Source organism: Notamacropus eugenii, chromosome 2 (assembly GCF_028372415.1).
Source record: "Notamacropus eugenii isolate mMacEug1 chromosome 2, mMacEug1.pri_v2, whole genome shotgun sequence".
NCBI lineage: Eukaryota > Metazoa > Chordata > Mammalia > Diprotodontia > Macropodidae > Notamacropus > Notamacropus eugenii.
This window is the reverse complement of record NC_092873.1, coordinates 405,976,159-406,972,471: the sequence shown is the minus strand read 5'-3', so window position 1 is coordinate 406,972,471 and position 996,313 is coordinate 405,976,159. Positions and strand designations below refer to the sequence as shown.

Genomic DNA, 996,313 nt, shown 5'->3' with positions numbered 1-996,313 from the left:
ACTATGCTGTACCACTAGAAAATGACAGAAAGAATAGAATGTTTTTCAATGAGTTGTAGAGCTAAGGAAGCAGCCCAGGTTGAGCTATCCTGGAAATCTGAGCTTATAACCATATAGGACAAAAAAAAACCCAAAAACCAAAAAACCAGGTGTTCAATAATAAAGAAGAGTTTGAAAATTTTTTAGGGAGAAAACCAGAACTGGAGAGATGATTTGCTTCTTGAGTACCCCCAAACAACAGAAATGCAGGGGGAGTAAAAAAAAATGCAACAAATTAGGACAATAGCAACAGTGTGCTAACAAAAACCAGTTAGAGACTTCTTTCTAGATATGTACACAAGGAGAGGCAGCTAAGCAGTGCAGTAGGTAGAGCACCAGCCCTGGTATCTGACCTCATATAGCTGACACTTTCTAGCTGTGCAACCCTGAGCAAGTCACTTAACTCCAATTACCTCACCAAAAAAAAAAAAAAAATGTACACAAGGAGATGGGTGAAAGTCATATGTCTCATAGAGATTAGAGTAAAGAGAAGACAGCGCATTATGGATGGAACCTGGTGACATCCTGCCTACATGTCAATGATTTTTTGTGAGATTATATTACAGTATGGGAAAGTACATGAAGGGAAAGAAACAAGGAGATAGAGAGGAATGTGTGATGTACTGAATTCAAATGAAAGACTAGCCAATGAGAGATAGTTCTCCGTGGTTTCAGAGAAGAGTCTACAGGGGAGTAAATGAGGAGGAGGGCAGTGAAAAGGGGAGAAGGGAAGGATACCTTATTTTGGTGGTGAGAGGAAGTTCTGCTGGTGAATGAATGCATCTGTGACTGAAGAGAGATGGTCTGTGAAAAGAGATAAGGGCCTTATATTGGTGAGGCCTGGGTGATTTGGTATTTGAAAAGTCTACTTATCCTACATTGGGAAGGAGGGAGTTAGAACACCTGTGGGGGGAGGCAACTGGAATCTAGAGAAGGAAAGCATGGACCCAAGAAGGAGATTCTTAGACAAATGTGGGGTGGGAAATGAAGATAACCAGGAGAGGGTATAGATCAGTAGTGGATAGTCAAGGAGGTCGTGACAGGGGAGCCCTACTCTGGGGGCAGTGTTCTCTATGACACCTGTAATAAATGGCATTATTCTGGGAATGAGGTACTAGAGAAAAGGGGGATCCATAGGGGGAACTCTAAAAGTCAGTGGCAGAAACTGCCTAGAAGGGAGAAGCTTTGATTACATGAAGATTACAGAGAAAAGAGAGAGACCAGATAATTATAGGAATCATGAATTAGAGAATGAGCTCTGGAGTAAACAGAAAGAGAGGGTAGATAATAAAGAGAGTTGAGAGAAAACCTTTTTGGAAAGGAAAACCAAAAAAAATATTTTAAACTAATGAATAGGACTAGATGAGGGGGAGAAGAAGGGGTTATCTGAGAGGAAAAAAGTGGGGAGGGGAGAATTACACAACCAGAAATAAACAGGCGAGAAAAAGAAACTAATAAAATTCCAAGGAAATGGGTAGCAAATGGGAAGAGGGGAAGAGGGGTGAGAGGATGAGAGTCTGTGGGAACAGAGCCACCTTTAAAAAATTATTAAAATAACTGAAGGAACTTAATATTATGTTTATACAAAAGAAAAGAAAGAAAGAAATCATAACTTGAAAAAAAACTATTAGAGCCAGATGGAAGAAAATATAAACCTAACTCATAACTTTAAATGTGAATGGATTAAAAAATCCAGTAAAATGGAAAAGAGAAAAAAATTCAGAAAATCCAATATGGATTGGATGGGAAAATAAAACCCTACAATCTGTTGCTTATAAGAAACAGATTTCAAAAACATACACAAAATAAAACTGAAGGGATGGATAAAAATCTGCTGTGCACCAAGCAAGTCTTAAAAAAAACCCGTAATTGCAATTATGTTATCTGACAAAGCAAAAACAAACATCTGAATGATAAAAATGGAAAAACAAGGAAAGCATTATGCTCAAAGGAACCATAAACAACAAATCAATATCAGTAACAAACTTACACACTCCAAATATCTTAGCATTCAGATTCATCAAGGAAATATTAATGGAGCTAAAAGAAGACACAAATAGTAATATGATAGTGACAGGAGATTTTAGTATCCCTCTCTCAGCTTTGGATAAGTCTAACAGAAAGATACACCAAAGGGAAAACATGGAACTGAATAAATTTCTGAAGAAACTAGAATTAAAAGATTTCAAAATAGTTTTAAAAATTAAAAGAATCTTTTAAATGGGGCAGCAAAACAATATACATATTTTTTCAGCACTACATGGGACTTTTACAAAATTGCCTGGGCATAAAGAAATTACAAACAAATGTTTAAAAAGGTACAAATAGTTCACATATCCTTTATAGATCATAATGAAATAAAAATAGAAATTGATTCAGAAACTATAATCAAAAAATACAGTTCACAAATAGAGTTTTTGTTCTTGTTTGTCCTTCCTTCTTGAAGAGGACCATGACTTCAGGGAGATGATACCATGACTTGCAAGTGAATTGAATTTAAGTGAGGGACAGCTATGTGAAGTCACCAGCCTCACTTTCTCCCCTGGAGTCATCTGGGTCCAGTGTTAAGATATAGATCAGTAGCACTAGAGATGACTCTGGATGCAGTGGGAGATCAAGCTTGGTTTTTTTAAGCTAAGGTCTCTAATAGATCTTAGTTTGACTGAGGCAAAAGCCATTCAGTGATTAAGGCTAGGTAAGAAATGAGGCTGGGTAGTCTCTTCTACAGAGTAAAAAACAAAATTCAATCTGAGAAGGGAAGATCCTCAGGGTTTCTGACCAAAATAGAAATGTTGCTATTTAGATTCACCGTGAGCCAATCAGGGCTCAAACAATGACCAAATGGGGCTTAGCCTGGGACCTATCTTAGGCCAATCAAAGACAACCAGAGTGATTTGGGTTTAAAATCTAATCCATAAACCCCAAGTTATCTTGTGAGGTTTCAGCAATCAAAATTTACAATACATTATATTCAGAGTACCTGAAAGTAAGGGTATGATATCCTATGTGGACTAAGGGGAGGGGAGGAGAGGAGAAAAAAGGAAAGAAAGAAAAGAAAGGAAGGAAGGAGGAAGGAAGGAAGGAAGGAAGGAAGGAAGGAAGGAAGGAAGGAAGGAAGGAAGGAAGGAAGGAAGGAAGGAAGGAAGGAAGGAAAAGAAAGAAAGAAACAAGAAAAGAAAGAAAGAATGAAAGAAAGAAAGAAGGAAACAGGGAAAGAAAGAATGACAGGATCTCCCAAATAGAAACTTAATAATGAAATTGAGACAATGAATGGGTCAAAGAAACAATAACAATAACCCATACGACAATGGGTCATAGAAACCATAATTATGTTAAAGAAAGTGATAATGATGAAACAATATAACAAAATTCCTGGGGTGCAGCTAAAGCAGTCCAGAGGGAAGGGCAGGGAATCATACCCTTACAAACATTCATTAACAAAACAGAGAAAAGAGAAAATTAATTAACTGAATGCATTTTAAAAATTAGAAAATCAAAAAAAAAACCCTAAAATTAACACAAAAAAGGAGATATATTAAAAATTAGAGGGGAAATACACCTAAAAGCTGGTTCTTTGAAGACTGAAATTCATAAACTCTTAACTAATCTGATTAAAAAAAAAAGAGTACAGAAAATCAAGTCAATAAAAAAAGTAAGTGATCAAGGTAAAATCACAGCAAAACCATAAGAAATAAAAATAATAGAACATATTAAGCACAGTTATATGCTAACAAGACTCAGAAGACAAAACAAACAGAATACTTTCAAAAATATAAAATAACTGAGAGGCAAAGCCAAGATGGCAGAGTGAAAGCAGGGACTCACCTGAGCTCTTCCCCAAACCCCTTCAAATACTTCTAAAAAGTGACTCTGAACAAATTCTAGAGCAGCAGAACTGACAAAGTGATGGAGTGAGACAGATTTTCAGTCCAAGACAATCTAGAAGGTTGACAAGAAGGGTCTGTTGCACCACACTGAGAGAGGAACTCAGTCTAGCACAGTCTGCACCAGCACAGACCTGGTCCCAGTGGAGACCCAGCTCCCTGCAAAGCCTGAGTAGACCTCAGTGGACTGAATCACTGGCAGCAGTCACACTTTCCAGACTTCTTAGCCCACAGACACAGAGATAACTTAGAAGGTCAGTGGAAGGGGTTTGTTAGAACTAGTTGAGAGAGAAGCACAGTCCAGTGCAGGGCATGCCAATACAGTCCCAGCAAACCAGGTAGCAGGCCTTGGGAGTGACTGAATCAGCAGCAGCCACTCCTAGAGTGAATGTGAATGTGCAAAAATCACCTACCTCAACTTCTGGGAGCCAAGATGGTGGAGTAAGAAGTAAATCACTCTCACCCTCCCTTCTTGACCTTGGAAAAACCAGAGAATATTGTGCAAAGGAAAAAAACTGGAAGAAGGGAACCAGCAGAAAGATGAGGTGCCTCAGTATTTTAGCTAGGGAGGCTAGGGGGATTAATTGAAAAGATCCCCCTTGCTGTGGCTGAACAGGACCAGTACAGGACAGGAGGCATCCCAGCAAGCTCTACCTCCACAAACCAGCATGAGATCCCGAGCCCCAGGAGAGTGAGGGAGGCAAATACCAACACCAGGCACACCAGCCAGCACCAGCAGCTCCAGCTCAGCGCCAGGTAAACTACCAGACTACTACAACCTCTAGCTGCCAGTAACTGAGGCCCTAGCACACAAAACCAGTAACCAGGCCCCTAGTCCCAGCACAAGAAGCCTGGGACAGTATCCTTGTGCCCAGAAGCAGAGATCAACTTTAAAAGCCAGCACAAGAAAAGCAAACAATATGAGCAGAAAGCAACAAAACAAAACAAAAGACTATAAAAAAGTATCTTGGTGGCAGGGAAGATCAAAACATAAATTCAAGAGAGGACAACATTGTCAATATACCCACCTCAGAAACCTCAAAGGGGAATATGAACTAGTCTTAAGCCCAGAAAGTCTTCTTAGAAGAGCTCAAGAAAGACTTTAAAAGTCAAGTAAGAGAGAGAAGAAAAACTGAACAATTCCTTTAAAAATACAATTGACATAATGGGAGGAAACGTACACTGAAGAAAACAAATCCTTAAAAAGTAGAATTGGTCAAATGGAAAAGAAGGTACAAAAGTTAACTGGAGAAAACAATTCGTTAAAAATTAAAATTGGGCAAGTAGAAACTAATGATGCTATGAGACATCAACAATCAGTCAAACAAAATCAAAAGAACGAAAAAATAGAAGAAAACATAAAATACCTCTTTGGAAAAACAACTGCTAGAAAACAGATCCAGGACAGATAATTTAAGAATGATTGGTCTACCTAAAAGCCATAATTTAAAAAAAAGAGCCTGACAGCATTTTCCAAGAAATCATCAAGGAAAACTGCCCTGCGGTCCTAGAACAAGAAGGTAAAATAGTCATCAAATTATGCCCAAAGGGCTATAAAAAATGTGCATACCCTTTGACCTAGTAATACCACTTCTAGGGCTGTCTCCCAAAAAAATCATAAAAATGGGAAAAGGACCTACATGTACAAAAATATTTATGCAGCTCTTTTTTGTGGTGGAAAAGAACTGGAAATTGAAGGGATGTTCATCAAATGGAGAATGACTGAACAAGTTGTGGTATATGAAAGTAATAGAACACTATTCTCCTATAAGAAATGATGAGTTGGGAGACTCCAGAAAAACCTGGATTTATATGAACTGATGCTGAGTGAAGTGAGCAGAACCAGGAAAATATTGTACACAGTAACAGCCACATTGTGGCATGACTACTTTTGATAGACTTAACTCTTCTCAGCAATTCACGAATCTAAGACAATTCCAAAAGACTTAGGATGGAAAATCCTATCCACATCCAGAGAAAGAGCTATGAAGTCCAAATGCAGATGGAAGGATACTATTTGCTCTCTTTTGTTTTGTTTTGTTTTTTCCTTCTCATGGTTCCTCCCATTGGTTCTCATTCTTCTTTACAATATGACTAATATGAAAATATGTTTAATATGAATGAACATGTAGAGCCTATATCAGATTGGGGAGGGTGGAAAGGAAAGTAGAGAAAATTTAAAACCCAAACGCTTATGGAAGTGAATGGTGAAAACTAAAAATAAATAAATTTAAATATATGTATGAATATATTTATAAATATAAATCATATATATATAACCAAACCAAAGCAAACACCAGAAGACCAGATACAGATCTTAAATATCTCAGTCTCAGAAAAAGAAATAAATCTAGCTGTAAAGGGATTGCCAAAGGAAAACACTTGTCCTGATGGATTCACAGAAGAATTCTATCAGTCTTTTAGAGAACAATTTAACTCCACAAATTATTCTCAAAAATTAAGAGAGAAATCTGTCTAGAATTGTTTTGTGAGACAAATAGAATCTTAATACTTAAATCAGAGAAAGATAAAACACAGAAAGAATACTATAAGTCAACATGAACATTGGCTCAAAAATTTGAAATAATATCCTATCAAACAGACTACAGTTTTATCCAAGAAATCACTCATTATGATCAAGTGGGATGTCAGCAATGCAAGGGTAGTTCAACATTAGGAAAACAATTGATGTGATTAACCATATTAAACCCAAAACATTCAAAATCAAATGGTTATCTCAATAGATGTAGGAAAAGCCTTTGTCAAAGTGTAACACTCTTTCACTCTAAAAAAACAATTCAAAGTATAAGCATAGAAGAACTTGATTAAAATCGTAAGAAGCATATATCTAAAACCAAATGTAGAATCATCTGAAATAGAGAGAAGGAATGCCCATTCTCCCCACTATTATTCTATATAGTTCTGTACATGCTAGCAATAGCAATTAGTTAAGAAAAAGAATTTAAAGGGTTATAGATAAGTAAAAAGGAGATAAAACCATCCTGGTTTGCTGACACTGTGATGGTTTACTTAGAAAAGTCCTAAGGAATTAGCAAAGTTGCAGACAACAAAATAAATCCCTAAAAATCAACAGCAATTCTATAATAGCAAAACACAAAAGGAAATCTCATTCCAAATAACTACAAAATGCATAAAATATCTGGGGATAAATCTCCCAAAGCACCCACACACACACACACACATTGTATAGATTTAATTAGAAAGTGCCCCATAAAGAAATAAAGAACAACCTCAATAACTAGAGGACTATTCATTGCTCATGGCTAAGTCATACCAATAGGATAAAACAATAATACCAAAATTAATTTATATTTTAATGCTATACCAATCAAATTACCAAGGAAATTTTTACAGAACTTGATAAAATAATACAAAATTAATTTGGAGAAAGAAAAGTTCTTGACCATCAAGGGAAATGATGAAAAGAATTAGTGATGAAGAAAGAATAGCACTTACAGACCTCAAACTATATTATAAAGCAGCAGTTACCAAAATCACCTGGAACAGTGACAGTAAACAATCCAGTGTTTGATAAAATGGAAAATAAATTACTTAGGAAAAACTTCCTACTTGATAAAAATTCTGGGAACATAGCAAAGCAATCTGGCAGAAATTAGGCTTAAACCAACACTTTACACCATATTCTACAATACAGTCTAAATGGATACGTGGCCTTGATATTAAAGATCATACTATAAAAAATAAGAGGAGCAGATAATATATTTCTCAAAGCTATAAGTAAGAGATATGCTATTAACCAAACAAAGGATAGAAGCATTTATAAAAGATCAAATAGGTAACTTTGATTACTTGAAACTGAAAAGCTTTTGCATAACCTTAATGCATCAAGGATAGGACAGAAAATGATTGAATGGGGAAAAAAGTCTTTGTATCAAACTTCTTTAATAAGAGTTTGGTATCCAAGACAGGAATACACACACACAAACACACACACACATATATTCATGTACATACACACATATAAACATACATACACATATATCCATATATGTGAATATTACCTATCTATATGTATGTGTGTGTGTCTATGTATATCCATACAACTCTCCAACAGATAAATGGTCAAAGGATATGAACAGACAGTTCTATAAAAAACTGTAAAGTATTAACAACTACATAAAAAAATCTCCAAATGTATAAGAGAAACCCAAATCAAAACAACCCTGAGGTTTTTTCCAAAATTACAAAAAATGGCAATAATCAGCATTGGAGGGGTTGTGGAAGGATAAGTACATTAATACACTGTTAGTGGAGCTGTGAAATGGTACAACCATTTTGGAAAACAATTTAAAATTATGCAAATAAAATTATTAAAATGTCCATATCCTTTGAGCCAGAGACTCCATTATTAGACTTACACCCCCAAGGAAGCCATCAATAAGAAAAAAGTCTATAAATATTCCAAAATATTTATACCAGCCCTTTTTGTGATAGCTAAGAACTGAAAACAAAGTGGATCCTCATTGCTTGGGGGATGGTTACACAAACTATAATATTCCTGTGGTGCAAGAAATGAAATACATGAAGACTAGAAAGAGTTGGTGCAGAGTGAAGCGAGCAGAAGAAAACAATATACACAATAAGTACTACTATGTAAAGGGAAAGAACTACACACCAAAATATCAAAAACAAATGTAACAAAATTATAAAAATCAAGCAGGGCTCAAATTAAGAGACATGAGAAGACATCTCCAACCTATCTCTTTCTGATGGTAAGAGATCCACGAGGTGTTACGGATTGTACACTTTCAGATTTTTTAAAAAATACATCAATTGGTTGTGCTGAGTTTTTTCTCTCTGAAAAAAATACATTTGTCACATGGAATGGCTCTTTAGGAGGGAGAGAAGGGGAAGGATACTTGGGATAGCTATGGTGATGTAAGAAACAGAAAATATCAATAGAACTTGTATTTTGAAAAAAGAGTGAACGAGTTCTTTAAATGAAGTGAGATGAGCTCTCAGCTCAAACAAAAAAAGGTGGGGGAGGGGAGAGCTTGATCTCACTCAAAGAGAACTTTCATCTCCAAATTCTCTAGAAAGGCAAGCTGGAAATCAAGGACATATTGAAGAGTCAGCTTTTCCTACAAGTTGACTGATTTCAAAGTCTCCCTTTCTCCACATTTCTCTTCCAAAGGGGCTCAAGAACCATGTGACCTCCTAAAATGACTCGGTCCCCAGTGCTATCTCAGCATTCTCTTCATCCGTTAGGACTCACCTCAACCTTTGAACATGCAGCATCATGAAAAATGTTCCAAGTCTAGTTAGAAAACTGGTTTTAGATATTTATGTGTGTGTGTCTATGTGTAAAATTAAAGAGGAGAAAACTAAAAAGCCCAGAGAACAGAAATGATTTTCCCATGATCAAAGAGCCAGTGACCAGGCATTCTGATGCCTAGGCCAGTGTACTGTACTGTACTATATTATACTATACTGTACTATACTATACTATCCTACACTACATTACACTACACTACACTACACTATAAAGAAATTGTTAACTTTCTCAGCTCATTAGGTCATTATGCTGTAGCAATAGTATTATGGAACTATGATCATAATAGGCTATACCTGGAATGGGTCTTAGAAACCAATCCAATCCAAGAGAAAGCTTTAACAATGGAGGAGAAGAAGGAGGAGGAGAGAGGGAATGAGTGAACCTTACTCTCATCGGATTTGGCTTAAGGAGGGGTTAACATATACACTTGATTAGGTATTTTACCCTAAAGGAAAATAGGGGAAAGGGAATGGGGGGGATGATAGAAGGGAGGACAGATTGGGGAGGGGTATATGGAAGCAAACACTTTTGAAAAGGAACAGGGTCAAAGGAGAAAATAGAATAAATGGGGGCAGGATAGGATGGAGGAAAAAATAGTCTTTCACAACATGACTATTATGGAAATGTTTTGCAGAACTACACATGTCAACCTATATTGAATTGCCTGGCTTCTCAATGAGGGTGGGTGGGGAGGGAGGAAGGGAAAGAATTTGGAACCCAAAGTTTTCAAGGCAAACGTTAAAAATTGTTTTTACATGCATCTGGGAAATAAGATGCACAGGAAATGGGGTATAGAAATCCATCTTGCCCTACAAGAAAATGAGGGGAGGGATATAGGAGTGGGGTTTGATAGAAGGGAGGGCAGACTCGGGGAAGGAGTAATCAGAATGTAAGCCATCTTGGGGTTGGAGAGGGGAGAGATGGAGAGAAAATTTGGAACTCAAAATCTTGTGGAAATGAATATTGACTAATATATATATATATATATATATATATATATATATATACACACACACACATATACACACACACACATATATGTGTATATATATATATATATATATATATATAAAGAAACTAGTCCAACCTCATTTTACCTATGAGGAAGTTGAAAACTGGAAGCCATACTGTAGACTGTAAGAAGACTCAATAGAAAATATGGCATTCTCAAATACGTCTTGTACCCTATATTGAGACAGTCCACATTTCTTTGAACTGGATGAATTTTCTGTAGCAATGTTGGAAACATAAGGATGCCCAGCATATTGAAGCATAGTGATATGATTCTGGCTTTCAAAACCCAAACACTCCCTTTCTGGTGTTCCCTGTTGGCTTACCAGGCAACTTTGAGCAAATGTCTCTGTCTCCATCTTTGTCAGCTAAGATGGCACAATCAGTAGAGCTCTGATCCTAAAGTCAGGATGATCTAAGCTCCAATCTAGTCACAGGCACTTACTGGCTGAGACCTTGAGCAGGTCACTTAACCTCTGCTTGCCTCAGTTTCCTCAGGTGAAAAATGAAGATAATAACAGCACCTACCTCGCAGAGTAGTTTTGAGAATCAAATGAGATAACTGAAAAACACTTAGCACAATGCTTGCCTGGCACATAGTAAACACCATGTAAATACTTAGCCCCTTCCTCTCTGGGTCCTCTTTTTCTTGAAAGTAAACAGAGCATAATCACTTTGTCTCCCTTACCCCTTCCCTATCTATGATACTTAGAGGAATCTGGAGCATGTGTAACAACCATTTTATTAATCCAATACTTCTGAGAAAGTCCTAAGCACTAGCATGGAGACTTGCTGCCAATGGCCCCTTAATAAAGATTTTTAAAATGAGTGTATCTTCTCTCAGGTAGGGTGGTGCAGTGCAAAGGGCATTAGATGTTGAGTCAGGAGACCAAGTATTCAGATCTGTGTTTCCAAATCAAAATACTCCTTCCTGACTTCTACTCCTCTCAAGTCTTTGAGGGCAGGAGCCATCTTTTTTTCCTTGCATTTGTATACCCTGAAACTGGCAAATAGTGAGTACTTAATAAATGTTGTTTTCATTCATTCATCCATGCCACTTGCTATGGGACCTTAGGCAATCCACTTAACCCCTCTGAGATTCCGTTTCCTCATCTGTAAAATGAGAGGGATTGATGGAACTATTTCCAAATTTCCTTCTAACTTTAAATTTATGCTTCATATTTTTAATTGCTCAGAATAAAGGCACAAAGGAGGCTTTAGGGACATAGTAACCTGGGTCCCCAATGAGTATAATTCATTGAAAGAATCTTGCATTTGCAAGTTTGACTGCCATTGATCAATCAAGAAGTGATGATCCTAGATCATGACATTTCATGACCTGCCTTGTTGAGAAAGCATGATAGACCTAAAGTGTCTCTCAGCCAGACTTCCAGTTTTCTAAGTGAAAATAGCCCTGCTGACTTCACCCCTTAATGGAAAGCAAACATTAAGTAAAGCTAAATATTTACCAAGCAACATTCTGGGAAAATAATTGGGGGGGGGGGGAATTTTGAGAGCATCATTTAAAATCCATGTCACCCATCACTGACAATTTATTGCTGCCACCACATCCATGACTGCCATTTCATTAATCTATGGCCATTGTAGCGGCAGGGTTTTTTTCACATCACTAACTTGACGCCATTAGTTGCTCCTCTGGGATAGGAACACATTTAAACTGAAAATGAACATGCCGGGCATAATTTATAGCCAGGCTATGTGAATACCAACACTGCTGCTTGGGAAGTTTGGGTTTCTTTGGGGGAGGAGAGGGCTAGGGTGTCATCTAGGAATGCTTTAGCAGGAATGAATTCTGGGCAAATATAAAATGGAACATAGACCGGGGGTGAGGATCCTTGGCCTTGAAGCCACGGGTTCCCCACCCATGTCATAGACAATAGTAGGGTAAGGCAGCAAAGGATTTGCCCTAGGGCACTGAAATTTAAAGGTCATTTATGCTCCTTTAGCTGGTAGAAACAAAACTGAGCTTAGCACTTAGTAAGATATATTGACCCTAATGTCTGTTAAATGTACAATCTTCCACAGCCTGGCCCTGCTCTGCTCTCTCCCTCTGTGGCATCCTGCCCAGTAAGGCTCTCCCAGTTTCCTAAGGTCTTTATCTCCCAACCACAAGATGGTATCCAGGGTTTTTCCTCACTGTCCATGAAACCTTGGGTCCCAAGATCTAAGGTCTCTCCCTATCATCTCCCTATCTACAACTTCACCCCTATAGTTTAATTTGTCTTTGTGCTTGAATGTAAGAATTGCTTATTAAAGCTCTATTACACAGGAAAAAAAGAGGAGTTAATGTTTAGTCTCCCCCTACCCCTATCTCACCACATGAGAAGTAACAGATTTTGTAAAAAGAAGGTCAAACTTTATTGGCAGTCCAGGTGTTTTGTCTCCCAGATCAGTGTTCTAGTTACACTCCACGCTAATTTCTTCTAGAAGAAGGTATGAGAGCAACTTAAGACAGACAGAAGGGAATTTTGTAGGGGGAATATTCGGGGAACAAAAATTCCCTAGAACACCTTTTTAGGGCAGATCAAGGAGAAACCATTCCACAAAAAATATTTTCAGTAGTCATACTTTTTCCCCAGAGCAATTGCTATTGGGACAGGACAGTGGGTTTGCTGAAGTTTATTGAAAGGAAATGAAGATCTTAAAATGTCATTTTCCTGAAGTCCAGAAAATTTCCAGGTTATCAATCAGTTTGTGTAAAATATCCAATAGAGTCACAGGGAAATTCATGGATGCATCCTCTCTATATTTCTTTAATTCAATTATTATTTAATTCAATTGAATTTCTAATACAACCATTGATAACCTTCAAATAAAGTTTTACCTAGCTTGTCTTTGATCTACCATACTAATATGTGTGTTTTGCACAGAAATGAAAGGTGCCCATGTGGAATACCTTTTTTCTATAATTTGGAATATATTCCCTAGTGTGCATATATTGATATGTCTCAGAGAAGTATAAGGTGCTTTCCGTAAGTCCATAATCTATCTTTCCATTTGTAAGACAACTTTGAAATTTTACATCGCGCCTTAAGAAAAAAAAATGTTCATCTATAAAATTTGTAAAATATATTTTTTAAATAGTAGTGTTGAGATTAATATTCCTAGAGCAAAAAGTGAAAAGGGAGAGTAGGAAGACGGAGAATGTACAGAGAGCTAAATATGGTGAATTCTCACCAATCAGGAGAGCACCCATACAGAATAAATAGAAAGTGATGGGGAGTGGGGAGATAGTGGTAATTGCTAGCATTGAAAGCACATATGAAAAAGGTGGTACTTGAGCTGAACCTTGAATGGAAGAAAGGGATGCTAAGAAGTGAAAGGGAAATCATCATCATCCATTTTCATATCTTTGACAAGAAAATAGGTTATAAATCTTGAAGAGAGCCATGAAATATACTAGATTTTAAGACTAGAACTTTGGTCTTCTGCTTCATGATGGCAGAAAAGTGTCTTATTTATCTTTTTATCTTCCCCATGGCCTAGCATTAAGGACATTGCTCAGAAGAAAGCAGTTAAGTAGTGCGTAGAATAAATGAGTGAAAAAAAATGCATCATTCTAAGTATTTAGCAGCCATAGGGCATTTTTGAAGGACTTTTCATTTATAAACTGACCTCATGTCTCTTCATCTCAATAAGCAGGTACTGAATGCTAATGATTCTCAAATCTCTTTCCAGTCCTAACCTCTTATCTAGACTGTAGTCTCATTTCTAGCTGCATTTGCAGCTTCCCACAATTATGTCCTCTGTCTGGTATTCAAGGATCTCTAAAACCAGACCTTAGTCCTACCTAAGCAATCTTGTCTTAGCTCCTACTACTCCCCAACTTCACCTTTCCACTCTGATCAGACAGATCTCACTGCTTAAAATCATGTCATGGTCATTCCTGAGTTTATGGCTTTTTTAATGCTATTCTCCTTACCCAAAATGCCTTCCTATTCATATTCTAGTCATCCAGAAAAGTCTAACGCAAGAGATATCTTCTCAAAAAAAAAGAAGAAAACGCAAAAATAACTTCCTTAACCACCCCAGTGATTTCTTCAGTCTCTGAACTCTGAAGCATTTAGCATCTCTATCAATTATTTCAGCGATCGTATGTTGTTATTTCGTGTGTGTGTGCGCGTGTATGTGTGTGTATGTGTTTGTTTCTCAACTATACTATGAGTTCCTAGAGAGCAGAGGCCATGCCTTAAATTTCTCCTGTACCTCCTTGAGTTTTGGCTTAACAATCCACATTAAAAAAGAAAAACAAGTGGATGAAAAATGACTTGTCCAAATTGTGTCATAGAGTTGGATGAAGAGATCATTGAACTAATCTATCCATATCTTGGACAGATGCAATAGATGAACAATGAACTGGGCTTAGAATTCAACAAAAGTAGGCTGGGATTGCATTTGGGAAGATGAGTGATATATTTCAAAAACTCTAAAACAAAAACCCTTATTCCTAAAAGAAAATATTTTTTCTGTTTTTTTTTTCTGTTGGTGCCATATGCTTTAAGTGATTGAAGACCACATTCTCTGAAAAATTAAAACAGTAGGTCATTCCAAGTGCTAACAGATGGACAGACTTCACTGGCATTCAATTACTTTTTTTCCCCCAATTATTTCCTCTAACATTTTCACTTCATTTATATCATATTTAACTCTTCAAAATTAAAATAAAATAACACTTGTTTCATTCCTTCCAGGAATTCTAGTTGACCTTGTCTCCAAGCTATACTTTTCTTTAAGGCCTTGCCTATAGATATTTTGAAATACTTTTCTTCTAGGTTTATCTCTAGGGCATCCCTACCTCCTACCTCTTTAAGATGGAATTCTTTTTTATTTTTCTTTACTTGTCCTTACAGGTTTGCTTCCTGATTATATGTACTTTGTGTTATGGCCAAGAAATAGGTGGTCTAATAAAGACCACCTAGTTTGTATTCTCTGGGGGTACTGCTGGTGCTTTCTCAGGATATCAAGTGCTACGTTCTTCAAAGGTCTCAAGGACAGCTCAGACCTAGGAACACTTCTCTAGTATGTCCAAAGCTACCTGTTCCAGGAAGTAGTCTGAATGCTGCCATTTTGGTCTGATCTTTGCAAGATCCTGACCCCAGTTTTCATCTAGCTCATATAACTTCAGGCTTGTCCTTTCTTTGAGCTCCCTCCCCTGGTTACCCTGAGGGCTGGATCTGCAGCCCTCTTCCAAGGTCCACACCACACAGCTAGTTTATTTCTTTTCTGACTCCTTGCCCAGTATACAGCCCAAGCCCACAGCTACTTTCATCTATACTGAGGATACAGGTCTCTTTTTCAATCCATATTGGATCAGTGTATCAGCCACAAATGTACCTGATGGTTGCTGTTCCTGTTCCCTGCACCTCACCAGGTTGAATCACTAGTGGATCTGGGATGACTTCTTCCTTGAGTACAAAGTTTTTCAGTCCCAGATCAGTCGATGCTGATGTGATAATCATCTTCTCTTTGGATTTCCCAATCACTACTTGGTTTGTCCACTCTTTCTAGGTCTTTGTTGGAATAATTGTGGGGAAGATCTGAGCTGTACCACTTCCTCCTGCTTCACCATCTTTGCCCATCTCTGTCTATGTTTGTACTCGCATAGCATCAAGAGACTTAGAAGAAAGTCCTCACTTTGTTGGATAAAGCCAAGCCCTTATAGGATTTATGGGAACAAATGAACTAAATCACTGAAGATGATGAGGCATGGATGGGTGTGATCCATTTATTGGAGGGACTCCCTCCAATGAGATAATAAATCATAAGATCATAGGGTTATAAGTCTAGAAATAGAATGGGCCTTAGTAGACCCATCTAGGCCAATCCCCTAATTTTACAGATGATGTAAGTGAGACCTCAGGAAGTTAAGTAGTTCCAAGTAAGTGATTAAAGTAGGATTGGAATCTGTCTTCTGATTCCAAATTCACTGTACTGTGGAGCGCTTCCCACAGCATCTACCTGATCCAGTGCTACGCATGTACTACTTACAAGAGTTTATACTTATATAGGGCTTTATGTTCTCCAAGCCGAATCTGTAAATGGGGTTTGCTCCAAATCTAATAGCCTTTTAGATGTCTCTGGAAGGGACTGAAGAAGCTCTGGGTAAGCAGAATATAGGGCAGAGAGGCTGTGTTCCATCAGACTTCATTTTCTTATCTTATAACAGATAGAGAAACACTAGAGGGAAGACAATAAGCTTTTATTAAGCATCTACTGTGTGCCAAGCACTTTACAAATATGACCACATTTGATTCTCACCACAACCCTGGGAGGCAGATGCTGTTTTAATAGCATTTAAAGCTGAAGACACTGAGGCAGACAGAGGTGATGTGACTTGTCCAGGATCACACTGCTAGTATGTGTCTAAGGCTGCATTTGAACTGAGGTCTGATTCTGGGCCCAGTACTCCATCCACTGTCACTTCTCTGTCACTGAAAGTAAGAGTCCCTTTATCACCTCCTCCTACTATCCCCCTCATCCTCCACTCTTCCACCACAAAAATAATTTTCAATATGATTCAATAGGTGTGATTACCCAGGAAAGGAAATGGAGGAAGTCACATAACTAGGTGGTGCGGTGGATAGAATGCTTGGTCCTGGCATCAGGAGGACCTGAGTTCAAATCTGCCCTTGGATGCTTACTAGCTGTGTGACTGAGCAAGTCACTTAATCTTGTTTGCCTCAGTTTCCTCATTTGTGAAATGAACTGGAAAAGGAAATGGCAAACCACTCCAGTATCTTTACCAAGAAAAGCCCAAGACCAAGAATTGGACATGACTGAAAACAGCTAAACAACCACAAGGACAATTGGATTGCACTCTCCCCACTAGGTTTCTAACATTAGGTTTGATTCCCAATTGCTTTGAATCCTCGCTGATGCATTAGAGTGACTCTCAGATCACCAAAACAGGAAAGAACTGAGATTCATCTCCTGTGCTTCTCTATCTCACCTTAAACTTGTGCTTTTTCCTTCTCTGTGCTGATATCTTATGGCCCTCCTCTTCCCAGGAGTCCAGGGGCCCTCATTCTGAGTCTCAAAAGACGTTTTCCACCCTGATCCTTTCACTAAAGCTTAATCAGCTCCCATCGCACTCCCATCAGGTCTTGCTGAGTGAGTGGAACTAATGTGATGAACCCATTCATTCTTCAATAATTCAACTTGATCACACTTTTATTACAAATGCTGCTCATAGCATATGCAGAATAAAGGCAAAGTAATTTTGAGATGGGGAAAGAACAAAAACAGTTAGGACAATTAGAAAATATTCATGTGGAAAGTGACTCTGGCTGAACTTTGTAGGAAGCTAGGGATTCTAAGAGGCAGAAGGGAGATTTAATGTAAAGTACAGAGATCAGCAGGTAGGCTGGTCTGGCTGGAATGATGGGTACATGAGAAAGGGTAACGTGAAATCAGTTTGGAAAAACAGTCTGGGGAGCCAAGATGGTAGAGTAGAAGGACAGACCTGCTCTAGCTCTCCCCCCATAGCCCATAGAATGCCTGTAAAAATGCTCTAGACAAATTCTACAGCAGCAGAAGCCACAAAATGATGGATGAAAGAGATTTCTAGTCCAAGACAACCTGGAAGGCCAACAGGAAAGGTCTATTGCACGGGGCGCAGAGTGGAATGCAGCCCAGCCTTGGTCACACAGCACAGCTTGGACAGGACTGGAGCAGGCTTCAGGGCACTGAATCACAGACAGCAGCTGAGGTTCCCAGATTTCTCAACCCAGAAACATCAAAGACAGCTTCAAAGGTCAGTGAGAAAGTTCTTTCACCTGCATGAAAAGGGAATGATCTGGCCCTAGCCTTGGCCCCTGGGAGGCGGCAGCCACTGTCACACCACATCCATTTTTGGAGTCCTTGGCCTAAAGACTCTGGGGGAATCATGCAGCTGATCTGGATCTCAGGCCTGAGTGGCAGCCCTGGGGTGAGGAAGAGCGCTGGTGTGGTGGAGCTGGTGTAGGCTCTAGAGAGGGAATTCTACTCGCAGATCCTGGGCAGAAAAGCTTGCAGTTGCTTCCAGACCAGAGTACAGGCCAGGAGAGGAATAAATTCCTCTCCTTTGATTGAGCCAGGTTGGAGGAACTGAGAATTTACAGGTCCCTAGAGTATACCCTCCATTTGACAAAGGACTCAAAAGTGAAGTAACAGGCTCGGAAAATGCCCCAAAAAGGGAAAAAAAATAAGACCATAGAAGGTTACTTTCTTGGTGAACAGGTATTTTCTTCCATCCTTTCAGATGAGGAAGAACAAAGCATACCATTAGAGGAAGACATAAAAGTCAAGGCTTCTGCATCCAAACCCCCCCAAAAATATGCAGTGGTCTCAGGCCATGGAAGAGCTCAAAAAGGATTTTGGAAATCAAGTAAGAGAGGTGGAGGAAAAATTTGGAAGAGAAATGAGAATGATGCAAGAAAATCATGAAAAGTGAGTCAATTGCTTGTTAAAGGAGACCCAAAAAAATGCTGAAGAAAACAAAACCTTCAAAAATAAACTAACCCAAATGGCAAAAGAGGTCCAAAAAGTCAATGAGGAGAAGAATGCTTTAAAAAGCAAAATTAGCCAAATGGAAAAGGAGTTTCAAAAGCTCACTGAAGAAAATCATTCTTTAAAAATTAGCATGGAACAGTTGGAACCTACTGACTTTATGAGAAACCAAGAAATTACAAAATAAAACCAAAAGAATGAAAAAGTAGAAGGCACTGTGAAATATCTCATTGGAAAAACAACTGAGTTGAAAAATAAATTCAAGAGAGACCATTTAAAAATTATGGGACTACCTGAAAGCCATGATCAAAAAAAGAACCTAGACATCATCTTTCATGAAATTATCAAGGAAAACTGATCTGATATTCTAGAAGCAGAGGGTAAAATAAATAGGGATCTGAAAAGAAAAACTCCTAAGAATATTGTGGCCAAATTCCAGAATTCCCAAATCAAGGAGAAAATATTGCAAGCAGCCAGAAAGAAATAATTCTAGTATTGTGGAAATACAATCAAGATAACAGAAGATCTAGCAGCTTCTACATTAAGGGATCACAGGACTTGGAATATGATATTCCAGAAATCAAAGGAACTAGAATTAAAACCAAGAATCATCTACCCAGCAAAACTGAGTATAATACTTCAAGGGAAAAAATGGTAATTCAATGAAATAGAGGACTTTCAAGAATTCTTGATGAAAAGACCAGAACTGAATAGAAAATTTGACTTTCAAACACAAGAATCAAGAGAAGCATGAAAAGGTAAACAGGAAAGAAAAATCATAAGGGACTTACTAAAGTTGAACTATTTACATTCTTACATGAAAAGAGAATATTTGTAACTCTTGAAACTTTTCTCAGTATTTGGGGAGTTGGAGGGATTGTATACATACATACATGCATATATACATACATAGAGAGATAGGTAGATAGGTAGATAGATAGATAGATAGATAGATAGATAGATAGATAGATAGATAGATAGATAGATAGATAGATAGATGGCACAGGGTGAGTTGAATAGGAAGGAATGATACCTAAAAAATAAAATTAAGAGGTGAGAGAGGAATATATTGGGGGGAGAAATGGAATGGGGCAAAGTATCTCTCATGAAAGAGGCAAGAAAAAACTTTTTCAATGGAGGGGGAAAGAGGGAGAAAGTGAAGCTTACTTTCATCACATTTGGCTAAAGGAGAGAAAAACATGTGCACTTAATTTGGTATGAAAATCTATCTTACACTACAGGAAAGTAGGGGAAAAGGGGATAAGTGAGGTGTAGCAAGGGATGATAGAAGGGAGGGCAAAAGGGAGGAGGAAGTAATTAGAAGTAAACATTTTTGGGGAGGGTCAAGGTCAAAAGAGAGAATAGAATAAATAGAGGACTGGATAGGATGGAGGGAAATATAGTTAGTCTTTCACAATATGATTCTCATGGAAATCTTTTGCATAACTACACATGTATAGCCTATATTGAATTGCTTGCCTTCTCAGTGGGGATATGTGAGGAGGGAGGAAGGGAGAGAAGTTGGAACTCAAAGTTTTAGGAACAAATATTGAGGATTGTTTTTGCATGCAACTGGGAAATATGAAATATAGGTAATGGGGTATAGAAATCTATCTTGCCCTACAACAAAGAGAGAAGATGGGGATAAGGGAAGGGAGGGCTGTGATAGAAGAGAGGGCAGATTGGGGAAAGGGGTAATCAGAATGCATGGTGTTTTGGGATGGGGGGAAGGGAGAGATGGAGAGAAAATTTGGAATTCAAAATCTTGTGGAAATGAATATTGAAAACTAAAAATAGATAAATGAATTAAAAAAAGAAAAACAGTCTAGAACAGAGCAAGCAGTGAAACAGAGAAACAGACTTAGTCCTTCACTGAAGGCTTCACATGTGGTATCACCTGAGAGTGTTCTTCAGCTATACAGATGTGTGAACCAGTAAGTACTTTCACTACTAGAGTCATAAGTCTGGAGGAGCTTATGTCCCCACCTACTCTGGAAAAGGGGGAAATGGATGGATACTCTACTGATTCAAGAATGTAGCTGGTGCTATTTTTGTAATTTTAATGTGGATTTCTCCCCAATAATTTTTTTACTATTTCACAGTGGATAGAGACCTAGGCCTGAAGTCCAGAAGACTGATCGTTCTGAGTTCAAATTTGGCCTCAGTCACTTACTAACTGTGTGACCCTGGGCAAGTCTCAGTTTCTTCATCTGTAAAATGAGCTGAATAAGTAAATGGCAAACCATTCCTGTATCTTTGCCAAGAAAACCCTAAATGGGGTCACATGGCTGAATATGAACAGGGGAAACATGACTGAAAAAAGACTGAACAACAAAATATTATTATTGTTACTATTAGTTCCACCATCTGTGGGCTACACATAAAATGACTCAGCTAGAGGAAAAGGATATTACCCCAAAAGGGATGCACATGCACGCACGCACACACACACACACAAACACACAACTACAATGAATGCATAACAGCCACATTTTGGCTAAACTTTGGATTTCTTTCTTTCACGAAGACTTCCCCTTGCCAACAATAAACTTTCAGAGGATACTTTGTTTGGTTATTAAGTAATAAGGACTTCTATTTTAATAATCCTTAAAGGTTTACCTAGTGATTTCCTCCCAACTAGCAGAAGCATTTTTAATCTCGATTTTACGGATAAGGAAAGAGAGATCACAGAATAGGAGATTTAGAATTTGAGGGAATCTCATTCTATAGCTGAGGAAACTGAGGTCCAAACAGGCTAATGCACTTGCTGGAGGTTATGCAGGTAGAAAAAGAGGCAGTATAGTATTTGAATCAAGGATCTCTGGCTTCAAATTCAACCCTCTTTCTACTGCACCCACAATGTTTCTCCTGGTATTGTTTGTCAGCCAGTTCACACAGCTATTAGAAGTTAAAACCAGGATTTGAACCCAGGTCCACAGCTCATCTACTATTCAACTCTGCAGTCCCATCTTAGATGATCTGCTTCTTCTTTCTAGCAGTGATCAGAAAATCCATAGAAATGCTGGCTTCTTTGTCCCCAGAGGTTGTTAATGTAGCATCACAAGCTCTTTTCATCACTGCAGTTCTCTGTGACATATACCCAAAGGGGCAGAACATGAGATCCTGAATCTCAAGGGAGCCTTCTCTTTAGGCCAAAGCCAAGGAGAAGAATGCAAACTGGGAAAATGTGGCATTTCTGGAAACAAAGAAAACAGAAGGGACCATGTGTATTCCCACTCAGGAGTGAGGACACCAGGGGCTCGATTTGGCTGAAGCTACCCCACAGAGACTAAGGGAGATCTCCTCAGAACTGCTAACACCCACTTCCTCTGCTGCCTGAGTTTCTTAGGGGGGCAAGATTAGAATCTGAGCCAGTTGTTACCATATGCCATATTTGGTTTGGCAGTAGGAAAGCAGGGAGGCAGATGTTGTTGGGTTTTTTCCCCCCACTTCTCCATAGCTCTGCCTCTATCCTATTTCCAGAACACTCCAAAGAATGAGTAGCTTCCAGGAAGTTAAGCTCATTATTTTTGTCTTTGTTCAACAATAAAAACAAACACCCAGTAGCAGATCTACCTGAACAGACTGCTTAGCTGGTCAGTGTGTACGGCTAAAAAGCACAGGGTTGAGCCCCTTAGAGGCAGGGATGAGAAAAACTCCACTCTAAGGCTCCCTTAGCTTCAGCCTGCTGATTCAGAAGAATCAATTCCCAGGGTTAGAAAGGACTCCAGAGGCCATCTGGTTCAATACATACCTCAGCAGGAATTTACCTTTATGGCATATGCTACAAGTGGGCATCCAGGTCCACCGAGCTTCCCTGCCCTAATCTACCTTCCTTTCCTTCCTACCTCTAGTCAGGGGTACAAAGTTGGGGGGTGAAGGGAAGAGGGGCAGGGAAAGATGTATCATCATTGTCATAACTCATTCCCACCAGCAAAACAAACCTTTTTTTTGGGGGGGGGGAGGAGGAGGGGATAATGGAACTCCATCCTTACTTGAATCTCTTAGAATCTTTAATTTCCTTGATAGTTCACCTCAAGCAGCACCTCCTCTGGGAGACCTTTCTCATTTAAAGTTAAGCAGGTTATCCTTAGCTCTTGTCTCTCACACACCACATATCCAATCAATACCAAGTCTGGTTGATTCTACCACCATAATACCTCTCTCCTTCAACCTCTTCTCTCTGCTCGCATCATCAATAAGCATTAAGTCCTACTATGCACACAGCAGTGAGCTAAGCACTGGGGATTCAGAGAAAGGAAGAAGACAATCCCTGCTCCCAAAGAACTCCCAGTCTAATAGAGAAAACAGCTTACAAACAACTATGGACAAACAAGATATATCCAGGATACATGGGAGTTATCAAGAGAGGGAAGGCACTAGAATTGTGGGGGATTGGGATTGGGAAAGCTTTCTGGTAGAAGGTGGGATTTAGGTGGGAAACCAGGGAGTCCAGGAGACAGAGCTGAGGAGGCCATCATTCTAGTGCAGGCCCTTAACACCATGACCTTCATAATCTATATAGCTGAACTATCATAATAGAGACAGTAGGTGACACAATGGGTAATGTGCTGGACCTGGAGTCAGGAAGACTCATCTTTCTTTTCAAATCTGGCCTCAGACACGTACTAGCTGTGTGACCCTGGGTAAGTCACTTAACCTTGTTTGCCTCAGTTTCTTCATCTGTAAAGTGAGCTAGAGAAGGAAATGACATACCACTCCAGCATCACTGCCAAGAAAAATTTCAAAAGGGGTAATAAAGGATTGTACGGGACTTAAAAATGACTTAAATGACTTTAAAATGACTAAAAATGACTTAAAAATGACTGAACAACAATCAAGTGTTATTATTTGGGGCTTTCTTGTTAGAGATACTAGAGCTATAAACCAATATATTTATAATAATAAAGATACTACACAAAAGCTTACTGATTGTTCATTTCAACTCCTTTCCCTGTACCAGGTAATAATGTTTCCTGAAGTATTCTGTATTTATTTTTACATGTTTTATATTCACTTATATATGTTCCTGTTGTTTCTCTGGAGAAAACATAAGCACTTTGAGAGCAGGAATTGTTTGGGGTTTTTTGTCTTAGTCTCTCTAGAACTTATTAATAGTATGTGGCACGAAGCAGGTGCATAAAACTTATTGGATGTTTGATAATTGTACTTATCTTCAGATATAAAGGCATTTTACTCTTGGGGAAACTATCTGCAATTTATTCCAAAGGAGCGCTTTTGATTTCATTAAATATGTTTCCTTGGTGCCAAGCAGTCTCTGATTTCTAAAGTAACAGTAGCAATTATATGGTAAATTGCTTCCCAAATTAGAGTTCTTTGAGGAGTGCCAGTTAATAGTGTACCACTAGACCATCAGCATGGCCCCAGAACTGTGTCCTATTGCAGTGGGATGCATTTACTAAAGTGATGTTTCATTAAGACCAAAAGGAATGCATTATTAAGATACATACACCAATATTCCTTTATGTTAGGGGGCAGGGAAGGAAGAGAGAGAAGCAATATGAAAAATTGCCATGGACACCTACTGGATGATGGAATAATGAAGACTGAATTATTTTTGCATGAATCGGGATTTGCCTGTGGCAGAGTAAAGAAGTATGACCTTCAGAGAGAATTGGAAATAATTTTTTTTAAAGGATCAGCTATTCTAATTGTTTTGCTCCCCCTCCAGGTATCTCCCTTTGAAGATAAATCAGTTCCTCTAGCCTAGGATACAGTAATGGGAGTGAGGATGAGGGTGAGAGGTGGGAGGGGGGAGAAGGGATGAACAACTTTCAAAGCAGACTTGAGAAAGCAAGAAAAAGTGACTCACTTTTTTCCTTTTTCCTGGAAGTCTTCAGCATGAGTCAAAGAACCCTCACATATACATCAGGTGCTATATTAGGATCTACAGAAAGCCAACTGGCTTTTGGATCCTGTTGACAATTCATGAAGTCCCATGTGGTCCTCAAAACAGTCTCATGAGGGGAGCAGACTTTTGTTGTTGTTGCTATTGTTAACATTGGTGGTTTGATGGGGCTGTGGAATCCTTTCTACTTGCACCTTCCTTCTTGGAAAAGGCAGATCAGGTGCAATCAATTCTCCAGCTCCACTCATTAACTCCACTTCTAAGCAGGGGATACCATTTCTTCATGGGCAATTTACTGCTGCTCATCTCTTATAGGATCTATTTAGTCTTCTCAATCCACTCTCTTACTAGATTGTGTGTCTCTTTGGAAAAGTCCCAGCCTTGGCTCATCCAGCTTCAGGCTCAAAAGGTCACAATAGTTCAAAATCACACATAGTAGGCACTTCATAAATGTTTATTGAATTCAGTTGAATCATCACCTAACTTTAGCTAATCAACTTCCCCTGAAGCATTTTACTCCATGAGAGCCTATCATTCCCCTGAACTCTTTGAAATTTGGCTTCTCAAAATCTAAGGTGCTTGGCAGACTATGCCCAGGTTTCCTAATTTCTGATTTTCAGTCCATATGCACATCAGGGATCCGTTCTGTGTTGAGTTAGACATCACTGGCAAGCAAACCCCCAAGGTTCCTATCATTTTCACTCCAGAAGTCTGTTCTTCCCTACTAGTGAAAATCAGACCCAGAACAGAATCTTTCCTGGTTGGGCACTCTACCTTTGGAACAATGAAATCATCTTCTGACCAAGAACAATGATCTTTTCAAGACAACTTTCAGCCTTTCTATTATGCATGCTCCAGGACAGCTCATAAGCTCCCGCAATAGAAATCTCCAAGTAGACTGAGATTCCTAAAGCATCGACGTGACTCTTGGTCCCATTGCTTTGTCTGGCATTTAAAACCCTTCACAATTTGACTTTAGCCTATCTTTCCAGTTTGGTTGCATGTTATTTCCAACTCACATCACTTTATACTTATTTGTATGCCTCCAGTATTTATCTGTGGTCATGGAAAATCTAAACTCCTTAAAGGTGAGGATCATCTCAATTTTGTGTGTGTGTGTGTGTGTGTCTGTCCTACATTCTCAAAGAGGACCATGACATCAAGGTGATGATATGACTTGCAGCTGACTTTGATTGAGTGAGGGAGGGATGTACAAAGTCACCACCCTCATTATCTTCTCCTGAACCACCTGGGTCCAGTGGTCTGCTATTTATCAGGATGACTGGAGATGGCCCAGGATGCAATGGGAGATCCTGGCCCTTTCAGGCTTAGGTCTTGTCACAATCTTACTTTGAGTGAGATACACCCATTCAATGAATAGGCTTTTTTAAGTTACTCAAGTGATGGCCCCTTTAATCCAAAAAAAAAAAAAAAAATCAAACTGTCTCTAACACCAAGACTAGTGCCTGGTATATGATTAAGAACTTAATAGATACATGTTGAATGTGTGTCCTTTTATAATCTTGAGATACTTAGCAAATATGTTAGAAAGAATATTTACATTATACCACACTGAAGAAATCTCGTCTGACTAATCCTAATCCTATCCAGATCTCTTCACTCCATGAATATTTATGTTTTGGGTAAAGATGGAACAGGACAGCTAGGTAGCACAGTAGATAGAGTGCCCGGGCCTGGAATCAGGAAGAACTGAGCTTAAATCTGACCCTAAACATTTATTAGCTGTGTGACTCTGGACAGGTCACTTCACCCTGTTTGCCTCATTTCCTCATCTATAAAACGAGCTAGAGAAGAAAATGGCAAGTCACTGAAGTATCTTTGCCAAGAAAATGCCAAATGGAGTCATGAGAAGTCAGACGTGACTGAAAAATGACTAGAAAAACAAAAAGATGTAACAGGTAATGTCAATAAAAGGGAAAAATGAACAAATGCTATAAAATGAATAAACTATGGGATTTAAACACGTTTTCATTTATTTGTGGCCACTAATCTTACTCTAAACAAGCAAGAGATTGGCTTTCACAATGTATAAATGAAATGAATTCCTGAATCTGCTAATGTTTTTATCAGTGATGTCTATATATGCTCATTTATAGAAACAATTTGCCAAAAAGTGAAACATAGACATTGTTAATTCATTAATTAATTCATTATCCATTTAGAAGAATTTACTAGATGTAAAATTACTGGATATGAGCCCTCTCAGTCCTCTAGGCCACCGGTGTCAAGCTCAAATAGGAACAGATCCCTACCATGCATTTTGACTCAGAACACCACAAATTAACATTATCTATGGAGTATTCTTATTTATTTTGTTAAACATTCTCCAATTGCATTTTAATCTGGTCCCTCCCTTGGGAGTTTTGGCCTGCCTGAGTTTGACACTTCTGCTCTAGAGAATTCTCTAAATACTATAAATTGCAAAGAAGATAAAGACCTGTATTGGTAAAGAGATTTTCCTTATCTATACCACTGAAATCCCAACTCCAGCCAGATTAGGATCTCATCCCATGACCAAAGTATGTACTCAACATTAGGAGAGGTACAAAGATCATTAGAACACAGGTCCCAGCCTTGAAGGAGCTTACAGTTTATCTAGCAGAGATGAGACATTGTGCAAGGAAGACTTTGGCAATGCAAATATTGTCATCTTTGATATATATAAGCTGAATAAACAAAATCACTTAAAAGTACAGGAAAGACCTTCAAGCTTTGACTTCAAAGACTCAGAATATGTTTACATAAAGGTGTATGCATTTGCTCCACCTCTATCTCACACAACCCAAATTAAACCCCATGCCAGTGGACTTGAGCAGCTTTCAATAGCTCCCAGCATTGGGGTAAAGCAATTCTGCAGAAGCTATTCCCTTGGTTTGACCAGTATACAAAATCTAGCATCTAGGCTGAGAGTGACTCCCAGAAAGGGAGCTACCTAATTAGCTGTATTTCACTGGCTCCTCCCAGACATCTCTGACCTGATTCATCCTTCAGAAGAAGAGGGAAAGAAGTTGGTGAACTAGGGGCATTGGCTTGTTGTTGTGTTCATTTTTCATTGCCAAAGAAGACCATGCCATCAGAGAAATGATGACATGACTTGCATTTGACTTTGTTTTAAGTGAAGGAGGGCTGTGCAAGGTCACCAGCCTCACTTCTCCAGAGCCATCTGAATCCAGTGACCTGATACTCCTCAGGATTACTGGAGATGACCCAGGACTCACTGGGATACCTTGGCCTCTTTAGGTGAAGGTCTATGCAGGTACTCACTTAGGGTGAGGCAACACTCATTCATTGAATAGGCTTCTTTAAGAAGTAGCCAGGGCATGGTCCCTTTAATAAAGCAAGGAAAGGAAAGACCTCAGGCTGGGAAGGAAACAGCAACAATTACTATTCATAATCACTCTAAAGCCAGGAGGGTCCGGAAGAGAGCCTTTAGGCAGGTGGCAGGGGCCTTATGGTGTCTGAGCTTCAGAGCACAGTAGGTTCAAGGTTCTGGTCAGGTCAGGTCAGGTCAGGGAAAAGTAGGGAAGGGAAGGGGCATTGGCTAAAGGCATTGTAAATGTAATGGAAGAAGATGGAATCTGATAGGGGCCCAACTTTAGAGGCACCAGACAAGGTTCTTTTAGCTGAGGACATTTGGAAATTTTTAGTGTGGGAGTGCCTGGTGTCTGGATCTGGTTTGATTCAATTTGGGGTGATGCAAAAGCATAGCTGTGGTGAGTCATATCTGAGACTTGAGGACTGAGAAAAGTGAAATGTTGGAAAGTGGTATGGATAATCATCCATGAACAATGAAGATCCTTTGAAAGCCATATCCCAGACAAGTCTTTTGGGGGAAAATGTAAAGATAAAGGAAAATGTTTACAAGAACCACATTTGAAAAGGGGGCATACACACTGCGTCAAGGTAAAAGGTTGGAGCAGAATATATTATGCTTCAGTTGATGTAAAAAAAGCAGGGGTGGCAATCCTAATCTCAGACAAAGCAAAAGCAGAAATAGACCTAATCAAAAGAGATAAGGAAGGAAACTATATCCTTCTAAAAGGCACCATAGACAATGAAGCAATTTCATTACTAAATGTATATGTTCCAAGTAGTATAGCATCCAAATTCTGAGAGGAGAAGTTAAGCGAGTCACAGGAAGAAATAAACAGCAGAACTATACTAGTGGGGGACCTCAGCCTCCCCCTCTCTGAACTTGATAAATCTGACATCAAAATAAACAAGAAAGAAGTTAAGGAGGTGAATAAAACTCTGGATAAGGTAGATATGATAGATCTCTGGAGAAAATTGAACAAGGATAGAAAGGAATATACCTTTTTCTCAGCAGTACATGGTGCATATACAAAAACTGACCATGTACTAGTCTATAAAAACCTCACAATCCAGTGCAGAAAGGCAGAGATAGTCAATGCATCCTTCTCAGATCATAATGCAATAAAAATTATATGCAATCAAAGGCCATTGAAATATAAACCAAAAATTAATTGTAAACTAAACAATCTAATCCTAAAGAATGAGTGGGTTAAACAACAAATTATAGAAACAATCAACAACTTCATTCAAGAGAATGACAATAATGTGACATTCTACCAAATCTTATTGGATACTGCAAAAGCAGTTCTTAGGGGAAGTTTTATATCTCTGAATGCCTATATGAATAAAATAGAGAAAGAGGAGACCAATGAACTGAAAAAGCTTGAAAAAGAACAATTTGAAAATCCCCAAATAGATATCAAATTAGAAATACTGAAAACCAAAGGAGAGATTAATAAAATTGAAATTAAGAAAACTATTGAACTAATAAATAAAACTAAGAGTTGGTTTTATGAAAAAACCAATAAAATTGATAAACCTTTGGTCAATTTGATTAAAAAAAGAGAGAAGAAAGCCAAATTACCAATATCAAAAATGAAAAGGGTGAACTAACCTCCAATGAGGAGGAAATTAAAACAATAATTAGAAATTACTTTGCCCAACAGTATACCCATAATTTGGCAACCTAAATGAGATGGATGGTTATTTTAAAAAATATAAATTGCCCAGATTAACAGAAGAGAAAGTTGAGTGCTTAAATAATCCCATCTTAGAAAAAGAAATTGAACAAGCCATCAATGAACTCTTAGGAAAAAATCTCCAGGGCCAGATGGATTTACAAGGGAATTCCATCAAACATTTAAAGAAAAGTTAATTCCAATACTACATAGACTATTTTGGAAAATTGCCCAAAGAAAGAGTCCTACCAAATTCTTTTTATGATGCAAATATGGTTCTGATACCTAAACCAGAAAGAACCAAAACAGAGAAAGAAAATTATAGACCAATTTCTCTATTGAATATAGATGCAAAAATTTTAAATAAGATTAGCAAAAAGAATACAGCAATTTATCACAAGAATAATATATTATGTTCAGATAGGATTTATACCAGGAATGGAGGGCTGGTTCAATACTAGAAAAACTATTAGCATTACTGGTCATATCAACAACAAAACTAACAGAAACCACATGATTATCTCAATAGATGCAGAAAAAGCTTTTGACAAAATATATCACCTATTCCTATGGAAAACACTGGAAAGCATAGGAATAAATGGAACTTTTCATAAAATAATAAGCAGTATGTACCTAAAACCATCAGCAAGCATTATATGCAATAAGGACAAGCTAGACGCATTTCCAATAAGATCAGGGGTGAAACAAGGACGTCTATTATCACCACTGTCATTCAATATGGTATTAGAAATGCTAGCAATAAGAGAAGAAAAAGAAATTGAAGAAATTAGAATAGGCAAAGAAGAAACTAAGTTATCACTCTTTGCAGATGATATGATCATATACTTAGAGAGTCTCAGAGAATCAAGTAAAAAACTACTTGAAATAATAAACAACTTTGGCAACATTGCAGGTTACAAAATAAACTCAGATAAATCATCTGCATTTCTATATATTACTAACAAAGCCCAACAGCAAGAGATAGAAAGAGAAATCCTGTTTAAAGCTATAGTAGACATCACAAAATATCTCGGAGTCTACTTGCCAAAAAAAAACCGAGGGACTATATGAACACAATTACAAAACACTTTTTGCACAAATAAAGTCAGATCTAAGTAAGTGGAAAAACATCAGTTGCTTGTGAGTAGGCTGAGTTAATATAATAAAGATGATAATTCTACCTAAATTAATATACTTTTTCAGGGCCAAACCAATCAAACTATCAGCAATTATTTTCTAGAGCTGGAAAAAATGATATCAAAATTCATCTGGAAGAACAAAAGGTCCAGAATATCAAGGGAATTAATGAAAAGAAATTCTAGGGAAGGTGACCCAACCCTACCAGATCTCAAATTGTATTATAAAGCAGCAATCATCAAAACCACTTGGTACTGGCTAAGAAACAGAGGGGTAGATCAATGGAATAGTTTAAGTACTCAAGACAGAATAGTCAATGAATACAGCAATCTACTGTTTGATAAACCCAAGGACCCTAGCTTCTGGGATAAGAACTCACTGTTTGACAAAAATTGCTGGGAAAACAGGATAACAATGTGCTGGAAACTGGGCTTAGACCAATGCCTGATACCATACACAAGAATAACATCCACAGAACTTCTAAAGAGCTATTCCTAAATGATAGGCCTGACCATATCATCCCCTGCTCAATGGCTTCCTGCTACCCAGTCTAAGGAAATTCTGTTACCTCTGGGAGGAAATAAAAATTCCTTGGTGGGGCATTTGAAGTTCTTCACAACTTAGTTCAAACTTACCTTTTTAGATTTATTACACATTACTCTAGTACTTTGGAACAGCCAGGTGGTTCGGTGGACAAAGTGGCAGACCTGGAGTCAGAGAGACTCATTTTCCTGAGTTCAAATCTGGCCTTAGACATTTACTAGTTGTATGACCCTAGGCAAGTCATTTAACCCTGTGTGCCCTCAGTTCCCTCATCCATAAAATGAGCTGGAGAAGCTTTGCTAAGAAAACCCCAAATGTGATCACAAAGAGTTGGACATGACTGAAAATGACTGAACAACAACTCCCTTATACACATTCTAGTGTCAAAACAAAACAGGTTTTCTTACTTTTCATCACACACATTATCCCATTTCCCATCTCTATGCCTTTGCTTTCAGTCCTAACTAAAATTCCACCTTCTTCATGAAGTCTCAATTCCAATGCCTTTCCTCTTTTATTTCCTAAATATCCTATATATAGCTTGATTTGTATATCTCTGTTTCCATGTTGTCTCCCTCATTAGATTGTAAGCTCCTTAGGGCAGGCACCATCTTTCTTTCCTCTTTTTGTATCCCCAGTGCCTATTACAATACTGACACACAGTAAATGTTAATAAATGTTTATTGGTTGATTGATTCTCCCCATCACCACCATTCACGGAATGCTTTCCTTCCTCATCCCAGCCTCTTAGAATCCTTGGCTCAGCATCATCTCCCACATGAGACCTTTCTTGATTCTCATATCTGCTTTCGCTTCCCCTACCTCAATTAGTTTAGGCATATTTTGGTGTTATTTTATATGTATTTTGATTATATTTATAAGTATACATGTTGTTTTCTAGAATAGAAATTCGTTGAGCTTAGAGACTGTTTAATTTTCGTCCTTAGCACCATGGTTCCTGGTACATAGTTGGTGTTTAGTAAGTGCCCATTGATTGATTCCTTCACTGCTAAGTATTAAAATAGTGGAAACCCATAGTGGGTTTCCAAAGAGATTTTCACATAAATGATGAATGGTCTTTACTACTTGGGTTATTATTAGGGTTTTTATTGAGTGGGGGGAGAGGATATAATACTCAATCCATGTGAAAAATTTTTAAATCCTTGATTTCTACTTTTCTCTGTAAGATCTGATTTTTCTAACTTTCCTATAAGGTGTTTGACTTTATCTCTCGTTCTCTGTTGTTACTGGAATTCCCTTGGGAAAATTCCTATCCTCTGGTTGGGCTGTTATTCTCTTTAGACAGACTGAAAGTGTGCAAGTAACCTCAAAACTCTTCTCTTGAGGAGTCCAAAGCTTTGATAGGACTTCAAAATCCCCAAGGTAAGGATGGGGCTGGGGACTGGGAATAGAGTAAATTGAGTAGATGAAAGTTAGTTCTCTGAGTGGAATTTTGGGATTTTTAAAAAAATGTTGTGTGTGATTACTGTATTATTTCTGCCTGATTCACCTCATTGCCCAAAACAGATGGAGTAAGAAGGTCAGAAAAGAGGGGATAAGAGCATGAGATGAGGGGCTACTAGGCACTCAGGTGGACAATTTTGTTTCCTTTACGGAAATGGCTTTTAAATAAAATAGAAGCTGTATAAATAAACTGAGATGTGGGATGGTATTAGACTAAAGAGTCAGAAAGACAGATTCAAATCCCATCATGGACACATTCTGACTGGGTAACCCTAAGCAAATCACTGAATCTGTTAGTTTTCTAGGCAATTTTCTAAGGCCATAAGTTGCAGAGATAGAGGCCTTGCCTTGGTACAGGGAGCTTGATACCTCCCCACCCCCCTGCCATTACTTATACTAATGAAATCATAGGTTTAGTCTCCATCCCTGTGACTAAGTTGTCCTATTTCTACTTCCACCTCCTCATCTATCCCACCATCTTTAAGCATAGTTCAAATGATTGCTGAGTAGTTTTGGTGAAAATACAGCACAAAACAAGACTGTAGTAAAAGAAGCTTTGAACTTTCCTCCCTCTATGAGTTATGATGGAAACATATAGGATTTTAGTATATCAAATAAAAATATTGAATGGGCTAGATAATTTATCAACAAGGAAACACAAGAGGAGGTTGTCTGATAGTATTTCATAGAAATTTAAAATACAGATATAATCTGAGAATGTTTGAGAGCTACAGATGAATCAAATTAGACATTATTTTCCATTTTGTAGGACATCTGATGTCATAGTAGATAGAGTGCTGCACCTGGAGTGAGAAAGGTCTGAGTTCCAATTTTGCCTCAGATACTTACTAGCTATGTGGTCCAGGACCAGAGTCTTAACTTGTACCTGTATGAGGTTCCTTAACCGTACAATGCGGATAATAATAGTACCTACCTCCCAGGGTTTCACACAGTGCTTGGTACATAGTAGGTGCCATTTAAATCCTTATCCCCTTTACTTTCACACTGATATATACTGCTGTTGATAACCACAGGGGTAAGGACACAAGATGCCCATAAAAAAAGTCTCCTACTTTCCATTGCTTCTGCCACTGCAATTACATTAAGGCATGTTGCTCTCTAGGAGTAGTAACTCATCAGCAGGGAGTAAATGGGGGATGGGGAAGATATAATTAGCAGTTTGTCTGGAAAAAGATGGAGGGAGTGTAGATTATAATTTTTTTTCTTTTGGTCCATCTAACCTCCCACAAAGGATGGTGCTTAACTTTTTTTTAACCATTTTATTTTTTAATGCACAATATTTTCCTCCATCCCCCCCTGTCTCATTTCCCACTCCTCCCTCTCCAATTAAAAGAAAAACAAACCCCTTGTGACAAATACGCATTTTCAACCAAGACAAATTTCCACGTAGGTCTTGTTTAAAAATGTCATGTCTCATTCCATTGCAAGCTCATTGTCAACCAACATTGTGAGGAGGCAGTCAACACAAGTTGATGCCATCTTGGGCATTAAGGGACATAGCTTTCAGGAAGAGGGAGGTGCTGTGGTCGAACCACACATTTGAAGTATCATATGCAGTTGTGGGTAGCTCAGTTTGAAAAGGTCCCTGAAAAGATGGAAGGTATCTGGAGGAAGGCAACCAAGATGGTAAAGGGTCTGGAGTCACATCAGATTGGTTAAAGGAACTAGAGTTATTTAGCCTAAAGAAAAATCAGAGGGGACATGATAGCTGTGTTCAATTCTTTGAAGGGCTGTCTTGGAGAAGAATGATTAGATGGGTACCTTTTGTTCTCAGAGGGCAGAACCAGGACTAATGGGTATAAATTACAAAGATGCAAATTTAGATTTGATATTGGGAAAACTTGCTCACTATTTAGAGCTGTCCAGATGTTGTTAAATGAGACTCTAAAGTCAGAGTCCTCTTAAATTCAGATTCAATGTTGGGACAAAAATGAGACACTCACAAGTCACTGAACACTTAACAAAGGAAAAAGTGGACTTTGCCCTAACACAGCAAGGGTAAAAAAATGAGGATAGAGGCTTACTTAGCTTCTCTGGATATGGCCCACATCATCTTCACCTGGAAATGTGTTTGATCAGGCAGCCATTAGAATAAAGAGACTCTGAGGTGCCTGAGTCTTTCGGACTTTTAACCGTCCCTAGGCCAGCACGCTGTGTTAGAGAAGTTGGAGTCATTTGGGTTTTGGGTTTTGTTTTGTTTGGTGGGGCAGTTGAAGATTTACCCAGAAACCTCCTGGTGAGACTGGGGTCAAAGGACCCCAGTAGGTGGTCCAGTGGGTGGGGTTGTCTTTGGGGAGGGGGCTGTGTCACGTAAGGAAAGCTGCACCAGAAACCTGCTGTCCTATCACCATAAATGGAATGAAGTGCTTCTGAAGGTAGAAGATTCGCCATCTACAGAGCTTGGATGACCATTTGTCTGGTATATCATAGTGATTATTCCTTTTGGAATATTTATAATAATCGGAATAATTATTCCAGTTGAATGAGATGGGTGAGGTCCCTTCTAAGGCTAAAATTCTATGATCATGTGATTTTATAATTTTTCTGATTAACTATCTTAAAATGACTGGACCAGGATTTGGAAGAATGCTAGATTTTACATCAAATTCCAATCAAATCGTCACTGACCTCCATCATCTCCTTTGAGCAAGAATATGTTTACTGAAGAAAAACACCCTAAAAAGAGATTTTGATAGTCTATGGTTTGAGTCAGTTATCTTTCAGGTATGTGTTTACTGGATGATCTATTGAAACATTCATCTAGTAAGGTTAAAATCTTCCTTCAAACTGGGCTTAACTCATGCCAGTTGAGTCCTCTCCTCCCCACCCCCTACCAGATTTCCATATATCTTTTTTCCCTCTATTTTCCATCTTGGTCCAAAGTTGTAGGGAAAGTATTGGGGTTCTCCCTTCCCCCCACTTAAGAATAATATCTTCAGTGGAGCAGAAAGACCAGCTGTGTTTGGTCTGCCCAATTGGGGTAGGATGCCCTTAGGATCTATTTACTTCCCCTGTTAGCTAAAAGAGTTTGATTCACATGCCACCATTCTTTCGAAGATTTGTAGGTTTTAATAAGGACCTTAGAGATTACCTTCCTGAACAAAAATAAACAGATAAATAAAAATTCAGGTCTGGTAATTAGACCTCATGCAGTTACTGTTCACACAGAAGGTCCTAATGAGGTTTTTTCCTCCTTTCATTCCCAAAGGGAGCTCTCATTAGAGAAAAGAAAATAGATGTACAATCATTTGTGAGGAGATACAAGTATGCTTTTTGGAGGCTCCAGGAAGCTTACAACCAACAGAGGAAATGGGAGGGAAGCTGCTTGACTCTCAGAAGGTAGGTCATGGAATCATCCATAGCCAAGGATTTCTGGCTTCATGACCTCCCCAGTATCACAGAGACTTTGGAGGACCTTTCCAGTTGAATGGAGAATTCTAGGGCTAGATCTACATCGTAAGCTCTGAGCTTATTTTGTGGATACAATTTTTATTGTTTTTTATTGAGAAAGAGATTTTTGTCTGAGTTTGGGGGCAACAGATGTGGAAGGAAGAGACAAAGACAAGATACAAGTCAGTGGGTTTCTAGACCAGAGAATGAGGATGAGAGGAGAGAAGGATAAAGAAGACAGGTGTCTGGCAGGAGTGGATTTGAGATTAGGCTAAAGGATCATTGTGGCAGCTGGTGAAAAAAAAATACAGCCAATTCTCCTTTCTTTGTGTGAAGTGACCTTAGGTATGGAACCCATTGCAGCCTTCTCTATCTTATTTAAATGTTTATTTTTAAAAAGTATTATTTGGTATCACTCATAAATTCCATGACCATTAATAGTAATTTGAAAGAGAGAGTGAAGTTATTATCCCAAGGGAGATAAGATTTCCCCAAGTTTACTGGGGTGGGGGTGGGGGCAAGGGGAGGGGAGACTGAGCCAATTATAGAGAATTTTTGTGGTTTTGGTCCTTTCTGAGAACATTTCAGAGCATGCCAACTAGACTGGTTTTGAACCTGAACAGATAAATAATATCTAAGTAAATGAGCCAGTAGCAGAGAGAGGCAAGGGTTGGTGTGGTTATCCCTAAATATGGTTGAGACAACCTGCATCACACACTCACGCCAACAAGTACTATACAAAGAATCTCAGAGTTCATCTTATTTAATCTACACCCAACCAAGATTTCCCCGTAAAATATACATAACAAGCGGTTCATTCAGTCTTTGCTTGGAAGAGCTCCACTGAGGAGGAAACCAACCTCCAAATAGAGCCCATTCTCTATATGTATATCTCTAATGGTTACAAAGATTTCACCTACATTTTTCTCATTGCGACTTTATTTCCTCCCTCAGATGCCAATCATAGAATGCTGGGGTTTACATTAAATTCCATTCAATTTAAAATTAAATTACATTAAATTTACATTAAATACATTTACACTCTCCTGACTGACATCTTAATTTTTTTAATATAGCAAGCATGTCCTCCTAAGTCTTTTCTCATTCAGGCTAAACATTTGTCGATTCATAATTATTAAAGTCTCCAGTCTCCTCACCATCCCAGGTACCTTTCTTTGCACTTGCTCCATTTATCAAATTACCTTCTTAAAAGCTAGCAAAAAGAACCCAAAACTAAAATACTCCACATATTGTCTGGACAGTGCAGAGTACAGTGGGACTATTACTACCTGTCCTCTGAATACCATGACTCAATGCAGCCACTGTTGCATCATTATTATTTTTTGGTTGTCATATCACACTGTGGAATTGTTTTGAGTTTACAATCCATTAAAACCTCCAGCAGGTAGGAGGTGCGGTGGATAGAGGGCCAGCCCTGAAGTCAGGAAGACTCTTCCTGAGTTCAAACGTGACCTCAGACACTAACTAGCTGTGTGACCCTGGGCAATTCACTTAACCTTGTTTGCCTCATTTTCCTCATATGTAAAATGATCTGGAGAAGAAAATGGCAAACCATTCCAATATGTTTGCCAAGAAAACCCCAGCTGGGTTCACAAAGAGTTAGACACGACGGAAAAATGACAGAACTGAAAATCTTCATATTTTTTTTTTAAAAAAATACTGTTATCTAGAAATGTTTTCTCTATCTCAGACTTGCAAAATTGATTATTTGAACACAAATGTAAAATTTTTGCATTTACCCATAATTAATTTCTTCTTACTAGAATTGGCCTACCATTTTAAACTGCCAAAATCTATAACCCTGGGAGATAGGTGCTACTATTTTATAGATGACTGAGGCAGTCAGGAGTTAAGCAGCTTTCCCCAAATCACAAAGCTAGTGAGTGTATGAGACTGGATTTGAACTCAGGTTTTCCTGACTCTAGATCTAGTATACTATCCACTACACTATTTAACTGCCTCATAAGTTTTTAAATACATATTTAAAATTTTGTATCAAATATTAAAATTTATATATAGTACACCTATAGGATACTGTTGATTTGCCAACCTAGTTAACTTTTTAGTCAGATAGACATGTTCGTTAAGAATTTATGCTGGCTTTTAGTGATAGTGATCCCCAATTCTCTTTGTCATCTCACACATTCTTTCTTTAATAATATGTTCTTCAGTATGTGATTGGCAATTTGAGAAAGTAGTTGTTTTCTACAAAACTCTGCCACGAAGAACCTCAGAAAAAAAGGAATTTTGTGCCAAATATGGAGTAACTGAAGCTGAACCCACAAGAAAGGAAGACAGAAACACCATACAAGCTAAAACCCTATGAAATAACATTGAAGAAAAATATTTGAGCTCCCGCTCAGAGTTACTAGGTTGTTGTGTTCATCCTTCATTTTTGAAGAAGACCATGATATTAGAGAAATGATATGACTTGCACCTGACTTTGTTTTGAGTGAAGGAGGGCTGTGCAAGGTCACCAACCTCACTTTCTCTTCCTGAGCCATCTGGGTCCAGTGACCAGATTTTCATCAGGATGGCTGGAGATGGCCCAGGATGCAAAGGGAGACCTTGACCCTTTTAGGCTGGCCTTTTCAGATACTCACTTAGAGGGAGGTAATGCCCATTGAATGATAGGTGTCTTTAATAAATAGTCAGGGAATGGCCCTTTTAATGAACAAAAAAAATAGGTAAATCAAGCTGGGAGGGAAACAGAAACTGTTACTATTGATAATCACTCTGAGCCAGTCATTAAGTGGACCTGTTGTTGTCCAGCCTATGGGCTTCAGAGTGCACTAGGTTTAAGATTTGGGGAATGACAAGGAAAGAAGGAAGGAAGGAAGGAAGCAAGGAAGGAAGGAAGGAAGGAAGGAAGGAAGGAAGGAAGGAAGGAAGGAAGGAAGGAAGGAAGGAAAGAAGGAAAGGCATCTAGGCAGGAAACCCCAAAGGAAGGAGAGAGGGAGACAGAAGCAAGAGGATGAGCTGGGGTTACCCAGGTAGCTGGGTCCCAACTCGGGCAGCTCGGTCTACTCACAGACTGTGTTCGTCCTTCATTTTCGAAGAAGACCATGACATCAGAGAAATGATGACATGACTTGCACTTGACTTTGATTTGAGTGAGGGAGGGCTGTGCAGGTCACCAGCCTCACTTCTCCTCCAGAACCTTCTGGGTCCAGTGACCAGATATTAATCAGCATCATCAAGAATTACTAGGTATGGGTGGTACAAACAACTTTGCAGACTAATTTTAGGGGGTCTGTGGGGATTTTGACCTGGTTCCCCTACAGCAGTGATTCAGCCTGAACCCAAAAGAAAGGGAGAGCAATTTAGCAGTGGGGAGGATCAGGGGAAGACACTAAAAGATGCAGAGATATAGTAGCCACAGCCAGAAGGAGAAAAACTTCTGGTGATAGAGGGAAAGGAGTAGAACCCTAAGTGAGTCAGTCTTCTTTTCCCTGAATCTTATTCTGGGCCTGGACCCAGCTTGAGTCAGGCCCACACGTATCCCCCACATAAGGAAGATGAAGGTACTCAGCCTTGAGGGAATCTTCAAAGCACTGGATGAGGTGCAGAATTAAAAAGTGAGGAGGGAAACCAGACACCAAAGCCTGGAACTCTCAGTCACTGGATTCTAATGCTCCTCTTCCTTTCATATAAAAATATTTGTATTCCCTCCTCACAAAATAAAGATTGAAAGACTAGAAGTCCGGAGGACAAGGCTTGAAGGAAAACTTGCCCACAAGCAGGTACAGCAATAAAGAAGCTTATAAATACAAAAAAAATGAGTAAAAATGCCGAGAGGCCAAAATACAATGAATCATAATAATACTGTGAAGGAAAAATAAATGAAAATTCCTGATGAAAAAGAGAATGCTATGGATTCCTTATGTAATCACATCAAGAAATTCCAGAATGGTTCAAAAGAGAAATTAAAGAAAAAATTTAAACAAAGACATTAAGGAAAAAAATTAGGTTGGAAATCAGAGCTTTCAATGCTTGATTCCATTCTCCTCCTCCGCCCCTGCCCCTGCCCCTGCCGCTGCCCCTGCCCCTGCCCCTGCCCCTGGCCCTGCCCCTGCCCCTGGCCCTGCCCCTGCCCCTGCCCCTACCCCTGCCCCTGCCCCTGCCGCTGCCCCTGCCCCTGCCCCTGCCGCTGCCCCTGCCCCTGCCGCTGCCCCTGCCGCTGTCCCTGCCCCTGCCCCTGCCCCTGCCCCTGCCGCTGCCCCTGCCCCTGCCCCTGCCCCTGCCGCTGCCCCTGCCCCTGCCCCTGCCGCTGCCCCTGCCCCTGCCGCTGCCCCTGCCCCTGCCGCTGCCCCTGCCCCTGCCCCTGCCCCTGCCCCTGCCCCTGCCACTACCACTACCAGTACCATTAACTAAGACAAAAAAAAAAAAGCCAAACCTTTGGAACAAATAAGCATTGTCAAGCAAAACAAATTTGTACAGTTGCCATGTCCAAAACTGATATCTCTGCACTTAGTGTCCATTACCCTGTGACAGGAAGTGGCTAATATGCTTTAGAATAGATTGTCTGGAGACATGGCTATCAGAGATTTGACCAAAGGTCTTTCTAAGTTGGTTTTCTTTTCAGTGTTATTATTCTTGTATAAATTCTTCTCTTGATTCTACGCACGTCATTCTGCCTCAGTTCATATTACCCAGGATGCTCAATATCCTTCTAGGTTCTGAAGAGATACTGGTTTCTTCTTTGCCTCTTAAAATGTCAGGACCGTATTGTCATACACAGCCCTTTCCAATTGTTTAAATAAATTTATTTTTCTAGGTTTCTCTGGACTCTTGAGTTTGTATCGAAAAATTCCTACTCATCTCTGATCTTTTCATCAGAAATGCTTAAAAACCTTCTATACTATTAAAGATCTTCTTTATTTTTACCTGAAGAATTATACTTAGCTTTTCAGGGAAGTTTTTTCTTGGTTATAAGCCAATCTTTGCTTATGGAATATTGTGTTCCAAGATCTCCTCGTTTTGAGTGGAAGCTGATTCTGACTATATATAGTTTCTTAATGCTTGAACATTTTTTTCTGGATGTTTGCAGTATTTGTTCATTGATATAGGAAGTATGATATTCCTGGGACTTTTTCTTTAGGAATTTGTTTCAGGAATTACCAATAGATTCTTCCTTTCTTTCCCATCTTGTTCTAATAGAACCAAGCAGTTTTCACGTATGATTTCTCAAAACTTAGTGTCCAGGCTTTTTTGTTTTTAAATTAGTTTTCAGGGAATCCAATGATTCTTAAATTATCTCTCCTTGTTTTTCCAGATCAATTTTTGTAAAACATACTTGATCTTATATTTTCTATTTTTTTCAGTCTTTTGATTTTATTCTAATATTTTTGCAATCTCATAGTATCAAGAAAATCTTTTCCCCTACGTCTTCAGTCTCTGTCCCTGCTGAAGTGGCAGGGGATGCAGCACGGGCAGAAGGAGCTGGCAGCTCTCATCTCCATGGGGGTTACTTCCTGGATGATGGAGTCAGGGGCCAGGCTGGAAGAAGTACCATCAATCTGGATGAGACTGGCATTTCCAGCTCTTAGATTAAGATGCCCATTAGTGGCGGGTGGTCAGTGGTTGGTGTTTGTGGTAATGAGGAAGGTGGACCCCTCCTTCAAATTCCTTCCCTTGATGTTGGAAGGCAGGCTGGAAATAGGGTCCACGGAGACACTATTCATTCCCAGAGCTCTTAGGTTCAGGTCCTGGGCTATCTCCATTGTAGTCTGTGGGAAGGTGAGAGTTGTGATTTAACTCCACTGGCACATCCTGTCTCTCCCTCAGGGAGAGGCTTGATGATGATGATTGCTCATTTCTGATATTTTAACATAGGCATTAGAAATCCACAGCAGAGATTTTTGGCAGCTTGTCATTTACCATCAGGGGGTCTGGGTAAAAAATTTCCCTTAACAAATTTTCTGCTTCCTTTCTAGATGCTGATTCCTCTTCCTCATAACACTAGTACCCTCACACTATCCTGCCTGCTCCAAGTCTCCCAGACCATGTGGGCCTTCTCAAGAGCAACCCCCAGGAAATGTTCTAATTTGTCCTTGAGAGATGCCCAGACATGGAAAGGTCAAGTAAAGCTCTAGCCTCAGCTCATTCTGTTTCTGGATCCCAGAGCTAAGGCCAGGGCCCCAAACCCTACCTCTCACTGGAACAGTTACTGCCTAGTATAGAGTGTATATATGGCACAAGCTGAATGGCAGCTATCCATGGGGAGAGAAGGCAACATCTGTGCTCCCAACTCACTTTGTACAGCTGGGCCAAAGAGCTTCCTCGGGGAAGGGGAGTGGGAAGGGTATAGATGTGCACTGTGTCACCTGAGGCTGTCAGGGAATAATCAGTGGGAGCACAGCTCTTACCCATCAGATCTGCAGCGATAAGATGACTTAATAAAAACCACTTAACTTAAGAATGGGAGATGGACGGTGGCTCCAGCTGGTTTCATTATCCTGTCAACAGGCTACATGTAATCAATTCAGTCTTAGCGGGGAAGGAGGGAGGGAACGAAGAGCTAGTCCCTCTGGGGGCAGCCACATGCCATCATGTGTCTTGGCATGGCAGGTCGCTTAACCATTTGTCGTTTGCTGGGAGAGACACTTTGTCAGCACTAACTTGGCATAAGATCAGTGAAAGCCACTGCTTATGAAGACATTCGCTGGAGGGACATTGTGGTCAGCGTATTCTCCACAAGCTCATAGGACAAAGGGTCCTGGGTAGAGGTTGCTGAGACATGTAAGGAACCATTGAGAGTGACTCCATGGTCATGCCATCCAGTGAGGCAAGGAGTGAGGGGTGCCCTAGGCAGAGAGGCTTAAGACAAAGGAGAAAGTGGTTGTGAAATGTGCTTGAGATTAATTGAAATCCATGAAAATCCTCTTTTAAAAAAATCAGTCAATAAGTTTTTATTGGGCTAGGTGTGGGTGATATAAGTACAAAGAATGGATCAATCTCTACTACATGCACATGTAAGCATACACACATGCATATGTACATACACGCATATACACTCTAGTGTATATATACACATATATATGCATGCATATACATACACACATATGCATGCACATATATACATGTATTTACAAATGTGTATTCTTACACACATATGCATGTATATACACATACAGGTACATAGACAGATATGTGTATACATATTATGTGCATAATACATTTGTGCATATATATTTATATAGAATAAAGAAAAAATATAAACAAATATAAAATAGCTTTTGAAAGGCAGCTAGGTAGTCAAGTGAATAAAGTCTTAGACTTAAGATTCAGGAAGATCTGAATTCAAAGCTAGACTCAGACACTTTCTAGCTGTGTGATCCTGGGCAAGTCACTTAACCTCTGCCTGCCTTAATGTTCTCATCTGCAAAATGAAGGTAATCATAGTACCTAGTTCCCCTCCAAAGGTTGTTGTGAGATAATTATAAAGTGCTTTCCAAACCTATATTTATACTGCCTATCTTATCAAGTCTAAGTGGGCCTCTTTGAAGCTTCTACCCATTGTTCCTGATTTTGTCCTCTCGGGTCAAATGGAGCAAATCTAACCCCTCTTCCACACAACAGCCTTTTAGATGGCTGAAGACAGATTTCATGTCCCTCCTACCTTCAAACCACCCACTTCTGGATGTCATTGACAGATCCTCCTATGACCTTTCAGTGACCTCGTTGCCTTGTCTGATCAGCCTCCAATTTAATCAAGAGCTTCACTAATCTGTGATGTCCTCATATTTGTTATTGTGAGGTAGCAAACTGCTTATGGACAGAGCTTGTCTTTCTCCATTTGTCCAAGGATTTACTGAATGTTTTTGAATGTGTTAGGATGGCTCCATGCACTGGGAAGGCAGTCAGAGGGGATTCAGGGAATAGCATAAAATATATATGAATGAATTATTGAAGAATAAATGAATGAATGAATGAATGAAAAAATATTTATTGAGAGCTTGCTACATGCCAAGCATCATGCCAAGCATCAAGATACAAATGCAAAAGTCCCTGCTTTAAGGAGCTTACATTCAAATAGGAGGAGACAGGCATATAAGGGAGTAGAGGCCAGGAAAGGGTAGTTTGGTTTGGAAATTACAGGGATGGTGGGCAACAACTGGGTTGATTTGATCATGGTTCAAGAACTGGAAATAGGAGTGGAAGTGGGGCAGGAAGTGGGAGGAGGACTTGCATTTGTCTTGGCAGCTAGTCTTCTGGCAAAAAAAAAAAAAAAAAGAGAAAGGAACTGAGGTCCAGACAGCTGGGTCCCAGAGTAGAGGGTTTCCATTGGTGAAAGGTGAAAAGGTAACACTTTTTAACCATACATTTCAAGGGCATGGTAAAACAACAAAACAGCATTGATTTTAGAATAAAAAAGTATGGAGTCTAGTCCTTGTTTGGCTACTAGATAGTTTGTGTAACCTCAGGGAATTCATTGCATATCTCTGGGCCTTGGGTTTTTCCTCTGTAAAATGGTGGTGATCACAACAGGATCCCTACATTGTAGTTGGGAAGATATGTTGCTGAGTCATTTTAGTTATATCCAATTCTTCCATGACTCCTTTTGGAGTTCTTTTTGGCAAAGATACTGGAGTGGTTTGTCATTTTCTTCTTAAGCTCATTTTACAGATGAGAAACTAAGATAGTAAACAGGGTTAAGTGACTTGCCCCGGGTCACACAACTAGTAAGTGCCAGAGGCCTGATTTGAACTCAGGAAGATGAGTCTCCTTGACTCTAGGCCTGGCACTCTATCCACTGTGCCACCTAGCTGCCCATTTGGGAAGACATATACCCACAAATATGCTGAATTTAAGTGGGGGGCAGGTACAGGAAGCCCCCACCTTCCAAATGAGTTGATGTTCCAAAAGAAGGTTTGCAAGTCAGTTTGTCTGGGTTTTGAAATGCATTTTGTTTAAAAGCCTATTGTTAGGTTGTCAGGTAAACCCACAAAAGCCTATTCAACACATAATGCGTTTGAAGTACAGTAATAATAACTCTACTGCAAGAATATCTAACCACTATTTATAAAATTATTTTGATGGGAAAATAGATTCTGCGTTATATCTATTAATGCAGGGCACAAATCCCACCCCCTTAGCCACACTGAGGGGAAGAGAAATGGAATCTCAGGAAATTATTGTTAAGTCATATCCAATTCTTCATGACCCCATTTGGGTTTTTCTTGGCAAAGATACTGGAGTGGTTTGCCATTTTCTTCTCTAACTCATTTTACAGATGAGGAAACTGAGGCAAACAAGGTTAAGTGATTTGCCCATGGTCACATAACTTTCAAAGTATCTGAGGTCAGATTTGAACTTCAGTCTTCCTGACTCCAGACCTGACCCTCTATTCATTGTACCACCAAAACGAGGGGAGGGAGAAGAGATAGGTGGGAGAGGGAGAGAGAGAGATATGTATGCATGTATATACATATATGTATATGTGTGTATCTCATTCTAATTATTTAGTCCATCTCTCTCTTAAGAGGTACATAGTACTCTGTGTTATTGATCTTTGGAATTACTGATGATCATTGCATTTATCAGAATCCTTAAATATTTTGAGTTGCCCTTTCTTTATAATGATGTTGTTACAATATAAATTGTTCTCCTGGTTCTGCTCACTCTTCTCTGTATCAGTTCTTTCATAGTTTCTTAGAGCACAATAGCATTCCATTCCATTCAGAGATCACAATGTGTTCAGCCATTCCCCAATTGACAATCATCCCCTTTTCCCCAGAGATTCATCACCACAAAAAGGGCTACTATAAATACTTATGCATATATATATTATCTTTTTCTTTTTCTTTGATTCTCTGATTTACTCTTCATATCACTTCAAGAATAATCTTTCTTATGTACGTATTGTTTTGGTCCTCAGAAGTATTCTACAGCTCTTTATGCCTTACCAAGTGAAGTTCAGATTTCTTTGCTTGGCTTCAAGACCAATCTGCCACAATCTGCCACTCTCTTACCTTTCCATCCTCATTTCATATTACTCCCCTCTAAGGACACCTCACTGCAGTCCAACCCAGTCCGCCACAACCCACCCCCTTTCCCTACCCAGAACATGCTCCACATTCTCCCCACCTCCAGGACTTGGCATAGGTCATACCTAGAATGTTCTCTATCTCTTCCTTCATCTGTTGATTTCTTAACATATCTTTTAAAATATAGCTAGACACCAATCTTTCTGATAACTTATGTTCTCCCTGACCCTCCTTTCCTCAGTTCCCCAAATAACTTCTTTCCTTAGTAATTAGCAATTACTAAATTATAACTTGCTTCTCTTTTACCCAGGAACCCTGAGGGTTTTCTCCTCCCAGTTTGATTTTTTTTGTTTGTTGCTGTTTTTTTCTTTTCTTAAAAGGGGTCATCCCTTGAGGAACTATTTAAAGAGGTCTATTCATTGAGTGGGTATATCTCACTCAAAGTGAGAGTCTGATAAGACTTTAGCCTAAAATGGTCAAGGTCCCACTTTGCATCCTGGGCCATCTCCAGTCATCCTGATGAATATCAGGCCACTGGACCCAGATGGCTCTGGAAGAGAAAGTGAGGCTGGTGACCTTGAATAGTCCTCCCTCATTCAAATCAAAGTCAACTGCAAGTTATGTCATCATCTTGATGTCATGGTCCTCTTCAAGAACAAAGGACAAATACAACAACTTCTTTCCTTAGATCTCACAAAATACTTTACTTTGCATGTCTCAAGTGCGTATATTATGTAATACTCTGCTTTATGATTAGTGTCATTGTGTATTATCCCTCTGGGACTTGACTGTAGCTCTGTGAAGTCAGTGACTATATCTTGTCAAGCTTATCTCTACTCTAGGACCTACCCTAGTGCCCTTCACACAGTAGTTCCTCAGTAAAAGATAGCTAGGTGATGTAGCCTGTAGCATGGGAGCCTTGGAGTAAGCAATGTTGGGTTCAAGTACTTACCAGATGTGAGTCTGAACAAGTCACTTAAACTCTATTGTCCTCATTTCCTCAATTGCAAAATGGAGATAATAACAGTACCTACCTCCCAGACAGGCAAGAAATAAGATACTTCTAAAGTGTTTAGCACAGTGCCCGGCACAGTGATTGTTGTTGTTTCGTTAGAGTTGAGTCATTTCTGTCATGTCAGACTCTTTGTCATCCCATTTAGGATTTACTTGGCAAAGATACTGGAGTGGTTTGCCATTTCCTTCTCCATCTCATTTTACAGATGAGGAAACTGAGGCAAGCAGGGTTATGTGACTTGCCCAGAAATACACAGTTGGTACCTGTCTGAAGCAAGATTTGAAGTCATAAACATGAGTCTCTCTGCTTCCAAGCCCAGTGCTCTATCCACTGCACCACCTATCTGTCCTGACACATAGTAGGTGGTAGATAAATGCTTGTTCCCTTTCTTTCCAGCATCAATTTTCTCATCTAATAATAGCACATACCTGTGATATTATTGTGGGGATAAAAAGTGTAAAGCACTTTGTAAGCAGGATATGTGCTAACTATCCTTATAAAGATTGTCAAAATAGATGTAGTGGCAATGTATATGACAGCAATGGAGTGAACAAGAACAAAAAGTAACCTGAGAGCTTCATGAATACAACATTTAAACTTAGCCCTGAAGGCTAGAGGAGAAAATACTGCCTCTCTTCTTTGCTGACATTGGGAATTGTGGGTGTGGAACACAGGGATGCTGGCTGACGTGGATGATGTATTGGTTAGCTTTGCTGTCCCGCTTTATGTTTCTCTCTCTCTCTCTCTCTCTCTCTCTCTCTCTCTCTCTCTCTCTCTCTCTCTCTCTCTCTCTCTCTCTCTCCTCTCTTTCCTCTCTCTCTCTCTCTCCCTCCCTTCCTCCCTTCCCCCTCCCCTTTCTTTTTCTTTTCCCCCTTTTAAAATGTCATTCCAAGGGACATCCTACTGAGGGAGGAAAGATCTTCAGAAGGAGGGGAGAAGGACATATTTGGAAATGAAGGTGGCATAGAAACAAAAATAAACCAACATGTATTTAAATGTTTAAAGAATACACATCTGTTGAAGGAAGTAAATTCCAGAATGACTGATGGAGACCAGAAGGCCCACAGCCTTGCAGAAGGGGAGTCTATGAATTCTTTGTGCCCCGTCCCTCATTAATGCCTCAGACTATGCAATAGGGGTTCGGTAAGTCCTTCTCCATGTGGTAACTGATGGAAGCAACTTTGAACAAGGTTCTGCATATGTGGACACATTTTCTTCCAAAGAACTGATGCTTCCATTTCACTATCTCCTTCAGCCCTTCCGTCTATGATAAGGAAGTGGCTTTAACAGGGAAAACCCTGCAGAAGTGATTCCATGGGACTTTTGCTTTGTTTTGTTTCAAGTGAAATGCTGGTGATGGGAGGCCTGGAATCTGTGGCTACTGAGATTAGGTTGGAGCACAGTCATCCATAAGGAGGTTGATCCCTGTAGAAGCCAGTTGGTTTGGTTGACCTTCATAGTCACGGACTACACACTGAATCCCTACCAGTGGCTATGCAGATCTGGGTCACTGGTCACTCTGGGGAGGGAGGCAATAGTAATGGTCAGAGCAGCTCCATCACCATTACAGGAATATCAGCTCAAAGTACACTCCCTTGTGAGGGTGATCCAGAAAATTCATGGTCCTACAGGAAAGGAAGGAGGAAGGTGGTCCTCAGAGACCCTAAGGCTGGCTCCTGGCTAAGTGCCCTGTTCCATAACCTGCCCCTTCCTTCCTTCCTTTTTCTTTCTCGCTCCACCCTTACATGATACTATCCTCTGGCTATGCTCTCCATCTCTACCCCCTTCCCAGGAAGGGCTCTAAGCTCTAGAATTATCCTTGGTTCCCAACATCCACCCCTATTGGATTCCATTCTTTCTTCCCTTCTAGGGAATGGATAAGCTCTCCATTGCCAGGATTTTTATAGTTGAGAGCAGGTTCATGAGTCACCCCTTCAAGGTATCATCACAAGTTAAAGAAAATGGAATGGTTGCCATTTTAGGCATTGTGGAAGACTGGTGGTAATATTATAAAGGGCTTTCAATGTCTCTCACGTCACACCACATAGGAACTGCCTACCTATGTGTTGAGATGACTACTCATAATTGTAGGGAGTGGCTTCTTAATATTGACCCATGTATATCACAATACACTTTGCATGGTGGGCACCTTGTAAACATTGTTGACAGTCTGATATGTTCAAGTTCACAAAGGAGACTAGAGTTCAAATTGAGTCTCTGACACTACCTGCATGACCTCAGATAAATCATTTTACCTCTATGGGTCTCAGTTTCTTTAGCTGTAAAATGAAGAGGTTGGATTAGATGTCCTCCAAGTTCCCTTCTTAATCTAAAACTGATTCTGGAGAAAGTGGATAAGATTGAGAAGGGGATGAGGTTAGAGTGATGTGGCGTGATGGAGAGAGTTCTAGTTTTGGAGTTAAGATGATAGTTGTGATGGTAGCTGAGAGACTGTAAGTGAACCATTCAATCTGTCTGAGTATTTCCTCTGCTTTAAAATGGATATGGTGATACCTGAGGTTCCTACCTCACAGCTATTGTGAAGTACAAATTAAATAATTTATGTAAAGTGCTCTTCAGTCTTTAGAGCATAGTTAGATACTATTGTAGTTCTTATTGTTGTCATTAACATGCTTGATTCACTTAACATCTCAGGCATTCTCACGCTCTGCCCCTGCCCAGTAAGAACCAACTTCTAACTACTCCTCAATGCTGCTTTGTTCCATATTAGGACAGAAGGAGCAATGGATTTATACATAGCCCTGCTGGTGTCAATGGTGGATAGGGGAAATAGCTGTGAAGGCTCTTTGTAAGAGTCAAGAAATGTGGCACACAGATAACTAACACTGCTTCACTGATGTCAAGATATGAGCATATGGATGGAGGATCTCAGAACTTGAAGGGATTTTAGAGGCAACCCAATCCACCCAGTCTTTGATGGGTGAGGAAATCCAGTTGCCACCAGTGACTATCTTCAGTCTTCTGGGTTGTTTGGTGAAAGTAAGAGCCCACTGGGGCTTGTTAAGAGCAGTTAAGTAACTTGACCAAGGTTGCATTGCTAGTAAGTTTCAGAGATGGGATCTGAACCCAGGTCCTCTAACTTTAAAGCCAGCATTCTTTCCACTGAACCTGTTTGCCTCTCCTGACCTTGACTATGAAGTTCCTTGACAAAATTCTACCCCAGCAGCATGGCTGTAGGACCACATGAGTAGACTCCTCCTTAAGTGTCCTGAGCCACCAGCTGGCTCAGGAGCTGGTTGAAGTTTGATGCCAAATCTCCCCCTTCTCCACACCTATCAGGTTTTTCTCCTCAATTCTTTCCTAAAGAATGAACAAAGCTGGGAGGAATTCACAACTATGAGCAGAATAAAAGTGAACATTTAATGCCACCAAATTTCGATTCTTTGAAACACCAGAATTTTTTGGACAACGATTCACACCTCATTTGCCACAAAAAGTCAGAGATCTTTTCCAGTAAACAATAAACTTTTTTTTACACTAGAAATGGCACAAATTTAATTGATTTGTGCTACCAGTTGGTGACTAGCAGAAGCTTTCTGAATTGCGTCCATCATGGAGACCGCGGCTGCTGCTGCCTCAATGCAATCGCACCAACAGCTAGCTTTTATATACCTATGATAAGACCCATACACAGTAACAAGCCCATTTACAAACTAGCAGATGACTTTGAGCTAAAGAAAGACGAAAGTTGGATTCATGGTTTAAAAAAAATGAAACTTATGAAAACAGAACAAGACAAACCTCTCTAGCTAACAAACAATTAAGAAAAAACCCTTTATTGAGGGAAGAGTGAGTTTAAAAACAATGACTAATTAAAAATACTTTCATCAAGATTTTTCAAAACTGAGGCTTTAATTAATTTGTTTGTGAATTCACTGTTTTTAAACTCAGTAAATGAATTTATTTTTAAAATGAACTTTGATTCCTTTTTCAAAACTGGAACCAAGCTCTTACTTGCACTTAGGCTGCTCTTGCCTGACTGTTTGTAAATGGGCCCATTTCTGCAGCTGAACATTTTCGAATATTTACATAACATCTGTCTAATAGGGAGAGGGAGAGGCGGAGAGTCAGGAAACCTGGACTTTAATTCCAGTTCTGTGGCTGACTTGGACTGTGACCTTAGGCAAGTCATTAAAGAACTCTGCACCTCAGTTTCTCCGTCTATAAAATAATACCTAGCATTCTTATAGAGTATGTATCTTCAAAGCACTTTCCATCTGTAATCTCATTTTACTTTTTTACCATCCCAGTGAGAAAAATAATATTCTCCATTTTGCAGCTGAGGAAACTGAGGCCCAGGAAAATTAAGTGACTTACCCAAGGCTACACAGCAAGTTACCAGAAAAGCCAGACCTAGAACCCCATCCATCATCTTTATTCTTATCCTAAACCTTAGACCTGGCTATCTCCCAATGGGATAGATGCTTCCAGACCCTTTCCATCTCTCAGATAGGTAAAGAGGTTACAGAATGTCTTCTGATATAAGGTAAAGAAATACTAAAGTGCTTTGAAGTCTTTCAAAAACAGGTGCTAGATAAGTCCAAGAAGAGAAACTCCAGCTACCTTCATAATGTACCTTCACAAAGCCTCAGAAAGTCTAGAGAACCCATAACTTGAAACATTCTTCTAAGGACTTTAAAGATTAACCAGCCTCTGAAGGGTTTGGAGTCTTTTCTCAGATTATTGGAAACTGCATTTCCAAATTCACTTTTATCACCAAATTCACCAAAAGTTCATTTTTCCACCCTTACAGTTCCATAGAATGGGACCCCAAAGGTTCCAAACAAAGTTCTGGATTTGGGAGATTGGAACTTTGTTCCTGTTTTCTCCTAGTTTATCTACCTCTCCTCCCCATGAGCTCACCTCTCCACCAGAAGACTCTGCTAGGAGGAAAATCACATAGCTACAAACAGGATGGAAGGACCCAGCAGAAGGACACAACAATGCAGAGCACTTTGATCAGCATTCCCAACCATGGCCAAGGGCAAATAAATTATCAAATACAAGCAACTCTTAAAACACGAACATCCTGAGTTTACAAATAAATTATATCCTCTTCTTACACCAAACACCATTGGGTAGGATAGAAGTTATCAGCAGTCTCAGAGAGAAGGAAGGGAAAGAAGGAATATCTTGGGGAGTTAATTTCTAAGTATACATAAAATACGTGTGTGTGTCAATCAGTTAGCGTTTAACATTTATTAAGCACTTACTGTATGCCAGGCACTGTGTGTGCTCAGTGCTACACACACACACACAGATACACACAGAGCAGTACATCCTTATCTAGACCATATTGATTCCACAAGCTGAAACTTCCTCAAAAACCATTTGTAACTCCATTTTATTAAGAATTCCCCAGTCTCAAAGTAGGACCACTCAAAGGCAGAATGTGTTTTTTCAGGGAGGGTTAAAAATTGAGTTTTAGGGAATTTTCTATGGTCTTCTGCAAATGCAGGCTTAATATCCAACCCCTTTCCCCTAGCTTGAAAGTCATCCTTTTCACCTGCCGTAAGTGAATATGCAGTTTGCAATCTGGCAAGCAAAATGCTTTGGGATGAATTGAAAAAGACAGATCGCTAAGTGTGCATTGAGAAAGCAAAAGTTTCCAACCCCCTCTCCCCACACTCCCTCCCACGTTACTTGGATTTTTGCTGGAGGAGGAGAAAGAGAAAAATTATTTTAATACACAGAAGGGCAATACTTTTAAAGGTCCGCAACATTTTTGTCTTTAGTCTATATCCATGCCCTTCATTTGGTTCATTGAAAGACGGATCATTATGAACTTGCAGCATGTGAGAAAATAGCACTTAATTCCTCCTTAACATAAGAGTTTAAAGAGTGTGAGTTACATGACTAGAGGAGCCAAGAGAAAGTATCGGTGAAACCCTTGGGACAATAGATACTGGACACTGGAGTATCACTGGATCAGTGACAACTCCCAACTCAATTACCAGCCCCCCCCCAAAATCTACAATTTGGGCCAATGTCCAAATGGTCATGTTGACCAACATTAGTTGGCAGCATTTGTTCCTGCTCATATGATATCAACAAGAGAGCAAGCAGTTATTGAGGTTATCATTGGTTATTATAGCCACCCCTACCCCCCATAGCACTGGGATTCTAAAATCCATTATACAGTCAGAATTGCTATATTGGGGTACAGACTCAAATTGTTGACTAACAATATTCCAGCAAGAAAGAACAACGGGCAAATTGTCCTTCAGTTTCAATTGGAAAACCAACTATTGTTTGTGTTTCATTTTATTTTGTGCTGAAGGATTGCACTTGGATTAGAAACCCTTTGCGGTCATTGAGAAGTGATATTGTGCTTTCATTTTCTGACTACTAGTGAATCTCAAGTGTTGCTCGTCATCTCCAAGAATCTAGGGGTTAAAGCAGAGTTTCCCTGTCTTTCTGATGCTAACAATGAGCTCTAGCAACTGACGTACAAAAAGAAAGAAAATCAAGAATTTACTACTTGTTCCAGGACTTACCATATCCACATACAAGGTTTCATTTTCATTTCTGGTTGAACATTTAAGCAGAAATTCGGGCATCAAACAGAGAATGTATGCATGCCTATAGGGGCATGACAGACCTTTGGAAAACATAAAATAGGGTACAAAGGTAGGATGTGAGGCTGCAATAAAATCCCTATAACTTCCCAGAAGAATATATGAGACATCATACTTAGAGTGGGAGGTGTTAATTTACAGCAAACTGATCAGATTCCTAACCTGTCTAATCCCTGCTCATCTGCTTTTCCTGTTCTCAAGGGGAGGAAAACTCCTTGTAGGCCTTGCTAGCTAGGACTAGCATGGTTCTCAGTTTCCTCTGTGGAAATGGACAGAGCTCTACATTCGTGTTTCAAGCTCTCCTTATTCAAGCTAGCAATCAGCAGAGGAAATGACAGGCCTTGTGTTTCCTATCTCTCATTTGGGAGAGATGAAAGTTAGACATAGCTGTCCTGTGATGCAGAAGGCAATTCAAGGACTAAAAGATCAAAGGTTGTACACATCAGGTGATGAAGGAAAGCCTGGGATAAAGAAAGCTATTTCTTCTTCACAGCATGAAACATCTCACCATTCAGGCATCATGAAATGCAATACGGATTTAGTCCCAGGGAGACAGGACTGAGATTACCAGGGTACCTTTTTTATTTGAAGTGTATTTCCCCTCAAGTTGCTGAAAAACCCATGGATTCCAAAGACTTTCCCTTCTATCTAAATGCTTGTTTCAAATAACCATGTCTTTGGTCCTTTTAATTGATGAAAAGGTCTGTGGCATTGCAGACAGGCATTCTGTCTTCATCCTCTTTTCCTTCTTGGGTCTTCACTGAAGCAGAAATAAAGTCTGGCACTCTTTTAACCATTTAACTGACTGGTCACTGTGAAAAGACTATTCAGGTACAGAATTATCTCTAGCATGACAGAACACACTTGCTCTGCCCTTGAAGGCCATGATCCACATAGGTTGCACACTGGGATAGGCACATGATGGTACAAGATTCCATGTCCTCATGTGTAGTTTTGTTAAATTAAGGCAGTTCTTATAGCAAATTGAGCCAAAGAGAATGGATTTTATCTACAAGTTATGGATGCCAGCCCAGAGTCTGGTAGAATGCCATTATCTTGTTCAAAGATGTAGTCTCACATTATTTTGGAGTTAAGATGGCAGTTTATTTGGCAAATTCACTTTTGGTTTAATATTACCCTTTTGGTGTCTTAGACTGTTGGTAGAAAAATAAAAAAGGGGAAATACTGTTGAAAGTAAGATGAAAAGAATTCCCAAGGAAGAATCATATGAATAAAGATGTTAAACCCCCGGAGATTTCTCCACTGTCTCCCTACTAGGAAAGCACCAGAGTTCAGAAGGTGATCTGCTATAGGCAACATGGTGATGACCTACATGTGGCCACGAACTTCAGATTAGCAATAAGACTGCTGGTCAACTGATTTTGTTGTAACAGACGTCCCAGAGGCCTGAAAATACCAGACAATTTTCTAGATTATAGACCTTTGATGCAATGGAAATCAGTCATGAAGAGAAATGCCCAATATCAGAGCTCAAGAAAAGCTTAGCATAGAACAAAGAAAGTAAGGATTTTGCCCCTGGAAGCATTCAAGTGGTCCCATTACTGCTGGGCACATTCACAGACGCAAGTTAAGAGAATAAGCTATCAGTAAAGTCATGAGAGCAACCTGTCAAATGAGGTCACAAGTGAGGAGCTAGGGGTACCTATGCTTAGCTTTGGGGATCAAAATGACAGTTACAGATGATGAAAGGGAGGATGGTTATACTATGAAATCTCTTCCAGATCAATCTTTGTGTATAACTCAGTCCTTTATTTCAATGGGATTATATGAAATATTCAAGTCTAGAATTGTAATTCACTGGTGGTAGTGAACCAGTAAAGGATTTAATAATGCAGACTTCATTGTGTTCTGATTCATAAAGTTCCAGAGATGGTTCTTTGAAGTCCAAATGTTTTTCCCCACCAGAAAAGAAACCCATCAGCCTTGAAAAAGTATTTGATTTGCAGGGTAGGATGAGATTCCAGTGTCTCCCCAGCCACAAACAATGATGAAGCCTGCTTGGGGTGTGTGTGTGTGTGTGTGTCTGTGTGTGTGTGTGTGTGTGTCTGTGTGTGTGTGTCTGTGTGTGTGTGTCTCTGTGTCTGTGTGTGTGTCTGTGTGTGTGTGTGCACGTGTGTGTGTGTCTGTGTGTGTGTGTCTGTGTCTGTGTGTGTGTGTCTGTGTGTGTGTGTGTCTGTGTGTGTGTGTGTCTGTGTGTGTGTGTCTGTGTCTGTGTGTCTCTGTGTCTGTGTGTCTGTGTGTGTGTGTGCACGTGTGTGTGTGTGTGTGTGTGTGTGTGGTGAATAGGGACAAGAGGAAGTTGGTGTTTCAATGGACTAGCCTAAAAAGGTAAGAACGCCTCTCTAGGTGTTGGTCAAAGATTCCTCAGAAGGCTCGGTTTAAGGTACCAACACCTAGAAACGCTGCATTTCATTGCTGCCTATGTCTGGAGGGAGCTCTTGGAAAGCAGGTCAGACTCATACTCCATGCCCGCCTCTGCTGCTAATTCCTTAGAGTTCTCAGGAAGTTCCTTAGCCTTAACGTCCTTGCTCTGTTAAATGGGGATAATGCCCCAAAATAATACTGTTGGGACACGCGCCCTAAATTGTACATGACGCCATAACCTTCTGGGGATAATCAATACTTGTTATTTACGTAGCACTTTAAAATCTGCAAAGTCTGTTGAAGCACTCATCTCACGTGAGCCCCACGATGACTCTGTGGAGTTGGAGACAATGACCCTGAGGCTCAGATGGGCTAGTTAAGTGCCAAAGGTGGGATTTCAACCCAACTGTAGTACTCAATTATACCATGCCTCCATTTATTCTCTCATACTACCCATTCTTACTGGCACCAATTCTTTGATCTTAGAGGGACACTGGTAATGGGCTAGCTTGGGAGAACATACAGGGGAATGAAGAAGAAGAAAGGTCTTCCCCTGTGCTCTAGGGTTGAGGCAAAAGAAGAGTGGGAAAGGCAAAGCATCCCTCTGCAGTTCCATGGCAACTAAGGACCCTGGCAGAAAGAACTTCCTTATTCTTTCACTTTCTGATAGTGTTTTAGAGATCAGAAGGTATTTATCTTATGTGGCACTAAGCTGCCTTCATTTAAACCCAACCTGTGTGCCATACTCTAAGTACCAAATACGCACTGTGGACAGATCCTAGAATGAAATCGTCCCCCAAAAGCACATTCACAGAACTAAAGCATGAGACTTCCGTGTTGGCTCAAACTTTCTATTTCAAAGGGCTCTGGGGAATAAAATGAGAATAAAATGAGAAACTTCAATTCATGGGGTTGCTTTTTTAGAGACAAAGAAATGGTAATGCTTGGTGACAGGAATTCAAATGTCTGCCAGGACTCCCTGGGGGAACCACACATGAAGCCCACTGAGGCCATGTCAGCTGGCAGGGTGCTGGGGAGGAGCGTGTAAGTGGAAAAGATCCCAAAGGATGCCTCCAGTGTTGGGTGGTATTCACCTTTCTCCTCATCCATTCCCCAAAACCCAAAGTGATCCTGAAACATGATTATCCCAAGCCAAGCTCAGTGCCCATGAGGATGGTAAAGGACAGTGGCTGAGATCACCTGGCACCCCAAAGTCTTGCTGGAAACACACTGGCTCTCGACAGGAAGTGTCCACGTTCTGTTTGAGTGGCCTTACTGGAGGTAAACCATGAAAGACAGTTAACATTTATTCATATGCGGTACTGATTAGGAAATATCTCTACAAACACAAGTTACTTAGAAACAGCAAGTCAGAAACAGGAGGAAACGAGCTGTAAATACATTAATACATTTCCAAAATGTGTTTGATTTTCCTCTTTTGTTTGTTTTGGAATTTTCTTGACTAGCACCATCTGTACAGAAGAAAGTATGAACATAAACGTTTGGATAATAAAGATTTGCAAGGCACTTAAACAGTCTTTCGGGGTATTTGTTGTTTGTCATTTTGTTTAGCTCTCGGCAGCAGCTGTCCACCTTCCACCCTTGCCTTTCCTCGGCCAAAGCCAGGAAAGAACAAGGTTGCCTTTGCTTGCAGTTTGTATGTACAAACGTGTCCTTGAAAGTTCCTCAAAGTGCTCTTTTCAGTCTCTCAGGGGCTTTGATATCCCTTGGCCTTCTCAACATTTTGCTCCTTCACTGCAGGTTTGGTGCTGGCACCCTTCCTGGAGAAAGGAAAGGAAAAGAAAAATCGCCTGCCGCTCAACACTCGCTCCAGACTTGCCGCCGACCTTCATCCTCATTCCATGGTCTTTGGGGTGCTGTCTTTGCAGAGGGCCTGGGTGAGAGTGACTGTTTTGGGGGAGTCCTGGGCTGTGGGTGAGTGGAATGGAGGTGGAAGATGGGGTGGAGGTGAGGGAATGGGAGGGGAAGAGTTGACTCTTTATCGGCGCCTGGAGGTGATGTCAAAGCAGGTGATCATCATGAGATGGGCCTTGCAGAAGTTGACCCTGTTTTCTAGGCGCTCAGTCACACATTCGAGGGCTTCCAGGTACTCCAAGGAATCCAGTTCCAATACCTGCTCCAAGTCAACTGCAAGAGAAAAGAGAGATGGTGGGGATACAGTGTAAAGGGAGAAGACAGATTGATCTGAATGTCCAGCTCAGGTAGCAAGCTCTATTGCCTTGGTGTCTTTCCTCTTTATCTTCTGTTTTTACACTGCCAAAATTTCTCCCAGTGTCTCTTCCCCTCCTTCTCTCAGACAGTAATACCATGTTAACATATATATTTTTTAATTTAATATTTTATTTCCCCCTAATTACATATAAAAACAATTTTTAACATTTGCTTTAAAATCTTTTTGAGTTAAATTCTCTCCCTTCCTCCCTCATTGAGAAGACAAGCAATTTGGTATAGATTACACATGTACAGTCATGCAAAATATATTTCCATGTTAGTCATGTTGTAAAAGAAAACAAACAAAAAGAAAAAGAAACAAAGCAAAGAAAAACTATACTTCAAACTACATTTAGATTCTAACAGTTCTTTCTCAGGGGACAGATAGCATTTTTCATCGTAAGTCTTTCAGAGTTGTCTTGGATCATTGTATGGCTGCGAACAGCTAAGTCATTCATAGTTGATCATCATACAATGTTGCTGCTTCTGTGTACAATGTTCTCCTGGTTCTGCTTATTTCACTTTGCATCAGTTCATGTAAGTCTTTGCAGATTTTACTGAGAGCATCTCGCTAGTCATTTCTTATAGCACAATAGTATTTCAACACACTCATGTACAACATTGTTCAGTCATTCCCCAACTGATGGACAGCCCCTTGATTTCCAGTTCTTTGCTGTCACTAAAACAGCTGCTACAAATATTTTTATACATATTGATCCTTTTCCTTTTTGTTTTCTATTTCTTTGGGATACAAACCTAGTAGTGGCATTGCTTGGTCAAAGGGTATGCATAGCTTTATACTCCTTTGGGCATATTTCCAAACTGCTGTACAGAATGCATTAGTATCTTAATTTTCCCATATCCCCTCCAACATTTGTCATTTTCCTTTTCTGTCATATTAGCCAATCTGATATGGAGTGGTAGCTCAGAGATGTTCTAATTTGCATTTCTCTAATCAATGGTGATTTAGAGCATTTCTCAACATATATTTTTTAAAGAGAAAAAAAAAGAAAAACTGATCAGCACAAAAACATCAGAAAACATATGCAAGGCTCCACCTCTGCGGATCTCCCCACCTGTGCAAAAGGGGGGATGTCTTTCAATATCTAGACCCCTTTCCTAAAAAAGCATCTGCATTTTATTTTATATATTACTAAGCCTGCCCTAGACTGAAAATGTGCCTGCTTCCTCATGTTAATTATGACAATTAACTTGCAGAAGTATTACACGTATAAATATCCTACATTAATGTAATTACGTAATTATCAACATAATTATATAATCAATAATTGATTCATTAGTAACAGTTGAACTGTACACAGAACTCCTCCCACTGCCACTGTGAGCTAAGGGCACAAATGACGAGGTCTAGCCTTGGAAAGATGATGTGACTTGGCCAGGGCTAAATACCCAATAGGTTTTGGAGTTGGAATTCAAACCTCAGGTCTGCTCCTTGGCTTCTCAGCTAAAATGCACCTCTGATTGCTTCATCAGTCACTTACTCCACAAATATTTACTGAATGTTTATATTGTATATTGCTTAGTTTATTTATTGAGTAACATATTTGCATATTGCTTGTCAAGTCAAACTGGTCAAATGGGTTGCCCTGCTATCCTTTATACAGAATACTCCCACTCCTCTGGGCCTTAGTGCAGGCTATCCTCCAGGCTGGAATGCATTCAGTCCCCATTTCTGTCTCTTCAAATCCCTAATTTCCTTGAAAACTCAGCTCAGCATCTGAGGTCTTTCCCTGATTTCCCCATGACTACACCCTACCTCATCCCAATTTCTAATTACTTACCCAAATTACGTTGTATTTCTTTTTTATATATGAATGTATATAACTCTAATAGCATATAAGATTCTTAAGGGCATGGATCATTTCATTTCTGTCTTTATACCCTCATCCTCTAGCACAGCCCCTGACACATAGTAGGCACTCAAGGGATCCTTGCTGACTGACTGATTGCCTGCTTTCACATTTACAGAGAACTTTCCTTACAACAACCCAATGATGTTGAGTGTAAATGTTACTATTCCCATTTCACAGAAGATGGAAAATGAGGCTCAGAGATGTAACATGACTTGCTTAGATGCACAGAGCTAGTCATTGTCAGAGATGACTTTAGAACTAGGTCTCCTTGTTCCATGTGCAGTGGTCTTTCCACTAGACTGCCCACGATAAGACCATAGCCCTAGAAGCTAGCATAAAAAGTGAAGCATGTAAAATGGAGTTGGGATTCTGGGAGTGACCCCCCCCCCCAAATAAACCATTTCAGAAAGATCTTATTTATCCTTTGTTAACTAAGAGAAATAGATTTCCACAGAGGAAGGATCTCTCTTTTTATGGGACTCCACTTGAACGGTGGCTGCTTATGTTCCAGGTTGGGACCACATGTTTTGTCCTAAGATGCTCTAGGCAGTGACTCTATCCCTCTCTGGATGTTAGCATGGCATCACTCACATAGTGGCTGCTCAGGAAATATCACAGGACCATGGACTTAGAACTAGAAGGGACCTTAGACGCCATCTTGGACTTGTCCCAGGTTACACAGGTGGTAACTGACTACCCTGGGATTCAAAGCTAGGTCCCCTGACTCTAAACCTGGCATTCTTTCTCTCCATGCTGGTGATGATGGGTTACATTGATCCCATACTTTCAGAGTTGCTAAGCTTGGAGTTCTAGTCTACTTTGGACTTAGGATCTCTTTCTTTCATACTCTCTGGGAGTGATTGGTGAACTGGAGAAGACTGAAGCAAAATCTGGGGCCACAGCTAAATGGGAAAGGTGAGGAGGAAGGGAAGGAGGACATGGCCTCTCCAACACTGTTATTGTTCTGTGATAAGAATGATGAATTGAATCCTGCGAGCACTTAACCTGACCCAACCTTTCCCAACCTGGGAAAGCAAGCCACAAAGAAAAGTTGATACAGCCCTGCTGCACTAGCCCTGCCCTGAGAGTCTGAAGTCCAGGTTCTGTTCTCGGCTGTTGTTACCTTGCTCTGTTACCTTGTCTTAGTACCTTCCCCTCTTAGGGTCTCATTGTCCTCATCTATAAAATTAGGGACTCTGGCTGGAGGGGCTAAGTCCCCTCTAGGACTACAAGTCTCTAACTTGGCATTTTAGGACTCCGTATGAGTCTAAATTGATAGGACAGAAGAAGAAAATCATCTTAAGATGTTTTCTCTTCATGAAACCTTCTGCCCCTGTTCACTATATCAAACCCAACAGGAAGAATCTTAGAGGCTGGGGAATCCAACTCCTTCACTTTAAAATCTGAGGCCCAGGGAAGTAATGCGACTTGACTGAAGTAAAACCTCCTCCTCCTTCTCCTCCCTAGCATTTATATAGCACGTACTATGTGCCAGGTACTGTGCTAAGCATTTTTTTGAAACAAATGTTATCTCAGTTGATACTCACAATAACTTTTCAAGGTAGTAGTTACTATCATCTCCATTTTACAAATAAGGAATCCAGGATCACACAAGGAAGCCCAGTACTCTATCCACTACACTACCATTTATTTCATTTTGCTATGTGTTCTTAACAAGGCTCTGAATGACTAAGAGGGCTTGGTCCTTCCCCAGATCTCCAGTGCTTTAAGATAGGAGGGAAGAGGAAAAGGTTTTGTATTTCCCCTTGAAGAGTTCTGTATTTAGAGAGGTTCTGTAATCCAAGGGGGGGGGAAGCAGAGAGTTTCAGAGAGAAGGTTAGGAAGAGGACCAAACATTCGGCAAAGAGTGACTGGGCAGTAGGTGCCCAATCTGCAAGCTTTCCTAGGAACCCTAGTCAGGCTCGTTTGCTTTTTCTGGATAGCTACCTTCCTGGAAATGTCCATCTTCCAAACAAAAACAGAATGTTGGTTAAACTGGCAGGGACCTTAGAGGTCAACCTCAGTTTACAAGTGATGAAACTGAGACTCAGAGTCACATAAGCAGCACTGATTAGTGTAATGAGCCCTAGATTTGGTGTACAAGTTCAGGACCAAGCATTCTCCAGGAGAGCAACCTTGGAGAGTTATTTAATATATGCCTTATAAAACAAAGTGGATAGAGGGTTGGGTCTGGAGTTAGGAAGATCTGAGTTCAAATCTGGCCTCAAATACTTACTAGCTGTGTGACCTGGGCAAGTCACTTAATTCTGTTTGCCTCAGTTTCCTCATCTGTAAAATGAGCTGGAGAAGGAAATGGCAAACCACTCTAGTATCTCTGCCAAATAGGGTCATGAAATGTCAAACACAACTGAAAAATGACTGAATACCAAAAACCCCTAAAGGATAAGATTAAGGAACAGCTCTGCCATTCCATTGGTATAGGGACCTTCCATATTAGGAAACTCCCTCTACAAATGCAGATCAATAACTCTTCTGCAAAATAGAGACTTAAAGAATTGCTGAAATGGTCAAGAGATTAAGTGATTTGCCCAGGGTCACAAAGAGGTGAGGCTTCACCCCAAGTCCTTCTTGTTTCAAGGTCAGCTCCCTATCTGCCATTATATAAAGTGATACATTGGATAAATATACCTGTAAACCATTATTGGTGCTAGCAAACTATTTTTGCCCCAGTGAACAAAGTGTTCTGTGCTGATCCCACATCAAAGTTAAGGTTTGCGACTGACCTTAGATTTGTTGTTCCATCACTTCTGTCATATACGATTCTTTATGATGTCACTTTGGGTTTTCTTGGCAAAGATTGTTTGCCATTTCCTTCTCCAACGTATTTTACAGATGAGGAAACGGAGGCAAACAAGGTTAAGTGACTAGCCTAGGGTCATACAGTTAGTAAGTGTCTAAGGTTACATTTGAACTCAGGTCTTCCTGACTCCAGGCCAGGAGCACCATCCAGTGCACCACCTAGCCATCCAACTTTAGATTTGGCATTTGAGAAAGCAGCAATTGAAATCTGTCTTTCAAAAACACTGCAAGAATTATTCTGAATTGCCTTTTACATGATCACCAAGATCTTGAGTTTTCTATTAAACCAAAGAAACACTTTAGGACTTCCTTCCTACCCCTGACTCCGGTAGTTTTCCCCCTTTTTTCTAAGATTGCAAATTCTATCCTATTAAGAGCTTTATAAATGCTTTTCAATTTTAGGCTAGAAATGCAGTGCGATTATGTGGTGTGGGAACAGATTTATAATACAGCCTTTATATCTGGGTGATCTTCTGCCACATGTAGAAAAGAAAAAAAATCTCATTTTCAGGTGCTCTGGACTGAGACACATAAGAAGTAATCTATTAGCAGCAATATTTACCACTTTTTCCTGCATCTCCTCTCTCAGCTACCCTCCCCCCTCTCCATCCAACCCTTCATTTCTTGGCTCTCGGTGAGTAGGACTGCTTATTCATGTCAAATATCTCTGTTCATGGCTCTAAGTGGAAGCTTTTACTTTGCCTAGAAAAGAAGGAATGGGTAGCACTCACTTGGAGTGAGACCACATAAGGAAAGGAAGAGTGCCCTAGAATGGTTCTGTTGGCACCGTCTAAATTGTGGCAGCCTGGCACAAAGTCCCACTCCCCTTCTTTAGCTGTAGTTCTGTCTCCATTGGATAAGAATTCTATATGCTCATTTCTAGTGTCTCTCACACTTTGCCCCAAGGTTATAGGTCACAGTGTTTAGTTGGAAAGCACTTTAGGCCACAAAGAAAGAAACAAAGCACTTACATTCACTGAGCCATTTGTTGGGATCCAGCATCAGATACTGCTTGGTCATCTCCAGTTCCTTCATTAACCACTCATACTTGGCCCGAACCTCAGCAATCCTCTGCTGGCGATGCTCCAGGATTTTCAGCTTTGCATTGAAGCATATCACCTCCTAATACAAAGACAGTGAGGAGAATTGGGGAGGGTGGAGAGGAAGGAGAGAAAGATTGTGAGGTCAAACATAGCCAGTCCAATCACTAAATATTGAATAAACAAGGGACAAGTCATCTGGAAGCTTGGAAAGGGCCCAAGGAATTTTAGCTAAGTCTCTACTTAGAGAAATATGATAAAGATAGACTGCACTGCCTAGGGCTGACTCTGTTCAGACTTGGATCTTCTCATAGGCAGGAGCTTCACAGCCTTCCCATGGAGAAAGCACAAGGTACAATGTATTAGCAGGACACATGCTTATTTGGACCTGTGGAGTCAATGATACAGAATGGAACCTCAGAAGTCAGGGGGTGCATCCCTCTGCCTTGAGGCAAGGCTATATTTCAGGTGTACCAGATAGAGTGAACTTTAAAATCTTCGACAGGGATGCCACCCACAACACCACTTTCCTGTGTCTCACAACTCTGTTGTTTGAGTTAAAATCTTTCCACTTATGGTTTGGACCTTCTTGTTTGGTTCTCTGTGGAAAGAGAGAAACCACAGCTTGCCTCCACCCATCCATTATCCCTTTATACGAAAAGTAACTCCTCTCTTCTGTCCTGACATCCTCTCTGCAGCCCTCAAATATTCTGAGATAGTTCTCACCTTGCTGTCAATGCCTCGACGCCGCTGAAGCCTCTCCACATCATCAATTTCATAGACTTTGATCTCAAAGGGTTCCCCTAGACCCCTCTGGGTGCTCCGCATTGGGCCATCTACCCAGCGGATGCCAGTGCTGTTCGAAGGTTTCCTCGCTGGTGAGGTGGTATCAAGTGAGAGGGCTGGAATGAGCCTCCGTCTCTGAGAACCTGAATAGCAATTAATCCACAAGTTAATCTTTCTTCTCTCTTTGGGTTTCTTTTGGCCCATGTGATACATGCGTGGGTCAGGATCATATGTGAGCAAAACCCTCAGTCTGTGTGGCAAGGATGCACATCTGAGTTCTCCTACCCTACCACCAGTCACCTTGGCTGACTTCCCTCCTTAGGCTGCCCTGCTGACTCAACTCCCCAGGACCTTCTCTATCATTTCAGAGAAACTTCTTCCTCCCCTGGACTACTTCCCGAATTAGAAGTACTCTCTGCCTCTAAGGCCTCACCTTCTTATTGGCTATTTCCTCCAAGAACTTGCAATTTAAGGAGGAAGACCAGGCCAAAGATATACTGAGCTCTCTCCAGGCTGCCCTGCTGACTCATTGCTACAGGATGTTCTCTACTACCCCTCTCTTCCCAGTACCTTTTCCCACTCCCATCCCTCTTTTCAGTTCCCCTTTCTTCCTGCATTAGAATATATGCTTCTTGAAGACAGGGACTTCTTTCCTTCTTTCTTTCTTTCCTTTCCTCCTTCCTTCCTCTCACCTTCTTTCTTCTTTCTCTCTCTTTCCTTTTTTCTTTCCTTCCTTCCTTCCTTCCTTCCTTCCTTCCTTCCTTCCTTCCTTCCTTCCTTCCTTCCTTCCTTCTCTCTCTCTCTCTCTCTGTCTCTCTCACTCTCTCTCTCTGTCTCCCTCCCTCCCTCACACACACACATACACACACACACACACACACACACACACACACACACATTTCTATACCACTAACTATGGGCCAGGCACATAGTATTTACTCCTAAAGTTCAGTTAAGGCATGCATTTTTAATGACTCTCTCATCAGATCACTACACTTATTCTATGTCATGGGCCATATTTGCTGTGTAGACTGGATGACCCTAACGTGCCACAATGGCCATCAGAGAATTATTTATGTTGCTTGGAGGAAAACAAATATACCAACAACTAATACTGGAGCTGTAGGTGCCTCTAAATCATACATTATTAGCTTTCACTAAGATTTTCAGACAGCACGCTCTCCCTCTAATGAAGTTAGTCATTCACTGAGACCCAAGGGAGGACAAAGAACTATAGTTGGTTCTATGGGTTAGTGGGAAGCAGAAGGATAAGACATACTTCCTAATCTCAAGGAGCTTATAGTCAAAATGGGAAGATGGAAAAATGCCTGGGAAACAACTTGAAAAGAATGATAATAAGCTATCCTTTTTATGAAAGGATGATGTTACTAAGAAACCATCTGGAAAGCACATGCTCTAAGCTATTTGGTCTGCACTGGGAGCTGTCCAACTGTCTTAGCCAAATCCCCTCATGACCAAGGACATGCATCTGCAAGACCATCTGGCTGAGGTTAGGGGATAGCCTATGGCTAAAACTCACTGGCCAACCCAAGGATTGAACCCACAACCTTGTCTTCATGAGCACAGGCCTCTGAGATGGAACTGATCAGAGGAGAGAGTCAGCAAATATGAAACCATACGGTAGAAACCAAAAGATATCATCTGGGGCTTAAGATGGAGACCCTTTGCAATGCCAAAGGAAAATAGGAGAGGAATAAGTAAGGAAAATAGAGAGTGCTTCAGTAAGAGCCTTAACTAAACTCCTTTGTGTATCATGGATATCATAGGTTGTGTGGATGAGTAAGACAAGTAGAACCAACCAACTGGAGACTGAAAATAAACAAATGCACAACCCAGGTAAAGCGTGAAGAGGCTTGAGGAAAACAAGACCTAACTGACTTATTTCCTAGTTGGTGCCTATTCCAGGATAGGCTTTAGGAAATTAGACCTGACTCAGCCAGTCAGTCTTTGTCTTTACATATGAGGCTTGAGTAATCAATACTTACTTACTTCAGGAGTAAAATGTGCCAGGCCTGGCACATAATAAGTGCTATATAAATGAGAAAGAAAGAGAAAGAAAAGAGAAAGAGAGAGAAGGAAGGGAGAAAGGAAGGGAGGGAGGGAGGGAAGGAGGAAAGAAGATTATAACTCATGGTGATTACAGAATTTTATTGCTTGATGAGACCTTAGGGAGCAGCTATACAATTCTCCTCCCTTATTAAAGCATTTTTCTTCTCAGCACTGTTGTGAAGATGATCACGTAAGGATTATTGACCCCACTTCACAGATGATACAGCTAAGGCTTGGCTAGTTTAAGTGATTTGACCAAAGCCACTCAGCTAGTTCAATAGTCATATTCTGGCTTAAAGGAAGGAGCATCAATTCCAGGAATGATTAAACAAAACTGAACAAAACACCATCACCACGTTTTTGAGTGGGCAAATCTCAAGGAATGTTCTCAGATTTATCATTAGTCATGAGTGTATAAGCATTATCTAAATGATGCCAGATTGGGAGGGATAAGGAGATGAAGGTCTGAGACTCGGTACAATCCACAGAATTTAATGAGGCTCAGCAGAGCTCTGGCCTAAGCACCATTAAACATTAGACCTTCCTTCTACCTTTCTCCCTCTGTCTTTGCACTGACTGTCCCTCATTCCCCTCCTGGTTTTCCTGTCTTTAAGGCTCAGCTCAAACCTCACCTTCTGCAGGGGACCTCTCCCTGTCCTCTCAGCTGCCAGGGTCATCTCCTCTCAGGTTACCTCCCCTCTAGGCTGTATGTATCTAGTTGTTTATATATTCCCGTGGCACAGATAGCGTGTTCACATGTGTCTCCCTTGTTAGAATGTAAAATTTGTCTGTATTTGTATTCTCAGCCCTCCATACAGCCTGAATATAATGAGTACCTAATAAATGCCGACTGAGTAGATGGGAAGTATTTGTGTGAAGTGATCGGACCAGAATGTAGATTATTGTCCACAGTGTCCACAAGGACGGTAACAATGGGAGATCAAAACAGAAAGGCAAAAATCTAGTCAATTCTAATGGTTAAAAAGAAACATTCCTCCTTTGTGTTAACAGGATTCTAGGATGTAAAGTTATAAGGAACCTCAAAAGCCATCTAAACTGCTTATTTCACTGTACAGATGAGGAAACTGAAGGTCAGGAGGGTTTATTGACTCAACCAAAATGACAGGTAATAGACATCAGAGGCAGGATTTGAACCCAGGTCCTCTGACTTAAGGGCCAGTGTTCTTATCCCTGTGACAAGCTAACGGATACCCTTTTTCAGTGTCCTGTACTTGGCAAAGGAGTTTGTTTGGGTGTCTGTTGAGTAGTGTCAGAACAAAATAAATCAATAAATTTCAAAAGATAAAGTATTGTCATAAAAGCTACAACTGTAAATTCCAAATTCTTGAGAAAGAACAATACCTGTAATAAAGATGGGTAAGCCAAACTGGTTCAATTAAAAACAAAAACAAAAAGGTCTTTATTTTCATCCAGATGGGAGGTTGTATTTGTTTTTTGTCCTAGGAAGTCATAAAGTTCTTGTTTCACTTGCCTTGACAGAAATAAAACTTTAGCCCTGCAATTCTCCAACATATGGCCCCGGAGACATAAACATGAGTGCTGAACACTGCTAAATCTTCAAATCAGAGAGGTACTTGCTGGGAAAGGGCAGTTTATATAATAATGTATAGAGTATTATGTAACAAGAGTCTTAGTCATTCAAGGCTAAGATGCTAGTTTTTCCCAGTGATCTCAAAGGAAACTTAAGACATTTCCTAGTGATTTTTAAATATTATGATATATTTTCACCAGAACTATATATAGAAGAAAGGGAATGCTGTATGCTAAAAAAGGTGGTAGAGGAACCTGAGTTCCAATCTCAGCTTTCTTATACTTACTTATTGAAGCTGGTCATATCATTTCACTTGTCAGAGTTTAGTCTACTCATAAGTAGACTAACTAGATAATTACCAAAATCTTTTCTAGCTCTAGATCCTAAGGGAACCTCTTTTCAAGTTCTATCCTTCCCTCATGCCCTTCCCTTCCCCTCCCTGAGACTGTAAGCAATCAGATATGGGCTATACATCTGCAATTTTGTAAAACATTTTCATATTAGAAATTTCGTAAGAAGACTGAAATAAAAGAAAAAAAAGAGTTAAAAATAGCATGCTTCAGTCTGTATTCAATCAATATTAGTTCTTTCTCTAGAGGTAGAAAGTATGCTTCATCATTATTCCTTAGGGATTGTCTTGGATCATTGCGTTACTGAGAATAGCAAAGTCATTCACCATTCAAACCATGTTGCTATCACTGCATACAACATTCTCCTGGTTCTGTTCACTTCATTATGCATCAGTTCATGTAAGTCTTTCCAGATTTTTCTGAAATCATCCTGTTTGTCACTTCGTATAGCACAATAATATTCCATTACGATCATATACCTGTTTGTTTAGCCATTTTCAATTGATAGGCATCCCTTTGATTTCCAATTCGTAGCCGTCACAAAAAGAGTTGTTACAAATATTTTTGTACAAATGGGTTCTTTCCCCTTTCTTCTGGATGTCTTTGGAATATAGACCTAGCAGTGGTATTTGCTGGGTCAAAGGATATTCATGGCTTTATAGCCCTTTGAGCATAGTTCCAAAACATAAAAAAAACCTCCCAAATTCTCAAACATCCTAAAAGTGGAAGAGGCTGCCTCCAAAAATAATGGAATTCTTTCATTTGGAGGTCTTCCTACTGTTATTATCTCCATTTCACAGATGAGGAAACTGAGGAAATTAAGTCATTTACCAGGGTCACGACCAATAGAATCGTGACCCAATGGAGCATAATGAAAAGTGCACTGGATTTGGAGTCATATCACCTAGATTTTAATCTCTATTTACTTGACCTTGGCCACATCACTTAATCTCTTGGGGTTGCAGGTTATTCCTCTGTAAAATGAAGGGATAGGACTCTAAATGATCCGTTCAGTCCTTCCCTGCTCTAAATCCTATCACACACATGACTGAACCCAATTTTGAACCACGCTTTCCTCGTCCAATATTCTTTCCACCATATAGTGTTGCTTCAATCACCTGACACCTATATTTGTGACTGGGGAGTTTTCTGCTCATTTCTGATGTGGAGGGGGCAGTGATGCTGCTCTCCCCTGGGAAGAAGGATGGATTTAGAAACACTGAGAGTATCCTAACATGTCTGCCCTGAAGCTGAATGGAACCTAATCTAATTTAACCATGCATTGATTAATGGTCTTCTCATTAATTTGAGCAAAGAAGGTGGGTTTGCCTGGACAGGACTTCGGTAGCTTTTGCTCCTATCACTTAAGGCATCTAGTTATCTGATTGTGTATTAAAGGGGATGAAGATGAAGTTCCATCCAATAGAGAATTTTACTGTGAATCAAGTGGAATCTTGCTTTTCTACAATAACAAGCAGGCCTGAAGATTTTTTTTTATTTTGTTTCAACAACATGTACATTTTTTGCTTCAAAAACACTTGGTGGATGGCTTATATTTCTTACTGTGATTTATGAGGTTGGAGGCTCTAATCCTTATGATGTCATAGATTGAGCACTGGGATAGAAGGACATACTGCTGACTATCGTGGGTCTTAAACAAAGTGGTTTTCTTAGGAGTAGGCAAAGAAGCTAGAAGGATGCCTTCCTCTTCATGACATCCTCCCTTCCCTTTCCCATCAATTCCTCTTTCCCAGACAGAGTGGGTCCTTCCCACTGAGTACTGAGGATCTGAGAATCATCTGTCCAGGCATCCTTATCCTCCAACCAAAGAAAAGGATTGGGTTCCTTTTCCATTTCAACAGGTCTATAGACTGATAAAGAAATCTAAACTATGGAAAATGTCACAGCTTAATGAAAAGGAGCCAGAGTTGTTAGATATAAGGCAAAGTGAGAAAAAAACCTATACCACCATTTTATCTGTCTAGATTTTAAAAATTTTAGATTATTATGGCTAGAAGGGATCTTAAAATAAGCTAATACAGAGGTTTTTAGCCTGGGGTCCCCAGACCTCCCAGAGGATAGATTTCAGGAGAACTGTGAACTTACATAGGAAAAAAATCCTATTTTTATTTTCGCTAATCTCTAAATAAAATTTAATATTTGCTTCAATTATTTAAAAACATTCTGAGGAGTCCACAGGCTTCACCAGACTGTTAAAGAGGTCGATGACCCCTTCAGAAGTTTAAAAATGCCTGATCTAATGCAATCCCTTAATTTTGTTGTTTTTTAGTCATTTCAGTAGTATCTGATTTTTTGTGACCCCATTTGAGGTTTCTGGGCCAAGATTCTGGGGTGATTTGCCGTTTTCTTTTCCAACTCATTTTCCAGATGAGGAAATTGAGGCAAATGGGGTTAAGTAACTTGCCCAGGGTAATTATTACTATGTCACAATATTATTATTACTATCTTAATATAATTCTAAATTGCTTAGAAGAATGGTTAGATGATTTCACAGCTCCACCAGCAGTATATCAGTATAACAATCTTTCTGCATCTCACAACTTATTACTATTGCTAATATATCGTATTGGAAGAGAAGGCTCTCATCATCGTCATCATCATCATGTGACATTTATATAGAGTTTACTGTGTAATAGGTACTATGCTAAGCGCTAAACAGTTATTATCTCATTTGATCTTCATAACTACCTGGGGAGGTAATAACAATAATGAAGATGATATAGCGCTTACCATGTGCCAGGCTCTGTGCTAAGTGCTTTATAATCATTATCTCATTTGGTCCTCATAATACCTCTGAAAGGTATGTACTATTACTATCCCCACTTTACAGATAAGGAAAAAGAAACAGAGAGGATCAGTGACTTGTGCAGTGTTACACATCTATTAAAGTGTCTACAGTGAGATTTGAACTCAAGTCTTCTGACCCCAAGCCCAGTGCTCCTAGATTGTTAAATTAAAAACTTTTTTGATCCATAGATTCCACTAGTGGGCATATACCCCCAAGAAGGCCAATGGCAAAAAGGAAAGAAGGAAAGGAAAGGAAAGAAAAGGGAAGGGAAGGGAAGGGAAGGGAAGGGAAGGGAAGGGAAGGGAAGGGAAGGGAAGGGAAGGGAAAGGAAAGGAAGGGAAGGGAAGGGAAGGGAAGGGAAGGGAAGGGAAGGGAAGGAAAGGAAAGGAGAAAGATTTTATATACTTTGAGAAGTTCATAGCAGCATGTTTCATATAGCAAAGAACTGGAAACAAAGTAGATGTCCACTGACTGGGAAATGGTTAGACAACTTGTAAATGAATGTAATGTGATCTTACTGTGCTGTAAGAAGCTATAACTATGATGAACACTGAGAATCAAAAGACGACTTTTATGAACTGATGGAAAGCAAGCAGAACCAGGAAAACAATAAACACCATTATCATGTGGATGTAAGTAGCAAGAACAAAAAAGAAACTGAATATTGTGAAATTATAACAAACTTCTTATTTACATTTAGTTTATATATGCATATATAAATTACAATGAAAATTATTAAATGATATGACTTCAACATGACCAATGCTGGCTCTAAAAAAAGGGATAGGAAAATATACCTCCTTACCCTTCCTGGGTAGAGGGCCAGGGGTGCGGAATACGACACGAAATACTAGCTTATGTGTTGCCTGGTTTTGCTGAGTTTTGTTTTCTTTTTCAATTCTTTGTCCTGAAGGCTGACTCCCTGAAGTGGGAAGGTAGAGGGCTACATTGGGGAATGTGGGTGATTTAAAAACAAAATAGACAAATGAAATTTTTACACCAAGAATAAGAGAATAATAGCTCAATCAGTAGAACAGATTGCAGTTTATAAGCCAATATCAATAATAATGCTCTAAAGTTAAACCACTCAGTGATGCGGGATTTACAGATGAGAAAATGGAAGCTGAGAGAGTCATGCAAATAGTAAGTGGAAGAGCAGAGAGACAGATGGCAGGTCTTGTGGTCCTTATATAGGCTGTTCCTCATTCCTGGAATGTACCCCCCTCCTATCCCACCCTGCCCCCCAAACTCTAAGAATCCTTAGATTCTCATAGCTCATGTACTTCCATTTCTGGGAAACCCTCCTTGATCTCCGTTACTGGTGGTATTAGGGTTCTTTTCTTTCTAAAATGATTTTGTATTCTCTCAACTGGAAAAATGTTGGTCTCCTTCAGTAGAATGTAAGTTCCTTGAATGTAGGGGCTAATTTTTGTTTTGTTTGTATCTTCAGTGCCTAGTACAGTCCCTTAAATACAGAAGGCACTTAGAAAGTATTGGATTGGGCTTAGTGCTTATTCATGGAGATTTACAGACTCCCAGTAGGGCTATCCAGGGCAGCTAGGTGGTACAGTACATAGAGTCTGGAGTCAGGAAGATCGGAGTCAAAGCCAGCCTCAGACACTTACTAGTTGTGTGACCCTGGGCAAGTCATTTAACCTTGTTTGCCCCAGTTTCCTCTTCTGTAAAATGAGATGGAGAAGGAAATAGCAAACCATTCTGGTATCTTTGCCAAGAAAACCCCAAATATGGTCATGAAGAATAGGACACAACTGAAATGACTGAACGACAAAAACAATAGTGGGGCTATCCAAGGACAAGATCATGAAACTGAAGCTTTTCAAGCATGTAGAGATGCTCCAGAAGGTAAAACTAGAATTGCTTCCCCTGAACCATGAAGGGGCAGTGGAGGTCTTGGAATCTTATCAGAAAGTAATCTAAATGTTAACTAATACAAAATCAAATTCTGCAAACAGTGCACTTTCCCAGATATGAAGCAAATGATACTGCAATGATTCAATGCTCTGGAGCGTGTGGAGGAGATAAGGGGAATTACAAAAGGGAATTCAGACAGGAAAAAAAATCACCAGTGTTTCTCCAAGGCTGACTAGGGCAGAGGATACCCTGATTTTTGATAACTAATTCAAATACTCCAAAAAAAATGTCCTCAGTATATAAAAAAGTGATTTTCATCAGCCTACTGTGGTTTGAGAGAATGTGTCCCTAAAGACTAGATAATCCCCTGGGCTCGAATCTTAATTAAGAAAAACAAAACAAAACACTTCAGTGGCACAGAAAAGCAAGATGAGAGCAGACAGCAACTGACAGGCAAGGACAGGAGAGAAGGGAAGGAACAAGGAGTTGCTGACAGGTTCTTTTTCTCCTTCCTCACAAAAGTTTCTAAGCATAACATATGAAGAAATAAAGGATATTATTATAAACTATTTGCCTAGCCATATGCCAAACAAAATCGACAACTTAAACAAAATGGTTGAGTATTTCTAGAAATGACTGTAAATATTATCAGAAGAGCTTCTTACTGATAACATTTGGGTCTGGTTACTGTCTTCATCAGGGTATTGGAAAGAATCTCTCATTGCAGATTACGCAGATTACCTGAACAAACTGTCTAGAAAAGGTTTCTTGAAAACCCTATTATAAAGAGCACCCCATCTATAGCTCTTGCACAACAAACAAGTGGTTAGTAGTGAGAGTCAGTAGGAAGAACCACAAAGAACTGAAGTATTTCATCAGGTATAAAGGGACTAGGGAAATGTCTTGGTGGCTTGAAGAGATGATGCTTTGTCTGTGTTTCAGAACGAATTAACAACTTCTTTCTTGTAGGTAGGGGCAGCCAGGTGGTGTCATGGATAGAATGCTAGGCCTGGACTCAGTAAGACATAAGTTCAAATCCAGCCTCTGATACTTAGTAGCCATGTGACCCTGGCCAAGTCACTTAACCCTGTTTGCCTCAGTTTCCTAATCTGGAAAATAAGCTGGAGAAGGAAATAACAAACCACTCCAGTACCTTTGCCCTAGGTTAAATATCCCCAGTTCCTCCAACTGATTCTATAAAGCATGATTTCAAGTACCCTCACCATCTAGACACCCATCCTGCCTTAGATATGTTACTAGCTTGATACTGACATCTCCAGACATCCACCCTTTCCACAAGTGGTCCCTCCTGTCTGGATTGTACTCCCTCCTCTCCTCTACCTCATAGCATCCCTAGCTTCCATCAAAGTCCACCTCAGATGCCACAACCTCCTACATGCAGCCTTTCCTGATCCCCTCGTTATTAGTGGTTTCTCCATCTTGTAATAACTGCTTTATTTTTATATACTTTAGAGTAACTTACCTGTAGGTATGTTATACTCATCCTCCCTCTGCCAATAGGAAGTAAGCTCTATGAGAGCTTATTTTTGTCTCTGATTCTTTAGTGCCCAGCTCAGTCCTCGGCAGGTAAGCATTTAAAAATGTCTGTTGAAAGCAACAAGTCAACCTGCATTTATGAAGGGCCTGTAGCATGCCAGGCACCATGCTTAAGTACACAAAAAAAGAAAGATAGTTCCTGCCTTCCGAGAGTTTACATTTTAATAGGTGAAGATAACACTCTAAAGGAAGTTAAAAAGTGGGGAAGGGGAGGAGAGATTAAGATACTAAAGTGAGGGCACAGTATTTCAAAAATATACATTGGATTAAATTAATATTTGGTCTATTGGTAATATCTGACTAAATCACGCATACTGAATATAGTGCCTTCCATATAACTGTCAGCCACTGGTTCTCTTCCCACAGAATGAACCGAAGGCTCAGTCTGACCATGAGAAAGTCAAATGCATTTTTACAGAAAAAAAAATGCTCACTTGGGCCCCTCTCAACACAAGATATGCTATATGAAATGACCTCGCCTTGGCCTGGGAAAATCAATGCTGCTATTTCAATGAACCTCATCACAAAGTCCCCATCCCCCCATCACATACACATGTATACCCACATCCACACCCACACACTCAGCATTTGAGCTATTTTCTCTCTCCCTGTCATATATTAAAAGGGGTCACTGACACACCATAATGCATCTTACAGTCTTAGCTGACACATCAATGGCTCCAGCTGAGATCAGCTCTGGTCTATGGAGGGTCACTTTTAGCAGGGTTGTTCCCAAGCGGAAACCCAGGTGCCAGTTTTAGAGATACCTTCCATTCAGATGCCCAAGACACATTCCAGAATTTTGAACCTTGGGGCTTTAGATGGTTCAATGTAAAAGGAATTCTCAAGCAGTCTCATGTCTTGCCTCCCCAAAACTCTCTGCATCAATGGTTCCTCTCTTGATTTCAATCCTGACCCCAAACATCAAACAGAAAAACTAAAGAGTCTCAGGCTTATAGAATGTCTGAGATACAGAGCAAAGGGTTTGGAGTCAGGGGACCTGACAATGAATCTCAGTTCTGCCATTTGCTCTGGGTATGTCCATGGGCAAGTCATTTCACTTTTTCAAGCCTCAATTTCTTGATCTGTAAAATGAGAGGGAGAAAAGGCGGGTGGACTAGATGACTTCTGAGGCCTTTTCCAGCTCTAAATCTATAATCCTGTGCAGAAGATCTTAGAACCCATCAAGTCTCAGAGAGATTGTGACTTGCTTATGGTCACAGAACCATAGAATCTTATAATGTTAGGGCTTGGAAGTAACATAAGAATCCATCTAAATCAAGCTTGAAACATAAGAATTCAACTAAGTCAAGTTCAAGCTCTTCATTTTAGAGATGAAATGAGAAAGAGGAAGTGATTTGACTTAAAGGACACAGCTAGTTAGTGGCTGGGCTCACACTAGAAACCAGTACTTCTGACCGCTAATCCTCTTTCCCTGCAGGGTCCTCCCTTTCTTCTCTTTCCTTTGTTTGTGCCTTCTGGAGCCTCAGTTCTATTGGTAACAAATTATCCTTCTTGTTAGACCCAGGTGTGTGCACATGTTATTTCACCTGAGAGAGTATAAGCTTCTTCAAAGCAGGGATGATTTCACTTTTTTTTATATCCCTAAAACCTACCACTGTACCTGGCAAATGGGAGGAGCTTAATAAATGTTTCTTAAAATCCTAATGTACAAAACAAGCTGATAGAGTCCTGGTGTATTGAACGTAGAGATGGAACACTTTGGTTCAAATGGTGGACTGAATGATTTTCACTGGTAGAGGGAATTCCTGGACTTCTGGGATCTGACTCCAGGCCCAGGACTCTATCCACTGAATCATGGAGCCGTGTGTATGTATATATATTTTTGTACACATACATCTTGTTGTTTAGTCATTTCCAACTCTTTGTGACCCCATTTAGGGTTTTCTTGGCAAAGATATGGAGTGGTTTTCCATTTCCCTCTCCAGATCATTTTATAGATGAGGAAACTGAGGCAAATAGGGTTAAGTAACTTGCCCAGAGTCATATAACTATTAAGTGTCTGAGGCTAGATTTTAATCCATGTCTTCCTAACTCCAGGACTGAAGCTCTATCTACAGCTACATCTGGCTGCCTATACACACATATATGTTTATGTTATATTATATGTAATACATATACATGTGTGTGCACACACAAATATATGTGCCATATGTGTAACATGTATACATATGTATATGCCTGTGGTGTGTAAAGTATATTTATACACACATATGCATATATATGTGATGTACATTATACACATTTGTGTAGTATGTATATATACATATATTGATGCGTATAAATGTATATACCCACATATTTAAGTTCTGAATGGAAGTTTAAAAAGTCCCCCTGAACGGGTAGAGAAAAAGGAACAGAGCCATGGAAATGATCCTTCAGTTCCATATGGTCCTCTTTCCTGGTAATATTTTGATTCTTTCTTTTTCCATCTGCCCCAGTATAAGCTCACCCCTGTGATGGAAGCAGTATATTCTTTTCCCTCTGCCACTGAATTTTGTAACAAGACAGACTTGGCCTTGGGAGAGGCTTGATGGACCATCTTATCCACTCCAGTCATTTTATAGATGATCTAGAAAGGTCAAGTGACTTGTCTATGGTCACACAGCTGACAGTGACGATTTGGATCCAGCTCCTCTAATTGTATATCCCAGTTTCTTTCTGGGACCCCCCAGGTGGCCCTTTGTACTGTTACTGGCTCCTTATTTATCTTGCTTCTGGGATGATATTCCCTGAAAATACATGCCAGCATGTGGCTTTCTTTCCTTCTGGCACATTTGTGACAATGACTCCCAGATCTTCTTCTTTCACTAAGAAGATGGCAGATGCCTGAGAAGATGAACCAAATACTAGAATGTTGGCAGACAAGATGGTGCTGAGCCACTGCTGGTGCAAATTGGCTGTCAATATTGACTCCAAGGTCTACGAGCTAGCCCATGGATTCAGACTTCTTTACACAGGATTTAGAGTCTGGCCATTACTAACTGATAGCTAGACCCGAAAAACTAGGGTCTCTATTTTCTTGATGAAACCAGTCTTTATTATATTTCAGTTTTACCCAGGATCCCTTGCCTCTCAATCCTCTAGTTTACTTTCTTTTCTAAAAATGCATTTCCTACAAACAGGGCTGGCCTTTTGAATAAGCAATAGAGAAGACAGTCATCTCCATGGTTACTGGAGGAACATTGGAAATCCCTTCTTTCCTTCCAAAATAATTCCCCAACAATTTTGTTAGGGTGTTTGAAATTCTATTACAAGAGACAATTCCTTTAGCTCTTTCTTAGAGTCTCAAAGGTCTTCAAGAATTCACTAATTAATTGCAAACACCCCTGGAAAGGTATCAACGTTGGCAGCTAGGTGGTGCCCCAGTGCACAAAGTTCTAGAATCTAGTTTAGGGGATGTCTATCCATTGAGGAATGACTGAACAAGTTATAGTATATGACGGTGATGGAGTACTACTGTGCTATAAGGAATGACGAGCAGGATGGTTTCAGAAAAACCTGAGAAGATACATATGAACTGATACAATGTGAAGTAAGCAGAATAAGGAGAACATTTTACACGATAACAGCAATTCTATACAATGATCAATTGTGAATGACAGAGGTACTCTAATCAATACAATAATCCAAGACCATTCCAAAGATCTCATGATGAAAAATGCTCTCCAGAGAGAGAAAGGATGAACTCTGAGGGCCGACTGAAGCATCCTTTTTTAATTTACTTTATTTTTCTTGCTCTTTTTGCAACTTGGCTAATATGTAAATAAATTCTGCATGACTTCACATGTCTAATGGATACCATATTGCTTGAATTTTGAGTGGGTAGGAGAGAGGCTGGAGGAAGGGAGAGAATTTGGACTTCAAATATTTTTTAAGTGTTAAAAATAAATAAAAATAATTCGACCTCAGACACTAGTTATGTGACCATGGGCAAGACCCTTAACTTCTATCTGACTTGTTTCCTCAATTGTAAAATGGGGGGTAGGGGGAAAGGGGTAATAATAATAGTATTTATCTCCCAGGACTGTTGCAAGGATTACCTCCTAGGGCTGTTGTAAGGATCGAATGAGATAATATTCATAAAGTGCTGAGCTAAGTACCTGGGACATAATAGGTGCTTAATAAATGCTGGTTTCCTTCCTTCCTTAAGTTAATTAGCTAAGGGGTTTAGTGGAAGGATTGATGGATAGCAACGAATGGGCTAAAGTGATGAATCTGGAAGATAGGGTTGATGTAAGGAATATATTAAAAGAGATTTAGAGCTGAAAGGGACCTTAGAAAGTCATTTCTAATTTTACAGATGAGGAAACTGAGGCACAGAAAATAACTATTTAAATGCTTATTTCCTCAGGCACATGAAAGGTACTATATATAAATGCTTATTCCCTTAAGTGATTTGCCCAGGTAATAAGTGAGGTAGGATGTGAACCCAGTTCTTCCTGACTCCAAGTCCAGTATCTTGTCCACCATATTATGATTAGAAGGCACTAAAGACTTCCTAATTCTAGAATCAGAGGATACGAGTTCAAATCCTCATTCTGACATGTGATCTTAGACAAATCCCATAACTTCCTGTTCTTCATGTGTAAAATGAGAGGCCTCCGTGATCCTTCAAACTCTCTATCTATATAGAAGTATCTAAACTTGGAGTCAGAAAGTCATGTGTTCAAATCCTGCTTCATTCAGTTCCTGGATGTATAAACCTGGGTAGCTTCAATTTCTTCATCTGAAAAATGGAAGTGAAGGGGGGAATGGGGATAGGACGGTGACAGTGGATTTGCTGGCCTCTAAGGTCCCTTTCAACTCTGATTCTAAAAGATCTACATTCCTTTGGCCTCAGAATAATTCTGTGAGGTATTATTATTATTACAGGTATTATCATCTCCATTTTTATATACGAAGAAACAGAGACGGAACGGATAAATGACTTGTCTGGAGTCAGACAGCTAAGAAGTACCAGAAGCATCTAGCTATGACTCTGAGAAGGCCTATCAATGACCTCCAAGGAAATGCCTCCAGGACCAGGAGGCTTGCCTTTTTATTTAAACTCAATCTCTCTTGACAGAATTTCAACTAATTGGGTTTTTTTTCCCTCTTATTTTTCCTTCTGCGGTCATCTTTCCCATCCCAAAGTAACCCTAGGGACCCCAAAGTCCCTAAGATGAGTATGTACAGTGAAGAAAGCACAGTCTACATATTTAGGTCTGTGTTCTTTCTGGGGAATAAAGCCATCAGGTTTTTTCTTTTCTTTTATTAAAGAGAAAGAATCAGTGAATGTTTTGTACTTATTTATAAGGATACCTCAAATCCATGAACACAATGAGATCATTCTTTAGCCTTTTTGTCTTTGACATGATTTCACGTCTTCTTAAACTTTTCCTCATGAGTTTTAAAGTGTTGGCTATTTTTCTTAATCAGCTAAAGCACAGCTTCTAGATGAAGTCTTTCCTGACCCCCTTACCTGCCCCCACCCCCGCTCCCCCCCTCAACTCCTAGTGACTTCCTTTTAGTTTCACATAACAGCACATGCCCAAACTATGTCTACAGATTTACTAGAGCCGTGTCACTACAATCTCATTTTGTGAGCCTGGCCAGACTCCTGTTTGAAGGCTAGAAAACCTTTTCCCTCTCTGATCTACAAAATCAATTCCCTTTTCTCTCTGGACTCCATGCTTCCCTTATTCCTATTTATTTTTCATTTTTAAATGTCCTCCTTGGTTTGTTTACCTGATGCGCATTTTGTATATAAATGGAATTTTGTGTGTGGGTGTGGGTATGGGTGGATATACACACACACACAAAGACTTTCTTCACTGATAGAATGTAAGATCTTTGAAGGCAGGAACTCTTTCCTTTTTTTGTCTTTCCATTCCAGTGACTAGCATGGTATCTGGCACACAGCAGGGGCTTAATAAATGCCTGTGGGTTGATTGGTTGGTTTAGACACTGCAGTAGCTTTTAGTTGCCATGAGGAATTCTAGCGAAGAGGAAGCTAACATAGAGAGGGGAGCTAGGAAACAAAGCTTTGCCAGAAAGCTCCAGTAAATGTGACCTTGGTTTTTATCTATTTTATGATCACTAGCTAGCCCTTTATATCAGCTACCTGTTAAGAACATGCATTCCTTTGGTTATATGGACTTCTAGGAAGGAGACTGTGGATGGGGTGCACAGGTGCACATACATGCACACACCTCCCTCTGGAAAAGCCATTTGAAATTCTTAACGCACACCTTTCATGTTCAAGAACCAAACATTCAATTCAAAGCACTTATTAAGCACCTACTGTAGTGGTAGAAGACACTGTGCTAGGCAATGGAAAGAAAAGAACAAAAATCTTTCTAGACTCAAGGAGAGTATATTCTACTGAGGCAGGGGGAGGGAGATATATTACTTACAAAGATAAATAAAACATAATTTGAAGAAAGAGAATTAACAAGTGGGGTAGGAGGACAATAGGAAAAGCTTCATCTAGTAGGTGGCACCTAAGTTGAGAAACTAAGGTTTCTAAGAGATAATGGAGTGCACTGGCTCCAGGCATGCAGCACAGTTTATGCAAAGTCATGGAGGTGGAAGAAACAACGGTGATTTTTGTCTGACTCTTGAGATCTTTCACGATCTAGGTTCATATGAATGACTCTCTCACTGTACCCAACATGAACCCTCCATTTTAGGCAGTATAGTCTCCTCACTTTGTTGTCCTATCTGCCATGATTTTCCTACCTCCATTCCTTTGCTCATGATTTCCCAAAGCCTGCAATGTCTTAATCCCTCTTCTCTGCTGGTCCCAATCCTATCGGTCTTACAAAGTCCAGCTCAAATGTCCTACATTCTCCATAGCATCTTCTCTGTAAAAGGAGGAAGCTAGGGGGTACAGTAGATAGACTCTATCTGATAGTGTTGGGCCTGGAGTCTGGAAGAACTGAGCTCAAATCTGGCCACAGACACATATTAACTGTGTGACACTGGCAAGTCACTTAACATCATCTGCCTCAGTTTCCTCATCTATAAAATGAGCTGGAGAAGAAAATGGCAAACCATTCCAGAATCTCTGCCAAAACAGGGTCACCATGACTAAAAACAACTCAACAACAACAATAAACTTTTAGCACAGGGACAATATTTCATACTTCTCTTTCATCTCCCACAGCAGCACAGTGCTGAGAACATAGTAGATATTTAATTTTTTGAAAATTACTGATTAACTGAAAACATTTATTGGTGGTGATACTACAGTATCTTTATATTCATCCTATATTTTATCAGAGGTTAAATAAGCATGCTTCTCAATTTGGAGATGATGTCAATCTAGGAAAGAAGTTAATTCTCTAGATGACAGAATCAAAATCCCAAAAGATCTTAGGCTAGAATGATGATCCCATCATCTGATGAGATGAAACTAACAAATATAAAGTCTTAGTCTCAGGTTCAAGAATCCAACTTCACAAGTACAAAAAGAGAGCCATGTATGGCAAGACATCAATTCATATAAAAAAATCTGAGGATTTTACTGAATTTCAAGCTCCGTTTGAGTCAAAAATATAATACAGCCAAAATAGCTTAATGTAATGGCATCATGTCTAGAATGAGGGAGGTGATATTCCCTTTGTACTCTGCCCTGATCAGACCACATTTGGAGCATGCCATTCAATTTTGGATGCCACACACAATAAATTGGAGAGTCCCTAGAGTAAGGTGGCAGGATGGGAAAGGACTGTAAGATCATGCCATATGAGGACTGGCAGAAGTACTCTGGAATGTTCTGCCCAGAAAAAGAGAAGATTTATAGGGAAGAGAGAAACATGATAGCTCTTTTCAAGTACTGGAGTGGTAGAGGGATTAGACTCACTCTGCTTGGACCCAGAGGGTAGAATTAGAAACAGTGGGTAGAAAGTGCAAAGAGATAGATTTTAACTTGATATAAGGGGGGAAGGGATTCTAACTAATAATTAGAACAATCCAAAGAAGGAATGGGCTGCCTTGGGAAACAGTGCATTCCCCCTCAAGCAAAGGCTAGATGATTATGTTAGCTGGTAGAGAGTATGTTATAAACTAGAACATCTGGTCTATGTTAAGGCCCATAACAAAGGCTCAATAATCAAGTATATTGTAGAGAACATTCTTATGCAAGTCTGAGTTGAACTAGGTGGTCTCTGAGGTCCTTTCCAACTCTGAGATTCTGTGATGCTTAATTCATACATTCAGCTAAAAAATAAGATTCTGAGAATGGAAACAAGTATATATACTTCGATGCCAGAAAGAGCAAGGTAACATTTAATTAGGCTGACAATGCCATTTTGATTGCATTGTAATAAATGCATTGCACCTATAACTCATGTCATGATAAGAAGGACCTGGGTACACTTTGGGCAACTTCTCCCTTATCTGGGCTCGTTGTCACACAGATGATCCGTAGAATTTCAATGATCTGGGTGCAGAGGTCCCTTCCAAATGTAAGTCCTATGAATCTGGAATTTTGTGGAGGATAACCTGCTACGGTTAGTTTTACAATGATTTTGTTACTTTCACTGTTGATAATAATTCACCTTTAACCAAGGGTTGTATTCTCTCTCCACTTGTGCCATTCAATCTCGGCTCTTCACAAATCTTAAAGCAACAACCACAAATGCTAAGATCGTACAAATTCTTAACAAAAATAATCTAAAGAAGGGCAGTGCCTGTGTGTTTCTTTGTTGTTTCCATCCCCTACTCCTTCAACAAGAAATTTGTGAAATCTAACCATGAAGCTAGGAATTCCCTTTCAAGAGTTTTATGGTACCTCTTAAAGAAGCCATTGCTGATTTATGCTGATCACACACGACAGCTAACATTTCTGTTAATAATAATCATAAATAAGCCAGACAAGGTCACCTAACCTGAAATGAGCACATCTCCACTGCCATATCCATTCTATAGTGGGCTGGATCTATGGCAGATGATCAGGAAAGGTCTAATGCTTCTGACACTGTATAGTTAAACAACATCCTACCTCTAGGACTGGCTCTGGCTTCTTGAAATTATCCACATAAGTGTGTGCATGTCTTTATACACACCCACATACATGCACAACCTAATTTATGTTTCTCTAACACCAAAATATTTATAGTAGGCCTTTTTTGTGGCAAAGAAATGGAAACAAAGTAGATGCCCATCGAACTGAGTAATGGCTAAAGAAATTATGATTCAGGAATGGAATGTGCCAGAAAAACACTGAACATGAAGAATGCAGAAGCATGAATAAGGTACAGGAAGTAAAATAAGCAGATCCATAAAAACAATATGGATGCTGGCTATAACAATGTAAATGGAAGAAAGAACAACAAAGAACTCTGAATGCAATGTATAACAAGTCTAAGTTTAGAACAAGATACTTCAGATCACAATAAGCTCTAAATGGATAGCGGACCTGGATGTAAAAGGTCACCTCGTAAACAAATCAGAAGAGCAGGGAAGGAGGTACCTTTCACAAATATGGGGAGAGGAAGAGTTCTTGACTGAAGAAGGGGCAGAAAAGATTAAAGAAGATAAAATGAACAATTTTGATTACATAAAATTGAAAATATTTCGCAAAAACAAGACCAATACGGTTAGAATTCAAAGGGCAACAGCTAACTTAAAGAAAAAAAAACTTTTACAAAGATTTTTTGATAAAGATCTGATATCTAACTGATAAAAATATATAAAAACAGGAATCATTCAAATAAAGGATATGAACAGGAAGTTCTCAATGAAAGAAATCCAAGCTACCAGTAGCCATGGGGGACAAGGGGGGAAATGCTACATATCATATGGAAATGCAAATAAATTTAAACAACTCTGAGGTTCTGCCTCACACTCATCAGATATGCAAAGATGACAAGAATGGGAAATCACAATTGTTGGAGGGTGTATGGAAAGACAGACACACTATTATCACATTGTTGGTGGAGCTATAAAGTAGTCTAAAAAAATCACTATACGTTTGATCCAGTGATAATGAATACTGGGCACAGATTCCAAAAAGATCAAAGACAGATGTAAAGGAGCCTTATGTACAGAAATATTCAGAGAATATTTGGTTGTTACAAAGAATAGGAAGCTAAGGAAGCATCCGTTAAATGGAAAATGGCTGAAGAAACTGTGGCACATGAATGTAATCTTTGTGTCTGCATCTCTGCCTGGTTTTGCCTCCACAGAGTAAGATGCCAATGCCCCTTCTGGGCCATGCTCATCATTTCTAATCTCATCATCATTCTGCTAACGCAAGCTGGGATGCCATCACCCTAGCCTCCTCTCCTCTCTGACTGGAGGGTCAGAGGGTGAAGGATCAAAGTCCTCCCAAAGCCCTCCTTTGTACAAGGCAGAAATTGGACTTGCAGCTCACTCCATTTTGCATCTGCAGCTCTGGGTTTCAACACCAGGAAACAAGATGACCCCTAGGGTCTCCCTAACGTTTCCAGCCTCTCTCTACCTTTGTGTTGTCCTCCCGTCCCCAAGGGTAGGGACTGTCTTTTTTTTTTTTTTCTTATTGGCATTCCTAGCCCTTAGCACAGTGCCTGGCACATAGTAGGTGCTAAATAAATGTTTCTTGAATTGAATTGTGTTGTAAGAAATGACAAAAAGGATGGATTTAGGGAACATGGGAAGATTTACATGAACTCATACAAAGGAAGCAAGCAGATCATGGAAAATAAATTAGGCCATGAGGACAACAAATATGAAACTGTATGTTAGGTAATTCGAATGACCAAGATTCTTGACCCTGCAGAAGAGGAGAGAAAATGCACTCCTCAAGAAAGGACTGTGGGTAGGGGAGATCACATGAACTAACTCTCATGTGTTGGTTAGTTCTGCTTCCCTGACGGTTTTTTCTTTTCCCTTTTAGAAATTCTTTAAACAGAAATAAAGATGATATAAAAACAAAAGCTGTCAAAAATGGTGTCTCTGCAAAGAAGAAAAGCAAAGGAAAAAGGAAGGAAGAAAAGAAACTTGGCCGTGTTTCTTTTAATGAAACTTCTCTTTCTTCCTCCCGAGAATCTCTACACAGCATGCCCAAAGCCCAGAGGTCCCCAGGCTGCCACTGCCCAGCCCCAAGGTGGCTCAGCATGGGAGGCCCGCACCCCGCTCTGTACCCACCAAGCTGCCAGCCTACCGGAATTGGAGCGTTTCTTTGGGGCTTTGAGACTTCGGCACCTGCCGCTGACCGAGCTGCTGTTCTCACTCATGGAGTCTTGCGCGGACGAAGCGCTGCCGGTGGCCTCGCTGTCTCTCATCATGCTCTCGTAGCCGCTGCTGCCCCCACTGTGGTAGAACAGGGCCGTTTTCCCCATGGCCGGGGGCAGCTCCCCGCTCAGCACGCTGCTGTTGTCACTGCCATGACCGCTGCTGCACCGGTGGGGCTTGCGCGGAGGGGTGATTTTGCTGTACGGGGAGGGCAGCACGTGAACGGCTGGCTTCTCCTCTCCGGGAAGGCCGCCCCGCTCCTCTGCCTCGGAGCTCCCACGAAGCTGCAAGCCTCGGCTGCTTGGATTCCCCTGAAGCAGTTCGGAGATCCGGCCGTTGACTGCGCGTAGGGGGAGTTTGGAAGTGAGGCCGGACCCCCGGCTCCTGCTCAGGGACTGGGTGGACCAAGACATGTGCTTTCCACTGGGGGGTAGGCTGGAACTCTGCCCAACTGACTGTGGCAGAGACTTGGTGGAGAAGCTGAGGGTTTTGGTGGTGGAGGTGGAGAGGCTCCGAGCTTTGGGGCTGGCCAGGAGGAGCTTGCTAACGGCAGAGATCTTAGACTGGCCAGCCTTGGGTGAGGCCCCAGCAGACTGTGAGGTGCAGGAATTGGTGGGAGAGGACATGGCTGAACGATTCAGGGTCCTCCCCGTCCTCGGCATGGTGCTGTCTTTGCCAGAGTGCATCCTGGAGCTTACAGAGGACAGGCTTTCAGCCCTCTCCAGGGACAGGCACTCATAGTGACTCACTGTGGACCGACCAAGGGAGTTGGTCCTGCTGGCCAGTTGCTCGAGCTTGGCACTGAACAACTTGCTGCTACTGGTGTCTTTAGTCTTGGTGCTGGGCTCATCGGGGAAGCCGGGTAGGAAAGGAGCTGGCTGGTTCAGGGGGCTGCTAGTGCTGCTACTGGGGGCACTGTGCTGGGGGCTAGCCCGATTCTTCTGATCCAGGCTTGACTTCCGGACTGGAGGGAGAGGGGGTGTTCCTTTGGGCCTAGCCAGAACACAGTGCTTCGGAGAAGCCATTCTCCTCTCTAGGGTGGTCTTGGAGGATTGAGATCCAGAAGATGAGCAGATACCATTGCTCTCAGCAGCACAGTGGTAGAAGACATTGTCCAGGTCATCCAGCCTGCTGGCTTTCTGAAATGCCCTCGGGAGACTGCTAGACTTCAGGCTCTTGTTGGCATGCACAGGGGTCTGGGTGGCCAAACTGTACAAGGTCATCTCACATCCATCCACAATCCTCTTGAAACTGTCAGACACGGGTGAGTTAGATGTCTCTCCACTGCTGCTGCTGCTACTGAACCTGTCTACCGAGTTGGGCTTCTTGCCTTCTCCTTGTTCATGTCTAGGCTCAGGCTTTGTGGAACCCATCTCAGTTTCAAAGCTAGTCATGCTGCCAGGATAAGTATTCTCTTTTTTCACCTCCTCTTCCCGTTTAAGCCAAGGGTCCTCAAATTTGATCTCTTTCTTTGTGTTGGCTTCTTTGCTCTCCTGAGACTGGCCTGCTTTGGAAGGTGAGTTGACTGTGGTTATGGCCTCATCTGTCTCTTGGATGTTAAGGGGGCTCACAGAGATACAGGGATAAACAGTAATATTTGTCTTCATGGGAATGTAACCTTCACAGCCACCTAAGTTTGCTGCATTGGAAATTGTCACCATGGCTTTGCCAAGGGCTGATATTTTACAGCCTTTGATGGGTGAGCCCTTGCTGAAAGTCTCTTCTCCCATTTCAGATAGGATGAGTAAATTTTCTGGGCCTGCCTTTGGCTTGTCTCCACACATCATTCTACTGTTCTGGATGGTGTTTGCAAAGTCTGGGAGTGGAGGGTCTGCCATTGCTTCTCCATGCCCATAGCATGTCTGGGCTATGAAGCTGTGGCATGACTGCTCACCATCGCTCCCTGTGCTCATCTCGCTCAGCCAAGAGCTGATGGAGGACCGTCTGCTCCCATTGTCCCGAACCTTTTCATCCAGGTTTAACTTGGGGAGGGGCAAGAACTGGGTGATGCTGACCTCTGAGACTGGAGCTGTGTTGGAATAACACTCTAGATCCTCGCTGATGCTGCTGATGATACTGACTGGACGGGAACCTGAAGCCAAGGCTTGCACGGAACAATCACTGTTGAAGCTGATGATGCTAGTAGGACGCCCATTTTCAAGGACCCCACTGATGGTCAGCTCCTCTACCAAAGTGAACACCAGCTCATCCTCACCATTCAACTCCAGAGGCTGCTGGACAGTGACCATGGTTGTGCTCAGGACTCCTTTCTTGGACCCTGGAGAAGTGGCTGATTGTTCCTCATCAATGATGGTCTCTGAAAAGCCCCCACTCCCAGAGGACACAGATTTCTTCAGGATCTGAGGGCTCATTCCTACCGGAGGTGTACGAATCTCAGGCTGCAGTAAGGATTCACTAGACACCATCCCAGAATCCTTGGTCAAGGGTGGTAGGGGAGGTGGGGGAGCTGGAGAGGGGAGCACCCCTTTCTGAGTGTAGACTTTGCACCTCTGAGAGGGTGAATTTGGTGGCTTGTATTCAGAAGTCTTGGAAAGGCTGGCGACACCAAGGCGGGGGGACCCCATAGGTCGGGGCTTGCCTTCCACAAAGCCACAGGAGTTGAGGCTTTCACGGCTGCTCTGAAGGCTGGGGCTGTGAGCAAGCTGGGAAGAGCTAGTCTGGCTGCTGGAACTGCCAGGAATGCTCCTAGGTGAGGAAGGTGCAGGAGTGTTGGTAAAGGGCACAGAAGGGACCGGGGAGTGATTCCTCGACAGCTTGGTGACCAGGGCACTGGTGCTCTCCTGCCCTTCCTTATCTAGCAGCTGACCATCAGAACCATTTTCGTCCTTATCAGACTCTGAGAGCTGGCTCAGCTCGGACACTTGGCTGGCTAGTGTGGGACACTTGCTCACCTGGTCAGCCCCAAACTGTATGGGTAGCTCCTCAAAAGGAAACTTGCTGGTCTCCTCACTGCCATCAATGCAGTCCAACCTCTCCTGGAGCTCAGCAAAGGTGTTGCACTTGAGGCAGTCCCTCTCTGACTTGCTAGAGGCACTGTCCCCAGCGTCTTCCAACCTGGTGTTGTTCTTGGTCTTCTGCAGGGCGGGCACTATCGGGACAAAGTCTGGGGGTCCCTCATTGTCGGTGAGCTCCTTATCCGAGAGGGCTGTGCCATTGGGGCCCACGTAGATCACGGTGTCGCAGGACTGCTCACTGCTAGAGGAGTAGTCTGGGTCACTGGACAAGTGAAGGATGGGGAAGTCTGGGTCGACGGCATTGCGGGGATGGAAGGGTCTCAGCTGGGTTGGCCGGCGCATTCTGCCTTCTTCACAAGAGCTTTCTCCTCCAGAAGAGCTTGAAGTATACTGTGAGGGAGAGAAAAGGGAGTTAGCATGGAAGGGCTACCAAGGGAACCCTCTGGGTGATTGTAATAGGTGTGAGAGCCTGAAGGCAGCCAGATGAAGTCAATGACTCAGAGAGGCCAGGACACTAATGAAGGCCCTATATAATCACAGCTAGAAAGGGGGTAGGGAACCACACAAATTATAACACTAGGATGAATATTTTGGGGTTCTGACATTGTGATGATATCAATGTAGATGGTACCTATTGGAATCTATTTCTTCTAAAAATTTGGATCAGTTACTCTTCTGCAATTTATAATCAGAGAGTGTTGCCCATGGCATTCATGGGTGACTTGTCATGCGGCTCATAGGTGCCTCAAGAACATGAACCCAGACTCATGAGTGTATACTTTACATCTCTGAGAGGGTGAACTTGGTGCATTGTACTCAGAAGTCTTGGAAAGATTGCTGATGTCAAAGTGGCACCACTCACATGGCACAATGATTTTCACAATAGATGTGACTCCAGTATTGGGAGTGGTTTAATTGCCTTTACTATGACTAGACATGGCACTAAACCTGAACTCAGGGGCTACTGGACCCAACACCTCCACTTTAAAGATAAGGAAACTGAGGCCCCAAGAAGTTAAAAGACTAGTCTAAGGCTACACAGGTATGAAGTAACAGGGTCAGGATTTGAACTCAGGTCCTATGACTACAAGACAGCTAGGCAGCACAGTGGATAGAATACTAAGCTTGGAATCAGGAATATTTATCTTCATGAGTTCAAATCTGGCCTTAGACCATAGGCAAGTCATTTAACTCTGTTTGCTTCAGTTCCTCATCTATAAAATGAGATGGAGAAGGAAATGGCAAACCACTCCAGAGTCTCTGACGAGAAAACCCCAAATGGGGTCACAAAGAGTCAGACACAACTGAAAAACAACAACAACAACGTGTGACACCACCCACACTCCACTGCACTACAGCGCCAGGACAAGCTCCATGGTTTTGGAAACTTTCCTTATTAAGTCAGAGACCGTCAGAGCTGATTTTTGAAAATCCATCATGGTGAAGATACTGCCCAGGGGCAGAGAAAGGAATTAGGATGACATGAAGTCATTCTCTTCAGAATCAAGAGATTATAAGATCTCTGGGAAACTGAGCTTCATCTTGCCAAGTTTACAGGATGGCATGAAAAAACTCATACACATCTCCATTCACCGAAGTCTACACTTATTATCAAGTAAGAACCAAATGTAAGATGTCTATAATGGATGCAAAAGGGAGAAAACACCCGCAAAGAACATACTCCTAGTCGGAGGCCTACATTTAACTTTGTTTATTGAATTGCACCAGCCTGGTGGCAGAGGGAATAAAATATCCTTCCATATTATCTAGAAACTCTTTCTTCTCTGAACTCTTAATGTTCATTTTAAATCCTTCATTGGCAGCCATAGATATGAGATCCCTCCTTATCACTCAGGGATTGTGAATATTGACTCCCCCCACCCCCATACACACTTTTCCTTGGGCACCTGTGGTCAGGCTCTGGAATAACCCTCCTTTCCCATCCTCTCACACTCATATCCCCTTACCTTAGTTTTCTTTTTCTTCATCCTCAGGACTCTGGATGCAATCTGGATGGTAGATAGGGTTTCTGCGTAGTTCCCGGCGGCTGCTGAGATGTGAGCGATCATGGTGGTACGGCAGTTCATGTTCCCCAGAGACTCCCGCAGCAACATGGTGAGCTTGCTGTCTCTGCAAAATAAAATGAATTAAGGCTGCATTAGTGGGCCATGCTTCACTTTGGCTGTCATTGGGGGGCAGGGGGGGCCTTTGATCTGGGTCTCTGTATGGCTTTTTTCTTACATTTCCTTTTTAATGGCATACTCATTAGTACCATTCTCCAGGTTAGAACAATTTGGTGTTGGCAGCTGAGTCAAACTGGGCTATGACCTTGAGCTCCAAACCCAACATATCTGTCCCACGTCTGTGCATTTGTACATGTCATGCCTCATTCCTAGAATGTATTTTCTTGGTGTAGTAGAAAGAAAACTTATACCTGTCTCTGGAACTTACTAGCTCCATGACCATGAGAAAATCATTTAACCCTTCTGCAGCACAGTTTCCTCATTTGTAAGGTGGGGATCCTAGTACCCTGTATTGCCTACCTCACATGATTCTTGTGAGCACCAAATGAGAAGCCACTTATAAGTCTTAAATATCACTTATTGTTATGATGTTTTCTTAAAGCATTATATAGACATCATTTGCTGTTGTTGTTAGATCATAGATTCAGACTTGGAAGGGATGTCAGAGGTCGTTTAGTCCAATGTTTTCATTTCATACATGAAGAAAGTGAGGCCTCAGCACCAAAGTGACTTCAAGTCCTTTGACGCGGGAGCTAGTGTCCTTTCTGCTGCACCACACTGTTATGTTCCAGCCAAACTGGTCTAATTTCTGTTCCCAAGCTCAGCATACCATCTTCCCTCTCCATGCTTTTACACAACTTGTCCCTCTTGCCTGGAATGTACTCCCTTTTCAACCGTGTCTTTTAAAATCTTTATCTTCATATTCCATCTCCGGTGGGAAGTTTTTCCTGATTCTCCCAGTCATTAATGCTTGTGTTCTTGCGCTCTCTCTCTCTCTCTCTCTCTCTCTCTCTCTCTCTCTCTCTCTCTCTCTCTCTCTCTCTCTCTCTGTGTGTGTGTGTGTGTGTGTATCTGTCTCTCTCTCTCTGCCTCCCTCCCTCCCTCCCCCTCAATTAATGAATTAATGGCAGCAGCACCATGAATCGGAAGGGTAAGTATGCTACTTATATGGTCCTTGAGAGACACTTACTACCTGGGAAATTCACTCACTCTCTCCAGGGTTGAGATTCCTCATTTGAAAAATGAAGGGGTTGGACTTATGACATCTAAGGGCCCTTCAGCCTATGAATTTACAATCCCTAGCCCACAGTAGTTCAGGAATGTTAAATAAAAATTCCTGTTGTTGTTTAGTCATTCAGTCATGTCCTACTCTTTATGACCACTAGGCCCTTCTATCCTCCACTATCTCCCTAAGTCTGTCCAAGCTCCTGTCCATTGCTTCCATGATACTATATATTTGTCTCATCCTCTGCCAGTCTTTTCTCCTTTTATCTTCACTCTTTCCCCAAATCAGGATCTTTTCCAATGAGTCCTGTTATCTCAATATGTGGCCAAAATATTTCAGCTTCAGCTTCTGTATTTGACCTTCCAATGAATTGTCTGGAAAAAAAAAAAGCCTAGACTAATCCAATAATACATGACAGAGTTGGAGTGGAACCCAGGTCTTCTGACTTGAAGCTTAGTACATGCATCCTTAGAGAATACATCCTAACCAAAATATATGAAATTTATTTTCCTTGCAGGTTGAGCTTCAACATTCATCTTCTTTTCCTTTAATGTATGTGAGAGTGTTATGTCTCTGAGGAGCAGGCTGTCATCTGAGTTGGGCTTTTATTTCCATTGAATTAGACAGTTCTCCCTGTTTAACTCCGGGTAAACACATACCATTTTGTGTACTGGTTAATAGGGATGTGAGTAATTCTTATTCCTGCTTAATTCATACAGGCATTACAGAAAACCTGTGGAGATCCATTTGAGCAACTGCAGTACCCTTTAGTCAGTGGTGTGAGAGAACTAAAGCTGAAATCCTTCAGTATTATTAAGATTAGCAGTCTACAGTAGATGTGTCAGTCATGGCTACCAGGTGATGTGGTGCAGAAGCCATGGCTCCCAAGTGTGGCCGATACCAGATTAAGATGTAATTAGGAAATAATTAGCAAAATAAGGAAAAATATAAATACATTTTAAAACTAAGTCAATATGCAGTCTGCAGGGATCTTGATGTGGGGATTAGAAGTCCCATTTATATTTGAGTTTCACACCACTGGTGTAGGACATAGAATGTTGGACTTAAACTCAAGAACCCGTAAATTCAAATCCTACCTCAGACACTTACTAACTTTGGGTAAGTCATGTGTCTGCTTTCAGACTGAGTTTTCTCACCTATAATACTGGGATTACAATAGCACCTGTGGGTTTACTGTGAGATAATGTCAGACAAAATAATATCAGAGAAAATCAAATAATATATGTAAAGTGTTTTGTAAACTTTAAAGTGATCATTATGGTGAACAAATCTAGAGGTATGAATGGACAGTCTAGTCAACTAGAAGGAGATCATAGGCCAAGAATGGATCTAGGAGATGGGGGAAAACATTTTTCCTTATGGCCTTATGTCAGGGCTCTGGACAGGAAAGGCAGAAGGCAGAAGAACAGCAGGTTTCCTTTACATAGATAATAATTAAGGTGTTAGCTGGGGGAAACACAAGGAGCCAGAACATTAAGGCTAAGTCCCATGCTAATTGTGGCTTCCATCAGAGCAGAGCTAGCACTGATGTAAGTTTTGTTGTTGTTCAGCTGTTTTCAGTCATGTCCAACTCTTTGTGATGCCCGTTTGGGGGTTGTCTTGACATATATACTGGAGTGATTTCCCATTTCTTTCTCCAGCTCATTTTACAGAAAAGGAAACTGAGGCAAAGGGGGTTAAGTGACTTGCCCAGGGTCACACAGCTTATGAGTGTCTGAGGCCAGATTTGAACTCCAGGCTTGGCACTATCCACTGAGCCACCTAGTTGCCCCAGAGGTGAAAGTAGAGGTGGAGAAAAGAGTCAGTAAAGGTTGCAAAGGTTTACCTTCCTTCAGAGCATCCTCTTCCCACTACCAATGTAATTGTCTGACCACTGCTATATCTGAACATTAAAAATAGCATACAGGTCCTTTGGCAGATGCCTTAAGTGATACTGAAGAAAATGGATTCTTCCTGGATGGGTTTTTCTTTTTGATAACTGGAAACTGAGAATGAATTCCATTAGGGCAAGTCGAAAATGGAAGCTGCACCATGCTATGAGATGTGGTTTCTAATGACATGTTGTGCTGGATGAATTTCACCTTGATTAGGGACTTACTTCATTTATATCTCTTATATATCTTGTGCATTCTCAAGGTTAGAGTCAGCACACTGAGCCTTGCCAGATTGAACTGCATGCCCTGTCTATGACTTCATGTTTCCCCATTCATGATTCGGTCATCACAGGCATGGTGACACGCAAGAATATGTTGGAGTTTCTTTTAATGTCATTCCAGGGAGCACACAACAACGGATATGTTGCTTAGTAACAGGCACTTTCACTTTCCTTATCTGAGATGGTAAAATTGCTAGCAAGTCCCCCTTTTCACACAGGCTTACTAGGTTCTAAAAGACATCCATATAGGAGTATAAAAAAACCAAGGATGAGATAATGCCCTGTCCTCTTTCACCCTTGCCGTGATCCTTTACTTAGAGTAAAGAAACGGAGAAAAGGTGAAGAGACAATTTAGTAAAGGTTCAGCGTTACTGACCTTCATTACTCAAAGCATCTTTGGCAAAGTGGTGGGTGAGATTTAGGCTCTGACACTTCCTGGCTTTGTGATCCTGGGTTTTTCTGTTTTGTTACTTGTAAAATAGGAATAATAATACTGGAACCATTTGCCCCCTCCTCTACTGAAGTACCACTATGGTCTCATTTTAGTGTGAAGGCAACCCTGGCTTCTTCCAAGGTTGTGGCCAGTGGGGGTTTATGCTCCAGCAGATACTATCAAGTACAAGTCCAGTAATAGATTTTATGTCTTTTATTGGAGGTGGAACCTAGCTGAATTCAGAGGGAGTTATGACTAGGTTGGCCACAGGGTGATCAATTTTTTGATCATAGTGACTCATGAACATTATAGAGGGAGCACATGCACAACTAAAAGCATGGATCTTTGAACGACCAAAGAATAATGCCTGTATTTCAAAGGGTGACTGAAAGTGCTTTTTAAACCTGAAAGTACTATGTCATTGTTAAATATTTAATAGCTGGCATTTATGTGGGCAGCTGGTTGGTGCAGTGGATAGAACACCCTGCCTGGAGGCAGGAAGTTGCTGTTGAGTCTTTTCTGTTGCTATCTGACTCTTCATGATCCCATTTTGGAGTTTTCTTGACAAAGATACTGGAGTGACTTGCAATTTCCTTCTCTAGCTCATTTTACAGATGAGGAAACTGAGGCAAACAAGGTAAAATGACTTGCTCAGGGTCACACAGATAGTAAATATCTGGGGCTGGATTTGAACTCAGGAAGAAGAGTCTTTTCAGTTCCAAGCTCACTGTTCTATCTACCCACCCAGCTGCACAGGAAGACATAGGTTGAAATTCTATCTAAGACAGAAAGATATGAATTCAGCAACGTCTGGGATGAGGGGTCCTCCAGATCTGGTACCTGACATTGGGAGAGAGAAGCAGTGGGCAAGAATAGGTGCTGTCACAGGGTCATGAAGGGACAGAGGAAGGGCTGGTGGTGGATGGTAGTTTATGAGGTAAGGAAAGAGTTATATAACTGCTTCAAGAAACTATGTTCTATCTCTGTCTTTGCTTTATAGGAGGCTAGGAAGAGAACATTGAATGAACAGGAATACTTAAGAGGTTTTAATTAATCACAGACTTGAAAGAACATAATAATACTTTGTAATAATGTGATGTCTTCCCAGGCATAAAGCCAGAGGATCATCCACAGGTGAAGTAAGGTGTGTCCCTTGTTACGGACCATCTCTTTTTTCATTTGTTATTCTCTGTCTTGACTGCCCATCTGTGTGTGAAGCTCAGAGTTCCCAGAAGAGCCAGTCAGTACCCCACGACGCAATCTCCAGCAAAGAAGGACAAATACCGAATTCTCTTAGGAACATCCAGAAGAGTCTCAAGCCCAAGACAGAGCCACAGTTCCAGAGAGAATTGGGCAATAGTAATGTCATGGCAGAAATGCAGCCTGAGGTTTTGCTTGTTAGACTCAATAGTGATGGAGATGGCTATCACTATTAGGCCACTGTATTGTAGGCTAGCAAGAAAAGTTGAGGCCCAGAGGAATTTCACCTCTTCTGTCCCATCTATAGCCTCTGGAAGGAGAGTCTCTAACCTCCTATTCATTTGTAGCCCAACTCTTTCCCTTTACTTATTAGTTGTCTACTATGCAAAGATTCCATGAAACAATAATTAAAAAAATAGTTGTGTTCAAAAAACCCATAACTCCAGGCAGATTGGTCCTTCTCCACAAGAATACAAGATCTGGAATGCTTTATGCATGTCAAAAATTTATTCATGAAGAAAACCTCAGCTTCCCCAACAGCAGAGACTACTGGCTAGTGCTATCACATCTGGCCTAAATCTAGCCTGATTCAGAAATTCTAAATACAACATTGACTACCGTTAAGGGAATCTACTTATAGTCTTCAAGATGACTCTTGCTTTATATCCCAAACCTTGATATTTAAGATGAAATGGCATCCACGTTCACTTCAATCATGTGTAAGGGGGGGAGGGATATAAAATATACTCAAGACGGTCCATCCTTTTAAGATAAACTCAAAAAGCAGGAGAATGCAATAAAAGAAGGTTGCACCTCTACATATGGAAAATCCTCATTAAAATACTGATGAAAGAGGAGTTCTGTTAACTCAGAGGGCTCATTAAACCAAAGAACAATATGTTAGAAAAAAAATCTTCTGGCAGCAAAAACCAGAGACAGCAGATTAAAATACACCCACACAGAGTTTCTCTCATAGAAAAGTAGAAGAAAATGAGGTTTGTTTTACATGTTATAACCCCACCCCAACACATTCTAAGGTGAAACTCCAATATGGATCTTTCCACATGAATTCAGTTTGCAACTTAATCAGACAATCGATCAACAAACATTTATTAAGTGTCTACTAAGTGCCTGGCACTGAGCACTGAAGACCAAAAGAAAGGCAAAACCAATCCCTATCCTCCAGGAGCTTATCTTCTAATTGAGGAAGCAACAAAGAAATAAGGAGGGGTTGTGTGTGTCCTTCTGGAAAAGGACCATGACGTCAAGATGATGACATAACTTGAAGTTGGCTTTGATTTGAATGAAAGAGGGCTGTGCAAGGTCACCAGCCTCAGTTTCTCCTCCAGACCTCATATTCATCAGGATGACTGGAAGAGGCCCAGGATATAATGGGAGACCCTGGGCATTTTAGGCTGTCTTATCAGACTCTCACTTTGAGCAACATACTCCCATTCAATGAATTGGCCTCTTTTACTAGTTACTCAAGGGATGGCCCCTTTTAAGAAAAGAAAAAATTAAAAAAAAAATCAAATTGGGAGGTAAAGACCTCAGGGTATGTGGGTAAAAGAGAAATAGTTACTATTTAGCAATTGTATTCACTGTGTGTTGGTGGGTGGGGACCTGGTGTCCAATCTACGAGCTCCAGAGTGAATTAGGCTTAAGACTTATTGTTTGAGCAAGAAATGTAGCCAGTAAACCCAAAGGAGAAAAGGCGGTTTTTGGCCATAGGGGTATACTTTCTATGTGATCCTGTGCAAGCCATTTAACCCTGTTTGCCTCAGTTTCCTCATCTGTAAAATGAGCTGGAGAAGGAAATGGCAAACCACTCCAGTATCTCTGCCAAGAAAACCTCCAATGGTGTCACAAAGAGTCAGACACGACTGAAAAAGACTGAACAACAACAAAAAAGGAATTTGAAGACTGGACAGGTAGAAGGGACCATGAGAAGAACTACTTAAGACTTTACATTGTATCCTGAGGGGACATGAAGCCACTGGAGTGATTGTAGTAGTCCAGGCAAGAAGTGATGAGGCCCTGGACAAGGTGAGTGTGACTGAATGAGTGGAGGGAAGAAGGGGCATATAGACAAGAGATGCTATGAAAGTTAAAAGAAGACTTGGCAAAAGATGGAGTTGTGGAGTGTATGTGTTCATGAGGACTCAAGGATGACACTGAGATTGGCCTGGGAGACTAGGAGGATCCTGATACTCTCCACAGTAACAGGAAAGTTGCAGGTCAGGGAAAGGGGCAGTTTGGAGAAAAATCAGTTCCATTTTGAACATGTTGAGGATGAAATAACTACAAGACCATCCATTTCAAGATGTCCCAAATCAGTAACTAGTCAGTAAACTATTCTCCTCTACAGTACGAAAAGTTACAATTCACATGTGCCTTAAGTGGAACGCATCAGGGTTATTTTTCCTTGAGTGAAATTAACATCAAATGTTCATGATTGTTTCATGAATATTCATGACCTTTTCTTGAAGATCTCATAATTACTTCACTCGAGTTAGGTTCATTTGATCTATAGTAGCAAGCCCTTCTCGTTTACATTTCCCTATCAAGATGCCAATATTATTACGGTATGACCTTCCCAATTTCCGGCACTGGAGAACAGCCCTAGTTATCCTAATTGCAATTCCAAACAGAGTGGTACCTAAAATTAAATTGACTGCTGTTCAGTTCCAGATATTAGCCCATTTGGAATTGCAAATGACATAAGCAGGTCTTCTCAGCAGGAGGTTGGGAAGGTCACTGCTCAGTATTGGCAGCTCTGATGGGGAAGACTTGGCATTCAGGAGCCCCCAGTGAGGGCAACCCACTGCTGTATAATGAAGTATTAGAAGAAACAATAGCTACTTGTGTTCAGTTTGCATATCAGAGTCTCCAGGGTTCACAATGAGTGACTGCAAACACTGTGATTCATAGCCCTGCGGTCCTAACGTAGTCTTGACCAAACAGAGGCAGCAACTTGTTTGGAAGTATCCCTCCAAGGTATGTAACCACTTAGCCTCCAACAGAGTATGACTCCGGAAAGCTCCACAAACCTTTCCTTCATTAACATACCACACGCCATTAAAATAGGTTTTCTTGACTATGAAGCCTCCTGTAACCTATAAAACTTCAAACATTTTTTGATCAGAGGCCTGGACAAAAACAGGGATGGCACACTCATCAAATATATGGAAGGCACAGATTGGAGAGGAAAGCTGGATCAGTTCTAACAAAGTAAAATGTAATAGGGGCAAATATAAATGCCTGCACTTGGGTAAAAAATCAATTGTCCAAGTGCAGGCTGGGGTGATATGGCTAAGTAGAAGTTCATAAGCTCTGTTCCAAGAACTCCATCCCTCACCTACGGGCATTTTCTCTGGCTGTCGCCCAGGACTGGAATGCTCTCCCTCCTCTGCTCTGATGCCTGACATTCCTGACTTTCTTTAAGTCTCCACTAAAATCTCATCTTCTACTAGAAGACTTCCCCAACCTCTCTTAATTCTAGTGCCTTCCTTTTGTTAATAACCTATTCTATAAACAGCTTGCTTTGTACACATTTGTTTGCATGTTGTCTTCCCCATTGGATTATAAGCACCTTAAGGGCAGAGTATGTCTTTTGCCTCTTTTTGTATCTCCAGCTCTTAGTTAGCACAGTGCTTGCCACATAGTAGGCACTTAATAAATGTTTATTGATTGATTAATTGATAGATTAAAAAAGGTAGCCAGTTATGTAATGAGAGGGAGGAAAAGCAAATGGGCCACCTAGATATTACACTGAAATGAATACCAGAGAAATATTTTAAAAACCATTGGAAAGTCCTGAGTGTATCAAGTAGGCCCTCCATGGAGAATTTACCAACATGGAGCTGATTGAACAGGATGAGCTGGAATTAGTAGGTTCCAACTGGCACTATCAGAGAGATTATCTGCTCTCATGGGATCATGGATCTATCAAAGTACCAACTAAATTCTTTACAGGCAGTTCTCATTGGTAGATTAAATATAGCATCAATGAACTAGAACTAAAAGGGGTCTCAGCAGTCATCTAGAATGGTGTAGTGGGTAGATTACAGGACTTGGAAACAATGACTTGCCCAAGGTCAAACAAGTATCAAATGTCAGAAGCTGGATCTATCTGAATACAGGTCCTCTGCTTTCACAATCAATTTTCGTTCCCCTTTACAATCTTGTTTGTACCATGAAATGGCTTACCAAACTCTTCTTTCAGGACCAAGGGCAGAAAAACAAAATACAAAGAAAACTTTAGCTTACTGTAACCTAGTTCCATGAGCCACAAATTCAGAAATGAAGTTTGATTTAATGAGCACTGCTCTACATGTTCTATTTGCTTATGGAAATTGAATTATATTTTAAAGAATTTTCCCTAAAAGGGAGAATCTGAAATGTAAAAGATTCAATTGACCACTTCAGAAACATAGAAAAAGCCTTCTGACTCCACAGCAAATGCTGTTGGGATTGCCAAGGTCAAAAAGGTCCATTCGACTCCCTACAGTGTGTCTCAAGCTAAAACTTTAGGAAGGTTATCATTAAAAATATTTTAATGTAGGGAATGCTAAAAGAAAAGGGGTGGGAGAATTTTAGGAAAGATTTGAGACTTCAATGAATGGCAACCAAAGAGACTGTGAAGGACATTAATGCTTTCTCCTCACTATCAATGAATGAACTTTTAAAGTGGTTCATGTTGGCATAATGCCTAACTGCATGATAGGATAAATCATAATAGGAATACCTGTGAGTTATGGGCCTTTCATGGATTATGTTGGTTCATATCAATCTCTTTGGGCTTGCCTTGGCTACCCATTTAGGTTATTAATCACCTCTCCTCATTACAGAGGGAATAAAGTCAAGACTCTTACTGCTGCAGTAAGTAAATGCCCCAATATTCCAACATGTGAGTCAAGTTAAGCAAACCTACTATGTGCCAGGCACTGTGCTAAGTGCTAGAGATATGAAGAAAGGCAAAAAACATTCCCTGCTCACAAGGATCCCACAGTCTGATGGGGAAAACATGCACTATCCTGACCATTCTCAGCTGGGCACTTCTGAATCATAATGCCCACTCTGGAGCATCCACACTCTAGTGTGGATTCATCAATCGGTCAATAAGCAAGTATTCATTAAGCTGCTACTATATGTCAGGCAGGCCCTGTTGTACTCACTGGGAATATGAAGTCTGTCAAGGAGCTGACATTTTACTGAGGGAGAGAATAATTACACAAAACATATGCAGAAGATCCAAATAAATAGAGATAAACAGAATAGATTCTCATCCATCAGCCCTGGTTCCGGCTATAATTCCTGGACTGCCACTAGGACATTCTCCTCATTCTTGTCATCATCCCGTATTTACGCCTTTGACAGAGAGATGTTATCTCCTGCTTTCAATACCGAATTTTATTTTCTATTCCTCGTACTCAACTCTAAATTTTATCAGGGACTCACATCTCCAATTTACTCTGTCAATTTATGAGCTTGTTTGCAGGTCATTTCTACCATTTGACTGTGATCTCCTCGAGAGCACAGACTGTCTTTTGCCTTTTTTGGTATCTCCAGTGCTTAACACAGTGTCTGTATATAGCTGGCACTTATGAATTGACGAACACGATCTTCTACCTTTTTTCTATATAGCTTCCCAAACCAAAATTCTGTTTCAGCCAGAATAGCACAAGGCATCAGGCATCTCAATGGCCTAAAGAATACTTCACAAATGACTCCTGATTGTTAATCCTTTGGGAAACCACAAACTCCAATACCAGAGGGGTTATATTATGTTGACTGTCATATCATTTCATGAAGAAACATGGAGGTCTCTCATTTGTGTGATGTGAGGGTTTCTTCAGGGAAAGTACCCATCCTGTCTCATAGGTCTTTAGCTGCCTTATGGTCACTATATAGTATGCTGAAGTACACTGGAAAATAGCATTACTCATGTTATGGACTTACAATTTGCCTCACAGAATCTGGAGAGGCAGTGTGGCTTGATGGACAGAGAGTTGTCCTTGGAGTCAGGAAGTCTTTCACTCAAATCCTGTTAATGACACTTATTGGCTGTGTGATCTTGGATGAGTCAATTTACCTCTTAGTGCTCTAGGTAACTCTATGTGAGTTGTAAAAGAATTCTAAATCTGCATATTTTCTCACCAGGAATTCTCTATTCCACTGAAATAAGCAGTTTGATCCAAAAAAACAAAAAGCAAAAAACCCCAAAACAAAACAAGAAAAACACCAAAACAAAGGCACAGAAACACAGAATCTCAGAATTGGACCTCAGAGTAGTCAAAACTGTGCTTGAACAAGAATCCCACCAAAAACTCATCCAAATGGCTGTGTCTTCATGTCTCCTGAAGACCCACAGTGAAAGAGAAGTCACTACTTACCCCAGGGCAGCCTATTCCACTTGAGATAACTCCACTTCTGCACAGGTAGGTGGCAAAGTAAAAATCAGACCTGAAGTCAGGAAGACCTAAATTCAAATAGGTGGCACAGTGGACATCTGGAATCAAAAAGACTTGTCTTCATGAGTTCAAATCTGACCTCAGATGCTTACTAGCTGTGTGACCCTGGGCAAGTCACTTAGCCCTATTTGCCTCAGTTTCTTCATCTGTAAAATGAACTGGAGAAGAAATGGCTGTCTAAGGTCAGATTTGAACTCAGGTCTTCCTAACTACTGATCTGGCATTCTCTCCGCATTGTGCCACCTAGCTACCCATACTGTATTCATTAAGTTGATATTTGAACCTAGGCATTATTTTATATTTATTCCAATCAAATTTCGTCTTTATTTTGTTCCTTATTCTATTGTAATTGCAGAGGATCTTTTGATCTTTGAGAGGACTAGGGGGAATTTCAACTAATTTTCCATAATTTTTAACCTGAACTCTCTTCTCCTAGTAAGTTGGTCTACTCACTGTTTTCCAGCAATCATTCCCTTTCCCTCTCTCTCTCCCTTATCTCCTTCCCCCCTCCCAAATTATCCTTTGCCTTCTTCTTCACTTACTTCTTCTCCTTTTCTTCTTCTTCCTTCTTTTTCATTTCCTCCTCTTCCTCCTTCTCTTAGTCTGCACTGTTCTCCCTACTTCTTTCCACCTCCACCTTTCATGAAAAACCAGCTCAAGGGCCACCGTTTCCATCAATCTGTCTTCAACCATTCTAGTCCACACTGTTTGCTTTCTCTTCTTATCTTTCCTATTGTAGGATTTAGTAATTATTATCTTGTGGCAGTTAGGCACTGCAGTGCATAAAGCACTGGACACAGAGTTAGAAAGACCCGAGTTTGAATCCTGCCTCAGACACTTATTAACTGTGTGATCTTGAGTAAGTCACATAAGCTCAGTTTCCTCATCTGTAAAACAGTGATCACACGAGTTAACCTACATAAAGTGCTTTGTAAATATTAAAGCATATATAAATGCTAGCTATTACTATTATTAGCACCTACCTCACAGGGTTGTTAAAATGCTCAAATGAGACAAACATATAAAGTACTTTGCTTTTACTTACAAACTAGCTTTTATCTATTGCTTTGTATCATTCTCTATTGCTCTTCAGGAATATCTCATCTTCTCACTTAGCAAGTTCCTTGAGGGCCGAAGTCTATCATAATCATCTCATATTTCCTTCCTATCCCACTCAGCCTTTAGCTTGGAGCTCGGTAAATAACAAGTGCTAAAAAATATCTATTCAGCTGAAAAATACTATGGTCCGTAGGTAAACAGGTTATTCAGCATCCATTTTTAAATGGGTTAAAGACGCTGCTTTTCTCCTTTTCTTAGTATGATTTCACCCAGAGTCAGAACTTCATCAGGCTGATAATATCTTAAGTAACTTGGCAGTCAGACAGAAATTAACAGGTGCTGAGATCTACCCTGAATCGATAGACTCCCAATAATTGTCTATGCTAATGAAGTTTAATGATGGCATAAGGGGCCCTTTATGGTTCAATTATAAGTCATTCCAAACTTTCTCCGGATAATATCCTCTGATATAATGTGTATATATCTCTCTATATCTCCATATATATGTATGTATATATAAGACCATTAAACATACACGTGTGCACACACACTACCCATTTAATCCACTGGTAGGACCTGAGAAGGAATAATTATGTTTATCTACATCTTTATAGCAATTTAGAATATTGATGCTCCTTTATGCATTTTTCATGTTATCTGGAACTTTTCTTCTTTCAATATCTATTTGGCTCACTCTATTACTGTTAATTATCTGTATCTTGCAATTAATATTTCTATGGCTCTGTCACTTTTAATAGAATCCTAGTAATGGCTTATGACAGCTTGCCTTGGGAGAGAGGAAAGGCTCCCAGTCATCTTACACTAAGACCATTATGTATCTTCTGAGTGGCAATGAATTTTCTGATGGACCTTTTCTGTCCATACATACAGCATTTCAACAGTATCTTTGAATCAGCCCAGGTTCTGTGGCATGGATTAATCACAATGTTAAAAATTTCTGTGGCAAACCAGAAGGGATATTTGGCGATGGGTTCATGAGAGAGATTCAGGAGTGATACTGTCATAAAGTCACCTACAGATTCATGCGGTCTTTCTGAATGAAACCTTATAAAAACTTCCCCTCCTCAAAGAAGGAAGATTATTATCACATGAGATATCCTATCCCCTATTTCACTCTAGCAGAATTCTCTTTTTGCTCATATTGTACAATGTTACAGCTGCAAGAGACCATGGACAATGTCTAGTCCTCCTTCGATAGATGAGCAGATTAATGACTCTGTCAATGCTTATGCCTTCAGAGTAATGCTTACACCCTTTTTAGACCATCCCTAAACCTTCTCATTCATCTCTGTGACTGTTTTTTTGGACAAATGAGCTTGATAGAACACTTGCTCGAGGCCTTCTACACAATTCCTCATCAAAGCTGTGAGTGGAGATACGAAGCACTTGGTAGTAGAAAGACTAAAAATACAATAGTCTACAAAATTCCACACTTGTATACCACTTTAATGTTTGAATAGCATTAGGTGGCAGAGCGGATAGAGTGCTGGGCTTGGGGTCGGGAATACTCATCTTCATGAGTTCAAATCTGGCCTCACATACTGGGCAAGTCACTTAACCTTCCTTGCCTCAGTTTCCTTGTCTGTAAAATGAGCTGGAAAAGAAATGGCAAACCACTCCAGTATCTTTGCCAAGAAAACCCCAAATGAGGTCATGAAGAGTCAGACACAATAAAAACAACCACAAATCACATCCATTATTCCATTTGGTTTTTGCAACAATTCTATAAGACACTTACTATAATTATCACCTCCAGTTTATAGATGACAGAACTGAGGCCCAGACAGTCTAAGTGACTTGATAAAGTCATACAGTTAGCAAGTGTTTGAGGAAGTATTTGAAACTGGAAGTCCAGCAATGTTCCTTAGACCATCTTGTCTCTCAGAATAACATGTTTTTAAAAACAGAGATGTCTCTCAAAGGTTTTAGAGACCTGTCCTTCCACAGACAGCCTGAGATGACCCTGAATGGCCCCAGATGACACTGGGGAGTGAATGAATTAGGGGGTGTTCATTTCCCAGTGCTGAATACCAGGTGGTGCCTCAGTCTGTTCAATCATGGTACCTCCAGGAGGACTGAGAGCATGTTAAATAGGATTAGGCAAGGGTTGTATGTCTGATGATTATACCAGATTATGATTATGACTGTTGCCTGTCTCTGGGGTTCTATTTTACCAACTCTGTGCTTTCCTTCTATCAAAATAAAATAAGTGGAGAAAATGCAAATTCAAAGCCCAGAATAATTCTTTTATTTGCATTCACTTGGCTCTGGTCTGACCTTGTGCACACAAAAATCAGGAAGGTCTAATCTTTTTCAGCTTAATCAGACATGAGTATCAAGGGATACTTATGTTGCAGGATAATCTTCCATGTGGGAGGACAAAGGTTTGACCCACACTAGAGGTTCATTATTAGGCTCATTTGTTATTGTTCGGTCATGATCAGCTCTTCAAGACCTGATGGATCAAACTGTCCATGGGGTTTTCTTGGCAAAGATGTCATTTCCTTCTCCAGAAGACTGAGGCAAACAGAGGTTAAGTGACTTGCCCAGAGTCACACAGCTAGTAAGTGCCAGAGTCCAGATTAGAACTCAGGTCTTCCTGACTCCAGATAACTCAACACTCTATCCACTAAGCCACCTAAGCTAATAACTAGTATTACCCTAATACAATAGTAAAATAGCTTTGGAATTTATAGGCTTAAAGATTTAGAGTGGGAAGGGTCCTTAAAAATCACCTAGTCCAACTTTCCCATTATACTTATAAGGAAATTGAAGCCCATAGAATTGGATTGGACCAAAGATGTTGACATAAAAATCACTTTAGAAGCAACTTAGTCCAACCCCTTCATTTTACAGATAAGAAAACTGAGTCCAGAAAGTGACTTAATTAATGTCACATAAGTAAGAACAGTAATGGCTGACCTTTAGACAATGTTTTAAGATTTGTAAAGTTTTCTCTCTCTGTCTCTCTCTCTCCCTCCCTCCCTTTACCCCTCCCTCCCTATACATATGAACATGTATATGTGTATATACATATATATATACACATCTTATTTATTCTTTACAACTCTTGTTTACTCTTTCTCCCTCCATATATATGAACATATATATACAAACATATATATACACATATACATCTTATTCATTACAGCTCTTGTGCTCTCTCCATATATATGTATATACACACACATATGCACATATATATTATATGTAATATATATATATCTTATTTATTCTTCACAACAACTCTTAGAGGTTTTATTATACCCATTTAATATATGAGAAAAGTAAGGCTAAGAGGGGTGACTTGTCTATGGTCATGTAGGGTCAAAAATGTGATTTAACCCCAAGAGACTTCTGATATTATGTCTAGCAATCTTCTGCTATACCAAACTGTTTCCATCTGAGTTCCTAGATTGGCCCATTGGATGTCTAGACTGATGCTTTGCTTTCTTTCTCTATAAAAATAAACAGGGAAAATTCTAAAGCAGGTGAGTGAGCAATCCATAGAATGTAAAAAAAAATCCTTTTATGAAGCAAATAATCCCTCTTAATTTATCTACTTTATAACTCACTTGTTAGGAGAACATAGAGAGCTCTCTCTGTGGATAATTCCCCAAACCATGATGTGCATGTTACTTTTGTCCAGTGAAAATGGGACAGACCATATCATATCATCAGGATTTCTTGAAGTAAACGCAACTGATGATGAGCCACTACTATCTGACTAATAACATTTTTGAAAATTACAAAATGCCCCAAGTAGCTTCATTATCTTATTTCCTTCATGACTGCCAACCTCAGATGTGTTCTGGTAAAAGCTAAAATGGAGCATTGCACAACTCCCAAACTTCTCCACTCATTACTAAGAAAATGTCCTTTTCACTATTCTGTCCAGCCAAGTGTTGACGATCATGATCAAGATCAACTAATAGCAAATAGGAGTATTCTGAGCAGAGAAGCAAAGGCTGGGATGAGATTGAGCTGAACTGTGGGGATCTTATTCTGGTAGGAAATGTTGTGTGAGGGAACTGGTCTGAGTAAGAGTGGCTCAATGGCCATTGCCCTTTCTAGTTTCATTCTTGCTAAGTTGGAACTCACACTTCTCACACAACTGCTCCTCTCAAGACAGGAGATCTTGAACAACTCCTATCTCCTTTTGAGGTCTTAGTCTCATTAACTGTAAAATGAGATGGTTAGATTAGATGATCTCTGAGATCTCTTGTAGCTCTCACTTTTAGGGATTCTTTGACCTACTTGGAGGTGTGACCCAAGGTCCAAATAAGGATGGATAAGTGAATTTGATGGTTTCCATTTTAAAAGAACTACCACAGACTGTGACACACAATATGTTGTGAATTTTTTAAAAAATGCATCTACTCTCCCAGAACCACCTCCTTACCCCCACCAAGATTTATAAGTGCAACAGAGAGTCCAAAAATGGATTTTTGTTTGGAGTAGACAATAGCTATTAGAATGATCTCAGTGGGACTGATATAGTGGTTTAATAAATGACAGCAGGAGAACTCAGTTCTCAAACAACATAAACCCCTTCTGTTTCAGGAAAATCATTCGGGACAGTGCACAGAACTGCCAAGTCCTAAAGGTACATGACCTTGGAAAATATCCTTCCATCTTGTGTTTCCATAGGTAAAACATTGCTGCTCTTGAGACTAAAGCCTTCAGCTATTTATGTCTGAAAGTCCTTCATTCTTCAGTCTCTCTTTGCTGAGACTGTCAATCAAGGGTGACCAAAGATGGCTTGTGCAGTCCGATGAGGAGGCGGAAGGACATTTACCCAATATGGTCCTTGTTACATTTAGGTCACTAACCACTCACCAGATGGGAAAGCTGAAAGACTATTGTTAAACACATGTGTTATAGGACTGCCTGGGGATCAACTTCTTTTGAAATCATGTATAACTCACTTTAAGGAGGGTGATGAGGGCAACTTTGTCAAAATGCCTTTTTGAGTACTGTGCATGGTTTAAAGAAATCTGATCCCACAGGCTTTTACAAAATGTACCAACTGGATTGTCTCTTGGCACAAAGGAGAGTACTTAGTAATTGGAAAGAATTAAAAAGAAATTAAATTTAAGAATGGTTTCCATTACTAGTGCAAATCAGGGATTCTGAGAAGAGGCCATGTTGGGGAGGCCACGATTCATGCATTTAGTGACTTATGGGAGATTCCATGAAATTTTAATGGGAAACACAGTGAAGGATGTCTATATTTCTTGGGAAAGAATTAAAAAGCATTAAGGTTTTTCTATTGATATTTATAGTCTGAAAACAAAGATAAAACATAGTTACACTACTTTCATATCTGCTCTGTTGTTAAATTGATAAAATGGTTCAGTATGATGTATAGACAATCATTAGCTCTAGTGAGTACTATAGTTTTCATTAGGAATCTAACCACTGTAATCCTTCTGCAGTCTTAACTGAGTAAATTACTTGAAGACAGGGCAATGATATGACTTTTCTAAATTAGAGCAGGATGTACTCTTGTTTAAGCAGACATCTTTCCTCCTTTCATTTTTTCATTGCTATTTATTCTGTAAAGTCTCAGTGTAGCTCCCAAGTGTTTTAATAGACTATCTAGAGAAGTGTGAGGAGGTAGGTGGCAGGCCCAAACACCTCTAATGAATACCTAGGTCTAATGGGTGTCTACTCCATCAAAAGAGCCCTACTGGGTAGCTTCCAAAGTATTTGATTGCTTACATTAAGCTGCTGGGAGAATAAAATAAACACAGATGCCTCTTTTTTTTTTAAGGAAAAAAGAAAGCTTCCATAGAAGGTCAGATTCTCTCTTGTGTGTATAAAAGTCAGACTGTCTCATGATCTCAAATAATCATAAATGACAAGGTGTGTCTCTTTGGTCTCTGCAGGCCTAGCAAGAGTAACTTGCCAAGAGCAACAGCAGAGAAGAGCTATCTCAGAACTCTTTTTGTTTCTTCTTGCTCCAAAATTGTGATTTCACTGGTACTGGGAACTTCTCAATGTGGAACATCCCTTCAGCAATGCAGGCTGGCAAATGGTTGGTAACTGATAGTCTTAGGGAGATGTCTGGGGCACTAGGATGCTAAGTGATCTGCCCAGGGTCACAGCTAACAGAATCAGAATCTGAACCTCGGTCTTTCCAAATCAAAGGATGGCTCTCCAGTCCTAGTACTATGCCACTCCACTTTTTGTGTCAAACTTGACGTATACAGCATTTCTCCTCAAACAGGATGATTTGGAGAGGAATTAACATGGCTTCAAAATAAGGCATGATGCCAAGAAGTCAGGAAGATGAATTTAGGTTGCAAGGTTCCATTTGTGTTGACATGGTTGTGGGCACTCTGGTTCCAACAGCAAAAAAGAAAGAAAAAAATGGGTCAGCTCAGCAAGATGTTTGGGTTCAATGAGCTGGTGTATTCAGTTATAGTTAAATACCTTTGAAAAGAAGGGAGTTTGTTTAAGGTGTAACCACTGTAACCAGGCAATTTCTGAAGCTGTGTCCATGTGATAAAAACTTTCCATGAGCAAGGCTTGGTTTCTAATTACTAAGGTGTTTTATTCTCCTGTGACTTGCAAGACAGTGGGAGACAAAAAGCAACAGGAAGGCAAAAGATCATTCCAGGAGCTAAACCTGAATGTAACCAGGAGAGGGCAAAAAGTAAAAGGCTCTAGCTGTAGAGTAGGGGGAAGCAAGAAAAGGGCTGGGAGTCAGGAGTCCCAAGTTCAAGAATCAGTTCTGTCTCTGTGGGATCTAGGGCAACTTGACTCTCTGCACTCAATGTTCTCAATTGTAAAATATGTGTGCTGTGTACTTCACAAAAGTCATTGTGAAGAAAGCACTAGGTCACACTGTAAAAGCACCTCACCAATGTCAGCTAGCATCAGATCACAGCATCATGGCTCAGGGTCCCTGAGAATCTGCTTTTTTTCTGATTACATTTCATAGGACTTTATTCAAATGCCCTTTCTCTACCAAGGCAAGACTGTAGGATCATAGATCCAAGCCTAGATGGGCTCCCGGGGTCAACTAGTTCTCAAACTTTGGTTGGAGATGCCATGTGGGGTTTAAGAAGTACTGAATGGGTGGCAAGTGGAAAAAGTTTAAGAAGCCCTGATCTAGTCCAATCTTGGAATTTACAGAGGAGGAAACTGAGGGTCAGAGGTTACAGTGATTTTCCCAAGGTATGAAGTATTAGAGATAAGCCCATTCCTTTAGGTTGCTCAATCATTCCAGTCATGTCTGACTCTTTCTGACTCCATTTGGGGTTTTCCTGGCAACTACTGGAGCAGTTTGCCATTTCCTTCTCCAGTTCACTTTACAGATGAGGAAACTGAGGCAATAGGGTTAAATGACTTGGCCAGGGTCACAGAGCTAGTAAGTGTCTGAGGTCAAATTTGAACTCAGGTCTGCCTGACTGCAGGTCCTGAGCTCTATCCACTACACCACCCAGCTTCTCCCAGGCCACTCCACTGACGTTATCCCTGTGCTAACCCAGATACACTTCCCAATCATTTACTTTCTCTTCTTTCTCCCTTTTCCTTGCACACAGGAGGTGATTAAGGGAAAGGGAGGGAAGGGAATAAACATTTGTACAGCACCTACTATGAGTCAGGCATTTATTACAACTATTATCTCATTTTTACATTATTATCATCATTTTTACAGACTATCTCCTTAAAAACAACCCTAGGAGATAGGTGTTATTATTATCCCCATTTTACATTTGAGGAAACTGAGGCAAATAAAGGTTAAGTGACTTGCCCAGAGTCACACAGTTAGTAAGTGTCTGGGGGTAGATTTGAACTCGGGACTTCTTGACTCCAGGCCCAGAGCTCTATCTGCTGTGTTTGTCACAAGCTGCCTCAGTTGGTTAATAAATGTTTCTTGAACTTTTTACCATGTCTGTTCCACTCTGGAAAGCCCATATATTGGCAGTCCATCTGGGACTTAACAACTATTAACCAAAATTGTTAGTGAGGAGGTGGACACCTTTGCTCATGTTACACACAAACAACCATGGATGTAATGAGATTTTTGTAGGGTTTTGAAAGGCATCTTGAATCTCAGAAGTCTTGGAAGCTAAGCCAGGCTGGATCTCATTTGTGCTTGGATAGGAGACTGCCTATGAAGACCAGGTGCTGTAGCCTTTGGGAGAGTGGGTATGGCAAAGTGGAGAGAATGCTGCATTTGGAATCAGAGGCTTTGGTTGGACAATTTAACCTCGAGGCCTCAGTTTCCTCATCTGTAAAATGAGGGAGTTGTACTAAGTGGCCTCTAAGGACTCTTTCAGATCTAAATCAATAATAACATGATAATCAGTTCCTCATAATAGTTAACTAAGACAACAATGGGAATGGGAGACAGGATAGGTAAGTTTTGATATTAGGAGGGTTGAGGAGAGGGGCCCAGTAATGACATACCTGTGAAACCAGAGGACAGATATCTAGAGTGAACTTCAGGGAGGAGAAACCTCCCACCCAACAATGGAGGAAAAATCTCCCTTGATTGTGATTTGTTGTTGAGTCATTTCGGTCATGCCTGACTCTTCATGACCCTATTTGGGATTTTCTTGGCAAAGATATAGGAGTAATTTGCCATTTCCTTCTCCAGCTCATTTTATAGATGAGGAAACTGAGGCAACAGGGTCAATTGATTTACCCAGGGTCACACAGCTAGTAAGTGTCTGAAGCTGGATTTGAACTCATCAGAACGAGTCTTCCTGATTCCAGACCCAGCACTCTATCCACTGCACCACCTAGCTGCCCTTTGATTATGATAGTTTGTGTGTTATAATGGAGTCTCTCAATCATTCTGACAGTGGGATATTAAGCAGCAGAAGATGTCAAAAAAGTCATTACAGGGATACGCAGGATCGTTTGAGAGAAGAGGGCAATATTGGAGTAAACCTTAGCAGTTGTGGACAATAATAAAGTCAAGGGTTTAAGTCTTGCCTCTACCTGTGTGACCTGGGGCAAGAAACTAAACCTTTCTGGGCATTATTACCTAATCTGTAAAATGACTGGGTTGAACTAAAGGATTCCCAGCTCTAAATCTATGGGGGGAAAGAAAATCATCAATTCTGTGGCTGGCCTGGATAGAGAGTTTGGTCTATGAGGTTACTTGCCTCTGTCTTCTCTGATTTAATGACTCTCAAGCTGGCGAATAAATAAGTTAAGCTTATTTCAGGGATTCATATCCTGACTGTAGCTGCTTTTGGCTAAGTTCTCATGTCAGAAATTTCTGGGTCGAGTCTGGCACCCAAAAGCCACAGTGGGTGTGAAAAGTAGGCACTGAAACAGAGAGGTCATGGTTTGGTAACTGAGCCTTGTTTGACTGCCAGCCACCTGAAACAACACAAAAACCTAGTACTCAACTGACTGCACACACCTGGTGCTTAGGAAACAGGACTTGATAACAGATACCTGACTGAGGGAGTCTCCCAAGATATCAGCCTTGTGAGGCTGAGACCCAAAGAGAGACATCCCTAGACACAGAGGAAGCTTCTTAGATAAGGTAGGTTAGAGACAGGAGGTACATTGGATCAGATGGTCAGCTAATAAGCATTTATTAAATACCTACTGCGTGCCGGGCACTGTGCTAAGTAAGCACTGGGGATACAGAGAAAGGCAAAAAACAAAACAAAACAAAAAAATTCTGTTTTCAAGGATCTCCTTTCTAAAGAGGGAGACCACATATAAATTAATAGGATCATAATGTTTCAAACTAAGAGTGATCTTTCCAGGGTTGAAAGAAAGAGAAGAGACCTGGATTTACCAAGTTAGCCTCATAGAATCATAGAATCTTCCTCCCTCCCTCTTTCCATCTCTCTCCCACTGCCCTAGGTGGCCACCCTTTCCTCTGCATCAATAAGGTAGGCAATATGGAGTTGTCATTTACTCATTTCTCTGATGAAGATTAATGCTGCACCCATTGAATATAATCTTTTGTGCATGGTGTTAAGTATGTTATAAGCCTTTGACTGAAGGAGCCTACAATATAGTAGGGGTAGCAAAACAAGGACACACCTACATTTAATACAAATTATAAACAGTTCAATGGGGTTAAGAGAATTGCCATGAGGTCAGATAGGAGACACCATTTATAGGATGGGACCACATATTTTGTTCTGGATGAGCCCTTGCAAGGCATCAAATTCAACCATCATATTTTACAAATGAGGAAACTGAGGCTCAGAAAAATCACTTATTTAGGATCACGAGGCAGCATGTGGAAGAACTGAGATTCGGACCCAGATCTTTTGACTTCAAATCCTGTGCTCTTTCCACTGAACCAAACCATGTTTAAAATTCTATTTAATTAACATTAATTGATTACTTGCCAGTGGAAACAACATTGGTCTGAAAGTCATCATAATCTAATCGTAATGTTTAGCATTTATATAATGTTTTAAAGATTATAAAGTGCTATAGAAATAAGTTATTTTATCCTCCCAGCAACAATGGAAGGCAGGTGTTATTATCCTCATTTTACCGATGAGGAAGCTAAGGCAGACAGGTGATATGACAGAGTTAGTAAGGTCACAGGTGAACACAGGTGTTCATGACTCCAAGTTGTAACGTTGCATCCCAGGGCCCCAGGTAGCTGCTGCCCCTGGAGGCTTGGATTCTTGTCATGAGACCCTCTAAGTAGTTGTGGGCCTTTTACCTTTTCTGCGATCTATAAAATGAGGGGGATGGACTATGTTGGGAGTGACGTGATTTAGCTCCTTAAATTCAAATCTGTTTAGAAATGAACAATGTCATAATGATTTTTCCACCTGTTTTAAAAATAGAAATTACCTGGTAATAAAAAGAATCTATTAAAAATGGATTCAAACATGTAGGAAAGGCCTTCCTTGTCGTTAGAAATAACAGGATGTAATATATGGATAATACCACTAGTAGTGGCTGTGTTTTTTATATCTGAAGGAAAACCTATATTTTATCCCCAAATGGAGCTCTGTACCCATTGGCAGTAGGGGATGTTGAAAGACTCCCCCTCACCGCCCTTCATATTTCTATCACATTTTTATGATTATGAAGCACATTTTGTGTGTTGACTCATTTGATCCTCAGAACCACCCTAGGTTGTTCAAGTAGCATTAATCCAGAAATTGTCTGGAATAGTAGGCAGTTTTATTCTGTATATGTCTTCTTGGTACATAGTTGTTTGCATGTTTTCTCCCCCATTAAACTGCTAGTTCCTTCACAGTCAGCCTTTCTTTGTATCTCTAATACTTAGCATAGCACTAAGTGCTGGCTTAACAGGATGTTGGCCTTGGGGTCAGGAAGACTTGAGTTCAAATACTGCCTCAGAAACTAGCTGTGTGACTCTGGACAGATCATTTAACCTCTCTGTGTCCCACTTTCCTTATCTTGAAAATAGAGGGTTTGGACTTGGAGGCCTCCTCCTGTTATGATCCTATAATGATCAGTAGGCACTTTCTGATCTAATTACCTATCTTGGCACATAGTTACACAGCATACATATTTCTGGAAGTCAGGGGCATAGAGTATGGACAAACTATTTATTATCCATGGAGCCATTAAAAGTACTGGCAATGACATTTTAGGAAAGCAGCAGCTTTCAATGTCATTGTCTGCTTAGGGTCTAGGCTATGAGATCCCATTATAGATCATTGTAAATAATGAGATCTCCCTGGCTTTTCTAGTAGTTGAACCCTTTTGGGAGGTCCTAGACAGACCTCCCTAATACATACCCGTATATACCTCACATATATACATTTCCATCTCTGACAACAAAAGACACGCAAAAGATCTAGAGGGTTCTATCTAGCTTTCCTCCTTTCCACTGCCTTTAAGAAATATTCACAATTCTCAGGCTATGAAATTGTTTGTTGAGTGAGCTCTGAATAGATGCTTGGGTACTTGGTCACCTTTCAGAAAGACAACGCAATGCCACCAGTGAATGGCAAATCCTGACTTTGTCCACAAGGCTTTCACAGTAACAGTCTCTGGGTTCTTTTTGGTTTAAAATTACAGGCTCCAATGAATGGCTTGGGGCAAGGAAAAACATTTCCCCTTGGCCTTTGGAAAGGTCAAACTGCTTGACTTTTAAAGATGGCTATTCTCCCCTTCCAAAGGAAATTGTCAAACAGCAGGGAAGAAGAAGTGCATTATTCACTTCAAGCAAGAAGGCAAGCAGGGGAGTTGGCTGTTTTAGAGAATGATTGGCAAGCTAGCCGCAGGAGGGATGGCTTTGTGCTGTGGATTTATCCATTTCTCTAGGGCAGGCAAAGACTGAATTAGAAATGAGTGGGGAAAGGGCTCCAGAGGGTCCCTGGTCAGACTCTTCATCTCCCTTGAGGTCTTCCTCCAGGACAGTGCTTTACTCACTTGGACCAAGCATCAATTTCTTCTACAAAAGAATAATTATCATTCTAATAACCAAAAGAAACTATTCATCCATTGTAGCCTAAGCAATTCATTCTTCCTTAGTATTAGGTCTTTGGGTCTTTTAGATAAATTTTAAATATTTTCTGATTTTGAAATGAAGGGCTACCCATGCCCTGTCCCTTGAACACTGCCCACTTCTGAAAATCCTGGCAATACCTATTTAGGAAACCAGCAGCACATTTTAGGTCAATATAATAATGAGATCTCCCTGGTTTTTCTAGGAGTTGAACCCCCTTGGGATGAAATCTTAGACAGACCTCACTTATCCTAAATTCTAAGTGGGAGTAGGAGGTGGGGTGGTAGAGATTATCACGCTACAGAAAGACTCTTAAGTTTTTTTTTCTGGCATAGAAATCGGCCACTCCTGTGGCTTTTCCAGGATTCCTACATTTCACAGATTACTTATGCAACCACTTTATTACAGTTTCCCAAGATCTTCCTTGTAAAGACATTCACTCTGGGGTTATTGCTGGAGGGACTGTCAAGAAGGAGAGCAGGCACTCTGGCCACAGTCTTGACCGAGTGTGCACCACATGCTAGCAATCCTGCGGGCAGAGACGGGAGGAGGAGTGGCAGTGGGCTTCAGCTGCCTTCCCAGTGTCTGATTCTGGTTGGACTTTGTTCTTTTTCTCATCCTCTCCACATCTTTGGCTGTCTCTCTAGACTCTTTGACTCGGCTTTAGCTTCCTTGGCATTCATCCTCTTGATCTTTGATGAGGGCCATACATTTGGTTTCTGGCTGTTTCCCTTCCACATTCCTGAATCACTATCGGCCATCCCAGGGCCCCTTACCTCCTGAAGCAGACCATTAAAAATCCTTGACCTTGGCAGTACATGACTACTGTTAATTGGGTTAAGAAGATGGAAGACTTGGCTCTAGTTCTGACTCCATTCCCTTGCAAACCATCTGGCCTTGGTGGCAGTCACTGGATATCTCTGTGCCTCAGTTTCCTGTCCTCTAAAATGGGTATTATATCTGCCCCACTTATCTCATAGAATTGCCATGAGGATCAAACACCTGATAAGAATGTGCTCTGAAAACTGAATAGTATGATACAAAGGCAACATAGCCTACGTGTGGGAGGATGCTAGATAGGCAACCCAATACTAGGATTTGTGCTGCACAGCTAATTAATGCAGTCAGGGGACATCAACATCATTATACTGTACATAACCGGCATGCCTTAAAATAGTTTGATATTTAAAGACAAAAAAGATTAGGGTTTGAATCTCAGGTACTCTGCGTGTGTGTGACAGTGGATGTGTTGGCTTTAGTTCTCTGGGTATCAGAGGGGATTGGACTAGAGCAGGACCTGTATAGTAATCTGCCAGTGCCTATAGACCTTTTCACAGAATCATGCTTTTTAAAAGCTTAAGTCAGTCCATAAGCATTTATTAAGCTCCTACATTGTTAATGTTAATTCATTATTAATTATTAACATCTACCATCCAATCCAATCCAAGTCAACACATATCTTTGTCGTTGTTCAGTCATTTTTTAGTCATGTCTGATTCTTCATGATCCCATATGGGGTTTTCTTGGCAGAGATATTGGAGTGTTTTGCCATTTCCTTCTCCAGCTCATTTTACAGATGAGGAAATGGAGGCAAATAGGATTGAGTGACTTGACCAAAGTCATACAGTTAGTAAGTGGTCTGAGGCGGGATTTATTTAACTTGTGTTCCTGATTCTAGGCCCGGCCCTCTATATACAGTTCCACCTGGCTACCCCAACAAACATTTATTAATCATCAACTATGTCAAGGCGTTGGGGATTCAAAAACAAAAATCAAATTTGATATCTCCATTGCTTTTGGAGTCACAATTCTGATTCTCTTAACCTGAGAGCTCCCCCATGCTAGGAGAACATTAACAGTATACAGATACGCTTTTGTCTCTGATGCAGATTGAGACTGTGGAAAGCATTACAAAATGCAAACCAGCTTCCTCTCTTTCTTAGCAACTGGTCATTTAGCTGCATGCTATATAGTCTCACTAGAGGTGTCAAATACTCTGCCTGGCCAGCAATACAGAACCAGATTAAAATATAATTGGAAAATATTTAACAAAATAAATAAACATTCAATAGAATACAGATAACACTACATTTTGAAACTAAGTCAATATACAGTCTGCAGGGATACTTATCTATGGATTAGGAGTGGTCTGTATCTATATGAGTTTGAAACCACTGGTCTGGACAATCGTCAGTTTTTTAACCACTTGGTTTTTCTTGTATAGATTCTTAGGCGGATCTCTTTTGAACAGTCATGACTTCTTAAGAAACCCTTGTAAGTTTTGAAAATTGATGTAATCGTGATTTTTCTTTCTTTCTTTCTTTTCTTTCCCCTACTCCTCTCTCCTTTTACTCCTCCTTCTTCTGTATGCCCAGGCCTCATTTCATCAGAGTAGGGAAATTTGGGAGTGGTAATTCCCTTGACCAAAGTAGATCAGTAACCTATCTATAACTTATAGTCTTAGGTTCCTAGGGGCACTGATAAAAATCAACACAGTGATAAAAATGGGAGTATATGGAGGACCTAACCATCAAAAGAGTATTCTCTACTCCATTTGAAGACTACATAGGTTACCCAGGATATCATCCATGACTTCATGAGCATCTTCCTGATTTATGCATGATTTGATTTAAGTGTGGTTATATTTGTCAAGGAATCTTACATGTACACAAAGATACACGAGAGACTCCTTGTTAAAGGAAAGAAGATCTTTAAAAAAGGACCTATAGCTCTATTAAGTCACATGCTTTAAAAAAAGCACCATGAAATAAAAGAGAAGATGCATGTATTAAAAATTTTTGCTTAGGGCAGCAAGGGGGTCCTGGGTTACTTAGGTGGCTGGACCTGGGTGAAGTTTGCTTCTGGAGAAGGCTGATGATCAATACTTCAAAGAAAAGTAGAGACCTGCTCTGCTGGAAAAAAGGAGGGAGAGCATGTGGGAAAGTCCTATGCATTCTTGAGAAAGAGTGAGAGAGGATAGTGAGGTCAGAAACAAGGTCTCCCATTGGTATTTTCCCCAAGAAGTTGAGGATACTTCCCATGGAGTATCTAGCCTAGTTGGAGTTCTCTAGCCTAATTAATTAAAAAAAAACAACTAAGTTTTTAAGAAGTGGAGGGTAGAGAATGGAGGTCTAAAGGGAACTAGAACAATGAGAAAATAGAAATGATGGTCCCTGCTCTCATAGATTAAATTTCCTATTCTTTCTTGACCTAACTCAAAGCCATATTTCGCTTGATCACCTGCTGAAGTCCCTATTCTTTACATACAAAGGAATTGAGTTGCATTAATGGATTTTAGTGTCTTTCCATTCTTAATGAAACTGCTGCAGTTACTGTCATCAAAAATAAATTTAACTAAGCTTTAGTTAAAAATTACTGTGTACATTAGACAATTTGGTTCAACTTAACAGCATCCAACTGCTCCATGAACACAACTATTTGAAAATTGTTCAATTACACATGAAATGAATTATCACCTCATTTGCATGGACAAAAAAAATCTATTAATGCTCAATTGAGCCTGAACCAGTTGTGAAACAGGTGAGAATTTATGGTTGGATACTCTGATTGAAGCTCTATTAAATGCTCAAGACAGTTTTCTAATGAATTAAGCCCCAACTCATTTGTATGCAAAATCCCTACGAATGCCTAATTGAGGCCCAATCAAGTTATAGTTGAGCAATCACAGGGCACTGTGTGCTCACAGGGGCATCTCTGGCTCTATGTGCACTGGCCCCAGACCAACCCTGGGCCCTCCTCCTACTGCTGCTTCCTTCTGGTGCAAACACTTCTCTTTCAGGTACAATGATTAGTTATCATTAAGGATGACACTAAGCTACGGGCTCTGAGTCTCACACTCAGCTTAGCAGTTTATCATGATTTGTGTCCATTGAGGTCTGCACAATTGTGGTCCTTGATGGAGTTGCCTTAGAGAGTTTGGAAAGGGTTAACATGGTGAAACTAGACCATGAGCAAGATAGAAAAAAAAAGGCAGAATTGAGTCTAGCAACTGCCATCTCCTCAAACCCAGACTTCAAGTCCCAGGTCAGAAGCCACTTAGACTAGGAAATCTTCCTTGAACTAAATCAGTTCTGCCTTGGAGCTTCTTGTCCCCTTGGCACTGGCAAATTCAAGTGTTATTACATACTTGCTCCTATTTTATTCTCAGAGACTTATGGGTATGTATATGTGTTGGTTGACTTGTTCTTTATTTTTAAAGACAACCAAAATGATACCACTATGTCAGAGTCAAGGTATAATGTGTCTACCTGGGACAGATCAGATCCACACAGGCTGAGAAGGCTCTGTCACAGGTCAGACACAAATAGTACATATGAACATTTGCAGTGGAGACATCTCTGAATTTGTGCATCTCATGTTTCTTTTTGATGCGTTTGGTTTGGGCTTCAAGAATAAGGTCTTTATCTTCTATTTCATTGGTCTCAGCCCAACCCGCTACCCTACTGTCTGTCCAGTACAGTGCTCTGCACACGTCAGACACTCAGATTCTTGTTGAATAAATGAGTGCAAGAGTGGTGTTAATGGCTTAAGAACTCACTATTTTAGTATATTTGGAAAACAGCGTGCAACTTTATGTTAGGTAGAGAAGTATTCAGAACAGATTCACCTGAGCTAAGACCAAAAATCAACAGTTATGTTATAACTAGATTATAATGGGTTATAATATACCAAGGAATGGTACAGTTGAAAGTACATTGACTTGGGAGTCAGAGGACCTGAGTCGGAGCCAGAGATGCCCCTGTGAACCCACAGAGCTCTGTGACTGCTCAACTCTAACTTGATTGAGGCTCAGTTGGGCATTCATAGGGATTTTACACATAAATGAATTGGGGCTTGAAATCCTATCTCTGAAATCTTGTATCTGGGTGACTGTGGGCAAGGCAGTCAACGTCTTTGGCCTCTGTTTCTTCATCTGCAAAATGGGGGAAAGGGTTGAACAAGAGGGCTTGTGAGGACCCTGCCTGCTCTAGACCTAGTGCTAAGGCCTTCCCTCTATGATTATCTCCAATTCATCCTGTATACATCTTTTCATACATAATTATTTACAGGTTGTCTCCCCCAATAGACTATGAGCTCCTTGACAACAGGGCCTATTTTTTACCTTTTTAAAAGTATCCCCAATGCTTAGTACAATGCCTGGCACAAAGTAGGCACTGAATAAATAATAGTTAATAAACATTTATTAATTGCTTACTAAGTGCCAGGCACTTGAGCTAAGTGCTAAGGATACAAAGAAAGGCCAAAAATAGTCCTGTCCTCAAGGGTCTCAGGGTCTAATAAAATAATAAATGCTCTTGACTTGACTTAGATCCATGATACTATGATCTGATTAACTTGAGTAAAAAAGGAGGGAAGTTATCCCTTGACCTTTCTTCCAAAGGGGATAGATATTATTGTCTTTTAATTTCTAGGGAATCTGAGACATAATAGGCAGATTAAATGATTGAATTAAGTTCACACTGAGTTAACCAATGGAAGAACAGATGTTAGGTATCGGATCCAGGCTTTCACTGCACTAGATAACTGGCAGGTCTTTCTTTCTCTTAGAAACCAGAGGTATACATCTGCATACCCCACCTTGGGATCCCAGTCTGAAGAAACTCTCCATAAATTTCAGCTGATAGATTTACTATCTTAACCTGCCAATGATGGAAAATCCCCAAAGCTTCTATTATTAGCCAGATGTTCATGGAAGCTCATTATCTCAAGCCCTGACAGCTCGGCAGTTGTCTTCACCTCTTGCCTCCCGCCATATATACCTCTCCTGCTCTTGGTAAAAATTTCAAGAGACAGACTCAGTGAGCACCTCTTCGATTCTGACAGAAATCTATTCACTTCTAATCACCTCCATGCACCTAAGAGAAATTACCATAATGAGCACAATGATCTAAACTCTGTCTCAACAGCATGCTGAATTTCACAAATGCTCTGAAGCTGGCATATTTTTATCAGTCACATGCCCAGTTCTCGACTCTCTCTCTCTGTGGTACCAGAAACCTACTGCACTTTTATGCAAGGGACAAGCCAAGTCAAACAGCATGACCGTATGTGAGTGTCCACAGTAAGAGGTTGTTTCACATGATTCTACAAATCTTCCTCTTGATAGCACATGTGAACTTGTTCCAAGGACTTATCAGAGTTCTTTTGCAAGAAATATTATGCAATCTTTTTCTTTTGTAAGTTTCACAGAATGGAGAGTTTGAAATTTTGTCAACTTCATAAAATGGGCAAGTTGGTGGCTAGAACACAATGACACAAATTCAAGGACTGATGTGACAAAAATAAGTGTGACACAAGGCAAAATGTGATGGGGCAAAGGAGAGGTCCAGACAAAGTACTAGGAGAAAAATGAGGAGAGAGAGAGTGTTTTTAGTTGGGTGAGTGGAGGAAGGTTTTCAAAGGAGGTGGCATCTAAGCTGGGTCTTGAAGAGATGTAAGAGTGAAAGAGATAGAGATGAGAGAGGGCAGAGAAAGAGTAGAGGGTGTAGTAGAACACATCCTAGTTTCTATGTAACATAATGTACAGAGAAGAGCAAGAGATCATAGGATTTAGAGCTGAAAAGATCCTTAGAGATGAACTAATGTAACTCTTATCAGGTAAGGAAACTGAGGCAAAATGTCCAAATCACACTCCTTAATACTTGATTACTTGAGTATTTGGACCTAGGTCCTCTTGTTCTCAAACCAGTGCTCTTGCTACTACTACCACAGAGCTCTGAGCATATGATACCTGATGTCTATTATAATGTCCCTGAGTCATTAAGAAAGGGTTACACTCTGTTCACCATATTCTTTTTAACAAGACAGAGAAATATTCTCTGTCTCCGTCTCTCTCTTCTCTCTCTCTCTTAAAGTGTACATATATACACATATTCATATAACATTAATATATACAATATATGTATATACCATGTATGTACATATGTGCACATATTCCACACATATATATAGATATAAATGTGTATGTATTAGAAATACTTCTATTCAGAATGATAGCTAACACCCTCCCCCCATAAAAGGTTTGATGCTTAAAGGGACAAGCTTCAGTTTTCACTCAGGTAGACGGAGTCACTCTTCAATGATGCTAAATAAATGAAGTATCCACAATTGTACAGGAAAATCAGGATTCTTGACTACTACTCACTGCAGTTTAAGCCATCCCTCTATGACCGAAAGTGGATTTTGTAATAATAATGAAGACGATACATGGCATTGTAGATAAAATGTTGGAGGTTGAGCCAGAAAGACCTGGGTTTAAATCTCCCTTCAGATACTACCAACTGTGTGGCCAGAACCCTGATCGAATCACCTCACTTTTCAATTGCTTCAGTTTTCTTATCTGTAAAATAGAAAGGATAATAGCACCTGCCTCACAGAGTTGTCCTAGGATCAAATAAGGTAAAATAGTGTGAACTGTTTTGCAAATCTTAAGGCATCGTAGGGATGTAATAACAATTAGTATAGGGATTATAACAGTACACTGAATCTACGTGGGCATACTCCCGTCTGTAACATTTTATCATCTCATCTCAATTGTCTTCACAATATTCAGAGAAGCCAGATAGAAAATGGGCATCAACAAACAAGGAATACTGGTGCTATTAGGAACTAAAGATCTTCTAATCCAGGATTAAATCCCTGGATTCATACAACCTTAGGTGAATAAACTTGGTTTTAAAAACATATAACGATTTTAATATAGTTGGTTCCCTTTGTAACCCTACAGATTTTTACATTTTTTTTCTTCTGACAACACCATTCTGAGAAAGGGTCCGCTCACTAGACTTTCAATGAGTTCTATGACAAACCCCACTCTCCTACCCCCCCAAAATAAAAACAACTCAAAAAACCACTAGCTAGTCCCCACAAAGAAATTATGGGCTGGAGAGTCACCAAATTAGTTAGGGGTAGGACTGAGATTGGAACTGAAGTGTCTTGACCTTCAGTATAGTATTTTTGTTACCACCATCCTGCCCAGGGAAGGGGGTGAGTCAGTCTGGCCTCAGGCACCTAGAAGGATTATCGCTTCCTTTATTTGGGATACCGTTCCTAGCATCATCTTACGTTCTTTGGTTGCCATGTCATACTTTGAGTCATGTTGAGCTGATATGTCACTCAAATCTTAAGATTTTTGTTTAATTATGAACGATTATCTAGTCATACCTCCTCTTACATATTTTCCATACAATTTTTTTTAACCCAAGTATAGGCTTTGATACAGATTGGAGAATCTCAGAGGTGGAAGGGCCCACAGAGGTCACTTAGTGAAATCTACATCTGAACAGGAACCTAGTTTCCGTTATCCCTTAACAGGGGTCACCTATATTCCATTTGAAAACCTCAAGTAAGAGAATTCACTTCCTTCCAAAACAGCCCCTTCCACTTTTGGCCAGCACTAACTGTTAGTAAATTTTCTCTTACATTAAACTGAAATCTAGTCTTCCGCATCTTCCACCACTGCTTCCAGTCCACCTTTTGGGGCCAAAGAGAACACAACTCTTCCACATAACTTGAACATGTATCTATCATGTCCCCTTAAGTCTTTCCTTTTTCAGGCTAAGCATTTTCAGGTCCATTAAAAAACCATAGATAATAGGAGTTGAAAGTTCTTCACTAGTCTGGGAACCCTCCAGTTTGTCAATGTGCTTTCTAAAATGCTGCACCCAGAAATGAAGGGAACATTACAGAGATGGTTTGGCCAGACCACAGCACACTGAGATGACCAGTTCCCTCATCCTAGATATTATTGGTCTTTTTTACTCAGTCCAAATTGAGTCAGGTGTTTTGTTTTGTTTTTTTGGCTACTGTGACTCTGTTTACTATTATTTTCATCTCCACTAAATTTCATCATCTAAGATTTAACACCTCATTCTAGGCTTAAGTCTGTGCTCATGGAGAACCTACTTAAATTCATTAGCTGTCCATTGTTCTTAATCCAGCTTCCTTCTTTCCTTCCTTCCTTCTTCTCTTTTCACCCACCTTCCCCTCCCTCCTTCCTTCCTTCCTTTTTCTTTCTCAGCCTTTCCTTTTTCCTTTCCTTTCCTTTCCTTTCCTTTCCTTTCCTTTCCTTTCCTTTCCTTTCCTTTCCTTTCCTTTTCTTTCTTTTCCTTTCCCTTCCTTTCCTTTCCTTCCCTCTTTGCTTTTCCCCTGAACAAAATTTTGTTAAATGCCTCTTGGTTTTTTGGGTGCAGTGCAAGGCACTGGGGGCATAAAAATGACAAGCAAGAGAGTCCCTACCATCAATAGTTTACAGTTTAGCAGCAGAAATAAAGACATGTCTACAAGTAACTTTAATACAAGGATCCATCATAGAATGTACAGTTAATGTTAAAAGAGAGATATAAGATGCTATGAGAGGTAAAAGGGAGTGATTACTTCTGAAAGAGAAGTCACAATCATCCTGAACTTCATGGAGGAGATGATGATACTTGGTTTCAACATGCAGAGATTGGGGAGTGGTTGGGGGAAGGCTGAGGTTATTTCAAAGGTAACAAAAATGGACAGAGGTGGGAAAGATGGGATACTACTCTACTAAGAAGTCTACAATGATTCCCTATTGTTTGTTAGATCAAGCCTAAATACCTTAGCCTCACATTAGAGATCCTCCATCACCTGGTCTACCTTGGGCTCCCAAAATTTATCTGTTGCTCCTCCCCAACAGGAGTCTTCCCATTCTAATCATCTCACAAACAAGTCCCAAGATCCCATGGTAATTCCTGGCCAAAGTCATTGCATTGTTCATTGCTCTTCCCCCTACCCATCCTCTTGGCCAATCCATATTATGCCCATCTTTCAAGACCTAATTCATGCCACCTCCTCTATGAAGTATTTTTCTAATCACACTGAGCTGCTTCTTGTACCAAATGTTATCCAGGTGTTTATTTCTCAGTTGGATTTATTAGGAATTAACAATTTAATTAACTACAAAGGTGAGGCATGATGGGACATCTTCCTTATGAAGACTCTGAAACATTCTGCACATCAGTGATTCTAATAGAGAAATGTGCAAACCCCAGACAGTTCCTGGGCTGGTCTAAAATGCAAGTGCTCTTAGATGTGTGTGTTTCTAATATTTATCACTCAGATTTAAATCTATAGTATGTATGGTAATGACCATGTTAACCATGCAGTCATGTCAATACATAGATAAGAAGTATGGTGCAGTAGAGTAAGAGACCTGGGTTTGAATCTCAAATCTGCCACTTAATCGGGGCCAAGTCACTTAATCTCTTTGGACCTCAGGTCTCCTCTCTTGAAAAGAAGGGAGTTAAACTAGAGGAGCTCTAAGTTTGTTTCCAGGTCTAAATCTATGGTCACTAGAGATTGAACGTATGGTTTCTCTACTGTAATGAGTATTCAAATGAGGAAACTCCCTTTATCAAAGCAACTTATTATCCCCATTTTACAAATGAGGAAACTGAGGCTAAGGGAGTTTAAATGACTTGCCCAGGGTCACACATCTAGTGTCGGAAGCAGGATTCAAATTCAGGTTTTCCTTACTCCAAGTCTCAACTATACCACCTAGATTCCTATCACAGGATCAATCAAAAATAGGAACATTATAACTTATGTTTGCAATACATAATACCTTAAAGTTTGTAAAGCTTTTGAAAAAGATTAAGAAAAGTCAGTGGGTTAGAGGAAGATCAGTATATCTTGGCTCATTAGAGCTGGATTTGAATCTAAATTCTCCTTCTTGGTGGTTGTGTGACCTTGGGCAAGCCACTTACGTTATTGGGGCCTTTGTTTTCTCATTTGTATCATGAGGCATTTTGACTAGATGGTCTCTAAGGTCTTCTATCTTAATGTCTGGGCTATGGACATAGAAAATGGAGGCAAAGATGTCTCTGGAAAGTCAGCATTAGGGTATTGGATGCCCAGGGAAGAAAGAGATTATAAGAGAAAATGGGCAAGTGACAGAAAACATTTTGCTCTCATGTTTGTTTGTTTGTTTGTTTCCCACCTAGGGCTGGGTGGCTGGGTCAGCACCATGGAGAACATGAGAAGGATAATGTTATGATTCCCTTCAAGTAGCTTCCTAATTTTGAGCTGGAGGACAAGCTGATGGAAACTGAAGACAGCAGGAATCAATTCCCTTGAGCATACCTGGAACAATATGTTCAGATTCATCCAAGAAGTCAGCCACAGAATGGCTATGGAATCACTGGGCTCTGGGGTCCTGCCACTATGGCTAGGACATGGCCCCACTTCTAGCCGAGCTGCATGTCTGCTGATGAACTCTGCACAGGTAACTGACCACTTGCTATTTCCTAAACTTTTAAAAATGAGTAGCTGGGGAATGCCATGATTTAATGCAAGGATGCCCCTGGTAGCTTGAATGGAGGTAGTATTCCTGTAGCACAAGCATGAGGGCAGCCTGGGAGGTAAAAAGGGAAGAAAAGCCAGAATCTCAAAAAAAAAGAAAACAAAGAAAAAAAGAAAGGGGTCTGGTCTCTCTCTGTAGTTTTTCAAACACAGTTTTTTAAACATGTTCATAGTCATTAAAATGTATAAAAATGATTATTTCTAAAACAGTATTACCATGAATTATCACTGCTGTTGTTGCCTAGCAACCTGAGGTTTTTTTTTCTCTCCCCCTCTTTCCTCCTCCTCTCTCTCTCTCTCTCTCCCTCCCCCCCCCATACTGGTGCCTTACATTGGTATAAATGGGGCTGAATTGATGTTCTTCCTGTAAATGAAGAAGAGATAACATAGCAATAATGCACTTTGGAATGACTCTAAGTATATGTGAATATCTTACACACACACACACACACATACACACACACACAGAGTTAGGGCCTCTTTCCACTGCATACTCTCCTAACTAAATCTCATTGATGTTGACCAATTCCAGGATTTTGTTTCTTGTGCATTTTCTCTGACCAATTCATAAATTATTACATTTTTATAAAAATGAAAACCATGTGCATTCAAGCCAACAGAAAATATATTCTCATCTTCTGAGGGACTTTTCCCACCTTCCTGAGAGACATTTTAATGCTGAAGTCAGTGAAGTTCTAAGGAAAGGCAAAAGTCATGTCATTCCAGAACCTGAGTCTGATCCAAGGTTCTGCCACTTATTATTGGAGTGACATGTCCAAGCAAGTACTTTCCTTTGTCTGGGCTTCAGTTTCATCTATGAAATGCATGGGTTGGATTAGATGGTCACTGATTGCCCCTTTCAGTTCTGGATCTGTGGTCCCATGAAGAGCCACAGATTTAGTTTAATCAGTATATGTGGGGTTTGAGCCTCTTTTTTCTGGCATTTCTAGACCTTACCTTCTCAGGACAGGAAGGCAACCCCAGTGCCTCCCTACTGAAGGTGCAAGGAAAGACTATTTCTGTGTGGAATTATGGGTATGATTTTCACATGTCAGGTATAACACATTCAAGAGTCTTCAAAAATATCGAACCTGCTGCCATAACTGATGCCAATAGCTTCTTATGAAGATACACATCCTGTCTATCATTGGATGGTGATGTATGTTAAAGTCTCCTAAATCCAAGGATCTCTTGTTTGGAAGGGAACTTAAGGTTTATCTAATCCAACCTGTACCTAACCAGGAATTTTCTCTCCAACCTTTCAGACAAGTTGGTATTGTGTTCACGTGGAGACCTCCAGAGATGAGGCACCCACCATCTTCTCAATAGCCAATTCTGCTTCTGTATAGCTTTAATTGTCAGGGAGTCTCTCCCCTTATTATTGCTGACCATGAGTCATGGCCTCTGAAGAGTTAAAAAAGGAATTATCACACTGAGGAGTCAATGTAAAAGCACACTGAGCTGGCTACAACCCATAACAAATAAAGAATCATGAAGAAGATACATGTTAAGTGCAAGGGATGATAATAATACTACCACGTATACAGTGCTTTCAAGTTTGTGAAGCACTATACGTATGAATTTATCTGAACTTTACAACAACCCAGGGAGGTAAGTACTACTCTTATTTCTGTTTTAAAGATGAGGAAAATGAGGTAGACAGAAGTGAAGTGAAGTGAAGTGCTCAGGTTCCCACAAGAAAGTACTATTATTACCTCCATTTCATAGGTGAGGAGAATGAAGCACACAGAGGTTCAATGACTCTCCCAGGGTCACAAAGTTTCCTGATCCCGGGTCCAACAGTCTACCTGCCCCACAGGTACCTTCACAATTTATCAAGGGAAAGTGATGAAGTCTTGCTAGAACATGACATGGACACTGTTTTGATGAACTGGTGGGCAGACAGGCAAGAGTGGCATGGGATGGGCTGGCATGGCTGGGTTAGGATTAACATAAAACTGCCATTAAGAACTGGTCTAACCAGAATGATATATAGTGGGAACATCCCATCTCCTTTATCCTGAACATTTAAGCCACTAACATGGCATAAATTCACATTATCTTTTTTGTCAGTTATGTTAGCATTGTTAACTCATATCAGCTTGCGTTCAACTATCCCAGGTCTTTTTCATGTGAATTATTATTGTCTAGTCAAATACTGTTACATTAATCTTTTGAATCTAAGTAGAGGACTTTACTTTTATTCCTGTTAAATCTCATTTGAATAGATGTAACCCATTGAGATATCACATATCCTGATTCTGCTGTCCAGTGTAGCAGCTACTTATTAAGTATTACAAAGTCACAAATAATTCAGCTGAATTTTCACCCACTGACCTTACTCACCATTGATCATATCAGGAGATACATACATATGTATGCTAAGTTCTTTATACACTCTAAAGGGCTTTCCTCATTATTTCTTAAACTGCAAATTCCACTGAACTGGAAGCCATATATGATGTAGCTGGTCCCTGGACAGAGCCATGTGGTGTTTGCTCAGTCAGATGTTCACTAGGATAGAGAACTTCTGAACCAGAATTTATCCCCGACTTCAAACCCAGTGTCAGCTGTTTACTAGCTATGTGACCTTATGCAAGTTACTTAACCTCTGCCTGCCTTAGTTTCCTCATCTAGAAAATGGGGATGATAATAATAGCACCTAACTCCCAGGGTTGTGAGGATCAAATGAGATAATATTTGTAAAGTGCTTAGCCCAGTACCTGGAACATAGTGGGCACTGTATAAATGTTAGCTGAAATAATAATAATTATTATGTTAATTGACTTGTCCAAGGTCAAGCAGAAATAGGCTTGGAACCTTACATGTTCTGGTTCTAAGGAGTCTAGTAGTCCATTTGGTTTACCATGCTCCTCTCAAAGTGAGGCAGAGACCTCCTCAGCTTGTCCACATGGAGTTGCCCAAGGCTATCCTTTCACCCTCTGCCTATCCTTTATCTTAGTCATCTCTTAGGACTGACTTGTGGGGTTTCAGGGGGGACAGTGAGCCTACAACGACATGATAGCTGATGATGGGAAGCTGTCCTCTCTGCTGCTGCCTATACATCTGCTTGCTGCCCACCAAAGCTGTACCATCGGCAAAGTCAGAATCATTTAGGGCACATCTACAGTGCCTGGGGTAGTGCCTGGGATGGGTAATGAATCCAAACTCACTTCCTAACTCACTCACATGACAAATGATCTGGGACCATGATTAAGAGAAATGAGGAAAGGACATATCCCCTCTGCACACATTTTGGTTAATTTCCCAGAAGCAAGCCATAATAATGCAGGTTCCAAGCAGAGTGTTGCTGAGTGTGACAAATCGAACATCTGGGGGATGGGGGAAAGTGGAAGGGGGGAAGGGCAGTGGTATTCTGGATTCTTTTTTTTTTTTTTTTTAAGTAAACAGGAACAGGATTTTTAAAATTGCAAGAAAAGGGACTGTTTTCTCTAGGAGACATAGAAGTAGTGAGAATAAGGTTTGGCACTAGGCAGAGCATTTTAGCATGCTCATACAAAGCTGCATAATGTAGCTTTAGAGTTCTGACTGAATTTAGAAAAGAAACTGGGGCCATCCTGCTGTGTTAAATCCCTCCTGCTGTGCTGGGGAAAGGCAGCTCATATTTTATAAAGCTTGATGAGAAAGGGGAAGTGGATTGGCTCAGAGGAATCAGAAAGATGCCTGACTCCAAAGCTGTGAGATAGGATCCCAGTTTTCTCTTGGTACTAGGTAGCTGGGTAACTCTGGGCAAGTCCATGCCTTGGCTTTCTGGTCATCAAAGAAGGGGTAAGCAGCTCAGCTGGTCCCACATTTCAGTAACCCTTGAAGTCAAACCCAGAATTTGGTACCAAGGTAGCTGCTTATCTGGGGAAAGGTCATAAGAGATGACTTAGGGGAAATCTCAAGCTCCATGATGAGCATGAAGAATTGAGGAGCAATAGAAATATCTCTACTTCTACTGAGTCCTGACAAGTTGGCACACCAGCATTCTAGGATGGAAGGCACTGATTGGGATGCAAGGCCATTGGGCATTATGTATACCTGGCACAAAACATTCCTTTATCCCTGCTAGACCAACATGTGGTGTGTTGGACAGTGGTCTGGCAGCAGATGGAGTTCTTGGATGCCCATGGCTTTGCTGGGTAAGGGTCACCATGGTGAGGAATGGTCTCTAGACTCTAGGGGGTATAAACAGAGATTTTGTATATCTATGTCTACAGAAAGAATGGGGATAATTCACTTTTACTCCAAGAAGGAGGGACTGGAAAGGAGGAATATTGGAAATGAAGAAAATCTTTTTTTGGAATGGGTGGAAGACCGTTCTGCTCCAAATTCTTTAAGCTCTCTTAGAGGGCAAAGACCTTTCACAGGCTGGTTGCTCACAATAACACTTGATTTTACTGCTGAGTCTTAACTTTAAAGAACATTTTTATGTTTTACTACTTTTATTAATAATCATAGGCTCACAGATTTAATGCCAGAAAGGACCTGAAAGGTCACTGAGTCCAATCTTCACATTTAACAGATAAGGAAACTGAGATCTAGTCAGGTTAAATAACTTGTCAAGTGATTAATTTTATTAGTGATCTTTAACTACTAACTAGTATTTAAATATAGTGTTTTAAGGGTTGCAAAAAAAAGTACAAATATTAACTCACTTATAATCACAACAATCCTGGGAGGTAAAGGCTATTATTATCTCTATTTTGTAGATGAAGAAACTGAGGCAGACAGAATTGACTCACCCAGAGTCACACAACTGATAAGTATCTATGGCTGATTTAACTCAGGTCTTCTAGTCTCCAGGGTCAGTGCTCTACCCACTGAAGCACTCCACTAATTTTTTTTCATATTTTTTTTTTACATTTATCATCATAGGATTTAGAGCTGAAGAACTTAACCCTTTCATCTCTAGAATTTCTGCTCTGAAGCCCAGTTGTCTTGATTAGTATCTCACATGGATCAATCAATAAACATTTATTAAGTGCCTACTATGTGCTAGGTATCTAGGTGGTTCAGTGGATAGAGTACCAGGACTGCAGTCAGAAGGACCTAAGTTCAAATCCACCTGAGACACTAGCTATGTGACCCTGGACAAGTCACTTAACCCTGTTTGCCTCAGTTTTCTCATCTGTAAAATGAAGGAAATGGCAAACCATTCCAGTATCTTTGCCAAGAAAACCCCAAATGGAGTCACAATGAGTCAGACACAGCTGAAATGACTGAACAACATTGGCTACTGTTCCCAGACCCTGACTCTGGAAAATAATGTACTGAATTATAGGTAATGGATTTCCTGGTCCTGACTGGATAATGAAACCGAGGCTTCCCTCTGCTTCTGTGTTTCTGTACCCCACCCTCACTCCCAACCACTTCTGAGCTCACAAAATCAAGCTCTATTGTCCAACTTAAAGTGTATGAAACTCAACCAGAGAGGGTTCCAACGGACAGAGTCACTTACTTGTACGGGATGTGTTTACTGCCATTGACCAGAGCAAGGATGACATTTCCCAGGGCTGATAGTGACAAGCACAGGCCTGAACTACCACCCTCTCGATTTTTGCTGAGAGCTTTGACACAGCTGCCTAGGTCAATCAGATGCAGGCGGCTTCGACCTCCGGACACTGCCACAAGGAGAGAGAGAGAAAAAAAAAAAAAAAAGACAGGAGGGGCCAGTGATTAGCTTTGGGCTGATGCTGAATGATTCTTGATAAAGCTTCTTGGAAAAATTCCCTATGAACACACACATGTTCAAGTCTAGGCACAAGACCCTGCTCATCACAACCAACCAAGACACCACACTGAAGTCATGTCTGGGAGTAATAAACAGTAGGGGTCCTGTTAATTTCCATTCAATATACATCACTCCCTATTGCTTCTCAATGCTGGTCTCCTTAAAAATTGTTCCTGCTATCACAATGCTTGGCACCTACAGGCTGAGCTCAGTAGGAGCCCAGAGAAAGTAAACTTGTAATATGGGAAAACACCAGGGTACCTTGCTGCTGTTTGGATTGAGCAAGTCCTGGAAGATTTTGATCACAATTCTCAATTATGTACTTACTTACTGCTCATCTGAAGCAATCCTGAGTCTGATGCCTTTTCACTGCTCAGGTAACAATCAGGTTACCAATAAACATTTATTAAGCACCTACTATGTGCTAGACACTGTGCCAAATGCTGGGAATACAATTAATAAAAAGAAAGTCCCTTCCCTCAAGGAGCTTTCAACATAATGTCAACAGTGGTAAAACACTAGTCAAAGAAGGTCTCAGTCAAAGGGTTTAGGTATGATGGGAGATTTGAGAGAGGTGAACGATGGTTAGAATATGTATGGGTACGACTCTGATAGACACCAAGGGCTGATTCTGTTCTGTACTGATCTCTGTCCTTTGATAGGCGGTGAAATGGATAGTTTGTTACTATTGAAATCAGGAAAACTTGAGCTCAAATTGTGCCTTGAATATGTCCCAGCTGTATGACTGGGCAAGTCACTTAGTCTCTCTCAGCCTCAATTTCCACATCTATGAAGTGGGGCTAATAATAGACCCTCCATCAAGGCACTGTTGTGAGGCTCAAATGAGATCGTACATGTGAAGATCATAGCAAACTGTAAAGTGTTATATAAATGTGAGCTATTGTTATTAAGACAATAAATTAATTACTCAATTTAGAGGGGAAGGAACCTGCAACATAATTACATAGTAACTGCTGCTGCTACTGCTGCTACTACCACTTCTAGTACTACTCACTTTAGAGAAAGAAAAAAAACTACACCAGAATTACAGTTACAGCTGCCGCTGCTACTATTACCACCACTGCTACTACTACTACTACCACTATTACCCCACCACCACTACTACTCACTTTAGAGAAAGAAAAAACTGCAACTTAACTAGTTACTGCTGTGTCTCAGTGGAGAGAGAACAAAACCTACAACCTAATTACAAAGTTAATACTATTGCTGCTGCTACTGTTACAACTGCTGCTCCTGCTATTACTACCACTCAGTTTAGAGAGAGGAAAAAGGTCTACAATCTAATTACATAGTTAATACTACTGCTGCTGCTACTACTGCTGGTGCTGCTACTGCTGGTGCTGCTACTGCTGGTGCTGCTACTGCTGGTGCTGCTACTGCTGGTGCTGCTACTGCTGCTGCTACTTAGTTTAGAGAGGAAAAAAACCTGCTACCTAATTACATAGTTACTACTTCTGTTGTGCTGTTGCTACTATTCTGACTTCATCTGTCCTCTATTATTGTGGATCACAGGTATAATTAATTCCCATGAGCACATAGGCAGGGAGAGATAGAATTTGATCTCAGATTCTCTAACTCTAGACCCAGTGCTCTCTCTACCAGACCAGAAGGCTTCCTGTGATAGCCTGCATAGATTGTGAGATGAAGACATTTTCAAATGACTTTCGTAGGACTAATTGCTTCTACGCCACTCTAAGTCTCATTGTCTGCCCCTGGTTTAGAAAGGCAATTCAGAGTCCTATAGCTAATAAGATTTCATGCTTAATAAAAGTCTATTTTATCCCTGTTTTACTAACTAGGCTAATGTTACCTCCTTTCCAGCATTTCTCTATCTCACAAGCTTTGCTATGGCAAGTAAGGAAATAATTACTTTTAAGACAATGAATTACTCAGTTTAGAGAGAAAGGAAAAATATTACAACCTAATTACATAGACAAGATATCGGTATGCATCACAGACTGAAGGGGAGAGAGAGAGCCCAATGTGCACTTATTGATCCTAAGAGTTCAGCTGATTTAAGTGAATTAAAAAAATCTCCAACACATCCTGATAAAGATGCATGGAACAAATGAGCTCATTTACAACATTATAAAGTATTCAAAATGATATGGAAGTGACTCAGGATGAACGAGCGTACATTTAAACAACAGCAAATGAGTGTCTCTACCAGAGCCTATTTAATACCATCCAGGCAAACTGGAATTGGAGCCTTCACAGAATTTGGAATTTCACGTTTTGCTTAATCTGGGGTGGCAGGGACTCACTAAATGGACTCAGATCATTTGCCCATTAGCTAGAAACCATATCACCCCAGGAGACAGGAGAGAAATTATTTTTAAATGAATGCAAATATAAGTGCAGTTAACTGTTGGGGGGCAGAGGAGAAAGAGAGACATTTAGAAGCCTCATTCTGCATCTCTAGGATTCTGTTAGTCTTAGGCTGTAGTTTGGAACTTCATCTGAACCTGCTTGGCCTTGCTCAGAGCTCCTCTTGGGTTCTAGCATTTCTATCCCCAGGGTCTCTAAAACTAGATTTGGACAAAATAGAATTATCCCACAATATGCCTTGATCATCACCAGAAAGTAACAGGCTAATTTCACTGAGGCATGTTGTCAGATACAATGAGTGGTTACTTTCTATTGAAAGGAAGACCCGTCATAACTGCCAAGATTTCCTGGCAAATTCTCTCTAGCATCTCAGTATATTGGGGGTGTGAAGGTGTGTTTGTGTGTGTGTGCATTTGGAGAGGCAGAGGGAGAGGGAGAGGGAAAAGGGGAGAGAGAGGGAGGGAGGGCGAGAGAGAGAGAGAGAGAGAGAGAGAGAGAGAGAGAGAGAGAGATGGGAGGAGGGAGAAAGAGAGGGGGTATGTGCAAATAAGAATGGCCCAGAAGTCAGAAGAACAGAGTTCTACTTTTTGGCTCTGCCCCTGACTAGATCTGTGACATCAAACAACTTATTTAACCTCTAAAGGCCTTTATTTCCTCACTCACAAAAAGAAAAGATGGTGGACTAGTTGGACCTTTAAGATTATTTCCAGCTTGAAAATGCTACCATTCTGGAAACTGTGACCTCTTGAAATCTTCTTGACCATGCTTTGGAAGAGAAGGAGTTAAGAATCTAAGTAGAAAAAAAATAAAGATTGGGAAAATGATCCTATCAGCCTTGCAGACAAGTACAAGAAATGGCCCATGGAATGCTTTTTAAGAGCTCAGGCTACCCCCTATAAACTGCAGAGGGAGTAATATTTAGAAATAAGTCATCACATATAAATCCAGACCAGCCCTAGGCAAGCCTTGAAACCCTACTGGAGCCTTGTTTATCTGATTGCCCATTTATATCATTTATAACTTCACACTCTTCAGCCAATGGCACCCCAGTAATGTTGTTTCACCTCCCCAGACTCAGCTGAGATTCCTTTCTTCCCCACATTATGTTCCAGAAAAAAATGATTTAGTCTCTGTCCCTAAAACTCACCTTATATGCTTTCCTACTTCTGTGCCCTTACTGACTCTTCTGTAAGACTGTAATACCCATTTCCTTGCCTTTCCTTATTGAATTCCTATTTCTTTTTTAAAATTCAACTCAAATATCACATCCTTCATAACTTTGTTCCTTGAACTTCATAAAGCACTTTAAGGAACTTCCCTAATGCATTTAGAATGTATATTAGGGTTGTCTAAATTTATTCCTTATTCCCCTACTGGTTATAAGTTCCATACAAATTGTGACTTACTTAATTCTGTATATCTTACAGCCTGCTCCTTAGCACAACACTCTGAAACAGGAGGCATCTGATATTTACTGAATCAGTGAATGGATGAATGAATGAATGAATATCATTGTGACTTCTTAGTACCAGTTAATGCCAGGAGTATGCTTACATTGGCACAGTGGAGAAAGCACTGGGTCTAGAGTCAGGAAGACATGAGTTTAAATCCTGCCTCAGAAATTTACAGGCTATGTGACCTTGGGCAAGTCACTTAATCTCTTTTCAGCTTCAGTTTTCTCACCTGTAAAATGGGGATAACAATAGCACCTACCTCTGATGATCATAAGAGATAATATTTATAAAGCACAGCAGTACCTAGCATATAAATTCTTAAATTTAAGTACCCAGCACTTACATTCTTTCTGCTTTCCACTTTCCCTTTCTTCCTTTTCTTTCTCCTTTCCCTTTTCTCCCTTCTTTACTCTCTACCTTCCTTCCCTCTTTCTTTCCTTTCTTCTTCCCTCCTTTCCTTCCTTCTCTTTTCTCCCTTCCTTCTTCATTGCCTCTTTCCCTTCTCTTCCTTCCCTTTTCTTCCCTTCTTGATTCCCTCCTTCCCTTCTTTTCCTTCCCTTTTCTTTCCTTCTTTCTTTTCTTCTTCCTTCCTTCCTTCCTTCTTTCCTTCCTTCCTTCCTTCCTTCCTTCCTTCCTTCCTTCCTTCCTTCCTTCCTTCCTTCCTTCCTTCCTTCCTCCACAGATTGAGGAACTGTTTCCTAAAACTTAGAATCATCTAAGGATATCTAACTTGGTTTTCTATTCAGATGGAAAGCCAATGTAAGAAGTATTTCAATAGGAAAGTTAGTTTAGAATATACCCAAATAATGTAGGAAAATGGATCTTTTACAACCAAAAATGACATATGGAAAAGAATGATAGTTCTCTAGAGATTTTGTTTTCTTTCAGCTATATCTGGAAATAAGAAAATCTTAAATGTGTGTATGTGTAGGCATATATGTGTGTGAGTGTGCATGTGCACACATGAGTGTTCAGCAGCTGTATGAGTGATACGGCAAATCAGCCATCTTCACTCATAATGGCCAGTTAATAGAAGCATGCTCCATCTTCCTCTTCGCTGCAGGGTGGCTAATTAATAAACCTTCCCTTAATTGAGTTCTGGCTGCTAGGTCCAGGGGGATTATTACTTAAATATAAGCAAACAAAATTTCCATTTTAAATAACACACTAAATCATCTCATTACATTTTAAACAGATGTAAATTCACTGAACTCAAACATGAACGGGGAATGTTGGGCAAGTCTATTGCTCAGGCGCTGCAGATACAGGTCTCCTGGTCCCTTCTCATACAACTCTACGGTGCCCTTCTGCTAGGTAGGTGTCTATTCTTTATTGTCATCAGGTCACCATCTCTTTTTTCTCCTTTTCTTTCCATTTCTGATACACTACAATGTCTCTGTAAAAGCTTTTTAAGCTTTTTGTGATGACAATCCCTTCAGTGTTTTTCTAAAGTCAGAGTTAAAAAAAAAATGAAAGCCGATCTTTCACATACTGAACATGGAAAGGTAACAGTTTTGATGTTTAATATTTAGCAAATATTAAGAGCATGTAAAGGATTGACAGTTAAGTTTTTTTTAAATAATAAGCCCCAGACAAAATTACATGCTTGAGTAAATAATCTGATAACACCTAAAGAGAAGGGTTGATGCTTCCTTCCTATTCCAGATCTCAGTATATTTTATGACCAAGTTTGACAGCAGAACTACAACATTCCCTGCTTCTGATATTATGGGAATACTACAAAAGCAGGAAAAACACAGGTTTTATTGCAATGCCTTTTGCTTAGTCCAAACTGAGGAAGGATGAAAAGATTACCTAAGAAAGTTTTCTCTCCTGAGAGTTGACTCTGTCCACTGTGGCTGAGAAGCCTATTTGCTCAACATGTGGATCTTTTGAGGTTCATGCATTGCTAAAAGGGCAGCTAGGTGGCACAGTGGATAGAGTGCTGGGCCTGGAATCAGGAAGACCTGAGTTCAAATCCAGCCTCAGACACCTACTAGTGTGTGACTCTGGCCAAGTCACTTAACCCTGTTTGCCTCACTTTCTTTATCTGTAAAATGAGCTAAAGAAGGAAATGGCAAACACTGGCATCTTTGCCATGAAAATGGGGTCACAGATGTTCTGAAAGAACTCAACATCTTTGTTAAATATATATATGTGTGTGTATATATATATATATATATATATAACAATCCCCCATAGCTTCCCCTTATTACTGACAGATGTTTGAAGGAAGAAATAAATGCCTATACTTTTCAGATTCCCGGTTTCCCACTTCTGGGACATCACTCTGCTCTTCTCCCTTCCCCCACCTATTAGAAGTATTTGCTATATGTTCAATATGAGAATCATCATCTTTCCACATACTAGCTTTTAAATAATGATAGCTAGCATTTGCATAGCACTTTAAGGACTAGAAAGTGCTTTACAAATATTTCATTTGATTCTCACAACAACCTTGGGGGGTAGGATGTTGTTAGTATCCCCATTTCACAGATGAGGGAACTAGGCAGACAACGGTCAGGTGACTTGCCCGGAGTTATACAGCTAAGTAAGGGTTTGAACTCAGGTCTTCCGACTCAGAGTCCAACACTATACCACCAATCTGAGTCATTTGCCAGAAATTCCAATCAAACTGAACTGAGATCTTTTGAGGGAAATTCTGAGAAAATATTCTGTTTAAAAATATTTGTATCTTCTCATCACTAACTAAAATTCTTATTTCCTTTCCAAGTCATGTTTATCAGAATGAAACTCTGGGAAAGGAGAGGATCAATGGTGGTACTGCAGTATGGAAAATATGCATTCTGACTGGTTTCACCTACAAAAGTATTTTCATTCAAGAAATGGTGGTAACTGTGTGATAGAGATCAATTCTCAACTGTTACAAATGCAACATAAGTACACACATCATAGGAGCCCCATAGAATGGAAACACCATTCTTTAGTGGAGCTTATCACAGTGCTTCGCACATAATAGATGCTTTGTAAGTGCTTGTTGATTGACTGACTGAGGTCTTTTCTCAGATCAGGCTCTTAGTTCTACAGAGAATTTTTGGAATTAGCCCTGTAGCTGCAGCTGGACCAATTTTTTCAAGCAAAGTAAGGAGAAACTGATAAGACTTTATGATGGATTCTTCTAACAACAGAGAAAATGTTGGTCTGTAAAGGTGAGTCTACTTTTCTTAAAAGTACTGAAAAGGAGCATCCTTTGCTCTCTGCTGCTGGTAAGAACATACCCAGAGTGCTTTGAACTATGCTTCTGCATAAAATTGGGAGCTATCCATGCTGGGAATCACAGCATGGCTTCCAGCCCAACATAGCAGAGTGGGGATACTCTCTGTAGGATAATAGATGCAGGAGTCATTCAGAAAGAAACTACATTAGATTCACTGATCACACAGATACATTTTGACACCATCCATCCACCTGGTTCCTAACAGGTATTAAGTTTTGATACCCAGAAAATTGATCTGTATCCTCATCCTTAGGTGATGCAGTAGTTGGTTATGTCAGCCTCATTTTCAAAAGAAAGAAGCAAAGAATAGGAACAGGTCTAAATGTATTTTATGTAGCCATCAATTTGTTCATTTGTTTTGGGGGTTGGCTTGGCACACACCCCATGGAACATTCATGGGAATGAGCCCCTGGGAGGCGATCTCATGAAAAAAAGTATTCAACCTCCATGACCACTTTGGGAGACATTGGAATTTTATTTTTAATTTTTTCTTAGCACAAAGCACTGTGTTAATCACTGGGCATGCAAATAGAAAAGGAAACAGTCTGCACTCAAATAGCTTAAATTCTAATAGGAGGAGAATTAGGCTTCAGCTGCAAGTCAGATGGAAAGGGTCAGTGGTCTTTAGGATGCAGAGGGTAAGTAGATGGCATTATAGCAGTCAGTTCTGAAGGACTGGAACTTTGGGATGATGAAGTATTCCCCTTCTTGATCCCCATGTGCCTACTCCAATTCTATGACAGAGTGCTGAATTGGTCATAAAACCAGAGGAGCAGCCCAGGGCAACTAGGTCAATGAGTGCAGGACTTAGAATCAGGAAAACTCATCTTCCTGACTTCAAATCTGGCCTTAGATATTTACTAGCTGTGTGACCCTGGGTGAGTCACTTAACCATGGATGTCTCAGTTTCCTATCTATAAAATGGGCTAAAGAAGGAAATGGTAAACTACTCCAGTATCTTTGCCAAGAAAAGCCCAAACTGGGTCATGAAGAGTCCAACCCAAATGAAAACAACTGAATAATGTATGTTTCTATAAAAGTATTTTGTATGGAAGCATTTATTTTGTGTGGAGGAAATAAAGAGCTTGTAGATATGCTGTTGAAAGGGGCCTGAAAGGCCCATTTTACAGAAGAAACTGATTTCCTCAGGACCACACAGTTAATAAGAACCTGAGAAGGGATTTAAACTCAGGTCTTCCTGACTCCAGTTCCAGTATTCTGTCCTATACCTGATCGACATTATACATTAAATACCTTTCTAATCTCTTTTGGGGAGACCCTAAACTTGAACCAAACCCAAATTTTAAGTGATTTAACCCTGGGGCTCTGAAGTGGAGCAACAAAAAGTTCAAGATGAGAAAAAAAAAGAACCTGACACCTCTTTTTGGAAGCCAAGGTGCTCCTCGAGCTGAGCCAAGAGCTGGGGAATCCCTTGGCAGTAGTAGGCAACTGCAGCCCCTTTGGCCAGCCCCAGATGCCATCACTGTCATTATATACTATTTCACTAAACAAACATTGACTGAGTAAGTACTATTTGCCAAATGCTATGCTAGAATTTCAATGTGACATGTTCACTGTCCTCATGGAGTTATATATCATCTGATACAAACAATGATAACCATAACACCCCAGGGTACATGATATACTCTAAAATGATGTGTGCAGTGTGAGATTTGAAGGGGGCAGTTATGACTTAAGGGGTTGATCAGGGAAGACTTCAGAGAGAAGATGGCATTTGAATTGGACTTCAAAAATGGTTAGCGATTCAAAAGATGAAAAAATGGAGAGAGGATATCTAGGGATAGGAAAAAAGCCTTCTTCCCAAGGCATGGAAATAAGCAAGTTTAGAGTGTGCTCAGTAGAAGCTAATTCAGTTTAGCTGGAGCGTAGACTTCACTGAGGGACATAACCTGAACTCAGGCTGGCAAACTAAGATAGAAAGATATTTTAGGGTATTTTGAATCTCAGGCAAAGGGGTTGGAACTTACTTTGGCAGACAAAAGGGAGCTATTGGAGGTTTTTAAGCAGAGTAGACCCATGCGTAAAGAAGATTATTCACAGAGATGCGACAAGAATCTCAAAAGTATATGTTAAAATATTCTCTGGTTCTTAGACATTATTTCATTGTGATGGCTTTTGGGGTTTTTTTGGGGGGGGGGCAGTAATGTAAATGTTGTATTATATGCCAGTGGCAGGACTGAACATTTCTATAGACCCAGACAGGCAAGAGAACTAGTGTGGGGCAATGATAAGAAGACCCTGATTAGAAGCCCAGCCCTTGTCCAGTCCTCCAAGTCCTTTAAACAAACTGAGCCTGTTTCCTTATAAAATAGGCAGACCATTCACCCCAACCACCTTCCAGTGTTGTTATGAGGATTAACTACGATAATCCCTGTTCTGTAAAAATAAAAGCTGATAGCCACTGAGAGGGGCAGGATGGTAGGGTGGATAGGGTGTTGGACTTGGAGTCAAATTCTGATTCAGATACTAAAGAGCTGTTTTACCATGAGCTAACCTTTCTCCTCCCTCATGCCTGGACTCACTCTCTGGACTTTCCTTCGCTTGACCTTGGAGTGACTTCTGATGGGTGACTTCTTCCTCCAGACCCCCATTTTAGGAAACATCTCCAGCCTCTGAGAGTAGGGACTCTTGCATTTTATCTCTGTCTTCTCAATACCTCATAAAGTACATGACACCCAGCAGGCATTTCACTTTCTTTAAACTGAAATGAATTTTCTTTATTGATCTGAAAGCCCCCAAGAAGGAAGAAGAGAGAAGCAGCTAACTTACTTCCACCTTTTCCACTCTTTTCCATTCGGTACTGGTAGATATGCAGAGTGAATAACATATGTGAGTTCCTGTGGTCGTCCTCATCGCAGTCTTGCTGGCTACTCCGGCGAGAGGCGATGGCAGCATCGAGAAAGAAGGCCGCCTTCTCAGCCGTGGGAGCTCGGAGCTCACTCTGGTTCTGGAGCTAGAGGACAGAATTCAAGAGATGAAGGAAAAAATGCAAAAGGGAACCAGGAGATGCCCAAGGTGGGCAACTTCATCCTGGGATAGAAGAAGGGGAAGGGAATTTCCTTCCCATTCATGGACTGGTTTAAATGTTATTGGTCTATTTTCTGGATGTCATATGTATTTCTACATGCCTTTCACAATCTGTAATCTCTTACCAGGTCTGAACCCAAGGTCTATGAAATTAAGTACCTTCAGAGAGTACTTTGTATCACCCATATTACCCTCAGCTATCAATGCTTTTAAACTCTTTGCAGTCACTCAAAGGATTATTCCAAAGCTATCAATAACCTCTTAATTACAAAATCTGATAGCCTTTTCTCATTCTTATTGACCTCTCTGCAGTGAGGCTGAGGCTAGACAGAGTGCTGGACTTGGAGTCAGGAAGACTGGACTATGTGACCCTGGGCAAGTCACTTAACCTCTAGTTTTCTCATCTGTAATATGAAAGTAATAAGAACATGTGTCATCTCCCAGGATTGTTGTGAGGATCAAATGAGATACCATATGTAAGGCACTTTTTGAACTTTACTATCACTACTACTAATTCATTCCTCCTGGATATTCTCTTCTCAGGGCTGTGGCTGCTCTTCTATCTGTCTGTCTGTTCTTTCTCAGTCTCCTTTATTAGATCATTATCCATAGTTCCTGTTCAGTCATATCTGACTCTTTGTGACCTCTTTGAGGGTTTTCTTGGCAACGATACTAGAGTAATTTGCAATTATTTTTCCTCTAACTCATTTTATAGATGAGAAACTGAGGCAACAGGGTTAAATGACTTGCCCAGGGTCATACAGTTAGTAAGTGTCTAAGGCTGGATTTGAACTCAGGAAGATGAGTCTTCCTAACTTCAGATGGGGCACTCTATCCACTAAGCCATCTAGCTTGCACCATCCCCTACTCTGAAATGTGTTCCAAGGCTCTACCCCGGGCTTTCTTCTTATTTCTCTTTACATTCTCTCTCGGTGAGCTCATCAGCTGCCACTGGCTCAATTGTCTTCTTTACCCACATGACTACCAAATCCATATAAACAGATCCAGTCTCTTTCCTGACCTCTCTACTCTTCTATCACAACAGTTTATGAGATATTTCAAGTTGCATATCCTGAAGGCATTCAGACTTAACATTTCAAAAACAGAACTCATTCTCTTTCCCCCAAAACCTACCCACTTCCAAACTTCCCTACATCTCTCTAGAACTTGTCATACAGGTTCATAACCTTTGAGTCATCTTCAACTCCTCACCCTCTCTATTTGTCCCCATTTTATGAAATGGGAGTTTTGTTGTATAATCCTGGCTGACTCTTGTTCATCCTGTCACATCTTTTAAATGAAGCAGGTATTTATACCTTTTAGTCTTATTCTCTCCCCTCTCTCCCCCCCCAAAAAAATACCTGTAGTACTATGAAAAGCAAAGGGTTCAGTGAGAAGAGATGGCCTGTCTTATCTCTGCAGAGGACTAATAAATCACCCTGTGCTGAGGGAGGGAGGAGGTGGTGATGTTTACCCATGATAACACTTGGGATATGTCTGCATCTTCCTTCAAAGATTCTATTGTTTGGAGAAGGGACTATAGGCTGTGAGCCACCATGATTTCAGAGTTGACAGTACTAGTGTCCCCAAATCAAGCACCTGGCAAGTTTTGACAAGAAAGCCTGAAGCTTTTGACTCTGTGACTTCTCCCCTATTATTTTGTTCAAGCAAACTTTAAACTTCCTCACTAAACCCAATAAGCAAAAATAAGCTGGGGCAGAAGGTTAATGCAACTGTTTAAGAGAGCTAAAAAGTGTTATTCAAATCATTTTAAGGTTAAGCTCTTTTGGTTGTTTTTTAGATTCTCAAATCATACTTGGGATATACTCATGAAATGACGAACCAGAATACAACACCCAACTTATCCCCATCTCTGGAGTGGATTTACCAAGAAAAGTTAAACCCTGACTAACCAGAACCCTCAGAAAACGATCATTTTTCCTCTACTCCACTTTAAATGGAAAAGAAAGCTAATACCACAAAACAAAACAATTTCCAAGATGTGTCCAGGGATTGTTATAAATTCTTTCTAAACTCCACTTTCTGCTGCTATCGCTATACTATCCTTCAAAGAGAATCAGTAATCATAATATGATGCTGAAGCAATTGCAATTATCTAAGAAAGATTCATTTATGTGAACTATATTGTAATTAATCACTAAGGCAGGGAAATGGACATATATTTTAGAAAAAAAATTTTCCACAAGTGTTGAAACCAAGAAGGTTTATTGCTTGACCTTCAGTTAACCAGAAAACTCAATTAAACCAAGTACCCCGAGTTTGCTGGTGAACTGAGGTTTTACTATACTTGAAAGCTCAAGAAAGCTCTGAATAAGAATTACTGTTAAAATGGTACAGATTCTATCACAAAAAAAAACCCAACCAACTTTCTTTTCAATTTTCCTCTTCCTAAATTTCCCATTTTTCCCCCATTCAGTCCCCATATCCAATCAATTGCCAAGTCCTACAAAGGTCATTAAGGACCTATCATTTGCAGTTTTCTTCTCTTCTGTCTTCCCATGACACCAAGTGTAGTCTCTCCTCACCTCTTACCTGGACCTTTGAATAGCCTCCCAACCACTGGTCATCCTAACTTCATTTTCCCCTTCACCAATCCATTCTCTGAAAGTCTTTAAAGTAATTTTCCAATTACATGGATCTCAGATCATTCCCTTGCTCAAAAACTGTTTGTGGCTCCCTAATGCTCAAAGAAAACATGAACTCCTGAGCAGCATTCAAAATCCTCCACATCTTGGCCTCAACCTATATTGCCTACATTATTTCATGGCACTCCTCTTAATATGCTCTTTAGTCAAACTACATTATTCAAAAAAAAAAATTAAACAATTAAAAAAAAACCCCAAACAGCACTCACTGTTCTCTAATTCTGTCCTATTCTATCTTGCTTCCTTGTCCTTATTACCCTGTCCCTTAGGTGAGTGGGGATGGGTCCTTACCATTACTATCTCTGTTTTTCATAGATGCTTTGGACCAAGTTGATACCAGAGTCCTTTTTTTTTTTTTTAAAGAAATGAATGCATATGTCAATCTGATCACCTCGTTAAAGAGAGGGGGCTCTCCAATAGGCAAATTGGTTACAATCCCAAAGTTTCTATCAGTTTGTTGGAAATGCACCAGGGAGCTCCAGGGACTTGCCTTTGCTACGCTGTTAGGGTGGTCAGAGAGAAATGTGAGCCCCTTGGGGTTTCATCTTGAAGAGAACTGGAGCTATCCTTGGCTTCCCCAGGTCTGGCAATTATGTCTTGGCTCTGATTATAAAGTGGTTATTAGTTCTTCCTACAGCAATACTAATCGTGCTCTAGGCTAGTGCCAGGAATATAGTTTATGAAGCTATAAAAGGCCACGGCATTGGCTGCAGCTATTTGTGCCATGCTGTAAATATTTCAGTTTGCTGTTAAAAGAAGAATCATTTTTTTTTTTTAGAAAAGTGTGTGTGTGTGGGTGGTTGGGTGGGTAGGGAAGGTGAATGAAACTAGCCTCCAGTATTCCAACAATTGTAGGCCCTGCTCATTGTCAATGAGATTTAAGGTACAAATATTTAGGTTAGAGGAGCAGATGGCCCCACAGCTGCAGGCTATAAAGTTCCAGGCCACTTTAAAGTAAACACTTCTAACCCTATCCAGTTTACATTTGGAGTAATTCATGGGTTGAAGTGCCCCCAAGTCTCCAAGGTGGAGATCAGCCTCCCACCCCGGGCAGGGGAAAGCTCTAGGCTTAGTCACCTGCATGCCACAGATAGGATCTTCACAAAGATACACTCCAGGGGACTGGCCATCCTGCAGACTGCCTGTGGCCACCTCTGACAGCAGGTCCCGCAAGTTTTCTTCCTTCCCCCACACTTCGACGGCAGAGATCCGGACTGAGAAACGGGCTCCAGTCTTCTCTTTGCGTTCGTTAATCAGCTTGAAGAGCCAGGAGATGGCACAGGGGATGATGCCAAGGTTCTGCATGGAATCATCCTTCCCAATCATAGTGTAGGATTTTCCTGGGCAGACCAGAGAGAGAGAGAGAGAGAGAGAGAGAGAGAGAGAGAGAGAGAGAGAGAGAGAGAGAGAGGAGATGAGACCAACTTGAGAACTGAAGGAAGGCCACCATACATCTAGTCTTCTCCAGAGAGAAGCTTCATTTAAAGTGAACTGGGAAATGTAGTGAGGTATTCACTGCAGGAGGGAAGAGGTGACCGCTGGGCAGGAGGAAGGAGGAGAAGGAAGTCAAAGCGCCAAGGGGAACACAAACAAGAGACAGGAGGAAAAAGTGAAGTGCTTTACGTCTCTGGTTTGCAAAATGACACATTTGGAGTGGTTGCCAAAGAGAAAATTTCCAGCTCCATTTACAAAACGGCTTCCAGGCACACAAGAGCTCAGCCAAGTGATAAAATTTAACCCCAAGTTCCTAAACTGTTATATACGAAAGGACAGTTTCTGTATTGTTTTACATAGAGCAGAGAGACAGACTCCCAAGCCGACCATCACCATTACAGCCCTCTTTATAGCCACCCCAAAGATTAAACGTACCTATTTCTACTTTATATCCTTATTCCTGTGAAATGTGGTGTATATTTTAACAGCATAAGCATTTCCTATTAAAAAAATCGGGATCTCTTCTTTGATGAGAGATCAAGGAGGGAGAAAAGGGAGGGCAGATGTAGCCCAGAGATGAAGGGGGTTTTTCATCTAGGGCTGGAATTCATGCCTGCCTAAGCTCTCCCAGATCCTCACTGCTTGTGTGGAAGGGGTCCTGGATATGTATCCTGGGACTCCTAACAGCAATCCAGGGAGCATCTGTCCACTCCCCATATCACCACCCAACTGAGCACAGCTAGTATGACCCGGTGAACAGATGGTGGCAAGTCAGGATTAATGAGGCATTGCCAAGAAAAACTGTCTCATGTGCCAGTGTCCAAGATGGATTCTGCAGAGGTTCCATTTCAGTTTTTTGCTCTTTCCTTCAGGTTTGATAAGTGTCGTAAGGAAAGGGATAGGTATCCTTGAATGGCATAGAAGGGTAGGAGAAGGACATTTGGCACCTCAGGTCAAGAAGTGAGCGCCAGGAACTGTGCTATGCTGGGAACACAAATACACACACACACAAAAAGGCAATCCTTGCCCTCAAGAAACTTAATGAGGGTAGGGGAGAGGGAAGGTTTGAAGAGTCAGGAATAGAGCCCACAGAGGACTGAAGGAGTGATCATGGCTAGCCTGGGCACCTTCATTAAATGAAGGTTACTGGAGGAAACTCTCTTTATTTTGAACCTTTGTGCCCTCTATAAACATCCGGCATAATCCTGTTAGGAAATGCTTAAGCCTGGAGGTTCGGCATAGTGCGGTTGCTTTGGAGTCAGAGAACGTCCTAAGAGCTAGATTGTCCCAGCGTATTCCAGGAGCTTGTTGACAAAGGAAAAGGCTAAATAAGCTGGGATGGGTGAGAATAGGGGTGTTCCTCCAGAGCTTTCATGTCCACCTATTGTCTACGTAAAAAGTAAGAGATTTTATTTGCTTTCCTGGTAAATTTCCCCCTCAGAAAATGTGCAATGTTTGCTTTATTTCCTGGGTTGATCTTTAATCTAGTATAATAGGGGATAACTGAGCTCACAGTTATGCCTGGATTCCAGTAAATCATTTGATGAGATCTCTCCTAACAGGCCTGCAGACAAGATAAGGAGACCATAGTCGACAAGGTAGTTAGATTCCAAACTGGCTAAACGATCAGATCCAAAGAGAAATCACTAATGGGTCAATGTCAGCTTGGAGGGAGGTCCATAGTGGAAAGTCCCAGTATTTTATGCCTGACTCTATGCCGTTTCCCGTTTTTATTAATGACATGAGTGAAAATAGAGATGGCAATCTTATCAAATTTGCAAATTACATAAAGCTGGGAAGGATAGTTAATACATTGGGTGACAAGGATCCTAAAAAAGACCCAATACAATAAAGCAATAAGTCAAATCTCTGAGATGAAATTTAAAAATAAGTGTAAAATCTTTCACTTGAGATTTTTAAAAAAACCCAACTTCCTAAGTACAGGAAATATAAGAAGAGAAAACAAAAATCACCATTCCTAGTTTGTTTGTTTTCCACCTGTCTTACTATTTTAATGTTGGCCACTTTTCATATATTATAGAGCAGATTCCTATTATGGCAAGTATTGGCTTCTAAGGTGACTTCCAGCTCCAAGATTTGTTGATTATTACGCTGGAAATCCTTTCCTTGATGAAGGGGTGGTAACCTATGATGAATTATAATTTTTAAAATGAGATAGTTGATCAATGCAAAACCTTAATAAAAGTCAGCGAAAGGCATTTCCAAGCTCTCTCCCATTACAATTTCTGAGCAATCAGTTTCCACTTTAGGGCTAGAATGATGATGATGATGATAGGAAGACTCCAATAGGCAACACAGACCAAGGCAATGAATACTGACCGAGCTTGGCATGACCAAAACAGAACACACAGCCATCGGCCCCATTGACCACAGACTGGATCACCTCGGCCACAGTCCCGGCACACACTTCAGCCTGTAATAAGCACAGTAGGAAAAGTGAGGGTACAATGCAGTGGTACTGGCCGTGTCACCATTTGAAGTGAATACAAGGCAAGTTGTGGTACATGAGTATAATGAAGTAACACTTGCTTATAAGAAATGGTGAAAATAATGACTACAGAGAATCAAGGTAAGACATAAACTGATACAAAGCTGTCCCCCATCCCTGGAACACACTCACTATTCCCCTCTGGCTTCCTTTAAGTCCCATCTAAAATCTCTTTTTCTGTAGGAAGCCTTTCCCAACCTCTATTAACCCCAGTCTTCCCTCTATTAATTATTTCCTATTCATCCTGTACATAAGCTTGCTTTGCATATATTTATTTGCACGTTGTCTCCCAAATTAGATTATAAGCTCCTAGAGGACAGGGACTGTCTTTTGCCTCTTTGTATCCCCAGCACTTAGGAAGTGCAGAACAGAATAGGTACTTAATAAATATTTATTGACTGATGTTTGAAATAAGCAGAAACAGGAAAATAACATATACAATGATTTGTTGCTCAGTTGTATAGTCTTGTGCCCATGGACCGTGCATGGCAAAGATACTAGAGTGGTTTTACCATTTCCTTTTCCAGTGGATTAAGGCAAACAGAGGTTAAATGACTTGCCCAGGGTCACACAACTTGTAAGTGTCTGAAGCTTAATTTTAACTCTTCCTGATTCTAGGCCTAGCTCTCTATCCACTGGACCACCTAGCTGCCTATTCAGTGACTACAACAATGTATACAGAAAGAACAACAAATAAGCAATCAAAAGTGATTGCAGTAAAATGATAACATCCAAGTGGAGCCCCAAAGAAGGGATATGAAAATGCATTCTCTCCTCCTTCTTTGCCGAAGTGGGGGACTACAGGAGTGGAACAATGCATATGATGTCCAACTTTTTCCATGTGTTGTTCTGCTGAATTTTCTACCCCCTTCCCCTTCTAATTCTTTATCGTAAGGGATGATTCACTGGGAGGGAGGGCGGTTATATTGGGGAAAATAGGTAGTATAAAAACTAAACAGAACAATAAAAATTTATTTGAAAATGTCTATGAGTAAGCATGATCTTGCTGTACTGTTATTCTCTGCCACTCATTTCCCTGTTTTCTGAATTCTGCTACAAAAGAATTCTTGAATCTGTTTAAAATCCTACTGGAATCCTTTCTCTTGCCTTATATGACATGATGTATGTTAACATAGATGAACTTCGAACCAACTTTCTATTAGCATATTTTTACTGGACTTTCATCTCTATATCCCCAGTGCTTAGTACAGTGTCTTCCTTGTACAAAGTAGGTACGTAATAGGTATTTTTCAAGTTAAACTGAGTTGACCTGTGAAGTAGGCAGTGTCAGCCTTAAGGAATATCTCCTCTTGCAGCACTAGACTGAACTGTGTGTGCACTACCACCGATCATAATTCTGCACCCCTCCCCCTAATAATATTTTATGCAAATGGTTCTGTCAACACTGACCAAATTAAAAATCCCATAACCTCTATACTTTAGCAGCTAGATGGCACAGCAGATAGAGCACCAGCCCTGGAATCAGGAAGACCTGAAGTCAAATCTGGCCTCAGATACAACCTAGTTGTATGACCCTGGTCAAGGCACTTGTTCCCATTTGCCTCAGTTTCCTCATCTGTAAAATGAGCTGGAGAAGGAAATGGCAAACCACTCCATATCTTTGGCAAGAAAACCCCAAAAGGGTTCACAAAGAGTTGGACGTGACTGAAACGACTAAACAACAACCTCTATACTACTCCTGAGTTCAGTTTCCTCATCTATAAAAGGGGAAGGTTGGATGAGATGACCTCTGAGATCCCTTCCAATTATCTATGATCCTAAAAACTAGAGTCCAAAAACTCCCTTTTAGAACTGTCAAACATTCTGGGTCTCACAGATGCTGTTTACATTAGCACCTACTAGGTGCCGGGCAATGTGCTAAGGATTTCACAAATATCTCATTTGATCCTTACAACAAATTCTAGAAGCTAGGTGCCCCTTAAAGATGAGGAAACTGAGGTAAATAAAAACAAAGTGGCTTGCCCAGATCAGACACCTAATAAGAGTATGAAGCCAAATTTGAACCCAGTCTTCCTGAGTTCAGGGACAGTACTCTTTCCTCTGTCCCACCTAGCTGCTCATTTTACAGATGAAAAAACTAAGGTCAAACAAGTGAGATGACTTGCCCAGGGCCACACAGGTACTAAGTACCTGAGGTTGAGTTTGACTTCAGGTCCTCCTGACTCTGGGTCCAAGATGCTATCTAAAAGATTAGATAAGACATTTAATATTTCGGTTGACTCAGCTTCAGCGTGGGTATGGCCACACTTTGTTGCAGATTAATGGGATAATATTTCTGAAGTTGTACAGGCTCACATTCTAATAAAGGAAGCAAATTCTGAAAAATAATCCAGTTTTGGTAGAAGTAGGAGATTCGTGGCATCTGCATAATAATGACATAATAATGCAGCTAACATTTATCTAACACTTTAAGGCTGGTAAAGGTATTTTACATATCTTAACTAATCCTCATAACAACCATGGAAGATAAGTTATGCCTTTTACAGATGAGGAAACTGAGGCCAAGTTAGATGACTTACTCAGGTTAAATAGCTAGTTAGTATCTGAAGAGGGTTTGAACTCACCTTCCAGATTCCAAGTCCCTATCCACAATGACAACACCAACTTGCCTACACAACATTTGGCTCTGAGTCCCTTCTCTTTGTCAATCCCTGTCTCTCACTTTTTCCAAAATAGAGCCCTCCCTTTGCTCTCAACATTTATAGATACAACACGCTCTCCACACTTCTAGATACAATCCAGACACTATTAATTGGGGCTTGTTTGCATATTACATGATAAGTGTTCTTCGGTCATTCATGCATGTGTGCCCTCTAACTAGGTAATAAATGTCTTCATTAAGGAGCTGAGTCTTCCATGTTTCTGCATGGTCTTCCCATCTTCCCCTCCCTCCTTCCCCGACCAAGCCAGTCTCTAACTCCTATTACAGTCCTGGGCAAACAAAGGTAGTAAGGATTGGTATTGACTGCTTTGGAAACTTAGAGAAATCTCTCCAGACAGTGTCTGGGTTGTTACCAATAGCAGGAGGATGGAGTGATTCACTGGACCCCATAGCTCTCATTTCTCTGCTTCAAGACTAGATTCTGAGCATCACTGAAGCATTCTGTGCCTGTACAAATATCCCTCACTGACTTCCTATAATCAGAGCAATGTGTCTCCCAGTGGGAACCTCAAAAACCAACAGCCTTGGCGATGAATAAAGCTATTCAGCTTGTGGATCTTGGCAGCACAATGATTCTAAGTATTCCAAAATCCAAATGTCCCCCAAACTGAAAAGGGAGATGGAAAAAGGACACACACCCATCTCTGACAGCCTCCAGTTGTGTTGGTGGTCCTGGCCAGGGGCTCCTCTCATGCAGACAGGACTGTAAAACAAGGTGTTCTCTTCCCCACCTCCTCAAGATCCTACCCCCACCTGGAGTGACTGGCTTCTCTAAAATTGGGGTACGGTTTCTTGCTAGTGCCAAGAAGTGAACTTCAAGCCCTTTGTTCATTGAAGCTACTAGGATTTGTGGTGGGAAGGAGGGCAGAATCACTGAATCAGAGAAGGGACCTCCCAGGTCATCTAACCCAGCCCCTCATTTTACAGGTGAGGAAACTGAGAGCCAGACTTGTCCAGGGTCACACAGTAAAGAGCAAAGCTGAGGTTCAAATTCAGGTCTTCTGAGTCCAGCCTTTCATGTCTTTTTTTTATAGCTCTTTTCTGAGGGTTTCTAACTTTGGAGTGAGTAGAAGCAGCTAGGTGGTACAGGTGATAGAAAGTTGTATCTGTATTCAGTACAACCCAAGTTCAAATCTGGTCTCAGACACTTATAGACTGTGTGACCCTGGACAAATCACTTAATCTCTCTGTTTCTTCATCTGTATAGTGGTAATAAAGATAGCACCCAGCTCCTAGAGTTGTGAGGATCAAATGAGAGTATATGTGCAAAGCATTTGTAAGCCCTTATGTGTTGTATAAATGATACCACCACCACCACCACCACTACTACTACCACTACTACCACTACTACTACTATTACTACCACTACCACTACTACTGCTATGACTATTATTATTCCATGTCACAGAAGAAAACAGCAATAGACAGCTGCCTGTTTGTAGTTCATAAGTACAAATGCTATGGGCAGAGCTGGACTTTAGCTGCAGGATCATAAGATAACACATTTAGAGCTGAAAGAGACCTTAGACATCATTGAGTCAAATCCATTTGGTTTAAAGATGAGAAAACCAAGGCCCTGAGAAGTTAAGTGACATGGCCAGGGTCACATCCCTTGGCCATTATCTCTATCTCCCTCCCACTGGAACCTTGAACTTTGTCCCTGGGATGCCAGACTCTGCTGGGTGAACATTCACCTTCTCTTGCCCCAAACCAAGCCATCTCCACCCAATACATTCTCGATCTCCTTTTTAGGTCCCCTTTTATATGCTGTCTTCCCTCATTGGAATGTGAGCTCCTTGAGGGTAGAAATTGCCTTATATATGAATCCTAAGTACTTAGCATCGTACATGGCTCATGGGAAACACTCATGAAGTGATCTATCTATCTACCTACCTATGTACATATGTACCTACTTACCTATCTACCTACCTACCTATCTATCTATCTATCTATCTATCTATCTATCTATCTATCTATCTATCTATCTATCTGTCTATCCTTCTAGCCACAAAGTGATTGACTTCACCATATGACCTGACAGTCCTTAGAATGGAAACATGAATATCAAATTTAAAAAAAACAAACCTACCCAAATACCAAGGAACATTTTCCTGAAAATGACCCGTTCCTTCCCACCTTTGGGTCTTTGATCATGTTGTTTCCTCCAGACAGAATGCCCTTATTCATAATTCATATCATATGTTGAAATCCTTTCTATCCTTCAAAGCCCATCATATGTGTGACCCTTCTTGTGAAACCTTCCTCGATCCTCTCAGGCAGGAGCAATCCTTTCTGTAAGGGGTGCTGACCGCCACACCATCTGGGACACCACACTGACGGACATCAGGTAAACTGAGTTTCTTAAGGGACCTAACTTCCCTTGGGTGAGTTTCTTAAGGGACCTAATTTCCCTTGGCTGAGCTTCCTGCTCCTTCCCCCTGCTTGTGGCCCCACATTGGGCGCCATCTTGTTCACCCTTCCCTGCACCAGACTCAGTTTACCTGATGTCCATCAGTGTGGTGTCCCAGATGGGGTGGCAGTCAGCGCCCCTTACACCTTTCTGTGGTCCCACGGCAATTTTTCTAGAGTACTCTTGGAACTTACGTCTTTCTGCCTTGCATCATAGTTATTTATGTACACTTCTTATCTTTCTTACTAGATTACAATTCAATTTCACAAATATTTATTAAGCTTCTGCTATATATAAGAGGAGAGAAGCTGTCTGTCCTAGTGGATAGAAAACTGGCCTCAAAACCAAGAAGACCTAAGTTCAAGGCTTATTTCTGACATATACTGACCATGACACAGATCCCCTAGGTAAGCCACTTAATTCTCGGAATCTCAGGTTTCTCAGATTGATTGCAGAGAAAGTATTGACCTGTATTGATAGAGGGGAATTTCATCAACCAGGAACTCATCTTCATCAATGAAATCACAGGTGGGTGTGGTCCCTATCCCTATTCTTATGGATAAGGGACTGTGCTAAGAACTGAGGATATGAAGTTGATAAAGTGTCAGAGGCAGGATTTTAATTCAGGTGTTCCTTACTCCAGGTCTGACACTAGGCAAAAACATGAAAGGTAAAGCTTTAACCAAAACAACTGCTACAAGGACTATGAATTTTACCTTCTTTCGGTTCCTAAGAGTTACAGACTCCTTAAAGAGATTCAACTCAAATATGATTCAAATTCACTTGCTTAGCTTCTACTCAGTATTATGTGCCAGAAATACAAAGAGGAAGAAGAAATAATACAAAGTCTTTTATGATATATCAGAAAGATGATACAAAAATGGCATCAACTCTAATCTGAAAGATTTTCCTATGTACTAGATGAGTAGCAGTGGGGAATATAAGATGTACAAAGGCAAGTATAATGTAAGGTATCATGTGATGGGACAAAGGCAAGCTTTGAGAAGGGGGATCTTCCTTTCAGCTGATGGCAGGAGGGAGGGCTGAAGGGAGGAGGTGGGTATTTGAGCTAAGACTTAAAGGAACAGAACTATTTCAGCAGATGAACCTAAGGAGAGAGTATATTCCAGGCATGAGGAAGTGTCTTGTGCAAATGTACAAAGATGGTGGGAAGAGATTGGGGGATACCTAGTAGTCTAATCTGGCTAGAATTTAGAGTCTATAAAGAAAAGGAAAGAAGTATGTGCCCATGGAAACCTATGTAGATAGGTGAATATGGGCCCCTTCGTACTTGGGACCATCTCTTATTCACTTGTGTATTTCTGGCATGTAATACCAAGTAGAAGCTGAATCTCTTTGGAGAGTCTGTAACTCTTGAGAAGTGAAAGAAGGTAAAATTCACAGTTCTTTCTAGGAGTTGTTTTGGCTAAAGTTTTCCCATTCATGCTTTGGCTTGGCCCTGTCCTAAGCAATGTGTTCGGCAGCTGGGTGGTACAGTGTAATAGAACATCAGACCTGGAGTCAGGAAGACCCGAGTTAAAATACTGCTTCAGACACCTCTGCAAGATCTCAGGCAAGTCACTTATTAGATCTGTAACATGATTAATCTGAAAATATGTTTAATATGAATGTATATAGAGAGCCTGTCTTGGGAATGGGAGAGGGAAGGGAGAAAGAAAAAATGCGGAACTCAAAATATTGTGGAAAGGAATGTTGAAAACGAAAAATAAATAATTTTTTTAAAAAAGGATGACAATAGTAGTTATGTCACACAGGTTCCTTGTTAATATAGATAATATGTAAAGAGCACTTTGCAAACCCCAAAGCACAACATAAATGATAGCTATTGTTATTATCTTTCTCCCTTCTTTCCTTCCTTATGATCAGATTGGCAGATACAATCAAGCTAGGAATAATAACCAGTACACTAAATAAATTCAATAAAAACATTCAAAATTCAAAAAGATCTTGGCAGTTTAGAATTTTGGACTGAATCAAATAAGATGAAATTTTATATAGATAAATGTAAAATCTTATATCTGGGTTCAAAAATTACTTAGTAAGTACAAGACGTGAGATATCAGTGCATCTGAAAAAGATCTGGGGTTTTTAGTGGACTGCAAGCTCAATACACAAAGCAAGTAGGATCTTAGGCTGCACTGAAGACAGAGAGCTTGCAGGTATAAAACAGGACTGTCCCACTGTACTCTGTCCAGGTCTAGGGTACTGTGTTCAATTCTGGACACCGTTGTTTAGGAATGATATGGGTAAGCTGAAGCATGTATAGAAGACAGCAACCATCCCCTATGAGGGAGAATATTTTGGAGAAATTACGGAAAGTTAGCCTGGAGAAGGGAAGACTTGGGTTTAGGGAGGCAGGAACCATGGGATTGAGATGCTAGTCATCACTGTGTATTTGAAAAATTATCATATGGAAGAAGGAACTGATTTGTTCTTGGTCCCAGAGGACAGAAGTGGGAACAATGGGGAGAAGCTGCAAAATGAAAAGAATGGGCTTTGATGTAGGAAAAACTTCCTAACTATTAGAGCTGTGCAACAGTGTAATAGGCTGTTTGGAGAGATAGTGAGTTCCACATCACTGGAGGCATTTAAGGATGGAGGCATTAAAGCTGGATGATTGATCTTCAGGTGGAGATTCTCATTCTTCTGAGAGTTGGAGGAGGTGATTGCTGAGCTCCCTTCCAACTCTGAAATTCTGTAAAGTTAGGGTTTCACACATGTATAAAACAAGAGAATGAACATATACATATATATACAAAATAAGAAATGAACATATGCTGCATATATGTAAAATAAGAATAAACACATATAGCGTATATAGATAAGTATATATGTAAGAGATAATAATATATGTGAGTATATATGTATGTAGATATATGAGATGAACATTTATAGTATATATATAAAATAAGAGAATCAATGATATGGTATATGTATAAATATATAAGAGAATGAATATGCGTATGTACTATATATGTATATAGGCAGGTGCATATATGTATATGTGTATATATGTGTGGAAAGATAGAAAGACAGAGAGTACTGATATTAACCTGTATCCCTATCTGAGTTTGCCATTTCTTGTCAATACCAGCAGGCATGAATATATAGTTTAGATAATTCACCTGATAGTCAATAGAAATAGACATTCAGCTCATGTTTTATGACTCATATACATACTCTCAGAGCTGAGCCAGGATGGAAAGAGGCATGACAGTCCTGGGAGTAGTATCAGCCTTACCATCCCCATTTTACAAATGAGAAAATTGAGGCCCAGAGAGGTTAAATAATTTATCCAAGGATACACAGCAGGCTATTGGCATAGCTAGCACTCCAGCGCTATCCTACTAATTTAAAAACAAGCCAAAACAAATTCTGCTTTCTTTTTTGGAATCAGCCAAGCCCCAGTAAAATATGTACTGTTGTGGGTGAGTACTGATACAAAACAGGAGGTATACACAAAGATAAGCAGTAAAAATGGTTCTTTTTCCTTGAATAACTCTAAAACTTATTAATAGCCACTGTTTAATTTAAGCTTCACTCCAGAGTTCTTTTAACTTATGGAAATTTGTCTCTGGAAAAGTTTTAGCGGTGTTAATTAAACTGTTCATTAGTCTTTTATTAGACTCCACATCAGGTTTAGATTACTGAGCCCACAGGGTGGTACACACACACACACACACACACACACACACACACACACACACACACACACGATGGAGAAGGAAACCTTGGGATGTATTCATACAGCGAATATTGAGTCATCTCAGGATAAACTCTTCAGGGAAACCACATGTGAGAGATGCTCAGCTTTTTAATTAATGGAACCTGTAATACAGGGCTGCCTATGGAAGCACTCCTGAGTCACACCATAGAAGGCATGATCAGGAGTCTCTAACTGGAAATGAAAGACAAGGTTGGCCATGACTCCTGTACTGTACTGGAAATTCAAGGGAAGATCAAATCATCTGATAATGATGTTAATACCACTGCTTCATATCTGTACAACACCTAACAGTTTATAAAATGCTTCCATTTTTATATCCCTTATCTTACCTGGTCCTCACAGTAATCTTGTGGGGCAGGTAGGACATGGTTTATTATCCATACTTTGCATATGAGAAAACTGAGTCTTACAGAGGTGTGGTGACTTTACCAAGGTCACAAGGGTAATCAGTGGCATGGACAGGACACAAACTTAGAGGCAAGTAGGTAGTACAGTCGTTAGAGTTGGACCTGGAGTGAGAAACACCTGCGAAATCAAATCCAGTCTCAGACACCTAAGTCATTTGACCTCTGTCTGCCTCTGTTTCCTCAACTGTAAAATGGGGTTGGTAATGGGACCTACCTCAGGACTGTTGTGCAGATCAAATGAAATATGATTTGTAAAGCACTTAGCGTGAGGTGGAACACATGGTAGAGGTGCTTAATAATTAAAACCTAACAACATCAAGCATTAAACACATATGTCACTTTGCTATTTCATTCTTCTCACTAATCCCAAGAAAGTAAGCCCTTCTCCTCCTCCTACTGGCTTCAGAAAGCAGTACTACCTAGAAGACCAGCTCAGTAGAGCTCCCTGTGAGACCATATTCCCTACCCGTTCACGTGCTTCAATCAATCAATCAACAAGCATTTATTAAGCACCTTCTAGGTGCCAGATCTCAACCTGGACACTGGGGGAAGGCACCAAGTATTTATTAAATGCCTACTATGTGCCAGGCACTTTATAAATATCGTATTTAATCTGGGAATAAAAAAAACAAAAGCAAATATAGTTCCTGACCTCAAGGAGCTTAAATTCTCTAAGGGAGACATGTACACAAATATCTTACTACAAAACATATGCAGAAAAATACATGGCAATATTTTGGAGGGGAACAAACAAATGAACCAAACACACCAACCCATGGCCACAGTCACAGTCTCCATCACCATCTTCCTAGCATGAGAAGGAAAGGACCGCCTACCTGAGATGCATCCTGGGGGAAAACAGCATCAAAGGCAAACATCTTGGGTGGAACCTGACTGCCTCTCTTTTGGAAGGTGTTCTGTCCTCCACAAGTCAAGGGGTCGTAGAGGGTGATTTGCTTCTTTCTTGGATCCACCTTCAAAAAGGAGCTGGATTCTGAGGTGTCCCTGGCAAGGGTGGAGCAGATGCGAACCATGACCTTCACCTAAGAAGAAACACACAGAAAGGAAGCTTGGATTAAGGTAGCCAGATAGTTTATGGTAGAAGAACCTTCATACATCATATCCCCGAGGGTTCCTGGTGCCCTTGGACTTTCCAATGATAAATTACGATGAACCTCACCATGCATTAGGAATATAATCCTCGATGGGCCATGGGAGGAAAAAAAATAGTGTATTTATAATTACCAGGTAGCACATGTTGACATCTCTATTACTTTGATACAGAGGTGGTGCATCACTTTCTTTGTCTTGTTATTAATATAAATTGAAAATTAACTGTACCCTGGTGGCCCAATTAAGTAGATGAAAAGGTAATCTGGGCTGCCAAGCTCTCAGGGCTCATGTGGCTCCCATGAAACTTGAAGATCACTAAGCCCAGAACATAAAAGTTAGCTCTGTAATTTAGTCCTTGTTTGCTCACATCAGAACTTTTACAGACGAAATCCACAGTTATTAGTGTCATCATTAATAGGATGTGAAATGGCCTGAATGGTCAGCATTTAAAATGTGCTCAGAGGACCAGCAATGATAAAGAATTTGTTTGAAATATGTTATTTTAAGATCCATTAGATAACTGTATAATGAGTGGTTATTTTCAGAACCAGGCACATCTCTGTTGGAAATGGGAGATGGAATTTGCCTTTAACCCATTTTTAGTCGTTTATCTGGAAAGGACTTTAAAGGCCAACTAGTTCAGCTTCTTCGTTTTACAGATGAGAAACAAGATTCCAGGGGTTACGTGACTTTTCTAAGGTCACGTGTCTAGTCAGGGACAGAACGTGGAACCAGATTCCCAACACAAAGCCCCAAGAGCTTTCTGCCACATTACAATGCTTTCCCAAATAACAGGAGGACCCCATTGTGTAGGCTAGGCACGACAACTGTCTCTCACAGAACGACAGAACTTCAGTCTGGAAGCTGACCTCCAGAGGTCATCTAGTTTGACCCCTACCTGATCAGGTCTCCCTTTTTCAATGTCCCTTAAAATTGGTTATCCATTCTTGAAGACCTCCAGTGATGGTGAAGCTACTGCCACCCAGGGCAGCTCACCCCACCTTCAGATGGTTCTAATTGTTAGTAACTTTTTCCACATATGGAACTAAAATTTGCCTCTAGATTCCCTCTCTTCACTGAAAGCAGTGCTTCAGAAGATAGCTAGCTAAAAGAAACTGACAATAGGCTAACAAACACACAGATTTAATACTTAAAAAGTCATCTACAAGTGGTTTCTAGTGTTCTCAACCACCACATTTATGCTAACAGAAAGCAAGGGGAGACAAAGACAGAGTTTGGCCCCTACCTAGCCTACTCTCATCCCAGAGGAGTGGTATAGGGGGCACTGGGAAGAATGCTAGAGGCCTTGGCTCTGGGGCCAAATTAAAATTACCTTCCCAATGACTGCCAACACATTTGTTAAAGCCTTCCATTCCCCTCCCTTTGGTTACAGAAAGATTTGTGTTGGTAGGGCTTATGCTATAATATAAAAAGAAAGAAAAGAAAGAAAGGGAAGAAGGAAAATAAAGGAAGGGAAGGGAAGGGAAGGGAAGGGAAGGGAAGGGAAGGGAAGGGAAGGGAAGGGAAGGAAAAGGAAAGGAAGGGAAGGGAAGGGAAGGGAAGGGAAGGGAAGGGAAGGGAAGGGAAGGAAAAGGAAGGAAGGAAGGAAGGAAGGAAGGAAGGAAGGAAGGGAAGGAAAGAGAGAGAAAGAAAAGGAAAGAAGGAAAGAGAAAGGGGAGAAAGGAGAAAGAAAAGAAAGGGAAGGAGAAAGAAAGAAGAAAAACACACAAACAAGGCTTGTCTTTATTTTTGTTTCAGCTTTCTTCCTTTGCTGTAATTAAATGAAACAAAAAGATTTCATTTTGCATAGCAGTATTTCCTGCCTCTCTATTTCTGGAATGGAAAGGACCAAGTGACAGTTCTCTCTAACTCGGTGTTTTTGGTGGACACAGATAAAGAACAGAGGTAATAGTGAAAAGAGTAAGAAAGGAATTATTATGGCAGTTCCTCAGTGGAAAAAAAGGGCTTCAAAAGCAGAGCAAATTCAAATGTGATGCTGTTTTTCTATGTTCTCTCTAAAGTAGGAGTTAATTTTGTTCATGTCATGGACCCCACTGGCAATCTGATGAAGCCTTTGGACCCCTTCTCAGAATATTTTTTTTTAAAAAATCATCATACAAGATAAAATTCAGTTAGAAGTCAATGAAAATAAAGATCTAATTTTCCCCCAAGCAAGATCACATCAGACCTCCTGGAATCTATCTATGAACCCCAGGTTAAGTACCTCTGCTCTTCAACTTGGAACTGTGCACACCCTTTGATCTAGCAATGCCACTGCTAGGTCTGTATCCCAAAGAAATTACACAAAGGAGTGGGGAGAACCTATTTGTACAAAAATATTTATAGCAACTCTTTTTGTAGTGTCTAATAATTGGAAATCAAGGGGATGCCCATCAATTGAACAAGTTGTGGTATATGAATGTAATGGAATATTGCTGTGCTATAAGAAATGACAAGCTGAATGATTTCAGAAAAACCTGGAAAGACTTAACAGGAACTGATGCAAAGTGAAGTGAGGAGAATCATGAGAACACTGTACATGGCAACAGCAATATTGTATGATGAAGAACTGTGAATGACTTAGCTCTTCTTGGCAAAAGAATGATCCAAGACAATCCTAAAGGACTCATGAGGAAATATGCTATCCTCTTCCAGAGAAAGAACTGATGTTGTCTGAATACAGAACAAAGCATATTATTTTTCACTTTTTGTTTGAGTCCTCTTGTACAAAATGACTAATGTGGAAACGTTTTACATGACTGCACATGTATAACCTATATCGGATTGCTTTCAGTCTCAGGGAGGGGGGAGAATCAGAAGAGAGGGAGTGGTAGAATCTGGAATTCAAAACGTTTTTTAAAATGTTGAAAACTGTTTTAACATGTAATTGGGGAAAAAAATAAAATTTAAAACAAAGAACCTCTGCTCTAAAGAGTTCTTTCAACAAGTATAGATGCCAAGACTTAAAGAATGAGGCATTAGCTCTAAAATTCAATGTTATTCACATTCTCCCTCTCTCTCCCCCCCGCTTTTTCCTCCTTACCCCATACAGACATATCATCTGCATGACATTACTTAAAGAGCAAATACACTTGAACTGGATATCACTCTTTCCTAGAAACCTGAGTTTAGAACATAGCAAAAAGAGGGGAGAGACCCAGCCAGATGCAAGATTTTTGATTCCACACACATGACATAATTGTTCATGGCAAAGAAACTCCCTTATCCTCTCCAGTTACAATGAAACCTTGATATTAAACTTAAATTGGCTTTGTATGTATCCATTCAATGTGCTAGTGTCCTGAAAGAGGGGCTAGGACTTCCATCCAGCCTGGGGAGAGTTCAGATACCAGGAAACCCTGACTCAGTAAATATTGTAAGAATATCATTCAGGAGAAAAGACTCTTTCTTGAGGCCAAACACCTCATTCCAGCAGCCTATTTTGAACCCTCTTTCTCACAGCAGGTACAGTGAGAACACTACAGTGAGAGTGAGAGAGAGACAGACAGAGACAGAGACAGAGACAGAGAGAAAGAGACAGAGAGAGGGAGGGAGGGAGTGAGAAAGAATGAACACCATTTTTCTCTTGAGAGAGAAGAAAGAAATTGGGACACAGAGAAAGAAGCTGGTGATGAAGGGTGTTGAAAAACCCAGAAAGCAACCTGAGGATGACCTTTAGCTCTGGGCCCTCGCGTACAAGGTAAATGCAAACTGCCTGATTTATGCTTGGGTGAGGCCACCCTGCTGGGTCTTGCAGCTATGGCTGCCAGGAAGCACGGTGAAATGGATCATGCTGAACAGCTCCTTGAACACTTGGCTTTTTGACTATTAAACTATACCCTACATGTGATGTTTCTATGCCCTAAGAATAGCACTTTAACTACCCAAGTCCAAGTTGAGATCACATGTCTCCCATATGTAACATTCCTTCTCTCCCCAACTTTGTGATTTTGAACAGTTATTCCCCCCATATCTAGAACACCTCCTTCATCTCCACCACTTAGAACCCTCATTTTACTTCCAACTGGAGCACAAGAGCCACCTGTTGTTACTCATGGCCTTTTAATTCATCCTCTCCATGGTCCAGCCTTCTTGCTCCACCTCACACATGACACTTAGTCCAATTACTGGCACATTCTGTAGACTGATCTTTCTCCTCTCTTTCTCCTTATTCAGATATTCATCCTTTGTCCTTCTTGAGATGACCTTGCATAACTTTTTATGGACTGTGAATTTATTTACCTCCATCAAAGTTGTATCTACCTCAGGAGAATGTAATTCCTTGAGAAGAAAGACTGTCTCATCCTTTTTTCCTTTGCATTCCCCTCCTGTAGGCACTTTTAATAAAGGTCTGTTGAATTAGATTGAATTGAACCAGATCTTTGTACTGCCACTCTCATCGTCAGGTTTCTGTCACACAGCTTTAGAGGGATAGGCCTTCCTACTAATGGGACTTGGGTCATAGGAATGTGGGCTAGATCAGGGACACTACAGTAGGATGGTTAGGGAGCTGCCACTCCATAGGCTAAGTGAGATACAGAGTGACTTCAGAGGACATGAAGGCCAACTCCCTCATTTTACAGAGGAGAAAACAGACCTAGAAAGGCTAAGTGACTTGCTCACAAAGATAAACCTCAGAAATAGTATTGGATCTTTGGTCCTGTGACCCCAGAACACATGCCATTGTAGCACAATGCCTGAACTTGACAAGGTCCTGTTAATAAAATACTGTCCAACACACATAGGCATTTCCTAGCACAATGAATCAAGATTCTGTTTACCTTCCATTCTGGGCTTTTTTCCCCACTGTCTAAGAGTTTCTGCAGCCCTATTATTAAAGACCTATTCGTTTCTTAAGGTTTACCCTGCCAACAGAAGCTTGTACTTCCGTGGCCACCTTCAGTGTGTATTCTCTGAGCCTAGGGGCTCAATGTAAGCAGATTCTCCAGCCTTGATTATGAAGGCTGGAAGTGGAGATGCTGCTACAACCCCAGGCAGAACTGATGGAAGCACATGGCCCATCGCACTGCGATTTTCACAATTTCACATGTAATTTCTGGGTAACTAGAGGTGCTGAATTTAAAGTCTGAGCTGAGCTATACAGAGTTACAATAGGAAGGAGGCAGGAAGAGGTCTGAATTAGTGATTCACTCCACTAGAAGCAGAGCTCCTGCATTTTAATGAAGTGCCAAGGCCTGTAGTTGCTGGTCTGGCTAAGGGAGATACACAAACTAACTGAACCCCGGGCTGGGAGAAATGTCATACTTCGTTCTTTTCTTTGCAATTCATTTAAATAAATGGATGTTTTCCCCCTCTTTAAGGGAAGGAAATTGAGTTTTTCTGCCTCACTTCCTTTTTGTCATTATGCCTTTAGTCCAACACTCCACTTCCTGACTAATGCCCTGTAATTAAAGGGCTTAGGAGATACCACTTGTGATCAAGGAGACCACTTGCACTTTCTGCCAGAAGTTCTCACTCAAGTGACAATAACTGCTCAGGTTCTTGGCAGTATCTCCTTTAACCATTCTTTTCACAGCTCCTCTAAGAGGGGATGACAAAAAAAGAACTGATCCAAGATGCTCATAAAGCATATTTACAAGTTTAGGTCCATCAAAATCAGGAAGATGACCTGTCTTACTGCTACTTTCATTCTTCTTCTACTTGGAGACACCCAATAGGACTGGAAGATGGGAGGGTAAAGCAAAAAAGCTACTACCCATCAAAGACGGTGGAACAGAAATAAGTGTCTCAAGGCCCTGTTCCAAGAGGAAGCAGATGGGCATTTCCTCCCTAGACCTCTGCTGGTGAGATCCCATTTTGGGCCTTCTTTATCTAATTATTCAGTGGACAAGGCCAGACAGCTGTTGCTTAGGGCAGTGTGGCTCATTCATCATCCCCGGAACCTCCTTCTGGACTGCATTACAACACTGGGAGAGGAAGGCATTGAAGTACACTCATAGCACAAAAGGCAATAGTCACGCCACAGATGCTATATTAGCACTCCATCAAAGTAATGGCAGCTCCAGAGTGCAGGGACAGCCATATTGTAGGCTAATGAACAGTGGGTTCTGTAACTGCTTGCTGTTACTGCTGTAAATAATAAGGAGAGGGTAGTAGTGGTGGTGGAGAGATGTCTGTCTCTACTGAGGCATGAGCCATAATGCCCCAATGCAAACGTGAATGTTTGCTCCTGCTTCCACCCAGCACGTACTGTTTTGAAGGCTCTCTTCAATGCTAAGAAGCTCAGGAGAGTGTTTTGGTAAATTTGATCAAAGAAAAATGGCAGGCCTCAGTCAGGAAGATTGGGTTCAAGTCCTGTCTTTGTCAAGATACTAACTTTGTGCCCATGGGCCAAGCACTTAATCTCTCAGGGCTTCAAGCAACTCTCTAAGACTGTAAATTATTGAAGAATTGATCAACATAAGGGAATTTCCAATCCAAAGGGAATGTTCTACACAGATAAAATTCTAAACCTTGATCACTCCCAAATTAGACTCTCCCATATTATAGAAGACAGTTGTGGATGATGCCAAAATGAATGAGTAATAGAAATAGAGATATATTATGTCCATATCATGCAGTCATGATTCCATGCCATATTCTTGTTAAATATTATTAGCATACCCACTCTACACCCTGTAGAGAAAGTATTTAGGACTAAGCTCCATGTCTAGCACAATGCTGTGAACATCATAAGTATTTAAGAGAAGTCTGCGACTGCTGTTAATGTCTTGCACGAGAATTTTACAGATCAAGGATCCCAAACTGAGTTGCATCGAATCCTTCTAAGGACCTTCCCTTAATTCCTTCATATTTATTTAGCCATGTCTACTATATTGGTCAATGGAATTTAGATTTCAGGAAATTTCTTGGAAACTTCCCAGCCAGATCAACTCAACTTATTTGTTATATATTATTATCCTATATCTTAGCTTGAGAATTCTGAAAGTCAGAATCGCCAAGTTTCAACCCTAAGTCTTCTGTATTTGCTTCTGATTCTCCTCTACCTGCCCCACCTACCCATTTCTGGGTAAATGTTATCTCTTTCATTCAAAATGAATGGAAAGCTAAAGGGAATTGACCTCTAAAAAAAAACATCAATAGAAGGAACATAGAAGAATGTGGAAATGAGGAATATAGAAGAAGTTGTTTCCAAAACTAAAGCAAGCGTAATGCTACAAAAGTGGACTCTATCTCATTCGTATCCAGATTTGGATTCACCCCCTTCATCCCAACTATAAATGGCTTCATCAAATCATCCCATGATGGTTCTTCTTTTTGCTCTTTCTATAGGGAGAATCCTAAGAGATCACAGACTCAAAGACAGCCAGATCTGGAAGTGATCTCAAGGGTATTCTAGTTTAACACCCTCATTTTAGGTAGTTTAAGTGGCTTGTCCAGGGTTACATAAGTAGTGGACACCAGGACAGGGATTTGAATCCCAGGCTCTCTAACTGAAGAGCTGGGACTCTTTCCATTGCACTATGTTTCTGCCATGTTACCTCAAAAGAGAATATATTTTCTCCTTAGGATTAATATTACTCTGTGTCTTGATTGCCATAGCACTGATCCTTTAAGACCCCATGTGATTATTCAGAGCAAAATGACACCTGCAGAAACATCCATTAGCTCACTATCACCTAGTTGACTTTCTTAGGTCTAGTGCAAAGAGGGAAGGAGAGACAGAGACAGAGAGATCTTGAAGGATAGTCACATGAGATGGAACAAAGTATCTATTTCATTTCTTGATTTAAATATTTAAAAAAGAAAAACCTGACTTCAATTCAAACTTGGGCATGGAAAAAAATCAGAAGGATTTGCTTAGAAGGGGATGTAAAATATGGTGTCTAACCGTAACTGGTAATAAGAAAAGTTATCCAAAGAATTCATATTCTTAATTTCTGTAATAGGTGGAAATTAGTCTTCCTTCACTGACTTAAACACTTAAGGAGAAATCTTTCCAGGAAAAATTCTCCAAAGTTAACATTTCTTCAAAGAACACATCCTTTTCTCCAAAGAAGGCTAAATTCAAGAAAACATGAACTATTGAGTTTTCTAGAGAAGAAAGTAACCTATAGAAGATTTGCTCTGTGAATCCCAAAACTACATGGGATCATGAGCTGTTTTCCTCTTTTTGCCTAATTAAGTGACATGATGAATGGGCTGCAGGTTGTCTATATATGGTACATCTGTAACTCCAAAGAAATCTACCAACCTAGACTAACCAAGGGAAGGAGGAAAACAGACAAGTTAAAGAAACAGTATGTGGTATTTCTACCCTATATTCTTAGTGTCTCCAGTTGAACAAGAATAGATGTTTAGCAATAAAGTTCAAAGTTCATTTGTCCTACTGTGGTAGCACATCAGCACATCTAACCTATAAATTTAGGGAGGCAAATGTGAATTTTTATAACTTGTTGCAAATGTAAAGGATAAATTACTTCAAGCACACGTGAAAACAACTTAAGTTCAGTAAGATGACATGTGGTCATCCTTTCATTGGTGGCAAAGGGGAGGTTGCAGAAACAGTTATGTCTTGGACCACATGGCTTACTTCCTTCTCTCTTGTATCTCTGGTCTTTTCTTCACCCATCCCTGCTTTAATTTCTTAAGAAAAGTAAACAAAATAGAATGGTTTAAATCTTTTTTCATGTTTTAGAAGGTGAACTGAACTCAAAGGTTTTACAGAACAAGGAAGAACTAAAAATTAAAAACTTGCCCTATCTAATTTTCATATAAGTGAGTTGAAGTGACAATCTCAAAAGCAGAGATTCTTAGCCTTTTTTGTCTCATGGACCTTTGGGCAGTCTGGTGACATCCATGCACCCCTTCTCACAATAGAAGGAAATAATTGAAGGAAACACTTTATGTCAGTTAAAGTTTAGTGAAAATAAAGATGCATTTTCCCCTGTCCAAATTCATGCCTCTCCCTCCAGCTCCATCTCTCCATAGACCCCTTGAGGATCTGCCATTCTCAAGTCAAATCAACAAGCATTTATTAATGTACATATGTACCAGACACTGTGATAAGCACTGGAGATGCAACAAATTGCAAAAACAACAACCAAAGCTGCAATATCAACAGTCCCTGCTCTAATGGTGGCGATAACATTCAAACATGTACAAACAAAAAACAGACAGAATAAATTGGAGATATCATTGGAAAGTTAAGATATCATCTGCTCCAAAGGAATGGTGTCACATTTTCATGAGACACAAAAAGGTTTCTGTAGTCACTGGTCAGATCTTGCCAAATCTGGATGCTGATGCCCCATGGTTATTACTAAGAGTCTGTGCCTAAACTTTGTGCCCACACATGGTTGTTGTCCAGAGCCTCTTAGATTTGGATCCCGAAACTTTCTTAGTTGGAGTACTTTAGGAAATTGAGTCATTAAAAGTTTACTGTAAGTGTATCATTCAGCAAGTTATTGTCATGGGGCAGTAAATAGTCATTGTTTAAGACAATCCAGTAATGTCACCACCAGAAAGTCACTGGGAGAACTGGGCAGGATCTGACAACTGCATTTTCATTCCTAGGACATGCAGCTTACCTCCTTCTTTTTCCCTTCTGGTCTTGACTTCTTATGAAAAGTAAACAAAAGGAGCCTGACAATGATCTACCACTTAAAGAAGCACAGAATTTTGGAGCTGGAAGGACCCTTGGATATCATATATTGTAATCCAATCCTCAGAGTATGTTTTAAAATACAGAAACACAAAATTAGACAGAATCAAGTGTCTATAAGGAAAGGACATTTGACTTGGAGTCAAGAAGAATAGGGAGAGGCAGCTATATGGTGTAGTGCATGGAACACCAGCCCTAGAGTCAGGAGGATCTGAGTTCAAATCCAACCTCAGACACTTACTAGCTGTGTGACTCTAGGCAAGTCCCTTAACCTCAATTGCTTCCCCACCCACCCAAAAAAGAAGAAGAAGGAATGGACTCCTGATTTCATTCATATAGGGAATTTCCAGGTAAGGAAAGTCACTTTACCACTACAGGTTGTCTGTTATCTTTGTAACTGATAAGCTTAGAGTTTTAATCAAGAGATTAAGTAACTTATCCTAGTAACACAGCTAGTATATGTCAGAGGCAAGATGTGATCCAAGGACTTCCTGACTTTGAAAGCAACTCTCTGCTTCACTACATCATCGACGGCCTCTCTTGAAGAGTGAACTACTGAGGTTCAAATACCAGCTATGACATTGGTCAGTATATTTTATCTGTTAATCTTGGTTTCTTCATCTGTGAGAGGTGCAGGGGAGTAATTATATAATTATTATAAAAACAAAAATAATGCTAGAATTTCATTTGTTTCTTTCTTTTTATCCCCAGTGGCTAGCACAGTGCCAGGCAAAGAACACGCACTTAATAATAAGTGCATACTGTTGGATTAAAACTCCTACCTCACAGGGCTCTCATGAGGACAGAGCCTCATAACTCTGAGAGTACTATAGAAATAGGAATAGGGTTTGCAGTTAATAGTTTCTGGGCATAAAAACAGGCAGCAACATTCATGTATGAATTGCTATGGACTATATACAGAGGTTCTAATCTGTCTCTGAAGCTAAAAATGTAGAGCCATGAGGATTTGAAGCATCTGTTCTTATGCAGAATGGCCATAGGGAGTCCAGGCCAGCCCTGGTAGGCTAGGCATAATCCTAGATATTATCTCAACTATCCTGCTTCTCCACTTACCTCCCCTCTGTCTCCTTCCCAGTTTCCTCATCTTCTTCCCACCTGTCCAATGCAGATATTATTCTTCAAGGCTCTGTCTGCCTTCAATCCACTTCTCTCTCTAGTTTCCCTCTTGATGATCTCATCCACTCCCACAAGACCAATGAATACCTCTTTGAGGATGATTCCCAGATCTATCTCCAGTTCCAAATTCTTAAGTGCCTTCTGGACATCTCTACCTGGATATCTTATTAGGACTTTCAATTCAACAATTCTGAGATCAACCTAGCTCATGCCTCTTCACCTAACCTGCTCATTCTAACTCAATAATTTCTGCTAATTGTACTGAAAATGTCCAAGTCTCCCAGTTCCAAGTTTAGAAACATCTTTGTCTCTGTCTTCTTTGCCCTCCTCATTCAAACATTTAGTTGATTCTATTTGCATTTATCTCTGTCCTTAGCCACATCTGCTCCAGGCTCCATCTCCAACCTGTAACTCAAGGTCCCACCTACAGGGTCCTACCTAGGCTACTGATTAGTGAGTGTTCACCTTATTTTGCCCAGCCCCACCATGCCACATCTATGCCAGGCATCCATATCCAAACCAACCTCTGCTTTCCAAGTCAGTCTCTGGGAATGGTAATCAACCCAACCCTACCATTTTTGGAAAGGATTATTCTTCCTGTCCCTGTCCAAAACACTTCTCCCTAAAAGACTAAACAAGTCGTGGTACATGATTGTGATGGAATATTACTCTGCTCTAAGAAATGATGAGTTTGATGATCTTAGAAAAACATAGATAGACTTGCACGAAATAATGAAGAGTGAAATGAGCAGAACCAGGAGAACATTATATGCAGAAATAATGATATTATTTTAAGAACTTTGAGTGAATTAATCATTTTGATTATTATAAATACCCAAATTAAGTACAAAGGGCATATGAAGGAAGACACAATCTGCATCCAGAGAAAGAACTGATAAATAGAAGTAGGTATGGAATGATTTCACCCATGTATGTCTTATGTGTATATACGCACACATATTTGTGCCTAATGGTAGCCAAGTCTAAGGGTGGGGGGTGAGGGAGAGGGGAAGGAAGGGAGAGGAAAGAAAAAAAGGAGATAAAGTTATATAGCTTAATTATATATTTAAAAGGAATAGTTAGTTTTACTTAATAGATCTGCAGTTTCATGTACAATCTTTTTTTTTTTCTATTCTACTACGTAATGGAAATGCTTGCTTTATTCATTAAGTTCAGAGTAAAATTAAATTTAAAAAAATACTCCTTCCTATCCTGTGTGTATTGTTTTCAGAATGTAAGTTCCTTGAGGTCAGGGACTATCTTGCATGCTTGTATTTGTATGCCCAGGCTTGCATAGTGTCTGGCATATAGTAAAAGCTTAATTAATGCTCAGTCATTCATAAAAGAAAGGATTCATTAATTCAAGATCTTTCCTTTCTATTTTATATGGTACCATTCCATTTTGGTCCTTGATTACCAGACTGGTCCTAAAAAGTCATCTCACCTCCAGTATAAATGTTGCTGCCAACTAAGTCTTCTTAAAGACTAGCTATAATCAGACCACTTCCCTGAGTTACTAAAAAAGAAGAAAATCAGTGATTCCCACTATTTAGTAAAGCCTCTCAAGATCTCTTAGAATTGCTTTCTCTTGTCTTTGAACTTGAGCATGGCATAGTGGTTAGACTCTTGGACCTTGAGATTAAAGACCAAGGTTCAGATCCTACCTTTGATACTTACTAGCTATGTAACCATGGGCAAGTCACTTAACTTCTATGAGCCTCAATTTTTTATAGGTAAAATGGGGGTAATACCTATATCACAGGATTTTTGTAAAGCTCAAATGGAATATGAATTTAAGATGTTTTGCAAGCTCTAAAACTATCAAAATTTAAGTTGTCATAACTTTGTATTAGATTTATCCATACATGTACACACTATACATTATCCAATGGGATATTTGTAAAGTGCTAGCACAATACAGTGCAGTGGGCACATAGCAGGCACTTAATAATCCTTGTTCTCTCCTGTACCCCTCTCTAAGAAGATCGTAAGTTCCTTGGGACCTGAGACAGCAACTTCCTTGACCTCTTTATCCCCCATAGTACCTAGCATATTGTAGGTTTTTTATAAACATTTGTTGGATGAATATGACTAAAACATCTTCGTTATTCATCTCACTGGGAGACTTTGGGTCCTCAGAGATGCTAGGGGATGAGCTCATCTTGTAAATAATGCGCAACAATGACATCAGTCAGGGAAGATTTACATTATTAAATGCCTAGATTGGGAAAAGTGACAAGTAGCAATGCAATAAAACTAAGTGAGAGAACACATGTGTGTGGACCAGGAAATGGAACCCAGTAATGATATTCACTCAATAAAGGAGTGCTTTGGGGAGTAGAGAGGGAGAGAAACAACCCAGGGCCCCAGATCACAAGACATCTGTCACAGGGGGAGACTGTCATTGCAGAGAGACAGCAGGAAGTCAAAGACAGGGTGTTTCCAGAGGAGGCATCACCTGTAACATGGGCAGTACCTAGGCCACCTGAACTCCTAACACCAAATGAGAAGTTCTAAGACATGGGTAGCCAGCATGGTTTAGGGAAAAGCCAAATGTTTTCTTCAGGGAATGGTACACAAAATCAGTGAGGTCCCTTCAAATGAGGCCCCATCCTTTTCTTTCTTTAAGTGATTTTGTACTGATACCTTTCATTTTTCATCATCTATACTTCCCAATATATTCCTTTCTCCTCCTTCTCCCAGGGAACCATCCCTTAAAGCAAAGAACAATAAAGAGGCAAAATGGAAACAAAACTGAACAACATTTTGAAAAAGTCTGACATAATTTGCACTGTTCCACACCCAGGTTCCCACTTAGACAATGGAGGAGGAAGGGAGGGAAAAGGAGGTGTCTTCTCGTATAAAAGAGGCCCCATTTAAACATCACATCGCATTAGGAAGCTTGGCTTATGATTCTTGAGGAATTTACAGACATTCAGAGTATGTGGGGATTTGTACAGGAGAGTCCACAACCCTCCTACGGGACTCTTTGCCATGTTTAATAACTCACCTTGCTGGAATGCCTCTCTTCTTTTTAACCTAAATCCATTGTACTCTAATTCGGTTTCTTTGTTTGGCCTCTTCAATGCATGCATTGGTGAGGATCTCCCACAGGATAATAATAGCTCCCATTTCTATAGCATTTTTAAGGTTTACTTTCCCCGTGGGAGTCCTATGAGGGCAGTAGAACAAATATTAATAGCCTTCTTTTTCATAAGGTTCAGCTTAAGCTCAAGGTAACAAGTCTTGGTGTCCTGGGTATCTAAGTACAAATCTAGCATCCTTTTCACTGCACCACGCCATCTCTCTATAGGACAACCAAGAACCTTCAAGTATATAGTACAGAAAGCCTTATAGACATCTTCCTAATTGCTGCAGCAACTCCATGAGAGGGGTAAGAAAGAGACTCATATTCTCATTTCATATGAAGAAAAATAAGACACCAATTACCTGCTCACCTAAGGTCACACAGCAAAGGCTGACCCACAATGAGGGCCTAGGTTTTCTAACTTTTTCCAGTGACTATGACACTTCAGTATCCTCACTGGTAAATTGAGCTAGAGGAAGAAATGGCAAACCATTCCAGCATCTTCACCAAAAAAGCCACAAATAGAGTCAGGAAGAGTAGGACAGGGATGAAAACCCATGAATAACCACAATTAGGACCTGAAATAATCCAATCCCATCCAATTCAACCCAATTTAATCCAATAAACAAGTTTTAAGCTTCTTTGGTAGGCCAAGCTGTGTCCTAGGGGCTGTGGCTACAAAGACAAAAATGTAATAGTCCCTGCCCTCAAGGAGTTTAGATTCTGCAGTGAGAGTGGGAAATAGAGGGTGTGGATTGCTTGGTTTTCAGCTCATGAGACCATAAGCTTCAGGGTCAGGGGGGCTTTTATCAGGATAGCTGCTGTTTGTGTTAGTCTGTGTGTGTGTTAACTAGTAGAATTTATATGATTAGAAACAGAAACAGCAGATCCAAAGGTGAAATGGTAAGGAAGGGAGCTGCCAGCAGATTTTTTTAAATGAGGATTCCTGCACATGCACTCAATTTTGATTTTAGCACTTATTGTTAATAAAGTGTCAATTTATGGTTACAACTCACTCATGCATTCCGACTGGACAGAGCTGCCTTAAAGTGGGGAATGCTGCATCTGCAAGTACAGATTCTGTCTATAATCGGTGAGATGCTGCAGGAATAGAACAGAATTTAGATGGAGTAGACTTTAAGGTGCTCCTTTACTACTATACAGGCAAAATCAATGGCCCAAGATGCCCTCAAAGCCTCGGGGTTCACACACATAGGATCCTAACTCAGGTGCTGATCCCAAAAGGACAATTTTCTCTCTTTGGCTCACCACATCTCAACCCAGAATTTACTCTGGAACAATCTCTAAATATAGTGTATTTTCCCATGGATGTGGGTAAGGGGGTCTCTAGATCCCCTACACAATTAAGTGGGTATGTAGGCTTTTATTTCATCCTACAGAAAATGCAAGAGGCTTAACACTGATTTTGTTGTAGTGGTGCATTTGTTTCCAACTCTTTGTGATCCCACTTGGGGTTTTCTTGGCAAAGATTCTGGAGTGGTTTGCCATTTCCTTCTCCAACTCATTTTACAGATGAGCAAACTGAGCTGAACAAGGTTAAGTGATTTCCCAAGGTCACAGAACAAGTAGGTGTCTGAGGCTGGTTTTGGTTTTGACTCAGGAGGACTCATCTTCCTGACTTCAGGCCTAGCACTCTATCCACTGTGGCCACCTAGCTTCTCCTAACACTCATAGGAGCCTATAAAGAGATAACAACAACAATAAAAATCTCTCAGGACAATGAAAAACTCTTTCCAAAAGCAATCATCTGGGGGGACTGGTGAACAGAAAATGCCTCTTCCCAGTGAAACTGCACTGCCTAAATCACTCACTGTAGTAATGAGAGATAACAAGGTCTCTAGGTCACAGGTCCTTTCCCTAGGCATGGCGGCCATGTGTTTTCTCCAAGAAGCACTCTGATTAGGAAATCCCTTTTTGTCTCTGGAAGGTCAACTCTCCAAACGCTGAAATCGAGGAACTTTCAAACTAGACATTACTCATGAAGGAATCCCCCCAAATTGGTGCTATGATGTTTCCAAGGAGACTGAAATCCTAAGAGGTTAGGGTTCCCCAACACTTTGCACCTTGAGCCAAGCTGACACAAATGTCTGCTTCTGCCATATATTGGGTTAGAATTGAGGGGTGGGGAACCTACAGCCTTGTGAGATCCTCATGTTCAGCCCTATGACTGAAGGTTGGTTCGGTCAGAGGGCCACACTTGAGGACCTAGCAGGTCACATGTGGCCTCGAGGCTTCAGGTTCCCCACCCCTGATATGAATTCACTCACTCTAAGGTCTCCTGTCTCAGAGAAAGTTCAGGAAGCTCTGAGTAATCATTATATGTGATTCCCCTGTGTTTGTCCCAAGGCAAGTTTCTCTCTCCCTTATCACCAACAACTTCCCTCACCTTCTACCTAAATACACATCTTCTCCACTAGATTTCGATTTGACCTGTAAACAGGTAAAGATGAGGAAGACTTCAAGAAAACGTGAGTTGCTCTTTTATCTCACTTGTTCAGGCTCTTAAAAAGGGGAGCCTTCTCTAATAAATCCTCGCTCTCTTGAGAGTTCTAGCCAGCCAATGATCTTGGAGGCAGCCTCAGTGATTGAAAACCAATGAAGCTGTCTGTGTCTTTTAAGCTAGGCACTAAAGAGCACATTCACACTCCTCATGGCCAGGTGGGCATCCCTGGCTCCACAACAAATGATCATCATGCCCTGTAAACCCATCAAACTGAACACATTTCCCATGTCCTGACACAGAACTGAAGGACTCAAAGTGAAGAATGAGACATATATTTTTGGATGTGGTCAATGGAAATTTGTTTTGTTTGACTATGCATATCTGTTACAAGGTTCTTGTTTTTCTTTTTTCAGCAGGGGAGGGAAGGAAAATAAATTCTTATTAATAGAAAAAATTAGAAATAATAATAGTTATTATTTACATTGTAAAGTGCTTTTATAACAACTATCTCATTTTGCTCTCACAGCAACACTGGGAGGTAGGTACTATTACTTTCCTTGTTTCACAGATGAGGAAACTGAGGCAGATAGACATTTAAATGGCTTGTCCAGAATCACTCAGTGAATTCCCATGGCCAAATTTAACTGTGAGTCTTTCTAACTCCATGTCCAGTGTTTTATCCAGTGTACTATCTAGCTATCTCATCATATGAAAGAAGGGACATGGACTCTTGGGGTCCCAAAAGAGCAGAGCAAGCAGACAACCAAAGAATTTGGGTGAGGAGGAAGGAATAAGACTCAATGAGAAGTAAAATGTAATTGTGCAAAAGGTACTGGGGAACCAGAATTTAAATATGTCTGTCTTACTTAATGTAGGATGTTGGGGCTTCTTACCAAACCAGAATACTCTTGGTAGTTTAAAATACTCTTATCTACTATACTCAGCTAATTCTCCCACCCTGGTATTTTCATTTTAAAAGAAGGATGCAATTAGAGAGAAAGATAAAAGGTGGAATTTTGCCAACTTTTTGAGCCTGGTGTGCTGTATGAGACTGTCATTATTAACTGAGACTTATACATACATTTATCAAAGGTCATTGATAAAGTTACCCAGTGACAAAGTTAATTACAAGTGTATCCTAGAGCTAATACAGTTTCTCCCATCCTTTAGCAATTCCTCACATTCTTTAAAAGTGCTTCTTAGACTAGTCCAACCCTTCTGGAGAATAATTTGGAACCACGACCAAAGTACTATGAAAGTGTATGTACCGTTAGACCCAGTAATACAACTGCTAGGTCTATATCCCCAAGATATTTTTTTTAAAAGACCTATATGTACAAAAATATTGATAGCAGTTCTTTTTGTGGTAGCAAAGAATTGTAAATTGAGGGAATACTTGTCAATTGGGAAATGGCTCATCAAGTTGTGGCATATGATTGTGATTGAGTACTATTGTGCTATAAAAAATGATGAGGGGGTGGTTTCAGGAAAAAAAAAAACAAACCTGGCAAGATCTATATGAACCAATACTAAGTGAAGTGGGGAGAACCAGGAGATAATTTTGCACAGTGACAACAACATTGTAATGATGATCAGCTCTGAAAGACTTGGCTACTCTGATCAGTTCCAAGGGACTCACGATAAATAAATGCTATCCTCCCCTGGAGAGAGAACGTTGACCTCTGAGTGCAAACTGAAGTAACTCACCTTTTTCTTTGGTAATATGACTAATATGGAAATATTAACTTCTCTGTCAATGAGAGAGGGGTGGCAGAGAAGGAGAGAATTGGAACTAAAAAAAACCACAAGATTGCTAAAAATAAATAAATAATGTCTTTTTTTTTTTTTAAAGTGCTACTCAAAAACTGACAAAGTTGACAAGAGTTAGGAGTCATCAGCGTTTAAAGGAGCAGAAATTTGGACATACTAATATATCAATGATGAAGCTCTCAACTAGTCCAACTAGTAAAGCAATCTGAGATTAGGGATTAGGTTAAGAAAGTGACCAGGGCAGCTAGGTGGCGCAGTGGATAGAGGTGATGACATCATGACTCATGTGTGAATTGGATTTAAGTGAGGGAGAGTTGGACCACCTCTGGTAGTCAATTTCATTCTCTCTTCCAGAGTCATCAAAGTCCATGGGCAAGACAAAAGTCAGGATGACTGGTGATGGACTAAGATGCCATGGATGTGTCTTGGTGTCTTTGATGTCTGACCAAGCTCTAAGTGCTCCACGGTACTTACTTCAGTTGACTTCAAGGCCATTGGTACAACTTGTTCTCATCCACTGTGGGGAAGTCTTCACATGCTTGGGGCAGACGCCTCCCATGGGTTTGAGACCTGTCGGTTACCCTCAACCTGGACCATCTCCCGGTGTGTGACCAATGAGTATGCTACAGCTTCTTAGAGCTACAGGTTAGTTGGGTGATTGGATGAATGCCACATGTGGATAAGCAGCCCTGAAAAGGACTTGGCAAGCCCTCACACCAGAGGTATTAGTCCTCCTTGAATACCCCATATGCCCCAGAAACAGTGAATATGTTAAATACAAGAAAGTATGGAAAGTCTTAAATGAAATGATAGGAAGTAAAGTATGTAGAACCAGGAAAGCAATAAACTATAACAATGAAAACAGAAATAACAACAAATCAATTGAAACTTAATAATGGGAATTTAAAATGACCAAATTCGGCTCCTAAGAGCCACAGAGGGCACATAAAAGGGACTTCTAACATTTGTGTGCAGAGATAGGGATGAAGGTTGTAGAATAGTGCAGATTAAGTCAGTTTTTTGCAATGTGGTGGTTATTTTTCTTCTTTGTTACTTATGACATCCTTTAGGATGGCTTTCTGGGAGGGGTTTGTGGGAGGCCACATTGAGAAATATGGATGAAGGAAAAATAAAAGATTGCAGTGAATATTATTTTTAAACTTTAAGAAGAAAAATATTTTTAAACAAGTGACTCTCAGTGTGAAAGACTTCCAGACTTTACTTTAAAAAGCTTCCTTTTCATTCAAGCATCAGGTTTAGGATTAATGAAAATTTGAGTTTACACTAACACCTTAAGCCCTAGAACACTGCTGGCATCTACCCACAAGATGTAGAGATGCTTTGATATGAGTCCTGAACCTTCTGCCCAGAGAAAGTAGGTAGGAACAAGGTAAAAGAAAGGATGTTAGGTTCTCTCTTCCCTTGGAGAACCATAGCTCTAGATCTAGAGGGAACTCATCTTATTAAACTCCTCTTATTTTGCAGACAAGGAAACTGAGGCCCACAGAGATCAAATGACTTCCCTAGGGTAACACAATTATTAAGCATCAGAGGTGAGATTTTCATTACAGGTCCTTTGACTCTAGGACCAGCTCTCTTTCCGTTTACCGCAATAATTGATGGTTTTGATCATTTAACACTTCACTTATCCTAGTAAGTGTAGAACACATTCTTAAAGAAACTTTTGCGGAAACAACAGGTACATCTCTCAAGATGAAAACAAAGGTGATGGAGGGATGATTGCTCAAAAACCTTTTTCTTAGATATTCTTTTCCAAATGTAGACATGGGTCAAATACTTGGTGGAGGAGGGAGAGAGGAACACACAAGCAAATATGATGCTTGCCTAATCACAAGGTCTGTTAGGCCTTGGATATAGAAAAAAATACAAAACTACTTCAGGTATGAACCCATGTTGCAAGGAAAATAACCCTCTTTCCTTGGAAGGCTTGGGAATGAAGAAACAGTCTGGGAGGTGATCGTTTGCTACATGGCTGAGGAGGCTGTGTAATTCCTCCAAGCAAGTAACAACCTTTAATGAATGGCACCTGATCAATAAAGCAGAATCCCAGCATTTGAGAATTAAAAAGCCTTCCTAGCACGTTGTGTCTGAAGGAAATGTCAGGAGCATTTATCATGGGCTCGATGGATGGCCCACAGCTGCTGCTTGCCAAGTGATAGAACCTAACTTTGCTCAGACCCGCAAATATCCTGAACAAACGCTTTTGTATCAAATATAATCAGCTTTTCTCAAAGGCCAGAATGCAGAGGGAGGTTTTATCGTCACTGTGTAGAATGGACGTTACCACCCTGGCACCCATCAATGCACTTTGTTCCTAGGCCCCTGCTTACATGGGGCTGTTTTATCTTGCTTTCCAGGTGCACCCTGAAACAGCCCTCTTTGTGTTCCTAAAAAGCCCAAGTTGCTTTCCCCAAATCAGTCTGAAAACTGCATTCTCTTTGGATTTGAGAGCCTCATTATGACAAGAAAGTTACAACAAAGGCCACAGGCCCAAAAGCCGGCTCACCCCTTTAGGAGGTTCTTGGCTACTGCTGAGCAGCCCCTGTGCATGAGTGGGAGGGGATTGGCTTCTCTCCACTCTTTCAAGTGGATCAATGCTGACCTCTAAGCCTCCCAAGGCCTTAGCTTTCTGGTAAGTAAAACAAAGCTGTAAATACCCACTACCTTCCTCGTCCTCCCAAGGAGGATGGAGATGATAGATATTTTTCACTTTGGGCCAGAGGAAGAAGAAACAGAAAAAATCTGGGCTACATGAATATTTTTGAGGTGTAGCATTTGAATCCTTGTGGGAACTGTGTCTGCCACGATGGATTCAGTGATAACATAGGCATTCCAACCCTGCACAAGATCATAGGGAATGTGGCATGGTGGAGAGAGAAGGACCTAAGTTCAGATCCCTTTCAGACATTTAGGCTTTGGGTAGCCCTGGGAAAGTCATGGACCCTTCTTAAGTCTCAGTTCTCTTGTGCGTAAAATGGGATGATGATGAGGACAACACCTATGTCACAGGGTTATCGTGTCAGGATCAAATGAGATAATTTATTATAAACTGCTTTGCAAATTTTAAAATGCCATACATTTTAGTATTAGTATTTAGTATTCAGTAATAACTGGGGATTAATCAAGTATTTTATACCCTGTGGTCTACAGGATCAGATCAAATAATTTGCACTTTTCCAGTGAGGGAGGTAGGGGAGGACGAGGTAGAACCCAAATACCCCCTGGAGAATCTGCCTAGAAGCCTCAAATAGTAAAGTTCTTCTGGTCTGTTTGGTAAAGCAGTTCGTCTTGACCCCAAGTGACTACTTTTATTATATCCTATTAAAAAGGAAAAAAAAGATAAATTTCCCTGATCAGGAAACTTTTAAAATGCAAGTGGATTGCTTCCATATCCATACTTAGGCAGTCAGGGGTTAGTGAGACTTCATTTCCTACAGCAAGCTAAATCTGTACAGAAGCGTTCTAACTTATGAAAATAATGTTTAGTGTCTTTATTTTCTAGCCACTGTAAGACTTAACGTAATCTTGGCTTCTTTCTACTGACTGGCATGTTCCTTTAAAACTGCGGAGGTCAGCAAGCACACTGTTGAGTTTGCAGGCTACATCCTGGGAAAATGATAGCTAAGCTTGAAACAAAAATACTCAGATGGATGTAGGATCTCATTATAGTTTTCTTCACAATGATACAGGTCACGGTCTTGCCAGGCTTGCTCACTCTCTGCATGGTTTTTACCCACCACCTCCCACAAATTTGACGTGGGGATGGGGAGATCCATACTGAGGATATATGGGAGACCTTCCTCATTCTCTCTTGAGGCTGTGAGGACACAAGTGGTACATATGGTATTATAGAGTAAGGCCAAAAATAGCACTAAAGAAAACAAAGATGGAGAAAACAAGTGCATTCTAATAGAAACAAACATAGAAGATTCTGTGCTGGAAGCCACACAATTGTGAGAGCACTGAAGGATCCTTCTACAAGATATCTGAAAGAAGTGAAGGTTCCAAAGGCATGGGGGGAAAAAACAACTCAGACCTTTTTAATGCAAAAAAAAAGCTGAATGAGATAATATCAACTGCTACCAACCTATAGGAACTACTTTTCCTTCTGTATATAAAATTTAATGAGACTAGTCTTTGTACGTACTAATAGGGAATGCTAGGGAAAGCAATATTATGCAGCAGACCACATCACACAACTGACTGAAAGAAGGAGAGAACAAGATCTCACTGTATTTGTGTTTGTAGCTTATTGACTCTATAAAACCTTTTGATTTGGTAAAACAAAATACTGCCTTAAAGGTTCTCTTACTACAGTAAGGTGAAAAATCAAAAATGGATTTAAGATACCTTGAAAGACATAGTAAAAGGGATACCTTATTTGGAAGCAACAGAGATACCTTACTTAAGGACCTTCTGATCACAAATATCAGGCCAGGCATAAAACAGAGATATACACTCACCAAAGATTTTCATACATGTGTCATGGTGGAGAGCCAGGGTGAAGTACAAGTTGAAGAGTGATTCTTTAACTTTTAAGTAGAGGTTTTGAATTCTAAGGACTGGAGGGGTAGCTAAAGAGGGATTATGAATCAGAAAACTTGAGATCACGTCCTGGCTCTACCACTTAACACCACTACTATTACCACAAGCAAACAAGAACTCTGAATTTGACTGTGCAACATGGGAGACACTGGTAGAGGACCGCTCAGCATGGCATGCCCACATCAGAAAGGGTGCTGGGCTCTTTGAGCAAAGCAGAATTGAGACAGCACAGAGTAAATACATGATGCACAAATTTGGGATACACAACACAAATATTCATACGGACTATCTGTGCCCAACCTGTGGTAGAGCATTCCGAGCTCATATTGGTCTGATTAGCCAGTCGGACACACTGAAATTTCACTTTATCATGGTGATGTCATTTGGGTCCTCTTCAAAGATGAAGGACAACAACCAACTAACCAACTACTACTACTGCTACCACCACTACTACCACTACTACTACTACTACTACTACTACTACTACTACTACTACTACTACTACTACTACTACTACCACTACTACTACTACTACTACTACTGCTGCTGCTGCTTCTACTACAGTATATGAAGTGTTGAGGGAGGACTAACACTTCTGGTGTTAGAGCTTTCCAAGCTCTTTTCAGGGCTGCTTATCTACCTTTGGTGTCCATCTGTCACCCAACTCTTACCTGTGGCTCCAAGAAGCTGCAGTACACACAGCTGCCACACCCCAATAAAACCATCTTGACAGACAGGTTAAACTAGGTTGAGGATAACTGACAGGTCTCAAATGTATCAGTGAGTGGGGGATGTTTATAGATGAGAACAATGTTTCAATGGCCATGAAGGCAGCTGAAGCAGGGACTGTGGAGCATTTGTATGTTCGTCCTTCATCGCCAAAGAAGACCATGCCATCAGAGAAATGATGACGACTTGCACTTGACTTTGGTTTGAGTGAGGGAGGGCTGTGGAGGTCACCAGCCTCACTTCTCCTCCAGAGCCATGTGAATCCAGTGACCAGATATTCATCAGGATGACTGGAGATGACATAATTGGGGTTAAGTGACTTGCCCAAGGTCACACAGCTAGTGAGTGTCAAGTGTCTGAGGTGAGATTTAAACCCAGGTCCTCCTGACTCCTGCACTGGTGCTGTATCCATTGCACCACCTAGCTGCCCTTATGTGGAGCATTTAGAGGGTGGTCAAACATCAAAGATGCCAAGGTCACCCACAGCATCCCAAGCCATCACCAGTTGTCCTAACTTTTGTCTTACCCCTGGACTTCTGTGACTCTAGAAGAGAAAGTGAGGCTGATGACCCTATGCAACTTTGCTTAAATTCACATGCCCCAATCAAGACATCTCTCATGATGTCATTGGTCCTCTTTAAAGAGGACAAAGGTCAAACAATAATGACTACTACTTCTATTACTAATACCATGACTGTTATAATTACTACTAGGTAACATTTACATGGCACCGCAGGGTTTGCAAAGCATTTTACATATATTATCCCATTTAGTCATCACAGCAACCTTATAGAGTAGAAGTTACTGTTAAACCCATTTTACAGACAAGGAAACAGAGGTTAAATGATTTACCTAGGGTTAAATAGTTAATTAGTGTCTGAGGTATAATTTGAACTCAGTCCTTCCTGACTATAAGACCTGGCTTAATCTACTGTGCTACCTAGCGGTCTTGGGCAAATCACATAACTACTATGAACTTTAATTTCCTTATCTGTAAATAAGGAGGCTGGACTACAGTTATTCCTTCCACCTCATGGGGGCTAGGTGCCCCCGCAATCTGAAAAATCTGTATAAAATCTTTGGGCCCTTCCTTAGTACCAGAGAAGTCTGAATTTTTTCTTTTTCTTTTATACAGTATTTATTGTAAAATTTGGAATAAGTATTTGGTCATAGGTTCTGTGTCATCCACTGCCCTTTGCCCGTCATCTGTGGATTCTACAAAATTCCCTCCAAATTCCATTTAATTTCTTATGCCAATGTGCCACATATCAAAACCATGAAGAGGAAAGTTGCAATGTGGAAGGGATAACTTTACATGGTGTTTATAATTCTAATGTTCTAGGGTTCTAAAAATCCACTATTTTTAGTACTACCTAAGTGAAATTAGCATGTGCCCCTGTTCTTGTTCTCAGAAAACTCCTATTAAGTTGCATTGTGAAGGAGGAAAGAAAGAGAATAAATATTTATATAATATCTAGTATGACCTAGGCATTGTGCTAAGTGCTTTACAATTACTATATCATTTGATCCTCACAACACCCTGAAAAATAGGTGTTATTGTCCTCATTTTATAGTTGAGGAAAAGGCCAACGGGTCATTTTGATAAGGGATGGAAAGTAGAGGAACCCCAAGACTAGAGTTCCCTGCATGAGCCATCTGGAAAAGAATTCATGAACTCAAACATTCTTGAGGTCAAGGTGGTAAGGATTTATTACAGGGCAATGGAACCTGCGACCTTAGAGGGGTACAGCTAAAGTTTATATAGGATAGTCTATAGTAAAATATGTGCCAAATATGCTACTAGGTGATTTAGGGCAGGATTAGAGAGTGGTTAATGAATGGTTAGTTCCTAAAGGAACATGCACTTTTACTATCTACTATGCAAGTATTTTACCCAGAGTTCATCAGGAAAGAACCCAAGGCAGGGCTAGGTAGAGGTGTGGTTTTAGGCCTGAAATGTCACTAAATCAACTGACGGTCAGGACTGACTAAGTAATACCCAGGCTACTCTCACTGATCTCTTGTTAGACAAGGTAAATGTGAGGGAGTATATGTATGTCTAAGGATATATATGATTGGTCAATGAGTAGTAGCCGTTGTCATGACCCAGTGCACAGCCAGTTCAGTCAGTACATAGCTGGTTCAAACTAATAAATTCTACAGGTGCAACTGGCTATTGTATCAGGAAAAGAGATAAAGGTTTTATTTGAACTGGGGAGAAACTGCCTGAGACAATGTTTTGAGGTTAGGGAGAAATGTGATTTTAGAATTGGGGTCCAAGCACAGGCACTCAAGCATCCCATCAATATGACTTGCCAAGGGAACTCAGGTCTTCCTGACCCTAAGCCTTGGGTTCTATCCACTGTGGCACCTAGCTGCCACCAAAGCTCCACTGTGATACTGAAATAAAGCATTTGCCTTGGGAAGAGACAACAAATCAAAAACATTTTCCTTCAATAAGGTGCCTGAAGTTACCAGATCTAGATGCAATATGCTCTCTTTTCTCTTGGTAGATGAGTACTTGCCAACTTCCTAAAATAAAACACCGGGAAATGAAAACTTACAAATTACAGCAAGTAGCATTTTTACCGTTTTTTCCCCATCAACAGAACACACTAGTCTTACACAAATGGAAGAGTGTGTGAGTGTATGTGTGTGTGTGTGTGTGTGTGTGTGTGTGAGAGAGAGAGAGAGAGAGAGAGAGAGAGAGAGAGAGAGAGAGAGAGAGAGAGAGAGAGAGAGAACAAACTGTTTTAACAACTTCCAGAATCAATAAGCATGCACATTTGGGCAAGATAGTCAATATTTACTGCCTGTAAAAAAAGTTTTGTTGTTAAATTGACAAGATCCAGGAAAATCTCAGCAAAAAAAGAATCTTCCATTTCTGGGCCTCAATGAGTTCAAGCCAAGACAGATATGAGATTGTTCTTTTCCAGGTTAAGAGAGAAGACTGGTCATCTTCACTCCATCTCCCCAACAGCCACACTGCACTGGAAGCTTGCCAAAATGCAGAGCTACAATTAGCAATTTTGGTGGCTGAAGTAAGTGACATAAAACATGCCTTCAAATAAACTTTGTAATTCATGATGTGAAAATAATACATCAAGAAATTAAGGAAAATTCACTTGAGTAGGACAGGAAAAGTTAGTTATTGGTTCACAGAATCTGTTAGCTTACTATTTTAACTGTATGTTCTGAAGGCATGCATGCATCAGTGTGCTTAGAAAGGTGTGTTATATGTGAGCTCCCATTCCCACTGGTCTTCCTCCTTCCTTCAGGGGAAGGAAGCAGTTCTGCCACAGGCTCACAGCGGATATGGTACATATTTCTAGGCATGCCTATGAATACAAAGGCTAAAAATTTGTACCCTCTAAGTTTGGGAGACAGAGTTATCACTGCTAAAATAGAATCCAGTCAAATGAAGAATCTCATAGGATACAAATGTATGTATAAATTTATTCAAGGAAGCATGATGTAGTGAAATGAGTTCTGCATTTGGGTGTGAATCAGTGCTCTGCCCCTTACTGTCCATGTGACCTTGGGTAAATTACTAAAGCTTTAATGGCCTCAGTGTTCTTCTATGTAAAATGGCAGCATTGGTGTAGATGAGCTCTAAGATGCTTTCTGGTTCTTAATCTATAAATCTGATAAGAAAGAACCTTGTAGTAGGGTCCTCACAGCAGGTATCCCAAGAACAGATTTCAATAGTATGGTTATAGTGTATTTCCCCTATAAAGATTCTTCTTTTAATCAATTCCTTTCAAATTTGGTCTGTGCACTAAGTTTATTTAGGTCAGTATCCCACTGCTGTTCACTGTCAAAGCTAATGAACAAGATGAAGAAATGCAGGAAATGTACTGTGGGAAGAGTTTGGATTTGGGACCAGAAGACCTGGGTTCCAGGTCTGACTTGTCAAGTACTAGTTAGTTGAGCTTTCTTGGGTAAGTCTCTTTATCTCACTGACCTCATTTTCATCATCTAAAATGTAATGTCTGCTTAAGAGAGTGAGACCTAACAGCTTTTAAGGTCCCTTCCAAGTACCTATCTATGATCCAATGATCTGCCCTACAGGGCAGTGCCAAAGTTTCATTGAGATAATGGATTTTGTCAAAGCAAACTACTAAGCAAACATGAGAGACTAGTATGGTCAGTGTTGGATTTGCTGACAAATTTTTTTTAAGGAATCTATCAATGAACTAAAACTCAGACATACTTAACTTGCCAAAAAATAAAAATGGAAATAAAAACAATTACCTTGCATTGGTGTACCAGGCTAGAATTTTTTTTTTCCACCAATGAACACAATACCCATTCTCTCTCCCTCCCACCCACTGCATTTGAAAGGGAAAAAAAAGAAAAAGAAAATCCTTGTAACAAATAGGCAATCAGGCAAAACAAGTTCCCACACTGCACATGTCCCAAAATAGGTCTCGTTCTGCATCAAATCTGTCAACTCTCAGTCAAGAAGCATATAGCAGAAATGCATCATCAGAGCCAATAGTCATGGCCAGTCATTGCATTAATCAGAATTCTTAAGTTTGTCTTCCAGCGTTCTTACTGTAGAAATTGTTCTGCTGGATCTGCTCACTTCACTCTGCATCAGTTTATACAAAGTCTTCCCAGGTTTTTCACTCATTTCAAAGTTTTACTTTTCAACAGAAATAATGATATGTCAATAAACTTTATCAGGTTAGGAACGTTTAAAGCAACCATCAGCTAAAGTTAATCTTACTGCTTTCCTTCTTCCATTTCCAGAAGGTTTGGAGTTGAATGAGGATCTGGGATTCAGTAGGGTTTGTGGATACATGGGAATGGGAGATTGGGATGATGGGGGAGAGTTGAGTGTCACCCAAGTAGAGAGGAAGAATGCATGCCAGGGACTCTAGAAGTGATTACAAGAGTTCCTTAGGAAATTAACAAGAGAGAAATGAAAGCAAATACAAAGTATTTCAATGAAGCCCCAGCTACTGGTGATACATTTTATAGCCAGTCATTTCTCTAATTCACATATTTGTGGTTGCTTTGGTAGCTTTTATTAACCCCCCAAAAGCCATTTTTTTCCTCTTGAACTGCTGTGGTCGATCATGCTGAAACATTTTGGCACTTCTAGAAAATAAAGATTATGATGAAGTATATTAAAGGGACTTTTAAAAAACTTGGATTAATGACCTGACAAGTTATAAAAACAAGTTGGGATTGTATGAATTTGTACTTAGGGATTTTCTAAAATGTGAATCATTGATTTGATAGCTTGCAATAAGTCCTTTGAAACTGCTTTGCTCTATTATTCAAATCTTCACTGAGCAATTTATTGACAGGTTGACTAACATAACGATACTCGTGGTGATGGGCACATAGTGAATTCATAGGTTCTTCCCTCTTACCTTTAAAGGGACCTGCTGATCACTAGCCAGACTTGCCAGGCAGAACTAGTCATAGCACTGTTGAGGGGTGGGGGGGAGAGGGAAGAGAAATATCTTAGCATCTTTCTGCCTGGCTTACTGAGTGAACCTGACTTACAGATACAATGAAACTGTTTATTCAAGGTTGGCTTTTTATCCATGTTCAGTCTAAGAAAAGCAGCATGGGTCATTAGATGGAGTTCTGGCCTTGAGGTCAACTGTTCTGACTCCCTGAGTGTTCCAAGACATATCCTTGTGATCTTAGGAGAATGTGAGGAAGTCTCCCAGCATGTGAGACAGACCTGGATGATCTGTTAGGACCCCAGGTGACTTACTGGGGCTTTAAGATTCTTTTACTGATCTTGCTTTGGTGGACAGAGTTTGTGCATTGGGAGCTCCCTATACCAATGAAATCACAATGAAATACCAATGAAACTGAAAGAGAGAGAGAGAGACAGAGAGAGAGACAGAGAGAGAGAGACAGAGAGAGAGACAGAGACAGAGAGAAACAGAGACAGAGAGACAGAGACAGAGACAGAGATAGACAGAGACACAGAGAGACAGAGAGACAGAGAGAGAGAATGAGTCTGTGACCATAATAATAAAGCTTTCCCAAATCACTCTAAGTAGGGAAAGGAAAGGGGGAGGGGAGGAATAAGCATTTACACAGCACCTACCATGTGTCAGGCAGTGTCAAGTGCTTTTAAGGAAAAGGAATAAACTTTCATGTAATACCTACTCTGTGCCTACAACCCTGTGAGGTAGGTGCTATTAATTATCCCTCTCCCTGTAATTTTATAGTTGAGGAAACTGAGGCAGATAGAAGTTAAGTGACTTGCTCAGGTTACCAAGTCTCTGAAGGTCAGTTCTTCCTGACTCCAGTCCCACTGCACTGTGCCACTAGCTGCCTCTTAAGCAAGTGAAAGCAGAGAAAGGTGACAAGGATGGTAAGGGCATTGAACGAAATACATTATGTGAAGAATGGTTGAAGGGACCTTTAAAGAACTATTTAGGATAAAAGATAAAATGTGGAGGAAAGATGAAAAATGCCTTCAAATGGCTGAAGGATGGTCTTGTAGAAGAGAGGATTCCCTGGTAGAAACATGACTGTTATGGAAATATGTTTTGCATGATTGTACATGTATAACCTATATCAAATTGCTTACCATCTCAGGAAGGGGGATGGTCAGGGAGGGAGTTAGAAAATATGGAACTCGAAATTATTTTAGTCAATGCTAAAAACTATCTTTACATATGGCTGGCAAAAAATAAAATATTATTTTTTAAAATTACCTGGTATAGAAGTAAGACCAATGGATAAAAGACCAATGGCATGTTTCAACTTACTATAAGAAATGACTTTCTAAACATTAAGTTATCTGAACTAAATTGCCACAACATCTTCAAGTTCACTGGGTGTTTAGTGACAGAGTTTGGGGCTAGAACCCAGGGCTTTTGATTCCTAGTTCCGTGCATAATGCATGGAGTCAGTGGAGCCATAGCCATTCTCACTGTGATCAGTGTTCCTAGGAGTGAAACAACACACCTAACCCCACCCAACCGTTTTGCAAAAAACACATCACTAGGCACAAGGAGGCTGTGGCAAGAGACAATGGTTCAGAGAAAATCCTAACCATGAGTGAAATAACCACGTGTTGTAACAGGCAAACATATGGGAACAAATCTAAAAGCTCTTGTGAGTGAGTATTCCTAGGCTCATAGAACCATTCTAGATTGAAACTTAGACAATGGGATCATAGCATTTAATACTGGGAGGGATACTAAGGTTTATTGTGTCCCAAGAATGTATATAACTTTATCTGCATTCTTTGGAATGGCATCAATGCTTTTTAGACAGCAGTAATGTACTCCCCCCCCCCCCAAAAAAATCCACAGTAAAACCCCAAACAATTTCTTAAATGTCTTTCAAGGGGCCCAAGTGAGTTGACACACACACTTAATGTATAAAAGTTGTCCTTGGGGCCAGAAAATTTGATTTAAATCCTCTCTGACACATACTGTCTGTGTGACCCTGGGCTAGTCATTTAACCTCTCACCCTCAGGAATGCTCTATAATGAACTATCAGTAGAAGTGGAGCTGCTGACTTGTCTTGGTAGAGGAAGTTAACTTATCTGGGAGTTCCCTGTACCAATGAAATCACAGGTCTGTCACTTTCCTCCTTTATCATTTGCAAAATGCTCTCAACACAACTTAGTTTCACTTAGGCGTTTGATTAAGTTAAAGGCTCCTTCCTCTCACTGTGTTGTTTCCTTGAGCTGAATGAAACTTTTAAAGCATTTTGTGCAAAGGAAGTTTTCACCAATACACACTAGAATTATTGGCCATCTGCTCCCCTTTTGACTTGATTTACAGCTCCTTTCCCAAGGAATTTCAGTGGCTAAGGTACAAACATTAATTTTTTTTTGAGCCAAGTTTCCAATGTGTATTCTCTTCTTTGAGGGAAAAATAAGGCACTGTGATCCACACGTGAATGGTGGTGAAATATAGCTCCCAGGATGAGCCTGATTTGTTTTTCCCTTTGGTTCATGAGAGACCAGGTGGCTGAGGGGGAAAGAACTGGTAAGCTCAAAGAATGCACCACTGTTCACTCAACAGGGTCAAAGGGGAGAAGGATGGGAAAGGTCTAGGAAGAATTTTTTTCTTTTTAAAAATTTTAGTGTTTTATTTTTTCCCCCAATTATATATAAAAAGTATTTTAACCTTGATTTTTAGGAGGTATTTTGAATTCCAAATTCTGTCCTAATACCTCGCCCCCACTGCCCCACTGAGAAGGCAATTTGATAAAGATTATATCATGCAAAACATTTTTCCATATTAGTCATGTTGTGAAAGAAAAAACAGACAAAAACACTAAGTAAAGTTTGAAAAAAGTATACTTCAATCTGCTTTCAGATTCCATTAATTAAAACTTTTTCTAAAGTAAGAGATGACCATGAGGTCTAGTCTAGTGGGGTAACCAGAACCTGGGCAGCTCACTGGGCCTGGCCTGTCTCTGTTCCATTGGACCAAGTATACTCTTTGAAGATACAGGGGTATTTAGAACTGTCTGGATGTCTGGTATAATCGGAAAAAGAAAATTCAGTTATTTATTTGACTGAGTTTGTTTTACTGTTTATATGGATGTAATCACAGCCATATGATGGGGCAATACTAAAGGTGATTGTTGTTCTGTGGCTAAAAAGCACATGAGCAGATAGGACCAGCCCTAAGGGACACTGGAAGGCAAAGAAAAGAATTCTACAATTATTTTAAAACCCTATGGCTGACTCTACTTCCCTTTTCTGTGGAAAGAGAATCAGACTGCAATCAGACTACAAGCCAGTGTCTCTCAAACAAGGTATAACATTCCTTGGGCAAGGCAAACCATTTGGCAAGGTGTGAACTGCCCTCATGGGAACTTTGTTGGCGCACTGATAACAACAGAGCCCAGTGATCATATAATGCTCGTACTGTCCACTTTACACGGTTATGTTAAGAGATTATAAAATGTATATTATCTACTATAAAGGCCATGTAAATGTCAGCCTTAAGATTGTGCTCAGTAGAAGAGTCAGATTCACCAGGCCCCAAGATAAGGAGCCTGATGCAAGCTTCTGATTTCACTTATTAAATAACTTTTATAGGGGAACCTCACAATTTCACATGACTTCTTATGTCATGCTCATACAATGTCCTGGGATATTTACAGAACCCCAGAATCTCAGAGATGGAAGGGACCTCAGAGGTCAGCCAACACCTGAAATAGTATAACCTTTACAATTTATCTGAAGAGATATAGCCAACAGGCAGAGGCAACCTAAGTTACTAAGACTTAGGAAAACTTTTCTGATGAAAAGCCTACATTTGCCTTTCTGCTACCTTAGATGGCATTTCTCTTTTCTGATTAGTATACTACTTATAGTCTATAAACCTGTAACCAAGAAAAGACATTGGGATAGCAAGAGGAGCAGAAAAAGTCCCAAGCTGAAGTGTTTCACCAACTGGATAGATGATTATGAATATCTGGAAATGGACATAAGTGAATGAATCCAAGACTACCTTAGAAACTCAGATAAAAGTACGCTGGGACGTGCTTCTGGACAATTCAATGTGGAATCTCTATGCTTTTCCCAAATGAGTAAGAGAAGCAGAATCCCTCTGAATGTCAACGTAAATAAAACCCCTTTCTGTTTCTCCCAGGATGTGGAAATTCAATGAGGATAGATCACATCCACCATAAATTACTGGAGCAGGCTGTCTAGGAGTTAGTCCCGTCATTCATATTTGCATCAACAAGACATCCAACAAAACTAGTGGGAAAGAAATCCCAAACCTGAATTCCAGACTTCCACTTAAGAGAGTTTAATGGTAAGTAAAACACACAGACGTCTCTTTTTTCTAAACAGTGTGCCAAAAAGAAAAAGACCAGACGTGGTCAATGTGGAAAAGGATCTTTAGGGGAACTGAATTAAAGCACCCCCTTCCCCCAGATCTTGAAGACTGACTCAGATGCCAGAAACAATATCAATTTAATGAGGTAGAGAAGGACAAGGGGTAAAGCAAAGAAAAGATTTTGCTGATGGAAAGACATGTCATTGGAAGTAATTTCAGAATTGACTGGTGTGGTTTCTGATCCTGACACCTGGCAATCAGTTCATACCACATTAGCTAAGAGCATCCTTCCAGAGGGGCTGTCATGGAAGCAAATCCTAGTGCCCCAGGCTTCCAAGTTAGCTTCATTTCATGGAGGATTTTAGTCAAATCCACCCTGAAGCAAAGGGATAGTAAGTATGGTTGCTATGGGACTGGAGATGATGCCATTTTCCACCTGTGCTACCTGGGACAAATCACAGACAAATCCCATTCTGAACCTCAGTTTCCTCATCTGTAAAATGAAAATGTTGGACAAGAAGTCTTCTAAGCTCCCTTCTAGCTCTAAATCTAAGTCATTTGAAAGTTTTGTTGCATCCTTGCCTATATTTTAGTGACCTGGACTTTCCATCCCGTGATTTCAAATATATGGGGAGTGCGAGGGGGGTGAAAAGGTCACAACTTTTCATATCCTTGGGTAAAAGGTCCCAACCAATCACAAAGTACTGCCCCAAATGGGAACTTGTCAGGATGGGGGAAAGGAAAATGAAAGCATTCAGCCAACCAACTCACTGCTGCTGCCAATCAGCTCATTTTCATGTTTCAACAAAAGCCATTCAGGGAAAATGTCAGACAAAGGAACAAGTGATAGCGCAGGTGGCTTCTGTCAATCGCTAACTTTCTTCCTCAGGACATATATTAAATTACCTTATTGACAGCAGCTATTAAAATCATGAATTTTGAATCTTCATTCATTTCTCCAACCTCTTCCCACCCTTCATCCCCCTATCACTGTCCCTCCTTTTCTGAGCAGAATACCAGTCTAAAGGGTGAATAGGAAAGACAGAAATGACATCCCATCACTGTTAGCAACCTGACATGTTAGAGAGCTTGAGTCTTCCCCTCACTTCAACCCACCCCCCAAAAAACCACCCCACCAGCCTGTCAGGGAGGAAAACAATAGTTTTATACCTAGATATAAGCAATTTTCTAATTGCTCAGGGAAGGGAAGTAGAAAAGGCTTGTGAGAAATACAAGAGAGATTCCTGTATACCATCTGTGAGGGATGACAAAGGTGGTGGGAAGCAGATGTCCAGGCTGACCTTTGGAATCAAAAGCTAGGGAAAGCAGCATAGCCAATGGTTCCTTCTGCATGTGACAAGCCTGATGAAAGGTGACCTAGAGAATATTCTTCCTCCACCAAAGAAGTTAGGCCTTGGTGTATAAAAGAAGTTTTAAAACAGTATTAAAATGCAGAGGTAGATGTTAAGGACTTCTGTCACCGTTAGTAGCTGGTCCTCTGTGAGGAGTGGTGGCATTATTCATGATCAGTGGGTTGGCCTGCCCTCCCAGTGTTAACAAAGAATTGCAGTTGCCTCCCTCCTTTCTGTAGCCTTTACCTTCTGCTGGCTGAATTTCCTCAGCACTAATAGCTATTCTGGCCACCTCTCCCGCAACCCCACCTCTCTGTCTCTCTGTCTCTGTCTCTCTCTCTGTCTTTGTCTCTGTGTCTCTCTCTGTGTCTCTGTGTTGCTCTCTCTCTCTCTCTCTCTCTCTCTCTCTCTCTCTCTCTCTCTCTCTCTCTCTCTCTCTCTCAATTCAAAAGCCATGATCTCAAGAAACCACTGACACAAAGTGATCTGAATTGTTCACAGAGTATAAGTTCCTGCAAAATTTGTCCAAAAATCATTGTTGTTGTTTCCCCTCCATTCTTGAAGAAGATCTTGATATCAGCAAGGTGATGCCATGACTTGCAAGTGAATTGGATTTAAGTGAGGTAGGGCTGTACAAAGTCACCAGCCTCACTTTCTCCTCTGGAGTCATCTGGGTTCAATGGCAAGATACAGATCAGGACAAATGATGACGACTGGAGATAGCCCTGGATGTGTCCAAAAACAAGCCACATTCAAATATTCTGCCTGAAAAGGATTCACAGCAGAGACCACTTTTCCAATCCCATCCTTCCACCCTGAGCAAAATACTAGGATATGGACAGTGCAGTGGCAAAACAGAGGGGGAAGGAAAAAAAAGAAAGACAAAAAACCCCAGAAAGATGATGTAGAAGGGACTGTGACTTGAAAAAAATAACTCAAAAAGCCAATCTCTTCCATGACAAGGAAGGCTGTGAACTTTAACGGGAAAATTCATTATTTTAAATTGTGCTAAGCCAAGGCACTCATATAATACAATAACCTTGGGAATGAAGAGAGAACATTGTTCTTTCTTTTTCATTTCTGCTCTTCTGGATTTCTTTTTTTCCCCCTTTTGGCTTGTACCATATGCTTGTTTCATTTGGGTAGAAATGGTTTATTTCTTTCTCCTCAAGATCTGGGCAAAATGTCAAGAACTGTATCAATATGTATATTTATGAAGAATTATACACAAGAGGATCAAAGTATTCATAGCTCACAGCAGGGGGAGGTGAGAATATGGTTTATCATTTCTAAGTTACATAGGCGCCTTTCCAACCAGAGGAGGCCAAGCTATTCCCCCACAGCAAACAAACCTAAACCATGCAGAGAGGGGTGAACTTGATTAACTTCTGGCCAAGGCAGAAATTTCATGGGATTGTATTGGGGAAAAACAAAGCAAATTTTGTTGAAATCTCATAAAGTAAAGCCAGCCATTTCACATGGATGAAGGTGAAAGTGAAGGTGCTGAACACTGAACGTTGGAATGTCAAGGAAAACCTGTTGCCCCAGGAATTCTGCATAGCTTTGTCAGTGAGGTGAGAAGTTTCCTGAGTCCAGCTCAGGTAGTCGAGGTACATCATTCTTGGGAAATCTTGCGCTCGATGCAAGGTTTGTTAGCATCATTATAATAGTGGTTGTGTTGATAATAAAATCAATGTCCTGCTCTGGGTCCTAAGTACTTGGCATGAACATAAGGGGAGGGACTCATTATTTCCCTGTCTATGGGAATTCCGAATTACTTATCCCTCAATCTTTCTGGGTCAGGTTGGAGATTTGCAGATTGTGAGAGGTAGATAGGACCTTGGATCCTTGAGTCTAACCCCATCATTGGACAAATAAAAAAAACTGTGAGGCCCAGACAACTTAAGTGATTTGCCTGTGGTCCCACAGAAAATCACTGGCAGAGTCAACTCAAACTCAGGGCCATAGGGATGTCATGGTGGAGGGCACTTCCTTTGCTTTTCCAAAGCCCAGAACCAATTGAACTGTCATAATCTTGTATCACTGTAGACTACACCATAAGCCCCTCTACTCTTCAGATGACTTAATTAAAATATAGGAAAAGACTTTTAATGTCCGTTAATCTCTGATAATGGTTCTTTATACTGGAGAGCAGTTCAAAGTGTGAAAATAGAATCCTAAATGGAAAGTTCTACCTGCAATTTCATCAGCATAGGAACCACTTCTACCACTGCAGTTTGAAACCAGTCTATAATTTAGTAGATAAATCCTAAGGAGCTGAACCTCAAAGGCAGTAGATGACTTTCCTCTGGTCACACAGCTAATAAATGTCAGAGGCCAAATTTTAACCCAGTTCTTATCGACTTCAAGATCAACATTCTATCTTCTAGACTACACCTGCCTTTGAGAATTCGAAATATTCCAGCTCCAAAGTCAAAAGACAAATGAATCCTGTCCAAAGACAAGCCTCTCCTACAGAATATGCCATGAAGCTATCTCATTCTACCAAGAGTGAGTCTTTTAGCTTGATTCAGCAAGCCCACGGATGGGAGGCTGGCAACCTTTTTGCAAGAGAAGCCACTGGGCTTTGTAAGCAATTTGCCACACTTGTCATACTTCCTGGATAAAAGTCATTCCCCGAGGATATTATTCTAACAAAATTATCCATTGCTAAGGCCAGCAGCATGCTCATCTTGTCTCAATCAAGGCAACCAAGAAAGGAAAACCAGCCATGCATGTCTGTCATTTGGATGATTAGCCTTTGTCATCACAGAGACAGATCCAAAAGGCTACTTCTTAAAGGTTCCTAATTTCTCGCTGATAAATAATTTTTCTTTGTCTATCAAGGACATGTGAAGATGAATACTGCTGCAGGGTGTGATCCAGCTAATGACAGAAAAATCAATGTAAATACAGAAAAAATACTCTGGGTCACCAAATAAGGTGAGATGAGACCAAATAAGAATCTCTCCAACTAGGAAAAAGGCAACTGCCTGGGTCTTAACAGAAGGTTCAGGAATCTCATCAAAATGTCTACCATTAGGCCTTTTACACTTAGTTACTAACCATTCTTTCTTTTTTTGCTTTAAAAAATGTAGGAAAAATTCTGCATTAAGAGCAAAAGATTTCAAGTGGAAGGAACCACGGGAGTTATCTAGTCCAGTTGACGCATGTTACAGATGAGGAAACTGGAACCCAGAGAAAGAAAGGGTTGTGCCCAAGGCCACACAAGTACGCAGTAGAATCAAAACTCAAAGCCTGTTCCTCTGATTTCATATCTGGTGATCTTTTACCAATGCCTCACTGCTTTCTACAGTTTCTTTATGTGAGCATTACATCTGCCAAATTGACTTTCCTTAAACATAGATCTGATTATGTCACTCCATTGTGAGAACTCTTGTCATTGTGGAGTCACTTCCAATTGTGTCCAACTCTTCATGACCCCATTTTGGGGTTTTCTTGACAAAGATACTGGACTGGTTTGCTACTTCCTTCTCCAGCTCATTTTATAGATGAGAAAACTGAGGCAAACAGGGTTAAATGACTTGCCTGGGGTCATACAGCTAGTGTCTGAGGCTGGATTTGAATTCAGGAAGATGAGTCTTCCTGACTCCAGGCTGTCCACTGAACCTCTAGCCCCAGATGCCTCTATATTGTTTTCAGCTTTTAAAGCCCTTCGTAACCTGGTTCCAATCTACCCTTCCAGTTTAACTATATTTGACTCCATTTCACAATTGTTTATTCCTTACATTTGATGATCCATCTCCCATCTCCTTGCCTTCACAAAGGCTGTCCCAGATTTCATTTAGCTACCTCCTCTATTTTATATCTTTGAAAGGATGTGGCCAACAAATCCCAGAGGCACACCTAGAGAAAATGTTGGAATTTCAGAAAACTAATGATCACCTCAAGTTTATTACTTGGGTTTAACAAAAGAAGCCAACAATACTATTCTTTCTCAGCCCCAGTTTCTCCAAACGTAAAAGGAGGTCAATACGAATGTTCAATACAATACTTACAGTGTTAGGTACATTTGCTGTGTAAGTTAGGCTGATTAAAAGTTGTTTTTTGGTTTTTAGGGTTTTTCTTTTTTTCTTTTTTTTTTTTTACAAGTAAGGGTTCAGTGGAAGGGGACCTAAAAGTGAAATAGCTGTGGGATAAAAACAAAGGTGACAATAGAAGTGTTTTTAAATCCAGAATGGAGGTTGAGCATATTGGAAAGGTTAGCTAATAAATGAACGGGGAGGAAATTATTTTATTAAATGTATGAAGTATGGGAACATCAAGAACACAAATTTGGGAGGGGGCCTCAAGAAGTAATCTGTACAGGTTTCAGTCTCTAACATCCCAACTGCAAAGCCAGGGATGACCATTCCATATCTACCTTGGTGGTCTCCTATGCTGGTTTTTTTTTTCATTGAGTCAAGAAGAACTTCCTTCCATCTAACTAAATGATGAAACTGGAGTTTCATTACCCCTTGCCTTGTCGACAGGGGGCTGAGAAATAACTAATCATCTTCACCCTCTTCAAAAAAAGATAACAGTGAGGTCAGTCCTTCACCTCCTCTTCTCTAGGCTAAACAAACCTAAGTCCTTTCATCTTTTTTCATGGATGCTCTTTCCTTGTTCTGAAGTTGATTTTCTCTGAATTCTCTAATTTTCTCCTTTTTTGGGGGGGAAGGGGAGACAGACTATAATTTCATTAATGTAAGGATTCCCAGTGTGGAAATTCCATATGTTGGCACAGACTGGCAATTACTTCATCTCTATCTTATGATTTTGGAATTGCCTGGGGACACTGAGAGGTTATGTGACTTGTCCGTGCTTGCAGAACTGTTACGTGTTAAAGACAAGACTTGAACTCCTGTCTTCTTTGCTGCCCCCTCATATCTGACAACAAAATTAGGTCACAAGCAATAGAAGAGCCAAAGCTAATGACTTTAGGATTTGGGGAGCTCATTATTTTTCATGTCCCAGAGGGTCCAAGCCTTGGTATAACACTGAGGCAGTGACTAGAGATAATACAAATTAAATGCTCACCAGGACCACTAGCCTCTTTTCACAAATACCCAGAGATTCTCATGAAGTCCTTGGGAGTCCATGGATCACAGTGTGAAAGCCAATGGCCATCAGTGATCCCTAAAAACTTTCCTAGTTTACCTGGTTGCTTTTAGATCTTGTAGACTATCAGGAAAATGCTGCTTTTATGTTTCTGATTCATTCAAACTTAACAAGTCAAAATCTCATTTCATCAGAGCTTTTTGATGTCCCAGATGCCTTTCAAGCCTTTTTTTAATTAAAAAAAAAAAAGCCTTCAAAAGCTGTTTTTAAGAATTTCTAACTTAATAATTAGTTTCCTACCCCGATTTGGTTTGAAAATTCAGAATGACGATGAGCAAAGATCAGTAAAATGTGTTTTTTGGTGCCTATCCTAACCTTCTGACCTCCCACCCCTTTCATATACTACTATCGGATAAGTAGATAGAACATTGGACTTGTAGTCAGCAAGAATCGAGTTCAAATCCAGTCTCAGATACTTACTAAGAGACACTAGCTATTTGACCCTGGGCAAGTCACTTAATCTGACTGACTCAGTTACCTCATTTGGGGGATGGGGTGTAACAACACCACCTACTTCCCCAAGGTTGCTGTGAGGATGAAATAGGATAATGTTTGTGGTATGCTTTAGATATTTAGATAAATATTAGCTATTATTATTGTTATTAATTATTGCTATAGGATGACAGTCCAAGCGCTCCACATCGCCTGCTTCATCTGCCTTCATGGCCATTGGAACAAATTGTTCTCCCTCCCATTCTACCAGATGAAGTCTTCACATGTTTGGGATAGACACCCCCCCAACTCACCAATGGGTTTGAGAACTCTTGGTTACCCTCAACCTGGTTTGGCCCGTCTGCTGAAATGGTTTACCAGGATATGGCCACTGTGCATGCTGCAGCTTCTTGGACCCACAGGTGAGAGTTAGGCAGAGCAGCCATCACACCAGAGGTACTGGTCCTCCCTGAACACACCCTACACTCCATGTGTGGAGTGCTTTGAACTTGGTTAGACACCAAAGATGCCAAGATCATCCACTGCAACCTAAGCCATCACCAGCCGTCTTGACTCTGTCCTGCCACTGGACTATGATGACTCAGGAGGAGAGAGTGAGGCTGACGACTTCAGGCAACTCTGCCTCACTTAAATCCAATTTATGCACAAATCAAAAGACATCACCCATACCATTTCACTATTATGCCTCAAAGTCCTGTGGTGACAGGCAAGTGATGAATCAGCAGGTGCAGGTACACTGGAAGCTGTAGTCACAACCCTGCACATAGGCGGCCCAGGTCTTAGGGTTGTTTCTCACTGGAAGTAGCAGTGGGACTCAGCAGACCCCTGGGTGTCTGAGCAGCCTTTTAAGGATCATACTGCTCACCTCCTGGTGTGAGGAAGGGTGCTAGAAAAGGTGCCCTAAATATTGTCTGCTTACCCAACCCTGGCCTGATTACCGCAACAGGCAGGGACTCCCACTATGCAGTCAAAACACAAAAAAATGTACGCAAACATCTGCAAAGATGATTCTACTTACCATCAGTACATGGAACGTGTGCACACTAATAGACAACACAAAATCCAGTTTACTGAGGTTGGAGCTGGATACACCTTTTTCTGGAGTGGGCGCAGTGAAGGGGAGCACTGTGAGGCTGGCGTGGGTTTTGCAATCAAAACTAATCTAATCAGCAAGCTAGTATGCCTGCCAAAAGGAGTGAATAACAGGCTCATGACAATGCGATTGCCACTCACAGGAAAATGCCATGCCACCATCATCAGTGCCTCTGCTCCCACCATGACAAACTCTGATGAAGTCAAAGAAAAATTTTATGAAGTCCTAGAGACCCTTATTGTCAATGTGCCAAAAGAGGACAAGCTTATAATTCTGGGTGACTTTAATGCTAGAGTAGGCTCAGACTACCAGACTTGGCAGGGAGTCCTAGGGAGGAATAGAGTTGGACACAGCAACAGCAATGGTCATTTACTGCTGAAGACTTGCTCATAGGATGATTATGTCAGGCACTTTGGTCTTAGGTCAGATGGACAATATTCTGGGACAATGTAGATAATGGGACTTATTCAACAAATGAGGTTATCAGGGCTGGAATTTTTTTTCCTTATTAATTTACAAAGACCACAGAATCATAGCTTTAGATCCAAAAAGAGAGTTAGAGATAACCTACTCCAGGGGATTTTAACTCATGGTCCATGGCTAGATTTCAGGGGTCTAAGAACTTAGAAGGGAAAAACATTACATCTTTATTTCAATATCCTGTATATTTAATGTTATGCACTTAAAAACTTTATGGAAGGGATCCATAGACTTCATCAGATAGCCAAAGGGCTCCATGACTAAAGAGAAGCTAAGAACTCCTAGATTAGTCCAGTTCTCTTTATTTTACAGATATGGAAACTTGGATCCAGAGCCTAAGCGACTTGCTATTAATTGTAAAGTAGTAAGCTACAGAGCTAGTCTTTGAAGGAAGGAAACAAACATTTATTAAGAGCCTACTATGTGCTGGGCATTGTTCTAAGTTCTTCACAAATGTTACCTCATTTGATCCTTACACCAAGACAACTCTGAAAGATAGGTGCTATTATAATCCCCATTTTATAGTTGAGGAAACTGAGGCAAACAGAGGTGAAGGGATTTGGCCAGGTTCACATAGCTAGTAAGTGTCTCTTAGTAAGCTACCCCTTAGTAAGCCACTGAGGATGGATTTGAACTCAGGCCTTCCTGACTTCAGGTCCATTGCTCTGCCCACTGTGCTTCCTAGATCCAGAACTCTTACCATTGTACCATCCTGCCTCTCTGGCTAGTGTGATTTGTGGTGGAACTAGCACAGAAAAATTAAAGCGTTTTCTCATTTAGGCAATACTTACCCATTATTAGTCATTAGAGCTTTAGGTAAAATTGGGTTTTGTGGGTTATTTTTAGTCCTACCAAAGAGTAGTGAAGGATACAACAGAATGTAGGAAGGAGTTTGGGATAGAGGAAGCTGGGCAGCTTGAGGACACATGAGGACCCTTGCTGCAGAAAAGGAGAAGGCTGCAGAAGAATGAATGGTGCTGAGGAGAAGACCAACCCCAGACCTGGTGGATGATGGTACTCTAATAATAATGTCCATTACTGCTAACATTTGAATATCACTTTAAGGTTTGTAAAACACTTTACATACATTGTATATATGATCCCATGAGGTAAGTGCTATTATACCCATTCTTGCAGATGAGAAAACTAAGGCTTCAAGAAATGAAGCTAGTTGCTCAAGGTCACTTAGCTAATAGGCTATAAAGGATTCAAATTCAAATCTCCCTGACTCCAAATACCATTATGCTACCTAGCTAATTTTCCAGTTCATTCAACAAATATCAAGTAAGCACATCCTATGAGTGTGTGTGTGTGTGTGTGTATGTGAGAGAGAGATTGTGTGATTGTGTTAAATGGGTTGGGGGGGTGGGGGCTAGATATTAAAGATGAATAACATCCAGTCAACGCTTTAAGAGTTCAAGTTGTCATTCAGTGGTTTTTCAGTTGTGGTTTTCTCAGCAAAGAAGCTGGAGTGGTTTGCCATTTCCTTCTCCAGCTCATTTTATAGATGAGGAAACTGAGACAAATAGGATTTAGTGACTTGCCTAGGGTCACACAGCTAGTAAGTGTTTGAGGCCAGATTTAAACTCAAGAAGAGAAGTCTTCCTGACTCGAGGCTAGGTTCTCTATCCACTGTACCACCTCGCTGCCTTTACGGGGAAATAGTCTTAAAGGAGAGGTAAGATACAGACTCAAAAACCTTATACCATCATCCTTGTCTTATCACTCTCTGTTGTTGTTGGAAAAATAGGTTGTTCAGTCATGGTGACCCCATGAACCGTAGCATACACTCTCTTCCATCCTTCGCTATCTCCCAAAGTCCATCCAAGCTCATGTTCGTTGTTTTGATATTATCCATCAATCTCATCCTCTGCCAACCCCTTTTCCCTTTTGGCTTCAATCTTTTCCAGCACCAGAGTCTCCTCCAATGAGTCCTCTCTTCTCATTATGGAGCCAAAGTATTTAAGCTTCACTATTTGTCCTTCTAATGAATAGTTATTCTTTAAGTATTGACTCATTTAATCTCCTCACTGTCCATGGAGCTCTCAAAACTGTTCTCCAGCACCACGATTCAAAAGCATAAATTCTGCGGCACTCAGCTTGCCTTACAATCTAATTTATCACTTAGTAGATTATAAACTCCCAAAGAATCACAAAATTACATGCTTCCAAAACTGTAAAAGAGCTCATCCAACCTCCTCATTTTACAGACAGGGAAACAGGGAAACTTTTATTTTTTTATCTATAACCTTTGTCTGCCTCAGTTTTCCTATCTGTAAAATAGAGATAGCAACCACACTATATCCCTAAGTTGTTGTGAGGAAAAAAATGCACTAATATTTGCAAAGTGCTTAGCAAATATTAAAGTGTTATGTAAATACTAGCCACCCTATACCTAGGATAATACATTGTACAAAGCAGATGATCAGTGAGTGATTGTGGGATATATGAATAAATGAATGAATGTATAATAGGATGAAAAGAGAGTACTATGGAAGTGTAGAGGAAGGTGAGATTATTTCTGGCTAGAGGAATGGGGAAAGGCTTCATGAAGGGTAGGACATGTGAGCTGGGTCTTCAATTCAAATCAATTCAGTAAACATTTTTAAGTGCCTACTAGGTGCAAGGCACCATGCCACAAGTAATATTTTAGCAGGTAAAGATGTCAGAGAGGGCATTCCAGGCAGAGGAAATTGCAAGAACAGAAGCACAGGATATAATATGATGGGTACTCTTTGAGGACAGAGACTTGTGCAAGTCTGCATTTTATCCTCAGGCTATAGGCAAGAGCCAAGCGCATAGTGGGTGCTTTGTTGACTGATAGTTTTATTCAGCTGGAGTCTGAAGGAGCCTTGTGAGATAAAGTTGGAAAAATATGTTAGGTGGGAAGATGTGAATGTGTTAATGCAGAGTGAAGTGAGCAGAGATGAGGGGACAATTTATGCTATCACATAAAAATGAACAGTTTGAAAGACTTATGAATTGTGATCAACACAATGATCAACCCATCTCCCGGGAGAAAAATGGTAGGCTATACCATTTCTGCAGTGTGGGAATTTGCTTTGTAAGATATTCGTATTTTTAACAAAGATTTTGTTTTTCTTTTTGGGGGTGGGGAAAGTGCGGAGGAGTGGAAGAGAGAAAATAAATGGTTGATAAATGAAAAAATTGTAATTAAAGAAAAAAGTAGGTTACACCTATATTGAATACTGCCTTAAATTTCAAATTAAGTAGTTTGGGCTTTATTCAGGAGGCAACAGGAGCCAATGAAGATTTCTGAGTAGGAGATAGTTTGTTCATAGTTGTGGCTTTAGGAAGATCACTCATAATAGATGGATGGATCAGAAAGAGGAAACACTGGAAGTAGACAGACCAGGTAGGTGGTGAATAAATGCCTACAGATTGATTGATTATACTTGATTCACTTGGCATTGGTTTATATTTTTCTCCAGCAGCCATATTCTTGACAAGAAAAGGGGTTATAAGGGGTGATGGAGAAGCAATAGTTTGGATGTGGCCAAAGGGGAATGAAGAGTGTGTTGATAGCTCCTTCTTGGTCCCTAAGTTGGGGTGCAAGAGAGGGGGGAAGGGGAGGACAGTTCCACAGCTTAGCTTTCAAGATGGCAGACCAAGCATGTCCAAAGAAGACACCTCAGTAGACCTCAAAGAGGTGGAAAGATCTCCCCTAGTGGAGGAAGGAACTTTTACAGAAGGAAGAAATCATTAAGCAGCAGTTAGAGTATTCTCCTTCCTCACTGCTGTGTTACAGTCCATCCAAGCTGTATCTAGAAAATACCTGAAGAAATATTAATTGCCTGCCTGAATAAAACTCTGTATGGGTCTGCTTCCTTCCACAGTCTAGCCCGTAGGGACAATAGACGCTGACTGTGCCTGAGGATGGGATCTGCCCAATTAATCACTAGTTACCAGTTATTACCATCAGCATGGGCTAGGAGGCAGGTCTATCTACCATCAGGGCCCAGGGCATGGGAGCACATACACTACAGCTTTAATTTTAAACCCACACAGAGGGTTGGCAGGTAACTGAGGAAGAGAGGAAAATCAAGAGAATTAGCATGTGGTACTTGAGGGATTTTTGCATCTGAGTAGGAGGTAGTGAAAATAATATTGGGTTTTTTTTTCCTTTTCTTTCTGGCATGAGTAGAAATATATACACAGAGTAGAAACTACAAGAAAATGTCAGAACCTTAGAATTTAAATATATTCTGTCGCTTTCTCCCCATAGCCACAATGGAGATATTTGCATAGGGCTCAAGTTCAAATACAATGATCTGTAACACTCTGCCCCTGTCAGAACGGATCTGAATTTGGGATTATTGTTTAGGTTCCAGGACCACCTTTTTAAGGGGACATAAATAAGCAGGCATCCTGGGATGATGAAGGGATTCAAAACCATTCCATGATGAGCATCTGTGGAAGGCCCTGAGATGCTCAGCCTTGGAGGAGGGGAGCCTTGACAGAGACATGATAGTTGCCTTCAAATATTTAAAGGCATATGGAAGAAAGATTAGGCTTCTTCTGCTTGGCCTCATAAAGCAGAATTAAGAGCAACAGGAAACCCATGTAGCACTGGAATCGTCTAGTTCAGAGGTTCTTAACCATTTTTTGGATCATGAATGCCTCTGGAGATCTGATGAAGCATACGAGCCCCTACTAAGAACAATGTTTTTAAATGAATATGTAGTGGGGTGACAAATAAAAGAATATGAAGCATGTTCAGATCACCTAACATGGAGGCACCATGCATCTCTGCCATGCCCAACCATGTAAGCAGAACCAGGCTCCTTCAAGGCTGGATGTGTAGCCAAAAGAGTCTTTAAAACTAACAGACTGAGATACGCTCAATCTTTTTTTTAATGTGTTCTTTCCTGCTGTGTGATGGGGATCATCCACAGTTCACCCATAGTACAGGCACCATGAGCTGACCCATTTCTCATTTTAGACCTAGTGGCCCCGAGAAACAGGTTTGTTTCTGCTCTGTTTATTTTGTCCTCCACATCAAGGGGTAGGTGGCAATCCCTACCAGACATGGGAGTTCAAGCAGTGGCAACCTCACAACCTCAGAAGCATGTTGGAGCTAGATAACTCATCCAGGAAGCCCTGAGAAGCCAAGGTACCTGGGACTTCATCCCAATAGAATTTGGGACTGTGCCCTATAGGAACTGAACTAAGCCATGAACCCAATCCCCTTTCTCCGCCCCAGAGACTGATGTGATATAGGGAAGAATTAAGCCCCATGCATTGGAGAAGTAAGTTTGTATATTTGTTAAGTTTTCTTTAAAGTAAACGTTCCTTTAGCTAATTCATTAGTGGATAAATAGAACTGGTTGAAGGAGACCCTCCTACAATTGGGACAACATCACTAGTGGGGGGCTAGAGTCATCTGCAGAAAACCTGAACACTCCTAATCCCCTTAAGGGTACCTGAGAACCGTGGGGGAGCGGTGAGATGTCATCTAGGCAGTAGGGTCCAGAATAGTCAATGTTACATGCAAAATAAAATACCCAGGATTACAAAGGAAATCAATTACATTAAAATATCTGTCCATCGATCTATTGATCAATCTACCTATCTATCCATATATAAGTATATATGTGTGTATGTACACACACATATATATATGTATATACACATACACACATACACATATACACAAGTTCAGAGCCCTGATCTAATTCAGTCTCTTCATGGTAAAGATGTGGAAAGTGGAGTTCAGAGCAGTTGATAGGTCCATATTTGCAGTTAGCAAGTGGCAGAGCCAGGATTCGAATTTAGGTCCTTTGACTCCATGTTCAATATTTTTTTCACTGCCGTATTCCATATCTGTTTGTCTCAAAGGAAAATATCCTAAAAATTGTAGGTTTTTAAAAAGTAGAACAAGCTGACTCTGAGGTTTCTCCTTCATTTAAATCTTCCAACAGACACTGGATAATACTTATAGGGCAAGTTATAGAGGAAATTCTTGGTTGGATCTGGGTTCAACTAACAGTTTCTGAGGCCCTTTTTGCCTTTGAGATTCTATGAATGCCAAGAGATTGTACAAATTCAAATTTTGTTCTGACACTGTTCCAATAAATGCCTGGAGCTTAAAGACAATTTTGTTAGGCAAACATTTGGGTGGTTTGGTATTTATTGTAGTGGCATTTGACCTGTATACATCATCTCAAGATTTGCATTTCAATTAAAGCATCTCTGGTGGTCCATTTCTTTACCTTTCTTTAATGAATTTTGACAGCAAAGGATACACAAGTTGATTTGTTCCTTTTCCCTTGTTTCTGTGGCTAAGACATTAGTGTTTATGCCAAACTTGTGTTGACTTTGAATCATTAATGAAATTAGCCTCAATTTCATCCCCTCAGGATATCTCTGTAGTAAGAGACCTTGAAGACATTTTAATGCAAAAATTCACTTTCAAGACCACTCAGAGTTGATATCTCATGGGATTTAGCATCTAAAACAGTGCACAGAAAATGCATGTACAGTAATTAGGTTCTATATATTTATGAAAAGCTGGCCAGACAAGATGCTCACTTAACAAAGTTTTATGTCCACAGGCAGAAAAATTGGGGGAAGGGTACTGAAATCAAGAATGGTAAAACTTGGCCCTTGGCTTTTAGCATGTATACGTATGTCCATAAGGCCAATTGTGAGGTTTTTGGTTTTTGGTATTTTGGCATTTCAAACAAAGAGCTACATACCTTAGGCTTCTTGTGGCACTTCCTGTTTCAAGAACAGGGCATAAAAATTCCCATGTTGGGTCAGACTGATGGTTCAGCCCATCTAATCTTCTGACTATGAGTCTGCCCCAGAGGAGCTCTTATGGGAGAGCATGGTGATTATCTTCCTTGACACCAGCCTGGAAAACTTAGGGTTTATGTGCCAAACATCCTTAACTTACATGAAATAATGTATTATTTCCATGAATGTATTTATCGTTATTGCAATGATTTTAAGAGCAGAGCACGGGGGGACTATCAAGATTCTACATTTATAGCTTGTTTTGTACAAGAGGAGTTGCTGGGAATCAGTCACGTAAATGAACCCAATGTGATTAAAGACTGAGATGCCCTGCCCACGAAAGGCCTATTGAAGTGATGGTTACAGGGCCACGTTTACTTCAAGGTGAGTCTGATCTTTATTCCTTCCCAGTCTGGCTACAGTCACTGGTCAGGACTCTGGAAGTTAGTATTAGAAACATGGTACCCCAGAGTTTCACATAAGCCCTACTTGCTCCAGTCTGGACCAAAACATAGCTTTTTACACTATTTAATGAGATGGAGCAATGTACATATGGAACAATAAAATGAATCAGTGTAGAGTAGTGGATAGGGCACTGGACCACAAATCAGAAGACCTGGGTTTCTGTCCTGACCTTTAGTGAGCCATTTGGTTTTTTAAGTGCCTTGATTTATCAAACTGGAATAATACCTACCCGGCTTACCCCAGAAAAGAAGATAAGTGAAAGTGCTTTGAAAAGAATACTACAAATACTCCAACAGATCTGTGATTTTATGGACAAGGACATTCCCTCACACCTACATTCAAATCCACTTCTCACATTTACTAACTGTGTGATTTCCGGCAAGTCATTCAACTTCTTGGGTCCTCAGTTTCTCCATCTGTAAGATGAAAGGGGAGGACTAGATGACCTCCAAGGTCCCTTCATGTCCTATATCTATGATCCTGTGAACTCTTCCATTCTCAGCACTCTTATGTTATTTTTGTCCAACTTCTTCCAAAAGTTCTCCCCTGGGGTCCATTTAGCATGCCAGAAGTCAAGTTTAAGAATGACTATTCGTTGAGCCACAGGAGTCCTAGTCCAAATCAGTTTTCTTCAAAAACAGCTTTCTTATTTAGCTAGGTCTTATAGGCCAGACTTTAATTTTTCTCTAATGACTTGTTAGCAACGGTTCAAAATCTCAAAAGAGTGAAGTTTCTAGTGGTCCATTAGCTAAATGGCTGAATTAGTCATCTCTAGAGTCTCAGAGTCAGCTGGTAGAATTGTAGATAGACTGCTGGGCCTGAAGTCAAGAAGACCAGGGTCCAAATCTAACCTCAGATACTTTCTTAATAAAAGTTTACTAAGAGACACTTAACTAGCAAATAACCCTCAGCCCCTTGCTCAGTTTCCTCACCCATGAAATGGGAATAATAATAGGGTTATTGTGAGGATTAAATAAGATATTTGTAAAAGCATTTAGCATGGTTCCTGGCATATAACAGATGCCACATACACACTTATTCCCTTCCTCTCACCCCTATGTAGTTAAAAACACAAAAACAACTGTGTGTGTGAGCCTCATTTTCCTTATCTGTAAAATGGAATGGATGGGGTAGGTGATTTCTGAGACCCTTCTGATTCTTACATTGTTTAACTCTACAAGTCCATATGACATATTTTATATTCTTTGAGATATGCCTCATACTGGAAAATAAGAATATCATAAACCTCTAACGGCAAAATTAGGGTTCTCTCTAAATCCGTAGCTTTCCAGTACATTGGATAGAGCCATTGTCCAATCCCTGAAGTGTTCCAATCTCCTTATCTCTCCTCCTAGTTATTGTTAATTTGTGGTTGTGTGATTATTGTTCCATTATTAATAAGCCATGATAAGATTGGGAATAGCTTTGTAGTATTCAGTTTCCATGCTGCCTCAGGCAGGTATAATAGCTCTCATGATAAATGGCCCCCTCCATGCTGAAAAGATTCACAGTTCCCAGGGCACAGAGACTATGAGTCTCTTGGGACAGTCTATTTCTTCATCTGTGTAACCATTCAGCTGCCCCCAAAGAGGCCAGGGCCTCCTTCTGTTTATCGCATCTGCACATGCTGTTATCAATCAGAGCCTTCACCTTCTGTGTGGCCAGACAATGTACACATCCTCCTGGCTAGTGTCAGATCTCATGCCAACACATATCTCAGCACTGCTCCCAAGAGCTAACAATTATTCAAGGGTAAGACCATGAGTCTAAGACGGGACAAGGAATTAAATAGCCCAGGTCTCAAGGGAGTCTGAGCTGATAGAGAAAGAATTTCTTCCACTTCTCAGCTCTATCTGAAGAGGCCTCTAAAGGGTACAAGGTGATGAGGAGGGCAGAGACAGCAAAAAAGAAAGTCTTCCAGAAAAAATAATTGACATGACAAGATGACCAATGATGTAAAAATACAAATGTTGTATTTCTTTGGAAAGGAACAAAACAGATTGACAAGTTTGGGTCTTCCTGTTCTGGAGGTGTTCTGTGGAGTAGACTTTTTAGCCTTCTGTCTTCTGAGGCAATAAAACTCAATGCCACTCTTGATCTCTTTCAAATGAGATGCTAGAGACATTCCATCTCATGACTCCATGTCTTTTCAACGGCTGGCCCCAGCACCTGGAATATTCCTCCTCCTTACCTCTACCTCGTAGCTTTTCAGGATTCCTTTAAGATTCTGAACAAATCCTCACTTCTTTGGGAAGCTTTTCCAGGTTTTCCCCCACCTGCTAATGCCTTCTTCTTGGAAATGATCTTCCCATCTACTATTTCTTTATCTTATTTATATACTGTTTACCCCTTTGGAATGTGAGCTCCTTAAGGGTAGGGATAGTATTCTATCTCTGGTGCCTAGCCCAGAGGAAAGTCCTTAAATACTTATTGACTGAGTAACAGATGTAAGGATTAATATTCATTGGTACCTGTATTTAAGAACCAAGTTTAAAACCATAGGATTTAAAGCCAAAGGGGATCTTAGAGATCCCCTAGTCTGACCTCTCTCCTTGTAGAGATGAGGAACTATAAAGAGAAGATGAGTCTCACTATTCTCTGCTCTAGTTCGAGCATACTATGTCCATTTCAGGATGTCCTAGTTCAAAAAGAATACTGATAACTGTGAGATAAACAGAGACTGATAACCAGAGGAAGACAGCTAGGATGGCGAGAGCTTTCAAAATCACGTGGTATGAGGACTGCATAAAGGAACTAGGAATGTTTGGACAATAAGTCAGTCAGTAATAATCATTTATTAAAGTGCCTGCTGTGCAACAGGCACTGTGCCAAGCTCTGAAGATACAAAGAAAGGCAAAAGGCAATCTCTTCCCTCAAGGTGTTCACAATCTAACGTCTAGAGAAGAGAACACTAAAGATGCATGAAAGCTGGAACACCCATTGAGTACAGTGAGGAAGATTAGACTCATTTTGCCAGACTCTAGATGGCAGAATTAGAAGCAAGGGGGAGAAGTTGTGGAGAGGAATATCTTAGCTTCATATTAAAAACAAAACATCCTAATCATTAGCCCTACTGACTGCTTTCCAGGCAGGTAGTGAGTTCTCCTTCAAGATCTTCAAGAGAGAGATGGATGGCCACATGTTGGAGATGATGTAGAGTAAATTCTTCATCAAGTATGAAGATGAGCCCAGATGGCGCCTGGAATTCCTTCCTACTCTCCATTTCTGTTCATCTTTCAAACTGGGCCCAGTAGGATTAAATGACTTAAGTCAAAGAGGCCATAAAACATGAAGGTAGGCCCTCTCACTCCAAATCTACTACCTTTTCTGCCACAGTGATAGTAGGAAATAAAGAGGAAGAAAGCAAAAAGAAAATACCATGACCTCTAAAAGTCAGAATGGTGTAACACAGAGGTGATGAATATGTGGCCTAGGGCCTACATGCAGCCCATGGCATTCTTGAATGTGGCCTGAATTAAATTAAAATGTGGTTCTTATCTGATTTTGATGTGATACATTAACTTAAAAAAAAGGAAATATATAAGCATGAGTGGTTTTCTAAGTCAATATATGGCCCACAGGGATCCTTATTAATCATTTAGTCTCCCCTACTTCTATTCAAGACATCATTGGTATGACCATTGGGCTAAGTATATTCAAAAGAACTGGATTCTAGTCCCAGTTCTGTTACTGAATTGTCTGGGATTCAGTTTCCTAATCAGTAAAACAAGAGGGTTGCACTGTATGAACTCTCAGGTCTTTCATAGTCTGTAGTCTATAGTCATAATCATCGTCTTTCAGTATGGAACACAAATGAACTACCAAGCTACTGGACACGGTTCATTTTGTATATGCTTCGTAAACGCTGATGCAGAGGGATGTAGATTATTCCACACTCCCTAGGCCAAGAGGAGAATCTGAGGTGGTCACAGACTTTAATAAATGGCTCTTTACACCTGCTTTTATATCCAAAATTATACGTGTGGTTGATCATTTGGAATAGCATCTGCCTTGCCTCTTCCACATATATGATAATAAATGAACATTCTGTTTTACAACAAAAGCCTAGTGACAGTAGTATTTCCCTAGCCAGACTTCTTGGTTTGCACCCATTGAGTACAGTATTTTTATTGGATTATTGAGGTTTATTATTATTCAGTCATTCATAATGAGTTGCCTGAACCACAAAGCTCATACATCACAATATCTTTGTGCCTGAGATTGACAGGTGGTATTAAGAGATAGAGTAGGGGTGGATCTCACATTTTTCTCTCATAAATCCAATCTCAAGTGAAGGTGTTCTGGGGTGTTTAACGCTGTGGAGAAACGTATATATGTGTACAGATACACAGATATATAGATATACACACTTATACATATATACATGCATACATATATACGCATGTATATATGCATATATGCATGTACATGTACACATCTCAAATGTTCATCTCAAATCCCACCACTTTCACGAAGCTTTCTTTAATAACCCTCAGACCAAAGTCATCTGTTGAGATGCTGGGGTACAGTGAAAGGAATGCTGTTTTTAAGTCAAAAGACCTGGATTTAAATCTCACCTCTGTCACTACCTGTGTGACCTTCAAGTCACCCTCAAACTCCTTCCAATACTCTAGCTCCTGCCTGTTTGCCATTGGAATGTAAGCCCCTCCAGGGCAGTGACTCTCTTTTGCCTTTCTTTGCATCCCTAATGTTTAGTACTACAGTACCTGGAACATGCTCAGTCATTTTCAGTTGTGTCTGACTCTTTGTGGCTCCTCCCTTTATGGTTTTCTTGGCAGAGATCCTAGAGTGGTTTGCTTTTTCTTTCTCCAGCTCATTTTATAAGTGAGGAAACTGAAGCAAACAAGGTCAAGTGACTTGACCAGAGTCATGCAACTAGTAAGTGTGTGAGGCCAGATATCAACTCAGGAAGATAAATATCTTCTTCCTACCATCCATTGAGAAGGCAAGAAATATACTTACTTACTTATTATACATATATAGTCATGCAAAATATATTCCACATTAGACATTTTCTGTGTTTTTAAAAAGCATGACAGATAAAGGATATATATATATATATACATATACATACACATACACACACACACACACATACATACACACAATTCAATCTGTACTCTGAGTCCATCAGTTCTCTATCTATAAGTGGATAGCATTTTATATTATGTGTCATTTGGAGTTGTGGTAGATCATTATATTGATCCAAGTTATTGATCACAATTGATTATCTTTGCAATATTGCTGTTAGTATGTATAGTGTTCTCCTGGTTCTACTCACCTCACTTTGCATCAGTTCATATAAGTCTTCCCAAGTTTTTTTTTAAACCATCCCCTTTATCTTTATGATACTGCTGCAATAAAGTGAATGAGTAGAAGCAGAAGAACATTTTACACAGTGTTGTACAATGATCAACTGTGATGACTTCACTTTTCTCTGCAATACAGTGATCCAGGACCATTCCAAAAGACTTTTGATGAAAAATGCTTTCTGTTTCTAAAGAAACAACTGACGAAATCTGAATAAAGATTGAAGCATGCTATTTTTTACTTTATTTTTCTGGTTGGGTTTTTTTTTGGTCAGTTTTTTTACATAACATGACTAATAATGGAGATAAGTTTTGCATGACTGTAAACCTAAAGCAAATTATTTGCACTCTCAATGAGTAGGATGGGGAGAGAGGGAGAAAGGAAGGGAAGTTAAAACTCATATTTTTTTTAATGTATGTTAAAAATTGTTTTTATATGTAATTGGGAAAAATATAATATTAAATTAAAAATTGTTAATATATCAATAAAAATATACAGTATTGCTGCAGAAGCAGAATCTGACAGCACAATAGTATTCCATCACATTTATCATATATATAACTTGTTCAGCCATTCCCTAATTGATAGGCACTGAACTGGTTGATCTTGAAAGGGAACATGATAGAAGGCAGTGATGGCAAACTCAAACAGAAAGTGTGCATATTGACTTAGAAAACCACAAATTGACATTATCTATGTTGTATTGCATTTTTGTTTATTTAAACATTTCACAATTATATTTAAATCTGAGTCAAGGGCTTAGTGAGTTGGACACTTCTGAGTAAAGAATGGATATAGTGCTGCCCTCAGACTCAGGAAACTCTGTGTTTTTCAATATTGCCTCAGATACTTACTAGCTGTGTGGTCTTAGGTTAAGATATTCAAGCCCTTTGGGCCTCAGTTCCTTCATCTGTAAGAAATGAAGAGGTTGGATTTGATGACCTCTAAGATCCCACTCAGCTTTACACTGATGATCCTTTGATGTCAAAGGTTTCTCTCAGCATTAACATGTTATGATCATATGATCATCTTGGTGAGTGAAAGTATAGAATGAAAAAGGAGAGACTGATGAAGGTTGAATGGGGGAGAGTCGGAGAGGAGTTGGCTTGCCCCTTCAACTAAAAGATCCAGCATCTTTCAGGACAGTATAAAGTAGAATGAGACCTTGGAGTTGAATCAATAGATCAAAATGGACCTTTTAGTCAATGGGGTTCCACTGGCTAGCCCTTTACAGCAGTACAGGCTCTGGCACTTTCATTTCTCTTTCTGCCACCTTCCCCCTTCAATCTCTGGTCAATCCTACTCATGGCCATATGCAGGAGCAGCCACTAATCCACAAAGAAGGGCAGGAAGGGGCTTGGGAAATTTTAAAATAGATCCTAGGGCACCATAATACTGAAGCTTTTATCTAAATATTTATTACCTCTTCCAAGTCTAGCAAGATCACTGAAACCCATTCCCAGCTTAGGCAGGATTTTCAATATCTAAATTCCTTACTTAGCCACATAAGGATCTACTCTCATTTTCGACCTCTTCCAATTTCATCTTCCCTGGTTTATGTGAAATGTTCTATCTAGAGACTTAGATTTGATCAAGCCATAAAAATGACTGAAAATGAAATGTCAAAGTTCTAGACACAATAAGAATTAATTCAATGTTTTAGGAAGTGGCGTAGTATAGACAGAAGATGGAAAACTGACCTTGGAGACAGGAGAACCTGGGTTTGAGTCTTGCTTCTGATACATCATGGTTGTATGTCCCTGACCAAGTCACTCAGGCTTTTAATACTCAACCTGTGACTGTCTCTCTATCATTCACCACAAGACAATAGTATAATACAGTGTAAAATCACAGCCTGAGAAGGGAGCAAACAAGCATTTATTAATGTACTATATGCCACTCACTGCTAGGGCCACATAGCTACTTAGTGTCTAAGGCAGGATTTGAACTCAGATCTTCCTGACTTCATACCCAGCCCTCTATCTACTGTGCTGCCTCATTGCCTCAGAATGCTGCTGAGAGCTCAAAGCTAAGAATGAACCTGAAGACCAGAAAAACGAAGCAGGTGTCCAAGTCCAAGGACATATAGGGAATAAAGGGCTGAACTAGGATTTGTATCTATGTTTGCAGATCACATTTGTTCTGCTATAATAGTCTATTTCCCAGTCATATAACCTCTGTTTGCCTCAGTTTCCTCAACTGTAAAAAGGGCTTAATAATACCACACACCTCACAGAATTGTTGCGAGGATTAAATGAGATAATATTTATAGAAAGCACTATGAAAAAGAAAAAGAAAAAAAAGTATTTAGCCCAGTACCTGGCACATAGTAGGGCCATACAAATGTTTATCTGCTTCCCAGAAGACTAAAGAAATGCTAATAAAAGGCCTTCTTGAGCTTCAGGGTAGCCATGGAATGGCCAGTGATTCAGGTGTCAGTGTTATCATGGGCTACTAGTGTTATGTAAATCTACTCCTTAAATTTCCTAGTAAACTGATTCATCTGCCTTCTTAGCAACAAGAGAATGTGAGGCACTGCTCTTCTGGGACTCAGGGCACAACAAGCTCTGCTCAGAGCCAGTGGCCAGCAGCATCGTCAGGCCTGGAAAATGCTTACCTACTGAGAAAAAGTGAGGGTGAAAATCACCGCCCACAAATAAGGAGAATACCATCTCAGACTGCCATTGCCAAGGCAGTCTAAGCTCAGCACAGCACATCTGGGAGTAACATCTGGGAGAGTCTTCTTGTCACCACTTGCCTTCCAGCACAGCCCTAGGGGACTGGTCACTTTGACCTCCCTGGATGATTGGCAGCATCTCAAAGCAGGGGCATCACCTGCCAGCATGGGCCTGCCAGACATTTCCCCCATAGCATCAGCAGCTGAGCTGCTGGACATATGACATTGAACTCTATAGGATGGGACCAAAGGAATGAAAATTGCTACCTACTAAAAAAAAATAACAAAAGCAAACATACACTCGAAACACAATTTGTGACTAGTGACACAATCTGTTACAGGCAAATCTCCTGATTTAAATTAAAATATTTTAAGCACAAAATGTTTTTCTCCCTTTAGCATAGGATGATACTTTGGCGAGCTTTGATAAATGTTTAAATTAACCGTTTGGAGAGATGATGGAGTAGAGGTAAAGGCAGAGACACAACTTACACAACACTAATGGGTTATTTCTTTATTGTGACTTGTTTAAGTGTTTGGGGGGAGGGCTTTTATTTGAGAGAGAGGTAAAATGCTACAGGAGGAATGAGAAGGTGGAGAGAACAACACCAAATCACCTCCTCTGATTCTAGGAAGATCATGGAGGCTGGTTCCCAGCTTGGGTCTAAGATTTAATGTCTAAACTTACTCTGCCACATCAGGGATCTCCTCTATGTGAGGGCTTCCTTCCAAATTTAAAAGAAAAGGGCAGCTGTGAATCACTGCCACATAGAAAGGAGAGAGCAGAATGGAGCTCACAAGGAGACAATCAGGGCAGCACTGGAACTACTTTGTTAAATGCAAAATATACTTAAAAACCAGCTGAATGTAGTAATAGAGATTAGCAGCTTGACAGGTAGTGCTCTCTTTCTGTTCTTTCTATTTAAATTCACTCCCCAGGTTTTCCAGCAAATTGATTTATCTGGCCTCTTAGAATCAATAGACCATGAGGCCCCCAGCTCTCCTGAGGATCACTACTCAACCCAGCAACTCAAAAATGTTCATGTTTTTGATGTGTGTCAAAATGATAAAAGGAATTTTTTGTAAAATATGAGACAAAAAACACACTGTTGACCCCACTTCAAGGATTTGTTAGTGTCTTCTTCAAAACATATCAACTATCCCCCAGTTACCATATCCCATCCCCATTCATGCCCTTCCATGAGCCATCTGGAATCAAAGCCATCTGAGTTCTCTTATCTATAGGACAGCATCATTTCACCTTGTGAATAAAGCTGACGCATTATAGCAATATATTGCTATTAAAATACAAAGTTGTTGCACCAAATTCTGATGATTAAGATCTGAAAAGTTAGCTAGGGAAAATCCCACTCCCATGACCCATACATATAGACTGGAAACCCATCCTGCTCCATTCCCACCAACAGACTGGGTTTATTGGCTCTGATCTCTAGTCTCCCCATGACTAGGTCCTGGATATGTATTGACCACCCTCCCTGATCACTGGATCATGGATGTGAATTGGGAGGGACCTTAGAGGGCAACCTAGTTCAACTCCTTCATTTTAGAGATCTTAATAAAGATATTAAGTGGTTTGCATAGCGTCACTCAGGCACTAAGTGGCAGGGATGGTGAAATTTGAACCCAGGTTCTCTGATTATAGGAGCAGTTAAGTGGCACAGTGGATAGAGTACCAGGAAGACCTGAGCTCAAATCCAGCTTGAGACACTTACTAGTTGTGTAACCCTAGTTGCCTCGGTTTCCTCATCTGTAAAATGAACTAGAGGAGGAAACAGCAAACCACTCCAGTATCTTTACCAAAAAAATTCCAAATGGGATCAGACATGCCTAGAAAACAATTAAATAATGATTACTTTTGATTACAAATCCTAGGATCTGTCTGTTATACCTCTTGCCTGGACCTCTATTGATCACCAGTCCTACCTTTAGCATGATTTAACATGATTCAGGATCTTGAACTCTATTTAGATCTTAGGTGGAAAGGGTCTGATTCCCACCTGTCTTTTCCTTCAATAGACAGACTTATCTTGTTTAAGACCATTTTCTGAATTCATACTCATGCATACTTGTCCTTGGTACACTAACTCCTGATTCTGCTTCCATGTTGCACAACACCTAGTCTTTGCCTAAGTCCTTCTGTAAATCAGCCTAGATTCCTAGCCCATGGACTGTCCTGCGGCCCAAACCCTGCTTATGGCACCAAGAATATCCCAACTGGAGGGCCACAGAATCAAGCCAACAAGCAGACTCCTTTCCTTTAGAGTAGCGGCTCTCTATCTTTTTGATTTCAGGAACTCTTTATACTCTTTTTTAAAAAAATTATTTCCCCCAACTACATGTAAAAACAGTGTTTAACATTTTTCTTTTTTTTTTTTTTTTTAAGTTTTGGGTTCCAAATTCTATTTCTTCCTCCCCTCTCCTCTCCCTGAGACAGATACTCTTAAAAATTCTTTAAAAAATTATTGAGAGACCCACAAGGAGCTTTTGTTCATGTGAATCATATCTATCAATATTTGTCATATAAGAAATTAAAATATATTATTATGATGATGAAAATAGTCTTGACCTCACAGACCTCAATGAAAGGATCTTGAGGACCCTTGGACTCTCCAGATCATGCTTTGAGACCCACTGCTCTAAAGCTCCAAAAGAAAACAGGAGGATTCATTTAATAAGTGTTATCGTGAGGTGATGGTGATGTGGCCTGTGGCATTGTTGGTAATGAATTGTAGGGCCCTGTTTTAAAAAAAAAAAAAGGTTGGCTCTTTATGCAAATAAAGCTCTTTGGTACAAATACACTTGAGAGAGAGGGATTCTTGTTGAGTCATTGTAGGTGAAAAGTGACCATACAATTAAGACTTACGTGCATGTTTCCTGAAAATGTTGATCAGATTATCTGGAAAATTATTGTCATATCCAGCAGCAAAACAATAGCTCATATTTACAGAGTGTTTTAAATTTACAAAGCACTTTATATACATTATCTCCTAGGATCCTCATAACGACTCTATGAGGTACAATAAAAATGCCTGGCATTTACATAGCTATTTAAGTGCTGAAACGTGTTTTGCATATACTATCTCATTCCGTCCTCGCTACAACCTTTGGGAGGTAGGTACTATTATTAGACCCATTATACAGATGAGGAAACTGAGGCTTGCAGATGTTAAGTGGCTCGGTTTTGGTCACAGGACCAAGGGGCTGAGGCAGAATATGAACTCAGATCTTCCTGACTCCAAGTCCAGCCTTCTAGCCACCTAGCTGCCAATAAGTACTATTACTATGCTGGCTCTGAGAGCCTTGTGTTTTAGGGTTACCCTGCTTCTTTATGTGCTCTGTTGTTGCTTGTTTGTTTCGGTCTGGACCTCATTCACGTGTCAGTAGCTCATTTTTCACCTGGCCGCACTCCTTTGGGACTGCTCTTAACTTCTCCATCACGCCCCAGGAAGCTCATTGTAGGGAAAGATGCTGCAAGATCTAGTCAGACTTGGTACTCACACCACAGCACTGCCCTCTGCCCCCCTCTGACTGGCCAGCAGAACCATGACCTCCAAAACCTTCCTGTAAGGACTGGGATCCTCATCTCCCAACTGACCACACTGACCACCCTCCTTGGGACCTCTGACTTCTCCACCATGACGCTCTTCCCCTTTTTTGTGCTGTTTCCCTTCATTAGATTGGAATTTCATTGGGGTCAGGAACTGTGTGTGTGTGTGTGTGTGTGTGTGGTATGTATGTGTATGTTTGGTGTGTGGGTGTGGGTGTGTGTGTGGTATGTGTGTGTGTGTGTGGTGTATGTGTATGTGTGGTGTGTGGGTGTGCATGGTGTGTGTGTGTGTGTGTGTGTGTGTGCATGCATACTACAAGATCCCTGTGTCAACTGAAAAAAATAACTAAGGAGTCAATCTAGGTCCTAAACTAAGGCAGTATACCTACACTGAGACCCTTCACAGGAAAAACAAAAAACAAAAAAACATTGATACTAAAGTCCCCAAGGATTTTTAAATATAGTTGGAATTCTTATAAAAGCTCTGTCTAGCCAGGGCTTCATTTCTGAAGGGCATGGGAAGGTACCTGCTGTGGGGTGTTATGGGGACAGCTGTGCTATAGGGGGAGAATGGGAACTAACTTTCAGAAGGATTTCTTTGCAGAAAAATGGCCATTTTAGCCTCATGACTGCTCTAAGGAGGAGCACAGCTGCTTTAGTGACTGTCCAGCTGGGATTCTTGCTTGGTCCTTCCCCAGGAGGCCCAAGCTGTGATTCAGCTCTATCTGTCTCCCTCTTTGGCAGCACAGAACCATCAGAGTTTTGGGGCTGGGATGATTCCTTAGGAAAAGGAATCTTGGCTTTTCTTCACAAACCATATCTCCCCACTTTGGTTTCTGGGGCAAAACCCACCATGTGACTTTTTTCTGGGCTTTCGTCTCAACCCTACCAACAATACCCAGGCTTTCTCTCTCTCTCTCCCTCACCTCTCTCCCTCTCCTCTCTGTCTGTCTGTCTCTCTCTCACTCTCTCTCTCTCTCTGTCTGTCTCTCTCTCCCCCCTCCTTCCCTCTTCCTCCCTCTTTTCTTTCTGTCCAGAAATTGCTAAATGTCTATGAATCAAATATCCCAGAAAATGAATTGCCTTAAACCCTCCCATTTCAGAATGGGGAAATAAATGCCACTCATCCCTTCTAGCTAAGAGACTGGAATTATACCTGTCACAATAATAAGGATAATAGGCATCCGCAAAGTGCTAAAACAATAGCATTTCTATAACACTTGCTGTGTGCCAGCCTCTGTGCTCAGCACTTTTTAATTGTTGATCTTGGATACTCACAATAACCCTGTGAGGGAGGCACTGCTATTATCTTCACTTTATAGATGAGAAAACTGAGGTAAAGAGAGGATAAGTGACTTGCCCAGGGTCACACAGCTAAGAGATATCTGAGGCTTTAACTCAGGAAGTCTTCCTAACTCCAAGCCTGGCATTCTCCCCTGCTCCACCTAGCGGCCCCATCTTTTAACTACAGCTTCCTTCATTATGGAGGTTTATGAGGCACATATTTTCACCCATCAAAAATTAAATTTAAAAAAATCAGCAAAGGCTTTGGTTGCTCAATACAGTGTAGACCACTGTGGTGTGAACTGGGATGGCCAGCATTTGGTCAGTTTGTCCTTCAACAAGGCACTTAATTGTGCTGGCCTCCAATGGGGAAGGACAGTTACCTCATGCCATCTCTACAGGAGCAGCCCTCAGAATGAACAAAAGGCTGTCGGGATTTTCTAGAGAAAGGTGAAACATGAATATGGATGTTCTGCGTGCCAGGGTGACTTGTTCACATGAAAGATTCTCCTGGGGATGGAGTGTAACATTTCAGCATATTAAAATTGAGACATGAGCACATGCTCACAATCCCCTGGACAGCCAGGTCATCAGCGCCATCAAGATACAGCAGGAATGCTGGAGGAATATTGGGGGCCTTCAGTACAAAGGGCAAAGGGACCTCACTCACCAGGAAGCCAATTATCCAGCCCAAATTTCACCCTCATCTGCCAGGATAAACCAGAAGGATGACAAGGCTCCTAACAGGGACTTGGAGATGGAGCTTTTGACCTGAAGAGTGATTTTTTTTAACAGAATTCTTGCATGTGGATGAGGGATGGTACAGAGATCGGAAGGATAACCAAATAATGAAGAACTTCAGTCTCTTTGCTCTCACTCTTGAATTCAATACTTGTCAATATACAGAATACAATACTTGTCAAATACTAATAATAATGATCACAGATTGTGATTTACAAAGCACTTCAAACACTCTCGAGTACTAGATTTAGAGGCAGCCTCCAGGATAATGAAGTTAGATAAATTATGTAGCCTCCCCGTGCCTCAGTTTCCTCATCTCTAAAACAAGGAGCTGAACTAAATCATTATCTCATTCATTCCAAAGTAAATCCTGTCCTTTTTTTCTGAGCTTTCTCTCTTCCCTAGAATAGTTAAAAACAACAAAACAAAACTTTTAGCTGTCATTAGCTTTACTAGTTACTAGCCCGTTTATTCTGAGCTTTAGCACTCCTTTCACTATTTGTATAAGACCATGCCATAATTTCTATATTCATCTTTTATTGCCTTCCCTTACCTTCATCTTCTTTATATGACTCCATGTCCTTTCCTCAATCACCATCTTTCTTGACTTCTATGCAACAGTTGACACTAGTGACTGCCTTCTCCTCTTAGATACTCTCTCTCTCTCCTTCCCTCCCTCTTTCCCTCTCTCCCTTCTCCTCCTCCTCCTTCATCCTTTTACAGATGAGGAAAGTGAGGTCTAGGAAGCTCAAATGATTGCCCAAAATCATCTAGGCAATAAAGGTAAGATTTGAATCCAGGTCCCATGACTCCAGAGTCAGTACACTTTCCACTATAGGATACTTCCTAAACGTAGGTATACTTACAATTTCATACCCTCATAGCATGGCTATCCTTTGGGACCTCTTCTCCATGTACATTTTCTCACTTAGTGTTCTCCTGTGGCTTTAATGGCCATCTCTATGTTGATGACTCTTAGGTCTATATATGTATTTCTAGATCAGGTCTCTTCTCCTGGGCTCCAAACCCAAATCACCAGCTTCCTAATGGATATTCCAAATTGGATATCCTAGAGACAATTAACAGGTCCAAAATAAACCATGATCTTCCCCCAAAAAAAGCATCCCTCTTCTAAATTTCCCTATTTCCATTGAGAAAACTGTCTTCTTTCTAGTTACCTAGGCATGCAACTTTTGTGTCATCCTTGACCCCTCATTCTCATTCACCTCTATGTCCAACTCACTGCTAAAATTTGGTGTGTCTGCCTCCACCACATCTCCCATGTTGGTTTCTGTATTCACACAGCAACCACCTCAGTTCAAACCGATATCTGACCAAGAATGCCAATTACAAAATACCTGAAAAGCAGTCATCCAGCTTCTATACAAAGACTATTATGAAGTGAGGGGAAACCTACTACCTCCTGAATCAGTTCATTGAACTTTGAGAGAGGTCTAATGGCTTGGAAATTTTCCTTACAATCAATCTGTGCAAAAATATTTATAGTAACTCTTATCATTGTAGTCAAAATTTGGAAATTAAAGGGGCATCCTCTAACTGAGGACTGGTGAAACGGTGGCATAGGAATGAAATGAATTATGACAGGACCTTAAAAAATTATGAATGAACAATTTCATAGAAAACTGGGAAGACCTTTATGAACTGACCCAAAGTAAAGTGGGAATTAGAACAATTTATACAATGAAAACAATATTGTAATTATTACATAGTTTATATAATGATAACTTTCAAAAGACTTCAAAACTCTGATGAATACCATGAGAAACCATGAGTCCAAAGGAATGAATATCACTTCTTGAGAGAGCTGATGAATTTAAAATACAGGAAGATACATGAATTTTTGATCATGGCTAATTCAGGAATTAATAATGAGTAATTAAGGAGGGCCAGCTAGGTGGCAGTGGATGGAGTTTCAGGTGCAGAGTCAGAAAGATTCATCTTCCTGAGTTCAAATCCAGGCTCAGACACTTACTAGAGGTATGATCCCAGGCAAGTCATTTAACCCTGTTTGCCTCAGTTTCCCCATCTGTAAAATGAGCTGGAGAAGGAAATGGCAAACCACTCTAGTATCTTTGCCAAGAAAACCCCAAATGGGGTCAAAAGAGTCAGACATGATTGAATCAACTGAATAAATGTGGAATTTTTTTTTTTTGCCAGACTATGCAGCAATGTTGTCTACTTTTCAGGCTTGGGTTTTTTTTTGTCTTTTAGAGGTTTTTTTTGCTCAAATTGGGGTGTTGGAAGGAGTAAGAGAGATAGCTTATTATAAAAAAGCTTTAAAAAATTATTTCTTCCCTGCATTAAGACAAAATCTAATTCTCTAGGTTCAAGCAAAACAAGTATAATCCCTCTTCTAGGTGACAAATATTTAAATATTTGAAGATAGTATTAGATTCTGACTTTATTCAAATATGTTAGCTACCTCATCTAGCCTCATTTTATTGCAAAGTTGATGTGTATATTTTCTGTATTTTTATATGTCACCAATAAAAAGAAAGTTGAACATCATAGGTCTAAGAATAAATTTTTGGGGAACTTCACTGGAGACCTCCCTCCAATGTGACTTGACCCAACATTGGTTATTCTTTGAATCTAATCGTTAATAGAATCAAACAGTTTCTTAATGGAAAGAAGCTCACAGTGCCTGGAATGTACTAAGTGCTTAATAAATGGTTGTTCACATCTACCTCAAACCGTACCCATACAAAAATCTCGACCACAAGATCCCAAAAGACCTCAAGTAAGAGAAGACCCAATACTTCTAGAAGCAGACTATAACATTTTTAGGAGGATTAGTTCTTAGGAAATAATTCTCAATGAGTTTAAATATTATCATTTTCAGGAGTTTTAGCTGTGTCCAACTCTTCATGATCCCATTTGGGGTTTCCTTGGCAAAGATACTGGTGTGGTTTGCCATTTCCTCCTCCAGCTCATTACACAGATGAGGAAACTGAGTCAAAGAGGGTTATGTGACTTGCCCAGGGTCACACAGCTAGTAAGTGTCTGAGGACACATTTGAACTCAGGAAGGTGAGTCTTCCTGACTCTAGGTCCGGTATTCTATCTACTGCACCACCTAGCTGCCCACCTAAATATGTAACTGCTACTTATTTTCACAGGCTATTTGGGAGAGTTAGAAAAGTGCTAGATTTTGAGTCAAAGGATCTGGGTCCAAATTTGCACTTTTAATTTCTTCAGGCTTCAAATGCTGATCTCTAAAATGAAAAGGTTGGATAAATAGCCTTTAAGGTCCCTTCCAGCTCTAAATCAACGATCCCATGATCCCTGGAGGTCTGTTCTCTGAGCGGACTTTGGTACGGCCCAAGTGAATAGATACTTTTGACAGTCAGATTTGTCACGTATGAGAACCACCACAAATTAGAGGACATTTTGCCCCTTGAACTAAAATGCCATTCATAATTGGTGTGGTTTAGTGACAGTCAAATAGAAATAGAAAGGTCAAAGTATGAAATGGAGAGGTCACTTCTTCAGAATAAGGCAAAGACATTTTGATAAAACAATGTGGAAAAACTAACAGCCTCGCTTCATGTTACATCTATACAACAACTTGAGAACTGTAGCTTCTAAAGGTATGATTCTTTACTGATTCCTAAAAAGAGTATCCTAGAAAGGAGAGTTTGTTTTTCTATATCATGGTAGATTGAATTTGATGGGACAATTTGAAGGGGATTCAAACATTTATTATGTGATTAATTTATTCATTCAGAGGGTGAGAACACCATTTCCTGTTCTGTCTAAGGTACAATAGGAAACTATCTAATTAAGTTAGTAGCTTGGATCCACCACTTGCTTTAGAAAATTGTTATCAATCCAATTTTAATGGGATAGTTTTATTGAGTCATGATTCGTCTTCCCTTTAGCCATTAATAAAAGAAAGAAATAGATAAGATGCTAGAAATGCTAACTAAAATTCACCTATTATGCCCATTCCATTCCCTCTTGATATTAGTAACCTCCTAAGTATTCTTAGACAGAAAAGATAAAAAATTTATTACAGCGTCCTACTAATTTTTTCTGATCTTTGGTTGATTGAGAATGGGATATTTATTAGAGAATGTATGACCCATTTTTTACTTGTATTCTCAGCCTCTAATTTGGAACCCCAACTGAGTTTGTCATGGGGATTCCAAAGGCCCCCAGGATCATCTGTTAATCACATGAAAATTTCCTATCCTTTTAGGATGTTCATTTGTCTTCATTAACATCCTCCTTCATTTTATCTCCCATATACATCCTTGCTAACGTCATCTATTATATTTTTTTAAAATGTGGAATCAGTAAAGTTCAGAGACTAAAGATACTAAAAGATTGGAAACTAATGATTTAAGATCTCTTTGGAAAATTTTATTTGCAATATAAAGGGTTTAAAATATTTATGCCCCTTGCCCCAGTGAATGGTTTTAACACATCACTCTTAAATACTTTGGGTTTCAGTTTCCTCATCTGTAAAATGAAAAAAAAAATGAGGAGGCAGGTAATAGTCAGCTAGTCAACTAGCAATTATTAAGTGTTTATGATATGCAAAAAAAGCTCTTGGCATTGAGGTATTTACAGTCTAATAAGGGAGACAACACGAAAATGACTAGGTACATATAAGACATACATGTATATATATATACATATATATGTGCATGGTTGTGTAACTAGAGATAGATATATGAAGAGAAAGAGAGAGAAAGGACAGAGAAAGAGAAAGAGAGAGAGAGGGAGAGGGAGAAGGAGAGAGAGAGAGAGAGAGAGAGAGAGAGAGAGAGAGAGAGAGAGAGAGAGGGAGAGGGAGAGGGAGAGGGAGAGAGAGAGAAAGAGATTAGAGGCAATTTGAGAGAAGGTATTACTAATTCATCAGGGGATGGGAGAGAAGCCTCAGAAAGGACTATTGAGATTTCAACCAAATCTTGAAGGAAGCCAGGGAAACTAAGAGGTAGAAATGATAGGGTAGAACCTTCCAGGTGTTGGGTATTGCCAATGAAAAGGCACAGAACTGCAAGCAGGTCAGTGCTCAGGATCACTGAATTCACGGAAAGAAGTAAAGTACAAAAAGACTTGAGTGATAGGAAGGGATCAGGTTATGAAAAACTTTAGATGCCAAACAGAGTTTATATTTGATCACAGAGGATCAAAAAGAAGTCAGTGGAGTTTAGTAACAATGAAGGAGGGGAATGGGGCTTAAGAGCAGGGTAGGAGGGAAGAATGTGACATGGTCAGATCTATGGTGTAGAAAAATCACTTTGGCAGCTGAGTAGAGGATGGATTGGATTAGGTGGAAACTTGAGGCAGTAAGACCAGACAGAAGACCATTGCAATATCATAAGGGAGAGGGAATGAGAACCTGAACTCAGGTAGTGACCATATTAGAGAGTGTGTGCACATATATAGTGTGTATATGTGCACACACATATGTGTACAGTATGTGTACATGCATGTGCATATATGAACACATGCATCACATCATTTGTTGTAGAAAGGTCAAAAAAGATTGAGATTGAGAAAACGTTATTTCTTGGTTAATTGATTATTGGTGATTTTGAAGAGGACAGTTTCATTTGAATGATAAGGTCAGAAGCCAGACTGTAAAGGGTTTGAAAGAGAGGAAGAGGAGAGGAAGTCAAGGCACCCAGCATAGACCCACCAGGACTTGAGTCATAAAGGAGAAAAGAGATTGAGGATGAATTACTGAGGATGGTAGTGATCAAGTGAGGGTTTTTTTTAAGAATGTGGGGAAATAAAGGTATGTTTGTAGGACGCAGGGGAGCAGCCAGTAGACCAAGAGAGAATAAAGGCAACAGAGAGAAAGGGAGTGGGGAGAATACTGGGGGGAAATAAGCTAGAAAAGTAGGAGGGGATGACATCAAGAATGAACATAGTAGAGTTGTCATTGGCAAAGAAAAGGGTCACCTCTTCACTGGTGCCTGAAGTTAAAGAACAGATAATGGAAAAATATTTTTGAATTAGATAAAGCATTTATTAGGAGCTTATGATATGCCAAGCACTGAATGATGCAAGACAAAGAGAAGGGGAGAAGGGTGACCTCTCATCTAATGGCTTCAGTTGATTTCACAATTTCCTCCAGTTCCCATTCAGCAACAGAGAAATAGAATCAAAGGAGGTGGAGAATGGGAGTAAACCAGGTTTGGACACTAACCAGATATGACTGGTGGTAGGGCAAAGGGGCAAAGTATTCCAGTGGAGAGGAGAGTAAAAAGTTGAAGTGTTTCATCAATGGGTCCAAAGAGTAAAGGGAAGAAAGTAGAGCAAGTGCAGGGGTAATGGCTTTTCTCTACACCTAGCTGAAATCTGTTTCTCCTTCCACCTCTACTCAATAATCCTATGCCTATGCCTTGGGGCAAAGAAGGACAAATATAGTCCATCTCTTGTATTGGGTGTAGTCTTTCCAATACTTGGAGATGGTTCTCACCTACCTCCTCATTTCCTCCAATTTCCCAATCCCTCTTAAATCTAGGGCCTTCCCTCTGTTGATTGTTTCCAACTGATCCTTTTTTAGTCTGTTAGTACATTACTGTTAGCACGGTGTCTCTGTGTTAGATTGGGAGCCCTTTGAGGGCAGAAACTGTCTTTTTGCCTTTGTATCCCTAGCAATTAGCATAGTGCCTGGCACCTAGTAAGAAATAAATGTTAATTAACTGACTGATAACAAGTATGATTGACATTTAAAACCAGACAAATCTTCAGAAAACCTCTGTTGGTATGCCATTTGAATACACAATTAAACCTTTTTTGGGGAAAATGGGTGGGATCTGCAGGGATTAGACAATTTTACAGCTATACTTCAAGAATCTGGGATTGTATCCATATGGGTCCTCATCCATTAATGCAGGGTGTCTCATATACACTGTAGCTGCTTAATCTTATTAATATCATATCTTATTGATATGGATCATAATACCTCTACAGAACATTAGCTGGCTCTCCAGCGTTTTGATAGCCACAAAATTCATCACCACATGGCCAAACTGGTGACGTTGAACACATCGCCACCCCTCCGGGCCTGAGTTTCTTTGTCTGAAACATCAGGAGGTCAGACTAGAACCCCTTAGCTTTGGAACAATGATCCTGTCATATGCCTCTCAGAGCTCTGCTAGACTGGTCCTCATATTGTAGGCCTTCACTTGACAAATATTCTAATTCTTTCCATCTTGGTAGAACACACCAGAGCTTCCAGCCTGTTGCCAAAAACCTGGAGAATCCAGCAACAACTCCACACCAGACTTAACTATCAAGGTTTGTCTGTTAACTAAGCACTCTAAGGAGGAATAAAATCTACTGACACAGACCAGAGATATAGAAGGAGTTTAAGTTGTAGAATTCTCAGGGAAACAAATGAGGAATTTGCTTTGTGCTGTGACGGGAGTTAGACATTGCCAGGAATGGTTTTGGGAAGAAGATGCAAGTTTATGGCACTCACCTCAGTTTTCTAAGCCTTGGTTCATCCCATAATCCCTGAAACCCAGTCAGATGAACGCAGTAAATATTTGTGGCACAGAAAAGTCAGGAAACAGAGAATCTTAAATGTCGTAATAAGTGTCACTATCAGAAATCTGATCAAATTAAAGTGGAATTCACTGCTTACCCTTCCTGTTCCTCATCTGATAATGAAGACAGAGGGAAAAAAAGAACCTTATTAGAATTTGATCAGCAGAACTGAAAGTAGTCAGACTCAGTTAAATGAATCAGGATTCCATCACATTTTCTATGTTCTCTTAACCAGTGATGCCTGTCTCCTGCTCTTGATGGTTAAAGGTTTTATACATTTAGTTACAAACCATAATCATTTCCCAACACAGTCTCCCACCTTGACCAAGGAACCCTTCCTTGTAAGAAAGAGAAACAGCAGTTAAACATAATGAGATGCCACAACAATCAGGTGACAGCTAGGTGATGTCCTTCACACAATGTCAGTCAGTTCCTTCCTTTGTACAGCAAGGAGAGAAATGTGTTTCATTATCTGCTTTGGGGGAGCAAGTTTGATCATTATAATAGATCTGAGTTTGGCTGAGGACTTTCAGTGTTGTTGTCATTCTATATTCATGTTATCTGCCCAGGGAAACCTGGTTCTGCTTTCTTTACTTTATATCAGTTCATACAAGTATTCCCAGACTTTTCTGAGGCAGCCAGGTGGTACGGTGGATAGAGCACTGGCCCTGGAATCAGGAAGACCTAAGTTCAAATCCAGCCTTAGATATTTAATAACTGTGTAATACTGGGCAAATCACTTAACCTCTCTTTGTCTCATTTTCCCCAACTGTAAAATGCGGCTAATAAGAGAACCTGCCTTTCAGGGTTGTTGTGAGGCTCAAAAGGGATATGTGTGGGAAAAAAGTGTTTAGCACACAGTAGGTGTTATATAAATGCCTATTCCTTTCCCCTCTCCTTCTTCCTTCTCCTTAGGGCACAATAGTGTTTCATCACATTGCTGCAGTACAATTTGTTCCCTAATTAATGTATACAGTTTTTATCTAGTCTTAACATCACAAAAAGTCCTGGTAAGGATATTTTGATATATATGAAAACTTTCCTCTGTTTTTCATCTCCTTGATCTATGCCCATTAATGAAATACCTGAGTATGAACAATTAGTGACTTCTCAAATAATTCCAAATCATTCTCCAGAATGGTTAACCCAATGCATGGCTCTACTAATAGTGCAGTGATGTTACATATAATGTCATACTTGGTCTTGCCACTGGACTCCAATGACTCTGGAGGAGAGAGTGAGGCTGAAGATTTTGCACAGATCTGCCTCACTCGAATTCACTTCATGTGCAAGTCAAGAATCACACTCACGATGTCATTGGCTCTCTTTGTGAACAAAGGATGGACAGTGTCAAATGTGGCTGCTATGCTCCCACAGATTATCCACTATTGTTTCTGTCTTCATCAGATCGATGGATGTGAGGTGAACTCTCGGTGCTGCTGTGAGTTGCCTAAGTAACTTGAGGCATTCTTTCAAATGGCACTGATTGTTTATCACCTATCTCATTGGGTTATTGTGAATATCAAATGAGGTAATAGTTGTAGTAGGCATTACATAAATGCTTATTCTTTTTCCTTCCCTTCCCCCGCATTCTTTTATAAACTATATTTCACGTCTTTTGAACTCTTATCTCCCTTGTATCATCTTCCTGTAACAAATACTTTTCCTGCATTTTCTTCAACATGTAAGATTATGTATTAATTATCTTTGTAGGTCCCTCATTTTATAATGCTTTCTTTGCAAGAAGCAGGTATCTAGTAAATGTTTGTTGAATGGATAAATGCTGATAATGAAGTTGTGTTTCTTTTTTAAGACCCTGAGACAAGGTGACTTTTCCCCCAGCATACAATGCACATGAGACCACTGCATGCATTAGTGCCTTTCTACAAATTTTTCTATCTTGTGGTTTCTCTCATCTCCTCTCAGAGCATAAGTCAGTTTTGTCCTCTTCCTCCATTCCAAAGTCACCAAGGTTTATTCTTAGCAAGGCCATATGTTCTAACAACACTAATCATCGTTAGAAAAAAAAAAAAAAGAATAAACCTGCTCAGAGGGATGCTCATTCCCTTCCTATTTTCCAGTCTCTTCAGTTCAACCAGGTGAATTTCAACCAAGGTAACCTGAGTTAAACTCCACCTAGGCAGCAGCACAGCTGGCAGGAGGTCTTAGAGGAGCCAAGCAGTCAGTGTGGGATTATCTGTACCGTTTTTAAAAATAGTTTCAACCACAGACAAAAGAACCCTTAGCTCAGCAAACAGGGCTGAATAGGAGGCAGATTTAAAATTAAGGATTTGTAGGGAAAGAAGATGGTGGTTCCAGCTGCTGCACATTATGGGGAAAGATTAATCGTCTGGCCAGACAAATCAGTCTATTAGTGTGAGGCCAATAGTGGGAATCCATGAAAACATCCTTCTGGGGTTGCATTGCCAAGTCTGGAAGACTCATCTCCTTCTGGAAATGAATGGCTTGAGCAGGCATGGGTGGCCTGGTCTAGTCACTGGGAGAAGAGTATTTGTAGTTCTTGTTGTACTCTGACCAGGCTAGAAGAGGATTCTACACAGAAAAAAGGAGTCTTTTATATTAGAGAAAGGGCAGTAGAGATTAGAGCAACTAGGTGGCACAATGGATACAGCACTGGGCCTGAAGTCAATAAGATTCACTTTCCCGAGTTCAAATCTGGCCCCAGACACTTACTCGCTGTGTGACCCTAGGCAAGTTACTTCATCCTGTTTGCCTCAGTTTCCTCATCTGTAAAATGAGCTGGAGAAGGAAATGGCAAACCACTCCAGTATCTTTGCCAAGAAAACTCCAAATGGGGTCATGAAGAGTCAGATACAACTGAAAAAAGGACTGAAGAACAAAGTGAGTATATATGTATTATGTTTGTATACACACAGCTATAATCTCTGTTTCTATAGGGAGAGAGAGTGAGCTGCTACGCATTAAGTACCTGTGTCATGTTCCTGACATGGAGCCTGAGAAGAGAATAAGCATTTATTAAGCACCTAATACAAACATTATCTCATTGGAGTGTCACAACAACCCTGGGAGGTAGGTGCTATCATTATCATCTCCATTAAAATGGCAACAATAAGATTAGCTACTTCCTAGGATTCTTATGAGAGTCGAAAAGGAGACAACATTTATAAAAAGCGCTTAGCACAACGTCTGGCACACAGTAGGTATTGTATAAATGCTTATTCCTTTCCCTTAACCCTAACTTCTCTATTTCCATTCAGGACACCACTGGCCTTCCGGTTACCCAAGTTTTCAACCCCAGAAATATTCTCCATTCTCCTTCACCCTGAATATATCAAATATGTCTTGTCCATTCCATGTCCTCCATGTTTTTCACATCTATTTGCTTTTCTCCTCTACTACAACCACCCCTCTAGCTTACACCCTCATCACCTCTTGCCTGGGCTATTGTAATGACTTCCTGATTGGTCTCCCTGCCTCTAGTCTCTTCCCTTTCCAATCCATCTTCCACACATTTGCCAATTTTATATCCCTAAAGTATAAGTCTGCTTCTGTTTGGCATTTAAAACCCCTCATAGCCCAGTTCCAAACTATCTTTCTTATTTCATATTCCCCACACATATTCTATGTCCAGCTAAACTAGATGACTTGAAGTTTTCTGTATGTATAACATTCTATCTCTTGCCTCCAGGCTTTTGTCCAGTATACCTGATGGCTGGAATATCCTTCCTCTTCACCTCCACTTCTTGGAAACCTTAGCTACCTTTAAGCCTCAACTCGTGTCACCTCTTGCTCACGGCCCTCCCTCTGTCCCCAGTTATGTTCTATTGATTTTGTTTTAGCATTGGTATTTGTGTGTGTGTTCGTCCTTCGTAGCCAAAGAAGACCATGCCATCACAGAAATAATGACATGACTTGCACTTGACTTTGTTTTGAGTGAAGAAGGGCTTTGCAGGTCACCAGCCTCACTTCTCCAGAGCCATCTGAATCCAGTGACCAGATATTCAACAGGATGACTGGAGATGACTCAGGATGAGGCAATTGGGGTTAAGTGACTTGCCCAAGGTCACACACCTAGTGAGTGTTAAGTGTCTGAGGTGAGATTTGAACTCAGGTTCTCCTGACTCCTGCACTGGGGCTCTATCCACTGAACCATCTGGCTGCGTTTGTATTTACTTACCTAAAGGGAGGGAGTTCCTAAGGAACTTTATCATGGCACAGGATGGTCCCAGGGAGTTGATGTTAGCAAGGGCAATCACCCTCATGGCTGACTCATATGTCCCACTTCCTAGGCCCTAGAGGTGAACCAACCCTTGTTCTGAATAATTAAAGCCAGGTTTTGCTCATTTCAAATTAAAGACCCATTTTTAACTCCCATTATACATTTTTGTATTGTGCTCCACTCATACCTCTTTGAGATATTAAAATGTAAATTATGCAAGAGAAGTTAATTGATGAGAATTCCTCACTAAGGGTGAAAGAGTTTTAGGTCCTAATTATAACACACCATCAGGAACCACAAAAGGGTAGGCTTAAGTTGCAGCTTTAGTGTAATATGTCAGAAAATGTTTTTCCTTTTCACATTATGTGTAATAAAATTTCAGTGTATGAAAAGGAAACACAGACAGTTTCCTATTTCCTTGGTTCAGTCCTAGTATATATCTGTATCACTAGATAGATATAGATATATCTATAACTATATATGTATATACATATACTTTAACAACTATATATATGTGTATATTATGTTACATATTATACATAATTTTATATATTTTATATGTTTTATCTGTATACATATATTTATATATATAAATGTTATATCTTTATATATTTTATGTTATATACTCTGTGTATATATCATGTATATTAGATCTGACTATACACACATATACACACATAAAATATACACACACATTTTAAAGAAGGAAGTTTAGGTTATGGTGACTGTTACATTCTACAAGTCACACTGCCTCTGGCTGCCATTTCCTTTCTGCTTTGGACTCTGTCATGTTCCTTGGCATAACACACTTCAACTTATGCCTATCATCACATCTGGTAACTCTAGACTGACACAATTCAACCATAAAAGAAAGACAGTATGTGCATCTGACTAGGAGCGAGAAAAATGTTCCTTCTTGGTTACTGACACCCCTTCTCTTTGCTATCCTGAAGGACAGGAGCCCTGGCTCCTTTCAATTCCTCTTTCTAAACTCCAGAAGTGGGTAAAGGCGGCCATGGTAAGCAGAAAAGTCTCTTGGGTTCTAGGAAGTTGGCTCAGAGTATCACACCCCTAGCCTCTACCAGACATATTCTAATGGTGGAATCTACCAGAGGACCACAGATCTTGAGCTGGGACTTCAGAGATTATCTAGTTTATCTTCTTCATTTTATAGAAGATACTGAGACCCAGCATGCTAAGACGGTTCTTGCAAGAATACATCTGCTGAAAGCATGAGATCATCACAATCTACTCCCAAAATGGTGCTCATTGTGCCCACAATTGCATGTCAATTCAAATATATACACACATACAACGCCCTGAGGTACACAAACATGATGTGTCTGCCTTCTACAGGAATCAGGGCATCAATAAGAAAGCATCCTCATAGCGAAGAGTAAACACTCCCGGTCTTATAACCACCACCACAAGTTGATACCAGTCTTCTCCCTCTCTCTTCTCACTGTAGTACATCAATAGAATCATAGACATCTGGTTATCGTAGCTACTGCATGACCTGGATCATTTAAATTGGCTTCACACAGCCTCCATGTGGACAAAACAACCAGTGCACTCTGTGTTGCCTCCCTTGAGGTGCTAAGACATAGTGCTGGTTGAAATTATCTACATCACCTCCTTCTGGAAGCATTCCAGGGTATGGGGTGAAGAGGGTCACTCTTATGTAAAGTAGAATAACACAAGTTACCCATGCTAATTCTATTGCTGAAATATATCTTCTGCATTAGGGACCAGAGTGAATTTCACCATTAGCATTCAATCCTTTAGGTTATGCATCATTCTCCCCAAAGAGACTCTTAAAAAAATTCAAATATTCCTGGAAGAGCTAACATTCTTCACTACTCCAGTCTCTGTTACCTCATGGGATACTGGAATATTGGAGTTATATTGCCCCTTCCAGGATTAATTTGGTACATTGGGGTGAATTAATTTGTCACCTCTCTAGTAAGGTATAAAAGCATGGGAAGTGGTGGGTGGGCAGAGAAAGGAGGAGAACTGAATTTCAGAAGAAAAATAAAAATACAAAGAAGAAGAAATGGAGAGTAATAAAGACACACTTTGACTCCTTCATGATTTGACCTTGGGCTGACTCTGACTACAGGATTTTAGATGCAGATCCACTGAAGATTAAAATTCTTTCATATAAAAGCTTAATATCTCCTTTCCTCTGCACTCTCAATCCCCCTAATATTATAGGAGTGCAAAAGGACAATATAGTGGATGGTCACATCAAAATGCCCATTCAGTTAAACCACTACCCTCTTTAGAGTGAGTAGCCATGTCTCATAGAAAAGCCAGAGGCTGGAATAAGAGAAGCCTTCAGGTCAAGGTCAATAGTGAATTGGCACAGAGGAGGGCATCTTTCTGCTTCTGCCCATGTTCTCCCTTGCCAAAGCCTGAAAAAAATCCACCTCTCCCTTTATCTGGATACTTGTATAGCTCCTAACTCATTCACTAATCAAAGAAAATAAATCCTTTCCCAAAGTGGTTCCACCCTGATATTCATCCCAGAAGAGTGAGCAACTTTAGAGAAGTCATTTAAAGGTTCAGTTACTCTCAACATAATTGGCCAAACCATTCTGATCTTGAGATAGTTTTTCTAAATTTCTTTGTTAAGTGCTTGGGACAATTCAAAGTTGCATTGAGTCTCAGGCATAAAGACAGGGCTAAAAATATTCCCCCTAGGAATCCCACCATGGTTCCAGGACAAGAACAGATAGGGTGATTTTTTTTTTTTTTTAGTAGAGCAGCGGGGAAAAAATCCCTCAACTGTCACAGAGAAAATTATTAAGTGTATTCTTTGTCTTGTTCCTGTATTCTCTCTCCATCTCCTGCCTTTATAGTCTGCCTTTTGTCTCTGGCTCTAGGTCCAATCTTTATCAGTAAATAATCCTCTAAAACAATACAGGCTCATTTCTCCACCAAAAACAAACCAGATATCAACAAATTGAGTGTCTCAATTTACTGTTACCTAAATGTAATCAAAGAAAAAACTGAAGTCGTCCCTAACCTATTAGATTTCTTTCGTTTCCTTCTCTTCTCCTTCTGTCTCCCTTTCTGCTTTCTAAATCAACCAAAAAACCCAAAAAAACAAAACCCAAACCCCAACAAAGATCTTAATCGCCTTTAATGCCACATCCCTTCTGATTCTTTTTCTTCTTCCTCCTGGACCTCCTTCCTCCATGCAAATAATGGTGACCAGGTGGGAAGACCTACCTTGCCCAGGCCTGGAGTGTCTTTCACTTTGTTGACCGCCCTTAATAAGCAAGGTGGAGCAGGAGGAGGGGAAGCCTGAAGGATCCCACTGAAGTTTGTAGAGAAGAGAGGTGATTCCGATGCCGATGATGTGGAAGGTCGATTCTTCTTCTTTTTGGAAGACAGATTCAACTTCTGAGCAGCTCTGGAAGGGGAAAATGGAGAGATGGAACATAAAAAGAAAATGACTAGGAAACTATTACCTGGTTCTTTCCCTTCAAGGCCTCCTTAGTCTTGATACAAAAACTTTCATATTTCTTTACCCTCCACCCCCCTGACCAATTTTCTCTGCAGGAGGCATCCCTTATACGGCATAGCTCACTTAATAAGTTACACCATTGCTTATGCAGTAAGAAAAAAAGTCATTAAACAAATGGACTGGTCAGTAGTTGCCACTCACAAAGAATTGTTTGTTATCCATAAGGAATGAAGGAAGCTGGCCATTTTGGGGGTTGAAACAGCTCCCTATTATGTTAATTATTCAATAAATTCTCTGGTGAATAAACTGAAAGTGTGAGCAGCTATTTTTAAGTCCTAACACCTTGTAAAACACAAACCAGGTCTGAAGAAGGGTCCGTGGAGGGACCAATCAAGGTTACAGCATGTGTGCGGTTATGAAGGAGAAACACAAGCCACAGTTCAAGGGCTGAAGATGGAGAAACAAAACGTTTTTAAGGAATATCACTCCCTGTGACAGCCACCCTCCCTCCAAACAGAATACAAATGGCCAACAACCTTCTTTCAGGAACAGGGTGCCAAAATAGCCCATGCTGTACACACAGAAAATAGTCCCTTTGTGCAACAAGGCAAGTAAACTGTGCCCCACAACCCCAATCAGATACAAGTGGAAGCAGCAGAGATTGGAGCCAGTAAACATGGAGAGCAGGATAGGTAAACAGAGAGGAAGAGAGGTCTTTAGCAACAATATTTGGTGTGCATTTTCACTACTCCCCTCCAAACACTTCTAACAGCCGCCTGACATTTATCAATTCTGTGATTTTGCTGCCATGCCCTCAAAGGGAGACAAAATATGAAATGCATAGAAGTGTGAAACCAAGTGGTTTAAAATAAGTTTTTTTAAGAATACACAAGCCCTACAGGGGTGGTCTCTTTCATCAGGAGGTCTTTCAGGGAAAGAAATTTGCCAATAAGAAATGAGAAAACAGGGGGTGGTTTTGCAAGCAACAGACAGAAATGGCATCTCACAACTCAGAATCTGCCATCTTCCAGTGCGTTCTTATGGACAGTTTCCAGTTTTACTGAGGTTTTCATGTAGAACCTTTGTCCCATGAATACCAATACAGTACTCTCAAACCTCATTAAATGGACTACTATTTATGAAAATTAGGTGATAATAACCATAATAGTTAGCATTTATACAGCGCTTTAAGGTTTGCCAAATCACTTTACAAATATCATCTCACTTGATCCTCACAACAACCCTGGAAAGTAGGTGCTATTATTATTCCCATTTTACAAATGAGGAAACTGAGACACAGAGGGGTTAAGTAATTTGCCCAGAATCATACACAGCTAGTGAATATCTGAAGCAAAATTTAACTCAAGTTCTTCCTAACTTCAGGTCTAGCACTCTATCCACTGGGCTACTTAGCTGCCTCATTGACCACCACTGACTTTGCTGTCAAGATCAAATGCTCTAACTCTAATCCACCATTTGTCATCAATTCAATGGCAGGACAAAAGCCAAGGAATACAACCTGATGGAGAGTTGGACAGAAGAACTCAGCATTGTTTATAGTTTGGCTGCTGGCTCTTTGGTTGACTCAGTGATATTAATTTCCTCACTAATTTTTCTCAAATGTAAAACTGGGAGACCTGTTTCAAGAGAGAAGAGTTGATGTATACTCTATTAAGACATCATTAAAGTATCATGGGTTATTGAATTAGAGCTGATCTCAGAGACTGCTGTGTCAAATCCCTTCATTTTATAAATAAGGAACCTGAGATACAAAGGAGTTTAGTGATTTATCCAAAGTCACACAGGTAGTATCCATATATAATTCAAATATAATATAACATTATCAAATTGTTGTTTTCAGTCATGTCCAACTCTTCATGACCCCATTTGGCATTTTCTTGGCAAAGTTACAGGAGTGGTTTGCTATTTCCTTCTCCAATTCATTTTACAGATAAGAAAACTGAGACAAACAGGGTTAAATGACTTGCCCTAGGGTGATACAACTAGTAAATCCCTAAGGCTGGACTTGAACTCAGGTCTTCCTGACTCCAGGCACTATCTACTGCACCACCTAGCTGCCGTACACATATACACAGATGTATACATTATTATTATCATATATTATATAATACATGATTATATATTACATGATATACAGTATGGTATATGATATACTATTGTGCTACATTATAAACCTTCACATAAAATTATTATTACATACTATTATATATTTATGTTGCCTTAAAAATGAAAACTGCATCTGTTCTTCTACATGACAGAAACTCCACTGAAGTGAACTGGAGATAGGTTTCTAAATTATATCTTTCTAGCAGGTAGGAAAAGGAAATCTCCTGTCATTTGTGTAATTTCTTTCCACATTTCCTGATATTTTCCAACTAAAGAGAACGGAGGGAGGAAAGGAGATGGGCGGAAATTAGTATACGTATTATCCAACTCTTAGACTACTGCTCATCTCAGGAACTGTCATTAATCGCTACTGGAGAGTGAGTCACACTTCTTTCCTCCTCTCACAGCTACTTATACCAGGAAGCTTTTTTAAGTGTGTGAGTCCATTTATGTTTTTAAGAGTCAGTGACAAAAGGGAAAGACACAACCTGCCAGTATTCCTTTCTTTTTCCTTTCTCTTTGCTTGTTTCAAGTTTGGAACTTCAATACTTTCATTCTGGAGGGAGAAAGACCAAGTGGTTGTGACAGACTGCTCTCAGCCCTATTCTCCAAACTCAGAATAGCAGGGGAGAGAGACAGGAAGGGGGTTGCGGGATGAGAGGCAGTTAGAGGTGTGAGTACTGATTAATTTTTCTCCTCTTGCCAGTGCCAATAAGGTACCATATTAAAAGAGGAATTCAATTTCCTCCTCATTACTATAGGGGGCAGAGTTGGGACCAGAGGATGAAAACCAGAGCACAGCAGAATTTGGCTCAATACAAGAATTGCCTAACAATTAGTTATCTGAAAATAAAATGGGCTTTTTCATGATGCAGTAAGTTCTCCATTATGAGAGGTATATAAGCAAAGGTTGGATAACCACTCATCAGGAATGCTACAGAAGGAATCTGTACATCAAATAATGGGTTGGATTTAAGGTCCCTTCCAATTCTAAGATACTATAATTCTATTCAACTGCATAATTACAACTTCAATTTAATCCTCTGTCCCCACAAAAATGCTCCACATAGGGGAGTTGAGTAGTTGCTATTTCAAAGGGGGTGGGGGAATGATATATGGAGGAGAGGGGAAAGATTTTTCACGGAAAATATTTTTTCATTATTTTCTCCTCAAAGTATGCATATATGAAAGAAACAATGAATCTATTAAGAAATATCATGGTAACATCTGATTGTAATTTTAATTTCAATATAATCACTTTCCAAATCTCCATGAAACACCATGCAAATGGTTGGAATATTTAGGAGCCTCAAAATACATGAATCAGCTATGTCAAGAATTGTTTGATCTGGAAATGTAAAAGAGCCTCAGTCACAAAGGGACCTCCAAAAATTAGACATTTTGGGTAGAGAAACAGTATGGGTAATTAGTATTACAGGGGTTATTTCAAAATGAACTGGGTTGACACGAACAACAAATGAATAAAACAGCCTTCCAGTTATTCTATAACTTTTTAAATAGTCAAACCCAAAGGTTTTAAGAAAAAATCCATTAACATAAAATGGTCTCACTAACCCAAGGATTAGCAAACATTTCCTAAAGTTATTCATCCTAGGCCACAGATTTATAAATAGCCTTTAGACCCATTCAATCCTCTGCCTTTTATTTCAAGAAAAATAGTATATCTTGCAATATGGAATGATTTTTTTCCCCTATAGACAGTACTTCTAGATAGCTGCTAATAATATCTATCATAACAGAAGTTTTCTATCACTTAATTTCTTGAGTCAATTGGACAGAGCAATGCCATTCATATGGAATATGGAACTTTCTTTAGGCAGATTCATGAGGAGGCAGAATGGTGCCATAGAAAGCGGTAGATTTGGAGGCAAAAGACTTGAGTTCAAATCCTCCCTCTAATATTTGCTACCTATGAGACCAAAGATAAATCACCTCACTCCCACGGGCCTTGGTTTCCTCATTTGTAGAAGGAGATAATCAACTTAGATCACCTCTAAGGTTCTAGGTCTGGTGATCCTATGATCTTAAGGGTCAGAGCTAAGCAGTAGGCTGAAATCGAATAAATTTAGGAAGTACTAATAGCAAACTGGATCTGAGGCTCGAATTAACCTATCAAGTAAAGGATTTAAATGGATTTTAATTGGATAATCTGATCTGTGATGTCCTTGATGTGAGACTTTTCCCCAATGGTACAAATCAAAACCTTTCTGTGCCTTCTAATCTTGGAAGCTCTTTTTTTTTTAATTGACTTCCATAAATTAGTAACAAGACTGGTGACCTTTCTCTATCTCTCTGAAAGGGCAGTTAGATCGCACAGTGGATAGGCTGCCGATGCTGGAATCAGGAGGACCTGAGTTCAGATTCAGTCTCAGACACATGACACTTACTAGCTGTGTGACCCTGTGCAAACTGTTTAACCTTAATTGCTTTGAGGGGAAAAAAACTACTCTCTGGCTACTCCCAGAGTACCAAAAGAGTCATCATATGTTATTTCTTGTTCTCACCAACAGATAGTTCTAGCATCCTCATTGTCTTTTTGCCATCACATTTGTCTCTGACAATACTAACTTGGTAAACATGAAAAATGTTACCCTCTTTAAAAGAAGAAACTGAGACTGAGACTAACTGAATGGCTTGGTTAAAGTCAAACAACTATGAAGTATTTGAAGTGGGATCTGAATCCAGGTATCTCCCAATCCCAACTCCAATGCTCCTTCCACTTTGCTACTCAAATAATTCCAAAAAATTCTCATTAAGAAGAAGGCAAAGGAAAAAGGAGAGGTTCAGCCCTTCCACATATGAATGATCCTTGCTCCTGAACACTATGAATGCCTAATGACATCCTGGAAATATATTTCTAGTGTCTAATGATGATACAAAATGTATCATTTTTCCATGAGCATAAAAAGCTTTGTGATAATTATGGGGTCATTCAAGGCCATTTCAATTTGACCCACACAATGGATTCATGAAATACCAATTGAAAAGCTGCATCTGAAAAGGGTTGGCTGAGCCCCCAAAACATGCTGCACCTGCTATATATGAAGGGCACTGATCCAGAATACAGCGGGGATGGCAAATTTCCAGCATCAGGATGGTACACACAGGTTGCAAGCTAACTGTGCAAACTCCAAGTGATGTAGTGGGCTACAATTGTTTATAGGCCACTACAAAAGACTCCAATACTCTCAGGATTAAGAAATCTCTGATAATATACAATGACATGACCCATCATAGCAGTTCTGAGGGAAATCCACTGGGTCCACGACACTGGAATTGAAGATTACAAAACTGCTGATATAACAGTCTGGTGTGGCAAGAAATTAGAGAAAGCTCAAGCTGCTGAAAAGAGCTAAGGGGGTCACATGGAAAAATGCTCATTATACTTCATTTTGAAGTTTTGTTGTTATTCAGTCATTTCAATTGCGTCCAATTGTTCGCAACCCCTTTTAGGGTTTTCCTGGCAAAGATACTAGAATGGTTTGCCATTTCCTTCTCCAGCTCATTTTACAGATGATGAAACTGAGGTAAACAGGGCTAAGTGACTTGCCCAGGATCACACAGCTAGAAATGTCTGAGGTCAGATTTGAATTCAGTCTTCTTGATTCCAGTTGAGGCACTCTGTCCACTGCACCACCTAACTTAACTTTGCAGTTAAGTTCTAACCTTTAAAAAATGTTTAGACATGGCAATAAAACATTTGTGAGTCTCTCTGGAAATTTTTTCAGAGTATTTTTTGGTGGCTTTCCACTTTCTGCCAGTGATGTCATAGCCATGTCTCTGATTGCTATAAAGCATATGGACTCTCATGAGGTTTTCCCTACTTATTTTTATATAAATTTACTATTTCATTAGACCAAAGAGACAATTCAGGAAATGGCTTTCAAAAAATAATGTTTGGTGTAGGTGGGATAAAATACAGTGGATTTATCCTCAAACTACACTAATTTAAAATAATTAATTTACACTAATTTGGAATTCTATTGTTTTGACTTAAAAAACCATTAATAATATTAATCTGTAATAATACTGGTTTAATATTCTATCACACAAGATTGATAACTATCAGGTGGAAATTTATACAGCTATACATGCGTATATATTAATGTATGTATTTATGTATGTAAATATATGGGAGAAAGAGACAGAGACAGAAAGGAGGGGAAAAAAGGGGAAGGAAGAAAAACCCTATCTGTATTCTTCTAGAAAAATTTTGAAATTCACATAAGTTTGCAAAAATTAGGTCACATTAACCATTGGGATCTTGATTTGGTAGCAAATCAAGTAACAGGTGGAACTACTTTATTACTGATCAATAACCATGGTCAAGGAGGATGATATCACTTTCTCTGATCAATGTAATATGTATTTGAACTTTATGAAAAGAAATTTTTTAAGATTATTGAGAAATATAGGCATATTTAAAAGACTTGATTGAAAATATTTATGGTCCTAGACTTCAAGACTTCCCTCATTTTTCAGAAGTCCTTTAGTCCCTGTTGATATCAGATCAATAATCAAGTTTCGTTAAGTTGGAACCACTGGGTATTTGTAGCCCCTAATACTGATGACCAGAAATGAAAATTTTTTGATCTGAGTCCGTGATATCATCAAATGATTTAAAATCAGAGACTGATATGGTTTAATGGAAATTATGCCAGATATATTCTCATCTGCTTTTCCACTGTACCCTAAGGACCACTCCTTCTGAAATCTTCTATATGTGTTGTGTTATTGCTTAGTTGTTTCAGTTGTATCCAACTCTTCGTGACCCCATTTCAGGTTTTCTTGAAAAATATACTGGAGTGGTTTGCCATTTCCTTGTCAGGCTCATTTTACAGATGAGGAAACTGAGGCAACCAGGGTGAAGTGACTTGCCCAGAGTCACACAGCTTAGCAAATGTCTGAGGCCATATTTGAACTGAGGTCTCCCTGACTCCAGGCCCAGCCCTCTATCCACTGTGCTGCGTAGCTATCTCTAATATGTACTATATTAGAATATCAGTTATTTGAGGACAGGAACTGTCTTGTTTTTTTATTTGCATCCTCATGTTTATCACAGTGTTTTTGCACATAGTAAGCACACATAGCTATAGCTATATCTCTCTATGTATTGTCTATATACATATGTTTTTTACATAATGTTCATATACATATATACATTCATGAATTGGTATTCTTACGTGTTAGGCTGTCTGTGGTTCTTCATCTCTCTTGCTACAAGAACAGTTCACTTCCTTTTTAAAGAACATATTTCCTGGATGATATCCCTTATGGCATTTCTTATAAATAACCAAATATTTTCCTAAAAATGCTTGAGGCCAGAGTAAAAGTGCACTCTTAAAGGCTCTCCTTTAATAAGGAGTCTCCTATGTTTCTGTTAAGTTTACAAAAGATTCCTTAGGAAATGCAATCAGAGATAATTGTTCAATGACCCTCTGATTATACAATTATACCTCATTAAGCAAAACATAAAATAGGGAGGCATATGGTCACCAAAGGTGCTTACCGTGGTCATTGAACATGCTCTGTATGGCATCCAAATAAAAAGAGAACCTCCCTAGAAATTCTAAAATGAAATATACTCCAGTACCTCTCATCCACAGCAGAATACCATGTATAATTACAATGTAATGGCTTCAAAATCTTTGGTTGTTCTCAACTGTACTCTCTGCTGTATGACCTGGAAAGGCCCTTCATGACCTTCCACTATCTTGCCCAACTTTATTTATCATCACTCTGCAACATTCTCCCTTTAGTCAGAACAACCTGTTAGCCAATCAGTCAGTCAATAACCATTTATAAGTGCCTACTATGTGCTACAATCTGTGCTAATTGCTGGGGATGCAAAGAAAGGTAAAAGACAGTCCCTACCCTCAAGGAACCCACAGTTTACTCTTCACTGTCCTGTGAACATGATGTGTTCATTCCCACCCCACCCATTGTCCTAACCTAGAATACCTTCCTTATATACTGTCCAAATCCTACCCACCCTTCAAGGCTAAGCTCAAGAACCACCTTCATGGTGACTCCTTTTATGGCCCGTCATGGATGGCCCCTTTCTTCTGGGTTTCCGTAGCATTTACTTGTCCATTCCACAAAATTTAGCACTTTATATTCTGCCCTGCACTCCAATGATACCATGCTCCAATGCATCATCATGGAATGAAATGACCTTGGTTTCTTGACGTCTGTATCAGCAAGCTCTAACAAGCCCTATCAAGCTGGAATTTTTGCACGTGATCCCAGGACCTATTGGGTCATTGGCCCAAAGACTGGGTTAGACCAGGTCATAGAAGCTTAGCAGAAGGATAGCTATCTCTCAGCAGATGGATTGGGGGGATGGAGGTTGGGAGGGTAGAGAGAAGGAGGCACAATAAGTCATGAAGATTTGCTACTAAGAAGTGGAGATAATCTGACCTATATTAGTGAAGCGAGCATCCACCCCCCAAAAATCATGAACCCATAAGGCATGAAAGATAGTATCCTGTTTTTATTACATCATTGCTGCTTCTAGGCTTGTCTTTAAGACTAGACTAGAAGCTTCTACAGGGCAGGGACCATGTCTGAGGCTTCTTTTGTGACCCTCAGAGTGACTAGTACCATAGTACTCTCAATATGGCAGGCAATTAATACTGCAGTGATTCTTATAAATGCCACCAAATTTCTACATATAAAATTTCAAGATTAAATAGACTCAAGGACTTGTGCTATATGTTACACAGCTACTTAATGACTGAGTCAACCCAAAGCAGTTATTTTATTTTATTTGAGTCAAATAAAATCAGATGATTATCATTAGTCTAATAGCAGAGAGAAAACAGTGACATATTTGTGTAAGTAACTTAAATCAAATCAAATATGAGCATTTACCAATTACTGACCTGGTTGCTTAGCAACATGCTTCCATATCACAGAGGAAAAATATCTCAGCTGAGTGAGTTAGGTCATGCCTAGGATTGGATATTAAAGGCAAACTGTATTAAAAAAAAAAAAAGGCTACACCCTACCTCTATTTGGGAGTCCTTGCATGAACCAATGTGTACATGTGTGTCTATGTGGATATGCCAATCTCCACCCCTCAAAGGCCTCACCCAGAACATACACAATAAGGAACCTAGGAGCTATATTTAAAATGAATTTCAGTTTTTTGGGAAAGTCCTTCAATCAATCAACAAATATTTATTAAGCTACAACTATGGGCAAGGCACTGTGTACTCAAAAGACTATGAACATCCAAAAAAAAATCCCAGCTTGACATTAACATGGTCCAAGACATGCATGCAATGGATCATAGCACCACTGTGTCAAATCCCTTCATTTTACAAAATGTGGAAACTGAGTCACGTAATCTAGTTTGATCCTCAGTACAGGTACTATTATTCCCATTTCACAGATGAAGAAATAGAGGACACTGATTTCAGTTGATCCTCACAACCATCCTGTGACATAAGCAGGGCATATATTCATATTTTACAAATGAAGGGCTCAAAGAAATTATAACTACTAGACAGTAGAAGTGAAAATTGAACCATAATCTGTATACTCTGGGGTTCTTCTCATCATACCATAAAAGCTCCCGACAAAAATCCTTGAAGAAATCACCTATGAAAGAGTCTGTTTCTACAGCATACTCACAATACCAGAAGTTATGGTCCACTTAAAGCTCTTGGCATAAATACACAAGTGAAGGTCATGCATCAGCCACGCACTGTACAAACCCTATCCCACCCAGCCAAAGAGCTTCCTTCAGAGCTGTGAACTTTCCCTGAATCCTGCTTATTTGGCAGCACTCCACTCACTGATGCTTGGATAGACAAAGGGAAAAAACTCACCAATTCTGTGTGTCCAAAGATCACACTGTTGGTGCTGTCATTCACATGTATCCTATTTCGTGACTGAAAAGATGGAAAGTTATATCCTTGTAGAATTTGAAAGCCAAAAATGACCTCGGGAGTGATCTCATCCGAGTTCCCTGCATTATTTCCGATGAAGGAATTTATACCAACAGGGATAAAATGATTTGTCCAGAGTCACACAAGTAGAACACAGAAGGCTGACTCCCAGGTCACAGGGACTTGCTCCTTGTTCTACTATGCCTGGGTTATGAACAGATTAAGATCTTGTGATTGAGTGACATGAAGAATTAGTGAGAAGTGAATGCATACATCAGACATCTGTTTAGCCTCCATTTCAAAGGCCATGGGAAGGTAAAACCTTCCGTCTTGCCTAAAGTGATTAGCACACTAATATGGAAGTATTTTTGTGTTCTTATAACAACAGGGAGTAGATATTTTCCATTTGCTATTGGCCCTTGTTCTTGATGTTCAGTCATTTCAAGCATGTCTAATTCTTCATGACCCCATCTGGAGTTTTCTGGAGAAAGAAACTGGGGTGCTTTGTCATTTTCTCCTCCAGCTCTTTTTACAGATGAGGAAAACTGAGGCAAACAGGGTGAGGTGACTTGCCGAGGGTCCCATAGCCAGTAAGTGTCTGAGGCCAGATTTGAATGCAGGAAGATGAGTCTTCCTGACTCCAGGAGAGGCATTCTGTCCATTGGGCCACCTGACTGATCCCTAATGGCCCTATGGAAGGCTAAAGACCAGAAGATGATGGCTCTTACAGGCATTCTAGTCTAACCTTTTCCTTTTACAGGAGAGAAAACAAGCTCACAGGGGTGGAATTCCAACACAGATTCTTTGACACAAAACTCTGCATTCTTTCTACCTTGACCCTATATTCTTTACATAAGTAATGAAGCCTTTGAAACTAAAAACTCAAGAAAAGTTCAGTGGTGGGACCTTGTTTTTCCCTCCTGGTAGTAATTCTGAGTCTTGGTTTAGGTTACAACGTCTCAAGACCATCGTTGGCTGATGCTGCTTACAGTCTGTGAGTGAGCTACTTCAGTCTCAGAGGCTAATTGGGAATCATTGCTCCAAGGGGGCTCTCTCCCTCCCTCCCCCATTTCTTAGAGATGCTTGCCGTACCAGGCTAATGCTGTGATGTCTCGGGGCACAGATAGACTGCATCATTATTTGCCCTGTTTAGGTCTGTTTTATGATGTTTTCTCTACTTCAGGTCGTTATACAAGCAGCCACTAGATATCCTATTATCATCCTCTGCAAAGTCCCAGAGAATGAATAAGCCTCGCTCCAACGTTGACAGAATGCATGATTCACTGAAGATGATCCTGTCTTGTCCTTTAATGTAGGGTAAGGCAGGCAAGGGCAGCTAAGCAGCAAAGTGGATAGGGCACTGGGTTTGGAATTGGAAAGACTCCTCTTCATGAGTTTGAATCTGGCCTCAGACACTTAATAGCTGTGTGATCCTGGGCAAGTCACTGAACTCTGTTGTAATCTGTAAAATGAGCTGGAAAAGGAAAATGGCAAACCCCTCCAGTATCTCTGCCAAGAAAACCCCAAATGGGGTTATGAGGAGTCAGCCACAACTGAACCACAACAATAACAAGGGTAGGTGATGAAAATAGTCTTCTTTCACTAATGACTACTTGGAACTGTGCTTTGTACTATCCTAGATTTTTAATTGGAAGGGACCTTAGAGGCAAAATTCAATTCCTTCATTTTTACAGAAGAGGAAACTGAGTCAGAGATATTTTTTAAGTGATATGTCCAGAGTTACACAGCTAGTAAGTATCTGAGGCTGGATTTTAACTTATATCTTTCTGATTTCAGGCCCAGTACTCTATACAGACACATGTTCGTAGATTTACAATATTATGCATATATAGGTCTTCAGTTTTGGAAGGTAGAAGGATGTCCAGGCCTGTGGAGATCAATGGTCCAGATTAACCTTGTGATTTTAGCGAGGAAATTCTTTCCACCAACTGATCAATTAACAAGTATTTTAGTACCTACTATGGACCAGGCACTGTGCTTGGCACTGAAGATCCAAAATGAAACAAATCAAACAAATCCATGTGTATGTACAGGAGAAACACAAAGAAAATAAATATAAAGTTGTTAAATACAAGGGAAGGCATTGGTACTTGAGGGGATCATCACTAATGCAGTGGAACATCTTATACAAATTATAATTTATAATCTGAAGGAGGGGCTAGCTGTCTATCTCCTCTGTGACTCTATCCCGCTCTCATGACAAATAGCTGGATGGATAGGTTATAGGCATTACATATTTAATTTACATAAATAGATCTACACATTTACATTCACATACTGTTTTCTATTTATGTATCTATATTTGTATTTATAAATTTTAAACTGTACATATGTACACACACATACTTAAGACAGATTCATACCAGAAAAGAAGAGAGACTATGCCAGCTAAATCTCATTTCATGTGCAATAGAACAGAGATGACTTTTTAATTCTTTTTGGAATAACAAATACTCATACATGAGTTTCCTTGAGCTCAAATCCCACCTCCTTCATGAGGTCTTTTTGACCCATACCAGCTGCCAGTGCCTCCCAAATTCCTTCAAATTATCTCACATATATTTTACATATGTGTTCCCTGGTAGAATATAATCTCTCTGAGAGAAGAGATGAATTCATTTCACCTATCATCATTACTGGAACATTGTTGAGTCATTTTTCAGTTGTTTCCAACTTTTCATGACCTCACATTTGGGGATTTCTTGGCAAAGATACTAGAGTAGTTTGCCATTTCCTCCTCTAGCACATTTTACAGATGTGGAAACTGAGGCAAACAGGGTTAAGTGACTTGCTCAGGGTCACACAACTAGTAGGTGTCTGAGACTGGATTTGAACTTGGGAAGATGAGTCTTCCTGACTCCAGGCCCACCACTCTATCCACTGTGCCATGTAGATGCTACTTCCTGACACATAGTAGGTATTTAATAAATCCTAAGTGATTAATTGACAAGTATATATTTGCTATCTTCATTGCACCCTATAAATTAAGATTTAATCTTAAGATTAAGATTGCTCCAAGAGAGAAGTGCTTGCTTTAGCAATTAGTGACGATACTTTTTACAAAAGTTCTTCATAAACTGAGAGCAATGGCAAATCCCCAGTTTAAAAAAAAATAGTAAAGAACACAAATTCTCATTTGCAGGCAGGGTCCAGCTCTCCTTGCAAAGAGGAGAACTCCCTAAGTATTAGTGCAGACTGATGCTACAATGTTTTGGGGAAGGGGTTGCCTTTTTTAATACAATATTTTATTTTCTTTCCTAATTACATGTTAAAACAATTTTTAACATTTGGGTTTTCTTTTTAAATTTTAAGTTCTGAATTCTATCCCTCCCTCCCCAACCCCTTCCCTAGGACTGTAAGTAGTCCAATACAGAGTAAACATGTTGATGCTACAATGGTAATTCGAGCTTATAGATTCATATCCTCAAGTCCATCCCTGTCATTTTTATACGGATGAGGAAGCAAATCCTCAGAAGTCAAGACCCACACATTTAACAAGGAGCAAATCTGGGAGAACCTAAGTTTCCCAATCCCCTGTAGAACACTGCCATGACATAATACAGCCTCAGCCATGCTGAAGGTCAGAGAAGACGCCAAAAGACACGTCCTGTCTGCAGGGAGCAGAATGCTTCTTAGCAAACCAAGGGTGACCACTAAACCTCTGGAGGTTTTAACAGACAGCAGGTTCAATATGAGTCAACAATGAATTAAACAGCTGATCGATTTTTGGCAGCATGAAGGGAGGCATAGTGAGCTCTTTCTGTGGCAGGAAAGAAATGGAAACAAAGCAGATGGCTGCTGGTTGGGGGGATGGCTGCAAGTCATGTGACATGGATGTGATGGAATATTACTGAGGTATCAGAAATGATGGATGTGAATAATACAGAGAGCATGAGGAAATTCTGCATCCGAATGGATGCAAAGTGAAGAAAGCAGCACCAAGAAAACAACCCAAGCAATGAGTTACAGCAGGGTCAACACAAAGAATAAAAATAACTACAGAAAGCTGTCAAATTAGAATGATTCACTAACCTGCCAAAAGGAACCATGATACAAAAAAAGGTTAAAAAGCCCAGGCCTAGATGGTATCTGATGTCCCTAACAATTCTGAGGTTCTATGGTTCTGAGAATTTCTTAGGAGTTTTCTTTAATTATTTATCTCCATTAGCTGTGCTGCAGACTAAATTATCTGGAAAAAACATAAGAACCTGAAAAGCATTTGAATCGTTCCTTTTCAGTGTTTTCATTAAAATAAAAAACCTGGTGCATTGTTCTTACCTTTTTCTCTTTTCGAGCATGTGAAATGAAAAATGACATAAAATTAAACACTTCGCACAGAGATGTAATTTGTTGCCTTGAAGCAGCAAAGTGCATCAAGGTGTGATAGATATTACCGGGCAAAGTTTGTAGAGAAAGTATAAAACCTTTTATCCATAACTCTTCTTTGCTCATTACCTGTAGCCCTGGAATGGAGGGAGGGGCTGAGTAGCAAAGCAAATTAATTCTCAATTCTGGGTGGCATTCCCTATGGTTTAGGGGCCTGTTGATTAACTAAGAATATGGCATTTGGTTTAAGGTTCTAAAGGAAGTTCTTTTTTCATTAAAAAAAAATCAAGATTACTTTTTGCTTGAGTCATTTACAGGAATTGAAATATCAAGAATTCTCTCACCAAATTTAATTTCAAGGCAAGTGGGACTTACAATGGAATAAAGTCTAGAATTTGGAGTCAGAGTATCTGAATTTGAATCCTGCCCTGATTGACCTTGGCCAAAGGATTTTCTCCCTTTCCTCAGCTGTAAAATGAGGCCTTTCTAGTCCTAAAGCTGTGCTCCTGTATGCTCTTCCAGGTCAGGGGCAGCTGGAACCACCTCAAAGGCCTATTGTTAAATTTTCAGCCTGAGCACTCAGAAATCAGAAAACATTACAAACCAGGACTTGATTTATTTTATTGTGATTGTCTAGACTTAAGAAGGTAATGGTGAAAGATGTGAATAATGCAAATTAAACTTAAAAGTGTGTCTAGTACATTTTTTCATGGGATAAGAGAAGGAACCAGCATTTATTAAGTTCCTACTATGTTCTAGGCACTGTGCTAAACATTTACCCTGCTAGAGGGCCTCAGTATCACAGGTGCTTCAGAATCCTTGTGCCCTAATTCTCTTTTTTTAAAATAAATTAATTTTTCCTTTCCAATTCCCCTCCCCCACCTGAAGACAGCATGAAATTTTATATAGACTTTACATATATATTCATATTAAATCTATTTTCACATTAGTAATGTTGTAAAGAAGAATTAGAACCAATGGAAGAAACCACGAGAAAGAAAAAAACAAAACAAAACAAAGAAGAAAGAGAGCAAGTACAAATAATATACTTTGCTCTGCTTTTAGACTCCATAGCTCTTTGTCTGGATGTGGATAGCATTTTCCATCATGAGCCCTTTGGAGCTGTCTCGGATCTTGCATTGCTAAGAAGACCTAAGTCTATCAAAGTTAGTCTTCATTCAATGTGGTTGTTACTGTGTACAACGTTCCGTTTCTGTTTCTACTACTATATAAGCCCAGGTTTTTCTGAAATCCTCTTGCTCATCATTTCTTATAGCACAATAGTATTCCATGATAATCATATATCACAAATGGTTTAGCCATTCCTTAATTGATGGACATCCCCTCAATTTCCAATTCTTTGCCACCACAAAAAGAGCTGCTAATAAGTATTTTTGTACAAATAGATTCTTTTCCCCTTCTTCTGATGTCTTTGGGATACAAATCTAATAATGGTATTGCTGGATCAAAGGGTATGTACAGTTTTGTAGCCTTTTGGGCATAGTTCCAAATTGCGCTACAAGATGGCTGGATCAGTTCACAACTCCACCAACAACGTATTAGTATTCCAATCTTCCCACATTTTCTCCAGCATGTATAATTTTCCTGTCTTGTCATGTTAGCCAATCTGATAGGTGTGATGTGGTTTTGATTTGCATTTCTCTAATCCATAGTGATTTAGAGCATTTTTTCATATGACTATAGATAGTGCCCTAATTCCTGACTGTGTTACTGAGCTTCTGGGTGACCCCATATGAGGTACCAGCCAGTCAATTCCTCAGGTGCTGAATTAACTGCAAAATAAGCAAAAATTCACCTTCAAAGGCTCCTTCTCAACTGATGTCAACAAGTTGAAGAAGACAACATCTGTTTAGCTCTGAAAATGTGGGCAAAGAACATACATCAAGGATCTACAATTACTTCAACGTAAGAGTTCCTTCCACTGAGGCTCATAAAAAATCCATACATAAGTTTTAGCTTAGAAATATCCACAGTCATCCAACTAGTAAGTATCAAGGGTGGGCTCTGAACTCAGGTCTTTCTGATCCTACTATCCACTATACCAGACTAGTTCTCTGGCAAGCAAATAAACAAATGAACAAACCAGAAGGAACAAATGAATGAATCAATGAATATATGAATGAATGATATATATAGATATATACATACAGATGTATATATACACATGTACATGTACACATAGTATATGCACATATCTATATGTATGAAAATGACATAAAATATTTTTGCATCCATGTATGTGCACACACACATACACATATTGAGTGGTCCCAAAGTCCTCCCAAACTGCTAAAGCTTAATTCTGCTCTAAGACTTTTGGGATACCCTATATTCTTATTACATGAGCACATAAAAGTCAACTGTTTGAGGAATGGTTGACAGCTTTGGGTTTTGTTTTGTTTTTTTTAGCTTATTAATACAGTATTTATTTGTCTTCCCCCTGTTAAACCCTGAGCCTGTGGCTTTCCCCAGGGCCACCTGGTAAGATGGAGGAGGAGGTATTCACAGGTTGCAAGAGACATGGAAGGACCAGGATGAGGGTGAACATTCAGAAACATTGGGGGATAGAAATGGCTCCATCACATGGCGAAGAGGATGAGGAAGACCACCATCAGGCAAAAGAGCCCCATGGCCTCAGACAGGGCAAAGCCCAGGATGGTGTAGAAAAAGAGCTGCTACTTCAAAGAGGAGTTCCTGACATAACCAATGATGAGACTTCCAAACACAGTCCCAGTCCCAGCTCCAGAGCCAGCCACCCCCACAGTGGCAGCCCCATCTCCAATAAACTTGGCTGCTGTGTCAATGTCCCTTGAGACAGAGCTAGTTTGGAATCCACATCTGGGGACAAGTGAGGTCAGGGGACCTGATGCTGCCAAAATGCTGAGGTTCTCATCTGTCCGAACCTCTGGCCATTTTAGCACCACTGCAGATAAAGGTCTACTCAGCAGCTGAGGGCTGCTCCTCACAAGGGCAGGGGCAGAGATGACCCTGGCACAGGTGTACATTCTCAAGGGGTGAGGGGCAAAACTGAAGAGCTGCTGGCAGAGCAGAGGAGACAGAGAGGGGCTAGCTTTGGGTTTTAATGATGAAAAGTCACAGAGAGCCTGATACAGGGTCTGGGGAAATGCCAACAAAAATAATTTATCAGAGTAAAAAGTCATCTACAGAATAGGCAGCCCTGCTTTTTACCTCTATGCATCATGCTACCCTTCTTCCTCTGTGGTCCTGTCACTTGACCTCTTTTATCTACCTGTTCATTTAATGATTTCCAACTGTGCTGGGAAGTAATCAAGAAGACAGCAGGAAGATGGAGGTCATTCTAAAAGCTGGTTTAAAAATAATAATCCTGAGGTTCATCTACATAGCTATACAACTGATCTATAAACAAAGCCCACCAAGGAGTGCTAACCAGCTCACATTCCTTCTGCACCCCCACCTGATATGGCAAGGGTTGATTATTATTAGCAATTATCCTATGGACAGGGCAGCTAGTTGGTGCAGTGGATAGAGTGCTGGGTCTGGAGTCAGGAAGACTTGAGTTCAAATCTGACCTCAGACACTGACTAGCTGTGTGAATTTGGGTGTGTCACTTAACCCTGTTTGCCTCAGTTTCCTCATCTGAAAAAATGAGCCCAAGAAGGAAGTGACAAATGACTCTAGTATCCTTGCCAAGAAAAACCCTAATGGGGTCATGCTTCTCTTAGTACCTCTGAAAATTTTATTGTAATTTGAGCTTTTGTCAACTGAATCCTACATGTTCTTTGATTTAAATTATATCATAGATGATTTATCTTCATTTCTGTGTGATATTAAATTGACAGTGACTGTCAACACTTTATACTTAAAGTTCTCTGTTCTTCCCTCACTCTGTTAAGCAGTTAATGATCTGTAAACACTTAAATACTGCGAAGGAGTTCATTAGATAGACTCCTGAAAAGGAATCCTTTTATAATATAAATGACATAACCTAGTCATTTTCCAGTTTTCTCAAGGATTTTCATTCACATGAGCTAAGATTTGCTTAATGTTGGGCACGCTGATCTATAAAATTTGTGTTTTGTATAAATTTGTATAAAATTCATATTTTAATTTCATTCATGTTCTTGTTCAATAATTTTTTTCCAGTTGGATTTGTCCATCAGCAATGTCTTATATTTTAAATTTGCATTTGTTTGGAGATTTCCTCATAACAGCTCGTTTAGGTAGGCAGTATAGTATCTTTATTTTATAGACAAGGAAATTAATACTCTGTGAAGTTTGGTGATTCAGAAGTGTTTGAGGCAGAATTTGAGTGCAGGTGCTCTAATGGCAAGTCCAGTGTTCTATCTACAATACCATACTGTATCTGTCAAGACGGCTAGGTGGTGCAGTGGAGAGAGCACTGAGTCTGGAGTCAGGAAGACCTGAGTTCAGATGCAGCCTAAGATACTAGCTGTGTGACCCTGGGCAAGTCACTTAGCCTCTGCTTGCCTCAGTTTCTTCATCTATAAAATGAGGGTAATAAGGGCACCCATCTCCCAATATTGCTGCGAGTAGCAAATGAGATAATGCATGTAAAGTGTTTAATACAATGCCTGGAACAAAGTCGGCACTTATGCAAATGACGGTTAGTGTTGCTGTTATTTTTATATGACTATCACTTCTCCTTTCCCTCTCCCCAGACTCCAGGATTTCTTATGTGGCAAGTAGGATGAGGCATGACAGGAGTATCCCCACACATGTCTATGGTGAGCCTGAGAGGCAGGGAGGGTACCAGGAGATGTGTTCACCATTGTGCTGCTGACACACACAATTTTCTATCTTTCTCCATCTCTTTGCCATCCTCAACCTCTGCCCCAAAGAAGTCAGCAATCAATTAGCCACACAGGGCAGAGAGAGTGCAGGAGATGGCGGCAAGATCCAGCAATTACATTTTTGCTTAACTCAGGTATTAAAAATCTTCTTGGTTCCCACCAATTATAGGGTGCAGGAAATTAGTTTTCACTATTACAAAGAGCTTCTTTACAGTGGGGGTTTGATTACAATATGTTCATTAGTACAAGACAAAATTGGTTAAGGTAACCTCAGGGATGTACAAGGAAAGCCACCTAGAGCAGCTCCTCTGATTGGTGACTCCTGGTACAGGGATAATCCAGGGATAATTTTCATAGTCACAATCATCATCACTAGGATTTATAGGGAGTTTAAAGTAGCAAAGCTTTTTACAAATATTATCTTGTTTTATCCTCACAACAACCCAGGGAGGTAAGTACTAGTATTATCCCTAGTTTACAGATGAGACAATTAAGGCAAACAGAGGGTAAGTGACTTGCCTAGTGTCATCCAACTAGTAAGTGGATGAGGCTGGATTTGAACTGGGGTCTTCCTAACTCCAGGTCTCATGCTCCATCCACTGATCCATCAAGCTACCTAAGTCACGCCAGAATCTCATCATTTCCCCGATGCCTCCAACCCTCCCACCACAATTCCCCAAGGCATAGCCTTGTCATAGTGTTATCAAATACAAATCTAGGAAGAGCTCTGACTCTGTCTTACTCACCTCAGCAGAATCCACTACAGGTAGATGACATCCAAAACAAGTTAATAGGCCCTTTTTCTTTATAACTAATATCAGGAATGCTTTTTGCATAAACTATTCTGCACTGTGGTTATTTGTATATATTATATTTCCCCTTCTAGATAGTGAGTTCCCTAAAAGGAAATATCATGGCATTCATGTATATTTCACAGAATCTTGCACACAGTAGATGCTTAATTAACGTAGTTCCCCACCACATCTATGATTTCATTGGTATTGTTACTGTTATTTAGTCATTCAGTCATGTCTGACTCTTCAAGACCTTGTGGTCCAGAGCACGCCAGTATTTCCTTGGGGTTTTCTTGGCAAAGATACCGGAATATTTTGCCATTTCCTTCTCTAGCAGATTTAGGCAGGTGGAGATTAAATACCACAGTTGGTAAGTGGCTGAGGTCACATTTGAACTCAGATCTTTCTGACTCCTGGCCTAGCACTATCTACCTCACCATCTTGTTGCTTCCTTTCTTGGTACAGGAACACCTAATGTGAAACTCCCTTGACCAATACAGACCAGTCCATGGTCTGCAAATTATAATTTTAGAGGGTCATCTGGGTCAAGTTAAGTAAGAATATGTTAGGTGACTTGTTCAGGTTCACACAGCCAGTTTGTGTCAGAAGGAACACTTGAACCGTTGCCACTGATACCATCTCTAACTCTTGCCACTGCACGAGGACCGGATCAAAACAGTACCGGTTCATTCAATTCACAAACATTTAAATACCTCCTAAGTGAGGCAATAAGAGATGGCGTTATAAGGATAAAAATACCACAGTTAATGTCCTTGGGAGGAAGGCACTCCTTAAAATCTCATTAAGACACTTCCAAAATAAGTATGATACAAGGTAGAATATAGTAAGACCAAAGCAAGCCGTCTAAGAAAAATACTATAATAAAAATGAAAAAAAGCTCTCTTTTGACTGGAGGCACTAAAGAAGATTTCAGAAAGGGAGATGACACCTGAGGCTAGACCTTGAATAACATCACTCATTGGCCAATCTGTTACCGCCATAGGCAGGATTGTATTAGAGAAGTCAGTAATGGTCTGTGGCCGATCAGATATTTTTCTGATGAACTCCAGTCGCTATCCCCAGTTGCTTGATGGACATCTCCACTTGGATGGCCAATGTCCCCCTGGCAGCTTAATTTCAGTGTGGGTACTTAATTTCATTGAATTTGCTGAATTTACTAATCCTCTAATTACATAACATAATCTTTAATAATTTAACTTAAATAGAAGGTTGTTATTGAATTTAAAAGCAGGCCTTTCAGTTGTAGTTAGAATTACTCTTATCAATAGTCCAGATGGTACTGGGCTATATAGAATTATCCAATATTTCACTAATGGATCCTCTAAAAAATATTTTCCAGTCATGTTTATCTTTCGTCTTTCCTTGTACCATAATTTGCTCGGTGGAATGGAATATTAATATACATATATATGTATGTGTCTGTATACACACATACATGTACGTGTTCTGTTCCCCTCTCCCCATTAAAATATAAGCTTGTTGAGGACAGGAACCATTTTCCCTTTTTCTTTGTATCCTCAATACTTGGTAAAGTGCCTTGTACAGAGAAAATATCTGTTAATTAGTTATATTAAGATATATGTGAATTCTACCATCCTTTAAAGAGTATTTATAATATTTCTATGAGTGTTCTTATGCTTCTATATTCCTTTTGAAAATAATTTTTAAGATTTTATTTTGGTTACCATAGCCTGAGAGTAAAAAAGGAAAGTTTTAACAGGAAGAGAAGTAGAGACAATAATTATAGGTATGGGACCAGGAGCCCAGAGCACATGCAAATATCTAAAGGTGGGAGAAAGTGGGAGGAGATCAGGGAAATAATGAGTCTTCCAATATTATTGGAACATAGCGCTGGTGAATGGAAGGACCCTGGAAAGGTAGGTTGTAGTAAGACTGAGAAGAGCTATGAATGCTGGGCTAAGGACCTGGTGTTTGTTCTTAGAAGGACTTAGGGACCATTAGAGGCAATTTTGGTCAGGGGAGTTGGCATCGAGCAACACAAACTCATGCTGATACATGATCTAAAAAGTTCTACTCACACACTGACCCCATAACTGTTGGGTCAGTAGAGTAATTTTTCATTGACTGAGAATGTGTTCCAATACAAGTTAAAGTCCCAAGGCCTGAATCTGAGTAGATAAAGATTTTTAAATAGCCCTCAAAGGAAGACAGGCAAATCACCGCACAGGCCCTTGACCAGAGAGGACAGCGGGGAGGAGGGCATTAAATAACAGGTCTAACCTGAGTTTTCCTCCACTTATCAGTTGGTCTTATCTTCCCATACTGACAGCCCAGGCAAAGTCTTGCAGCGAGAAGCAAAGTAATCGTTAGGCATTGGTTTCCAAAAATCTGTTATTTTAGGGCTCAATATTATCACCCAAAATAAAAGTATTTCATAAACATATTTTGGGGGCAGCTAGATGGTGCAGTGGATGGACTGCTGGACCTGGAGTCAGGAAGACCTGAGTTCTGGCCTCTGACAGTTACTGGCTGTGTGACCCTGGCCAAGTCACTTAATCTTGCTTGCCTCAGTTTCCTTATCTATAAAATGACCTGCAGAAGGAAATGCCAAACCACTCTTCATTACCTTTACTGAGAAAATCTCAACTGGGGGTCAAAGTGTCAGATGTGACTGAAAAATGACTGAACAATAAAAATATTTTAGAATGTTATGCTACATATTTTTGCAATATATTCAGTTATTTTTTTAAAATCTTAACAGTATTCCTTAGAACTATTTCTATAAGCAATTATTTTTTGAAGTCCAGCATTTTATTTTGTTAGTAATGGGGGTGGGGGCGGAGACGGTGTCTTGGAGTCAACCAGTCTTGGCATCCAAATATTCCTGTTGGGTGTTCCTCCATGGAAACTATGGTCATTAAGCTATAAGGTTAACTCTAAAAGTCAATTTGATTAGATGACTTGTTTTCCCTCCTTTCCCTATTTCTGACCCTTAACAAAGAAACCACTTGCTCCCAGGCTAGTAGGGGAGGGCTCATTTTCTCTCCTCCAGAGGGGGCTCAAAGTCCATGTTTCCTTGTCTCGCTCCCTGGGAAGTCCTAATGATGATAAGGGAGGTTCTATCAGACATAATTCATCCACTTGTGGCCATCACCATAAAATGATCATGTTTGACTCCATCTCTAAGGCCCCTTCCAGCACTGGCATTCTGTAATTTAACTGCGTAGTTATTTGCTAAGATTATGTATTTAAGAAGAATTAAAATCAAACTTCCTAGAGGTGGCAATGTCTCATCTCAGTTCTCAGACTTAAAGCGTTGTGTAGTACCTGAATTGGCTTTAGCATGAAAAACATTAGCTGTGTGACCTTGGACAGTTCACTTAACCTCTCTGAGGCTCAGCTAACTCATCTATGAAATGAAAAGTCAATTCAGTTCAACCAAAATTTATTAAGTGCTTAGGATGTGCTTTCAGAAAGCTTAGAATCTAATGAAGGTAGGGCAAGATCACAAAAGCACAGACCCAAAAGGGACATATGGACGGAATCTCAGGAACCCATCAGAGGGTCATCACTTATCCCCAGCATGATGGCGGTCTCTGACATCCGTTCTAGCATTACAAGTCCATCATTCTAGAATCATAATCTAGCTGTGCCTTTTCCTCAAAGTGAAAATTTAGATTAGGCTATTCAGCTACCTATAGCTAAGGTTACTCTGCCTATAGTTAGAGACAATATTATCATAAGTCATTGAAGGAGTTAAACTCAGAATAAAAAATATTCAAATATGCAAATATTTGATCTTTTGTAATTTTTCTAATTTATAGCTTTTTATTTTTGGAGGTAATCAGTTAAGTAACTTGCCCAGAGTAACACAGCTAGTAAGTATCTGAGGTTGGATTTGAACTTGAGTCCTCTAGGGTCAATGCTTGGTCCACTGTGCCTCCTAGCTGCCTCTCTACTTTTTTTGGGAGGGAGGGTTACTAAGGCCACTAAGGATGTGGCCTGTGGACTTGTCAGGGCTGCATCACAAGTATATGGCTCCACATGTCAATACATGAGGGTAAGGGTAAGAATAGGTCACTCTAGGCCAGTTACAAAATGATAAGGTCTTCCAACAAAGTGCCAGATGATCAGGTACAGTAGCATTTGCATATTTGTACAATATTTAATATCAAATATGTAAACAGCACTGTTATCTGCTATGGTCAGGAAATGGGATATTTTAGTCAATCAAATATTCTGTTCATAGTTATAGATAAGTAAATATACAATTATATATGATATACATTTATAATAATATATGACTATAAATTTATTATTTGATTACATATGTATATATGTGTATAAAATATATGCATATATTCTTATATACATGGACATACATAAATGTCATATTTTCCTTGAGGCCAAGAACTGTTTCTTTTTTATCTTTGTGTCTCTAGCACCTAACATAGTGCTAGCTAGGTAGCACGGTGAGAAGAGCACAGGGTCTGGTGACAGGAAAATCTGAGTTCAAATCCAGCCTTAGACATTTACTAGTTGTATGACCCTGGACAAGTCATTTAACCTCTGTCTGCCTCAGTTTCCTCATCTATAAAATGGAGATAAGAATAGCTCGTCCTTCCCATGGTCATTTTGCAAATGTTAAAGCATTAGATGAAAGCTACCTAAATTGTACGTAAATAGGAGCATAAAATGCTACTTAAATTGACAAATGCTTGTAAATGTGTATTTATGTAGATAGTTTTATGTTTATATACATATATGTATGTGTATATGTATATATACACACCTATAAGCATGTATGCACAGAGACATGCGTATTCTATAGAGAAGGGCATTGTGATAGAACAGACAGAATGTTGAACCTAGAGTCAGGAAAGATGGGGGTTCAAATTCCAGTTCTGACTAGTTGTGTGACCATGAGCAAGTCACTTAACTTCCGTTTCCTCTCATCTATAAAATGGAGCTGTAGTATCTCCCTCAGTGGATCGTTGTCTATCAGTCAACAAGTACAGGTGCCTACTATGTGCCAGGCACTGTGCTAAGCAGTAGTAGAAATCACATATGAATGACCAGGTACACACAAGATATATACAGAGTACATGGAAGATAATATAAAAGGAGAAGGCATTAGCAGGTCATTGGACAGCTCTCCTATAGAAATAAGATTTGAGCTGAGTTTGGAGGAGAAACTAAGAAATAGAAGGAGAGGACAGAGCATTCCAGACATGGAGAAACAGGAGAATGGAATGTCATGTTCTAGGAACTGTAACAAAGCCAATATTGCTCGATGTGAGTGCTTATTGTTCTGTCATTTTGGTCATGTCTGAGTCTTTGTAACCCCATTTGGGGTTTTCTTGGCAAAGGTACTGAGGTGATTTGCCATTTCCTTCTCCAACTCATTTTACAGATGAGGAAACTGAGGCAAACAAGGTTAAGTATTTGCCCAGGGTCACACAGTTACTGAGTGTCTGAGGCTGAATTTGAACTCAGGTCTTCCTAAGTCCAGGCCTGATGTTCTATCTACTGCACCACCTAGCTGCCCATAGAGTACCTAGAGAAGAGTAAATAGAGTATGTGTATGATTGGAAAGGTCATGTATATAAAGCATTTTGCAAACTTTCAAGCACAATTGCATAGAAATGTCAGCTATTATCATGTCAAACACAGACAGAGGAGCACTGAACTTGTGTTTCACTGGTATAGGGAACTCCCTGGTGAGGAAACTGATTCTACCGATTCAGATGGGTACCTTCTTCACATATTATCACCCTACAGAGCTGCCTAGAGCCCTGTAGAGTAAAGCAACAACCTCCACATAGAGTCAAAGGTAGAACCCAAGTCAAGGTCTTCCTGGCTTTGAAGCTGGCTCTCTATTTATTACACTACACTGTAGCATATCAAAAATATGTTTTGAATTTCAGAACTGGTGGAGTATATGGGTTGTGCATTGGATAAAGCACCGGACCTTCAGTCAAGAAAACCTGAATTCAGATCCCAATATGACATAATTGCTAGCTGTGTGACCCTGGGCAAGTCACTTCACCCTGGTTTTCTCAGTTTCCCCATCTATAAAATGAGCAGGAGAAGAAAATGGCAAAACCATTGCAGTATTCTTGACAAGAAAACCTCAAATGGGATCATTAAGAGTCGGAAACAACTGAAAAATAACAAAAACAATCTAAAGACCCTGTCCAGTTCCAAAATGATATGTTTCTATGACTTCACACTGAATGTATACTGAACATGATTCACTAACTGATGACTAAGAAAGCACTTCTGGACTGTGTGGTGCTTCAGCTCAACATGAAAAGCATTAGTTATCACTGGGGTTGTACTGGGATACGCTGAAGGGCTGATTAATACAGCTGAGCCTGAGAGATTGATGGATAAGTGATAGTTCTGATAAGCATTCTGATAACTCCCATTCATACAGAGTTTACAGCTTACACATCTGGGGTTTTTGTTTGTTTGCTTTTCCCCCAAAGTCAGCTTGTGAAGTAGGTCACGCAAGACTGATTATCCCCATTTTACAGATGAGGCAACAGGCTCAGAGAGACTAAGTTCCATGGTTAACTAACGGCAGGTCTGGAACTCTCAGTCAGGTCTTCTCAGATCCAGACCATGAGACAGTTGAGTTGCGACAAAGGGTGCCATAATGGCACCCACCGAGAACCCATAATGACATCTTTTGGCTCTTTCAATGGATACTGGCTGGCTGATTACAGTCTGCTCAGCTCCCACCAATCATCTCTCCTTTTTCAGAGTGGTTCTGCTAGGAATCTGATACACTAATAGCAACTTGCAGAAAAAGCAGAAGCATGGGGGTTGAATGACTTAGCTTATGTCTGCCCACCAGCTCAGTTAAAAAATCAATTGAACATGGCTGAGGTCAGCTCCTCCCTAAATGTTCAATCTATAGTTTGTCTATGAGGTGACTATTTCCAGTCTTCTGGGAAATACAACTTGCTTTGGTACCATTATTATTTATTGATGACTATCATGGGAAATTCCTATTAATAGAATCTATTAATGGTAGTAGGGACAGCTACTAGGTAGCACAGTGGATAGAATGCTGTGCCTGGAGTTAAGAAGACCTGAGCTCAAATTCAGCCTCAGACACTTATTAGCTGCGTGACCCTGGGCAAGTCACTTAATCCTGTTTGCCTCGGTTTCTCATCTGTAAAATGATATGAAGAAAGAAATGGCAAACGATTTCAACATATCCCCAGATAGGGTCATGAAGAATCAGACACAACAGAACAAGAGAAATGATAGTTAGAAATACTGAGATTCCCAAAATGTTGACCTTGTTTTATTAGACAATAGAAATGGAGACAGAATGGTAGAGTGGATAGAGATCTAGCTTTAAAACCAGAAAGCCTTGGATTCAAATCCTGACTATGTGACTCTGGTGCTCTAGGAAACTCTCTAATACCATCAGTTGTGGACAAGGCACCAACCTCCCCTGGTAACAGGGAAGTCTCCTAATCTAGAAATTCCATGTACCCATGAGATCACAGGCCTGGTCCTTAACTCCATTCTTAAACAATGGAAATATAATTAAATTAATAGCTAAAAAATACATAGTAATTTTTAAAATTTGCAAAGCACTTTCTATGCAAAATATCCATATTCTTAGGTTGTACAATGTAGTATATATGTATTCCATCAGTAAATATTTGCAAAATGTCCCTATGTGCCAGGCACTGCATTGGAGATACAAAATAAGAGACTCTACTCTCAAGGAATTTACCTTCTAATGGGGGGATAGAACATGTTCTCAGATAAATAATTATCGGTGATATACATATTAAAAATTAATTTCCCCAAATTAAATATATACACATTAAATTATAGGTTATATACACATTATGGGGGGCATACTAACATGCAGGGGACTCAAGAAAGACCTCTGGAAGGAGAGGCACTTGGGCAGATCCTTGAAGTGAATCATGGTTTCAACAAGGAGCAGCTGTGTAGGATACACACACACACACACACACACACACACACACACACACACACACATGCACACACACAAGAGAGGAGAAGAGGAAGGGGAAGGGGAAGAGAAAAGGAAAAGGAAAGGGTTACTGTTGTTAAGGAACACATCCTGGACCTAGTCTGTGCAGAAACACCAAGGCAGGAGGCCAGATTACTACAGAAAGGTAAGAGCAGGTAGGCTAGTTTGGTTAAAGCACCAAGTAGATGAAGGGTAGTGATGTGTAACTAACCTGTAAAGACAGGCAGAAGTCAAAGCTCAAAGTGGCTTTAACTCCCCCAAATAGAGAATTTTGTAGGGAGCATGGCACCATTGGAGAGAACGCTGACTTTGAAGTCTGAGAATTTCTGTTCTAATACTGTCTCTTACTGTGTGTGACCATGGCCAAGTCATTCAATAATCTCAGTATCTATATTTGCAAAACGAGGGTCTTGGAATAAATGGCCTCTAGGGTCTTGTCTAGCTCCAAATCAAAAATCTTCTTTTGTCAAAGAGGAAATAGGGAGCCAATGAGGCTTTGTGAGTGAGGGAGTGATCATGGCAGACCTGTGCTTTAGTGTGGTCATTTTGGCAACTGTGTGGAAGAATGGATTGGAGGCTGGAGAGAGAGCATGCGGAATCTAATTAGGAGACTATTGTAACAGCCCAGCAAGAGGTAACGAGGGCCTAAATTTCGGTGCTTGTGTTGTGAGCAAAAAGGAAGAGATGAACATCTGAGGCATTAAAGAGGTGGATTGCAATTTATAGGTGTGGAAACAGGAGTGAAGGCGCGCCCCACTATGCGCAAAGTATTACATGCAAAGGTGTATTAAACACCTAAAGAACACTTCCTATGACATCATAGAACAGAAGCTGGAAAAGAAAGTTGTTGGTATGTAGGATTTCAGTCCTAGAGCTACAGAAGCAACCTCAGATTCAGAGCCCATTTGGTCCAAACCCCTCATTTTACCCAGGATGAAGCTGAGGCTAAGTGTGCTGCTCAAGGTCACACAGATCAAAGGAGAGATCTGAACCCGGGTCCTCTGACTTCAGAACTAGTGTTTTTGCCCATGGTGTCTCACTGCCTCCTGCTTAGCTTCATGCAATCTCACTCCTTTGTTCTGTTCCAACTCAGCTAAATACTTGTTCATTATTTAGATCACGGTAAAGAATCATTGTCAAGAAAGATGGAGACTAGGGGAAGGAGGGAATAGGAAAGGAGCGGCATCCGTGGAAAACAAATGGAGATTTATTTTTTTACAAGAGCACTCAACACTGCTTTCCCCCAACACTCTCTCATTCTGAATTTCTAGTATCCAGGAGCGATCTGGCAACTGGAAATTCTGAGCTCAGCTGTGGAGAACGTGTAAATGACAGCTTTGGCTGTCAAGATGCTTATAAAGTAAGGAGGGAGCTTACATATTTATGAGCTGACATCTCAGATTTGTGGCTTCATACCATTCCCCAATTTCCCTCTAGAGCGACAGATAGGTTGAAAAAGACTTGGTAGGCTCATTACCTCACATCCCCCTTTCTCTGCCCACTCACCCCTCAAATTACAGCAGGTGGTTACTTGGTGGAAACAACTGAGGGGCATGAGAAGGGACAAAAACTGAATCAGTGGGAACTTTGAGACAGGACCTGGGGAGGGGAAATAACAGGCTGGCATGGCTTTTCACCTACACACACACACACACACACACACACACAACCAACCACAAAGTGACCCTTTTTGTCAGCACATTTTTAATTCAAGCAGTTTCTCTCAAAGAGATGAGATCACACAGACCTAATGCCAAAGAAGGCCCTGTTTCATTACTGACAGAGCCCAAATACCATTACAGTGGACAATCAATCACTTTGCCAATAAAAGGTAAATCCAGAACTGCTTTTTCCAGTATGGTCTCAGGAAAAAAAAATTAAGGCAATTCAGCATCACTTCTCATAAACGAACACACTGGGCTTGGATGGGAAATACTTAGGCTACCCTGCTGTGGGTCTACCTAGCCTAGGTGATGGTCACACATTCTCTGGGTAAGGGGCTAATAAAACTCAAAGAACAGCTTAGAAACAATGGTTCCTTCCTGCTGACGTTATCAGTTACAAACACAGTGCTGCATGGAACTTCCTAAACCTAAGACATGAAGGGTGCTTCCCAACCACCCCCCCCCCCTTCAGTTAGCAAACTCTGCTTGAGTTGCATGATGTTTAAGCAATCAATCAATTAATCAAACAATGAACAGTTACTAAGTGCCCACTACATTCAAGCCCTCTGTTAGGTGCTGTGGGATACAAACACACACGCACGCACGCATGCACGAAGAGGAGGAAGGGGTGGAGGAAGGGAAAGGGAAAAGGAAAAGGAAAAGGAAAGGCTTCCTGTTGTTTAGGAACTTAAGAATAGGAATTGTATCTTATTTAATAGGGAGCCATTGAAGGTTATCGAACAGAGGAGTGAGAGAGACGTGATTAGAATTGTGAATCAGAAAAGTTAACCTTGTATTGAATTTGGATGCAGAATAGTCTAGAAGTTAGGTTGGGAGAATAGACTACAGGGGAGAAACCATTTCCTCCTAGGTTAGTACAAAAGTGTAATTTAAAAATTAGTGTCAAATATATTTAATATATTTTGTACAGAGCTTTATGATCACTTCTTTATCATATTTACCCCTTGGAGAAAGTTGACACTATTTAAGAGCAACACAAACAGCTTAAGACTGAAGCATTTAAATTTTCAGATTCAAATTCTCTCATGGAGCACAATATAGTAGAAATGACAATGGATTTGAAGTCAGGAGCCCTGGGTTCAAGTCCTGGTTCTGCTACTTAACAACTTTATGGCTTTGCACAAGTCATTGAACCTTTCTAGGCCCCGGTGTCCTCATCTGCAAAATGAGGAGATTGGACTAGATGTCCCCTGAATTCCTTCCCAGCTCTAGATCTCTAATTCTGTGATGCTGAGCACTTGGCTCCTCTCTGCTCTGGACCTGAAAAATTTGATCTCAAAGCTTGAGCATTAAGTGAATATGAGAAATCAGATAATGGTGGGATGATAGGAAGGGCATGTGGTATAGCGCAGCTCTTCTTAAACTGAGGGTTGTAACCCCAACAGTAAAAGGTATCTAAACACACAATGACCAAAAATTAAAAATCAGACATTTAATCAATCCGAGGTCTTTCTGGAAGTGCTTGCCCATGTAGCAATGGGCAACTTCACTGTAACCCCAAGCCTGAGGGGCATGAGAAGGGACAAAAACTGAATCTGTGGGAACTTTGAGACAGGAGCTGGGGAGGGGAAATAACAGGCCAGCATGGCTTTTCCCCTACACACACACACACACACACACACACACACACACACACACACACACACACACACAAAGTGACCCTTTTTGTGCTCACTTTGCACTGTGCATGCCCTCAGGTCACACCATGCCAACTAATGCTGCTCAAATCAAAAAGGGGTCTAGCACGTAGAAAAAGTTTAAGAAGGCTTGCATAGCAAGAGTGGCTCTGGATTTGGAGTCAAAGGACCTGGGATGGAATCCTTTTTCACCTCTCTTAGTCTTGGTGGGCTCATTTTTAAAATGAAGAGGTTGACATTCTTGGTGTCTAAGGTCCCTTAAAGTTGAAAATAAAGCCTCCTCTAAGGAGCGCAACATTACTACCTTAACAAATACTTGTTTTATATTGTTGTTCAGTCATATCTGACTCTCTGTGACCCCATTTGGGGTTTTCTTGGCAAAGATACTGGAGTGGTTTGCCATTTCCGTCTCTAGCTCAATTTACAAATAAGGAAACTGAGGCAAACAGAGTTAAATGGCTTGCCCAGTGTCACACAGCTAACAAGTATCTGGGGCCAGATCTGAACTCAGGAAAGAGTCTTCCTGATCCTGGGCCCAGAATTCTATTCACTGTACTACCTAGCTACATACCTTGACCCCAGCAAGCACTTAATAGGTATTCATTTAATTGAATTAATGTTGGTTGGTTTGGTCTAAAATGATTAACCTAATAGTAGTATGAATAAATCAAGCTTCCTATTATCAGTTCACAGCAATATCTTCCCTTGGTACCTTTCAAAGACTTTGGGAATATCTTGTATCATCTCACTTTATTCTCATTACCCTATAATTATAAGCAGAACTAGCATTATTATCCCTATTTTATAGATGAAGGAAGTCAAGTCTAGAAAGGCTGATTTCTCTGAGATTATGCATTTGGTTAGTAACAAAGGTTGAAGTGGAGTCTAGGTCTCTCAGTGCTTAGTCCAGACATAAATCTTCACCAGCTCTGTCCATTCTGAGATCTATGGCCACCACTGCTCTGATGATCCTGGGGCAACGGACAGAAGGTAACAGTCCTAGGCCAGGGTGGGGAACTTCAGGCCTAGAGGCCACACGGGACCCTGTAGGTTCTTTGACTGAATCTAAACTTCACAAAACAAGTCCCCTTAATAAAAGGATTTGTTCTGTAAAACTTGGACTCAGTCAAAGGGCCGAACTTGAGGACCTAGAGGGCCACATGTGGCCTCAAGGCTGCGTTTCTCACCCCTTTCCTAGATAGATAATAGAAGTGATGCTGGGGAATTCAGGTGATCCACAAAAACTTTTTTTTTCCCATTTCTCTGAAGACAGAAAGGAAGAGAAAGCTTTCTCTCTCTCTGCTTTAGAGGAGAAATTATTCTTCTCCTGTGTTTGACAGAGACAGAGCATTGTCTTTGTAAGGTCTTTCCCCTATCCTCTACCGAGTGGTTTTCTCTACTCAGGAAAAGGGAAGGAGAGCAAAGACAAGTTTTTCAGTATCAGATACCTGAATGACAAAATCAAGAAGGGGTTCAGCTGATCAAAGCATCACAGACCAACAAAGTGGCTTACTCATGGGTACGCAGAGATAAGTGTCAGATGCAGGATTTGAACATGGATCTTTCTTCCTCTGTGTCCAATGTGCTACCTACCCCCTTTATTCCATTGCCTCTCCTAAGAGCCCAGCTTTTTAGAAGATAGCCAGCCAGTTGTTAAGCAAGAGAGCACCCCTGGCATTCTAGTTCAGAAGGGATTGCCTTGCAAAATGATAAAAGTTGCCATTTATCCTGAACAAAGCTTCCCTGAAGAACACCAGGCTAAAATGAAAGCTTCATTCCATCTGTAAGGTATTGATCAGTTTAAGACATATCTTTACCATCTAGCTTTATCTGTTCAGAGCTTCTGGGCTCTGAACAGAACTTTGCCTGAAACTCCTAGGAGACAACCCCACCCTCGCTCTTCATTCTCTCACCTTGACTCCAGTACCTTATTCCTCAGCAATTTTGCTGATGTCAATCAGTTGCCTTTCTCAAAAGGGTGTTTGCAGGTATCAGCAGATCTGACCCCTTTCCTCACTGACCACAGGAAAAAGCACTCTCTATATTCTCTCAAAGTAGTGCCTTTGGCAGCTAATCATTTTTTGCTTTCATGGAATGTACATGAGATTCACTGAGGATTTGACAGAAGAGAGAGTAATGACATTTTTTAAATTAAATTCCTACTATGCACAGGGTACTGTGCAACGCATAGCCTCAGAATACCACTTTTCCTATCACAAGAATTTCCTTTTTTGTTACTGCTGCAACTTTGTACTCTAGAAAAATTGTCTTCCTGTGCCCGGTACAAGGCAGCATGCAAAAAAAAAAAAAAAAGTGACCATCACAAAGTACTAGCTTGGGGGGAGGGGCAGGGAGAAGAATGAGATGGAACTGTGGCAGGGACTCATTTAACCTGAATCAGAACAAGCGGATAGCGCTAGAATTTGGAACTTAGAAAAGATTCCATCTCATGCCCATCTGCTTCCATAGCCTGAGAAGGCTTACAGCTAGGAGGGACCTTAAGAGATTACCTAATCCAAATTCCTCACTTTAAGGACGAGGGGCACTGATAGGTGACCTGTCCAAGTCCCACAGCTAGTCTCCGGATGACCTGAGATTTAAACCTGGATGCTCAGACTCCAAAAACTGGTGCTCTCTTTACTCCATGTTTCCATGAGATTCTACACTAGATACTTTGCTCCAGGTTTTCCACCTCCCTCCCAACCTCCCCTAAATGCTAATGAGCTTGCCAGGATCCTCTAGAACAAAACTCAAAACAAAACAGTGAAAGATTAAAAGGTCCTACACACACACACCCTCCCCCTGTGATACAACCACTTGGTGTGCAGAGAAGCACTCACATGACACTGTGAACATGTGTTTTCTGTATCCGATTTCCCCTAGATAACAAAGGATGTCTTTTAAAAGGCGTGGCCCTACTTATTTTAGGGTATCGGGGTCTCCCAAACAGCCCTGCGACCCTGCAGCCTCCGACAGGCTCCCCCCCTTCAGGTACATCTCTGGCTGCTCAGGGCTCTGAGGATGCTAAATGCCAATCAGTAAAGTTAGAGGCACTTCTGGTACAGCCTGTGAGATATGATCTCACTTGTATGCTCACAAGAGTGATTTCATATTCAGGCACCAACTGATCTCATTCAGTTCCAAAATTGGCAGCCCCAGTACATCTCGCTACAGTGCTTCCTCTGTCCAAGGCAGGGCTTTAAACCTCGCAGGGCGTGTTCAAAGCGAGAATCTGCAGAAGGGTCTTTCATGGTGTTCCAAGGCTCCGAGTGAAGGGGTGGAGGGGGCTGCCCTGCCTCAGCTACAGAAGTGATAGATGGAGGATCGGCAGTTAACGGAGAAAAGCTTATGCCTGGGCTATTTCCAGAGCTCTCAAATAGGAGCCCCACTTGGAAAACTGGGCAAATTTGAGATCGTGGTCCCATAGAAAGTCTTACTATATAGCCTGTAAGAGGAGAATTACACTAATCTCCTGCCTCTGCCCCCACCTCTGGAATAAACAAATAATGCGAAAGTCACTGGACTTTAGGATCTAAATGCTTTACGTAACATTAAGAGACCACTTTAAAAGCCTGTTTCTTGGGGAAACTTAAAATGACTTTACAAATGACTTATTCACAACAAAAACAGGCTTTGTTCCAATTAAGAAAGAAAATAGGCGCTGTATTCTAAAGCTTAGGGTTGTTTTATTATTTTTTTTCCATTACATGTTCCTCTCTGTCACTAACGTTACTGATTTCTATCTCCATGTTAAGTATACATGTGCTAACTCCCCCCTCCCTCCCCCACCCCGCCACTTCACCTCGCCACAAAACCTGGGGAACTGAAGATGCTTGAACCAAACCCTCCCACAAACAGAGAGGAACTTGGGCTAGCATTTAGGGGCAGTGACCAGTTTTCAGTTCATTAACATCCTGCTACCTAGGGGTGCCTAGTGCTATTATACTAGAGTAGGGGAGGTGTCCTCTCACAAGAGAAGCAGAGAGCAGCAGGAAGAAAAATACATCGGACATGTAGTGGAAAAATCAATTGCACACTTCTGCCAGCCAGAAAAAAAATCTTTTTGAAAGCCACAGGCTAGCCCCACTTCTCTCTTTCTTCCTTCCTCTTTCTTTCTGGCTTTCTTTCTTTCTTTCTTTTTTCTTTCTTTCTTTCTTTTTCTTTCTTTCCTTTCTTCATCCTGGTCCTGCACAGGCAACACATTTAAAAGACTATCTAGGAGACCCAACTTGCAGCTGTTAAATAGCCTGGTCTGCAGACAGCAATTGCTGTCAGTTCACAAACCCAGTTAACAGCTTTCTAGTGTTCGTTCTGTCTGTCTCAAGGGAGGGGGCAAGGCATTCCTGGATTCTATGTCAAGATCATTGGTGCCCCTCTGGACACAACTGTACCATTTATGTGTCAATCATTGGGGGTGGGGGTGGGGAGACTGACTAATCTGGTCCCTCCTAACTTCTCTGAAGCACTTGGGAATGTTTTCCTCTTGATACCACTTTAAGGAAAAGTACAACAGGAAAGTTAAGACAACAAGAAATGAGACAACAAGTTTATCTAGCTGTAGGGAGAGGCATAATTGTGTTACTTACACTGCTTTCCAATCCATCATCATTGATAAATCATGGCTAAATAATCAAGTGCAGACTTCATTTCTTCATGTCTGTTAATAAAAAGCTTTCCTCAAATGTCTCTTGCAGGTCTGGGGCCATCTCAGGAGGAAGTGCCCCAGTGCAAAGGTGAAGGAAAAAAGATAGGGAAATTCTAAAATCCATGAGGGGGGCTGAGATTTCCCAGAACGGACCCTGGAATCAATACTGCTGAGGCATCCTCGTGATCCCAGCCTTCTCCTGTCCCATGACATCGGCCCCACTGAGCTCCCATCCAACTTCCCACTTCAATTCAGCATCTGCTCCAGCATCACATCTCCCATCTAGAGTGAGGCAGGGAAACAGGAGCGCACAGCAACCTTGCCAATCCCCATAGTCAAGCCTGCTTCTCAGAGGAAGCTGCACCAGTTTCTCTCATGTCTGCTGTCTGAGAGGGAGGGAGAGAGGGAGAGGGAGGAGGGGGAGGGGGAGGGAGAGAGGGAAAGAAGGGGAGGGGGGAGAGGGAGAGAGGGAAAGAGAGGGAGAGAGAGAGTTAGAGAGAGGGTGCATGTGTGTGTGTGTGTGCATGCATGTGTGCATGTGCAAGCATGTGTGTGTGCGTGTCTGAGAAAGACGGAAAAACACTTGCTAGAACTCCCATTAACCTAGGATAGCTTTAGAATTCTAAGAGAAGCAGCTGTGAAGCAGACCATCAAAATTAAGTGTTTTTAATCTTTTTGATCTTACTTACATACACACCCATCTAACGAAATAGGCACACATATGCTCACAGAAGATACATCCTTATAGTGTGTATACAAGTAAATACACATACGCACACATGTGCATGCACACACACACACACACATACCCCAAGAGAATAATTCATACATTTACATATTTCATTTCTGGAGTGAAAATGTCTGGTTTCAATAGATGTCTTAAAACTATTCAAATGTTCTCCGTAATGAAAGTGCAAATCAGACAAACAGCCCCTCTATTTTCTATCCCATATCATCTATTATCCTGCCTTCCCTAGCTCCTGGCTTCTATTTTCCTTTCCCTGCCCTTCTCGGATTTCCTGGCAGGAAGGGAACCTAAAAGAGTCAGAGCACAGGGGCAGTACCAGGGGCTAAGAGGAGGAGCATCTCCCAAAATGAAAGTCAACTCTTTTTCACGTGACACAGCATCTTTTGTAGGCACTGCAAACCAGAATGCTTCACAGACTCCAGTGACATGATTACCAAGCCAAATCATAAACCATGCCAGAGGGAGTGGCCCAGAGCAAGGACATGAGATACAATGTCAGAAGAGATCTCAAAATGGAGCTTTGTTTTAGCGGAGGCATGGCGTGGAGAGCCAGGCATGCTCTTGGCTGGGATGGGGAGGAGAGAATGGGTCCAGAGATAGGGCAGAGGCCAGTCTAAGAGGCACTGGAGTTGATCCATGGGGAAGCATGGGTTGGTCTGTAATATAAGCCTTATTTTGCATGTGGGTGTGAAGAATTCACGGACATGGAGGAGATCAGCCTTAACTCATTTCTTCAGGTGTTGTAAGAGTTGGGATGGAAATCTAACAAATGGAGGCAGAATGTGGAGTTCATAAATGGATTTGCCTATATGATCTTGGGCTGACCAATTAACCTCAACTTCTTTAGCGGCAAAATGAAATAGATGGCTTCTGATGTCTCTTCCAATCTATAATTTTATGATTCAAGGGACTGGTCCCTTCAGCTCAAAATATATGATCCTATGATTCAGTGGTCTCTGAGGTCCATTCTAGCCTGTAGATCTATGAGCTTATGATCCTATGACCTTGAGATGGTGGAAATAAATGAACCACAAGGGTCAAAAAAGAAGATAAAGACAGATAGGGAAGAGGTCGTTAGATCTGGATGGAGGCAATGACATTTGCATCATCTCTAATGTGGTTACAAATTGGCTGACTAGGAAGTAGAGAAAGTGATGGCCTATTTACAGCCAGCTGTGGCCAGCGTTAGAACTGAGCAAGGGTAGGCATCAAGTGGAACTTCAGAAGGCCTCAGATTGTCACTCATGGAGGTCTTCTAAAATACCAAATAGGAAGCAAAACCTCATATTTACTTGACTTAAAGCAAAACAGTAATAAATTTAGGAAAGTCATGGATAGAACTAGAGGTAGCAACTTTCAGGAATGTGAAAAAGAGAAAAAGTAGAGTTTGATTGGTTGAGAAATCAAGGGGGAAACACAGAAACAACAAGGAATGCACATTGAATCACAAAATTTTTATCACGAGTTGTTCAAGAATCCAGGCACCCAAAAAAAAGAATTGAAGGAATGAAATGTACGTCCTTTCTTTTGTTGGAGGAGTGGGGACTATCATTGTCGCATGCTGCATATGCTGTCAGATGTGGTCATGTTTTGGTTGTACTGTTTAATTTTTTTTGTTTGTTTTTTAACATCTTGTTACAAGAGAGTTCACTGGGAAGGTCAGGGGAGAAAGGCCACATATGGTAATGGCTATGATGTAAAAACAAAAGGCACCAAAAACATTTAAAAAGAAGAAAAGACTGATCACAGTCTTTTTAATGGGTGGGGGAGAGGCTTGAGGGAGGGAGAGATTTTGGAACTGAAAATAAAAATAAAATTGGGGGGAAAATGTTGGTCATCCAATCATATTTACTGGGTGCTTAATGAATGATAAATCTCATGAACTATCAGTTAGTCTTCATACTGCCATCTCTACTTTCTTCCTCTCTATGGCTTCCCAGGATTCCTCTAAGTGGAGAGTAAATAGCAGAAATTTCCCCTTTTGTGGGATGTTGTGGGACTTTCTTGTCAGTACTCTCGTGTGTCAAGTTTAGTCAAGGACATGACAGTCGATGCTTCTTTACCTCCAATGGATTTAAAGAATTTGAAAAAATTAAAAGTTGGCTCTTCTTGTCCAAAAAAAGTTTGGACAAGTCACTTAGCCTTTGTTCTGGGCCTGTACCTCCAACTATAAAATTGAACTTGATGTAAGATCCCTCCATCATAATGTCATAAAAATTCATGACTCTATGCTTTGTGATATATATTCTCTTAACCTCTCTCATAATTCCTTATTTCCTTTAAGGTTCAGCTCAAGGTCTGCATTCTTACATGAGGCCTTTCCTAATCCTTTATTCTCTTTCTTTGTATCTGTTTGGTACATATATCTGTATCTACACATATATGAAATTTGTGACTTCTGATGTTCCTTCTAATTTATGGTTCTGTGATTCAATAGGCTGTGGGTATATGTTATTTCCTCTCCCCCTTCAACTAGCCGACAAGCTCACAGAAGGCAAAAGCTTTTTATTTTTTCTTTGTATCCTTAGCACATACTAGGTGTTTAATAAATGCTTACTGACTGAAGGAGGTAGAGGAGTGAAAGATTAAATCAGGGGATGGCAAAATAAACTAAGATTGTTGAAATGTACAATACCAGAAAGGCAATACCATGAAATAGGCTGGAAAGGTAGACTGAATACAAACTGTGGGAGTCTTTAAACACCAGGCTAAAGTTTCATTTGTTGTTGTTGTTTTTTTAAATATTATAGGTAAAGGGAGACTACTGAAGAATTTTTGAACAATTAACATCATGATCTGACCTATGCATTTGGAAGATCAGTCTGGCAGGGTCGTAAAAGGATTGGAGAGGAATCTGACTAGAAGTAGGGGCACCAGTTGGGAGGCTAATCTAATAGTCCAGATGAAAAGTGATGTTGTTCTGAACTAGTGGGCAATAGAAATAGGAAAGGGGGTAACAAAAGTTATAGAAAATGGGCAGACTCATGTTGGTGGGGCTCAGAGAAAGCAAGCATGCTAATTCATACCTGAGAAATTATGAATTGTTTTCAACTGCTCTGGAAAACCTTTCCGAATTATGCAGGAAAAGTTACTAAATTATTTATACCCTTTGACCTAGAGATTATTCAGCTGGGACTACACCTCAAGAAGGCTGTTGATAGCCAGAAAAGACCTACATGTACAAAAGTCTTGATAGCAGTTTTGTTATTCACGATACTAAAAGCTAGAAACCAATTATGTGACTAAGAAGTGGGAAATGGTTAAACAAATTATGGTACATGAAGGTAGTGGAAGATTACTGCACCATAAGGAATGAAAAATATGAAGAATTTAGAGAAATATGAAACAAAACAAAAAAAGCAAGACAAAAAGAATAGTATACTCAGTGACTATAACAATGACATATAAATGACTTTAGAAACAGAATTCCATGCAGAAAGTAGATGCTGAAAATGAGGACAATTTCCAGCTAGTTTTTAACCTCATTTGGTTAAAAGCAAGAGCATTTCTCGCAGGGACAGTTAAAGGAAGAGAATTTCCATGGTTTGAGTTCTAAGAACTGTTCCTTTGCTAACTTCTTAGACATACAAGGCAAAATTACTTACTAATTATGTGTATATTAACTCATACCACTTTCCTTCTATCCTCCTACTCCCATCAATGACTTTGTTGCATGTTACTGGTTTCCTACTTGCCACAGGGTATTTGTACATTAGTAGATCTTATTCTTTAACATTTAGAAATTATTTATTATTTATTACTGTATAATAACTATTAGAAAGGAAGTGTGGTCTAGACAGAGTTGTCAAACTCAGGGCTAGCAGCAAAACTCTGCATTAGATTAAAATGCAATTGGGAAATATTTTTAAAAAGTTGATATTCAATGTTTTCCCAATTGCAGGTAAAAACAATTTAACCTTTTTTGCATAATTTTGAGTTCCATATTTTCTCCTACCCTTCCTTCCCTCCCCCCTCACTGAGAAGGCAAGTAATATGATAAAGGTTATATAGATGCACAGTCATGAAAAACATATTAATTGGGAAGTGTTTTACAATATAAATGGCAAGACAAAATAACAATGTAAACAGAAATACAATATAATGTTGATTTGTGACTTTCTTAGTGAATATGCCACCTGTAGGACTGGTATTAATCAGATACCACTGATTTAGTGGACAGAGTAAACCTCAGTAAGAACTGGGCTTAATCCTTGCCTCTCATACATACTGACTTTGTGACCCTGGGCAAGTCACCTAATCTCAGTAACCCAGGCAACCCTCCAAGAGACACAGTGGCCATAAGAGCCATCATGTGCTGACCACCTTTCAGATGGCATCTTTCTGAATGTAGCCAGGGTGGTCACAGAATCCAAGGCTTCCTCAGAATCATCTAGCCCAGCCTAGACTGGAACAGGTACCACATCTCTGACAGCAGACATCTACTTGCTCTATGTCAGGGTTTCCTAACCTCTTTTTGTGATAGACCCTTTGACAATCTAGAGAAACCTGTGGACCCTTTCTCAGAGTCAAGTTTTTTAATGCATAAAATAAAATACATTGGACCACAAAGGAAACTGGTAAAGTTGAACAAGTTCACAAAACATTTTTTTAAAATAATAAAAGCAAGTTCCTGAACCCCAGGTTAAGATCTCCTATGTCTATTTGGATACTTCTAGAGATTGAGAATTTACTACTTGTTCACTCTGGTTTTGGACAGCTGTAATTATGAGGATTAATTTTTTCTTTGTTAGCACAGGAGACAGGCTCAGGACCTACAATTTCACTGCCATATCAAACTTCCAAACAGGGAAACTCCATTTACCAATGCAGGTTGGCACCTTTTCTGTAACTTTTTATCTCAGAGAATTGCCAAGAGCACCCAGAGATTAAGTGACTTGCTGATAGTGACATAGGTAGTAATTGCTGGAGTCAGGACTTGAACCTAGGTCTTCCTGTATCAAAGGTCAATTCACTATCCACTACACCACACTGCTTTTTTCTTTATAGAAGTGGGACATACGATTACTTTAGAAAAGAGAACTACCTGATGAGGAAAATCCCTATCTCAAAGTAGTACTATCAAAGTACTGTCTCTGCAAATGTAATTTTAGAGAGTAAATTTGCCTTTTTGCAACTTGGCCATACTACACCAAGAAGAACAAGTCTAATTCCACAACTCACTAGAAAGGATACTCAATTTTGGCATTTGAGGACCTGGATCCAAACTCTGGTTCTGCCACTTACTACTACCTGTATGACAATCAGCGAGTTCCTTCCCCTCTCTGGACTTCAGTTTTGTCATCTGTAAAATGATGGTTTCTATAGTTTTTTCCAAGTGTGTGTATAATATATAATGATTACCTTTAATGATACCTCTTCTCTATAGTAGTTTTTCAAGTAATTGAAGAATCCTAGCATTACCGCTTACCTTTCCACACACAACCCTCCCCATGAATCTTTCTTTCTCCTATATAAGCATCCCTTAATATATTCAACAAATTCTTGTTTGTCAATACGTGCTTTTCTTTTCTAGAGACCTTACTAAGCATCTTGGTTACTTTCCTTTGGACATGTCTCATGTTGTCAGTATCCTTTAGAATATATAATGCCCTATGCTGCACATAGTTGTGGCCTGACAAGTTTGTGTATACTGGGTCTGTATTTATATACATCTTGATAATAGACACATGGTCTATTCTACAAAAGGATGACCAATCTTTCCCAACTTGTTGGACCTGCCAGAACATGTGATTTATTGGCATAGCCCTCAAAAACTCAGGTTCAACTTTACTTAATGACAAAGGAGCAGGATAGCCCCTTAAGGGACCTTTTGATAGTCAAGGTAACTGAAACCCTTTAGATAGAGCCCAAGTTATATATGCGTTACTCCAAATTCCACATTAATATTATAATGGGCTAAAGTTATATTGAGGCTCTGAGATACTTGGAAAAGAGATATGTAAAATGCCTCTTTGGAATTCATATGAGCGCTCTGGGACAGAGCAAAAGGAATTTGTAGGTTCTAAGTCCTCAATCCATTGATTTATCTAGCGATTTCAACCAATCCTACTATCATCTAGCTCCCTTTCATGGACAATGATTGGTCTGAAGCTTTCAGAACACAAGAAACTTTACTCACTTCCTTGATCTTCATAGTGTGGCCAACTCAAAAGAGATCTTTTCCAAAATAATTGAGGAATTCTATCCATAGAATGTATGTAAGAACAGAGAGCCTTTGATGCAATGGTCAGAACATTCTTTTGAAAGTAAAAGGTCACATAGTTCTAAAATACTACCTGGGGGTATAAAGGAAGTGATTTCAAAACTATGAAGGAAATGATTGTGCCTTGCCAATTTCTTTTATTTTATGAATTGCCTATAGATGTGGCATATCAAGGGTGGTGGTTTCTACCAAAAAGGAGCATAAGATTCCCAAGTTGTGTGGTTCATGTGAATACGCTTATTTCAAAGCCCGTGTCACTAACTACACAAAGCATAAAAAAATCCTTCATTCAAATGAGCTATACATTGCATATATCCTATATTCTAAGGCAATACCATACCGAAAAGGCCAGATGTTTAAAAATATCAATTAAGTGTGGAGACTCAGTGGAGGCAGCATGGTACAATGGAAAGAAAGCTAAATTAGGAGCCAGAAGATCTGGTTTTGAATGGTAGCTCTGCTACTTAAGTATCTGTGCAACCTTGAATAAGTGTTGAACCTCAGTTTCAGTCTCCTCAAATAAAAAATGTGGAAATAAGATGACTGCTAATGTTCCTTCCAGCTCTAAAGCTATAATGCTAAGACTAATGGACCACTTGTTTTTCTAACCAAGGGAATTGAATAACCTGCCCTTCTATATGATTACCTTAATGTTTTCCCCATCCAAGGGGCTTGTGAATGTATTATGGTAGAATTTGTCCTATAAAGTTCCAACTGGCCCACCTATAAACCTTACATTGCCAATGAACGAATCTTCTGAGAATTACAGAGGATGTACATTTGGTTCCTGAGACTGTAGATTTATCAAACAGTTCAGCATGGTTCAGCCAGTCCCTTTATGTATGTCTACCATGAGGAGACAGCTATCCCAAATTGTTACTTAGCTCCTAAATATATGATTAACGGTTGCAGAAATACAACTGTTAATGATTTGGGTCATAAAGATCTTATTTTCGATATGAAAAATCATTCTCAACTAAGCTCAGTATTTACTGTCCATATTGAAAATTCTTTTTAAATGAAAATTAATCCTCCATGATCTCCATATAATATGGCCAGCAGCATCATCTCACTTTCTAGGTAAAGAGTGGAAAAAAAATTCGTCATCTTGTGTTCAACCACAGAAGAAGTCTAAGGCCAAGCAAGAGAGATTATTTTGAACTGATTGACTTCTGTGTCTGAGATCCATTCCTCCAGAATTCTAATCAGCAAGTATGTATTGAGTGCTTTAGTATATACATGGCACTTTACTAGGTACTAGAGGTATAAAAACAAATAAAGCCCATGCTCTTAAGGAATTAGTATTGTACTGGGTACCATGCAAACAGATAAGTTGAGAGAGATAGACAGTACTACTAGGCGGGCAGGTATAGGTGATACCTTTGATGAGCCTTGAAGGAATATGAGAATTTCAAGAGGCAGAGAAGTGAGAAAGGAGAAAGTTTGTACCAACGCCTCACAACAGTAGAGCTGGATAGCCCATTCCTGTCCCAGAAATACGTCTATCATTCTCTTCCTTCCAGGATTTCTATCCTGACCTCCTTCTCTTGGTCTGACTTTAGATGCATTAAAAGGTGCTCTTGGATCATAGTATATGGTGTACACAGTCATAGGCAGTTCTTGGGACAGGCTCTTAGGAACCAAAGATGGAATGGGATGTTCTGGAGATGCACCCCATTCTGAATCAGAATCTAAACAATTTGATGCTCCTTCCAGTTTTGTTCTTCCAATACAGCCTTCCTTCTGCAGCTGGCTTGTGGCCAATCTTTTCACTGGCAGAGTTTTAGGACAATACAAACCACATTGTTTTGGATGCTCTTCTGAGCATTCAGAAGGAACCCTGCATCAGTTCTGACAAGTTACTGGCAAAAGTTGGGGAAGTCCCTGCCAACATGCTTCAGGCATTCAGCATGTTAGCAGGTATTACACCAGATGCCATTCATGTTACTTAGAACAAACTCTGTTCTCTTCCTATAGTTTCCACTCTACAAAGTTATGGTTTTCATGGAGAAAGAAGAACCACATATTCTTTTGGTCTAATTCAAAGAGGTTTGAGAGTAGAGATGATTTTGCCTCTAGAATGTTGGCCACTTCAACTCAATTCACACATTCACAGAGCTGGAAGAGACCTTGAAGAAGAATTGGGCAGAGGCTCATAGGATATCACAACTAGGATTTGAAGGGATCTTGGAATGACCTTCAATTCAATGACTCCAGATCTAGAGTTGGAAAAGACCATGGAGGTCATTGAGGCTCACAGAATTCTACAGAATGAAGAAATCTTGGAAGTCATCCATCCAGTCCAATTACAAGGTCATACAACAAATTAATGACAGAGTCATGACTTAGAACCCAGGACCCCAGGGCTCATTTGAGAAATATTTATTTAAAAATCAACATATGCTATATATGCCACAGCAGACACTAGGACACCTAAATACATAAGACTAATTCTTTGCCCTCACAGAATTTAAAACTAAATAAGGGAGATGTTGACACATGCACAAATAATTATAAAACAGAACATAATAAGTGCATAATGGAGAAATAAGCAAATTATTACAAAAGGTTTAAGAAAGGTCTAGAATAATAAAATCTTAAAACTGAAAAGGTCATCTACTACAAACTTCTACCTCAATCAAGAATCTTTTCTCTGATAGTCTTGACAAATGGTCATTCAATCTACAAAAACACTCACAGTGGCAGAAAACTCATTAAGGCAAATTATTTCATTTTTAGACAGCCCTAATTATTAGCAAGTTCTTCCTTAGGTTAAGCTGAAATCTGCCATCCTGAAAATTTCCACCAGTCACTGCTTCTAGGTCTGGTCTCTGAAGCTATCTACTTCTTCCCTCCATGTGACAGCTCTTTAAATATATGAAGACAATTATTATGTGCCCTGTGTGTCTTCTCTTCTCTAGGTTAAATAACAGCCCCACCTCCCTACTCCCCAAGGTCCTTCAAACTCCTTCATTCAACAAGACTTCCACTTCTCATAATCATGGATTCAGAGCTGGAAGGGACCTTGGAGGCCAATGAATCCAACCCCCTCATTTTACAGATGAACAAAAAATGGTTCAGAAAGGTAAGGGAACTGCCTGTAGTCACACATCTTAGTAAGTATATGAGGCAAAATTCAAAATCAGCTCTTCTTGGTTCCAAGTTCAATTACTCTATCCATTGTGCCACCTACTTACTTCTAACTACCTCGCTACCTCTAACTCTCCTATTCTGAATATACTCTAGTTTGTCAATGTCCATTCTACAATGTGATGTGCAGAATAAACATAATGTCCTAGCTATGGTCTGGCTAGAAATGTGTAGAGTGAATATATCACTTTCTTTGATCCTGCATCTGCTTCTCTGGCAGCCCCATCATTCCACTGTTAATACATACTGAATTTGAAGTAAATTAAAATTTTAAGTTTTTCCCACAAACTGCAGTTAAGTCAACTTTCTCTCATCCTACATTCACTGCAGTTGACTTGGGCTTTTTTTTTCCTCCCAACATAATTGCTATACTTTATGTCTACTAAATTTCATCTTCCTACATTCCACTGTTCCAGGCTGTCGAAATCTTTTAAAATCTTGATTCTGTCACCTGATGTATCCCTTCCAACTGTGAGTCAGTGGAAAATGTGATATGTATGACATTGGTGACTTCACTCAAGCCCCTAATGAAGATGCTGAACAGGACACAGCCAAGCACAGAACACTAGACTTCCCTCCAGGCTGACATTTACTCATCAGTCAACAGTCTTCAAGTTTGGTTTTTAAACCAGCTACGAAGCCCCCAAAGACTATTATCATTTAACTTGCATTTCTCTGCTTTAAACAAAGGGATATTACAAAGACTTTGTGAAATGACCTGGACATGCTATGTCCACATCAGCCTGAATGAAATTAAGGATACTGGCACAAGATTTATTTTTTTCATTGCACATTCAAAACAGCCCTCCAGTTTTGAAAATTTAAGATCCAGACAGGTGCTTATCCTAAGACTCACTGGGAGATATAAAGAGACAGTTTGTCCTTTACAGTTCTTTAAAAATCATTCTTCACTTCTGAATTCATCCAAAGGAATTCAGAACAGGGCAGAAGGGTTCCAGTGGTGTTACTGTGGGACTTGACAAATATATTTAAAGAGAAGATGGTACCTAATACTAAACATGTTTTCAGGATGGGACACTATGGCCTTTCCTCCTTCATGCTAAGGAAAACTGAAAGCTAACTTTTCTGGAATTTATTTATATAAATAAATTCAGAACAGTATAAAAGTAATGTTCCCACTCTTCAGCCAAGTTTAAGACTAGAGTTTGTCAGTTGCCATAATTCCAGACCTTCCCTTGTAGCCCAGGCCCTTCCAGGTCTCCCCAACTCACCCAGGGTTTTTCATTTAATCAGGAAGTATTTACTCAGCAATTTACTCAGCAGTTAGCCAAGTACAAGGCAGAATATGAGACACAGGATCATAGGACCACGGATTTGGGGCTGGAGGGGACCTCAGAGTTCAGCTAGAGCAAGCCATTCATTTTTACAGATGAGGAAACTGAAACCCAGCGAGCATAAGGAGCCTGCCCATCACCACACAGGGAATAAGCCTCAGAAGCAGAATTTGAACTAGGATCTTTTAATTCTAGTGCTCTTTTCACTCTACTTTTCCATTTCATCCTGTTTGGAGTCTGGCTGTACTACATGCTAGCCATGTGAAATTGGACAATGAATTCATTTATATTTGTAAAATGAAGATAAAATGATATGTATGGCTCGTTATGAGTTGTATGTTTGTTATGAGTGTATGGTTGTTATGAGGCTCAAAGGAGCTAAGGTGGCAATTCTCAAAGTGTAGCTTGGAAATCTATAGGGTCTCAAGGACCTTTGAGGGGGTTGGTCAAAACTATTTTCATAATAATACTAAGACACTATTTGTTTATTAAGACGCTCCTCTCTTTTTCAACTGTTTATCTGTGTAAGGCCAGATTTTCTTCATACGCTTCAGCCAAAACAACATATCACAACAGATTGAATGCAGAAGAGATAATGAGAATCCAGTTGTCTTTCTTTAAGCCAGACATTACAGACATTTGCCAAAATATGTAAGACAATATTCACTCTTCTCATTAAAATGTTTTGGGAAAATGTTATTTTTTATAAGATATTAGTTATTTCAACATGTAATGGATTTATGATTATTTTAAATGAATTCATGAAAACCAGTAAATATAACCCATGTAAGCAAAAGCTCATGGAGATCTAAAATAATTTTTAAGAATATAGAGGTCCTGAGACCAAAGAGTTTGAGAATCATTGAGCTAGGGCATTAATTAAGCACGTTGGAACTATAGAGTACGTAATTCTAATTATTATAATTATTATATTCATAATTATAAATGAGTTTTACTCTCGTTGCTTTTACCTCCCACCCTGGAACTTCTCAAGCCTGTTTCTAAGGGTGGATGATTTCTTATTGATGATGTAGAGGAGATTCTTGTTCATATATGGAAAAGGCATGTTCAAATTCAAAGATCCTATGACTCTTTCAAAGATTAAGCTGATAAATAAATCTGTGTTAATTGCTATACATCCTGAGTGATGAAAGGCAACATGGACCACCAGCCTCAAACTCACAAAGACATGGGGTCAAATCCTGCCCTTGGCACATTGAGTCACCCTGGGCAAGTCAACACCATCTCTCAGCAATCTTATAGGTAACCGGTGCTGACCGACATAGGTAGGGTTTCCACAGGTCTAGTCCCTATCTTTAAGCAATGTGTGTATGTATGTGTGTAGCATGTATGGGTGTATGTATGTACATATGTATTGGCCATAGACTTCTACAGACATTATCCTGCCTCTGTCATCTAACAAACTAAGGAAAGCTATTTTGAGAACAGAGGCTTTTCAGAGTCTTTGACTCTCACTATGTTATCCACCTGCCAACTATTCTATTTATAGAAAAAGCCAGCCCACCATCAGTGTCTGAAACTCTGAAAGGAAAAGCCACTTGTGTGCCCCAGAGGTTGAAACAATCCCACCAGGCCTAGAAAACTTCAGCAAGGTAAGAGGCAGCATCTTGCTTCCTGAGAGATCCTGTGGGGAACAGAATGGCTTTATAGTGCAGCTCTAGAAGGGATTGAAGCATTCTCAGGGACTGCCTTAAGCTCTGCCCTTGGCTCACAGGGGAACCTTAGCTAACTCCCTTAACTTAGTTTACATAACTTCTCTGAAACACAATGACATCAGGAGGCATGGACTTGAATTGCCTGGGGACAGGCAGTATATAAACATAAAAATGAATTATGCTAATGTTCTCATCAGGCCAGTCTTCAGTATGGGTCACTAGATGAGAGAGAAGGAGATTTCTCCCTGGGATGAGAGCTAGGAATACAACCCACTCTTTGTTAGAGCACCATGAGTCACTCGCTGACCCTGAAATAGAAAGGAGCTAGCTAAGGTAGCAAGATTTAATATAGATAAAAATGGTAGAAGGATTTAGTATAGATTAAAATGGTAGACATAAATGATCAAATTTGTACTTGTAGTGAATACAAGTGTGACATCCTACTGAACGCTTCATGAATTTAATAGTGATCATTGCTAGTATTTATAGAAAGCTTTAAGGTTTGCAAAGCACTAAATTATTATTTCATGTTCTCCTTTCAAAGATCTGTTAGGCAGGTGCTATTACTATTCCCATTTTATAGATGAGAAAAATAAGACTGAGGGAGGTTAAGTAACTTGCTCAGGGTCATTCAGCTGGGAAGTATCTGAGACTGGTTTAGATCTCAGGTGTTCCTGACTTCAGGTCCAGCACTGCCTCTAAGTACTTTTACTTTGCTTAAAGAGGGCAGCTAGTTAATGTCATAGTGTATAGAGCTTCAGGCCTGAAGTCAGAAAGACTCATCTTCCTGAATTCAAATCTGGCCTCAGCTTCCTAGCTGTATGACCCTGGGCAAGTCACTAACCCCTGTTTGCCTCAGTTTCCTCATCCATAAAATGAGCTCAAGAAGAAAATGACAAACCACTCCAATATCTTTGCTAAGAAAACCCCAAATGGGGTCATGAAGAGTCAGACATAATTGAAACAACTAAATAACAGCAAAACTTTGCCACAGTTCCTTTCTTCTTTCTCTCTTTCCTTCCACGCTGCAGCAACAAGATTTTCAAGCAGTTCTTCTCACTGCTATCACTAGTCCTTTAAGAGGGAACTCGGAAGTGTCCTGGAAAGAACATGAGCCAGAAGGTCTGTAATCTAATTTCAGCTTTATCACCATCCAGCTAATGTGATCTTGGAAGAAGGTCATTTACTCTCTCTGGGCCTCAATGACTTCATCTGTAAAATGACAGTTGGACTATATGTTGAAGGTAACGACTACCATTATACAACACGTACTACGTGGTAGGCACTAAGTGCTTCACAAACATTATCTCATTTGGTCCTCACCACAATTCATCTACAGTTGGGGAAACTCAAGTAAACGGAGGTTAAATGACCTGCCAGATCCCAACTCAGGTCTTTCTCACTCCAGGACCAGTGCTCTGTCCACTGCACTACCTAGCTGCACTGTGGTCCTTTCCAACACTAGCATTCAAATAATTTGGTAAAACAGAAATACTGAAAACTAAAGGAAAGAGCTGCTAATTAAATTTAACAGGTAGTCATAGACTATATTACTCTTATTATTATTTGCATTTAAATTGTACTTTAAATTTGCAAAGTACTTTTGTCTCATAACAACCCTGGGTATAAGTAGGTAGTACCAAAACTCAGAGATTAATTAAGTAATGTATCCAAGGGTTGCACAGCTAATAAGTGCCTGGGCCAGGATTCAAACCCAGGTCGGTCTTCCTGATTCAAAGGCTAGAGTTCTTTTTAATGGAAGGAACAGAATAGATATATAGATATATATATACCTATGTGCATGTGTGTTTAAATATGTACATACATACACATACATATGTGTGTATACACACATACACATATAAAATAATTTGACTAACCCCAACTTGTCTCTTTTACTGAGGGACAGCAGACTATAGTTGAAAGACTATTGGTTTTGTAAGTAGAAAACCTAGGTGTGAATCTTGTTTGGCTCTGACACTTTACTGGGTAATCATGGGTATTTGGCCTAAAACCCTTAGTTAACTCTCCTATAAAATGGGAATGATCTTACTTGCAATCAGAACTATAACTAAGAATTTTTTCACTTGAGGTTAAAAAAAACATTGGAGTGGAAGGGAAGGGAAAGAAAGAGAGATCATGGGGCCAGGATGCCTATAGTGGCAGCCCAGGGGTGACTGTATCATGCTGGTGACGGACTGAGATGAACCCCTGGAATCTTGGGACGCAGTGAGGAAGGACCTTGTCCCCCTAGATGAGTCCTTGGAGCAAATTCTCATTCTCCCCATAGCAATTACAGTTCAACTTACATAATCCATCTCAAAGGGTTACTGTGAAGAAAGTTACTTTGTTTTAAAATGCTTAAATGTGAACTATTATTATTCTTTGGATGAGTCATTATAAGAACTACAGATACACTGTGAGCAAAGGAGGAAATGAAGCTAATGGGAATATTGGGAGTGGACTACATTACAGAGAAGTTGGGAGGGTTGATGATTAAATGATTAGAAAACAGAAGGCTAATAGAAAGTAAAATATTAATGATCCAAATTCCCATGCCTGGAATTCTCTCTATCCTCACCTCTATCTCCTACCCTCCTCCATAGCTTCCTTCAAGTTCCAGTTAAAATTCTCACCGTCTACAAGGGTTTCTACAAGAATCCTTTCCCATTCTCCTTAATGTTAGTGCCTTTCCTTCTTTGATTATCTCTCATTTATCCTATAGGTATCTTGTCTGTATGTAGTTGTCAGCATGTTGCTTCCCACTGAGCACAAACTATTTTTATCTATTTATTCATGTGTTTTGCATTGCTTTATATACTCAGAGCTTAACATGGTACCTGGTATATAGTAGGAACTTAATAAGTGCTTAAGAACACTAATAAAATGACATCAGCTGAAAAGACAGCAGTCATTCAAAGATCTTTTCCTTAAGAAAGCCTAGCCCTGCAAAGTTGCCCATAACACAGGACACCCCTGCAAACTAATGATTTCACTGTACAGACACGTTCCTATAGAAAGAATGCCCACTACAGCATTTTCCTCCTTACTGTTTCCAGTGGTTACTCCAGATAAACAGGTTCTGGTTATGGTTCACAAACTCTGTTTTTAGCATATTCTCCCTGATCAGAGTTTCCTTTCAAGTAAAGATTTTTTTTTTTTAACACTCCGGTGGAGTAAATGATAATCTTCCACTCTGCTTCAAATTAAGCATATAGAGCTAATAGTGATAACCTTCACATTCCTGGCTGACTCACCATTCATGATGCCCTAGAGGTCTCTGATTCAATTTTCGGCTTCTGTGTACATTTTAAAGCAGTTTGCAAATACTCACACACAAAATCACTGAATCTCAGTCAGAAGGAGCCTCGGACTTCATCTAGTTCTACATGCCCCTGAACTGAAATACCCACTACAATATCCCTCAATAATAATTTGACACCTATATGGCACTTTTGAGGTCAATCACCCATCCTTCCTTCTTTCTTTCCTCCCTTCCTTCTTTCCTTCTTCCCTTCCTTGCTCTCCCTACATTACCCAGGCTGGAAGAACAGTGGGGACTCACCTAATAATTCCATTGCCAATTTGCATAGGATCACTCATCTGTTTTATTTTCAACCTGGGCTAGTTCATCCCTTGTAAGACAACCTGTGGGGCAGGGAGGGGGACAGGGGGCTTGAAATTTTGATGCCAGACTTAATATGGATACACAATTTGCTTTAGCCTGACTGCATCTGAATTCAAGAGATCCACCAGCTCTAATTTCCCCAGCAACAAATAACACAGGGGTGCTCCTCTAAGCCCAGACTGAGATTTTCAAAGTGCATTAGAGATATTAACTCCTTTGGACCTCACTACAGCACTGTGAGGTACGTGCTACTGGTTTAATTATCCCTGATTTACAGATTTGATAACTGAAGGGATGAAGTGACTCACCCATATTCATTCAGCTAATAAGTATGAAAGGCCAAATTTGAGCCTAGCTCTTCCTGGCTTTCAATCCAATGCTGTCCACTATGATATACTGTGTCTCCATATGACCCCTACAAGTGGTCCTCCAGTTGCTTTCTGCTTGAAGATGTTTTGGGAGGTAGAACTCATTAATTCCTGGGGTTAGAGTCTCAACTTGGCTAGAATCTCGTGGTACTATCCTCTCCTCTACTCCCATATGAAAAAGAGGTAGATGAGTATAGGGGAAAAGGATTCCACCTTTGATTTTACTTCTATAAGAAACTCCTGGGGGTAAGGAAATTCCTTCTACTAATGCAGGTCTATCCTTTCTTTGAAATTTCTAGTCTTAGCTGCTTGGAGCACTGAAGGACTGACTGATTTGTAGAGGATCAAATAGCCAGTAGGTATAGAAGGCAGCATTTGAACCCATGACTCTTTTTGGCCTCAAGGCTAGCTTTCTAACTGCTATACAAGGTTTAAGAACAACAACAGTTATAGTAGCTAGCATTCAAATACCATTTTAAGGTTTGCAAAGTGCTCTACATGTTTTTTCAGTTGATCCTCACAACAACTTACATGAGTACTATTATTCCCATTTTACAGATGAGGAAACTGAGGATGAGTCAGCTTACATAATTTACCCAGAGTCACACAGCTACAAAGTGTCTGAGGCAAGATTCAAATACAGAATAAGCTGTTAATAGATGCTTTAAGTTTGAATAGCATCCTTAGTCAGCAAAGGATAATATTTCTCGAGACAGATAAGAATGTGCTCCAATGCCCATAATTTTGCCATTGGTAAAATGGATATATTTTCAGTGTAGTATAAGACAAAGAGCTTTGGATTTAGAGGTGGAAAACCTAGGTTCGAATCATGATTTTACCATGAATCACAAGCTGCTCTCTGGTCCTCAATTTCCTCATCTATAAAATGAGGGTATTATACCATGTGATCTCTATAATCCCTTCCAAATCTAATCTTCTGCAGTTCTGGTCTCTCTAATTCCACCACCACTGGCTGCAAATGAGTAATAATTTCAGGCAAACCACTCCCTATTCCTAGTCTTCACTTTCCTCATGTGCACAATAACAGGGTTAGACTAGAAGATCTCATTCTAGTTATTACATTCTATGACTTCTAAGCCTTAATATTTTATCACTTATTTAACTCCCTATTACCTTGTATTCATGTATATCTCTTGCACATACTTTCTTTTTTAAATTATTTCTATTTCATTCAATATTTTCCAATTACATTTAAAAATTCTCTCTTTTCAAATTTTTAGTTCCAAATTCTCTCCCTCCTTTCTTGCCCTCCCCACTCTGAGAACTCGAACAACCTGCAAAATATATTTCTATATTAGACATGTTGTGAAAGAAAATACAAACAAAATAAAACAACAAAAATGGTAATCTGCATTCAGAGTTCACCCATTCTCTCTCTGGAAGTAGATAACCTCTTTCATCTTGGATCCTTTGGAAGTATCTTAGATCATGGTCTTGATCAAATATTTCATCATCACAAAATTGCTGTTACAATGTTCTCCTGGTTCTGCTCACTTCACTTCGCATCAGTTCATGTAACCATCAGTTCATGGTTTTTCTAAAACTATCGTGCTCATCATTTTTATAGCACGATCGTATTCCATCAAAATTCCAACAAAAACTTGTTCGGCCATTCCTCAATTGATGGGCATTCCCTCAATTTCTAATTTTTTGCCACCACAAAAAGAGCTGCTATAGAAATATTTGAACAAAAAGATTCTTTTCTCCCTTTTTGTTTTTGATCTCTTTGGGAAACAGACCAAATGGTGGCATTGCTGAGTCAAAGGGTATGCATAATTTTATAACCCTTTGAAAATAGTTAAAATAGTTCTCCAGAATGGTTGGACTAATTCATAACTCCACTAGTGGTGCATTAGCATCCAAATTTTTCCACATCCCCTCCAACCTTTGTCATATTAACCAATTTGCATTTCTCTAATCAGCAGTGATTTAGAGCATTTTTTCATGTAATTATTGATAGCATTCATTTCTTCTTCTGAAAACTGCCTGTTCATATCCTTTGATCATTTGCCAGCTGGGGAAAATCTCACATATATTTTCAGTATATAAGCTGTCTCCCTGAGAGAATGTCAACTTTCTTTTGGAGAGAGATTGTTTCATTTCTGTCTTTATGTCCCCAACACCTAGTACAGTCCCAGGCACATTGCAGGTACTTAAATAAATATTTGTTGCCTGATCTATTGATGCTCACTGGAAACCTCTTTCAAAGTCAGCACTAGGACCAAGTTGAATTTTACCAACACAAAGAAGATCCAACACTGGCAAAAAAATAAATAGAATGAAAAGAACATTGTATGAGCTATTATTGCCATTACCATTATTATTATTATTAACCCAATTTGCATCTCTTCCCCGGGCAACACTGGAAGAAATGAGGAGGAAGTAAACCTTTAGACCTCCTCTTGAAACTTAAAGCTAAAGAGCATAGAGAAGAAGGGGTGGGTGTTCCCTAACAATAGCATCATGGCTATATACATCATCAACCTGTAATGAATCATTAGTGGAGTTGTAAACTTCATGAAAGTCACTAGTTTGGATCCTAGATATTGAACCACAGCTAAAAACCAACCCTCTGGTCCAACCTCTTCATCTTACAGTAAAAAAAACAAAAACAAAAACGTGAGACCCAGAGAGAAGTGGCTTTCCCAATGTTGCACAATGAATTATTGGCAAAACTAGAATTAAAATCAATTCTCCTGTTCTAGTCAAGTATTCTCCTCATCACCCTTTAAGATGGGTTTCTACGAGCCAGTCTTTAGTGTCCTTGCCTGGTTGAAGATTCCCATCACCAGATCTTTTGACACAGATTGTCCCAACTAATGGTAAATCATAGTAAAAGGACCTTCTGCCATAAGGCAGCGAGGCAGAGCAAAATGAGGAAACAGGGTTAAGTCACTTGTGCAGAGTCACTCAGGATTTGATTTCACAAATATGAGTCTTATTGACTCTAAGCCCAGGACACTCTCCACTATGTCACCTACCTCCAATCTGACTGATCTCAATTGTTTTACATCCATAGACAATTTTAATAGGGGCCAAAGACTCCATTATTTTAAATATGATGCCCACTTGCCAAAGGCAAAACAAAACCTATTCTTCAATAGGCAAAATAACACTGATTCTGATGAGATGGCAAAGAGGCAATTTTTAAATAAAGATTTTTTTATAAAAAACAAGAATGCTTCAATTACCTCTGATTATGATTTTCTCAGTTGGTGCATGAAGTCCCTTTTGCCAAGTACTTTATGGTTTCAGTTGGTAAGTCCCAGGCAAGTTGCCTGAGGCAAACAAAAATTAAATGACTTGCCACTGGTTACAAAAACAATACATTTTAGGGATTTGAACTCAAGTCAAAACTACCTGAGTGTAGTCCAGCACTCCATCCAAAGGACCACGTTCCCTCTGCTTTTATCAAACAGTGCATGTAACTTCTTAGACAAGGTCAAAATGAATGTGGAGCCCTTGTCATTTTGTATACACAAATATTAAAAGAGTCAGAAGACCATATGAAGGGCATTCATGGAGCCTAATCCAAGAACCATGTAGCTAATCACTCAAATCAATACATTATAGGCAGTGTCTAGTAGGGAGACAAAGATTCCTAAGGTAAGCATGTCTTGAATTAATCCAACATCATGCCACACAGTGGGGAAGTAAAGTAGTATGAAGGAAAAAGCATTAGCTTTAGCTAGAGTCAGAGGTAATGGGTTCAAATCCTACCCTACTTGACACACTCTATAACTCACTTATCTATAAAATCAGGAAGGTGGACTAGATGCCTTCCAACGTCTCTTTCAGCTCTAAATCTATGATTTTATAATCCAATGACCTCTTCTATCTGGCTTATCAGCCTTCTCTTTCCAGTCCCTCTATTTCAGTCACTCACCTAAGTGAAATAGAATGTAGAACACATACAGTACCACTAAAATTCTAATATCAGAAAAGAGGGATTAAAAAGTTGGAACATCTTTGCCCTGTATCAATACAACACAAAGACTCAAAGTAGATAAATGTGCTAATAGCACATGCTTCACAGGCTGGGAGATGGGCTGGTACATTAACTATGTACTCAATCTGACTCCCCTCAAAAATGACCTATTAAGATAATGCTCACAGGCTGACTTACAGCCAATTGACGCTACTGAGGCTTCTTGGATTTCATTAGCCATTCTATAATTTCAAGAGAAAAACAAACCCCTAAGGGTTATTCCCATCAGCATATAAATATCACAATTCAGTGGATATTAATAATTAACAGTGCAAAGTAACAAAATGAGCCAGTACTCTCATGGCTATCCTATGGTTTGAAACAACTGCTTTACTCTCTTTCTGGCCATGTCTCACACAAAGTGGAGTGGGGAAGGGGGTACACCATGCTGTGGTGGAGAGAAAGCTGGACTCAAAGCCACAAAAATTTGGGTTTAAATGTGACTCTGACACATGATGGCTGTATGACAGAAGGAAGGAAGGAAGGAAGGAAGGAAGGAAGGAAGGGAGGAAGGAAGGAAGGAAGGAAGGAAGGAAGGAAGGAAGGAAGGAAGGAAGGAAGGAAGGAAGGAAGGAAAGAAGGGACTTCCTAAGCACATACAATGTATGCCAGACACAGCATTAAGGAGTTTTCTGTAAAGTGCTTACAACCTTTGATTTCCAAAATAACTTGAGAGGTAGGTCCTATTATAATCCTCATTTTACATCTTAGGAAACTGAGGTAGACAGAGGTTAAGTAACTTTCCCAGGGTCACACAGCTAGTAAGTGTCTGAGGCCAGATTTGGGTCCATGTCTTCCTGATTCCAGACCTAGTGTTCTACTCACATATCTGCCTCTAAGGTCTACTAAAAATTTTTCAGTAGCCCAATGTTTGGCATCCTCCAATCATATAGCCAGCCAATGGTAGGAAGAGAATCAGATTTAGTTTAACAAGTTCCAATTCAACAAATGTTTATTTAGTATCTTCTCCACGCAAGGCATTGGGATAAACATCAATGGATGGGTGAGGAGCTTTCCTTGCCTTCAAGATCACAATCTAGATTGAGGTAATTCTTTTGTACAGTATACTATATAAGAAAGGATGCTAAGTACATAGGAGATGGGAAAAAAAGTTATGGGTCTGATATTAGGGAGTATTATAACTTCTGTCCTCCTCCTTAGTAAAGAGAAGATCCTGAGTTTGTATCCCACCCATGTCTTTGCTCATAGTTACTCTGAAAGGCAGCTGGCGATAGAGGAAAACATGCCAGATTTGGGTCAGGAAAATCTGGGTTTCAATCCCATCTCTGACACTCACTAGCTGTGTGACCCTAAGTAAATCATTTAACCTCTCTGATCCTCAGCCTGCTCATCTATAAAATTAGGTGGATGGACTAAGTGGCCTCTAAAGTACCTCCTGCCTCTAAATCTACTCTCCCATGATATTGTTTCTCATATTAATCCAATATAGATGTCTGTGTGTATGTTCTCATGTGTCTTAAACACAGATGGAGAGTCTCCTAGGCATCAGTTCCTTGTGAGAGTTATAGTAGCCTTCCTGAAAACTGTGTTGCACCCTACAAAGGTCCCCTTTCCTGTGGAGATCTCTCTCATTCGTTAAAAGCCATCCTGTTGAGACCACATGGGCTAGATGACGTGATATGTGATGCAGACCTAATCCCAGCTATGTGACACACACCAGAAGGCGCCATCCTCCACCATGCAGAGGGTCATTCATTCCCTGAGTGAGCAAGCTTGCTGCAGGAAATGTGCTATTGTGGTACTTCTCAGAAAGAGATGTGACAGATGTGACTGTCAGGGCTCTCCCAGCTAATACCCTCTGGTAATTGTGTGTGAAGAGTCGGGCAGCAGAGGCTGTCCTTAGAGGGTTTGTTTTGTTGGTGGTGGTGGCATCCTCAGGTTGGAGGGCTTGTTGCTTCAGTTTGGAGAGCAGCTCCTTTGGAAGCCTTGAGTTCAGTTGTTCAGGAGTCTGGAGAACTAGAGGGACTATGAGTGAGAACGGAGGCAAGACAGTGTGGTACAATGGGAAGGACACTTAGAGTTACAGGACCTGGATTCAAATCTTGGCTCAGCCATCTACTCTCTTTGAGACCATGGATGAGTCGCTCAGCTTCACTTTCTTCATTTGTAGAATGAAGAGGTGGGACTCAGTGACTAAGGTCCATTCTAGCTCTAAATCAATGCCCCAGAGTGTCTTGAACATAATAAGTATTTAATAAATGCTTACAAACCCTTATGGAATAGGAGATGATGATGTGAACATTTTCCCTGAATTAGTAAATGGTGCCACATGATAGGAGGGATGCCAGCATGCAGAGATTGACCATGACTTGCTATTGAGAGAGAATTCAATGAATTAGTGGAGGTCACGCTGGGGGAGAAAGCAATCAAAGCTGAAAGGCATGGATTGGACAGTGGTACCCACTACATGGATAAAGCCCTGGAAAGACCAGAGTTCAAATCTGACCTCAGACACTTACTAGCTATGTGACCCTAGGCAAGTCACTTAAACTCTGCCTGCATAAAACTGGAGAAGAAAATAGAAACTATTCTAATATCTTTGCCAAGAAAACCCCACAGGGTCACGAAGAGTCAGACACAACTGATAATAACAAAACAGTAACAATCCACAGTGTCAGATCTTGAGTTTCCTACTCTTATGTCATCATTGTGGTATGTGGGGATATGGTCAGGGTTGTATTCATGGATGTGGTCATCCATGTTGATCCAGGAACATCACCTCAGATCAGCCTCTATCACCAATTACTCAAAGTGAGATATCCTTTCAAAAAGGGATGTGTGCAGGGTTATTCTCACAAACAGAAAAGACTTAGTAGACAACTATGTGGCATAATTTGGACTAAGAGGCAGTAAAGTGGCACAGTGGATAGAGTTCTGGTAATGGAGTCAGGAAGACTCATCTTTCTTTGTTCAAATCTAGCCTTAGAGACTACTAGCTTATGACCCTCAGCAAGTCATGTAACCCTGTTTCCCTCAGTTTCCTCATCCGTAAAAATGAGCTGGAGAATGAAATAGCAAACCATTCCAATATCTTTGCCAATAAAACCCCAAATTGGATCTTGAGGAGTCAGATATGACTGAAAAGTGGTTGAACAATAACAGTAATTTAATTTGGGCTGCACCTCCTCCCCCAAAATCCTCTTTTCTAAGAACTGTTCTAAGAATTGTTGCCTGAGATTCTCCTACTGGGGATTCATTCTTGTAGCTTAAGATTTCATACTTTAGGGTTAAATAGATATTGAGGGAGCTATTAAGTCTTTTCAGTCTTCTACGTCTTAGTAAGAAGTAGCTTACTAGATCCTTTTCTGAGAGCAAGTTTTCAAAGAGGGCAACTGGAAGAGACATGAGATCTGAAAGGCAAGTAGAAGTGGAAAGAAAGAAAGAAATATGATGAGAGTGGGGAAAAGGATGCCGGACAGGAAGATGGACAGTTACCAAGAGCTATAGTTACCAAGCACTTCAACTCTTTGGGAGATCACCTAGCATTGGTGTGTCTACCATAACAATTCTTTATAGAAAACCCACCATTCTTTTCCCCACCTCAGCCAACAAATTCAACAGCATTTTGAGTGAAGTTCTGGAATGATTTGTGATGGAGAAATACTTAGTTAAATGCCTGAATACATTTAAGGATAACAGTTTTGTGGTCAAGGAGACTACTGCAAAGCAAAATGTCTCCATCGGGCCAGATGATAGAAGAGAGTTGGTCATAATGAAGAAGAATATGGCGCCTTAACACTCACCCTTGATTCATTCATCGTAGACTCAGAAGCAAAGGTCAATGTTATTTGCAAGAACAAGCCATAATGATCTATGTCCAAGCAGCTCCTAGCCAGTTCTGTGACTACAGACAATGGCAGCTTTACAATTACTCTTTCTTACATATTAATCTGTAACAGGTCAATGGCCTTTAAAAGGCCAAAGTGTCTGTCTAACTTTTGGAATTTTCTCCTTAGTTCTATTTTTCAGTTATTGTTACTGAGGAAATAGAAGCCTTATCTTCCTGGCATCTGGGCCCCATCAAACTTAAGTCATATGGTCAGAAATTTAGAGCTCTGTGGTCTGAGAGACCAGCTAGTGAAGCCTCCCTCCCCTGTTTGAGGAAGGAAGAAATGAAGGGCCTGGAAGATGAAGTGACTTGGTGCCACAGTAGTGAGTGGCAAAGCCTAGATATGAACCCAGGTCTTCTGACTCCAAATCCAGTATCCTTTCTACTTCTAGCTCTAAATCAGTGATCATTCTGCATCTCCATCACTTTTGTTGTTCAGTCATATTTGACTCCCTGTGACCCCATTTTGATTTTTCTTGGCAAAGTTACAGGAGTGGTTTGCCATTTCCTTCTCCAGATCATTTTACAAATGAGGAAACTGAGGCAAACAGGCTGAAGTGACTTGGTCACATAGCTCGTAAGTGTTTGAGGCTGGATCTGAACTCAGGTTTCCCTGACTCTAGGCCCAGAGTTCTATCCACTGAACCATCTAGCTGCTCACTACATTGGTGCCTTTTCCTCCAAATTTGCTCTGGATTGCTAAATGAATTCCATTCCCCTTTGAAGTTCCTATCTTCACATCTCAACAAAGGCTTGAGATGGATCTCTCCCAACAGAAATAAATCATAGCATATATTGGCCATCCTAAAAAGTATAAGATAAATGGCCTGGCTTCTATGACTTGCAAGGGCATGAGTTACTATTGATGTGTAAACAAGATGGCTACCTTGATTGGATATGCCAATGTCCTTTCAATTACTGTTTATGAATCTTTATGCAAAAAGAATTCTGCACACACCCATACCTCATTTAGATCTTATCTGCATGTGTGCAGAGGTGATCATGGATGCTAATGTATATCGCTTAATTAGCGCCATTCTAGCACTTTTTAGCAAAGGAATATTTAGAGAGAAAGCCAGAACTAGCAAATTCAAAACACAGAATTATGAACAGATAGTAAAAAAAAAAAAAGTGATTGGGATGTAGGTGGGAGAGAAGATAGGGGTAGGGGGGAGATTGAAAGGGAGGGAAGATGAAGGGAAAAATAGAGGGAGGGTGAAGATGAATTCTTGAGGGCTAAAATGGCCCTAATATCTTGTGGAAATTAAGAAAGACCCTAGGCAAGGTCAATGTTGACAAAACTACGAATATCAATGCCTCAGCTTCAGCTAGTGCTCTTCCCAATAGATCAGTTATAAGTAAAACACTTGGAAAACCTTAAAAGTGTTATTAAAATGCTAGTTATGATTATTATTGTTAATTTATTATATTATGAGCCAAGCACTATGCTAAGTTCTAATATAAATAAAAGTCAAAAAATATCCTACCCTCAAAGAGCTTACATTCTAACAAGGAGACAAAGTACATAGGAAGAATATACACGATACAGCAGCATGAATAAACTTATAGAAGAAACAGAAAGAAAGGTAAAGACATAAGAAAAAAAACAGAGGATTCATAACAAAAACATTTTCCTAGGAACTCACTGGCACCTAGTATCTTTATGCATGAAATGAGATGAAGGGAGCAGACTAGGTGATTTTAAGATATTATATCTAGAAGTAAGGTGGGACCTCAGAGGTAATATAGATCTTACTCCTCATATTACAGGACAGCTAGATGGTTCAATGGATAGAGCATGGCCTGAAGTCAGGAAGACTCATTTTTCTGCGTAAAAGTATGACCTCATATTACTTACTAGTTGTGTGACCCTGAACAAGTCACTTAACCCTGTTTGCCTCAGTTTCCTCATCTGCAAAATGAGCAGGAAAAGGAAATGGTAAATCACTCCAGTATCTTTGCAAGAAAATCCCAAATGGAATCACAAAGGGTCGGACATGACTGAAATAACCCTAGAACATTTACTTACCTGTGTGCATATTGTATCTTTCTATTTACATTCACTACTAGTATTTAAAAAAGAACATCCCCATCAACTAACACGGTCCCTTGCATATAGCAGGTATTGACCTGAATTGACACTGTGTGCTTGTGACAGAAATATTTCATCTCTTCTTGCAAAAATTCATCAACAAAAAATACTTCCTAATGATTTTAACTACCTTCCTTAATCTTTCTTAGGTCAATTGAAATTTAATTATCTTCATAAAGGAACAGCATTTTCCTGGTCTTGTTCAGCATCATTTATTCAAGGCAACCAAATTCAAGTAAGTGTCCAATGGCCCATAATACCATATGCAATTCATAATCCAAATACTGAAAAAGAACAAAGATGAATTTTATTTTAATGGCTCTAGATAAATAATGAGTATTAGTCCTTCCACTACCCACCATCTGACCCACTAAATTTGCCATGTTACTAATTATCATCATTTGCAGCTGGATCCTAAACAACTCTTAAAATTCCCATTCAATAAAAGTCCTGAGGAGAAAGGCGATCATTGACCTTTTGGTCCCAGACTCTGAAATTGATGGGAAAATGCCTCTGGGTTGGAAGTGAATCATACCTTCCCATTATCAGCAAAGAGCTGCTAGACTCTAGATGTGGAATGAGGCATTGGTTTGTCAAACACAGCTAAACATTCATAATCTGCATAAATATATTTTATTTGTTCAAAGAATAGGAATTCTCCCTTGGAAGCAGAATTGGAAAGTGTTAGAGATACATAAAGAAATGTTGTTGTTGTTTTTAGAGAATGTAAGGCTTGAAAGGAAAATGGGGAAAGAAGTTTTAGAAGAAATGTGAAGAAGATAAGATAGGAATTTTAAAGATGAAGTTTTTGGGGATGCAAAGGATGAAGTTTAGGGAAAGAAAAAAAATATATCCCAATGGGTTGATTGGGAGAAGAGATTTTATCAACTAGGCTTTTTAAAATGACAATCTTTCAGTTATAAGAAAATCCCATGGAATATATCTATGCAGTATAATTCAACTGAAAAAGAAAATGCCTTTATAACTGATAGAGGTAGTTCAGATTTAGCCAGAAAGGACTTTGACCTTCAGCCATGGAGGCTGAAGAAACTTGATTCCATCATCCCTAAGGACAAGATTTTCCCAGAAGTGTATGTACAGCAAGACTGTCCAATCTATCCAGGACTTGAAGTTAGAGTTTAACACATGAAAGGACCTTTTCATTTTAAAAGAAGATTTTGGCAAAGAGTCGTAGAATTTTGAGGGTGAAGAAACCCTAGAAAACTTCTAATTCAATTCTCCTTATGCCCTATACCTTTATAAGAAAGGATGGGGCAAGGACCCTGGAAGTAATGTTGGAAGACCTGAGTTCATTTCTTGGATCTGCCATTTATAGCTTTGTGACATTGGGCAAAACCCTGAACTTTTCAGAGTCTGGGTTTCTTAAACTATAATATTGATATGTCTACAATACCTTCCTGGTGTGACAATGTATTGGAAGATGCTTTATAAACCACAGAACTCTGTGAAGATGAGGCAATAGGAACACTATCATTAACCCAGAACCTGACAATTTTGAGGCTCTGTATTCACAATTTGGGCCTTGGCGGGGAGGGGGGGGCAGGGCTATGCTATGAGATGTAAAGAGCTTTGGAAAGATCCTTAGTTGAAGTATATCAAGTAAAGTTATTTTCCCAAGACCAGCTGCCCTGTCCCTTGTGCCTGCAAATCTAGCAAAGCAGAATTCCTATGTAATAAAACGGTGAGTGCAGAATTTTGAAGGGTCCTAAAACATCCTATAGTCCTGAGGACGAAAATACATACAGCCAAACCAGATTAAAATGTAATTAGGAACTAGTGAACAAAATAAGTAAAAATGTAATGAAACATAATGTTAAGATATGGTTTTCCAAGTAAACACACAATTTGCAGGGATTCTTATGCATAGTTTAGTGATTCTATTGCTATTTGAGCCTGATGCCACTGATGTTGTCCAATCTCTTGTTTTTCAGGTGAGGAAATAAGGACCTGCTATAGGCTAGGTACATATTAGGTGTTGAAGATGTAAGTGTAGATAGCAGGTGGCACTGGGCAGGCTGAGCTGTCGATAATCCACTGATCCATGAGACACATCGAACATACTCAAACAACTCTTCCTCTTTCCTTTGGATGGGCAGGATTTCCCTGGGAGCTAACTCCCTCTTTCAAGGCAAGATTTTCTCTTTCCAAACCATTTACTTCCCTTCCCTAGAAGGGAAGCCTGTGGCTTACTTTCCAAAGCCCAGTGCTGAATAGCCAAGGTTATCAAAAATTAAAATTGCCTTTTACTCATTTGCAGCCTGCTATAAAATGCACTTAGAATTTTATCTCGAGGCTCAAGTCACAAATTCATAGCTAGATTGATCAGATTGATACCTCTCTCTCACTTTGTCCACCTGTTATAAATTATCTCCAGACCCCCAGATAAGCTTCTAATGATCAAACCTTCTGTCTCCCTAAAACAAGAAATGTTCTCTCTTTTTCTTCTGCTTGTAAGTATTAAGTAGAATGCACTCACGACTCAGAAGTTATTTTGATCAATGGCTTTATCACATTTGCTTGGTCAAGAAATAAAGTAAACTTTAAAAAAAGTCAAATGCCTCCCAAAACTGGAGAGAAGGGTTCAGGCGAGTGAATGATCCACTAAATAATCAACATCTTCTAAAGAATATTGCCAGCCTCTGCTGCCTCTCATTTGAATTGAGTTAGTAACACAAGTTCTGCCCCAAACAGAGTTCATGTGTGCACTGCTCACCCCAACACTGGCTAAGGACTACCTTAGTTGCCTGCAACTTCCCATGTTTTCCCTGTGGGGTTTCTACTTCCTGCTCCTTCCCCTAGCTAGCTTCTCTGGGATTTGCACCTTTCTTGCCTTACTTACTCAGTTTGCTTATCTCCTACCCAGCACCCTGTTTCCTAAGGATATAACCAATGGCATTCTGACCTTGCTTGCTCTCTGTGACATCCCTTGACTCTCCATTTCTTGGTCAAAGGTTGATTCTATTCATTTATAGTGAGTTCAATAGGTCATAAAATCTCCCTTACCTTACCTTAAGCCCACCCCTTTGAATGAAGTAAATACTCCTGTAGGTTATTTTCTGTGATCATGAAAGACTGACCAAAAAGGAATTCTGTTCCTTGATCAGAACTTTTGAAAACCTCTCTAGGAAGCTCCCGTTAGCCTTCGTTCTTTTCTGGTCTTCCTTCTCTTTGCTGTTTCCCATATGTTTCTCTGCATGACATAATGGTGAGTGCTTCCTTCTCATTGTCACCCCTAACAGGGAGTTGCATGTTTACCTGCATTGCTTAAGAAAGGGATTCTAAGTTTCTTGTGCCTGCTGCAGACTCTTATTTTGCATTTTAACAGCGAAGCTCAGCTTTGACACCTCTTGCAGAGAAGTCTTATTCACTTGGACTGCTATTCCAATCATAGACTAAGTGAGGTATTTGTTGGGCCTCTCCACAAACTGGGAGCTCCTGCTACCCTCCCCTAGCCAGAATGTTTCTCCTATAAGAGAAGAGCTGATCCACACAGTCCCTGCTATCAAGGAGAGCTCATTGTCTCCCTCCAATAGGGAGCTTCCACAAACTGGGAGCTCCTGCTCCCCTCCCCCAGCCAGAATGCTTCTCCTAGTGTCAATGTGATGGTCCCATGTGCCTGGCCACAATTTTGGTGTCTATAGCCACCTCCTGGTAACTATATTCTCCTCTCACTAGTTCTCATGATCCAAAGGACAGTTGCCTATGTGAATTAAGCCCCAACGCTATCCTTCAAGGGGATACAAAAGAACCAAGGAATCAACAAGCATTTAGGAACAGACATGAACTATGCTAGGTGACATGGATACAGAGACAAAAAATAAAACAATCCCTGCCTCAAGGGGCAGAACAAGTAGAACAATTGTCACTCATCTCCATCTGCCACTCTAGATCTTGTCCCCACCTCAGATACTGTACCAGGTACTTCCCTAGTACCAGATCATAGATCTAGTGATGGAAGGGACCCCATGGACAACTAGTACAACCCCCACCTCACCTCTCCAGTTATGGATTACACTACATCCCCTCCAATTTATCATGGATGTGTCCTGTTTGTACGTGGTTGCCTCCCTATTGGAGGGAGACAATGAGCTCTCCTTGATAGCAGGAACTGTGTGGGGGTTTGTTTTCTTTTGTCTTTTTTTTGCTTTTCCCCAGGACTTAGCACAGTTCAGCATACACTAAGGAGGTCTGCCTGACAGGAAACAGAGGCCAGAGTAGTTAAAGTGATTTTTCCCAAGGTCACACAGGTAATAACTAACAGGGTTTAAGCTCTGGCCCTATAATTCCAGCTTCACTGTTTCTTTCCACTGCCTCTTGGGGGAAAATTTTATGTAGTTTATGTCCTCCAGTTGCTAAAATGACATCACTCCTAGGTTCTATGCCCTTGATTCCCTTTATTCATCATGCCACAGTCTTAGGATGCAGGCTTCCAGAGGCAGATTGAGTCTTTTTAACTCAATCTATACAATATATACAACATAGAGGCACGTAAGTGGCACAGTAGATGGGATTCCAGCCTTGCAGTCAGAAAGACTCCTCTCCCTGACTTAAAAATCTAGCCTCAGATACTGACTAGCTATGTGACCCTGGTCAAGCCACTTAACCCTTTTTGCCTCAGCTTCCTGATCTGTAGAATGAGCTGAAGAAGGAAATGGCGAGCCACTCCAGTATCTTTACCAAGAAAACCCTAAATGGGGTCATGAAGAGTCAGATACAACTGAACCTACTGAACAACATACAACCTATAACATGAAGAAGCATTTAACACACTCGGATGCTACAGGAGAAACATGACATAATGGCCTTAAAACTAGGAAAACCTAAGTCCAAATCCTATTTCTGATGCATTACATCATTTAGCTTTTCAGTGATATGGGTCATGCAAGTCTTCCTGACCCCTGCCTTGCCACTGAACCCTGATGACTCAGGAGGAAAGAATGAGGCTGATTTTGCAGGGTTCTGCCTCACTTAAATCCAACATACTTGCAATTCAAGACATCACCCTTGTGATGTCATTGGTCCTCTTGAAGAAAAAGGACAAACACCAACAGTAGCAACTACTCTGTAAGATCAAAGGTTGCAGAAGAGGTACTGATGTGTATTCATGCATTCTCCCTCATCTGGGAGAACCTTCTACTAGTCCCCATAGCTAGGTAAGGGAGGCATTTGATTGAATCAGTCCATCAAATTACCCCTTCCTACTTAAAGTGACTGACAAGGTCAACAAGGTACCTTAACTCTGATACCTTAACCCTGAGAGTGTATTTCTTAATTGAATCAATCAATCAAAGGCTTTAACCTAAGCTAGGGAAAATTCTTGATCAATGTAGATGTCCCTGAAAGTCACTGGATGGATAAACCATAGTGATTTTGCACAGAAAGTGTGTTCAGATTGGTTTAGGAAATTTGGTCACATACTGTGATTTTGTATTAAAAAAAAAAAAAAGCTGTTGTGGTTTGTCCTTCATTCTCCAAGAGGACCATGACCTCAGGGAGATGATGACATGATTTGCAATTGATCTTGATTTAGGTGAGGCAGGGCTATGCAAAGTCACCAGCCTTACTTCCTCCTCCAGGGCCATCTGGGTCCAGTAGCCAGATGGAATGAGGATAGAATCAAGATGACTGGAGATGGCCTAGGATGGAGTGGGTCTCTACCTCCTTTACTCTCTACCTTTGGAGAATTTTTGGACTTCTCATTAGCACTCTATTCCTAGCAGAAAATAAGATTTGAACAATCCCTTTGTCACATACTTTCTTAATTCTTGAGTCCATTTTCACCTGGACTAGGAAGGTACTGGTAGGGGAACATTTCATGGACTTTTTGGGAGATTTTTTTGTCCAACTGTTCTTACTATTTTTGTCATATGGTCACGTCCAACTCTTCATGACCCCATTTGGGGTTTTCTTGGCAAAGATACTGGAATGGTTTGCCATTTCCTTCTCCAATACTACCTTACATACTACCTCAATAAATATCCCTTTCAAAATGCTAATTAAATCTAGCTTACTAATTGCTGTCAATTATCAACTGATTATCATAGGGGAAAGCATACCTGTAGGCGCTTGTGGGCTACAGCATTAGAAAGACACTCTTTGAAGTAATGGGCACTTAATCAGCAAGGGATGATGGGCTGTGATGTGTGGATGAATAGTAGCGATGCCGATGAGGGTATCACAGTGAAGTTCAGCACTGAAGTTCTACATTCCAGAATTGTTTCAAAAGCATTCACTAAAATGCATTTTGTACTTACATGCAAGTATACATGCATACATACAAACTTATACACACATGCTCCTCAACCCCTCTGAGTTACCCCCTAAAACCCTGAGTGATGAGAAGTAGCTACATCCTCCAGGGATTTGACCTGCCAGTTTGAGGGAGGGTTGGGATAGGAATCCCAGAAAATGTGCTATACTTTCATGCTATTTTTAATATGTACATAATATCTATACATATATGTTACATATGTTTATGAAGCAAACATTTCTTTAATACTACATGCTAGGCACATAGGATACAAAGACAAATGCAGACTATAGCACATTCGTATCCATACACATAGAATATACGGTTACACACAGAACACATATTAAGAGGATACAAGGGCACCAGGAGCTCTTTTCCTTTACAAATCCTGACCAGCAACACTTCCATCACCTGGCTGCCTTAGAGCTTACCCCTAATGTTGACAGTATATCAACTTTGGTTGAATGATGACTAATAATGTAAGATAATCGACCACTCCAGTATCTTTGCCAAGAAAACCCCCAATGGGGTCACAAAGAGTCAGACATGACTGAAAATATCTGAACAACAAAAACCATACCCCCTACCCCGGGTAAGGAGAGGGAGGGGAAACTTAATGGGGAGAGGGTGGTGCTGAATCCCTGTCCTATCACTGAAATGAGTTATCACTGTACCACTTTCAGCCTGCCAGCTAGCTTCTCTCCCTCTTGTTTTTCCAAAGGGTGGTGATTACATGCAGCTGGAATATATTATGTGCATTGAAAGCAGAACAGCCTCAGGCAATGCCTTCCCATACTCCCAAAGAGCTAGGTTAATGATGTTTAGATTCAGCCCTCCGTACTTTCATGTAGAATGTTGTGCATACCTGAATACACATCTGTCTCTCTAGACATGGATTTCCATTGTCAGCTCTACTAGGTCACTCTTTTGGAAAGTCTTGAGATAGATAGATAGATAGATAGATAGATAGATAGATAGATAGATAGATAGATGTCTTTTCTTGTTGAAGTATCTATTTGATAATTGTAGCCACTTCACCTCTGGGGTTCTTGCATACTGCTAGAAGCAAATACATCTGTCCCCTATTTCCTTCCCTCTTTGCCAGTGCTCTAAGAGTCTCATTAGCAATGACAGTAAGAATATACACAGTTCTAAGAAATGTACTATGAGGGGAGACGCTGATATAAAGGGGAGAGGGAACGGCACTGCATCAGAACTCTGACTATGAAAACTAGTTGGGGAAAGAGGGGGACGAAGGAGACAAATTTCAAGGTCCCTCAGCTAGGGTTCCCAAATTCAGAAACTGCAGGGGAATCCCAAAGAAATAAACCAAACTTAGAGCCTTGCAATGGTAACATTTGTATTCATCCCTCATGATAATAGTCAACCCTTGGACACATCTGTCCCTACTTGATGAAAGAGGAAATGCCCTTTTATGGTCAGTTGACTTAAGTACTGGCTCTTCAGGGGAGGAAAAGAGTTCTCCAAAAAGCTTTATGAGCACAGAGCAAATACATGGCAATGTGAACTGCATAGAGTCTGCCACTGGTAATACTAGAGCCCCTTGGGGATAAAGGGAGAAGAATGCAATTTTGCCTTCTTGAGAAAGGACAAATCCTCACCCATAGTACCAAGTGTCCCAGGGAGAAATTCAAACCCATCAGGCAGGCCATTTTCCGTAGTCCTTTTCACATTGGGTTTGAGGGGGAATTCGCTTATAGGGCCAGTTAACTCTTTTGATAGATTTCATGGTAGATGGGAGCAGGGATCAAAGCAAATTAAGTGGAATCAAGAATGAAGAACTGTAAGCTTCTTGAGGGCAGAAACCTTTTTTTTTAATTTTCTCTTCTCCCCAGCATTTTTCACAGAATACTCCACTCACATTCTAGGTGCTTAATAAAGGTTTGTTGGGTTGTATTAGTGCCTGTAAGTACCTCTGAGGCCTAGAGGTATGAAATAACATGTGTAAAGCACTTTGCAAACCTTAAAATGCTGAGCATAGTGTCCTAAAAGTCTTAGCACACTTTTAAAAGTTTTCCTGGCTTAAAAGTACTCTAAGACTTTTTAAAAGTATGGGACCTTAAAACTACAATAAGACTTTAGGGAAATACTGTGAAAATAAAGCTAGCCATTATTGTAAGAAAAGACTACATGAACTTTAAGGAGCTATTGCCAGGACCATCTTGAGAGGAACAATTTGTTTTTTAGCCTGGGCCTGTGATTCCATTGGTGCAGAGAGGGAACTCTGCTGAAGGAATTCCCTCTTCAAACATTGGTCAACATCTATTCTGCAACTGATTTTAAATGACTAATCTAAGGTCAAACAGTCACTATTTGTCAGAAGTGGAACTAGAACCCAGGTCTTCTGACTTAGAGATCTACTTCTATGTTGCTTTCGCAGGGAAACAAATATAAAAGTTAGCAGGGGTTTTTTTTTAAAGTCCTCTCTGGTCCATTCTTGTCTCTTACTTTTAACATTTCAAAGAGAGCCAGTTTTTCAAGATATCTATCTATCTATCTATCTCATCTATCTATCTATCTATCTATCTATCTATCTATCTATCTATCTATCTATTATCTATCTATAAATATACACATAAAAACTATTTTGAATTATTAGGTGTATGTATATATACATATATCCGTCATTTGTTTATCTGCAAACATGTTCATTTGCCTCCATGTAATCAGTCTCCTTGAGATTTCTGTCTCCTTTTTGTATTTTGTGTTTAATAAATGCTCATTTTCAATGTAGTGACTGGTTTTTACTGATTTTTTTTCTTATTTTTCTTAAAAATAATCTCTTATATGGGATGGTTCCCTAGGAGAGGGAGGGCAGAAAGATACCGGGAGAAAAATCAAGCAATGCAAAAACAAAAGCTACCAATATAAATTTTTTAAAATAATAAACGTTTGTTGATTATGTTCTGAACTTCAGTTGTCTTCTCCCCTCCCGCCCCTGCTTTCCCAAATCACCCAAAGGTGGGGTTTAGTGAAAGAATGGCAGCACTCCAGAGAAAAACTAAATAAGAAAAGTTTGTAAGTAAGGTTTTTATCATGGTTTTACAAAAGGAAAAAAAATGAGATAAAAAGAAGAGACATGTTTCCATGGCCCTCACTACAGAATGGGCTATTTCGGCCTGTTTTTATCTATCTATCTAACTATCTATCTATCTATCTATCTATCTATCTATCTATCTATTTATTTAGGGATCAAGTGATGGGAGAAAGATGTTTTTAAAGATGGGAGAAAGCTGCTAAAAATAGAAAAGGAACCTCTGAATAGCTCTCTCAATTCTCATTGCTATCATACTAGCAGAGGTCAATCCATCAACCAACAAGTATTTATTAAGTGCCTACTGCTTGCCAGGTATTTTAGTAGGTATTAGGGATACAAGCACGAAGAGGGGAGGAAAGTACCTACCCCAGTGGAACTTATATTCTAATAGGGGAGACAAGAACTGTATACATACACACATATCACAAATGAAAGTTAAGAAATACAAATATATACAGATTAGTTAGATACAAGGTGGTTTGGGAAATGGGGCACTAGAAGTTAAGGGGATCAGGAAAGGCTGCAATGCAGAAGGTGGTATACAGATGTTTTGAAGTAACATGGCCAGATCTGAAAATTTCACATCTCTGCTTAAAATCCTTGAATTGCTTTCCATTATTACCTCTAGAATGGAATCCAATTAATTAGCTTGGCATTAAAAGATCATTGTGAACTCACTATCATTCATAATTATCCCACACTCTCCTGTGTCAGTAACTTTGATCATAATATTCTTTATCCTTAGAATATTTTTTCTTTAAATCCCCTACTGCTTTCCCCACCTGTTTTTATTTAAATGGTGAACAATGCAGGTACACACAGTGCTGATAGTGCTAAATGAAGTGCAAGGGACTCATGGAACCTCTCTCAGCTCCACCTGATAGAAACTAGTTAACCCAAACCAAAGTCACATGACCATATGACCTACTGGCTGCACTTAGTTGGAACTGTTTATATCTCATCAACCCCGGACATCTTGATTATACCAATAGATCTGAACTGTGACTATTTATTTAAAGGAGGAGAGGGTGCTGGTGTCATGAAAATTTGGAAAGGCTAAAACCCACTCCAAAAATTCATTATGTCGGATTTAGTTCATATGCTATTTTAGCCTCTTAGAATTTAGTGTTGGAATATACTTAAGAGGTAATCTGGTCCAACCTTTAACATGGTGCAGCACATCTTTTCACAGCATCTCTAACAAATGCTGTAAGTTCTACTTTGAATATCTCTGGTAATTTAGGCAACATGTACCATGTTGACAGCTACAAGGGCTAAAAGGTTCTTTCTGAAGGGCACACGTGACACTCACTAGCTGTGTGACCTTGGGCAAGTCACTTAACCCCAGTTGCCTCATCTTGGTTTACCTCCAGTCATTCTGATGGTCATTGGATTCAGATGGCTCTGGAGGAGAAGTGAGGGTGGTGACCTGCACAGCCCTTCCTCACTCAAAACAAAGTCAAGTGCAAGTCATGTCACCATTTCTCTGATGGCATGGTCTTTAGAAACAAAGGACGAACACACACATGAATTGTTGGTGGAACTGTGAATAGGTACAACTATTCTGGAAAACAGTTTGGAAATATGCAGAGACATTGACCAAAATATCTCTCCATATCCTTAGATTCAGAAATCCCATTATTATGCATACAGCCAAGGAAGTTAATAACACAATGAAAGGCTTCATCTAACCAAAATATTTATAGTGACACATTTATGGCTGCAAAGAACCATAAACAAAGTAGATACCTGTTAATTAGGGCATGACTGAATTATGGTACATAAGTGTATGGGAATATTACTGTGCTTTAAAAGACAATATGATGAATACATAGAAGCACTGAAAGACTTACAAGAACCAATGCAGAGTTAAGTAAGCAGAATCAAGAAAACAACGTACATGACTATAGCAATGCAAATGGGAAAAAAACCCAACAATATGAAATCAACTGAAAATGAATGAGGCAAAAATTATGATGCTCAAGGTCAGTCCCAAAGAAGAGATATAAAAAGATATGCCCCCAATTCCACTGCTTTACAGAGGTGGGGAACCATGGACAAGGAGCATTACATATAACCACAGACTTTTTCAATGTGTTATCTAGTTTTTTTCTGAACTATTGTTTTTCCTCTTTTTTATGATCTACTATGAGGAATGGCTGGATGAAAGAGGATGGAAGAGAGTACAGTAGGAAATGGAGGTAATGTAAAAACAAAAGGTAACAGTAAATTTTTGACATATTGAAAACTGCACCCACAAAACATGTGTTTATTATTTCTTGTTTTGCTTTGTAGCCATAAAAACTAATTCTTCCCCCTTTTTTTATATGAAGTCTCACAAAATATTTTACTGTTTTCATCTCTTTTATTTTTTTTTGTTCTCTTTGCAAAATGTCTTCAAATCTCTCAACAATTCCTCCTGTGATATGGTTTCCATATTCTTCATCTCTGCAGATATACTGTAATATATATTATATAATGTAATATATATAATGTAAGCTTTATGCTCCATGATCTTATAATATATATTATATTATAACATATATAATATATATTGTCTAATATAATGTAATATATATATGCATATATATATATAAAATGCAAGCTTTATACTCCATGATCTTTAGGTACATATCATACTTCCTCTACAGGAAACTAACTGATTTTAAGTCAGACCAACTCATTCAACTTAACTTAATTCACCAAGTACATATTAAACCCTACTGTGTGCCAGGGGCTGCATTAGGTTCTGGGCATGCAGAAAAAAACAGTACAGTCCCTTCCTTCCAAAATTTTACATTATGTTGGGGGAAGTAATAAGCACACATATAAATAAAAACAAAACCTATGTAAAGTAAATACAAAGTAATTAAGAACTAATTAAGAAATTCTTTTTTAATTTAAAAAGAACTGGGGGATCAGGAAAGGTTTCATATAGGAGGCAGTGCTTGAACTGAGCTTTCCGGGAAGCAAGGGATTCTAAGAGATGAAGAAAAAGAGAGAGTACATTACAGGCATAGAGGACAGAAGACAGAATGGCAACAATAGGGGACAGTTTGCAAGGGGGAGTCATGTGAAATCAATTTAGAAAGAAAGGTTGGAGTCAGATTGTAAAGGGCTTTAAATGTCAAACAGACGAGTTCCCTTCAGTAGGGGGATGACATGGTTAGAGCTTCAGGAATATCAATTTGGCACCTATGGATATCCAACTCCTCTGAACATCTGTCAACCAATCATCCCTCCTCAAATGACAAATCATATTTTTGATTCAGGGGAGAGGAGAAAAAATGATCAAGGCCAAACCAAGATAATTAACAGGAACCAAATGAAAGCATGATTAAAAAGCACAGTTAACAAACCCCACCACGCCACATGCTATTCGTGTACCTGATATGACAATAACATGTGGTTTGTGTACAGATGTGCCCTCATCTTGTTACTTCCCAATATAAACTTCCAGAGAAGAATGTTCTCACTGGGTATTCTCGGCACGGCATGAGCTCATTGTAGGTACTCAATAAACATGAAATACCACCTCTCTCCCATTCAGGCTCATTATACTGTATGTCCAGAATAAAGCTATGGATCTAGAGTTTCTGACATTGCTCTTTTAAACCAGAATTAGGAAGGGCCTTAATGCTGAGGCAGATAAAAGAAGAGCCAAAGCTGGACTGACAGAACAGCAGCCTGGACAAGTTACTAATTACACAAGACAGAAGAGAATGCCATAAACCACCTTTTCCTATGGACTTTTTCGAACTTAGAAGCCTGCCAAAAACTAGACCCTCTTGCCAAAAACATACTGGCCCACTTTTACTAATGATATAGTCAGCAGTCTTTCTCTATCCTATGCCATCATACTTCATGCAAATGCCAAGATATATACTCACCCCTTCTAGTTACTTCCCATCAGAAGCACTAAGAGATCAATGATTTCCGCTGTGAGTTTATAAAAATACATTCCCACAAACACCTCATTCACACTACTGATGACTCCCCCTTCTCCACCCCACATTCACCTCACAGGTCCAAACAGCATTCAAATCATCCAAGTATTACAAGGACAATTCACTCCCCTTCTCCCCCCACAACCTCCTTGTGGGATATTGTTGTCCAGAAAAGCCATTGACTCTGAGGGGGCCTAGTCTTTCTCCAATTCATAGGCTATCTCTCTCCTAGCCCCATCTTCTTCTCCTCCCTTGTCATTCGGTCAATAAACATTTATTAAGTGCCTAGTATATGCCAAGCATTGTACTAGGTGCCAGTCTCCACCCTACCCCCACCCCCTTTTCCATTTTTGGATTCTTTATTTCTGGGATCTACACTGGGAAACTCCTAAACTAGAAAATTTTGACTTCCTAGAGAAGGGACTCTCCCTGGTAAGATCAACAATAATCAAGTGGCCCGATCCCTTCCTTCCTAGAGAAGGCCTGGCATCTTAGAACTTCCCTAATCCCTGAGCTTCCAGGTCGGAGACTGAAATTGAACCAGGAGTCCCATTGGCTGAAAAGGCAAGAGTTGATATAACCATGCATCCAATCCCAGTCGTAACCTCTTGCAAGGCTTTGGTGGATTCCCTCTTCTTGCCACAGCCTAGAGTGGAGGCTCTCAGACCACACAGCCTTGGTCACATCTCTTCCCTGCTTTCGAGCATAGCCCAGCCTTACGTTGACTTTAACCTCCACCACATCTCTGGAATCCTTCTCCCTCCTCTCCACTCACACAGTCACCTACCCTAGCTCAGGCCCACATCACCTCACACAGACATTACTACCAAAAAATTCCTGAGAGGTCTCACTCATCCCTCTCTCATCTTCTCCCATCTCCAACCCATCCTGTCAAATTTCTAATCCTAAATACAGATCAGACCATGTAGTTCTTCTGCTCCAAACTCCAGTGACTTCCATCTGTCTCTTCTTATCCCCAGTTTCCTTCATAGTCCAGCAGGAATACCTCCTGCCTGAAGTCTTTCCTGCCAAACTACTTTGTATTTGTTTGGTATAAACATGTGTTCTCTGCCAACAGAAAGGAAGGCATTTGAGGGGAGGGGTTTGTTCATTTTTTTCTTTGTCTCTCAAGGCCCAAACAATGCCTGGGACTACCAGATGCTTTTAATAAATGTTTGTGGATATTATCCCTAGTACTTTTTCCTCATCCCTAGCCCACCACCCACCACTTAGGGCTCCCTTGGGCAGGGAGGTGTGGAGGGGAGTGTTGTTCAGAGCTATTCGACTCTTCATGACCCCATTTGTGATTTTCTTGGCAAAATGCTGGAGTGATTTGCCATTTCCTTCTCCATCTCATTTTACAGATGAGGCAAACTGAGGCAAACAGGATTAAGTGATTTGTCCAAAGTCACACAGCTAGTGTTTAAGGTCAGATCTGAATTTAGGAAGATGAACCTTCCTAACTCCACACACAACACTCTATCCACTGTGCCACTTAGCTTTCCCACCCGGGCAGGGGTTGGGAGTAGTGTCGCTAGTTAAGCCAGGGCCTTTCCTTTTAACAAGACAAATAAAAGAGCCTATTGTTTTCTGTATTCATTGACTGGCTCATTTGGTTCTTCTGCCAAGTCCCAGCAATAGACCCCCGGACTGGATATCTGTTTTATTTTGCAGTTACCAAAGCATAAGGGAGCCCCTACAGGAATTCCTTCTTGGGAGTTCAGATTTTAAACTTATCCCACTGTATCATCCTAAATTTTACCCTTACCTCACATTCACACAATGGCATCCATTCCCTACCAGGCCTCCCATTCCCAGGGGCTAGAGGCGCCATTCGCTACCTCAGCCCTCAGCAACTGGAGTAAGAACATGGCATCAGAAGTCATTGCAAGGGGAGCAGCTGCCTCCTCCCTTGCTTGTCAACCCACTTGTCGCCGGCTGGGCCCTGCAGTGATGAGTATGAGCTAATAATATGCCCGTCTGCTCTCCCATACAGACCAGTCTGGTTCAGAGCTATCAGGAATAGGACGGCAGTTTTCCAGCCAAACAGCTTGGGCAGTCAAGTCTAAAAGGCAGAGATGTAAACAGCGTCAGCCAGGCGCTACAGACAGCAGCTGCAGCTGCACATCAAAAGACAGTCTTTCTGTATGCATGCTGCAGAAGGGCCAGTGGTCATGCCTTAGCCCCTGCTATTGCCCCAGTCCAACCCAATAATGATCCCCATCACTAGCATCATCTAATTCCCATTCAAATGGTTTCAGTCTGTGCCTGTCATAAACCTTTATGTCTCTGAATCATTAACAGACAAGCAAGATTTCAATCAAAATGAAATATTTAGAGATTTCAGGAAAAGAATTACAAAATAAATATCAATGTAAAAATGAAGAACAGTAAAAAACCATTTTATAATAGACAAAGCATAAAATTATGCTAATTGCCCTAGAGAAACACAAGGTCAGGTAGCTCAATGGCAGACTGATTTTATGATTTTTTTTATCTTACCTGGGTCTTTAAGAGGCAATGAAGAAAGAAGAGCCCTGACCCACCCCCTCTTGTCACAAAACATCAAATTTGGAAGGGACTTCAGGGGTAGCCTATGACTGAAATGGAATCCCCTTTATAACATCGAGCCTTTGCTAGTAGACTTACAGGAATGGTCGGTCTTCCACTTCCCCAGACAATCCTTTCCTTCTTGGATAGTTTTGACTGTTAGATTTTTTTTCCCCTTATATCAACCTTAAATCTAACTCCCTGCAATTTCTATCCATTACTTATAGTTCTATCTTTTGGGTTTAGGAGGAACTGAACTAATTCTTCTTATACTCTTCAGTCCTTCAGATACTTGAAGATAAACCATCATGTTCTGCCTTTCCTGTTGTACATCCCCCAACAACAGTCTTTTCTTCTTTCTTCACAGGCTAAATATCCTCTGTTCTACCAACTTAGCCTCATATGGCTTAGACTCAAGGTTTTTTAACCATTCTGGTTATCTTCATCTGGTTACTCTACAGTATCTCAATGTCCTTCTGAAACTGGCACCCAAAATTAAAAAGAGTACTCCAGATATGATTTGACTAAAGCACAATACAGCTTCTCAGAACTTGAGTATATCATTTCTGTTATACAGTGATGCATTAATCTATATGTTGATTTTTAATAATTCTCTTATTTTTCTAGAATCTACATATGGTCTCCACCAACTGGATAGTAAGATCCTTGAAGTCAGAAGCTAAATCAGTCCTCTACTTATTTTCTTAGGCAGGTCAGAAGAGAAAAGGAGGAATGATATTGATAGAGCATTTATTAAATACTAGGTATGTGCCAGGACAGCTAAGTGGCACAGTAGAGTGCCAGGGCTTAAAGAGAAAGGAAGACTCATGAGGAAGGGAGACTCTTCATGAGTTCAAATCTGTCCTCAGATACTTACTCGCTGTGTGACCCTAGGCAACTCATTTAATTCTATTTGCCTGAGTTTCCTCATCTGTAAAATGAACTGGAGAAGGAATTGGCAAACCATTCTGGTATCTCTGTCAAGAAAACCCTAAAACCAGTGACTAAGAGTTGGACAAGACTGAAATGACTCAACGACAACAACAAGAACGTATGTGCCAAGCACTATGTTAAGAGCTGAAGATACAAATAAAAGTCATCAAAATAGTCTTTGCCCTCAAAGAGCTTACATCCTAAATGAGGAAGACAATATATAATGGGGAGCAGGATAGGGGAACAAGGTACAGCAATGTAGTGTGGAAGCCTGGCTCCTGTCAAGATAATGTGAAAGCTCATTTATCAGAGCTCCCCTACTGGGGAACCCAGAGGTAAGAAATTCCAAGGTTGCAGTAAGAGGACAGTTGAGGATACAATACAAACAGCATGGTGAAGAAACATCTGGGACTAGTGACTAGAGGTCAGAGAGTCACAAGATTATAGATTTTGACCTAGAAGGGACCGTCGAGACTAACAAGACCAACTTCTTGATGTTGAAGATGAAGAAACTAAAGCTTAGAGAGTTTTAAGTGATTTGCCCAGAGTCCCATAGTTAGTAAGCATCTAATGAGGAAGAAGAGTAAGACCACAAGCAAGGTACTTAACTCTTTGAATAAGGAGAAGGAACTGGAAACCAATAGAAAACTATAACAAGTAGTTGTTTCATTGCTGTTTGTCCTTCATTCCTGAAGATAACCATGACATCAGGAAGGTGATGTCATGACTTGCAAGTGAATTGGATTTAAGTGAGGCAGGGTTGTGCAAAGTCACCAGCCTCAGTTTCTCCTCTGGAACCATCTGGTCCAGTAGCAAGATATAGATCATGACAACTGGAGATGGCCCTGGATGCAGTGGGAGACCATGGCCTTTTTAAGCTAAGGTCTTTCCCAGTTTGACTGAGGCAATGTTCATTCAGTGATTAAGCCTATGTAAGAAATGAAGCAAAGAAGAGCCTCTTTTACCTCGTTAAAAAAAAATGTAAAATGAAAGAATAATGATGACAAGTCACTGGACTGGAAATGTGTGAACAGAGTGAACCTCAAAGGAGGAAATTGCTGAGTTACCAAAGTCAAGGGATGCTCTGGAAGTGGAAGTGAGAAGCAAGGATTACACCTACTTCTCCTAAGGGTCCTAGCAATGGAGATTACAAGGTTACAGTATCTAACAGATGCTGCCAAAGGAGACCAGAGAACTAGGTGTTAGTGCTAGAAGGTAAAGAGATTCCAAATGGAGGGATTCTTGTTAGCAACTGATTGTGTTTTTCCAAAGGACACAACCAAATGGGAGGACAGAAGGTATTGTGGGGGAGTACTACTGAAGTGGACTTTTTCATGTTCTGCAAGATCTAAACTGGGTGACATCACTGGAGTGATAATCTCCCAACCTTGGATGACCCCCACCATTGACCTTCTCTATGCCTTCTTATATGAATGCAAAAGGACTGTTGTCACCTTGCATAGCCTTACTTGTATCAACAGTTATTAGACATTCCCAACTAGATGTTCCACTGGCACCTCAAATTCAACTCATCCAAAAGAGAACTCATTCTGTTTCTCCTCAAACCAACTTCTCTTGGACGATAGGACAACATGGACAATTTCTGGAGCCCAATTTTTCTTTTTAAAGAAGGAAAAATAATGAGACCATTACTGCCTTCAAGAAGCTTATGTTCTATCAGAAAAGGCTTTTCTGCAAGTTAGAAAGTATATATATATATATATATAAAATCAAAGCAATAAAACCATATCAATTCTGAAAGGATAATATTGTTAACCAGGGTCCAGGAAAAGCTTCATATAGAGGCAGCATTTAAGTTGAGCCTTGAAGAAGGTAAGGATTTCTAAGAGGCAGAAATGTAGAGGGAATGCATTCTAGACATGGGGGGAACAGCCTTGCAAAGGCAGAGATGGGTGATGGAGTGTCATACCTGAGGAACTGCCAAAAAAAAAGCCAATTTGTCTGGACCACAAAGTATGTGAAGGGGAGTAATATGTGATAACCCTGGAAAGGTGAACTGAAGCCAGGTGGTGAAGGGCTTTAAATGCCAAATAGATGAGTCTGTCGTTCATACTGAGGCTACCGGGAACCAGTGAAGCTTCTTGTAGTAGAGGGGTGACATGGTCAGACCCATGCTTTAGGAAAATCACTTAGGCAACTATGTGAATAATGGACTGAAGAGGGGGGAGAATTGAGGAAGGAAAACCAATTCAGGGGACAATGTAGTAGTCCAGGTGAGAGGTGTTGAAAGACTGATCTAGGGTGATAGAATTATCAATGGAGAGAAGAGGATGGATGCTAGATATGAGAAATGACAACACTAGCAACTGTCTGGATTTATGAAATGATTTAGGACTCAAGGAGGACCTCAAAGCTGTCAGCCTGGGTCACTACAACTGTGGTGTCCTAGATGGAAATCAGGAAGTATGAAAGAAGAGTTGATTGGGGAAGAATGATAATGTGTTCTCTTTTGGTTGAGTTGAATTTGCAATGCTGATGGGACATCTAGTTAGAAAACATTTAACAGCTGGTGAAATGAGACTGAAATTCAGGTAGGTGGCATGGTTTGTAAGAGCACCAGACTTGGAATCTTGAAAACTTGAGTTCAAATCCTACCTCAGACTCTTACTAGCTGTGTGACCCTGGGTGAGTCATTTGACCTCTGACAGTCTGTTTCCTCATCTGTAAATGAGTATAATAAAAAGCATCAACCTTACAAGATTGGTGAGAACATCAAATGACATAGTATGTACAGAGCTTTGCAAACCTCAAAGTGCTAAAATCTGACTGTTATCATGTAATATATAGAAAAAATATTTTTAAATATGGACTTCTTTACCAGGAAGCTGTATATGTATGAAAGCCAACAATATAGAGATCATTAAAACAAAAGGAACTGAAGTCAATAAGAGAGGGTGTAGAGAGAGGTGAGAGAAAGGCCTAGGATAGTCTTGAGGTGCCCCCATGTTTAAGGGGCAGGATATAAATGATAAGTCACCCAATAAGACTGACAAGGAGAAGTCAAACAGGTAGGAGGAGAGAGAGGGTAGTGTGATGGAACACTAGAGACAAAAAGTCAGAATCAGGGACTGGTCCACCATGCTGAATGATGCAGAGAGATTAAAAAGAATGACTGAAAAACCATGTTCTAACCAGAACGACTCTTAACCCTCAACTCTACCTGGAATGTAGGGGACAAGGGCCCTGCATTATCTGCTCATTTAGCGTCCACAAATTCAACTACATACAGAGAAAGAGAGAGGAGGGAATGAAGGAAAGCAAAAGGGAAAGGAAAGATGGAATGAAGGGAGGGAAGGAGAGTCTGAGAGAGAGAAGGGGTGTAATGGAAGGAGAGAAAAAGAGAGAAAGAGGGTAAAGTCAGAAAAATAAGAAGGGGGGGAGAGAGGGAGAGAGAGAGAGAGAGAGAGAGAGAGAGAGAGAGAGAGAGAGAGAGAGAGAGAGAGAGAGAGAGAGAGAGAGAGAATGAGAACACAATATAAGTAGTGAAAGCAATTCTGCCCTCCATTCCTCTCAGTGAGCTCATGTCCCAGAGCGAGTGGGAGGTAGATAATAGGGAGGAATTCTGCCTCCAGCCCCAAAGGTGCCCCCTCCTTTTGAAAGACACCAGGACTCATATCCAGTCCCACTTTGCACTCCAGCCCTACTGACTCTAATTTTAGAGCCAATCCTTACCCAGATGTGATGGCTCCTCCTTGCTAACTCCCTTTATCTAAACTGTCCCATCCTGCAAGAGGCTATTGACATTGGAGATCTCCTACAGGAAGCTGAAACTTTGTCTTTACACAATTTTTGCCTAACATACACACTGACTTTCAAACTTAACCCAGTGTTAGCTGCCATTGTGCTGTACTACAAACAACCTGATACCCTTTCTGCAAGAGGGAAATTTTGATAAAGCCATTACGGCATATACTATAGGTAGAGAGCGTCAATAACACATACTAAATGTTTAATGGGTACATCAGAATTCTGAGAGTACGCCAGTCAATTCTGCCCACCCGCCCCTAATGGATCCCACCAAAGGAAAATTGAACCACAAGAAACCCTACATTAAAGTAAAGTTAATGGTATGATTTTAATTGAGATGAGCAACAAAGCAGTTCTTAGCCAAGGCTGCTTGTCTCTCCCCTGAGTGACACAGCTTCTCGGTACTCTACAACACAGCACAGAACGACAGGAAGAATGCCTGAATATGAGAGTCTGCTATCTGTCCTTGCTAAATATAAGTGGCTATAGAACAGAGAAAGCAGGGAGCCATTTCTTTAATTAGCATTCCTCATAAAAAGCGAGCATTCCAGCTTTCTCTCCCCTTTCCATTCAGCTTTAGCAATATTTTTTAAAAATCTGATTGCTTAGAGCAAGCAAATGTATATTTTACCAGAAAAAGAAAATAATTAGTTCCAAAATCTACCTGTCTCTAAAGTGATAAAATCACAGAGCTGATGGATTCTGTTTCAGAACTATAATTCTTCAATGGATCCATGATCTCATGAACAGGAGGGCTCTTGCTACCAGGGAAGACTGCAAGCCTGCTACGCTACACTTCTTCATCCCATATGATTCTTTCCATAAATCCTCCACAGAGAACCTACCCAATGCGCTTGAGGCTTTCCTCTAGTTCTTCTAATAATGTCTGAATATCAATGCAAGACTGAAACATTTGGGCGGTCCATCTGTTATCCTTCACTCTCGCCGTACAGCTGGCCCATCTCCTTTTGTGATGAAACATGTCCTAAATGATATTTTTCATCGGCAATGTGCTGCAACCTATGTGTACCCATAATACATTATTTCTTGCCCCTTTGGGGAGAAGTAGAATCTGCAACTTTGATTCTTCTGAGTTAATGATACGTCATCATTAATAGACACATACAATCACAAGGAGACAATTGATGATTTTTGTAAAAAGGTGAACTTTTATAAGAAGCTGATTCGGTTTCTTGGGTTTTGGTTTTTTGTTGTTGTAGGGAATCAAGGTTAAGTGACTTGCCCAGGGTCACACAGCTAGTGAGTAGGAGGCCAGATTTGAACTCAGGTCCTCCTAATTCCAGGGTTGCTGCTCTATCCACTGGACTACCTAGCTGACTTGGTTTTATTGAAATCACAGTGCAATTTTCCAAATGCAAGCATTCTTTTTCTATTCAATTTGGGGCCTGGTTAACTATCCACCTATGGTACCTATCAAAGATAGATACGTAGATATAGATACAGATATACATACATATAACTATATACAGATATAGATATACCAACAAACTAAGTCAAAGGTCTACCCATCCACCTACAAGTCATTATCTGGACAGGGTGCTATCAGACAATGTAGCTTTCAAATAAAAAGAAATGTCAAGAGCACAAAAATCAAGAGTTTTTTCTTCCTTTCTCCCCTCCCTTTTCTTCTTCCACTCTTTTCCCTGTCTCCCCTCCCCAGTATCTAATCTCTAACACGTACTTTCACTTTTAGCCTCAGAATTTCTATGTTGAAGATTATTCCTCACTGCAAACCACTTAATGTTTTCTCATTCTTCCTTTCTTCCCACTGCTTCACATTCTTTGTTGTTTTTATTTTAATTTTTTATTCTGAACTTTAACACCAAAAAAAGAGCATTTCCATACACATAGTAAAACACAAAAGATTGTATATGAAACCAATTCCAGTTTGTTTTTTTTATTTTTTTAAAGTTTGCTTTTTTAAAAAGAAAAAACATATAATAAATTCTACATTACTTTCAAAACTGTCTTGCTTTTCTGTGCTTCCTTCTTAGCTTCTTCCTAGTGGATTTTGTTCATTTAAAAAAAATTCTTACAATGATCCTATTTTTGACATCATTTTGACAAGGCTCTCTACCCTCTAATTAACTGAAAGGGAGATAAAACCATGTTAACAAATGAGCATTGTCAATCCAAGCTTAACTGCACAATGATTATATCCAAAAATGCATTTCTCTATGCCTTGAGTCCATCACCTCTCTCTCTCTCTCTCTCTCTCTCTCTCTCTCTCTCTCTCTCTCTCTCAGTAACATGCTTCATCATTTGTCTTCTACAGACATGGCTGATAAGTAGTGACCCCACTGCCTCACATGCTCACAAATGCATCCACACGCCTAGTGGGACACTTGTCACACTTGAAGTGGGGGCTCCCTTGCCACAAAACACCACATCTCTTATGAGTGGTCATTTGTCCCACCTCCACTCAAAAACTGCTTCATGGGTTGCCAAGTATTCAACATCAAATAGCCAACCTGCCAGTGACGAGCTACTACCTACTTGGCTGGGCTGCTCCATAGAAACAGATGCAGTCTGTTGCTGGACTTATACTATACACTTTACCTGTACGTTCATTGGTACATCCTACAAGAGTCTACAGTCCACTGGAAAGGCCTTCAAAAAATCAAGGCAAGTCTCTGCTTACCATCCCTTCCCACATAAATTCAGGTCTTTAAAACATGTTCAGAGACCTCTGGAAAGGGACCCTTAACTCTTCTGTAATGGGAAGGAAGAGGGTCACATAAAAAAAATTTTGGTGTGAACACAAATCCCTCCTTTTATTGGAGTAAAAGTATTTAATGGTAGTGAAAAGTAACCTCATCAGTAGAGAATTATCTCCAAATTAAATGAAGCAAAGTTCAAGTTGTTGTAATGAGTTTTGAGGGAATATGAGGTTACCAGTTCTCTACCTTCCTTGGAAAAAGTTTTAAAAGTGAATTAACTATATGCCCCTTGGTCACCTGGTTCTAATAGGTGAACTTAGAAACCAGGTCTCTATACTATCTTCTTGCCACTCTGTACATACCTAGGCCATCACCTTCATCTCTCAACCACCACAACCTTGAACCCCATACCAAGCCACCAAGCTCTCCCAGCTCTGATAAGTAAGCTTTAGCCTTATCTTTGGCAACCTAGGTGATACAGTGAATAGAGCACAGGATTTGGTATCCAGAAGACCAGATTGCAAATCCTGTCTTGGACAACTAATAACTGTGTGACCCTAGGCAAGTCACTTAACCTCTGACTGCCCCAGTTTCCTTATATCTAAAAAAGGAATAATAATTACACCAACCTCCCAGGGCTTGTTCTAAAAATAAAATGAGATAATATTTGTAAAGTATATTTCAAACCTTAAAAGTGCTTTGTAAGTGCTTATTAGTATTATTACTATTATATCTTGCTGAAAAAGCCAGACCTCTACATTACTTTCTATCCATCTCCTCACTTTTTCTTACCCAGAATCAGGCCTCTACTCTCCAGCCATTTCCACACTGTATCATGCAGGTCTTTCCACTCTGCCTTTTCCCTCTCCTCTTAATATGTTGTCTTTCCCCAGAGAATCTAAGAAAGATAGGGATGATCTTGCTTCTTACATCTGTATCCTCAGCACTTAGCATAGTGCCTAGCTTTAAGTGCCTAATAAAATGCTTTATGTAGTTATGTACAAGCCAAAAGCAAATGTCTTCAGGGATCATCCAACCTTGATCCTTACCTTCCCACACATCAGATCTTCAGATCTAATGTCCCCTGAGATCCCATCAACTATAGGCCCTTTATCAAAGGAGTCAGCTGTCCAAGAAACACTGCCAACCCTTCCCAAACCATATTGATTAAAATGTCAGTAGGATGAATTCTCTTCAGATTTCAGATTGAGTCTTATTTTGGAAAGGAATGCTTTTCTTTTTTCTTTTCTTAACCTAATAAAGTCACAAGCATTGATGTGCCCCAACAAATGATGAATACATCTTCATGAAGAACCAGTATGTCATCTCCAACATTCATAGGAATGGAACATCTTTTTTGACAAAAATGGAGCATATGTGGTACCACCATTTAAGCAGAGCTCTCCATTGTGCTGCTGTAATGACTAAACTGAAACCATGAAAAAAAAATGGTATCTTTTTTATGTTCCTTCCTTTGTTCCTTCATACCCCCCCCCCAACCAAGAGAAGAACCATCTCCTAATATTAAGCAGAATTTGTTTGTGTATGGCATGCTCAGACTGTTAATAACTCTAAGAGAATTCAGAGATCAATTCCATCTGCCAGAGCTCCAAAGCTTCACTGCTCTGGGTATACTGTGAATTTTTTGCAAATGGAACATATTGCAAAATGACTATGTTTCACTAATCCATGGAATACTCCAAGAGGAGCACTGGCATACTGGGTAGAGGGATAGCCTTCGAGTTGGGAAGAACTTGAATCAAATCTTTCTATAATATATACTTTGCTAAATAACCATGGGCATTCACTTAATTTCTCAGTGTCCTCAGGCAACTCTTTAAGACTAAATATTACAGAGTCCCTGAACTGCAACAACAGAAAGAATTTCCATTAAGAGAATTCCCTACACAGGTCCAAAACTGGGCTGGGAGAGGAGAGAAGAAAAATTGGTCATTATGGGACTCAATTTCCCAAGTTATTTTAAAAGCACAACAAACCTTAGACTCAAGCTAAGCACTGGCAAACATGGCTGGAAGATAAAGGCATGCTAGATTTCAAGGCTGAGGACTCAAGTTTAAATCCCAGCTTGGCCTCTTACAATGCATGTGAGTTCAGACAGATCACTTTACCTCTCCTGGTCTCAGCTGCCTTAATCTTTAAAATGAGGGGAACAGATTAAATGAACTTTCTTGTATCTCTCAACCTTAGATACTATGATCTTCCTTACTGAAGTTCATGTTAACCCTATAAAAAGGCAAATCGTTTTGACTCAACTCAAATCCCACCTTCTTTAGTAAAACCTCTCAATTTCTCCTGTTAGTGCTTTCTTCCTCTTCATCTGTACTCATCTGTATACGTTTCCTCAAAAAGCATATAAGTCCTTATGGGCAAGGACTGCTTCTGAACCTCTTGAAGATAATAGGACTTTAATAATGTTTCTTGATGTTGAATTTTTATATGTGCTGAACTTTATAAATGTCTTCCCCCAAATTCGCCTTTTGATCAGAAAAATACAAAGGGGCAGGGAAGCAAGAGCTCATATGAGTCCTATCTTTCCTACCCTTATTGTAGGTAATATATAAACAACTTTCATGTTCCAGATGTACTGATATCATGTTTTCATTTTGTGTATTTACTTTTAATATCCATCCTGGGCAATGCTCCCTTAAATCATTTATATATGTTTCCATTTCATCAGATTAGATCTTTCCCAGGGCTGATCTGTTTCTCTGGGTAACAAAGAAACAAAAAGTCAAGGTCCAGTCTGTGCTCCAGAGGGCAGCTGATACAGTTCTTGGCCATCTGTTCACTTAACTCTATTAGAGGTTTGGAGGAGAATACAGGTCTAAGCATTTCATTCAGCGTCTCAACTGATGTTTTCCTACAATAGTAAATGTGATGCAATCACAAAAAGAAAGGTGTACTCACAGGCCAGACATTTAAACAAAAGTTTAGGTTTGAAGAAAATTGGGTAGAAAGGAAAATCAGGCAGTGAGCCTACAGAAAATTGGCCAGCTTATTTTAAAGCTATTTCATCTGCATCTCCTTTCTGTTCCCTTTGATCTGTGGCCAGTTGGTTCAGTTGGTTAGAGCATGGTGAAAATAAGGCCAAAGAGTCTGATTCTTAAACTCAGGTTCAATCTTTTCCATGGCCTTAGACTGAAAGAAATGGCAGATGTGACTGGTGAGTCGTTACTGAAGACTGAAGTCAAGAAAAGAAGTGACATAAAACTAGAGATGACTAAACGTCCTGATTTTTTGGAAAAGGGAAGTAGTTGTATTATTTAAGTAAGCTTGACTCCAATTCTTGACATAATTGTAGAAGTAATATTAAAGGGTTGTCTGATGAACATATGAGAACATTCATCACTATGAGCAAACGGGCTCACCAAACACAGGTCATGCCAGAGTATAACCTCATTTCCTCTTTTGGTTGGGTTTCAAGAGTGCTAGATCAAGGCATTTGCAAAGTCTCTCAGGATATCCTTGCAAAGACTTTTAAGAAATGTGGCTTAGACAACAGTATAGATAGTATACTATCATATAGACAATAGTATAGATTCAGAACTGGTTCATTTCGCAGCCCCCCTCCCCCGCCAAAAAAAATGCATGAGAACATGTATGAAGTAGTGCCATTTATAGTTCTATTCTGTTTTAAGGACTTGAATACGTTCTAAAGAAAGGCAACCAAGATGGTGAGAGTCCAAGAGGTCATGCAGTTAGAAGGATCTTTTTGGCCCTGTAAGGCAGAACTAGTAATGATAGGCGAGAGGTGAAAAGGGCAGATTTCAACTCAATATAAGGAAAATTTTCGTAAGAATTAGAGTCATCTGAAAGTAGAATTGGCTGCCTCAGGAGATGGTGGGTTTCCAGAGACTAGACTACATGTTGGATTATGGTGTCTAGACAGTGGGTTTGCCGTCACTGATGGTCTTTCTTCCCCCAATTTTTAAAAACATTTTTATTTAAAATTTTGAGTTCCAAATTTTATCCCTCCCTCCCTCCCTTCTCTTCCCCCTTATTTTCTATAGCTGATCAACCCTCTCATGGCATGGTATAAAGTCTCTTTATCATCCTAGTCACCCTTTTATAGATGTTCTCTAGTTTATTAACATCCTTTCTAAGACGTGGTGTCCAGAACTGGACATAATACTCCAAATGTGGTCTGACCAGGACAGAGTACAACAGGCTTCTCACCTCCCAGGTCTAGGACACCAGACTTTTCCTTAACTAGAGACTATTATTACAGCAGCTTAGGAAAGCAGTGGATAGGGCACTGGTTTTGGAATCTGGAAGACTCATCTTCATGAGTTCAAATCTAACCTCAATTACTAGCTATGTGACCCTGAACAAGTTACTTAACCCTCTTTGCCTCCGTTTCCTCACCTATAAAATGAGCTGGAGAAGGAAATGACAAACTACTCTCATGTCTTTGCCAAGAAAACCCCAAAACTGGGTGACAAAGAGTGAGACACAACTGAAACAACTCCACAAAAACAATATTACATTAACTGCTTTGATTGTCATCTCATACTAAGATTACAGTCAGGAAACCCCACTTATCTTTCATGTGAATTACTGTCTAGCCATTTTCCCCTTCCCATATTTTACCCAAAAAGCTGATTTTTAACCCAAATGTGAGACTTAAACATTCCTCGCTATTACATTTATTTTTTCCAATTTAGCCCAAAGTTCTAAACTTTAACCCAAGTCTGTTGCGACCTTTTCAGATCCTAAGCCTATCACTCAACATACTGGCTAGTCTACCCAATTTTGTGTCACATGCAAACTTGATAAGCATTCCAGCTGTGCTTTCTTTATCCAAGTCATCGATAAAACTGTTAGATATCCCAGGCAAAGCACACTCCTCTAGAGACCATTAATGACTGTTCCTTGAGTCTAGCCATTCCAGACCCATGCATTAAGAAGTTAGGGCATTTGATTTGAGTAGTAGGGCCTTTGTGTTTTCTGGATTTAATATCTTTCCTTCTGTACTTCTATGTCTATATCCTCATGCCTTCGTGACATAAGGAAATGGTAGAAGGCTGTGAAAGGCTGAGGATGTTAAGGGTAACATTACTAAAAGTGGAGAAGGCCAAAGGACATTCTGCCTGGGAAAAGATGGAGGTAATGGTTTTGAAAGCTAGTTGAAGAACAGTAGTAACACGTTGCTAATTGAGAAATGGATCATGAAAAAAATCATTACAGAGAGGCCCTCTGACAAACAAACCTCCCTTAGCAGATACAGAGTGGGTAAGGGCGGGTTTATCTCAGTGCAATCTGTAGGTAATGAAATTTTACTTCTGCTCCCTTTCTTGTTCCCATGTTTTGTTCAGTTTATAGAAAACATCCCTGCTCTCTTCTTAATCTATTATAAGCCTAAAATGATCTCACTTTCCAGACCAACATGCTGGAGGTGAGAATGGCTGCCAAATGGTTAATGGGGATAACTAGTTTTGCATCACAATCTTTCCAAAGTGGGGGTAAAAACCACTGGACTCCCATCTGTATAGGACAGAGAAGTTCTAAAGCAACGTATTCACAACTGGTGATGATAGGATCCTTGGGAAGTCTCAGATGACTGATTGATTCCACAAATTGGGAATCTGGCTCCTTCCCAAACACAATTTAAGCCAGCTATTCTTTCCAAAGTGTTCAAACTTGTCTCATTCTTGATTAATGATTAGAAAAAGAAATCTAATTGAATTATCCTATTATTGATTTTAGTATGATATCATCAGTTTTCTCTGGGGTAGTGTGGGTCCACTGGGAAAACAATTGTGCATTATAGTACATTTTGGATACTTACTTATAAATCTCAAAATTGTTTTGTCCTGATTGGTTCACATAGAATTCCAGAAGGAAAGAGCTGGAAGAAACCTATGAGATGATCAAGTCTAATTGCCTCATTATGCAGATGAAGAAAAGTGAAATTCCTATGGGTTAAGTGACTTATCCAAGGTCATTAGGCAAGCAAGCAATAAGGTCATGGGCACTAGAAAACAGGCTTTCTGACTCATTCCTAGGATCTTTCAACTCTAAAATGTTGTCTTTTCCAATGTGACTACACAAATTTTCTGGATGTACCTCAATCCATCAATCAATATTTACTAAATGCTTACATGTGCCAGGCACTGTGCTAAGAGCTTGATGTTGCTGCGATGGCATCATTTTCAGTTGCGTCTGACTCTCTGTGACCCTATTTGGAGTTTTCTTGACAAAGACACTGGAGTGGCTTGCCATTTCCTTCTCCAGCTCATTTTACAAATAAGGAAATTGAGACAGAGTTAAGTGACCTGTCCAGGGTCACATGGCTAGTAAGTGTTTGAGGCCAGATGAACTCAGAAAGATGAGTCTTCCTGACTCCAGGTCTAGTACTCTACCCATTGGGCTACCTTGCTGCCCAAGTGCTAAGAGCTGGGGACACAAAAAGAGGCTAATGAAGGAGACAACATGCAAACAAAGGGATACAAAGCAAGCTATATACAGGATAAGTAGGAAATAATTAACAGAGAAAAGACACTAGAATTAAGAGAGATTCATGGAAGAATATTTCCAGAAAGGTATAAATTAGATTTTGTTTCATAAATTGAATCATATTTTAAATATACCAACAAAGCTATTATTCACTTTTGTAATGTGAATCACTCCTTGATTTATTTGAGGGGGTATCTCTGGATTTTCACATACTGTTGAGATTAGGCTCATTAAATTGAAGCTTGAAGTGAATTTCTTGTTATTTTAGTGATTTGTAAAATAAAAATTGGCTTTGTGATGTAATCCATGATTACTATCTCCTTTGTATATTCCATTGTACAGCTTGTCTCACCTCTACACTAGAGAAACTTCCACTTGGTGGAGTCACAAGAGGCTAGTCTCTGTGACTCCAGAACACTACTGTTATGGACATCTGGAGAAGCTAACCATGGAGGCTGCAAATTGCGACTGTTGAGGGGAAATACCCTTTTTGCCACCTGATTGTGAATTGTATTTTATTGTTTTCCTGCAGGCAAAGTTATATGAGGTAAACACAGCTGTATACCAAATGGGAAGCAGGGATGAAGTTAGGGAGGGAAATAATCAGAAATGAGAATGCCAGAAAGCAACTAAATTGACAGGTCATGGGGGAGAAAAATCATGAAAAATGAGATTGCCAGAATAAATTGATAGAGACCACAAAACGAAGCTATAAGGGCAGCCAAAGAGGACTATAATGACTAAAGGTATGTCACCTATAAAATGCAAGTGGATGTTTGGGACCCCCTGGAGATGGGCATGTCCCCTAACCTCTCAGTCAGCAGGTGTTGATTTCCATCAGTGGAGGGACTTTCTTCATCATGAAATCCCCATGTCAATTAAATCATGGATCCAGTCTAAAAAAAATAAGGCAAGACAGGATTGTGGTCTTTGGAAGAAAAGGACCCAAGCTCTAGAGTGGTGGTGTCAGAGAATTAGCAGGAACAGGAGCCCTTCTGTGACCGAGGCTCACAACAGCTCAGTTCTGTCAGTGCTTAGCACAGTGCCTGACACATAGTAAGAGTGTAACAAATACTAGTTGACTGCCTGATTGAAAGTACCATAGAGCATCAACAGGTGGCTATGAAACAGATTGTCCTCTAAATTCTGGGGGGTTTTCACACTTAATTTTGCTCCGTGGAAAAGACGGGTGAAATTCTCAAGGACCCCAAAACATTCACATCTCCAAACAATCCAAACATGTCCAGGTGATCTTAGCTCTGTCAAGGTCCTGCCTCCCCCATCCCTCAGTTTCCCCTTTCAATGAGAAGAGAAGAAACGGCACAGCATTAGCTCATTTTCCTGCTGAGTCCTGTCCAAAAAGAAATTTCTTTGATAATAGAGTTCAATCTTTAGATAGCTGGTTCTTGCCTTAGGAAGGACAAGCATAGGCAGGTAAAAAACCTCCTGTCTATAATATTTATCTATCATTTGGCATATTCTACTCTGACTCATTTTTTTTTATTTTAAATAAAAAGGCAGCATGAAACAGTGGATAAAGCACTAGAATTGGCTAGGTGCAAATCTCATCTTTGATGCTTACTAGCTCAGTGACCTTCAACAAGTCACTTCCCCTCTCTCAATTACAATTTCCTCATCTGTGAAATGTGGATAATAGCACCTTCCTTGCAGAGGTATGAGAATCAAATGAGATAACATGTGTTAAATAAATCCTTTGCAAACTTTAAAGCACTATAGCCAACCTAGTTTTTGTTATTATTCTGAGTTCTAGTGACACCAGTCTCCTTGCTGTTTCTCAAACAAGATACTCCATCTTCTGGCTCTGGCCATTTTCACTGGCTGCTCTCATGCCTAGGATGCATAATTAATTCCAATTTATTCCGAAGAGAGTTTGTTTGCACATGGCTATTTGAATGTTACCTTGCCCATTTGAATGTAAGCACCTTGAGAGTAGGAACCGTCTTTTGCCTTTCTGTTCTTAATGATTAGCACAGAGCCTGACACATTTTATTGCTGTTCAGGTGTTTTTCAGTCATGCCCCACTCTTTATGACTTCATTTGGTGTTTTCTTGGCAAACATCACTTTACAAATGAGGAAACTAAGGCAAATGGGATGAAGTGACTTGCCCAGGGTCACACAGCTAGTGTCTGAGGCTGTATATGTCTTCCTGGCCCTATCCAGTATGCCACCTAGCTGCCCCACCTGATACATAGGAGATGTTTAAGGAAGGTTTGCTGACTTATATTGTTATTATTATTATTATTCACGTGACCGCAGGAAAGGTACTTAACCTCCATAGGTCTCAGACTACTCAATAAGACTAAGTTATAGATGGGTTGTAATCTGTTCTGGGGGAAATAATGGATATCCATTAATTAGAGGAGGGCTGGACAAATTGTGTATATGAATATGAATATAACTAAATATTACTAAGTTTTAAGAAAAAATGAATATGAATAATTCAGACAAACTTGGAAAACCTGAATGAATTAACAAAGGGTGAAAAAACTAGAATCAGGAGAACAATTTACATAACCAAAATTAATGGAAAGGAAAACGACTCTGAAAGACTTAAGAAATCTGATCAATGCAAAGACAAATCAGGACTTAGAAGACTAATGATGAAGCAAGCAAATCTCCTGCCTCTTGGAGGAGAGACGATGGGCTCAGTGTGCAGAATGAGACTTGGGATTTCAAACATGGCCAATGGGTTGAGTTGGTTTCCTTGCCCATATTTAGTACAAGAAAGTACTTTAAAGGGGAAGTAGCTAGGAGAGATATCGGAAGGTTATAGAGTTGTGAAGAGGGGAAAAGTTTGTGAACAAAACAAAACCAAACCCCCAAATTTTCAAGAGCTACAAATGGGGCAGTTTAGTTACTTGTTAAATTTAATATATGATTTTAAAAAGTAAAGTATCAGAGTTTATGATTTCATATATCATCCTCTTTTCTTTGCTGTTCTTTATATATTAGAAGTTTGTACTTTGACGATTAAGTCCCTAATGTAATTTTTTAAAACTCTTTTAAAATTTGATTAAGTAGATACTCAGGAAAGTATACAAATGTATGTGTAAATTCCTTGTATTTATTTATGTGTTATGAATACATTCTGTCTCCTCAACCAGAATATGAATTAATGGAGGCAGGGAAGCCCAGTTCTTATCCATAGTTCCTTATGACAGGGTCTTGAATAGTAAGGTCATTCAGTAAGTATGTATTAAGCCCCTACTATGGACAAGGAACTATTTGCTGATGGCGGTGACTCAGAGTATGGACTCCGATGTTATGAGAATAACCAACTTTTTTACTTCTTTCACTACAGAATATTACTTCTTATCTTCATCTGCTGGTTGCCTGTACTTGGTGGAGATTTTCTGTAGTCTACAAATAGACCTGATTCCTTATACTCCACAGTACGATTGAGAAAACTGACTTCTAAATTTGGGGGGTTTTTTACGTTTACAAAGCACTTTCTAGAGGAAAATCAAAAACATGACTTTCAACTATGAATAAACAGTGAAATGGGGTTTGGTCACATTCAACCTGACTTTCCTTTTTCTACTCGGGCAGGGGGGGTAATAAGCTTTTAATATCATTTCACTACAGTCTCCATAGCATTCCTGAGGATATACAACACTCACAGGAATTTGCAAAATTATTGTTGTTACCGCTAAACTCTTTTTTTCTTTTGGATACTTAAAATCAAATAAAGGTTTCCCTGGCTATAAGACTTCCATGTGAATATCTTCATTCCATCTTCAATTAATACATTATCTTTGAATGGATAAATTTCGTCATTTACCCATGCTCACAGCAAGCACTTCAGAGACTTGAAATCAAAATGGAATATGAAGCAAAAAGCTCTAAGTATTAGCAGAAATGCAGGCTAGTGTCACTGGGGAGTCTCTCTGATCATTTCTAGTTGAGGTTTAAGCAGCCTGCGATAATTGGAACCAAAGAAGGATATTAATTTCTTTCCCCTCTCTGGGGCTCCCTCAACAAATTATCACTGACCACAAAACATGCTGTGTGACACTGTCCAAGTTACTCCACACTCTGGGCCTTGGTTTCTTCACCAAAAAAGAAAAAACGAGCCAATCAGTCCATAGCATTTATTAAACATGTACCACATAGACGCAGTTGGGGATAAAAAGGTCAAAACGATCCCTGCCACCAAGGTGATCCCATTCCAAAGTGGGAGACAAAGAGGAAAATGATTAGGTATAAAACAAGCTAGGTACCAAATACTGAGTAGAGGGAAAGCAATCTCAGATGGGAAGGCGTTAGTAGCTTGTTCAAGCGGGCAAGGCCTCCTGTAGAAAGTGGGAGTTGAGCTGATTCCTTAAGGGAGCCAAGGTAGAGGTGAGGAAGAAGAGCATTTTCATTATGGGAGGACAGTCCGTGAAAAAACACAAAGGCTGCAGGTCATATGGCAATAACATTTATTGGCATGTACCCCACTCTGTGTTGCTTCTTCAGCCATGAAGTATGGCTTTTCAAAAACAAAACCCAAATCAAGGGAATGCTCAGTTTTAAAGCCATGAATACTATGTCAATGTCATGTGAACAAAGAGAAAATTCAACCATGTTGAAAATAGCCACCTATTCCACCTCAGTCTTCTCCCTTCAGAGGGGGGCTTCTGTTAAAAAAGGAAATGGTAATGGGGCTCAATGGGCCATTTTGTCACTGACTCATGGCCTCTTAGCAGAGACAAGAGACCATGAGTAGTTTCATTGTCACCAGTTGCTAACACTAACATTAATAACTCTATGAAAATTACACTGTGGGAGATTTAATTCTAAGCCCATTTTTGTAGGCAAAGGTCTCTGCCATCTCCTCTAACTGGGCTCTTGTCATCATTGAAGAATGTTCAAATGCAACTGTGCCATTAGCATTTTCCCAGAAAACCTGCAGTGATTCTCATTAGTAAGTGATGTCCCTTGGGTCCAAAATCTAGTCAGAAGCCTGACGACAGTGATATCAACAGAGGGATGATGGGATTGAAGGGCAATAATTAAGACTTGCATGTACATTATAATTGCTAAGGCAACTAGGTGGTGCAGCAGCTAGAGCACTGGGCCTGAAGTCAGAAAGGCTCATCTTCCTGAGTTCAAATCCAGCATCAGATATTTACTAGCTTTGTGACCCAAGGCAAGTCACTTAACCCTATTTGCCTCAGTTTCCTCATCTGTAAAATGAGTTAGAGAAGGAAATAGCAAACCACTCCAGTATCTGCCAAGAAAACTCCAGAAGTGGTCCAAAGGGTCAGACTGAAACAACTCAACCACAACAGTATAACTGCTAAAAAATGTCTTTTTTTACTTTTAATGTATTTTTTTACTTTACATGTACATTTAAAATGACTTTTCCATTCTGAGTAATCTTTCAGTACCTAAAGAAATTATAAACATATAAAGAAGTAGACACAGGAATGAAAAGAATATGATGAGTACACGACATTTGGAAACTAAGATTCAAATCCTAGATCATCTTGGCCTCAAATCAATTAACCAGCCATCTGATTCTCAGTTTTCCGATCTGTGGTGATGCTGAAAAGCTGTATGTCTTATGATCACAGCATTATAGGCTTAAAACTAGAAGAAATATTGGAGATCATATATTATATGGAGAGAAATCATATATATTATCATGTATTATATAGAGATCATATATTAGAGATCATATAGTCACCTCTCTCATCTTATAGACAAGGAAACTGAGGGCCAAGGAATGAAATGGCTTGCCCAATGTTAATCCATGAAGTGGTAGAGCAGGATATGAACCCAGATTCCCTGATGCTAAACCCACTGCCATCCTCACTGCATTCTGTTCTTCTTAGGATTAGTATCTACAAAATAATGGTATCAAACTCAGCTGATGCACAGAGAGCTGGGGCTGGAGTCAGCAAGACTCATCTTCCTTGGATACTTACTAGCTGTGTGACCCTGGGCAAGTCACTTCACCCTGTTTGCCTCAGTTTCCTCATCTATAAAACGAGTTGGAGAAGGAAATGGCAAACCACTCCAGTATCCTTGCCAAGAAAACCCCAGATGGGATCATGAAGAGTCAGATAAGACTGAAAATGACTGAACAACAACAATCCAACTCAAACAGGAATGAAGCCACCAATTCATAAGTAAGGATACCTGTGGTGCCACATATTAACTTAGTTTTAAAATGTAACATCATTTTATTTTATTTTCATTTATTCTGTTAGCTACTTCTCAATTTCATTTTAACCTGGTTCTGGCCAAACTGGGATGTGTTGCCAGCCCTATGGTTGACACCTCTGCCTGAAAACTCTGGGAACTGCATGTAAAAGACATCAAGGAAATAAGAAACCTAATTGCAAAGCTCTGCTTTGGTTTGATGAGTAATTGTTGTCTCATGCTAGTGCTGTGTCAGCAGAATGCCACAGAGCTAGGGATATATTTTTTTCCCCTCATTTTTTTCCTTTTCTTGACAGAAAATAAATTCAGGATGATTCATTTTTAAAAGCCTTCATCTAGCACACAGCTAATTTAAGCAATCCAGCACTTTACAAGGGTCTCATTTTAACTCTATCTACCCACACTTCATATAAATAAGCATCATTTCTCAGAACCAGCAGCCATTTATTAGCAGTTCATTTAAGGACCATTTATTAGGCACCTACTAGGTGCACACCACTGGCGCAGACATTGGTCAATAGGGGAAAGTGACATGATGACAAAGTTGTCATAAAATATGCATATTGTATTAAAAGAAAAAAATGACCTTTGATTTAGAGAAGGCAGAGGTGGATTCTAGCTAATATAAAAACTTTACAAATGCAAGTAACATTTGGGGAGCTGAGTTTATGTTTTAAAATTAAGATTCCAGAGCTGGAAAGACCCGGGGTGGGGGGCGGGGTTCTTTTGGTTGTTAATCCAGTATTCTTTGTATCAGGTCACACCTTTGCACTTGTGTAGAGGTACTACTACATTCATGCAATAGGAAGTGCGCTAGATCTAAGACTGAAAAGTCAAGGTACCTGAGTTTGAAACTCAATTCTGTCATTTACAACTTATGTGACAGTCGACCCTCTGTACCTCCATTTCCTTGTGTGAATGATGAGGTTGGACTAGATGTCGTCTAAGGTCTCTTCTAGTTAAAAATTCTACACTTTTATCAGTAGCAATGACAAAGCCCCTATTTTTCAGGGTACCACTCTGAAACCTGATGGGCTAAGGGGAGCCCACTTAGTTTTCCCTGGTTTTGCTATTATCCACTGTGTACAAGATCCAATATCCTACAGCATTTTCCTCCTTCAAAGTTTGGTTGTGATCAGTCAGATCTAGCACCACAAGTAAAGGAGGAAAAAGCCAAGTCTCGGTGTTTTGTCTCCAGTTTCTTGTCTTCCTTAGACATTTGCTAAAACTGAAATCCTAAACAGAAAGCATTGTCACTGCAGATTTTTAAAAGTGACCAATCTTCAATGATCAGAAGGAGAACGGACAGACCCACCTAATGTTACTCATTACTTCCCACAAAAACACAGTATTTGGTAGAATAATATTATAAGGGGGCAGAACCAGGTTTTGTGCCTTATTTTGTGTGGTGATGTCTGGACACAATGTATTGTCAATATTATTGCAAAACCATACGTAGCTGAATAGTGCTGGACTTAGAATCCAGCCTCTGAGACTTACTATGTGACCCCGGGTATCCTTTAACCTCTGAACTTCAGGCAACTCCCTAGGACTTACCTGTTAAATCACAAACTGACAACTCACCTGTGGGTATGAGTCTTGGAGGAAATCCTCAAACCATGAGGAAAATCACAGATTCATTATATTATGAAATCATATGAAACAAGACAATCTTTTTTCAGGGTATTTCTGTATTTCCCTTTTCAATGTGATTTTTACCTTTAAGCTAACACTAAATTCTTTCTGATCAAAATTCTGGTCTATACGAGCACATTTTATTGAATTACTAAACATACACACGCACACGTTACATGAGCTGACCCAAGATATTTCAGCATTTTTTTACTTCAGCAAACAAGGCCTAATTCAATAGTTATTTTCCTTTACAGAAAGTTCTCACAACTGTTTCAATAGAAAAAAAAAAAGAGAAGAGGTGAAAAAGAAAGGGAAAAAAGGGAGGCAGCAACTTTCCCTCATAATTATACTCCTGGCTGATTTCCCTGCAAAAGAAGTAGGACAGTTTCTAGGGCAGATCAGATCCTACCTATTGAAGTCACCTCAATGGTTTTCTCCATGCTAGCGTGAAGCAAGAGTTTGCTGACAAAGTGCTCTTAAAGGCATTGTATAAGGCTTCTCCCCCTAGAAGGTATCAAAGAGAAACACCCTGCTTTGTTCAGCCAGGGCTTTTCCTGCCTTTGACCATCCCGGAGAGAGACAAAAAGAAGTCACGCATGCTGCCCTTAAACAGACTTTTTTTTGATGAATGTAACAAGGTGTGTAGAGAGTGGCTAGAATGCCACTGGAAAGAGCTGGCAAGGCCCAGACTGAGTCTTGTTTGACTTTCACTATGTCTGACACATAGTAGGTGCTTAATAAATGCCTGTGGTTGAATTGACTTTCTGTTTTTCATCCTCTCTATGCTTTTCAATGCACAACTAGGACATTTTTGCTGTGACTTTTGTTCCCATAATTTGATGGGAACTATATCATTTCCACATAGACACATATGGAAGTGATTGGTATTACAAATGAGGACCAAGAAAAGCTTTCCATCACCTCCCATGTTTGGGATTATTGGATCTTGCATTATAATATCAGGAAGTGTCAACCAAGTATGCCTTAAGATGTGGAAATGTTTTTTTCTGTTTGTGTCTTTGTATCTGCAGTGTCTAGCATTGGATCTGGTGCATGGCAGGTGTTTAACAAATAATTGCTGAAATTTGGAACTCCGCCCAAAGGACTATAGAACTATGAATACTCTTTGATCCAGCAATACCACTACTAGGTCTGTATCACAAAGAGATCATAGAAAAGGGCCTACATGTACAAAAATATTTATTGCAGCCCTATTCATGTTGGCAAAATGTTGGAAATTGAAAAGATGTCCATCAATTGGGGAATGGCTGAACAAGCTGTGGAATCTGAATGTAATGGAATACTATAGTGCTATAAGAAATGATCTACAGGCACATTTTGGAAAAACCTGGAAAGACTCATACAAACTGATGAAAAGTGAAATGAGCAGAACCAGGAAAACACTGTATACAGTATCAGTAGCATCATGTGATGATTAGCTGTGAATGACCCAGCTTTTCTCAGACATACCTTGATCCAAGACAAGTACAAAGAACTCACAAAGGAAAATGCCATCCACATCCACATAAAGAACTGATGGACTCTGAACGTAGATAGAAGCATATTTTTTTTCACCAATACTTTATTCTTTCTCATGTTTTTTTTCTTCCTTTTGATCTATTTTTTCTTCCACAACTGTGATGAATATAGAAATATATTTTACATGATAGAGTATGTATAACCCATATCAAATCGCCTACCATTTTCAGAAGAGAGGAGGGGAGGAAGGGAGAAAAGTTTGGAACTCAAAATTTTGTAAAAGTGAATGCTAAAAATTTATTGATATGCAATTGTGGGAAAAAATACTATTTAAAACATTAAATAACCAAATAATTCCTGAAAGAATGAAAAGCATTCAAGTCATTTAATTTTTATATCTTCACCCTGTGAGTGAGCTATTCTAAATCTTCAATGCTCCTGAAGCTGTTAAAAATGCTCCTCAGATATTAAAGAAAGGGGGAGGAAGAGAGGAAAGAATAGTTCCCTTTTGCTCAAAAATGCCAGACTGGAAATCATCATGGAATATGTCTTCTAGCCTCATGAGGTAGTATCATTGTTTTCCCCATTGCACAGATTAGGGCACTGAGCCACAGAGAGGGTACATGATTTACTCAGACAGGAATGAAATTAAAGTTACAAATCCATCTGTATTCTGGCTGATATTTTTTTAGCCAATGAGTTATATTGTTTCCCTATTTTGGTTGACATATTAAACCTTTAAGAAAAGATGCTTGCAGGAAAAATATGTCTAGTGCTTTCCCCCCTCCACTGCAGACATGTTTTTGGATTTGTTTTGTTTTATTTTCTATTGAATATAAAGTTGACTAAACAAGATTCAGGTTATCTTTTGGAACACCTAACACTTGAGTGGAATTTTTTTTTCTAAAATAGCAGCAACTTTCCATCTGTTGAATTTATTCATTCATTCAACCAACATTTACCCAGTTCCTTATGGTATACACAAGGCATAAAGCAATCATGGTATAGTTTGGAAGAGTATATTTGGATCAAGGGTTAGAAAGACCATACTTCAAATTCTTAGATAAGTCACTTATCTTGTCTGTGTCTTAGGCAACTCCCTAGAACTCCTAAGGCACAAATGGTCCTCATGAAAATATCAATGATTCTTTGTATAGACACATCTGTGTAAAGCACTGAATTTGTCACATAGACCTAATCTCTGTTCTCAAGAAGCTTACAATCTAGTTAACTCCACATGTTGGCTTTTACACCTTGGCTAATCACAAGTGGGCAAGCAAGCTGCCCTAGCCCCACATTCTCAGTAACCTAAAAAGAGCCAATGGACCAAATGGATCCAAGGAAGCAACCTGGGGATCCCAGTCCAAAGTCCACAAAGAAGCTGATATCTTTGAGAAGAGAAAACCGCAAGAGCACAAAAAGGGCAGAACTGCAGAATTTAGCAGGGCAAGTGGGCAAATAAAACTAGCTCCAAGCAAACTAGCAATACTCTCTAAAACTGGTTCATTTGAAAAAGTCATTTTAATGCAGCTTAAGGTAAAAGTAATACATTATCAATGGATTTTTCCTCTTTTCATCATGGCATGTTTCCCCTCATATACAATTTGTTATTTGTTTAATATACACAATCAATCAAATAAGCCTTTATTAAATGCCGATTTAATAATAGGAGTGGATAGAGCGCCAGGTGTGAAGTCAGGAAGACCTGAGTTCAAATTCAGCCCGACCCTTTACTAGCTGTGTGACCTTGGACAAGTCACTTGACACTGTTTGTCTTGGTTTCCTTATCTGTAAAATAAACTGGAGAAGGAAATGGCAAACTACTTCATTATCTTTGTCAAGAAAAACCCCAAATGGTATCACAAAGAGTCAGACATGACTGAAACGACTAAATTACAACAAAATGCCTCTTATGAGCTAGGTGCTGGACTAAATGATGGGTATTGAAAAAGCAGCACTGAATTACTTATAACCATGTAAATATAACAGTATGGTATGATGGAATGTGTGTGGGGCACAGACATTTAGAAGTTCTATAACATGGTAAGTCACTTAATTTCTGCAACTAGAAAATAGTTTCCACATCTGAAAAATAGGAATAATAAGACTTGTACTGCATTCCTACCTCACTGGATTACTGTGAAGAAAACACTTCACAGATCATAAAATAATATTATTCCATTCCCTACTACCCCATAAACAAGTTAAGGCTATGTCCCTCAAAAGTTAACTATGGGAAGTTCAAATCTCACCTCAGACACTTGACACTCACTAGCTGTGTGACCTTGGGCAACTCACTTAACCCCCATTGCCTCATCCTGGCTCATCTCCAGTCATCCTGATGCATATCTGGTCACTGGATTGAGATGGCTCTGGAGGAGAAGTGAGGCTGGTGACCTGCACAGCCCTCCCTCCCTTAAAACAAAGTCAAGTGCAAATCATGTCATCATTTCTCTGATGGCATGGTCTTCTTTGGCAATGAAAGATGAACACATACAACTATGTGATTTAAGGAGATCATCTATAAATACTTACATTATGGCATCACTTAGATGGACTATGAATAAAGCCCAAATGAGCTTTATTATTGATAGTTAGTAGACATCTCTTTTCATTTTGATTCATGCTTTTCTTCTTTGGAGAAAGAAACCTAGCACCATGATTAGGGAAATATTTTGGCTTTGGTTAAGAAACTAATTGTTTTAAATTAGAAAGCCTGGGTGTGTTGCGATCTACACTGATGGAGGGAATGTGGATGAGATCATAGATTCAATGAAGCTCAAGTAAATTTGATTACAGAAAAACTCTATAATCCAACCTAAAATGGAAAATCCATTAAAATTGCCTGTGCCTCCCCACCACCACCATTTTTTTTATTAAATGCAAAGAGCTTTAGGCTAACCAGGTGCTCAGTCAGTGAGTTTCCTTAACCCCAAAGTAACATTATCTGATCAGTAAACGTACAAAGTTGAAATGAGTATCAGAAACATCCAGGATGGTAAAAGAAGAACCTATTGAATTGAGGGAAGTAGGTCTCAGGAGGAGAATATGAGATCCTCCTTTCCCAACTCTGGTTCATAAACAATCAGATGAGTTAGCAAATGGATCCTACCAAAAGTTAATGGAAAAATATATTTCCTTTGTGTTGAGTTCAGCTTGTTTCCTGATTTAGACTTGCAAATTGCCCCCACTGATTTGAAGAGAGTGCTGGGTCTTTTCACCCCCACTCCATGGTGAATCATTTCCATATGACAATAATTCACAAGACTGCAAATATTCAACCAGCCAACGCTCTCGATGCCTGGCCAGTTGCAAAGCCTCAGCCCATTTTCATTTTTTTGATGGACTATTTTTTTGCATTCATTAAGGTGCAAAGTCCACAATGATGTTGTTCAGTCTCTCAGTGCCAAAGAACTGTAATATGAGATCAATTCTTAAAGTACAGTGAAGTCAATCTCCCAGAGCACAGCATTAACATGTTTTCTTCTGGACAGAGCACTGGACCTAGAGTCAGGAAGATCTAACTTCAAATCTGGCCTCAGATGCTTACTAGTTGTGTGACCCTGGGAAAGTCACATAGCCTTTGTTTGCCTTAGTTTCCTCAACTATAAAATGGGGATAATAATAGCACCCTCCTGCCAAGAGTTGTCGTGAAGATCAAAAAAGATAATATTGGTAAAGTGCTCTACAAACTTTAAAGAGTTACATAAGACTAATTATTGCTAGTATGAATAATAATCCCAATTGTCATCCTCATTTTACAAACAAGAAAATGGAGGCCAAAGGAAGTCAAGTGACTTACCTTGGAGTCAAAGTCAGGAAGACAAGAGTTTGAATCTAGCTCTCTACCCCCTATAGCTCACTGCTTTGCCATGTTGCTTTAAGACTTCAAGAGCTGCTAGGGTTTCTAGTCCAAAAAGCATGGAAGTAATCCAAAATTCTGACCTGTGTAGCAGGTCAGTAATAGGTATGACATAACACTTTCTCAATAGCCAGGTGAGGAATCTAAAGCCTAAAGAGAGGATGAGAAGCAGGATTTGAACCTGGGCCTTTTTAACTTCAAGGCTTGCTTTCTATCCACTATTCCCTGCTGCCTTTCTCTTACTGACATCCTCAAATATTAGGGAAAATAGATTTCTTATGGATGCACATGATCCACCCTTTGGCTGGATTCTCTCAAGGTCAGAAATAATAGTTCTGTTCTCTAGGTGCCCTCACATCCCTGCACAAGGAGTCCTATGGGTCCTTAATAAATATCAGCTAGGAAGCCTTCTCAAATGTTGATAATCATTTGTCTTGATAATGCAAAGGTACTTAACATTTTTAATTGAAAGCTTTTGCAACACCGGACAAGAGAGTCATTTGGTGCAGTATTTTAAAAAAAAAAAACCTCAATCCTTTGAATTTTTCAAGATTTAAACTGGAAGGATTTCTTGCTCATGTTTACTAAGTGATATCAATGATGGCTCATCCCCTTGGAGGGGAAATATAGTCCAACCACTACCCCTACTCTTTAATCCAGTGATACTAGTCTTCTTGCTAGTTGTTGTTCCTTGACAAGGTACACCATCTCTTGACACTGAAGAGGGAAAGAATGGGAGAAAGAAAGGAGGGAGGAAGGGAGAGAAGGGGAGGAAAGTAAAAAGATAAGAAAAGAAAGCAGAAGGAAGGATGAAGGAGAAGGAAGAAAGGAAGGAAGGAAGGAAGGAAGGAAGGAAGGAAGGAAGGAAGGAAGGAAGGAAGGAAGGAAGAAAAGAAGGAGGGAAGGAAGGAAGGAAAAGAAAGAGAGAAAGAGAAAGGGAGAAAGAAAGGAAAAGAAAGAGAAAAAGGAAGGAGACAGAGAGAGAACAAAGGAAGGAAGGAAAAAAAGACAAACCCCATACCGAACGACAAGAAAGCATGTCTACTGCTTTCAGTGACCCCCTACACTCCTTCAAGCAGCCTGCAGGAGGCGGGGCTAGTACTATATACCATTTCATTCTTGACATACTATACACAGTTACAATGTTAATTCTCAAAAATTTACTATCTGGATGAATTTGACAGATACAAAGTGAACAAAAGACAAAACCAGATTCTGCTATAAATTAGGCTGGAATTTTGTTTCCATGTTCAGCTGGGATTCATGTAAGTAACCCCAGTACTCTTTAAATAAAAAAAAGCTGACCTTTTTTTAAAGAAATCTGTTTTCATTTAGAATGTTGTCCCTAAGAGTTCACATTCTGTATAATTTAATTGTTTTACACATAACTATTGGTTCTGAAGAAACACAAGTATGATTTTCTGGGATTCTAAAAAAAAATTAAGTACTGTAAGTCACTGTGTAGTTAGAGAAGAGTAGACTGCTTACCCAGAACTCTCCCTGCTTGTCATTTTCTCCCATTCCTTTTACATCTTGTAAAATAACTACAGGTTCACTTGGGAATGACTTTCCAAAACTCTAAGTTGGGAAAGTTTCTAGGGAAATAACCTTCTATTCCCCAAGAGACAGCAATCTACCATGTCATGTTACATAACCCAACCTAACATTGAACCAAATTCTGTTTCGTGCTGAAGTGAAACAACTCACCCATTAAAGACACTGAAACTTTGGAATTAAGAAACGCCACTTCAGAAATTGAGGAAAAGATATCCCCTTTCTCAGGCAAAGCAGTTTATGTTGTTACTTGAAAAATCAGAGCTGCCTGTTAATCACATGGCTGTTCTGCAATATTGGCAGCTGCCTCATCTCCTGCCAAGGAGAGATGCCAACTAATGGCCTATCACTTGAGTGACTCTTACAGAGGCTTCCCTCTTTACAGTACACAAGTATACATAGATTCACACACACACATACATCACAGATGTTTCATACATACAGCTGCCTAAAGCAAATACCCAGCAACACAGACCTGTAGTGGGTCAGACTACCACCCTTCAGATCAGTCCCAAACCAAAAACTCATTCCAGGAGGTAGCGGTGTATGTAGCAAGACTTCTGGCTCCAGACAGGCTGCTAGTGTCAATGGATTCTCTGCATTTCCAGGGACAGGAAACAGATGTTATCATAACTGCTTGGGGGGAGGGGACGGGAATGATCTTTCCTTATAAAAAAAAAGTGGGGAGAGAGAGGACCCTGATGGACTTTACTCAGACTTTATGAGCCATCAAATGAAACAGCTGTATAGTTTTAGGGGTTGTTTCCACCTAACAATTGTTAAGCAGCAGGCAATATTTTATTACATTTTTCCCTTGGTTTTAATGTGTTCTTCCCTTCTGCCTAGACTATCAGCCTTCATTATCATTCTACAAATAGAAGAATATGAAAAGCCTGTTCTTGTCCTTTTTCTTTCTCTGGATTTCTCTGACCTGTTTGTTAGTTAACTTTTGGAATGAGGCGCCCATCATCTCAAGCCATCTTGTCTCAAATTCACTGGGTGCTGGGACTGCGGCTTCTTTTTTTTGCCAGCAGCATTTAACCCAGAGTTTTGAGAATATTGGACACCTGATTAATGTTTGATAAATGAAGGAATAAGAATCTCACCCCTAGAAGCAAACAGATGAGAGAAGTGAAATGGGAAGGGAAGAGGAAACGTTGGGAGGGGGAAGATCAGGGAGTGAGTTGGCTTCTAACACGTCATAAGAATCAAAGTTGTGTTATGATATCAGTACAACACTGAAGAAGCTGCTTCCTTCCTTCATCTGTACCAAGGGGTTCTTAACTTTGTGTGTGTCATGGAGCACTCTGGAAGTCTGATGAAGACTATGAACTCCTTTTCAGAATAATGTTTTTAAAAGCACAAAATGAAATACGTTGGATTTCAAAGGAAACCAGTAATATAGCTTATCAAATTTTTTTTAGAAAATAAGTTTGTGGACCCTAGATTAAGAACCCTTAATCTACACTCAAGATATGAATCTAGAAAATTTTTAACATTTTTGGTGACCTATATCCTATAATTCTTTCAATAAGGCAAAAATGGCAACCTCATCTCTCAAATGACATTGTGATTACTCAGATTCTCACTTAAAATGGGAATTGCTTGGTCTCCCATACTTAGTTCCAACCTAGTGATTAATGCTGAGCAGTAGTCTTGTCCCGCCTTCTCCTCATCCTTCTAATTATTATGGCAAGTACAGCCCCCACCCCAGGCTGCATTGCTCTCTTGGTTCTAAGGAGGCAGATGGCTGGGGTTCACCTTCCCAAAGCAGTACTTTGGAATGCTGGTGGAAGCCAGAGATAGTCTGCCAGGGCATCACCTATCCTCGCCTTCAAAAATGAAAGTTTTTCATCCTTCCTGCCTTCCTTGCTCCCTAGTCAGAAATGAAATGTGATGGGGGAACTTGACTAGGCAACAAATGGCTTCATTTGCTATAATGACCTTGGCTCTTTGTACCATAGTTATCAGAGGTCATAAGTACCAGCCAGTCTAGAAAGATGTCCTCTGGACTAGGCCACAATATCCAACTTGGGCTGTCTGAATCTCTCCCTGCCCTAATCTAGTCAAACATTTCCATCAGTCCATTTTTTAATTAAATGCTTTGAGTCCAATATGTGTTCTTTTTTTTAATACTACAGAGGGAAAAAAAATCCACCTATATTTATACACCCATATCTAGAGAGATAGATAGAAAGAAAGAAGGAAAGAAAGAAAGGAAGGAAGGAAGGAAGGAAGGAAGGAAGGAAGGAAGGAAGGAAGGAAGGAAGGAAGGAAGAAAAGAAAAGAAAAGAAGACAAAAGCCCTGACCCATTCAGTTCAAAATTCTGTGTGTACTCAGTTTAATGGGACAGTAATGCTTGGACTCCACGACCTCTAGAGTTGAAGATTTCTTTTCCTCAACCCCAAAAGAATATCCCTAATTTCTATAAGGAATCTATAATTGGTTTATCCCCTAAATTCCTGATCTGATTGGTGATTGCCAGCCTAGACCATCACTATTTCAAGAGGGGCAACAACCATGCTTCACTTCTGACTATAGACCTTCTTCTCCCTTTCACCAATGCCATGCCCATTTGGAAAAAAATCTACCTCAAGGCCCCGTGTTCCTGATTGGTAACTGTCTCCCTGGACCATCACTAGTCCAGGAGGGGACCCAGCTATACTTAACATCACTCCCACCTCATCCTCCTCATCACCTGACACTTTTCTCCCTTTCAAGCTCTCCCCATTAAAATGTAAGTTCCTTGAGGGTAGGGATTTGCTTGATTGTATTTGTAACCCTGGCACTGAACACAGTTGGCATTCAGTAAGTACATAATAAATTATTTTTCATTTTTCTATCTCTATCACCTGTCAATCATCTATCATTTATCCATCTATCATCCATCTACAGCTATCTACCTCTATCATATATATATATATATATATATATATATATATATATATATATATATATATATATATATATATATATACACACACACACATACATATAATCTATCATTTATCAATCTCTACTTGTATCAATTTGAATTCAGGTTTTGCCAACTACTACCTGTGTGAAGAAAGTAATTTCTGTTCTCTCTTCAAACCTACGATGGCACCTGTTCCCTCTACCCCCTTAACTATGACACCACTCCTGGTTCTCTTCCTGCATGTGTGAGTATTACTTCTCAGTCTCCTTGCTGGATCTTCATCCATGTCTAGAGTATTAATCATAGGTGACGCTATACTCTCTTGCTGGCTGATCTCATTAGCTCATAATCACAGTCATAGAATTTGAAAATTTAAAGTCAGCAACATCTAGTTGAACCTATAGGTAAAGGAATTCCCAGTATAACATGTCCAACAAATGGTTGGCCAGCCATTGCTTAAAGACCTCTAAGGAGGGGAAATCTACAAACTCTTGAGGCAAGGCTCCTAAAGAGCTGAAACAGAGGCAACAGGTAAAAATTACCTACCAAGAAGACAATTTAAGATTAACCACAGAAAAAAATCCCTAAAAAGGATTCTAAAAGTTGATTGCCTTGCCTCAAGAGGTTGTAGATTTCCCCTAATCCTACTTCATGACAGTCTTTCAGATACTTGAACACAGGTATCATGTCCTCTCTGAGTCTCCTCCCTAGACTAAACATGCCCGAATTCCTTCATTCAATCCTTACATTGTGAACAAAGACCCTTAATCACTCTGGTTGCCCTCCCCTGGACTCTAAGCCAATATCTGGTCACTGGACCCAGATGGCTCCGGAGAAGTGAGGCTGGTGATCTGCACAGCCCCCCCTCACTCAAGACAAAATCAGGTGCAAGTTATGTCATCATTTCTCTGATGGCACAACAACAACTTCCATCTATTTACCATCTATCCATATATCATTTCTCTACCAGCTATTTATCTCTATCATCTATCACCTATCTATCATCTATCTACCAACTATCTCTCTCATCTATCTCCATATTTTCTATCATCTATCTATCATTATTATTACCATGTGATAGATGAGAAAACTGAGGCTATGGAAAGTTACATGTCTTGCCTCTGGGTCACAAGGAACTCACGTTTTAGAGAGGGAGGAATATGCAAACAATGATTTAGCTACAAGATCTATATAATGTAAATGAAAGTTAATCTCAGAGGCAAGAAGTTAACAGCAGAGAGAAAAGAAAGCCTCCTTGTGGAAGGGGGGGAGCGGTGAGAATGGAAACAAAAACAGACACTAAAAGACCAGAAGAAGCTTAGAAGTAAACAGAATGATAGAGAGAAATAGCATGACAGAGTGAAAAGTGTTGAATTTGGTACAGGAGGATGCTGGTTTGAATCCTACCTCTTCCATGTACTACCTGTGCGACCTTGGGAAAATCACTTCTCTAGGCTACAGGGTCATCTGTAAAGTGAGGATTGCCAGACTGGGTGACTTCTAAGGTCCCTTTCTACTCTAAAATCTATGATCCTATGATTCTCTGAACTGAAAGTTTGCTCAGATGAAAGAGAGAAATAGAAACCTCAAGGAGTTCAGGGACGGGGGTGAGCAGGTTCTTCATTGAGTGACTGGTCAAACATGAACGGGATTTCAAAACTATATGGAGATTTTCTATCAGATCTCACCTTCATGTACTTCCTAGAAGGAGGCAGTCAAAACATTAAGGAGTAATAATTCTGAGATTCCAGGTGTGTAGGAAATAGTCTTATTATTTTGAATTTATGATTTTCTAGGGCAAGGACCCTAAAATGTGTGTTCGGTTTGCATTTTGTTATCCTTTTGGGGGAATGTGTGTGTGTGTGTGTGTGTATGTCTTTTAAAAGAAAACCCCATGATGCTTAAATTTATTGCATACTGAAAAGCTCTGTTCCTATCCCTCCCCCCTCTAAGGCAGGATATAGGCTCCATAAATCAGTCTTCTCTGTGTGTCGAGCTATAAGGGAAATAAGGAACATGCAAAATTGTAAATCAACTGTAGGTTGTCAAGGCTGTGGTTGACTGTCATGGCTGCAGGAGAAGCTTAAAGATTAATGATGACCATTTTTATTTTCACTAATCTTCAGGTGAAAGCCAAGATTAAATTCTAGGGGTCTTAAGTAACACCTGTTACTGCAGGAGTCTCCGGCCTAACAATTTTTCTCACCCTGTAGAAATGAGCTCTAGGTTGAGTGTGTTGGTGGGGAGGAGTGAAGATGGATGGGTGGAGGTGGGAGGAGAGAGGGAGTGAATGAGAAAAGGCAGCAACCCTTTCAAAATCCCCCAAAGAACAGGTGCATAGCCTCAACATGGTGGGGTATGAAAAACAAATAGTATTAAGAACAAACTGGTCAAATGACCGATGGAGCTCACATTTCAGAAAGCTGGGAACTGATCCTGCAGGGAAAGAAAACTTCAAAGACTACAATAATGTCTGTATACACTAACTTCCATTCCCGGCTGAGCAATATTTTCACCTGGAATAGGTAGATAAAGGGTAGAAGATTGTCTAACTCAGGGGTGGGGAAACTGTGGCCTTCTAGGTCCTTGGGTGTGGACTTTTAACTGAGTCCAGGTTTTACAGAAAAAATCCTTTTATTAAAGGCATTTGTTCTGTGAAGTTTGGATTCAGTCAAAGGGCTACACTTGAGGACCTAGAGGGCCACACGTGGCCTTGAGGTAGCAGGCTCCACCCCTGGTCTAAATGATATGCAGCCTAGAAGGAAGGAAGTATACTCAAAGTTTCTCTCCTACTTAAAGTGCAAAGCTCTACCCTATGCCCTTTAGACTTCTTTAGGCCTTCACAAATTGTGCAAACCATACATTGTCCCAAACATAGTGGGAGGACTCATGAAGTCATTAGAATCTCTAGCCCCTAGGCACCATGGAATGCTCAGGTGGAAGGCATGGGAAAAGCCAATATTTGCTCCCTGGCAGGATTCTCCAACAGAAACTAAACATGAGCGTTTGGCATATACAAGGTAAACAAATTCAAGGAATGGGAAACTTCCTCATCTGGGCAAGCTGCTGTGAAGAAACAGAGGATATAACTAACTCTAGTATGTCAAAATCCTAGCCCTACCATACAGCTGGGTATGAACCTTTCCTTTCTGCAAATGGTAGCTGCAGTGACCTGTAGTGTGCCAACTGCAGGTGGTTTACCAAAGCAGCTGTGACTAGCACCAGCTCTCCCATTTGCCTGGAGTGTAAAATCAAAAACTACGCATAAGGCCAGAGTCAACCTTGGTTCTGCCTAAATTTAAGGGTAATTCAGACAAGATGCTTCAGTAGAGTTGGAGGTTGGAAGTGAGAGGGGGCAGAGTCTGACAAAAGTTTGGGAGGACATAAAGGTCCTCAGTTGTTCTTGTCAAGTTTTTTTCATTTCTCCAGAATCCTTGAAGGCAAGGACTGTATCTTACACTTCCTTGAATCTCCCACAGCAGCTAGAGGCCAACAATAATACTATAAGAATCCATGACTGGTATGAATTAAAAACATTGGTTTTTGTTTTGTTTTTGCAGTAGGTATGTCCAGATAATAGCCTCAATTCTCTATTTAGCTCTGAAGATCAACACCTGACCTTTCTGAATGCAGATACCTGACCTAAGACAATCACCTCCTAAGGAACTCCAGTTGAAAAATTGAGAGGCAGTGACTCTTTCATTGAATCACAGGATAACAAATTGAGAGCAGAAAAGGAACTCAGAGGTCATTTTGTCCCATCTCCTCATTTTATATACAGGGAAACTGAGCCTCAGCCAAGTTGGGTGACTTGCTCTGGGGGAGTCTTGAAACTGAGCTTGATATCTATAGAGCCCATAAATCACTCACAGGAGTAATAGGAAGGACACGTGTGTGTGATATCTTCAGGTAATGGGGATTAGCACATGCACAGATGGAGAGACAGTAGCCAGCATCTGAAGCACTCTGGGTATCAACCAGAATTCTATTATATTCATAATCACTCAAAACATTTGGTGAGATCATGGGTACCTTATCTGATCTCATCAGGTCTACCAAGTGTCTCTGAAAATTCTGAATTTACAAATCCTGATGGCTTTCTCCCTTCCCTTGGGATCAAAAAAGTCATGAATTTTTGCCAATAAAATGGAGCCTTGCCTGTTGCACTGGGTGACCAAGCCGCAAGGGGACAAAGATGATCCTAAGTAAAGACTCATTTTTGAAAAGTGAATCACAAGAATTATTTTGAAGCTTCTAAAAGCTTTGGAATACATGTTGAATGATAGCTTGTGCCTTCTTTTATGCCACTTTCACCACAGACCCCTGAGAAAATGTCATCTTCTTTGTTTTCCCCCCACTCACAAAACCTCCTCATTCTCTTGTCTAGATTTAAAGGGACAACTTGTAGATTGTTAAGGCTTTGGTCTTGGAGATGCTTATGAAGAAATGACACAGGGTTATTATTTCCAAGCTAGTTGTGAAATTGTATTTTCTGAATTTCAGGGTGTTTAGCCAATAAGTTATCTAGGTACAAGGGAGAAGGTGTCAAATTAGTATGACATGAGAAAAAGTCACAGATTCTTTTTCTTTTGTGCTTTAGATAAAACAGGGACTTGTCAGAAGTATTATACAGCTGAGCTTAGCTATAATAAAATCACTAATAAATTATATACATTAACCTACTGATCAGGTTAAGATTTGCTAGTACATCGATACTTCTAATGATGAAGCTTTTATAAGAATAAAGCAAATTTCTATTCTCTAATAGTCTGATGGATTTGTGGGGTAGCATGGCATAGTGGCTAAAGCAGTAGATGAGAAGTCAGGAAGACCAAGATTCAAATCCTGCTTCAGGAATTTATTAGTGGTGTCAAATTACAACCTTAATTTCTTCATCTCTAAAATAAGGACTCTGAACTGGGGCAGCTAGGTGGTGCAGTAGATAGAGCACCAATACAGGAGTCAGGAAAACCTGAGTTCAAGTTTCACCTTAGACACTTGATACTCAACTTAACCCTAGTTGCCTCATCCTGGGTCATCTCCAGTCATCCTGAGAAATATCTGATCACTGGATTCAGATGGCTCTGGAGGAGAAGTGAGGCTGGTGACCTGCACAGCCCTCCCTCACTCAAAACAAAGTCAAGTGCAAGTCATGTCATCATTTCTCTGATGGCATGGTCTTCTTTGGCAACGAAGGACAAACATACAAGGACTCTGAACTACATGAATTCCAAGATTTCTTCCAATTCTAACTCTATGATTCTATTACTTTATCAATGTGGGTATTCCCTCCAATGACACAAATTTCACCCCATCTCTGCCTGCTCATCCTGTGGGAATTTCATCCTTATCTTCCCCTAAGTTTGCTGTGGATGAGAGGAGACGATGAAGGATGCACTGGGGACTTGCTTCACATTCTCTTGACATCTCCACAAGACCCATGGACCAAATTTCATAGCACTTACAAGTATGAACTCATGAAGTTTTAGTCATTCATTTAATACAGTCAATAATCATTGAGCACCAACTATATATGAGAGGCAGGCACAAGCAAGGGCTACAAATATGGATAGGAAAGGATCCCTGCCTTCACGGAGCTTACAATCTAGTGGTATCATGCCCTGAAAGGTAGAAGGGTAAATTATTCTCATTTTAGCTCTACATAAATGGAAACATCAAGTCTAGTGAAGATGCTAGAATAAATCACTCCAAGGCATACGACTCATTGCTATGCATTCCTAACCCACTTATCAGAATGGCAACTATTTAGAGCCCTCCTTTGCTATGGTCACAATAGGGAGCTGATTTCCAATTCAGGAGACAGTGGTTGCTTGGACAGATTTGTGTCTCATCAACAATGCAACCCATCAGCTTCTTCCACTGAGTCACTACCCAATACAACATATAATACATCTTTAGTTCCTATAATGTCTTTCCACATGATTTTATCCCCAAATGCTTTACATACTTCACTAAGACAGCTAGAGAATTAAAATAATAAATCACAGCAGAGGGACAGCAAGTGAAGAGGTTTATTCAAGGGAGAAAAAAAAAGAGACAGATTTTCAAGAGAGAAAAGATGGAAAGCCCTGCTTTTGTGTGTGCATTGGGGGCGGGGGAGGGAAGTAGCTAGACTTCTAATAAGGAACTTAGGGTTTTTTTTTTTCAATTTTAACTCTTTCATTATTTTTCCAGACTATGTAGCATTAGCTCTCCTCTAATGAAAAGGAATTTATGCATTTGCAATTCAGCAAGAAGTTTCAGTCTTTCAAAGAACTCTTTTCAATGTTTAATTATGAGGCTAACTCACAAATAACCCCATTCCCCCACACACACACCTCCATGAAAACAAACAAAAAGACTTCTTTCCTTAGACCTGAAGGTTTGGTTCACTTGAAAGTATTGCTACCATTTCTTCAAGACCCAGGAATTTGAGAGGTGGAAGGGACCTTGGCTGCCATCACCACCAAGTACCAGTGTCAGTCCTAAGAAACTTACAAAGGTGCCAAGCAAGCTGCCTGCTGGACACATTTGGCCCAAAACACTTGAGTGCAGCCTAAACCAGATTAAAACCAGATTAGTTAGTAAATATTTAGCAAAATAAATTAAAATATAATAAAACATAAAGAATATCAATGTGTGGTTTTCTAAGTCAATATGCAGCCCACCAAGATCCTTATATATGATTTAATGGCCTCCATTTCTATATGAGTTTGACACCTCTGCACCATAACATACCCAACAAGGAGTCATCCAACCTTTGCCTGAAGGCCTCCAAGGAGAGGAACTCGGTCACCTCCAGAGTCAACCCATTCCACCTTTGGACAATTCTAATTTAGGAAGTTTTTCCTGACAGCAAGTCTAAATGAGCCTCTTAGCAATTTTCCCCTTAGTTTCCAGTTCGGTCTTCTGTGACCAAGCAGAACAAGCCCAATCTCTCCTTCACAGGACAGGTGACAGTCCTTCAAATACTGGAGCACAATCAAATCCACCTCTACCCCCCCAAGTCTTATCTTCTCCAGGCAAAATATGCCCAATTCCTTCAGCTGATCTTCAGCCCTTCCTGGGGGCGTAATCTGAGGACTATGCGCTTATTTGTCCCACTCTTTGACTAAAACCAAAATTATTTAGTAAACAGTAAAGTCCTGAGAGAAGAGACATTTCCTTCTGCAGTTGAGAAAGTATAGCTCCCTCCTTTCGCTGTAGGAGTAAGAGACTATGAATATGGAATATTACATATACTGTCAGATATGTCAATGTCTTAGTTTTGCCAAAGTGTTCCATTTTTCCTTTTTTATTAATAATTGTTCCAAAGGAAAGCTCACCAGGGAAAGAAGGAGTAAAAAATTTGGAAATTAAGGTGACATAAAAACAAACAAAAAAAAATCAATAAAAATAATTTCCTTCTAGAACTAAATTGACTGCCCCCTTCCAGTGTTCAAGGACCATGTCATGGCCCTTGAAACTTAATCTCCTCATCATCAGTGTCACACAGCCACCTACCCATATGTGCAAAATCACCAAGAAGTGACAGTTTTGAGTTATATTCAGAGAACACAACTCCAATAACTGAAGTATTTTTTTACTTGGTAGGTATTGGGGAACTACTGAAGATTTTTTAGCTGGGGTGGTGGGGAATTAAGAGACTAGACCTGTGCTATGGGCAGATCAATATGGTGGCACTGTGAGTGGTGAATTGTCAAGAAGAGAACTAGAATAGGAAGTTAAATTAGAACACTTGCAATAGTCCAAGCAAAACTGAACAAAGGTAGTTAACAGTAGGGATGGTAAAGACCAGATAAACATGACAAATATTGTGAAAGAAAAATCAGTTAAGACTCAGAGAATAGGTGGAGGAAAAGAGAGAGGATGGATTCATTGAAGATTCTGAGGATTCAGGCCCAAATGACAAGAAAGATGGTCAAACAATGAATGCACTCAAGGAAATCTAGAGAATAAGCAGCTTATAGAGTATGGTGCAGTGGAAAGACTTTTGGATTTGGAGGCAAAGGACTTGGAGTCAAATACTAGTTCTGTCACTTACGACCTATGTGACCTCGATTAAGTCATTTTTCTTCTTCTCTGTAAAAGGTGAAGACTGGACAGGTAATTTCTCAGTTCCCTTCTACCTCTTAATCTATTCTATGACTCTAGTTTCATCTCCTACATGTTGATAGTGTCTGCAGGAAACCAAGATGGAGGTAGGTGGTAGGCAACTGGAAATTCAGGTCTAGAGCTGAGATAAAGAGAGAGCAGACCTACAGCTGTGGATTTTGTAATCATTTATACACAAGGCATAGTGTTAAGTCATAAAACAGACATGATCATGAAGAGAAAGAATACAGAAAACAAAGATAAGAAGGAAGGCTAGAACTTTGGAAAGCATTAAGGGTGTGGGAGGAAGAAGATAAAGAATAGTCAAAGGAGGGGAATCAGGAGAGAGCACTGTCATTAAAGTCAAGGGAGGAGGGAATACTAATGATAATTGTAATAATTAATATTCATATAGCAGCTAAGCAAAGCAGTGAGTAGAGGACAGAGCCTGGAATCAGAAAAATCTGAGCTCAAATTTGACCTCAAATACATTTAACTAGCTGTGTGACCCTGGGCAAGTCACTTAATCCTGTTTGCCTCAGTTTTCTCTTCTATAAAATGAGCTGGAAAAGGAAATGGCAAACTACTCCAGTAGCTTTGTCAAGAAAACCCCCCCAAATGGGGTCATGGTAGAAATGATTGGACAACAAAAACATCTACATATCACTTTAAGGTTTACAAAGCACTTTGCATATTTGATTTCATTGATCTTGACATTGACTCTATAAGACAGCTCTTCATTTCACAGATAATGAAACAGGCTGAGTTTAAATAATTTGTCAAAGGTCATACAGCTAGTAAGGATTCACACCCTGGTCTTTTTGCCTCCCATTCTATCACTGTCCCAGTTAGTTTCCTCAAGGTTCTGCAGTGCACTACAATGTCAACTGTTGCCAAGAGATCAAGGAGGATAAGGCCTAGGAAGAGCTTAAACTCTAGTGCTTGATTATTGGTTACTTTCAGTGGACAATTTTAGTTACGTGGTAGAGACAGAAGCCAGACCCCAAGAAGTGGAGGACTGAGGGACGGGTGAGGGAGTGAGGTCAATGAGATTTTTTGTTCCTATGTTTGGCAGTGAAAGGGAAGAGAGGAATCGGATGGTAGCTAAAGATGGCAGAAGACTCAAGAGTAGCTTTTCTTTGAATAGGAGAAATTAATATTTCTGTGCATGAAAATAAGGAATCAGTGAAGAGAGAGGAAATTGAGGTACAAGCAGGGGAAAAAATGGAATAATTAACAGTGCAGATCTTAAAGAGAACAATAGGGAATGGGAACAGGATCACAAGTGGAAGGTACAGATTTGAAAGAAAACTCTTCATTTTAATTGTTCCCCTAGAATTAATTGTCATTGTTCAATGGGTTGATGAATCCTTCCAATTTTGTGTCATTCGGAAATGTGATAAGCAAACCCCGTATGTCCCCTTTGCCTAAATCATTTATTAAAATGTCCAACCAAGAATCAGACCCTGTGATATTCCACAAGAGGAATCCTTCAGTACTCTTAAGGTCTGGTCATTCCATAAGCCAGAAATTCACTTACTGGAACCCAATTAAAAAAAAACAAACCACATTTCTCCATTGTAACCACAAGAATATAATGAGAAAGTTCATCGGGAGACTTGTTGAAATTCAGACATGCCACATTTACGTTAGAAAATTCTTTATCCACTTAATGGGCTACCTTCTTCAACATCTTTTGGAAATATTTCATTTCACAGCACAGAAAAGGGAGGGGTAAGAATAACTATAAACACCAACTTACTATATTTTTATTATTACTCCCTGAGCCATAGTTTAATTGTCATTAATGTGACCAAATGGGTCTTGGGGAGTAGTGAGGCAGGGTCTATAAAATGCTTTCTGAACAGGAGGAAAGCACAGTGAAAACCACCGAAATGTATTTCATACAAAATGGCAGCAGCTTGGTGCAGGAGAAAGATACTAGATTTGGGTTGAAATCTCAGGTACTATCTGTGTATTATAAGCAAATCATCTGACCTCTCTTGGCCTTGGTTTCTTCATACATAAAAGGAGGGGGTTGGACTAGATAACCTCTATCTATATCCCTTCTATCTCTAAATCTCTGTTCTACGAGTAGTCTCTCATTTCCTTCCACCTGCTCTCTCTAAAAATCATGCTCCTGCCCTAAGCCAGGTATTCTTTGGCCACCATCCCCTTTCCAGCTTCTTTTTGTATATCGTCTTCCCCCATTAGATTGTAAATTCCTTGAGGGCAAGGGCTGTCTTTTTCTTATTTGTGTCTCCAGTGCCTGGCATGTACTAGACACTTAACAGATGCTCATTGACCATTGACTATTAACTAGTTGCAATAGAACTTCAGCAAACTCCCCAATGAAGCTAGTGCAGTGGGAGCAATATTTCAGCCCCACCACATACACCTGGGCTAGCTTTTCCTTAAGAGGGATTGAAACTATTCTTTGGATTTAATTGGCTGAGGAGACAAAGACTCAAGCTGTTAACATGGCTTCCTGGTCACCTGAGTACAAAAAGCCACAAGATGAACGCTGATGCTAGAACAGCAGAGAACCGTGAGCAATACAGATGTAGGAGAGCTGGGCTCAAAATCAACGTGGCGTCCTGGCTGAACATCTTTGTTAGAGTTCCTTCTGCTGCCTTGGCTAAATGTTCCATGTGCGTCTCACTCCATTCCAAAACAGATCCAAAAGTACTAGAGGTCCACCTTGAGTTAGGACCTCGCTGGCCATGATAATAACAATTACTATTATTATTACATGGTGTTTACTATGTGCCAGGGGCACATAGCTGAGGGCAGCTAGGTGGGGCAGTGCATTGAGTTCAAATCTGGCCTCAGACGCTTACTAGCTGGGCAAGTCACTTAACTTTATTAGAGTCTTTCATCTGTAACATGAGCTGAAGAAGGAAATGACAAACCCCTCCAGGATCTTTGCCAAGAAAACCCCAAATGGGGTCATAAAGAGTCACATACAACCAACACCAATGAACAACCTGTGCCAGGCACTGAGCTAAGTGCTTTACAAATGCCATCTCATCTGATCCTCACAACAACCCTGGGAGGCAGATGCTATTATTATTATCTCCATTTTACAGATGAGGAAACTGAGGCAAACTGAGGTGAAGTGACTTGCCCATGGTCACACAGCTAGTAAGTCCCTGAGGCTGGATTTGACCTCAAGTTTTCCTGACTCAAGGCCCAAAGTTCTATCCACTGCACCACCTAGCTAGGAAATAAAACTCCTCAACTTCCAGTATTGTGATTCAAAATGTAGTGTCATTCAAATGCTTTTATTAAGCACCTACTATTTACTAAGGCTTGTTCTAGATGCTGGAGGTGCAAAAAACAAGACAAACCATCTTTGACCCTCGTTTTGATTTTTGCTCACAAATAGGGGTCAAACAAGGAAAGCAAAGTTCGGGGAAAAGGCAGGTGGTTCAAAAGGTGGACTGCTTTAGCCATCTTCTTGGATCATTCTGCTCTCTCCTTTTTCACCACCCACTCACCCCAACATACACACACACACACACACACACACACACACACGAGTTGGATAAAAATCTTTCAAAACACACAAAGAGGGCTTGAAAATTATACCTTCAGATTATTTGACAGTTAGAAACTGGGGTCATCCAGGCTGACTGCAATAGCTATGCATTCACAACTCCACTGGGCAGCTATGAATTAAGTTTTTTAACCTAGGTGAAACTGGGCAAATTGTTCCCAGATGCTGTGGACTGACTGCCAGCACTCCAACTGGCAATCAGTCAGGCAAAAGATGGGTTTAATCTGAGAATGCCCCCATTCTGCACATTTGCCTGTAGCATGAGAAGGGGAGGGGGCTGCAAACACTGGCTGTTTTTATTAACCTGGATCGCCAGCAAGATCCAGCTAGTTGCAAGACATGAATGGCATTTCTGTTACAGGCTGGACATCAAAGACTTACACATATGTTTACCCAAACCTGGAAACAGAGTGGACTTGGAGGTCATTGGCATCGGGTATTAGATATTCTCAAAGATCTTATGGGCATCAATTTGCCAAGTTCATAGGATTCAAAAAAGGGGGGGGAAGAGTAACATTAGAGACCATGTTGCTGCCACTTTCCCTTACATGGCCTCCTACCAGTCCCTTAAGCAATGAGGGATGCTTTTTTATGCCACAAACACCCCAAGTTGTTTTCCTTTGGGTTTGCAATCTGATGAAATTGATGTCTTTGGCTACTGCTCTATGTTCCTTTCACATTGACACCTATGGATGTTTAAAGGGAAACTGGATCCATGTGGCTACAATTCCTTTATAACTAAAGATTCCTATATACTTCATCAATATGCATGAGTGGGAAAGGAGCTTTCTTTTCTAAGAAACCCTTTTCTAAGAAAAACTGAGCCCTAACCAGCCAAGAAGAAACCTGAAACCTTACATGTTGGATGTTTGCTTTCAAAGGGACAATTGCAGCCTGTCCAACCTAAGGATCTGATGATGGCTACTCAGTCTGGGGAAGAAAGGGAAGGAGGTAGGGTGTTATGGTGGAAAAAAATATGGGATTTGAAGGCAGAGGACAAATCCCAGAACAGCCACAACTACCTGGGTGATGTTGGAGAGATCATTTAACCATACTCCACCTTACTTGTTTCATCTATAAATTAAAGGGTTGCACTAACTATCCTCTAAGGAATCTTCTGACTTTACATCTATGCTTTATGAGAGGAAGCATAACGGGAGGGATGACTAGACTTTAAAAACAGGGTGGTGGGAATCTGAGGAAATGGCAGAAATACCTAGTCTCAGGCAAAGGATGATATATAAGAAAGAATTGGTGAGGGCAAGAGAAGCAAAGAAGTAGGCAATATGGCAAGCATTTCTTAATTCAGTCAACATGTATTGAGCACCTACCAGAAAGGCCACCTGTTTCAGTGAAAGATTGCCATGAGCTTGGGTTCAATTTGGGTTCTGCCATTTACTTCTCATGTGACATTAGGGATGTCATTTAACTTGTCTGGCTTCAGTTATAAAATGAGGGAATCACATTCATTTTCTGAGGTCCCTTCTAGTTCTAAATCTGAAACTGTAAGATAAAATGCTTAGTATGGAGTTTGTGCTCTGGTATAGGGATATGACAAAATCAAACTGGGAGAAGAAGAGGAGCCATCCCTTGGCTCACCTCTTAATCCTAATCACTGAATGGGTGTTACCTTAGTTAAAATGAGAACGCAGAAAGACCTTAACTTAAAAAGGCCAAGGTCTCCCACTGCATCCTGGGCCATCTCCAGTCAGGACCTAGATGACTCTGGAGGAGAAAGTGAGGCTGGTGACTTTGCAAAACCCTACCTCACTTAAGTTCAACTCATTTGCAAGTCATAGGATTACCTTCCTGATGTCATGGTCCTTTTCGAGAATTAAGGGACAAGTCACAATCACAATGACAAAAAAAAATACAAAACAATGGATTATATTGAACATATATACTAAGGGAAGAATTAAAGGAAGAAGGGAAGGAAGGAAGGAAGGAAAGAAGAAGATAAGGAGGGAGGGAGAGAGAAGGAAAAAAGGAGGGAGGATGGACATTTATTAAGTGTTCACTATTTTCTAAGCAGGGATACAAAAATAAAAATTGTTCCCTTATCCCTTAGCTTTCAGTCTAATAAGAGCACACAACACAGGAGCCAGAGGAAGGCTACCAGGACCTTGGGTATGTCACAAAGGAAGGATTCTAGAAAAACTTGGACTAGGATTACACAGGACAAAAAGGCATCAATAAATAGGTTGTTATCTGTACCAGTGAGGAGATCAATGGTCCACAGAAACACAATTTCATTCTCATCTTTGGTTACTGTCAATGCTGACCATATGCTGTGCTCACCATTCTATTGCCTGGTTCCTTTCCATTGCATGGGCTTGTCTTCCCCGATGCCTGGAATACACTCCTTCCTTACCTCCACCTCTTAACGTCTTTAGCTTCCTTGAAAGTTCACCTCAGGTGCTGCCTCCAACATAAAAACCCTTTTCTTATCCCCCAAGTTATTAGTATTTCCCCCTTTCTCAAATTATATTGTATTTAATGATATTACATGTAATCCAGTATTGTATATAATCCAACATAATTAAATATTATCTAATTTTCTGAAATTAGATGATATTTAATATCCCACCAGCTTTATTCCTGTGATTCTATGTAAACTAAGCCCCTTGATGGCAGGGACTATTTTTTGTTGTTGTTTTGTATCCCTAGGGTCATTTCATATATCCAGATAGATATGAAAAATATATATTTTATATAATACATAATATATGTCTTTAATGGGACCTATCATGTTCATCAGTGTAGATTGACTTCATCAGTTTTTCATACAGGGACATGGCGTGTCCTGTGGTTAAATGACTTACCTAAGGTCCTACATTCAGGATGTGTCAAAGTTGGGACTTGAACTCAGTTCTTCCTGGATTTCATTTGTTCAGAAGAACTGGGTGGTGCAGGGGATACAGCATTAGGACACAGAGTGAGGAAGACCTGAATTCAGATTTGACCTCTGACACATACTAGCTACATGACCTTTGGCAAGTCATTTAACTCCTATTTGCCTCAGTTTCCTCATCTGTAAAATAGGGAAATAGCACCCCCCTCTCAGGGTTGTTGTCAGGATCAAATGAGAATTAATAAGCGCAAAGCATTTAGCACTGTGCTTGATACATAGTAAACAACTATTTAAGTGTTAATTGTTATTACTTATCATTATTATTAATATTTAAGGTTAGTGCATTATACCAGGGCTTCTTAACTTTTTCCACTTGGAATACTTTTTCACTTTTCAGCGATGTTGGTTGGCACTGCATAGACTGAAGGCATGCGCAGTGCAAAGTGCCCATGCTTTGTGTTCAGAACCAAGGTTGCACTGAAATTGCAGGATGCTATACAGGTGAGCATAGCTGCCAGAAACACCTCAGATTCATCACTGCTTGATTTTCAGTTAATTTTTGGTCGTTGCACATTCAGAAACCTTTACTGTTGCCAAATTTTTTGTGACTCCATATAAAGTCATGACTCACAATTTAAGAAGCACTTAAGACGCTGCCTCTCCAGACTTGCACACAGTAGGTCCTTTATAAATGTTTGTGGAATTGGAGGATTTACAAGGGGACAGGTAAGTTGTTGAGAGTTAATTGCCCAACCTACCTATTCCCTTTGGTAACAGTCCCACAATAGAGGCCTTCCTTAGGCTTTATAGAAAGGGACTGCTACTGAACTATGGCAGAGAGAGAGAGCTTTTGTTGTATAGGATTATTAATAAAGAGAATTAATTGTGCCTAGATTGAACACAGTGTACTGGGGCTAGTTGTCTCCTCAGCCATGAAAATAACATTTTTTTTTAGGACAGAACTCTTCTGTAACTATATTCATTGTTAGAGGATTTTGCCTGTAAAAATGCAAACACAGCTAAGCCCTGACAAGTGGGGGTCCCATAAGGTACTTCACAGAAAAAGCAATAAGCTTTACAATTAGATCTTGAGATTCAAGAGTTTTTGTGTTCTTGGCCCCACTTTGCCCCAACCCCATTGGGTCAGTGGGTTGATTCCCCAACTCCCTCCTGCTTCAAAAGGACAAAAGAAAGATCAATTAGATAATTGCCCTGCTCAGGTTCCTTGGAGAAAGCTGTTATGTAAATTCTCCGTGGGGGCTTAGAAAGAGAAGGTGGAAGAAGCCAAGGAAAGCACGCAGGGACAGAAAAAAATAAGGCCAGCCCCTAAAAATAGAACGCTTTTGGACACGGGTAAAAAGAATCAGTGAAGGTAAGCAAGGCAGATCTTGTCAGGAAAGAGAAAAAGATCGAGCTGAACAAATCAATATCCTAGGCAGTGAACTGAGGAGTGCCCCTAAATGGACTGGGATCTTAAAACTCACCTTTACACCTTTCTTTCTTTATCAAGGGAACCCAAGCCCAGGACTCGCACATTTATGAAATAGCATGCAAAAGATAATGATAATAAAAAAGGCTGAACTCCCTTGGCTTCTCAGAGGACCATAATGCTGCTCCCAGATAAAGTGAAATGGGATCACATGATAACAGAGAGCTTCAAGGTTTGCAAAGCGCTTTATGAATACTGTCTCATTTTCTCCACCCAACACCCTGGAAGGTAGGTGCTGTTATTACCCCTATTTGACAGATGAGAAAACAGAAGCAGAAAGAGATTAAGTGACTTTTCCAGGGTCACACAGCTGGTAAGTGTCTGAAGCAAAATTTGAACTCAGGTCTTTCTGCTTCCAGGTCCAGCAGTCTCTCCATGTATCTACAAGCTACCTAGCTTGCCTTGTAAAGTTACAGAATAGAATTTAATAAAGTAGTAAGGCCAAGGAGAGAGATCTGACTTTCAGTGAGAAAGACCTGAGTCTACCTCTGACACAACATAACAACAGTTAACATTCAAACAGGGTTTTAAGGATTACAAAGTACTTTTATATCATTTGATCATCACAAACTCCCTGTGAAGTTGCTACCGTTATCATCACTATTTCGCCCATAGTGGAACTAAAGCTCAATAAGGTTATGTGAATGGCCCAGAGTCATTGGCAATATCAAAGGCAGAATTTAAACCCAAGTGTTCCTGGCTCCAAGCCCAGCAACGTATCCACTATCCCAATCTACGGTGGGACCATGGGCAAGTCATGGGCAAGCGGAAGAACACCTGCTGAGCCTCATTGGAAGAGGGAACTTCCTCACCACAAAACCTACGAATTAGAATAACAAGGAAATAATAGCTTGGGTTTTAAAAAGTTTGGTCAATATCAAGAAACCGTACTATAAATAAGGGAATTGAAGACAGAAAATAATATGAAAATGTCAAAGCCTAGTAAGAGCAAAGAGTCTTGGGGTGCACGGATGTTCTTTAAAAACTGACAAATAGCATTTTACAAAGAAAATATTTAAAGAAATTTACCAAAAATCAACAAACTATCCTATAAAAAATTACTTGGAAATTTAATCTTGACATGCAAATTTGTATTCTTAGAAGAAAGTGGAACTTCAGACACAGCAAAAAAAAAAAAACAAGCAAAAATCAAACCAACACCACACAAGCCAAAAGGTAACAATAAGTGGTCATACTTTTAGTTTACATTTTTTTTAACAAATTACTGTTCCACAGCAGGGGACACTTTTGGGATTCTAGAGTGATTCTTGGGTACTAAACAAAATTTTTTTTTTATTTAAAGGTTGGAAAAATTGGATAAAGTCCAAAGGAGAACAATGGGCAAGACAGTTTTCTGAGGAATGAAAGGGAGGTTAACAGGCTGTGAAGACTAAGAATTAAGTACAGTTAGGTTCACAAGCCTAAGTACAGGTAAGGAGGGAAATAATAATTAATGCTCAAAATATTTTACAAAGGATCTATTGCTAATCACTTATTAAGACAGAAGAGAAAAATAACAGCCAAAAATCAGACTAATGAACAGTTTGAGTCCCCTTTGGGCCTCAGTTTCCTCATTTGTAAAGTGGGAGCTGAACCTGACCTCTAAAGAAACGCTAAATGAAGACAACCAACCAGCAGGGAACCACTAATAATACCAGACCCTAGGACCTCAGTTTCTCTCATACTGACTCAGTCTTGGCTGCCAGGACTCCTTTCTGCTAGGAAATGCCCAGTCCATGGGGATTTGGTACATACTGGGTCAATTCATTTAGCTTGTTTTCCTTCCAGCAGTGGATAAATTTCTCTCTAAAGGCATGCACATGGTACTCTTTAGTGAGCTCCGATCTAGAGTAGAGCACAAATGTACTAGAGATCTCATTCTCAGTTTCTTCTGGCCTTCACAGCATAGACCTGCTAGTACTCACAATTCTGTCAATCTATGTAGCATATGACAATGACACAACATACGCACCTATCAGAACCCAAGGGCATTATCAGTCCTTCAATGGGAAAGAGCAGGTCCTGTTTTCCTACTGGATTACCCAGAAATAGGCATTGGTCCAACAAGAGTGGGTTTGTGTGAACAGAGGGTTCTGACTACATCAAGTGTCAAGCTGCTTTTGTCCCAACAACTGATGTCTTAACACTCAACAGAGAATTAATCTGATGAGACAGTATCGGGTACATTTTACAAGCTTGTGGACAAATTGGTGGTTTTAGCTAATTTTGAAACACTTGTTTTGACCCCAAATTGGCAGGTAAAAATGCTCTCTAGTTTCTCATTTTCACCATGAATAAATAACACAAAAGGCACAATCAACAAGAAGATGGAATAAGGTGCATTTTGTTTCCAAGGATTCCAAGCTGAGAACATGGTTCTAAAAATCATCTCCCAACCACCCTATTTAAAACACAGGGTGCACCAAGTTTAGAAAGGCTTATCATCATGTTGGCAAGAGGGTAGAAGAAATTTTAGGCCATGGTAATTTACATACACCATCTTCTAAGTTAGAGAGGGACTGGCTTTGGTATCAAAATCACAAATCCTGTAGGAATTCAAGTATTAGATTTTCAGGGAATCCCACGGATTTGGTCTTCAGTGAATCTCACTCCTGCACTTAAATGCTGTCCCTATCCTCCCTCCCCCAAATCAAGAGAATGTAAGTTCCTTGGGGAAAGCAACCATTGCTTAATAAATTGCTGAAATGGACTCAATTCCCTGCATCTGCAGAGCAAAGTACTTTACATGAAAAACTGTCCAAGAAGAACTTTCAACCAATGTGAAAGATCACCCTCCTAATTTTATAACTGCTTATTGGACTCATCTCAAGGGATTTTAATATAACATCTTTCTGTTGTGTTGTTTCAGTCATATCTGACTCTCTGTGACCCCATTTGGGGTTTTCTTGGCAGGGATACTGGAATGGTTGGTCATTTCCTTCTCCAGCTCATTTTACATATGAGGAAACTGAAGCAAACGTTTAAGTGACTTGCCCAGGATCACACAGCTAGTAAGTGTTTGAGGCCAGATTTGAATTCAGGAAGATAAATCTTCCTGATTCCAGGCCCAGCACCCTATCCACTGCTCTACCTAGAAGAACTTAGTTTAGTGTTTGCACTTTCTCTGACCTTGACCCTCCACTCTGATCCAGGTCTTATCATTACCAATTCCTAGTCGCTATCAGTACAGAACAACTCTTTGGTTCAGCTAAAGATAATGTCTCCTCCAGACTGAACTCAGGTGGCTGATAGGATAAACGCAGCTGTTGGACTTAATAGATTCAAGTAGACGAGATGTATCTGTGACTCTGAGGTGAACTTTCTGCGTAACATTGGTCAAGTCATTTCATTTCTGTGCATTGCTCTGCACCTGGCAAAAAGAAATGTGTTTATTCTCATTTGTTCCCTCCCCAGGGATGTGTGATGCCCAAGTTTTAATGATCCAAGGGCACTTGATGCTTGTGGGATTAAAGGCTCTGAATAAATACCAAGGATGACTCTTTTCAAATGCGCTCTTCCTCATGGTTGATTGTAAGCCTTTTGAGCACAACCATATGCTATTAATGCCTCACTCCATGAAGGACCAAGCACACTGTCAGAATTCACCTAATAATAAAGAGTTCATCAGGATTTATGCAGCCCTAGAGAGCCTCCCTAGCTATTTGAAAGCTCATCTAACAAGCCCGGACAATTGAGAACTCAGCAGGTTGGTTTCCCATCAGTACTCTGTCCAGCACTGAAAGCATCTTAGCATTCCAAGGTTCCCGACCTCTCCTGGATGGCTAGGAACCTTCCCCACTCTCTCCTCTCCAGCCTTCAGCAAATCCTGCAGGTCAAGTGTCACTGTTTTCACCCTGGCCTGTTTGCCTGGACAAAAGAAAGAAGACTTTGTGGAAGATCCTTGGCGACCAGTCACTTCTCGGTTCTATTGTTTGCTAGCTTGTAAAACCTCCCAGATTAATGTAAAGTCTGTCCTCAATCCAGCCCTGTATTTTGTATTCAGCAATTCTCCAACCTGTTCCTTTGTGATTTCTCATTTGCCCAGGAGTTTAGTAATCTATTGTTTCACCCTGCTCATGGATTCGGTGGCTGCTCGGTGGCAACTTCAGGGACTGGACAGAGATGAGACTGCAGCAGATAGCAGAGCTGCCTTGGAATCCCACCTGTCATCCTCAGGAGCTGGGTGATCTCCACAAGTCACTGAATGCTGATGAACCGAGGACAACACTAGTGGCACTTACCACACGGGGCTGATGAGAGGACCAGGAGAGACGTGTTTATATATGCATATGTGTGCAAAGATATTCACATATGTTGTTGTCCATCCGTCACACTCAAAGACGAACAATGACATCACCACGTAGGAGGAAGGGAATGGAATAAACATTTATTAAGCACCTACTATATACCAGGCACTAAGTACTTTACAAATATCTTGTTTGATTCTCACAACAGCTCTTGGGAGGTGAGTCCTATATTATCCCCACTTTACAGTTAAGGGAACTGAGGCACACAATGGTTAAGTGACTTGTCCAAGGTCCCATAGTAAGGTCTGAGACCAGATATGCACACAAGCATAAGATTTCATAACCATTACAGCATTAATATAGTCTAGACCAATGATCTCATGGGGGTAAACTCCGGGCGAGGAAACAACAACAACAATAATAATTACTGTAGCGCTTTATGTGGATGTAATGTATCATGTAGGGACATGTGTGTTGTGTGCATGTGTCTGTCCTTCATTGCCGAAGAAGACCAGGCCATCAGAGACATGATGACATGACTTGCCCTTGACTTTGTTCTGAGTGAGGGAGGGCTGTGCCTCACCAGCCTCACGTCTCCTCCAGAGCCATCTGAATCCAGTGACCAGATATTCATCAGGATGAGTGGAGATGACCCAGGATGAGGCAATTGGGGTGAAGTGACTTGCCCAAGGTCACACAGCTAGTGAGTGTCAAGTGTATGTGTGTATAGGTGGTGGAGCGGATAGAGTGCTGGTCCTGGAGTCAGGAAGACTCATCTTCATAAGTTCAAATCTGGCCTCAAACACTTCCTAGCTGTGTGACCCTGGGCACACTTAACCCTCTTCAGTTTCCTCATATGTAAAATGAGCTGGAGAAGGAACCACTCTAGTATCTCTGCCAAGGGAACCCCAAATGGGACCACAAAGAGTCAGAAATAATTAAAAATGATTCAACAACAGGTGTGGATTAATATGTATCATCATCATCATTATTCCTTCTATTAGCTACAACTGTCTATGTGGCATTCCCCATAAACTTTTCTATCCATTGGACACTATGCTGAGACTTGAGAGTCCCTGTCTTTGTTCCTCATGAAGATTGGCTTCTCTGCTCAGGGGGGCTAAGGAACATTCAGGTATCTTTGTTCACAAAGTTTCAACCCCATGGTCATAACACATAACAAATAATTCCTTCCATAGAGTTCACATGCCCCTCAAGTCAATGTTCTTGCCATCCCCTGCTTCCCTCTTATTGGCTTCCCACACTGGCTGAATACCACCCCCTCCTCTTCCAATGGCCTCCATATTCGAGAGAAAAAGAAATGCTATCTAACACTTCCCAGGAATAAGTCAGAAACTTGCTAAATTTTTTCCAAATATGATTTAGAAAAGGTGTAAAAACAAAGCAGAGCCTCAAACTGGAAGTCGGTGAGACAAGTGACTTAAAAAGTACAGGGGTTTTCTTGGCAAAGACACTGGAATAGTTTACTATTTCTTTCTCCAGCTCTTTTTACAGAAAAGAAAACTGAGGCAAGCAAGAATTAAGTGATTTGTCTAAGTCACATGGCTAGCATATGAAGCTAGACTTGAATTCAAGGAGATGAGTCTTCCTTACTCTCAGCCTGGCACTCTATCCACCGAGCCACCTAGCTGCCCCTTCTTCAACTGAGAGTTGTCTATTTCAGTGAAATCACATATCCATTCTTTATTTATACTGAATATTACAGAAGTTTACCTAGATCAACTAGGTGGAATGTGATAACTGAACAAGCCAGGGGCATACAACTAGAGTGGAAATATTCACAACCACTTATTTTGTACCACAAAGGAGGCAGGAACCATTAAGAAACCCCTGAAAGAATGAATCCGAAGAAAGGTAACTCTTCAGGGTTTTCACTCATTCATATCAATTATGACCCAGCAGATTTCACATGCTAGATTAAAAAGTCCTAAGACCTGTCTTACCTAGCAAAGAAGGACGTTGCCACTGAGGTGCCCGGGGAAGTTTCACTGGCAGCACAGGGGCTCTGTGAGGCCGGAAAGCTGTACACGGAGGGTTTGTCTGCATTGTAGCGGTTCAGGGCAGCTTCTGTCAGTCCTTCTCGTCCAGGTTCAGTCATCAGCGGAGAAATCTAACAAGAGAGAGAGGTCCGGGGCTCATTAGACAGAGCGGTTACTTCCTTCCTCCACTCTTGTCATCTCTTTGGGTGAGGGCAGTGAAGCAGGGCTGGTGGGAACCAGAAAATGGGAGGGGGGGTGAATGAGAAGAGAGAGTCACATTCCGCCCATGTGTGTTCAGTTATGTGAATGTGCCCATAGCTTCTAGGGGGTTATTTGGTAGCACTTTCGCTGGGACGCCAACCTCATTTTCATTAAAAGTAATGGAATAAAATTACCCCCTGACATTGTAAGTTTCAATTACATCTGTGGTCTTCCTTCCATTTGGAGGAGAAAGCACAAACCATTTTCCCTACGCTCTTTCACAATACACCGGAGACATGGTGACATTAACCAAAGCTTATTTCTTACAGGGTATGGCCACAAACACTCTAGAGTGCAGTCCTGGGACCAAAAAGGAAAAAAAACACCCACAATTTTACAAAGGAAGAAGGTGAGTTGGGGGGATGAAGAAAAGGAAAAATTTGACAAAATACTGGCTATTGCTACTGGAAATCAGCCAATCTGCTTCCAATAGGGAAAGCCCCAAGAACATAGTCAACCTTCCCATTCACATGCTTCTTTTCATAACATACCCCCAAACATTCAAGGGAGAAAAATTCTGTCTTCAGCTGGGGCCAAGGGGGAAATGTACCATATTACTTCTCTTGGCAACTGAAGTGATTTTTTTTTTAACCAGTTCAATTGCCCAGAAGTTTCTTGGAGGGTTTTGGTAGTTTAAATGAACTTCTTTGTCCAGATGACAGATTAAGGTAACTTGTTTCTTCTTTCTTTGCACTATCCTACATTTAGAAACCTAAGCCTCTGTGGAAGGCAAAGGATAATCTCCTGTCTAAATTTGCCTTGATTCTCTTTGGATGCCTCCTTTGATTTAAGAAAAAAAAAAAACACCTCTCTATTTCCATGTGTAAATGTGGTACCTTATGGAAAGATCCATGTTTAGAAAGTGCTAATCACAGTGAGTAAGCATTTATTAAGTGCTTACTGTGTTCCAAGCTCCAATCCAGTTGTAAGTACAAAAAAGCCTAAAAAGGTCATTTACATAGGGCCTTACTTCAGAACTTTAGCCCACAGGACAAAGAGGAAAATCTGTCCAACGAGAAAGGGAAATTCAGCCCAAAAGAAAGTCTTAGACCTGTAAAATCTCCTGAAGGGCTAAGGAGAAAAATCAGCTGGTGTTTCTAATTGCCTACACAACACAAATGGGGTAAGGGACAAATTAGAAACAGATTTTGTCCCGTAACTGAGCAGGCCAGAAGGCCAGCCAAGGAATCCCATTTGCTAATCTTCTCACATAGAGACATCTGTACTTTCCATCCTTAACAGAGTAGTCATTACTCTGGGCCTTGCTGCCTCAAAATCTTGTTCTCCTTCAATTCATGCTTCTATTCTGAGAGACTTGGCATCACCAAAATCCAATCCTGCTAACAAATACTTTGTAATTCCCTCATATTCAGCCCACTGTAAAGAGATTCAATCCAAGTTACAGAAACAGGAGAGCAAGGAGGGATACAGAGTCAGCTCCCTGTGGGATATCCAAAATGTCTCCTCTTGGAAAGACATTTCTTATATTCTGAGAGGCTTGAGTACCACAGATGGCTAAAGATTGTGTCACAACATTTCTGTGGCTTCCCTTTCTATCCTCGGAGTGGGGTGTTTGCCCAGGTTCAGAAGAGAAGCACATTCCATAAAAGCAGAGTTGAGGCAGACAGGTGGCAGCAGCTACTAATTGGGAAACACAGCTTTGGCCTTATGATTAAAATGAATTTATGAAGAATCCAGGTGAGGACAGTTCTGTGCTAAGCACTATACCATGAGAAAGATATAGGATCTGACTCTAACATCTAGTAACTTCATCATCTGAAAAATGGGGTTGATAATATTCACCTTGACTATGTCATTGGGTTGCTTTGAGATCAAAGGATGTCATTAATCAATCAGTCAGCATTTATGAATCATCTTCTTTGTGCTAGGCAATGTTCTAGGCCCTAGATTCAAAGAAGCAGCTCCTGCCTTCAAGGAGCTCACATCCTATCCAAGGACACAACTTGGACTTGTTGAGACATTAGGAGATACCCTGTTTTCCAGAGCTAAGGCCCACCCCAAGTAGAGGGGAGATCTTGAGATACTGGAGGGGGGAGTTTCAATACTTATACCAATGACTGCACAGTGAACCGTAGCCCTGACAATGAGGGGTAACAGCACAATGTGACAAGTTTGATTCAGAGCAGGATTTTGTGAGCAGAACTTGTCTGAGCTCAGAAAATTCATGGTGCCAATCAAAGCAATATAAAAATTATGTGATTTTTTACCAGAGGGTGAGTGCAAAGGATTGTTGTTATGGCAAGCTTAGGGCATAGCTTACTTGCTGGGCCTTAGTTCTGGAAAACAGGGTATCTCCCAATATCGTGATATTCATATAAAAGTATTTACCAAAAATATACAAGGTAATGCCCAGAGGTAAGGGGCATTAACAATTAGGTGGATAAGGAATAGCCTCAGGTAGAAGGTGGTATTTATGCTGAGCTCCGCTCTAAGTAGTGAAGATCAGGCAGGAGTGCTTTCCAGGCATGGGGGGCCAGCTTGTGGAAAATCCTGGAGATGGAGATGGATTGTCACATATGAGATATGGCATGAAGACTAGTCTGGTTGGGTTGAGAAGTACATGAAAGGGAATAATACATACTAACACCGGAAAGCTAGATTAGAGCTAAGTAGGTTGGAACGGCAGGCACGTGTAAGTGGAAGGACTTTGGATGCAAAAAGTACTCCACAAAATGTAATGATAATAGCTGGCAATAGAGCATTTTTAAGTTTACAAAACATTGTAATTCAAGCTTAGAAGGGACTTAGAAATAGTAGCATATAGGATAGAATGCTAGACTTGGAGTCAAGAAAAACATGAGTTCAAATCCCTACCTTGGTGAGAACAGGCAAGTCACAACCTTTCTAACAGTCCTTCAATCACTTTTCAGCATGTGCCCCTCTCCATGACCCCATTTGGGGTTTTCTCGGCAGAGAAACTGGAGTGGTTTGTATTTCCTTCTCCAGCTCATTTCACAGATGAAGAAACTGAGGCAAACAGGGTTAAGTAACTTGATCAGGGTCACACAGTTAGTAAGCGTCTGAGGCCAGACTTGAACTCAGGAAGATGAGTCTCCCTTATTCCAAGGCAAATGTTCTAGCCACTGTACCACCATGCTGTCCCGTTTATGTGTTGGTTTAGTTTTATTTAGTTTTTAGTTTTATCCAAATACCACTCTAAAGGTTGGTTTCTTCATCAGTAAAAGGGGTCTAACACCTATGGGGGGTCCAAAGGGGGAGCCCTTCTAGACATGTTTCTTGCTCTCCTGATTTGTCCTCCTTTTGGAAGAAGTACAGTGAAGGTGTGATGTCTGTCACCCTGAGGTGTCTTGCTGCCTGGGAGCTAACAGGATGAAAAGACATGTTCAGGGTCAGCAAATGCACTCACCCTGAGAATAGTCACTCTCTAGGAGCCCCTCACCTATCCTAGGGCAACATTTGTACAAAGGATTCTTGGACCCTGGCCATACCAGACCTTCTAGACCTTCATGCCTTATAGTCACAGAAGAGCCTAGTAATCAGAAGCCATCACAGGACTTCAGGGAGGCCACCAAAACTTAACACAAGGGCCACAGGGGAGTCAACCTTCCTGTTCAAAAGCCGAATGACAAGTACAACTGTAAGAACTAACTCAAGCCATCTCAAGCCACCTCTTCCTTCTCCTTCTGTGTCCTATGACATGTAGAGTCTTGGCCTGCCTTTTCCCTGTGCTACGTCTGTGCATTTCTTCCTGAACCAGCACCAGTTAATGGGGCATCTGCCAGTATCCCTTTTCTATCTCTCTATGTATAGGACTAAAGCTACCTAGAAGCTGGTATTGATTTCAGCTTAGTCCAGGGACTCATCTTTGAGGGTATGTTCTGAGACCCTCCTCCAGCAGAAGAAGCATCCAGGGAAATAGCCTCACATGCATAGGGGAGATGGAATTTCTGTAGTTATTCATGAGATGGAAGTAAAATAAGGAGGCAGTCTGAGGGGATGAGGGTGGTAGAAGGGGAGGGTATTTCAAGGATAAAGAAATGCTTTGATGGAAACTCAAGGGGATGGGCAGGATAAATAGATGAATGTCACTAACAAGAAGTAATGAGTGGAGGATAAGACATAGAAATAGATGGGATGCTAAAGGATGTGGGTCCAAATTTCAACTGCCATTTACTACCTATATATGTCATTGGAGGAATCATTTTACCTCTTCTCCCTGGTCCTCAGTCTCTTCATTTTTATGCTAAAAGAGTTGGTCGAGATGACCTCTGGTGTTCTTCTTCTAGCTCTAAACCTATGATCTTATGACCCTAAAAATGCTATAATTCTACAGCCTGGAGAAAATGAGGACCACATGGCAAAGAGTTGAAGAGGTCAGAGACCATGGTTGTCTATAATATAAGAGGAGGCCTAGTTCCTGAAATAAGACTGGGCTTTCCTTGAGGAAATTAAGGGCAAACTAAAGTTTTATTACAACTGCAGAAGTGAGAGACTAAAACAAATAGGCATCTTAATCCGCATAAGAATCCCCTTGAATTTCCCAGAACAAGTGGGGAATTGGAGACAGGGTTTCACACCCAGAAAAATGGCTCCAGGCAGATCATCATCTTATTCAGAGAGTAGACCACTTCAGTATTGGTGGCGAATCTCAAAGGCTCTTGTGTCTGGTGCCTTCTTAAGTGACCATGTAAAGAAAGGACAGGGCTATCTGTCTGATTCTGATTCAGAACCAAAGGAAAAGGAAATTAATTTTATACCATTTCTCTGGGAAAGGCATTGTTGGTGATACACTGCAGCCTGCTTAAACACCAACTATGTAGCTTTCCATTGCCCTTGGGTCATCTACAATTTTGATTCTTCTAAGATAACTGTTCTATGACACATAGATATTGCTCCCTCCCCTTCACACACACATACATTCACTCCCTCCCTCCCTCCCTGCCCCACCTCTCTCCCTCTCCCTCTCCCTTTCTCTCTCTCCGTCTTTCTCCTTGTTCCAGCTAAGGCCTACTTTCCCAGACTCCTCTCATATTTATCACAGAGAGATAATGGATATGAAATCCCCTGCACTTTAATCCCTGTCACTCATGCCTGCTCTCCCAAGGTTACTGAACTAACGGAAGTAAGTTTAGTTCAAGTCTTCTTTGGTTGTTTTTTGCTACTGTGACACCTATTAAGACAAGAAGAAAAAGATTGCTGGCATACGGGGCTAAAGGTGGGCACACCTTACTTCTCTTCCATGTTCAGCTATTCCCTGCCTTTCTCCTTCTCCTGCACTGGAAGTTATAAAGATAAGACCTGATCCTGACACAGAGAAAGGAGCTGGGTGCTTACTTTGGGACCTGAGGTTCATAGATTTAAAATTGGCTCACTAAATTAAAATAAATTAAAACTGGTCCACTCCCATCATTTTATAGATGAGGAGACAAAGGCTAAGTGAGGTGCCCAAGGCTACTAAGGAGCAAAGAGAAAGGTATTACAGATGTTTTTGAAATGTCAAATAATATGAATTCAAACATATTAAAGACTCTTGAAAGAGGTGAACAGATTAACTCCCACGTGGTACTCATCTCCCATCTCTTTGTCTTTCTTTGCATTGTCCATTCTGTGCATTGCAAGCACAGAATGCCCTCATTCCACTCCTCTCCTCTACTTCATGGAAGCCCTGACTTCATTCAAGACAAAACTCAAGCATCTTCTTCTATTGATGTAAAGTCTTTTCTCGGAAATGCTTGGCCAATTGGAGAGTATAAGAGAAAAGGATTTGACCAGTTAGAAATAAACAAGGGTCAGAGGGGGAAGAGAATGAGCAGCTCTGTATAGCACAAACATTTCTGAATGAATAAATGACCTCAAGACCTAGAGTTTAGAATTTTGAGTTAGCCTGAGTACATAGGTTTTTCACACTCGTGTGCTTCCTCTCCAGATTTCGTGTGTGCCCATTCTTCCTCACAGATATTGACTACCTTAGTAGAAGAGTGTGACCCAGGACTATGAGTGGATTCTCATATATCTGTGATGTATTGATTATTATAGCTGTTGCCTTATCGTTAAGTAAATGGTTGCATTCAAGATCTAGTGATGTCTATCATTATGAGCAGCTGGTTATGTGTGAATGGAAGTGCTCCAGTGTGGGCTCACGAGCTGTAGTGTTGAGGAGGGAAAGTGTTATTTCCCCACCACAAAATATCCTTAGGATCCTGAGAGAGTTTTAATGTAGCTGCATGATGATGGTCATTCTCCAGGAACTTGAGCTTGCCAGTGAAAGGGTAAATAGGGATATGCAAGCCAGCCCAGAAAGTAAGTAGATATCCCATGCCCCATGTAAGGGGTCACAGTATAAGAGACAGTCCATGCACCCATTACATACATGTACATTTATGTGCATACATCCACTCAGAGACAGTACAAATGTTCCAGTTAGGCCCAGAATTGAACAGGAGAGGAAAGGGAGGCAGATTGTCTTTGGGAAACTGCAAAAATCCTTTAACAGTAAAATTAGGGCAGCCTATGGGAAAAAGTGCTTCATGGAACAGGTAGGCATGGGTTACTTTTGATCTCCCAAGAGCCAAATTGGCATTTTAGTAAGTTTTACAAAGGGCTTTACATGTGTTTTCCTATTTGATATTCAGACCCCCTGAATGTCATATCCTCACCTGTAAATCCTCTCATTCTACAGATGAGAGAAGTCGAGAGACTTGTCTGAAGTCAAACATTGAGTTAATAACAGAATCACAATTTGAACACAGGTCACCTAAGTCCTGTTTCTCCAATACCTCACGGAATCTCAGGAGCTAGGTGGTCCTTGTCTCAGTTAGACAAGATGATCACTGAACATTAAAATGCTGTGATTCTAGGGCTTCTCCACAGTCTCCTCTAAAGCCTTATCCAACACTGGCTATTTCATGACAGGTAGGAAACTCCCCTAATGCACTCCAGCCTACTGATGCTGCCAGACCCTGTAGCCACTGGAGATGTAAAGTTTAATTAAATCCTTTCACACCTTTAGCTGTTGCTATATTGAAACTGTCTTTGGAGGTCATAAATATTCAGAGAGAAAACATTTTTTCACCATTAGTGATTGTTTCTTTGCCTATGCTATGCCTAAGTGCATTCAATTACATAGTCAGCAAACCTCATTCTATATAATGCAAAAAACTGGAAGCAACCTAAACATCTAACGATAGGGGAAGGTTTAGATGAACTGTGGTGTGTTAATGAAATGGAATACTATAGTGCAATGAAGACCAACAGGTATAAGACTTAGATAAATGGACAAACAGGTAGACACATTGATAAATAGGTACAAAATAACAAAAAGCAAAAACAAACAAAACAGTACCAGAAAAGCAGAGTAGACACAATGACCATATAAGTGGAGACTAAAAATTGCTGATATCGGTAAGAGATAAGAGCTAACTTCTATACAGCTCTGCTTTATAACTGTTATCTCATTTGATCCTGATGACAACCCAGGGAGGTAAGTGCCATTATTATCCCCATTTTACAGAGGAGAAAACTGAGGCAAACTGAGGCTGAATGATTTGCCCAAGGTCACACAGCTAATAAGTGGCTGAGGTTAGATTTGAAATCAGATCTTGAAATTCTATACACTGAAATTAATTTATTTAAATGTTAATAGTTACTAGGAGGAAGCTTAGGTGGCTCAGTGGATAGATCACTAGGCCTGGAGTTGGGAAATCCTGAATTTAAATCCTGCTTCAGACATTTACTAGCTGTGTGACTCTGGGCAAGTCACTTAACCAATGTTGGCCTTAATCCACTGGAGAAAGAAATGGCAAACCATTGCAGCATCTTTGCCAAGAAAACCCCACGGGCAATTTTGGCGTGGTATGATTCACAGGATCATGAAGAGTTGGACACCAAAAACAACAGACAAAAGCTAAACTTACTAAACCAAGTTTAGATGGATATACTTATGTTCAATGTCAATTTTTTAGTAAGACTTTTTTAAAAGGGGAAAAGGACTAGCCTTGGAATTAAAAGGATTCCTGTGGTGTGGACAGAGCCTTGACATCTCAGTTTCTGGTCTTTTAAATTGTATGCTATTCATTTATGGTAGCATACTACACCAGGGCAAATAGGAAAATAGGTCCACAATGGTCAGCTTGCCAAAGGGGGCTGTTGTTACATGTTTACTAAAACTACACAATCTAATTTGGATGGTTCAAATGGGGATTTGGCATTCTTAAAGACTCCATTATCACTTTATTTGTGACCATTTTCTTAAAAAAATAATTTCCCAAGATCAGGTTTCAGAGCTAGAACAGACCTTTGTGATTTCAGTTGGTTAAGTGTGAGAAGAAAACAGAGGGATCCTCAGTCAGAGAAGTCCTCATTTATCCCACCTTACCTGGGGCTGTAGATGAAGAGCGCTGACCTTGAAGAGTTCCATATGACACTGTGCATTCTCTTCACAAACCATCTAAGCTGGACTATGACATGAGTTCAGGTAGGACTAGAATTTGTCCAGAAACTGAAGTCAGTAGGAGAGTATGTTTGCACAAGGGAAAACAATTACTTCCACTGGAAGCATCATGGCCCCAATTCTCTCTCTCTTCAGCTGGCCTAGTTTGTCCTTATACTGGGACAGTGAACAGGCTGAAGGCTGAAGGGCCTTGTTTATGAGATCAATACCTATGGATACACCATCCTCTTTGCCATAATCATAGATAATCTGACAGAATAGGAGGCCCAGAACTAGACACTAAGAATCACAGAATATAAAATTGTACTTGATCCTCAGGTTTGTAAAAGATTAGACAAATATTCATGTCATTATTAACTTATATTTTTTAAAGATAAACGGGAATATAAATAAAAGTAAACCACAGGTAACATAAAGGCAGCGAGGTGGTGCAATGAACAGAGTGCTGGACCTGCAGGCAGAGAGACTTATCTTCCTGAGTTCAAATCTGACTTAAGGCACCTACTAGTTATGCTCCTCTGGGCAGGTCACTTAATTCTGTTTGCCTCAGTTTCCTCATCTGTAAAATGAGCTGCAGAAGGAAATGGCAACCACTTCAGTATCTCTGCGAAGAAAACCCCAAATGGGATCACCAAGAGTCAGAGGACAGGCCAGAAAAACAACTGACTGATGAGACAGCATGAGAAGGTGAAAGTTTTTCTAAAGACAGTATTTTTCATCACAGTCATGGGCTGGGGAAGAGTTCCACGGAGAATACATGGAAGAAAGGCATTCCACATGCACTCACTGAGTTCTTAAAGGTGGCAACAGTGTCCTAAAACTGTGTAGCTCACCAGGCATGGCGTATGGGAAGTGAGCCAATGCAAGCTGTTAAATCTGGTCACCACGACTTAAGCTGCTGGGTCATACAGACATTTGCAGGAGAGAGAAGATACAAATTGGCCCTATTTGTAAAGAACCCTAACCTGTAAATTCCCCCAATTCACATGCCTCATCATTGAAGCCTGCTCACAGGAATGCAACTGATGACCACTTTTCAAAGAGCTTTTAGCTTCCTGGGGTTTCTGTTAGGACTAATAGTAATGGCTTGTCAATTGGTCTCTCCTCTTTTCTTCCTTCCTCAACCAATGAGGGGACCATTCACTCAATGGTGGCAATCCTTTTCTCAGCTTGTGAACTTCATTTCCAGGGCAATGGCCCTGCCTTCCTTCCAGGGAGAGGGGACAGTCTCTCTTCCTTTCAAAACCGCAACTTCACAGTAAGAGCTGCTTGTTTTATGAGGCCTGACAATAATAAAGCCTTCATTATGGATGTGAAAACTACCAGCTGAGTCCCTGCCAACGGCTAGTTCACTTGGCTGGTAGCTACTCACACAGAGCCGCTCAGATAGGACAAGGAAAGAGAGAGCATTCAGAGTTCATGTCTTACCTATAACAGCACTTCTCCTGTGGCTTTTGACATAGGATTTTAGGATGGTTGAGATTCAAAATCTACCCATTCCCTACAAGGCTGTGGCATTTACATGCTATTACTGTTAAGAGTTGATCCTTACATCGAAGATGGGGAAAGTTGAAGTATATTTGAGATCAATACTTATTGAGGGACAATCCTCATCTCCATAATCATAGACGAAGTTTGAATGAGTACAAAGCCTGGAGCTAGGTACTAAGCAGCACAGAAAATAAAAATGTCCTTGGCCTCAGTCTTTAAGAGGTCTGGGGAAGAGATTAGACAGGCACTCATGTCACTGTGTATTTTTATGAAAAAATAAAGAACATAAATAAATAATAACCTATGGATGACATGGTATGGGGGAAGTTAGAGTAACTAGGTGGAGCTCAGAGAGCCATAGAATGACCTGAAATTGCCCTCCTCTTCATGAACACTCTTTACCTCCCTCATTTCCTTTCCCCTTCTTTTTCTGCTTTCCCTATTTCTGTCATATACTCTCTCCTCTCTCTCTCTCTCTCTCTCTCTCTCTCTCTCTCTCTCTCTCTCTCTCTCTCTCACACACACACACACACACACACACACACACACACACACACGCACACACACCATACTTGAATACTGTTCTATAAGTCTAAATAGGGAAAGTTAAGTGGCACAGTGCATAGAGTCAGGGACCTGAGTTCAAATCCAGCCTCAAACACTTACTACCTGTGTGACCTGGACAAGTCACTTAACCCTGTTTACATCAGTTCCTCAACTATAAAATAAATTTAAAAAGGAAAACGCAAACCACTCCATTATCTTTGCCTGGAAAACCCCAAGTGGGCTCACATAGACTTGGCCATGACTAAATCGACTAAACAATAAACAGCAACGACAAAGTTCAATGGATGGCGGATGCTAAATGATTCCGTGGAAAGGGAGAAGAGAAGATTCCGATCCCAGTTCAGTCATTTTTTTACTTACATTACCTTGGGCTCTTCTCTGGGTCACAACTTCCTCATCAGTGAAATGAGAGGGTTGGAATAGAGAACCTCTAAGGTCCCTTACAACTCCAAATCTACACTCTTATAACATCCATTAACGAAACACCTTTCTCCTTCTGGTCTCTCTGTGTGGTAGATGAAAGTTTACACCAATGCCCTTCATAGGAAAGCAGACGTACTGGAATGCCTGAGAATGCATAATGAATTAAAGAATGCATCAAGGATGGCACTTGGCTCCTGCCAAAACAGCTTTACAGAAACATATGAAGCTTAGATTTGCCGAGTGACAAAGCAGTCAATTGCTTGTGGTAAAGAAAACTATGAAAGGATGCTGTGGGGGTGGGGGAGGGGGGTTATGACTTACAAATGTGTCTCCTATAAAGCCATAGATTCTCTACATGCAGAGCAGCTACAGTCAGAATACTGAGCCATGATGAGTGCTAAAGAGCAAAGTAGGAAAAGCACATATGCAGCTAAAGGGCAGCCCACCAAATCCTGTGACTTCCGTGAACCAAGGGATGGAAGATACTGGTTGAAGCTGTGACCAAGCAATTTCTTATGTTCAGAGACCACTGGCCTCTGGCCTCTGTGTGGACCCCTGGGAAAGCTGAATGTTTCCTTCTAATCGGCTGCCCTCTGCTGACCCAGGCCAGCCAACTGGTCAAAGAATCACAGCTGGGATGTAGAGGCTTGCCTTAAAGTTTTCCAGAAACCCATAAAAAGTTGCCACATGTTTACCATGAGCAGCTGTGCTGGGAAGGACATCAGGAGTTTGGGGCAGTTATATAATTTTACCAACATTTTAATTGTAAGTAAATGATTTTCTGTCTTTAAATTCAGACCTGATTCTTCATAGACTGGCATGGCATATAGAAAGACAGAAAAATAGACAGTTTATATTGTGCAAATACATTTTATTTATGCCTTGTGTGTTTATATTATGGTCATTTTCCACCCAACCCCTTTCCCCCAGACTAAACCCTTTCTCTTGAAACAAAGAGAAACAATTCCACAAAAACATCCTATATAGAAAACACTGCCTGACACAACATACAATATTCAGTCCCAGGAGTCCCCCACTTCTTTTGTTGTGAGGGAACAGGAGTTTTTGGTTATTTCTTCTCTACCCTTTTCATTGTTTTCTTTCTTCTTCTTCCATTAATCAAAATCCATTTTCTTTCTAGTAGTCTACTTATTTACATCGTCACAGTCATGGTGCGTATCACACTCTTGGTCCTACTTAGCTCACCCTGAATTCATTCATATAAATCTCCCCAAATTTTTCTGAATTCTTGATACTCATCTTTTTATACTGAACAATAATATTCGATTAAATTCATATACCATAGTTTGTTTCTTTTCTTTTTTGGCCACTACCCCTTTGCTTGTGGAGCATCTACTTTGCTTCCAATGCCTTGCTACTACAAAGAGTACTATGAATATTTTGGTATATTTGGGACCTTTGTTTCTAGCTTTGATTTTCCTGGGGTATATGGAAGAAAGTTTTGAAAATAAAAGTCCTCTCTTTGTCCCTGGGAGATTGCTATTCTCTTCCCCTGAGACAGAATCTGGCAGTCTAAGAAATGACCCAGGATTCTCTACTAAACTAGACTGACCTCCCTTTGAGGCCTATATACTACAACAGTGGTATAAAGATAGAAATGAGGTCACTAAATCTTATGTAAGGATCCCTGCAGGCTGCATGTTGACTTAGAAATCCACCTATTAACATTATCAGCATTTCACTGTCTTTTTATTTATTTTTTTAATCTTTCCCAATTATATTTTAATCTGGTTCAGCCTACACTGGGTAATGTTGTGTACCACACGTTGACACCTCTGCTCTACAAAGATCTTGGGGTACTTTCCAAGAATACCTACAGGAGTCTCAGCCAGCCTTTTAAAATGTGCATGATCATCTCCCCGGAATTGGAAAGGGAACATTTCACACAGATGGTTAGGTAGGAAGAGAGGAAGAAGCACACAAGGGAAATACCTTCTGACACTTGACTTTTGGGACACATTGTCTTCTAGCATTGGGAATGTAAAGTAAAAAAGGTACATTAAAAATAAATAAAGCAGAATAAAATACTATAAGACTTGGAGGCTTAGTCAGAGCCTGAAGAATGCCACTAAATTTTTGAAATACATGTAGGGTCTCACCCAAGCAAGTAATTTTTCTTATGGGATTTCCAGAGAAATCTGGGTCATATAATATCAAAATCTCAAGATTAGAAGACACTTCACAAGCTATCAAGCCCAAATCATGCCTAATGAGAATCCATTCTACTACATCTGTGACAACTAGTCAATGCTCAGTAATAATAACATTCTGCCACAGCTATGACAATTAGTCAACAATAAGCCCTTATATCCCTCTTTAGAGTTTGTACAGCAGTTACCAATACTGCCTCATTTTGTCTTCATAATAACCCTTTATTATGGGTTATTATTATCTCTATTTCACAGATGAGGAAACTGAGGCAGACAAAGATTAAGTGATTTGCCTAAGGTCCCATAACTAAACTACAGTTATCCCTTCCACATCTCTACTTTTCCCATTGTGGTTTCAATACATTGCTGATTGGCATAAGAAATTAAATGGGAATTTGGGGGCAGTTTTGTAGAAGCCACAGAAGATATACACGAAGATAGCAGATGACACAGAAAAAGTTTAGAAACTCAGAAATGCATAATGTATAGTATTGCGTAATATCAACATATTTTACCTTTTAATACCATAAATATATCCAAATTTTACAATAAGATACTGTAAACACCTCGTAAAAAAAAAAAATTCAGACTTTTCTGGTACAAAGGGAGGGGCCAAAAACTTTATAGGGATTTTCCAAATCCTGGGAGTGCCATACCCCTAACACCACAATGCAGAAGGGATAACTACAGTACCTGAAACTTCTAGCCTCTTTTGAAAGACCCCTAGTGAAGGGGTCCCCACTACCTCACAAGGCAGCCCACACCCAGCTCTAATTATTAGGAAACTCTTCAGTACACTGAACCAAAAGTTGCCCCTTTGCAACTTCTACTGAACTTCTGTTCCTCATTCTGCTATCTGGGGCCAAACAGAGCAAAGTTAGGACCTCTTTCACATGACAGGTTTTCAAATATTTCAACATGTCTTATTTTTCCCTCAAGTCTTCTCTCTCCAACAAGGTCTATCCTAGCTAATCTTATGGTCTGGGAAATGGCTACTTATGATTCAAAATGATATCAAGGTGCATTCCAAATTTTTCTGATTGTTAAATCAAGGGAGCTCAGTGAAGGAATGACTTGGAGTCAGGAAGACCCAAGTTCAAACCCAGGCTCAGTCATTTACTCACTATGTGACCCTGATTAGACCACTCTATCAGCCTCAGTTTCCTCATCTGTAAAATAGGGATAATTATAGTTCCTACTTCTCAGGTTTGTTGTGAGGATCAAGTCTTGTTGTGAGACAATATTAGTGCAGTGTGTTGCAAACCCTTAAGTACCAAATAAATGCTAGCTGTTTATTAGTTTATAATTTTTATTATTATATTCCTATTTTCATTTTACTTTATTGTTGTACTCTAACATTATATTATTATAATTAATATTAATTACCAGCATAATTATTATAAATACAACCTATTAATATGTATATATTATATAATATGAACAATGAATATACTAACATATTAATATAACTCATTAGAGTAATATAATTTCTGTATTATTCATCACTGTTACTATTCAGCTGATTCTCACTTTAAACTACTGCTGACCGAAAGGGAGTTAGGTATCCTCATATGTCTTCTGGTGAGTTCCTCTCAGATCTTTCTTCACTATGGTCTGTGGAAATGAGGTAAGGCACACCAGAAGTGTGGGGCAACATACATTGGAAAGGAGATGTAGTTCTTTTGTGTAATGCTTTTCGTGGTTAAATCTGCTCTCACTCATGTTATCTCATCCCATTCTCACAACAACCTCCTCAGGATCCATATTATTATGCCTCATTTAACAGGTGAATAAACTAAGGTTTGGAGTCAGCTAAATGCCTTGCCTAAAGCTAGACAACGTTGGTGGCAGATCCAGAGCTTAACCTGAAAAGGTGGAGGAGTTCTTTAATCTGGGCACATGCCTTCATTTCCTCTAGGTCACCAAGGAGTACTGCACCCTTTACAAATGATGCATTGCTAGGAGGAAAGTACTAACTTATATTCCTTCATTATGGCTGTCCATCCTACTGGGAGAACCCATATCTCCGAAGAAGTCTTCTATGGGCACAAACAATTCTAAACCCTCCCTCTTGGGATCCCTCAGTTTCAGATGCTTTTGGTCAAAAGGTCCTTGCAAGCATCTGGAGCATCTGAAGTTTGTGCAGGCAGCCTCCACTGCGTACCTGTTTTCTCTAATTCTGTCATAGCACCATGTGTGGCACCAAGTGTGTGACTTTTTCTAGTCTAATTACAGCAATTCTGAGAGTTCTTTTTTTCCTTGACCCTTAGAATGAGTCAGGGTTCCACAGAAACTTTCTACTCACTCCCCATTTCCAAATCAAGCCACTTAAAATTTTGGTTTCCCTATCTGTAAAATGACAGTAATGATAGTTCCACTGCATACCTTGTAAGATTGCTGTAAACCTTACTTTACCGTGCAAAATGTGAGTCGTTATCATGTTGAATGAATAAAAGCATTTATTAAAGTCCTCATTTGGGAGACAATATACATAGGGGAGTGATGAATGAGAAGTTAAGCAAAAAAAGTAGATCAGAAATTCTCTTTAAGAATGTGGATTCACAAAACCCTAAGAATTTGGAAGAAGGGCACATATCATCTTCATCCTAATAGATTGGTGTTGTGGCCATATCCTCAAAGGGACAGCCCAAAACTTTGCAGGGCAGTGTTAAGGACAACTGTTCTGGGAACCAGACTTTCACCCTGAGGTTTGTGTTTGGTTTTGCTTGTATTAAAACTCTCTTTCAGGATTCTATCTGACTTCCAGCAGAGACATTTTACTTCTAAACGATACCCATTACTTTCTAAACACGGAATCACATTCTTGCTAGTCAGGCTGCTAAATTAAATACAGTACGGCAGTAAAAAGTACTGGGCCTTGGGGAAAGGATGCACATGTGTGTTTGCCCAGGTGCTGACAAATGTACTTGTTTGCACATGTGGGGTGCTCCATAGGTGTGAGAACCACCCAGTGTCATCCCACGTGCTCATGGGCTCACACAGACTCAGGGAATCAAATCAGGCATATGTGTTTCTAACTTGGGCACATCGGGCCTCCCTTAGCTAAATTTAAATTTATCTCACAAATAACAGGTTGCAGCTAGGGAAGAGGTTCTCAAACATTTTCGTATAATGGAATCCTTTTGCAATCTGGCAAAAGCTACAAACTGCCTCAGAATAATGCATAAAAATATGAATAACCTATATCTGATTGTTACTGTCTCAGGGAGGGGAAGAAGGGGCATAGAATTTGGAACTCAAAACTTAAAAAAAAAAACAAATGTTAAAAAATTGTTTTAATATGTAATTGGGGGAAAACTATGCACACATACATACATATATCTACCTATCTATATATATATAATAATGCATAAAATATAGAGGATTACAAAGGAGGCAAATTATATCAAAATACAGTTATCAAAATATATTCCAAAAAAAAAATCTGTGGAACCCAGGTTAAAAACCTCTGGACTAAGGGGTCTATTTAGAAAGTCCTCTAACGGTTATTTTAATCTTTGGTCACTGTCTTGACTGTGGGGTCAAGATAAAAGATATTATTAGACTCTTTCTACATCACAAACAAAGGCAGTCTACAAAGGTAATCTGTGAGCTTTTCACTTTCCTGTTCACTGCTGTCTTGGGAAAGAGGAGAAAATTTAAAACTCAAGGAAGTAAATTTTGAAAACTAAAAATAAGTAAATTAGCTTTAAAAAATTTTTTTAAAGCTAATTTAAAAAAACAGGAGCTACCAGAATATGTCTGCATGTGACCACATCTTAAATGGTTTTACTGACCCAGAAAACTCTCTCTCTTTTTGACTAGGCAAAGATAGCCAAGAAGTCTAACTGGTCTCTCTTCCCTGTATGGGAAAACTTGTATTCAGCATCTTCAGTCTTTATTTAATAAATGCCAGTGGAGAAAAAAAAAGAAAAATGACATTTCATTGCAATTACTGTCTATACCATTCCTGCCAATCAATCACAGGATGGACTTCCCTATGGCAGCTCCTGGATCATTGCCTTCTCTGATTCCTCCAGCTAGAAGCGATCTATTGATTAAGCTTCAAGGTAGCCATGATAGTGAGGGGCCTTGTAGGTGATCAGATGAAGGATTTGGGGATGTTCAGTCTAGAGTAGAGAAGAGTTGGAGTGGGGGAATAACAACTGTCTTTAAGTACCTCAAGGGGCTGTCACATGGAAAAGAGATTGGATTTGTCCTGTTTGGCCACAGAGGGTGGAACTGGAAGAACTGGTGAAACAGGCAGAGGAAGATTTCTATGGAATGTAAGGAAAAAATCGCTAGGAATTAGAGTAATCCCAAATTGAACTGGGCTGCACCATTAAAGCAAATACCAGGTGCCCACACTTGAGGACCATGCTACAGAGAGGTTCAGAATGAACTAGGGAATCTCTCTGAGGTCCATTCAATCAACGAGATGCTCTGATTCTGTGAATCTCCCATCCAGAACTCATGGCCTGTGCATTTTTCATATTGATTTGTAGTTATTTGCATCTGCATTTCACTTCCCCTACTGGCAAGCACAGAGACCCAGTCTTATTTTATCTTTGCATCTTCACAGCATTAAACACTTTACAGTGAACATGGTAGGCCCTCTCAATGCACATAGTAGGTCCTCTCCAAATGTTGTAGACTGATGTAATTTTTCACCTATCTGTGCTTCAGTTCCCTTACTAGATGGCAAGTGTGTATGGCTAGCCTGGTACCTTAACCAATATGGGCCCTCAATCAATATTCATATATATCCATTCTCAATTATCACCATAACCTTGTAATTTTATATACCAAAGTAGTTTCTCACCCCTTCACCTAAGCTTTCTTTCTTTTGTTGGTAATTGGCATGACAGGCGACTGGGTGGCACAATAGTGCACAGAGTGCTGGACATGGACACATCTTCCTGAGTTCAAATCTGACCTCAGATACTTACTAACTATATGACCCTGGGCAAGTCACTTCACTCTGGGTTGCCTCAGCTTCCTCATCTGTAAAATGAGCTGGAGAAGGAAGTGGCGAACCCCTCCAGTATCTTTGCCAAGAAAACCCCAAATGAGGTCACAAAGAGTTAAACAGAACTGAAAAATAGCTGAACAACAATCAGCACATTGATAGAAATTTAAATAAAACTCAAATGAGAAAAAGCCACATTCTCCCTCCTGTTGCCACCAGATGTGTATGGGTGGCATGTCCTCCCCCTTCTTGCTTACCATCTTGAGTCCATAGCTTCTGCCTCAGCACGACTCCCTTCTGGGATTATTTGGTTAGCTTGATTTACTTTGCCTCTTGGAAAGAAACAAGACCCTTGAAAGGAGATCCTACAGTACCTCTCCATGGTAAAAGCAACAAATACAAGATTGTGTGACTCACGATATTTATGTTGATATGCTCCTATGTTTATTTATGTGGCAGATATACAACAACACATGTTCTAAGACAGGGGTTCTTAATCTTTCTGTCTGACTTGGAACCTTCTGGCAGTCAAATATAGCCTATGGCTTTAATAATGTTTTCTTTTAATTCATAAAATAAAGTACATCAAATTATAAAGGAAAGTCGATTGCACCGAAATATTGTTATCAAAAATTTTTTTTAAGTTTACAAACCTCAACTTGGATTCTAAGGGAAAACTATGATAGTTCTCTGTAGCAGGGAAACTAAAAAGCCGTACCTTTCTCTTATTAACACAATGGATCAATCAATAAATAGGTAGATAAGTTGATCGAGATATTATAAATATAGATATTTATATTAGAGTGATCTAGATCTGTCTTTATCTGTCTATAGATATAAACAATTCCTTTCTTCCATTCCATAGAAAAAGATCAAGATAGATAGATGCACACATACATATGCCCATACAAACAAACACACACTCTGAATGACCCTAACCTATCCACGCCTGGCCATCCTATCTCAATCTTCTCTACATCCTCCTAGAAATTAGCCACAGAGAGTCAACTCAAAATGCTGGGAGCCTTTCCCTCTTCCTCCTAGCATTCTAGGGATACCAATGGAGCATACAAGATGTTCACTGATCATCACCAGCACTTGTCATGTGACCGGTCCACCTCCCTGTCCATCTCCTTTTCGGATCATACATTTCTTTGATGACAACTTCCATAAGCTTCATCAGTGTGTAATTGTGTGGTCTCCTTTCATGTACTTTAAAACTAACACTAACCAACTTTTGCAATCCTGTAAGCATAGAGTCAAAGGAAAGGGGAGGATGTGGGGGAGAGGAAGATTCCCTAATTCTCAGTTTGCTCCAGGCTAGTCCAGTGTTCCTAGAGTATCCTCCAAGGAACCTGCTTAGAGGTTGTGAAGTCAGCCACTCAGGCAAGCTCCCATTGGTCAGGATGAGCTCCTTGTGTCCTGAGGCTCAATGTTTGATTGCCCTTATTATCTTGGATTGCTGTAGCTATAAATTTTATTAGTGGTCATAAAATTACCCATCCACAGCATTTGACTCAGTGACCTCTTGCAGCAGGGAATTCCCTAAGTTTCCTATACTCTGGGGTTGAAGGTGGGCTTGCCTTTTCTTCCCCCTGAATTTACAGCCCCTACCTTCATCAAATGTCCTACCCTTGGGTGATGAGACTAAGCAAACAGAAGAGCTGGATTCCATTTCTTTCTACCCTTTATCAAGGCTTAAATCAGATCCTACAGCACCTCATATCTGTTCACTTTGTACTGTGAGATGTGTGTAATCTTTGAAGAAAAATGGGGGGTGGGCAACCAAGGCAGCCTTGGGAAAAGGGGCCACACAACAAAATAGGGAGAGGCAATAAACAGTTCCTTTGTGTTTCCTCTTTGGTGATCTCTCCATCAGAAGACATTCATCCTTAGGCAGATAAAAATGACAACAAAACCAGTTCAGAATGTTAAAGATTTGTCATTCAGACTGAGTATAATTAAGATTGATAATAAGGTTTGGAATATTTCTATGAAGTCCACCAGAGTTGTAATGGGGAAAGGGTACTGAACTCAAATTCCCAGGACCCAAATTTGAATCCAGACCTTAGGTGAGTTACTTTTCTTTATCTGTAAAAATGAAAGGGTGGGACTTTTTTGACCTTCAAAGGTTACAGTTCTAGCTCTATAATCTTTTGTTGTTGTTGTTTTTTAGTCGTTTTTCAGTCGTGTCTGATTCTTTGCGATCCCATTTGGGGTTTTCTTGGCAAAGATCCTGAAGGGGTTCACCATTTCCTTCTACAGCTCATTTTACAGATGAGGAAACTGAGGCAAGCAGGGTGCAGTGACTTGCTCAGGGTCACATTGCTAGTCACTGTCTAAAACCGCATTTGAACTCATGAAGATGGATCTTCCTGATTGCAGGCCGAGAATTCTATCCACTGTGCTAGCTGACCCTATAATCTTATAATCTTTCAACTCTTTCAGTTGGGCATGCTCAACTATAATATTTTCCATCAGTCAATTTCACAATTTAATAAAGCATTTTTCCTTCAGTGCTCAAAGGAATTTTCTTATCCTTGGGATTAGCCTCAGTCTAATATGAAAGTTTTCATTTAGGTAAAGATACAAAAACTAGTTTTTGTTTTTGTTTCTTCCCCTCAGCCAGACCCAGAATCCTGCCATCATTACTTATTCTTTGTTCTTGGCTGAGTGTTCATCTCAAATGAAAAGGATGCAAAAGAGACAGATGAGTACACTGTTTTCCCCATGTCTATGGTAGAAAGGTAGCTTGCTAAAATAAAACATAATATGGACAATCTCAAAAATAAGAAAAGTTAAAAGAAACCTTAAGAATCCTTAGTAAAATTCCCTCATTTTATAGATGGAGAAACTGAGACCCAGAGAAGAGAAATTATTTGATCAAGGTCACACAAGAGTAAGTAACAAAGTCAAGATTTCATAATGCTCTGTTAAGTACCTTCTTGGTTTTATAATTTTATGAAAAAATCCAACAGCCCTCATCTGCATTTCATTTTGCAACTGAAATTGACCAAGAGGGTCAAGGTGATACTGCAACTCCAGATGACACAACAACAGTTACACCTTCCCTAAATATCAAGTCCATTGACCAGTAAGGGTAGGGAGTGATAGATTATGGGAACTCCTAAGTCAGTTGGCCTAGGATAAGGGGGGGAACCTTTTTCTATACTGAGAAATATTACATGAGAGGAAGAAAGGAATCAGTCTGTGGATTTTAGAAATAAAAAGCTCCTTATACAGGCTGCCCCCAAAAAAGTCTTAAGCAAAAGAGTGCACTAAGAATTTAGGAATAACCTAAATTAGTATTAGGTTTCATTCATTGTTGTTTGGTTTTGATAGAAAAATAAAAGTTTGAATACATTTGATTTTAAAACTATAAATCATTGTTGTTCAGTCTTTTCAGTCATGTCTGACTCTTTGGGACCCCATTTGGGGTTTTCTTGGCAAAGATACTGGAGAGGTTTGCCATTTCCTTCTCCAGCTCATTTTACAGATGAGGAAACTAAGGCAAACAGAGTTAAATGACTTGCCCAGGGTCACACAGCTAGTAAGAGTCTGAGACCAGATCTGAACCCAGGAAGATGAACCTTTCTGACTCCAAGCCCAGTACTTTCTCCATTACACCTTCTACATAGCTGCAAGATCATAGAGGTACTAGGTAATAAAAAGATCTTCTGATTGTATCCAAGATTCTTTCCATTACACTAGGCTGCCTTGTACCTTCGGCATTTAAAATGCTTCTCTTCTACCTTTTCCAAAAGAGTTGGCCTATCCTATGAAAAGGAGCTATTTTTTGAAGAGAGTTGAATTTGTCAAAGAGGGAATGTGAATGATATGCTTGCTCATGCCCATGGTAATTTTTAGATGGCAGTGTTTGTTAGTGACGTTGGCCAGGGTAAACACAATGAAATTAGGAAAACATTAGATTATATGGAACTGATTTTGTATTTAATTCAAATACAGATGATGGCCTTTTCCACCTCTGTCTAATCTCCTGTGTTTATGTCTGCGTAGGTCATTATCATTTATCTTCAAGAAAGCATCTCTTCCCTCAAATAAGCAAGGCTCCTGCTCTTTCCCAAGGGCCTTGGTTAACTTTAGGAGAACTTGGAAGGAAACTCTCAGTAGATTCTTGCCTGGCATTTATGGGGCATTCACCAATAGGCTGATGGAATGTCCCCTACCCAAGTCTTTCATGAACATTTGAGAGAAAATTACTTAGATGGTCAACACCAAACAAAGAATTAGCTTTGTTTGAGTTTCATCTTGTTCTCTCAAGGTGAATGTGCTGCCTTGCAATAACTCCAATGAATGGAGCCCACATCTTCTTTCTGTGGTTGATAGATCTGCTAATTCCGAAATGCCCCAAAGGGAAAGATTGCTGCATTTCAGAGTATGATGGGACCTTGGAGATAAGGGAAACCCTTCCTAAGGTGTTAGAGGGTTTTAGCTAGTAGTTTTCTCCCTTTTCTACTTATATTATAATGCATATATTTATTTGTCCACATGGTATATTGCCCTCAGGAGAATTTAAGCTCCCTAAGGATAGGGATAGTTGCTCATTTTTGTCTAGAACCATACCCTTGCACACAGTAGGTGCTTCATGAATGTTTGTTGGACTATCTATCACAATCTCTTCATTTTAGAGATGTGAAAAATGAGGGGGAAAAACTTCCTGAATATCAGAGAAAGCTAGAAGCAGGGAAACATCTTTGATTTCCAGGTCAATGCTTTTTTTATCATACAGTTGTTTCTCATAGAAGAATAATTTTGGGTTCTAGTAGACATGGAAATTAAGAATATAGCACCACTCATCTGACTAGAGAGCTCATTACACCCACCACAATTTACTCTTTCTTGCCAATAAACTCCACAGTTTCTGAAGACTGGTATCTGCTGCCCATTTTTAATGTCTTTAATGTCATTTACAAAATCTTCCATATTTTGGGGAGCTTGAGGGCTCTACGATAGCAACTGTCAATGCTGAGGCTATAAAGCCCCCAAAATGTCCAGCATGAGGGAAAGGGAGGGATTTTTAAATCATTTCCCTCCCCCACAAAAAGACCTTAACTACCAGTTTTTCAACAACAAATTACTTTTTTGTTGGATTCTACTTAAAAACATGGTGACAATTGGAAAGAGTATTGATTCTGGAATCAGAAGACCTACGTTCACCTCTTATCTCAGCCTTGCCCCCTCAATGGTCAGCATATTCCCACCTTCCTATATTCCTATATTCTTCCCATTCTGGTGATTCTAAACCAACTCCAGCTTTCTTCCAATATTAGTTGCTTTTCTTCTCATCTCCTCTACTCACTGGTCCAAGTGGGAGAGTCAGAATATTACTTACATCCCCTTGCTATTTCCAAATTCCCCTTCTACCACCGTCACTTAGCAACCTGTCATCTCCTGAGGTTCCTGTTTATCACAAGAACAGATCCTAGTGGTCCAGAATATTTCTCCTTTCCATAATGAGTTCAGTGTCTGGCTCACAAATCTTTTTTTCTGATCCCAAATCCTGCCTTCATATTAGGGGGACTTCAGCAGAAGTCATATGTTGAAGCCCCTTAATATATGTTCTCAAATACCCTAACTTCCCAGGACCTTAATCTATTCAGAGGTTTCCCAATGCCTACAATCTTCTTGGATTTTTCCAGAATCACAGAAATTAAGAGTTGAAACATCTCAAAAATTATCAATGAATCTCCACTATACCATATCCAAAGAGTGGTTGCCAATCTCTGTGAACATGTTGCTTCCCCTATGATAGTATCATCTCCTCTAGCTCTTTCTGAGTAGGGATAGTTTCATTCTTTGCATTTGCAAGTTTCTTTGCATCGCATACAGTAGGTGCTTAATAAATGTTTGGTTGATGGAAGGCAGTGTCTGTTTTGGTTTTTAATCTTTGTATCTCCAAACTCTTGTACACAGTGAGTCCTTAATAAATGCTTGTGAAATTGTTGAATCGAATTCCAGAGCTGTTGATAGTTTAAAATACTTTTTTCACTCTTTATATTAATTTCTAAAAATAAAATCAAAAATTTACTAGAAATCTCCAAAATGCTTGGGTATTCTTGAAATCTTTGTTAACAATGGATTTTCAGGTTTGGGGTTTGTTTGTTTTTGCTTCCTTGTTTGTTTTTAAAGAAGAAAACTGACTTTATAACTTGTGAGACTAAATCCCAAATATTTAATTTAGTTGAGCGTCAGGAATTTTCAAGTCTGCATAATTTTCTTCCCTTCTCCCAACCCTCCCCACTTAACACTATTTACAAAGAGACAACAATTCTGAGTTGACACCAGAGAATTGTATAATCTCATTATGTCTTCCCTAAATAAATACTCTGCTTTCTCTGTCGTTGGTGACATTCCATCCTATGTCCTAAATACTTTGCTGTGCTCTGCAGATATTTTGAGAAGAGCTCTGCTCAAATTTCTCCAGCTTCTCCATTTAAGTTTTTGGTTTTCTATTCCATCTGGGCATGCCATTTCTTTCCCCAAATCTCAGCTTTATTTTTCTATTTGTTTATGTATTTCTTTTGTAATGTGAGTCTAATTTGCTTAACCAAGTCATTGCCAATTAATTTGTAACCAACCAAAAAAAAAAAAACTAATTAAATAGCTTTCTCTTAATCAACAACCAATAAAGTCAGTTGGCATACTTACTCCTGATACTTTAGAGACCCCAGCCAGTCATGCTTTTATCCTCACAGTTGTACCTCCAGTTCATCTCTTCTATATCTACTCCTTTGTTGCAAACCCTGTGTCCCCAGAGACTGCTATGTAAAACAGAACGAATCGTTTGGGATTCTCCTCTTTCCTACAGACTTGAAAAGCTATTCATTTAAACGTGGGTAAAAATGACTGTAAACTGGACTTCGCTTTCCTTTTAAAATCAGTCTCTTTAGACCTCTCCAAGAACTGAGACTAAATTGTTAAGATCAATAATGAATATCCTGTGCCCAGGAGAGAAAAAAAAAGCTTAAAAGTTATGATAACATTTTCCCATCTTTATTCTACCAATATAGGGTAACTCATCGGAGTTGCGGTCTCTGAAGCATAGTTTGAGTACTTGGCAGTTCAGCTCAAGCAAGGACTTCAGTGTCTGGTACCTTATCCTGCCAGGTGATCCTCAGAATCCTATATATTTATGTTTGTATGCATGTATGTATGTATATAAAATCAACCAGAACAAACCTGAAAGAAATCAGGCTGCACTTTGGTAGAAATTTCAACACAAACTAAAATTACAACCCATATTACATATAGTAATTGATGATACCCAATCACTCTCCATATCAGTGAGTCTAATTTAGAATAAAAGCTGCATGAGGGAAGAGAGAGTAGGCTACCTTGGAATTAGTCTCTTCTGCTAAGTCAGTACTACATCTATGATCCTCACTAAATTATACATACTTTGATCTAGAACTATACACCTTGGTCTATACCCTTAATATGCACATTAATATGCACAAAAATATTTAGAGTACCTCTGTGTTGTAGAAAAGAACTGGAAACAAAGTAAGCACTCATTAATTGGGGAATAACTGAACAAACTGAATCAGATTAACTGATTCAGAGTGAAGTGAGCAGAACCAGGAAAAAAAATTCTAAAATAACAACACTGTAAAGAGAAACAACTTTAAAAGACTTTAAGAACTCTGATCAACTCAGAAACCAACCATAATGAAGAAAGCGACCACCCCCAGAAATGGAGGTGATGGACTCAGGATGCAAAATGAGACATAGATTTTGGGTGCAACCAAGGTGGGAATTTGTTTTGCTTGAGTATGCTTACTTGCTTTTTTTCTTTTCTCCTCTGTTCCTAAAGGGAAAGAAGAAGAAAGTGGTAGGGAAAGGAAGGTTAGTAAAAGAGAAAAGAGGAAGAAAGAAAAGAAGGCAGGAAGGAAGGAAGGAAGGAAGGAAGGAAGGAAGGAAGGAAGGAAGGAAGGAAGGAAGGAAGGAAGAAAGGAAGGAAGGAAGGAAGGAAGGAAGGAAGGAAGGAAAGAAGGAAGGAAGGAAGGAGGAAGGAAGGAAGGAAGGAAGGAAGAAAGGAAGGAAGGAAGGAAGGAAGGAAAGAAGGAAGGAAGGAAGGAGGAAGGAAGGAAGGAAGGAAGGAAGGAAGGAAGGAAGGAAGGAAGGAAGGAAGGAAGGAAAACCACTGAAATGTTTTTTAAATGAACTGAAGAAAATAGAAGGCCAAAAGGAAACCTAGAGAAGAACAACAGCTTTGAAAGTTATATATTAAATATATTATATACTATATATAATATATATATTATATAAAAAGAAAACCAAATTATAAACAACAGAGCTTCCCAGATTCAGGTATAATCTTCTTTTTCTGCTCTACTTCATATTAGAGGAAATGATCCTTTTATTTGATGTTTAAGTTCAGAATTTTTTTAAAAAAAACAAAGAATGGGTACTAAAACATAGAGAAGGAATGTTAAAAGACACCCAGTTAAGTGCCTTCATGTACTTACATGAATCACTGTTATAAGATCAGCAAACCTATCCATTGAGACAGAACAAGAGGAAGAGGGCTTAAATTAGACTAGGCCTACAGGGAAAAGATCCTAAAAGAGAGGGTTGCTAGAACACTGAAACCGGTTGTTCAGGGAGGTTTTGCAATCTCTTTCCCTAGTAATCTTTAAGACCAGGATAAACAACCAGCTGTCTAGGATGACTAAAGTGTAGACCCATCTGGAAGAAGGGGGATAAACCAGATGCCCTCTGGACGACCCTTCCTAAAAGAAAGGCTTCCTCCCCAAATTGTAAAACTGCCTCCAATGGAGCCTTGTATTGAGAATCCCAAGATTTCCTAAGTGGATATGGAGTATGGAGCATAATCACCCTCTCTAACCCTAGCCAAGCTGTAACGTTTGCAGTATCTGGCTACCCCTCCCCCCTACTTCATACATACCATAGTCACTCACTTTTCCTTTTTTTTTTTTTTAGTTGTGAATTAACAGTGTTGATCACTCACTTTTTCAAAAAGAAAAACTAAACTAATTTCTGTCTTCAGTGCTATACATCCTGGATGTCTGTCTATATCGGTGCCCGTTGTTTAAGCTGTAACATTGGAAAAACTCAAGGCTCTCCTTATTTATAAAATATGGATTCACCCACCAGTTCAAGCAATTCTCTACTGTATAGAGGTCAGAGCAGGGATCATTTGCTATGTTCTGGGGTCAGACATAAAAAGGCAGGAGCAAGGAAAGTGCCAGCTCCCACTCTCTTTTTCAGCAGGCCTGCCAGAGTCACACAGACAGGAGAAATTCAGATGAAGCCACCCTGGTTAAAAGAACTTTGTTCTGCTGGTGCTTTGTTTAAATCCCAGAGTGGGAGATGCCCTACAATAAAGGCACTTGAACCTTTTTTTCTCCGTCAAAGTCTGGCGCTGAAATGTAGTACGTGGGAGTTCTTTCAATAGCAAGTGTGTAGGCTTAAAAAAGACCACAGATTTGAATACTCTGAAGTTGTCTGTTGTAAATACAACTCCTGAATCAGAACAGAAAGGAGAAAAAAAAAACTAATGGGGCCACTACTATCCTTCCCTGCCCAGCAGTACCTTTCTCTTTAAAAAAAAAATTTAACTTTTCAATGAACAAAAATCTATTCTTTCTCCCTCCCATCTCACTCTTCTGTTTAAAAAACAACAAAAACCCCACAACCATAACAGATAGTTATAGTCAAGCCAAACAAATTCTTGTATTGGCTAAGTTAAAAAACTACATATAGTAATCTGCACCCTAAGTTCATCACTTTTCTATTAGGAGGGGGCTAACTTCTCTCCTTGGACTCAGTGAAGGCTACATTACTCCATATTCCCTTCTGTCCTCAGATTTTTAGTCCTGGGCTCCTCCCTGTTGACTTACTGTGGTTCAAACTCTTGCTTATCTATTCTGAACTGAAGTAATAATAACAAACTCAGCTAAACTGAATTGGTCCTTTGTTAGGCATTATCATAAAAATTTTATGTAGGAACTAATAAAAACATGCTTTACTTGCACATTTGCATGGGTTTACCCAGGCAATAATATCAGGCAAGTTACCTCCATAAATCCAGTTATAGACACTTAAGAATAAATATTTTATCTTTTTCAATTTCTTAATTTATTGGCAGGGAGAAGGTGTGAAAGATCCAGGAGAGGAGGGGAGCCACTGGTTTATAAGTCCCTTGGGTCCTGGAAGGCTTCTCTCTACAAGCCTGGAAGGACACTTATAGGAGTTTCTAGTTAATTCTCAAATCTCTTCAGCACCTTGAAAAGGCAATTGCTATCAGACCTCGGCTCCCAGTCAATGGAAAGCTTTTAAAAATAAATAGGTTTGAAAATGAGTTCAGGGTTTTGCTGGATATTTTTTTAAGCAAACAAAAAGATTCAATTAATTTACCAACTGGGACCTCGGAGCAGATTTACAATAGATTTAATTAAAGGAGCTTTAATGGAATCTAAATCTAACAACAAACAGAAACATCAGAGATGCAGCCTTCACTTCAGTAATTCGCTCTGAGTTACACCAAGTTTCACGATTCTTTCCCCCTGGACAATGACATTCAAGGGGAAAGTACTTTTTGAGTTATTTCTATGGAAGGAATCTTCTGAAGTCATTTCATTTGATTTCAGTAACTGATCAAATTTCATCCTCCCTGACATAGTCACATATCTAGAAGGCAATAAAATCAGGGGGGGAAATCATCTTAAAGACAAAACACAAAAATAAGTAGGAGGGACATCAGAAAGGTTCTCTCTCTGGGGCAGGAAGACTCAGAGGAGCCGGCCCGGAGTTCCATTCCCAATTTTGCCACTACCTGGTTATATAAATAAAAATACCTTATACTATGTCCCCAGTCACAGTCATCGGGGGAAACGAGAAAAAGGCTGTCTTAACTTAATGCTTACAGAGTTGGACTTTCCTCAAGTACTATTATCAAAGGACCATATTTGCATAGACTGATAGAGCTAAAATCAATATTAAAAATGTTGTAGTTCAACTGTGTTTTCCTGATGAGGAAACAGAGGTCCAAAGTGACTTTCCCAAAGTCACACAAGATGGCATATTTCTATTCCAATAACACTATTCCACATATCTCTACTTCCCATCTAGTATTCTTTTCCTTATAGCATACTTATATAACACCTCCTGGGAAACCTACAGCTCCTCCTTTGTTCTTTCCATGCAATTTTTTTTTTGAGGTCCTATACTAGATTGGGTTAAACATACGTATGCACTTGCATGTGCACATGCAAAAGTTTGGTGTAGAAATACATCAAACTAAACAGGAAAACAAGCAGGAATGAGGGCCTAGGGTAAGAGGGAAGGGATATTTTCATGTAAAACAAATTTACTGATCCTAAAGGGTGTATTAAAAGGAGAAAAGAGCTAGACTCTAAGGGATTGGCCATCATGTAGGGAATGGCTGACCAAATTGTGGCACATGACTATAATGGAATATGTAACTCCACATGAAATGACAAAAGAGTGAATGCAGAGTGAAGTGAGAGAGAAACCAAAAGTACAATTAATATAAGAACAACATATAAAGGAATTCAATCTGGAAAGACTTAAAAGCTCTAATCAATGAAATGACCCACATATCTCCAGAGAACCTATGAAGAAACTCCTAATTTATTAGGTGATGAATTCAGGGTACAGAAAAAAATGTACATTTTTGGATATGACCTCTGTGTAGATTCATTTTGCTTACCCATGATCATTTATTACAAGGTAGTTCTCCTCCCCCCCCCCTTTGTTATTTTTTTAATTGAAGGGAGGACAGGAGGGAGCTTAACAAAATTGTTGCCCCTAAAAAGGTCTTTTAATGGTATGCAGAACTTAACAGAAGAAAATGTAGTAGGAAACACAGACAGGCAGGATAGCTTTGAAAGAAATGTGTGAGATTGATTATATGCTTTTTAAAAAAAGAAAGCAGTATAGAATGGAAGTTCCTGGTTTCATACATAATCCTCTTTCTACGTGCTGTTCTATGTACCAAAATGCTTTTTTTTGTTGTTGTTTCTGGTGTTTAAATTCAGAATAAAAATGCAAAGTTAATTTTTTAAAAAATAAAGTAGGTAGCCAAGTGAGGACCTAGTTACCATAGTTAAGCCTTTTGATCTGAATCTGGGTCTTTAAATACTGCCATCCGTAAACAAGTAGCACAGCATAATATCTCAGTAGGACATAACTCAGGGGTAGAGAACATGGGGCCTCAAGGCCACATGTGGCCCTGTAAGTCCTCAAGTGCAGCCTTTTGATTGACTCAAGGGCTGCACTGGAGGACCTAGAGGGGCACATGTGCCCTCAAAGCCACAGTTCCAGATCCCTGACATAGATCCTTGAAGGTACTCACTTTTATATGTACATCCCCAGTGTCCAACATAGTGCCTGCCACCTAAAAGGAGTTTAATAAACTCTTCTTGGATCAGTTGGATGTTGCAATGGATAGAGTGCCAGATCTGGAGTCAGAAGATCCTGAGTTCAAATCCAGTCTCAGATACTTACTAGCTGTGTGACTCTGAGCAAGTTACTTAACCTTGATTCCCATAAATACCTAAATAAATGGATATACAAATAACTGTATAAATGAATGAATACATAAAAAAGTAAATGCCTGTTGATTGACTGGACTTGGAAGTAGTAAAGCATGAGTTCAAATCCTACTTACTAGCAGCATAACCTTGGCCAACTCACTGGAACCTCTCCAAAATTCCATTTCCTCATCTGTCAAATAAGAAGGCTGAACTCAATGGCCTATAGGGACCCCTCCAGCTCAAAACCTATGATCCTATGATTTATTGACCCTGTCTGGTGTCTCTTCTATCGTATCTGCTACCCAAATCTGATCCTGCTGTCATAGTTAATCATGCAGGTCAATGTAGTTAAAACAAAACATGTTTTCTTATAGAGGGAAGAACCCCTATTTGCTTAATTTACTATTTCATTGAGCTTAAGAAAGTATTAGGTCCAAAGAAATACTTCATTAGACCTTCTGTGGCCTAATACAAAATGCCCTAAGATGATGAGTCAATATTAAGGTATTTATTTATTATCTGTTTCTAGATACATGCCAGCATACTATCCAGATAGCAAACACACAGGACCAGTCTGATACCTTTTCTAGCTCTTGAGTAAGGAAGGAGAACCTTTTTGGCAATGTCAGGTTGACAACTAGGGTTTTACACATACATTGCTAAAGGCTTCATCTGATTTTGTATGATTTAGATTAGATAAGGGAGAAGCTGACTTGGTTGTGAGGTACAATGACCATGTACCAGCAAGGATTAAAAAATAACAACAACTTTGAGAGGCAGGTGAAGCAATTTCCACAAGGTTGGAGTAGTTTAGAATCAGCAAAAAGAAGCTTGGGAGTTCTGAGGGAAGGAAGAAGTAAAGGAGAGAGCGCTCCAGCATAGAGGTGCTCCCTAGAGCTTGTCTGCAAGGTAGTCAGGATAAGTTCCACAAATACTCAATTTTAAAATCATGAAAATGATTACTAATAACCATTCAGGTGCTTTCAATTCCAGATCCGGAAAGCAACAGAGCAGCATGAATTTCCATAACAAGCCTTTGGACTCAGGCTGAGACAAAAAGGTCCCTTCGGTCAGGGGATGAGACTTTCCAAAAGCCAAGTCCCCCCCCATGAGTTCAGGTCATGCAGGTCATGGGACTTGATCTTAGCCCCAGCCCAGGTGGCCTTCTGCTACTCTCAGCTCAGTGAGAAACATCTGTCAATGTTTAAAGCAATTCTTCAGAAACCTCCAAGAAGTGATAAAGCACTGGAGAGATAATCAGTGGTCCAGTTAAACCCTGGCTGCTAACAGTGCTATAAGCATTCAGGATTATTGAGGGCAAAATGCCCTCAATGATGATGACTAGGTGGATCGAATTTTTATTGCCTCCCCACCCTGAGAATCATCCCCATTTACCTTGAAGGAACTTAATCCTCCTGTTTAGCACCTAAACCTTCAAATAAAATAGAATCATATAATCTTAGAGTATAGAGGGCCTTTAGAGGTCATGGAATCCAACCTCTCTTTTAATGCAAGGATTCTTTTTATGGCTTCCCTAACAGAGGACCCTGCAACCCTCTGCTTGAATGCTTTTGGTGAAGGAAACATGCTGTTTTGTAAGGCATCCGATTTTCTTATCAATCAACCAACCAGTGGGTATTTTAAATTGCCTACTATATGCCAGGTAGTATGCTAGGTGCTGATGCAATTTTCAGACCACTTTCTATTTTTTGGAAAGTTATTCCTTAGATTCAGCAGGAATCTGCCAACCCAAATTTAATTAATCTCTAAAACAAAACTGACATTTGATTTTTCTCCCACCATACAGAGAGTAGGCATTTCAATGAACAATGTTTGAACAAATTAAAAACCTCCACCCATTTTGTTCTAGTTCTATCCTCTGTAGCAACATAGTACTATTATTCCCTTGTCTATGGAATGGATCTTCAAATATCTGAAGACCCTCCAACATCCTCTCCCCTTTTATTTTTCTTTCCCCAAGTTAAACTATCCCATTATTTGTAATTGTTGCTGGCATCATGATTTCTAGACTTGCCACCATCCTGGTCCTCTTCCCCTGAAACTACCAACCCTCCTGAAACATGATACTTAGCAGTGAAAACAACATTCCAGAAGTGGTCTGAATTGTGCAGAATACAGTAGAGTCTGGACACTTTTTGGAGCAAAGACCAGGCATTTCTACATCCTCGGAAAGGTTATAAATTATAACTTAACCCTTTTCCCTACATTTGAAACTTGTACCCTCTCTGAGTTACTATCCACTGCAAGCTCTGAATCTTCACTCTAACAGATGGGACTTGTCCCAGAATAAACACCTATTTGCCATGAAGAACAAAAATTTCTTGGCATTGAAAATGTGTACATTTATTTTTTGAAAAATAATATTAAAAAACTTTCTTCATTGCACCCTAAGCAACTGCTTACCTTATCTATCCCGGGTCCAGTTTCTGATCGACATGTTTGTTAGAGCAGGCTAAGAATGCATTTGCCTTTTTTTTAAAGCATCAGCATCTGTCTGTTGGCTCCTATTAAACTTGTGGTCAACTAGAAACTATAGATCTTTTTTTTCATACTGCTGTCAAACCCACCAGTATCTATACATAGACAAGGATGTCCATGTATGCTTGTTAAATATAGTGTTCATGTTTTCAGCTCTAGATTCCAGCCCATCAAGATTATTTTGAGTCTTGTGTCTGACACCAAATCTACAGTTTATCACTCTTTGCTCCATGTCATCTTTAGACTTGATATGGATGTCTCCTATGTCAAAATCCTATTTCTGCCATCCCAAAAGATGTGCCTACTCCCTCCTCTGAACATTTGCATGGTCTCTGTTCTCCTCCAACACTTAATGTTTTGTGCTCTATTACTGTTATTGACATAGCCCTCTCACTGATTCTATTCAACTGTAAGTATTGTGGATTTAGGATCTTCCACTTACCACTACCCTCTGTCATCTTAGCAGTATGGTACAGTGGAAAAAAACACTGACTTTGGAGTCAGAGGACATGAGTTCAAATACTGCCCCCATCACTTCCTAGATGTGTGACCCTGTGCAACTCATTTAACTTCTGAAGAGCCTCAGTTTCCACATTGGTAAAATAAAGGCAAGGGGGTAGACCAGATGGTCTCTAAGGTCCCTTCCAACTATAAATCTATGTATGAGCTTAGGATCCTAAGTCAATTAATCTCTGGTCTTCAGTTCTCTCATCTGTTAAACGAGGGGATAGATGACCTCCAAGGTCCTTTTCAGTTTTAAGTCTATAATCCTTTGATTCTCAAAGACCAAAACTCATACTTTATCCTCATAGCACTAAGAGGAGTGCCGTTGAATAAGCCAAATTCAACCAACTAATGAAGAAATGTCAAACAAAGCAGAAGAGGAAGACCTTTAGTGTGGCCAAGAGGCACACATCAAGTTAGCCTACAAACTTCAGAGTACTTCTTGTCCTTTCCTTCCTTCCCATCCCTCTTCTCAGTCTAAACCTTTGCCTGACTGTTGGTCTCTGGAAGCTCGCCAGGCTGCCTCAGGATGGGAGTTTGATTCCTGAAGTCAATCCAGGAGCTCTACTTTGCGATTGGGTTGGTTGTTCAAAAGCAAGTTAGTTTTGCCCAACCTTCCCATGCCCTTTTCCTGAACCTTTTAAATGTTCTCACTGTTCTGATCTACTTTGGGGAGAAGAGAAGCAAGGAGAGCAGGAAATGATTCTTGACCAAACCAAGTGGATTAGCAATCCACTTTCTGAGCTATCTCCAGAACAGAAATTAGACTGTATTCAGAGAAGAGATCCCTGTTGTCACTGCTTCTTCAGCTCATTTTATAGACAAGAAAACTGAGACAAACGAGGTTAAGTGACTTGCCCAGGGTCACAGAGCTAGAAAGTGTCTGAGGACAGATTTAAACTCAGGAAGCTAAATCTTCCTGCCTTCAGGCTCAATACTCTATCCATCATGCCATCTAACTGCCCAAAGAGATCCCTTGGGCTAGTTTTAATCCTATTCTATGGCCTTGCCACCCACAACCCATAACTAACCTCTGCTGAAATCCATACTCTACAACATAATCAACCAATGACTTGGATGATTCTAGAAGCTATGGAATCCAATTAGGATTCACAGAGATCAAAGAGGTAGACAGCAGCCTTAAAGACGCAGGCACCATAAGTCATGTCACCCACACTCAGAACCTCATAGGCTCATGAGGTGCGGCAGGCTGATTTGTAAAGCAATGGAAAGTCATACATCAAGATAAGTCCCAAGTCCTTTGCCCAGAGAGGCTAGAAGATACCAATGTTCAAAACATTTTCTGGAATTCTCCTTTTAAAACCAGTTTAAGGCAGACAGGAAAACCAGACCCATTACTTTCTAACCCCACCTTCTCTTTTGTCTCTATTTTTCTTTTGACCAAAAATGGTATAACCCTGCTTAATCATTCACTTTCTTCATCAGACCTGTTTTCCAAATGACTTTGGGCTGCTTCCAAGAATCAAAGAATGAATATTGACCACCACAGAAGACATTCCAAAGAATGAAAGAATGTGCTGCAGGCATAGACAGCAATTCCATCACTGAAGTTCTAAAACTGCCTTTAGCCATGAAAGCACCAAGTAAATAAACCTAGAGTCCCCTCGAGTTAGTCTAAAAAGGGACACTTTTGTTCTGATTCTTAGAATGCCCCAGCTTCCTTCAAAACTCAGCTTAGTTCTACCTCCTACAGGAAGTCTTTGCTGATTTATAAGCCTACCCCAAGCTGTCAGTTTCTCACTACTGAAGTTACTAAGTAATTTGCTTACCCTTTGATAGAATGCTAGCTCGTTGAGGGCAGTCAGGTACAGTACCTTACACCACAACAGACACATAGTAAATATCTGCTGTTTGGGGTCGAATTTTGTATAAGAAGTTCTAATATGCTTGTTTTTTAAAAAATAGTTATATCACTTTGCTTTCACGTGTCCACATCCAACTCCAGCTCTGTTTTACTGCATTTTTTTTTCAGTTCAACACCTAATTGCAGGTGGAGAATCTCTTTTTTATGTGGAGGAACTAACCCTCTTTCCAGCAGAACTAGAACAGAAAGCCTGACATTTTACAACATGAAGATGAGTATTTATTTTGGAGTATGTAAGTAAGGCTATACTGCAGACAACACTTCCCGTAAAGAAATCTGAACTGAGCAAAATCAAGTTGTAATGAACCTAATAGAATCATATAAGGCTGTAGGTACAACAAGGAACTTACATTGTTTCCAGAAACAGGGTTTTCTATTGACAGGACCTGTCTGGTCTCTTTACTTGAAACAACACAGATTCATTTAAGAGATTACAAGATGGTCATCTTGGAAGAAAATTTTTACATGCACACACACACACACACACACACACACACACACACACCAGCATGTCTAGAAACGGAGAGTGTCTTTATTTTCATAGACATCCAGGTTCCCAATAGGAAGAGAGCCAGAAAAATGAAATGAAGAGCTGAGGAAAACTAAAAGGGTATTTGTCACTCACTATCCATCATCCTACTCAATTCATTCTTTATCTATCAGTGTTAGGAAAGAAATCTTCAGTGTTTGCTTTTCCCAGCTAAGTTGGTAGTACCTTGATTTTAACCCTTATACTTACCTGTAGATGATACAGAAGCAGCTTAACCTACTAAATAACAGATGATCAGAAAGACCAGAATTCAAGTCCATTGATCAATCAATAATTTCTTGGCCACCTATCTATCTGCCAGCCTCTGTGCTATGTGATGGAGGTACAAATAACAGCAAATGAAACAATCTGTATACACACGGAGCTTAGAAGTGTATAAACAGGAAAAAAATGCACACACACACAAAGCAGTTAAAATCAAGATAGTCTGGGAAAGATACAATTAGCTAGCAATTCAATTGCCCCCTAGAAATTATTTATCACTATAAATTACAAATAGTGTTAATCTGTACCTATACTAATGAAACTGGGAGGGGGGAAAGTATCTATAGTAAACAAAAAATGTGTCTATAGTCAGTGCTTAGAACTATACCTGGTACATAGTAGGTGCTTAATAAATATGCCTTCTGTGGGTCAAGCACAATGCCAATAAATTATTGGGTAACATCTGGCCCAACTCTCTCATTTTATCGTTGAGAAAACTGAGGTCCAGGAAGATAGCTGGGCCAGATTCAAAGAGATAGTAGTGTGAAAATGTCAAAGATGAGGTCTGAATTCAGGAACCATTGCTCTTCCTAGATTTTCAAATAAGATATTTATTAAATTGTATGCATTCAAACTATACTACACAACTAAGCCAAATGTTTGCAAATGACTTGAATGTTTCTCCCAGAAAGAAACAACTGCTTCAATTATAGGTAGGAATAGGAAGGAAGGGAGCCATGAAGTCCAAATGTAGCAGATTCCTTAATTCAGATATAAGTATACCATACTTTGAGGGGCTTGGGAGTTTTTTGATAGCCAGTTCCAATGACTCTATCCTTTAAGATTCCCATCCCTCATTCTTTGAGAGCAGAGCTCTGTGTGTGTGTGTGTGTGTGTGTGTGTGTGTGTGTGTGTGTGTGTGTGTGTGTGTGTGTGGTGAGAGGTGGAAGGGACCTCAGCAGCCAGGGAGTCCTGCTCATATACAAAATGAATTCCTACTATGCATATATGGACATGCGTACATGGACTGGGCTTGTTATTTCATTGATATAGTATAAGGAAATTCCAGGTGAAGAAACTCCCTTTGCAAATTCAGGCTGAACAAGTTGTGGTATATGACCATGATGTAATACTACTGCGCTATAAGAAATAATGAGTTCATTGATTTTAGAAAAACATGGATAAACTTTCATGAAATAACCAAGACTGAAATGAGCAGACCCTAGAGAATGTCGTACACAGTAGTAATAGTATATTGTTTTAAAAACAATTTTGAGCAAATTTGAGTATTATAAATACCAAAATTAACAAAGGATTATTATATATACCAAAATTAACAAAGGACCTATGAAAGAAGATGCTGTGTACATCCAGAGAAAGAACTGATAAATATATGTGTATATATGTATATGTATATGTATATAGAGAATGATTTTACATATTTGCATATTTGTGTCTAATGGTAGCTATTTCCAGGGTAGGAGGGGGGAGAAAAAAAAGGAGGGGAAAAAAGAAAGTTAAATGATAACTTTATTATTTATTTAAAAGGAATAGCGAGTTTTACATAATAGATTTGTAGTTTTATTTGCAGTCCTTTTTTCTATTCTACTATGTTAAGGAAATGTTTGTTTTATTTCTTAAGTGCAGAATAAAATAAAATTTTTAAAAATTCAGGTTGACGCCTTCTCTATAGCTTATGTTTCAGAGATGTCTAGAGCACAAGTGACTTGTCCAGGGTCCTGAGCCAACATGCATCAGAGGCAGGACTTGAACCTAAATCTCCCTTACTCTGAGGCTGCTTCACACACACACACACACACACACACACACACACGTGTGTGTACACATATGTGTGTTCATGTATACTGAGGGGCAGCATGAAAGGAGAGAGTGAGATATAGAAATATATTTATAGCTATATGAATATAAATATAATAAATATAGGTATAAATACAGATAAATAATATGGATAAGCAATGTAACTAATCATATAAATTAATAAATAAATAATACAAATATATAATAAAGATAAATATCGGTATAAATATAGCTATAGCTACATTGATATATATTATGCAACAGAAATAATGCTATCTAAACTGGATTAAAGGACCTTCTGAATGGTATATAAAAGGAAATATTCTCTGGTCTATGTGGCTACCATACAGATGTGCTTCTGCCTTACTGCTATGAGGTCAACCACATATTATATATGTAAATTATTAGCATAAAAATAGAGGTTATTACCATTATACTTGTTTAGAACATTTTCCTGCTCCTTACAGGAATGGGAACTGGTCCAGAACAGGTGGAAGGAATATGTCCTAGTTTATACAGATAACGTTGCTCATTGTTAACCTTATCAATAGCAGTCTTTCATGTGGGTTGACAAAAAAGAAAAGCAGTGCTATTAGGAATGCTGAAAACCATTCTGTTCCTGTCACTGTGAGTGGGAAACATGGTTTCCCAACTATCTATTCTGTCTTGGGCAACTCAAAGGACACCTGTGAGAGTTTAGAGGTCTGCAGTCTGACAGTTGCTCTCTCATGCACACAATCAGTGGGAGGATATCTAAAGCCTTCCAGTCCAAAGCCCTCAATTAACTGATGAAGAAATAAGTTCCAGGTTAAATGATTTGCCCAAGGAAACAGATGGAACATTCTGACTGCCCTACTGACATAAACACAACATCTGCCATCTAGCTAAATCCAAGATCTTTGTTGTATGTAAGCAGGATTTTGTTATCCTCTTTAGACTCTAGTTTGTCAGGATCCATGGCCATGGCAATGTCTAGTTTCCAGGTGTTGGATAATAACTCCCAGAATAGCTCCACGGATTCTAGATAATAATTCTGAGAATCATATGATAGATAGTCCTACTGAGACTGTGCAGTAAGATATAGGGATGATGTAGGTAATATTTACTATGCCTGCACAGAATGACAATACTACTGAAGTTAACCTGTGAGCTGAATGTTGGCAAGATGCCTTCTTTGTCTGTTGCCCTATAAAGTAAGTGGGCACTGGTCAGTGAGTGGGGAAACCACGGGGAAGGGGAACCCATAGGGAACTATTACAGTACAATGCTGTCAACTAGCCCCGTTTGAGGCTTGAGGAGATTTAGGGAAGATCACAAGCTGTGCCTGTCTCAATTGACCCCATTGAGATGTAAGGGTGGCTGCCTCCCCCTCACTCCAGCCCCTGCAAGAAGGGTGATTAGGGAATGCTGTAGGAATTGGTACTTCCATTCTCAGCACTCCCTTTGAGAAGAATTGACTACAATAAAGAAAGCAAGATTGTGAACCCCTCCAAAGCTGTCTTCCTTCCTGTCTGACCAGATCAAGAGTGAATCTGTTACAGGCTGGTGTCCAAAAACTCTTGTGTGTTATCTGTGAAACGTGTCAATCGTAGAGACTTCAGAAAGCCACAGTCCTCCCAAAAGCAGCTTGTGCCTATGAAATAAAGCAACAGGTCATCTGTGAACTATCAGATAGACAGCAGGTATAGTGGAAAGAGGACACTCTCTGGTGATGAAACTGCAGCAAGTGACCTAACCTCTCCCAAACTCAGGTTTCTCACCTATAAAATGAGGGTGATAATATTTGCCACTAGCTGCTTCATGGGGTTATTGGAATGCAACTGCTTTGCAAATGTTACAAGTATAGTAAATACACCTCACCAGCCACCTTGCCCCTAGACTAGAGACTATGCCATGGAGAACCAAACCATTTCGGCTCAGAATTCTCACCCTGGGACCCAGCTGTCCCGATGGGTGATTAACTCACATAGCTCAACAGAGCTAGCCGAAGCTTCACCTTATTGCCCAGCCACCCTCTTTACTCCACACTTCTTCTCACCAGATACCCTGATGCTCTTGCCCCTTTATGATACTGGAATCATAATTAAGGCAGTGTTACTACCGCTACTAGAAAGGATGTATCAATCTATTTCCCTATGGCTCCATTCACCACCCTTGTAACTTTTCAAACCAAACACCCTGTCCTGACTACCCCTCTCATACAGCATTTATAGCACTTTAAGGTTCACAAAGCATTTTACAAATACCTCATTTTACCCTCACAGTAACCCTGAGAGGTAGATTCTATCTTATCTTCATTTTACAAATGAGGAAACTGAGGCAAAGAGAGTGACTTACCAGGGTCATAGATATGGTGATTGTGGCTATTTGTTTTCATATTTGCATTCCCAGACCTTTGCACAGTGCTTGATACATAAAAAATGCTTAATTAATGCTTTTTTGTTCATTCATTTAGTGGACAGAGCATTGGCCTTGCAATCAAGAATCTTCTTGAGTTCCAAAACAGTTTTCAGACACTGACTAGCTGCGTGACCCTAGGCAAGTCACTTAACCCTGTTTGCTTCAATTTCTTTATCTATAAAATGAGCTGGAGAAGGAAATGGAAAACCACTCTGGTATCTCTGCCAAGAAAACCCCAGATGGGGTGGCAAGCGTCGGACACAACTCAACAACAACACTCTAGGGTCACATAGAGGACTTAGCCAGTGTATAGTTTGCCATTGGCTAGATCTGTGTGTTTATTCTCTGTATTTATGCAAGCTGTTAATTTGTGGCTGGGGCTGTGCAGAGAGATCCAAGAAATGATGGTATCCTGGCCTCAGCTCTAAGGTACACCACTCTCCCCTATCTCAGGGAACCACAGATAAAGGAGAATTAATCCAATACTATCCCACAATCACCACACAAATAATTTTAAAAGCAAAATCCTCTGCATTGGCAGCATAAGAAGTAGGAATAACGGGAATGACCTTGAGTTGTAGTAAGCTATACCTGCAGGATCTGACTCTGAAAGTTCACCAAAACGCCCCCAAAAACCAAAAGGATGGGCAGGGTGACAGAAAGGCCAGCAGGTGATGATTTATGTGTGTGTATGTGTGTGATTATAGGAACATGAAAAAACATGAAGCATAGGAAAATTGTGGTCCACCATCACAGAGAAAATTTCCATACCAGTGAAATCTAGGTTTTCAAGTACTGAATTAGAGATCCCAAGAGCAAACAAGCATGTGAAACATGGACAAGTTCAACCGTAAAGTAATGAAATTGATCAATGTACGTGTCACTTCTGAAAATCAGGTTCCACTTATCATAAACCTGACTATTCTTCATTTTGTTTCCTACACCTTTCAGTGAGTTCTAGTACAGTGGTGATCATTGCCAGCCAGCAGAAGAGGAGAAACAGAATTAAAAGTCTGCATGAACTGGGCCAGAAGACTATTTGTCCATTTTCTAATGACTTTCTGATTAAACCACAGGATTAATTTTGCTAGAATTCTGGAAATTATGGGTCTACATTACAATGGAGAAATGGGAGCTCTCACATAAGTATCATAAACTATTTCTAATCCACAGCTCCTATAACTGGGTAAATGGGAAAGAAAGGGCATATGAGGACAAGATATATCTTGTACACACTAGTCAACGAGATATCATGATGGGAAAAATGATTCTAGCATCATGGAAGCAGGCATGAAACTGTCATCTTCAATCAAAATACACTTGAGTCATTATTTTTTTAAAAATAACAATTGCAGTGGAATTCAGCTTTCCCTATCAATTGTATTAGGAGTTAAGGTTATGACTAGACTGAAAGCACAAAAAGTCAGATGAAATTAGCCAGTTAGTGTATGTGTGGGTCAATGAGCATATACACATACATATACGCTTGATAGATCACTTCAGTGTATGTACTGAAGTCATCTGGTGCCTTATGACCTTACGTCTAATTACCAGTAACTTTCTGTAAATAAGTCATTAGTCTCTCCCAAAGTTCAACAGTGAGTCAACCAGATTTGAATGCCTGTGGTGTACAGTGCTATGTAGAGGCTCAATGGGGGAGGGAGGAGGGAAACTGGGCAGTGCTGGAATGGGCGTGTTGTTTAAAGCCCAAAATTATCCCTAATCACACAGATCTTCTAAAAGAGAATAGATAAAAAGGGAAAGAAAGTCCAGTCGGATAATTTAATCTGTTGGTGACTTTTCTACTAATCACAGAACCCAAGAACTCAAATGAACCTCAGAGATTATCTAAATCTACCTTACCCAGGAAGAAAACTCATTTGATAAAAATAAGAAGAATGGTTTTTTATGTAGTGCCTTAAGGTGTGCTAAACTCTTTACTTATATTTTTTCATTTGATCCTCAAATTAACTCTGTGAAGTAAGTATATTATTATCCCCTCTTTGTAAAAGGTACAGAATGATGAAGTGACTTGCCCTTAGTCACACAACTAGAAAAATGCCTGAGACAGCATTCGATTTCAGGTCTTCTTGATTCCAGGTCCCATGCTCAATCCACTGCACCATTTTCAACTAACTTTGCTTATGCCACCAATCCAATTTAAAAAACTCTGAACTATTATTAAAAATTGTATAAGGCATTCTACTACAGTCTTATGTGCAAGAAATTCTATTGAAGTCCTCCTTCAAAGCACCATCATGGTGTGAAAGTGATCTTAAGTTCTCAAGAAATCTACCTGTATAGTACAAATGAACAATCCACAAGTGTTGTGACGGTCTATGGCAGAGAATGGCCACTATCTACAATAGAGGAGAGAAGGACTCACAGAGGTAAACCCACAGATCTGGAAGTGTTGAAGTAAATATATTCAAAGCTTTGGAACATCAGTGGTAGAGACTTGATGAGCACAGGCCACCACAGACAAAAAAGAATCATCACTAATGGCTGGCTTTCTGATAATGATTCCTTCCATATCTGGCAGAATCAGTCTGAGAGGAGCATATGAAAATCTATTCTGTGGTTTAGTCTACACTCAAAGTCTTTCCAGATCGGAGAATTTTGATGGAGCTTTCTAGAGGTTTGCCTGTAGCAAATTCCTAGAAAATTCTCTAATTGTAATAATAATCTAATCGTTACTTTCAACATGATTTTCCAAGGATAGAGTGAAACATGAAAACAGAATAAGAGAATCTCAGGATTAGAAAAGACAGTGAGGGGTTAGACTCAATGATCACTAAGGTCCCTTTAAGAGTTCTGCTGGAAAACGTTTAACAACCAGCTTATTGGAAAATGTTTAACAATTGGCTTACTGGACATTGTTCCCAAGACACACTTTTAAGTTTAATGTGCATTATTCACATCTTCTCTGTCACTTTAAGTCTAGACAAACAATGACTCAAGCCCTAATTTGTAGAATTTGTTCATTTCCAAAGTAGAAGTGCTCATTTGAAGACTTAACAACTGGCTCTCCTGAGCTGCTTACAAGCTGGCTCCAGGAAACCTCAATGATCCTATGACTTCAGTCTATTAGCAATGGGAAATCAGCAAAGGTTTTTCAGCAGAGGAGGGACACATCTAGACTTATGTTTCAGGAAGAACTACTTTCTGTCACAACTTTACTGAAAAGGTTATCTAATCCTAGCAATACTATTTACATACAAAGCTGTTGTTCAATTGTTTTCAGTTGTGTCTGACTCTTTGTGACCCCATTTGGAGTTTTCTTGGCAAAGATACTGAAGAAGTTTGCCATTTCCTTCTCCAGATCATTTTACAGAAGAGGAAACTAAGGCAAACAGGATTAAGCAACTTGCACAGGGTTATACAGCTAATCAGTGTCTAAGGTCAAATTTGAACTCAGATTTTCCTGACTCCAGACTTGGTGCTGTATCCACTGTACCACCTAGTTGCCCTTTACCTATAACAACGTGTGGTTAGTTATCTGAAAGAAAACTCTTGCCCCATGAGCTGACCTGATGAATTGGGGTACTTTATTGAATGCATGAAAGTGCTGATATTCCTTAACAATCTGTACAAAAGATTCAGATGAAGAGGGGAGAGGGAAAGTGGAAGGGAAGGTTGACCTGGGTAAATTAATTGTGAAGTTCAAGTTTGAAAACATGTTCATGCTTTCAGGAACGTAAAACAACTCTGATTATAAATGAACACAAACACTACCTTGGAGACCTTGGGGCTAAATTGTTAACACATGCTTGGTCTTGGGGGGGAAAAGGGATAATAACAGTAGACCAAAAGTAGGTATAACAGTGTAAGAGTGTAATATAGGAGAAAATCACTAGGCTTCATCTTATCTTCCTATAAAATGGCTCATTTATGTATTGTAAACGTACTCCAGATATTTTAAGATTAAGTCTCCATAGGAGGGAGGAGCTATGTTTTCACTGAAAATGGAAGATTCAGCTACAACAGCCAATACAACTATCATACTCTAGGAAAATACCTCTTTACCTAGGATCCCTGTGCCCATGTTTGTTGTCTGATTAGATAAGGGAGAGGACTCACAACAGGTGTGTTGAAAGTTTTCTATAGGGTAACTGATAACCATGAAGCATCTGAACCTACTCAGTTATGAGCTCATAGATCTAGAGCTAGGAGGAGCCATAGAGGCAACTGAGTCTAGCCCCCTAGAGCTATAGATGAGAAATCTGAAGTCCAGATAGGTAAACTAATTGGCTCTAGCTCACACAGGTAGGAAGCCTCAAACTCTAAAACCATCTTTGAGGTTCAGTCACTTCCATTTTGAAACCTTGGAACTTCTGAATCAAATTCTCTGTTTCTGATAGAGTGCTGCACATTTCTTCTTTGTAATACCTTCGTGATCAGGCAACAAGTCTACTACTTCCTGTCTACTCTTTGAATGAATGAATGAATGAATGAATGAATGAATGAATGAATGAATGAATGGATGGAAAGGTATTTACTGCTTCATTTTTTTATTTCCAAACATGAACATTTCCCAGCCCTTGAAAAAATTTCATTTTTCTGAAAACACTATGAAAGAGCAGCTGGCCCTCGTATGTTACTTGCGACAATATAAGCTTCTGGCTAACAGGGACTGTGTTGTGTCTCATCCCCAGTGTCTGCACATGATAGACACTGGGTAAATGTTTATCAAATTGAATGAAATGGCATACATACAATGCGAGTTCCAGGAGCAGTTATTCATAAGACAAAATTAATAAGACAAATGACATCCATGTCTTATTTCAAATGACTTTGTGCCTGCTCCCCCCACATCAGTCCCCTAATTCTTATTGCCAAACTAAGACACTGAACTGGGATTTCCAGACTGTAGTTTAGAAGTACTGAAGACATCTAGTTTTATGGAGTTAAGGAAAGTTCCAAACATAGTGTTTATGACAAATGGAGCATGCAACAATTATTATCTATACCAAATTCCAGGATCTCAGAATAGAAAGGTACCTCAGAGGTCATCTAATCCAACATAAACCAAATGAACTTTCCCCTTATAATATGCCTGACCAGAGGTCAGCTAGTCTTTAAGAACCCCACTGAATATGGTCCCCCCCCCATCCCCACCTCAATGCTAACCATTCAACTTCTGCAGAGCTCCTACCGTTGGGAAATTTTTCTTACGTTAAGCTTATATTTGCTCCTTTTACTCACTATTCCCAGTTCTGCCCTTAGAGACAAAGTAAAGGAAGTCTAATGCATTTGAAGGCCGCCATCATATCCCCTCGGGGTCTCTTCTTTTTTCTGGTTAAACATTCCCAGTTCCTTGAAAGGATCCTCATATGGCACGATCTTGAGGACCTCCTGCGGACATAAAGCTTTGTGCTATGGGAACTTTAGCAGACATTTCATGAATATTTACTGTAATTACTGTGTGGTACTTACCCCAAACTTTTCCTTCTTTCATCTTCTGCTGAGTATGTAGCTGTGTTAGTAGTTACACAAATATGAAAATGAAGACAGGTGATATTTGCCCATTTTGAATAAGTGAATTTTCAAAACTCTCCTCCTTCCTTACCAAACCTTTTTCCTAAGCTGCTAAGGATACAATGAGTGGGTTCCTATTTCAGCTTCTTTAATTTCCTGGCCTACCTATTCATAGTGATGCAAATGTGTTCAAGGCTGGTAGCCAAGGGAAGAGAACGAGAAAGATTTACTAACTAGATTATCTAGACTTGAAATTATCAGAAGTTGAGCGTGTAACAAAAACAAAAACAAATTTTAAAAAACCAAGGAAGCATGTTTCTATAATACCAACTATACTGGAATGGTGAGTATTTCCATGTTGGAAACTGGATAAAATCCAGGCCTCAATAAGCATACTATTAAAGAATAAGCCACTGCTAGGGTGCATATTTCGAAAGATTTGTTGACCAAAGTTAAAAAGCTACGGTACAGAATTATGGGATGGAGCCTTCTGTGCAGGTGCTGGCTCTGAACCTTAAACAGGGCAGATGAGATCTCTCTAACAGTGCTAAAAGAGAACAGTTCCAAGGAGAGATGGTTACCTTGGAAGAAGAACCAGTACTGGGTAGAGATGAGAGGAATGACAAGAAAGAGGAAAATCCAATTTTCAATAATTAGGGAAGTTTACACTCACCAGGCTTTCCAAGGGAACAGGTAGTATGAGTTAAAATATTCCAGTGTTATAGATGAGGAAAATGTTCCTGGTCACAGAGCGAGTAAATATGGTATGGTGGGGAAAATGTCACATTGGAAACCAGAGGTCTTTATTTCAGATCTCATCTCTGACTCTTAATAGGTCATTTCGCTTCTCTGGGCTTAAGTTTTCTTATCTATAAAATATGGGTGTGGTACTAGGTGCCTCTAAGGTCCCTGCCAACTCTCAACCTAGGAGCTGACATTTGCCTCTTCCTGTATCCCCAGTGCTTGGCATAGTATCTGGCACACAGTAGGCACTTAATCAATGTTTATTGACTGTCATTTGGGAATGGCCCTCACCATTTTTACCGAATGGCATCACTTTACAGTCTCCACATTAACTCTAAATTTAATGTCATTTCAAAGTCCCCCTAAAATGTTCTCTGAATGTCAGCCCAAAATGCTACTTGGGAATGTTTTGTTGTCGTTCAGTCCTGTCCAACTCTTCATGACTTCATTTGGGGTTTTCTTGGCAGAGATATTGGAGTAGTTTGCCATTTCCTTCTCCAGCTCATTTGACACATGATGAAACTAAGGCAAATGGATTAAGTGTCTTGCCAGGGGTCACAGAGCTAGTAAGTGTCTGAGGCCAGATTTGAACTCAGGAAGATGGGTCTTCTGAATCCAGACCTGGCACTGTATCTACTACACCACCTAGCTGCCCCAGGAATATGTACACATACCAAATAATAAACCTCCCCAGTGAGTGTCAGATTTGGGTTTCCATTTATAAATTAGCAGATGCCCTAAAACAATGACAAAAACAGTAATCTACCACTTGTGCTGGTATATCTCTTGCTCTTGCCTCCTTGTTTTCACAGCTTCCTAGGGGCCTTGGGATAACTAAATGGCACAGTAAATAGAGTGCTTGGACTGGAGTTAGAAAAGCCCAAGTTCAAATCCAGCCTTAGACATTTAGTAACTATATGACTTTGGGCAAGTAATGTAGCTTCTATCTGCCTCAGTTTCCTCATTTGTCAAATGAAAAAAACAATAGCACCTACTTCTCTGAGTTGCTATGAGCATCAAATTAGACAATATCTATAAAGCATTTAACACAGTACTTGGCACATAGTAAGTGCTACATAAATTGATTTGTTTTTATAAACATTATTACTATTCACTAACAAAGCTGATTATTTCTCTGCTATGCCACTCTTAAATTCTAATGGGTTCCTAAATGTAGTTGTTGCTTCTGAAGCACCAGTCCAAAAAATCCTAAGATTAGAACTTCAGTGGGTGTTTGTGACCAAATTTAACTAAGCATGGTGGTTAATCCCCCCTAAGTACATAGGATCATAGGATCATAGCTATAGAAGAGACTTCAGAGACCACCTGGACCAACCCCCTGCATCATCCAGGGAAGTCAGGGAGGTTAAGTAATTTTTTAAACGTTACAGAGGTAGTGCCAGGGCTAGTATTTGAGCCCTTGTCCTCTGGATCCAGAACCTGGACTCTGCTCACTCTACCAGGCTGCCTGTTGTCTAATTCCTCTTAGAACAAGAGAGACCTCCAGACGCTTGAAGATGTGCAGTATTATGAAGTGGGCTTTGCTTTCAATTCCTTCTTAAAGCGGAAAAAAAAAATCAACTCAATGTCTTCAACAAAAACTCTTTCCACATTATGAGATCAGTTGTCCAATGTGGTTGGCTGGTGAGGCACCTTTTTGATCATGAACAAAGAAAAGAGCTGTAAAGAACTCTTCTTTCAACTAAATCTGAGGATCCCCTATGATCTGGCTCACAGATGCCTGTTTTAAGAATGAAAGTTTCACCACTATTTTTCTACTTCAAGGGAATTCCTCTGCTTGGTTCCTTGTTTCTACTGAGACAAATGTCTATATTGGGACTCCAGAATGAAGACAAAATAGAACTAAAAATGAACTAAGTGCCTGGAAATGTATGCCTGATAGCCAAACAGGAGGGGAGGGAAGGAGGGAAATGGCCATTTATATAGCACTTACTATAGGGTAGACACTATATCTAAGTACTTTTTACAAATATGATCTCATTTGATCCCCACAATGACCCTGCAGAGTAGGTGCTATTATCACCTCCATTATGCAGGTGAGGAAACAGGCTGATAGATTAAATGAATTGCCCAGCATATGTCTGAGGTAGAATTTGAACTCAGGTCTTTCTAGCATCAAGTCCAGTGCTGTACCACATGGCTGATCCACAAGACAGAATTCCCCATATAACTCAACCCTTCACTTCTCCCCCAAACAAAAGTTCTTGATCTTTATTTGATGAGACAATACCCTCAAAAGAGCTTGCTACAGTACTCATATTTGCAAAAAACTAGAGAGAAAGTAGGTGCTCATCATTCAGGGAATGGCTAATCAGATTACAGTATATAAACACTATGGAACAAGAACTGGCCAACTAAGCCCAATCTGGCATGCCACCTGCTTTTTGTATGGCTTTGCAAGCTAAGAATGGCTTTTACATAAAAATATAAAAGGACCAGTCATGGTTTGCCAACCACTGCTGTAGGATATTATCACAATGCAAAAAAAATGATAAACATGAAAAGACAATCAATCAGTGAACAAGCATTTATCAAGGGGCATGCCTTCTCTGTGCCAGGCACTGTGCTAAGCATTGGAGATACAAATATAATTAATGAAACAATATTTACTCTCAAAGAGCCTATAAAGCTTACATTCTCAAATATATGTGCATATATGTTTATATGTATCCTCCATAGATAGTCTTGTATACATATATACACATACCTATATATGCATACATACACATGCATTTGTATACATACATATACATGCATATTTATACACACATACACACATATATAATTTTAAAAGGATAAATGTGAATAAATGCAAAGGAGTTAAATATAGGGTAATTTGAGAGGGAGGATGCCAATAGTTCGGTAGCCCCTGTAAGATGTGGTGCTTGAGCTGAGACTCAAAAAAAAGAACGAGATTCTAAGAGGAAGGTGAGAAGGGGTTGAATTCCAGGCAAGAGGGCAGCCTGTACAAAGGCATGGATCTGGGAGATGTTGTACCATGAGTGAGGAACAAGAAGGTGCATTCAGCTGGACTGCAGAGTTCAGGAGAGGGGGTAATGTGCAAGGAAACTGAAAAGACAGATCAAAACAAGGTGGAAAATGGCTTTAAAAGCTCAATAGAAGAGTTTAAATTGGATGCTAAGGGCAGAAAGGAATCACTGGATTTGAATGGATGGAAAAGTCACAGTGGGTAGAAGAGTCACATAAGGATCCATACTTAAAGAAACCACTTTGGCAGCAATATGGAGGATGGAATGAACTGAGGAAAGATGAGGTAAAGAGACCAACTAGGAGACGATTGCAATAATTTAGAAGAGACACGATGACGGGCTAAACTAAGGTGCTCCACTAGACTGGAAGTTCCTTGGAAGCGGGGGATGTCTTTCTGTTTCATATTGGTATCCTCATTGTTTAGTAGTGCCTGGCACATAACAAATAGATGCTTTAAAAATATTTATTGACTCACTGAGGAGGAAACAATAAGGTTTGGCAAATGAATGGATATGTCAGGTAATGGAAAGCAAGGAGACAAGAATAATCTAAGGTTAAGAACGCTGGGAGACTGGAAGAATGATGGCTCCTTAGATAGATACAGGGAAATTTAGGAGACTATTGGGTTATGGGGGAGAAAGATAATCAGCCCTGTTTTAAGATATATTGAATCTGAAGGGTCTCTGGGACATCCAGTTTGAAATGTCCAACGGGCAATTGGTGATTTAAAATTGAAGTTCAGAGGTGAGACTGCGGTTGATATATAGATCTGATGGTCATCAACAGAGAAAAGAGGACAGGTGATAATTAAACCCACTGAAGCTGATAAAGTCACTGGGAGAGGGTAACAAGAGTTGACAGCCTTCGACTGAACCCTGGGGAGCACCCACAGTAGAGGATGTGCTTTGGATAATGAATGAGGAAAAGAGACTGAGAAGGAGAAGACATATGAGTAGGGGGATAATCAGGAGAGAGTAATGTCATGAAAGCACATGGAAAGGAGAGAGCGTTCAGGAAAAGAGGGTCAACAGTGTCCAATGTAGCAGAAGTAGAGAAAGATGAGATCTAAAAACAAATCATCAGAGAAGATGGGAAAACAATAGAAAGACTTCTATAAACATGTTAAATGAAGTGAGCATAACCAGGAAAAGAATATTCACAAAAAGCCTCTTGCCGTTTGATTCTGACTCAGTCTTGCCTCAATGAAACTAATGTCCTACTCTAAAGTACCTTCATGTCAGAGAGGTACTCAAAGACTAAGCCAGGAAATTCTCATAGAACTTACCAAGCTGGAAAGGACTCAAATATGGGCCCAGTGACAGATCATGTGTCCACTACCTAAGTCCTGGCTTAGTTGAACAGAGAGAGGTTCATTAGGAAAAGCCATTGGGTGATGAATTTTCAGTTATAACAACTTATGAAATGTGGAGAGGAGTGGTAATCCACGCAGTTAGGGGAATCCCCATGTCAATGAAATATTTTTCCAAATATCAAGAATTACCCAGGCTTGCCCTGAACTGATAAAAGACCTTTGGAAAACTGGGTATTTCATCTCCAATGAGGGGCAAAAAGTAAGAGATTCCCTTCTCAAAGATTTGCTTGGGGGCCTAGAATTTAAGCTATATCTCCAGTTAAAGTCAATTCTCAACTATGATTTTAAAAAAAAAACAAACTAGGCAATTTGCAGAAAAAACAACTTGGAAAATGTTTGGGATGAAAAATCGATCTCCAAAAAAATAAAGATTTCAACAGACTAGAACAATTGGTCACATCTAAGACAATGAAATTTCATAGGGATGAATGTCAAGTGTTACACTTGAGTTCAAAAAATAGCAACTTCACAAGTACAGACTGAGGGAAGCATGACTAGGTAACAGTTTCTATGAAAAAAGATTAGGGGGTGGGGTTAATGAACTGTGAGCTCTATATAACTCAAAAGTATGATAGGACAAAAAAAAAAGCTAATATGATCCTAGGCTACAGCTTTAAGAGAAGAATGACATCCAGAACAAAGGAGATGAGAGATCACTGTTTTCAATTATGGGTGTCATGTTTTAGGAAGGACATTGACAAGCCAGAGTGTTTCCAGAGAAGAGGGACAAAGATGGTGCGTGGTCCTGAAACCATGCCATACAAAAACCAACTGAGGGAAAGAGAATATTTGGCTTAAAGAGAAAACAACTTGGGGTGGAGGGGTCATGACTGCCATCTTCAAGCATCTGAAGAGCTATTATTTAGATGAAGAATTACCGTTGTTCTGATGGTCCCACATTTCAGAATGAGAATTTATGGGGTGAAAGCTGCAGAGAGGTAGATTTCATATAAATGTAAGGGGAAACTCCCTAACAATTAGTGTTCCTTCAAATTGGAATAGGTGACCTTGGGACGTAATGCGTATTCGATCAAAAGTTTTCAAGGAGAGACTGAGAGAGCACTTGTCAGGCATGCTATAAAGAGGACCCCTGTTCAAGTCACACTTACACAAGACAGGGATCTCTGAGGATCTTCTAACTCAGAGATTTTGTGATTCTATGATCCAAGCGGATGATAGGAAGGAAACATTCTTCTAAAGGAGAAAACTTAATTTCTAATTTCATATAAGTTCAAACTACTCTATTACAAATGAAAGGCTCGTGTTCTTTCCTGCTCCTATGGAAAACAAATTTTATCTGAGAAGGGAATTTTTAATATTTTGCCTATTCAAATGTTCTTCCTCTGGTGTTACAGTATTCCAATCTCACTAGATGGCAGCATTGCTTACACACACTAGAGTAGTTGCCCATCTTGGCCCTAAACCCTTCTGCCAGTTAGGAAACTGGAACAACCAGAGACAAGCGGGCATAGGGTAGTTGTTACTCTAGCACCAACAGATTCAAACCTCACCCCCAACCCAGCAACTTAAACATGAAAACCCTTGTTAAGTGCACATTCCTGAGTGGTTACTAGCTAGCAATGAATGCTGTTGTCCACATACTCTAAGAAAGCACAAAAGCAAAACATGCTCTTATAAAAAAAAAAAAAGAATTCAAAGTGTTTTAATTTTTCTAACTCTCACTTGAAGTTGACCAAACCCAGGGGAATTGATCTGAGATGATGATACCTAAAAGGAAGAATATTACTCTGTAAATACTTATTAAGTACCTACTGCAGGCAGAGCACTGTGCAGGGTGTAGGAGAAGAGAAAGAAATAGAAAATGAAACACCATCCCTGTCCCTACTTCCAGTCAAATGGACACCCACAGAGAGGGGGCTAAAATCTATAATATTACATAAAGAGCTACAAAACAAAGGGTCATGTGAAGTCAGAAGGGGAAGGTTCTTTAATAGTAATGATGATGATAGCTAACATTTATATAGAAACTACTTTGTGCCAGGCACTATCCTAAGTGGCTTACATATATTATCCCATTGGATCCTCACAACAACTCTGGGAGATGTTACTATTATCATTCCTACTTTACATATGAGGAAACTGAGACAAACGGAGGTTAAGTAACTTGCCCTGCACATCATAAGTATCTGAGGCCAGATCTGAATTTGGGTCTTCCTGACTCCAGGTCTAGTGCACTATTCCCTGTGCCAGCTGGCTGCTCCTTAACAACTGGGGGAGGGGATGGCAGGTAGGAGAGAACAGGAGGAAGGGTTAGGAAAGGATCACTAGATAGACTAGTTTTTGAGTTGGACTTTAGCAGATGCATTGAATAGTTAAAGATGGGAATGGAGGACCTTTCAGGCATGAGTAAAGTTACTGTGTTGCTTGAGGTGGCAGTGTGACAGCAAAAATTAGTGAAGTAGCTGAGATGAGACAGAATGAAAAAGGAAAGAGAAAAGATAAAATGATAGTGGGTTGTACAGAGCCTTAAATTCCAGTCAAAGGAATTTGACCTTTATTTTATAGTTATCTGGGAGCCAGTGAAGATTTTTGAGCAGGAAAGTGGGATGGCAAGATCAGTGACTAAGAAAGATTATTCTGTCTGCGGCATGCAAGATGGACTGGGCTGGGAAAGAAGATGTGGGAAAACCAGCAAGGAAGCTATTTTTATAACACAGGTACTAAGGGCCTCAATAGGCTGATGGCAATAGGAAGAAAAAGAAAGGCTTGGATGTAGATATGATAGGACCTGGTAACTGATTACAAGTAAAAGGTAAAAGAGAAGGAGGAGTCAAAAATAACCATGAGGTTAAAAAACAAGGAAGTCAGAGTGATGTTAGGAGGCAGAGTAAAATTAAGTGGGAAGGATAATGAGATTGGGTAGGGGGTGCATATAGTTTGGAAGTGGAGATGGGATGTGCAGGTGGAAGGAGGTGCCAAAAGGCAGCCGGAGATAGAGGTTTGGAATTCAGAAGAACCACAGGGGTGAATCAAACCCACAGAAGTGAATAAGACTGACAAGGAAGAGCACAGAGAGAAGAAAGGTCCAAAGACACACCAATCCTTGGAAAGTATCCACATTAAGATTTTGAGAGAAGGACTCAAGTGATGGAAGTCTGAGTAAGTACTCCAGGTAGAATACCCACTGCCCTGCATTGTTATCATGGTGATTGCCACAGCTTAACCCAGGGGTGGGCAACCTGTGGTGTGGAGGTCACATTTGGCCCTCTAGGTCTTCAAGTGTGGCCCTTTGACTGAATTCAAACTTCAGAGAATAAATCTCCTTAATAAAAGGATTTGCTCTGTAAAATCTGGACTCAGTCAAAAGACCGCACCCAAGGACCTAGAAGGCCACATGTGGCCTCAAGGCTGAAGGTTCCCCACCAATGGACTAACAATGTTCCTCTTCTGATTGACTCTAGCTGTCCCGCCCCCTCCCCACGACCTTTCTGGTCATGCCTAATCCCTTTCATGAGAAGCACCAGAGATCATGTTACCTAGACTGTCATTCTGTACCTTCATATAATCCACATTATACAATGTTTTGTATCATATGCTATGGTGTGATGACTGATGAAAAGCAGCTCGTACCCTCACAGTCATGTATTGATGGGGGTGTCCGAAAGTTAAAAGTTATTGTCATTTAATTCCTACCCAATGTAGTATGCAGATAAGCTAAAAGCTTTGTTGTAATCAGCAACCAAAATAAATAGTGAAAAGTACAATATATAGGATGTGTATATGCATATATGGTATCCCAAAAGTCTTAATGCAGTTTTAAGCAACTAAAGGTTTCAACTGAACTAAGACTTTTGGGACATGCTATATTTGCTAGAAAGTTTCTTACCAGAGCACCTACTAGTCTTTTGTTGTAAGGATTAAAATGACAAAAACCAAGAACTGGGGGCGGGGGGGAGCGGGGTGAATCATATGGAACTTTTATTATCTGGGAAAAGCCAGGGAGTCATTATAAAATCAGCATGTCAGACACTTTTACAGACTCTATGGACGAAAGATCTGGACCCAATTAACTTTCAGGCAAATATTGTTATTGTAAGTCTGGTTGCTAAGGAGTTTAAACTCTTATGTATTTGGAAATCCCTAATGGGAGACCAGGAGGGGGCCCCACACCTGTCAGGCAAAGCAACTGCTTTCTCTGTGTGTCCACATAAGACCACAAACAAAAGCACACCTGCACAAGTTTTTGCATGGCAAGTTTTTCAAGCAAGAAGGCAATTCCCAGGACACTTACGTGGCTTCCATTCAATGATTCATTTGATCTTTCCTGAAGTGACTGAAAGTGGTCATGAGATAAAACCTTTAACAGCCAGAAGGGACTTCAGAAGCTATCTATTCCAACATCCTCATTTTACAGATGAGGAAACTGAGGCACAGAGAGGTTTGTGACTTACCCAAGGTCATATAAGTAGTAAGGTACAGAGCCAGGATGCAAATCCAGGTGCTTTAATTCTAAATCCCTGATTCTTTTTGCTAGACTAAGCTACTTGCCTAGGGACATGCTAGACTGCTCCCTTGGCCATTATCATCTCCAAACATGGAAGTACCAGAAAAGGACCATACTATTACAAGAGTCTCCCAGTTAGAAAGCCATCTTATCACTCTTCAGCTCCTAGGTGGTAGCCTCTCAAACCCAGGTATTCTCAATGGATCAACTCATATTTCCCCATTGGGCAAATAAATATATCCCTGGTGGCCTCCTTTGTTTGGTGAACATGAAGCACTGGACCAACAGCATTGCTGAGGTGAGGCTCAGGTGAGCCCAGACTAGCCCACTCTTCTCCAGATGGAGACAGTGTTCTACCTTGACCAGGGTTCCCTAAATTAGAGTCTGCTTGAAATAACCACAGGCCCAGAGTGTCCAGAAGGTCCACATAGTGGCTTGGCATCACAACAACTCATCCAGGACTCAACCTAGACTCAAAACATCAAAGGGCCTTCCTCTAGACCAAGACCTACAGCCTTGAGGTCACATGTTCCCCCACCCCATTCTAGACTAAAACTTTTTCCTATAAGGTCATAAAGAACCTGTCTAGAAGATGGAAACTCTTTTGCTCAGTCTCTCTAAGCCTAGAATATGTTATAGCAAAAAGAAGTGGGAATCAGGAGTCCTGAGGACTTGTTCCAACTCTAACCCCTAACGTACTATGCATTTTTAGACAAATCATTTCCCCTCCAGGGCCCCCATTTTGCAGAATGTCATAGTGGGAAGGGACTTCTTTTGAAGAGAGAAAACAATTTCCTCTGGGAAAGGAATGGGGAGAAGGAAAGGTTCATAGAAGAGGTGGCGACCAGGCTGTTTACTAAGGAAAAAGAAAAATTTATATGGGCCCCAAAATCCTGGCTTGCATTGTTGAAAACTTTCTCCTTATGAAGTATGGGCAAAGAATACTGGTTATGGAATGAATGAATGAATGACTGAATGAATGAAACGGCATTAATCAAGCACGTATGTGCCAAGCATTTTGGCAAGCACCAAGGGATATAAATACAAGCAAGACAATTCATGCCCTTAAAGAGGCTTACATTCTAATAAGGGAAAATGATGTATAGAGTTAGGAAGAGGGTGGGGTGAGGGGAGAGTATTGTTCATGGTTTGGAAATAGCCAGGAAGTCCAAGAATGGCTGGGTTCTAAGCCAGAGCAAAGAACCACCTATTAGAGCCCAAGGTCCCAAGAGCAGTCTAGTTTCTGGTAGAAGGAAGATGTCTAGAGTCTAGGCAGCCTGGCTTGGAAAGAGCCAGGGAGGGCATGGTGGCCTGGGTTCTGGGCAAGGTCAGGCAAAGCCTCACTTAGTGCCCAGAGGAGTTAGAGTATCTAGACTCAACTCCCCATCCCAGAAGCTGATTATTTGTACAATCTTTGGCAAGCCACTCAGGTTCCCTAGACCCTGGTCTGCTCATCTATAAAATAAGGGGTCAGCCTAGACAGCCTCCAAGTTCTCTTCCAGGCTAAATCTATGATCCTATAATCCTAAATTACTTAATCTCTCCAGACCATGAATTCCTTATCTGTAAAATGAGTGGGTTGGACAGCGAAGGCTCTTAATCTTTTTTGTGGCCTGGACCCTTTCTCAAGTCAGATGAAACTGATGAACTTAGCAGAATCATGTTTTTAGTTATGTAAGATAAACTATGTAAGATTACAATGGGAGCCAATTAGATTGAAATGGAGTAATAAAAATATTTTTTTAAGTTCACAGACCCCAGGTTAAGAACTCCAGAGACTAAGAGGTCTCTCATGTCCTTTCCAACTCAAAATCTCTGTAATCCTATGACTTTTTCCAGCTCTAAAGTTCTATGAGCCTAGAAACCAGAAGGCTGATTCTAAATAGTTATATGACCTTGAAAAGTCACTTTAGTTCTCTAGGTTCTAATGTCCTCAAATGTCACATAAGGAGGAACGTAGTTCTTGGGAAATATTTCTCATTGAGCTTATATATTATTGTTTTCAGTAGTTTTAGCTGTTTCCAACTTTTTGTGACCCTACTGGAGTTTTCTTAGCAGAGATACTGGAGTGGAGTTTGCCATTTCCTCCTCCAGCTCATTTTACAGATAAGGAAACTGAGGTAACTAAGCATAAGTGACTTCCCCCAGGTCACATTCCTAGTATATGTCTGAGGCTGGATTTGAACTCAGATCTTCCTGACTCCAGGCCCAATGCTCTATCCACCGTGCCACCTAGGTGTCCTAAGGGGGTTACTTTTAGACAAAGGTTTCAGCTGTTGGGAAATGGTGCAAAATAACCCCATGGCTTATATTTCACATTAAGTACCACATTTATGTAACAATATTATCAACTTCTACAAAATACTCTGTCTCAAGATAGAAGCTGTATAAGTTATTTCTTTTCCTATGTTCATGGATTTGCCAAAGCTAAACCATAAGGAGTGACATTAACTAACTTAGCATCAATTTGGTTATCTATAAGCAAGAGTAAAGGAAGAGAAAAGGTTCATTTCTACCACTATCAATTTCTCCTAAGTTAGAAACTGATTCAATTGTATAACATCCTAAGAGGTTGTTTAGGGTCAAAAGAAACAGGAGTAAAATCCAGCCACCTGTTGGCAGCATTTGACCAGCAGCTGTTGCTGGTTATATGAGGAAGATGGACCCCTTTTCCACAATTATTTCTTTCCTCCATGAAGGCTATGAGGGTTGGGCTACAAGCAAGCAGATCTGAAGCTGGGGGTGGGAGGATTGCTATTCCCAAAGAATGTTGGGGTCAAAGTAATGGGCTGTCTCCATCAGGGTCTAAAAGGAAATGGTAGACAAGATGGCAGTGGTGGTTTGAATTGCCTAGTACGTGCCTCCACTCTATCCCTCAGAGGATTCTGCTGCCTCAGGGTAAATTAATTTTCCTGCCTGTGGGTAGCAATTGGTTGGCATTTGGTGGAGATAGCTGGCTCCTTCTTCATAGGAATTGATGCATTTGAGATGTCAATAAGATATTCGGGTGACAATGACCAGAATATGGACAACTAGGCGGCACAGTAGATGTAGTGTCAGGAAGCCTCATCCGTCTGAGTTCAAATCCTCCCTCTGACACTTACTAGCTGTATGACCCTGGGGCAAGTCATTTAACCCTGTTTGCCTCAATTTCTTCACCTGGACAAGAAAATGGCAAACCACTCCAGTATCTCTGCCAAGAAAACCCTAAATGGGGTCACAAAGAGTTGGACATGACCAAAAACAACAACAAGACCAATACACAGTTGTCAGGCAAGTAGGGTAAAATGATTTGTTCACATACTCCGTACTGTGAGCTAGATTCATAGCCCATACCACTCAGCTGGAAATTTCTGGCATGAAAAACTGCTGATTCCATAAAATAATGTTAGATTTCTCCTGTCACTGGAGGTCTTCAAGAAGAGACAGGATAGATAAGCTCCATGATTTGAGAAAGGTTTAGACCAGGGTGGGGAATCTGCAGCCTGAAGGCCACATGTGGCCTTCTAGGTCCTCAGGTGTAGCCTTTAGACTGAGTCCAAGTTTTATAGAACAAATCCTTTTATTAAGTCAGAAACTTGACATGAGAGTCCTCTCTTTGTGAAGGCTACAAACTCGTAAGCCCTTTCTTGAATTTTTTCTGACACTTCCAATGTACTATTCTCCTATCAGGAAAAAAAAACCGAACTCTTTCTCCCTTTTAAAGCTTCTTTCTTAAATCTGAAATCAGTGCCCTCAGTCTCTAAAACTGTTGTAAGATGTGCTACAGGAATTCATAAAGTTTTCCATGAAAAGTTGGTCTTCAAATCAGTTAATTAGTAATTAAATTGATTAATTTGTCATCAGAAATCTTATTTTTTGAACTCAGATGAGGACATTTTGGCATACAATTTCTTCCTGTGTATAGTAATCAAACATTAGAAGCAACTTCAGTATTTTCCTGAGGTTGAGGTTATCATCTTAAGGGACCATCAATAGTAGTTTTATTTTTATCAATCGATAAGGTTTATTGGGTTACCATTATGGTCACTCAGTTTCCTTATCTATAAAATGAAAGTATTAGTTGTTCCCTAAGGTCTGTTCCAATTCTCAACTTCTATAATTCTACTTCCATAACTGCTATGAGGACAAACTTCAAGAACATTTATTAACTACAACTGTTATGTGAAAACTGAGGAAAAGCAGTTGTGTGTCTGTGTGTGTGTGTGTGTATGTGAGAGAGACAGAAAGAGAGAGAGAGAGAAAGAAAGAGAGAGATGCCAGCTGTACTAACATAGTCATTAAGAGGCAGCTTCTTTCCTTGACCGCAAAATTGGGTTATCTTAATGTCTACCAAGAAATCAAACATTTGAGATGGCATTTAGGAATCCATTATTAAAAGAATCAAAGGAATACCTCTGGCATTGGGTATAGCCTCCATAAAGGACTGATTTTTTTAAAAAAGTATTATAAAGAATTACACAGGTATCAAGAGTGTGGAAGGGGGTGTTCTAATCTGCCCTGGTGAAGAGAATCCTCATCAAGGTGTTTCGAAGTGTCCAAGTATTGATATTTAAAGGCACAATGACCTCTGGGTTGTGACTGGAACTAATTTCACTTTCAACTCATCACCAGTGACCTCAGACTTGCCTCCTAGATGCTATTTCTAAACTCCCAGGGTTAAGGTAAAGGACTTATTCAACTTTGTTGAAACTACATGTTTCAGAAATATAGTTACAGGAGATGATTTAGAATCTTTACTGGGGTGGGGTGGGGGGGAACCTGTGGCCTAGAGACCACATGTGGCCCTCGAGGTCCCCAAGTGTACAAATGTACAAGATTTCTTCTGTGAAGTTTGGATTCAGTCAAAGGGCAGCACTTGAGGACCTAGAGAGCCACAAGTTCCCCATCCCTGCTGTAGCCCTTGAGAGGTTATCTAGTCTCTTCCCCTGCCTTTGGAAAAATTCTCACTATAAACCAAGGGTTCTGAACATTTTCTGTGTCATAGACTACACCTGGCAGCTGGTCAAGGCTTGAGACTACTCAGAATAATGCTTTTAAATGCATAAAGTAAGATACACAGAGTTACAAAGAAAGTCAATTATACTGAAATATAATTATCAAAAACATTTTCAAGCAAGTTCATGAACCCCAACTTAAGAACCTCTATAAATTACAAACTACCCCAGACCATTGAGAATCTATAGTATTTTAAAGACCTCAGAAAAAGTTCACGAGATCCTTTGGAAATTTAGGCCAATGTATAGCAACCCTCACTGTCAGAAAGTACTACCTAATCTTCCTTCCACATTGTTCCAATATGGCAGACCTTCACTGGCTCCTCTTCCCTTCAGAAAGGTGTACTACAGAAATGAAGGGAGAAGATCCTTCAGAGAATTTTGAGAACACACTCCCCCTCTTTGGAGGGGCAATCCTCAGGGTACCTCTGTGCAGATGCAGTGGCCTGTGGTAGTTTTCCAGAGGAAGGGTTTACTCTTTTTTTTTTTTTTAAGTGTGAGCAGGAAAATAAGGCCCTCTATCAGAGCATTCAATCATTTCTGACAAGTTGTCTAGACTGTTGAACTAAAAGTATATTTACTGCAGGGAGATGCCCACAGCAGGAGACATCAAGTCTAGCCAGTCCCATAGCCTCTGTCCCTGGGCATCAGCCTGACAAAATCATGACACAGGAGGATACCGATTCCTAGCCAGATACCAAATCTCTTTATCCCAGAGAGATTTCCTCTGGTCCCTTTGGCTCAGGAAAATGTGTGACCTTGTACGTGTTGGACTTGAAAGGAAGCAATAAAGACCTGTTAGAAAGACAATTCACAAGTCAAACCTTCTCAAGCTGGTGGTCCTTGTAAGCTGCATTGAACCCAGCGTCAAGCTGGGAAAACAAAGCTCTCGTTATATGAGCATTTCTTTCTCATCCATGGGTGAGCAACAACAACAACAAAAAGGGCTAGAAAAATGAGGAAGGGGGAAAGGGTGGTATGAATAATAAATCGAAAACAAGAAGGCCTGGGCTAGAAATTGACCTCTGTGTTTATTCTTTATAGATCATGAGCTCACCATTTTTCTCTCTCTGATCCTCAGTTTTCCCACCTATAAAATGGGGATGATGATATCTGTAATACTTGCTTCATAAGTTTGTGAGACTCCAGTGAGATAATAAATGTAACATGCTTTGTGGAATTTAAAGGGCTATAGATGGATCTCTTGCTATTTAAAAAAAAAACTTAAATAATCCTCAAACATAATTTTAGGTGACAGTTTTAAGTCTGCCATTCCTACTTAAACCTACTAACAAGTCCTGATTACTTTTTTCCGGTTTTATTTATTATTTCTGGTTTTATTTAAGTATCAAGCTGCAATGCTGCGGTTTAGTAACCAGTACAATTCTGTCAAAAAATAATAAACTACAAATGTTTACAGTTTAGCTTTGGGGATGGCACTAAAAATAGGGACATGGAAAGAAGCCAGGTCTTGGGGAGAGAGGGTGGAGAGAAGCAAACAGAAGACTCTCGATGATATTTAATATAAACACAAAGAAGGTCCAACTTGATGACTGCCCTGTTTCCCAAGTAAGGCAAAGACGAGATGGATCCTTAGAATCATGAAGTGTTACAATTGGAAGTTATTTACAAGCTCACTTAATAAATTCTGCAAATGAAGACTCAGGGAGGCAGATAGCATGTGTGATCATGGACACGTCACTTCATCTAAGCTAGACAAGATAATCATTGCCAAACTCTAATCCAATTCTAAATTTTTCAGATACGACAAAATGAAGTAAGAAAAAGTACATCATCCAGCATTTAGAAAAAATTATTTTCCATTCTTGTCTTGGAGTCAAAAGACCCTAAATAATCTATAAGAAGCAGGACATGCAGGATATTCCCAGGGGACTGAAATCTATACCTATTGAATAAATTCTATATCTTATGCATACATGTTACTATTTTAATTGCATTTCAAATACTGCTATGATTAGTAAAATACAAATTCATTTTAAGGATTACTAAATTCATAATGGGACAACGAGGTGATGCAATGGATAGAGAGCCAGGTCTGGAGTCAGGGAGACTCATTTTCTTGAGATTTGTGAGGCCATGAGGCCAAGGCTATGTGACCTTGGGCAAAAACCTGTTCTTTAAACCTGTTTGCCTCAGTTTCCTCATCTGTAAAATGAATCAGAGAAGAAATGGCAAACCACTCCAGTGTGTTTGCCAAGAAAACCCCAAATGGGATTGTGAATTGTTGGATGCAATTGAACAATAACAAAATTCATAGTAGCTTTTTGTCATCGTGAATTTCTCTGTTAATAGATTTACTACATAATACAAATCCTTTTACGTGCGCATCTCAGAAAGTTTAGGTTGAAAAGGGGTCCCTATATTTGAAGAGGTTGGCATCCATTGTCTTAGATTATGTAAATTTCCCCATTGTCACCTGGTAGCCATCATCCTCCATTAAAACTTTAGCATGGATTAATTTATCAGATTAGTATGCAAAACAAGACCAGGAGTTCCTGATCACTGGGAGCATTCAGTTCGAATGAATGACCACGTTTGAGGGTAAATTAACAAAAATCATAAGTCCATTTCACAGGGATTAGACTAGATGACCAGTTGAGAATCTTTTAGGTCTAAATCTACAGGACCCCAGGATTCTGTGACTAGCAGGATCCTGAAAAAATAAGAATCAGTAGTGGCCCTAATAAGAGTGGAAGGCTTGGTGCATGTGGCATTTCCTCAAGGAGATAAGGTCCTGGTGGGTAAAGAGGAAGCCTTGGGCAACCAGTAGTTCATAAGAATGAATCACAGATTTAGATTTAAAAGGGAACATAGAGACCATCTTGTCTATCCCCACCCGTTTTACAGAAGAGGAAACTGAGACTTAGAGACCCAAAGTAACTTGCCCATGATCACAAATAGTAAGTACTGGAGGTAGCATTTAAACACAGGTCCTCTGACTGCTGACCCACTGTACTGCCTCTGGTAACTATACACCTGATTTAGAGCAGGTGCCAAAAGGGCAAAGGGGAAGGAAAGACTAGTTGCTTACCTCACAACTCTCCCTCAAGCCAACCTGCTCTTCCCCAATAGTTACGTACCTGATAGGGGTATAGTGTGACTCCATTTGTTCTGGACAGGGACCAGGTGCCATCCAGATACTGATGGGCCTGGATGGCCACTGAGTTGAGGATATTCCCATTGCTGGGGCTGGTGGCCATCTGGAGGCTCACCTTGGCCTGGTGAGTAGGCGATCCATTCTTCTTCTCTGCCCCACTGCCAATCCCAAGGCTATTGGGCTTGCTGCCATGTTTGTTGGTGATGAAGCCTGTATAGTTAGAGGTGGCATAGGAAGCAGGCACAAAGGCCCAGTCTCGGGGCTGCTGGAGGCCACCCACATGTCGGGGTCCCACCAAAGCTGGGATGTTAGCAAGTGGTGGAGGTGAGCTGGGTGATGTATCATAGTGCTCACTGTTGGCTGCCTGCTCCAGGGTGAGCACCATCTGGATGGCCTCCTGCTTCAGCTGGTTCAGGTGAGTTGCACAGATGTCACAACGGTTGTCCCGTTCATTCCAAGCTTTCCGGATGGTGTTGGGAACCTGAAGCTTGTCATGGATGGCAGAAGAGAATGCAGGGTCCTAGAGGACAAACAAACAGAGATATTTCACTCAAGGCCGCCACCATACCAGGAGGACAGTAAGTGAGGAAGGAGGATGGAGCCACCAGGTCCACTCTACTTCAATGACCAGCTGATGAGCTAAGCTTGGGATACCACCAAAGAATTGCCACATGTAGGTGCAGCATTGATGGCTATTAACATCAGGCTATTAAACCTCACACAGCAAAAATTTTTAATAATTTTGAGAAAATAATTTAAGAACCCTATTTTTCCCACACCAGTCAAAAGTAAGTGTTCTAGGTCTTCTTCCACACCCAAGAGTGATAGCCAAATCTTCTTGAGCTACCAACCTACAGTCATTCAATCAATGAGGTAAGCATTTATTAAGTACCTTCTATGTGCCAGCCCTGAGCTAAGCACAGGTAATATGAACACAAAATGGATTTGCCTTTAAGTTGCTTATATTCTATTGGAAAAGGATATACATCTTAGTGTATATCAGAAGTATAGTATACACCAGAAGAAAAAAAACTCAAAGTCAGAATAGGGCAGTTTTGAAAGGGAGGGTATGAACAGCCATGGGGGGTGTGGGGGAGGCAGGGTAGGGAAGGTAGAAGTCAGGAAAGGCTTCATGGAGAAGGCAGAGGCTGAGCTAATCTTAAAGAAATAAGGGATTCTCATGAGGCAGAGTAGAGATGAGGTGAGTGCCTTCCAGGAAGAAAGGATGATCAATGCAAAGGCACAGAGACAGGAGATGGAGGACAGAGTCTGAGAAATGAGAAAGAGGATAGTTTGTCTAGTCATAGATGTGATGGGGAGTAATATAGGTCAGAAAGGTAAGGCTGAGATGACATGGTGAAGGGCTTTAAAGGCTAGAGCATGTAGTTTATGCTAGAGACACCAACAAGACACTGAAGTTTACTGAGTAGGGGAGCTGCACGGTCACTTATACAGGCACATACTTGTTTTTGGTGGCAGCAGGTTTTTTTTCCTCCTGGTGATCCTAATGAATAGATTCCCAATTAAGTCATCTGCATTGTCCCCCCCTTATGATTAACGATCCACGTTGGAGGGAAAGCTAAGGAGGGATATGGGGATGGAGTTTGGGACTATGGGGGGAAAAAGCATTTATTCTGCAAATAGCTATTAATAGCTCAAATTTATATCACACTTTTATGTAGAGTCCTCTATGGGCCCATGCCACCATGTGGCAGAAGTCCTGTCCCTTGGCCAGGGCCAGGGCCACACACATGCACACACAGACACACAGTTTCCATTGCTCTGGCATTTCTTGGGGCTAGTTCTCCCCTCCCCCGACTGCAATGGAAACCAGTGATGGATCACTTTCTCTTCCAAGGCAACTGTAGCCAAGTCCTTGCTGTCTGCCTCCTCACTCGCACCTCTACCACCCCATTTGCTATTGTGTTTCTCTTAGCGCCTTTTAAAATCTCCCACATACTTTCTCTATGTAAGTTCTCTTCTGATTCCCATTGATGGTATGGAGAATATCTCGATGCACCTCAGAAACCGTCCAGTTCAACTCATCACTGTATAAGAATCCTGTCTGCAATACACCCCACACATGGCAATCTAGCGTTGGCTTAAAGACCTTCAAGAGGGACTCTACCTCCTGGGAAAGCCCTTTCCACTTTTGAACAGCTTTTATTAGGGCAGCTAGGTCAGTGAGGTTCATGGAGCCCTGGGCCTGGGGTCAGGTTCCCGAGTTCAAATCTGTCCTTAGACACTTACTAGCTATATGACCTTGGGCAAATCACTTACTCCTATTTGCCTCAGTTCCCCATCTATAAAATGGAAGCCCACTGGAGAAGGAAAAGAGCAAACCACTCCAGTATCTTTGCCAAGAAAGCCCCATGGTCAAAAGTCCATGGAGTCATGTAAAGCTAGACATGACTGAACAACACGTATAGGGAATACTAACTGTATCTGCAGCAGGCAAATGACCACATTCCCCCAGTCAGGTAATTTTAGGAGACGTAGGTGAAATGAGAATGGTGGTGGCTACGGGACACAATAGGAGTGAACATGGGCAGGACCACTGCATCTTTATTGGGCCACACTGAATTCTTGTAATATAATGCAATTCCATGAATGACTATCATCCCATCAAAATGCAGGCAATCCAGACCAAACAAAGCTTGCTGATGATTTCCATACAACAGAGACTGATCCTGTTATGTGAAACTAGGAGAGAAGTATGAGGACCAGGAAAGGGCAAGAGAAGAAAAAAATGTAGAGCAATGAGGGATAAATGGTTTTTTCCATAATCCCAAACTCCATCCCTACATCCTCCCTTGCTGGGAGGAAAGGTGGAGATTGGAGTGTAAGGAGGGGAGGGGGGGAATTTACTATGAACTCGAGGATTTTGTTTTCACTGTTTAACTGCTGTGAACTGCTCATCAGCATTAAATGATTAATTGATTAATAAATCAGGAGGCAACAGCAGAGGAGAGGCTCAGGAGGTAGGAACTCAAGACTGCCATATAATATTATGGAAAACAATAGGGGGTCATGGTTGATCAAATCTCAAGCAAAGAGTCCACAGACTCCCACCATCATAAGCACCATATGAGAACTGGCCTGTAGGTCACTTGTTACTGTAAATATTTTTGTCCGGTGAAATTTCAGTCATCTTATTTTTTAACTAGATTTAGGCGAAAAATATCTATTTTTATTATCCAATAACCATTCATCAAGCATTTACTCTTAGGGAGACAGTATGATATGGGAAGGAAGACAGACCATCAAACCGGGCATCAGAGAAGCTAAGAGAAAATTCTGGCTCTGCTTCTTACTCCTCATGAAATCTCTGTCAAATCACTCGGCCTCTCTTGACTTTAGTTTCCTCATCTTGAAAGTGAGGGGGGTAGACTGATGACCTCTATGGTCCCCACCAGTTCTAAATCTACGATCCTATAAGAAGGCTTGGGACTATTAAACCTGGTTTTAAATATTAGTTTGGATATTTACTACCTGAAAGACCTTTGGCAATATTAATGGCATTATTTCTGTTGTTATTATCCCTGTTATCTGACTCTCACATTTTTTTTTTGATGAAGTTCAGATAGAAAGGATCCAAAGACAAGTTTTTATATTTATTATTACATTCTATAATCTATGGACTATTGGTTAAAAATGATTGTATCTAAGCAGTGGATAGAGTGCTGGCCAGGAGTCAGGAAGACCTGGGTTTAAATATGGCCTTAGACACTTACTAGCTGTGTCACCCTAGGCAAGTCATTTAACCCTGTTTGCCCCAGTTTCTTCATCTGTAAATGAGCTGGAGAAGGAAAGTGGCAAACCACTCTAGTATTTTTGCCAAAAAAATGCCAAATAAGGTCACAAAGACATGACTGAAATGAATGAACAACAATGTCCATCTATTTATTATAATTAACTAAGAGTATCTGGATGAGTTCATCTAGCGTAGGATTCACTTGAAGTATTTTCAGAACTACTCTGGTAGCAGACAGGACATTACCATTATTTTGATCAGGAATAACAATATGTATGTGGTACATTGAGGCAACTCAGCAAATACTTCCTAAGTATCTAGGGACAAGAACAGTAGGGCAGGTAGGTGGCACAGTAGATAGAGTACCAAGCCTTAAGTCAGAAAGACTCATCTTCTTGGGTTCAAATGGCCTTAGACACTAGCTGTGTGACCCTGGGCAAGTCACTTAACCCTGTTTGCCTCAGTTTCCTCATCTGTAAAATGGGCTAAAGAAGGAAATGGCAAATCACTCTGGTATCTTTGCCAGGATGGGTTTAGACACAACTGAAAAATGGCTAAAATGGCTAAACAAAAATAATGATAATAACAGCAGCCAGTATTTTTATAAATAGCACTTGAATATTTACAGAGCTCTTTATAAATATTATCTTTATAAATATTATCCCATTGTATCCCCTCAACAATTCTGAGAGGCAGGGCTAGTATTACTCCCATTTTATACATGAGGAACCTGAGGTAGATAGCTAATCAAGTGTTTGAGGCTGGATTTGAACTTGGGTTAAGTAGTAAGTGATAGAGACAGGATATAAAGATAGAGAAGATATGAATCCTGACCCCAAGAGAATTTTAGTCTAAAAGGAACTTTACATACAACATTTTTTCACTCCCCTTTATCTGGGACAGGGATTTGATGGTGAGTTTCAAAGGACAGTGGACATATATACTGTAAGGTTTACAAAGCACTTCACAAGTATCTCATTTTATCTGCATAACCACCCTGGGAGCTATCATCCCTATTTTATAGATGAGGAAACTGAGGCAGGCAGTGGTTAAGTGATTTGCCCAGGATCACACAGCTAGTAAGTGTCTAAGGTGGGATATAAATTCAGGTTTTCCTAACCCCAGCACTTTATCCACTGGGCACCCTAACTGCCTTACTATTATCACCATCACCATTACCATTATTCAAAGGAACAAAAGTTGTTTCTCTTTACTCTTTCCTCATTCATTTTATTTGTACCCTATCTGGGTGGGCTGTCGGTAAGCAAAGAGAACAGCTCTGTTTCCTGACCTCAAGGAGGGCAGTAGGATTTATATGTCAGGAAACTGAGCATAATTCAAGCTCTGAAATGGTAGCATCCATGTGGGCAGCATGTATAAGGTCTCTTTCGTAGTTCACCCTTCAGTTCATCTATCATTAAATTGAAAGAGGTAAAAAATTCGTATGAATGTGGTCCCTGGATAGGAGACTTAACATTTATGCTTCTGGCGATATAAGAGTCATCATTATCTGGCTTCCATTCTGCCAGAGACAGCTGGGAGGGCTCTGAGTATCCTGCTCCTCGAAGAGGGTCAGATCTAAAAGCCAACAGCTGCCAAATCAGAGATTCTGTGACACCCGACTAATGAAGAGTTTAAAGGGTGGTATTGGTAACACCTTGCAAATAGCTGCAGAAAATTATCCAACTCTCCATGCTTGAAAGGGAAGGCTCTGTTTACTGAAAGTAATTTTGATTGTTGGTTTATGAATTTAATAAAAACTCTCACTGATTACCTTCCTTGTATTAGGAATTCTCATTGCCTAGAGGATTGGATGTGGGGCCAGGACTGAGTAGCACTCAGCTCACAGAAATAGTCAGGGTTTAGATATGACCCCCACAAGGCCTCAGGAAGTTATTAAATCCCTCAGTTCAAATGTTCCTGAAGCTGGTTGATTTTTATCACAGTTTTTTTTTTCTTCTTAGATATTCCCACTATGTACTGACCCCAAGGCAGCAGACAGAAGACATTTCTACCCAGTCATTTCAGTTCACATTATGTGGTTATCTTTCGAATTGGAAGGTGTCACTGTTATCTGTGTGTGCAGCTGTACCTGAAAAAGCTGATAGCAGAGGAGGCCCCTGTCTGAGTGGAGGACAGGCGGTCTTTGGTTTGTGGCTGAAGTCACTGTGGCCAAGAATCTGTGTCTTTGCTTCCTAGGCTGCAAGACCGCACAGAGTCTCGTTGCTACATGCCAAGTTAATTTGTTACCACTTAGGGTGATGATGTTTATTATTTTGAGATAATATATGCAAAGTGTTCTGCAAATACTGAACCACTGTATGAAATGCCAGCTCTGAAGGTCATCGTGGCCCCAGGTAATTCTTTAAGACTATAAATTGCAACAACAACAACAAAAAGTTGCTAATCTGCTTTGGTAAAAGGAATACTCAAGAGTTCTCCACGCATATAAAATCACAAGTCCAGTGCTATATAAAGTAATAAATAATTACTTTAATAATAATAATAAATGATAAAGTATCATTTCTATTAATAACAGAGGCAGCTAGAGCTAGCCTGGAGTTAGAAAGACATCTTCACGAGTTCGAATCCAGCCTCAGATTCTTACTAGCTAGGTGACCTTGGGCAAGTCACTTACCCTGTTTACCTCAGTTTCCTCATCTGTAAAATGAGCTGAAGGAAATGGCAAACTAGTATCTCTGTCATGAAAACCTCAAAATGGGGTCATAAAGAGCTGGACATGACTAAAACAAATGAACAACAACAGGCTGGTGAATGGAGTGCTAGGCTTAGACGAAAGAAAATCTGGGTTCAGATCCAATCTCTGACACTGGACCTAACCTCCATGGGCTTCAAATAACCCCCTAAGACTTCTCCATTATCATAAAAGGATCAGAGAGCTTTGGTGAAAGGAGTTCTCACACCAGGAATTCCTCTATTGGCAAAATTATAAACCTTTCCGTATTCTACCAATAATATTACTTAACATTTAAATAGCACTTTGTATACACCATCTCATTTGATCCTCATAACCCCATTTCACACATGGAGAAACTGAGGACTGGAGAAGTTTCTTATCCAGGATTATAGAGTGATAGGGCTAGAACTCAAATCTAGGTCCTCTACTTCCAAATGGAGTATTTTTTTCTCTACACTAACACAGTAGAGGCAGCTAGGTAGTACAGTGAATAGAGTACCAGCCTGGGAGTCGAGGACCTAAATTCATTTTGTGACCCTGGATAAGTCTCATAACCCAAATTTCCTTCAAAATAACCCACTCCCCCCCATATACACACACAATACACCAATGCAGTTATCTTACACAGACCTTATTTACATGTATTTATATACTGAAACACATGCAACTTATTTTGATTTGCAGCTTCTTGATCAGGAAAGAATTCAACCCTTCTCCCTGAAGTCAAATAGAATAAACACCTTTTATCTGCCCCCTCCAACGAGGCCATGACTGAATGGAGAATCACCCTTCTACCAGACATGGAGTCCTAAACCAAAATGAAATGAGGAAATAATTTTCCAAAAAATAAGTCTTTCTGCTTTAGCCCAACTAGTCAGTCATTCAAGCATTTTCCTAAGTGCCTACTGTGCACCAGGCACGTGGCTAAGTGCTGGGGATACCAAAGAAAGATTAAAAGATAATCCCTACCCCTGAGTAGATCACAATCTAAGGAAGAAACCAGCATGCAAATAACTATGTACAAACAAGTTAGATGAAGCCACCAATACTATGAAAGACAATGAAAAGTTCCTAACAATGGGAATGCATTCCCCTACCACCCTCCATGGCAGTAAGGCTGTCCATCACCCCCTCTAATTTTCTTTAAAAACTCAACAACTGTGATGATTTGCAAACTGTGGAGAAAAAGGATAAAAGAATAGATAAGGAATCAGACAACTCCTTATTCACAGGGTTGAGATGATGTTTTTAAAGTATATAGATGACAGCTTTTCTTATGGATCTTAACTGATAGGCCCTCCAACAGATGATCTGCAGGACCACACTCAAATTAAACTAAGCCTAAGACAGTGAGGGCATCTAATTCCCCCAGGACCATCTTGGATTCTACATTACAAGAGAAAGACAGAGAAGGGCCATTAGAAAATTGAGGTAAACACCCCTGACCTAAATGTCTTTCCTGTAATTTTCCTAGGTCTGCCTGTTGTTTCCCCCACTAGACTGTGAGCTCCTTGGTAGGAATGTCTTTTGCCTCTTTTTGTATTTCTAGCACTTAGGACAGTTCCTAGCATATAGTAGTCATTCAATAAATGTTTGTTAATTTACTATGTTCTCCTCAGCTAAAAGACCTCACATCTATAAGTTAAGGCTCACCAATTATATTCTTGTTACCCCAAATTCCCATAAACTATTAGAAATAGTTTCTCTTGCCTCAGGGCTCAAAGATTTCCAAGTTTGTCCTGAGTCTTCCCAAAACAGTCCAGGAGAATATATCTGCCTGGGATTTCACTCAGGCTTCCGTGTCATGCCCCATAGCCTAATCCTAGAATGAATACAGGTTTAGAGTCAGTAGGGACCTTAAAGGTCATGGAACCCAACCCTCTCATTTTATAGGTGAGAACACTGTCCAGTGTTCTCATTTTGTGACCCTGGATAAGTCTCATAACCCAAATTTCCTTCAAAATAACCCACTCCCCCCCACACACACACTCAATACACCAATGCAGTTATCTTACACAGACTATGTACACTAACCTCCATGGGCTTCAAATAACCCCCTAAGACTTCTCCATTGTCATAAAAGGATCAGAGAGCTTTGGTGAAAGGAGTTCTCACACCAGGAATTCCCATATTGGCAAAATTATAAGGACCTGGGGCAGGATTCAAACTCAGGTCTTCCTGAATCCAAGTCCTGTGCACCATCCACTACATTATCTGGCCACCTCAGAAACAAATTAGTGAAAAGAGAGCTAAGGGAAGCCCACTGAAATACATCTGTGGAATTGAAGTGATGTGACTAGCTCAGAAAGGACGTACCCACATCAGCTCAGTTGGGTGGTTATAATTATCTTCTATCAGGTAGACTGCCAATTCCTTTTGTGTGTGTCTAGGACAGTGATGAGGGAAGCAAGAAATCAGGCGCCATTTTATGGGCCCACAAGGTCACTCCCTCATATTCCTCATTACTTTCATCTTTCATCTCATTCTCTTCCAAGGGGTGAGCTGTCCAGTAATAAATGCAAATGCCACTTTGGAGGAACAGGTGATTCTTCTTCAAATTACTTGAGCACAAAAATGGCCTCAGCATGTGCTTCTTTAAGGCCAAATGGGTCTGTCACAATGCCAATAACTGGAGTGAATGTTCAGGGTCTGCTGTACGAATTCCTGTTCATGTTTGCTTCCTGTTTATTATTCTAAGAGCCTCTAGTGACAGATTCAGCAAGATTTGTGCTGCCCTTCCAAGGCATTTTCTTCTCACCCTGTTCCTAGACTATCCTCCTACATAAATGTTGTCCCATGAGACTTTGAATGGTGGACCACATGCAGACAATGATCTACTTGTTTCCTACAGCTGGTTTCTTCCCATCAGATCAATGGGCCTCCCCCTCAGCAACACTTACATTTTTTTCATGTCTCAGTTTTCATTTTCTTCTAGAATAGCCTTTTTTTTTTAATCTTCATATTCCTGACATCTATTACCTGGCTATTCTATCCCCGTTAGGCATGAAGCCAATATTAATGTATTGCTTCTTTTCACATGGACAAATAAGAAAGCCCCAGTGGAGTCAGGACCCATCTTCATATAATCCAAAAATATCGGTGAATAGATGCAACCTTTTCAACCAGATGTTTCATCCCCTCATGTTCATTCCTCAACCTACCATTGTTTTTCATTCTTTTCCACATGTGCCGGAGCAGAAAAGACTTTTTTTTTTTTTTGCTAGAGGGGGTAATCAAGATAAATTCAAGGACAACCATTATAGGCATTTATGAAATGCTTACTATGTGCATGGTATGGACAGCTAGGGAGCACAGTGGATAGGGCACCAAGCTTAGAGTCAGGAAGAGTCATCTTTCTTGAGTTCAAATCTAGTCTCAGATATTTACTACCTACCCTGGACAAGTCACTTAACCCTGTTTGCCTCCGTTTCTTGATCTGTAAAATGAGCTGGAGAAGGAAATGGTCAACCACTCCAGTATATTTGCCAATGAAACCCCAAATGGGGTCATGAAAAGTTAGACATGACTGAACAATGACTGAACAGTGGCATGTTAGAGATTGAAAATACAAGAAGGGAGGGAGGGAGAAAGGAAGATAGGGATGTGGGCAAAGGGGGGAAGATTTTTGTTCACCAAAAGTAAACATTTCAAGGTGTGTGGGAATTCCTTTTGGAGGCGGCACCCAGGTTGAGTCTTGAAATGACGGGATTTGATATTCCACAGCCCCTTCCCAACTTAAAGTTAACTATAAATGTAAAACAGCAAAACACTGAACTTGAAGTGAGAAGACCTAAGTTTGAGTCCATCACTTACTAGCCATGTGACCACGGATAAGTCACTTAATTTTGCTGAGTCTAACTTTATTCATTAATAAAAATGTGAATCATAATACTTGCACTATCTACCCTCACATGATTGTGAGAACTTCAAACACAATACTATATATAAAGTGCTTTGTCAAATGAGCTGTTATTATTATTAACAGTACTTAATTAACCTATACCAAATCAGCATCATCTATACCTTACAGATAATCAAATAAACAAAACCAGAACTTATTCCCAGTCTTCCAGAAACAGATGTGTTTTCACCAACAAAGCAAATGATCATGTCACAGAGATGCTGGTTAAACACAAGCAATCATTTGCTGAAGTGATGACCTCAATGGTACATAGACTTACAAGATTATGGACCCAGAGCCAGAAAGGATCTCTGAATCCATCTGGTCTCATTTTCTCATTCAACAAATGAAGAAATTGAAGCCCACAGAGGTTCAATGATTTGCCCAACACCACACTGGTATTAAGTGTGAAAGATGGCATTTAAACGCAGGAAAAATAATTGCTGTCATCTTGCGAAGTGTGTATCATTGAAGGCTTCAACACACACACGTACATACATACATTTTATGGAAAATATCTATAACTTTGTACCACTTGTTATGATTTTAAAATGGGATGGATACAAATTCAATTCCATTCAATAAACATTTATTAAATAAAATACATGTAGAGCTCTCTTATGCAGAACATGGAGAAAGATAGATGAAAAAGGAAATCCAAAGCTAGAACAAGGGTAGAAAGATAAGGCTTTTTCTGAGGACACATTTTATGAAATTCTACCAGACCTACCCCAGGGAAAATCTGCAGAGATAACAGATACAACAATAGTAATGATAATAATGATAAATAATAGCCCACATGTAACAACGCTTGACAGTACAGCAAAATGCTTTTGATATTTTATCTTATTTGATCTCTAAGACCACTTTGTGAGAAAAATAGTTGAAATAATCAATGCTATTTAGATGATAATTATTATGATAATTATACCTTACATTTAAAATGTGTAAAGTACTTTCCACAAATAATTTCAGTTGATCCCTACAACAACTTTTTATTGTGTCCATTTTATGGATAAGGAAACTGAGCCTCAGAGAGTCTAAGAGACTTGCCCAGGGTCCTATAACCAGTGTCTGAGGTGGGTTTCAACTCCAGGACTTCGTAGCCTCAAGTTCACTGGATTTTCTATTTCACAGATGACTTCTAAATCTATATGTTGTTGTTGTTGAGGCATTTTCAATTGTATCTGACTCTTCATGATTTCATTTAGGGTTTTCTTGGCAAAGGTTTGCCATTTCCTCCTCCAGTTCCTTTTATAGATGAGGAAATTGAGGCAAATAGGGTTAAGTGACTTGAACAAGGTCACACAGCTAGTAGGTGTCGGAGGCTGGATTTGAACTCAGATCTTCCTGACTCCAGGAGATAGAGACCTTACAAGACACGACACATGAACATTCAGTCTGAAGGATACAGCTATTTATGCGTTAGAGGCCACTGCATATGAGTTGGAAGGAGGGAGCTGGATTGATATGGCAGCTTGTAGAAACCTGTGAAAAATGGTTCAGGTGATTTGACTTTTTCCATCTTCAGAAAGCATAATTCTAATTCACACTTCAATCTCCTGGGAGCTGCTCACGAACTACTCCAAAGACTGTGAAAGGTGTTGTAAATCATAACTATATAAAACCTTTAAAAAAATGTCCTGCAATATATCCTGGCTCCCAGGCTACACAGTAAGCTTTTTAAGGACAAGGATATTACACCCCTTTGCCTATAGCACCATAGCACCGTACTCGACTCTCAGTTAAGGCTGTAAGTAGGACAAAACAATAGAGTCTTATCTGAGGTGCCAACATTTAGGGAGCACTGACAACACCTGAAGTCTTTTAACACCACACAAATAATTGAGCTTAGTGCCTAGCGAGCAAGAAGAATCTGTTAAAAATAATCTGCCATGTGGCAATGTTTCCTACCAGTCTCAGTGTTTGAGGGTGTATTTTGTACAGCTTACCCCAGGTGTAAAAATTGCTAGGTATACATCTGCCTGGCACTAAGTACAATTCCCTATTCATGTTAGCCGCTCAATAAACCTTTGTGGATACTAAAAATGACAAGGAGAGTGCCAAAAAAGAAAAAGAAAAGAAAAACTCAAGACTTAGAGAAGAAAGTAAGGAACATACAGGATCAGGTGATAGGCTCACAGAAATGTTAGAAGTCAAAGGATGTGACAAGTCATCTCATTTAACAAATGAGGATGAAACGGAGAAATGATTCGCCCACACTCTCACATGTTAAAGATGACAGCATTTGAACACAGGTCCACTTCAAATCCAGCAATCTTTACTGTTTTGTCCAGAAACTCTTGGGGTATTCCCCTCCTCTGTTGATATGTCTGTAACAGTAAACTGAGCCATCTTTTGTCTCAAACTCTTACCTAGCCATTGGTCATTGAATTGGAAGGGTGTCAGACAAACTGAGAACTGGGAAACACCTTGATTTAGAAAGGCCAAGGTCACCCTCTACATCCTGGGCCATAGCCAGTCATCTTAATTTTGTCTTGTTACTGGACTTCAATGACTCTACACAGCTCTGCCCCACTCATATCCAATTCAAAGGCAACTCAAGACATCACTTTCTTGATGTCGCTGGACCTCTCTGAAAACAAAGGATAAAAAAAACCACAATTCCTATAGAGCTCTGAGGGCAGCTAGGTGGCACAGTAGATAGAGCCCTGGGGCTTGGGGTCTGGAAGACCTGAGTTCAAATCTTGTCTCAGACACGTACCATGTGACCCTGGGCAAGCCATTTAACTCTATTTGCCTCAGTTTCCTCATCTGTCAGATGAGCTAGAGAAAGAACTGGCAAACCGCTCCACTATCTTTGCCAAGAAAAGCCCAAAAAGGGTCATGAAGAATTTGACACAACTGAGAAACAACTGAACCCCATGTGTGGCCAGTGCAAACACTACTTAATATATGCAAACTAGGAAAACTTGGCTTTCAGAGGGAATATGTTTGTATGTGCATATGTATATATATATATATATATATATATATATATATATATATACACAAACACACACTTTTACATACATATACATATATACGCACATATATACATGTGCATGTGTATATATACATGTATGTGTGTATCTATACATACACATACATGTGTACTAGAAACATTTGTAAGTCTAATCACTATTAATACTTTCGCCACCACTTTAAGTTTAGACAATCCACAAAACAAATCAAACCCTGATTTGCGTGTCCATTGAGTTTTGAGGTGTAAATAAATGCTCAGACTAAAAACTTAACAGTTGGCTTCAACTGTCTCCAGGGTATCACTATTCAAGGGGAATTGGGTAATAGTATGGTTACTTATTTTTTTCAACTATTTGTAAAAGGGTGAATGATAGGGGTCATTCTTTCCATTGAAAACAATGGAATTGACCAAGCACCTTTTCAAAATAAATTAGGAGGCAGGATGGAATGTATTCCCTTCATACAACTAGAGAGGCAAGAAAAATTGGCAGTAGGTTGTGAACTTATAGGTAGTTTCTCTTGATATTCCTCTCCACCTGTGAACTGCCATCCTCTGCCTCTAAAAGAAAGAAGGGAAAAGAAGGTATACTATATAGCAAATGCATTTGAATGTAAGTTCTTTGAGGATTGTTGTTGTTCAAGTCATTTTAGTCAGGTCCAACTCTGTGACCCAGTTTGAGATTTTCTTGGTAAAGATACTGGAATGGTTTTGCCATTCCCTTCTCCAGCTCATTTTACAGATGAGGAAACTGAGGCAAATAGAGATAAGTGACTTGCCCAGGGTCACACAGTCTGAGGCCGAATTTGAACTTGGGTCTTCCTGACTTCAGGCCTGGCACTCTATCTACTGCCCTCCTTAAAGAGAGGGATCTTTTTATTCCTTGACTTTCTTTTCCTGGTGCCTAGCACGGCATTTAACAAGCAGCAGGAGCATAATAAATGCTTGCTGATTGATTAGTGGATAGTGAACTGTTGAACCTCACCCTATTGGCAGCCTGGCCCAGGCTGAAAAGGGAATGTATTCATGAATACAGTTTACAGCATGGGAAAGTAGATTCACTAGGTCTCTTATGTGCTTTCCTAATAAAAAAAAAATACCCAGTAGACTTGCAGTATTAATCACATTACAATGAATTTTCACCTTTAAATATTCACAACCTAGCTGGGGTAAAATGCATTTCCTTATGCAGTCTTTAATGTGCCATCAAGTGGCAAATGGATTTATTTTCTAGTTGCAACTGGTTGTATTAGCATAAAGTTATTAAAGAAGTCTGCTAATTATCTCATTATACAATTGCCTAATGGTTCTCGGTTTCATTAATTTGTTTTGCATGCATGAAATGATATATGAATTCACTTGGCTGGGTTTCCTTGGACTTGTAACTATGAGATGAGATGCCTCAAAGGGCTTTAATGGGATAAAGGACATTTTAACACAAAAACAAAGTTCTGATTATGTTGCTCCCCTGCTCCAAAAACTTCACCAACTCCCCACTGACTCCAGAATGAAGTCTAAATTCCTTGTTAATCAGTCGTGTCCGACTCTTCCTGACCCTGTTTTGGGTTTTCTTGGCAAAGATACTGGAGTGGTTTTGCTACTTCCTTCTCCAGCTTATTTGACAGATAAAGAAACTGAGGCAAACAGGGTTAAGTGACTTGCCCAGGGTCACAGAGCTAGTGTCTGAAGTCAGATTTGGACTCAGGAAGATGAGTCCTCCTGATTTCAGGTCCTGCACTCTATCCACTAAAAGAGTAAAGGGACTTGCCTCTAGCGTAAATAAATAAATAAATAATGAATTGTTGGACAGATCCTCTAGGGAAGAAATATGGGAAAACACAAACAAGACCGGCACAAGACAAGAAAACGTAGAAGGGTGGTTGCAATCCATAGCCGTGGAATGAGCTCCCGTTCCAATGCAGTCACAGACCCATCAAAGTCTCTCCTCTCTCCACAGGGCTGCCAATGTGATACTACTAATGCACATGCCCATGACACTCCTCTGCTCAAGAAGTCCCCGTGGCTGCCTACTGCCTCCACAAAAAATATAAACACCCCTTTGTTTGTTTGTTTCATCTATAAGGCATTCTCAATCTGGCCTCATCTACCTTTTCAGAATGATTATACAGTCTTTCCCTTTACATGATCCACAAACTAACCAAACTGGCCTACTTCCTGTCCCTCACACTGTCCCTCACACGTGATATTGAATCTCTCACCTCTATACCTTTGCAAAGGTCATCGTCCCCTATAACTGGAATGCCCTCCTTCCAGCTCTTGGCATCCTTTGCCTCCTTCAGAACTCAGTTCATGCCCTACCTGCTACATGAACACTGTCTTTCCCAATCTCACTCCCAGCAACTAGGGCTTCTCTCAAAATGACACCTGGTATTTAGTCTGAATATATTTGCTGTGTATGAATGTATGTGTGTGTGTGTGTATATGTATGTATGTAAGTGTATATGTGTATGTATATGTGTGTGTATGCATATATGTATGTATACATGTGTGTGTATATATATATATCCCCCCAAAAAAGAATGTAAACTCTGAAAGAGCAAGGGCTTTTTTATGGTCATTGGAACCTCATGGATGATTAAGGTAAAGAGAAGAGAATAAGCATTAATATAGTGCCTACTATATAAATATGTAATGCCAGGCACTGTATTAAGTGCTTCACAAATATTATCAAAATGTGATCTTCCAACAGTACAATCCTTGGTACACTGCAGGCCTGTTGACTGACTAACAGATTGATATGTTATTATAACGGGCAGCTAGGTGGCAGTTAGAGTATCAGACCTAGAGTAAGGAAGACGAGTTCAAATCTGACCTCAGACCCTTGCTAGCTGTGCAACCCTGGGCAAGTCATTAACTCCTGTTTGACTCAGTTTTCTCGTCTGTAAAATGAGCTGGAGAAGGAAATGGCAAACCACTCCAGCATCTTTGCCAAGAAAACCCCAAAAGGAGTCATGAAAAGTCAGACACAACTGAAAATGGCTAAACAACAACATATTATTATTACCATTGTCATTATAAGCCAAGCATTGCAATGTATCTCTTTGACTTCCCAAAGCTGCTCCTCTAGGCAAACCAAGGTGCATCAGGACAGAGCTCATAAGGGAAGACATGTTATTTGTCAAGCAGAGGTGGAAGGACGCTAGCATACAGAAAGTCCCTATTTATAACTGCCTGGTTGTCCTTCATTCCTCTATGATTAGGCATTTGAACTTTATTTTAAAGAGCTTTTTCTGACTTTAGTTTGTGGACCCTACACTCTTACAGGGGGTTGAACAGCCCAGCAGTTCATTCCTGGTGCCCCACTTCTGTTTACTCCACTGTATATGGAATTGGTCCCCAACTGGATTCACAGTATTCTATTCACATGACCAGTTTTTTTTCCAGCCTAAATCTCTGGGCTGTTGGTCTTACACAGGATATGAAAAGTCCCAAAAGGAAAGTACTCTCAGCAGGTATTCAATGAATGCATTTAGAGCTTAGAGGAGCCAGACGTTTCCCCTTTTCCTACTGCAAATACACACACACACACACACACACACACACACACACACGTGCACACACACCTTCCTCTTTCTAAGCCAGTCAATAAGAAATACCTGGACAATAAACTCTTGTACAGAAGGCTCTACAGCAGAGATCTCTAAGTGTGAGCCCTAAACCCGTCTCCCTATATAAATCCTGATCTCCTCTACCATTCTCCCCAACATTACCTTTAACCACTTTCCCTATCATCTGTCCTGAAAAACGTAAGGGCAGATAAGTTCAAAGAAGCAATTTGCTTAACTTGTGTGGTCTAAAAAGGGCTAAGATTACAAAAAATCTTTTCTCAAATATTCCCTAAGTGATTGAAAAGGAGGAGGGAGAAGCAGGAAAGTGAAAAGCTGTCACTCCAGCCAATGGCCAAACCAAGAGACTTAGGTTACACATCTCAAAACAAGTTGAGAATTTCCCAGAGTCATAGGGCCAAGGACCGATATCTGACCTCTCATAAGGGTAAACTGTCCAGAAGAAATGAGGGCTTGGTTGGGTCACCTTTGTACCACATCACGTCTCAGCAGAAGCCCCACCTTCTGTGAGAAACTTTTCCCATTCTCGCTTATGGCTAATGACTTTCCCCTGCTGATTACCTCCCATGCATACTGTAGATATCTAGTTTGTGCAGAGTTTTCTGCATATGGTCTCCGATTAGACTGTAGGCTCCTCATGAGCAGGGATTGTTTGAGGGCTTTTGTTTGTTTTGTCTTGCTTCATATCCCCAGCACTTAGCAAAGTGCCTGGTGAAACACAGGTGTTTAATAAATGCTGGTTGACTTGACTTAACAGTCACATTTTTAAAATGTATCCAAATTATTTTTGTCTTCCTGAGCCAGTCTATTCCGTAAAATTAAATTGTGAGAAAGCGGGAAGTATGGGAAGCTTCCAATTTTCCAGTCAGGGGTTACTGTAGACCCACTTGGAAGACTTTACCCCTCCCCAGAGGTGACTGTTGGATATCCTCTCCTTGAGGGGGGATTTCCTAGGCTCAAAGAATCTCAAAGGATTTCTTTGGGACTAAGACAATTTAACTGGATTATGTGAGGGGAAAATTTCAAATTCATTCAATTTGCTGGTTAATTCTCAGGAGGAAAGCCCAGCACCAAGCTTGTGCCAAAGAGAAGGGGCTAAGATGCCTCTATAAGACCCACCCTGGGGCAGAACAAGAAGTCATTCATTCATTAAGGGCAGCAGAAGTGGAAGATATCAGGCAAGCTCTGCCTCTAGCTCCTTTTCTCCTATCTTCCATTCCAGGAGGAAAAACTCATACCTATTTAATCAAATCTCATTTTCCTGCCAAGGCAGCTAAAGTGGTGCATTGGATAGAGCACTAGACTTGGAATCAGAAAGATTCATCTTCCCAAATTCAAATCAGACCTCAGACAATTACCAGATGCATGACCCTGGGCAAGTCATTCAACCCTGTTTACCTCAGTTTCTCATCTATAAAATGAGCTAGAAAAGGAAATGGCGAACCACTCCTGTATCTCTGCACCAAAAAAAACAGAAAAACAAATGGGGTCACAAAGAGTCAAACATGACTAAAATGACTGAACAACAATAAAAAAGGAAAATCAAATCTCATTTTTATAGGAGGTCTTTCCACAGCAGTCCTGCTATACAAGCCTCAGTGGCTCCCCTACAGCCTTAGAGTTCTCTAAGACTATCCTCCATTTCCAGCGTTTATTTCTTGTCTGTACACAGCTATTTGCATATTTTCTCCTGTATTAAAATGTGGGTTCCTTGAGGGTGAGAGCTGTTTTTGCCTTTCTTTGTACCCAGAGCACTTGGCACAGCATGTGGTATGTGGTTGGGGCTCACTAAATGCTTATTGCTTGACTTATTAAAAGTTTTAAGGTCTTTTCAATGGCTGGAATTGGGTGGGTCTTGGATGGATGGTGTTTCTTTTCTTGTCTCCCTCTAGAAATAAGTATAACTACTCGGGGTCCAAAGAAGTTTCAGAACTAGCATAACTCTTAGAAGGGAAGAGCCCTCCAAGGTCTTCTGGTCCATCCCCCTCATTTTATAGGTGAGGAAATAGAGGTCCAAAGAGAAGTGACTTGCCCACATGTGTGCACTGACCAGGTCAGAGAGCCAGGATTTAGCCCTGAGTTCTCCAAATCCAAATGTAATGCTTTTTTTCTAACGTATCACAGGGTTTCTGAACCCTTGCGATTAAAAAGTCAATTCCCTGCCCTTTCAGGCATTTTAAGGTCAGGAGCTTTCACCAGCAAATTACGACCTATCAGCCAAATACATAACTACAGAGGTGGAATTGTAAAGTGGTGATTTTGCCAGAGCCCACATTTACTTAGCAAAGAAAAGGATCTCAGGACATGCATACTTAGGAATGGACTTGAGATGTAGATTTACCAGGGATGGGATGCAGCTGAAGGAAGTAGCTTGTGAACAGATCCAACCATTCTGGAGAGCAATTTGGAACAATGCCCAAAGGACAACCAAACTGCATACCCTTTGATCCAGCCATACCACTATTAAGTCTGTATCCCAAAGAGGTCATAAAGGGGAAAGGACCTACATGTGGCAAAATATTTACAGCAGCCCTTTTCATGGTAGATGAGACCATCAGGTCAACAGGATACGGCCTACACCTTAAAGGTGCTTCCGCTTCCAGTTTTCCCTATACATGTTCCCTCAGCTAAAGGTGATTTGGAAATAGGTAGGAAATTGTGTCCCTATAGGTAGGAGTGGGAATGAAGGTAAAAGGTAACTCTTTGTTTCAATGTCTTTTTTTCTTTTCAAATCAATCAGGGTTAAGTGACTAGCCCAGGGTCACACAACTAATAAGCCTCTGAGGCCTTATTTGAACTCTGGTCCTCCTGACTTCAGGGCCAGTACTCTATCTACTGTGCCACCAGCTGCCTCCTCATTAAATGTCTTCTTACTTTTAATTAATGTGACCTCTGGTTTAGTATGTATAAAACGCGGGTTAGTGAGGAGGAACATGAGGGACTGTGAACTGTGGCTTTGAATAGATGCTAACTGGTCACACATTGAACTTTTGTGTAGATTTCAGGATTCCACAGTTTAGGGATCTCAGGCTACATTAGTTCGGCATTGATCCTGACTCTTAAGCAAACCTTAAGGGGTTGATTTGGTTTTAGTATTTTGTCAAGTTCTTCATACAATTTCTTAGTAACAGATGTTCACCCATAAGCTACCATTATCTTCATGGCAGTCTCTAGCTTAAGTTCTTTACAGGCATGGCAAGAAGGGACAAACAAGTTGTAACAGCAAACAAGGTGGGATTTGTTTGTTTGTTTTCTTTTTGGAGCTGTTTCCCAGGCTCAGGCTAAATTGTGAGTATCTGAGGGTTCAGGCTCCTTTGAGGCCTGATAGTTCACAGCTGTGCTGAGTCATGTGGGTTTCATGCCTACTAACTCTGAGCCAATCAGGAGTCTAGTCTTTGTTATATACAGTGAGAGGTTGGTGTTTTACTTTGGGGCTTCACTTATATGGAGGATCTTGTGATTATCTGGTGGAGACTCTGAGTGGTTATATATTCAGACCTTCCCCCCTCAACCGCTCAGAGGTAAAGGTTCCAGGGATTTATGTAAAGTGTATAGCAATATTGCTTGGTTTCAGTCAGTAGAACCCTGTCTGTTGGTCTTTATTTCTCTGTATTTTCTCTGTTTGATGAATAGATAGTAGGCGTGATAGCTTTGGAAATGTAAAAGATAAAAAGGCATATCTGGAAACATTTGGTTGAACTAATTAAAGTGATTATTGACCCCTCAAAAGTTTCCTTTGCTTTTATAAATGTAGATCTAAGAACCTGTGATAACAGGCCCCACTGTGAGTGTCACAGTGCTTACTGATACACAAGTATACGTAAGGAATTATTTTTTACTCTTTTCTTTGGGCTAACAAGGAAACCAATTCCTTTGTCTCTTTTAGAAAAACTAGTGGCCCTTCCTTCCCTTCAGCAGCAACTCCCCTGTGTCTTCTGTTTCTATTTCCATCAAAAATACCAGTACTGATGTGGTTGTTTCTACAGTTGTGTTAGCTGATTTGTCAAAGGACAAAGAGCTTACCGTTAAAGTACCTACAGTTATATTAATATCAGTAAGTAATCTAAAAACTAGGATTGTTTCTTAGGTCTTCTTTTCTACCACTATTCCACCAGGGGAAACTGCAGACACTACACAAAGCTGAAGACATTGCGTCTTTGTCTTTGTTTCTTAGGTCACCATGTTCAAAGACATCATCACCCATTTTTTGATCTGTTGGGACTGAGCCTTCCTATACTTCGTTGGGTTGGTCCTCCGAGAGTAGATGGAGACTTGAAAGCTTTCCAGATTGGTAGAAGCTGTCAGGGTTATACTCCACTGGTACTACCTTCAGCAACTCAGTCTCTATGAGATTGAGGCATCAAAGACTTTTGTAGAAGTAACAAAGAGTGAAAAAGTGAGAAAGATAGGACAATAAGGAGAAATGATTATAAAAGCTGAAGTATAATTTGAAACAATGGTTTCTAAAAATTAAGTCTAGAAAGTGGCTCAATGCCATGGTTGACAGGGAGACCAAACATTAAAAAAGAGACAAATGACCATATAAGATGAACTGTACAAAGAAAGGAGTCTCTGTCTTTCTCTCCATCCAGTAAGCCCCAGATCAACAGATGACATCAATGGTAGTAGAGAGAGACAGAGACACAGAGAGAGAGAGAGAGAAGAGCTATCATGTGAAAGACAGAGACACAGAGAGAGAGAGAGAGAAGAGCTATCATGTGAAAGACAGAGACACAGAGAGAGAGAGAGAGAAGAGCTATCATGTGAAGAACATCTTTCCTAAATATAAAAGGGAACTACTACATACATTTTATGTGTACTATATGTGTGTGTACATACATATATATATGCACACATGTATAGTGTGTGTGTATACACACATAAAGGTCTCTCACTGTCCTGTTCTATTGACCTGTTTTGTGGGCAAGAGGCTATCTGCAAGGATATAGTATAGTTTAATTTAATTATTCCATGACAAAGCATTTGAGGAATAGAATTCTGTAATCCTATTTCAGGCACAATTCCATACTGATTTACACTGAGGTTTGCTTCATAAAAAAACTGCATAATTATGTTCTTTATGCTTCAAATATAGATATATTCAGTATTAACTATAGGTCTATTTTAGAGTTGAAAATAAAAACCAACTGTGCACAGCAGTTTGATTAATACCAGACCTTTCCATGTTATTATTTACAAACCCATTTTCAGCTGCTTTTTCGGCAAAAGCATACCTTGATTTATTGTTACCTAAGCATGGCCACTTTTGTTAGAACTTAATTCATTACACCAATATTACTGCAGCATTATACGACACCCTTAAACCCTAGGTAACTAATATGACGATTTTTTTCTATTTATTTCCATCAAATAACCAAACATTAATGAGCTCATTGTATTTCCAAGGGACAAGGAGGTAGTGAGACAGGCTTATAGAAGTTTCCCTGTTAACATGCCTTGATCCTTCAGCAAAACCATAACTGTTAATGATGTAATTTCAACTACTCCCATTTATTACTATCCACTGAGAACCTTTCAGCACTTAAAGGGCCAGAGCCCTTTCTGGCCTCTCTTGTTGAAATGGTAGTATTCCACATGGAGAGGTTACAGACTCAGTGCATATTTTGAAGCCTTTCTTTTTCATTTGGTCATGGCTAATGTCAGAATGTTTGTTTGACTATGCAAGTTTGTAATAGAGGTTTTGTTTTTCTTGCTTTCTCAATGGGTGAGGAATGGGGACAGAGAGAATTCAGAACTGAAAATAAAATAAAACTGAACTTTAAAAAAGAATTGTGAATATCTACAAATATCTTAGGGTTAGACCTAAAGAGAAAACAAATCTGATCTCATGTATATGCAATTGTTAAATAAATTGAACTTTAAAGAAAAGCGAATACTGTACATGTCCAGCTGGTGGCTCCTTATGTAGTCAGTGGCTTAGTGCATGATGCTAGTCACAAAGGTCTGACTTGAACCTCATATGAGTCATTCCCCTTTGCTCTATTCCCCGGGTTTAATAAACAATCAAATAGAGGAGAGGAAGAAATTTGTGTTCATGCCGTAGGAGGGCTTATTAAAGGAATTAGAAATATTTAACCTGAACCAGAGAAGACTCAAATTGAGAATCAACTATCTTCAAGAGGAGGGGCCGTTGAATACTTTTTTTTTTAATGCAGAAAGAACAAAAGGAATATGAGAAGAAAACACAAATAGAACATTTTAAAAAGTAAAATGGAAATTTATTACTTTTTTTTTAAGTAAGCCATACGAAGTGGAGATTCATGGCTTCCTCTAGAATCCACTTCTGTGCTCTTCTGCAATGTTTTTTGGGGTGTTTAAATTCAGAATACAAATAAACAAAAACCTTTTTTTCCAAGCACTTGAGGGGCTACCCCAACAAAGACTGATTATACTTGGCTTTGGAAGAAAGAATAAGGAACAATAGGGGAAAATTGCAAAAAGGCAGATTTCTGTTCAATGTAAGGAAAAACTTGCTAATAATTAACGCTACCAAAAATAGAATGGCTCGTCTCAGAGGGTTTCCCCCTGAAAAGAGGCCTTCAAGCATATGGTGGACAACCAGCATACTGGAAGTCCTTCCAGCACTAAAATTCTAGGGATCCTGTGAAATGTGTGCAGCTCAGCATAAAAAGGAGTGGACATGACATAGACAAGACAAATCAACTCATCACCAGCAACCAAACTCAACATCACCTCAGTTCACACTGATGGAGTCTGATGAACCACTGCTCTATAGGATAAAGTGCAAGACTATTTTCTTTGTCTCTAAAAGATGACTAAGTTGAGGAGAGATATCCCAGTCCCACACTATATTGGTGAAAAGTTCATAGCAATTTTCTGTAATAAAATAAAAATCCTGTGGCGTCTGGGATTTTTTTAAAGTATGGTAGAAATCAGACAGGAGATATTATAAAGGGATGAGGTGATTTCAAAGGGTAAAATATTAGAGACTTGGAGTAGAAATGGGAAGGCTGGGAAAGTGAGAAGAGTTGAGGCTGGAAGAAGGGAAGTAGGGAGAAAACTCATAAAAGAAAGCTGGGAGAACAAAGGACTAAGAAATAGAGTGAAGACAATAGCATGGAAGATCCTGGAAAAGAGGGAATGGGAGAGAAGGGGAGGACAAAGAAGGCTGCCCATACATGACATGGGCAAATGTGTCCTGAGGCTAGCATGAAGAATACTCTGACTTATCTTAAATATGGCTTTTCAAATAATTTCTGCCACGCTCAGGGGATCCATGTGAGTTATAATAGATAAAATGTTAATATTTTTAATAGTATAGAGTAAAATAAACAACATAGAGTAACTATAACATAAATGAAAATAATATTGAAAGGCAGCAAATTCTGATTAATTGTGATGAGTAATCTTGTCCCCTAAGGAAAGATGATGAAACACATTTTCCTCCTCTAGTTGAAGAGTGGGACATTACAGATGCCAAGTGTTACAAACACTGTCAGATTCACTGTGTTGATTGGTTTAGCTTACCTGTTTTTTTCCTGCTTTACAGAGAAGGGGTTTCTATAAGAGGAAGGTAGTAACAGCACAAAAGGCACCAATAAACATCTTTTATAAGAAAGAAAATTGTAAAAGCATTGATGATTCAATAAAACCAAGACAATTTAAATGATTAAAATAGGAGGGAAAGATAGACCAAGGCCCTCTGTATTTGTTTTTATATCAGCCTTTTGCGGGTTGGTTGGGTTTGTTTTTTTTAATACAGGCTTTACATGAATCATATCATTATAAAATCCTGAAGGAGCAGAGGTAACACAGTTTACTGCTTGTATCCAGTGGGAATATATATTATGATGGCAAAAGCCAGCTTTTATGTAAAACAATAGCTTTAATTTATGAAAGTTGTTAGCTGGTTCTAGCCTCAAATCTCGAATGACCTCAATCTAAAATTCATTAACTATCTCCTCCAGATATACTACAACCAAAATCACTCACATTCCAAGTAAACTAAGGAGATTAATTTTTCTACCTTCCAAATACAGACACATTTGTAAGTGAAGTCAGACAACCAGAAAAAGTCTTTACAGTTTGGGTTAGTCTGAGGGCTGCTATTTTTTTTTTAAAAAGTAATCAACTTTATTTTAAGCCTCCATTCCTTGGATTTTTTTTTCCCTGATAGCTATACTTAAAGTTAATGGTTTTCTTCCTGTCTCTCTTTCCCTCTCCCTATACCATGTATAATTAATTACACTATAAAACCTGGGTCATTAACTCCTTTTCTGAGACTTCTAATAGGCAACAGAGTTCAACATGCTAAAGAAATATGAGATATTTTGGAGCCCTGAGTTCAAATCCCAGCTAATTGACTCTTGGATTAATGAGGCGCACTGAAATGATAACTTGAATCGGCTAGAGTTTCAGTTCATTTCAGAATAGGCAGAGCTAACAATACTGGTCTCCATAGAAAGGCTGTAAGAAGCTAACTGAAAAAATGTACCAGTAGATAAAAGGAGTCCCATATGGGCATAAATTCTCATTCCTCTTTTCTACTGCTATTGCTTTCTTTTCATTTAACCCATCCCTACCCACCCAAACCCTTAATAGCCCATTAAATATAAGAAAAATGTCAAAAATGGCTAGGAAATGCTTTTGAAAAGTTTCTCATTGTATATTTTTGCTGAATGTAGAGAATCATCTCACTATAATGTGTGCTCATCTCTGCACTGTAGCCGGTCTTGAAATGAAAACCCAGTGAAGTCAAAGCTTCACATATAACATCTTATAAAGTCTTCTTCAGCACCAAAGGCTATGTTCTAGTCTCAGTGACTATGCAATATAAATTGGTAGTAATGAAAAATGAGGGCATTTAAGAAGGGCTAAGAGACAAACGAGTTATCTCGCTTTCCAGGGAGTCACTTCGCATAGAGCCCAAACACTAATTATCCTTTATAGAAATTGATGCAAAAGTATTGAGTTCCTATTCACTTTGGATTTAAGATGTTTGGACGTTCAAATGTGAACTGAAAAGACAAAGATCAGTTTCACTGAATCCAAGGATTTAGACCTAAGAGGGACCTTTAAAGTGATCTGCTATAGCCCCTTCATTTTATAGTTGGGGAAACTAAGGCCCCAAAGTGGTAGCAAGGTCAGATCCAAGGTCCATTTACTCAGCATCATATCATCATAGATCTAAAGTTGGAAATGATCTTAGAAGTTATTTAGTCCATCCTTCATATATTATTGGGGGGGGGGGGGGGGACGGTACAGAACAAGCATTTATTAAATACTTACTGTGTTCCAAGCACTATGCTAAGTACTTTACCACTCTCATCTCATTTGATCCTTGGGAGGTAGGTGCTATTATTATCCCTATTTTATTTATAATTGAGGGAACTGAAGCAAACAGAAGTTAAATGTCTTACCCAGGGTCATATAGCTAGTAAGTATCTGAGGCTGAATTTGAATTCAGGTCTTCCTAACTCCAAGTGGGACACCTTAGACACTGTGCCACCTAGCTGTATGTAAATGTATCACAGATTAGGAATCTGAGGTCCAGAGAATTTGAATAATTTGCCCAAGATTAATTTGCTCTGAGAGACAGGTTTTATGAAAGGACTGACATTTGAAACCAGATCTTTAGATGCCAAAACCAGTGTTCTTTCCACTGTAACATGTAAAATGCCTCCCAAATGAACCATAACTTAAAGAATATGCCTCCCTTTTTTACCCCAAATCTCTGCTCCTAAATCCAACCTATATTCTTCTTTTAATGGCATCATTTCGAAAGCATATTTCCTCCGTTAGGGGAATTATATTAGAAATCTACCACTAACAATGAGTTTTGGCTCTCAGCACTTGAAAATTAATAGAGTAAAGTGAAGTGTATTAGCTAGACTGAACGGGATGTATGTTGGCAGTCTAAGCCAGTAAAAAGTAACATTAATATGAAATTGCCAAGTTGTGAGCATATCAATAGAGAAAAGTAAATCAGTGGGGTTGTCTGGATGGGGGAGATTTAGCCCATTAAGTTGATGGCAAAAGGTCACAAGGATGACCAGAAAGCACAATTCTACCTGATGAATGACATGATATTTCTTGCCACTGTGGGTGATAGGCATTGCACTCAAATACACTACAGTGTCTTGTGTAGAGCTGGAAAAGTGGTCACTAACTCCTCTATACAGTTATCCCTTCCATATCCTGAGGGTTAGGGGCATGGTGCCCCTTCCCCCACCCTGTGCTCTGGTAAACCTGCATAAGACGCCCTCCCTTCATACAGAGAATTCTGAATTATTATGCTATTAAAGATAAAATATGATGATATTATACAATATTATGCACATATTTTATGGATTTCTGATTTTCTAAATATTTTCTGTGTCATTTGCTGGCCTTTGCGTGTCATCTGCGACATTCACAAAACTTCCCCCCAAAAATTCCCATTTATTTTCTTATGCTGACCCTCCATACATTTAAACTGTGATGGGGAGAGTAGAGATATGGAAGGGACAACTGTACTGAACAGATATATCAGTCTCACAGATGCTCTGGGCTCCACCCACAAATCTGTTTTGTAGACTGCTACTGAACCTATGTAGCTCTCCAGAAACACTAATGACAAAATCTCCCCCAGTGACTCAAATATGGTCACTTGGATCAAAATTAAAGGTTATCATATCTAACTCACTTGCTTTCCTTAATAGAGTAAAAGCAGAGTAGATAACAAGGCCAGTTTTATTCAATTAATTTTCCACAAGACTCAGCGTCATCATCTTTCATCTCAATACAGCGTCATAATACAGTAATTCATTAGAGTTTTATTGAGGCTTATAGGGCCATTTGTCCATTCCCTCCATGGCCCCATACTGTTATGCTTTTTAAATTGTGTTCAGCTTTCTGTCACATGTCACTTCATGCTACGCCAGCAGACTTATCTCTATTAGATAACTAGACTTATTAGATCTTCTTGTAAAACTTAACAGGCTTTGAGGAGAACCTGAGGGTCTTTTGAGTAACATTTATAAGCTTCAGTATTACAATCTTCTGAACCTATGTTGATAGTTCAGAGGTCATTTTTATTTCCATCCTGATTTCATAACTATGTTCTGGATGACTGAGGTTTCTCAGATAAATTATCTCTAGGCAAGTGTGATATTCCTAGGGATATATGTACACATGTACGTGTGTATGTGTGTGGATAGATGCCATACATAAGTCATCTAGTTCTTAAGGGACCAAACAAGGAAGTATCAAAAACACTAAAGATTGTTAAGAGCACTTCTCCTTAAAGAGTTCCGTGAGAGAAAAAGAGTAAACAGTCAAGTCAAGTCAATCAGCCTTTATTAATCTCCTACAATGTACAAGTACAGTCCTGAGGCAAAAAAAAAAAAAAAAAAAAGCTCACAGTCTAATGGGGGAGACAAAATGGGGAAAAATATATGTCCAAGCAAGATAGATACAGGATGAATTGAGGGTAGGCTCAGAGAGAAGGCACTAAGATGAAGGAACGGGAAAAGCTTCTCACAGATCATCGGTTACAATGCTGAAACACTCTGTACGATCAGAAGCTCCTAAATATTCCCCTGTTGCAGCTTAGATGCCTTTCACTTGATCAATCCAGATGCCTGCTCATTTAGAACGTTCCCCTCAAAATCAGCATCATAGCCACTATTCACCTCCCACCCCACCCCCACTGAAAAATGGTCACTTTTGGAGATAATCTAAGTCAACAATGGGATATCTGGTTGGAGTATTGAAAGTCTGGATGAAGAACCAATGAATGAGTCAACCTGTTCTGCAGGTGTAGGGTTGTTAATCAGCCCATAGGATCATACTATCTAAGAGGTAAACCAAAATTCCTAGCCAGGGTATCAGTTTCATTTAAAATTGCCTATTTGGAGAAGAGCCAGGCTTTCCACTTGAATGAAGTTGACCTTGAGATATCAGGAGGAGAGAGATACAGAGCTATAATGGAGTACCATCTGCATTCAGATGCCTGATGTAGGAAAGTACCTTGGTCCAGAAGATAATGAGTTAAAAAGAAAGAAAATAACAAAATCCCTAAAATCCTTCAGGAGATTTTTCCAGCCCTCCAAATTCATGGCCTACATAACCTTTGTCAGCACCCAAAGGGCACATGATATATATTAAACAAGGGACTAAGTCTGGTTTTTTGTCATCCATAAAATGGGAAAAATAATCTCTATAGGACCTATTCTTACAGGGTTATGAGGCTCAAATAAGGTTACATATGTATGCATATATATGTATACATGTATGTATGTACATATATATGTATATACAAAAAGAGAGAGAGACGTCATGTAATTGTAATAACATTTTTCTTTTCATTTGGCCACAAATCTCACTTTGCCTGAGGACCGCAATCTTTTCTTTCTAGACATAGCGACCACCACTTACTACACACTACCTACCATATACTACCATGCCACTCTACTACTACTCACTACATATTACTACTACCACAGATTTTTCATTCACCATCTTCAGTAGTCAGAAACCAATATTCAGTAGTCTAAAAGAGTAGGTATACATAGTCAGCAATGGGTCAGTTCTGAATGGCAGTAGGACTAAAACTGATTCAGTGCCCACACCAAGCATGTTAACAACATGAGCCCCTAAGAATAGAGGCCACCAGCTCCTTGAGAAAGGACTAAACCGGCATACATCAGAAAAAACAGCAGATTAAAGCTTCCATATTGGTCAGTACTGGGATTAGGCCCATGAGTAGCCACCGCATTTCCAACCTGGATGAGATAGGGAGATTGAGTCTCAAAACAAAAATGGAAACCAAACAAACAAAAATAACATATTTAGCAATGGCCATCTGCAGGAATTCTACACTAATTACCCCCAAAAAAACTAGTTAAAGAAAACATGAAAACTTACAAGAAGGAGACCACACACAGTCCTTTCTACCAATGCCCCCAAGTGGCCAAGCCTCCATCAACATCAGGCCAGCCTTCAAAGGTTGTAACTGTCTGTTTCACTGAGCTGCTGTGCCTGATGTAGGAGTACAGGCTTTCTGACTTGTACCTTTACTGCTTTCTTACCTCCATGCTCATTCAGGTCTATGTTCTGAATAACTCAGGTTATCAGATATAAAACATCTTTTACAAGGTCATGCAAAGTGCTGCTGCTGTGTGTGTGTGTGTGTGTGTGTGTGTGTGTGTGTACATATATAGGTTATATACCATAAATCCAAGGAGTGCAGAGATATTTAGTTCAATTCATCAAGCATTTACAAAACATATACTATTTGCCAACCACTCTGGTGAGGATATAAAGACAAAAATGAGATAATGCCTTCCCCCAAGGAGCTTACATTTTCCTGGCCCAGACAGAATATACACACAGATAAGTAAATACAAAAATATGGGAGTACGAGCCAGACTTATTACTTCACTGGTGTAGGGAGCTTATGGTGAGAAGCACCCTCTACCAATGCAGATTGGCATCTTCTCCAAAACTTAGAGAATCTTAGAGAATTGCCTAGAGAACTAAGGGGTCAAGTAACTTGCTTAGGGTCACCCAGCCTGCCTGTATGAGAGACAGATTTTGACTTCAGGTCTTTCTTATTCCAAGGCTGGTTCTCTATATACCAGATAAACACAAAATATATTTAAGGGGAGACAACATATCCCTACCAACTAGAGGAATCAGGACTATACAGTGAATAAAGCTGCTTTAGAACCTAGCCTGGGACTGCCATCTTGGAAACTCTACGAAGACCAACTCAACTGCCATGTCTTTTGAGCTAGGCCTTGAAGGGAACTGAAATTGAGGAGAAAAGGCATTCTAGCAAGGGGGGAAAACCTGTGCAAAGACATGGACATGGGAAATGGGAAGTCAAGTTTGGGGAACAGCAAATAAGCTAGCTTGGCTGAAACATGGAGTACATGAAAAAGATTAACTTTGAAATATGTAGAGAAAGATAAGCTTTCAGATTGTGAAGGGCTGCCAGCTTAGAGAATTTATGTTTTTTCCTAGAGGTAACAGGATGAAAGTGAAAAAATTTTAGCAGAGTAAAGGAAGATTATTTTGTCATTTGGAGGACAGTTGTCATTATTTTGTCATATGGAAGACTGGAATCAGAGACGTCAATTAGAAGGCTATGACAATAAACTAAGAGATTGTGGGAGATGAAGAGAGGGTGGCAATCCTAGGCCCACATCCAGAGCACTCTTATTCATTGTGCAGTCCTTCATCTATTCTGGTCTCCCAAAATGAGTTTCACCATAGTTTTTTCCTGTGTCACACAAAGATACAACTAAAATTCGGAAACCTGAGGCATGGAAACCATGTTTTTACATGATTATTATTTGGTAGGGCTGAACATCAGTGAGTTTCAGTGTTGGGCCATAGTCAATAGGTAAGTCTTGAATGTTAATTAAGTCATGGAGCCTGAGGAAACTATAATAAGGCCTACAAAGCCATGTGGGAATCAGATCTAGGATCAGTACAAAGTAGATCCGTTCAAGCTAAGGTACACAGGAGTTATAGAGATAGAATAATCTCTGGGGCCAAAGGGAAAGACATAGAACAAACAGAAATGGAATTGAAGGATCAGTCATGCAGGAGAATAGAAAGATCTGATGACATCAGGATTGGCAACATAGTGTTACAGGAAACAACAATGGATTTGGAGGGCAAAGAACTGGTTTCAAATCTTATACATTCCCCTTGTGGTTTGTGATGTTAGGCAGTTCAACCACTGTAAAGCTTTGTGCCTTGGTAGAAGCAGACAGAATGACCCCCACCCATTCCCACATCCCTACCCCCATCTCTTAGAGGAGGAGCTCACATTCTTCCAATCCAGTGGCATCAAACTCAAATAGAAACAGATCCCTGAAGGCCACATATTGACTTAGAAAACCACAAATTAATATTCTCTGTGCATTTGTATTTATTTTGTTAAATATTCAACTATTACATTTAAATCTAGTTCACTTTGGGACTGCTGACCATGAGGTTAACACCTGTTTTAGGAAATCATCATCTCCTTCAGGCTTAGTTTTTCATCTGTAAAATGGGATTGAACTAGATAATCACTAAGGTCTCTTCCAGCTCTAAAATCCTACCATCCTAAATCAACAAGTGTAATCTTAAACCCTACCCCTAAATGCCAGTAATTCCAGTCATTTCTACCTTAGTAACATCTCTCCTATGTGCCTTCTCTCCTCTGACACTTCCACTATCCTCATCCCCTCATGCCTGGAGTATTGTAATAATTTGTTGTTGCTCAATTGCATCCAACTCTTCATGACCCCATTTGGTTTGTTTTGGGGTTTTTTGGCAAAGATACTGGAGTGGTTTGCCATTTCCTTCTCAAGGTCATTTCACAGATGAGGAAACTGAGACAAACAGGGTTAAGTGACTTGCCCAGGGTCACACAATTGGGACCAGATTTGAACTCATGAAGTCTTCCTGATTCTATGCTCAGCACTCTGTCCTCTCCCTACTTAGCTGCCCATTATAATAACAGGATTCTGTTTCATTTAAGTCTCTGTCTCATTTCTCCCATTCTCTAATCTATCCTTCAACTCAGTTTTCAAATTGAGCTTCCTAATACTCAGGTCTTCCCCCATTATTCAACAAACTCCAGTGGCTCCTTAGCTCCTCCAGGATCAAATATAAAAATCCTCTGATTGGTTCTTAAAGTTCTTCATAACTTGTTCCCCCTCCATACATATAATCTTTGAGCCAGGGACGCTAGCCTGCTGGCTGACATGCCACCGGCCTCCCAACTGGTTGCACTGTTACTGGTTGAGCACCCAGGCATGGAGCCCTTCCTCCTCCCCACCTCCGGCTTCTTTCCTGGGATTCCTCAAGTTTCACCTCACGTTCCATTTTCTATAAGAAGCCTTTCCCAGACCTCCTTATTCTTGGTGCCGTCCTTCTGAGATGACTCCCAACTCTGTATATATGTATTATGAAATAAAAAGAGATTTCTTATTTATGCATAGTTGTTTGCAGGTTGACTCCCCCTACTTCCTCCATTCATTCATCAGATTGGGAGCTCCTTGACAGCAGGGACTCTTTATTTACCCAACACAACACAAAGTCTGGCGTACAGTAGGCATTTAATAAAAGCTAGCTGACTCACCAAAACAAAGCATCAGACTCCAACCAACTGTGATTACCTATTGCTGTGTGCTAAGGTAGGTCCCTTTCTCCACCCTACATAAGAATGAATGAGGGAAAGAAGGGAGATTACAAGTGGAGATAGTGGAAAACAACTAGACAGTTAAAATAGCAAGGGAAGAGAAAACCCATAGTTCTTACTAGGGCAAAGGTCCTTAACTTTTTATTTTATTTTATTTTATTTTTTTGCATCACGAACTCCTTGGCCAGTCTGGTAAAGCCCATGGACTCCTTTTCAGAATTTGCTTTTAAATGCATAAAGTAAAACACACAAAATTACAAAGGCCTGTCTATATAGAATTTCCTAGGCAGCTAGGTGGGGCCATGGGTGTGGAACCAGGAAGACCAGACTTCAAGTCTCCATTCTGACACTTCCTTACTTCCTGGGTAAGTCATTTGACTTCTCAGCCTCAGTTACCTCATCTATAAAAGGGACATAATAATAGCACCTAATTCACAAGGTTGTTATAGGGATCAAGTGAGAGCACATGCACACCATCCTTTGCAAACTGTAAAGGGCTATGTTAATATTAGCTATCATTATTGAAGTACAGTTATTAAAATATATTATTATATTAAAATATATCTATTATCACATATTATGCTGATACAATTATTAAAGATATGTGTATATATACATATATTTATATAATATTTTAAAACAACTTCATTGATTCCCAGTTTAGGAATACCCCATAGAAGTTTCTGACAACCAGGTTCAAAGTAACCCAGTTTAAGAAAGAGAAGCAGTTCAAAGCTGGCTAATCTGTCACCCCTAGGGACAACACTATTAGACCACAAAACACAAATTGAGCTAATTCCTCCTCCTGGATTCTCTCTGATTCTGTCTTGCCACCTCCCGTCAATAGCAGCCCTCTTTAGCCTAGCACCTATAAGTACTGCACTGAAGTCAAGAGACCCCTACTCTAAAATTAGCTCTGCTACTGATTTGCTGGCACCATCCTTTGACCTCTCTGGGCTTCCATTTTCTCATCTGTAATGTGGAATGAAGAGGTTAGGAGACTGCAAGGTATACTTAGTCAGTCACAGAAGATGACCTTCCAACTTCCCCAAAGAGCCTTTCCCATGCTTTTTGGGGAGGTCAGGGCACAGAAGGCACTGAAGGTCTGAGGTCTTTGACCTGTGGAATCCTGCTAGGTGTGTGCTTCAGGACCCTCCCTCTTTTCACAGTCTCTGGGGCTTCTCAACCACCTGTCCCAGGAAGGGCACTTCTTTGCAGCAGCTTTGAAGGTGACAAAGACCCAGGTGGTGCTGCTTTCAAAGCAAAGAAACCAAATGCAATTACTCTGCTATTAATCAGCTCCTTTACAAGGCAGCATTCCTTAGGCCCTGGGAAGGCATTTTAATAACATTTCTAGAGATGAACAATTAGCAAAACAGAAACTCAGTATGTAGAGGACAGACCGAACTCTGAAATGTGTCACCGTGAATGTTCAGGCTTTTCAGAGTCTGATAGAAGACACCCCCAAATCCAGCCCCAGAGGTCTACAAATGCCAGCTAACTCTTGTTAGCCTTTGACCAGCTCTTTTCTTCAGTTCACCTCAAATCATAGGATCCTGGACCTATAGGCAAGAGGGACTTGAGAGGCCAGAAAGAACAATCCCCTCATTTTACAGGTATATCTCATGTTATTGCGCTTTGAAGGTACTGCCTTTTTTACAGACTGAAGGTTTGTCACAACCTTGCATGGAGCAAGTCTATCTTTCCAACAGTGCATACTTCACTTTGTGTCTCTCTGTGTCACATTTCAGTAATTCTCGCACTATTTCAAACTGTTTCATTATATCTCATGATATGTACGATGACTGTGATCAGTGATCTTGGATGTTGCTATTACAGTTTTGGGGCACCATGAACTATGCCCATTTAAGACAGCAGAATCTATAAAGATCGTGTGTGTTCTGACTGCTCCACTGACTAGCTGTTCCTCATTTCTCTCCTCCTCCTCAGGCCTCTTTATTGCCTGAGACACAATAATATTGAAATTAGACCAATTAATAACCCTACAACTGCCTCAAGCAATGCGACAAACTTCATTGTTGTCTTATTTTAAGAAACTGTCATAGCCGCCCCAACATTCACCAGCCATCACCCTGATCAGTCATCGAGCCAAGTCCCTCCATCAGCAAAAGATTATGATTTGCTGAAGGTTCAAATGATGGATAACATTTTTAGCAATATTTTAAATTATTTTTTAATATTTTAGACATATTACAATTATATGCTTAATAGACTACAATCTAATATAAATATAACTTTTATGTGCACTGGGAATCAAAAAATTTATGTGACTCTTTATTGAAATATTCTCTTTATTGCAGTATCTGGAACTGAACCCACCATATCTCCCAGGTATGACCATTCAAGGAAACACGCAGATTGAGCATCAGCAAGAGAATTTGAAATTAGGTCGTCCAACTCTAGGACCAAGGTTCTTTCTACAGCAATTCTGCTGCCTCTCTCTTTCCTTTCTCTCCCTCACCCTCTTCTACAAAGCTCTTAGTCATTCTATATTTCCATCTTCATATGACCTCAGAAGAGTCCAGGTTCCAGAGGTCATTCCGACCACATGTTGGAGAATTAATTGATATCATCGCTTTCACCACCACTGCACATTTGTCTCTGTCTATAGTTTTTAAAAAAAATCAAAATCTTTCCTTCACAATAACTCTGTAAGGTATCTCAAAGAGGTAGACCATGATCTAGTGGGCTCATCAACAGCAGAGTCAAAACTCAAGGCCAAGTTCCTAATTCTAAATCCAGTGATCTTTCCATTCCATCCCATTCCATCCCATCACTAACACTTCGATCTAAAAGAGGGCTCAGAGGACACATCCACAGACTAAGAGCTAGAAGAGAGCTGAGAGGTCATTTGGCAGACCCCCCTCATTTTAGGCACGATGAGGTCCTTAGAAGCTAAAGTCAACATGCGCTAAGTGGAAGAGCTAGAATTTCAACCCATGTCACAGATAATAATAGTACCTAACTCATAGGACTGTTATGAGAATCAAGTGAGAGGGTACACATACAATCCTTTGCAAACCATAAAATGCTATATAAATATTAGTTATTGTTATGTTGAAATACATTTATTAAATATATAAATATAGATATATATTTTAAACAAATTCATCCATCCCAGTTTAGGAATTCCCAATAGATGTTTCAGACAAATATGAAGTTGAGTGACTTGCCCAAGCTCATGGAATCATATGATCATACATTTAGAACTAAAGATGACCCCAGGAGACATCTTGTCCTTCCCTCTCATTTTACCAATGAAGACAATGAAAACTGAAAGGGACTTGGCCAAGGTCACACAGGTATTAAGCCCTAGAAGGAAAACTGGAGTACAAGACCTCTTACTCCAAACCTGGCATTCTTTTCACTCTATCATGATCTCCCAACCACCCAGCAATTCAGTAGCAGATATTACTATTCAAGTTTTTTCATTCCTGGCTGAATACGTATTCCACTATATTACAGAGCCTAGATATGTAGTCCAGTAAAGAGGCATATCTGGGTTCTTAATCCCATTTGCTTTTAGCCCATAACATCAGCCACCCTTCATAGAAGAGACTATGAGATGTAGTTAGGATTTATAAAATGTTTTAAGGTATGCAAACAATGGTCTCATTCTTATCCCCATTTTGCAGATAAGGAAATTGAGGCAAATAAAAGTTAAGTGTCTTGCCCAGGATAACACAACTACTGAGGGTCTGGGGCCAAATTTGAACTCAAGCCTTTCTAACTCTAGAACTATCCACTGTTCTGTCTAGCTGCTTCTATACTAATAAAATCATAGGTCCAGTCCCTGTCTCCATAGAAATGAAAGGGTTGATAAGATGATGTCTAAAGCCCCCTTCTTGCTTGAAAAAGCTTGGGAAGAAAAGGTCTTTGGAAGAAGAGATATAGACACCCATCTCAAAGAGTCCAGAAATGATTAGCTCAAATCTGATACTGAGAATCTCAGGGCTTGCAGCTGGTCAATCCACCCTGACTTTCCTGGGTACTATTTTTTTTTTTTGCCCAGACTCACATGATGGGCTGCTGTGATAGCCTCCATTTCACCCAGCATGAAACATAGAGAGCCCTTGGCAGGGGGCTGCTAATATAACATCAGCAATGTGAGAGCCTGGGGGGAGAAAAAGAGAGCAAAGGGGAAATGTGACGGAGTGGGAGAGTCTGAAATAAATGGGAAAGAAGGTCAGACTAGACAAAGGCTCCTTCAATAAAGAATTTGCTAGAAAAGGGGGGAAAAAAAGAAAGGTTTGCCTCATACATTCAGAAGCAAGAGCAAGAACATATTTCATGTTACAGAGTTTGATTTAGGGAATGAATATTTCAGCAATTGTCAGGAACACCATCCCCTCCTGAAATGTTATACTCACATCTTATCTGACCCTTGGGAGTCTGATTCAGGTTACGCCATTTTTTGAGTCATCTCTCTGCTTGAATTTAGAAAGGTTGAAAGAAAGGGTCATACACACACAAATCTTCTCCACTCTACACATACACATTTCTTCAGGAAGCCAACACTTCCTAAGATTTAATCCACCTCCTAGTGTCTTCTACCCACTGCCTTTTCTAATGAGCCTCTTAATACCAGCCTACAAAGAAAAAGATAACTGGGGTTTTTTTAAGTTCCTATATCTCTTCCTGAATACAAAGTATATAGCTTTCCAGGCTTAACACTTTCTATGACTTTGGTGATACCCTGTATCCTAAAGGACTGTCAGAGCTTCCATAAAAAAAAACAGAAGTGGACCTCAAGGACCCTATCAGTTTGATAAGATCCAAGTCCCAAGTCTCCATATACCCATCAAAGTTCTTGCACAGCCTAAAGACCTGAAACACTCCAGAAATGATGGTGATGTACATAAACCTTATACATTAATGTATACAATACATAGACTTGGAAATCAGATCTCAGTCAGAATCCTTGTTCTCCCACTAACAAGCTATGTGACCTCAGGCAAGTCATTTTCCTCTCTGGATCTCAATTTCCCCATTTGTCAAATGAAGAGGTAGATCTAAGCATCGTTTTTATATGACCCAATATTGGCCAATGTGGTCACCCCAATTGTTTTTAAATTTAATTTCAAGACTGCCTGAGGGTTCAGAATATAGGGAGGAGTCAATATCCAAGGTACACTACTCTCTGGACAGTGAACTGAAGAAGAAAAATGGGAAAATTTTACCAATATTGTCAAATCAATTTTTTTTACCAACAAACTCAGAGCCACCACAATTAGACTTTAATATTAACAATATTATAGAGTAGATAGATATGGCACTAAAGAGAATAAAGATGGACAAAGTAGCTGAATTCAACCAAATGTAAATAGAAGAGATCTGTGTTGGACAAAATAATCAAAGCTGCTTGAGGGATCTATTCATAAGGTATCTGAAGGAGGGGAAGTGATGAAAAAGCATGGGAAAAAACTCAGATTTTACTTAATTGTGAAAATATTGTGAAAGAACCCCAATAGCTACTTAATATTAAATGTTTGACCATGGATATGAACTCAGGAAGATAAATCTTCTTGACTGCAGGCACTCTATCCACTGTACTACCTAGGTGTTTAATAAATGTTTATTGAGGGGCAGGCAGGTGGTGCAGTATATGGAGCCCTGGCCCTGGAGTCAAGAGGACCTGAGTTCAAATGTGACCTCAGATACTTGATACTTACTAGCTGTGTGACCCTAGGCAAGTCACTTAACCCCAACTATCTCGCAAAAAAATAAAATAAATTGTTTATGGAGTTACTGGCAGTAATCAATGAATATTATAATAATCAGTGAATCAGTGAATAATCAGTGAATATTCTCAGTGCCCCACTGGTATTCTCATGATATCAAGAAAAAATAAGGAATGCCCCATCTGCATGTTGGTGGGAACCCTACTGGCAAAATTACAGCAGAGTATAGATAAGAGTCAAATGGGGTAGACAAAGGTTGAAATCCTTATCACTAGAGAAAACATCCATATTGATGAAATCAAAGATCCACTGCAGTTTTTAAAAACAATCTGGCTTTTGGGGGTGGCTGTCTCTTGCTAAGCCATCACTGAATGGATTGGGTTAGGTATTTCTTGAGCTACCTCTGTGGGGGAAAAAAAGGAATTTTTAAATCTAAAGTAAATTTTTTACTTTTAAATTTAAGTTTTGAGTTAATTTTTTTCTTTTTAAATAAAGAAATCTCTGGATTGGAGAACTAAGTATCCCTCAGCCTCCCATAGCCAAACTATAGGTTTAACTCTTGAGAGTCTCTTCAAAACAAAAGGTTCTTTTCAGATTCCTGCTGGTTTTCATCTACCCTCTCAGAAATCCCTTGAGTTTAACTCTCTCACTCCAGTTAACTAACTGGCCACCACAGAGAGAGCAGGAGTCCAGGTACTGTCTTCCCCATCTTCCTGTGAGAACTGGGCTTCCACAATGGTCTGTTTCTGCTTCTGTCACTTCAGATCTCCTGGATTCCTTTCGCTGCCATGTCACACGGCAAAACCCCATCACCCCTGACTCACTTCTGTGCTCTGCCTTTCCAATTTTCTCCTGCTTCAGTGAATATCTGTGGCTTGAAATTACAGCTCAATCAGGTTGCCTTTGCCAGCATTCTTTTTAGGACCTAAAACGATCACAGAATATTAGAACTGGAAGGGACATTAGAAACCATTTCATCTAATTTTCTCTCTCTACAGCACCTAGGATCATAGATTTAGGGTTGGTAAAAACCTTAAGTCATCCAATCCAATCCTGTCACTTTACAGATGAGGAAACTCAAGCAACATATGTAATACCACACAGTTAATTAATGGTAATGCTGATATTTATTCAGACCCAGGTCCTCTGGCCCCAAATCCAGCACTGGGGAAACTCAAGCCCAAACTTACTATTTTACTTCTCTCAACTCACATAGTTAGTGAGTGGCAGAAACCAGATGAGTCCGGACTTTCTCTGTCCAATATTGTGACCCTGACATCACTAGATCTAAGACTTGGACCTGGACCTCCACACCAGGAATTCCAGAATTCCTCAGTCCCTGGGAAGCATGATCTACTCACCTTTTGAACTCCCACCCAAGGGTCCAACCAGGTGACTGATGACTGAATGTGCGCCAATTCTTCCACTTAGACCATTACTGGAGAGCTCCAGACAGCAGACTATATTTCATCTTCATATCCTATCCAGTCATCTCTCCAAACCATCTCACTATCTGCAGGTCACTGGCCATGTACCCCACTTCCTCTCCCCAGAACAAAATATCCCTCCTTGGTCACCTACCACTCCCCTATGTATTGTTTTCCCCATTTAGAATGTATAAGCTCCTGTAGGGAAGGAACTCTCTCTCTCTCTCCCTCTCCCTCTCCCTCTCCCTCTCCTTCTCCCTCTCCCTCTCCTTCTCCCTCTCCCTCTCCCTCTCCCTCTCTTTCTCCCTCTCCCTCTCCCTCTCCCTCTCTGTCTCACTTCCCTTCTCTGTCTTTTTTACTGTTTTATCCCCCGTATATAATCACATGGTAAGTGCTTAATGGTTTTCATTCATTCATTCATCATGATATCTTTTCTGTTACTATTTCTTGCCTATGTTTCTCATCTTCTCCTCATTCCTCAACTTTTTTTAAAATTTTGTTCCCTTTTTCCTAGATGAAGATCATGTCACTGTTTAATTCTAGATTGTTAAGGACTCCCACAAGAAAACCAAGTTCTTCTGACACCTTCAATATCTCCCCCAAAATCTCTGGACAGATCTTCAGGGCTCATCATCCTGACCTGCCTCCTGTCTTGCAACCAGCTGTCAATCTGCAGAACAGTGGGGCTCCTCTAAATCAGTCTGGAGGAGTTCTTTGTATGCAATTTCACAAGGACCTATATTGTTCTCTACTAAGCACCCACAGGACCTGAGAGCACCCGATCCAAGCACCTCCAGCCTTCCTAGAGAGAAAACAGCAGACTCATTTCTGATTTCTCCTAACATTGTGTAGCCCTATAAGGGAACTGGACACTTGGGGGTCTGATCTCCAATAAGCAAGCTATCTCCTCTCCACTAACTAGAAAGATGAAACTTCTCATACTTGAAAACACTTCACTCACAGTGCTTTCAAGACAGGTCCTAATGAGCCCTCTACACATGCCTCTGGGATGACACAGACTGGGAGACTGAGAGGAGACATTACAGCCATTAGGGAGCCAGAGAGAAGGACAAGGAGACATTCCAGACCTGGGCAATATCACACAGAAAGTCAGCAGCTCCTGCCAGCCTGCGGCAGATCCCCAACAACTCATCTGTCTGGAGGCTTATCCAAAAAGGTAAAATGGGAAGGTTTACTAAAATAATAGGAGGAAAAAATATTTATTTGCGAATTTCTCCTGCCCTGACAATGATGATTTTTTCCCCCATTTTAACTAACATTTGAAATGGGATTGACAGGTCTGAGGGTCAAAATTTCTCTAATTTCCTAAGATTTAGCAACATGAGAATTAGAAGTTGAACCCTAATTCTGAGATTATTTCAGTAAGGGGAGAAAAAGTGGATCTCTCCTGAGTGGCTTATGAATTATAAAAGTTCAGTGGTCTTCTTTCATGTCCCTATCTCCCCCCCCCCCACACATACACATACATACACACACACACACACACACACACACACACACACACTCACTCCAGAATTTGAGAAGGCTAAATGATTTTAACTATATTGCCCCTTTCAGAGTCAACCACTAGTACTGAAATTCACTGTTGTTTCCTTATGAAATCCTGATGCCCTCATTTAAATCCATAGCTTTTAATGTGTTTTGCATAGCACTACAAAATGACAGAAAATTAGAGTAAATTACCCTCTAACAGATGATAATATATTAATAATAACACACTATGTATCACCCTGCATGCAATGGCATAGAGAACTATATTAGAAAAATAATTTCTCACTCCAAGGATGAATGAAATACCCTGGTAAATTCTCACATCTCTTTCCTGCCAATTGCCACAAGCTGCCATTGAGAAACCACTGGGCTTCTCATTCTATAATCCCAACTTTCCTCTGATTCAGAAAAAGAAAGCCCTAGGGAACTGACATAGCACATGAGGCCTGCCTTATCCTGGGAGGCAGGGCACTATGATATTGCCCATCACTCATAATGGCTATAAGTGCCACAGACTTGCATTTCTGCAGTTGGTTTGGGAGATCCATAATGATTTTTTCTTTAAACTGGACCTGTCATTTCATTGGCAGAGAGAATTCCTGGGAAGAAACTCCCTCTACCAATTCATGATAGCACCTTTTTTTTCTTTTTTTTTTTTTTTTGCAACGTACAGCTTGAATTCTTAAATCAAGGTTTTTCAATACGGGGGGGGGGGGTTTGTAAAAACATTTCAACATGACTGATTTCCTATGTATGTATCCTATGTATTTTATTTTATGTATTCATTTTTATATTTTATATTATGTATTTAGAAACATTATTCTGAGAAGGGGTCCACAACCTGGCTTCACCAAGCTGTCCAATGGGTCCATGACATAAAAAAGTTGTTGAGAACCTTTCTAAGGATCACCTAGAGCACTGGTTCAGAGACTTGCCCAAGGTCACATAGTCAGTATATATCGAAGGCAGAACTTGAATCTAGGTCATCCTGACTCTGAGTTTTATCCTCTGTATATGCCACACTGTCTCCTCCAGTCTTACCTAAGCTTCTATAAATTAATAAGAATACTCATTATTGTGCCCCTTGGTTTTACTGCCCTCAGGAGTTGGAAAGAGCTAGTTTAGTAACAACAACAAAAAGAATAACTAGCGTTTGCGTAGTAAGTGCCTCTTTTGTGCTAGGCCCTGTGCTAAACGCTTTACAATTCTCATTAAATCCTCAAAGCAACCCTGGGAGGTGTAGGTGCTATTGTTATCCCCATTTTACAAATGAGGAAACTGAGCCAGACAGAAGTGAAGGGATTTGACCAGGATCACACAGCTAGTTAATACCTGAGGCTGGATTTGAACTCAGATCCTCCTGACTCCAGGCTCAATGTTCTATCCAATGTACCATAGAGCTGCCTCCTAACTATAACCAAGAGGGTCAGTCACATCATGTCTGAACCACACTTTGAGTTACCATAAATTAGAGAGAGAACTCAAATAAACACCATATTCTTTATTTATAAGTCAATAACACTTAGAAATTAACATGAAACATTAATGTGAAAATTCTAGAAAGTCAAATAGTATAAAATAGTAGTGAAACCATTATCTCCTAATTCTGTTTTCATTTACCTTAATGAATTTTAAAATGTCTTTTCTAGATAATCATGGTCCTCTCATTGCTTCTCTTTCATTCTTCCCCAGTTGCTTCCCAGAGGAGCTTCTGACAGCATCCAGAGGGTTCTCCCTCCAACTTCATCAAGTGTTTATCAATGAGGTTAAAGATAGTCCTTTAACTTTCAATCTCACAAGTCACAAACCATTTAATATAATTTACATAGAACATAAGTGCACAGGAGAGGTCAAATGGTGGTCTCAGGAAGAAGGAGAGCTTACTTCTACTTGTGAGGGTATGATGGTAAGGGGATAAGATTTGATTTAATGAAAGAAGGTTCATCTGACCTCAGCCTTGAAGGAGAGAAAGAATGCCAATGGCAGGAGAGAGCCCAAGGCAACTCTTGTAAGCCTGAGATATATTTACCAAGGCAACAAGATGATGAGGGGCAGTTCAGTTGTGGAATATAGCCCACAATGAAGAGCACTAAAAAGTAATGCTAGCAAGGTAGGCTGGAACTAGATGATGGAGGACCTTGATGCTGATTTTATTCAATGGGCAACAAGGAGTCACTCAAGTTTTTTAAGCAGTCAAGTGCTATGAGATAATCCTATATATCAGAAAAATGACTTTGTCAGCAGTATGAAGGATGAGTTGTAGAAAGGAGAGATTGAGGGCAAAGAGACTAGCTAAAAGAATTTTAGAAGACTCAAGGGCAGAGGTGATGAGGGCCTACACTAGACTGGTACTACTGAAAGTGAAACCAGGGGGACAGATACAACCTCTAGCCAAGAGTTGTCCACCCCTTGTAGAATATTACTATAATATCCTTCCACTCACCTTCCATCCTGGTCCTGGCCACAGTGGTAGCAGCGCTGAAGGAGGCTGATCCAAGGCCCAAGAAAATGTCTGATAACATGGACTGGTTACAGAGTTCCAGGGTTCCTAGTTTTGCTCAGATGTTGAAAAAGAACTTGCCAGTTCAACCTTCTTCAACAACAGTGAATCCTCCTCCAGGATATTTCTCATCGGAGGATTACAGTATGTCGAATTTAGCTCCTAAGGTTACACAAATCACAGAATCATTGTTTTCTAAAATAAGTCTGCCTAAACCAAATAAATACTGTCCTTTGTTCAAAGAAGATTCCCAAGAAATTTTTCATGAAGTACAAACAGGGAGAGAAAAATTCAGTGTCCACCCTCCATCAGTTTGCACAAATGCAGCATGGGCAACTTGACTTTAAGGAAACTGAAACAATAGTTAATGTTATGGGTCCCTATTTTGTCTTTTGTGCTATGGTAGATGGTATTCAATAAAAAACTGAACTGGGATAAAATGAAAAAAAAGTCTTGATCCAATGCGGCCAAGCTTGCCCTGGTTGAGCTTTTGCAGTTGGATGATTCTGAACAAGGAATGTAGCTCTCTAGGACTGACCATTTGGGGCCTCAAGCCCCTAATGGAACCTCCTAAACTGAACTCCCAAACAACCATGCTTTCTCCTTCCTGAATGATTCCCTATGGTGGCCCACATTGACCTGGTTCTCCAAAACAGTGACGTCACGAGCTATGAGAAACAACGATGGAAAGCTAGAAATTACAGAGAAGCAACCAGAAAGCTTTGGTTGTAAGATGCACCAAAAACCGTGAAAAAAGTTTTAGTTAGCTACAAAGTAGGCCCAGCTGTTGCCCCACCAAAGACTTGTTGTAATGAATGAACAGACACTTGCATTACTATTTTTTCACAAAACATGTAGATGTTTTGTGGTTAATAAACTGCAAGTTACAAAAAAAGAAAAAATATATTACTATAAAATACCTCAAAGAACCCGTTCAAGAGTGCAATTCCTCCAGCAGTCTCAGTCTAAATAAGCATGTTAAGACTGATTGCTTTTTAGCTAGTTAAAACTTCTATTAGTTTAACTGGGCTATTGGCATTTCCTTTCTTTTAAAAATCTGCCTTCAGCTTCAAGTTGTCTTCACTATCTCAAACTGGTATGCTTTCCTCTCGGGCTGATTTCAATCTGTCCTCTCTCTCCTTTAGAATGTCTCCAGTGTCAGCTATACTCAGCAACACTGACTAGTTTCCTCCAATTAATAACCCAATAACTGAATACCTTTAGAAGTATTCTCCCTCCAAATTAAAACTGGCATATCCAGGTTACAGTTGCCTTCACTCTGCCTGACACTGATATGTTACTCTCGTAGTTATTGTCACCTCTATTTCTTTGTCTTTTCCTTCTTTCTCCTTAAAGCCTCGGTCAAATGGCATCTCACCTCCCTCTACCCCCCCCCATACCATCTCATCTGATGGAGGAACATATTAAAATGGCATGTGCCTTATGAGGTCTGACATTTATTCTATGTACTTCTAAGAAAAAGTTAGCAGAAAATCTGTACATAGCAAGAAACTTATCAATTGAAAATTAATCAATTATTAACTGCCAGTAGCAAATCCTTAGCTTTCTCTCCTCTCTTTTTTTAGTCATTCCTTCATATGCAGAGGTTTTTTCATTTAGGGCTTTTATTTCCAATGCTTCTAAGGAGCACTACTGTGGATAGGCACTATTCTAAGTACTAGGGATTCAAATACAAGTGAGCAGCACAGTGCCTTCAAGGGACTTAAATCTAATAGGGGAAGAAATCACACAAAGTGGAGTTAGGAGGGAAAGAGGGCATGACACATGTGGTGGCATGGCATGGCATGGAGACAGCCTGGAAGTGAGGTAGAGGTCTAAATCCAAGCAATACAAGGTGCATCCCCTTTGGTCAACATCCAGGGTGGTGCCAGGGGTGGAGTCCAAGGTTCTAGGGGAAAGGAGATAGAGACAGCCCAAGTGGAAAAGGCATGGCATAGAGATGGCCAAGAAGTACCACTACTTCCTAAAAAGGAAGGAGGGAAGGAAGGAAGGAAGGAAGGAAGGAAGGAAGGAAGGAAGGAAGGAAGGAAGGAAGGAAGGGAGGGAGGGAGGGAGGGAGGGAGGAAGGGAGGGAGGGAGGGAGGGAGGAAGGAAGGGAGGGAGGAAGGAAATGAAAGAGGGAGGAAGATTAATTAGTTTGGCATGACTTGTTCTCCATGAAACCATGATGGTTCTTTATGATTCATTTTCTAAATATATACAAACTACTCTTTTAATAATCTTAGAATTTTATCAGAAATTAAAATCAAGCTGATCGACCTACAGTTTGACAGTTGCAAAACTCTTTCCTTTTTTGAAAATTGGGACATTCCATTTTCTCCAGTCCTGTAACCTCTTTCCCATTCCTCTAAAAAGTAAAAGTTTCCAATTATCAATCGCAGCAGCTTAGGCAACCACATGGGTCAATTCACTCAGTAACTGGCATTAGTAGTTCCACGTCTGGTGATTAGAACTTATCAAAAACAACCATATGTTCTTTCATCATATAATTTATCTGAGGTCAACCCTGTTATCTGTCACATCTCCCTCCATCTCTTATGGACCAGAAATTATTTTTCTGGACAGAGAAAACAGAAACAAAATCCTATTTGAGTACTTTTACCTTTACTCTGTTGTTTATTATCGCTGTCCCATCCACTTGAGTGATATAGTTTCATCCCTCCTTTTATTCTTTCCTCTATCCAAAGGATCATGGCAATATATTGCCTATCTTTGCTTCCATTTTATGTACATATATTTTTAAAATGGAAATTGGTCCATGAATTCCCTTTGCATCCACAGCTCTCTATTTGCTTCCTCATTAGAATGGTTTCTCCTGGTGCCTTCAGAATTTCATCTCCTTTGGTCTGATTCATGACCTCAGTCTAATTTATGATCTTGCCTGTAACACCTAATCCTCCTCTGAATTTCTCATCTGTCTCAGTGGCACCAACATTCTCATCCACCTTCCATTTCTATCCAGTTGCCAAATCCTATCAAATCTGCCCTACTAACATTTCTTACTCTATCTTCTCCTTTCTTTAACCCCTGTCACCACCTGCCCTGTTAGTGCTCTTGTTATAATCAAAGAATCGCAGAATTTTAGAAAAGGAAGAGACCTCCATGGCCATCTAGTCCAACCAAGACCCCAAAGGAATAAATCAACAAGTATTTATTAAGCATCTACTACTATATGCCAGGCATGATGCTAGATACTGGGAATGTAAGTACAAAGAATGAAATAATCTCTCCTTGCAATGAACTGACATTCTAATGGAGGAGATCACAAGGACATGAATAAGAATATATAGTACAAATGAAAACATATGCAAAAGTAAATACAGGGTAGTTGAAGGAGAAGGACATGAGCAGTTGAGAGAATCATGAAACGTTTCATGCAAAAGATGTTGTTGAAGTTGAAATAAGGATGGAACTGATTCCAGGCACATGGGATGACCAAGATGAAAGAAAGCACAGAGACAAGCTAAGGAGTGCCATATGTAAGGACAAAGAGAAGACCCATTAGAACATACCTGACAAATGGTCATTCAGCTTCTACTTAAAGATGCCCTAGAAAGTAGCAGCACCTCATAAGGCAACCCATTCCACCAATGAACATCTTTATCTTGTCTTCAATCCCAAATTTGCGTCTTTGCAGATTCTACCCATTGCCCCTAATTTAGCCCTCTGAATCCAAAATCCCTCTTCCCATTAGCGTGTGAGTTCCTTGAGGGACAGATTTTTCCTAAAAACTATCTTTGTGTCCCTAGCCTTTAGCACACTGCCAGGCACATAGTAGGTACTTAATAAATTATTTTTAACCTGGTTTAACTTTTCCCCTTGTTAGCTTTTAAAATACTTGGACAAAACTTTCCATGTTCTTCCTAAATCTTCCCTTCTCCAGGTTAAACATTTATGATTGCATCAATAGATTTTCATTAAGAATCAAAGTCATTTGTCATTCTAGGGGTCCTCCTCTGAAGAATTTCCAGCTGATTAATGTCTTTCTTAAACCATGGCACCCAAACCTAGACACAGTACTTCAGAGGTAGTCTAACCAAGAAAGGGATATAGGACAGAGAGATCATTATCTACTTAACTCCACCTAGAAACTTTTTAAGATCATATTAGGTTTTTTGGCTGTCATATCACATTATTGACTTGTACTGAATTTGCAATCCTTTAAGACCCTTGGATCTTTTTCAGACAAACTTCTATTTAATCATGCCTTCCCATCTTGAGCTAGTGAAACTGATTCTTTTTTAACTCAAGTCAACTTTAGGTCTATTGGAATTGAATTTCATCTTAGATTTATCCAGTGTTCTTTTTGAATCCTGTTTTCCAGAGTGCTAAATATTCCTCCCGGTTTGGTCTCATCTGCAAATTTAATGAGCATGGCACTTGTGCCTTCACTCTTTTAGACTAGCTATTCACTCGACTAGTTTCAAATCTCTCTAGTTGTATTGTCATATGGTTCACATCTATCCATCTTTCCCATAAAAAGAGTATGAGATTTGTTTTTACTAAATTTACTAATGCCATCATAATTTTTTTGGTCCAGACCAAATGCTGGTGTATATCCTAGAGGAGAAAAATATTTTTACCCATGCAGATCTGTAATAGTTGTGCAATTTCCAATCTTTGAGGGTCAGGAAGACATGAGTCTTACTCAGACACAGATTTATTCAGACTCAGTTTACAGATGAGAAAACTGAGGCAAATAGATTGAGTGACTTGCCCAATCTCACATAGCTAATAAGTGTCTGAGGCCAAATTTGAACTCAGATCCTCCTGACGCCAGACCTGGCACTCTATCCATTGTGCCAGTTAGTTGCCTTCTGCCAAATTTAATACAGCATAGTTACTGTTTATGTTTGATCTTTTTTTGTTCTAGGAGTTAACAAGATGACTTTAAGACACAAAAGAGAACAAGACACCAACCAATTTCTTTGCTTTGATTTTGTTATAGTCAAAATGGTTTCATGGTGACAGCAACTTGACAAGTAATTAAATGTGAAGCCTTCACGAATGATTTTCCGACTAAGTAACACCTTAAAAAAATTCTCTTGGCATTTCATTTCAAGAGATTTTTCATCTGAAAAAAACTCTTATGTAGGCCAAGCAAATACACCCAAATTTAAAACGATTGGCATTATACCTTCAGATAAAATCTAATCTTTTTTTTCTTTTCAGGCATGTACAATCAATTCCTCTTTCAGTTTCATTGTCTAACACAGGCAAATCTTGGGCACTGAATTTGCTGGGGGGGTTTTTTCTTTAACAAAGATAAGCAATGTCCTTAGCATTCTGTTCACTCCTTTTTAATAACTCTCATAACATTGGGTCTCATACAGAAGCCTGGTGGGAGCAAACAAGCTGCAACGCATCACAAACAAGGAATTAGGAAAGAGAATCAAAGTGACAGATAGTATCAAGGAACCGTATGAGTGAAAAAGAAGATGGGCCAATCACAGGGCAGGATCAAAGGATAACTGATAGGCAGTCTGTATACTACCTGGGTATCCTTGAGATGTCAAGAGAAAGTAAGGCAAGGCCTCACATGATGGATAGCTCCCTGTGGTGAGCTTCTAAGAAGATGAGGGCCAGTTATACAGCATAGACAGGCTTGAATGCAGTGATATTTGTCCTAATAGATATGAAATAATCTCATTCATGCTCTTCCAGATCTAGGAGTATCTTATTTAAAAGAATAAATCTTTAAACATGAGACTACAATAATTAAAACAATAGTGTTATGCCACTAAAAAAAAGAAGGAAGGAGGGAGGGAGGGAAGAAGGAAAGAAGGAGGGAAGGAAGGAAACAAGTATTTATTAAGAGTGCCGGGGACTTAGAGAAATTAATTAAGACTATTCAGTGGAAGCCTAAATACTTTGACCACATAATGAGAAGACAAGACTCATTGGAAAAGACCCTGATGCTGGAAAAGCTTGAAGGCAAAAAGAAAAGGAGACAGCAGAGGATGAGATGGAGAGATAATGCCATGGAAGCAACAAACATGAACTTGCACAGACTGGGAGAAAGTGAAGGATAGAAGGGCCTGGCATGCTATGGTCTGGAGTCATGAAGAGTCAGAGACAACTGAACAAACCACAATATTGTGCCAGGAATTATGCTAAGCACTTTACAAATAGTATCTTATTTGATCCTCACAATAATTTTGAGAGTTGCTGTTACTATCCCCATTTTACATTTAAGGAAACTGAGGCAAACAGTCGTGACTTATTCAGGGTCACTCAGCTAGTAAGTATCTAATGCTGGATTTGGATTCAGGTCTTCCCAACCCCAAGCTCAGAGATCCATCACAGTACAACCCAGCTGTCCCTAAAAGGAGTATTTCCCACCCACTGCTAATTTTTGGTAGACTATAAAGAGATGAAAGGGCTATGGTAGTCCAACCACAACAATCAACCCTCCTTGAGTTTGGTCACCATGCGCCAAAGAAACTAATTGGATTTGTTCCCAGTGACTGAGTTGAATGCTAGGCATAATTCACTTTCTCTGCCAAGAGTTAGTTTTTTTAAATTCATAGGTCTTACATAATAAAGATCTATGGTAGTAAAATCATTGTTGTCATTGACACTGCTGTTATTTAGTTGTTTTCAGTCGTGTCTGACTCTTTGTGACCCCATTTGGAGTTTTCTTGGCAGAAATACTGGAGTGGTTTGCCATCTCCTTCTCCAGTTCTTTTAACAAATGAAGATTATTTCTCTGATGGCATGGTCTTCTTCAGCAACGAAGGACGAGCGCACACACACACACACACACACACACACACACACACACACACACCACACACAAATGAGAAAAACTGAGGCAAACAGGGTTATGTGACTTGCCAAGGACCACACAGCTAGCAAGTATCTGAGGCTAGATTTGAACTCTAGAAGATGAAGTTTCCTCATTCCAAGCCCAGAGTTCTATATACTACACCACCTAGCTGCCCCAAGTAAGATCTTTAATGACCAGTAAAAACTTGTCAAGAGTCAGCATAATAAATTACTTAGAGAATAAACCTTAGAGAGAGGAAGACCTAGGGTCAAGTTCTATCTCCATCTCAGCTTCCATATTTCTCCTCCCCCCCCCCCCCCCAAATCCATACACATACCCTAATCAACTCTTTTTTTAAGACTATAAATTGCAGAACAGGTGTCCCTTCACCTGGACTGCACATCATTGATGAAATCACAAGCCTTGTCCCAAATATCAACATATACCTATATGCACACTGCAGACCAGTACTGTTCTGTGAGTCAGCTGCGGTGGAGAGGAGGGATACTATCATGAAATCATGCTGAGAAAAGCTTTCAAGACAAAACTGGAATTCTCATGTCACACAGCTCCCTGTGGACAAATGGAAGAGCTTCAGCTTAACCCACCAAGTGATATTCTGGTCAGCATTTCCTTCCCAATTAACATTAGATCTGCAGTGTGATATATTTTTATATATACGAATATATTTACATATTTTATATATAAATGCATTTACATGTTTTAAATATTTAAATATGCTTACATTTATTTATATGTTTACATATTTATACCTATTTAAATATATTCTCATACATTTCCCTCCCAATTAACATTCGATCTGCAGTTATAACATTATAATTCTCCACTCAAACCTGGGGTGAAAGGTATAAAGGAAGAAACTGGGAAAGATGATAGTATTTAGTGTGAGTCTGGACTAGAGCTCCTGAGTTTTCAAACCTTGCTAGAAACTATGCTTACCCAATGGGCATTTTTAGCTCACACACTGCTATAGAAAGCATTATTTGAGGGAGAAGATACATTTCTCATATGACTGTGATGTGTCCATCATTAAAATGGGGCTGAGTTTGTGGGTCAAACACCATTGCTCTAGAACTCCTTCCAGGTAAGATGTGGGTCACTATGACAACGTGAATATCAATGCCTGCTGAGGGGAGCACAGCCAAAGGAATTTAGTTAACTTCAGAGATGCATGATTGAAAAGAGGACGTAAAGCCCTAATCTATGCTTTTCAAACAAAAAGCAATTATTCAGACAAGCATTATAAAATTAATAATAATTCTCCTTTATATTTATAAACCATAAAATGTTCCACTTAGAACAAAGATTTAAAAGAATTCCTAAAATCCGAGGAAATACCTTTATATTAACTCCAACACTTCTAAATCTCTAAATATATAATATCTTTTTCCTTTCTTCAGGATTTTTTCCAGATTTCTACTCTTTGTTTTCCAGAGTGTCAATGGAATGTAAGCTCTATGAAGGCAATATAACTTTGCATTTATGTTTATATATGATTTTTATTTAATTTTTAATATTTAATTTTAATTTTTAATATTTATTTGTTTAATATATTTATTTTATTTTTTTGTTATTATTTTTTAATTTTTATATATGATATGTGTACAAGTTATTTCCTCAGACAGACTATATGGCCCTTTACAGAAGGACTGTTTTGACTTTGTTTCCCCAGCACCTAGGAAAGTGTCTGGCCCATAGCAGGGTGCTTACTGATTGACTGTACTCAATTTTTATTTAGACAATAAGTGTTCATTACTTCAATTAATAAACATTTATTAAGTACCTAGCAGGAGTTGTTGTAAAGTCACGTTTCAGTTGTATCTGACTCTTTTTGAGTCCAATTTGGAGTTTTCTTGGCAAAGATGCTGTTGTGGTTTGTCATTTTCTTGCCCAGTGGAATAAGGCCAAAAGAGGTTAAGTGACTTGCCCAGGGTCACACATAACTAGTAAGCGTCTGAGGTCAGATTTGAATTCAGGTCTTCCTGACTCCAAGCCCAGTGCTCTCTCCGATACACCACCTAGCTGTCCCATCCACCTACTAGAAAGGGACTTGCTAAGGCACTATGCCAAGTGCTGATAATAATAATGGCTGGCATTTACGTAACACTTTAAGCTGGTGTAAAGTTCTTTAGGAAAATTATTTTATCCTTACAACCACCTTAGGAAATAGGTACTATTATTATCCCCATATTATAGATGAAACTGAGGCAGGCAAAGATTAAATGACTTGCCCAGGGTGACACGGCCACTAGGTGTCTGAGGAGGGATTTAACAATCCTATCTGCCTACACCTCTCTTCACCACTCATCCTGACAATTAGTTTGGGGTTGGTTTGGCTTTTTTTTTTGAAACAAATTCGGGAGTTTCCAGTTTCTCTATCACTTTTCTCCCCTTCTCTCTTTCCAAGCGTTCCTGAGTTGCCTTTGAAAGGGGATATACATAATTGCATCTGCCCCAAGTAGGGCTCCTCCCTAAGGGGGAATGATCAATCTAGTTTACTACCTAGCCAGAGGGTGAATGGTGTAATGAGAAGCTACTGACCTGTGAGTTAGGACACTTGGATTCCCCTCTTCAGCCTCCCCCCCAACTAGCTCAGTAGCCTTAGGCACAAAAGTCAGTCAGCTTCTCTGGGTATTAGTTTGTCATCTGGAAAATGAGGGACTTAGACCCAAGACAGTCCAGACCCAAGATGATCCCTTCCGGCTCTAAAATTCTATCACTGATAAAAGGGTAAAAGCCTTGTTGTTTAAAATATTCTTAAACCATCAACCAAGATATGGGTTTGGTTTTGTTGTGGTTTTTTTGTTTTTGTTTTTAGTTAAACCAGCTTCTTCACAATTGCTTTGCAAAGAAACTTGGTTAAAGACTCATAAGGAGGAAAGTAAAACTAAAGATGATGATAGAAGTTACAGCAACAAATGACCCGAGTAAGGGAATGAAATGTCTGTTGTCTCTAGGAAAGACTGTCCCATCCAAGACTGAATCCTTATTGAAAAACAAAAAAAACTCCTCAATCTCAAAAGATTGTTCTGTTTACTAAATATTATTAATTAATATTAATAAACATTATTAATATTATTTACAAATTCTCAATTCATTTAAAAATGCAGTTAGTAATACTGTTTACAAATATGGACTCTTACAAATTAGTAATACAGTTTATTATGGTTCACAAATTCTTATTTATGTATAACCTAACTTTTTCTTGATGTAACCAAAAGCAATTTAGGGACATCCTGTAAGATCCTACTGCTAGGATGAGAAAGAAGTATATTAAAAACTGAATACTGAACTTTGAACATTAAACTTGTTTTACTTCTACTTGTCATAATATATTCTATTTATTTAGGATTTTATTTTCCCCAGTTACATGTAAAAACAATTTTTAACATTCATTTTAAAACTTTGAGTCCCCAATTCTCTCCCTCTCCACAATGAGAAAGGAAGAAATTTGATATAGGTTATGCATGTGTAGTGATCTTTATTCTGTTCGGATCTGCACTTCTAACAACAGCTGGTAAACATTTCATTTCACGTATGAATTTATATATTTTTATATTTATATATGTTTGTATACATTTATAATATATAAATATATTGTATGTCTATTATGTAGATATGTAAATTTCCATATTTATATAAACATCTATTTATATAAATATTAAATATAACATCTGAATTATATAAAATAATATTTATATGTTTATATATATCACACCTCTGCTCAAAAATCTTCAGTGGCTCTCTATTGCTTCTCCAGTAAAGTTCAAGTTCCTTAACCTGTTATTCAAAGCCTTGAAGGAAATGAGGGATTCTAAGAGGCAGAGCAGACAAATGAACACATTTCAGAAATAAGGGACAGCCAGTACAAAGATGATACAGAGAGGGGAGACAGAATGTCATAAGGGAAAATAAAAGGTCGGTTTGGTAGGACTGTGCAGCCCATGAACGGGAAGAATTTCAGGCACGAGCTTCTTTCTACAGGAAGCCTTTCCTGATTCTTCCCCCCACACCCCCAGCTGCTACTGCGTGTCCCTCAAAGTCACTTTGTATCTATTTTGTATATAGCAACGCTGTAGTAAGACTTGAAGGACGGGCTGAGAACAGGTAATAAAGAGCTTTTAATATAAACGGATCTGTTTGTTCCTGGAAGCAATAGGGAGCCATCAAAGTTTATTGAATAGAGGAGTGACATAGTCTGATCTGAACTTTAATACAATGGCTGCCATGTGAAGGATGGATTGGAGTGGGGAGAGACTTGAGGCAAGATTAATTAGGGCTGAATTGTTATTTGTGTCCATCTTTGTAACAAATTCATGTCTTCTTATGGCTCGTGTTCCTCTTCAGCATCTTCAAATTCACATTTAAACTATAAGTTCTTTCTCTTCCACTTAAACTGAGGTCCAGTATCAAGATGAGCAGTGACGCTACATATAATTCCTTGGGTTTTTTCTATCAATGTAAATGTGGAAAGTATAAGGAAGACCCTCTCAAAATCTGCGCCCTCTAGGACAACAGCTCCTAATTCTACCACAAGACAGGCTGCAGCACAATGGACAGACTGGTCTTTGGGGGTCTTGCTTAAAAAAATAAGCAACTAACATGTCATAGGTCTTAAAAGATTTAAAAGTTCACCTTCCTGGAGGCAGTGAAAGAGACCAGAAGACCTCAAAAAGTCAGAGCACTAAGACTCAATAATGATAATAATGCTGTTAGAAGCTTTCTGTGGTCTAACTACAGGAGATAGGGACTAGCTGTGCAATTTTACTCATACAGAAGTGCTCCTGGGTGAGGAAACTCTCTCTACAAAAGCAGGCTGGCACTTTCCCTACAACTGGTCATCTTACACAGTTGCCTAAAGTACTGAGATGTTAAATGACTTGACCAAAGTCATACAGTCAACATATGTTGGAGGCAAGACTTCAACCTATGTCTTTCTGGCTTGTGAGGCCAACTCTCCATCCACTATGATACACTGTTTCCAAGACTAGGTATAAGAATGGGACATTAGAGGTATGCACTGTAAGCCTTAACAAGAAACAACCTGTTGGTTTTGAAAACAAGTCATTTCCACGGTATTGGGCCTGAAATTCCTCCTCCTCCTCCTCCTACAACAAAGGAGTAGGAACTTAACTCATAGACTTATTATAAACAGGGATCTGCATCAAGCAATTTGTAACTATAAATTATTTAAACTGTGTACAACACATTTTGTATGCAATATACCTGTGTCTGTGCAAGCAGAGGAAAGAGTGATAAATTTGGCTAGCTCAGTGTCTGGCACAGAGTAAGTACCAAATAAATGTTAGTTATAGTAATAATTGTTATTATTATCATTAATGTCAACAGCCAATCTTGAAGAAAAGAGGGAAAAAAACCACTACCTACTCAGTTTTCCTTATCTACATAACTAGCTGAACCACACAGTTGGCCTTCAGGCTGTGTGGAGGAACTTGGATGAATGGAATTGTGAAATGTGGTCTTTCCAGTGTCCCTTTTCCCACATAGCTTTTAACTCCCTTTCTCTTCCTGATAGCTCTAATTCCATTTCTTGGCTCAATAAGCCTTCAGTATCACTATGATTCTGGCTATGTTCTCTGCCTGGGAGACCTTCCTGTTTCTTGCCTTGGCAAGGAGATGGGCTTTGTGGTCTCTAACAGGTATTCTAGAACCTCTTCATATGCTCCAAACACATTGCAGAAAAGCAGGTAATGTCTCAAGTGAAGAAAGACAGATATGCCAGTGATCTCAAGTTATTCACTACAGTTTAGGCATTAAGCCAAAGGAAAATTCTGTGTGTGTGTGTGTGTGTGTGTGTGAGAGAGAGAGAGAGAGAGAGAGAGAGAGAGAGAGAGAGAGAGAGAGAGAGAGAGAGAGAGAGATGAACAAATAAGTAAACAAATGGATGAGTGGATGGATGGATGGATGGATGGATGACAGATGAATGAACAAATCCAAACTCTGAGGGGTATCTGACACGTGACAGGGGCTACATGGTATTGTGGAAAGAGCCCTGGGGCTGGCGCTGAGTAGAAGCTTCATAAAGTGCTGGGAGGAATTGGCCAACTTTGCATCAGAGCATCTAGGCTTGACTCTTTGCCCTGCTATCAACTACTTACTTGGATGACCTTGAAAAAGTCACTTAAACTTCAATTTCCTCACCTGTAACAAAGGCAGGGACTAGATGGTCTCTAAGTTCCCTTTCCAACTATCTGTGAACTTATTCACTTTATTGCAAAGTCCCTGGTTACTGAAAGAGTGTACCAACGCTTTGAAAGTCAACAATCCAGATTCTCTGCAGAGACCAAGAATAACCCAACCAATGATGTCTCTTCATAACCAAGGAGGAGTCACATCACAGAGTTGTAGAGAGGATAGTATGTCTCAACATAGGTGAAGGACATACAAGCATAAGGCTTCATTATCCTAAAGGATAATGTTATCTATGAATAAATCTTACCATCACTAACAGATAATGCCAGAAAAAAACCAAGCTTTTGGGAGATTATTTACCATTAGGATCACCTGGAAAGGCCCTTAATGGTCATCTAGTTCAGTCCTCTTATTTTATAGATGAGGAAACTGAGACATAGTGATATGCCTGAAGTCGGATGGACAGTAAGCAGCAAAGTTAAGATGTGACCCAAGGTCCAAATTCATTGCTTTTTTTTGTACCACACAACAACACAAGCCCAGCATGGAGAGCTGCAGACCCTTTCTACACATTTGGATACTAACTGAAGCTCATCATCCTTAAGTATTCTTTTAGAAGTGAAATCCTTCCCAACCTTCTCAATCTGACATGTGGATTTGAGGATGCAGTAAATACTCTTTCCATTTCCTTCTAAAACCTGGAAATGATAAGCCCTTTGCTAGTTTTAGTCACCTTTTCCAAATGTGTCCATGTGGATAACTGTGCAGTCCAATAGGTCAAGTGTTGGATATGTCTGGAAAATCTAGCTTCAAATTCTACGTCTGCCTGTTACTAGCCCTGTGACACTCAGCAAGTTGTTTAAATATTCTCAGCCTCAGTTTCACCATCTGCCAATGGGGAGAGGGAGAGAATGACAATAATAATATCTCTAGAAATTACCTACTTCACAGGGTTATTGTCAGAATCAAATGACACAAAGTCTGTAAACAGCCTTGCATACCTCAAAGGGCTACAGCAATGTCAGCTATTATTCTCATAGATGAAAGTAACTGGGTGGCACAGACTACTTGGATTTAGATATATTTGAGCTCAAATCCAGCCTTAGATGCTTCCCAGCTGTATGACCCTGGGGAAGTCACTTGATTTCTGCTAGTCTCCATTGCTCATCTGTAAAATGAGGGCAATAATGGCATCTACCTCAAAAGGAGGTTGTGAGGACATAATGAAATATTTGTAAAGCAGCTAGATGGCTTAGTGGATAGTGTGCTGGACCTGGAGTCAGGAAGACTCGAGTTCAAATCCACCTTCAGACATTTACTTGCTGTGTAACCCTGGACAAGTCATTTAACCTCTGCTTGCCTCAGTTCAGTGAAGAAGAAAATGGCACACCACTCCAGTGTCTTTACCAAGAAAACTCCATGGACAGAATGGTCCATGGAGGTCACAAAGAGTCAGACACGCCTGAACAGCTGAACAGCAATTGCACACCTTAAAATGCTATTTAAATGCTAGCTATTACAATCATCCTCATTAACAATGATTAGGCAGTAGTATCAAAAGCCTACTGGCTTAAATTGTGTGCTCTGTCTAGAGCAGCAGTTCTTAACACATTTTTTGTGTCCTTTGGGAGCCTGGTAAAACCTATAGACTCCTCAGAAGGTTTCTAAATGCATCCAATAAAATACATAGGATTACAAAGGAAACTAATTATGTTGAAATACAAACATGGAAATGGATTTTTTAAAAGGTTCATGGATCCTAGGTTAAGAATTCCTGCTCAATAGTTAACCTCTTCTTCTCATATTCTAAGTCTCTGGAGGGTGTCCACACTAAAAGGGCATCATCAATTTTATATACAGTCTCTTTTTGTCTGGACATGCTATACAAGGGCTTGCATATGGCAATAGCAAATTCCCCTGGTGAGCTCAAAATACTCATGATAATACTTAGAGGCTAGTTTTACCATCTGTATTTGACAGCTGTCTTATACAACAAGGAGAAGCTAATGCCTTACCCTCACCAAGGCTGTGCCCACACTAAGTACAGCAGTCAGTGAAATACTGGGGAAGAGAAGGTAAGCTTTGATACCCACCCTCTCGTGCTTTTCTACTAAGATTATGCTGCCATCTAACTGACAAAGTTAAAAATACCCAGATTTATAGCACACCCTACAGAAAGGTACTTCCTTTTCTTAAAGGTCCTAGAATGGCCAGTGTATCAATCAGCCCCGGGGTCACATGAGATCTAATTCCAGGACTTCTCCCCCATTTGTTAATAAGAGAAACCACTCACCCCCATCCTATTTCAATCTAGCATCTTTCTGTCCTTCTGAATATCTATAAGAACTACAAACAATCCCCATCCAAGTATCAGAGAGGATAGTGAATAAGTATGCAGGAAATCAGTCACTAATCAGCGCCAGTCATTATAACCTCTCTCTGCTCTTCCATTGTTCTGCATCCTGCCATTGATTTTCTTCTAAAACCTCCCCCATCATCTAGCTCCTGTACTCAATTCCTTGTTAAGCCTTCTCTACTTTTTTCATTTTAATTAACATCATAGAGTGGCAACACGCTCAATAAGCGAGCACCAGTCTCAGGGTCCTGGGCTGAACTTTCTACAAAGATGAAACATTCATCCTTTTCAATGACCTATTGTTCCTTTCAAAATATGAGTTTCAAGAAGTGGTATTAATAATACCATCCAGAAAAAGTATAGACAGAAAAGAAAGTGGCCTGGGGATGTAAAGCATAGGACAACAGATTACCAACATGAATGTGACACTTACATCCCTAAAATATGAAAGGAATCAGAGAAAGGCTTCCACATTGAGAGAGTATAGCATAACAGAGGTTAGATATAGAGTCAAGAAGACCTGTGGAACTATGACACCATGTGACCCTGGACAAGTCACTTAATCTCTTTAGGACTCAATTTCTTCATCTGTCAAGTGAGGGGAGTTGGATTAGATGGTTTCTAAGGTCAGATCCAGGTTGAAATCTATGATATTATGATTTGGGGTTAATTCTCTATAGAAGATTCATGGAAGGATGGAAATAAAAATGAAAAAAGGATAAAATGGCAGAGGGTGCTTTAACTATGAACACATCAATGAAATAATGAGCCTACTGAAATATAATCATCACTTCAAAAAACAAGCCAGTAGGATAACTGGCCTTCTTGGGTAGGTCCAGTGCTTTGAAATGAATCCATACAGGAGAAAATAAAATGGCTTGGGCTTACCCATGCTCTTTCAAGACCTCTCTTTCATGAACAGAGGTCACTCACATTTGCTGTTCTTCCTAATACTGTGTGTGTTTTTTCTTTAAGGGTTTGAAGGAGATGATAAAGGCAATGAGTCAGAGGAGCAAAGAGACAATGTCTTTCCTTGTGGGGAAAAAACTGTTAGAGAAAAACAGTAGCAGACTTAGTCATCAGTTCATTGTCATGAACCATTACCAAAAAATACTTTGGCTTCTGTAACACCTTCCTAAGAGTACACCATTCTTTTACATATTTTATGTCATCTATCTGTAAAACATTTTCTAAATTGGCAAGAACAGGTATGATTAGTAGTGGGCGTATTTATATGAGAAGAAAGAGTAACACTGAGTCAGACTGACTTTTCTTATTTCTATGGTATTCCCACTGTGTTCCGAGACACTTGAAAAACTCACTCCCCCTTAGAAAAAAGAAATGTCATAAACTCACTGATCCACTTTCTTACAGGCACACACCTACACACTCTCAAACTCACTTCTCTTGAAGTTAATGGCATGGTAACATTCCCTTTCTTGATTTTTTTGTAATATATTTTATTGTATTTTTTAAATTTTAATTAAATTTTTCATTTTTAATTTAAATTTTTTTCAATTAACAAAAATCTATTTTCTCTCTCATGTTCCCTTCCATTGGTGGGAAAAACCCCTTTTTAACAAACATGCATAGTCAATCAAGACAAATTTCTGTATTGGTCATGTTAATATGTGTGTATGTATGTGTATATATGTATATATGTAAGTATCAAACTGCAGCTTGAGTCCATCACCACTCTGTAAGTATCAGGATATGGGTATCCAAGTTTCCATGGAGAATGCTTCTGTCTTCAATAGTGAGGAAACAGTATAGTATTTAAACAGCAGACCAGACCTAATGCCTCATACCCATCTATCCACCCCCACTGAAAGTAATGTTGCCCTATGTCATGTAGGTTTGAGTATCTGGGGGTGGGGGGTGGGGCTAGCCAGGGAGTGGGGAGGAAAGGTCCAGACCTGTTATCTTATCATTGCAGGATACTGTCAATGGGGAAACTCCCTCCATCAATGCAAATTGGTGACTCAGATATAAATTATAGGTCATAGGTTATATAGTTTATAGGTTAAAGGTCTTGCCCAGGGTCACACAAGAATCTAGTCAAAGAACTAGAATTCAGGTCTTCTTTATTTCAAGGCCTGCTCATTGTGCCACACTGCTTAACAATTATCTTATTCCCACAGACATAATTTTGAATAGCAAGAGTTAAAATTTTCACTGCCACATATGGTTTAATAGGTAATTTGTGAGGTTTTTCTTTTTTTCCCCTAAAGACAGGACAAAGGCAGCATGAGAAACACACATACACACACAGAGAGATACATACACTCACACTCCTGCATATAAACCTCAGAGACACAGTCAGGTCTTATAATCTGCTCAAAAGAAAATACCCATCAGATTTTCTTTTGTGAAAAATAAAAGTTAGCAGGATAATTATTTTGCCAGCACAAAAGATGTTCCGGCAGAGTCACCTGAAAAAACCCCATCATTTTATGCCAAGTTGCATTCACGGCTGTTTGTCAGACCTGGCACGTGGCCAGTGGCAGAAGCCTTCATGGGAAATGCTGAGCAAATAGGAGCTTCCACTCCATCTTCTACCGTTAAGTGATTAATGCTGAACAGTGACAGATGAAAGTTCTGGAGACTCAGAGCCTGGCAAATGAATGCATAGGAACATGGGTCCCAGGATGCAGAATAAATAAAGCTGAACCTGTCTGTGGCTTTTGTGGTGTTTGGTCAGCTTGGATTTGGTTTTCTGTTGTTTCCAACTTGGGGCTTAAGACATCTAGGAGACAACTCCTTATGGTCACCGTGAGAGAGTTTTCTTCTCCTTGGGCCTCAAGGGCTAGAACAGTTCTTAGAGACCACATAGTTGAGTCCTCTCATTTTACAGATGAGAACACTGAGGCCTTGCTTGCCCAAGGCCACCTATATGGCAAAGCCAAGATTCAAAGCCAGGTCCTCTGATACCAAATTTAGCGGACATGTTAAGTGGCAATTCTGAAGTCCATAATGAATTGAGTTGTGTGACAAAAGTTTCTTAACCTAGGGTCCATGAACTTCTCTTTTTGTAATATTTTGCTAATTATTTCAGTATAATTGGTTTCTTTTGCAATCATATTTATTTTATTTTATGCATTTAGAAACATTATTCTGACAAAGGGTTCACAGTCTTCACCAGAATACCAAAGGGGTACTGGTCATAATTCACTTCTCTTTGTTCCGTCTTCTCTACTTATCTTCAAAGTTCCTCAAAAAATAGATTTGTTCTTCTTGAGCACCAGAGGGCAAAACTAGGCATAGTGCATGGAAGTTATAGAGAATAAAATTTGGAGTTCACCTAAGTAAAAACTTCCTAACCACAACAGTTAACCCAAGGTGAAATAGGATCTCTTTGGTGGCAGTGAATTCCCTCTCTCTAGAGGTCTTCAATGAAAGGCCATTTGACCATGTATTGGTCAAATAAAGAGGAATCTTTTTCAGATACATGGTGGCCCATATGACCTCTGAGATCTCTTTCATCAACAAGATTCTGGGATCCTATACTTCTATGAATGTTTTTTTTTAAAAAAAAAAAACCCAACTACACTTTTATTCTGTAATTTGAAGGATTTAGAATACAGTAGGCACTAACAAAATGGCTTTTGGCAATGGCAGTGCCCAATGATGCTGATTCATTCCACAAACATTTGTTTTGTACCTCCTGTGTACAAGGCAAAGGCCTATTATGAACATGAATCACCTCAGAATTTCAAGAACTGGATGGTACATAGCATTTGCAGTGTTCTCAATGTCCATTTAGAAAATCTTGACCATTCTCATTATCCATAACGTGTGTACGTGTGTTTTTGTGGATCAAGGGAGTTGCCTGGTCGACTTTATGAATTTGCAGGGTGATAACCCTTTGTTTGGGACCTTAATGGTATCTTTCAATGGGGAATGTGAATATGTCCACTGGCATAGGGGGCATGTATTGGAACTTAGCCCCTAACGACTCACTGAGGATGAGAATGCAGTTTTAAGTTTAAAAGCTTAAACTGAATTGGTTAGCTCAGACCGTTGTAGGTCAGTCACCTCTTTGGCCTAGACCCATAACAGGGAGTCTTCATTACAGACTTAACTTTGGGGGAAGGGGGGTACCTTTTTGGAGAGTTTCTAAGAGAGCTGGATACAAGTACAAACTGGAAATTATGAGAGTGATCTTTCTTTTCTCAATAAATATCACATTCTTTCAAGGAGTAAAATATTTTGGACTTCTTTTCCCCCTATCAACCTTGAGTTCATCAAAAGCTTTTACGTGTTCCTAGGAAAATTCATGCACTTTAGCTAGTATGTTTAGATTTCAATTCCTGAGTCTGTATATGTTTTGACCTTAGGCAGGAAACAGGATAAGACTAAGGACAAGAGAGGTGGGGGGTGAGAGGTGACTATAATCCCCACAGTTTACAGAACCATCCACTTCCCTGAGTTTCTAATGCACATGCCAAGGGTCCCAAACTGATCCATGATCTTTTGTGACTTAAGCCTCTTGACCTTTAACTGACCACTGCAGAAGGCTCCTCCCTGAAACATCAGCATCTGCAAATCAGCAACACTTAACTAGGAATAAGAAGATGCTAGCAGGGAAGGCAGGAAAGAGGGGGACATCTCAATCAGATTGCATAGTTCATGCATAAACAATGGCCGCTAGGTGGCACAGTGGATAGCGTCAGGCCTGGAGTCAGGAGGACCCAAGTTCAAATCTAAACTCAGACACTTACTAACTGTGTAACCCTGGGCAAGTCGTTTCATCTATGTTTGCCTTAAATCCACTAGAGAAGAAAATGACAAACCACTCCAGCATCTTTGCCAAGAGAACCCCATGGATAGTATTGGAGTGTCATGGTCCACAGGGTCACAAAGAGTTGAATACAACTCAACAACAATAACAACTATATGCCAGGCACTTGATAGGGCAGCCAAAAGAATTAATATAACCTTAGGCCACAATGAGGGATGGAAGGGGGACCAACAAGCTTTTATGAAGCACCTAATATGTTCTAGGCAGCTAGGTGGCTCAGCAGATAGAGTGCTGAGCTTGAATCAGGAAGGCTCATTTTCCTGACTTCAAATATAGCCTCAGATTCTTACAAGCTGTGTGACCCTGGGCAAGTCACTTAACCCCACTTGTCTCAGTTTCCTCATCTGTAAAATGAGCTGGAGAAAGAAATGGAAAGCAACTCTGGTATCTTTGCCAAGAAAACCCCAAGAAGGGTCACAAAGAGTCAGACATGACTGAACAACAAAAATGCATAGGCAGAGAAACAATGGGATCCAAGGTGCTAGAGACCAAGGTAATGTAGTTTAATGAGATAAGTAAGCATTAGATTTAGAGTTACTAGACAGGGGTTCCTATTCTATCTCCCGTAGCTGAGATTTTGGCCAAATCAGTTTCTGTTAGCCTCAGTTTTCTCATCTACCAAAGGGGGATAATAATTTGAGAGCAGGGATTATTTCACTTTTTATACCTGTACACCCAGTACCTAACCCAATACCTGGCCCATAGCAAGTAAATGCTTAAAATGACTTGTTGATTTATTGAGTGAGATATTAATAAAGTACTTTATAAGCAGCTATCTTATAAGTACTTTATAAGCAGCTATAAAATCTGAAGCTAAAAGGGGCCTCAGAAGGCCAGCACATCAAATCATCCCATTTTACAGATGGAGAAACTGTAGCTAAAAACGGTGAAGCAATTTGCCCCTGTCACATAGATACTAGAGGCAGGTTTGAGTCCAGGTCCTCAGGCTCCAGAACAAATGCTTTTTATATGGTATCAAACTTTCTCCTTCACCTTTTGTCCTGAACACTCATCATTTCTACCCAAATAAAGGGGAAAAATCAACTTCCATTCTTTTTTTAGCAGCTGCTTCTTTCTCTCAGGAGGTATGTAAGTGTCTGGTCTATTTTTCTCAACAGTTGCCAACACAAGTAGCTTCTTTTCATGGTCCTTCCTAAAACCTGGGATAAACAAATCAATTCACTCTAGGGGATAGGAGGGATCCAACGAAAATGTTCACAAACATACACTAATGCACTATTGGTGGAGTTGTGAACTAGTCCAACCATTCAGGAGGACAAATTGGAATTATGCCCAAAGGGCTATAAAACTGTGCCTGCTCTTTGACTTAACAATATTACTACTAGGTCTGTATCCCAAAGAGATTCAAAAATGGGGGTGGAGGGGAATGGAGGAAAGATCTATATGTATTAAAATATTTATAATAGTTCTTTTTATAATGGCAAAAAAATGGGAATGGAGAGGATGCCCATCACTCAATTGAACAAGTTGTGGTATACGAATGTGATGGAATACCATTGTGCTATAAGACATGACTAACAGGATGGTTTCAGAAAAATCTGGGAAGACATATATGAACTGATGAGAAGTGAACAGAACCATTACATTGTACACAGTAACACAATATTGTAAGGATGATCAATTGTGAAAGACTTAACTACTCTGATCAACACAATGATCCAAGGTAATCCCAAAGGACTCACAGTGAAAAATGCTATCCATCTCCAGAGGGAGAACTGATGAACTCTAAATACAGATGAAAGCATACTTCTTTTTGTTTTTTTTGCAACATGACTAATATGAAAATTAGGTTTTGCATGACTTCACATGCATAATTTGTGTCATTGCTTGCCTTCTCAATGAGTGAGGAAAGGATGGGAGGAAGGGAAAAAATTCTGTACTTACATTTCTTTTAAAAATGAATATTAAAAATAAAGAAAATGTATACAAACAAATAAAATATCTTTCTCATTAAGGAATCCTCCATGCACCTGTCTGCCGGGGGAAGTGGGCAATTATAAATAACGGTAATGATGATGATGGCAATAACAGCTAATATTTATGTAGCTTATACACTGTGTGGCAGGCACTGTGCTAAGTGCTTTACAAATATTATCGCCTTTGATCCTCACAATAATCCTGGGGGTAGGTGCTATTATTATTTCAATTTTACAAATGAGGAAACTGAGACAAACAGGGTTAAGTGACTTGCCCAGGGTCTCATGGCTGGCAAATGTCTGAGGCCAGGTCTTCCTGACTGTGGACCCCATGCTCTATCCACCATGCCACCTAGCTGCTTAAACATACCCCAGTAGAGATCATTTTATTTACCAACCTAGAATTTCAGAACTCCTTTACAACTAGGAAGGAACACAGAGATCATACAGGCTGACACTGTGATTTTATACAGTCAATCATTAAGTTACCAAGCTTTTGGAAAGTGCTTATCATGTGCTGAGTTCTAGGAATACCAAGAAAGGCAAAAAACAGTCTCCACCTTCAAGGAGTTCACATTCTAATGAAGGTAACAACATGCAAAAAAAAAAAATACATATAAGCTCTATACAGAAGAAGAAACAAAGGCCCAGACTTTGGAAGGTCAGAGGTTTACTCTCCCACTCATTGAGCAGCCAAGTAGAAAGTAGCATGGTGGCAGAATTGCAGTCAGGGAGCACAGAGAACCCAAATCAGACCCGTTTTGTTGGAATCATACATCATCAGCACCATGTAACAGATCCAATACCAGGCTTGACAAAGTCATCCGTCACTGGGACACTGGGGAGCAACTCCAGCCGTGGAGCTGAAAAATCCATAGTATAGGCTGAGCAAAGTGTCGGAAAGGAAAGCCAACCCCCAAATGAATTAAATAAAGCACTCTGTATGTATTTGTGGAAGGACTGAAGGAATTACTGACTAAATTAACAAGAAACACAAAAGGTCAGAGCCTTACCTTGTGGAACAGGGTGGAAATTTATTCTACCAAACTAGGTCTCATTGGTGTGTAGCACTCTGAAAAAAAAAATGAAGAGGAAGCCACAGGCTCCCAGTGCACATACCCACAAACAATTTCCTCCCTGAGTTTCAGTGGTTACCTCCACAATCATGGCAACCAGTGATGAGACAGCATGATGCAAATGTCCTGAATCAGGAGTCATCAGACCTGAGTTGGTATCCTACCTCAAGAAAGTGAGAATATGATCTTGAGTAAGTCAGTTAATTAGCTTATGTGGCCCTCAGTTTCACCACGTATAAAATGAAGTGCTGGACAAGAAGTCCTCCGAGGTCTTGTCCAGTTCTAGACTGATAAATCTATACACTAAATGGGAGGAATAACTTCTGATTCTGGCAACACGTGCAGAACAAACTATAGCCCAGTACTGTTGGATGAGTTTTTTACTACTCATCCTAGAGTGATTTTGAGATGATTTGAGATGGTCAACCTATGTTTTATCTGAACTTGTGTAATTAGTAACATATACAGGAAAATAATAATAATGATATTAATAGCTAGCATGTATATACACATATAATATATGTTACATATATTATTTTATCCTCCCAACAACTCTGAAAGGTAGATGCTACTATTAGCCACATTTGATAGATGAGGAAATTGAAGCACAGATTAAGTGACATGCCCAAGGTCATTTAGCTAGTGAGTATGAGGTAGGATTTGAACTCAGGTCTTCTTGACTCCAGGTTTAGAGCTCCATCTGCTGTACCACCTAGCTACTCTGTAATAGAGTCCATTCAAATGAGGTTATAGTTGATTCCAGTGCCTGATTGTCTTCCCCTATGATTTCCATGAGAAATTTTCCAAAAGTGGTTGGGGATGATATGTCCAAAATTTTCCAACCTTGCCTAGAATGCTCAAATGCCTTGTCCCAGCCCATTTTGTAATGAGGCTTGATAACATTGTCTATGTCTGTGGGAGCCAAGATGCCACGTCTTCTTCCAGATTCTATTCAGTTGTAACAAACAATGATACAACAAGGCTTGCCTTACGGTGATTTTTATCATCACTTTTATTGTTCACAGTACAACTACCAATGAGAATATCACTTGGAGAAAAGGCATTAGAATGTGAGTTTTTCAATCTCCTATTCCCCCACCAAGAAAAAAAAAAGGAGAGGTAGAAAGGGGTTCTGTATTTATGTAGATTAAAAATCTCATTTTGTCACTCAAATAATTTCAGAGGGGTTTTTTTTGAGGGGGGGAGCTCATATTAAAGTTAATTATCACATGCAGGCTCAGATAATTTCCCCAGAGAGCTAAACAAATTAAAATATATTTCTTAACTCAAACAAGCTGACACGGGCCATCAGTTGCATTTTCGATGCAAGTTCTATCATGTTGTTTCATTCAGTCTGGGAGTCTGAACAGTATTTACTTAAGAGAAGGGGAAGGAGAGGAAGAGGTTGCTGGAGCAGGGCATCTGAACCACTTCCTGGTCACCATGGGGATAGGGTAGAAGCAGTCTCACCTGGTCTTGTCTTGATTTGAATTATCCAAAACCAAACTCACGGATAAAATGAGCAAATCCTGAGTTATACAATGGTATCTGCTCAGTAAGTTCTTTGAAAAATTAGAGTGTTATGTTCCCATTCCCAGTTGATTTTCTCCACCACAAGAAGTTCTCTGGGATGTATCCATGAAGCATCACAAGAATATTCTCAAGACAATCACAACATCTCAGAGTTGGAACAGATATTAGATCGGGACCTAATGTGACCAAGAGCTGATGCTGGAATCCTCTTTCCAAAGTCTCTAACAAGTCATTTGTCATCCAATCTTTGCTCGAAGATCTCCAGAGATGGGGAATTCTCTGCCTCCTAGTGAAAGGCAGTCTATTCTGCTAATTTTTAGGAAGTTTTTCCTTATATTGAACTGAAACATCCTTCCCTAACTTCTACCCTCTATCCCCGGCAAGCAGATCAAGTCTAATCTTCACACAACATGGCAGCCCTAGAAATACTTAATCTTTGGAAACTACCATATTCCCCTAAGTAAGTATACCCCAGCTAGAAAGTGAGTTCTCTCTTCTCAGATTTCTCATAGTATTTCTATTTTCTCCCCATCTCCACTGATTCACTAATTAGTAGTATAGTTATTTATATGGTATTCTATCTCCTTTACCAGATTGTGAACTCCTGAAGGGAAGGGACAGTTTCCAATTTCATCTTTGAAAATATAAGTGCTGTTTGTTCAATCCATTTTCTATTTGAGTAATTATCAAAAATAGGTTGTCTGTTCCAAGGGATATGCATGAAGTGGGTGGGGCTAGGAAATGGAATAAGGAAGAACTAGAAAAGCTCAGCAGGTGAAAGGATGAAGGTATAATCAGAAGAAAAGAAGCAGACCAAGGAATTGTTGGCTGTTGTTGATTTCTACATCACCTTGGATGGCCAGCAAGATGGCACTGATGTTTTAGAGGGTGATCCAAAGACAATGACCAACCAGGACTCTGGAGGACTAATGATAAAGCATGCCTCTCATCTCTTGATAGAGAGATAATGGACTTAAAGTGCAGACTGATACATATTTTTTAGACATGACTAATGTGCAGACAGTCTTGTTTTGTGGAACCATGAGAAGGAAACTGTAAGATAAAGTTACAGTTGAAGTCTTGTCTGTTACATTTTTATTCTAGTGTTTTTAAATAGCTCCTTTCTTGATAACAACAGTAATAATAGTTCCCTTCTTAATCATCAAAAATTTAAAGCATCAGGAAGGAGTTATAAGGTTTTTTTAATTTAATTTTTTTGTTATTCTGAATTTAATAATTACCATCCAACTTGAACATTTCCATAGTCAAAGAACAGAAAAAGAGGACTGTGTACGAAACTGTGAACCTCCATTAAACATAGCTTGTTTTGAAGAAATTGGTTTATAGTGTTGCAAATGAAAGATATATACACAGGTACATATGTGTATTTGTGTGTATCTACATGTACATATAGATATAGATATATACCCCTATAAACCAACTTTTAAAAAAATTAAACCCAATAGGTTTTTTTCCCATAATGCTTAGGTGGAAAAAAGGTCTTAAAGCTTGGAATATTTTGAATTTAAGTTACGATAAGGTGAACTTTTCCTGTGATTTTATAGCGATAGAAAGGAAAGGAAAAATTAGATGCTGGAAAAGTCCATAAACAGAGAGGCTAATCTGTATTTCTTAAAGGGTTTCCCTATCTGCTGGCTTCTTGCTCTCTATTCTTTTACGTTCACAGAGATCCTCCTAAAAAGCATCTCTTAATGCTTTTTCCCAGCAAGGTCCATGTTTAGTCTTCCATGGTTCACCCATCTCTCTGTCTGTACTTTTCCCTCTACAAATAGGGGCTAATCAAACTGACCTCTTTTTTAGGGCAGCTGATCACAAGGCTTCCATGACAGTCACAGGAAGATTAGATGCAAGATAGTGATGATTATGTAAAGAAGCATCACTTCTTTTAGTTTTCCCCCTGAGAACATGTGGATACTACAAAATGACTCTTTGAGAGAGAAAGAAATATTCAGGCCGATCAAGGCTTGACACAACTTAGTGGGATGAGTCAGAATGCTCCAGGCGAAGTGGATAAATGAACCATTCTTATAAAAGTCCAACCACAGAACTGTGCCAGTTAGAACATCTATTAACTCAGTACATTTTCCCTGGGGAACTCAAGCACTTTTACATATAGCTTCTAGGGCTCATGTTACTTGTCCTTGGATAAGCAGTATTAATGTCATTCAATATTAGTAGTAAAAAAGACAAGGTATTCTAGGTATTGTTGGTTTTTTTTTTAATGTTCTCCCAGATTATTTTGTACCTGGCACACTGAAGGTGTTCTCAGGTTTGGCTTGATTTGTTGTTTTCTTATGTTCAACGTTCAGGAACAGAAGAAACAAGGTGGTAAAGTGGATAGAGATCTGGCCTAAAAACCAGGAGGATCTGAGATCAAATCACACCTTTGCCACCTTTGTGACCCTGGGCAATTCACTTAATCTCCCATTTCTTCAAGGGACTCTCTTGGGAAAGCTATAAGTCTACCTCCACCCCACCCCCCAAAAAAGTGCCAGCTTTCTTTGATAGAAAGAGATTCCTCATCGGGAAATTCTCTATATGGTACTAATGAAAATGCAAATCCAGACTGCACCTCTTTTCCAAGAATACTTAGTTATCTCTAGAATAGCATAATTGGGCTTAAAATCTAATTTTGATTGGTCTGCAAATAAGTGAATTTGAATATAAACTTTAAAGGATAGTGAAGCTATGGCTTGACAGAGGCAAAAAACACTAACAATAATTTTCGTTCCTATTTCCCCCTCTGACTCTGTGGACTTCTCCACATCATGAATCAGTTGCCTTTTCACCCTGGAGTCTTCTCACACTAGAAGATCCACCCTCTACACCCCTCCCCCCCCATCCTCCTCCTTCTATTGGTGAGTTCCTTCCAGAACCTCCATTTTGAGGAAATGCTTGGGCCATCCATCCTTCACTCGTTACTCTGCACTTGCTCCTCTGACTCTCCAGACCTCCACATTCCCTCTTTGCCTTTTCTCCTACCTATTACATGTTATCTTTCACCATCAGAATGTAAGCTCCTTGAGGGTAAGGATTGTCTTTCTTTTTGCTGTTACTTGTATCTCCAGCACTTAGCAGAAAGGACTAGACTCAAGGAAAACCTCCTGGAGGAGGCTGACGTTAACTTGTACTCTAAAGGATGGAATGAATTTACTTTCCCAAAGGAGAAGTTCAATTCAATAAGCATTTATTAATGCTTATTATTTATAAATGCCTACTGTGTGCCAGGCACCATATTAGGTGCTGTGGATACAAAAACAAAAAAAGTTTACATGGTTTACATGGGGGGGGGGGGCATGACAGTCATGTGTATACAAAGCATATAGAAAGTAAACACAGAGTCATTGAGGTAGGAAAGAATACTAAAAACTGGGAACAACACAGGAAAGCCTCTGCAACAAGAACAATGGAGCTGAGCCTCAAGGGAAATTAGAGATTCCAAGGGGTGGAAAGTTCTAGATGTTGCAACTTTGGGATCCCTAGTACTGACAGAAGGAGAGACAAAAAGGGAAAGAAAGGAATGGGAGGGGAGAGGATGAGAGGGGAGGAAAGAGAAGGGGAGGAAAGAAGAGGGGAGGCAAGGAAGAGGAGAGGGGAGGAGACTATTATTTCATTTACCAGGTAATAACACCTCACATTTTTATATGACTAAAATTTACAAGGCATTGTTATCACCATAACCTAGTGACATAAACATAGAGTCAGTCAGTCAACAAGCATTTATTAAATGCTTGCTACATACAAGGCGCTGTGCTAAGCACTGGGGATACAAAGCAGAGCAAAACCATGGGCCGTGGTCTCACATTTTAATAGTGGCATAGTGCCATTATTGTAACCCTCTCTTGGTAATAATACTTTGGAAGGACTTTTCCAGCATGCCTCTAGGGACTTCTTCATCCTGCAAGATCCTATCAGTCTTGGTACTCATAGTGCAGACTTGACACACGGTAATGATAACAAGAGTCTAAAGGAAGAAATGGATTTCTGAGCCCTTAAAGTGGGATAAAACAGAAGGAGGGGAGGGGACAAAAGATGACATAAAAGTTCCAAGTCTAGATAACCAAAATAGTGGTGGTTCCACTAACATAAGAAAATAAAAGCAAAGAAATCAGCTGAGGAACTGGGTTGGGAGGGCAGGAAGACAATGAATTTATACTGTAGACATGTCAAACTTAAGATTCCCTCTAGACAAGCCAGTAGAGAAGTTCAATAGTCAAATGAAAATTAAGGGGATATGAGGAATTAGGGCTGCCAGATAATTGATTTGGAGCTTCTGTGCATAGACATAGCATTTGAAGCCAAGGGAGTAGGTGAGATCGTCAAGAGAACACAGAGACAAAAAGGGTAAAAGAGTCATGAACACAGGATTAGGGGATGCACCTATCTGGAGGGGAAAGAGGAGAAATAGAAGCCAATAAAGGAGATAGAGATGAATGGACATATACAAAAAGGAGAAGGCCTTAAGAAGAAGCATTTCCCTGTGTCTCTGGTTTCTGCCTGAATCCATTACATTCTAAATTCAACAATTTTGCTTTCTTTGTGTAATCCTTGTGTCAGAACCTCTCAAATAACAGGAAGAGCCAGGTAAGCTTGGGGACAGGGAGGAGGGTGTCTCTCCTGGCTCATTGTCCCACCCATAAAATCTGGAAACATCATTATGTAGCATTACCCAGTGTATGTGTTGGGAGGGAGAGATTAGTAGGGGGTGGAAGCAAGCATTTAGTAAGTACTTAATATGTGCCACAAATTATACCTAGGTGCTTTACAGAGACTACTTCATTTAACCTTCACAACAACCCTATGAGGTAGGTGCCATTGTTGTTACTGTGTTGTTTCAGTTGTATCCAACTCTTTGTGACCCCGTGTGGGGAAGACTTGGATTCAAATCCCACCTCTCTCATTTAATAGTTGTGTGACCAGGACTAAATCATTTAACCCTTCTATTCCACAGTTTTCCTCATCAATAAAAATGAGGGATTTAGATTCAATGACTTCTTAAAGTTCCTTCCAGCTCTAAATCAATTTGCCATTTCTTTCTTCAACCCATTTTACAGATAAGAAACTGAGGCAAGCAGGGTTAAATGATTTGCCCAAGGTGACACAGCTAGTACATGTCTGAGGTCATATTTGAAGTCATGAGATAAGTCTTCCTGATTCCAAGCCCAGTGCTCTATCCACTGTGCCATCTGGTTAACCTCAGGTGCTATTGTGACCTCCATTTTACAGTTGAGGAAACTGAGGCAAAATGAGGTTGAGTGACCTACTCAGTGCCACATAGCTAGTAAGCATCTGATTCTGCATTTGAATTCAAGGCTCATTGACTCTAGGTCCAGCACTCTATCCACTGTGCGATTTACTGCCTTTAACTCCCCTTATAAGCACACAGTTCACAAAGCTCAATAAATATTCTCAGCCCTTTTAAATAAAGGACCAAGAAAACAAAAAGAACTTCTTTCAGTGCTCATAGAAAATACTACCACCTGCTAATGAAAAAACCCTTGCCAGAGACCTGCAGAACCTCAGTTATGGATAGTCATTCCCTAGGTACAGTGCCTAGCCAGACACTGTTGATAGTGACTTTCCCCAGTTCCCATGAGGTAATGTCATCCATTACTCCCCATTCTCACCCTTTCCTGTAATCACTACTAGCTGGTAGCATCACTAACCCCATTTCCAGAGAATAAGCTTTCTTCTGTGGGCTCCATCTCAATATGGAAGAATGGAAGGAATATGTCAACTTCCCTATCATGGTCAGAGAAACAGTTTCCAGTGTCTCCACTCTAAAGCCTTTTTCTGAATTATGGGTCCCAATAACCTCTGACTCCATGCTAACATCTCCCAGGAGCCTCATCTCTAAATCAGTGTCCATTACTGACACCAGACTGATGGGGTAACTTTACAGTATGACTCCGTCTTTTTCCTAGCTCCTGAAAAGTATATTTGGAACTTTGTTGAGCTCCTATAAACCTAAAAGCCCGCAGGAAAAAGAGCATCAATTGCTCTGCCTTCTTATTTCAAATCTCCTGAAACCTTCTGTATAAAATTGGGGAAAGGTTATTCTAGTTACCTAGGACTACTTCCCTGGCAAGCTGGAGGTATCTAAGCACATCAGAGTATTAATGCATAGAGAATGTGGAAGAAGGGTGAGAAATGCAGATCTCCACTATAATTATGGTAAAGAAACACATCCCTGGACAATAAGTCAATGGATCACAGAATCTCAACAGTAGCTCAACAGGTATCCTCAACTATACTATCTTAACCTTTCCATTTCACCTGAAGTCAACAATGTTAACCCAGGTCAGCCTTATTCATTCAGCAGTACAAAGCAGATTTCTGAGATGCGCACAAGCACCATCTAATTTCTTGACTAGATTTTAACACTTCCCTGGACAAGAGTCAGTCTCTTATATATCTTTGTAGCCCCAGCACCCACCCAGAGTGTTGCAGCCAGCTCCAAATATAGTAGGAGCCTGGTAAACATTTGATGATGGGGCTGCTGATGATTTTCCTTACTTATTTTGATATGAGTGGGTAATGATAATGATGATGAAGATAGAAAAAAAGAGAGAAGGGAGGAGGGAGAAGGAAGGAAGGAAGGGAGGAAGGGAGGGAGGGAGGAAGGAAGGAAGGAAGGAAGGAAGGAAGGAAGGAAGGAAGGAAGGAAGGAAGGAAGGAAGGAAGGAAAGGGAAGGAAGGAAATAGAATATCATAATGATGATACTTGTAACCAAGTCCTCAAGAGGATGGAATCGTGTATGCTGTGAGTGGAGTTAACCCTAGAAGAAAGGAAAGACACTTTTTCCTTTAATAAAGAAGCTGAGAAAGGAACTGGATAAAAATACAGAAAATTTATGAAGCAAGCTGTGCACACAGCTTTCTTTAAGAAGACACCAAATCAATTTTTTTATCAGTTCCCTATTTGCCTGAACGTCTATACCCCATTCTGAACATAAATATCAATGCATCTCCCCTTTCACAAGGCAATTCACAGACGTTTTTGCTATTAACCACCAAGTCTGTTTTTTGTCTTGTGCTTCCCAAGAGAACTTGATCAGAGAACAGAGTTCTCTTTGAAATCGATGGGAGTTCCATGCTTAATATCTTTTTTTTTTTTTTTTACGGGGGGAGGAGTAGGGAGGAAAGGGATACCCTGTGAACATACATGGTGCTATGCTGGCATAAAGGGATAAGGTTGAAATTCTGTTCTTATTTCCTGGAAGCACATTTGCTATTCATGTTTTCCTTCTCCCAAAAAATGCAAATTCCCCTTCCTTCTGCCCCCATCGCCCCAAATACGTAGCTGATTTATGCCCAGGGAATAGAGTTATTTTTCACTTTTCTTTTCTGCAATGTGATCTGCTTAACAGTGCTGTCCTCTGCGAGACTCATTTGAAATAGGAAAGATAGAAGAGTTGGAAGACTCCAACAAAGTCATTCATTACCTTAGAAAAACATCAAGTTTGTCCTACACTTCTGGGATGGCTATGTTCTTTCACACCTCCTCTGTTTACCGCATAATCTCAAGCAGGCCAGCAAAATGTCAATTCTAAGCACAAACACCAAAAATATTATGCCAGGTCCTTCTTGCTTAACCATTGACATGCATCCAGATGCACTGGCTAGGTCCAAGAGATCTAAAGTGGCCAGAGTACATTTACATAGTTCTTTCGAAAGCTGGCTCTGAAAATGACATGGGGTTTCTTTCCCAACCCTTGATCTGCCTGAAGCACTGTTCACACTTCCTTCACAGCTTTTGCAAATAAAATGAAAAGCCACTGCGTTCTCAGATTTCCTTGGAAGGTGTTAACAGTACTTGCCCAAGTGAAAACTACTGAACTCAAATCCATTTAGTCAAGATTATGTAGCCAAAATCAAGTCGATTAGTGAGATTAAAAGGGTCACAATGGAAATTGAAGAGGGTTGCCAATGCTAAAAATGATCTCAGGTGCAACAATAATCTTACCTCCTTCATGCCTACCACTCCCTGCCTACACATATAGGCAGGCATTCATGTTGAATTCAGGAATCCAGGTTATCATTCAAGAAACATTAGTACAGTGACTCTATGCCAGGCACTCTACTAAGGCACTGGGAGATACAAAGACAAAAACAAACAATCCTTGCCTCCAAGGACCCTACACGCTAGATACTCAGGAAGACATGCTAAGCTGTTAACCCAACACTATTAGTATGAATCCAAGAATATAATGGAACACAAATGTTTTAATGTGAGTTGGCAAAAAGGCATGATAACAGATCGACAAATTCCAACCAATAGATAAACTTAATAAAATAAAAGAGTCTGTAGATGGAACTGCTCAATTTAATTTAAACATTCTAATGACACATGGAGGAAAAATAAGGTTTTTTTTTCTTTTTGGTTCTGACTGAAAAACCTAAGTGAATGTGAAGGTAGTAGGACATCATAGCCAAGGCCAGTTATCCCAACAAATGGATTGGTTCTGCTTATGCCAATTAAAAATCTAAATGAACTGAAAGTTTCTCATATGCTGGCATCAGTAAAGAATGAAAGGTTTATAGTTGTCCATCTTCTAATCAAGAAAACTTTATCTCTGTAGTGGATTAGGCATTTAGCAGTCTGCAAGCAATAAGAAGAGTATAGGGCCAAATCATCCATCTCTCCTGAGGTGAGTTCTCCCAGCTCTGTAATTCTCCCATATACTCTACACAGTTAGAATTATCTAGGATCATAGAATTATAACCTTAGGGATCATCGAATTTTATAAATAAGGAAACTGAGGTCCAGTGAAATTTAGCTGACCTGCCCAGGAACACACAGTCTGAGGCAGAATTTTAACCCAGTTCTTCTTGATTCCAGGTCCAGGTCTCAATCCATTATACAACACAGCCTCTTTCAATTCAATTCAATAAATGAGTAAGTTAAAACTAGGTGGTACAGTGGATAGAGTGCCAGGCCTGAGTCAGGAAGATTCTTCTGGAGTTCAAATCTGGCCTCAGACATTTACTAGCTGTGTGACTCTGGGCAAGTTACTTAACCTTGTTCACCTCTGTTTCCTCATCTCTAAAATGAGCTGGAGAGGGAAATGGCAGAAGGACTTAAAAAAAAAAATAGCATGATTCCTGACCTCAAGAAGTTTAGTGGAACAGAACAATGAACAGAAAGAAATCTTAAAACCTGAACCAGACTATGGTTAGTGAACAAGAAAGTCAAATTGCTACTAGGTACAATGAATGACCAAGACAATTCCAGAGAAGCAATTATGAAGGATGCCACCCATCTCTTGGTATAGAAGGGATAGATAAAAGATAAAAAATAAAATGTATATGTTTGGACATGGCCAATGTACTCATTTGTTTTGCTTGGTATTTGTTACAAAGGGGCTTGCTTTTTTTTCCCCAAATAGGGAGAGAGTAGGAAGAGAAAAAATAAACGCTTATTAAAATTTTTAAATTATTAATTTTTTTTAAAGTTTGATGAGTTACTGAAATATGTTAAACTCAAATTATGTTAATGTCAAGAATCTTTGATTTTTATTTACAACTTAGCATCTAGGCCCAAAACCAGAGAAGTCAAGTGACTTTTTCCTAGTCCCATACCTTATAGTAAGGAGATATTTGAGTTGAGGTCTTCCTTACTCTGGTCTAGCAACCAGCCATTATACCACACTGTCTCTCAAGAGAAGACTAATTTGAACACTCAACATTTAAAAGAGAAACAATACCTTGCATCGACATGGGTTTTTTTTGGAACTGCTTAAAGAAAACAATTTGGCTTCAGCAAATAAATTCCCAGCAGTCATGAGCAGACAGCATGTTAAAACCCCACTGCTTTGACAAGGGAGTCAGAGGCACTAAAAGGTGAACCTGCAAAATGAGTCAGTGGATCCCCTGGAAGACAATCCCTGATCTCCAGCATCCAGGACCAAGCTACATTCAACCAGGGCTCCAATACTCAGCCCCAAGGAAGTTCAATGCCAATAGGCCAGGCAACCCCTTTATTGCCAGGCTGCCAAGCTGTTCATTTCTGGAAATGCACAGCTAAAGAGAATCAAGGAATGACTCCAAAGGAGAAAGAAAGCCCCGTTTGTCTAACAAAGCTGCACTGTCCCCACAGGAACATACAATAGGAAATGAAAGTTGGACAGAAAATCAATTCCAACAGGAAACGGGATGATCCCTGCTCGAGCTCAGCTCCAAGATATATCACCGTAATAACCCAGAGCAGTGTCAGCCAGGGACCAGCAGCTTCAACTCTCATATCCCAGAGGGAAGAGAGGGAACAGCTCATGGAAATCACAGTGCACTGGAGGCCGCATGCGGTAGGGCATCCCAAGCTTCTACCAGAGGCAAAAATTGACTTCAATCTTTGTTTGGAAAAGGCCATGAAAACTTAATTTACCTAAGCATCCACCAAATGAAAAGGATGCGTTTTTCATGATTAAAACAACAACAACACAAGACTAGGGCTCATTTTCTTCCGTATTTTGTTGCTTTGTTCTAGACCTGTGATTTTCATATTTCAGGCATTTTGTGAAGGATCTTATCAAGTTCTTTGTAAAGTGCCTCACTGTTTCACCCTCCTCAACAGATACTGGTATATATATTGCAATTCTTCTCATTGTGGTCCTTATACAAATGTTTATCGTGAACATTACGATATAAAGCCTCATCAAATGACACTTCTTCTTGTCTTGGAGAGTGCATAAAACCAGTTCCACCAGTTCCCTTTACTTGCTTCTCCAAAGTGGACCTGATGTCATTCTTCTATTAATTTCCCTTTTCTATTTTCTTCTTTTCTCTTCTTTCTTTCTTTTTTTCTTTCTTTGTATTTTCATTTGTGGTGAGACTGATATCTTAGTTCCTCCAGCAGCATGCCCATTAGACAAGGATCTCCTACTTAGGGTATAAACAGCCAAGTTAATCCTGGCTATTTAAATATCACAGAAGTTCTAAAAAAGTGTGACTTTAAAGTCCCCTTAAGGTAATTTAGAGAGACACAGAGAATTAATACTGGGGGAACAAGAAAAGGCCATCAGACAGGATGTGGCTATATATGATCTGAGGTATTAAGGGAATCCAAGAGGTAACACTGAAGTGGGACAGTGTTCCGTGCATGAGCCTCAGAGGGAGGTAGACAGCCTGTCGTGTATAAGGAATGGCCAACAGGTTAGTTTGGCTGGAACGTAGGGGGTAGAAAAGTGAGACTAGAACGACAGTTTGGAGCCAAATCATGAGAGGCTTTAAATGCAAAACAGAAAATTCATATCTTATCCTAGAAGGAACTGGGGAGGGGTACTGAAGCTTCTTGAACTCAAGTATTGCTATTCTGAGCAGTGTGATTGTCACGATGTGTCTTTTCAGACTGCTTAAAAACTGATTCGGTGTGATCAGTCTATAAAATAACATAATGAAAAGGCTTAAAAGCTCTGTTAAAGATCGAATAGCCAAAGGTCAATTATCTAGTAGATGGTAGCCATGAGACAGAGCTCAAAATGGTGTCTAATCCCTAAATCTCTCACAGTAGACTTGGGTTATATAATTATTTGCAGTGGACATACCTTCCTAATTATTTTTGTCTTAGGCTAATAAGAAAATTAGCTTGCCTTTGCTGAGTACACACCAGCCAAGGGGGAAGGAAGATAACTTAAATGCTTATCTGGGTAACAGGAAAAAGTCAGCCTGGGATGAACATTCTTCTGCAAATTACCCATTAAGTGGATAAACCACACATGAAAAACTGAGACCTCACCCTATAAATGCAAGATGGAAAATGTTCTACTGAGCTAACCCAGAAAAAAAAAAGCATTTAACTTCCTTAAGTGGAATATAAAAAGACAGATACCTGCTAAAGCAACCAGTAGATAGCTAAACATGTCCACTAACAGATATTTGATTTTGAGTGGATGCACAAACAGTGAAAATGCAAAGTATGTTAATATAGGCTCGACCTACCAGAGAGGCAGGCAGCTAGGTCAGAAGTACAAACAGGTTTAGTGATCAATCCAAAAATCACAGTTGCGAAAACCACATAAAATGCCATCTGGCCTCCTGGATCATGTGAAACATTAAGCCAAGGCAGCCTTCCAATACACATGTTCTCATTTCTATGAGAACAGCTCTTCTCATTAGCCAATCAACTGTGAAAGGAAGTACCCAAGTCTTCATTCTGTTTTCCCCCTCATACAGTTGTTCTGAACACCAGTGAAATGGAACACACATGTCCAGGGAAGAGTGGTCCATCCCAGACAGGTGACAGACAAGATTTGAGAACTGCCTATTGAAACCCTGTCTGGTTTTTCCCTCCTGCCCTGGAAAACCAGGCTATAATTTAAGGTCATTTTAGTGGATGCTTTTTGAGAACTGTCATTTCTTCCTTCCTTTCTGTCTGCACAGTTTTTAAAGTAACTTTCTCTGAGCACAGACAGAATGCCAAGAGTTGTACACAGCACAGAAGGAGGCTTGCCAGCAGAGGATGCAAGGAAACAGCAGGTATCTATTACCCAATCAGCAATACGATAAATTCTCTCTTTTCACTTCTCCCTGGGCACATATGAAATCTACCTCTATGGGACCCCATTTCTCAAAAGCTAGAGAATTCCTTTTTCAGACAGCTCCTAATCCTTGCTCCAAAACACAGTTATTGTCTAGGAAAATCACAGACCTTCAGAAGGAAATACTGCTAGAGAAGGCTTGTATTATTTTTATGGCCACACTGAATTGTTAGACATTGTTGGTGAGCTATAGCTCTGATGTTTTTTCCTGCAGGATTTACTCTTTAAGCCCACAAAGTACTTTTTTTTTTAGCATTGCCTGAGAATAGCAAAATCCTGGATGCTTTGGAGTACAAAGGAAATAGGAATTGGCTACCTAGGTAAAAACATACAACATGCACATATGACCAGTGATATGGCACATGGGGCATGAGCTGTGTGAGATAAGATAATATAAACAGAGAGGATGTAAAGTAAAAGGAGAGAATGCAGGGAAGCGAATTGGGAAAGAATACTTAGAGAAATTTAGTTGGTTTTTTTTTTTACCTGAAACTTGAAGGAAATTGTGGACATGGGTTGGCAGAAAATAGAAATCAAGAAATGAGGCTTGAATGACAGAGGAGAAAGTATAGTTCTGCCTCACTTAAATCCAATTCACAAGTAGTCAAGACATCGCCCTCATGAGGTCATTGGTCCTCTTTGAGAAAGAATAGCAACCACAGAAGTCTCAGGTTCAAGTCATGTTTCTAACATTACCTGTTTGACCCTGGGTAAGTCATTTCACCTTGAGCTCAGCTTCCTCAAAGGTAAAAATGAGAAGGTTGGACTATACGGTCTCCGAGGTCCCTTCTTGTTTTAGCTTTATAATCCTATGGTATAAATGAAGTGAATAAAGGGAGGGAAAGGCAGTGTGGTGCTACGTGGAGAGGCTTGGAGCCAGAGATGGGAGATCTATATTTGAGTACCAGCTCCAATACTTGCTTTTAGTAGGATGACTTAACTTGTTCATCTGAAAAATAGCGATGATAACACATGCATTACCTGCCTTGCAGGACTGTTGTGAGAAAAGTGCTTTGTATTTGTAACCTTCTAAAAGTCCTAGACACATGTGAGTGGTTGCTATCATGGAGGTAGGGATGAGTAAGATACAGCAGGGCAAAGTAAGGAGCTTGGCTTAGCTATGGGAGGGCAGAGAACAAAGCTCAAGTATGAGGGAAGAGAAGCTGTCTGCAGTCATTGCCAAGACGACTCTGGAGGTAACAGTCAAGGATTTCAAAATCTATGTAGTCAGTGGCCTAACAACTTCCAAATCTGAAGTGGGAGGTAGGAGCAGAAGTCAAGGAAATAGTCCTTCCTTGTAGAATTGGCTTTAAGAGTGATGAGCATTTTTGTTATTAATTTTTATTTAATAATTTTATTATTTATTATATTAATTAATTCTATTGCATAAAATATATCATAAAAATTAATAATCTTATTAATTATTATTGATAGGGGAGAAGCAGAGACTGGACGTGTGATTTCATCGCTACAAGAAACTCTCAGGTAACGAAACTCTATCAATGCAGATCAGTAGATTGTTTTGCACTTTACAGACCTAGGATTTCTGGCACAGCCCCAGTGAATCGTTTAACCTGTCTCAGCCTCAGTTTTCTCATCTGTAAAATGGGAATGCTACCACCTATCTCACAGACCTGTCATGAGAACCAAATGAGATCATACATGTAAAGCACATTACAAATCATTAAGTATCATATAAAGGCTCGCAGTTATCAAACGTAACATGCTGCTGTTGTTGTTGCTGCAGTCACGTCTGACTCTCTGTGGCCCCATCTGGGCTTTTCTTGGCAAAGATCCTGGAGCGGTTGGCCATTTCCTTCTCCAGCTCATTTTACAGATGAGAAAACTGAGGCAAATAAGGTGAAGTGACTTGCCCAGGGTCACACAGCTAATCTGAGGCCACATTTAAAGTCAGGTCTTTCTTCCTCCAGGCCAGACGCTCTATTCACTGTGCTACCTAACTGATAAGGCCCTTCTGATTCCAAACACACTAATATCTTTTTGATAGCCTCTAAAGGTTGCTTTGAAAAAACTTCACATAATCAGGGAAATGGAAAATCAGGTAGGGACTGTGAATGTGAAAATATAGATATATAGAATGTGAAAATGTTATTATTTATTTCATAAGATACTAATCTAGAACAATGGGCAGCTTCCCTGAACTTTCCTTAAGAAAGAACATTGCTATTTAATCACTGATCTGATTCAACCTAATTTATTTGACTATAAACACATTAAATTTGACTTTTGATTCAATTGACCAAGTAATTCAAATAACTTACCAACCCAAAGAAAATATCTGTCCAGTTCCAATAGAATTGACTAGTTGTTGGACTGAACTGATTGATGAATCTGGTCAGAACAGTTAAAATTAGATCCAAGTGCAATCAGGCAGAGAATTTCTGGTTTTCAACTACCTATTTCCCATTCTTAATGATTTTTTAAACTTATGCTCCTATTTAATAATTCATTCTCAAGTGAAGTATTTTAAATGAGCTTATGAATCCTGCCTCCTTCTTCTATCTTTTCCCACAAGTTAAAGATGGCATTCCTGTAGGGAAAACACAGGGAAAACACTCATTGTGCTCAAATACGCCTAATTTTTAGGGGATTTTCCATTTTTTTCTCCATGAAACAGACCCCTTACATAGCAATGAAGTGAAAACTCAGTCATTAGGATAAAAAAAATGCCACATCCGTGTCTTTTTATATTTTCTACTGCTTCAATGAAGACTCATTGACTTTGCTTTTTTTTTCTCTTAACAAAGCAAAGGCTATTTGGTATGCTTTTGTTTATTTTAAGCAGTTCAAGAGTGGTAGAAGCAACAATTTTCTGGTTCTGTAGAAGTGCTAACAAAATATTATTCTACTGTTACACATCCAGGGTAGAAAATGTTTAGATTAACTTGTCTACAAGGTCTTAAATATAGTGTCAGAGTCTGATCTTTAAAAAAAAAATTTTTGGAATAGAGGAGAGAAGAGTCAAGAAAAGGGGAGGAAAGAAGCCAAGATCTCACACATGTTCCACAAAGTCTCTAGGAGAAGCTCAGGTCTCTAGGAAATCTCCAACATGGTATTTTTTTTCTTGGTCCAAAACTGTCATTTCATATACATAGGAAATTTTCCATGTGGGAACTCATCACCAACTTAATAGCTTTATAGATGGATGACTGAGGCACTGAGAAGATTAAGTTACTGGTCCAGGATGCCACAGTCAGTGTGCATCAGAGGCAGGACCTAAACTCATGTCTCCCTAGCTCTAAAGCTATCACTCTATCCATTATCTAAAGATGCCTCTTATCATAATCATAATATCCTGTATTTCAATGGCATCCTTCTTCGAAGGACCTCATGGTACTTGGTAAATATTTTCTCATCTTTCCCCATGCTCTCAACAAAAATAGGGATGACAAACATTATCTACATCCTTCAAATGAAGATGCTGAAGCCCAGTGATATTAGATGACTAAATAAAATAAATCAACCCAATATGGCAGATCTTTAATAAATTTTGTTTTTCTTTGGCTAAATAAAATAAAATAAATCAGCAACTATCTCAGATCTGTACCATCTGACCTCAAGATTTTGGAGGTTGCTCACAAAATGTTTTTCTCCAAAAAAAAGATACTTCAAAATATTTGAATTCCACTTCATGTGGATTCTTAAATAGAAGGGAATTGGTTTGGTTTTTTTTTTACTTTCATCTTCCTCATCCCCAAAAATAGCTTCACCACCCTAAAATAGTCATCTGTAATAGGACCAAATTCTATTAAAAAGAGCCTGACACTTCTAAAGCTTTTGGAAACCATTTGGAACTATCCATACAACTCGAGGACATTTTTCATTTGTGTCAAGGTCAATGAGTTCAGGCAGGTCATCTATTCTCCACACTTCACCAAGCTCCATGATGTACAGGGCTCCATTCCGGCAGACTCTAACCTGCTGCCGTCAGCAGGCCTGGCTCCTGCAGCCAACCGCTCGTCACCCTCCCTACTGCAATCAGGCACTGTCCCTGCTCAGGACATTGTGTGTTCCTAATGTAATCTCTACTCTCAGTCACCCCACACTGAGAGACCATCTGAGACAGATGATACACGACATGGCATGAACGCACCAAAAAGACAGACCAAGTAGAAGGAAGAAAGAAAACAAGGTTTTCCTTGGCCCAAGGGATAGGATTATAAGAGATTTAGGAGGTGGGGAAAATACAAGGCTTGAGTCAAAAGCCTTTCTAAATTACATTTCTTGGGTTTTTATTGTATTATCTTTGTGGCACAGTTATTAAACATTAAAGGTAATGATTCTATTCTGCAAGTAACCTAATATTGAACATGATTGATAAGCAGAACTGGGCTTTACAGAGCACAGTGAATGTCAAAAATCAGGAGGAGAGACGTGAGGCAGTCACAGGGCTCAGGCTATAGAAAAGAGAAAACCTTGCTTAATGAACTGTTGGGCAGGCATTGACTATAAATGTTTCATCAGGAAAGAAATGAACAATTCATAATGTTGTTCCTCTGACCTCTTGAGAACTCGGTAAAATTAAAGAGAACAATAATCTGTTTATCAAGAACATAGCCCCTAGTTTGTCACATCTTTTAAAATAATAGTACTACTCCATCCCCAGGATGATCTTGTGTCATCCATAAGCACATGCCCATTTTACAGATGTGACTGATGTACAGCAAGGCTCCATGGTGCACCTGAACACATCTGACCCTGAGACTCCAGCCATTGTTTCCCTCCAGACCACAGAAACCTCCTTGGCATCTTTTTCAAGTGTATCTTTTCCCTAAAGCATCATCAAATGACTGCCATTTTAACAGGGAGTCTAAGGGGATAGCCAAGAAGATCCCTTCTGGGGAGCAACAGATCAACAGATCAGCCAAGTCCCAAGAGCAGACACTCAACTTCCTGGGAAGGAATCTACCAACTTTTATTAAGCACTTACGTGCCAGGTACTGGGCTAAACACTGGCCTATCTTTATAAAAAACAAAAAGAAAACAGTTCCTGTCTGCAAGGAGCTAATATATCTAAGGAAACAACATGTACAAATACAGGAATATACAAGATAGATACGAAATGAATACAAAGTAATTTCAGGGCACAGGGACATTAAAAGCTATGGGAATGAAGAAATACTTCATGGAACAGGTGTCCCTTGAGCTGAGCTCTGAAGAAAACTAGGGATGCTACGCAGAAATGAGGAGGGAATCCATTCCAGGTGGCATATCATGGGGAAATCACAAGAAGACCATTTTGCTGGGAAGACAAAATACATAAAGAGGTTATAATTGTACCACCCCATTCTCACCAATGGGAGCCCTTTGTTGAACACCATGGGGTAAGATAGGACCACATTCCTTAGCAGAGGTAAGAGGTTCACAGTCATGATGTATTACATATCTTTCTGACTTTTTTTGATGTATTGATCAATTTTCCCCATTTTTTTTTTGTCTCTTCTTCCTCTTTTACTTTAAAAAATATTTGTTATATGGACTGGCATTCTGGGAGGGAGAGTGAAGAAACTCTGATGTAGGGAAAAACAAAAGATACCAATAGAAATTTATTTTAACAAGAAAAGGCAGAGGAGACAGGGATCATTCTTATGCATATAAGATGATGCAGTGGGGACTTCTGGACTGTTGAAAGGCAGCTCAAGGGCCCTAGTCACATCGCAGGAGTGGAAAGGAAGCACAGATAACAGAAGGTGGTTGAGGAAAGTAGACCAGCATCAAAGACTCATTTCACCCACTTCAAAACTTTGCTCAAAATTAGGACTGCTCTGCATGTGAGTCTTCTCAAATTTGAACCTTTTTCTTTCAAAGCCCTAGGTACTACTCACATCTCCATTCAGGACTCCTCCCATTCAGATTCTTTCTCCCTCATCCTCAACTTGTCTATTATGCAAATTAATGCTGAACCTACACTAATTCATACAATCTGTCCCTTGACAAAACAAATTCCTTAAAGAGGCTAGCTAAATGCTGAAAACCTACCCAGATATTTACATGCATGCTTAGTCAATGTCAACTTATCCAGTGACTATTAAGATTTTATGAAAAGAGGAATGTGGTTTCCACTTCACACCTATAAGATTGGCAAAGATTAAAAAAGGGCAGGGGGAAGGGGAATGGTCATTGCCAGAGGGGCTATGGGATGACAGCGACATTAAAGCACTATTAGTAGAGCTATGAATTGGTTCAACCATTCTAGAAAGCAATTTGGAACTCTACCTCAAATGACACTAAACTGTGCTCCTTGACCCATCAATACCACTACTATATTTATATCTCAAAAGAAGCAAAGACAGAGGGAAAGAATCAATATATACAAAAATATTTATAACAGCTCTTTCATTATAGTGAAGAACCAGAAACCACATTGGTGTTCATCAATTGGGAAATGTATCAACAAATTTCCAATGCATTCAGCCACCATAATTATCAAACTATCAAAGTGAAAATGGTAGATTCAAAGAAATCTGGAAAAGCCTACATGAATGGATGCAGAGTAGAGTAAATAGAACCAGCAGAACAATTTATTATATGTTTAGAATACTAAAAAGGAAAACAATTTTGAATACTTAAGATCAATGATTGCATTAATTATTGAATCAGTGACTTTGAATGACTGCTGATGTATCATGCTTCCTACATTTTGTCAGAGAGGTCATAGCCTGGAACCGTGGAATAAGACGTGCATTTTTCAGACATGTATTACATAGATTTGTTTTGTCTGATTATATTTATTTGTCTTAGAGCACTGTCTAGAGGTCAAGGAAGTCAAGTGACTTGGATAGGGTCACACAGCTAGGATATGTCAGAGGCTGGACTGATACAGATGTCTTCCTCTGAGGCTGGCTCCTGATCCACTAAGTCATGTGGCTTTATTTATTTATTTTTTTTTATGAGAGAGGGCTTCTGTTGGGGGTGGAAGATGTGAAAGGGATTGGTAAAAGTGATGAAAAGGAAAAGGAAAACAGGAAAGTAAGGAAAGGGGAAATGAAGGAAGTAGGGGGAAAAGAAAGGAATGAGAAGGGGCAGGGAAAGGAAGGGAAGGAAAATGAAGGGAAGGGAAAAGAAAGGAATGGGAGAAGAAAGGGGAAGGAAAGAAAGAGAGGGGAAAGGAAAGAGGGAAAGGGAAGGGAGTGAAACGAAGAGGAGGGAAAGAGGGGGAGGAGAGGAGGGAAGGGAAAGGAAAGGAAAGGGAGGGAAGGGGAGAAAAGGGAAAAGAAAGAAAGGAAAGGGAAGGGGACAAATGGAAAAAGGAAGGAAGAGAGGGAGGAGGGAGGAAGGGAGGGCAATAAGGAAACTTTAAAAAAAAAATAAACAGAAGACAGAAGAACTAAATTCAGAAAAGGTCTCAGCCAAGAAGGATAATTTTGTCACTACCATGCTAAATATTATATATGTTTTTAAAAATACTCCATGTAATAGAAGTACATAGTTTCTAATACAATTACTCACACGTTCTTTGCATATTGAAATGTTCCTGTTTTCAAAACTCATAATAAATTTTTTTTTTAAAAAGAAAAAAGTCCTTCATTTTTTTCTTTGCCCCATCCCTGCCCTGACTCTCAAAGTCTGAGAACAGGGATGAGTCAACAGAACTCTGAAATAGAGGACTATTGTAGTATCAGAAGAAAACAGTCCTTCCCAGCCTGTACCACTTCAAAGCAAAACTAACACGAGGCAAGATCTCTAAACCACTGGACTCATTTCACCATACTCTTTCAAGACATAAATCATTTTCTCTGACAGTTAGGAGACAACACATGAGCTGGCAGAAAAAACACTGAATCTGAAGTCATCATGGCTCCTGGCTGTAGTTTACCAGTTATGTGACCTTGTGCAGGTCACATCTTTCTGGATCTCTATTTTGTTATTCATAAAATTAATGAGTTGGACTTGATAATTGTGATGTTAAAATTTGATATGCTACTTTATTTTATTAAGGATCAATCAAGTTATTATTCTCCGTCATTATGGAGTTTAAACTCCTTCAGCCTGCAACTTTAATTCCCTTTTTCTTTCTTGTACATCACCTACCACTCACTTTTAGGAGAAGCTTATCTAAGATAAAGGTCAAATGTATCTCTTGAAGTGCTGATGTCAGATATTCCAAGTTGTGCAAAATCTCCCTTCTCTGATTCTAGCCAATTGTAACTAGATAATGTCCATGTTGCTAAAAATAGAGTTTGTCACTTTTACTATAAAAGAGCTGCCTGGATTGTCAGGGGTGTCCTTGGTTACTGAGGAGCCTTGTACCCCATTTATTGGCAACTGCTAGCTTTGCTAATAAACTAACCGTGCTTGGAACATGGTTGTCTCAGTTTCTCTTATTCACGGATTTCAATCACACCTATAAAATCCCTTCTAACTCTAAAATCCTATCAGTGCCTTCAGATAAAGTTAGCTAATCTCCACAAGGAAGGTCAGACTAACTTCCCTGGAGACTATCTCCAGGGGAAAATGGCCACTTCTAGCTCAGTGCTGGACACATTCAGGGGCCAGGGATTCCATTGTTATCTAACTCCCCATCAGGAAATTCCTCCTATCAGTGGAGGTCAGCACCTACTCGTGACTTCTAATCTTAGACAGGTACCTAAGGTACTAAGAGTTGACATGACTTGTCCATGACTATTTTTGAAACAGTGGATAAAGTGTCATACTTGGAGTGAGGGAGACCTGCGTTCTAATCCTGCCTCTTCTTTGTAGTGAGCTATCCTCCCTATAAATGTGTCTAAACTGTGTTTTAGCCTATTAACTACTGGAAAAGGGGAAGAACAGAGAGGAATTGCTAGGAAAATGTTTTCTGGGGTTGTTTTCTCATTTTTCTTCTTGAGGATGACTAGCATGGCGGGGAAAGAGGGGTTTGCTGTTTAGGTACATGTATTGGAACGATGTCTTCTGGGAAGAGTCAGTCAACAATGACTTCCAGTTTCCTCTCCTGAGTCATAACAGATAAACTTGAGTAAATTATGCTCATAGCATAATTGAGATCAGAGATTAGTAGAAAAGAGAAGAGAAATCCATATAGTTGGGGAAGGAAAAATACTAAGGTTCTGATCATCATTATAGTAACTGAAGGAGGGGGAAAAAACATATAAATTACAAAAATTCATCTGACCCAGGATTTTTCAAGCAGGTAATTTTTACCCTGGCTGCTGTATAATACTTCCGATTATGTCAATTAATTAAAGTGGATACATCTAGTTCTTTCTAATTTTCTACTATCAGGCACCTAGCAGCCACTAATAAATGTTTATTAGATGACTCCCTTTCAAGGTTTGATGGAAAGCCCTAATAACAACAATAACACAACTAGATAATGAGAGGGTTCCTTCCATAATGGTGTGAATGTCTATTGCTATCCCTGGGTAATAGTGTTTTGGAAGAAGTTGCCTTTATCCAAAAGACAGAAGAAAGGGTCTTTTGGATCCAACCTATCCTTTGGCCACTTCTATAATCAAATTAAAAATCAAATTTGACTAAGAATAACGTGAAAACTTGCCTATTTTGTTTCATCTATCCTTGATTTCAGGTGAAATTCCAAAGCTTGAATTCAAAATTCAAAAGGATAAGATTTTTATTCCTGAATGTCTCTTGGGCATAAGTTCTTACAAAGAGGCTGGAGACAAATCATTTTCTAGGAGATTAGAGAGTATAAACACAGGATAACTCTGTCAAGCTAAAAAATACAAAACACAACCAACCCCTAGGATCCTCCACTTCCAAAAAGAGTTTATTAAATAAAAACCTTAACATTCTTATAGAACGAAATGGAAAAGAATAACAAAGTTGCATTGTAGAGTATTCAATTCTGTAACCACAACCCATGTTATAGTGGACCAATAGCTATTTCCATATGTGAAGAGGGGATTGAATTATTAGGTACCACTAATCTGAGCATCTCTTAGTGTTTTGCTTCATTAATACCCCATTCTTGTGGAAGAATGAGGCAATCACTATAATTCTTATGATCAGCAGCAACTTGGGAATATTGATGAAAATTAGAGAGAGATGGGCATTTAGAGCCCTATGAAAGTTTCTCATGGCAACATCTTTGACAATATGTCAGGCCATTTGAGTTATTTTTCCAGCTGAAAACTACATGAAAAGTATAAGTATTAATCCATCAATCCTATTAAATACACACACATATAACTTTTCCTCCTCTTCACCCCCTACAATCATAAGAAACTGAACTGTTGACTTTAAAGTCAACTTATTGAGAGATCTTAATTCATCAGGAATTCACTATTCACCTTATTTTACTCAAGGTCACACTGCATTTGTCATCATTTTGGGCAAGGATTTCATCATTAGAAGTGGGCAACCTCCATCTTTATGTTATTCATCAGTCCCAGCCTGGACCTGAGCTGTCTTGATTAGTGACTAAGGGCAGACTTCAATAGCCTACTTTGTCTATTGGTTCATACTTCACACTAAGGCAACTAAAGTGGTGCAGCGGACAGAGGGCTGGGCCTGGAGTCAGGAAGACTCATCTTCCTGAATTCAAATCTGACCTCAGACACTTTCTAGCTGTGTGACCTGGGCAAGTCAATTAAGCCTCTTTGCCTTAGTTCCTCATCTATAAAATGAGCTGAGAAGGAAATGGCAAACTACTGCTGTATCTTTGCCAGGAAAACCCCAAATGGGGTTACAAAGAGTAGAAGATGACTGAAATAACTAAGCAATAACATATTTCATATCACATTGAGCTGTCCACCGTTGCTGTCTTTGCTACCACTCTTTCTGTACTTCTCTCTCCATCTCAATTCTAGCTGTTGCTCTAGACACAGAAATCAAATCAATGCTACTATTGCTTCAGGAAAAGGTCTTGTCAATTGACGAACCTATGGATCAAACCTCCATCCCAGTGACTTCCCAATCCAAAACTCCCTTTTCTGAACACCATCCCCCTAATGCGTATTGTCTCCATCTATCAGAATGTAAGTTCCTTGAGATCAGGTACTATCTCACTTGCGTATTTGTTTTACCACATTTAGAGCAATGTCTATCACAGAAGGTTGCTAATAAGTTATTTTTCATTCATTCAATCGTTGCTTGTATTGGTGTCTTCTTTCTCTTTCTAGGAAAATCTCTCTAGCACTTTTTGGATCTCAATTTAATTTAACAAGCATTTATTAGGCACCTCCTACCTGCCAGGAATTGTTCTGGATGGTGGAGATAAAAAGATGGATACACCACAGCCTCTGCTCTCAAGGAACTGACAAGATGGAAAAAACTTGAGTGCCTCCCCGAGAATCTGCTTGGAGGACATTTGGAACAGGTCATTTAAACAGGATCCCACATTGTGATTGCTTGCTTTAGGCTGTCTGTCTCTTTCCCTTCTTTTGGTTGTTAAGGAAATTGGAATGGAATGGAATCGTAGAGCTTAAGGGGTTAATCATTTTGCGCTGCTCTATCCTCACCTGAAGTCATAATCTGCTGTGTGTGAAATCACATTGAGTTGCTGTGAAAATGATTATGATGTTCCATTTGGAACATCATGGCTTCAGGTGGGAGAAAAGTAGAGTGAGCAGATGGCCTCTTACAGGACACAAACACCATGCTCCAGGAACTACATTTAATGTTTAAAAAAAATAAATGGAGCTGAGAGGGAAAAACAAAAAAGCAGAATTATGAACTGTCCCTAGAGGGTATTGTTGTTTATAATTACCATGTTATTAATGGGTCTTCAGACTTCTCTGCCCATTTCACTCATCACAAGTTAGAACTTATCAGCGATATTTGAAAGATTATTATTGAAATTCAAAGGCTGGTGGGGAGAAAGACAAAATGGGAAATGGAAAAGAGCATCCAGGCTCCAGCGCCATTCCTAAGCTTCCACTGAAAAGTAAGGGTTATTAGAACTCCCCTCCTTCCCCAAGAATGCTACATTAATAAGATAAAGAACACAGAGATGCTCAAATCAGGGGCATTTACTAATGCTGTCACTTTTTTAATGGGCTTAGTACATGGAAATAGCTATTGGCCTACCATAACATGGGGTATACTAGGCCTTATCCTTGCACATAAAGCCAAATCACAATGATTCAGGAAAAAGGAAAGACATCTTAGTATGGATTACCAAAAACCACACATATAATAAACTATGATAGGTGGTACAGCAGATACAGCACTGGGCCTGGAATTAGGAAGACCTGAGTTCAAATCCAACCTCAGACAGTTACTAGCTGTGTGACCCTGAGCAAGTCACTTCATCCTATTTACCTCAGTTTCCTCATCTGTAAACCTGGAGAAGAAAATGGCAAGCCACTCCAGTATCTTTGCCAAGAAAACCCCAAATGGGGTCATGAAGAGTCAGACATGACTCAACACAAACAATAAAATGTGAAGGTAAAATCAAATGTTAACATTTGAAGTTTTCCTGGACTGGAAGCCAACTGTGTGACATTAGGCAACTCACTTCACATCTATGGGCCTAGTTTTCCTCATCTGCGAAATGAGAGGAGTGGACTCATTCATTTCAAAGGTCTCTTCCACATCTGTAATTCCATGACCACTAGGATAGGTTTCTGAAACCTAAAGATTAAACACTTGCAAACTAAGGACTATAAGAATTAAGTGAAAGCAAAGAAAGTAATTTTAGAATAGAATAAAACATAATAATTACTATAGAAAAGAAACCTGACAAATGCCTAGTAAAAGCACAGACTTTGCTTTGAGTAACAGCTGTGATAACTCACATTTATACATGCAAAGCACTTCATTTTATGTGATCTCATTTGATCCTCACAATAAATCTATGAAGTAGGTACTAGTATTGTCCCCATTATACAGATGAAGGAACTGAGGCACAGAGTGGCTAAGTCATTCTGCTAAGTATCTGAGATGGGATATGAACTCAGTTCTTCATGACTCCAGAGTGCGTCACTCCAGATAAAACTCTGTGTGTGTGTGTGTGTGTGTGTGTGTGTGTGTATCCACTTTGCTAAAAAAAAAAAAAAAAAAACCTCAGCCAAATTATAAATATAGTAAGAAGATGCCTTCTGCTAAATCCTTTTATAAAGTGCAAGATCATTTTAGGATATGATTATGACCCTTTCCACCACTAACTTCCTACTGTCATGTTTCACTATGGGTTGGAAGTGACCCTGGATCCCCAAGGTTGCACCATAAGACTCTAAGTTTGGTATATACTAAGCATGGAGCTGCTGGCAGGCCTTTGGCTGCTATCCAAAGCCCAGTCCAGCCAAGTTCATTGAGGTTTCATCACCAAGTTGACCACCAGGTTTGACCACCCATGTCATAGCCACACAGGTAATAGGTTTTTAGGGTGCACAAGGGTTGCAATTTGTGCCAGAGAATAGAATACCTTGCCTACATCAACAAAACCTCAGAGACTGAGACCTTCTGAAATGATCATCTCCTCGCTTTATCAATTTTGTAAATATGTAGATGTATCAAAGGGATTTAGAAAATATTTAGACAATTTGGCATAACTGCATGCTTGAGCAGAGTCTTAAGAAAGGAAGCACAAAATGAAGCTGGACATTACTTTTTCTTCATTTGTATGCCCAAGCCTAGTAATGAAATATCCTCAAATAATCCCCAGACTAGTCAGTGCATGGTGAAGAAGCCATCCAATTTACTTGATGCTCTGTCTCCTTGTCCTTAAAAATCACTGAATCACCCTTACTGGTCTCCAAGTAATTTACCAGTTTTCTTTATGACAAGCTCAGTGATTTTATCTAGACTGTGTTTGTAGAGAGCAGCCCATTCCAGCTGGAAAAACCAAGTAGGAAATTTTTCCTTATGTTGAGTCAATATCAACCTGTCCATAATTTCTATCCATTGGTTCTGGATTGACCTCCAAGGGCAAATAAAATAGTTTTTTTTTTCTTTTTGCACCAGATGTGATGTGTTAGGAAGCTTCCTCTTACCAGTGCAAGTTTGGCACCTACTCTGCAAGCTAAGAGTAGCACTGAGAATTTTCCAGGGTCACGTGGATGCTGTTGTTCAGTCATGTCTGACTCTCTGTGACCCCATGGGGGGCCTTCTTGGCAAAGACACTGGAGTGGTTTGCCATTTCCCTTTCCACCTTATTTTACAGATAAGGAAACTGAGGCAAAGGGCGTTAAATAACTTGCTCAGAGTCATACAGTTAGTATCTAAAGCTGGATTTGAACTTGGGTCTTCCTGACCCCAGACCCAGTGATCTATCCACTGCACCACCAAGCTGCTCAACTCTGAGGCTACTCTCTATCTACTAGGCTATTCTCCCTCTCTAAAATCATTCTTCCACAGGTCAGTGTGAGTTCCCTTAAGGTTTCCCTTAGTTCTCTTTGCCAGGTTCAACTACCACTTCCTAGACCTATTTGGAATCAGGTGTGGTAGGAGTGGATGCAGTCCTCCTATGGGTTGCTTTTCCTTTGAGTTTTTTAATAAAAATTTTGTGCAAGGGATACTTGCAGCCTACAGGCTTAAAGATGAGCAGAAATGGGAAGATCCCCACCTCTCAGGAAACTTAAACTCTTACAAATAAAACTTGACAAATCCAAACACATAGAAGGTTCCTTCCAGCTCTAAATGTGTGACCCCTTGATTCTGTTACCAGTGCTGACAACCAGACAGAAAAGCTGCCTAGACTCCATGACTGCTAATCCAAGAGAAGGATCTAGGCCTGAAGAAAAAAAAAAAAAGGAGGCAAAGGTAGCTGTTGAGAAACCAGAATTCCATCTGTCTGAGCTGGGACTGCTTGTACAAAGCAAAATAAATCTTCATGATGGCAGATCCTTAGACAAAATGTTTCCCTGAGCACCAGGTTGCTACTTCTGCATTACCTTTAGAGCACAGAGTTATAGAAAGAGTATTGGGTCTGGAACCAGGAAATCTGGGTTCAAATGCCAGTTCTGTCACTTACAACCACTGGGACCTCTGGAAATGGTCTTACCTCTCCAGACCAGAATTCCCACCCCACCCCCCATAAAATGAAGAGGTTGGGCTGGTTTCGATACTAGTAGTCTATGATCTCATATTTAACTAGGCAAATACCCAGATTCACGCTGGGCAGAAGTCCGCAACTCTGCTAATGCTCTTTAAGGGCACAATCTCAAGAAAAGGTAGAGGTGAATTAGCCCTCATCTCAGTTCTTCCCAGGAGACAATGTGGTCAGAACGTAGCTACCTTAAACAAAGAATTTATTTCATAAAAATAAATAAGGCTCCACAAGCTACTCGAAGGTTTCTTTAGTGATATGATGTAATTTAAACCTTAGCTTCCACTGCCTTTCTTCATCTTCATCATCCACCACAAAGGTCCTGGTTAAAGGCAGGTTGACTGGATTTGCTACATCAGTTATTTGGTTCAAGTATCGACATTCTAATCCACCCAGTGCAAAGCAGACACAAGAAATTCATAAAAGACTTTTCAAATGCTGTTCTTTCTCTTCTAGCCAAGAGAAGAGCAAACAGATGAGCTAATTACTAGCTGTCAATATTTTCTTGGGAACATCACTCTACCTAGGAAACATGTGAGGTATAAGAATTGATTATGTTGGGAGAAATGAGAACAGTCTGCTTTTGACCCAGACCTTTCAAGTACTTTGCAATCTAGCTAAAGAAAGGCATCATACTATAGTCTGAAGTCTCTTCATTAATCTTTAAAAGCTGGAGCCTCCCAGTCTAATTCAAAGAGAACACCAGTGAAACCCCTTGCCAGGAATGACATATGATGCAGAGGTTACCGTGTTCACCGATAGCCTCAGGGGCTACTACTCCTCTAAGTATGGAAGCCCTCAATGAACTGGAAAGAGATTTTTCAGTCTGTTCTGTCATGAGAAGAGAGAGGAAGTGAGAAAGGAGGAGAGGGAAGGGGGAGGGGAAAAGGGAAGGGAAGGGGAAGAGAAGGGGAGAGGAGAGGAGAAGAGATTAGAGGAGAGAAGAGATTAAAGGAGAAGAGGAGAGAAGAGATTAGAGGAGAAGAAAGGAGAGGAAGGAGGAGAGGAGAGGACAGGACAGGAGAGGAGAGGACAGGACAGGACAGGAGAGGAGAGGACAGGACAGGACAGGACAGGATAGGACAGGAGAGGACAGGAGAGAGTGTGAGAGACTTTCCTCTTCCCTTTTACAAGTAATTATCTGTTCCTTTCAGGTCTATGTAGCTGGCAGCCTGCTTGCAGGCTTCATTATTTTACTAATGCTATTAATGGGACCCAAAGGTAACATTCCAACACTTTCCCTTTTTCCCTTCCCTTCAGGCAGCCTCACTTAACCTGCATGAGTAAGTAAGAAATCTCATTCAGTTTGTAGCCAGGCAAAGTAGAGGAAACAACTGCTGGTTTCTAAAGGGAGCAAAGTCAGAATGACATCTGGCCAGACAGGTGCTTGTCAGGTATTTAATCCTTTGTTTTAGAGGGGCAGCAGAATAGTGTAGGGGGAAGAGTCCTGGACTTGGAGCCCAGAGACAAAATCAACTTAAAACACACCTCAGAATCCACCTTTTCATTCAGCTCAGACATGCTCAGTATTACCTCTATGACACTTCTGACAAGTGGTCATCCTCCTCTGCTCGAGAACTTCTGACCAGAGGGAAGTCATTCACTCATCCCCAGGCAGTTGTCCCATTTCACTCTGGGATGGCTCCCTGGTCAAGACATTTTTCCTGACCTCGATTCTGATCTGTGTCTTTGGAACATTCACCCACTGCTCCTACTTCTGCCCTGTAGGGCCACACAGAAGACGGGTCTCTCCTCCACATGACAGTCCTTCAAATACCTAAAGACAGCTGTCATGTCATTGTCCCCTGCCCTCTACCCCATAACTCTTACATGAAAAATGGAAGTGATAAGATACACTACATCCCTCATGGGTGGTTGTAAAGAAAATGCTTTGTTGGGTTCAAGTTTTAAAGAATAAAACTGCACTAAGACTATTCAAATGTGAATTGATACTAAAATACCAATTGGTGTAAGAGTATTTTGCTGTATCGATCAAGGCTGTGGTCATCAAAACTATCCTGAGTGAGACTAGGATTGTCTCTTCTTATCTTAGAGAGGTCAAAACAGAAAAGCCAGGCAGATTTCCTGAGGCTGGATAACCAATATGGGGCAGAGCTATGGTTAGCACTCACAAGTATCTAATGACTAGAGGGTGGTGCAGTGTAGTATAATAGATGGTGTACTGGACACAAAATCAGAACACCCTGGTTCAAATCCTGTTTCTGACTCTTACGAGCCTTACGATCCTTGGGCAAATCACTCTTCTTGGTGCCTCAGTTTTCTTGTCTATGCAATGTCAATAATAACACCTTGAGTACCTCTGAGGGTTGTTGGGGGTCAAACGAGAGAAGGCTTGTAAAAGTGATCTGCACAATGTAAAGCTCTATGCAGATGTGAGGTAGTCATACTAATACTTTAGCAATTAATTATACCTTTCTCTCCTTTGGAAGAGGAGCAAACAGAATGAGTGGGGCTGAAAACAATATAAAAGGAGAGAGAGGAGGGGGGAAGGGCAGGCATCGTTCTTCAAAGGGGAGTTCCCATAACTAATTTTTATCTCCATCTTTCCATCTCAGGGGGTGCCTTGTTCTTCGCTTCATGAGATTTGAGAGCTGCTAATGCTCTGCTAAATACACTAATTATTCATCACCCAGAACCCCTTCCTGAAGAGGAGAAAAAAAGAACGTAGTCTGAGAAAGGAATTGCTAATGCTGAAAAGAGAAAGCAGGATGCATACACTACGTCCAAGCGATTGATTTGGGCCTGAGAATTCTGAATGCAAACTAATGAACTAAAGGGAGAAATAACAGGTGATGCAAAATAAAATATATACTTAATGATGCCTTCTGACTTGAAAAGGGGACACTTGGCAGCAAAATCAGTGTGAAGAAATGAATGCTGAATGGTCCCAGATGATAATATACGAAATGAGTCCTACTGAGTGATCCTCGAGACAGGAAAGAATACTGATGACATGAAAGGAACAGCACAGGTAAATTGTTCTCCCCAAATTTATGCATGGCGGAGAGGATGAAATTCAATTTCTGTGGAAATACTTTGGGAAAATTATAGCACGCTAATGCAGGCACATTTTTTTTCTTTTGTTATTTCTTCTACTCCTTTCTTTTCCCCTGGCCCTCTTAAAATAATTTTTCTACCTGCCCACCTCCTTCCTTCTTCCTCCCTCCCCCTGCCCATTTTATTAAGCTTACTTACATAATAGGCCCCTTCCCCCTCTCCTTCCCACTTATTTTTTCCTCTTTTACATGCTTTGGAACAAAACAGTGTAGGGACACAACAGACCAGCCTGCCGAAGATCAAGACCGGATTTCTCACTGAACACAGCAGGCCTGGGAGGGGAACACAAACCTTATCTACACATTAGGTCTTCTTGGGGTCACAAAGAACTGGAAAGTAAGGGTAAGAGGGGGTGGGGCATCAGTTGGGGAAAGGTTGAACAAGTTGAACATAAGAATGTGATGGGTTACTCCTGTGATGTAAGAGATGATGAAGGGGATGATTCCGGAGAAATGTGGGAAATGTGAATATATATATATATAAAATTAATTTGCTTGTTAACTTCATCCGATAGTAAGCTATTTGTGGACACTGTTTTTTGCCTCTTTTTGTACCAACTAATCCCCAGCACTTAGCACGGTGCCTGGCATATAATTGCTTCTGTTGCTCAGTTGTTCAGTAGTGTCTGACTCTTTGTGGCCCCATGGACCATAGCATGCCAGTAATGTCCATGGGGTTTTCTTGGTAAAGACACTGGAGTGGTTTGTCATTTCCTTCTCCAGTGGATTAAGTGACTCATCCAGAATCATACAACCAGTAAGTATCTGAGACCAGATTTTCCCTCACTTCTTTCTGACTCCAAGCCCAGCGACCTATCCACTGAACCATTTAGCTTCCTCTCGGCATATAGTAGGCACTTAATAAATGTTTACTAGCTGATTGAATGCTACCCATCTTCTGACAGAGAGGTGATAAACTCAGATTACAGATGGAGACATATATGTTTTTGGACATGTCCAATGGCAGAATTTGTTTTGCTTGACTATAGGTTTTGTCTCTTTTTTTAGCTAGGTGTTGGAAAGCAAAACCAGGAGAACAATTTAGGCAATAATAACAACGTAAAGACAAACAATTTTGAAAATTCTTACAAACTCTAACCAACACAATGAATGACCACAATTCCAGGATACTCATTATGAAACATACTATTTCTTATTTATCCTGTACATCATTTGTCCATATTTGGCTGCTTGCTGACTCCTCCATTAGAGTATAAGCTCTTTGAGGGTAGGTACTGTCTTTCACCCCTTTTAGTATCCCAGCACTTAGCATAGTGCTTAATATAGTAGTGCTTAATAAATATTTACAGAAAATTAGGCTTAAAGTCTCTTCCTAGATAGAGGCTTACCATGGAAATTCATTGTCATTCCAAAGGCAATCAATGTTGAGATACCTACAAGTGAAAATAACAAAGGCCTTATGGATGATATAAAATGGGAAAGAAAAAGAAAAACCTATACTTGGAGGGGTGGGGGAGGGAGGAAAATGCACATTGATGCCAGTTTGTGGGATGCTCTGATTTTCCAGAAATCTGCAGAGTGGTATGCAGATTGGATTACTAGCAAGCTGATTCAAAGATTGATACTATACAGACTAGAGAATCAGGATCAATGTGCTCATGTCAGAGATTCATAGGATAATATCTACAAAAAAGGAAATTTAAATGAAAATTAGCATAGCCTAGAGGAAAATACTGGAAAGCCCTGGCAGACAGACAAAATTTTGTCCAGTAATGGACAAAATGACATCACCATCATAAAGAATTTTTTTAAAAAGAAATGGGTCTCTTGGTTTTCTAAGCACACTGACCATGAGCAAAAGGTTGATGGTAGGGGTCAACATTTTGGCAGAAAGAAGAACTGTAACTGAAAAGAATGGTGTAGGCAAAGGATGGTATGAGAAAATGTGATGTATTAAGGTTTGGAAGTAGGAGGAAACAAATCAACAAGCTAAGATGGGAGTAGGAGAAGAGCCACAGGAGAAACTTCCAAACCCATGAGAATCAAATTAAATTCATCTATGTCCATGGAAGCCTCCTATGTGAGAGGCAATACAACTCAACAAGATTTCACTAAACACCCACTTGTGCTAGATACTAGAGATATGACAACCGCTGCTCTCAAGGAACTTATATTTTACAACAATAGGAGAGATGTCACAAAATGTGACTAATACCCAAGGAACTGAAGAGACAATAACTGCTTTTGGAGGATAGAAGACAGGAGCATAGAAGTGGGATACCCAGGGAAAATCGGACAGAGGAAGTGGGATTCAAGCTTGGTGATGAATGAGTGCAACATGGATGTGTGTGTTCATTCTTCGTTGCCGAAGAAGACCATGCCATCAGAGAAATGATGACATGACTTGCACTTGACTTTGTTTTGAGCGAGGGAGGGCTGTGCAGGTCACTAGCCTCACTTCTCCTCCAGTCATCTGAATCCAGTGACCAGATATTCATCAGGATGACTGGAGATGACCCAGGATGAGGCAATTGGGGTTAAGTGACTTGACCAAGGTCACACAGCTAGTGAGTGTCAAGTTTCTGAGGTGAGATTTGAACTCAGGTCCTCCTGACTCCAGCCCTGGTGCACTATCCACTGCACCACCTAGCTGCCCCACAATATGGATAGTCAAAGGGAAGAAGGAAACATGTCCCATGTGGGTGATATGGCATGAAGAAAAGGAAAGAGAAGAGGGAAGGGAAGAGGCAATTATTAGTTTTTACAAATTTTACAAATTAAAAATGACAGATTTTACAAATATCTCATTTGATCCTCAAAACAACCCTGGAGATAGGTGCTTTATCACCATTTTATAATTAAGGAAACTAAGTCAAACAGAGGTTAAGTGACTTGACCAAAGTCACAAAGTTAATAAGTGTCTGAGGCTAGATTAGAACTCAGGTCTTCCTGAGTCAAGTGCCGTTGCTCTAGCCACTGTACCACCTAGCTACCTAGCTGCTGTGCAAAAGCATGGAGGTAAGAAGCTAAAGTCATGTTTAAAGGAGAATCTAAATGCAGCAATGAGTTCTTGTAGAACAAGTGGTGAGCCAATCTGGAAATAAAGGTTAAAACACAATTAGAAGATTCTCAAATGCCAAGTTAAGGAATCTGAAATTTTTCCTGTAAGGAGTGGGGAACCACCGAAGGTTGCTAAGTAAGGTGAGATGATCAAAGTGATGCATTAGGAATATTAACCTTCAATCAGCATTCATGATCCTGGAATTGGTGATGATCCTGGAATGATGAGGCACTGCCATTTCTCTTAGAGGAAATAAGGAACCATTCCAAGAAGAAAAAACAGGGAATCAGAATGGAGTTTCAGTGTGAAATGGAAAAATGTGAAGGTGGTGGAAGGGTAGCCTAGGAGGATTTTTGTTCAGAAAAGAAAGGTTTGAGACAGGAACCATACATGTCTCACTACCACAGGACCACATGCAAATAAGCACCTAAAGAATCTTTCTTTGTTTATCCACTGAGCAAATATTTAAGGGCCACACTTTGCACAAAATATTATGCCTAGAGTCAGAGGATCTGGATTCAAATCTCACTTCTGCCTCTAAGAGCCTCTGTGACCTTGGTAAAGTCAATTTACCTCTCTAAGCCTCAGTTTCTTCATCTACAAGATGAGAGAATTGGGCTATATTCCTCAACCATGCCTTACAGCTCTAAATCTATGATTCCATGATCTTTGGTACAACAGGGAATATAAAGAACATAAGAGAACGTTGTTGCTGCCACAGATGGTGGGGAAGAGGAGGAACAAAGAGAAGGAGGAGGAGGAAGAGAAAAAAGAGGAAGAGAAAAAGTGGAAGAGGAAAAGATGAAAAAAGGAACAAGAGGAGAAAGGAGGAGGGAGGAGAAAAAAGAATGAGAGGAGGAAGAGAAGAATGAAGAGAAGGAAAGGAAGGAGGTGGAAGAGGAAGAAGAGGAAAAGGAAGGAGAGAAGGAGGAGGGAGTGGAGGAGAAAGGAAAAATAAAGAAGGAAAAGCAGGCTTGGAGGACAGTAACTTTTTAAAAAATCAATCAGGACAATAGCAGTCTGGGAATTATGGGGACAGAATACTGCATACATTGTTAGAGCCTATCACTACATTTGTTGTTTTGTAAATGGCTTTTCTTTGTTACAAGGGAGGGTTCAACAGGGGTGAGGTGTTCATGACACATTCAAAAATGACTGATGGAAAAACAAAAGACATCAATAAAACATTAAAAAAAAAACAGCTTGTTCACAGGTTCTCTGCAATAGCCAAACATGACAGAGAAATGCCAGGCTTTTCGTACTGCTCAGCCACAAGCACATAATGGAAAGAAGGCACCAGCATCCGTGGCCAAGCTCACTGTCTCGCAGCTAACAGTGCCCATGTGATGTGCGAGGAATGCATCTGCCCTAAAGACTCTTTAATCAATGGCATAGCTGAGACGCTCCCATCTGTGAACCAAATCCTCTCTGCACTAGAAGAAACTGATGACAATCCTGAGGGAGAATTCATAGCAGATGAGAAGCAGACACCCAGATTGTGGCTTCTCAATGCCAACACAACCAGTCCATTCCATCAAGTCAGTCGAGAAAGATTAAATGAATTTTGGCACTGTGTAGACAGAACAACCAGCTGACTGTTGGACTTTTTCTTTAAAATAAAACTAGTTGTTTTGGATTCGTACAGGCAAATTAAGCGACTGCTAGGCTTGGTGTTAATCAGTGATATAACTTGTCTTCATAAATTATATCAGGTCCTTTACTGCCAGAAGAGACGTATCATAGCAGAAAAAAACCCTGGACTTAGGGTCAGGAGATTCTCACTTCTGACAGTGACTAGCTATATAATTTCTATTTGAGTTTGTATGATAATAATAATATTAATATAATGAGCAGCATTTTCTAGCCCTTCAAGGTTTACAATGAGCTTTACACATATTATCTCCTTCGATTCTCACAACAACCCTGGCAAGGTAGACACTACTATTATTCCCATTTTACTGAGGAAGAAACTGAGACATAGGTCAGGTGATTTGCTCAGGGTCATGCAGCTAGTAACTTGAGTGTTCCTGACTCTAGGTCTGGCACTCCATCCCCTTCAACACTTCACTGTCTCTGTAAGACCAGAAGATGCAGAACAGTTGCTTTCTTCGTTGGCAGAGGAAGTTGCCTAGGTTGCTGACATCACAGGTCTGGATCAAAAGAGCAGAATCACAGCTCCATATAAAGGTCAACGTCCATACATAAGCCGGTATTTACCTCCAAACTTGTTCTTGGTGCAGTGAGAGATGAAGTTCATTCCACAGGCATATGTGAAGCTCCGACTAGTTTTCAGACACTAAACCAGGTCTTGGAGATACAGACACAAAAACAAAACAGCCTGTACCCTCAAAAAGCTGTGGTAGAAGACTCAAAGGAACCTGCAGTCCAGCCAAAGTGATACAGATGAAAGATGCTAGTCCCTTAAAGTCAATCTATCTGTCTGTCTGTCTGTCTGTCTGTCTGTCTGTCTCTCTCTCTCTCTCTCTCTCTCTCTCTCTCTCTCTCTCTCTCTCTCTCTCTCTCATATCAATACCTGCTCTGCAACTTATAATCTTAGAGAGCTGTCTGGGACACTGACAAGTGACTTGCTCAGGGTCACACAGTGACTGTATGTCAAGGGTAGGATTGAGCCCAAATTCCAAATTCCTAATTCCAAAGCCAGGTGCTCTCTCCACCCTACTGGGCTGCCTCTCTACAGTAGCTATCTGTAATACACAAACTGGGCTGCCATTTTGGTTCTCAAACCAATAGTTTGGTTTTTTAACTTACAACTGCTCCCCTCATGAATATTACTTGTAATTCTAAAGCATATTTTAATAAGCAACAACTTGCCTGGAAACATGAAAGGGAGGAAAGAGTCATCATTTATTCATGCAACAGAAATATATTGAGTGTCTACTGTGTAAAAAGCCCTAAACTGGATGTTATGACTATGCCGTGCCCTCAAGAAGTCTAAAATCTGGTAGAAGTTATAAGCTAGTGCTCTCTCTTTCTCTCTCACTCTTGCTCCCTCTTTCTACTCTCCCCTCCCCCTTGTTATTCATATATGTATATGTACATACACATATATGTATACATGTGTGGATACATTTAACTACAAGATAAGATGTGTTAAGAGATCTATGAAAAGGAGAGGAAGGAATAAGCCTTTATTTAGTGCCTACTATGTGCCAAGCACCTTACAAACATTATATTTAGTGCCTACTATGTGCCAAGCACCTTACAAACATTATCTCATTTGATCCTCACACATTTTGTGGGTGAAGAAACTGATGCAGGCAGAGGCTGTCTTCCCCAAAGTCACTTAGGTAGTATCTAAGGCTGGATTTGAACTCAGGTCTTACTAACTCCCAGGAACCTAGTTAGTGCAGTGGATAGAGTGTGGGGCCTGGAATGAGGAAGACTAATCTTCAAATCTGGCCTCAGATTTGGTCAGTAGCTATGTGACCCTGGACAAGGCACTTAACCCTGGTTGCCTCAGTTTCCTCGTCTATAAAATGAGCTGGAGAAGGCAATGGCAAACTGCTCCAGTATCTCTGCCAAGAAAACCCCAAATGGGGTCATGAAGGGTCAGACGTGACTGAAAAACAATAACAATAGTTTCCTAAGTCCAGACTCAGGACTCTATCTACAGTGCCACTTTGATGCCCTTAATTTTTTGAAGTGCAAACAAAATACCATGGGAGAAGTGGGAGATATGTTGGCTAGTCAGGGAAGGCTTTAAGGAGGAGGTGAGACTTAGCTAGGCCTTGAAGGACGTAGAGGTACTTCAACAGAAGAGAGCTCACATTTATGTTGTGAGGTCAATGTCTACAAATCACTTGATAAAGTAAAGAAACAAAGGTGAAGAAATGGGAGATTTCAAGGCCTGTCTAATTTGGCTGAAGCACTGGATACAGACAGTGGCAAAAATGGAAACAGGTAGGTTGAAGGGGACATCACGGAGGGCACCAAAGGCTAAGCCAAGGATTTGGGGCATTAGTAGACAGACCATCTCTTCTCTTGATTCGGAGAACACAATTTTGAAGGGCTGGCAGCTCCTCCAGATGACAACAGCTGTCATTTAAACAAACACGTCATTGAATCAGAACCAGCACAAATGTGCTCCTCTGTGGGTCACAGATGGGGCTTAGTGCCTGCCCAGATGCGACTGTCACAGACATTCTGACAGGGAGTTCCAGGTTTATGAAGAAAGCATCCTTCTTCCTGCCATCATATGAAGAAAATCCCACCAGGGTCACAGGAAGTTGCTCTAATGTGACTATGAAAACTGGCAGAATATCATGTCAGGAGGCCAGGCTCCAAAGCTCAGATGCAATTAATCCTAGGGACCTTATTATACATGTTTATATTAAACACATTAGATTTGCAAAGTACCTTCGAGCCAATTTTATTAGTTATTCCTTCCAGCATCCCTGTGAGGCAGGTCAGTGTGACCATTTCCCTTTATATAGATGAGGCATCTGACACACAGATAGGTTAAGTGAATTACCCTAGGACACATAGTAAGTCAATAGAAAAGCTGAGACAAATGTTTAGCTCTCTGGCTCTGCATCACCATCTCAACCCCCCACCACACCACAATCTGTCACACAAATGGCATTCATTTAACTACATTCTTCAGTGAGGAGAGGCAGTGTTGCCTAGTGGATAGAGAGCTGGCCTCATAGACAGCCCCTAAGTTCCACCTCTGATACTGGCTCAGTCTTGGCTATGTGCCCTAAGCAATTATCCAAGACTATAAATTGCAAAGAAGATGCCAGTCTGCATTAGTAGAGGGTGTGGCCTCCTCTGGCAGTTCCCTATACTAAGGAAATCACACAGGTCCATTCCCTATCCATACCCTTCAGATACAGGGGGTGGGAAAGTGTCAGATTCTCTCCCAGGTTAGCTCATCAAGCCTAAGCTTCTGCTGAAATCCATGGGAGAGAAACAATGGGATGCCCTCCCCCCCAGCATAATGGTGAGGATGATGATGATAATGATGACAAGAGCAATAACAACTGACATGAATGAAGTACATTAATGGAGTGTCAATAGCTTATATTTTACATACATGAATGAATTTGAGTCCCAACACCGTACTTCAGGTGTTATGATAAGAAGCAGAGTCATAGTTGTTTGGTTATTGTCCTTCGGACTTGGAAAGGACCAAAATGACATTGCTATGTCAGGGTCAAGGGCCAGAGTGTCTGACTGGGGCTCCTCAGACTGATGGGAGCTTGGAAGGCTCCACCGCAGGTCTGGTACAAATAGACCAGTTGAGGACTTGACATGGAGAGTTCTTTAAGTTTGCATGTTTCCCATTTCTTGTGAGCTTTCTGTAATTCTACAGAATAGTCAAAAGTAGCTAGACTTGGAGTTAGGAGAAATCTGGGTTCAAATCCTACCTCTTAATGGAGAAACCAAAGAAGGTCATTTAAACTCTCTGTGCCTGATCGTCTTTATCTAGAAAATAGGAATAATTCCCATCTGGAAGTTGTTGGATGAATTAAAGGATAAATTGCATGTGACATAAAGCATTTTGACAAACCTTGAAGTGCTAAAGAAATGTCTTTAATTCAGATACATATATACATTCATACACACACATACATATACACACATACATATACACACATATATTAGTATCCGTACACTTTACAGGTGAGGAAACTGAGGCAGAGAAGTGAAGTGACTTCCACATGGTCACACAATGAGCTCGAGGAAACGTAAACAAGATTCTAGCCTCCTGGTGACTGTCCTAATGTCTTTCTCCACGATACTGCCATTCCATCATCCTGAGAAGGGAAGAGGGAGGGACACTTGGGAAGACATCAAAAAAACATTGATTTTTAAAAAAGGAAGAAAGTATGTTGTAAGTCAACAACAAACACTCAGCAAGCGTTTATTAAGCGCCTACTATGTGCCTGGTCCAGTACTAAAGACACAAAGGTTGTCATTGTTGTGTTCATCCTTTGTTCTCGAAGAGGACCATGACATCAGGGACATGATGGCATGATTTGCAGTTGACTTCGATTTGAGCGAGGGAGGGCTGTGCAAGGTCACCAGCCTCAAGGTAAAAAGGAAAACAGCTCCTGTCCTCAAGGAACTTACATTCCTTTAGAGGTGAGGGGAAAGTCAGTGAAGTCAGAGTCCTATTCCCACACCCAAAAGAATTCATCCACATCTGTTCCATGAAGATAGTATAGCCATAGGTTCTATAAGGATTTGCTTTGACCAGGCGCCACAAGTCAGTGCCAATAATACCAAGGGAAAATATTTGCAATAAAAAAGGGCTTAGGTGTGATGAAATCAAAGCAGAGACAGGTTAAATACCTTCCTAAAGATACACAGTGAGTCAGTGGCAGAACCAGCAGCTACTGCTTCCCAGCAGTCTGTTCTCACCATTCGACCCCTCGCTTATTAGCCTCTGCATGTTATGATTTCAAGCTGCCACTAATGCCTTTCCCTGTAGCTGTTTTGCTATTGTTATCCTTGGCAAACACTGGGTGTATTGTTACCTAAGGCCCCAGGGTTCAGATCCCGTAAGAGGACACTGGAATGAGACACCGCAGCTCCACACAGAGCAGGTGGAATTTGGAAAGCAGCCAGCTTCTAATCACAGTGAGACAAACTTTCATTTTGGGCTCCTTCTCTTTCTCTTTAAAAAAAAAAAAAAAGTTTCCATTTATTTACCTGCTCGCCTTTACAGTTTAGGAAGGAATGAGCTTTGATCTTGCTCCAATACCAACACGACTATTTACACATGGCTTTCAGCAAAAGAAGCATGGCAGGCCACATGGCTCAGGAATGAGCTACCTATTGATTTCTGTTCCCAAGGAAGCACCTGAGACTCCACCCTGCAAAGGCTGCTGGGTTTGATATCTGGGCCACTAGGCATTTGGCCCCTGGTAGAGGCTATACTGTACTTATCTTTTAGGTCTATCTACATCCTGTCTGTTCAACTAGATTGTAAGATCCTTGAGGGCAAGGAGGACTACATCTTGATAGGTGACATTTATGTAATTTTTTAAGGTTTGCAAAAAGGTCAGTTAGGTGGCATACTGGATAGAGTGCCTTCCTGGAAGTCTGAAAGACTCATCTTCCTGAGTTCAGATCTGGCCTCACACATCTACTAGCTGCAGGACCCTGGGCAAGTCACTTAACCTTGTTTAACTCAGTTCCTTATCTATAAAATGAGCTACTGGAGGAAATGGCAAACCATTCCAGTACCTTTGCCAAGGAAACAAAAGTCAGACAGACTGAACAACCAAACAAGGTTTGCAAATCCCTTTATATTTGTTCGTTTTCTTCTCTGAGCTGCATAACAACCCTATGAGGTAAGTACTATAATTATAGGGAGAGAAGAGGGAACTGGACCCATGTCTTCAACTGCATTAGTAAAGAAAGGTCCTTCTACTAATGCAGACTCACTACCTCCTCTGGGACCTATTCTGCACTTTCCAGTCTGGGAGTTTCATGCATAACTAAGAGCTAGCTTGGCCAGGATAATGACCAGCCGGAGGCAGAGCTTGAACTTAGGTCATCCTGACTACAAGTTTAACTCTCTATCTCAAGTCCGGTTCTTCTAGCCATAGCATGTGTCAGCAGCAGCAGCAGCAGCAGCTGCTGCGGATGATGTGGATGATGATGATGATACATGCAATGGTTATAAGAACAGGACTTGAGAAATGGCAACCACTGTACATACCCTCCCTCTCCCCTCCCCGCCATAAGGCAGGCAGTAGGTAAAAAAGAATTTAGTTAAGAACAGAAGGTCTCCTAGAGGTAGTACTGGTTTCTGGGATCATGGGTCTGACCCCATTCAATCTCTTGCTGTTCCAAGCCAGCCTGGGCATTCCTCTGGTTTCACTGAGGAGTTGACAGTCTGGTAGGCCTGGGATATTGAGTTCAAAATTCACTGATAAAGCTGGGCTACAGGAGAGCTTTTCCAGGAAAATGGAAGTTCCACATGAAGCTCCCTGGTGTATGAGAAGAATCTTAAGAGTAAAAAGGAGAAAGTTCTCCAGTCACTGGGGATCATGTAAGGCAACATTCACAGAATCCTTGAACGGTTAAAATCTGCAAGGATCTCAGAGGCTATTTAATCCAAACCACACCTAAAAAGAAATCCTCTCTATGACAGGTACGGTCAGACTAGATGACCTCTGAGGTACCTCCCAACTCAGATCAGATGAGGTTGCAGCATCCTTCACAGTTGGTCTCCACATGGGATCCCTTATAACATGGTAAGATGGTAAGAGCCCTGCATCTAGAATCCCTGTTTGCCTCTGTTTTCTCCTCTCTAAAATGGGCATAACACCCCACTGTTATGAGGACAAAAGGAATTAAGATTTACAAAGTGCTTTGCAAACCTTAAAGCACTCCGTAAATACTAGCTGTTATCTAGTTGAAAGGGCTGCTGTGAAGGTCAGATGAACTAATGTATGTAATGTGAAGTACTTTGTAAATTCTAAAGCATTGCATAAGTATGAACAATAATTGTTACTGTCTGAGGCAACCCATTCCTTCGGAGAAAAGCTTTAAATGTTAGGACAGTTTTCCCTTATAGAGAAGAAAAACCTCCCTCTCTCTAATTTACAATTGTTGGTCCCCTTGGGGCAGCTAGGTGGTGCAATGGATAGAGCACCAGCGCAGGAGCCAGGAGGACCTGAGTTCCAGTCTCACCTCAGACACTTGACACTGGCATCATTTCTCTGATGGTATGGTCTTCTTCGGCAACGAAGGACAAACACACACACATATATGTTGGTCCCCTATTTAAGTCCCTCTTCAATCAAGCATTTCTTTAAATATCCAAAGACAGCTATAATGAACCCCCTAAGTCTCTTATTCTCTAGGTTAAACATCCCAAGTGCTTCCAAACTATCTTCATATTGAAAAAGTCCCAAGTCTTTCATGATCTTAGTCACCATCTTCCTATGTATTTCAGCTTGTCAAAGTCCCTTTTAGCATGTAGCCAGAACTAGATATAATATCCAAGGCACAGTGGAAAGAAGGAAGGAAGGAAGGAAGGAAGGAAGGAAGGAAGGAAGGAAGGAAGGAAGGAAGGAAGGAAGGAAGGAAGGAAGGAAGGAAGGAAGGAAGGAAGAAAGGAAAAAAGTGAGGGAGGGAAAAAGGAAGGAAGGGAAGGTAGGAGGGAAAAGGAGAGGAGAAAAGAGGAGAGAAGAAGAGGAATATTGTGAGCATATCACCTCCATTACTCTGAAAACAATACTTTTATTGATGATTATTACATTAGTTAGTTCTGGGTTTGTTTGGGTTGGTTGTTTTGATTACTACATTGTACTGATGACTCATACCAAGTCCCCAATAATACCCTCAGTTTTTACATTAGTTGATTTCTAGTCACTTCTCCTTCATCCCATACTTGTGCCACTGATTTTTTTTCAATCTATGTGCAGGGCTTCACACTTAGCATTACTAAAGTTGTCTCTGTTGCCAGCCTGTCAGCTAGAATGTACCATTCATTCTAAACCCAGATGCGGTCATCCAACCCATTAACCAGTCTTCTGAATTTCATGTCATCCACAAATTTGGTAAACTTGCAATCAATACGGACCTAGTAAAAGAACAACATACTAAGTCACTCTACTAGATAGAGACCTTCCAGGATCTGTTCTATTAATCAGCACTTTTTGAGGCTGATCAGTCAACCAGTTCTAAACCCAATTAACTATACCATCATCCTTTGTCCACAAGGATATAATAATATAATAATGTCAAATGCCGTGCTGAAATCCATTATTTCTTTAATCTAGTTGTCTAGTATCTTTTGACAAAGGAAGCAAGGTGAGTTTGGAACACTAAAGCCATGTTGGCCCATGGTGATCACCTCTACCCTTTCTAAGTGTCCACAAACCATTCCATTAATAATTGTCTATAACCTCACCAGGAACTCACTAGCCCAGAGATTCTCCAAGTGTGGTCCAAGGACCCCTGGGATCCCTGACACTCTTTCAGTGGATCCAAAACTCTTTCATAATAATACTAATATGTTTTAATTTCTTATGTGGCAAATGTGAGTAGACATAACCCACAGAAGTAAATGCTCTTTGGGGTTCTCAACAATTTTTCAGAGTATAAAGGAGACCTGAGTGCTTGAGAAGCACTACACAAGCGAACAATTTATGTCTTCCAGTCTTCTTCATCCTAGTACCTTCACTCTGAGACTAACCCAGCCCCCAATTTATCCTGTATGTACCTTGCTTGCATACAGCTGTTTGCATGTTTTTCCCCTTATTAGACTGAGCTACTTGAACTGAAGATGTGATTTGTGTTGCTGTCCAGTTGTTTCAGCAGTGTCCAACTCTTCATGGTCCTATTTAGGGTTTTCTTGGTGAAGATACTAGAGTGGTTGGCCATTTCTTTCTCCAGCTCATTTTACAGATGAGGAAACTGAGGCAAACAGGGTTAGGCAATGTGCCCAGGGTCACACAGCTAATAAGTATATGAGGCCAAATTTGAACTCAGTCTTCCTGACTCCAAGCCTGGCACTACCCACTGTGCCATCTAGTTGCCCAAATCTGTTTTTTACCTATATCCCAGCAAGTGCTTAATAATAAAGCAGTGAAAACAACAAAAAATAACAGTAAAAAATTTATTAAGCACTTAGCTTAATAAATGCCAATTGACTGATTCCAGCACTGAGGCATCTTTCCTTTTTCACAATAACTCTTCAAAGATCACTAATGTTTGGGCCAGGTGACCTGAATGCATGGAGTGGAGCTAGATGCTCTTACCATTTTCTCATTTATTTGAGGATTTGATTCTCAGTTAATCATTTTTGTTGTGTCCCACCAAGCCTGAGTTTTGTCAAAGTCCACTGCCTGTTATCATCATCCCCAAATGTATCTCTCATGCAAATCTGCTACTGGGAAGATGCGTTTGTACATCTAAAGACATACTGCAAAGGGTGTCACCAGGGGATCTACATTAGGGAAAGGGAAAAGGGAAAGACTAGAAAACACTGGGAATGAGCCAGGATTGCCAGCCCTGGCTCTGCAATGCCCAAGGGCATCATCACACTTAATCTAATGATGGCTAAGTCGTTAATTAGCTCCTTGACCTTAAACAATTCATTTAACTTCTTTGTGCCCAAGTTTCCTTATCTCTAAAATGAATTGGTACAGAGTTGGCCCAAGTGATCTCTTAGGTTCCTTCCAGCTTGAAAATTCAATTCTAACTTAGAGAGTGTCTTAAAATTCTCAAAAAAAAATTTTATAAACAAAAATACAATATAAGTTGACTCCTCACCCCCTTTCCCATATTCAGTTAGTTACCAAGTCTTGTCATTTCTACCTTTGTCACATGTTCTCCCTTCATTCCTCTTGACACTGGCATCAACCTGGTGCAGGTCCTCATCATCTGGTGCCTTAACTATTTGCAACAGCCTTACTGGTTGGCTTTCCTGCCTCAAGTCTCTCCACATTCCAATCACTCTCCACACAGCTGTCAAATTGATCTTCCTAAATAAAGTACAAGGTTGACCAGGTCTATCTGTCTTTCTCTCTCACTCATACACATACACACACACACACACACACACACACACACATGCACGCACGCATGCATGCACACATGTACTTAATCAATTCCAGTAGCTCCCTATTACCTCCAGGATCAAAAATAAAATCTGTTTGGCTTTTAAAGCCCTTCATAACCTGGACCCTTCCTATCTTTCCATCATTCTCACACCTGATATCATCACCACCCACTATCTACCACCTCTGAGATACAATGACACTGTCTTCTTTGCTGTTCCTCCCATGAAATACTTCCATCTTCAGGCTCAAGCATCTTCATTGACTGACCTCCATCCCTGGAATGTTCTCCTTCCTCATCACTGCCTCCTGGATTCCTTCATGTTTCAGCTAAAATCCCACCTTCTGCAAGAAGCCTTCCCTGATCTGTCTTAATGCTAGAGCCTTCACTCTGGCACTATCCCATTTTATCCTTATATATCTTATTTGCATGCTGTGTCTCCCATTAGGCTGTGAGTACCTTGAGAACAGGGATTGTTCTCCCAGCACTATTCCTGGTGCATATTAAGTGCTTGATAAATACTAGGTGACAGCATGCTTAGGATAGATGCCACATTATTCATGATAATATTGATAAGAACTGACCTCAATAGAGTGATCTGAAGTTTGTCAGGCAATTTTCCCTACGTTAACTGATTTGAACTTCACAACATCCCTGTGAGGTAGACTTCAAGCATTAGCATCCCCATTTTACCAATGAGGAAACGGAGGCTGAGAGATTTTAAGAGATTTGCCCATGACCATACAGACACTAAGTGTCAAAGTGCATATGAACCCAGGTCTTTCTGATGCCAGGTCAAGCACACAATTAGCATTTATACAGTACTTACTTTGTGCTAGGCACAGTGCTACACACTATACAATTATTATCTCATTTGATCCTCACAATAAACCTGGGAAACAGATGCTTTTATTATCCCCAATTTACAGATGAGGAAACAAAGACAAACAGGGTTAAGTGCCTTGCCCAGGGTCATACACCTAGTAAGTGTCTGAGGCCAAATTTGAACTCAGTTCTTCTTGACTCCAGACTCCAATGCAATATCCATTGCATCACCTCACTGCCCCCAAGATAAAATATGACTAATTCCAACAAATAAATGTTAGTAACCACTAACACAGAGAATACAGCAGACATAATTTAGGGTGGCAAGTTGTCTAAGATGCTTCCTTGACTCAGAGTGACCTGTGTTTTCCCCAAAGAAGGGTGGGCTGTGTGAATAGGTCCTTCTCAAAGTTACATCTTAAAAACATTTCATCACTTTCAAGACCTTGGAGAAAGTTGTCAAACAAATGTACTAGGTCCCAGATACTGCAGCAATGGTTGTTCTAAAGTAGGGAGAGGTGACTGGTTGTGCTGACTTAGAAGGACACAGCACTTTCAGAACTCCAGATAAGAAGGGTATGCTGTGTTAAAAGGGGCTATGTTGAAGCAGCATTCTATACACACACAGACACACACACACACACAGAGTATCCCAAAAGTCTTATCTTAAAGCTGAACCAAGATACCCTGGTAAATAGACAGAAAGACAGATACACATATATACATATATATGTGCATATATATTCTTGATATAAAAGATATATATGATATATAAGATATGGTTATGATGATATATAAGAAATAGTTCATCTTGAATTTGGAAGTTCTCAAAGAAAAACCACTTTATTTTTTTTCAAGAAAACATAGAGGTATACTATTACATGAATAGTTCTACTTTGAGTACAGCCCATCTTCTTACAATACAGTACCACTGTGGCAGTGCATATTCAAAGCAGAGCCTTCTCTAAGGCCATGAAATCATCCCATATGGGAAATATACTGATGTGCTTCAGAAAAGGCCTTTAAATGTCAAGGGAGAGCCCTTAAAAAGAGGACTTGTTGGTCTGACCATGTTTCTGATTTCAATCTAAATGGATTTCCACAGCTCTAATCAGGGAGCTGCCAGGGATTTGTTTTTTCAAAGTTCTTTTTTAAATGTGGCAGACTAGCCACGATGGGCCCTGATTTCTAGTTGGTTATCTGATGGGGGTGGGTTGGGGGGGAAGGGCATAGAACATAAAGAAGGAGTGGAGGAGGGCTTTGTTTTGTTTTTTTAAAGAGATGGCTGGATCACAACCAGCATCAATGGAGAGAACATTCACATTGCATCGATGAGATTCCAGATCTACTGGAGTATCTGAGAACTGAGAACAAGATGAGGAGAAAAGGCTCTCAGGTCTCTAAAAATACTTGTGAGCTGATTTTTGGTTTTGGGTAGATCAAACATATTGCTATATCTCAAGCCAAATGAATAAGCCCAAGTATTTCTCAGGTTCAATTACTCTAACTCTGCTGCCATCTTGGTAGGAATCAGAAAGGTTCATTAGTAATTCTATATGTTCAGCCTTTCTTAAATTAGGAGCTGGCCAATGTTGCTGATCCCTTGTAAGACACTAAAGATAGTGCTGTCAATCATAGATATGGGTCTGCATTCATTGAGACCTGAAGGAGAAAAATCATTCTCTTTTTCACCCCTTCAATGCATCTTCTACACAGTGTCACCCAAATTAAATGGGTCCTACACTTTCCTGGAAATCAGTACAAATGTGTCTCAGCAATCCCTGGCTTAGAAACCTGAGCTCATCAACTTGGGCAGGGTGCATTTTTAAAATAAATGAGACACTTTTAGAAAAGAATGTATTTTTACCCCCCACACTCACACCCCTCCCCCACTTAGAGAATAAGGAAAACCACCTGCATTGGCTCTGCTATGTTGTTCTTCAGTTATTTCAGTTGTATCTGATTCTTCGTGCCTCCATTTGGGGTTTTCTTGGCAAAGAGTGGTTTGCCATTTCCTTCTCCAGATCATTTTACAGATGAGAAAACTGAGGAAAGAAGGGTTAAGTGACTTGCCCAGGGTCATATACCTAAGTGTCTGAGGCCAGATTTGAACTCACAGAGATGAGTCTTCCTAACTCCATGCCTGGTACTCTATCTACTGCACCACCTAGGTGCCCTGATTCTGCAATAACATAGAGCAAAGGGAACATGCATGGTTAAGTAAGTCCTATCTCAGGCCTGCCTATGGCTGAGGGGAAAGGGGATGGGGAGGGAACAAGCATTTACTAAATACCTACTGTATGTGGGGCACTGTGCTAAGCAGTTTACAAGTTATTATCTCATTTGATAGAAGACCAAAAGAGGACAAGGCATTGGGCCTTGAGATGGATTTTAGTTTGGAGCCAAATAAAATGAAGAGATCTTCAGTTTAGCATTTTATAACCTGAATGGTGCTCCCACTTCTCTGATCACCCCAGCCAAAAGTCAGTCACTCATTTCTTAAGCTACTTTGGCAAGTAACTAAAATTCAGCACCTGTGGCTTTGGACTCCTAGAAGACACTCCCTGAAACCTTCCCATTCATATAAAGCAGCCCTTTTTCCCCACTGAGTAGATAAATATGTAATCAGATAAGGAAATCTTTGGAAGCCATTACCTCCTCCCACCCCCTACCTTTTCTATTATTACAGAGGGCAATACCACCCTCCCGGTCCCTCAGATTCACAACCTAGGAGTCATCCTGGATTCCTCACTATCTCTCATTCTCCCTATATCCAATCTGTGGCTAAGGCCTGTCAATTTCACCTTTGTACCATCTCTTAAATATGTCACCTCTCCTCTGATACTGCCACCTGGCCCTCATCCTCTCACAGCTGGATTACTGCAGTCATCCTGCTGGTGGGGCTGCCTGCCTCAAGTCTCTTCCATTTTCCACTCCACTCTCCATTCAGCCACTAAAGAGACTTTACAAAAGCACGGGTCTAATCATGTCACCCTTCCACCACTCCTACTCAAAAAGTCCAGTGTCTCCCTACTGCCTCTAAGACCAAATATAGAATGTTCTCATTGGTATTCAAAACCCTTCATAACCTAGGCTCCTCCTACCTTTCCAGTCTTCTTACATCTTACTCCCCAAGTGGCATTCTTCCATCCAGTAATACTGGCCTCCTGGCTGTTCCACAGACAACACGTTCCATCTCTTGGCTCCCGGCATTTTCTCTGGCTATCCCCCATAGCTAGAATGCTCCTTCCTCTGCTCCAACTACTGACCTTTCTGCTTTCTTTTAAATCACAGCTAAAACCCCACATTCTCCAGGAAGCTTTCCCCAACCCTCTTAATTCTAGTGCTTTCCCTCTGTTAATTATTTCCTTTTTATCTTGTATAAAGCTTTCTTTGTATATGTTTGTTTGCATGTTGTCTCCTCCACTAGATTGTAAGTACCTTGAAGGCAGGAACAGTATTTTACCTATTTCTGTAGCCCTAGGGCTTAGCATGGTGCCTGGTACATATAAGCTGCTTAATGAATGTTTATTGATTGATGAGAAATACTGTGATAGTATTACTGAAAAGCATATTACTGCTGTAAACTCAAAACAACTTTAAGCTTAGCATTTGAAAGCATTCAGCATTATAATGATCATTGGCCGTTTAGACCACTCATTTGGTGCTTATCACTTAATGGGATAAATAAGTCTGACTAATCTTTTTCAATCTCATACATATAACTTGTTTCTCTAGCTAGACCCCCAGATTCCTGTGGGCAGGGCCCCATCCTTATCAAAAGAGATAATATTTGTAAAAAGCTTAGCACAATGCCTATCAAAGAGTAGACCTTTAATAAATGTTTGTTTCCTTCCCTTAGACCCTTCCCCACACCCCCCACTTCACTCAGGCCTCAGTACACAGTTTATCATCCAGCGAACCTCCATTGATAACGCTCATAGGAGCATAGGCTTTAGAGTTTAAAGGGACCTTGAAAAGCCTCTAGTACAACCCTCTCATTTGATGATGTTGTGCAGTTGTTTCCAACTCTTTCTTGGCAAAGATACTGGAGTGGTTTGCCATTTCCTTCTCCAGCTCATTTCACAGATGAGGAAACTAAGGCAACCAGTTAAATGACTTGACCAGGATCACCCAGCTAAGTGAGTCTCTTATGCAGTATCTGAACTCCACTCTTCCTCACTCCAGACCAGGTGCTCTTTCCACTGCTCCACACAGCTGCCCGCCCACTTGACATTCATGATACTAAAACATAAGAAGGTTGGGTGAAAGTTTGATATGCCATAAAATGGTTTTCATATTAACAATTTATTGAGAATCTTTCTGAAAACCTGCCACAAGTCATGGAACCAGAAAATTCAGAAGACAGAAAAGCTGTTAACGAAGCAGACATTCATAAAGCTATGTAGGGCATGATAAACAGCCTGGCACAGATCATGAGCTCTTAGAGAAAAGGAATTTCTTCTCTATTCCAGTTAAATTCTACGTTAGTCAAAATCGAATTCTGAGTAAATGATGACATCACCCTGACAAAAATTCTAAACCTAACTGGAGAAAGCACTATCACTCCACACCTTCCCAAATCATTCCCCTAAATTTACCATACTTCTGTGAACTGGCACCTACAAATCAGAGAACTAGAAAATGAGTCCCAAAGATTGGGAAAATACATATTTTTCTGCCTTGTTCTCATGTAGTTTTTGAAATTCTCCTTTTTATTCTAAAACAACCAAAAAAAATCCTTATTTGATTAAAAAAAATTAGCTCAAGTTCCCCAGCCCCACCCTCCATACATACCAGTTACAAATGTCCCATTCTCTACCAGCCTTAAGCAATCATCTTCTACTAATAGGAAGAATCTGGTGACTATAATCTCCCTGAATATCTCCACAAATACAAGATTCTTTTTTGAAAGAAAACCCCTCCAAAAAAGGAATAGAAAGAAGAAGCAGGACAATTTCCTCCTATCCTGACACCTGATTTTCATCAAGGTCTCCTGCCCGTTCCCATCAGGGCATCTTGATTCTCTGGGTATAGGTCAGTTTATTGCTGCTTTATTTTCCCAGCAGTACATGTGTCACAGGGACACTGGCTAGTGTCAGCAACAGGAAAGAAAACTAGGAAATTAACCAATCACGTGCTCGTTAAACTTCTACTGTGAAGGATAAGTATGTGTTAGTCTTAAATGGACTCTAGGTAGAGATTATAAGTGTCAGCACCTTCAAGTGTCTGCTGAGTCGGCGTCCTTGCATGTCCTGTGAAACTTCAAGCTCATTTTACCTGTTGACTTGAATGGTTTTCATTAAGGCAAACATTTTCTTACTCTTTTTTTTTTTTAAACATTTGCCTTAATTATCCACATGGGAAAAACAAATAGATAAAGAATATCTATTTTCCAGACTACGACTTGCAGTGTAATGAGCAACCTAAAGCTTATCCATCAGCACTTATATTTTGGAAAGACTATGGAAATGAACGATGAGTTGGGGCCAGAATTGAAGAGGAAAAAGAGAGTAGGTAGAATGGCTTTGCAGAAACTGCAAGGTATTGTCAGGTTTTTGTTTTTATCTTAAATGATCTTAAGCTTCTCCCTGAAACAAAGACCCTCATTTTCAATATCAGAATTCTTTGAATAATATGGTGAAGGTTACCCAAAGGGTGATGGAGAGGTGCATGATGGTACAACCAGACTGGAATATATCACAAACCAAGAATTATCAAAAAAGAAGATGAGCATTGATGAAATTCCCCAATGATATATACATGTGAGGTCAGTAGAACCCGCAAGGAAGCCACCACCACCAGGTCCCAACCCTGCACATTAAGTTGTAGTGAGCTTATGGCTGGACAACAGATAAGAGTTACATCAAAGGAGCAAGACAGGAAGCACTGGAGAAAATGAATGAATGAAAAGGCATTTATTAAGTACTTACTGTGTGCCATGCATGGAAGCTCAAATAGTAAAAACAAGATAATCGCTAGTCTCCAGGATCTCACATCACATTGAGGGGAAGGGGAGAGAGAATACACGTATGTAAGCACTTACTATATGCACTTTACATGTATTGTTCCATTTGATCCTCACAACAACCCTGGGAGGCAGGTACTATTATTATCCTCATTTTACAATTAAGGAAACTGAGGCAGAGATTAAGTGATTTGTCCAGAGTCCCACATCTAGTAAGCATCAGAGGGTGGATTTGAACTCAGGTCTTCCTGATTCTAGAACCAGCTCTCTAACCATTTCACCATCTTGATAATCCAAAAATGAAAGGGGTAGGGGAAAAAAAGAAACAATACATAAAAGGGGAATCAGCTGCAGGGCAGAGGCAAGGGTCAGAAGTCTTACGGGACAGGGCACACAGAGATGAAAGGGTCCCTAGCACACATTAGTAGATGGTAAAGCCCAGAAGACCTGGTGACAAGTGAGAAGTCAGATGTTAAGTAAGTCTGGCATTCCTCCATGTTACCAGGCAGACTAGAGTTGGTGACTCCAATTTCATCCATAAAGGGTGAGCAATCATGTCACTCTTCCCTAGGAGATGGGAAGAAATGAAAAGAAGGAAAGGAAAGGGTGGAGGGTATCCCCCAGTGGCAGGTCTCCAGGCAGCCCCAGTGGGACCTAGGCATCTGGAAGGACTAAGGAGAGAGGTAAACAGAAGGCAAGGTGGGGAGGGAATACCCACAATCAATGATATCACATCCATTGGCTTTTGTAAAGAAAAGCATTTTATATCAAACAAATGACTACGCTTGATAAAAGAAATATAAATAAAACCCTAATTACTGAATTTGATAAATATTAACCTATTTCAGAAATTGGCCAGGGTTTATTATTTAGCCATGGCAAACATACTGAGAGCCATATGTAGAAACAGGCTCATTTGCACATAAATATAAACCCAATTAGGATCGACCAAACACAGAGAACCTTTTACAGTTAATGCAACTCATCTTGACTTGTCTTTTGATTTGAGATGAGAACATTTTTTTAAGGCTCATTCTTATGTAAGCTCCCCCAAATCAAAGCATATTTCTTCTCTGTCACTGTATCCCAGATGCCCTAGATATTACCTGATGACTAATCAACCCTGGTTGGATGGAATTGAATGCAGGACATCAAGCCACCCCTAGAGGGTTGTGTCCTGGGACACTGACAAACTAAAGCTTGCTGTGTGCTGGGCATTTTGCTAGAGTATACTAAGAGGAGAGTATCCAGGATGATATGTGGACTGATATGATTAGGATTTTAGTTTGGAGAAGAGACTATTTGGCAGATAGAAGAGGAACAGTGGTCCTCGGGTACTTATTTTCAGAATTGTCATGGAGATGAATCAAGACTTGCTTTGCTTGGCCCTGAGGAGCAGAAATAGGACCAGAAGAGGAAAGCTACAGGGAGGCAGATTAGACATGCCCCAAAATAGAATATATTCCCTGACACTAGGGATCTTCCACCAAAGACTAGATGATTTGTTTTCATGGAGGTTGTGGAACAAATTTATTCTTGAAGCATGGGCTAGACTAGATGAATGCCAGCGTCCCTTCCAACTCTGGGACTCTACAGAAAAAAAAAATAATCCTGTTGCCTTTTTCTTCCTTTCATTGTTTTCAAAGCAGCATTGACAGAGCATAGATGTCTTCTAGAAGGACCTTTAATAGATTTATGGTTCATATTATTCCATTTACTCTATAACTCCACTGTCAAAGGTAACTGGGCAAGTGCATTGCTCATAGTCAAATAACAAAGTATGCTAGCCCTTCAATGACTTGAATGATAAATAGGGTTGAGTTATACATGGGATTTGTGCAGTTGTTTCAACTGTGTAGGACTCTTTGTGACCCTATTTGGGGTTTTCTTTTTGCCATTTCCTTCTGCAGCTCATGTGACAGATGAAGAAACTGAGGCAAAAAGGGGTAAGTGACTTGCCAGGGTCACACAGCTAGGAAGTATCTGAGGCCAGATCTGAAATTGTGAAAATGAGTCTCCCTGACACAGCCCAGGGCTGTGTCTACTAAATGGAGAGGAGAGTTTCAGTGACAGATAGGAAAGTGGGATGATACAAGGAGAGAGATTCACAAATTAACAGAAAAGATAATGCTGGAAGTGCAGTCTCTTGCAAGAGAGAATGCTCCTCTCCACTGACAAAATTATTATTGTGTATTATTTAATTCTCTCTGTACATGTTGTTCCTCCCCAATCCCAGGGAGAGTGTAAATTTGCTGAGAGCATCCCCAGAATCTGGCTCATAGTAGGTGTTCAGTAACTGTGGAACTGAACAACTGACATCAAAAAATGACATTCTGATGCACGCCACTGATCTTCGGGGGTACTACAACATGATTCAGGTCATCTAAAAGATGATTCCCATTGGTGGAATGATGCTGAATACCACACTCCCTCCAGCCCCTACCCCAGGGGGCTAGAAATCCTCACAGATTTCTGTAGGAGCAAGTGTCCTTCCTTTCCCCCCACTCCCATGACTGCATTGTCCCTGGTATAAACAAACAGGTAGAGCCTTCTCCTTTTCCTAAAACTCAGCTCTCTGGCTTGTTTGGGGTAGGAAAGTAGAACACTGCCACATTTCTCCTGGGGAAGGAAAGCCCAGCCTCCTGGCTACAAAACTCCAACACACTAAGGATGCTGGGAAAAGATAAAGCCATTTGAATATGAACAGCCGTTTTTACACTGTTGGTGGTGTGACTAATAGAAGTAATTTGCCTGTTTTCCTCCTACCCCTCCGTGTGACTGATGACTGTAACCACTAGGAATGGAGGCTCTAGTGAGCCCCAGACATCTGTTGTTACATCTCAATGGTGCACAGGGAGGTGGGGGAGATGGGGAGAGAATAGGAGGAAGGAGCTGGTTTCTGTAGAAGATGGCAGTGGAACAAAGGCTCACCCTCACTGTTCTTCACCAAGATAATTTATGAACTTTCTGATCCAAAGAGCCTGCCCTCTGCCTCCTAAGATTTTTGATAAAATATCAGTCCTGTATCTCTATCACATAAGGGCATAGGTGTAAAATGAACAGATGAGAATAATTTGTTCCAATGTCCATAAAGGTAGTTGAAGCTTAGAAGTTATCTAGTCATAGGATAACAGACCTAGAGTTGTAAGTCACTTCAGAGGCCATTTTACAGATGAGGAAACTGAGGGTTTAGACTACACACATAGGAAATAGCCTATCATATCCAATTCAAATGTCTAGTTTCAACTTCAAATCCCTATCTGACTTGGAGTCCTGGCTTAAGTCACTTAATTTCTCTTAGTCTCAGTTTCCTAATTTGCAAAATAAGAATAATAAAATGCCTGCATGATCTAACTGGCAGGGATGTTGCAAGGAAAGTACTCTATTAAAATTAAAGTACTATGGTATAAAAAACATATGTGTAATTTTAATATTTAGTGTGGTCATAAAGTCTCCTACTCTACACTGGGGCTTATGGAATGCACCTGGCTGCCCATTCACCTTCGGTGTCCACCTACCACTCAACTCTCACTTGTGATTCCAAGAAGCTGTAGCATGCCCAGTGACCACACTCTGATAAAACTATCCTGGCAGACAGGCTAAAACAGGTAGAGGGTAACCAATAGTGAGCTAGGGGGATGTCTATCCCAAGCATATGAAAACTTGCCCTGGAAGAATGGACAGATGAGAATAATTTGTTCCAATGTCCATAAAGGCAGCTGAAGCTTAGAGCATGGTCAGACATCAAAGGCACCAGGATTACCCACTGTATCCCATGCCATCGCCAGTCACCTTGAATTTTGTCTTGTCACTGAATTTTAGTGACTCAGGAAGAGAGAGTGAAACTTTGTGCAATCCTGTCTCACTTAAATCCAATTCACTAGCAAGTCAAGACATCACACCATGGTGTCATTGATTCTCCTTGAAACAAAGGTCAAACAATATTCTACACTGGGGACATTCTATAATTATCACTAAATGACTGACCAGAAAGGTTTATTTCAAACACTATCAATGGTGGCAGTGGTCCGAATAACAATAGCAATCTGGTCATAAATCCCAGTTCTGACATTTACAACTTTTGTCACCTTGGGAAAGTCACTCAAAATCACTGGATTGGGCCTCAATTTCCAATCTTTAAAAAAAAATGAGGAAATTAAATGAGATAGTCTTGAAGGTCCTTTCCAACTACTGGTCCGTAATCTGGATTCAAATCCTGACTCTACCTATGTGACCTTAGGCAAATTATCTAAAATATTTGGTACTTAGTTTTCTCATCTATAATACGAGTGCATTGGACTAGACTTTTAAGGACCCTGCCAGCTCTAAAGTTATGATCCTACCCAGAATCTCAATGCAACAAAAGTGACACATGAGTAAATTAGGTGGATGAAGGACAGAGATCAAATAGCATACCCAGCAGCCAGATTAAGTCAGAGGCAGAGAAAGTGTCAATACACTTTCTGTCATACCATTTGAAATGTGTCTGGTTAAAGAGGCAACTCAGTCTAAATATCTATTTGCCTACTACCCCTTCTTTCTGATTCCCCTAGGGCTGGGAGGCTCCCTTTCTTAGGAGTCCTGTGTGGAGAGAGAGATACTCACATTCAAAGAAACGTTGACTATGGAAACTGAGATGGTTGAAAACAAAGTGACTTTATTTCACTCTTCTGAATATAATGAGAGCAGGGTAAGGCTCATTCTATAACTCCAGCTCAAGAGTAAGTAACAGAAGACTAACCCTTTGAGGAAAAAAAAAACCTAAATGAAGAGATGAATAATTCTTAATGTGCATGAATGACAAGAACAGGAAACAAGTCAGTTCCATATCCAGGATGAGAAACTAATTGATTACAATTTGAGTGGCCCATTGGTATGCCCTTAAGGCACCAAAAAAAGAATGAAAAGGTTTCAAGAACACTGGAAAATGGGCAGCTAGGTGGCAAAGTGGATAGAGTTCTGGGCCAGGAGTCAGGGAGACTCATCTTCCTGGATTCAAATCTGGCCTCAGACTATGTGAAACTGGGCAAGTCGCCTAACCCTGCATGCCTCAATTCCTCATCTGTAAGATGAGCTAGGGAAGGAAATGGCAAACCACTCCAGTATCTTTGCCAAGAAAACCCCAAATGGGATCAAACAGAGTCAGACATGACTGAACACCACGGTGGAAAATACTCTACGGAGGACTTATGGGAAAACATAGATAACTTTGCACAGTAAGATTAAATGCTAAGGGATGGCAATTTGCATCAGTGGAGTGACCACCTTCACTAGAGAAATCATATCTCCTTCAAAGGGACCAAGTACCAAGTCACAAATGCTAAAATGAAACTATATATAGCTAGGGGTTGAAGGTGTACATGGAGAGAAGTGAAGAGACCTTAACTACTGTCTTCTCTGGGAAGCAATCAGCAGCCTCTTTACCCTTATAATGAATGGAGCACTTCCTGCTTTAGGATATTCCCTTGGACTCACAATTGTAGGCTCGCAGTGCTCAGGACCTGCCTGAGCTCTGTTACACAATGTTTTCTCTGTGGGTTCATGCTATTCTCTGGTCCCACTCTCTCAGGGTGGGTAGCATCAGCCCCAGCCTGTCTTTCCAGCCCACTCCTTCTCCCAATATGAATTAAAGGCTTGGTGATCATAGCCTGCCTAGCTAGAAATGACCTTGGCCAATAACTAGACCGGCCCACTGACTCTGCCCCTGTGAATGTCTCAGCTGTTCAGGACAGATAGCTATCTCTTCCCTGATGAATTTCCAAAATCTAAAATGTGGGGGAAAGCAGGAACACCCACAGATCTGATAGGAAAGATAATGGAATTTTGAAACCCAGCTCTGTCAGACGTTGGAAACACCCAAACAAAATAGGAAACCAAATTATAATTATGAGGGCAATAAGAACAGTCAGAATATCACCAGCATGGTAAGTGAAGGAAAATCTTGATGATGAAATAAACCATTTGGAAGTCCAGGGGACTTGCCACACTCTTTCCTCTTCTCTCCAGAAAAATAAAATGTTGAACTGGGACTCTTGGAGAATTTTTCCCATAGGAGATACAACTCCAATTTTGTCATTGAAGTCAATGGAAAGAAAGCATTCAATTTATAACTGGTGTCTTTGACCTTTATTTTTGGTCAGGGCCCTCTCTGGCAATTTAGTGAAACCTATGGACACTTTCTCAAAATAATGTTTTTAGATGCATACAAAGGAAACCAATTATGTTGAAATATGGTTATTTAAATGTTACAAAAACAAGTTCAAGGCTCTCAGGTTATAAATTTCTTATTTATAAACTACATGCTGGAATGTACTCTGTAAATATGGGTTCTCTGCAATTTTCTAAATCAGATGAATTTTCTCATCATGTCAGGGTCATGGTTACATGATACCCGTGTGAATAAAGACTACTTCTTTAAAGGATTCACAAAATATCAATTCAGCTAAAAAAGAGATGCTTTGGAATTTCAGTGGATCTGCAATCACCCTTTCTCCAGTACTGTACTGAACCCAACACGTACAAGATGATCCTTACTTGTGTTCTCTTGTAAAACACACTGAGATCCATCCACTCAACTGGGGAGGGGGACGGCCTTCCTCAAACTCCCTGAATACCATGTTAATATCAATGGAATATGTAATCTTTCCATTGATTATCACTCAGTCTCATCTGCCTACCTCCTTTTTGTGGACAGACATACATTTCTCTGATGATTTCTTTTCCATCAGTTTTCCTATGCAATTTTTCACTGGCAATATAACATTGCATTATTCTTAAAGGTGGAGGAAACAGGAGTGAAAAACTCAGTCAAATAAAATGTGGATTGAGAATACCTCCACTATCCCACTTCAAAGTTCTATATTATACTCCCAGCTCAAAACCCTTCAGTGACTCCCTTCCCATTGCCCATATCCCCAGATAAACTACAAACTCTTCAGGTTGTCATTGAAGGCCATCCCCAACCTTGACCCAACCTTTCTAGACTCCTCTCATACTATTCCCCTTGGCAAACCTTACGTTCCAATAAAACTATATCACAAGCTGTTACCCACTTTCATCTGAAGTAAACTGGGTTGTGTAGGCTCCTATTCCATGAAATATTTTGAGAAGTAGAGGAGAGGCCAAGGGAAGGAGGAAAGTAAGGAAATTAGCAAGAAAAGGACCATCAACCTTCTCTTTCAGAGGGTGGTCAGAAAACAATGAGACTGAGATAAAAGAGTCCTTAGGCTATTGCCAGCCTTTCTAGGAAGCAAGACCTCCAATTTTTAAATAGTGGAGCAGTCATTTTGAGATTAGATCTTCATACAGAAATGTTCATATTCTTTCATACTGAAATTCTTTCAAAGATTCACACTAACCTTGAATGATTCCCAGGTTAACCACTTTCCAAAGAAGGTAAGTTAGAACAGAAAAGAGTAGCTTTGTTTATTCGTTAAACCAAAGTAAAAATGCTGATAACTTCCATAGAGCTCTCATCCTGATGGTTACAGTACACCTGGGCCCATAAGCCATCAGTATTACAATTCACCAGGGGAAGGGGTTACTGAACCCGTGAAACAGACCTCACCATAGCTGAATGGTTGTGAGCACCCATTACATATACAAAAGTTTCCAGGGCGCAGAAGGAGAATTTCCCCCATCACTAAAATACCATCCAAGCAACCTCAATGAGCCAGTGATAGCTGGAAACTGGTGGCAGGGGGCAAATGTGCCAGCAAAGATTCATGAGGAGTGAATGTCTGCTGAGCCCTACAACCTCTACAAGAGATCCTAGCCAAAGGATATGTCTGACAGGTGCAATGTGTAGGAAAATCTTTGGCAGAACAAGTCTTTCTCTCCATTAATGCCAGGATTTAGGGAAAGAAGGCAATCGTTGCCAATTGTGTTTAAAAATAAATACAGATAAACAAAGATAAGTTACCACATTCCTTGGCAATTCCAAGCCTCATTTTAAGGCAGAAGGTTTTAATCTTTCCTGTGCCATGTGTCCCTTTTATAGTCTAAGGCAGCGTGTTGGTGCAAGCAAATAGAGCACCAGGCCTGGAGTGAGGAAAACCCAAGTTCAAATCTGGCCTCAGACACTTAGTAGCTATGTGACTCTGGGCAAGTCACTTAACCTCTGCCTTTCCTCAACTATAAAATGGGATAATAACAGCACCTAAATCAAACGGTTGTTGTGAGGTTCAAATGAGATAATCCTTGTAAAGTGCTTAGCACAGGGCCTAGCAAACACTACATAAATGCCTATTCCTTCCCCTCCTCTTCTCAGAATAGTGTTTTTATATATATAAAATATTAAAAATATATATTATATATAAATATGTCAAATAAAAAGTATGTATATTTACATACATAGAATACTTCGCATTATAAAAGAAACTAGTTATACTGAAACACAGTTACCAATTAAAATAAAACAAGTCAACAGACTCCCTTCCACACTCCCACCTCCTTCATCTCCCCTGTTAGGAATCCATATTAAAAAGAAATCCAGATATTTGGCATAGTGGAGGAAAAAAAAAAAAACGGCTTAGAACTTAGATTCAAGTTCCATTTCTCATAATTAATAGCTATGTGACCCTAACAAGACCTCTCTCACTTTCTTTGGCTCTAGGTTGGAAACCCAAGTTCTGATCTACCCAGGCAAAATAAAATTATAGGTCCGGACAAAAATGAATGAATGGGTGGATTAATGAATGAATAAGTGATGAAAATGTTTTCAAATTTTAGGAATCAAAGATTGTTTACACCTGATACCTAGTAGCCACTTAATAAATGCTTTTTGGATTGAACTGAATTGAAATATACTTATTTCTATCTATCCACAAGTTTAAGACAAACTTTTTTCCCTCTGCCTAAATAAGCACACAGTCCCTGAAAATGATATGCCCCAAGACTAGGCCCAGAACCCAGCAACAGAATCCACTGCAATCCTAGCATGCTTTGGGAAAACCCAGGACACAAAAAGGTCTCAAATAACAAAACAGAATCAACTGACAGCATTACAATTTTCAATATAATCTAAGAGGGCAGGGCACAAAGGGCCTTGGATCTGGAGTCAAGGGGATCCAAGACTATATTCCAGCTCCACTCTCTACCACTTGGGTAACCTTGTGCATTCCTCATCTGTAAAATGAGGAAGTTACACAAAGGGATGGCAGTTTTATAGCTATACTTTCACGGTGGCTGGTACCTAACAGTTGCTTAACAAATGCTTGTTGACCCACTGACAAGCTTCTCAATTAAGATCACAGATTTAGAACGTGAAGGGACCTTTAGGTTTATGGAGTCCTCTCTCTTTATTTTACAAATGAGGAAACTGAGGCCCAAAGTCATGTAAGTAATAAGAGACAGAGATGGGGTTTGAACCCAGGTTCTCTAGCTCAATGAGGACAAAAATCATGTCTTATGCCCCTACAGGACAAAAGAGAAGATGGAGACAAGGGCAGAGAGAGATGATAGAAGAGAGAGCAGATTGGTCATAGGGGCAATTAGAATGCTTGGTGTTTGGGGGGGGAGGGGATAAAAGGGGAGAAAATTTGTAACCCAAAATTTTGTGAAAATGAATGTTAAAAGTTAAATAAATAAATTTAATAATAATAAAAAAACAAAAAACAAAAAAAAAAAAAAAAAAAAAATCATGTCTTATTCTTCTCCATATCCCCTTCAGTGACTAGCATACAATATGAGAATAAAGAGAAATATGAGAATGCTATAAAGGAATACACTATTCCTTTAGCAGCTAAGTGGTGCAGTGGTTAGTATGAGCTCTAATCTTGGTCTCAGACATTTCTAGCTGTCTCACCCTGAGCAAGTCATTTAACTTATCCAAGCAAAATGCTTCGCAAACCTAAAAGCCAGATAAATATGTAAATGCTAGATTACCACTAATTAGTAAATTCCCCTACAGCATAGACACTGTTGACTGTTTTCCTAAAACTTATTTGATTTGCAACTTTTTTTTTTTTACCAGAACACACCTGTTGTATAAAAAGAAATGACCCTGGAGGAATCAGCACTAACTTTGAAATAAATTCAGGAAGGGGAGGACAGGATGCAGACCAGCATGGGTTTCAGCTAACATTTTTCCCTTACTACATGATAGAGGTCAGTGAAACCCTCTTCAAATAGACCTTGCCTTCTGAACAGAAGACAAAGGCTATAGGGACCTCCTACCATCTCTGACTGTGTGCCCGATGTCTAACAGATTGGCTAACAAACCCACAGCTGCTGGGGGAGCACACAGTGTGTTTTAATACAACAGGCTTTTATGCTGTTGAAACACTTGAGAGCAGGTGGGTGTTTCACGGACAGGCTTTCAACCAAATGAAGGGAATATGTACCAGATGAATCTGAGTCCCTCTCCCTGCTTCTCCTACCACCTTGACAGGGATACGAATCCCTGCCTCCAACAAGGCCTTGGCACCAATGTCTTACTCAAAGGTTAATAGAAGCAAGTCCATCCCTGCATTCTAGACTTTGTGAACCAATGGGAACCTATTTCCCAGCACCACTCTGTCTGTGGCAGGAAGGTAAACAAGGGGCTCCCCAGGTCAGAGGAGTAATGTAAGGGAGAATGGAGGTACATCCCACTTGGGACATAACAGAAACAAGAGGGAAGCTGGTAAACTTGTTTTACAAAGTAGAGCTGTTCCTTCCATCTGGTACAGTCACATTTTGCTTTCACACAATGTTAGAAGTAGAGTTATAGCATTCTGTTATCATAGATTTACAAGTGGAAAGGAACTTGGTTCACAGATTTCTAGCTAAAGGGGACTTCAGAGGTCATTTGATCTAACCCACTCATTTTACCAAAAAAAGGAAATTGAGACATAGAACGATAAAGTACCTTGTTTTCAGCACAGCTCCTGACACATAGTAGGTGCTTGATATATATTTATTGATGATTAATTGTCCGAGGCCTCACAGGAAGTGGCAGAGATGACATTTCAAGTCATGTTCACTCACATCAAAGCCTGTGCTCTCTGCTGAACAAGACTACTTTTCAAGAATGCATTTTATTTTACAGATAGGGAAACCAAACCCTAAATGAATAAAGCAAGTATCCTGCCTACTTAATAATCGTTCTGGGTCATAAACTCAGGTGTCCAAACTCCCAACCCATTATACCATTTTAGGTTGTGTTTGGGGTGTATGAGTATCTCTAGTTTGTGTGTGTGTGTGTGCGTGTGCGTGTGCATGTGCGTGTGTGTGTGCTTCTTTGGCTATCCCATTGTAGTGCTGAATAATTGTTCAATGTCTTATTAAATAATATTAAATTATTTTAAAACATAAAAGTCAAAGACCTAAAAAGTCCTCCAGACAGCGTGCTTCCATCATCCCAGGCAAAGAGTCAACACCTCTCTTCCCCTCCTAAAGATTCTATGGAAGACGATTGCACAACTTTTTGAAGAAGGTGTTTTGGGTCTTTCTCAATCTCCCCAGAACTATCACAGGATCAAAGATCTAGGGCTCGTAGAGGTCATCAAATCCAGCCCCCTTGTTTTACACATGAGAGATAGAGAGGTTAATGAGTTAAGAATCTACTTCTCTCTCATTATCATTCAATCCCTTTTTGTTTTGCTGGAGATTACAATCAACAAGGAAAGACAGTTCAATGTAGTGGACAGAGCACTGACTGGGCACTGTATGTATGCTGGGGTCATCTTAGCTCCATATACCGCAGCACTCCCTCTTCTCCAGGTCCCCTGGTTTCCCTGGCTTCCTGCTAGTCCCAGCTAAAATCCCACCTTCCACAGACCTTTCCCCAGCCCCCTTCATTCTAACGCCCATTTATCTTGTACCTGTTTTGTTTGTACAGTGATTTGAATGATGTCTCCCCTCCCCACGTTAGATTGTGAGAGCAGGGAGGGCTTATGCCTTTATTTACATCCCTACTATATAGTGGCATCTGACTCTTGGCAACCCTATTTGGAGTTTTCTTGGCAAAGATACTGGAGTGACTTGCCATTTCCTTCTCCAGCTCATTTTGTAGATGAAGAAAATAAGGCAAACAGGATTAAGAGACTTGTCCAGGGTCACATGGTTAGTAAGGGTCTGATGCTAGATATGAACTCAGAAAGATGAGGTCCCTCACTCTATTCGCTCATGCCACTGAGCTGCCCTATTTATACAGTGACTGGTATATAACAATACTCATTGAATGACTGACAAGCATCTCAATTAGGATCAGAAATTTAGAGCTGGAGGGACCTTAGGAGACTTGTGGAATTCTCCCCATTTTACAGATGAGGAAACCAAAGTCCAGGGACATAGTGATTTGCCCAAAGTCATAAAAGTAATAGGGGACAGAGCTGGGGTAGAACCCGTATCTTCCAGCTCAGTGAGGGCAAAAATTATGTCTTATCCTTCTCTATATCCCTTTCAGTGCTAGAATATAATATAATATGAAAATAACATAAAAATAACCAGAAATATAAGAAATGAGCCCTAGGGAAGTGCCTGGGGTGGAGAGGTGGGGCAATTTGCCTAGGATCACAGCCACTGTCAGAGTAGGTCTTTTTGACTCCAAGCCCAGTACTACATACATTTTATCATAGAAAATTCAATGAATATTTGTTGAATGAATACTTCTGGCTATAAGAAAAAGAGGCAGCCTCAACATTTCACCTGGTGGATGACTGATAACTAACTTCATCCATCACAGGAGTCATCATTACAGGTGTAGTAAGTAGTATCTGAACTACACCTTCCCTCCTCCCCTCTACCCTCTCATATGCTTATTTTGAGGGCTCCAACCTGACACTGGGAAGACCATCTTCTCAGGACATGTGATAAATTCACATTTGACCTACTTGACTGATGGAACATATTACCTTTAACTGCTAATAGCATAAACTCACATCTTACTCTCTTTACCACTGTCAATTCAAAAGGAATGGTATTATAATGGCAATGAACTACAAAAATCTGGACAATGCTACCCACCCACCCAGTGCCAGGGTTCACTTGCCTTTGTGTCCATAATGGTCGATGGTGCTTGTTGAGAGCTGGAAAATTTGGGTTTACTTGGCCTTGAGCTGCTCGGACTACAGACAGTGTGATCGATGAAGTTCCCTAGAATTTGCTGACTACTGCAACTCATGAATGAGATTTCAGTATTAGAATAAATCCCCATGGAAGGAGGATGGTCCTAGTTCTTCAACCAATTTTCTGCTTCCAATAGCTTCAAAAACCTGTACTGGTCCCATTAACAATTGTTAAACTCTGTCTGACTAGAGGTGCTTCCAAGGAAGCCTGTCCCATAACTTTAGAGAAGACCCCTTTTTGATCCCAGACAAGACAGACAAGACACAGTTGGCTCAGTGCAACCTGAGAAGGCCTGCAAATCTGCCAGGACAGAATTCACTTCCTTGTTTACCATTCCTTCTCTCTTGTCTCAGGAGAGTGGGACAGAAAAGCTTAAGAGGAGTCAGCCTAGGTTCCCGAACTCCCCACCCAGCCAAAATTCCATAGGGGATGATTAGTCTTTGGAGGACTCTGTGCTATACATGTCCTAAACTGAGGGTGAGCCAGTCAGGCTGTCCCAAAGCATTACTGAGCTACTCTGGCTCTATTTTTTTCAAATACAACAGGTTCACTGAAACCCAAAGAAAATCTGCCAAGTGTCTGCTCCCTTAATCTTGAACCTCTTGTGTATTTTAAAGGAAACTAACCCATATGGTTCGGATTTCACTAACAAATAAATCAGCATAATGTTTGCTTAGTGAGAGCTGTTTTATATCCTCTCTGTTTATGAGCCTTTTTATCTCATCTTTAAAAAAATAATAATAAAAACTAGTTGTGTTCTGCCAAGGGTAAATTAACTTAAACAGAATTCTTCCCCTGTTCAAAGCTCCTGGGGGCTCTGAGCTTGGACAAGCATGTCACTTAGTTCTGCCTGGTTCCTCTGGACCAGTGCAGTCAGGAATCACCAAGTGAGTATATAAGATCACAAGAAAATAACTGCTTAGCTACACCCAGGAATTTAGTGCCAAGGTAAACTACATGGCCAAACAAGAAAACTGGCTTAGTTATTGTCCATCCTGACTCACAGTAACTCCTAGACTCCTGCCAGTGATCTAATTAGAGTCATTAGAAGTGTATTTCATTTGCTGCCTTGGCTCTAACCTTCGAACAGAAACCTATCATAAAGCATGGGACCATGGAAAGGATGGACATTAGCCAAGCAATCACAATAAAAAATGGTTCATCCATAGAAGGGCCTGGAATACTATGGTCCATGGAGTCACAAAGAGTTGCATATGACTGAACAGCAATAAGAAGTTGTCCTCATTCCTCACCAAAGATATATCAATTTGTAGAAATGCCCATGCAAAGCACACAGTAGGTACTTAATAAATGGTGTCTGGGCATTGATCCAACTCAGGATGGTAGTATTGAACTGTGTAAGATCACCTTCTGTAGGCCAGCTGAAGGCATCCCCAGCACCACTCCAGTGGCAGACAGAATGACGTGGTTGATATGTACCTCATCCTGTTCCCACACGATTTTGTTTTTTTTCCTGCTATATTCTAAAAGCTTTTCATTCCACACATCCTTAAGACTAAATATCTGGAATGGAAATATCTATTTAAAGTGTTATTCTTGAGGTTTTATGGAAGAAAGTCACATCTGGGTAATCATAGGAAACAGTTTGGTCTATGATAATATCCAGATCCAATATAGTTTGTGGCTGAATTCTCCAGATATTTTGAGTTCTCTAATTATACTATGGGGATTTATATGTCAGTTCATGGAAGACAGTAAGCTTTGGATGCCTATAGTACCTGTTCATATTAGGTATTCAGCAGGTGCTAAATTTTCTGAGCCTGCAGGGATTTGTTGTACAGCTTCTAACATTTTGCTGCATTATCTTCCACAATCACATAAATCCAGTCTCCTTAAGAATAACTCTTCTGTAATTTCTGGTGGTGAGGTCTTGGTCTTGGATTGCCATCAAAAACTCCTCTGTTTCTATAAATAAATCTACATGGCTAGTTTCATACATCTTTGTCAACGTGTTGTGGGATAAGTTCATGCAGATGTCACCTATGGAGGAACTTTCTATTTCATCCTTAGATATTAGCTATTTTATAATAATTTTATTTATATAATCATATATATGTATATATATATATAATTTTACTATGAAAAGGTAAACTGCTTTTAATTACATCTGATAAACTCAATGGTGTATACCTATTATCAGTCTTTACTGCAGTTTTGTTAAAGTGACCTCATCCTTTTTTCCAGAAATACTTCTACAGATTTCAACTTATTTATTATGTGCTCTGAAGATATCTATCAGTCTTCTTCCTCCTTTTCCACAAGGGCCATGTATTACATTAATATTGTAAGAATTATTGTTAAGATGCTTTCTGAATCCATTATGGTCCATTTTATAGTTTTGAAAATGTACATTAAGACTGGTTTTGCGTAGGTGCTAATTGCTTTCAGTGTCTACTATTATTAATTATCTTATTAATTAACTATGCTATAAAGTGCCATGTCTCATTATGGTTGCCAGCTCAAATTTGCTGAGCCTTCAGTAGGTATATGACACTGTAGGAGGGAATGAAGAATATGGAAATAAAATGGACTCCATCCTTAAGAAGCTGATTACCTTAAGGGCAGACATAATAGATGAGAATTAAGTTAAAATATATATAAAACATATACCCAAGTTTGATGAGCAAAGACTGAAAATATTTTGAAAGTTCTTTGAGATGGCAGACTTAGGTCGGAGTTCACAGCATGATCTATTCTGTAACTTGTTGAAAAAGTGGGCTCTGAGCTGTGAATTCTCAGCAATTAGAAAATGAAAACTAAATTGCCTAAGGTTCATGAGTGATTTAACTACCTCGGTTTTAAAATAGCCCAAAAAAGTTTACCAGAAAAAAAAATTTTACGAAGGGAGGGCAGGGGGCATAAACTTGTGACTTCTTTAATGTAATTCATTCCCATTGTGGAAACTTCAGAGATGAAGCTCTGCATGTGTCTGTAACTTACAATGAGAGCTCTTTATGGCACTGGAAAGCTAAAAGATATGTCCATAGTCCCAAAGCCAGTATGGGTCAGAGCAGGACGTTCTAGTAGTGGTAGAGTGGTAGAGTGTACCATACTGACAGAATGGGAAAAGATGCTCTATTTGGAGTCAGAGAATGCTGGTTCAAATCCAAGTCTTGTTACTTGTGACTTATGTGACTTGGATGAATCACAGCCTCTCTGGGTTTTAATTTCTTCATGTGTAAACTGGAGGGTGGAGTTAGATGACCTCTGAAGTTCTTTGTTTCAGTAATTTTTCTGTCATATCTAACTCTTTGTGATCCCCATTTGGAATTTTCTTGGCAGAGATACTGGGGTGGCTTTATCATTTCCTTTTCCAGCTCATTTTACAGATGAGTAAACTGAGGCAAACAGGGTTAAGCAACTTGCCCACAGTCACACAGACAGTAAGTTTCTGAGTAAGTGTTTGAACTCAGGAAGAAGTCTCCAATTTTCTATACTCTTTCTTCTAAGGCCTGCAGAGATTATAGATGATTTCTTGTTACCCAATTTTCCCAAACAGATCAAATTGGGCTCCTGCTGGGAAATGCCACAATGATACAAGTCCCTCACTAAGAATAAGGGTCCTAAAGAAGAAAATGGTGTAATACAAGGTATACTGAGCTTCCATCTTACTGTTCAGAATGAATTTTTTTTTTATTTAAGTGGTTTAGGTCTCACTAATCACTAGCTTAGGGGCAACTATGTGGTACAGTGGATAGAATGTTGGGCTTGGAGTCAGGGAGATTCATCTTTGAGTTCAAATCTGACCTCAGACCCTTACTAGCTGTATGACCCTGGACAAGTCACTTAATCCTGTTTGCCTCAGTTTCCTCATCTGTACAATGAGCTGGAAGAAGGAAATAGCAAAACCATTTCAGTATCTTTGTCAAGAAAACCCTGAATGGGGTCACAGAGAGTCAGACAGGACTAAAATGACTGAACAACAGTTTTCTTGTTTTCTCCTGCCACTGATGCCACCATCAGGGTTCCAGGGCTCTAATAGGAGCCTAGGTTCTGAGTTATTACTATCAAGGTCAGAATCCTTCGCCAGGAGGATGGGATTATATTTGCATGAAAACAGCATTCTATAACTTCTCCATACACCTTTTTTCTCCATACCTGATTTCCTTGCTTTCCTATGTGCTAATGAGTCTTTCCAATATCCCTGCGAGATAGGTAAGTATCATTACCATCCCCGAAGGGTCGACAGAATTATCCTATTGCTATAGGAATCTCAGCAAAGTGATTTGATAGCTTTGACTTGGCCTAGCTTGAATTGTTAGACTTGTTTTAATTCAACCAATATTGATGAAGTATCTACCCAGTGGCAAGGGAGGGGCTGGGGATAAACACTAAAGTGAAACCACCCCTGTCCTCAAGGACACACTACGTACACCAGTAAGGAGTTACTGGAAGGTATACCAACAAGGAGGGAGATCCAGAAAGGCTTCAGAGGGCCAACACCTGAGGGCAACCTTGAAGGAAGCTGGGGATTCTGAGAGCAATGGTTGAAGGTTATGTTAACTTCTTTCCAAGTCTTTTTCTCCTTTCAGGCCCCTTTCCTCAGAAAGAATATGGGACATGTGTTCAAACACCTTGGATCTCTCTTCTCCCAAGATTTCAGCACCTTCACCCCTCATAAAGGCAGAGAATACTAAATAGTCAATCTCCACCAATGAGGAAAGTCTTATGGAAATGGGCTTTCAGCAGCCCCAGTTACAGTTACGAAGAAGATTTGATCTGTATGCAAGGAAAAAGTTTTTCACAATTAGAGCTGCTTATAAAGGAGAATAGATTGACTCTGGCCCCCCTTTAGTAGGAGTCTTCAAAGACTGGACAACCACTTGTCAGGTATGTTGTATATGGGATGGCTGGGTTGAATGAGATGACCTCCGTTGAGATCCCTCCCACCTTTGAAAAGCAATGATTCCACTTAACATGACAAGTTATATGTGAATGTAAAAGATGACTCTAGACACTACCTTGAGGTGATAAAAGCTAGCATTTGTGTAGTGTTTTAAGGTCTGCAAAGCATCAGGAAGACTTACTAACTGTGTGACTTAATCCTAGCAAGTCATTTAACTCCGGTTGCCTCAGTTTCCTCATCTGTAAAATGAGCTGGAAAAAGAAATGGCAAACCACTCCAGTATCTTTGCCAAGAAAACCCCAAATGGGTTGGACACGACTGAAACAAGTGAACAACAACAAACTGTTTGACACATTATCTCAAGCAATCTTCCCAACAACGCTGTAGAATAGGTCCTGTTATTATCCCCACTTTACAGATGAGGAAACTGAGGCTGAGATTAAGAGGCTGAGAGACCATACCCAGAATCACAAACCAAATAATTTTTCTGACGCAAGACTGGAACTGATGTGCTCCTGACTCCAAATATAACAGTCCATCCACTGGGTCACCTAGCTGTCTCAGATCCTATGGTCTCATATTCACAAGAGATTTAAGTTACTTAAGTAATTAAATAACTTAACTAGCAAAACAGAAAATGGAGATGATGTCTACTAGTTATAAGGCACTATGCAAAATGATCCAAGCTCAAGTCTCATCCTGAGGCATCATCCTTGAATGGTATTGCTTTGTGTATAATAGGAACATGGTAATAATAATAGCATTTATTAAGCATTTTAAGGTTGGCCAAACAATCTATAGATGTCTCGTTTTAGGGGTGCTGGAGTCAGGCAGGCTCCTCTTCATGGGTTCAATCCAGCCTCAGACACTTACTAGCTGTGTGACCTTAGGCAAGTCACTTAAGGAAGAGTTGGACGTGACTAACTGAAGAAACAACGATAAATTCTCTTCTAAACCCCTGTATTCTCACTTTTGTTTCACAATAGCCCTTGAAGGAGAAAGGGAATGCTGCGGATCATCCAGGTCAAAGGGGGTCATCAGTGATAGAGTAATCAAATCACCCTCCTACCTCAGGAAGTCAAAGTATTATTATTCTGCAATAGACAGCTGGGGAAACTGAGGCACAGAGCAACCAGATGGCACAAGTCAGTCGTAAAAAGAACTAGAATCTAGGATTTCTTATTCCCAGTCCCAAGCACATAAGGAATCCCTTTTTCAGATTTTGTTTTCTGAAGGGCCCAGAATTTTACCTTAGAAACTCAGTGCTAAAAAAAACAAAAAAACCAGTGCTGTTTGACAGAGTTCTCCAAGTCACTTGGTTGAAGAATTATAGATAAGTACAAAGACAGGAGAGAAGGATGGTTAAAGGTGGGAAGAGAGGGTGCACTTGTAAGCTGTCCATTGGAAGTCACCACCGTGGGAGGGGCAGGCAGGTTTCATTTGACCCAGTGGTCACCAGGCCCCAGCTTCCAACACTACTAAGAATGTTCTGCACCTGAAAAGCTGATTTTTCAAAGACACTGCCATTCATTGTGCCTACTTCTTTTCCTCCTTTGATCTGAGGCCACAAGCATTATTAAAAACATTAGCTCCTCTGCTTGGGGTGCTGCTGCTTCTGAGGTTGCTGCTGTTTTTAGTAGACTTGGGCCTGGCTTGGAAATTCTTGAGATCAGAGAAAATAAATAGTTGCTCATTAACAGACTCATTTATCAATGTCAGTTTGGGGCTTAATTGACAACATGTGCCTCTGCTGACACTAGCTGATAGGAGGATGGTTCCAGTGGGGCCAAGTAGAATTGTACGAGGTTTCTGTTTGATGTCTACTGCTACTGATAATCCCCCATATGGGACAACTAGGTGGTGAAGCAGATAGAGTGCTGGACCAGGAGTCAGGAAGACTCATCTTTCTGAGTACAAATCTGGCCTCAGATTTGTACTGTGTGACCTGGGTAAGTCACTTAACCTTGTTTGCCTCACTTTCCTTATCTGTAAAATGAGCTGGCGAAGGAAATGGCAAACCACTCCATTTTCCTTTACCAAGAAAACCCCAAACGGCATCCCAGAAAGTCATGCAGGACTGAAACAACCAAACATACACTCCCCAATGCCTGATCCCTTCCTTTTTCAGGCCCAAACTCAATCATCATTAAGAGACACTGGAGGGCATGTTGAATTGGCTATACAGGTCAAAACTTCTCTGATTATAGTTCTTTCTCTTTTTCCTCAAATACAAATCCCATACCCCACACACTGAAGATTCTTTTGGAATTTTTGCGTTTGGCAACACAATGCTGGTTTGACTAGAAATAAAAGCAAACAATATTTAGCAGATTTTATTCCTGTTAGAAAAAGACAGCATTCTGTGCTTTGAAGAAAGACTCATGTCAATGTAGCGACCAATGGAGACTTCAATTGACTGATAGTGAGGTGTGTCTCCTCCCTTCTAGGGCTGATAAGACTATAGGAGAGAAAGGAGGCATATATTTTTAGACATGGTCAATGCATTGATTGAAGCATTGGAAAGTGACAGTGATGTAATTAAAGAGAGTATCAATAAAATATTTAAAACAAAAAAAAAGGTATAATGGCTCTCTTGATGGAGAACCCCCAGATCTTGGCATCTTCCCAACCATGGATTGTAGGAAACTTAAGATTTTAGTATTTGCCCTACCTTTAAATCCTCTAGACCCTCTAACTTGGAGGAGCAACTTAAGGAGCCCTGAACTTTTCCATATGCATCCTTAGAACCTCTGGTCCTTCCCATGAGCCCTGCAGTTCAACTTTCTTTGCTGTACTGTCTCCCACAATTAAAGGGAGAGCTTCAGGAGACCAGGGATTGTCTCTGTCTATATCCCCAATGTTTATCAGAGTGTTTGGCACAGGAACATTTATCAAAGGCTTTTTCATTTCATTCATTCATTCTTCATCTAGCCCAGGATCACTGCATCTTCCCCATCTTGAATTTTCCAAGAGCTACAGACTCCAAAGATTACTTAGTTTTCATCTTGGCTTTGCAATATACTTTCACCCTACAATTTCCACAAAGCCTTTGATTTCTATAATTCTATGTCCTGGAATGCCATATCCTTACCATCATCCTGCCAAAGTCAATGCCAATGCCGTGATCTACAAAGGAAGTCCTTGGTCTTCCTCACCCTGAAGCCAGCCCTCCATTTAATCTGCCACACTGGCTCTTAAGTCTTGTTGTTAATTTAATAACACATTTCTGGAAAGGCACAGATATTAAGTCTCACATGTCTTCTCTCATCCTGAGCTATAAGAGACAAGGCCACCAGCCTTTAGGAAGCAAAGACCTGGCCTGATGGTCTTTGTTATTTGCTGTGTCCCCCATTTCCTCCTCTCCCTCACCCCTCCCCTATTTGTGTTCCTCACTAAACTTGAAGTTAGAACAACTGAGTTCAAATCTTGGCTCAAGGCTTATGTGCAGCATGACCTTGGGTAAGTCATATAACTCTCTAACCTTCAGTTTCCTCATCTGTAAAATGAAGGTTAAAATACTTGTACCAACCTCTTCACAGGGTTGTTATGGGGAAAGAAATTTGATTTTTGTTTTTATCCCCTTTCTGTAGAGTTAAGGTTTGTGGCTTTTGGTCCAAACCTGTGATTTCATCGGAATGGGCAACTCCCTCTGACAATGTATAACAACAAATTATAGTCTTAGAGAGATAGTGAAGTAGGCAGACTCCTGGACTGGAACTGGGAAGATATGAATACAAATTTGGCCTCAGACTAACTGCGTGACCCTGGGCAAGTCACTTAACCCCTGTTTGCCTCCATTTCCTCATTCGTAAAATGAGGATAATAATAGCACCTAGCAGGGTGGCTGTAAGAGATAATGACTGTAAAGCACTTAACACAGTGCCTGGCATATAATAAACACTCTATAAATGTTAGCTATCATTATGATCACCATTGCTGGTGGTGTTACAGTACTGGAGAAATGGTGAAGTAGACAGAGTACAGGACCTGGACTCAGAAAGACACAAATTCAAATTTGGCCGCAAACACTTACCAGCTGTATGATCTCGAGTTAAGTTATTTAACCTTTGTCTGCATCAGTTCCTCCTCTGTAAAATGGCAGTCGTAATAGCATCTACTTTCCAAGATTGTTGTAAAGATAAAATGACATAATATTGTAAAGTGCTCTGCAAACCCTAAAATATATAAATGTTAGCTGTTATCATTACATTCATTATCATCGTTATCAGGTTACTTGGGGTCACAAACTTCCATGATCACATAGCTGGTCTGTGTTGGAGGATGGAGCTGAACCTAGGTCTTTCTTACTCCGAGGCCACCCCTCCATCTAATCTGCCACATGGTCTCTCAAGTCCCTAGGATTACTGTTGTTGTTAATTCAATAACACATTTCTGGAAAGGCACAGATATTAAGTCTCACATATCTACACATGACCAGTGACCATTCTGACAGCTCAGAGCATCCCTATTGAGCTCTTTAAATTCTAATGCAGTTTCATGCAGTAAAATAAGAAAAAGGAAATTACAACTATAGAGATGGAAAGAAAAATGAGATGAGCTTTGCCCTTGATTCCCCCAACACTATTTCAGATCATTGAGGGGATTGTGGTTTTCCAGAGGGATTTTCACCTGAGGGGTAACCCTCTCTCTCTCTCATCATCATCATCATCATCTTTTATTCTATATATTTCAGAGAAGGAATGGAAGAAATAAACAAGAGGAGCCATGATAACAGGAAAGTAGAGGGAGAAGACACAGAAAGTCTTTGAATTTCAGGGTAAAAGGAAGGTAGATTACTGATGACAAGGCAAACATGAGAGCCTTCTGTGGTGCTAATATGGATGGTGCCCAGGCACAACCCAGGGGAACAGAAAGAGTAGCCTTTCCTGGAATAAGACATCTCTTTGGCTCCATCAAGCCAGGAACCTACACCTTCAAAAAGAATAATGAGGGAGGAAAAGGTACCAGTGGCAGATCCAGTCCCAAAAAAGACTGGGGTAGACTGAGAGCATGGGGCCAGACAGAAACATTGCTGGTGACCAGGAAACAGTCTGCCTCCAGAGAACTCTTGAAGAGGAGACATATGAAAAGCACTTGTCATGGGCCATGAGCCAAGAACCCGCAGGCGATGGGTATTCTGCCATGGGCCTCCTTACAAAATGCTTATTAAAGTCACTTCCCTCTGTTCCCCCACTGACAAGGTGCAATTCAAAATGTGTTTATTACAAAGCTCCCTGTGAACATGAGGAAGTGTCTGACCCACCCCACCTCCCAAACTCCTTCCAGGTATCCCACCAAGTTAAGGTTCACAAAACTCATGATATGCAAGTCACCAGGATGAAGAGGAGGAGGAAAAACATTCCAATTCCTTTCAGTTCTTCAGGGGGCCTCCCCTTTTGTCCCCACTAAATGTCTCTGGTAAAACAAACCCAGGGCTAACACAGTTCTGTCACAGAACCAAAGAATTTCCAAAATGGAGGTCAGATTGTTTACTCCAATCCCTTTAAGAGGTCTGGAGCTAAGAGACCTACCCCTCTCTGACTCCCACCTCTGACACTTACCAACAGTTCTACTATAAGCAAGCTCTCTGAGCTCTTTTCCTCATCTGTAAAAAAGGACAATGAGGTTTGTACTCCTCACAAGATGGTTGTGAGGAAAGTGTTTTTGAAAACTTGAAGGTGCTGACATATTTCATACATAATAAATGCTGATAAATATGAGTCACCGCTGTTATTAAAAATAACAACAGTGTGGTCAGAATTAATGAAGGAATGAATCTAAGTGATAACCATGAATGAATGAATGAATGATCTACATGATAGTCCTTCATGAGACTGAATGAATCTACATAACCCTTCATAATAATGAATGAATTAATGAATGAATCTACATAACCCTTAATGGGAATGAATGAATGAATCTACATGATAGCCCTTCATAAGACTGAATGAATCTACATAACTCTTCATAATAATGAATGAATGAATGAATGAATCTACATAACCCTTAATGGGAATGAATGAATGAATGAATGTATCTACATGATAACCCCTGAAGACTATTATCATGTTATTAATCAGTCCTTATCTGGAATGCTCTGAAGGTCTTTAACCTTGCTCTCTCTTCTCTGGTCACACTTCAGTTTATCAAAATCTGACAGCTAGGTGGTGCAGTGGATAGAGCACCAGTGCAGGAGTCAGGAGGACCTGAATTCAAATCTCACCTCAGGCACCTGACACTCACTAGCTGTGTGACTTTGTGCAAGTCACTTAACCCCAATTGTCTCATTCTGGGTCATCTCCAGTCAGCCTGATGAATATCTGGTCACTGGATTCAGATGGCTCTGGAGGAAAAGTGAGGCTGGTGACCTACACAGCCCTCCCTCACTCAAAACAAAGTCAAGTGCAAGTCATGTCATCATTTCTCTGATGGCATGGTCTTCTTCAGCAACAAAGGACAAACACACACATCTTTCCTAAAGTGTTCCGAAACTGAACGAAGAACTCCAGCACTAAGTACGAAGGTGTCATTACTTCCCTAGTCCCATATATTATGCCTCCAAATAAGATAACTCAACACAGGTTGAGCTGAACTGACTGAATTTTGTAGTGTAACATTCATTTTTTTCTAATCATTCAGAAATGGGTTTGTCTAATAAAACCTCCGAACCAAGCCATCCACTACTCTGCCTCCCAGTGGTCTTCCAAAGGAAAAAAAGGCCAGTTCTTCAAGGAATAGGAACTCCCCAAACTGTATTCAGCTAAATAGAGCAGAGAAAAATCCCCAGATCATTTAGGATGCCAAATATTGTCTCTTCAATTTGGAAATTAATATCTGAACCTGAAAACCTACTATTGTTTAAGAGTTTTAAGTTTCACTGTGGAACTCTCCCACAGTTGAAAAACAACTCTCACAAACACAGCATGAGTTTTTCCCGTGTTATAACATGTGGAGTTTCTTTTTCCTAGTTTACTTTGCTTGATTTTTTCTTTTAAATTCCATCAATAAAGCAAATGGGACACTGATCGAACAAGGATTAAACATTGCTTCAGATGATATCTCCTGAATAACCTGACAGAGCAATCAGAGGAACCTCCCTGCTGAGACAAGCACCCTTTCTAATCGGTCAGTTCAACAGTCTTCTGCTATTATAGTAAAAAAACAAAGAGTCCAACCTACCACAAAGATAGGCCTAAAATTCCTCCTATGGTACCTTGGCCTCCCTCCCTCTCTAAGTCAAATGGCAAAAGGATGAACAATTAGGAAATGAGGTAATACTGCCGTACTTTGGCATTAAATGATAAGTAAATGGAGGATGCTCTATAGGTAGGTACATGGCCTTGCTTTGGAACGTCCAACAGTGGCTAAAATTCTTCTCCATCCTGGCTCTGTCCCCAGCTACAAGAGAACAAAAGGTTAAACGTTGCATTACACATTCTGAAGCAGGATTCTGCCTGTTTCCAAGGGAGGCAGCTCCCCAGCAAACTAAATGAATTCTTCTTCATTTAAAGCCCAAAGATAATTCCAGAGAACATAAAGCATAATTTCCAAAAGGCTGCAATAAATCAATTTTTCTTGCCTGCAGTACAATCTAGATTTAGCCACTTAGTTCATCTTAATAAACAAGTTACTCATTCAAAGGAAAATAAATGAAATGTTTTGCCTTGAGGGACAGTTTTATTTTTAATAGTTTGGTGCTACAGTGACAAAAGTAATATTCTGTTAATCTGAATTGTCTTTTGTTCTCTGCAACCTCTTAAGGAAGGGGGTGGGAGTGAAGTAGAAAGCTGTCAGTCTCTTAAGGAGATTATATACATTCAAAAGACTGCAATATCTCTCTCTGTGCCCCTTCGTACTACATGCACTGTTTAAGGAACTAAGAGACAGTTTGGAGTTTGGTATTGTTTGGGGTTCTTTCATTGTTATTCATAAGGAAATTTTATTTCCAGAGAAGATAACCTCTTATGGAATTGATGGACAATGGATAGATAGATAGAACATGGAGTCTGGGAAGTCTGGACTCCAGTTTAAAGTTCTTACATGAAGGATCTGTGGTCTCACTGACAAGGACATACCTTCTTCCCATGTAGATTACCTTCCCTCCTTACATATACATCATGTGTGATTCTCATCCACACGTTCATGCCCCTTGGCTGCCCATCTGTTGTCTCTCATTCTCATCACATGGCCAGCCCACTTCCTTTTTGAGGCAAACACATCCTCAGGAATGTACAGAAGATCCTTTTTCAGAACAAATTATGGTAGATCAAGACAAGGTTATTTTAAATTACACAATCAGTGGGTAAACTTTAGAACCATCTAAGGCATTAGGCAGTTGTAGCAGGCAAAGGAATTAATGTTGCTTCTGATGACAAAGAATGCTAAGAAATACATATTAGAGTGCATCAGTCTCAAAGTGTGATCCAGGGATCCCCCAGAGATTCCTAACATCCTTTCAGACAGTCTATAAGGTCAAATTATTTTTATCATAATAATACTAAAATGATTTCATTTCTAATCATGTAGATGTCAGCAGACATAGTTCACATAAACAAAAGCTCTTGGGGAAGGGAGGTAAAGTCCTCAATAATTTTTAAGAGTGGAAAAAGTTCCAAAAGTCAAAAAGTTTGAGAATTACTGGTGGAACAGACAGAATACTGGACTTGGAGTCAGGAAGACCTAGGTTCCAATCTTGCCTCAGACACTTACTAGCTGTGCTTTTAACCTCTCTGACTCATTTTCCTTACCTGTAAATGAAGGGGCTGGACTCAATGGTCTCGAAGAACTATGTCAGTTCTAAATCTGCTATCTTCTAATTCTCTCAATCTAGCTTTTTAGGACAAGAAGAGAAAATAGCACTCATTGATGTGATTAGAAGGGGACCTAAATTGTTCTCTCTGCATAAACCTATAAAGGGATTCCTTTGGGGGAGTTACACATACCTCACTTCCAGTTTCTGAATGAGGATGAAATTCAAAATTCATTTAGCTCTTTTCTTCCTAAAAATTCTACTTATTCCATACATATTCTCACATCATCCTGTCGAAGTAAGGTAAATTGGGTAGTTTTTTGTGGTGATAGAGGAAGTTAATAGAAGAGGAAGAACTTTCCACTATATTGCAAATTCATATGACATTGGAAACAGGGCCTAAAATATATTCTAGCCCTCACAATTCCAATATCAGTACCTAATCCTTACATTTTCAGTTTGAAAGAAGATGTGTGGGTAGATGGAGGGTCTTTTGTTTCCCTGAACTGATGGAAACGTGATGTCCTGGGAGTGAAGAAAGCAGTAAGAGAAAGTTCAAGAGGGCACCCACATGACATAGGAAACATGCATCATGAGACAAAATTTTAAAAATAAGAAAAGAATACAAAATACACACAAAACAAACAAAGGGATTAACATGTTACATCTATCACAAGGAGTAATACTGAATTACAACAAAGTCTGTTTTAACCAAATGTTCACTAGGGCAAAGATAAGACTGCTGAAAATAAATGGATTTATAGTATCAAAGGAAAAGATCTAAAACGAAAAGATTCAGGTAAAGGCATTAATGAGAAATGAGAGGTGAACAACAGATACAACATTATTAAGATAAATAAGTCATAGAGACAAATACATGTATCTTAACCAACTCGCAGACCACAGGCTTAAGAAACAATAACCAAGCTGTTAAGTTATTTCAAGTGACATGGGAAAGGAGATTTAAACTAACATCCAGAAGGAAGAAATGAAATGCTGGAAACTATAGTATGAGGCTTCTAGATGAGGGAGTAAATAGAACACTGGACCTGGAATTAGGAAGACCTAAATTCAAATCCAACCTTAGATACTACCTAAATGACCATGGGAAAGGCAGTTATACCTGTTTACCTCAGTTTTCTCAACTGTAAAACGGGGATGACAATAGCACTACCTCTCAGGGTATTGTGAGGATCAAATAACATGATATTTGTAAAAAGTGCTTACTACCTGGCACATAATAAGAGTTATATAAATGCTTATTCCCTAAGATACACACTCAATTCAGTATGAAAATCTATCTTACCCTACAGGAAAGTAGGAGAGAAGTGGATAAGCAGGATGGGGGGGATGATAGAACGGAGGACAAATGGGAGGAGGGAGTAATTAGAAGTAAACACTTTTGGGGAGGGACAAGGTCAAATGAGAGAATAAAATAAATGGGGGGCAAGATAAGATGGAGAGAAATATAGTTAGTCTTACACAACATGACTATTATGGAAGTCTTTTGCATAACTACACATGTGTAGCCTATATTGAATTGCTTTCCTTCTCAGTGGGGATGGGTGGGGAGGGAGGAAGGGAGAGAAATTGGAACTCAAAGGTTTAAGAATGAATGTGGAGAACTGTTTTTGCATGCAACTGGGAAATAAGAAAAACAGGTATTGGGATATAGAAATCTATCTTGCCCTACCAGAAAAGAGAAAAGATAGGGATAAAGGAAGGGAGGGGTGTGATAGAAGACAGGGCAGATTGGGGGAAGAAGCAATCAGAATGTATAGTGTCTTGGGGTGGGGGGGGGGGAGAGATGGGGAGAAAATTTAGAACTCAAAATCTTGTGAAAATGAATGTTGAAAACTAAAAATAAATGAAACAATTAAAAAAAGGAAAAAATAAAGAGATGGGGAATGATGGGCATAGAAGATGCAATTACTGTTTTTCTTTGTTTTAATGGTGATCAGCACTAGAGGCAGGATGATTGTTCTGTATTTAGGGACAGGACTATGTTGTAAAAAACCAAAATCAATAAAAATTTCAAAAATTATAAATGCTCATTCCCTTCCCCTAGTAAACTCTATGCTATCTCAGAATTTTTCCCCCATATATCGTTAGTGGTTATAGAGAAAAGAACTAATTCCTACCCTAAAGAACAATCAAAAAAGGTCCAATAGTAAGAAAAATATAATAGTAAGTGAACCTATACCATAGTGGATTGTCACATGAACAACTGTGGTGGGGAAATGTACCTACATGAAAGGGGGAAAAGATTTTCCTGGAAACATTTCTTTTGGAATTCTAAGACACAACAAATCCAGAAGCTGTTCTTGGAGCACTATTCATCCTTAATTACCACTGGTATAGTAAACAGAAGCTTCTATTATTTAGCTCTCCACCTTGTTTCAAGAAAAAAGCATAAAAAGTTTTGAAATCCAGTGTGTCCTATATCCTCTGAACTTCTCCATTCAGCAGAGAAGGTTAAAAAGTCAGTCTCTGATGGACCATTTTCTTAATACAGGACATTAGCTGCCCTATGATGCATGGACAGAAGAAAGAGAACCCCTGGTAAACTGATACTGTAAAACGAAAATGGCCCCATAGATGAAAAGTTTGGCTTCAAGCAAAGGCACTTAGTTCTAGAAATGTGTCAGCAGCATGGTTTGGATGATGGGATGAGAAGGGAAAGCCTGCCCTGTCATGTCATTACGACTCTGTGCCAGATCAATAAATTTGTCTCCCAAAAGGATCGGTCTGCTGGATAAGGGTGCTTCTGTGCCGGATCAAACATGTCAAGGGTCTCATTCTAAGTATCGGAGGCCCTGGTGATGGAAAGACCCATAAGGGCTTTGAGACAGCTATATTATATCTGCATGAAAGGTTCCTCCTGCTCCTAAAACTTTTACCAAATTTCACATGCAAAGGCTTTTAGGTCTCACCAACATGGTCATGATTTTTAATTCCTATGTAAGGAGCTTTTAGGGTCTGGCCCCTTAGTGGAGAAGGAGGGATTGCTTAAAGGAGTTGTTTAGATGACAGACGTCAATGCCATTTTGAATTTTTAATTTTAAGACCATTCTTGTTACAGGTGGAAATGCTTCACCAGTAATCACCTCCAGGCAGCCCACAGCCCTAGCCTCAATTATGAATTTTTATGGTTAAATGGAACTTACAATTGAGGCTTCTCTTTCATTACGTAAATAAACGGTAAAGAATGGGTAGATCAAAGAGTACAGTTCAGTGCCATGTATATGTCAGCACTTAATAAATTTTTTTAATGATGATGAAGGGGATATAAGATAGTTGTAAGACAGAGGTAGACAACTTATGACATAGGTGCCAATATGTATATCTTTCTTTCCTACTTCCTCTCCTTCCTCTCTCTTCTTTTCTCCTGGTCCTTCTTCATCCCCTATCACTTTTTTCTTCTCCCCTTAATCAAGTCTGCCTATGCCACCCTTACACAGCAATTGGTAGAGTTGGTAGCTGACAAAGTTAAAGAAATTGCTGATCAGATTGGCAAAAGTGGCACAAAAGAAAAACTACAAATGTTGGAGGAGTTTCCAGGGAAAAGGAATATTAATGAATGGTGGGTGGAGTTGTAAATTGATCCAGTCATTCTAGAAAATTCATTAATTCTTTGTGCATACCCTTTGACCCAACAATACTACTTACCTGGATCTATAGTCCAAAGACATCAAAAAAATGAAGGAAAAGACACATGTGCAAAAATATATAGCAGCTCATTTTGTAATGGCTAAGAATTGGAAGGGGGTATCCATCATTTGGGGGAAGATTTGACTATACTGTATGTATGCCAATAGAAATGATGAAAGGGGTAATTTCAGAGAAACCTGGGAAAACTTGTATGAACTGATGTATAGTGAAGGAAGCAGAATATTTGCATAATAATAACATGGTGAAGACAAATAACTTTGAAAGACTTAAAAAGTCTTATCAATGCAATGACCAACTATGACTCCAGAGGATCCATAATAAAACATGCTATCCATCTCCTGACTGAGAGGTGCAGAATTGGATGGATGGATGGATGGATGGATGGATGGATGGATGGATGGATGGACAAACAGATCTACCCATTATGACCGATGAGGAAATCTGTCTTCCTGGACTATGTATAGTTGTTACAAGGATTTGTTTTTCTTTTGGGGGGAAGATGTTAATTGAAGAAAAAGTAAAATTTTTAAAAACTGCAAAAGAGATTGCTGACCCCTGCTCTGAAAATGAAGAGACAAACTTACAGAATGTGCAAGGGAAAGTAGGGAGAGTTGCATTCACTGCATCCCCACCCTTCCAAGAAGAGCTCTGGTATGTCAAGTGCATTTAACCAGACTGCAAGTAAGAAAAGAGGACATTCACACCAGGGTCTTTAACACAATGGCCTGAAGTGGCCATGTTCCTTTCCTCATTAAGCTGTAGCTGGAGTTACTTCCCTGGGGCTGACAGACATAGGAAGAACTAGATTGTGGTAACAAAGCCCCTCGGGCCTAGTTAATTTGCTTTTTACCCTCCAGAGGTTCATTCTTAAAAATCTGAGACTGACCTAAATTGATGGAAACTAGAGGAAGTCAAATTTAACTAGGTTAATTGAAAAATAATAATAAAAGCTCTTTGGTTACATTGTAGATATATTTGTTTCCGGGGGCCCCTCTCCCCTCCCCTTAGGAAACAACAGTGAATTAAAGGATACTGGTAATTAGAAGTAAAAATGTGTTAAATGTTGCTTATTAACCTAGGCTTTAAACTAAATGGGTCAAATTCTCACCCTGTGTTATCTTGCTAGGAGCCTGCCCATAAATGGCTGCTTGAATTCCTTTGTTATTATCATCACTGAAGTCCCTAAATCTCTACTAATCTAATTCAATTCATGACTATATGGGCACTTACCAGATGTAATGGGGAGATGAAGGAGTATATCTTGCCCTATTCTGGTCTCTTCCCCTCCAAAAAAAGAAGCATGAAAAGAATAACAAGGAAAACCAAAGATGTGATAAAGATTCAAATAGACTCTTCTTAGTTGCCCCAGTATCTGCCAAATTAATCATCATGGGGGATGGTTAGCATTATGCATACCTATGGGCAACCAGCCTATAACATGGAACAAAGGCAGATCTGAATTTCACCCTGTGCAGTACACCATTCAGCAATGCCATCCAAAAATCCAGAGCTAATTTCATTCACATTTATTGGAAATCACACTTTCTAAGAATAAGAATGGGAATGCAGGCATCCAGAACCTCACTATGAATGACCTCCTCCTATCTCTGATCGCTGAGCCCAGGATAGTACTGCACTGTACTTACAACATCCTAATTTTTACCATATCTGTATTTACCTATCTTGCCAACTCTATTACTTGAGGAAAGGGATTGTCATTTTTAATATATATGTCTCCTCTGGCACACTGCATTCAACTCATCAAGCAATAAGCATTTATTTGGTGCCTTCTAGATGCAAAGCACTAGGTTACTAAGCCAAAAATATAACAATAGTCCTACACTTTAAATGTGTGTGATATCAGATTAATCACATAGTAAGTGATTAACATTTCCTCAATGAATAAACGCATCCAAATCAAAATTCCAACACACACACACATGCACACACACACTCAATGGACATAGCTTTGAGCCCCTTATCTGTCTGGTAAGCATTGAAGTGGTCATGGGAAAAGCAATTGGAATGCATCTGCCACTCTGACCACAATCCCTAACAATGACCCATGTCTTTCTACTATGATATTTTAGTCTGTGATACTAACAATGGAATGGGGGACAGGCAAGGGAGGAAGAGAAGAGAGGAAGAAGGGGAAACGTTGGGAAGGAGAGGTTTTCATTAGTCATTAGGAAAAAAACAGGAGTAGAAAATGCCCAAAAAGAATCTGGAATGTCATTCCTGTCCCCTTTTTGACCTCTTCCTCTTACACACTCTTGAAACAGTGCCTGGTAAGAGAAGGGGAGAGACTCCTAGAACAAAATTTCTCTGTGAAAGGGAATATCAGCTCTGCCAGCCTAGCCAATCAAAGCAGTCACCTGGAGAACAGTGTGCTACAGCAGAAAAAAATGATGAATTTGAAGGCAAAGGACCTTGGTTCAAATCCTGTCTCTCTCACTTGCTACCCATGTGATTTTAGTCATTTAACCTACTAGGGCCTCAGATTGTTGACTTGTAAAATGAGGGGGTCAGATTAGACAGATGGCCTCCGAGGACCCCTCCATCTATATGATTCTATGATTTTCCCCTGCCTCCACTGTCTTTCCTCTGTGCCTATTATAGCCCCACATTCCACTTCTAGGGGAAGAGGGGAATATGCAACCAAGAAAACTGTCAAAATCTGAAATGAGCCCCACACACATCAAATTATGTATTCTTAGAAAATGAGGGAGAAAACTATTAACAAGAAAAGAAATTGCTGTTCATGAAAATTTCTGAATTGGGGATGGGGATCAGTGGCAGAAGAAAAGAAAAGAAAATTTGAGAAAGGATTGGCAGTGGATAGTACAATTGGGAGTCAGGAAGATCTGAGTTCAAATCCAACTTCACTTAGTAGCTTGGGCAAGTCTCTTCACCTCTGTCTGTCTCAGTTTCCTCAAGTGTAAAATGAGGATAATAAAGGTATCTACCTCCTAGAAATGTTGTGAGGATAAAATGAGATGTGTGTAAATCAAAAACCTTAAAATGCTACATAAATGTGATTTCTCATCATCATAATTATTATTACTTTTGCAAGACAAGCAAAACATCAATCCATAGGTGGGGTCTCCCTGCACAGGTGCACTGAGGTCTACCCGAAACCACAAGTTTCAGCTTGAGAGTCCACAAGTCATGAAAATGTCCATGCACTCTTCCCCATGATTACTATTTCTAGGTCCCTTTAATTATACCCCTGCAAAATTGCCTTGGGTCTTCAAAGCTGATCTCAGAAGCCTGATCGCTTTTTGTCCTGTCAAGAGGCAAGAGCTCCCTATAGCTTTGGGGGAAAGGGGGAGGGGAGCAGAGAAGAACCCTACATCCCTAATGTTTAATCTTTGGACTGTCCAGTAGAAGTAACTTAATATGACAATCACCATCAGGGACAGCTTTGGGTACCATGTGCTATGGGCTCCAAGCAAATATCTGAGGAGCCTGTGGCTATGATTCCCCTTGCCAGCTCCCAGACCAACTAGAGTCTTCATTTCTTTGGGAAATGGGCCTCTGTTCTCTAGGGAATGCTGAGTTTAGCAACACTTGGCAAGTCTCTTCTCTTCTAGGCTCCATTCCTGGAAAATATGGTAGACTAGGAAAGTACAACGCCCATGAACAATTCAGTTAGTGTGACCTAGAAAACAGGCAGTGCTTCCCTGGAATATATTCTTGGTACTGGGAATGGGGGTGGGGAGAGCTGTGGTGGTATCCCAGAGGGCTTACACAAGCAGAATAGAGAACCACCGGTAGTTGAAAACAAAAGGGTAGAGCTGTAGAGTGGCAGATGTGTCTTAAGAAATAAATTCCCATATCTGGGTGGTTTGTCTGAGGGAAAAGAGAAAATAGAAGAGAATTACTCTTCCAAAGGAAAATGGGAATCTACTGAAGAAAAGATGGTCCTAAAAGAAGCTTGAGTTCCCAAATCTTTCTTAAGTGAAACATGCTGAGAACTCCTTGAGAGGACTCCTCATGTTCCCTTGTCTCTGGCCTCTCCATCTCGAAACAGTTTCAAATGGAAGCGCAGTTAAGAATGTTGTAGAGAAGAATCCTTTACCAGTAGCACCCTCAATTTTTTTACACTGATTTATGGGTAACGATACCCTTCCATATACATTCTCTTTTGATCCTCTCTACATCCCTGGGAGATCGGTAAGACAGATGTTATAAGTCCTCTTTTATAGATGGGCACCCCTTGGCAACTGGTGGCAAAATGGATAGAGCACAAGGTCTGGAGTAAGGGAGACCTGAGCTCAAATTCAGCTTCAGACACTTAGTAGCTATGGGACTCTATCCTATATCTCCTCATCGAAGTTTCTGCTTTTAGATAAGAGGTTGGACTACAGATCATTCATCTCAAGTCCCCTCCAAGTCGATGACTGCAATTCTATGATTCTGATTACTTGGGACATGTTCTGCCTCCTGCTTCCTGAAGCCTCTGGCTCCCTATTCAGCTTGTCTCCTTCAATCTAGGTTCTTTACTACTGCATGCAAGTTAACCTTTACCCTCAATCCAATCTGACTTTACCCCTTGAATTAACAAACCTGTACATGGGATACCAACAGAAGAGACATATTAAAACTGTTAGAAAAGGAAGGGAGATTCCTCAAATGGAGAAGTATGAAGTCCTTTTTCAGACTTTAGACCTGAGAATATTTTCTTCCTGCCCAAATCAGAGGAAGGAAGAGAGGGAGAGAAGGAAAGAACAGAAGGAGAGAAAGTATGAAAGGGAAGGAGGAAGGGAAGGAGGGAGGGAGGAAGGAGAGAAGAGGAGAGGAAAGGAAAGGAGAGGAGAGGAGAGGAGAGGAGGGACAGGAGAGAAGAATCCCTAGGCCCCTAGTTATAAGCAGATTTTATAATGGAAGCAGGACTAGGTTACCTCAGAGTATACCTGCCTAGTGGCCTCCAATGAGAATAAATTCCTGACAACACCTGGAAACACTGTTTCCTGCTCAGGTATCTTGGGAATTTTTCCAAAGTGCATTATGGAAACTGTCCAAGTTTAGCTGACAGAAAGCAGGGAATGGGAGGTGAAATCTCATTCTACCATAATGGAAATTCCCATGCTTGAAACACTCCCAGGCCTCAACCTGTGGTTCTCCTCCTCCCATCAAGTTAGGGGAGAAAATAACTACCTAGGCAAAAAAGAAGTCACTCATCCCACTAGAGGAGAGTATTCCTGGCTCTCCAGTTTATAGAGCTTTCCAGAAAGAAATACCCACTGAAAAAGGGCCACCTTGTCCTAGGACCACTAGCCACCAAGGACCTTGGTGGTGTCAATAACGGAAAAGACACTGCAAATGACCAAGCACACTGAAATCCTGTGAGTTAGCACTAAAATGACACAACGAGCTATAAGATGTTGTTTGGGGCTTCTCCTTAATAAAATTCAAAATTGTTTTATGCAATTATGGTCAATTGTTACTATTTTATCCCCAACCTAAAAGTGTCCCTTGCCACATGCTACCAACATATCACGGTGGCCTGGACTGCCAAGAATTTCCATTACACAGAGGGAAGCCCAAGGCAGCGGTTCTCTCCCTTACACAGGGAACCAGCACACAGACTAACTGGAAAACATTTGTGGAGGAAAGGAACCTGCTGAGAAAGCAAACTCACCAGTACTGCTTAGAAAGCAGCAGGGCACATGGTCAGACCTCCAACTTGGGTTGCCGTCTGCTCTCTCTGGGAGGCTGGGATGCCACAGTCTTCCCCCACTTAAATTGTAGAGTTATTTTCTTTTCCTCTCCTTCCTGCTGCTAACGAGTTGGCTTTGCTTTGAGCTCCCACCAGCACAGCAGGCTTTGTTTGGTGAGAAGTTAGCTATTGTGGGACAGAAATAGCATTTGGACTTCACCAGAGGGAATGTTATAAGAACAGAAGGATGTTGGCCATGTACCAAGGACATCAGGTGGCATTCCCAAAGTCATTGGAAAAGATGACTTTGTGGTACTTTCTAAGGCATGGCCTCAGAAACTCAATAAGATCTTCTATGGAAACTCTATCACCTCACACTTAAGAGTTCTTATTGTATCACCCATGTATTAAACAGAGTAAAACCAATCACTAGGTCCAGGAGTGGTGGTAGGGCATCCTTAACTGTCCTTACTATACCATATTTCTAGATCTCTCATAATCTTGGTCACCTTCCCCTCCTTGTAGTCCAACTTGCCCATAACTCTCTTGAAGGGAGGCACCCAAAACTGAACACTATCCCTGGTGTGCACTAACTGCACTAACCAATACAGAACCCTGTAAGGACCTTTATTCCCCCAGAGATATCAAGAGTAGAAAAAGCTCCAGACATGGAGTCAGAGGATGTAGGTTCATATCATGGCTCAACCAACTTATGACCCCTGTCACACTGGTTACTTAACTTCCCTAGGCCTCAGAGAATTCTTATCTATAACATGATGGGATTGGACAAGATCTCTAAGATTCCTTCTAAAGCTAAATCTGTCATCTAGATACTATCATGGAACATTAAGAGTTAAAAGGGACCTTCATATTTATCTGGTCTCACTCCCTCCTTTTACGGAGGAGGCCCAGGGAAAAGAAGAGGTATGGTCAACTTCTCACAGACATTAAATAGCAGAACCTAAATCATGCCTGGAATGCTTTCCCTTCCCCTCTTCACTGTCTGGCTTCCCTGGTTTTCTTCAAGACTCAGCTAAAATCCTAACTTCTCCAAGAGGCCTTCCCACCTGGACACTCCCACCCAACCCCCCTGTGCCTTATGTATATACAGTTGTGCGCATGTCATCTCCATTAAAATGTGAGCAATTTGAGGGGACGGATGGAGGGGTCTTGTTTTGGAGTTTTGGGGGCTTTCCTTTGTATCCCCAGAATTTTATCTCCTGACACATATTGTTACTCAGTCATTTTCAGTTGTGTACAACTCTTTGTGCAACCTCACTTGGGGTTTTCTTGGCAAAGATACTAGAGTGGTTTTGCCATTCCTTTCTCCAGCGCATTTTACAGATGAGGAAACAGAGGCAAACAGGGTCAAGTGACTTTCCCAGGGTCACATAGCTAGTCAGTGTCTGGGCTGGATTTGAACTTTCTGACTCCAAGTCTGTCACTCTATCCACTGCTACACCTAACTGCTCCAATGTGCTCCTGGCACATAAGAAAGGCTTAATAAATATTTGTTGAATCAGGGATTTGAACCTAGGTTTTTTTAATTCCAAGTCTAACATCCTTGCCACTAAATCCTAATGTCTCCTAATGGACACAATCAACTAAGATGGAGTTGGTTTTTCTAGTTGTGACACATTATTTCAAGCTTGTGTTGGACTAAGACCCTCATCTCTTTTTTTGAATGAAATTGCTGCCAAAACAGTCCCATCAAGATCCAGGCCCACTGAGTTGCAGATCCATTAAGACATTTGGATGGGAACAGATCAAGTTGATGTACCAAGGAAGCCCAATGAATCATTCCACTTTGTTGTTGGACAACCTACCTACACAGTGACTGACCCTGGCAGTTCCTGTTTGACATATCTATGATCTTGACCAGGCTACATTCCATTCCAGTTTCCTCTTTTCCCTTTCATGTCTCCCACTCAGCTTTACCATTTCCTCTTGGTATCACATATTTCTTCCCATTATAGCTAACTGGGCTTAGACTTGCAAATATGACCATGCTCACACTCACTGTAATCTAATGTCTCATTTCCTCTGTTTTCCCAAGCACGCAACTAGACTTCTGAGCATTAAACCTGTCATTCTAATGGTTTCTAAATTAATGCCAATGAACTGGACTAACATGGATCTCATTTAGCCTAGACCCAACTTCCCTTCTCTACGTGGAATTTCCAGCTAAGTTCATTCCTAGCCTCCAACTGCTCTCCAGTCTCAGAAAAATCTCCCTCATCTTATACAATTGATTTTTTGAACCTAAAAATAGGACTTTACATTTATTCAGTTCAATTGCACATTGTTAACTTTAACCCTTCATTTTAACTTGTCAAGATCATTTTGCATCTTGGCTCTGTCCCCTATGGTATTAGCTCTCCCTCCCAGCTGTTTGCCATCTGCAAATAGCATCAGATGTCCAAGTTCCTAAATCTTAATTCCTTACTCAGTCTAGCAAAAAAAAAAAAAAAAAGTGCCTTGAGGCCAGTACCAATGACAAGATTTTTTTATTTCTCAAAGAGAACTCACTATGTATTTTCAGACCAGTATAGTCTATTTTTAACAACGTCTGTGTAATTCTAGGCAGCTTATCTCCTGAAACCCCCAATAGGAAGCAGGGGCTTTAGTAAACCTGTACTCAGTTTCACCAAGAAAAGACTATTTTCTAACAGTACAGTGGAATGCTTTAAAAAAAAATCCCTCTCTCAGCTTGTGAGATGTGCCTCCACATTCTCTTCTCTGACTAAGTCCAGGTTATTAACATTCCTCACTTACAGTCAAGTGTGTTTTAACCATTGTGACCTCAATAATATAGAAACTGGAATTGATGCCCTTAGGATGTGAGTTAGGACGAGAATGTCAGCCACCGAAAGGTACAAGGATAGAGAAGTTTTTCATCCTGATTTACACTCCCCACCATCAGCCTCTCCCCTCCTTCAGGAAACAAGCTTTCGTTTACAAGACAAAAGAAATAAAATTCTCTGGACAATTCCTGGAGCTCCAATGTTCCTCTAAAACTGTCCAGCTGACACAGACAGCTAAAGCATACATCCATGTGAACAGACACACATACACACATACACACACAGAGAATGTATGTGTACTTTAGGAACGCTTTCATGATTAAAAAGTTAAAAAGTTTACCTAATTTGAGTATATGGGGTTATTCTTTTAAATCACTAAAGCTGTGCCTGCATCAGAAAATGGGCTTCTGAAGGGAAAAAAGAGGTCTGTTTGTGTACAACAATTGTGTCCATTCCAGGACACATTCCATTCATAGGGATAATATTCATTTTAAAAATAAGCAAAATGAGGTTTGGGGCAGTTAAAATGACTCACCTAGGATCTCACAGCTAGTATCTGACATCATGTTTCCAAGGATTATTTCATGTTTTGTCTTTGTATCCCTCCACCTACTACAGGATCTGGCATATAAGGAGATATTTAACGAATACTTGTTGATTGATTGTTGATTAGAATGAATGTGTTTCTATTATTACCATCACAGCCATATTCCTCTAACAACTCAATAAAATCATTTTCACTGGAGTCTTTCCTAAAATATCAATTATTAAACCTCAATATGTAGCCTTTAGGAACCTGTTGAGGGACAGGATAATATTGTCCAACCTGAAACCAAGGGCTCATATCTTATGCTGAAATATAATTCAGTAAGGAAGAAACCAAAGAAAAGATAAGGAGGCCAGGAAAACCCTGACAGATTCCCAGGAAATAATATTGGCCCTTTCCATTTGTTACTTTCATCATATCTAGAAATTGACAAACCATCATCTATGGTTCCTTTCCTCCAAATGCCAAGCTTGAATTGGCGGAAGGGTATGGGAAGATGAGGGAAGAAAAAAAGAAAACAGAGGGAATAGTCAGCACTGTTAGCGATTCCAGGTTCAGAGAGATACCAGAATGGCTGAGTTTCCTTGACAACAATGACATCAATAGAAATTTCAGGTTTGACCTCCTTGGCAAGATGATTCCTTTAGGTCTATAGATCCTCACAGAAATGGTAACCGAGGCTATCCTGGGGTAGATCAATAGCTAGAGGAAAATGGGGAAAAAATTTTTTTTTTAAATCTAAATTCCTCTAGAGAAAAGTCTGGGAAATTCTAGTGGGCAGCTTTATAGTCATCGAATCAATATGGGGACTCAGGAATGTGAGGAGAACTGGCTGAGCCTATTCTCAGAAAAGTTAATAAAGAAATAAAAGGTAATTGCACTAAAACCACAGCCATAATGGAATCTTTAGAAGAAGAAAATGAAGTCAGTTATTACTTCCCTCCCTGGGAAATGCTGCATTTATCACCTGACCAGTGCATTGTGGAAAAAGGGCAGTAACAATGGGGCACATTAAAACCCCCTGCCTAGCCTCTTGACCTACTGGGGAGAACCAGAGTCAGCCAATTGGCTTATGGGAGTTTTTATCCCCTCCTAGGGTTCTCCAGCTGTAAAAGGCAGACAGGACAAAGGCAAAATGTCTTCTGTGTGTACAGATATACAAATAAACAAACATAAGTGCACAAAACCCCAAGTATTGTGTTAGCCTCTGCAGAGCAAGGGCATTATGACAAACCACAGATCTATAGAGAGAGAGAGAAGAAAAGGACTTCAGAAGCCATGGAGTCCAATCCCTCCATTTTACAGATAAGGAAATTCAGGCCCACAGAGGCTAAGTCAACAAATACTTAAGGCCAGTCAATAAGCATTTATTAAGTGCCTACTATGTGTTAGGCATTGTGCTAAGTGCTGCCCTTAGCAATGATCTGTTAAGTAAGAAATTGTTCTTCCTCCTTATCTCTGTCTCCTGACTTCCTTCAAGTCCCAGAGAAAATCCTACCTTTTGCAGCAAGTCTTTCTTGATCCCTTTTAATGCCTAATGGTCTTTCTTTTGATTATCTATGTTCTATCTTGTATCTTGTAAACAAGATCTGTTTGTACACAGTTGTTTTCGTGTTGTCTCCCCCATCATACTGTGAGCTCCTTGGGAGTGGGGACTATCTTTTGGGTTTCTTTGAATACTTAGCACAGAACTTGGCACTGTAGTATTGACTGCTTATGGACCAAGAGACTGACCCAAGATCAAGTAGGTGGAAAGCAAGAGAGATGAGATTTTTAACTCATGACTCCAAATTCAGTGTTCTTTCCATAGTACAACATTGCTTCTCTTGTTTCCTGCTCCTACCTTGAAATTTAGAAGGTCACCAGTGATAAGTAATACCAAATTCTGGGCCCCCATGAAAAGATAGGTCCTGAGAGAATGAATAAGAAGAAAAGAACTTCCCCTGCCAGGTCCTAGAAGTGCGTGCAAAATGGTGGCATCCATGCTCTAACATGGTAGGTGGCATCTGGCAAACACACTTTTATCTGCCATTTTTTTGCCAGCCACCACAACTACATCTTCCAATTTCACACTCTTGGGATGTTCCCTTAGCAGCATTAGATTCTAACTGCACAATTGGTTCTAAAGAACTACAAGATCTGTTATACACCTTGCAGCTCTAGGTACAGTACCTAGCACCTAGTAGGTACTTAATAAATGCATGTGACTTGACTTACATGTTCAAGGGGCTTGTCCATAGATAGGATAGATCAGAGAAGCCTGCAGACCATAATATGATAAAGGAATATAGTATTCTTTGTGTGTGTGTTTCACTCTTTGGGAGTTATTTTTGCCCCTTTTATCCATAAAAGTACAATCCAGTAAATCATTGATCTAACACATTTGCTCTTTTTAGATCATCATTACCCTCTGCCTCTCTAATTCAATGCCAGGGCCACGAATTCAAATCTCTATTGAAGAAGAATCCTCAACTCAGACATTTTAGTTCTCACCTTGCTGCACTACATGGGGATTTTTCTGATTTCTCCACCATGCCTCAGTGTCCTGTACCTCCTCTTCCCTCACCCCTCACCCCACCTTTTTTCTCCTTCCTTTTGGGCTTTATCGTCTACTCCCCCTCTCCAAATTAGATTGTAAGCTCCCTGAGAGCAGGAATAGTCTTTTTTTTTTCAGCATTTAGCACAGGGCCTGGGACATAGTAGACAATAATAAATGTTTATTAACTACAAAAGATAAATTCAAAATTTCAGGTCTAGATTAATGCTCACTAATCTACAAAATCTATAATGAACTCATGACTGCCATCATTTTCTCCTAGGATCTCCTTCTGTTCACTATATCAGAGGTTCTTAATGTGAGGTCCACAGAGCCCTGGGGGTCCCTGCGATACACTCAGAGGGTCTTAGAGGTCACAAGCATATTCATAAAAATACTAATTTAATTTGCCTATTAAAATACTCCTCTCATTCCCAAGGGGGTCAGATTTTTTTAAAATACTTCCACTAAAACAATATACACTAAATGAAGAAGCAGATAAGAATCCAGTTACCTTCTATTAAGCCAGACATTAAAAAGATCTGCAAAAATATATAAAATAATGTCACTCTGAAGAGGCAATGGAATGAGGGGCAGGAAAGGGGATTGCATGGATAGGGCTGCTTGCTGCTTATGTTTTATATCTTCAACTTAAACACCTAATACAGTGGACATTTCAGGATAAATTTTCTCTCATATTGTCTCCAAGAGATACTGCTGACTTGAGTCAGAATTGCATTCTGTTCCTAAGAACTCTCATCTAGCTTTAGACTTCAGCTTTTGAGTAATTGACTTTCAGGAAAGCCATCCTCCTAAAGTTATCTAATTTGTGTCAAGAGCACATTACTGCAAAATAGCTATTTGATTCAACTATTTTCTCCTTTTCTCTCCCCAACATCATCTTCCCCTGTGCCTGGGGAAAAAATAATAATCTGAAATGTGTCACATGAAATATACAAAGGAGAAAGGGAAGTGGGGGCAAAAAGTGTAAGATTCTAGGAGTCAATGGGATCATGCTGGCATCATAGGGTCAATGAATTCCAGTAGGCACTTCCTGGAAATAACATTTGGAGACCAAGAGGGCAGAGGGTATGTTTAGGGTAGGAAGGCAGCCATCCCCTAAGCTATAGCCTTAAATCTCACTCTTGAACACACATTGCTGGACACCTTCCTTCAAGACAACTGCCCAGTGCTTTTTAGGACCTGTTTATAGCCAGACGGTTTATATGAAGGCAAGAAAGGAGGAGAGGAATGTTTCTATGGCAAGTTGGATGAAGCTAAGATATGTCAGGCTCCTATGCTATCAAGGGGGAAGGCAAAGAAAAAAAGCAGAGTACAGTTATTCTTTCCACATCATGACTTTCCCCATCGTGGTTTTGATATATTGTGGGTCAGCAAAAGAAATTAAGTGGGAATTTTGAGTGAGTTGTGCAGAAGATGCAGACAACACAGAGCGTATGACCAAATACTTAAACCAAATTTTACAATAAGATACTGTACACACCCCATAAAAGAGAAAGAACAAATTCACACTTCTCTGGTACAAAGAGGCCAAAACATTTTACTTGGATTTTCCAGGGATGCTGCACCCCTAAACCCCGTGATGTGGAAGGGATAATTTTACTGTCAAGAGCACTGAATCTAGACTGAGTTTAGACCCAGATTCAGCTATTTGTTGCTTAACTGATTTTAAGCAAGAGACCTTATTTCTCTGGTCCTTCATATAAAAAATGGTCAGAGATTGGCAGAGAAAAGGGAGCACCTGGAAAGATGATTTCTAAAATCCTTTCCAGTTATAAATCCTATGGTCTTTTAATCTCTGGGTGTCTTGCCCAACAACTAACTCTCTCTGCCTGGTAACCACAATGGGCATTGGAATCATTCCTTGGGAAAACTGGCCAGGCTCACAGGTACACCAGGCCAGCAAGGGAGGGGAGAGAGAGAGAGAGAGAGAGAGAGAGAGAGATGATGGCCATGGGTCTTTCTTGGAAGCACATTTACTCTCAGAAATTCAGTGGCTGAAACGCCAACAGATTTATGGGGATGTTTTGCTTCCTGGATGGAGTATACCAGTTGTGTAATTATTGTGCAAATGTGGTTGGTAACAACATCATTCTTATGATAATTATATTGCTGGTTCAGCACATTATTGTTATTATTTTCTAACACAGCAACCATCATTTCTCAAACATTTCTTCGAGATTGAGGTTCAGTATGCCTCCCTCATTGCTGCCTTAGTTTCTCTCTCTGCCAAACATGAAGGATTAAAAATGTTTTCAACTATTTAATAAAGTCAGCACTGTTAACAATTCAGGTCTCCAGTTTAAAATCATAAGTGAGAACCAAAGACTTTTTTAATGGGGTGTGATATGGGGAAGTGTCCCCCTGACGGAGGTGGAGCTCTGTATGGTACTCAGGGGGTCAGAACTGACAGAATTCAAATAAATATCAACAGCCTCTCAGAACCCAAATTGGAATGGCTGAATAAACAATTAAGAAATAACACAACAAACAAGACAAGGAAGGAGATATTGTCCAAATGTAAATATTAAAAGTGTGTGTTTAAACATATATATGTTTAGTTTTATTGTACATTTTTTAAACAAAAGAAATGAAATACTGAAGCCTGTCAGTCAAGAGTGATTTATTAAGCTCCTACTATGTGCCAGGCACTGAACTAAGTGGTGAGAATACAAAAAAAAAAAAAAAAGATAAAATGAGAGGCTAGGTTATGAAGAGCTTTGAAGGACAGAAAATTTTATATTTGTTCCTAGAGGAAATAGAGAGCCACTAGGATTTGTGAGTGGAGGAGAATAACACTGTCAAATCAACACAGGACAAATCGCTTTCTAAGGAATGGTGAAAACTTTTTTAAAATTTTTAATTGATTTTTTTTAATATCACAATCTGGGATATTCTGGTAAATGCTTAACAACCAAATGTGGGGGGGGGGAAGGGATTTTACTCAACATGTTCACATTTAATCTGCATTACTAACATTTTCTCCATGGTATCTTCAGTTTAGAGTGCAAAACACAAGACAACAGATCAAGTCCTAATTTGTAGACTTTGCCAACTTCCAAGGTCTAAACCCTCATACTGAAAATTTAACAATTGGCTGTACAATCCCCAATGTACCCCTTCATCTTCCTCCTCCCAGAAAGCCGTCCTTCATAACAAAGGATTTAAAAGTATGAAGGGAGAAAAGCAGTAAAAACAAATACATTAAACCAAGTCTGGCATCATTGGCTTAGTTTCGTGTCAATTCTCCACCCCACCCACCCCGCCTCTACAAAAAAGGGAGCAAGATGAATTCTCCCATCACTTCTTTGGTGCTAAGCCTGGTCATTATAAATCACATTCAGTTTTTACTTTTACTCTTAAAATATTGTAGTCATTGTGTGGATTGTTTTCCTCATTTTGCTTACTTTATTTTGTATTATTTGAATTTTAAAAAGGTATTTAACTTGATTCACAGAATGGATTAAGAGCCAGGTTAACACACAAGGCTTCTCTCTTCAATCTAGTTGGAGACTAAGTCAATGTGGGGACAGACTATTTTAGTTATTGTACAGTAAATATGCTTTTATGATCTGTTTAGAATATATATATATTCTCTATTTCATTATCACCACTGAATCTACAGTTTGTACTTGCTTCTCACCCTGTAAACATCCACCCCTTGTTGTCTGTACAGACCTACGGCATCTGCCCAACTTTTTCAATTCCTGCTCTTGGCCACCCCTCCTGAAGAGTAAATGAAATAATACACATAAAGGATTTTGCAAATTTTAGAAGACTACCTGATTGTTAGCTATTCATTATTTTTATTGTTATTCCACTGCTACCCATGCCCTGACATGACTACTACTATCTACCCCTAATAATCTACCCCTGCTATCTACTTTGGAAGGATTTGAGCTGGTCCATTTGTAGTCACTGACTCAGACCAACAGAGCTAGGGAACCTTAGAGATTATCTCTCACTCACACACACACACACACACACACACACACACACACACACACACAATCAGTCATTTATACCTTAGTGTAAATGAGTTTATCAGATCTCTTCCTGAAACCAGCTTCTGATAAAGGGGAATTGGCATGTGAACCTTGGATTAATGATAAGGTATAGGAACACTTAAAAGCGCTAAGAGGAAATACTAAAGACAGCTTTTGCCTACTTCCGCTATTGTCTAATTCCCTCTGAGCATGGGGGGCATGTAAACTTTAGGACAGTAAAGGGTGGTTCTATAAAAAATGAGATATCACCAATATCTCTAGTACAGGAGGCCAAGAGCATTTAAACCAGGGCTCTCTGGCTCTTTCTTAGACTGAATCGTAGAAAAGTCATAACCCACACAGAAGACAACTGAAAACACAAACAAGAAATAAAAAGACTCTTCCCAGAGCACAGAGTCAGGTTGCCTTTTCAGACACAAACATGTAACAAAAGTTATTCCCAAGGAATTTTTTTTTAAAAAATTCTACAGAAGCATGTTGACATTAGGAAGAGATTCCAGCTCCCCCTCTATACCCAAGGTTTCTCCTTCCCCACCAACACTCCCCCAACCAACCCAGTACATGGAAGAAAAAAAGACAGGCATGGTTCCATTTTAGAGCATGATTTAAATGATAGATAATGACTTCTGGGAATGTTTGGCTTTGATACCTCCAGGTTGTGAGTCTGAGGAAGCAAAGAGCTGGTTTTATGTTAAGGCAAAAGATCTAAGCCCTAGAATTATAGGTCATTTATTGTACTTATCCTTTGCCTCTGGGGGGAATGTCTTAAATGTTATAAAGTTGTAATTATCCAGGTGGCTAATAACCTTTCTCAAATTCAGAATTCCAATGGACGCAGAAATAACTGCTGCTAGGGATGGAAGTTAAGGTGAAGAAAAATGTGTCACCATCTAAAGACCCAGCCTAAGCATTCCGAACCAAGGAAAAGACCACCTACTGTCTGCATCCTGTCTACTAAGAAAATTTTTACAAGGCAGGGTTTGTTATTTCATCAAAATCGCCTTTTTCTGAACTTTGCATCATTTCAGACAGGAACTAACCTGACCCATTAGAGGATGTAAAGCTTTTTCACAAACCAGCAGGGAGTGGGGTTGAAGAGATAGTCAATGTCTCGATTACTTCCCAATCTCTAAATTCCTCTATAAAACACTGGGCAAAATGGGAATCATAACAGCATTGGATGTAATGTGTTGGGGAAAGCCCGACACAACAACCACCTGTACAAACTCAAACAGGACCAACTTTATACATAGAGTAGGGAAATAAATAGTGATTTCATGGGTGCTAAGAACACCTGCCTTTCATACATATGTGTGTATGCGTGTATGTGTGTGTGATATGTGATACATGAAGGTATTATGCGTATTGTCCATATGTATATATATACGTGTGTGTGTATGTATGTGTATGTATTTTCCTGCCCATGGACTATCTGGAGTTCCATTACAATTTCATTTCTTTAGATTAAGGCTTTGCATCTTCTTAAAAAGCAAATATGCCCAGAGAGGTCTAAGCTTTTATAGCTGCTATTGGTCATTAAACCTTAGTACGAATTCCTCTAAGGTGAGGCCTTTTCCCCATTGAAAGGAAAATGCTTGGGACAACTACCAACCAGCATTAGCCTTACCAGAACCTCCACAGATCTTGGAGTTTCCCCCAGAGCAGTTCTGGTTAGGGAAAGTGAGAAAAAAGCATTAGGTTCTGGAGGGGAAGTGGGGTAAGCTGAGTAATCACAAATGGCAACTATTGAGCCAAGAAGCTAGAGTAGGCAAATATAAACTCAGCCTCTTGCACAACTTTAGCAGGATTGGTCCTGCTCACCACTGAGCACGAGTATTTGTGTAAACTCCCAGTTTCACATTCACTCTCTCGAAATAATGGTTCTTATTGAACAGCATCTGCTATGCACCCCTGCCATCAAGAATATTCCAAAATACTTAGGTTTCTAGCCACAACAGTACCTTCTCCAAGTCCCCAAAGCTATAAAAGATTTTTTAATATTTTATCTGGGAGATTATCGTGGCCATAAGCAACAAAATGAGATCAACAAGACTTAAGGGACCAGTAGGAAAAAAAAACACAAAAATGATTTATGGGAGTTCATTGCTCAAAGATAATGCACTGGCTATAATGTGCTGTTATAGCATTCTCTGAGCATCCATGAAAATGAGATTTGGGGATTCCACTCTGTCCACCCTGGAAATTAAAATAAATAAACTGGTAACGAAGAGAGGCAGCCGAGCAGAGAGCAGAGAGAGCCAGACTGGGAGTTAGGAAGACCTGGATTCAGAACCCTGCTTCAAACATTCACTCTATAGCACTAACAGATGGGCACATCATTTAACTCCCACCCACACCCCCCTACCCCTTCCTTGGGTACTATCTGTCTAAGACTATAAGTGCTGATCTGCATAGCAGAGGGAGATTTCACCCTGGGAGCTTCCTGTATGGGTGAAACCATGGTCCAGTCAAAAAACAAAAAACTGGTAAGTAAAACAATCAATCTTATATCGACTAAATGAAAAGACTGAAGTGGGGGGGAGGAGAGGGTAACTATGCTTTATTTTCCTCTTGTATTCCCATAATAATCTCTCCTTGAGTGATAGCCAAACAGCAGGAATTCAATTCAATTCAGTTCAACTCTAAAATTCTATGATTCAATAAATATTTATTAAGTCCCTAACGTGTTCAAGGCATTGTACTAGGCTTTACAATCAGTAAGTACTTGATTGGTTTATATGCCAAAGGTCAGTTTTGGATTTGGCCATGAAGGAGTAGCTCAGATTCCACAAAGAATCCTCTCTCTCCAAGAATTCTTAACCAAACAAGGAACAGAGGAAATCACAAAAGATAAAAACAGATGATTTCAACAGCATGAAATGGTTTTGCAAGACTAATAAATCTAGGATAAGAAGGATAGTGGCCACCAGCGGGAAGAGAGGGATTCTTTGCCTAAGATATCTGTGATAAAAGTCTGGTACCTACACCATGTAAGGTAATCAATGAAATAATTCAAAATGAAAATTGTTCCTCAATGGACAGTTGAATCAATCAATAGTAAGTCAATAAACATTTAAGTGCCCGCTATGTGCTAAGCACTATGCTAAGCCCTGGGGATAGAAAATGAGGCAAAAGTGAATCCCTATCCTCAAAGAGCTTAATGTCTAATGGGGGAAAAACATAAAGACAAATATGTACAAAACAAGTTACATGTCGGATACAAAAAAAATAATTAACAGAGGGAAGGCACTAGAATTAAAAGGGGTTGGAAATGAATGAATGAATGAATAGCATTTAAGGGTTTACTATGTACTAAGCACCTAAAGTATATGCTAAGATACTAAATACAGAATTAAAACAGTCCCTGCTCAAAGACTTTACATTCTAATAGAATTATCAAAAGATAAGCTAATAATAGTTTTCAAAAGAATTGAAAACGGTTAACATAAGAAAACTGCTCCAAATCACTAATAAGAGAAAATATAAGTAGGAAATCTCTGAGGTTTTAATTCACATTCAGCAAATTGGAAAAATATGACAAAAGATGGGAATAGTCAAAGCTATCAGGGTTTGTAGAAAGGTTTGTGGAGTTAAGCACTGGTCCCACTGTTCTGGAAAGCAATTTGGAATTAGGCTAAAAAGGTGACTAAAACGTCTGTACCCTTTGATGCAGAGATCCTACTGCTAGGCATATACTCCAGGGAGGATAGTGATAAAAAGAAAAATCCTACATACAGCAAAATATTATAGAAGCACTTTTTGTAGTAGCAAAAATCGACTAGGGAATGGGTAAACAAATTATGGATAAACAAATGGAATGGAGTTTTACAATTGTACTATAAGAAGCAATAAATATCATGAATTCAGAAAAGCATGGGAAGTCTTTTATGAACTGATACAAAGTGAAATAAGCAGAACCAGGAAAACAACATAAAAAAAAGACAATAATGTAAATGAAAAAAATAAATAATCGAACCTAAATGCTGTAAAATAGTAGTGACTGATTTGTTGTGGTTTAGTTGTTTTTCAGTTGTTTCTGACTCTTCATGACCTCATTTGAGGTTTTCTTGGCAAAGATATTGGAGTGGCTTGTCATTTCCTCTTCCAACTCATTTTATGGATGAGAAAACTGAGACAAATAGGGTTAAGGGACTTGTTCAGAGACCCACAGTTAGTGTCTCAGTCCAAGTTTTAATTCAGTTTCTTCCTGATTCTAGATCCAACACTATTTATACCATCTAGCTGGGCAAGGCAGTAACTAAACTTGGCCCCCAAAGAACAGACAAAAAATGCTGCACCTTTTTCCCTTCTTCACAGAGGTAGAGGATTGTGAATATATAACACTGTGTATAAAGTAAAATTTGGTTGATGAGTGCTTAATTTTTTTCCTTTTTAATTCTTTGTTAAAATGACTGTCTAGGAGGATTATAGAGGGATATGTTGGGAAATGCAGATGATAAAAAGACAAAAAAGATCAATAAACATTTTTCTAAAAAGAATTCTCTCTTCAGTGGCCCACTCCAGCACAAACCTCTGAAATCAGCAGATCTATACAAAGGGAACAAAATAAATCAGGTTTTTTTTTTGTTTTGTTGCTTTTTAAAAGATACTGAAACTCCAGGAGTCTTTGTTCAGTGATTTAGACTGGCTCTGCCACTCTATCCTTTCTTACCCACTCCCATTTTACCTCAAAGAAATTGCTTAACCTCTCCTGTCACCTTCCATGTTTATAAAATGTGCTTGTGTTGATATCAGTGGATTTCAAGGACCTGCCAGGAATGCTATTATAGTAAAGTCCAGGAGAATGTCCATTTGTTCTATTTTGTCCTTCATTTTCAAAGAGGACTGTGATATCACTGGTGATATCTTGCCTTGCTCATGAATTAGATTTAAGTGAGGCAAAGTCGCTCAAACTCACAAGCCTCTCTCTTTCTTCCAAAGTCATCAAAGTCCAGTGGCAGGACAAAAGTCAAGACAACTGACAATTGTCCAAAATGCAGTGGATGACCTTGGCAAGTCTGACCAAGATCTAAGTACTTCACAGTGCCTGCTTTAGTTAGCTTCTTAGATGTTTGAAGAAACTGTCACAGTTTCGCATTCCACTGGGTAAATCTTTATATGGGGGCCATCTCCAGTCATCTTGATCTATATCTTGCCATTGGACCTAGATGGCTCTGGAGGAGAAAGTGAGGCCGGTGACTTTGCACAGCTCTCCCCCACTTAAATCCAATTCACTTGCAAGTCATGACATCACCTTGCTGATGTCACAACTATAACAACAGACATCCTCCTAACTCCCTGACAGGTTTGAGGCTTGTTGGTTAGATTACCTTCAACCTGGTTTAGCCCATCTACTGAGACAGTTTACCAGAATATGTCTGAGACTGTATCTGAACTCATGAAGATAAGCCTTCCTGATCCCAAGTCCAGTGCTCTATCCACTGAGCCACCTAACTACCTGGGAAATACTTACGGGTGTCCCTTTAAATCACAAACCACCCCTCCTGTCTCTTTGAACCTTTGTAAGGTGGTCAGAAGGATGCACAGCCTTTTGAAGTTAAAAATAAAATAAAAAACAATTCCCCAGTCAATCAACAAGAATTTATTAAGTACTTAAAATATGTAAGGCACTATACTAAGCACATGGGACAAAAATAAAGGAAAAATAGTTCCTGTCCTCAAGAAGCTCACAATCTAATAAGGGAGACTATTCCTAAGGAACTAGTTATATATAAGACATCTATGGAGTACATAGGCAAATCTCAAAGGGGAAGCTACTAGCTAAGAATCTTAGGCTAGAAGTTTTTCTCCAAATCTGCTCTCTTCAAAGTGCTCTCTTCTAGAAATGTAATAACTCTGTGACAAAGACTCTGCCACTGCCCCCTCTCAGATCTGTCAAGCTAGAAGACTTCCTCAGAGCCAGGTGTTGAAAGATAAAAAACAGGCTTAAACTATGCCTCCAAATCAGCTCATCAGAATAAGAAATGCACTCCAAGAGGACCCACAACTTCCCAAAAGGCCACTGATGTGGGCCAGGGAGAGGAGCTGGAGCTAAGTAGCTCCAAGGAAATATCTTCCTCCCTTTCTTAACCCAATGTTTACACACACATAGTAGGCTCTCAAAAAATGTGTTGAAGGATTGATTGGCTGCTAGTAATCAGTCAAAGGAACAGCCTCTTACAGCTGTTTCCTCAAAGTGTAATAAACACATTTCTACTGGGCGAGTTGGTTGGCATAGGAGAGACGTGCATCCTTCTTTAGCCGATCTTTTTCTTTTAAGGGCAGTGTTAATATGGGCCTTATTACATCACATCAAATTACTGAAAGTATGAAACACTAGGGCAGCTGGGTAGCACAATGGATGGTGTACTGGGCCCAGAGTCAGGAAGACTCATTCATCTTCTAAAGGTCAAATCTGGCCTCAGACACTTACTAGCTGTGTGACTGTGGGCAAGTCATTTAACCTTGTTTGCCTCAATTTAAACTGTAAAATGAGCTGAAGAAGGAAATGGCAAGCCACTCCAGTATCTCTGTTAAGAAAACCCCAAATGGGGCACAAAAAGTCAGACAGGACTGAAAACAAATGAACAATAATGAAAACAAAACATCAAGTTCAGAAAACAGGGGGGAATGGATACTAGTGGTACGGAGGTCCAAAGGTCATTATTCAGCAGGGAGGGACCTTAAATTCCATAGAAAAAAGACCCCTCTCTGGCTCCTCAAGGCTTTTTCTGTCCTTCCATTTTGATGGAAGATCACAAATACCTTGCTTCCTTTCTCAAGTGTCACAACACAGGTCTTCCCTTACCCACGAGCAATTGATAATCCAAAGAAGGAAATAAAAAGATCTCTGGTCTTCTGGAAGTGACCCCATTCTTCTGTTTCTGCAGTTTTACTGATACCTCTTTAATACTTGAGTAGGAAAAAGGTTCATTTTGAATAGAAATGTAGAGAATCCAGTCCTTATAAATAGTAAAGTCATGCTTCCTATTTCCTCTGAAGAATTCAAATTATGCACAGTCTAGTCCTTTCTTAATCTTCACACATTCTCTGAACTTTAATCAAGATTGTTTGTATTCTGCTAATGTGAGAACCTAAGGTATATAGCAAAGCTGAAATTGGCCATTTTTAATTTCATAAGTTAATGGCAGGAAGGCATAGATGACATCGTAGATGTTGAGCTATGTTGTAATTCTGGCCTAATTCAGGACAGCCTGGTGCTTCAACTTGAGATTACAATGAAATGAGACATTTGTAAACCCTGTAACAAAGGGAGATTGGCTTAGCCACCGCAGGGAAAGGATATTCAGCAAGAGTACAGGATTGATTATGTTGAGAGCAATTTCTCTGCCTCTTGGTTGGTAGAATTACTCTCCTCCTACTCCTTACCACAAGCCTGAAGGATATCAGTCACTGCCTACCTCAACAGACTAATCTTTAGTCAACTGAGATAACAGTTAAGTCTCAAGGATAGTTTCCAAAAAATTTTAAGAAAAAACTAGTCTAGTCTACTTGACATATATTGTTCCTACCAGAAACTTAAAGGGACCTCAGAAGCCAGGTAGTTTAAACTTTTCATTTTACAGACAAGGACACTAAGATCTAGGGAAGTTATGAAATTTATTTGGGGGGTGGAGCTAAGATGGCAGAGTAGAAGGACAGACCTGAAAAAGCTCTCCCCCATAGCCCATAAAATACTTGTAAAAAATGACTCCAAACAAATTCTAGAGCAGCAGAAGTCACAAAATGACAGAGTGAAAGAGATTTCCAGCCCAAGAGAGCCTGGAAGGCTGACAGGAAAGGTCTATCACAACAGGTGTGGAGCAGAGCACAGCCCAGTTTTGGCTGTGCGGCGCAGAAGGGACAGGACCAGAGGAGGCCTCCGGAGGTGGAATCTCAGGCTGCAGTTCCCAGATTGCTGAACCCACAAATGCCAAAGACAGCTTCAAAGGTCAGTGAAAAACCTCTTTCACCTGGGTGAGAAGGGAACACAGTCTGGTCCCACCAGCAATAGCCACTGCAGTGGCAGCAGCGTCCATTTTTGGTGCCCTCCACCTAAAGCCCCTGAGGGGGGTCAAGAAGCCAATTTGAGTGGTGGCCCTGGGGTGAGGAGGAGTGCTGACTGGTATGGTGGAGCTGGAGGCAGTTGTGGAGAGGAAATTCTACTCACAGATCCTAGGCAGAAAAGTTTTTGGTTGCTCCCAGACCAGTGCGCAAACCATGAGAGGAGTAAAGTCCTCTCCCTTTGACTGTGCCACCTTGGAGGAACTGAGAACTTACAAGTCCCTAGACTATACCCTCCTCTTGACAAAGGACTCAAAAGTCAAGTAACTAGCTGCGAAAATGCCCAAAAAAGGGGGAAAAAAATAAGACTATAGAAGGTTACTTTCTTAATGAACAGGTATTTTCTTCCGTCTTTTCAGATGAGGTAGAATAATGCATACCATTAGAGGAAGACATAAAAGTCAAAGCTTCTGCATTAAAAACCTCCAAAATAAATGTGCAATGTTCTCAGGCCATGGAAGAACTCAAAAATGATTTTGAAAATCAAGTAAGAGAGGTGGAGAAAAAATTGGGAAGAGAAATGAGAGCAATGCAAGAAAATCATGAAAAGCGAGTCAACAACTTGCTAAAGGAGACCCAAAAAAATGCTGAAGGAAATAACACCCTTAAAAATAGACTAACTCAAATGGTAAAAAAGTTTCAAAAAGCCAATGAGGAGAAGAATGCTTTAAAAAGCAGAATTAGCCAAAGGGAAAAGGAGGTTCAAAAGCTCACTGAAGAAAATAGTTCTTTAAAAATTAGAATGGAGCAGATGGAACCTAATGACTTTATGAGAAACCAAGCAATTACAAAACAAAACCAAAAGAATAAAATTTATTCAAGGTTACCTAGAGAGTAATCATCCAACTGGGATTTGAACCATTTGAACCCCAGATGCTCTGACTATAGAGTACTCTTTTCATCATACAATACCATATTATGTCCAGATGGTTTGTATTTCTACATATAGTCTGCATATATGCAAATGCAGCAGAAATAAACAATATCTAGAAATACAATCTGGACTTATTTCATAGGTAGGTCATAGGTAGGAAAAAGGATCCATGTATACAGATCAGCTATTGCTATGATGGGAATATAAATGTATTGAAGGCAGGGAAAAGTTTATCTGTGAAAGGCTGCTTCACATCACACTGGTTCCTACATAAAATCCTCAAAGAGTCAATAAAAACCTGTAATTACCACAGCCTCCCAGGCAGCTGCCTTTATGGCTTGATCCCAGTTCACTTTTTCACCATATGTTGAAAGCCTTGGGGGCTTAGTTTTTAAATCTGGACCATAAGAACTAGGTCACCTTCGTTAGGCATTTGTAAAAATCTGCCTTTTGTGACAAGCACAAATCCTACCAACTGAGGATCCCACTTATTTTTGTACTTCTGTAACCAAGAGCTGAATTTGGCCTTTTCATCTAAACACCAATACTCAATTATAAACATCATTATTTCTTTGGCAAGACAGGCCTCAGGGAAGAGGCATGCTTTAACTTTTCATTCTAGTCTATTAAAACCTGTTAACACACTCAAGACCATATGCCCCAATAATGAATCTAAAGTGAAAAAGAGAAGAACCCTTCAACACCAGAAATAAAACACATATTCCAAAGTGACTGGGGAACCAGGTCTAAGCACTGTACCATACTTCAGACATTAGGGACATATAGGCATAGCATGTTATTCTCAGTGACTCTGGGCACTTTGGGGTTTCCTTATCTCTGATCTCCCTCTAACTACCAATAGGGATAGGAAAAAAGGACTTGGCCTGTGAGTGATTTCACTGTTAAAAGGAACTCCCAGGTGAGGAAACTCACCTCCAATGTAACCCAGCAATTTATAGTCTTAAGAGAGTAGTAGCCTGGGGCTAAGAAGTTGTGTGAGGTGCCTCCACCATCCCATGGAGAACCTGTGGCAGACAGCTCTTCTTGTCTGGTTCCAAGACCATTTCTACATCCATCATGACACACTATTTATCACTGCAAAATGGATCTCAAGGACTCTCAGAATTGGAAAGGAATTTAAAAGGCCTCTAAGCCAACCCACGCCTGAAGAAATATCCTCTCTATAATCTAACCAACAAAAAAACCATTTGCCCTCAGTTTGAATATCTTCAGTGATGGGGAACTCATTTGTACTTGGTGCAAACTCAAAATTAGTTACAAGGAAGTTTTTCTTTATATTAAGCCAAAAACTACCTCAGGAGTTTCCATCCATAGTTCCTAAATCTACCTTTAGAGCTCAATAGAACAAGTTCCTTCCCTTGTCCATATGACAGCCATCAAACAACTCAAAAGACAGCTACTAAATTTTTTTTCTCATCTACATATTCCTAGTACCTCCTTGTGTAGTATAGTTTCCAGTCACCTCACTACCCTTAACTGCTCTCCTCTAGACTTGCTCCAGTCTATCAATGCTCTTACATTACTTACATTAGTACAATATAGTTTGACCATGCCAGAGAATTGTCAATAAACTGATCAAACTCCATAGGGAGGATCTGTGGAAGTGGAAAGACTTTAGGAAGTCCTTGAAAGAAGGAAGGAACCTGATGAAGATAAGGCATGGTAGAGGAGTTGTGAGCAGGTGTCCCCAAAGTTGGCAAAAGACACTAGCTGAAGAAATGATCTCCAATTTAGCAATGAAACAAAGGGAAGGCTGGTGAAGAAGAGCTGTTAGAAAAAGGGATCTATTCAGAAATTAATGTAATCTAAAAGCAAAAGGCAACAATAAACTTTTTTAAAACCACACATCTTAGTAACAGAACCAAGTGACCACTTATAGAGTGATAAATGGCAAGTGCAGGATTATCTTTGCCTCCCCTTCTCTCTAGATTTCATAATAAGGAAATTCTGGCCAACAATCCAACTGTTACCTTTTCTAATTGGAACCATTAAGAACAAAATGGGATAGTTCTGACCCTGTCTGGTTATGGAAGAAAGAATTCTTGAAAAGCCAGTCCCAACCCATGTGAGTATCAGGTTGTTAAATTCCCTGTCATTTTCCCAAAATTGTACCTTTAATTTGACCTAGAGTTGATTACTACCTTTGCTTTCTATTAGGCCTCAATTATTCTGAAGAGGGTAATTTTCTTCTTTGCCATGAGAAGTCACAAAGTTCTGACTGTTTTGTAGGAGGAAATGATCACCTGGCATTAAGGGCACAGAAGGAGCATTAGGGAAACAAGGCTGTAGATAGTATGGAGAAGCATGTGAAAATTAACTGCCAGCCAGGTGTTGTGGCACATGCCTTTAAATCTAGCAATCAAGAGGGGCTAAGGTTGGAGGATCACTTGAGTTTGGGAGTTCTGCTCTGTAGCAGACTATGCTGATTGGGTGTCTGCACTAAGCTCAGAATTAATATGAGTAGTCCTAAAGGGAAGATAGGGCTTTGGGTACCAAGTACCTAAGGAGGAGTGAACTGGCCATTATGAAAAACAGAGCAGATCAAAACTCCTGGGCCAGTAGAATCTGGCAGTGAGTAGCCAGGGCAAATTAGGGGAACTAGTCTTTTAAAAAGGGCAGCTAGGTGGTAGCAGTGGATAGAGCGCAGGGCCTGGAATCAGGAGGATTCATCTTCCTGAGTTCAAACATGGCCTCAGACACTTCCTGAAGCTGTGTGACCCTGGGTAAGCCACTTAATCCTGTTTGCCTCAGTTTCCTCATCTGTAAAATGATCCGGGAAAGGAAATGGTAAATCACTCTAGTATTTTTGGTGAGAAAACCCCAAAAGGGGTCACAAAGAATTGGACACAACTCTAGTTTTAAATCCTTTGAATAACCAAACTAGAGTGATATAAAGGTTTTGGTTTTCTTTAGGTAACCAAATTCTGAAGCACCAGATCATAAACATATCCATGGTTCCCCAGGTACGTTCTCCCTCATTCACTGGCATACACTCCCACCGTTCTGAACTAATCCCTCCTAACAATAATGTCATGATAGCTATGAGTCCTGAACCTCAAGTTCACAAAACAGTCACTGATCCAAGCATTTCACCAGGATAAAACAGAAAAAAGGAGAAGTGCAGGAAGGTATCCAATGGGGTAAGTTTAACTGGCAGCAAGGTAAGGAAGATTCAATTTTTCTTCAGAGAGGTGGTTCTTAAGGGTCACACAGCATCACCAAAACCCAGTTCAACTTGTGGTTTTTATTTTTTTTATTAATTTATTTGTTTTTCAGTTTTCTACAATCACTTCCATAAGTCTTAGATTTTCTCCCCCTTCCTCCCCCATCCTTCCCTGAGATGTCATGCAATCTTATATGGTTTCTATACATATATTCTTATTAAGCACATTTTCACATTAGTCATGTTGCATAGAAGAATCAAAATGAATGAAGGAAACCATGAGAAAAAAAACAAACCAAAACATAACACAAGGGAAAATATTCTGCTTCATTCTGCATTCTGATTCCATAGTTCTTTCTCTGGATGTGGATGGCATTTTACCTCGAGTCCTTTGGGAGTGTTTTAGGTCCTTGCATTGCTATGAAATTCCAAGTCTAACAGAAAAATTCCTTGCACACTGTGGTCGTTGCTGTGCACAAAGTTCTCCTGGTTCTGCTCCTTTCACTCAACATCAGATCATATAAGTCTTTCCAGGCCTCTCTGAAGTCTTCCAGTTCATCATTTTTTATAGCACAATAGTATTCCATTACATTCATATACCACAACTTGTTCAGCCATTCCCCAATTGATGGGCATCCCCTTGATTTCCAGTTTTTGGCTACCACAAAGAGAGCTGCTATAAATATTTTTGTACATGTGGGACCCTTTCCCATTTTTATCATCTCTTTGGGATACAGTCCCAGAAGTAATATTGCTAGGTCAAAGGGTATGCACATTTTTTGTAGCCCTTTGGGCGTAGTTCCAAATTTTTCTCCAGAATGGTTGGATCAGTTCATAGCTCTACCAACAATGAATTAGTATTCCAACTCTCCCACATCTTCTCCAACATTTATCATTTTCCTTTTTTGTCATGTTAGCCAATCTGATTGTTTTGATTTGCATTTCTCTAATCAATAGTGTTTAGAGCGTTTTTTCTCATGACTCTGGATAGATTTAATTTCTTCCTCTGAAAACTGCCTATTCGTATCTTTTGACCATTTACCAGTTGGGGAATGACTTGTATTCTTGTACATTTGACATTTTAGAAATGAGGCCTTTATCATAGACATTAGTTGCAGATTCTTTCCCAGTTTTCTGCTTCCCTCCTAATCTTAGTTACATTGGTTAACTTGTGGTTTTTAAGCTGTGGGAAATGTGACTGTGGGAAATTCAGCTGGGTGGGAGGGAGAGACAGCAGCAATCGTGAGAAAATGAAAACAGAGTTGCTTATATTTTTATAGTTTGTAAAAAGAAATTGTTTTATATAAGTTTCTTAGTATTTGTCTACACCTAGTTCTGAGCTAAATTCCTAGATATGTGCTTGGTCCTAAGGCACAATACTATGAGTGTCTGAAAAGAAAATAGGAAAGATTGTGGTATTTCTAGACAAGTAACCAAAGCTGACTTTTGAAGTAACTCAACAACCCAAGCAGGAGTATCTAGAATTTCAGAGGTAGAGAACCTGAGGCCTCAAGGCCACATGGGACCCTCTAGGTCCTCAAGTGCAGCCCTTTGATTGAATCCAAACTTCACAGAACTCCCTTCAATAAAAGGATTTGTTCTGTAAAACTTGGACTCAGTCAAAAGGCCGCATCAAGGACCTGGAAGGTCGCATGTAACCTCGAGGCTGCAGGTCCCCCACCCTTAATATAGATTAATTTGGCCCCATCATATATCTTTGCCCAACATGTAGTTTGTGCCAAACATCACTAACAAATGTCAACCTGGACATATGCCTCAAGGAGATAAAATGTTTCGTGCACTCCAAAATATTCACAGCAGCATTTTTTGTGGTGGCAGAAAAGTAGAAACAAAGTAGATGCTCATCCACTGGTAAATGCTAAAGGCAGGGGGGCCATCTCCAGTAGTCCTGATTTATATCTGGCCACTGCACCCAGATGGCTCTGGAGGAGAAAGAGAGGTTGATAACCTTACACAGCTCTCCCTCACTTAAATCTAATTCACTTGCAAGTCATGGAATCACCTTCCTGATATCATTGGTCCTCTTTGAGACAGGACAAAAACAACAACAAAATAAATTATTGCACATAAATGTAATGGAATATTATTGTGTTGTAGGAAGTAACGAATAAGAAGGATTCAGAGAAACATAGGAAAACTTAAATGAATTGATACATGGTGAAGTAAGCAGAACCAGGAAAACAATATACACAATGACTAGAGCAATGCAAAAGGAAAGAATAGTAGAAAACAAATCCTGTGTAATTATTAGCAAGCGTGGCCCTGAAGGAAAGTTGAGAAAATGTACTTCCCTCCCTTTCTTGTTGTGGGGGTGGCATGGGAGAGGGACAACAGGTACCAGACTTTGCAAGTATGGTCAGACTTGGTGGATATGTTTGTTAATTTTGATAAACTAAAAAAACATTTTCTGGGGGGCGGAGCCAAGATGGCCGAGTGAAAGCAACGACTCACCTAAGCTCCTGGAAAAACTCCTCTGGATATATCTGGGGGGAGAGTCTGACCAGACTTTGGAGGTGTAAAATCCAGTGGGTGACGGACTTTGACGGATTCGGAGCCCAGGCTGGACCGGAGGGTCCACGGGAGGGATCTGTTCCGCGGGGGTAAGACCCCGGTGCACAGCACAGCGCGGTCAGCGCGGCAGGGCGGAGGGGACCAGAGGAGCCCGAGAGTGGCGGGCGAGACCAGCAGAGCAGGAGATAAGCCAGGCCGAGCCGGTGAGAGCCGCTGAGTGCCAGACATCAGCGCAGCAGTCCTTGAAATCTTCAGCCTGAAGACGGACTTCGGCGGGTCACTACTTGAACTTCCAGGAACTGGGATGGCAGAGTGATCAGTAAGTGCTCTCTCCTCCCCCCTGATGACCCTGAGGGAACCATAAAATTCTTCCCCAGATTAATCCTGGATCAGCGGGAACAGCAGAAGGGGGCGGGTGGTCTCATAACACCAGAGGCTGGAAAAGTGGCAAAGGGGGATTCTTCCTACTGTGGTGGAGGCGATCTGGAGGGACAGACGACCCAGGGCAGAGAAAATTCGCACTGAGACCCAGGCAAGCCTCAGAGCCGGGAGACGAGCCCCAGGAGGGGCGGGAACACGCGTTAGCTTCTAGGCGTGCCCCAGCCCTCCAGGGGAAAAGGGAAGACAATAGGGAAGCTGGGATTACCATCCCCTGACCTTGCCTTTGCCTCAAGTCAGCTGAGGAGATAGCCTGAGACCAGACCACACCTCCCACACACCTAACAGGCTAACCCCAGGGTTGATCGGGGAAACAATAAACAAAAGCCTGCTTTTAGCCTAGACACACATCAGCTCAACTTAAAGATCTGTACCTTCTGACTGAAAGAACCAAAAGCTACAACACTCAGCCAACATCATGAATCAGAAAAAGCAGACGAAAAGTGAAAAAACCATAGAATCTTTCTATGGGGATAAGGACCAAAACACAAACACCAAAGAGGTTAGAGCTGAGACTGTACTTCCATCTGAAACCTCAGATGGGACTATGAATTTCTCGCAAGCACAACTAGATTACCTGGAACGTCTGAAGAAGGATATAAAAGAAAAACTGGCCAATGATTTTAAAACTATAAAAAAAGAATTCACTGATGAGAACATCACCCTGAAAAAGAAAATTGAAGAAATGGAAAAGGAAGTTCAAAAATTAACTGGAGAGAATAATTCCCTAAAAGGAAGAGCTAATCAAATGGAAAAGGAAACCCAAAACCTAATTGGGAAAATTGATCAGATGGAAAAGGAAACCCAAAACCTAACTGGGAAAATTGGTCGAATGGAAAAAGAAGTACAAAAATTAAATGGAGAAAATAGCTCCTTAAAGGGAAAAATTGGTCAGATGGAAAAGGAGATGGAAAAGCTAACTGAAGAAAACACTACGATGAAGATTAGAATTGGGCAAGTAGAAACTAATGACTCAATGAGGCAACAAGAATCAGTCAAACAAAATCTAAAGAATGAAAAGATAGAAGAAAATGTAAAATATTTAATTGGAAAAACAACTGACCTGGAAAACAGATCCAGGAGAGAAAATCTAAGAATTATTGGCCTGCCAGAAACCCATGATGAAGAAAAGAGTCTGGACAATATCTTCCAGGAAATCATCAAGGAAAACTGTCCAGAAGTACTAGACTCAGAGGGCAAAATAGTCATCGAAAGAATCCACCGTTCCCCTCCCGAAAGGGATCCCAAACTCAAAACCCCAAGAAATATAGTTGCCAAATTCCAGAGCTATCAAGTGAAGGAGAAAATACTACAAGCAGCCAGAAAGAAACAATTCAAATATCAAGGACACACAGTCAGGATCACACAGGACCTTGCAGCTTCTACATTAAAAGATCGAAAGAATTGGAACCCAATATTCCGTAAGGCAAAGGAGTTGGGACTTCAACCAAGGATCAACTACCCAGCAAAGTTCAGCATAACATTTCAGGCAAGGAGAAAGTCATTCAACGAAATAAGGGATTTCCAGAGCTTCCTGACCAAAACACCAGAACTCAATAGACAATTTGATCTTCAAATGCAGGTCTCCAGAGAATCATAAAAAGGTAAACAGAGGGGAAAAAACAAAAACAAAAACTTGCTACTCAATTAGAGCAAACTGTTTACCTCCCTATAAGGGAAGATGATACCTGTTAATCTTGAGAACTGTGCAGCTATTATGATAAAAGGGATATATGTAGAGGGAACAGGCATAAAGTAAATGATGTCATGTCAAAAATATGATTTAAGTATGAGAAGGGAATGTAATAGGAGGTGTGGAAAGGGGGAAGCAGAAAATGGCAAATTATATCACAGGAAGAAGTACAAAACTATAGTAGAGGGAAGGAGGGGAGGGAGATGAGCATTGTTTGAGAGGTACTCTCATCTGATTTGTTCAAAGGAGGGAACAATAATCTTAAGTAGATAAGCCTAACTAGCTCTATAGGTAGTAGGAGGGGAAGGGGGAAGAAAGGGGAGGGTGGCTAAAAGGGAGGAAAGAAGCAATAAGAGTAAAGGGGACTAAAAGGGAGGGGGGCTAAAAGAAGGAGGGGAAGGCTGCAGGAGGAGGGGGAGAAAAGTGAATACTATTGAGGAGGGGAAGGGAGACGGGAGAGCTAAAAGCACAAATGGTGGGAAAGAGGTTGGAGGGAAATACACAGATTGTAATCATAACTGTGAATGTGAATGGAATGAACTCTCCCATAAAACGGAGACGGATAGCAGAATGGATTAAAAGCCATAATCCAACAATATGCTGCTTACAAGAAACACATTTGAAACGGGGGGATACACATAGGATAAAGGTCAAAGGATGGAGCAGAATATATTGTGCTTCAGCTCATGTAAGAAAGGCAGGAGTAGCAATCCTAATCTCAGACAAAGCAAAAGCAGAAATAGATCTAATCAAAAGGGATAAGGATGGAAACTATATCCTGCTAAAAGGCACCATAGACAATGAAGCAATATCATTACTAAACATGTATGCTCCAAGTGGTATAGCATCCAGATTCTTAGAGGAGAGGTTGGGGGAGTTGAAGGAAGAAATTGATAGCAAAACTATACTAGTGGGGGACCTCAACCTCCCCCTCTCTGAACTCGATAAATCCAACCTCAAAATAAACAAGAAAGAGGTTAAGGAGGTAAATAAAACTCTGGATAAGGTAGATATGATAGATCTTTGGAGAAAATTAAATGGGAATAGAAAGGAATATACTTTTTTCTCAGCAGTACATGGAACATTTACAAAAATTGACCATGTACCAGGACATAAAAATCTCACAATCCAGTGCAGAAAGGTAGAGATAATCAATGCATCCTTTTCAGATCATAATGCATTAAAAATTACATGTAATAAAAGGCCATGGAAAGAGAAACCAAAAATCAATTGGAAACTAAATAATCTAATTCTAAAGAAGGGTTGGGTTAAAGAAGAAATCATAGAAACCATCAACAATTTCATTCGAGAGAATGACAATAGCGAGACAACATACCAAAACTTATGGGATACTGCAAAAGCAGTTATTAGGGGAAGTTTTATATCTCTGAATGCTTACATAAATAAAATAGAGAAAGAGGAGATCAATGACTTAGGCTTGCAGTTGAAAAAGCTAGAAAAAGAACAAATTGAAAATCCCCAAGTAAATACCAAATTAGAAATACTGAAAACCAAAGGAGAGATTAATAAAATTGAAATTAAGAAAACTATTGAATTAATAAATAAAACCAATAGTTGGTTTTATGAAAAAACTAATAAAATTGATAAACCTTTGGTCAATCTGATTAAAAAAAAGAAAGAAGAAAACCAAATTACTAATATTAAAAATGAAAGGGGTGAACTCACCTCCAATGAGGAGGAAATTAAAACAATAATTAGAAACTACTTTGCCCAACTTTATGTCCACAAATTCGATAATCTAAATGAGATGGATGAATATTTTAAAAAATACAAATTGCCCAGATTAACAGAAGAGGAAGTTGATTACTTAAACAACCCCATCTCAGAAAAAGAAATTGAACAAGCCATCAATGAACTCCCTAGGAAAAAATCTCCAGGGCCAGATGGATTCACAAGTGAATTCTATCAAACATTTAAAGAACAGTTAATTCCAATACTACATACACTATTCTTGAAAATTGGGGAAGAAGGAGTCCTCCCAAATTCTTTCTATGATACAAATATGGTTTTGATACCCAAACCAGGAAGAGACAAAACAGAGAAAGAAAATTATAGAACAATTTCCCTAATGAATATAGATGCAAAAATTTTAAATAAGATTCTAGGAAAACGAATACAGCATCTTATCACGAGATTAATACATTATGATCAGGTAGGATTCATACCAGGACTACAGGGCTGGTTCAATATTAGGAAAACTATTAGCATTATCGATCACATCAACAACAAAGCTAACAAAAACCACATGATTATCTCAATAGATGCAGAAAAAGCTTTTGACAAAATACAACATCCATTCCTACTAAAAACATTGGAGAATGTAGGAATAAAGGGAACTTTCCATAAAATAATGAGCAGTATCTATCTAAAACCTTCAGCAAGCATTATATGCAATGGGGATAAGCTAGATGCATTCCCAATAAGATCAGGGGTGAAACAAGGTTGTCCATTATCACCACTATTATTTAATATGGTACTAGAAATGTTAGCTGTAGCAATTAGACAAGATAAAGATATCCAAGGAATTAAAATAGCCAAAGAAGAAACTAAGTTATCACTCTTTGCAGATGATATGATGATTTACCTAGAGAATCCCAGAGATTCAAGTAAAAAATTACTAGAATTAATAAACAACTTTGGCAAAGTTGCAGGGTTCAAAATAAACCCACACAAATCTTCTGCATTCCTATATATTAGCAACAAAGTCCAACAGCAAGAGATAGAAAGAGAAATCCCATTTAAACTTAGGGTAGACAGTATAAAATACTTAGGAGTCTACCTGCCAAAACAAACCCAGGGATTATATGAACACAATTACAAGACACTTTTTGCACAAATAAAGTCAGATTTAAGTAAGTGGAAAAACATTAGTTGCTCATGGGTAGGCCGGGCTAATATAATAAAAATGACAATTCTACCCAAATTAATATACTTATTTAGTGCCATACCAATTAAACTATCAGACAATTACTTTCTAGAGCTGGACAAAATAATATCAAAATTCATTTGGAAAAACAAAAGGTCCAGAATATCAAAGGGACTAATGAAAAGAAATGCTTGGGAAGGTGGCCTAGCGCTACCAGACCTCAAACTGTACTATAAAGCAGCAATTATCAAAACCACTTGGTATTGGCTAAGAAACAGAGAGGTAGACAAGTGGAATAGACTTGGCACTCAAGATGCAGGCAAGGAATATAGCAACCTTCTGTTTGATAAACCCAAGGACCCCAGCTTCTGGGATAAGAACTCATTGTTTGACAAAAATTGCTGGGAAAACTGGATAACAGTGTGGCGGAAATTAGGCATAGACCCATACCTGACACCGTACACAAGAATAAAGTCCAAATGGGTACATGATTTAGGTATAAAGATTGATACCATGAATAAACTGGAGAAGCAAGGAATAGTGTATTTATCAGATCTATGGAGAAGGGAAGAATTCTTTACTAAAGGAGAGATAGAATGCATTATGAAATGCAAAATGGATAACTTTGATTACATTAAACTGAGAAGTTTTTGCACAACCAAACCCAATGCAACCAAAATCCGGAGGGATGTAGTAAATTGGGAAAGAATTTTTACAGCTAAGCTCGGGGATAAAGGCCTCATTTCTAGAATATATAGAGAACTGATCCAAATGTACAATCATACAAGTCATTCCCCAATTGATAAATGGTCAAAAGATATGAACAGGCAATTTTCAGAGGAAGAAATTAAAGCTATCTATAATCATATGAAAAAATGCTCTAAATCACTATTGGTTAGAGAGATGCAAATCAAAACAACTCTGAGGTACCACATCACACCTATAAGATTGGCAAACATGACAGAACAAGAAAATGATAAATGCTGGAGAGGATGTGGGAAAGTTGGAACACTAATTCATTGTTGGTGGAGCTGCGAGCGCATCCAACCATTCTGGAGAGCAATTTGGAACTATGTCCAAAGGGCTACAAAAATGTGCATACCCTTTGACCCAGCAATATCGCTACTAGGACTATATCCCCAAGAGATCATAAAAATGGGAAAGGGTCCCACATGTACAAAAATATTTATAGCAGTACTCTATGTAGTTGCCAAAAACTGGAAGTCAAGGGGATGTCCATCAATTGGGGAATGGCTGAATAAATTATGGTATATGAATGTAATGGAGTACTATTGTGCCATAAGAAATGATGAACAAGAAGACTTCAGAGAGGCCTGGAAGGACTTATATGACCTGATGCTGAGTGAAAGGAGCAGAACCAGGAGAACTTTATGCACAGCAACAACCACAGTGTGTGAGAGTTTTTTCTGGTAGACTTAGATTTTTGTAATAACACAAGAACTTCTTACCAAAAAAAAAAAAAAATCCCAATGGAGGATCTCAAGGCAAAATGCCTGCCACACTGAGAGAGAGAAATATGGAAGTCACTCACATATTGTAGCAGATCATGTTTGTGTATGTGTATGTGTTTGTGTATCATGTTCTGATTTGTTATACGATTTCTTTCATTTATCTTAGTCTGACTACATAGCATGACTATAGTGAAAATATACTCAATAGGAAAGTATATGTAGAATCTATACAGAATTGTATGCAGTCATGGGGAGGGAGGGGGGGAATGGGGGGTAGGTGGGGGGGATAAAATCACAATTGTATGGCAGTGACTGTTAAACATTACAAAATAAAAAAAAAAAAAGATCAAAAAAAAAAAAACATTTTCTGGTATCCTTTGTTACAATGGATGGCTCTGGGGGTAGAAAAGAGGAGAAATATATTTAGATACAAAGGTAATGTAAATATCAAAAAACATATATAGTTCCTTACCCCAGTAAAATTAAGTCAAATCCCTGGTCCTCAAGATTTACATAGAACTTTACCTCTTGTTAGAACCATGTTTCACAGCTGGGGAATTTGAATCCCAGAGACGTTAAATGGCTCACAAAGTCACTTAAGTTAGTAAGTGGCAAAGCTAAAATTTTAACCCAGATCCTCAAGATTCTAATTCTAGTCTGCTTTCCATTGCATCCATTCTTCATTTATAAGCTAACATAGTGTGTCACCCAACTCATTTAAGCTTCCTGTAACACTTCCTTCAAAAAAATTGAGAATATCACTGAAGTCCAATTGCTTCATCTCTCCCCTCCAAAACAATGGGAACAATGATATGTGGTATCAAGTACAAGGTGTCTGAGATCTATGCTGCAGACCTTGAAGAACATTTGTTAAATGACTTGCCCAGGGTCACACAGCTAATAAACTGAGGCTGGATTTGAACTCATGAAGATGAGTCTTTGATTCCAAGCTCAGCACTCTATCCACTATACCACCGATGCTGCTCATGAAGAACTTTAGTACTTCATTAATTACTACATAGCTGTTGATCTGATTCTTCTGATTTTCCCTACTGACTTCAAAATTATTGTTAACCTTCATCTCTACAGTATTACACAACAAACTGCTTCTTTCTTCCTGCTTCTATATCTCTTTCTCTGACTCTCTTTATGTGTCTCGCTCTCTGTGTGTCTTTCTCTGTATCTCCCTCTTTTTGTCTCCCTCTGTCTCTGCCTCTCTGTGTCTCTCTCTTTTTTCTGTCTCTATCTTCCCCCATTGGATTGCAAGACCTATGACAAAAATACCAGCTATCGTGAAGACTTGGCAATTTGGAAAGTCCAATCCAAGTTGGAAGAAGGTTGAATAACACCAAGAACTGTAGCCCTTTCCCCTCCTCCCCTATCTGGGGCTAGGCAATAGGCAGGTGGGAGTGGGAAGGAAAATATCAAGAGTAAGAATGACTGACCCAAAACAAGAATGCTTCATCAAGTCGATACAAGGCTGAAGGTTCCCTGGCAGAAATACTTGTAGGCTTTGCCCTGCAACTTGGCAGGCTGCCCTCCATACCATAATGATTTAATTGTGCCCTATGAGCAGGCCTCTGATCGCTTGTTTGCTTTGTCACCTCTGAAGCTGGTGAGGTCAAAATTTCTTTTGATCAGGGCCAAGTTTCTGGAGACCATGTTTCTCCCACAAATTGCTCTACTTGACAATTCTCCAACTCCTCTGATCCTGTTAAGGATTTCCATGGAATCTCTTCCCCCACCCCACCCCCAACCCATCCCCTCTACATGGGTCCACTCCTATTTTTTTTCTCAATCATGACTCTGTCTCCAGCACTTACTGGCCATTCCATATGCTTGAGAAAGAAAGGAAGGAAGGAAGGAAGGAAGGAAGGAAGGAAGGAAGGAAGGAAGGAAGGAAGGAAGGAAGGAAGGAAGGAAGGAAGGAAGGAAGGAAGGAAGGAAGGAAGGAAAAGAAAGAAAGAAAGAAAGAAAGAAAGAAAGAAAGAAAGAAAGAAAGAAAGAAAGAAAGAAAGAAAGAAAGAAAGAAAAGGAAGAAAGCCATAGAGGTTGCTCTAAATTTAGCTGATGGAAATCAGAATTTTGATGGCAGGCTTTTTGCTAAGAGGAAAATGAATTACCCAGCATTCCAAACTGTTTCTGAAATGGCTAGGCCTATAGACACTCTAATTAATAATCCTACAAAATTTGCATTAGCCATAACCACATTTTCCAGAATCAACCCTTCAACCAATAGAGGTTTTCTTTTATAGGACTTGGAGCTCTGAAGGCAAATGAGGGGGCTAGATTAGATGATCTCTAAGGTCCATCTCAGCTCTTAATCTATGCATGATCCTATGATCTAGCACATATACACACCTCATATTACAGATGAGGAAACAGAGAGATTAAGTGAAATATAGACTATATTATTTACATATGTCCATAAGATCACAGGTCCAGAGCTGGAAGGGACCTCAGAGACCCTCTCATCCAATCCCCTCATTTTACAGATGGAGAAAAGAAGACCTTGTGAGGTTCAGTGATTTGCCAAGGTCACTCACATCCTAAGCATCAGAAGTGGTATTTGAACTCAGGTCTTTGAGTTCAAATCCAAAGTTCCTTCCCCTATACCATATTCCCTTTACTCCTTTACTTTGCTCCCCATTTTACTCAACTACCCACTCCTCTTAGTCTGCAAATATGAATTACCAAAAGGGAATAGAAGATAAAGGCAAAATATCAATCTCTTTTAAAAGTACAGTCCAGTTCCTATTATGACGACTACCTTCTTTCATAATGCTTTTCATAAGCCCTGAGTTATCTAAAGCCCAAGTCAGATAGGACAATGTTGATCTTTACCCTGGAATAAATAAGTGCCTATATTATAGCAGATAGTCCTTTTTTCCTTTTCTTTCTTCTCTTTTGGAGCCTCCTGAACAAAAGTGATACAATCTGGAAAATTTATGTCCTAATGAGATCAAGAGAGATTGTCCAGGGATAGCACAGAAAATCGGCATTGGAGCTAATCGATAGCCTACTTTCAAGTGAAAAGAAAGTCAGACCCAATCCATTCTCCACACCCAGGCTGCCAAGCAACAGAGCAAGTGACTTTTTTAGGGTGAGACTTAATTGCTACATTCACAAAGCCAGGGGCAATCTCATCCAGGTGATCCATTAGCTAGAAATGATTATAAACAGAGGGCTAAACTGCACAAAAGCCATTTAAAGGAAAGGGGGTTCCAATTTGTGCCAGAGAGAGATAAAAAGAAGACATTTCAATATGTAAGCAGAACCGAGGGCTTGGGCAAATTCCTTGCAGGGTAATTGTTAAGAGTTGTACTCTCTGGTCCCCTAGGTAAAACAGAGTTCCCTAAGCACACAGTAATTTAAAAGAAAAGAAAAGGGCCTGCCTTGCTTGTATTCCCCTCCACATTACCCCAACCAAAACACAAAAATTCTACAGCAAAGACTTCAGGCTGAGATTGGACTAACCTGGAGAAAGCGATCTTATTAGCAACTGGTACATGGATTTTGTCTTTAGCTTGGTTCAACTGATGTAGTCAGCCAGGTCACATATACCCCCAACTTCCCGTGATAATCAATAGTCCATTTGTACCCACCTATGTAGTATAGTTGTTTGGGTGTTGTTCAGTCCGGTATCCAACTCTTCATGACTCCTTTTTGGGATTTTTTTGGCAAACATACTGGAGTGGTTTGCCATTTCCTTCTCCAGCTCATCTGACAGATGAGGAAACTGAGGCAAACGAGGCTAAGTGACTTGGCTGAGGTCACACAGCTAGTAAGTGTCTAAGGCCAGATTTGAACTCAGAAAGGTAAGTCTTCCTGACTGAAGGTGCAGCACCTTATCCACTGTGCCACCTAACTTCCCTACATGTAGTACAGTATGAAGGATAATTGTGCCCAGATATCCTAAATTTACAAAGGTAAGAGATTACTACTCTGGTTAACCTTTTGGAGGCATTAGGGAACTTGCATACAGGGAATGCATAAATTAAGGCACCAACAGCATATAGATATCTAACAGTCACAGGGGAGGCAAAAAGATGATGCCTTTGCCCCCTCAAACTCTGAAATAGTGAAGACAAGTTGGGGTTCCCCAAACACAAGAGTACCTAATATTTAGAAGTTGGGCAATCCATTCATGAGAGAAGGTATTTGATACTTACTCAATTAGCAAATATTCTCCAGGCTGCTCTAAGACATAAGGAATTTGGACCATCAATGTTAAAAATAATAATAATGAAATCTATAGAACACTTTAAGGTTAGCAAACACTTTACAACATGGGTTATACAGGATCATAGATCTAGGACGGTCCAGTGAAACCCCCTTGTTTTGCAAATGAGAAACTGAGACCCAGGAATGTTAAGTAACTTGTTAGCCCAAAGTCATACAACTAATAAGAGCCATAGGTAGAATTTGAACCTAGAACCTCAGACTCCAGAAACTGTGTTCTTTGCATTGTACCATGCTAGTCCAGTCCATTTACTGACAGCCTTGTGATTGAAAGGGATCAGCAGAGGCATAATTAACCGAAGCATAAGTAACAGCAAAAACAGTAATGCTTACAACAATTCGTATTTATATGGTACTCTGAGGGCTGCAAAGTGCTTCCTTCACAAGAGAGGAAGTACAGCTATTTTATAGATTGTATGACCCTGAACAAGTCACTTAACCCTGTTTGCCTCAGTTTCCTCATCTGTAAAATAAGCTGGAGAAGGCAAAGGCAAAGTACTTCAGTATCTCTGGGAAGAAAACCCCAAATAGGGTCACAAAGAGTCAGACATGACATAAATGACTGAAAAACAACAGTAACCTTGCCCGATTCTTCCTTGTTCCTCTTTCTAGGAGATAATTATCTTAATCCCTCTCCCTGGACGGGCCTCAACATTTTATCTTCTACACATACCACAAAGGAGCGATTTCCTGGGATGGAGACTAGTATTTATCTTGGTCCCTTCCACTATTAGGAGTCAAGCTAAGGCCATGAAACTCACTCTAGGGGGAAAAAAAAGGAGGGTTCCAGAGTTTAAGGACAGTATTTCACTGTGTAAGTTTACAAGTCTTATTTCAAAGGGCTTCTTTGCTAATCAGAAGCAGGCACAAACTGCCATCTCCATCCTTCATCACCAGAAGGCAAAAGGAGACTATATATATGAAATATATGTACATGTATGTATGTGTAATTTGCACACACATATGCATGCATGGGCCAAATCAAGTGAAAATTCTACCTGAAGCAGTGAATACTATCCCTTTATTCCAAATGTAGCTGGATAAGTAATGGCTCAACAGAGATTTCATTCACACTGAAGACTAGAGGATGCTGGGAAATCTCAGCCACAATCAGTCACAGATGCTTGCTCTGAGGGGCCATTTATCAACAGCGTCAATTTGCGTTATGGTGTGCTGTCTCCTCAACAGCCAGAGCTGCCTAGGAGTTCAGCACACTGCAGCCCACAGACTCAAAGCTCCAGAGGCAACAATTACCTACAGATACAGTTACTTGCCAGTTACTTTGTTACTGGAAATGACTTTCTTCTGAGGGTTAAATAAGGGCACTTGGGGAGAAAGTTGACCTAGCACGGAGGAAAAAGGGACTTGTCAAACTACCCACCATCCTCTCTTGTGCATGCACAGAGATAGAGTTCAAATGCTCAAATGAAGTTGTGGTCTTATCGTGTGGTTGTACCCTCCAATGATGAAGACTGAAACCAGTCTACATCCACTCATCCTATGACTTGTCTGTGTTCTCCCACAAAAGATCCACCTGATTTTGGGGGAGGGAGGGAGCAGGACCTTCCCTAATTCCTCTTGGCATTGGGAGGATACTTGATGAGCATTTACTAAGCACTGCCAATGTCCTGGGTACTGTATTAAGCACTAGGATACAAAGAAAAACACACAAAAAATTCCCATCCTCAAGGAGTTCACATTCCCATCAGGGAGAGGATGTGTAAATAAGTAAGTACATGACTTCCTATGCCAAGATGAGAGCGAGGAAGGCACCTTCGGAAGCCCTCCCAAACTCCCTTCCAAACAACTAGAAAACCACCTTAGAATTGATCCAGGAGTAGGGAAGCAGCTTATCAGCCTGGCAGGAAAGGTTTGTCTCACTCATTATGGGGAGAGGGAAGGGAGGGGCCTAGCAGTAGTAGCAGCAGCAGCAGCAGCAGCAGCAGCAACAACAGCAGCCAGTCTCACAGCAGGAGATCTGGAGCAAAGCTCCAAGCCTGGGGCAGTTCACCATCAAGGCCTCACCCTCTTGCAAACCTGCAGCCCCCTAGGCAAGTGAGCAGCCTGTGCAGCTCAGCAAGGTCCCAAACCAGTGATTCCACCACCAGCACAAGTGAAGCCTTGACCCCATTGCCAACTGAAGCCCCATCCCTGAGATCTACCAGTAGAGACCCTGTTTCCATAGCAACCCAGCAGCAGGGCCCCACCCCTGGGGCAGATCAGCAACAAAATTACTTCTTCAGGGCCTGTTAACAGAGAGGTCCTATTTCCATAGCAACCCAGTAGTAAGGTCCCACCCTTGGGGCTGACCAGCAGCAAGATCCCTCCTCCAGGGCTAGCCACCAGAAAGACTGTTACCATGGCAACCACCAACAAGCTCCCACTCCTGGAGCAGGCCAACAGATAAATCCCACATCCAAGGGAGGCCAACAGGGAAGTCACATTTCCTAATATAAGCCAAAAGGGAAGCCTACCCTCCAGAGAAAGCAAGCACCTAAGCCCTAAAGCCCAAGGAAAGCCAGAAGAAAGACCCAGAGCCCCAGCACAAAAAGCTTGGGACAGTGTGGGACCAGAGCCCAACTCTCACATAAAAACCTCAAGTCACACAAAAAAAAAACATTAAAAAAATGAGCAAAATAATAAAACAAAACAAAAAAAGACCTTGACTATAGAAAGTTACTATGATCATAGGGAGGACTAAGGCATAAAATTGGAAGAGGACAATAGTGTCAAAATGGCTACATGTGAAGCCTCAGAGAAAAATATAATTTGTTCTCAGGCCCAAAAAGAATTCCTGGAAGAACTTAAAAAGGATTTTTAAAAAAGCAAATTAGAGAAGCAGAAAATAAAATTGGAAAAGAAATGAGAGTAACATGAGAGAATCATGAAAAAAGAATCAATAGCATGAGAAAAGATACACAAAAATTTACCGAGGATAATAAAACTTTACTAGTGGGGGACCTCAACTTTCTCCTCTCAGAACTAGATGAATCCAATCAAAAATAAACAAGAAAGAAATTAAAGAGGTAAATAAAATTCTGGAAAAGTTAGATAGGATAGCTCTTTGGAAAAACTGAATGGGAATAGAAAGGAAAATACCTTTGTCTCAGCAGTACATGGCACCTACACAAAAACTGACCATGTATCAGGATATAAAAACCTCACAACCAAATGCAGAAAAGCAGAAATAGTAAACACATCATTTTCAGATGATAATACAATAAAAATTACATTTAATAATGGACAATGGAGAGATTAAAAATTAATTAGAAATTAAATACCTTATCCTAGAACACAAGTAGGTCAAAGAACAAATCATAGAAACAATCAATAATTTCATTAAAGAAGATCACAACAATAAAACAACATACCGAAGGACAAATGATGAAGCATACTATCCACCTCAGAGAAAAAACTGATATTGATCGAATGCAGAGTGAAGCATGCTATTTTTCATTTTCTTTATTTTTTCTTTTATTCAAGTCTTCTTGTACAAAATGACTAATATGGAAATGTTTTACATAACTACAAATGTATAACTTATATCTGATTGCTTACTGTCTCAGGGAGAGGAGAAACAAGGGATGGAAGGAGGGATAGAATTTGGAACTCCAAACTTTCAATAAAAATGTTAAAAATTTGAAAAAAAAGTACGTACAAAAAGTAGAGGGAAGATAATCTTACCAGAGAATGCTAGAATGGTTTGGGGGAGAGGGGAAGGAAAGACTTCCTGAAGAAGGTACTCATGTCCCATGGCTGGCAGACACACAACAACAGAATATGTCCTCAATTCAACCTCTCTCCCTCAAAGAACCCTAGAATTATACGAGTTAGCACTGACAATCAAAGCCTCAGAAAAGGTCCTCAGAAAATCTGCCAAGAGTTCATCATGTAATACAAAGTGACATGGAAAGTACAGCACAAGGAATGGCTAGTATGGAGAGTATATGTTCTCAAAATCACTATGCCTGCTAAGAAGGAGCTGAGCATGATTCACAAACTTGGTATCTAGAGGAGAGCTGTTAACAGGATGCACATTGCATAAGACTGGTTAGCACTTCCAGCAACTTATTTTCCTTTAAATGCCAGGTCTGCTCTAAGAGGTGTAGAAGTAAATGAGATCATGAGGCATCTAGAAAATCAGAGAAAATACTGGGGAAAAATAAACCTCCATGTTAATGTTGAAAAAAAACTTTTGAGAATCTTTGGTCTTCAATCCCTTTCACTTGAATATAATTCACTCTCTGAATCTCAGCTGATCTGAACATCTTGGTTTCTCCCCAAATGCTTATTTTTTCCCCTAGAGGGAGAATCAAAGTCTATTAGGAAAAGTGAAACCTGGAGGTTTAAAGAAAAAATTCCAGCTAGATTAATGTTCCTCCCTCTCTACCTACCACACCCCAGCTCCAAGAGAGGGAATTGCAGTGAAATGGCACAGACCATTCCTTGTTCCCTGAACAAGACACTTTATCTCAGAATTTACATCATTTTGACTGGCTCTCACCCATGCATGGAATATTTTCCCCGCAATCTGCTTCTAGGTTTCCCTGACTTCCCTCAAGTCCCACCTCCTATAAAAAACCTGTCACATTCCCTTCTTAATTTCAGTGTCTTCCCTTTGTTTATTATTTCCCACTTATTCTGTGTATAGTTTGCTTGTACACAATAGTTTACACATTGTCTCTTTCATCAGAATGAGAATGCCAAGATCAGGGGCTGGTTTTTGCTTTTCTTTGTATCCCCAGCACTTAGCACAGGGCCTGACATATATCAGGTGCTTAATAAATGTTTATTGACTGACTAAAAGCAGTTACTGACTTGCTGAACTAGAAGAAAGAAAGATTTATGAGATATAAAGTAAGAAAATGAGAACCCCCTTCCTTTGGTTAGGTCCTCAGGATCTTAGATTCTAATTTTTGTTTTTTAAATCTGCTTTTATTTCTGTTACCATCCAAATTGGCATTCCTCTCACTAACTTTCCCCTGTTTGCCTCCTCCCTTCTTGGAATACTTCTGTTGAGGTTTAAATTGAAAGAAATCTCACAGGACCTATATTTCATGGACAAAAAGAAATTCACCCTGAGTTAGTAGCCGTCTGGTAGAGATGACTAGCTGATACCTTTAAAGAAAGGAAAAGAATCTTAGAAGTTCAGCTTTGCGAAAAGGCCTCAGACAACTAGCATAGGGGTTCTGAATCTTTTTGATGTCATGGAACCCTTTGGAAGTCTGGTGAAATCTAGGAACCTCTTCTCATCATGTTTTTAAACATATAAAATAAAATATGTACATTTACAAAGGGAACCAATTATACTGAAAGATAATTTAAATATTCAACAACAAAAAAAAGTTCATGTATCCCTGGTAAATAATTCCTGCTCTGATCTAATCCACAAACAAGCAAGAATCCCCTCCACAACATCTTGGCCAGGTGATTACCACCTTCTGCTTCAAGACCTCCGGTAATGGGAAATTCCCTATCTTCAAAATAGCCAATTTCAACTTTGGACAGTTCCAATTGTTAAGAAGTTTCCTTTCTCATTCATTAGTTGAAATCTGTGCCTCCGAAGCTTCCATTCACTGCTCCTCGCTTTACCCTCTGGAACCATGCAGAACAAATCTAATTGGTTTCTACAAGATTATCCTTCAAATACTTGAACCCAGCTACTGGGTTCTCCCCTCTTCCCTCCTGCCCCCAAAGTCTTCTTGTCTCCAATCTAAAAGTCCCAGTTCCTTCAATCATTGTCATATGGCATGATTTCCAATCCCCCAATTCTCCTCTGGACATGCTTCAGACAGCTCAGCCTTCCATATACTTCTCCTGCTCTGGGCATCCTATATTCTTTCATGTCAATATGGCAGCACAGTGGAACAGATCAATCCAACACTAATATTCTCTCCACGCACACAGTTCCTAATAGTCACCCAAAACAAATGTGGATAAAGGCATTACCTGTCATCAACACATGACTAGAAAAGAAATCTGGTTTTATACTAGGAATGTTTTATTTCAAAAACATTAAATCATTTTGAAAGACTAAATCAAGAAACTAATATCTTAGTCTCTCTCAAAACCATAAGAAGGAAAATAAAGAGAAATCAGTCTGATCAGTCTGTGATCTTTATGGACATGTACTTTTGAATTTCCCTTAATCAATCTAGCAAAATCTTATTCTATTCAAGGCATAGGCAATAATGGTGTCACTGTTTCTCATGTCATTAATGCTGATTCATGTCTATATATTCCCTAGAAAAACATCTGGAAATCTAGACCTAACTCTTAGTGTTTCCTACCCCTATTCCTAACTCTTCTCTAGTATGTCTGTCCCATTGCACCATTTCCCAGTGAAATGCAGAGCAGTTGGAGACTAATTGGCTGAGAAGGTTGGTAATGGAATATGTAGCCTTTCACCTTTGGGTCACTCTGCTGAATTTGGGTCACATCAATAGCATCTGAAAGCAGTTACTGTATCATCTAATAGCCTTCCTGAGAACAAAAGCCTCTGTTTTAGCTTTTCACCCTAGTGGGAAGCCGCATGAGGAAGCCCAGGAATGAATGAGCAATACAATGGATAACAGGAAAACCCATCCAGAAGAGTTTGGGGGTATCCTTATATGAGAAAAAGGCAAGAACCTTCTCAGCAGGCACGTGATTATCTGTTTCATGGATAAATGGAGCCCTTGAGTGAGACACAAACAGTAGACTACTTTGGAAATGATAAATTCCTTTGATGACACAAGAAATATTAGAAACTTGCTCGTAATTCAGCTCACTGCCTTTTTCTAACCAAATCTCCTCACCTCTATGTTTCCTGCTCCATCGAATGCAAATACCCCTTATTCTCTTATCATCCCTAACATACATTGGAGAGGCAATTCCCGAGAAGTGATGGTGGTAGCATGGATACGGTACATCAATCCCATCTTTCCCAAATTTATAATACACATGTGTGCATATGATTATTTTGTAGTTAGTCAAGCAAATCCTCCATTGTCTTGTAGAAAGCTCCTTCTGCCAATGTAGGTCAGCAATATGTAATATAAATACAAGATATCTGGCATAGTTGATGGGGATGGGAACCTTCAAGTCAAGAAGATAGAGGTTCAAGGCTTGCCTCTGACACATAATAAAAGCTGACATGTAAAGAGCCTGTTAAGGTCTGCAAAGTGATTTATGGACATTATTTCATTTGAGCCTCCCATGAGGTAGGTGCTATTATTAGCCCCATTTTTCAGAGTAACTTGAGACTGAAAGGTCAAGGAACTTGCTTAGAATCACACAACTGGTATATAACCAAGCCAAAACTTGAACTCATGTCCTTCTGACTCCAAATCTAACATACTATTCCTTCTGGCCTCTTACATATTAGTTGTGTAATCATGGCCAAGCCATTTAAACTTCTTGTGCCCTGGCTTTCTAAGACTATAAGTTATAGACTTGTTGCTGTTCTGCATTAATATAGGGAGCTTTCATATCAAGAAAGTCCAGTTCCATTCCCCCAAATCAACTCATACACATCTTTCTTTGTAAGGATTATATTGGCTAACTACAAAATAAAAATGGCCAAAAAAGGTATTAGAAATTGAGGAAAGATAACCTACCAATGAACATTGTGCTGTCGACTCCCCAGGTCAATACATCTTTTCCTTTTTGGAGTTTTTATTATGAGAATGTGGAGCATAATTGTAATAATGTATTAATAACTGTTATGCATAGGGCCAGTAAGTGTGCTATATTCATAAGGGTTTATTTGCCAGCTTAATATATTTACTCAGTGGTGACAACTGCTCATGTAAAACTTTTCAAACTATTGCAAAAAGAAATAAAACTCACTTTGCATGGGAGTCTGGGAAATAGAGTAACACCCATTGGTCCAGTGACCCTGCCCTTGGCTGATGCTGAGAAAGAGGCTGATGGACTCAGAGGGATTTTTTAGGAGGCAAGCGGAAGGAAAAGATAAATGAGTAGGAAGAGATGAACAAATTACACACATCTATCTATCTATCCACACTCTTCTCCCCTGAATGGAATGTCCTCCCCCTCCTCCTCCTACACTATCCAACCATCTTTCAAGACTTGGCTCAAACTCTATCTCCTGACCAGCCCAGCCCAAAGAGGTCTCTGAACCCCTCCGGAACACCTGGTTTGTACCACTCATTTGGCATTTAATCCTGTACTCACTTGTGACAGCTTCCTCATCTGTAAAACAAGACAATAGAACCAGCTGGCCTCCCAGGTTCCTTCTTAGCTCTGGATCTGCAATCCCATGTCATCTCCCATATAGCTGCTTGGAAATTCTGTTGAAATTTTGTGTTGGTGCTTAACTTTTCATGTGTTTATAGCATAAACTCTCAGCAGTGTAATAAAAAAGAGGACTAAAGGTAATAGTCTTCCTTCTTCCAAGAAGAGAAGAGGGGCAAACTCAGAGGGCTGAGCAAAGGCACAAACGCCTAAGCATCGGTGATCTCAATGACCCCAAATCCCACCAAACTACCAAGATGGAAATGTCAGGGGTCCCCCATCAGTCACAACTGAGCACAACTTATTTTCAAGGCTAATCAGATGGATCATAGGTCTGGGAACTTCCAACATGATTTTTCCTGAAGGGCTAAGACCCCCTCCCCATACACACACATATACACACCTCCTGGTTTTGCACTGTCTGCATCACCCACCCTTACTACCCCTCTTTTCTCCACTACCTTGCCTTCTCCCTCACCCACTTCTCCTGCCTTTGTACCACCCATCCTTACTACCCTCTTTTTCTCTTCCCTCCCAATCTTCCTATTTCTCACCTAACATCTTCTAGAAAATGTTGGGAATCCCCAAAGAATGTAGAATCCTGGATAGGGATTCAAACTGCTCTGTTAACGGTTTGTTCCAGGAGTGCTCTGCATCTCTGTCACCTCATCTAGAAGATGTGAATAAAAGCACCATCCTACCTCAAAAGAGCATTGTGGAGATTTACTAAGAAATATAGCTATAAGGCAATGGTCACTCTATAAAAATGGTGAATAGCATCCCTACCCCCTAAAGCCCCCACAACCAGTAACTTCCTTCCTCACAAGTGGATGTCCAACACAGGAAATGAAGAGGGGGGCCTTATTAGGCATATTAAAAGCATGCCTTTGTATTACATTTACCACCCTGACTGCAAAAATGCTTGTAAAGTCATCATTAGCAGACTTCCAGCTGCCAGCCCTCCCTCCCCTCTTAGCCTGTAGAGACAGTCAGCTATCCTTTTCTACTGAATGCCTTCTTAATTGGCCAGCCCACTTTATTAGCTGCCTTGACCTCCAATAAAAGCTCCTGGTTAACAATACCTGAAACCTGAGACAAAGAGTGACTAGTGCATGTTAGCAATTTGACTGGGTTCCTTTGGGATTCCTACACAATAAAATGCATACCTGTTGTAAAGTCTCCCCCTGGAAAATCTAAGGAACTTACTGCATGGACAAAATTTGGGGTCAAGGAGCCAGAAGAAAAAGGAGAGAAATGAAGCAGAATGCCTTAAGCAGAATGGATGTGTATTGAATGTCTGCTGAGTTGAACTGAGGGGAAATCATCACTAACTTCCACAGGAAATTTGGGGGTGGGGTCACCATTGATATAATCATTGGTTTCCTTCAAAGACATCTATCAAAATTCTACAAACGTGGGGTGTGCTAACCCTTTCTGTGGGAATACCACCAGCAATGTTGTGGCTAAAATGAGATAACTCCTGCACTTTTAATAATGCCCATTAGGAAGAGGAAATACTCAAGTCCAAATTTTCAATTTAGCTTGTGTTTGACTGCTAAAATGCTCTATTAGTGGTGTTCTGTGTTTGCAGGCATAATAAATGAACAGAGATTCTAACAAAGGAATGAAGAGTAATGGATTTTATTCCTGCTGCTCTGAGCTTGTGGTCAACTAAAATTGTTCCAAAACCCTTATGCCTGCCCAGCCACAGTGGTGCTTTCAATTGACTGGTGAGGACATACAAAAGCTCTACATTTAATGTCTGTGTCTGTAGGACTGGGTTTAGCTCACCTTTATGACTGAAATAACAGTCAGCCAGTCATCTCATTGACTGGGAAGACTTAGTACTCACAAGGCTAAAATTATCACGCCTCTTGTTTATTCACCAGCTATATTTCTATATTCACATCATCAAAAATCACAGTAGTTCTTAGGCCCAAATTAAGTGCATACTAATATCTATTATCTTATTTCTATAGGAAACTTCCTGTGAGTAAATTCTATCACTACAGATAGTCAGCTACTTAAGAATTTATGGCATTTTCAGGAACCCTGAGAAGTTAGGGTGCTGTGACCAGAGTGTGCCAATGGCAACATGGGAACACAGGTCTTCCTGAAGCCATGGTTAGCCCTCTAGATACTACATCAAGCTTCTCCTCTTCTCCATTTGTAACATAAATTTAAAATATTCCCCTGAAAAAATTCAATTGCAAATCTGTAATCACTGTCTTCATCAAGTAATACATTAACAAATGTAATATTTTAAACATGATAATTTTAAGCAAAGTTATATCTTATGCATTTTTATATTCCTAGACTAAAAGAAAAAGGAAATCTATAAAAAGCACTTTTTTCCCCACAAAGGGGTCCATGTATACAGGCTTAGAAAGGGCTAAATTCCAAAAAATTTAGCAGCTTGCTACCCTATGTGTAATAGAACTTATTACCAAAAAAAAGAGAAATTAGTCAAATGATTTGCCCAAGGTCATAAATAGCAGAAACAACTCTTAAACTTAGGTCTTCTGAAAGAGCAAAGACTTGGAGTATTTTTCCTCACTGAAACACACCCACTGTTCACAGTGGAACAAAACAGCAAAGGAAGGAAAGTATGGGACCTACATCAATGCTCACTGCCTTCCACAACATAATTACACCAGGCTAGTAATTCACCAGGAAGGCAGGTTTGGACAAGATACCACTTCTGGCAAGGAATGTCCTACTAAAAGACCTGAGGATCATAGGCAGGAGCACGGATTCAAAGCTGGAAGGATTGCAGAGGCAATCTAGAATAACCTTATATTTCAGATGAGGAAATTGGAAGCCCAAAGAGCTGAAGGAACTTACCTACAGTCACACATGGCCAGGAAGTCCCTCCCTTAAAGCTTCCCTTTGTGAGTTTTCTTCCTTCATTAGACTGTATATCCATCAAAGACAGGAACTGTCTCTTATTTATTTATATTCATATTTCATGTATTTAGCACAGTGCCTGATACATAGTAAGTATTTTAAAAATACTTTATTTATAGCAAGGGTTCTTGGAGTCTCTGAACTTTTTTTAATGCTGATAATGGCATTTCAATATAACTGGTTTGCCTTATAGTCATATGTGCTTTATTTTTATTCATTTAAAAACATTATTCTGAGGAATCTTGGGTTTCACCACACTGCCAAAAAGATCCATGACACAAAAAAGATTAAGAATCCCTAATCTAATTCCTCTCCCTTTTCTTCTTCTTATTCATTCTTCAATAAACATTCATTCATCCACCTATTCCACAGATTTGCCACTAGGAAAGTCTAATACTTCACTGGCTACAAGTCATTAGGTCTACAGGATTTTTATTTAAACCTCAGGTTCTAATATTACAATTTACTAGGCCCCTCTCTACCATGTAAAGACAAAGGTTTACTTAACACAAACACAAGGGAGGGAGAAGACAACCTATTCATTTGTTATCTCTAGTACAGGTTTCTATATGGAACTCTGTATCAGTGGTTCCCACTTAGTGGAGTTCACAATGGAGGTCTAAAGGATTCCAACTAAAAATGCTTCAGTGGCCATTTAAGCAGTATACAATTTTGCAACTATGTTACAAAAACATTTTTACTCTGTGACAAGCATGTACATTTTTAAAGCTTTATAGGTTTGTTTCTGCAATAATTTGAAACTATGATCATGCACACAATTATTTTTATGTTCATGAAGTGATTACATCAAACTCTGATCACATCTGTATTCTGTGAACTATATTCTTGCAGTTTCTCAACTTGTCATCAAATTGTTTACAAATTGCCACAAGAGTCTGACATTCAAGCAGGAACTGATTCCCAACACTCAGACACATGTACACACCCTCAATTTGCATTTTGTACACTATACCACAGTAGCTCCTTTATTCCCCTCTGTTATCCTATAATTATTCTTCATCAGCTGTGTAATCACATTATGAAAGTTTGCATTCCTGTAGGCTTTTGGAAAATCATGAGCACAGGACACATGCAATACAAGCCATGCTGAAACCATCATGGACTATCACAAGCATTCTGCAGAAACAAACTTTTTATTGCCTCCAGTTGAAGAATTTTCTGACTTAAACTTATGTCTAAATTTAAGCTTATATTATTATTCTATCTGTTTTCAAATAAATTGGCTACCAATTCTGGTCTTTCACTGAGTAGAATTTCTGAAAGTATAGCCAGTGGGTTGTAGTAGAAGAAAAATAGTAGTAGTAAAAAAAAAACAGTAGTAGAAAAATAACATTTAAAGAGATTCTTTCCTGAGAAAAGTTAGTTTACATATAACCATTATAAAAAATGAAATAACACTTGCAACTGAACTTTTAGCACTGTTATCATTTGTTATGGTTTCTGTCATTAGTCCATAGAAAAGTAAATATTTTATGTCTTAACTCACTACTCATTTGTGATGATTGGCCAAAAGAAAATTGAATTTCCACCTCTTCTCAAGAAAGCTTGCCATTTTCCATCACATATTTGTGTGAACAAGTATGTTCACTTTATTCTTGTTTTAAATTGAAACACACTATTTATGCAATAGTAGATTTTAAGACTGTTTTTTTCTGGTGTTGAGAAAAATATTGCTAGTTTTTGTAAAAAAGCTGAACATCAAAATGCGTGATCATTATATTATGTCAAACATCTAAGTTGTAATTTATTTTATTAAAATGTTAAGTTCAACAAAATTTATAAAATAAAGATATTTAATGTAAAGTCTTACATATGAAGTTTTGCTGGATTGCTTCTTTTTAATTCCTACAGAATGTTCCATATGATCAGAGGTTTACAATTTTATATTTAGAGTTTTTGTAACTATAAACAAAATAAAATTTTATAATTATAATTATTTTATTTTATATTATATATATATTTTTATAATTATAAGCACATGATGTAAATTTTAATTTGGTACTTTTTTGAGCAAAAGATATTATTGTAATAATTGTAAACACTTAATAAATACATCTAAAAAATATTATGAGTAGCAGATTTAATTACCCTGAAGTTTACAACACATGATTTGTTGAAAGAGATTCACGGAATGACTACTCTACACCAAAAAGTTCACTCCCTTTCCCACCCCACACCACCAAAAAAGTTTGAAGTCAGTTAATCAATATGGTATCTTAAAAATAACTGTAGCAGTACAGTTTTTTTTTTTACTGTATTTAATAGATGAGTTTCCAAATAACCAGTTGTTTTTACCAATTTATGCCATTTCTTTTGTTTTAACTCTGTCTCTCAGGTTCATTTGCATTAGCCTCCCACCAGAGCACAAACCACCAGTTCCAAAACTGAGCAGATCTGGTGATGGAGCAGGTAGAAATTATAACTCCAAGAAATAGGCAGCTACAAAGGAGACGATCATGTTTTATGGTGGAAGTATAATTGCTATTGCCTCCACAAATTAAAATACTGAATTATTCTAATGGGAAAAATCTCAGGATACATGACCTTTTGTTGCCCTTCCCCCAGCAATAAGAAACCTCAGTAAGCCATTTGGATCCATGAAATATAATCTCAAAGGAAGTTTCAGTGCATAACATCTGAGAAGTGATAAGCTAGATTTTAGCTTAAAACTGTTCAGATTTCATGATCAAACAACATGCAAAGATCTCACTAAGCTCACAAAGAGAAATTCTTAAAAACTATTATAGAATCCCAGAATTGGAAAGGATCTCAGTGGTCATCTCATGAGACCTGTACCTGAACAAAAATTCCCTTTCTAATGTACCCAACAAATGGATGCCTGACTTTTGCTTGAATATTTCCATTGAGGGAAAACACACTGCTTGACAAGGCAGTCCATTCCTACTTTAAGGGCTCAAACTTTTTATTAAATGTTTCTTTATTTTAAGCCTAAATTCGCCTCTTTGTAACTTTTACCCATTTCTCTGCCCTCTGGGCTCTTGCATAACAAGTTGGATCCCTTCAAATACTCAAAAACACAACTAGTTTGTTGCCCAACTAAGGACAATTAGATGGCACAATGGATAGATTTCAGAAAGGTTCATCTTTGTGAGTTCAAATCTAGCCTCAGACACTTACTAGCAAGTCACTTAACTGTGATTGCCTCAGTTTCTTCATCTGGAAAATGAGCTGGAGAAGAAAATGGCAAACCACTCCAATATCTTTGCCAAACGGGATCAAGAAGTGTCAGACACAACTGAAACAAATTAACAACAACAAAATGTCTTCTCCAGACTAAACATTGCCATTTCCTTCAGATGATGTTATGTGGAATGGACTGGAAGGTGTAGTTACCCTCCCGTGAACTCTGTCCAGTTTATCTGTGGTATTTCTAAAATGTGGACCCAGAAATAACACATTCTTCCAGAGGTCTCTGGTCAGGTCTGACCAGGAGAGATCACAGCTGGCCCCTCGATTCTCAAGTCTGGCTTGCACTAAGATAATAACATAACCCATATTTCCAGTGGTCTTTTGGGCTACCTGAAAATTCTATGACATAAAGAAATAGATCTTTTGGTCAAAGTGGTAGATAATGGTACAGATTTTTAAGTACAGAGTAAAATTTAAATGGTCCCACAGCAATAATCTAGTCTACAGCATATCAGACCTATTTTATTATTTTTGTGTCTATTAAAAGGTAGAGTCTATTTTAGAGACAGAGGTTTTAAACTATACAGTACTATAATAGCTAGTATTTTGGTAGCACTCTAAGACTTGCAAACTGCTTTACCTATTTTTATCTCAGTTTATTGTCACAATAATGTTGGGAGAGTAGAGACTGTAATTATTCCTGTTTTACAGATGAGGAAACTGAGACTAAGAGCGTGACTTGCCCAGGATCACAGGGGACCTAAGTCAGGATCTGAATTCAGTATTCTTGACTCCAACTCCATGAACTATACCACCTCATTATCTCTAAGATCAGCACTAAGAATTTCTACATTAATTTATGAGTTTAAAAAGAACCTCTCTATCCCAGTCAACTCCCGGAGTTATGATATGTACTGGAAATAGACAAATGTCTAATATCATTTGAGGGCTCTTAGTGCCCAGAAAGCACCTGAGGATGAGGCATGAATCAGGATGGATTAGGTGACAAAAATATAACTCCAAGCTAGACTATCTGACAAAGATCAAAAGGCCCAGGAAAAGGGGCAAGTTCAAATTCTTTGTGCTAAGATCACATATCACATGAGTAGTCTCTGAGTGAACTGTTTTCTCCTCCATCCATCACCAAAATCAGAGTCTGAATGGCAAAAGCAGCATTTGTGACACTCCCTGGAGGACTTCCAAGAAGGGAAGCCTTGAAATAAGGCATTGTCATCGGTGACAAAGAATTTCCATCTACATTCAAATTGTTTCAGGGAATAGTGAGCTATTTCACCAGATCAGCTCTCCTAAATTTCCCCAAAAAAGATGCATGAAGCATTAAGGTATAGGATTCTTCATTCAACAATGACGGAGGAAAATTAAAGTGTATAGAGGCTGACTAGTCCCATTTTCTCTGAATGCAAGTCTAGCATGATGTCAACTCATTGGCAGAAAAAGAGAAATAGCTTTTACAAAAATCCAGAGTGAGAGAAAAGTTGAAATTTCCTGTGAAAGGCAGTTGCAATGGCAACTTTGGCAAAGCACAGAGGGGCAATGGAAAAAGCACTATCCTGGAAATCAGGAGCTCTGAAAGAGCCCTGGCTCTGTTAATGAGCTGGCTAAGTGACTTTAGGTCAGTTACAATCTTTTGGGGACCTCAATACCCTCCTCTACATAATGAGTGATTTGGAATAGGACAGGAGGTCTTAACTTGGGGTCTATGAACTTGCTTTAAAAAAAAAAAAGTTTAATGACTATTTCAACATAATTGTTTTTCTTTGTAATCCAAAGTATTTTATTTTATGCTTTTAAAAAGTTGATTCCGAGAATGAGAGGCAGAGGATTGGGGAGGGGAGGCAGGGAGGATTACAAGAATTTATTAAGCATCTGTTGTATACCAGGTACTATGCTAAACTTTGTTATACAGGTATTATTATCACCATTTTAGACTTGAGGAATCTGAGTCAGACAGATTGACTAGTCCAGGGTCACACAGTTAGTATCAGAAGCTGGATCTGAACCCAGGTCTTCCTAACTCCAGGCCCAGTGCTCTATCTACTCTATCATCCAGATCCCTGATTGCCAAAGGATCCATGATCCAAAAAGGATTATGAACTCCTGGGGTAGATGATGTCTAAGGGACTCTACTAACTCAGATATGTCTAAGTTTCCTTCCAGTTCTTAAGGTTCTCTAGAGTCTATACATTAAGATTGCTGTTGGCATGCTTTTGAGCATCATCACTGAAGTGCAGTAGGGAAATACTCTACCCTGATCATGACACTTCCCTTACCACTAACTGCAGCTTTCAAATTAAAGCACTGAGTAGAATGAGCATCACTAGGCTCCTACAGAGTACTGCTAGGATTTATTTTTATGTGTCATACAGTCTTAGCTCTGGATCAACATTCTCAATAGCCTACCAACCAACTCCACAAAAAAAGCCCCAGAAAAATTCAAAGCCCCTGAATTACTCTGCTGAAGTAAGACTAGCTGCAATGACCTTTTTGCCAAAGCAAGGAGTTTAAATATCAACTACATGCCAATTCTCCAGGAATCTCAGCAATTCTCCCCCCCCTTCCCCCCTCCCCCCGCAACTAGAATGAATCAGCACCATCCTGAGATCCAGGTTCCTCACTCCTATTCCCCAATGTAATGCCTCATTCTGCTCAACCCAGATAAGAACCCTATAAAAATTCACCATTCTTTACTGATTTGAGTGCCCCCTTCCATCCAGTGGGCCAGTATGGTGCCCAATTTCATTGAGGACCCCAGCAGAGGGTCCAATTCTGCCCAGGCTTGCCTGATCTGCTTTCTTCATCCTGCCTTGAGGGTCTTCCCCTTCTAGACTGACTCTTTTGAATAGGCAAACTAAGCCATCTGTTGCCTCAATTGTTACCTAGCTTTTAATCACTGAATGGGTGTTGTCTGTAACAAACTGAGACCTGGGAAAGACCTTAACTTAAAAAGGTCAAGGTCTTCCACTCCATCCTGGGCCAGCATCAGTCATCTTGACCTATTTCTTGCCACTAGGCACCCATGACTCTGGAAGAGAGTAAGGCTCACTTATTCCCTCTCACCTCCCCCCTCTTCCCCTCCATTGTAAAAGCTCTTTCTTGCTTCTTTTATGTGAGATGATTTATTATATTCTACCTCTCCCTTTCTCTTTCTCCCAGTACATTCCTCTCAATACCTAATTTTATTTGTATTTTTTAGGCATCCTCCCTTCATATTCAGCTCACCCTGTGCCCTCTGTATGTATATGTGTGTGTGCATATATGTGTGTGTATGTGTATGTATATGTATACATATGCATGTATACGTTATATATATACATATACATATATCATACACATATACCTACACATAAGGAATATATATACATATATATCTGTTTGTGTACACATATATATGTACATACATATATTCCCTCTAACTACCCGAATACTGAGAAAGGTCTCATGAGTTACAAATATTACCTTTCCATGTAGGAATATAAACAGTTCAATTTTAATAAGTCCTTTATGGGTTCTCTTTCCTGTTTACCTTTTCATGTTTCTCTTGATTCTTGTATTTGAAAGTCAAATTTTCTATTCAGCTCTGGTCATTTCAACAAGAATCCTTGAAATTCTCTATTTCATTGAAATTCCATTTTTTTTCCCTGAAGTATTATATTCAGTTTTGCTGGGTAGGTGATTCTTGGTTTTAATCCTAGCTTCTTTGACCTCTGGAATATCATAACAACCCCCTTGATTTACAAATAAGGAAAAAGATTCAAGGGATTAAGGTATCAGAATGAGGATTTGAATCCAGAGCCTCAGATTCTAAATCCAGTCTTCTTCCCAGACTGCTGTATTCTGATCTGCCAGTCATGTAACTACATCATTCCTCAGTTTTATCTACAAAACAGTTTTTATCTACAAAAGACAGGTGCCACTCATAGGCATGCTATAAGGCAACTGAGAGCCAGGGCAATACAGTAGAAAGTTATAAACCTGGAGGAGTCAGGAGAGAAATGCTTAACCCTCACCTCAGTTACTGTGTGACTTAACTTCTCAGAACCTCATCTGGAAACTGATGATAATATATTTACTAACATCTTCACCAGATCACTGTAAGGAAAGCACTTTGTAAACCTTAAAGCACTGTAGAAACTTGAGCTATTTATTTATTTCAAAGTCTGAGCAGCACTTAATTAATGAATTAACTCAATAAACATTTACTAATACCTACTGACTACATAATACTACTGTGTGAGGCACAATGGGAATTCACAGGAGAAGACACAGTCCTTGGCCTCAAGGCTCAATCTAATTGGACAGACAAGACAAACTTACATGAGATAATTAGAGAATACAAAATAAGATCATACTAGATAATGGAGCACAATCTCTGTGTAAGTGCTGAGGGAATAAAAACCAAAGTAGTCATCACACTGGCTGAGCTTCGCCAGGGAAGGCTTCTTAAATGAACTTTGGGGGAGACTTGAAGGAATGGCCAGTGATGTTGTGGGTCAATATGTGTGGTGGGTCAATAGATGGCTGTTAATCCACTAAATATTTTAAAAGCAATCTACCCTGAAGAGGTCCCACTGTTCACAACACATGTGCACACGCAAGCCCGGCAGGCAACATTAATCACAAATGTGCTTTAAGATGGAACTCCTTCCCTCCTGGAGAACTCAGGTGAGAATACTACCTGAGGACTTCTTCAAAAGGTACTAAGAGATCACGATGAAGTCCTGGGAGTTAACAGAAATACCAATGACCAGTTCAGTACCTGACGACAGCTGCTTAGAAGAAAATTAGCATCATATTTCTGAAAAAGAAGCATCAAACCCATCCTGCCCTGGCCAGTGCAGTTTCTGTGAGAGGACAAGATGCTGAGGAGTCTGGCAGCTCTGCTGACTTTGCACTGAAATTTTCAGCTTAAGTACCTTCCTTTTCGAAAAGGGCAGGCTAAGGCCCTCAGGCAGTCTTCTCTTCTGAAAAGGCTGACAGTAGAGTCTCAACTGAGTGAATATAAATATGAGAAGGCTTCTTTTCCTCCCCTTCCCCCCACCCCCCAGCCCATTACATTCCAACTGGAGAAATCTGCACAGCTCAGAATCATGACAACCTCACATACTTTTTCAACCATCTTCCTCTCCCCACCCTCCCATCCTCTCACCCCCCCAACCCCCCCACCCCTCCATCTCCCCCAACCCCCCCAGGCCCCAAAGGAAGGTTATCTTGTAATCTGGGAGGATAAGGGGTGGGAATGGGAGAACAATCACAATATTATTGCCCAATCAGGGGTCTCCCATTGAGTCAGCTAGACTGATGGTGACCTTCAGCTGCTTTTCCTGGAAAAATGTACTTGGATTTCTCACTCTGTAATCCGGTGCCAATTCCTGCCTTCACGAATGATGCTCACAGAACCATTGAGGTTCCACAATGAAAAATCTTGCAGTATTTTAAGGGGATGGAAGCAAGAGTAGGAACGAGAGAGGAAGAGAAATGCAGAAAGAGGCCAAAGACCCAAAAAGGTTTGCTGCTATAACTTGGAATGCAACAGTCAAGGACAATAGTGCTACTTAAACTTTAGAGGAGCTAATCCTTCCAAATGCCAACAAATTACTGCCTCCAGTCATTTAAAAATCACAAATCTAATGCAATAATCCTATTGGAATTACAATGAGCAGAGAAAGAAATTATTAGGGGCCTAGGGTTTTTGTGCAGTGAATTAAGTTTCTATACAGACTAGTACTGATTATTTGAAAATTAAAGGCCCAGGCAGACATTCTATTATTCGCCACCTGCTCAGGATTGGAGGAAAGACTCATTACTGTCCTGTCTCTACTGGAAATGTTTTCTAAAACCCCTACAAGGTAACAGTAACATTTTTATACTAAATGCTGCAGGGATTTTTCATTATTAATACTATTTATTAGCAAATCCTCTGACTACTGAATAGCTCTGAAATTGGAAAGACTAAATTGCAATTATCTCAAACAAAAAACAAGTGTAATTTTAGAACATACAAGTGAAAACAGGTTTAAAAAACAAACAAAAATCTGTCCTTGGACTGATTAAAGAAAATTAGTTAGATATGACATTTCCAATATTAATAAGCACCTACAATGAATTTTCTATTTTAGGTGTTTAATAAAATGACTTCAGAGGAAAAAAAAATCAGAATTTTCATCCTCTTATGTTTTAGCTGGAGATAGGAAATCACACAAAGAACACAAAGTGCAGACTTGAACTTGGCCCCTCAGATCCTCAGAATCCTAGCCTAATCTTTTCTTTCATGCATTTGATTCAGGAGGTGTCCTGATTTTTCCCAGTATGTCTTATTTATTACTGCCAATTTCTGGCATTACTGGGGGAAAGCTGAAGGGTCATAATTCAGGCATTATTGTTTAGTATAGAAAAAATTACTCCTACTGGATTGGAGATGGAGAAAAATAGGGTGGAGGTTTTGTTTGTCATAAGTACCTTCACCAAGCAACACAGTCTAGATGGTCCATAAATGGGAGAGTCTGGAAATCAGAATTCACCATAAACAAAAACTTCTGAACAAAATGAGCTGTCCAAAAGTGAAATGGCAACACTGAGGGGTAAGTTGTCATCACTGGCAGTCTTTAAACAGAGACTTGAAGCTAAGGATATGGTAGACAGGATTTTTGGTTTGAGTGGACATTAGATTATGACCTCTGAGGTCCCTTTGTACTCTAAATCTATACTTATATAATTATTTTGCTCTATTATGAAAGTCTGTTACCTTAAAAAAACATATATTAATCTTGTGTCCTAATTTTCATATCTATTAAATGAGAGAGAATGGCCACTGATTAAAGCATATTTACAAGGTGAAAAGCGCCTACACTTGTAAAATCATCATCATTTAAAGTCCAAAAAGTTTACCTGAATACATTTATTTTCTACAATTTAACCCTGCCCTCCCCAAGCATCTGCCTATACTAGGAAACTGCCAATCTACTCCTCATGATGCTACAGATCCTACAGTTTCTCAACAAGTGGTCTTTAACAGATAAAGCAGACAGAATAAATCAGTATTATTTACAATTTGTCATTAAGAATAATTATTCACGGGGGCGGAGCCAAGATGGCAGAGTAGAAAGACACACATACACTAGCTCCGAACCCACAGCCCATAGAATATCTGCAAAAAAGAACTCCCAGTGAATTCTGGAGCAGCAGAGGCCACAGAACAGTGGAGCCAAGGAGATTTCTGTTCCAGAGAGCCCTGCAAACCTCTTACAAAAGGTCCTTTGGGCTGCGGACATGAAGCCAAGCCCAGCCCTGCCTCAGCCGCGCAGCACTGAGAGGAGCAGATCCGAGCGGGCTTCGGGGACAGAATCTCCAGCAGCCACACAGGTCCCTCCACCCACAGGTGATGGGGGTTGGTGAGAGGGTCTCTTTGGCGGGTCGAGAGGGGAGTGGGGTGCCCCCATAGCTCAGGCCCCCTCGGGAGGCAGCAGCAAAGGCAGCGGCAGACCGGGGCTCCCCAAGCAGGCAGGAGCCTGGATCCATTGTTGAAGGTCTCTGCATAAACCCCCTAAGGGAACTGAGCCCATGGGGCAGCCCTGCCCCCACCTGAGCACCTGAACTTGATCTCACACTGAATAGCAGCCCTGCCCCCGCTGAAGCCCTGAGGCTGGGAAGCAGCATTTGAATCTCAGACCCCAAGTGCTGGCTGGGAGGATCCTGAGGAGAAGTGGGTGTGAAGAGAATATTCAGAAGTCAAGTCACTGGCGGGGAAAATGCCCAGAAAAGGGAAAAGAAATAAGACTATAGAAGGTTACTTTCTTGGTGAACAGGTATTTCCTCCTTTCCTTTCTGATGAGGAAGAACAATGCTTACCATCAGGGAAAGACACAGAAGTCAAGGCTTCTGTATCCCAGCCCACTCAATGGGCCCAGGCCATGGAAGAGCTCAAAAAGGATTTTGAAAATCAAGTTAGAGAGGTGGAGGAAAAACTGGGAAGAGCAATGAGAGACATGCAAGCAAAGCATGAAAAACAAGTAAACACCCTGCTAAAGGAAACCCAAAAAAAATGCTGAAGAAAATAACACCTTGAAAAATAGGCTAACTCAATTGGCAAAAGAGGTTCAAAAAACCAATGAGGAGAAGAATGCTTTCAAAAGCAGAATTAGCCAAATGGAAAAGGAGGTTCAAAAGCTCACTGAAGAAAATAGTTCTTTCAAAATTAGAATGGAACAGATGAAGGCTAATGACTTTATGAGAAACCAAGAAACAACAAAACAAAACCAAAAGAATGAGAAAATGGAAGATAATGTGAAATATCTCATTGGAAAAACAACTGACCTGGAGAATAGATCCAGGAGAGACAATTTAAAAATTATGGGCCTACCTGAAAGCCATGATCAAAAAAAGAGCCCAGACATCATCTTTCATGAAATTATCAAGGAAAACTGCCCTGAGATTCTAGAACCAGAGGGCAAAATAAATATTCAAGGAATCCACAGAACACCGCCTGAAAGAGATCCAAAAAGAGAAACTCCTAGGAACGTTGTGGCCAAATTCCAGAGTTCCCAAGTCAAGGAGAAAATATTTCAAGCAGCTAGAAAGAAACAATTCAAGTACTGTGGAAATACAATCAGGATAACACAAGATCTAGCAGCTTCTACATTAAGGGATCGAAGGGCATGGAATAGGATATTCCAGAAGTCAAAGGAACTAGGACTAAAACCAAGAATCACCTACCCAGCAAAACTGAGTATAATACTTCAGGGGAAAAATTGGTCTTTCAATGAAATAGAGGACTTTCAAGCATTCTTGATGAAAAGACCAGAGCTGAAAAGAAAATTTGACTTTCAAACACAAGAATGAAGAGAAGCATGAAAAGGTAAACAGCAAAGAAGAGTCATAAGGGACTCATAAAAGTTGAACTGTTTACATTCCTACATGGAAAGACAATATTTGTAACTCTTGAAACTATTCAGTATCTGGGTGGGATTACACACACACACATAGAGACAGAGTGCACAGAATGAATTGAAGAGGATGGGATCATATCTTAAAAAAATGAAATCAAGCAGTGAGAGAGAAATATATTGGGAGGAGAAAGGGAGAAATGGCAAATTATCTCTCATAAAAGAGGCAAGCAAAAGACTTATTAGTGGAGGGATAAAGAGGGGAGGTGAGAGAAAAACATGAAGTTTACTCTCATCACATTCCACTAAAGGAAGGAATAAAATGCACACTCATTTTGGTATGAAAACCTATCTCACAATACAGGAAAGTGGGGGATAAGGGGATAAGCAGGGTGGGGGGGAGGATGGAAGGGAGGGCATGGGGAGGAGGGAGCAATATGAGGTCGCCACTCGTGGGGAAGGACAGGATCAAAAGAGAGAATAGAAGTAATGGGGGGCAGGATAGGATGGAGGGAAATATAGTTAGTCTTATACAACACGACCATTATGGAAGTCATTTGCAAAACTACATAGATTTGGCCTACATTGAATTGCTTGCCTTCCAAAGGGAAAGGGTGGGGAGGGAGGGAGGAAAAGAAGTTGGAACTCAAAGTTTTAGGAACAACTGTAGAACACTGTTCTTGCCACTAGGAAATAAGAAATACAGGTAAAGGGGTATAGAAAGTTATCTGGCCCTACAGGACAAAAGAGAAGATGGAGACAAGGGCAGAGAGGGATGATAGAAGAGAGGGCAGATTGGTGATAGGGGCAATTAGAATGTTCAGTGTTTTGGGGTGGGGGAAGGGGACAAAAGGGGAGAAAATCTAGAACCCAAAATTTTGTTAAAATGAATGTTAAAAGTTAAATAAACAAATAAAAATAAAAATAAAAAGAATAATTATTCACTCTCCTAGAATCAGTTCAAAAGGACAAATCCATAGCATTATTGAAAGTCATTATTGCAGATCTTATTTATTTATTGAACAAATAGGAAATGTAAAACAGTGATGAGACAGTCCCTGCCTTCAAGGAGCTTGCCATTATAGGTAGTAAAGTATATTATAATGGGGCGGTGGATTTGAGTCAATTCCTGCTCTAAGAGAGAGTTAGATTGCAAAATTAATAGAGGACAGGTCTTTGGAGTGAGGAAGACCTGACTTCAAATCCAGGCCCAGATATTTCTCAGCTATGAGACCCTGGGCAACTCACTTACCTTCTGTCTTCAACTGTCAAATGCAGATCCTAATAGCATCTACTTCACAGGATTGTTTGGAGAGTCAAATGAGATGATATTTGTAGAGTGGTTAGCACAGTGCCGACATACTTCATAAATGATTCATTTATGTCCTTCATAAATGATTGTATCCTTCCTTCCTATTGTTTGCCACTCATGTCACCTTGGGCAAGTGGCAACCTTCTCAAGCCCCAATTTTTTTATCCATAAAATGAGATGGTTGGACCAGATCCAAAGTCCTGTCCAGCTCTAAATCAATGACCTAGTCATTGGCTAGCTAAATCTAGTTATTCATCTAAAGCATGTATACAAGTACCACAGGAAAAAGCATAAAAGCATAAGAGAAGTTAAAAACAAGTTCTGGGAGAAAGAAGAGATCAATCACTTTTGCCTTTGGGAGAAAGGAGATAGAAGGAATCTGGGAAGTCTTCATGGAGAAGGTAGCATTTCAGTAGGACCTTGAACAACGGGAAGAAAAGGAGGAGGGTATTCCATACATACACAGAGAGCTCAGGAGAGGAAAGAAGAACAGTCTCATGCGAAGAAGATGATTTTAGTTTTGGACAAGTTGAGACTGGTGTGCTTAAAGTACATATGTCTAATAGGCATTTGGAAACATGGGGCTGGTGCTCAAAAAAAAAAGATTGCAGATACAGATAGGAGATTAATCCACACAGAAGAGATAATAACAGCAAGATAGCAATAAATGACATCACCAAGGGAGAGGGTCTAAAAAGAAAAGTGGGGTAGGATTTGTCTTTGATATTGTCCATACTTAGAAAGTAAGAGGAAGAATGGGAACCAGAAAAGAAGCGGACAGATTGGTAAGATGAGAACAAGAGAGTTCATTGTTATAACAGCCAAAGCAGAGAAAGGTACCAAGAAGCATTCAGATCCAGAGCTGGAAAGGACCTTAGAAGCCATTGTACAGATGAGAAAACTGAGGAACAGAAAGGCTACACAGATAGTATGTGGCTGAGTCAGGAATTTAATTCAGGTTCTCACCAGGAAATATGAGTGTTATGAGAGCTGGAAATAGCATCAAGGATGCAAAGATGTCAAGGCAGAGATTAAACTAAAAAAGTTCACTGGATTTGCCAATTTGGAAGTCACTAGTGACCCTTAAGAAAGCAATTTCTTCCCAAAACTTAGTAAGCAGCAAGGAAGTCTGAAAAAAGTCACCTGTGAACATATATGTAAATGTCGAAAACTCCCAACATAGAAGAGTAACACTAAAATTCTACTCTAATGCTTCAACGAGGTTTGGAGGAGATGGAGAGGTGAGAGGTCTTTGAGCACTATGCCAACAGAGTAGCAATGAAGAACCTGCCTTGAAGCCTGACTACCTTTAGGAATTTGACTCTTATCAGGTGGGAAAGGCTTCAAGACATGTCCTGTGTGACCACAAATAGCCTCCAAATAGTCTACCTAAAACTTCCTATCGAGCTCCTTTGGAGTTCACCATCATGCTTCCTATGCCTAGTCCCTTCCTCCTTCCCCACCCCTGCAACCAGCTAGGATTTTTCTTCAGCTTCTCTTTTCTTCTCCCATTAGATTGTGAGCTCCTTGAGGGCAGGGATTGTTTTTTGCTTCTTTGTATCCTCACTACTTAGCATAGTACCTGGCACACGGTAGGTGCTTAATAAATGTCTATTGACTGGAGAAGTTCATCATCAAATTGGTCACGGTGTGATGAATTATTCAGTCACAGCATACTCTCTCAGACCATCTAATAATGTTTGTAAAGATTATAATAAATTATACACCACAGAAGTGTAAGTATATGCTAATTCAGTTTGTGCAGAAAAATTAAGAAATAGAACATTATATCCATAATAAGCAATGAGGAAATGCATGTCTATAATGAAACATGAGGCTTGTGGTTGAAAAAATTTGTTACAAGAATGTAATGGAACACTATTATGCAGCAAGAAACTTGTGAAAGAGACAGATGCAGAGAAATCAGGGAAGACTTATATGAATTGATGCAGAATGAGGTGAATAACCAAGAGAAAATTTGTACAAGAACAACAACATTGTAAAGAAAAACAACATAAAAACACTTAAAGAGCTCTGGTCAATCCAATGACCAACCAGAATTCCAGAAGACCAATGTTGAAACATGCAATCTACCTCCTAACAGAGAGGTGATGGACTCAAGATGCACATTTGTTACAAAGGTTTTGGATTTTTTCTTTTGGGGGCGGACATTGAAAAGAGAGAAAATAAATGCTTATAGTAGAAAAAATAAAAATTTTAAAGAAATATTAATGACTCTTCTAGCTTCTAAACTGATATTCCTGTAGCGCAGATCTAAACATGTCACTCTCCCACACGAATCTTTAGTGGTTCCACATTGTCTCCAGGATAAAATATAAACTTCTCAGTCTGACATTAAAGATCTTTGAAAATCTGGCTCCAAACTACCTTTCCAGGCTGATTACAAATTATTCCCTTGCCTGCACTCTATGCCCCAGCCAGACTGGCCTCTTTGCTCTTCTCAAGCCTATACCTTTGTCCAGGCTCTCCCCTAAGCTTGGAAGGTTCTCCTTCCTCCCCTCCTCTCTTACCTCTCTTCAAAGTTCAGTTCAGACATCACTTTCAGGAGACCTTTCTAACTTGCTAAAACTTCTTCAAAATGAAAAGGGAAAAAATTAATTTTATATGTGTATATAGAGTGCTTTTGGAGGGATGCATACATACTATGCATACACATACATATGTATCATATTTACAAACATCTCCCCAGAGTAGAATATAAACTCCTTGGAAGCAAAGAATGTCTCACTTATCTAATTATATCCCTAGTGCTTATCATGGTGCCTAGCACATAGTCGGTATTTACAAAATGCTTCTTGATCAATTGCCCAAGCTCACATAGGGGCAGAGCTGAGATTTGTGACAGGTTTGATTTATTGGATTTTTTTTAAATGTTCATTACTATCTCTTTTAAACCAAGTAATAAGTTCTGAAGTGAGTAGGTATTCCTGGGATTATTATCCCCATTTTACAGATGAGGTCACTGAGACTGAGGAAAGTTGAATGACTGCCCAAAATAACAAAAGGTAAGAGTCAAGGCAAGATTCAAACCCAGTTCTTACTAACTCCAAACCCTACACCCTGACCACTAGGTCATACTGCCCATCTCTGGCTACTTGTCTCCTATACCAGAAGAGGTCCAGTGACAGAGTAGCACTTACTTATTTGTATCACAAATATGGTGTACTATGCATACCTCTGTACTATGCATTCCATTAGAAATGGAACCATGCAGTAGGAGAAGTATTAGATGAGTCAGAAATTCCTCCTTTGACACTAGATATTGAGTAACAAATCACCAAACTGCTCTCTAAACTTCTATTTCCCTATCTGTAAAATGTGGGGAAGAAGCATTTTTTAATAGAGCCTACTACATGTCAGGCACTGTGTTTCACTCATTCAATCCTCACAACAACTCTTTGTGGTAGGTGCTAGACACTTTCTCATAAGTAAAACAAGGATGAGAAAATGTAAGGTATCTATACCATAGCTGCCATGAGAATCAAATAAAATGATGCAAAGTTCTTTATGTTATTGTTGTACAGTCATATTCAACTCTTTGAGATTGCATTTGGGTTTTTCCTGGCAAAGATACGTAACTGGTTTTGCCATTTCCTTCTCCAGCTCACTTTACAGATGAGGAATCTGAGAAAAACAGGGTTAACGTGACTTGCCCAGGGTCACGCAGCTGGTAAGTTTCTGAGGCCAGATTTGAACTCTGAAAGATGAATCTTCCAGACTCCAGGCCCAGTTCTCTACCCACTTTGAGACTTTGTTGCCCCAAAGTACTCCACACATAATCAGTTATTACTATAGTGATGTTCACCTAAGAAAGCTAATTTACTATGTACTATGGCATTTGAAAGATATTGGGGAATGCACATCAAAAACTGAATTTTGAATGTGAGGCTAGGTGATATAGCTTCTTCATCTGCAAAATAGGGATAATAACAGTAACTCCTTCCCAGTATTATTATGAGAATCAGATGCGATATAATCATTGCAAAGCACTTAGCACAGTGTCTGGCACACAATGAGTGCTATATAAATGTTAGTCATTGTTACTGGTACTATTATTATTAGTGCCACTATCTTCCAAGGAATCCTGACTTCAAAGTGCTTGTTGACCCGTTTAGGTTTTTAGAGGACCTCTGTGTCCTCTGACCACACTAACTATCAGAGAAAACTGAGATTAGAGATCCAGGTACGCATTCTTCAGCAAGTGATTTCATATCTCTTTGACCAACATGCCCATCAATCAAATAAGTGTAATTCAATAACATTTGCTACCTATCCCAAAGGAATTATGTGAGGATTCATGAAGCGGTACTATATCTAGAAAGTGCTTAGGGGACAAAAGGCGAGCTATAAGAAACCAGAAACCTGGTGAAGCACAAAAGCTATCAGCTTCTTGCCTACTTAACAAGTGGACCTCTCACAGCACATTTCTGTAAAAAAAAAACAAAAAAAAACAACTGAAGCACTTTTCAAATTGTCATCTGAAAAAGTATCCACAATATGCTGCTGTTTGCATGATCTCCCTTCTTTTAAAAATAGGGAAACTGGGGCATATAGAGGGCAGAATTGCTTTCATCCATGGGAAGATGGGGAGAAAGGGCTAAAAAAAACCCAAACCTGTCTTTAGATAATATGACTTCTAATCTTGCGTTTCCCATTAAAGATTTTGACCTGTCCAGAGAATCACCTGGTAGTACTGAAAATGCCTGAGTGCATTCTGGTATCAATCAAAATGGTCATTTTTTGCTAATTAAACCCCAAATCACTTTTCTCTCTTCAATGTCCAAACTCTACATGTTTGAGTCACAATAACGCCTCTTGTTCTTATGAAACTCAACTCCTTCTCTGCCCAAGGGCCACAGAGGTACACAGTTTGCTCTTAAACGCAGCTGGAAGAGGAAAGGATTGATTTTAAAGCCATATGGCTTTCATTGTAGCAGAGAACATGGCATTTAATGGGTTAAAATGACTGTAAATTTTAAAGGCAGAACAGTAATTATAGTTAATCTGAGGGTGCAACCACCAAAATTTTTCTTTCTAAATGAAACACAAAAACCTTGAATTATTATTCCAGCTGTTGATGTTCAGGAGAAATACATGCAGTTAAAAATCAAGAATCCACACATACACCTCATTGCTAACAATGAGCTAATCAAAAGCATCCTTGTTCCTGGTTAAGTATTGTACATTTTCTTGCACTAAAAGTCATGCTTCGCTGCATAGTTCCACATATAAAACTCAGGCTACTTACACAGCAGTCAAGTGTGGCATTATGTAATATTCATGTGCACATTTAAAGTGATACCTTCTGCCTACTGCCTACGAATGAAAGCATTTCTTAACCTGGCTGGATCACTGTAAAATTGTATGGAAAGTTGATTCATGCCTGCTATAATACTGTTTTGGGAACATTCATTTCTCTCTGGCAAAGTAATCAGTTTTGCTAAGTTCCTTGTAATTCATAATGTAAATAAAAACTGACAAATATTTTGGACTGACTCTTATTAGACTGCAGATGAAATTTCCAGCCTGCTTCAATTGCTTGGATGGGCAGTGATTAGAGGTCTGGACTGCGAGTCAGGAAGACCTGAGTTCATATTCTGGCTTAGATACTTCCTAGCAATATGACCCAGGTACCAGTCACTTAACTTCTCTTGGTCTCAGTTTCTTTATATGTAAAATGGGGATTCCTAGCTCCTACCTCACAGGATCAAATGGAAAAGTACCTTAAGCACTTCCCAAACCTTAAAGTTCAATTTAAATGTCAGCCATTCTTCAATAATAATAAAAATCCACCCATAAAACTCAACAGATGCATTTTATTTCCATCCTTTGTTCCTTCTAATTGTAGGAACAATATTCTTATTGTAGCTGGTCATCATAGACCTTAGTGGTCCCCTGATCCAACACATAGTCCAATACTCTCACTTTACAGATGAGGAAGTTTAGATGAGTTTTCCAAGATCATAACAGCAGTAAGTAGAGAGATGAAATTTAAAACCAGTTTCTTCTGTTGGCTTTACTCCCCTCCCCCTTTTCCCCCACTTTTTTTTCTGAAAATAGTACATGTTCATTCTGATTTACCATTACATTAATTATAACCCTCAAAGAGTAGCTTACAGGACCCATTTTATATAAAAGGCATCCCTGGGAATGGCCTAAAGGGATCTGGTGTTGTTGAGACTAATTATGGCTTCCAAATATAACATTTAATGTCTCAAAGTACCATACTACCTTTTATCAGATAGCACTATTCTGGCAAATCTAAAATTAATGGACAAAACAGCCTTCTAAATACATTGGAATTTATTTTTAGTTTGCTGACTAATTTTATTAGGACTATGAATGGTGGTTGAAATCCTCTTCCATTGTCCTCCATTAAAATGTAACATTCTGACAACATTTCAAGAGTTAATCATTATTCCTGAGCTAAATTCTGCCATTCCTGAAAACAATGCTCCTGATGATGATTTCCAAAATTCAGAATGTTACCACCTTTGTTGGTGTTTGTATACAAACAAGCTAAGCATTCAGATAGCTATTACATTGCATCACAAATACCCCACTCCAAAAGTCACAGCTATAAAAACTGGGAAACGCCTTTGAATAAACAGCATCAGAAAATCCTCGAGAGCAATTCGGTTTTTTTCTTGACACCTCTTAGCCCCAAACACCCAAGAAAACTCTTTGAAGTGGGAGAGTAAATATTATCATTTGATAGTACTTGGACCCAACAGGGCAAACACGATTGCATTGTGTTACATTCTAAGAGCCCTGTTGGCCATTCACCACACACCACCACTGTGAGGGTTGCTATGGCAGAACCCAATGTGTATTAACACTCAATCAGTTCTGGAGCCCCAGGATGCCTCTTCTGGGCTGTTCCCCTTAATCTTTCTGCACAATACAACGCTATTAAAAACAAGTAAACAACTAACTTCAAGATACAAGATTCTGGCAGGAGAAAGACATTAACTGGCAAAGAGAAGCACCGATTCTTAACTGATATTTGCTTTCACAGCCTTCGCAGGTCTATTTATGTTTGTTTTAAATCTTCCGGGGACTCGGGTGGAGGAAAGAAACCTGATTCCGAATTTGAAAGAAGAAAAGAAAAGCCTAGGGTGGTGCGGCAACGTGGGGAACCGGAAAAAGAAAGGATGAGAGAAAGTGCCATCAGCACATTTCGATGTCTGTCAAACATCCTGACAGAGCAGATGTTGGTGTTGTGTCTGTTAGCAATGCACGCCTCCGGGCAAAGACCTGAGAGAAAGGTAGAGTATGATATAAGGTCTAGGAGGGAGGAATTTTTTAAAACCTCGGTGGGGAGCGGGGGCATAAGAGGGAGATGCAGCACCTAGAGCATCCCGGAATCTGAGATCCCCGGAGTAGGAGCATCCTCCTGGAATAGTTAAGTTCAGCTCTCCCCGACAGAACATGCCAGCGCTTAGGTGAAAACGTAGCTGAACGCTACCAGTGCATATTAAATAGGTTAGGAACTGCCGGCGACTGGAGAACCGGCTGCAGCAGGCCACCGTACCCAAAGGAAAAGCCTCTGGATGCCCGGGGGACCCGATCAGGTTCGTGCCCAGCCCCTCTCGCCTCCTGAGCCCCTCCCTTCTGCATACTCTCCCGATTTCTCCACTGGATGGCTCCCTCTTCCCCTCCCCCTAGGCCCAGCTCTCCCAGACGGGGGCCGGCCTTACCTTGCTGGAGAAGGGGCCTGGGAGAAGCAGCTTCAGAATCTGTCTCTTCAGCTCCACCAAGCGGGCGTTGCAGTTCTCGCACCAGACACCGCGGTCCGAGCCTGGAGAGGAGCCGCCCCCGCTGCCCGAGCCCGGGGAACCCGTGCCAAAGCCAGGCGAACCGCCCAGAGAGCCAGGCGAGCTGGTGCCTATGCCAGGGGAAGCAGGGCCCGGGGAGTCCGTGAACGAACTCGGGGACGAGGTGCCCGAGCCAGGGGACGGGGTACCCGACGAGCCGAGCGCTGAACCGGCGCCCTCAGGGTTGGGCCGGCTCCCCGCCCGGGACTCTTCATAGGCTTTCCGGTACCAGCTTTCGGGGGAGAAGGGGGCAGCTGTCTTGGTAGGGGAGCAGACTTCGTTCACCTGGAGAGGGGCAGAGATGCGAGGTTTAAGCGGATGCATGGACTGTTCGCTCCCGCGTGCGTGGCTGTGGTTGTGTGTGCACGCGTGTGCGTGGACGTATGCCTCTCAGGATCGTTTCAAGTTCAGGCACCGCTACTGCTCGCGGCCAAATGCTCCCTCCATTTATCTCTTTAATTGTTCTTAAGTAAATGCCGACAGCCCGTGTGCAGCCTACCTGCACCCTTGTACCAGGTTACACAGGGCGTCTGTAAACACCTTGGATGGGGCGTGGAAAGCCATGAATAGGGGCATGAAATGAGTTAGGTAATGAAGAAATCCCCGCGCCCCCGCCCATTATAAAGCAGTCCCAAGTATCTCACCCAGCCGAGTCCCCTCTGTGCACCTCCCCCACCCAGGGACAAGGACCCACGCGTGAGATCCGGGGAGCTCTGGTCTTGAATAAACCCTGAAGAAGGGAACTTCGGACTTAACCCTACTCAATTTGATTCATTCAAGGGAAAGTGTCAAGGTTCCCAGTCAGTCCTAGGTTTAAGTCAAAGGCTAATACCGCGGGAGGGAAATGATTAGAGGAACATCAGAGAAATCTCAAAACGCCGAAATTCAGTTTAACTAGACTGAAACATGCAGCAATGCTGCAAAAGTTATAGGGGGGAGGGACGCTTTTAAAAACATGCAGGAAGGAGAGGGCTTCTCATACCCTTCTAGACAGGCAGTCTTGATTGCTTTGCCCACTCACTCATACTGGACTCCCTAGCTGAACTGCACACAGAGATCCCTCTCCTCCCGTATCAGAAAAAGGGAAAGCCTGGACGCTTAGGATGTTAACATGCAGCTTAATAAGGTTAACCTGTTTGTATCATTTGTTACATGTCAGCCTACAGAGAGACAGCGACAGAGCAGGGGGATATTTTAAAACCCTAGGCACAGATGGTTCTAAAGCATCTCTGCACATTATCGCTGACAACTTACCCCGTATTTTCTGCTCCTGGTTGTGACTGCGATCCTCTCTTTATTCCCAGCCACAGAATTCATGGTGACTTTGCCCAAAAAAGACGCTGTCTAAAATGTTCCACCAATGTTACATTCAAAGAGAAAATCTTCAAATCCAGAAAAGGTTCATCGATTGTATGGAGATGTATGCATGCTCTGCCCTAAATTCAGTGTTTCTTCATTGAAAAAAATAACAAAATGAAATGAACGGTAACTGGCCTCAGAAGTGATACCACCAATGTTCAGCCAAAGCTGGAATGGGTGGTTTATATTCTTTCCCCCTTTCTCTTCAAATCATTTTCCCCCTCGTTCTCTTCGGTTTCCTTCACTTATACTCCTTATTTTCCCAGAACCGGCAACATCCAGTTAATTAGCATTTCTCCCAGCCCCGCAAATACAGTTTTCCTCCGCAATTGAAATTAAAAAAAAAAAATCAACATACACATGCACAACACACACGTATGTGCACACTGGGTGGCTGCAGAAAAGGTAAAAAGCAGAGAGGTTCTGCCTCGCTTCGAAGCAGGGACTTCTCCCTCCCTCTGCTGAGTGGTGTTGTGGTAACTTGTTTCCTTCAGCAAGGTTTGCAACTGAGTTAAAAGAAATCCTCCAAAAATATAAGGATCCAGCGTTGGGGAGGAGCTTCAGAGACTCCTGGAGCCAATATCCTTCTCCCCATTTGTGCCTGACAGTTTAGCGAGGAGGTTCTCGCTATAGGAACCTTCCCCGGTCAGCGGAGGAGCTGCGGAGCATGTGTAAGCAAAGCCTAGGGAGCCTCAGAGAACACTTCATTGCAGTCCCGGGAAAGGCATGTGCTGCTGCTGCTGCTGCCGCCGCTGCTGCTGCTGCTGCCACCGTAGCTGCTGTAGCAGCAGCGGCGCGGATCCATTTTATTTTGCAGCACTCTTGAGTGACATTGAGATCTGCTGCTAGGGCTGGCTGGTTGGTTTGTTCGTTCCTTTAAGAAGAAGGCAGAGGAGAGAGGGGGAGGAAGGGAAATCTAACGAACGCCTCCCTGCCCGGGAAGTTCCTGGGGTGATTCGGGAGGGCTAAGGAAACACCACGACCCCAGCGTAAAGCTGCCGCCGAGAAGGGCAAGGAAGCTCGACTCTGGCGGCCGCGGGCACCGCCTCCTCCCCCCACCTCTTCTCTCGGGCTCTTTCTCCTTAACCGGCTTTCGATTTTTATCTTGGAAACCCGGGCTTGCAAAAGGGATTGGGCCATGGACCTGCCCGGCCCTCCCCGCCCGCCCTTTGTTCTCTGGGAGCTCCCCAACAAACCTGTTTAAAAAAAAAAAAAAGATGGATTTCCCTAATAATTGTTTGGCTTAAGCCTCGGATGGTGGTTCCTGCTGCTCTTCCCCTTTGCCCCCGGCTCGGCATCCCAACCCCGAGGACTGGTACTAGGGAATGCACTTCTCCGCCTCTCTCGGCCCTGACCCCGGGCTAAATTAGCCAAGGTACGGGCAAGTGATACTTAGGACCGGCTAGGAGAAACCTCCTTGATGGGAACTCTGGGAGACTTAGCCCCAAGACCCCTACAAACAGTTCCCCACCCCTCAATACACGTGGAGTGTCAAGGGTTCCAATTCTCTGCCCTCCCGCTTCCTTTCCCTCTCGGTTCTCCCCAGGTGCAGGTAGGTGCCCGCGAGGGGAGGATGCTGGCATACGCCGGGCCTCCACACGTGGCTGCTCTGGGGTGTCATTTTTAATTTCCTGGGAGTGACATTTCTTCTGGTGAGATGGCAGGTCTGTTTTGTTGTGACCTTTAATTAACACACTGCTAGACGCCTCTCGCGGGGTCTGCTGTGTGCCCGGATCACGTGTGGTGTAATGGCATCCCTGCGCCTGGAGATTAGGATCGAGGGATGGGGCGGGGGAGCCCAAGGGTCAGTCAGAGCTCGTGCCTGGACGTTTCAACTGCGTGCTTGCCCTCGGAGCTCAGGATGAGGTGCTGAGGAGGGGGGCAAGTGTTGGAGGGTAAAATAGCCTGGGGATCTCCAGGCAGCACTCAACCCCCGAAGTCCCTGAGTGGGAATCTTTCACAGCCACCCAAACAAGATAAGAAGTCAAGTCAGCAAACATTTATGAAGCCTACTAGGTGCCAGGAACTGTGGATACCAAGAAGAGCCCAAAAAGAAAATATTCCTACCCTCAAGAAGCTAGCTCACAGTCTAAATGGAGCCAAAGTGAAGATTTCCAGGATTGAGTGGAAGTTTCCAGTACGTTTCTTTTTATAATGAGAAACAGATCAAATCAAAAAAGGGCCTTAGGGAGGCAGGTACATGCTCAGGGTGTCTATTCTCTCAGTGAAACTATACAGCACACATAACACACCCCTTCAGTTACATTTGTATTCTGCCAAAGGAGCTGCAAGAAAGATCATTGCCATTAGTGACGCGTAGCTTATCCACCTAAATACAGCGCATCTGTACTCACCAGGAGAAATGGACGAGTTGATAAAGGGGGGCGGGGGAGGGGAACCACCTTGCAGATTTGTCAAACCCAGCGGCTTCTGATTCGCATCCTCAAGTAGCTGCGACTAGAGTGTTTAGTGGGATGTGCGCGCCCTCTATTGCTCAAAGCCTGTACGGGAAGACCGTGAATTGAAACTAGTTTGGGATTTTGGAGCTGTTCGGTTTTTCACCCCATCTTTTGCTTTTATAATTATGATAATTGAAGGGTGGATTGGGGAGTGTTTGCTGAGCCGGATAAAAATCTTTCCGAACTCATTTATTTTCTTTTTCTTATTAGACGGTGGGGACTGCAATAATGATGCGCAGTGTGTTCGTCCTTCATTGCCGAAGAAGACCATGCCATCAGAGAAAGGATGACATGACTTGCACTTGACTTTGTCCTGAGTGAGGGAGGGCTGTGTAGGTCACCAGCCTCACGTCTCCTCCAGAGCCATCTGGGTCCAGTGACCAATATTCCATCAGAATGACTGGAGACAGCCCAGGATGAGGCAATTGGGGTTAAGCCCAAAGTCACACAGCTAGTGAGTGTCAAGTGTCTGAGGTGACATTTGAACTGAAGTCCTCCTGACTCCTGTACTGGTGCTCTATACACTGCACCACCTAGCTGCCCCAGTGATGCACAGTAAGGCATTGAACGTTGTGCAAAAATAATGTTTCTTCTTATACTAGGATGCTAAAGGTGTTACTTGGGGGTGGGGAACCTGCGGTCTCGAGCCCACTTGTGGCACTCTAGATCCTCCAGTGTGGCCTTTTGGCTGAATCCAAACTTTGCAAAACAAATTCCATAAAAGGAAAGTTTGTATTCAGTCAAAGGGCTGTACTTGAGGACCTAAAGGGCCACATATAGCCTGGAAGACAAAGGTTCCCCACCCCTCAAATGGACAATTCCAGCCAGGCAGAACTGGCTTCCAACACAGTGTGGAATATCAAACTAGCTAGCTGTGTGAAGTTGGGCATTTCTCATTTGTAAAAATGAGGAGCTTGGACCAAAAGACCTTTGGGGTTCCTTTCAGCTCTAACTCTATGAGCCTATGATCCCTCTTATGTAGGCTAATGATACTTACTGGTTTCTAGGTACTTTTTAGAATGTAAGTTCTTAGGGCAGCAGTGGATCCAGAACTGGGAAGTCAGAAAGGCCTGAGTCCAAATTTCACCTCAGACAGTTACTAGCTTTGTGACCTTGTAAGTCTCACAACCTCTCTCCGCCTCAATTTCCTCAACTGTAAAATGGAAATAATAATGGTACCTACCTCCCAGGGTTGTTTTGAACAGCAAATGAGATCATTTTTGTGAAGTGCTTAGCACAGTGCCTGGCACTATATAAATTCTAGATATTATTATTTTGGGAGTCAGGGAGTATTTTTTTTTTGTATCTTCAGACCTAGCATAGCACCTTTCACAGAACAGACACTTTTTAAATGCTTGTTGAATTGAATATTAACTTGTCACGGATGTCTTAGGTAAGATAATAGCTGTGTGACTCTGGGCTAGTCATTTAACCTTCATCCATAAAATGGTATAATAATTGCACCTTCCTACAGGGCTGTTGTATCAAATGAATTGAATGAAATGAATTTAAAGCACTTTTTGAAGCTTTACAAATATCATCTTATTTTATTCTTAAAACAACCTTCTAAGGTAGATTCTATTACCGTTCCCATTTTACAGTTGAAGACACTGAGAAGATAGCAGTTTAATGATTTGGTCAGGATTACACAGCTAGCAAGTGTCTGAAGTAGAATTTGAACTCAGGTCTTCTTAACTCCAGATCCAAAACTCAACCCACTGTACTGCCTAGCTGTCTATATGAATGTGAACTATCATTATAACATCCCTGACTTCAGTTAGAATTTAGTGCTGGAAAAATATCAGAGACCATCTAGTCCATCTCCCTTATTTTACACATGACGAACTCAAACCCCTAGAAGTTGTGACTTGCCCCTTGTCTCACAACTAGTAAGTCACAAAACCAAAGTCTTCTAACATCAAATCCAGGTCTCTTGCCAGCGCCATAGACTGCCTATCTATGATGTAAGAATAATTCATCATCTGCTTTACCCTAGCCCCACCCCCACCCATTGCTGAACATTCCATGCATACTACTCATTTCACTTATTAGTTATGTGAATTGGGTCAGGGCACCAATACCTCTGTTTCCTCACCTGTAAAATGGAATTTACAATGCTTATGATACCTACCTCACAGGGTTTTTGTGATAATCCAATGACACATGTAAAAATCCTTTGTAAACTTATAAGTACAATGCAAATGCCAGTTATTATAATTTTATTGTGATGATGGTTATGATGATGATGATAACATCCTTTGGACTTTTTTTTTTACAAAAGGACTTTGTTTCCGCAATGCAAACTAAAGGGTTAAATAGCTCTGAATCTCTGTCTGGGAGATGTTAGTGTTGTTGGACATTTTGGATTTGGGGATGGAAATTGTTTTTGAACATGCAAAATGAAAATCAAAATTCAACTCCTGGTTGCTAAAGAGAATGTAGAATGCAAGGACAGTTACCACTTCTCTTTAATATTTTTTTTCCTTTCAAGTAATTTCCATATTAGTTCAAGCAACAGCACACCAACGGAGCCAGGCGTGTGTATGTGCCAGAGGCAGCTTCTTCTCCTTGAAAGATAATTAAAGCAGCTTACACTGTCCATGTGGTGTCTTGATGAATATGCAGGCAATATTTGCATATGATCTACTGGTATTCTCCAGACCATATGATCATCTGGTGGCCTGCCAGGGAGTTATTAGTAGACTGATAACTGTTTAATCTCATACACTCAGCCCAGAATAGGGTTGTTATACTTCAGGGTGAGGAGGGCTTCTTGATCCCCAACTGTCATTTCAGCCATTAATTACTTACTCCCCGCACATTCTTTTCATATAGAATTCTTCAGGTGGACTACTCAGAGGATGGGAAAGGTGTGGAAAGGAAAAGACTTTTTACCAAATAATTTGATGGGGCTGGGAGGTGGAGATGGATAGTTATTCTCATTTCTGAAAACAATGTCAAAAGAACAGGTGTTCAGTGCAACATCTGCTGGGACTAAGACTTCTTTGACCCAAGAATCTGAATCCTGGACACTCCATTATGGGAAGTATATGATAACCATGGAAAATTGCAGTTCTGTAGGACACAGATTAGCTAAAACAATGTACAGTGGGACTAAATTTAGTTTGTAATCCAATATCAGGTTCCCATTAGTGTAAAGAAGTTTCCACAGTACCTTCTACCCTTTACCAAAAACACAACATAATTTTTCCAGATCCAAAATATGTCTTCACACACACACACACACACACACACACACACACACACACACACACACACACATGCCCACTTGACCAAAGCTTGACATAAACAAGAAAAAGAGGAAAAAAATTGCAGTGTCCTTGAAAGGAGCCTCTGGTAATAGATCTTTAAAATCCCACAGGAAAGCTATAGAAACTCATTTGTCTTTTTTTTTCCCCACTGAAAGGCCTGCTTTTCCCCTCTTGAGCTGCCAAACCTTCTTCTGTGTCTCTCCATAAATGAAGCTTTCCCAACTTTCCCTTGATCCCACCTGCTCCACCTGACCTGCCATCACAAATCTCCATCAGCTATGGAAATCCTGTCAGTTCTAATCTTGTTCTCTCGGGGTCAAGTTCTCTGACCTGTGGGCATTTGACCATTCTAAGGCTTGGGCTGGAAATCAAACTGAAATAAATGTGTGAGGATGTACTGGTGCATGTGACCTTTAAAAAAGAAGAAGGGATCTGCAGTAAGATTGTTCAAAGGGCCCTTTGGAGGACTGGGGGTCCCAAGGGGATGAAGGAGGGGAAAAATGGTATGGTGAAAGGATCAGGAATTTATTTACAAGAGAAAATCATGATCAAGGAGACAGGCATCAGGCACTACTTTTGTTCTTTTTTCTCCCTTTCTTTTTAAATCTCAGAAATTAAATCCTCATTTGAAACAATATACACAAGTGTCAGGGAATTCAAGAGTTATGGTTTCTATAGCAACATTCACGTGGTCATCCCACTACTATTAAATAAATGAATTAAGTGTTTCTCTTGCCATTGACATTCATCCATATGCTCCATAATCCCTTTATTATTTTGTCATTCCCATCACCCCCAGATTATCAATAAGGAAACCTAGTCCAGAAAGATGACACAATGTCATCTCCATGTGGGGAGTACCCACATAGAACATGAATTTACAGGTACTTTACTCAGACTGCTACCCTCTGAGCTTCTTTTCTCAGCAGGGTGGATTATAATCCTGATCACTATTCAGGGACTAGTGAGCTTTCTATCGCCAATTAAGACTGAATCATGGGAACTGGGAGAAAGTATTAAAAAAAAAAAAAACACCAGTGACCTTCCAAATAGAAGGGCAGAGTTGAGCTAAAGAACTGCTGGAACATAGAATTTTTAGGTTCATAAATTGTTTTTTCAAGGGCCCAAATCTGACATCAACTCCCTGACAAAACTGGGGAACAAACATCAAGGAGAAGAAACCTTCTGGAGGTTCAAATAATAATAAAAAGCAGGAGCCAAAAGCATCCTGATCTTACAGTCAGAATTCCTTAAGACCTACTATGCGCCAGGTACTATGCTAAACACTGGAGATATAAAATAAGGCAAAAGACGGTCTCTGCCCTCAAGGAGCTCACAATCTAATGGGGAAAACAAGCAAATATTTACAAACAAACTATATGCAGGATGAATAGGAAATAATTGGCAGAAGGAAGATATAAGAATTTAGAGGGGTTGAGAAAGGCTTTTCAAGGAAGGTGGGCTTTTAGTTGGGACTTGAAGGAAGTCAGGGAAAGGAGTTTGTTCTTTAAAAAAAACAAGCCTTGCTGTGAACCACCCCGGATTATTTTTGTAACAGTCACCTAATTAATAGATGAAGGGGTCATTAAAGACCCATGTCTTGACTTTGGTCAAGCTTTTATTTCTAACACCTTATGAAAAATCATAGAATTAATTTAGTTTGTGTTAGAGATGAATATCTTGTGGATTGAAAGCAAAATGAGAGAATTAAAATAACAAACCCTGAAGAGCAATAAACCAATTATCCAGTTTGGGACAAAGGGTAGTGCGGAAGACTTGGGGGACCAATATTGGATCTAGTCTTGTTTTTTTTCTACGCCTATGATCTTTGAGAAGGAGTAAGCCTACTGAACAACAAAGTTATTTGTATCTTTTTCCTGCTCTCATATGATTATAAGCTCCTTGAGAACAGGATCTAAACATTCATTTTATTTATCCTTGTGATTCAATACAATTTGAAAATTTGAAAATTATAGGCACTTGAATTGTTTTTAATTGGGTTCAATTGTATAATTGAAAACTTCATCCTTCTAAGATTTGTCTCTTATCAATGTAGATACTCACTATCCTGATATTAGTATCAGTATCCTCAAGTAGATGTCTTAGTGACTTAGGGTGGGAAAAATTTGTCACCTGGGAGCCACCCCTCTAGTAATATTATTAATAATTATTATTAATATAAATAGCTAAGATTTATATAGTGCTTGCTGTGTACCACACTAGTCATGTGAAAAAACTCATGGGAGAATAAATCTGAAATACTGCTCTGAATTCCAAGTCTCATGACTAGAAAGACAGATTCACTGGTTGAACACAGGTAAATAAGGGGCAAGAAAATCTTATTTATGAATAAAAAAAGGAAGAAATTTAGAAGTGTAGAAGCTATCTATCTAACAGCTATCAATGGCCAAAAAAAGGAGAAAGATCATTATCCTTAAGTTCATTTCTAGCTGTCAGAAGCATTGAAAATAACAGTGTTCTAAGAGAATAAAACCAAAAATAGGAGTGCCCATTAAAGATGGGAAAATAAGGGCAAACTTTCAAGAAACAAAAAATGACTTAAAGGTTTAACAGATCATGTGACTATCTTCCCAAAATGCCAGTGAAATACATTCCCATTCTTGGTGAATTTTAAAAGAAATAAGGAACAAGTCTTCAGAATATAATCACAGAAATCAATCCAATACTGATATGGAATGTCAGTATTTAGCACTTAAGTTTTCAAAGTCATTTGAACTCACTAATTAGCTATTTCTTCTAATACCCCTGTTGGGGAGGTCAATGTAATTAACTCCATTTCACTGATGAGGAAACTGAAAACAAAAAGAGGTTCAATGAGATACCCAACCTCACAGAGCAAGTTAAAATGGCAAATATGAGACCAGAATTCCAAACCACTAACTACTGACAGTGGTTTATGTATTTATCCATTTATTGTCACTCATAGATTATAGTCACCTAAGAATTCTATATTTACAAGGATCAGGTTTCATTTTGGAACACATGCCCCCATTTTGGACTTTTATCCTGAAGAAATCTCCAAAATAAAGCTAGATATAAGTTTACATTTAGACTTTCCTAAATGTGGGTAACAGAATCTCTAACCCTCTTGTAGAAACTTAATGTATAAGAATTTGGTATGATTTGACTTTTATTTTGCCTGCCACAGAAACTGCATAAGAGATACATACAGGAACCCATGAACATAAACATAACATACAGAAATATAAAGGCTAAAATAGCCAAAGGCAGTTATGATCACAAGGATTTGGATGTTCCCTCCAATAATTGCTGTCCATCCATGACTATTCTTGCCCACTTCCTCCCATAAGTTTGCCATAAGACAATAACTCAACAAACTGGGAGACTTTCCTACTTTTCTTCCACATCTCCAGGATGTTGTAGAGCAATTAGGTTGTCTACCTGTCATCTTTTGCCCTTGTCACATGGTCAGACATTTCCTTGAGGTCTTTTACCCCTGTTCTGTGCTATGCAAAAAAGAGCATACATTCTCTTGATTAAAGAGTGGTTGAACAGGATAATTCTTGCAATTATATCTTTCAAACATATTGAATGATTTAATGTATGGATAAGAGACATCTTGTTTAAAAAGAACTTTTAAGGTGGAATTTTGCTCTCTCAAATGTTTTTTCATGATCAACAGACAAGGACAATTGGATCTTATATCTTTCAATCAGTTACAAAATGGTAAAGATGTGGTATATTCTTTAGTATCATTAATGATTCCTTCCAAATACCCTTATCATGAATGCCCTCAATTTGTGTACAGTTGAGTCTCATAAAGTTCTTCTGTAGATGGGAAAGTAAGTATCTTGGTCTAATTTTTTATGTTCTCTCTTGCTACATTATGAATCAGTCCCTCCATACTTTTATAATTGCATCACCTCCACTATGGATCTCCTTTATTTACACTTGGTCTAATCTAGCTTCTTTTTCTATCTTTGTTGTCTTTAGGGCCTTTTATATGGGCCCATAAGCACATTTGAAAATATGATGTTAGAATCCAAATGTGGTGGCTCTACTAATTTTGATAATGAAAACAGGTCATTAAAATAATCTTTGCAGATATTTTCCATTTTTCTTCTGTTTATTGTCCTCCTTCCATGTTCATACTTAAATGTCCTCAGACAACTTTGCTTAATTAGATCATTTGCTATGCTTTCTTGAAATAGATTTTATACTCTACTTGCTTCATTTTGCTTTATGAGACAATGTTGTTCAAAATCATCCACTATCCTTCCATGTATGGTTTTACAAAGGAATGTATATTCTAAACTGCTGTTGCCTTTTAGCACCAATTCTCATTATTTGACAAGGAAATTAAGTGTTTACTGACTAAGGTTCTTTCTGGAATCTTTTGGTCATCTCATTGTTGGAATTGATTTACATTATTGAACTTCTGTATAAAATTATCATAATAAGTGTGGATGTATTTTCTGTTCTCCATTTCCCATTTTCATTGTCAATTACTTGTTTAAATAATTCAAGAATAAGTTATTTCAATTGAATTTTATATATTTTTATAATTTTTCTAGCTTTTTACTAATACCGATCTTTGCTCTGACAAATTAACGGTATGACTATATACATACAACTGACTCAGAGGTGACTCTCAAAAAGAAAAAAGATAGAAAGAGAGAAGGGGAGGGAAGAAGGAAGGAAGGAGAGAAAAAATAAGAAGAAAGAAAAAAGGAAGAAGGGAGGGAGAGAAAAAGGAAGGAAGAGCATTTGTTGAATGCTTACTATATTCAAAGTGCTTGGGTATTCAAGTAGAAAAGAAAGACAATCTCTGATGTTACAAAGCTCCCATTCTAAATGGAGGAGAAAACAAACACAAACACATATAAGAGTTTTTAGCTGCAAATCAGATGATAATGCATCTTCTTTGATGGTATTTCCATTAGGAAAACCTTAATGGTTTCAGATGTTCAACCATTTGATAGCATCAAGGACTTTGATGGCTGCTGAGGAGACAGGGGTTACAACACCTTCAGAGGCATTTGCTAGGTTTTGTCTGCACAAGTGTTACTTCCCCAGAAACTGAAAGCAGTGGGGTGGGGAGAGCTGCAGAAAGGCAGAGTGCTTCTGTTACCCGGGCTCTTGGTGGCAGTTGGTGATTGACCGGGACCAATGGGAACCTTCCCCATAAAAGTTCCTCATCTCAATAATGACCGCAAAGAACAAGCTGAAGTCAAGGATAGGGGGAGTGGTGTTTGGGGGAGGGGGTGGTGTATTGATATTCCTAGAACTTTTGGGCTCCAGACTTTTAGGTTGTTTCTACAAGGATCTGAAGGAAAGTGGTAGGTGGCTTGACTAATATGACATATGTACATCCTTATTTATCCCTCATCATGAGTCTTTTCCTGTTAGTTAAATTACAGTCAATTTCATTTTTATGATACTATTTGGTGCCCACTATGTCTGACACCTTCCCATTTTCTCCCAAAGGAAATGTTCATAATGGAAAGGTATGAAGCTTCTGTGTTGTCTATGTATCCTTGGTCTCTCCCATTAATTCTTCCTGAATCATATTTTCCTATATATTTCTCACCAGCTTCACCTTTCCTTCCTATCTTTTCACTGAAGGTGAATGAATATCCAGTTTAGATTGACTTGATTTGGAGGGTCTTACAGAGTTTGTAGAATTTCTCTATTTCTTCATCCTCTGCACCAGACTTGGTCTCTTTGTGGAACCATAATTGAGACTTTTCTAAAATAATGGAATCTGCCAGAACTGATACTCTGCTGGCATAGCCTTCAAGAACCAAAGATCATTCCTGCCCCTTAAGAAGACTCTAGAGTAGACCTTAAATAACCCATTAAACTCATCTGATATCCCAAGGTGAACAAATTTTGAGTATCTTCTGAACAACTAATTTCCCTTTACAATGCATTTTGGCTATCTGAGCAATACATGGTTAACAGCGTTAACAAAGTCCAGATCTCTTGCCCTCAGCCCTCATAACATGACTGGTCCTTCAACAGCAAGATAATTCTCCTCCTCCTTCTCCAAGAAGCACCATACTGGGGAAATATTCTATCCCTAGGAGAACAGTTGCCAAGTAATCAAACTTAGGAACTCTTGACCACTTATGAATTTTTTGAACTCAGAAACTCTCAAATTTGGGATTTGAGTCCCTAAAGCTGAGAAAGTCTACTACTTTCAGGATATCTCTTCCTAGGCCATGTGCCTGTGTAGAAACTCCATCAAAGCTGCCTACTACCATACCTTGGGCATGGAAATTCCATTCTCAGGAACTCTAATATCTGATCTGTTCTTGAAACAGAAAAGGGAAAGGTAGAAAGTGATGAAGAACTTGTAGTTCAATACTTCAGATAGCTTGGATGAGCTCAGACTTTTTGCCAGGTGTTTATCCTACCAGTTTCCATTTTTCTACTCCTAGGGAAGTGGAAAAAAGAAGGGAAACCCCTCCCTCCTTATCCTGCTGCACTCTGGTCAGGAAGTCCAATGGAAAGAAAGTATGAAAAGAAGAATCATAGCATCTCAGGTAACAGCTTGCTGTTGCAGCCTAAGAGGAAGGGGTAGATCCTTGGACAAGATTCCATCCCCCTCCATTCTTGGTTCCAAACACCTTGGAGACCACTTTACTCACCAAGAACAATCAGAGGAGCTCTTGCCCCCTCAGCAAGGGGGCAAGGGTATAGGTCTACTTCCATAGGAGATGCCCTTCAGACAAAAGTTCATGTCCTATAATATCTTGTCAAGTTTATTGGGGGGGGGGGATTTGAATCTCATCAGTTGAAGAGGAGTGAGAAGGAGCTGCCTTGATCAGCCTCTTACATATTTATCTGTCTATCCATCCAAGTCAAGCTGCCATCCTACAACACTCAGCCTCGAGGCTATTATGACTAAAGGATAATAAAGGTTTTCCCTTTCTTAATTTCTTCCTCCACACCTGTCACTTAAAACCCAAAACAACTTCTCCCACACTGATAACAGAGGGACAAAGCAGAGTTGACAACTTGCAGAAAGGACTACATTATTAAACTAGGAACTAGAATGCCCCTAGGGTAATGAGGAAGGCTATCACCCACATAACATGTAGGTGCCTGCTGCCATGGGACAGCATACCCTGACAAAGAGAATAAGTGAATGATGGAGAGTGTGTAAAGTATAGCTGACAGCTGATGTTCTGTGTTGCACCATAAGGATTGATTGCAAAACCCTTTTTATATGACCTATTTCATCTTAGCCTAACAACTACACTGTAAGGTGGCTACACTAGGTATTGTCCTTATATTACAGATAAGGAAACCAATTCAGAGAAAATAGGTAACTTGCCCACAGTTTCACAGCGGGTAAACATTGGAAGCAGGATTTGAACCCAGGTCTCTCAATTCCAAGTCCAGAATTCTATCCACTACACAATGTTGAGCCCCAAAGTATAATGGACATGACTTGATAACATACAAACAATGTAGTCTGGGCAAAGAAGTCTACATGAGAGGTAGAGAATGGTCTCAGAACCAGGAAAATCTGAGTTCGAGGATAAAATGCAAACATACCCACTCACACCCACATTCATACTCACCTACATGCCTTTCCACTTTACTCTGTCAAACAAGAATTTTTCTGGGAACTCACTCACCAACCCTGAGACATACACAATCCCCACTCGTAGACACAATGTGTCTCTGAGAGTGGGTCATCGTAACACAAAATATCGACTGTTCTTGTACTAAATGCTGATTGTATAATGCAACACAGAAGAGGAAATACTGCATTTGGCCTCAGGAGATCTGAGGTTGGCTCCTGGCTCTGACACTTCCATCAGTCAGGTTACTCTCCTTTTCCAGAGTTCAGGGTTTTGTTTTGTTTTTCTGTAAAATGGGAATAATAGTATTTTCACCACCTACTTCCCAGGGTTGTTCTGAAGAAACTGCTTTGGGAACCTTAAAGTGTTGTGAATGTTTTATTATTATTGTACACATGCAATGTAGATGTACACGTGAAACATCTTTTGTCTACTCGTTCTTTTCGGTGCTTTGATTCTGACTCTCTGGACTTCTTTAGCCACCATGACCCAGTATCCTTCTCACCCTGGAAGGTCCTTCCACCCCTACGATCCCTTACTCTGACTGACCTTCCATTTTAAGGAAAATCTCCAGGCCAGCCATGATAACCCCTTGTTATTTCTCTCTGGACTCCAATCTTAATTCTTCGGACTTTTTTCTCCACCAACAGTCTTTTCCCTCTAGAAGATCATCCCATCCTTGTGGCTTCTTCCTCTAATTGGTCAATTCCTCCTTGAACCTCCATTTAAATGAAGGTGCCCAGGCCAGCTATTTTGCACTTCTCCTTACTCTTCAGAATTCTTTCTCTACTTGTCCCTGTTTCTCACTCTCTCCCTGCCCTCCCCTTTCAACTTCCCTTTCTGTGCTGTCTTCACCCACTAGAATGTAAACTTCTTGAGGTCACAGACTGTCTTTATTTTGCTTGTATTTCTATTTCCAGTACCTGACACATAGCTTAATAAATTCTTGCTAACATGTTGTTGACTTAACTTGCCTGTTCAGACACTTGTGGATTTGCTGAATAAATAAGTAAAGGCTAGAACAGGTAAAGGAGAGAGACCTCTCTATTAGGCATCAATGAAGAAGTAGAATATGAAACTTAAAGTGGTAAAAGATGGGGACTAGCTGTATAGGGAGGTATAGATCTAGCTCTAGCTCTAAATAATAATAACAATAATTACCATTTATAGCACACTTTGATGCTTGCAATACATTTTGCTTGGCTGTCTCATTTGGGCCTCAAAACTGTGATATGGTTACTATGACTATTGAAGTGGAAAAACTGAGTATCAAAGAAATGAAAGGACTTATCCACAATCACACAGAAAATAAGTGTCAACTGCAGGATTTGAACCCAGGTGTCCCTGAGTCCAAGTTCAACATACTCTCCCCTAGATCTATATACACATAAATATATGCATAGATTAGATGATAGATAGATAGACAGACAGACAGATAGATCAAGCCTTGTAATATATAGGTCCTAGATAAGACCTCATTAATAAAAGAAAGAGATTATCTTTCGTTATTCTTTTAAGAGTGATAATCAAGCAAAATAGGTCTCAGATCAAGAGTAGACAGCCAGTGGCATCAGTATCACTGGATGACACCTAAGATAATTTCTTTTAGATACTTTCTATCACCTCTCTCCTCTATATGTACCTTTTTTCTTTTAGTTTATCTTTTCCTTTCCTTTATCTTACTTATGCTCTCTCTCCCCCCCCCCCCTTTCTCTCTGTCTCTGTCTCTCCCTTTCCTTTTCTTTCGTTCAAACTGTCTGTTCCTTAGATCTACCAACCTTACTGGTAACACTCAAGAGTGAAACATGGTATTTAGTTTCAAATTAATGACAGAAGATTGGAATTTAAATCCTAGTTCTGCCACTATATAACAAATACACGTCACATCCTCCCTTGACCTTAATTTGCTTATCTGGAAAATGAGGGCAATTACAGTATCAGTTCAATAGAGTTGTATATAAAATGGTATTAGCAATTATTTTTAAATTATTATTGTTATTGAAGTTAAAGTTCTTACCTTATATTACAGCTATTAAAAAGCATTTTATATTAAAGTTGTTATTATTATTAAAAAGGTTGCTGACTCCATCCACAAATACTGAAGTCATGCTTTTTTACTTCTCTGTTTTAGAGCAAATAGCTTCAGTTTGGAGCAAAAGCCACAGAGAGCAAATAGCAATAAATCATATTGTTATATAATTTTTCCATCACCTCTACCTTATCCTCTTCCATCTTATTTTCGTCCAAGGTCATACATCACTGTTTGCTATCCTAATACCTAATACTTTGGTTTCTTTTGAATTTATTTCTGTTTAGTTTTCTAAGAACTCACATTTTTCCAAATAGAAAGGCTATATTTTTTCTCACTAGCATGCCAAGGTAGCTTGCTGTATAATATGGGACAATTATCATACAGGGAATAGATGTGGGCTGAGATACTAGAGAGCTTTGGGATCTACTTCCCCTGAACATCAGTAGTAAAGGCTCTATAAGCCAATGGAAATGATGAGAACCATTGGAAGAAAGATGACCTCTGTTTCCTTTCTCGTGGTTACTTTTGTATCTCTTAGCTCTCTGTACTCTTCGGTTGTTCCCCATTTCCTGATATCTTCCCTTCCTTTCTCCTTTGGTATGCACATGATCAGAGAGGAATAAAGCCAGGGGCTATATGAAAGACAACATGCCGAAGTGCTGAAAGTACTGGTCATAGTCCAGTGAACCTGTCTTACTCTGGCTACCTGGGATAAAAGGTTTGAGATGTATAAGCAGTCCGTTGGGATGTGAAACACTCTGGGGTTTTTTTTCACTGAACACTGGGTTTTGGGGAGGGAAAGAGGTCTGTATATACAAATTGTGATTTACTGTTATACATTTACATGTATGGTCTACATGGGAGGTCTCAGAGAAGGAATCTCAAAAGAAGGCAGATAATGCCATCATGGGCTCTGTACCCCCCAGCAACCACAGCATCTAACCAATTTCCACTGGTTCATCATCAGACAAATTTCATTCATAAATCAATGTGTGGCTACACACACACACACACACACACACACACACACACACACACACACACACACACACTCATGCACACACTCTTAGACAGGGTCCCAAAAGTATTAGTGCACTTTTACTCCATTAAAACTTAATGCTGAGCTAAGACTTTTGGGACACCCTGTGTGTATTTGTACATATATGTGTATATGTTACCCATTTCTAAAAATGCTATTTCTCTTTGGAAGGTAACTTGCCTAAATTAATACTACATAAATACAAGGCTATTTGCTTAGTAGCCAGTTTCCACTTCAAATAAACTTTGCATGATCCCTCTGGATGTCACTTCTCAAAACCAACAAGATCAGCCTCTCTAGTAAATTAGAAACCCTCTGGAAAGTATTATGAAAAGAAAGGATTCAGAAAGAATGGGAGGGAGGTGTAGGGGGGAAATAAAAAATAAATATCATTTTGATTTCTCCTGATGTTCTGGTACTTCAAAGTCTTCATTTCTTTAATTCTTTTCATTTTCATATAACTCTAATAATCACATATCCTAAATTTTCCAGGACACTCCTGATATCAAGAAAAGATAGTATATTTTCATGATGGTTTGTAGAAAGAAGATTCTTCATCAGACCATGTTTCCTGCTTTGTGGTTTAGAAAATACAATTGCTGAATATATTACTCCCATAAAGCAAGAAGCCTTCTTTTCTCACAAAATAATAAAGGTAGCAGAGATCAGCACTCATCTTAAGGTCAGCTGCTTCCTCTTAAATGTGTCTAGATTCTGTGAAGAAAGAAGGACTTTGAAGATAAAACCCTCAACCTTTAAAGAAGGGCAATTTCTTCTTTGGCCTTATGGCTTATATATTGCATAACCTAGTTTCAGAAGAACTTAGTTTAATTTTGAAAGTTTAAAAAAAAAATAACTTGATAATGGCTCAGCCCCCACCCAAGGTTCAAGCCTTAGGAATATCTGAACTTGGCTTATTTGTAGCTCTTCCTAAGTTTATTTTTATCAGTGAACATCAGGCTGACAATAAACCTTTAAATACAGGATAGAAGTATTAAATGACATGTACGGAGAAAGGACTCACATTTGAGTCTGGTAAGAAAAAGAATAGTTATAACCCTCCTGAGTTCCATTTTCCTTCCTCCCCTCCCTAGGTTCAGCCAGTTCCATAAAACTCTGGACACAAGGCCCTATCTTGTAAACACTGCTGTTACATATGAAGTGTTAACTGCCCTCTTCCTTCTCTTCAAGGACTATGATCTCATGCTCTGGCATCTACTGCCTGAACCAGCTCCAGATTGCTACTGGCAATCCTGTGCAACTAACATCACTCAACATGGTGCCCACTCACCCCAGCCTTTGCAGCTTCTGGTTTAGTCCAGGAATTTCTCAGCTGTTGTTCATCAGTCAGTGCCACTTATCCTTTATGGATGCTTCACTTAAAAATTCCATCTTCCTTTCTCCAAGCAAATGATTTTTGAGGCCAGTAGCATCATGGGAAAGGGTCACTGTTTGCCTCTAAATTATCTGATCCACTTGGCCTCAGGCCTATGACATACAGAAAAAGGTTAATCAATACCCTTTGGAATAGTTTGTTAAAACTGGAATCTGCCCACTCACAGGAAGGATAAGGCCTGGCTCTGATTTCACTAATGTAAATCTTTCTACCAGTGCAGGTCAATACCACCTTCTTTGCAACTTAAAGTCTTAGAGAGTTGGCAGGTTAAGAACTGGCACGTTCAGTATGTCAGGAAACAGGACTCAAATCTAGTTCTTCCTGACAAGAAGGCCAACTCTCTATCTACTGCACCACATGCACCAAATTCATTAAGATCACCAGTCCTAGCTTAAGTTAAGAAAAATAAATGAACTCTTGGCTGAGTAGAAACTAACTAGGTCAGCATTCTTTACCTTCCAAAGACATAAAAGTCAAGTTTTTAAAGCTTGTGTCTCACTAGTGCCCTCCAATGAATATTACAATACGTATGCTGCTTAACATTGGTCAGAGGTAACTTGACATTTGCCTTGAGATGAGTTTTATTCCAAAATGTATTGGTATTTCAGTTGATTCTAAATAGTTCAAAATGGTTCTCTGAATATGGGCAGGATTAATCTGGGTAGCAGCCAACATCTTTTCAGTATTGATGAGTCTATGTTGTTCCTGTAGTAATGCTGATTAAACCACTTTAGAATCTAGGTGTTATACCTGTACCATTTCCAGGTTTCACAGCTGTACAGAAGGATAAATAATATAATCAGTTGGTCTGATCTGGGGTTTGATATCACACTGCCATAACACTTTATCTGTCCATTGACCAAATAAAATGTTTATTTTCTTGGTTTGATTTTCACATTTGTGTTAACTACATCATCCCTAATGAATGTCCTGCCTTTGTAGCAGAAATAAATGCCAGTTTTCAACTTTATATTGCCGATAACATACAGTATAAATGTGCTTCTAACCCATGAACTAGGACTCCCTGCACTGAGCTCACATGGACCACGTCTGATCTCAGGTGCTGACCCCTGAAAAGAGTCATTTTCCATTTTGACTCATGATGCCTCTACCTAGAGTTTACTAGGGGAAATCTCTAAATATAATTTATGCATACTTTGTCTATATTGCCACAAAGGCTTATAATAGAATCCCCAGAGTCCATAAAAGCATTCAAGGTAACAAATGCATAAAATGTACAGGATTGCCCTTCTTTAACTCCCTCCAGAAAAATGAAGAAGGTGAAGAGGACTTATGGGAATATATAAACTGATACAGAAAAAATATTCAGCCCTCACAGTAACTCATAAGTTTCCTTCAGAAAGAGAACTAGTGGAGTTACCAGAAGGTCACTGACATTTCTGTGAATCTCTAGCTTCCTCACAGAGCCCTGTATAGTCCTCAAAATCAAAGTGCCAACAATGGGCTTCAGATTCACCCTAGAAGGAAAACACACTTTGAGGCTGTTGAACAATCAAACCATTTACCATCAGCCCTGCACTGTACAAGTAACTTACTATGATCACAGCAGGTAAAGTATAGGTCTTCCCCATATTTTGACTTTGGTCCTTTATTATTACTCCAGCTACTGGGACCATGTAGGTAGCTTCTTTTTCTTTTTTTTCAAAACCACAGTGATCCAAAATCCCCTTGTCTCTCTAGAATAGAGCGTCAACCTATGGTCCATGGACCCCCAAAGAGTCTGTGAATAGATTTCAGGGAATCTATTAACTTAGATGTGAAATAATTGCATCTTTATTTTCAATCACCTCTAACTGAAATGTATCATTTCCTTTGATTATTTAAAAACTTTATTCTGAGAAGGAGCACATATGCTTCACCAGACTGCCAAAAGGATCCGTGACACAAAAAAAAAGGTAGGGAATCCCTGATCAAGAAGGTCAGCTCTCTACTCTTAGACTGGGGACTGTTCTCAAAGCAGTTCTCAAGATTGGCACTAAGAATTGTCCCTTCTCTGCTAAAAGGCTAGATTGTGGGATTAAGCTGCCTAGGAAAGTTAGGTTCCCCATTCCTCTACACGGAAGGTTTTGAGATTCAAAAGCATTAACTGTAACTCCTCTCTCAAGTCATGTGGACAACATATGTCTACTTCTACCATGTGTTTCTCCAGCCACTCTTGCTTCTCTATCACTCCTCAGATGCTGCTGCCATCTCTTGAGCTGCAAAAGTCCATTCTCAGAAAGACAAAAGGAGGCCAGGAATTTCAGGTCCATGCACTTGCCTCTCAGGCCACCTGGGCAAACACATGCAGCAGCCTTTGTGCTTGTGTGAAAGGCAACTATGTCAGCCAATACATTCATTTCAGTCATGTCTGACTCTTTGTGACCCTACTTTGGGTTTTCCTGGCAAAGATACTGGAGTGGTTTGCCATTTCCTTCTTTAGCTCATTTTACAGATGAGGAAACTGAGGCAACCAGGGTTAAGTGACTTGCCTAGAGTCCCTAGTAAGTGTCTGAAACTGAATTTGAACTCAAGTGGGGTAAGGAAAAGGGAATAAATCCATTCCCCACCCCATTTGACCCTCACCACTATATTCCAGGGGAAAAAAACACAACAGAAAGATTTTTAAAAGATGTAAAAGGAGAAACGAGCTAAGAGTTTCATCAGAGTAGTTCTTAGGAGTTCTAGAGTAGCTCCCAAATCATCTTGGGAGTAGCCTCAGTCACTAAAATCCTTAGGATGTTCCAAAGAGAGACTCCAGATTATCCAAATCATCTTGACACAAATTTAGTCATCTCCCCACCCATCCCCACTTCTTTCTCCCTTCTCCTACTGCCTTTTTTCCAAAGCTAACTATAATAAAAGGTGTCTCAAAAATCTGAATGCCATTTTAAGCTTCAGTAACTTATTGTGATAACCTGCATAGAATGTATTTTTTCTTAACTACTTAATGTCTGAATTGAATAGAGTTTTATGCTCATTGTTCTCTTAGCCATTCTCAACTTTATTTTTTTCTCACATTTTAAGTACGTTCCAAACTCTCCCTCCCTACCTATCCTGCACTAGAGAAGGTCACCATTTGACATATATATGTATATGTGTATACATATATATGTATGTATGTATGTGTGCATGTGTATGCATGCATGTATGTATGTAAAAAACATACTGTGCATACTTCTATTTATCAGTTCTTTCTCTGGAAGTGGATAGCATCTTCCTTCATAGGTCCTTTGTGGTCGATTTGAATGTTTATAATACTTAGAATAGCTTAGTTATTCACAGTTACTCTTTGAACAACATTGCTGTTATGGTATACAACATTCTCTTGGATCTGCTCATTTCACTCTTCCTTATTTCATGCAAGTCCTTCCATGTTTTTCTAAAATCAACAGCACAGTAGCATTCCATCATAATTTATACCACAACTTGTTCAGCCATTCCCCAGTTGATGGGCATCCCCTCAATTTCCAGTTCTTTGCTATCATAAAGAGATATACCATAAATATTTTAGAACATATAGTTTCTTTCTTTCCTGATCACCTTGGGAAACAGACCTAATAGTGATATTCCTGGGTCAAAGAGTATACACAGTTTTAGACATAATTCCAGATTGCTTGCCAAAATGGTTGAATCAATTCACAGTTCCACCAACAGTGTATTAGTGTTCCAATTTTTCCACACCCCTTCTAACATGTCATTTCCCCCTTCTATCATTTTAACCAATCTGATAGGTGTAAGATGATATCTCAAAGTTATTTTAATTTGCATTTCTCTAATCAATAATGATTTAGAGCAAGGGTGGGGAACCTGTGGCCTCAAGGTCACACGTGATCCTCTAGGTCCTCGTGTGGCCTTTTGACTGAATCCAAACTTTACAGAACATATCCCATAAAAGGAGAATTTGGATTCAGTCAAAGGGCTATGTATAGCCTCAAGGCCACAGGTTCCCCACCCCTGATTTAGAAAAGCCATGAATAGCTTTTATTTCTTCATCCAAAACCTGCCTGTTTATATCCTTTGGCCATTTATCAATTGGAGAATGACTTATATGTGTATAAATTTAACAAAATTCTCTATATATTTGAAATATAGAAACTTTATCCCAGAAACTGTCTATAAATTTTTCCCCAATTTTCTGTTTTCCTTCTAATTTTGACTACATTGATTTTAGTTGTACAAGCCTTTTTTAATTTAATGTAATCAAAATTATCCACTTTATATCTCACAATGCTCTCTTTCTCTTGTTATTCATAAATTCTTCTCCTATCCATAAATCTGATAGGTAATATGTTCCATGCTCTTCTAATCTACTTGATATCTAATCTTGGTATCTAATCTAATTTACTACAATATCTCCCTTTATATCTGGGTCATGTATCCATTTTGATTTTATCTTAGTAAATGGTGTCAGATATTGGTCTATGCCTAGTTTTTGCCAAAATGCTTTCCAGTTTTCCCAACAATTTTTTACCAAATAGTGATTTCTTATCCCCAGAGCTTAAATCTTTACAATTGTCAAACACAAGGTTACTATAATCATTTATTGCTGTATATTATATGTCTAATCTGTTCCATTGATCTACTGGCACCAGATAGTTTTTAATATTACTGCTTTGTAATATGGTTTAAGAACTGGCACTATTAAACCTTCTTTTACATTTAAGAAAATAATTCCTTTGATAATCTTGACTTTTTGTTCTTTCAAATGAATTTTGTTATTATTTTTCTACCTCAGTAAAAAATTTTTTGGTAATTTAATTGGAATGACATTAAATGAATAGATTAGGTAGAATTATCATTTTTATTATATTGGCTCTACCCACTCATGAATAATTAATATTTCTCCAATCATTTCAATCTGACTTTATTTGTATAAAATATGTTTTATAATTATGTTCATGGAGTTTGAGTTTGTCTAGCCAAGTATACTTCTAGGTATTTTATGCTGTCTACATTTATTTTAAATGAGGTATCTCTTACTATCTTGTTTTATAGGGTTTTGTTGGTGATAAGTAGAAATACTGATGATTTTTGTGAGCTTATTTTATATCCTGCCACTTTGCTAAAATTATTTTTTCAACTAGCTTTTTAGTTGAATCTTTAGGATTTTCCAAGTATATCATCATGTTATCTGCAAAAAGAGAGCGTTGTATTACCTCACTGCACCTTCTGATTCCTTCCATTTCTTTTTCTTCTCTTATTGCTACTGCTAGCATTTCTAATACAATATTGAATAACGTTGGTGATAATGGGCACCCTTGTCTCACTCTTGACCTTGTTGGGAAGGCTTCTGGCCTATCTTTGTTATAAATAGTGCTTGCTGATGGTTTTAAGTAGATCCTTCTTATCATTTTAAGGAAAAATCCATTTATACCTGTGCTTTCAAGTGTTTTTAATAGGAATGGGTGTTATATTTTGTTAAAAGCCTTTTCTGCATCTATTGAGATAATTATATTATTTTTGTTGCTTTTATTATTGATATAATCAATTACATTAATAGTTTTCTTTATGTGACTCTTTCAGTTGTATCTTGTGGTTAGCCCAGAAAGTTGTCCTGAATCTGTGAAGTGGTTGATAATCATATCCCTGGCTTTCTGGAAGTAGGCTCTGCCCATGCTGTTGTCAACATACAAAAGATGACTTCAAGGACATTTAGTGATGTACACATCTGTGGAGTTGGGCTAGTTTCTCAGAGCCTTGAATCTCCAGGACATTAATTACATAAACTAAATAAGTAAATAAGACCAAATCAGTCATTTAATTACCTGCTTTATTCCATGGATAATGGGAGTAAGTTAAGATGGGCACTTTTCACCTTGACCTTACCAGCTTTATTATTTAGATCAGCCTGAGAACTTGCTTAGTCTAGTGCCCAAGGTCACTGATGGTATGAAACACTCTGGATAAATCAATGTATATATTTTTTTATTCATCTCTACTTCCCTACACAAACACATACCAAAGCTCTAACAAAGTGTTTTGCACACAGTCGCCACTTGATAAATGTTTGCTGAATTGAATTAAACTGCATTTGTTTGAATAGTACAAAAAATGTGATATCTCAAAGATCTTACTGAAGTCCCATATAGCGTCTATAGAAGCATACCAAAAACAATACTTGTCAATTAATTGACAAAATTCCTTTTTCTATTTGCTCCTTTGCTAAAGACCTGAGTGATTTGTAGACATATCCTGCTTGTCAAGCATCTGGGAGAAGTAAATGAAAACTAAGCAGGACACATCATATTGTCTTTGTTTTAAAATATACACTGGGGTTTCAAAGTTAAAGAACTGTAAAGTTGCCAGAATGTATTTTGAATTTTAGTGGCCCTAAATATTTAGAAAATAGATTGATATATTTGAGAAACCCAGAGTACAACTGATCTAACCCTACCCTTAACAACTGGTCTAACATCTGGTTATTGTAAAAGGACTCCACACCATTTTAACTCAGAATGGACAAGGCCTGATAATTGGTGTAAAGAGTCGGCAGAGACTCCTATCATTCATAACCAAGTCCCTCAGGTACCTTTCTTCTGTATTTCACCAATAGCGGTAAGAACTCAAATATATTTGCCTTTCATCTGCCTTGTTATATAGCCAGTTTTTCCATTTCTCCAGTGGACAGTAAGGCACTTTAAAAATCATAGAATTTTTGTAATACATAGATGCCTGTGTTTGCCATTAAAGAATCCAGATATAGGACTAGAAATGTATCTGTAGAACATGTATAGTCTAGTGGCTCATTCACCAAATTATACTACATTAAGAAAGTGTTGTATAAAGAACGACTTTGACTTTGAACAAATAAATCATTTTGACTATTATAAATATCCAAATTAACTATAAAGAATGTATGAAGGTACTGTAGAAAGAACTGATAAATGGAAGAGTGTATAGAATAATTTTACATACATATGCATATATATATATTTACTTGTATCTAATGGTAGCCATCTCTAGGGTAGAGAAGAGGGTGAGGGAAGAAAAAAAGGGGAAAAAAGAAATTTACATGATAACTATTACATATTTAAGAGGAATAGCGAGTTGTACATAAGAGATGTGCAGTTTCATGTGCAACTATCTTTTTTATTATATTATGTTATGGGAATTCTTGTTTTATTCCATAAATTTAAAACAAAGTAAATAAATGTGAAAAAGGAAGTATTATATGCCTGTTTCTTTTGATACATTGAGACAGCTAATTATCTTGAGTTGTATGAAAAATTAGTTATTATACTTGACTACAGGCTATCAGATTCTGTCCTGGCAAATGGTATTTTAAGCTAGAATGGGACCACCAGGATTTTTCTTCAGGGAGCAAGCATTCTTCCTCCTCCAGGATGCCAGTATGGAGGAGGGACATGTTTATTCTCCCTAGAACTTCCCTTTCTCTCACCTTGTTGAGTAAAAACTAATTGAGTGAATGAGCTAGATGCCAGAAGGGTATTGCATCACTACCCACGACATAGTCATCACTTTTACTGTGATAATTCACCCCTAGTATAGGTATCTCTCATTGCTGTTGCAGAATGATGCGGTGGAAAAAATTAGGGATTTGTAGTCAAAGAAAGTGAGTTCAAATCTCTGCTCTGGAACTCGCTACCTATGTGACTGAAGTTGGGCCAGTGCTTAACCCCTCAGGGTCTCAATTTCCTCCTCTGTAAAATAAAGCTTTTGTACTAGATGAACACTAAGGTTCCTTCCAGCTGTAAATCTTTGGTCCTATGCTCATAAGATCATAGATATGATGGACTTAGAGGTCATCTAATAACCTCATTTACAAATAAGGAAACTGAGACCCTGAGGGGTTAAGCAACTTACCTAAAATCACAGAGAGCTGGGAGTTGAGCCCAGGGTCTCAAATCCAATGTTTGTTACTTTTTTTCTATTGCACAATATTGACTCCAATGAATCCCATCCCAATCAATGCAACAGCTAATAGTCATTGGGGATATGAAATACATTCCCTCCTCCACTTTGTTCTTAGAAGACCAATGTTGAAGGTATGGCTGGTCCCTCTTAGAGATTCTGAGAAAAGTAGCTAAAAGAAACATGCTTTTCTGGTTGGGAATGGACAAGAAAGTGGCTAAGCTTTGTGCTACCAGAAGAAAACTCTCCACGGACCAAAACTTTGGGGATTCCTGAACATTAAAATGGCTTCAGAAACGGGGAATATAAGAAACTACTAGTAGTACAGTGTGTACCCATTGGCAGTAACAAAGATGTAGCTTCACACCCGAATTTGTCTTGTCTTTGTGTCCCCAAGGTTAGGAGGACAATAGTTTTTTTTCTTCTATGTGTTAATAGGCCACAAAGTCTTTCTACTGTTGCCCGAAATGCCATTCATACCCTTACTCAGCCATGGCTTTTATTGCAAGAAATAAATAAGCCAGCCCTTGTGTTTCTTGTTTATTGCTTTCTAATGGAATGGAATTTGGGTTAATTAGGCATTAGTGTTACTTTTGAATCTGTAGTTGGTGAGTAGTTATTAAAGCTATGAAAAGGGAGAGGTTAATTTAACTGGAAATCATTGCCCTGACTTGGGCAAAAGCTCAAATTATTTTATATTTGTTAATTAGAAGTGCTAACAATAATGAGATTGTAAAGCCATCCAGAATCATGGTTTATTCTTGTTCTTTCCTACCAGTAGGTCCATTGAATATTTATAATTCATGTAAGTTGAAATTCTATAACCTCTAATTTCTAGCCATAGGTTAGTTAGCTCAGCTCATCTATAGATTATAGATGAAACCCAATCTCTCCTGAAAGAGCATCCATTTTGCTCAAAAATCACTCCTTATAAGCCCCTACTGAGATTTCTTTTACTAAGCCAACTAACCAGAAGACATATCAATTCAAATTAAAAGTCATTTACCTGAAATATAAGACCAAGTAAACAACAAAGGGATAAACCAAACAGGAGAATTCTCAAACTCCTATCCCCAAATAGGCTTCTCTCTCTCTCTCTCTCTCTCTCTCTCTCTCTCTCTCTCTCTCTCTCTCTCTCTCTCTCTCCTCTCTCCTCTCTCCTTCTCCTTCTCCTTCTCCCCCTCCTCTCTCTCTCTCTCTCTCCCCCTCTTCTCTCCCTCTTTCTCTCTCTCTCTCTCTCTCTCTCTCTCTCTCTCTCTCTCTCTCTCTCTCTCTCTCCTCTCTCCTTCTCCCTCTCCTTCTCCCCCTCCTCTCTCTCCCTCTCTCTCCCCCTCTTCTCTCCCTCTTTCTCTCTCTCTCTCTCTCTCTCTCTCTCTCTCTCTCTCTCTCTCTCTCTCTCTCACTCTCTCATTCTGGAAGGCAAAATTCTGGTCTTGCATACTACTTCTACATCATAGTAGGAACATGACACAAGAAACTCATAACAGGATGTTAGACAAATTTCCTTAATAACAGTATTTGCATATCTTGGTCTCTGGATTATTCCCTCTGAGCTCTTACTGTTGCTTACCTACAAATGCAGGTATAGGGATATTGATGATTAATTCATTAATGGGTACAGCAGCTTAGAACCTGTATTGTTCTGCCTAATCCAACTTTCATTCAGTTAGAGAAGATAAAGAGTGCCATTCTCTAGGGGCCAAGATCCTTCATCCATTTTCAGCCTCACATGTTGATGTGAGCCACCTATTGGTCTAGCCACCCACCTCTACTGCTCACATCAAGGTCTGCTCCCTATAGCCTTGTAGGCTGTAGAAACGCAGGGCTTCCCAGCATGGCACTGCATAGTAGGAAATAATGTGTAATTGTTCCAATGTTGCCAAGTCTTTCTTGTCTCCATCCCTTTTGCCCTTTTACTCTGGCTTCCTTTAGATTCTTTCAAAACCTCCCACACTCAAAAATCCTTGTGCTGTGGGCCCCCTATATGGGCCTCTGAGGCCTAGTATTCAGGACCATCTCCTAAAGAATGCAACACTGCCCCCCAAAGAATTGTGGGGGAACATAGTTCAGAGAAAACATAGAGTTTGTGCCTTACCCAAACATGCTTCTTGTACAGGTAGCAGTGAATCTATAATGTACTTTCACCCAGGCCCATTTCCTTACATATTGGAATATATTGCACACCCACACAACTAGCTAAGGTAATCTTTGTTTGATTTTTTTTTTGTACAAAGGCCAGAACAATCTTTATTTTATTATTCCTTTCTATATGGAAACTCAAAGACCATTATAATCATTACTTTATGCCAGTGGCTCCCATTTGGATCCCCAACAATGATCTAAGAGGTTCTCAATAAAAATTCTCTAATGGTAATCATAAGCAGTAAATATTGAGTTTTATAATTTTACAGTTTTCATGATTATAGGAAGAATAAAATTTTATATTTTATACTTATAAAATGTACATTTTAATTTGGTGCTTTTTTGGGCAAAATTTTACCATCATAGTTATTGTAAGCACTTAATGAATAAATCTAAAAGAATATTATGAGTAGTAAATTATATTACCCTGGGTGTTCATAGCATTTTTTGCTATTATTGAAAGGGTTGGTAAAACACACACACACACACACACACACACACACACACACACACTGAAACACCACAGCTTTATACTTAAGTACTTTTTAGCACCAACATTTTATGCTTTAAATACTTGGCAAATTCCTTATAAGGTTATCTTCAAGATATCTATGGTAGAAGAAGAGAATGATTTATATGAAAACAACATTATAAAGACAAACAACTCTGAAAGACTTAAGGATGCTGATCAATGCATGCTTCCAGCCTCCTGACAGAAGTGGTGGACTCAAGGTACAGAATGAGATAGCCATTTTTGGACGTGACCAATGAGGGGATTTGTTGTGCGTGGATACGCATTATTTGTTACAAGTGTTTTGCTTTTCTATTTTTTCCAGTGGGCAGACTTGTGACACAGAGAGACAGACAGAGAGACAGAGAGAGACAGAGAGACAGAGACAGAGAAATGCTTGTTAATTGAAAACAAATAAAATAAAGATTACATTAAAAAGATATGGAGAGGGAGTTGAAGGAGAGAGGGAAAAAATTTGGAATTCAAAAATTTTTAAAGTAAGTGTTAAAAGTTGTCTTTACATATAATTGGGAAAAATAAAATATTAATATATACATGCATATGTATGGATGGATATATATATATATATATATACATATACACATATTTTACAAATTCCTGCTACTTTTATCCCTAGTCCATGAGGAAAGACTTCAAAGGAAGAAAGAGTGGCTTGCTTGAGGTAATTTAGGCAGCAGGAAAAACAGCCAATGGCCTCATACTTCCTATAGGTAGGTCCAACCCACAGACCTCTTTCTTCTACCCCCCTTCTTTTTCCCACTACAGTCAATGAGAAGAAACTTATGGTTAATAAGAATATTTTACATTTATACAACTTGCAGTTTTCAAAGAGCTCCGTTACCATAGACTAAACATTTAAACAGCAAATGCTCTGAAGTTTAAGCCCCATAAAGTCATAGGCCAGATGATCAGCAGGATTTCATTTGGCAAGATCTGGGCTATTTCTGGTCCCAGGACACATTAAGAAGTCTAGCATACTTAGATGGTCAATACAGAAAAGCTTGCAATTGGCATGAGGATGTGCATTTGGAACATGGGTCCTTCAAATATACAAATATGCATCGTACTCAACTATGAGAGTGGAAGGTTTCAGTTTGGCGGGACCTGGGTTTTCAGGACTCAGAGCCCTGCTTCCCCTTGATGTGGCCTTATTTAGATAAAAGGAGAAGATAATTGCTCTGGTTGTGTCCACTTACTGAGAAAGATCAAAATTAGTGCTTGGGTAGAAGCCACGATTTAGCAATTGCTAAACATCACATGTCCTCCAAAGTCTCTCAAGTGCATGGAAGAAGAAAAGGGAAGGAAAATAGCAATTCTGTGTAAAAGTTTAGTAGTAGCTTATATGCTGATATTTTTTCCATGCCAGATAAAAATCATTGCTGCCTTTATAAGTATTAAACAACTCAAAGAAAGGAGATTTTAAAACTGCTTTGCACCCTGTTGTGCACAAAGAAGGAGCTGGGGAACAATCGTCAAGCCACAGATTTATTCTATACTTCTTTCTGGAAACGTGTTTTTTAAAGAATCTCTATAAGACCAGTGTCTATGTTATTATGACAACATTAATCTTTGTATCTATAGTACAACGCTAAAAAGGTTTTCTTAGCCAGATACTCAAGGTGGCAGAAAGGATTAAGAGAAAAGAAAGATGAGTTTTATATTTTTGCTAGAGAGTTATAAGCAGGAATTTTTAGTACCTTTTTTACACTTTTTGAATATTCTGATTTTTCATCTTTCCACTTTCTAGAGCCTGGCCTGAAGCATAGATTGGTAGCTAATGACATGGCATGCCCTGTCTAAAACAGTAAGGAAACAAAAATGGAAAAATGCACAGAAGAAACATTGTTGAGAAGAAACTTGGAGAGCTACCTCGTTAACATCAATATACACACTTTTTATGCAATTTTAAATGAAGTTTATTTTTGGATGTGTATTTGAATGTTTGTTTTCATTTATGTTTACTATGGGGACATCTGGAGTACCATCCTCAGAATCATCAGGAGGCTCTAATGAGATAATGTATCTGAAGCATTTTGCAAACTTTAAAACGCTCTATAAATGTTAGTTATTTCCAAAAATTTAGAACAAATAACATTTTTTTAAAGAAAGCAAGCAGAATGGTTTTCATTGGGAGGAGGATTAACCCTGCAATGTTCCCCTCTTCCACTGCTTATGAGTCTGTCCACTGTCATCTGTGAGAAATGCCTCCATGAGTCACTTCCCCTGACCCCTTTGGAGGGACTGGTCCAGTAACAGTCCCCCTTCTCCCACTCAGTATTCAAATAATAATTTCAATTGTTTTTATCTATAACATCACTCTTTAATGTAGTTTCAAAACTACAACAAATCTCTTTTCTATTTCATTCAAGAAACAGGAAATCTGCTCAAGAGTGACTCAATTTACTCTCAAATTATCCACCAACCTAACAATAAAGAATGGAGGAAAACAGACTGTTGGAAAAAGATCAATGGAGAACTAGTCAGTTTTCATTATGGTTCATCCGTGGAATTTATACATGAAGGCATCTGGGAATAGTCTTTTGAGGAGAAGGCGGGAGATTTTTTCAACAGGAGAACATTACCATGCATACCAATGAGTGCTTGTTAAGAGAGATCAAGGAAGGAAGTTGTGAAGCGCTTACAACCTCTTGTTTGATGTCCTTTTAATGTATCTTTCCCTTTTCACTGTCACTCTGAAGAAACTGAAAGTTAAGCAGAACAAAATCAACTCTGTCTTTGTATTTCCAGTCTAAACATACTGAGTCATACTAAAATGTATACAGGATTGGTACTAATGAGATTGTCATCATTGCTTTCATGTATTTCTAGTATTCAGACACATCATTTTCATACATAAAAGAGAAGCTGTACATATGGAGTTATTTGATTGGGGTTGGGACAAGGGTGTGCAGAGGTAGGGAGGGGAGGATGGAGAAAATATTCGAACATCTTGTTCTCTGTTCTCTTCTATAGAACTGAAACTTCCATTCCATCTCTCCCAGGGACCAGAGGCTACACCAACACTTCTCATGAGCACTAAATATTCGGCATTTGTGTCTTCTTCTCTGCCATCTAACTAAGTGCTTAGCACAGTGTAAATCAGTACAGCAAAAAAAATATTTAATTAATAAATGTTTAACCAATAGAATTGAAATTAATATTGAAAATGGCAGATACAAAATGAATGCAAGCCACCTTCCCATGTTGATATAATGAGCATTTACGTGCATGTGTAACATACAGAGCTATAACTGTGAAATTTTTGCATACTAGGCAAAAAGACATAAAAGGTACCCTCAAGAGGGAACAAGGGGCCAAGACACCAATTCATGGCAGGGACATATATGCCCTAGAATACTGGTGAAACTGCTGTTGGGGCAGGAGGAGAGAAATATAGGAGGAATTTACCCACCCATGGCAAGTGAGAGTGCTATTAGGGCCTACTAAATTTGGTGACTTAGGTCAAAGCTAGGAGTTGCCTCTCTCATAATCTATGACCAACAGGTCGAATTGACTGGAGATTACCAATAATTGGAAGTAATTTTCTGATGAGTACTCATTAGCTTCTTCCAAATTCGATGTGTGTGGAAACCTAACGATATCACAAAAGTAGCATTTCAATAGCTTTCTGTTGTGCTTTCTCTGCTGACCCATGATGACTATAACCTTTAAGGGAAAAAATAATCTCACCTTAAGTAATAGTATTAGAGAAAGAAGGAAGAATGAATGAGCAGATATTTTTTCTTTTTTTCTTTTTTTTAAATTATTTGTTTTCAGTGTTCTACAATCACTTCCATATAACTTAGATTTTTACCCCTCCCTCCCCGAGATGGCATACAATTTTATATAGGTTCTACACATACATTCCTATTAAATACATGTGAGCAGATATTTTATTTAAGGAATGGGGAATTGAGCCATGCTTGCCTAGTTTCTGAGCAATCTGAAAGGGTAACTTTATAAGGAATCTATTACACTAATCCTGATGATTCACATCAAAAAGCAGCAATTCCTCCCTCTTCTAAACTAGTTGAAGTTGAGAGAAGGCTGCAGGTGATTTAAAGTTGAGTGTATTTGCTAGACTGCTGAAAAGCCCTTTGAATCTCTAAAAGAAGGAGTCAGTTTTCTCCCAAACATCAAAGTCTACAAGGGCACTAATGCTTTAGCAGTTTATCTGGATAATTGCTTGGCAGCTCCTAGAGCTTACCCAGTCATGTTCCTCAAGCCCTGAGGTTGCATCTCCAGCAGTGGGTTCCAGCTACTACTAGAGTTAATATAGGACCTCTTAGTATCAGAAGAAAAAGAAGCAGTAACCTAGGAGGTAAAAGAAAAAGACGATAGATAAAGGACTAGGTGGTACTGCTGAGAAAGAGTCAAATTATGGAGCTATTTTGAAAGGAAGAGAATGGCTAAAAATCCCTAACTAAATGTAGTTCAGTGATAAAAGAGGGCCATCTCTGAAATTTAATCTGATGTCAAAAAGTGACATCAGCAGAAAGCCTGGGAATGAAAATCATGGTGATTAGACACCACTCCCAATCCTACCAAACTCCATGACTCAGTCTCTGAAGCCAGGTCAGCACTGTGCTCCTGATCCTCTCAATGAGTCCTCTTCCCACAAACCTTTGGAAACAGGTCCACTCGTTCTTTGGATTTTCCACTCTTCTCTCGTTAGCACTCATTCAAACTATTTCTTCATGTGTTTGGAAACCTAATGGTGTCATAAAAGTTGGATTTCAATAGCACTCCATCCTGCTATCTATCGCTTAAAGACACCATTACTTTTCATGCAGTTTCCATCATGCAATTAATTTCTGCAACAGCAGGAGAGCCTGCATGTACTTGCAAACAAATAATTTTTTGCTCCATCTGCTTTATAGATGGTTTGCAAAAAAGGAAGAGGATCTTTTTTTAAAGGACTTGTAAACTTTCTTTGTGTAATGGAAAACTTTGATCTTTATGATATTTCTAGGCAGGCAGACAGGCAGAGAAGCTCTGGGTGTGGGGCTGTCTTCCATGGTTCACATTTGGTTCATGGCACAAGACATGCCAAAGTGAACTTGGTGGTCTCAGCTCAGTGCACATGAGTGCTTGACAAACACCAGAGGATGCAGGGAAAGAAAGAAGGGGGAGAAGGCTGTCCCCCTGCTGCCCTTTTTATTGTCCCTGCTACTATTTTTCATTATCCTGTATTGCCAAAAAGTAAATTATCAAGTTAATTTTTAGCAGCAAAGAATGTATTTTTTAAAGTCTCTTGCCCTCCTAGGATACATTTATTAGAAGATTTAGAGTTCTGATTATGGAACCAGTTGTTTATAAGCTAGCACATGCATTTCACTTTATTTTTTTAAGAGAGAGGGAAAGGGAAATGGAAATGGGAAGAAAAGGAAAAATCAAATGTCTCTACTTTCTCCACTTATTTTGTGGGTCTGGCAGAGCTAACTCCCCACTAATAAGAAAGGAAAGGAAAGTTGACATTTACATAACACTTCAAAGACTGCAAAACCCTTTACCTCTCTTGTCTAATGTTCAGTCCTTCCCTGGAAATAGAGCAATCAACTTTGGCTTTCCTAGTCTAGTGGATGGGACCAGCACCAGCAGGACCAAAGCCGGCAGGTTCTCCAAGAGTGAATGATTCACCATGAGTCTACATCAGTCAGTGTTCTTGTGGCAGGCTGGCAGGGACCCCTGCACATGATGGCTGGGACAAAAAGCACCAAACTGTAAATATTCTGAAAAACTACAGAGCTTTAGAAAAGAATGTCCGTATCTTTTGCAGCATTTTTTAAAGTTGTTTTCCACGAGAGGATAGACAGGGGAGAAGCAGTAGATGTTGAAGACACCAAAGTCATGCGTTTTGAGTGTGTCTTATTGAATAGAGACTTTCGAGGTCTCCATTATTACTAGTTGGGGGCTCAACAGGTTACAGATCATACTACGAACATGTTAATAATTCAGTAGCAGCTTTGAAAAGATAGTGGGTCAGTCACTTAATTTTCCAAGGCCTCAGTTTCCTCATTTGTAAAAAGAGGAGGTTGGACTATGCAGTTCCTTCTAACTCTAGATTGATAATCCTACAATAATTATGATCTTATATACTGAATAATTCTTTATGTAAGTCAAGTCTGAGCCCAGTCATATTTTCAGTCGTGTGTATATACATATGCATATGTGTGCACATATGTGTGTATATGTATAGTATAAAAGTACATATAGTATATAAGTGTACATGTAGTCTGTAAGTACATATATGCATATAGTATAAAAGCTGAAGTTTAAACTGTGGCCTATTTCAATATATTGCTCTCAGTGTTGGTACCACACAAAGATTTCTAACACACATTAATTAGATCAGTGAACAATGGGACCTTTATTTCCTTATGGTGTATAATTGGTCCAATTGCCTCTTTAGGTTCTGATAAATGACTGTCCTTTCTAATTCCTTTCCTTTATTCTATCCTCCAATCAATAGGCAAGCCTCTAGCTGCTCCTTCACCTTCTGCTGCATCCCAGAATGTCCCCCAAGCCCTGCTAGGGCATCCCTTTTCTGGAATTAGATGATTGGGAGTAAATTCAGCTGGTACAAGTCAGAGAAGCACTAAAATCAGATCAGGAGTACAACCGTAGCATCATCAAGGCTCACTGCTTCATTCTGATGGACACTGTGTCTATAGTCTGGAGCAGCCCAGGGAGCCCCAGCCGGTATAGACTAACTCCCCACAGCGGATGTTAATGGATGACCCTAGGTCGTTGCACATGCCCAGTTAGCCTCTTGTTTCCATTAATCTCTCGGGATTAGACTGCCGAATCAGTCACATTGTTGACTCCTTGTGTCTTTGCATTTTAAGACACCTCAGCACTTAATATCAATGGTGTTCATTATAACCAATTAATTGAGGACCCAGAAGGCACCTTACGAGATCACCTGATTCAGCTCCCTTATTTTTACAGAGGAGGAATCTAAGTTCCAGGGAAATGATGTGACTTGCCCAGAGTCACATGGGGCATCAGTAACATAACTATGACTGGAGGTCAGAATAACATCTTGCAGAACTCATTGGGTCCAGGTTATGGTTGACTTTGCCTCATTCCAAGGTAATTTCAAGATCAATACCATTAACAAGATCTAGTTTTGAATTTGGGGCCACAATTTGCCATAGTACTTAGCGCAGAGATTACAAATACAGGGCTCATTACATATTGTTGGTTGCCTAAATTCAAAACGCAATTTTTTAAAAACTGAGACATAAGAGGAAAAAAAAAACCTGTTAATTTGAATTGTTCTTGTGCATTTTATCACATTTGCATTTTATTGACTAAAGCGCTTAGTTCAGGGGAGACTAATGACTTTAAAATAAGACTAACATGACTATTAATTATCATTTTGGTCTCACTGTTATTTTTAAATAATGATCTTTATCCTTTCCTGTCCTGCAGTGTTTAAAACATGTGTTTTTAGTGTGTGACAGCTTGGCTAAATCAAGTCAAGTCCAAACTCTTCCCTGACACCACGTGTAAGAAAAGTGGATTAACTATGGCAAAAATAGCAATGAAACCACTAATACAAACACTGTAAATCGTCAGAAAATAAAAAGGCTTTAAAAAATACACAAAGCACTGATTAGTAATAGCTTTGCAAAATGAATTTCAAAATGACTTGAGAATGTTTGCATTCAGAAGATAGAGCTGCCTCCCTTCCCAGCATAAAATCCACCCCTTTGGAGAGCCTCTCCAGAAGTGTGCTTTATTATGAGTCCTTACTATGTCCAGTCTTCCAAATAAAAAATTTTAAAGACAATTCATCGCTGTTATTTGCACTGGCCAGCAAACCTATTGAGCAACCTGCTGGTTTTTCCTTCATAGATCCTCTTGAATTCCCCTCTTCCTCCCCATCTGTGGTTTGCATAGATGCTGATTATTTGTCTTCTGGATGTTCACAACACCCTCCTTAACAGAGATGCAGTTTGGTGTCCTGGAAATCAGAAAGACCTGTGTTTGAGTCCTGCCTTGGACACATATTGGCTGAAAGACCACCTGCAAGTCACTTAGCCTCTTAATGTTAAAGCAACTCTCTAAATAGGAAAGAGTCAATAAATCAACTTACAGGTTTAGTTTTTATCTTACGTAGCAGCTCATTAGAATTAATTTAACATAACAGATCTCCACATTAAATCCCCTGTCTCAAATGGAGAATGGTGTGGTATATGATTGTGATGAAATACGATTGTGCTATCAGGAATGATGAGCAGGCAGACTTCAGAAAAACCTGGGAAGACTTCAATGAATTGATGCTGAGTGGTGAACAGAACCAGGAGAACACTGTACACAGTAACAGCAATGCTGTATGACGATTAACTGTGAATGACTTATCTATTCTCAGCAACAATGATCCAAGACAATTATGAAAGATTTAGGAAAAGTACCATATGCTTCCAGAGAAAGAACTGATGGAGTCTGAATGCAGATCAAAGGATACTTTTTAAAAAATTTTTATTTTTGTTTGTTTGCTTTGATCTGTTTTCTTTTGCCATGTGGCTAATATGGAAATATGTTTTGCATGATTTCACATGTATAATCCACATCAAATTGCTTGCTTTCTCAAAGTGGGTGGGGGGAAGAAACGGGAAAAGAAGGGAGGGAGAGTTAGGATTTGGAACTTAATTTTTTTTAAATGAATGTTAAAAAATTTACGTGTAATTGAGAAAAAAAATTTTAATATTAATTTTTTTAAAATCCTCCCTCTGTTCATCAGGAATTCCTTCAGTGATTTCACCTCTCAAACAAACATGCCAAGCCAAATCATACTTATCCAACCTGCATATTTCCCACTACTCCACTCCCAACGTTAATCAATGTGACCTGGTATAGTCTCGTCATTGTCCTATCATACCAAGTTCATCCCTACAAGAATACCTATACTTGTGGTATTTTCCCTGTATAGAATACTTTGTACCTTCTTTTTACCTGTCTAAATTTGTCAATCAGTCATTAATATTTGTTAAGTGCCTATTAGGGCCAGACATTGTTCTAAATGCTTGGGATACAATATGAAATAGATAGCTCCTATCCTCAAGGAGCTTATAGTCTAACGGGGGAAGACAACACACAAAAGGAAGACAAAAAGCTTGTCAATGGAGAAGTCCAAAGGAATACAGGTTGTGGTTATGTTTGTCCTTTGTTCTCGAAGAGGACCATGACATCAAGATGATGACATGACTTGCAGCTGATTTTGAGGGAGAGAGGGCTGTGCAAGGTCACCAACCTCACTTTCTTCTCCTGTGTCATCTGGATTCAGTGGCCTGATATTCATAAGGACAACTGGAGATGGTCCAGGATACAATATCAATAGTCCAGTGGGAAAAGAAGAGGTGACTAACTAGGTCCCCTCCTTAAATGGAGGAATTCGATTCATCCTTAAAAAACTTTTAAGATGGTGGGCTGTTGTTGTTCAGCCCTTTATCAGTCATGTCTGACTCTTCATGACCCCATTTGGGATTTTCTTGGCAAAGATGCTGGAGTGGTTTGCTATTTCCTTCTCCTGTTCATTTTACAAATAAGGAAACTGAGGCAAACAGGGCTAAGTGGCTTGCTTAGAGTCACACAGCTAGATGGTGGGCTAGCGTTTTTTAAGTCACACTCAAGTTAGATAGACAAGTCAAATAAGTGGAAGAACAGAAAAGCAATGTTGTAAAGTGGCTGAAAATCGCATTTCTTCAGAAACCATAGATAGGGGTACAGTTATTGACTGTTATAGGTCATGGCAGGAATCTGCTAATTCCAGTCAAATGCACATGGTCAACTAGAGAGGAAAAATAGGAAAAGCTTGGTACAAGGGAGAAAAGCCTGCTATTTTAAAAAAAACAAAAAACAGTTTGTTGCCAGAGTTCACATCAAACCTATGGAGAATGTATCAGATTCAGCAAGTAAGATGGGCAAAAGAAGTAGTTCCAGGAACACAGAAATTACCTGATCTTCATTAATCTTCCATCTCCAGGTAACAACAAATTATTTATAAAATATAGATTCCTCTTCTTGCTAAGTGAGATGAGAAAATTCAGGAATCCTTCTCTACTCTCTAGTTAATGGATAATGGAAAGAATAGAAGAAGTACATCAATGAGACAGTCTGTCAGTAAGCATTTACTAAATATCTACTATGTATTAGGGACTGTGCTAAGCCCTACAGATACAAAGAAAGGCAAAAAACAGTCCCTGTTCTCAGGGAAATCACTACTGAGGGGGAGAACAACATGCCAACAACTATATAGAAACAAGATATATACAGGATAAAGTGGTGGGAAAGGTGGGATAGACTCAGACAGAAGGGTCTAAGATTAAGGAAGATTGGAAAAAAGCTTCTTATAGGAGGTGGGTCTTCAGCTGAGACTTGAAGGAATGCACCGAAGCCAGAAGATAAAGACAGACAGGAGGAAGGAAAGCATTCTAAGCATGGCAGACAGCCAGGGAAAATGCCCAGAGTCAGAAGATAGAGTGTTGTTTGTGAGGAAGGGAAGGAAGCCAGTGTGACTAGATCACAGGGTATATGAAAGGGAATAAGGCATAAGAAAGCTGGAAAGATAGGTAAAGACTAGATTATGAAGGATTTTAAAAGCCAAAGAGGATTTTATGTTTAAACCTTAGCAGAAAATAGCCCCTCCATCTATAGGAATTTAAGCTAATTTTCCTTAAAAGACATTGTCATTCCTCAAAACTTGGTTGGCTTAGACTGTTAATGTCACTTCCTCACCTCCTGAAACAAAACGGCCATGAAGACCTAGGGGTATAGAAAGGGGTTTTGGAGTTTTTTTCCCAGCTGAATCAACCCAAGGTATCCTTGTTGAAAATCCTCCTATTGCTGTAGACTACTGCTTTCGTTAACTGTTGAATAACTTATGAATGTCTCGTACCAAAGTTAAATTAAAGGGGTACTGGCTTCAGTTAGGCCATGCCCAGAATAGGGTTATTTGGCTCAGTTGGGTTCACTGCCAAGCTTTATCCAGACTGAAATGGCCACCACTACTTCTTTCTACTTTGTGAGATGATAATGTCCATAAGTTTGCAATTACCAATCATACTTCTATATAAGATTTTATAGATGATTTTATATTTTAACACATTGTGGAAGGAAGGGAGGAGGGAAGGAAGGAAGGAAATAAGAATTTTTTAGATATCTACTATGTGCTAGGCACTGTGCTAAGAGCTTTACAATTATTTTTTTTGAGCCTCACAACAACCCCAAGGTAGGTCCTATTTATTATGATACCCATTTCACAGTAGGAGTAGATGAAGGTTAATTGACTTGCCCAGAGGTTAAGTGTCTAAAGTCATACTTGAACTCACATGTTTTTCACCACAAGCCCAGTGCTCTACGCACTATGGCACAGTGCACTAGTGGCCTAAATTGTCTACCCACTTCTGTGTTCCATCAAGTCAGTCAAATGTTCTGAATGAAGGCACTTATTGTAGGCTCTTCTGATCTCCTTATTTTAGCAATTAATTTACATCAGTTTAATTTCTTGAGATCATCATAGTTGGTGTCAATGTCATTGCTGTTGTCCACTTCACATTTTCTGTATGCCATGTCTTTTCCTCATTGTTCTTCTTTCCTCCTGAATATCATAAATGCTGATCTTTGCTAACAAGTTGATAGTCTAGCTGTGTACAAAGAGCTGAGTCAGTGATACCATAAGGACCATAATAAGTTGAGTTTTTCCTGTTTACTAAATGTAATCAATTTCATTCTTAAGGATATTATTTGTTTCATGCCATGGTTAGCACCTGCCCATTTAAAAAAAATTTTAAGAAAAATTGCATTTGTGATATAGAGGGTTGAGGTTTCTGTGTAATCAGCAAGTCTTTGGCTTCTCATTTCTTTTTCTTGAACCATACTTTCCCATATAATTCTTTCTATCCTCACCTTTTCCCATTTTTTTTAAATGAAGTTACCAGGTATCAGAGTACACTTTGATTTGATTGGAGGGTCTTAACAAGTTTTTTTAATCACATTTCTCCACCACTTCATCCTCAGCAACTGGTATTGGTATATAAACTGCAATTATTTTCCTGACAATCTTTTGGCAAACATTTATCATTGGTATGGCAAATGTCACATGAAAACATTTTTTGTAGCTTTGGGGCATATGATAAAACCAACTCTACCAATTCCTTTCTTTGCCTTTCCAGGTAGTCCTTGTGATTCATTTTTCCCTTTAGCTGCAAATTCCTTCTTTCTCCTGCTTTTATTCAAAGCAAGAATATCAAGATTGAAATGATTTAGCTCCTCTAGTGATGTTTCCATTCATTAGTATTCTATATGTGAGATCCTTGTCCAGCGACAGAAAGACCAATGGAAAGAAAAATAATGGGAGCAAGTAGGCCTCCTCCTCTCCTTGGACATAATATAGACACTCATCACCTTACTCTTGGACTGTTACAGTAGACTGCTGGTAGGTCAGCTTACTCCCTGACACAAATCTCTCCCCATTCCAGTTTATCTTCTTCTCAGTTGTCCAACTGATCTTCCTAAAGCACAGGTCTGACCATATCCTCCCCTTATAAAACAAATTCTAGGGTTTCCCTATCACCTTTAGGATCAAATATAAAACTCATCATGACCTGGCTCCTCATACCTTTCCTAGCTTCTTTTACCTTACTCTCCCTCGAGTACTCAGTGATCCAGGGCCACTGGTCTCTTTGCTGTTTCTAATACAAGATATTCCATCTTCCAATTAATGTTTTCATTGGCTGTCCCCCCATGCCTGGAATTCTCTCCCTCTTCATCTCTCCCTCCTGGCTTCTCTGGCTTTCTTCAGGTCCCAGCTAAAATCCCAACTTCCACATGAATCCTTTCCTGAACTCCCTTATTGCTAATGCCTTACCTTTATCGATTATCTCTAATTCATCCTGTATATTTCTTGTCTGTACCTAGCTGTTTGCATGTTGTCTCTCCATTCATCTGTGAACTGAGGGGAGCTTTTGTTTTGTTTTGGGTTGGTTTGTTTGCTTGCTTTTCTTTGTATTTCCAGCCCTTAGCACCTTGCCTGGTGCTTAATAAATGCTTGTAGAATGGCTGAAATTACAACATTTTTGTGATAATCAATGTACCAGAAAAGCATAAGAGCTATCTATCATTCAGGAAATGTGTGACCCGAATGATAGGAGAGGGTCCAGTCAAGTAGGGAGAATCGCAGAGAGGGTGGGCAGTTCCAATGCTGCACTAATATTCACAAAATGTGAAAAGGCCTAGGAGCAAGTTTTCCAGCTTATCTTCTTATCTGATCAGGATGTATCTTCTGAGAACATCTATGGGAGAACATGGTGGAGCACAGAAGGAGGTGTAAAGGTTACAGTAAGAACTGATAGAATTTTTCTCTCCCTCCACCTCATCACTGAAGTCACAGATCTACTGAAGAATGGCTGAAGTGTTGTTTAATTATTTAGCAAATACTGCTTATTCACAGAGAATCTACAAAAGCATACTCAGGTTGTTGTGGGTTAGGATCCTGGTAGAACTGGGGAGAGACAGGTTAAGCTCCCCCCAATCCCACATTAACTAGGACTGTACTTGTTATTCATTTCTTCTTTTAGCTGCAAATTCCTTCTTTCTTTTGTTAGCTGTTGTAAGCAAAGAAATCGTGGAACAGACTTGGGGCATCTTGGATTAACTTTGCTCCAAGGTGGATTGATCTGGGACCCAGCTGTAGATCATTCTGGGCAAGGAGGATACAAAGTTATAGATAAATGGTTTACATGTGTGTGTGTATGTGTATATATATGTATATGTATGTATATATACATATACATCCACACACATATATAGATATAAAGTTAGCTCTAAGACTGGCAACAAGCTGTCAAGACCCCAGAGAACTTCCTTGCTCACTGCTTTTAATCTCTTTTCCAGTGGCTTTTTTCTTTTTTCTTTTAACCACTTTAGGAGTGTTTTTAGCTAGGAATATAAGAACTTGCTCTTATTATGTGGATTGCTTATTTGAACTCTTAGGCTCTGAGTAATCCATTATACCAGGTGAGGAACTGTACTCCAGGACACACCTAACAGAATTTGAAATGCTGAGTGCTAAAACTCTGAGTCTAAAGTCAATCATTCAAAAGTCAAGTAGATCCATAGGGGAAAGAAAAAAGTCAGAGTATAATTACAAGCATGAAAATCCAAAAGACGAGAATCCCAATATGGTAGAAGGAGAGATGTGAAGTTTGGGGATGCTTAAGGATAAAATGCAGAATAACATCAGAAGCAAGCCCTAGAACCCTGCTTTAGCCCTTATGGTGTTAAACAAGCCTGGCAGACATGTGACAGTCACTTATAGGATGTATTGTCAGAGAGTTGCAAGAAGGCGCCACATGGCTACAGGGTCCCTGCTGCTCTGAGCATTTTGTGCTGACTCCTAGAAGCAAAGCAGACACATGGAAAGCCAAGCAGAAATCAAGACTACACCATATTGCTGTTCAGTCGTGTCCAACTCTTCATGACCCTGTTTGGTGTTTTCTCGGCAAAGATGCTGGAGTGGTTTACCATTTTCTTCTCCAGCTCACTTTACCCATGAGGAACTGAGGAAAAGAGGATTAAGTGACTTGCCCAGGGTCACACAGCTGATAAGCATCTGAGGTTAGATTTCAACTCATGAAGATAAGTATTCCTCATTCCAGGCCTGGTACCCTATACACTGTGGCACCTAGCTATCCAAGACTATATCTAGGACTCCTTTAAAATCAGCAAAGCAAAACAAAGCAAATCCTCCCCACTAATCTGTACTGCTTCTGGTTGTCTGACTTGAGTTTAAGTTAGTACATTGTTAAATGGTCATCTTTTAGTTCTAACAGCCATGAAAAAGTAGTCAGTCAGAAAATGGCAGACTCATCCCCCTGAAATCCACATATTATGAAGCTTCTAATTTTAAGAACTTTATTAGTAATTCTAAATATCTTAGTAAAAATCCCCTATGCCACAGTTTTTGGTAACTCAATTTTCCAACAGACATAAATGGAAGTTTCTTCCGGAACTATAGCTGCAGAGTTGATGGACTAACTCAATTTGTTTTGCTCATAGAAAAATATTGATGAGATCCTATCCTGTAAGCATCAGGTGGGATGGAAGACTTCAAGGAGAACTGAGAGAAGAAAAGTTAGGAAAGTGGTGGGAGGTGAGGGAGCAGGAACCTTTAAAGTCCTTTTAAACAGTGAGGTGACTTCTGACAGAGGTCAAAAATATCGCCAAGCCTGAAAACTCTGGGAGCAGAACAGAAGGAAGGTGAGACAGAAGCAGGCAAAAAGGACATCTTTGAAAATCACATGTTGAATGTATTCTACACCTAAAGGGAAAAGCAAGCTGTGAAAAATAGACTAATAATTTCAAGTATAATCCTTTTTTTCTCTTCTGCTGTATGTGGAAATGCTCATTTTTTTTTTTTGGTTTCTGTTAAGTTTAGATTTTTTTCATTTTAATTTTTTTTAAGTCTAGGAATCATCAATCAATCAAAAAACATTTGTTAATTACCTATAATGTGCCAGGCACTATGCTGGATAGCAGGAAGAAAAAAAGTGACGGCTGGAATCTGAGGAATCTGGAATCTTAGGGCATCCTGACAGGAAGCTAATAATGTATATCATGTGAGAAAAAAAAAATCTTTATGTGAATTTTTTTAAATATCAAAAGACCAGGAACACTTTTTGTCATAGGACTTCAACAGTGCTAGTGGTAGGACGTCAGTAAAATTCTCAGCTTATCTTAGGTTGGAGCCCTTAAATTGTGATTCCAGCCTGCCCCAAAGTTGTCAGGCTGCAAATGTGAGCATAAAAGACATTTTGTAATATTTCCCCTTTCTGAGTTGTGTTTATTAGAAAACATGTTCAGTGTCTAAGAAATCCATTGGGAAGCAGATGGCTATTTGGCCCATCAACCTGACTTTACCGCTTTTATTTGCATGTTGATTTCCCCAGTTCCTGTTTCCCTGCTTAGATGTTTGTGACATTTTCCTCTTGCTAATAACTTCCTTCAAATGATGATTGCTAAGAATGAGCATCTTTCTCTTAAATTCAATCCTGACCCTAATATTAGGACCACGCCTCTGTTGGCCTTTGTCCCAGCACAGTGGAAAGGGACAGAACCAACGATCTGTGAGGTTCATTCAGATCTGCTTCTCCTAGAGCTCAGAATACAGCAGTCCCTTCCTAACATGTCATTCCATAAACCAATGCAGAGAGTTAGTAGTTTGCCTTCTGCTTCTCCTCCAGAAGGCTATGGTATCATTTCCCCTTCAGTGTTTGGGGTTGCATGAGGGAAAGCCTGGCTCCCCATAGTTTCTAATTCACACACACACACACACACATATAAAATATCCCAGGTATTTTTCAGGTTTATTTTTTGGAAATATACCACTCTATGGCAAAAAAAAAAAAGCTTGTTTTTCTTTATTTCTTTCTTTTAATTCACAATTACTCTTGTTGATGCTCTATGGTTGTGAATCTTGGATGAAGGATGAGGACAGGGGAAGGGGAAGGGAATAAACAATTATATAGTGCCTACTATGTGCCAGGCACTATGCTAAATACTTTACAAAGTTATCTCATGTGCTCACATTGATGACCATGACATGGGAAGAACCAAAGTTGTGAATGATCCCAAAAGCAATGGAGAGATGCATGGTGGGCCTAAATAGACTGCAGCATATTTCAAATAGTGACCTATGAATGTAAATGGCATAAAGAAGATAATGAAAAAAATTATTGGGAAAGGAGGTGGGAGGTCACATAGAGAGGGATAACAGACAGGAAGGTCAAGTGCCACACTTGTACTCCAGAAAACCTCCAGCTCACTGACCGAATCCTCTCTGAAAAAATCTTTAATAGAATATGGATAAGAATCACAAAAAGTGAAGGGCTGAGGGGGTTGAAATTTGCATCAATGACAGAAACACCCACAGGGCAATCGTAGACTCAGTGAAGTATTGAAAAGAACTGGAAATTGCTCACATCCACTCTCTCACGACAACTTTTCTGCATGGGACATGTGAAAATTCACCAAAGTTCTTTAGTGACTTATTTATTCTTTGGGGCTTCACAAGTATTTCCTTTGTGCTTGGAATCAAAAGATTCTGAATGAACTCAATATTAACTTCAAATATTGTGGTTTCATTCTAGTTGATTATTAGCATTGGTTGAAGGCAGCAACCATATTTTATACTTCTTTGCCTTCTCCAAGAGTAGCTAGGAGGTGGAGTTGATAGAACGTTAGGCCTGAAGTCAGTAAGACTCATCTTCCTGAGTTCAAATCTGGCCTCAAACAGGTACTCGTTGTGTGAACCTGGGCAAGTCACTTAACCCTGTTTGCCTCAGTTTCCTCACTTGTAAAATTAGCTAGAGAAGGAAATGGCAAACCATTCCAGTATCTTTGCCAAAACAAACAAACAAACAAACAAAAAAACCCACAGTCAGACACAACTGAAAAATTGCAAAAGCCCAAGGAACTGTAACCTTTTTTGAGTCTTGGACCCCTTTGACAATGTCTGAGGAAACTTTCCTCTGGACCCATTCTCAGAAATATTTTTTATATACAAAAACTAAGATGCATGAAATGACAAAGGAAACCAATTATTCTGAAATACAATTACCAAAATATTTTTTTTAAATAGAGAAGTTCACAAATCTCAGGTTAAGAGTCTAGCTTAACCCTGAACAAGTTGTTGTATATTGTGTAATGGAATACTACTATTCCACAATTAATGAGCAGGTAGACTTCAGAAAAACCTGGACTAACATGAACTGATGCTGAGCGAAGTGAGCAGAACCAGGAGAACATTGTACACAGTAACAGCCACATGGTGTGATGACTGACTTTGATAGACTTAGCTTTCCTCAGCAATGCAAAGATCTAAGACAATTCCAAAAGATTCACAATGGAAAATGCTATCCATATCCAGAAAAAGAACTATGAGTCTGGATGCAGATCAGAGCATATTGTTGCTTCTTTTTGTTTGGCTTTGTTTTTCTTTCTCATGATTTTTCCCTTTTGTTGTGATTTTTCTTTCACAAAATGACTAATGTGGAAATATGTTATGCGATTGTACATGTATAGCCTATATCAGATTGAATGTCACCATGGAGAAGGGGAAGGGAAGGAGTAATTTAGAACTAAAAATCTTATAAACTAAAAATAAGTATATTGATTAATTTAAAATTTTTAAGTTTAAGTTAATTTAACCTCCTCTTTTACACATGAGGAAATTTACAGAGAAATGAGGTGATCTGCCCAAGTCACATGAGTAGCAGAGCTAGAATTTGGACCTAAGTCCTCTGGCACCAGATCCAGAGCTCTTTCCACCAAACTATATATGATTCTAACACGACAACAGCTAAAATCTACCTAGAGTTCTTACTCTGAGAAAGACTACATGATATAAGGCTCTATATGTTTTGACTTTATCCTTCTGGAAAATGGGATTGTGGGTGAATCAGAGACTATCACATCAGAATCTTCTTGAATTAAGGGAGCTCCCAATTCAGTGCATGGTCCTTGACACTTAGAGGAGAGCTGCAAGGTTAAGAAGTCCTTCTAAAGGAGTAGATTACCCTCATTTTTTCTGGGAAGCTCACAAGGGCTCCATGATATGTAAGGGAAGTTGGGTCCCTAGAATCACACTTAAGTTCTTCCAGTCCCCTGTAGGCCCCAGGGACACTACAGTTGGGAGTGTAGAGGATTCCTAAGTCTCTATCCACCATTATTGTTAGTCCTTTGTTTCTGAAGAGGACCAATGAGGTCACGACGTTGGGGTCATGGTATGGTGTGTTTGGCTGTAGCTGGTCAGTCCAATATGAATTTGGAAGACTCTACCACAGGTCAAGCACAAGTAGTCCATTAGAACATTTGAGATGGAAATATCTCTGGATCTGCACAGTTCTTTTCTTTGTGCTACTGTGATTCTGCTTTGATCATAGAGCACAACCCCTTTTTTGATGTGGCATGCCATGCTGGGCAGTTCTGTGCCAGGGTCTCCCTTGTCTCACAATCAATACTTCAGAGCAACTTTGTACTGCTTCTTGTGACCACCATGTGAACATCTGCCTTGTGCAAGTTCTCCATAAAATAGTCTTAGGTAAACATGCATTTGGCATTCAGACTACTTGGCCAACCCACTGGAATTGTGCTTTCTGAGAAGAGTTTAAATGTAGCATCAAGGTCAGCCACTGCACTGACTGTAAACTATTTAACTTGAAAAGGCTAAGATCAAAAGAGAGAGAATTGGTGTGCAACTTTTTGTTCACAGATGATTGTGAATTCAATGCAGCCTCTGAGGCTGAGATGCAGCAGAGTATGGATCCATTCTCCACCACTTGTGCTAATTTTGGCCTCACAATCAACACCAAGAAAACAGAGGTGCTCTACTAGGCAACACGGCACCATACATGGAACTACTCATCTCCGTAAACAGAGAAATTTTGGATCCTGTAGATAAGTTCACTTACCTTGGCAGTTTGCTCTTTGGAGGTAATGGCATAGATGATAAAGTTGACGTATACATTACCAGAACTAGCTCAGCTTTTGGGGCTCTCCAAAAGAAAGCGTGGGAGAGAAGAGGTATTAGACCACATACTAAATACAGCCATTGTGCTGACTTCACTGTTGTTTGCTTGTGAAACCTGGACAAACTATCAGTACCATACAAGAAAACTGAACTACTTCCATTTGAATTATCTTAGGAAAATTCTGAAGGTCACCTGGCAAGACACTGAGGTCTTCTGTTGAGCTAAACTGCCAAGCTCCATCCACTAACATAGTATGAAAGGCCATTACGCTACTGAGATCATATCTGGATTGTAGCCAGGCATAACAAGGCAAATGCTTCCACGTCCCCACTCTAACCCAGCTCTTGAATTAGACAACTTGACACACTTCTATTGAGAAACTTATTCTGAGTGCTAAATTTAATGAGTTCTGTAAATCTTACCATTACCTTCAGAATACATTGATTAGGCCCTACCTCTAAACCCCTGTTCAGTATCACTAGTACATAGTTCCAGCACTCTATGAATTATACACAATATTATTTGTTTACTCCCTCTTCTTCTTGAAAGGATAGCACTTGTTTCAAATCTCCATCTCGGAGATTTTTATAAAAAACTAAACCACATTTCCCTCAAGTGACTCTGAGTTCTCTCTTTATATGGTGAGTTGAATATTTCACACTGTTGCAGAGGCCAAAAAGGTCTGATAGCAACTATACTCCTGAATTATGGAATGAGGAAGTTGGGGGGGAAAGTTGATAATTAACAGCACCATCACCTGCTCAATCTTCTGGGCTCCTTCCAGCATCCCGAAACCTGGTCTGACTCTTCTGTGACCTCCTATATACCTTGATCTCCTATTCCCAGGCAGAAAAGCAATCTCTCTGCCAGGTTGCTCTATCAAAGGAGACTGGGAAGGAGAAGTCAGGTAGGAGGAGGACCAGGAGAAAGTAGTATCCTGAAAACCTAGAGAGAAGAGAGTATTAAGGAGAGGAGAAATGATCAACAATATCAAAGACTGTAGAGAGTTCAAGAAGGATGAGGGTTGAGAAAAGGTAATTAGATTTACCATTAAAAGACTATTCATAACATTGAAGTGTTGGTTGAATGATGAGATCTGAAGCTAGAGTGTAGAAAGTTAAGAAGAGAGTGAAAGGAAAGGAAATGTAGGCACCTTCTGTAGACACATCAGAGTCAGGAGACAATAACTAGTATGGATGGATGGATCACATGAGGGTTTTTTGAGAATGAGGACACACCGGCACACCTGTACTGCTATACCAAAGCATCCAGTAGACAGGGAGTGACTGAAGATAAGTGAGAGTGGAAATGATAGAGGGAGTGATCTGCTGGAAAAGATGGGATGGAATGGGATCCCTTGTACATGTAGAGTGGCTTGCCTTGGCACACCTTGGCACACCTACCTGTGTGAGACAGAATGAAGAAGGAGATAATGAGCAATGTGAGATGAGAAGGATGAGGGGAGAAGAGGGAGTTCTTGGTAAATGCCCTCAATTTTTTTTTTAGTAAAATATGAAGCAAGCTTCTCAGTTGAGAAGGTGGGAGCAAGGTGGGACATAGGAGATTTAAGAAGCAATGAAAAAGTTTGAAAGAGCCACTGTGATGAATAGACTTGTGTATTAATTAAGGAACTATTAAAAGGGAACCTTGGAGCAGTGAGGGTCCAGTTGAAGTTAAATGTAAATTTGTAGTTAGAATTACAGAAGGAGAAGGAGCTCACTATCCTTAACTGCTGCCAAGACCATTTAAATGCTAACCCAACAGTGTAGATGAAGCAGAAAGGTATCCAGTGGAAGAGAAAGGAGGCAGCATGTCCCAAGTGGGTCAAACCACTAAAATTAACTCAACTACCACTACCATCCCCCAAGACCTCAATGGAGAGAGCCCAGAACGCTGAATCCAAGAGCCCTGGGAATAGTGGCATATATACACCCTAGACCTTGTGCATTGCTTCCAAATCAGCCACTCAGAGTTAACACCAAAAGGATCAACCAAATGGCCCTCTGGACTTCAGAAAGACCTAGAAAGACTATATATGAACTGATGCAAAGTGAAATGAGCAGAACCAGGAGAACACTGTTCACAGTAACAGTAATACTGTATAACAACCAACTGTGAACGACTTAGTTATTCTCAGCAACACAATGAACCAAAACAATTCCAAAAGACTCATGATGAAAAAAAGTTATCCACCTCCAGAGAAAGAACTGATAGAGTCTGAATACAGATAGAAGCACACCATTCTTCACTTTCTATATTCTGTGTGTATGCTTTTTTCTTTTGGGTCCTTGTCTTCTTTCACAACATGACTAACATGGCAATGTTTCATATGATTGAATATGTATAACCTGTATCAAATTGTTTACTGTCTCAGGGAGAGGGGAGGTGAGGGAGGAAGAGAGAAAATTTGGAACTCCAATTTTTTTAAATGAATGTTAAAAATTGTCTTTACATGTAACTGGGGGGAAATATTTTTTAAAGAAAATAAGTGGCCCTCCAACCAAGTGGCCACCAACATTAGCCACTGATCAACTGCCACTGACAGGCAGAAAAGTCCAAGAGCCTTAGGAATTAGCATTACCCCCTAGACCATCAGGCCTAATTTCACCTTGGCCCCTGCTGCTGTCATCCAGAAAAGCATCCCTTGTAGAAACAGGACCTGGCCTTGCAGCCCCCATCTCCTCAGCAACCACATATAGAAATGAAAGTTCTCAAAACCAAAGTCCTTGGTACTGTCAAATGGTATGTGTATATGTATGTATGCGTATGTATATATGTTTATATAGACACCCTCACACACCCAAACATGTACACATATATCCATATACATGTGTGTATATATATTATTATATTATATATTATAATATAATATATCACAATATTATAATATATTAATTATAATATATAATGTATAAGCATATATGTGTATATAGAGGTGTTATTTATGGGTGAGCTGTTATATGTGTTTTATATATACATATGTGTGTATGTGTGCTGTATAATATGCAGCTAATGGTACAAAGGATAGGACACTGGATCTGGAGTCAAATCCAGCCTCAGATAGTTTACTAGCTGTGCGACACTGGACAAGTCACTTAACCTCTATTTACCTCAGTTTCTCCATCTATGAAATGGGGAAATAATAGCACCAAACTCTCAGTAAGACTCAAATAAGATAATATTTATAAAGTGCTTAGCACAGTGCCCAGCACATAATAGATGCTGTATAAATGTTAGGTATTTTTATTATTAGATATGGTTGTGCCAATGGAAATAACATTGAAGAATATGCATTAGAAGCTACTTTGCTGCTTCATCCTAAAGACCCCAGGACATTCTCCTGTTCATCCCACTTGGGGCTGATACTGCCTGTGTTTGTGTCTCTCCCTATGAGAATGTAAGCTCCCTCAGGACAGAGATGGTCTCTGCTTTTCTATTTGCATGGAGCTTAGCACAGAGCAACACAGCACATATGTGCTTTGTACGATAAGCACTTAATAAATGATTGTGCGTTTATGCACTTTGCATTTGCATTTTGACACTTGATACTGGCACTGAGTGTTGTCTTTGTACTGTTCTCTCAATAAGCAATGGAACAATGGGTGTAGTTCTCTCCTATTTTACAGGGGGAGGCACACTTTGCAGTGAAAGGCTTGCCTTCACATCATCCACAATGACACAGAGGCAAATCCAGGATCAGAACTCAAGATCAAATTCCCAGGTCTATTTCTGAGGCACTGACTCATATTCCCCTAGTCCAGAAGGCTGATAGCTGAGAATGGACTGGGATTTTTTACCATGTGGAACAGGAATGCTGCTGTGCCTGACACCTTCAGTTAGTATGGTCTTCTTAGCTAAAGGGGAATATGTCTTTGTGTAAATAGGGCTTAACAAGCTGCAAGAAAGGATGAACCACTGAAATTTGAATTGGATGCTGAGGACAAAATAGGTCCTCAAAATAGTGAAGAAGTAAATAAAATATGTAAATGAAATCACGTTCAAATATTTTTAAAGTGTTACACAGACATGGAGCTTTCCTTCAATAGACAGGAAAAGAGAAACTTTTGTCTCAAGTTTGAGTTGCATTTTTCTATAGTTTTAGAAATGATAGAGGTGACCATTTGGCCAAAAGAGAGTGAAAATCAGCTCTACAAGGTTCTCACGAGATAGTAGATTGAGTGAAATCTGAAGTCACAGATCTCAGACAAAGCAAAAGCAAAAATAGATTTAACTAAAAGAGATAAGGAAGGAAACTATATCTTACTGAAAGGTGCAAGAGACAATGAAGTCATATCAATACTAAACATAAGTATCAAATGGTATAGCATCTAAATTTCTGAAGAAGTTGAATAACGTACAAGAGGAAATAGATAATAAAACTTTATTAGTGGGGCACCTCAACTTCCCCCTCTCAAAACTAGATAAATCTAACTGAAAAATAAACAAGAAAGAAGTTAAGGAGATGAATAAAATTCTGGAAAAGTTAGATCTCTGGAGAAAACTAAATGGAAATGGAAAGGAAAATACCTTTTACTCAGCAGTATATGTCACCTACATAAAAACTGACCATGTATTGGGACATAAAAACTTCACAACCAAATGGAGAAAAGCAGAAATAGTAAACACATCTTTTTCAGATCATAATGCAATAAAAATTACATTCAGTAATGGACAATGGAAAGAAAGATTAAAAATTAATTGGAAATTAAATAATCTAATCCTAAAAAGCAAGTGGGTCAAAGAACAAATTATAAAAACAATCAATAATTTCATTTAAAAAAACGAGACAACATGCCAAAATTTATGGGATGTAGCCAAAGTGGTACTTAGGGGGAAATTTATATCTCCAAATGCTTACATCAATAAAATAGAGAAAAAACAGATCAATGAATCTGGCATGCAACTAGAAAAACTAGATAAAGAAAAAATTAAAAATCCCTAATTAAACACCAAATTGGAAATCCTGAAAATCAAAGGAGAGCTTAATAAAATTGTGAGAAAAACCAATGAACTAATAAATAAAACTAGAAGCTGGCTTTATTTTTTAAAAACACAATAAAATAGATAAACCACTGGTTGATTTGATTTTAAAAAGTAATGAAGAAAACCAAATGCATAGTATCAAAAATGAAAGGGGTGAATTCATTACCAATGAAAAGGAAATTAAGACAATTGTTAGGAGCTATTTTGCCCAATTATATGCCAATAAATTTGACAATATAAATAAAATGGATTAATATCTATAAAATATAAATTACCCAAATTGCTAGAAGAAATAAAATACTTAGATAACCCAATCTTACAAAAAGAAATTGAACAAGTCATCAATGAACTTCCTAAGAAAAAAATCCCCAGGACCAGATGAATTCACAAGTGAATTCTACCAAGCATTTAAAGAACAATTAATTCTAATATTATGTAAACTATTTGGGAAAATAGGCGAAACAGGAATCCTACCAAATTCCTTTTACTACACAAACATAGTGCTGATACCCAAAACAGAAAGAGTCAAAACAGAGAAAGAAAATTATAAATCAATTTCCCTAATGAATATTGATGCTAAAATGTTAAATGAAATACTAGCAAAGAGATTACAGCAATATACCACAAGGATCATACACTATTTATACCAGGAATGTAGGGCTGCTTCAATATTAGGAAAACTATCAGCATAATTGACCATATCAATAACGAAATCAACACAAATCATATGATTATCTTAAAAAGTGCAGAAAAGGCGTTGGACAAAATACATCACCCATTCCTACTAAAAGAACACAGGAATAAATAGAGCTTATCTTAAAATGATAAGTAATATTTATCTAAAACCATCAGTAAGCATTATCTAACGTGGAGAAGCTAGAAGCCCTCCCAATAAAATTAGAGGTGAAGCAAGGATGCCCATTATCACCCCTACTATTTAATATTGTACCAGAAATATTAGCTACAGCAATAAGAGAAAAAGAAATTAAAGGGATTAGAATAAGGAAACAGAATTATCACTCTGCAAATGATATGATGTCATACTTAGAAAATCCTAGAGAATCAACTAAAAAACTATTTGAAATTATTAACAACTTTAGCAAAGTTTCAGGATAGAAAAAAAACCCACATAAATCACAAGCATTCCTATATATTACCACCAAAATCCTGTAGCAAGATATAGAAAAAGAAATTCCATTTAAAATAACTGGAAACAATATAAAATACTTGGGAGTCTACTTGCCAAGACAAACACAGGAACTATGTGAACACAATTATAAAACACTTCACACAAATAAAGTCAAATCTAAACAATTGGAAAAATATTAATTTCTCATGAATAGGCTGAGTCAACATAATAAAACTGACAATTTTACCTAAATTAATCTATTTATTGAGTGTCATACCAATCAAACTATCAAAAACTATTTTAGAGTGCTAGAAAAAATAATAACAAAATTCATCTGGAAGAACAAAAGCTCAAGGATATCAAGGATATCAATGAAAAAAATGCAAAAGTGGTCTAATCATACCAGATCTCAAACTGTATTATAAAGCAGTAATTATCAAAACAATCTGGTACTTGCTAAGAAATAGAGTCGTGGATCAGTGGAATAAATCAGGTACAAATTACATTATAGTAAAGGACCATAATATACAATAAACCTAAAGATCCAAGCTTTTGGAACAAAAAGTTATTATTTGACAAAAACTGCTAGGAAAAATGGAAAACAGTATGGAAGAAACTAGGTATAGACTATAGGTATATACATAAGGCCAAAATGAGGACATGATTTACACATAAAGGGTGATACCATAAGCAAACTAAGAGAGCACAGAATAGCTTGTCAGATTTATGGATAACGTAAGAATTTAGGATCAAAAAGAGATATAGAGAGCATTGCAAACTGTAAAATAGATCATTTGGAGTACAAAAAATTAAAAAGGTTTTACACAAACAAAACTAATGCAACCAAAATTAAAAGGAAAGTAGAAAACTGAGGAAAAATTTGCAAGTATCTCTCATAAAGGCCTTATTTCTCAAATATATAGAGAATTGAGTAAAATTTATAAAAATACAAGTTGTTCTCCAATTGATAAAATGGTCAAAGGACATAAACAGGCAGTTTTCTGACAAAGAAATCAAAGCTATCTAGTCATATGAAAAAATGCTCTAAATCATTACTGATCAGAGAAATGCAAATTAAAACAAGTCTGAGGTATCACCTCACATTTAAAAGTGACTAATATGACAAAAAAGGAAAATGCTGGATGTTGGAGGGGATGTGGGAAAACTGGGACACCAATAATGCACTGTTAGTGGAGTTGTGGACCGATCTAACCGTTCTGGAAAGCAATTTGGAACTATGTCTAAAGGGCTATAAAACTGTGCATACCCTTTGATCCATCAATACCACTGCTAGGGATCTATCCCAAAGACATCCAAAAAAAGGGAAAAGGACCTATTAGTATAAAAAAATTTAGTGGTGGCTAATGTGGTGGAAATCAAAAATCCCCATCAACTGGGGAGTGGCCAAACAGCTATGATAAATGATTATAATGAAATATTATTATGCTGTAAGAAATGATAAGCAGGATAACTTCAGAAAAGCTGGAACTTACATGAAGTGAACAGAACCAGTAGAACATTGTACATGGTAACAGCAAAATTGTTTGATGAAAAATTGTAAATAACTTAGCTATTCTCAGCAATACAATGATCCAAGACAATTCAAAGGACTAATGATGAAGCATGCTATCCACTTCCAGAGAAAGAAATAATATTGACTGAATACACAGACTAAAGCATGCTATTTTTCACTTTTTTTAAGTCTTGTACAAAATGACTAATATGGAAATGTTTTATATAATTGTATATGTATAACCTATATCTGATTGCTTACCCTCTAAGGGAGGGGGGAAGAGAGGAAGGGATAGAATTTGGAACTCAAAACTTTAAATAAAAGTGCTATAAAAAAATTTTTTTTAACCTCAAGAGCCAATATTTCCTTAAGACAAGGGGTTTAGTGGTGTTACTTGGGTGGGAACCTTCAAAGATAATCTAGAAGCTATGACTTGTGGGTATCTAATCATCTGGGGAGTGTTTATGCTACAGTTCTTTCTGAGAATATCTGATGCTGTCCCAGGAGAGGTTATGAGAAGGTGTTGGGTGGTTCACTTTTACATTGGGATGTGACCTCATGGTTACCAAAAGCTTGGGGTTAATTCACCAGATCTAAGTTCTTTGGCAAATACCAGGGTTATGGGCTTGTAGGAAATCATTTGGGTTTTTGTGTGTGTATTCCAAACAAGTCTGTACCTGAGTTTATGCATTAATATACACATTAGCACTTTGCTGAGTGATATGCCCTAGGGTGTACTTCTACCTTAAAGTGTATTTCATGCCTGCTACCCATCTTCCCTCCACGATGCTTAGAGACCATGGTAGCCTGTCAGTGCTCTGAGGGCCACCACACCCCCTTCTTATGCCTCTCCACCTTGGCCTGAAGATATGTGGCTCACTATAAATTAATCTCTGGGTGGTGATCGAGCCATGCATGGTTAAACCAGCAGCTCATCATCTCTTCCACTGAGATTTTACCCTTGCCTAGCTGTGTCCTATGGCAGAATTGGGAGGTGAGTGGACAAAGAAATGCATACGTGTGTGTCACATATGCACATGCGTTTATATATACATGTATGCACACATATATACCTACACAATTATTTATTGTTATTTCTATGTATATAGAAGGAGAGATATAGAAAACACCTCACCATCATTTTTATTCATTCTCAGTCACCCAATGAATTAGGGCAGAATGAGTTCCTCTGATGACTGGATGAGGTACCAGCAAGATGTGTGCATATGCAAATATACATCGCTACTCTTGTTGTAGTTGTTCATGACCCCACAGGTGACAGCGTGTAATATACCCTCCGTGGGTTTTCCTTGGTAAAGATACTAAAGAGAGTTGCTATTTCCTTCTCCAGCACAAATATACATATATACGTTAAATATATACATATATAAAAACATTTATATAGCACTTACTACGTGCCAGACACTGTGCTAAATGTTTTACAATCATTATCTCATTTGATCTTCACAAAATCCCTGGGAGGCAGGTGCTATTATGATCCCAATTTTACAGATGAGGAAACTGAGGCAAACAGAGTTGAAGTGACTTGCCCAGAATTACACAGCTAGTAAGTGTTCTGAGGCTGGATTTGAACTCAAGTCTTCCATATTCTATCAGCTGAGACACCTAGCTAGCCAGCCTGAAGGAATCCTATTGGATGATCTGAAGGGCAGAAAAGAAAGACAGAATGAAGTGTGTGAATGAAGTCAATAAATCAAAATTCAAAGAATGCAGCATTGCTGTGAAATGGTGACAAGTGTTTGGTAATTAGAGAAATTTGGGGCTGACTGAGGGTCTAAGAGGGCAGAATCACAAACAGTATCAGGTTCTGCAAATAGCTACTGGAGACATAAGCCTACAGATGGGCTTTACAACAGGTACAAACAAGCAGATAATTATCAGTAGAATAACCTTCAAGTATGAAGATTTACTCCTCCTCCTCAACTTCCATGCAGCTTTTGACATTGTGAAGCAACCACTCCTTATTCCTAGTCTTTCCTTTCTTGACTTCAAAGGCACTGCTCTCTCCCCTGATTCCTCCTCTCAGCTTTGTGGCCACTCCTCCATCTCTTTTGGCAGGCACGTGGCACAGTGAGCACTTGTGGGAAGAGTGGCACAGGATACAATGACAGTGCTGCACTGTCACACTTCTGGGCAAGGCAGTCCTTTCTCTCCTACGGAGTCCTCATCCATCTCCCCCTCAGGTGAACTGTTTTGCTTGGCAGATTGCTCAGGTGCTCCACAGAATGACCCTTAATTGACAAGCCCTGTCCCTCTTTAGTTTCACACCAGCTCTCTTCTCTGCTGCCAGAAGTCTTCTCCTTGAAGATGTTTCTGGCTTCAAGTGATTGCTTCTCCTTATCCATGACTCTGAGGAGTATATTTGGAGTGTACGTCTCCACTTCCTCAACTATACCTTGAACACTATTGAAATGACCCACCAAGACTTGCATGGGGTGATCTCTTCATGGGTGAGTAGCTCCACTCTTAGACATGGCAGATGGATGGGGGAGGGAGAGAGTGGGACTACGATGTTCCCTGACTCCCCATTCCTTCCTGCATTGCTTCTAACTGACTGAACTGTGTCATAAAGACCACCTGTGGGCAAACTCCATCATTGTTCATTCATACCTCATGAAAGGACTACTTTACATGGCTTAAACATTTTCAGTGAAACTTCTCTTTAGTCCCTTTCCTGGACCTTCAAAGACCAACTCCTCCATAGCTAGATCATTCCCAAATCCATATATTCAGCCCTAATCTCTGTCCTAAATTCCAGCCCCACATCATTAACTACATGGTGGACATGTCCTAGGTATTGCATAAGCCTCTTAAACTTAACATGTCCAAAACACAACTGCTTGTCTTTGCCCCGCTACCACCCAGCAAAAAACCAAATCCAAACCAAATCACACCCTTCCTCCAAATTTCCCTATTTTCATTGAAAGAAACACCATCTTCCTAGGCACCCAGGTTTACAACTTTAAAGCATTATTCTTTCTTCTTCCCCTTAAAATAAAATCAGTTGCCTAGTATTGTGGCAGCTTCCAACATACAATCCCTTCTCTCTACTGGTACAGCCAACACCCTAATTCAACAACTAATCAGTCTTGTCTGGATTATTATCACAGACTACTAATTACTCTCCCTGCTTTTACTGTTTCCCCTCTTGGATCCACCCTTCACAGAGCTGCCAAAATCATCTTCCTAAGGCACAGGTTTGAGCTTATTTTCCTTCTATTGACAGTGTCATTGAACTGGTGGATCAGGAAAATGCTATGGATATCATTACCCATATTTTTGCAAAGCATCTGACAAAATCTTTTATAGCAGCTATCCCTTAAAAATTAAAAAAAAAAAAAGATGGAGAGATGTGGACTAGGCAACAATTCAGCTATTTGGATTCAGAGCTGATTGATTGGCCAGATGCAAAAAAGAGTCATTAATGGCTCAGTGTCAGCTTGAAAAGAGGTGCATAGGGGAGTATCCCAAGGATCAGTGCTTGGCCCTAAGCCATTTTATATTTTCATCAGTGTCTCAGATAAAAGCAGAGATGTCATGCTTAGTTAATCTGCAAATGACACAAAGCTAGAAAGAATCACTAATATGTTCAGAGCCAAAATATTCAAGCTAAAATGTCAGGAGTCACTATCCCAAAAGATCTTGATAGTCTAGGGTATAGAGTAGAAAATGAATAAAGGCAAAGCATTATACTTGAATTTAGAACAAAATCAGCTTCACAAGTGCATGATATGGGAGGCTTGACTTTGTTCATCTGAACAAAAACCTGGGGTTTTCATGGACTGAGAAAGCTCAGTGAGTCAACAATGTAATATGGCAGCCAAGAGAATTAACATAGGCTTAGGCTACAATAAGGAGGGAGGAGGAAAATGACAAGCTTTTGTTAAGGACCTGCTTTATGCTAGGCAGCTAAGTGGCTAAGCAGATAAGAGTGCTGGGCTTGGAGTCACAAAGACTTATCTTCCTGAGTTTAAATCTGGCCTTAGACACTTCCTAGCTGCATGACCTTGGGTAAGTCACTTGACTATGTTTGCCTCAGTTTCCTCATTTGTAAAATAAGTTGGAGAAAGAAATGGCAAAGCACCCTAGTACTTCTGCCAAGAAAACCCCAAATGCAATGATGAAGAGTCAGACACAATGGAATGACAACAACAAAACCGAGCTAGGCACTCTGCTAGGAGCTTTATAAATGTTGAGATACAATATACACACAAATGAGCTTCATACAAAGAAATTTTAGGAGAAAGCCCTAATAACTGGCCAAGGGTAGGGAAAGGGCAGGGTAGAGAATCAGAGAATGTCAAGAAGACAGCTCTACCTCATTTGATTCTCACAACCACCCTGGGAGGGAGATGTCTGTTACGATTTCCATTTTATAGTTGAGAAAACTGAGTCAGACACAGATCCAGTGACTTGCCTAGGATCACACAACCAGTAAGTGTCTGAGGTTGGATTTGAACTCAGATCTTCCTGACTCTTGGTCCCACAAGAGTGTTGAGAAATGAAACAACTGTTGTCCTGCTATTCTCTGTCCTCAGTTATGCTGCATTTAGAACACTGTGTTCAGTGTTGGACACTGAAATTTAATTAGGACACTAAGAACAGGAGAGAGTCCGGAGAAGGATAAGCAAGATGATTAATTAAATGCCTCGAAGTCAAGCCATATGAGACTGGGTCAAAGGAACTAGAGATGTTTAGACTGAAGATGAGAAGGTTTAGAAAGAATATGTTGTTAAGGGAGAATACATTAGCTGTCTCCACATATTTAAATGGCAAACCATGTGGAAGGGGGCATTCGACTATGATCTCCTTGAGAGCAGGGACTATCTTTTGCGTTCATGTTTAGTACGGTGCCTGGCACACAGTAAGTGCTTAATAATAAATGACTTCATAAGATCATGTATTTAGAGGAGCAAGGGGTCTTAGAGATCACAGGATATAAACAGCTCATTTTACAGATAAGGACACTGAAATCCAAAGAAATTGTCATTTGCCTGAGGTCGTATTGATAGTAAGTGGCTTGGGTGAGAACTGAACCCACATTCTTTGAATGTAAAACCAGTATTCTTTCCAATATACTGTGATGCCCCAGGGATTTGTTCTTCTAGGCCCCAGAAGATAGCAGCAGCAACGAGTACAAGTTTCAAAGAAGCAGATCTGAGCTGAGAAGGAAATGTAAGGGAAAACCTCCTAACAATTAGAGCCACCCCAACATGGAACAGACTGTGTTGAGAAATAGTTTCGCTCTTACCACGCATCCTCAAGTAAAGACCTGACCACTTATTTTCAGAAACATGATAGAGGGGATTGTTATTCAGGTCCAAGTCTGACCAGAAGGCCTAAGGCCCCTTTCAACTCTGGGAGCCTGGGTCATCAAGACCCAGGTTCTTTCTTGATCAGAGATAAATGTAAATTCCTCAGTTGTCATTTAAAGCCCTGACTCCAACTTGTCTTTCCTAGCTTACTTCACACAAACTCCCAGTCCCAGATAAACTAGACCAGGGGGTAGGGAACCTGCAGCCTTGTGGCCATGTGTCCCACTAGGTTCTCAAGTGAGGTCCTTTGACTGAATCCAAACTTCACTGAGGTCCTCAAGTGCAGCCCTTTGAACGAATTCAAACTGGATGCAGTCAAAGAGCCACACTTGAGGACCTAGAGGAACACATGTAGCCTTGAGGCCACAGGTTCCCCAACCCTGAAGTGGACTATTTGAAACTGACAGTCTCTTCTGCTCCAATACATTATCTCAGACCAGTCCTCACAGTAATAATGTCCTCCCTATCTCAAAATCTTGATTCAGCTTAGGTGTAACCTCCTCCTAGAAGCCCTCTCTGATACTCCCTCCTCAGATTTCTTTGTATTAAGCTCATTTAAGTGTATGTTGTATCTCAACTAGCAGAATTCAAACTCCTTAAAGACAGTTTTTTCTTTGAGTCTTTCTTTCCCTGGGACCTAACACATAGTAGAGGTAGAAGAGGAAATGGGGTTGATCTGAGATATTCCCCAATCAACGTGATGAACTTACCACGAAGGAAGATTTGCCCTGACAGACTTCTGATGGAAGGGGTTGAGCATCCAAGTTTCCCAGTCAACTTCTTGTCCTTTAATATGCAGCTCAGATGCACCATCTTCTGCATGAAGTCTTCCCTGATCCCTCCTGCTGCTAGTGCCCTCAGTCCCAAACTACCCTGTATTTAACTACTATCTGTGATTCAAATACATGCATATATTTATTTATTCACTTAGCATTTATGTTGCATATCTTTTAAATGTACTCGTTAGGATATAAGTTCCTTGTGAGTAGGGATTATTTCATTTTTTTGTACTTATATTCCCAGCACCTTAGTACAATGCCAGGACACATGAGGAGGTTAATAAATACTTGATTGAATGAACTTGGGCTTTTAGTGTAGTGAGCCTTTGTTCAAAAATTTTGAAATTATTTTTCTTATAGACAATGAACATGCCCATTAGCATTCTATTGAGAGGGAAGAAATATATCTCCTTATTTAGTTTCAGTGACTGGGGCTTTCTCCAAGATGAATTGGTGGTTTGGAGCCATACCTCTGTACCTCTTGGAGGATGGACTTCACTGATGGGGGCTCCCCTCTAGATGTATCATTTGGTTAGACTCTTGAGGGCAGGCTCGTCAGAAGAACCACCCTCTTTTGCTGGTGTAAAAAAGGAATCTTCTTCACACAGTTGTATTCTTTTTCATCCATTTCCTTCTATCTTTCTTCCCAAGATATCTGTAGGGGTATGTTGAGGGGGTGACTCTCTACTCCTGCCCAGGAGCCTCTGATGACTACATTTCAACAGAAGCAACAGGCAAGCTATACGTGCTTGCCCCATGTGACCTGAGGAGAGCTCTCATTCAATGCTAGTCTTGGATCATGGTTAACCCTAAATTCAAGAGTGCTTGAATTTGGTCTTCTAGCCCTAGAAGGGGGATTTCCTAAGTAGCATGATCCTGGAACTTGGCTTTCTGGTCAGGGAAAGAAAATTTCTTACATAGTAGAAGCCCCCAGGGTTGCCTTGAGAGAAACCCCAAGTTGAAGACTCCTCAAATCCAGTCATCTTAACAAGAAAATGGGAATTTCCTGATTGGCATGCATATTGAGAGAGACAAGGACTGACCAAATAAATGTCCTCTTCAGGAAGAGTAACAAGGACCTGAAGGTGTGTCCTGGAAAAAGACCTGGACTTTGATCTCCACTATTATCACTAGTTATTCGAAATGTTCTAATTCGAAATGTCTAATGGGAAAGGACTGCCTGTGTAGCAACTCCAAAGTGTGTTTCTAAGGAAATCCACACTCTCAAAGTAGGAAGGAAGGAAGCTAAGTGCTTTACACATATATTATCTCCTTTGCTCTTCAAAATAACCCTGTGAAGGAGGTGCTATTAGTATCCTCATTTTACAGAAGAGGAAACTGAGGCAGAGAGCAGTTAAATGACTCACCCAGAGTCCCACAGTTGTTAAGTGTCTAAGGCCAGATTTGAACTCAGGTCTTCCTGACTCCAGGCCCAGTGCTCTATCTACTGCACAACCTAGCTTTTTCTACAAAGGATCTCTGTGGGGTGGTATTAGTGCCCCCCAAAATCCTATGATCACCATAATGAATCCCATAATATCTAGTTTTTAGCTCCTATCTATGCATCTAAGGATGGATTTACTATTTGGGATTTTTGTAACTACAACTGCCATGATTTCTTTGTGAATGTAAACAAACTGATAATGCTTTCTAAAGACTGTATCCATGCATGTGCACATTTATAGGTAAGTTATGATAAGCTGAAGCCTTTTCTCTCTAATGTTAAGACACTGACTTCTTAGCTGTCCTAGAATCTAGGCTAGTTTCCATATACAGCCTCCCAAGGGAAAGCTATGATTCCTTAAAACAAATGACCTTCTTAAAAGAAAATGACTCAAGGGCATTCCTCTTGGCAGTGGTCAAAATTATTTAGAGGGAACAGAGTACCTTTGGGGATTCTCTCTTAGGAGTGCAATCTGTTGCTTTGCAATTTCACTATTTTGCCTCATACCCCTAAAATGAGGCATAAGGAAGATCTGGGAAACTTTTTCTCTCCGTCCAAAATTATAATAATAATCATCCCAGTGCAGATAAAAGAGTTTTGTTTTGGTTTTTTTTAATGGTAGCATACTAGATCTTACAGATAATATCAAGAAAGATGATCGTTCAGATCCTACTTCTACCACCTTATCTGTCCAATCATGGCCCTAAAATGACCTGGAAACAAGAAAACATTAAAATATTACTGATGTGTCAGAGATGAAAATTTTTTTTTTTTATAAAAAAGGACACATGGTAAATAAGCCCTCATTGGTGTTTGCACCTGATTGGGAGTGCTGTAACTTCACCCATCCACCATGATCTCTTTGGGAATTGTCATCTCATACTGACTGATCTGAAATCATAGGTTTCTGTGTCACTCATACTGCTGGCGGAATAGCTTGGCTTGTGCCAAGTCAGTTATTCTCCACTGTCTTTGAATAATTAATTAATTATTACGTTACTGGTAGTCTATATTACTACGTTAATGGTAGTCTATACTTTCATAGAGAAGAAACAAATCCTTCTTAGGTAATATACTAAAATTTTATAGAACATTAGTGTTTCTTAAAAAATTTCTTAGAACTGTGTATATCTATAAATGCTTTAAGTTATAAATATAACATTTTTCCAGTTTTTTCCAAATTAATATCCATTAATCAGAAGTAAGAAATAGAAGTTAAAAATCTGAAAATAATTAAATATAGGAAGAAACCTTTTAATTTTCATCTATCACCATCATTGCTAAGTAGTCTCTGTACTGAATTGTGTTTGTTTCTGGGTCAAGTGCAGCAGACAACATTTCTTCCATTTCCTCCTGTGTAAAAGGCTCGCCTGAGAAAAGGAGAAAAAATAATTTTAGTTCGTAGAATCATAGAGTCAGAGATATACGATCTAATCTCTAGTTGTTTAGTTTTCTTTATTCCTCTGTCTGCCAATGCCGAGCTTAACTGCCTATAGGACCTCATATAATTCTACCTCATTTGTTCTCATGTGTCAGAGTTTTTCGACAGGGCACTGGCATAAAGTATTCCCTGGTGTGCCACCTACGCTTGGTTCTATCCTGCCCTTTTCTCCTTATTAGAATTTGGATCTGCCTTCTTTACCAGCTAATAGAGTCTGAGGAAATTGCAGAGCTTATAATGTCACCTGAAACAACAAGGAAGGAATCAAGATATGACTCCCAGATAAGCTTACATGAAACAAGGCTGCTAAAATACCAAAAGATCAAATTGCAATTCCCATCGGGAAAGGGAATCTAAGAAGTAAGGTTTCAGAAAACTAGGAATAGAAGGTTTCTATGCAAATTGTGTTGATGGGACCATATTTGAGACTTTTAGATGTGAACATTCTGTCTGTGAAATGTGCCTTAATAAGAATCTGCCATCTTAGACATGTGAGCTAATACCAGTGAGAGATGCCACATGACAACCATTTCAAAATAACTCTCTTTGTCTCCGCTTGGCTCAGTGGATTGTTGCACAATTAAACTAAAAATGCAGAATGGAGAATCTGTAGGTTTCAGTTGGCTTCAGATAATAGATGAGAGCCATCTGGAAGTTGGTTTCACCAAGATGGAAAGTGGCCCTGAGAAGAATTCTGGCAAGACCTTGAACTAATTAAAGTGGTATTCAATGCTAATACCAGAGACATGTCTACAGGGGTGTATCCTGAACACCCCCTGAGCACTAGTGGATTTGGTGAAATGGGCCTGAGTTCATTTGCCCTGTGGTGAAGTCACTGTCAATACAAACAGTGTCTTCCAGATCTGACTTGAGTTCACAGTTCTAGAATGATTCAAAGGAGTTTCTGTAGGTCTATTGGAACAATGTTTACTTCCCAGGAATTCAGAGACAATTTAAGCCACATTGGGATTCTTAAAACCTGGATGGAAGTCTGTCCTCCTTTATGTATTTGCACTTACTTAAACTCATCTATTTTTGTAGAAAATAGACACAAAGATATACAAAAATATCTGTTGCTCATGTCTGAGCTCCTAGAACTGCCTGTTTCTGACTGGGAAAGATTCGACCTAACATCCCATGAATCTTGGTGGATATGACCTGAGTCCTAAGGAACAAAAAGAAACTTAAGGACTTAAAATAGTAGTCAAATAATTATATGGTCATACCTGACAAGGTGTCATCCAGCCTTTGCTTAAAGAGCTCAAGTGAGAGGGAACTCATTATATCACAGGGCAGCCCATTCAACTTTGGAAAACTCTAAATTTTAATGATGTTCTACCTGACAACAAGCCTAAATTCACATCATTCCAAGTGCATGCCTTTGGGTTAGGTTTGGAGACTAGGCCTTTACTTTGTATAGAAGATGACTAGGTTGACAGTTATCTCAGGACAATGTCTATCAGGCTACTTAAACTTATGGAGTATAAACTAATTTTAATATAGCCTTAGGAGATATAATTAACAAGGTGAGTTCTCTTTCTGTCTCTGTCTCTCTCTCTGTCTCTTTGTCTATCTCCATACACACACACATATATATGTATATATATATATATATATACATATATATACACACATACACGTGACAACACTCTGTGACACTCTGCAGAGAGAGATGTCTATGGATATGAATATATGTACATGTCTCTCTCTCTTTCTAGGTGTCTATATCCATTTAAATATAACCATATAGATTAGAGAGAAAGAGAGATGCATCTACCTCCATATAGAGATGCAGATAGAGAGACGTAGCTAGAGAGAAGGAGAGAAAGGAGGCAAGGGAGAAAGGTATCTTCTTGTTCAAATGGCACAGCATAACATAATGGACGGAAAGTTGGCCTGGGTTCAAATCCTACTTCTGACCACCACTTGCTGTGACAATGGACAAATTATTTAACTCAGTGTTCTAAACAACTATCTGAAACTACAGATTGCACAGAAGGTACCAACTTGCATTGGTAGGAGAGTTCTTGCTATCCATTAATGACATCACAGTTCAGTGACATCACAGGTCCAGTCCCTAACCTACTTCTTGCCCAAAGCAAATATGAGCAACAAATAATTTTGTATATCTTTTGTCTATTTTCTACAAAAAGAGAGACATTTAAGTAAATGTAAATACATGAAAAACTGTTATCTCTTATTTTGTCAGCTGTCAGGCTAGAGAAATGAGACACTTCTAATCTCTTCTAAAAGTTATCTACTGGCATTTATGGTTCCTAATATTCTGAGAAAAACCACAGTTATCTGTCTCACAGGTTTATTTAAATAAATAATGATGTGCAAAATCAGAGTGTAAATGTGCGTAAATCATTGTTCCTTCTTTCTTATATAGGTCCTGTGAGAACAAATATGAGAAGTAATGAGGAGGTTCACCTTGGAGAAATATGAATTAATTAATACTAATGTTTCTATCAGTTGTCACATTCTAGGCTTACCAAATGACAAATGAAGTTTTTGTTGTACGGAATTATTACTGGCATGACTAATATTTGTATAAACTGATTTTTACAAGTAGCAAATCATTTTTACCTTCTTCAGTCATATACTTGACCAGATCTTCTTTAGTAAGAAATCCCTCTTTCGCTGTATCTAACACCTACCGGAAAAATAAGAGAAAAGTATGACCTTTTCAGGTTTACAAGTCAATTTCAAGTTGACTAATGACTTGAATTTTAAAACTCTAGTGATTAGATACCTCAAATGCTTGAAGAAGAAGATCTTCTGGAATTGGTCTGTATCTGTAACGACATAATCAGAGACATGAATGCCAGACAGACATACAGATAGACAGACAGACAGACACACACACACACACACACACACACATACACACACACAAAGTCAAGGAGAGAAACTAACAGTATCCTTTTTAAAGCCTTTTCAGGTTTCAGATTATGAAAGGAAAAAACTATTTGCTCTCTTTTCCTGAAAGAAATAATTTTCCACTTTAAAATTACTAACATTGTGTGATATAATGCATTGTTTATTTTCATTGACTGACAATGGGAATCACAAAATATTAATGTTGGAAAAGGACCTTAGGAATCAACTAGTTCTTATTCAATCATTTCAGTTATGACCAAGTCTCCATGACGCCATTCAGGAATTTCTTGGCAAAGATACCACAGAGGTTCACCGCTTCCTTCTCCAGATCAATTTACAGATGAGGAAACTGAGGCAAACAGGGTTAAGAGACTTACCCAGAGTCACACAGCTAATAAGTGTCTGAGGCAGGATTTGAACTCAGAAGATGAGTCTTCCTGACTCCAGGCCCTGCACTCTAGCATTCTATCCACTGCACCACTTAGCTACCCCCTAGCAATCGGCTGGTTGGGTCAACATTTTATTGCATTAAGAACTCCTTCTCTAGGTTTCCTAATGCAGGGCTTCTTAAACTGTGGGTCGTGACACCATATGGAGTCACGAAAAATTTGACAACAATAAGAGGTTTCTGAATGTACAAAAAAATTAATTAAAAATCAAATGCTTAATGAATCTAAAGTGCTTCTGGTGGTGCCTGCAGGTGCAACTTCACCGCAGCCTTGGTTCTGAACACAATGCTTATGCACTTTGCAGCATGCATACCCTCAGATCACGTGAACACTGCCAAAACAAAGGGGTCATGAGTGGAAAAAGTTTAAGAAGCCTTGTACCAATGGATGGCTATTCTATTTCTCTTTAAACACAGTGACAAGTGACCAAGAACTCACTTCCTCACCAGACAGTCCAGTGAGGTTGCATTTTTCTCCTTATAAATTAAAATTTCAAGTTCACTTTATTACCTCTATCCTATAATATACCTCTATTATCCACTGGTATTTAAACAACTGGTACTACAGTTAATGGCTGTGACCCTATTTACAGTTAATTTTATCCCATGAATTACTGGGTGTCTCCTCCAGTATTATTCTTCAGGTAATGTCATATCTACATATTACCTATTGTGATTTAGTCCTCATATTTCAACATACCTAGTTTTACAGTTATATCTAGAAATTGCTCTCCTGCAGCCTCAACTTTAGGTTAAAATTCCCTTGATCACATTCACAAGTTTCTGGCCAACACATTCATCCCATTACTCACAAGATACATTTTGTCCCTAGGAAGCAGTCTATCATTCCAGTATTTTAAGGCATAGCTTAGATAAACACACCTGTTCTTTGACATCCTCTATTCAATCAATTCTTCTTGTTAATCATATTTTTACTTCCTCTATCTTCCTTTTCTCTGAAATCTACATCTTTTATTATTGGGAGGCAACGTGGCCTAGTGGATAATGTGTCAGACACAGATTCAGGAGACTTGAGTTTGAATCCTACCTGACACCACCTAACTGTATGAACCTGCATTTAACCTCTCTCAACCCAAGTTTCCTGAGCTGTAAAACAAGAATAACAGCACTTACCTCTCCCAGGGTGGTTGGGAGGATCAAATGAGGCACTATGGGAAATACTTTGCAAACTGAAAAGCTCAATATAAATGTTAGAGGAAGAAATGAAAACTACATCCATGCCCCTCTGGTCGTTCAGTATTTTGCCTAATTCAATTTAATTAAGCAAAGGAGCAAGGGGCTGTGTTAGATGCCTAAGACGCAAAGAAAAAGAATCTCTAGTAGTTTACATTTTATAGAGGGGTGGGGCACATATAATATGTAATCAAATTAGCAAATACAAAATGTATACAAAGTAATATGTCATTTCTTTTTAAATTTTTAACAAATTTATTATTTATTTTTAACATTCTTTTCTTTTAAAATTTCTAGCTCCAAATTCTCTCCTTCCCTCTCACCCCTATCCTAACCCACTGAGAAGGCAAACAATATGGTATCAATTATATCTGTGAAATCATGTAAAACATATTTCCATATTAGCCATATTGCACTCAGAGTTCATCAGTTGTCTCTCCGGAGGTGAATTACATTTTTTCATCATGGGTCCTTTGGAATTGTCTTGAATCATTGTATTAATCAGAGTAGCCAAGTCTTTCATAACGGATCATCATTAAAACATTGCTATTACTGTGCACAAATCTTCCCACTTCGCTTTGCATCAGTTCATAGAGGTCTTGCCATATTTCTTCTGAAACCATTCCCCATTATCATTTCTTATAGCACAATAGTGCTCCATCATAATCATGTGCCACAACTTACTCAACCATTCCCCAACTGATAAGCATCCCCTCAATTTCCAGTTCTTTGCTATCACCAAAAGAGGTGCTAAAAATATTTTTATATATACAGGTCCTTTTCCTTTTCTTTGATCTCTTTGGGGAACAGACCTAGTAGTGGTATTGCTAGGTCAAAAGGTATGCACAGTTTTATAGCTCTTTGGGTATAGCTCCAAATTGTTTTCCAAAATGATTAGACAAGTTTATAACTCCACCCACAGTTTATTAGTCTACCAGCATTTGTCATTTCTGATAGGTGTGAGGTGGCATCTCAGGGCTGTTTTAATTCCCATTTCCTCATCAACAGGGACTTAGAGCATTTTTTCATATTACTATAGACAACTGATTTCTTTTTCTGAAAACTGCCTGTTTATATCCTTTGACCATTTATCTACTGAGAAGTGGCTCTTATTTTTATAAATTTAACTCAGTTCCCTATATCTTTGGAGAAATAAGACCTTTATCAGAGAAATTTGCTGAAAAAAGTTTTGATATTTCTTCATTGTCTATGGTACCTTTTAGCAAAATGTAGTTTTCCCTAGTTATCTCTTTTAATTAGGTCTATTTCTGCTTTTGTTTTGTCTATAATCAAGATTTCTATCCTGCCTTTTTTACATCAGCTGAAGCATAACCGATTCTGCTCCAGCCCTTTATTTTAATGCTTTATGTGTCATTCTGTTTCAGGTGTGTTGTAAGCAACACAATGTTGGATTTTGGTTTCTCATACATTCTGCTATCCACTTGTTTTATGAGTGAGCTCTTCCTATTCACAGAGTTGTGATTACTGTGTATTTCTCTCCATCCTATTTTCTTCTGTTTATTTTTCTCTCTTTTTATTCCATCACTCCTCAAAAGTTTATTTTGCTTCTAACCACTGCCTCCTTTGATCTGCTCTCCCTTTTATCCCCCCCCCCATATATCTTACCCCCTTCCTCTCTTATTTCCCTGTTGGGTAAGATAGGCTCTTATGCCCACCAAGTATTGAGAAGATTAAAATTGATTCTGTACATTTTTTATTGATTCTCCTTACAATTAACTGATTTTGTCTTGTAAATGCTTAAGTCATGGTTTTCTTTTTCTGAACGTGGTTTGGAATTCAGCTGGCCTATAAAGGGTTAAGTTTAGAAATCTAGTTCTCTTGCTAATCACTGTTATATTCATGCCTCAAAGAATCCACCATCATTGGGGGATCCAGGTGGGCACAAGGGAGTCAGGTCCTGTATCTTCACACCACCTTCCTTCAAGGATATCTGGTTTGCTATCCAAAGAGGTCTGACCTTACAGGTAGACTTAAAGAATGAACACTTCCTAGTCACAGGAGGGAAACATGGGCTGGCTGCTAAGTCCCTCATTCCCTGCTTCCTGCCAATCATATTGTTCCTCAGGCTTCCAATTATGTAGCCAATCATGTTGTCCTCAACCCCATGATATCACCTCTTCTGTTCTTTGTTCTGTGCTCCCCAAAACCTATAAAAGAGAAGCTATCCTTTTGCCTTTGGTCTTTGACTATAAACTGAGGCAGCCACTGACTCATCTTATTCTCAGGTTCATGCCCTGTGAATCAAACATTATTGTGCTCAGAAAGTGCCTCTGTCTACCTTTTTTGCTGAATTTCATGCCCAAGTGTGTGTATATGTATATATATGTATATTATATATGTGTGTGTGTGTCTGTATATATATATATTCTTTCCTCTTTGACCCAATTCTGTTCAGAGTGAGATTTGACTATTGCCTGCCACCATCCCATTTCCCTCTCCACTATAAAAGCTGTTCCTTGGGCACCTCTTTAATATGAGAAAATTTTCCCCATTTCTACCACTCCCTTCCCCCTTCTCCCAATGCATCCCTCTTTCTCACCTCTTTATTTTTTTTTTGGTGATCATCTCAACATAATTTACTTCCTCTCATTCCCTCTATCTATGTAGACTCCTTCAAAGTGTCCTAACAATGATAAAGTTCTTAGGAGTTACATATATCATTTTCCCATATAAGAAGGTAAACAATTTAACTTTATTGAGTCCCTTATGAGTACTCTTACATTTTTACCTTTATATGATTCTCTTGATTCTTGTATTTGAAAGTCAAATTGTCTATTCAGCTCTGGTCTTTTCACTGGAAATGCTTGAAAGTCCTCTATTTCATTAAATATGATTTTTCCCCCTGAAAGATTACACTCCGTTTTGCTGGTAAATTATTCTTGGAGCTCCTTTGCCATCTAGAACATCATATTCCAAGCCCTTCTTTCCTTTAACATGGAAGCTTGTGTAATCTTGTGTAATCTTGTGGCTCGGCAAGATTTGAATTGTTTCTTTCTGGTTGCTTACAATATTTTCTCCTCAAGCTTGGAGCTTTGGAATTTGGCTATAATATTCCTGGGAGTTTTCGGTTTGGGATTTCTTTCAGGAGGTTATTGGTGGATTCTTTCAATATCTATTTTATCCTCTGGATCTAAGATATTGGGGCAGTTTTCATTTATAATTTCTGAAATAGTATGTCTAAGTTTATTTTTGATCATGGCTTTCAGGTAGTCCAACAATTATTAAATTATCTCCATTTTCCAGGTCAGTTGTTTTTCTGGTGAGGTATTTTACACTTCTGTTGTTTCATTCTTTTGACTTTATTGTTTCTTGATGTCTCATGAAGTCATTAGTTTCCACTTGCCCAATTCTAATTTTCAAAGAATTACTTTCTTCAGCAAGGTTTCTGTACCTCTTTTTCCATTTGGCCAATTCAGGTTTTTAAAGAGTTTTTTTTCTTCAGTGAATCTTTGTGCTTCTTTTACCTGTTGGTAACTCTGTTCAATTCTTTTCTTTAAGGTGCTATTTTCTTCAACATTTTTGTACCTCTTTTGCCATGCTGTTAATTCTCTTTTTCATAATTTCCTTGTATCACTCTCCTTTCTTTTCCCAATTTTTCCTTTACCCCTCTTATCTCTTTCTTTAACTCTTCAAGGAATTCTTGAACTTGGGTCCAATTAACATTTTTCTTTGAGGCTTTTGTTGTAGCTGTTTTCATACTGTTATCTTCTGAGTTCACATCTTGGTCTTCCCTGACACCATTGTAATTTTTATGATCCAGTTCTTTTTTTGGTCCAGCTCACTTTTCCAGCTTATGTCTTGACTTTGAACTTGATGTTAAAGTTGGGCTCTGCTCAACTTGGGGTGGAGAGATGCTGTCCTCAAGCTTTTTTGTGCTGCTGTTTTTAGATCCAGTCCTGGTTGTCTGCAAGTTTTTGGTGCTTCCAAAAAGTTGTGATTTAGGAAGTGTGATCACTGCCCCCCTGGTCTGTACTTTGCTCTTTACCATAAGCACAAGTGCTCTTTTCTGCCTTAGAACTATAACTAGGACCTTTGTTTCCTTGTGACCAACTATTTGCATTCTTCTCTATCCTAGAACCGTGACCCAGAATTGCATATGAGCAATAGAAGTGCTAATCACCAGCTGCACCCAGTGCCAACAACGGGTTGAGGAGGACAGACTGAGGCAGAAAGAAATTATAGGCAAAGTGACCAATTAGGACTTTATTGCAATAGTTCAGGTGAGAAAAAATAGGGTAGAGACTCTATAAGTACAGAAAAAGGGAAATCTATAAGAGATATTGAGGAGGTGGAATGAATAAGCCATGGCAACTGACTGGATATGGGGCTTGTAGAAAAGAAAGAGGAACCTAGGATAATTCCAGGTTAACAAACCTGGGTAAACATAAGGAAAGTGGTGCCATAGACAGAAAGGGCTGAAGTTTGGAGAGGGAATGGTTTGGTGAAAAATGCAGTATGTGCCATTTTGGATATGTTGATTTTGAGATGCTTACAGAATGTTGTAGTGGAGGTGGGTAGAAAGCAATATGAGACTGGAGACCTTCAAAGTATGAAAGTTAAATTCCAGTTTTCTTCCAGTGAGAGCATTTACTCCCAACAACGATGAACAGAAGTAGAGAGTGTTCAATGGGTTTAATCTTGACAGATTCTCCACCATGCTTCAGATACACGCTCAGGCAAAATGGCATCTGTTGCTTTTGGCCATGCTTGGTCTTTAGGCCCATTTCTGTACCCCTCAGTAGAGGACCACCAAGTACCATGATGCACATCTTCCTGGGACCACTACTATCATCTCTCATACTAGCTATAGATCCTCTTTATCATATTTTCCTTCTTCAGGAAGCCTGGATTAATCTATGAATGGGAACGGCCTCCTATCTGCTAGAGTACTAGTGATTCAGAATTTCTTTTCCTCCCTCTCTCCCTTTTATGTCATATTTTCCAATTTCCAACCTCTTGAGACCAATTTAGATTTTTCCCTGCATCCTTCAGAAGATTTCTCTTCCAGGCTTCCTTCATAAGCATACTTTCCCATTGAAGAATTCTCTTTTTAATAATCTGGAGGACAGAGAGGCATTCCTCATACACTTTCATCATTTTACACATAGACTTAGAGGTGGAAAGGACCTTAGAGGCCATCAAGTCCAACCCTGCATTTTATAGATTTGCTTTTATCTTAGCTTATACAAAACACAAATATAGTTGGTAATTGTCTCCAGCAAGAAGATAAGCATAGTACAATGCTTTCTGGAAGAAAGAACAAACTCACAGTCACTAGAACAATTATTTTAGCGTCTATCTTTGTTGGATTTCAAGTCAAACTCATACAGTCCTTTGTGGATTACCCTGAAATATTTATCTGCTGTCATGGCAAATTCTCTTTTTTCTGTGATCCCCCAGCTAAAATAATTTAAACCCTGCAAGTTAATTCTTGATTAAATGTGTTCATGGAAGAGGGCATCATGATGAAAAAAACAAACAGCCAATAAAAAGCATTTATATTTAACTCTGAAATAATGATTTTGGCAGCACATTCATCTCCCCAATGGTGCTCTGCTTAGGCAGATATACAAATGAGTTTGCATTCCTAAGCACATACCAAATGACAGTAGGGCAAGGCTAATCTAGAAGTATGGAGAGAGGCTGGGGAAGTCAGTATGAGGCTAAATATTTGCTGTCAGTAGTTTATAAAATGGAAAAACCACTTAGAGCTAACTTTATATACTGAGGATCTTCATCTGAAAGCAACAGAATCCCAATCATATCGGGTCTGAACAATTCTATTAGTCTATTTACCTTCTCTCCAAGAGTACTTTAACCATCATTGGAAGAAATTTTTCTAAGCGAATGTATCCAGTGGGTTCTTCTTCTTCCACCTGAAGGCCCAATGGAGAAACTCCCATCAGAATTTCAATCTAATTCGTATTTATTAAATGCCCAAAGGGTACATGGAACTATGTAATCCCACAAAACAAGAAGTAGACAGTAGCCAAGAAGCATGACCTTTGGTACCTGCTGGTATTAGATAAAGTTGTGCCTGCTGCCTATGGGCTCTATTGTGACAGTCGGTCTGAAATCACTGCTGGGTTTTTGAGGGTTTATAGCTGACAGGTGTATAGCTAGGCCTCTATCGATCTTAACTTGTATGTCAGGCAATTTATGAGGCATTGTAAATTTTCCACTCCCTCTCAAAAATCCTATTAAAAGGCTCGTAGATCCTAATTCAGTAGATGAGCTTATAACAGATTTATTCTTTGAGTAAAAATAAGAGGCCTACAGATTGCTGCTAAGCGGGACATACTGTCATCCAAATGACAGCTATTTTTAATGTGTTTATACTGGCCTTACCCCATTACAATCTCACAGTCTTCAGATGACTCTGCCACCAGAAAATTTAATCCATCTGACAATAGAATGATGTGTTATCAGAATTTCTGATCCCTTTAAAATATGAACCATTGTCTTCAGCTGCTCTATTGCTCAGCTGAGTGGGCTGCATTTTAATACTCATACGGTTCTGATGTGCATGGGTAGCCCTCTGGAGCTGCCATACCCCTGGGATCTTCATTTAAAAAGCCTCTGCCTCATGAGACTGTCTAGGGGACAATCATTCTAAAATAAATAAAACACATTTTGTTCCTGTTCCGCTTGTTCCAGAAACTTGTTCTAGAAGCCAGGGGGATTAGAGTACTGTTCTAATGCCTATTATTGTGTCCCTCTCAACCTTTTCAAGATAAAAGGACCCACTTTTTCAAAAGCAGCCTTGTTGGCCCGTAACTTTAGGAAGGAATAGCAGAGAATAGATTTTTGGTCATCACAAAGAGAGTGTAACCCTAAACTCAGGCTAAAACTAACATATTAGTTTCCTCATTTGTAAAATTAGGGGGTTGGACTTTGATTGGTCTTTACGTTTTCTTCCAGTTCTAAGATCTATGATTCTTCATGATTCCTCTGTAATATCAGGATAATAGTAACACCTGCCTCCCAGGGTGGTTGTGAAGGTCAAAGGAAATAATGTCAAGTGTCAAATAATGACTGGCGCAGTGCCTGGCACACAAGGAGCACTACATGTCGTTGTTGCTGTTCTCCAGTTGTTTCCAACTCATTGTGGGCCTATCTGGGGATTTTCTTGGTAAATCTACTGGAGTAGTTTGCCATTTCCTTCCTCGGCTCATTTTACAGATGAGGAAACTGAGGCCAATAGGGTTAAGTGATTTGCCCAGGGTCACACAAGTACTCGTAAGCGTCTGAGGCCAATGTGAACTCAGGAAGAAAAGTCTTTCCTGATTCCAAGCGCAGAGCACCATCCACTGCACCACCTAGCTGCCCAGCACTACATAAATGTTAGCTATTATTATCATTATTAGTGACAGTGTCCTATGTGTCAGTGTATCTGTTTCCCATACCATTTACCCTAACTTCAAGGATTGTGATTCCCCAAGGTGAGAAGTATATAACGTCATTATTTCCTGACACAATTCAACAGATGTAAAAATAAAATTTTCTTAAAAAAGAAAAATTGGGAAAAGATGTCAGGATAGGAAAAGAAGTTTTTAGATGCTCCATTCACACTTTTATAAAAGTAGAAGGAGAGAGAAGGAACAAGGTATAAATGGAATAGAAGAGACAAGGAAGTTCTTTTGATTTTAAAATTAGTAGAAAATAATTAAGATGTTTAGCATGGCCTCAAATAAACCAGCCACAGTGGGAGTGTTTCATTAGCTAACATTGCCCTCTAGTGGGCACAGTTCATTTGATCTTCATTGGCATAAATGCTAGGCTCAGAATTTGTAGAGTGGCATGATAAAGTCACGTAAACAAGCATTTATTAGGCACCTACTAGGACTTAAGCCCTGGGGATTCAAAGAAAGGCAGAAACAGTCCCTGCTTTGAAGGAGCTTCCAGTCTAATGGAGTCAAAAATGAAGATTTACAGGGCTGAATGGAAATGTCCACTATCTTTTTCTAATTAAAAAAAGATCAAATCAAAAGAGAGCCTTGAGGAACCAGATACATGGTCAGGCTATCTATCCTTTCACTGAAACTACACAACATCCACACATACACAAACACGTATAAATATATGCATCCACACAACCATAGTAACCCTCAAAAATAATTCCCTAGAGTCCCAATCTGATGCCTCACTGTGGAATGAAGGTGACCCTGGGTCCTCAAAGACTATGGCAGTAGAGGATGAAGCCTGGTAAGGCCTCCCAAGCTGGAAAGGCTCTGAGGAATAGCCTTGAGATGAATTGTATACTTGTCACCCAGGACAGTCCTGCTAAACTCAGACAGACTCAGCACTGGTCCAGCCAAAGGGTGATGAATTTGGCAGCCACAGTAACTCTCAAAAACAATTCCCTAAGTCACAGAGAGATGGTGAGCTGTGTCAGTGAAGGAAGAACCAATTCCAGCAAAATTATAGAGTAGAAAAATCACATTTCAAAGACTGCATGTGATCAGCAGCAACCTATTACATTCCTTCAGGTACTGAAGGTCGTACTGGAATAGTGGCTCTATGGTTCCGGTAAAATAAAATCAAGTTTCTTTTCTTCATAGTAGAATATTATATATTTCTTTTCTAGGCCAGATGGTTAAACATATAGAGGCTAAGCATGTATACCCAAAGAAGCCTTCCCTCAAAAAAAATGAATCTCTAATTTGTGAAATTTCAGGCACTGTGTCAAGATAGTGAGATAGGTTTTTCTGAGTAATGACTAGTATTCATTATAGCTAGCACTTATATAGGGTATCCCAAAAGTTTGCAAAGTTCTTATCTCCCCAGTGCTGGGTACATAGTGCTTAACAAATGCTTTTTCATTCATTCATTCATTCACTTTTACTTCTTTGTTTGCTTTTTCTCCCCTGAGAAAGGTATATTAATTGATAGCAACGTCTAAAACCTCTACACATAATTTCCACAGTTTTCGGGACTAAAAAAGAGGGGAAACCAATCTTTTAACAGCAACAAACCTCTCATTCAGTGGCTTGTAAATTTTTTCATCATAGCACCCCCTCCACCAAACAAAAGCAAGAAATGAAGTTGGAGTGATAAGAAAATATGTGGAATTGGTAAAACCGATAAATTAATAAAAAGTTTTTCTTTTTTTTTTTGAAGGAAATTTGCATCCTGGAGGCCAGTGAGGGGCAGCTTATGAAACAAAACAAAAAAAAAGTACTTGGTCTTAAAATACCTATAAAAGACATCCTTCCAGATTGTTTCACTTAGGAGATAGAAGCTAGTGGGGAGGGATGGAGGCCAGTATCAATGGAAGTACCTTACTGAGAAGAATGTATTTATGAGAATAAATAATGACGATGGCAATTATATTTTCTTTTATGACAACAGCCATCCAGGAATCCCAAAGCACTAGGTAAATACTGTTTCTGACTCCACTCTAGTGAAAACAGGTCAATGTTCTTAACCCTATCTTGCAGATGAGAAAATATTGCCAGAGAAAGGTTAAGTGCTTTAGCCAAGGCCACAGAGGAAGTCAGGGGTTTTGATTCGATTACAATCCACAGTTCCTGACTTCCCCTCCTCTAGTCAAATCATTAAGCTATATCTTCTCCCATTACAACATTATTTATTTTAATGCTGAATCCACTGAAAAGATACAATAAAACACACAGTGAAAATTCATTTCTCTCTAGTGACACAACAATCAGTCAATAAACTGAACTATTTCATGCTTCACAAAAACCAAGATAATATCTGTAGTTAAGATGTTTTATGAAGCACTTACATTTCAACTAGTTCCAGGTCACCAACAAAAGATACACTCAAGAAGATCTGTTTTTAATTATTTACAGCGATAATTACAAAGACCAGAAGAAAGACATTTTTGTGCTTGGGTGTCAGAATAAGTTTAGATGCAAGTATAAAGCTTTTAGGGCAAAAAGAATCATATTTTATAAAAGAAAATAAGCAATACAGAGTGTCCCAAAAGTCTTAGTGCAACTTGAAGTTTCGAGTTTGAATTAAGCTGTTTAAGCTTGAAGCTTAATACTTCACCAGGACTTTTCGTGCAGTCTGTATTCATTAGCAAAATGTTTTCTATCGTGAAGAGGGGAAAAAATTTCCACCAAGAAACCAAAGATATTTGTAGAAAGGAGTAATTGTATAAGTTGAATTATCATATTGGAAAAGTAGGAAGATCTATTCTGACACATTTACAGTTTGCACAAACTTTGGTATTTGTGCAATTCTAAATTAAACTACCTAATCTTTATGGGGTATGGCTCTCCTTACTATTAGGAAACCAAATTGAAAAGGGATACAGGTACCATGTTGGAAAAGGGGACTTATTGAATATAGTGCCAGCAAGACCTAAATCTGAGACCCAGTTCTGCCAGTTAACTATCTACATGGTTTAGGTAGGTTACAATATGTTCGCTTCTTCATCTATAAAATGTAGATATTTTCATTTACTCCATTTGAGAAAAAAATACCATCTACCTCAAGGAGTTGTGGCAGATATTAAATGAGTTGATATATGTGAAAAGACTTTTAAGTAGCAAAACACCACATAATATTTATTATACCTATATAGATTGTAAGTTCCTTGAGGGTAGGGGCTGTCTTTTGCCTCTTTTCGTACCAGTGCCATAATACCTGGCACAGAGGTGCTTAATTATTGCTTACTATGTGTCATGAATATTTTTTTCATTTCCACACAAAGTATATCTGTGAGACTGTGGACAAGTCATGTAATCTCTCGGTGTTCCTGTCTGCACCTCCCTACCCCAACTCTCTCTGTCTGTAAATTGCTAAATAGTTGCAGATCTGCCTTGGTAAGGGAAGCTTCTTCACCCAAAAGTTCTCCCATGGATGAAATAACAGTTCTAGAACCTCACCCTCCTTCATCATCAAAAAAGCTTATGTTATTCCAACTGACTCAAACTCACTCAGCTTGGCTCTTCTAGATATTAATCCAACTTTCTCTCCCCACAACCACTACCACTACCTGGTGGTGCCTGGGCCCTCTCTGTTCTCTCGGTGGACACTCAGAGCCAACAAAGCTGTCTTCAGGAAAATGACAGCCAAGGATCATTCTATGGGGCAAATTTACTATAAAAAAAAAAGGAGCAAATGAATTTATATTTTCAAAAAGGCTCTGATGAGGTTAGCTATTTTATTGAAATAAACATAAAAGGAAACAAAGCCATGCTGTGTTGGATTGAAGAGTAAAGACAGAGAAAAGAAGGAAGGAAACGAGCAATTGTTTGTTTATTAAGCACCTACTATATTGCCAGACACTGCTGAGCCCTTTACGTTAAAATTCCAACCACTCTGATCCTCACAACAACCCTAGGAAGTAGCTGCAACAGGGACAACAAAGAGACAAGTTCTCTGGATGAAGAAATATTAACAATGAGACTTTGGCGGGGGGTGGGGGGGGCATTAGTGCTGGGACTGGTTTTAGGTAACACTTTTATAAATTATCTGGAAGGAAAGGTACACAAGGAAATTTCTGAACATCCATAGTTATCCCAAGCCCTTAGATGATGCTAAGGAAAGACGATGACATAAAGTACAGGAACATCTCACAAAGTCATATAAATGGAAAGAAAAGTGGTAGATGCAGTTTAATGAATTTATATTTTAATTAGGGGAAAGTGTGTGTGTGTGTGTGTGTGTGTGTGTGTGTGTGTGTGTGTTTTGTAGTATGGTTTGAATGGAAGTGTATCCTATGGAGCATGCACTGGATTCTTCTAGTAACCTATCTTTTCTTTCTTTCCTGCTTCTAGAATGTGTAATTCTTCCCCTAGAAAGGTGCTTGCTTAAGTTTTTGTTAATTCATGTTATGAGTCCTTAGTGTTTAACATTTCTTTTGTGTGGAAGAAATAAACAGTAGTCCTATACTTGATTTACACTGCACAGTGAATACCTTTCTACTTCCCCTTTTGAGGAGACTTTAGACATGAGCCAAAAGTAAGCTTTAAGTAATTTTTCCCAGGGCTCCATGGTATGGTTAAAAAAGCTATAGAGGGAGCAAGAAGAACCTGAACTCTCTCTTAGGATGTCAAGTTCCCCAGGAATGAACCTGGTCTGCATTTGTGGGATCAGAACTAGGGCCCCTTAGTGGGAAAGGGTGAAGGTGACCACCTTAACCACATTGAGCCTAGCAGCAGCAGTAGTAATTTTATATAATGATTAGCTGTGAATTATCAGTTACAACTTGGGAAAATAATCTAGAAGTCACTGTAGACTGTTTTCCTATGCAAGTCACATAACCACTTTGGACCTCACTCAGCCTTATCGTCTGTAAAATGGGAAAGTTGAACTTTGGAAGACTTCTAAGGTCCCTTCCAACTCAAATTCTTTTGCATATGAAACATCAGCCCAAATGGACTGGCACAGCCAAAAAAACAAAACAAAACACTATCAATAAAATGAGCGACTTCAGGAAGAGTACTGGAAACATTATCATTTAAACTGCTTGCTGCAACCACACCCAAAATGCCATGTTTACTTACAAAAGGGATAGAAAAACATACAGACAAAGAATAAAATGACCACAGGAAAGGAAGTGTTTCCATAAGGAGAGCATGGGAAAAGGAAAAAAAAGGACAGAATTCCAACTGCAGAGATTGTCGATCAAAGTTTATAAAAACCCTGGATAAACTACATATAGACTTGTTCTCAAGCTCCTGAAATAGCAAAACTAGACATCCCTCATTAGAATTTAAAAGCGATTGTTTTGGGTTTTGTAGATACAGGTAAACTTTAGACAACAACTAATAAACCCATGGAATGTAGCACTCTTAATCAAGAAACAAGCACTTGTTAATAAACTTTCCGTCCACTCCAACTCTTCCATTCTGCCTCATTGCAGGGTAGAGGCTAGCCTAGGTTCTTGAAAGCTATTCCAGGGGAACACAAATTCTAGCAGGACCCTCTGAGCTGGAAAGGCCTCAGAGACAGACATCACCTACCCCAGGGTGATGAACCACAACACCCTACAAGACAATCCAGGAAATTGTAAAGGACAACAAAATCCCAGGTGCTTGAAGGCAACTAGGTGGTGCAATGGATAGAGCAATGGACTTGAAGTCAGGAAGACCTGTATTCTAGTTCTGACCGACTACGTGATCTCAGGCAAGGCAATTAACCTCTCTGTCTCAGTTTCCTCAAGAAATGTTTAAAATTACACAAAGGATTGTGGGAATGACTCTCATACCCACCCTGCTTCTGTCCCCTGACACTTGTCACCACCCTGGTGAAGGCCTTCATCACCTGACACCTGGAATAGCATTTTGGTTGGCTTTCCTGCTTTGAGTTTCTCCCCATTCCAATGCATGTCTTACTAAGCTATCAAAGTCTTCTATCTCAAGTGCAAGTACGACCATGTCACACCATTATTCAATAACCACCAGAGATTCCCTGTTGCCTCCAAGATCAAATACAAAAACTTTAGTTTGACTTTTCCTCAATAGCTGGCTCCTGCCTGGCATTTCTCAGAACTGGTGAGTTCAGCTTTTAAAGGGAAAATCAAGGGCATTATCAACCACTTCCCAGCCAATAGAAATGTCCCTTCTAATTCAATCAAGGAAATTGATTCCCCTTCAGTAAAAGGATACAAGGCTTAGAAGTATAGAATGCGATACACATTTCTAGACACAGCTAATATGGAGATTTGTTTCCAGGGATGCACAGCTCAAATTGATTTGGAATAGATAATTATTAAATTTTTTTCAATGTGTGCAACAGTTATGCCAAGGAAACAAGCAAACATTACACACACAATTAGTGCTTGAGGCTGGATTCAAATTCAAGTATCTCTGACTCCAGGCAGAGCACTCTATCCACTGCACTATGTAGCTGGTTAGAATATAGGCTATATTTCCTGAAATGAAATGCATTTAAGAGGGAAAAATACACTGAAAATAATTATACACTCAATTATTGCTATTTTTTTAATGTATTGGTTCAATATAGGCCACGCAGACTTCTAGGATGTACTATTAAAACAAGATCACTTTAGAAAGGAAAAAAATACACAAAATTTTCACATAAAATAAATTTATCGCAAAAGAGTTTTTTTAACTTTTTTCAGCTCAAAGATCTTTTATTCATTTTTATCATCACGACTCACTTCATAATGTGTCACTTTTGTTGCACTTCTCTTCTCCCTGATCTTCCCACTCACACCACAGACTACATTCATGTTTTATACAAATCAGATTTAGGAGGAAAGTCTAGATCTGAGTCACCACAGAGCCATAAATATGAATATGTTACCTACCTACCTAGAGATGACAGTTCAACCACTGTATGTGTTATTCATATGTTCCAAGAAGAAACCCATTTCTTTTTCTGTTTAATTCCCCAGTAGAAGATTTGTTCTGATGCATTTCCACTTCTGGGAACCCCTAGCCGAAGGTGTAGCTTCAGGTAAGCCTGAAATATGTTCCTACAGAGAACTCACTAAAAAGGTAATTAATTGAAAGCACTGGGTGCGAAATCAGCTTTGTGCCTAAGAGAGTACAGGTAAATTGAAAAACAAGATTTCATATGAAAAAAAGAGGCACGGGGTTTATTTTTTTCTTCTTAAGCAGAAAGGCATTTGGAGGTTCTTTTTTGTGGGGGGAAAGAAATGTTAGGGAATTTAGCTGAGTGAAAGACACAGGAATTATGTTTTCTTTCATTTCCTTCCTAATAACTCCTTTATATGGCACTGGCTCTGATGCTACTACCTCAAACCCCCATCCATATCGGCAGGATGGGTCCTCAGAGCAAGGCTAGTGACTTCTCCCTCTTGAGGTTCTAGAGGTAACCCTGAAGGATTGAGGAGGTATTCCAGCACTACATAGCTCAGGAGTTCCCAGGAGTGTGCTTCCCCATATTGTTTATCCATTGATATTGATTAGCCTGTCAGACTTAATGAATGACTGTTATAAATGGATTTTTACTAACATGGTATATAGGTAGAGTCAGAGCAGTTGGTACAAAAACATCACCCCCAATTGGGTAACATTGTTCTTGGCTCCCAATGAAGACTGCCATTGGCTGTTCTGAAGACTCTGCTAGGATGCTCTTGAGAATTCCAAGTCTTTCAGACCTTTCAAAGTTCACAGGGTTTTCCTCTGGTCAGATGCTAGAGAGGGAAGGAAGGGGAAGGCAAAGACTCTTCTCTCACCTCCCCCAACCTCCCCCCCCAATAACTGATCCTCTTAGGGGCTTGACCGGGCTGCCTGGGCAATTAAATCCTGGGTTTTAAACTGGCTTGATCTTTTATTCAAGACGCACAGGGCATGGCTCAGCCTCTTCAGCCCATTCTTACATGTATAGCATCATTTCATTTCATGGCTGGAAATATTCTACTCCTTCCCAATTTGATAAATAGGACAGTTTGTACCTTGTTCAATGCCTTTGACTGATTTATTGATTCAGTAAAGGTATTCTCCCCTGAGGAAGGTATCAGGGCAAGAGTTCTTTTCTAAGTAACTAAAGTAGGCTGGAGTGATGAATTGATTGATTCAAATGATCCTCACACTTATGATAACTGAGAGGAAAACTGGAAAACAAGTGTCTTCCAAGAGAGACAAATGAAGGTGCTGAGTTGAGAATAAAATGCAGGGAGAAGTTGTGGACGCATGAAAGAAGGTAGGGCTCCTTGGAACTCAAGTACAAGTTTAAAAGAGGAAAAGGACTAAAAAAAAAACAGAACAAGGTGAGGAAAGATATATCCACGTACGTAAGAAATCCTTTCAAAAGCATAGTACCTTACTAAAAATTCAATGATTGTTGAAAACTTTAATATAAACTATTTTAATAATTATTTTTTAATATAAAAAGTTGTTAAAATTCACAGTTTCAATATGCTTGAGCAGAAAGTCACCACCTTACAGCTTCAAGCTGAGAAGATTAATTATGGCACATTGCTACCACCTGGCGGCAGTGTGCCCAAACTACAGTCAGAGGGGACCAGGGGAAAAAAAACAGCCTCCAAAGAACTGAAACTTCAAATAAGACACAGACTAAAAGTAAAACCATTGCTCCATTGATGAAATACATCCAAAAAAAGGTCTTTCTTTAGCTTTTGCCTATTTTTTATTTTAAAAAATAGGGAGGTTTTTGTTCTGATTCTTCTTTCACAACATGACTAATGTGGAAACATGCTTAACATGACTGTACATGCATAACCTGTATCAGATCACTTTCTGTCTTGAGGAGAGAAGAGAGGAGAGGAGAGGGGAAGCGAGAGGAGGAGAGGGAAGAGAAGAGGAGGGGAGGGAAGGGGAGAGGAGGGGAGGGAAGGGTAAAGGAGGGGAAGGGAGGGGAGGGAGAGATTGGAACTCACAATTTTACAAAATTGAATGGTGAAAACTATCTTTACATGTAATTGGAAAAATACTATTAAGGGAAATAAAATAGGGAAACATAACAGATATTCAATTTAATTCAATTCAACAAACATTAATCCCTTTCCATGGCTAAGATGGTACTGTGCTCCAGGAATACCCAAGAAGAAAGAAAAATACTTGTAGCTAGAAGAATGGGGAAGAGGTGGCACCTGAGCTCAGCACTAATGAATAATTATTAATCTGAGTAATATTAATGATCATATCACATTAATATTCATTAACATAATAATTCTTAATTATTATTATTATTTATCATTAATAAAGATAAAAAATATGAAAGGAGGAGATGAAGAGGGAATGCCCACTTGGCACAGGAGCAGAAGTGGAAGATGGCACAATGACCTCTGGGAATAGCTAATAATTAGTCCAATTTGCCTGATCATAGAGTGTATAGTTAAATAAGCCTAGAAATGCACATTGGAGTCAGATTGCATGGGCTTTGAATATTACGGTTAGGAGTCTGTACTTATCCTAGAAGCAAAGGAGGGCCTCTAAAGGTTTCTGAAGATAGATAACAGCCTGGGAGTCTGGAGTCTAGTGTTCTAGTTCTGTTTATGCCACTAAGAGGTGCTTCATCTCTCCTCAGTAAAATAAGCCAGGTGGACTGGCTCTCTAAGTTCCCTTCCAAAGTCCAAGCTTGTATGGCTTTTGAAAGGTTTCCAAAAAAAAATAAAGGATATAGAGATCCCTGAAATTGTGAAAATTCCAAGTTTTAGAGACTTTATGGTAGGGATGGGTGGTCTCTTTACGTACATATATATGTATATATGTATACTGACATACATATATGTGTATGTTTAAAATTACATTGGTGGGGGGAAAAATAATTTTTTCCTATACTAGGCTTAAGACCATCCCCAAGTAAAACTGTAAAATAGATAATTTGTCTGTAGTTTCTTTCCTCTAAGTGACCTCATTCTATGCTCTGACTCCTGAGGACTCAGGCTTGATCTCCCAAAGCAATTTTCTCTGGTGTGAACTCTTCCACCACTTTTTCTACAGTCAAAACCTATTCAGTTGTCATCTTAAAGTATCTAACGTTTCACCCTTCCCAGGGTCTTTACACAAAACAAAGTACATTTCATTTTAACAAATATTTGTCAAGGTTCTACTATATCTAGAATATGGTGCTGGGGGAGATAGGAAGAGGCAGAGAAAATACTTGTAGCAAAAGATGAATAAGACACGGTTCCTACCATCATGGAGTTTAGTAAGAGAAAAAGGACACATGGACAAATGTCCCCTTTTTTCCAATTATACAATCACAAGCCTATTTCAGGCCCTTATCACCTCTCTCCTGGACTATTACAATAACTTCATCTCTGCTCTCCCTGTCTCAAATCTCTTCCCCCTCCAGTCCTATTCTCTTTGTTGTCAAGTTGATTTTTCTAAAGCATAGGTCTAACCTCTCTCTCTCTCTCTCTCTCTCTCTCACACACACACACACACACACACACACACACACACACACACACACACACACACACACACACACACACACCCCTACCCCTCTAGGATCAAATATAAACTCATGTTTGACATTTATAATCTTGCCCCTTCCTACCTTTTCAAGCCTTCTTGGATCCTATTTCCTTCCATGTCCTCTACCGGCCAGCATCACTGGCCTATCTGCAGTTCCTCAAACAGAACACTGAATCTCATCCCCAGGCCTTTGTACTGACTGTCCCCTGGGCCTACAATGCTCTTACCCCTCACCTCCAACTCTTAGCTTTCCTGGCTTCCTCCAAGACATCTCAAATACGACCTTTCCTAGTCCCATCAGCTTCCCCTTTCAAATTAACTTCATGTACTTTGCATATATCTTACATGAATGTAGATATTCACACCTCTTCTTCCCTGTTAAAACTGTGAGGTCCTTGAGGACAGTGAGTGTTTTTGCCTTTCTTTGTATTTCTTGTGCATGGCACAGTGCTTGGCACATAGTAAATCCTCAATAAAAGCTTGTTAACTGACTGACAAATAGCTAGGAGAGAAGAGAACAAGGTACGAAGAGCTAAAGGATTTAAGAAAAGATCATTTTACATTATTGGAAAGGAGAGAGCTTCCGTGCATTTGAGCTGAGTCATGAAGGATAGGCAGGATTTCAACGAACAAAGATAAGGAGGGGGAGGAAGCAAAAGGGAGTTCTGGGCATTTGGAGAACAGTACAAGCAAAGGCAGGGAGGTGGGGAAGTATAGGATGTGCACAGGGATGGTGAGTGGGCCGGTATGCCTAAAACATAGTGCAGTCAGGAGATAGGGCTGGGAAGGTAAGGTGTCATGAGATTAGGGAGATCCTTGAATAGATTTCTTCATAGCATTAAAAAATTAAAGGAGAAGGGGAAAGATGTCTTTTACAACTATGGCTAAAGGTAGAGGCATGATCGTAAAAGATAAAGAGGTCAATGGAGATCACAGAAAATTAGAAAATTTTTGCACAACTTTCACAAAGGCACAGAGATGGTGTTTTATGGAAAGAACAGCAAAAAGGCCTGATCAGCTGGACCCTACAGTTCAGCCAATGGTATTGTTGGGGAGTAATGTACACTAGGCCTGGAAAGATAGGGTGGACCCAGGCTGTAAAGAGCTTTTTACATGCCAAACATGATCCTGGAGGTGCTGGGGAGGTCCTGGAGTTAGCTGAGCAGGAGAGTGACCTGCTCAGACCTGTGGTTGGGGAATATCACCTTTGCAACTGTGTGAAGGATGGATCGACAAAAAGGAAAAGAAAGATTGGGGAGGGGGAGACCAATTAAGAGATTACTGTGATACTCCAGGTGAAAGGCAATGTTTTAGATGCAGAAAAAAACATAATAAAGATAAGAGTCGCCACAGCTGTAAGGGGAAATATCATGGAGGCCGTGCTGTAACCTAAGCCAAGAAGGTTCTACAGAGATTAGTGACCAAGGATGAAGCAGCCAGAGCACTGGGAAATACAGACTTCAGGTACCCTAACAAGAAAAACAGGAACCAGCAATAAAGATGCATCGGTAAGTTGAAGAGGATGAATTTAGGTATTGAGAACACTCCATTCTCTAAATATCCAATTTATCATTTGTTAAAATGCACATATTTGTACTTTTAGGCAACTAGGTGGTACAGTAGACAGAAAGCTGGACCTGATGATAGGAAGATCTTAGTTCAAATACAGCCTCAGATTCTGACTGTGTGATCCTGGCCAAGTCACTTAACCACTGCCTGCCTCAGATCCTCATCTGTCAAATGAGGATAATAAGAGTACCTACATCCTAGGGTGGTTAGGAGAATAAAATGAGATAATATTGTAAAGCACTTTTGAATTATTTTTATTGAAACAGAAGGGGAAAAACAACACTTCAAAGCTGAAGAATGTGTTAGTACACTGATGTTTGCCTCAACCTACATCTCAGGCACTGCCAAACACTTTGTCTGCATTGTGTCATTCACTGTCACCTCTCCCACAGACACAAAATATCTACACGGGCTAGCTTTGGTGAGATTAATTGTGAATCAGTTACTAGAAAAGGAACAGAGAGAACATAGATTCATGGCTTTACATTATCTTCTCTTTCTTTCTTTGGTGGGGGAAGGCACTCGAGGTTAAGTGACTTGCCCAGGATCATACAGCTGCTAAGTGTCTGAGGCTGGATTTGAACTCAGGTCCTCCTGACTCCAGGTCTGGTTCTCTGTCCACTGTGCCATCTAGCTGCCCCTGCCTTACGTTCTCTCTGAAGTGGTCACCACCAGCTCTTAGAAAGAAACTGGTGTTCACAAATTGGGATTTCAAAGCAATCATTCCACAAAGGTGATACTCCCATGATCAGTTATAACAAAATCACAGCTTCACTGAATCTCAGCGTTGGAAGGGAACTCAGATACCATCTATTTCAAACCACACCAATAATAACAATAATAGTCATTAGTATTATTATGACTAATATTTACATATAAGATTATATACAAGTATAAGCTTACTTTGCATATACCCTGACTCCAACATTGTGATGTCATAGATATACTTCACAAATGAAGGCTAACCAATAACCGTGTGTCCCAGGTACCTGCTCAGTGCTTTATAATATTATCTCATTTGATCCTCACAACAACTCTGGGAGGGACAGAGGTGCTATTATTATTCTCATTTTACAGATGAGAAAATTGAGGCAAACTGGGGTTAACAGATTTGCCCGAAGTCATGCAGCCTAGTGGGCCTGAACAGGAGTAACCAATCACTCAGTAAGTACTTACTGAGCTATTACTAGGCACCATTCCACATGGCAGCCCAACAATTCTCAAGACAAGTGCCATATGCTCAATAAGGCAACAAATATTAAATATGATCATAATTAATTTTATATATTATTGGTGTCTTTGCACAGCCCTCTCTCACTCAAAGCCAATTCAATTGCAAGTCATGTCATCATCTCCCTGATGTCATGGTCTTCTTCAAGAACAAAGAACAGACCACACAACCACAAGTGTCTGAAGCTGGATTTGAACTCAGATCTTCCCCACTCCAGGCCTCTACCCACTGCATAACCTAGCTGCCTCAAGGGCTTGATAATCACATCTTGATGGATTAGCACCACCTCCTTCTGGTCATTCTTTTATTTTGTCTCTCAATACTCAAGTAATTGTACAATCTTTAGTTCTCAGATTATTTTCTGTGTGTATTCATTGTCTTCATAACTAGATTAAGGACTCCTCTCAGGACTATAAGCAGTGATAGCCTAGAAGGCCCAAGCAAAGGTACCATCAAAAGCTAGACTACTCAGCTCACTTTGTGGTGGCAAAGAATTGGAAAGTGAGGGCATGCCCATCAACTGGACAATGGCTGAACAAGCTGGAGTATATGATTATGAGGGAATGCTATTGTGCTATAAGAAATGAAGAGCAAGATGCTTTCAGAAAAACCTGGAAAGACTTACACAAACTGATGCAAAGTGAAGTGAACAGAACCAGGAGGCCATTGTACACAGTAAGCAATATTGTACAATGATCAACTATTCTCAGCAACACAATGATCTAAGACAATTCTGAAGGACTTAGGATGAAAAATACTATTCACCTCCAGAGAAAGAACTGATGGCATCTGAATCCAGACTGAAGCATACTTTTTTTAACTTTTTTTCTTGGGTTGTTTTTTTTAATCAAAACATGACTAATATGGAAATGTTTTGCAAGACTGCACATGTATAACTGATATCAAATTGTTTGCTGTCTCAATGAGGGAGGATAGAAGGGAGGTAGGGAGAGAATCTGGAACTCAAAATTTAAAAAAAACAAATGTTAAAAATTGTTTTTACATGTAATTGGAAAGAACTATCTTTTTTAAAAAGCTATACCACTGCAGTCACCAAAATAATGCAGCTCTATCTCCCCAGAATCTTTAAGAATAAAAATGGATGAGAATATTTAATATCAATACCTAACACAAGACATGAACGTGACTTTCTCACCTATCATGCTTGAAGAAACTCAGGGCAGCCAAATCCTTATAGACAGAACAATTCAGAATGAGAATTCATTTCTCTTCTTAAAAAAAAAAAATTACTTTGTAGAAAATTATTTTTCCCTTTCCAAAAAGGTGGATTTCATAAGATCTCATTTCATTGACTACAATGTTCCTGTAGTTTTAGTTAAGAGAAAATCAGAACATTTAAGCAATGAAAAAAATTATTTAATTGTAATCTAGTAACTTTTTGTTCTTTGTGGCTTTTATTATATAATGGAACTTGTCATAACATCCAAGATTTAAAAAAGGTTTGGCATGGTTCATAAGTGCAAGGAACAACTCTAAGAGGTTGTTTCTATTGTACGTTAATTTGCATTTGACAATCATGGTGTTTCCTCAACGCCATTAATTAATAACAGTATCCATGAGGTACAGAGAACTCCAGGAGTACTTCATGAGGATGTACGCTATAATTCCTTTCCTTATATGAATGGTTGGGGATGACTATAGTCCCAAAGGTTTAAAATACATAGATATTTCAAATTGCTATGGTTCATTAAATGTTAAAACATTTAATACCTAGGTTTTCTTAGAACTGTTTTACTAAGTCTGCCCAGAGGCTGGGTGTTTAATAATTGAGAAGTCTGAATTTCAGGGTTTATGAAGGTTAAAAACTGATAATATTCAGAGTCAGACATATTTCTAGCCCCACACTCACAGAGCACTTAAAATGCTTCTGTCCTGACCTCCAGCACTTGCTGCTATTCTGGTACCAGGTCTCTTAAAAAGTAAGAAGAGGTGGTCATTGTGCCAAATGACGTGGGGTATGTGAGTCAGAAAGGAAAGTGTAAAAATTATGATGAGAACCAGAGCCTAACTCGCAGGCAGAACCCAGAAACATAAAAAGAAACAAATGAACCAGAAGAAGAAAGAATGTTTTCATCTTAACACTTTTAAACGTAGATATTAGCCAGCTTATTTTTTAGTTGAAAAAGGAAAATATTAAAGAGACCCAGGGCCAAGGATAGATAGATCCCTGGGGCTTCCCCTAAGGGATTGTCTTAAAGTTGACATGAACATCATGACTGTGCCTTTTTGGTCAGTCATCCCTGAATCCAACTTCACTGTAGTAACAGCAGATCTTTCCATTTTGTCCATAAGTATGGTATTAATTTGACAAGCATTCCGTAAGTTACAGTCTTGTGCAGGGCACTGTGTTAAGTGTTGAGCATATAAAGACAAATACAAAACTGCCCCAGCCCTCAAGGATCTCACCTTCCATTGAAGAGATACAATATATACACAGACAAGTAAATGCAAAGTAATTTCAGAAAGAAGAACATTAATAACTAAGATATCCATCAATCAATAGACATTTATTAAGCAACTATTTCGTGGCAGGCACTGTGCTGCGCACTAGGAATACAAAAAGAGGCCAAAGACAGACCCTGCTCCCAAGGAAAAAGCCTTGTGTGCAGGAGGTGGCATCTGAAACCTTTAAGAAAGGTAGGAATTCTAAAAGGTAGAAGTGAGAAAGAAGTGCAATCCTGGTGTGAAGGATGGAGACCGGATATGAAATGTCGAGTTTGGGAATAGAAAACAGGCCAGTGTGGATGAAATATGGAGTGTTTGAGAGGAGTAACCTAGAATGTCTGCAAAGGTGGATGAGAAACAGACTGTAAAGGGCTCTAAATGTCACTATTGGGGATTTTGTATCTGTATTTTATTGACACAACAAGGAAGGAGCAGGTAGGTGGTGCAATCAGTAGAGCACCAACCCTATAGTCAAGAATACCTGAGTTCAAATCTGATCTCAGATACTTATTAGCTGACCCTGGAAAAATCATGTAACTGCTACCTGCCTCAGTTTCCCCATTTGTAAAATTGAGATAATAATAGCAACTACCTCTCAAGGTTGCTGCAAGGGTAAAATGAGATAATTGTAAAGCGCTTACCACAGTGCCTAGCACTTAGTAAGCACTATATAAATGCTAGCTATTATTAGATTAGTTAGATTATAAATAGCACAGTTAAGAAATGATAGAGGAAAAATACCTAAATTTCATTGTTAAGGAAGGAGGAGGATCTGAACTAGGACAATGGCTATCTCTGGAGAGAAGGAGATGGACATGGAATTTGTAGTGACAGAACTGATGTGCTGGCAATTGATTAAAGATGGAAGGGACATAGATATCTCCAAAGTTACAAACCTGAGTGACTAGAAGGATGGGTCCTCTCAACAGAAAAACAGGGAAATTTTGGATGGGTTTAATGGGCGGAATATAATGAGTTCTGTTTTGAATAGGTTGAGTTAGAGATGCCTTTGGAATATTCAGCAAGTAGTTGAAAATGTAAGGGTTGGAGTTCAAGAGGGTGATTAAGACTGGATGTGATATGTCTATTTTGGAATCACATATACATAAATGTAATACTTGAACACATGAAAGTTGATGGTATCATGGAGAAAATGGAGGGAAGGAAAGACAAAGGGACTCATAACAAAGCTGCGAAGGACACCCATGCTCAGTGGGAAGGGGAAAAACATAATGCTCCATCAAGGATACTAAGACAGAGTGGTCGGACAAGCAGAAGGAAAACCAAGGAAGAGATAATAGTGTTACTGAAGTCACGGAAGGGGATGGTCAACAGTCTTAAAAGCTACAGAAAAGTCAAGTGGAATGAGCACTGAAAATAGGCCATTGGTTTGCCTAGCACATAGTAAAAGTTTACTGACTGACTGACTGATGGTATACTTGGAAAATCTTAGGGAATCAGCAAAGATACAAATTGAGACAATAACTTTAGCAAAATCGCAGGCCACAAAATAAATCCTCAAAAGTCAACTGCATTTCTATATAATAATAAATAATTATTATAAATAGCAATAATAATCATAAAATCTAAGAAGCAATCACAGAAAGGGAAACCTAATTCCAGATAACTACAAAATGCAAAAAATATCTGGGCATCAATCTCCAAAAGCACACAAAAGATTTATATAGATTTAATTACAAAGTGCTCCTTAAAGAAATAAAGGACAACATCTAAATAGCTACAGGAATACTCAGTGCTCATGACTAGGCCATGTTAAAAGAATTAAAATGACATATGCTATACTATATAATATATATAACTTATTCTACTAAGTTAATTTATACTATTAGTGCTATTTCCATCAAGTTACCAAGGAAATGCTTTATGAAACTTGATAAAATAATAACAAATTTCATTCTGAAAAACAAAATATCGAGAATATCAAGGGAAATGATGAAGACCTCAAAATATATTATAGAGCAGCAATCAGCAAAACCATCTGGTATTGGTTAAAAAACAGAGACTGATCAGTGATACAGACTAGACAAAGGAGAGTCTCAATAACCCAAGGTTTAAGGTAGAAAACAAATTATCTAGGGGAAAAAACCTTTATCTGATAAAAACTGCTGTAAAATAGGCTTAGATCAACACCTTACACTGTATTCCACAATACATTCTCAATAGATAGATGGCCTTAATATTAAAGATCATGCTATAAAAAAATTAAACGAGAAATAGGTCACATCCTTTTCACACCAATGGTTAACAGAGGTATTCCTAACCAAACAGGGAAGAGAGATAATTACAAAAAAATCAGTTAGAGAACTTTGATTACCTGAAATTGAAAAGCTTCTGCACAGACAAAATTAATGCACCTAGGATAGGAAGAGGTCAAGTGGAGAAATTCTTTGTATTAAATTTCTCTAATAAGAGTTTGGTATCCAAGGTATATAAATAATGCATATATGTGTATATATAAATGCATATGTATGACTAATAGTCCTTCCCTAATAGATAAGTAGTCAAAGCATATGAACAAACAGTTCTCAAAAGAATTATTGCAAAGTGTTCACAACCACAAGAAAGAATGCTCCAAATCGTTAATAATAAGAGAAATACACATCAAAATAACCTTGAGGTTTTACCTCATACCTTAGAAATTGATCAAAAATGGCAATAATCAATGTTGGACGGGTTGTGGAAAAATAGGCACACTAATACATTGTTGGTGGAGCTGTGACATGATACATTCATTTTGAAAAGTCATTTGGAATTATGAAAATAAATTGAATAAAATGTCCATACCCTTTGAACCATAAACTCCATTACTGGGTTTACATCTCAAGGAAATCCTTACATAGAAAAAAGTCTCCCAGAAACATCAAAATATTTATAGCAGCACTTTTTGTGATAGCAAAGAATTGGAAACAAAGGAGATGCCTATCAATTAGGGAATGGCTACACAAATTGTGGTACCTGATGTTACGTTATACTACAGAGTTGTAAGAAATAATTTATGAGATAAATACAAAGAAGCATGGAAAGATCTATATGAACTGATACAGAATGAAGTAAGCAGAGCTAAGGAAACAATATACACCATGACTACCACAATGTAAATGGAAAGAACAGCCAACCATCAAAAAATAAAAAATTAAAAAGATCAAGCATGAAAGGACATTCTCAACCTACCTCTTTGTAGAGGTCCATAGGTATTACACATTCTGCATGGTTCTTTTTTGTTGTCATTTTCTGTCTTTAAAAAAAATACTTTTTGTTATAGGAGATGGCTTTCTGGGAGGGGCTGGAAGATGAAGAATACTAGGATATAAAGAGATCATAAAGAGATGGAAAAAGGACCCAATGTACAAAAATATTTATAGCAACTTTTTGTGGTCTCCAAGAACTAGAAACCTAGGGAATGCCCATCAATTGGGGAATGGCTGAACAAATTGTGGCATATGAATGTAATGGAATATTATTGTGCTACAAGAAATGATGAGCAGGTAGACTTCGGGAAAACCTGGAAAGACTTAAATGAACTGATGCTGAGTGAAATGAGCAGAACCAGGAGTTTATACACAGTAACAGCCAGTCTTCCAGGACTGATTTTGATAGATTTAGCCCTTCTCAGCAATGCAAGGACCTAAAACATTTCCAAAGGACTCATGATGCAAAATGCCACCCACATCCAGAGAAAGAACTATGGAGCTGGAACACAGAATGAAGCAAACTATTTTCTTTTTTGTTATGTTTCATTGTGTTTTGTTTTTTTCCTCATGGTTTTTTCCATTCATTATAACTATTCTATGCAACATGACTGGTGTGTAAATGTATTTAACTGAAATGGAAAGGGAGAGAAAATTTAAAATTTATGGAAGCAAATGTTAAAAATTGAAAATAAATTAATAAATTTGAAAAAAGAATACTAGGGATAACTATGATTATGCAAAAAAATAAGGCATCAATAAAAACATTTAAAAAGAAAAAAAAATAGGACATTGGATTTAGCGGTTAATATCACTGGTAACCCTGGAAAGAACTATTTCAGTTGAGTTGGAAGCCAGATTGCTGGGGGACGGAAAGTGAATAAGAGGTAAGATAATAGAAGCAAAAAAGTGTAGACGACTCTTTTTAGAAGTTCATTTGTGAAAGGGAAAAGACCAGCAGCATGAATAGTATCAGCACAAGAGCTGAGCTTAGCAGAATCCATGCTGTAACCTCAACAAATATCCTTTCTCCCCTCTGAATGTCAACCTTCTTTTGTTAATATCAAGTATTTCATATCATTCTAATGTTGAACCTGAGATACCAGTGCAGCCTGAGCCAGGCCTGGCCCACTATAAAGGGTATAATTATTCCTGTGGGAGGTTGGAGTATAACAAAGATTTAGGTCATCAAAGGGTTGATGAACTAGAAGGCCAGGTAGTGCAAGGGGACATCAATGTGTATTCTGAAGTCCTTCAAAAGAAGAGAATAGATTGGGATAGAGAGGAAGACTGGGATCTAGAACTGAACTGAACCCTTTGAAAAAGGCTTTTTCTGGATTAAAAAAATTTTAAGAATTACAAAGCAATTGAAAGGAAATAGATAATTAAAAATTGGTGAGGTTTTTCTTCATAAATCCAAATCTGTGTTTTCTTTGGTGTGGGGAATTCCCAGTATAGAAACCTCCTCCACTGGATAGATAATTAACAGGTCTATAACATATGGTCTTAAAGAGTTTCCCTGAGCACTGAGAAGTTAAATGACATTCCTATGGTCACACAGCTGGTTGTGACAAAATAGCTTCAAAATGCACTAAGACTTTTGGGACCCTCTATATATCAATCCAGCCAAGGGTCAAAAGATAGATAGATAGTAAAAAATGACAATAGTATCCAAATTAATCCACAGACAATGCAATAAAATAAAAAATAATTCAGAGAATTAAAATGATAACATTTGTATTTTATGTTTGGTTTGGGAGGTAATAGGGAACCACTGGAGTTCATGACTAAGGGGTGGTGTATGGTTAGACCTGAGTTTTGTCACTTTGACAGTTAAACGGAAGATAGAGTGGAGAGAGACTTGATGCAGGGAGATCAACGAGCAGGCTATTGCAATAGTTAGTCTGAGAGCATATGAGGATGATGAGGTCTGCACTTGGGTGGTAGCAATGTCAAAGGAGTGAAGAGGGCATATGCAAATGATGTTCTGAAGGTAGAAACCACAGGACTTCACCATGGTTTGGATATGGGGAGTGAGGGATGAGAGATAACACCTTGGTTGAGGAACTATGGTAACTGGATTGCAATGTGGGATTTTGTTGTGGGGGAACCCCCTCCATTTGGCATAGATTGAAATGTTTTTAACTAAAACTCAGAAAAGAAATGGTCTGTGAGCCATGCTGTGGCTGAAAAATTCATCAATACCACCAAGCTGGTATTGAGTCACAGAGATGCTAGGTGGCACAGTGGATAGAATGCCGGGTCTGAAGTCAGCAAAACTCATCTTCACAAGTTCAAATCTTGTGACCTTAGGCAAGTCACTTAATCCTATATGCCTCAGTTTCTTCATAGTAAAATGAGCTGGAGAAGGAAAAGTATCTTTGCTTAGAAAATCCCACGTGGAGGAAGAGTCAGACAAGACATGTGAATGTGAGCTCCTTGAAGACAAGGACTGATTTGTCTTTCTTCTCTGTGTCTCTGGTATTTGGCGCCATGTTTAATACATAAATGATTGCTGACTAACTAAAATATATAGTGCCTAAGAGTTATCTAAAAGCATTTTCAGAAGTTAAGTGACTTGCCCAAGGTCACGCAACCACTACGTCAGAGGTAGAACTTGAATTCAGATTTTCTGGCTCTGAAATCAGGACCTTGAAGTCAGTAAGTAAATCAACAAGCACTTATTCAACACTTACTGTATACCTGGCACTGTGCTAAGTATTGAGGATATATATACAACTATGCCCTCAAGGACCTTAAATATTAATAAAGAAAGTCAACATATATGAGGAATTGGTGACCAGGAAGTTATAGGGTATGGGAGGAATACAGGCATGATCACAGTGGCATGGGATAAGGATGGCCAAGAAGTATCGTGGTGGATGGATCTTTGTCCAGGCTAGACAGGAAGAATGTTCACCAATTAAAAGCCCAGAGTTCCAGGGTAGGAATCTGGAGCTCAGAAGCATAACCAGAAAGTACTTGCATTTCTCTTACTTTTTGCGATGTGAAACAATCATTCATATGGCTGCTATACAGTTTACAATTCTTTTTAAAAACTGTTTATATCCTTTGAGCATTTGTCAATTTTATTCTTATACATTAATGTTAGTTCTCTGTATATTTGAGCTATCAGGCCCTTATCAGAGATATGCAAAACTTTTCTTCCCAATTGGCAGTTTCCTTCCTTATTCTGGCTGTATTCTACTTATGTAAAAGCTTTTCAACTTCAAAGAACTGAAATAATATGTTTTATCTTTTGTCACTGTCTCCACTCCTTATTTGGTTAAGAATTTTATCCCTTAGTCATAGCTATAAAAGTCACCCAATTTTGTTATTTTTCAATTTTTTTATAGTATGACCTATAAAATTGGGGTAAGGTATCCATTTTGAACTTATTGTTATATATGATGTAACGTGTGGTCTAAACCTAATATATACCAAATTGATTTCCGCTTCCCCAGCAGCTCTTGTCAAACAAGGAGTTTTTCACCCCACTAATTTACATTCTCAACTGTGTTGAATATTGAATTAACTGAGTTCAGTGATTTCTGATACTTACTTATCCAGTTTATTCCACTGATCTACTTTTCTACTTTTTAAACAATAGGTCCTATAGCTTTAATGAATACTGTTGGGCATGTATATACATATATATGCATACACATACATATGAAATTTTAAAACAAATTAAATTATAATACAAAGCTTTTTTAACTTCTATAGAAATTAGTCTGCATCACATCATTTAGTTCTTAATGATATGCTAACATGTTATTTGCTTGTTATTTCTTGTGTACTTTACTCTTATCTCCCAAAATGCACTGTAATCTCTTCTAAAACAAGAAGTATCTTATCATCCAAACAGCACTTAGCATGGTGCTCACTACATGGTAAATGCTTAACAAATACTGATTTGTTGATTTTAAAGTTTTATTGTTGACCTCTCTAAATCTGGCTTCCCCTTACTATAAGAGAGGAAGTGTGCTATTAAAAAAATATTTATTTACAAGACAATAATAGCTTACATTTGTATAATGTTTTATAGTTTACAAAGGTTTTTTTTATTTGTTATCTCAGATGATCATCATGGCAGTTCTTTATGAGAGAAAAATAAACGGAGGGCCAGATAGACAAAGTCTATCTATAGACTATCTATCTATAGACAAGGTCACATAGTTTATAACTGGCTGAGCTGGAACTCAACAAGGCCTTCTGACTCCAAATCCAGGATCTTCCCCTGCCCCTTATACATATAACAAGTATTTTCAAAGACTTAAAACCTCTGAGACAAAATCTTTTTAGGCCTACTTACCTCTGCAATCAAGTCATGCAGTTCTCCTTCACTCGGGCAGCAGCCTAATGATCTGATAATTGTACCAATTTCTCTGAAAAATAAAAGGAAATCAGTTTGTCATTTAAATAAAAAAACAAACCTTTGAGAAAGCAAGTTGTCCGCCTTTTCAAACAAACATCTTGAATTTGACTTACTAAGTTACAGACAGATTGAAATTTGCATTGGTGGAAAAAATACCTACATTGATTTATGAATCCTTAAAGTTGGGAAGCTAATATGTGTATGTGTGTAACATACACACACATATGTATGTATACACATGTATATGTGTGTATTTGTGTATGTGTATATATATTAAATTTATATAATATATAAATTAAATTAGTTATATGTGAAATATGTGCATTAGTTAAATAAATATTATTTAAATTAGTTAAATATTAATATATTTATTGTGAATTATATGCTTACGTATGTATAAGTTGCTCAAATATTTGGGAATCCTTAAATGAAAACTATGGACAACTATAACGACATAAAGGAAAACAACTCTGACTGACTTAAAAACTCTGATCAAGGCAATAACCAACCTGATTTCAGAAGAACAGTAACAAAGAGTGCTTCCCCCCTCCTTGAAGAAAGGTGATGGGCCAGAGATACAGAGAGAACCATGCATTTTTATACATGGTCCGTGTGTGAATTTGTTTTGCTTGGTTATACTTATTAGTTACAAGGAGAGTCTCTATGTATGTATGTATGTATGTATGTATGTATGTATGTATGTATGTATGTTGGGGTGGGGGAGGTATTTACAGGGAGGAGTAGTTGATGGGTAGTGATAGTAATGCAAAAAAAAAAGAAAAGAAAAAAGTGTCACAAACATTTTTTAAAAATACATAGAAGACAGTTCTAAGAAGAAAACTAAGAGTACCACAAGGATTTAACATGTAAAGGATCTCTGCACCAGATCCAATTCAGTTTAACAAGCAATTTCCAGATACAAGCAGAGTACTGGAACCTCCATACCTAGGTGGAAAAAGAATTTCTGAATTTATTTATTAACCAATCTTACTAACAAAATTAACTCAACTTTTTTTACTAACCCTTTACTAACACCAAAAAACAATAAAATCTTTAAAATTCTAAAAAACAATACAAAGAAGAGGGCAGAAGAAAGTTCAGACAGGAGCACAGACAAGCAGGGCAGTTTTGTTACTACTCTGTGTGTGTGTGTGTGTGTGTGTGTGTACATTCACACAGACACATACACACACAAATATATATGTAATTAAAATGAACTACAAAACAGAAGTTGGTAGTTGCTTTTTCTGTTCTTTGTATTTCAAAATATTCATATTTATCATATGACATAGAGGTATCTAGGGGGCACAACAGAGCGCTGGCAAGGATTCAGGAAGACCTGAGTTCAAATCCATCCCCAGATACTTATTAGCTGTGTGACCCTGGGAAAGTCACTCAATCTCTGTTTGACTCAATTTTCTCAACTGTAAAATGGGGACAATAGCTGTCGTGAGAATGAGATGACATTTGTAAAGTAATTTTGTAAAGTGCTTCGCACAGTGCCTGGCACATAGTTTAACACTATATAAATGATTATTCTTTTCTCTTATTAAGTTTACAATAAAAAATACTTTTTAAAAAATCTATGGAAAATTTGGAACTCGTGCAAATGAAGGTTGAAATTAAAAATAAATAAATTTTTTTAAAAAAAGAAGGAACTCCTTGGGAAAAAAAATCTATGACTAGGTCAATCAGTGTGAAATGTCCTTTACTTCTCCATCTCTATGCCTCTGCTCATACTGCTCCCTAGGTCTATATGGCCCAACCTCTCTTTACCTGCTCAGGTCTCACCTAGGGTGTAAAGTTCAATTTGAATACCACCAGAAAGTTTTCCTGAACCACTCTCTCCCCAGCTGAGAAGGTCATTCCTCTTAGGAACTCACGTAGTCATGTCATGGGTCAGAATACCCACTGATACACTCCTTGCCTATCTCCTAAGGAATAGTCTCCCATTGCCAATATGGCAGAAATTATAATCTTGCCCAAATTACTCTAAATATTTGGTGCTATACCAGTCAAATACCAAGGAAATATTTCATAAACTTAGATAGTGACAAAACATTTTGGATAAATAAAATGGGAAGATGATGAGTTTTGTTGTAGACATGCTGAGTTTAAGTGCCCAGTCTGAAGTGCCCACTAGGCAGCTGGTGATATAGGACTATGCCCACAAGAGAGATACTATGGTTGGATGGATATGGGAGCCATCTGAATAAATACAATAAAACTGGGAGCTGATATAGCCAGAAGACAGAGAATAGGGATTGAAAGGAAGAGGGCGCAGAACAGAGCCCTTGGGACAGCCATGGTGATAGAACAGGACACCGCAGCAAAGAAGACAAGGATGGAATGGTCACAGGTAGAAGGAGAACAGGAGAGAGTAACATAGCAAAGGCACTTCTCTGGGTATCCAGAAGGAAGGGCTGGTGAATAGCATCAAATTCTACAGAGATGTCAAGTATGGCTCTGTATACATATTCCTTATTCCCAAGACATTATTTATAAGATTTAAAAAATGGTAGATTGGGGAAGGAAAGGTATCACTGTATATTAAAAGGAAATCCAGGAACCAAAGCAGAGTGAACATCTGGGAAAAGATCAATGGAGGGGAAAAAACAAAAATAACTTTGTCATCACAAATTACTAAAGGATACCTAGAAAAGAGGTAATAGATGAGAAGTTTGGGAAACATATCACAAGCCTGGGACAGAGAGAGGTGAGGAACTTTGATTATCCAGACACGTGCTGGCAATTTCTTTCTCTGCTGAAAGCAGAGCTACTAATAACTCCTTGGCTTCCCTTCACGATGCTTTCATCTTTCAAAAAGTGGAAAAACCAACAAGGGAGAGATTCTAATCTGGATCATATTCTCACCACTAAGAAAGATCTAGCTGCTAGGGTAGAAATTAAGGGACTTTGGGAGGTGGGAGTGAAGAATTGTGATGGAGGAGAGGACACATCTGCGTGTGATCTGACATGCACCCTGGATTTAGTGAAGGGATGGGAAATTCTCAAAAATGGAGTTTTAAAGACAAAAACTGAAAAAATATCCATTAGGAGAAAGACAAGAGTTATCTCAAGACATTAAAAAAATACATAAAGAAGATGTTAAAAGGTCAGGTACCAGAGAATGAATACAAAAGTGTTGCATGATCCAGTAAGAATATAGTCAAGTGATCTAAATTTTAGGATATGCTAAAGTTGTTAAAATGAGGTAAGGACAACAACAACAATAAAAAAAAGATTTGGGTTTGGTTTGGTGTTGAGGGTTTTTTGTTTTGTTTTGTTTTGTTTTTTAGCTGTTTAAGAGGAAAGAGGAGAATCAAAGAACAGCCAGGACCCCTGCTCAGGATAGATGATGTTTATAAATGACATCAGAGAGAAGGCAGAGTACTCAGTTCATAATTTTGCTCCGTTCTCTTAGCCAAGAAGAATAACCTATGGGATAGGAAAGGGCAGAATAAAAAAGGCTCCTAGGTACCAATTCCAGCATCTTAGATCAGGGGTATGATGGATGGGGCATGGGGGGGAGGGGGAGAATGTGCAGTAGGATATACTTTTAAATTTAATCTGCATTATTAATATTTTCAAATCTAGGCGACTGAGAAAACAATATATAAACCCTGATTTGTAGTGTTTGTTGATTTTCTAAGGGAAAATGCTCACACTGAAAATATAACAGAGAAGAGCTATCTCTAGAACACTCCTGCCCTAGATAAATAAGGAGTGCCTAGCTACCCTTGGTGAATCCAAGTCTCCCAGATGAACTAGAGAACTCTGTATAGTCAAAGAACTTATGGATATTTGAAAGATCATGGATAAGAGGAGAGATATAAATGGAACTGCGAAGGACCAAATGCTTTGCAGATTTTCAGAAAAGAGTGTTTAAAACTGTAGGCCAAGGAGCTTCATGTCTACTCCTGGCAAAATTCTAGGAAATTATTCTAGAAGTACTATTCTTCTAAAAAGTTTTTATTAAAGTTAATGAGTATCTACAGACAGAAACAGTGATCACAACAGCCAGAATGGTTTTATCAAGAATAGGTTCTATCAGACAAGTTTTATTTCCTTTTTAGGTTAAGATGATTGTCTGAATTATGGAATGCTACAGATAAAGTTAATCTACATTTTTGCAAAGGATTTAATCAATCTTCCCCACCATGGGGTGGGAAGCGGACGATGAAGATCTATGTACTAGAAGGCAGTTCAATCTATTCAGAGCTGGCTGGATGGTCAGAGAGATCAGCACAAAATTAAAACAAGGGGAAGTGGGATGGTCAAGAGCTTGAAGTCCATGTTCCATGAGGTTCAGTTGAAAAGAAGTAGGAATATTTAGCCCAGAGGGGCATCACAGCTCTCTTCAACTATTTAAAGGGATGTCATGTAAAAAAGGCTTCGGACCTGTACTGTTTGGCCCAAGAGGGCAGAACCAAGAACAAGAAGTAGAAGCTTCAAAGAAGTAAATTTAGGTTTGTCAGGAAAAAAAACTGCTTAACAAATTGAGCTATCCATAAGTATGGATCCTCACTCAGAGTCTGGAGGACTATTTGCCAGGAATGTGGTAGGAAGAACTCCTCAGGACACTTCCAACTATGAAATTGTGTGATTATGTGAAACAGAATGAGGCCATGGGATTTAGCAATTTATCAATTGCTGGCAAACTTGGAGAGAACTGGTGAGTGACTGGGTTACAGACACATTGCAAGGGGTTGAGAAGCCTGTGCGAGGTTAGGAATTAAAGGAATGAATGGAGCTGACCCCTTCTCAGAGTTTGGCTGTCAAAGGGAGAAGTTATACAGGATAACTGCTGGAAAGGATGATGGTAGCATCAAGTGAAGGATTTTTAAGGATTTTGTTTAGTCGTTTTTCAGTCATGATTCATTCTTTATGACCCCATTTGGGGTTTTCTTGGCCAAGATACTGGACAGGTTTGCCATTTCCTTCTCCAGTTCATTTTACAGATGAAGAAACTGAGGCAAACAGGGTTAAGTGACTTGACCAGGATCACACAGCTAGTAAATGTCTGAGGCCAGATTTGAACTCAGGAAGAGAAGTCTACCTGACTCTAGGCAGTGTTCCCCCTCGCCATCCATTGTACCATCTAGATGTTCTACTTCAACTGGCAATTTAGGAAGGAGATTAAAAGACTCTGGACTTTAGAGGACTAGTGATAAGGATAATGGGTCACTAACAACTCTTTTTGAAGAATAACAAAGAAAAAAATGAGTTTAAATTTCATAAAATTGTTAGACCTTTTTGATTATCACTCTAAGTATAATGAATATTAGAAGACACTACCAAGAAAGGCAGTAGAATCTCCTTGAAAATCTTTGAAAATAGCAGAGGCAATAATCTGTTTCATATAGTTTGCTGTTAATGTTATTATTAAAAATAATAGTTAGCATTTGTATAACACCTACCAGGTGCCAGGCACTGTGCTAAGAGCTTTACCAATTATCTCTGTTGATCCTCACAGTAATCCTTGGAGGTAGGTGCTATTACCGTTCCCATTTTCAGATGAGGAAACTGAAGCAGGCAGAGGTTAAGTGACTTGCCCAAGGTCCTACAGCTAGTAAGTACCCGGGGTCAAATTTGAACTCACGGCTTCCCAGATTCCAGGCCCAGCTTTCTATTCACTGCAACACCCAGATGCCTCTAGGCTGCATGCTCAAGACTGGGAGAGTTGAACCAGATGAGATCCTGGAGGCTGACTCAGCTAAATGATGATATACTATAGATTGGGGCTAGACTTGAGATGTTTTTGCAGCAGAGTACATCCAGATAAGGAACTCCCTCTACCTATACAGGTAGGTATGTTGGCACATTCTTTGCTACATATCCTAAGGCAAAGAAAGGTTAGATGATGTGCTGCCCAAGGTCACACAGTCAGTATGTGTCATGGACGGAATTTAAACCCAGTGCTTCCTAGCTCCAAGACTAGCTTGATACATCCTTCAGCAGTTGCCGTTTAGTGGTTCACAAGCCGTTTCAGTCAACAACAATGGTCCAGGACACAGGGGAGGGAACCTGTGGCCTCCAGGCCACATGTGGCCCTCTAGATCCTCAAGTGCTGCCCTTTGAATTCAAACTTCACAGAACAAATTCCTTTAATAAAAAGATTTGTTCTGTAAAACTTGGACTCAGTCAAAAGGCTGCACCTAAGGACCTAGAAGGCCACATGTGGCCTTCAGGCCACAGGTTCCCCACCCCTGGTCCAGAGGATTCATGATATATTCCTTAATGACACTGTTAGCAGTAAATAATTACAGAATATTATAAGTAGTATATTATATTACTCCTGGGGTTCACAACTTTTTTTGTTGTTTCTGAAAGGGGTCCATCAACCAAAAAACGTTGGGAACTATGATAACCTTCATAATCAAAGAAAAAAACATATTCTTCACATCTTAGCAACCAAAACCAAACAGCAACAATGTAAAAGAAGAGTCTCTCTGACATTATAATCAAATATATCTATATTAACAGGATCTTTATTTCTACAATAATCCACGCCTCTGTTCATATTTCAACAATCCCATTCAAAATAAAATTACTTAGCTATGATTTAGTTCTCAGATTTATACTGTAAATACTGGTGACACAGTAGCATTGCCTCCCAATTTGCCTGAAATCTAACAATTGGTGACCAAGTAAACTATAATTAAAAACTAAAAACCGGTCAACCCTGGATGTCACCTTTCAAACCTTCTACCACACTTCAAGGAGAATCCAAATGGCAGGTAACATTAGTAGGCCTCCTCTGCAAGTAAGAAGGACAACATGAAAACCATTCTTCCTTCTTTCTCCAAATGGCAGCGAGGAAAATTCTGTGAGCTGCTCCATCCTGTAGAAGCTTGGTAAATACTGATTCTGTGATCGACTCATGCTCAGGACTGTGCCCAAGCTGTCGAGAATGAGCAGTGACCAACTGTCTAGAGCTGAGTATCAGTTCCTCTATTAAGTTGCCAATCTGGCCTCTGACCAAAAAGGGGGAGAGCTCATTTAGGCAAGTATTATCCAGCTTCAGTTAGATGAGCATATTGATCAATAAAATAGTTATGTAAAGATTGGCTATCAAAGAAAAATATATATAAGGGGAAATGAAGAAGCATGGTTTAGCTTACTAAATTCCCACAGATTCTCAGGATTTTTTTTTAAGGATTAATGGAGTGGGATGAGTTTGTTTTAAGATGTCACTATGCACTTGAGTTCTAACCCCGAGACAGATAGAAATACAGGGATTTAGAGCAATAACAAAATTGTCCCATGGATCCTCTTATTCATTCTCCCTTCTGGGATTCGAGGGCAAAGAAGAGGGAGGGGTCAACAATCCTATGATCTCTACTCCCACTATAATTGTATTGCCAGGAGCATGGGGAAGCAGCAGAAGGGTGCCAGGTGGGTCCTGAAGAACTCCAGATGGTAACTGAAGGGAGCTGGGAGCCCAGCCAGTCCAGAAGAAATCTTACTGCTCACTGTTTAGCCCCAAGAATAAGACAGTGGGGGGGGGGGGGGGGGGGGAGAAGAGAGAGAGAAAAGAGAGAGGAATAGAGAACATGGGAACAACAGAAGCCAGAAAAATATTAAAGAACTTGTTTGAGGGAGACATCAAAAAAAGTCTAAAATGGAAAAAAGATAAGAAAGGGGGGGAAGTTCAGGACAGGGGAAAGATGGGAATGACAACAAAAAGGTAAAAAAGTAAAATACAGAACACATTAAAGCAGAGAGTAAAATAAAGAGAAATTAAACAACTGAAGTATGTTTATTATGCAACAAAAGATGAAAAAAGGAAAAACAGAACTTTTTTTAAATCAAGAAATCCACATGCTATATTATAAATAAATTAGCTTATTTTATTCCACAAACTGGGATTTTTAATTAAAGGTGAATGTTGAAAATGAGACCAAATCAATTTTTATTTCATAGGGAATAGAAACTTATTAGAGATCAAATATATTAAAGGTTGGAAAGAAATTCACTTTTAAAAATTCTAATAAACAGAGTCAGCCTGGTGGTATAGTGAATAACAGAACTGACCTTGGAGCCAGAAAGATCCTGCTCCTGCCACACACTGGCTCTGTAACCCTGGGCAAGTCACTTGACCTATTTTCTCAGTGATTTCAAGAACCTCCTTCTTTAAGAACTATATACTGCAGAAGTACTGAGCTGCCTCAGTATACAAAGTACCAAACCTGAGATCCATACTCTGGTAAATATATACACATATATGCATATGTGATACATGTATTTTGTATAAAACATAGGATAACTGAGATGGAAGGTACATTAAAGACCACTGAATATAATCTGGGGCCTGGAGAGTTTATGACTTGCTCAGTCATACAGGTAATAAATATCTGTGGTAGGATTTGAACTCAGGTCCTCTCACCTCCATGCCCAATGTCCCTTGGTCCTGAGCCATTCTGGAAGAGGGCAGAAAGGAAGGACAGAGAAGCAGCAAGTGGAAAATCAATCACTACCTATGTAGTCTGTGGTTTCCGATTCCTCCACTCCTACCTTCTTTCTGTACAGGCTATTTTCCTGATCAGCTGTTTCTAGTTTGTCAGTATTTTTATCAGACATTCAATTCTCTATCTCTACTCCTTAAACAGGGATCATAGGATCTTTTGCGACATTTGAGAGCTTTTCAAATGCTTTCTCTTACAGAGAGCCAGTGTTCCAGTGGAAAAAACATTGGGCCTGGAGTCATGAAGACATGAGTGCAAATCTGCCTTCAGACACTTATTAGCTGTGTGACCTTGGGCAACATGTTTAACCTGTCTGACTCAGTTTCCTCAGCTGTCAAATGGGTATAACAATAGCTCCTACCTTTCAAGGTTATTGTGAGGCCCACGTGAAATAATATTTGTAAAGCTCTTAGAAATTTGTTCTGCCTATCTTATTCAACACAAACTATTACTTTTAAGGGTCCTTGGAAACAAATTCTAGGGCCCGTTTCTCTTGCATTATGCCTCCCTGCTCTCTTCGGATCCTAACTTGTTGTAAGGGGATTTCTCTTATGTAAACAAATATACACAACTGTAAAATGAAAATCACAACCCCTACTTCCAAGGGTTGTTGTGAGGACCAAATGAGTTAATATTGGTAAAGCCCTGGCACACATAGTAGATGTTATAGAAATGCTAATTCATTCCCCTCTTGTATTTAGCACAAAATAGCTTTTTCAACTATTAAGCATTTCAGTTTAGGAAAATTTTGTAGGCTAAATGAAAGGCAATTATTTCATTTAAGTAATTTAGGGCATTCATTTTAGACCTGGGGTCCAACTTGGGCATCTTTTATATTTTGGTTACTGGATTTCAGTATAATTATTTTTTTTAATATTTCAAGAAATGGATTTCAAAATCATTGGTTTCCTTTTAATTCCACAGGAATGTTATTGATATCGCTAATTAAATTTTTAATTCAAATTTTTATTTATTTATTTGAAAAGTCCATAGGCTTCACCACATTGACAGAGGGATGCACCACACACACACACACACACACACACACGATTAGGAACCGCTGCCTTCGGAGGCGTCAGGATCCACAGAGTAGTTTCATTTCTATTGTCTTAGTGCAGAGTTCTCTGTTACATTTTGCTCAGTGGAAACAGTAATAAAGAAGGATTCCTTGTTGCACCAGCACCATCTCTCCTGCAGTCCCTGAGATACGAGCTAAGTTCAAGTCAGAACAAATGAGTCACAATCAGGTTGCTTCAAACAATGGCATCATCTTTTAATTTAGAACAGCATTTGGATCAGGGTAAAATTTCCGCCCTGATAACTGGTTCCTGGAGTACTTCCAAGGCATTGCATGTAGGATCAGCATTGGAACACTAGGTGGAGACAGCACCGCTTGGATGCTTGAGGAGGCTCCGGTGATGCAAGAGAGCACATGCCACAAACAGCCGCAGGCCACAGGCAGCCCCATAGGGTGAAGGTGCTGGGTTCTGTGCCTGCTGCTAAGAATCCCCTTTCCCATAGGCCGCACCAGGGCAAGCTGGAGGACATTCTAAAGCGTTCATTAGTTGTCTAGGAGGGAGACCAAAGCCAAAATGGAAAATGGTCTGTTTTTCTTTTTTTGCAGATTAGACTCAATTTGGCAAAAACATGAAATGAAGACAGAATGAATACATTAACAAACATTAATTAAGCACCTGCAATGTACTCGGACATCTGGACTGTCTGTCTTGTTCAACACAAGCTATTACTTTTAAGAGTCTTTGGGAACAATTTAAGAGCCCTCTTCTCTCCCACATTAAGCCTCCCTGATACCTTCTTTATCCTAATTTATCTTAAGAGGATTTCTCTTGTGTATAAATATATACAGCATAACCCTACCCTCCTATAGAAGTGCAACATTCCTCTGTAGCAGAGAAACACTGGCACCCACCAAGGAATGAAAACAGGCCATTGTTCTCAGCACCAGAGGTTAAAGTGAGGGGTGGGGAATCTGTGCAGTAGAATCTGAATATTAAAAACAGACCTGAAGGTGAACCAACTCTACTGGAAATAATACTTTGGTGCTTTGAAAAATCCATGCTATTTTTCCACATATTCAGTGAAAAATAATTATTGCCAAATGAGTATAGAAAAAAATTTTAAGCTTGCCCTACTGGTAATATGAAAATATGTTTGTGTGTGCTTAATATCCATTTTAGATTACAGTTTAACAAAGCTTTTCTTATAAATACTCAGGAAATGGAGTATTCTGGTTAATAAGTTATGATTAGTTTATATTGAAGAGTGGCATTGAATCATGAAATGATCTCTACAAGGCAAGCTGAAAACCAATCTCATTATTTTATAGATATAGCACAAATACGTACATATGTGGATGTACAATTATCTATCTACACAGATACCTATATCTATTGTAGTATACACATCTCTATGATGCTGTTCGTTGTTTAGTTGTGTTCATGTCTGACTCTTCATGACCCCTTTTGAGATTTATTTGGCAAAGATACTGGAGTGGCTTGCCATTCCTTCTCCAGCTCCTTTTACAGATGAGGAAACTGAGGCAAACAGGGTTAAGTGACTTGCCCAGGGTCACACAGCTAGTAAGTGTCTGAGGCCAGATTTTAACTTGAGAAGGTCAGTCTGTCTGCTTTTCAGGCCTCATGTTCTATCCACTGTGCTACCTACATCTATGTGTGCATATGGGTACATATATTTATGTCAGGAATTAGTAACCAATAGATTATGCTTATGTACCCTTAACGTATATATTATTATATTGTATGGTATTATTCATTAATATATTATATTATAATTTGATGTCTATAATATACAGAGAATAAGAATGTAGTAATACAATAGGGCTAACATTTATTTACATAGTGTTAACTATATGCTAGGCACTGTGCTTAGTGCTTTAAAAATATTTTCTCATTGTTATCTTCACAACAACCCTGGGAGGGGAAGGTGCTACTATCATGTTCATTTTACAGATGAGGAAACTGAGGCAAACAAAGGCCCAGCATTCTATCCACCGCACCACCTAGCTGCCCACAAAATACACTTTACCCCAAATCTAATACGAAAATAAGTCATCTTTTGATAATTCAGAAGATATTCCAGGAAAAAGTGGGGGGAAAAAAACCATTAAATTTAGAGCCTCAAGACCCAAGTTCAGTTATCTCTTACTAACTAACGTATATGATTCTGAGCATTTCTGTTGGATGCTAGGGGAGGCTCTGGTGATGAAAGAAAGCCGTACAACAAACAGCCAGAGGCCACAAGCAGCCTCTTAGGGTGAAGGTGCTGGATTCTGTGCTGGTGCTAAGAATCTCCTTTCCAATAGTTTCCTCATCAGGAAGATGGGGATAATAATATACTTTTTATCTTAAAGAATTACGACCGTTAAGTGAAATAATCTATCCAAAGCATTTTATATATTGTAAAGTGCTATTTATATGTTAGCTATTTTATAAAATACAAAATTATCACTATATTAGATATGAAGATAGAGTTAATAAAGAACACCAGTTGACAAAATTAACAAATTAATTAAATCTTATTTTCTATTGAAATAACTGTATATAATAAATATGCATATACATATCTACTCCATCTTCCTTTTTTCTATCCACTCCCACTTCCACTGTCTACCTACCATTCTTTGTTATCATCAAGACTTATATAAAATTCCTGAAATAAAAACACAAGGGCCATAACTGATTCTTAAAATAAAATGTATTTTCCAGAGGACTGTTTAAAAAAGTGTGCTAAGGTTTTTAAGTATTACTTATGCCTCTTATATACTCACAGGCAGACGCTTTCCTGAAGAGCTTTAAAGGCAATTTACATAGAACCACAAGAAAAGTTTAGGATCAGTCAGATTTATACTTCTGTAACAGAATTAAAACACGTTGATTTCTAGAAATCTCCTTTTAAGATCAATTGCATGCAACTTCTATCAGCATGCTATGAATCTGATTTTCACTGTCCTTGTTCCCAGCAAAGGTTTCTAACCCAGTCATGCTATGAATGCTCCCAATCAGCAGATGGATCATTTTATTAGCAAAAGGAGATAAACATTTTCATAAGTGATGGAATTTTAGACACTTTCAGCAAAATCTAAAGGAAACATATCTTCTCTAGGTAACTGGCTTGTTAAAGATCATGATCAACATTTCTTTCTATGACAGTCTTCTAGTAAGAGGAAAAAATTCATCTTGTGACTTTAGCTTTGTACCTCATTTTTTTAAACCAAAAATAGTGTTGTGCAGCTTGATTACCTCCTTATTCACCAGATTTGAGTACAAATGACTTTTGGCTGTTTCCCAAAGTTAAATCCAACATCAAAGGAAAAGCTGGCATAATTGAGGAGTTTGTTAAGTATTTTAAAAGAATGTGCTATAGATTCTAAAGTAATTCCAAAAACTATTTGAATTTATGAAAGAAAAATCACTAAATTGTTTATATCCTTTGACCCAGAGATCCCACTATTAAGCATATACCCTAAAGAGGATAAAGAAAGGTCCCATGTAAAACAAAATAATCATAACTGTAATCTTTGCAGTAGCAAAAATTGCAATGAAAATGAGTACCCACTGATTGAAAAATGGCTGAACAAATTTTGGTATGTAAATATAATGGAATATAATTATGCATAAAAATGACAAGATTTTTTTTATTTTTGAACTTAACACATATCATATATGTGTATACAGAGACGGGGGAAAAAAGTTTGTATAAAAATGTAAATCTCCACTATGTACAGCTTGGGTTTTTTTTTTAAATATATAATTTAACATGTGACTTTTTAAACCTTCTTAAAATTATTTTTTTCAATTATCAAGGATTTTTCCCTCCTTCCCACTTTCCCCTCCCCATATTGAAAAAAAAGAAAAAACAAATCCCTTGGCAACACAACAAAAGTCCATATTGGCTACGTCCTTCAATTTCTCATTCTGAAATCTGTCCATCACCTCTGAAATCATAACTGATCTCCGAACTGATCAGAGTTCTTATGTTCGCTAATATTGTTTGTTTTTAAAATTCAACATGTAGTTTTCAAAGTCTTAGTGCCCGTCTGTGATTCTTTCTGGCTTTGTAATTCTGTAAATTTTTTAAATGCTCCCATTCCTCTATATTTCTTGGAGGGGAGAAGAGAGGAAGCTAAAAATTTGCCAAACATTGTGCTAAAGGGGGCATAAGAGGGATGTAAACAATTCAGTTCTGCTTCTTAAGAGGCTCATCCTCTTAATTGGGGTCAATAGTACATATCGAAGAGTTCAGCTTCAGGGAAGATGGCCAGGGTCAAGGGTGATGGATTTAGAGAAGAGAATAAGACACATGTATCTTCATATGCAGTCACTGAGTGAAATTGTTTTGATTAACTAGGCATATTTGTGACAGGAAAGTTCTTATTTTTTTTTTTTTGCAATGGGGTGGATGTGGAAGGGAAAGAAAAGGTTTCTATTTATTTTGAAAAATAGAGAGGTGGGGTGGGAACGTTACAGATGTGAAATGTTTAGTGCACTTTCAGATGAGGTTACTACTAGTTTTACTTAAGTGTTTTGCCATGTTACAAGAGACCTCTCACAAAGTGGGAATAATCTGTGAATGTGTAGAATGTAAAAAGAAAACACATCAATAAAACTTTTTTTAGAGCATCATTGGAGGACTTGGAGGACTAGCAGTCCAGAACGATACAGTTTCAGCAATGGCCAATGTCTTAATTTCTTGTGCTTAACTATATTCTTTGGAATAAAGGAAGGTTACTCTTTGATAGGAAGAGTATAAACTAACAGAAAACAATAGAGATGCAAAAAGAGAAAAAAGAACATCCACAAAGCATTTAAAATACACAGAAGAAAACCAGAGATGTTCACAAAGGGACACAAAAAAGACACTGTTTATTACCTTGCTAAATGTCACTTACACTTTTTAGAAAACAAACTATATAACAAATTTACTATTTCTTGCACAACCATCTATTTTTTGTGTTCTTTATATTTTGGAATGCTAGCATTTCTGGATGATTGAGCAAAAAAAAATTTAGGATTTTTTTCTTCTAAAGAAACTTAATGGAGCCATGGTGGTCAAAGTCCTATAGGTGTGTCATTCACTACTCTCCTTCATCTACTTCATCTAACATAAAGCTAGGCTTTATGCCCAGTGGCTCTGTTCCTCAATTTGCCAGCCTACTTGGCTTTGTTAACTTGGCACTCTTAATGATTTCTTAATTCCTGCCTTGCCTTCTTGTCTCTATCCTTACCTGCATGACTAACGAAGTGCTTCAGGCTCCTGGCTCACCTCTTTAGCTTCATCCAGGTACATGCCTGCTATTTATGAACGACAGTCTTTCCCATCTTCCTCAGTTTCAAGTACTTGGTGACAGAGCCAAGATCTACAAAGATCCTAATGGTCTAGAAATGTAAAGTACTACCCTGCAGTTCAATATATCAATTTTACAAGTACAAGACAAGGAAGCTATGACTAGCCAGTAGTTTGTCTAAAAAAGATCTGAGGGTTCTGGTGGATTGCAAGCTCAGTGTCCTAGGGTAGCCAAAAAAGGAAATGTGATCATCTTAGGTTGCTCTAAGACAGTAAGACTTAGTATATGGCACTTGGGGTGGATAGAGTGATGTTCCCACTACTGTAAGCCTGGATCAGATACCAGGTGGTTGACTATTTCATTCTGAGTACTACACTTTAGTAAAGACATTGAGAAGTTGGAATGTGACCCACAAGGCCTTGAGATCATGCCACCTATAGATCAAACTGAAGAACTGGAACTGAGGATAGTTACCCAGAACAAGAGAGGACTTGGGAGCGACGTGATGGCCCCTTTAAGCATTTGAAGTAATTATACAGATGGGGGATAAAATAAGTATAATCTTTATTATTGTTTCTGATTTTTAAATTATTATTAATAATACTTAAATTTTCTTAATGTGTGTGAGGGAATGTGACTGACTACCTGGACAACATTTTTTAACATTTCCTGCCTTCAGGAAGCTTATGCTCTACTAGGAGGGAAAGAAAAAAGAAAAGGTTATTTTTGTTCATATTTGTATCACCACTGCTTAACACAGTGCCTGGCACATAGTAAGTGATTAATAAATGCCTGGCAACTGACCAATCAACCATCTCATTAAAGGCTCAGGAAAGGATGAGAAACCATCAAAGAAGACAGAAAAGGAGACTAGGAGGAGAACCAGAAAAGCATCTAGAGACAAAAAAAAAAAAAAGATTATTCTACAGAAGGGGATGATTTAAGATGACCTATGAAGAAACAAGTTACCCACCCAGTAAAAGAAAGGAAATGGATTCAAGATGTCAGTTATGACATTTTTTTTTGATAAGGCCAATACATGAATCTGTTTTCCTTGATTATGCATATTTGTTACAAGGATTTGGGGGAGTTTTTTTCCATTTTGGTGGAGGGGGGATGAGAGGGAAAGAAAATAAACGTTAATTATTTATTTTCTTTATTTTCATGGTTGGTAATTGGAAAAAATTCCTAAGTGGTCAATAGTGTCAAAAACTCAGAAAAGACAAGAAGTGTGAAATCTGAAAAACAGCCATTTGAAAAAGAAGCTTCAATTGATCAACTGGAAAAGGGGCCAAGTTGCAAGAGAGGTGAGGAACAGGAGGCATTGGATATAAGCGCATTTTTTCAAGAAGTTTAACAATACAGATAGATGGGACATTAGCTAGATGGGCTGGAAGAATCAAGAGAAGGATCTTTTTAGCTTTGAGAAGATCTGAGCATACTTGGAAACAAATGAGGTGGAGCTATGGAGGAGATATTGAAAATGACTGGGAAAAAGGAGATAAGAGCAGGCAAAAGGAAATGGAACTGAAGTCGCATGTGATAGTCCAGTCTCTGTACACCACCACCATCACTCCAACCCCCATTTGGTTACACTCGTTCTTAGCCTAAGGAGTTATGGTCCAAACACCTAATTATGAACTGAAGCATCCTAGTGCCTTCAGGCCATATTTATTGGGCTCCCTCATTAGTTAAAGGCATAAAAAGTCTTACCTAGGTGAAACTGGCAGATGTAACAAGGCTTCCTTAATCACTATACCCTGCCTTATTGATCAGAAAAGTACTATATCCTTTCTATGTTGTGGCTAAGTAGGCATCCTTTTGTTAACTACTAAATGACCTATGAGTAATTCTGTTCCTCTATTTTACTTACACTACCTAGGGATCAGCCTCAGTCAGGCTTAGTCCACTATATAACAGGAAGAGAAAATAGCTTTATTGAGAGGTAAGGAGAACATTTCTTTTTTTGTATCTGGAGGAAGATAAAAAGATAATGATGCTGAGAAGTTCCAGAGAATTGAGGAAGGAAAGCTGAGGGAGTCTAGGTCAGGTAACATGGCCTTAATCTTCTCAGTGATGCAGGAGGCAAGGTCATCTTCTATATATGTGGGATGCTTGGAATGTGATTGGTGGTGAGAACAAAAGGTATGCAAGTTTCTGTGAAAAAATGAGATATGGAGTTGACTAGGTTTGAACCGAAAGAATAGAATATCTACTAAGGGTGAGGATCCTGCTGAGGAGATACACCGCAAATAATGGTAGAGAGTGAATGTTGATACTCAGCTCCCTCAGGGCCTTTTCACTGCTAAAATTCTATGGCTCTACGTATAGAAAACAGCAGTGAGCAAGTATACAGTTTCTACCTTTTAATAAAGCCAAGGGTGGAAATTTTCCTGCTAAGGCAAAACAAATCTCATATTCTATGAATACTTGTTACGTAAGTAATTTAGGACTTAACAGCATTCCTATCTAACATAATTTTATGTGTGAAAAAAATTCCAAACCTAACATCCACGGTGTCATTGGATTCATGGTCAAACACCTCAAAAGCATCTTTGATTTTTTTCTGAATATCTTGTAATCCTGCTTCTGTAAAAAAAAAATAAAATAAAACAACAAAAATAAATTCGCGTAACTATTTAACTCAAAGTGGAATTTTCAATAGTCTATGAGTACTAAATAAACAAAGCCATACTCAAAATACCCCTTCCTGCTTTTCCCTAGTTTCTTTTTAAGGAGCAGTTTCAGGGCCCTTCTCCTATCAGAAGCCTTTCCCAAACCCCCTTCCTGAAATTAATCTTGTATTTTATTTATCTGTGCACAGCCATAGGTCTGTGCCACCTCCTGCCCTGAACAATGTAAGGTCCTTGAGGGTAGGGACTATCTTCTGCCTCTTTTTGTATTCCCAGTGCTTAGCACTGGGCCTGGCACATAGTTAAGTGCTTAATAAATATTTATTGATTATTCCCAGGGCCTAGCCTAGTCCCTTGCATGTGGCAGGTACTTAATAAATTGAATTGAATCCCCAAGTTTCTCCCCTAAGTGCAATGTAAAGAGCACTCAATTTGGAGTCCAAAGGCCTGGATTTAAATCCTAGCTCTTCAATCTACTATTACAGTAAATTATTTCATCGTTCTAGTAGAACAGGTCATTGGAAGTCAAAGCCCACCAGTGGCAAGGAAGTTCTCCACGGCTACTCTACTGAGTCTGCTGAAGGGAAGGGAATAAACATTTATTAAGTGTCCCCTGGAGTATAGCAGATTCTTACAACAACAATCCTGTCAGGAAGGTGGAAAGCTGAGCTCCTTCTATTTCTAAGGAGAGAGGAGAAGGAGGAAGAGATGGAGGAGGGGGAAGAGAAGTAGGGGCAGGAGCCACCCAAGGGATCAGTAGGAAGAGGAGATTCACTGTTGTGTTCTACCCTGGGCCCTGGGTAGCAGCCTCACTAGATACTGAAAGCGGAACAATGAGAGACAGGAACAGAAGAGGCCATGGAAAGAAGTCCCCATGGAAACAGGAGCAGAACTTGAGCGATGATGTCATCATGATGCCCCAGACTGGAGCCAAGCTGAGTGTCTAGACAGATCTTGGTTTTGCTGAACTTACTCAGAAAGGCAGATCCAAGATGGTGATTCCCTTCCCAACTCTCCCTTATCCCTTCCTGAGAGAGCATATGTGTTCCAAAGCTTATCTCTAGAGGGTTTTTTTTTTATTTTTATAGGAATGAAAATTGTCTTTTAAGCCAGTATAAAGATAAAGCTGTGGTTAACTACTGCATTACAGATATGTGTGTTTCGTTGCTAAAAGGTAACTGAGAGGGAGGCAATGGGTGGTGGGGCATACAGGGAGAGAGATAAATAGATTTTTATTACTGCTGGGACCTTTCTTGGCACAATGGGAGCTCAGAGCTGAACAGGAGAGAAATTATTGATTTCTATTTTTATAGCTTTCCTAAAGCAGAGAACAGCATGGATATGGAGGATCCTGGGCACAAAATGAACCTAGCAGCTTGGGAAGAAGGGAAGGGAGAAGGTTGTGAGTGAGCTTTTCCTCTCCCAATTTTCTTTTTCCAGTATTGGGCTTAGAACTGAGAGAGCTGACAGTAAGAAGGAAGAAACTACCCACATAAAAGCTGAGGGAGACAAGGAGGAGTTGGCATTCAAGAATGAATTATTAATTCCCTTCTCACTAACACAATACCCTCTACCACACAACCATCACTGCCAGACAAAGCTCTGACCTCGTCTGTCTTTCCCCCAGTTTTTTTTTAATGAATGAGTAAAAAAAGCATTTATTAAACACTCACTACATGGCAAGCATCATGCTTAGAGCTAGAAAAACAAACTGAAAAGCTAAGAGAGTTTTTGCTCTCAAGCTCAAAGTCTAAGGGGGGAGACAACTCATAAAAGAAAGTTCATCTTCAGGGCCAATGCAAGGCCTACAAGTCCTAGAGCAGATGGCAAGTTCCAGGTGAGAAGATCTGGTAGATCCTTCTTCTCACAAAAAGGAAAAATCATAGATTTCCTTCACCCAAGCCATGTGAACGGTCAAGCAGCACAGCTTGTTTCTCTAAATCCAAGGCAGAGAAAATTGAACTGAACTTTACAGAAGTGGAGGAAGTAATATCTACCTTGCTCTAAATTGGTAAATGTGAACAATTTTTATGGTTGTTAAAAGTCTGCATTTCTTACTTGTATTCTTTTTGTTTCTTTTCTCAATTACATGGAAACAAAAACTTTTAACATTTGTTTTTTATTTCCTCTACAAATACCTCCCAAACTGTGATATTAGTGTCCAGATCTAGTAGTTCCATTGTCTTGAGAATGAAAAGTTTGTTATCATTATCTTTGCAGAACATATCCATTTTTCTTCTATTTACTGTCTCCTTCCATCAGGGAGAAATTCCCACAGCAAAGGACCATAGATTTTTTTTTGGGGGGGGGGGGCGGTATTTACTAAATCCAGCACCTACCAATTCGTTTTTTTTTTCTTTGAAAGTGTTAATGATATAAAGGCATCAGGCTTCCATATAGTCTGTAAGTTTGGGGATTTTCTTATTTTTCTTCTCTCATATTTCTATGTATATATGTGTATATAACATTGTATATAATTAAATTCTTATCATTATGATTATTATCATTATTATATGGGAAATAGAGTTCATATTTTTATTTGATTCATTAATTTAAGAAGCATTAATTAAGTGCCTTCTATGTTTCAAGCACTCTGATAGGTACTGGGGGATACAAAGTTAAAAATAAATATAGTCCCTGCGCTCAAGGAGTTTATTCTTTTGTAAATATAATTCTAAAAAAACTTGTTTTATAATTGGTCCTTTCTTTATTAGCAGAGATTTTTCTAAAGATGAAAGGACAAGCAAACTTACTTGTTTTTCATAATTCTATTTCATCATTCAAGTTTGGCTAAAGGTAAATTGCAAGTCATAGCCTCACCTTCCTGATAACATGATCCACTTTGAGAAAGGACAAAACAAAGACAAAAATTTGAGTTCCAACTTCCTCCCCTCCCTGTTCAGATGGCAAACAATTTGATATAGATTATATACATGCAATCCTGCATAACATTTCCATATTAGCCATGTTTCAAAAGAATTTACTTATGTTCTTTTAAGAGGAATTTATGGGGGGGCAGAGCCAAGATGGCGGAGTAGAAAGACGCACATACACATAGCTCCGAACCCACAACCCATAGAACAGCTACAAAAAAGTAACTCACAGCGAATTCTGCACCCAGAGGCCACAGAACATTGGAGCGAGGGAAATTTCTGTTCCAGAGAGACCTGCAAACCTCTCACAAAAGGTCCTTTGCACCTCGGACTGGGCGCCGGGACTGGGAGCTGAGTACAGCCCTGCCGCAGCCGCGGCACCGAGAGGAAAAGATCCGAGCGGGCTTCAGGGACAGAATCTCCAGCGGCCACGCGGGTCCCTCCACCCACAGGTGACAGGGGTTGGTGAGAGGGTCTCTTTGGCGGGTCAAGAGGGGAGTGGGGTGCCCCCATAACTCAGGCCCCCTCGGGAGGCAACAGCGGAGATGGGAGCAGACTGGGGCTCCCCAAGCAGGCAGGAGCCTGGATCCATTGTTGAAGGTCTCTGCATAAACCCCCTGAGGGAACTGAGCCCGTGAGGCGACCCTGCCCTGACCTGAGCACCTGAACTTAATCTCACACTGAATAGCAGCCCTGCCCCTGCCAAAAGCCCTGAGGCTGGGAAGCAGCATTTGAATCTCAAACCCCAAGCGCTGGCTGGGAGGATCCGGAGGCAAAGTGGGTGTGAAGAGAATATTCAGAAGTCAAATCACTGGCTGGGAAAATGCCCAGAAAAGGGAAAAGAAATAAAAATATAGAAGGTTACTTTCTTGGAGAATAGGCAATTCCTCCCTTCCTTTCTGATGAGGAAGAACAATGCTTACCATCAGGCAAAGACACAGAAGTCAAGGCCTCTATATCCCAGCCCACTCAATGGGCTCAGGCCATAGAAGGGCTCCTAGAAAATCAAGTTAGAGAGGTGGAAGAAAAGCTGGGAAGAGAAATGAGAGACATGCAGTCAAAGCATGAACAGCAGATCAGCTCCCTGCTAAATAGGAGACCCAAAAAAATGCTGAAGAAAATAACACCTTGAAAAATAGGCTAACTCAATTGGCAAAAGAGGTTCAAAAAGCCAATGAGGAGAAGAATGCTTTCAAAAGCAGAATTAGCCAGATGGAAAAGGAGATTCAAAAGCTCACTGAAGAAAATAGTTCTTTCGAAATTAGAATGGAGCAGATGGAGGCTAATGACTTTATGAGAAACCAAGAAATCACAAAACAAAACCAAAAGAATGAAAAAATGGAATATAATGTGAAATATCTCATTGGAAAAACAACTGACCTGGAGAATAGATCCAGGAGAAACAATTTAAAAATTATGGGCCTACCTGAAAGCCAGGATCAAAAAAAGAGCCTAGACATCATCTTTCATGAAATTATCAAGGAAAACTGCCCTGAGATTCTAGAACCAGAGGGCAAAATAAGTATTCAAGGAATCCACAGGTCACCACCTGAAAGAGATCCAAAAAGAGAAACTCCTAGGAACATTGTGGCCAAATTCCAAAGTTCCCAGATCAAGGAGAAAATATTGCAAGCAGCTAGAAAGAAACAATTCAAGTATTGTGGAAATACAATCAGGATAACACAAGATCTAGCAGCTTCCACATTAAGGGATCGAAGGGCGTGGAATAGGATATTCCAGAAGTCAAAGGAACTAGGACTAAAACCAAGAATCACCTACCCAGAAAAACTGAATATAATACTTCAGGGGAAAAATTGGTCTTTCAATGAAATAGAGGAGTTTCAAGCATTCTTGATGAAAAGACCAGAGCTGAAAAGAAAATTTGACTTTCAAACACAAGAATGAAGAGAATCATGAAAAAGTAAATAGCAAAGAGAAGTCATAAGGGACTTTACAAAAGTTGAACTATTTACATTCCTACATGGAAAGACAATATTTGTAACTCTTGAAACTATTCAGCATCTGGGTACAGGGTGGGATAACACACACACACGCGCGCACACACATAGAGACAGAGTGCACAGAGTGAACTGAAGAGGAGGGGATCATATCTTAAAAAATAAAAATGAAATCAAGCAGTGAGAGAGAAATATATTGGGAGGAGAAAGGGAGAAATGGAATGGGGCAAATTATCTCTCATAAAAGAGGCAAGCAAAAGACTTTAGTGAAGGGAAAAAGAGGGGAGGTGAGAGAAAAACATGAAGTTTACTCCCATCACATTCCACTAAAGGAAGGAATAAAATGCACAGTCATTTTGGTATGAAAACCTATCTTACAATAGAGGAAAGTGGGGGATAAGGGGACAAGCAGGGTGGGGGGGATGATGGAAGGGAGGGCACGGGGAGGAGGGAGCAATTCGAGGTCAACACTCATGGGGAGGGTCAGGATCAAAAGAGAGAACAGAAGTAATGGGGGACAGGATAGGATGGAGGGAAATATAATTAGTTCTTACACAACACTACTATTACGGAAGTCATTTGCAAAACTACACAGATCTGGCCTATATTGAATTGCTTGCCTTCCAAAGGGAAGGGGTGGGGAGGGAGGGAGGGCAGATTGGCAGACAGGGGCAATTAGAATGCTCGGTGTTTTGGGGTGGGGGGAGGGGACAAAAGGGGAGAAAATGTGGAACCCAAAATTTTGTGAAAATGAATGTTAAAAGTTAAATAAATTAATAAAAAAATTTATAACATCAACATATAGAAAAGCTTATAAAGTTTGCAAACAAAATGAGAGGGGGGGGAAAGGTCATAGATAGCCATGGTATTTAGCTTCAAATCAAATGGGGGGTGGAGAAGGGAAGGGTAAGGATAGTGTAGAGCTTTCAAGGCAGGGTTAAACTGAATACTGACTTAAGTCAAATTCAACATCTGCAACCATTAATTGAGTCTTCTCACTGCTAGTTTCTTGTCCAGCTCTTCTCTGAGCTCCTGTATTGCCTTTGACTTTTGAAAAATGCAGAAAAATCTTCCACTCGATATCAATGTCCAGTCATGTTACCCAGTGAAGTGACTCTCTATGGACAATATCCCTACTTCATAGCAATTTTCTTTCCAGTCTGCAGTTCATTCATTCACTCATTTCTGTCATACTGTATACACAAGTTTATCCTTGTTTCAGTCCTTTGCTTGTTCAATTCCCTTGGCAGCAGCTTTTAATGCTGCTATTTTGTTTGTTTGTCATCCAGAATGTGTACCCCTTAACTCAGGGCATATTATGGTTCCCAATAGATGGCCATGCCTCCTCATGCTCCTTCTCTTTCATTATCTCTGCAGGAGACCACGTGGCCCACCTCCCAGGGTCATACATCTTGACAACTGTTGGAACAGTCCTTTAAGTTCTACTTATAGTGTCCCCAACACATCTCTAATCTCTCCAAGGGTTTGGAGGGTGAGTGATTCTGTCCTGGGTATGTACTGCCCTGCCTTCCTCCAACCCAGGTTTTCTTATCTGAAAAACAAGGGATTTGGACTAGATGATTTGCAAAGTTTCTTCTAGCTCTGAGACTAATTATTGTTCTGTCTCAGTTTAGGAGTTAATTCTGCTCAGAGCCAGAGGACATTAAATTCTGTAACTATTTTCTGAGCACCTCCAGTGTGCCTAACACTATTAGGCAATGTGGGAGATGTTATATAGTCTATGACATGATCCCTGCCCTCAAGGAACTTTTAGCTTTGCTGAGGAAAACAAGGCACTTATATACACAAGATGTCCCAAAAGTCCTAGGGCAGTTTTAAGCTTTCATAGCTTAATAATATGAATATTTATAGATATATACATGTATTATATATATAATACATACTATATAAAAGATAGAATATAGTCAGTTTCCAGAATGAGGACAGAATAAATGCAATGGGATTAGAAAAAAGTTTCATATGTGTCTAGGTGAGCTCTTTTACATCTTATAGCTGTACCATTCCATAATTTAGATGTTGGTATTTCCTCATCATTTGTATGGATGGGAAAGTTAGAAAATGGGCAGTCAAGATACATGACTTCAGGGTTAAATTGGGAAGAACTTGGATTAGAGTCCTCTAACAAGAGGAGATTCCAAGAAGAATCTTTAAAGGTGCCTGGCTGGATGCCCTGTGGGTGGCTGACAGGAAGGTATGGACCAGAAGCACTAGGAATAAGAGTTGATGGATCTGAAATCTGCACTATTGGGGTCAATAGCCCCATCAGTGAGATCAAAGATTCATCTGTCAAAGTACAGAAGTATTTGCTACTTGGGTCTGTATCCCAAAGAGATCATAAAAATGGGAAAGGGAGTATCTACATGTAAAATAATATCTATAGCAGCTGTTTTTTTGTAGTGGCAAAAAACTGGAAATTGAGGGGCTGCCCATCAATTGGGGAATGGCTAAACAAGTTGTGCTATATGAATTTAATGGAATGCTACTGTGCTATAAGAAATGATGAGCAGGGGAATGGCTGAACAAGTTACAGTATGTAATTATGATGGAATATTACTGTACTATAAGAAATGATGAGCAGGATGCTCTCAGAAAAACCTGGAAAGACTTACATGAACTGATGCAGTGAAAAGAGCTGAACTAGAAGAATGTTGAACACAGTAACAGCAACACTGTGCAATAATCAATTATTAATGATTTAGCTCTTCTCAGCAATACAGTGATCCACGACAATTTCAGAGGACTCATGATAGAAAATGCTATTCTCATCTAGAGAAAGAACTGATGGAGTCTGAATGAAGATTGAAGCATGCAATTTTTTTTGTGGTCTTTTTCTTTTTATTCTGTTTCTTCTCTCCCAACATGACTAATATGGAAATGTTTTCCATGATTGCACATATATAACCTACATCAAATTTCTTACCCTTTTAGGTAGTGAGGGAGGAAAAAGAGGGAAGGAGAAAAGTTTGGAATCCAAAATTTTTTTTTTAAATGAACATTAAAAATTTTCTTTACCAGTAATTGGATAAAATACTATTTAAAAAAAACCCAACAAAGTTTGATTCAGTATACCTAGACTTCTTGCAATATTTTGAGCAGAATTTTATTGTTTGTCTTGAAGAAAATAAAAATTAGTTTTTTGTCATTTTGCTCCTATCTCATCATGGCAAGTAGAAACAAACTCTGGCAAGTTCCACGCAACAGGAAGGACTCTGAGTAAGGACCTACAGAGGGAATGTTGGTCACTTTCCCCTCTTGGATACTTTATCTTCTTTGGATTCTTCTGATACTCTCCCTTGGTTCTCCTTGTCTAACTGCTCCTTCTCAGTTTCCTTTCATGAATCTATCTACCAAGCAAGGCTCCAACCTGGTCTCCCTTCTTTCTCTCCCTCTCTCTTTTATAAGCCCACATGGGTTTAATTATCACTTCTATGCTGAAGACTCCTAGTTTCAGTCCTAGTTTCTCCTATTGGCTGTGTTGGCTACAAAACTAAATTTCCATCAGATATTTCAAACTGTATGTCCCACAGACATCTCAATTTCTGACTTGTCAGAATTGTAAATATAACTCATTATCTTTTCCCTCAAACTTCCCCCTTTTCTAAACTTCCCATTTCGGTCAAGGGCACCACTATCCTTCTGGTTCCCCAAGTTAGCAGCCTTGGAATCATCCCTGACTCTTTACACTCACCCTAGATATCCAATCATTTGCCAAATCTTGTTTCTAACTTGATGTCTCTTTCTTGACAGTGCTTTTCACTCTCAAAGCCACCGACCTAGCTCAGGATCTTTTCACTTCTCCTCTGGATTATTATAATACCCTAACTGATCTCCCTGCCTCAAATCTCTTCTGTCTTCACTTCATCCTATAAACAGCAACAAAAACAATTTCCTTAAAGTGCAAGTCTTAACATGGTAGTTACTCTCCTACTCAATAAACCCAATGGTTCCCCTATGGTTCCTCAAGCTCAAATATAAACCCCTCTATTTGGCATTTATGGCCTTTTACAATCTGGTTCCAGTTTGCCATTCCAGTCAAATTACATATCATTGCTGTCCACATACTCTCTGGTCCAGCCAAACTGGCTATTTCACTATTCCTTACACCAAGCCTCTCTGTGTCTTGGTGGTAATTGTGCCCCATGCTAGAAATGCACCTCTTTCTCACCCTAATTTCTTTTAATTCTAAGCTCAAGCATCACAAAGTCATTTCTAATGCCCAAAGGTGAGTGCCTCCCCCACTCCCTCCAAATGATCTGGTATGTATATGCCGTTTTCTCTGGCTAGGTTCCTTGAGTCTAAATAGTCTCCTAAACAGACTTTCACTTTTTGTCTTTGTTTCACCAGTTCCTGGCACATAATAAGCATTTTTGTCTATCAGTTAATAAATATTGTGATAAATTAATATTATAATAAATAAATACTATATGATTAAGAATGTCGGTCAAAACTCATTTAAGTGTCTACTATGTGTCAGGCACTGTGCTATGTGCTCAGGATACAAAACTTGCCCTCAAGGAGCTCAAAAATAAATGTTTGTTTGTTGATTGTATCACCAGAAAGTTAGCCATCAAATAACATGTGGTTTTGGACCATAACAACTCATGAAACCAACTAAGATGTAAAAGGATGTAAAAGAATATCTACCCTAATTTAATCCGGGATCTTTTGAAATGTATTATTAATGATATTTCTCCATTGAGTTGTTAATTAATTAATTCCCTGCTGTAACTAATCAATGAACAGCTTTATTTGTTTGTTCGAGGGCAGGAAAAGAAGGAGACAACTTCTAAAAATAAGGTAAAACACAGTCACATTATAAACCCTACATAGTCTTATAATGAGTCAATATAAGATGTGCCTTTTAAAATGTATATGCCTTAGGAAAGTCCTTTAATGATGAGATTAACCTATTTCTGAAAGCAATTCACTTTATTATTATCTATTAGTAATAATATCTACATTGGCAAGCATTTCCCTGACAAAGAAACATTTTTTTTTGGCAATGTCTTAACAATTCAATTGTAAATTTCGAAGACAAACATTTGTTTCAGTGGCAAACATTTCCAACAAAAAATGTTTGTTTCAAGTATTGTAGAAAAATAATATTTGCTTTGAAGGACTGAGGCCAGCCAAATGCTTATGCAATTGTTTCTTTAGACCAGACTATGAATCAGCTCTCCAGTTTGACCTGCCTGAACTACTAAGGGCCAGAAAATCTGAGAGGACTGCAGTAGTTTCAGAGGCAAAACGTTTGTGTAGGGAGGGTAGTTCAAAACATTTTTAAACCAAATTCAGTCTGGCCAAGATGCTTTTCAAAATGTTTTCATGCTTCTGCAACGGTCTAATTGTCACTGTACATACAGCAAGGGAAAAAAAAGCACTAACCCTGCATAATTTATTACAGAACCACATAGGAGGAGAATGTTGCCTTTCCTGTCATTAATTAGTAATTGAAAGAGAAACAACATTATCAGAAATCCTGAGACATATTCCATTTTCATTCTCCTTCCCTCTCTCCTAAGCCTTATTGGACTATGCAGGGTTCATTTTATTTTAGAACATTTCAACATCATACTACTTACTTTACATAAAGTTCTTGTGGTCTTTGTGACTGAAAATATGGATTTAAGAAATAAATCTTCTCAAGCTGCCATATCACTGGTTGGCAGTATTAAAATTTACAGGTCCTAGACAACACAGAGGGCTTCTCATCATAAAATACACCACTGTCATCAACAGCAGATTCATTCAGCCTTCTTAATAAACATACACATATAAATATGCACAACGCACATACACATATATGGATGTATATGAAAAGGAACATTCAGGTTTCAATGGTGGTCCTTCATATTAATTATGTATAGCTCCTAAGAATTTGTGAACCCAGCCTTGAACTAGATTTTTTTCATGGAACAACTACAAAATCATAATCGTTGCAACTGGTGAGATATTTCTCAAAGACAACTGTGATTTATGTAAAACTTCTTTTTAAGTCCGTCATTTACATGGATTAGAATTAGACTGTTATTTTTTAAATGCAATTTACTCTGACAGAGTCATGTCAGTTTTAAAAGCATCTACAGAACTAGAAAACTGCAGTTGCCTGAGAAAGAAATGGTTCCAAGAAAACAGACTGCCCTGCAGTATTCCAGTACCAGAAAGAACCAATGTAAGGTAGATGTATATGGCACCCTCATGCTCCAAATGTAAAATGTCAATTATAAAAATACATTTTAACCAAAGAGTATTAAAGAAGATGAACATTTTGGGCAGGGCAAAGAAATGGATCTGTTCCCAATAATATTGCAGATCACTGCTGCCCAAACGTTCCAGATGGTTAAGCCAGCAAGCAAAGCCAAAAACAAACGGAAGCATCACTTTCCTTTTTGAGATGGTGATTTTTAAAATAAATGGCCCTGGCTTCTTTGTTTTTCTCTATTTCTCATCATTTAAAAAAAAAAAAAGATGAAAGGAAAATAGATCTACTTCTTGCCCAAATATAAAATTTGGACAAATTCTTCCCCCTCTCTAATTCATCTTAACTATTCTTTTCATTCCACAGATTTTCTAAAGCCATGAATATTTTCATGAAAGCAAACTGATGATTTTTAGTTAGCTTTGTGCAAAAGAGATACACTATCCAAACTGAATGAAAGCATAAAAGCAATCTGTCTTAATGGATGCAAATATTTGCAAAAAAATATCTATTACATGGCTTCAAAATTAATATTTCTGTCCAACAACTGAAATAAATGTTTGAAATCTGAAAACATTTGCTGGAAAAAACAAACGTTTTCATCTGAAGGGTAAAAAAAGATTTGGGGGCTATTAGAATACAACTAAATAAATTGCTTTTGAAAATAATTATCTTTGAAAGAGATATATTTTTTTTCGGTGAGACGTTTAATAGCTCTAGATGGAATATAATAATGACAACCAAATTATCAAAATTATTCTGATAATCTCTGTTCTTACTTCTAAGTATCAAAAGAGATAATATTTGCAACTTTAAAGCACCATATAAATGTTAGCTGTTATTCTTATTAATGAATGTATAAGGTGCCTAGTGGTATGATAGAGTTTGGGGTTTGAAGTCAGATGACCTAGGTCCAAATCCTGACTCAAACACTTACTTGCTGTGTTGCCTTGGGCAAATCACTCGCCCTCTCTCAACTTCAGATTCTCCATCTATAAAACGAGGCTCAGGTTGGGTTTGGACTTGAGGACTTGATGATCTCCAAGGTCCCTGCCAGCTCTAAATATATGATCCTATGAAAGTTATGATGTATGTGACACCTAGGCCAGCCCCCTCTGACATCTGGTGCCCCCAGATGGTGCAACCCTAGGCTGAAGATACTCTGGGTCCACATCCACATTTTTTTAAATTGCTTATAAGCCCTTACCTATTTTATTTACACTTTTTCTCTAGTCAGCCTGAGAATATATTAGTTCAAGGCAAAGCATTTAATGAGAACATAGTAGATTTACTAAACAGATGAAAACGTATGCCCATAAATCTAGGACATACTCTCCCACAAATATAAAGTCTGTCAGTCAGTCCATAAATATTTCTTAAATACCTACCATTTGTCTGATACTGTGCTAAGTGTTGGGGATGCAAAAAAAGGTCAAGGATAGTCCTGGCCTTCAACCTAATTGGGGAGACACTAACCAAACAAATATGCACAATCAAGCTATATGCAATATAAATGGGAAATAATTAAAAGAGAAGGCATTAAAATTAAGAGAAAGGCTTCCTCTAGAAGATGAGATTTTAGCTGGACCATAAAAGAAGTCAGGGAAACCAGTGGGCAGAGATGAGGAAGGGCAGTATTCCAGGGATGGCAGACAACCAGAGGTAAATGCTCAGAGCTGAGATATGGAAAGCCTTGTTTGAGCAACATCAAAGAGGCAAGTGTCACTGGATCCAAGAGTCCATGACCAGAGGAGTAAGGCATAAGCAAGCTAGAAAGATAGGTGGGACCAGGTTATGAAGAGCTTTGAATGCCAAACAAAGCATTCCATATTTAATCCTGGAGTCGATGGGGAACCCCACCACTAGTAGGGAGAATGAACATGAAGAGAAAGTATCCCTGAAGGGTACACATATGGGGAATATGTATGAAGGAGAAACTCTCAGCTGGGATTCTGCAGGACACCCACCTCCACAAGTGCGAGTGACATCGCTGAAATGCTTAGACACAATAGCAGAATTCTTCATAAATTTTCAATAAATGTCACCAAATCCTAGACAAATCTTTAGTTCCTAGAGTTCCTTTACACATGGCCAGCTATCTTCGCTGGATCAGTAATCTCTACCTATGGAAATACTAATGTACCTACCTGGGAGAGGAGCTGCAAAGCTGGTAATGTCCTCAAGGTGATCAGTCTAACCTAACATCTTTCCAAGCCCTCTCCAAAGGAAATAAGGTCATCTAGATAACACTTAGACAAGTAATTCATTTCTCCTACCACCTTCTAAATATATATTGTTGAAAGATAGTCAGTGCCCCAGAGATTCCTTGGGACATAACATTCAAAATGATAAAATCCTGCAGGGCAGATGAATGCTATAGTCTATTTATTTTCCTCTGCCATGAGGATCTGGGAATACCCACTGGACAAATCCAATACTGAAAACCACTAGCTGCCCAACAAATGATCCAGGGCATCTTGAACTCATAGCATGGTATAGCTGTCAACCTTAATTCTCTTGTTTAGTGTCCAGAAGTCTATATACATCTAGATCTTTCCAGTCTTATTCTGTATCACTACTATGGGTAAAGCATATGAACTGTCATTCTTCAATGCTGAAATATAGGCAGCTAGAGGACACACTGAATAGTGGACTGACCCTTTATTAGCTTCTTTTTTTTAATCTGTCAAATTCTTCCCTTTTTCTTTCTTAAAAAGAAATTTGTAAAAGTTAAACTGTAAAGGAAAAGTTCATTTGTAAGCTTGCTGTTTGGAACTCAGGACACATTTTCCCATGGAAACAATATAAATAATGGTTACAGTCCCAAAATAATCCACAAAAGTATATTTAAACCATGATATGATTGAAATATAGCACTTCACCAGACATCTACTGGCACTGTACTGATTATATCAAGTCCTAAAAACTGAAAAATACTTCTTTTATAAAATCTATAGTAACTCAAGAAACTGACAGAACCATCTACAATGAAAAAACAAAGTGGATAAAAAATTCACACCACTTAGGTTTATAGTTAGGTGGTAGCCGACTGAGTAAGCTAATAGCTTACATGCTTTGGACAAATACTATATATGAACAATGAATTGAGCTTAAATTTGAATACGGAGAGACTGGCTAAAATTATCATCGGTAAATTGTGATGCATTGTCAATGCTCCCAAGCTGCTTACTGCTATAAAGGCCACGTTTTAATATCAGTTATTTCCCCAGTGATGTTATACATCTGTAAATCATAGAACAACATAATCCCCAAAGAATCAAAACTGTAGATGATCCAAAAGGCAATGAAGACACCCATGGTACGTGGAAAGAGGCCGCATTATTTTATCAAAAATGATACATACTAGAAGCAGCACCTCTCTGGAAAAGGACAAGAAGGAGTCACATAGTAAGAACAGGGGATGAGATGAACAGCCCAAATCTTGTACTAGTACTCACATATATTAAAAGAACCAGAGGAAGGTCTTCTAGCATTTTGAATGGATCCTCTATGGGTGATTTACCATAAAAAAACGTGGACGATAGGAAAACCTATCTCATAATACAGGAGAGTGGGGGACAGGGGCACAAGCAGGGTGGGGGGGAGGATGGAGGGGAGGGCATGGGGAGGAGAATGCAATCCGAGGTCGACACTCATGGGGAGGGAAAGGACCATAAGAAAATAGAAGTAATGGGGGACAGGATAGGATGGAGGGAAATATAGTTAGTCCTATACAACACAACTAGTATGGAAATCATTTGCAAAACTAAACAGATTTGGCCTATATTGAATTGCTTGTCTTCCAAGGGGAAGGGGTGGAGAGGGAGGGAGCTAAAGAAGTTGGAACTCAAAGTGTTAGGACCAAATGTAATGTTCTTACCACTGGGTAACAAGAAATACAGGTTAAGGGGTCAAGAAAGCTATCTGGCCCTACAGGACAAAAGAGAAGACGGAGACATGGACAGGGAGAGAGGATAGAGGAAAGAGCAGATTGGACACAGGGGCAACTAGAATGCTTGGGTTTGGGGGGGGAGGGGATAAAAGGGGAGAAAATTTGTAACCCAAAATTTTGTGAAAATAAATGTTAAAAGTTAAATAAATTAAAAAAAAACAAAAAAAACGTGGACAAAAATTACAAAAAGATGAGAAGGTATGGAAGAGTTGTGACATTGGCTGATGGAAGAAATAAGAATAACATTAAGGATCCATTAAAATTTTGTCTACTCTGCAGTGGAAGAGAGTAGAAAACAATACTATTAAAATAACAATCATTGAAATAGGAAAAATGGCTTACCAAAAAGAAAGAGTAATAAGTACATGAGGACTTTTGTAGATTCTGAAAGGAACTTCTAAATACTTCTAAGAGTTGTGGAAGTTTTTGACACTTGTTTTTTCTTATGTATAATTTTCCTTGAGCAAATATATCTTTCCTTTTCTTCAATACAGGTTTATCACTAACTCTATTCATAGCTTTTATCAATCACAAGAGGAGTCAGTTTTCTGGCTCATTAAACGGAATCAACTAGCTAGGCCTCACTATTGCCAGGTTCTTTTGTGTTGCATAAGCACCCAAAACAAACATTACCACAGCCCCAGCTCATCTAATTGATGCCCTCATGGTTTACCTTTTGAAGTTTGCTGACAGGTTTTTACCCAGATAGAAATATGATCTAGAAAGTGATTGACCTAAAAGTCAGGAGAATTGGCTTCAGTTCTTGGCTTTGACATGAACTAATTGAATGATCCAGGCAGGTCACTTAATTTCCATATTTGTAAAGTTAGGATAATAATACTTTGTTACCTAGCTCACTGAGTTGTTATTTGTGAGTCTTATAGATCAACATAAATGTCAGCTATTATGAGAATTCCCAACTCAGTTTCCTAATTTCTGTTACTCTTCCTTTCTCAACTTCTGGATCTCTTTTGCCCCAGTGCCTAATTCTCCCTTGATAAAGATTCAGCTTCACATTCCTCCCCTCTCCAAATGTTTCTTTAGAGCAGAATTTTCTATATACACTAGATGTCTCAGAAATCTCTGGAGTTATCTGGATTGTCCTTCAAAGACAGGCTGGAACTCTACCACCACCAGAGACAATCACACTCAGAGAAGGAGATAGATTTTCACAATATAAATGGATAAGAAGCAGAAAAGAGAGGGGAAGCAGAACAGGACTAAAAGAGGACATCTGTGTATGTATAACAGACAGGAACTTCAGGCAGAAGTACCTATGATTTTCATATCATCCCAAAAGCAGCAACAGAGTGGCAAAACATAATTAATAATATGGCAAAAATATTCTATATTTATACCCACAGGGAAGAGGTAGTAGAAATCTATAAGGGGTTCTGTAAAATATCTGCCACTATAAAAGTCACTTAGATAGAAGGAAAACAATCTAGGAGAGGCTTCTGTATCAATAATTTCTATATTATGACTTCATGACTCATTTCCACGTAAATGAGATGTCACCATGTGCATAAGGAGTAATTCAAGGTTCAGACTCCATCATGAAATGAATTACTTAGACCTTTTGCATGGTCATGGGCAGTGTGGTCTTTTCACAGGTAATTTCCATTTCTTTGTTTCTTTTAGGCATTGATATATTTATTGGCTTAATGCAGCTGTGGAACCTTACATAGATGAGCCTAAAACCTGCTCTCCAAACACCACAGGAACGCTATGACCCTGTCAGTTGTCACAGAGTTTGCTCTGTCCTTTAATGGCTGAGAAGCTGAGTTAGCTAACAGGAAGACTCCTTCTCTGAGGAGTTGAAATGGAAAATTGCTCATCAAGAGAGATCTATAACAAAACTCAACATCTTTCCCTCTCAAACCTGCTCCTCTCCCAAACGTTCCTATTTTTTGTCAATGTCACTGCCATTCTTCAATCTTGACATTATCATCAACTCCCCATGCTCCTTTACCCTACACATACCTAGGCCACTGGCAGACCTTTTCATTTCTACTTCCACATATCTTGCTTCCAAACCCTTCTCTACATCCATGGTCACCAGCTTCATTCAGGCCTTCATCATTATCTTCCCTGGACCTTACAATGGTCAATTAGGAATCAGTCTCCCTGCCTCAAGTTCCTCTCCACTCCATGACATCTTCTACACAGCTATCAAAGTGATTTTTCTTAAGCTCTGATCTGACCCTGTCACTCCTCTATTCAACAAACTCCAGTAGCCTCTGGTATAAAATATAAACTCCTTTGCCTTTAGCAGCCTTTCACAAACTGGTCCCAACCTAAACTTCCAGCTTTATTGTATATATCCCCTACTATAAGGTCCACCTAAAGTTGCCTTCTCTTCCTCACCCATAGCACTCCATCTCCCATCTTGATGTCTTCTCATAGGCTATCCCCCAAGTCTGGAATTCACTGCCTACTCACCTCTACTTCAAAGAACCCCTCACCTCCTTCAAGATGCAGCTTTAGTTCCACTACTATACAAGCCTTTCCTTATCCTGTCACCACTGCTAACACCTTTCCTCCCTGACTATCTTGCATTTTGTCTTTATTCTGCATATTCATTAATATACATGTTGTCCTACCTGACAGAACAGAAATCTCTGAGTGTAGGGGTTGTTTCATTTTTTGTATTGGTATCCTCAGCAACTAGCAAAGTGCTGGGCGCAGAGCAGGAACTTAATAAATGCTTGCTAGTTGATTACTTAAAGACAACTGAGTTAGACATCTTCCCCCTCTTCTCCTGGAACCCTCCATGGTTCGAGGACTCTAAAGATCATAGCAACTCATGTGTATCCTATCCTTTGTATAGTCAGTCACTAAATCATGACACCCCAAACAGACTAGCTAAACCAGAAAGGTATGCCCTTCCCTGGACTTATAAGATCAGCCAACTTAGCTATGAGTAATGAAAGACAGGAGAAAAGTAGGGCACACTGTGTGCACATCACTCCTCTGACAAGGAAGAAAGCATTAAGAAAAATAGTAAGTCACATGGATGGAGTGCTTTAAAACTTCCAGGAATATTCTCTCTGTAATAAGCCTATAAGGTATTATCTCCATTTTACAGATGAGGAAACTTAAGATTTATGGAGATTAAATGATGATATAAGAAACATTGGGTCAAACTGTTCTTCCTGTAGGTCACCCACACTTGTTTGTCCTGTAAAGTGACCTTGAAATGAGCAAGGAAGGCAATGTGATGGCAGCTGTTTAATCTGTATGGAAAATTCACAACTCTAGTGTTTGACATGTAGTAAGGGGCTGTATTATCCAATGTAGACAAGGCAAGCAAGTTAGTTTCATTAAAAATAAATAGCAACCATTTCTGTTTACAAAGTTTGCTTAATTTCATACAGAGATGTTCCCTTATGTATTTTGATATTCAATGTTTCTGTTTTATGATTTTTCATCTCATGCTGAATTTTACACTTTGGGGATAATTTTTTTATCTTCAGGTTTAGGAATACTTTCTTAAAAAGCATTTTCCTAATATTGTACACACAAGGTAGAAACTAACTAATTGCCTGGTGCTGTGAGAGGGATCATGGTACAGTGGGAAAAGTACTTCAAAGGGGTTTGAAGTCAGGGGGTCTAAGTTTCTGCTATTTAAGAGGCAACAATCACTTATTAAGCACCTACTGTGTGCCTGACATTGTAGTAAGCACTAAGTAATATAAAGACAAACATGGAATGGCACTTCCTCTCAAAGACCTTTCTGCCTACCAGTGAAGAAATGTACACGTATACATTTATAGAGTATATATAAGATAAATGCAATATAATTGGAGGTAGGCACTAGCAACTGAGATTAAGAAAGGTGCCATGTAGCGGCCCAGTTTGAACGGAACCTTTGAAGAAAACTACGGGTTCTAAGAGGATGAGGGGAGGAGGTAATACACTGGGTCATGTGTGGGGGGCCCCAGGGCAATTTGCCTCCACCAGAGTATGTGTGATTGGTTAATGTAAAATAAGGCTGGAAAGGTCAACGGGAGCCAGACAATGGAAGGCTTTAAATGCTGAACAGCAGAGTGACCTTGAACAAGTTGCTTCTAGTTTCTTCATCTATAAAATAAGGAAGTTTATCTGCCTATATCACTATTGCAGAGGATGATGATGACATTCACATAGGTTTTCAAGCTTGCTAAGTGTTATGCTGACATCTCATTTGAGCCTAATAACCATTCCCGGGTATAAGTACCACAGGCAGCCAAGCGGCTCAGTGGATAGAGAGCTAGGCCTGGAGTTAGGAAGATGCACCTTCCTGAATTCAAATTCAGCCTCAGACACTTAATTATATGTATGACCCTGGGCAAGTCACTTCACCCTGCTTACCTCATCTGTAAGAAGATCTGGAGAAGGAAATGGCAAACCATTCCAGTATCTTTGCCAAGAAAACCTCAAATAGGCTCACAAAGAGTCTGTCACGACTGAAAGAAACTACTGAACAACGATATAATATAATCATAGACAAAAACAACACGATGGTTATTAAACCCACTGAAGAAACAGAGGAATCCTATGAGTATGATCTCCTATGAGCTTTAATTGCATTACAAATAACCATTTAAAAGCCTCTAAGTTTAAAAGCTATATAATGCTACTAAACAAGAAAGTATCCCATTTCATTATACATTTTTCCTGCTTACCCAGTCTCAAGGAATTTCAACAGCTGGGGGAGGGGGGACAGAGGAACTGAAATGTGACTGGGACATCCCAGAGATCAGGATTAAATCCATTTTCATTCTGTCATACAAGGCATTCATAAGAGCGGCTTAATTATAGGTACATCATTGAGAGAGATAAAGGATGAAGGATTAAAAGAACACAAAGAGAAAAGGATACAGTTAGGATGGAAAATTTATAGAAAACAAAAGGTTATTTCTGATTAGATAATACAAATATTTAAAAGACCCTAAAATGACCCAAAAACGAAGGTACCCCAGGCCAGGATGACTAGATGTTTAAAAATCAAAAATGTTCATTCCAGGTCCCTGGTTATTCCTGTCCATCACCACTGGGTCATTTCAGGCCAGAATTCTCCAGCCCAAAAGGATGAAAGGAAATCTGGAAGGTAGAACCTGGCCACAGAACTCATCTGCATCTATAGAACGGCAAGCATAACAAACCAGAACATGTATTCTTCCTCAAGTTTACTCCTCTGTTGCTTGGCAGGTACAGAGTGAGCCCTTGATTTCTGAACTCTGGACCTCCTCAATCCTCTCTGGTCTTGACTGTAACCCAGGCTGTGAATCTGCTTTGATGTCAGATGCCCCAGATACTGCCTGCTCCCCAGCTGGCTACACAATCCATATCCTCTGCAGCCTAAATTGGCTTTCACTTCAAATTCCACTACTGTCTCTGACCTGTTTAATTCTAAGAGGCTTCTACTTCAGACTCCAATAACTGCCTGTGACGTTTTAAATCCCAAGACTTGTGTCACTAATCACTCACCTCTGTCCCTACCCTCATCTGTCATTGCCTATGCAGGGTAAAATATCCCCAATGAAGTTTCTGACAGCAGAAATCGAACCTGTAGCCATGGTCAAAGCCCAAAATGGGGCTCCACCAAGATCCTAAGCAGGGGCGGAGTCAGACATGAGGGAGAAGAGGTACTGTGAAAGATGTAATTTTTCTAACCAAAATCATAAAAATTGTATATGGGCCTCCTCAGCCTTTTCTTCTCTAAGTTAAACATGCCCAGTTCCTTCTCCTGAGGTTCATTTGGCATGAACTTAGGGTCCACATCCTCTGGTTGCCATCCTTTAACACTCTCCAGTTTCTTAATCCTTAGTTCCCAGAACTGAGCACAGTACTGCAGATGAGGTCTAGGTATTTTATTTTTTGTTAGAGAAGTGAATTCTAGTTATGGAAGAATATATAGGCATGTGAATGCCTAGAGAAAGGAGACAACATATCATGTTCAGGGAATAGAGTGCCAGAAGGGGAATAATGTGAAGGAAAACTGGAAAGACAAGTTGATGCCAGTTTTAAAAGGGTCTTAAATGCCCTTGTGGATTATCCCAGGGAGGGAACTGCTCAAGGTGTTTGAGCAAGAGAGTGACAATTGGACCTAAACCCACAGATTACTTTGGCAGCTATGTGAAAAGTGGTTTGAAAGTGGGAGGGATCTGAAGCAGGAAGACTGGTAAAGAAGTTATTATAGTACTTTACAATAGTTCAAGCAAGAAGTAAGGACAGTTTAAAGTAAGTTCGTGGCAGGATAAATGAAGAAAGGTGTGTAGACAGGAGAGACTGGATAAATGTAGAGTGAGCATGATGTGGCAACCGACTGGATATGGGGATGAGCCTCCATTTTCTTATCTCTAAAATGAGGGAGTTAGGCTAGATGACTTTTAATGTCCCACTCTGGTTCTAAATTAGTCATCTTATGACTCTAAGGACATGAACTGGAATGACTGAGCATGACAGTGCTTCTCATGGAAACAGATAAGTTTGGAGAATGGGCAGGTTTCATGCAGAAGATAAGTTCAGTCTTGGACATTCTGAGTATGAGTCCAATATGATACTGAGGTAAGAGATGCCCAGCAGGCAATTGGAGATGGAGAACTGGGAGCTCAACAGAGAAATTGAGGCTGAATATATAAATCTAGAAGAACTCCACGTTGCAGGGCGAGGGTGTGTGAAAATTGAGTAGTCAAGGTAATCGAGAAGGAAAGAGAAGGTAAAGGACAGAGTCCACTGCTACCAGCCTAGCCCAGGCTCTCATCACCTCCTGCAAGGATTATGACAATAATATCCTCATTGGTTTCCTACTTCTAATCTCTCCATATTATTCACATCTTTATTAAATTAATTCTCCTGAAAAAGTTTTCATACCGTTATACTCCTACTCAAGTATGTACCATTCTCCCAGTTCTCTACAAATATTAACTGCTTGGTTTAGCAATGTCAGTATTCTATAATCTGTCTTCACTTCACCTATTCACTATTTCCCAAAATAAGTCCTTTGCTCTATTCAATCTGATCTCTTTATTTCTTTAAATATTTATCTTTTCTGCCTCCATAGTTTTTGTTTTCCACCTTGTAATACCAGTCCTCTGAGATCTGAATTCAAATCCAACCCCAAAGACCTACTAGCTATGGAACCTTGGGCAAGTCAGTTAACTAACTGCCTTAGTTTCCTCATTTATAAAATAGGGATAAAAATAACAACTGCCTCCCAGGATGGTTGTGAGGATAAAAAAAGGATGATATCTGTAAAGTACTTTACAAACCTTAAAGTGCTTTTATATTGCTACCATCATCTGTTGTTGCTGGAAATTCCTGAGAAGTCACATCATTATAGGTGTGCATTAGAAAGATTAATCTGGGGAGACCTGCCAAAATAGCTGCAAGGTTGTGATTAAACCCAGTTCCTCTTTAGCACCTCAATCCAGCAACAAAACATTTATGTGTATATATATATATATATATATATATATATATATATTTCATTACAGTTATACTCTGAGCCCCCTCTTCCTACAAACAATGTGCATAATTGTGGAAGAGTGTGCCCCGGGCTTCTGAGGAATGTTTGGTACCAATTGTTCTTAGTACACAGCCTTAATAAATGTCTTTACCAAAAGATAATCTACCCCTCACTGTCAATAGGCAGCACACCAGTGAGGACTTCTGAGCTGACCGTAGTGGTAGCCACTTATAGTGGCTGAAATAGCAGTCTCCCTTCTTTTTAGTATGCTTTGGTGGATTAACTCCAAAGTGTATGGCACACAAAGATTATATGAACAAAGAAAGTTGGAGCTGGACTCAAATTCTGGCTCTGCTGAATACTAAACTATGTGACATTGGACAAGTAACAACTTCTCTGGGCCTCACTTTCATGACCAGTAAAAATTAGGGAATTGTACTTAAATACTAAGGTCTCCTCCAGCTATAAATCTAAGGATCTATGATTTAAATGGAGAAAGGTAAATTGAAATAACACTGGGAAAAGTTGTGAATGTCAAACTAAAGAAGTTTTACTTAGTAATCAATGTGAAACCACTGAAGGTTTTTGAACAAGATCATGAAACACACCAGGTATAGATTTATAAGAAAGGGAGGAGCTAGAAAATGAGCCCATGTCTTAGAAAATGGTGAAGGCAAATTAAGGAAATAAATATCCTAAAAAATGCACAGATATTTTAATGTTTTATTTTAAGGAAATTAAATTTTGTTGACACACATGAAATATTCCATTTAAATATCTTCAACATATCTTAAGGACAAAAAAGACAGATAAACTAATAGCATTTTTAAACAGTCTCACAGTTACAAAGTTTTATGCCTCATTTCCAAAGTATTTTACCAATGTTTAAACAAAGAAGAAAATATTAAGATGCACGTATATGAAATGTGGGAATAAAGATTAAAGAACTACCATCAAGGCAATGAATACTGAAAAATTAATGCAACTACATTTGGGAATATTACTATTCTTACAGTTGCATTAATTTTTCAGTATACATAGCTATATATGTGTGTATTTTGGAGTATTGTGGTTCTAGTTATATTAATTTTTCAGCATATATATGTACTATATGCAGTATGTGCATATACATATGTATAGCTCTATATATTTGTGTATATATTTGTAAAGTATCTTCTTTTCATTCTATATATTCTTGTGTATATATATATTTGCAAAGTATTTTCCTTTTTATATACATCATCAATGGTTTATACATAATTATATCATGGAGATACAGACATAAAGATATGTCATTCTCTCCTCCTGTATTAATGCTGCCTGGACATTTAGAACTTTTTATTTCCAACACCAATTCTTCAGTATTTGAACCTTTGACTAAAGGTTCAGAGGAAATATATCAGAGAAAGAAGTAAAAAAGTGTTCTCCATTTTTTTAAACCACATATACAGCACTTATAGTTGTGGTTGGCTACTTTCCCCCCTCAATTTGAGGAATAGGTTGCCCAAATTTAATTTGGCTTTATGCTGATTTATGTGGGTTCTTGACTTGCCACAGGTTGCTAATTTACTGTAGTTTGCTTTTAATGAATGTTTTTAAGAAAGATTTTTTTCTTCTCTGAAAAAAATCACCAAGACTAAGAAAATAATTAATGTACAGGTACAGGGATGGGCTATAAAAAAGATGCTTCTCAACAACATGTTTCAAGGTAGGAAGAAAGCTTATTTGAATACACTTCCCAGCTCCCCATTTTATCTTCCTGTTCAGTGTAATTTAAACACACACACACACACACACACACACACACACACACACACACACACACACATACACACACACTTAAAGGCCTTCTAAAAACCAACTAGTTTCTGTTTTTTCTACAACTGGTTTCTTCTTAATCAGTCTGAGAGCCAAATTTTTAACAGCTTCTGCCATCTCCTGCACCATGGAAACAAGGAGAGCTCTTTTTTTCAAATACTCAGACCAGATGAAAATGCTTGAAAATAGACTCAATGACAATGCCTGGAATTGAGATGCCTATTTATATGATTATTCTGGTACAATCACAAAATGATTTTAGTCCAATTTAACTTGGGCAAAGCCAGAGTTTATTTACATTTACTTTGTTCCCTATTTTACACACGTCAGAGAGTCTTACAAGGGCTTTTCAGAGAGGGGCTCTGAAGATGAAGCTATTGCTAGAACAAATTTTTAATAATTTAAAAGACAAAGTCATTTGGAAGATAAGGTCCAAGAGGAAATGTCTACTTTAAAATAGACTATTTCAACTTGTTTTTATTATTGAATTTTTAGAGAAATTGATTATAACTACCGTATCTCACAAATACAATTATAAGTGAAGAACCGCATTTTTCCTCATTTATTCCTCAAATTTCTTCATAATTCCCTACGGTAAAATAGTTTTTTAAAATTTAATTTCATGTACAATATTACTACTGCTTGTTCTTGTGACATCATAGGCCTCATTGGAATCTGTTAAATGATGTGGTAATTCATCAATAAAGTACACATTTTCTTCACATCATAAAAATCCTTTGAATTAGAAGAGTTCTTCACGTAGATCATAAGTGTGAATAGGTCATTTTTCTTGGCCAGAGTTGCATAGTGCTGATCTTATACTTCTGTCTTTTTAAAATCCAGTTATCATTTACCATTTTTATGATGGTTCCTACTAAGCAACAAGAATATACAGTGTAAAGTAATTATTTTGTACTGCCTTTTAATTGTTGAAACAAGTCTAATTTCACATTAGACTATATCTACAAGGTTAACCATGTGAAATGGAGACTAGAAAAATGTAGAGCCCTGGATTTGAAGTCAAAAGGCGCATGCTCTGATTCTACTCATCTCACCTTTTACCCTTATAAGTTTGGATATGTCATCAGTTAACCTTTCTGAGAATGGAACTGATGCAGAGTGAAATGAGCAGAAGCAGGAGAACAATTTATATCATGGCTACATCACTGAAAAGGAAAAAAGCTGTGAAAGATTTAATATGACCAATGCAATGACCAATTCCAACTCCAGAAGACCAATAATAAATCATGTTTCCCACCTCTTAGCAAAGAGGTGATGGATTAGAGGTGCAGAAAAAGACATACATTATAAGATACAACCAATGTGTGAATTTAATTTTGCTGCATTTATTTGTAACAAGGAAAAGCTTTTTTTTTTTTTGAGGGGAGGTGAAAGAAGTCAAGGGAGGATAGTGATAATAACACCAAAAATGTAAAGAAAAAAGAAAACATGGTCAATGAAACATTTTTAAAAGTATAATAGAAGAGAGCAGAGGGAAGTATAGAAAGTGATACAAATAATCAAGGCAATATTAGAACATCTAAATTCAATTTAATATATACTTTTTAAAATAACTGTACATAACACAGTGTCACATACAACTCTTTTGTTCAGTTCTTTGTATAAAATGTTCATGTTTGTTGACATATGTCAAGTTTATTAAAAAATTTAATCAAAAAAGACTGTTTATAAAGAATTAGATGAACTCTAAGATCCCATAACTTATAATCATATTTGTTCATTTCTTTTGGTCATAGAAATACAAAGATGCAAGAAAGCACAGTGTCTTGGTAGGTAGTTGGTAACAAATATAACACTATATTATAGTCAAATGTTGGAAAGGAAAACTGAATAATTTTCCTAGTGTGACCTCAAAAGAAGAGATAAGTTACAAATGTTGAGGATACCATTATCAGAATGAGGAAGATGAACTATCTCAGAATGAAAGCAGGTTTTAACAAAAAGTGAAATAACAAACATTCCAATTAATAGAAATACACCATTTCACTGTTCTTTAATGCCCAGAAGACTGCATACATCTTTGGAGCATTTAACCAAGCACTTAAAACCTGAAGAAGTTATGATAAAAATAATAGGTCTCAAGGGAGGAATTACAATAAGAACTATTGAGAGTATATAACAAAAGGCATATAGAAATGCCCTCAAGGTTAATTAACTGATAGTGCAAATAATGTTATTGTACAAAGATATATGCTATGGTAACTACTAAATAAAAATTGAAAAAAAAATTGAAAAGCAAGAGAGAACCTGATTGATCTTTACTAAAAATTCTTAAGAATTCTCAGTCAAGTCTTATTGTGAAAACCATCTAATATAAAAAGTACCAAGGCTACATTTACACAAGGCCCAAACCACTGCCTCAAAAGTGAAAAGAACTCATTTCATCATTTGTCTACACATGACATTTTTTAACAGAATTTGTTGAATCTGGGGGCATTATGTAGAAGACATGGTTCATGTCTTATCAAACAGCCTTAAAATATTTCTCTTTTGAATATTAAGTTTGGGCTAGAAATTTTACCAGATTTCAGTGATATTACATTAGCATTTTATGTGAGCTGGAATTTTATACATCGGCACTGAGAAGGGAGGTGAACAAGACTACCAGCTGATCACATCATATTGCTGAAGGTCCTATACAATCTAATTCTTTATAGTGCATTTCTTTGTGCTTTGTACTCATTTTTATGTTAAAAATCGTAAGGCTATCTTAGGAGATTAGTATATGTTACCATTTTAAGGCTTTCTAATATCCAAATTTTATTTTCTTAGGTGCAACCTCTGTTCAAACCTAAATACTTGCTTCTATTTTCAGTCTTTAAATATTTATAGACTACCAAGATGTTTCTCTAAGACATTCATACTTGATAACTGTGTAGATGAATTACGTACAGATTCTTATTGGCACCTTATTTTTAATCCTTCAAATTCCCTTCATTTTGTTGACAATTTTCTGGTAGTAAAGTGACAGTAAATGAACATATAATTTTAGATGTGGTATCATGAGTACTAAGTAAAAAGAGGGATTATTATCTCCATATAAATTCTGATCCAATACAAAAAGGCAATCCAAAATTCACACTAATTAAATGTAAATTTTTCTGTATAACTGTCATCTATAATACCCACAGATTTCTCTGCATTGTTTTCCCAAGAAGCATTTTTCTTGGTCCTCCAAAATCTATTTTTCAGTTTGTCTTCTCTTCTAACTAGCCTTTCACAGAGGCACAGTGTTCTCACATTCCTCTTTTGAATGGGTTGGCCAAAATAAGTTCACAAGCTTATTCTTTTTACATTTAAGAATTTTAAGCACTAGATCCCTTAATTTCCCCAAATTTTCCTTCTTGAAACCTAAAATTACTGGATGGGAATCCATTCATTATAGCTGTAACAATTCAAAATCACCCAGAGTCATTTTGTGTGTTAATTATCCTTGATTATTAGAAAGGCATTAGATTGGTGGGAAAGAGTAGGAGCTAGATCTGGAGAAGGAATGTCCAGGCACTAATCAAGATTTCAAAACCCACTTTAGTTCTCCATAATCACTCAACTGGATTCTAGTTTAGGAAAGGCACTAGACTTGAAAGTATAAGATATGGGTTTGAGTCCTGGTTCTGCCACCAACTACTTATGTGACAATGGGTAAATCATAAAGGGCAAGACCTCCATAAGTCTTATTCTCCAACTGCAAAATGAGGGTGACAAATCCTTCCCTACAAAGTCATATTAAAGCCAAGGCCCATCTCTTCAATGCTAACATTTTAGTGACATTACCCTAAGATGGGAAAAAAACTCTGCTTCCAAAAAAGTTCTGCACAAAGGTTAATGGAAAGGCCTATGACAGGTGGGAACAGGTTGCAACAACATATCCAACATGGAATTCTGAAGAAAAACAGGAGCCAAAAATGTCATGAAGATGGGCTGGTCATGTGGCAAGAGAGAAGGATGATGTGACATGCAGAGCTGAGTCTTCCACTAGTACCTTTGAAATTTGACAAGATAAAGAGAACCTCCAGCATACTGATAAGGGCTGTACAGGACAGGCAGGCACGGATGAAGGGAATTCTGCACTGTTAGTGAGAAAAACAGATCCATTGGAGAAAAAATGTACAAAGTTGTTGAGAATCAAATGAGATTTGAACCCACCAAGTACTATGCCAATGTAAACTATAATACTATAAGGCATGCGAAGTTTCCCTCTCAAGTCTCCCTCTGGTCCCTCACAATGGCGTGGAGCTAACTCTTCATTCTCTGAGGCTGTTAATAAAGTGTAAGCTCTGGCTTGGTCAACCAAAACGGAAACACTTCAAACACAAGCCTAGTGGCTAGCCCATCATCTAAGCAACAGTCTACTTGAGTTCACAGGTACTCCTCTCTTCAGGTTACTGCAGGGTGATGACTTTTCAACCAAAAAAATTCATAAAGAAAATCTGCTAAATAACGTGAGCAGTTATATTTACATCAGTGGAGGGAGTATATACGCAGACAAATTCATAGAACTTAGGACTGGTGAAGTTTCTAGTTAACTAAAAGTTACTTCTTATTGCCACAGGCCGTGTTTCCCTTTTATTCACTACACATAAAACACCACTATTACAGTACCCAATAACACATTCTGACATCCTTTCCCTTCTTCCCACCATGCCCCCCCAAAAATCTGTTGGAATAATAAGCAGTTGCCCTCTACTAACCTAACTTTTCCAGTACTCTCAATATCTCAAGTGGCTAGGTAGCACAGTGGACAGTGCTTTGCATGGAGTAAGACCCTTCTTCAAATCTATCCTAGACAATTACCAGTTTCAGGCAGTCACTTAATCTCTGTCTCAATCATTTTTCTCATCTGTAAAACAAGGACAGTAATAGCACCTGCTTCACAAAGTTCTTAGGAGCTTGAAATGAAGCAGTGTTTGTAAAGCTCTGTCAGGTTTCAAGCACTCTATAAACACAGGCTATCCCTTTTTGGTCGGCCCATGCATCAGTTCTAAGGGAAAGATTCAAGTTCTCTATTTGGGGAACAGGTAAATCCTCTTTCCAGAACATTCTGATTAATATAACACGGGAGGGTAAGGTTTTAATGTTAGTTGGTTTTATTCTTCAATTTAGTAAGCAAAAATGCAAATTTAAGATAAATGACAAATCAAAAACTGATTATTCACTTTACAGATTTGCCACAAGTTTCTTTAAAATAGATTCATTTAAAACATAACTTTATTGCAAAATGTACCCATTTCATGAAGACATTCAGTGGACTAGAAGAAAGAAGACCTGGCTCCTCCTAGCAAAAATTCTACTTGAGCAAGTCCCTTAGCATCTTCAGGCTTCAGTTTCTGTGTAAAATAAAGGGGTTAACTAAATTGGCACTACCTTAAGTTCCCTTCCAGGTTTAAAATTCAGTGATTCTTTTGTATTAAATTAGATATGCCTTTACTACTAAAACTAAATGTTATTTTAAGTTGAATTTAACTAAAAGCTAAAGACATATGACAAATATATATAAGACAAATACAGGAAACCAAAGCAGTAACAAGTTTTGTTGTCCAAGATCAAGGATAATAACAGCAATAATTCTCACTTAAATAGCAATTCAAGGTCTATATAAAGCTTTTTCCCTCACAACAACCATACACATTTTACAAATAAGGAAACTGACTCTCTGAACAGCAATGTGGCTTACTCATACTCGCAGAGCTGGTAAGTAGCAGAGGCCCTGTATCTTTTGACTCTTAGAATCCACAAGGACCACAGGTTCCACAATAGGATCCAAGGATTCAGAGCTGGAAAACACCTCAATAAAATCTCTGAATTTTTCAAATGAAGAAATTGAATCTCACAAGGGGAGAGTAAAGTTCCTAAAGTCATACAGGGATTGAGGAGCAGAGGCTGGTCCCCTGATTTCTGCATCCAGTGGTCTTTCTTTTTACTGAGGCCTCTTAAATCTATCTTGTTTTGGGAAGTATAATAATGTACTCACTTCAACAGATGCAAAGTATACAAATAACATGTCTATTGGATATAAATCAAATCTTTTGTAAAACAAATCACATTTTTCCATTAATTTATGGTATAATTTCAGTTTTATGCACCTATGGGAAAAGATTCAGCTAAAAAAATTATAAAAATCATATTTAGGAATAGATGAAGTCATGAAGCTTAAAGAGATAGAAAGGACATTAAATAATCTAGAGAGGTGATAGACTCAAGGCCCAGAGACATCCATTTTGGACATGGTTATCGTCCAGATTCCCTTTGCTTGACTATCTTTGTTACTAAGTTTTTTTTTTCTTCTGGTTTTTAATGAGGGGTAGAATGGGCAAGAGAAAGGGATTGACAAGTGATAAAAAAAAAAAAGAGGGTAAATGAAACTTTTCTAAACTCACAGAAGAGAACAGAAGGAAGCACAAGCAAGCACGACAGTTTTGAAAAACAATGTAAAATGTCTTTTTTTAAAAGCAAACAGTAGGAAACAAATTTATGGTTTCAAATGCAATCCTTGTTTGTGTTCTGCTATGTACACGTAACTACTTTTTTGTTGGTGGTAATGTGTGAATTCCAAATTTTAAAAAATTAAGTGGAAAAAAATAACTGCATTTTTTTGCCTCATGGATGAATATGATCCATAAACAACCCCAACAGTAGTCGTACAGGTTCTGCTTAAACATTTCCAGTGACAAGGAACTAACTACCTAATCAAATCTTCAAATTCATCTTTAGAAGGTTCTAACTTATTCAACCTTCTTATATTAAACCAAAGTCTGCCCCTGTAATTTATATTCCTTAGTCCTAGCTGTCCTCTCTGGAACTAAACAGATCTAATGGACTTCAGGTTGATTTTTTCTTTTTGAGAAACTAGTTCTTTGCAGCTCTAAAATTCTATGACTTAAATATTTTTTATATGAGGCAACCCTCCAAGTATTTAAAGATAGCTACTATGTGCTAAGCACCATCTTCCATATATTGATCACTTGTCCCTTCAATCAGTGTTCATGTGACATGATTTCCATTTCACTATGCTAGTCACCCTTTCCTAACTGCTCCAGTTTATCAGTGTCCTCCTTTAAAATGTGGCACCCAGGTTCTCCAAAATAATCCTTCCATCTAGATGCTGAACAGCACAAAATACCACTACCTCCTCCAACAGAAACAACCAACTTCTATTCCTATAGCTCAAAACTACATTAGCTTTTTTGAAAATCACTTTACACTTTCAGCTCATGAATCTATAAAAAGCCTCAAATCTCCACTTTTTTTCATTTACATAAACTATTACCTAGCCATGTCTCTCCTACCCTTTACCTGTGCAGTTTTGGGTTTTTTTTTTTTTAAACCAAAGAAAGTACAAGACTTTACATTTTGTCCAAATAAATTTCATCTTGTTAGATGGATTGTACAGTGCAAATGTTACTCATGAAATGTTTTTTCTACTACACCAGAACTGGAATTCTTGTATTTATTGTGTCACCACAGTCATGACATGGATATTTTCTCTGAGCCTCAGTTTCCTTACAAGTAAAACAGAAATAATACTTATACTACCCCTTTCACAAGGCTGTTGTAGAGAAAGACCTTTGGAATAAAGCCCCATATAAATGTGAGCTAACTTACCTGTTACTTATTTTAATTGTCCTTTTCTGCTTTTTCAGACATGTAGGTGCTACAGTGGATCAAGCATCTGACCCAGTCCAGAAGACCTGAGTTCAACTCTGACCTCAGACACTTACTAGCTGTGTGACCCTGAGCAAGTCATTTAACCTTGTGTACCTCAGTTTCCTCATCTGTAAATGAGCAGGAGAAGGAATGGCAAACTACTACAGTACCTTTGCCAAGAAAACCCCAAATGGGGTCACAAGTCTGCTATTTCTTAAATACAATACACCCACAACATTTCTTTGTTTTATTGAAGCTTATAACCTAGCAGGAGGCACAAATATGTAGATGATTTAAAAATTCTTACCAAGCAAGACATCAAAGAGCATAAATTATAAACTGACAATCTGTAATTACTAAGTCCTAAAGGTATGAATAGAAAGCATACGTTGGATTTGTTGCTATTTGACCAAATGAGTACAATTACCTCTGTCCAAAGCTGAGGGTTGTCAAGAGATAAACATCTTCTCTCTAAATAATAAGGTCAATATCTAAAGGAGATTCCCTCCAAAACTGGCTGCCTATGCCAGCAAAAGTCTAAAATTCTCACCACTGCAGAAGATGATCGAAAAATCTAATGTGAAGTTCCAGGAAGTGACTTTTTCCACCCAAGAACTGCTTTAAAAGTCAGCTAGAAGCTCATGGGCACTAAGAAAGGGAGCTTCTAGTAACGCCAGCTCCAGGGGAGGCACACAAACCTATAGCCTCCCAGCTAGACCACAGACAGGCCATGACAGACACGCTAAGGAGTGTATCTGGAAGCAGCAAAAGCACAGGATCCCCTAAGAAAACCCCAGTACGATCTGAAATCCACATCAGAAGTAGCAGCAACAAATAGAGCATGGCAGCGCTCAATCTCTGGCACTGAGGAGTTATGAGGTACCTTGCCCTCTGTTCCAAAGCACCACAGAAGATTCAGGACTCTAAACCCAAAGATTCAGGGGGACCTAAACTTGGAAGACAGAGGTCAGCACATGAACCCAGGTATTTCAGTGCAAGATCAAGCAGTGTCTACCTACCCACACAAAGGTCAGCAACGGGAGGTACAGCCTAGCCCTGGCACAAAGTCCCAGTTCAGAAACTAAACCTAGAAAGATGAGTAAAGCAAAAAAGACATGGATCAGTTAAAAAAAATTACTGTAGAGACACCCCAAAATTCCGCCTGGAAGATGAAAGACTTACAGGAAAAAAAGTGGATTTTTTTTCACTATTTTTTTCCAGACATGACTTCCTCAAAAAAAATTTATTTTCCACAAGGACTGCATGAATACCTAGGAAAAATATAATTTAGAATTTTTTTTAATGAAATCAAAATTCTACAAGAAGGAATTAAAAGGAAAAAATAACTTAGAAGAGAAAGTGGTAAACCTTGCCCAAGTAATGTACTCCCTGAAAATGGAAATAAAACAAGAGAAATTAATGACTTTATGAGACAGAAAAAAATTAGAATATAGAAAGACTGAAAAATAAGCATGTAATATCTCATCTTTAAAAATGACTTGGAAACCAGGGTCAAGGAGAAATAGCTTAAGACTAATCAGACTCCTAGGAAATCATGATTTTTTTTTTTAAAATCCTGGACTGCATATTTAAAGAAATCATAAATGAAAATTGCTCATATCTCTTAGAACCAGAGGGCAAAGCAAAGACAGAATCCTCACTTTCTGAAAAAAACCAAAATAAATATATGTATAATGGGTTTTGTTTTTCGTGCCTTCTCAATGGGAGGGGGAGATAAAAGAAGGAAGAGAATTTGGAATTCTCTCGAAAATTCTATGGCAAGGGAGAGAATTTGGAACTGAAAAAAAAAATGTCTATGTGCTTTGAAAACCCCCCAAAAGACTAAAGTTCTAAGAAGGTCATAGTCAAAATCCAGTTCCCATATCAAAGAAAAGTTACTGCAAGTACCCAAGAAGGGCAGAAAGTACCCAGGAACTACAGTCAGTATCATATGAGACCTGGCAGCTTCTATCATCAACTAGAGGAGATCTTGAAATACAATATTCCAAAAGACAAAACGTACAGGCTTACATCCAAGAATAACTTACTTAGCAGAGTATAACCATAGAGGAGGAAAATGGACCTTCAGTGAAAGAGTGACCTGTCAAATATTTCTGATAAAAAGACCAGAGCTGAGTAATAGTTCTGAAATACACAAGAAAAACCTAGAAAGAGAAAATTATTTGCATAGCTGGAAGCAATCTTATGATGATATGATGCTAACATTCAAATATGAGAAAAATAATCAAGTTTTCCTTCAGGATCTTAATGTCTTCAAAAGGTATTGAGAGATTTAACTTAGAAAAACAGAGGAACTGGGGGTGGACTGGTTCTTTTGTTGGGGTTGTAAGAGGGAAAATAGAAAGTTAAAAGAAATATACTAATGAAGAAAGGAAGAATAAAAGGGTGGAATTTGTCATTTTTCCTAATTAGGGTTTGGGAGAAGTATAAGTAAATATGGTGCATGGAATGGGGAGAGCCAACATCAGATGAACATGAACCTCATCTGAAATGGACAAAGGAGAGTTACACAAACACAAACACATAAACAGAGATGTAGAAATATATCAATTTCAAAAGGTAAATAAACAAAAAGAAAGAAGGTAAGTGGAAAAGAATAGTCACAAGCAAAACAAAGTTCCTAGTCCTAAAGAGAAAAATTAAAAGAAATAGAACCCAAAAGTGGTACCCATCAAAAGGGAAACAACAAATTGTAGCATGTGAATGCAACAGAACATTATTATGCCATAAGAAATGATGAAAGAGACAAATTTTACAGGATCCTGGACAGGATGGACAGTTACAGAGTGAAGTACGCAGAACCAAGAGGGCAATTTATACAAAGACAACAATACTGTAAAGAAGAACAAGGATGCAAGACTTGAGAACTGCGATTACTACAATGGCCAACTCTGTCTACAGAATACCCTAATGAGAGATGGTAACCACATCCTGAATGGCAGATGGTGGAGTTAAGGTGCAGAAAGAGACGTAGATTTTTGGATGTGGTCAAAAATGTGTGGATTTGTTTTACATGACTATATTTATTTGTTAAAAGGGTGTTATTTACCAATCAAACTATCAGATAATTATTTTCTAGAACTGGAAAAAATAATATCAAAATTTACCTGGAAGAACAAAAGGTTCAGAATATCAAGGGAACTAATGAAAAGAAATGCTAGGGAAAGTGGCCTAGCTCCACTACTAAATCTCAAATTGTATTACAAAGCAACAATTATCAAAACCACTTGATACTGGTCAAGAAACACAAGGGTAGACTAGTGGAATAGATTAGGTACTCAAGACACAGTAGTCAATGAATATAGCAATCTACTGTTTGATAAACCCAAGGACCCTAGCTTCTGGGATAAGAACTCAATGATTGACAAAAATTGCTGGGAAAACTAGTTATCAGTGTGGCAGAAACAGGGCATAGACCAATGCCTGACACCATACACAAGAATAACGCCCAAATGGGTACATGATCTAGGTATAAAGATTGATACTATAAACAAATTAGTGGAGCAAGGAATAGTGTATTTATTAGATTTATGGAGAAGGGAAGAATTTTTGACTAAACAAGCGATAGAAAGCATTATGAAGTACAAAATGGATAATTTTGATTACATTAAACTGAAAAATTTTTGCAAAAACAAACCCAATGCAAACAAGATCAGGAGGGAAACAAAAAACTGGGAAAGAATTTTTGCAACTAGTGTCTGTGATAAAGGCCTCATTTCTAAAATCTATAGAGAACTGAGTCAAATGTACAATAATACAAAGTCATTCCCCAATCGATAAATGGTCAAAGGATATGAACAGGCAGTTTTCAGAGGAAGAAATTAAAGCTATCTATAGTCATATGAAAAAATGCTCTAAATCACTATTGATTAGAGAGATGCAAATCAAAACAACTCTGAGATACCACATCACACCTAACAGATTAGCTAATATGACCAAACAGGAAGATGATAAATTGGAGAAGATGTGGTGGAGCTGTGAGCTGATCCAACCATTCTGGAGAGCAATTTGGAACTATGCCCAAAGGGCTACAAAAATGTGCATACCCTTTGACTCAGCAATACCACTTCTAAGACTGTATCCCCAAAAGATCATAAAAATGGGAAAGGGTCCCACATGTACAAAAATATTTACAGCAGCACTCTTTGTGGTGGCCAAAAGCTAGAAATCAAGGGAATGCCCATTAACTGGGGAATGGCTAAATAAATTATTGTATATGAATGTAATGGAATACTATTGTGCTATAAGAAATGATGAGCAGGAAGACTTCAGAGAGGACTGGAAAGACTTACATGATCTGACGCTGAGCGAAAGGAGTAGAACCAGGAGAACTTTGCACAGCAAAGTGTGTGAGGATTTTTTCTGGTAGACTTAGAACTTCATTGCAATGCAAGGACTTAAAAAATTCCCAATGGTTTTTTAAGGCATTCAGAGAAAGAACTATGGAATTCAGTCGCAGAATGTAGCTGATCATTTTCTTTTGTATCACTTTTGGTTGTTATATGATTTCTCCCATTCACATTTTAATTCTTCTATGTAACATGACTATGGTGAAAATATACTTAATAGGAATGTATGTGTAGAACCTATATTAAATTATATGCTGTCTCAGGGAGGGAGGGAAAAAATCTAAGTTACATGGTACTAACTATAGAACACTGAAAATAAATTTTTTAGAAAAGAGTGTTATTTCATTTTTTTCCTTTTAGTGTTTAAAATAGGGAGTTTGGAGGAGAACATAGTAATAATAATACTCCAAAAAGAAAGTCATTGAAACTTTTTTAAAAATACACAGATGAGAACAAAAGGAAACACAGATAAGAATAGTTTTGAAAATAACATGTTTAAGATATACTTTAACGATGCAGTATAACATGGATATTCAGTTTCATATACAATCTTTTTGTGTTCAGCTATATGTATATATATTCTCCTTTTTGTTGTTTAAGCTCAGAATTTAAAAATAAAAAAAGATAGCACCTCCATGAATGATATTTTGTGAGGCACTGAAACAAGAAAGACTCAAAACTATAAAGAAGTGTAATTAGTAGGCTTTTGGTTAAAAAAAAGAAACCTTCTGAGTGTGTAAACATGTTTAGAAACATAAAAATAAAATGCTAAAACTATCAAAAATTATTTATCTCACTTCTAACACTCCATTCAACAAATAGCAATGGAGTGGCTGACTAGGATTACCCTGAAGACATATGCTTACTCAAGTTATGTTTGCTCTTATCCTTTAGCCACTTGCATATTGGTAAATGGTATCTGGTCTTATATATTTGTGTTAATTGCCTATATATCTTAGATACCAGGCTTTTATCAAAGACATTTGATGCAAAGATTTATTCTCCATTGACAGTTTCTCTTCTAATCCTAGTTGCACTGATTTTGTTCAAACAAAAGCTTTTAAATTTTCTATAATCAAAAGATCTATCTTATCTTTTATGATCACCTTTATCCCTTGTTTAAGAATTCTCCCTCAGCTAATAGTTGTAAAAGGTTATCTCCTTCCTATTTCCTATAATATTTTAGTGATGTGACCCTTTATATTAAGTTCCACTTGGAACTCATTTTAGTGTAAAATCTTCATCAAAACTTTTTTTTAATCAAACTGTTGTACAATTTTCCCAGTTTTTTTTTAAATAAGGAGTCCTTTCCCCATGTTCATGTTCTTGGGTTTATAAAACACTGGACTAATACAGTCCCAAATTTCTAACTGCCTGCTGGACATCTCAATCTAAATAGCTCCCTAATACTTCCAAACTCTGAAGCAAAGCAGAGTAGTATAAGAAAGACCGAAGTTCTATCTTGTCACTGATTTGTCCTCGCTGTGTAATCAAGGCCAAATGTCTTCTAAGGAGCCTCAAGCCATTCTCTAAGCCTACAAAATCACAAGCAAATTTTGACAGACTCAGCCTCAGCAAAGGCCAGTTATGTTATCAGCCTTCTTCCTCCTCTTGTCTCTTTTGCTCCACCTTCCCTACTTGTGAATGATATGATTGTGCTGCCAGATGCTGAGGATGGAAAGGCAGGAGCAAAATGGTTCCTGCCCCTTAAAGAACTTGTAATCTGCTAGGGAAGGATGCAAAACAGAATTTTAGTGTTGGGTCATCTGTGTGACAATCCAGTGGAACCCAGCACACCTGAAGGAATCCCCACTATAAGAAAACTGACAAGTAGTAAGTCATCCTGAAGATCTCCATTGATAAAAAGCTGAGGACCTGCTACCTCTTGAAGAACTTCATTCCATTTTAAAATAGTTCTAATTGTTAAGAAGTATTTTCTAACAATAAATTTAATGTCTCTTCACAATTTCCACTGCTTGTGTTCCTTAGGCAAAATTTTAAGGAGGAAAAGTACTAGTTGTAGAGATTAAGAAAGCTTCATAGAAATAATCTTAAAGAAGAAAGGACTAGTAAGATGGGTTCCTGGGAAATGGCTGTTGTCTAACTCCTTAATTTTTCTTTTAAAAAGTTGTTTTATATTTACAACTAAATGTTTGATCTTAGTTCATTTTATATGTTTGATTGTTTTTTCGATGGTTGCTAAGTTTTGTGCAAGTCAGGCTTGGGATTTTTAACAGAGGTTTACTACAGGGTTTACTGACAATGCTCAAACTGATTTGGTGGCCATTTTCACTCATACAAAAAGGGTGTACCTACTGGATCTCTCTACCTCACAGCCATCCCTGAATCTCTGCTTTGAATGATGTGGGGAAAGAGCTGAATCCCTGAGAACCAACATGGTTCTGGCAGCTGACTGGTTCTTCACAAGGGCAAGACAATTGGGGTTGGGTGACTTGCCCAAGGCCACACAGCTAGTGTCAGGTGTTTGAAACTGGACTTGAACACAGGTCCTTCTGACTTCAGGGCCAATGCTCTATTCACTTTGCCACCTAGCTGCCCACCCACCCACATCACAAATACAGAGATAGGAAGGAACCTCACAAGTCCAATTCCCTCAGTTTACAAATAAAGAATCTGAGACTCAGAGAGGTTAAGTGATTTGCTCATGGTCATACAGCTAAACTGCAGAGCCAGTATGTGAGTTCAGGTCTTCTAGTTTTTAAATCCAGCACCATTTCTACTGTACTTGGTTTAAGGCTGTGAAATTTTATAAAGCAGACAAAGTTAGCTGCAATCTTTTTCAAATGCACTGATCTCAGGGTAAGCCAATGAGGAACACAGGAGTTAATAAAAATCCCTTGGGCATTTCTTTCTGCAAATCTCCACCCCCCCCCAACTCCATCTCTGCAACAAGCATTATTAAGCTCCTGATATATGGCTGGTACTATACTAAGTGCTTTACAAATATTATCTTCTTTTATCCTCACAACAATCTTGTGAGGATAATCTGCATTTTATAGTTGAGGAAACTGATGCAGACAGGGGTCACAATGTTTGTGGCTGGATCAGAATGTAAGTCTTCATGACTGCAGGCCCAGTGCTTTACCCATTGTACTATCACCCAGCTGCTTCATTTATTTTAAGATGAAAAATTCTATTTATATGTATATACATATACATAATATATATTTACATATCCTTTCAGTAATTACATCATCTGTTGTCTTTGTGTATTTCTTTTTAAATTAAATGCCAGGCCATATTTCAAAACAGAAAGCCCACTGGACAAGAAATCAGGAGATACTGGGGTTGGGAAAATCGTATCTTAGAGCTAGAATTGACTTCAGATGTCTAGTCCAAACCCCTCCTTTTAGAAATGAGGTTAAGAGAGATTACATAACTCCCCTAAAGACTGCTAATTAATGGCTAGGCCTAGAAGCCAAAGCTACTGACTCCTAGTCTGGTCCTCTTTGTACTCTGGGAAAAGTCACTTCATATAATAGAATTAAAGCCATCAGATACCTGGCCTTATTCAGCCCCAAAGTGAGGACCAGAGAAGTCTACTGTCTTAAGAAAGGTCACACAGCATGCAATAAATGACAGTCAGGAGATGAATCCAGGTGTTCTAATTACACAGTCTCCTTTCTACTTTCCACTGTTCTTTAAAATGAGGATTAAATGACTTCTCAAGTCCTCTCTGCTTCAAAGTTAAATGTCTGTTTTTTGGAGTGTTCTCTTGGTAACAAAAATAGCTCCCAAACATCCAAGATTAACCTGTTCAGTTGCTGACAAATCTCTTCCCAAAGTATCTACTTCTTTTAGTGTTGCTAAATAAAGTAACCAAACCAGGTTCTATTTCCTGCTTCATTGCCATCTAACTGTAAGACTTAGGGAAACTCATTTAACCTTTACAGCCAGATTCCTTATTTATAAAGGAAAGGGAATAAACTAATGAAAATCATAACTCATGATTCTATAGTGTTTTACAGTTTTAAAGTACTTTCCTCATAAAAGCAAAGGGAGATATGAAGCGGTATTATCATTATTCTCATTTTACACAGGGGAATTAAGATTCAGACAGGCTAAAGAACTTGGGACATAAATGATAGAGATGACATTCAAACCCAGGCTTTTGATTCCATATTCATCTTTCCACTGAAACATGCTGAATGTAAATCCCCTTCCATTTCTAAAATTCTGCATTCCAGTTTCCTAAAATAGCTGAAAAATTAATAAAAAAGTCAGTCATTCCTTGGGATGTAGTATGTACTTTCTAAACAGCATCACTGAAAGCTAACGTCACTTATTTTAGGAAAAGTAGCATAGTAATATTCATAAATTTCATAAGCATGTAAACTCCTGCTCTCCACATCGACAGAACGAACTATGGATTCTGAATGCAGATCAAAGACACTATTTCCTTTTTTCTTCCTTTCTTGTGGTTTTCCCTTTGATTCACAACATGACTAATGTAGAAATGTTTAATATGACTGTACATGTACAGCCTGCATCAGATGGTATGCCATCTTAGGGAGAGAAAACATTTCCAACTCACAATCTTATAAAAGTGAATGCTGAGAACTAAAAACAAAGAAATAAAAATTTTATTGTTCAAAAAAAAGAACGTAAACTCCTCGAGGCTGCAGCCTACCTCAACGCCGAACCCTGCTACGAATTTGTGTCTCAGCCGGCGCTCTGTGGCCCTGCAGGCCGTACAACGTACAGACACCTGGCTCAGGTTCGGTTCTCCACAGCCCGCCTGCAGTCCACAGACAGGGGCCATAGGCTTTCCCTTTCTAAGGTCCAGTTGCTTTGCCAGGACTTTTCTGAGCGCAAAGCATTTCTCAACCTCCGCAGAACTAGAGCAGTATTTACGCTATACCGGAAGTGATGTTGGAACCGCAATACCAGGTTCCAAACGGTCAACATGCATTTATAAATACCTGCTCTATATGGCAGGTATGGCTGGGGACACAGACAGGCAAAAGAAGGTTCCCTGCTCCTGAAGCTTGGTCTGAAGCAGAATCAGGGCATATTATTTATCCCTGTCAACAGTCATATTGAAAATACACGAGGAGGGGCTTAGTAACCTAAGACTAGGCTTTTAGTACTCCACAGGGACTTCCTAAGGCCTACTATGTGCCAGGCATTGTGTCTAATAAGCCTTGGGGACAAAAAGGCAAAAACCAGTCCCTGCTCCCAAGGAACTCAGCGTTTAAACGGAGAAACAACGAGCAAACAGTGATGTAAAAACAAAATACTGACACAATAAACTGGAAAAATTCAAGTTGATGCAGGAGAATGTGGGGGAGGGGTCCAGGTTGGTCAGATTCTGGCTGAGGAAGTCGCGGTTTTTGTTGTGGTTGCTTTAACGTACGGGAACGTGGTGACTGCCGGTTTCAGGGGGTCTCTGCAGCCCCGCGGGGCGGCTCCCCTCCCGTCTGAGGCCCGCGGGCCCCGGGCTGGCCTCGCCTTCTTCTCCAGGGAGCCTCAGCTCCTCAGACTGAGGCCTTTATTTTTATTGTGTGGGGAACCCCCCGGGGCTTGAGAAGAGAACATGTCCGCTTGCACGCGGCTGCAGATGGGGGCCGCACGCAGCGAGCTCAGCCCGGGCCGAGGTGGGGGAGGGGGAGAGGGAGGCGGGCCTGCTGGGCCCGAGGCGCGCCAGCATCCTCGGGCCTGCTTGCAAGGAGCGCCCCGGAAAGGCAGCCTCTCGGGCGGGCGGTCCCACTTCATGGCCAGGCTTCCCGAACGCACTTCCTTGGTCATGATCGCGGTGAGAGGTGGTGTGGGGTGTTTTTTTTTTTTCTCCCCCCAAAATGAATAAATAACTGTCTCCGGCCTGGCTCTTTCTTCCTACGCACAAGCCAGGGCCGGGGAGAGGCGCTTCATGGTGCAGAAGGGGGAGGGAACCGCTGCAGCCTCTTCCTCCCGCCCTCGCCTCCCCGCGCCGCGGGAAGCAAAATGGTGCCGCCAACGGTCGTCAGGCAGAGAGACAAGGGAGGCCCGGCGCGGCCGCGTGGGGGCGATGGGAGGAGGAAAGAGGATCCAGGAGGAACCCCGCCGGCCCTAGTGGGCGGACGCAGCCACCTCCATCCCTAATACAACCACCGGGACACCATCTTTTTGTCCCCGAGCCCCGGGCGGGGGCGCTCGCTACAGTTTCCCGGAAGAGGAGGAGGGGGCGGCGGGAGGCGCCGAGGCGTAGCTCTCGGGCACCGCGCCTGGCCTGGGGGAGGGGAGATAAAAGAAGCGGGGGAGGATGAGAAAAAGGAGAGGGGGAGGAGAGCCGACGTATCCCTCCCTCCCCTACTCCCGCGCTGGGCGGGGCCAAGGTCACCGCCTTCTCCCCCCCTCCCCCGTGCACGGCACCCATTCCCCTCAGCGGGTGGCACGTCCAAAGGGGTATAGGCAGGGGTATCCTCTAGGGGTGCTTCCTCCAAGGCCTCTGGCAACGCTCAGCAAGCCAGGCCCGGCCCTTCCCTTCCATAGGCGGTTTCCTACCTCCGCTGTCTCTATCGTCCGCCATCTTGTTGCCGGCCCGGTCGCCCTGGAGATGCCAGGTGGCGCTGGGCGGCGGCGGGAAAGAAGAACTGCCTGGATCTGAAGGGGAAGGGGAGGGGAGGGAAGGGAGAGAAACACCATGCCCAGCCCCGCCGCGGCCCTGCGCCGACTTCCAGAAGGCAAGTCCTAGCCGTAAAGGAATGGGGAGGCAGGGCCGTGGAAGACGTGGACAACCCCCCCCCCACGCAAAAGACCCCTCCTTGGGAACTCGGCGCCCCCGCCATAAAAACGTGGGCCCCGCCCTAGAGCCCCAGAACCTGGAGTGTTGTTAGACAATTGCCGCCAAAGCGCTCTCTTCCCGCCCTCCACAGGGGGGACCTCCCTCCTCCTATTCTCCCGCTCGTTTCCTCCCTCCCTCGTGCTCCCTGGGAACGGCTGCGTTTTTATTGCCAGATTTAAAAAAAAAGGGGGGGCGGCTGGAAACGTGCAGGAGGCGCGGTGGGATCGAGCCTGGGGCCGCCCTTCCCCCCAACCGGAGGCGAGCGGCCCACGTGGGGCGCGCGCGGGGGCGGCCCCTCCCTCCCGGGCCCGAGCGAAGCAGCGGCCGCCAGCAGGCCCTCCCCGCCACCATCCATCCCCACCCATGCTCCCTTCCCCGAATAGCCGGGGTGGCGGGGGCCTTCAAAGCACCCCTGGGCCCGGAGCGGGACGAAATGGGCCTCGAGGCCGAGCAGCGCCGGCTGTAGCCCAGGCTCCCGCTAAACCCTGGCGGCGGCGTTGTCGGGGCTGCGGCGTCAGGCACCAGCCGGGAGGCAGAACCCAGGGTTCTCCTGGCAACAGCGCGCCCGGAGTGCCATGCGCAGCCTTCCATAGGGCCAGGCGATGGGGCTTTTTTAAATTCTCCGTCACGTTCTCCTGCTGCAGTTGCTGAGAAAACTTCAAGCTTTTTTTTCTCCGACATTTGCCACTTAAAATGCCTCTAATCTTGAAACGTGGTTCCAAAGCTCGGTACGCAGGGTTTCTTTTTAAAGGCTATTGAAATGCTGTGCTCGATCCATTTGATTTTTTTTACAATTTCAAGTGAAAAATAAATTCACACTGCCCTGATTGTATTGTTCGTACTAAACAAAGGGTGGCCCCTTGGTGAATTGCACGAGCCGGAGGTCGCGCAGTAAAATAAGTTGGCTGCATTTTTTCTTATTGACATACTAAATCGTATTTTTCTTGGAAGGATTTCTGCACAATAAGTATCTGCAGGCCCAGAGCTCGCTAGGCCAATTTGTCATTGAACCTGAAACTAACCAACCCGTGTTGGGAGGAAGTCCTAGGACTGCATGGTGTTCTCAAAAACTTAAATTCAGATTTTTTTTTGTTACTTCGGTGATTAAAGATGACGCAGGTAAGTTTCACATGTCAAACTGTGCCTGTTTTGTCATTTCAGTCCAGTAATATAAGTTCCCCATCACACACTGCCAATATAGATTCAGAATAATTGACAAATTCAGTTTCCCTCCTAGGCTTACTACTTGTTGATAATATTTACATAGGAAAAGGTCTATCCTACAGATTCTCCCTTGTTAGAATCAGTGGCATCAAAGGCCAAAATCCAGTTTAGCAGTAACTAGATCTACCAAGGAGGTCAGTTTTCCCTCTCCCTGGAGAAACTTTTCCTGGACTAGTAGCCATAGTTTACAGATGGACATAAAGAGGAATAAACTTGAAAATTTTCACATTGTCCACCACATTTGAGGTTGCATGGAAGATCAATGAAATCCTTCCTAGTGGAGCAAATTGTCTAGGGGACAAGTCCTAGTTACAAGTCCTCCTGCAACTACTGGAGAATTTTTTGTGGTTGAATTGGGAGCTCTGGACTGGAACCAAAGTTATCGGATTTATTTCCTGAAAGAATGGATTACCTTTTGCTTTCAGTTTCTGCATATGAAGTGGTGTTCCTAAATACTTATCGATTACTTTAAAAGAATTATATGAATGTTAAAAAAGCAGAAGTAAAGATGATTTTTAGCTTACCTGATTCTTAGCAAACTTTAATTCCTTGAAAATTGTTTAATGTTTGACAGTTTGAAATTTTACTTTTGAAGAAGCTCTTGTTTATATTTAAATTTACTCGGGTCTGCTACTGAACTTATAAATCAGTTCCTTGGCTGCAGTAAATACACAATTGTTTCCCAATTGTCTCTGGTTGTTAGGCCTTACAATTAGAAGGTAAGTTCCCAAAAGGCAGGAACTAAGTCTTATGTTTGCTTTGTATTCTTTCTGCACCATCAGCTTCCAGCCAGATACCTAGCAGGTTCTGAATAAATAGAGAGCTTCAAGGGACCTTAGACAGCAGCTATAAACTCATACTTAATAAAGTTTACAAAGTACTTTCTCTAACAAACTGTGAAGATCGGTTGACAAAACTGGAGATGTTTCTTCTGGAGAAGAGAGCTCTCCTTGGGACATTATAACTATTTTGAAGTATTATTGATGATCTTGTTAAAAAGGACTTAGACTTGTTCTGCTGGACTCCAGAAGACTAAAGCAATAATTAGAAGCTGCAGATAGGCAAATTTAGGCTTGCTCTAGGGAGAATCTTCCTAACAATTCAAGTAACATCGTCCTGGGACAACAGCAACTAAAAATAGTATCTCTCCTTTGCAGGGTGAATTCTGGAATTTCTCTATCCGATTCTAGAAACCTCTTCACCCTGGACGTTCATTCCAGCCCTGGACTTCACAAATTGAAGTACCCTCTGCCCATGCAGACCTTCCTTCTCATTGGCTGGTTCCTCCCAGTACCTCCATTTTTAGGAGGACACACAGGCTCACCACTCCTTTATTCCTCTCCAGGCTATACTGCTGACTCTCTAGACTTTTCTGTGCCCCTACAACTGGTACCTTCATTTCTTCTCATTCCTTTTTCAGTTTCTTTTTATGTATTATTTTCTTCCACTAGAATATAAGCTTGAGAGCAGGAGATTGACTTTCTTTCTGTTTATATTTGTACTGCTAGCACATGGCACATAGTAAGTATTTAAGACATGCTTGTTGACTGACTGCTCACTGCATCTGGAGGAGCTGAGGACAAAGTAGATTATCAAATTCAGTCTTTTAGGGCTCTATAGGAGGTCCAACAGAAGGCTGGACCAAGTCTATGAGGAACTTTATGAGGACTCCGGGAAGGAGAGGACTCCAAGAAAAGAACTCCCAGGATCTATGAGTTACTCCTTTGCCATATGTGAGTTCTAAGGTTGACCCCCACTTTCCCTGGACTCAATGTACTTATCACAAAGTGTGCTCTTGGTTTGAGAGTGATGCTTTGTACCAACTATTCTGCCTATACACTTTAGTAAGTATCTGTTTCTAAGAACTTTTTAGAAAATTATTTTATTCTGAATTTAAGAAATAAAACAAGCATTTCTATAACATAATAGAATAGGGAAAAAAGATGATTATACATGAAACTGCCAATCTATTATGTAAAATTTGCTATTCCTTTAAAATATATGAGGTATCATATAACTTTGTTTATTCTCCCTTTTTTCCTTCCCTTTTTCCATCCGTAATTAAGTTTGACAGATAGCAAGTGAGAATCTGGAGGGGATGGGTCAGCTATATATAGCATTTTTAGCTACAGCATTAAAAAACACCCTTCAAGATCCCCAAGACCCCTGAGGGGAGAAATAGTATCTTCCAGGGGACTTGACTTGCAAATGTGAATGGAGGTTGGGATGGTAAACCTAGACTCTAGTAGAGGTTAACTTGTGGTCCATGATATCATATTTTAATAACTATAATATAACTAAGTTTCTTCAGAATACTTTTTTGTTTTGTGCATCTAAAATGTGATTCTGAGGAGGAGCCTGCAGGCTAATTCAGCTGGCTACATAGAATACTTGTTGTAAGCAGCAAAGGAATATGTATGTGTTAAGTGTTAATCAAAGACCCCAAAGATTACAATACATTTAGACAAATCATTTGTCCTCTCTGGACCTCAGTTTCTTCTTCTAGAAAATGAGAAGGTAGAACTAGATGATCTCCAAGTTCCCTTCCAGATCAATATCCATGATAATAGAGTCCTCCTACCCAGTAGACCACTTACTCTTCCCTCTCCTTTGTTAAATTGTCACCCATAATCAAAATCCTTGCATATCCCTTAGGGCTTCACTTTGGGTCCCTTTCTCTTTTCTCTCAGCCCTCTTAATGATCTCATTTCATTTAGTTCCATAAATTGCAGGATCATCTCTACACAGATATCTCCAAAGTCTGTATATCCAATTGTAATCTCTTTCTTGAAGTCCAGTCCTTCACTGTTAACTGCCTGCTGGGCATCTCTTCCAAGAAGTCCTTTAGGCAACTAAAACTCAGACGTGTATAAAAAACAGAACTCATCTTCCCAGCTAAATTGTCTCCTCCTTACAACTTCCCTATTTCTGGTGAGGGCTCTTCTGTGTTCTCTGTTCCTCAGATTCATAACCTCAGAGTCTTCTTTGACTCTTCTCCCCAAATCCCATAGTCAAAATCAGTTGCAAAGTCTTGATCATGCTTCCTCAACATTTCTCATCTTTCACCTTTTCTACACCCAGAGTTCTACTCCCCTCCTTCAAGCCCTGATCACTCTAACTGGTCTCTGCTTCCTGTCTCTTTCCCTCCCCTCCAATCCAACTTCCTGCTGTGTAGGAATCCAAGCTGATTACAGAAGGAGCTTCATAAAGGACAGATGGGGTCAAGTCATTCCTCTATTCAGAAATCTTCAGTGGCTTCCGGGTTTCTAACATAAAAAAACAAATTCTTCAGCCTAACTTTAAGGCCCTGAGCAACGCCCCACCTCCCTTTATAAGTCTTCTTTCATGCACTCACAAACTCCCAGCTGTTCTCCAAATTCAAAGCTGCCTCCCCAGTGGTTAGTGCATTTCAGGAATGGGAGATGGCTTGTGTCAGTCCATGTAGATGCAAAATAAAATGCCAAATTCAGGGAGCAAGTCATAGTTGAATTTGACTAGAATATATTCCTGATTCCTCACACATGATAGTTATTACTTAATTGAAGTTTTGACTCCTGGTCTTCCCACCACCTCTAATGCATCCTGTGTACCACTGCCAAACTTCCCTAAAATGTTACTTTTATCATGTTACTCTCCTATTCCCAAGCCTTCAGTGACTCCCCCCACCATCTGGGAATGATATCCAGATGGTCCAAGTTGGCCTTGAAAGTCTTCAGTTACTTGGGTCCTATTCTGCATTACTGTAGCCTCAATGCAATGTTCACAATGCCTATGGCAGCCGTGAATATGCCAGCACCATTCTAAATCACAAAATATAACAGACTCTCCACATGGAAGAAAAAAATGAAACATTTATTCAAACACCAGAAAGCCAAATCCATCATAGTAATCAGGAAGTCTATACACATTATCAGGCCTTCCCACAAACAAACACTCATAATCCTAGCTGCCTGCTTCCTCTGCCCTTCCCAGCTCTGACTAACTTCCTCTCAGCTCTGCTCCATCTCTTCTTCTTCCTGTTCCACCCCTTCAGCAAGCTCCTCCCACCACAGGCTTCATGTGACTTAAACAAGTCACATGGGCCTATTAATGGATGGGCAAGAGCTTCCCATTCCATTAAAAATACATTAATTCCATTATCAATACATTAACAATACAATTACATGTAAAATAAAAACTCTGAGAACAACCAAAATGCCCCAAGATTGGCTCAGTCTGGCTAAATAGAATGTAGTAGATCCTTTTATATCATAAAAGTACATGATAAAAATGAAGAATCTAAAGAAAGACCTATGTGAAATAATGCAAAGATAAAAAAAGTCCAACTAGAATTACAATATCCATATGGACCACAGCTGTGTAAAAGAAAATATATATTTTATCCATATGTGAATATATAATTATAGACATCAGAAGAACATGATTTAGGATGAATTATTGTTGACATTGATACCTGTATGTCTAAGTGTGTTTTGTTGTAAATAATTTTTATTTTAGTGTCATGCTCTTTAGTAATCTTTAATAATAACAAAAGTAATGTTGACGACTTCCAAGAGTTGCAATGAGCTTGGATGTAGATACTCATGAAATTCAGATAAATTTAGGTGAAATCAATTCGACGTAGTTGAGTTTAACATGCATTTAGTAAGTACTGTGTGCTGAATACTATGCTATTATTGGGTGGGGAAAATTCAAAGATTAGTTGTGACATGGTCCCTACCTTCATGGAGTTAACAATCTAGCCTATAATTCTCCTTTCCAGCTTCGGTCATTTACATTAAAGTATCAGGGGCAGAAAATGTGAAATTATTTTAGCTGTTGGATTCAGAATACATTATTTTTTTTCCTCATTCAGAATATTTATCTTTCTAATTACGTCTTGTTTATATTAATGTCAGAGTTAATTTCTACTCTCTGATCATACATAGGCTAAAGACAGACTAGACAAAATGTTGGAAGAGAGGGAAGATAGTCTAGGACTTAAAACTTCTTGCATTCAAGCAATATACTAATAATTGAAAAATGTCTGAATTTATTTGTTTCATCCAGGACCCCCTTAATATGTGGGACCTTTTGATCATAGGATCAGAGATTTAGAATGGACCTTAGAGGTCATCTAGTTCAAACCTTTCTTTTTTCTTTTAAAAATTTTCCTCTTATTATCACAAACTTCATAAAACACAAATATTTACATTTCCCTATTTAAAAAAACAACTGCAAAGAATCAAAAATATGAAACTATTAATTGGGCTTTTTTTTGTTGTATACTTTATTTGTGACGTGACAGTTCCTATACTACCCTACTCATCTCTGTCCCTTTTCGAATTTCCTTCTGCTGTCTTCTATATTTTTAAATGATTCATTGATACTTTTTTTTATAATTCTCCTTTTAACAAAAAGTTTTACTACCATAATCTACCAATTCTATCCCTCTCCTCACCCTGCCATAAAAAAGTCCTCTCTTAAAACATAGACCCACAAAAGAAATCCACCTCTTGACTGTGTCTGAAAGTATAATTCTCATTCTGCTTCTGTATATCCCCTCTCTACCAAAAGTAATCTCAGGAACCTGAGATTCAGAGAGGATGAATTACTTCTTCCAAGTCACACACACACTGAATGACAGAATCAGAATTTGAACCTGGGTCTTGAGTTCTTAACCAGAATTATTCTATTACACCATGCTACCCAAGGTCTGAATGATGACATGAGTGTAGTTCAACATTTATTCAAAGCTATAGTTCTAGAACCCTTACCAATATATTTCTTTTACCAGTCAACCAGAAGATACTAGTTCAAAACAGAAGACATTTAATTAAATAAATACAGCAACATACGCCCACAAGAATTTATTAAGATTTACTAATTGCCAAAATCATGGCTAAGCACTGGGAATACAATGAAAGGCAAAAAAAAATTTTAAGTTCCTGCCCTCGAAGAGCTTACAGTCTAATGGGAGAAGAATAATCAGTGAAAATTCAGAGTTGGAGATGGAATATCTTTTTCAAGGTACAGCATGGAGGCCAGTGTCAGTAGATAGTATAAATGAAGACCAGGAAGGTAGGAAGGGACCAGGTTATGAAGGGCTTTAAAAACCAAAGGATTTTATATTTGATCTTGGATGTAATGAAGAGATAGTAGGTTGCTTTTTTTTTTTAAATAAGATTTTATTGGTCTTACATTTTTTGTATCATCTTGTTTCCTCCTGAATGCCTCCTCTTTCCCTTAAAGAGAGCCATCCCAAATGTAATGAGGCTCTCCCCGACATGTAGCATGGAGGTGTTGCTGTGTGGCTTGAAGAAAGGCAGAATAGACATCTCTAACCTGTCCTCCATCCCCCTGCTTTCTTCTCCCACTAGACCTTTCTCCAAGAAAGACTTTAATTCCTGCCAGAAAGGGAAGCAAGAGGTTGGAGTCAGAGGCAAGCTCTCTGCTTTCCTCAAAGAGAGGGGTACTGGATTGGAATTATACTTATATGATCTCTTAAATATTATTAGTTTAGGGCAGTGAGAGGAACAAGGGAAAGGATACAGAGGGAAACTATGGTGATATTTTTTTAAGGCAAATATAGACCATATTTTAAAAAAAACTCAAATAGAAACAGGCCACTGAATAAAGATCTTTGCAGGCCACAACATACTGACAGTTTTGAAATGTAATGTTACCTGTTTATTTTGTTAAATATTTCCCAATTATATTTTAATCTGATTCAGCCACATGTTTGACACTGACGCCTAGGGAATATAGTTTTCAGGTTTGAGGTACACTCCTGATTGCTATTTCTTAGTGGGAAAAACAAGGACCCAAGTTTTTTATCTAGGTTTGACTTTCTTCCCAGCAAATAACAAGTCTATAATGAACACATATAGCAAAAGAGAAATCTGAGAAACTATATATATATAGAGAGAGAGAGAGAGGATAATATATTCTAGACATTACAGAGTGAAAGAGCTTTCCCACTCTGATCAAGGTAACCAACTCAGGTCAACCTGAGAGTCTCAAATCTCCCAGAAGGGAAATTCCTGGAAGTCTGTAGTGTAACAAGCTGGGTACAGGAGCATGATGGAGATTGCCAGCTCCTCTCATGTAGGCTTTTTCTCAGCATCTTTTTCTCCTTTTAGCAACTTGAATTGTAGTCGCTATTGTCCATCTTTTCTCTCAAAGCTGAAAGCCAAAAGGGTCCAAAGAAACAGAAGAGAATGAATCCTCTTTTGCTCTTTTCAGCTCTACCCCTCCCTCATGGAGATATGAAATTGATCTGTACCAATGAAGAGAGAGTTCTCTTCAGACCTTTGGGGCCCTGTTTACACATATAACAAATAATATTTTTTTAAGATTTAAAAAAGAGAAAAAAGAAAAGGGGAAGAAAATCAGCATAACTGATCATACATGGAAAAAAGGCTAAAGTATATGCAACACATGGACTCCACACCTCTGCAAAGAGTGGGGTATATCCTCATATCTCTTCTTTCTAACTATACTTGTTCTTTATTATTTTGCAACATTCACTTGATTTTTCTACGTGTGGTCCTTTGTGTTTACATTTTCATAATCCCTTTGTATGTTGTTTTCTTGGCTCTGCTTATTGCAGTCTGCATCAGGTCATGTAGCTCTTTCCATGTTTCTCTGTAGTTATGGTTGTCATTTCTTACAGCACAGTAATATTCCATTACATTCCTGTACCACAATTTGCTTAGCCATTCCCCAATTGATAGTCATCTACTTTATATGAGACACTAATCTTATTAAATAGAGGAGGAGGGCAAATGGTCAAATGTCCTTTAGGAAAATCAAATATATCTCCTCAACCCACGTACAGGGGAATACTGTCATGTTATCACACCACTATAGAGGAAGAACACATACATAAAGAATAAGTGTTACCCAGGAATACATATGAAGAGATACATATGTATCCAGATCAACTCATACCTTCAATGTTGCAGGGCTACCAATATCATCTGGTAAATTCCTTTCTTCTGTACCTTAGGGGTGTCATTCCCTCTGTTCTCTCCATTACAATGCTCTTAAGGGATACCCTCTGCTGGGCATCATCACTACCGAAGCTGCTATTCTCTGCTACCATCTGCTGGTTTTCAACTACTGAGAAGCACAGAAGAGGGAGGGGGTCTTTCAGCTCTTAAGTTTGATAGCACCAAGCACTATCTTTAGCTATTTTGTGATGTAACCTCATTCAGGCAGCTGTACCAAGCCTGCTAGCTAGAGAAGCCTTTAGGCATTATTTAAAGCATATCTTTTGAACTGATTCTTCTCTATCTTGTGGACTCTCAGTCTATTTATCTGAATTATGGTTTTTTTAAAAAATCTTTTTAATTCTTGTCACACCCCTGGTCTGGGTATCATTTCGAGGGGATCCACTTTGTAAAATACAAAGGACCTTTGGAGAAGCTATGTTGAAGAGACTCTTCTCACCCTGCCCCCATTATTCTTCTCATGTTACATGCAAATCACTGGGGCCCATGCAGAGTGGAAAGGGCCATAAAGGGGTAGTGACCCTTTCCCTGCTTCTCCTCATCTCTGTGCCATCTACATTCACCCACAAGTAAATCACAGTCTGTGTATAGATATAGTTTGTATATGAACATTATAAACAGTCTTCAGTTGGTATACAACACACACTACTAATCCCAAATTCTCAGGACATGTGCAGTTAACATATTATCTTTGTTCTAATTGCATGAGCATTTAAAAAAAAAAAGATATATAGAAGTAAAAGAAAGCATATGTCATGACAATAAAAGAATCAGGTTGCTGAAGCTGAGGCCAGGGTGTGCTGGGGCATTCATCTTCCCTCTGTTTTTTCAATATCAACTCTGGACCCAGGCCAGCTAGGTTGTAGAAGTTAGAAAGCATAGGACTTAGAGTAAGGAAGACCTGAGTTCGTATGTGACCTAAGATTTATTTACTAGCTGTGAGACCCAGGGCAAGTCACTTAACTTCTGTTTACCTGAGTTTCCTTATCTGTAAAACAGGGATGGGAATAATAATATCAGCTCCTTCCCAGGACCAAATTGCTTTTACTCTTTTGGATGAACTATTTGGATGAACTATGAATGCAGCTGAACTGTGAATGAAGTTGAACTGTGAATGAACTATGAAATGAAGCCATTTGGATGAACTAAGGTCAGTACTGAGAGGGAGCCTAGCTCTTTAAAGAGAGTGTCTAGCATTTTTCACAAAAAGTCTTTGGTTCTTTATAACTCCACCATACAGTCCCAGGGAAAATTACCTAAAGCTTAAGTTTGGCTCCCTTTAGGTTCTATCAAAAGACCCCCGAGTAGAAGGATACTCTATGGGATAATAATCTGCTATAGGACAACTATTTATTTCTCGACACAAAAGAAATTCTAAATACTCACAGAAAGCTCACAAGTGCTCCCATGAACAAAGACTCAAAGCAATTTAAAACTACTCTGGGGATAGTCTCTGGGGGGAGATTGAGACTTAAAACCATTAAAACATAAGGTTTGTCAGACTACTAAACAGTTGCATTTCACTGCACCCCTACTTAGTCTCATCAAAGTCCTTGTCTTCTGTCTTCAAAACCAGACCAGGAACTTAGGGCTCCTTCTCCTGTCCCTGATCATCTTTTCCCTGAAGGGTGTATATAGTTAGTTATAGAACGCTCCTGCCATAACCAGTCAAATCTCGGTGAGGGACCCAGGACCTCTGGACCTCTCTGACTCACATGACTGCCACCAAGGCTGAATGTGTCCCTCTCAGCACTGCTTTTGATAGCATAGAAACAAAGGAAAAAAGGTACCTAAGGGCCTAAGACCCAGTCTTAGGATTGATCTAAGGCAACAGATGTCCTTTAGCCACCATGTGCTCACAGCTCACCCTTTCTGGTGGGGTGAGGGAAGGGCAGTCCATCCATAACCCTTCATTGGTGTAACAATTACTTGTCATATGTTAAATTGAAGAAAGAGAGAGGGAGAGATTCTGGTATTTGCTGCATCATACCAAGAATCCAGTCCTTTCAGTGATGAGTCACACATTTCTCTGCAAGTAGCCCAGTCATAGGCTCAACACTCCATAGGATGTGCTATAGTCAGAGCTGACCTGGCTAGCTGATAACCTGCTTTATACATACATTTAATAAAATTAACTGTAGTGGAAATACTCATTCAATACATAAGATACAGGATATATCAGGCTCATATCCAGTAACCAAATACTTAGGTCACATGTTAAGAAAATAATATAGGCCCAGATAGTGATGGCAAAGATGCATAATATAGAAGCTAAGTGACTCAGTGGATGGAATATTGGGCCTGGAGTCAGGAAGACCTGAATTCAAATCCAGCCCCAGACACTTACTAGCTGTGTGACCCTGAACAAGTCACATAAACTTTGTCTGACTCAGTTTCCTCAACTACAAAATGAGCTGGAGAAGGAAATGGCAAACCATTCAAGTATCTTTGTCAAGAAAACCCCAAGTGGGGTCACTAAGAGTCAGACATGACTGAAATGACTGAACACACATAATATAGAACAAAATACACATATAGATCATATATAACACAGCATCATGTTGTATTCATACAGTATTTAGGAAAGCATGTGCATGTTAAATGCATTCTATCAATATCTATTTGTGTATGTTACCTCTTCCCCCATCATACTCCTGGAGCTTCACAAGTCATCTGGGGTTCACTGGACAGATAGTCCTTGCACTTCTATAGTGATCTGCTGACAGCTATGTACCCTAGAATCTTTAGGCCTAAGGGATTGCAGTACTAATCTAGAACTTGTGGATGGCTCAAAATAATTCTCAGTGGCCTTAGGCCCATGGGACTGCTTTCCTAATGGGGTGTTGGGATCTGAATCCCCAAAAGGAAAAGACCATATCTTTGAAAGCAACCCAGACTCTGAATATTCCCATACATTTCAGCAGCCAGGATCACCAGTACCTCCACCCAAGGCAGCTGGCACATCCCAGCCCACCAAGATCACCTAATTAACCTATTTGTTATTCCTTTCACTGTTGCACCTGGCCCATCTCAGACTACTTACCATGCCTTAATCTATCCAGATTCTCTTATCTGTCCTTTTTGTACAGCATCAGTCTCACCTCCATTAAGTTGCAGGTTCACTAGGAACCCTGCCTGCTACTATGGGTGTTACAATAAACCTCATCATTTGACTGGAAGGTTTGAGTGTGTGAATTCATTCCAGGTGAACACCACCTTGTACCCTGATATTTCAGGGTTCCCAGCATCCGAAACCACTTCATTCCTATTTCTAAGTTTCTCCAGGCTCTAAAGGTTCTCTCTGTTCCCTAGGTAAACATGGATCTCACCCTGTCATCGGCAGGTATGGAGTGAAGCCCTGGATTATCATTCTGGGTAGCACTTTATGAATGTACCTAGGAATGCCATTCTGTTGAGACTTCTCACTTCCCCCAGCATATTCAGGAGTGTGTAGTAAAAATGCTCAGCCTGGAAGTCTTGTTGAGGACGGTAAAGTGCTATTCTTCTTGATTCCTACCAAAGCTAATGTCTGAGCATTTTGCTCTCAAGATTTCTGTCTTGATCAGGATGGATCCTAGCAGGGAAGCTAGATCATGAGAAACACTTTTCCCGCTAACATCTTCATAACTGTGAATGGTTTTTGGTTACTGGGCATGGAAGCATCTGTATACTAGGAGAAAAAGGGTTATCATCAACCACCTTAAAGAAAGATGAGAAATCCATGTAGCATTTTCACTACTTGGATTCACCAGGAAATGGATTAACAATTTGACTTTGTCTTTTTTTAAGTGGCCTATGAACTTGGTCACTCATACAGACAGGTCCTTTTGAAAATTGTCCAAATAACAACCTGGTGATTTGGACACTGATGATCTCCTTACTTAGTGCCAAGTTAACTTGTAACTGCCCCAAAAGAGGGCTCTGCAAACCCAACCTCCAGGAAGTGATATTCCAGGTGAAAAGGTTTGGAGAAACAACAAAAAATGCTCCTATATGTTTTGCTTCTTAATTCAAATCAGCTGGATTTATGGGAAACCAGGAGTGTGTAAAGTCAAGAGCAAAATCTTTGACAGCATGAATCTAGAGAAGAAAGAGGTATTTATAGGAGGGATTAGGGCAGAAGTGAAGTGTACTGAGTAGAATGCAGTCTTGGAGAAAAAATGGTTAAGGGTAAAACAAGTTTTGTTTTTTTAACAGGGAAGGACTTGCCTTGTTCCCCAGTCACTCTAGGTGATCCCCTCCTTTTTTCTTCAATATGTTCCATCTTTCTTAACATGGAAGTCAGAAATAAAGATCTTGGACCTTCTTTTATCTTAAACCTGTATCTTCAAAGGAAAGGGATTCTTTTGTTCAATAGTTAAGGAACATTTAAGGTGCTATAATAGATAGGTGGTAGTTAAGTAGATAGAGATCTGGACCTGGAGTAAGGAAGATCTGACTTTAAACCTAGCCTCGGTTTACACTTAACCTCTGTCTGCCTCAGTTTTTTCAGTTATAGAATAGAGATAATAATACTACCTATATCCCAGGGTTGTTTTGAGGATCAAATGAAATAATTGTGAAGTGCTTTGAATACTTTATAATGCTATATAAACACTAGCAGTTATTATCATTATTACTTGTGTCCAATTCTTCATGACCCCATTTGGATTTTTCTTGGCAAAAATACTAGAGTGGTTGCTATTTCCTTCTCCAGCTTATTTTACAGTTGAGCAAACTGAGTCAGACAAAGTTTAAGTGACTTACCCAGGATCACACTAATAAGCGTCTGAGGTTACATTTGAACTCAAGAAGATAGGTTTTCCTAACGCCAGACCAGGCACTCTATCCACTGTGCCACTTAGATGCCTTATTATTCATTGAGCATATAGTATGTATAAGGCACTATTCTAGAAATTGTGAGGGACACAAAGATCTATTTTCAGAGACTTGTAAAATCTACTAGCTGCCTAATTATCTAATTATCAGGCAAAATCAAGGGGACAAGTACTTCATTAATCAGCCCATTCTCAGCCTTGCAATTCCAGTTATGCCCAATTGGTGATCCAAGAACAACCTGATTTATTCCAAATGGCACTTAGCACTGAGCCTAGGGCTGTAATTTACAATGCTTTCAGTTAAAGCCTACTCTGTAACTTAGACTATTTCACATATTTCAAAAGCCTGTTTCCATAGAACTGTGGAAGTGACCATATGTTCTACATGCCTAGATTAGTCTGGCTTCAGCATGCCTCAATTTTCCAAATATCTGTCTTCACTCTTCCATCATTTACACACAGATTTATAAGGGAGAGATGATATGATTCCACTCCCATCCCAGTTTAGTTGATATAGTCTCAGTTGTTGATATTTTAATCAATTAGCAAAGTATAATACCCTGAGATCCATTTATAAGGTGAGCATACCTCTTAGAATGAGTCAAAAAGGAAAAATAATGAATAGCAGAGTAAACCACACTTCCGAGGGCTTTAAATAGTTAAGCCCTGGACAAATGTGAGATGTGAAGCCTGCCATATTTCTTAGAAGGGGAGCTATTAGACCCATGAGCAGCTAAATGGTGAAATGGATAGAGTAAAGGGCTCTGATAGTCACATAACTAGCAAGGGGCAGACCCAAGAATCCAATCCAGGTCCATTTGACTTCAAAATTTTTTCCATTACATCACACTCTTGTGAGTCATGACTATTTTGCAGTATTACATGAGAGATGGAGAGTCTAAGTGACTTGTGACACTTGAGAAGTAACCAGGTTGACTGTGGAACCTTGAGTAGGACTGAGGATTTTGAATTCTCAATCTTGTCCTAAGCACAACATTTCACAGTAACATTAAGATGATGTCTGATTTATCTGGAAGTCAGGGTCAATTGCTGGTTCTGTTTATAATTCAAACAAAGCCATGTTGCTTAGGGTAAGAAAGTGAAAGCAAGAATTGAGAATCTTGAAAAACAACAAAATTTCCAATACTTTCCCCCATCGTCCATGTAGTTTAAGTAAAAGCAGGAGCTTTGCTTTAGTTACTTAGGTATTTGTTTCTTTATAGATTTTCCCTATGTCTATTTATTTTGGAAATGACAATTATTTAGAGTATGAACGTGAAAACCAGGCATTGTTTTTATTTGAATTAATTATTAATAAGTGGTTGTAATTAATAATGGCCTACATTTATATTACCCTTTAAAGTTGTAAAGTTTGTCACATATATTATGTCATTTTATCTTTATAACACTGTGTGGTTGGTACAATAGACATTTTTATCCCCATTTTACAAATGAGGAAATCAAAGTTCAGAGACATTTAATGCTTACCTCCCATAATCAAACAGCTAGTAAGTGTTGGAGGCAGAATTTGAAACCAAATCTTGCTGACTCCAAGTCTGACACTCTCTACTATATTATGCTGCTTCTCATTAAACCAACTGATATGGAGAATATGCTCCTGGAAATTCCAAATGCTATTATAATTCTTACTTTGGTTACAGTAGTAGTAAGTAACACAATCCCTTTGTTCCAAGTTTTTTTAAAATGACATTTTTTTAACCATATCATGTGTGTGCTCAGATATTATGAAGAAGTTTGCTATAAACAAGTGTATTTTAAATAATATTTTCCTCTAGCTATCACTTACCCATTTTCTACTAACAGTTTTCTTTTTGAAATCTATTAAGAGCCATGTTTGTATTAGGGGACCTGAATATTAACTACAGTTTTGTATTGTTAATGTATTTTTGCTTAATTTGAATATCTTTCCCATCCATTAATAGGCTCATGTGACCTGCTTATTAAATGACATGGAATCCTAAGTCACATGTGGTCAGAGGAGCTTGCTGAATGGGTGGAACAGGAAGGGTGGAGCAGAGTTGGGAGGAAGTTGGTGAGAACAGGGAGAGGACACAGGCAGACACAGCTAGTGTTACAAATGTTTGCTTGTGGGAAGGCCCCAGCAGGGGGGAGAAGGCTTGTGAATGACTCTGACCCCAAAGTGCTACTGTGTATTGACTTCTTGGTTACTGTGATGGATTTGGCTTTCTGAATAAATGTTTTTCTTCTGCCTTCTATATGGAGAGTCTGTTATACTTTATGATTCAGAACTACGCCAGCATGCTAGTCGCCATCGATGCTAGGAATATTGCCTTGGCTTTATAGGTTTCTATCATGTTAATTTAAAAGCCATTTTTTATAGTCAGTGTTTATCATTTTTCATTTTTTCTAATTAACATGCAAAGATAGTTTTCAGCATTCACTTTTACAAGATTTTGAGTTCCAAATTTTTTTCTCCATCCCTCAGCTCTCCCTTCCCTGACATCATGCAATCTGAACTAGGACATACATGTGCAATATTACAATGTTTAGAGTTTATAAAACCTAGATTCTGCTTGTGCTTCATAAATGTGAATTGTTATTGGTCTTATTATTATTATTACTATTCTTACTGTTAAACCCATTCACACCTGGATATAAATTTTAGCTGTATCATAACAACACTATTAAAATTTAAATTGAATAGAAAAGTCTTTTGTCACTTGGAATTCTAATATTAAGTAATATCATAAAGAGCTGTGTTCCAGCACCTATTCTTAAAACAAACAACAAACCCACAATTTTGTTTTGACACCACAAACATTTGTAACAAATACCCAAACATACTTTCCAATGAAGTTCATTCCTCAGAAAAAAGTTGAACAAAACAACCTAAAGGAATGATAGCAACCATTAGTACATGTTATCTTCCACTTTTGTAGCTCACTGTTAACTAAAATGAAGGCTGTATTAACTCTAATAATTTGGTACCAATATTATGTATTTTTTTATCTGAGTTTTATACTTTTTAGGATTGTCTGTATCATTGGAGTCATTTTTCTTTGTTTTGCTCTTTTGGTGTTCCTTTCTTTATTCTGCATCTCTTCATATGTTTCCCTATATTTCTTTGAATTTTTTAAATTTGTCATTCCTTATAGCTCAATAAGGAATTCATACATCATTTCATTCTATTCCATTCATATATCACAATTTGTTCAGCTATTCACCAATCATTGACCATATATTTTGTTTTTAGCTTTTTGTTACCATGATAAGGAAGATCCCATACCTAACAAATTGCAAGTCCAAATTGAAAAAAAAATACTATGAATATTTTCATATATGTGAGTCTTATCTTGCTATCATTATCCTGCTTGGAATATAAACCCAATTGATAATGGGATATCTGAGTCAAAGAATATGAACAATTTACTTTTCTTGCATAATTCCACATTATTTTCTGGAACTGTTGGACCACATCACAATTCCTCTAGCAGTGAGTTAACATGCTTGTTTTCCTATAGCACCTCTAACATTAAATTTTTCCTTCTTTTTCAATTTGATGAGTATTAAATAATATGTAACTGTTTGTTTACTTACACTTTACTGGATATTTGGGATTTTGAATAGCTAGTTATTGATAGTTTTCACTTTATCTTGTCATTTGCTTTTAATTGAATTAATCAGTGTCTATTATCAATTTTGCATGGGAGATTTATGGCACAAAAGTTTAATGCAAGAATTTTCCCCAATCATATCTTTTTTTTAACCTCTTACTATATTGATTTTGTTTGTGCAAGCACTTTTTAAATTTTGTATGATCAGAATTCTTAGTTGTGTCTTTTATAATCTTTGATCAATATCTGGCTATGAATTCGTTTCCTGTCCATAGTTGTGAAAGATGTATCTTCCATTTTATTCTAATTTTTTAATTGTGTAGGGGTTTTTTATATTTAGACTGCATATCTATTTGGATTTGTACTAATATATAGGTTAGGATTCTAGTCTCAATCTATTTCCCACTTAACTGCTTTTAAGATTCCCTTTTATCATTCCTCAAAGCACAATAACATTCCATTCCATTCATATATCACTGTTTTTGTTCAGCTAGTCATCAATCATTGGCCGTATATTTTGTTTCCAGTTCTTATCACAAAGAGTTATTTTCCCAAGAGTTTGTGTTATTGGGTTTATTATAACTACAATGCTTTAGTATTTTTAGCTGTTGTGGGTTTTTTTAATCTATTTCACTGATTACTTTTCTATTTTTTTGTTTATTACCAAATGGTTTTGATCATTATCATATTGCACTATAAAATGAGGTCTGATAATGCCAAGACTCTTTAATATCATTTTCCTTTATTCTCCTTGATATTATTGCCATATTATTTCTTCATATGAATTTTGTTATTGTTTTACCTAATTCTATAATCCCCTTGGTATTTGGATTGGCATAACACTAAATCTACAGATCAATTTAGGTAGTACCATCCTTTTTTACTCTGGTACTTCTAATAGAATATAAGTTTCTTCAGAACAGGGACTGTTTCATTCTGTAATTTTTTTATCTTCTACCTAGCACATTGCCTAACACTTGTTTAAGAACTGGTTTTGATTGATTGATTGTTGGCATGGGTCAGCTTTAAACATCTTTAGCCTTAAATTCCTCATCTGTAAAATGAAAGGGCTGTACTCCAAGGTCTCTTTCAGCTCTGAAATTATATGATTCAAAGTGGTGGCATAATCATGATGAAATTTATTAAAAAATTGAGCTGATACAGGTGGAGACAGGGAATGACTGAGAATTTTTTCATAAATGAGATCAGCTGGCTGACAGATTGATAAAAAAAATAAGCATTTACTGTTTACAAGGAATGATGTTATGCAACAAGCTAACAAGACAGTTATTGGACCTTATGGAGCTTACAATCTATTGTTAATGTAATAACAGAAAGAGAAGCTGGTAAGGGAGGGTAGTAGGGGTTCTGGACTTTATAAGGTATGCCAGTGAGGTGGAGACCTGCATCTGGGCAAATTAAGTTTGAAAGTTCACCCATCAGAGCCCAAAGTATTTCTAGTGGTAGTGTCTAAGCTTTCTGTGTGGAGGAGGTGGGAATAATGGCCAGAAAGGAGGTGGTATGGTTTGAAACTGGCAGAGAAGTGAGGAAGAGGCATGGTTCTAGGCAAGATAAGGCAGACCAAGATACTGATGAAGAGGGGGTGGATGGGTGAAATGGGGGTTTAGAACAGGTAACTAGGAAGCAAAGCCTGAATCTAAATACTTCAGGCTGAAGTTGTGTGTTCCATATTAAGAGAGAAAAGGACTTTAGTGTCTCATTCAAATATTTGTATCCCAAAATTCCAGTCTAAAAGAAGAACATACTGACTCTACCAGCAGACTCCCTTGTTGCCCACAACTATGCTCTTGTGAATTGTTCTTTCATGGATAGGAATCTAAGTCCAGTTCTTAAACTTGCACAATAAAATGACAGCTTTCCTTTACTCCCTTCTGATATCATGGCTTTCTCTTTAACCTGAAATAAAGTTGGAAAATATTAAGAAATTCAATTATGAATTGACCACCATTCAACCCCTATGAAAGGCTTTTTTAAAAAAAATCTAATCTTTGGTAGAAAACTATCTATTGAACACATCCGCTGTCCACTCTTCTTCTAGCTTCTCCAAGTTCTGTCTCTGTGTAACAATGTCTGGAAGTATGGAGGTGATTCAAAGAAGAGAGAAGCTAGCTATTCTTACTTGGAATCTACTCTGGAGTACTTAGAACCACTCTCTTCCAGCACTTCCCAAAGAAGAATCTCTTTTAAGGAATGCAGAGAACAATAGAAGGAAAATTAGCCTGAGGGCCAATCCGTCCTCCTTAAACCTCCTCCTATGGCTTAAAATTGTTTCTTCAAGACTCAAGCCTTTGCCTGTGGTTACATACCTAGATTAATTTTTCCCTTGCTTTGGGAAGTTATGCAATGTAAAACAGTAAGCATTCTCTTTCATTTTACTCTAGAGCCCCCAGACAGGAAAAATTCAAACAAATCCAAGAGGATCTACTTTCTGTATCATTTTCTCTCTCATGCTAGCTGCTGCGCTTTCCTTCACATTACATTCCCAATAATGAAATACATACAAATCCAAGGTTGCTATGGTCACATTTTTTTTTAATCTCTGGTCACACTTTTATCTTATGCTAGCTTTCAACATTAATTGAAAATAATTGTAAACAAATTTTAAAGAACAGATGAGCTTTATGTTTAATATAAATTAGTTCTAGACAGGGAGAAATGGAAGATGAATCAGAGAAAAAAGATGGGAGGGAAGGGAGGTTGGGTGCTTGTGTTGGGCTGTCTCCAAATTTGAGTTGTGTTCCCAAAGGATGATGTACCTTCCCTTAAAGTGGTGGACCTTGAGTCAGCAAGACATAAATTCAAATTCAGCTTCAGATACCTAGTAACTATGTGACCCTGGGAAAGTCACTTAACTTCCATCTGCCTTAGTTTTCTCAGCTATGATATTAGGATAATGATAGCTCCTATTTCCCAAGATTGTTGTGAAGGTCAAATAAGATGATATTTGTTAAGTGCCTAGCACAGTAGTAGATGTTTAATAAATGCTTATTTCCTTCCTAATACTCCCTCCTTCCTTGGTTTCTTTGGCATTGCTCTTTTCTGATTCAATTCAATTTAGTTCAAATTAGCTAGTGGGTGATATAGGTCACTATTCCTGTCCTCATGGAGTTTACTTGGGAGGCACCTGGATGGCTGGGCCTGGGGTCAGGAAGACCTGAGTTAAAATCCATCCTAGACATTTACTAGCTGTGTGCCCCTTGGGCAAGTCACTTAACTTCTGTTCGCCCAATCCACTGGAAAAGGAAATGGCAAACCACTCTAGTATCTTTCCCAAGAAAACTCCATACATGGTTATAAAGAACAGGGACATAACTAAACAACAAGAGGGGTATGTGAACTATTCTTCATTATAACTTTTCTTTCTCTTTTTTCTGTTGTTTCCTGCTGTTTGCTACATGTATAGACCAGTGAGTAATCTGAGCTGATAATTTTGGTCTATAGGAACATTCTTGGATTTAAAGGAATTTCCATATAATTCTCTTATCTTCTGTTACAAATATTCCCACCTTTCTTTAGTCCAGAAGACTGATTAAAATTCTGCTTTACTTCTTATGTTTATACCAGGACAGCACAATCAGCTTATGTTTATGTTTGTTAATACTGTTATTAAACCAAGGGTTCTTAGCCCTTTTTGTATAATTGACCCTGTATCAACCTCTTCTTAGAATAATGTTTTAGTGCCCAAAATAAAACACACAGAATTATAAAGGAAATACAGTTATCAAAGGGGAAAAAAGTTCACAGACCCTCCTTAAGGACCTTTGACCTAAACAAATGATTAGCTTTAACAATTGAACTACAAACAAGGATTACTGCTGCTTTAACTTTGTAATGGAGTTGGGTAAGGGAATTCCTTGGTTAACTTGAGCATTATAAGCTCTGGTCCAACTTTGATTACATCTTCCCAACTGCTAGGCCATGCTCACTCATTGAGGAGGACATTTCCTCAAATCTCCAGAAGGAAGATTAAATTGTTATCCTAGGTATTTGGGGATTAGAGCCACCTGTAAAGGAATCAGTTGCAGAGTCAATCCTTTTCCATTTTCTGGGAGAGTGGAGGGCAATTTAGAGAGGTGATAGAAGTCTTTGGTCCCCTAAGGTTAGAATATATTCAGAATATTCACATTAGTATATTCTGTACAAGGACTGACTTATCCACCCTGCCGCACCTCATCTTTTAGATAACAGTATCTCACAGGCAATGGTACCACTCAGCTGCAGAAGAGAAACACAAGATCAAGGGCCAGATTTCCTGAATCTAATATCTTGAATGGAGGAAGATGGATTTTATAGAAGAACAAAGACTGGAACAAAACAGCTCCTGCCCTCAAGGGGCTTCAATCTATTGAGGGATATGGCATTTTCACAGATATGTATTATGCAAAGGAAGGAGTGAAAAAGATAAATGCTATGCAACCCAACTGCCCTAGAAGTTGAGTGATGATCGAGGGCTAATGACTAGGGCAGAGATCTGAGAAGGCTGAGGAGCTCATCTGATTAGATTTGAAAGAAGTTAAGCAGTCTAAACTAGGTGGATGAAGACTGAATTGCAGGCATGCCGACTTTGTTGTGGTCATTCAGTTGTAAACCCATTTAGGATTTTCTAGGCAAAGATGCTAGTCATTTGCCATTTTCTTCTCCAGCTCATTTTACAGATAAAGAAACTGAGGCAAACAGGGTTCAGTGACTTGCCCAGGGTTCCATAACTAGTAAATGTTTGAGGCTAGATTTGAACTCAGGTTTTCCTGACTCCAGACCCTGTGCTCCATCCACTGAGCCACCTAGCTACCCCAGCATGATGATGGCATATGCCAGTTTAAGAGGCAAGAGGTGGCATGTGGAGTTCAGGAAATAAGTAATTGTCCAATTTGTCTGGATTGTATGACAAAAGGAATAATGAGAAATAAAACTTTTGGAAAGGTATTTTGGAGCCCCAATATAGAGGACCAATAAATATCAGACTAAAGAATTTTTTTATTATTCTTGAGGCAATAGGGGTGGAGAAGTATAGGTAGGGGAGGGGCAGAATCAAATCTATGCCCTAGGGTTGCAATGTTTTGGTTACAGTGTCAAGAAGGGATTTGAAAGAGTTAGAGACTAGATGTTGGTAGACCAATAAAGAGGATGTTATAATAGTTTAGATGAGGTTGATAAAGGCTTGAATGAGGGTGGTGGACATTTGAGTGGAAAGAAGGGAATAGATGAAAGAGTTATGGAGGTTGACAAGGCTGGGTAACTGGATATTGATTCTGGGTGAGCAATTGGAACTATCTGGACACAGGACCTCTCTGGGAAGGAAGAGTTCCTACTGATGACTTAATGAGTTACACTCTGGACCTCTGTTTAAGAAAGGATTCCCTGCCAGTCACCACTCATTCCCCTCCAAGTGTCACTCTGGACTTCCTCTACCTTTCCCCAGTACCTTTGTCTCCTCCCCTATTTTCAACTTCATTTTATGTGTTGTATTTCCTCAAGGGCCTCCCCTCCCTCCCCCAGGTAAGCTCCTTGAGGGCAGAGACATTCTTTCTACTTGTATTTGGGTTGCAAGTGCTTAGCATAATGCCTAGTGCATAGTAAACAAACATTAATAAGTAAACATAAATGTTTATTGACTAATTGATTGACCCACCACTCAGTCTGACTGGGAGTTATTGGTTATCAAACTAGCCCTGTAAATTTAGCTGGAAGAGGCAACACCCCTTATAATGGTCTCAGAAGACTGTAGAATCTGATCTACTTTAAGGAGTCTGGCATTTTACTGAGATGCTATGTAGGAGTCCTCTTTTTCATTCTTTCCTCTGGCACATCACTTGCTAATAGATGGTCTGCCACAGAATCTGGAGGTAAAGCTCCAGAAGGGGAGAATGGAAAAAGAAAGATGAGAAAGCCTCTAATTCACATCAAGAATACCTAAAGCTATACAACAGGGAGACAGGAACTTCAGTTATCACTCTTAGAGGTAAAGTTAGAAGGTCCTGCTGTCAGGATACCTGGAGGAAGTCAAAACAAAGACTGATCTGATCTTGGTAATTAGAGTGGGAACAATCTAGCATAAAGAACTGAAGGGTTATGTTTTTCATGACTTCACATGTCTAATCAATATCTTATTGCTTGCTTTTTAATGGATGGGCAAGGGACAGAAGGGAGGGAGAGAATTTGGAACTCAAGATTTTCCAAAATGAATATTTCAGAAATTTTACATGTACTTCGGAAATATTTAATGAAATTAAGAAAAATATAAGGAAAAAAAGAATTGAAGGGTAACTGGTATCACCTTATTAAGAGGGCCTAGGAAAGATCTTGGGGGCTTCTGCCACTGTTAGCTATTTGCGTTTTTTTTTTCCTTTAGTTGGTACAACTCAGTAATTTTTATTGTAACCAAGAGACAATATATCATACAAACCTCATATTAGGTTTGGGAAAATGTGTTATTTTTAAAAAAAATAATTACATGGTTTATCTTTAGTAATCTGATTACACATCAAGAAAATGCAAAACACAGATATTTATGCCTCCAAATCAACTGGCCCCCACATTTCCTGGTACCATGTAAGTTTAGATTTCATAATGGATTTGCTTCCATCTTAAGGGAACACTGCCAGTCTTTTGGTTATAGACCACTTTTTAAGGTTTTGGCAATTAATTTCCACACCTCAGACACCGTGGCACCTAGTATTGTTTATTGATTGATTTATCTTCATGGACTCTGACCATATGTGGTCTCAGATATAATTGCAGTTTGCCACTTTTTTTAGGGGTCTGCAGAGAAGGTTAGACAACCACTTCCTATTGATTACAATCTACTACCTATAGGTTAATGGCCATGTGGAATAAGGTAATCAGGATATAAAATAATTAATAAACTGCTACACAGCACACTTGCAACAGTACTAGGTTCAATACTTGCCTATGGTAGAATTTGCTAAACATAGTATTACATATTATGTTCCATGGAGTTTACCATTTCAGTTTGCCTGCACCTCTTCATGGTGGATGACCCAGGGTCTGCCTGCCAACATTGTTCAGATGAAAGAGATGTCTTCAGGCTGGACTCTGGTGAGCTCAGCAAGAATGGTTACTTTCATGAAAACAGGAAAAGTAGAAAAGGTTAGAGAGATACTTCATTGGTACCCAGGAACCATATCTAACAAGACCATTCCACATTTACTTTCCCAAGTCTTAGATGACCAAAATTCAAGTCTGTTATTATTCACTGACAAAACCTGGATCACTACGAGGTGAGACTGCTTAATCAGTCAATCAATCAGTATATATTTACTATACTTATTATGTGCCAGGCATCAGGACCTAGAAGGCTGATCCTGTATTGTATATCTACTACCTACCTCAAACTAAGGTGTTCCCCAGAGTTTTTGTGATTTTACTGGGAATAAACATTCCCATTTAAGTATGCTTCTGAAATGAGTACAAAGTCCATGATCTCTGGTACCTTTTAAAGAAGCAAGAGAAGTGTGGCACCACCTGTAGATTTAAAAAAGCATGGCCCAGAATTCAGAATCTGGGAACGTGATACTTACTAGATAATTTCATTCATTAGGAAGTACCTTAGGAGGATTATATGCTAATATAAAAGAGAAAGTTGCAAAATGGAACCTTTAGAGTTTGTCCTTTGGACTAGCAAGAATGGCTTTCCCACCTATGCATGATGGGGCTATAGATATACCTTGAAAAGCAGGATAACCATTGTTGGCATAGTTAGTTGTCACCATACTACAAATATAGAGCAGCTGGGGGAGGGAGAGGAATAAGTATTTATTAAACACCAACTGTGTGCCAGGAACTGGCCTAAGTACTTTACAAATACTGTTTTGTCCTTCCAACTCTAAGAGGAAAATGTTATTTTATTATCCCCAAGTCAGGGAAACTGAGGCAGGCAGCAGTTAAGTAATGTGCTCAGGGTCACAAAGCTAGTAAGAGTCTAAGGGTAGGTTTGAACTCAGGTCTTCTTGACTCCAGGTCCAGCAATGCATAGAGGCAAATTAAGCATGAAAAGAGAGGAGAAGAAGCAGGTGCTCCTTATAACAAGATGTCTAGGCACTAATGATTTGGAATCCCTTGATATTTTCCCTCTAATGTGTGCCCATGGATCCTTTCAATACCAGCCATTACCTGGTGGCATCCAAGAGGAAATTATGCTGTGTGTGTTCTTGAAAAGCACTTTATATATTTGTAGCTGCATAATATTACCTCAAAGAATAGGTGCAAATCATACTACAGGGAGCAGTTTATGATGAGTCTGTGCCTGAAGGCTCAGCAGAGGGAACTTCTTCCCTGACAAGTCACACCCTTTGAAGAGTCTTGGTAAGATCTAATAAGGACAAAACCTATTGGTCCTGTTGGTCTTTTGCCATTTTGAGTAAGAAAAAAGTTGGTTAAATATTAACCAAAAGTACTTTAAAGATTATTTATTTTAAAGAAACCATCAGGGATGAATACTTGCATTAAGAAAAATGTGAATGGCACTATTCCTGGGGTAAGAAATTTCATTTTCTTTGTGAGGCAGTCAGAAATTTCATTGTCATCAGGATAGTGAACTGAACCCTCAACAAGTTACAGTTATCATAACTTATTTGCCTCAGTTTGTTTTTTAAAGCTATTTACTCTCATTTACTCAAGTTCAAGCTTTACATTAGAATGTTTTCCCCAGATTCTTTAGATTCATTTCCTTTCTTTCTTCCTTTCTTGGCAGGGGAAAAAAAGTCTGAGAAGTACATCATCATCATCATCTTTCATGGCTAGAACAAATTCTGGTACTCCCATTATTTTTTTTTTAAATGTTAAATATATGAAGTTCTGCAGCAAATATGTTTTTCTAACTACTGTAGGAAAAGGATTTCTTTACATTTAGAAACAGATGACCTAGGGTCTTATCTGTGTTCTTCTACTTATTGCTAGTATGATCTTAGGCAAGTCATTTTACTAAATACCCAGGTATCAGTTTCCTTATCTTTAAAGTATCAGTTGTAGAGTCAATGGTCTTCAGAGTCCCTTCCAGATGTAAAGCTAGTCTCACAAGATTGTAGTTGATATTCAAAACTGACACTGGCTATGTGGTCCTGAGCCTTTAATTTGCAATAGTTCTTTATTCATTAAATTCGTAGTTTCTTATGGTGCAGTTATATTCCCTTACATTCATATACTGTGATTTGTTTAGCCTCCAAAGAATATCTTAACATAGATTGCTTCCTTTGGATGACTGAGGAATCCTATCATCCAAATGAGGCTAATATGTCACATGAAGGAACACACATGGTTTTCATGGAAAGTTCTGCATTTAAGGAGTTTGTAATGTATCTGGGGAAACAACACCCACATGAAACAACAGTGCTTCATAATTTTCTAAAAGAAAGCTGGAGGGTTTCTATAACCATCTAGTAAATTTCCTTTAAACTTTATATTTCATCATTTTTCCTGTTTACTTAATGTTTTTTTTTTAATTTTTAAGCAACATTGTTTTAACCCAGATTCTCATTACTTTTAAAGACCTCATTTTCCCTTCCTTTTTGTCAGTCATATTTTCAAAACACATGCGTAAACTCAAGTGTTTAAAAGTTATCATTAATTTTATGTCTTCTATATTGAGTCTCATTTTTCTCTCTTTAGCTCTTTTTTTCTGTTATGTATTCATAAAAATGCATATCCTCTAAAATATTGTTTTATGAGCATTTTAATAGAGAATTAGAATTTGTGAACAATTGGTAATAGCTCACATGATGCATTCTACAAAAAATTACATATATGAGCATAATCAGAAATTGTACAAATGTTCCAAATACTTTAAAATCGTACTTTTCCACATATTTTAATATATAATTTAAATTTGAAAGCTGCTTCTTTTCATGAAGTATGTCAGCAAAAACACTGGAGTGCTAGTAAAGAATTTTAATGTTCTCAAGGAATTGCTGGTGATATATTAGGCATTTCTGTGTATGTAATTCAGTTCTCATCTGAATGCCTAGCAGGCAAAATTTCCAAATGATTATAAAATCTATTTTTTTAAAAATGTGATTCATTTAATTGGTTTAGCTTTTCTATAAGATTTAAGATGGGATTCCAGTTATTTTTAACTTGCTGTTTTATTGCATTCAGGGCTTTGAGGTTTTATAAGGGAAAATACTATCTAATAGTAAAGCCTTGTTAAAAATAGCTTTCCCTGTGCTCTTTTGACTTCAGAATCACTGGAATTTAAGAAGATATTAGCGTGCTTCTTTTCCCTTAGAATGGCAAGAGAAAAGGTATAGGGCATAATCTCACAGAATCAAAAAATTCAATAATGACCTTGTTTTATAAATGAAGAAACCACATCTCATGGAGGTTAAGAGAACATGTATGTGTTTTCCACTGAGAAGCAAAAAAGTCTTCAAAAGGACATTTGCCATTCTAGATTAAACTCTGCAAATAATAATAATGATGTTAATAATGATAATGAGCATTTATATAGCTAATTAAGGTTTATAAGCTTTTACATGCACAACCTCATTGTGCAGATCAAAGAGAAATAAAAGACAAAATATTTAACCTATGAAGAAAGATTCGTTTCATGAAAATATAAAGAACAGAAATGTAAACAAGAAAAGCACCACCAATGCAGAAAAAGGGAAAGTCCCTTTGCTAGTTAAGGCTGCACTTTGACCACCAGGTACAGGCAAAGTGATTCATCCTCAGGGGTGGTGGTAAGCCACAGAGTCAAATTTATGTTAACCAAGAGACTCTCTTTGTATGTGGAAAGAACCATGCTTTGGTATTTTCAACCATCCCTACTCAGATAGCAATCACCTTAGCTGTGTTAACTGACTACGGGTAGCAATGCATACAGTGGGAGTTTGCTCTATTATGCAATGTCCAGATGATTTAAGGGCTTATTTATTAATTCATAAAATAAAGCTCCACTGAACACCTATTGTTTATAAGGCTTTGCACTGTGATAGTCCTTCTCAACCACCAAAACCAAGTTTTACATCTTCTTGAACCTATTTTTTTCAGTAGCAACACTTGAGAATGCAACATGAAGATTGAAAACCTTGATTAGATTCCCACAAATGTCATGAGATGTCCTTGAGATAGACATTTATTCAGGAACTGTAACCTGTTGACATGCATTTGCAAGAAGAGGTGCAATTCAATTAAATTCAACATATTTATTAAGCACCTACTATGTACCAGGCACTATGCTAAGCTTTGGGGATACAAAAAGGGGCAAAAAACCACTCCTTGCCCTAGAGGAGTTTACAATCTAATGAGGGCACAAGAATCTCTAATGACCAGTATCCGTTTTGGAGCACTCATGGTATCCTCTCAGAAGAGGGAGAGGCTATGGATGTAGAATGTTAGATACTCTCAGACTTGGTTGCAATTAGCTAGCTTTGCTAAGATGTTTTTCTTCATTATAAGAATTCATTTGAAAGGAATATTAAGGGGGAAACTTCTGTAAAAACAAAAGACAACCATAAAACCCAAAATGATGAGCAAGTAAATGTGATCCTATTCCACTTCACAGATTTAACAGTATTATAAATGAGGAAAAAAATGTTTATTATCTTGGTTCAAATTTAAGAATTACTTTTAATTTTATTCAATTAAAATTAGTTCAATATTAAGAATTATTTTAAGAATAACTGATATAGTCATTGAGTCTAATCTCAATAATTTTATTTAAATGGGGTCTGGCTATGTCATTCCCTTGCTCAAATAAACTCCAGGGGCCCCCTGTGACCTCTTGGTTGTTATTGAGTGTGTCTGTATCCAATTCTTTGTGATCCCATTTGGGGTTTTCTTTGCAAAGATACTGTAGCGGTTTGCAGTTTCCTTCTCCAGCTCATCTGACAAATGAAAAACTGAGGCAAACAGATTTATGTGACTTGCCCAGGGTTATACTACTAGTAAATATCTGAAACTGGATCTGAACTCAGATCCTTGTGAGTCCAGGCCCAGTGCTCTATCCATGGCACCATTTAGTTGCCCCCTCACCTCTGAGATCAAATATAAACTCCCGTTTTCTTTTAAAATCCTTAACAATGTGAGCCCCATAATATATTACTTCCTTTCCCAAACGCTACAATCCAAACAAACTGACCTTCTTTCTATCTTTCAGACCTGGCACTCCATCTCCCTTTCTATCATTCAATCCACAAGCATTTATTAAAAGCTTCCTATACGCTAAGCATTGGGGATCATGCCTTTCTATTACCTGTTTACCATGCCTGGAATGAAGAATTCTCTTCATCATCACCTCCCCCTCAGAATCTCTCAATTCCTTCAAGATTCAATGCCACGGGCAGGTACGTGGCTTAGCAGATAGATTACTGGCCTTGGAATCAGGAGGACCTGAGATCAAATCCACCCTCAGATACTTACTAATTATGTGACGCGGGGTGAGTCACTTAACCCCAAATACCTGGAAAAGTCTAAAATGCCACTTTCTATGTGATGGCTTTCCTAATTCTCCTAGTTGCTAGAACTCTTCTACTCCAAACTATCATGTATTTATTTTTAATATATACTCTGATACACACACACACACACACACACACACACACACACACACACACATATCTCCTCCACTAGACTATAATCTTTAGGATAAGGTCTATTCATATTTACCTATCATAGTCACATAGTCCCTGGCACATAGTAGGTACTTACTAACTTAATAAGTATTTATTGATTGATTGATCTATCTTGGGAGTACAGACTTTCAACAATCCTTGTGTCTTACTTCATTTAGCACTGTACTACCCTGTCTGCCCGGGCAGTTTTTCACCAACCTACTTCTTAGCCCACCTGATGTGTTTGACTTTTCCTCACCAGATTGCTTCTGCTTGCTCAGGGGACAAGAGGCCATAATGTAATTATAACCGTTTGCAAAAGGAGCAGAGTTGAAAACGAGTTCAGTAGTTAGTGTCTATGCCACAGTTTCTTACCCCATCTCAGAGTGGTCCATCCCTTGGTGAAATTCTGAAGACTTCCAGTACTACTTGAGAGTCCTTAAATGATATGCTCATGCTTCAGTTTTAACATTTAATGTTTCTGGGGGATTTGAATTAAACGACCTAGAGAACATTTTAGTTTGGGGGACTTTAAAAAGTATCTAGAGTATTCCTATAGAGAGTAGAACTCCTTTGGAAACTGATAGGTTCTCTATGCTTAGATAAGCTCTACAGGGTGTAGAGTAATATGAGAAATGGACCCTAGAGCATATTTCCCTGCATCAACCCTTCATTGGAGACAAAGGAGTTTGGAATCTCTTCCTCTTATAAAGTATTTCACTGTCTTTTAGATTGTTGCCTAATATTTTATCTAGCACATCTGCAGGTAACAATGCAGAAAGAAAATAATTGTCTCAAGAACCCAATGTTATTATTTATACAGTACCATGGAGCACATTGTTCAATCTCCATAAATGTTCAATGATCAGGAAGATATACAGCATTTTATACCAACAAAAGCACACTGTGGAACAGGAACTCTCATCCATTCAGAACCTGTGAACTCCAATTACAGTTTGCACTTTGTGATCTTGAGCAAGTTATTTGATGTATCTCATTTTTCTCAGCTGTGAAATGGGAAGAATATTTTCCTGTGGGACTGACATATAGAATACTTAATAAAGGTGACAATAAAGAATTTTGTGAATCATAATAGAATCACAGAAGCACAGAAATAGGGTTACCCAAGCCATCCTTTAGAATTTAGATAGATGCTTCTTAAAATTATGCCTGGTAGCTAATATGGTTAAAAAAGCATCTGGAGTCATAGGCAAAGGATCAGTTCAAGTTTTATCTCTAAAAGTTACTATCTGTGTAACCTCAGACAAAATGCTTAACCTCCCTGGGCCTCAATTTCTTTCTTTTCTTTTTTTTTTTGGAGGCAGTTGGGGTCAGTCACTTACCCAAGGTTACACAGCTAGTATCTGAGGCCACATTTGAACTCAGGTCCTCCTGACTTCAGGGCTGGTGCTCTATCCACTGTGCCACCTAGCTTCCCTTGGCCATCAGCTTCTACATTTGTGAAAGGAAAGAATTGGATTAGGAGACCTGTGAAAGTCTTTACAGCTCAACACATATGTTCTTATGATCCTAGTAATCTGTTATGTTAACAATGACTGTAACTGAATTTTGAAGGAAAAGTGTCCATCAATTATTTAATCAGCCAACAAGTATTTATTAAGCACAAGATGCTATGCACACAGAGATAAAAATGAAACAGCTCCTAGCTTTAAGAACTGACATTCTGTAATAGAATACTATTGTGCTATAAAAAATGATGAACAGGAAGACTTCAGAGAGGCCCGGAAAGACTTATATGAACTGTTGCTGAGTGAAAGGAGCAGAACCAGGAGAACTCTGTACACAGCAACAACCACAGTGTGGGAGGAATTTTTCTGGTGGACTTAGTCCTTCACAGCAATGCAAGGACCTAAAAAATTCCCAGTGGACTCTTGAGGCAAAATGCTTTCCATATCCTGGGAAAGAATTTTGGAATTGAATCACAGGATGAAGCAGACCATTTTCTTTTGTGTTATGTTTTGTTTTATGGCTTCTCTCATTCATTTTAATTCTTCTATTCAACATGACTAAGGTGAAATTGTATTTAATACAAATACATATAGAACCTATATAAGACTGCAAGCCATCTTGGGGAGGGAGTGGAGAAGGAGGGGGAGGGAGGAGAAAAAAATCTAAAGTATATGGAAGTGATTGTAGAACACTGAAAACAAATAAAATAATTATTTAAAAAAAACTTACATTCTAATTACAGCTATCTACAGTTATATGAAAATATGCTCTAAATCACTATTGATTAGAGAAATGCAAATCAAAACAGCTCTTAGGTACCGCATCATACCTATCAGATTGGCTAACATGACAAAATAGGAAAATTATAAATGCTGGAGAAGATAGGGGAAAATTGAAACACTAATTCATTGTTGGTGGAATTATAAACTGATCCAACCATTCTGGAGAGCAATTTGGAACTATGCCCAAGGGGTTATGAAAATGTGCATACTCCTTGACCCAGCAATACCACTTTTAGGGCTGTATCCCAAAGAGATTATAAAAATGAGAAAAGGACCCACATGTACAAAAATATTTATAGCATTTTTTTTTTTGTGGTGACCAAGAACTGGAAATCAAGGAGATGCCCATCAATTGTGGAATGGCTGAACAAGTTGCCATTCAATATAGGCCCTACATATACGTTCTTATTAAACACTTATTAAATGCTGGACCCAGATAGCTTCAGAGGAGAAAGTAAGGCTGGTGACTTTGGACATCCTTCTGTCACTTAAATCCAATGTGCTTGCATGTCACGGCATCACTTCCCTAATGTCATGGTCCTCTTCGAGAACAAAGGACAAACAAAAACAACTCCTGCGAGTACATACCAAATAAATATAGTGAAGTGAGATACTAGAAGAAAGGCTTCATTCATGTGGTTGTACTTTAGCTGAACTTAACCATAGCTAGGTGCTACAAATGCATAAAAGGCCTGGAGTCAGGAAGACAGACGAATTAAAACCCAGCCTCTGGCACTTACTAGCTGAGTGACCCAAGGCAAGTCACTTAAGCTCTGTTTGCCTCAGTTTCCTCATCTGTAAAATGGGGGTTGTTCTGAGGATCAGATCTGAAGGATCAAATGAAAAAATATCTGTAAAATGCGTGGCACATAGCTGATGCTGTCTCATGCTTATTCCCTTTTCTGTTCCCTCTTGAAGGAAGAAATGGATTCTAATAGATAGAGGTGAGGAGAGAGTGCATTCCAGGAACTAGGAATGGGGGACAGCTAGTGTAAAGGTGCAGAAATGGAGGATAGCATCTGCTTGGACTGAATCATTCAGGAAGGGGAGTAATGTGTCAAAAGCTGTGAATTTAGTAAATCTTAGAAAGGTAGGTTGAAGTCAAGTTGGGAGGGGCTTAAAAGCCATACAGAGGAGTTGGTTTTTGTTTTTGTTTTTTAAATCCTAAAAGCTCTAGGGAACCACTGGAATTCATTAAGAAGAGATTTATGAAAATCACTTTAGCAGTTAGGTGAAGGATAGGTTGGTTTGGGGAGAGACTTGAGGCAGGGAGTCAAAATAGGTGACGAGGTCCATAACTCAGGCAAGAAGGGATGAAGGAAAAGTAGAGAAAGGGAGATGGACAAGTGCATGGGATAAGATGGGCGGATATGTGTAATGAGACTCATGAGAGGTGCCAGACTACTTCCTGCTTTTTTAAACACAGTGGTATCTTAGTTTTCTGGGTTACATACAGCTCTTTGTATAGTTCTCTTTCCTTCCTCGACTTAAATTTCTCCCTATTTTGCCTTTCTCCAACCCTCCAATCACCAACCCACTCCAAAGTCCTCCAGGCACCTTCCCACCTTTCCCCAGGGATCATTATGACATCTTCCTTTACTTTCTTACTTTGGATATCCCTTCATTGTTCTCTTCCTGATAATATTTGCATAGAACGATAAACCATCTGCATCTCAATCATACTTCAGTCTCTCTGTTTCTGGCCGAATTAGGCATACGTTTTGTGGAGAAACCATTCTATAATAATTTTTAAATGTAAATAGTTTTGTTTAGCTATATTAAAAATTATAGTCAGAATAAAGGCTTAGCCACTTTTAAGAAGCAATTTTGTCTTCTTGGGTTAGACTATAAAACTGTAAGAAAGTCTGAGATTTTAAGAATCCTATTTGTTATATGATGTAGGATGGCTTTGGGGAGGAGGAGAATACTTGGGATTACTATGATGATGTGTGAAATGGACCTCAATAAAAGCCTATTTTAGAAAAGAAAGCCTGAAGACTTTAGCAATGAGGTGTTAATGGCTATATTTTGTCTCTAGTGTGTTAATGTCAAGCCCTGCTTCAAAGCATTTTAGAGTTAGAAGGGACTTTAGCTGTTAGATTCTAGTTTAGCATCAGATCTGTTACTAGGGAGTTTTGCTGAACTAGACAAGTACTACCAACCATTCCAGGAATAAGTGGCACAAAGCAGGTCCTCAGAACTGAGAGGAGTCTGGCAGATCACACATGCCCCATGGAGATAGAGAAAGAGACTCTGAGGACACCAGCAATCCAGGGGCAGCCAGGGAAACTTCACGGAGGGGAGGGGAGGGGAGGAGAAGGAAGGAGTGAAAAGGGGAGAGGAGAGGGAATGAGGGAAGGAAAGGGTGGGGAGGAGAAAGGAGAGGAAAGAGGTAAAGGGAGGAGGGAAGAAAGTCGGGAAGCAAAAGAAAAGGGAGGAAAGGTGAGGGAAGGGTGAGGATGGGGGGGAGGGAGGTGAGGAGAGGAGGAGAAGGGAGGTGAGGAGAGGAGGAGAAGGGAGGTGAGGAGAGGAGGGGAAGGGAGGTGAGGAGAGGAGGGGAAGGGAAGGGAGGGTAGAACTGGTTAGAAAGGGAACTCTTTTAAGCCTGTCCTCTGGAATTTTCTAGCTTTTCTTTTTTATGTATTTATTTATTCATTCATTCAGTATTTGGGCAAAGTTGATTGGTGGATTGGGAGCCTCAGAGCTAGGGAGAACTGGGATCAAGTACCACCTCTGACATTTTCTGGCCCCTTAAGGAGGTTCTAGGCAGCTCCCTAAGACTATAAATTGCAGAGAAGGTGCCAAATTGCACTTTAAGAGGGAGTTTCCTCTAGCAAAATTCACTGGTCCATTCCCTATCCATTATTTACTTTTAATAAGCTTTATTGGTATCATTTGTTTTTATATCACAATGATTTCTAGAGTGAACCTCCCTCTTTCTCTCTCTACCCCTTCCCCACCTGGAATGGAAACCTCTCTTTTCATAAAGAAAACCAGTGCAGCAAAAGGAAGTGGTGTAGGAATTATGCTTGATGAGGTATGCCCCTGCTGGTGCTTTCCTTCTGAGATATCTCTTCCTTACACTGTCGGCATCTTGCTTGCACTCCGCTGTTGGTATGTTCTCTTCCATTAGTCTCTGAGCTCCTGAGAGAAGGGACCTGGGGTTTTATTTTTGCTTTTTTGGTGTGGTTTTTTTTGGCCTTTCTTTGCATTCCCAGTGATGATCACAATGCCTGGCACAAACTTAAAGGCTTGCTGACTGACTACCTTCTACCTCCATAGTTTTCTCTCCCCGCTTCCCGAGGGTCCTAAGAGAGAGATATATGTATTTCATAATCTGTTCGTTAGGACTATGATTGGATTTCCTGCTTTTCCTCCTTTACTCTGCATCAGCTCATACTTCAATGAATTCCTCACATTTATAATTTCCTGTTGCACCATACCCTTCCATTTCCTGTACAGACTATGGTTTGTTATAAATTCTCCAATCAATGAGCACCCACTTTTGCTTCCAGTTCTTTCCTTAGCTTTTCATTTAAAGTCATCATTCTTGCTAACTATAAGCTAAACTGTGTTTCTAGGCAGCTGAAGTACAAATACAATGCCCTAGGGCAAAGCCCTGGGGTTTAAAAAAAAAAAAGGCAGCAAGGTGCCACAATGGATAGAGTGAGTTTGTGCTGGGCCTGGAATCAGGAAGATTTGGGTTCAGATCCAGCCTCAGACACATACTAGTTCTGTGACCTTGGGCAAATCACTTAAATTCTCTTTGCTTTAGTGTCCCCATCTGTAAAATGGGGGTAATAATATTTCCCAAGGTCATTATGAGGATTAAAAAGGCCTTCTACAATAGGTCAATCAGTAAACATTTATTAAGATCCTACTATGGGCCAGACATTGTGTTAAGCACCTGGGATAAAAAAGAGGCAAAAGACAGTCCCTGCCAATCTAATGAGAGACACCACGAAAACAAATCTATACAAAGCAAGCGATATACCGGATAAATAGGAAATAATGAACCAAGGGAAGGCACTAGGGTTAAGAGGGGTTGGGGAAGGCTTCCTGTAGAAGGCGAGATTTTAGATGGGATTGAAAGGAAGCCAAGGAGATCAGGCTTCAGAGCAGAGGAAGGAATCATTCTAGATGTGGAGGACAGCCAGAGAGAAGGTTGGGAGCTGAGAAATGGATTATACTGTTCTTAGAACAGTCAGGAGGCCAGGGTCATTGGATTGAAGTGTACAAGTCTGGGAGTAAAGTGGAAGAAGACTGGAAAGGTAGACTAGAGAGTGAAAGTCTCTGAATGACCAACGGAGCACTGTGTATTTGATCCTAGAGGCATCTAGAGACCATTCCAGTTTCCTGAGTGTGGGTAGGAGTGACAGGAAGCCTTTTCCCAGCCCTCCTTCATCCAGTACCTTCCCTCTGTAAATTATTTTCTATTTATCTTGTATAAAGCTTACTTTGCATATGTTTGTTTGCATGTTGTCTCCCCCATTCAACTGTAAGTTCTTTAACGGAAAAGACTGTTTTTTGCGTCTTTTTGTATTCTCTTTTACTTAGCACAGTGCTTGTCTATATTGTTGTTCATTTGTTTCAATTGTGTCCAACTTCTTATGACTTCATTTGGGGTTTTCTTGGCAGAGATACTGGGGTGGTTTGCCATTTTCTTCTCTAGTTCATTGTACAGATTAGGAAACTGAGGCAACCAGGGGTAAGTGACTTGCCCAGGGTCACATAGCTAGTAAGTGTGTCTGAGGCCAGATTTGAATTCAGGAAGATGAATTTTCCTGACTTCAGGTTTGGCACTCTATCCGCTATCTAGCTGTCCAGGTACTAAATAAATGTTAGCTATTATTATTAAAAGTCTTTCCCTTTGTGGCTTAATTAGTAAGAGGGGGAGTTCTGTGTTAGAGGTGATGTGTCCAGTTCCAGTCCTGGTGTTGGGTAGAAAGGTAATGTGTTCCCTCTCTTGAGGAATGTGAAACAAGTGGCTTCCCTTTATACTTTCTCTAGCATTCTACTTTCTATTTTCCCCCAAAATTTATTAATTTATTTGTTTTTGGTTTTCAGCAATCATTTTCATAAGTACCAAATTTTTCACCCTCCCTCGCGAAGATGGCATGCAATCTTATATGGGTTCCACACATACATTCCTATTAAACACATTTTCACATTAGTCGTGCTGCAAAGAAGAATTAAAACAAATGGGAGAAACCATGAGCAAAACAAAACATAACAAAAGAGAAAATAATCTGCTTCATTCTGCATTCCAATTCCATAGTTCTTTCTCTGGATATGGATGTCGTTTTGCATCATAAGGCCTTTGGAAATGTTTTAGGTCTTTGCATTGCTGTGAAGGGTTAAGTCTATCAAAAACAATCCTCTGTGGCTGTTACTGTGTATAATGTCCTTCTGGTTCTGCTCACTTCACTCAGCATCCATTCTTCTAAGTCTTTCCAGGTTTTTCTGAAGTCTGACTGTTGGTCATTTCTTATAGGACAAGAGTATTCCATTACATGCACATAGCACAGCTTGTTTAGCCATTCCCCAACTGATGGTCATCCTCTACATTTCCAATTCTTGGCCACCACAGAAAAGAGCTGCTATAAATATTTTTGTACATGTGGATGCATTCTACTTTCTTTAGCACCTGAGAAGCCTTGAGAAGAAGGTGCACCTACCTGTAAGGCTCCACTTGGCCCTGGAGGACAGATGATGGCCTAAGGCAAGGTTTCCTACCTTGCTGGGAGGAGATTTAGGTTACAGTGTCACTGGAGCTGGAAAGAAAGTCAAGTTAACATTTATTAAGCACTTATTATGTGCCAGGCTTGAACTCGGAATACAATAAAAGGCCCAAGACAGTCCTAGCCTTCTTCGAGCTCTAATGGGAGAAACAACACGCAAACAATTTACAAATAAGATATAGACAGGATTAATTGCATGTAATCAACTGAAGGAAGGCACTAGCATTGGGGGGTGGGGGTGGGTAATGGTTTCTTACTGGAAGTAGGGGTTTTAACTGAGCCTTGAAGAAAGCCAGAAGGCAGAGTTGAGGAAGGGAGAGAATTATAGGCATGGGGATCAGAAAGCCAATGAAAATATCTGCGGTTGCAATATGGAGTCTTGGGAGAGGACCAGCCAGGAGTCCAGTGTCATCCTCAGACTCTGGTGAAGGAAATGAGTAAAACTGACAAAAACAGCCAAGGGTCAGATTATGAGGGGTTTTAAAAGCCTACCATCAGAGGATTTCATACTTGATCTTGCAGGTAATAGGGAGTCATTGGAGTTTATTCAATAGTAAAGTGTCATGACCTTTGATTTAGGAAAATCAATTTGACAGCTGGATGGAGGATGGATTGGAGTAGGGAGAAATTTGAGACCAAGAGATCAGTGAGAAGTAAACAAAAACACAGGGAGAGAGACAAGGAGGTTGTAAGTAAAATGATGTTTAGTAATAATATTTACTGATTGTCATTACCACTTTAGTAGGGTCCTGGGACCTGGGCTCTAACAGTGACTAAGGGCAACCACCCCTTGTTTTATGTTCTATTTAGGTCAAGCAGAAACTGGAGTTTCTCTGGGGACATGATAATGATTCAGGGTACTGAAGTAGGAGGTGTGGTTGCTTACCTTGGTTGGAGCCTTCTAGCTTATAATCATGGTGACCTGGTATTTTTTTTTTACCAGTAATGTATAAGACCATGTATATTAATAATATCTTGGATGCTAATTAGGGTGTCTTTACACCTAGTCAACCAGCTCTGGCTCCACCTAATTCCCTCATTTTATAGTAAGGGAAACTGAGGTTCTTTGGAGCAAAGTGACTTGTCCAAGGTTATACCAATAGTAAGTGAAAGATTGAAATCCACATCTTAGGACTCCAAATCCCAAAGCTTTTTCTACTGTATCATCTTGGACAGGGGGAGTGGTATGGAAGAGAAAAATTTCTGTCTTATGAATAGAAAAGGATTTCCCCTTATTATCGCAGAGGGTTACTATAATCCGTTTTCTCCCCAGCTCTAGCAGAACCCAATAGAGCAGCACTGGGCAGGAGCAGAAGGCCAATTTTTCTCTCAAGCAGAAACAGAGAGTGTTTGGACAGTTACCAAGAGAAAACCAACCAGTGATTGGCAGAGTGAGAAAATGGAAAGCTATAGGAAAGCTGGACTTTTTACTTCAAGCCTCCCTGAAGTCCTCAAGTCAGAGCCAAGAGCCTTGTTAGTCAGAAGAAAAGTTCAGAGTAAATGAAAGGTGGGTTCCTTTTTTTTCTGTTTAGGCTCAGAAGATAGAATCAGGTTTAGATTAAAGCAGTGACTTCTTTTTGAAAGATTATCTATCTATCCATCTATTTTTCTATCTGCCAAATATTTATTTTCTCCCTTTTGCTACTCCCTTGAACAAAAGAAGAAGAAAGCATGCATAATTAAGTGAAGTCTCTCATTAGTTCTGTCCAAAAAGTTATGTCTCATTCTGTATTTACAATTAATTCATCACCTATCTGACAGGAAGTAAGTAGTATGCTTGTCTTGGGCCCTCTGGAAGGGTGGTATAGAGCAGAGTTTTAAAGTCTTCCAAAGTTGTTTTCCTTTATAATGTTATTATCATTATATAAATTGTTCTCCTTGTTCTATGCATTTTACTCTGCATCACTTAATAGAGGTCTTCTATGTTTCTTTTAAAACTTTCCATTTTGTCATTTCTTATGACACAGTAATGTTTCGTTACATTTATATGCCACAATTTGTTTAGCAATTCCCCAATAGGTAGGTACTTGTTAATTTCTAGTTTTTTGCTGCTGGGAAAAGAGCTGTTCTAAATATTTTTTACATGTGGTTTCTTTTTCCTTTTCTTTGATCCCTTTGGGGTATATGCCTATTAGTGGTACTCCATCAAAAGATTTACGCAATTAGTGATTTGGGGATGGTATAGTTCCACATTTAAGCTAGTGATTCCAAATGTTATGTAATGATGCCCCACTTTTTTATTTAATTGTCATATTCCATTTTACATAAAACAACCTACACAAATAAATTTTCTAAACTCTATTTTATTCAAACATAAATTTATCATAATTTATAATGATATAAATGTAATCTCAAACATATATATATATACATATGTATGTATACACTTTTATGTATGTATATGTGTGTGAGGCTTCACATGTAGTGAGGCTCCATATGTGGTCAGAATGCTATCCTTGTGTAGGTCAAACGGAAGCAGAATAGACATCTCTAGTCTCTTTAATTCTTGCCACTGTTCTTTTCTTTTCAGAGAGGGGGTACTGCTGTCTTAAATATTATTCACCTAATGAGTAGATTGGGTTACAGCTGACTTTTCATCACTTTGTTTTGGGGGAGAGGGGGAATGCCAAACTTGACCCTTTCCCCACCTAATACCAATTTCCCAATGAACACACATGGGCAAATCATAGCAAAAAAGAAATCAAAGAAGATACATATAGAATACATACCAGACAGTGGAATGAAGGAGCTCTCCCCATTGGGTAACTCAGCTCAACTAAGAGGGAGGGTCCTGGATCTCACTCAAGAGGAATATCCCCTAAGTTTCTAGAGTAGCAAGCTGTGAATGAGAACAGGATAGAGACTACCCAATCCTCTGTCTTCCCAGTAACTTGACTCTTCTCTCTGGAATCTGGAAGCTGATTCAACACTCCAAGAAAACCTGAAGCTTGGTGAATCCTGAGTGGGGACTGGCTCTTGGAGAGTCCCAAAGATGGACTCTTCTTTGGAGAGTCTTGAAAGGGACTGGCTAAGAACTGATGCTCCACCTCTCCCAAGAGAAGACAACAAACTTGCCAAAGTGGTTGATTTGATTATTATCAGGTTCTACAAAGGAGGAGAGAAAAGGGTACCCAGAGGGGAGAAATTAAAGATGAGAGGTCCTTGTTGATGAGGAAACGATAGAGGAGGTGTGAGGGGAGAAGAGAATGAAGTAAAACACAGCTAGGGCTTTTCAGAAAGATTGCTGTGAAAGAAAGGCAACCAGTGATAATGGCTCCTCAGGACAAAAGCTTCTACAGGACAGCAGATCTATTCGTAAGGAGATGACGACCAGAGAGTAGCAAGTACAGTGGAGCAGAACAGCTTGGCTTTTCGGAACCACCTGGATATAAAGGAGGGTGGAGCAACAAAATCCTCCCAAAGCCTTGCTTTATAGAGGACTCAGGTAGATAGCTCCCATTTTCTTTCAGCAACTTTGCTTGTTTTCCACCTAAGAGAACATCCTGTCCCTCCCCCAACCCTTAGGGTGAATGCCCCCCCCCCCCCCCCCCCCCCCCCCCCCCCCCCCCGTTTAGCTTCCTTTTGTGTGTGGTCTTCCACTATTAGAAGGTAAGGTAAGGTCCTGGAAGGTAGATGCTGGCTTTTTCTTATTTGTATTTCCAAATGTATAGTAGGTACTTAATAAATGTTTATTGAATTGAATTCATAGATGGGCGGGGGAGGGGAGGGAATACTTTTTTGTGGTTGTAGGGTATAGCTCTACCTCCCCTCAGGACTCCATTGAAACGTCGAAGGAATTCAGCCACACTCCAGAGTCCCAAGAATAGCTAGAGGGTTGCCTGCCTTAGCCACTACTTAATTGAAGGGGGGGAGAGGGGAAAGTGTGGGGAGAATTTTCCCAAAGGCACTTGAGTAACCACTGTCAGTAGTTAGTTTTGTTGCTTTTAAGACTTAGCAGGGTGGAGGTGGAAACCAGGGATGGAGTGAACCCCGGTAGGGGTTGTGTTGAAGATAAGCCCCAGACAGTGAGAGTGACAGGTTACCTCTCCTCTCAGTCTCTCAAGTTAGTGATCCATCACACACCCCTTTGTCTTAATTGTAGGCCACTGGAGTGGTATTTTTGAGTACCTCTGGTCTAGATCCACAGTTCATGAGAAAAATAAACTCAAAGGGGTGCATCTAGGTGACTGAATAGAGTGTCAGGCCAGGAGTCAGGAGGTTCAGATCTGAGTTCAACAAAAAAAGACCAGAGCCTTAGACACTGACTAGCTGTGTGACCCTGAGCAAGTCACTTAACCCTGTTTGTCTCAGTTTCCTCATCTGTACAGTGAGCTAGAGAAAGAAATGGCAAACCACAGCAGTATCTCTGCCAAGAAAACCCCAAATGGGGTCATGAAGAGTAGGGCACAACTGAACAACAATCCAAATTAGTGTTGTGATCTTTGTTACATCTAACCACTTCTCTTAACATATTGTTTACTACGGAGTTGGGCTTAGCATCCTGTGTTCAAGTAATCAGTTAATCATAAAATCGTAGAATTTAGATCTAGAAGGACCCTTAGAGGTCATCTAGTCAAATTCATTTTACAGATGAGGAAACAAGAGATTTACAGAGGTTAAATGATTTCACAGTAGCATTATTGGGATTCAAACCCAAGGGTTCTCTGACTCCAGATTCTTTTCTCTGTATATAATACTGCTTTTCTCATTAGACTGAGTATGTCTGTTTCTAACTTTAATTTTATATTTCAGAAAAAATCCTCCGTCATCAGTCTAGTACTTTAAGGTCATCTCCAGTTTGTTAGGGAATCAGTTAACAGGCATTCATTTACTGGGAAGCTACAATGTCCAAAGCACAATACTAGATCCCAGAGAGATCATAACAATGGAAAACTTGAGCCATCTTTACAAAGAAATAAAGAGTTCATCCAAGAAGACTCAGATGGTCTTGATGGGGTGTTGGGACCTGGACCCCTGAAAGGAAAAGATCATGTCTTTGAAAGCAGCCCAGTCCCTAAATTTTCCCATACATTTTGGGAGCCCAGATCACTGGTGTTCCCACCGACAACTGGCCAACCCCAGTCCACCTAGATCACCTAATTAATTTACTTGTTATTCCTTTCACTGTTGCACCTGGCCTACCCCAGACTACTTACCACTCCTTAATTCACCAAGATTCTTTCACTGTCCTTTTCATCAGTCTCACCCCTATGAAGTTGCAGGTTCACTAGGAACCCTGCTGCTTCTATTGGCATTACAATAAACCTTGTCATTTGACTGGAAGAAGGTTTGAGGGTGTGAAATCATGCCAGGCAGATGCTACCTTGTACCTCCCAGCAACCCCAAACAGCACTCATCTTCCTCCTTGTGAGGCATAGGAAGTTGAATAATGTTGCCTCTGTTCTCTACAAAGAATCAGTCTACCATTTTTTGATTTGAAGTGTTGTAAATAAATATACATCCTATATAGGTTTTTCAACAACAAATGACAGTATACAGGTATTAGGCACCCATCACTGTGCTAAGTAATGGAGACACAGATAAGAAAAAAGATAGTCCCTGTCGTCAAGGAACTTGAAATCTAATGGGGGAGCCCTTCACAAACGGAGACTTTGGGAGGAGTTTTTTCTCCATCCTCCAGTCTTCCAATTTGCGCAGGGAGGCAGAGGAGGAGAGTATTGGGGAGATATGGAGTATCAGAGCTGAGGCAATCTTCATGATAAGGAAATATGTATCACAGAAGACGACGTTCTTAAAGAAAGTCTGCCTTGCACTCAGTGGTGGCCTGTGAAAAGATGGGTTGACCCATCCTTTTTGAGATTTGCTATGTATTGTGTGGGAAAGTAAGTAAAATTCTAGGGAAATTGGAGCAGCGGACTGATGATTCTTTCCACTTCTCTCAGTGTTTGTTACTTGTGGCCCTAATTACTGCTGATCTTCTGGGAAAGGCAGTGTAGAGTTCATATGCCATGTCTGTGTTCCCCCTTTCATCTTCACGGGGGACAGAGATTGGGTCCTTTGCTGTTCCAGAAGCTGGACACAGAGAACATCAAAGAGGTATTCAGAAAAATAATGCCATGTCCTGGAGCCTAGATCCACAACTGGATTCAATCTACTTCTTTAGAAAGGGTGCCAAGTAGCATTACATCACGGCACCCTGATCTTTACAAGGAGTCATGATCTTCCCCATCTTGTACTTACAGTTAAGGACCTTTCATGTCCTTATTTATTGTTTTGTTATAGTTATTTTTTATGAATTATGTGCCCATATTGGAGTCCAAGCATTCTGAGAGCCATACATGGTGTAACTCTCTAAAGACCTAGCAAAATGCTTTGTAAATTCTATGGTTAATAAAAGTCAAGTGCCTTTTGGGAGCTATCCTTCCCAAATCGCACCTGAAGGAGAGCTACCCCAGGTAAGGTACTCTGTGGGTCTGCATTCTTTATCTGTAGGTCATAAGCTCCCACCAGTGGGTTTACCTTGTCAGTAATCAGCCGGAGGTGCAATTAACTTAAAAACAAAAGCATTTACTGAAGTGCTTTGCTGAAAACAGTAACAAAACAATTCCCTTACAAGTCTGGAGCAGATCCTTCCACAAATATACCTAGTATCTGTGGAAAAAGTAGAATCACAAATAGAATATACTAGTGAAGGAAACACATGTAGAGAAAATGAGGCCAAAGTAACTCACGTCTCTAGTGCTGCAGGGTCCAAATGTGTTTTTGTCTTTTTGGATCGGATCCTTACTGGAAGCCCTGAGTATGTTGCTCCCCTGGATTCCCTGGGTTTGCTCTAGGATTGGATTTATCGCTCTGATACTTGGCTATGGGTCACAGCTTTGGCTCAACTAAAATACTAGCCCAGGATATTACACTACTCTTTCAGAAAAAGCAGATCCCACACCCCAGGACCAGAAAAGTCTGAATGGTAGGTGCTAGACTCTCAGCTCCTCTCTCAGACCTCACTCAACTCCACATTTAGATTCCTGCTCTGTGATCCTGGAATGCAAATGCCCAAGGGGTAAGAGGTGGAAGAGAAAGAAATCCCCTCCTCCCTTTGCTGCATCATAGAAGTTCAAGGAGGAAATAAAAAGCACCCTCTCAACTTGATTTTTCTATAGCCTCTTCATGACTGCTTCAAACTGACTCAATCAGCTCTTGGTTCCCCATTTAAAAATTCTCAGTGAAGGAATCCTTCTGGGGCCAAATCCATTGTCTCTTGTAATTCTAAACTAGAGTTTCCTGACCCTTTCATATGTAAATGAACTACCTTAAATCTGAAAGGAGTATATCCTCACCACTGTTTCTGTTAATTTTACATCCCGTAATTTTATCTAGTGAATTGGGGGTGGGGTTTGATTGATCAGTCACCCCTAGATCAACCAACTTTTCACTGTAAAATGGTGTTTTGTTGAATTGTGTTGAACAGTCCCTTTTGACCTGTATTCCTTTGCTTTATTTATCTCATTTTGAAGGTGATAAATGACCTATGTGTTTTAAGAAGGAAGGTGCCTAGACTTGCCTTTGAAATATCTCAGGAAAGTGCTATATAAATGTGAGTTATCACAAGAAACTCTTATTACCTAAAGCTTTTACCAGGAATAGCCCACATTAAGTTATACCAACCATGTCACTTCAATGAAATAGAAAGAAAGATTATTGGGTTTAGAGTCAGAAGATGTTTCAGATTCCAGCTGTGTTTATGTGACTGGTTTATGTGAACTTGGGTTAGTCACTTTTCCTTTCTGTGACTCAAGGATTCCAAGAACCGGAGATGACAGAGTATTTTACCAGCTCAGGTGGACAGCCAGGAATTAGACAAGAATATTTAACAACCAATTCACAATTTATTTTATATACCATTTATTTAGTCTATCTTGCCTTGTATTATCTGTATATATACCATTATCTGTATGTCTCTCTGTGTGTCTATATATGTATACATATATAAGCATGTGTGTTCATACATATGTCTACTTATACACACATGGGATTATATGTGTATACATGGTTTAAATTCCATGGAACAAGATGCCCTCCCAGGATAAGCTCATCACATCTAAATTTAACACCATGTTACTATTTCAAGCCTTGACTGACAGCACTTCCCTCCTCTCCCCTCTGATTAGAGGGCAGTACCAAACTCCTCCCAATGCCTTCCTTTATAGAGGGCAGAAATAAGCCTCTCAGCTCACGTCACTTTGCACCTGCCACTCTAGCCGGTTTCAACTCTATAGAACAAGAAGACAGGATACCCAATCACCTTATGGTTCCCTCATTTTTCTTGCCACCTTTTGTGCATTGGCTCCCCCTTTGGATCATAAGCTCCATGAGGGCAGAGCCTATATTTCTTTTTATTAATTGTATCCCCATCACTTAGTACAATGTCTAGCCCATAGTAGGTGCTTAATTAATATTTATTGGATTGGAGATATATAGAGTCCCAAAAGTCTTAGGGCAGTTTTTTAGAAACTATGCTGAGATTTTTGGGACACCTATTTCTTATTCTCATTAAAGAGGGAACATTTAATGACAGTGATGCTAGTTCTTAGAGAATGCTGGCATTCTGTGTCTTTCTTTTGTATTTTTTTGAGGCAATCAGGGATTTGCCCAGGGTCACATAGCTAATAAGTGTCTGAAGCTGGATTTGAATTCAGGTCCTTCTCACTGCATATTCTGTCTCTTTAAAAAATGTATTTATTGCAATGAACAAAAATGTTTATTCTCTCACTCTTCTTCCTCCATCCCCATTGGGAAAAAAAGCAAAAAATAAAACTCTTGAAACAAATATTCATTGTCAAGGAAAGCAAAAGTCCAGTGTTGGCCATGCTCAAAAATAATGTCCAAGTGTACTCTTTCAGGAGTTGAGTAACGCATTTCATCATTGGTCCTCTGGAGAACGGTGACTGCATTGATCTGAGTTCTTAAGTCTTTTAGTTGTCTTTAGGATGTTCTTATTTAAATTGTTTCCCTGATTCTGCTTAGTTTAGTCTGCATCAATTCATACAGGCCTTCTCAGGTTTTTCTGAAACCATCCCATTCATCATTCCTTACAGAACAGTGGTATTTCTTCACATTCATATAAAATAATTTATTCAGTCATTTTCCAATTCATCAGCATCCTTTCCAGTTCTTTGCTACTACAGAAAGAGCTATAAATATATGTCTACATATGGGTTTCTTGACTCTCTCTCTTTGATCTCTTTGGAAGTATAGGCCTTATAATAGTATCACTCAGTCAAAGAGAATGCACAATTTGGCACCTTTGGAACGTTTTTCCAAATTACTATCTAGAAGGCAAACCAGAGATTATTTGATGACAAGTAGTATCCTAGATTTAGTGCTCAAAGGGACATTAGAAGTTATTTTATCCAATTCCCTCTTTTTTTCTTTAATAGGGAAAGAAACTTGAGGCCCAGAGAAGTTAATGGCTTGCCCAAGGTCACACAAATATATTTTAACCTAGTCCACTATATAGATAGAGCACTGATGCTGAAGTCAGGAAGACCTGAGTTCAGATTTGACCTCAGAAAGTTATTAACTGTGTGACCCTGGGCAAGTCACTTAATCTTTATTTATCTCAGCTTTCTCATCTATAAGATTGGAATAATAATATCACTTCTCTCATAGGGTTGCTGTGAGGAACAAATGGGATAATATTTGTAAAGTGGTGTATATATATATATATGTATATACATATACATATATATATAATAAGAACTATGAATGTTTGTTGTTGTTCAATTGTTTCATGACTCCATTTGAGATTTTCTTGACAAAGATACTGATTTGCCATTTTCTTCTACAGCTCATTTTATAGAAGAGGAAACTGAGGCAAACCATATTAAGTGTCTTACCCTGTGTCACAAAGTTAGTGAGTGTCTGAGGTCACATTTGAACTCAGGTCTTCCTGACTCCAGGACTGATGCTCTATCTAGCTTCCTCACTATAAATGTTACCTACTATGATAGCTATATAATCATAATTATAGTAATTATAATAACTATAAATGTTAACTATTATTATTTTTACTCCTCTAGTGATAGCACTCTTCTCACTGAATCATGCCAGTAACCACTTTACCAACTACCCAGGCAGACCCATTAAACAAAAGCAGACTTTCATGATGAGAAAGAATATCAAATTGGAGATTTAAAAACTAGCTTTGCCTGTGGACACTGAGGCAGACGGGGTTTTATAGTTTGGTAGGGGGAATGCTTAACCTGTTTATACAGGTACTGTAATATGATTTATTTTCATACATGATATGCTTGACATGGTTATAAAATATGCTTTTACTGTTCTGAAGAAAATTAGGCTGTCGGTCTTAGGTAGCAGAAGTGTCCATAAAAACCCCTTCAGAGAAAATGTTGCTGAGATATCAGTAAACTGACAAAGTCTAGGCCATCCCCACACCCCTCTCACACATGTGACTCCAGCGTGGGTTGTGTGTGCCCAGGAATTGCCAGATGAGCCTCTGTTGGAAAGCAGTTGTCAAGTGGCATCTCCTTTGCTTGACTACTTACTATGAGTCCTGCTATGCTATTCCCAGGGAGGGCAGGACACAAGTATCTATCTGCTGCTTGTGCCCCATTATTTTTTTTCAGTTTGATCTTGTTGGAAATCTGAATACCGGAAATCATAGCAGGATAGCCTTGTCCCCAGTTTCCCTGATTAAATTTACTCTTGCTGTTTAGAGGGAGATGCAGAGTGAAATACCGATTTGACAAAAACTTAATTACATATATTTTGAAAACCTCAGATCTGAGGGCTTTACCAATTGGCTGTCAGCACCTAATGCACTTCACATTTAATTAGGAATATTTAATAATCCACTCTTTACCTAAGAACATTCATACCTGTTGAAAACAAAGGGCAGGGAATTCATGAAGGGAATATCAAACATTGGCCTTCAAACACTATTAAGTGCAAATGGGAAATACTTAAAATAAATGAAGCAGTCAATGGGGGTACCAGGCCTGGAGTCAGGGAGACTTATCTTCTAGAATCCAAATCCAGTCTCAGATACTTATTAACTGTGTAACCCTGGGTAAGTCACTTAACCCAGTTTGCCTCAGTTTCCTCTTCTCTAAAATCAGCTAGAGAAGGAAATGACAAACCACTCCAGGATCTTTACCAAAAAAAAAAACAAAACAAACAAACCAAACTCAAATGAGGTCACAAGACTGAACAACAAACAAAAAATAACAAAATAAATAAAAATACAGTAGAGCATAAGTAATGTTAATGTGATTTTTTAAAGTCAATACGTATCTTGAAGGGATCCTTAGGTACAGTTTAGTAGCCCTTGTTTCTATTGGATTTTGATACCACTGCCTATACTATATAAAATATCAAATATATTTTTTAAAAAGTTACTTTGCCCCTATCGGAATACATAATAACATAGTACCGGTGAATGAATGAATAAATTCACAGATAAGTCAATAAATGTTGTTGAATAGAATAAAATGAAATGAAATGTAGTTGAATTGAATTAAATTGTCTCTGACCCTTTGAAAAGTTTCTCCTTACCCTGAGAGCTCTATGAGGAAGCAAACATACTCTTTCTCTCTTTGCTCCTCATGGAAATACAGAAGAAAGTGTTTGAGTCCCATGTCTGGTAGAATTTGTCAAAAATATGTTTTTTAGTCTTTCTGGAAGATGAGGTGCAGTGGGGGGTTGAGGGATAGCATGGTTAAGAGAGAACATACCCACAGAGCCTGAACTTGAGCTTCTCATCAAGGTTTCCTAATGAAATCATTAGTCAGCTTACTTTTCCTGGGGTCTATAGGATTAGTCTCCTAGCATCCCTGCTGGTCTGGACAAATTAATGATACTAGGCCTGAGGTCTAATACTGCAGTGAACTAAGGTACAGCACTACAAGCTTCAAGGTTGAATCAAGGAACATCACAATAAATTCTAACTTTTGCACAAAAGATCAAGGGAATTGTAAGTGATGATGGGAGGGGGAACAGACTCTAGAAACCTCCTTGAATTCTCCTAGAATCTTCCCACTTAATCTGGCTTTTCATATCCAAATCTGTTACCCAACACCAAGCCGGGGCCTTCCATTGTCTGTTATCCCTAGATCACCTCCAGCAGTTTCCCTCCCTAGATCACAAAAAACATCCCACTCTCTTGATTCTGACCTGTAGTCACCCCAGTCCCATTAAGATCTTCCTCAAGACACTCCCTAAACCCCTCCTCCTATCACCCCAGACTACTAGACCACCCCACAGTCTGTCTGTATATAAATTCCATCTTCCCTCCTTGAAAGCCCTCAGATTCTATCTGGTTGGCTTGTTAATATAAGCCCCACAAATGGTGAGACTTCCTAAGAGTCAACCCAATATGGAGAATCTTTAATAAACTTTGTTTTACTTTGGCTGAAAGAAGGCTTGAGTTGAATTCATTAGGGTAGGACCCTGGGTGTTGGTATTTTGAGGTCCCAAGCACCCCAACCCTCAACACTAAGATTCCCTGACCTCAACAACACATTGAATTTTTTTGTTTTTGTCCTTAGGCATAAATAATGTTACGGGAGTCTTAGAGAATTGTGGAATACAGAGGGAAATGAAAAGCAAGACATTGGGAGGCCTATAGATCTGGTACAACAAAGTTAGGAGACCATGAATGTAAGGGAGTGCTTTAAGGTATGACGTTTTGCCCAACCTCAAGGAACTCCCTCCCCAGAAAACAAGTGCTATGCTTCTAGATATAGGGGAAAAAATAGACAGACTCTAGACTTCTGAGGTTATGAGGTTTTCAGAGGGGAGGAAACTCCTACTAATGCAATTTGGCAACTTATCTATTTTTAGAATTGCCTAAAAGACTGAAAAGTTCAATGAATTGCCTAAAAGCCTGTATTTTATAAATATATAATTTTTACTTAATTATATATTTATAAAATGTATATTTTAAATGTATATAATTATATAAATAAATATATTAAACACATTTGTGTTTTCTCCCCATTAGAATGGAAATATGGACCCTTTCATTTTGCATTCCTAATGTTCAGCATAGTGCAAGACATAGAATAAGTGCTTATTAAATTCTTGTTGACTGACTGAAGGGCTGACAACTTTATTTTGTTATAGCTCTGAGATAATTGTTGACACTATTGCATAATCATCAAGTTCAACTCAAAAGAAGAATTGTCCATTTCAACTCAGTGGGAAATTCACGAGGGGGAGGGATGGTGGTAAAAAAAAAAAAAAAGAAGTCCTGCCTAGTCAAAAGAAAATGGACACAAAATTCATACTAAAACATACGAAATGTGAGGAGAGATGTAAAGAGAATTAATGCCTAAGATGGAAAGGGGAGTGGGGCACTGTTCTTTAAAATACCATTAAAGATGAAAGGAAAGAATATTTTCTTTTTTCAAAAATAATCTTTATTATGAATTAGAATTTATAGAGCACAAAATCAATTGAACACATATTCAAAACAATTTACAATTTCAAAACCTTTGATGTATGAATAAACAACAATACCTTGTTGGTTTCTCCCTCCATATCAATCCCAATCAAACTTTTTTGACTTTCCATTAATGTGTACATATGTAGATCAAGAGTTAATCTTTTTTGAGTCATGGACCTCTTTGGTGGTCTAGTGAAGCCCAAAGATACATTCTCAGAAAAATGTTTTTAAAGATATAAAATAAAATACACAGGATTACAAAAGAAATTAATTATATTGAAATACAGTTATCAAAATTTTTTTTTAATTTTGTGATATACATGTATAATTGATATCACATTTCTTGCCTTCTCATTGGAGGGAAGGGGGATGATTGGGCAGGCGGGAATTCAGAACTCAAATTTTAAAAAAAAGAATGTTTTAAGTAAATAAATATATTTTTAAATTTTGGGATACAGTAATATATGTGCTTCTTTATTAACATGTTAAATAATAAGACAACACTTTCAAAATGTAGGCAAATTAAAGTTGAACATCCAATTAATTTCAACATTTTGTTTTAATGGTTACAACTGTTGAAAATCCTGGCTCCTGAAGACATTTGTTGCAAATTAAATTAGAGGGTCTGGAGCCTGCTCTGTGGGCAAATAAATGGTGCAGTGGATAGAGCACTGGCCCTGGAGTCAGGAAGGCCTGAGTTAAAATTTGGTTTCAGCTACTTAACTAGTTGTGTGACCCTGGGCAAGTCACTTAATCCTGTTTGCCTCAGTTACCTCATCTGTAAGATGAACTAGAGAAAGAAATGGCCAACCACTCCAGTATGTTTGCCAAGAAAACCCCAAATGGGGTCACAAATGAGTCAGACACGAAGGACTCTACTGAACACAACAAGCCCACTTTGCAGTAACTTTGGACATTTCAAAGTAATGGTAAGCCTAGGCATGCCAAGCTATCTTGAAACAAAAGTGAAATGAAAATATCAGTTATATTCCACTGGTGAAAGTCACAGGTAGATCAGCTCAACTTAAAGATCTGTACCTTCTGACTGAAAGAACCAAAAGCTACAACACTCAGCCAACATCATGAATCGGAAAAAGCAGACGAAAAGTGAAAAAACCATAGAATCTTTCTATGGGGATAAGGACCAAAACACAAACACCAAAGAGGTTAGAGCTGAGACTGTACTTCCATCTGAAACCTCAGATGGGACTATGAATTTCTCGCAAGCACAACTAGATTACCTGGAACGTCTGAAGAAGGATATAAAAGAAAAACTGGCCAATGATTTTAAAACTATAAAAAAAGAATTCACTGATGAGAACATCACCCTGAAAAAGAAAATTGAAGAAATGGAAAAGGAAGTTCAAAAATTAACTGGAGAGAATAATTCCCTAAAAGGAAGAGCTAATCAAATGGAAAAGGAAACCCAAAACCTAATTGGGAAAATTGATCAGATGGAAAAGGAAACCCAAAACCTAACTGGGAAAATTGGTCGAATGGAAAAAGAAGTACAAAAATTAAATGGAGAAAATAGCTCCTTAAAGGGAAAAATTGGTCAGATGGAAAAGGAGATGGAAAAGCTAACTGAAGAAAACACTACGATGAAGATTAGAATTGGGCAAGTAGAAACTAATGACTCAATGAGGCAACAAGAATCAGTCAAACAAAATCTAAAGAATGAAAAGATAGAAGAAAATGTAAAATATTTAATTGGAAAAACAACTGACCTGGAAAATAGATCCAGGAGAGAAAATCTAAGAATTATTGGCCTGCCAGAAACCCATGATGAAGAAAAGAGTCTGGACAATATCTTCCAGGAAATCATCAAGGAAAACTGCCCAGAAGTACTAGACTCAGAGGGCAAAATAGTCATCGAAAGAATCCACCGTTCCCCTCCCGAAAGGGATCCCAAACTCAAAACCCCAAGAAATATAGTTGCCAAATTCCAGAGCTATCAAGTGAAGGAGAAAATACTACAAGCAGCCAGAAAGAAACAATTCAAATATCAAGGACACACAGTCAGGATCACACAGGACCTTGCAGCTTCTACATTAAAAGATCGAAAGAATTGGAACCCAATATTCCGTAAGGCAAAGGAGTTGGGACTTCAACCAAGGATCAACTACCCAGCAAAGTTCAGCATAACATTTCAGGCAAGGAGAAAGTCATTCAATGAAATAAGGGATTTCCAGAGCTTCCTGACCAAAACACCAGAACTCAATAGACAATTTGATCTTCAAATGCAGGTCTCCAGAGAATCATAAAAAGGTAAACAGAGGGGAAAAAACAAAAACAAAAACTTGCTACTCAATTAGGGCAAACTGTTTACCTCCCTATAAGGGAAGATGATACCTGTTAATCTTGAGAACTGTGCAGCTATTATGATAAAAGGGATATATGTAGAGGGAATGGGTATAAAGTAAATGATGTCATGTCAAAAATATGATTTAAGTATGAGAAGGGAATGTAATAGGAGGTGTGGAAAGGGGGAAGCAGAAAATGGCAAATTATATCACAGGAAGAAGTACAAAACTATAGTAGAGGGAAGGAGGGGAGGGAGATGAGCATTGTTTGAGAGGTACTCTCATCTGATTTGTTCAAAGGAGGGAACAATAACCTTAAGCAGATAATCCTAACTAGCTCTATAGGTAGTAGGAGGGGAAGGGGGAAGAAAGGGGAGGGTGGCTAAAAGGGAGGAAAGAAGCAATAAGAGTAAAGGGGACTAAAAGGGAGGGGGGTCAAAAGAAGGAGGGGAAGGCTGCAGGAGGAGGGGGAGAAAAGTGAATACTATTGAGGAGGGGAAGGGAGACGGGAGAGCTAAAAGCACAAATGGTGGGAAAGAGGTTGGAGGGAAATACACAGATTGTAATCATAACTGTGAATGTGAATGGAATGAACTCTCCCATAAAACGGAGATGGATAGCAGGATGGATTAAAAGCCATAATCCAAAAAAAAAAAAAAAAAAAGTCACAGGTAATGCTAATACTGCTAAATTTCAGTTAAAGGTTAGTGAAAATAAAGATATAATTTTCTTTCTCCATCGAAGTTTATAGACCCCTATAAATCTATCAATGGGCTCCTTTCAAGGATTCGAGGTCAAGAACCCCTGATAGTTAGGAACTCCCTGTACTAATATAGGTTGGCAGCTTCATTAAAATTTAATAACGTAGAGAGCTGCCTATTTAACCAAGAGATTAAGTGACTTGTCCCCTTCGGAAAGCCAGTGTATCTGAGGCAGGACTAGAAGCCAGGTCTTCCTTCCTCTGAAGCTGGCTTTCCTGTTCACTACTTTATACTGCCTCTTCATGCACATGTGCATGTCTTCAGTATCATTCTACTCCATGTTTTTATGAGCACATCTTCTTCTAGTTCTGCTTTTTTCACCCTGTTCTTGTTTTCCCATCTTTCTGCATATTTGTCAAATATGCTGGCCCAACAGCATATCACTGCATTGAATGATAGGGTTTGTTTTGTCATTTCCTAACTCTAAACACTTAGGTTTGTTTGTAGTTTTTCCACGTTACAAATAAAATACTGTGTCTATAAATACCTTTGCACAGGTAGCTTTTTTTTCCCCCATTTAATTATATCCTTGGGGTATGATGCTGTGAGGGAAACACTTTATAACTTTATAGTGCCATAGAATATTGTTAGTGACATTATTGGGACACGAAGTGTAACCAGCATTATAACTTTTTGTGTACTACTAGATTGCATTTTGGAGAGCCTACACCGATTTTTAATACCACCAGAAATGTATGTCTGGATGCCTCTTTCTTTGCAATCTCACCAGCATTGTTTTGTCAGCCTTATTTATTGAGGACATGTAGGTGGCAAAGTGGAAGAAATACTGTGCCTGGCGTCAAGGAGGCTTGAATTCAAATCTAGCCTCAGACACTTACTGGTTGTGTAACCCTGGGCAAGTCATTTAACTTCTGTCTGCCTATTTCCTCATAGCACCCACCAACCAGAATTGTGAGGATCAAATTAAATAATATTTGTAAAGTATTTAGCACAGTGCCTGGACCATTTTGGTTATTTCTGTTCAGTCGTTTAATCATGTCTACCTCTTTGTGACCCCATGGACCTTGGCATGTCAGGCCCTTCCATATCTCTCAATGTCTGTCCAACTATATGTTCATTGTTTCCATAACACTATGCATCTCATCCTCTGCCAACCACTTTTCCTTTTGCCTTCAATCTTTCCTAATATCAGAGGTTTTTCCAATAAGTCCTATCTTCTCATTATGTGGCCTTCAGATTCAGTGTCTGACCTTCCTGTGAATACCCTGAATTAATTTCAAATATTGACTGTTTGCATCGCCTTGCTGTCCAAGTGTCAATTCTTTGATGCTCAGCTTTCTTTTTAGTCCAACTCTCATAGCCATACATTGCTACTGGAAAGAACATAGCTTTGACTATACAGACTTTTGTCAATATGGTGATGTCTCTGCTTATTAATGTGCTGTCCAGATTTGCCATAGCTTTTCTTCCAAAAAACAAATACCTTTTAATTTCATGACTGCTGTTGTCATCTGCAATGATCTTTGAGCCCAAGAGTATAAAATCTGACACTGCTTCCATTTCTTCTCCCTCTATTTGCCAGGAAGTGATGGGACCAGTTGCCAAGATCTTAGTTTTTTTATGTTAAATTTCAAGTCAGTTTTTACACTCCCCTCTTTCACCCTCATCAAGAAACTTCTTGATTCTTCCTTTCTGCCATCAGAGAGGGGCGGAGCCAAGATGGCGGAGTAGAAACACACAAATGTGCTAGGTCTGAACCCACAGCCCATGAAATATCTGTAGAAAAGAGCTGCCAATAAATTCGGGAGCAGGAGAAGCCACAGAACAGCGGAGTGGACAAGATTTCTGTTCCAGGAAGCCTGAAAACCTCTCGCAAAAGGTTCTTCACGCTGCGGACGCAGAGCAAAGCACAGCCCTGCCGTGGCCGCCCAGCACTGAGAGGAGCTGATCCAAGCAGGCTTCAGGGACAGAATCTCCAGCAGCTGCGCGGGTCCCTCCACCCACAGGTGACAAGGGTCGGTGAGAGGGTCTCTTTGGCGGGTCGAGAGGGGAATGGGGAGCCCCCATGACTCAGGCCCCCTCGGGAGGCACCAACAGAGGTGGGAGCAGACCGGGGCTCCCCAAGCAGGCAGGAGACTGGATCCATTGTTGAAGGTCTCTGCATAAACCCCGAGGGAATTGAGCCCATGAGGCGGCCCTGCCCCCACCCGGGCACCTGAACTTGATCTCACACTGAATAGCAGCCCTGCCCCTGCCCAAAGCCCTGAGGCTGGGAAGCAGCATTTGAGTCTCAGACCCCAAGCGCTGGCTGGGAGGATCCGGAGGCAAGGTGGGTGTGAGGAGAATATTTAGAGGTCAAGTCACTAGCTGGGAAAATGCCCAGAAAAGGGAAAAAAACCAAGACTATAGAGGGTTACTTTCTTGATGAACAGGTTTCTCCTCCCCTCCTTTCTGATGAGGAAGAGCGGTGCTCACCATCAGGGAAAGACACGGAAGTCAGGGCTTCTGCATCCCAGCCCACTCAATGGGATCAGACCATGGAAAAGCTCAAAAAGAGCTCAGAAAATTTTGAAAATTATGTTAGAGAGGTGGAGGAAAAACTGGGAAGAGCAATGAAAGACATGCAAGCAAAGCATGAACAGCAGGTCAGCACCCTGCTAAAGGAGACCCAAAAAAATGCTGAAGAAAATAACATCCTGAAAAATAGGCTTTCTGCCATCAGAGTGGTATCACCTACAACATCTGAGATCATTGGTATTTCTTCTGGTGTTGGTATTTAATTCTGACTTTTGATTCATCCAACTTGGCATTTCACATGATATACTCTGCATATAAGTTAAATAAATAAGGTGACAATATATAACCTTGTTGTATTCCTTTCCCAAATCTCAAACCAATCAGTTGTTCCATGTTCAATTCTAACTGTTGCCTCTTGGCCCAGATGCAGGTTCCTCAGGAAGTTTTCATACTTCCATCTCTGTGAGGACTTGCCTCATTTTGTTGTGGTCCTCACAAAAGCTTTAGTGTAGTCAGAAAGCTGAAGTAGATGTTTTTCTGGACTCCCTTGCTTTCTCTAAAATCCAGTGAAGACTGGCAATTTGGTTTCTAGTTCCTCTGCTTCTTTGAAAACCAGCCTGCTATTCTGACAATCTTTGGTTCGCATATTGCTGAACCTAGCTTGAAAAATCCTAAGCATAACTTTGCTGGTGTGTGAAATGAACACAATTGTTTGGTAATACGAACATTCTTTGGCATTTCCCTTCTTTAGGATTGAGATGTAAACTGATATTTTGAATTCAGTACTTTAACAGCATGATTTTTTAGAATTTTAAATAACTCAGCTGGAATTCTATTACTTTCACTAGACTTATTGTTAGCCATACTTCCTATGACCTGCTTGACTTCATTCTCTAGAATTTCTGGCTCTGATCAGTAACCGCACCATTGTGGTGATCTGTGATGCTAAAATCTTTCTTTCTTTCTTTTTTTAAATGTAAATAGTATTTTATTTTTCCAATTATATGTAAAGACAATTTTCAACATTCATTTTTTATAAGATTTTGAATTCCAAATTTTTCTCCCTCACTTCCTCCCCTGTCCCTGAGATAGCAAGTAATCTGATACAGGTCATGCATGTGCAGTCATGTAAAACATTTCCACATTAGTCATGCTGTGAAAGAAGAAACAAGCAAAAGGAAAAAACCTGAGAAAAACAAAGTGAATATAGTATATAGTAGGCTTTGATCTGCAATCAGACTCCATAGCTCTTTCTCTGGATCTGGTTAGTATTTTCCACTATGACTCTTTTGCTAGAGCTAAGTCAAGGTAATCATTTGGCAATGTTGCTGTTAGGGTGTACAACGTTCTCCTGGTTAAGATCTTTCTGATGTAGTTTTTTTTGTGTGTTCTTATTACCCCTTCTTAATTTCTTCTGTTTCTGTTCAATCTCTACTATTTTGATCTTTCATCATGCCCATTTTTGCATGAAATTTGCCCTTTATATCTCTACTTTTCTTGAAGAGGTCTCTAGTCTTTTCCATTCTATTGTTTTCTTCTATTTCTTTGCATTAACCATTTAAGAAAACCTTATCTCCTTGCTATTCTCTGAAATTCTACATTCAATTGGATATATAGTTCCCTTTCTGTTTAACTTCTGTTTTCCTTCTTTCCTCAGCTATTTGTCATCAGACAGCCATTTTGCTTTCTTAAGCTTCTTTTTCTTTGGAATGTTTTTTGTTGCTATCTCCTGTACAAGGTTGAGAACCTCAATCCACATTTCTTCAGGACACTCTATCTACAGGGTCTAATTCCTTAAATCTCTTTATCACCTTTACTTAATATTCATAAGGAATTATTTAGATTATATTTATGTGGTCTGATGGTTTTCCCTTCTTCAATTTAAGTCTGAATTTTGCAATAAAAAGCACATGACCTGAACCACGTTCAGCTGCCAGTGTTGTTTTAATTGACTGTATAGAACTCTTCACCTTTGACTGCAAAGTATATAATCAGATTTCTATACTGACCATCTGGTCATGTTTATCTCCTGTTTGCCCCTATCCAACTTACCTTGGTTCATAGATTTAACAAAACATAGATTTAACCGGTTCCTATACAATACTGATCTTTACAGAATCAGACTTTCCTTTTATCACTAGACACATATGCAGCTGAGCTTCCTTTCAGCTTTGGGTAGGGTGAGAGGACTAGAGCTACTTGTAGTTGTCTTCCACTTTTTACCCAAGTAGTGTTGATACCTTCCAACCTAAAAGGCTCTTCTTCTGATGTCACCTTTTTTTTATCATTTCATTACTGCCCACGGGGTTTTCTTGGCAAAGATACTAGAGTAGTTTGCCATTTCCTTTTTCATGGATCACCTTTTGTCAGAACTCTCTGCTTGACCTGCCCATTTTGAATAACCTTACATGGCATAGCTCAGTTTCATTAAGCCCCTCTGCCATGACAGGCAGTGATAGGGTGGGGGTGGTAGCATATAGTAAACAATAATTGTTCTTGGATTGATTACTATCTCAAATTAATTTAATTTGTTTAATAGATGATTTGACCACTTTTTCCTGTCATTTTTTTATATTTCCACCAGTATGATCAATAATCAAGAAACATTTATTAAGCAGCTACTATGTACCAGGCACATGCTACATGCTGAATACAAAGAGAAAAAAATAAAGATAGTCCCAGCCCTCAAGAAGCTTACAATCTAATGAGAGAAGATAGTTAATACATAAGATAGTTAAATGGGGAGCAGGAGATGGTGGAAAAATAAGAGATATTCCAGAATAGTGTGGTCTTATGAGAAATGAGATGTTCTGAGCTGAGCAGACCTCCCTCCTTAAATGGAAATTTGCAATTCGTGGCCTCATCCTCCAATCAAAAAGGCTGAGGATAGTGATGAGGTAGAATACCAAAGCTGATGAGATCTTGCTAGATAATGAGATTATCCCAATAATGTGCTTCTTGAGGGCGAGGTGGAGAACTCAGAAAAATCCCAAAGTAGTGCAGCCTTTGAGGAATGAGATATAGGTATTAGAGGCATAGTGGAAAAAGTATTCATTAAACTTGGAGTCAGAAAATCTAGGTTTGAATCACTTTGGACAAGTTACTTTCTCTTGAGTCTTGGTTACCTTGTTTTTTTTAAAGATAATAGGGAAAGGAATTCTTGCACAAACTACTTCAAAGAGTTGTGTTGAAGAAAGCACTTTTTAAACCTATCTACATATACAATGCTCATGTAAAAAGAACTTTTATTTTCTTGTAAATTTTTATTGATTGAATGATAAAATTTTAGAGTTGGAAGAAACCAGAGAAATTTGTAATCCGATACTTTCTTCCAATCCCAATTCCTTTTTACACATGAATAGGCCTCTAGAGGGTAAGTGACTTGCCCAGTCATCCTTTGTCTCCTGATTTACAGTCCCAAGGATTCTCTCCATTATACCATTTTCCTTTGGCCTACTGGAGCTATATTGGATTTATCTCAGTAACTCCGTAAGAATTTGAAATAGTCTGATATACTTGTTGCCAAGATTATGTTCCCCTGAAACTATTTCTTTTTAATGTGTATATTTTCAAAACAGAATGTGTTAGGCCTGATTAAACAACATTGAACAAATGAGACTCAGTGGGTATTTGGTGGAACAGGGCTTCCTAGAGTAATAAGTGGAAGATACTTCCTCATCATTTATTTGATTAAAAGTCATAATTAGCATAAATAATTTGATAATTAGAAAAGGTGCTACTCTAATTTTGATTGGTTAGATTAATTTGATTTACTAGGCATTACAGGCAGCTAGCTGGCATAGTAGATAGGGTGCCAGGCCTAGAGTTGGGAAGACTCATCTCCCAGAGTTTAAATCTGGCCTCAGACACTTAGTTGTATGATCCTGGCCAAGTCACTTATTGCTGTTTGCCTTAGTTCCTCATCTGTAAAATGAGCTGGAGAAGGAAATGGCAAACCACTCCAGTATGTTTGCCAAGAAAAAACAGGGTGTACAAAGAATCAGATTTGACTGAAAAGTGACTGAACAACATCCAGGCATTAGTCTTTACAATGTAATGATTCATCATTTAAAGAAAAATTGGGCTATGACAGACTTCCTGCAGTACTGCACTTGAAATTTACACCAGTGATCAATCCCAAATTTCTTAGAATGTATAGAATTTTAGAGCCTAGAAGAAGCATTGGAAATAATTTTATCCAACCTCTTCATTTTACAGAAGTATAAATTGAGGCTAGTAAGATAAGAATTGCTTGAGATTACATTGCTAGTTAAACAGCACAGTTAGGATGAGAACCCAGATATCCTGGCTTCCAATCCAGTCAATCAACAAGCATTTATCAATTTATCATGCCTTCCTTGTACCATGCATTGTGCTAAGTGCTGGGAAAACAGACTTGTTCTCAGAGAACTCACATTCTAACAGGGGAGAAAATATATCAATTAACTTAAAAACATTTATTAAGTATGGTAGGTACTGGACACATAAATACAAAAAATGAAATATGTACTTATATCCATCTATTTACCTATTTATATATAGATATATACATGTGTATGTCTATGTGTATATAGACATACATATATGGATAGATGGATGAATGAATACATATATAGGGATATATGTAGCACCCCTTCTGTGCTCATTTTCCGAATTTCACCAGGTAGTTTGGGGTCCCCAGAGGGCAATGACTACATTCTGATTATAGGGGTGACCTTGAGCTTGTGGGGGTTTTTTAATGCTGCCTCTCACAAGCCATTATCAGGTGTGTTATCTGCTATAGCTCAACTACTTGACATTGATTAGTTTTTATAAGAGTTTTCACTGAGAAGGTATAGCAAAAATAAGTTATAGATAAAACAGATAATAAATATAATATATTAATAATTACAGTTAGAAACATGGATAATAAATATAATAAAAAATAATAAAGATAATGCACTCACATTTACCCCCAATAGCAGTATAGGACACATTCTCCCCTTGTATACACACAAGATCCCTGAGGAAAGTGAACTCAAATATAAAGTACAAATGTAGTCAGGTGCCTATGTATAGAACATAGAAATGTGTTTGGTCAAGTGGGGAGAAGGAAATAGCTTTTACCCATCCTGCAACTCAAAGCAATTCTCCCCACTCAAAAGCTGCAAGAAAAGAGAGTGAGAGCTTTCAAACCTTTTGTAAGGCTCCTTAATTTCAGCTCAGACTCTCCTGAGACAACAATTCTGGTTCTTCAGCCAATTAGAAGGCTATTATCACCACACAATACTAGCTCTTCAGTTACTCATGATCAAAAACTAACAGCTCTGAGTTCCCTATATTGGTTTGGAACTAGGGAAGTGATATTGTACATGCTTTCTGTAACTTACCAGGAAGAGCAAATAATCCAAGCATGCTCTAATGACTGAACCTTTACCTTGCCCACATTACTTATACAAAATGAATATAGGATGGTTTTGAGAGAGAGCCCTAGCATCTGGGAGCTTCATGTAGAAGGTGATACTTGAGTGGAGTCTTGAAGGAAATGAGGAATTCTAAGAGGAGAAGGTGAAGAGGGAGTCAGTCATTCTAAGCATGGGAGGCAATAAGTGCAAAGACAGAGGAGAGATGTGTGATCGGCGCACATACAACATAAATTCATTTTGATGACTCTTCATTTTCCCTTCCCTACTTTACCACCTGAAGAACTTACTTCCTTCCCTTGCCCTGTTACTCTTAAAGAACCCAGGTAAATGATATTTTTTTCTGTAGAAATTTTTGGATGATTTCTAATAAATTATAATAATACTAAACATTGGGGAATTTTCACATTCTTAAGAATTCTCTGTAATATAGAAAATAAAATGCTTGTGAGAAATAAATAGAAAGGCACCCCAAAATGTAAAATAACTGTTGTTAAACATGTATTTGCTATTTCCTTCCGATTATCAATCATGTACATATAATGTCATTGTGATTTAATTAGGACTGTGGTAGGAAAGGTTTTAAAGACTGTATAGATTTAATCCCTACTCCACATAGCTGCTCAAGTGATAGATAGGGGTTAGACTGCAGTTTGTCTGGAAAAGATCTCTAGGTTTTATTGTATTGTAAATTCATAAAAGTAGTGTGATATGATAGCCAAAAAAAAAAAGTCATTTGATTTTGGCCCAAATTAGGGGAGTCATAGCTTCCAGGAATAAATAAAGAGGTGGTAACCCCATTGCACTCTGCCTTCATCAGCTCTTTTCTGGGGACTGAGTTCAGTTCTAGGTGACACAGCTGAAGGACACTGGGAAGCTGGAGAGGGTCTAGAGGAAGGGGAACTAGGATGGTGAAGGGGCTTGAGTTCATGTCATGTGAAGATTGTTTGAAGAAACTGGTTATAAAAAAAAGAAAAAGGGGTAGCTAGGTGGCATAGTGGATAGAGCACCAGTCCTGCAATCAGGAGGACCTGAGTTCAAATCTAGCCTCAGACACTTGCTAGTTGTATGACCCTGAGCAAGTCACTTAACCTCGATTGTTTCCAAAAACAAATTAAGACATTGGTGATGTTTAGGCTGGGGAAATGAAGATTCAATGGGGGAACATGATAAATAGGTTCAAGTATTTGAAAGGTCATGGAAGAGGGATTAGACTTGTTCTTTTTGGCTTCAAAGGACACAACCTGAAGCAAAGAGAAGTTCCCAAGTGTTAAATTTGAGCTTTATCTTCTTAAATATTAGAGTTATCCTAAGAAGGAGAGCTGACTAGAAAGGTTTCCCTGTATTTCAGGTCTTGAGGTTGAGGCTGGATGACCCCTCGTCAGGCACATTGTAGTAAAGATTCTTTTTGTGTATGGGTTGGACTGAATGGCCACGGAGGTTCCTCCCAAACTCTCAAGTTCTGTGATTCTATGTAACTCTTGCAAGCATAAACAAATTCATACCCAATTCATTTATTCTGTTTAACAGTAAACATAATTATTGTTATTTAATGAGACATTTTGAAATGTCTCTTATGTGATACTAAGCAAGTATGTAAACATAGTCATTGTAGTTAAATTATAAATATATTAACATTAGTCAATAAGCATTTATTAAGCCACTGATATGTGCCAGGCACTGTGCTAAATGATGGGGGTACAAAGAAAGGCAAAAGGCAGCCCCTGCCCCCAAGGAGCTCACAATCGAATGGGGAAAACAACAAGCAAACAGATATGTACAGAAAAGCTGATACACAGGATAAATGTAAAGTAATCCATAGAGGAAAGACATTAAAATTAAGAGAGATTGGGAAAGGCTTCCTGTAGAAAGTGGGATTTAAGTTGGGTTTGAAGGAAGCCAGGAAAGTCAGGAGGCAGAGATGAGGAGGGGAGAATTCTAGGTGTGGGAGACAGTCACATGGCGGAGATAGAGTGTCTAGTGGCCAGTGAGACTGGATCCAAGAGTACTTGCAGAGGTGTAGAGTTTAAGAAGACTAGGAAGATGGGGTGGGGTGAGTGTGTGTGTGTGTGTGTGTGTGTATGGTTATGAAGAACTTTGAATGTCAAAAAGAGGATTTTGTATTTGATCTTGGAGGTGGCAGAGAGCCACTGTATTTTTCTGAGTACAGGTGACTAAGTCAGACCTGCCTTCAGAAAAATTACCATGGTGGCTGAATGAAGGACAGACTGGAATGGAGAAAGACTTGTGGTGCAAGTAGAGCCACCAGCAGGTTATTTTGGTAATCTAGGTGTAAGGAGATGAAGGCCTGCATCAGGGTAGTGATACTGTCATAGGAGAATTTTACTTATGTTTATTATAGATGATTTTAAGGTGGTGGGGTTCAGATTTGTGACTTTATGCAGAAAGTTCTAGTCAAGGAACTTCCCTCCCAATGCAGGTCAGCACCTTCCTTTCAACTTATTTATAGGCTCAGGAAGCAGTCTGGGACACTGAGGTGAAATGACCTGCCCAGAGTAACACATTCTCTATGTGTGAGGGACTAGACTTGAACCCATGACTTTCTAATTCCTAAGTCAATCAGCTCTCCATCCTCCACACCATGCTGCTTCTGGTATTAAAAATAACTACTTAACTTCAATAGCAACCTTTCTCAAAGGAACTTTACATGAATAATTATTACTCTTTGTTACAAAGGAGGATTCAATTTTTGGGTGGGTTGAGAAGGGGAATTAGTGAGAGAGAGTAATATTAGGAAGTGACTTTTTTTTTTTGCATGTATCTGATTGTGTTATTAAAACACAAATCACCAATCATTTTTTTAAATGGGGAGTTGGAAAGGAAGAATATTTGCTACTGAATTCACAGAAACAGATCAGTTCAAGAAAAATACTTTAAGATAAAAGATATTGTGTGAATGCTGAACATAATTGTTAGATATAAATGATCATAGCTGTTACTGATACAAAACTTAGAGAACTTCAGAAATCATTGATCTTATTTAATGTTATTATTCAACAATGTCTGAATGACTTTAAGTATGGTCTTTGTTGAAAGAGTTTTATTGGTTCAGTATAATTAGAAAAACAATTCAGTGCCAATTTGCATAGCTATAAACAGCATCCCTGCCTTCATGAATTTAAATTTTAATATGAGTGACCAGTTAGAATAAGGGTAAGAGAAAGAATTGATTAATTTCTTTAAATCACAAGTTAATTCCCCCCCAAAGTTTTCATACCAATTATTCTTATTTGTCCTGCCAACTTTCTTTGTAAAGCAAAATAAAATTATTGCTGTTTTACTGGAAGAAAAATTGAGCCACAGAGAAACAATAAATCAGTCATTTGTTATATAACCAAATAGAAGTCATGTTGTAGTGTCTCCCAAGTCTCCTGACAGTGCTCTTTCAGTCACTGAACCTTCCTTTTCCTGTTTTCACCTGTGAAGGCTTTTTATTTTTTAATTTTAAATTCTCTTCATCATTAACCTTTGATTCAATGCCAAACATAGGCTGCCAGGGAAATCCTGAAATCTTATCTACCCATCTTTTCTTGAATTCAATATGATAATTTACGATAGCCTTCTCTTTGTTCCTATAAGAGCATATACATATATATGTAAAATATAAGAATACACATGAGCAAATATATCTGAATCCTTGTCACTTCTATATGCTAGCCTTTATGATTTTATCAGTACTTCTCCCAATGGATACACCACTGTTTCTACTAATCTTTCATGGTTACCCTGATCCAAGACAGCAGTCCTCTAAATGATCCTCTCTGCCTTCATCACCTGCTTCTGTTTTGACTATCAAAATCGATTAATTGTACACATTCCTTTTCATCCCGCTGGATATGATGATAACCAAGACAAATGATCTAGCATTATCCTCACATTTTAATTTCTAAATAATTATCTCTCTGTGGGCATTAAATCATGTTTAACTGATGATGATCAGGTAGAAGGGAGCTAATATATATACATATTTTTTTTTTCATGTTTCCTCATGAAGATGAGTAGCAGGTCTAGGCTTGACGCTAGAGCAGGTGAATAGACCAGAACTGTGTGTGTAAGGCAGTAATAATACTGCATAGTATTAGGGCTGTCAGGAGAATTCAGATTCCAAGCCTCTCTAGGCCTGTTATTCACCCAAAGCACTGTACTGATCTTGCAATTTCCTCACTAGAAATTAGGAAGCTGTTAGGTCCTAGATAGGGTGTGGGCCAACCACCTAGAAGCTCCACTCCCTTGCCAGAGGATATGACTTTAAAATGTACTCTTAGGTTACAGGAGAAGCTGAGAACATTTATAAGAACACCCCTGCCAGGTTTCTTTTCTCAGATAGATACATCTTTTTGCAGAGTTCATGGAACGCACAGAGAGGCCCCTGTTCAAACCCTATATAACCAGTTGTTGCTCAGTTTCCATTAGGGTAGTAATTCTCTGCAACTTGAATATTTACTGTGCTCCCAAAGAGTGGAGAATATCATATTAGGGAGTGAGTGAACAGTCTATGGGAGGACTATGGCCCCTACCACTAATAAAGTGCTTCCAAGCTAATTGAGGCAAGGATGTTACTGGTTGAACTAGATGGCTGGGATGAAATATCTAGATTGGAGAGTGTTATGAATACACTGAAGAAAAAGTAAATACAAGTTTCAACCTCCGTTTGCGTGCAGTTCCCAAATACTTTTAAGTGACTTTGCTCTCCTGTATCATCTATTCTCAACCAGTGACCTAGCATTGCTAATATGTAATGATCACAATCAAGGCTTCAGACCTTGGGATTGATTGGCCTGTTTCTGATTGATGGGAGCTTTTCCTCCTACCATTTGGTACTTAAAGAATTATTCTTAGGCTTATATGCATTCTTCATTGCATAATAATAATTTTCAAAATTCTAGATGAATCAGAACTATTTTACAAATTTGTTACATACAAATACTAGAAATTTGGAGCTATCTGTTCTTAATACACTCCGAGGTTGTTTTTTTTCTTTTTAAAGATGCAATAGCAACTGAAAAGAAACATCTTTTTTTAGGCATAGCCTATAAATGATGTTATTCATGGTTGAATAAGTATATAATACAGAAGGAACAGACTACTTATGTTTCTGTACCCAGTGAGAACCAGAAATAGCTATCTAGCTAGAATTTCTGTAGTACTTTAAGGTTTGCAAAGCATTTTATATATGTCATCTCATTTTATCTTCCCCTTGCAAGGCACCTGCTATTATTACTCCCATTTAGCAGTTGAGAAAATCAAGGTTGAGAGATGACTTGCCATAGTTGATAAATGTCTTAAGCAAGATTTGAACTCAGGTCTCCCTGGACTTCCTAGGTAAATACAAGTCCAGTATTCTATCCATTGCACTAACTAGCTGCCTCAAAAATGACATTGCACAAAAGGAAGCATCCTGCATCCACCTCTTCAGGGTTTCAGCTGAGGACCCCGAGTCCTCTTCAGTTCAGCTCTCATTCATCCCTTTGCCATATTCAATCAATTGTCAAAGTCTCCTCAATTCTACTTTTTCAATATTTCTTGTACTTTTCTCTGCTGTGGCAGCAACTAGCCTAATTCAGATCACATACCTTAATGACATTTTGCCTAAATTATTGCTGATAGCCTCCCAATTACATTTTATATAGTCTGGGATGCTTAAAACCCTTTAACGAGGCCAGGCAGCTGTCCTCTGGGTTCAATTGATCCAGCCTACTAGAGACATAAAAAGTCTGGCCTATGCAGAGTTGGTATTCCTGAGGTCAGACCGAATTCTCACTGATCCAGTGTTGCTGCTCTGGCAAATTTAGAAGTGAAAGCAAACAGCATCTATTTTTAGTAATTATATCCTTTTCATCTTTCATTTAAAACGGTGCTTTTTTCTTGCACTTTGATGGTCCACAAGTGTTTCATGGCATTTCATCTCAAGTCTTAATCATGCAGTGTCCAGAGTTAGAATGTTAGATAGTGGTTGGCAGGTTTGGATGATATGACTTTGTGACTCCAGTTGTTGAAGTGAGGTCAAGAAAGTGTGGAAAAAGTGCAACACATGGATTTACAGCAGAGAGGTCGCTTAGTGGGGAAGGGAAGTAGGTGATTCCCCCTGCCCCTTAGGCCAACAACTATGGTTCTTGTTAGACGTGTAAGGGTTGAAAAAGACAAAAATGGCCTCAGCAATCCTTTATACACTAATTCTAGGTGAGATCTGTCCTATGATTAGTGAGTAACTACTATACAAATTGTCTATTTGCACTGCTGCCTCCTAGACTACAAGCCTTTGGTAATGGATCAAGCAATTAATCAATAAGTATTTATTATGTACCTACTATATACAGAGCAACATGGGAAGTGCTGGAGAACAAAAACAAAACAATCCTTGTCCCCAAGGACAAGGTGGGGAGGGGGATGATGTCAAAGAATTATGAGGTGTGAACAGAGAAAGAAAGCTCTTTTCTGCTACACCATGATGTTCACAGAACATATCAGGGAAAGTACATATCAAACCCAAGAACTCTAGTCTGTCAATGGGATAATGTTAGTAAGTCCTCTATTGGCTAATGCAGTAAGTTTCTGCTGAATTTTTCTCTTCTGGTATAAAACTGTTCTCGGTCTTCTATGCTGACATCAGATAACCCAAAGGGCTTGCTTGTATCTGTAAAAGTCAACACCAATGTCTGCTTGAGGCGACTGAGAAAGTCCCTGAAGCTACTTGCTTTTCTTATTTCAGAGATCTCCAAATGATATCAGTGGGATCAGGCCAGATTTTGATTTCTTTCTTTTCTGCTTCCAATTATTCTCAGCCAGATATCCCTGTAGGTGAGGTCTTTGAGAGCCTTAATAATGATGATTATGGGTTTTTTTTTCTCTCACAAATTTCTGATTGTAGCCACCACCACCTAGAAAAATCTTTAGCTCTTAAACATTCTTCAGAAATGGTTGGGTGAAGATGAGTGTTTTTCTCTTTACAAACAAAAATCGATCTCTAAAAAAAAGGATTAAAGTTAGGATTTAGAACTAGATTAAGAGTAAGGGCCAGTACTCATTCCTAGCTAAGACATTATATGATCCACATGTTTCCAAAGGTTCTGCAGACTTGTCACTTGTCTATCAATAGCTTCAGGTCAGTGATGTCTAGTTGATCTAACAACTTCAGGAGACTTTCCTTACATTATTTTCATATTTTTGCAGTTAGGATGAAATCATCCAAATACACCAACATCTCATAGCAGTTCATGTCATCAACCACCTTCTCCATGAGGCTTTGGAAAATGCCTTGAGGCATGTGCACAAACTTGTAGAATCCTACTGGAGAGATAAAGACCATCTTTTCCTTATCTTCCTCTATGATAGGGATCTGAGAGTACCCACTGAGCAAATTAAACAAGAACCTTGGGGTGCCTAGCAGAGAGTTCAGAGTATTGTATACTGATCTCAGTTCTAATGTTCAGTGTCTGATAATCCACTCTACATCAAAATCTCAAGGGCCAGCTAGGTGATACAGTGGATAGAGCACCATCCCTGGAGTTCAAATCCAGTCTCAGACACTTAGCAGCTGTGTGACCCTCAGCAAGTCAGTTAACACTATTTGTCTCAGTTTTCTCATCTATAAAGTGAGCTAGAGAAGAAAATGGCAAACAACTCCAGTATCTTTGCCAAAAAAACCTCAAATGGGGTCATGAAGAGTTGTACGCTACTGAACAACAATGACAACCAAAATCTTGGCAATCTTTTCCAATAGACAAACTAAGGTAGTTTACAAGCCTCTGTGTTGATGCCACTGAGTATCAATTCTTTCAGGTAGAGGGCAATTTTCTTAGAACAGTTATGAAATCAGAAGTTCTTAGAAAATTTCACTCCCTGATGAAAGAGATCTTAGAAATCACCCAGAGGAATTATTACTCTCCAAATTGTAATCATTTCTGTGTATGTTGCTCTTTGAGCATACCCTACAACCCACTCGTGCTATGAGAATACAGCAGCTCTTAGGTTTGAGTTTTTTCATCAAACAATCCTTCCATTTCTCAGGCTAGAGAATCATCAAAGCTGATTTTCTGTTATCTACCCTTTGTTACCACTGACCTATTATCTTCTTGTAGGTTCCACATAGAAAACATGTATGGGCAGGATCTCCAGGTATGAAGCTCCAATCTGTTGCTTCCAATACTCTGCCAGAATCTTGAATAGGCTAGAGTTGCTCTTAATTAATAACATTCCAGAAAAGTTTACCAGGTCTAGACATACCATGGCTATACTACTGACACCTAGGGTTTCCCTGGGGAATGCCAACAACATATCTCAAATATGCCTAGTCCTCACTCAGTTTGCAGAAAACTTTGCAATCAATCTTTATTAAGTGCCTACTTGGTCAGGCATTTGTGCTAAGCACTGGAGATACAAAACAAATAAAAAAGACAATCCCTGCCCTTATGAAGACAGCAAAAAAGGAAGCTAAAAAGGAGAGGGGAGATTAGGTATCCAGTGGGGGGTGGGGGAGTATAATAGAAAATTCTTTAAAAAAAATTTTTTTCTTCACTTACATGTAAAATTATTTAACATTTTAAAAAACTGGGGTTCCAAATTCTCTCCCTCATCTCCAAAAGCAATCAGTTTGCTATGGATTATATATGTACAGTCATGCAAAACATATTTCCATATTAGCCATATTGCTAAAGAAAACAGAAAAAAAAACCAGTAAAAAAAAAAAGAAGAAGCTTTGACCTTCATTCTGATTCCATCAGTTCTTTCTCTGGAGGTGGATAGTGGAGAATTCTGAGGAAACGTAAAAGCAGTTTAGCTAGTGGGAAGTAGGGAGAAAAATTGTTGAGCCTCCTCTTTAAAGACGTTCTAGAGCCCATAGCCCTGCCCACCAATTAAAAGGTCCAATCAGAAGGGCCAATGAAATGAGAGGACCAGGAAAATTCAATCTTGCAGCATAATGAGATTTCCCCAATGATGAGTTTCTTGGAGAAGGAACACATTGATGAAGATCCAAAAGCAGTTTAGTTGGTAGCAAAACTAGCCCTTGGGTAGGCTGTAGTTGTATAAACAGCAAATTGTTCTTAAAATCACTAGAATACAAGTCACTTAGGATTTCCAATGCAACCCAGCAGGATTAGCTCAATCTTCCAACCATGTGTCATTGTTTATATGTTAATATTCTAGGGTTGGGGAAAGGGATGCAGGAATGCTAGGTGGGGCAGAGATTAAATTCTTTAGGGCCGGAGATGGCCCCAGTCCCCAACTCAAGTCTCTTTCCTGGCACAAAGTCAGTGATCATCAGCTTCTGGGAAGAAAAAAAAATTGCATATTATTTGTGAGCCTACCAGCAAGCACAAGCACATCCTGTCCATATTTCTAGCAAAATATGGTTCAGCCTCTTCACCTGTGAACTCTGTTGGAGCTGTTGCTGTGGTGGATGGCCTTGGCCTCTTGTCCCTGGTTTTACATACCGTTCCATCTTCTAGCAGGCTTGCCCCAGTTCTTTCAATGCAGTCTGATTGCTCTGAGTTTGCTTTTCTTTTAAGCTTGGTGCCTCATACCTGAGGAGATGTCCTGGAGCAGGGTGAATCCAATTTTGGATTCACTGTCTCCAATTTCTCTTTCTGTCCACTCTTTGCCTCTATTCCTTTTTCACCCAGCAGATTAACTCCAAGTAACTGAAATTCTATCCTTTTACTTCCCTCACTGGTATGTGTGCCCCAAAGGATTTACTGTGTACCAATCCCTTGGTTACTTTGGACAGGATTTAGCTCAGTGTATGGCACATAGTAGGTGCTTAATAAATGTTCCTTAATTGCTTGATCGCTCCTCCATTCCACAAGCACAAATGGCTCCTTTGAATGCTCCTCTCCTTACCAGTCTTTCCAAATGTAACCTGAAATCAGAGACCTCTGAACCCCTTGGGTTGACAGGCATTGAGAACTGCGTATAGGTTTCCTATGCATTTTCCAAATGTCCATCTAGTTTCTTTAACTACAAAAATAACACCTAGCATTTATATAGTGCTTCAAGGTTCACCAAGCGCTTTATACATACTATCTCATTTGAATCTTAAAATAATTCTGGGAAGGAGATGCTGTTATTATACTTATTGCACATATATGTATGTATGTATCCTTATAAGGAAACTGAGGCATACAGAATAAGTTGACTTACGTAGGGTCACTAATATGTATCTGAAATCAGATTTGAACTCAGGTCTTCTTGACTATAAGTCCAGCACTCTAGCCACTTAGGTGTCTCTAGCATCAGGGACCTTGGGAGGCTACATTCCAAGGGAACTTGGTTGATGAGTCATTTTTCAATCGTGTCCAACTCTTCATGACTCCATTTGGAGTGTTTTTTGGCAAAGATACTGGAGTGATTTTGCCATTTCCTTGTCCAGCTCATTTTACAGATGAGGAAACCTATATAAACCAGGTTAAGTGACTTGCCCACAGTCACACAATTAGTAAGTTTCTAAAGCCAGATTTGAACTCAGGAAAATGAGCCTTTCTGATTCCAGGCACAGGGCTCTATCTATTATACCACCTAGCTGCCAATTTTCAGGGAGTGCATGAACTCAAAAGCAGTTTCCTCAAGGCTACTCATCCCATCTATATATCTATATCTATATATCTATATATTTGGGTTATCTGTTCCATACCCTGCCTGTATTTATTTCCATGGCATGTTCTAGGCAGTTAGATGGTGCAGTGGATAGAGCCCTGCCCCTGGAGTTGGGGAGACCTGAATTCAAATCTGACCTCCCTTTCTGTAAAATGGCCATAATAATAGCACCTTCCTCCCAGGGTTGTTGTGAGGATCAAATGAAATAACTGTAAAGTGCTTAGTCTACTGCCTAGAACACAGTGATCTCTATGTAAGTGTTAGTTATTATTATCATCACCATGAGTTAGGCTTCAAAGGGCTCTTCCTTTGGTGGATAGAGACACCCATTCCCCTACTGTCCATCCCTCCCCCTCCAAGGTCTTTGACAATGAGCTTTGCATTTTAAATTGTTTATATTTGTGTCATCAGGCTGATATTCTGTGCTCCATAATTAACTATGATCACTAAATCATAGATTCCTGAGGAAGCTGTGGACTCCCATCACTGATGTATAGGATAGTGTCCCCTTTGCCTCACAAACTACCAAGGTTGATACTGTCTTAAGCAGCCTCTCATCTTAGGCTCAATTTTCCCTCTCTCTTTAGCTCCTGGTCAGCAGTACAGGGTTTGATAATTAATCTCCAAATAGTCTCATTAGCAGTCATCTCTTGGGGAATTCTGGAATATAGGACTGCTTGAAGCATCTTCTGTAATATAGTTTCCTTTTCACCTTCCTCCTCAGTCCTGTATCTTACCTCCTGGCAGCTCTTGTGGACAACTTCCCTGGAGATCTATTTTGGAAATCTTCAAGTCCAGAGTTCTTGCTTTCCTTCTGACTTTATCTGGCACCTTGACAAAAACTGCTAACTTTTTTTCTCTATTCTTGCCAACTTTCTTCTCTTTTTTCAATTCTTCCTTCTTCCACTGAACCCAGAAATGGATGTGGAATAAAGTCTTAAGAAGTTATTTGTTAGCTTTTGTAAAAATTATCTAAATAAATATATGACTGGAACTAATGAATGTTAATTTTACTGTGTTGATTTGTTGTGAGTGTGGTTTTTTTAAAAAAATTCTACTTGAGCTAAAAATGATGCCCTTAGAATAGAATCTGTGTCTCTAAAACCTTCAGGGCAAAATGACTAATTTTTATTTCCTTGTATGGATCTCACACTCTTCTGGAGCTTCACAGTGACGCAACAATCATTTTCTATAAATCCTAAATGAACCCATCAGGCTAGCAAAAATGTAGCACCTGCAAAAATACTTAGCCATGTGTTTCCCTCTATCTAGGAAGATCATAAAAATAAAATCCTTATTTATTGTTGGCTCCTTACAAGTTATAGCTGAACGCAGGATAAAAAATACCAACTAGTTGTGATAGGAGCACAGCCTTCTTATCAAGTGAAAGTTAAACACAGGGATTTGTTATATGTAGATATTTCTTAGGTCAATTATTATTACAACACTAAACTCCTATTCAATACTACTCCTATTCAGTCTTAGGATGTTTTGTTCCTCCTTCTATTTCTATTTTCTAGAGAAAAGATTGGTGAGATGCTACATTAGAGTAAAACCTATATACTAGGTGGAATCAGATCTTTGAATCATAGATTTAGAGCTGGAAGGAATGCCTTAGAGGTTGTTTTTTAAAAATTTATTTATTTTGAGTTTTTAACATTCACTTCCACAAAATTTTGAATTTAAAATTTTCTCCCTGTCTCCCCTCCTCCACCCCAGGACAGCATATATTCTGATTACCCTTTCCTCCAATCTGCCCTCCCTTCTATCACCCCCCATCTCCTTCTCTTCTGTTTTTCTGTAGGATAAGATAGATTTCTATACCCCATTGCCTATTTATCTTATTTCTTAGTTGTATGTAAAAACAATTTTTAACATTCATTTTTAAAGCTTTGAGTTCCACATTCTCTCCTGTCCCTCCTCCTCATCCACCTTCATTGAGAAGGCAAGCAATTATCAAAGAAAACTGCCCTGATATTCTAGAACCAGAGGGTAAAATAGAAATGAATCTACCATACAACCTCCTGAAAGAGATCCCAAAGGATTCCAAAAGGAAAACTCCTAGGAATATTGTAGCCAAATTTCAAAGTTCCCAGGTCAAGGAGAAAAAATTACAAGCAGCCAGAAAAAAATAATTCAAATATTATGGAAATATAATCAGAGTAACACAAGATATAGTAGCTTCTACTTTAAGGGATCTGAGGGCTTGGATGGAATATGATAATCTGGGGGTCAAAGGAGCTAGGATTAAAACTAACACTCACCTACCTAGCAAAACTGAGTATAATACTTCAAAGGAAAAAAATGGAATTTCAATGAGATTGGGGAATTCCAAGCATTCTTGTTGAAAAGGCCAGCTGCCAGCCAGGTGCGATAGACCCTTCATGTCAATCTTCCAGATTGTCTTGGGCTGGAAATTTTGCTTCAGTGTCCTTTTGCTGCTCTAGAATTTGTTTAGAGTCATTTTTTACAGGTTTTTTGAGGGTTTGGGGAGGAGAGCTCTAGCAGGTCCCTGCTCCTACTCTGCCATCTTGGCTTCCACCCAACCCCCCCACCCCTGCCAAGGTCATTTTTACAGACTAGGAATTGCCCAAGATCAAAGGAATAGTACACTAAGATTTGAGCAGAAAATCTTTTTTTAAAAATTATTTTATTTATTTATTTTTTAATGTTCTACAATCACTACCATAAAACTTAGATTTTTACTCCCCCACCTACCCCCCTCACCCCCCCTCCCTCCCCAAGACAGCATACAGTTTTATATAGGATCTATATATACTTTCCTATTGAATATGTTTTCACTATAGTCATGCTGTTTAGATGAACTAAAATAAATGGAAGAAATTATATAACAAATCAAAACATAATACACACGCACACGCACACACAAACATGATCTGCTACATTCTGTGAATGAATTCCATAGTTCGTTCTCTGAGTATGGAAGGCATTTTGCCTTAGAAAACCATTGGGAATTTTTTTTTTTTAAGTTCTTGCATTATTACAAAGTTCCAAGTCTACCAGAAAAAACTCTCGCACATTGTGGTTACTGCTGTGCACAAAGTTCTCCTGGTTCTTCTCCTTTCGCTCAGCATCAGGTCATATAAGTCCTTCCAGGCCTCTCTGAAGTCTTCTTGTTCATCATTTCTTATGGTGCAATAGTACTCCAGTACATTCATATACCATAATTTATTCAGCCATTCCCCAATTGATGGGCATCCCCTTGATTTCCAGTTTTTGGCAACTACAAAGAGTGCTGCTATAAGTATTTTTGTACATGTGGGACCGTTTCCCATTTTTATGATCTCTTGGGGATACAGTCCTAGTAGTGATATTGCTAGGTCAAAGGGTATGCACATTTTTGTAGCCCTTTGGGCATAGTTCCAAACTACTCTCCAGAATGATTGGATGAGCTCACAGCTCCACCAACAATGAATTAGTGTTCCAATTCTCCCACATCCTATCCAATATTTATCATTTTCCTGTTCTGTCATGTTTGCCAATCTTATAGGTGTGATGTGGTACCTCAGAATTGTTTGCATCTCTCTAATCAAAAGTGATTTAGAGCATTTTTTCATATGATTATAGATATCTTTAATTTCTTCCTCTGAAAATTGCCTGTTCTTATCCTTTGACCATTTATCAATTGGGGAATGACTTGTATAGTTGTACATTTGACTCAGTTCTCTATATATTCTAGAAATGAGGCCTTTATCCCCAAGATTAGCTGTGAAAATTCTTTCCCAATTTACTACATCCCTCTGAATTTTGGTTGCATTGGGTTTGGTTGTGCAAGAACTTTTCAGTTTAATGTAATCAAAATTATCCATCCTGCATTTCATAATGCTTTCTATCTCTTCTTTAGTAAAAAATTCTTCCCTTCTCCATATATCTGATAAATACACTATTCCTTGCTCCTCCAGTTTGTCCATGGTATCAATCTTTATACCTAGATCGTGTACCCATTTGGACTTTATTCTTGTGTACAGTGTCAGGCATGGGTCTATGCCTAGTTTCCGCCACACTGTTATCCAGTTTTCCCAGCAATTTTTGTTGAATAGCGAGTTCTTATCCCAGAAGCTGGGGTCCTTGGGTTTATCAAACAAGAGGTTGCTATCTTCCTTGCCTACTGTATCTTGAGTGCCAAGTCTGTTCCACTTGTCTACCCTTATGTTTCTTAGCCAGTACAAAGTGGTTTTGATAATTGCTGCTTTATAGAACAATTTGAGATCTGATAGCGCTAGGCTACCTTCCCTAGCATTTCTTTTCATTAGTCCCTTTGATATTCTGGACCTTTTTTTCTTCCAGATAAATTTTGATATTATTTTATCCAGCTCTAGAAAATAATTATCTGATAGTTTAATTGGTATGGCACTAAATAAGTAACTTAATTTAGATAGAATTGTCATTTTTATTATATTAGCTCAGCCTACCCATGAGCAACTAATGTTTTTCCACTTTCTTAAATCTGACTTTATTTATGCAAAAAGTGTCTTGTAATTGTGTTCATATAGTCCCTGGGTTTGTTTTGGCAGGTAAACTGCCAAGTATTTTATAGTGTCTACCCTAGCTTTCAATGGGATTTCTCTTTCTATCTCTTGCTGTTGGACTTTGTTGCTAATATACAGGAATGCAGAAGATTTGTGTGGGTTTATTTTGTAACCTGCAACTTTGCCAAAGTTGTTTATTATTTCAAGTAGTTTTTTACTTGAATCTCTGGGATTCTCTAAGTATATCATCATATCATCTGCAAAGAGTGATAACTTAGTTTCTTCTTTGCCTATTCTTATTCCTTCAATTTCTTTATGTTATCTAATTGCTACAGGTAACATTTCTAGTACCAGAAAATCTTCTGACCCCCAATCAGGTGTTCCTTCCACCTTTGACACCAGAAAAGCCCTCTCTAGCCCCAGAATATATCCATTCCCACCCCTTCCATAAATCTGGCAACCTAACTGAAATGTCACCATTTTTTTTGTATGTGTTAACATTTTCTTGGCATTTGGGGTATCTTCCAGGGAGGAAGCATATTTTTCAATCAAACATTCACATCTTAGTATCAATTGGCTTATTAAATCAGTTTCTTTATGCTAGTTGGCGAAGAAAAGCCACAGTGAAGAAATGGAAATATTACAGGAGGGAAAAGATGGATGGATAATTTTCCAGCATGGGCTTTGGGAGGAGTGCTGGAGGAGTGAAAACATTTCCTTTTTCCCTAAAAGGAGATTGTATAAATGTAGGTTCTTGAGTATTTTAGGGTGTTTTAAGAAGTTCTTAGTGATTTCCTTAGGCAAGATGGGAGTTGCCCTTATAATGCAAATATGTGCTGTGAATCCCAGAAAGATGATATCTGTAAGAGGATTAGTATGACCAGGCTCCAAAGAAAGGACTCTCTGCTGAGCCAAATGAGTGGATAACGGTCAGCGATGGAGTTAGTGCTAGAGGGTACCCGTTTAGAGAAAAAAATTTGTATCCTCTTAAGAGCCTATATCAAACGCTGAGGAGAGAGATTTCTTAGGACAAGTTAGAGCAGGGTTTGTTTTTTTTAACCTTTTTTGTATCATGCGCTGAAGTGGTAAAACTACTCTAATAACATAACTAAAAGATCATACACTATGACCAGTATTAATTTGTACTAGTATAAGGGTTGGTTCAACATTAGGAAAAATATAAAAATAATAGATATCAATAACAAAAATAATAAGTATGTAATAATATAATAGATGCAGAAAAAGCTTGTGACAAAATATATCATTCATTTCTGTTAAAAAACAAAACAAAACACTAAAACGAATAGGAATAAATGCACCCTTCCCTTATATGGTAAGTAGTAACTTTCGAAAATCAATAGCCTGCATTATATGTAATGGGGATAAATTAAGAGATCTTTCCAATAAGATCAGAGATAAAGCAAGAAAGTATATTATCACCACTATCAATTGATGTATTTCTAGAAAAGCTAGCTATAGCAATTCAACAAAAGAAGAAATTGAGGGTATAAACACAGGCAAAGAAGAAACAAAGTATCAGCAGATATGATACTATTTGGAGAATCCTGGAGAAGCAATTTAAAAATTAATTAAAACAATTATTTTAGCAAAGTAATAGGATATATAAATTAAATTCACACAAATAATCAGCCTTTCTATATGTTACCAATAAAATCCAGTTGTGGAGGAAGAATGAGAAAATCTATTCCAAATAACTGCAGAATATGTGAAATATTTGAGAATCTATCTACCAAGACACATACAGCAACTATATGAATATAACTATAAAATAATTTTTACAGAAATAAAGAAAGACCTGAATAATTAGACATTAATTGTCCATAGTTGCTATGAGCTGCATGGTTGGGGCATGCATTATAAAAATATCAATATTTGCTAAGTTAATTATCCAGTGCCATGCCAATCAAACTACCAAGGGATTACATTATAGAGTTAGGGACAACAACTAAAATTCATCTATAGTAACAAAAGGTCAAGGATCTCAAAGAATATAATTTTAAAAATTTTATTTATTTTTAAAAACATTTTCATCCTTCTCTCCCACTATCTCCACTGAATAATTAAAAACAAACTCATAATAAATATGCACAGTCCAATAAAACAAATTCCCATATTGGCTATATCCAGAAACATGTCTGATTTTGCCTTTTAACTGCATCACTTCTCTGGCAGGAGATAAGGTGACATAATTAATCTTCAGTCCCCTGAACTTGTGTTTAGCTGCATTAATCAGAGTTCTAAATTCTTTCAAAGTTGCATTCTCTGTAATGTTGTCATTATATAAACTGTTCTCCAAGTTCTATTCACTTTACTCTGCATTAATTCATAGATATCTTCCCAGTTTTCTCTGAAATTATCTATTTCATCATTCCTTGTAGTACAATAATATTCCATTATATTTATATACCACCATTTGTTTATCCATTCCACAGAAGGAGGATACCCCCTTAGTTTCTAGTTTTGGTCTATGAAAAGAGCTGCTCTGTCTACTTTTGTTCATACCTTCTTTCTTTGATATCTTTGTGGTAAAGGTCTAGTAGTAGTATTGGGTCAAACAATATGCAGAGTTTGGGGGCACAGTTCCAAACTGCTTTCCAGAATGATTGGACCAATTAATACATCTACAGGAGTGCATAAAGGTGTCTGTTTTCCCTAAGTTTCTCTAACTTTGTCATTTTATTTTGTCTTTGCCAATTTGATGGCAGTTTGAACCTCAGAGTCGCTTTAATGTATACTTCTCTGAATGTTAGTGATTTGGAACATCTTTACAAATAATTGTTGATAGCTTTGGTTTCTTCCTTTGAAAATTGCCTATTCCTATGCTTTGATCATTTATCTTTTGGGAAATGGCTCTTATTTTTATAAATTTGAATTAGTTACTTCTATATCTTGGATATATCTCTATCATAAAAACTTACTACTGCAAAGATTTTTTTCAAGGGAAGTAAATTTTAAAAGTGGGAAAGTGGTACACTTAGAGAATCCTAGAGAATCAACTAAAAAACTACTTGAAATAATTAACAAATTTAGCAAAGTTATAGGATACAAAATAAACCCCCATAAATCATCAGCATTTCTATATATTAACAACAAAGCTCAGCTGCAAGAGATAGAAAGAGAAATAGCATTTAAAATAATTCTAGACAATATAAAATATCTGTGTCTGCTTGCCGAGACAAACTCAGGAACTATATGAACACAATCATAAAACACTTTACACAAATAAAGTCAGGTCTAAACAAGTGGGAAAATAGCAATTGCTCATGGCAAGCCAAGCTATTATAATAAAAATGACAATTCTACCTAAATTAATTTACTTATTCAGCACCATGCTAAACAAACTACCAAAAATTATTTTACAGAGCTAGAAAAAATAATAACAAACTTCATCTGGGGAAAGAAAAGGTAAAGAATATCAAGGGAATTAATGAAAAAAATGCAAAGGGAAGTGGTCTGGCTATACCAGATCTAAAACTATATTATAAGGTGGCAATCCTCAAATCTAATTGGTATTGGCGAAAAAAAAGGTGATGGATCAGTGGAACAGATTAAGTATATAAGATACAATAGTAAATGACTATAGTAAATCTACTGTTTGATAAACCCAGAGACTCCAGTTTCTGGGATAAGAGTTCACTATTTGACAAAAACTGCTAGGAAAACCGAAAAATAGTATGGCAGAAACTAAGCACAGACCAACATCTCACACTGTATACCAAGATATAGTCAAAATGCGTACATGATTTAAATATAAAGGGGGATGCCATAAGAAAATTAGGACAGCAAGGAATAGTTTATCTGTCAGATCTATGGAGAAGGGAAAATTTATGACCAAACAAGAGATAGAGAATATTATGAAATGCATAATGGAAAATTTTGATCACATTAAATTAAAAAAGTTTTGCACGAACAATCCAATGCAACCACATTAAGAAGGAAAGCAAAAAGCTAGGAAACAATTTTTACAGCCAGTGTTTCTGATAAAGGTCTCATTTCTCTAATATATAGAGAAGTGAGTCAAATTTATAAGAATACAAGTCATTCCCCAATTGATAAATGGTCAAGGTTATGAACAGGCAGTTTTCAAATGAAGATATTAAAGCTACATATAATAATATGAAAAGATGCTCCAAATCACTACTAATTAGAGAAATGCAAATTAAAACAACTCTGAGGTACTACCTCATACTTATCAGATTGACTAATATGACAGAAAATGAAAATCATAAATGTTAAGGATGATGTGAGAAAATTGGGACACTAATGCATTGTTGCTGAAGTTGTGAACTGATCTAATCATTTTGGAGAGCAATTTGGAACTATGCCCAAAGGGCAATCAAACTGTGCGTATGCCTCAATCCAGCAATACCACTACTAGGTCTGTATCATAAAGAGATCATAAAAAAAGGGGAAAGAACCTACATGTACAAAAATATTTATAGCAGCTCTGTATGTGATGGCAAAGAATTGGAAATTGAGGGGATGCCTATCAATTGGGAAATAGCTGAACAAGTCGTGTTATATGAATATAATAGAATACTATTGTGCTATAAGAAATGATGAGTGGATAGATATCAGAAAAACCAGGAAAAACTTATATGAACTGATGCTGAGTAAAATGAGTACAGCCAAGAGAACATTGTACACAGTAATAGCAACACTGTGCTATGATCAACTATAATTAACTTAGCTCTTCTCAGCAATACAATGATCCAAGACTTCTTTCACAACATGACTGATGTGGAAATATGTTTACATAATTGAGTATGTATAAACTACATCAGACTGCTTGCTATATTGGGAGGGAGAAAAAATTTGTAACTCAAAATTTTATAAAAAATGAATGTTGAAAACTGTCTTTATATGTAATTGGAAAAAATAAAATAGTATTTTTTTAAAAAAGTGGGAAGGGGGAGTATATCATCCTGGTATCATATCTCAAATTATGGTGCAAAGCATTAATCATTGAAACAATTTAGTACTGATGGAAGAATACAGAAATTGATCACTGGAGCAAATTAGGTATCCAACATGCAGCAATAAACAAACTCAATAGAATACTGTTCAATAAACCTAGAGAACCCAACTACTGGGTCAAGGATTCACTATTTGACAAAAACTACTGGGAAAACTGGAAAACAACTTGGCAGAAATTAGGTTTATATCAACATCTATAGTATACTATGCATGAAAATAACTTCCAAATAGATACATGGCTTATATATAAAAGGTCACATTATAAATGAATTAAGAGCATCAAAGAAGAAAATACCTGTTGCTACTAAGGATGTGGATAAGTCATTGCTTCTTAAACTGGGGGGGTTGCAACTCAGAGTTTAAGAAGCACTAAAATACTCACAAGTGGAAAAAGTTTAAGAAGCCCTGGGATAGATGACAGAAGATTAAATGGACAATTCAGATTATATAAAACAGAAAAGTTTTTGCATAAACAAAATTAGGAGGAAAATGATTAATTGGGAAAGAAAATCCTTGAAACAAATTTCTCTGCTACAAGTTATATGCATCATAGGAAATAATTCAAATATGGAGGAACAAGAGCCATTCCCCAATAAATAAAGAGTCAAAGAATCTGAAAAGTATTTTCTCAAAGTAAGAAATCCAAGTTATCAACAGATATATTTTTTAGAATGGTATAAAGTATTAATAGTTAAAGAAATGAAAATTTAATCAGTGTTAAGGTTCTACATCATACCCATCAGGTTGCAAAAAATGACAAAAAAGGAAGATTACATTTGTTGGAGGGGCTGTGAGAAAATAGTTGTCCTGATATACTGTTGCTGGAGCTATGAATTGGTCCATCCATTCTGGAAAGCAATTTGGAATTATACCCATAAAAATCAGTTAACCATGCATCACCAATACTAGGCCTATATCCCTCATAAAGATCAAATAATGAGGAAAAGGACCTAGATATATACATACGTACATACATACATATATATGTGTATATATATATATATTTTTTTTTTACACCTCTTTTTATAGTGGCAACTAAAAGGGTACCCATGAATTGGGGAACAACTGAACAAATTATGGTACATGAATGTAATGGAATATTATTTTGTTGTAAAAAAAGACAAAAGGACAGTTTGAGAGAAATCTGGAAAGACTAGTTTGAACTGATGCAGAATGAAGTAAGCTGAATCTGGAGAAAATTTACACAATAACCTCAACATTTCAAAGAAAAACAGTTCAGAAATTCTTGAGAACCATGATAAATGTATTGACCACAACATTCTAGAAGATCTGTGATGGAACATGCTGCCTGCTGCCTATTTTCTAACCGAGGCAACCAGTGAGTGCAATGGATAGAGCCTTGAAGTCAGGAAGACCTGAGTTCAAATTCATTCTCAGATGCTTACTTGCTGTGTGACCTTGGGCAAGTCATTAATCTGTGTGCCTCAATTTCCTCTGCTGTAAAACAGGGTTAATAATTGTATCTACATTCCAAGGCTGTTATGAAAATCAAATAAGATAAGATTTGTTAAGTGCTTAGCACAGTGCCTGTATCATAGTAGGCACTTATAAAATGCTCCTTCCCTTCCTTTTGGACATGGCTAATGTGGGGATTTACTTTGCTTGGATATGCATATTTGATACAAGGGATTTATTTTTCTTCCTTCCATTTTTTTGGGGACTGGGAAAGGAGTGGGAATGAGGAGAGAAAAATTAGCAATAAGATGATTGGAGAGAGAAAGAGAAGAAATGTAAGAAAAGAGAGTCATTGAAGCAATCTTAAAAATGAATGGAAGAGAAGAAGGCAGGCAAAGAAGCAGAACAGCTTTGAAAATAGCTTGTTGATTTGCTTATATATTTGGAGGGAGAAGCAAGCTCTGAGCTGTATAACTTCATAGTTTCACCAAGATTTGAGCAGAAAATTTTCTGATCTCAAATCAGGTGGCTCTTTCCACTTTTGAAAAATGAAGAACATGGTTCATCTGGGAGTTCCATCTTCCAATTTTTTTCCACAAACATTAGACCATCCTGCTTCCAAAACATGGTGAACTTGACTTCCCCTCTCCCCTTAAAATTTTTTTGTCTTTTAAGTAAGACCAAAGCCTATGATACTCACTGTTCAGGATCAAATTAGTGGCTAACAAAGTAACAAGGATCCATTTTTTTTCTGGTATTCTGAAGCCCTGGCCATATGATTTTTTTCAGTCTTATTGCCACAATTTCTCTTTGTATCTATTGGGATCAGCATGAACAAAAAGATGGTCAAGGAAGGAATGATTGGAGTTCTGGTTTCAATGGGAGGGATCTATGCTCCCCTAAAGGAGATTCATTGAGACTATTCTACCTAGAGGGCAAATTATAGAATGAAATCTCAAGACAAAGGAGTTCTTTGATCCTCTCCAACAATCCAATGGTTTTGATCCTTGTTATAGAAGGAAGCCAGTCTATGAATAAATGAGAATTGGAGAGTCTGATGGCTTAAGTGCCCCTAGAAACACCCTAAAAGGTATCTGTGCTTCTTAGACCTTTGACTCATTGTGTTGTGTTTGTCCTTCGTTCTCAAAGAGGACCATGACATCAAGATGATGACATGACTTGCAATTGACTTTGATTTGAGTGAATGAGGGCTGTGCAAGTTCACTAACCTCACTTTCTTCTCTTGAGCATCTGGGTCCAGTGGTCTGATATTCATCAGGATGACTGGAGATGGCCCAGGATGCAATGTGAGGCCCTGGCCCTTTCAGGCTAAGGTCTTATCACATTCTCACTTTGAGTGAGATACTCCCATTCGATGAATAAAGTAGTTACTCAAGAGATGGTGCCTTTAATCAGAAAACAAATCAAATTGGAAGAGGAAGACCCTTAGGGTTCCTGGGTAAAAGAGAAACAATTACTATTTAGTAATCACTGGGTTAGGGGACGGCTGAGAGAGGAGAAGAAAAGGAGGATGGCTCTGCCTGTTAATGGAGAGGTGAGCTGGTATGGAAGTAGCTAATCGGAGATAAACTACAATCCACTGGAACAGGTGGAGGTGAGCCAATACAGTACAGGGCATTGTTAAAAGAATGGTAGGATGCCAACTTTGAAAAGGGATTCATGAAGGAGAAACATAATGTCAACACCTTAATCCATACCAGCCTGCCCTGCTTCATCCCTACCCACTCACCAGAAGCAGCTGTCACTTCAGAAAAGTTTGCAGAAGCTTATTGCTCTGGTATGTTCCATTGATATTCCACAGAACCTCAGAAGGTACCACTGTTCTCTTTAGATCCAAGCTTAATCTGGGAGGCAGGCTCAAAGAGGCTACATCATATTATGGTGGGATTATGGAGACCACTTAGCACTTTGCCACTATCCGTTCCCTCCAGGAACTAATATTTTTCTCAAACCTCAATCTCTAAATCATATATCCTTCAATCACAGTAGAAAACATACTGACTCTGAGTCAGAAGACTTGGGTTAAAATTAAGTCTCTGATGCTGAGTATCTGTGTGACCTTGGGCAAGCCAGTTAGCCCCCTTAGTCTAAGGTTCCTCACCTGAAAAATGAGTTTAGACAAGATAGTTTCTAGAGTCCTTTCCAAATCTAAATCTGTCATTCTGATCCTGTTACATGTGGTCATGATTTAAATCTATTATCCTATGATCTCTGTCCTAAGCACAAACTCCTCCCGTTATTGTCTGTTGCATTCTCATTCCTCTTCAACAGGACATATTAAAGGCATCTAGTTTGTGTTTCACTTACAAGAGTATATGAATTCTGGATCGTTTAATTTTTATAAAAATGGGTCTTCATAGTCATCATTTTCTCTTCTACTAAGATGTGATGTGTTATCCCCACGTATCACCTCTAGAACATTCCTAATAAGTGGTCCTCATAAACAATGATTTCCCCTTGAAAACAGTGGTGTATATTTGTCTACTGCATATGACTCTGGGGTATAGAGTGCTAGACTTGAAGTTAGAAAGACTTGGGTTCAGGTCTCATCTCTGAGACTTGCTAGCTATGTGATCCCTGGCAAATCATTTGATTTCTGTGAGCTTCAGGTTTCTTCATCTGTAAAATGGTGATATTGAATGAGCTGTCCCCTAAGGTCCCCTAAGGTTTGTCTTAAGTTCATTTCTCCAAACTGCACTGGAATTAGTAGGCCAGGTTCCCAGAATGTGGCTTGCTGCTACCTTTGGGATTCTAGGGATAACTTTGAAGTTCCCTGGTATCTTCTAATAGTGTCATTCCTGAGCCCCCCTTGTTGTGCTTTCCATTGATTATTATCCCATAGATTTAATTAGCTTCTAGAAAGGGTATTTATGAAACAGATATAGCAAGGACAGTTATTATAGAAACAAATCTCCCAGGCTGGAGGCACATTCTCCCCTTGCACACAGAAATTCCCCAAGAAGAATTAGCTTAATCTTAGAGAGCTCATGAGGTCAACAAAAGGTAAACTCACAGCTCTTGGTTGCTGGAATTCTTTTCTTCCTTCATGGAGTCATCATGAAGTTACCTTAGGCTTAGCTGGCCACTGGGCTTCAAGGATCCTCGCTTTTGTAGAGTCCAGAAGCTGCTTTTCCTTAATGTATCTCAGCTCTTGGTGCAGATTCTACTGTCAGCCACTGTTGCTAGGGGGACACTCCTATTGACACCAGTGTGTATTCCAGATCTCCTGACCTTTTGAAATTTACCAGATTGTCACCTGGGAAGCAAAGAAACTCTGTTCTCACTACAGCAATGAGCAAATTCCCTCCTAGAAGTATTTTAGTAATCAATTCAAACCACCACTCTAATGGCCTGTTGTTGGAATATAAAATTCCAAACTGGCTTGCTTTGGTATATGTAGACCCCTAGGTGTGTCTGATTCATTCACCTAAGATATAAGATGTCTTCCTGTGTGCTATTCTGTTTTCATCTAGTTACTCAGTGCCCTACGATCCTTCCAAATTGATTTTGAGGGCTTATTCACATTTAGTTTAGATTGATTGGCTGATTCAATCTGATGTTTGGGTTTTGTGAGATTGTATTTAATTGGGGGTAGAGGAGCCTACTCTTATACCATGTTCACTTTGGCCAGTACAAAGACTCAGACATGAGATATGGAGTTCTGCATTTATAAAAGAGAGAAAAAGCAGTTTGGCTGAATCACAGAGAGTGGGAAGAAGGGTAATATCCACTGAGGTTAGAGAGATAGATTGAGGTTTGATTGTATAGGGCTTTAGAAAGTTGTTGTTTGTTGTTGAAAACTCATTTGGAGTTTTCTTAGCAAAGATACTGGGAATGGTTTGCCATTTCTTTCTCTAGCTGATTTTCAGGTGAGAAAACTAAGGAAAACAGGATTAAATGATTTGCCCAGGGTCACACAACTAATCATTGTCTGAGATCATATTTGAACTCAGGAAGACAAGTTTTCTTGACTCCAGGCCAGGCACTGTGCCACTTAGCTGCCCCTAAAAGCTAATTAAAGAAGTTTTATTTTATTCTAGAGGCAACAGGAAGCCACTGGAGTTGATTGAGTAGGGGAATCCCATGGACTGTGTTTAAGGATTAACACATTAAATTATTTGAATTTTACATTACTTTGGCTGTAGGATGAGCTGGAGGGAGACAATTGAGGCAAGGAGAACAATTAGGAAGCTCTTGCAATAATCTTGGTGAGAGGTGAGGAGGTTCTGAACTAAGGTGATTGCTCAGTAGAGAGAAGGGGTCAGATGCTACAGATGTTGTGAAGGCACAACAGGCAAAACGTGGCAAGTGACCCAAGGTTCCAAGTCCAGGAGACTAGAAGGATGGTGGTAAATATAAATAGGGAACATAAACATAGTGTAAATAGGGAAATTTGGAAGAGAAGGTTTAGGGTAAAGTTCAGTTTCAGACATATTGAATTAAGATATCTCAAGGATATCCACTTTGAAATGTCCAATAGGCAAATGGAAATAGTTATACCTTTCCATTTTTCTGCCTTACCATTCCAAGAGTTTGTCATGGAATGTAATGCTTGAAGTCAAGGGAATGGGAAGGAAGCAATGAGGGAGACCCTGTAGGAACTAAGGAAAACAAAATGGTAGCAAAGGAAAGGAGCAAATAAAAAACGTCAGAAAAGACCACAAAGGGATCAAGAGCCAAACAAGAGCAAAGAATAAGAACAAAAAAGTCATGAAAAGAGCTGTGTAGTCCTATATCCCATCCAGCTTTCCAGGTTTTTTTCTTGCTCCTAGTTTGCGAACTTGCAAGGTAGACATCTGCACTCAGATACAGATTGTTAGAGAAAGAAGAAAGGATTCTGAAGTCCTAAGGGATTCTAAATTTCTGGGGAAAAGCAAGATCAAGGAATGTCTTGGTTATTCTGTTTATTTCACTTAGGGCCTGAAGTGGAAAAGATGTCTTCACTGGTACCATTTTCATTTGATTTCTTTAGCGATTAATTGCCTTGGCTTTAAAATTTTTTTTTTAATTTTGTGTTCTTTAATATACCTTAATCTAATCTTGTGGTAAAGTTGGTCAACATCTCAGAATCAGGTACCTGGCAGATCTGGAATGGTGTCAGAGCTGGATTTGGAGTCAGAAGACCTAAATTTGAATCCTGATTCAGAGATCTATTAGCTGTGTATTTTTGGGTATTTAACCTCTCTGAGTTTCAATTTACTTATTAATAAAATGAGGATAATAATAGCACCTATCTCACAAGATTGTTGTGAGACAATATTTGTTAAGCGCTTTGCAAACTTCAAAATGCTGTAAAAATGTTAGCTATTATTATCATTGTAGGGCAGCTAAGTGGTACATTGAATAGACTGCCTGGCCTGCAGGCAGGAAGACTCCTCTTCCTGAGTTCAAATTCAGCCTCAGACGTTTACTATCTGTGTGACCCTGGGCAAGTCATTTCACCCTGTTTGCTTCAGTTTCCTCATCTGTAAAATGAGCTGGAGAAGGAAATGGCAAACCACTCCAGGATCTTTGCCAAGAAAACCCCAAACAGGTTCACAAAGAGTCAGACATGACTGAAAAATGACTGAACAACAACATGGTCGTTTTAATCAAGAAACTATAATGTCTTTTCCTGTGAAGTTGTGTTTTGAATTAAGAGAACACCATATCAATTAGAATTTCCCCAAAAAGAATATCATTATTAGGGCATTTAGAGGAAGTATACATGGACTGAGGATGCAGGTATAAGTTGACTTTGATGGAATGATATAAAAAAAAAATTAAGGGGTGAGAAAGATGATTGCACTGGGAGAAAAAGAAAAGGAGAGGTAGAACGGGGTAAATTATATCCCAGGAGGGAGTGCAAAAGATCTATCACAGGTCTTTCTACCCTTTCCACCTATTAAAGTGGAGGGAAGGAAGGAAAGTGGGATGAGCGTGGCTTAAATCTTCCTCTCTCTCATTGGCTTTTGCTCAAAGAAGGAATAACATACACACTCATGTGGGTATAGAAATCTAGATTACCGTATAGGGAAGTAGGAGGGGAAGGAGGCGGTGCTCAGAAGCAAAATGCTAGTGAAAAGGGAGGGAGGGAGGGAGGGAGAGAAAGAAGAGAGAGGGAGAGAGAGAAGAGAGAAGGAGAGAGGAGAGAGAGAGGAGTAAAATTTGCTCAAAAAGGAATCAATTGCCTTGGTAGCTCCTTATGACTGGAAGTATCCAAAGTTGGAAACTGAATGATCAAATGTTATTCTGTATCTTAGGCACAGTGGTCACCCAATAGATATTTAATGAGCGTAAATTATAGAGAGGACTCCTGAATTGGGTAGGAAGTTGAGCTAATTTACCTTCAAGCTTTCTTTCAAAATGAGGATCCTTTTAGAACTAGAAGCTTTAGAGACACTGATAGGTATAAATTAAGTACTTTATTACTTGAGCTTCAACAGGTTATTAATCACTGCTTACCTCCATTCTGGGATTTTTTAAAACCTACACAGAAAACTCTTCCCCTTTCTTCTTCATCCTGAAGTCTTCTCTGCTTTATTTTCAGCTCCAGCTTTAGCTTCCAAGGTTCTCAGCAACTTTGTAACAAAAAAGCCCCTACTCCCCTCGAGCTTTTAAACAATTGTCTACAATTTTTCAAAGATTTGCACAGAGAGATTCTCCTCCCCAACGCTTATCAGCTCTTCTGCTGTAAGGCTTCCGTGGGGAAAGGAATATCTCCAGTCTGTTTAAGTATATCTGAAGTCCCGTGACTATCCTTTTCTAAGTAGGGACTTCTCAGACAATTAGCTTGAATCTTGATCTAACTATCCCCTTCCTCTTGAGGAATGTTTGATTTCTCTAATAGCAGAGTTTCTTTATTACGTCCTGTAAAGGCTCCCTCAATTTTACAATAATGGCCTCTTCCTGCAAGTTGCCTTTAATTCTTAAAGGGGCTAAACCTTTTTTTTTTTTTTAATATTTAAAAATATATTTGAACCTGATAGTTTTCAAATGAAAATACAGTATAAAAAGCAAAGAGCTACTGAGTATGTTATTCGGACAGTTTTTCCCCCTTCTATCCCAGGGGTGGTGACTGTGAAGGGTTAACTTGAGATAGGCCAAGACAAGGCCACAGGTGCTATACAACAGCTCCTTGTTCATATTGCAATAACACAAGGTCTTGCATAAAGGCTAATATGAAACTGATGAAATTTTTTTCTATCACTGTTTTTTAAGAAAGAATAAAAAAGTAAGTACAGAATTTACATGTAATTCTGGGCTGCCTATGAAGGTTATGTTTGTCCATGGGGGTTATCTAAATGAGGCTTGAGGGGAGGCATAGATAGAAAAATATCTCTGGAATCTTGCTCACTCCTCTAGGGACACTGAGAAGCCTGTTACTCGGGGAGCATGGGCCATGAGGCTGCTCATTCTATTCTCTGAAAGAGAGGAGTCCTAGACTAGAATCATATTTACTTGCTCCCCTAAATATTGTTGGTCTAGGGGGGCACTGGTTTAAGCTACTTTCTTGGCAGCTATCTCATAACAGGAGAGGGTACCCCCAAGTTTACACTAACAGACTTTATCCTTCCTACCAAATACTAGTTTCACAAAATACCATCACAAATAGTCACAAAATACCATCACAAATAGTATATAACAAGCAAACCCATTTGTCCAGGTAAATAGCAAACCAAAATTGGAGAAGTTATGCAGATTAGAATACAACAGAACATAAACAAGTATGAGGAGCGTGAGCTGAAATCTCACTCTACTAAGAGAAAGATTCCAATTTCACCCAAGAGGAAATTCCCCAAAGTCTCTAGGGAGGCAAGCTGAAGCCAGGGATGTGTTGCTGCGATGGTTTTGCCTACATGTTTGCTGCTTCCAAAGTTTTTTTTTCTTTCTTCCTTCTCCCTCGAGTCTGTCCCAAGAGAATATGGAGCCACATGTGTCTCTCTTGAAGCAGGAACAAAAATTGTTTCTCTTTCCCAAAGCTCTCACACCAGTTCTTCCTCTATTGAAGGCATGCTGCAAAGCATCATTCTCTCCATCAATTTAGAGTTTCTTATTTGAAATGCTCCAGCTTGGCTAGAAACCTGGGTTATGTACAATTAGATTATGTACAATTAGACTATTTGCCATATAAGTGAGAGTCTTAATACTGAGAAAACCCATTTGTGTTTAAAAGCAGGATGGACTAATATAAAGACCTCAGTCCAAAATCTAGAAGACTAACTACAAGCCGCTCACGTTGATCAATATATTGATCCCCTCTCTACCACTTTTCGCTTCTACTCCCCAGGTTTTTAAAATTGTGCCACCATTTGACCTTCCAGTGGTGTCTTTGCTGCCTCCAAACTCCACTTCCGTCTGTACAGCCAACCCATTAAGATTTCTGGTTTCTATAAACCCTGTTGGTAATACTTCCAGGTCAGAGCTAAAGGGTTATGCTAGTCCGTGGGGAACACCAGTAAGAAAGGATAAAGTATTCTCCCCTCCCTGCCGCACCCCAAGACATTCATGATGCTGCTTCAGAGATCCTTTAGGACTGTGGAGTGGGTGTAGCTGGCTCACACCCATATGACTTCTCCAAGATTCCTGATTGTGCTCACTTTGCTGACCCTAGGGGCCAATGACTTAAACCCATAATAGGCTTAGTGGCCTAAACGCCACACAGGCAGTTGGATTCCATTCTCTGCTCAAAGGAGACACTCTTCTGAGGAAAATGAAGAGGAGCTTTACCGTGTTGAGTAATTTTTCCAAAGCAGCCTTGCTAGGCCTCTGCCTTAAGGGTTTTTTTTTCCTTGCCTGCAGTGCAGGGGAGTTCCTGTGTTGTTGTGAGCGAGTGGGTGAGTTTAGGCTATTTTAGGGCTTCTTTCCCCAGCTGCTTAGCATAGCAGGTGTTCCAATGGAACATGAGAGCTGCCAGGATATTTGCTGCCTCTACCCTTGTGCTCAAACATTCATGTCTGGGGAGGCTGAGCCCTGCCAAAATCCTAGTTTTCATTTTCTTTTCTTTTCCCTTTCTATGACATGGCAAGACAAAACACTGTCAGGTAAAACCATGGATTTTCTTGTGTGTTTCTATAGGGGACATTGTACTCTTTCGGCACAAGCTTCTTATCTTTGTTGTCTTAGTTTTAAAAATTGAATATCCATATTTGATAATCACTTTGGAAGTATTTCCCCAATTACCAAATAATGCTACTTTAAAAAATTAGTTTTTTTAAAGACTAGGTCCCCTCATCTTTCCTAGGCAGGAAGTATTGGGTGTTACTCACAATGTGATGTCACTACTGATCAACATGGTAGCTTTTGAGTTGCTCTGTTTCTGACCTGGGTCTGCTTACTCCTCTTTAAACAACCTTGTAATTTCCACCTCCTCCCAGGAGGTCAGCATATTAATGCTGAACTTAAGATCAGCATAGCCCACTGGAGCACAGAACTCCAGAGCTCGAGATCCAACAGCCTCAAGATTTCCTTATAAATAACTGGGATTATAGGCATGTACCACCATGCCTAGCTATTGGATAATAGCCAATCCTATGTATTTGTCTATAGAAAGATACATTTGCCAGAGCTAATCATTTATTTTATTTTCAAGTAAAAGCACATGGAGAGGCAAAGTGGAGTAGTGGGTAGAGAGCCCACCTTGGAACCAGGAAGACTTTGGTTCAAATCCGGTTTCATTTCTGACACATATTAGCTATATGATCCCTAAGCAAATCACTTAACCTCTAGGTAACCCTCTAAGATTATAAATTGCACATAAGGTAGGGAGTTTATCCTTTTGGGAGTTTCCTATGCCTTTGAAATCATAGGGCTAGTCCCTATCCCCTAGATAATATTATTTTAGTACTTGGTATTGTTAGCATATCACTGAAAGAAAACACAAAATCTAGAGAACCACACTTCACACTTTCACACTTGCCAGCTTTACCCCAGGTAGGAATGTTACTTCTTATTTTTTTAACCTATAAACTCACTTAGATTTTATTTTTATAGTTATGGAAACAAGTTTCTTCATTAGCCATGTTCAGGAAAAAATAAACAAGAAAAAGAAAGAAACAGAAGAAAATATGCTGCTTTCAATCTGTACTTTGAGTCCATCAACTCTATCTGGAGGAGGATAGCATGTTTCATTATGAGTCCTTCAGAAATGTGGCTGGTCATTGTGTTGATCAGTTACTAAGTCCTTCACAGTTAATTATCTTTCTACTATTTCTGTTACTGTATAAATTGTTCTGATTCAGATCACTTCTCTCTGTCAGCTCATGCAAGTCCTCCCAGGTTTTATTTTATTTTATTTTTATTAAAGTGGCCATCCTTTGAGTAACTTAAAGAAGCCTATTCATTGAATGGGTGTATCTCACTCAAAGTGAGAATGTGATAAGACCTTAGCCTGAAAGAGCCAGGGTCTCTCATTGTATCCTGGGCCATCTCTAGTCCTCCTGATGAATATCTGGTCACTGGACCCAGTTAACTTGGAAGAAGAAAGCAAGGCTGGTGACCTTGCACAGCCCTCCCTCACTCAAAACAAAGTCACCTGCAAGTCATGTCATCATCTTGATATCATGGTCCTCTTCAGAAATGAGGGACAAACACAACAACAACCATAACTTGTTCAGCCATTCCCCAAGTAATGGTAATCTCCTCAGTTTCCAATTCTTTGCCACCACAAAAAGAGTTGCTACAAGTATTATTATACATATAGATCTTTTTCTTTTTCCTTCGATTTCTTTTGTGTATAGACCGAGCAGTGGTATCACTGGGGTCAAAGAGCACACAGAGTTTAATGACTTTTTGGTCATAGTTCTTTATAAACTGATTTTTAGGATGGTTAAAACTACTTCACAGCTCTACCAACCATGCATTTATGTACATATTATACCACAGTTTCTTTAGTATTTGTAATTTTTCTTTTTTTTTTTTTATCTTAGCCATTCTGATGTTTGTGAAGTGATCCCTTGGAGTTGTTTTAATTTACATTTCTCTAATTATTAGTGATTTAGAGCAAGGAATGCTGCTTCCAAATATCTCCATATTTTACCTGTTTCTGGTGTACAGAATACTGTGCTCAGGTGCTTTAGCTTTTGATATAACCCTCTGCCAGAGAAAAAAGTTATGCCATTAACACTTGTAAAGCCAATCATGGCAGCACACCTGAGGACTGCTGGTGTGAATGATTTCAAGGGACTAATCTATAATCTATATAATCTATAGTGTAATGAACTCTCCTTCAGCAACCAAGTATGATTCAATAAGCATGACATTCATAGCAACATCCTTAAGTAAAACACATCATTCAGTCAATATTAAGTACCCAAGTAAAGTCCTTTTTCAAAATACCATATTATCCACCCCTGGGTCACTATAAAAACAATCTTCTTAATCAATATCAAGTAGCCAAGTAAAGTCCTCTTTCATCTTAACTAGAGGTTGACTTTCAGCTTCCATGGCTCTTCCTCCATGGGCTGACCACTCTTGACTCTCACCTGGATTCACACGTAGGCAGCTCTCTGCTCCTGCTTCATGTCTCAGCTCATGGGGACTGCTCCACCCTGCAACTTCTGTCTCTGAGAAAACAAAGCTCAGTAGGGCAACGTAACTAACACATACCGCCAACCCCATTATCTCATTTCACTCATAAAGACCAAAAGACAGGACATCTGTCTGATTGTCTAAAACAAAAACAACAAAGATCCTACTTGGCTTGTCATTACAACGCTATACCATAGCCTTACTTATACAGCAAACTCAGATATCCGGGACACAGTTGAAAGAAATATTGTAAATTGTAGCATCAACTAATAGATTGAGCAGTGGACCTCAAGGACAGTTCTAGCCCCAGAATGTCCGCTATCTAAAGCTGGAATAGGACTTATATGTTGGCTAAGTCTAAATCCCTCTTTTACAGGTTATGCAACTGAGTTAATAGAAGAACTGAGATGATCTCTAAGGGCTCTTCCATCTCTAAAATATATGATCCTGTGATTTGAAGATAGGTCATCGGACTTAAAATTCCATGTTTTTTTCTCCTTCCTTTAAATAGGTATGCGACCTTGGACAAATCACTTAACCTCCTCTGTAATATAAAAAGATTGGATTAGATGGATATCTAAGATTCTGTTATTGTAAGTAAGTCTAGACTTTCAGTTTTGATTTGGGGGACCATATAAAGAAATGAGAAATTTTGGGGGTGATTACCCTTTTTCAGACTTTACTGTGAGAAGTTTAAAGCATAGTTCATGTCTTGGTCTCCCTGTATGTGATTAAGGGGTCTCTAGATTCATTTCATAGAAGCACTCAAGGTAACCATTACCATATATCAGATACAAGATAGGCTTTATTCTAGCCCTCAGAAAATTGGAAAATGCCTGTAAGGACACACAAGGCAGAAGGCGAACCCTAGTGGATAAGTGATCCTGTCAGAGTGGCCCATAAATAACACAATTCTCTCACCGATTGCGTCGGTCTCACTTTCCTCAGAAGCCTAAAAGTCCTCCAGATGTAACACTACATTATGGTTTGGACTTTTTTGGATAGTGAGATAAATTTGAGCTTGCCAAACAGAGTGATGCCCTTTCCCAACATCCCACTGAGTCCTTATTTTCCACGGAAATTCTAGTAGTTCCCTAGACTTTCAGCACCAAGCCGTGGGTTGAACTCCCTTCAGAAGAGATATACATTTGGGGCTGCTAGACAGATAACACATGTCCCATTAGATCCACACCTTCCAAATAACTCACTGTAATAGTATCAAGTCTAGGGTGTCTGGCTCTCTCATGTTATAATTCCATTGGGAATAGGAAACAATGTGTGTAATAATAATAATAGCTGATATTTACAGAGTACTTACCATGTAACAGGCATTGTGCTAAGCACTGTACAATTATTATCTGATATGATCCTCATAACAACCCTGGGAGGTGAATGCTATCATGATTCCCATTATATATCCCCACCTGATGAAACTGAGGCAAACAGAAGTTGTTACCCAGGGTCATGTAGCTACTAAGTATCTGAGGCTGGATTACAACTCAGAGTCCTGACTCCAGGTCCAATGCTTTATCCATTTTTCTTCCTAGCTGCCTCCTGAGTCTGGTGTTGCCTAGGAACTACCCTACTCTTGATAAAAGACTTCAGGAACTTTTACCATCTGACCCAAGTAGTTCTTTTCTCCTTAGCTACAAACAGGTTCAAAGATGAATGAGTTTTCCAGATAATTACTATTTTCCCCTTTCAAACATCAAAACTTTTCTTCTTCCTCTTTTCTTTTAAAAAAATATTCTTTGTTTTAGGAGATGGCTTTCTGTGAGTTGGGAAGGGCAGGGGCAAATTTAGATAAAGTAAAAACAAAATTATCAATAACATTTTTTTAAGCTCACTGACTTCATTCTAACTTTATGCTCCATAAAAACAAGCCCAGAGCTGACAAAAGTCAACAAATCAGAGGAGTGCCTCACTAGAGGCAGGGATGCTGATAAAAGTCAGAAGTGACAGCAACTGACAGAGTAAGGAGGCAGAAAAACTATGCAAGCAAACACAAAAACTCAAAGGGGTTAAAAAAAACCCCACACCCCTCAGTAGCATATAATAACTCACATTTCTGTATCACTGTAAGGTTTATAAAACATCTTTCTCATGATGACCCTGTGAGGTAGGCAGTGTAAGCCTTATTGTACTCAGTTTTTTGGGTACAATACCCAACTTTACTGTTTCCACTTTATGGGTACCCTACAGATGAGAAACTGAAGCTCAGAGAGATGAAGAAAGATAGGTGACTTGTCCATAAGTCACACAAGTTAGTAAGTGTTAGAGCCAGGATAGGAAATAAGATCTAATTCCATGACCAACAGTCCTCAAACATGGAGAAACCTTCATGCTTTTCAAAAGATCTTTATATGTAATTAGGAATTGGTCAGTACTTCTGTTACATATCCAGAGTGGTTAAGTTTTTACAAAAATTTTATTGCTTTAATTATCTGGAAAATTCATTTATGTAGAACAGAGACTAATGACTGATAAAACTTATGGTACTATATCAGGAACCTAGGAATCTATTTATTATGGCTGCCAGTTCTCAGGCACTATGCACCTCCACTGAGATCCATGTGATGCTACAGAGCTAAGAGTGCTAACTTGGGATAACCTGTAAACTGAATATCTGTAGCAAACTCTATCTAAATAACCCTTACTTTTATTATAACACCATATCTAGTTTTAGTCTAATGTACAGCAGAATGTTCCACAGAGATCTAAATAGCAAGAAGAATTATAATAATTTGTATATTCCAATTAATTATAATTTTTAATAAATTTATAATTTAAATAATTATTTATATTAATTATAAATATTATAATTCAATCCCACTGAACTCAACAAATATTTATTACAGATCTAAGTACATTAAGCACTTAGCATTAAGTGATAGAGTAATACAGAACAAAAATAACACCTATCCCTACCTTTAAGGGGTATGGCATGGAATTAGACATGTGCCTAAGTTAAGTGGGAAACAAAATAGAATGGGATGGGAGCAAAAGAGAGATCTAGATGATTCACTTCAAGTCCATTTGGTAAGTACTGAATAAGTGCCTGCTAAGTATTTCCTAGGTGCTGGAGAGACAAGGACAAAGAACATGAAGCAGTCCATGCCCTGAAGCAGCTTCCATTCTGCTGGAAGTGGGAGTAGGGAAACAAAGAACTAAAGACAAAATGTATACAACATAAATGCAATATTATGTGAGGGGGGGGATGGAAAATAACCAGAAGGAGGGAATCAGGAAAGCTATTTTATCAGAGGTTCCACTTAGCCTGAGTCTTGAAGAAACGTAGGTATTCCTAGAGGTGGAGATGAGGAGGGAGAGCATTCCAGGCATGGGGGACAGATAGCCTGCCCCTGTGCAAAGGCAGAAAGAGAGGTGAGATGGTTTGTGTATAAGAAATAAAAACTAGGCTAGTCTCTCTGAGACAAAGTATATGAGGGGGGAAAATATGAAATTAACCTGGAAAAAAATGGGTTTGAGTCAGATTGTGAAAGGCTTTCAATGTCAAACAAAGAAATCTGAATTTCATTCTAGAGCAGGAGTTCTTCACCTGAGTTCCATGAGCTTGGTTTTTTGTTTATTTGTTTTTAACCATTCTGATACCTGTATTTCACTAATACTAACAAATGGCTAAGTTCTTTGAGGCAGGGAGTATCTTTTTTTGTGTTATTTGTATGCCCAGCACTTAGCACAGTTCCTGGCACACAGTAAGCACTTAATAAGCGATTATTGACTAATTGACATTTATATAACAAATGCAGAATTGCAAATCAGAGTGGGAGTAATTATGATCAATTAAATGACTGATTGAAAAAAAAGATGGATTTGTTGGTCATGTGGCAAGAGCAAAGGCTGAACTTTGTGCATAGCAGTACAGTCATATGACACAGCATATAGTCTTATATTACAAGGGACTATCAGGCACCTGTGTCGAGCGATATCCTCACAATGTTAAGAGAAAACAAGGGAGTCCTATATCATGTTGGTTTGACACCTCCCTTCCCCTCCCCACTTCAATTTGATGGTAGGATATAGACAAGAGTTGCCCAAGATGGGAAGATCACAGATTTATTGGACAGTACTATCTACATAAGTCTACCCATGCAGCCATCCATCATCATAGGAAGTAGGGCCAGTGGATTCTCCCATCCCCATCCAGCTTAGCTCCCCTCCCCCAACTTTGATTCTTCTCTGTCCTTCCCTTCCATTGTGTCCACCTAACCCATCTACTGCTCATTTCTTAACAAATTCCTCTTTATTTTCTCATTTTTTCAAACTTCTTGCCCTCATAAAAACCCAGATCCTTCCAGAAAGCAAGTCCTTAACCTCCCCTTACGGTACCATTTCTTCTTTTGTGCCCTACCTTCTCCAACATCCTGGGCCTGGAATAGGCATGCTCCTTGGTCTTTACTCTCATTTTCAGACCTTTATCATTCCACATGACACCCTCTCCTTCTTTGGGGTTTGCTGTGCCCATCCAAACCCTCTATTCAGCAATCTGCCTGCTTCCAGGTCCCTCTCTGTCCTTTCTTTAAGAATTCAGCACCATTCTCATAATCTCTCTTCCCCAACTCTTAACCTAATACCTAGCTATAGCTAGCTAGCTAGGGTCCAATATTAGTTCAAATAATGAATCCCCTTAAGCAGTTGCATTATTGGAGGTTTCACTATATATTTCCACTGTGCTAGAGCCAGCTGCCATATTTTTTACAGTTACAGCTTCAAGTAGCATGAATACAAATACATGTAATCACTTTGTAATATTCCTTATTGGCATTAATCAGAACCTCGCTGTCATTTTGGTATCTTCTAAAAGACACTGGCCCCTCAGTACATCACTTTCAATTCCCATGATCTGTCTTCACTTCTGATGCCATGGGCATCTCTGTATCACCCATGATTATATTACGTTCATGATTTTGAGCTCTGAAATTCCTCTATCTGATGGACCATAGCCTTCAGACTTTTGTTTTCCATCTTGCTTTGCATCATACTACTTAGACCTATTCTTTGTCCTCACTGATACATTCAGTCCCTTTAAACCTCCCTGTTCTTTTTGTCTGTAATCCATGCTCTGGCATCTGTCTACTATTCACAATATTATCTCTGTAGATGATCATTTCAAATATACACCCTCCTCTACCTTCAAATCTCTTGGTCCTCTTGTCTTTCCGTTCTTCACCTTCCCAGTTCTTAGCACAGCTACCCCTGCTTTGCTCCTATTCCTGGGTCACTGAGCAGTACTGGAGGAAATCATGCCCTACTGTGGATCCATTATACATTTATTTTGTCTGTTCTCATTTGAATCCTCACTCCTTAAATTCTCCCTGGTTGATTTTTTTTTATGCTCCCTACCATGCCAGTTCCAAATTTCCTTCTCTGCTTAAAGTCTCTACCTTCTCCCTCTCAGTAGAGGACCCCACCTCCTATTTTTTCTGAGAAAAATGGCCTGATTTTCTATTACTCTACACCTCAAAATTTATCAATATTGTCCCCATGCTCTCCTCCTTTGCTACAGTCTCAGAGGAACAAGTAGCCCTTCTCTTTGCCTTGCCAAACCCTTTTATTTATACCAGGGGTGGGGAATCTGTGGCCTTGAGGCCACATGTGCCCTTCTAGGTTCTCAGGCATGGCCTTTGGACTGAGTCCAAGTTTTATAGAACAAATCCTTTTATTAAGGGGATTTGTTCTGTGAGGTTTGGATTCAATCAAAGCGCCACACTTGAGGACCTGGAAGACTACAGGTTCCCCATCCTTGATACCCTTGAACCTATCCTTTCTAGTCTTCTCTTACTTAGAGAACTTGGCCCAACAATCATTTTATGTTTCATCTTCAATTTCTCCATATTTACTTGCTTTTTCCTTGCTGCCTACAAGCACATCATGTCTCCCCCAGTATTAAAACAAAACAAAAACACCTTCAGGTAACCTCACCATAGCCTGTAGTTATTTTCCTATTTTTCTTCTCTTTTTCACAGCCACACTCCTCCAAAAAGTTGCCTATACTCATTGCTTCCACTTACTTCTTCACTTCCCACTCACTTCTCAACCTGTGGCAAACTGGCTTCCAACCTTAATTCAGTCTCTCTGTGGTTACAAGCAGTCTCTTACTTGCTTAAATCTGATAGTCCCTTCTTAAGCATCTCAAGCATATCTCTATAGCTTCTGACACTCAACCAACTCCTCTTCTTGGGTATTCTCTCTTCTGCCTGCTTCTCTGACAGAGGCTCACTCTTTCCTGCTTCTGCCTGTCTGACTGCTCAGTCTCTCCTTTGCTGGATTTGAACCTGCATTCAATTCTTGCCTCTGAAACTTACCAGCTATGTGACCTTGGGCTGGTCACTTAACCTCTCTTTGCTTCTGTTTTCTCACCTCTAAAGCGATAGTGGTGAGGGAATTAGATAGTCTCCAACTTCCCTTTCAGCTCTAAATCTATGATGCTATCCCTAAAATATCTGCCAAATCTTAACCACTCCCATGGGCTTAATTGTCACCTCTATGCAGACATTTATCTGGCCCTGATCTCTTTCCTGAACTCTTAAGCTGATCATATTAGATGCTGGACATTTCCACCTGAATGTCCCATTGGAATCTCAAATTCAGCACATCCACAAAAGAACTCATTATTTTCCAGCTGAAACTTGACTCTCCTTCCCAACTTCTATATTTATGTTAAGAGCACTACTGTCCTTGTGGTCAGATTCACAACTTCAGTCATTCTTGAGTCCTCTCTCCTGCTCCATTCCTCCTAATCCAAATCCAGTAGGTCACCATGTCTTGTCAAATCTACCTCAACATTCCTTGAATTCATTCTCTTCTCTCTTTTCACATAATCATCACCTTAGTTCAGGTCCTCATTATCTCTTCTCTGGACTATTGTAATAACCTCCTAATTGGTTTCCCTCCTTCCAGTCTCAACCTTTTCCAATTGATCCTCCACACAATTACCAGACTAATGTTCTTAAAGCTCAGGTCTGACCACTTTTCTCCCCAGAGCTCAGAAATCATCAGTGGCTTCTGATTATTTCAGGACAAGGCTTCTTAAACTTTTTCCACTCTCCACCCCTTCAGACTTTCTTAAACTATGGGTCATGACCCCATTAGGGGTCAAGAAATAATAAAAATTCTTCAGCTGGACCCTTCACAATTTAGCTCCAACACATCTTTTTAGACTTATTTAATTTTATTCTCCTTCACTAACCAGGCTGTTTAGCTTTCACTGAACTCAACATTTTATCTTTCATCCTTCTGTACCTTATGCCTGGAATGCACTCTGTCTTCAAGTCTCAAAATCCCATCTTCTACAGGAAGACTTTCCCAATGCCTCTTCACTCTAGTGCCTTCCCTCTTAATTATTTCCTATTTGTTCTGTATGTAGCTTGTTTGTACATATTGTTTACTTGTTGTCTACTCCATAAGCTTGTGGGCTCCTCAAGGGCAAAGGCTGTCTTTCGCCTTTTTTTTTGTATCCTCAGTGATTAGTACAATGCCTAGCACATGGTAGGTCCTCAGTAAATGTTTGTTGACTGACTGTTGATACCTGTGAGCATTCTTAGCTTTCTTCAAGTCTCAGCACAGGTACCAGGTCTCATAAGAACCATAGGACCTTAGACTAGAGAGCTGAAAGGAAACCATACCTGGGGGTCAGCTATTCCAACCATCTTGTTTGACCCATAAGGAAGCCTCTGTGAGGCTCTCCAAGGTTAATGTCAGGGAGGTAGGAAGTAGCAGAAACTTATTTTTTTTTTCTGTTACTCCAGTTATTATTCTTTCCTTTCCTACCCTCTCTCTTCCTCTTTCCTCCTTTCCCTTTTTTTCTTAGCATGTTGAAGCTTCCTGGCCAATAATAGTTAGATTAAAAATGTGCTGAATTTAATTGAAGTTTTCTTCATTTAAAAAGGAAACACCCAGCAGAAAAAGAGAGGGTCTTATTTATTTTTTATATACAATCTAAAAATGAATCACATAGATCAGACCAAGTGCAATGCTCCCTCTGCAGCTGCAGAGCAGAGAATACACCTTTTCCATAGTTTCTAATCTGGAGGAAGAATGAATTTTTACACCCCTGTGCAAGCCGAGCACTTCTCTTTGGGTTAATGACACACTAACTTCTAACCCATGGATGATGGGATCATTATTAGTTCCCACTTCTAATCAGATATGCTGTTTATAATGTACATCATTTCTTAGAAGTACTTTGCAGAAAGGGACTTAAATTACAAGAGCCTGACCAATAGAGATAAGCAGATAGGTCCAGGAAATGAAAAATTAAGAGGATGCAAGTGTCACATTTCAATTTATCTGTAAGATTATTGTCCTTAAACTTTCAAGAGAAAGTAATTCTGATTATTATCACCATCAAATAATATTTGGGTTCTACGTGCCCTACTGAGGGACAGCATGGATAAGTTGATAGAGAACCATCTTCTAAGTCAGGAAGACCAAAATTCAGTCTGATGCTTATTGACTGTGTGACTCTGCCTGGAAGCAACTCTCAAAAGAGTATATAAATTGAAAAAATAGTTGCAAATCTACCTTGGTAGAAGGAGTTTTCTCCCCAAAAGTTCACTTGAGGAATGAAATTGCTAATTTGAGGAGGAAAATACATACTTTACTATTCTATGAATGTAATAAAAGCTCAAAATTGTACAAAGTGTCCCAAAAGTTTCATCTAGTTCTAATATTACATGATCTTATGAGTGTACAATGGTAGGATGCAGTGATAAGCAGAACTGTTCAGCCTCTTCTATATGTCCCCTCATTCTACTCCTGACTCATTACCTAGATAACATTTCCTATTACAAATGTTCTCTGTCCTCTGGGAAGTTTTATCAAAAGGACTTATAATTCTCTTTATTTTTTAGTTCTGAAACTCCAGTTAGAGACCAATTAAATCTATTTTGGGGAGGATTCTCCCCTCTCAGTTGTCTCTTCCTAACTGTATTCAGGTCTGTGGTTAATGTTGTTTATAAAGATAAAGTAAAAATTTTAAATATAGAAAAGTTAACAGATTTTCAATAACCCTAAATCTTTTTTTTGTACTTCAGGTCATAATATTTGGAGCCAGAAGAGAACTTCTTGGTCATTCAGTAGAATCCCCTCATTTCTCAAATAAAGAAAATGAATCCCAGAGACAATAAGAGATGTATGTAAGGTCACAAAGGTAGGTAAGTGTAGGATTGGGATTCAGACCCAGCACTGTTTCTCCAATGCTCTTGGAGCTGGTTGCCTCCCTTATGTTTGAAAATGGGTGTTTCTGGAAATTCACAGATACTTCAAACAAAATTGTAAAACCAGCCCAACAAAGATAAAGCTAGAAATTGTTCTTACTTCCCAGGCCATCTCCATGTTCAATTCCTCCCAGGTTGGAAATAGAGTATGACATCTCCCAGTCTGATAAAAAGCATAAGCCTAAGACATACCTGACCTCTTGCTTTGAACTTGCTGATTCTTGCCTCCTCCAGAATCAAGGGCATAAGCAACATCTTTCAGGTCCTGCTTAGCTAGAGTAAATAAAAATCCTGTCTATGCAAACAAAAAGCTTACCTTTACATTTCATGCTTTAAGATTTGCAAAAGACCCTTTTTTTTTTTTACAGAAGCCCAGGTGAGGTAGGTACTTAACATATTATTATTTCTATTTTATAGATGAGGAAACTGAGTCTCAAAGAGGTAAAACATAATTTGCACATTGTTACACAGCTAGTAAATGTAAAAATCAAAATTCAAATCCAGATCTCTCCTGACTCCAAACCCAGTGCTTTCCCCACGGTTCCAAGTAACCAGAGTAAGTGACAAAACAGCATCAGTGAGAAAATAAGAGAAACATTTTACTTAGCTAATGAACTCTGTAGATATATTGTCTTTGTATTATTAAATCATCTGGGCTGGTTAGCTCATTTGATTAGCAGATGATGGTGATAAAATGAAAAACTATGGATTCGGTGCTTAATGTTGATGAAGTTGAATTTGATACCCTTATGGATTGCCCTGATTTTGGTAGTGGTTAAGGGGTCCCAGGTAAGATTATGGATGACTGCAGAAATCCACTTCCACTACTTGGAAAACAGCTCAAAGTAAATGTCCTACTGGTGATAGGTCAGTAGTATTATCTTCATACATGAATACTTTTTTATTAGTATTGTGTGTATATTTGTCCTTTGTTGCTGAAGAAGGCCAGGCCATCAGAGAAATGGTGACATGACTTGCACTTGACTTTGTTTTGAGTGACGGAGGGCTGTGCAGGTACCAGTCTCACTTCTCCTCCAGAGCCACCTGAATCCAGTGACCAGATATTCAAGATGACTGGAGATGACCCAGGATGAGGCAATTGGAGTTAAATGACTTGCCCAAGGTCACACAGCTAGTGAGTGTCAAGTGTCTGAGGTGAGATTTGAACTCAGGTCCTCCTGACTACTGCACTGGTGTTCTATCCACTGCACCACCTAGCTGCCCCTATTAGTGTTGTGGTAGTCAGCTAAATGGCAAAGTAGATAGTGTGTTAGATTGCAGTCAGGATTAGTCCTGAGTTCAAATCTGGCCTTGAACCTCAGCTGTGTGACCTTGGGCAAGTCCTTTAACCTCAGATTGCCTCCGTTTCCTCATTTATGAAATGGGGATATTAGGAGAACCTACTTCCAGAAGGTTGTTGTGAGGAGAAAATCACTTTGCAAACCTTAAAGTGTTATATGAATGCCAGCTATCATCATTATTATTGTCACTGCTAGGACTGATAATTATGTTACTGGTAAAACATCAACAACAAGGACAAGAGACCAGATTACATTTTTCTTTCAGCAAGTATGGAAGAGATGCACCAACATATCTGTGAATCAAGAATTTCTCATCCAATTATATATAGGTTAACAGTAGATAATGATAACTCACATTTATCTGGTGCTTTAAAGATGTATGAATTGCTTTCCTGAGAATAGCCTATAATGGGTCCTCAAAAGAATCAAAGGAGGAGCTTTATTAAATAAGCAATTATTGCTATCTTATACTATTATTATCAAACTGGTATTTTCATTTATTTTAAGGGGGAGAAAGATGTCACTATTTGATTTCAAAACAATTCTTCCTCCTACTCTCCTATTGCTTTCTTTTGGCTCTCTCTTATTTTTAACAATAAAATGACACACAGGAAAGTTTTTAATAAATACCATGTTGCTACTCAATATGTAGGCAAGGTAGGCATGCTTTTCCCTCCATTCCAATAAAAAAATTTATGATTTTCACATAGTGATACCTAGGGTAGTGGTTAAAATACCTCTCATAGTATTATTCTCTTTCTGGCCAAGGACGACACTCTTGCAAAAGATCCTGGAGATCTGGAAAACAAAAGTGTCTTAGAAAAATTAATTTAGCACAATTTAAATTATACAGTGAATCGGAACAATGGCTCTGATCCCATGTTTTGGACACCTACAGAGTCAGTTGGGAAGCTCTACCTTCTAATGCTAAAAAAAAAAAAAAAAGGCCTGAGGTTCAGAGTCATACTATCACAGGAGGCAAAGATATGTCAATTTTCTCTTCTCCCTATACATACTCTTGGAGACATTCTTTCCTTCTCTAATTCATTTTTTAATGTTCATTTTATTTTTTTGCTTTTAAAAAACTGTTTATTTTTAAACATTCTTTTTTTCATTTTGAATTCCAAATTCTCTGTCTTCAGCCTCTCCCCCATCTATTGAGAAGGTAAGCCATATGATTTCCATTTTACATGTGACATCATGCACAACTTTTCATTCATTTTTATGAATTCATTCATTCATTTTAGCCTGATTTTTCAGGGATAAAAGATATTTGCCTGGGAGTTAAGGCAACAAAAGCTACCCTGCAAGCTCTTAGGATGGTCTTGGCTTCATGTTCAATTGTGTACTACTTTAATCTATAGGTAGCCAAGATTTTTGGTTTGGTTTTTTTAAAGGGAGGATATTCCAGGGTCATAGTTTGGAGCCAAAAGAGATCCCTTGAAATGATCCAACCTCCAACCTAGTCCAACCTCTTCATTTTCTATATGAGAGAACCAAGATTTGGAGATCTTAAGTGACTTGACCAACATCATATAGGTAGTAAGTAGCAAAGCAACTTTTCAAATTAGAGATATAACTAGTAAATTTGGCATCCAGGGCAAGTCACATAAAGCAAGGCTGGAGCAAATAGCTCTTAAATCAACTTTTAAAGAAGGTGAGAGGGGGAAAGACCCTACAACCTCCTACTTACTAGCCTATTATAGGACAAACAAAGAACTTGGAACAGCAGTACTCATGGGAGGGATGGGGGATGGCTTGAGGAGGAGCTGACTTGAGCTGTGAACTTGGAGGGCTGATTTATGTACATTTATATAGACATGTTCTGAGGCACTAAAATGGTTTGAATGACCAGTTTAAAAAAAAGAAACATGCTATCTGGTAGTGTCTTATTTTAACTGATTATTCCTGCTAACTAGATGCTAAATTCAATTGCTTTTATGATGCTAAAGGAATCAGAATGCTGTCAGCACCCTCTAAATTTTGGCACCCTTGGATCAAACTGTTGTTGTCCCGACCTAGTTATAGCTTTGATTCAAACCCAGTCCTGTGATTCCAAATCTAACACTCTATATGTACATCAATATGCCACATACATTACACAATCTTTTTATTTTCTGCTATTAAAACTGTTCCTACTTTCATAAAATATTACATCTTTTTATTAATGGCAATATAGTTCATAAAGCTAACTAAGATGGTTTGCCAAGACCTAGCTAGAGGTGACAGAAGACATATAAATATCAGTGTAACTCAAGAAGACTTCAGGAATCTTAGGCAATCCAAGTGCATAACCTCCTTTGCTCTTCAGAAGAAGAAAAAGATCTAGGAGTCAGATCTGAACACATACCTTTAGCCATTCTTTTGGCCAATCCAGCAAATTTGAATTAATTTCCCCAGCTCCCCCTCCACCTCTTTCCCCTCACCTTAGATTCACTTACTGTTGGAGAGTTAATTGGATAGATTCATTTTTATTAGCCTTCTAAAACTGTACCAGAACTGTGCCTTATTAAACAAACCTGGACTTCTGTAAGATATAAACTACCTTTTAAGCATTCTTTTTCCTCCAGAAAGACCAGTGTTGCAGATTCTAGCTCTAAAAGTTTGCTTTTGTATGTAAGGGTAACAGATTCTCAAAAATCGCAGATTGATTGGAGCCTCAAGGATTTAAAGAGAAGAACAACCTATCACAAAGCCATGGGCTTAATCCCTAGGGCTCTCTGCAGGGTGCAGATGAAAGTAGACTGTCCCCCTCCTCACCTCCTAACTTGATCTTATCCAGATCTCATACAGCCCATTTTGTGTATTTTGTGGTGTTTCTCCTTAGTTAAGGGTAGAGATGGTCAGCTAGGAAAAGCATAACTCTGACTGTTTTTCTGTAATATTCCCTAATTCCATTTTCTCTTATTACACAAATATCTATGGACTGGTTTTCCTCAGGCCTCTTGAAAGTCCTGGCCTATAGCAAAGCAGGGCGTATTCCTAGGGAAGGGGCAAAGATAAGAATCTAGCCTTCCTACCCCTAGAAAAGTGTGTTGATTAACTCCTTCCAAGTTCAAAAAAAAAAAAAAAAGAATTGACTTTTTTTTCTAAGAAACAGGACTCAATTTAGAGTTTCTAGCAGGGCTTGTATATATATTTTTTGTTTCTGTTGATTAAAAGCTCAATTAATCTTACCAAGCATGTTTTCACTAAGCTTTATTGGGGGAAGGTTTTTTTGTTTGTTTTGTTTCTGGGGAATAACACGACTGAGCTTTTCTATCAATTCTCCTAATTCTAGATTTAACCAGGAAGCTCAAATAATTAAAACAAAAAGTTTCCCTTGCTTGAGAGCTAGAATCTGACTTCATGGAGTACGGTAGGTCCTAGACTATGATGTGTTTTTTGGGATAATTGGAAAATTCCATTTCAGCCCCACCCCATCAAATTCCCCTCCCTCAGGTGCCATAGCATAAGAATTCCAATGTGAGAGATTAAGAAAAAAACAGGAGACCAAAAGGAATTAAAGAGCAAACATTTCTGAGAGGTCTAGCACAATAAGATAATTCACAGTAAGGCATTAATTACTCCTCAGATTCCAGCTTTCTCTTTGCTGAGTTGGTCTGAGTGTCTTGAAGAAAGTTTGTTAAAAGGAAAAGATGGAACCCAAAGAAGAAAGTAGGCAAGGTACAGTAGGTTAAGGGGAAAATGAGTTTAGAAGTGGGATAGCGATAAGGAATAGGGAAAGGAGAAGGAAATGGAAATATTTATGCAGGAGGAGAAATACTATACAGAGAGGGAGAAAAGGTATGTTAACTAGTAACCAGTTTTGAAGTGGGTGAGTTTTAAGAAGGAAGGGCTCCACCTTCCTTTCCCTCTGTATGGTCAACATAATTTTTACCTCTCAGTGTGTTCAGCAGTTCCTTAACATTAGACAGAATGAATGTGGTGAAATAGCATAATGTGCATAGGAGGAAACAGAGTGGAAAAATACATGAAATAAGTGTGAGGAAATAGGAACAGATAGATAACTGATTGGCCATGTGTCTGGAGAGAGAAAAGTGAAAGTAGGAGAAAAAAAATTTTTTAAGTGCCTTAGGCCGGGGGAGAATGCTGGAATGCTTTGGTCTTCCTTGGGCACAAGTTGGGAGGGACTTTTAAATGGGACTTATCCTGAGCCTTGTCTGTTTTTAGCATGAAGAAGGCTGTAAGAGATATTTCTATACTATAGAAATTCTATACTATTTACTTTATACTATTCCATACTATATGGAGAGAAATTCTATACTATATTGTATAGGCATTTCTAGACTAAACCTATGACATAAATGATGTAAAATAAACCTAACAAATTAACTTTCCCTTTACAAGCTTCACATATTTCCTTTTTTGTATTTCCATAAATGTATGTGTGTATGTGTATATGTGTGTATATATAGACCTGCAACCAGGAAATCCATACACAATAACTAAGCAACTGGGTAGTAGTGACTCCAGCCTCTAGAGTAGAGAGGCAGAAGTCCCACGGTACTCTTTGAGGCAAAGGGAAAATGTTTCTGGACCACATCCAAAAAGCTGGAATTAGATTGTAAATGTGTATATATACATTGACTGCCCAGCTGCCAAACCTCTGTGTTTAGGATTTTCATGGTATAGCTTCAGATAGGCCTTTAGCAATCTTAGCAAATCATCAGTATTCAGTCATCAACTTGGTCTTTAGTTTTGCCCATCTTTTAAAAAAAAAATCATTTATTTATTTAAAATTTCTTTATTTTTAGTTTTCAACATTGACTTCCATAAGATTTTGAATTCCATATTTTCTATTTTTCCCCTCACTCCTCTTCAAGATGGCATGCCATTTGATATAGGCTTTATATATACTTTCTTTTTTTTCTAGTTGTCTCAGAGGATTTATTTTTTTTTTAATTTTTAAAATTTATTTTCAGTGTTCTACAATCACTACCATATAACTTAGATTTTTTTCCCCTCCCTTCCCCGTAAGTCCCCCCTCCCTCTTCAAGACGGCATACAATTTTATATAGATTCTACACAGACATTCCTATTAAATACATTTTCACCAGTCATATTGTATATAAGAATTAAAATGAATGGGAGAAATCATAAAACAAACCAAAATGTAACACAAAAGAAAATGATCTGCTACATTCTGCAACTGAATTCCATAGTTCTTTCTCTGGATGTGGAGGGCATTTTGCCTTAAAAGACCATTGGGAATTTTTTAAGTCCTTGCATTTCAATGAAGTTCCAAGTCTCCTAGAAAAAACTCGCATACTGTGGTCGTTACTGTGCACAAAGTTCTCCTGGTTCATATACTTTCATATTAAACCTTTTTTCACATTAGTCATGTTGTAAAGAAGAACTAGAACCAATGGGAGAAACCACAGAAAAGAAGCAACAAACAATAAAAGAGAACAAATAATCTGCTTCAATCTGCATTCAGACTTCATAGTTCTTTTTCTGGAGATAGACAACATTATCCACCAGGAGTGCTTGGGAGTTGTCTTAGATCCTTGCATTGCTAAGTAGAGATAAGTCTGTCAAAGGTAGTCATCCTACATTGTGGCTGTTACTATTTACAATGTTCTTCTGGTTCTGCTCACTTCACTCAGGACCAGTTCATGTACATCTTTCCAGGTTTTTCTGAAGTCTGCCTACTCATCATTTCTTATAGCACAATAGTATTCCATTACATTCACATACCACAACTTGTTCAGCCACTCCCCAACTGATGGCATCCCCTCAATTTCTGATTCTTGGCCACCACAAAAAGAGCTGCTGTAAGTATTTTTGTACATGCGGGTCCTTTTACCATTTGTGTGACTTCTGCACATCTTTTGACCATGTGTCATTCATTGAGTGTTTCTGGAGAACCTATTATATGCAAAGAACTGCGTTGACTGTCAGGAGAGATGCAGATGTAAATAAGAGATCCCTGATTTCAGCGAGTTTACAATCTAATGAAGAAGTAAGGCATATAAAATAACTATAATATAAAATAGAACCTAAGTGTACAAGAAGGGTATAAAGTGCTCCAAGAGGTCAGTGAAAGAAAAAGGGCATTTTGTTTTGGAGGGTTTTTTGGTTTGTTTGTTTGTAGGGGATTAGGGATAATTTCATGAAGGAGGTGGCATTTAACAATAATAGCAATATTAAATAGCATTTATATAGAGCTTTAGGGTCTACAATCCTTTACATATGTTATCTCATTTGATCCTCACAACAACTCTGAGAGGTAGGGGCTATTATAATTCCCATTTTATAGATGAAGAAATTAGCTAGAGAAGGTAAATGACTTGCCCAAGGACTTCTTGATTCCAAGTCCAGAACTCTGTTCACTCTGCTGATTAGCTGCATTGTCAAATTGGGGAGAGGAAGAAGGAGCATTAGGAAGGGAGAAGCTATGAGGGTAGGAAGGTACTACATTTCAGAAGGAGGAAAAGGCATCTACCAAGTTATGGAATTGACAAAATAAAGCACACATTTGTGAAACAAGGAGTAAGTCAGTTTGTCTGGAACATAGAGAAGAATAATATGATTTGGTTCTAGAAAGGTAGGTTGGTTCTGGGTTGAAGAAGGCCTTATTGGGCTAAGAAATTGTATTTTTATCATATCAAAGTCATCTGACAACTGTTTATTCCGTCACTTTTTTTTTTTTGGACACTGAATCTCCCCATCTTAAGCTCAAACTGCAAAGGCCACTCACATGACCCTGATTCCACTTTTAGTTCTGATCCCAATACTGACTGATGTAGTAGCTTTGTTTTTGACCTGGGTCAGTTCACTCCTTCTTAGACCTGATGGTATCTTCCTTAAACCCTAGCTCAGAACTTCAAAGCTCAATCTACCAGCCTGGCACATAGTAAACACAAGGGCAAATCAGGAAGGGCTTCATGTAGAAGGTGATATTTGAGTTGTCTTGAAGGAAAATTCTATAGAGTCAGAAGTGAAATAAGGTAGTAAATCCCAGGAGTGAGGAGCAGTTGGTGAAAAGCAGAGGTGGGAGATGGAGTGCCATGTGTGAGGAGCATTAAAAATGCCAGTTTGGCTGGACCACAGAGTATAGGAAGGCGAATAATATATGAAGCTAGAAAGGGAGGGTGGGGCTAGATTGTAAAAAGCTTTAGAAGCCAAACATTAATTTATATTTTATCCCAGAGGTAACGGGAAGGCACTGGAATTTATTGAGTAGAGGAGTGATATTATCAAAGTTACTCTTACAGAAAATCACATTGGTAGCTATGTAGAGGAAAGATTAGAATTGGGGAGATACTTGAGACAAGGAAATCAATTAGGAGGTTATTGTAACAGTCTAGGCAAGAGGTGATGAAGGCCTGAACTAAAGTGTAGTGAGAAGAGGACAGATCCAAGAGATATTGAGTAAGAAATGGCAATATTTGGCAAGTAATTGGATATAAGAGGTGAGGGAAAGGGAGAAGTCCAGGATAATACTGAATTTGTAAACCTGAGACTTTGGAAAGGGTGGTAGTGCCAAAGATTAAAATAGGAAAGTTTAGAAAAGGAGTTGTTTTTTGGGGGAAAATATACTTTCTGTTTTAGACAGGTTGTGTTTGACATAACTATGGTTCATCCAATTTGCAACGTGCAACAGGCAATTAATGTTGAAGGCCTGGAATTCAGAAGAGAAACAGGCTGGATATTTGGATCTTGGAGGCTGGCATAGAGATGATTATTAAACTCCTGGGAGCTGATGAGTTCTTCTAGGGAGAGAAGATAGAAGGTGCCTAGGACTGAGACCTGAGGGATATCTATAGTTAAGAGACATGATATGCCTGAGTCAGGAAAGGAGTCTGAGGAGAGGTCACATGGGGAGAAGCAGGAGAGGAGAGAATCACAAAAACTCAGAAGGGAGAGAGTATTTAGGAAAAGAGAATAGTACACGGTGCAAATGCTGCAGAAAGATTAAGAAGTATTAAAGACTATGGAAATTCCACTGGATTTGGCAATTAAATTTTGAAGTCAGATGTGAGTTGTTAAAAGTTGAGGAGTTAGAGGAAGAAGAGATAATGACTATATAAAGGGCTTTTTCCCCCTAGGAATTTGCCTGATAGAAAAACATATAAGACAATAGCTTAAGAGAATGATAGGATGTAGTCAAGGTTTCTAATGGAAGGTTAGGCTTAGGTATACATGTAGGTCACAAAGAAAGAACCAATAGATATAAAGATATTGAATCTTAGGGAGTCAGATGGGGTGGTAAAAGTGGAGGCAATTTGCTGAAGAAATGGAGGAAATGGGACATAGAATCCATGGCCTTACCAAGGATTGCCTTATCTTCACAGAGGAGGAGGAGGAGAAAGTGGGTAATAATGTCAAGGAATTTTGAATTGAAGAGGAGAAAAAGGAAGCTGACTATGAATGACCTCTGTTTTCTCAGTAAAATACAAGGTTGAGATCCCTCTGCTGAGAACGTGGGATGAGGGAGAGCTATGAGATATTTGAGGAAAGAACAGCCAGTTTGGAATAATCTTGTTGGGGAGTGGGATAGAGAATCATTTAGAAATTTCCTAGCTGCAATGAAGACCTAGTTAAGTTTATATGAAGTAAATTTAGAGACTATAGGATATGCCATCAGTTTCAATAGAATATTCCATTAATCTCAATAAAAACAAAGTTACAATTGCATCCAAGGGTCTTTATAAATTTCCTTGAGCTGTATAACCTGTTTGGTGACTGTCGGAGTCTAGGCCTGAATTTTGTAAATTAACCCCGACAGAGTTTACTAATGGGCACCAACAATATTAATTATTGCATTGGTAGATAGTGTTTTAGAAAGTTATCAACTGAGTGTTCACAGTGTTGGTTGCAGCTGAGGATCCAGTGCTAAAAGAAAAGCCATGTTGACTTGTCATACGACTCTTGATCTGCATTTTCCAGAAATTTGATGTTCTGCTAGATAGGTGCTTTGAATTCTGCTAAGGAATATGTGAATTGTTAATTTAATGTGTAATTAGATTATTTCTAGGATCAGTCTAGTACAGTTTTAAGTCTTAGTGCAGTTTTAAGCTTTTAAAGCAACAACAAGACTTTTGGGACACCCTATATTTCACATCAAGTATAACTGTAAAACCCTAAACATTATTCTAAGAGTGGGCCTTTCCTCTGTAGCCTGGCCATCACTGTTTTAGTTCAGCTCTTGCTGTCTATTAATTTTTGGATAATTATCAAATCTTCCTTACTAAATTCTCACTATAGATATGACTATATACACACATACATATATAAAAATACACATACGTGTGCATACTCACGCGTATATACAGACTGTAGTATGTGTGTACAGACATATACACTTACATATACATAATTGAATTTTAAAAGTTATTGTTTTTAAACTCATTGAGTTTCCTTTAGCTCAATAAAGCTTTTTTGTTTTTCTTCTTTCTTGGTTTCTCCCATTGGTCAATAGTTTTGTTTTTTTTTCAATTACATTTTTTCTTCAAATCTTTGGATGTGCTAATGAATTGTCCCTTTTAGGTCTTAGATATATTTTGATATATTTCTGAACTTGCAAGTCTCATTACGCAGCTAGGTGTCTCAGTGGATAGAATACTGGACCTAGAGTCGGGAAGACCTGAGTCCAAATCCAGCCTCAGATTCTTAATAGTTGTGTGACTCTGAGCAAGTCAACCTTAGTTTCCTCATCTGTAAAACTGGGATAATAATTACACTTACCTCCCTGGGTTGTTATGATGACCTGACTAGATAATAATCATAAAGTTCTTAGCACAGTGCCTGGCAAAAATAAGTCTTTTGTAAATATTTACTATTACGTGCAAGTGAGCACTTCTTTTTCTGAAGGGCTGCCATTATCTCATAACCTCTATTAATGAGATCAGAGATCTATAAGGAACCTCCCAGTTTATTTAGTATGATCTCATTTTACAGATGAGAAAATTGGGGCCTAGAATTTTTCTGCTTTTCAGTGTTGCTGTCTATCTATCTATCTGTCTGTCTATCTGTCTGTCTATCTATCTATCTATGCCATGATTGTTAGGGAGCAGTTAATCACTTTAAGTCTCCTAGCTAGAACAACACTTTCACCACAATGACTCCATGCTATGCTGATTACTCTTAATGTGAGGTAGTTCCAGGTGAATATTATCAGCTTTTTCCTGGTGGGCATTTTTTTTAGGTAGAAGAGGTACTTTGATATCCTAGGTTATCTATAATATTTTTTGAAGTATCACTGACTAAAATGCTCTTTTAAGAATCAGGTAGATTTACTTGAATTTAAATTAAATGGTAACATTAACGGCTTACCATGTAAATCAGTTAAAAACTAATACTACTTCATCTTTTCCCAAAGAGACAGAATTTACCTAGTTGAACCTAATTATAGAAAGAGAGAATCAAAGCCTGACACCATCCATTAGACTAAAGTGTTTTCAAAAAGGTGTCATTTATATTAAAACTTGTAAGCCATCGTGCTATACATGTTTCATGTAAATTAAGGCATTTTATGAAGTTTAAAAAGCCCAGATCTATAGCATCGAAGCCCAGAATGCCATGGTGGACAGAGCAGTTACGTTTGTCATGGTTGTTGAGGTTTTTGAAGTGAGTTTCTATAGAAAATAATTTGAAAAAGAATAACAATTATTTTAATTTGCATGTAACAGTCTTCGGGTTCTACTAACAATGGTTTACAAATGATTTCTGTATATAATATAGTCAGGATTTTTTGCTTGAATAGTTTACATTTCCTTTTTAAAATTCCTTATATGTCTGGTTCATGAAACAGTATGGTATAGTAACTAAAGAGGGTTGATTTTGGCCATTAGAAAGACCTTGGCTCAAATCCTACCTTTGCCTGTGAGACTGAGGGCAAATCACTTAACCTCCTAACGCTTTAGGCAACTATGTAAAACTGAGTCACAAATACATTGCCATGCTGAAACTTCCCTGTACAATTCCAGGTTTTTAAAAATCTACCACATTTGATTTGGGTTATATTAAAACATTAACTTGGAAATCATGCTATCTTTAAGATAATCATAATTTCCTATGTCTGTGGTGAAGCATATTGTGAATACTGGAGATGGATAGTTTCAATTTATTTCTTATTGTTAGTTGCTGGTATTTGGCTAAAATAATGTGTGATACCGTATTACACTGGAAGGACAAAGACTGAATGAACTTAAGAGATACATGCCATGGCTGCATCTATCCAGTGTTGCGTTCTGATATTGGCATGAGAGGCATTCAAATGGGAAAACATAATTGTCTTCTTAGCACTGACCTCAGGTTAGCAAGGGATTCACAACAGCTCTTTTTAATAATCTGTTATAGAGATATCACTTGTAAGTGATGCTAATAATATTTCCTTATTGATTACTTAATTTTAAGTTGCTTTCCCTGCCCCCCCCCCCCATAAGTCTCTGAAAGGCTTTAGAATCTCAGTGAGTAGGCAATTCTAGTTTTTTTTGCATCCCTTCTTACTTATTTGAGCTTTTGCTTTTACCACACAATAGGTCTTCCAGAAAATGTAGTCGGAATAGGTTTCCTTATATCCAGTCTCCAACACTTAATACCTGTATAACCTTGGGCAAGACACTTAACCTTAGCACCTCAAGGGGGTAAGAGACTCAGAATTGCCCTAACTTTTTAAAAAACCTGTTAAGAGTGATGGGCTCAGTTTCCTTATCTGCAAAGTGAAGGAATTGTACTTAAAAAGTGTGAGGTATAAATGTATACATAGACACACATATATACATATGTACACGTACTCTTAAATATTATCTTTAATATCTGTATTTTGCATAAGCTTAAATCCAATTTGTGTGTATATGTGTCAAATGCATACATATTATATATATACATATATACACATACATACATACATACATATGTAGCTCATCTTGTTTATCTAAGATAATGTAGATGTTATTACCTTCACTATATGGGCAAGGAAACAAGATTTGAAGGTAAAGTGACTTGGCCTAGGTCAGTCATAGGATATGGCAGCGTTATGATTTAGAAACCTGGTCTTCTGACTTAACTCTACTGTTCTCACTAAATCTCAGTTTCCTTCCACACAAAGACCATAATACACAGAAGCATCAGTACTATTAAAAGTAGCAGTAAGAATTTGTTTTGCTTTCCGCTGGAAAAAAAAGAAGCAAATGTGTACATATATGTATATGTATATATATGTATACACACATACATAAAAATAGTATAGCACAGATCAAAAATCAAAATAGATTATAGGAATGATTTCCATCCCTGATTCCTTAATTAAAAGGAATCTTTAAAGATATTCATGCTTTGAATATTTACAAGCCCTCTTTCCCTCAATATTTCTAGTCTTTAAGCACTTATCAATGCACATTTTGAAGAAATATTTGTATTTTTAAGTGTTTTTCCAGTTAAGCATTTAATGTGTTAGGCATATAAGCTTTAAATTTATATTTTCCAAGTACATAGTAAGGAACTGTTTTATTTTGAACAATATTAAGACCATGAATAACATTTAAGGACAGTTCTAAGTATTCCAAACCAAATCTGGATTTTCCAAGGGCTGATTATTCAGGTGGGGACCTTTTTCTACTTCCATTGCTCTTATTTCTAGGATCCCCATCAGAGGCAGCGCAACAACAAAAAGAGCTCCTACTCCCGTTTTACCACTTATTAGCAACCATTAAAGAAAGGCAAATTAATGGCTAAAATGAGTTTCAAAAAAATGTCTTTGGGCTTTTATTATCCAGGCTGTTCCTCTCCACGTGTAACTCAGACAATGTGACCTTGATGAAGCTCAGGCCATTTCACAAATGGTCAATATTTTATTTCTCTTTCCATTTCCCTGTGAACAAGCGCTTCCAAAGAATCAAAGCTGCAGGTGACCCCAAAGGGTAAAGGAGAGCCGGGCCATGGGCACCAGCAGCAGGGCAAGAAGCGCTGCAGACCATCCCCAAGGCAATGGATGTTTTTTAAAAGGAGGTGGGCCCCACCAACGGAGGCTGTTAAAGGCCTGGAGGCCTTCCTCCAGGAGAGTGGGCAGAGACTGCGGGAAGTGCATCAGGGACACAGGGTACGGTGGGCTGCGATCTGCAGGAGGGAGGGAGGGTGCACACGGCGTAAATTCAGAGTTCAGTGATGAAACCTGCCTGGGAAGCGGCCAGCTGGTTCTGAAAGCTCACGGTGGGGAGGGCAAAGGGCCTTCCGCCTGGGTTCTTAAGAAGGGGCAGGCCGGGCCTGCTGCAGGGGTCTGTGAACTAGGACGGTCCAGCCTCCAGGACAAAAGCCACGGCCCGACGGCCTTCACAGAGCACCTAATCCGCAGAGAACGGATTTAGGGCCTGTTCGCCGAGTACAACAGGCCAGTGTTAGGGGCCCGTCAGGCAAGAAACCCCGAAAAGGCCAGCCATCGTCCAGTTCTGGGGCTGACCTCATGCCGGAAGCCAGGCTCCCTCTGCAGCTCCACAAGCACTGTGTCTCCCAGGGGCAGGGCAGGGCAGGGAGCTTGCGACCGGACCAGAAGCAGAACCAGAGGGGATCGGGCCAGGCCTAACGCCCCAGATGGGAGCTGCACGCCAGCTAAGCAGAGGCCTGCGCCGCGTGATGGCCAAGACACCTTCCAAGGTCAGACACACTGGAGCGGGCAGGATCCCGGGCCGCCCCGGAGGGGCTCCCTTCAGTAAAAACAAGGCACTGCAAGTCCCACGGCAGCCCTAGGCCGGAAGGACCGGGAGAAATGATTTAGGCACGAACCCAAAACGTACAGTGGCTCGTGACAGGCAGGATGCACGGGAAGAAAATAGGAAAAGTACCGATGCATGAAGTTCGGCTAGGAAAAGGCCACGGGCAGGGGGGAAGGGCAGGGGCTGCTTTCCGGGCACTCCGCAGGCCTCCATTTGCCTGGTGCCGCTGGGAAGGGCACCCTGGCCTTTGGCGCTCCGCTCCCGAAAGGTAGTGTGGGGGATAACTACGGTAAGGAGGCAGGAGGGGGCCTGCAGCGCGCCGCGCGGGCTTTTCCACTGCGCAGCAACTACCGTAGGGGAGGAGGAGGAGGGGCGGGTATATTACGTGCGCGACGCCGCCCCGACGAGAGGACGTTGCGTGCTCGCTCGCGCCGGGCGAGTCTCCGCGTCTCCCTCGCGAACTCGGTGAAAGGAATTGGCGCCGTTCGACTCCAGGCGGGTCCGCTCTGCAGCACGAACCCCACTCCAGCCGCAGCCGCAGCCGCCGCCCGGGGCCGAGGAGCAGCCGCAGCAGCCGCCGCCAGTGGCCGTGTGAGCGGAGCCGAGTCGCAGTCAGCGCCGAGCGGTGAATTGGGGCCCTCACGATGAGTTCCTCGCCAGTGAACGTGAAGAAGCTGAAGGTGTCGGAGCTGAAGGAGGAGCTCAAGAAGCGGCGCCTCTCTGACAAGGGCCTCAAGGCCGAGCTCATGGAACGGCTCCAGGCCGCGCTAGACGACGAGGAGGCCTCCGGAGGCCGCCCCACCTTGGAGCCCGGGAACGGCAGCCTGGACCTGGGCGGGGATTCCGCCGGGCGCTCGCACACGCAGCCCTCGGGAGCAGGCCTCGAGCAGGAGGCCGCGACCGCGGCCGACGAGGAAGAGGAGGAGGAGGAAGAGGAGGAGGAGGAGGGGATCGCGGCCCTGGATGGCGACCAGATGGAGCTAGGGGAAGAAAACGGGGCCGCGGGGGCGGCCGATTCGGGCCCGATGGAGGAGGAGGAGGCGGGCGGCTCCTCGGAAGACGAAAACGGCGACGACCAGGGCTTCCAGGAAGGGGAGGACGAACTCGGGGACGAGGAAGAGGACGCGGGCGCGGGAGACGAGAACGGGCACGGGGAGCAGCAGTCCCAACCGCCGGCCACGCCGCAGCCCCAGCAGCCTCCGCAGCAGCGCGGGGCGGCCAAGGAGGCCGCGGGCAAGAGCGGCGGCCCCACCTCGCTCTTCGCCGTGACGGTGGCGCCTCCCTCGGCGGCCAGGCAGGCCCAGCAGCAGGCGGGAGGCAAGAAGAAGGCGGAAGGCGGCGGAGGCGGCGGCCGCCCCGGGGCTCCGGCGGCGGGTGAGTGGCGTTTTCTGAATGTGTGTGTGGCTGGGAGTGTGGGGGGGCGGGAGCGGGGGAGAACCGCGGGCCCGGGGTGGGGTGGGGACCGTGCCCCAGGGCCTCCACCCGTCCCCCCCCGAGAGGGGGCTGGGGGCTTGGGAAAGGCGAAGAAAGGGCGGGGGCGTCGCTGCTTTTCCCAGTGGCCGGAGTCGTGGATGGGGGAGGGGAAAATGGGGGGGCGGTTGCGGGGGAATCCCAGATTAGCCGTGAGGTGTCGGGCTGTGTGTGTGCGTGTGTGTATGTGTGTGCGCGCGTGTGACGGCGGCGCCACCATTATCTGGCTCGAGAGCCAGGGGGAGCTGCAGCTGCCGCTGGAGGGGGAGGAGCGGCCGCTGGCGGCGGGAGAGGGCCCCCCCGTGCTCGGCGCTGCTGCGTGCGCGCGGTGCGGGCACATGTCTCCGCACTGGGGGGAGGGGAGGGAGAAGGGAGGACGATGGGAGGGGGGGCTGGAGATCGAGGTCCCGGGGCGGGCGCGCGGTGGCGGCTCGAGCTCTCACGTTGCCACCGTATTGTGCAAGGAGTGCAGGGGCTCTGACGTGACGTCACTTCCGGTTGGCGGTCCCGGCGGGGAGGGGGTAGGGGTGGGGTGGAATCGGGGGAGAGTTAGAACGACGATCCGTACAATGCGGCCGCGGGGAGCGCGGGCCCAGCCGGAGTGGGGGGAGGGGAGGGAAGGGAGAGGAAAAGGCTCGGAGCCCCTCCTCCTCCTTCGTGCTCTGCTCTCATTGGGATACACGTGGGCTCTGCTTATTCCGCGCTATTCTATGTGGCGCTCGCAGGAATCGTCGAGCAGCCTAGGAGATCGGGGCTATCTCGGGGCTGCGTCACGAACTGCACTCCTTTCTTAGCCCTCCTTCTTCCTCGGATAGTAAATGGTTGGCCAATTAAAGGATTATTGAAACCGGGAAAAAATGGCAGGTTAACATAGCAAGCTTTTTAAGCTTTGCAGGTTGCAAGTGGAATAGGCTTCGTTTTCGGGTCAGCGGGGGTTTTTTTTTTTTTTGTTCGTCTTTTTTTTTTTAATTTAAAAAGATGTCCTAACCTTTGTAGGAGATGGCAAAACAGAGCAGAAAGGTGGAGACAAAAAGAGAGGTGTTAAAAGACCTCGTGAAGATCATGGCCGGGGCTATTTTGAGTACATTGAAGAAAACAAGTACAGCAGGTAGGGAAGTTTATCTGATCATTTCACTACACAATGAATCACAAATAAGAAAGCTACATCAGGGGCAAATTCTCTTTTTCAGAGCTAAATCTCCTCAGCCACCGGTTGAAGAGGAAGATGAACACTTTGATGACACAGTGGTTTGTCTTGATACTTGTAAGTGCATATCTTCCAATCTCCTTAATTTTGCATAGGACCAAAAATCTAGTATGTTTAGGAAATTTGCATTTATGAAAAATAGCTTGTGCAAGTGTAGAAATAATCTGATTAATAACTTGTATGCCAGTCTTTTGAAATAAAGGTTACCACAATCCTCATGGAAATGACTAGGTAAGGTATAAACAAAATGGTATTTTAAAATTTAGTCATATGTTCTGCTTTGGCAACCCTGTAGCAACTTGGTGCTTTTTTCCCCCTTGAAGTATGGAATATTTAGGTGATTAACTCTTGAATAGAAAAGGTAATTTATAAATATATTCTCATGTTGTCTTTTGAGTTTTGTAAGAAAATGTAATAAGTATTAGTGGTGGGAAGTTAGTAATTGACCTTATTGGGACTAGTATTTATTGTAAACTTTTAAAATTTCATTAAGTGAATTTAGAACTTCCCATTGTTCGAAGTTTTTGGTACTGGGAGTTACCAGATTTGTCTTTACTAATGACTTTCCCTTTAGTTCACAAGTATATTCCCTTTTTCTAACATTTAAACTGTAACATTATGTTCTCAATAACTGCTGTTTTGTTCTCAATTGCAGTTCAGTAGCTGCTGCTTTAACATAAGTTGGTGTCTTCCAAAGACCTGGGGCAGCAGCAGTGGCTATCTCTGGGCCACTAGCTTTCTTCAGCAGCGAATGGTATCAAGGGCAGCACTGTAATGCTGCTACTTTTACCCAGATGGGTTGTAATTGATTATGTGGAAGCATTGCAAACCTATAAGTGGGCCTTGGCTGTCTGTTCAGTTAATTTTAGTGGTTGTGTGTCTTTACAAAATGTACTTGATTCATTATCTGGTCAAAATTTGTTAATGTAGATGGTCTTTTGGGAACAGAGGGTAGAAATAGGAATATTCAGGCAGGTAAGGTGTGTAAAACTTGAGATTGTTTTAGTCCCCCAGAAAGCAAATTTTTAGTGGAAACAGTGGAAGGGAATTTGAGATTAGGGTGGGTAGAACAACATCACCAATAAGAGTTTTCCCTTTTAAAGCTGACAGTATTCAGTTTTTTGTTTTGTTTAAATATTGGGCCCAAAATAATTCACAGAGTAAATGGTGATCCTTAGAAAGCAGCAGTGTACGTTACCTATTTTATTGAACCAAGAAGAAAGGATTACCAAAAACATCTTAATTTGCTCATCATTCCTTCATTATATAAAGAAGAAAAAGTTGAGGTCAACCAGGTCAGTTGGCAAAACTGTATTCCATCTTTGGTGTAAAAGAAATACCACGAATAAAGCAATCTAAAGATACTTTTAACTCCTTATTTTCCCTAATAAATTGAGTTTCTTTACCCTGAAAGGAATTTACCTATTCTAACATTAGTCAAAAAGTGCAAATAAGCAGTAAGTATCCCCAAAACAAAACAAAAAAAAAATTGCATGGTGCAAAGGTCCTGAATAATGGAGAGATAGCTGTATTGGTATTATGATCTTGAGGGGGAGGTGCTTAGTGACTTTCTGTAAATACTACCTTGACAATATTGAGATCATTCACAAATCTTTGAAGAAAACTTAGGACCTTGGGCCCTGAGGTAGTCCTTAACATTTACAAAGGGCTGAGACCCACAACTCACACCCTATTTTAAACCAGTTGGTCATGGCCTCCCTACCTTCAATTATGTTGTGGCACTGGTAAATGCTACCTGATTTCTGGCATGCTTCACTTTGTGATTTCCTGCTATCCTCTGCTGCTTGGCTCTAAATCAAGGTAAAGAGCAGAGCAGGTATGTATGAACATCACATTGTCTTCATTACCTGTCTTAAGTGGTTTTTTTTTAAAGTGTACATATATAAAACCATGGAGATTTATCTTTTATTTTTTGTCTGATTTGCCGCCTTCCAATTCAGAATTTGGCACAAGAGATTTTTGGCGGGAGTGGGGTTTATTTAATCTCGGAGCAGTTCAGATAAAGTAATGATTCATCTCAATGTGAAGTGTTTATGCAACATCAAGAAAGTTGTAATAACTTGGGGGATTTGTTTTTATGGTCCTTAAGACTTAAAGTTAGGGCAAAAGAAAATAACACATACTTGTTATACTTACAGATAATTGTGATCTACATTTTAAAATCTCAAGAGACCGTCTCAGTGCTTCTTCACTTACTATGGAGAGTTTTGCTTTTCTTTGGGCTGGAGGAAGAGCTTCTTATGGAGTTTCAAAAGGCAAAGTTTGCTTTGAGATGAAGGTAACACAAATTTTATGATAAGGAATACTACTTGCTGTAGTTTGGCATTTTTTAAGCCTCTTAAGTAGAATCCTAAACATTAACAAATTTTTCTATGCATTCAAAGGAAATTATTATGAAATCATTATGTGTAACACTCAAATGTGGGAAAAACGTCATGGTGGGACTTAGCTAGAATTGGACCAAACTTAGTTTTATTTTTACAGTAGGAATGGGGACAATAAAATATTTAAATTGAAAGCTATGAAAAAAATTAGACTCATATTTCATGAATAAGTCTACAACTGCCTGTTGTGAAAAAGGTTAGGAAAGAATCTCCCATCACAGCAGCAGTCAGCAGTGACTAGTAATAATAAATTTCACATCAGCAGAAATCTCAAACTAGATCCAGAAATTTCTCATTCCTAGTCTATATACAGACTTGGTGATTTGTCTTCCCTTCAGGTTACAGAGAAGATCCCAGTGAGGCATTTATATACAAAAGATATTGACATACATGAAGTCCGGATTGGCTGGTCGCTTACAACCAGTGGAATGTTACTTGGTAAGACCATTTGTGTATGCATTGTATATAAGGTATACATAGGTCTCACCACAAATTAGCCTAGATTTATGGCTAAAATGTGAATTCATAATGATAAAACTAGAATTTTACAGTAACCCATTCCTATTTACTTAGTTTTCTGTCTGCTTTCAGGAAATTTAGACATAAAGAATAATCTGTTATCAAGTGCCTAGAATTGATAAGAAGTGCAGGGTTCTGAAGTAAACAAACTCTGCTTTTTGAATTTTCTTCCCTCACCCCCAAAGGGAAAGTGCCACTCAAAATTAAAATGAAAATTCATGTTGGATTTTTAATAAATTAGTTCTGGCAACTGCAAACTAATTAAAATTTTCTACCTTTAGGTGAAGAAGAATTTTCTTATGGGTATTCTCTAAAAGGAATAAAAACATGCAACTGTGAGACTGAAGACTATGGGGACAAGTTTGATGAAAATGATGTCATTTCATGTTTTGCTGTAAGTTGTAACTACAAAGACAATTTTGAATTTATTCCTTAGGTATACCATTAGATTAGAGAAGTGCACAGTGTTGTTTCTGGAGAGTAATAGAGAATTGGTTTTTAGGAGTTTGGGATAACTTAATTTTACAAACAGTAACTTTTAGACATTTTCCAGAAACGGAAGTCATTAAAATACAACATAGATATATGTTACACTGATTAGCATATTCGTTAAGATAATGTGGATCTTAAATTTCACCCATTTGAGTTCTGATATTTTTAAAATTTTACTTCTGAAACTTCGCTGAACTTTAGAAAATGTCAAATATATTTGTTACTGAAATATTAATTGTTTAACAGAATTTTGAAGGTGAAGAAGTGGAGCTTTCCTATGCGAAGAATGGACAAGATCTTGGTGTTGCTTTCAAAATTAACAAGGAGGTTCTTGCTGGACGACCTCTTTTCCCTCATGTTCTCTGCCATAACTGTGCAGTTGAATTTAATTTTGGTCAGAAGGAAGAGCCATATTTCCCAATACCTGAAGAATATACTTTCATCCAGAATGTCTCCTTAGATGATCGTGTTAGAGGGCCAAAAGGACCAGATGAGAAGAAAGATTGTGAAGTAAGTGAAATTATTTTGTCTGTTTAGTCACTTTGAGATTGATTGAATGTTTGGCAATTCTGTACTGCTCAGTAAGGTTTTGCAACTAGCATATTGGTTTTAATTTTTAAAATTTACTTCTAAGTGCAGCTTTTGCTAATTTCTTAAGTGTTCCATCTTCATTTAGATGGCACAAATATTTTTTAGTGTGTTATTTGTGCTTTAAGGGCAGAGCAGTATTTCTGGTGCTTTTTCCTCTTTGCATTCAAATAGTGTTTTATTGGTACATTGAGAAGCCTAGGATTTTCAAAGCGCTTGCTGTTCCGTAGGTCCTTATGCTGTCACTGTGAAGTTGTGATAAGTATTAAACTCTTGGCATTTTAAAAATGAGGTAACAGACTAAAGGAATTGTCCAAGGTTTACATAGCTTGTTAATGTCAGAGTTCTTAACTTAGTGTACAATGGGTACAGCAGTTTTTTCCATGGCAGCCTACTGAAAAATGTTAAGAATTAAATGGAATTTTTTTTCTTAGCATATTTCCTTGTTCATAAAGTAGTCCCATGGACCAAAACAGTAAAAGTCCTTTATGTAGTACTGTCATTAAGAGTAATGCATACGAGTTTTTATTTTTGGGTGTAGGGAATAGATAGTATTCTGATTTCTTGAAAACTTATTAAAAGTTCAGCCTGACCTTTTTTGAGTATGGTTGAATAGCAAAATAATATTTTTGCCTTTTGATTTCAGGTTGTTATGATGATTGGCTTGCCAGGAGCTGGAAAAACCACCTGGGTTACTAAGCATGCAGCAGAAAATCCTGGTAAATACAATATTCTTGGAACAAACACTATTATGGATAAAATGATGGTAAGTAACATCTATAATCTGGGAAGTATGACATGTTCATTTGAAATCTATTTGACTTTCTCTGATAGGTTCACTTATACTATGATCACATAAATAATAGGAAATTTGTAGCTTAAAAGTAGGCTTCATTATCTTAATTGTGCTGTTTGGAGTAAGTCCTTTAAAGGGCAAGTACCTTAAGAAAATGGAGTAGATGCCTGTATTAATTTAAAAAATTAAAATTAAGTTTTAAAATTATCTTGATCTTAAACTCATGAGAAAATGTTTTCTAGGTGGCAGGCTTTAAGAGACAGATGGCTGATACTGGAAAATTGAACACACTGTTGCAGAGAGCCCCACAGTGTCTTGGAAAATTCATTGAAATAGCTGCTCGTAAGAAGCGGAACTTTATTCTGGATCAGGTATGCTGTGGCTTTAAGATTGAATTTTATTCTTGTAGGTTATTTAGAAGTCTAAACTGGAATGTTCCAGCAGTTGGGAATACTTTTTTTTTCCAGTGATGTTTTGGTGGAAGAGTTATTTTAGTCTTGTGTGGCACTTGGCACATAGCTATGCACAATTGCCTAATAAACACTGATAACGTTCACAACAAATGGATGAATATTCTTTTTGCAGCTGACCGTAGCTGTCAAATTTATTGTTACGTAACTTTTGTTCTAGACAAATGTGTCTGCAGCTGCCCAGAGGAGAAAAATGTGCCTGTTCGCAGGCTTTCAGCGCAAAGCTGTAGTAGTTTGCCCAAAAGATGAAGACTACAAGCAAAGAACACAGAAGAAGGCAGAGGTGGAGGGGAAGGATCTTCCAGAACACGCAGTTCTCAAAATGAAAGGCATGAAATTTTGTTTTGATATCTTCTGGAAGCCATTGTTTAGATGCTTAGGTCTTTACAAGGAGTTAATTTGTAATCTTAAAAGCATTTTACAGTATTTATTTTTCTTTTATTAATAATGTATTGACTCTTGCTATTATCATTATCTATTTAGCTCTGTGATTTTTTTTTTTAAACCTGAAAAGCCAAAAAATTAGAGGATAAAATGATAGGAATTAAGTGATTGCAATTTCTGATCAAAGCCAAAAATATTTTTGGAAATTTAATACATTTTGTTTTCTTCACTTTATAGGGAACTTTACACTGCCAGAGGTAGCTGAGTGTTTTGATGAAATCACCTATGTAGAACTGCAGAAAGAAGAAGCCCAAAAGCTTTTGGAGCAGTATAAGGAAGAAAGTAAAAAATCTCTTCCTCCAGAAAAGAAACAGAATACTGGCTCTAAGAAAAGCAATAAGAATAAGAGTGGCAAAAACCAGTTTAATAGAGGAGGTGGTCATAGAGGTCGTGGAGGATTTAATATGCGTGGTGGAAACTTTAGAGGAGGTGGTAAGTTGACATTTTTAGTTCTAAGATTTTCACAGCATTTCTAAATTGGGCTAAAATGGAATGATACAGTAATATGAAGTACAAATCTAATTTCATTTTGATCTGAACCTAAACTCCAAATGAGATAAACATTTTTATCTACAAAGTAGAGCAAAAAAGCTTAGTATTTAATAAAGTCGTCGTACTTCGAAATTTTGTCTCAGCTTTTATTAGTATTGATATTAACCTCATCATCCATTTGTGATTTGACATTAAACTTTTATAGTTAAGTGTGTTATAATAATCTCGGTCTGCTGTGTAACCTATTCATAAAACATGATCAATGTTAACTGTTTAAATTGTGGCATTAAATTTTTAGTTTGCTCTGTGTGTGAATGTACAAAGATGTTATAATTTCCTTTCCTTTTAGCTCCTGGGAATCGTGGTGGTTATAATAGGAGGGGAAATATGCCACAGCGTGGTGGTGGTGGTGGAGGAAGTGGAGGAATTGGTTATCCATACCCTCGTGGCCCTGTCTTTCCTAGCAGAGGTGGTTATTCAAACAGAGGCAACTACAACAGAGGTGGAATGCCCAACAGGGGGAACTACAACCAGGTAATCTTTACTAATATCTACAGGCACTACACTAACTTTTTGAATGTGTTGTATGGATTGTATTTGATAGAATAGTAAGAATTTTGTAATTAATTGTGAACCAGTGGAGGTTAAAAGTAGTGCATTTGAGATTTGTTTCTGTAGATGTTCTAAGCTTAAGTAATTAATTTTTGCTTGTTTTTAATAAGTCCAGCAACCCCAATGTTCACATAAATAGGAGTTTCATGTGCTTGAGTTCCTTCAGAATATGAAGATGATGTTATCCTTTTTAAAGGAACTTAATTTCCTATTACCATTCTTGATGATTTAAGAGCTACAGTTCCAAAATGAAGTCATCAAACAGAATATAGAGTTGATTGAAAAAATTTTTAGTAGGCAATTACAATCCAATTTTAGGGCTTTAGAAGGTGTCAGATTGCCCAGTGGGTGATAATCATTTGAGATGCCAATAGGAGATGCCCAGAACTTCTAGAGTTTTAATAAGGAATGCTGATTAGATGACTACCCTCTCTAACTTCCTCCCCTTCCCCCAGGCCCTGTCTTCAAATTAAGATATTGATAGAATGTTAGTTTTGTTTTTAATATCTAGTGACCTCCTTCCACCTGTTCTAGAGCATGGAACAAGTTGTACAAGGACAAATTGCTGTATTTGTTAGCAGTACTTAAGATTAATTTTTTTTCCTCTAGAACTTCAGAGGCCGAGGAAACAATCGTGGCTACAAAAATCAATCTCAGGGCTACAACCAGTGGCAGCAGGGTGTAAGTAATTTTATGTACTTTCCACTTCACATTTATTTGTATCTTGAGTTGGAACAAGAATCAGTCCTGAAAACTCTTCCACTGGTTACCAAAATGTTAAAATGCAATGGTGAAGTGTCCCACACTGGCATTAGCCAGTGTTTTGTGGAAGTTCTTCCAGCCCAAAATTCATCTTCAGGTACAAATGATAGCCTAATTTGATAGTTTAAAAATTGCTAATTAATATATGGTATTTAGTTTTAGCTGACCAGGTCCTGGTGTGCCCTTTTATAATGTGTTGATCATTTGGGGATATTAATGCTATAATTAAATATGGTGTTTTAATGAAATCAGAGGTAAGACAGGTCTAATCTGTTCTAGCAGACACATTGCTCTGCGTTAGATTCAATGTCATATCCTAAAAGCAACTTGAGTGGCTTATTGATGTGTTTTTTCTTTAAAAAAAACAAATTTTCTCTTGCAGCAATTCTGGGGTCAGAAGCCATGGAGTCAGCATTATCACCAAGGATATTATTGAATACCCAAATAAAAACGAACTGATACATATTTCTCCAAAACCTTCACAAGAAGTCGACTGTTTTCTTTAGTAGGCTAACTTTTTAAACATTCCACAAGAGGAAGTGCCTGCGGGTTCCTTTTTTAGAAGCTTTGTGGGTTGATTTTTTTCTTTTCTTTTTTGTACATTTTTAATTGCAGTTTTAAAGTGAATCGTAAGAGAACCTCAGCATTGTGCACGATAAGAGAATGTGTCAGTATTTCAGGGTTCTACATTTTATCTGTAAAATGTGACTTTTTTTTTTACCACAACAAAAGTAAAATGTTGCTTTGTACCTGGTGTCTTTTATTAAGATTTACTCCCCCCATTTCTCACCGAGAATAACAGTCGGGAGTCATTTGTCACAATACAATAGAAATGTTAGCAACCAGATTCATGTAAGGGCTTTAGTGGTCCTCATGAATTTCATGACTTTGTACTGCTCACATTACACTCCATCCTCTCTGTAGTTTGGTGGGTTAGAGGAGGGGGTAAACTAAGCAGTAGTTCTTGGCAATAACTGGGATGGGTTTTTATAACAATGGAATTGGCATTGCTGGGGAATTGAAGGTAAAACTTGGAGCCAAATAGGGAAGATGGAGTGTATGTAGAAGGGCTCTTTAAAATGTAAAACTTGGTTGCATTATCTGTGGAGGCTCAAACTTGTGAAGGTACAACACCATAATTTTTTTCCATTTGTTCTGCATTTTGATTCTGAAAAGAAAGCTGGCTTTGCCCATTTCTTATTAAACAAAACTTGTTGTAAATCCAGTTGTCTAATGGGATCTATATGAAGTTAGCTATGTCTGTATACCCCTTCTCCCACAAAATACTGTATACCTAGTGTGCTTGTAGTAGTTAACTCCACCATCTTTGTAAGCTAATGAAATTGTGAGTCACCCATTTATCTCTTAATTTTTAATCATGTCAGTTCTTGAATGGGTATCTCCTTAGCCTGCTGATTTCTTTTTCTTTCTAAAGAAAGTGGGTGGAGAAATTAATTTAGACGTTTGTTTGCAATAAAATAAATTCATTTTACTCTTGTTTGGGATTCTCGCCATCAAGGTCCAAAATCCCTTTAAATCTCCCCAAAGGGGGAGACTTTATAAGTGTGTGCTTTCTGGACAGCTTCATTTCTCTGCACTTGGAACATTTAGGTTTTAAAAACTTAAATGTGTACTGGCAACTGATTTATTTAGAAATACTGATGTAAAGTTGTATTTCCCCCCCGCCCCCAAGACTTTAAAATGTTAGGAGGGGAAAGGGTACTGGCTGGGAGAAGTTAATACTGTTCTATCATTACATATTAAAAGATGTTAAAATTGCTGTCCACAAATGTATTTATAGTACATGTAACCCGCTGTATGGGAACAATTGCTTTTAGAAGCTATTGATCATATGAGCCAGTCATCATTGATTCACTACTACACAACACTGCTAACTTAATATTATAGCTATGTGATAATTAGATCCCCTAATTGTAATTTTATTGGGTTTGCACAGAACACAAATTTTAAAGGACTCTCACTATGAAGTGAGGAAATAGGAGTCAAACTGTAGAACTAAAATTTGACTTCAAGTTTTTCTTTCCCAGTTTAGGTTGTTAATCAGCATTACTTTTAATGGATTTTCTAATTATATTATTAGTTTTTTGTATTAGTTGTTATATAAAATTTTAAGCCTTTTTGTTATCTGAAGTCTAGGAATCCCTTGTAGAAGATTTCTCTTATGCAAAGTGGTGGTTAGGGTTTATTCAAAATTAGTTGGAACAAAACCAATTTTATCATAAACTTTTGTAGTTAAGATGACCCTAGCAAATATTTAAAGATGGCACTGATAAAGGGACATAAGCTACTGAAATATAGTGGGTTATAGATGTAGATAAGAATTGGTTCACTCTTAACTGTCCAAATGTGTGGGGCTAAATTGTTATTACTTTTCCCATTCTTATTAAGAAGTGAAAAAAGCCCAACAACTTAATACACTTGGTATTGGGCCTGTGGTGTCTTAACCAAGACTTAATACATTTTCACATTCAACTGATTATCACAATTATAAGACATCACAATAACACCAGAGCATCTCCCATTACTATCCAATTTCTTTTCAGAAAAAGGGTCATGCAAGTCAAATTTGCCAAGTGATTTAACTGAGCCTTCAGAGTCGGTAGTGGAAGAATTATCCTTATAAATATTAAGGAGTCTGGCTGAGAGAGAGGATTGCCCAAATAACAGGCAGGACTTGGATAAGATCAGAAGACTTAAAAGTATACTAATTGGTGGTTGGTAATAATGCTGTTGATAAATTGGGGGTAATAGGCAGTCACCAATCAGAAAAATCTAAAACTGATTGGGACTTTTTCAGTAAGAAAAGTAGTTGGGAGTTAATCTTAGACGTTTCACTGAAGTAAGATCAGGAACCCTCTGAGTGATATTTGTGAATGTTAAGAGTTAAAAGTATGGATTTTCCATCTCCCCAGTAGAGGAAAAATTGCATTAAAATAATTGAGAGGATTTTATGGTGGGTTACTTCAACCCAATTCAGTTTTTCCCCCGTTACACTTTTTAAGCAAAATGATGAGTAGAATAGCAAACCAATCTAGTTAGTTTATTTTTAAAGAGGCTAAGATGGTGATGTTTTACCTTGGGATTTTTGACAAAGTAGGTTGGAGGCAATGTCTTGGAGATGGCAATGATTTGGGGTTAAATTGGCAATTAAGGAACCATCCTTAAGGTAAGGATTATATGCAGGGATAGTAAATATGACTAGAAAAGATAATAGTACGTTAGGGTAGTATAAAAGGGGGTAGTACATTTGCCCTAATTTAGCAATATAGCACAGTATGTAAAGAGTATCTATGACTAGAAAGATGATGACATTCCATTGGTTTACTGGATGTTGACTTCGACCTTGGGCAGGCATCTGTGATTTAAAGTTTAAAGAACAGGAAGAAGTAGAAGAGGTGTTTTCAAGGATGTTAAGAAACACAACCTACTTAAGTTAGCACCCTGTTTCTTAAGGAGAATGACTAGGGGAAAGGAATTTTTAGAGGATTTTAAGGGAATCTTCAAGACTGGAAGACTTGAGTGATCTAGGAAAATGTATAAGCACATATGCTAATTTATCGTAGAATGATTTAATTGGTCCTGCCTAAACTTTAGAATATCAAAGGTCAGCTCTTTGTAGCAAGTACAAGCCTATTTGTGGAAAGTGATTGGTCTTTTTTTGCAATATTTTGTGCTTGTTTTAGCAAAAGTATCAGAAATCTTTAAATTCTTCTTGAGTATACTGGTATCTTCATTGATTACAGGTTTTTTTTACTCTGGGGCAGTTGTGTTCTGAATAGTGTGAAGTGACCAGAAGGTATTTGATTGCTAGCCACTATCTGAACTGAGTATCAGTAAAGATTTTATGCTTCTGGTTATTGATGAAAAACTGGGCCATAGAAAAACAGGTCAAAAATAGCAAACACCTAGGTAATAGGTGTTATTAATATAAATTAATATTTATAGTAAGAAAAGTGAAATTATCACTGCAGTAGATTGCACTACTCTAAAGCTATGAAGAGACAATAATTAGAAAGTAAGCTTTCTTAGTATTCTAACTTCAGAGCTAATTTACATTACTTCCCTCCCAGATTTTAGAGGTATTGTAGAGGTTAAAAAGACTTTACTCAATTTAGATGTACCAAGTTACCAGTCAAAATTCTAATTCAGTATGAATACATAACTTCCACTGTGCTACACTGCTTAAATATGATGAAAATTGTGATTACCTTGGTATAAAGGCAACATAAATTATTATAGAATAGGTTCTGTTTCCCTAACACAAAATATTGGACAAATAACTCATTCCTGCCTTTCTCTTGGTGGAGATTGAGCATAATCTCCATACATCAGACAGTAGAGGTTCGATGATAAAACACTTAAAATTACTGGCTTCCCATTTCTCTTACAGTTAAAATGATTATTTTCTTAGAAGTGTTTAAAGAAGCAGAAACTGAACCTATCACATCCTCAAAACATGTAGACTCTGGCTCAACACCAAATCAAGATACTTCTTAAGGCATATGTAATCCCGTCTTTTAAAAATTCTCTTCTGGTATTAAAAAAATTAAGGGGGAACAGTTTGCTGTTGGGAATTCTTTCCAAGGTCATAATGAGCTAATGACTCAGCAAGGATTAGCTTTTGGTTTGGGGCCTTTGAATTTAGTCCTGAGCCATTCTACTTGTCTACAGTTTGGTGGAACCTAAAGTAGTTTCTACACTGCTGTGTGTCTTCAACTTAAGAAAGCATGAAAATCTGGCTATACGATATGATCAGTGCTTAGAAAGTATAGAAAAAGTATAGTATATTACATGTCTATCTTCCTTGAGCATATCCTAAAAACACTTAATTTGTTAACATGTGGCCTCGTTAAATTATGTAATTGCTGTTCCATTTAAACAATCCTTGCTTAGATTATAGTCTAAATTTTTAATTTTACTTTTGTGGGGTTGGAGAGAAACTTAAAATTCTAAAAATTTGGATGTGTTCAGCTTTCAATTAGTTTTGCTTATGATTTTATGACCAAATGAAGATTTCATTTTATTAAGTTAACTTTTCTGGACACATCTGTTGTGCTTCTATATCCAAAATATGCTAAGTTAAGATCTTATTTTTTAAAGGCAGAGAGTAATTTCAAGAACTGGGTCATTAAGCACTTAATCTCTTTAAATAAAGATGACAATTGTCGTGTCATGTGTTTTGAGGCATGATGGGTTTTGCACTGAACCATCCATTCCTTCATATAATCAGTGGGACATATTTGCAAAACCAGTCTAGCTTTGGAGGGTTTTACAAAAAAGCCTATAGCACCATGTCCTAGTTATTGTTTATCCCTGAATTGGTTTTACTCAGTGGAATCCAATTATTTTTATGGGATTAAACACCCCCTTAGTTTCATATAATAGAGGTGTATATATCATCCTACTTAATAGGGCTCTCAAACTTTTTGAACATATGGCCAGGAACCCAGGGGGAAAACTTCTGACACTTCAAATGACTACCAAATGTATGTTATACTTGTGCTAGGGAAGGAATCAAATTTAGTGACAAAATCAGATGTAAACTTAGGGTTAACAATTTTCCAAACTTGGCAATTTGGTTTTCTCTAGCAAATTTCAAGCCATTCTAGACATCGAAGGAAAAGATAAGGATTAAATTAAGTAAGAAAAAGAAATATGTGAAAAGGCAAAACATCCTTTCAAACTTAGTTCTATTAGCTTTTGAGAGCACCACTGTTAAATAGCATGGTTTAAGTCATAACAATGGACCAAGACCTAAAAATGTTCAGCAAACATACCCTGTTAAATGAGGCAGGGAAGTAATGTCAAAGCATTTTTAAAGTTTGACACTTTTAAGAGGTAAGCTTCAGTCATCTGAAAAGTACATTTATGTGGGGCACCTCATTCCCTAGAGGGGTATAAATGTGGGGTTTGGGGGAGGGAGAGTACACCAGCATTGCTTGGGGATGAGATGTTTCACAAAGTAGGTTTTCAGGGTTTTGCCACTAAATAGCCGCTGTTTGATTAGGTGACGTAGCAGGTTGAGACAATTTTTAATTAAATGAACTTGCAGCCATGTGAAGTTTTAAATTGTTTCAGGATCTAATGTAATATATACTGGCTTCAAATAAAAAAAAAAACAAAACCTTGATAATTAGATAACAGACAACCAAGAAACAACAGCTAAGCAAAGGTCTTAATGGTTTCACCTGGAATCCAAACATTCCACCATCAGTTGAAGAGAACTTGACTCTTATCAAAAAGTAAATGTCAGGCAAATGGCCTAGCTATTTTTGAAGATATCTACCTAAAATCCCCATGTATGATAATCACTTCTCAATCATCAAGTGGCAATGGTTCAACAGAAAGAACACAGAACATAGGATTTTAGCGATAAGCTGCTCCAACCTCATTTTATGAATGAGGAAACTGAAGAGATTGCCTTTGAATACTGGATTTCAGGTACATTTATCATAGTTTAGCCATTTGGTAACTAACTAAAATGCAAGCTCGCATCTTATATTTCATATAATGAAAATGTTTTATTAGTCTAATTGTTGGAAGACATTTTGGTATGATTCCTAGTCTGTTTTGATTAGCAATATAATTCTAACTTGTGTATTTTCCTCGTTTTTGAAAAAGATTTTGAAATGAAGAATGATAGTGCCATGCTTTAAGGGGTTTCGGTTGAAAACCCTACATTGAAGTTAAAGATATTTAGCTATATACAGATTAAGGAAAGTTGGCTTCTTATTAGCAATAAAGAAACACCTTTGAGCGTTGTAGTTGGATTTTAGGTTCAATTTGGCATTGATGTTAGGCTATGTTAATGGGTCTGTAATGGGAGGTAATAATTCTTAATGAGATCAGGTGAGGAATTGGGAACAGTGGCTAAAATGCATTTATTCCAGGCCTTTTTCTTCTTAGTTTTCCAATAAGGTTTTATGCTGAAGCCTCATCCTGGCATGAAGATGAAGCTGGGTCCTTGAAAGCTATGCCACTAGGGTACATGCTCTGGCAGGCCCTACCAAGCTAGGAAAAAAGCTCACTATTTTATGAGGACCAGCTTAGCTAAATCACGAGAGATTGCTCACCGGAAGTTTGCCCACAAGGTGATAAGTATTTTGCCCAGTTTATGAACACCATCTACTGAGGCACTGAGTTTGTGTGATCTGCTTTGGTAGAGAGAATATCCACATGGAGGAAACCATGGATCTTTTGAAATCTTAAGTATTACTAATATTGGAACTCAACTAAATTTTATTTTGGAAAAATTTGTAAGAAGCAGTCAGTGCTGATTCCACATGTAATTTTCACATTCCTGGATGAAGCAGCCTTTCTTCCAAGATAAGGTAATTGACATTTTAAAAATGACAAACGTACCTTTTTAGGTTCCAGAGTAAAACCTTAGTCTAAATGTAGAAATGATAATTTCTTAGCAAAACCTTTATTTCAGAAATTTTGTCTTGAAATAATGAAATTTTAAAATGCTACGTATTCTATATTTGATCCCCATTGGTATTTTAAGAGGGCAATAAGTCATCCCACCATCTACACAAACAAGCAGTCAATGGACCTTTTACTACAAAATAACCGAGGAAATTAATACAAAAAAGGGCAGGGAGCGAGGGAGTATCCTCACATTCAACTGAGCACACAATTCTAAAGTGAACTGCTGTGCTTATCCTATCTTAGAAACATGTCAAAAACAACTTTGCAGATCATCTAGCCTACCAACTCTAGTGAGGCAAAATACAGTTGACCAAGCTAGGACAAGAAGTCCCATTGGCCTTTGATCCTGTTTGCCCATTCTATTGAGCAGCTGTCCATTGTGGAAAACCATATTAGCAGATAACACTATGGTTTAGAATCAATATGCCAGGATACTCTTTATAGTGACTTTCATGCTCTTTTAAAAGCTTAAATTATATTTAGGGCAAAGATGGAATTTAGCAATATTAATTTTAGTCTAAATTTTTTTTCCTGCAACAAGTTTTCCGATTATTTGGTAAAAGAAATTTGAAAGTTTAGTTGAAGGCTTTTTCACATGTGACATGCTACTTTACATTTGAAGTGATTTTAAAGGAAATTTTAGAATTTTAGTGCCGTGTTGTGTATTTATGTGGAAAAGGGTCATGGATCAAATTCTAGTTTCTTACAATATTTTCCTACTAAAATGAGGAAGAATAATTCCCTATGTAACACAATATTCTGAGGTGTCACTGAAATGAATAAATTTTAGAAGCATGTTCCTGTGAGAAAAGATGTAAAAAAACAATGCAGTAAACCAAGAGAAAGGAATTTACATATTTGGTACTCCCTAATGTATAGCAATACCACAACACCTGAATGACCTCAAAAAAAATCTCATGTTAATAATTTAAGAAAATAGCTAAAGCGATGAACCTAGTCTTGCTGAGAAATTAAAAACTATGATTTTAATACTCAAAATCCTTATTTGAAATACATGAAAGGGGACAGCTTTTGAGATTCACAGGACCATCCTTAGCCTAAGTCACAAATATGATCACAACCTCTGCCTGTGTTGAACCAATAGTCTAAAAAGATTCTTGGTTAAGTTTCAAATCCTCTAGGCCATCTGGTCCCATTCCTTAGGTTCTAAAAGCAAATAATACAGAAAGTGGTGGGATGGTAAAGGAAACAAGCACCAGGAAGCACTGAACACACTCTAATTGCCGCCGTTCTATTTCATCAGCTGTTTAGCTGGTACCTACCTACTGCCATTTCACCTAGACTGAAAATTCTGAATTAATGGAATGTGGAGGAAATTGTGCTGCTGATGGCCCCAGGTGGCCTTTTAGTTCTATAAGGTAGGTGTCTTTTTATTAAGACCATTAAAAATAATGGAAATAGTAGCTTAAAATCCAAGAAATCATAGCTACTCTAGCAGGTGTCTCCAAAATAGAACACTTATATAGCTAATTTCATTCTGAGATGTTCTAAGTGTCCAAAATTAATCAAAAGTACCTCTCAATATAGTAGGTAATACATTATTTTCAAAATGGATTTTAAAAAAATTCCACAAGTAAAATGTGCAACCTTATTTTTATTTTGTCTTTTTTGTCTATCCAGATGTCCAATTTATGCAAAATTTCTCACTTGAAGGTGAATTCTCCATCTCAATCACAGCAGATGGCTTATTTCCTTACGCTTCCAACTTGATTAGAGATCATCTAGTCCAGCACTTTCAGTTTACATATTGGAGGAAACAAAACAATGATCCCTTCTTATACAGTTAGAAATCATCAGAATCAAAAGTAAAACCCAAGTGATCCTGATTCCCAGTCCAGTTTTCTTTCTACTCTACACCATTAAAACAATTTGTAGTTTTAAGTATCTGGATGTTTCTGGTTCTGATGATTTGAATAAAAAGTAGGCCAGTCAACCAAATGTTCTTACGAATGTACTCCTTAGGCCACTTGTTTAATGTCCCTTTCTTTCCCTAACCTTCAAGTGCTTTGGTTGCCCAGTAGAAACATCAGTATCTGCCTTTCAGAATACTTCAAAGCTATAAAAGAGAGAACCATTTGGTTAGGGACAAAAAGCAAAACACCATAGTTAAGCCCTTTGTTCAAGCATTTCTGACAATATTCTACCATATTGCCAGAAGCTAGATAACTTGGAGAGAAAAGTGGGTAATCTTCCTTCATGTGCTTGAAGCAAATCCCATTTTCTCCTTTCTCCTTGATGTTGGGAACAAAGAATAAAACACCAACTTTATGTTTGTACAACATTTTTTAATCTTGATAAGTATTTTTCTTTTTAGATGAGTGTATACCATATTTCTCTCCCTTCCTACCTTAATTTTGGCTGCCAAAACAGTTTTGGAAACTTGCTGTACAACCCAAGGGGAACAGAATTGGTAAACGACTAGTTCTCTTTTAACGCTGATTTTTACTGTTACCAGTTGACACCTTATCCTTGCAAGGAAACACCATATATATTCCTATTCTGTTGACCACTTTCATTTTTCTACATACTTGATCTAACTCAAAAATCATTGTAAAGGGAAAAGGGGTTTTTTGCTTCATTAAGAATGAAACAGACTAGCTCCAAGAAAGTGGGATGAAAAGATTAGAGCACTGGGTGGGACTTGGGGTACCTAGCCCAGGTCCTGATCCCAGTGCTGTCCTGTTTCCTCTTACTTTTGGGCAAATCATGATCTCCATATACCTCTGCATTGGATTGGACTTAGATAATACCTGAAGTTTCTCCTAGTCTCCAAGGCTATGAAGATCCATCCAGAAAGAGGTAAAGGATTTTTCTCAGAAGCTTTGCTTACAATTTTTAGAGAAAAATAGGTATAGCAATGCTCCATATCATATCCAGTACATGTAAATAGATTTGTCCTAATGAATGTTTACATAATATATATCAATTCATGTGTACATATATACATGTGAGGTAGACAATATCCCAATGCCCTAGAAAATAGTCTGATATGAGGAATTTAGGTAAAGGTTAGGTCTTTGTAAAAACTACTGTAGCTGATTAAAATGAGAAATCATTTTGATAACCATGACCATCTTCATTTTTTTCAAACCATTTTGGGTGAAGGACAAAGGTTAATAGAGAATAACAGATAAAAAGTGACTTTTTCTTGAAATGTTCTTACACATTTATATTTAAAGTGAATCTTTGTCTTCATTTAGTGAATGCTTAGAGAGAAATGGACCATTACGCTGAATGAGAGAAAGAAATGAGGACTGAGTGAAAATATAAGGGTAAGTAACTTTAACCCTCCCTCCCCCAAGTTCTAAGAGTTCTAACAGCTTTGCAGTCCAAGTTTTCTCAAAGTATTAGGTGGGACAGAGGACATCTAACTCATAACCTTATAGTCGATAATATATATTACCATACTTAAAATGAAAACTGTAAATCTTACTTTGAACTAGGGAGATTAGATTTTTACCAGTGTAAAAATGAATGATTTTCTAATACTTTCAAAATAATCCAAATGAGAAGTAACATTTTGATGCCTCCATGCACTCTGATTAACTTGCTATGGTATTCCAAAAGATAAAAGTGGATGAAACTTTTGCTGTTGTAGTATAAGAATGATTAGAAGCTATATTCAGAAACCTAGAAAGTAATTAACTTAGAATAATAATTTTAAGTATGCCAAGGACTTTAATTTTTTTCATTTATTTCACCATCATAATACTAATAAAATTCTAGAATGTGTTGCCCTATCAGAAAGGTTTGACATTTACAATACAATTAAATGTTAACTAGTTTTATACACTGCAGATATTTTTAAAATAAAATTTCCATTTTTTTCAAGTGTCCCTGTTGAATGTTTCTACAGCTGATCAACTTTGCTCATAGTCCGTGATTTCAAGGAAGGCTTTAAGTTGTTTCTTAGCGTTCTGACTTAGATTAAGAACTGCTGCTTTTGGTGATGATTTGTTTTCTTTCAGGATCAAGGTGGGTGCTTTCAAACAAAATCTTGTTTTTTATACCTTCTTGGATAACTCTTTGCTGGATTCTTTGCTTTGCAAAATTATATCTACAAGGAAACCTTTAAGAAAGATTAATCAAAAGTTCTTATTGAAATATATAACACAGTTACCATTTCTTTTCTAATGTATATGTTTGGAGTTCACTACTACCACAAATTGAAATACTGATTTACCAGTAGTTTAACTGATAGCAAATTTTCAGACTCATTATGAATTTAAAAAGAATTTTAAAAAAATTAAGTAAATACTTTGTATGACAGTTTTCTTAAAAATTCATTTATTTTACCTTTCCCCAGTTACATTTAAAAGCAGTTTTTAATATGTGTTTTTAAAATATGTTGTTCGAAATTCTCTCCCTCTTGGCCATACATGTGAGTATAACAATTTTCAAGGAGAAAATAGGCTTGATTACTTCTCCTGAAACCTTTCGGGGATCATGCTACCACCATTCTCCCGCCCTGTTGTTTCTCTGTTTGGGGATCTCCACAGCTCATACTCTCCTAAAACCGTTCTTGTGACAGGTGTTTAAGTTGGGTACAGCTGGGATCTTATGTTAGACATACTAGACTTTGCCAATACGTGCCAGGTACTGATGATATTCTCTATATCAAGAATTCTAGTTTGTTAAACTTGTATTTAAAATTCCATGTCAGTTTATTAAAAACTCAGTTTGTCTATTAAAGTTTGTAAATAATCAAAATAAGTTAGTTTGCATTTTTTCCTATGAGGAAAAACCTTTAGAAAATAGATAACAAGGACAGATTTTAAAACCTTTGCATTCTTTATTACAGATGGATAACATAGAGAGTAGCTTAGATTTCATTTAAGAAATGTTGAATGTCTCATGCGTAAAAGTTTGTTAAGAAAATAAGCATACATACCAGCATCCTAAAGTTCCCAAAATAAATACTCCTACTGCAATGTCACAAGATCTTCTAATTCTACCTATTAAATAAACATTACCCAGATGTTAGTTTTTAATTCCTGAAACTACTGCAACTAGAAAAACATTTTCATATGAGTACACAAAATTTATTAAGTGCAGTTACTCACTAGTAAGTAAAAAATGTCCAAAGCCAGCTACAACAGATCCTAACGAGCCATACAGGAGAGAGTCTCGTGCACAGGGTACATTTTGGACATCTAAAATCCCTAGGAGCTTAAAGGGCTAGGATTAAAGGAAAAGAAAAAGTTTTGTTTGAAAAAAAGGAAATATTTTCTTTTTCAGCTTTATATATGGTAGAGATGGCATTCACAACTACATCTTAACTTCACATTTTGAATTTAAATATTTCCAACCCCCAAAAATGTCTCTTTTAAAAATTCAACTGCTATTATATGTTTAACTTGCTTTTCCAACAACATTCCATTGTCTCTAATCACTGGAGCAATAAACCAAGACACTATATGTGTGTTTATTGAATGTTGAAATCATGAAAATTTGATCAGAAAGCCTAGTTCAGATGAATTTGTTAGTGATTTACCAAACAGCTGCTAGGTAGGGGATTTTTAAATACTTATAAGTAAAGCTAGTGTTGAATTTAGCAAGTAGTTTAAGTTTAGGACAAAATGCACATGTATGCGCACATACGTACAGCTCCCCCATTTACCAGATCGTGTATAATAGAAATCTATTTTGAACCAAAACTGCTAATAAGATTACAAAATTCAGTCTTATACTTTATTTGTAGCAAAATAACATCTGCTTTTAATTCTATAATGACAACATTCTCTCCAGTTTTTATTTCTATTTCTCCAGTTTTATTTCTATGTCACTTGTAACAAAGTAAACCTCAGGTATGGTTACCTTAAATATAGCCCATCTTTTGTGCCTTTTATTCCTTTTGCTGCATACTAAGGTTAATTACTTAACCAAGTTCTTAGTAGAGGAATTTCCAGTTACAAATGCAAGCAGCAGCTGTTTTTGGAACTTCAGAAAAATAGATGGTCATAAAGCAAGTGAGGTTTTAGTAGGCTGACTTTTGTTTGGAAGAAAATAATACTTTTTATCTGTAAGAGGAAAAGGGTATATTAAGTAGAAGGTTCACTGGTGTAATGAGTTAGGAGATGTGGATTGTAAATCCTACTCTGCCAATAGTAAGCAAACTGTGTTCACTTTGCTAAGTCACTGAGCTATCTTAGGCCTCAATTTTATAAAAACATCTATAAAATGGAAAGGTTTTGATTAAATGATCTCTAAGGTCCCTTTCAGCTTATTAAAATAATCTATAAATGTTTTTTCTGAAGTTTTCTTCACAGTATCACTTAACCTGACACACAACATATGCCCATATAATAGGTTATAGTAAGCAGAGTAGTAGTAAAGGACCCTTACACTTTTCTCGTGTAGTTTCCTTTACCAATGCAAATGGCAACCCTTCCATACCTTAGATTCTTAGAACTGAGAAAGTGACTTGTATCTACTATATAAAAGAGATAGTTGGCCACATAGGAGAATAAAAACAAACACAGGCTCTGACAGCTTAAAATTGCAATATGAGTTTTGGGATAGTCAGTATAAGAAATATGTGCTCAGTGAACTTAAACTTTTGGTGACAGAATACATAGAATAAATAGTATAAATTAATAAATTAGCATATGAAAAATACTATACAAGAGATGTCACAAATCAATATATGATTAATTGCCAAACTGGCAACAGAGACTAACTTTTCTATCATGGCCCAGAATAGGTTGGGAAACCCATTCAGACCCTGTGTGGACAGCATTTAAATAAATTTAAAGGACAGCTTTTTGTAATAGTTCAGTTTGATTCTATTCTTGCCTTTAAGCATCTTTTCTTTATCAACCTTTTAAAAAAGGTAGCACAGTACACTGAGAAATTTTTCTTACTGAAAAGCATTTTTTTTCTCAAAATAAATGTAAACTAGGGTGACTGGCTTTGGTAAACAGAACTAGGTGCTCTTCCCGAAAGTCTCAGGTGAGTTGTCGAAGACCATGACTATATAAAGAGGGATGTTTGATTATCCTAAGTATGAGATAACCCTAGGAAGAAACTTAAAAGAACCAGACCCACCAGGAAGATTCACAAAATTTCACAGAAATAATCTAGCTCCTTTTGTTACTTTATAGATCAGACAAAAGGCCTGACAAGTTGTAGGTAGGACTTGTCTAAGATCACACAGCAACTGCTAACCTGATAACTAAAGTTACTGTTGTTTCTGCTACAAGAGTCTTTTAAGGAATTTTACCGAGTCCTTGACTGTGGAATGGAATACTGATTTAAAATCTCCTCATCTGTAGAATTATACTTGTTTCTGTTGTGAGAACCAAATGAGATCATGCAGGTGAAGTGCTATGTGAAAACGAGATAGCACAAGTAGAATTCTTGCCATTTTACAGATGAGGAAATAGAAGCTCAAAGATGATAGAATCAATTGTTTGTTCAGACAGGTAGTGAGTGGCAGAACCACAGTAATATCCAGGAAAAACTGTAAAACAAAGGAGACAGTTAAAGTGAAAAATGAATGTTCACAAAGTCTAGATTAAGTGAGAGTTTTTAAAGAAGTATATCTATTTTATCAAATGCTTTTATGTATTTTATTTAAAACTCCTTGCAGTGTGTCACCCTTGCTTCTGCTCTATAGACCTTTATAGACACAGGGCTCAAGCTATATAGTGGGTGCTCCTTTAGGTTCATAGTATTTCAGGGAAGGCACTTTGGCATGAACTAACTAATCCAGAACAGGTTAGAGAGAGTGAAGCAGTTTTATCTGTCATGGCATTCCTAATCTTGTGTCCTCCCCACCCCCCAGCTATATACTATATTACCTCTTTGTATTATAGCAAGGTAAAAACTCTTTTAAAGGATGCTATCAAGGAGAGTTGCCCTAAAATAAGACCTAAGAGCTTTGTTTTGGTTTGTTAAGTATACTTAATTTCTCTTCCTGTGCATAAGAACTTAGCAGCCACATGGCAAAATAGCTATATATGTCAATATAAAGTACTGAGTTTGTTAGTGAAGAACTACCCAACCAAGATTTATTTTTAACTATCCTGACATGGAAGATAACTATATACTATTTTAGATACTATTGGGCAGAAAAAAAACTGGATGAAAAAAAGGGGTAGTCAATTTTAGTTTTGCTTGGATGGGGGTAAAAGAAGGGGAAAATAAGAATGTTTTTTCCTAAATTAGCCAGCAGCTTCAAAAGCTTCACTTCCATAATCAACTGTTGGAATGTTATTTTGCATGAGATGACTAAAAAGGCTGAAAGAATGAGTAAATAGTTTAACATTGGCTCTTGTTGCCACTTTTAGTACCCTCTATACTCTGCCCTGGTTAGACCACATCTGAAGTCAGTTCAGTTTAAGGAGGACATTGATAAACTGGAGATCATCCAGCAACAAATACTGTGAAAAACCTTGAGATTATGCCGTTCCTTAAGGAACCAGGGATGTTTACCTTGAAAATGGGAAAGAAAATCTTGTAGGTACTCAATAAATGTTTGCTTACTGAGTGATCAATTGACATCATAATTACTTAAAAATTAAAAAGGCTGTCATGTTGAAGAATCAAGTCAAAGTACCTGTTTGGGCCCAGAAGGCAGAATCAGAAGCAGGGTATGGGAGACGTAAAAAAGCAAGTTATGACTTCATATCAAGAAAAAAAATTCCTAACCTATTAATAAGGTAGCAGCAAGCTGGACTTGGGATCAGTAAGACCAGAACTGGAGTTTTTCCTCAATAAGCTACAATCTCTCTGCTTTAGTTTCCTCATTTGTAAGATGGGAAGATATCATAAAAGCAGATTTTACTGAAATTTTACATTTTACCGAAAAAGTTGAAGCCATTTGCTGAGAGCCCTCTTCTCACATTGCCCAGGTGCCTTCTGCCACTATCTTATTCAACCTGTCTCAAATGAAGAGCTTCCTTGGCAAATTTCTCTTGATGCATCCCATCCCATCCCATCTTCTCCAGAAGAATCTCTGAATGATCCAAAACTTAACTCATCTGACAGACAATTGGAAATGCATTCTGGATTTCTGGGAGGATGATGGCCCTTAATAACAGGGAAAGGGGGAGGGTTTTGGGGGAAAGATGAGTTCAGTTTTGGACACGTTTTAAGATGTCTACAGGACATCAAGTTGGACATAGAGCAGCACCACCATCCTCCCAGCCATCCAGGCTTTCAAACTAGGTCTTGTCTTTGATACCTTACTCTCTCTTACTTCCTATATCCAACCTGTTGTCAAGTACCGTCAGTTTTACCTTTATAACATCTGCTCTTCTCCTTCACTGCCACCATGCTGATGCAGGTCCCCATCATCTTTCCAAACTGCTGGTTGGTCTCCCTGCCACAAATCTCTCACTCTAGTCCATCAAACTAATCTTCCTAAAGCACAGATCTAACAGTGTTACCCCAGGCAATAAACTTCAGTGGCTTCCTGACTTTAAAATCAAGTATTTAACCTTGCTGTTCCTCAAACAAGACACTCCATCTCCAAACATTTTCACTCACTGTTTCTCATGCTTGGGATGCTTTCCCTCTTTGTCTTAGCTCCTGGCTTCAAAGTTTCAAGCCCTGGATAAAATTCTCTCTTCTATGAGAAGCCTTTCCTGATTCCCCTTAATATTAGTGCCTTCCATTATTCAGTTTGTGTGCGTATGTACATATAAAAACTCTTATTTGTACTTGAGTCAGTTCTGCTATAATTTGATACTTGTATTCTCAAAAAGTAGATTGTGCAATTAAAAACTATGAGGGGAAATGGGCTTAAGGCCACAACACCCCAAATTGTCAGTGACACATAAGAAGATGGAACCTAATAAATGGTAGCACAATTTTATACATGTTAAATAGCTGAGAAATACATAAATGCTACAATAAATAGTAGCTGGCAAAGTTTTACCCAAGAAAAATTGGGTAGACTGTCTGAGGGGAAAGAGCGGTCATCAGCCATTCAGCTCCTCCTACAGGAGGAATACACAATAAACATAACAGAAGTTAAATAAATTTTACCTTAACAAAGATCTGAAGTTTGCTTGTGGTAGTACATGCTGGAAGTGTTGAAGCTCATGAGTTACTGTGAAGTGGCAGTTTTCTGATATGTATTATATATTAAAATATAAATCTATATTCTGGGGAAATGAAGGATACAGATTAGGGGACTTGCCAACATTAGCACTAACATTTAGGTTCCTAAAAACTAGATTTTTTTAACTTAGTCATTATCTGTTGGAAAAAAGTTGGAAAATTCCTGACATAGCTCTAAGCTTCCCAGGATGCAGTGATTTTCTTAGTGCTCATTCTTTCTCTTCATCTAGCCAACCACTAGCCTAGTTACTCTTCGTGTGGCCCCTACACCCTCCTCCCCTCAAACATTTTTTATCACTTCTGTCCTTTCCATGAGTCATGAGGAAACCACCAAAAGTGGATCTACCTTGATTGGAAAATTTGTAGCCTAAAAAAAAATTTGTTACTGGTTACTATTAATTAATCATGAAGTAAATTAGTTTGCTTCTCATTTCCAATCACAATCAAAAACCAACAGAACCTACCAGGTAGTCTTTGAAAATCAAGACTAGAATTTTTGAGATGGTGTTTGTATTATTATTTAGATTGATAGTGGCAGCACTTGGTATTTAAATAATGTTGAAAGTAAAATTAATGTAATCTATACATTCTTTCCCATCCAGATGACTGGTTAGTGACTCATCACATCCACATCTCTGCCTATTTTGAAGCCCTCTAAGATGTAGTTCTAACCTGCTTATGCAACCTTATATCCTTGGTCTGCCCCTATAGACCAGACCCTCCAATCCAGGTAAAAGAGATATAATTCTTATCTCCAAGCCTTTGCTCATTGTTTCCAGCTGGAATGTTCTTGATTCTCTGTCTAAATCCTAGCAGTTCTTGTAAGGTTCAGTTCAAGCTACTTCTCCAGGCCTTCTCTGTATGCTCCAATCTATACTGATCTCTCCCTTAGGATTCTGACGTCATTTAGTCCAAAAATTAATTTGAGAGGTGAGGAAATTGAAACCTAGAGAGATTTAAGTGATGTGACAGAACTAAAATACTTTGAACCCTATAGCATTGTTTCTACTCTTCAACTATATTGTAAACTCCTGAAGTAACTATTTGTCACATATATGATATGTATCTCCATCTGTCTGTCTGTCTCCTGCAGCCTTCAGTGCCTAGCATAGAATGTGACATAACTATAGCAGGCATTTATTCATCAAGCTTCTATCAAGTACTTATGTGACAAGCAGGTGCAATATAGAAACACAAAATAGTTCCTTTTTATACTGGAGCTTTTTATACTGGAGAGGAACAACATATACACAGCAAAATAAATTCCAGTGTGCAGAAGCAGGAGAGGAATCTTTTGAACTAATTGCCTTGTCTGAAGGTAAGGATTCTAAGAGCCAGAGGTAAGGAACAACCCCGACCTCAGTCCTGAGGATCAGGGCCTGTATAAAGGAATGGCAATAGGAGATTTGGCTCAGTAAAACTTAATTGATATGCCTTAGTGTTAAGATATCTAACCCAACCTTATGTGCCAGGCAGCAGAATAACTGCCTTTACTATCATATCCTGGCAGAATCCCTTTTAGGCAAGTTGGGTGTGTATAGATGAAGGATGTGAAGGGAGAACCAGACAATCCTAACTAACACAGGCCAAGGTGTCTTTCTTACGTTGTCCGCTGACTAGGTTGTATAGTCTTTCTTCTTTTTACTTTCTCCTTCCAGCAGGTAATTAAAAATTGCTAGCCTTCATTGAAGGAAGTTTTAACAGCGAACAACTTTATGATGAATTAAAAAGGGAATTCTTTCGTCTTAGATTAAGTAAACCAAAACCGTATTCCTGAAGGGGTAGCTTAACAATTTCCTAATTTGTTCACGTGCACCAAACTTTTCAGTGTAGTCAGATAGAAATTCCAGTTGGTATTAGCCTGGCATCTCTAGATTTCAGTGCAAATGGTTTCCTTTAAAATCCTATGTATTTTATGTATTGAAAAACAGAACAAAGGTTGAGAGCTCTTGCCCTAGGGTCAGCCAGGTAGCATGGCAGATGGGATGCCTGTAAATCAGGAAAACCTAAAATCATATCTTGCCTCAGACATTTATTAGCTATATGACCTGGGTAAGTCATTTTAACCTAACTCAACCTGAGTTTCATCTGTAAAGCCTGGGTTTAACAGGGTTGTTTTGAGGGTACAATGAGATAGTTGTATTTGTAAAAGTTTGCAAAGCAAACTTTTAAGCACTGTACAAAATGCTAGCCTTACTAAGGCCCACCCTTTCACCTACACAAGTGACCCCACTCCATCCTTGTCTCCTAACTGACTGCCCTCTCTGTTCTTTTTAACATCTTTCTTACTGCCACATACTCCTTCATCTAGTGGCTTTCTGGTTGTTATTCAAATAAGACACTCCTATCTTGAAGCTCCAGGAACTCTGTCTGGCTATCTCCCAAACCTGGAATACTCCCATCTCTTGCCTAACTGGCTTCCTTCAGGTCCTCATTAAAATTTAATCTTCTACAGAAAATCTTTTCCAATCTCTCTTAATTTTAGTGCCTTCCCTTTTAATTATTTCCTATTTTTCCCGTATGTGGCTTCTTGTACATTTTTTGTTTTTCCCATTAGACTGAGTGGGGTAGAGGTGCTGTCTGTCCTGTTTTTGTATCCCCAGCACTTAGCACAATGCCTGGCACAAAGTAGGAAGTAATAAATGTTGATTGACTGATTATATTCTAAATATAAATTTACAGGTTTTGTCCTCATTGTAGACGGAAAACAGTTGGTCGCTATTTTTGGATCCCAACCTGCTTATTCTAGCAGGACATGAACTAAGGTCATTGCTCAAAAGTCATCTGATCTTTATGTCCACTTAAATCAGACTGTAGATTGTGCTTAATTGAAAGCAAGGCTAATAATCTAATTCAGTAGCATTATCATACATACATATGGTATTTTTTAAAGATTTTAAACAAATGAATAGAAAGTAACCAGAAGTTCCAATAACAGGTTACTTTGAATTACTTTTATTTAATATTTAACATTTTCTGGATCTCTTTAGTAACATACAACCTTATGAAGAAAAAAATAGCTATTTTATGAGAATTTATTAAGTGAAAAGGGACCCCAAATAATCCTTAAACATGACCAAATCATGTTAGGCAGCAATTTACTGCACTTAGTAATATACAGGAAGGGCAATAAAAAATCTTATTCCTACATGTAAATTAAAATTTGACTATTATTTTGCCAGAATAAAGATGGTCTAGTGATATTCCTAAGCCCCGCCAACACAATCTACTGAAAAGCCCACTTACCACTCCTCCCTCTTCACTTCTGCCCGATGGAATCCCTGATTTCCTTCAAGACTCGAGGCTCCTGCACCATCGGCTCAGGAGGTCTTTCCTGGTTTCCCTCGCCTGATTCCCAATGCTTTCTCCACATTGCGTACATACATGTTTTTAATTTGAGAATGTAAATTTCTTGGGAGCAGGAACCTTTTCACAATTTTGTATCCAAATGTATAGGACAGTATGTGGAACATAGCAGGTTTAATAAATACTTGTTGATGAACTATCAAATATGTGTCTTTTTGATTGTGGGGAGGAGGAAACATAGCCCTGAAGCATGAAAATAGGGAAAAACTTAGTACTCTGAAATGATGTATAAGGGAAATGATTTTTAAATTAAATCACAGATATTCAAGTATATCTGAGATAATGTCCTAGCAGAAGGAGGTGTGTTAAAAAAGTAAAGTTAAAAGGGTAATTCTTTCTCACGGACTTCTGTACTATCATCTGCTTTTCAGCTCTGCATTTCAGAAACTTGATTTTAAACTGGTCACAGAGCCAGGAACTGAATCACAGTAACCACAATAGATCCACAAAATAGAATCTTTAATAGTTAACAATGAGATATCTTGTGGGATAATTGTTACCAGTTTATTTGCCCAAAGCTTTCCTGTATATTATTAAGGAAAAAGATCAGAAATTTATTTGGTTAGTATGGAAGTTAGAGCAGAGATCTTAAGTCATCAAAGTTAACTTGAAAATACCTCCCGTTCTACATATTTTTGTCTAGCTAATCAATACTGGTCATTAAAAAAATCCCTGGAATTGTACACATAGCCAAGTCTAGTCTATGGCTAGTGTTTTTAAATATTCTTTGCAGATCACCCTCATTTACTGTAACTATCTCATAAAGATGACAGTTAATTAGATCACCTCTTGATGAGACTGGGAAACCACTCCTATTTCCATCAGTAACATACTTACCAAACTTTTAAGATAGTCACAACCAACGCTCCCCTCTCCCCCCAAAAAACCCTCAATTAACTCCTGTCTGCAGCTGAGGTTAACAGGTTAATTGTTGATTTAGCGAAGGTCATACAGTATCCATTACAAAATTGGATCTCCAATTTCAAAATCATCATGTTATCAAGTTACTGAACTTCTCAAATATACAAGCTTGGCCAAGAATACATTTTAAATAATCATACTTAAAATTTCGATCATGTAATAAAACCTGGTCAAACATTAAAAGTGCCAATTATATATTAGGGATTTCATTTTTAAGCTTAGTGTATTTAGATTAAAATGTACAAAATGATCTTTCGAGATGGTGTACTTTGAACTAAGGATGAAATACCAATATTCTAATATCTATATTTGACTACCCCTCAACCTATTCAAAAACAAACCATTTTTTAAAAATCCCCAGATGATAACATTGGATGACGACAGCAGCATGACCCCCGTGGTGATGATCTTTCTAATGTAGCAGCACCAAGAGTCTCTACAGTACGGTTTGAACGATTTCCATAAAATGTAACCTTAACAGACAACGGCCCTGGCTGCCCGTGAATCAAAACCATATAAAAAATTCAGATTCTTCCGCATTTGCCAAGCCCTCCCCCGTCCGGTCCCGGCCGGTCGGACCTCCCTCCACCCTCGAGCTACTCGCAAGTGCCGCCTGCCGCAAGTCACGGGCGGCCGGGGCTTCCGCGCTCCCGGAGGTGTGTGTGGCGCGCTGGGGGCCCACCTACGGACTGGAGAGCTCCGGGTCTGCGCGGACGCGGCTGGAGGCCCCTCCCGTGCTGGGACTGCGACCTGCGTCCTAGCCCGTCTTTACTTCAAACGGGCCGCACGGGTGGGGGGAGCACCGCATGCTCCAGCAGCAGACGCGCATTCCGGTGGGGACATCGCCCCGCCTGTGGAGAGGCAGCGCGCCCTGCGGGCCATTTTCACCGTTAGGGATGTCTGAAAATGGAGAGAAACCTGGCCCCCAAGAATGGCTAACACTCAGACCTAGCTCCCGCGTGACCCCGGGCGTTTCACTTTCCCCAGCACCGCTGCCGCCCCTCCCCCAACCCTGGCCGCGAGGCTCCCAGCCAGGGCCCAGGAGACGATCGGAGCGACAGCTCGTGTGGGCTCCGGAGGCCCAGGGCCGGCGCTTGGGCTCCCCCTTCCGCTAGGTCCACGCTTCACGTTACCTTCCCCTTCCCGGGTTCCCCGGCCTCCGTGTCAGTTGCCATGATGACGAGCCGGTGCCGCACGCCCTTCACTCCCTACCACCGAGACGAACGGGAAGTGCGGCCTAGAGCGGACGCTCTCTCGTCCCCCGCGAGCTCACTCTCTGGGTCCGCCCCGGCTCGCCCGCCCACCCCCACCCCCCCGCCTCCCTCCGCCCCTGCCAACACCACGTCCGCCATCTTAGAAGCTGCACTATCACACTGCGGTGCTCCTCAGAGTGGCGCGGCCGCCTGGGCGACAGTCACCTTCTTTGTTCATTGAAATGGGTCACCCCTTCTAGGGCGCTTCCTAACTCCGCCTCCCCGCGGTACGCGAACCGGCCGGCAGGGAAGGGGAGGGGAAATGGGTCCTGAAACAACCGCGCCACCAGAGTCCCGGGAGAGTCGGCCGGAGGAGGTGCCGCGCAGATCCCTCCCCCGCCCTCCAACAGTCGTGCGCGCGTATGCGCGTGCCGGCCGAATGTGGGGGTGGCCAGAGGGAGCGCGCGCGGGGCGGGAAAAGCAGCCGAGGGGCCGGGGATGGTTGGAGCGGGGGAGGGACGAGATAATGGCGCATTGTCCTCAGAGGCCCGACCCGCGCCCTCTCGGTCCGCTGCAGCAAGGGGGCGGGTCACCGCTCCTCTTGGGTTACGCCAACTGCCCCTCACACCTCCTGCCCTGCCGCAGATTAACTCCCAAACGGCGGAAAAACCCTTCCCCCCCAAAGTCGCATAGACACCCCCCTCACTTCCAACCGGCTTCTCGGGCACAAAAAAAGAAACGAAGCAGCGGCCCCCGTGAAGGGGACTCGGGGGACAAAATGGAGGCCTGCCGCCCTGTGGGCCAAGATGCGTCAGGGCCCGCGTCTGCCGGGCCGGGGATCGGGGTGCTCAGCCCAAGGCAGAGAGGAGGGAGGGAGGGACGGAGGCCATCACGGCAAGATGGCCGCGGACGCCTTGAAGCCCCGGCCCCCAATTCTGGTGATGTCATCGTCCTTGACTAGCGATAAAGGGCGCTGTACGCGGGGAAGGAGAGGGCTGCAGAGCCCGCTTCGGTCACCGGCGTGGGCCTCCTGAGACGGCGGCCGCCAAGACGGGCCGGCCCGGGCCCCTGAGCCTCTGGGCCCCTGGGCCCCTGTGGGCCCCCGGGCCGAGCGAGCCGGATCAGTAACCCGCCGTCCGGGACCGGCCTCCACGCCGGGCCTCAGGCGCCCTGCTGTGCGGGAAACGGGCGTTGGGAGACTCCCGTGGCTTTGTGCACGCTCGTTTTCAGACAGACGTCGCTTATAATAAAGTTTCAGCCATGACTTTTTGTCTCTGTCCTTTGAACGACAAGACTTTTCCAGATGAAGTCCCCTCGGTGAGAATACTTGCGACACGCCCCCTCTGTGGCCACAGAGAAGAAGTTTCTCTTACCTCTGGAAATAAAGAGAAACTTTTCCTTCTGGCCAAGCAGAAGCCATTCCCTGAGGGCTGTGCACGGAAGCAGACCGTCCCTTCTCGGGGATGGAGCTCACGTGGGCCACGCAGGAATCGCCGTGTGGGCTGCGAAGGTGCTCACAACCGTCCCTCTGTGAGGGTGCTGGCGCACCCCCTGACTTCTCCCAGCGTGGCCTAGTCACCGCTCCACCGACACCCCCTAATTCAGAGGTGTGCTTCCCTACCCGGACATTGTATTGTTCGTTGTTCAGGGCCTGGAGCCTGCGTCCTCGAGGCCGCACGTGGCCTTTGGGCCCTCAAGGGCGGCCCTGGGACCCAATCCCAGCCTCGGAAGGATTCCGTAAACCTTGGCCTCAGTCCGAGGCTGCCCCCAGGAGCTAGCAGGCCACAAGTGCCCCATCCCTGGTGTCCAGACTGTCCACATTTGAAAGGACGCGTGTGCTGGTGAAGACTGGAGAGACGCTGGTGGTGTGAGCTCGTGGCCAAGTTCTGGTGGGAGCGGCCGGCCTGCAGCTTGTGGGCGCCTTGGGTGACCGTGGAAAGACGTTAGGCTACCAAGGTGTCCAGACTAGAGAGTGCGAAAAGAAAAGAGCCGCACGTTCCGAGTCAGGTCGTTGCGAACCGGCCCTGGGCAGAGCTGCACAGAACGTGGGCTGCCGGATGGTGATCAAGAGGACATGCAGAGAAGGGGATGTTGGAGAGGGCGGCTGTGTTTGAGTGTGTCCTTTCGTTTTGCGCATGTAAACTACAGCCGGTCACCTTCACCTTCAAGCTGCCCCTGCAATCTTGAAGGTAGACCAGACGGGGCAGTCCTGGATCTGGAAGCAGCTGACCTAGGGTGGACCGCTCTGTTTGACCTTGGGGAAGGCTTCTTTGACCTCAAGGGCTGCATGACCTCTGAGGTCCCCTTTCATTTGTAAAATCTTTTCCTAGTGAACATCCAGTAGTCTTGTAGGGCTCTGCACTGTGATGATTCTTAGATGGTACCCAATCCTGTCCTCTGCTGAGTGATATAATCCCTGTTACAGACATCCCAGACTGCTTGGAGTGACAGGGAATTTAGAATTCAGAAAGCCTCAGTTCTACATTTTAGAAAGTTCTTCCTCATATCCAGAAATGGGAAATGAAGTGCTGTCTACTGAATGGAAGCCCAGATCATTTCTGTTCCTTTCACCATATTCTGATATAAGGTTTCTTATCCCTGTTTAAACAGATTAAGATTAGGAAAAATCAAATAATAACATTCGTAAAATAAACTGATCCTAAGAATAAGTATGGTTAGTCTGATTATATCACTTTGTTGGATGAAAACATTACCCTGCTAACTATTTTTTTCTCCAGTGTAATAATGTGTGCATATTCAAGTTTATGCTTAGATTTAATTGTTATAGATTATAAATTATAATTGCAGATATTTGCATTTCTTTTTCATATACATTTAAACTTATCTGGATTAAACTATGAAAAACCCCACTATTCCAATTATATTTTACTTCGGAACCAGCCAAACTAGCCTACTAAAGACCTACCCTCATTATACCTCCAATAACTTTCATTTTTCTATTTTATAGCACTTATAAGATCATCAGAGATAGAACTAGAAGCAAATTTAGAAAATCTAGTCATTTTACAGATGAGGAAACTGAACCCTAGAGTTGTGATTTATTTGCCCAGAGTCACATGGTATTATAGAATTTCAAGAGTTGGAAAGATCCTCCCATACCTGATAGCAAATTCTCTTTATATCCTCTGATTACTTGAAGACATCTAGTGAAGGGGAACTCATTATAACCCAGGAATTGTGATTCTTTAGAAGGAAAGAAAGTTTTTCCTTGAAGCAGCTAGGTGGTATAATGTAAAGAGTGTTAGACTTAAGAGTCGAGAAGAGCCAAATTCAAATCCTGACACAGATACTAGCTAAGTTACTTCAGCTTTCTCTGTCTCAGTTTTCTCATCTGCAGAATGAACAATCGCATTTATCTCACACTATTTTTGGAATATTCAAATGAGATAACAAATTGCTTTTCAAACTTGAAAGCACCATATAAATGCTAGCTTCATATATGTGTATGTATTTATATACCATAGAATATACAGACGTACTACATAAATGCTAACTGTATGTACACATGTGTATATGTACACACACACACATGCACATGCACATGTAGACATGCTTGTACTCAGACATACTGCTAGCTACCCATTGCTTCTGCTTGTGTATCTCTGGACTAAGAAGAACAAATCTAATCCATTTTTCACTTTATAGACCTTCAGATGCTTGATGACTGCTATCATAGCAAGTGAAGTCTTCCTTCATTTAGGTTAAACATCTCCAGTTCCCTTAATCAGTCTTCATAGCGCATACTCTCAAGATCCTTCCCCATACTGGTCTCCCTTCTCAGGTCATTTTCCAATGTGAAGAAAAACTATAGTCTGCAGCATAGTTTGTTAATGTGCAAGTGTGTCAACTTAGAAGTTCCTATAGGTAGAGTTTTCTTTGCTAATTGGATTTTTTTCCATTCAAGCCATTTCTGCTTATACTTTATAGTAATGTAAGAAAAGATAAAGTCACACAGCAAAGGAAGAGGAAAGTTTTTTTAAGTCAAGCTTTTGATTTACTTAGAGCAATAGTAACATTACTGCGGCTACAGCCTTGGAGAAATATCTTCCAGAAGCCAGTTACTTTCCAACTGTCTAACTACTCTATCTATTCAAAGATACCTACTAATTAATCAAAAACAGTTATTGCTCTAGTTTGAACACCATAAACAAAACACAACAATTCTTAGTTTCAGAGAATTAAGATTCCTCTCTAAACTTGATTAAATCTTCAAGTTCAGTAAGCAAACATTTATAAAGTACCTACTTATGGACCAGGCATTATACTTAGTGCTAGGGATACAAAGAAAGGCAAAAATAGCTTTGCAAACTATGTACGTACAAGTTACAGGTTAAATTGAAGATCATCTCCGAGAGAAGGCACTAGCATTAAAAAGAATTAAGAATGACTTCTTAGAGTAGGTGGAATTTTACCTGAGAGTTGAAGGTGGCTAGGGAAGTCAAGAGGCCTCAAAAGAGAAGGATGAGGAGAGGAGAGGGAGAAGAGAAAAACGCAGACACACACACACACACAGAGAAGAAAGAGGACAGAGAGAGAGAGAAAGAGAAGGAAAGATAAAGATAGAAGAAAGGACAGAGACATAGAAGAGGAGAGAGAGAGAAAGAGAGAGAGAGAGAAGAAAGGACAGAGACATAGAAGAGGAGAGAGAGACAGAAGAAAGGACAGAGACACAGAGAAGCAAGGAGAGAGAGACAGAAAGAGAGGGAGACAGACAGGGACAGAGAAAGACAGAGACATAGAGAGAGTTCTAGACATGGAAAATAGCCAGTGAAAATGGAAAAATGGGTCTGGAGATGGACTATAGTGTAGAAGAAACAAACAGTTAAGGAAGCCACTGGAGTACATGAAGGAGCAGAAGGTATAAGAAGACTGGAAAGTTAGGAAGGAGTCAGGCTATGAGGGGCTTTAAAAGCCAAATAGGAATTTTATATTTTATCTTGGAAGGGATAGAGAACCACTAGAGCAGGGATGGGGAATCTGTGGCCTCGAGGCCACATGTGGGCCTCTAGGTCCTCAAGTGCAGCCCTTGGACTGAATCCAAATTTCGCAGAACAATTCCCCTTAATAAAAGCATTTGTTCTAGATGTGGGAGTAGGGAATAGAGTGTTTATTGATTGGCTAGGGGAGGTAGGGGTGAGAGTGAGGATGACACCTAGGTCAAATGGCATATCCTTTGACATATCAAATGACATAATAGGGAAATTAGAAGAGGAGAAGGATTGAGAGTGAAGATAATGAGATTAGTTTGTTGGGTTTAAGTTGTCCATAGTGATGTGGATAGAAACAGTCCCCTAAAAGTTCAAATAATATTGATTGACTTTGTGAAGCCCTTGCTGCCCTGAAGTCTGCCCTTACTACAACTTCCCCTTATCCTAGACCACAAGATTCCCGGTCCCCACTCCTCATCCTGGGGAATGGGATTTCCTTATCTTTTGTGTCATTCATAGTACTCACCCTGTGTCTTTATCTTGCAAGACTTACCCTAGATCTCCAACCCCCACAAGGAAACCCTAAAATCATCCTATGTAAGTCTGGTTCTTTTCCTATATCACTGCCTTTGTTTAGCTCCTTGCTAAATCTCAGGCCTGTTGCTTTTGTGTCAATAAAGCTCCCAATGGCTACTGAGAAGGTCTAAGTGAATTCATTCACATTTTGAACCAGCTCTCCTGTCTCTATCTCTTCAGCAATAGTACATCTAGTTTGAGATGCTCAGTAAGCAGTAGGAAATGTGAGACTAGAGGTCAGAAGAAAGGCTAGGGTCTGAGAAAGAGATCTTAGAATCATGTGCGTGGGACATGTATGCTCACCAAAGATGTTTAGTACTGCTCTCGTGGAGAATGTCCAGTGCTGAGTCCAAATTGGAATGTTTCCCTATAAATGATATTGTCCTTCAAGTGTTCTTGTTCTCAGGTTACATCATGCTGTTTGCATTAGGTCCTGGAAACACGCAGAGACTGTCATCTGTAGACTTGGTAGGTGTGTCATCTGAGTCACTGACAAAAACTTTTAACTGTACAGTGCCAAGCAAAGATCCTTAGAGCACTTGAATAGATATCTCCTAAATTGACAATGATACTTTATTTTGTCTTCCAAAACTGTCAGCTATCATCATCTAATCTATATTTGTCCAATCCATAGAAGTAATGTGTGACTGGATCAGCATCCACTATAGGGTCTGTGACATATAAGCTGAGCTAGTTTTCCCCTAAAATACAGGGAAGCTGTCTCTAAGATCTGTTGATTCAGGAAACTAGGGCTTCAGCTACTGATACTCCTTGGTTCCCTAAGGTATAAAAAATTCAGCCCATAACGAGTTGAAGTCCTTTCCTGTAGATACAACACATCTTTCTGACCAAACGCATTTCTGTATGAATACAATCTGAACCAGTGCTGTTTCCTTGCTGAATAGCCTTTCCATGCCCTTGTTAAGTGTTGAATGGTCTATAAAAATTTAATTTTGTTCCAACACAAAACCTAAAACACCAGACTGGAGTGAGGCCTGACCCAGAATAGCATGACAGATTTGTCAAATGCTTCATTGAAATCTGAGTATAATATGTTTATAGCATTGTCTCAATCAACTAGTATAGTTACCTTGCTAAAAAGGAAAGGAGGTTAATCTTGTATGACCTAGCCTTGATGAAGCCATGCTAACTCTTAGTGTTCACTTTCTCTTTCTAAATATTCATATACCATCCCATTAATCAAACATTCTAGAATTTTGCCAGGACTAGAAGTCAAGTTCGTTGACTTTTAATTTCCAAAATCTGTCCTCTTTCCTTTGTAAAAAATTGCCTTTCTCCAGTTACATCTCTTTTACTTTTCAAAGATCTTTCAGAGATCACTAACAACAATTCAGCAATTATACCATCTATTATTTTCCATAAGCTAGGATATGGTTTACCCAGTCCTGGTGACTGAATTCTTGTAGGCAGCAATGTACTGCCTGATTAATTCCTATTTATCCTGGGTTTGTATGGAATACCCTCATAATAACACAAAATTTTAGGCCTGTAAAGGACCTTTGAGATGATCATTTGACTTCACCACTTTATAAATAAGAAAACAGGCCCAGAGTTTAAATAACTTGGCTAATGTGATAGAGCAGAAAGGAGATGAATCCAGGACTTTTGGCTCTAGGCCAAGTCTAGCCTTGCTGCTTATACCATAGGACCTCATATAATACAAAATAGATGTTCAATAAATATTTGTTAACTTTTAAAAATAAAAGTTAGCTGTAGTAAAACTTCTTAGGGTCCTTAAGGAGTATTCAATAAAGTGGGGCCTTACTTTAATGTTATTCTAGGGGTCTGTACCACAGGACTGCTTTATAAATAGAATTATCTTTTACCAAAGTACTCAGAATGAATAGTGTTATAACAGCTAATAATAATATTTAATTTATGCAATGTTTTATAGTTTTCAAAATCACTTTTACATAATTTTCTTGTCATATAACTCTCTTCCTGTTTTTATGAAAGTTTGACATTTTATTTGGAATTCAAAATAGTATTTATTATTCAATGGGAAAGCACAGGGCCAAAATTTACTAATACAAAGAAATTACTATTGTATTTTTGTTCATATAAATTTTGCCCTGACCCAGTATAATAGGTTTTCCTTTATATGTCCTTCCAAGATTTCGAGGAATGTAGAATATTTGTTTAATGAATAAAAATGGAATGGATAATTCTTCTAAACTTAGGAAGGGGGAGCAAATAATTGTCTCAATCAGCAAATTTTTCTACAAATATCTAAGGGGGAGCAAATAATTTTCTACAGACATCTAAGAATTGAATCAAATTATTTGGAATAGGCCCAGGATATGTAAGCAGTGAAAATAAATTTAAAAAAGAAGATTAAAATTTATGTTAGAAATTTTCATGGCAGAAAGGGTCATATAATACGTAATTGCTTAGGAGAACTCATTTATTTTGTAATATTTATAATTGGAGTATAGCATAATTTTTTTTTTTGTAAACCAAATTAAAATTTTTTCCTGAGATACTTAATCTTAATTTATTTCTTTATCTTTGGTTGGGAATGGTTCCCATAATTCACTTTAATTTTCTATCCTTAAGTTTTTTTATCCAGTAGTTAATGATCTGTAAAAAACAAAAACAACAAAACTAAATGGCAGTAAAGATGGTTTGTGTGTGTGTTCGTCCTTTGTTGCTGAAGAAGACCCTGCCATCGGAGAAATAATGACATGACTTGCACTTGACTTTGTTTTGAGTGAGGAAGGGCTGTGTGGGTCACCAGCCTCATTTCTCCTCCAGAGCCATCTGAATCCAGTGACCAGGTATTCATCAGGATGACTGGAGATGACCCAGAATGAGGCATTTGGGGTTAAGTGACTTGCCCAAGATCACACAGCTAGTGAGTGTTAAGTGTCTGAGGTGAGATTTGAACTCAGGTCCTCCTGACTCCTGCACTGGTGCTCTATTCACTGCACAACCTAGCTGCCCTGGTAATAAAGATATTCAATATTTAAAGGAGTTCTTGCCTAGAATTATTTCGAAACAATATTACGATGTAGTGAAGGTTGCGTAGAGCATTAGAAAAAACAATGAACCTAAGAGTCAGGAAACCCAGGTTTGGATCCCGGTTCTGTCACTTACTAGTGGTACAGCCTTTGGCAGGCTGCTTCACTTTGTCCGTGCTTCAATATTCTCATCTGTAAACTGAAAGGTGTGGACTCTAAGGGCCTCTAAGATTCTATTAATCTATTTGTAATACAAATAATCATGTCAATGTAAGGATTGCATCAACTGAATCCCAGATGCACATTGTAGGGTTTGTAGACTATGGGAGTCTTTTGTTATTCTCTCACAATCATTATTTTGTCTCCTTTGCTACCTGGACTACTCAGTTATGTAGACTTTAGACTTACATAAAAGAGATGTTCATTTATGTGATGTCATTGGAGGAGTCTTAGCTACTCCACTGGCTTATCCATCTTGCCTGAAATTCCACTATTAACTCTTGTGTTAAGCATTGACCTCTCTTAGAGTTCATTTCCAAAATGCAAATACTTCCTGGAAGGAGTAAAATATTTTCATAATTCTTAAACACACACATAATACACATTTTGTTTTGTTATTTTTTTGTTTCCTTTCTAAAACATATCTTAGAATTTTCAATGTTAATAGGACTAACTCGACATAATGAAAACCATTTACATTCAAAAGTAATTTAAGTATAAAACTCTAATAACATGCGTATTCTCCATGTCACTTTCCAGTATCTCTGACCACTTGTTCTGAATGTGGATAGTTGCTCAAAAGTCAGTTTCTATTTTTTTTTCTCATTTGGTTTTCCTTTTCGTATGACTTCCTTTATTTCATATTGCCTTATATTCCTTAGGTACAATTTCCCAAGTTCACCCCAAGCCCATCCTTTGTGGGTTTTTTTAGTCAATTTTATTACTTAATGGAGGACCTATGTACCTGTATGGAGTACTGAAAAGAGGGCAAAGGGAAACTGGTGGTGGCAAGATACTGAGAGATTTTACTTAATTCATAATCTTGCCTAAAGGCAGCTATGATAAGGAGGAAATTTCTTAATTAACTAAGGGAAAGAGACAACTATAAAAGATAAAATAGTTAATGTTGATGAAATAAAATTGAAAAAGCTTTTGAGTGAACAAAATTATTAATGCAAGTATGATAAGAAGAGAGGTGTTTGATGGGGAAAATAATCTTTGTAGCACATTACTCTGATAAGTATTAACATTCAAGAAATATAGGTAACTGACATATATAAACTCAAAGAATTATAAACTAATAACAACCATATGAAAGAATGCTTCAAATTAATAATATGAGAGTTGCAAATCAAAATAACTCTGAGGTTTCATGTCTCAGCAAATTAACAAAGAGGACAAAAGATGGGAATGTCAATGCTAAGAAAGATGGCATACTAATATATTGTTGCTGGAGCTATGATTTGGTCTATCCATCCTGGAAAACAGTTTGGAATTATTTTTTAAAAAGTAACTAAAATGTCCATACCGTTTGACCTAGAGACTTCACTGGAAAACACATACCTTAAGGAGGTCAATGATGAAAATAAAGGCTCCACTCATGTACATCAAAATATTTATAGTAGCACTTTTGTAGTAGCAAAGAACTGGAAACAAAGCAGATGCCCTTCAATTGGGGAATACTTAAACGAATTGTAGATATGAAGGTAATGGAATATGGTAATGTATGAAACAATGTATATAAATGAAGACAGAGAAGCATGGGAAGATTTATGTGAACTGATGGAAAGTGAATTAACAGAATATGACAAACAGTATAAACAATGACTAATGTAGCACCCTCTGGACTCACCTCTTTAACCTGCACTTGCACTCACAAGTTAGGACCCTCATAGAGGTGAATGCTACTTTGCTCCCTAGGGTTCTAGGGTTAATGCTGTCAGTGATTATTCCTAACTCTGTAGCTTAGGAGCTCCCACCAGTTTGCTTTCTATTAACAATCAACCAGTAGACCTAATTAGCTCCCAAGAAAAGCACATCCTCAAAATGCGTAGGAAGAACAGGAGTTCTCCTGTTCTTCCTAAAATATTCTCCCTCAAACTCTGCACACACTTTCTCACACAAATATACTCAGAGTCTGGGGGTGGGTGGAGTGGGGAAGAGAATGGAAACAAAGTACAGTGGTAGGAAGGCACATGTATAGGGAGCTCATGTGGTCAAGGCCAGCTCATGACTCTATTAACTACTCTATTAACTTTAGGAAAATGTAAGTAGCATAAGAACAAAACACATCAATAAAATTGAATTTAAATAGGTGGGGCCTGGGTACCTTTTTGGGTAGGGGAATCTGAGAGTAGAGGTCCAGGGCATAAAGGTCTTGTGTAGAAGGTTGTCAACATCCCAGGAAAAATTCATTTAATTTGCATTCTCTCTTCAAAGGTCAGGCATTTTATCCTCACATTGCCCTTTATATTCCCTCAAACTCTTTTCATTGTATCTATCTAATAAAAGTGGTTAGGTATGGATTATCTATGTGAATCTATGGAGATAACTAATGGGTGACATTTTTCCATGGGTGGGGAGTAGCAGAGAGGAGAAAGTTGGTAATGGGCAATGCTGTTTTCAACTGACGTTCTTAGGACGGTATAGAAAAAAATACTGATGTATCACAGATTCCTCTCTCAGTCTTCAACCTTCTTAACCTCTCTGTAGTCACTGATGCTATTGGTCTCCTCTTTAATATTTTTCCTTTGCTTTTAAGAGTATCCTGATACAAAACTTTCCTGGTTTTCCTGCCTTTCTGACTAGGACACTGCTCAGACTCTTTTTATTATTCTCAACTCTTTTTAGTGAGGTTTTCAACAAATCATTTGTTAGCATTTTGGAATCTCTCATTATGCTTTATTTCATTTTAATCAATTTTTAACTATATTATGTACATATTTATTGCATGTTATTTAACATTTGTGAATCTGGCACATCTCTCTTGTTAGATTATAATATGTATGAGGACAGGGACCTTATCTTGATTTTCTTTGTAGTCCTTTAAGTGCTTAGCACTGCAGTTTTTATAAATGCAGTAAATGCTCAATAAATAGTCATTGAATCAATGAATGAATATGTAAGCTGGCAGAGTCACCCTGGCTATTCCCTAGGCTCATAAATTTGCAACATAAAAGTGAATTACTGAGAGATAACTATTGTTAGGTGGCAAGACTTTCTGGACTCATTTGCTGTCTTTACTATTTTGTAATTCTAATTTTCATATCTATAAAGCCAAAACTTAAACTGATGTTTAAACTGATACCATGCAACACAAATGTATAGAAATACATGTCAGGGATTAAAATCTGGGATGGAAATTTACAGGCCTGTGATGATGAAGACAGTTGCTTCATTAATGTAATGGTGGTCTGATATGCTGGAAAGCTGTTTGAGTTTGAAGTTGGGGAAAAACTGATTCTGATATTTACTAATGTAGCACTAGTCCCCAAGCCCATTGGTATGAGTCTCTTTCTTTATTGGTGGAGATGAATGCCCTGCCCTGCTTGAGGGTCAAGGTGGAGTTGGCAAGGACAAGAGCTTAGGTCTCGTCTAGTTTTCAAGAGCGAAGATGCAAGAGGCCAACCCTACTTCAGATTGCTGAAGGAAAAGACTCTGGGAAGACACGAGAGGATCTGGCACTCTCCATCCGGTCCCCATCCCTGACTTGCTACTGTAGATGCTTTGCTCACTTGGGTGATACCTAGGCCTGTGTCTTGGTTGAGCTGAGTTACCTTGGTCTGGAATGGGAGAGCTCCTTTACTAAATGTTGTCTGGTACATGTATCCCATATATACCTTCTCTGATTTCTGTTTGACTAATGCTTTGGATAAATGGGTTTCTTTGCTATTCACTATGTGTGTTCATTGTGGAACTGGTAGTTGGCAAGGGAGTTGGAAAGGGAGTCAAGCCTTGATATAAAGCTTGGGGTCCTCCTTACCCCCACATTTAGTGAAAGTGATCAAAAGTTAGTTTGAACCTGATCATATCCCCTGGACTAGGGCCTAGACCAAAAATATTAAAATGAGCAGATAGATATAATTCTAGCTTGGTATTCCCTCTCTCTGAGGAGAGCAGAATGGTGGCTTGTAGCCCAATTTCCTGTCAAAAAAGACTAGAGAAGTCTTTTCTGTCTCCCTTTGAGCCACACAACAATCCCCCCATGCTACATGTGGAGAGATAGGCTCTCATTTACATGGGATTCTGTACATGTGGGGCCTCATTACATTCCTTGGAGAAGGGGTGGGGAACCTTGAGGTCTTGAGGACATGTCACCTTCTAGGTTCTAGGGAGCAGCCTTTTGACTTAGTATAAGTTTGACAGAACAAATCTTTTTAGTAAGGGAATTTGTTCTGTGAAGTTTGGATTCAATCAAAGGAATGCACTTGAGGACCCAGAGGGCCACATGTGGCCTCCGGACCACAGGTTCCTCACCCCTACTCTTGGACAATTCACTTAACCTTCTCAGCTTCAGTTTCCTCATCTGAAAACAGAGGTAACAGAAGATAATGGTATGGAGGGAAATACGTTGTTAGTAATCATAACTATGAATATGAATGGGATAAACTCACCCGTAAAACAGAAACAGATAGCAGAATGGATTAGAAACCAAAATCCAACAGTATATTGTTTAACAAGAGACACATTCGAAACAGAAAGACTGAAAATAAAAGGCTGGGGCAGAATCTATTATGCTTCTGCTGAAGTAAAAAAGGCAGGGTTAGCAATCATGATCTCAGACAAAGCAAAAGCACAAACAAACCTAATTAAAAGAGATAATCAGGGAAACTAAGTTTTGCTAAAAGATACCAGAGACAATGAAGTAATATCAAAATTTTTTTATAGAGAGTTTCTCTGGGGAAGGCCTAATTTCTCAAATTTATACTGAGTGTAGAAATGAGTCAAATTTATCAAAATAAGAGCCATTCTACGAGCAGGCAGTTTTTAGAAGAAGCAATCAAAGCTATCTCTAGTCATATGAAAAAAATATCCTAAATTACTATCTATTAGAGAAATGTAAATTAAAACAACTCTGAGGTACCACCTTACACCTATGAGAAATAACAAATAGTGGAGGGCATAAGGGTAAATATGTAGGTTAATGAACTGCTGGTCTAACCATTCTGGAGAACAATTTCAAACTATGTCAAAAGGTTATAAAATTGTGCATTCCTTTTGACTCAGTGACACCACTACTAGATCTGAATCTCAAAGAGATCAAAGAAAAAGGAAAAGGACTTATATGTCCAAAAATATTTCTAGCAGCTCTTTTTGAGGTGACAAAGAATTGGAAATTGGAGGGATGCTCATCAATTTGGGAATGGCCAAATAAGTTGCCGCATATGATTGTGATAGAGTACTATTGTGCTGTGGGAAATGATGAGGGGGTGGTTTCAGAAAAACATGGCAAGGTAAATGGAACTGATGCAAAATGAAGTGAGAAGAACCAGGAGATCATTTTACAGTGACAGTAATGTTGTAATGATGATCAGCTCTGAAAGACTTGGCTACACTGATCAATACAATGATTCAAGACAATTCCAAAGTACTCATGATGAAAAAGAAATGCTATTCTCCTCCAGAGAGAGTTCATTGGTTGATGAACTCTGAGTACAAATTGAAGTATAATTTTCTCATCTTATTTTTCTTACTTTTTTTGTAATTTGGCTGATATGAAAATGCTTTGCATGATTTCACATGTATAATTGCTATCATATTGTTTACCTTCTTACTGGATAGGGAAGGAGGTGGGAGGGAGGGGAAGAATTTGGAACTCAAAATTTAAAAAGAAAGTTAAAAATAAATAAGTAATTTTTTAAAAAAGAAAAAGTTAATAATATCTGTAGGTTATGCCTTAACTTTAGCTGTTTCTTTTTTCCCTCACAGGTGTATGCCTGTGGAAACGAGCCTAGGGAATTTAGAAAGCATATAGTCCATCATCCTCTGTGAGGGGAAAGACACACTTGGAAGCACATGTTCTACTTTAACTTTGAGGAACTGCTTTTGGTCCTACAGGATGTGGGGCACTGTGTCCATTCCCTGTTTTGTAATCAGATATGCAGTTTGTTTGGTTTATTTCTGGGGAATCCTGCCTCCAATAAGAGGGGTTATGTGATCTCTTTTTTCATACTCTTCATTTCATTAAGTTCCCTTCAGCAGACTCCAGGAACAATTTAACTCATAGTTTAGTAGGTTAAGGTTCATGTCTAGGATTTCCTCAGAAAAGAGAAATCCTACCTTACAATGAGTACAAAGATACTCAATGTCAAATAGGAATCAGATATAGGAAAGGTAACTGATTCTTAAACACACAAGAAATGGTAGGCAGAAAAGTCATACAAGGTATATTAACAGAATAGTATTCAGTAATTTAACTCGTAACTACTCCTGCAGGAGGTTGATACTGAAACCTCATTCAAATATAAAGCAGTCTTCAGGACTGCTAATTAGATATTTTACATTTCACTGTGGCTCAGCACTATTCAACAACTCCTGCTATGTTTGCTGGTAAAAACATTTAGACCTGGTCCAATCCTCTTGTTGTTGTCCATGCTCTAAGATGTAGAAACTATCAGTTCTGCTATTCTGGTGGATAGTGCTACTACTATACTCACAAACCTCTGGACCTCTCAGACTCTCAAGGTCACCACCAAGCCTGGACAGGTGTATTTTGAGGTTTCTCCTCTTCGAGAAAGGAAACAAAAGAGGAAAAGAAAGCCAGACTCTCAGTCACAAGCTCTTCTAATTGCACCAGCTGCCAGGTGGGCATAGTCATCATCATTTTGGGATAGAAAAATGCTGTCTCTTCCTCACCCCTCACCGAAGTCTTGAAGTTATAGGGTGCCACCTGGGAAAACAAGGGCAGAGATGGAGCCAGAAACTGTCTCTTTTTTTGACTAACACAGCATTTCCTACTTCTGTCTTTGTCACAGTGCAGGGCACTTAGATCTTGCCATCTAGTACCAAATCTCCAAATCCACCCAGTTTGGGGCCACCACACATGGTTGGAAGCAGGCTTCACATTTCCCATATAGTCCACTGGAATCAGGAGAGGTAACTCTGAGCTTGTCACACAACTAATGGTGAGTAGGATAATTTTATTATACAAAGCACATAATGTTATAGTTATAGTGCACAGACCATCTGAGAAGACTAAAAATGTGAAAGTTGGTACATGCCTGGCAGCGTGTTCTAAGTACCATGAAGTGGTCACTGATGTACATCAAGCTGAATGCCTGAAATTTACGTAGGAAGGTCTCAGCTATGGGGATGGAGATAGGAAGACTAGACTAAGGCAATCTATGCGAGCAAATTTGGTAATATATTGACATTTTTGTAAGATAAAGGAAGGGTACTAGGGATTCCATACCACTGTGCCCCTTTTATTTCTAAGGTGGGGGCTTTTTGCTGGGCCTTATCAATTTCTGGGAGCCCAAAGTCCCTAGAAATTTTCCAACTGTTTGTCAGAACAGGAATCTCTCTGGCCAAATTATGGATGTTCGATCTTATGTAGATGCATTTGTGCTTGCCTTTTCATAAGCATTCTTTTTGGGGAAGGAGAGGAGAATCTGGACTGGTGATTTCATCCCTGAATGGGAAGTCCCAGTGTGGAAATTTCATCCATCAATGAAGATTGGTAACTTCTTATAGTTCTAACTTACAGTCTTGGGCAGTTAGCAGGACACCAAAGAAAATGAGAAGTTAAATGTCTTGCTTATAAGATGTTTAATCATTCCTGAAAGGGTATATTTTAACCAGGCTGTGAATGAAACTAAAAGGAACTAGAAATGAAAGGACTGATCTTCTGAAACATGTTATTTGAACAAGATTTACTTTTAGCAATGCAGAGTTGGTACAGATTGAATATAGTATATACTTGGAATATAACTTATCAATAAGCAAGCATTTAGCATGTATCAGGCACTGTGCTAAGTGCTGAGGATATAGAGAAAGACAAAAGATAGTCTTTGCCCTCCAGGAGCTCCCAATGGGGGAGAAAACATACAAACAACTATGCCCAGTATGTGTATGTGTGTGTATTCATATGTGATAATCAACAGAAGGAAAACATTAGTATTAAGACAGATTGGGAAAAGCTTCCTGAAGAAGATGAGATTTTAGCTGGGACTTGACAGGAGCCAGGGAAGCTAGAAGCCAGAGATGAGGAGGGAAAACATTCCATGAATGGGGGACAGCCACTGAAAATGCGTCAGGTCTGGAAATGGACATTCTTGTGTGAGATACAGCAAGGAGACTAGAGTCACTGCATCACAGAGGGTGTTGGGGTAGTATAAGGTGTAAAAAGACTGAAAAGGTTAAGGGCAAGAGGTTATGAAGGGCTTTGAACATCAAACAGAGAATTTCATATTTGATCCTCTAAGTGATAGGGAGCCAGTGGAAATTGGAGGAAGGTGTGTATGTGTGTGTGTGTGTGTGTGTGTGTGTGTGTGTGTGTGTGTGTGTGTGTGTGTGTGTGTGATGGTCAGACTTGTGTTTTACTTTCTTAGCTTAGTGGAGGGGGAGACATCTGGTAGGAAGATCAAGAAGCAGGCTATTGCAATAGTACAGATGAGAGGTGATAAGGGCTTGCAGCAGCAGCCTGGTGGCCAGAAGAGTGTTTTGGGGAAAGATAATGAATTCAGTTTTAGATATATTAAAAGATATGCACATTCATGTGCAGTCTTCTTTTTCTGTTCTGCAGTTTGTGGAGATAACTTTTTTTTTAGTTTAAGTTCAGAATAAAAATGAATTGAATAAAATAATAAAAATAATAAAAAGTATCAAATGAGAAGTGGAAATTTCTGCATATAAAGTTAAGGAGAGAAATAGGATTGTGTGAAGACCCAGGGATCTTTGTTGTGTAAAGCTTCCTCTTTTTTTTTAATGAATGATGAATTCAATGTGTGGGTTTCAAAAAAAAAGAAAAGCATATGTGCTATAATCAAGGTTGAGAAAAATGGATTGTTCATCAGTACATAGAATATCTAGTGTGATTAATGTGTGATTTCATGATAAAGAATTAAAGAATATGTATCAAAAATCTTTAGAACTCAGTGTCAAAACATAAAAGTTTTGTTTTAAGACAAGATTATGGGGGAAAATGTATCCTCAAGGTTTTTTCTTTTTAAAAGTAATTATTAATTCACTTAAAATAATATTACATACATTATATCTTAACATAAATAACATATTTTGTGAAAAAAACTATTTTCTTATTTCTTCTTTTGTTACATTTTGAGTTGCAAACTATCTCCCTCCCTCCCAACTTTGATGCAGATATAGATGTGAAACTATATGATACATATTTTCATACATCAGTTCTTTCTCTGGAGATTGGTAGCATTTTCTTTCATAAGTCCTTCATATTTAGATTAGCTTTAGAATATTTAGAATAGCTTTGTCATTCACAGTTACTCTCAAACACTATTGCTATTACAGTACATGATGTTCTCTTGGTTCTGCTTGTTTTACTCTTCATTATTTCATGAAAGTCTTTCCATATTTTAAAAATTGACCTGCTCATCATTTCTTCCAGTATAATAGTGTTACATCACAATTATATACCACAACTTATTCAGCCATTCCCCAATTGATGGGCATCCCCTCAATTTCTAGTTCTTTAACATCCACAAAAAGAGCTGCCACAAATATTTTTAGAGCATACAGTTTCTTTTCTTTTTCTCTGATTACGTTGAGAACCAAACCTAATAGTGGTGTTACTGGGTCAAAGGGAATACATAGTTTTATAATTCTTTGGGCATAATTTCTGATTGTTGTCCAAAATAGTTGAATCAATTCACAGTTTTACCAAGTGTATTAATGTCCCAATTTTTTCACATACCCTCGAACATTTGTCATTTTTACCTGTTATCATTCTAGCCAATATGATAGGTGGGAAATAATATCCCAAAGTTGTTTTAATCTGCATTTCTCTAATCAGTAATGATTCAGAGATGTTTTACATGACTACATATAGCTCTGATTTATTTTTATCCAAAAACTGCCTGTTCATATCTTTTGACCATTTATTGATTGGGAAATGACTCATATTGTTATAAATTTGACAAATTTGAGATGTGAGATCTATATTTGAGAAACTGTCTACAAAATTTCCTCCTAATTTTCTGCTTTAAAAGATCTTGGCTACATTGGTTTATTTTTACAAAACCTTTTTTTTTCTTTTTTTAAATTAAATTTATTTATTTTCAGGTTTCAACATTCACTTCCACAAAATTTTGAATTTCAAATTTTATCCCTGTCTCCCTATTTCCCTCACCCCAGGACAGCATATACAGTGATTACCCTTTCCTCCAGTCTTCCTTACCTTTTATCACCTCCTCCTGCCTTTCCTTCTGTTTTTCTGTAGGGCAAGATAGATTTCTATTCCCCATTTCCTATATATTTTATTTCCTAGTTGCATGTAAAAATAATTTTTAACATGCATTTTTAAAGCTTTGAGTTCCACATTCTCTCCCTTTCCCCCTCCGCATCTACCTTCATTGAGAAGGCAGGCAATTTTATATAGATTATACATGTGTAGTCATGCAAAATGCTTCCATAAAAGTCATATTGTGAAAGACTGTATTTCCTTCTATCCTGTCCTGCCCTTTGTTTATTCTTTTCTCTCCTCTGACATGTTCCTTTACCAAAGATCAAATTGTTTGCTTCTGATTACCCCTTCCCCCAATCTGCCATCCCTTCTATTATTCCTCTTCTCTTATCCCCTTCCCTCCCCCTCCCCCCACTTTCCTGTAGGGTAAGATAAACTTCTATGTGCAATTGAGTGTGTATGCTATTCCCTCCTGAAGCCAAATCCAATGAAAAACTCACTTATTCCCTCTCCTCTTCCCCTTCTGCCCCTCTATTGTAAAAACTCTTTCTTGCCTCTTTTATGTGAGATGATTTACTAACATTCTACATCTCCCTTTCTCTTTCTCCTAGTACATTCCTCTCAACGCTTAATTTTCTTTTTTGGATATCATGCCTTCATATTCAGCTCTTCCTATTCTCTCTCTCTCTCTCTCTCTCTCTCTTTTTCTCTCTCCATATACATACACACACACACTATACACACACACACACACACACACACACACACACACACACACACACACACACACACATTACCTCCAGCTATCCTAATACTGAGAAAGGTCTCATGAGTTACAAATATATCATCTTTCCATGTAGGAATGTAAGCAGTTCAACTTTAGTAAGTCCCTTATGGTTTCTCTTTCCTGTTTACCTTTTCATCCGTCTCTTTATTCTTGTATTTGAAAGTCATATTTTCTATTCAGCTCTGGTCTTTTCAACAAGAATGCTTGGAAGTCCTCTATTTCATTGAAGTTCCATTTTTTCCATTGAAGTATGATACTCAGTTTTGCTGGGTAGGTGATTCTTGGTTTTAATCCTATATCCTTTGACCTCTGGGGTATTATACTCCAAGCTCTCCAATCCCTTAAGGTAGAAGCTGCTAAATCTTGTGTTATCCTGATTGTGTTTCCACATTACTTGAATTATTTCTTTCTGGCTGCTTGCAATATTTTCTCCTTGACCTGGGAACTCTGAAATTTGACTATAATATTCCTAGGAATTTTCCTTTTGGGATCTCTTTCAGGAGGTGATCCATGGATTCTTTCAATTTCTATTTTACCCTCTTGTTCTAGAATATCTTGGCAGTTTTCTTTGATAATTTCTTGAAAGATGATGTTCAGACTCTTTTCTTGATCATGGAATTCAGGTAGTCCAACAATCTTTAAATTATTGCTCCTGGAGCTATTTTCCAGGCCAGCTGTTTTTCCATTGAGATGCTTCACATTGTCTTCTATCTTTTCATTCTTTTGGTTTTGTTTCATAATTTATTAATTTCTCATAAAGTCATTAGCTTCCATTTGCTCCATTATAATCTTTAAAGAATCATTCTCTTCAGTGAACTTTTGGATCTCTTTTTTCCATTTGGCCCATTTTGCTTTTTAAGGCATTCTCCTCATTGGCTTTTTGGACCTCTTTTGCCATTTGGGTTTGTCTAATTTTAAAACTTTTTTTTTTCAGCATTTTGGGGGGTTTCCTTTAGCAAGCTGTTGACTGGTTTTTCACGATTTTCTTGCATCACTCTCATTTCTGTTCCCAGTTTTTTCTTTACTTCTCTTACCTGATTTTCAAAATCCTTTTTGAGCTCTTCCATGGCCTGAGACCAATTCATATTTTTCTTGGAGGCTTTGGATGCAGGAGTTTTGATTTTGTTGTCTTCTTCTGGTTGTATGTTTTGATCTTCCTCATCACTAATGATGTAAGAAAATACCTCTTCACCAAGAAAGTAAGAATCTATATTCAGTTTCTTTTTTTCCTGTTTGTTCATTTTCCCAGCCAGTTACTTGACTTTTGAGCTCTTTGTTAAGAGTAGAGTACTAGAAGCATCCTCTGCTTCAGCAGTGGCTGCCACCAACCTGGAGTTGGGGATGGGGCTGGGGCCAGACCACAATCCCCTCTCATCCAAGTGAGAGACCCTTTCTACTGACTTTTGGAACTGCCTTTGGCATTTGAGGGTTGAAAAGGTTGGAAACTGCAGCATCCACCAGCAATTTAGTCCCTTGAGGCCTGCTCCAGCTCTGTTCATGCCAGGTGCAGACAACTCCGAACTGTGTTCCACTCCCAGCATGATGTGTTAGAGCCTTCCTGTCAATCTTCCAGATTGTCTTGGGCTGGAAATTTGCTTCAGTCTGTTCTTTTGTGGCTTCTGTTGCTCTAGAATTTGTTTAGTTATTTTTTACAGGTTTTTTGATGGGTTTGGGGGGAGAACTCTATCAGGTCCTTGCTTCTACATTGCCATCTTGGCTCCTCCCTCCAAAACCTTCTTAATGCAATCAAAATTATCCAATTTATATCTTATAATCTTCTCTGTCTTTTGGTTATTCATAAATTCTTATTTTATCCCCAAAGCTAATAGGTAATATGTTCCATGTTCTTCTAATTTACTTATGATATTTCCCTTTATGTCTATGTTATGTATCCATTTTGACCTTATCTTGGTAAACAGTATAAAATATTGGTCTATGCCTAGTTTCTGCCAGCTTTCCAGTTTTTCTAACAATTTTTTACCAAATAGTGAATAATTATCCTCAATGCTTATATCTTTACATTTAATAAATAGTGTCATATTCTTGACTCTTTGCCCTTCAAAATGAATTTTGTTATTTTTTCTAGCCTCAAAATGCTATTGTTGGTAATTTAATTGAGATGGCACTTAATAAGTAGATTAGTTTAGGCAGAGCTGTCATTTTTATTATATTGACTCTGCCCACCCATAAGCAATAGTTTTCCAGTTATTTAAATCTGACTTAATTTGTATAAAAAGTGTTTTATAATTGTGTTCATATAGCTCTTGGGGTTGCATTGACATGTGTACTTTCAAATATTTTATATTGTCTATGGTTATCTTAAATGAAATATCTCTTATTATTTCTTCTTACAGAGATTTGTTGGTGATATATAGAAATGCTGATGATTTATGTGGGTTTATTTTATATACTGCTACTTTGCTAAGATTATTGTTTCAATTAACTTTTTAGTTGCATCTCTAGGATTTTTCAAGTATATCATTATGTCATCTGCAAAAAGAGAGAGTTGTATTATCTTATTGCCCATTCTTATTCTTTTTCTTCTCTTATTGCCATTGCTGGTATTTCTATTACAATATTGAAAAATATTGGTGATAATAGGCATCCTTGTTTCACTCTTGATCTTATTGGGAGGGCTTCTAGCTTGTCTCTGTTACAAAGAGTGCTTACTAATGGTTTTA

General features: G+C 39.4%; 4 protein-coding genes, 1 long non-coding RNA gene and 1 pseudogene across 12 annotated transcripts; 2 read left to right on the top strand and 4 right to left on the bottom strand.

The window, feature by feature from the left end:
- Positions 1-57,493: 57,493 nt before the first annotated feature.
- KIF26B (kinesin family member 26B) lies at positions 57,494-661,817 on the bottom strand. 4 transcript variants are annotated; one of them, XM_072647639.1, is made up of 15 exons: positions 660,502-661,817; positions 659,131-659,532; positions 434,701-435,237; positions 370,781-370,947; positions 238,019-238,202; positions 160,277-160,483; positions 150,024-150,117; positions 147,327-147,589; positions 143,326-143,509; positions 133,222-133,384; positions 91,332-91,494; positions 86,319-89,754; positions 64,897-65,099; positions 64,102-64,252; positions 57,494-58,352 (listed from the first exon to the last, which is right to left on the bottom strand). In XM_072647639.1, the coding sequence occupies exons 1-15, from the start codon at positions 660,562-660,564 to the stop codon at positions 58,204-58,206; spliced, it is 6,366 nt and encodes a 2,121-aa protein (XP_072503740.1). In that variant the 5' UTR covers positions 660,565-661,817; the 3' UTR covers positions 57,494-58,203. The 4 variants fall into 4 exon arrangements, with proteins under 4 accessions (XP_072503740.1, XP_072503741.1, XP_072503742.1 ...); XM_072647640.1 differs by lacking the exons at positions 659,131-659,532; positions 660,502-661,817 and adding an exon at positions 527,339-529,124; XM_072647641.1 differs by lacking the exons at positions 659,131-659,532; positions 660,502-661,817 and adding an exon at positions 478,890-480,903.
- On the top strand, positions 86,730-97,726 carry LOC140529181 (uncharacterized). The gene is made up of 3 exons (XR_011975448.1): positions 86,730-86,819; positions 91,359-91,479; positions 96,223-97,726. It is a non-coding gene; the product is annotated as an uncharacterized lncRNA (long non-coding RNA).
- LOC140529180 (ATP synthase F(0) complex subunit C2, mitochondrial pseudogene) lies at positions 251,702-262,538 on the bottom strand (annotated as a pseudogene).
- Positions 661,818-713,481: 51,664 nt separating the features above from the next.
- EFCAB2 (EF-hand calcium binding domain 2) lies at positions 713,482-820,876 on the bottom strand. Of its 2 annotated transcripts, none has more exons than XM_072647638.1 (8): positions 820,587-820,814; positions 777,645-777,729; positions 760,285-760,357; positions 735,436-735,515; positions 727,849-727,891; positions 727,683-727,749; positions 724,904-725,022; positions 713,482-717,755 (listed from the first exon to the last, which is right to left on the bottom strand). In XM_072647638.1, the coding sequence occupies exons 1-7, from the start codon at positions 820,609-820,611 to the stop codon at positions 724,907-724,909; spliced, it is 489 nt and encodes a 162-aa protein (XP_072503739.1). In that variant the 5' UTR covers positions 820,612-820,814; the 3' UTR covers positions 713,482-717,755; positions 724,904-724,906. The 2 variants fall into 2 exon arrangements, with proteins under 2 accessions (XP_072503739.1, XP_072503738.1); XM_072647637.1 differs by lacking the exon at positions 713,482-717,755 and adding an exon at positions 724,248-724,365 and having other exon boundaries at positions 820,587-820,876.
- Positions 820,877-941,100: 120,224 nt separating this feature from the next.
- On the top strand, positions 941,101-971,997 carry HNRNPU (heterogeneous nuclear ribonucleoprotein U). Of its 4 annotated transcripts, XR_011975445.1 has the most exons (18): positions 941,101-942,063; positions 943,156-943,267; positions 943,350-943,423; positions 945,526-945,665; positions 946,110-946,209; positions 946,572-946,684; positions 947,029-947,292; positions 948,017-948,136; positions 948,409-948,537; positions 948,797-948,965; positions 949,258-949,512; positions 949,922-950,106; positions 950,794-950,865; positions 959,663-959,777; positions 961,620-961,691; positions 962,252-962,394; positions 969,090-969,217; positions 971,670-971,997. XR_011975445.1 is itself a non-coding variant. In XM_072647635.1 (14 exons), the coding sequence occupies exons 1-14, from the start codon at positions 941,334-941,336 to the stop codon at positions 951,380-951,382; spliced, it is 2,517 nt and encodes an 838-aa protein (XP_072503736.1). In that variant the 5' UTR covers positions 941,101-941,333; the 3' UTR covers positions 951,383-952,438. The 4 variants fall into 4 exon arrangements, 1 of the variants encoding a protein (XP_072503736.1); XR_011975446.1 differs by lacking the exon at positions 962,252-962,394; XR_011975447.1 differs by lacking the exons at positions 962,252-962,394; positions 971,670-971,997 and adding an exon at positions 961,163-961,218.
- Positions 962,078-974,077, bottom strand: COX20 (cytochrome c oxidase assembly factor COX20). The gene is made up of 4 exons (XM_072647636.1): positions 973,908-974,077; positions 963,483-963,597; positions 963,311-963,374; positions 962,078-962,488 (listed from the first exon to the last, which is right to left on the bottom strand). Exons 1-4 carry the CDS (start codon positions 973,947-973,949, stop codon positions 962,347-962,349), a joined length of 363 nt encoding a protein of 120 aa, XP_072503737.1. The 5' UTR covers positions 973,950-974,077; the 3' UTR covers positions 962,078-962,346.
- Between the last annotated feature and the right edge of the window lie 22,236 nt (positions 974,078-996,313).

Coding starts and splice junctions, on each gene's coding strand:
- KIF26B (XM_072647639.1), bottom strand. CDS start 660,564: ATGAATTCTGTGGCTGGGAATAAAGAGAGGATCGCAGTCACAACCAGG. Junction 150,118..160,276: donor TCCCCCAGGATGCATCTCAG/GTAGGCGGTCCT, acceptor TGCTTATTACAG/GCTGAAGTGTGTGCCGGGAC. Junction 64,253..64,896: donor GTCGAGGCATTGACAGCAAG/GTGAGAACTATC, acceptor TCTTTGTATTAG/GAGGTGATATGCTTCAATGC.
- EFCAB2 (XM_072647637.1), bottom strand. CDS start 820,611: ATGGCGGACGATAGAGACAGCGGAG. Junction 735,516..760,284: donor TGCATGACTTGATTGCAGAG/GTAAGTAGGCCT, acceptor TTGGGCCTTCAG/GTGGAAGAAGAAGAACCCAC. Junction 727,892..735,435: donor AAAGTACTCTTGGAGAGAAG/GTAAATAGACTA, acceptor ATGTCGTTACAG/ATACAGACCAATTCCAGAAG.
- HNRNPU (XM_072647635.1), top strand. CDS start 941,334: ATGAGTTCCTCGCCAGTGAACGTGAAGAAGCTGAAGGTGTCGGAGCTG. Junction 945,666..946,109: donor AAGTTTGCTTTGAGATGAAG/GTAACACAAATT, acceptor TCTTCCCTTCAG/GTTACAGAGAAGATCCCAGT. Junction 947,293..948,016: donor ATGAGAAGAAAGATTGTGAA/GTAAGTGAAATT, acceptor TTTTGATTTCAG/GTTGTTATGATGATTGGCTT.
- COX20 (XM_072647636.1), bottom strand. CDS start 973,949: ATGGCAACTGACACGGAGGCCGGGGAACCCGGGAAGGGGAAG. Junction 963,375..963,482: donor TGGACATTTTTTACTTACTA/GTGAGTAACTGC, acceptor TTTATTTAATAG/GTAGAATTAGAAGATCTTGT. Junction 962,489..963,310: donor TTGGGAACTTTAGGATGCTG/GTATGTATGCTT, acceptor TCTTTCTTAAAG/GTTTCCTTGTAGATATAATT.